At 44.6% G+C, this 1153433-nt stretch overlaps 2 protein-coding genes across 5 annotated transcripts; one reads left to right on the plus strand and one right to left on the minus strand.

The window, feature by feature from the left end:
* Nucleotides 1-166719: 166719 nt before the first annotated feature.
* Nucleotides 166720-721643, minus strand: ZGRF1 (zinc finger GRF-type containing 1). The gene is made up of 28 exons (XM_069241594.1): nucleotides 721468-721643; nucleotides 674269-674353; nucleotides 671838-671918; nucleotides 668971-669030; nucleotides 652013-652198; nucleotides 627035-629342; nucleotides 567360-567439; nucleotides 531119-531224; nucleotides 530928-531022; nucleotides 518537-518693; nucleotides 511547-512157; nucleotides 500571-500709; nucleotides 476811-476995; nucleotides 464639-464835; nucleotides 442994-443130; nucleotides 422676-422822; nucleotides 406637-406751; nucleotides 389673-389923; nucleotides 365106-365265; nucleotides 345427-345504; nucleotides 299237-299384; nucleotides 289762-289889; nucleotides 254724-254847; nucleotides 250799-250975; nucleotides 242809-242943; nucleotides 234220-234487; nucleotides 191836-191981; nucleotides 166720-167860 (listed from the first exon to the last, which is right to left on the minus strand). Exons 2-27 carry the CDS (start codon nucleotides 674287-674289, stop codon nucleotides 191848-191850), a joined length of 6228 nt encoding a protein of 2075 aa, XP_069097695.1. The 5' UTR covers nucleotides 674290-674353; nucleotides 721468-721643; the 3' UTR covers nucleotides 166720-167860; nucleotides 191836-191847.
* Nucleotides 721644-721778: 135 nt separating this feature from the next.
* On the plus strand, nucleotides 721779-937867 carry LARP7 (La ribonucleoprotein 7, transcriptional regulator). 4 transcript variants are annotated; one of them, XM_069241625.1, is made up of 14 exons: nucleotides 721779-721878; nucleotides 758846-758887; nucleotides 775197-775412; nucleotides 778588-778688; nucleotides 778810-778893; nucleotides 784559-784723; nucleotides 801437-801542; nucleotides 802762-803148; nucleotides 828950-829088; nucleotides 830661-830821; nucleotides 833135-833241; nucleotides 877216-877375; nucleotides 889558-889649; nucleotides 937505-937867. In XM_069241625.1, exons 3-14 carry the CDS (start codon nucleotides 775205-775207, stop codon nucleotides 937580-937582), a joined length of 1788 nt encoding a protein of 595 aa, XP_069097726.1. In that variant the 5' UTR covers nucleotides 721779-721878; nucleotides 758846-758887; nucleotides 775197-775204; the 3' UTR covers nucleotides 937583-937867. The 4 variants fall into 4 exon arrangements, with proteins under 4 accessions (XP_069097726.1, XP_069097735.1, XP_069097708.1 ...); XM_069241634.1 differs by lacking the exon at nucleotides 721779-721878 and adding an exon at nucleotides 721895-721956; XM_069241607.1 differs by lacking the exon at nucleotides 721779-721878 and adding an exon at nucleotides 751492-751515.
* The last annotated feature ends 215566 nt before the right edge of the window (nucleotides 937868-1153433 follow it).

Consider the following 1153433-nt stretch of genomic DNA (forward strand, 5'->3'; position numbering starts at 1 on the left):
CTACATGGTATTCCACACAGTTGTCGGATTGCAGAGGGGTCAGTGGTCAGCGAGGCCACCAACAAGTCTTGGCAAATCTAAGCAAGCACAGCAAGAAGATTGAAGAATTTGTGGGGACCAGCAAGGTCCAGGTGACCCAACATTTGAAAGTAGGTCAGGGCAAGCCCTCAGCAAGTAGCAAAGCCAGCATGAATCAATGGAGCCCCCAGAAGAACCCTCTGGCAGCAGGCCCAGGGAATAGTAGGGAGGCCTTTGCAGCACAGCAAAGAGGGATGGCCACGTCGCAGGAGAGTGCTGGAGGCCAGGGCTTCTTGACGTTAAGAGGTCTTCAGAATGAAGAGCCAACAAATCTTGGCAACGACAAACAGATGCGGTGTGGTGCACAGGGGTTCCAGTCAAGCAGCTCCAGCGAACAAACACAGACTTCTCAGTTGCAAAGAAGACAGGTCAGACTTCTGGAGAGCCACAGAACCACTACCTGTGTTGGAGAGCCTTGAAGAGACCATGGGACAGCAGAATCCACAACCTGGTCGTCGACACTGAGATGCCTGCGGATCCAGGGGAGTGACTCCTTCACTCCAAGGGAGCATCTTTCTTGCTTTACTAAGTGCAGGCAGAGTCCTTGTTACTCTGGAGGATGCACGGCAATGGAGGTTGCAGAAGGCTTGCAGAACTTGGAAACAAAGTTGTAGTAGGAGCCCTCCTACTGGTGACAGTCTTGCTCTCCCAGCAAAGAACAGCAGCGGTTCCGGTGTCCAGGTTGCAGAAGCATCTTGCAGACGAATCTAGGGTCTCTCCCTCAGGGAAGCCCTTAACTAACCCAGGAAAGGGGTTGAACACGTACTGCAGTGACCTACCTATTGGGGGTGGGATCAGGGACGTCACCCAGATGGACTAACCAGTCAGATGATCCCAGGGGCCTCTGCTCATCTTAGTTCCAAGATAGCAGAATCAAGTGGCCACCTGGCAGAGCTCTGACCACCTCTCTAGGGGAGGAAGTGGACGGGGGGTGGTCACTCCCCTGTTCTTTGCGTGACTTCACACCAGAGTGGTAGCCGGGGGCTCCTGCACTGAAGTAAACCGGTTTATGCAAGGAGGGCAGTCTGGTGGCGTTCAGAGGCATCCCCACCCCAACTCAGTGGAACCTATTTCTAAAGGAGAGGTGGTCACACCTCTCCTCTACAGGAAATCCTTTGATCTGCCTTTCCCTATCCGAGTTAGGCTCAGCAGTAGGAGGGCAGAACAGTGTCTGGGGTCAGCAGCAGCATGGGATGGCATGCAGACCCTGCAAGGCTATGCAGGCAGACATGGGGGGGATCTCCTAGGAAACCTCCATAGGACATGGTATCATGCAACTAGCACTGGAATCGATTTAGTTGCATGATTCCAACATGTTTGACACCAAACATGCCTAGGTTTGGTGAAGCCATCATGCACTTGACATCTCGTGTTGACCAGTGTCCACTACATACCTAAAGATGGCATCCCTGTACTTACAAAGCCCAGAAAATGGAGCCTAGGCTTTGTAGGGCACCTCTGTTAATGCAGAGGTGCTCTCAAATTGCGAACCTTGTAGCCTGCCATGGACTGAAGGGCCTACCTTAGGGGTGACTTATAGGGTCAGAGTGCAGTGACTATGATATAAGGCAAACCCTATATCTGGGGTGAAAGGTGCATGCACCATTTCACAAAGGCTGCAAAGGCAGGCCTGTAGTCACAGTTTTCGTGGGCCCCCAGGGGTAGCCCAATACATGCTGCAGCCCATGGGGGACCACTGGTGTACCAATGCCCTTGGTACCTAAGTACCATATACTAGGGACTTACATGGGTGAACCAGTATGCCAATTGTGAGTTGTAAAAGTTACTTATCAACTAACTTTAGGGGAGAAAACACGGACACTGGGGTCATGATTAGCAGGATCCCTGTGTACTACAGTCTAAACACACTGGCACCTGGCAAAAAGTGAGGGTAACTATGTCAGAAAGGTGCCATCTTCCTACACCCCTCATGACAATCACTATGAGCATTACGACTATCACCAACCAAAACGTGATACTGTACAGATGTCTGTGTCCCTTATCCAAGATCTGCCACAGCAACCTCTGCAACCTCAATCTACTTCTATGGCTGCACCGAGGAACATTCCTCCTCTTCCTCCTCTAGAAGCACCTAGGCTTACACTAGCCTCTACAATAGCTGCACCTCCCATGAAGGATGACATCTCCTCAAGAAGAGAGGGAAGGGGGAGAGATCATTGTTCCCAAACATCCTGATGACGAATGGGATTACTATTTAGCCCCTACACCATCTCCTCCATCTCCTCATCCATCAGGAGACATCTTTCCCATCAGAGGTCCGATCCAAAATCTTGGACATGGCCTACGATGATGAAACCTAATTTGGTAAACATATAGATGACGCATTATTGGCAATAAAGATGGACATGGACGCTGCCAGGTCACTCAGCACTTTGCAGTTCAGAAAACTACCATTTCGAGGGGCCAGAGGGAGAAGTTTCTCTGCATACAGAGGTGGTTACCAGGGACCACATCTATCGCAATCTCAATAAAGGCCTTCCTACCATCAGGCCTATAGCCAGCCACCCGCAGCAGCCTATAACAAGTAAGGCGGATGACCGAAACAGCCCTCTGAGGGCCGGGACACAAAGTCGTAAGCAATGACCTGAATCAGATACGGACTACAATTCCTCATTCCTCCCATGTCACCCAAGTGGGCGCAAACATCTCGAATTACCTCCACCAATGGAAGGTGATAAAATCAGACAAATGGGTGCTGGCTATAGTAAGTTGCAGTCACACCATGGAATTTGTGCAGAGACACCCAAACCATCCTCCGGAAGGAGTGCACCCACCCCACCTTCACTTACTTAGAAAAGAAGCATTACTAATGCTTTCCAAGGGTGCAATAGAGAAGGTTCCCCCTCATCAAAAGAATTAGGCTTCTACTCATGGTTTTTCCTTGTGAGAAGGAAAACAGGGGCATGGAGACCAATACTGGATCTCAGAAAATTAAACAAATTCCTGCGCAAGCAATCCTTCCGTATGATAACCTTTTCAGACATCTTTCACCTTTTAAACAGCGGAGACAACATGACTTCGCTGGATTTGCAGGATCCACATCCTCATTCATCCCAGGCAAATATCTCCACTTTACCGTAGCCAGTACCCACTATCAATTCAGAGTTCTCCCTTTCGACCTGAAGTCAGCCCCTCGAATCTTTAAAAAATTTCTCGTGCCAGTGGCAGCAGCACTTCGCAAATAGGGTTTTCAAGTGTTTCCCTACTTAGTTGACTGCCACTGAAAGAGTCATCACTGCAACAAGCTTCCCAAGCCACCAGCCCCTGACTTGTGCTATTTTGTAGTCTAGGACTCACGGTAAACCACCTGAAAATTCCATCATACCAACACAAAAGATGATAATTCTGGGTGCAAATCTCGACACAATTGAGAACAAAACTTCTCTTTCAGATGACAGACAACAAAAATTATCCAGTTATTCCAAATCTCTAAAAGAAAGTCAGTTTCTGTGAGACTTTTCAAATCACTCCTAGGGGTGATTTCTTCGGCAACAAACCTAGTACCTCTAGCATGACTAAAGATGAGACCACTACAGGAAGAGCTGCAGAAACAATGGATCTTGTCTCAAGTATCCTTTGAGGACTTGATCAGTGTTACCCCAAGGATGGTAGAGGCATTACAGTGGTGGACTCACATAAATCACATATCTCAAGGGTTGACGTTCCTGACCCCAGTTTCAGACTTCATCATTACAACAGACGCTTCCCTAGAGGGCTGGGGCGATCATTTGGAGGATATGTGAATCCAAGGAAAATGCTCCAGGCATTAGAAACTGATGCACATCAATCTTTTGGAATTAAAAGCAGTATTCCTCTCTCTACAGGAGTTTCTGCTACTGATATCAGGCTCCCCGTGCTGGCCCTTACAGACAACATGATCAGCATGTATTACATCAACACGCAAGGAGGAACAAGATCTCTGTCCCTTTCTCAAGAAGTGCAAGCTCCTAGGGATTGGCTCACAATACACAAAGGGGGCCATTCTGACCTCGGCGGTAAAAGGCTCTTACCGCCGGTCAGAAGACCGCCAATCTACTGCCGCGGCCGCGGTAAACCGCCACAGTCATTCTGACCCACAACTGCCAAACCGCCAAAAACCCGACATCCACGGAAGGCCGCCTCATCAGCGGTCAGCGATAAACTGGAGATGACCAAACCTCCACCGTCACGCAAACACAAACAAGCCCATGCCATTACGACCCACGAATCCACGCGGCGGTCATTTAACCGCGGTATTCCATTGGCGGTACACACCGCCGCGGTCAAAATACACACCCAACTCCAAAACACAGCCACATTGGACAATTACAAATACACACACCTGATACACATACAAACACCACTCCCACACATCCAATCAACTATAAAACACACACCCACATCACCCACAAACCCCCACTACTAGAAATTCAGAGAGAAGGCGAGAGAGAGAGAGAGAGAGAGAGAGCACAGCTATCGAAAACCCCAACACACAGAGGAACACAACATCATCACCCACACTACATCCACGCACAAAACACCACACACCACCACACACACCACACTCATCACCACAAACACCACCCCACACCACCCCATGTCACCCCAAAGACACCCCAGGTTCTCGGACCAAGAACTCAGGGTCATGGTGGAGGAAATAATTAGGGTAGAGCCCCAGCTATTCGGCACACAGGTGCAGCACACCACAATAGCCAGGAAGGCGGAGCTATGGCAAAGGATCGTCGACAGGGTCAACGCTGTGGGACAGCATCCCAGAAACCGGGAAGACATCCGAAAGCGCTGGAACGACCTACGGGGGAAGGTGCGGTCGATGGTGTCAAGACACAACATCGCTGTGCAGAAGACTGGCGGCGGACCCCCACCCACTCCACCCGAATTCACAGCATGGGAGCAAGAGGTCTTGAACATCCTGCATCCTGAGGGCCTTGCTGGAGTAGGCGGAGGAATGGACTCTGGTAAGTCTAATCCCAACTACTTCACCCCCCCAACCACCAGCATGCCAACCCACACACCCACCCTCACCCCCAACCCCCCAGCACACATCCTCCCTGCCAATGTCTCACCAGCACAACCCACCCAACACAACACCAATCCCTGAATGCCAACACAAACCATGGACACCCATCACCTAAGCATGACCACTGCACATACCCATCCCCCCCACAAACCACCCTCACAACTCCTCCCACAAGGGAATGCCAGCACTGGGGGACAAGGGCACCCACAAATCGCACGCCATGGCACACACAGAAGCAATAACCATACTCTTTTACCCCTGCAGGGCCCGAACGCCAACACACTGGCCAGGAGGGTCCAGATTTCTCCATCCCGCCCCCAGAACAGGCCCCCAGTGATGACAGCAGCTCTCTCGACCTAGAACCTGATGACCAGCCCGGACCATCGGGGACCTCTGGACAGTCGGTTCCCCACACACAGACACAGGCCACAGCAGACCCAACCCCCTCTGGGAATACCAGCACAGCTCCTACCCAGCGGGCCCATGCCTCTGTCTCCAGGACGCGTCAATCAGCGGTGTGTCTGCCACTATAGGGCACCCAGGCTGACCCACCACCCCAACAACAACAGGGACCTGGGGGCAGTGGTAGTGGGCACACCGTACAGGGGACAGAGGCCCGGGGAAACAGGGGAACTGGGAGGGCTGCTGTGCGAGAGGGGGTTGACCGGCCCAGGGAACCCACTCTCCAAGAGGCCCTCACCACCATCATGTGAGCATACCACCACTCCCAGGAGACGATGGCGACAGTACTGGCCAGGTTCCAGGAGATCCAGGCACAGCAGGAGGAACGGTACATGGGGTTCAGAGACGAACTCAGGAACATCGGTACCACAATGGGGACCATCATCCTGGCCCTCAACCAGATAGTCACCACATTGCGGGACCATGTGGCACCCCAAAGGGCCCCTGTCACTAGCCCGGACGACGAACAGCCTACCACCTCCGCCGGCGCTAGTGGACAGGAGGCCCCCACACAACGACAGGCCACCAGAACCCCACCTCCTGCTGAAGATCAACCACCCCGCAAGCGGAACCTGAGATCACACAAGAAGACAGAGTAGGATGCCAAGACCCCCGCCAGCATAAGATACCCCCTGATGTCATCCCACTGTCCCACATTGTCACCCTGTCCAACCTTGAACTGCCCCTGCTCCATCCTTCCACAGGCATATGGACAATGCACCTGTGCGACTGAGAACTGGACTCTGCCATGGACATTACTCCACCCCCACCCATCACTGTTTTACTATCATGGACCTATATGCAGCACTTAAAATAAATCACCAATTGCACTTCAAATTTCAGGAGTCTGCTTGTATTCTTTACAAATGTATTACACATAACGGTGCAATAATGTTCAGATACATTGTGATGACAACATACCAATGTCAATAAGCATTAGTCCATGGGCAAACAAAGCAGAAGTCACGCTGTGGGTCATACAGCTCTGAAAAGGGAAGGGAAAGTCAAAAATCAGTTAAAAGGAACTGGGGGGGAAACACAGAAAGTAGAGATGCAGGAGGCCAGAAGTAAATGTAAAATGGCGTGGGTGATTCTTACCTGTGTGCTACTGAAAATACTGTTGTATAACTGTGTCCCTGTTGTCCGTGTCGTCCCCGTCGTCTTCCTCCTCTTCACTCTCCACAGGCTCCACAGCTGCTACACCACCACCATCTGGACCATCCTCCTGCAGGAAAGGCACCTGGCGTCGCAATGCAAGATTGTGTAGCATACAGCAGGCCACGATGATATGACACACCTTCTTTGGTGAGTACATTAGGGATACACCTGTCATATGCAGGCACCTAAACCTGGCCTTCAGGACCCCGAAGGTCTGTTCTATAATCCTCCTAGTTCGCCCATGTGCCTCATTGTACCGTTCCTCTGCCCTGGTCCGGGGATTCCTCACTGGGGTCAATAGCCAAGGCAGGTTGGGGTAACCAGAGTCACCTATTAGCCACACACGGTGTCTCTGTAGCTGTTCCATCACATAAGGGATGCTGCTATTTCGCATGACATACGCGTCATGCACTGACCCAGGGAACTTGGCATTTAGATGGGAGATGTACTGGTCAGCCAAACAGACCACCTGGACATTCATCGAATGGTAATTTTTTCTATTTCTGTACACCTGCTCATTGTCTTTTGGGGGTACTAAAGCCACATGGGTCCCATCAATGGCACCAATGATGTTGGGGATATGTCCAAGGGCATAGAAATCACCCTTCACAGTGGCCAAATCACCCTCCTCAGGGAAAACAATGTATCTCCGCATGTATTTCATCAGGGCAGACGACACTCTGGACAAAACCTTAGAAAACATAGGCTGAGACATCCCTGATGACATGGCCACTGTTGTCTGAAAAGACCCACTTGCCAAAAAATGGAGTACTGACAGAACCTGCACCAGAGGGGGAATCCCTGTGGGTTGGCGGATAGGGGACATAAGGTCTGGCTCCAGCTGGGCACACAGTTCATGTATAGTGGCTCGGTTAAGTCGGTATCGAAGTATAATATGTCGTTCTTCCATTGTCGACAGGTCCACCAGCGGTCGGTACACGGGAGGATTCATCCTTCTCCTCGCAAGTCCCAGCGGACGGTGCCTAGGAAGGACAACATGGAGCACAGAGTCAAGCAACCCACAGGTTTGTTCACACAGCTTGCACAGTACACGAATCGCTATGCCTGGAACGGCTTGTATGAGTGGCAATGCAAGGCCTAGGCCTGTGTGATGCAGTAGAAATCATGCCATGTGGGCCCTTGAAATGGCGACTGCCTGACCTGTGAAGTGTGACAGTGGGATGTGAGGTCACTGCGCTGGCGTGGCACACCGTGGCGGTAGGCGGTCAAAGACCGCGGCGCAAAGCAGCATTGGTTAACATTGAACCCTATGGGTCTCAGGAGCCAATGACGATGTGCGCCGGCGGTCGCGGTACGCACCGCCGCGGTACGCACCACCGCGGGCGTGACCGCCATTTTCTATCTGCTTAATCACTCGAGACCTGATCATCCACAGGAGAGGACCTATACTGCAAGTGCTGCTGTGACCTCGGTCTGGAAGAGACAATGGCTGCTGCGACTGGGGAAAGGGCCCCTGCCTTCACTTCAGAAGAGTTGGAGAAACTTGTGGATGGGGTCCTGCCCCAGTATGCGCTACTCTACGGTCCTCCAGACCAACAGGTAAGTACACTGGGTGCACGTTGAATGGGCTATGCCTGGGTTGTGTATGGTGGATGTAAGATGGTGGGGTGGGGAGCGAATGAGGAGTGCAAGGCACGACAGATGAGAGCATGTGCCACATGGCAGGGTTGGGGAGGGGGGGCCAATCACATCTAACATGCAGAAATTTTTTGAAATTTCCTTTCCCACCCTGTACATGTCAAATAGGTCAGCGCCCATCAGAAAGTCGACATTTGGCGTGCCATCGCCAAGGAAGTCCGGGACCTGGGGGTCCACAACAGACGGGGCACCCACTGCCGAAAGAGGTGGGAGGACATCCGCCGCGGGACCAGGAAGACCGCCGAGTCACTGCTGGGGATGGCCTCCCAACGTAGGAGGGGTGCCAGTCATACCTTGACCCCCTTGATGTCCCGGATCCTGGCGGTGGCCTACCCCGATTTGGATGGGCGCGTGAGGACATCACAGCAGACACAAGGGGGTGAGTACCAGCACATTCTGCTATCTTTACGCGCAGTGGAGGTGCCTGGGTGGGGGAGGAGGGCTGTGGGTGACATTAGGCCAGGGCGCTTTCTGTAGTGTAGTCCCCTCCTTTAGGCATGGCCCTGTGCCCCCGCCCCCCACCTCTGTAGGGTGCCAAGTACAGCAATCCATGGTCCAGCATCACCCATGTATGCATTTGTTGTCCATAGACCTGTAGGCCTAGTCACAAGTACTGAGTAGTGTACCCCGATTGCGCGGCGTAGTGCTGGAGGCTCCTGTGTCTGTCCTCTGCGACAACGGTGTTTACAATGCATGCACTCAATCTGTCTTTATTTCTCTCCCCACCCTTTTTCTTTTTCTTCTTGTGCATGTGTGCATTAGCATCATCAGGCGGAGGAGAATTGGCATCAGAGCACGAGGGAGCTGCAACTCACAAGGCCCCGGTGGGCCATGCTACAGACACCGAGGTCACCAGTGATACGGAGGGCGAGGGGAGCTCCACAACGGGGACCCGTGGTGACACCAGCGACACTGACACGACCTCGGAAGGGAGCTCCCTAGCGGTGGCGGCAACATCCGTGCCCCCGCCTCAACAGGTACAGCCGCCACCCAGCGCACCAGCTCCGCCTTCCCAGCAGCCCCTCAGCCTTCGCTCCGTGCCCGCTCGCCCAAGAAGGCGGGCATCTCCTTCGCCCCAGGCACCTCAGGCCCTGCCCCAGTTACCCCTGCTGCCCTCAGTGAGGAGGTCATTGACCTCCTACAGACCATCATTGTTGGGCAGTCTACCCTTTTGAATGCCATCCAGGGGGTAGAGAGGGAGGTGCATCGGAGCAATGCATACCTGGAGGGCATTCATTCGGGTCAGGCTGCCCATCAACAATCGTTCAATGCTCTGGCCTCAGCACTGACGGCAGCCATTGTCCCTGTTTCCAGCCTCCCTCTTCTAACTGCCTCCACCGTCTCCCAGTCTCCTGTTCCTCAGCCTATCCCATCCACACCATCAGACCAGCCTGCACACACCTCAACACCCAAGGGCAGCTCATCCAGACATAAGCACCACAGATCCCACAAGCATTCACCCAAGCAACATCCACATGCAGACATGCCAACAGTCACTACCACCTCTGTGTCCCCCTCCTCCTCATCTCCCTCCCCCCTCCCTGTGACGTCTCCACTCACACCTGCATGCACACCACCATCAGCCAGTACTTCCATCACCTCCACACCCTCCAGTACAGTCCGCACACGTGCAGTCACCACCCCCACTGCCATTTACACGTCCCCTGTGTCCTCTCCCACTGTGTCTGTCACCCCCTCTTCCAAAACACACAAACGCAGGCAGCCACCCACACAGCAGCCAACCACCACACGACAGCCTACGTCACAAGCACCTGCACCCATAGACAGCACACCTGACTCTCCTACAACCACATCCTCTCCCTCCACTCCCATACCCACTGCACCTACCCTTCCCATTGCTCCTAAAAACTTTTCCTCTCCAAACTTGACCTCTTTGCACCACCTGACCCACCCCCTCCATCTGGTAAGAGTCCGAAGAGCACCTCAGCCACCACCAGCCCTGCATCAAGTCTGACCATTGTGCACGGGTTCTGGAGTCCACCCTTTCCCAGCACAGATACATCGGCCAGCAGCAAGGGAACAGCCAGCCCCCCCCCCCTGGAAAGAGAACCCGTAAAACCAAGGCCCGCCATGAGAAGGCTGACACGGCTGCCCCCAAGGAGCAAAGTCGAGGCCCGTCACCTGCCACAACATCAAGGGCAGGCAAGGGCCAGAGAGCCTCATCGAAGGAGGGCAAGAGCAGCAGGGCGGAGAAGTCAGCCAGCAGGGGCGCGGACCAGGAGGGCCCCACAAGCCCCATCCCGGGTGTGACGGAGGACACCCACGGGCCCAGGACTCCGTCACAGGAGGGTCCAGCAACTGCATGGTCGGAGGGCGACTAAGCAAAGAGTCCTGGCCAGGTCTGGCTCCCTTGATAGACAAGAAAGGCACCGCTGAACAGGGCCCCGCCGAGAAGAAAGGCACCGCTGAACAGGGCCCCGCCGAGAAGAAAGGCACCGCTGAACAGGGCCCCGCCGTGAAGACAGGCACCGCTGAACAGGGCCCCGCCGTGAAGACAGGCACCACTGAACAGGGCCCCGCCGTCTCAAGCACAGCTCCGCTGGGCCCCGCCGTCTCAAGCACCGCTCCGCTGGGCCCTTCCTGTCAAGCACCGCTCCGCTGGGCCCTGCCGTCTCAAGCACCGATCCGCTGGGCCCCGCCGTCTCAAGCACCGCTCCGCTGGGCCCTTCCTGTCAAGCACCGCTCCGCTGGGCCCTTCATCTCAAGCACCGCTCCACTGGGCCCTTCCTGTCAAGCACTGCTCCGCTGGGCCCTTCCTGTCAAGCACCGCTCCGCTGGGCCCCGCCGTCTCAAGCACCGCTCCGCTGGGCCCTTCCTGTCAAGCACCGCTCCGCTGGGCCCCGCCGTCTCAAGCACCGCTCCGCTGGGCCCTTCCTGTCAAGCACCGCTCCGCTGGGCCCCGTCGTCTCAAGCACCGCTCCGCTGGGCCCTGCCGTCTCAAGCACCGCTCCGCTGGGCCCTTCCTGTCAAGCACCGCTCCGCTGGGCCCTTCATCTCAAGCACCGCTCCGCTGGGCCCTTCCTGTCAAGCACCGCTCCGCTGGGCCCTTCCTGTCAAGCACCGCTCCGCTGGGCCCCGCCGTCTCAAGCACCGCTCCGCTGGGCCCTTCCTGTCAAGCACCGCTCCGCTGGGCCCTTCCTGTCAAGCACCGCTCTGCTGGGCCCTTCATCTCAAGCACCGCTCCGCTGGGCCCTTCCTGTCAAGCACCGCTCCGCTGGGCCCTTCCTGTCAAGCACCGCTCCGCTGGGCACCGCCGTCTCAAGCACCGCTCCGCTGGCCCATTGACAGTGCTGGTTCTGTGTCGAGCTAGTGTTCACGCTGCACTCTGGGCACCCTGCCTCCTCCATGACCAGTGGAGTCTGTAATCCACCTGATGGACTGTGGCTTTGCACTCCCCAGGATGGCACAGTGGGCATGGTGGCCCCTTCGTCGTTCTGGTGTCGTGGACTCCTGTGGCTGAGGTGCCCCCCCTTCCCTTCCCCCTGAGGTGCCTCTAGTTTTGTCATCTGATGCCCCAGCAGTGTTCTCTCCAACGGACTCAGGTCTCCTGTGTGGGCTTTGCCCATGTGTTTGGTAGACATTGGCCCACGGACTGTGGATATTTGACACACTGAGCAGGACTTATTGACTATGTACATAGCTTTCGCACTGATCATGATTTTTGCTTTGATATTTCATGACGATAATTTTCCATGACTTCAATGAACCTAATTTATACATAAATTTAAATTTTATTGTGTCTTTGCATTTTTCAGGGGGGTTTGGGGTGTGTCACTCAGTTGTTGCTCTGCATTGGTATGTTGATAGTTGGGGGGGGGGGCGTATGTGTGTGCCCGTAACCTTTCGTCCTCCCCCCTCCCCTGTGTCGTAGGTGCAGTACTCACCGTTGTCTTCTGCGCCGGAGTTCGTACTTGTGGTAGATGAGCAGGTAGACAAGAGCTGGTAGGATGTTTAATTCGGGTTCCATGCTGTCCTCCGTCCTCGTGGAGTGTATAGAGGTGAGCGTTTTCCAGTTCGTAGTCTGTTTCCGCCGTGTTTTTATCGGCGGGGCTCCCGCCCCGGAAAAGGTGGCGGATTGGTGAGTTGTGATACTGTGGGCGGTACATTGTCTGCCGCCTGCCTGTTGGCGGTGACCGCCGCGCTGTTTGTCTGTCCTGCCGTGGCGGTCGGAGTGTTAAAGTGGCGGCCTGTGTTGGCGGTTCCCGCCAGGGTCAGAATTCCGTTTTTTTGACCGCCTGCCTGTTGGCGGGTTGGCCGCCGCTTTATCACCGACCGCCAGGGTTGGAATGACCCCCAAAATCTCCCTGAGGGCAGAGCATGTGTCTGGTGTGAACAGTACTCTAGCAGAGACCCTCAGCAGAACAGACAACAGCTGCCACGAATGGGAAGTAGATCAACAAGAGGTGGACAGGATCTTCTTGTGCTGGGGAGAGCCAGCATTAGATCTCTTCACAACAGACAAGAACGTCAAATGACAGTTGTACGCCACTCGATACCCACTCCCAGGGTCGTGGGGGAATGCTCTTTCAATGAGATGGTCCGGGATCTTTGCCTATGCTTTTCCTCACTTCCCATTGTCTCCCAGGATTTTCAGAAAGATGAAACAGAGCACTGCCTGCTCATCCTGATAGCTCCCAGGTGGCCCAGACAGCACTGGTTTACAGAGCTGATTCTATTATCCGTGACTAATCACATCCGTCTTCCGAGGAAACAAACCCGCCTGACGAGAAACCAAGACCAAATCTTACACCCAGAGCCAGCCTCTCTCCAGTTGCATGCATGGCTCCTGAGTTCTAAAACGTGACCATCGATCAGGAATGCAGAGATATATTATCAAGAGCATGGGATGAAAGTACAAGACTTACAGGCTGAAGTGGAAAAGATTCTGTTCTTATTGCCAGCAAAGAAACTTGCACCCGTTTGAGGCCTCTCACAAAGAGATCATACCTTATATCTACTTTCAATGGCCAAGTCTGGTCTTGTCCATGTCTCAATTTAAGTTCACCTTGCTGCAATCTCAAGATACAAGCGTTCCGCACTGAATCACTTTGCTCCACAAGACTCATCAAGCAGTTTATGAAAGGGTTATTCAGACTTTTTCCTCCTGTACGAGCACCTCCCCCAGAATGGCATCTCAATGTGGTGCTCCTGCAATTGATGAAATCCCCATTTGAACCAATTCATAAGGCTGAATTGAAATTCCTTACATGGAAGGTCGCAATTTTACTTGTTCTCACACCAACCAGAAGAGTCAGCGAGATACAGGTCTTTCCAATTCAAGAGCCCTTCCTGCAATTGAAGAACAAACTTGTCCTCAGAACAAATCTGAGGTTCATTCCAAAGGTGCCATTCAATTTCCATCTTAATGAACCAGTCATACTATGAACATTTTTTCCAAACCCTTCTATGTCAGCTGAAAGGACTCTTCACACATTAGACATCAAATAATGTCTAAAGTTCTACCTCCACCATACTAAACAGACTCGCAGAACAGATCAGCTACTAATCTCTTATAGTCAAGACGTCAAGGGACAGCGGCAACAGTTTTGCCACTCTAAAGCCAGCAGATTACTGACGAGAATGGCTAAGGCACATTCCACAAGAGCAGTGCCTACTTCAGCTGCTCTCTTTGCAGGCATCCCACTAGAGAAAATATGCCGAGCTCCAACATGGAAAAATATTCACTCCTTTATGTAGCACTACTGCTTAGAGTCGGCACAACACACTGACTCGGCCACGGGACAGGCTGTACTACGCCATTTATTTTATTAAGGTGAGCCTCTTTCTCAATACAAGTTTTTTTTATTTATGTTAGTTCTTGTTTTAATTATGTCTGTTTATCCAAATGTTCAAGTATGGACGTTTACAATTTCAAAGTTACTTCCAATCATTTTATACAGATAAAATGACTATGTTACATTGACTACTGTAATACGTTTTTACCCTTACCCACCACCTGCTAATGGTCTTTGCAGTTACCTGTAATACTGCTTGCTATTCTTATTAAAGCATGTGAATCTATGAAAGATCCAATACTGGATAAGAAAATAAGTTACTTACCTGTAACTGCGGTGATACAGTATTGTTATCTTTCATAGATGCGCATGTGACCCACCCTCCTCCCCTTAGTGGCTCCCCTTATATTCAAGAATATGCTCTACTCTTGTGCTGGAAAATCTGAGGAAAAGAGCCTCTCTTGAAAGTATTCGAGAGTGCCGGCACCTGATTGGTCATTTGGTCCTTTTTAAAAAAAAAAAGGACACAGATTTGCTATTAAACTGATTGCTTATTGCCATTATAGCCTAATGTAGTTCTTACATACAGCTTTCCTAAGGTACCGCTGGACTCCCACTTCAACGACGGGGAACGATCCAAGCATGTGAATCTATGAACGATACCAGCACTGGATAACTGCAGTTACAGGGAAGTAAGCTATTTTCTAAAATTTCAATAGTTTACATTACTATGCCACACGGACGTGTTATCCACAATGTGAATCGTCCCTCCCAAATCAGAGTTTCTGTGCTACACAAAAATATATTAACAGTCTCCTCCTACAGTAATCAACCGTTAGCACAAGCAGTATCCCTCGCTATCATTCTAACCTAGATGTTAACATTTACAGAACAATTTTTACTAATCCACAAATTCCCAGGACCGGCTAGCGATTTCTTATTATCCTTACAGGCGATCATTTCCACTGCTTCTTGGACACTGACAACATGTTAGTCTTGTTGATTTTAATTTTCTTGTACATAATGATACCAATATTGAGGCATGTGCAGTCTCATCCCTACCTTTTACTTGATTCAGCACGTCCATGGCCCTATCCACTTAGCTGGGAATATGCTGGATCACATCTATGCTAGATGTAGTAATCTTACCAATGCCACTGTTTGCTGGGACCTCCCTCAGACAGATTATAAGCTATAACCTTTAATGTGCATAGAGATTCCACAATTGGCGGGTATTACTCGCCAGCCTCATGTAATTTCTTCTACTATAGTGCCCTTTTGTCCTGAAAGCTCCATGACTCCGCCCTCCTGTTAGGCCTGAACCATTAAGCCTCCTGTTGTGTTGTAATGCAAGTGCCATCTAGTTTGAACCTGCAAATGTCATGTGCCCTGTTGGGATAGGCCTGCTTCCAATATTAACCATTAGGATGTACCATCATGCGCTTGGGTTCTGTTGTACTGGTTATTGTCAATCGCCGTTTGTACCTTTTGCTTGTTAAGACATGAGCATTAGTATGCAACACATGACACTTGCCCTTCTGGAACACTTGTGGCTTCCTGTATAAATAGATCCTCTAAACTACCATCAGGGGCTTGGCCTTGTACCTGTTTTTGGACCCACAGGATTCTCTGAAAAGTCCTGGGCAACCAACTTCCCCACACTCAACTCCTGAGTCGCCGGGATCTCCTGTGCTCCTGTTCAACACAAGCTTCATGTCTTCACCATCTGGCAAGTCTCCTAGAAACCACCCACAGTCCCTTCAAATGACTCCGAGATCCTCAATCCCCAGAACCCTCAAGATCTCTAATCCATGAGGTACGATTCTGTTTTGTCTTAAACTTCCAACAATGACCCACCTGCTCTCTCTGAACGTCTGTAAAGTTCTTCTCATGTAACGTACCTGATTTCAGGTTAGTGAGCACTGATCTCTAGTAGTCCTTGTAGGTTTGTCTGTTAACCCTTGCTTTTGTCATTAAATATCTTCGCTAAATCTTGATTTTCTGAACTGTTGGCCGTGGACTAAAGACTGTCTTCTGAATCACCCTGTACCTCCAATTCTTGAACTAAAGTTTATCGTGTTTTCTGGCATACCTTGGGAGTGTCATCAACTCTTATCTGGAACGCAATGTTATTCAGACTTGTATATCTTGGGGGCGCCCGGAACTCTAATCTGTGTTTCAGTGGTAACCAGGTATCTATATTCTTTGGGAGAGTATCTCACTCCAATCCATGTACCTAATGCAACATTGGAAATCTTAGCGATTCCAGCCTTGTGTCTTGATGCAATCTTGTTTCTATTATTGTGTTTTCAAGTGTCATCTAATGTACAGAGTTAAATCCTGGGAGTGTTGATAAAAACAACCTTCTGTTAAAAACAATTCTGTTTCTGTAAATGTATCTTGTCGAGTTCTGGTTTATGTGCAGTACGCAACCTTGGGAATGCTGGTAACCCAGCCTTGCGCTACTTAGTACATATTTGCTTCCTGACTTCTTGTAATGCACAACCTTGGGAAAGCTGGTATCCCAATCTTGTGTTCCATCAAGTCTGGTTTCAAGTTTGTGTAGTTTTGAATGTAATACCAATTTGTTTGCAACCTGGTCTCAAACATACCTTGAGAGTTGTTCACTTTCATCCTATATGCTCACAGAAACCAGATTTTTCTAATCCTGTGAATGTCCTCGATTTCAAAGATATATATTGTGTCCTGTTTGGAGGTACAATAACTCTAGTCAATGTTCTGAGTTTGTTGTGGAGTGACATACCTCCACCTAGTACTTAAAATTAATCTTCAAAGTTCCAGAAGATTTCTCTAAAATATCTGATTCATCTGCTCCCATGGTATGAGTGTTTAAGAAACCTGTAAGTTTGAAATATCTAAAGTATTGTAGTGTAAACTGAGTAGTAAGTCTGTGCACTGTTGGTAATTACCTCTTTTGTTGTTTTCTGTGCGCTGTGTTTTTACGATAAGCAGTTGTACTAACTCGCAACACCCTGCACCAATAGGATAAGAAGATCGAGAAGTGTAGATCCAGTTTGGCAGAGTGGTGCCGTAGTGGAGCAGAGCCTGTGCATCAGGTTTTTTTTTGTTTGTTATTTTGTCCCTTCTCTCCTTCCCCTTTCCATAGGTTGGTGAGTACTAGGAGTTCTATTTCCTGGCCTTGCATTCTTACAGATTTGCAAGAAGGGGCCTACCATCAGCTCCAGTGTCATCCCTGCGGTTTGGAACCAGGCGAGTGCATGACAGAGATTAGTATTGACTGTGGTCTAGATCAGACATTCAGATGCTCTGAAAAGTACCCAAGCGGAGTTATCTAATGTTGTTAATGCATCAATAGACTTTTCAACAATTCTGTCACAGATGCTGTAAATAAAACTTTCCCTAAGGAATTGGGGAAATCCTTTTGTTTTATGTCCTTGTCACTGTGGTATACCCCAGAGCTTACACTAGCTAAACATAAATCTTAAAAATTATTAAAGATCTGGATCGCCAACAGTCCTGATGAGAAAAGGAAATACAGATTAGACCTGAAGCACTATAAGTAAGTGATTTCTACTACTCAAAATAACTTCTATCAAAACTGCATACTTTCTCCATTTAATCCTACTAATAAACTCTTTGTTTTTTTTAACACCCTGGCCTCTGCTGAGGAGAATACTCCCAAAACACCACCTAACCAACAATATGTTTGGACTGAGTAGCCTTCTTTCAGAATACATTTTCACTTATTCTCTCACCCCCTCTCTGGTTATTTCTCCTTTCTCTTCACTGGCTTCTGGGTATGACCCCTCTTACTTTGTGGTCCACATTTGACTCTGATCTGTGTGAGACTACCCATACTAAACTGCTTGCTATTAAGTCTTGATCCCCATTAGATCCTGCTCAAGTTAAGATTCTCACGGTTATCCCTGATGTCACACCAGTGATTTACATATATGTGTAAGCAATCCCCAATATCTGCCACATTTACTTCTTTCTTCAAAACAGCACTTGTAGTCCCCCTACTGAAGAAGTGTACCTTGGATCCAGACATCTTGTCCAATTTGAGTCAATGTGCATCTCTCAGTATATTGAAAAGCATAACTTGCTCAACTCTTTCCCATCTTGAACACAGACCATCTCTGAATACGGAGGCTGCGTCAATTGCAGCCAATAATAACATGCACATGATCACTGATGAGGAAGAGTCTGTGGCCCATTTCCAATTAGATCTATTGGAGGCCTTTGACATGGTCTCCCAAAACATCCTGCTGAAAAGACTCTGCCTTGCAGGGCTAGAGGACGCTGGTTTGGACTGGTTTTAAACTTTCTTAAGTACACAATCTCAAGTCAGTTCTTCTAGGGCCATACCCCTCTTCTTTATGAGCCATAGCTGTGGTGTCCCTCATGGTTCAGCCCTCAGCCATACCTTGTTTAACCTTTGTGTGGCATCTCTTGCAGAGCTTATATTGCCCTTTGGATTCCGTGACTATGCTTATGTCAATGACACACAGCTTCTTCTACATTTGGACAACAGATGAAATGTTCATAATTGCTTCAGTTCTTGTATGTTGGCTATTGCCGACTGGATGAGTGTCAACTCATTGCATCTGAAGTATGACAAGATGAAATCCTGATTGTCAGAGATATGTTGTCTTGGTCATCTGCCTGGTGGCTTTATTCTCCTGGACAAATGTCCGGCTTCCTTGTTGCGTAATTATGGATTTATTTTTGATGCATACTTGTCTTTTGTTGTCACATCAGGAAACTGACATTTATTTGCTTTCTCATTGTGAAGCTTCTAAAAAGAGTTTTGCCATGGTTTCCAACAGCTTTTAACCAGTTGGTAGCCAAGGACGTAACGGTTACATCTTTGGCTGCGGCGCTCAGACGCCAAGGACGTAACTGTTACGTCCTTGGACCGGCTCAGTGCTCCCCCCATGAGCCTCTCCTCGGCACCCCCAGGGCAGGGATGGGAGGGTAATCGCTTCCCCTTCCAAACCCATCTCTACCCCTGACTTCCCTGTGGCGTCTGATGACATCAGAAAGCAATTGTGCGCTGACCTCATCAGAGGCCTGCCCCTCCGTGCTGGAAGTTCAGCTTCCAGCGCCAATGGGAGGAGAAATACAAAAGCATTTCTCCTCCGATCACGTGGAGGGGGCGAGAGAGGCATCAAAGGAAAGGAAAGGCGTTTCCTTTCCTTTGATGTCTTTCTCAGCATTTCTGCAGCCCAATCGCAATGTGATCGGGCAGCAGAAATGCCACTAGACACCAGGGATTTTTTTTTTTTTGTTTGTTTAAGCATAAGGGGAGCGGCCCCTTGGGCAAGGGCCGCTCCCCAGGGGGGGCAAATTATTTTACAGCTGTTTCTGCCCCCCCAGGGGCAGGTCAGCCTAATATAATTATGCTGACCTGCCCCTAGGGGGGCAGAAACCCCTAGACACCAGGGATCTTTTTTTTTTTTTTTTTTTTTTTATGTGGGGAGCGACCCCTTAGGCAAGGGTCACTCCCCTGGGAGCAAAATTAATTCTACGTCCTTTCAGCCCCCCCTTGGGGGCAGAAACCACTAGACACCAGGGATTTTTTATTTGTTGTCAGTTTCACATGAGGGGAGCGACCCCTTAGGCAAGGGTCGCTCCCTGGGGGGCAAATTTGTTTTAGGTCATATGTGGCCCCCTTGGGGGCAGAGCGGCCCTTTGTAATTAGGCCAATCTGTCCCCAGGGAGGGCAGAAACCTCTAGGCACCAGGGATTATTTTTTTTTTTTTATATGTGTGGAGTGACCCCTTAGGCAAGGGTCGCTCCCCTGGGGGGCAAAATTATCTTTAGTCCATTTCTGCCCCACTTGGGGGCAGATTGGCCTATTTTTATTAGGTCAATCTGCCCCCGAGGGGGGGCAGAAACCACTAAACACCAGGGATTTTTCATTTTTTTGCGTAAATTTCACGCAAGATAAGTGACCCCTTAGGCAAGGGTTGTTCCCCTGTGGGGCAAATTTATTTTAGGCCATTTCAGCCTATTTTTATTAGGCGTATCGGCACCAGGGATTTTTTTTTGCACCAGTTTCACACAAGGGGAGCGACCCCTTAGGCAAGGGTCGCTCCCCTGTGGGGGCAAATTTATTTTAGGCCATTTCTGCTCCCCTTGGGGGCATATCGGCCTATTTATATTAGGCCGATCTGCCCCCAGGGGGGGGTAGAAACCCCTTAGGCACCAGGGATTGGTGTGTGTGTGTTTTGTATTGGGGTGCAGCCCCTTGGGCAAGGGTCGCTCCCCATGGGGGCACATTACTGTTGGCCATATCTGCCCTCCCTCCCCCCCGGGGGCAGATCGGACTATTTTTGGAAGGCCCATCTGAAAGAAGCAAATCAAACTTGTTTTGGAACAGTGGAAGATACATAAAGCAGTGTATGGGTGTTCTGCTTTCCTGCTCTTATCTCATAACCGAGCTTACAGAACCTCTCTGGAATGCACTTCTGAGTTTAAAGAAGACATTTATTGTTATTATTACTTCACCACGAGGTTCCTGAGAGACAAAATTAGTAGATTGGAAGCACACGTTCAAAAGTAGTCGCAGCAATGAAAGCAAAATATATCAAAGTTCTTTTCAGTTGCAATGTACACAGCAGATACATGTGATCATATTATAGCATAACTTCAAAGCAAAGCATAAAAGTCCAAATTGCATCACCGTAGGGCCTATAACTGCTTCATCTTTCTGAGGTCTGCAAGTTGATGACTCCGGTTCAACTGCGAGAAAGAGATTTTCTGTCCAAACAGGAGACAGGCAACTGACGTCTAGTTCCTGTCTGAAGTCAAGATAGATTCAATCTAACTCTGCTGTAGTCCAGAGTCATCCTTAAAAGCAAACTTAGTGTGAGAACCGAAGAAACTTGGAGAGTGGCCAATTCTCCGAGCCTCACTCGTTCTCAGACTGGATTGAGAGGTAAACACAAAATCTACGTGCTCTTATCAGCTAGGGTCTGGTGTGAAAACCAGTTTGGTCTACCATGTGGAAAAACACAGCTTGGAAAAACACAGCTCATCTGCAATGTCTAACCCCACGTTAAAGCCAATAGGCAGCTAACCTAAATATCAAATGTAATGTCTAATGTCATGTCAAAGCCAATAGGCAGCTAAACTGAATACAGAATGTAATGGCTAATGCCATGTCAAAGCCAATAGGCAGCTAACCTAAATACCAAATGTAATGTCTAATGCCATGTCAAAGCCAATAGGCAGCTAACCTGAATACCAAATGTAATGTCTAATGCCACGTTAAAGCCAATAGGCAGCTAAACTGAACACAACATGTAATGTGCTACTGGTGAACATTGAGCAACTAATATGCGCAGTGGTGAAACACAAAATCATTGGTCAAACACAATTAATAGCATCACAATGGGGAGGTGCAGCAAATGACCCAGAGGAAGCCTGACTACAACACTCTTCAACCCTTAGAAGATAAGCAGATAGCAAAAGTAAAATAAAAATGGAAGGAGAAGCTGAAGGGAGTTGGAGCAATTTTGTTGTCCCTATGAAGATACTAACTACAGACCTAGTATTGCCCATTATCAACCATACAAAACGTAAGGGATTGGTGTATGGTGATTCATGTTGGCACTGTTATACACATCTTGATTGAACTGATGCATAGGATGGAAAGTTGCTCAAACTGATCGAATACTGTTACAATGTAATTAGCACTCTAGTGTTTCTCCATGAAAAAACAAATGTCATCATCTTATGTTTGGACTATTGCAGGAAGCAAATCTACACTTCCACATCCAGGTATTTGCCCCAAATCTATTTCTAGGCACTGAATCCATAGACAATGTACAATCCACATACATATATATATTCACTGAAAAAAGGTTACAGAGACATTATAATTAGGAAACAGAATTAAAAAAAACGTAAAAATTTACTGAGAAAATAAAGATTACATGGACGGTATAGTTAGATTCAGATTTTACATACAGAACCATAGAAAATCAACTGTTATAGTTACCTGAGCTAACTATAACTTACGTCCACCGCAATGCATATTACATCACTCATGACATGGTCAGTGACATCACTGATGACATCTCAAATTAGATCACTGATGACATCATCCAGTTAGTGAATTTTTTATAAATGTTTCTGACACTGAAAAATATATACTAAGCTTCTGCATAAATTAATTTACTATTCTTTCTGCACTATTGAGTGTTAGTATATCTAACATATAACATCTGAACTATACTTCCATTTGTAAAGTGAAGACTTCACTCCATAGTGATGGCTGAGTATAGTTGTGTTTTACGACCTACTGACCACTTTGCTTTGACCTCTCTCATTTGTGATGAATCAGTTTAGTAATAGCTTGCAATAAATTCAGCTGTTCATTTAGACCTCTCTCTAGGGCAAGGATACTCAAAGTGCGGCCCCTATGACCTTTACATGCGGCCCCTGGGGCAGCAGGAGCACTGGGCAGCTGTTTGCTCGACTCCGCTCTAACAAATATTAAATACACACACAATTATTTATTTCAAACTTAATTGGTGTTAAAGGAAGTTACTAGGGACTCCTGCACTTGACTTTAGAAAATTTTAAAGACATCTTGCAGCATAAGTGTAAAACTAAGACAGTCTCTTCAATATTAATTAAGTGTATTTAGTTAACATGCAGAACGTTTTCGCCTTAGTACAATTTATTTGATCAGTGCATTGAGATGTATTCCTTTTAAAGTGATAGTTTTCAAACATAAATTTGGAAACATTAATTATTTCCCTTACCCTGAGAACACCAATAGTAAATTAAAGAGGCAAGTCACTTGGTATGTGCACTTTATGTATGATAAGAACCCAGGCCACCCATAAACATTATAGTTAATTAAATCAAACATAGAAGCAGGTTTTTTGCAGCGTACACCATGAATCATGTATTTCAAGGTCATCTTAAATGTGATAATGCAGAAAAAGGAGGGAAAGTGACACTAAACAATTGCCTAGGATCACACAATTTGGAAAAGTGGGTAAGCCGGGATTCATTCACAGGTTTTCTGGTTTCCCATTGTTTATTTCAGCCACTAGATGTATATCCTTTTCTTCCCCTACACCTACCTTGCCACCAATCCCCCTAGTCACCCCACCGGACTGCCACCTCCCTGGCATCAATGCGGCCCCCAGGCAAGTCACAGACCAAACTTTTTGGCCCCTGGGAAAATGTTTGCGAGTACCCCTGGTCTAGAGCATGGATACTCAAAGTACAGCCCGGGGACCGAATGTGGCCCCCTTGACCTTTACATGCGGCCCCCTGGGCAACAGGAGTACAGGGTTGCTGTTCACTCGATCGCAAATAGAGAGACAATTGTTTATTTCAAGTTTAACTGGTGTTAAGGAAAGGAAGTAACCAGGGAGTCCTGAGCTTCACTTTAGAAGCAAGTTAATTTTTAAAGACATCTTGCAGCAAAAGTGTAAAAATATAACAGTCACTTCAAAGTTCAAAAAGTGTATTAATTTAACATGCAGTCCATTTCACCTAAGTATAATTGTATCAGTACAATGAGAACTATTCCTTCAATGTGATAGTTTTCAAACAAGAATATGGAAACAAATTTTCACCTCTACCCTGACAAATACGCCAATAGTGAATTAAACAAGCAAGTCAGATGTTATGTGCACTTTGTGAGTGATCTGGGTTACTATTATAGATGAACAGTATTATAGTTTATTAAATCAAACTCGGGAGCAGATTTGTACGATGCAGACCCTGAACCTAATATTAAGCAATTGCCTAGGATCACACAATTTGCAAAAGTGGGGAAGCCAAGATTAATCCCAGGTTTTCTAGTTCCATATTGCTCAATTCAGCCACTAGATGTATATCATTGCTTCGCCTACCAATACTTAACTGCCAGTCCGCCCAACCCTCTCGCCCAACCACCATTCCGCTGACATTGATGCGGCCCTCGGGCATATCACAGACCAAACTTTTTGGCCCCTGGGAAAATGTTTGTGAGTACCCATGCTCTAGGGGGATGGCTCAGTGTAGTAGTGGTTTGCAACAGACTGACCTCTCTGCTGACACCTTTCTTAAGGATGAAGAATAATTTTACTTGTGGTGTGGGACACAGTGACATGTCCCCTAAGACCTCTCTACTGGGTATGTGTTGCAATGGTTTGTGAAAAACTGACATCTGATCTAAAACCTCTTTCCAGGTTGACAAATGGTGGTATTGTGGTTTGTGACAGACTACCCTGTAGTTGATAAGGTTACAGCAAGCTCCCTGCTGTATTTCTCTCACCTGTATCCTTTCCTTTAAAAAAAATGTTTAATGGTATTTCATGAAGTGTATTTTGCTGGATGATGTCATTAGCGATGGCATTTGAGATATCATCAGTGATGTCACTGACAAAGTCGTATGCAATGCATTGCGGGGGCGTAAGTTATAGTTAGCTCAGGCTCTATTAGCTACTGAATTTGTACAGTTTTGTGTGTGAAGAATCTGAACACAACTATGAAGTCCATTTGAACTTTGTTTTTGTGAATTTCTAAGGTTTTTTAATTCTGATTCCTAACTATAACTTTGCTGTAACCTTTGTTTTTTTCAGTGAATTTGTAATTTGTTTTTAAATAAATAAAATATATTTATCAAACACACCTAACTCCAACATTACTTTAACCTTCGGTTTTTTAAAGTGAATTTAATCTGCAAATGTTATAGGTAAAAAAAAAAGCAATAGAAAAATATTAAAACACATAACTTTAATTCTTTTAAAAACAAAAATTGTGGAGATTTTTCAAAAATGCTTTTAGGGTTCATGGATCCGCTGCAAGCCCAGCTTATGCACACTTCCTGTTCCAGGCTCTGCAGGGTAACCGCAGATCAGTCATGATTTTAAAAAACTTTTAAAAACATAAATGCACACTAATAAATTGATGTTTGAGGTAAGTGGTTTAATAAAATAACAAAGCAACACATTCTACTGAGTAATTCTAGCTTACAAGGATGTTTTAATACATATTTTCCCATCCATGAATTCCAATTTACACAGCAACAAGTAAATTTTAGTGGTTGGAACACCTGCCATCCTCTTAGACAGAAAGTACCCTCCCATCTCTTTTTATTATGGTGTCTTCTTAGTCTTGACATTTCTGCAGCTCAGGTGGAACTCTTTCTTTTTTTCTGGTGCTTTTCTGCGAACGATCATACAAAATGGCATAAGGAGCAGTAAGAGAGCAGGAGGAAGAGCAGCAGGAACAATAGGAACAAGAACAGCCATGAAAAAAGAACCCATCAGATGGAACTTTTTCTCCATACCATGTGAAGAGAAAAAGGTGGTTGCGCAGGTTGTTAAATGCAACCTTTGTAATGAAGAACTTTCGAGATGGACAACTAAAAGATACTCTCATGGGACGAGGAGCATGTTAAAACATCTGCGGACCAGCCACCCACAATAACTAGCGAGAGCGGATATTCAGAGGAATGTTCAACGTTGAGTACTCCAGCTCAACTTGCTCCTGGAGACCTGGTTCCTACTGCCATAACTGCGACCGTTCCTGTGGTAGTATCCCAGATGCTGAAAATCGCATCTTATTGCACAGTGTCCAATAAATTCGTTTGTGTGGGAGAACAGTCCAAGCCAGCATTTATGCAGGGTGTCATTAACCACAAGTTATTTTTTCTATTTTTTTTCTTTTTTGAAAACACTGTTTGCACTAGTCTTTGCATTTTTCCATTTTTTTATAGTTATCTTTTTTGTAAAAAAATAAAATAAATGAAATCCAGTTTCAAAAACTCAAAAAATGGTTCTTTTTAGATATGTTTGTTTATCAATGTATGAATGGTTGCTACCATATGTCTATGTGTATTTCACCGTGACTGGTTGTGTGAGTATTTCTATGGGTGTGTGAGTGGTTGTGACAGTGGCTGTGTGGGTCTGTCAGTGGGTGTGATGGTGGTTTTGTAGGTATGTCAGTAGATGTGTGAATGGGTGTGTAAGCGGGTGTGTGACTGGCTCTGTGAGTGAATGCAGTATAGGTTTTGTGAATGTGTGAGTGAGTAAATGGTATGTGAGTGGGTGTCTGAGTATGTGAATGGCTGCATGAGTGGGTGTGTGAGTGTGTAAGGGGGTGGTAGTGGTTTTGTGGGTGTGTGAGTGGGTGTGCATATATGTGAATGGGTGTGTGAGGGTGTCAATGGGTGTATGTGTGTGAGTGGATGTGTGTGAAAGGGTGTGTGTGTGAAAGGGTGTGTGTGTGAATTGGTGTGTGTGTGAATTGGTGTGAGTGGGGGTGTGTGTTTAAATGGGTGTGTGAGTTGCTGTGTGGGTCTGTGAGTGGGTACCTGTGAAGGGGTGTGTGAGTGGCTGTATGGGTCTGTGAGTGGGCACGGCAGTGGTTTTGTGGGTCTATGAGTGGCTATGTGAGTGTGTAAATAGGTGTGTGAGTGGGTATGTGAATGGATGTGTGGTAGTAGTTTTGTGGGTCTATCAGTAAGTGAGTGTGTGAATAGGAGAATAATTGGCTGCATGAGTGTGTGACTAGGTGTGCAATTGCTGCGTGGGTCTGTGAGGGGGTGCGAAAGTGGTTTTAGGGTATGAGAGGATGTATGAATGTGAAAGGCTGTGTGAGTGGGTGTGTGGGTCTGTGAGTCAGTGTGGTAGTTTATTTTGGGTGTGTGAGTGTGTGGGTGGGTATGCGAGTAGGTGAATGGGTGTGTGTAAATGGGTATGTGAGTGGGTGGATGTGTGAGTGGGTGTGATAGTGGGTTTGTGGTTCCATGAGTGGGTGTGTATGTGTGCGTGGGGGTGGGGGTGATAGAGAATGGGTGTTTGAGTGTCTGTGTCAAATGGTGTGTGAGTGGGTGTGTGTATCTGAAAGGGTGTGTGTGTGAATGGGTATGTGAGTGGCTGTGTGCGTCTGTGAGTGTTTGTGGTTTTGTGGGTGTGTGTTAATGAGTATGTGAATTGGGTATGTGAGTAAGTGTGTGTCTGAATGCATGTGTGAGTGGGTGTGTGAATGAGTGTGTGAGTGAGTGTGTGAGTGAGTGTGTGAATAGGTGTGTAAGTGTATGTGAGTGGTTCTGTGAGTTGGTATATGTTTTGTAATTGGGCTCACATGGCCCTGTGTGCTGCAGATGATCCATGGGTCATTGAGTGTCAAAAAAACATTTTGCTGCAATTCCTTGCCCATGAGCGGTCCCTCACAGACCCCAAATTACGAACAATAACCACCAACCCTATATCTTTACATTTATACGTTCTCACACAGTGCTTTATCAGTTATGTTTTCTTTTTAGTGTATTGTTCTCATATTGTCTACAAATCTACTCATTATTTGTGGAAAATCGTATAAAGTGACAAAGCAGATATTTGTTGATAACAATATAATCAAATCTTATCTAACAAGGTTAGACCAACCCTTCTTCCAAACCTCAATAAAACTTCAATGCACCTTCATTCATATCTCAATCATTCCTCACACATATCCCAATTGTAATCAACCTATCAGAACATTTTAAAAACCTCAAGTGGGGTACCATAAGAAGTAAATAAAGATCTCACAGTACTCAAAATGTTGTAAACTATTAACATCAAGAAAAGAATAAAGATATTTCATACACTGTACAAAAATGATGCACTATCCTTATACAAGCAGTCAATGTATTCTAAATGATAATTCACAAAATTGGAGCCTTTCTATAAAAATGAAAGTAATAAATTATTTGATGGGAAGAATCTTCTAGGTATCTCCTGTATTTTTTTGGTATGGGTAGCTTTCTGGTTCTCACTTTACCTGTGTCGATGCACGTTTCAGTGTAAAACGATATGCTGTCAACCACCTTCTTCAGGGCACAGTTAAAAATAAATTACAGAAAAGAGAAAGAGAAGGTAGCCTTAGGGAAATGCCACCTGTAGAAAACAAGGAAATACATGGGGCTAAATCAACTAAAATAACCTAAACTCATATTGAGAGAACTGGTGTACTCAGAAACCAAAAAGACCCTTAAAGGATAATAGAATTCCAGCACGAAGACTGGCTGCAACCAACATCCAAGTGCCATAGTGATATAAATATAAGTATGAATGTGATACATACCAACAAACCTACGCCAATAGCATGTATAGTTGTGAGAAGGAAACCAAGAAATAAATAGATGACCATATGTAAACCCAGAGTTTACACTAGATATCATGCCCATGCAGGTGCTCATCCAAAAATGTACATCTTGTCCAAGGAATAAGCACTGTGTTTGAAGCAGGGGGGTGGAAGTACATCTAAAATGAGAGAATGCAGCTAAAAGGAATAACACACTGATTAGTGACCACCCAGGTACACAGAGGGAAAAAAGCTTGATGTCAAATACTGAGTAGATTACATAGCTAGTGCAAAGCAGTTCAGCAATGTATGGTATTCATTATAACAAATATGGGGGTGCTCACACACATGAGTCAGAGACATAGGATAAGGCTAGCCATGTGTCCTATATATGTGGATACATGGCCAGAAAATATAATTGGCCATCAAGCTGGAATAGAAAGTGCCACCAAAATAGAAATAGCGGTTATTGCAAGGCTGGAATAATGCTGTATCTTTCATAGTATATGGGCTAAGTACTAACAAACTGAGAGAGAAAAATAAAATATCTCTTGAGGTAAAACAGAATTACAGACACAGGGTGCTTTCTTACCAGGAACGAACGGAATCACATATGAATTACAAAGCCCTCAACTCAAATCCCTCAGCCGGAAAAGCAGCTATGCCAGCTAGCAGTATCACGGTCCCTATTAGCAAGGGCTACACGTCATGTTACCATGCACCAGGCAGCAACGTAAATACAGAAAGAGGACTGATGCTATAGAGCATGGAGAACACTAATTGATTATAAAAGGTAAATAAACACACAGATGTACATGCAGGGCAGAGATAAAATTAACATTTCTCACAAATATTGAAAAACTGTTGAACCCTGAAAACAAAAAGATGAAAGGGAGACTCAATGAAGTGGGTGAACACAGACCTCACCATCAGTCCCTTGGAGTCAGGATATCTCTACCCTGACCCCTTCTATCAGTTTTCACTTTTGTTTTTCCTGCTGTGAACTGTGTCTCGATTGACAAAATTGTGGCTGCAACTTACCTATCAGGTACCAGCCAGCCAATCATTGCTATGCTGGTGGTACGTGGATCCACAGATCCACAGTGGTGGATCTGGATCACTAGATATACATAAGTCTTTTTTTTTTTTTAATAACTCCAAACCTAGTGAACAGATCACACCATATTACAAAGGGAGATCTTTATGAACCAAGATCTAGCTTTCTACCAAATTTCGTGTAATTCCGTCCAGCAGTTCCGGTTGTAGTTGTGACTAAAATCCCTATGGGAAATTGCATGTGGAAAATGCATTTTCCCCATGGGTTCCTGTCAAAATTAAATTTTTTGGGTGTTGCAGTACTACCAATCAACCCTGCGCAGCCTCTGTGGATACAAAGTGGTACCACATTACCAGTAACAGGGAGCTACACACAAGTACACACACAACTACATACACCATATGTGGTTTTCCCCCAATTTTTTGCCTTCAATCCTTCTGTTTTGCTGCCTTCAGGCCTGATTTAGATATTGGCAGTAACAGTCCTCCCATCAGTTTTCCAAATTAAAACTGGTCCACCGCCTTGGCGGTCCACCCACCCGCTTCGACAGCGTCATTGGACATCGTGGCTGCTGGCAGGACTCCAGCAGATTATCAGATGCATATGTCAGGAACGCAATTGTGTCGGACATGGATGGGAACACACTGGTACAAGACATATATGACACACTAACACAACTGTCATTTTGGCGTCAGTATTCATTGCCGAATGAATGCTGGCACCACAAGGAAGTTACATTCACACTTGTCAACTATGTTCATGTGTGCACATTGCAAGGGGACCTGTACCTGTGATATTGAGCTTGCCGTAGTTTATGTGAGTCGGTACATGTATGTATGTGTGCAATGCAATTGGCTGGTTGAGGTGGAGTGGGTGCTGTGGTTATGTCAGTAAGTGCCAAGTGCATATGGGTGTGATGTTGTGTATTTTTGGTTGTGTGTTGTATTGCTGTGTGCAACATTTAGGTGAGTGTTGTGTGGTAGATGTCATGATGTATGTAGTAGTACCTTGTGTGAGTGTTTGTGTAAATGGGGGTTGTATTGGTTGTTGTGGTTGTGTTGTATGTGGGTGCAGTGTCAATAGGTGTTTGATGTGTCATGGATGTTTGGCACTGTGTGCTTTTGACATGTACTGGTTGTATGGCAATGGCATGGCAATAGATAATGGTGTGTATATGGAGTACTGAGTTGTGCATTTTGCAGGGGGACACATATGGTGAAGGTACAGTGTGTGTGTGTGTGTGTCTTACCTCTATTCCATAGCCACTGCCATTGTACAGTGTCCATTGGGTCCAGCAACGGCCTTCCTCTGCCAGCAATCTGCTGGCAGTACATTTACATATGGTCAGCAGGAACCCACCAGCCTGAACCCATCCAATGTGAGGAAAAACACTCCATTGTGGCGGTCTTTGGCTCAGCCACAATACTTCTAAATACAGCGGGCAGAACACCATCTACTTGGCATAGTACATGGGTCCCCCGCCACATTTGGATTGGCGGTAATACTGTCAAGATCTGAATCAGGCCCTTTGCTTCTGCTGGCCTTATGACTCTACGCACTTTACAGCTGCTAACCAGTGCTACAGTGCTTGTGCTCTTCGTAAAACATGGTAACATTGGTTTACACCCAACTGGCCCATTTAATTTACTTGTAAGTCCTTTGGTAAAGGGGTGCTACATAACCTGTAAACTAAGGGGCATGTTTATGAGCCCCAAGCGCCACCGGAGTCACTTTATGTGACGTTCCGGTGGCGCTATGCCCTACGCTATATTCACAAGGTGGCGTTAAGCCACGTTTGGTGGCTTAACACCACCTTGTAAATACGGCCCCTTCACACGCAGCACTTTGCATGGAAGGGGCGTGCAATGAGTGTTGCTCTGGGCGTGCCCCAGCAACACCCATTGCATTTTGAAGCTGCCCAGATTTACGTGTTTCCGTAAACCTGAGGCAGCACCAAAATCTAACACCACCGTAGGGGTGGCGTTAGCAAGGCACAACGAGGAGGAATACTTTTATTCGGCAGCACGCATAGAAAGAGCTAAATGCCAGAAATAATTGTTTATGTGCTGGAAGGTGTCCCTTCCTGCACATAAACAATCATTTCAAAATTATGCTTTGGCACTTCTGTGCCAAATCACCATTAGTGATTGTTTATGTGCAGGAAGGGACACCTTCCCCACATAAACAATCAAACCCCTCAATGAAGACATCCTTGCATGATCATGCAAGGATGCCTGCGTTGGTGCTAGGCAGCACAATTTAGGGCCAGCGCAGGGAGAAAGGTAGGGGTGCTCTGTATTCTAATAAATCAGATGCATCCCTGCGTTTCTAAAGTGATGCAGCACGGCGCTGCCATTTTGGCGCAGCACCGTTCTGCGCCACTTTTCAGTAAGTCTGGCCCTAAATGATACTAGTGCGGCTGCTGCACTAATTGTGCCACCCACTTAAGTATCCTTTTTTAACAAGTCTCAGTCATTCCACTGCAGTTTAAAACTTTTGTCAGGCCTAAACCTTCCTTTTTAATACACATAAGTCACCCCTGGGGTTAGCTCTAAATAGCCCAGAGGGCAGGGTGGAGTGTATCTAAAGTCGGACATGTACGTTTACGTTTTACATATCCTGGTAGAGAAAAACTCTTACATTTGTTTTCACTATTGCAAGGCATACCTCTCCCATAGGCTAACATTGGTTTACCTTATTATATTTAATCTGTGCTAACTTTGAATTGGAAGCTGGTATGAATAACGATTTTGGTGTCTAATTAATTGTAATTTAAACCACTCTTTAATGGTTAAGTTGGATTGAAAGACACAATTCAGAAAATGCCACTTATAGAAACTTGGCATTTTCTTGCCTAACCACTGGCTCTCTGCAGCCTGTATCCTGGGTCACATGACTAGGTATAAGTATAAATTGTTGAGAGTAATGGTCTCCTAAAGTTTGTTTCATTTTTGGATTGAAGTAATCACAAATACTTTTTATCTTCAAAGTAATGTTTATTTATTTTTAAACCATTTTCTTGAAAATCCCGACCCTTCAATAGGTGTTAATGTTTAGATATCATTCTATTGGATTAATATAGCATCTCAAATTTAACAAATTCAACTAGCAGGTGTTTCACCACTTCAATGGATGGCTCTCTTGGGGCTTTTTCAAGGCTGTATGTGGTATGGTGTAAATTCAGAGGTCGTATGTTCCACCCACCACCCATTGTTGTTCCCTGTGGTTTGCTCTATAGAATGCTGGAATGTTAAGGTAGAATGTAAATCTTCGAATAAGAGGAGGTTGGAGGGAACTGCTGGAGATTGGTGCTGTAGCTGTAGTTTCTCTTATGTGAAATAAAGCTCCTACGATTCAATCTCATTGTGGATTATTGTCTTATTTCCACATTTGGCAACAAGCGGATGTTAACCTGCTACTGACAAAATTCAAAACTGCCTATCTCTTCTGAGCTTCTTCACCTGGAACTGTTCACAAACTTCACTGTACAGGACTCATCAAAGCCGCTTACTCACCTTTATTATTTTATTTGACGCAGCAAATATCGCCATGACACCGGGCTCAAGCATTCTTCAAGTTCATGTACTTTGCTGTATGGTCCTTGTCTTGTGCCTACAAACCATTGTGCCGCATTTACACTCTCGGCCACACGGTGCCCTGTATACATCCTCGAGCTCCCTGCTTCTCTCCTACCCATGCGGATTGTAACGCACTGTGCCACGCATACTTTCTTGAGCTCCTGACCACACACATCATACTGCCTGCTACTTGCAATGTAGACTGTGATGCGCAGTGCTGAGTGTACGTTTTCGAGTTCCCAAACGCATGCTTCATAGTGTCTGCTACTTGCAATATGCTGTGCAGCATACAAGCATTTCATCACTGCAGCCATTTCTCTCCTTACTGCTGCACTCCAGGAAATCACAAACCATCTGTTTATGGGCAATTTCACTGGCAAAGACAACCAGCATCTAACTCCCTGGTGAGCCATCATTCATCTAGTCATCTTCCTACTTCTGGATTGGGATTTCCTACCTCTTAGTCAAGGTATAAACATAAAAGATAGACTTCAAAGCAACTCGATCTCAAAAACAGTACTGGCATTTGGAGTTCGCAATGTTGATTGGATCTGTGTTTCTCTATAATTACATACTATTTTTGCTTTCTAGGAAGAACTCTGTAATATTTTCATGTACCAGTGGAACTGTTTTTTTTCTCTGTGTATTTTTTACTCCTTCATTCTATTGTCAGATTTGTCATTCCTTAATTGTTTTCTTCATTTTTATGTTTTTCTCTAATTTCAACATGGAAAATATTTCTCCTCTTCTATTTTTTTCTCTTTGCCAGTTGTCCTTTCTTTTTGCAGCAAAAATGGAAGAAGGTTTTTTTTGTAATCTATTTAAAAGTATGTGGTCTGAATCTTTCTCCAGAAGAAAAAACTTCTATGTTGACCCATTGGGTGCAGAGGGACAAGAATGATATGAGAATTCACCAAAGTTTGAATTTGAGGAGGGAGAAAGTGATACCTCACAAACTTTAAATGAGCTTGATTCTGTAATTAAAAAATTAAATTGGGTAGTCACTTTCTGGCCAAGTTATCTATAACATTGCAACACTACAAATTTGGAATGAGAAGACAAGGAGAAAATGAAATGCTGAAATATTTTGTCACTGCATTATGTAAATTGGCCTCCATGTGTAGTTTCGGGGAAAATACGGAGGAGAGGATAAGGGATTTGCTCATGTTGGAGTGCAGATGGGACAAAATCAGAGAAGATGTGGGGGTGAAGAGTAATCTCAAACTTAGTGAAGTTCTAATTATTTCAAAAAAGGTGGAGCATTAAATGTTATGCACACATGATGTAACCAAAATCAAAGATGCTATTATGGTACATTCTGTTGTATCTATGCAAAATAAACAATCCCCCATTTTACAAAAGAAAAGACTACTGTGTTTTAAGTGTGGAAACCCCAACCATTTAGCTAACTTAAAAGGCTGTCCTGCCTCCAAAGCCGTTTGCAAAACTTGTGGTAAAGAACGTCACTTCCCAAAATGCTCTAAATCTACCAGCCCAAAAGAGAAAGTATGTTCTGATGACACCAATGTTGTACTTCAAATTATCAATGATGTAAATTGTGCAACCGGTGCCGATTTTGAATATCTGTTTGATGATTACTCTGAATGGGATTGAAGTATCAATGATGATGGTTTCTGAGTCCAAGCTTTCTCGTTTCAGACAAAGAGCATGCTAAATATTTTAGAGGAAAAGTTGAACTTTACAAACTGGATGTCACACCGGTCAGTTATGATGTAAAACCCATTGATTTGGTTGGGTAGTTTGATGTGAAGATAGAGTTCGGTATCAACATTGCCTTCAGGAAAATGTATGCCCCAGTTAAAGGTGACAGTTCTGACCTGGCCTCATCAGAAACTTCTAGGCCTTTATCTTGATCCTAATTCCATGCCGCAAGCTCAGATTCAGAAAATACACATATCACCAGATTCATTTCTACAAGAGTTTCCAGAAGTTTTTTCAGATAAGGTGGGTTGTGTCAAAGGTTATGTATATCACATAAGGTTAAAGAAAGGAGCTAGTCCTACTACTTGCAAGGTAAGGAATGTACCTTTTAGCTTGGAAGAACCTGTTGAGGCTGAACTAGATTGATTGATTGCTGAGGGAATATTAGAGACTTTAGAAGCCCGCGTAGTGGGTGGTACCCGTGGTCGTGACCACAAAGATCTCAGGTTAAATAAGGCTGTGTGTGAATCTTAGGAATCTCAATAAAGTTATTGAAGATAGATTTACTCTCCCTAACATCTATGAAATTATTAGCTTATTAGGGAATGCCAAAGTTTTCACCACACTGGACATGACCTTTGCATACCATCATGTCAGATTAGCTGAAGAGTCAAAGGATCTTACGTCTTTTGTCACACCATTTGGGGTCTTCGGCTTCATTAGGATGCCATTTGGCCTGTGTTCAGTGGCATCTGCATTCCAAAGGTTCAAGTTGGAAATCTTGGGAGGAATTTGAGGTGTAAAGTTCTTTCATGATGGTGTAGATATTCACAGATTCAGTTGACTCACACTTTGAAAAAGTCAGGGAGGTCTTGAAAATCTTGACCGAGAAGGGGGTTCACATTGAAGTTAAAAAAATGTAAGCTTTGTCTATCTGAAATTAGCTACTTTGGGCACACAATTACTGCAGAGGGGATCAGACCCAAAGAAGATTTAGTCAATGCTGTTGTAAGGCTGCTACATCCCACATGCAAAGAAGAGGTTCATTGATTCTTAGGTATGGCTGAATTTTACAGCAGGTTTTTCCCTAATTTTGCAGTGCAAACTTGTGCCATACGCAATCTACGTAAGACGGGTATACAGTTCTTGTGATGCTGATTGTCAACAGGAGTTTGAGAAGGTGAAATCTGGTCTGGTGTCGGCCCAGTGCTTAAGATGTTTTATGTCTAGTTTGCCATGTTACATCATCATGGATGCAAGTGATAAAGGCTTAGGAGTAAGGTTAAGACAGAAACAGAATAATGTTTGCTTCTTGTTCATTAAAAGGTGCGGAAACATGATATTCCACTATCAAAAAAGAGGTCCTCGCTCTGCTATGGGTAATAAGGAAGTTTAAGCATTTTGTGTTGGGTGTGAAGTTTATCATCCACATAGGCCACAAACCTCTTCAGGAAGTATTTGGCAGGAAGGGATTGGACTGCATTTCTGGTCACATCTGTAAGTGGATAGTTTCTTGCAAGATTATCAATTTGTGGTATAAAATATTCCTGGTGTTGACAACAAAGTGGCAGAGTGTTTATCAAGGTTAGTTGCTAATTCAGAAAATACTAGGGTGGTAACCCTTTGCGGGTAGAAGATGAGATCGTTGTGTGTGCAGTATCGGAAGATTGTATATTGGAGGATGAGTGGTGGAGTGAAATTGAAAAAGATGTTGATCTTAAAAAAGTGAGAGAGTTCATACTGACAGGTGAAAACAAGCTCAGTGCAGATCCTAATCTGGTAGGGTTTTGGAGAATTTGGGATGAGTTGTATGTCAGTAATAATCTAGTGTTGAGGGGTGAGAAATTAATTTTTCCATGTGGAGTCAGAGATCGCCATATTAATCTTGCTCATGATGGCCACATGGGCATCTGCAAGTCTAATGAGTGATTGAGGAGAAGGTTTTGGAGGCAGGGATGGATATCTGTTTGGAAAGAAAGGTAAGAGATTGCAATGATTGCACGCTGAGTGATAAAGCTTAACAAATCAGGACATCTCCCATGATAGGTCATGAGATCCCAACAGAGGTGTGGGAAGAAACAGCATTTGAGGTTGTGGGACTTTTGAATTTTGGTGGACCACCCAAGTATCTATTTGTCCCAATGGACATACTTTTGAGATGGCAAGAAATCACTTCTGTTTCTGTGATAAAGTTTTTATTTGAAATGTTTCCTAGGGAAGGAAGTCCTCAGTCTATCCTTTTAGGTAATGGAAGGCAATTGACCTCTAAGACGTTTTAGAAATTCTGGAGTGAAAGAGGCATTTGGCACAAGAAGGGTTCTTTATATCATCCCAAGACTAATGGGATGATTGAGTGGTTCAATTGTACACTGAAGGAAGCAGTACACATTGCTCAGGTAGGAGGTAAAGACTGAACAGAGATGGGGAGGAAAAGAGTGGAGGAGTATAGATTTGCACCCCATAGTACAACTGGATTGGGTCCTTTTGAATTGTTCAGGAATCAGAAGTCTTGTAATACAGTATGCCCTCCCTGGAAAAGTCAGTACAGTTCAAGCAATAATAATGCAAAGAAACTCACTGAGGGGAGAAAGAAAGAACCCTTGTTCCAGAAAATAAAGGGACGATCTGTATGATGTGCGCAAGGCTGTGAGACCTCCGCAAGTCAAGGTGGGAGATTTAATAATGGTCAAAATGCTAAAGGGAACAAGTCATTTTTCTGGATTACACTGTGTTGTAAAGGTATTCAAAGGGGCAGTGAAGTTTAAAAAATCAGAAAATTTGGAAGCTTAACAGAATCAATATTTGATTGTTTTTTTATCTGTATTGTATTGGGGTAGAACAAGGTCAGTTAGATTTATCTATTTCTCTTGTGTTGGTACTTGTATTATTATTTGAGTAGTGTATGTTTCTGCTTCATAAAGAATAGACTTCATATTTGTTTTAAGATAATGACCATTAATGTTTTATGATATTTTTTATTTTATGTTATGGGAGGAGGTATATGTTGCACTGTGTAAATTCAGAGGTGGTAGGTTCCAACCACCACCTCCTGTTGCTCCCTGTGGTTTGCTGTACAGAATGCTGGAATGTTAAGGTAGAATGTATAACTTTTGATTAAGAAGAGTTTGGAGGAAACTGCTGGAGATTGGTGCTACGGCTAGAGTTTCTTTTAAGTGAGGCAAAGCTCCTATGCTTTAATCTCATCGTGGACTATTTAGTCTGTTATTTCAAAATAATTTACATATGATTTGAGTATGTAATCACCGTTAGTGAGCCCTACAATGGCCATACAGTATAGCCCAAGTAAATACCACCATGTGTTCTCCTAAGCACTCGTATGTTCTATTATCTAGAAGTGATTATAAAGACTTAGGTCCTGATTTTGAGTTTGGCGGATGGGGTTACTCCATCACAAACGTGACGGATATCCTGTCTTCTGTATTAGGGTTCCATTATATCCTGTGGACATTGTAATATGGTGGATGGGATATCCGTCACATTTGTGATGGAGTAGCCTCTTCGCCAAACTGTAAATGAGGCTCTTAGTATTTATTAAAAACAAAAGATAAATTGCTATCATATTCCCTGTGGTACTATATCCATTAGCGCACTAGCATGTGCTGAATATCCATATTAGTTCATTATCGTGCATTCCTATTTTTTAAAGGTGACTATGATCTGTATTTACCTCCCATTATCATGCATTCCTGTATCTATTTACGTATTATTAAAAAGTACTTATAATTAGTCTTTTATCTCTATTTACCTATGTTGATTCTGAGTCTAAATATTCTCCTTGTAAGCAAATATATGACCTGCGACGAAAACAGTATCTTATTATTATCCTATTCTTTTATAAGAAGAAATGTCACTTTGGCATCCATTTGTAACATTTTACAGCATTATCCATCAATGTTGTCATTCTTTAACCATTAATTATGCATTCAATATGTTTATAGGTATAGGTTCTCCAAAGTTTATAATGTTGTGCCTCACATTACAGACTGGTATGGCTCAGCACCAAACACACTCAAACACCCATATTAACTCAAGCGACCTGTTTGCCAGACAGATTTACTCAAAATGTTAGTTACCTGACTAATCAGAATAATCAGGATCTGAAAAAGAAGCTGACAAGAGAAGGAATTTTGTGATGTTGGACAAAACAGACTATCTTTAGGAACTTTGTTGATAACTTGAGGATAATACATGCTATATTCCGCTTAATGAGAATCCAACCAAAAACATTAAAAAATGTATTGAAAAAGTGCCACTCTTAAGAGTTTCAAAGGATGTGGTCTTTGTAGAAAGAAAGGGACACAGTGATTTCAAACAATCAGAAGTGTTTTGTATGACACCGGTCTCACTGTACTGCGATACCACCACTAGACCACAAAACACAAAAAATAGGTATTTCTAATATATAACACACTACGGATATTCATAATCTGACCCATTTAAAAACTTCTAGCCTCAAAGTTAAAAAGAAAACAATTAATGTATCATACTGAACACAACATTTATAATATTACGATGGTCTTGCAACTGGAAGAGGACGTACAAACACCTCTATGTTGCTGCAAAGCCTTGACTATGATGGTATCATGATAGTACCATAAGGAGACTAAACTGTAGAAAAAATAAGTTACAAAAAAGCACTTTAGAGATCTTCAAAATGTGACCTAGTTAGAAGACATTTGCCTTTAAAGTTATTAAAAAATCCTGGTAGTACCACTAAACCTTCGAACAGGATATACAGAGTACATCAGAGTTGCTGCGGGATCTTGTCACTGGCTGCGTACCGTGGTATGACATAAAGAGAAAACAAATAACTAAATATTTTTTACATTACAATAGCATTGTAACTAAGTTGAAATATAAAATAAAAAATCAACATAATTAACTTTCAACATGATAGGCTTCACAATCAAAAACTTTGGCAATTAAGAGACGTAATATTTACGTTAAGAAAAAAAATATAACTCACAATTTTAAAACAAAAAACTTTAGCGATTCACTAAAAAAAATCTGAAGATTAAAGTGACACTATAGTTCGGTATAAATATCACTCATTTTGAGCTATTTTAAACTTAATAAAAACACTGAAATTCTACACTGCTTGTGCGCTCATATATTACATCACTCATGACATCATTGATGAAATCATCACTAATGATATAACAAATACCATAATTGGTGACATCACTGATGACATCATCCATTATACTACTCCACAAATCAACTTTAAATGGTGTGATCATTTTTTTAAAACAAAATATCTCACAAGAGGGGACAGGCCCTCAGCACATCATACTACATGGAGACTCCCCTTCTACACAGAGATCACAATAGGCAGGCAAGTCCTTTAACAGAACCTACAACACACCATCTTTGCCTGGCACAAAGGTTTGATCGGACAGACCAGTCCCTCACCACACTTTACTTCACACAGCCATTGCTCTGCTAAAAGGTCTCAGTAGAGAAACCAGACTCTGAGCACACCAACATCTCCCTAGAAAGATATGTTAGTGAAGAGGCCAGTCATTCACCAAAACCCATTGGCTATATCAACACCATTTTATATAGTGTTAGAAATTGGGTTGTTGGCTGACTGGGGTGTACACCATAGTCAAACAGCAACCACAATCCTAGTTACAGTAAGTGTTTTACATTCATACACATTTTTCATTCATGTTTTTTAGCAAGCCTGCTTTTAGCAATTGTTTGTATGTATTTTATCAACTGCTTCTTCTAGGAAGGCAGAGTTCACGCAGCACATTTAGTCAGCTGTTGTACCACATGTAATCTGTACATGTGTCCAAGGCTGCCATGTATGGTACATGATATGCCAAATTGTATTGCCAGACCAGGAGCCAGTTTCTATTTGCGAGACTCAGCAACACAAATTGGGGAATGGGGGTTGTTCATCTTTTTCACTTTGGTTGTAATGTTGGTTACCTTGGTGTTTCACCTGCCTTATTATCGCAGCAATTTTTTACACCAGGATGCAATTGCTTCAATAAATACATTAAAATCCAGTTTGCATCTTGTGTCTTGCCTTGGCACGCATTAGTGACCGCGTGAAAGGGGTATGATCTGTTTCCATGACTTCCCTGAGAAGTAAGAGTGTTAGATTCAGGTTGCCACAAATCACCTTTCACCCCAACAGCTTTAGAGGTTTGGGGGAGGCATTGCAAGAAAGTCAAGATGTTGGCCGACAGCTCCGAAGCGAGCTGTACTCAGTCTCCCACATTTGGTGGTGCTGCCGTCCTAAACATGCAGTCCTATTACCAAAATAGCAACTACGTAACAGCGTCAGGCAAACCCTAAATTAACCTCTGTTCATCCTCTGGTAGCTTTGAACAGAGCAGACAGGCTTAACTGAGAGGCAGTGTGTAAAGTATTAGTGCAACACTTCAAACAGTAAAACAGTGAAAACACCACACAAAATGAATCCAATCCAGTTTAGAAAAACAGAGTAAGATTTAATAAATAAAACAGACCAAAATGACACCAATCCAATTAGTAGAATTTGAATTATGAATTTTGACAGAATAAACTCTAAAATAGAGCTTTAAAGCAATAAGCGTCACTATGGGACATCTGGTCGCGCCGGACCCGGACAAATTTAGCTGTTCAGGCTGACCACAATGGAGCATGGACCAGCTACAGGGACCCAATTAGGTCTGCTGTACCAAAGTACCTTAAATCCTTGTTGCAGAGAGTTGCGTACGTTCCGAATCACACAGTAGAGGTGTTGCTTCGGTTCTGCTCTTCACAACAGTTTTGATGTGTCTGTTCTGAGATGCAAAGGCTGTGGTGTGAGTTCCTGCTGTGCCTACGTTGAGGATCCAGGTGCTGGGGCTTACGATGCAAAGAATGATATTGATGACATGTTGTGCAGTCGTATAGATGTATCAATGCCAATGAGTGCAGAGGCTGCGTTTTGGCATCGTCACAACAGTGGCGATGCATCGATTTTGCTCCCGCAAGAGAGGATTCATTGGTTTTGCTGGAGCAAACACCTTAGGCCCACTTCCAAGAGTCCAGAACTGGGGTGGTACCACTTGGCAGGGCAGACTCTCAGATGACAGTGGCCAGGTGCAGGAGCAGGATAGTTGGAAGTCTTTTATGTCCTGGAGACGTCAGATCAGGAGGCCAACCAGATAGCCCTTGAAGTCTATCTGGGTTCAAGGGATGTAGGTCCAGTCCTTTTCACCCAGGTAGGAGAACAGCAGGCAGCTGGGCAGCACAGCAAGGCAGGAGTCCAGCAAAGCAGCAGTTCAACAGAGCGGCAGTCCTTCAGCAGCACAGATGTCCTTCCTGGCAGTCTTCACAGGTCCAAAAGTGTACTGAAGTGGTGGTGTCTAAAGTCCAGTATTTATACCCAGTGGTGTCTTTGAAGTGGGGAGACTTCAAAGACAGGCCTTTGAAGTGCACAGAGGACCTGCCCTGGCTCTAGACTCATTACAGGTGGGGTATGCAGTTCTTTCTCTGGGGACAGGAAACAGCCTATTCAGGAGTAAGTGAGGCTGTGTCCCGCTCCTCCCTGCCATCCTGCCAGGATGGCCCATCAAGTCACACCTAAGCTCCCAAGGCATGTTGCTGTCTAGGGGGAATACAGAAAGGCCAGCTGCCACCCACCCTAGACAAGTGATAAGAGACAGGCTGCAGGCACCAAATGGTACAAATTAAGAAAATACCAACTTTCTAAAAGTAGCATTTTCAGAATTGCCATTTAAAATCCGACTTCACCATAAGTCGTGATTTTAAATTGTGATTCCAGAGACGCCAAACTATTTTGGGAGTTTTTCACTACCATGTCATGTAAAACCTAAAAGTACATGTCCTGCCTTTTAAATACATTGCACCCCTACCCTCTGGGTTATCCAGGGCCTATCTTAGGGGTGACATATGCATAAAAAGGGAAGGTTTGGGCCTGGCAAAAGGGTTATTTTGCCAGTCGACATGGCAGTGTAAAACTGCATACACATGCTTTGCAAAGGCAGGCCTGAGACATAGTTCAAGGGCTACTTAAGTGGGAGGCACCATTAGTGCTGCAAATCCACAAGTACCATTTAATTCACAGGCCCTGGGCTTATGTAGTGTACTTTACTAGGGACTTATAAGTAAATTAAATATACCAATTGGGGATAAGCCAATATTACCATGTTTAGGGGCGAGAACACAAGCACTTTGGCACTGGTTGGCAGTGGTAAAGTGCACAGAGTCCCAATACCAGCAAAAAGAAAGTTAGAAAAATGTAGGAGGTAGGCAAAGTTTGGGGTAAGACCACCCTAAAGCTCTCAGGTCTAACATAGAGCTTTTGTGATTTGGTGTAAATCTGTTCAGTAGTTTTTGAGAAATTAGGGTTAAACATTTTTGTATATCTGGACGGTTGGGTTCGAGTGACTCTCACGAGAGTAGATGCGGGCACGGAATCAGATCAACAGATTGCTCCCACCCAGAGGGAGAAGGATAAATAGCTGCTGCCTGCAGGTAGGAGCAATGCCGGCTCCCACATATGCTGAGAGCTGGCTGGGGCTCCCACCACAACCACCAATGCAATGTTTGGTGGGTACCCCTGTGTAACAGGGCGTCCTCTGTGTACCCGGCCCTCAGATGCCCCGGGGGTACGTCTGCGAACGGCTGAGACCCCGGGGGCACTTCCGATACCTCCGATACCGACCCGGAAGTGTTATTCACGGCGCCAGGGAACGACGAGAAGCCGGAAGATGCGGGAACATTTGAAGGCCCTGAAGCAGAGGAAAGGAGGACGCCGCTGCCACCACCGCAGTAAACAAAGACGTCCACAGGAGAAGGAAACAGGAACACCGGAGCTAAGCCTTGGAGGTGACGCTCAGCCGACAGCAGGATGCTGAAGTCGGCCAAGCTCTAGGAAGAGCGTGGCCGAACCAGGTATGGAGTGGGAAAGAGGGACGCTTGTTTTATTTTTTTTGTTTGTTGTTGTTTTTTTAATTTTCCCTTCTGTAATTCAAAACGGATACAGAAAGGGGGTGAGGCAACCATAAAAGGAAGCTCCTTCTCAGATAGACAACGATTGTTTTTTTTGTTTTTTTTCTTTTTTGATATTTTCTGGTATAATATGTGTATATATATATATATATATATATATATATATATATATATATATATACAATAGATAGAGATAAAAGAGAGAAAAAAACCAAAGCAAAAGAGAAAAGGAACAAAGCAGGTTATGCTCTCTGAGATTTCTTTTTTTTATTCGTCAAAATTATTTTTTTCATTGTGACATTTTGAGGAAAGTAGAAAAGAAGCTCAGGAAAATAGAATAGGACGGAAGAAGCTCAGCTAAAGAAAAGGAAATGAATTAAGACAGAAAGAAAAGGGAAAGTACAAAGAGAAGATAAAGAGAGAGAAGCATATCAGGGAAATAAGGAAGGCCACAAGATATTGAGAAGGACTATAACAGAGAGGAAAGCAAAATTAACAGCACAATAAAAGAAAAAAAAAACAGAAAAGCAAAGAGGTAGGAAGAAAGAGTCAGAAACAGTGAGGAGAAAGAAGGAAAGTAAAACAACGAAGAACATACATACCAACCTTCTGTATTCTTCCTTCTTTGCATGCTCCTCCTGAGTTGCCCTCTGGAAAAAAAGAACAAAAGAGAGAAAACGTGAAAGGAAGGAAAAGACAAAGAGCCAAAACAGACCAAGGATAAAAGATTTAAAGACTGTAAAACCTGTATTCACCCTAATAAACTACTATATCAAAGACACGCGTGTCCCTCCATTACTGACACACTCTTACACCCTGGTAAACACTGGGGCACCCGCCTATTTAAAACAGTGCCCAGGAGATGGGGTCCTGGGGAAAAAATTGGCTTGGGGTGGGGGGCGCCGTGCCCCCTATCCCCTTATAAAATTGATAGGGGCTCAGGGAATGGGGCCCCATGGGGCCAAAACTGCTCAGGGAGGGGTGTCAGGTGCTTCCCTCCCCTTTAAAATAAAGCCCTGGGGGATGGGGTCCCAGGGCCTAATGAGACTTGGGGAGGAGGCCCATATGGCCCCCTTCCCTTAAAAAAAATACTGCCCTCGGAGAGAGTGTCCCCAGGGTTTTTTGAGAGTTGGGGAGTGGGGCCCACGGCTACAACACATGCCCTGCAATGAACCCCATGCACCCATAAGCAAAGGCCGTGTGCGTTGTGGTGTTGATTGCATCCGGGTTGCTGCCTGCTGGGAGTTGGACACAGGACCTTGCCCCAACCCCACACCGTAAGTGATAAAAAGGCTGAGTGCAGTATGCGGTTGGGTTCCTGTGAGGGGCTTGTTGCAGGCCAGGCCATGAGGAGGACAGCCTGCTGCGCACTGCCGAAGGCCATGTGCAACCGTGGGTTGGCTTTTTGTGTGGTGATAAAATATTAATTTACGTTAAAAAAAAACTCTACAAATTTACTGAAAAAAAACAAAGGTTAAATTAACGAAATTGTTAGGTGAATATGTCAGTGACAATAATAATGTTTTAAACTATAAAAAACACAGAAATTCACCAGTTATAGTAAGCAGAGCTAACTCGGTCTGCACTGCTTATGATCTCACATATTACGTCACTCATTGCATGTTCTATGACATAATTTGTGACATCACTGATGACATTTCAAATGTCATTGATGATGTCACTGATGACTTCACTGATGAAGTCATCAAATTAGTGTATTAGTTTGTTGTGTAGTTTATATAATGGCTGGTAGCGATCATATTATCAATGTTGCTTTTAGTTCAAAATACTAATATTGTCACTGACATATTCACCTAATTATATTATTTTAACCTTTGTTTTTTAAATGAACAGGTGGACTCACTAAGGAACGAAAATAATTCCACTACAACATTTTGCCTTCCTCAAGTAGTACATGATTGCTCGCTCAGTGGCTGCACAGCTGACACTGCTTCAATTTCAAAAAGCATTTTGTGTGAAGTTACCATTTGGAATATGGAATCAATGTAGTCTCTGAGGTATGCAGTAATCAGGTGGTTTTGCCAGTGATGTTCAGTCCATCTGCAAGATTTTCCAAATGGTACATCCAGAGGTTCTCGCTGGAGTCCAGTGTTTATTTTTCTTTAAGACATGTTTAACAGTGAAAATCTTTAAAACTGATGGCAAATAGTCCACAAGACTAAAACAATTGGCTACAGGCCGGTCAGGCTTCTTATTAATTGTTCCTGATTTGTGATTCCTGAATCTTGTATGAAGGTCATTCACTGTTAGGTCTATATGTTGTTATTTCAGCTTTGGTGCAGGCAATGAATCACATAAATAATGAATGTTGAGTGACATATAAGATGCTGTCTTATGCCATAGGCTCTTGTAACAGAACTGGTTACTGATGATGTTTGTAAAAAGTATTCTCATGTGATTCACTTTTAGAATCACACTCACAGAACCCCTTTGTTTGTTGCAGGATGCTTGAATTCAGCTCTAAATAGATCGTAAATTGGAAACTCTGCTACAATAAGCAATGACCGGTGGTTTTGGAAAAACATTTTGTAACTTTTCATGGGAGGAATACAAAGGAGTAATGTTTGTATTGTGTTTTGTAGTTGTGAGGTGATAGTCAACCACAAATGAGAATCTGTCACTTGTGTTTCTGGTGTTGGTATTCCAAATAAGTGACTGCGGACAATTGTAAAGACTAGTCTGTTTGTTGCTGCATGATATGCAGAGCAAAACCTCACATTTAAAATAACCTAGAAAGCTCTTACATATATTCCTCACAAGTGTCCTCATTGCTGCAGATGTGTCTTATTTTGAATGCTTGGCTGTAGATGATGATGCGTTCAGTGTGGTGTGGGTGACATGAAGTCCAGTTTAGATACAAATGAGCATCTGTAAGCCAGTGGTAGAGATCAGTTACAATTTTCTGTTCCTAAACTGTGAGTAGCACATCCAGAAAGGTGCAATGATGCTTCTGTTTAGTATTGTTACTGGTGTATTTAATGGTAGGATGGATACTGTTGATATAAGCTATAAATCCGTCCACTTTTCTACTACCTGCATTCTGTGTTATTAATGTCATCAATATATCTTCACTATACAATTGATTGATGCTAGAGGTAGAAAGTATATGGTCCTCTAGCTTGCCCACAAAGATATTGGCATAGAATTGAGCCATCTGAGTGCCCATGGAATTAACTTGTATCTATAGATAATGTTTACCATTGGAGGTAAAAAAATTTAGGAGAACTCTTTCAAAGTTGGTCAAGAGTTTGGATGATGGTCTTTCAGTTATTTTATTATGAGCTTCAAATAATGTCATACAACCCTGCTCCTGTGGCATGATGCCTTACAATGATGTAATGTTAAAAGTAGCCAAGAGCGTGTCATCGCCATATCTGTAGATTTGCTTTAATTTTTCAATAATCTGAAGGAGGTGATTGGTATTCTTAACTAATGATGGCTGTCCTGGATAATGGGCTCAAGGTTTAGGCCAACAAAAAAAGATATCCTCCCAGGGGCTATATTATTGCCAGAGACAATGGGGCGGCCAGGACTGTTCATTCTGTGAACTTATGGAGCAGATAAAATCTCCCAGCTCCTGGTTTAGGATGAACATGTAAATCTGCTGTGTTTCATAAATTACATTTAAGCTCTTGTACTTTACAACCATATTCTTAATTCTTTTTTCAAATCTTCTGTGTGATCTCTTTCTAAATGTTTGTGTTGGTATTCATTAGTTGATATCCATATATATTTCATAGTGGCAGTTGCCACTCCTTAGTTATATTTAGGTCAGAGTTTCCACAGGAAGACTGTTTATTGTTTTGCAATTAATGTTGACGCCATTTGATGGATCGTCACAAAACTTTATGGAAAAAAAAAGTTTATCAACTTCAGGCCCTTCCTGGAATGTTTTGGGGTGGTTGCAATCTGTCAAGTAGGGACCGAGGAAATGGGGTGGGGTCCCAAAAAGTGTTTTGTAAATACAGTTTGCATAGGAATTTCAGGAAATGATATAAAAAACAGCTGACTAGAACTACACCAAATGTGGCAGGAAGCTCGAACAGTACTCAGAGTGCTTTTTGTCCTTTTGTGTAAGTCTGTTTAACAATTTTTGAGAAATTAAGATTACAAATATTGTGATTTTTGGACAGTTGGTTCAGTGGGAGAACTATGGTACTCCTGCAGTATAGCAAATTAAAAAGTAGCTCATTCTAATTGGCCGAAAGGGCTTTTTTCCCCTGTTGGCCAACTCTGTACCACGGGACTGGTACTGTTGCCTTGCGACTGAGCCTTCTGATTGGCTGCCACCAATGTACCGGTCTCCTGAGTTTTAAGAAAAATAAGGTAGAAGGGCCTGGGGCGGGGTACCGTGACCCCCTGAACCTGGTTCCCTCTCCTGAGTGGGGACAAAATGAAAAAAACAAAATGCCCAGGGCTCACTGAACTCTCAGGGGATCCAGAGGGGCAAGTGGCCTCACAGGAGGTCACACAGGAGTCCAATAAGACTATGTAAGCATTAAAAGGAGAAGCTTGAACTATCTCACAATACCTTAGTGTTGCTGCTTGTGTAACAGTATAGTCGGAGTACAGCAAAAAAGTTTAACAATGAAAAATCTGGAGTAGTCAGTGTCCGAGTGGGGTTGCTTGAGTGTGGGGGCTTGGTCAACAATAGAGAGGACGCCAGGAACAAGGGTGGTATGCTTTGTCAGTTCCTGTGGCCAACCCCACTATGCCATCTGTGGCCAAAGGCTGAGCATGGATGGCGTGGCTGCTCGTGAGGATTTGGGAACAGAGCTTGGCTAGGTTCAGCATCCAACCTCCCCCACCCCTTTGGGGGACAGTCAAAAGCTATACTCTTTGAGGGAGTTGGGTGATTATGATACAAAAAATAAATTTACTGAAAAACAATGGTTAAAGTGACATTATGTTCAGTAAAGTATTGAGATCTTAATTTACATTACAAAACACCTATAAATTTACTAAAAAGTTTAAAGTGATGTTATAGTTAGACCTGGTAATATTATAAAAACTATTGTATTAAAACAAAATATATATACTGGAATTCAACAGCTATAGTTTACTGAGCTGACTTGAACTTGCAGTGCTGCCATGCACTGCTTATGACTTCACATATTATATCACACTTGTGACATGTTAAATGACATCAGCAAGGAGAGACCCATGATGCCCTTCGTGGTCTAATGTACATATATTTTGTTGCAGGCGGTGCCCCTTCTCTGGGCAGGGGCACCACCAGTGTTTTTTTTTGTTTTTTTTAAACTATTGCAGGGGGCTGCAGTTAGTGGAGAAGACCTCCACAATAACTTACAAAAAATATGACCCTATGTTTCCTCGGATCTATAGAATATGACCCCAGGAAATGTTAGTGGGATTTTTAAGCATTCCTAGGACTGGAGTTTTCGCTCTTAGCTTGGGAATGCAGAGACCCCTCGTGGTCAATTCTATGGCTGCATTATATGGCCTCAGAAGTGTGAAAAAACTGACATAGGTTTAATGTTTTTTGTTTACTGGGAATGCTATATTACCTATTGACAAAAACCAATGGGCTCACCTTTATTACATCACTCATGACATGTTCTATGTCATCATTGATAACATCACTGCAACATCTGAAATTACATCATTGGTGACAGCACTGAGCATTGTGGCATTCAGTGTATGTTATATATACATATATATACATACACAACAAAAACCTAATGGCAGTCGCCAGTAGGTAGCTGTAGTTAGGACCATGCTTCCATAGAAAAAGCATTTTTTGATGTGCCTGTTTCTTTGGCATCATTTCACAAATCTCCACAACATTTTCCCAAAACAATGTTCTGGTAAATCTTGTTGTTTGGGGGTGATCCACAAAGCGGGGACTGAGAAAAAGGGTGTGGGGTCAAAAAACATGTTTCCTGTGTTCATCATCATCAAAATACTTTATTCGATTGTATCTCACAACCATAAAAGCAGATAAAACATACAAATAACACCAATCGACAACCACATACAATAAATAACTAAAGTAACACAAAACATACAGCAATTGATACCATGTGATAAAATTTACTACAAGAAACTAAATAGTTATTCTTCTAAAAAACAATATAAAGTCAATAAAACAATATGTTTACAAAGCAGGGACTGTTGTCCCGACTAAAAACATTGAAAGATAAAAGACCTCCATAATTTGCCTAAAAATATAATCTAGCCTTAATTACTGCACATAAATATAGAGCTAATTCATTACATATTATAATTGATGGGAGGGACAGCAGGTAAATAAAAGCTGGGCGCCACTGTTTAAAGTGCATGGAGTTTAAAAGCGGAGTCACAAACACTTTCCTTAAATCAGAATAGAATTTGAAAAAAAAAACTATATGCATTGTGCTTTGGTCTGACACTGAATCACAGGGACATTTTCCCAGAACTGGGGTCCAGTCGTTGGTAAGCGGAAAACTGACAAGTCAGTGAAATGTCTCTAGTCTTAGGCGTGTGAGGACATATCGATGCCCTGAGTTTGATACATATTTTAAATATGGTTCCATGCCATCTAATTGCTGCAACAGAAGATTCCTCCTTACACTAGGTTTCTTTGACTCAATGGCCCACCTCGAGTCAGCCAGGTAAGTGAGACAGATGTTTTTCAGGTCTTTCCTAGCAAGTGTTTCAATTTTTTCTGGTGTGAAGTATAACTCAGGGTGGCCCAGGTCCGTAAGAAAGTTCTTTATATAATTCAGCCATGGAATTTGCAGCGAATAGCTTGAAGATTGAGCATCTACTATAATAGCCCTATTCAGGCTAGCAAAATCGGAGGTCCATGCTTTATGCCAAAGTAAAATTGGTTGCATGCTTATTAGGTCTGTAATGTATGTTACCCCTATTTCTGTATGGCACACCAAGGTTGAAGTGGATTTTGGCACACTTAGGATGGACTTTAAAAAATCATTTTCGGCTAGCTGTAGGGCATTACATTTCCTTTATCCCCAGAGGCCTGCCCCATACAATGCAACAGAGACACATTTTGCGTTATAGATTGCCATCATGTCTTTGGGGGTAGCCCTACCGACCTTTTTGGAAATTTGTTTTACAGCCATAATAGTTTTTGTAAAAAGTAATTTCCTAGACCTGATAGCTTGCAGCCAGGTACCTTTATTATCGAACATAATACCAAGATATGAAAAGGTTTCTGTGTCATCTAGTTTGACACCCTTTAAAATGACTTGGGATTTTTTTGCAGATTTTGTACCACAGGTCATCGAAAAGATTTTAGAGTGATTAATTTTAAGACCGAAGTCTTCCATATAATTATCAAAAGTTGGTAAAAGTCGCTGCAAATCTACTGGAGTACGTGCCATCAAAACAGCATCGTCCGCATACATAAGTGCTGGAATCTTTCGGAAGCCAACTTGTGGAAGATCTCTACAAGCAATAGATAGAACATGCTCTAATTTATTATTGTATAAGGCGAACAATAGGGGAGCTAGAACACAACCTTGACGTACCCCCCGCTTTACAGGAAAGACTTGAGGTACACTCCTCTGAGACCCATAGCGCACCCTAGCTTTAGCTCTAGAGTATAATTCCCTGATGAAATGAACTATTGTAGTGTCTACCCCCATATCCAGCAAAATGGACCAAAGTTTGCTATGAATTACGCAAAATTCTATCATGGCCTTCGTATATTTACCAATTATAATATCTAAATTCAGGGCCTGTTCCACAGTCCCTATCCCAGCCCTGAAGCCATATTGTAGGTCCAATAGCGTATTATTAACTTCCGTCCATTCCCGCAACCTGTTTAGGACAATGCGTCCAGCAATCTTTTCGAGGGTGTCAAGCAATGAAATTGTTCTATAACATGCTGGATTTTGGTGATCTCCTTTTTTAAATATTGGGACAATGATGGACTCTGCCCAGGTTGGGATAAAGGCTGTGGCACAGCAGGCTCGTAAGACCTGTGTCAATAAAGGGCCCCATAGTGAAACATTAGACTTATAGAAATCGATTGGGACTCCATCTGGGCCTGGTGCTTTCCCACTCTTACTGTCATTGATAGCATCAATTACCTCATTTAAACTGAATGGTGGAGTAATAGGCTGAAAGTCCAATCTGTGGTCGTTTGTGTCTAGGACTAGATTTTTTGAGGAGTATATTCTGGAAAAATAGGTAACCCACTCTTCTTCCATGATGGCTATTTCGATAGTTGGTGACATTCCATCACACAGGAGAGGGGAGTTCACTATCCTACAAAATTTGGTATTGTCGTTCTGGAGACTTGCGTCATGAAGAGAATGCCACGCCTCATCTTTTAAATTTTGTTTCCTATTTTTTATAGCCTTTTTATACTCATGTCTGAGAGTAGTAATTTCATGTTTATCAGGGTTTTGACTGTGTAGGTACTGTTTAAGTCTCTTATGGGCCTGTGTACATTCAGTATCAAACCACCCTTTGTCTCCCCGTGGTCTAGAATTACCCATACTTACTGTGAGAGACTGTTTGATTCCAGTACTGATTGCTAAGAATGCTCTAATACACTCCTGTGATCTGGTATTGTCTGAGAGGCAAATTTCAAACTCGTTAGTGTATTCACTCAACAATTGTTTCATAAAACCTATTGGTTCAATCTGTGACCAATGAATAGAATAACCATTACTTGCACCCAGTTCAATGTTCACTACCTTCTCTGCTACTCCTTTATGTTTATTTATAGCTTGAGGCAATACAAGGCATAAGCTTTGAGGATAGTGGTCCTTAAGCGCAATGTCGTGGATTTTATACTCAGATGTGCAGAAAACAAAATTATTAGACGCTAATATAAAGTCAATTATAGTGTTAGCACATCTGCCGTTAAAGGTAGGTTTTAGCTGTGAATTACTATTGTTTAAACCATTACAAAAAAAAAAGAGGTCAAATTTAAATAGTACATCAGTCAACAAATTACCGTGGTGGTTGTTTGTAAAATGAAATAAGTCATAGTTTCCGCCTGTACCAAAGGTACAGGGTTTCTGGTCTATTTGGGAACACAGGTGAGTATTAAAATCGCCCACCCACACGATAAAGGTCTCTTTATGTGAGGAATTACATGCACAATCCAGGTCTTCCTGCAATAGTGTGGGTAAGAATTTTTGTTGGGGGGCATTATTATAAAAATTAATAATCACCAATTGTGCTTCATTTTTTAATTCACATAGTATCAGTTGATAGAACATATTAGAAATTGAGTTAATCACCTTTATTGAATCAAACTTATTGGAAATGAATGTGCACAGTCCACCTTTCGCCCTACCCCGTGAACAAGGGACTGCAGGGGTGTGAAATGTCCTAAAGCCATTTATGTGAATGGGATCCACGGAGCAAGCCTCTTGTAAGCACACACAAGAAAAAGATCTAAGAAATTCTAGCCAATCCTCATTCTCGTTTTAAGTACGCAGACCTGCCACGTTCCAGAATAAAAGATTGTCTCCTGGTGTGTTTAGGCCCAATCCCGAAGGTTCGTGTTGTATTACTTTCCTTATTGATGTGGAGATATTAGTCTCCATCTCTAAATGAAGTGTGGGAGTTGATGTAGAGATGGCCAAATGAGCAGGAACTCCACCTGTTGGAATTTTATCGATAAGATCCTGTCTAGGTAATTTTTCCATTATCATCCTTTCGTCTCCTGTACTCCCCGCCAGGCCGTCACCGCCCTTCAATAGATCAGGAGTGGTGCTCATCAATATGGGCCTTGTCCTGCCCGCAACCTGATCTGTTGGCAGTCAATCAACTTCTTCCAGAGAAAGGGCATGAAATTTGTTCTTAGTAGGGACCATATAATTTCTTTCGGGTCTACTTTGTTGTTTTCCAGAATCTATGCTAGGTTGGTCGTGCCTCGCATTAAAATTGTAGAAGAAACCTAAAGGGAGCAGTGAAATACCATGGTCAGAGATCTGTCGCGGACTTAAATTTCTCAAAATGTCTTCAACCAATTTTGGGGTTTTAAACGAAAGTACCACGCAGTCACCTCTTGATATTTTGTGATTCCTGCCCACCCATTTTATCCTTCTGACCATTTTCAAATCTTCAAAAAGTGTATCTGTCATACCAGGTTTCATGCAGGTCCCTATCCAATTCAGGGATTTATTTCTCAATGCTGTCCATGTTTCCCTATTATCCACGGGTAAGGTAGGGACATTTGCAAGAACTACCACATAGGGAGTTACAGTGGGAGTTAGTTCTAGTGTGTCTCTTAATGTTGGTAAGATATCCAAGGGAAGTTTCGATCTATTCTGTGGTTCCGAGCCATTTGTATTCGCTTTTGATTGTTGGAGACTTCTAGTACTAGTTAGGGAGATACAAGGATCTACATGTTGTTGGTTAGCCCGGGGAATACTTAGTGGATGTTTACGCTCTCTGGGGGAATTTGAATTCCGGGTTAAGTCTATATCGCCACATTGTTGAGAGATTACAGGCGTTGGGCCTAAAAACTGAGCCTTCACTAAGTTGAGTATTGACTCCATGTTTTCCTCCACTTGGGTTAGGTGCTTTATCAATAACTCAAAGGATGACTTAACTAGATGTTCCAAGGCATTAATAGTGTCTAAGGTGTTAGTTTTTGCTTTAGCTATAAATTGTTTAGGCTTCTGACCAGATTTTATATTGTCAGGATTAATTTGAATTTGTTCTGTGGGTTGAACTCCAAAATTGCTATATCTGCTTATAACAGACGGCTCTTGGCTGGATACTCTACCCTTTCTTGCTAATTTAGGTGTCCTTGTGCGTTTGGGTGAAGGTGAATGCTCCTCAGCCTCTGAGATAGACTCATTTAAATAGTGGATACATCCATTTGAGCCTTTTGTTTGTATCCCACTTTCCGACAACTTTGTCTGTTTTGAGGAGGCTGATACTAGCGGAGGGGGGTTATTAGGATTAGATGAAGATCCCAACGAGCACTTCTGAATTAATATCCTTTCCTCGACGTTAGTAATCTGTTTATCAATAGCACCCATTGCTCCTGAGATGAATTTTAGTATTGAAGAGTGATCTTTGTAGGAAGTAGTATCTTTTGCACTAGGTTGCTTCCTCTTGCCCATTTTTAACTAATTACTTTGCGCTAAGAGGTTCAGCCAATGCTACTCTAAAGCACTTCTAGCTAATAACTAGAACTAGGAAAGCAAACACAACTAGGACGATCTAAAATGGCCTTATGAGAACACAAGGGTGAAAGTAACCTTATCAGAATACAAAAAGACTATTAACAGAGTTGCCTATAATAATATGCAGTTATTCACTCAATGACAAAAAATGATGTCCAAGAATACCTGCCTAATTTCCTAGTGACCACACACTTTCAAGTCCACAGTAACAAACGAAATTTTGGGGGTCGGGGGGCCCAGCTCAGCCTCTTCCTGTCAATGACGGGCGAAGGACGGGCCCGCCCTTGGCCCGGGCATCACCAGGGCGCCGCCCGCGTGCGTCCCGCGAGGCAGGAGCGCAAATTCAAATTTAAAGGGGCTCCTGGCCCTGCACCCGCTCCAGCCACAGTCCAACGAGCTTCCCGTGTTAATTCCCATAGGTGTTTTGAACCACACTACAGGCTGAGCCGCTGGACAAAATTACATGAAATTTGTCAGTAAGGTAGGTTTTGGTATGCAGGTTATGCTTTTGTATACTTGATGCAAATCCGTTGAGTAGTTTTTGAAACATTATCAGCGCCCCATGTAACGTTGCAAAGAATTTGCGAATATTAGTGACAACAAAAAAAATTACAGTCTTTCATACACTAATTCATTTACTCACACTTATGCACCCACAGACCCACTCAGACACTCACTCATCTGCACACAAACCCACTCAGACCCTAACACGCCCACTCACAGACCACCGCACAGACACTCAAACACCCAGCTCACTACCTTGTTCGGGAACACCCCACGTGTCTTCCTCTTTTGGGGTGTGCAGGATTCAACTAAAGGGAAGGAACACACACACTATATTAGCATTGGCATACGTTAACATTGTTAATTCAATTAACATTGGAGCAATGACCATACACTCAGAGATGCTTATAACAACACAGAAAATATGTACTACTTTAGTTCTTGCGGGAAAGAAATTCCCACTCCGTTTGTTTAATAGTTCACATTTTTTTCCCCTGTAGCATATTGCGTCATATGCTTTTATTATGTGACTGTTCTTTATTTTGAATTCTTTTTTTCACTTCAGAAGTTCCCAATTGTTTCTTGAGTTTCCAACAGATAGCGTGGGAGTCTTATGCTTGGAATACTGACAAGCTATGAAGCTTTTTTATTTTTGTAGAATTGTTGCAGAAGAGAAATAAACAATAGTGCACTAACCTTGTTATCTCTTTGTTTGCGTTGTCCTTCCTTTCATTGAAGGTTACGCCCTCACGTGTCGGAATGACCAATGGGCCAGTTCCTGAACGTCTGCAGCTCAAAAGAGGATTCTCTGCCATCCCTCATGGTAGGCCTTTTCTAGAATACAGGGATTGGAGATGTCTGATGAACTGCTTGGAGATGTCTGCGGGGCACAAATGTGACCGGATCAGGCTAGGAGCTTGAATCTGGGAGCAGAGAGTGTGATGGTCTAGGAGAGTGGGAGGGAGGTAGGGGTTCTTTATTAGGAAACAGAGCCAAGCACTTGACTGGGGTTTGACTGAGTATTTACAGGTAGACTGTACTTCCTAGAAGGGCAGGTGAATCATTCTGGAAAGTCCCTGGCTGAAAAGGCCCAGTATTGGTGTCACTTGGATCACTCTGGAAAGAACCTGACTGGAAAGTGTCTGTCTGCAGGCACATTGATAGTTATGAATTACTCTGGAAAGTACCTGACTGGAAAGTCCCTGTCTGCAGATACATGGATAATTATCAAGCACATGAATAACAACAATAACAGAAAAAATGTCATCATTGAAGCCAGACTTGAGGCATCTGGGATGCCAGCCCCTGGATGGCATTCACAATGGTTGATTGCCCTACAGAGATGGATCTCAGGAGGTCAATTGCCTCCTCATTCAGGGAAGCGTGGCTCACTGGGGCAGGGCCTGAGGTGCCTGGGGTGAAGGAGATGACCACCCTCCTGGGTAAGCGGGCACGGGCAACTCGCTGAGGGGCTACTGGGAGGGCTTTGCTGGTACGGGGGTGCCGGCTGTACCTTCAGCTGGGTTGGTCACAGACGTGTCCGCCACCACCAGGGAGCTCCCATCGAAGGAGGTATCTGAGTCTGTATTGTCTCCTGTACCCGCCGTGGTGCTCCCCAAGCCCTCCGTCCCACTGGTTCCCTCAGCGTTGGTGGACTCTGTCTCCAGGGTCCTGTGGGATGCAGCTCCCTCTGTCGCCGGTGCCCCTGCTCCTCCACCAGATGATGCTAATGCACATAAGGACAGGATGACAGAACAAAAAAAGGGGGGGGAAACAGGCCTACGCAATGTGCATTGCACTACCAGTGATATGGCTAGTCACCAAGGCATGATGAGGAGCACACACCGCCAACTGCAGCACACCTGGGACCCACGATGCCCTGTCTGAAAGTGACTACTAACAAGCTAGGTTACCTGTATTTGACATGCAACCATTATCCTAGAGTTGACCCACGCCGCAATATCTGGCCTGGCCTTAGGGGCACCCACTAACATACAACAAGCACCCATACACCACCCCACCAGCCCAAATATGTAATGATACCCACTGTACTCACCCCCTTGTGGCTGCTGTAATTCCCTCAAGCACCCATCCAGCTCAGGGTACACCACCGCAAGTATGCGGGCCATCAGTGGGGTCAGGGTCCCACAGGCACCCCTTCCTCATTGGGAGGCCATCCCCAGCTGGGCCTCCGCAGTCTTCCGTGCCCAGTGTCTCAGGTCCTCCCACCGTTTCCAACAGTGGGTGCTCTGCCTGCCATAGACACCCAGGGTCCGCACGTCTTTGGCGACAGCACACCATAATTCTTTCTTTTGATGGGGCCTGACCTGCAGACGCAATAAAGATAGGAGAACACCATTACACTAACAGTCCAGCCTGTCACACACATGGCCCACCATACCCGTTTCTGTCACAATTGGCACACATACAGCATGGTAGTTTCCAGACACAGGTCACAGCAGCACATGCAGTGTAGGTCTTCTCCTGTTGAAGGTCAGGAAACAAATGAGGAGTGATTTCGAAAATGGCGGTCACGTCCGCGGCAGTGTATACCGTCACCTCCGGCGTACATCCCCATTGACCACTGTACTCCATAGGGCCCAATATTATCCAATGAGTAATTGCACGGCGGTGCACAACCGCCTACCGTCACAACGCCCAACGTCGGTAGAATTACCTCACTTCCACCTATCCCTCCAAACAGGACAGGCGGTCGCCATTTCGGGGGGGTGAACAGGCCTATCAAGAATTGCTGCGTCACAGGATAAAAAGGCACATACTTCGAAATGTACACTGTCCCAATACATAAGTGCACAATGTGGACTGCTGTTGTGGTTTAGTTGTTCAAATTGTGACAGCCTACTCACTTTTGTGTTCCTTAGATACCTACCGCTGTAGATGAATAGGAGATGGAGACATATCCCCATGTACAGACCCCTGGTGGACTTAGCTACACTGGAGGACAGGCACATTATACTCACTTTTAGACTGGACAGGACCACAATCACAGAGCTGTGTGCCCAGTTGGAGCCAGACCTGATCTCATCTATCCGTCATCTGACTGGGATCCCCCCTCTTGTGCAAGTGATATCAGTTCTCCATTTCCTGGCAACTGGTTCTTTCCAAGTGACAGTGGGCTTGGCTACAGGAATGTCAGTCAATGTTCTTAATCGTGCTGGCAAGAGTGTTGTCTGCCGTGGTAAAACACACGTGTAGCTACATAGCTTTCTCCCAGGTGGAAGATCTGGCCACTGTAAAGGCCGAATTTTATGCAATGGGACATATATCCAATGTTATTGGGGGGATTGACGGGACACATATTGCGTTTGTCCCCCCCGCCAGAATGAACAAATGTACAGGAATCGTAAGAGTTTCCACTCCATGAATGTGCAGATGGTGTGCCTGGCGAACCAGTACATCATCCACATCAATGCTAAATATCCTGGGTCGGTGCATGATGCCTTTGTCCTGAGGAATAGCAGCATCAAAAATGTGATGGCCTAACTACAGAGGCACAGGGTGTGGCTTATAGGTGAGCCTTGGTCCCCACCCAGTGTATGTTGGTGTATGTCTCTGATGTTAACCTCATAGGATAATGTGTGGCTAAATGCTGTCCCTCACTATTTGCAGGTGACTCTGGCTACCCAAACCTATTGTGGCTGCTGACCCCTGTGAGGAATGCCAGGACAAGTGCTGAGGAACGTTATAACGAGGCACATGGGTGAACCAGAAGGATCATTGAGAGGACCTTCGGCCTCCTGAAGGCCAGGTTCAGGTGCCTCCATGTGACAGGTGGATCCCTGTGCTCTTCAACCAAGAAGGTCTGCCAGATAGTAGTGGCATGCTGCATGTTGCACAACCTGGCCCCCAGACGCCATGTACCTTTTCTGCAGGAGGAGGAGACTGGAAATGCCCCTGTTGCTGCAGTGGACCCTGAGGACAGTGAGGATGAGGAGGCAGAGGATGTGGATGTGGACAACAGAACATCAGTTATCTGTCAGTACTTCCAATGACACATTGGTGAGACAGTGCAACTTCACATTTCTATGACTATTGGTGTATTCTGTGTGGCTGTGGCATGATGGCATTACCCACCTTTGACTAGTACTTACTGTCACCTATGGGTTATCATTTTACAGATGTTGGTGATATGACAACAATGTCCTGATGTGATCACTACAGCCAATTAAAGGTCATTATTTCTATGCTCTCAGAATGTGCAGTTCATTTGCAATGGCTGTAGCTGTTTCCATCAATACAAATGTTGAATACATGATATACTAGTACTTGAGTTTTGTCCAAGGGTGTTTATTGTAGTGCTAAGAATTTGAGGGGAACGTGCAATAGAATGAGGTGATGATGGCGGAAGGTCCAGGGTATTGTTCCAGTTTGTTTGTAGCACAGGTGCAGTGTCCAGGGGTACACAGGAAGGGGAGCAATGGCAGTTCAAGGTGGACAAGGTGACTGGGTGGGACACAAGGGGGACAATCAGGAGAGTCTCATTTCCTGGCGGTGGTCTTGGCAAGTGTCTCTGGCTTCTGTCTGGTTCGCAGGGAACGTTTGCGGGGTGGTTCACCTTCTGCAGAGGGAGGGGTGTTGGTGGCCTGCGGGGTGCCTCCTGCCCACTAGCGGCGGTGGAAGTGGAGGGCGGTTCAGTTGACTGGCTAGTGTTCCCTCCCTTATGATGTTGGCCATGTCTGCCAGCACCCATGCTATGGAGATCAGGGTGTTAATGGTCTGCAAGTCCTCCCTGATCCCCTGATACTGTCCCTCATGCAGCCGCCTGTTCTCCTGCATATTGTCAAGGATCTGGACCTCGTGTCCTGGAAATGTTGGTAGGCTCCCAGGACCTCGGAGAGTGCCTCCTGGAGAGTCGGTTCCCTGGTCCTGTCCTCCCCATGGAGCACAGCAGTCCTCCCATTTTCCCTGTTAGCCTGTGCCCCTGTCCCCTTAACGGTGTGCCCACTGCCACTGACCCCAGGCCCCTGATTGTCTTGGAGGCGAGGTGTGGCCTGGGGTCCCTGTACAGGTGGGCATACTGCTGATTGACGTGTCCTGGGGACAGAGGTTTGGGTACGCTGGGTGGGTGCTGTGGTGTTGGATCCTGATGGGAAAGGCTCTGTGGTGGTCTGTGATTGTGCTTGGGTGACTGGTTGTCCAGTGGTCCCTGATGGGTCAGGTAGGTCCTCAAGATCCTGAAGTCCAGAGTTACTGTTATCACTGGGGCCTCTTCTGTTGGGGGACTGGATAGTGGTGGCACCTCCTCTTCACTGACATTGGCTGGGGTACCTGTGGGGATGTAAGTGATGTATTATGCTTCAAGTGTATGACATTTGTACATCCCTGGCTTCCCCTCTATCGTTGGTGTTGCTCTGCCAGCTTTTGCTTGTGTATGGTGATGTATTGTGGGTATGTTATTTTCCCTATGCTGTGCATGCTTTAGAGATGGGTGTCCATGCAGGGCTGAGAGGGGGTCCATGCATTGGTATGGCATGCAGGGCTTGGCATTGGGGTTAGTCAGATGTATAGGTGCAGTGTGTGGGTTGGAGAGGAGTGAGGGTGTGGGTGTGAGATGGCATGCAGGCATTGCAGGTGGGGGTGATAAGTGTTAAATGTTGACTTACCAGTGTCCAGTCCTCTGGCAAATCCAGTGAGTCCCTCCGGATGCAGTAATGCCAGTAATTGCTCCTCCCATGATGTGAGCTGTGGGGGTCCACCGCCAGTCCTCTATATGGCGAGCTGGTGTCTTGCTGATATGAAACATAACTTCCCCCGTAGGTCGTTCTACCTCTTCCTGATGTCGTCCCTTGTTCTTGGGTGCTGTCCCATGGCGTTGACCCTGTCCACGAATTTCTGCCATAGCTCCATCTTCCGTGGAATAGAAATCTGCTGTACCTGTGCTCCAAAGAGCTGTGGCTCTACCCTGACAATTTCCTCCACCATGACCCTTAGCTCCTCCTCATTGAAATGGGGGTGCCTTTGTGGTGCCATGGGTGTTATGTGATGTGTGATGGTGAGGCTGTGTTGGGTTATAAGGTGGGGTGTGTAATGTGGAGTGCGTAAGGGATGTATGGGTGTGAGTGGTGCGTGTGCCTATTGTCTCTGTGCTCTTCTTCTCAGTCTCCTGGTAGCAATTGGTGTTCGTAAGGGGTTGTGGGTAATGTGGTGTAGGTGTTGTGTGTGTATGAGTGTCAGGTATGTGTTTTTAGTATTGGCCAATGTGGTGTTGTTTTGTATGTGGGTGACCATTCTGAGCGCAGCGGTATATACCGCCAATGGTTTACCGCTATTGAAAGTCCACTGTGGTGATTCGTGGGTCATAATGTGATGGACGTTGTTTTGTTGCCATAAAGGTATGTGTGTTGGGACCAACACTTTACCACTGACCTTTGGTCTGCCGGACTTGTGTATGTGGCAGTATTCTGTCAGATTGGTGTGTGTGTCATAATATGGTGAACGGATATCTGCCACCGCAGCGGTATGTTGGCGGCCCTCAGCGTGGCGGTAAGCAGGATTTACCGCCAATGTCATAATGAGGGCCATAGTAATGAAAATTACTTTACATTAAAAAAATAGAAATTCACTCAAAAAAAGAAAGGTGATAGGGACATTGTAGTTAGGAAAAAAAAAATACAAATTCACGTAAAAAAACAAAGGTTACAAGGATGTTATAGTTAGGCTCACATTTTAAACATACAAAACTATAGAAATTCACCTGTTACAATTATCTCAAGTAACTATAACTCGTGCCCTAAGATAACTATAACTCGCGTCCGAAGGTAACTATAACTCGCGCCCTCGCCATGGACTGCTAATTACCCCGCAAATTATGGCACTCATGACACCTTTCATTGTTATAGTATCAATGTAATATTTGCAGTAAACTTTTTGACATAAAACTGTGCATGGCAGGTGGCAGGGGTGCAGTTACTATAGGGCACGAGTTACAGTTATCTGAGATAACTATAATTATAAGAGGTGAATTTCTATGGTTTTGCATGTTTAAAATGTGAGCCTAACTATAATGTCCCTGTAGCCTTTGTTTTTTTTTTGTGATATATATATATATATATACATATATATATATATATATATATTTTATATAAATCTTTTTTCCAATTAAATTCTTTATTTATGTTTTGGAACTCAAAAGAGGTCCACATAAAAACAAGACAACAAATGAAAAACTCATTAAGACCACAAATTAAAAAAATTGTGCCCTTCCATTTTCTCTAGAAAATCCAACTTTGTCACATTGATTTGATGGCATATAATAAAGTCAAAGGAACTTTCACCTTAAAAATTAATATGAGATGAATAAAATGTTTTTGGCACATCACATTGTAGAATGGTTGGAACCCATTAGCTTGCAGAGAGGTCTCAAAGGAGCAATGTTCAATGTGTGTTTTTTTCAGTGTGTTACCTGCAACATTTTCCCTAGGTATGGATATGACTTTACAACATCCAGCTTCTCTGCACCTAAACCTCAGGCATAGTTACTAATCTTCCTGCCTTTCTACTCTTAAGGATGAATCCCTTGCTCTTTGAGGCACTGATCTTCAAGTAATGAAGGGTGGCATACTGCTGTAAAGAAACCAGCCTGTTACTCAAGCCTTTGGGAGTTAGGCCCAAGATAGCAATATCATCTGCACACATCAAACAAGGGAAAGGACGGCCACCTACCTTAAGAGCGTCTCCCTTCTTTCTTCATAGGCAGTTTGGGAGGTCCAACACATACATGGAGAAAAGCAGTGGAACAAAGTCAACCCTGTTTCAGACCATTTTTAGTTGGATTTATTGAATAAAGTCCTCCATCCTTGCCTAGCAGTAGCTGACACCATGTAGGGGAGTGGAGAGCAATTATTAACAAGAGGAGAATATCTGGCAAAACTAGATTACTTAGTTGGACGGTCTACCATATCGAAAGCTGTAGAAAAATCTATGAATGCCACATATACATTAAGTCCTCGGATTAAAGTATTCTTTTCCACTATGAGTTTCACCACGCATATGTTATCAAGTGCACAGTTTCTTTTGAAAGCCTGCTTGTTCAATAGGGAGTATTCTTTCCTCTTTGGCCAACTCAGTGAGACGTTCTAAGGTGCTCCTAGCAAATATTTTTTCCTACAGCGTCCAGCCGTGCTATTTGGCAATAGTTACCGGAAAGATGTCTTGGACCCTTTTCATGTGGCAGAACTGAAATGCTTCCATACCAAGAAGGAGGGGTAACACCATATTAATAGCAGTGGGCAAAAAGGGGAGTAAGATAAGGGGCCCATATTGAGGGCTCCTTTTTAATAACAGTAATGGGCACCTTACCTGGTCACATTGCTCCCAAGGACCTCATTCCAATGATGATATCCTCAATCTCTTTCATACAGGGGGGTACAGCATACCGGGAGAGGTGACCAAGGTGCAATAGAGGGGGCATAAGGCCACACAGAATCAGTGTTGCCCAAATAAACTTGCTGTGATTAGAGTCTCAAGATCGCTTCCTTCATTGGAACTGGGAGGGCCTTTACTATAGTGCCACAACTACTGGAGATTTTTTCCCAGTATCTTTTAGCGTCTTTACAAGAGGCTGCTTCTTTTAGCTTCACCCATTTATAATTATCCTTTTCTTTCTACAAAAAGCATTTTAATCTGTCTTCTCCTTTTCAGAAGATTGATTAGTTTACTTTGTTTGGAAGAGAAGGCCAGATATTGGATCCTCACTAAACTGTTTATCTTCCTATTTAGACCGGTAACCACATTAGGAAGTGATCTCCGGTGGTAGGGTAAATTGGTTATTTTACAGGCAATGACCAAAGTTTTAAAACAAATTTCAAGCTTAATTAGTGAATGAAGATACAGAAATTGCGGATACCCCAATAATGAGATCAGTGATTCTTTTAGTTTTCCAATGTCTTCTGCCATGTGATCTCGAGCCCCATTATTAAAGCCTAAAATTCCATATTTCTACTTCCATAGAAGTCACATCAATCAACCAGGAAAGCAGCATATGATCACTATAGAGATTATCAATAACGTTCATGTCTGAAATCATATTAAGCTTCTGCAGTGAAGGTCACTCCATCTCCCCTATAGACTCCTGGCATATCTAAACGGATATTGTTATGATAAATAGAGCCCATGCCATGGTCACGAAGAAATGCAGAAGTTGTTTTATTAACATGCTTCTCAGACTTCTCAATCTTAGAACAAAACCCTTTTTACCATTGCCATTTTTGCCTTTGACATATATTAGAATATCAAAGGCTGTGTGAGAAAAGAGACATAAGTTGTGAAAAGGTCTCCTTCATTTCATATTCAAGAGAAACCTCTGTGATTGTGCCTAGGTCACTGCCACCACATTGCACTATCATCATGTCTGGGTGCTCACAATCTAAAATGCACTCACCCATTGGTAACAATTGATGCCACTTCATACCTCTAATGCCAATCCAAGTAATGTGCAAGTTTGGAAATCCAAGATTTTTATCAATGCCACAATTAATGGTATATTCTCTAGCCCAGTGGATGAAGCTGTCTCTCAAAATCCAGAGGCGAACTATAATGCAGTGTGGAGATGTAAGTCACAAGAGAAGAGCTCAGCAGAATGAGAAAGGTTCAGGAGCAATAAAGAGTTCTATGAGAAGAGAAAAATGGGAGAGAGGCAAAAGTATACATGTAATTGGAAGATTTCTGACGGTTATAAAAGTAGGTTAGGTTGTGACCAACTGATATTTGTATGGAGCACGGTTATTGATTAAATAGTATGAGCTTTTCTATTGGGCAATTTTAAAATTTAGCTACGATACTGCAAAAGTTATTTACAAGCTCCTGCAAGTGAAGCTTGCTGTAGGACCTTGGGTGAAGCTTGCTGTGGGGCCTTGTACGGCCCACAGGTCGCATGACTGTGCCATGAGACCTTTTCATGATCTTGCAATAGTCTTGCGAGCACTAGGAAAAGTATGTCCATAAGCACAGTACAAGTGTCATTAACTGGTTAAAGTAACCATAAAGCAAAACAAATAAACCACAGGTTGTCAATGTTAATAATTAAGCTAAAAAAAAGCTTACAAAGGGGTTTGTGTTACTTATACATGTACTGTGGATCAGATACATTTGTTGTGTAAAGAATGCAAGAGTGAGGTTATATTAGGGTCAACTGATAGTTGATATATCCTCCAAAAATGTAAAAAATTATGTGAGTGGCTGCAGAGCTTCAAGGTTCAGAAACGTGTATTTGTTGCTTAACCTCAGACACCTGAGATTACCTTTGGTGGTTTGGAGGTGAAGGACATGTACTTTCTTTGCTCTGCAGACATCATTTGATTTTTGACTAAAGGAGATTGATGTTCAGCTACCTTCAATATAAAACTTAATTTGCAGGTAAATAAAAATATGGGTATATGAAGTATAGAGTCTGTGTGTAAATACTAAAATAATATAATATATTTAGAAATCGGTTTTAATATGTTTGTTCTTTATGAGAGAAGTAATAAATTGACTAGCTAAAATGTCATTTTCAAACTCTTTACTATTGAAACTTTTTGAACACATGATAAAAAATGGATATTGAGAATGCTGTAGTAATGTTGTTTGGTGGTAATTACACTATTGAGTTTATTGTCTGTGATAGTTGTACTGTGTTAATGTTGAAATGTCATACGTTTTATTTAAAATAAAATTGTGATATATTAAGTAATAGTGTTTCCTATTGAAACGTAAATGATTCTATGTTTTATATGCTGTTGAGTTCATAGGATGCTATTACGATATGTTGTATTGAGGTCTAGGTATCTCTCTGGAGTACTTTATGTATATTCCAAGTATTGTACTTTATATATATAATTTTGGGCAGTGGATGCCCTAAACACTGTGATAAGGCATAACAAATAAACCACAGGTTGTCAATGTTAATAATTAAGCTAAAAAAAAGCTTACAAAGGGGTTTGTGTTACTTATACATGTACTGTGGATCAGATACATTTGTTGTGTAAAGAATGCAAGAGTGAGGTTATATTAGGGTCAACTGATAGTTGATATATCCTCCAAAAATGTAAAAAATTATGTGAGTGGCTGCAGAGCTTCAAGGTTCAGAAACGTGTATTTGTTGCTTAACCTCAGACACCTGAGATTACCTTTGGTGGTTTGGAGGTGAAGGACATGTACTTTCTTTGCTCTGCAGACATCATTTGATTTTTGACTAAAGGAGATTGATGTTCAGCTACCTTCAATATAAAACTTAATTTGCAGGTAAATAAAAATATGGGTATATGAAGTATAGAGTCTGTGTGTAAATACTAAAATAATATAATATATTTAGAAATCGGTTTTAATATGTTTGTTCTTTATGAGAGAAGTAATAAATTGACTAGCTAAAATGTCATTTTCAAACTCTTTACTATTGAAACTTTTTGAACACATGATAAAAAATGGATATTGAGAATGCTGTAGTAATGTTGTTTGGTGGTAATTACACTATTGAGTTTATTGTCTGTGATAGTTGTACTGTGTTAATGTTGAAATGTCATACGTTTTATTTAAAAAAAAATTGTGATATATTAAGTAATAGTGTTTCCTATTGAAACGTAAATGATTCTATGTTTGATATGCTGTTGAGTTCATAGGATGCTATTACGATATGTTGTATTGAGGTCTAGGTATCTCTCTGGAGTACTTTATGTATATTCCAAGTATTGTACTTTATATATATAATTTTGGGCAGTGGATGCCCTAAACACTGTGATAAGGCATGTTGACCAATATAAAAAGTATTTGAAGAGAAGAGACTTTCTCAATAAAGCTTATTGAATTTGGGTATCACTCAGCAGACAAGTGTTAGCTAAGGGGATATGTTGTCATAAAAATGAAGTACTGAGAATCTATAGAGTACTAAGATAAGGCGCTAATGTATAAAAATGTACTGTAGAGATTTTATACTCTGTTATAATGGGTAAAACAGGGTATTGTGCTTGTTTTACCATCTAGATAGTCTTTACTTTGTAGTGATGTGTTACTGTAGAGGCTGTTTTTTCAAATCCTTATTATTAACTCTGTTTAATGAAAGAAAAGTGTCTGTAGAAAGCTTAAATCCTCATTAAAATGTTTGCACCCATTCTTTAATTCGTAGAGCTATTAGAATAGAGGGATTGTTTTTATAAAACTCTGCCATACAGAATGTATAGCATGTTGAAATGTACAAGCACATGGCCCAGTTTTTGTTTTAATCCTTCTACAGAGATGATCTATTCTGTTGAAAGGAATCAGTAGAGAGGGTGGCCTTACTGTAGTGAACTAAACACTCAATTCAGTCAGTGACAGCAGCTTTACAGAGGGATGACTTTCTCAGTAAAGCCTGTCACATCCAGCCTTCACGCTGAAGAAAGATGTCATCTGAAAGGCCATGTTGGCATAAAAGAGAAGCATTTACCCTGTATAGAGTTATAACAAAATGAACCACTCTTTCTTCAAACTGTAACATGCAGATTTTGCACCCTCTTGATAAGTGATAAAACGCAGCTTAGTGTTTGCATGCACTTTTCTACACAAATCATTTGTCCTTCTGAGAGGTATCAGTAGATAGATTGGTGTTTGAAAACGGAGTCAAAACCCTGTTCACTCTGAGAATAGATCTATTGTGAGAAATGCTTTCATTACTAAAGTCCTTCACACCCACCACTTACCCTGTAAAGTGATGTCACTAAAGGTGGTGTGTTGTTAGAAAACTGAACCATTCATTTAGCATGTTGTCTCAGACAAGAAAACATCTTTATAGTGGATGAAATACCCACTAATACCTTTTACTCCCTCTTTGTAACCTGTACAAAGCTATTAGTAGAGAGGGCATGTTGTTCTAGAAGTAAGCCTTTCACTCTCTATAGAATTGTATTAGAAAGGTTTAGGTTTGCATCAATGTTTACCATGCTCAATCTAGCCTGCATTAAAATGTGATAACACAGGGCCTACAGATCCTCTGAGACCTTCTACGCAACCCTTTACTCTGTTCAAAGGTATCAGTAGAGTGCCTGTTGTCTGTAAATGCATATAACACAGCAGATACAAGTTCTCTAAGTTCTATAGGAACCATGAGCACTCTCCTGAGGTGTCACATGAGTGACTGCTGTTATAGAGTGGTATAAGATAGGATCACTGTTTTATGAAACCTTACAGAATGTATAGCATGTTGAAAAATGTTGAAATGTAGTAGCACAGGATCGGCTTTGTCTTAACCATTCTACACATACTGTTACTGTCTATTCTGTTCAGAAGAATCACTAGAGAGGGCTGTCTTACTGTAGTGAACCAAATACCCTATTTACTCAGAGAAAACATCCCTAGAGAGGAATGAGTTTCTCAGTAAAGTCTTTCCCAGCCAATTTTCATCTTGATAAAAGATGTCATCAGAAAGCTTAGACTGTCATAAAAAGAGTATTTGTGCTCTTTAGAGTTATAAGGAAAAGAGGCACTCTTATCAAACTGTAGTGTACAAAATCTACACTCTCTTTAAATGTGATAATATAAGTTCTAGTGTTTAACTAACTTATTCTATAAAACCCTTCAGTCTGTTCAAAGTTCTGACTAAAAGGGGTATTTATAGTAAACTGAACCATACAGCAATCTGATTTTTTATATTAATAACTGTGTGAGAGGCATAAATAAGCTTTCTCTTGCAGGTTTAAGTCGTAATGAAGATCTATCAACATCTAAGATTTTTTTTTACTGTTTTTCAAAAATAAAAACATAATTCCAGAGAAAGAACTAACCAAACATACTTAAGAAAAAGAAATTCAAAGAACTTCGGGCCTGATTACGAGGCTGACGGTCGGGGTGGCTGTTGGACCACCACGGCTGTGGCAGTTCGACCACCATATTACAAGGCTGGCTGGTGGGCAGACAGGCCAACCTACTGTGGTCCCTGCCAGGATCTCAGATACGACAGGCTGACGGCGGTGCAGGTGCCAGGGTGGCACTTAATTAAATGCAGCCCTGCTGATTACAACTTTGTTTTCTGCCAGCCTTTCCATGGCGGTTCAACCACCATGAAAAGACTGGCAGAGAGCAAGTGCAAGGGGTGACGGGGGGGGCCTGCACTGCCCATGCCAGCACCCTCAAAAGCCCTGCAAGCTAGCACTGACCAGCACCCTCAAATGCATTTTGAGGGTGCTGGGGCCCCCTGCATGCAGCAGCATTGCCGCCCGCTCTATTATGAGCCGGCAACAATGCTGCCATATCTTTCCCACTGGGCTGACCAGAGGAAACCTTGGTTTCTGCCGGTCAGCCCAGCGGGAAAGTCATAATGGTGCCGGCGGGTAGGTCACCAGCACATCATTGACCCCCCCAACTCCCCCCTGCGCCCCTAGTTTGGCGGATGGGTGTATTCGTCTACCAAACTCCTAATCAGCCCCTTCCCCTTCATCAGAAGTTCTTCCATAGAAGAGTAGTTTCTAACATTATAAGGAGCTGAAGACAGTGAAATGCAAGAAAGCATTACAAAAGCAGACCGTTTGTTGAGTGTCTGGTAGATAAGGCCTTTGTATTAAAGAAAAAGCCATTTAGCCTCATTTTGTAGAGCATGAGATGTGAGATGTTTAGATATATTGGTTAACTCACTTTAAAAAATGTCACCAAAAGATTCAAGTTAATAAAACAAACTTTTGCAGTATTTTCCAGGGAGAGTGGAAACACATTCCCAGTAGTGAAGTATTTTTTAATGAAGGAAGCTATTTACTGGAAAATGAGTTAGTTTTTGGAATTGACAATGATGCTTGTGCATATGAAATCAATAAAGGTACACAAATTGAAAAGGAAAAATGAGTGCCTAGAAATGTAGAAGAAATACCAAATGAAGTATCAGATCAACATCTTTGACAACCAGTTTTTTTAGCAGAAGTGTAGAAAAGTATGCAACAAAATATAACAATCTACTTACAAACTTAGATTCTTCTTAAATAGAGCAGAAAAGGAAACTACTACAACGTCTTGGTCCTTATCGAGTTAGGACACTGACAAACCTTCAGGGATATTCATTGACTTGCTTATCACAAAAGGTTTGTGACAGTACTTTCCATCATATACAGATGTTGTCTGATCACCATACTAAAATGCATTATCTAGTAAAAAGATTGTATTTTGTGAAAAGTTCAGCTCTTCAGCTTCAAAAACTAAATTATATGTGATTAAGAAGTAGTCATTCTGAAGTCAGTTCTGTGATGATACTCAGAACACATAGTTTGGGCATGAAAGGTCATCTGAAGAGAATGACATGGCTGTTGAGACCAACACTGAAATTTCTACTACAAGTACAGATTTAGAAAATATTAAAAAGAAAATTGATCTATTTGCAAGAACAAATGCGGATATTCCTGACAAAGTCTGTATTTTTCTTGTAGACGAACTCACTACAGATTACAAATCAAACAAATAATAATTGTGAAAAAAACAGATGAGAGTGATCTAGTACACTAGTTTAAACTGGATCTTTACTTGATAGCTGATAATTGGTTTGACATGTGCATAAGGCAGATTGTCCGTAAATATTGTATTGGGAAACTGGATGATAGTAAAATGCCTGCTAGAGGTGGCCATAATAAACTGGAAGATTTTCCAATTCCTCATGAGCTTCAAATCCTCAATGTGCAAGAAAGTATTCTCATATAGAGAGGGCATCCCTTCCAAGAAATTGTTAGATTGGAAACCTAAAATAGGAAACTGCCTCATTCAGGATTACTAAAATGCCTAAAAAGTAAAGTTGTGTATTTGCCTTTGAATATGAAGGAGAATGTTGAAATGATAGGTGTAGATTGAGAAAAAGAACCATTAGTGGATCTAGTAAATGGAGTGCCTACTAAAGATATTCAAATTGACAGAAACGTGTAGGCATTGATAGAGTGAAGAAAGCTTTGCAATATCTTAAATTAGAAAATGTTTTTACAAAAATGTTGTTGTAGAGGAACATGCTACCTGTGTCGGAAAAGAAAATTCCACCTTAGCTGCTTCTGCTAAGTTTGAAAAAGTTAACTTAAGTAAAGCAGAACAATATATGGACAGTACAGCACACATCCTCTACATTCAAGAGACACGATGGGTGAAGTTTTGAAATTGTACCAAAATGAAGCAAGCAAAAGAAGAACCGGTAAGTGTGTGGGAAGAGCTTAGAAGCACTGTTTCTATCAGTGTTGTTTCCTACAGGGGAAGGTGGTCATTATGATGAACATCAAGGACAGATTCCTGCATCAGAATATAGATGAAATAGATTATATTGGGAAGATCCCCTCTTTAAGCAAAACATTCCATACATTTTCTACCTTTTGTTTTAAAGTGATCTGTCAGTACTATCTTATGCTGTGGGCCATGTTATAAGAAAAGGGACATGGTTTAATTATATTACTGCAAGAGATATAGTGGAAACAGTACATGGTACAGATGAGTTACTACAGAGTAATTTGATGAATATCATGGCTTGCAAACGTGGTAGGAATGAATATTGGTTCGGTCGCCATGGTGACCTAAAGTGTATGTTACACAATCTAGGTGCACCTACCTGGTTTCTCACATTGAGCTGTACAGAGTATTCTTGGGATGATCTTCATGAGATTCTCAGGCAAGCTAATGCAAACATTGCAGGGACTAATTTCAAAACTCCTGATGACATTGATCCCACAAATGCTTGTAGATACTTTAAGCACATACTTGAAGTCATGATCCATTTTATCTGCAACAAAAACACCCCACGCTGGGTAAGGTTGTGGACTTTTTTGGAGAGCAAGCCAGAGGTGCACCACATATACATATGTTATTGTGGGTGAAAGATGCAACAAATGTTGGTCAAGATTCCAATGACTCAGTGTTATCATTCATTTAGCAATATGTAACTTGTGACATTCCAGGAGAGTCTCAGAACAGAACTCTTAGGCAGTAAGTCTTGCAATTCCAGTCTCATAAATGTGGCAAATATTGTTGACGGAGATACAGCGCAAAAGGAAAATACTACACTAAGTGTCATTTTGAATTCCCTAGACCTGCAATCACCAAGGAAAGAGTGAAAACATTTTTATGACTGCAATCAGACACACTGTTTCTGGAAAATCACCTAAAAACACATATTACCTAAAAGTAAGTGAGGTTTCAAAACGTATCACTGATTACAAACCAGTAATCCTGTCCAAGTGGAATGACAACATAGATATTCATTTAGTGGCAGGCAATTATATTGCTGTAGCTCGATACATCACTTCATATATAACAAAGTAAGAAAAGACAAAAATGAAGGTTGTATGGGAAGAGATAGCAGCAGAGAACTCTTTCAGTAAAAAAAGCCATACAGTTTCTGTTCAAAGATGCTCTCACACAGAGGAATTGGATCTTATGAAGTTTGTGACAAGCTCAGTTATTCTAGCTTATACTGGAAGCCGAAATCAATTATTTGGGTGAGTTCAGGTCTGGCATCAACACTAAAACATGTGTTTAAACCATTTCCTTAAATTAAGTATTTTGCTCAGTTTAATCCAGAAAGTACTGAGCTTCTTAAACAAATAGGGTGGATACTTATTACCCTAATCCAAGTGTCTACCTAGAAACCTTTGTTTGTAAGAAGTACTGCAGTACTATATATACAGAGATAATATAGATGAAAATACCGAACAAGGAAAGTTTGGGGTGACTGGCTGTAACGGATATTTAGTGAGACATTCAAAACCAAGTCTCATTAATCATTGTAAACTAAGCTGTCAAACAGGTGAGAAAAGATAATTCTTTTACCTGGCTTGTTAAGTACGACTGTTATGACGATACATTCAATGCAGTCAAACACAGTATTCAATGTGAAGATTTCCCACATACCAGAAAAAGTTAAATTATGAAATTCAACAAGAGGAAACAGTTGCTAGAGAGGTTGCAAAGAACAGTTCACAAGTGAGCCAGAGCTCAGGGACTAATAGTCTGGATCCCCTTGGCCAGCATATCATTAAAAAATAAAGCACTCACAGCTTAAAATGAAGAGGAAAATGCTACGGGCCAAGTGAGAAGTGAGAACACTGATTTAGAAAGTTTGATTCCTCAACTGAATGAAGAACAGCTAGAACTGTTTGAACAAATAAATTCTGAAGAGCATGGACTCCTACCTAATAGGTCTGAATGTTCATGTAGAACATTCAAGCTTATGCTTTTTTATGTTAGTGATCAGGTAGGTACAGGAAGATGTTTTCTAATTAAAGTGGCAACTGCATTTGTTCACTGGAACACTAGCTGTGATCTTTCATGTGTTCTGACTTCTCCTACTGGACTAGCTGCTCAAAACAGTACTTGAAGTTATCTGATGATGCCTGTCATGAAGTGTCCAGAGTTCAAAAAAAAAAAAGAAAATCTTATTATTGATGAGATTAGCATGGTATCAACCCTAATTCTAGCTTTCATTCATCTAAGGATGCAAGAGGTCCTCAAAACTGACTGATGTTCTGTTTGGTAGTAAACACATCATAGTTTTTGGTGACCTTCTATAGTTAACTGTTTACAGTTTCTAAGAAACTGCTTCATGAGGAAACTAAAAGGTCATTAGGGAGTACTGAAAAGGTGTTAAGGAATATTAGAAATGTTAACATATGGTTACATTTTCAGTGCGCTGAGTTGACATAAAATATGAGACAGGCTGTTGATGTGGCGTAGGCAATAAATTAAAAGACATGAGAACAGGAATTATTAGCAAAGAAAGCTGTGCTTAGTACACACTTAAAAACAGGTGTCTACTTCAACTGCATTTATATGTGATATTGTTGATCACTGTAATTGTGCTACACAGTTCACTTTGAATGTGCAACAGGATGCACAGGAATTTTTAATGGTAGTGCTAAATGTGTTAGAATATGAGAGAATTGAAATTATTGACTCCTTTCAAACAAACTATTCATGGAACCATATGTGTGTCAATTTATCCTATTCAGGTAGAGCGGACTTTGATTCAGAGTGATTTGTGTACCTTCCAGTGCAAGACTGCAAATCAGTAGCTTTTAAAAACCTTTTTGTAAAAGCTGTGCAGAATAACTGCTGTCCCGACTGCACATCAGAACTGCTGTCTACATTAGCTGTGAGACACAGTTCACAATATCTTAATCTCATGCTACAAAGGTGTACAGCAGAAGGCAGTAAAATCAATACTAATATTACCAACTTTAAAACTGGTCAGATATCAGTTTATAGGAAACATACACTGCTGTCACCATTATTTTTCACCATGGAGAGTCAATCAACTCTGGCCACTACACTGTGTACATTACACATTCATGTGGCTGGACTGAAGGTAATGATATATGTCTTGTAGTAAAGCAAGGGTTACCCTATAAACTGATGAACTCATATTTCAGAAAACAAAGTTCTAGAAAACAATTATGTTTACAAAATTCTAAGTACATATAAACAGACAAAGATCGTATTAATTCATGTTCATTGTCATTATATGGCCTACCAAGGATAACGACTAATGATTTAACTTTTTTTAATAGCAAAAAATGAAGTCCTCATAAAATAAATTAATAACTGTCAATGTGTATTTCAGAAACTTACATCATTTAAGTAATGATGTTATCGTGAAATTTAAAATTGCAATTTTAAAGAGAGGCTTGCAGGATTGTAAAAATCAAAAAAAAAAAGTTATTGTAGGTTTGTAATATTGCCATGTAGACTTCCTTTATGCTTGTTTCATATAAACAGTAGGATCATACTCCCTTCAACATTTCTATTACTGATTATTATAAACTCCATTCCTAAGTATGGTCTTGCGAGCCGTCCACGAGAGTAAACCAGGAAGTTCTGCAACCTTTGACTGCACGTGGGGGATTGTGTGTCTGACTCTTGTGAGTGTCATCAATTGTGATCAAATTAAAATAAAATTAATATAGATAGATCACAAACTTCTTCAATATTAGCACTAAATACAGATATAAGTAATGAATAATCTGTGTATACAACACTATAAAACTGAATTAGTAAGTATACTATCTTTTAAGCCTCTTATGAGAAGCTTGTGAGCATCCTGTGTGAGCCGCAGCACACCCAGGATAAGAGAACATTTGATTGGTTAAAACTAATGCATGAATTACTGAATGGAGTGGTCAACCTTCGTTTCTCATTTAGGAGGAGCTCTTGGATGTGGAAACATCTATCAACACCTAGGAAGAGCTTCTCATCTATTGCTCAGGGGTTTGCTGACATGTCTTCATCTTACACTGATGAGCAAAGAGAAGCTGGACCATCTCAACCTTCAAAACCAGCCAAGGAATCCATTGCATGGAGGTTCTTTGAGATGGCACCTGAAGGGAAAAAGGTTTCTGCCAAGCATGTTAAATACAAATTGTGCCATAAGGTGCTCAGTAGGTGCACAAGAAAACAGTACAGCAAGGAGACAACAGGGAAGTTGTGCCACCTAAGGGCAATCCATCCCCAGCATGATGCAGAGAGGCGTAGAGCTAAATGATTTACCAGGTGGCTCTACATCTCTCTAACCAGACCACCCTGCACTATCTCAGGTTGTGGCAAGTCAGACCACTACCAACCCAGCTTACTTGAATAAGCACGTTTCTGTTGTCTTTACAAGACAATTTTCTTTTCAAAAGAGCACAAATGCCCGCCTAGGCGTTCGATTTTTTTTTGCTCATAGTTGTTCTCCAGGTTTATAAACCCTTATTTTTCAGAAGTCTCCTTACTCCAATTTTCCACTACTAAAAAAATAAACCCCAAAAAGTTACAAAAAAAACCCACCATTGTTTCAAAAACCAATAAATAGGCTCTTTTGATAGCCACCTATTTTGGTAAAAAGAAAGACAAAAAAATTAGAATTATTTGCTTTGTGTCAGATTCATTGGGTCCTTGAGATCCCGCAAGACTCTTGCAAGAGATTTCTTTTTTTTTTTTTTAAAGGGAACTTATAATAGAGGAACAGTAGAACATGACACTGTATGGTACCTCTGAAAAGAGCCTTTTTTCTGTTTTTTAAACATTTTTTACTTTTTTTGCATTTTTCTTTTTAAATAATTTTGTCTTATTTATTTTAAATCAGGGGAGAACTAAGACATAATGCTTGTTCTAAAATATTTTAACAAATGAAAAAATGTTCCTTTGAAAACAACAGAAGAAAATAATCCCTGCCAAAAATAAATTTGCCTTGGGAGGGCATTCATGCTCTGGTGCAAGCTTATCTGTGCAGCTCTACTGGTCTCAGATGAAAAAATAACCTGCCAACACAAGCAGCAAAAAAGAGCTTTTATTTAAATACGCAGTTTTGGTATCCACTTGACTGGAAAGTACCTGAGCAGGTGCAGTGTTCCCAGGTGCAAAAGATGTTGAAGCTCCTGAGGACCTGTCCATTTCTGTAGAACGAGCCAACTCTGCATGAGCTAGTCTCTGTAGATGCATTGATCTTAAATACCTCCACATTCCAGTGGTACCCATTCTATACAGATTCTTTGTCCTTCTATAAAACTCCTTATTACAAAGTGTGCAGGTTACAAACTTAGCAGACACTTTCTTCCCTCATGTGTTCATTTAAAAGAAATTGCCAAGAGATTCTGTGGCAGGTTGAGCAGGTTAAGGTTGTGTAACTCCTCCTGCCAATCTGAGTCAGAGGAAGACATTGTCTTGTCTGAAAAAAAGAATTCCCATAAGGAAACACAATAAGTAAGGAAGGTCTGCCCACACCAAAATCTAAAACACAAATGAGGCAAAAAGGATGGATTCTTCCTTTTGCATGTAATGAGATTAATATGAACCAATCCTAGTATGTTCCAACGGGTGTTTCTTAACGTTCGTGGACCTCTCCAGAGAACCTTGCATGTGTCTCGCGGAACTGTAAAAAATATTATTGTATGTGTCTAATGGTGCAACACATAATTAATTGTTGTTAGTTTTGCAAAATCTCTAACGTCATACTTTGTTCAAAATTACAATAAAACACTTATCAACAAAAATACAATCTCATGAATCATCTGCTAGAGCTAAACAGGAAGGTCAGCCCCCGCTACTCAAGCCAGGGGATTATATGCTTGCCTCTGAGAAGTTGGTTTCAGGAGTCACACGGTAATAAAATAAAATAAAAATATATATATATACATGTTTAAATGACAATGTTAATATACATTATTATTACAGACTAAATCAACACTAGAATAACAACCCTCTACACTATAAAATGGCATTTATGGCTGTACAATCTATTGACCATCCCACGAGGTAATGACACACCTATAAATATAGATTTATATGGTAACATTAATGGCATATATTATTAAAAGAAGTAATCACCTTCTTTTTCTGATTTATAATTCCTTCCTTGAACTAAAAACATCTACACAGGCCTTGAACAACTTTCTGTTAAATTATTATTGGACTTGGTGAGAAGATTCTTAATGTGACACTGGCAAGGACTGAGAACATGGACAGTCTCCAAAGAAATATTGCCTTATCACACCCTATTACACTCAGACATCATTCATTACAGATATTTCTTCGAACAGTCTCTTCCATTATTATACAATACAAAGCCATTCCCTTTGGAAAATGTGTGTGCAGAGAGGATACAGCCTTTAGTCACCCTACCATATATACACTGAAAATGAAATATAAAAAAACTTTTTAAAAAAAAAAACGTAGAAAAAAATCCAAAGGTTAAAGTACCGTTACAGTTACGTGTAATAAAAAAGACCTTTTTTTTTTTTTTTTTTAAGCCCAGAAATTCACTTAAAACAAAAAAGTTAAAAAGTTAACATTATCGATAGGTACGATAAAAAGATCTGTATTTATTTTTTTTTAACTTAAAATTCACTTAAAAAAAGAAAGGTTAAACATTATAGTTATGTGAATAGGTCAGTGACAATATTAATGTATTGAGCTAAAAAAACACAGACATTCACCAGTTATAGTTAGCAATGCTAACTATACCTTGCATCCCCCGCCATGCACTGCTTATGACTTTACATATTACATCACTCATGACATGTTCTAAGACATGATTTATGACATCACTCATGATATCTCACATGAAATCACTGATGACATCATCCAATCTTCTTTTGCACATACTGCTCTATAAACTAGTATGGCATTAGAGGCCAGAAGGTAAGTACAAAATAGCTCAGTTTAATATGAAGCATCATTAATGCCATCACAAATATAACCGTCTTGGATGTAGCAAACGTGTTAGGTGCAATATTGCTCCTATACAATACAGTTCACGGGTAACCTAGTTCACATTAACAATCAACCACGGATATCGGTGTTCAGTATGAATACAACTGTTCAGAGAAAGCCAAGTTCCTCAAGATACTCAACGTTTGTTCCAAAATTAATGCCCTTCTACAGACAGCTTTTATCTGAATCAAACACCTCACATATTTTATCTGTGGGGAGCAGAGTGATAGTGGGGGATTTAGCCCTACTTCCTTTTATGTCTATGTCTTAGGCTAATCTAATGTTTTTATTTTTATCAAGACGCTCACATGTAGGAGCTTATATCTCTTATTATCAGCCTGGGAGTCATTGTTTACAGCCACGGTCTGAGCTGTTCCCTGCCTTCACTAATGGTATGACTTTTTGTAGCAGATACTATGGGCTCCTTGTGCCTCCATTAAGCTGTATATTTACTAGTCTTTTTTTCTTGTATTGCCCCTCCTTTCATGTTAGTTTTCTTATTGAGACGGGAGTTCTGACAGCAACCCCTCTTTCCTGGAAGTTTTTGCTGGGAAAGGTCCCAGTCATAACAGGTATGGTTTGTGATGTTGGAGGTATAGGCTATTTCCCCCCACATTGCTAGCTATTTTCCTCTTCGTGCACCACTACTTGGGTATGTAGTATGAGGTGAAGGTTTCTTTTTTCTATTCTTTTTTTTCAGTATACTCTTTTATCCGGGTTTTCGGAACTTCATCAAAAGTATGAGGTTTACTTCTTCATCGGAGCTTCTATAGGCATGCGAAAGATTACGCATTGGTAATAAGCATGCGCATGTTAAGTATATAAGTGATAAATATATATTTTCATTTATTAGATTGTTCTCTGGGTTGCCTATTTTATGCCAGGGCCCTTAAGAAGGTGGTTCCTACTGGGTGGTCCCACCAAAATGCGCGTCAGCACTATTCAAGGGACGGAAGGCACTACTCCAGGGACTTAAGGATCATTTTAATTATTATTTTCACCAGATTTCTAGGATCTGAGTTGATTATTATTTATTGATGTCTTATGACATCATGTTTGTTGTCCATTTTTCCAAATATGGCATTGATGTTTTTTTCAGGAATGTGATGTTATCTATGTCAATGTATGCCCTTAATGATGCTTGTGGAAAAATTGTACATTAGTACGATGGGACAGGAGTGACCTCATCCCAACCGTATTTTCTTTTTGAGAGGAATTTATGTATGGTATGATGGTGAGTGTGGTGTGAGTGTAACTGTTGGCGTGAATGAATGGTCTTTTTTAGATGGTGATGTCTGTGACCCAGATATGTGTTTGTTACATCATAAGTCTATTAATGTTTGTATGTTTCTGGCTAATGTATTATACATTTGCATGGTGAATATTATGATTTTTTTTCAATACAGCTAATATATATTTTTTCCTACACACAGGTACTTCTTTGGTGCTCTACATGCTCCAATGAATCTATATATCTTTTCGAGTAGTGTTACTAGATTTTTCTTCTAGTATTTAGGCAGCCAGTTGTAGTTTTTTTTATGTCAAATCCTTCACAGTCACCGAACCTACATTGAGAAATGAAGTTGATATAAGTAGAAAAGTGGGTACTGTAAACAGTGTTCACTCTATGGAGACAGTTTACTCTGTGCCACACTGTTTGCAAAAAATATCTTTTCATAATAGCTAAAAAACACTGGTCGCTTAAAATAACCAAGGTCTGAAGGTGCTAAAGATCATGCTACCTGCAGCCTTCATATTGTACTGAGAACATTACAGATACACAATCTTCTATAGCTAAGCAAGCACAAGTACATAAGTTAGTACCTCGCGTGCACAGATTGTTCTATGTTATGTAGAGATTGTCATGTTGAGATGATTTTATATAGTAACTCAAGACTGCTTACAATATTTAGTATCTATGTAGAATATTTGCCCTGCTGGAAACTTTTTCTACAGAGCCAGAAATCTTGTGGGGAGAAGCACATCCATTTTGTAAACACTTACACCCAGTACCTAGACACAGGCTGTACACAATTAGGTAGAAAAGCAATACAGTCGCTACCGGGCACTATGTAAACTAAAAATCAACCTAGCACACTCATTGGATGATATCAGTGATGTCATAGAACATGTCATGAGTGATGTAATGTGTGAGGACATAAGCAGTGCATGGCTGGGGTGCAAGTTATACTTACCTAATTATTAGTGGAGGTCCCTCTTGATCCCCTTACAGGGCCCGGGGTGTGAGGGCAGGGTATCCCTGCCCCCATGTACGTTTTTTAACTTCAGGGCTGCAAAAAATGTTTTTTTCATGTTGGTGCCAGCATATGTGTGTGTGCTTGTTGCAATTTAATACATCATTAGTTAACTATAACTACTGAATTTCTGTTTTTTTTAGCTCCAGCATTAATGTTGTCACTGACATATTCACCTAACTATAACGTCACTTTAACGTTTGTATTATCAGTGAATGTCTAAGGTTTAAAAAAAAAAAAATACAGATCTTTTCATCACACCTAACTATAACTTTACTTTAACCTTTGGCTTTTTAAGTGAATATACGCATATATTTTCACTAAAAAAACACAAAGGTTAAAATGATGTTAATCTTTCCATATAGGACAGGCGATAGGTGCACCAGGTATTTACCAATGTACATGTGCTTGATAAGTCACCGTAGCTGATCTATTTATAATGTTTTCAGCAGAGTATGAGGGATGTGCTTAGTATGACCCTTAGCACCTTCTGACCTTGGGTGTTTACAGTGAGTAATCTCTCTTTGGAGATGATTGGCATACAGTGAATGAATAAATGAAAGAATGAATGAATGAGATCATTTATAAAGCATGCATCTAAGCCAATGTAAAGGCAGTTAGCGTAATCCAAACCGGAGGTGATCAGCACACGAATAATGGTCTTCCTTGCTATAACTGGAAAGAAATCCAGGAATTTCCTAATGGAATGTAGGAGACCATAACATTTTCATTGATTATAACTCCCAGGTTCTTAGCTGATTTTACTGGGGAAGGAATATCTTGTGGTGAACTAAAATTGGTCCATGGATCTCTTGCTTTGCCAAAAAGGAGAACCTCTGTGGTGAACCCTAGTTTGTTTTAATAGGGATACAGGAGTTAGCATAGCTGTTGGCTTGCAGACTCGTGCCTCCGTCACCTAGTGACTTTTACCCTACTTAGCCTGCTCTGTTTTAGAGCATTTATTTAATTATTCCTTTTAAGATGGCTGCCTTGTTTTGACTTAGCCCCATGTTTTGATTTTCCTTATCAGTGCCACCGCGCTAAGGCGTCAAGATCAGGCGACAAATACAAACAAACTGAAGATGTTCACGTTAGGTACTTTCCCTCTTCACGCTTTCGAGGGAATTGTTTATACTAATTACTGTCTCAAGCACGCCTTGTTTTCTATTGTTTGGGATATAACCCACGTCAGGGGTCCAGGCAGATCTGTATATATACACCTCACTTTATCAGATAGGCAGAGGGATTCTGACCAGATGCCACCGCTATCGCTGCGGCACGTTGCCTTGACACCGACCCAGTCTTTGTGTTCCTGCGGAGTCTGAGTTAGAGACCTAATTCCAAGGTAACGAGGGTTGGGTGCTCTTCTCATGGACATGGTATTGGCAGATTGAGGTTTAACATACCTAGCTCTCTTCTGGGTTAGAGGCTAGGCCTAAAGACTAAGGTATTAGGACATATCGCACACGTCATATCGAGTGATCTTGCAAGATGGTGGGGGTCTTTGTGTTAATGAATCTTGCCTTAACAATCCTGTTTCTTGCACTGTTCATTATCTTAATCATTGCAGCCCATGCAACGTATCACAGATTGCAGTTTTGATAAATAAATATTATTGAAACTTTACTGCATCTTCTTAATTTCCTGTATGTGATTGAGACATGTTGTTAATGTGAGAAAGGGGTAATCTCTGTTCAACCACAACACTCCCTAAAATGTCACGCTTTTGAGCCCATGCGTAAAGTCTGCCACAAATCACCTCTAACCGTTTGGGGTTTAGGTGAGGTGCTGCTTGTGAGCCGGAAGGGTTGGAAAGACAGTTGCGTTTAGGATTGGCAACAAACATAAGTACTGTCATCCTTAAATCAGCAGTCTTGCCTAGAGCAAGAGTCAACTACGACATGGCACCACCAACGATGGTGTTTAGGCACTAATTTTCGGATACCCCGATTATCACAGTCTCACATACTACATGTACCCTAAGTACCATTAAACTGAGACGTCCGTGGTCTTGGGGAAGATCCTCCTCAGCAGAACAGGGATTACCTAATTAGACTGTAGGTTGTTCAAGCTCAAACTCATAAAAGGACTTTACTCCCCACTTGGTGTTCCATCTCTTTACTCATTTTACAATATGGCTGATGCCATAGACATTCCTGAGAATGCTAGACAAGCATTAACTTTACACCTAGTAGTGCATGGCTTAACAGAAGAGGACGGGGATGTTACATTCATAGAAGAAGCTGATGAAGCTTACCAAACAGAAACCTTCTACTCCTGGGTCACCTTTCCTGAGGAAGACCGCAGGTCAGTCACATTCCACACATATAGAATTGTAAACGTATCTCCACTATACCAAGCGTCCCAGTATCATGAAATACCGCTCACTTACCAAGAGCATCAGAACTGGTTCGAAGGTGCCCTCCCAGATGTAATACAACGCGTGAGATTAGGTCCTTTAGGTAATGATGGACCAACGTGGCCTATGTTTGCCACATACACATCTCACCCAGATATACAAAGCATGCAGGCAGCAGACCTGCGAGAATTATATCTTGAATTGATAATGCTATACAGATGACTAGTTCAGTTCGTAATGCGAACATTGAATACAACACCAGCGCGTCCATCACCACCTTGCTGTAAACCAATTGGCCACTGGGATTAATCCACAAACAGTACATACCATTATGGGTAAAGTACCCATGGAATGGGAACAAATACCGTTTTAGATAGCCCAGAAAACAAATCAGCTGGAAGCTGTGTTTCCCCATACGGGACCACAGGAGAAAAATGTAATTCTTACTATATGCTTGCCTTTCGGGATGGTCCCCTCAGTGAATGACTGTGCCACATGGGGTACAGTCTTTGCTGCAATATACACTACCACACATGGTACCCTGACACTTGTTAATTTACCAGAAGTGTTGAAACAAATACAGAACGAACACGGGGCTGCACCAGTCCTAGATTTGGGGATGAAACTAATACGTAATGTAGAAGAAGTCTCCTCATTAATACTCAGCAATATTAAAGGGGCAGTGTTAGCACTGGCTATACGCCAGCATCTCCGAGAGATTCCACATTTGGATCAAGAGAGAGAGAGCTACTGAGAGTTATTTCCGACACCTATACTAGTATAGGACGGGATAGTTTGGGAGCCAAACAGAAAAAGCTTGAAATACAAAGTACCACCCCTAAGGACGATGCTAAACAAAAACCAGAAAATACCAAGAAGCGCTGGAATAAATGAAACAATTTAATGATAGACTAAATGAAAGAGCAGATTCTCCACATCCGGAGACCTCCAAAAGGAGATACACTCTCAGAAATAGGGAAAGTATAAAAACTCCTGGCAGATATACTGATTCACGTCCCTCTCGTGCCTTTCAGGATGCACCGAATAGACGTAACGAGAGAGGGGGCCGTCCTGATCGATGTCCTGAGTACGTGAAACAAAAGAAAGACTCGCCGCAGCCTTCGGACAAAAAAGAAGATAAGTCCCCACAACAAAAGCCACAGTTTAAAAATAAAAAGGTGGCAGCACTGTCAATTAAAAATGGCAGTATACTTGAGAAAGTTGCTGGAGAACAAAACGTGGGCAGTGTCACTGCTAGCCAGCGCAGCAGAGGTCACGATATGTCGCCAGAATCTGAAAGATCATCTGGATGCGACAGCAACTAGCGATTGCATTGCAGCTGAAACAGCAGACGGGTGCGTCCTCCCACCCGATAGGGTATATGATTTAAAAACTCAAATTGAGGGAGACATAGAGCGCGCTATTCAAGTGATATTCTGGGATGAACTTAATTGTGATATCCAATTGGCCGAAAGAGACAAGCCATCTGAGCATGTCCGTAAGCTCCCACATGGGGAAGATGTCATTTTGCCTTCTTTCTCTGATCTTGTTCCAAAGGCGGTAAAACAAGCATGTGCTGTTGATTGGGCTTAAGTGCAGGCTCCCACACTATACCGCAATCATGTAGGTTGGGACAAGGAGTCTCCTTGTCGTATAATACCTATCAGGTCCACACCCCAACCTCAGCCACAATATCCTGTTAAACATGAAGCAAAAGCTCCAGTGAGGGAGATCCTCACTCAGCTAGAGTACCCGGGAGCAACTGAGCCCTGTGCCTCTGCAATGAATAACCCGTTATTCCTGGTTGCAAAACCTGACCATTCCTACAAAATAGTCTTAGATTACAGACACTTAAAATCATACACGCACATACGATATACAAAATTCACATAGCACAGCACTTATTAACAATATAGTGCACAAAAAGTACAAAACAACGTTGGATATTTCCAACTGTTTTTTCTGCCAAAACTTAGCACAAGAAAGTAGGGACCTAAGTGCATTCTCATTTGGCTCACAGAAATGCTTTTGCCGTTTGCCCCAAGGCTATAAGAACAGTTGAGGACTGTTCTCAGCCCGTGTAACATCAATACTACATGATCTTGATCCTGAGGCCCTATCCTATGTGGATGACATCTATCTCACAGACGATGACCTCCCCATTCATCTTGTCAGGGTCGATCGGATCATTTTAGGATTTTCAGACCTTGGTTACAAATTTAACTCTAAGAAAAGTAAGATAGCCTTTCTCAGTGTATTGTTCCTGGGATACGAGCTGTCAGACAAGGGGAAAAGCCTGGCCCTGCACTTTCTTGAGAAATGTGCACAGTTGCACACACCTAACACGCTCAAGAAGCTACAGTCGCTACCTGGCTTTTAAAATTTTGGCAGAACATACATTCCTGACTATGCAAGCCTCTTTATGACTTAATATGTCCAGATTTTTCTAGCAAACACTGGTCAGTTAAACACACATGCATCCTTAGGGAATTGCAACAGGACATGCTGGAGGCAAAACACTTGCACACACATGACAACAAAACAAATTTGGTCATCAGAATAATTGTGTCGCGCCGCGGCATTTGATAAAGACCGCGGTCTGCGTGCGGGGCGCGGGGGAAGTCGCGGCTTGCGCCCGGGTCGCGGCACTCGCCACGCCCCCTTCTTCGGTCTCGACAGCAGGGGCAGACGCGGCGGGAGATAAGACCCCGAGTTGGGTCTAGATCCTGCCGCGCTTAGCGCATTTAGTGTGCTTTACATTTAAGCATTTTGGTAACCTTCTGCACTTACCAGTATCCACAGGCAAAAGCCGGATACCTGCACATGGTGGTGTTTTTATGCATGCCTTTTCCCTTTCCCAGCATGCTGCCCACTTCCTCTCTTCCCAGCATGCATTGTTTCTTTTTGTTGGACGCATGTTCGTTCTTTATTCAATGTTATACTCTTTTCCCCAATCCAAGATGGTGGTGTTTCTACTTCCTATTTCCTACTTCCTGTCTAGGGGTATATAAGGGGAATTCAGCTGCTTGTTCATTGCGTTGCAACACTCCTTTGGTGGTAGTCACACTCCGGCTGGTTTCTTCTTGTGAATCCAGTATTTCCTGACCTGTCTTCGTCTCCAGTCTTCCTGTACTCTCGGATCCGCAGTGCTAACGCCCTTGTGTCCTCCTTATGTTTCAGGGAGTTCCTGTTGGAGGTTTTTTACCCTATTGGGGTTTTTCCTCTGGGACTCCTTCTGGAGGGCACGGACTGTAGTGGCTTGCTATTGTCAAACAGCACCGTGGCTACCAGAAGGGGTCGCCCCTACCTCGGCCAGAGCAGAACCTGCCGTAACCGGGGTCATTCCCCAACCCTCATCAACTTCGACGGTAAGCTTAGTGAAAACCGTGACAGATTGCAACGCCCACAAATCCAGTTGCAGTCCGGAACCATGGATAATCCAGTAGCAAATACGGAACCCACCAGTCAGACCCTGCTCATGACAATGCAACAACAGGCTCAAGAACTCCAACAGCTACATACTGAAAATACAGTCTATCGACAAGCCTTTGCATCCAGGACCACTGATGTCCCCTCAGTATCTGCCACTACACCTTGTTTCTCCGGGGAGCCTAACAAATTGAGAGAATTCCTGGATGCCTTGACGGTTTACTTTGCCTTTCGCCCCTCGCAATTTGTGCAAGACAAGACCAAGGTGGGGTATTTGATTAGCGCCTTATCGGGGCCAGCCTTGGCATGGGCCACTCCTTTAGTGACAAGAAATGATCCCTGCCTGTTTAATTATTCCGCCTTTGTCACTACCTTTAAACAGATGTTTGAGCGCCCCGGACTCGAGGCTTCAGCAGAAGAAGCTATTTGCGATATCCAACAAGGGAATCAAGATGTATTACAATACATCACCCGTTTCAGACAATTAGCAGCAGAAACGTCCTGGGTGGAACGTACCTTGGTGACACTGTTCCGCAGAGGTCTCAGAGAGGACATTAAGGACGAACTGGTGCACTCTGCTAGAATAGAGTACCTTAAAGGATTGATGGATCAGACTCTGACGATAGAATATCGGTTGAATGAACGAAGAATGGAGAAAAGGAAGAGTCGTTTGCCATCACACTCAGGGACATCTCGCACCTTCTCTCATCGTACCGAGGAAGTCCGTCCTGAAACTAAGGGGGCTACAGAGGAAGAGCCAATGCAAATTGATACGGCTCGAGGACCTTTATCAGCTAGCGAAAGAGAACACAGACGAAGGAAGGGACTTTGTCTATATTGTGGTGCAGCTGGTCACCTAATTCGCACCTGTCCCATTCGTCCAACCAAGCCTTTGGGAAACGCCAACTCCCGTCCTCGGTGAGAAGGGTGAGGACAGGATATCGTGAAATGCCTTCCATTTGTTCTTCCAGGGAGGAAGGAACTGATCTTTTTCTTTTACCAGTTATCCTTCACTTGACTGACGGCCTAGAAGAAAGAACCCTGGCTTTATTGTACTGCGGAGCCAGTGGCATCTATTTAGATGAAGCGTGGGCCAAAGAACGACAGATAGCACAAATACCTAAGGAAGTACCAGAACAAGTACACACGGTGGATGGGTCACTCTTGGCCTCAGGACCCGTACAACATACCACCCCTACTTTCTGCCTACAGTTTGGGAAACACCAAGAAAACCTTTTGTTTGATTTAGTTTCATCGCCACACCATGTCATGATCCTGGGAATTCCATGGCTCACACGACACAACCCCTATATCAACTGGGAAACAAGAACTATTTCTTTATCCTCTCACTTTTGCCAGCACCACTGCTACCTAGCAGGGAATTATTGGTCCCCAAAAGGTCTTCTAACCGCACCCCCTAAGGTGGGATGCTCTATTAGCGTCCTACAGGGAGTTCCCAGGCAATATCAGGAATATGCCGACGTATTCCAGAAGCCAGAAAAACCTGAACTGCCACCCCATAGAGAATACGATTGCGCCATTCCTTTAGAACCAAATACAGTGGTTCCTTTCGGGCGAATGTACTCTCTCACAGAACCTGAGAAGCAGATTCTTAAGGAATACCTTGATGAGAATCTACAGAGCGGGTTGATTGCTCCCTCCTCTTCACCTGCAGGGGCTCCTCTCTTCTTTGTTCCTAAGAAGACTAAAGATTTGCGTCCCTGTATTGATTTTAGAGGATTAAACAAGATCACTATTAAGGATCGGTACCCGTTACCCCTCATTAAGGACAGCCTAGAAGCAGTCAGAGGGGCAAAAAGATTCACCAAGCTGGATCTCAGAGGAGCCTACCATCTTTTAAGAATTAAAGAAGGAGATGAGTGGAAGACCGCTTTTAGAACACCTTTTGGTCACTACGAATATCGAGTAATGCCATTCGGACTCACCAATGCCCCTTCCATTTTTCAAAGGTTCATGGATTCTATTTTTTCCAATCTTGTGCAACAAACAGTAGTGGTTTATCTCAACGATATTTTAATTTTTTCTGTTCACCCAGAGGAACACTCTAAGCATGTTCGCCAAGTTCTAGAGCGACTCCGACAACACCATTTATTCTGCAAACCGGAAAAGTGCGAGTTTGACCAGACGGAAGTAAAATACTTGGGGTATTGCATTAACCAAACCGGAGTCGCCATGGATTCAGACAAGGTGCAAGCTATATTGAATTGGCCATCTCCTTCTTCCATCAAGGAGACTCAGTGTTTTTTGGGATTAGCCAACTTCTATCGACAATTTATAGCAGACTTTGCACAGAGAACCAGCTATATTACTCAAACCCTTAAAAAAGACCATCTAAAAAAGGGCTTTTGTTGGACACAAGACGCAGAGTTAGCCTTTCAAGACTTAAAGAAAGCCTTTATTCAAGCACCCATTTTACGACACCCAGACACCAGTAAACAATTCATTGTGGTCGCAGACACATCCGAAAGAGCCATTGGGGCTGCCTTACTGCAAAGACAAGACGATGATGATCTAGAGCACCCAGTATTCTACCTTTCCCATATCTTATCCGACTCAGAACTGAACTATTCCGTGCTAGAACGTGAATTACTCGCCTTAAAGACCGCATGCACAGAATGGAGACACTTTCTGATGGGCTCGAAAGAACCCTTTGAAGCCCGGACAGACCACAGAAATCTACAGTGCTTAAGAAACTTTCAGTGTCAGAATAGCCGGCAGGCTCGATGGGCTTTCTTTTTCAGCCAATATGACTTTTATATCACATACATCCCTGGTTCGGAGAACATCCTGGCGGATGCCTTGTCCCGACGTTACCCTGAGTGCAGTGATTCTCCTGTTCAGAACCTATTTGACAATAACAAAATCATTGGTTTAGTACAGACTTTTTTAGACCAAGTCAGGGCCGAATATGCCCGTCTGGAAGACACAGAATTGAATAAGTTGCGGCTGCAACTTCATATAGATCAAGGGTATTACTATCATGATAAGGCCCTGTTCTTACCCACTAAACTAGTACAAACTGAAGCCTTACGTATGTGCCATGATTCCCCCATCGCAGGTCATCGAGGAATGAAAGCTACTCAAGAACTTCTGCTTCGCTCCTTCTCGTGGCCAACTCTCAAGACCGATACGGAAGAATATGTATCATCCTGTCCTATATGTGCTCAAGCCAAGACATCCCGTACTAAACCAGTAGGTGTACTTCGCCCACTACCAGTTCCCCCAGGCCCATGGCACACCATCTCCACAGATTTCATGTGCTCATTACCCTCTTCAATGGGAAATCACGTAATAATGGTAACCGTGGACTCCTTCACTAAGATGGCTCACTTCACGGCCTTAAGAAACTTGCCAACGGCAAAAGGTTTAGGTCAAATCTTTACACAAGAAATCTTTCGACTTCATGGATTACCTCAGGTCATTATATCAGATAGGGGTCCTCAATATATCTCCCGATTCCGGAAACAATTCTGTAAGACCTTGGGAATCGAAGTGGCCTTATCATCAGGGTTCCATCCTCAAACTAACGGACAGACGGAACGACTCAATCAAGGCCTCAAACAATATTTACGTAGTTTCTGCAATGCTACACAGAGTAATTGGGCTACCTAGTTATCGCTTGCAGAATTCTCCTACAACAACTCCGTACACAGCGCCTCAAAGGTCTCCCCTTTCTATGGCTCCTACGGTTTCCATCCTAAGGCCTTTCCGACTCCCTTGAAAGATACTTCCAATCTTCCTGCCATCTCCTCCTATGTCTGACAACTACGAGGTGTCCAACGTGTTATCCATTCCAACCTTGTGGCCACTAAGTCTCGCATGAAGAGGGTAGCTGATAAGAGACGTTGTGAGGCTCCTCACTATCAGGTCCATGATAAAGTTTGGCTCTCCTCTAGATTCCTACCTCTCCGACTCACTCAGAACAAATTCAAACCCCGTTTTTATGGTCCCTTCCTGATTCTCAAAAAGATTAACCCAGTGTCTGTGCGTCTTCGCCTGCCCCGGACGTGGAAGATACACCCTGTTTTCCATGTCTCTCAACTTAAACCTTACCTTCCTGATCCTTTTCACAGACAATTCTCCTGTCCTCCCCCTCTGTTGGTTGATAATGTGCCCGAATACGAGGTCCAGGAAATCTGTGAATCTCGGTTTTTCCATGGGCGCCTCCAATATCTTATTCACTGGAAAGGCTACCCTCTGAGTGAGTGTTCCTGGGAGGATGCCCCTTCAGTTCATGCCCCTCTTTTGGTCTGTCGCTTTTTCCGACTCTTCCCTTACAAACCTGGAGCCTCGGGGGGGGACCTACTGTTGCGCCGCGGCGCGGCATTTGATAAAGACCGCGGTCTGCGTGCGGGCCGCGGAGGAAGCCGCGGCCTGCATGCAGACCGCGGGGGAAGTCACGGCTTGCGCCGGGTCACGGGGGAAGCCGCGAGTCCGGCCGGGGGTCGCGGCACTCGCCACGCCCCCTTCTTCTGTCTCTACAGCAGGGGCAGACGCGGCGGGAGATAAGACCCCGAGTTGGGTCTAGATCCTGCCGCGCTAAGCGCATTTAGTGCGCTTTACATTTAAGCATTTTGGTAACCTTCTGCACTTACCAGTATCCACAGGCAATAGCCGGATACCTGCACATGGTGGTGTTTTTATGCATGCCTTTTCCCTTTCCCAGCATGCTGCCCACTTCCTCTCTTCCCAGCATGCATTGTTTCTTTTTGTTGGACGCATGTTCGTTCTTTATTCAATGTTATACTCTTTTCCCCAATCCAAGATGGTGGTGTTTCTACTTCCTGTTTCCTACTTCCTGTCTAGGGGTATATAAGCGGAATTCAGCTGCTTGTTCATTGCGTTGCAACACTCCTTTGGTGGTAGTCACGCTCCGGCTGGTTTCTTCTTGTGAATCCAGTATTTCCTGACCTGTCTTCGTCTCCAGTCTTCCTGTACCCTCGGATCCGCAGTGCTAACGCCCTTGTGTCCTCCTTATGTTTCAGGGAGTTCCTGTTGGAGGTTTTTTACCCTATTGGGGTTTTTCCTCTGGGACTCCTTCTGGAGGGCACGGACTGTAGTGGCTTGCTATTGTCAAACAGCACCGTGGCTACCGGAAGGGGTCGCCCCTACCTCGGCCAGAGCAGAACCTGCCGGAACCGGGGTCGTTCCCCAACCCTCATCAACTTCGACGGTAAGCCCAGTGAAAACCATGACAAATTGCTGGTGTCACTGAGTTTACTTAAGTCACCTTCAACGAGGGCGACACAGTGCCCATAGCGTATAAATCCCATCTATGCTCTAATGCAGAACAACGCTTTGCACCTACAGAAAAAATTCTAACTGCTGTTCAAATGACTGTCATAAAGGAAAGGCCACTAGCCCAAGGGAAACGCATTACTGTCGTTACCCCATTGCCAGCCTTAGAGGCCATTACTAAAGCAAGCGTTCCGAATGCTAAAGCACTACATCCATGATGGATTCAGTGGGCTACGTCCTTGACCGCCAATGATGTTGATTACATCTTTGACCCGAAACTTCAGACAGAAGAATATCTCCAATATGAGTACCCCACTTCTCTAGATATCTTACCACTTGACAGATACCATATTGTCATTTATACGGATGGTTCAGCACAACCAGCTGTAGGTACCAAACATCAATATTCAGCCGCTTGCGCAGCCGTGAGTGGAGTGATGAAGGATGGAGTTTTCCACCCTCATAATACCTACACGCAGACCCAAGGGGACTGCACAGCTCAGTTGGCTGAACTTAAAGCCCTCCTTCTAGCGCTTGAACACACAGAGCCAGGATTGCTAACTTTGATTGTCTGTGATTCATACTACTGTGTCCAGTTCTACAATGATTACCTAAATCATTGGACACTGAACGGGTTTAGAGATTTTAAAGGGAACACCATAAAACACAAAACATTGAGGGGGAGGGTGGTTGATCTTAAGTATAAGCTACTGTGTGTCCATGTAGTACATACATTGGGCCACCAACGTGTAGGAGTACACATTATCGGTAACACTTTGGCTGATGAAGCAGCCAAATCCGCAGTAGCTATGGCTTCTGTGGATGCAGTGACTCGTTCTGAGACAGATTGGATAATGAAATACTGAGTGACATGAAGGCTTTGGCTGAAGGCAAGTCCCTCTCAAAAGCATACCCTACAAAATATTCTTACCACATCAGTGTACAGAATGTTGCTTACGCAACAATTCCTGGGGTTGGAGATCGAGCAATCCCCAACGAAGACCAGAGACTAGATCTAATAAAAGCAGCGCATGAGGGTGTCGCTTCTGCACATTCTGGAAGTTCGGCCACAGTAACACTCTTACAGAAACTCTTCAGGTGGCCAGGTCTATACAAACAGACAAAACAATACGTCCTTTGTTGTATTTGCCAGAAAATAAAGGGCTCTACTATCAAACGCCCTCCGCAGACACCCCTCTTGGTGTCCAGTAGGCCACTACAATGTGTGTACCTGGACCATTGCGGTCCACTTCAACCTGATGGTACATACAAATACATCTTAATCACTGTAGATTCTTGTTCTAGATTCCTGTGGGTATGGCCTCAGTGGTCGGCTGACGATCGAACTGTTATAAAAGACTTGTTGATCTTTATCGGTACATATGCTGTTGCGGCATTCCATTTGGACCAGGGCCCTGCATTCGCCTCTAAGGCATTCAGGGACACCATGGGGACGATGGGTGTTAAACTCCATTACTCCTCACCATACCATCCCGAGGGAAATTTGGTTGTGGAGAGGTGGAACCATGATCTAAAGCAGTCCTTGACAGACAGAGTATTAGGTTCTGGCCGCAGGTGGCTTCATCACCTATATGGGGTCCAGAGAACACTGAATAATCTACCAAGACAGTCCTTGGGGGGGGACGCACTACTTATGAGGTTCTTTTTGGGATACCTATGTATGTCCCAGATCTTGATGGCCCTGGGTTGGTGGTAGCAGACACACCATTTGACATAAATAAACGTCTCACTGTCTTACAGGAGTTTCAGCAATTTTGTGATGATAAATCATCCGCCAGTGCTGCCACCTTAGGAATAAGGGATTCACCAACAACTTACGCCAGCTGGATTGCTAAAGTCGGGGATCTGGTACGTGAGAAGATCGCTGTGAAAAAAGAATTTGTTCCATCCAACAGAGCACCGGTCCCAGTCTTGGGAATACAAGGTACCAGAACTGTCATCTCACCACCACTGCCTGGTTCAAGAACAAACAGATTTGTTTCCATTGATGATGTCAAAGTTCACCATGTGGCCGATCCTACACAGTAGACCCAGAGGTCCCTTGGGTAGTCCCTGATTCCCTCTCACTACCCAACAGGACATTCAAAGAAGAATTAACAACACTAATTCGGACCACATAACAATGTCCAACGATGTTACAAACACCACCTCGACCATGGAGAGGGCGGGAAATTAGCTCTTGCTGATTCCAGTTACTGCATCAATGACAGCACCTGTCCAAGATTTGGCTGTTTTTTTACATCAACACTACCCAGACTGATGGCACCGTCTACCATGAGCCTCCACTTGAAGTGGATCAATCGACAAGTAATCCACTTGCTTCAGTTTTTGCAGAGACTGCCTCTGGTTATTTCATTGACATTGATGACTTTTCTTCAGACTCATCCACTCCAGCAATTGAAAATTAATCAAAGACACATAAGCTATACCTATGGCTTAAAAATAACTATTTTATTCGCAAATTAAACTATATTTGGCTCTGTTTGACATTTTTGTCGTTGTTCCTATGGATTGGGTTTGTGACTGTTTTCTTTTTACTTATAAATGGTCATTACCTTCTTCACCGCTCCTCGGTTGAGCTTGTGGATGAAGTCTTGACTCCATATCATTCCTCACATAAGGTCTGAAGAGACTTGTCCCTTGTGAACATTTCAGCTGTACCAATTCCTGATAGTATTGTGTGGGACAACGTTCCATTTGATATGTACAGGCCTACTGGGGTCAATCAAATTCCATATGTGTTTAAAATTTCTATGACAGATGTCATTACACCTGGTGTTGTATCTAATGATTGGGATATCCAGACAGTTGAATCTATGTTAACTGAAATAAAGGACTATTCAGTGTTTGAAAGTGATGATGTATATAGGAATACAATGAATTATGGGGAAATGTTATGTTATAACAAATGGGGACATTACTACCTGCACCATGCTACTAGGCACAGACCATTATTTACATTCACACAGTGGGAACACTGTTCTACACCACCAGTGGGGAGCATGAAACACTATTTAGGCAATTTCACTTACTTCGCTGGGCATGATGCCAAAAATTCAGCAACATATTATTTCAAATTGCCTCCTTGGAAAATTAGGAACATTTTGCTAACTGATACTAAACTGATTTATTCAACATCATTTGTTTCCCGTCTTACAGTTGTAGGTTACGAATACTGGAAGAACACTTTTGATTTAAAAAGTGTATGGGGAACACAAGATTGGCAGATACAGGGTAGGTAAGCTTTGTTTAGAGCATGCCTGATTCCGGTCCCAATGATCTTTTTAAATGACACCATTCAACAGACATCCTGTCTGGGGTTAGCAAAAGTTAAAGAAATGAACACGCCCAGTATCCCCACACCTGCGAAGTTTATCGATTGGCAATCCTTCCTGAATGTCATAGAGGAAGAGCTAGATGCAAAGGTTGAGGCTGGTACTTATAATTGTTCACTTTCCAGTCCCGGCGGGTGGTTAATCTGGCCAATTGACACCAATGGATGTCAGGCAAGTTTTTTGAATTCCTCAAGGGGTTTCAAGATTAGTCGGCCAGAACCTCGCTTTATCACGGGTCAACACACAGGTATAGTTACAACATATAGTGTGGGTAGGCTGTGCCAACAATGGGTACAGTCTAACAAGTTAGCCGCAGTTAAAGAATATCCTAACACTCTTTCTGAAGATGTAGACTTGCAGGACTTTTTGCTAGGTCCTAGGAAGCCACGCTCTAAAAGATTCATATATGCTATACAACATGATCTGGAAGCTTTCTGAGATAGAAGCTGCTGCGCATTTAAGGCAAATAGATAAGGAAAACTTGGAAAAGGCTTTAGCTGTTGTCGATAACGACATGAATACAATGTTCAACAGAATTTATTCACTGACAAATATAGTGTCATCTGCAACAGATATCATTCAGACAGAGATGTCCTGTTTATATCATGGGAAAAGTCAGCTGCGTTCCATCGTGCAGTTAGGTTGGACGTTACATACATTGAAAAATTGACGAATTCCATGGAAGAATCTTAATGTTAGTGAATTGTTCACTGCTATTAATTTATCCAAGGAACAGCAGACAATGGCTAAAAGGGAAGCGAGTTTCACCATACTCCATGTAGAGAAGTTAGAAAAGCTGCCTTTCACAGTTGCAGAGAAGTCCTTCAACAGTACAGCTCCTACATGGCATCATTAATCTGCCCATTTCTACTTTTCGCTTTTCAAAATGCATGAAACATCTTGCCGTGGGCAGGTACAAGCGACTGGGGGATAGCTCTATTAAGGAAGAGTGGGAGTTGCCCTTTAATTACAAATGTCTGAATGGGGAAACAGAGGTCTTTCTTAGCAGAAGCGAATGTGAGACTACTGTTAGTCATTCCATGATTTGCAAACAGGTGTCCCTTCATGGCCTTTGCAATGCGGGGGTCGCAAACTTGGCTTGTTTTCTGAAGGGTACTCCCGTCCCTTTGATTCGACCAGGATTTCATGTACTTTCGAATGGAAGTTTTGTGGTGCTGAGCGACCAAAGATGTTGAGATATGCGACCAGGAATTGCATACGCAATTTCAGTATCTAAGGTCGTTACGTGTTGTGGACATGTGTGATTCCCCCTCACACAAGAGATAAAGGTATCAGACATGTGGCCTCACATTGATACTATTAATGTAAATTATGACAAGTTGAGCAGACTAAAGGTGCTACTGTTTCAAAAACAGGTTGCGTTGACATCAGCCAGAGAGACGTATGCTCTGCAGACTGCAAGATCATCAGCCAAGATACAATCCCTATTAAATACCAACTTCCCCAGGCACTTTGGAGAATTGGTTTCCAGAATTTTTAACATCTCGAGCAGTCGGGATTGCACATTTCTTTAAGGCTGTTGGGTCTGGATTTGTGTCCATCTTCCAGACTATCTTTGGAGTCATCCCATCGGCCATCCATTCACTCTTTTCAAGTGTGTTTGGCGGCTTTCCACTGATTTTGACATTGATTGGCAGGATGCTGCTGCTATTTCTTCTGATTCGCAGTGGTTGTGTCTTTTCAGCTAAACACAGCAATGGAGCCGCTGCCACCAGCTCAACTGTGCCGTGAACGCATGGTTCAGATTTTCGATGTTTCCTTGCTGATGGAATTGAAGCGTGATTGGTCATTGACATTCTGACCACGCTTACGGTGGGTGCAACTAGTCTTTCACTGCACATGGTGCCTCTTCGAACACCTGCCGACAGTGTGCCTTGCTGTTACGACGGTGCCTCCTGTGGACCAAGAACTTCTGATATCCCCGATGAGGGTTCACTCACAGTTGTGCCCCTTGAGACTAAGGCTGATTCGTGAGGCCTCCTATGAGCCTTCCATGCTTGCTGAGTTGGCTCGCTACACCATGGAGGATGATACTACTGCGGGTGCACCTGCACAAGAGACTTCTACGCACTACTGCTCCATGGACCCATCTGCCTATCCCGAGATCAATTTAACATCCAACGATGTGGCCTCTTTCTTGGGGTCCTTTACGTTTAATAACTCCGGGGATGCTCTTCTAGATCATGACTATTGTAAATAATTTGATGATTGGCTTCAATTTAAATTCAAAGTATTGCTCTATTGTTTTTACTTTGGCCTGCTTGCTTGTCATGGTCGACATTATGGCCCTCATTTCAACCCTGGCGGTCGGTGTTAAAGCGGCGGTAAGACCGCCAACAGGCCGGCGGTAAAAAAAAATGGAATCACGACCGTGGCGGAAACCGCCAACATAGACAGCCACTTTAACACTCCGACCGCCACGGCGGTACAAACAAACAACATGGCGGTCACCGCCAACAGACAGGCGGAAGACAATGTACCGCCCACACTATTATGAGAGGCCAATCCGCCACCTTTTCCGGGGCGGAACCAACACGAACAAAAACACGGCGGAAACAGGACTTGGAAGGGAAAACACTCACCTCTACACAACCCAGGACGCCATGGAGACAGAACTCCAAATCCTCCCTGCGATAGTATTCCTGCTCCTCTACCAGGAGCATGAACGACGGCAGTGACGACCACAGTGAGTACTGCACCTGCAACACAGGGGAGGGAAAAGAGTGACACACACACACGCAACACCCCCACCCTCACCCACAACAACATACACACTAATACATGCTGCAACATTACATTTACAACCCCCAAAACCCCCCCGGAAGAACCCAATGACAAAAGGAAATGAGTTGAATGATTGTAATAAAAAAAAATCCATTAGTCAAAACTTGAAATACAGTATAAACAATTATGTACACAAATACAAAGTCCGGCCAGTGCACCATTCATAGTCCGTGGACCACTGGGCCCAAAATGCATGGGCGAGGCCCACACTCGATACCAGACTCCAAACGGAGAAAACACTGCTGGGGCATCAGATCGAAATGAAACAGGCACCTCAGGGGGAAGGGAAGGGGGTCACCTCAGCCGGATGAGTGCACAACGCCAGCTCCACGAGGGGGCTCCATGCCCACTGCTTTATCCTGGGGAGTGCAAAGCCACAGTCTCTCAAGTCTCTCCAGTGGGTGGTTTGTCCACTGCTCTATCCTGGGGAGTGCAAAGCCACAGTCTCTCAAGTCTCTCCAGTGGGTGGTTTGCCCACTGCTTTATCCTGGGGAGTGCAAAGCCACAGTCTCTCAAGTCTCTTCAGTGGGTGGGTTGCCCACTGCCTTATCCTGGGGAGTGCAAAGCCACAGTCTTTCAAGTCTCTCCAGTAGGTGGTTTGCCCACGGCTTTATCCTGGGGAGTGCAAAACTACAGTCTCTCAAGTTGATAACAGTCTCCACTGGTTCTGGAGGGGGCTTTGTGCCCAGAGTGCTACATCTTGCCAAGGACTGAGGTTGTGGATGCCTTTCTCCACTGGTTCTGGAGGGGGCTTTGTGCCCAGAGTGCTTCATCCTGCCAAGGACTGAGGTAGTGGATGTGATACTCCACTGGTTCTGGAGGGAGCTTTGTGCCCAGAGTGCTTCATCTTGCCAAGGACTGAGGTAGTGGATGTGACACTCAACTGATGGTGGTGCAACATGCAAGCTGCCCAGGCTCCTGGAACTGACCACCAGCCTCGGACGACTGCCCACTGGGGATGGCAGCCATGTCTTCGGTAGTGCCACTGGCTCAGGATGATGTGGGGCCGCTGGCGGTGCTGGCGGTTGTGTCAGTCGCGGCGGTGCTTGCAGCTGCCTCAGTGGCATCGGTGCTGGCGCCACTGTCAACAGCGGTGGTGCTTGCGGCGGACTCTGTGGCATCGGTGCTGGCGGTGGTCTCTGTGGCATTGGTGCTGGCAGCGGCCTCTGTGGAATCTGTGCTGGCGGCTGCCTCTGTGGAATCTGTGCTGGCGGTGGTCTTTGTGGCGGCGGTGCTGGTGGTGGTCTTTGTGGCGGCAGTGCTAGTGGCGGGCTCAGTGACTGCGGTGCTGGTGGCGGGCTCAGTGACTGCGGTGCTGGTGGCGGGCTCTGTGGCATTGGTGCTGGCGGCGGCCTCTGTGGAATCGGTGCTGACGGCTGTCATATTGGCGGCGGTGCTGGTGGTGGTCTTTGTGGCGGCAGTGCTAGTGGCGGGCTCAGTGACTGCGGTGCTGGTGGCGGGCTCAGTGACTGCGGTGCTGGTGGCGGGCTCAGTGTCTGCGGTGCTGGTGGCGGGCTCAGTGTCTGCGGTGCTGGCGGCGATCTCTGTGGCGGCGGTGCAGGTGGCAGTGCTGGTGGCGGTCTTGTCCGCCGTGCAGGTTGGCGTTTACGTGGACCTGCCCTTGCTTTTCTGGCCCTTCCCCACCGTGGATGGTGGCGCAGCTGTCTTGCCACTTTCCACTTTTGTCTTGCCTGAGCCCTTGATGGCAGGTGTTTTTGCCTTCTCCCTCTGGGATGTGGGCAACTTTTTGACTTTTGGAGGTGGCAGAATGTCCTTGCCTCGCTCCGTGGGGCACTGGCAGCCCTGTTGCTTGGCGCACTCCAAAATCCTGCTATTGTTGGCACCACTGTGCCCGGTGATGTGGTGGCTGAGGTGCTGGGTTGGGACCTGGAATGGCGGGCCCTAGGGGATGGACGGGGGGAGGTGTAGGGAAGAGGTCAACATTTGATAGGAAAAGGTTGTTAGACACACTGGGACAGGTAGATGGAAGGGGTTTGGGAGTGGAGGAAGAGGTAGTGGATGTAGGAGGTGTACGTTTGCTGACTTTGGGTGAAGGTGCATGGGCTGGAGGCTGTCGTGAGGTGGATGGCTGTTGGGTGGGTGTGTGGCTGCGTTTGTGTGCTTTGGGAGGAGGGCTCGCAGACACACTGGTAGAGGACACTGGGGATGTGTCAATGGTAGTGGGGTGGTGAGTGCACGTGAGCAGCGTGTGGTGATGGGCGTGCTGGTGATGTAGTGCATGCAGGTGTGAGTGGAGATGCTGTTGGGCTGCCTGGCCAGAATAAATGCCATCCAGGTATGAATTTGTCTGTTGCAACTGTCTCTCTACACCCTGGATGGCATTCAGAATGGTAGACTGCCCAACAGTGAGGGATCTCAGGAGGTCAATAGCCTCCTCACTGAGGGCAGCAGGGCTGACTGGGGCGAGGCCTGAGGTGCCTGGGGCGAAGGAGATGCCCACCCTCCTGGGTGAGCAGCCATGGACACATGCTGAGGGGCTGCTGGGAGGGCAGTGCTGTTAGGGGGTGGCGGCTGTACCTGTTGATGTGGGGGGCACAGAGGGGCCGCCACCGCAAGTGAGCTCCCATCAGAGGAGGAATCGCTGATGTCACCTCCTGTCCCTGCCGTGGAGCTCCCCTCGCCCTCCGTCCCACTGGTGGCTTCAGACTCCGTTGTCTCGCCCTCCAGGGCCATGTGGGATGCAGCTCCCTCCTGCTCCGGTGGCACTGCTCCTCTGCCTGAAGATGCTAATGCACACAAGAACAGGGAGACCACAAAATGTGGGGGGGGGGGGGGAGACAGAAGAAAGACATGTTCGGTGCATGCAATACTGCTACTGTTCGCGGACACTACAGACACAGCAGCCCTCTGCACTACGCCATGCACTTAGAGTTCCCTAATTAATCACAGGGACATGGGGTACAAGGCCTATGCCTGATTGCTGCACACATGGAAGTCACAGGAGCCTGACTAGGTGTAGATGGCTCTTACCATTGGTGGGGTTGGGGTGCCACATAGCCTGCCTCACGAAGGGACCTTGCCTACAAAACTCGCCCTGGCCTAGGGGAACCCACAGCCCACCTCCCCCACCCAGACACCTCGTAATGCGCACAGAGCCAGATGGATGTGAATGTACTCACCCCCTTGTGGCTGCTGTGATGCCCTCAAGCGCCCATCCAACTCCGGATATGCCACCGCCAGGATCCGGAACATCAGGGGGGTCATGGTGCTACGGGCACCCCTCCCACATTGGGAGGTCATCCCCAGCTGGGCCTCCGCCGTCTTCTTGCTCCATCGGCGAATGTCCTCCCATTTTTTCCGGCAGTAGGTGCTCCGTCTGTGGTGGACCCCCAGGGTCTGGACGTCCTTGGCGATGGCACGCCAAATATCCTTCTTCTGGTGGGCGCTGACCTAGAGGAATAGTACAGGGGAAAAGGATAATCTTTAACCGTCTGGACCATCACAGTCATTGACCCACGTTCCCACCCTTGCCCAGACGCACATACACTCACTGTCCGCTCATGCAGGCCTCAGTCCCCCCCGTATCTTCCATCCACACCACTCCAAACAGGCATTGCCCATACAGCATGCTCACAGTGTACTCACCTGTTTGTCTGGAGGACCGTAGAGTAGCGTGTACTGGGGAGGACCCCATCCACTAACTTCTCTAACTCCTCCGAAGTGAAGGCAGGGGCCCTTTCCCCAGACACATGAGCCATTGTCGCTTCCAGACTGAGGTCACAGCAGCACTTGCAGTGTAGGTCCTCTCCTGTCGAAGGTCAGGTATCAAGTGAGTGAACAGAGAGAAAATGGCGGTCACGTCCGCGGCGGTGCGTACCGTCACCGCCGGCGTACATCGTCATTGGCTCCTGGGACCCATAGGGTCCAATGTTAACCAACTGGATTGCGCCACGGTCTTCGACTGCCTACCGCGACGGTGTACAACGCCAGCGCAGTTACCTCATATCCTCTTGTCCCACATTACAGGTCAGGCAGCCGCCATTTCAGGGGCCACATAGCATTAATTTTAAATGTGTCACACCTATCTAGGCCTTGCATTCACACAGTGACAGGCACATTGCGGATTGACAAATGTGTGCAATAAAATCTTTTTTTAATACCTCAGTGTTGGCTGACTCTGTGCTCACTGTTCTCGTCCATAGGGCACGTCCGCTCGGGCAGGTGAGGAGATGGCGGCATCCTACGGTGTACAGACCGCTGGTGGACCTGTCGACAATGGAAGACAGACACATCATTATCACTCACAGACTTGATCGTGGCACAATCGAGGAACTGTGTGCCAAGTTGGAGCCAGACCTGATTTCAGCTATCCGCCATCCCACAGGAATCCCCCCTCTAGTGCAGGTCCTGTCAGTACTCCATTTCCTGGCAAGTGGGTCTTTTCAAATAACAGTGGCCATTGCATCAGGGATGTCCCAGCCTATGTTCTCAAACATGTTGTCCAGAGTGTTGTCTGCCCTGCTGAAACACATGCGCAGCTACATCGTTTTCCCTCAGGTGGAGGATTTGCCCACAGTGAAAGGTGACTTCTATGCCCTGGGACATATCCCCAACATCATAGGTGCCATTGAATGGACACATGTGGCATTGGTACCCCCAGCAGGAGTGAACAGGTGTACAGAAACAGGAAGAGCTACCATTCGATGAATGTGCAGATGGTGTGTTTGGCCGACCAGTACATCTCCCATGTGAATGCCAAGTTTCCAGGCTCAGTGCATGACGCTTACATTTTGAGGAATAGCAGCATCCCTTATGTGATGGGGCAACTCCGGAGGCACCGTGTGTGGCTAATAGGTGAGGACAAGGACCCTATACCGTGTGAATGATTGTCTGGGTCTGGGGTTGTCCCTAAGGGTTAGTGTGTGTCTAACAGTTGTCCCTCGACATTTGCAGGTGACTCTGGGTACCCCAACCTGTCATGGCTACTGACCCCAGTGAGAAATCCCAGGACAAGGGCAGGGGAACGCTACAATGAGGCACATGGGCGAACTAGGAGAGTGATCGAAAGGACCTTCGGCCTCCTGAAGGCCAGATTCCGGTGCCTCCATATGACAGGTGGTTCTCTCTACTACTCACCAAAGAAGGTGTGCCAGATCATCGTGGCCTGCTGTATGCTGCACAACCTGGCTTTGCGAAGACAGGTGCCTTTTCTGCAGGAGGATGGTCCAGAAGGAGGTCTTGTGGCAGATGTGGAGCCTGTGGACAGTGAAGAAGAGGATATCGACAACAGAAACAACGTTATCCAGCAATACTTCCAGTGAGACACAGGTAAGAAGACATCACTGCCTCCTACATCTCATACAATTGTTAGACCATCATATGTCTGTCACTTTCACCCAGTGTATGGACCCTGACTTGTCACTTTGCATTTCCATTTCACTGATGTGGGTCCCACTGTGTGACCTCTGCTATATTACCTCATGGACCAGAGCTGTGTGACATAGGTATGTTGACAATACAATCGATGTTGCTATTTTCCTTAGTTATAGCAAATACACATTTGTGAAAGCACAGACTGACTCCAGATTGTTTTGTGATTCAAGGGTGTTTATTTAAGTGCACAATAGTGGAGGGGGTTGTAAAATGGTCAGGGGTGATGGTGGAGGAATGTCCATGGCAGAGTCCAGTTATTTGTCTCACAGGTGCATTGTCCAAAGGGGCATAGGAAGTGGAGCTAGGGCAGTTTAAGGATGGACAGGGTAACGAAGTGGGACAGAAGGATGACATGCAGGGTGGTCTCATTTCTTGGCGGGGGTCTTGGCATTGTTCTCTGTCTTTGTCCTGGATCTCAGGGACCGTTTGCGGGTTGGTTCTCCATCTGCAGGGGTTGGGGTGCTGGTGTCGTGGTCCTGTGGCGGTGCCTCCTGTCCACTAGCGCCGGCGGAGGTGGTGGGTTGTTCATCATCCAGGCTAGTGTCAGGGGCCCCTTGTTGTGCCACAGTGTCCCTCCTGATGTTCACAAGGTCCTTCAGCACCCCTACAATGGTGACCAGGGTGGTGTTGATGGACTTCAGTTCCTCCCTGATCCCCAAATACTGTCCCTCCTGCAGCCACTGGGTCTCCTGAAATTTGGCCAGTACCGTTGCCATCGTCTCCTGGGAATGATGGTACGCTCCCATGATGTTGGAGAGGGCCTCGTGGAGAGTGGGTTCCCTGGGCCTGTCCTCCCCCGTCGCACAGCAGTCCTCCCAGTTCCCCTGTTTTCCTGTTCCTCTATCCCCTGAACCGTGTGCCCACTGCCACTGCCCCCAGGTCCCTGATGTTCATGGGTTGGTGGGTTTCCCTGGGGTCCTTGTTGTGGTGGACACACTGCTGCTTGACGTGTCCTGGGGACAGAGGGATGGGCCCGCTGGGTGGGTGCTGTGCCGGTGTTTCCTGAGGGGGGGAGGCTATGTGGTGGCATGTGCCAGTGTGTGGGGAACCAGCTGTCCCGAGGTCCCAGATGGGCCGGGCTGGTCATCTAGATCCAGTTGGACAGAGCTCCTGTCATCACTATGGGCCTCTTCTGTGGGGAGTGTGGACATGTCTGGAACCTCCTGTCCGGTGACGTTGGGTAGGGGTCCTGCAGGGGTGTAAAGGCATGATTATTGCATCTGTGTGTGCCATTGTGTGCAATGGGTGGGTGACCCTGTACCCCAGTGCTTACATTCTTGTCTAGGACCTTGTGTGATATTTGGTTTGGGGATCTGTGTGGGTATCTGTAGTGGACATGCTTTGGTGATAGGTGTCCATGCTTTGGTGTTGCATGCAGGGCTTAGTATTGGGATGTGTGGGTTGTGATAGTGGGACATATGTGAGGTGTTGGAGTGATGGGGTGAGGGTGGGGTATGTGATAGCATGCAGGTAGGGTGGGGGATGTAATAGTTAAGATTTGACTTACCAGAGTCTATTCCTCCTGCGAGGCCCTCAGGATGCAGTATAACCAAGACCTGCTCCTCCCATGTTTTTAGTTGTGGGGGAGGAGGTGGGTGTCCGCCGCCAGTCCTCTGAACTGCAATCTGGTGTATTGAGACCACAGTGTTCTTGGATGCTGTCCCACTGCGTTGACCCATCTATGATTCTGCGCCATAGCTCCATCTTCCTAGCTATGGAGGTGTGCTCCACCTGTGATCCGAATAGCTGTGGCTCTACCCGGACGATTTCCTCCACCATGACCCTGAGCTCCTCCTCAGAGAACCTGGGGTGTCTTTGCGGTGCCATGGTGTGGTGTGAGTGATGTGTGAGGTGGTGTGTGTTGTGACGTGTGAGGGGATGTGTTTGTGTGTGTTGTGTGAGGTGCGTGGATGTTGTGTGAGTGATGGTGTTGTGTGCCTGTGGATGCTAGTTTGTTGATGGTGGTATCTCTCTCTGTGCTTCGTTCTCAATTTTTGTCGTAGGGGTCTGTGGGTGATGAGGGTGTGTGTTTTATATTGTATTGGGTGTGTGGGAGTGGTGTGTGTATGTGTATCAGGTGTGTGTATTTCGAATTGTCCAATGTGGTTGTGTTTTGTAAATGTGTGTGTATTTTGAGCGCGGCGGTGTGAACCGCCAATGGAATACCGCGGTTGAAAGACCGCTGCGTGGATTTGTGGGTCGTGATAGTGTGGACGTATTCCTATTGGCGTGACGGTGGAGGTTTTGTTATTGCCAGTTTATCACTGACCTTTGGTGTGGCGGACTTGTGTGGGTGTCTGGATTTTGGCGGATTCTGGCCTGTTGGTCGTAATAACTGTAGCGGATTTCTGCGGTCTTCTGCACAGCAGTAAGTGGCATTTACCACCAATGTTGTAATGAAGGCCTATATCTCTTGATATGTTTTTTAGTTATTGTTTTTTTACACATTTTTAAACAACATTTTTTTAGCTTGTTTTATGCTTTTAACTTTTAGTCCAGAGCATTTTAGCGTTTGGGATTTATTTTGCCCTCTGTGGCGTCCGGAAATGGCGCCATACTTGTTACAGCAATGGGGAGTATGTGGTGAATCCTAGTTTGTTTTAATAGGGATACAGGAGTTAGCTTAGCCGTTGGCTTGCATACTCATGCCCCTGTCACCTAGTGACTTTTACCCTACTTAGCCTGCTCTGTTTTAGTGCATTTATTTAATTATTTGGTTTTAAGATGGCTGTCTTGTTTTGACTTAGGCCCATGTTTTGATTTTCCTTATCAGTGCCACCGCGCTAAGGCGTCAAGATCAGGCAACAAATACAAACAAACTGAAGGTGTCCGCATTAGGCACTTTCCCTCTTCAACGCTTTCGAGGGAATTGTTTATACTAATTAGCGTCCCAAGCACGCCTTGTTATATATTGTTTGGGAACTAACCCAAGTCAGGGGTCCAGGCAGATCTGTGTATATACTCCTCCCTTTATCAGACCAGATGCCACCGCTGCTATCACTGCGGCACGTCGCCTTGACACCGACCCAGTCTTTGTGTTCCTGCAGAGTCTGAGTTAGAGACCTCATTCCAAGGTAATAAGGGTTGGGGGCTCTTCTCATGGACATGGTATTGGCAGATTGAGGTTTAACATACCTCGCTCTCTTCTGGGTTAGAGGTTAGGCCTACAGACTAGGGTATTAGGACATATCGCACACTTCATGATATCGAGTGATCTTGCAAGATGGTGGGGGTCTTTGTATCAATGACTCTTGCCTTTACAATCCTGTTTCTTGCACTGTTCATTATCTTAATCTTTGCAGTCGATGCAATTTATCACAGATTGCAGTTTTGATTAAATAAATATTGTTGAAACTTTACTGCATCTTCTTAATTTCCTGTGTGTGATTGAGACATGTTGTTAATTTGAGAAAGGGGTAATCTCTGTTTAACCACGACACTCCCTGAGATGTCACGCTTTTGAGTCCATGCGTAAAGGCTGCCACAAATCACCTCTAACCGTTTGGGGTTTAGGTGAGGTGCTTGTGAGCCGGAAGGGTTGGGAAGACAGTTGTGTTTAGGATTGGCATAGTCGTCTACAAACATAAGTACTGTCATCCTTAAATCAGCAGTCTTGCCTAGAGCAAGAGTCCAACTACAACACCTCAGTCTTGTAAGTATCACACTGCAGGAGGTTCCTTTGCATCCAAAATAGAACATCCTTCAAACAAACAACAAAGGGGAAAAGTCTGCATGGAAATGAATGACCAAAAGTAAAGAGCAACTGAGTATCATTCATGTACGAAATGGAAGCCAGTTCATGAAATTCATTGAGGGATCCTAACAGGGACAAATAAATGTTGAATAGACTAGGGCTCAAAGAGGAGGCCGGTGGGGAACACTGTTGTTAGTAGATACTGTTCAATAATCTGGTGTATATTGCTCATGAGAGTTTGCCGTGTGCAAACAGTGTGGTAAAGGGTAAAGTCTCTGCACAGGGCAAACACTGTTTATGGTATTAACTTTTTTTTAAACTGAAATCTGCTTCATTTCTCTTCAAAAGGGTCTGACACAGCCTGAAGGCTGTCTGTAAATAGGGCATTACTTATGTAACAGGGCTTTAGTGTCTGCAGGAAGTTACTTTTCTCTGAACATTTGTATACAGATTGAACACCGAATGCAGTAAGGGTTACCCATCTATGTGTGGCTGATTGTCAACATGAGTCCAGTTACCCATGAAGTGTACGGTATAGGCTCAATGATGCACATAATAGAAGCTTGCTTCACCTAAGGGGGTTTTATGTGTGATGGCATTAATGATGCCTTATATTATCCTCAACTATTTTGGACTAGTTTTCATAACTCTAATTCCATACTCGTTTATAGAGTAATGTGTACAAAAGAGCTTGGATGATGTCATCAGTGATGTAATCAATGTTACCTTCTGAAATGTCATCAGTGATGTCATAGAACATGTCATGAGTGATGAAGTAAGTGAATTCATAAGCAGTGCATGGCGTGGCTACAAGTTATAGTTATCTAATTACTACGGGGGATTCCCTCTGGATTCCCTTAGAGGGCCTGGGGGGGCAGGATTTTCATACTCTGCCCCCTTATACCTTTTTTAACTTCAGGGCTGACGACAACATTTTTCTTAATGTTGGTAACAGTATATATGTGTCTGAGTGCAGTTTTTTAGTTTGCTGATACTAAATAGCTAATTAGTTACTTTCAAAGCAAATTATGTTTTTCATAAATCTGCAGATATCTTTTCATCTTTCTTGGATATATATTACGAACGTCTGAGCACTTTTAAATGTGCAACGTAATTGCAAGTGGTAATGCAGAGTTGGACGGGAGTCTGTCTCGTGTTTCTGTGGGCATTTCCTTTTGGTGACTGTGTTCAGCGAGCCAAGTATAGATTATGAGGTAAGCGATGTTTATAGTACAGGGTTCAAATGCTGCCAAGAAACGTTCGCAAACAGATATAGTTTCTGAATGCAAAAAAGGATGCAGTGTTTTAAAACCTACTTGAAATTATACTCATTTGGGAATTTTTAAAAGAACCCAACTGCTGAAACCTACGTGCAATACATTACACGTTGAAATAAGAAGTCCGAGTAAATGATTCACATCCTAAACTGATTTTGGTCGTTAGTGACACAATTACATTTTCCCAGCTTTTTTATGTAAAAGGTAACTATTTTCATTTAAATTGTAGCCAGCATGAACAAAAAAATGAGGGTGCGACACTTAATACTAAGCACTCCTTTATGTAACAAGACTTCAAGAGGCACTTGTGTGGTCTTACGATTGCCCGGATGAAGAGAAGCTGAACTGTTATGCAAAAAAAGGCAGAACAACAACAGGCAGGGGGTGAAGAAGTGCCACAAGTGTCCACTGCGTGACCTGTTCCCAGAGGTCAAATTGTTCAGCTCCAGCCCTCTTGCAGCGTAACTCTGCTTCTCAAGAACAAAAGAACAAACCAGACCCTGCAGTCCTCAAGAAACCGGAGCACAAGGATTTAAGCTCATCTGGCAATCCACATGAAGAAAGAAAACCGTGCCCGAGAGACCTTTATAATTCCATTGTGGTCTTAAGTAGCTTGAGCTCTGGGGCTATTCAGACATTTCGGTACAGGTGATGCTGATGCAGGTTCCACGACACCACATGCAGATTCTGATACCAGAGGCCCGTATGATGTATAACTGTGACTTACTACTCTTGTAATAATCCAGGGTTTACTCAGGAGTAAGCCAGACGTGCTCCTGGTTTACTCCCAGAAATTAGGAGTAATACAAGAGTAAATCACAGCACAATCTTTGTGAACTGAACCCACAAAGTGATGAATGATCCCAAAAGGCATTCAGAAACATAACAAAAGGTGGGACATTTTGCAATAATTGTTAACAAAAAAATAGAAATTGAAAGTAAAATAGTTTGCTATTAATATTTTCAAATAAAATAGCTATGGCAAGCAAAACAAAAATGCAACGTACATCCACTGATGTTCCAATGGGAAACACTTAAATAAAACTAATTAGTATGATCAATTAATCAGGAAAAGCACTCCTTTTTTGAGACAGGTCTAATTACTCACTTCTGGGAATCCGCTTCTCCCAGTCCAGTCTTCCTTGGTAAAAGTACAGGTAGCATTTTATCATTGTGTGCCTCATCAGGCAAGAGGAGGAAACGGTGTCGGCAAATTGCAGGCTCAATTCCATGTTGCTCGATTTGTGTCAAAACAGGAGCAAATGTTGTTTGCGCCTCATTTGACATTACAACTTGGAGCAAATCCCGATGGTAATTACTTGGAGGGACTGGCAGGGAAAACATGGTGGAAAATCTTACTGTTTTACCAGCGGTAAGGGGAATGCATAACTTCCCTGTACAGTCACCCAAATGGAATACTGCAACATGTGGTAACATTATTTCCTCTGGGTGATTCTATTAACTGTAATTCCCAACCACCACTGGATTGAAATTTAGCATTCTTCTAGTCTTGGTTTTACCTGAATCCTACCCCTGCACGTCTTACTCCCTAGTTGGGGCTATGGAAAAAAAATAACCAAGGCAAATTTTAAATGTAGCACCATGCAAGGGAGGAGCTTTTAGTGGTGAGGATGAAGGTACTAGGCTGCCACATAAGAGAGATGGCTCATGTTAGCACTTCCTTTCGTTGTTTAAATAGTCTGTTCCAAGAACACATCAAATTCTTCTACTTCCGATGCTATAATTGCTTTGATAATACCCAGAAAATCCCCATATCAGAAAAACCTAATGATCCTAAGTTTTTAAAACCAGGTGAGTGCCTTCTATTCTTGAACAATGGATCATAAAATGTACCTTCAACTTAATTATTAAAAAACTGTCATTCTAACATGGAGATTGCATTCTTGCCCAAAGAGCTATGAGCACCACTAGCCACCTGAAAAAAAAACCTTCGAATTATCATGGACTCGGCCCTCTTTATAAATCCACAAGTTAATTGAATAAAGCAATCTATATTTCATAGAATGTGGGTACACAACATTTTTTCCACATCCCGGATTCCCTCAGGTCCAGGCAACTACGTCCCTCATGATATCCAGACTGGATTAAGCCAATGGCTTGTTCTATAGAATATCAATTTCAGTTATAAGACACCTCCAAAAGACCCAAAATACAGTGGCAAGACAACTCCTGAAAGTGAAACTATAAAATCTCATCACTCCTTGTGTTAAAGACCCTTCACTGGCTTACTGTCACTAGAAGCTCTACCTTGAACATACGTAGTACACATATGGCAATTAAAAGAAAAGGACCAACTTTCCTACAGATGAAGTTTAAGAGATATTCTCAGAAAAAGCCACTGCATTCCAGACAAACACCTCAATTAATCATTACCACAATACAGGAAAAACACAAATGGTACATCCTTTTCTAACCAAGCCACTGAATTGTGGAAACTAGTTACAGCAAGGAAATGAGCCATTGATAATCACTGATAATCCAGGAGAATAGCGAAAACTTTGCTATTCCCCACCTGAAGCTATCAGCAAAATCTAAACCATAAAAGCCAATTTAGTCGAGTAAAAGGACCTAACACCCACGCCCGGGTCTTCAGGACAACCATCGTACATTAAACAGACAAGACAGAAAAGACTACAAGAACTTCATTCTCAGGGACACCCACAGCAAAATAATGAAATCACCCTAAACATGCATCAATAGGGACAAATAAACTAAAACGGACATTCCTTAACAATCCCACCTTACTACATTTCTCACTAAAATCTGAAAAAGTTTAACTCGCCACTGCATACTTTTTACACTTAACATGACCCTTCGTGCCACTTGTAAATCGAGATCTGCTATAATATGTTTGAACTACAAAATAGGCATGACGTTTCTTCCTAAATAAAGGTTCAGTTGTGCAACCACACTGCTTCTACACTACCTGTACAGTGCCCTGCTGCCTTCCAGCTAGGTTTACGCTTTATAAATACCACAAACATACTATAGCTTGAAATGTTGTCACCCAGACTATTGATATTATATATAAAACATTTAATAGAGTGAAAACTGTGCATGACTAGCATGACTATACATTATCCATAAGGATCGCTACAAACAACATACCAATCAATTATCCATTGTTAGTGTTGTCCCTACATGGGGAGTGCGCTTCTACGCCCTAACGATGGGTGATGAATCTGGACCTAATCAAAGGGATATGGAGTCTCTGAAAGTGCTCCTACTAGGTAGACTTGCATCATAATTCACAATCAACAGAGGGCTACAACTGACCCCGTTGGTCTGGTCAGCTTAAAGCCTACAGAATGCCTTACAGGCAAACTGTGAAAGGTTCTTCTTCCTTAGAAGCATTCGGCCTAAAAATAAAACAGGAAACTAACTCTTAGTTGATATGGAAGCTTGAGAGGACCCTGGGAACGAATGCTGGGTTGTTATGAATATTACCATGTCACTGGAAAACAACTGTGTTTTCTGAAATCGACAGAGCTGGAAGGGTTATCTCTAGCTGGCTTCATTCAAAGCCTCAGCCCATCAACATATACCATGCCACTACTCACTCAGGTCTGCGAGTTGCTGCACAAGTGAAACGACTTAGCTCAAAGGAACTCCAGTATGGAGATCCCTAATTTCTAAATGTGCATCCAGTGATGTTGACTAGTTTATACTTCATTTTTAAAGTAAATCCACCTTCAGACTGCCTGCCAGGCTTACTATATCTAGTGAGGGCCTACTCACCACCAAGCACAAAGGAAAAGGAAGCATCTCGATATCACATGACCTCTGTGGCTTTCACCACTTTTAATCACAAGCTACTTACAAATTACTTAAAGGAAGTGGCATGCATAGGGACCAGGCTTAACTCGTCTCACCTCATTCCAGTATAGCTGCACCTACCAAATAAAGCTCTACTTATTTGCAACATCACCAAAACTATTTATTGCTCTCATCACATTCCACTTTTATGCAGAACACAACCCTAAGAGACACATAAAGACCTAAGAGGGTTCCAGGAATTAACAACATATCGCCGATTCATTGTCACATGTTCAGGAAAAGATGCACAAGTGCGTTCAAATGGAGATATGGTTTCAGGACCAAGAAGAACATAATGCCTAACCACTCAGCCTGCTGGACATCAAACGTGCTCTCCTTCTCCACCTGGGGAGATTTAGGGGTGACCCTTGAAGCCAAAGGGAACTGTAACACCCCCCCTCCAATACCAGTAAGGTCACCTAAGTCACATTTTATTATCTATAAGGGTTCCCTCGTGCTGAACGTACCACACAAGTCAGCACTGGTCCTCTCAGTGGGAATGCCGAACTTGTATTATAGCAATGCCATCTAAAGAAGTCTCACGGCTGCACATATGTTAAAGAACCGGAAGCATGTACCGTACACAAGCTTCACAAAGCATTAAATACATAGATCACACCCCCATCTTGAAAATCCTCCCACTATCTGTTGGTAAGAGAAAGAACACAGTTAAAAGAGGGTAAGCACTGTTGAAAAGACACTGCCTGCTTGTAGGCTTGACTTCTTCAGGAAGATAACAGCCTACCTACTGACCAGCTGCCATAGCATAGACCCCCTTAGCCTCTTTGCCAAATGACTAACCAAATAAAAACTTTATGGAGTTCGCAGTTTGTTGGGGGGGGGGGGGATTTGTTGTTGTGTGACGGCAAGAGGCGTGAGGAAGGTGGGAGGAGGGCAGGGGGTTGATGGGGTGCTAAAAATTATGCTGCAGTACCTTAAGGGCTGACTACAATGTCTTTAACAGGACCCGACTGAGACCAAGTGGGATGGAAGAGCATCTGTTTGCATGACATTAAGTCAGACAGCTCCCTGCTGCTCTCCTCGGAATATTGACACCCCAGGCCTGTGCCCAGCTTGCCCATGCCCAGGATCGCCCTGATTACCACTTATCAGAAGCAGGTACTGATAGTTTGAAACATATGGTTATTGATGCTGCATAATGACACACTTATTTCATGAGTACCCCTTGAGAACCTGTTATGCCTTCTTAGACAATTTATAGGGAGATGATACTGTAAAATTCAGTAATCTTTTTGTAACATTCCAAAGTATGTTTAGTTACATCACTCCTCTGAAATTAAGAACTCCATGAGATAAGTTGTTGTACCGGAATGTGTAAAAGATAAATAAGGCTCGCTGACTGCACCTTATTGCTGATGGGCAATGCACTCCAGAAAACCCCTGGATTCAGTGTAGACATTTATTTTTCACCAGCGCCAAACCAAGGAAATAAGGAAATACTATTATGAAAGATAACAATGAAGACACAAAAATCCATTCCTAAAGCGCAACACTGGCAGTTAAAGCATAAATTCTAGATTTCATATTACATGTGTGGAATGTATTTTTTTTTCAAATATATTTTTATTAACTGTTTGCTGTTTTACATATGTAGGTCTATTTACAGTAACATTTTGTCCTTATTATACATTTCTACTAATTGAGCCGCATCTTTGTTCTGCTTTGCTTGCAATGTGTTTCCCAATTACCTGTTCATTTCAGTAATATTATAATATTTATACATCATTGTTTCCAGCTCTTAATCAATCCGTTTTTATGGTGTCAGTTCTTTCAGTGCCCCTTGTTACTTTTTATATTTGTGACCTAATAACAGACTTAACTCCTCTACAAACTGTAAATAAACGTATTGGCTTATGTGGGTGGATCTGCTTAATTTCCAAAAGGGAGGGCTGTCAGGGCATTTCATGTTATATATGAGTGGCCTATATTCCGTTCCCCTCCCTCCTCTATTTTTTTTAAAGTTATTGTGTCCTGTCCCCCCGCACTCTCCCTCCCCACGTCTAGGCTGGCGGGGCGTCTGGTGTTCCTCCCATCATGGTTTCAGGAACCTTTCCCTACCAGCATATCTGTTGGCCTTTTCAGATAGTTCATCCCACCCCCTCAGGTGCTATCGGTCTCTTCGTTAGTTTGTCACTAGGTTTTCCCACTCCGAAGCGATGGGGGTAACATGTGTGGAATGTATATAGTGATATTTGTAGAGCCTGAAAGTAACAAGGCAGAATATTCGTTGAAGTGTAGATTCTAACTGGGGTTTGATATGTATGAATGGTGCTTTGCAGCATTCATGAAGCCAAATCTAAAAAAAACAAATACAATTAGGTCCGACAAGACAAGGGTGTTGTGAGATGCACTGAGATCATTTCAAGGACTTTCTTGTCTTCCTATCTTCTGCCCAATTCCACCTCCCCCTTGCTGTGCCCTGCTGTGGATTTGATGTTTAGATGTACAGAATTGTTTCTGTTTAAATGTCTGCTTAGTTTGGTTATACGCAACAGCGATATGCATTGTATTCTACTATTTATTTTCATATTTATATTAACTATTACTTGACTCCTAAGGTAACTGTAACTCGCGCCCTTACCATGCATAGTTTTCCTATCAATAATTTTATTGCAAATGTTGCAGTGATAATATCAAAGATGCCATATAAGATCTTATCAATTATATAATATATGGAGTAATTAGGTGTGCATGGCGAAGGCGCAAGTTATAGTTACCTTTGGGACGAGTTATAATTACTTGAAAGAACTCTAACTATAACTGCTGAATTTCTATGGTTTTCTACGAGTAAATTCAGAACCTAACTATAGCCTCTCTGTAACCTTAGTTTTTTTCAGTGAATTTCTATGTTTTTTTAACAAAGTATATTGCCACAGGGCCTGTCTCTGTCAGTGGATCTGTGAGTGGGTGCGTGAGAGTCTGAGTGGGTTTGAAAGTGTGTGTGTGAGTCTATGAGTGGGTCTGAGTGGGGGTATGAGTGGGCGCCTGAGTCTCTGAGTGCATGTATGAGTGAATGAATTAGTGTATGAATGAGTCTGTGGTTTTTTTCCCCAATTTTTTTCATATGTGCGAATATTTCAAGAAATTTGCAAATTTTCGTGAATATTGCCTGTGGCCCTGAAAAATTATTTCAAACCCATAATTTGCCCCTAAAACACACCTTTATCACACCCCTTATGCCACTTTCAATTTGGACCGTGTCCCTTGAAATAAAATGGCGGCCGCAACTTTCCGGTCAGGTTGCAGTCAGCCAATTACAGCACTTCGTTTTGCATGCGTATTTGTGAACATTTGTGAATTTTCATGATTTATTCACAAAATAACCGTGAAAGTTGTCACGGCCAAAGATATACAAATTTGGATTTCCCTCAATTGAGAAATTTCCCTAAATTCCTCAAAAACTACTGAACGGATTTACACCAAATAAACAGAAGGCCAATCTGCGTACCGAAAGGTAGCTTTCTGCTAAATTTGGTGTAATTCCGTCCAGTGGCTCGGGCTGTAGATGTGTCTAAAGGTCCTATGGGAATTAACATGGGAAACGCAACCCTTTTTCTCAGCCCCCTCGATCTTCGAGGATCACCTCGAAACTTTCTGCGTGCAACAAGAATCACTGCAACACTTTTTTTGGGTAAATTTTGTGACGATTGATCAAATGGTGCCAAGATATAGGCAAGCCAAAAAAATGCTTTTTCTATGGAAACATGGTCCTTACTATAACTACCTAGTGGCGAGAGCCACTAGGTTATATATATAACCTTTACCCACAGGCAAAAACTCTTATGACCTGCTTTAAGAGCTCTGCAAGTCAGATCATGCTGTCCAGTAGTAATCGCTCTACTAAACGGGAATCCAGTTCAATTGTCCTGCAAGGCAGTGAGGTTCCTCACCGATGCTTCCAAGCACGCTGGAAGGGCACTGAAATTGTTCAGCTGGGGAAGGGAGGACTGGGCCTTCACCAGGAGTACCTTGGTCCCGGGGAGCCCAGTCGTGGTTTGACACACCTGCACCACCATTTTTATGCTGTTATGGTTTAACTTTCAACACGGACATGCGGACAGAGGGATCCCTCATATTGGCTATTCTCATATTGCACTTGAAACACTTTAGTCTAACAATCCTACAATGTGGGAAAACCGCAACTCCAGATGCTGCTCGTATCATAAGTCCTTTACGTCTCATTATAAACGTAATATTCTCCATTCCATGGCCCATTGTCTGATAGCAGTAATCATCCTGGATGTTGCTTCCCAACAGCTCTCCACAAGTTTGTTTTAATATTCAATGGAGTATGGATTTTGAGTGGTTCATTAAATTCCATATTGTAAATAACTTCTAGGTAGCTTTGAAATAGGCATCGGCCAACTGCAGTGTATATGTCTACCCTAGGCAGCTGTTCTGCAGGGCAAACGCTTGCACACAGCAGAATGCCTATAACTGCTAACAGGATGATGTCCCACCAGATGCTTTCTGTACATCTATTCAATTTATGGTGCTTTCACTTATCAGCTTTGTTAATGCCCTATTGATATGCATTCGCAAATCAACTCTGTCCCCTCTAAGAGCATTTTTGTTTCCTCTCCTGCCAAACTCGCCACTGGTTAAAAACAATTTAAGCACATAAAACCAATCATCGCTTTTTAATAAGGGAGAAAACAATGTGGATGTGAAACTCTAAAGACGCTGAACATGAGCTTGACTTAAAACCTTGAACTCAATCCGATGTTTCGAAGTGGTAATTCTTCATGGACGACGGTTACCACTGATATTCTGGAAATAAGAGGATTTATAATTGTCCAGAAATGTCTGGACCTGCAAAATTAGAATAAAAAAGGCAAAAGCAGGAACACTCCAAAGGATTAGATTCGGACCAATGTACAAACACCAGTGTGCGGGAATATATTTAATGAAAGAAAATGCCCGCGTCCCAGCAAAGTGTTGCGTGTTTGCACATAGATTTAAGTCCTTATCCCAAACCATGGTGTCTCCGCAGAGGGCTGCCCGGGTCCCTGCTTATTTCATTTATTTCTCACCCCTATTTGCATGGCAGGTGCAAGGGCTGCGGGGATTTAGATATCAAAAGAACGACGCTGAAACAACCCAGAGATCAGTGCGGCTAGACTCTGGAAGTGCCCACTGCTAGGAGGGGGGTTGGAAAGGGTTGAGCCAACTGGAGACCACTCGCTCTTGTTTTATATAGATGCATGCAAAAGAACAGCCAATTGTGCTAGAGACGTGGCCTGCAAAAGGGACATTGGCTATCGAGGCGAAAAGTGCGAGAAAAGACAGCACTAATCGCTGAACCAGGAGACAAACACGATTACCAGCTCGGAGCCTTGAGTCAGAAAGTCTCATAGACTTTCAAATGTTAATCCCTCGCCTAATCCTTCCTTTGGCGTGTAGGAATGGTGCGCCCACAAGAGTTGTTTTGTTATTTATATTGGCGTTTAATAAAACTCAGCCAGCAGTGAATGAGCTGCCCGCTCTCCAATGGTAATTAATTCCCTATTCCAGTGACCCGATTGTCCCGGGAGAGAGCAGTGGGCCTGCCCCAGCGCCCGATGCCCCTTTGTGAAGATACACAGCTCTCGTGCTTGAACAGCTATGGAAAGCCATTCTTTGAAGCCTTTCAAGGGGTTCTCCTGGGCGTCTTCTCGGCTTCGAGGGCTCCTTTCTTTTCCGGGCCCATTGACCAGCGGCGCTAGCCTAGCCTGACCACCTCAGTTGAATGTAAGGTCTTCGGTGAAAGCTCCTTGAGGTTTTGTGCAGGGAGATGGCCCAGGGGACTTCGCTGCTGAGGTTGTTCTAACGTCCAGTTATTGCCCCTAAACCGAAATATTGCAAACTGTTTGTATGTGGGTGTGTGTATATATATATATATATATATATATATATATATATATATATATATATATATATATATATATATAAAAAAACCAAAGGTTGCAGGGACGTTATAGTTAGGTTCACATTTTAAACGTATAAAACCATAGAAATTAATCAGTTATCTCAAGTAACTATAACTCCTGTCCTAAGGTAACTAATTTGCGCAAGTATAGTAATCTTCATTGCTATACGTTAATCCAACCACCGCACGCCCCCACACATAAATCATTAATAGTTCTGGGAAGGTGGTGGTCCCAACAGTGCTCCCGGGACATAGCCCACCCTGTGGCTTATTTAAAAACAAGCGGCAGCCTGCACTTTTTTTTAATTATTTTTTTTACTGCGGATTCTTGACCCCTTCGTGATTTCGCTGTAAAACCTTTTACAAAATGCTTTCTAGCCTTGGGGGTGTCCCCTTTGGGACCCGAGCACCAGAGCTAAGGAGTCAGGGTGCTCATACCCTGGCCCCTTTTGTATTTTTTTTTCTTTTTTCTGGGACTCAGCTTCAGCCGAGGCCCAAGTTGGCTGCTAACAATTCTTTGATGAAGTATTGGCAGCCAGTCAGATCTCAGCACGAGATCGTGAGGGGTTGCGAATCCTTCGCATCTCTAGATATACACATTTTGATTTCCTTAAATTTCTCAAAAACTAATGAACGGATTTACACCAAATACCAAAAAGGGCTAATTCTGGACGAAGAGCTACCTTTCTGACAAATTTGGTTTAATTCCGTCCAGTGGTTTTCGCACTATCGCTGTTCAGATATTCCTATGGGAGTTAACATTGGAAAAGCTCTAAATTTCACCCCCCTTTATCTCGGCCTCCTGGTTGACAGATCACATTGAAACTTTCCAGATAGCAGCTCATGTGTGTAAAATGTTTTGGGAAAATTTCCTTTAAATTTGTCAAGCAACGCCAAAGATATAGGCAAGCAAAAAACAGCTAAACAGCTTTTTCTATAGAAACTAGGTCCTAACTATAACTACCTTTTAGGTACCGCCACTAGGTTATTTATATATATATATATATATATATATATATATATATATATATATATATATATATATATATATATATATATATATATACTGAACGCCTGGTGGCTCTGTGTATAAAGTGAGCATACATCACTATTCAAAATAGTCTGAAGAATCTGACAATAACTGGAAGCATCATTTTATTAAATTTTAATTTTAACTAAAGGTGAAATAGAAAATATCAAGTCTCAAATGTTCTTCTGTAAATTAAAAACAGTAAATATTTGAAAAAAAAAAAACATTATTGAGACAATCAAGTCCATTAAAGTGCCAACAACATAGTGTAGTAAAGTGTGCAAATATAAAGAAAATTGAAATAAAATAGATAAACAATGTCTCATTGTACATTACAATCAGTTCATAAAAAAGATTTAAAAAGCAGATGAGACTCATAATGTACTACTTTAAAGTGTTAGTGACTATTAGCTTGCGCCCTTTTGGCATGGTTACCCCCCCAACACTTTTTGCCTGGTATTGATGCTAACTTGATTGGGTGTGTGCTGGGATCCTGCTAACCAGGTTTCAGCACCACTGTTCTTTCGCTAAACTGTACTATTGTTTCCATAATTGGGACACCCATGGCACACAGCTAGGTCCCTCGTAAAAGGTAGCAGTGGTACCAAGGACTCTGTGGCCAGGGAGGGATCCTAAGGGCTGCAGCATGGTTTGTGCCACCCTAAGGGACCCCTTTACCAAATGCATGCCCACTGCCATTGCAGATTGTGTGTGTTGGTGGGGAGAAAAAGGTGAAGTCGACATGGCATTCCTCTCAGGGTGCCATGCCCACAAGCCACTGCCTGTGGCATAGGTAAGTCATCCCTCTAGCAGACCTTACAGCCCTAAGGCAGGGTGCACTATACCACAGGTGAAGGCATAGCTGCATGAGAAATATACCCCTACAGTGTCAAAGTCCATTCTTGGACATTGTAAGTGCAGTGAAGCAATATTCATCAAATAGGCTATGAGTTTGTCATTACGAACTCCACAGCTCCATGATAGCTTCACTGAAGACTGGAAAGTTTGGTATCAGACTTAGCACAGTACACCCACACTGATGCCAGCGTTGAATTTATTGTAGAATGCACACAGAGGGAATATGTTAGAGATGCCCCCTATATTTACCCATCTCTTTAGTGCAGGTCTGACCAGTCTGTGTCAGCCTGCCTCTGACATGTTTCTGACCCCATGGGGTGAGAAGCTTAGTGCTCTCTGGGGTAAGGAACAAAGACTGCTTTGGGTGGAGGTGCTCAAGCCTCCCCACTGCAGGAACTGCAACATTTGGAGGTAAGCCTCAAAGGCTAAGGCCTCCTGTTACAGTGCCACAGGGCACTCCAGCTAGTGGAGATACCCACCCCCCAAACCATGTCCCACTTTTAACGGCAGGTCCGGCAGGAAAATGAGGTAAAGCAAGGAGGAGAGACCATTGCAGCTAGGACCACCCCTAGGGTGTCCAGAGCTGAAGTGACCCCTCGTTGCAGAATCCTCCATCTTGTTTTGGAGGAGAGGGACCAATTAAAATAGGAATGTGCCCCCCTCCCCAAAGGGAGTGGGCACAGGAAGGGTGTAGCCACCCTCAGGGACAGTAGCCATTGGCTACTGCCCTCTGACTCCTGAAAATGCCCCTAAATCTAGTATATAGGGGCACCCCTGAACTTTGCTCACCAGATTCCTGGCGACCTCAAGAAAGGACTGCAAAGCCAGGCCCAGCAGTGAAGACTCCAGATGACAACTGACTTGGCCCCAGCCAAGAGTCCTGCTACAAAAAGGCGACCCATCCTGCAGGACCAGTGACCTCTGCAGATCCCCAGAGTACTGCCTGCCCAGCAGAGGGCCAATAACTCCTGGGGACAGCGGCCCTGTTTAGAAGAAACCTTCTAATAGGACTCCAGAACCGCCTTGGATCTGCGAGCCCTGTCCACTCATCATCCGAATCCCATGGCCCGAGTCCAGGTGGCCCACCGGTCCAGAGAAGGTCCCCAGGTGATTCCAACCTCGAGTCCGCCCTAGGTTGACCCTCCTGGCCAACACAACGATGCCTGCAGCCTGAAGCTAGAGGACTCCCCTGACCTCAACTGGATCTGATGAGGATTACGAACACCGTCAGGTAGCCCTGCATCCGCAGCCCCCTGGCCTTGGGAAATCAGACCAATGGTCCAGCAACATCCAGTGGGCGGCTCTCCTTCCTGTCCAGCCTTTTGGTTTTCCACAATTGACCCCCTGGACCCAGTCTACAGCATCTTTTTGACCTCTAGTCTTCCCCCATTGAAAAGTATTGGGCGCCTGATGCTGTGTTTGCACCTTGCACCCAGCCACCCCTGTGCTGCTGAGGGTGTGTGTTTGGTGCTGACCTGTGGCCCCCCCAGTGCTGACCTAAACCCCCCAAGGTCTGAGTCCTGAAACCACAGGTACTTACCTGCAATCTGTCCTCTTCCGAGTGCCCCCAGTCCTCAGAGGATTCCATTGAAAACCCAATGCCAAATTTGACCTCTGTACCCGGCCAGTCCTAGGTTGCTGGTGGTGCACTTTTGGGGTCAACTTGAACTTTGACCTGTGGACATCCTAAGCCCCGAAGGCTGGGATCATTAGTCGAGTACTTACCTATTAACTGCACTAACACCTTTCCTCCCCTAGGACCGCATTGGTTGAGAAATTGCACTGTCAACTTCTAAAGTTGAAAAATATTACTTACTTGTAAACTGTTTTATCTGCAAACCTAAACAAAGTATATTTGATACATATGCTTGATACTTACAACTATACTTACCTGCAACAAAGACCTTTTTGGTTCTAGTAATAAAGTAACAATATACATTTTTGCTATATAAAAACATTGGCCTGGAGTTAGTCATTGAATGTGTGCCTTGCTTCTTGACTACAACAGTGCTTTGCACTACCTTCTGATAAGCCTAACTGTTCAACCACACTACCACAAAAGAGAACATTAGTATTACCTCCTTTAGCCTCTGTTAAGCCTCTGGGGAACTCCTGGACTCTGTACACACTATACCTCATTTTGGTATGGTATATACAGAGCCAGCTTCCTACAGCTTGTGTGTAAAACAATGAGTTAACACAAGATTATTTGCCCAATTGGACTTGTGGGCCCACACTACTAAAATTACCTTGGGACAATAATTTTACTGTAATTCCAAAAATAAAAAAGGGATTTAAACAGATGCAATTAAATCCATGGTTTAAAACAAACACTGTAATATACTAAAGTGCTGTTCTCTGATAGGATGGAGCATTAATTCTAGATGACAAGTTAAAAGTAAATATTATCCATTGCACTGTATGCTAATGTCAAGTCGGGCCTCACCATGTATGTACATGTAAGATACTGTTAAATTTGACCCTGGGCTTAAATATCATGGCTTAAGCTAAGACTTACTAACATTTTTTAACAATACAGCTGTTTACAAAGCTTGGGCATGGCTAAGATGGCAGCTGCAATGGTCGCACTTTAGCCTGCTCTGCCACGAGCCCAACATTCATCCTTAAATATCGTAATCATCTGCCCTGATAGCCCGACCAGGAGTCTCACCCTGCCCCATCCCCCTACAGGAGACTAGGTTGAGGGGCCTCCAGACGGAAGCTGTGATTGCTGAAGATACTGGGGCTGTGGGGGGCCTCACAGCCTAAGCCCGCTGCAGGCCAGAAGGTATGGAGGGGGAATTGTGGTGAACCTGCGGTGCTGCGGCTTGGCATGTTAAGTGACGGACCGATGACTGGAGACACAATTGCTGCAGCTGAGGCGGCTCAGTGACCTGTCCTGCTGCACCACTGTGGTAGGAGAGATACAGCTAGGCAGGAGCAACTTGGCTGAGGTGGCACGCCTTGGACTAGGACGCCACTGCGCAGGGACCCGTCGGAGGAGCCCCTGCATGCCGCCACATGGCCTGAAACTGCAGAATGCCGTGAAAAGGCAGACTGTGGGCAGTGTCGGGGACCAGATGCTTGCGCCCAACATGGAGCTGACAGGGACCCGATTTTCTATCCTATACCTGGGACACTGGGGGGTGTGTGAAGGGGGGACTCACAGACTACGAACACAGACAAATGGATAACAGGGATTACAGAGCGCTATATAGAACTGGGACATTCACCATGGCCACCGTGGAGTGGATTTCACTCATTCTGTATGCTTACAGTGCCTGAAGAGTGATGGGTATACAGCGGCAACTCCGATCCCTTGGTGCAGAACGGCGGTTAGCCTGCTGTGAAATCCCCCCGGGCACCACTCCCCCCTAAGACAGCTTGTGGTTTATTGTTAACACCAAAAGTCCTAAAAACTTTTCTTCACGCAGCATTACATTGCCAGAACCTACTGCAGACTACTAGACAGTTAACAGTCCAGCTTCACCTGGGAGCTGAGGCGACAACCCAAGGGTCTGAGTTCCTTATCTATTGCTCATTGCTGCAGCAGGGCGGTGTCGCGAGTTGACCTGGATGGTCACCTGCCTGGCTGGGAGAAGTACTGGATTTAACTGATCTGTTTTGCCCTCATCTTGACTGCTCCTCCCTCCTGCAGCCTCACTGGCCACCCCATATCATGAGGAAGGATAGACCTCAACGAGGGACACAGCAGACAAAAATGGGCCAAGATACAACCCCTCAGCACACTTGGGAAAGAGGAGTCCCCTCGCGGGGAGGCACCAGAGAACCAGGACATGTCTCAGGGTCCCTATGGGGCACAAATTCTGGCAGCCATAAAAGCCTCCAGCGCAGCAGTGCAGACCAAGATTGACACTGTCTTCCTCGATGTTGGATTGCTTCAGGTGGATCTATGCACGGCGGCGGAAACATCTCTAGCCACAAAGCAACGTGTCAACTTAATACAAGACGACGTTGCCTCGCTAAAACTGCCCTCACCAATCTAACATCTAAAACCGGTGCCCTGGAGTGCAGGGCCGACGACACAAATGGTTGATCCCGAAGATGCAACCTTCGCTTCGTTGGCTTCCCAGAAGATGTTGAAGGCTGGACACCCAACCTCTTTCTTCAACAATGGCTCAGGGAAGCATGCCCGACCTCGGGCTTGGCTCCAGTGTTCGTGGTGGTGAGAGAACACCATGCCCTCACCCCAAAACCTCTGGTAGGGAGTCCACCCCGTACGTTCATAGTGAAGAACTACAGAGATCGAGACTCCATCCTTCAGGCTGTGAAACAGAAAGGCGACCCCAAATTCGAAAGCCATGTGATCTGTATTTTCCCTGACTATACCCACCTAGTTCAACAACAGACATTTTTCGGAGGTGTAAAACTAAAACTTAAAGCTATGGGGCTTCAATACATGTTGCTCTACCCAGCCAAGCTGAAAGTTCTGCATGCCGATCGCGCTCACATCTTTACTACCCAGGGGGCAGCATGGGATGGCTCAATATATGCAGGGAGGGCCGGATCCCCAGGCCGCAGAGACCTGGACTTGTCCTCACTGTGACAAGGACCCCCGACCATCACAAGAGAAAAGATGTTGGGCAGCCAGGTCTCCAGCGCCTCCCAACGGGTGGTGGTTCTACACAATGGCACCATAGTCTTGGAACACTCGGGCTGGAGCATGGGACAGCCCAGAAGCATGTCCTGAACCTCGAGCAACAGAGATCTGAATGAGAGGAAGCGAGAGCACTGGGGGAGGAGGTAACAGCCTCCAACTCGGATGGCGGCAGCCTTGTGGATGGGATGTCACCATCTGAGGAGTCCTGAAAGGGCTCCCTTGTGTGGCAGGGCTGTGGCAGAGAACAACCTGTGGAAGTGCAGTCCACCAGCCACACACCACAAGATAACACCTGTGTGGGTGCAAATGAGAGATCAGTGGGACTACCTCAAAGTTGGTAATGTGACGATTGGAATGGGCGTAAGACGGATGCAAATTGTAGGGTGGGTCTCCTAGATTCCCCCTTTTAGAGATGGAGGATAATTCAGATGAGTGATGGAGCAATATATTGGCAATAACATTAGGGTTGGTGTGTTTGGAGCGACGTTTGACTGCACATAGTTGACTAGAGTAAGAGAATCAGTGGCTGGTGGGGTGACGGATGCTGTGCGCCTTGACACATACAGCAAAGCCAGCATGTGATCCCATCAGTGATAGATATTTAGTACTGTGATTGAGTGAGTACATGAGATGAGACAGCAGTGTGTGTGAAATGGTACTAGATCCAGTGACAGCTAGAGAAATACTTAATCTTCTCTTTGTATTTTTGATCAAGTTTGAACTGTTTGTTTATTGACAATTGCGAGGAGGGACTGGTGGAAACAAATTATGATTGGGAATGCATGTTAGTTTTTTGTGTCTAGCTGGTGATTAGGGGATGGTTACATTTACATGTGCACTTTATGTGTGGCAGCAAGGACAATCCAGGGTTGTGGGAAGGGAGAGAAAACATGACTAGATATGGCACCCACATTTCAATTCTTAACATGGAATGTCCCCGAGTTAAACTCTCTACTCAGACATGGAGTCCATGTGGCTCTACTCCAAGAGACACATTTATTAGGCAGCAAGATTAAACGTGTAGGAAATGGAGAGGCCAACAGTATTCTGCCACATATTCCACATATGCCAGAGAGATCATGATCTGGGTCGCCCAGCTGGTCCCATTCCGGGTTGGGGATTTCAGGTCGATGTAAAGGGAAGATACTTTCAAGTGCATGCCCTCCTGGATGGCACAGAGGTGTGCCTGCTGAACGTTTATGCCCCAAATATAGATAACAGGGATTTTTTCGTGAATTCAAGAAGGAATTGATTCCTTACATTGGTATAAACATATTGTGGGCTGGAGACTTCAATTGCGTCCTTGACAGCAGTCTCGACAGACACCCTCCCCGGCCGCATACCAAACCGTGCATGGCAAGCACCCTTCGTGCTGTGATGGACCGCCTGCATTGTACAGACGTTTGGGGTTAGACTCAACCCGAGTGCAAGAATTTACTTGTTGTGCCTCTGCCTGTGGGTCCTTAAGCCAGCTTGATAGATTCCTAGTCTCGGTTGAGTTCGTGTCAGCAGTGCCTCAGGTCCAGACTATGAGTCGTTTCGTCTCTGATCACACTTCGGAGCAGATGGAGTGGGGGGCAGGTAGACTACACCCACAGATCCCCCTATGGCGATTAAGGCCCAAAACGTTAAACAAATACATTGTTTTAAGGGGAACTCTGTGATGTGATGGCAGGATTCTCTGACACAAACTGGACAACCGTGGGTGGAAGAGGGCTAGAGTGGGACACCCTGAAGGTGGGAAGCCACGGGGAATGCCTCTCCAGTATTGGCAGAGCGGGCTGACGTTTGGAGACTGAGTTGGTAGAAGCAACTCCTGCCCTGAATTAGTGGAGCACTGCAAAATCCTTACTACAAGCACAGCGTAGGAGACATCGGGGACAGGCTGGATTGCTTGACAAGGTGGGAATACCAGCAGTTACTACTCCGGGAGGGGGATAAATCGGGGAGGATTTTGGCATGGCTGCTAAGGTGGGAACATCCACCCCCTCTTATCCTAGAATACAACATACAGAAAGTGACCATCCAGGCCAGCATAAATGAACTGCTGATAGGCCATTTTGCAAACGTTTACAGTGAGGGCCCATGCACATCCCTGGCAGTGATTCGTGGCTTCTTGATTGACTCAGAGCTTCCACACCTCACTGAGGCCCTGAGCGAGATTCTTGATGAGGACCTCCTATTGGAGGAGCTACAAGAGGCAATTGGAATTATGGCACGCCTCAGGGCCCAGTGCCCAGATGGACTGCCAGTGGAATACTATCAAGTGTTTGCAGACCTCTGGCTGCCTCGCTTGCTGGAGGCCTTCCAGGAATCAAAATGTGTAGGTTCTTAACCACAGTCTATGCAAGAGGCCCAGATTGTCATGCTTCCGAAGCCCGGTAGAGACTCGGATGATGCTAGATCATACCGATCCCTGTCCATGCTCGGAGTAGACACAAAAAAACTGGCTAAGGCCCTTGAAATGCAACTGGGGGACGTTGTGACCCATCTTGTTCATGAGGACCAATGTGGCTTTGACAGAGACATGAGAGCTCAGGGGTGTGGAATTCCTATATCCCAAAGCCCAGGACATATTGTTTGGGGTCAAGGAAAACATTTTCATGTTTATTTTGACCTTGGGACAAGTAGGCCCAACCCCCTCCAGCACAAACCCTTTCGCTGCCAGTTTACAGGAATGAAAACTGTCTGCAAATGAGGTAATATTTGTGTCTATATGTTAATGCTGTTAGAACTTGTATTTATGGTTCATTAAAGCAAAGCCTTTATTATTAGGTTGAGCACTCTTATTAAATGTTGTAAGGTCGCACTGCACTACTGACAGCGGTTGCAGTAAAAAAATGTGTACACACACTTTTGAAAGTTTAACAATATGAGGCTACGTATAATGCTCCCAGAATGCTCTCTGATTAGATGCAAATGTTTGCAGAAGCTTGTATGGAAGATTAATGATTATTTGCTTTCAAAATAAAATGTTCAGAAAAAAATGCAAGTAGGAAAAAATGTTTTGCTAAATTACTGTGAAATTTTAGGTACTATTTCTTTGAAGCAGAATTTAGTAAAATGTGTGATGCATGCTAGTATTTAAAAAAAAATATTCAGATGGGAAAATGAGTGTAACCATTTTCAACGAGATTATGGGAAACATGAAAATAAACAAGAACTGACAAAGCAAACCAATCCGACATTGGTTGTCATTCTTTTGGTTTTGTCAATGTGTGTCTTGTTTTGACATGGCTTTTGTAACACTTTATTGTTGTGGGAGCTGCCAGGCCCTCACCATTGAAACAAACATTGGCAACAAGCATAAAAAGCAAAAAAAACTAAAATTGGTCTTAAAAAGCACACATTGCCACAGTACTTCTGAGGCATATGACTGCGCATGAGGCCAAACCGCACACTGAGTCGTGACTTGAATCCAATAAATAAGGGTTCTGATATGTTTTTCCATCAAGGATCGGATGCTTTTAATACCTTTTTTCTTCATGACACTATCTCCATAATAAGTAAGATACACTAGTTTTCCCACACTTTGTATGTGGGTTTTAGGGTTGGGCACTTCACAACTTTTGTTGTCCCAATCCAGCGTTGATTATAATACCAATAGGTCCTGACGAATTGCCACAGATCGTCTTGACTCCCTGTACGGCAAGAAACAGGGTGACCAGATATTGAACCCAACTATATTATGAGAAAAAGAAGAAACATTATTTGCCTTCTAGCTTAATGTTGTTTTAATCCCTTGACAAGGACCAACACTATAATAAACTAGTGACATTGAGGTCCTTAGTTAATTAAAATTTTAGTATTTCATTCACTTCCACTCCAGTCTATGCCACTCAAGCAACCTCACTATAGGCTTGCTACGTCGCACCAATAAAAAGAACTTCAACAAAGGGGCCCCTTGATGGGCTCGTTGAGCATTGCAGCACCGGCCCAACCAGGAGCTGCCAGATGATGAATCATGCCTCCAAGACTGGTGGGTGAGAGCCCTTGCTCCTGAATGTAAGTACTTAAATTGCATCTCCCTGGGGATACACTAATGATGTTTCAACCAGTGGTAATATTAGGAACTGCATAGTCCTTGTTTATTTTTAAAAAATGATATCACAAACAATGACATTTGCTAGGACATGATGAATACTACTCTTCATACTTCCTTTCAATTTTGAATGTATTGGCTATGGAGAACAATAACACTAGTCCAAACTCATTGTTGCGCTGGACAACTGGAGCTATGTACAGTAGCAATGGATTGGAATTGCTATATAAAGAGGTTGAGGCAAGGAAATACTCCTGTTTCATGACTCTCAATGTGTGAAATGGGTTGACTATTTTGACTGCATGCCAATATTCAACACTATTGGTTTCACAACATGATGACTGTGGAAGGGCTGGGTGGATTTGTAAACGTTGAAGCCTGATGGGATTCAGAATGGTGGTATTTATTAGTGCTATTGATATGAGGAAACAACAATTGTATGGATGTTGACGATGGATCCACTGGTGATATTCTTCCATTTGGGTTTTCAGGGTCTTCCGTCCAGATGGCACCACCCCGGATTTTCAAAGAAAGGGAAAAAGTGGTAAGTATGAGAACAGGAGAAATGCCTCCGTCTGTTTTGTCTGTCACCACAACTGTTGTGCGTTTTATTGATATATATATATATATATGTGTAAAGTAGGGTCCTTTTATAAAATTAGGTTGTGGCAGTCATGAGAAAATAAAATAAAAGGAAACCAACATGTAAATAATGAGCTTCGGAAAAGCCCTCTGGGCAAGGTTCCTTTCATGTTACTCTCTGCTCAACCCTTCTCACTTTCCCCCTGTTAGTGGATGACAGGGTTTCCGGCATGCGTCTGGTTAGCCTCACCAGACTGTCAGGGATTATCATTTTAACAGGGTCAGAGATGCCACGCTCTTTGAAACACGGCCTGTTAGTGCTATGCCAAGCCCTTGTTGATTTGTGTTATATAGTAAACAACAAAAGAAGGGGGATCTCCCTAACCCACAAACATGCACGCTCCCTTCTCTTCAAGACTCACCCTCTTATGCTGCAACTCTCCTGAGTTGTGGCGGCTCCCCACCGTCCTCCAGGGGTGTGTACCACTCTTCACTCTACGCGTTGGGTGCTTCGTCAAGGCTGGGGTTTCCTCCTGTATGTCAGCCTCAGACAGGCTCCCCCCCCAACTTGTGTCTCGCTTCCTTGATCCTCTCCTTTCCCGATCTCCTTGCTTCCTTCTTGTGCAGCTGTGGTGCTCTTTTCTCCTCCTTCACTCTCGCGAGATTGGTCCTGGTCGTCTGACGCTCCTGCCTGCTGTTTGAAAATATGGTAGTCCATTGTTAATACTTTAATACTTACTTTCTACTTCAGGAGTTCCTGAGGTATCAGGAGCCAGCTGTGCAGACTGGGGGATTCATGCAAGGCAAGTAGGGGGTTTTGGGGCCTGTTTTCTCACAATGACACAATTAAACATCTTTCACTCAATATTAATTGCAGCACTCATAACCATGAATTTGAGTTTGAAGAGGTCTGGCTTATGATCTAAGCTGTCTGCAAGACATGTTGTTACAATTCTTTCAAATATACAAAGGGTGTGCTTTGGTTTTATTCTCTCACTTCGTGCTGTTGGCTGCGTGGTGCGTCATTCGTCCGCCTTTGGAATGCTTGCCCCCTAAATCACTTGGAACTATTTAAAATCTGAAAAATAAACTTGATAATCACACATGCAGCTCTTTATCACTATGTACTGTCTAAAGAAAGCAATCATTTTTCATAATTGTTCTTTACTCCAGTAGACTTTTAAAAATATTTTTGTTAGCATTTAAAAAAACAAGCCATTACCATCAACTCTTGTACTACCACCATTACCAACACCACTAGCACCAACACAACTATTACTACAGACTTCATTATCATGCCCTCGCTTACCAATATAGTACCATTAAAGCATTACCATAATCACAATTAACACTACTACAGCATATGTGCAGACCTGTTTGCATGCTTTATTAGTTGAAAAGGCACATCTATAGACTTTGGCAATGCTTGTTTATCCCGGTATGCTTTAACAACAATAAGTGCCAATTTAGGCATTTGAGGAAAAGTTAACAATGATGTCAATATCATCTGCCACCTTTCTACATATTCCTAATAACACACTACCCAATAGCTATGTTACTGTGCCAATGAGGAAGATAGAGTGATATGGTACTAGGTCTAGCTCTCTTAATAAGCCGCAATTATATTTCCCATATTCGTTCACCCAGAGACCAACCTAGTTTAAAGTTGGGATTCATGAAGTTAGTAAGACAAGGAGACAACAGTAGTAGCCTTCAAAATCTACATTTTTAAAAGATCACTTAGTGGTTGCACAAGAATCAGAATCTCTCTAAAGTTTGTGACTGAAGCTAACTGAGTGACTTCCTTTACAGCAAAGACAACATTCATGCTAGTTGGCTCCGTGGAACCCCCACATGTGTATTTCAGCTGGTTAGCATGTGATTACAAGCAACAAGTATATGTACAAATATCAGTGTAAAGTAAAAAGCACTCAATATTGTGACTTTTGTGGTTGTAGTTCTATAATCATCACTTTCTCCATACTCATGGAAGGTCGAACCTACAGGCCAAGCACAGGAACATGTCTTTGGCAGCAAAGAGGTCCCCAATTAGGAGTCAGGTGCATATGCATGGAAAGGTTCGCTCTCTGATGAGCTCACTGACCATAATAACTTAGGGCTTCATTACAAGTCTGGCGGTTCTAAACCGTCACACTTGCGGTGGCGATCCGACACCCGCACTCCTGGAGATCCAACCACCATACTACGACCCTGGCGGTTAGCCTGCCAGGGGACTGCTGCCACTGCCAGGAACATGGTTCCCAACACGGTGGGGGCGGTTGAAGTCATGGTCAGCCATGGCGGCTCTGAGTTCAGCGCCGTCATGCTGATCATGAGTCCTCTTTCTGTCAATCTTTTCATGGTGGGATCCCCGCCATGAAAAGACTGGCAGAAAGGCAGTGCTGGGGGCCACAGAAGGCCCCTACATGCCACGACCATGTTATGAGCAGTGCAGGGCTACTCCCCTTCCCAGCACCCTCTGAATGCGCACAATCTGCTACAGCAAACTGTGCGCATTCTTAGGGTGCTGGGCGACCTCTCCATTTGAAGGCATTGGCCACAGCTCCATGTGAAGCCAAGGCCAAAGCTACTGCACTGCTTTCACTGGGCTGACTGGCGGAAAGCTCCAAATATGAAGTTTTCTGCTGATCAGCCCAGTGGAACCATTGTATTAGGGCTGGTGGGGGGGACGGGGCTGTTGGGCCTGCGGTCGGCCCACCAACCTTGTTATGAGGCCCTTAGGTATTTTCATTCTATCCTTTTCTACATGTTTTAAAAAAGAGAGGGGAGAAAGTAGGATGGTTTGCCTGATGGATGGGGTACTACAAGTACATGAATCACTGCAGGCATAATTTGAACTTGCCATTATATTCACTCTCTCTTTAAGGTCAAGCACTGTCAAAGCTAATAAGTCTGGCGTTGCCCGCCAACCTTTTGGCAATTCTTTTTTTGTTTTGTCACAGTTTTTGCAAAATTCTATTGTGCAGGAAGCTGCTGAGCCTTTATTATAAAGAGAAAAATTGGCTACAGGCAAAAGTGGGTTACGGTTCTTAAAAAAAAAAAAAAACACAGACTGAAGGGAACTACATTGTTTGAGGATGTACTCCTTGTGAAAGGGCAGCATGCCTTAACTCACAGTAAACTCAGTAAATGGCTGAAGTGGGCTGACATTGCCCCTTGATGCATGCTTGAGTGGGTGGAAGAAAAATTTGAATGACACAATCACAGACTAATTGATGAAGTCTGGCTGAAGACTCCTATAAGTGACTACTTTATACATAGTTTTAATAAAATCAAAAGGTTTTGGCTAACACAGACCTAAAAAAAGCCATTGGCATGGCATTGAAAGATAGCCTTGCATTTGAAAAGGAAGACAAGAAAACAGTGGGGAAGGGAGGAAGGAAAGCAGACAACGGAAGGAAGGCAGACAAAAAGCAAAGGAGAAGTGCAAAAAGGAAGGAAAGCAAAAATAAGGAAGGGAAGAAAAGAAAGCGAAATGAAAGAAAGGAGGAAAGAAAGCAAAAAGAGGGAAGAAAAAGAAAAAAGAAGGCCGGGAAGAAGGCAACAAGAAGCAACAAAGAAAAAAGAAAGGAAGGAGTGACAAAAGGACAGAAGGCAAAAATGAAAGAAGTAAAATTAAAGAATTAAAGAATCAAAGAAAGAAGGCAAAATAGAAAGAAAGTATAAAGTTATGAAGACAGGAAAGAAAGAGGGAAACAAAGAAGGAAAAATAAAATGAAAGAAAGAAGGAAAGAGGGCAAAAAAGAAAGATGTAAAGAAGGCAAAAAGAAATAAAAATAAAACATGAAAAAGTCAAAAGAAACAAGGAAAGATCGGAAGAATGAAGGCAAAAAGAAAGGAAAGAAAAAAGAAAGGAACAAAGAAACAAAGAGAGAAGGAACAATAGAAGAAAGAAGTTAAAACAGAAAGAAGGAAACAAACAAGGAAAGAAGGACAAAAGAAAGAAAAGGAACAAAGGCAAAAAAGAAAGGAAAACACAAAAGAAAGGTAAACAGAAAGAAAGAAGGCAAAAAAGAAAGGAAGAATGAAAGAAGGCAAAGAAAGAAGGACAGGAAGTAGGAATGAAGGGGAGAACAATGAAGAAATTAAACGAAAGAAGGCAAAAAAGAAAGAAAAAGGAAGAAGGCAAAAGAGAGAAAGAAGGAAAAAATAAGGAAGACAATAAAAGGTGCAAAAAAGGAAGGCCAAAAGGAGAGAAAAAGCAAAGAAGGCAAAAAAGAGAAAGGAATGAAGGAATAAATTAGTCAAAAAAGAAGGAAAGGAAGAAGGAAAAGGAAAGAAAGAAGAAAGGAGAAAGGAATAAAAAATAAAAAAAGGAAAGAAAGTCAAAGAGAAAGAAAAGGGAAAGAAGACAAAAAAGAAAGAACATGAAAGAAAGTATGAATGAAGTATAGAATGCAAAAACGAAAGAAAGGCAAAGGAAAGAAAAAAGGAAGAAGGCAAAAAAGAAAGTAGGAAAGAAAGACAGAAAGGTAAAAAAAGAAAGACAAAGGAAGCACAAAAAAAACAGAAGGACCAAACGAATGAATGTAAGAAGAGAAGAAGGCAAGAAAGAAGGAAAAGGGAGAAATGCAAAAAATAAAGGAAAGAAATGAAGGAAAGAAGGATAGATGTACGAAAGAAAAAAGGAAAGAAATAAAGAAGGAAGAGGGTTCATTCTGTAAGATATTGGATTGTAAATGCCAAATTACACCTCACCTATGTTTAAATAAAACTGCTACAAGAGTTCTGCAAATGAAACACGTTTTCTTCCTGAGCAAAGTTTATTAACCCCACCCGAGCCTGAGGTGAGCTAGTCTCGTCCAGGCACACGGTTCCCGTGTGTCCTGGACGAGACCAGCTTGTCCTGTACCCGGCCCATGGGAGGAGCGCTAGGGCTCCACCGTGGGCCTCCCTACCACACCACCCAGTTGGGGATGGAAGGGGAATCGCTTCCCCTTCCACCCCCGAACCCCCCCCTCGGCAATCTGATGACATCCGTCATCAGAAGCTGCTGAGGACGAGCTGGAAGCCATTTGCTTCCAGCGTGTCGGCAGGAGAGGACTTGTTAAGGTAAGTCTCTCTCTTTTTGGGGGTTTTGGAGGGGGGGAACAGACACAGGGGTAAAGGAAAGAGTTTTTCCTTTCCCCCTGTGCCTGTTTTCAGTGGATTCCTGCTCCATGATCGCGGGCCCCATCGTGGAGCAGGAATCCCCACTAGGCACCAGGGATTTCTTTTAGTTTTATTTAGTGGAGTGGCCCCTGGGGGGCAATTTTAAATCCTGTTCCAGCCCCCCCCCCCCGGGGGCAGATTGGCCATTTTTTCTGCTGATCCGCCCCCAGGGGGAGTCGAAACCCACTAGACCACCAGGGATTTCATTTTCCTTATGTTTTTGGGCAGCGACCCCTTAGGCAGAAACCACCAATACGCCAGGGATTTTTTTTTTGTTCCCCTTTTTTTGTTTTGTGCTGGGGGTGCCCCCTTTCACCCACTTTGGCAAGGGTCGCCCCCTAAAGGGGGCACAGAGCTGGTGGCCATTTCTGCCCCCTCCCCCCCCCCCCCCCTGGGGGCAGATCAGCCAATTTTTTTCACGCCCATCTGCTCCCAATGGGGGCAGAACCCACTTAGGCACCAGGGTGTCAGAGTCACCAGATCCTCGGGGGCTGTGCACGTTCCCAACACGTCCACCACAAGGCAGCTCCAATACTCCACAAAGGTTTATAAATGCCATGAAATGATTGTGCACAATGAATAACATGAGTTAGGCACGAGAAATGAATCGCGCGTCTTGTCGATTCGAAGGCCACCAAGTGAATACCAAGAAATGGTAACACACATTGAATATCATGAATTTAGCACAAGGAATGAACTGCGTGTCTTGCCGATTCGTAGGCCACCATGTGAATGCCAAGAAATGGTAGCGCACACTGAATATCATGAATTATCAAATCAAATCAAATCAAATCATTAACATTTATAAAGCGCACTACTCAACCGTGTGGGTCTTAAGGCGCTATGGGGAAGGGGGAGTTACTGCTGCTCGAAAAGCCAGGTCTTGAGGAGTCTCCGGAATGCGGAGTGGTCCTGGGTGGTCCTGAGGCTGGTGGGGAGGGTGTTCCAGGTCTTGGCTGCCAGGAAGGAGAAGGACCTCCCACCCGCCGTGGAACGGCGGATGCGAGGGACGGCAGCGAGCGCGAGGCCAGAGGAACGGAGGAGACGGGTGGGGGCGTAGAAGCTGAGGCGACGGTTGAGGTATTCCGGTCCCTTGTTGTGGAGGGCTTTGTGTGCGTGGGTGAGAAGTCGGAAGGTGATCCTTTTGCTGACTGGGAGCCAATGCAGGTGTCTCAGGTGTGCGGAGATGTGGCTGTTGCGGGGTACGTCGAGGATGAGGCGGGCCGAGGCGTTTTGAATACGTTGCAGGTGTTTTTGGAGTTTAGCGGTGGTCCCAGCATAGAGGGTGTTGCCGTAGTCCAGGCGGCTCGTGACGAGGGCGTGGGTCACGGTTTTTCTAGTGTCGGCGGGGACCCAGCGGAAGATCTTGCGGAGCATGCGGAGGGTGAGGAAGCAGGCGGAGGACACGGCGTTGACTTGCTTGGTCATGGTGAGAAGAGGGTCCAAGATGAAGCCGAGGTTGCGGGCGTGGTCTGAGGGGGTCGGTGCGGTACCAAGGGCCACAGGCCACCAGGAGTCGTCCCAAGCGGACGGGGTGTTGCCGAGGATGAGGACTTCCGTTTTGTCAGAGTTCAGCTTTAGGCGGCTGAGCCTCATCCAATCTGCGATGTCCTTCATGCCCTCTTGTAGGTTGGTCTTGGCGCTGGCGGGGTCCTTGGTGAGGGAGAGTATAAGTTGGGTGTCGTCGGCGTAGGAGGTGATGATGATGTCGTGCTTGCGTACGATGTCGGCGAGGGGGCTCATGTAGACATTGAAGAGTGTCGGGCTGAGCGATGAGCCTTGAGGTACTCCGCAGATGATCTCGGTGGGGTCTGAGCGAAACGGTGGGAGGTAAACTCTTTGAGAGCGGTTTGAGAGGAAGGAGGCGATCCAGTCCAGGGCCTGGCCTTCACATGGTCAATCTGAATTAAGCAGAGAAAATGAATCGCGCATCTTGCCGATTCTAATACCACCATGTGAATGCCATGAAATGGTAACGCACAATGAATATCATGAATTAGACACAAGAAATGAATTGCGATTCTTGCCGATTCGAAGGCCACCATGTGAATGCCAAGAAATGGTAGCTCGCACTGAATATCATGAACTAAACACAAGAAAGGAATCGCGTGTCTTGCCGATTCGAAAGCCACCATGTGAATGCCAAGAAATGGTCGCGTACAATGAATAACATGAATTAAGCACGGGAAATGAAGCAGGCGTCTTGCCGATTCGAATACCACCATATGAATGTCAAGGAATGGTAGCGTGCAATGAATAACATGAATTAAGCACGGGAAATGAATCGCGCGTCTTGCCGATTCGAATACCACCATATGAATGCCAAGAAATGGTAGCGCACAATGAATAACATGAATTAAGCATGGGAAATGAATTGCGCGTCTCGCCAATTTGTATACCACCATGTGAATGCCATAAAATGGTAGCGCACAATGAATATCAAGATTTGGACACGAGAAAAGGATCGCGCGTCTAGCCGATTCGAATGCCAGCATGTAAATGCCATTAAACATCAAGCACACATTCACACGCACAAGAGCAAAATAGATTATCAAGGCTAATTAGGCTGAAGAACTCGAAATCCTTCGAGAACTGAATCGGGGGCCCAGCCCGACCTCCGTCTTACCGCCCTGATCAAGAATCACCGAACAAAGTGAAAGGGCGAGGCCTGGAAGATCAAAGTAGGCCTCCGGAACAGGAGCTCAGGAAGTTGCTGCTGCTCTGCACCGGGACCTCTGAATAGTGAGCACGTGGAGCTGGGCTGGCTCCCTTATATACAGTCTTGGCACAGCCCACAAACCACACCCAGGCATGCTGCAGGGAAGGCTTCTAGAAGGCCCTGGAAAGGGACCACACCCTGACACACTCTGAAAGCCTGCAGTAGTACATTGCAAATGAACATTATTTATATGCACCTTGAACATAAGTCTTCAGAATTAAACTCTGCAATGCAAAAGGTTAAACAACAGCATATCAGCACAATGCATAAATTACGTTATCTTGAGAGTGCTGGGTTTTTGCATTCTAGTCACCCGTAGAGCGCACACTGCCCTGATGTTGACACAGGGATCCTGTGTGTGTGTTTTGTGTGGGGGGGTGGCACCTTTGGCAAGGGTCGCCCCCCAAAGGGGGCACGTTACTGATGGCCCTTTCTGCCCACCTTGGAGGCAGATCAGCCTATTTGTTTTAGGCCCATCTGCCCCCAATGGGGGCAGAAGGCACCGCGATGTCAGAGATTTTTTTTTCGTTCCCTTTATTTTTTTGTGTGCTGGGGGCACCCCCTTTGACAAGGGTTGCCCCCTGAAAGGGGCACAGAGCTGTTGGCCATTTCTGCTTCCCTTGGGGGCAGATTGGCCTATTTTTTTTAGGCCCATCTGCCCCCAAGGGGGGCAGAATCCACTTAGGCACCAGGGATCTTGTGTGTTTTGTGTGGGGGGGCGGCCCCTTTGGCAAGCGTCGCCTCCCAAAGGGGGACACATTACTGATGGCCATTTCTGCTCCCCTTGGGGGCAGTTCGGGATTTTTTTTAGGCCTATCTGCCCCCATGGGGGCAGAAGCCACCAAGACGTGAGGGATTTTTTTTTTCTTTTTTTGTTCCCCTTAGTTTTTTGTGCTGGGGGCGCCCCCTTTCACCCCCTTTGGCAATGGTCGCCCCCCCAAACAGGGTACAGAGCTGTTGGCCATTTCTGGCCCCCTTGGGGGCAGATCGGCCTATTTTTTTTAGGCCCATCTGCCCCCGAGGGGGGCAGAAGCCATTTAGGCACCAGGGACAATTTCTAAGTTCTTGGTGGCGGGGTGATTGTCAACTGGCAAAGTATTTATATTTGGGATAATAACAGTTTATTTCTTCTTTGTGTTCTAGTTCAAAGCTTGTGCTTTCTTTGCTGCGGTTTTGGGAGTAGTTGTCCTGCGGTTTGCGTAGCTGCATGCTTTAGGTAAGTAAAAGCAATTTACTCCAAAGGAGTATTGTTGACATGCATGAATGACATATTTGTAGGTGGTGTACTAAATGCAGGATTGTGTGTGAAATTGTCTTTGATTTGAGCACAATGATATTTGTGTTGTCATGTGTCTAATTTTCTTTTTTCTTTTTAGTGTGATATCATTGGTGATTGCTGTGTCTGTGCAGAATAGTTGCTGGTGAGTAGCTTTTTCAGGCAAGTGAGTGGTATAGTTTTTTAGTACATAACTGTTTGTGATAAAGCTACACTTTGTTTATTACTTATTTTAGTGCTGGTTGTTGTTGGCAATCCATTTGTTGTTAGAAAGGATCATGGCTAGCCGCAGAGTGACCGGTCAGCAGGTTGTTGGCATGCTTTTTGAGTCATCTTCAGACCATGATTATGAGACTGACTGTATCCGAGGCAGAGGAGGAAGTTAGAGATTCTGGCAGTGAGTTTTCTGTCAGAGAGGATTCTTCTGATGAGGAAGCCACTCTCAGTGCAGATGAAGGGCCTGTTTTAGAGGAGGACATTGATGTGCCAAGAGTGCGGCAGCCTCGGGCTGAAGGGTTTCCCATTAGAAGACCTGACACCTGGATTGCCCCAAACATGGAGCAGCCACAGTTACCTGCATTTACTGGTCTCCCAGGATGTAGAGCCAATACGGAAAACTTTTTGCCTGTCAATTTCTTTCACTTGTTTATGGACGATGTCTTTTTGTAAAAGATTGTGGAGCAGACTAATTTGTATGCGGAGCAATATTTGAGGGACAGCGCTGCCAGACTTAGGCCTCAGTCTAAAGCTACTCAGTGGGTTCCCACATATCTGGAAGAGATGAAATTTGTTTTAGGTATGACTTTTTTTATGGGGTTGATAAGGAAGCCGTCACTGGCTTCTTATTGGTCTATTAGTCCCTTGATGGCAACGGCTATATTTCCTGCAACTTGCCACGAGATCACCCCGAGTGTGACCGTCTTTTTAAGATTAGGCTTGTCCTTGATCATTTTGTAGATCGTTTTTCAGAGGTCTATGTTCCAGGCAAAGAGATAAGTGTGGATGAGTCTTTGGTCCTTTTCAAAGGCCGTTTAGTTTTTAAGCAGTACATTCCTAGTAAGAGGGCACGGTATGGAATTAAATTGTATACGCTGTCAGAAAGTAGTACAGGATAAGTGTATAATTTCTGGGTCTACACTGGTAGGGATTCCAGTATTGACCCTCCTGGTTGTCAGCCCACTTCTGGAGTTATAGAGAAAATTGTGTGGGAACTTGGCAGGCGACTGTTTAACAAAAGTCACCATTTGTACGTAGATAATTTCTACACTGGAGTGCAGTTGTTCAAGGAGTTGTTTAGAGTGGACACTGTTGCTTGTGGCACAATCCGTTCTAACTGGAAAGGCTATCCAAGGGAGCTTGTCTGTAAAAAACATGAGAGGGGACAGTGCAGTGCCTTGTGGAATAATGAGCTGCTAGCTCTGAAATTTTCAGACAGGGGGGATGTGTACATGCTATCTACCATCCATGATGAGAGTACTTCCCCTGTGACTGTTTGGGGTCCGGTTGCCGAAGTGCGCAAACCTTTGTGCATTTTGGACTACAATAGGCACATGGGTGGTGTTGATAGAGTAGATCAGAGGTTGGAACCTTACACTGCTCTTCGTAAGTCTTACGTGTGGTATAAAAAGTTGCCCCTACATTTATTTCATTTGGCAACTTTTAATGCTTTTATTGTGTTCAAGGATTGTTCACCTGAGTCAAGGAGGAAATTTGTTAAATTTCAGGAGTCAGTGATAGAGAGCCTTATTGTGGTGGAACAGGCAATAGTTCCTAGAGTAGCAGTGGGGGAGGATGTGGCTAGATTGAAAGATCGCCACTTTCCATATCACATTCCTCTCACTCCCAAAAAAGACTTGCCCACTAAGAAATGTAGAGTATGTGCCTGAAGAGGTATCCGGAGGGAGAGCCGGATGTACTGCCCCGATTGCCCTTCAAAGCCTGGGTTGTGTGTGGCCGGCTGTTTCAGAAGTTACCACACGAAGAAAATTTTGGGGGAAATACTGTGAGCGTAAACTGCTTATTTTATATTTTCATATGTTCAGTTGCACTGTTGGCATTAATATCATGTATTTAGTTAGAGCTTTTGTGTTTGTAGCTTTGTACTTATTTTATAATTAGTTAGTGGTTTCTTTGTTGTTTATAAACAAAAAAAGGTGATGGCGGTGTGCATGGGGTGGCGCTTGGCTGGCGGTGTGCGTGGAGTGGCGCTTGGCTGGCGGTGTGCGTGGGGTGGCGCTTGGCTGCGGTGTGCTTGGAGTGGTGTTTGGCTGGCGGTGTGCGTGGGGTGGCGCTTGGCTGGCAGTGACAGCCAAACGTCAGACAACACACTCCCATCAGCTAGTGTGACTGCTGGTTCAGGCATGTGGGCGTATGTAAGTGATGGTCCCTTGAGTGGCGCTGCCTGTCGATGTGAGTGTTGTAATGTGCTGAGCCCGTGGCTGGCGGCGTGAATGGTCTTGTGCATGTCATGTATGAAAGGTGTGTGAATGGACTGTAAAACTGTTGGTGCCTTGACGCGGCTTTACAGCTCATGAGCTGTGAGTCACTATTTCAGTTATTTGGCCTTTCAGTTATTAACAGTGCATTTCACTTTTGTGAAATCTCTTGTTAATAAAATGTGATCTACTGAACCATCATTCACCCTCTTGCCAAATCTAACCAGTATGTGTGGTAATAATGACAAAACCTGCTCCGCTGTAATCAGGCGTCGCAGCACACTTGTGACACGCAAGGTGTCTCAGGTGGGACCCCGATGATGAAGCATGCCAACTTGGTTGGTGGGTGAGGGGTCTTTTTCACATATCCTAAGTGTGTTTCATTTCACAATTTTAGTGTTTGGTACATCACAGACGTCCGTGGACACATCAAAATGATATATTACAAAACTACCTATGTTTGGTGGGATGGGGGAACCTATGTTTTTGGTCCTGGGTGCGGCCTTTATCTAGCAAACCTAGATATTTTTTTAAAATAGAAACCCCAAGGAGTCCAGGTATGTGTGGCTTGCGTGGATCTCCCAACATTTTCTTACCCAGACTCCTCTGCAAACCTCAAAATTTGCTTAAAAAAGCATATTTCCTGACTTTTCTTTGTAGGGTCACCGCTCCAGCACAAAATTCCTACTCCCCAGCGTTCCCCTCAGTCTCCCAAGTAACATGACACCTCACTTGTGTGGGTCCCCAAAGCAGGGTCAGCCTAAAGAAGTATAAAAGAAGAATATGTGCTTATCAACTCGCTGTGCTATCCCCTCAATCTCTAAAAGTTTGGGGCATTTCCTGTCGCAGGCACTGGGCCTACCCACACAAGTGAGTTATCATTTTTATCGGGAGACTTGGGGGAATGCTGGGGGGAAGGAAATTTGTGGCTCCTCTCGGATTCTAGAACTTTCTGTCACCCAAATGTGAGGAAAAAGTCTATTTTTAGCCACATTTTGAGGTTTGCAGAGGATTCTGGGTAACCGAACCTGGTCAGAGCCCCACAAGTCACCCAATCTTGGATTCCCCTAGGTCTCTAGTTTCAACAATGCACAGGTTTGGTAGGTTTCCCTAGGTGCCGGCTGAGCTAGAGGCCAAAATCCACAGGTAGGCACTTTGCAAAAAAACACCTCTGTTTTCTTTGGGAAAATGTGATGTGTCCACGTTGTATTTTGGGGCATTTCCTGTTGCAGGCGCTAGGCCTACCCACACAAGTGAGGTACCATTTTTATCGGGAGACTTGGGGGAACATAGAATAGAAAAACAAGTGTTATTGCCCCTTGTCTTTCTCTACATTTGTTCCTTCCAAATATAAGACAGTGTAAAAAAGACGTCTATTTGAGAAATGCCCTGTAATTCACATGCTAGTATGGGCACCCCGGAAGTCAGAGATGTGCAAATAACCACTGCTCCTCAACACCTTATCTTGTGCCCATTTTGGAAATACTAAGGTTTTCTTGATACCTGTTTTTCACTCTTTATATTTCAGCAAATGAATTGCTATATACCCGGTATAGAATGAAAACCCACTGCAAGGTGCAGCTTATTTATTGGCTCTGGGTACCTAGGGTTCTTGATGAACCTACAAGCCCTATATATGCCCACAACTAGAAGAGTCCAGCAGACGTAACAGTATATTGCTTTAAAAAATCTGACATTGCAGGAAAATGATACAGAGTAAAACGTAGAGAAAAATTGCTGTTTTTTTTCACCTCAATTTCAATATTTTTTTTATTTCATTTGTTATTTTCTGTAGGAAATCCTTGTAGGATCTACACAAATCACCCATTGCTGAATTCAGAATGTTGTCTACTTTCCGGAAATGTTTAGGTTTCTGGGATCCAGCATTGGTTTCACACCCATTTCTGTCACTGACTGGAAGGAGGCTGAAAGCACAAAAAATCGTAAAAATGGGGTATGTGCCAGTAAAATGCCAAACTTGTGTTGAACAATTGGGTTTTCTGATTCAAGTCTGCCTGTTCCTGGAAGCTGGGAAGCTGGCGATTGTAGCACCGCAAACCCTTTGTTGATGCCATTTTCAGGGGAAAAAACACAAGCCTTCTTCTGCAGCCCTTTTTTCCCATTTGTTTGAAAAAAACAAAAATGTTCTTTGGCTAATTTCTTGGTCTCCTTCAGGGGAATCCACAAAGTCTGGGTACCTCTAGAATCCTTAGGATGTTGTACAAAAAGGATGCATATTTGGCATGGGTAGCTTATGTGGACAAAAAGTTATGAGGGCCTAAGCGCGCCCTGCCCCAGATAGCCAAAAAAAGGCCTGTCACCTGAGGGTGAAAAATCCTGGCAGCGAAGGGGTTAAAGAACATTTGGTGAACCGAGTCCAGGAGCACAATATGGCATGCTGAGAAGCAACAGTAGTCTACTTCAAAAGGAATGTACAACTGCTTTGGAAGGAGACAGGCACTGATAAGCCTGGAATGTACCCTGCACTCACTTCAGATGAGTCCTACTATCACATCAAGCAACACTGACGCTAAAGGGAACTAAATAAATAACCTTGTTTCGGATGTGCTCATTGTAAACGAGCACTATGCAGTCATTCAAAGTGATGTCAATCTGTGGCTTTAGAAAGCTGACTTATTTCTCTGTGCTGTATTCTGTATGGGCAAGAGCAAAACGGGAATGACAACAGACCAATGGGTGAAGAGAGGTGGCTGAAAGTCCCATTAATTAAGTATATTTTACATATTATTTTAGTAAAATCAAAAAGTCTTGCCTAATGCCTGACCTACAAAACTGAGCTCTTTCTCCTGACTAATGTTGAATCCTAACCAAAACACTGGACAGACTGCCCCGCTCACATGGGGAGCACAGTGGCCCAGGAACTTCTCCGATCAGGTGATGTGCTGGCCAATGATGACTCCCTGTCATTTCACCTTGCGATATGCAGGGGGAGTAGGGTGATAGGAAGTGGTAACATCGCCTGGGATTGTGCGTTGCATTCGCCTACTGCGGCTGCGATGGTGGTTGAGAGGCAGAGGGCTAAATGTTACCCTGAACTCTACCTTTAAGAAGCAGAGCATTGCGGTGGGGGTGGGTGGATCAGCTGCAATTTGTCCCAGGACTCATTGCTGGATTCTACGCTCCCCATTGACTGCAGCTGGACCCAAGTCAAAGTTGAGTCTGCCTAGAGAGCAGTAAGTGTGGCATTCCCCGGCATTGTAGAGCAGGCAGCTGTTTATGTAGCGGGCCGCATTGGGCTCACTGAGGTTTCTGGCATAATCGGGCACTATTGTAAGGGTCTAATTTACCTGGGTTCCCCGCATCCATCCTATTTGTTGTGTGCACACGCTCAGGAAAGGATTCTGTTGTCATCTTTGTTGCCCGAAGCTGGAACCCAAGAAGCGGGTTTCGTCCTTGGTGGCTGCATTCCACGTTGGAGCGACGTAGTCAGCCGATAGTATGTCTCCCCCTCTCCCCCCCCAAATCTAGCCCGGATTATTAATCTCATTAGCCAAATTCATAGAATTATTGAGCAATCTTGAGCGTGCACCTTTACTGAGGGATAGGATAGGCAGGATTGCAACTTGTTTGCCTCAATTTCACCTAGGGAGCTACCGCACCGGCGCAGTTTACAGCTCCACACCTGGCCCACCGTCCTGTCGTAACCCTCCTTCCTGACATGGTGGGGAGGAATCGCAATAGCCGCAATTGGGAATGACGACCGGCCTTGCAGGGCCAGGAACGTGAATCAGCTGGACAGGAGGTAAGCAGTGGAGTGAGGGGGTTGCCTTGTTGCGTATTTAAATGTGCTGGGCTCCTCACAGCTTGCTGCTGTCCTACTGTAGAACTCTGTTGGTTCAGGAGCACCCTTCCTTAGTTTGCTCTGATCAATTGCTCAAGTTTGAATTGCACTTACTTGCTTTTGGTGCCTGCCTGCAGATGGTGGAGTACTGTACTTTGCCTTTTTTGTTTTCTTTCACTGTGTGTTGGTTCCAGTTAATGACTGCGCTGTGATAGAGAGCCCACAGTGGTCCCTTGTTCCCTACCAGTCAAGCGCAGGGCTAAAAAGCCGGTGGAAACCCCCGATACATTGGGTGATGCAGCACCCACCCCACCACCAGTTGCACCAGGCGCCCCAACAACACCCATCCCTGTGGTCCATCAGGCCACCCAAACACACCAGCATAGTGTTCATGGTGTGGCGGAGGGCCTACCTAGTTCTCAAATACAGCCTACCCCTGCTGTCACCACGCAAGCGACACACAACCTCAACAAGCATTTACTGAATGCAACTGAATCCCATGGGGCTTATGCAGCCTTAACGGACATTAGGCAGGCGCTCCCAGCCTTGTCTTAAGGAACAGTGGAGCCTCGCGGTGAGCAACCCCAGAACCAGACAGTGAATGCTCCTCTAACAGCCCCCCACTGACGTCCACCCCCTCACCATTGATCGTGTTGTCCCCTCAGAAGCAGCTGACCTCTTCTTCCCCAGGGATTCTAATACTCACTGGATGCCACCGCACAAGCCCTCTTTATTCTAATAAGATACTAATAGCACACCATGTGTATGGGGGTACTGCTTGGTTAGGTTATGACTGGGATTTTAAGTGGGCAAACGTAGAGGATCTGGATATAGGCTGGGACCAGACGGCGGTCAATGTATGGCTGGAGAGCATTAATTACAAGACCCTCAACTAAGCAATTCTTTTCACCAGCAACATGTGGGGGATAAGAAGGGCTTGTGTTGGGCGTTCAATAGGAAAGTATGCACGCGCCCTGCAGGATCCTGTAAATATAAACACATCTGTTCCTTTTGCAACCATCTGTTCCACCCAGAATTGAAATGTAACAAAAAGTCAAGGGATAAAGGGAAAAGGGGAATTAAACCTTCCAGCTAGTTGTGAGTTGCCCACCCCGGTCCAGACTACCTGGCTGATTCCATGGCTGAACTTGTACCTAAGCAGTCACAGTAAAATTGTTGTAGTTGGGTTTTTCCTCGGGATTAAGGATTCCCACACTCAAACTGGCTCCCATCCCTCACTGTACCAATTTACTGTCAGCCTGTATGCATCAAGATGTAGTGTCTAAGAAAATAGGGAAGGGGAGCGCTTTGGGTAGGATAGTGGGCCCCTTTTCCTCCCCACCCTTTGAGGACTTTGTGTGTTCTCCTTTGGGCATAGTCCTGAGGAACACAGCTATTTAGGTTGATTCATAATCTCTCTGCACCAAGGGTTAATCTGTAAATAAAGCTATTGACTCGCAGTTATGTTCAGTTCAGTATCCCTCAGTAGACCAAGCGCCAGCTATGCTGCGGGAACTTGGCCAGGGGACCCTGCTGGCAAAAACAGACAGTCTGCATTTAGGCTGCTCCCAGTTCATCCCATGGATTACCACCTCTTGGGATTCCAATTTGTGGGCTCTACTCTGATCAATGCATGTGGATGGGGTGCTGTGACATGCATTTATTTTGAACAGTTCAGCTTGTTGTCACAATTGATATTCACCTCATGCACAGGACACAGAGATGATTCAGTAGCTAGATGATTTTCTGATATTGGGGCTGCTTGATTCTGGCGTGTGGCATGTGTCTTGAAATCACTGAAACATTTGATTTTACTGTGCTTTAAGTTTAACATTTTGTTTAGGGCTAAGCATGTGCCTGGTATTCATAATAATGTTGCTGATGCTTTATCTCACTCCAAGCTGCAGGATACTCAGGATTTCCATCCGTAGAGGGCCGAGGAGATGACAGAGTTCCCCTCATATCTGTGGAAGATTAAAGTCTCACCTTACCGGATTTAGGGGCGGCCTTTCTTGGAAAGCACAAGCGGATGTCTTATGAAAAGTATTTTACGCAGTATAGGTCTGTCCTGCAAGCAAGTAACATCTCTGACATGTTCACAACAATTGCCATTTACCTTTTTCTGGGTAACATCAGAAAGCAGGGCAAGCCGGTTTCTTGTACATAGGCCCATCTCTCTGCAAAAAGTTTTTTTGCTAAACTTAAGGGGGCAGTTGACATTAGTTGTTCCTTTCTCATTAAGAAGGCGGGTGGGCTAGACTCAATGGCTGTGAAAAGAATGGCAGGCGTCCCCTCAAAGCGCATGTCCTGGACCGACTTTGTCTAGCTTGCCAAGGGTGTGCACGTCTCCATATGAGACTACAATGTTCGCCATGGCCTTCACAGTAGCCTTTTATGGAGACTTTAAGGTGAGCGAACTGATGGGGTCTTCCAGAACTGACTTTGCAGTAGGCCTACATTGAGAGGACATTTGGTTAAGCAACGAGTGGCTACTGATCTGGTTGAGAAAGTCCAAAACTGATCAGGAAAGAAAGGGGTTTGCGATCAAAATCAGAGCAGCTCAGGGCTCCCATCGGTGTCCAGTGGCTCAAATGAGGTCCTGCCTGGCTGTTCGACCTGACACTGTGACATATGCTCTCTTCATTCACCTGAATGGAGACTGCCTTTCACATTATCAGTTTACTGCTGTCTTCAGCAGCAGGTGTCAATCCCAATGGTTACTCTTCCCACTCCTTTAGAATAGGAGCGGCCACGGTAGCGACAGGAGCGGACATGTCTTCCGAAGAGGTACAAAAAATAGGATGGTGGTCATCAAGGTCTAATAAGTGCTATGTTCACCCCGACTTGCAATGAAAGTGCTTTGGTACAAGGTTGTTCACTATCTTTCTGTGCTCATGCTTGTATTTTTCTGTTTTTTAGTAGGATGCCATCCAAGGTCATGTGGGTTGTTGGTCATTCCTTCATCTGGTAGGCGACGTATAGGTTGCAACTGCTCCGTAAGCCCAAGCAGGCAGCCCTGCATGATGCTTCCTTCAAGTAGCGTGGGATCGGAAAACTCCACATTTCTCAATTGCAACGGCTGATCGAGGTAACCAAGGGTTGCGAGGGACTCCAGTTCCCGGGCCTCATTGTTGTCCACTTTGGAGGTAATGACTTGGTAAAAATGGGCTGCAAGGACCTCAGGGAAGCGATCCTGATGGAATTTGCTCATCTGACCAGAGGTTTTCCCAGTAGCGGCCATTGTGTAGTCCCACATATTATCACGCCGGAGTTGGGGGTATGGTCATCTGGCCTAGGGCAATTAAAGTTTCAATGAGGCATCTGACCTGAGATGTCCAGGATGTCCCCCGGCCCGGGTCGCCTTTGGAACATTCTGCATAAACTGCTGAGAGTCGAGGACGTGTTCCAGAAGGATGGTGTCCACCCCTCAGACGCAGGGACTGATTTGATCATCAAGGCCATTTGGGAGTTTGCCCAAGAACTGTTTTGTGGTGGGGAGGGCAAAGGACTCTGTTGCCCTGGTCTCCCTTGTGGCTGGATCGCGACCCCTAAACTCACCCCTGGTTAGCAGAGGGGTCCTCCAGAGCAGACTCCCAAGGACAGCACCAAGGGAATGGTCCAACTGTCCTGAGCCAACCAGGGGATGTACAAACTGGCTTGAAGGCTAGGGTGCACAGATCCTTAGGGGTGGGCACTGGGCTGCATCTCCTGGCCACCTCCTTAGGCAGCTTGGTGTTTGGGGGGCGGTGCCCATAAAATGAGGACAAGGGTACAGTGAGGTGGAACCACCTCTCACGGATGTAGGTGGTTACACCTGTGTGGACCGATGGTGTTTGAGACAGCGGTAGGGCCATGGTGTTGTTGATGTTCTTTGAAATCACAAATTCAATGCTTAATCATGCAATGTTTTTATTTCTCACAAGTGCATAATTCTTTGAGCTCTGTCACAAGGATCTGTCACATGAGTGTGTTTTAGTTTAAGCTTGATTTTTTTATGTGACCTGTAATAAAATCTGCTCCACTAACACCATACATCTCTGTAAGTTCTGTTGATGCCTCGTTTGGGACGTGTTGGGTGCGGCCAGACTAGGGGTACCTGCATCCTAAAAGCCAGGGACGTTTTAACACACATGGGTACTGCCTCTCAACTGTAATATGCAACCTCCAGGGTACTTGAGGTCTGAGTACACACTTGGCAAACTATTACAAGAAATCTATATGTCTTAGAATGAAAACCTTCACCTACTCTTAGATTGCATGATTAATCATAGGGTACATATGGGCACTCTGCACCTATCGCCCCACTTTTTGTCTGGTATTTCATATAGTCTCAAAGTTGTTAGTGCCTATGGCCCTTGCTATCCAGGTTCCCTGGGCCAGATCTTTTTCCCTAAAACTGTTGTGATGCATTGGCACAATTGGAAACACCTTTAGCTGCCACTATAAGTCACTAGTAAATGGTACTTAGGTACCCAGGGCATGGGGTACTAAGGGTATGCCCCTCAGGGCAGCAGCACAGATTGTGAAACCCTCTAGGGCCATGCATCCAGAAGCACCCAGCACTGCCATTGCAGGCTGAGTGTTCTGATGCAATCCTAAAATGCAAACTCGACATGGCACCCAGTCTGCGTGCCCGTTGTTAGTCCCTAGTAAGTGGGCACCTATGTGCCTAGGGCATGGGGTACTATGGGTAGGCCCCTGGGGGCAGCAGCACTGATTGTGCCACCCTCTAGGGCAGTGGTTCCCAACCTGTGGTCCGGGGTCCGTGAAGCCTCCTCAGGGGGTCCGTGACTGATTAGTAAATTAAATAAGATCAACAGATTAGGTTCCCAGTTTTCAGTACTGAATCAGGGGGTCCCCAGATTCCAATAATGATTCGGTGGAGGTCCCCTGGATCCAGTAATGATAACGTTGGGGTGCACAGAAGTCAAAAGGTTGGGAACCACTGCTCTAGGGCATGCATCCATGTGCACCAGAACTGCCATTGAAGGCTGAATGTTCTGGGGCAAACCTAAAATACAAACTTGACATGGCACACTGCCTGTGTGTCTGTCCACAATACACTGCACTTACTATGGGTAAGTCACCCCTCTGGCAGACCTTCCAACCCTGAGACAGGGTGCACTATGATGTATGTGTGGGCACAGATGCATGAACAATATGCCCCTACTGTGTCCTTGCCAAACCTGGGAACTGGTAAGTGAACAGAGCAGCCATTTTAATGCATGTGCTGAACTCTGGTCAGTACGAGTTTCACAGCTACATGATGGCCACTATGAATCCTGGGTTGTTTGGTATCAAACAACTCAGAATGATGAATCCAAACTGATACCAGTATTGGATTTATTACAAAATGTACCCAGGGGTCACCTTAAAGGTGTCAACCTGGTATGGTTGCTGGCCAGTCACAACCAGCCCGCCACCACCAGACAAGATTCTGGAATCCTAGGGTGAGAGATCTTGCTCTCCGGGTCCCAAAACAACACCCCTTACTGGGTGGAGGTGCAAACACCCCCTCTCTCAGGAATGTGCACGGGGGATGGGTGCAAACAGCCTTTGAAACTCGACCCCCAAGCCTGCTGCTAGCAGCAGATGGCTGCCCCATTGCAAACCCCCACTTTTGACGGGAGCAATGGCGGGAAACCACACAAAGGACAGGAGAAGTGGTCAACCCCAGCTTACAAATCCATAAGGTGTTGTAAGCAAGGTGACCTCTCCATTTCATTTTCAATGGAAGGAAAATAGTCAATCAGGTGTAGGGAAGTGACCTGTGCCCACAGGAAGTGGTCACTTAGTGGCTATATCCTCCCTAAGGTAGATGACCCATTGATCAATACTAGGTACTCCAGTAAAATCCCACCAAATACAGTATTTAGGGGGCAACCCTAGACCACTAAAATAGATTCCAAGGACAAAAGAAGACCGGCAACATAGAATACCCAAGGCTTGAGAATTGAAGTCCTGCTGCAGAAAGAAAAGGTGCCAAACCCTGCTTGCTGAAACCAGGACTCGACAATCGCCACTGAGGGGTTGCTTGGATTCTGGACGGACTCTACAAAGCCCCAGACGAACTCCACTCTTCGAAAATTGCCAAAGATCTCCTTTCAGAGTGAAGGCATCACTCTCCCGCAACCCAAGACCAAAGACCCAGTAAAGGCCACTTCACTGACCGGCTGCTGACCAAGGAACCGGACACCGCAGCCGGACCAAACTCCATACGATGGACTGTGAGGAGAAACCCTACAAGTGTGCCGAGCTTGGTGTCACTGCACCCTCTAGTGGCCAAACAGTGCAATAGCCCTAGGTACTGGTCACCTCACATCGGACACCAAGGACAGTAGGGAGCCTCAGTCAAGGGACTTCACAAACCACCAGCTGACCATGCAAGAGATCCTCAAAGAGACCTACCTCCTGCTTCCAAGGGCACCTTTGGGCACAGCTCCTGGCTCACCGATTCGCTCTGCACTCAGCCGGCCTGCACCCTGCACTAAAGAACCAGTTATGCTCCAAGGGTCCCCCACCGCTTGCGACCTCATCACTTCAAGGGGACCCCTGGGCTTACCTCTAAGTCCACCTGCGCAGTGCTTTTGGTCCCCCGAAGTGGCCTGGCATCAGCTTCTCCCACCAAAACCATGAGCCGCCCGAACTTCTCCAGCTGGTCCATCGTGCCCACCTATTACCTCGACAAACCTGCTAAAGGAGACAATGGTAAACGCACTGCCTGAGTTTATATGCATTTCAAAAGTATTTTCTCCATTGATTCTTACGGTGCGTAATTACGCTTAAAAAGACTACTTTTATTAAAACTTTAAAAATTCATAACTTAAAAAGTACTTACCTGATTTAAATGATCTTGGTCTTAATTTTCTTTTTATAAAAGTCTGAAGTAGATTTGTAAATTGGTCTTCAGTTATTCTTTTGAGTGTGTGGTCTCATTTATTGATACTATGAGTGTAACAAATGCTTTGCACTTCTCCAAGATTAGCCTAACTGCTCAACTGAGCTACACAAAAAAAAATAGAGCGTTAGGTAGTTCTAGTTTTTACCCCTGTAAACCAACGTGTGATTGCCCGGACCCTCTGCAAAGTGTGTCTAGTTTTGCACACGACATAGAGGGGCAGCCTCCTACAGTCGCCGAGCTGGAAAGTGACAAGACCTCTTGCCATTTTTATAGCCTTTTTCAAGTTCACAGAAAAACCGACTTGGAAACAAACCATCCTACCCCATGGATGTCATTTAGGGGTCCCCAGGGGTCGCAGCTGCGCCCCCTGGCTTGCCCCTTGGGACCCCCATCACTAGGTTTGCGACCTCTGGCCTCAGAGGCGGCAAAATGAGTGCCTGGAACACAGGGGCAGCACGTCTTAATGGATGTCGGTTGGGCCCCCATTTCCTGGTTTTCTGTACATTTTTTTACTACCCAAATAGTGAACAGTATTATTCACTATTTGTGTAATAAAAGATGGAGCACAATTCGCTGGAATAGGACCCCATCTGACACCTAAGGTAAGTAAAAAATTATTTTAAATCTATGTTGTATGCATGCTTGCGGGTGAGAGTGTGTTTATGTGAAAGAGTGTGTGAATATTTGTGAGCATGTGTGTGTGAGTCAAAGTAAAGGTCAAATGGTGTGGTGTGTGATGTAATTTCCGCTACCCCTGGCATTTTGATGAATTGACGACCATGTCCTACCCTGTTTCTAATTCTTAAAACTTTATTTATCAAATGTCAGTAAAACTTGCTTACCCAAAGAAGGGAAATGACGCATGGGAGCATTTAGGTACATTATTCTTTAAATATACAAGACAAGCAAAAGAAACCATGTGTATTCCTGAAAGTGAATGTTGGTGGGTGGAGGTGAGGCGGCATTTCTACAACACTTAACCTGTTATACACCCTCACCTTATTTGGTTACTGCCATTGACTGAAATGAGTGTGCTTACTGTATAGCATGTAGGTGTCATATCTGAAAAGACATCGCCCATTACTACTACAGTAGGCCCTGCTTGCTGGAACTGGTCTCAGCTGATCAAATCATAAAAGGACTCCAATATATTTATCAACGTATCCTCCTCCTTTTATACATTTTTGAGATGCTAACATTGGGGGGGTAGCCAACAAATTATTTTGTAAAGCTATTTTTACTGTGTTCTTTAAACATAACACAAGACCCTACAAGTCAAAAGAGCTGCAAAACAGTTTGAGAACTTACCATGCCTTGTGGGTTCCTAATACAGTTTGAAGAGCCCATGTAAATTGTGAATTCATATTTAGAACTTTCAAATAGTTATCTGAGGTTCTATAAGATTTTGGTGCATAGACTTTGTAATTGATTACTACATGGCTATTAACATGACAGAGGAATTTCTCTAATACAGTGTTTTCTACGCTGGTAGAATTATGGGCTGTAGTTGAATTAAAGCTTTTTTCGTGAATTCACTCTCTGTTCATGATTGTGAACGAGCAAATACATGTGAAAATATGGGAAGTGCTTAGAACACCTACAAGTTACTTTAAGGTTTTTATAGCAAAACATTTGCACAGCTCTTCGCACATTATGACTAGGCGTGGAATGTATACATCATTAACGTTCTTTGTCCTCACTAAAAAAAATAAAAAAAATACCAGAACTGATAACACGTCCCTTTATGATCATTTATTTCACATCAGGACTCGTTTTAGGCCAATGAATCTTTTGACCCAGTTGAGAGACACCGTAGGACGAGATAGCTAATCAATATATCAATCAATACATCAATAATGTCATCAATATTTATCACGACAATGCATTTCACTTTAGTCAAAGTCATTAATCAGTTCAAATGACGCTACCATGACCCTTCAGCCATGAATAACCACACCCGTTTAGTAGAATTTTATGAATTTATTCCCTATTAATTACAATCTAGGAGCAAATGCGTTAATCTCAACACCAAGAAACATAATAGCATAGTCACGATATGGCAACTTTGATAAGATTTCATTAAAGCAAGAATCACAAACATCAGAATATAACATGGCGTGAACATAGATCAAGATTTGCAGAGTGTCAATATCGCGTCAGTTCAACAAAGCATAGTCTCGGTCGTTTGTCTATTTGCGTCAGTTTAGGTGAACACCTGTCCTAACCACTGATTAGCATTAGCATGTTGGGCTTCATGCAAAACAATTTAGAACACCAATTTGGAAAACATTTAGCTAAGGTCTCTGTCAAAAGTAAGCAGTTAGAAAAGCAAACAGACAAATTACAAATGCATTGTCATAATTACCCTCCGAAGATTAGGTCAGCGCACAGGTTCAGTCTTTGTCTTCAGGACATCAGTCAAATCGCCATCAGTCAGAACTCAGACAAAAGGGGCACTTCCCTCATAAGGAGGAAAAGTGTAAATGGGCAGTCTAAGGGCAAGGATGGTTTTAATAAAATCTCAAGTCACCAAACAGAGTGACAGAGTCTCTGGATAAAATCAATAGCATTCCCTAACCAGACTAAATGACCTCTCTGTGACATGGGTTTTTATCCCTTTTTCGTAGTACATTCCACCAAAATTGTATTGGACATTTACTATACCCCACTATCTTTAACCTATCAGAAAGTACATTAAGTAATCCTAATCTTCACCCCATATTGGTTTACAAGTTTTTGATTGGTCTTCATAATTGACGTCTTCAGAGGTGGCACATCCAGTGACTTCATTCCCTTGTAATTCTTTGCACATCTTTTGGTCAGCAGTTCCATTGTCTTCCCCGGTTTGAATGACCTTGTACATTACATTAATCTACACTGTTTCAATTCATTTATTACATTTAGTTTTCAAGACGATGGGAGCGGGTGAGAAAAAGATTTACATGGCTACATTCATCTTCCAAGTTCGAAGGAAAAAAACAAGCAGGTCATGGCCCCTTGTGAGTCAGCACACTGAAAAATAGAAAAATGCATGAAATATGAGAGCCAGGCAGCTAAACTCCAGCTCATGCTAACTTAAGGCCTATGAGGTTTTCAATACAGATTTAATAACGCAAATGCTAATATAAGCTCATTTAAACTTAACATAAACATTTTGGTCATCATTATTAGTTTGCGTATACATTGGTGGCCACTCTTCGTGGTCACAATTCAAGTGCACGTTTAAGCAAATTGCTATTACTACAGTTTCTATGCGGCATCATCACACCTTAATTGATAAACATTTCATGTTAATATAGATTATATAAGCTACGCTGTCTCAGTCCCTCCTCTGATGACGTTCGTCATCACACAAACCTTTCTTTTTGACCTTTCACTTTAATTTTTCACCTTACGCATAATGCGCATTTCAACGTCTTGTCCCTTATGTGAACTTTCCCAAATTTCATTAAACATCTTCTCCCTTTCATTTTCTTCATTCTTCCTGGTTCTCCTTGTCCAATTTCTTTTAATTTTATCATTAATTTTGCATGCTCCCCATAATCCTAATAGACAGGCCAAAACTATTAATAGACCCCCTAAAATTTTTGCAAGTACCCCATTCCAAATATTGCTAAACCAGCTCCCTAATCTGGTAATTCCTTTTCCAAATTTCTCCCACACTCCAGGTTCCTTCAAGTCTTTCAAATCTGCGCTATCTCTAGTTAGGTTAGTAAGCATACCTCTAATCTTTTTCCTGTTGTCTGGTATAAATGAGCAACAATGACGCTCGTTGAGCATCTAGCTGCCTCTACTGAGATAGGCACACTGTCACCTCTCTCAAACTCATTCACTGTTTGAGGGGCTAGGCTGTTCTCAGTGGGCTCTCCTGCAGTCTCAGTTCCCTCATGGCTGTTTTCTAGCCCTGAGACTTCCCTCTCTGGAACTGTTGTGCCGGAAACTTGAAGTTCCTCATCAGTTGGACATGTTACCTTCTTTGTGTGACTGGCATGTATCCAATTTGGAACGCCTGCACATTTCACAGCAGTAGTTGTAGTCAAAATTACTTGATATGGCCCCTTCCAACGCGGCTCCAAACATGACTCTCACGTGCTTCTTGACAACCACCCAGTCACCAGCTTGTAGGGTGTGACCTGGATCACCGATCGGTGGCAATGTGTTAGCTTCTACCTGGTGAGAGAAAGAGCGAATCACATCAGCCAAGCCTTTGCAGTAATCCAACACCATATCATCTGTGATATTCACTAGAGCATTTGCAGGTACTGCGGGTAACTTCATAGCTCTGCCCATGAGGATCTCATGGGGTGATAGTCCTGTCTTCTTGTCAGGGGTGTTCCTCATTGACATCAGCACTAAGGGCAATGCATCTGGCCATTTCATATTGGTAGCTGTGCACATTTTTGCCATTCTCGACTTCAAGGTACCATTCATTTGCTCTACTAATCCTGATGCTTCAGGGCGGTAGCTACAGTGCAGCTTCTGTTCAATGTTTAATGCGGCACACAAGAGTTTAATCACCTCATTGTCAAAGTGTCTGCCACTATCTGATTCTATAGAGACCGGAAACCCGAACCTGGGTATTAGTTCCCTAAGCAACAGCTTTGCAACTGTGAGACTGTCATTTCTACGTGTGGGGTAAGCTTCAATCCAGTGACTGAAAACACACACAATCACAAACACGTACTTCAATCCTCCACAAACAGGCATCTCAATGAAATCCATTTGCATCTTGCTAAAGGGACCACCAGCTCTCCCTATGTGGCTAAAAGTTACCACAGTCCCTTTTCCGGCATTCATCTGTTGACAGATGATGCACCTGTGACAGGTAACTTCTGCGGCATGTCTGAACTTTGGGTTAAACCAATCGATTTTGAATGACCTGATCATTGCATCTCTCCCGAGGTGTGCCTGTCCATGGTAGAGCCTAGCGAACTGTGACAGAAGACTGTTTGGCAAAACCAATTTCCCCTCCTCTGAGACCCATGTCATCAGCCCCCTGTACACATTGCATTCTTTGCCAGGAGCGTTTTTCCACTTTGCTAGCACGACCCTGCAGTGTCTTTAACTCATCTAGGGTATCAACCACCCTTAATGCAAGGTTTAAGCATGTGTCATTTTCAGTTTGTGGCATCAATTCCCATTGATACTTAAACGATATACAGTTCAATGCGTAAAACCTTGCGACTTGATCTGCATAACCGTTTCCCATGGGCACAAAGTCTTGTGACTTAACGTGACCATTGCATTTTACCACGGCAATTTCAAGAGGTAACTGAATCGCATGTAACAAATCCTTAATTTGTTCACCATTTTTCACAGGAGAACCAGAAGAGGTCATGAAACCTCTCTGCGACCACAATTGGCCAAAATCATGTACAATTCCAAATCCGTATCTGCTGTCAGTATAGATAGTGACTCTCAAATTTTCAGCTGCGTGGCATGCCTTGGTAAGGGCAATTAGCTCTGCCACTTGCGCGGAATACACTTTCTTGAGCCAGGAACCTTCAATGATATCAGCTATGGTACATACATCGTAACCGGCTCTCAGCATTCCGACTGAGTCTCTCAAACAGGATGCATCCACAAACATAATGCAGTAATTTTCTTTTAACTGTGTATCTTGAATATCAGGTCGTGGCTTGGTACATAGTTCTGTTACCTCAAGACAATCGTGCTCAACTTCCTCTTCATTATTAACTTCAGAATTCTCAGCAGGAAGTAGAGTGGCCGGGTTCAACACAGTACATCGTTTCAGCGAAACATTAGGTGACCCCAGTATAATTGTCTCATATTTGGTAAGACGAGCATTTGTCATGTGCTGAGTTTTGGTTCGAGTCAACAAAATTTCAACTGAATGAGGAACCATTACTGTTAGGGGCTATCCCATCACTATGCCTTCACACTGCGTGAGGCTCTGATCAACTGCTGCAACTGCACGCAAACAACCCGGTAAGGCTGCTGCGACGGGGTCCAAGGTAGCTGAAAAATATGCTACAGGGCGATTTGCACCTCCATGGACCTGTGTCAAGACAGACAAAGAACAAGCATCACATTCATGACAAAACAGTAGAAAAGGCTTCGTGTAATCAGGCATACCCAACGCTGGTGACCTGCACATGCACTCTCTCAATTCCATGAATGACTCAAGCTCTTCCTTCGATAAAGCTATGGTATATGGTTCATCCTTAATCACTTTGCCTGTCAGCTTTATCAAAGGTTTTGAGATAATCGAGAAGTTGGGTATCCACTGGCGGCAGTAGCCCACCATTCCCAAAAACATCCTGACATCTCTCTTCGTTGTTGGGGGGTTCATTTGCAAAATGGCTGTTATTCTTTCTTTCGATATTCTTCTGGACCCTCTTTCAACTAAGTGTCCTAAATACTTCACTTCTTTCTGGCAGAACTGCAGCTTCTTGGGTGACACTTTATGTCCATTCTTTCCCAAATGATTCAGTAAGGCAATTGTGTCATACTTACAGTCATCCCTAGTCTTGGATGCAATCAGCAAATCGTCAATGTACTGCACTACAGTCAAATTAAAAGGCAGTACTAAGGATTCTAAGTCATTTTTCAATATCTGATTAAAGATGGACGGTGACTCAGAAAACCCTTGAGGAATTCTGCACCAACTGTACACACCTTATCCAGGAATTTAAAACAGAATAAAATCTGGCTGTCCTCGTGAAAAGGTATTGAAAAGAAGGCTTGTGACAGGTCTACAACGGTGAACCACTCAGCATCACATGGAACCTGAAACATGATCACTGCTGGATTGGGCACTATGGGGCAACATTTTACCACAATCTCATTTATTTTCCTCAAATCCTGCACAATTCGAACCTTCACACAAGGCTTTTTCAGACCCATTATCGGTGAATTACATGGGCTGCTCAACACTTCCTTCAGGACTCCCTGTTTTACAAAATCTGCAATTATTTGCGACACTTGAATAAGAACATCCTGTGCCATGTGATATTGTGGCACCTGGGGAAACACTGCATTTGTCTTCACTTGCACCTTAACTGGTTCTACACCTTTTATCAATCCCACTTGTTTCCCTGTCAAATCCCACACTTTCTCTGTCACCGTTCCCTGTAACTCGGCAGGTAAGTCAATCACTGTAAGCATCGGGAACAAGGTAATCAAAGGGTAATCTTCATTTGCAGTTCCTGTCTCTAATTCTGAGAACTGACCATCATCCCCTTCATCATCACTGTTTGTCTGCATTTCGATTCCATCATTGGAACAGGTGATCGAACATTTTGTCTTGCACAGTAAGTCTCTTCCCAGTAGGGATACCGGACTTGAATCACAGACTACAAATTTATGCAGTCCCTGGAAGTTGCCGATCTCAACTTGCACTGGATCTGTAATCGGATTTGTCAAGTACTGGTTTGCTACTCCAACCACCCTTATGGTACGCCCTGAAAGTGGTAATTTCGGAACCTCTGCACTTCTGACTGTAGAGCGTGTAGCTCCGGTATCAACCAAGAATGAAACCTTGTGACCCATTACCTTTCCTTCTACATAGGGTCCCCTCTGATCTACTTCTAGGGACGCTGCAAGCCTGCACTCTTCGCTATCTGAGCTGTCATCCGACCATTCCTCATTCATTCCATCTTCACCACGCAATGGGAATTGCTGTACTGTATTGTTTTGACTCATCACCTGACCCGTGACCTGCTGAGGAAGCATCACCTGCTGCTGTCCCATCGGAGCCATTGGTAATTGCATTTGCTGTCTAGGTACCATGGGAACCTGCTGTTGTACTTGCTGCCTTTGCGCTGGTTGAACGCGCTGCATTTGCATTTGCTGCATGGGCTGTAACCATTGCATCTGAATCATGGTATTTTGGAAGTTCTAATTTTGATTTCTCAATTTTGGACCTCTCATATTTTGCAATGTACCGACATTAGTGCTTTGTTGAACTACACCATCCTGCACCACATTTGGGCATTCCCGCTTCCAATGCCCCACACCCCTGCACGCGTGACATGGTGACATCCTTTTCATCCCTTGTGCATCATTTTGAACCACAACAGTATTCAAGTCTGGACTGCGATTTACAAAACCTCGACCTCTCAGTTGTGCCTGAAACACACCAATCACTTGCGATTGCTGCTGTATCATCTGTTGAACTCCATTTCCCTGTATTCCTGCCTGTGCAGCCCTTATCTGCATCACCATCACTTTCTCCTTTAACTTTTTCTGCTTCAGCTCAATTTCGTCACTACAGTATTTCGCATACTGCAACAACCTCATCAATCGGCTTTGCTTGCCAACAAATCAAATGATTCTTAATCATCTGGCTAACCTCTGGTCTCAGCCCTTCAACAAATCTGAACACAAGATGGTTCATGTCTTTCGGCTCAATGGTCTCAGTACCACTATAATGATTGAATGCCTTCAACAACCTCTCATAATAAGCATGTATTGATTCCTTAACCTCCTGTGAGGTCCGGCCGCTTTTCTGCCAGTCACCTTCGGCGATACTTTCTGCTTCAAAAATGCAATCACTTTATGATAGTACTTCATCACCTCCTCAGAGGGAGCTCCGGTCACCTTATCCCTTGCCGGCTCCTTCGTCGGCCAGTCTACCCCTCTCTTGCACTCGAGCCACAAATCAGGCGGAACAATGATCTCAAACAGAGTATTCAAGTCTTCCCAGAGACACTTTGCAAGCTTCACAAACCTATCTGTTTGTTGATACCACTCGATCGGTTTCTCCCTCAATCTGGGATAATCATTTGTAAAAGATAGGATGTCTCCTCTGGACCACGGCACATGAATTAAAACTCCACCAGCTGTTTCTCTCATTGGTAGTATTTATACTGATTCTGTATCGGGTGAAGCTTTGGCTTTACTAGCTCCTGGGCTGTCATCTTTCTCCTTGTCTCTTTTCTTAGCCCATATGCCTTCCCACTTTTCTAACGCTCCCCAGATTTGTGCACTTTGTAGTATTTCTTTTAAATGTGCTTTCATTCCAGCAGACCTCATATGCTCGAAGTCTTTTGAATCAAAGTCTAACCTGTAACTTATTTTCAAATGTTTAGTGTTCTCAATATCAATGTTGTACTTGTCTGCTAGGTTCGCTAATCTCTGATGTACCTTGCCTACCTCTTTAGTAATCTTAGGACACAGATATCTCAGTTCTGCTTCTGTGTATGATTCTAATCTGTTTACCCCCATTGTTCCGTCCACTAGTTCAGCAGCTTCCACCCCAGTCTCACAAAATTCAGGTACTCATCTCTACCTATCCTTTCCGGTTCTATTGCAGTTACCGTCGTCTTCTGCAAAGCATAGGTCTTCTCTCACCACTCATTCAACTGTTGTGCTGTAAAACCTTGCAGTGAAATGTTTCCAGCATGCATCATTGGCGATTGTGAAGCGTTCGTACTTATTGTCTGTGGGGTTAACGCCCCTAGCCCTGCCTGTCTCACTGCCTCCAAGGGTGCTTCAACTGGGCTAAGGTCTATCAAAGACCCTGGTTTTTCAATCGCTTGTTCTCCTGGGGCCATTAACTGAGGGGTTCCGATGGACCCTCCTCTTAGCACATTTTGGGCCATTACTCCCTGATCACATACACCAGGCTTACCTTGTGCATACAATGGTACCGGTGGACCAACAGTAATTGGCAATTATATTGCGGCAGGTGTCTGACCCGGTCCCAAACTTCGTGGAGCAGCGACTCGAAAGGTCTGATCTAGCGAAGCCAGGGCAGGTATTAACGGAGGACCCGCTACTGGGTTATATCCCGGTATCAGTGGTGGCCGTGGCTGGGGCAGCAATTGCAGAGTTGACTCAATCTGCACTAACCGCGATTTTGTATATATCGGGTCTGGCGGCACTATCAGATTTGTAGTAGTCTCTAGCACTGGGACGTCTGGATAGATTCTCTGTATCTGCGGAGGAGATTGCAACTGTGTATGTCTGGTGCAGTGGGTACACTGACACCATTCTGTATCAAACCCGTATCACTAGTCTGTGCTGTATCAGTAACTCCCTTCTCCTGCGTCTGGTTCCCAGGATCCGTACTAGTGCTCGGGACATTATCGCTTGCCGCATAAGGTGGCGGGCGATCATGTAATATCCGATCCATGAATTCTTCATCGTCTGAATCGTCTTCATCTTCCCAAGGTCTCTTAGTTTCCTTAGGCTTACTAGAGTCTTTGAGGGTCATTCTGACCCTGGCGGCCGGTGGCCGCCAGGGCCACCGACCACGGGAGCACCGCCGACAGGCTGGCGGTGCTCCAATGAGCATTCTGACCGCGGCGGTTCAGCCGCGGTCAGAAGCGGAAAGTCAGCGGTCTCCCGCTGACTTTCCGCTGCTCATTGGAATCCTCCATGGCTGCGGAGCGCGCTCCGCAGCCATGAGGATTCTGACCCCCCCCTACCGCCATCCAGTTCATGGCGGGAAAGCCGCCATGAACAGGATGGCGGTAGGGGGGGGTCGCGGGGCCCCTGGGGGCCCCTGCCGTGCCCATGCCAATGGCATGGGCACGGCAGGGGCCCCCGTAAGAGGGCCCCAAAATGTATTTCACTGTCTGCCTTGCAGACAGTGAAATACGCGACGGGTGCAGTAGCACCCGTCGCACCTTCCCACTCCGCCGGCTCGATTACGAGCCGGCATCCTCGTGGGAAGGTCGTTTTCCCCTGGGCTGGCGGGCGGTTTAACTGGAACCGCCCGCCAGCCCAGGGGAAAACTCGTAATACCCGCCGCGGTCTTTTGACCGCGGCGCGGTAATTTGGAGGGCGGGATCCTGGCGGGCGGCCTCCGCCGCCCGCCAGGGTCATAATGAGGCCCTTTGTCTGTTTTACAGGTGTCTTTCTTTCCCTGCGTCTCGTCTCCCTGTGTCATTGCTGGGAACAATTTCAGTCCATCAACTATTACCCGTCTCCACATTTTGTTCTCATTATCCCATCTAGCTTCTGCATAAGTCTTTTCTGCTCTTTTTATTCTTCTTTGGAATTTCTCTTGTCTATGTTTAAGGGCCATTAAATCCCAAATCGCTAAAGCCTCATACTGAGCTGGCCTCGGATGTAGTTTTTGTGTACTTAACATCCACCTTAGATTCTCTAGCACCTTTGTATTGAACGTCCCATGTTCTGGGAATGCTAAACATCCCTCTTTCTCTGTTAATTTGTGCCACTGTTTCATCCATAAACAAGGCGCAACACCTTTTTCTTCCATAACTATGTAAGCTGGAGTACCCTCAGGCGGTGTAGGCTCCCCTTCACTCGCCATAATGTATGTGTCTCCTTTCAGAGCACTCTTAAAAGCCTTGACAAAATTCATTTTTTGCGTTTTCACTTATTTATATTTAATCAGAAAGTGACTTAGTTCCCAGGACACTCTTCACCCACCTTTCTCAACCTATTGCCTCTCACGGACGGCAGCCAATCCGTGCGCGACCCCTCTCGACAACTGACCTATCTCAGCGCGGCACCACTGACGTCACACTCACACACTGCAGCTGACAAAGTCTTGCGGCTCGTCCGCCCCTCACTGGATTCACACAAAACTAATGCAAAATTACTGCGAGCACCTTTAAACAACAACACAAATCTGCCGATTTACTACAGGAAGGGTAACACATTAGCTTCAGAACTTTACACAGATTTCACTTGAAGCCTTGGCCGCTACTCTCTCCTTCTCAGTTCCCGCATACACAAGCAGAATTCAACCCTCAAATCCTACTCTCGACTTGTCAATGGTTCGTCCTAGTGCACTTTAGAACTTGCCAAATCTCCATTGAAGGTTTCATACATACATTTAGACTCAAACTCGACTCGTCAACCACGCCCGATTGACCTATTAAACCGCACAGATTACAACATAAACCCAAGTGTCTCCTACACTTGTCAATATACTCCGGAGTCTTAGACCACGACGGGTCCGTACATAAACAACCAACCACGTGGATAATTTTTGAGCACAAAGCGCCACACTCATATGAAGTACGCCGACTTCCCTACTCTCATACTGCGGAGTACGCCCACTCCTACTAAAAACAACATTTACCTGGCCTAAATACACACAGATTTCACAACCACCTGCAAAAAGGCATAAGCTGAGCAAGCGCAAAACCCTATACCACACACTCTATGACGCCGAGAACATTCCCAACTCACTTAGGCAGGCTCCCAGATCCCGGGAAAGTCATGGTGAATTTATAAACACATCATACCTCCAATTTGCATTATCTCAGAAAAACAATTTAAACAATGATTCTCCGTCATAGGGCCCCAAAGGGCCAAACCGTCGCTCTGCTACCAGAACTGATAACGCGTCCCTTTATGATAATTTATTTCACATCGGGACTCGTTTTAGGCCAATGAATCTTTTGACCCAGTTGAGAGACACCGTAGGACGAGATAGCTAATCAATATATCAATCAATACATCAATAATGTCATCAATATTTATCACGACAATGCATTTCACTTTAGTCAAAGTCATTAATCAGTTCAAATGATGCTACCATGACCTTTCAGCCATGAATAACCACACCCGTTTAGTAGAATTTTATGAATTTATTCCCTATTAATTACAATCTAGGAGCAAATGCGTTAATCTCAACACCAAGAAACATAATAGCATAGTCATGATATGGCAACTTTGATAAGATTTCATTAAAGCAAGAATCACAAACATCAGAATATAACATGGCGTGAACATAGATCAAGATTTGCAGAGTGTCAATATCGCGTCAGTTCAACAAAGCATAGTCTCGGTCGTTTGTCTATTTGCGTCAGTTTAGGTGAACACCTGTCCTAACCACTGATTAGCATTAGCATGTTGGGCTTCATGCAAAACAATTTAGAACACCAATTTGGAAAACATTTAGCTAAGGTCTCTGTCAAAAGTAAGCAGTTGGTACCTAGAAAGGAAAAGCAAAATGACAAATTACAAATGCATTGTCATAATTACCCTCCAATTTTAGGTCAGCGCACAGGTTCAGTCTTCGTCTTCAGGACATCAGTCAAATCGCCATCAGTCAGAAATCAGCTTAAGGGGCAAGAAGGGGCACTTCCCTCATAAGGAGGAAAAGTGTAAATGGGCAAACTAAGGATGAGGATGGTTTTGATAAAATCTCAAGTCACCAAACAGAGTGACAGAGTCTCTGGATAAAATCAATAGCATTCCCTAACCCGCCCAAATGACCTCTCTGTGACATGGGTTTTTATCCCTTTTTCGTAGTACATTCCCCCAAAATTCTATTGTACATTTACTATACCCCACTATCTTTAACCTATCAGAAAGTACATTAAGTAATCCTAATCTTCACCCCATATTGGTTTACAAGTTTTTGATTGGTCTTCATAATTGACGTCTTCAGAGGAGGCACATCCGGTGACTTCATTCCCTTGTAATTCTTTGCACATCTTTTGGTCAGTAGTTCCATTGTCTCCCCCGGTTTGAATGACCTTGTACATTACATTAATCTACACTGTTTCAATTCATTTATAACATTTAGTTTTCAAGACGATGGGAGCGGGTGAGAAACAGATTTACATGGCTAAATTCATCTTCCAAGTTCGAAGGAAAAAAACAAGCGGGGTCATGGCACCTTGTGAGTCAGCACACTGAAAAATAGAAAAATGCATTTAACATGAGAGCCAGACAGCTAAACTCCGGCTCATGCTAACTTAAGGCCTATGAGGTTTTCAATACAGATTTAATAACGCAAATGTTAATATAAGCTCATTTAAACGCAACATAAACTTTTTGGTCATCATTATTAGTTTGCGTATACATTGGTGCCCACTCTTCGTGGTCACAATTCAAGTGCACGTTTAAGCAAATTGCTATTACTACAGTTTCTATGCGGCATCATCACACCTTAATTCATAAACATTTCATGTTAATATAGATTATATAAACTATGCTCTCTCACCTCCATCGTGTACTCTTTACTTACCACACATTCTTTAAAAACCTGTTTAAGGTGTTCAGTACGCAGAATCCAAACTGGGTTTTAGTAACATAAAACAGCTAGATTGTAAAAGAGCAGCTGCAGCTTCACTGTAGTGAAACAATGGTTTAGAACAGTGGTTCCCAACCTGTGGTCCGGGGACCCCTGGGGGTCCGCGAAGCCTCCTCAGGGGGTCCCCGACTGCTTAGAAAATTCTATAATATCATCAGATTCCATCCCTAGCTTTCAGTAATGACTAAGTGGGGGGGGTCCCCGGATTCCAATATTTATTCAGTTGGGGTCCCCGGGTTCCAGTAATGATAAACTGGGGGTCCACAGACGTCAAAAGGTTGGGAACCACTGGTTTAGAATGTTTGTCTGAATTCGCATTAGAACGTAATGTCGCCTGCAAAGTTGTCAGAGTCTTGTGGATCTTAACTGCTGTTTTATAAGCATCAAAAAACCAACGCGCTCCAAAACGAGGGGTGAGATGCAGATTCTTATGATTTGAGGTTCCACTGTATGACTGCATAATACAATAGCTCGGGCATACTGTGCGCATGTGTGTGTGAAACAAACACGTGAAGTACACACCGCCGAGCCTCGGAGACCCACTGGAGCAAGAGGACCCGCCCAGTCTCTTTATACAACCTTCCACGACAGAAGAAAAACCTTGCAAGTCACAGAAACAATTCAGAATCCAACTAAGAAAATATAGAGGGGCCATATGGTCGGGGCGGCTCAATGGCGGCTGCGTTTCCCGCCAGACAAAGAGGGGATTGAGAGTTGAAGGAAAGGAGAAAAACCCAACTTTCCGGCTGATGAAGCCGTTGTCCGGGTGCACTGATCCCAAATCTCAAGGCTTTATTCGAGGCCCCGACTGAGACGTGATATGTCATATGATTAGCATCTTTCATATTTACAAGTGTAGTAGCGGCCGCCAGTCTTCAGAGAAAGGCGAGCGAAAGAAGGGGGCATATGCCGCAAAGGATTTAGCATTTGAAAGAGAGTGGGGATTCGGTAAATACACTTAAACGAGGATTTCGTTTCTCTCCCGCCGAGTTCTAATGGATTGTTGATTGAGATTTAAAGACGCTATAGCCGACTTGGCAGCGGCCATTTTAATTAGAGCCCTCGTTCTCTACTCAGAGGTTCCTTTATCTACAGGCCCGTTAGGTGCCAATGTCTTCAGAAAAAGCGGTCAACTTCAACAGGGCGTGCGTGGCAGGTGAATGTCTAAGAAAGCGGCAGTAACTCCTCCCTCGCTAGAATATGTACTTCTCTAGCACACGTTACATTTTGGCTGACAGCGCTTAAATTAAACCACATCGCGAATTAACAGAGCAGTAGAATCATAGTTTGTGTAAACTCCGCAAAGCACACAAGAGTATAAAAACACAAACACTTGTAATCCTTTAACATTCTGTAATGAGCCTCGGTCAGTCACAAAGAAGAATGAGCTCACAGGCGATGCACGATAGGAGTATTTTTTCTTTATTATATTCAGAGTTCTGCATTAAAACAGCCTGCACAAAATATACAAACCAACGTACGTTATCCAGAAGACACACACGCCCCCGTTACAAGCGGCAGGGTAAATACCCCATCGGGTATACTGCTACTGGGCGATATTATTGCTCTATTGTCGGACCCTTCCAAGTTTGGAGAATGGGATGGAGAAAAACATGGAAGAGATGCTAATACCAATACCACACTTTTATCTGCCTGTTTTCTCCGATTACCGGTATAAGTTTACCTGATCTCAGGAGTTGGATTTGTGTCCAGAAATACTAGGCCTGTTGTAATCGATTTGGTTGAAAACAGAGGTCTTTCTTCAGAGATGGGAATACATGCCACTTCGAATGGAGCCCCAAGTATGCCATGCAGAAGAGTTAACCTTCAAAAACTTTAGTACAATTAAACAGGTTATCAAAATATAAATATATAAATACATTTAACATTTAAAATATTCTTTACACACGTATCACAGTTAAAATAATATTGTAAAAATCTAATTCCAATAAGCCATGTGGACAGGACTGAACCGTACAGAAGATACTAAAATTAATTGGCAAAGCCCATAGGTCTTTCCTATTAGAGCTATTGGCTTTGTCACTGTCAAGTAGCCATGCTGTATAGCAACATGGTTGCTGTGCACCTGGCCAAAAGTAATAGGAAAAAATCACTATGAAGTGGTGTCCGCTAGCTGTGCTATAGTGCTTTTTTATTTTTAGCAACGTGCTCCCCTGAGATAACATGGAGGGAGGAAGAGGACAGCTGCATGAGGATGCGGGATCTCTCGGACAACGGAGGGTGGGTGGAGGTTGCAAACAGACGGATAAGCATTGGGCAGCCCCTAAGCCTTCTGTAAGGTAACAAGAGGTGTCACAGGAAACATCGCATGCACGGTATTTGAAGAAAGCGACTGAGAGTGACAATGAAGCAAACCAATGGCCCTGTGTGAGGTAACAAGAAGTCTTGCAAAAGACAGTGCATGTACAGTCTTAGGTTTTCCCCATAAGGAGAATGTTTCCTTTCAACCCACTGTTGGACTAGGGAAGTTCTTCTCAGTTAGCTTGGTAGCATGTGTAAGTGGCTGTTCACTGGAGCAGTTCTGGAAGAAAAAAAAAGAAAACTATCAAAGACCAGCTTCGTGTCAGAAGATTTTCGTTTTTCAGAAAGGCTTTTTTGTTAAAAATGCTTTTATTGTTTAATATCACTCTTATAATTTGCGGACAGCTAAATACATAATTACATTCACACACCATTACTTTGCCTCTACAATCTAGCCCACTGAAAAATACGTAAGTAAGGATGAAGTATCTTACGATACAGAAAGGGTATAAGTAGATTTTTCCTGCCCATTCTCACTTTGGAATTTCCAAGACTCAGTTCACCAGACAATGTAAACAGCACATCAGCAGGATGCTCAGGTGGTTTTACACCTATATTGTAGCCTCACTGCTGACTACGTCTTCCACAAGTCCAGTGACATGCCTTACCTAGGGCTGCCACAAGCCTGTACTATGACGTACTGCACTGCACCACACCTGCAATCCTTTGCAGCTGGAAATGACTTATAGCTGTAGGGTACAGGCCATTCTTGTTTTCACCCCAGGGAGGGGGGGAGGGGCGGCCTACAGGCTCTCCCTGGTAGAATCCATATAATATGGCATAGCTGGCCCACCTCATTTCCTGCTGTGTAAGTGGGTCTGGGCAATGTCCTTGGGAGATGCAGTACTACAGAATGGGGACTGTCCCATTATATAGGAAGCCCTAAGTTCGCAGAGTACTCCATTAGGATAGTGGTATCAGAAAGTAAATGGTTTTCTCTTTCCTGCACGCCACTTTCCACTGCTCTCTCCTTCCTCTTGCCCTCCTGCGTCAGCCATAATAGGTCAGGTGATGTGACTGGTCCCCTACTCACACTCATTTCAAGGATTCCTTTGTGTTCCAATTGATTTTGATTTTACTAATTTTGTTATTTTTAATTTGTGGCGTGCAGCACAGCATGGCATCACAGTGCTGGGGAACAAAGTAACAATAAGCACTGGCAAAACCAATCAGTCACTTTGCCAGTCCTGTCAGACCACATTTCTTGAATTTGCCAATGTCTTTAAAAAGGTACAGCATTGGCAAAACAAATAGTCGTGGAGCCACAGTAGTGCGTAGTGTCAGAGGGAAAAAAATATGATTACTGGTGGGGAGAAAGGTGCCGCAGTGAGGGAATTGAAGCAAGGGTATGCTTGATCGACAGAAAGGCAGAGAAAGAAAGGTGCAGAACACGCAGTCACAAAGTGCTAATTCACAACTGAGGGTAAAATATAAGAAATAATATTGTCTTGATATCAGCAGTGCAATATTACGTAACCAAACAAAACCAAAAACATGAAGCCCATGCTCAGAACACTGATTACAATGCTGTCTGATTTAGCAAGACCTCAAAACGACTCAGAGCATCAAGATATCAACATAACATGAGCACAACAGGCTCAAAGAACAGGTGTGTCTTTAGGGCCTTCCTAAATTCTAAGTAATTCTTTAACTGTTTTACGTTTCGGAGGAAAGATTTTTCACAGCCTGAACCACAAGTATAAGAGAGTGGCCCTGTTAGACCAGACAGCCTTAGGGTGGTCACCCCTAACGTTTTGCCTGCCTGCCTCCCTTCACTCACTTTTTAGATATTGTTTTTGCTGGTTTTAAGACTCTGCACCCTTTACCACTGCTAACTAGTGCTAAAGTGCATATGCTCTCTCCCTTTAAACATGATAACATTGGATCATACCCAATTGAACTATTTAATTTACTTATAAGTACCTAGCAGAGTGCACTATATGTGCCCAGGGCCTGTAGATTAAATGCTACTAGTGGGCCTGCAGCACTGATTTTGCCACCCACTTAAGTATCTCCTTAACCTTGTCTCAGGCCTGCCATTGCAAGGCCTGTATGTGCTGTTTCACTGCCCAATTCGACTTGGCATTTAAAAGTACTTGCCAAGCCTAAAACTCCCCTTTTTCTACAAATAAGACCCCCTTAACCCGTTAAGTGTGGACATCGGCCACTGGCAGACGCCCGCACTACTTCCCTGGTGCGAGTCACGACCAGTGGCCGACACCAGGGAGGGGGTTAGAAAATCCTCAGGTGCGTCGCACCCAAGGATTTTTTTTTTTAAACCCCTGGGAGACACAGAAGCTCTTCCGTGTCTCCCCAGCGGCTCACTAACATCATATTGTTGTTTTCCCCATCGGAGCAGGAAGCGGCTGTAGGGCTGCTTCCTGCTTTGATGGGGAAATTGGCCCCAAACGGCCTTCCCCACGTTCGGGAAGGCCTCGTATGAAAGGGGAGACTCGCAGCTCAGGTGCGATTGAGGGCCAGGAAACACCACTAGACACCAGGGATTTCACTTGGGGGGGGGGGGGTCGGCCCCCCTTGGAAAATTGGCCGGCCCCCGCCCCCGGGCCATATTTTTTTATTTCAAGGTTGGTGCCACCTGGTGGGGCGCGATCGCACCAGCCCCAGGGGCTAATTAAAAAAAAAAGAAAGAAATTGACAGGGGATCGTCCGTGGGCAGGGCGACCCCCTGTGGGGGCAATCGTTTTTTTTAGTAGTTGTAGGGTTTCCCAGAGGGCCATTTTGGCCCCCAAGGAACCCCTACAACTACCAAAAAAATACAGATCTATATATATATATATCTCTCAAAAACGAAGTTGTCCTCATGTGAAAGCGCACTTCCAACAGGTTATATAAACGGGAAGAAAAAGCAAAGCCAGCAACTCACAGTGAATTCTTTAAGCAGTTTCATTATTCCAGGCCTTAGGTTATAAAATCATCTCTGAACACGTGTTTCTGGGTCAATCCCTTCATCAGGAGAGAAAAATATAAAAGTGTTTCACCCTCGTAGGTGCAGCCAGTGCTGGAAGTGTTCCAGGCATTTCTCTCTTAGTGAAAAGACCGGCATGGCTTCAGCTTGTCTAATTACAGGCACCTGATTAGTCTCTTTAAATACCAGTCCGCCCCAGTGGGCCTCTCAAGTGAGTAACAGTGCATGCTGGTTGTGGTAGTCCTGCAATTTTTTCATTCTGCCCCAAGTGGGTTGCTGGAGCCAAACGAAATATTAAGACTGTGACCCTGGCAGACAGGACTGAACTGAAAGGGGACCTGGTGCACTTCTAAGCCACTCTGAAGTCTCCCCCACTTCAAAGGCACATTTGGGTATTTAAAAAGGGCCTCTGCCCCTACCAACTCAGACACTTCCTGGAGAAGAAACTTGAACCAGAACCTGCATCCTACCAAGAAGAACTGCCTGGCTGCCCAAAGGACTCACCTGTCTGCTTTCTGTGAAGGACTGCTGCCTTGCTGTTGCCCTGCTGCCTTGCTTCTCTCTGGCTGTGGTGAAGAAGTGCTCTCCAAGGGCTTGGATAGAGCTTGCCTCCTGTTCCCTGAAGTCTCAGGACCAAAAAGACTTCATCTCTACAAGAAGGACTCCTTGGACGGCGAAATTTGACGCACAGTATGCCAGAAACGACGCACAGCCTGCACTGCGGTGAAAATGTCACTGCACGCCGAACCAGAACGACGCAGCCCGACTTCACAACAAGAAGATCGATGTAGCACCAGCGTTGCGACCGGAAATTCAACGCACAGCCCACTGGATCGACGCACAGCTGAGCCGGAACGATGCAGCTCGACTTCCAGAGAGGAATCGATGCAGCGCCTGCCGTGCGGATCGACGCAGCTTCTGTGACTTCGTCCTGCCAGCGCAGGAAATCTACGCATCATCCCCGGGGCGTCTGAAAACCCCGCAACCCGAAGAGGATCTACGACGGAGCGCCGGAAATTGACCCATAGCCGTCCCTGCGTGAAAACGAAACAACGCATCGCAGTGTGAGGCACGAGAAATCGACGCACACCCCTTTGTTTCCCCGCATCTCCTCATCTGCAGTTCTTTGCGGAGATTTTTCACACGAACCAGGTACTTTGTGCTTGAAAGAGACTTTGTTTGCTTTTAAAAGACTTAAGACACTTTGTATCACTTTTCAGTGATATCTCAACATATATTTATTGCATTTTAATCGTTTTGACCTGCATTTATCAAGATAGATATTATATATTTTTCTAAACACTGTGTGGTGTATTTTTGTGGTGCTATATGGTGTTATTGTATGATTGACTGCAAAAATACTTTACACATTGCCTTCTACATTTAGCCTGACTTCTCAGTGCCAAGCTACCAGAGGGTGGGCACAGGATAATTTGGATTGTGTGTGACTTACCCTGGCTAGAGTGAGGATTCTTGCTTGGATAGGGGGTAACCTGACTGCCAACCAAAGACCCCATTTCTAATAGGCCCCCATAGTGAGCTCTGGAAATACTAGAGACTCTCAGAAAGCTACTCTCAGAGCAGAAAGAATTGACAGGAAAACACAACAGAAATAGCAATCTAAATGTGAAGGACCTTTTCTGTAAAAGCATTACTGAATGATGAAAAGTTGCTTAGACTAGATTCACTGGTCCACGCCCAACCAGTGCAAACTTCCGCACGATAAAGATACATAGTCAAACCTGCTCACATGCCACATGGTTGCTTAGCAGTTTAACCAGTGCATATTTTGGAAGACCAATATATAACCTGTTACAATAGTCAAGGCATTAGAGTATGCATGAATGAGATACCCATTGTGGCATAAATGTGGTTTGGATAGACCACAGTACTTTCCTGATTACTAGAAAACATAAAAATAAGACTTAGCTGCTGCATTGATCTGGGCCGGCAAAATTAAATCCTGGTCCTGGACAGCCCCCGGAATTTCACCTTCACCATGATCATGAGAGAAGTACCCATGGCAGCAGGTCATAATGCATAGCTCCTACAAGCCTTGTGATTGCCAGTCAAAAACAGCTTAGTTTTGCTTACATTTAATTTGAGAATGCCGTGGTTCACCCAGTGCCGGATGGCCGATAAAGAACTTCCAAGTCCAAGTTAGAAACGTCTGCCTGCACTTTAAGCCAAGTAAAGAACTAAGCGTCATCAACGTACGAGAGCACCTTGCACTTAACTTAAAGGATCTAACAACCTGGTACAGGAGCCACATGTATACATTAAACTGCACAGGTAACAGAGAGAAGCCCTGAAATATTTCACATTGCACTGCAGTCCTCAACGACACAAAAGGCAGCACAGAAAGGGAGTAAAAATAGTTTTCTAAAAAGAATTTGAACCACTGTGCCAAGGATAAAAACCTGCACTAATCCTTGAATCAGTGCAGAATGTTTATTGTTTTAAACCAGCAGAGAAGTCCAGTTAAGTTATTCCATCCATATAGCCATCATCCAGGATAGCCCTGATGTCACATGGTATCATCTGGGCCATAACCACTGCAGTTTCTATCAGGCAACATGCTGAGTAAACAAACTGTCAATGACTTAGAGCATGAGAATATACCAGAAATTTTGAGAGCAGTCAGCCCACTTGATTATCATGCACGGAGTTGCAAACAGCGTGTTATGGGGCTAGATATATATGTCTTCTAGGTCAGGTTGACGTTCTTCAATAATAGAGCGACACCCTGTGTCTTACACAGACCAGGAACAGTGCCAATTATGAAGAAGCAGTTAATGGTGCAACTGACACTACTTGTCATTGTTGGAGCAAGGAATCTCAGGTTGCTTACTAGGCAGGGATTAACAAGCGATCCATATTAAGAGCTTCTCAAGTGAGGCTTTAACCTCAACTTTAGCAGGACCCACCCAGTCACAGGAGATAGGACATTGAATACTCTTCCCAGGATGTTGCACAGTCTGCACGTCACTCACTCAACATAGCTCCCCTGGATTGTAAAGAAGAAATGTCTATGCCTTATTGGGCATCACAGAAGGCTTTAGAGGCTGGTGCTCCAATAGTGAGGCAACTCGGGATTGTAAAGGCTTCCAAGGTGGCAAAGATTTGTTGTGTGAGGTAAAAGGTTCTAGTAAGGAGGTGAACAAGTAATTGCTTTTGGCCTGGGCCAGGCCTCTTATGTATGTTATGAGTTGTTTATGTACCAAACAATCTAGTTTTGAGAACAACCCTCTTTATTTTCTTTCTTCCCAGAATCAAACAAATTCGATCAGGTCGGTCTGCGCCTCGAAAGAAGGAAGACCATAAAAGGACTACTGAGAAGGGTATAACCACTGTTAACATCGCAAGAAAGGAGCTGGACGGCACACCACTCCCACATCCTGTTGTGCCAAGGAAAACTTAGCAACAGTCGCCAATTGGTAATTGGAGTGCAAGGGTATGATATGCAAACCCAAGGGATGTTAGGGTATGCCAGCTGTTGCCCAAGGAACCAAAGTAAAAGTGTAAATTTTGGTATACTCGTTTACATGAGATAGGACTGTACCAAAATGTAATAATGAATCAATTCCTCCCAAATGTCAAGTGTAACATTAAATCCAAGAGGCCAGTTGTTTTGTAACCAACTGTCTTTAACACTGCAAACAGTGGACCTTATGAGCCAGGTATGCAAGTTTGCCTTTTAACAAGAAGGAGCTGTGTGCACCAGAAGGAGTAAGAACCATATTCCAGGACTGTGTCAGGAAGATCAACAACCTCACAGTCAGGCCGGAGTGCAGCTCTAGCCTTTGCTGTTGCTCTGGTGTTAAAGTGGAGTTATTCGTGAAAAAAATAATAAGATTTTAATTTACTTTAAAAAAAACAAACCTCACGGATTCCCTGAAAAAAACACTACTGTTTCAAAACCAACAAAACAGGGAAATTCACAAGTTATCCGTAACTGACATAAGTATACTTTGGAGTGCTGTGATGCTCTGCTTAGGGCATTACCTATAACATCACTGATGAGATCTGAAATCTATAGTGGTGCAAATTATTCCTATGTCAGTTACGTACAACTGGCGAATTTCACTGTTTTTTTTGTTTTGCTAACCCTTGCTCACTTTTGTACTTCGCCACTCCAATAGCCAGATATCTACATAGGGTGGTCAGTTTACCCCCATTCAGAGCGACCCCACAGCCTGCTGTGACAAACGTCAGGTGACATTCTTCCTGAGTGGGCATTAGACCTGTTGCAGATTAAATCTGATGCTATCCTCCACTGCCTGCCATCATAGATCACCAAAGCAGCAACCATCTTAGTAGGACAAACTCCGATACTGTAAGCCTGCAACTATGTTGCTAGCTAGAGCATAATCAACACATACTGTTAACTTGCATGCTACATTACTACCAGAGCTGCAACAATTCACTTTTACTTTCTCACTTCACGGGCCTCAAATGCCACCATTCTCTGCTTGCCACCACCTTGTTCATATATGCCCAGAGAGGGCCATCACTTCTGATGGATCTCTCTGACTGTAATCTTCAGTTTCATGACTGAAAGCCATTAAATACTAGTAAATAACAGTTAAGTGAGAGTTTTCATAGGAAGCATGTTTTGTTTCGCAAGTGACTTTGGCACAGTTATCTCGGATCCTTCATGGAACGTTTTGTGCTGATCCGGGGGACCCTCCCCCCAAAAAAGGGGGTTGGAGGAAACATTGATTTTCCATGCTAAGTCCCATCAAAATCTTTGCTCTCTGATACAGAAAAAAATGGGTGAACGGAATTACTCCAAATTTGTCAAAAAGTTAGAACTGTCCTCGGTGAGTGTGTTTTTATGATTTGGTGTAAATTTGCTCACCCGTATTCGAGAAATTAGCATTTGGGGCTTGGGTTGGGCATGAAGCAGTTAACATTTTAGTTTGGACTTTCAGTAATCCAGAAGTACTGAATATTACAAAAATAGGCCTTTCTGATTGGCTGAAGGAGCTTTTTCTCCCGTCGGCCATTTTGATAGTGGTACAGCAGTACAGAGTGATCTGACTAGCTGGTCACAATTGTGAAGAAAATTTTGTGGCCCCATTACAGGACTCTATACCCGTGCCCTGATTTTATTGTTTTAAGTGCATCAGTATGCATGATAATGACATCCTGACACCCAGGTGCTTGTGAGGGGGGCCCAGAGGGACCCCATGCAGAGGTTAAAATAAATAAAAAAATCCAGGCCGCAGGTACTGCTGAACTCCCGCAGGACAGAGCACAACTCTTCAGTGAGTTACTGCAGTACTCCCACAGGAACTATGGTACAAGCTTCCATAAAATGGCACTGAGTCATAGATGATAGAAAACTGGCCACAGGTGTAGGGTGTTGAATTACTTCAAGTTCACAACCGCTATAGGATGCTGTCACAGTGACTGCTTGATGTCATTAGTGATGTCAACCATGATGTCATTTGAGGTGTCATCAGTAATGTCAATAATGTCATTTAATATGTCATGAGTGATGTAATATGCAAGGTCATAGCAGTGCATGGTGGGGACACAAGTTATAGTTAGCTCAGTTAACTAAAACTGCCAAATTTCAGTGTTTTTTATAAGTTTAAAACAACACACAATGAGTGATATTTCTACCCAACTATAACATCACTTTAAACATCTGATTTTTTAGCAAATGTCTAAGGTTTTTTTTGTAGTGTGAGTTATATTTTAAATTTTTACCTAACTGTAATGTCCCTTTAACCTTTGTGCCAAGGATATTTAACCTGAAGTCTAGAATTATGTTGAAAAATGTTATAATGTTAATTTTTAATTTTATATTTTTCAACTTATTTACAACATTGTTTTGTAATATATATCTAGTTATTTGTTTTCTCTTTATGTTGTACAGTGGTACGCAGCCAGTGACAAGCCCTCGCAGGAACTCCGACATACTGTGTACATCCTGTTTCAGGTTTTGTGCTACTACAACAAGACCGCTGTAAAATTTTTAAATGTTGTGTTTACTGTTATACGATTTTTGGATAACTTCAAAGGCAAATGTCTTCTACCGAGGCCACATTTTGAGGATCCCTTAAGTGTTTTTTTTGTAACCACTATCACAATACCACCATAGCCAGCGACAACGCAGCAGCGTGGAGATGTTTATAGGTCCTGTTCCAGTTTCCAAGACCATTGTAAAATTATAAATGTTGTCTGTAGTATGATACAATAATTGTTTTTTTAAATTTGAAGTTAGAGGTATTTAAATGCGCCACAGTATGACTATCCTTAGCGTTTCTTGTATTAAAAATACCTCTTCATTGTGTTTTGCGATCTCGTTGTAGTATAGTGGTTGTGTCGCTGAGTACCGTGAGACCAGTGTCACAGACATGAAACTTCTGATTGGTTGAAATCACTGTCTTCCTTTCTTTCTACAAAGACCACGCCCTTTGAAACTCTTGAGAGTGGCACTTATCTGGGAAAGGTATAGTCAGTTCCCTAAAATATAACTGGCAAATTTCTGTTTCTTTCTGTTTTTTAACTTCACTTATCTCATTACAACTCCTAGGTATAACATCACTTTAAACTTTGTTTTTTTCAGTGAATGTTCCGTTTTATTTTTAACGTATGCTAAGATCTCATTACCATACATAACTATAATGTCACTGTAGAAGTAAGGGGTAGTAAAGGGTTATTTGGGTTTAGAGACCAATAGGGAGTTAAGGTTTGGGGAGGTAGGGGTTTTTAGGAGTGGGTAACGGTGAGGGGTAGTATGGGTTTTTAGGGTTCAGGAATGGTTAGGGTAAAGCATAGTGAAAGGGATTTAGTGTTCAGGAATGGATATGGATAAGGGGTCTCAAGGGTTTTTTAGGTTACTGGGATGGGTAATGTGTTGTAAAGGCTTTTAGTGTTCAGGTAGGGGTAAAGGGTAGTATATAGAGTTTTAGGTTTCAGGGAGGGTAGGCGTAAAGAGACTAACCAAGGAAATAGACAAAATTAGTCCTAGAAAAGTTCAGTATGATAAAGCAGAGAGACATTTAGTGTTGTGTGGCTATAAGACAGGGGCTACCTGATTTTGAAGGGTGGGAGTGAAAGTTGGATAGGAAAAGATTTGAGGGACATTTCCATAGAGATAAAATAAAAAACAAAGAAGCAGACAACTCTATCAAGACGCATAGAATAAAGAGGGAAAAGCAGAAGGCCAAAGACTGTACTCTTTGTGACATCAACTGGTAAATGATTTATGCTGAAAGCAGTAAGCGGCAAGTGGCAGAGAATGTTCAAACAAAAAGTTTGGAGGGGATGTTCAGAAGTTTGAGGATAGGAAGTAGACTGGTATGGTGGGTGAACGTAGTGAGATCAGCAATATGAGTGAGGGAGGTTTCAGTAGAAAAGAGGGCTTGGAAACCTGACTACAGGGGAGTAAAATAGGTGAAGGGTTAGAGAAAAGCCTACTTAAAATTTGTAGAGGTAGCTCTGTCCCCGGACCATTTATTTTTGTGAAAGAGGATTGGAAAGGGAACCCGAGATTTTCTAAACACAATGTGATAGGTTATTTGCCTGGCCAAGTTGATGCACAAGGTGAACAGTATCCTTCATTTTGACCAGATGTTGCTAAAAGGAGTGGTATGATCAAAAGGCAACACTTATTGCCTAGCAAAGAGGACAGGAATCCTCATAATGACATCTTCAATTCCTAGAGCTCTGAGGAACAAATGGAGGGATCTATTACTTTTTGAGGCGTGCAATGACAAACTATTTGCTTGATTGGGATAGTAGTCATGAACCCCATCGGTTATATCATATCAACAGGTTGAATCCTCTCTATTTAGGGGTTGAGACTCCAGGGATGGATTAGTAAAGAGGGGGGGGGGGGGGGACGGGGGGGGGGAACTGACTCTTTCAGACCTGAAACCCACTTTACTGGAGGCATTTTAGTCCGCACTGAGACAATTCACAAACCTGTTCCCACAGACACAAAGATTGACACCAATGTGCACACACATCATCATCTCTGGGAAAAGTAATTGTGTAAAGAGAGCACTGACAGGATGACAGACACTGGCCAAGACTGCAGCCAAGATGATAGACCTTAAGGCAACTAAAAAAGTTCACAGACTTCATGGGAAAGTTAAGTTGTGCTGGCTTCCAAACAATGTACCACTGACTTGCACTTTTGTGTGGACTACCATAGCCTCGATGAGGTCATAAAGAGAGATGCCCATCATATCTCAAGGTAGATAAACTTGTGGCAAAACTAGGTGATGAAAGATGGTTGAGCACCTTCGATGTGGCTACTGGCAGATCACAGTGAATTCTGGCACTAATGAAAAAATGGCTTTTGGGACATTGGTGGTACTGTAATCGTTCCAATGGATTCAGGCCCAGATCTCTGACATGGGGGTTGACTGCATGACAGTGCTCAGCATTTTGTTCTTTATCTGATAACCTTTAGCATCGCTCACTGCAAGAGCTTCTAGGACTAATGACAAAACTAATAAAACTACATATGAAGGCTTTGTCTGTAACAGGTCTGCATTCCAGGCACCGTACCAGGTCACAAATGGATTTTGTGGCAAGGATGCCATCCACCATCTCAGTCAGTCAAGTACCACAGCTTACTTTTCACACATGGAGGTGTAAAATGCGTAAATTTGGGTGGAGGTCTCTGCCCTGTTGCTGAGAAAAGAGGTCTTTCCGAAGTGGCAAACTGACTGAAAAACAGAAGCTCAGGATTTCTGTGTTTCACATTCTCCTGCCCCAATCAGGGGCCACCAGGATGACTTGGGCCCTGTCTTTCTTTATCTTCAGAACGTGAGGTAGGAAAAGAAGTGGTGGGAAGTCATACAAGAGTCCTTTGTTTCATTGCAGCCGAACACATATCCTAATGAGTGTTCACCTGGAAACACCAAAGCGTAAAATAATTGAAACTGTGCATTTGATGGTGAAAAGATGTAGCCAGGTTTTCCCACAATGGTGGACGACAACCTGCGTCACCTCTATTTGTAAATAAATAACCTGCTCGGTTTATCCGCTCTGCTGTTCAGGGACCTCGTCAAGTGGTTGGCAACCAGACAAATGGCCTGGAACTCCAGCCACCTCCCAAGACGCAAAGGCTCCTGTCAAAGGACCCAAGACCAAACTCCTGCCTGCTTGTTGCAGCACCTCATGGTGGTGGAGTTGTCTGTGCCAACCTGCACTAGCTGCCCCTTGATAGATCACTAAACAAATACAAGAGCATCCCAGAATGTCCACGTGAACCTGGGTATAATTATCACAAAACATATCCACACGAAACTCACTGTCAATTAATTTAAATATTGTAGCAGAAAAAAGCTTGCCACTGGTTAACTCATACAAAAAATTCTTAAATGAAGACGAAAATCATCTGTCTAGAATCTTTCAAAAAAGGTCCACTGAATCCAGTACCAACACATATGTGAAATACGTGTTTTTATTGTTTTGGAAGCTGAATCAGCATATTATGGTGAATCATTTTTATAATCATACTTTAGGAAAATAAACAATGAGTGATATTTGAAAAAAGTGATCCCCAAGTGAGAAAAGACACACCACACTATGAAGCAATAAAGAAATCACTTATAGTTCTGTGATCTTTGGTGTATCTCACAAAGACAGCCTCTTATTAAGTTTTAAAGTATGCTTGTCAATACATTGATTTTAAAACATATTCAAAGAAGTCTTGTCTGATTAACATGTTGAATATTGGATGTTCTGTACCCAGACTTTAAAATTAAGAAAATACAGCGTTCCCCACTGTGGGAAGATGCTGCCAGTCTACCCTGCTCTTATATTAAGGTAACAAAAGCACTATTCTGGGTCAGACAGTGATACCAATATTCAACATCCAGCTGAGGCTTTAGTAATTCCAGCCTTCACCATTACCCAGGTCATTTGTTGTCCTGATGAGACTCTAGTATCCAGCATGTGGGTCGGAAAGTGAGTAAACCATTCAGAAGATGGGATGTGGTTTTGCATCAAACCCCAAAGAGTGCGTGCAACTGGTGACCAGCTTCCAGAAGTGCAAATGATGCCGGGATGAACATGCATCCGTAAGGTCCCGCCATCTGATATTATCCCACTCATTAGCAAGCAACAAAACACATTTATGTTTCTTCCTAGCAACCAAACTCATAGACACTTTTTTCATCTTAATTGCCTACACTTGATGGTGAGCCATGTATTCCTTCTTGGGGGGACTTCTTTCTTATGATAAATGAGCTGCTAAATCCTGGAACAACAAATTATATAACTCTTTAAAATCTATAAGTTCAACCTCCTTTACCTTACTTTCTGTAATCGTGGTCAATGTCGCCTTCACATTTTTCCTAATGCTTAAAAAGATTTCTGGTTTTGTGACAGCCTTGCGCAATTTGAGGCAATGACTATCAGCCATGTGAACATCACTAGTGCTAATTAAAGTTGAAAGCTCAACTGTATGCCTATCAAACAATGCAAGCAACGTAAGGCACAAAGGATTGTGGTCCCTCTCCATTCTTTCTCGTACAATCATGTCATCAACTTGGGACCACAGTCTTAGGTGAACCAAAATGTAATAAATGCAACTTTTTTTTTTTTTACAGATGATTGTCAAATGTATACGCCCCATTAGAATCAGATTTTGTGAGTTCGTTGGTGGCCCTAACAACCAGTTCAATAGCGAACGCTTTTAATTGGAGGGTGGCCTGGATCAATCTTTTAACTGGGGCAAGCTCCTACCGTGGAATAGCCCATGTTTCATCCTCCTCTGTCGTGATTTCAATGTCTTCCATGTCAAGGCGCTCAAACGCAGTATTGAAGTCTCCAGCAAGGATCAGATTTGCACGTCTGATGCTTGTCCAAATATGCCACATTCTAAGAAACCACTGTGGTCAGCGATGGAAAATGAGTTTTAGAGACAGATGAAAACTGCTTCCTAGCTCCGTAACTACACTACTTACAACAGTAGGGACTAAGAAATCATTACCAGTACACAATAAACCAGATGAACCTAAGTTATCACACTGGGATTTCACAGAAAGGTCAGGTATATTCAAGTCAAACGATTTAGGATGGATGTTAAAGGGGCTTGGTGAGACGGCATCCTGAGCAGCTAGGTTATGCATGGGTAAGGGGGAGCTAGAGACAGAAGCATAACTCCCTGTAAAGCTGGATACTTGAAAGGCATCAATCAAGTCAGGCATGAGAGGAGAGTTTGGCACATTTTGGGGAAGCCCATTGCTATCGAGGAATGCTGAGGCACAAGGAGTAGGAGTAATGCTGGGCAAAGTGTTAAATGGACGTAAAGGGCCCCTACTATCCGAGACCTTGGCAAAGCCACACTTCCCTGCCCATTGTCAATCAGTGTCCTTCAGGCATGAGAAAACCATAAACCTATTCCCATAAAGGGGCTGGTCTGTATGCTATGACTGACTGTGGATGAATGGATCCTGTCAAATTTAGGAGTGAATACTTCCAGGACGGCACTGGGTTGTGCACTCTACTTGACCTATCACCACTGCCCATAGCATCCTCGTTTCCTACACTAGAGGTGCAAGCGCTAAGGTAGGATGAACTTCCACCAAAAAGCCAATGTGGGAGGCAGTGGGAATAAGGGAGAGGATGGTGTAAGTAGGGGAACCATATCTTTGACAGTGAGAGACCGTGTTTTTTCAGCCAGTTGAATCTCTTTAAAAATTACATCAAACGCCCGAACCAAAAAGCTGTCAATAGTGGCGGAAGTATGTACTTGAGAAAACCTCAAAGCTACTGGTAGAACTTTCAGCTTCCCCATATTTCTAAAGATAACTGGAAAGCACACTTGTAGGAGGCTGGCCTGGTTTGTAGTGGGTACCAAAGGTACTTACACATTATACCAGTACCAGTTATCCATTATTAGTGAAATGTAGTCAGGGTCTAGAAGCCAGGCTGTCTAGATGTAGCTGTAGGCAGAGCAGCCAAGGAGAACTAGGAGACATGCAAAGCTCTTGCAATACCACTGGAGTCACACAGTACTTACACACATCAAAGACAATACTCAGTGTTACAAAAATAAAGGTACTTTATTTTAGTCACTCAATGCCAAAAATACTTTGGAGACTATACCCCCACCCCACAGGAGGTAAGTAAACTACACAATATATACACTATTAACCAGGAACAGGTAAGTACACAGTAGGAAAACAGTGCAAATAGCGAAAATCACAATAGGTTGCAATGGGCCTAGTGGGAACACAAACCGTATACTAAAATAGTGGAATGCAGAAGTTGGTTTCCCATCTAGGCAAGTGTAGTGTGTAGAGGGGCGCTGGGAGTGAAGGAAAACACCAAAGGTAAGTAAAATACCCCACCCCAGAGCCCAGGAAAGCAGGAGTAAAACACAGCACGTTTCCTAAAACACACTAGAAGTTGTGATAGAAAAAAGAGCATGAACCAGAAGAGACTGCAAGACACCAACAATTGATTCCTGGTTGGTGCAGAAGATATCCCACGCCGGATGGATGAATGCAGTCTGGTTTGTGTCACTGGATTCCGCCAACAAGCCTTGGCTCATGCAAAAACGCAGTTGGCGGAAAATGGTGCGTCCTGGGTCCAGGAGGGACCTAGTGGCCTCTCCCCAGGAGGGGTAGACAAAGTGGGATCTCAGCAACTCACAGAGCCCTCAGAAGACCTTGCAGCACGCACAGGAGTCCCACAGCACGGGGACAAAGGAGGCCCACGCAGCACGACACAAAGGATCCCACACCGCCGGAGAACAACTCAGGAAGCTGTGCGTCACAGGATGAAGTGCTGGAGGCCTACGCTGTGCTGTGCATGAAGAACTTATTGGAAGTTCACACACAAGCCTTGGCAACTGCAAGTCAAGCGTTGCATGGGGGTACTGTCTTGCGTGGGGAGGCAAGCTCTTACCTCCACCAAGGTTGGACAGCTGAATGTTGGGACTTATGGAGTCACTTTAGTCCACCACCCGTGTTGCTGTATCCACGCCTGTTGTCTGGAAAGGGGACCCAAGCCACCTCCTGCTAGAGTCTTGCAATCCAAATCTGAAGAAACACCCAGAGAAGACACCCTAAATAGCCCTGAGAAGGGGATTGGTCACCTAACCAGGTAAGCACCTATTAGGAGGGGTCTCTGATGTCACCTGCTGGCACTGGCCACTCAGATGCTCCCAGAGTGCCCCACCAACTTGGAATCAAAGATGGCAAAACCGAGGGACACTCTGGAGGAGCTCTGGGTACCACCCCTGGGGTGGTGATGGACAGGGGAGTGGTCACTCCTCTTTCCTTTGTCCAGTTTCGCGCCAGGGAAGGGACTGGTGGTCCCTGAACCGGTGTAGACTGGATTATGCAAAGAGGGCACCATCTGTGACCTTCAAAGCATTTCCAGAGGCTCTGGGAGGATACCCCTCCCATGCCTGTAACACCTATTTCCAAAGGGAGAGGGTGTAATACCCCTCTCCTAAAGGAAATGCATTGTTCTGCCTTCCTGGGATTGAGCTGCTCAAGCCCCAGGAGAGCAGAAGCCTGTCTGTGAGGTGGCAGCAGCTAGGACTGCCTGGAAAACCTCAGAAGGCTGGTATGGCATTACTGGGGGTCCACTGTGGAGCCCTCAGAGTGCATGGCATTGTGCAACCAATACTGGAATCAGTATTGGGGTACAATTCACAGTTGTTAGACACCTTACATGGCCAAATTCGGAGTTACCATTGTGAAGCTGTACATAGGTATTGACCTATGTGCAGTGCACACTTAAAAATGAGTCCCCACACTCACGAAGTCCGGTAAAATGGGCCTGGACAACGTGGGGGCACTTCTGCTAGCGCAGGGGTGCCCTCACACACAGGTACTTTACACCCAGCCTTCAGGGTCTAAAGGCCTGGCATATAGGTGACTTATAAGTGACCTGGTGCAGTGAAAATGGCTGTGAAAAAGTGCATGCACTATTTCACACAGGCTGCAATGGCAGTCCTGTATAGGCCTTTGTATGGGCTCCTTTTGGGAGGCAAAAGAAATGCTGCAGCCCATAAAAATCCTCGGGAACCCCAATGCCCTGGGTACCTAGGTACCATATACTAGGGACTTATAATGGGGGGGCAGTATGCCAATTTGGAGTGAACTACTGGGTTACCAGTATGTAAGTACACATTTTGAACCAGAGAGAGCATAGGCACTGGAGTTCTGGTTAGCAGGACACCAGTGACACAGTTAAGTATACTGACAAAAACAGTGAAACAAACTGACAAGTAGGCCACAAACGATGAGAACTGGGGTCCTGGCTAGCAGGATCCCAGTGACACAGTTGAAACACACCGACAAACAGGCCAAAAATGGGGTTCCCCCTGCCAGAAAGAGGCTACTTTCTCACAACACTTTATAGGGAGAGCAACAGCAATAACAAAAGAACACAGTACTTTTGTGCAGCATTATTACACCAAGGTGGAGCAATAAAGATTAAAGCAGTGGAAGCCAGGAGGGGTGTCCAAGCCTAGACTCTTCCAGTTGATGACGGGCAAAGATGGGCTCGTTTTCGCCCGGTCTTCACCCGGGCGCATGACTGGGCTCGTCCCACGCTGCGGGAGACTGCTTTTTTATCGTCCTAGGCTGGATTCTGACCCCATTGCACACTGGGGGATGTAGTCCCACCCCAGAGATGAAGGCTTAGCAAAGTTCAGGTTCCAGTAGGTATGCAAAAGAGTGATCCGCGTTGCAGGAGGCTGGAGTGGGTTTTTATCGTCCTGCCCTGGATTCTGGCCCCTTTGTACACTGGGGTATTTAGTTCCACCCCAGAGCTAAAGGCTCGGCAAAGTTCAGGTTCCGGTAGGTATGCAGGAATGGAACCGAAAACAGAGTGACAAGCGCTATGGGAGGCTGGAGCAGGTTTTTATTGTCCCACCGCTGGATTCCGGCCCATTGCACATTGGGGATATCGTCTAACCCCAGTGCTGAAGGCTCAGCAAAGTTTAAGTTCCGGTAGGTATGCGGGCATGGAGCCGCCAACAGAGTGACCTGACCATGACACTGAATGTGTAGTGGCTGCTGGCGATGCCATAACAGCGTGTAATGGAGGCATCTCTGTGGGTGAGTGGAGTGCGACTATGGTTAAGGATGCTATTTTATTGAAAGTTTTACATTACATCAAGACAAGTTGGCCCTCTGAGAAGAGTCTCAGTGGTGTTCTCAGATGTTTTAGTCAAGTGGCAATGGAGCTTTCATGTGAAAATTATCTATATTTAACAAATAATTTGTTTGTTCCTCCTACTGCTCTGAGGGACAAAATTACTAGATTTGCCCATGAGGATCACATGGGAGTTTCTGCTACTTGCAAAAAGTTGAGGCAAGTTTACTTGTGGTTTGTATAAACAAATTTCCACGTTTATTGACAAATGTCCTCAGTGCACTCTGACAAACACTGGAAAACTTCAACAAAAACTCTGTTTCCAGTTCCTCTTATAGAAAAACCCTGGGAAAAAGTGGCCTTGGATTTTTAAGTACCATTTAACTAATTACCTAGGGATAGGAGTTATTTTCTAGTGACCATAGACTATTTCTCAAAATTGATACATTACTAATTTGTGGAGATTACTAACTCCACAACAGCAATTTCTTTTCTAGAGAACATTTTCGTGGTTGAGGGATCTCCCTGCAATATGGTAAGCACTTTGTTTCTAAAGAAATGACCAATTTTATGGGAAAATGTGCATTATGGACTTGCAAGTAACTCTATACAGTCCTTCGTGAAACGGTTTGGTTGAGGGGGCTAACCATATTTTTAAAGAAGGGATTCAGACTGTAATTGCAGATGACATTGATGTTTTTGTGTTTTTAAAAGAAACGATTTGGGCATTTCTCACTATTCCACATTTCATTACAGGAGTGACCATTTTTAAGGCCCTCAAAGGCAAGGAAGCCAGATCTAAGTTAGTTCTAGAGTGGCTGTCCAATATTTTGCTGGATTCGCATGCAGTAAATAGTGAGAAGAATAAAGACTCATTTGAAGCAAGAGGGAGAGAGTACTAAGTAAAGAAGAGATACAGATGAGTAATTATGATTCCAGGAAAATAATCTAAGATATACAAGTGGAGGAACAGGAATGGGTTCTTATAAAAAAAATAAACAATAATTAGGACCAGCAAAGGAGAGTCAAAGTTTTCATTACCTGTTAAGGTCATTAGGATCAAAAAAGCTTCCGTTTTGTTGGAGGGCAAGGGATGCTGGAACAAAGACAGTGTAGGGCCACTATCTGATGTGCACGCGGATATTAACTCACGCACTTAATGCAACAGGGAGACAGTAGAATCCATGTTATCTGCTGATGTTCTTAGCGATCACTATCTCTCACGAAATGCTCAAGAGACCTCGTTGTCCACTGAGGTGGCGTGTGGGGATCTCTCATCATGAAGTTCTCTATGAAACGGTAGTACAATCAGATCTGACAGGGATATGGCTTACAGTGATGATTCTGGTAGTCTATGTAATATAGATAATGTTCATGAGTCAACTTTTATTGTTTCCAAGTGTCCCAGTGTGTAAAACAGTCCAGAAACTGTTTGTTCCAACTCTAATAAGCAAAAGGTCATACAGTGTAGCTCTCTGAAGCCCCTGTTGGCTCATGCAGTATGCAAGTGGTTAAATTACTTACTAAGCTTTATGACTATGTTCTGACTTATACAAGGAAAGGGGTGACGTAATATGCTCATGCTTTGGTGTAAGTATTTACGATTGTATGCTTCTTTTATATGTTTGGAGCTTTGTGAGAGTCATGATGGCATCGGGCACTGGATTGGTTCTGGAATGCACAGGCAGTAGTCAGTAGCCTGGCCATGTCAGGACCTCTCTGGTGGTGAATGCTGTTGCGGGTCTTTTCCAATACAGGATCTTATTTGCAACTTCTTCTGGGGCATAGCTCAAGTGCAGGCATCATTATACACTGCAGCTGCTGAGGCACGGGGGAGGTTTATTTTGCTGAGGCAGAAAGTAGTATGGAATCTTTGCAGGAGCACCACATGCACTAATGAGGGGTATTGCTATAGTTTTCCTTCTTCTAGCCTTTGCATTCTACCTGAGCAACTACCCCTACCACCACCAGCTACACTAGTGGATCTGCTAGGTGTAAGATCTTTGGAAGAGCCCTCCCCTGAACCTGAAGGATTATTCACTGATTCTATGGGGTCAGAATCTCCCTCCACCTCCTCCTCCTGGTCCCCAGCATACTCCTGGTCATCCTGGAGAAGAAGGCCCAAAAATAAATTCTTGTTTGGGCTCTTCCCCACATCTAGTTTTCTGTCTTACAACGCCCCTTCAATTCCTTGAAAGTCATGCCCTTATAGGGAGTATCCATGACCTCAGAGCTAGGCCCAGCAGTAGACATAGGTGCGTGTTGGGGTAGCTTAGGGAGAACCTAATCTACCTAACCTCTAGTATTCTGTAAAGGAAAGTAAGAGACTAGACCCTCATACTAGGAATATTTGTATAGCTCTAGGTATAGAGTAGTCTTTCCTGTTGAAAGCACCAGGTGACAGAGTGATAAGGCAATTACAAAATAATTATCCCATCGCTGCTCTACCAATGTGGGAGGCTGGCCTGGTTTGTAGTGGATACCAAAGGTACTTACACCTTATACCAGGTCCAGTTATCCCTTATTAGTGAAATGTAGGCAGTGTGTAGAAGCCAGGCTCTCTATAGGTAGCTGTAGGCAGAGCAGCCAAGGCTTACCTAGGAGACATGCAAAGCTCATGCAATACCACTGTAGTCACAGAGTACTCACGCACATGAAAGAAGATATTCAGTGTTACAAAAATAAAGGTACTCTATCTTGGTGACACAAATGCCAAAAATACCACAGAGACTATAATCTCTTAGGAGGTAAGTAATACACAAATTATATACACTAGTATGCAGAAATGTGCATAAAAACAGTAAGAAAACTGTACAATTAGTGAAAATCACAATAGTTAGAAATGGACCTGGGGGTACACAAGCTGTATGCTAAGAAAGTGGAATGCGAATGTCGGTTTCCCACCTAGGCAAGTGTAGTGTGTAGAGGGGCCCTGGGAGTATTAAAACACCAAAGATAAGTACTAGAACACACCCCAGAGCCCAGGAAAGCAGGAGTAAAACCCAGTAACTTTCCCAGAACACAGAAACATGAGAAAGAAGATTATGCAAAAACCAGAATGGAATGTGAGACACCAACAGTGGATTCCTGGACCTGAAGACCTACAGTCCAAGAAGCACAGAAGAGTCCAGGGAGAACAGGAGCCCCTGCTAACCCGGATGAAAGTGCAAAAGAAGAACCACTGCTGAAGAACAACAGCCAGTACTGCACCCAAGAAGACGGATTCGGGTTTCTGGTTGGTGCAGATGATGTCCCACACGGGATGGAAGATTGCAGTCTGGTTTGCGTCACTGAAGTCCGCCAACAAGCCTTGGCACATGCAAAGCTTGCAATTAGTCGGAAAATTGCGCTGCAGGGGACCAGGTAGACTCTACCCAGGAAGGGGCCCTTAGCAACTCGGAGAGCCCACAGACGACCAGGCAGCGTACACAGGAGCCCCACAGCACAGGGACAAAGGAGGTGCAAAAGGAGGCCCATGCAGCACTATGACAAAGGCTCCCACGCCACTGGAGAACCACCCAGGAAGATGTGCATCACAGGATAGAGTACTGGGGGCCAGAGCTGTATGGTGCATGAAGAACTTTGTGGAAGGATGCCAAAAAAGCCTTGGCAACTGCAAAACACGCGATGCACTGGGTACTGCCTTGCGTGGGGAGGCAAGCTCTTACCTCCACCAAAGTTGGACAGTTGGACGTCAGGACCACTTCAGTCCACCACCTGTGATGCACGATCCATGAAGCTCGTCAGGAGAGGGAATCCACGCAGCTGGTCGATGCAGTGAGGTGCCTGCTGAAGCAGGGGAGTGACTCCTTCACTCCAAGGGAGATTCCTTCGCTCTTCTGGTGAAGGCTGAAGACAGGCTGTCCTTTCAAGATGCACGACATGGAAACAGTTGCAGATGCTGGCAGGAGCTGAAGATACAATGTTGCAGAAGTCGTCTTTGCTTCCTTGTTGTAGTTTGTAGAGTTCCTGGGTCCGGATACAGTTTCTTTGGTGAGAAGGTGAAGTGGAGGATGCAGAGGATTCCTGCTGGAGTCTTGCAACCTGAATCTGAAGAACCACCCAAAAGAGAGACCCTAAATAGCCCTGAAAGGGGGATTGGTCAGTTAAACAGGTAAATACCTATCAGGGGAAGGCTCTGACACCACCTGTTGGCACTGGCCACTCAGATGCTCCCAGAGTTCCCTGCAAACTTGGAATCCAAGATGGCAAAACCCAGGGTCCCTCTGGAGGAGCTCTGAGCACCACTCCTAGGGTGGTGATGGACAGGGGAGTGGTCACTCTCCTTTCCTTTGTCCAGTTTCGTGCCAGAGCAGGGACTGGGGGACCCTGAACCGGTGTAGACTGGATTATGCAAGGAGGGAACCAAATGTGCTCTTTAAAACATTGTCAGTGGCTTGAGGAGGCTACTCTTCCCAAGACTTTAAAACCTACTTCCAAAGGGAGAGGGTGTAACACCTCTCTCCCAAAGGAAATCCTTTGTTCTGCCTTTCTTGGCTTCAGCTTCTCAAGCAACATGAGGGCAGAAACCTGTCTGAGAGGTGGCAGCAGCTGGGGTTGCCTGGAAAACCTCAGAAGGCTGGAATGGCAATACTGGGGGTCCTCCAAGGAGCTCCCAGAGTGCTTGGAATCATGGAATCATCATTGGGGTATGATTCCAACATATTTGATACCAAACATGCCTATGTTCAGAGTTATAATTATGTAGCTGGACATAGGTAGTGACCTATTTCCAGTAGAAGCGTAAAATGGCGCCCCCGCACTCACGAAGGACGGGAAAATGGTCCTGGAGGTCGTGGGGCACCTCTGCTAATGCAGGGGTGCTCTCACACACAGGTACTTTGCATCCAGCCTTCAGGGTCCGAAGGCTTGACATATAGGTAACTTATAAGTGACCTGGTGCAGTGAAAATGGCTGTGAAATAGTGCATGCACTATTTCAGGCATGCTGCATTGGCAGTCCTGCAGAAGCCTTTGCATGGGCTCCCTATGGGTGGCAAAAGATATGCTGCAGCCCATAGGGATCCCCTGGAACCCCAATGCCCTGGGTACCTAGGTACCATATACTAGGGACTTATAAGGGGGCAGCAGTGTACCAATTGTCGGTGAAATACTGGGTTACCAGTATGCAACAACCACATTTAGAGGAGAGAGCATAATCAGTGGGGTCCTGGTTAGCAGGATCACAGTCAGTGAACACAGTCAAGCACACTGACATCAGGCAGAAAATGGGCGTAACCAAGGCAAAAAGAGGGTACTTTCCTACACTTATGACAGGCCAAATGCACCAAATGTTCTAATGTCCAAACGAGACCACCATCGCTATACGCAGATCAGTAAATACCTGTGCTCCAGAAAGGCAAAGTCTGTGCTACAGTAAAAACAGCAGCAGAAGCAAACTAAAAAATGGAAGTGTAGCTAAAATTCAAAAGGGGAGAAATGGTGGAACAAAGTGAAATAGACTTCCAGGAGCAAACAAGCAATACAAATACAGTACTGGGAAAAATTCCATTATTTATAGATACAGATTATATTGTTTACACCCCGAACTGTGTTGCTGGTGCAATTTATAACGTGGAACGTCATTTCCCTGTGTATCAACCCATCTGCAGCTCAGTATAGGAAAAACTGTAATTGTAATTGCATATATATAGCACTTACTACTGCTGATGAAGCACTGAAGAGCTTTTTGGTAAGTAGTACGCTACTCTGGATCCCAACTGGATTAGAGGTGGCTTAGGCTAGGGAAGTTGTTAATTTGACATGTGGCAGAGGACATGTGAGTCTGTTAGTCTGATTGAATAAGATAAAAGAGGGATAGAGGAGAGAAGAGCCTAGTTAGTGTTATTTGGGAGTTCCTATTAGATGTTGTTTGGGATGAGCCAATTGAGAAATTCTGGAGGGAAGAGTCTGGGAAGTATATTTGGATATCAAAGTAGTAAAATGAGGTTGGGGAGAGTCAAGGAGGGATAGAGGAGGGGGAGGCAAGAGTCTAGAAAGGGTTAAAGGGGATATCATAGCAGAAGAATGAGGTTTGGGGCGGGTGAAGGAGGGATAAGGAGGGAACAGTCAAGGAAGGGTCTTAGGAAGATCATTGCTACTAAATATAAAACCTTGTGCATACTAACATGGATAATTGCTAACCTCATTATTAATATATAAATGTGTGACGCTTACCTTCTCCTTTTTTCATGAAAGATTATTTTTGGATTTTCTCTTTTTAGAAGTTGCATCTTCTTCACTTTTTCTCTCCATGTACGAGCTAAGAATAGCATTCAATTCCTCCTCATACTGGCTAACATGTCTCAACCCATTTTCTTTTTCTAAAAGGGAAGTGGAGAAGTTAATTAGTTACAAAACCCTGATATGTGAGCATTTGGTATTTTTTCCCCTCAATCAATATTTTTACAGTGGCTGCTATCAACATTGATATAAGGATGCCAGTCAGATGGCAGAGCTAAAAGTTTGTCTGCTGACCGTTAACAAAATGGTGCAATGCTGACATTCAACAATGTCTTCTTCAACTGAAATCTAGTTAGTTCAGGGAACATCTAGGTGCAGCCATTGCATCTGAAGAATGAATTTTGGAAAATTAATAAAACATATATATATTGGTTGATTGATCACATTGTAAGCTTATTTCAGCCTGCATGTGCACATTACAGGCATTGGTGTGGCCGTGCAGGGTCTTAGTAACTCAGTCATTTGTACATTCAATTTCGTGCAAGTATGCAGGGTGTTGCCTCTAATGGTGATACCCTTTAGTCATACATAATTTGCCTTAGTATTATTTGCAGAATTGTCCAGAGTCTCCCCCTTGCATCTTGTTTGGTCTTCACCCACCTCATCAGTCAATCACTGTTTAGAGTTTATTGCCATGTAATGGCTGTACGTTATCCGCCTGTGTGGTCATCAACATGGGGTGACTAGAGCTCAGGTGACTTCCCTTCCAGCATGTGAGGTTGGCAATGAGGGTCGCCCAGTCAGCTGCAATAGGTCTACTTCGTAGGACCCTTTGTTTTTCCATTCTCAGTGCGGATTCCTCAGCAGCAGCCCATTTTATGTTCCACTTTCCATCTGCTTTGTAGAGGGCCATCTAGTGACCGCCAGTCCATAGCAATCGCTCCTTTGGCTCGTACTAGTCCAAAGTAAATAAATGTAGTGTCCACTCTGTTGGCCACAGATCTGGGGTAAAGACCCAGCACGCAGGTTTCCAGCACTTTGAGCTTTGGGCGATGTGTAACCTGTTCCATTTCCTGTGTAACCCAGCGCCACTAGGCAGAGATAATCGGGCAATCCAATACCATATGTATGAATCCTGCATTAACTATTGAGAATCGGGAACATGAAATATCTGAGGTACCTGTACCATGTTTAGCATGGGTGAAATGAGATAGGTGGTGTGGAAGTATTTAGTCTGGGTATATATCAATCTGGTGTTTGTAGATACTTGGCATGTGCGCTGTAGTACCAGTATCCACTTCCTGGCCATCAGTTATCGTCCTGTTGTGCCTTGTGTGTTTTGACCATGTCTATGGGAGGCACTGACATTAAGAGGATAGCCTTATAGAGCCATGACACTAATTTGCTGCCACTCTGGAATGTGAGGAGTGTTTGTAAGGAGTTGTGTGGTTGGGGTTCTGCCTGGCCCGTCCCCATATCGATCGCATGAGAGTCCCATATGTCAGGAACTGGGATTTGGAGGACAGGAACCAGAAAGACAATATACATATTTCAGGGGTCCCTGAAAAGGCCGAACAAGAGGATATGTTGCAGTTTCTTGGTAGCTGGATTCCAAACTTACTAGGCATTACCTTCGACTCACCCATGGAATGTCAAAGAACTCACAGGGTCTGGTCACGAATGCCACCTTCCCAGTCTCGCCCGAGGCAGACCACTGCATGCTGTTTGAGCCCTCAACATGCCTACCTCATACTGACCACTGGCCAAAAAATATGGCCTGTACAAATTTGATAACAGCCAAGTTCTTTTCTTACCCGACTTTGCTCAACATTAAATATGGACTGTTGGAGTCAGCAAAGATATTACTCAAAATAGATGGCTGTACGAATGAATATGATGATGGAACATCTACTGGACTGAATGTAAAACACATGGCGATGCCCAGATAAAGACTGCACAATCTGAGAGCCACCAGGGACACCCTAGAGACAATAGGACTGATGCAAACTCCGAGAAGCATCACCGCTTGCATGACGTGCTGTGGAAGTGGGGTCAGGACTACAGAGCACATCCCTGAGACCGCAAGAAAGGCAGGGACAAATCAAGATCGCCTATAAAACCATAGTAGAATACCCCCTATGTTGTGGAAAGATTTTGCGGTGACTTTGAAGACAAGTTATTGGTGCACATGGTGGTTTTGTATGACCTGCTTTCGAATTCTGTCACAATTCTCCCGGAGTTACTGCTGATTGGCTATTGATGGTTGCGGGGGTACACCTGCTTCCTGCATCATTTCTACCTCCCTCTGGAAACCGGGTCTGCATAGGATGTGGACCGTATTGAGGCCTCCACACCTTCAATTGAGTTCTGATGCAATGGTTGATGCCAGCAAGGTCGTGTCACAAATGCCTGATTCCACAGTTGGGAGGTGAAAAGTACTTTCTTTCCTTGGTAACCAGAAACAAGATAACACACTTATTAAAGAGACTTACCTAACCAAATCAGAATGTGAGAAATTATGCAGGAAATGGACGTGTGCGGCCCTGTATGCATGGCCTGCAAAACGGCATGACCCTGATCACGCCACAACACTTATTCCAAGGAAAATGGGAGTTGCGATCCATTAACACAAACACTTACCATACAGGCTGTCTCGCATGTGGGCAGACGAAGACAAAAGATATAGCTTTGCCAAGTTACAAGTGAGGGACACATTTCTATTTGTGGGATCGATATATGCCTGTTGGAGATAAATCTACTTTTTTCATATAAACTGGCCAGACTTTTACCATCTTTTGTAGGGCCCAGGAGGTGATTGGAGAAGACTAGAATGTTACCCTAGACCCCCTTATTGACAGGTCGGGCAATCTGGTCCTGCGCAATAGTAAAGACTGGTGTCTCTTGTGAGATTTAATCTCTGGCTTTGACTTGACGGATCCCTGGAGACTGTTGCTTTCCAAGAAAAGGGATTATAACTGTACCTCTTGTGTGCATGGAACGCAAAACATGATTGAGTGCTTCCTGCTAATGCCTAATGCACTCTGACACATGTTGATTGCTCGGACTAGCCTCAAGAGAGTTTTGGACCACTATATGGTGGTGCTCAGAATAGACCTATATTTTATATACTCACCCCCAAGCTCTTGGAGGTTGAACATGTCCAAGTTTAAAAATCCTGATGATAAAAACTGATTGATAGAGCATATTCACCGCTTCCCACAGGAGAATGAAATCACAGTCCAATTCCCTTCTATTTTACAGCAAGCGGGAAAGGGGTGAATAAGGGGGAACTTGATGAGGGACTTTCCATTAGTTAAGTAAAGGCTGAAAGTGAGAATCAGGCAACAGAAGCTAAGATTCAATTTCTTAATTCCAACTTCCAAATATGCCCCTAATCTCCACCCTGAATTCCTTTGGGTTCTGACCAAGGCCAAATATGACCCGAATTACATTTATAACTCACAGGCATAGAAGGCTCTGTTCCACCTGCGACAGAGACATTTTGAGAGGTGGGAAAAAGGTGGGATCATTTACTTGCAACCCAACTTAAAAAACAGAGAGGCAAGTAGAACGATATCCACCATCTGGAACAAAAGGGTAGAATTACTGACACACCCCAATGACATTATTCGTGAGTTTCACAATTTTTATATACTGCTGTACAGGTCAAAAGCTCCAGATTCTCAGGTGGATGAAGGTGCATTAATGAGTGCAGAAGACATTGCAACCCATTCCACAGAGCAAGCCAAGGGTTTGGAGGCTGTTATCTCAGAAGAGGAAGTGTCAAAAGACATTAATGATAAAATCAGGGAGGATGGGTATCCTATTTAATACTACAAGGTGACTAAATCTCTGACTATCCAACTACTGTATAAGGTTTTACACAAAGCCTTAGATTGTGGAAGACTCCCCAGAGAATTTACCAGTGCCCAAATTGTCTTAATCCCCAAAACTGATGGGGATTTACTGAACTGTGCTAATTATAGCTAATTTCACTCACAAGATCCTGGCTTCTCCTTCCTGACCTGTATCTCCGCCTAGATCCATCCCAAACAGGTGGGGTTTGTTCCAGGTCAATCGTCTACTAACCTAAGACTCTCGTCTCACATTCTCTGACAAATTGGATCAGAAGGTGCTCCTCTCGATCAATGCTGAGAAGACATTTGACAGAGAAGAGTGTGGGTACCTTCTTTGAACCATGGTCCGGATGAGGTGCGTCCAAAGATTTCTGACATGGGTTCGAGGAATGTACAAGGATCCCTCAGCAGTAACTTCTGGGGTGGGGAGGGATTCACTTCTCCAGCCTTTTCGATACACAGTGGAATTCAGCAAGTGATTCCCTTTTCACCCTTGCTGTTCCTTTTTGCACCTGAACCCTTGGTCTTTGCTCCGAGACAGATGGGTGCAGATGGAAGTAGAGGAACATAACTTTTTCTACACTGATGACATACTGCTGACTTTGTCCCAGCCTCTGCAGATGCCCTGATATGTCTGAATGGTCACTGCTCACAATTCTCGGGTTATAGTTTTAACTGGTCCAAATGTGAAGCCCTGTCGATGACAATTACAATGAGCGTTTATATGGGACAGACACCCGCCCTGGTTGAAAAGCTCTAAGCTATATGCCTCCACCAAAATAGGGGGGCTGCGGCAAACCATATATGGAAGGCTATATGGTTGCCCAACAACTGGCAAATTTGGTATACATGTTTAAAACAGAGGAGAACACCAAACTGGGTCCTCCTGGAACAATGCTTTCAGGGTTCCCAGATGGAATTGGCAATTTACAACGCTAGTTCTGTGAAATATGGTATGAAGCCCAATAGTATTGTCCAGGCCTGACTGTGGGCTCATACCTTGCTCAAGATCCCGGGATGCCTTCACTCCCAGACTTCTCTGTGGCATAATTCAGACATGAGAATTAGACAGGAGGTGATCAGTTGGAGTGAATGGAGGTGCTATAAAATTAGCTCCATGACAGACTTCTTTTATGGACCTTCATCATGAATATACTTTAACGCTCACTCAGCTCTGGAGGTACACACAACTGACACAGACCCTAATGAGTGTGTGGGAGGGGCATCCATATATGTTAGATAGCTACATGTGGAAGGAATTTGGGGGTACTATTTCTGGTATACACTCTCTCCTCATTGATAATTTTTAGACCTGGCATCCAGGGCGTAGTCTCCCCTGCCTTTTTTGCCTCTGCTTCCCATGTTTTGACTCTGTTTTTGGTACTCTGGGCACTTTATCACTGCTGACAAGTGCTAAAGTGCAAGTGCTCCTGTGTAAAGTGTATCTGTAATTGGCTTTTCCATGACCGGCATATTTGATTTACTAGTAAGTAGTAAGTCCCTAGCAACGTGCGCTAGAGGTGCCCAGGGCCTGTAAATCAAATGCTACTAGTTGGCCTGCAGCACTGGTTGTGCCACACACATTAGAAGCCCTGTAAACATGGCTCAGACCTGCCACTGCAGTGTCTGCGTGTGCAGTTTTAACCTGCCAATTCAACTTGGCAAGTGGACCCACTTGCCAGGCCTAAACCTTCCCTTTTTATACATGCAAGGCACTCCTAAGGTAGGCCCTAGGTAGCCCCAGTGTCAGGGTGCAGTGTATGTTAAAGGTGGGACATGTACTGATGTGTCTTACATGTCCTAACAGTGAAATATTGCCATATTCGGTTTTCACTGTTACAAGGCCTATCCCTCTCATAGGTTAACATGGGGGGGGGGGTTAAATATTCTTAAAGTGCAGATTCCCTTTGAGAGCAGATAGAAATGAGAAGTGAGCTTTGGTGTCTCTTAACAACAACTTCACTAAAAGATTGTTAGTTTGAAAATGCCACTTTTAGAAAGTAGGCATTTTCTTGCTTAACCCATTCTGTGATTCTGCCTGTTTGTGGATTCCCTGTCTGGGTCAAAATGACAGTTGGGCTGTTTGTGAATCTCCTCTAGACAGTGACACAAAGGGAGCTGGTGTGTAGCCTGCATATCCTGGTGAGCCATCTGAGCTAGAGTGGAGGGAGGAGTGGTCACTTACACCTGAATGGGCTGTGCCTGCCCTCACACAATGCAGTCTCCAATCCCCTGGTGTGTGTCTGGGGCCTGGCCTGGGCAAGGCAGGATCTTGTGAACAACAGAGACTTTCCTTAGATGTTTATCTACTTCAAAGGCAGAAAGGGGTAAAAGTAGTGGACCCAAAACCCCAGACTTTAGACCACTTCTGGAACCAAAAGGAACCTTTGCCAAGGAAAAGAGCTGAAGAGCTGAGAAGTGCTGCCCCTGCCTGTGCTTTGTTCGGCTATTCTGCAGTTGCTGCTTCTGCCTGTGAAAGGGGACAAAGACTGGACTTTGTTGTGCCTTCCTGCTTGAAGAAGAATTTCCAAGGGCTTGGACTGAGCTTGAATCCTGTTTTGAAGTCTCAGGGCCATCAAAGGCTTCCTCTCTCAGCACCTGGACTCTCTGCTGAGACTCCTGCCCTGCCAAGTGGTGCCCTATCCAGTCCCTGGGCCTTTCAAAAGTGAAGTTGGCAGAGCAAGAGCTGAAATCCACACACAGAATGGCGTGTGGGGAAATGTTTGACGCATTATCTGCAACGCGGCTGATAAACGGCGCGCCACCCACTTTCCGGCTGAAATCAGCGCTCCACCAGCATTGCGGCTGGGAAATCGATGCATCGCAGCTGGAGAAATGACGAAATACCAACTTGCGGCTGCTGATAGCGATGGAAACCCCACGCAGCGCGGTTTTCTAACACCGTGCAACCAGATTTCTCAAGCATCGTCCCTGGGTGTCAAAGTCAACGTGAACCTGCGCGGATCCGAGGTGCCCTGTCCGGAAATCGACGCATCGCTCTCTTATGAGGGAGAAAAGCAACACATCGCCTACCTGACCGGAGAAGAAATGATGCACAGTCTCACTTGCGAGTAAGGAATCGACGCATTGCTGACTTTTACGATGCATGCTTGCCCGTGCGGCTTTATTTTTGACGCAAACCAGGTATTTTGTGTAAAATCAATGTTTTCATTGTTTTCTATGGAGTAAGACTGTTATTCTTTTGAAAATTCATATCTTGGACCTGTGTATGTTGGATTTTTGTTGTTTTGGTCTTGTATGTTTTAGATAAATATTGCCTATTTTTCAAAACTGGTGTGGTGTCCATTTTGTAGTGTTTTCACTGTATTACTGTGTGTGTTGGTACAAATACTTTACATATTGCTTCTGAGATAAGTCTGGCTGCTTGAGCCAAGGTACCAAGGAGGTAAGCAGGGATTATCAAAGTGTGTTTCTCTGTTACCCTGACTAGAGTGAGGGTCCCTGCTTGGACAGAGTGCAAACTGACTGCCAAGCAGAGACCCCATTTCTAACATTGGTGATCAACGGTGAGGATTGGACTTGTATTTGTACTTGACATACAGTGATTAAGTGTACACTACTATTTTCAGTGCAGACCATTAAATGACTACTTACTACTTGTTTTTTTCTTTTTCTCTTTTTTGACTTTTTTCCTGCTTCCATTTTTCTGGTGATCTTTTGTTGATTCTTGAACTTCTCATTGGGAACTCTTTTTTTCTGCTTTGGAACTTTGCACTTTTGACTTGCCATCATGTCTCAATCTGGAGATGCACCAGCTGGAGCTGTTTATGAGTTAGGAAAACTGGAAAGTTACACAGTTGCTCAACTGAATCAGTTCCGTAAGGATCTTGCCTGTCCCATTAAGAGTTCCTCCAGAAAGGAGGAGCTGCAAAAGGCACCGAGGGTCTGGGTGACAGCCAAGGAAGCTGGGGGCGGGGCACACAAACGTGGAGGATGAGGAGGGGCAGAGATTGTTCACAATGGTGTGGTGGATGTACCTGTTATGCCTGGGGGGAGGGTCTCCAAAGCAGGTATCAGTGTGTCATCCAAGGGACTGACTCCTGAAGAGTTGCAGGACAGACAGGCACAGAGGGTTCACCAGTTGGAGTTAGAGAAGCTTAGGATGAAAATGGAGGAGAGGAGGATGGCCGTAGAAGAGAAGAAGATGCTCCTCGCTCATGAGCTTGGTTTGAGGAAACTAGATCAGAGGAGCCAATCCAGTAAAGATGGTAGCAGCAGTCCCACAATGCAGCCTGGGAGGAGGGTGCACATTCCTAAAGACCTGGTGAAGGGTTATAAGAGGGAGGATGACATATCTGTGGTTTAAGGGGTATGAGTCTGCTCTTCACATGAATCTGGTCCCTAAAGCACATTCGGGGGTGGGTCTATGGAAGCACTTTGAGGTAGAGGGGAGGGATACTCTAACATCCTTAGGGTTCACTTACTCTATCACGAAGGACGCCCTATCACAAGGTACTGTCTCACCCCTGAGCAGTATAAGGACAAGCTTAGGCCCTACAAAAAGAAGGAATCCCAAACATGGTTGGAATGTGTTAACTCTTTTTGCAGGTCACTGGATGATTGGGTGAAGGGGAGTAGGGAACAACTTCTGAGGGGCTGTACAATTTGACTGATTGGGAACATTTGTATATTCTTTGTTTTCCAGAGCTGTGCCAGTACCTGATTGACAGCAAGCTAACTGATCCCAGGAACCTAACACGGGAAGGGGACCGTTGACAGAGCACCAGGGTCCACAGGAGGTATGGGGAAGACCACACCAAGCGTGGGCAGGGTCGCACTCAGAAGAATAAGAAGGTAAGGGTAAACAGGGGGAGTTCTCTAAAGGGCCCCAACCTAGTTCCCAGGGTAAGGATTCCCAGCCTCCAGTGGAAAAGAAGCCTTGGTTTTCTAAAGGGAAACCTGCAGAGGGGGGTTCCCACAAATGTTATGCATGTGACCAGGTGGGTCATGTGAGGGAGGGGGGACCCCAAATGTCCCAAGTGGACACTGGCACCCACTGGTGCTCAGTCACAGGTTTTGGCAGGTGTAGCGCTTGGGGAGGATTGGGTTCCAGGTGGGTGGGAGCCAGCGGAGATGACCCTTGTCTCACTAGGGGACAGTGAGATGGTCCAGAGGACCCTTGTGGCTGAGTACACTAAGAAGTACAGGCAGCGGGTGACCATCAATGGACAGAGGGTGGAGGCTCTGAGAGACAAAGGAGACAGTGTGACTACTGTGAGAAGGCACCTGGTGTCTGAAGAGTAAATAGATCCCCATGTACTTCACAAAGTGGTTGCAGTAGAAAGCTCAGAGTGCGTGTGCAGAGTCGCACAGGTTCCCTTTGAATGGTGGATGGGGGGACGCTCAGGTGCCTTGAGAGTAGCTGTGAGTCCAACCATACCTGTAGATTGTCTGCTTGGCAATGACCTGGAGGATTCCCCTTGGAAGGAGGTGGAATGCAGGTCTCACTTGAAGATGTTGGGCTTGCCTTGTGTGTGTCCACCCGGTCGATGGCAGCCCGTCAGGGTGATCAGGAGACCCTGGAGCGTAAAAGAGTGGCCCAAGTGTCTGCCAGAAAGAAAAGGGGAAGGGGCGCGAGAAACCCACTCCTGAAGTTCCAACGGCCCAAGAGGAGGATGAACCTGAGGGGGAAGCCCTGGAGCCTACAGGGGAAAAAGTGGCTGAACTAGGGAGGTCCCTGAGCTGACTCAGTGGCAGCAGGAAGGGGGACCTACCAGGGAGGCATTCTGTGAGGCACAGAAGACATGCCCTACTCTGGAGGGTTTGCAGCAGCAGCATGCTGCAGACCAGGCGTCTGTTAAGGAGTCTGGATCCCACTTGATCTACTGGGAGGATGGCCACCTATATAGTGAGCCTAAATTTGCTGAGCCTGGATCAGCTCGTGTGCTGGTGGTACCCCAGTGCTTCAGAGCCTTCCTATGGGTCTGGTTCATGATGTGCTTTTAGCTGGTCATTTGGGGCAGGACAAGAAATTTGAACAGCTTGCCACCCACTTCTACTGGCCCAAAGTACGCAGGCACTCAGATGCACACTGTAGGTCTAGCCAAATTTGTCAGGCCAGTGGCAAGTGTGGGGGGAAGTGTAAGGCTCCCGTCCAACCTTTTCTTGTTGTCAGCACCCCCTTTGAAAGGGTTGTTATTGACATTGTGGGGCCTCTGGATCCCAAACAGCTATGGGCAACAAGTTCCTCCTGGTCTTGGTGGACCATGCCGTCCGGTACCCAGAAGTCATTCCTTTGAGGTCAATCACCTCCCCTGTGGTGGGATGTGCTTTGATGGTTTTTTTTTTACCCGCATGGGGTTCCCCAAGGAGGTGGTATCTGATAGGGGTACCAACTTCATATCAACTTATATGAAGTCTCTGTGGCAGGAGGTGGGGAGATATATCAGTTCACCACTCCTTACCAACCCCAAAGTAACGGTTTGGTTGAGAGATTCAACCACACCTTGAAGGGCATGATCATGGGTCTGTCAGAGCCCTTGAGGCGTAAGGTGGACATCCTCTTGCCATGCCTGCTGTTCACCTACAGGGAGGTGCCTCAAAAGGGTCTTGGATTTAGCCCTTTTGAGTTACCGTATGGCTACCCTGTCAGGGGACCCTTGAGTCTGGTTAGGGAAGGCTTGGAGAAAGCCTACATTAAGCCCCCCCCAGAATATATTCAGTTACATGCTGGCTTTTGGGAACCAGACAGCTCGCTTCAGGAAGCTCGCCTAAGAGAACTTGGAAGCAAGCCAGGAAGATATGAAGCGCTCGTACGACCAGAATGCCACTGTGGTTGAGTTCCAGCCTGACCAAAAAGTTTGGGTGATAGCCCCAGTGAAGCCTAGGGTTCTCCAAGATAAGTGGACTGGGTCATTTGAAATAGTGGAGCGCAGAGTGATGTCACCTAGCTGATGAACTTGCGGACTCCCAGGAACCCTTTGAGGGTCCTAGATGTGACCCGCTTCAAGCCTCATTTTGAGAGGACAGAGGTGACAAAGCTCTTGGCAACGGATGATGGAGTAGAGGAAGAGAGTGAGCCTCTTCCTGACCTCCTGTCTGAGAAACAGAAAGATGGTTCAGTGGAGCATGTGAACCTTTCCACCTCCCTGACCCCAGAGCAACAGAGTGACTGTTGTCAAGTGTTGGGACAGTTTACCCCTCTATTTTCCTTGATCCCAGGGATCACTTATCTGTGTACACATGATGTGGACACTGGGGACAGTCCCCCTGTTAAACATAAGGTTTACAGAGTGACCGACAGGGTCAGGGCCAACATAAAGGATGAGGGGTCCAAAAGGTTAGCCGTTGGGGTAACTGAGTTCTCCAGTAGCCCTTGGGCCTGCCATGTGTTTTTAGTCCCAAAAGCTGCTGCTCCTGCTGCCTCCCAAGAACTCAGGTTCTGTGTGGATTACCGAGGACTCAATTCGGTCACTAACACTGACGCCACCCCATCCCCCAAGATGATGAGCTCATTGATCGGTTAGGGGCTGCCAAATATCTGAGTACATTTGACTTGACCTCTGGATATTGGCAGATTGCTCTGACTGAGGGGGCTAAGGAGAGGTCTGCATTCTCCACCCCAGCTTGGCACTACCAATTTAGGTTGATGCCCTTTGGGGTGAAGGATGCCCCTGCCACCTTTTCAGAGGTCAGTCAACCAGGTGTTGGCTGGACTGGATGTTTTCAGTGCCTCCTAGCTGGATGACACTGCTGTGTTCAACTCCACTTGGGAAGAATACTTGCTGCACCTCTGCAAAGTGTTAGAGGCCCTGTAGAAGGAGAGCTATTAAGGCTAGTAAGTGCCAAATAGGGCAGGGTTCTATGGTGTACTTGGGACACCAGGTGAGGAGTGGCCAGGTGGCACCCCTACAGCCAAAGATTGACTCCATTCTGGCTTGGGAGCCTCCCAAAACCCAGACTGAGGTGAGAGCCTTTTTAGGTCTCACACAATACTATAGGAGGTTTGTCAAGGGGTATGGCACTGTTGTTACTCCCTTGATTGAGTTACTTACTTAACTTAAGCTTTATTTCGGTACTAAAAATACCATAAAAGCACATCATACAATACACATATACAATTTTTGAAAAAAACAATAATATAAAACCCTCCAACTGGATAATATTAAAAATAAACAGTTAAAATGCAAGATACAAGATTCTAAAACATAATCAAATATTGTAAAAAATTGCTGATGTGGGAGGGCAATAAATAATGTCCTTCAGCTAACACTCTTAAAATGCAAAGTAAGAATACAGTGTAGCAGTATTAAATTATAATCAGATATTACAAGGAGGTCACTAAATAGTCCATGATTCCCTATGAGTGCAACATATTCAATTATGTCTTCATACTTAGACTTACATTAGTATGATACATTGCAAACTGTCCCCAACCCTTTTGCTCTAATGTGCCAAATTGCATCTAAGAATCTTGCCATACCACAATCCCATGAGTGTTTGTTTTGCAGATCCGAAGAGCTGAGGGCCGGTTGTTGATGCCCACGGATCTGCAAAGTGGTATAATCCATCGGACCCGCTGTTTGGTATATGCGGGACAATGGAATAACACGTGAGCAATACATTCCGATGACCCACAGCCCATTGGGCACAGATCAATAACAAGGGCAGCCAGGTCCTCCTGGGAGTGGGCTATAACAGAGTGGTGACTTGTAGGTCGTGGACTTGAATTAGGGTTTCCCTGTTCTTCTACTTGGTCCTGGGGCTCCAATGGGAGAAAACGGTTGGTACAGGGAATATCATGTACAATCACGCTGTCTAACAAGGGAGTCTCTGTACTTATCTTGGATAAGCATAAATCCCTGGATTTTGTAATTGGTCTGTCAGTCTGTGCTGTTTATGTCCTCAAAGTAGCTTCACTGGCGGAAATATTTTCCTTACACCGGGATTTAACTGACAGGAAGGGAGTGAGTGATCCATTTTTCAATCTTTTCAGGGTGTCTTTCTTCTTTTTAGTCAACAAGGATCCCACTTCCTCAATCAGGTTATCTATTTCGTCAGTTACACAACTAGAGGAAATGTGTGGCGTTTGATGTAATTTAAGAATTTTTGATTGCACTATGCCCACCGGTGGGCTACCCTTTGCCTTGCGCTTCCCCATTTAGAAACTTGTTGCTGCAAAAGTGACTATAAAGCGAGATTTGAAGCGGCAAGCAACAGCGCGTAGCAGGGCCAACTCCTACCTTAAGGCCAAGAGGGGTTGCCCGGCCTCAGTTGTTCTCAGACGGGCGCGGATGGGCCCGCCCTTGGCCCGGGCGCGTCCCTCATTCGTCCCGCGTTGCGCTTGAAGGCGCTTGTGTTTTGGGCTCCTCCCCCCGCCCGGCAGCAAGCAGGATCCTGGGACAAGGAGTCCACCCAGGCAGCACCACAATCTTTCCCTGCGTTGCGGGATACCGCGTTGCGCTTTAGGCACTCGCGTTTTGGGCTCCTCCCCCGCATGGCAGCAAGCAGGATCCTGGGACAAGGAGTCCCCCCAGGCAGCACCACAGTTCTTTCCCCTTGATTGAGTTAACTTCCAAGAAGCAGCCCAGAAAGGTGATCTGGACTGAGTCTTGCCAGAGAGCTTTTGATGCCCTGAAGGCAGCCATGTGCACAGCACCCATGCTGAAGGCACCTGACTTCTCCAAAGAATTTGTCGTGCAGACTGATGCTTCAGAGCATGGTGTAGGAGCAGTGTTATCACAGCTAAAAGAAGAGGGCCTAGACCAGCCTGTAGCCTTCATTAGTAAGAGGTTACTTCCCCAGGAACGTAGATGGAGTGCAATTGTGCCTGAAGTTTTTGCTGTGGTGTGGTGTGGGCGCTGAAGAAGCTAGGACCCTACTTGTTTAGGACTCACTTCTGGGTTCAGAACGACCACAGGCCTCTCAGATGGTTAATGCAGATGAGGGGTGAGAATCCAAAACTGTTGAGGTGGTCCATTTCCTTACAGGGGATAGACTTTACGGTGGAACACCGCCCTGGAACAGAACACGCCAATGCTGATGGTCTGTCCAGATTCTTCCGCCTTAGTGATGAGAACTCCCATGAGGTACAGTAGTTTTCCCCACATTTTCAGCTGGGAGGGGCACGTGTTAGACCTAGCTTCCTTGGCGTTGTCTCTCCTGTCTTTTCTTGCCTCTGCTTCCCATGTTTTGACTGTGTGCTGGACTCTGTTTGAGGTACTCTGGGAACTTTATCACTGCTGACAATTGCTAAAGTGCAAGTGCTCCTGTGTAAAGTGTATCTGTAATTGGCTTTTCCATGATTGGCATATTTGATTTACTATTAAGTCCCTAGTAAAGTGCACTAGAGGGGCCCAGGGCCTGTAAATCAAATGCTACTAGTGGGCCTGCAGCACTGGTTGTGCCACACACATTAGAAGCCCTGTAAACATGGCTCAGACCTGCCACTGTAGTGTCTGTGTGTGCAGTTTTAACCTGCCAATTCAACTTGGAAAGTGGACCCACTTGCCAGGCCTAAACCTTCCCTTTTTATGGGCAAGCTTAAAGCGCTCCGTCCATTCTGTAATCTCTCTTTGGGCTTCAAACCACGCCTATGTCATGTCAGTCACTTACATTGGTTCATGGGCTTGCCTTTTAAAATCCGCTTGCTTTCATTTGTGAAAGGCATGAATACATCATGCCTTTTCCAGTGTTGAGCCCACCTACACAGCACCAGTAAACTACTAAAAACATACGAGGCTCCATGTTTTCAGCCTGGGGTCCGGACTACTTTATCTGTTTACTTTCCACGCAGCGCTATTGTGCTGCATTTTACATAGAGCGATCGCACTGCGTTTTTTTTCTTTACAACGCTAATAGCTCTAACTCGAGCAAATGCGAGACTCGTTGCATTGAAAATGCTCATTATACATGTAAGGCACCCCTCAGGTAGGCCCCAAGTAGCCCCATGGGCAGGGTGCAGTGTATGTTAAGGTGGGACATGTACTGATGTGTTGTACATGTCTTAACAGTGAAATACTGCCAAATTCTGTTTTCACTGTTACAAGGCCTATGTCTGTCGTAGGTTAACATGGGGGGCTGCCTTTAAATATTCTTAAAGTGCAGATTCCCATTGAGAGCAGATAGAAATATGGACTTTGGTGTCTATGAACTCACAATTTAAAAATACATATTTTAGTGAAGTTGTTTTTTAGATTGTTAGTTTGAAAATGCCACTTTTAGAAAGTAGGCATTTTCTTGCTTAACCCATTCTGTGACTTCTGCCTGTTTGTGGATTCCCTGTCTGGGTCAGACTGACAGTTGGACTGTTTGTGAATCTCCTCTAGACAGTGACACAATGGGACCTGGGGTGTAGCCTGCATATCCTGATGATCCATCTGAGCTAGAGTGGAGGGAGGAGTGGTCACTTACACCTGAATGGGCTGGGCCTGCCCTCACACAATGCAGTCTCCAACCCCCTGGTGTGTGTCTGGGCCAGCCAGGATCTTGTGAACAACAGAGACTTTCCTTTGAAGTGTATCTACTTCAAAGGGAGAAAGAGTTATAAGTAGTGGACCCAAAACCCCAGAATTTAGATCACTTCTGGAACCAAGAGGAACCTCTGCCAAGGAGAAGAGCTGTGGAGAAGTGCTGCCCCTTCCTGTGACTGTGCTTCGAACTTGCATGGATCTGAGGTGCCCGGTCCGGAAATCAGGTACTTTGTGTAAAATCAATGTTCCCATTGTTTTCTATGCAATAAGACTCTTCATATCTTGACTTGGGTATGTTGGATGTTTGTTGTTATGGTGTTGTTTGATTTAGATAAATATTACCTATTTTTCTAAACTGGTGTGGTGTGCATTTTGTAGTGTTTCACTGTATTACTGTGTGTGTTGCTACAAATACTTTACACATTACTTCCGAGGTAAGCCTGACTGCTTCAGCCAAGCTACCGAGGGGTTAAGCAGGGGTTATTTAAGTGTATTTCTCCATTGCCCTGACTGGAGTGAGAGTCTCTGCTTGGACAGAGTGCAAACTGACTGCCAACCAGAGACCCCCTTTCTAACAATCATGTTTTATCAAACCCTACTGCAAGACTGTTATGATCCTTGTGAAAAAAACAGCTCCGAACACAGTGATGACAAGGCGTAGGCGGTTGCTGTTGGAAGAACATGACAAGGGATAAAAGAAGCAAGACTGAAATACAGTTATTTAAAGAACATACACCAATGGCATTGGTCCCCTCTGATGTTCCATGGCGCCAAACTCTCTCCCCACTCTCAATGCTGGCGATGCAGGAGAGAGATAACTGTACATTTGTTATGGGACTGTGACAAGGTGAACGCTTATTGAAAACAGGTGTAGGGTGCTTGCCATAGGGATCTGGATGAGACACTAAATGTTTATGCACAAATAGCACTCTTACATGATACATTTAAACTCCTGGAGCGATCTTCTGCTTTGAGATGGTGGTTGGTAATGGACTAGTGACAGTGAAGGTTGGGATCCTATGTTTTTTGAAAGTCTTCAACAGTATCTATATACAATGTTTAAAATAGATGTATGACGTAGCAAGATTTGAAAAGCTGAATTACAAAGTTAATGACCGAATGATCCAGGTTAAAGGGGTGTAGGGATGCTTTCTGAAAGGGTGAGTCAATGGGAGACAGGCAGGGATGATACAAGAAAGCTCTCTTAGTGGTCAGCAATGTGTTCCCTTTTTAGGTTGAGCATAGCAGTGTCCAAGGGCGGCTCTTCTCGTCATGTTGTAATCTATTCTGTGAACTTGAATCACGCCCATCACTTTAATTCGTTCCTGGCCCTCCCTTTTAAAAATCCCTTGATGTCACTGGTAAATGCTTTTGTTTGTTGTGTCTTGAGATAGTTTTGTTACCGTCTTGGAGACTGACCCTGTTGCATGGATTATTGCATGACAGACGATATACCTCAGTGTGGCGCACGATTTTTTAAATTATGCCTCGCTGCTTCGCACTCATGGCAGTATGTTGTTTACTCTTCCTTGGTTTCAGCCATCATGCTGTTTTTTGCAATGTCTGCGGGGTTTAAAAAAATAAAAAATTGCCAGTTTTATATAGAGTGAACTCGACACAAAGGTACTGGAGCGCTTCATTTATTTATTGTTTCCTCATTTTTATATAGCGCAAACACGATATAAAGGTATTACAGCGTTTTACATGAGCACTGGTTACATTACACAAGAACGCATTGATTTTTGGTAAAAAAGGGAAGATTACGTGATTTTCCCAGAATCACAGGATGTTAATCCGGTGCGAAGACTCGAACCGTGTTCCCCAGCTCCAAAGTCAGCAGCTCTGGCCCTTACCCCACATCCTCTCCCCTAGGGTTCTTTGTCTGGTGCGTGTTGGGGCAGTCTGGGAATAACTCTTTTTTTTTTTGTTTGTTTTTATACAGCACTTGGTAAAACAGGTTCTGCCATTTCATAGAACTACAAAGCATGTGCCATTCTTAACAAAAACGCTATAATTCATTTGCAGTTAAACTGCCTCTCCTGTTAATCTCTTTGTACGTAGTCAATGTTTTTAAAAGTTAGGCTGGTATTGCCAATGTAGAGGAATAATTCCTTTAAAGGTTTCACACAGAAATATATGGCTGCCCCCTTTTCTTTGCTCCTAACTCCTTTAACCCCCTCATTCTCAGGGTTAAATGCCACAAAGGTGCCTCTTTGTGCCTTGGTTGGCACTATAAAAGTGTATTTTAGGTAAACACACCAGAAAGGGTTGCATCTCTAGGTTATAACAGCCATTCTGTAGGCATGAGGCAAACACACTCCCAAGACGGTGGCCTTGTTGTGTCCTCTCTCCTGGAGCGACAGGCCTGGCAGGGTTGTTGTGGCACCTGGCACAAATCCACTACACTCCAAACCAAAACACATAGGTAAAAGACATTGCCATTTACAACGCCTACTGCTCTAACTTTCACAAATGCGAGAACTACTGCATTGCAAATGCTTGTTCCTTTTCCTTCCCGGGTAAAGAGGACTTAAGAAGAGGGGAAGGTCTGTCCAAAGGGGTAAGCTGAAAGGAAACATGCCAGATTCAGACCTTCATACTCTGATTGCCCAAGAGAATTATTCGAAGTGGCATGTGACATGGGTAGAGTTGATGTGTTGTATATCATACCAGGTGTTTGTTTTGCTGTGTATCTTCACTACAGTAAAGGATTGCTTACTTTGTGTACCAATACAGAATTACTATTAAAAAAAAATAATAATAGGGGAGAGGAATACAAATTTCTTGAGTTCATTGGCAATTAATTTCCAATACACTTTTCCTTTCTCTCTATCTCTTTGTCTGATATAATCTTCTTCAAACAATTTCCCTTGAGAGTACCTTGTTTTTTCATATATATCCTGAAAAAGCAGCACCTTATATCCTTGAAATATAAGATCACCAATTGTCCTGTTCACGGTTTTCAGCTTCTCCTTTCCTTAAAAACATGCCCTTCTGTAAAAATGTCTGGTGGTACATCAACCCATACTACCCGCTGGGTTTGGCCTAAGGAAATAAAGTTGATTTTATGGCCACTCATCACCTGAGTACAGCTATTACCGTACACAGCTTTGGAGGTCTTCCGCTTTACCTCATGGCAGGCTTCGAATCCTCCAGAATCAACTTTACAGGTATTCGAGCATCAGTTGCTGTTTGATATTGTGATTCTGTCCTTTTTAAATAACACTCTACATTTGAATTGCTCCTCCAAGCAGCTATCGTGTTTTTCCAGGTCATTGACTATAGACCAAGAATTATTAGATCTCCATCAAGTTCCTTGAAACACACCTTCGAGTCTTCTTTTGTAGTTCCTACTTCACGTTTAATATTGTATAGAAATTGCTCTACCTACTTCCTAGTAATGTCCACTTTTACTTGCTTTCCAGTTATTTATTTGTGATTAGCTTCTTTGAGTTTAGTGACTGTCTTTCTTGGCCATCTAATGAGTAAGACTCTCTTTCACAGAGGGATCTCAGTAGGACCTGTTGCTTGGCATTCTGAAATTGCCAAAAGCAGCTTTCGGAGGTCTTCCACTCCTTTCCTGCTGTGACAGTGCCACAAGTGAGTGAAGGTTTTGGGTAGACCATTTATCTATACGAAACTAAGGGGTGTATCTCAGTGCCTCATACTCTGACACATTTTCTTGTCTTTTCCCCCTGTAAATTTACTTCATGGTGGCCATACCATCTGTTCAGTATAGGGAAAGATGCGGAAGACATTATGACGCAAAGGGTTAATTAGCTTGAGCAGTGTAGATGAGTGTAATGCCTGTTGAAACCCCCTCCCAAACATCGTGGAAAAGTTCATGATATTATTTTCAAGCTTGTTTGTGTAGAAGACTCCGTCTCAACCTTGAGAACGAGAGTACAGGGAGAAGATGGAATGAAAACAAAGGCTGGAGAAGGGAAGAGCAGCCAAGTACTGATAACATAGCTAGAAAAGGCCAGAATGAGATAGAATCCAAGCTTCAAGTTATTTAAGCACTGAAGTGTGGGTGAGGGATTTGGAAGCTCGCAGATGGAATTGTGGAAGCTGCCATGGCCCAGCGCTGCCTCCCTGTTTGCTCCTGGTGCTTGAGGGGGAGAGAGGTCCATGCAGGCGGTAGAGGGCTTCCCAGCATGTCATGGACAACAGGGATGAAAGGCCTTTGTTTCTCTGCTCTATTATTATGACTGATTATTTATGCTTGCACTGCGTTTATAACCTGAAGTATTCAGCTCGTTTATATTTTGCTTTCTAAACCTCTTAGTGTGAACTGCTACAATAACTGAAACATGCATTTTGGTGTGCAGTAAATCAAAGCTTATCTGAAGTATTCCGTTCGTTTATATTTTGCCTCCTGAACATTGTAGTGAGAGCTTGCTGCAGTAATTGAAACATGCATTTTGGTGTGCAGTAAATCAAAGCTCATCTGAAGTATTCAACTCATATATATTCTGCTTCCTGAATATCGTAGTGTGATGCATTTTAGTATACAGTTAATCGAAACTTATATCTGTGAATGAACTCTTTGCTTATATATATATATATATATACACATAGATGCCCCTTATATATAAATAGACGCTTTTCATTGCTATTCTCATTCTACTATTGTTAATGTGCTAAATGCCTACATTTTACCTGCAATTCTAGTAAAGCTAAATTGTATTTATAATTGGCGTGTGGTCCTTCATTGAGCGTCCTTATTGACTTATACCGAACAGGTGTCAACCAGCCACCTGGATAAGACACCATCCACAAAATACTTCCGGCATTCTCTTAGGGCTTATCGACATTGAACTGGTTCTTTTGGATATCTATGAAATGACCAGTGAGAACACAACTATACATGAACCTGACTACTAGAGTCTGCGAACCCAGTGGCAGGACTCAAAGCTACTCATTCAAACATAAGGGAATTCCCTCTCAATTGCCACTCTAGATAATCTCTGCTGTCTTTTGCAGTGGACACATTCATTTCAGGGCCTAATTGTATTGTAGCCTCCTACAGTTATGTATTCTAAGGTACCCTCTTAAAATGTCTGTTGCTTGTTTATGGCCTTCAAAGCAGGGACAATCACCCTAGTCTCTCAACTGAACGTTAGCCTCTTCCTCAAGGCCAACTCCGGTTCCACAAGTGCAGAGGAGCAGCACCCACATTTCAAAGAGTCTTTGCTCTGTCCACCAATAGGGGATCACTTTTTGCTATGTTGCAGCCCTGCTTTGTCATCATCTGTGGCACCAACAACACCCTAACTACTTCTCATGACGTAAGGTATAAGGATAGTAACCCCCCTAAAGAACGCCCATATATGTATACTTTAGCTATAACAAAGACACCCAAAAAATAAAGGCAAACTGTAGTGTCCTTTAGGTAACTATAATCTTTAGACCCCGCCAGAAATAATATTCAAAAAGCTCCCTGAAATATGGTGGAGCCCACCCTGGTTTGTAGGGAGCATGGTGAGACCCAATGATGAAGCATGACTCCCAACAGGGTGCATAAATAGCATTTTAGGTTGTTCTGTGTCTGGAAAACAGAATGGAGTCTTAAGGATGTAGGATACCTTCTTGTTAGATATTAGAGGTGACACTGTAGGAAGGTAGCCTCTTCTTAGCCTTGTTACCCCCACTTTTGGCCTGTTTGTGAGTGTATGTCAGGGTGTTTTTACTGTCTCACTGGGATCCTACTAGCCAGGGCCCAGTGCTCATAGTGAAAACCCTATGTTGTCAGTGTGTTTGATATGTGTCACTGGAATCCTGCTAGCCAGGACCCCAGTGCTCATATGTTTGTGGCATGTATGTGTTCCCTGTGTGGTGCCTAACTGTATCACTGAGGCTCTGCTAACCAGAACCTCAGTGTTTACGCTCTCTCTGCTTTCTAAAATTGTCACTGCAGGCTAGTGACTAATTTTACCAATTCTCATTGGCACACTAGTACACCCATATAATTCCCTTGTATATGGTACTTAGGTACCCAGGGTATTGGGGTTCCAGGAGATCCCTATGGGCTGCAGCATTTCTTTTGCCACCCATAGGGAGCTCAGACAATTCTTACACAGGACTGCCACTGCAGCCTGAGTGAAATAACGTCCACGTTATTTCACAGCCATTTTTCACTGCACATAAGTAACTTATAAGTCACCTATATGTCTAACCCTCACTTGGTAAAGGTTAGGTGCCAAGTTACTTAGTGTGTGCGCACCCTGGCACTAGCCAAGGTGCCCCCACATCGTTCAGGGCAAATTCCCTGAACTTTGTGAGTGCGGGGACACCATTACACGCGTGCACTACACATAGGTCACTACCTATGTGTAGCGTCACAATGGTAACTCTGAACATGGCCATGTAACATGTCTAAGATCATGGAATTGTCACCCCAATAGCATTTTGGTATTGGGGGACAATTCCATTATCCCCCGGGTCTCTAGCACAGAACCCGGGTACTGCCAAACTGCCTTTCCGGGGTTTCCACTGCAGCTGCTGCTGCTGCCAACCCCTCAGACAGGATTCTGCCCTCCTGGGATCTGGGCAGCCCAGTCCCAGGAAGACAAAACAAAGGATTTCCTCTGAGAGAGGGTGTTACACCCTCTCCCTTTGGAAATAGGTGTGAAGGGCTGGAGAGGAGTAGCCTCCCCCAGCCTCTGGAAATGCTTTGATGGGCACAGATGGTGCCCACCTCTGCATAAGCCAGTCTACACCGGTTCAGGGACCCCCCCCTCAGCCCTGCTCTGGCGCGAAACTGGATAAAGGAAAGGGGAGTCACCACTCCCCTGACCAGTACCTCCCAGGGGACGTGCCCAGAGCTCCTCCAGTGTGTCCCAGACCTCTGCCATCTTGGATTCAGAGGTGTTGGGGGCACACTGAACTGCTCTGAGTGGCCAGTGCCAGCAGGTGACGTCAGAGACCCCTCCTGATAGGTTCTTACCTCTCTTGGTAGCCAAACCTCCTTTCTTGGTAATCAAACCACCTTTTCTGGCTATTTAGGGTCTCTCCTCTGGGCTATTCCTCAGATAACGAATGCAAGAGCTCACCAGAGTTCCTCTGCACTTCCCTCTTCGACTTCTGCCAAGGATCAACCGCTGACTGCTCCAGGACGCCTGCAAAACCGCAACAAAGTAGCAAGACGACTACCAGCAACATTGTAGCGCCTCATCCTGCCGGCTTTCTTGACTGTTTCCTGGTGATGCATGCTCTGAGGGCTGTCTGCCTTCACCCTGCACTGGAAGCCAAGAGTAAATCTCCCGTGGGTCGATGGAATCTTCCCCTTGCTAACGCAGGCACCAAAAGACTGCATCACCGGTCCTCTGGGTCCCCTCTCATCCTGACGAGCGTGGTCCCTGGAAAACAGGAGCTGGGTCCAAGTGTCTCCCACAGTCCAGTGGCCCTTCTGTCCAAATTTGGTGGAGAGTCCTTGCCTCCCCACGCCAGACAGCAAACCTTTGTACTGCGTGATTTGCAGCTGCTCCGGCTTCTGTGCACTTCTCCAAGGATTCCTTTGTGCACAGCCTAGCCTGGGTCCCCAGCACTCCGTCCTGCAGTGCTCAACCCGCTGAGTTGGACTCCGACGTCGTGGGACCCTCCTTTTGTGACTCTGAGTTCACAGAACTTCCAAGTGCCTGCTCCGGTACTTCTGCGGGGGCTCTCTGAGTTGCTGAGCGCCCCATCGGACTCCTCCTCCAAGAGGCGACATCCTGGTCCTTCCTGGTCCCAGCAGCACCCAAAAACCTCTACTGCGACCCTTGCAGCTAGCAAGGCTTGATTGCGGTATTTCTGCGTGGAAACACTTCTGCAACATCCAGCACGCTGTGGGACATCTTCCTTCAAAAGGAGAAGTTCCTAGCCCTTTTCGTTGTTGCAGAATCTTCGGCTTCTTCCACCCAGAGGCAGCCCTTTTGCACCTTCATCCGGGGTTTCCTGGGCTCCTGCCCCCCCCGGACACTATCGCGACTCTTGGACTTGGTCCCCTTCCTTTTCAGGTCCTCAGGAATCCGTCTTCAGTGTTTTGCTGGTGCTTGTGGTTCTTGCAGAATCCCCCTATCATGACTATTGTGTCTATCTGGGGTAGTAGGGTAACTTTATTCCTACTTTTCAGGGTCTTGGGGTGGGGTATTTTGGAAACCCTTACTGTTTTCTTACAGTCCCAGCGACCCTCTACAACTTCCCATAGGTCTGGGGTCCATTCGCGATTCGCATTCCACTTTTGGAGTATATGGTTTGTGTTGCCCCTAGACCTATATTTGTTTATTGCATCCTATTGTGATTCTACATTGTTTGGACTACTTTTCTTACTGTTACTTACCTGTTTTGGGTTTGTGTACATATAACTTGTGTATATTACTTACCTCCTAAGTGAGGGTATTCTCTGAGATACTTTTGGCATATTGTCACTAAAATAAAGTACCTTTATTTAAGTATTGTGTTTTCTTATAATATTGTGCTATATGATATAAGTTGTATAGTAGGAGCTTTGCATGTCTCCTAGTTCAGCCTAAGCTGCTTTGCCATAGCTACCTTCTATCAGCCTAAGCTGCTAGAAACACCTCTATTCTACTAATAAGGGATAACTGGACCTGGCACAGGGTGTACGTACCACAAGGTACCCACTATAAGCCAGGCCAGCCTCCTACAGACACCCACAGAAAGGGGCCTGTTTATTCTTCTTCAACAGCACTCTAGGCGGAATATCATCCAGCAATGCGGCTGAAACTGTGGTCATACAGTTTCACTGATGTGCAGCCTGACTTGAGGGCTTTTCATATTTCCCAAACTGCTAAATAGTTTGATAAAGCATTTGGGATTGATGTTTATTTAGAAATGTTATGGGAGATACGTCTGGTTTGTTCTGTGTTTTTGAAATGTTGTAAATATGCTGCTGACATTCTGCCCTGTAAAATACTTTTGGTGTTTTGAGAGTTTGTAATTCTTATAATACTTCCTTGTGCTGAAATGGCCTAAGCAGTGCGGTGGTTTAGAGGCTGCCCATGTTTATGCATATACAACTTCTTCCTCTTGGACTGGCAGGTTGGTCAATGCCGTGCAGTCTATATAAGTAAGTGACCGACCAGTACTTACTTTCACATACTATTATAGAAGTATTATTATTAGTGGTCCTGAAGAAGCGTCACTGGATCAGTTGTGATCATCTAGACGCAAAACATGTTGACCTAGCATCATAGTATCTGGGGCACGACCTATTATCCTTTACCAGAGTGCAGCTGAGCATTACCTCCACTAGCACTCCCCTTTTCATTTTTAATCTTGGCCTTAACCTATTTCTGAATTATTAAACATGATGGTGATGGCTCTGAGCCAATTTTACTCTTTTCTTTTTTTCTCTCTCCTACATACACCTATAATCTGTGTTCATCATAGATCTGACCATTTTTGGTAGAAGATCTTCGGTTAAGTACCACCACCTTTATAAGGGGTGGCCCGTCAGACACTGCAGTGCCGGTCTGACGAGGAGCTTGCCCAGTCTTGAAGCTTGACATCCTATTGGGTGTGTGAGGGCTCTCCTAGCTCCTGACTATCTATAGCCCTGTGTGTTTTTTTCAACATTTTCATTTCTGGAACAGTGTACTTTGTAATTTTCAGAATGCCAGTATGTGTCACTGCCCTTCACATTCAGACTGTACACTGTGCAGGATGAACTATGTCTTGTGTCCTTCTAGTTTTAGGTTGACACCAGGGCCCTTTTCAACCCTCACCACTAGTTTCAATAATTATTTGAGACATTGCAATTATCAATAGTCGTAGGTTGGATACTGTTTGGAAGATCAAAAAACAAGAGTACTAGCACTTGAGCATGTGTGTGCTCAGAGACTTCCCTTTGTGTCTCAGTTTGGTGGTGAAATTACTATTGAACGTCAGTCGTCTCAAATCTGCCCACATATGAATATAGTTGATGGATGTCGTCAGCAGAGGCCCTGGCACTAATGTGCTGAACTTGCTCCGACACAACTGTTAAACACAAAGCACAAAGGTGGGTATGCATTTCCCTACTTCCAGGAACACAAAAGGACATCAACTAGGCTTTGCCTGTCTGATATAATGTACCTGGGGTTGTCATCGCTGTTTTCAGATGACTCTTCAGACAGCTCGGAGACGGCGGCTGTTAATCACATACACCGTTCATCGCAGGGACTGACTAATAATGCTTGAAAGAATGAATAGAACTAACTTATAGATTGGGAGCCAACACCCCTGAGGGTGTTTTGCCACTCAAGGGATCAGACCGAAATACCTAGATATGTTAGGAGTTGAAATAAGGTGTTTGCTGAAGGACAGGTGGTTGTCAGGTTTGTGAGTGTAGAGTGCCAAGAGTTCCAATGTTTGACTGTAACAAAGGAAAGTAATCTGTTGGGTGTATCCGCTTCCAATGAGAGTGAAAAGGTGAATAGACTGGCACAAGATCACAAGGAGTGGCCTGGAGATTAGTTTTGGAATCGGCTCCTCAAATACTGCAGGCCTGTGCTGTGAAGCTTTAGAAATTGAGCATTTAGCAACAGACCAACCGTGGAGAAGTCCGAGATTGATAAAAATGGGGAAGTCCCAAGGTGGGATGCTGTATTCTGAATTATATGAAGATGCAGTGGTAGGTAAGTAAGAGAGCAAAGAAAAGCGAGTTCCTGTAGTTGAGCCGGGATAGGACAAGAGATAGCACAGCCATTTCCCTTTAAGAAGCTGGAAGGAGAGGAATGATTTTATGAAGCATACAGAGATAGTGAAAGGAACAGGATTCCACACAGACAACTTGACTTGTGAAGGACAGAGAGTAATCAAAGATAATGTCCATTTTGTAGGCGGTGGTGACAGAGGATGACGTGGGGCCGAGATACAAGGGCCACCAAAGCGATGATCACATGAAGGTGTGAGCGCCCATGAAGAGAACCTCAGATCTAACAATGAGGAGCATTGTATCCATTCAGCTTGGCCCCGCAAAGCACTTGAAATGGTTTGCATTGCCGTACTCATGACAGGTATTTGCCTGCAGATGCTTCTGGTCAATGGAATTTTGTTGCACATGTGCCTGCTCTCTCTATATTCGTTTTTGCTGGTCATTCCTATGATGTGTCGACCTTGCCCCGCACGTCATTCTCAATGATGGTAGCCCATTTCTCAGCCCTATCATCCACTCCGACAGTATAGTTGCAAAAAGCACATATGTTTTTGCAACAGACAGCTGAAAGGATTCAGGGAGATAGTTATCACTAATACACAATCTTAGGGCTCTCTCGTCATTCAACTTGATAAACATGAAGTGTTTTCTGAGAAGAGTGACTAAGTCTTCTAGAAACTCGCTCTTCGTTGCTAAGCTTTAATGAACATATGCCTCTCACAGTTACTTTCAGTATGAGGGCAAATATTCATTCAAGGCTTTTCAATGGAGGTGGTGGCAGAAGAAAAGCAGGTCACCTTTCAGCTGACATTTTATGTCTGTTCGCTGACCCAAGTAAAATAACTAGTGTTTAGACAGCTTCTTCAGCACTGCTGCAGGGCGATTGTTTCTTGCTACCTTCTTTTGGCCAATAATATTGTCTGTTTCAAGTCGCTGCTTCTGGTTCCCTTAGTGCAGCCTGCAGCTTGATTTGAGTAACTTGTATCTGGGACTATTGCAGTTTAAATTGTTCAGAGCTCAAATATACATGTGAAACTTATGACATTCTGTTTCGCGTTTAAATGGTTACTGAACACTAGTTAAAACACACTACTCACAGACATTCCTTTGTCTAGTGTTTGTCATCTGCGTTTTGTTAGAATGGCAAGCGGAATTCCCTGCAGAAATGGGTGCCTTGTTAGCGCTGCACGCCCCAGCAAATGTTGTCACATCCTTGGGCGTGTCAGCTTAATTTTACAACAGCTACACCCCCACTTGTGGCAACTGTCCCATGTGTGGTTTTGAGATGGTAATAGCTTTTTGGGCTGTGTCTAGGCATGCTATGCTCTGACTTGTGTCCCTCCTCTAGGTGTGCATATGCTGCCAGTTCCCTTTGTGAGAACAACTCTATTTTTTCTGTCCAGCTTTGTGCAATGGCCATTCTGTGCCTCCTCCATCCGTTGAGGAGCACTCACTTTCCTTCTGGCATTGAAGTCCACAAGCAGGGGTGCATTACGTTGTTTTGGGGCCTCCACTGCCATGCGGGGGGGGTTTCGAGAAGTTTCTAGCAGTATTACAGGGGTGAGGCTGTAACAGGTACTAGCCCGAAGTTCAGTGAGTGGGGAAAATATTTTGTGATACAACAGACTTACACTACTGCGAGGAAGTGAATTTTTAACTGGAATGGATGGTAGTCCACCACAAGTAATAAAGTCACTAACCTGTTAGGGCCAGCCAAATGTTTCAGTAAATTAAACGGGAGCTCATTCATTGGTAGCTGTAGCATAAAGCATACAGGTTTAAAGTGGAGAAAACGTGTAATGTATTTAGAAGTACCAAAACAGTAAAAAAGTCAAGGACAAGACATAGTACACCATGCTCTCCACTTTATAAAAATAGAGAAACATTTATTAAGCAAAATGATAAAAATCTAATAGGAGGAACCAGAGATATGATTTTTTTTACGATTTAAGTAAAAAGAGCATCAAAAAGTGCTAAGTGTCAATGATTTTCAATGGTCACTGTTGGACCTGGCTCTTTCTGCAGGGTCATCCCCAAACATTTTGACTCCTCCTTCCTATTTTTTCTGACCTGTTTTTGTTGGCTTTAGGACTCTGGGCACTAAATCACTGCTAACCAGTGCTAAAGTGCATATGCTTTCTGTCTAAATTGTATTGATGATTGGTTTATCCATGATTGGCATACCTGATTTACTAGCAAGTCCCTAGTAAAGTGCACCAGAGGTGCCACATGCCTGTAAATCAAATGCTACTAGTGGGCCTGCAGCACCGATTGTGCCACTTACAAGAGTAGCCCTGTAAACATGTCTCAGGCCTGCCACAGCCTCATGGGCAGGGTGCAGTGTATTTAAAAGGTAGGACATGTGCTAGTGTGTTTTATATGTCCTGATACTGAAATACTGCTAAATTCAGTTTCCACTATTGCAAGACCTATCTCTCCCATAGGATAACATGGGGATTGCCTTGAGATATCTTTTAAGTGCAGTTTCTCATGGGGACCAGATAGAGACGTGGAGTTTGGTAAAGTTGTTTTTTTAGATTGTAAGTTTGAAAATGCAACTTGTAGAAAGTGAGCATTTTCTTGCTTGGCCTTTCTGTGCCTCTGCTTGGCTGCTGTATGAACATCTGCGTCAGACTGTCAGTTGGGCTGTGTGTGAATTCACTCTAGACATTAACACAAAGGGACCTGAGGTGTGTCCTGCATATCCGGATGTGTCTTTCTGGGCTAGAGTGGGAAGCAGGAGCTGGCACATGCAACCCCCTAGAGTGTGGCTGGGGCAGGGCAAGGAAGAGGCAGCGTCTTGTGCACTACAAAGACTTTCCTTTGGAGTTTGCCTACTTCAAAGGCAGAAATGAGCATAAGCATTGGACTGCTGACCCCACATTTATTAGAACACTTCTGGATCAAGATAAATATCTGCCAAGGAGGAGAGCTGAAGAGCTGTTAGGAGGAGTACTGCCCCTTTGCTGTGTATTTTTTGCTGGGTTGGCCTGCAGTTGATACGTCTGCCTTAGAGAGGACAAAGACTGGACTCTGCTGTGTATCCTGCTTGTGAAGTTTCTCCAAGGGCTTGGACTGTGCTTGTCCCCTGTTAAAAAGTCTCGGGGACATCAATGACTTCATCTGTCAGCACCTGGGCTCTCCTTGACTTGCCAACTGGTAGCCACATCCAGTCCTTGGAAGGAGAAGCTGGTAAACCCTGAGAGAAAATCCACGCAATGGAGCCGACGGCAGTAAAATCAACGCAGCACCTGCACTGCGGCTGAAAAATCGGCGTAGCACCGGAAATATCGGTGTATCGCCAGCTCAGCGCAGATTCATCATTGCCATGTGTCCGGATTTTCCACGTGTAGTCCCTGGGCATCAAATCTTCAACATCACTGAACGGACCCGAGGCTGCCGGTCCAGAAATCAACCCATCCTTTCCCTGCGAGGAAAGAATCAACGCATCGATTACCCGATGGAGAAAGAACCAAGGCACAGCCTCATTTGTGAGTAAAGGATCAATGCTTTGCTTGCTTTTCTGACTCACTCTCATCCCTTTTTTTTAATTTTGTTTATGCATACCAGGTACTTTGTGCTAAAACAACACATCCATTGATTACAAAGGATTAAGACTCTTTTTATACTTTAAAATTGGATATCTTTACTTATGTAAGCTGGATTTTTGTCATTTTGGTCTTGTTAAATTTAGAAGAATGTTGGCTAATTGTCTAAACTGGTGTGGAGTCCTTTTACTGTGTGTGGGTGTACAAACATGTTACACATTGCCTCTGCCAAGATACTAAGGGGGTGAGCAGGTGTTATCTTAGGTGTGTGACTACCTTACCCCTACTAGAGTGAGGGTCCCTACTTGGACAGGGTGTAAACTGACTGCCAACTAGAGATCCAATTTCTAACAGTCATGGTAGATCAGGACCTATGCTCGATTTGAGGCTTACAGTGATGGAGCCCAGGTCAAATGCAGTGATCCTGCTGAAGCCTGGGAGTGGACAAGTTAAAAATCTAAGTCAAAATCCAAAAAGGGACTCTATTATTTTTTTTAAAGAAAAACGCTTCTTTGCATGGGACAAAGCTGAAATTGCAGCTGCAGCTGTGTAACTGAATGCTGGATACTCAAAGCTGATTGCCCTCACTTCAGCTCTGGAGCTTTTGGTTGAAAAAGTTTCTAATCCCAATGCAGAAAGGGCTGCTGCAGCTTCTTTAGAGGTAAGGAGATCTCTGTCTGGGACAAACCTGTAACTCAATCCAACACTCTGGAACTGCAGTCTGATAGGAGCAAATGTTTTTTAAAGATTTCAAACTCCTTTTTGGGTCCAGACAACCACAGGAGTACACTTCTATGAAGCCCAAGACCTCAGGGTGGTACTTTGAGACTTTCAGGGTGTCAGGTAGAGGCCACCAGCAAAGTTCAGTCCAAGTTCCAGTTGCCAGTGGTCAGCAGGAAATTTGATGGGAAAGGTCTCTATAAGCTTGTTGTGTCTCTGTAGCGACACAAAAGATCAGCCAACTGACCCTCGGTGTTCATTTCTTTGTACTGGGTACAAAGAGTAGTAGGTCCAGTCCTCTTCTCAGACCACAGACAACAGGTCCAGTCCTCTTCTGTTTTTTGACAGTTCCAGAAAATGTTCTGAGGAGGGCTGAGTAAAGTCCAGCTTTGTAGGGTTCACCAGCCTGTGGGTGGGGACCCCTTAGGAAACTCCTAGTCCTTTTTTGACCAATGGACTAGGTAGGTCGTAGCCTAGCTACTTTTCCATTAGTTCCAGTGCCTTCCGCAAACAGGCACAAAATGTCAGGGCAAATCTAAGGTGGCCAGTCTTCAGCCACACTAAACATGGGCTCTGAAGGGTGGAGATGTGTGGGAGTGGATTATGGAAAGTATCCGTGTCCACCCAAAATTACCACTATAATCCAGTTAGAAGCAGACCCTGTACCTGCAACAAACCAGGAGACAGACGTCTGGTTATGAAAAAGCAGTTGTTTGTCAACAAGACAGGGAATACACAAGAAATGTATTGCTATCCTCTTTGAAAGGTGCAGAAGGATTACATGTGCGCTAGACAGATCTGTCATGTAGGCTTTGACACTGATGTCAAGCAGAGGGGCACGCCCTCCTTACTTCTATTGCACTTGAAAGATTCAACCCTGTCCATTCAGGTCAGCCTCTCTCATAGTATCCTACTGTGCTGCTCCTGGGAGGAATTTCACACCTCATTCAGGCCAAGTAGAGACTGGGAGAAGCTGGAGACTTAATGCAAATTAGCCTCAAGGAGCTTTAAGTGGGGGTAAAAGGTAACTTTTTAAAACTTACCTTTCCTTAATATTTATTGAAAACCTAAATTCACCATTGAATCAGATATGTTTTTTTTAATAACAAGTAGTTGTTTAATTATTTTTCTAACTGCCCCCATTCCCAAGATATGGTATTCATATGTTAATCTGTACTCTGACAGCTAGGCCTGTCACAATGAAAATAGCTTCTAGGGCCTTGTAAATGTAGGCCCATGTTAACATCAATATTTTACAAGCCCTACTTTTAAAAAACAAGCACCCTATCTTGTGGGCTACAAAGCCTACACAGGGGTGACTTACTGATAATTGAAAAGGAGGTTTTTACCTGTCAAAAAGGCTAATTTTCAGAAGCCACGCTACAGGATTTACACTGCAGCAGTGAGGCTACAATGTGAAGCATAAAGCCATGTTTTCCTTGTGGCACTAGTGGATGCCACAATAATTGCTGCGCTGTCTACAGGTAACATTTAACTTTCTATGCCAAGGGTGCACTTACCACAACATATACCATAACATTATAGAAGGGTTAAATACACCAAGGCAATTTATACATGTTGTGGGTACTGGACAGCAGTGCCGTAGTGTACTGAGTCTAAAGAACAGGAATACAGTTCAGAAGAAAATGTGAAAGGGGTGGTTTCTCACAACTACCCTGTACACTGCTATGATTCATGCCTCAGTAAAGTAATACTGATGTTTGGTGTAATATTTTGGGGCTTTGTGTAGAGATGTCATCTTCTTTTGTATGCAGCAGAAACAACCAGCACACCAGTATGTGCTATTCTGTATTGTAATAAAAAGGATTCAGTCCCTGGTACACTTTTCTCTACTCCTGGTGGCTTGTGCTCCACATCATATAGTGCCTACTCTTTCCATTCCTCAACTTAGCCCTTTCTCCTCCCTCCACTTTGTGTCACTTCACAGAAAGTTGCCGTTTTCCTTCTGGTCACACTATCATCTGGGTAATAGTGCATCCCTCCAGTTGTCCTTCTCACTACCTGACAGTAGGTTGTTAAAGTTAACCAGTTTGTAAATTCCTTTGAGTCTGTAGCCATCAGAGGTACAGGTTTTTTATACAATGGGGCTCCCCAAAAGCATGGCAGTGGAATTAGCTTATGAAAGTAATTTGAGAAAAGTCTGGCGATCCCTATATGGGCATAGAAAGCAAAACAGGGCTCACACTCAAACATAAATCCATGTTTTATTTCTGCCATTCTAAAGTGGCATCGGACTGCAGACTAAGAAGTGTAAAAATGGAAAAGCAAGACAACAGTTATTTTCCATCTTAACAACACAATTCTACATAAGATTCCAGAAATGCTGCACCTCCATACTCGGATGTGTTTGTTAATCTTCTTGCCTTACTGTTCATGTTACAAGCTCAAACAAGCTGTTGCAAATAAGTACATGGATGACTCCGCTGAAAATAATATACCATCAAACCGCAGATCATAGTATAATGTACATCTAGTCTGATACACTCCTTGGGATAAAACTTGTACTGTTTAATATGGAAATGCCTAATTAAAATAATGAAAAAACATAATTGTTTCCACCTATGCACCAAGGATCTGGAACAACATTCCTGTATCCATCAGGATTGTCCTAACACTGCACCAATTTAGGACAGATTTGAAGACTTACCTCTTTAAAAATCACTACATCACAATGCATTAAATGTCCACTAATCAGCTTCCTCTTCTAGTACTTACTGACTTTATACTTCTCTTTAACTATGTACAGAGCTCTGCTGTCTTTTGACTAGGTTTGCACTACAGAAATACCACATAAATACATTCATACATTAAATATAAGAACAAGTTACTTACCTTTGGTAACTAATTATCTGGTAGAGAATCTAACTAGCTGCAGATTCCTTACCTTAGAATTCCCTGGCGTCAGCTTTGAATCCGGAATTTTTCTGCTGAGCAGTACCCTGCACACCGTCGGGTGGCTTTGTTCGAATCCGTGTGCGTCGTCCGGCCCCGCGTGGCGTCATAAGCATCGTTGGAGCAGTCTTTGACGTTACAGTCTTCCATATAAGAACCACCCCGGCGTGCGTATGTCAGTTCTTTTCCACAACTTCCCACGCCAGAAGAGCAGAGTCATGGAAGAACCAACAAGCATTTAGTTTTACGCTTGATTGTTTGAGGAAAAAGACATGCCCTTGAGAAAGTCAAAAATATAAAAACATGATGTATATATCCGCAGAGCGGGGAGGCTTGGGTGGGTGTAAGGAATCTGCAGCTAGATAGAGTCTCTACCAGATAATTAGTTACCAAAGGTAAGTAACTTGTTCATCTGATAGAGACTTCTAGCTGCAGATTCCTTACCTTAGAATAGATACCCAAGCTATAACTCCTGGTCTGGCGGTGGGTCGTGAGGATATATTTCACACCAGGAAGTCCTGCAGGATCGAGCGGGCCAAATGCCCCCCTCTTCTCACCTAGCTATCCAGGCAGTAGTGTCTTGCAAACATGTGCAAGGATGCCCACGTTGTTGCTTGGCAGATGTCAAGAACCGGCACACCACGAGCCAACGCAGTGGTAGCAGCTTTCCCTCTGGTAGAGTGAGCCCTCAAGGCCTCTAGAGGCTGCTTCTTAGCCAAAGCATAGCAAATCTTTATACAGAGAACGACCCAGCATGAAATGGATTGTTTCTGTACTGCCTGACCCTTCTTTGCACCAACGTACCCCCACAAAAAGTTGGTTGTCTACCCTGAACTCTTTTGTGCGGTCAAGGTAGAACGATGACACTCTTTTTGGGTCCAGCCGATGGAGACGCTCCTCTTCCTTAGAAGGATGCGGTGGCGCAAAGAAGGTGGGCAGGGTGATATTTTGACCCAGATGGAAAGGGGTCACCACCTTGGGGAGGAAAGAGGCACGAGTTCTGAGGACTACTTTATCAGGATATATTGTGAGATACAGCGGTTTCGATGATAAAGCCTACGGCTCGCTCACTCTCCTGGCAGATGTGATTGCCACCAAAAAGGCTGTTTTGATAGTGAGCAGCAGGAGAGGACAATTATGTAAAGGCTCAGAAGAAAGGAGCACACATTAGAAAAGTGAGTACTAGATTAAGATCCCATTGGGGCATCACAAAAGGCACAGGTGGAAACATATGCACAAGCCCTTTTAAGAATCTCTGTAAAATGGGAGACTTGAACAAAGGTGGCTGGTCGGGCCAGCGTAGAAAAGCCGATAAGGCAGCAAGAATGCCCTTAAGAGTCCCTAAGGAGGAACCCTGTTGGGCAAGTGATAGAATAAACAGAAGGATATCAGAAAGAGAAGAAGAAATAGACCTCTCTGTACAATACGAAACAAAACGTTTCCACTGGCAGGCGTAAATCGACTTAGTAGAGGGACGCCTTGCTGCCAGAATGACATCACAGACTTCGGGAGGGAGGCCATAAACCATCAACTGTCGCCGCTCAACCTCCACTCATGAAGTCGCAAAGTTGACAGGTTCGGGTGGAGAACCTTCCCCTGCTGCTGCGACAGAAGATCCTCAAAAAGAGGCAACCTGATTGGAGGACTGGTGCTCATTTTGAGAAGCGCTGGATACCAGACTCACCATGCCCAATCTGGAGCCACTAGGATTACTTGGGCCCGGTCCTTCTTGTTTTTCTTGAGAACTCTGGGCAGAAGTGGTATGGGCGGAAAGGCATACAGGAGGCCTGAACGCCACTCGAGATGAAAAGCGTTGCCTAGCGATGGCCCCCTTGGAAACTCCAACGTGCAAAACTGCTGACATTGCGCATTCTCTGCGGAGGCGAACAAATCTAACCAAGGCTCTCCCCACTGCTGAAAGAGTCCTTGCGCCACCTCCGGATGGAGATACCATTTGTGATCTGCTAAGCATCGACGGCTGAGTTTGTCCGCCTTGTTGTTGAACCACAAGGGTTATGCTCTGCTGTTCCAGCCATGTCCAGAGACGCAGAGCCTCTTGACAGAGGATCCACGACCTTACACCGCCCTGCTTGTTGCAGTACCACATTGCGGTAGTGTTGCCCATGAACACCTGCACTACCGTCCCTTTCACAACAGGAGGAAATGCTTTTAATGCTAGCCAGATCGCCCGAAGCTCCAACAAGTTGATATGGAGCCCAGATTCAGCCAGAGACCAGTGACCCCTGATCTCCACCTCTCCCAGATGGCCGCCCCATCCCAGAAGTGATGCATCTGTCACTACTGTGAGATCTGGTTGGGGAAGGGAGAGGAGCCTGCCTTTAACCCAATTGCAGTTCACTAACCACCACTGCAGATCCTTTGCAGTTCCCTCCGAGATCTGAACCACGTTAGTAAGACTTCCCTGATGCTGTGCCCATTGGAACTTCAGGTCCCACTGCAGAGCCCTCATATGCCATCTGGCATGCTCGACCAATAGGATGCCGGAAGCCATGAGTCCTAACAGCCTCAGAGTCTGCCTCACCTAAATCCAGGATAGAGGCCGAAACATCGGTATCATAACCTGAATGTCCTGGACTCACTGCTCGGGAGGACAGGCCCGATACTGCACTGTATCCAGAACAGCTCTGATGAAAGTGAGGTTCTGAGTGGGAGTCAGGTTTGACTTCGGCACATTTATAGTGAACCCCAGCGAATGCAGGAGGTTCGTCGTCTGGAGATTGGTGACGAGAGCCTGGGGCGTCGGAGCCTTCAACAGCCAATCGTCTAGGTAGGGGAAGACTGAAATCCCTAACCTGCGCAGATGAGCTGCCACCACCGCCATCAGTTTGGTGAACACCCGAGGGGCACTGGTGAGATCGAAGGGGAGTACGGTAAACTGAAAGTGCTCGTGGCCCACCTTGAACCGCAAGTAATGCCTTTGGGCGGGCAGGATGGGGATATGAAATTACGCATCCGGCAAGTCCAATGCTACCATCCAGTCTTCTTGGTGTAGGGCAGTGGTTCCCAACCTGTGGGCCAGGGACCCCTGAGGGTATGCGAAGCCTTCTCAGGGGGTCTGCGACTGCTTAGAAAATGTAATAATATTAGGTTCCAACTATCAGTAATCACTCAGTGGGGGTCCCCGGATTCCAATAATGATTCAGTAGGGGTCCCCGGGCTCCAGTATTGATAAAATGGGGGTCCACAGAAGTCAAAAGGTTGGGAACCACTGGTCTAGGGCAGACAAGACCGGAGCAAGAGTGAGTATCTTGAAATTCTCCTTCTTGAGGAAGAGATTGACGTCCCTTAAATCCAGGATAGGGTGAAGGCCCTTGTTCATTTTGGGAATCTGAAAGTAGCGGGAATAACAGCCACTGCCTACTGGGACTCTTTCTATAGCTCCTTTGGCCAAGAGAGACGTAACTTCCTCGCAGAGCAAAACCAAATGGTCCTCCATCAGCCGTTCTTTTATCGGAGGGACAGAAGGAGGGAAAGACTGGAAGGGAAGGGAATAGCCCTTCCGTATGAATGCCAGTGAGGGAGATGAAATTGAATCCTCCCTCCAACTGGACGGACATGGTCTTGCATAACCACACTAGGAGGGCTTGGGAGCTGTGGAGGGGGGCTGTGTGGTTGCCGACCGCTGGCCAGACCCTCTGGCTCTCACGGTACCACGACCACTTCCTCTCCCGGGATGCTGTGAAGCCAGAGGACGGTGGCTGAATTGTGGCTGGCGCGGTACCGCGCCCCTTCCGAAGCCTCGAAAGGGACGGAAGACACACTGCTATCAAGCTGGTGCTGAGAGGCCCAAGGATCTGGCCGTAGCTCGAGAATCCTTGAACCTCTCAAGCGCTGAGTCTGCCTTTTCACCAAAAGGGCGAGAGCCATCAAAGGGCATGTCCATCAAACTCGACTGGACATCCCCTGAAAAGCCAGTAGAACGTAGCCAGGTGTGGCGACGTAGGGCCACTGTCGAGGCAATCGCTGTACCCAGCGAGTCGGTCGTGTCCAATCCACACCTGATTGTAAACTTGGCTGCATCTCTCCCATTCTTGACAGCCTGGGTGAGAGTGTCCCGTAAGCCCTCCGGGACCCGGGGCAGCACCTGTGCCACTGTATCCCATAAAGTATGGGAAAAACGGCCCAATAGGCAAGAGGTGTTTACTGACCTCAATGCCAGGTTGGAGGAAGAAAACAACTTCTTTCCAAGTTGGTCCAGCCTCTTGGATTCCATATCCGGAGAGACAGAAGGGAAGGGACCACGGGAAGTGGAGGCTTGGACCACTAAGCTCTCCAGGGTGGGGTGTTGGGTAAGGAAACTAGGGTCATTTGAAGCAGATCTATGGCGGCGGCCGAATGTCCTGTTCACAGGAGCCCCCTGTGCTGGGTTTGGACCATGCTCCCAGAAAGACGCCTGTTAGGGCCTCATTAAAGGGCAACATCGGCTCTGATGTAGTCACCCCCGGTTGAAGCACCCCTGTCAAGAGATTCGTCCTGACTGGCACCGTGGGCAAGTCTAGGTCCAAGACCTCAACTGCCTTACACACCACCATAGCATAAGAAGCTCCCTCCTCCGTAGCCACGTTAGGAGGGGAGAGCATGCTAGTATCCGGAGGCCTGTCTAGGCACTGGCTTCCCTTACATCCTCATACAAGTTCTGTTCTTGCTCCAATTCACACTCTAAAGGGTCCTCGGACCCCTCCCACTCCTCTCCTGTGCCCGGATGTTCCAAATAAGGCTCAGGCAATGATCTAGGCCTAATCGGCGCCGTCGAAGTCGGAGTTTGCATCGAATGACGTCGCTCCAGCTCCGGATCATCCGGATTGAGGATGGGGCTACCACCAGTGGGCGCTGGTGGTGGAGCAAGTGTCGTCGGACCTGGCGCCGGAGGAGGTCGACTGTGTGGGACCGACACCAGTCCGGATCTGCTATCGGATCCTGGGGTCCCCAACGGCACCGAGGCCGAAGCCGCCGACGTCGAATCTGATCGGGTCTCTGCTGACCCTAGGGGGCCCCAAGACCCACCTGATGGTGCAGCCTGCTCAAAAACAAGGCGCATAGCCTCGTAAAACTCTTATCTGAGCTGGGGTCGCTCCAGTCCCCGGAAAAGGGGGAAGACGTGGAGTCGGCCCTGGCGACGGCTCCATGGAACCGCGTTTGGAACGTCAACATTCCTTAGACGCCTCGTTGGCCGACGGGCATGACGAAGTCGAAGTCCGCTTGAAATTCTTCTTCTTCTTGTGCCTTTTACCTGAATGATCGGATGAGCTTGAATGCAAAGAAGAGGACTTGGGGCTCCAGGAGCGGTGCTGCAACTTCCTAATGCGGGACTGTGACCTCCTTGGAGTTGCGCCGACCTAAGACGCCTGTCAGGCCGCTAGAAGTTTGAGGGATCTCTCCCTCAAGGCCTTCAGAGCCATGGCCTGACAGTCGGAACACGAACTTGATTCGTGATCCTTTTCCAGACACCAGAGACACACACTGTGCGGATCCGTAACCGACATGGTGCGATGACATGCACCACACGGTTTGAATCCTGTCTTTCTGGAAGACATGTTCAAACAATCAAGCGAAAAACCTCGACAATCGTAGAAGAAAAAGGGTAGCTCTTTCCGGATCTGCGCTTACCCGGCACGGAAGGAAAATAACTGACGTACGCGCGCCGGGGTGATGCTTATATGGAAGACCGTAACGTCAAACACGGCTCCAGCGATGCGGACGATGCCACGCGGATTCGAAGGCGCCACCCGACGGCATGGACAGGGTACTGCTCAGCAGAATAATTCTGGATTCGAAGCTGACGCCAGGGAATTCTAAGGTAAGGAATCTGCAGCTCGAAGTCTCTATTAGATATATGGAATCTAACTGCTGGAAAAAAGGCCACAAAACCTTATACTCTTTCTTTCTCTTGGTATGTACTTTTTAAACCAGCATAATTACCTCTAGGCCGCCTTCACAGAGGAAACTTTAACAAGGTAGAAAATGTACTATATAAAGCTGGACAGTTATAAGGGGTGAAACACGGCTTGACTGGCTATAGGCTGATCAGTTAAACCTATTGAATACATAGCCTATCCTAAGATCTACTGAGAAAAGCCACAGACGGAATCCATTCTCAAGGACTTCGTCATTTGAGCAATATTTTTTGTGGTTACCTTCAGTATAGGAAAAAATAAAGGCAACTCTACAGGGACTCCATCTCTTAAACTTGCTGCTCTTCCTGCCAGATGGGAAAAGCAGATAGGGACGCTTAACGACGAAATACTTGCTTTCTAAATGTTTTTTTCTATTATGTTCATAATAAACTAACCTACTTCTCTAGATTTTTTTTTACAAAAAAGAAAACATTTTCCTCACTCCACCATCAATTTCTCATTGTGTTGTTCGCTCTGTGGTAGAAACTGAGATTGTAGCCGCAAGCTTGGTGACTCCACCAGCCTAGCACCCATCGCTTATTCGAGGGATTCATTGGACAAGGCAGTTGTGATCTCCTTTCAACATAGGTCTTCCAAACCCTTTTACAGCAGTCTGGGTCACACTCAATGTCTATTTGAGATACGAAGCTAGCAGATTTCAATAATTTCTCAATGGAGGGGGATCTGCAGACATTTACAACTTGCATCTCTCTCTCTTAGCCAACAGTACCAGATGAAAGATAACCTTTGCCTTGGGACTCTGTCACGATATTCAGGGCAGGATCCCCATCAAAAAACACCAGCTGGGGGCTTACTCTTAATTGGATGAACAGATATTTTACTGAGGATCTTACTCACTGTGCTCCAGTAAGATAACAATGCCGGGCAGCCCATGAACATGTGGATATTGCCATCTTGCAGTGCTTCACATTTCGCGCAGGCAAGCATCCTGCGAAGCACTTTTGGCAGCTTATCTACTTTCCTAGATTTGCGATCATGATTTATAATTTTGAATTAAGCATACTTTAGCACCTGAGACTCCTACTATTGCTTAGGTCAGTGTTTACTGGGATACAAGGCAAACCTAGCCCCCTGTATCAGAGTAATATGACAGAGCAACTAATAGGTGTACAGTAAGGGATGTGTCCAGACATTCTGGCCTTGTACTAGTAATGTTTGCCAATGCTTGTTCCGTCAGGCTCCGTACAATGGAAATGTTTGGTGACTATTAAGTACAGATATGCCTTGTCCTGTAGATACGGAGTATAGGAATATCAGGCATGTGTAGGTTGTGTAAATGCTACAGCTTTCATTTGCATACAACCCTGACATATTCCCGATTTGGTCATTTCCTGATATACAGCCAACAAGAAGATTCTCCCGAAAAGCAACTACAGAACGTAACAAAGGTACTAAACTCATGAGCTTGCTGATCCTGCTAATGGGTAGTCGAAGAACCCATTCTTATTTTCTGGAAAAGAAGCTTTTGGAAATATTTTATTTTTGATTTTACTGTTTTACATTTCACAAAACATGTGATTTCTGTCTGAACTGCTCATTAACGTTTTACAAGGTAAGAGGGTTGAGATAGGCATTCCCAGGGTTTCCCGAGAGTAGTACATAAGACTTACCCGAATGTATGGCGCATCTGACCCTCATCTCCCTTTCACCCCTATGCCTCGGAGGAAGCTCTGTGTCTCTCTCAAATACCTGCCTCTGTCAGTCTTTCGCCTGATAGCTTCTGCTTTCTCTCTCTGGCTTCCTGTCTCAGTCTCTCTATTTTTCTCTCTGTGCTCTGACCCTTCTGTGCTCTTGGTCTTTCTCTCTCTGCTCAGCTCAGGACCTATAAGGTCCCACTTTCTCTTCTTCTATCCATCTTTGACTCTCATCCCGGCTTCCCCTCTTTCTGCATCAAGGTGCCAGTGAGCCTGTCACACTTTGCCACGTCTATCGCTCCCACTCTGACATCTACAGCTCTGGTTCCTACCCCTCACTGCTGTGCCTTTTAGATCTTTCTTGCTCTCAACCATATTCACTTTGCATCGGTCAACAATGTCTTTGACCCCTCTCGCTCAACAGACTGGGTGAGTGTCTCCGCCCTGGCACTGCCTGCTTCCCTCGCCCCTCTGCCCTCCACGTCTCCCTCCTTCACGCAGCAACAGCCACCTCCTTGCAGGAGGAGAGGGTGGAAGGGGAAGTGTAAATCCCCATCTTCTCGCTCTTCCCTTTTTGGACACAGGTATGCTCTTAAACTAGAGCGTCCCTAACTGGCTATACAACAGACAAACGAGCTTTAGTCATCTACACATTAAATATCGTGTCATGAGGTTCAAGAAGAAATTCTGTACACCTTACGCAATTATATTTTTGAGACCAACAGTATTAGTATGAAATGCTACAATAGGTTAGTTTTGCAACCACACATGTTGTGAATAGTGAATTTGAGCTAAAAAAAATATGAATGTGTAGAAAAGGTGAAGTGGTTCAAGAAACGACTTTACAGTTTTAAAAAACACATCACGCAGAGCTGCCCTCCAATAAACAGTTTTGGATACACTTAAACCTATTCAAGTGAAGAATAGTTTCAAAATACCGTCCAAAAGCAGGATCATCTGAACTCAATAAGCATTACTTCTTTTCAAAGCTGCATTAAAGTCGCAACAGATCATTTTTTTTGGAGCAAGGGCTATAAGGCTGTACTATTAATGTCCTGCCTGACAAAGAGGCTATTCATGGCTAAGTAAAAAGAGAAACAAAAGAGACAAACTGTAGTGAGACACAAAACACAAACTACTGCGATCATTGAAACTACAACAGTGCTGAGGCACTCGTTGATCTAATCAGCAATACTTACAACAGTTTCTTCCATATTAAATTCTGTACAATTGTTCATCGTTAATATAATCAAAGAAAGGCGATGGCAATGACATTTCAAACCTCGAAATCCTAACATAAGATTTTGTTTCTGTATGAATTTCTTATTGCGTACCCCCTCACAGCAAAAATCTTTAGAACCAAAATAAATACAATATTCCAATATTTTTATTACAACTAAATCGTGTCAGATTTTCCACTGAGATCATTGACTAATGGTTCTGGCTGGCAAGCAGCCCTGCTAAGGACCTAAGGTAAAAGTTAACGTCAGAATTTTTTTAAATTTTTTTTTTTTAACTATAAGTGCTTTTGTTGAATCGTGAATGAAGTACAAATTTGTATATCACGCAATGTATCTATGTAATTGTGTAATGCCATACCTGCAGATCTATTAATGCATGCATTTCCTTCAGCATATCTCAATTTGGGACTAGGTTACAGCAACAAAGTATAATTTACACAGAATTGTGATTTTACCTTCACAGTGGTGAATGACTCTTCCCCAGAGGTTGTTCTTTCTCAAACAGGCAAGGTTGCCCACAATCAATAAGTGCCGCTTCCCTCTTGTCAAGGCGACATTCATTCGTTTTTCTGAGTCGATGAAGCCAACCTGCCGAGTCCTGACACACGAGAGTACAACTATTTCCTTCTCGGCACCTTGGAAGGCGTCAACAGTAGACACCTGAACTGCCTTAATTTGAAGGGGATCACAAAGGATAGCTGCACCACAGAGTAGATTGCAAAGCTGTGAATGAAAAAAAACATTTCGGCATTTTTTAAATGTACGTACGTAAAACTGTTTCTGCAGCACTCTTAATTAATTGGATAGTCTGAAGAGCGTAGCTATAAAAACAAAATTCAATAAAAAATAAAAAAATACTTTTATACCCAACAAATTCGCTCACCAGAAGGGAAAAAGTGCAGCCATATTGCTGAAAGCCAATCACTTACTAAAATTCAAAGCCACTACATCTCTCTGGTTACATAGATCTTCATATACCGTGTAGCAATGCTGCTCAAGCTTCTTTTACTAACAGACATAGGATGTAGTAAGGATTTGCCTTAGGGCTGTGAGAAGTTGAGAAGCCTGACAGCTCACAACATTATGCAGGTTTTTTTCTCAAAAGATTCGCCAAAGTCGCTAATCCACCCCTCCCCCCACAAATGTAAACAAGCATTTGCAATGCAATAGGTCTTGCATTCGCTTGAGTTAGAGCTATTAGCATTGTAAATTCATAACTGGATTTTTCTTGACACATAAATTGGTCGACCCTGCCTCATAAGTTTGTGTTTTCCTGCCATATAGTTCCAGCGGACCTGAATCAAAAAATGAAAATGTTGCCATTTAGCATCCTATTTCAAATCTGCCATGCTAATTCCAATAGAATACCACTTTCAGCACCCCACCATCTGAAGTGCTGGCTGGCTAACACAATTGCCCCAAAAAACAGCCACAAGACAGCCACAGAGGAGAAATAAACTAGAAGGGTCAACCAAACATATCAAGAGTGTTCAAACAGTCATAGTGTAATAAGGATGTTAAGTTGGGCTGAATTATGGTCATAACTGTAATAAGGAGAGAAGATTAAAACATATACAATTATCATATAAACCTTTATCAGAAATAAACTTTTGGCATTAGACTGTAATTCTTAAAACAGCTCCTAGAAGGCACCATAACCAAAATATCAATGTAACCATATTGTTAGCCCCTACAGGGCATAACCACATAAATTGTTTTTGGGAGTCCCTACTAACATAGTGTGGGGACCCAGAGATGATGTAGACAGAAAGAACACATTGTAGTCAATGTTTTGAACATAGTACCATTGTCCTAGAACCACTAGAGGCTGAGTTATGAGCAAAAATGTTTTATAAAATTAAAACCCTGCAAAGCATTATGAGGCAAGTTTCTGTGCCACAAATATTTTAATATGTTGTTATGACTGTAATGCTTAGAACAGCCGCTAGAGGACACCACGATGAAAATAGCATTTGTAAGAAATATGGTCTTTTAATTATATAGCTAGCACCTAGAGGGCATAACCACATGAAAAGAAAACGGCAATAAATAATACAAAAACAATGTCAATAAATAATGCAGAGTAACCATATATACAGACCCTAGAGGGCATATTACATTATGTATATTCAGGGGGAAAGAGGCATATAACAATGATATTACAAACAAGGCTCTTAAAACACAAGTTATTCCCAGCTAGAAAACAAAAGTCCCAGTCATTAGAATGTAAAACCCACAACCTTTACAACAGTTTAAAGCGCTTGCCTGCTCGATCTAAAAAGGCAACCCTGATCTCGCTGGAGAGAAAGCGTGGCATGGAATAAACAAGTCCCAGCAGCCTAATTGTCTGTCCATTCCGTATGGGTTACAAGGCAGCAGGGACTCTGCACTGCTAAATTGTAACTCCAACGCATCAGGAAATCTTGAGAATTTCTGGACCGCCACACGAGCGCAAAATGACTGCAACTGACCTACGCACTCATATTTAAAAATGTGCTCAGCTATAGTCTAATGTCCCTGTAGTTTATCTTTGTGGAAGTTTTGGAACACACAATAAATAGCAAAGGGAATAAACTGACATAGGGAAAGAGTGTCGTGCAGTAGGTCACACTCCCCTATTCAATGGCATGCCCATTAGGCCGTTGATGACAAAATGGAACTAGGAATGAAGCTGTGGAAACTCCTACCCCAAGGTTGGGTTATACAGTGACATCATGGAATCACTTATGCTTACACACACACCGACTGTCTGGCATGTATCTCACAAACCAGCGTAATCAAAAGGCAGTGCAGTAAGTGTAAGAACAACCCCTTTATGGAGATATCTGTGAACAAAATCCTCAAGTACAATGCAGGAGAAGGGGAGAAAATGGAAAACGAGGGATAATATGTAATCACCTGTAATTATGGGATGATAGGAACAATAAAAACAGTATATAACAATAGGGAGAAGTAGTCTCATAAAACATGATTACAAGCGTACAAACATACAAACATAGCCATTGGTTAAGGCTGAGGGTCATGGAACCAAACTTCTGATAGAAGCCCTCAATTTTGATTCACCCTATCACCAGGCTTAAAAATTCCAAACAGAGCCAAAGGGCCATTAAAACGGTGGATCTTGTATTTAGATAAAAAGATCGCAGCATAAAATGATCTTCGTATTACTAAAATTAAGGATCGCAATGGTTTCAACACAACAAAATTCTTTTAACAAGATTGTGGATGGCCTCATTTACTTAATTTTCTGTAAAAAGTGTCAGTATAACTACATTGATAAGTTCTGCTCTACAGATGACATCTTAATAAAGACAATTTTCCAAAATGACATGTCATGAAAACAAAAATCAAAAAAGTATCTGTTGGGCAGTGACATTTGTTTATGCATGAAACTTAAGCTGTTATGGTTTCACACTGGAAAATACTAGGTTGGTGGTTTTAGGATATTTAGGACACTGTCTTTGTAGATGGACATAGTCAAGGGAGGGAATGGATCTCAGTACAGGATTAAGCTGTACTTGCTAGTATGGTCAGCACAAAGTACAGTATCTCCTCCAGCTTCATAGCCGTCTCTTTATTTCAGGCCAGCATGCACATGCAACGTTTTCTGGATCTAAAAGCACTGCTGAGAAGCTCACTTTGCTTTATTGAGCTTGAGGTGAAGGGCATAGACTGAGCATGACCTATACTGTATTCGCCCTGGCTAACTTAGACACTTGAGAACTCAAGAAGTGAGAGGCAAGGAAGAACTAAATAAAGGCAATTATATGACAACAGACCAAGGCTTGCGCCATTGCAACCAGATAGTAGAAGGACTACAGTGGAAGCTGGTGAAATTATAGATAAAGACTACAGTGGAAGCTGGTGAAATTATAGATAAAAAGAGGGAGGAGCTGTGGCTCTTAAACACTGTATTGCTTAGTTCCTACTATCAGGGTGGAAATCCTTCCTCCGTTTAAAGAAGGAATATTTCAGACACAATGCAATAGCTTGCCTGCCTCATTTCGGCCTTTTCTACTTTAGCAGATGAAGCACATGGAGAATAGATAACTATGGTGGAGAACTAGATTTGCAGTTACGTAACGTTTGCCTCAGTTGTGGTAAAAGTAGGATCAGACTAAAAGCTCACAGTATTCTTACTGAGGTGGTGTTATTCCAGAGAACTCTCACCGAGGTAAAAAGATCTTCAGTGGTAGTCATACTGTTCCTAGTTCCAGTACATTTTTGTGTATCCATTTTCTTTCCTTGTCGAGTGACCTTTGAATGTTCGGTCTTTGAAGACTCACTCACCAGCCAATGAAGGCTGCATCTGTCACAAATGTTGCCTGGAAATGAATCTCTGGAAACTGAACTCCAATTGCCAGGCTCAAGCTGCTCTTCTAATCAGAGTCAGACGAACCCTCCACTCCCTTCTGACTACATTCTCTTTCCTACCATTCTCTAGCATTGGCTGTCAGCTAGGTCTTGGGCTAGCCTCTTCTGTTCCACAGGCTATTGTTAATATATGGCCCAGATGGACGCAGTAGAGGAGTCCGCAGACCCCTGGGTGTAAACTGACAATCCATCTATCTAAGGCGAGGGAACTCACTAGGGATGAGTGCTTTTGTAGTCCTCTTACTGGGCTAGTTATTGTTGTAAGAACTTGGAAATGCCCCAGAGCCCCAGGAGGCTTTACATTGCTGTGCACCCTATTACCATTGAGTTCTCTAGCTAACTGGTCTCCTTTGCTGAGAACATGGGTGACAAAGGGACCTTTAAAAATAAGGGTTGCAGGCAAGTTTCTTAAAGATATGTGTGATGTACCCATGTTTAAAAGAAGCTACTGAGTATTTTTGTGATCACAAGACATTAACAGTTTTGAAAACAGATGGGGCAGATGGGGAATGTCAGCCTGGGTTCCCAAGAATGGGATATTACACAGAGCTCTTAAAATCAGAGAAAGCCCGTGAGAAAGTCCAGCAAGGTTGAAATGAGTTGGTGTGATTGTTTATGTGATTATTAAAGAGTTTGGATAATACACATCAAGGAGTGCAGTTTCTCTGTTATGGAAAGCCGCGGGTCTCTAGTGATCAGTACTAAAGGCAAACAGTTTGCATATAAAAGTGAAGAGTGATCTAACAGCCCTTCACTCAATGGGTAGATGAGGTGAGCAGCCCATGGTGCATCTCATGAGAGAGTGTATGGGATGATACTTGGTACAGTACAGCAGAGTGATCCAAGCACAACAAAGCACACACCCTTCACACTGATATGGTCTGTATTTACAATATAAACAGTAGCAATAAAAAGCACACAAAACACAATACTAAACAATTTTCAATATATACTAACAGAACAACGAGCCATTAATGCACTATGAGAATAACATTCTCTAGTGTAGTAAATGGACAGAATCAGAGTTGTTGTGTCATGCAGTACTAAAACCACGGCCAATGGCTAAACACTATATAAAGTTTGCTGTTGCCCCTCTCTATTGTTTGGGAAACGTGGACCATACTGGAAACGAAGACAACAGAGAACAAACTAGCAGCACAAATACATTATGAGACGGTCCGCAAATATCAACTCTTCACAAAGCCTTACATATAAAGTTACTGTTACTTTACATGGAGGATTGCAACCTTCCCACCAAAATGGGTTTTCCCCATCTAGATGCTCACAAAAAACAGTGTAAACTGTATAAAGGATACCTGCAAACCTAGATACCACTGATGACAGTGTCTCTAGGTTCATGTCTGCACACAATGAAAATGGTAAGAAGTGTGGTAATCTTGGGGGCCGAGTCCCAAATTACACATCTGGCAACAGTCCTTAATCATATGGGGCTTAGAGTAGAACAAACGTTGCCTGGATCGTCTAGATGGCTAGCCAACTGGAAGCTAAACTGCAGTGCTCATAAGGTCAACCAACCAAGAAGAAGTTGATCCATTAAAATAATACAGTGTGGGGCAAGGAGGGTGTGACCACCAAACTAAGGCCCTCATTATGTACATGGCAGTTCAGACCGCCATGCCAGCAATGGCGGAAAAGACCTCCACCGGCATGGCGATCTGAACCGCCTATTAAATACAGGGAAGGCCAGGCTACCGCCGACAGGAAGCCTGACGAAGGCGGATAACATTATCTGACAGGGCAGCGCTGCAAGCAGCGATGTCCTCCGGGTAATGTACCCCGATTCCCCCAGCCTTTCGAAAGGCTGGCGGAAGGGGTGCTCCGGGGCCCCACTGGGGGCCCCTGCACTTGGCATGGGCAGTGCTGGGGCCCCTGTGCAGTGCCCCGTCACGCAGGTCACTGCCCGATTTACAGGCAGTGATCTGCGCGGAGGGGACTGCTGTACCTGTCGCACAACGGCATTGATGGTGGCTCAAAGTGGAGCCGCCGGCAATGTCCCGGCCATGCATTCTGCTTGGCCGGCGGGCCAAAACAATGTTTCCACCTGCCGGCCCAGCAGAATGTTCATTATGCGGCCGGCAGGGTCTCAGGGGGGCTGCCGGTCAGTAAAATGACCGCCAGCATGAACACGGCGGTAAACACCGCCATGTTCATAATGAACCCCTAAGTCACCATTGTCACATCTGCACGTCAAAATCTTTGCCCACCCAATGCTGTTGTCCCCGGTGGAGGCTGCAGTGCTCAGCAAATAACATGTTTCCACCCAAGATTAAATATTTGTATCCCATCCATCTTGGGAGCTAATAATATATTCAGGATCTCTGTGGCCTTGCAGGATTCCTTGGACTTGCTCGGACCTCCATGCTAAGCAAAGTCCCAAACACCAGGATATGAGTAGCATGCTGACCGCACTCTATAGAAACAGTGCTGAAACAATGGGAGCCCCCAAGACCCAAAACATCGGTAAACTGTGGGGCAGCTCTGCACATACTTACAAAGAATGGCATTTGGTATAAGCCCAACGTTCAAACGCATTCTTACAATTTCAAAGTGCCATGCAAATCAGGATGGGGTCATGTATGTCTGTTTTGAAAGGGGTCTAAGCTTGCAGAGGGCTTTGCCTGTGTGCATGACACTTCTATGGCACTAATCTGTATGGATTCCATACAGGGTCAGGGGGGGTAATTGCTTCAGATTGCTTGAGCAGGCAGGAGGGGCAATATAGACGCTCCCTAGTCTCAGGAAACACCTAGGCTGTCCATGAGAAGCCACTGGTGTGCACTTTATGGGATTAGGAGCCACATAAACTAAACCTAAAATGGAAAATGAAGGAAGACAGCTAGAGACAAAGGACAATTGATGAGGTCAAGACAGCAGCTGTGCTAATACTAGCCATTTGTCTAGACCGTCGGAAATTCTTTAAATCAAATTGCTTCCATTATTTAAAACTGCTGTCAAAGAACAACTCATCTAACAGAAATTGCTGCAACTACCATATCTACAGACTACTATGTCACTGTGTATATGATAAATGCATTTATTGCCATGTATTGCTGATTATTCACCGTATCCATCCACCATATTCAACCTGCATCAGTATGTATCCATTATAAAAATACTAAAAAAAGTCCTGTATATCAATTTCTCTTACTATGTACCACATGTTTTGTTTAACTGCTCCTTTGTGCGCAAATAAATACATAAAATACAAAGAGGAATGCTCCTCTGCAAATTTAGTTTAATATAGTTGTCAGGGAAATGTTTTGAAAGGTGGCAACTCAAATCATTTTAATGTCAACCAAGAAGGAATGTTACAAAGAATCAATGAAAGTAGTTTTGATGATTTTTGAAAATAGGAAACTCAAATGTTCTTATTTCTCCTACAAAGAAAAAGGCAACATTGTTGAATATCATTAACAAAGTGCTTAATGAAGAAGCAGAGGCATGTTGGTTTGCTGACAGCAAAATTTATGTCGACATTGCAAAATTGAGTATTTGTGCATGAATTAGTATCTTGTGGGTTCTTTTTGAAAAGTTCGACTGTTAAGAAATCCAGGATTATAAGGTCTTCATAATTTTTTTTTTAGTTTTCATAATAGAGTTTTCTTTGCATTCAGTTTTTGGGGAATACCAGGAACATGAGGTCTGATTTTGGCTATTAAGGAGACATGGATCTGTGATACTGAAAGCCAATTTGACTCAGAACTGACTCAAAACTTTGCAAATGCCACTTCTAAAAAGTTCTAATAAAATGTTCTGAAAATAAATACTTCTGAAAAGGAATACTTCCCAAAATATTTGTTCCCAAAATATAATGAAGAAAGGGCAGTGGGAAAGGGGTAGTTAATGGAATTCAAGGCTAATGATTTAGGGTAAAAGGTACAGGGGGTTAAGGTTAGGGAGTAAGGAGCTGGGGTTGGCGAAATATCGAGTTAAAGATATAGGGCTAAGGACTTAGGAAGAAGAGTAAGGGTATGGGGTATATGATTAAAGGTTTATGGTATAAGGTATAGAGTTTAGTGCTACTGAGTTATGGAATAACGGTTAGAGGTTATCGATTAGGAGAGCAGTACAGGGTATATGGGTGAAGGTTATGGTGTTAGGGCTTAGGGTATAGGGTTGAGTGTATGCAATATAGAGGTTAAGGGTACAGGGGTTTAGTTAGACGGTATGGTTATATGATTAAGGGTAAAGGGTTTAGGATTAACGGTTTGGGGTATAACGTTAAGGGTTGGGGTTAAGGGTTGGGGGTAAGGGGTTAACCACAACGATTACATTTGTTTAATGTGTCTAATGTGTTTTGACAATTGTTACAGCTTTATTCAGTCTATATGTTTAAAATAAAAAATGGTTTTGCTTTTCACAGTACCACTGGATTAAATTAATTTCATTTTGAGAGAAATTTCTAATTGAAACCATCATCACTTTTTGTTGTCATTCACATCCTAGTACCAATGTGCAGTAACATTCATAATATGGATACCAGCCTTCCTTAAAGAGGAATACGACCATTAAATATTTTTAAACAGTTCACAAAAATGGCAAAGTCAGTCACTACGAAACTGGGACAGACTACACATGTTAAAACAAACATGAACACCTAAGGTTAGCTCACTCTTAATCAAAAGCTCTCTAAAATGCAGCATACACACCTTTAACATTTGAGATTTGTAAAGTGTTATCACCCCAATCATGGATCCTTCAATTCCACTGGCAATCAGGGTCTGAATGAGCTTGCAGGTAAAGACCGCCTCCTCCATGTTGTGAAAACTGTTATCTTGCTCAATCTGAAGAGAACCAAATAAAGCTGCTCAAAAGATGTAAGCATATGAAGTATATTGGGACATACTTTAAAACCTGCTCCATTAGATTTACAGCTACATTTGTAGTAAATTTAATTTTTCGGAAATTCTCAAAGAATTCTAGAAGTACTAGTGGGTACCTGACAACACTGGCAGCTTTGTACGTGTCCTCAAATGTGTAAGTATCAACGCATACATAAATACTTGTGAATCTGCACAAGCTGTGTTTTTTATCCCAGGGAAACAGTTTTCCCTAAGGAGAAACTTCTATCCCTGCACTCCCATCATATTTGCGGATGTTTCCTCCCCATTCTCTATCCCAAATACACGTTTACTTCTTCCATTGACAGCAGTAAATATTAAATGGTATCTAGGGTCGGACAAGGCTCTTCAAAAGTTTGTAAATACTCACAAACTCTAACCCTCAAGCGTCCACTCCCTCTCTCGAGGAGACTTACTTTCAGTCTGGTGTAATAATACATGAGTAAATCAAGTGTAAATCTATATTTTGTTACATGCACATGTAAGTGAGACAATTTGCGGACCAAAAGTAAATGCAGGAGCGTAAATGGCTTTGTCAATCAGAACCATTTAATTTTCTCTGCTTGGCAGCTCAAGTACTGCTTCGCTCCTCTCTGAATAGTAACATAGTTTCAACTACATAGCTTAATGATGCATGGGCTACTCACAAAGGTAACTTACACTGTAAGTTAGATGTGCCTGCTTAGTCTTGCACAGCTAACTTACATTGTGAGTTGGATGTGTAAGCTTACTTTTACACTTTTGAGTACCTTTACTACTTTTTGTTATTCCCATATACAAATATAAAGTTACTCAAAAGTGTAGATTTACAAGTCTCCACCCTCTGAAAAAGGGGAAAGAAGCAGTAGTAAGTCCAGCACCACACATAGCTAACCACTGATTCTGCAACACCATCTCATAGAAAATAATGGTGGCTGAAACTAAAAATTTAGCCCCATAGGATTAAATTCATACACACACACACACGTTATCGTTAGGAAATAGAAATTAAAAAAAAAACATAGAAATTCACTTTAAAAAAACAAAGGTTACAGAGACGTTATAATAAGCCTCACATTTTAAATGTACAAAACCATAGAAATTCACCTGTTATAGTTAAAGTTATCTCAAGTAACTTTAGTGAATTTCTATGGTTTTTTAAATGCTAATTCCTAACTATGTCCCTGTAACCTTTTTTTTAGGGAATTTCCAAGGTTTTTCAAATGCTGATTCCTAACTATAACAGACCTTTAACCTTTGTTTTTTTTCCAGTGAATTTCTATGTTTTTTTTTTAAAGCAGCATGGGATAAGCTGTCGGGCCTGCACTACTGCCAACCCCCCATATGCTTCCAGCCCCACGCCATGCAAGGCCTTCGATCCTGTGCAACAACGGTGTTTCCAAGAGGGCCTGGCCTGCAGCCAGGCCCTGCAGCCAACTCCCTGTATGCCCCGAAACTAGCACGGCATTGGTGAGTGAGTGTGTGTATTATTTTCTTTTTAAGGGGCTCCGGATCTTCGGATCCATCACAGATTTGCACTAGGGGTCACACTGAGCCCCACAGTGGATCCACAGTTACACCCAAAAAAATTGGCCACATTTTTGTCCACAAGGGGTCCTCTCAGGGACCCTTTCATTTGTCCTATGAGGTCAGGATACCTCTATCCTGACACCTCATATCACTTTTCAGATTTTTTTTTCCCCACTGCGCCGATACACATAACAACAGCTGCAACATTGCTCTCAGGTTGCAGCCAGTCAATAAGTACCTCGCTTTGGCATAAGGATCTGCTTCTCTAGATTTACAATTTGATTTTTCCTTTAATAACTTCAAAACTATTGAATGGATTTTAACCAAATAAAAGATCTTTCTGGACCAAGATCTAGCTTTCTGACAAATTTGGTGTAATTCTGTTCAGCCGTTTGGGCTCTAGTGGTGTTCAAAATCCCTATGGGATATTGAATGGGGAGAATGCGATTTGGCTCCTCGTGCATCGTTGCATGGTTGGCATCGTCAGCACTGCATATGATTTCCATAGCAACTATATAGGTGCCACCCAGGCATGCGGACGTCAGGTATTTATTGTCACAACTTTTGCTGCAGAAGCACGGAGTCATGAAGGTCACTGACCACTGGTGTGGATAACTAGGACACTGAAAAGGATACAGCCCTACCTCTAGAAATCCGTTTTCAGAGCAGGGAGGATTGGTGAGTTGGTAAGGAATCTAGAGCTAGCTATAGTCTCTACCAGGTAAGGTGTTAACAAAGGTAAGTAACTTCTTCTAGCTGCTGATTCCTTAACTTAGAATAGATACCCAAGCAATACCATCCCAGGAGGAGGATCTGCAACCAATTTCAGAAGAGGAAGTCCTGTAGGAACGAATGCGCAAAACGCCCATCACAACGGACCTGACTGTCTAGGCCATAATGTTTAATATATGTGTGTAGGAAGGCCCACTTTGCTGCCTGGCAAATATTGAGTACCAGAAGTCTGCATGCTAACGCAGTGGTCACAGCTTTGGCTCTAGTGGAATGAGCACGAAAGCCCTCAGGGAGTTGCTTTTTGGCTAATGCGTAACAGATTTTAATGCAGAGCATGACCCATCTGGAGATGGTACTTTTCTGCAGAGCACGACCCTTATTAGATCAAACATACCCCACTAAGAGCTGATCGTCCACCCGGAATTCTTATGTGCGGTCAAGGTAGAATAACAATACTTGTGTTGGGTCCAGTCAATGGAGACGATCCTCATCCATGAAAGGATGAGATGGAGCATAGAAAGCGGGCAAGGTGATCGACAGACCTAAATTAAAGGACATGACCACCTTTGGAAGAAAGGAAGCCTACATGTGAAGCACCACTTTGTCAGGATGAATAGATATAGGGCGGTTTAGAATAACGCCTGCAGCTCACTTACTCATTGGGCAGATTTTATAGCCACAAGGAAAGCCGTTTTGATGGTGAGCAACCGCAGGGGACAATTGTGAAGCGTCTCAAAGGGAGGGCATATCAAGAATGTGAGAACCAGTTTCAAGTCCCTCTGAGGCATGATAAAGAGAGAAGGGGAGAAAAGATGAATTAAACCTTTCAAGAACCCATGTACAATAGGAGATTTGAAAAGAGTGTTGATCAGGTAATCTGAGAAATGCAGAGATAGCAGAAAGAGTGTCCAGAGCAGAACCCTGCTGGGCAAGAGATAAAATGAAGAGAAGAACTTGAGAAAAGAGGCAGAAAGGGGATCAACATGACTGTCAGAACACCAGGCCACAATTTTTTTCCAACGACAGGCGTATACTGTCTTGGTGGAGGAATGCCTGGCTGTCAAGATGACATCACAGACTTCAGGGGGAAGGTCAAAGGCTATCAACTGCTCCCTCACAATCTCCACGCAAGAAGGAGGAGAATAGACAGGTTCAAGTAAAGAGCCATCCCCTGCTGCTGTGACAGAAGATCCTTCCAAAGCGGCAGCCTGATCGGAGATCGACTGCCATGCTCAGGAGCCCGGGATAACAGACTCTGGTTGCCCAGTTTGGAGCCATAAGGATGACCTAGGTTTGGTCATTCTTGATCTTTATGAGAACTCTGGGCAGAAGTGGTAAGGATGGAAAGCCATACAGCAGGTCTGTGCGCCACTCGAGACAAAAAGCGGCTCAGAGTGAGAGCCGTTTTGGAAACTCCAGCACACAAAACTGCTGACACTGTGCGTGCTCGGTGGGGGCTAACATATCTAACGCCGGCTCTACCCACTGCTGAACGAGGCCTTGCACCACTCCTGGATGGAGACGCCTTTCATGATCTGCTAGGCATCTTCGACTGAGTTTGTCCGCCCTGGTGTTCAGAGAGCCTGCCGGGTGTTGAACCACCAGGATATGCCCTGATGTTGCAGCCATGTCCAGAAACCTAGAGCCTCTTGACAAAGGGTCTATGACCCCACCCGCCCTTTGTTTGCAGTACCACATGCCGGTGGTGTTTTCCGGGAAGACCTGAACATGCCTTAACTTGATGGAGGGTAGAAAGGCTTTCAATGCCAGTCGGATGGCTTGGAACTCCAACAAGTTGGTGTGGAGACTGAATTCCACCGGAGACCAGAGTTTCCTGATCACCACCTCTTCCAGATAGCCACCACATCCCAGAAGTGACGCATCTGTCACTACTGTGAGATCTGGTTGGGGAAGGAGAGCAATCTGCCCCATATCCAGTCACGGTTTGTTAGCCACCACTGCAGATCTTTCACAGTTACCTCCAAGATCAGAACCATGTCAGAGAGATTGCCCTGATGCTGTGCCCATTGATACTTTGGGTCCCACTGTAGAGCCTGCATATGCCAATGTACATTTGTCACCAGCAGGATACAGGAGGCCATGAGTCCCAACAATCTCACAGTCTGTCTCACTGAAACCCAGGATAGAGCCTGAAACATCGTTATCATAGCCTGAATGTCCTGGACTCATCACTAGGGAGGATAATCCAGAAACTGCATTGTGTCCAGAACAGCTCAGATGAAAGGAAGCATTTGCGAGGGATTCTGGTGTGACTTTGGTAAGTTTATAGTGAACCCCAGCGAGTGCAGGAGGTTCACCGTATTCTGGAGGTTGGAGAAGATTGCCTGGGGCAGGACCGCCTTTTACAGCCAGTCGAGATAGGGGAAGACTGACACCCTTGATCTCTGCAGATGAGCTGCAACCACCGCCTTCACTTTGGTCAACACTCGAGGGGCGCTGGTCAGCCAAAAAGGGAGCACGGCAAAGTGGAAATGCTCATGACTGACCGTAAACTGTATGTAATGCCTGTTGGTAGACAGGACGGTGATATGAAAATAAGCATCCTGCAAGTCCAACGTTACCATCCCGTCTCCGGGCTACAGGGCAGAGAGAACCTGAGCCAAGGTGAGCATCTTGAATACCTCCTTCTTGAGGAAGTAGCTGAGGGGTTACAAGTCCAGGATAGGATGAAGGCATCCATCCTTCTTCAATACCAGAAAGTAGCGGGAATAGCAACCACAACCTACTTCTGGTGTTGGGACCGTCTATGGCTCCCTTGGTCAAGAGGACTGCAACCTCCTTGTGGAAAAGAGAAAGATAATCCTCCGGCAGCCTACTTTGAGATGGTGGCGGGAGGGGTAGAAAGGAAGGGGAAGGAGTAGCCCTTTCGGATATCTGTCAAACCCACCTATCCAATGGCACGGACTGCCAGTGGGGCGGGGGAGGACACGTCCCTGCCATCACCTGGGTGTCCACGTTGGTATAAGGGCAGATTAGGAGGGTTTGGAGGTGGCTGCTGCTGCTGGGGGTGGAACCTCTAGCTACCTGATCCACGAGGTCTGGGGATACCAGGCCCTCCCAGGGGCTAGGAAGCATGCGTGGCACAGTGGCCTGGTGGGAACTGGTGCAGTTGGTAGACCCTTCTGTAGTTACGAAAGGGGAGGAAAGCGGACTGGGGATTACATAGGGCTGAAGATGAGCCCAAGGACAGGGCCATAGCCCAACTGTCCTTAAATCTCTTGAGCGCAGAGTCCGCTTTGTCTAAGAAGAGACAGGAGCCATCAAAGGGCATGTCCATCAAAGAAGACAAAACATTCCCCCAAAAGTCAGTAGTTCGTAGCCAGATGTGGCACCTAAGGGCCACCATTGATGAAACCGTTCTGCCTAGTGTGTCAGTTGTGTGGAATCCACTTGAAAAGTTAACTTTGCTGCATGTCTCCCATCTTGTACCTCTTGGGAGCGCACAGCCAGGGCCTTCTCTGAGACCAGAGGCAGCACTTGGTAACTGTGACCCACAGTGTGTGGGAGTAACGGCTCAAAAGGCATGGATCGCAAAGCCAAACTGGCAGAAGAAAACATCCTCTTCCCAAGTGTCTCCAGCTTCTGGATTACCTCACCAGGGGAGCATTAAGGAACGCGCCAGGCTTGACATGTGAGGTGGAAGAATGGACCACCAAACTCTCAGGGGTAGGATGTTGTGTGAGTAAACTTGTGTCCCCTGGGTGGGGCAGTGGCAACGGGCAAGTGTCCTGTTCACAGGAGCCCCTGTGTTGGGTTTGGACCATCTACCCAATAGGACATCTGTGAGGACCTCATTACATGGGAGGAGCAGTTTAGATGGGGAGACTCCCGGCTGAAGCACTTAATTCAAGACATTGGCCTTGACCGCCACTGAGGGTAACTGGATGAGGACCACTGCAGCCCTCCGCACCACCTTTGCGAAAGACGCTACCTCCTCCATAGCCATGGTAGGGGAGAAAGCATGCAAGCATCTGGGGAAGCATCCAGGCCACTAGCTTCACCCAGTTCCTCACACCAGTCCTTGCCTAAAAGGCTGGACTTCTTCATGGCCCAGTGACCCCTCTCATTCCTCCCTGAGACCAAGCCCTTAAGAATAGATCTCAGAATCCAATTTAGAAGGCAAGGCTCCCAATGGCGCTGGATATGACACCGGTGCCGTATTGAAGTCGGGGATTAAAATGGGTATGGCGCTGCTGGCTGGCGTGGTACTGAGACTGGTGCTGAGGGAGGTCGAGGTGACATGACCGGCATTGGTCCAGATTCAGAAGTGAATCTTTGGGACCTCACGGGCGCCAGAGCTGCTGGCGCGAAACCAGCAGGGGCCCTTGCTGAACCCGTGGGGTCCAAAGGCGCACCTGAGGCGTCGGCCCAACCAATTATGGCACGCATGGCATAATAGAATTTCTTTCGATGGGTGGGGGTTGCTCTGGCTCCTGGAAATTCAGGGAAGCGCAGGGGCAACTGCAGAACGAAGCCAAAAATGAGGACACTCCCACAACTTGTGGGGCGACGGATGCAGTGAAGTTGAAGCACGCTGCTTCTTCTTGTGCCTAGACTTACCTGAATGTCCCAAAGATTTTGTATGGGGCCATGTCCTCGAACTCTGCAAAGATCCCGGGACGTCCCTCTTGACGAGGACCTTGACTGGCGTGGAATCGCATGACGGGTCACCAGCAGCTTGAGGGGAAGCTCCCTCAAAGCCTTGGAGTTCATAGCGTGTTGTTGGAGCACGACTTCAGGTCAGGGTCACGCTCCACCAGAGGCAAACAAGGTGCAGGTCCATCATTGATAACGGTCTGTGACAGGCATCACTGAGTTTGAGGCCGGCTTTCCTGGATGACATCTCTGCCACACCAGGAAGAAAAGTCTCAATAAAGAGTCAACAAAATGTCAAAAAAGCTCAGTCAAAAAGCGACTGACGGGGTTGCTCTTCCTGGATCTGCGCTGGCTGGCGGGGAAAGAAAAGTACTGACGTTAGCGTGCTACGATGCCGCGCGGACAATGCAATGATGCACGTGAAGCCAAATAACGTCACAAAAAATCTTACGGATCCAGTCTGACTCCTGGTATAATTTTAAGGTAAGGAATTTGCAGCTAGAAGTCTCTATCAGATATAATTTAATCTAATTTAACAATATGTCCTATTTTCTTTGGAAGGGTACTACAATACCATTGGTTGGTGATGTGTGGTGCTGATGTTCTCCAGTTTTGAGCTGGAGTACATTAATTCCTGTTTTGGGTACTCTTTGGATGTATTAACTTTGGAAGTGCAGTTTGTGAATAGCACTGGGCTTACTCTTTTGTGGGTGGGTGCATGTCCTTCCCAAAACCCTTCCCATTTAGTACTAAGTATTCTCCTTTTTCCAGCCATTCACCCTGGACCCACCCACATTTTTGATAACTAAGTAGTAAACTTATATGTGTGAAGTTCTCCCCCCAGAAAAGATAGGAGGAGGTGATGAACACTTGTAGGCTTGTAAATTGCATTTTGCAGTAAGCAGTTTGTGAATTGGGCCTGCAGTGTTTAGTATTGTACCTGTTCGGTCCCTTTCACATTGTAAAAGCACAATGTAGGTAGCCAGTCCAGTAAAGGGTGCCTGTCTTCTGTTGTTACTCCATCCACCAGATTTCCTTCGTAGAACAGATCATTGACTACAGCACTAATAGAAGGATGGCATCTGTACTGGGTCCTAAGCAGAAGTGCTTTATGTCCCTGTGGAAGGAACAAGGTTATTACAATATTAACTGCACTACAAACAACAGAGTAAATAATTAGTAACAAATTTATCAATGGAGCAACTCTGTCCAGGATCTGGTACCACTTGCACTGTACGGTATAGTATCTTAAAATGAAACAGAGCATCTAGCCACACATAGAGTAGCACTGTTGATTCCTGCTCAGTTGTAAATATATTGACTGCTCCATTTACGATTTTCAGATGACTCAATCAGGCATAACACTTTGCTCATTATAGAAGATGCTTTCGTAGTCTATTGTCAAGCTTAGCAAGCCAAAATATTTTCCTGTTGCATAAGGTGATTCTACCTCCCACACAAGCATCCAACTACCAGATATACAAATAAAAAGTATAAAACATATGCACCCCCTTCCCATGTCCTGTATATGACTGCACTATACCAGACTCCTCCAGGTTTCTCTGTTTTCCTAAAGAGACTTCTATCTGTGAATCACAGACTGTAACTAACTTGTCTTAAGATGGCGGACTGGTGAGCTACTCTTTTCCTCAGATGGTTTTGCTTTCATTTCTCTCGGTTTTCTTTGCGTGACTAACGATAGGTCAGAATGCTAAGTGTTGTCTGGCCTTTGTAAACTTGTGATCTCTTATTCATAGTACAATTGCTTGAAAATTCTGCTCATTGCCCACATGCATTTATGTAGAGGATACAGTTAGATCAGCCATGTTAGCTCGGGGATGCTCTTTTTTTACCAGACCTCTGATTTACACTAATATCAGAGTATCATCCCATGGGACCCTTTCCCCTTTGTGAAAGTTGCCATAATTTTTTTTTTCAGAGCAGGCAGTGGTCCAATGAAAAAACTAAACCAAATGGTTTTGTGATTTTTTTGTATTGCAACTCGTTTTCCTTTAAGGAAAACGAGCTGCAATACAAAGAAAAAAATGCTTTATTTAAAAAGCAGTGACAGACATGGAGGTCTGCTGTCCCTGTGAGTGCAGGGAATTGCAATGGGGTCGCAAAATGCGACCCCATTGCGATTCGCAGACGGTGTCTGAGACACCGTTGTGCATCCGATTTTGCGATTCGGAAATTGCTACATCTGGCCCTTAATCTGGTAGGCTGCACGTCCGAGGTCTTGGGGGATGATATACCTAGTCACTTTCTAGGCAACAGAATAGTTATTGCTTTGCATAAGATTTATGCACATCTCACCTCAGTTTTTTGCAGCGGAACCTGGCATTATTATGATGCACAATCTCAGGTAAACGATGAAATTATAGGCTTGGGTGCAACATTTGTTGCCCACGGGGCAGCAACCACAGAAGCTGAGGCTTTGGTGACAGCCAACAGAGGATGGATGAGGAACTGATTGCTAAATGGCCTACAGAAAGCACCCATTCTGCGTCGCCCCTTCTTGGGCTCAAGACAAGTATTTTAGGGGCTATTTCTTGGTGAAAGAAAGCATGTTCTTCCTTTTTACTGAAAATCCAAAGTCTAGGTTCTCTTGCTCTAGATCCTCAAGAAGAAAGCAGACATTCTAACTGCCTTTATCATGTTATACCCCTGCTCCCTATAACAAAGGTGCTTCAGGTTTTCAGAGGTTACCAGTCATGGCAGTCATGGAAAATGGCAGCCTTTAGTACTTTGCCATGAATATCTGGTCAATGCTCCTGACTACTGCACACATGTATCTGCTCCACCCTTATCTCTATAAAAAAAAAATACTATCACAGACATGTGGGCTTTGGACATTGTGAGGAGAGCCTACACAAAATAGTCTCCCAGCTCTAATGCCTTTCTTATGCTTTGGCCATGGTATTCAGGAAAAAGGTCATGTTAATTCAAAGTTTGAGATGCAGAGTGACTTGGAAACACCAACAACATGTGGTCCACTCCACAGGGTTCCTTGTGTAAAATATCTTAACTTTTACCTGGCCATAAAGCTGACAGTGTACATTTCTTTATCATGAACATTTATTTCCAAAATGGACATTCTTCAAAGAATCATTACCCTTGCCAATCAGAGAGAATATCTGCCATATTCTTGGGCCCAGACAACGCATATTTGGTATCAGAATCATTAGTGTCCTGCTCCGTATATGGGCCAAAGTACTCATCAGGGCTTCTTGCAAAGAGGTGACCATGAATCAGAAGGGAGGGCCTACTCCCTGAATATAAAGCCCCTTTGAGGCTCAAAATCACACTCACCAGTACTGGGTGCCACAGTAACGGCATGTTAGTGATGCAGCAATGGATAGACTGCTACCTACTCATATGGTGCAACAGTGGGCACAAGCACTAGCTTTGGCTGGACTGGGTCAGACTGGGGCAGAATAAGAGGATGCTGGCATGGAACTTCAATACACGTTTGTTGTTCAAGGCATGGAAAATGCACATGTATCAAAATACAGAGCTACGCCCTTCAAAAGGTCCTACTGCCCACTGAGAATTACTCCCTGCTTCACCTTGGCCTTAATATAGTGATCATAGGGACCACAGAGATCTGCAATCTATCCCTTGTAGTCATGCAATACAGCACATGAGAGATCCCTTGGATTTGCAGTTGTTCCAAACCACTTTCAATCTGAAATCGTGGTGTTTGGTCTGAAATGAACACTCAGTGTGGCTGGAACTTCTGGCAACAGTAGATGGGGCATTCAAGATCTGGAGATAAATGGGTAAATATCCACCCTTACCCAAAAGATTTCCTGCTTCATGCATGGTCATTGGACCACATATAGACATAGTGTGTCAGAGATTGATTGAGCTTGGGCTCCTAATAAGTTATTAAAAGTCTCAGATGTCAGTCATTGTGTCAGAATATGGCACGCCATCAAGCTCAGCAGTGGCTCCCTATTTGCTGGCTGTATGCAGGGTAGGATTCTAGCTTATATGGATCGGTGCTTGGCCAACTGGGCCTACTTATGCAATTACATCATGTCAGCAATTTTCATTGCATAGTCCTTGGCCCAAAGAACATACTGATTGGTATTTTGTGTTGTTCCACAAGGGGCATGCCAGCTCCTGAGTGGAGGCCCATGGTGCTTACATACAATATTTATGTTAAGCGGCCACATACTGTTTACATTCTATATTTGTCTCCAATCACGGACTGGAGGTAAATAAATCAGATACTGGGGAGTCTGGTATCAGTGTTCCGATTGCTGTTACTCATGTTTAATGAAGTGACTAGTAAAACATGTGGATTGCAAATCTAAAGATTCATATTTGTAAGTGTGATTAGATTAAATTCCTCAGATAATAACTACTGGGACAAGGATAAGGAAGAAGAGGCACTGCCCCAACTACTAATCAGGGATCATCTTATTCTAATGCATTTATATATGTCAAACCATGCCTCAAAGAGTTTTTTTTAGGCAATGATGGTTGGGCTTCGGCAGCCACCAAAGGGGAAGTCCATACTACTGCAGCCTTATGTGGGGCTTGATGATTGATCCATATATTTTTATTGCATTTTATGTGAGAGAATGCTTCGCTTGGTTGTGGCAATATCTCACACACATAGTAAGTGCTGAAATTAAGTAAAGAAATGGAAGTAATAAGGCCACCAGTAAAAAAGGCATTTCATGGCTTGAACCATCTGCATGTCTATTAGGCCATTCTAACAATGATGCAAGAACTACATTAAGTTTTCTCTTTGAAAAGCATTTCCATCTGATGTCTTTTTAGAAATAATACATCTATAACCAACCAAAAAACAATCTAGCAAATATATGCAGGCTCCATTTCTAAGTACGTACCATCAAGCAAAGCCGGTCAAAGAGAGTTTGTTCTAGTCCCTTTTCATGAGCACAGTCTGAACCTTGAATCGTAGGTGGAAGTTGCTTAGGGTCTCCGACCAGAAGCAACTTTTCACACTCAAACCTGCAAAGATCATAAACAAGGAATAATTTATATAACATAGTAAATAGCTGGTTTGGACACATAGAAAGAGATGCAAGCAATTAATCAATTGCAATCAATTGAAAATAACAAAAATTCACTTGACTGCGCCTTCCATTAACTGGAATCATATTGTCGGTCATACCCCTCCCCACACATTAGTAAGTGAAAATACATTTCAAAGCGAAATGGAGATGATCATGTAAACTAAAATTGTTTATTTGCAAAGGAAAATGCCCTGCATCTGAAACAATAAAGTCTGAGTGGACTCTGAATTGCTCATTTTTTGACAGGAAATACCACAAATCAGTGGTTCCAGCCCATAAGAGGTAGGGTCCTCTTTCAATCCCTCAAATGTTCTTCATTGGGCCACTATTAAACCCCAAACAGCACTAATGTCAGACTAATTAGGTCAGTTTCGTGCAAAGGACGAAATTCCCAAAAACACAACAAAACTTGCTAGACACCAAGTTGGAAAATGTAGGAGTGGTTCCAAGTGGTGGGCACTGGCACTCATTTTTGGTAACCTGTACTTGATCTTCATCATCAGATTTGGACCCAGAATGAAAGGGAGAAAGGCATAAATCATAGAGCAAGGAAAAGAAAGTGTAAGAAAATGGTGTATTAGTTGAAGGGGATGAGAGCCTGCATCAAATAGTAATCACAATCCCTTTCAAGGTGAACCACAAAAGTCACAAAATAAACCTGTGCTGAAGTCTCTGATAACATGGCACAAAAGCAGTCAGGCTTAACCTAGAGGCAATGTGTAATGTATTAATGCAATATTCAAACAGCAACAAGGTGAAAACAGAACCAAAACAATCTCAAACCAATTTAGAAAAATAGAGTAAATTGTAATAAATTAGACCAAATCCACAATACACCAATCAGTAGAACAGGAGTTAGGAAATTCTTAAAGTTTAAGTTTTAAAAGAGCGTAAAAAGGGACTGCAGCACCAACTATTGCTATCTGGTCATGCCAGACTGGAACAAAATCAAATGTTCAGGTCAATCATGATGGCGCGTAGTACAGGTATGGAACCAGGTTTGACCCCTTGGGAGTTGTAGCTTCTGACCCTGTTGTGGGTGCTGCATGCTGCTGCACTGCAAGGCTCTGCTTCAGGTCCACTGAAACCAGCAATCAGGAGCTGGGTGGTGCTGTGATGCGAGGCTGTGGGTCAGATCTGGTGATACCACCAATCAAGAGCTGCGTGGTGCTGTGGCATTATGCCCACAGTCAGATCTGGTGAAACCTTAAGTAGGAAGAAGTACACTCTTACACCAGCCAAGGGTCCATGAACAGCACTTGGGGATCAGGACTCACTTCTACTGGTCCAGTTGGGTCTGGTCTGCTGGAAAGGTAGAAAACAGGAACAGCCTTTGGAAGCTTGTTGTGTTCCTGGGTTCAAGGCAAGCAGGTCCAATCTTCCTTGTTCAGACAGCAGGTCAGTCCTTCTTCTGAATCTTATCAGGGCCAGGAAAATTCTATTGGAAGGTTATGAGGTTGCAACATTTATGCCAAGTGCGGGCTTGTAAGTCAGGATGCTCCCGTTGGCTAACCCTAAACTGGTTCTCGACAATTTTTCACTTTTGCCTGGGTTTGGCTCCAGCCTGGCTAGTAACACAAAGGCCAGACAGGCTCAGTTGTGAGCTGCCATTTGCCAATTACAAGGTGGGCTTGTTTTGAAGTCAGGAACAGGTGAGTACCAACCCCAGATTACTTTTTGAAGAGGAAGCAGGGCAGGGGCCCAACTCCTCCCAGCCATCCTGTCAGGAAGACCATAACCTCTCCCCAACCTAACACTGTCTGGGAGGAATAGACATCACGTCAAAGGAGAGCAATTAACAGTCAGGTGACCATGGACATTGGCAGAAAGGCCTATTTGGTTTAGGCAGGGAACTGCCAACTTTCGGAATGTGCCGTTTCCAAAACCGTAATTGAAAATCTGACTTTACCACTAAACAGCATTTTATATTACAATTAAAATGAGTGGAATAATAATTTTTCTAGCGATTCCAAAACTGAATTTATCTCCTATTAATTGTAATATGGTATACCAGTGTTAGCCTATGGGAGGCCAGCCTTGACCTTGAAATACAACTGTTTTTTTCTGTCGGACATGTAAAACATTAAATATACACTTGACTATGTTTTACATATCATGCACCCTTCCATATGAGTATTTAGGGCCTACCATAGGGGTGGATCTTAAGTATTGAGAAGTAAGGTGTAGGCCTGGAAAGAGGTTTATTTAGCAAGGCCGAGATGGTAGATTTAAGCTGCACTACATGCTGCAGTGGCAGGCCTGAGACATGCTTTACAGTGCTACTTTAGTTTGTGACACAGTGAGAGCTGCAGCACACTTGTAGCAAGTAATGTATATGCCCTGGTACATGAAGTACCATATACTAGGGACCTATAAGTAAATTAAATGTACAAAACAGGTATATACAAATTTAACCATGTTTAAAAGGGAGAGCATAAGTACTTAATCACTGATTAGCAGAAGTAAAGTCACAGAGTGCTAAAGCCAACAATAACGGGCCCAGAACATAATTAGTATTCATGACCCAGACGGCAAGTACATAATTGCTAATGGCACACTCCTAGACAATCCTATCGCACTGATCAACATATATGGTCCCAATGTGTCTTTGTTTGATACTTATTAGATGATAACCACTATATGCAGGAGACATACGGCCTGCAATATAATATGGGAAAGGGACTTTAATTTTGTGCTGGATCCCCCAGAGAGACAGTTCACCTACTATACGCAGTATACCCAAAACTGTAAGATCTACATTGAATAACAAGTTAGACATGCTATAAATGAAGGATGTTCAGAGATAAAAATATAATCAAAAGATCTACTTTTCTGCTCATCAGTGCAAGACTCTCATTCCTGTATGTACTTTTGGTTATGTTCTTCCTCAATATTGAGTGTCCAATATAATGTATATGCCACATACTGATATTCCCAATGGCAGACCCCGGACTAGATTTTGGAGATTACTATCACATGTACTTTGGTATTTGGTGTTTAAATCTGAAGTAACAAGGAAGGCTATAAGTGCAAGCACACAGATTTGGTGAGACAGACAGATCCAGTAGGACACTGACATGGCTACTAAGAAACACTATATCTAACATTGAGAACCAGTTCCTATAGCCCAACTGAAATATTGGACGTGTTTACTAAATACTATTGTCACTTCTATACCTCAAAGACAACACTCCCTGTAGCGCATATATATATATATATATATATATATATATATATATATATATATATATATATATATATACAAGATCTAACTATGGCCTCAGTGAGGGGTTTAAAGGGAACCCATAAATGAACCCCTAATGGTAGATGAACTAAATCCAGCCAATGACATCTTGTCCATCTGCAAAGCACTGTGTCCCGATGCATTCACTCAGGGCATTCAAGGAGCTGCTTAACTCATATTTGCTTGACCTATACAACTCAGCACTTTGCCCAACACAGCGTCTGAGGAAACAATCACAATTCTAATGAAACCCAGGGAAGATGCCTAGAAAAGGCATTCTCATCACCCACTTTCATTTCTAAACTTTGACATCACAATATTACCAAAGGTCATAGCAAATAGCTTAAACCCACTTAGGAAATGCCTACCTTTGCCAGATCAAGCATGTTTTATACTGGTTAGGGTGACCTCAAACAAGATCCGTACTTATGAACCAAATATACCCTGAAGTCAGAGTATTCAGTGATGCTGAAAGACACTTTTAAGTAGACTGGGTTTTGATATATATTTCCTAAGTTTAACAAACCTGTTTGATACAAACTCTACTAGAGGATGCATTATGATCAATAATCAACTATCCCAACTGATAACACTTATCAAGAGCACCAGAAAGGGCTGCCCTTTGTAACCCATATTAGTCGCCACAGAAATGAAGCCACTGGCAAGTAGGTTACAAGAATGGCACTCGCAAAGAGAAGACTCTTTCATATATCGAAGATTAAAAGTGTCAATGTATGCAGAGGATGTCGTTGTAGTCCTTAAACACCCAGAGAATAATTTATGCAGTGACCCGTGAAATTATAAAATTCAGTTTATAGTCTCAGATGAATATTAATTGGAGTAAATCCAAAATCTTCCACATAACAGCTTGTACATAAACAATACATCTGGAATCCCCACTTACCTCTTGTGTTGTCTATGAGATATTTAGGTGTTAAAATACACAAGGCTCAAGAAATGGTGCCCGGATCAATTAAAGCCCCACACTCGATAAAATGCACATACAAACAGAACACTGGATTCAACTTTCCCTTTCACTGGCTAGATGGGTACCATTAATTAAAAAAGATAATCTCCAATCAAGTTTCTTTCTTTATTCAATAACATCACTATCCTGTTACCAGAGACGTTCTTCACCACAATATGCACCATTATCTACCAATTTATGTGGGCTAAGAAACAAGCCAGACTGAAATGAGAAGTATATGACACTATTATATGATACTATATTTCAGAAAAGACGGGTTCCCCGTCCCTGATCCGTAAAAATACTACTTAGCAATGCAAGCATTTATGCTGTATATTTGTATCTACCTCCACCTCTTATGGCCCATATTATTTTAGAAACAGAGTTGATCGACAAATGGACACTACAAACTTGTCTGTTCATGCAATACAATACAATAGAACCAGCATTGATTATGTGGCCTCAGCCAATAGAGTTTGGAATAAGCTGGGAAAACAAGCTGGTTAAATTAAACACACCTGCTGCCCCCATTTGAAAATTCTGCTATTCCACTATCCAAACAATGTACAATTATGGAAACACAAACTAAGTTAAACATAAACACCATTCAGTGTTTATTTCAAGACAACATGTTTATATCTGAGAATTATTTTAAAGAAAGAGGGGTTTCATATACCTTAGATTGAATCACAGTGTAGAAGTCCTATGCAGAAAATTCGTGAAGAACAAGTTACTTACCTTTGGTAATGAATTATCTGGTAAAGACATATTCTAGTTGCAGATTCCTTACCTTAGAATTTCCCCCAGGTGTCAGATTGGATCTGGAGATTTTTATTTGAGCAGTACGCTTGTGTGCCATTAGGTGGCGTTGGTCGACTCCATGTCCGTCGTTGGCGTCGTGGTCACTGTAATGATGTTGCGGTCACATAAAGGCACCACCCCGGAGTGGTGACGTCAGTTTCTTTTCACTACTTTCCACACCAGAAGCACAGAGTCATGAAGAACACTGAGACTGGTGCACCAGAGCTACGGCCCTAAAAGGGAAGTTTCTGTCCCTAGAAATCAGTTCGCAGAGCGGGGAGGATGGGTTGGTCCCTAAATAATCTGCAACTAGAATATGTCTCTACCAGATGTAGATTCCTTACCTTAGAATAGATACCCCAGCAATACCACTCCCGGGGGTGGGACTGTGAATTAAGTTCATACTATGAAGTCCTGCAGGATCGAACGTCCAACGTAGCCGTCCCTCCGGACCCGACTGCCCAGGCAGTCGTGTTTAGCAAACATGTGCAGGGACACTCACGTTGCTGCCTGGAAGATGTCCAGGACTGGAACTCCACGTACTAATGCAGTGGTTGCAGCAGTTGCTCTGGTAGATTGAGCATGAAAACCCTCAGGGGATTGCTTCTTGGCCAAAGCATAGCATGTACTGATGTAGAGAATAACCCATCTAGAGATGGTCCTTTTCTGCACTGCCCGTCCTTTTTTCGTACCCACCTAACCAATAAAGAGTTGATCATCCACCCGGAAGTCTTTGGTTCGAGAAAAGTAGAACGCCAACGCTCTTTTTGAATCCAGACGGTGAAGTCTCTCCTCTTCATGAGGAGAATGTGGGGGTACGAAAAAAAAAAGTAGACAAGATGATGGATTGGTCTACAGGAAAGAGCGTGCCACTTTAGTTAGGAAAGCGGCCCTGGTATAAAGCACCACTTTGTCAGGATGGACAGAGATGAAAGGTGGCTTCGAAGAAAGAGCTTGCAGCCTACTCATTCTATGTGCTGAGGTGATGGCTACAAGGAAGTCTGTTTATAAAGTGAGAAGCCGAAGAGGACAATTAGGAAGAGGCTCAAAAGGAGCACACATAAGTAACGTGAGTGCCAGGTTCAAATCCAACTGGGGCATTATGAACAGGGTAGGCGGAAGCACATTGGTAAGACCTTTGAGAAATCTTCCAACAATGGGAGATTTAAACAAGGAGGGTTAATCAGGTAGTCTGAGGAATGCAGAGGTGGCACACAGATAACCCTTACAGGTGTCCAAAGCAGAGCCCTATTGGGCAAGAGAGAGGATAAACAAAAGATCCTTAGAATGAGGTGCAGAAAGGGGATCAACAGACTTGTTGTCAAATTATGCCACAAATGTATTCCAACCATAAGCGTATACTGATTTGGAGAAGGGTCCCCTGGCTGCCAAGATAACATGACAGTCCTAGGGCAGAAGGTCAAAATCTGTCAATTGCTGGTTCTCAATTTTCACGCAAGAAGGCGAAGACTGACAAGTTCAGGTGGAGGACCGTCCCCTGTGCTGCGACAGAAGATACTCAGGAAGACACAGTCTGAGAGGAGGATCGATGGCCATGCTCAGAAGCTCGGAATACCATACTCTTTGTGCCGAGCACTTAAGCCACAAGAATTACCTGGGCGCGGTCATTCTTGATCTTCTTGAGAACTCTGGGCAGAAGTGGTATTGGCCAAAAGGCGTATAGGAGGCCTGAGTTCCACTTGACACGAAAAGTGTCACAGAGCGAGACAGAGAGTGCCACCTTGGAAACTTCAACACGCAAAACAGCCAACATTGTTCGCTCTCTGCAGAGGCAAACAGATCTAACCAAGGCTCTCCCCATTGTTGAAAGAGACCTTGTGCCACCCCTGGATGAAGATGCCATTCTTGATCGAGCATGCATTGATGACCGAGTTTGTCTGCTCTGACGTTCAGAGAGCCTGCCAGATGTTGAACTATCAGGGATATGCCCTGACGTTCCAGCACACGTCCAGAGATGCAGGGCCTCCTGACAAAGGGTTCACGGCCCCATTCCACACTGCTAGTTGCAGTACTACATGGCATCGGTGTTGTCCATGAACACCTGCACCACCTTCCCTTTGAGAGAGGAAAGGAATGCTTTCAATGCAAGCCTGATCGCCGTGCGCTCCAGAAGGTGTATGTGGAGCCCAGACTCTGCCGGAGACAAGATACCTCTGTTTTCTGCCTCCCCCATGTGGCTATCCCATCCCAGGAGTGATGCATCTGTCACTACTGTTAGATCTGATTGGGGAAGGAAAAGGGATCTGCTGTTAACTCAATCATGGTTCGAAAGCCACCACTGCAGATATTGCTCAGTTCCCTCTGCGATCTGGACCATGTAGGAGAGATTCCCCTGATGCTGCGCCCAATGGAAATTCTGGTCCCACTGCAGAGCTAGCATATGCCATCTGGCATGAGTCACCAGCAAGATGCAGGAGGACATGAGGCCCAGCAGCGTCATAGTCATTCTTACTGAAATCCAGAACAGAGGCTGAAACATCGGTATCATAGCCTGAAAATCCTGGACTTGCCACTCTGGAAGAAAGGCTCAAAAATGCACTCTGTCCAGAACTGCTTCGATGAAAGGGGGCATCTGAGAGGGAGTCAGGTGTGGCTTCGGCATGTTTATACTGAACCCCAGTGAATGCAGGAGATCCTCCGTAGCCTGGAGGTGGGAGACAACAGCCTGGGGCGAGGCTGCTTTCAACAGCCATCGAGGTAGGGGAAGACAAACCCCTAGTCAGCGCAGAGATGCTGCGACCACAACCATCACTTTCGTGACCACCGAGGGATGCTGGTAAGGCCAAAGTGGAGCACAGTAAACTGAAAATGCTTGTGACCTACCATGAACTGCAAGTAACTTCTGTTGACAGGCAGGACAGGAATATGAAAATAGGCATCCTGCAAAGTCCAACACTACCATCAAGTCTCCAGGGTCCAAGCCGATAGGAGCTGAGCCAGAGTGAGTACTTTGAACTTCTCCTTTCTGAGGAAGAGATTGAGGGACTGGAGGTCTTGTATAGGGCAGAAGCCCTTGTCCTTCTTGGGCACCAGAAAGTAGCGGGAATAACAACCACGGCCTACTTCTGGCACAGGAACCCTCCCAATTACTCCCTTGGCCAAGAGAGCAGTAACTTCCTCGCAGAGAAGTGCCAAGTGACTCTCCATAATCCAGTCATAAGATGATGGCATGGCCGGAGGGGTCATTTTGAAGGGGGAGGGAGTAGCCCCTTTCGACAATTTGCAAAACCCACCTGTTGTAATGGATTCCCAGTGGGGCAGGTGATGACGAATCTTGCCATCGACTGGTACATGAAGGAGCTACGGACTAGGAAGGATTGGAAGCCAGAGGGGAGGGAGAGAAAGGGACTGGGTCAACTGATGGCTCCCTCATCCACAGGTACGTTGGATCCCGTGTCCGCGGCAAAGCAGAGACTGGGCAGCATGTGCAGCACAGTGGTTGGAGTGAAATGGACGCGGTTGGGCACACCTTCTGTAGCCACAAAAGGGGTGAAAAGTGGACTGAGGGGGGCGAGGCCAAGCTGCGAGCCCAAGGGACAGAGCCATAGCCCAGGACTCCTTAAAGCACTTGAGCGCTGAGTCCCCTTTGTCTCCGAAGAGACAGGTGCCATCGAAGGGCATGTCCATAAGTGACTACTGGCCATCCCCTGAAAAGCCAGATGTCCTCAACCAAGCATGGAGCCTTAAAGCCACCGTCGACGCAACTGATCTGCCTAGTGAGTCGGTTGTGCCCAGCCCACAACGAATCGTGAGCTTGGCTGCATCTCTCCCGTCAGCAACAGCTTGGGAGAGAATGGCCCGGGCCTCCTCTGAGACCTGTGGCAGCACCTGAGCGACCATATCCCATAAAGTATGGGAATAGTGGCCCAAAAAGTGTTTGGTTTTCACGGATCACAACACCAGACTGGAGGAAGAGAATACCTTCTTCCCAAGTTGGTCCAGTTGTTTTGATTACCTATCTGGGGTTGCGGATGGGAATGCGTCAGAAGAGGAAGAAACTTGGATGACCAAACTCTCAGGCGTGGGATGTTGGGTCAGGGATGTAGGGTCCTTAGGCACAGGCCTAAGGCAGCGGGGGATTGTCCTATTGACAGGAGCCAATGTGCTGGGTTTGGACCACATCCCCACCTGGACATCAGTGAGAAATTTGTTGAAGGACAATCGCGGTTTAGACGTAGAAGCCCCGGGCTGAAGCAGGCTAGACCTGACTGCCACCGAAGGCAGCTAGAGGCCAAGGACCTCAGCTGCTATTCTCACCGCCACTGAATAAGAGGCTCTCTCCTCTGTGGTCCCCGTAGGGGAGAAAGCATGCCAGTGTGAGGGGAGTTATCAAGACCAGGGGCTTCACTCAATTCCTGAGTCCAGTCCATTTGATGATCTTCAAGCTGGAATGCTAGAGGATCCAGCGACCCCTCCATTCTCTCACCATACCCGTATCCATAAGCATAAGGTTCCGGATCCAACCTGGGGAGCAAAGTCCCCATTGAAGGCAGAATCAGCGTTGAGCGACGTCGTTCCAGCTCCAGGTCGGTAATCAGTATGGGATAGACATCGATAGTTGGCCCGACTGGTGTCAGAAGCATTGACATCCTTATCGGCGCCGGGGAAGATCGCAATAGCATGACCTGCGTTGGCAGGGATCTGGTAACAGATCCTGGGGTGCTCTTCAGAGTCGAGGCCATAGCCGCCGGCACGGAACCCGAGGGGACCACTTCTGACTCAACTGACCCTGAAGGCGTCACAGGAGGGTCTTACTGACCAAAGATGAGGAACATGACCTCATAAAACTCTCTGAGCTGGGAAGAGATGGCTCCACCTCCCAGAAACTCAGGGAGGCACGGAGCCGACCTAGAACCTCGTTGATGCTCCTCCCGCATTGCATCGTCCAAACGACGGGGTGAAGTGGAAGAATGTTTGTTCTTCATTGAATTCTTCTTCTTGTGACCCGAATGTCCCAACAATTGGAGTGGGACGAGGACGAGTGGTAATAGCTTTGCAAGCAGTCTTATGACTTCCCTCTCGAATTAGACCAGGAGCGACGTGGAGCCGAACGCTGGACCGCCATGAGCTTTAGGGACCACTCCCTCAAAGTCTTTGGGTTCATGGCCTGCCACTCGGAGCACGACTTCAGGTCGACCACCAGACACCATAAGCACACAAGGTGCAAATCCGTCACCGACATCATGCAGTGAAAGGAGTCACATGGCTTGAACCCGGTCTTGTAGAAAGACATCAAGTAGTCAAAAAACTTCAACAAAAAGTCAAAAAGTCAGTCAAAAAGCGACTGAGGATAGCTCTTCTCCGGATCTATGCTTAGGCTGGCACGGAAAGAAAAGAACTGACATCAGCCTAACGGCGACCACGTCGCCAACCACAAACGAGGAGTCAACCAACACCATCTGACGGTGCACAAGGGTACTGCTCGAAGAAAAATGTCCAGATTCAGTCTGACACCGGAGGGAAATTCTAAGGTAAGCAATCTGCAACTAGAAATCTCTATCAGATAGAAGCCACAGAATTCACCATACTGTCCAAAGGGATAAATCTTGATTACAGCAAAGGGTGGCTCACCAAACTGTACAAAATGGCCACAGACACCAGGCTTTCTGTGAATATACCATCTATGAAAAAATAGTTAACTGATTTGGGAGATCAACAGTCGACAGAAATCTGGTCACACTGCTGTGCACAGTCACAATATCTATGAATTAGAGACACTGACTACTTCACTTCAAATCTCTGCACAGGTTATATTTCACTCATGCAAAACTACGCAAAATACACTGGACAATAACACAGGAGTGCAGTCATTAGCCCAGCCTGCAAGCTGGATGTAGGCACTTGGCCTGGATCAGCCCCCTTGTCGTGGATCCATTTTAGTTTGCTCGGGTATAGGAGTTTAGCTTAGCTTCGGCTTGTAGGCCTGTGTCCTTTTACCTAGATAAATATGCTGTTTTATTATTATTTTTTATTCATTTTAGCAGTACTTGCAGTTTTTGCATTTAATGAGAAATGTTTTTATTTTATAATAAGTTGCTAGTCTTTGAAAGTGTCATTATCTGTAATCTACGTATTGGATTGTCATCATGTCCCTTCGCTTCACGTTCGACAAGAACAGAATGTGAACATGTCAGGCATTTTGTTATGATATTGCTGATACAAGTTTGCACGCACAATCTAACACTTAGGTACATACCCACATCAGGATGTCTGCACGGGCAATAACATGGGCCTTATAAAACACTTTGTGTGACCAAGGTCATTAGAGGGGTTTCCATACAGGATATTTCATCTATACTGCACATCACTTTGCAGCAGACCTCAGCCTTGTGTCTATACAAACCATGATTTGGAGACTGGAGGCAGACTTGGTCATAAGGTAACAGGGGGTGAGGAGCTTCTCATGGACATGGCTTGGGCAGATAAGGTTTATCACGCCTTGCTCTCTCTAGAGTAGAAAATACGCTTTAGGGAGGAATTTGCATATTCAAGTTTATTGCAAATATGTGCGGTTGTTTATATTTACATTACTCGTTTTCACAATCCTGACTTTCTTATTCATCATTATCATTACAGCTCATGTATTTTATCATAGGTGCAGTCCTTTCAATAAATGTATTGAAAACTGTTCTGCATCTACTTTCTTGTCTGTGCGTGTAAGAGACTTACTGCTAACGAGAGAAAAGGGAAAGACTTGTTGCACTGCAATTTTCAGAGTCCATGCGCTAGACTGCCAGAAATCACCTTTACTATTTGTGTTTTGATGAGGTGCTGCTAGAGAGCCGGAAAGATTGGACCAACAGCTGCCAACTGGTGTAGGAGTGACTCAGTTGTCTACAATTAGAGGTGCTGCCACCCCTAATCCAGAAGCAGCATATGAGACTATTGCTGCTGCTCATGCAGTGTGGCAGCCACACTCTATGTTTTACAAAAACACTTTTGGTGGCCATGTATATACAAACAGACCAAGCAACATGTCCTTTGTTGTGACATATGCCAACAAATAAAAGGATTCACCATTAAACGCCCACTGCAAACATTCCTTCTAGTGTCAAACAGATTGCTATAATGTGTGTAACTAGACCATTGTTGTTCCTTACAACCTGATAGTGCATACAAATACATCTTAGTTGCTGTGGATTCCTGTGGGTATGGCCACAACGGTCGGCTGACACTCAAACTGGTATTAGGGATTTGCAGGTATTTAACGGTGCATATGCGGTTGCAGCATTCCATTTGACTCTAGGGCATTCAGGGACACCATGAGGACGATAGGTGTTGAGCTCCATTACTCCTCACCATATCCCGAGGGTATTCAGATTGTGGAGAGGAGGAATCAAGACTTAAAGCAACCCTTAACAGCTAGAGTATTAGGTACAGGCTGTATTCATCATTTCTATGGGGTCCAGAGAGCATTTAATAATCAGCCCAGAAGGACACTTGGGTGGTCGCACCCTTTATGAGGTGTTATTCGGGATACCTAAGCATGTCCCAGATCTTGATGGTCTGGAGTGGTGGACACCATTTGACATGAATGAACGTGTCACTGTTTTACAGGAGCTACAACAATTTTAAGATGACAATCCAGTATGTCACCTTGGGAATAAGGGATTTGCCAACAACATCTACCAGCTGGATTCCTAAAGTGGGGGAGAGGGGGGTGAGGTCGGTTTCTTGAAAAGACTGCTGTGAAGGGGGAGTTTGGCCAATCCTACATAGCACCAGGTCCAGTCCTGGGAATACACGTTACCAGAATTGTCATCCTACCATCGCTGCTTGGTTCCAAAGGGAACAGATTTATCTCCATTGACAAAGACAAACTGCACAGTAGACCATGAGGTCCCTTGGGTAGTACCTGTTCCCCTTTCACTACCCAACCGGACATACCTCTACAAGCAGCAAACAATGTTTCTGCAAGCACCAATGTGTATAAAAATGCTACTATTGGCTCCTCGAGCCTGGGGAGGGTGGAGAATGAGCTTTTGCTGATTCCAATCATAACTTCACTGACAAGACATGTCCAAGATGTGGAACTATATTAGTTGAATTCAACACAGACGGAATTGTCTACAATGAATCTCCACAACAAGTGGATCCATCCACCAGCTCTGCACCAACTCCTGTGTTTGCACAGACTGCTTCTGGTTACTTCATCGATATTGATGATTTTTCTTCTGAATCATCTGCTTCTACAACTGAAGTTATATTAAAGACATGTAAGCTGCACATATGGCTTAAAAATAACTATTTGGTCTATCCATGGTATTACCTGTGGATACTATTGACATTGCTTGCCTTTCTGCTTTGGATTGGTTTTGTCATTGTTTCTTTCTCCTGATAAATGGTAATTATCTTCCTGAACGCTCTGCCGTTGAGCCGGTGGATGAACTTTTAACATCTTATTTATCTTCCCATACAATCAGAAGAGACTTGTCACTTGTGAACATTTCAGCAGTTCTGATTCCGGATGAGATTGTTTGGGATAAAGTGCATTTCGACATATATTGACCTCCTGAGGTCATTCAAATTTCATATGTATTTAAAATATCAATGACTGATGTTATAATACCAGGTGTTGTTTTCAATGACTGGGATGTTAAAACTGTTGATTCTATGCTTGCTGAACTAGACTATTATACTGTATTTGAAAGTGAAGATGTGTATATGAACACCGCAAATTATGGGGAAATGCTCTGTTATAACCATTGGGGACATTACTTTCTATACCAAGCTAGTAAACCCAGATCAGTTTTCAATTACACAAAATGGTAACATTGTCCGACTCCACCTGTGGGGAGCTGCAAAACATATCTAGAAAAGTTTACATATTTCACTGGGCATGATGCTAGAAAAGCTGAGTCATATTATTTCAAATTACCACCTTCCAAAATGAGGAAAATATTGCTAACAGACACAAAACTGATTTATTCAGATTCCTTTGTTTCTCGACTTGCTGTTGAAGGCTATGAGCATTAGAAAAAACACTACTGATGTGAAGAGTGTATGGGGAACAGAAGACTGGCAAATACAGGATAAGGGAGCTTTGTTTAGAGCATGCCTTATTCCCCCTGCAAATGATATTTTTAAATGAAACTGTCCAACAAACATCATGCTTGGGGTTAGCACAAATAAAAGAAATGAATGGCCCAGCATCCCCACACCAGTTAAATTTCACAATTGGCAAATGCTTTTAAATGTCACTGAAGATCAACTAACGACTTGGGTTCAGAATGGTACCTTTAATTCCTCACTTTCAAGTCCCGGCGGGTGGTTATTGTTGCCAAGGGACACAAATGGTTGCCAAGCACGTTTTGTTAATTCATCAGGGGTTTCAAAGCAAGACGGTCAGACCTTTGCTATGTCTTAGGTGAGCACTCGGGCATTGTTACTACATACAGTGTGGGTAAACTGTGCCAACAATGGTTACGCTCCTCCATCTTAGCAGCTATAAAACAACATCTTAGTCTCCTTACCCAGAAAATAGACTTATAAGAGTTCTTGTTAGAACCTAGGAAGCCACGCTCAAACCGTTTCTTGTATGCCATATAATGAGATCTAGAAGCTTTCTCAAATGGAAGCTGCTACACAATTAAGGCAGATAGATAAAGGAAACATGGAAAAATCTTTAGCTGTTGTTGATAATGCCATGAACACTTTATCCAACAGAATTGACACCTTAAATAATATTTAGTTGTCTGCGATTGACATAATTCAGAATGACAAGTTCTTTTTACAACATGGGCAAAGTTAACTGCAACCCATCAAGCAGTTAGGTTTGACATTGCAAGTTTTGAAAAATGGTTGTGTGCCTTGGAAACACAAACAGTAGAAAATTATTTGCTGCTTTTAATTCATCCAGGGAACAACAGACAATGGCTAAAGAAGAAGCTAGTTACATCATGCTTAATGGTAAAAAGCTAGAAAAGTCACCTTTTACTGTGGTAGAAATTCCCTCAGCAGTATGGTTAATACATGGAGTTATCTGCCCATTTCCACCTTTCGTTTCACGGACTGATTGAAACATTTTGCTGTAGGCAGATATGAGTGAATAGGAGACAGTTACGCACACGAGGTGTGGGAGTTGCCTTTCTTTTTCAAATGTCTCAACAGTGAAACTGAGGTCTTAGTAAGACTACTGTTAGTCACTCTATGAATTGTCAGCAGGCATCCTTACACAGCCTTTGCAGCAAAGAGGTCGCCAACTCGGCATGCGATCTGAAGGGTACTCCTGTCCCTTTCATTCGTCCAGTATTTCAGATACTTTCAAATAGAAGTTGTTTTGTTCTGAACGATGAAAGCTGCTGCGGTACGAAGCCTGGAATTTCCTATGTCATTTTGGTTTCTCAAATGGTAACTTGTTGAGACCATGTTTTATTACCCCTCCTGCCCCCCCCACACACACACAAGAGATAACAGTAGTGGCCCCCACATTGCTACTTCTAATGTAAATTTTGACTAGCTGAGCAGACTAAAGGCACTGTCTAAAAAACAAGTGACTCTGACATCAGCCAGAGAGACAAATGACCTCCAGATAGCGAGGTCATCAGCTGAGATACAGTCCTTATTAAATACCAATTTCCCCAAGTACTTTGGGGAATTGGTCAGCAGAACTTTCAATGCCTCTAGCACTGAATGCATTGTCCATTGTGCATTTTTAAAGACTGTCAGTTCTGTGTTTGTAGTCATACCTTCAGCCATACACTATTTTTGAGTGTCTTTGGTGGATTCCGAGTTACCTTGGCGTTAACTGGCAGAATACTGCTATTATTTTATCTACGCAGTGGCAGCCCTATGTCAGCCAAGCGGAGTGATAGAGGTACGACCAACCTGGCTGTGTCGTGATAGCATGATGCAGTACTTCAGAGCCCTCTTGCTGGAAGAGCTGGAGCATCACTGGTCATTGACATTCAGACCAGTCCTAACCTGTGTGCAGCCGGTTTTCCACAGCATTTGGTGCACCTTCAAATGCGCACCAATAGTGTGTCTTGCTATGCAGCCTGTGCATTCTGTGGACAAGGATCTGTTAATGTTCTCGATGAGGTTCATTTACAGACGTGCCCCTTGAAACTGTGGTTGATTCGCCAGGCATCTTATGAGCCTCCACTTGTGGATTTCCTGGCAACTAACACCATGGACAGTGCCGCCTCCACAGGCCATACTACGTTTGAGGTTCCTGCACACTTCTGCTCCATGGATCCCTCTGCTAATCCTTTGATTGATCTATAGCCTGCCAAAATAGAATCCTTTCTAGTTTATATCTCCATGGATGACATCGGAGACCTTTTGCACGCTCATGATTATTGTTAATTTGACCATCAGCTTTCGGCCTGTCTGCCGACCTGTTTTTCTTGTCACTGTTGACATTATGGTGGTCATTACAACCCTGGCGGTCAGTATTAAAGCGGCGGTAAAACCACCAACAGGCCGGAGGTAAACAAAAATTGAATTACGACTGTGGCCGAAACCGCCAACATAGACAGCCACTTTAACACTCCGACCGCCACGGCGGTACAAACAAAAACCGCGGCGGTCACCGCCAACAGACAGGCGGAAGACAATGTACCGCCCACAGAATTACAAGCCACCAATCCACCAACTTTTCTGGGGCGGATTCACCGCAAACAAAAACATGGCGGAAACAGGACTTTGAAGGGAAAACGTTCACCTCTACACACCCCACGAGGAACCAGGACGCCATGGAACCGGAACTTCAGATACTCCGAGCCTTTATCTTCCTGCTCCTCTACCAGGAGCACAAATGCCGGCGGCGAAGACCACGGAGAGTACTGCACCTACGACACAGGGGAGGGGGGAGGGAAAAGAGAGTGACACACACACAAGCAACACCCCCACCCACAACACCATACACACAAATACATATTGATACATCACAGTTACACCCCCCCATCCATCCCTCCCTGGGAGAATGCAAGGACAAAAGGAAATGAGTTGAATGATTGTAATATATTAAAATACAGTAATCAGAATTATTTACATATATACACATTTACACTATGAACAATTATATACACCAAGAACACAAGTCCAAGGGATTCCACCATCATAGTCCGTGGACCACTGGGCCCAAAAGGCATGGGCGAGGCCCACACTCAATACCCGAACAAGACAGAGAGAACACTGCAGGGGCATCAGATAGAAATAAAACAGGCACCTCAGGGGGAAGGGGAGGGAGGGGCACCTCAGTCGGATGAGTGCACAACGCCAGCTCCACAAGGGGGCTCCATGCCCATTGATGTATCATGGGGAGTGCAAAGCCACAGTCTCACAAGTCTCTCCAGTGTGTGGGTTGCCCACTGCTTTATCCTGGGGAGTGCAAAGCCACAGTCTCTCAAGTCTCTACAGAGGGTGGGTTGCCCACTGTTCAATACTGGGGAGTGCAAAGAGACAGTCTCTGAAGTCTCTACAGTGGGTGGGTTGCCCACTGTTCAATCCTGTGGAGTGCAAAGCCACAGTCTCTCAAGTGGATAACATTCTCCACTGGTTCTGGAGGGGGCTTGGTGCCCAGAGTGCTTTATCCTGCCAAGGACAGAGGTAGTGGATGTAACTCTCCACTGGTTCTGGAGGGGGCTTGGTGCCCAGAGTGCTTCATCTTGCCAAGGACAGAGGTAGTGGATGTAACTCTCCACTGGTTCTGGAGGGGGCTTGGTGCCCAGAGTGCTTCATCCTGCCAGTGGCGGCCTCAGTAGCGTAGTAAAAATTGGCGCTGGCGGTCTTGTCCTGGGCAGCGGGGCTGCTGCAGGCGGTCTTGTCTTGTGCAGCGGGGCTGCTGACGGTCTTGTCCTGGGCAGCGGGGCTGCTGCTGGCGGTCCTGTCTTGGGCAACGGGGCTGCTGGCGGTCTTGTCCTGGGCAGCGGGGCTGCTGCTGGCGGTCTTGTCTTGCGCAGCGGGGCTGCTGGCGGTCTTGTCTTGGACAGCGGGGCTGCTGCTGGCGGTCCTGTCTTGGGCAGCGGGCTGCTGGCGGTCTTGTCCTGGGTAGCGGGGCTGCTGCTGGCGGTCTTGTCCTGGACAGCAGAGCTGCTGCTGGCGGTCCTGTCTTGGGCAGCGGGGCTGCTGCTGGCGGTCTTGTCCTGTGCAGCGGGACTGCTGGCGGTCTTGTCCTGGGCAGCGGGGCTGCTGCTGGCGGTCCTGTCTTGGGCAGCGGGCTGCTGGTGGTCTTGTCCTGGGCAGCGGGGCTGCTGCTGGCGGTCCTGTCTTGGGCAGCGGGGCTGCTGCTGGCGGTCCTGTCTTGGGCAGCGGGGCTGCTGCTGGCGGTCCTGTCTTGGGCAGCGGGGCTGCTGCTGGCGGTCCGGTCTTGGGCAGCGGGGCTGCTGCTGGCGGTCCGGTCTTGGGCAGCGGGGCTGCTGCTGGCGGTCCTGTCCTGGGCAGCGGGGCTGCTGCTGGCGGTCCTGTCCTGGGCAGCGGGGCTGCTGCTGGGGGTCTTGTCCTGGGCAGCGGGGCTGCTGCTGGCGGTCCGGTCTTGGGCAGCGGGGCTGCTGCTGGCGGTCCGGTCTTGGGCAGCGGGGCTGCTGCTGGCGGTCCGGTCTTGGGCAGCGGGGCTGCTGCTGGCGGTCCGGTCTTGGGCAGCGGGGCTGCTGCTGGCGGTCCGGTCTTGGGCAGCGGGGCTGCTGCTGGCGGTCCGGTCTTGGGCAGCGGGGCTGCTGCTGGCGGTCCGGTCTTGGGCAGCGGGGCTGCTGCTGGCGGTCCGGTCTTGGGCAGCGGGGCTGCTGCTGGCGGTCCGGTCTTGGGCAGCGGGGCTGCTGCTGGCGGTCCGGTCTTGGGCAGCGGGGCTGCTGCTGGCGGTCTTGTCCTGGACAGCGGGGCTGCTGCTGGCGGTCCTGTCCTGGACAGCGGGGCTGCTGCTGGCGGTCCTGTCCTGGACAGCGGGGCTGCTGCTGGCGGTCCCGTCTTGGGCAGCGGGGCTGCTGCTGGCGGTCCCGTCTTGGGCAGCGGGGCTGCTGCTGGCGGTCTTGTCCTGGGCAGCGGGGCTGCTGCTGGCGGTCTTGTCCTGGACAGCGGGGCTGCTGCTGGCGGTCCTGTCCTGGACAGCGGGGCTGCTGCTGGCGGTCCTGTCTTGGGCAGCTGGGCTGCTGCTGGCGGTCCTGTCTTGGGCAGCGGGGCTGCTGCTGGCGGTCCTGTCTTGGGCAGCGGGGCTGCTGCTGGCGGTCCTGTCTTGGGCAGCGGGGCTGCTGCTGGCGGTCCTGTCTTGGGCAGCGGGGCTGCTGCTGGCGGTCCTGTGCAGCGGGGCTGCTGCTGGCGGTCTTGTCCTGTGCAGCGGGGCTGCTGCTGGCGGTCTTGTCCTGTGCAGCGGGACTGCTGGCGGTCTTGTCCTGGGCAGCGGGGCTGCTGCTGGCGGTCCTGTCTTGGGCAGCGGGCTGCTGGTGGTCTTGTCCTGGGCAGCGGGGCTGCTGCTGGCGGTCCTGTCTTGGGCAGCGGGGCTGCTGCTGGCGGTCCTGTCTTGGGCAGCGGGGCTGCTGCTGGCGGTCCTGTCTTGGGCAGCGGGGCTGCTGCTGGCGGTCCGGTCTTGGGCAGCGGGGCTACTGCTGGCGGTCCGGTCTTGGGCAGCGGGGCTGCTGCTGGCGGTCCTGTCTTGGGCAGCGGGGCTGCTGCTGGCGGTCCTGTCCTGGGCAGCGGGGCTGCTGCTGGGGGTCTTGTCCTGGGAAGCGGGGCTGCTGCTGGCGGTCTTGTCCTGGGCAGCGGGGCTGCTGCTGGCGGTCCTGTCTTGGGCAGCGGGGCTGCTGCTGGCGGTCCTGTCTTGGGCAGCTGCTGGCGGTCCGGTCTTGGGCAGGGGGGCTGCTGCTGGCGGTCCGGTCTTGGGCAGCGGGGCTGCTGCTGGCGGTCCTGTCCTGGGCAGCGGGGCTGCTGCTTGCGGTCTTGTCCTGGGCAGCGGGGCTGCTGCTGGCGGTCTTGTCCTGGGCAGCGGGGCTGCTGCTGGCGGTCTTGTCCTGGACAGCGGGGCTGCTGCTGGCGGTCCTGTCCTGGACAGCGGGGCTGCTGCTGGCGGTCCTGTCTTGGGCAGCGGGGCTGCTGCTGGCGGTCCTGTCTTGGGCAGCGGGGCTGCTGCTGGCGGTCCTGTCCTGGGCAGCGGGGCTGCTGCTGGCGGTCCTGTGCAGCGGGGCTGCTGCTGGCGGTCTTGTCCTGTGCAGCGGGTCTGCTGCTGGCGGTCTTGTCCTGTGCAGCGGGACTGCTGGCGGTCTTGTCCTGGGCAGCGGGGCTGCTGCTGGCCGTCCTGTCTTGGGCAGCGGGCTGCTGGTGTTCTTGTCCTGGGCAGCGGGGCTGCTGGTGGTCTTGTCCTGGGCAGCGGGGCTGCTGCTGGCGGTCTTGTCTTGGGCAGTGGGGCTGCTGGCGGTCTTGTCCTGGGCAGCAGCGCTGCTGCTGGCGGTCTTGTCCGCCGTGCTGATCTTCCCAGACTTGCCAGTTTTAATGTGCCCCTTTTCCCAGATTGGATGGTGTTGCAGCTGTCTCCACACTCCCAACTGTACCCCTGGGAGCGGCTTTGGTGGCTGATTTCTTTTTTCTCTCCCGACGGGCACTGGCCAACGTTCTATGCTTGACAGGTGGGGGACTGTCCGTACTCTGGCTCCTTGCCACACTGGCTGCCCTGCTGCCTGGTGCACTCCAGAATCCGGTGACTACTGGCACCACTGGTCCCGCCGATGTTGTGGCTGAGGTGCTAGGTTGGGACCTGGAGAGTCGGGCCATAGGAGACTGAAGGGGTGGGGGAGGTGAGAGAAAGAGGTCAAGGTTGGCCAGGAAAAGTTTCTTCGGAACACTGGAACGGGTAGCTGGAGGGGATTTGGGAGTGGAGGAAGAGGTAGTGGCTGCCATGAGGTGGATGGCTGTTGGGTGGGTGTGTGGCTTCGTTTGTGTACCTTGGGAGGTGGCCTCACAGACACACTGGGGAGGACACAGGGGACGTGTGAATGGTAGTGGGGGTGGTGACTGCACTCATCCGTGCTGAAGGCAGGGGCCCTTTTCCCCAGACACACGAGTCATTGTCTCTTCCAGACTGAGGTCACAGCAGCGCTTGCAGTGTAGGTCCTCTCCTGTCGAAGATCAGGTATCAAGTGATTAAACAGAGAGAAAATGGCGGTCAGGTCCGCGGCGGTGCGTACCGTCACCGCCGGCGTACATCGTCATTGGCTCCTGGGACCCATAGGGTCCAATGTTAACCAATGCAGGATTGCGCCACGATCATCTTCCGCCTACCGCAATGGTGTACAACGCCAGCGCAGTTACTTTATATCCCCTTGTCCCACTTTACAGGTCAGGCAGCCGCCATTTCATGGGCCCACATGGCATTATTTTTGACTGCGTCACACATATGTAGGCCTTGCCTAAACACTCATACAGGCTAATTTCGAATTGCTAATATTTTCAGAGTAAGCTGTGTTTACGTACATCAGAGTTGGTTGACTCTCTGCTCGCTATTCTCCTCCATAGGCACAGTCCGCTGGGGCATGTGAGGAGATGGCTGCATCCTCCGGTGTACAGACCGCTGGTGGACCCGTCGACAATGGAGGAGCGACATGTGATCATCACCTACAGGCTTGATCGTGCCACAATCCAGGAACTGTGTGCCCAGTTGGAGCCAGACCTGATGTCAGCTATCGGCCATCCTACAGGAATCCCCCCTCAAGTGCAGGTGCTGTCGGTATTCCATTTCCTAGCAAGTGGGTCTTTTCAAACTACAGTGGCCATAGCATCAGGGATATCCCAGCCTATGTTTTCCAACCTGTTGTCCAGAGTGTTGTCTGCCCTGCTGAAACACATGCGGAGCTACATCGTTTTCCCTCAGGTGGAGGATTTGCCTACAGTGAAAGGTGACTTCTATGCCCTGGGACATATCCCCAACATCATAGGTGCCACTGATGGGACACATGTGGCCTTGGTACCTCCCGCAGGAGTGAACAGGTGTACAGAAACCGGAAGAGTTACCATTCCATGAATGTGCAGATGGTGTGCTTGGCAGACCAGTACATCTCCCATGTTAATGCCAAATTCCCTGGCTCAGTGCATGACGCTTACATCCTGCGGAATAGCAGCATCCCTTATGTGATGGGGCAACTCCAGAGGCACTGGGTGTGGCTATTAGGTGAGCAAATGGACAAAATGCAGTGGGAATAGTTGTCTGGGTCTGTGGATGTCCCTATGAGTTTGTGTGTGTCTAACAGTTGTCCCTCGCCATTTGCAGGTGACTCTGGTTACCCCAATCTGTCATGGCTACTGACCCCAGTTAGGAATCCCAGGACAAGGGCAGAGGAACGCTACAATGAGGCAAATGGGTGGACTAGGAGGATTATGGAGCGGACCTTCGGCCTCCTGAAGGCCAGGTTCCGGTGCCTCCATATGACAGGTGGTTCCCTATTCTACTCACCAAAGAAGGTATGCCAGATCATCGTGGCCTGCTGTATGCTTCACAACTTGGCTTTGCGACGACAGGTGCCTTTTCTGCAGGAGGATGGTCCGGATGGAGGTGTTGTGGCAGCTGTGGAGCCTGTGGACAGTGAAGACGAGGAAGCAGAAGAAAGGACATCGACAACAGGAACACAGTGATCCTGTAATACTTCCAGTGAGACACAGGTAAGAAGACAACACTGCCTGCTACATCTGATTTAAATGTACTACCTCTCTACTGTGTGTCGTTTTCACCCAGTGTATGGTCACTGAGTTGTCACTTTCCCTTACGATTTCACAGATGTGGGTCCCACTGTGTGACATCTGCTTTGTTTCCTCATGGACTATAGCTGTGTTACATAGGTATGTTGACATTACATTTGAATGAGCATTTTGCCACTGTAATTGCTAATACACTATATTCGAAATCACAGACAGACTCCAGATTGTTTTGTGCTTTAAGGGTGTTTATTCAAGTGCTCAATATTGGAGGGGGTTGTAAAATGGTGAGGGGTGATGGTGGAGGAATGTCCATGGCAGAGTCCAGTCTATTAGTCTCACAGGTGCATTGTACAAAGTGGCATAGGAAGTGGAGCTGGGGCAGTTTAAGAATGGACAAGGTGACAAGGTGGGACAATAGGATGACAATCAGGGTGGTCTCATTTCTTGGCAGGGTCTTGGCATCGTTCTCTGTCTTTGTCCTGGATCTCAGGGACCGTTTGCGGGGTGGTTCACCCTCTGCAGGGGGTGGGGTGCTGGTGTGGTGGTCCTGTGGCGGTGCCTCCTGTCTACTAGCGCCAGCAGAGGTGGTGGGCAGTTCATCGTCCAGGCTAGTGTCAGGGGCCCCTTGTAGTGCCACAGTGTCCCTCCTGGTGTTCACGAGTTCCTTCAGCACCCCTACAATGGTGCCCAGGGTGGAATTGATGGATTTGAGTTCCTCCCTGAAGCCCAAATACTGTTCCTCCTGCAGCCGCTGGGTCTCCTGAAACTTGGGCAGTACCGTTGCCATAGTCTCCTGGGAATGGTGGTAGGCTCCCATGATGTTGGAGAGGGCCTCGTGGAGAGTGGGTTCCCTGGGCCTGTCCTCCCCCTGTCGCACAGCAGCCCTCCCAGTTCCCCTGTGTTCCTGTGCCTCTGTCCCCTGAACCGTGTGCTCACTGCCACTGCCCCCAGGTCCCTGGTGTTGTTGGGTGAGCCTGGGTTCCCTGTAGTGGTGGACATACTGCTGCTTGATGTGTCCTGGGGACAGAGGTATGGGCCCGCTGGGTGGGTGCTGTGCTGGTGTTTCCAGAGGGGGGGAAGGTCTGTAGTGGCTTGTGCCAGTGTGAGGGGAACCAACTGTCCTGAGGTCCCAGATGGGCCGGGCTGGTCATCTAGATCCAGTTGGACAGAGCTGCTGTCATCACTATGGGCCTCTTCTGTGGGTGGAGTGGACATATCTGGACCCTCCTGTCCGGTGACGTTGGGTAGGGGTCCTGCAGGGGTGTAAAAGCATGATTATTGCATCTGTGTGTGCCATGGTGTGCAATGGGTGGGTGACCCTGTAACCCAGTGCTTGCCTTCCTGTGTAGGACCTTGTGTGATAATGGTTTAGGGGGGTGTATGGGTATGTGCAGTGGCCATGCTTTGGGGATGGGTGTCCATGCTTTGGTGTTGCATGCAGGGCTTGGGATTTGTGGTTTATGATATTGGGACATCTGTGAGGAGTTGGAGTGATGGGGTGAGGCCGAGGGTGGGGGTATGTGATGGCATGCAGGTAGGGTGGGGGATGAAGTAGTAAAGATTTGTCTTACCAGAGTCCATTCCTCCAGCGACTCCTGCAAGGCCCTCAGGATGCAGTATAGCCAAGACCTGCTCCTCCCATGTTGTTAGTTGTGGGGGAGGAGGTGGGGGTCCGCCGCCAGTCCTCTGTACCGCGATGTGGTGTCTTGAGACCACGGAACGCACCTTCCTCCGTAGGTCGTTCCACCTCTTCCTGATGTCATCCCTAGTTCTTGGGTGCTGTCCCACTGCATTGACCCTGTCCACGATTCTTCGCCATAGCTCCATCTTCCTAGCTATGGAGGTGTGCTGCACCTGTGATCCGAATAGCTGTGGCTCTACCCGGATGATTTCCTCCACCATGACCCTCAGCTCCTCCTCAGAGAACCTGGGGTGTATTTGCGGGGCCATGGGGTGGTGTGGGTGATGTGTGGGGTGGTGTGTGTTGTGATGTGCGGGGTGATATTTAGAGGTGTGTTGTGTGAGGTGCGTGGATGTTATGTGGGTGATGGTGTTGAGTGCCTGTGGATGCGAGTTTGTAGATGGTGGTGTCTCTCTCTGGCCTTCTGTTGCAACTGTGGTCGTAGGGAATTGGGGGTGATGTGGGTGTGTGTTTTATATTGTATTGGATGTGTGGGAGTGGTGTGTGTATGTGTATCAGGTGTGTGTATTTCGAATTGTCCAATGTGGTAGTGTTTTGTAAGTGTGTGTGTATTTTGAGCGCAGCGGTGTGTACCGCCAATGGATTACCGCGGTTGAAAGACCGCCGCATGGATTCGTGGGTCGTGATAGTGTGGGCGTATTCCTGTTGGCATGACGGTGGAGGTTTTGTTATCGCCAGTTTATCACGGACCTTTGGTGTGGCGGACTTGTGTGGGTGTCTAGATTTTGGCGGATTCCGGGCTTTGGGTCATAATGACTGTGGCCGAATTCCGCAGCGGTGTGTTGGCGGTCTTCTGCACGGCAGTATGCGGCTTTTACCGCCAATGTTGTAATGACCCCGTATATCTCTTATGTATGATTTTAACTTTGCTTTTAGATTTTTAGTTTAGAGCATTTTTAGACTTTGGATTTCAAACCCTTGTTTTGGCGATAAGGGAGGGTATAGTGGATCCATTTTAGTCTGCTCGGGTATAGGAGATTAGCTTTGGCTTGCAGGCCTTTGCACTTTTACTTAGATAAATATGCTCTGTTTCTATTATTCATTTTTATTCATTTTAGGAGTACTTGCATTTTATAAGATTTTTTTTTAAAATGTTATGATCAGTTGCCATTCCGTGAAAGCATCATAATCAGTAATGTATGCATTGTTTTATCATCATGTCCCTTTGCTTCATATTAGATGAGAACAGAATGTGAACATGCCAAACAATTTGGTATGATATTGCCGATACAAGTTTGCCCACACAATCTAATGATCAGGTACATACCCACGTCGGAATGTCTGCACGGACAACAACATGGGCCTTATAAAAACTCTCTGTGAGACCAAGGTCATTGTTGGGGGTCCCACCCAGGATATTCCATGTACACTGTCACTTTGCAGGAGACCCAGCCTTTGTGTCTCTACGAAGTCTAATTTGGAGACTGGAGGCGGACTTTGTCCTAAGGTAATGGGGGTTGGGGAGCTTCTCATGGACATGGCTTTGGCAGAATAAATTTATCACAACTTGCTCTCTCTAGGGTAGAAAATACACTTTAGGGAGGAGTTTGCATATTCAGGTTTATTGCAAATATGTTGGGGTTGTTTATATTTACATCACTCGTTTACATAATCCTGATTTTATTATTCATCATTATCCTAATCATTGCAGCTCATGTATTTTATCATAGATTGCAGTACTTTCAATAAATGTATTGAAAACTGTTCTGCATCTTCTATTCTATCTTGTCTATGTGTGTAAGAGACTTATTGCAATGAGAGAAAAGGGTAAGACTTGTTGCACTGCCATTTTCCCAGAGGGAGTCTTTCAGAGTCCATGCACTAGGCCGCCAGAAATCGGCTTTACTATTTGTGTTTTGGTAAGCTGCTGCTAGATAGTTGAAAAGATTGGCCCGACAGCTGCCAACTGGTGTAGGAGTGACTTAGGGCCATATGTACGAAAGCTTTTTCCCATAGACACAGAATGGGTAAAATCCTTTGGTACATCTGGCCCTTAGTCGCCTACAATCAGAGGTACTGCCTTCTCTAATCCAGCAGTCTTGTAGAGATACAAGTCCTTACGACATTCTCATGTTCAAATTCTGGCACGAAGCAATAGATGTGATATTGAAGATTATAAAATTAGCATTACCAATTTCTTCACAAGCAGCCCTTCTTGGGTATGTCACAGATGTTCCCAAACATATACGATGCTTATCAGCATACCTTCTAATGTTGGCTAAGAGAGACTTAGATATATACTGGATGAAAGGCCCAAACCCTACTTTTAAGAACTGACTGCATAGCGTGTTGGCATGCAATATTAGTGGGAAACAAATTGCAACCTCCTCCCCGCGGACACTAGAAATAAGGGCATTTAGGCACCAATTAGATTGTATCTGGTAGAACCTGCCATCCCCGTGGCTACCCCAATTCAAAGTTTCAACCAGGTTTGATCTTTAGCACATATATCAATACTGGGGCAGGACAGTTTAAGTTGGTGACTAATAAAATGTAGGTTTATGGCATTGACTACATAATTGTTAACACATGCGTTATGAAGAAAAAGAAGAAGAATAGTTATTGTTCAATTAAGAAAGAGACGCATTAGCTTCTCACCCTAGTCATTAGACCGTACATATGGAACAGGATGTTCACACACCCGTAGTCCTGAGGAAGATCCGCTGTGATCGTTTTACAGAAACACATACCAGCAGGGTTGAAACGTCGACAATATTAACATTAAAAGATCTGTATTCTCAGCCAACAAGCCTGAAAATATCACTACTAATACAATAGACTTTTTCTGTTCAGCTGAAGAGATTGATAACTGTTTTCTTTTGCACTATATTTATGTCATTTGTTGGTTCTTGTTTTGGGATTCACTTTTTCACGTTGTGTCACTTTATCACGAGTCACTTATGTTATTGTCTGTACAACAGCTTTGTTTGAAACGTTAATCTACATACTACCGCAAAACTTTGGTATATCAATATAAATATACTGAATAACCTCAGACCTATGTGTGTTGTGTCAATCGAGTCTTCTTTAAAAAGTTAACTGATATGAGCATTGACTCATATATGTTGTGTCAATCATTCATTGATTTGTTCAAAGTTATCTGATATGAGTATCATAGCTTCACAAAGAAATTGCATTTCCCAACAAAACCCACTTGAGCTGTATAATATTATATATCCAGGTCCTGAGGGGCACAAGGCAACCCCATTATAGCTAATTTAAAATAGAAGCATATGAAAATTACTGTGCTGTCTGTCTCAACCAAGCGAGGAGGTGAATCTACAGGAGGAAGAGGCTGGGTCCCTGGGGAACATGCCTCAGCAACTGGATAACCCAACAAATTCTGGGGGCCAAGGTGCCTGTGCTCACTCAGTCTGTGTTGGTTTCAACTACCGCCCCACCAATGGGCAGGGGGGCCTTGAATGGATCCAGCCTCGGTAGGCAACATGGCTATGATTCTGTGGTGGCTGGGGGGGGTTTGCCAACAGCCGGTTGGGAAGTTTAACCAGAAACCGCTGAATAAAAAGTATTTGTTGGTCCGTCTGGATCTCCCCCGGCATGTGCCCCTTATGTGGTGGTGTTGACAAACATCCCTGCTTTGGCCCCTGGGGTAATTTAATCTATGGCTCAATTAAAAAATAAAACTGGCTATTGCCTGAGCAAAAACTGCAATTTTTCATGTAAGGATCCCGAGGATGTTTTGTTTGTTAGAAGAATTGACTGGGTTGGGCCTAGAAAAAAAGAGGGGAATGAAGATTGTGTTGTTATAAATGTTAGATATCCGGGCCTGGCTCAACGGCTTCTCTCCTTATATAGTCCTGCTTTTTCAAGGGCAGAAACAATTGGTATGGCCCCCCTGGGATATTTCTACAATCATATGCAACTGGGTGCTGATCCCTCTCCTGATTTTGGCAGGATCCCCCCCGCCCCCAGGCAAGATTGCCCTGCAGCCAATTTGCAAGAGAACGGATAACAATATAAACTCTGACTTGGCAGGGTTGGATTGACAATGCACCAAGACTTTGACTGCCCTGGAGGGGGTGGGCTTGAAGTGTGATCTTATTTCCTGGAATATTGCAGGGTATGATGCCAAGTTATCTGATCAGGCTTGGGTTAGGTGTGTGGCCGATTATGATATTATGCTACAGGAAACCTGGTCTAACCTGGTCTGAGGGGGTGGGCTTGAAGTGTGATCTTATTTCCTGGAATATTGCGGGGTATGATGCCAAGTTATCTGATCAGGCTTGGGTTAGGTGTGTGGCCGATTATGATAATATTATGCTACAGGAAACCTGGTCTGATGGGCTGGCTGCTTGGGATGGGTATGATAGATTTGCTATCAGTCCCTTAAAGGTCGTTCAAAAGGGGGCCTGGTCACCTTAATCCATTTTTCTAAGATAGTGGCTGTTTTTCAAATTAATTGTAACCACCAGGGTATATTGCCTGTATGGGTAATTTTTTCTAACAATTTTAATGTTCTGTTGGTTAATTTTTATAATGCTGTATGGGATGGGGGGTGTCAAATTGGGATTCTCTTCTCCGTTCTTCACGTGATGAAGTGTAGAATGGAGGAGGTGGGGCTGGAATTCGTGCCATTGTGTCGGGAGATTTTAATGCCAAGCTGGGTCGACTTAGTATAGTGGTAAATCCCTTCGAGTACGACTGTGTGGACTACTCGGCGGATGAGGTTCAGGATGCCAGAGGCAGGGTTCTGATTAAGGAACTTAGGAAGTTGGGCCTTCTGAATCTCCGGGACACTGAAGTAGTAGATATTCATCAGCTCCCAACGCTTGTGGGTAGAGGGTCTGGCACCACATTTTCGTGTCTCCACAATTGAAAGATTTGATAACTGGAGAAGTGCTTGGGGAGTGTATAAGTGATCATAACCCCCTTACAGTGTGCTTTAAACTCCCAGGGGCTCCAAGTAAATCAGGACGGGGTGGACCCGCAACAGTGAAGTTAAAGAGACCAGGATAGGTGACTTGGCTGGAAAAAGGTAGATGCCCAACAAGTTATAGAGAGGGTGGTGAGGGGCAACCTACCCTTGTTTATGGATATACTTTTGAGAGAGACTCCGAGCCCAAAGGAAGTTATGGATGCAATAGCTGAAGTAAACGTAGTAGTTAGAGACTGTTTATTTTCAATAGATAGTCGTTCCAACAAGCGCAGAGGTGGGTGGTTTGATAAGGCCTGTTACGATGTTAGGGCAAATATGAAAATGGCCCTCAAGGAATACCCCACAGATAGGGCCGCGGTGAAAGCATCAAGGATTAAGTAGAAAAGGGCTTTGAGGGAGAGTAAGGAAAAATCTAAAGAAAAAGTCTGGGAAGAGTTGGAGCGCGCTACAGTCCTGAAGGATCCTGGTCTGTTTTGGAAAGTGGTGAAAAGAGGTTCTTTTGCAACAGAGACATCGGAGGGTTTGGGTTGTAATATTGCCCCGGAGGCCTGAGTAAATTATTTCTGTAGAATCTTTGAGGGATTCCCCCTAAGAAATAATTGGGAAAAAGAGTGTGTCGTGGTCCCCAATCTAGCGATCAGGTTTTCGCTCCAGGAAGTTATTGATGCTCTCCAGGGTAGCGCTAGTAATAAAGCCCCTGGCCCGGATTCCATCCCTATGGATTTGTACAAATCTTGTTCTCAGCCATGGGCACCTGTTCTCTTAAATGTTCTTAATGCAGCAGTTACCGTGGGAATTCCTGCCTCTTGGAGAAGGGCTTGTATTATCCCAGTTTTAAAAAAAGGGGGATCAGAATGACCGTAAGTCTTATCGCCCCATTTCCCTACTTGACTCTTCTGTGAAGATTTTGGGACGGATCATTTTAAGGCATATTGGGGCTTGGATGGCAGAAAAGGAAATTTTGAGCCGGGACCAGTACGGTTTTAGGGAAGGCCTTGGCACGCATGAACAGTGCCTTAATCTTCTGATGATGACTGGGAAATATACTCAAGCCAGGAAGGGCACCTATTATCTTGCCTTTATGGACCTCAGTTGTGCCTTTGACAAGGTAAATCGGTCCATATTGTGGGAAAGGATAAGTCAGTTAGGGATGGATCCTAACATTGTCGAGCTGCTCCGGTACCTCCACTCAGGATCGGTTGCAAATGTGAGGATGGGGATAAATGGGGAATGTTCAGAGGCTTTTAAGCTCACAAAGGGGGTTTGCCAGGGGTGTGTGTTGGCCCCCACTCTGTTCCTTTTATATACAAATATGTAGTCAGATTTGTTTGGTGGAACACTGTAGGGATGTCCCTAAGGTGAATGGCACTAATGTCCCTGTGTTAACGTACACGGATGATGCGGTCCTCATGGCCCGCACTATGAATGGCCTCCGTAAAGTAGTTAGAGCTTATGCCTCTTACATGTCAGGCTTGGGTCTAGAGATTAATTACAAGAAATAGCATTTTATGGTATGTGGTAAACCTTTGAGTAGGGTGTGGCAGCTAAATGTTGATGATCAAATTATTAGCAGGGTCCATGAATTCCCATATTTAGGGGTGATCTTTGATGATAAAAGTTCATGGAAACCCTGTATTGCCAGAAGGACTATGCTCTTCCATGCCTCAGTTGGTGCCACTTTTGATTTTGCTGTAAGAGTAGGAAGTAAACCTATTAAGCCTCTGCTTGAAATCTACAGGCGAAAATGTCTCCCTGTCCTGTTGTATGGTGCAGCACTCTGGGGGTATATGGACACCCGAGCCCCCATTGCTGAAGAAAATCGTTTCTGTAGAAGGCTATTGGGTGTTGGTCAAAATACCTCTGGTTTTTGCCTACATCTAGAACTAGATCTTGAGTGTGTGCAAGACACTATTCTGTTGGCTCCCCTCTTGCTATGGATTTCGATTTGGAGTAAAGAATATGCCACTTTTAATAGAGAGATCTTAAGGGACTGTTTGGCCTGTGATAATGTAAAATATATTCCCTGGCTGACGTATATAAGAAAGGTAGCACAGGATTTGGGGCGGCCGGACTTGTTTGACACTCCTGAGGGTCTGACAAGCCGGGATAAAAATTTGGTTAAGGAGACTACGGGGCTAAAAGAGAGGGGAAGGAACTAGGGAAACAACCGGTCAGGGATTTTGTTATGTTAAAGATGGGGGCGGGTCCTGAGCCGTATCTCTTAGCGATAAATGATTTGAGGGAAACACTCGATTTCGCTTGGGGATCATTAGAAGTAATCTTTGTTTCCCGCTAGGCCAGTATGGTGAAAAATCTATTAGACCTTGTCCTTGTGACGGCGTGTTCCTGCAGACCTTGTCCCATTTTACATTATTGTGTGTCTTTTATGCCTCTTTCAGAAGTCGTTTTTTATTACCCCTGCTGAGGCCAAAGGGTTTTGTGCAATATCGTCCTGCTTTTATGTGGCTGCAATGGCTTCAGATGCATTGGTGTGGAGGGGGGTTGGGATTGTTCCTGAGGGGAGCCATTACTTGGCGAAGTAACGTAGAGTTTTTAAAATACATTTTTAGACTGATATCTTTGGTAATGAGGTTTTATTTGTTTTTAATATTATGATTATTGTTATTTTATTGTTTTATTGTTATTATGGTTTATTTATTGTTGTCTATGTAATCTAAGGGTGGAATTATTTCATACCGAATAAAGTCTCTCAAATACTGTTCAGTCATAAAAGCTGCAAAAACTTTGATGTGTGGGCTCTAAAAGTGTCGTAGAATATGAAGTCCCTATAAGATACAGCAAGAGGTGTTGACGAGTTTGACTGCCCGCAAGAGTAAATCAGTCTTTCATTCCTCCAATCTGGATAATCTTAATATGTTATTTACCGTGCTTTGCAACAACAGAAGTGAGTATTAAGTGCTAGGAAGAAAAGACATTATTATTAAATAAAACCATAAGTAGAGTACTACGAACTACAGAAAAAGCATGTTACGATGAAAAATTGCAAACAACTTGAATCATCTACGAAGCTGCTATAGCTAATGACAGTGAGAACTTTTTTTTCGATCAACATAAAAGACTCATATGTCATTAGAAGGATATACAGAAAGTTGTGAAAGATTTTGAAAGAACTCTGGAAAAAAATAACCTCCACAAGACGCTATTTATTCCAGAGAGGTAGAAATATGCATTATAAGCATTGGCAAAGTCAATAAGTCTCACCTTTGTGGCCTACTGGCTAGGGCAATTGCTTTTAGCAGTGCTGTACAAAGCCAGGACACTGTTCGGCATCATCAAAACAAAAGAAAAACAGGCACAATGGTGGTCATGTCATTCCACTGGAGCACATATTTTTTTTTTTTTACCAATCCCAGGTGGAAAATGCTACTTGGGTCAGTGTCTTAAAAACAAACAAAAAAGAAGACCATGGGGGTTCAGGAGGGGTTGGAGGGTCAGGAAGGAAAGGGTGGGGAAAGAAGGGGAAAAGCAGCTCACGAAGTGGTGAAGTATAAGATGGAATGAATATTGCAGAAACCCACAGGCGACAGAGATAATGCTTATGGGTAGAGAAGAACAAGGCAGAACAACAACAAGTGGGGGAGAGGAAAGAAGCGCACCCTGGAGACAGCTGGAAATATGCAGTCTTAGAGTGTTTAAGCAAAAAGAAATGAGATAAAGCAGCATGTGTGAAAGAAAAGCAGACGGATGGGAGAGCGCAACACGGATGGGAGAGCAAAGAGAAGCACACAAGGAAGACAGCTGGATAATAAACAAAAAGAAGAAAGTAGTTTTCTAAAAGTGAGGAAAGGAAGAACACGGGTGAAGAGGCTATGCTTCAGGGGAGGGTCAAACACAAGATGGATATGGCAAGCCATCAAATAAGCAAGCAAATGAGAGTGAGAGTAAAGGCAACCAATGGCAAAAAATGGGCGAGCTTTAAGCCAACCCAGATCTTTGTAAGATGGCAATATATATTTTGCCACCAGACAGCTTGAGCTGTCTGGTAGGCTCGACATAACAAGCACGGACGAAGCCAATGGGTCTCACCTACATGAGGTATTAGCTTTGTCAATTCTTATTGAACTGTGTTGCATAGTGGTGTGGGGGAAGAAGCAGCACAGGTGAGAGTTAACCCCCCCCCCCCCAAAAAAAACATTATGACACAACCAGTTTTGGCTGGTGGGAAAGAGGGCAGGGTTGGAGGCGACACAAAGAGTGGAAGGGGGCAAAAGGTAATATGATGTGGTCAGCACTGTCCGCATCAAAGTGCTTTTTTTTTTTTGTTGCGGGTAGGGGAAGGCTTAGCACACACTAGGGAGAGAGGGCGAGGGAGTCCATCAAGGAGAATGGAGGGAAGGTGGGTGCCGGTGGGCTAAAAGACCACAGAGGGAGTGATGCAGTTAAGGAGGGTGGGTTCTGGCAGATCATCTGGGAAAATGAATGGGAAGGAAGGGACGGAAGGAAGGGTCTAGCCAGCACAATGGAAGGAGGGAGGGAGGGTGAGTGGGGGCATCCAAAACGGACAAAGGTGAGGGGGAGGCAGGGTGGAGGCAAGCCAGATTAGACAATGGAAAAAGAGAGACAGCGGGAGCTAGCCAATATGGAGAATGGAGGGAGGGAAATTGGTTTAGGGCAAGCCAACACAGACAGCAAACATAGGGAAGGCATTTGGGTGCAACCAAACACAGACAACTAACTTAGGGCTGGAGGGTGTCTGTGGGCAAGCAAACACACACAATGAACTGAGGGAGAGTGGTTGAGGGCAAGCTAGCATTGACAATGAAGGGAAAGAGGCAGGATGAGACAAGCAGCATGGACAATAGAAGGAGGGAGAGTGGGTGAAGGCAAGCAGATGGACAGGGGAGGAACACGTTGAGGGAGAAGTACACGAGGAGGCCAGCTGAAAAATACACACTCTGGCAAAGTGCTAAGTAAAGCCTAAACAATGAGCAGTGGAAAGGCACAAGTAATGCACCCATGCTCCTGGGGAGAGACAAATACAGAAAAAACACATAGGAATCTTATTACAGATGATCAGTAAGAAACAAGCAAATGACAGACACAATAAAGCTAACCAATGGTAAGCAACGGACGGCCTCTAAACCTACTGATAGAAAATCAGTGGTCTTTTAGAGACAACACATGTGTTGCATACGCAGGACCTAAAAATCAGTCTTGCAACTAGAAAAGAGATGTGGCCATCAAACATGCAATCTGAGAAATATGAGTTGCATGGAAGTCCAAAGGGAAAATTTGAAGAAAAATGTTGCACTGGCTAAAGAAGGGACAAAAATAACCATTTGAAAGCAGTTGGCAGTAGGACATTATTCTTCCGGAAATGATTCACAATTGCACTATTGAGATTGGGCAACTAGACCACATTTTGAGCTTTTTCAAGATGGCGGGAGCCAACGTGGTTTCAAATACGTGGAGTATGATAATGTAGTATCTTCGGTAAAACACAGAGAAAAGTCACGGAGTAATGATTGAAAAGAACTGCATGGGAAAAATCAATATTATACAAGAATTAGCCACAAATTAAATAAAGTGTAAAGAGATAGACATGCCAGAGCAATGTGGGATATAAATGATGTACTTTACCTGGCAATCGGCAGGAGAGAAGCTGGTTCTGTGATCTGACTGCATTCATCAAGCACAATAACAGGAAATCGCAGGTTGTTTAAGCAAGCGAATGGGCATGCTGCACAAGTAACGCCCACTACTCTCACCTTTATAAAAGAAGAAACAGAATATACAAAACAGATATCTGTTTAGTGGCAGGCTCTATAGAGCATGGTTTAATGTATTTAAAGTCAACATGACAACGGTTTTCTGAATTATGAAAGAGCTTACAGAAGAAAATCTTACAGGACCACTGAGAGTCTAGTACAAGGAAACACAAGTATATCACAAATGAAGTTCCATGTGTACTGGACACTGCATCTAAGAAATCACAAGTAAGTATACCCTTGCACATCTGAGCGTAATTTTATATTGAGAAAAAACAAACATACACTGCAACCACAAACTAAGCCATTAGACTAGTGAGAGGTTGCATGGGATTTGCTGGACCTGCCTGTAATACTGCACAGAACCAATACTTTTAAATGGGCAGGTACTGTCCAGGACTGAGTACCTGTGCTTCTTTAATTTGAAAGGAAGAACACCTGCACTTTTCAGTCCTGTTGCAATCATTTAATGGGAGAGTACCAGCACTTCTATATTTCCATGCACCGAACCACCAAACTGTGGCTACTCTGCAAAATGATTTGCAGCAGCTGATGAATGTGGGCCTCAGTCTCAAGCGGATTTAGGAACCCCGGACAAAGAGCGGAAGAACGGCTGTCGATCATCCAACTTGTGGTGGGCCTCAGAAGGGCAATGGTGAGGTTTCCACAGTGGAAACAAGATGCAGAAGCTTTGTGCAAAAGAGAACGGGGCTGGGCAGAGTTGACCAGTGGGGGTGGAGTCATCCAGCGCATCATTTAGCAAGAAATTAAAAAGGAAGTTCCAGAGATGCCAGGTGAGATTCTGTATGTTAGTGGTGACATCTACATGAAGAAGCTTCTGATAGCATCAGATTCCAATAAGCCTGAGCCCTTCTCTGAGACACAACACTTTTCACCGTTTTCCTGCCATCAGTGGCATGCATGCATACAATACTTGACTGGAAGAAGTGCATCTACCACACCAACTAAACAATCATTTGTTTTTCTCTTGGCACATGCCATCAGAATTCCATCAGCTAACAATCCACCCTGGTTTTGCATTTTCCAAGAATATGCTACATCCATTTACAAAACCGTTTAGTGAGGTGTGTGAATTGTGGCTTTGCTTGTCAATTCACCTGTCAGAAGATAAACTAAATTTACAGTTTGTGCAAATAATATAAAACCAAAAACTGGATTAGAAGGATTGAATCCACATGGGAACATCTGCTTGAATGCTGAGTAATTCCACTTCGTTAGACCTGAGGTATACAAAGTAAAAAGGATAGTGCATTCTTAGGACTCGCAGAGGCATTTTGAGTCATAGAGCATTTGTGATTTAACTTGAACAGCTGCAAGTCAGAAGTCTACTGTGGAGTCCCTTCATGGGCTCTATTAGGGTAGCAAACCCAGGTCCTAATTTTGCACAGAAATTTTAAGTCAGAGTAACGAGGGAAATCTGCCTTTTCCATGGGTTGTGTAACATACAAATGTGATTTACAGATCCTGGTTTTGGCTTGATCTCCTGGTGGGTAGAACGTGTACCAAGATGTTACTCGAGCTTGATCTCCTGGGGGGTTATAATGTGAACTAGATGTTGCTCAAGCTTGGTCTCCTGGCAGGGTGTAGTGTGATCTAGATGTTACTCAGGATTGATCTTCTGGCAGTGCACAAGATTTTACTGAAATTTGAAATCTTGGCGGGGTATAATGTGCACTAGATGTTACTCTGGATCTATCTCCTGGTGGGGCATATTGTTCATTAGATGTTACTCAGGCTTGATCTCCTTGTGTGGTATAATGTGGAAAACATGTTACGAAGGATTATTCTCCTGGCTTGATAAGCATATAAGATGTTAGTCGAGATTGATATTCTGGCGGGGTATATTGTGCACCAGATATTACTCTGGCTTGATTGCATGGTGGGGTATAGTGTGAACTAGATGTTACTCAGGCTTGCAAGGTGGGGTATAGTGTGAACTAGATGTTACTCAGGCTTGATCTCCTGCCATTATATAATGCGCACAAGATGTTACTCAGGATTGATCTCCTGGTGGGATATATCATGCACTTGATGTTACAGGCTTGATCTCCTGGCTTGATATAACACGCAAAAATTGTTACACTCTCTCCCTGCAGGGTAAAGTTGCACTAGATGTTACTTGGGCTTGACCTTCTGCTGGGGCATGCTGTGCACTAGATGTTACTCGTACTTGCTTTCCTGGCAGGCAATAATGTGAACTAGATGTTACTCAGGGCTGATCTCCTGGTGGGGTATTTTGTGCACTAGATGACACTTGGGCTGGATCTCCTGGCAGGTTTAGGAAAAATCCCCTTTTGACATGGTCACTCCCACTTTTTTGCTCTATGGTACTGAGGTTTTTTGACTGAAGTGCACTGATTCCCCCTGCTAAACAGGCCCCCAATACCAGTGCTCTTTCCCTAAAACAGGTAAAATGGGTACAAATGGCACACCCTCTTTAACTTCTGTAAGTTCCTAGTAGATGATACCCCTAGTACCTAGGATCTATGTAGTGCAGAGGGCCCCAAAGGGCTGCAGCACACATTGTGCCACCCTCATCCCCTACCTCCCAACACAAGTGCACACAGCTGCCATTGCAGTCTGCGTGTCTTGGTGCAGGCCAGGAGAAAACATGAGGTGTCCCCACTCACTGCCTCTAGATATATGTAAATCAACCCTACAAGAGGTCTTAGAGACCTAAGGCAGGGTGCATTATATCTGATGTAAGGACATATCTGCACAAGCAGATATGCCCTGTGACACCTAGTTCAACTGCTGGACATTGCAAGTAAACAAGGAAGCCATTTTGAGGTATGTACTGGACACTCAACAATACAAGTTCCTCCAGCTATATAATGACTTCAATGAAACCTATGGTTGGTATCAAACACCTTGTTTTAATAAATCCAGACTGATGACAGTCTTAGATGTATTATGGCGTGCACCCAGAGGGCAACTCAGAGGTGCCCCCTGAAGCCCTACTCGTCTCTATGTGTGCTGGCTGGTTACAACCAGCCTGCCACCACCACAGACATGTTCCTGACCTCCTGGAGGTGAAAGCCCATTCTCTCAGAGGCCAGAAACAATGCCTGCTCTGGAGGTAGGTGTTATCACCTACTTCAGCAGGATGGCTAGTGAATCTGCATACAGAGACTGGGGATTTCAAAGGCCTTGCCGTCTTTGGTTTGTGACCCTGGCTTTTTCTTCCTGGGAGTGCCCCTCCCCTACCTTGATGCCCACCTGGCCCCAGGACACGTGGGGGGGGGAATTAGTTATGCAGTAGGCATGTACCACCCTTGAGCTAGCCACACCCTTGTGGTGGGCTACCCAAAGTGGACACTTGAGGAAGGGTTCCATCATCTTGTTTTTGGTGGAACTAGGAATTTTGGATCAGGGTTGTGCCCACTTCCCACAGAAGTGGTCACTTAGGGGATGTAGTTACCCCAAGGGTAAGTAGCCCATTGGATACTACCCTTCTCTCCCCTAAACGTCCCTAGATTGAGTATTTATGAGGCCCCCTGACACCAGCAAGCAGAACAAATCTGTCTGACCCAAAAATGAAGAAGACAAAGAAGAGCCAAAGGAACGAGAACTGTGGGCGACTGGTGGAATTTTGATTTAAAACCCTGCCTGCCTACCTACTCCTGTCCTGACAATCATGACATCACGACTCATCCTGCAGCTGTGGGGACTCCAAAAGCCTCAGAGGTTGTCCACCACTTCGCCAGCCTGTCAGCATCTTCCTTGGAGTGGAGGAGCCACTTCAGTGCTTCCTGCAGGCACCAACTGGAATGTCCAGTTCACTGACCTGCTGCCCACCAGGTTCACCAACACAGCAGATGTCCAGGAGGAGGTCACTGTTTTCCAAGAGGTCAGTGCCATCTCCCCTTTGAGTGAGAAGACATCAGGATCAATCGGAGCCAACCTGCACCAATATCTGTGGTACCGGACCCCTTGCGGCTACCAAGACTTGCTGACATTCAATCCAGACTCCAACCTTGCATCCTAAGACCAGCCATCAATGGACATCAGTATCACAGAGGACATCTTTTCGAGTCGTCCAGCTGCATTGTTTTGTCCCTCTTCTTCTAGGGCCCCCAAAGATCTGTGGGTGTCTTGATGCAAGAGTACCGAAGACAAATACCTGCTGCAACGGAGCTCCCTAGTCTGGGTCCACTGCATCCAATGGTGTCTTGCTCCCAGGACCCCCACCGACTGAGACCCCCATTTGGAGCTCCCGGACTTGTCTCCAAGTCTCTCGGCTTACAATCTCTTTCTAGCTGCCCCCCCCCTGTCACCAACTGGCCAGTGCCTAGACACCTGACTCAACTAGCACGACTGCACCATGGACACCCCCAGGGCAGGTAAAACTGTATCGCTGGTCTTGCTTGTGACTTTGCACCCCTATCACCCTACATTCCCCACGTGAGCCCAAAGAACCGTTTGCAAGGACCCCTATGCAGTAAAAGTTCTTTGGAACCTTTACCGAATAAAAGCAAATTTGAGTAAAAGTGTTACTTACTTCCTAAATTCAATACAAAATTCTAACAGTTCTTATGTTCTTGAAAGTATTTTGGTGTTGAAACATAATATAAACAAAGTAACTTTTTCTAAATATTGGCCTTGAGTTCTATTTTTCTTAACATTGGTCTCAAGCTCCTTCTTGAGTGTGTATCTCATTTATTGACTCTGTGTGCTCAACAAATGCTTAGCACTACTATCTGATAAGCATAACTACTCACCCACACTACCACAAAAGAGAGAGTTTGGGATTGTCACTTTTACCCCTGTAAACCAATAAGGGCCACCTATACTATCTGCATAGTGTGTCCTACATCTGGTACACTGTATAGATGCAACACAGAAAGATGATGGACAGAATGCTAAACATTGTCAAACATTCACCCCCAGTCTTAGATCTGGGTTTAATCCATCATTATTTTGCTCCTCACGCCATTCCAGTTTGGACACAGCCATATGCAAATCAGCCTCGACCCTGCCTCCATGGGAACAGTCCAGCCCGAACTGCCAGGCCATTTCTTCCCTGGACCGGAAAACAAGCATCCTGGGCCATGCCATTCCAGTTTGGACCCAGCCATATGCAAATCAGCCTCAACTCTGCTTTCCATGGGCACAGTCCAGCCCGAACTGCCATCCCGTGGTCCCCTCAGACTCAACTCCTGATCTACATTGCAGAAAAAGACAAATATATGAAATCAATATTCAAGGCCTTATTAGCAATCCAGAACTCAAGAAAGATCCATGGCAAAGCACCCCACACCGGTCCAAAGTTAAGTCCTTATGAACATCAGTGTCAAACTTCACAAAAAAAATTGCTAGTGGCATGGATGGCCTATTGAAGGTAATTCAGCAGCCCTGATATCACTAGGTGGCAAGAAGTTACCCAACTCGGAAGAATAGTTATTTCTTTCTTTCTTTTGTTCTTTCTTTCTTTCTTTCTTTCTTTCTTTCTTTCTTTCTTTCTTTCTTTCTTTCTTTCTTTCTTTCTTTCTAAGACACTGATAAAAGCAGGACAGTGATTAACATGTCTAGGTCAACTAAAGATCATTATAAGCATTGATACACAAAGAAATTATAAAATGCTTGCCTTTGAGAGAACGTCTTCCTGAAGAAAGGTGCATGGGAGGAATGTCTGACCTCTCTCTCCTCAACATTACTATAATGGAAAAGCCTCTAGTAGTCAGAATGGGGAATAATAAATACATTCCAGGTATCATGATCGAGAGAGAGGAACCAAAGACATCTATCTTCTTGACAAAAATGTTGGCCATTATTACAGTGGTGCAGGGTACTGGCAAAGTCAAACTCTGAACAAAAATGAATACTACTATGTGTTAACACCTGAAGAGTACGATGCAGTTTTGAGTTATTCACGCCCGTCCCCCAGTGGTAAATAAGGATGCAGAGCCAGAATTAGCACTCGTATTTACTGCCTGCTTTCAGCAGCTGGGGGAAAAGAGTCGGAGTGCGGCAGGGGTTGGAGGAGGATTACATGCTCCCACTCTATCAAACAAATGTTTGGGGAGGGTGCGGAGACAGAGGCTTGCATGATTTTACTGCCGGAATTACTGGCCGGTAAAATTGCAACCAGTTTTTCTTGGGTCTACTTGTACAAGGCAAAACGGTGTGGAAACACCACGTCAGTCAAGATCAGGGGAGAGGTCTGCCACTAGGGGGATACCTGACACGCAATAAGAGCCTTACTTTATAAGTACCTTTATAAGAACCTTGCTTTCTTTTGGGAATTGCAGATGGAAGTGAAACTACTTGAAGAAGTGATAGGATTTAAAGCTAAATGGCAGAAATATACAATACCATCCTAGAGGGCATTGAAGCACAAAAGATCTATTTACTACATTTGGCAGACAATACATAGGGATAACTACTCTCTATAACGATGCTCTATTCTGAGACTAGAAATAATTACAAGAAGCGAAAACCTTTGGTTTGTCTTCTTCCTAATTATTGCTGTTATGAAAATAAATGTTGTACAAGGAAGTCTGTAGTTTTATGGTACCAAAATTACACACACTGCGTTGTTAGAAATGCTTGCTATATGCCAGTAGGAAGGCCACCCAAGAGCTGTAAATCCAAAAGTGTTCAGATATGTTTCCTGGGAGTTATGACCTGACCTTCAGGAGAATGAGTGGCTCTATGAGTATTTGGTCAGTGGTGTCTTTCCTTGGAAACACACACTAGCCCAGAAACATCATAGAAAATACCGGATGCTGTTGCTGGACTTTACCTCTATTGCTATGACCACTGTCAGAACCCCGTTCAGGGGGCCATGGGGCATGCAAGTGTTAGTGGGCCCAACCGAGGCGGTTGAGGCCTTTTGCTCTTGATGTCTCACTCCCCTCCCTACAATGGATTCTGCTCAACCTGCATCTGACTCTCAGCAGCATACCATGAGCAGTCAAGGCTCCCTCGGAGGAAGTGTAGATACAGATGAGTGAACATGACTCATAACTCAATGTGCACTTTGCGCACACAATAAATCGATGTCCAGTCAAATACTTATTTTGTAAACAAAAAATAATTTAATTCCAATTCTACACATGCAAAGGTAAACAACATTCAAAGAGCAATAACAGTCCTCCTTGAGGTAAGCACACTAGTAGTTGTCAGGCCACTCCTAGACCACCTAGCCCCCATGTAACAGGTGTGCTGTTATTCCCCATTCACATACAGCAACATCCAGGGAATGTAAACTATTAGGCCCTGTTCATGGGGTATCCCCTTCTCGGACTCTGTTATAAGGAGTAGTCACTTAGTGTCAAGTAGGGTTGCAAACATCAGAGGTGATATATTCCCCGGGGCCCAGGAAGCTCAGTTCTTAGCTTTGGCAATCCGAAACCTGACAGAGGTCCTCACCCAGAGCAGCAAAGTTGGGCAGCAAGCGTTCACACGCGCAGCTCCTGGCAGGTGCCGGCTGTCTCTCCTGAGATGTGCTAACCACTGCCCTGATGATTGGAGCTGCTCCAGATTCAGCCACACATTTTAAGTCCTTTTTCTACCTTGTTTGAGGATGAGGGCAGCCTCCTTGCTTGGCAGGGCTCTGAAGGCGTCTCTGTCCTGGGGCGTCCTCAGATACAAAGCCTCCCTTGTCTTACTTGTAGAAGCAATTCTGGGTCACAGGCAACGACCCTGACCTTTGTCCAAGGTGCTCTGAGCAGCCCCTCCTGGCCTTCGGGGGTCACTCTGAAAAAACTCACTGCTGGATCATGCTGGCCTCAGGATGTCTCTTGTGGCCCCAACTGGTGTATGATGTAGGGTCTAGACCTTTGACGTTTTTTGTTGGGAGTTCAGCTTCTTTGAAACTGACATATCTCCCCTTCTTCCTTCCTCCTGAAAAATGTCTACCACAGCAGGCAGGACTTTGAAGCTGATTACCCCAAAACAAGATTCATGGGAGTGACCAGAGTCCACACCTGGATGTCAGCCACAGTGATAAGTGCATCAAAGGTTAATCCTGCACCCTCAGTCCTACCTTGTATGATTCTCATATCAGCCCCATCTCCCTAGTCCTGAGATGTGTCCAGGCCACTTCCTTGTGATCTGTCACTGAATCAAAGAGCTGTTTGAAATGCACAGGGAGAGCCTGGAGCTCCCTCATCCAGTGCTTGTCCCACTTAGCTTACAGGAATGTAGCAATATACAATTCTGACTGGAGAAGATTCCTCTACTACTCAAGTTTTCACTAGGCAGACCTGGGCTTCCCAAAATGGAACCCAAGGTCCTCCGTGTAATGTACTAGGGCAGACACTTCTGCACTCAGTGTACATGCACAGCACACTCCACTACAGTCTCTTTGTACTGCACCAAAGTGTCACTGTAAACACACACTGTCAGATGCACACACATTTGCCATGTGCAAACTGTTCCACACTGCACTCTGTGTAGTGTATGTCTTACAGCTTATATGTATTCAGCACATGTTCTCATCACGCACGCACTTTCCACATCAACCTGATGTAGGCCAAGGGAGAGTTAAACAAACAGCAGCTGAACTTTTAAAAAGGTGAGTGAGCCTGTAAGCCTTATTCCAGTGACACAGGGTAAAGAGGACCTGTTCATTACACAGTATGCTGCCACGACTGCACCTGTGCTGTTTAATGCCCGGTGAAGGCAGCATCCTTCCACCACTGTAAGGGTAGAGCTTTGGGTGCCCCTCCTGGTCCGCAATCCGTGAGGCCTATGTCATGACGCACACACATGATTCATGTTCGCTGACGACAGAAAAGCAGCATTAGGAATCCAGACAACAATACAGTTGGGCACTCAGGGCAGGGGTAAACGTCCTTTACCATGCAGAGGACTTTTCTGTCCCAACAACCACATATTCAGCTTAGTCTTGAATGTAGCATGCGGAATGTACTTTGTAAAAAATAAAATAAAGAAAAAGTAGTAAAAACATCTTTCTAATCACCACGAGTAACCACTCCTCTTTAAATATCAGTGCTACACTACAAAAGAAACAAGAGGTGACTAATGGTGCTTGTGTTTATGTGTGGTAGTTAACAGATATGCAAAATTGTCGACGACATATTGGTCTACGCTTTATGATACAAGATGGCTTCTGGTGTCCAAATGTGCAGCCTATTAGTAATTTAACCAGATAAACAGTCAAGCAAGTTTAGGAGAAAAGACAGTGTTATCAAGACTTCATTAGCAATACTTTCTAACTGTCAGTATTAGGCTATTCTCTTCGTTCACCCACAAAAACAAACTAAATTTGTATAAAGTGGTATGATAGCTCAGTCTTTATAACCAGAAACAATCAATACAAAAATTAACATAATATTTTCTCTTGATTTGGCACATACCTTTCCCAGCAGCTCTTTGTTTGTACCAAGTTTGTGTTGTTCAATACTTCTCCTAACAAACACCTTTTCAGCTGGTGTAATATCCTCCTTCATTAGGCTAAGAAGCTCCTTCAATTGTTCATTGTCACTCCCTGACCCAGCATGCAAGCTTAAAGAAACAGGTAACACAAAAATGAATCCTCCTGTTAATTAAATAAATACATAACAAATAATATACACCTTGACTCACAATGTAGCTTTCACACTTTCACAAAAAAAAAAGCTTTAGCGTGTATTGTACACACACTGCAGTATGAATAGTATACAAACTAAAGTCTGAGTGTGATACTAACGGGAATAAAACATATATTGTATTTATAATCTAGTAATAACTGTTACAGTGCCATCTACAGGCAAATCATACATTTCACCAATAGTTTATACAACCCCTGCATCCCCTCTGCATGGTTAAGGTGTAACAACCCCAAACTACAAATACCAGAACTACTGAGAAGAACATTCAAAGTAACATTCAAAACCTATGCAATTAGGCAACTTTGATGAGACATTTATGCTGATGTGCTGAAATGTTCCTTTTTTCTCATACGTACACAATTATTTGTGTGCCAAGTTTGAATAAATTGAGTGATTTGGCAATGTACACATTCCAGATAAGAGAACTTTGAGTGTCTGAAAACGTTCATATTGTAATGCATCTATCAATAGTTAAAGGACTCAATAGAAAATGTAAATTTACACTGGGAGGTGACCAACTTAAATGTAGTAGTGTTTCATGTAAACGTAATATACACTGTTTGGGACACTTGCTTCAAATATATAAGTGTTTTAGGAAGTCACAATATTTGCCAAAAAATAAAGGTACACACTGACTGCATGCTATGTTATGTGTGTTTGTCTGATCCCTGCTTATGGTAGGTTTGTTCATTGAAAAGCCAGGTCATTCTTTACAAGAAGAAAAGAGGAGACTCTGATGTGGAGTAGTAGACCGTTCCATGTTGTAAAAGAACACCCGTCCCCCTGATCTGGTTCTATGCATGAATGGGATGTGTGAAAGTAGGAGTCCTGCAGAGAGGAGGTGCTGGGTGGTTGGTGGAAAGAGATGCCACTGTGCAGGTAGGTGGGTATAACTCCTGTATGTACTTGTGTGATGGCAAATGGGAAAAGACAAAACCATTACCATAAACAAAACAGATACAATGCAGCCAGAAGATTCTTATTCTAGAAGGTATTCAACATGTTCAAAATCCATGACAAAAACCTTTTGATGTCAAAACTATGTTTGATGACAAATGTTGACCTGATTAATGCAATTGAATTTAAATATTTAGCTGTTTCATTTCTAAGTCATTCTCCAATATACATATGGTATAATATGGGTATTTATATACCAGTGTTCTCCCTGATGAGGTACTGAAGCACTTTTCAGAAAGTAGCACACTACTCCATAGGAGCCCAGTGTTAGTGATTTAGTCAAATATAATGGATGCAGTTAATTAATCATGCTATTTCCAATCAGTGTCACAGTCAGTGATGTTATCCTCATCCCCATTGTTGCAAACTTCTGACGATCCCATGTGTGATGTTAATTCCATGTACTCGAGTTAATAGGGTGCGTCACTATTAGTAATATCTTCATGCACTGTGGAGAAGTGTGGCACAATGGTTAGAGCGGCAGACCCTGAGGCAGAGATCTGGCCCAAGACCAGGGTTCAATTCCCACCTTAGTGGGTCTTGGGCTCCATTCCCTTGGACCAGATAATTCTCACCTCGGTGCCTAATCTAATTATTGGGTCCTACTCTGTAACTCTGGACAATTGCTTGCTTAATCTCCACAACGGCCCTCACAATGCTTGGATGCCTGGCTTCACCCTGGGGCTGTCCAGGAGTGGGTGCCTCACAGGGAAAAGCCAGGAGGGGTTCCACAGCGGTATGCGTACAGCGCCTTGAGACCCTAACGGGTGAGTAGTGCGCTATACAAGTGCAAAGTTTACAGTTTTTACAGTTTTATGCATAAGATCACAAGTTTTGTAATGTCATACGTGTATTATATTTCGCTTCATTATGCACTGGGATAGATTCTCTTATACAGAACAATATAAACTGACATTTAGTCTAGTCAGTATCGGTATTTAAAGATATAGCACAGAACGGTGTTTTGATGGCAAATTACTAAGATTTAAGAAGATACATTTATGACGATTTTTATAGTTCATGCACATTCTAGAAACACTTCATTTACAAATGACATGCAAGAGTTATGCAATCTTAAGCATTAGTCACTAGTCTGCACTGGCTCATGAAGAAATATTGTTTTTTCTTGCCATTTACTATTATGTATGGCACAGGACTGGAGTTATTTCAGTTGTTTCTGTTATAACTGACATTACTCAACTGAGTGTTTGTTTCCTGGTACTAAATAGGATTTTAAGTTTCCCATCTTACTTGTAGGGAGCAGAGTGGCGCTGGTCAGTTGTCTCCAGTAGATTAAAATAGGAAAATCCACATCTTCACCATCCACCTGAATTCCAGGTGATTATTGAAGGCTTGTTTCCATGCTACAAGTCAATTCCATAATTTAGCAGTATGGACAGAGAAGGAAATACCCCTGTTGGTTTTCTTTTTCTAAGTTGGTATGATAGCCTTGCCACTGTACTCTGATTTTTTTAGGTCAATGTGATAATTGACCTTAATACGCCATAGTCATACCACTGGCATAATGGACTTAAGTTATGACAAAAGAATTGCCTTGACCTTCTGTTGGAATTCAAGGTGTGGTAACATATGCTTTAGAGTGCAAAAGGTAGGAAATATAGTTTGTAACTGTGTTACTTCTATGGTTCATAGAGGGCTAAAGCCATTATAATTCCTAGGTTTCTTACTTCCTTTGGCGGTGCTCCTAGCTCTTCAGGACAGGCTATCAGTGGATCATAGTTTTTCCACTTCCCCTGTGACAGAAACTCAGATTTTAACACATTATGTTCAAGGTGATTAGTTGGCAGCAAATGGTCAACTGGTGTGAGGGAATCACCTAGTTCTGAAACTATAGGCTCATTATGTTTATCCAAGTTAAGGATTAGCTGGGTATCATCTGTGTAGTTATAGCATGCAAGGGAAAAGTATTTGATAAGTTCAGGTTGTGCTCTGATAAAAAATTTACAGTGGACAGGTGAGGTAATGGACACTTGAAGTACTCCACTCTCGATACTGTGCGGTTTAGGGGTAAAGAGTGATATGGATGATGCTTGATCTATTAATAAGGTAAGAAAAGATCCAGTTGAGGAGGTTTCCTTCAAACCTTGCCATCAGAAAGGCCTAAACATGTAACGCAATAGTTGAACTTTAGTGCTGACATGCACCCTAATAAAGGTTTTTTGGTTAACACAGACACTTTTTATAGGCTAATGGAAGAGACTGTATCTTCTCACCTCAAACATAGGGTAAAGTAGGTGGGGAAACTTAGGTGGCCCCTTTGCTCAGTGAAATTAGAGTTGGATTCATACAGCAAACATCCATCCACTGAGGGCAGGGCCCATAAACAGAGTGAAATTCCACTGTGTACCCCTGAACATTCCAATGGGGCGTGCCCTTTATTTTTTTGGAGCATAGCCCTCTTTCAAAAGAGAAAAAAGAGGGAAAACTCAAGTAATCAAACAGATGAAGCAGTACAAAGACACCTCGTGAACTTTGGTATTTCAGCAACTATGCGACATGGAAACACAAATTCTCTCCACACTACAGTCACTTCTAGAGAATATCTTTTAACAATACTTTACACCACTAGGACGTATTTTAGAACAATGCTCCTCTCAGTGCCAATTTATGTAGTCTATGTAACTGTGTTTTATGATGTACAATGTCAAAAGCTGCTGCTAAGGAGATGAGCAGTAGACCTGCTACCCTGTTTTTTTCCATCTCTGTATTAAGTTACCCTCATAGACATCAGGAAAGATTTAGCACTTCTCCATGGACACAAGCCTTTTAGTTGATCTGATTCTAAAAAGTTGTTTTCCAGGATGTTTGAAAACTGGGAGAACACTGCTCTTCCAATTAGTCTTCCAAGGATTAGGCGGTTTTGTTTGCCTGCAATTGTAAGGTTCACAAATCAATGACAAATACTCCAGGAAAATCACTAATCTAGAAAATGAGTGTTTGACAGAACATTTGTTTCACTATATTATATTTGCTTAGCAAATGTTAATAGCATAGCGCAAAACGTGAAGGATTCACACAGCTTGTGAAGTATTCTGCTTTAAGCACCCAAGCTGAAGATTCTCGCTTGTCACTATGGATGTGGCTAGTTTGTGTACCAATGCTGAACTTTAAGCAGGTTTGGACGCAGTAACTTATTCCTTGGTTTCAAGATCTTTAAATAATATGCAAATAAATGGACTTCAAAAACTACTGCTGTATGGCATTTAGGATTGGAGAGACACCAGTTGTCCATTTTATGAACAAAGTTTATTGGTGATTCGTTGTTAGTTTGGGGTGCCTCAAAACAATTGTTTTTAGAATATATTGAGATCTTAAGCACAAATTAGCAAGATATTACAATTTGTGTAATTAGGAAAACTAAAATCAAATTTTTGTGCTTAAAAATGAGTTTCATAAGAACACAGAAAGTAAGTTCATATCAAAAACAAAATCAACTCGTCATGTGAAACGCTCCCATCATAGAACTACAAAAATATTATAAGACATGGGTGGAGATGTTAAAAGACTTCATTTATAAACTAAATAACATATCATTTTTAATAAAGTTTAAGAAGTAAAGGACATTCTGGGTGGGACATTAGAAAAAGAGCATGGAGAGCAAAAGGAAAACAGTAAATTGTTATTATGTTAGAAAACTACAGTGAATAAAAAAAAATTGGTTCATTACAATATTTGGGTCTAATGCGCACCAAATATAAATATTGTACAAAACAAGTGAATATGCTAAATTTAGAGGAAGGATTAGCAAATAGAATATATATATATATTTTTTAATCTGTTTATTGCTTTTAATCACCGAGAAAGTTCAAATGTACATCTAGATACTGTTGATCACACACTCATTGCATCCTCCAGGTTAGTAATCACTTACATATCAATATACACTTTCAACAGAAAAATATGAGTCATATGCAATCAACTAGGTTAATAACAGAAGAAAGAAGAAGAGGAAAGAGGAGAGGAAAAAAAAATGTCCTCAGGGGTTTACGCGCTCCTAAGGAGGCGGCCCCCCTGACCCCCCAGGCAGGAGGGGGTATACAGTGTCAACTGTTGTGAGGTCCGAACGTGGGCAACGGAGAGAGAGAGGGAGAGAAAGAAGAAAGAAGACAGGGCGGGCATTCAAAGGAACAAGAGGGGCAAAGAGTAATCGTTACGGCTAATCAATGTGTATTGATTGCATTACATACAATTACAATACTGATGACGTGAGGGGTATCGCATATCTTCGTCTCAGTAATTGTGAATTAGTTGTTCCTGAGCCTGGTTCCCCGCTTTGACCCCCGTGAATTCACTCAGTGCTCACGGATCATCTTCAGTCTGGGTTTTCACGCAACACTAAGCTTCCTGTAATGTATGTCCAACGCCCTCCCCTAAGCACATCCCTCATCAACCCCAACTCAGTGCATAGGCATGTCTGCTGGTGACTCAGGGGGGTTGTGTGTCATCTTTATTTTCCAGTTTGACAAATAAATTGTTCCACGTGTCTATTCCCTTGATCAGAACCCCTTTGTCTTGGAGGGATTGCAACACCTGTGCTTCTGCTCGTGCCCAGCGTAACAAATCCCTCTCCCACTGATGTTCAGTCAGTGCGCTAGGTGCCTTCCAGTGCATTGCTAGGAGGCGCTTAAATAGTACATACGCTAAGTCAATGCATCTGTGTACCTGTTTACATCCTTTAGGCCTCCGCCGGATCCCCAACAAGCAAGACTCAGTTGTGGGAGATAGAGGTACGTCCAGCCATTCAGCAACCCGTGATGTTATGTCGTGCCATGTTCTCATCACTGGGGGTCATTCCCATGTCATATGGAAGAATGTAGCATCAGGGACGCCACATCTTGGGCATTTCTGGTACGTCTGCGGGAACATGCGCATGAGGCTAAATGGTGATAAATATGTTTGGTGGAGGTAGTCAAATTGTGTATATCTAAGTTGAGGGTTGAGGGATACTTCGTGCGTCAATGTCAGTGCTTTCGCGCCATGCCTGCTGTGTCAGCGGTATCACTAGGACCTCGTGCCACCTGCTCTTAACTTGTGCCTGCTCTTGTTCTGGGTGAGCCATCAAAGTCCCATATATCTTAGAAATATTGACAGATGCGTCTGAGTCGTCCATTAGGTCATGTAGGATAGGGGCTGTCGGAGGCTCGGAGTCCCCACATTTCCAAGTGGATCGTATAAACTGTCGTAACGCGCACTATAAAACAGCCTTGCCCCAGATCATAGGTGCTTGTCAGTGCCGTATGGGATAAAAAGTGTCCTTCCTGGAAAATGTCCCCTACTGTTTGTATTCCTTTTGCGGGTCATGTTGTCAAGCCTAATTTCCCAGCCACCCTCTCCACATGTGGAACAGCCATCAATGGAATTCTAGAGGAGTACTGCGGGGTCCTATTACCAAGTAGCACAAACCAGTGCCAAACCCAACAGGCCACTTTTAATAGAATGTTATGCGTGCGCCGCGAGCTATCGCAAGCTGGCAGCCAGCGTAGCATATTAGTCTGTCCCAGACTAGTATGTACCATCTGCACCTCCGTGCTCGTAGGGTTCCGCAGCCATTGTGTCACCCGTTGTATTTGCGCGGCTGCATAGTACAGCTCGAATCGCACTGCGCCCATCCCACCCCGTTGAAACAGTAGGTATATTTTCGTCAGTGTGACCCGCCTGCGACCATTGCCCCACACCAGATCGGTCAACAAACTGGTCAAAGTCCTGAAGAAAGAGCGAGGAAGAATCAGTGGTAGTGCCGAGAAGTAGTATGATCATCTTTGCCATGGCTACTCTGCCCAGTGAAGAGAGTGGGAGGGAACACCAAAAGGGCAAGGATCCCTTCACGGACCTAATCACACGTCCTAAATTACCCTCCCTGCGGTCCGTGGGGTCGTGGAACACATTCATCCCTAGATATTTAAAGGTGGTATAACACCATGGCAGAGCACAGGACGAGGGAGTCAGACGAAGGATCTCCGGCACTGCCCACATTGGAAATAGGCAAGACTTCGACCAGTTCACCTTTAACCCAGAGAGGTCACCCAACTGGTCCAACAATCTAAGAAGGTCCGGGAGAGAATCAGTGTAGTTTTGCAAGAATATTAGTGCGTCATCTGCATATAGTGATATAATGCGGTGTGTCCGCCCATCTAATATGCCCCAGTCTACTGCTAAGTTTCGTAACCGAGCAGCCAATGGCTCAATCGCCAAAGCAAACAATATCGGTGACAGTGGGCAGCCTTGTCTCGTGCCCCTTTCAATGTCAAACCTATCAGATATGGTTTCACCTGTCTTGACCCTCGCTGACGGTTCAGAATACAGGACCTTACCCCATCTAATTAATGTTTTTCCGAACCCCATTCGGTTCAGTACTTCCATCAAGAAGGGCCATCCCAGAGTATTGAGTACTTTTTCAATGTCTAATGACATTGCCACCCTCGTGTGCTCCCCTTCTGGGGTGTCTGCTGTAGGAGGCTGGCCTGGTTTGTAGTGAGTACCAAGGGGTACTTACACTCTGCACCAGGTCCAGGTATCCCTTATTAGTGTAGAAGAGGTGTCTAGCAGCTTAGGCTGATAGAAAAGGGTAGCTTAGCAGAGCAGCTCAGGCTGAACTAGGAGACATGCAAAGCTCCCACTATACCACTGGTGTCACATGCACAATATCATAAGAAAACACAATACACAGATATACTAAAAATAAAGGTACTTTATTTTTATGACAATATGCCAAAAGTATCTCAGTGAGTACCCTCAGTATGAGCATAGCAAATATACACAAGCTATATGTACACAATACCAAAATTATGCAGTAATAGCCATAGAAAGCAATGCAAGCAATGTACAGTCACAATAGACTGCAATGAGAGCACATAGGTATAGGGGCAACACAAACCATGTACTCCAAAAGTGGAATGCGAACCACGAATGGACCCCAAACCTATGTGAGCTTGTAGGGGGTCGCTGGGACTGTAAGAAAACAGTGAGGGTTAGAAAAATAGCCCACCCCAAGACCCTGAAAAGTAGGTGTAAAGTGCACCTAAGTTCCCCAGAGAGCACAGAAGTCGTGATAGGGGAATTCCCCAGGGAAGACCAACAGCAGCAATGCAACAACGATGGATTTCCGGACGAGAGTACCTGTGAAACAAGGGGACCAAGTCCAAGAGTCGCGACAAAGTCGAGATTGGGCAGATGCCCATGAAATGCCAGCTGAGGGTGCAAAGAAGCTGCCACCGGATGGTAGAAGCTGTGGATTCTGCAAGAACGAAGAGGACTAGGAACTTCCCCTTTGGAGGATGGATGTCCCACGTCGTGAAGAAGCTTGCAGAAAGACCGCAAACAAGCCTTGCTAGCTGCAAGGGTCGCGGTTAGGGTTTTTGGATGCTGCTGTGGCCCAGGAGGGACCAGGATGTCACCAATTGCGTGAGGAGACAGAGGGGGCGCCCAGCAAGACAAGGAGCCCTCACAGAAGCAGGCAGCACCCGCAGAAGTGCCGGAACAGACACTACGAAGAGGAGTGAACCGGAGCTCACCCGAAGTCACAAAAGAAGATCCCACGACGCCGGAGGACAACTCAGGAGGTTGTGCACTGCAGGTTAGAGTGTCAGGGACCCAGGCTTGGCCTTGCACAAAGGAAATCCTGGAAGAGTGCACAGGAGCCGGAGCAGCTGCAAATCACGCGGTACCCAGCAATGCAGTCTAGCGTGGTGAGGCAAGGACTTACATCCACCAAACTTGGACTGAAGAGTCACTGGACTGTGGGAGTCACTTGGACAGAGTTGCTGTGTTCCAGGGACTACACTCGTCAGGATGAGAGGGGACCCAGAGGACCGGTGATGCAGTCTTTTGTTGCCTGCGGTTGCAGGGGGAAGATGCCGTCGGCCCACGGGAGATTTCATCGGAGCTTCTAGTGCAGAGAGGAGGAAGACTACCCCCACAGCATGCACCACCAGGAAAACAGTCGAGAAGGCGGCCGGATCAGCGATACAAGGTTGCAGTAGTCGTCTTTGCTACTTTGTTGCGGTTTTGCAGGCGTCCAGAGCAATCAGCGGTCGATTCCTTGGTAGAAGGTGAAGAGAGAGATGCAGAGGAACTCTGATGAGCTCTTGCATTCGTTATCTAAAGAATTCCCCAAAGCAGAGACCCTAAATAGCCAGAAAAGGAGGTTTGGCTACCAAGGAAGGAGGATAGGCTAGCAACACAGGTAAGAGCCTATTGGAAGGAGTCTCTGACATCACCTGCTGGCCCTGGCCACTCAGAGCAGTCCAGTGTGCCAGCAGCACCTCTGTTTCCAAGATGGCAGAGGTCTGGAGCACACTGGAGGAGCTCTGGGCACCTCCCAGGGGAGATGCAGGTCAGGGGAGATGCAGGTCAGGGGAGTGGTCACTCCCCTTTCCTTTGTCCAGTTTCGCGCCAGAGCAGGGCTGGGGGATCCCTGAACCGGTGTAGACTGGCTTATGCAGAGATGGGCACCATCTGTGCCCATCAAAGCATTTCTAGAGGCTGGGGGAGGCTACTCCTCCCCAGCCCTGACACCTTTTTCCAAAGGGAGAGGGTGTAACACCCTCTCTCTGAGGAAGTCCTTTGTTCTGCCTTCCTGGGCCAAGCCTGGCTGGACCCCAGGAGGGCAGAAACCTGTCTGAGGGGTTGGTAGCAGCAGCAGCTGCAGTGAAACCCCAGGAAAGGTAGTTTGACAGTGCCCGGGTCTGTGCTAGAGACTCGGGGGATCATGGAATTGTCTCCCCAATGCCAGAATGGCATTGGGGTGACAATTCCATGATCTTAGACCTGTTACATGGCCATGTTCGGAGTTACCATTGTGACGCTATACATAGGTAGTGACCTATGTATAGTGCACACGTGTAATGGTGTCCCCGCACTCACAAAGTCCGGGGAATTTGCCCTGAACAATGTGGGGGCCCCTTGGCTAGTGCCAGGGTGCCCACACACTAAGTAACTTAGCACCCAACCTTTACCAGGTAAAGGTTAGACATATAGGTGACTTATAAGTTACTTAAGTGCAGTGGTAAATGGCTGTGAAATAACGTGGACGTTATTTCACTCAGGCTGCAGTTGCAGGCCTGTGTAAGAATTGTCAGAGCTTCCTATGGGTGGCACAAGAAATGCTGCAGCCCATAGGGATCTCCTGGAACCCCAATACCCTGGGTACCTCAGTACCATATACTAGGGAATTATAAGGGTGTTCCAGTATGCCAATGTGAATTGGTGAAATTGGTCACTAGCCTGTTAGTGACAATTTGGAAAGCAAAGAGAGAGCATAACCACTGAGGTTCTGGTTAGCAGAGCCTCAATGAGACAGTTAGCCATCACACAGGAAACACATACAGGGCACACTTATGAGCACTGGGGCCCTGGCTGGCAGGGTCCCAGTGACACATACAACTAAAACAACATATATAAAGTGAAATATGGAGGTAACATGCCAGGCAAGATGGTACTTTCCTACATCTGCCATCAGTCTCAGAAGGCCCCGTATATTAATGAAAGTGTTGCGGCCAGGTATGAAACCCAACTGATCCGAGTGCACTAGAACCGGCATCAATGGAAGCAGGCTGTTAGCCAGCACTTTTCCCAATAATTTGCAATCCGAATTCAGTATTGACAATGGGCGATATGACCGAACATCCAGCGGGTCGTCCTGATTTGGGAAGCACCACTATTATCGCTTCCCGTTGGGACTCTCGTAGTCGACCGAGCCCAAGGGCCTCCCTCAGCATGTCCAGATACAGCACTAAGGTTTGCGCCGAAAAAGTGCTGTAGTACTCTGCTGGCAGGCCGTCGCTGCCTGGCGCTTTATTGTGGGCTAGCTGCCGTAAGGCCTGTTGTATCTCCTCAAGGTCAATCGGTGTCTCCAGAGCTTGCACCTGCGACTCAGTGAGGCATGTCAGATGAAGCCCCATAAAAAATCCCTTAACTGTTCTGGTGAGGGTGTAGGTTGAGCCCTATAATGAGCTCTATAATAGTCCTTGAAGGCGTCATTTATCTCCGACTGAGTATTAACTATGACCCCCGTGTCCAGACGAATGGCCCCTATTGGAGTGTGTCGCTTTTCGCCCTTCAGTAGCCATGCCAATAGTCTCCCCGACCGGTCTCCCTCTGCATGCATGCAAGCTATATAATGCCGGTAATCATACTGTCTCAAACGGTGATCTGCCTCGTTCCACTTCACTCGCAACAACCCTAAATCCTCCCTCGTCGCTGTGCCCTCCGTGATCCCGCATTCCGCCGCACTCAGTTCTCTTTCATATTTTTGGAGATCCTGCGTCAACATTCGCTGCACTCCCCCTGTCACTAACATACACACACACCCTTACCACCACCTTGTGTGCATCCCACTCATTAGCACGGGAGGCAGTTGTCCCGACATTGAGTGCGAAATAAGATGTTATGTGGTCAGCTAATTCTTTTCGAAACGGGTATCTAGTAGCAAGCTTGGTTGGAGGAGCCAGGTTGGGAAGCGCGTGCGCGGTCTCCCCCTGTGAATGGTTGCTGTCAACAGACAGTGATCTGATATAACCCTTCTCATGTATGCAGCGCTAGTGAATCTGTGTGTCAGTCCTGGAGAGCTAAGTAATAAATCTATGCGGGTGTAGAGACAGTGGACAGGGGAGTAAAAGGAGTATTCCCTATCTAGCGGGTGCAGGTGCCTCCATACATCCTCTAGTCTGCGTTCTGACATCCATGATTGCAATATTTGGGATGTCCTCCTAACGGGAGCACCTATTAGCGGGGTGTGATCTATCCATATCCACCTGTGGCACACAGTGCAGGTCTCCTCCCCATATACTAGGCAGCGAAGGGTTTCTTGTTAAACGTGAGGTAGTAGTTAACAGGAATTCCCCCTGCTTGAGATTTGGGGCATAAAGTCCCACTATTGCCAGCGGTTTCCCATCCAAGGAGCACTCTAGCTGAACAAATCTTCCCGCTTCATCCACCATGCTGCGCATCACTGTGTAGGCGACCCCTGGGGCAAGCCATACCATAACTCCCCTAGCATATGTTGATGTCCCAGTGCCGTGTACCAATCCAGCCCATCTCCTCTCAATAACTTTGAGATCCACCGGGGTGAGATGCGTCTCCTGCAGTATGGCTATATGTATGCGATGAGGCTTCAGGTATGCGTGTATCCTACCTTGTTTAGTGATTCCCGCCATGTCCTTCACGTTCCAAGTTAAGATATTATATGTGATCAACATATGTAACAGATATTAAGGTGCCTCCTTTTGTAGGAGGCTGGCCTGGCTTGTAGTGGGTACCAAAGGTACTTACACCTTGTGCCAGGTCCAGTTATCCCTTATTAGTAGAATAGAGGTGTTTCTAGAAGCTTAGGCTGATAGAAGGTAGCTATGGCAAAGCAGCTTAGGCTGAACTAGGAGACATGCAAAGCTCGTACTATAACACTTATATCATATGCACAATATCATAAGAAAACACAATACACAGAGTTACTAAAAATAAAGGTACTTTATTTTTATGGCAATATGCCACAAGTATCTCAGTGAGTGCCCTCAGTAAGAAGGTAAGTAATATACACAAGTTATATGTACACAAACCCAAAACAGGTAAGTAAGAGTCAGAAAAGTAATGCAAACAGTGTAGAATTACAATAGGTTGCAATAAGAGAAAATAGGTATAGGGGCAACACAAACCATATACTCCAAAAGTGGAATGCGAATCACAAATGGACCCCAGACCTATGTGAGCTTGTAGAGGGTCACTGGGACTGTAAGAAAACAGTCAGGGTGTCCAAGATACCCCACCCCAAGACCCTGAAAAGTAAGAGTAAAGTACACCTACTACCCCAAGAGAGCAAAATAGTTGTGATAGGGGTATTCTGCAAGAACAACAAACACCAACAGTGCACTGATAATGGATTTCCGGACCTGAGGACCTGCAAGGCAAGGGGGACCAAGTCCAATAGTCGCAACAGTGTCCAGGGGGGCAGGAGCCCAGGAAACCCCGGATGAAGGTGCAAGGAAGCTGCCTCCGGGTGGAAGAAGCTTGGAATTCTGCAAGAAAGAAGAGGACTAGTAACTTCTCCTTTAGAAGACGGATGTCCCACGTCGCGCTGAAGCTTGCAGCGGTGTTCCCACGCAGAAATACCGCAAACAAGCCTTGCTAGCTGCAAGGGTCGCGTTAGAGGTTTTTTGGTGCTGCTGAGGACCAGGAAGGACCAGGATGTCGCCACTTGGAGGAGGAGAAAGAGGGGGCGCTCAGCAACTCAGAGAGCACTCACAGAACCAGGCAGCACCCGCAGAAGTACCCCAACAGGCACTTAGAAGAATAGTGAACCGGAGTCCATGCGAAGTTATAAAAGGGGGTCCCACGACGTCGGAGGCCAACTCAGAGGGTTGTGCACTGCAGGACGGACTGCTGGGGACCCAGGCTAGGCTGTGCACAAAGGAAATCCTGGAAGAGTGCACAGGAGCCAGAGCAGCTGGAAATCACACAGTACACAGCTTTGCAGTCTAGCGTGGGGAGGCAAGGACTTACCTCCACCAAACTTGGACTGAAGAGTCACTGGACTGTGGGAGTTACTTCGACAGAGTTGCTGTGTTCCAGGGACCACACTCGTCAGGATGAGAGGGGACCCAGAAAACCAGTGATGCAGTCTTTTGGTGCCTGCATTAGCAGGGGGAAGATTCCGTCGACCCACAGGAGATTTCTTCGGAGCTTCTGGTGCAGGGTGAAGGCAGGCTACCCCCAGAGCACGCACCACCTGGAAACAGTCGAGAAAGCCGGCAGGATTAGGTGCTACAATATTGCTGGTAGTCGTCTTGCTACTTTGTTGCGGTTTTGCAGGCGTCCTGGAGCAGTCAGCGGTCGATCCTTGGTAGAAGGCGAAGAGGGAGATGCAGAGGAACTCTGGTGAGCTCTTGCATTCGTTATCTGAAGAATTCCCCAAAGCAGAGACCCTAAATAGCCAGAAAAGGAGGTTTGGATACCAAGAGAGGTAAGAGCCTATCAGAAGGAGCCTCTGACGTCACCTGCTGGCACTGGCCACTCAGAGCAGTCCAGTGTGCCCCCAACACCTCTGTTTCCAAGATGGCAGAGGTGTGGGACACACTGGAGGAGCTCTGGGCACCTCCCCTGGGAGGTACTGGTCAGGGGAGTGGTCACTCCCCTTTCCTTTGTCCCGTTTCGCGCCACAGCAGGGCTGGGGGATCCCTGAACCGGTGTAGACTGGCTTATACAGAGATGGGCACCATCTGTGCCCATCAAAGCATTTCCAGAGGCTAGGGGAGGCTATTCCTCCCCAGCCCTTCACACCTATTTCCAAAGGGAGAGGGTGTGACACCCTCTCTCAGAGGAAATCCTTTATTCTGCCGTCCTGGGCCAGGGCTGCCTGGACCCCACGAGGGCAGAAACCTGTCTGAGGGGTGGCAGCAGCAGCAGCGGAGACCCCGGAAAGGCAGTTTAGCAGTACCCGGGTTCTGTGCTATAGACCAGGGGGATCATAGAATTGTCCCCCCAATATCAGAATGGTATTGGGGTGACAATTCCATGATCTTAGACATGTTACATGGCCATGTTTGGAGTTACCATTGTGACGCTATACTTAGGTAGTGACCTATGTATAGTGCACGAGTGTAATGGTGTCCCCGCACTCACAAAGTCCAGGGAATTTGCCCTGAACGATATGGGGGCACCTTGGCTAGTGCCAGGGTGCCTACACACTAAGTAACTTGGCACCCAACCTTCACTAGGTGAAGGTTAGACATATAGGTGACTTATAAGTTACTTATGTGCAGTGGTAAATGGCTGTGAAATAACGTGGACGTTATTTCACGCAGGCTGCAGTGGCAGGCCTGTGTAAGAATTGTCAGAGCTCCCTATGGGTGGCAAAATAAATGCTGCAGCCCATAGGGATCTCCTGGAACCCCAATACCCTGGGTACCTCAGTACCTTAAACAAGGGAATTATATGGGTGTACCAGTATGCCAATGTGAATTGGTAAATTTAGTCACTAGCCTGTAGTGACAAATTTGGAAAGCAGAGAGAGCATAAACACTGAGGTTCTGGTTAGCAGAGCCTCAGTGATACAGTTAGGCACCACATAGGGAACACATACAGGGCACATACTATGAGAACTGGGGCCCGGCCTGGAAGGGTCCCAGTGACACAAGGACTAAAACAACATACATACAGTGAAAGATGGGGGTAACATGCCAGGCAAGATGGTATTTTCCTACACCTTTCATGCACCATTATGCAGCAGGAATAAAAAACCTGCCCTCAATCGCAGCTCGCAGCCACTTTGGTGCCGTGCCGGCCATGCGTGGCCTGGTGTCCTCTGCCGCCGCTATCTCCCCTCCGATCTCGGCACCCAGAGGCCCGCCTCCTTCCACCTCGTCGGCCGCTCCCCCGCACAGTGGGGTCGTTTCAATGGGGCTCGGCTGCCCGAACCATCGCGGGGATATCCAGCTCTCCCAGCCCTCGATTGTCAGTTATCAGCAGAGCCACCAGGCCCCGGCCGTGTCGTGGCTCCCCTGCAAGGATCTCGGCCCCCGCGAGTCCAGCTCACGGCATGCACTCCGGTACAGGCAACAGGCTTCACCTGAGCACTCGGGCCCCCCCCTTTCAGTTGGAGGGGGCATCACACGCCAATGTTTCACCTGCGAGGCCGCGCAGGGACAGGATATTTGTCGTATTAAGCAGGCCGTGAGCAGAGCTCTCTTACTAAGCGTCCGCTCTGGTCACCATCTTGGCCACGCCACAGCAAATAGAATAATTGTAAACTCTATAGTGACAATAAAAAGGGACAGCATGCAGAAAGAGCTCATTCGATTTTGAAACCCCGACTTTAGATCTTGACTGTCACCATAACCAGAATGTTACGTATGTACTAAATAAGTGCCTTGCAAATGTAGGCAAAATAGAACAATATTCAAAGAAAGTGAAAGAAGACACAAATTTAAAGTAAATTCCTTTATGAATTGTAATACAAAGTTTACTGTTTATATTACAAATGCCGTTTAGGAAATGTATTCTATGAAAACCCCATAACAAAGCTAGAATTAAACAAATATACTTTTAATGATCTTTCCTGTTTTTGGTAGACGGTTGTAATCTTACATAGGATGGCCTTGTGTATTACTGTGTATGGATTAAGAAACACTTTGTAGATGGGTAGTATATTGTATATAGGAGTTGGGCAAACTTGATGTTAAAAGGAACCTGGGTATCCTCTGAAATAAAGACAACTATAGTTCCTCTGAAGACATATGTAGAGAAACAATATGAGGTATTGATAGCCAGATAATTAATAACAAAAGGACACACGTAAGCACAATGACACACTTAAGCACAATGGTTGATGAAAATCAATTGACTGAGTAGCAATCTCTTAAGAAGTGAATGGGTAGAGATGGTGTAGTGCTCAGTTAAAAATGAAAAGAACCAAATAATAGTGCATGGCTCATTTACATAATAAATAGTTTGAGCCCCAAGTGGCTGTGTGGTAGTGGGACAAGCGGTCTAATCTATCCTTTTAAATCAGTCCAAGCAAAATCACATAACCAATTCTATAATGGTGTAAGATATTGGCGATAACTTTGCAGAAGAATAATAAACACAAAAATCTATATTTTGAATGAAATATAGTAACTGTGTCCCTAGTGAGAAAAAGCATTGACAAAATCAATATTTCTAGCTTGCAGTAACTACATTTTTAAAGGGAAAAAAATGCTGAATTGAAAACAAAAAAAACTAATGCTTTATGTGCACAATGCTTCTATGAGACACTTAATTTGTCCTGATTTCGTGTTTGAAATAATAGGTGTAGAGGCAGCTGCGCTATCAGGCCAGATTTAAATAGGAATTAACAAGTTATGTACTGTCAGTAACTGTTTTTCTGGTGGATACTCACTTTACCTTTTGAATCTCCCCAGGCACCAGACTGCATACCAGAAGGTGACATTGTGCAGCTCTGCATCAACCCTATTCTACCACAAAAGTGACAACTGCAGCAAATATGCACCACCCAAGCGGGCCGACATCAGTTTTTTTCCTGGACAGCACCTGCGCCTCTGGACCCCAAAACTAACTGTTCTAATTGGGACCTTTTTTAGTGGAAATGAGGCCATTCCATAGAACAGCAAGAAGAGACGGTAGTGAACAATACGTGATTAGACAGAGTACCCAACAGAAAGCGTGTTGACATGGAACAAGGATATGGAAATAGGCATCCTGCAGGTCCAATGCCACAATCCAGTTTCCTAGATCTAGGGCAGATAGAACCTGTGCCACAGTGAGCATCTTAAGTTTGTCCTTCCGCAGGATGAAATAGAGAGGTTGAAGATCTTAAATTGGGCAAAGACCTCTGCCCTTTTTCCGCACTAGAAAATAAAAGGAGTAACATCAAGTTCTAATCTCCAAAAACGAAACCCTTTCTATGACTCCTTTCCACAAAAAGGCCTCAATTTACTGCAACAAAATGGAGATATGGTTATCCGGAAGCCACTAAACTGTAGGCAAGAGAGGCATTGTGACACAAAGGAATGGCAGAGTATAGAGCCGTTTGTAGAACCCACCTGTAGGATGTCATGGTGTGGCACCCATGGAGACGATGAGCGATCCTGCCTCACATGGCCTAAGGGCAAACTAAAGCAGTTTGGAGGCTGCCGCTGGAGGGGCACGGGACTGGAAAGTTTGCGGCACCTATTGGCCTGGACACTATCAGCAGGATCCCTTTCCCCATTCCCAAAAGTCCTGCGGTGCCTGTTGTTGGGCCTTGACACTGTCTGAAGGCAAAACCCTCAGCAAAGGGGCAAAAGTTTTGCACATACTGGTGTGCGGGTGTGTAAACATTGAGGGAGTGACCAGTAGTTCTACTCTCTTTGAAGTGCTCGCGGGCAGAGTTGGCTTTCTCAATAAAGAAGCAATACCCATCAAAAAAAAATATACATGACTGATGCCTGAGCATCCAACTAGTGCCAATTGCTATACCCAAGCAAACGGTTATGCCCAGGCATGACGGGATGACGTACCTGGCTGCTTCCTGGCCAACTTGAGTGGTCCGTGCCAAATTGATGCAAAATTCTTCTGGGACTGCTGATAGGATCTCAGCAACAGAGTCCATAGTGCATGAGAGTACCTTCCCAGCAAACAGCTTGCATCGACAGAACTGAAGGTGAGGACAGTGGAGAAAACATCCTCTATCCAAAATGTCTCGATTCTTTTTCACTCTTTGTTGTGTCACTTGTGCCATCACTTCCACTCCCTGTGCCTCCTTTGTGAATGTATTTAATTTACAGAAGTGATACCACATCTCTATGTGGATGTTCTCTGTTTATCTTTGTGTGCCAGGGCAAAGATCCTACAGTGGGAGAAGAATGCATGCCAACCAGTTACTGATGTACTATTTGCAGCACGTCTGTACTCATCTTTCTACTCAGAAGGATAAGGGGGCTAAGCAAATCCATCAACATTCATATCTATAGTCGTATTACACTAAGTGCCCTGGGGGCACAACTAGTACGCACTCCTGCTTTCTGCATCCTCAGAGCACTTTGGTGGTACAGAAGGAGCAGTCTCTCACACAGCACTTCTTTAATACAGAGCACATTCCCACTAGATGGTCAGTGCCGTGCTTCGCCATGGAGGCACCCTGGAAGGCAGGATAAACGGGCTGAAGGACCATCCCAGACATCCTCCTGCAGGCGGGTGCAATCATGAACTGCTCCTGCTTGCAGGGTGACATCTTCCCCCCTTTCAAAGTCAGGCCAGTTGGTCCCTGCACAGTAAAAGGCAAACCGGCAGCCACACTAATGTGCTGGACCCTTTCTAGGTTGTAACACTTCTGTGAGGACATTGGTTTTTACCTCAATGGAAAGCAACTGCAGATCTAAGATTTTGGCCTACCATCTAAAGACAATAGCAAATAAAGCAGACACTTCCTTGCAAGGACCAAGGGGAGACCAGTCCCAAGTATTGCTTCCCTCACCCATGCTCTCCTTCTCTCTCGTCCTTTGCTCCAGATACCCCATTTGCTACCCCGTCCCCACCAAACCTCCTCGATTCCTTACTGTTGCTTCCCTGGCCCCAGCGCTCTGTGTTGCTTTCTCCCACCTCCTGCACCCGGCTGACTACCGCCCCCAACTCACGCATAAAAAAACTCTTTTGTGGTACTTATTTATTTATTCTTTTTAATGTACTGATCTGACTCGGTAAACAGTAGTTCTCTTCAGTGCCTGGGACTAACTACTATGTCAGTGTGTAGTTTTCCTACTAACGAAATACTCTTTTTGTTAGCCAATACTTTTTTTATGCTGGAGACTGTCTAGCGGCCTCTCGACTCCCACCACCCCACCCACACCCGAACAAAATTCTACAAAAACTATGACATAACACATCAAGCATTGACAGTCAAAAGGCCGTCCGACAGCTTCAGGCCCGTTAGCTTTGACAATGCTTGTCGATCTGATTGGTGAAGCGAATTAGTCCATATACTCACTCATCCCACTGCGCTCTCTCACCCCGATCCAAAATATATGACTTCAGTTCACCGAGGGCGCAACAGCGCCTCATCAATGGTACGAGACGCTAAACAAATGCAGTTCTTATTTTTTTCCACTTCTGTCTTATGTTCCTGAATCGTGCAAGCCAAAATTAAAATCGAAAACAAAACACATACTCTTCCTCAAAAAGTAACGTTGTACTGATGCAAAGAAACATGCAGGAATTCATAATATACCTGGATAGAGTAGGAGAGATCAGCATTGCTACTACAGTGCAGTGCCGCCATCTCGCGGACTTTTGGAAAATGTTAGGTTTTTTTTTGTTGATAACACTGCGACTTCTTGGCAGTTTCAGCATATGGGCACCTGTTGGTCGACTATAAAGCTGAACTCTTCTCATCTGATTGCATTCCGGCCTAACTGCACCCACTCTCTGATGTTTATATGGCAGCAGAAGACAGCAATTTTTTCTAGCCCCGCAAGACTATTTAAACGCAACCTGTTTAAAAAAGCAACAAAGAATCCCACATGTTGCGGCGTTCGCACGTTCCTAGGCGCTGAGATGCAAACATGCTCCTCAGTCACACCATCTTTCTCACAGGCTTAATAAAGTACGCCGAAGTAGTGATGAACAAGTTACTTAACCTTTTTAACACTTTTCCTGTGGGTAGGAACACTCTAACTACAGATTCCTCAGCTTTAGAATGTTCTCCAGGCGTCAGACCGAATCCGGAAGATTTTGCACCAGCACCAACTTGTGTGAAAAGGTGGCGGAAGTAATTGCAATGAAAGAGCCTCACTCAATGAGCTGACGTAACTGCATCAAGGAAGACAGTTTTCAGCAGCAAAAGTCGCAGCGAGCAACTATGCATAGACTTGAGCAGCATACACATAAGAAATGTCAGGAGCAAGTTAAGGTCCCACTGAGGCATCACATAAATCTTGGGAAAGAACACGTGTCAAAGGTTTAACTGCATCACAACTGATTATTTAAACAAGGAAGGCTAGCCAGGAAAACGGAGATAGGCCGAAAGTGTTAACAAATAACCTTTTATAGTGCCCACTGCAAGGCTTTGTTGGGCTAAAGAGAGAGAAAATAAAATCTAAAACCTTAACTTGTAAGGCGTCAGAGTTTCGGGGACCACATCTAGCAGAATTTAGTTCCAGCACCCAGCGTACATGAATTTTGTGAAGGGCATCTAGCAGCGACTGACAACTACCACCTCGGCCGCAAGCTCAAAACACAGGCAACAGCTGCATCACAATATCCATGCATTGTGGGACAACCTGGAGGAGTTCAAGTGACGGACCATGGCCCGTTGCTGAGACAGGAGATCCTCAAGTGCCACACTCTGCTGACCCAGTCTGAAGGAATTATAATAACTTGACCCTGGTCGTTCTTGAACTGCTTCAAAACTTGGGACAGGAGCGGTAGTGGTGGGAGGGCACACAGGATTCCCTTGTTCCAACCCAGCTGGGAGTGCTCTCATGGAAACTCCACCATGCAAAAATCCTAAAGGTGAGCATTCTCAACGGTGTCAAACAGATCTAGCCAGGCATCCCCACACGGACCGAATGCACCCTGCACCACCTCAGAATGCAGAAAGCCTTGTGATCTGATAAACAATGTTGGCTCAATTCATCCTCTGGCATTCAGGGACCCTGCCAGGGGGCTAGCTATTAGAAAACTGTTCTGTTGCTCCAGTCACCTACAGCAATGTAAATCATCTTGGCACAGACCTCAGGATTCCAGTCTGTCCTGCTTGTTGCAGTACTACAGGGCAATGATCCTGTCTGTGAGAACCTCCATCATCCTCTGCCTGACAGCAGGAAAGCCTTCAAGGCCAACAAGTGTCACAGAGCTCAAATAGATAGATATAGAGGTAGCTTTCTGCCGAAGACTAGAGACCTCTAATTTCCGGCTGGCCTACATGACCATCCCACCCCAGCAGCGATGCATTCATCACTGATGTGATCTCTGGGAGGGGAGGGGGCATTGGTTTGCCGCAGGACAAATTAGGATTGGTGGGCCACCACAGCATATCTTGGGTCACCTTGAAGGAGATGTAGGGGAATTCTACATGCTGGACCCACTGGAATTACAGGTTCCACCGCACCTGGTATTGCTAATAAGAAGGGTGTACAAGGTGAGGAGACCAAGAAGTTTGGATCCATCCTAACCGACATCCAGTACCAACCCAGAAACATCTGGATCACAGCCTGAATGTCCCAGACTCATTGCAGTAGAGGAAAGGCCTTGAACCTCATCATGTCCCAGACTGTCCCAATGATTGGAAGGATCTGTGAAGGAACTGAGAGGGACTTTGACCCATTTAAGATGCATCAAAATCATTCTGCTGTCATCCACAGGTGGTCTATGAATGAAAGTGGCAAGTCACCCAGCTATGGAAATGCAGGTACTCCCAACCTCCAAAGATGAGCAGCAACAACTGCCATCACTTTTTTTGAACACCTGAGGGGCTATGGTAAGACTAAAGGGAGCATGGCAAATTGAAAGTTTTTTTGGCCCAGCTTGAACTGCAGGTAACAGCTGTTGACTGCAGGAGTGGCATATGAAAAGACGTGTCCTGCAAGTCCAGGGATACCATCAAGTTTCCTGGGTCCAGTGCAGGTAAAATGGATATCAAAGTAAGCATTCTGAATTTGTCCTTCCATAGGAACGCATTTAATGGGCAGGCCTAAGGCCCCGTACTCTTTAAAAAGAGGACGTACAGTGAATAAAAGGCCTCACATCTCGCTGTTCAACAGACACTTTGGAGAACATGAGTTGTACCTCCTTCAGCAGGATGGACGGATGCTGCTCCAAAATTCAGGAGGAAAGTGGGGAGCAAATAAAGGATGTAGCCCCCTTGAACAAACTGTAAGACTCTTCTGTCAAATGTGGTGGATCGTCAACTTGGGAGGAAGTAATAAATCCTGTGTCCCACTGGCCAGGCGTGAGTGGTGAGGGCAAACTAAAGCAGGTTGGCAGCAGGGGAGGAGGAGTTGGTGGACTGGTGCCGCTACAGCCGTGGACAACGTCTGCAGTTGCCAGGCCCGTAGTCACAAAAAAACAGAATGAGCTGGGACACCAGTTGCTGGTGTATCTGCCATTACTTATATGCTTGCTTACTGGAACAGCTCCTACATTTGCAGAACTGATGGGAAAACTGTTTTACAGGAGTCAATAACCACAAAGAATGCACTGTGGCTCAAATGTCTTTGAACCAGTGCAGAGTCCACCTTCTCTCCGAAGAGCCTGGACCCACCAAAGGCTATGTCCATCAGCATGCTTGTAAGTCATCATAAAATCCGGTCAACCTCATCCAGGCGTGCCTTTAAATTGTGACACCTCTACCAACTGCTCTGCTAATGCAGCTTGTGGGGTCCAGACTTGCATAGATAACATATTTCACTGCATCCTGTCCATCACAAATGGTTAATGTATTCTGGGACTGCCAGCAAAATCTTACTGGCCATGTCTCATAAGGCATGCATGAAGCGGCCAAATAGATAGGCTGTGTTTATGGACCACACTGCCAAGCTGGCAGAAAAAAAAAAACATTTATTTGGTGAAGCATCAATCCATTTGCATCCTCTATTCAGGGGAATGGCAGGAAATAAGATAGGATTGACATAGCTGGTCGAAGCCTTCACACAGACCTTCTGCGGTACCATGCGTGGTGAGCAAATATGGATCACTGGGGCAAAGGCATGAGTTGCCTAGCTACTTGTCAACAAACGTGTAGTCAAGAATATGGTTTTGACTACTTATACATCAAGGAATCCATGAGGGTGTCATTAAATGGAAGCCAGGGTTCCAATCTTGCTGCCTCAGATTGAAAATCTCTGATAAAAGATTTGTCTTAGTCTCAGTGGAGGGCCACTGCAATTCTAGAACCTCAGCATCCCGGCAAAGAACCACTGCAAATGAGGCACTCTCCTCAGATGATGGCCCATATGGTGAGTCAAGGTCTGTTTCAGGGGAAGCGTCAAGCCCACTGCTATTTCGCAAGACAAAGTATAGGCATCCTATTAGTCAGGTGGAAGCCAACCATCCAGTCCCCCCTTTCATCATCATCATAAGCATCATTTTGGGGTGCTCATTGTTCTGGTACAGGATCAGAGTCAAAAAGTGAATAGAGCTTCAGCAGATAGTTGCATCAGATTGAAAAAAGGCAGCATGAAAACTGGTTGTGCTTTGGCTATTTTATAGTACGACACTGGAAGAGCTTAGGCTCATGGCGGTTTGAGTTTCGACATGGACAAAGGCATTGGGTTATCAAATGGTGCCAGTGGAACTGGCACCAGTGCCTGTGCAATGGGAACCAGCATAAACCATGGGGCAGGTCTAGAATCTTGTTCCAGCATCAGAAGTGACCCAGTAATGGTTCCCATTTCAACATTAGCACATTACCAGAAGTTGGTACCACTATTAAATGGTAACAACATTTGTTTAATAAAATAACTTATCTCTGATGATATAGTAAGGATTTGGCCATGGGATTCAGAGTCACAATAGATTTTTTTCTTGATGGCTCCTTCATAGGTTGGATTTATACACCGTGACACTTGGGATTCTAATTTTATTGATCTCATTTCAGTCCCCTATGTTCTTATGCGATGGACTTCCTCTGAGTAACTCTTGGCATCATGAGCACAGTTTTCCTTGTTTCACTGTGTTCCTATGAGCTCCACATCACTGCATACTTCCTTGTTACATTTGTCCATTTGTTTTGCTTTTCAATCTCCTCCTTTAGTGGGTAAAAATCTAGCCCATGGAAACTCTACGTTTGCAGTCTGTGGTCTAAATGACAATCTTGAAAGGTGAAGGTTTATGTCTCAAACTTTTATTGATTTGGTGTGATTAGATTGTTTCTCTTCCCTCCTCCTACCATTACATAATGTGACAACGATCTCTTGCCGAATCTCAGGTCAGCTGGCAAACATACCTGGATCTAGCCTTTGGACAGGCCAAGCCATCATTTTATTCTTCAATGTTTTTGTAGGTTCACTTGGTGTAATTCTTGTGACATTCATAATTTATACTTTGTAAAGCGCAGCACTGTCACCCCTTGGTGTATCTGGGCGCTAAGGCTGCTGTGCAGCCATTGAAAAGTAGGGCACCGAGTTCTCGGACGAAGAGCCAGGTCTTGAGTTCTTTCCTGAAGACAGTTAGGGAGGGTGCTGTTTGGAGACAGAGGGGAAGACTGTTCCAGGAATTGTGGGCGATGTAGGACAAGGAGCAGCTGCCACAGTGACTGCAATGAATCTGGGTAGGGGGGATTGGATTTAGGGGTGGTATGTGCTAGGATGAGTGAGGCAGACTACAGGCATCTTGAGGGCAGGTGGAAGGTCTGTCGATGGTTTATGTAGGATGGTCCATGATTGTGGAAGGCTTTGTATGCGAGTCTGAGGATATTGAATTAGCATCTCTTTTGGATGGGGAGCCAGTGGAGGTCTCTGAGGTGAAGTGGGATGTTTTACTGGGAGTTCCAGGATGAGTCTGTCGCAGTGTTCTGTATGGTTTGGAGTCTTCTGAGGAGCTGGGTGTAGATTCCGGTGTAGAGAGCGTTGCCGTAGTCAAGGCGGCTGGCGATGAGGGCCTGGGTTGTTTGGGACCCATCTAAAGATTCTGCGGCACATGCATAGGATGAGGAAGTAGGTGCTGGAAACTGTGTTGACTTGTCGTTTCATGGTCAGCTGTCTGTCTAGGATGATACCCAGGTTGCGTGCATGGTCTGGAAGTGTGGGTGTTGGTCCAAGTTCTGTTGGTCACCAGCTGTGGTTCCATACGGAGGGATCTTTTCTGAAGATCAGGACTTCTGTTTTGTCGGAGCTGAGTTTGAGGCAATTGTCTGTCATCCATTCAGCTAAATTGGTCATAGCGTTGCAGAAGTTGGTTTTGGTGCTGGCAGGTTCATCAGTGAGCGAGAGGATTAGCTGCATGTCGTCTGGTAAGGAGATTATATTGAGTCCGTGGGATCCGACGATGTCTGCGAGGGGGGTCATGTATATGCTGAATAGGGTGGGGCTAAGGGAGGATCACTGGGGTATGTCACAGACGATATTCTTGGGTGCAGAGGTGAAGGGTGGCAGTCAGATGCTTTGAGTGCATCCTTTCAGGAAGGAGTTGATTCATTCGAGGGTTTTTTTCCTGTATACCTATGTTATGGAGTCTGTTAATGAGGGCGTGGTGGGAGATGGTGTCAAACGCGGCGGAGAGGTTAAGGAGGATCAAGGCTGCTGTTTCTCCTCGGTTGAGGAGAGTTTGGATGTCATCAGTTGCAGCAATCAGTGTGGTATCCATGCTGTGGAAGGCTCGAAATTCCAATTGGGAGACATTCAGTATGTGATTCTGTTCCAGGTATGGGGTGAGCTGCTGGTTGGTGGCTTTTTCGAGGTCTTTGGTTGGGTAGGGGAGCAAGGAGATTAGGCGGTACTTCTTGAGGTTGCTGGGGTTGGTGGAGGGCTTCTTTAGGAGGGGTTTAACCTCTGCGTGTTTCCAACAGGCTAGAATGGTTGCTGTGGAGATGGAGGTGTTGAGGATGCTGGTAAGGTTGGTGCCAATTGGGTTGGATCCGAGGTTGAATAGGTGGTGGGGCCGGGGAGTCAGTGGGTGCCCCCAAGTGGGCAGAGGACATCATGGCTGTGGTGTTTGAGCAGTGATGGGAGACCAAGCAGTGATCACTGGGTTGGATTTAGCAGGTATGCTGAGGTTGTAAATCTTCAGTTGGGGGACCAAGTTGTTGTAGATGTTGGAAATCTTGCTACGGAAGTAGCCCGAAAGGGTGTTGCAAAGTTATTTGGAGGGGTGGTTGGTGTTTTTGTCTGGCTCTCGGGTAGAACTCCTTGACTATCTTCAAGAGCTCTCTCGTGTTCTTGGCCTGTCGAGACAACAGCAGTTGTGCTTGGTGGTTTTGATCTCTGGGTGTACCAGTTGGTTTGTTTGGTGGTGTGGTTGGCTTTTGCTAGTTTCAGCAGAGTGACTGTCAGCACATTTGGTGATCCAGGCAGAGAAGTTCTGGGCGGCCTGGTCAGGGTCTGCTGAAGCTTCGGGTTGCGTGTCGTTGAGGGCCCGGGACCAATGTGTCTTGGTGACCCTGCCCCAGCTGTAATGAGTGGTTCTGTGCTGTTTGGTGGTAAGTAGTATGCACGGTGTTGGAGATGGTGAAGTGTACCATGGCGTGGTCTGTCCAGGGGAGTTCTGTAAAGTGAGTGAATCTGATTCTGTAGCTGGAGGTAAAAATGATGTTGAGGGTGTGTCCGGCTTTGTGTGTGCGTTCAGTGACCAGCTGGGTGAGGCCAAAGTTGTTTAAAGTCTCTGAGGACAGTGGAGTTGGTGGTGTTTGGGTCATCGACGTGGAAGTTGCGATTGCTGAGTAGGATGTAGTGGTGGGAGTCTACGGCCAGGTGTGCGATGAGGGTGGAGATTGCATCACAGAAGGCAGGGCAGGGTCTGGGGGGTTTGCAGGCGAGGTGTGCCCCATAGTGGTTTTGGCGCTGGTCTGGAGGTCCGAAGTTGAGGTGTTCCATGTGGGGCATTGGGGCGTTATGGTGATGGTGCAACTGCTGATTTCTTTGAAGATTATGGCATTTCGCCCTCCATGTTTGTTGATGCAGTCCCGGTGTATCATCTTGTATCAGCTGGGGGTGGCGTCGGCGATGTCCGGGTTTGAGCGGGGTTGAACTATGCTTCGGTGATGAAGGCCTTGTCCGGGGAAAGTGTGAAGATGGTGTCCCAGATTCCGGTGGTATGTTTACAGAGGGAGCAGGCGTTGAGCAGGATGCATTGGAGCGGTTTCTGGTCGTTCGTGGTTTCTTTTGTGGGAGTGTTGCTGCATCCCATGTGGGTCAGTGGTCCGGTGTTACAGGAACAGTGACAGTGATGACAGGTAAAGGGTTCTTTGGCTGAGCATGGAGAGGACAAAAAGCATCTGGAGTTGCGGTATCCAGGGTCCAGGGCCAGGAGTTCCTTGGAGGTGTAGCATTGGATGGTGTGAATACCAGGGGTCCTGGCACTGGACGCAGCCTTCGTGTAGACAGGCTTGCCTTTGGCATGCCTGCTGCATGCAGCGGCCTCCATGAAATAGTCCTGGGAGTAGGACGGGGCCAGCTGGGAAGCGGGAGGGTGAGGCGGGAGCAACGGGGACGCGGGTCATGAGTGGTTTCTAAAGCAAGTCTGAAAATGGAGGCTCAGCAGGAAAGCGTGGGGTTGCTATGGCACCAAGAACTAAGTGACAGCAACTGAGCGCATGCAGTGATGGACTCCTGGGCCGTGGTGGAGAGCAGGAGCAGTGACCAGGCACAAGGGTCAAGGCCTGCTCATAGGGGTTGGCAGCAGCCTCAATGCAATAGTCCTGGGAGGTGGGAGGGGCCAACAGGGAAGCGGGGTGACAGCGGCGTCAGAGGGAGACAGGGCACAAGTGGATGCTAAGGCAACCCCGAAAATGGAGGCTCAGCAGGGAAGCACTGGGTCGCTACGGCAACCAAGAATCAAGTGGCAGCAAGTGAGGGTGAGCAGCGCTGGACTCCTGAACCGCAGTGGAGAAGAGCAGCTGGACAGAGATGCAGTAGAGGGGGATCGGTGACCTGGACCGAGGGTCAAGGATTGCTCATAGGTGGCTGCGCAGTAGCCTCCATGATATAGTCCTGGAATGTGGGTGGGGCCAACCAAGAGGCAGGAGGGATGTCAGCAAGATGTGGGGTGACAGTGGTTGCTAAGGCAACCCTGAAAATGGTGGCTCAGCAGGAAAGCATTAGGTTGCTACAGCAACCAAGAACTAAGTGGCAGCAGGTCAGCACGCGCAGCGCTGGACTACTGAACCGAGTGGGAGAGAGATGCAGCAGGGGGAGCAGTGACCAATCCCGAGTGTAAAGGACTGCTGATTACTGGAATTTCAGTCATCTTACTGAGATGCTTCCTTCTGTTAACCCCTCCTGCTTCATTTTTTTCTCTCCTTTGAAGTCCGCACCTCACATCTTCTGTGACTGTCTTTTAGAATTCTCCGTCAGGAGGTCTAGCTTTAAGTCTGATTGATCAACCTTATTCTTATTATGGGTTTCTAGTTTGCTCCTTGGCATATCTGACATTGCATGTCTAAGGGCCTCCCTAAGGTGTTCTGTAGTGCTAGTAAAGCACCCAGAATTTTCTAATTATCATCACGACTTCATTCAAGAAGAGTATTAATTCAATTGGAGATAAGGTAATCCTGAGTGGTTGCTTCACAGGGCTGTTACTGTCGAGCTTCATGTTTGACAATGTCAGGCTTAATGAATAACCTCTCTACAGAAGGGGAGAGTAATGAGAATGCATCTATTAGGGACTCACCCTATATAAAATGTATTTGATATCCAGTACTGCTTCAGTTTCATGGAATATATGGTACTGCTGCGGTTCAGTCAATAATTCTCTACGTTTGTGCTTCAGAAATGTAAGCAGAATCACCTGTGATATATCACTATTCTATATTGTAAACAATATAAGGCACTGATGTAAGAATCTTGCCCATGCCACGGACCAGAGGACAACGTGCAGCTGCAGGGGTTACCAGTAACTTGATGGTTCTGGTGCGTTAGTAGATGCAAGTATAGGGGTTCCTCTATGAGCACTCCCTCTTCTGTGTTCTTCTAACACATTTTTGATTCTTATTTCTCTCTTTTCTAAAATGGATGAGAATTAATCATTGTGAGCAGGCAAGGAGTTAATTGCAATGCTCCCCTCAGATATATTTTTTTCTGCCAGGGCTAACTTCTCTCTGTAGATTGTACAACTTAGTTATGTTTACTCCCCATTGCCTCTAGATCCTTTGTTTCTGGAGGCTTTGTTGCCTTGTAACCCATTCAGGTTTTGGGATTCTTCAGGGGAATAACCTGTGTTGGTGTGAGGATCCTTGTTCCTAACATCTTACTTCTGTGAGGCAATGGGCAAAGGCATAAGTGGTTTATGGAGTTGTGTCTGACAAAAGTTGGTTAGAGAGTGACACATTAAGTAGCACAGTACATTGACAGTCTTTGAATATTGACAGTAGCACAGTTTCCATATAAAACTCTCTGTCTCAGTTGTTCTACTGCTAATCTGAGAAATGTGTCGCTGAACTGGGCGGACATGTCAAAGTACAAAGACTCGCCTGTATGCTGCTCATTTCATCTCTCACCAGCATCTATGAATCACATCAGCCGACTCCACACTCACATATGACAATGTAAACCAGGTGATAGCGCACTAGGGCCTAACCATGATCTCAGGCTGCCATATTTCCTACAAATGGTACTAGACCATAGGTTGAACTGCACTGGACTGGGTAAGCCCGGGCCTGTTAGACTGTACTGAGTAAAACTGAGTAGATCAAAGGTAAACTTTGCTCAAAATCTGCATATCAAAAACAAAGGATTAGCCAGGCATCAACTAGGGTTTAAGCGTAGATGAAGGATGAAGTTGAAGCAAAACTGGAAGCAAGCACCTGTGACAAATACCAAAAAGTCAACAATACAGGACAGTGCCAATACAAAAAACATAGCTGTTGCTGGAACCTTCTATGTTCATCTGACCCCACATCATTAATGGACATTGTAGTGTTTTAATGTATCGCTCTGTATTGATATCTTCCTTATGACGCGATGATGTATGGTGATGTGATGTGTGAGTGTGGCGATAATGCAATTTTGGTATGCAACCTTTAAAAAAAATAACATTTGTTATTTGAAAAAAGGAATTAGTTAACAGAACAGGATTTCTGCCTTCCCAGACTCAAACTTCCACCCACAGCAGGGGCCCATGCCTGCTCCAGTGCACAGAATTTTTTTTCACATTCCATAGTGGGCTCCCAACAACAACTACAGGCTTGCTGTCTAGCTTCACACACCCCATTGTTCCGTACCAGTATGATGTGGTGTATAGCCTTGGTGAGACTATCATGGCAGTTGCTGGATTCTACCTGCCAGCATAAAGACAGCATCCCCAAAAAGTTGCAATGACTTCCTCTGTGCACTTATGTGAAGTAAGGGAGCACATTAGACTGTCCTCTTTTATCAGGTTGCAAAAAAATAAGGGCGGTTTAAAGGCCAACCCTTTTAAGGTGTCTTATCCTAACAAAGTAAAATGAAGCACATGGAAGTCTGCTACTGACAGAATACATTATGGTTTTACAGTAAGCCAAGGACTACCTACAGTGGACTTTTTGATGTATGTTGACCGATCACGTCACCCCTTTACATTCTAGCCTGCACACATGATTAACCACTCCTTTAAGAACAAGTTACTTACCTTCGTTAACAAATTATCTGGTAGAGACATATTGTAGTTGCAGATTTCTTACCTTAGAATTTACCCCAGGCGTCAGTCTGGATCTGGATATTTGTCTTCAGACAGTACCCTTGCACGCCATTAAGTGGCGTTGGTTGACTCTGCGTCCATCATTGGCATCATGGTCGCCGGATATGACCTCACAGGTTGTATATAGGCATCACCCTGGTGCGCTGACATCAGTTTCCTTTCACAAGTTTCCACGCCAGAAGCACAGAGCCATGAAGAACACTGACTGTGGTGCACCATAACTAGGGCCCTGAAAGGGAAGTCCCTGTCCCTAGAAATCAGTTTGCGGGTAAGATGGTTGGGTCGGTAAGGACTCTGCAATTAGAATATGTCTCTACCAGATCATTTCTTACTGAAAGTAAGTAACTTGTTAATCTGCTAGAGACTTCTAGTTGCAGCTTCCTTACCTTAGAATAGATACCCAAGCAATACCATCCCCGGAGGCGGGTCTGCAAACCAAGATCATACTAGGAAGCCCTGCAAGACCGAACGGGCAAAGTACCTGTCCCTTCAGACCTGACTGTCCAGGCAGTAGTTTAGTAAAAGTGTCCAAGGACGCCCAGGCTGCTTCCTGGCAGATGTACAGGACTGGAACTCCGCATGATAACGCAGTGGTTGTAGCTGTTGCTCTGGTAGAATGAGTGCGGAAGCCCTCAGAGGGTTGCTTTTTAACCAATGCGTAGCATATTTTAATGAAGAGGACCACCCATCTAGAGATGGTTCCCTTCTGCACTGCCCAACCACATAACCAACAAAGAGTTGATCATCCACCGGAACACTTTTGTACGATCAAGATAGAACGCCAATGCTCTTTTTGGGTCCGGATGGTGGAGTCTCTCCTCTTCCTCTAAAGGATGTGGGGGCGGGCAAAAAGTAGGCAAGGTGATTGATTGACCTACATGAAAAGGCGTGACCACTTTAGGCAGAAATGAAGCCTTAATATGAAGGAACACCTTCTCAGGGTGGATTGAGGTGAAAGGTGGCTTCGAGGAAACAGCCTGCAGTTCACTCACTCTGCGGGCAGAGGTGATAACTACGACGAAGACTGTTTCAGAGTAAACAGGCGAAGTTGGCAGTTGTGAAGCAGCTCAAAGGTTTCCCACTTTGGATAGGTAAGAACTAAGTTGAAATCCCATTGGGGCATTATGAAAGGGGAAGAAGGGAAGAGATGGGTAAGGCCCTTAAGAAATCGTCCAACAATGGGAGGTTTAAACAAGGAGCGTTTGTCAGGCAATCGGAGGAAAGCAGAGATGGTAGACAAATAACCCTTTACGGTGCCCAGAGCACAGCCCTGCTGGGCCAAAGAAACAATAAACAAAAGAACCTCAGAAAGTGGGGCAGAGGGGTGGGGTCAACAGACTTGTCTGTACACCATGCCACAAATTTGTTCCAATGACAGGTGTACACCATTTTTCCCAAGCCAATGGCTACTGTCCTTGAGGGTGGCTACATCCTCTTTGTGCCTCCTCCCTGTGGGGAGGGGGGCACATACCTAATCCTATTGGGGGAATCCTCCAAACTCAAGATGGAGGATTTCTCAAGGCAGGGGTCACCTCAGCTCAGAACACCTTAGGGGCTGTCCTGACTGGTGGGTGACGACTCCTTGTTTTTCTCATTATCTCCTCCAGCCTTGCCGCCAAAAGTGGGGGCAGTGGCCGGAGGGGCAGACATCTCCACTAGCTGGGATGCCCTGGGGCGCTGTAACAAAAGGGGTAGGCCTTTGAGGCTCACCGCCAGGTGTTACAGTTCCTGCAGGGGGAGTTGAGAAGCACCTCCACCCAGTACAGGCTTTGTTCCTGGCCAGAGTGACAAAGGCACTCTCCCCATGTGGCCAGCAACATGTCTGGTGTGTGGCAGGCTGGCAGGGACTGGTCAGCCTACACTAGAAGTCGGGTATGCTTTCAGGGAGCATCTCTAAGATGCCCTCTGGGTGTAATTTACAATAAATTGCACACTGGCATCAGTGTGCATTTATTGTGCTGAGAAGTTTGATACCAAACTTCCCAGTTTTCAGTGTAGCCATTAGGGAACTGTGGAGTTCGTGTTTGACAAACTCCCAGACCATATACTCTTATGGCTACCCTGCACTTACAATGTCTAAGGTTTTGCTTAGCCACTGTAGGGGCATAGTGCTCATGCACATAAACCCTCACCTGTGGTATAGTGAACCCTGCATTAGGGCTGTAAGGCCTGCTAGAGGGGTGACTTACCTATGCCACAGGCAGCGTGAGGTGGGCATGGCACTCCCCTCGACTTAGTAATTTTCTCCACACCAGCACACACAAGCTGTGATGCAGTGTGCATGTGCTGAGTGAGGGGTCCCTAGGGTGGCATAAAACATGCTGCAACCCTTCTAGACCTTCCCTGGCATCAGGGCCCTTGGTACCAGGGGTACCAGTTACAAGGGACTTACCTGAGTGCCAGAGTTGTGCCAATTGTGGAGACAAAAGTACAGTTTAGGGAAAGAACACTGGTGCTGGGGCCTGGTTAGTAGGGTCCCAGCACACTTTCAATCATAACTTAGCATCAGCAAAGGCAAAACATTAGGGAGTAACCATGACAAGGAGGCATTTCCTTACACAACCCCCCCCCCCCCACCCCCCAAACAAAAGAGGATGAGACTAACCTTTCCCAAGAGAGTCTTCATTTTCTAAGTGGAAGAACCTGGAAAGGCCATCTGCATTGGCATGGGCAGGCCCAGGTTTGTGTTTCACTACAAAGTCCATTCCCTGTAGGGATATGGACCACCTCAACAGTTTAGGATTTTCTCCTTTCATTTGCATGAGCCATCTGAGAGGTCTGTGGTCAGTTTGAACTATGAAGTGAGTACCAAAAAGGTATGGTCTCAACTTCTTCAGGGACCAGACCACAGCAAAGGTCTCCCTCTCAATGGCACTCCAACGCTGCTCCCTGGGGAGTAACCTTCTGCTAATAGAAGCAACAGGCTGGTCAAGGCCATCATCCCTTGTCTGGGACAGGACTGCTCCTATCCCATGTTCAGATGCATCTGTCTGCACTATGAGCTGCTTAGAGTAATCTGGAGCTTTCAAAACGGGTGCTGTGCTCATTGCTTGCTTCAGGGTGTCAAAGGCCTTTTGACAGTCCAAGGTCCAGTTAACTTTCTTGGGCATTTTCTTGGAGGTAAGTTCTGTGAGGGGGGTGGGGGGCCGCTATAGATCCATTATACTCCATAAACCTCCTATAGTAATCAGTCAAGCGAAGGAATGCCCTGACTTGAGTCTGGGTTTTTGGAGCTACCCAGTCCAGATTAGTCTGGATCTTGGGTTGGAGTGGCTGAACTTGGCCTCCACCTACAAGGTGTCCCAAGTCCCAAGTAAACCACAGTACCCTGCCCTATCTGACATTTAGATGCCTTGATAGAGAGGCCTGCTGTTTGCAGGGCCTGCAAAACCTTCTTCAGGTGGACCAGGTGATCCTGCCAGTTGGAGCTAAAGACAGCAATATCATCAAGATAAGCTGCACTAAAGGACTCCAAGCCAGCAAGGACTTAATTCACCAACCTTTGGAAGGCGGCTGGGGCATTCTTTAAGCCAAAGGGCATCACAGTAAACTGGTAGTGCCCATCAGGTGTAGAGAATGCTGTTTTCTCTTTTGCTCCTGGTGCCATTCTTATTTTCAAGTACTCTGCTGTCAAGTCAAAGGTACTTAGGTATTTGGCAGCACCCAATTTGTCAATCAGCTCATCTGCCCTTGGAATGGGGTGAGCATCTGTCTTGGTGACAGAATTAAGCCCTCTGTAATCCACACAGAACCTCATCTCTCTCTTGCCATCTTTTGTGTGAGGTTTGGGGACCAAGACTACTGGGCTAGCCCAGGGACTATCAGAGTGCTCAGTCACTCCCAACTCCAGCATCTTGTGGACTTCCACTTTGATGCTTTCCTTAATCTGGTCAGACTGTCTGAATATTTTTTGTTTGACAGGCATGCTGTCTCCTGTGTCCACATCATGGGTACACAGGTGTGTCTGACCAGGGGTTAAGGAAAAGAGCTCAGCAAACTGCTGGAGGACTTGCCTGCAGTCAGCTTGCTGTTGGCCAGAGAGGGTGTCTGAGTAGATCACTCCATCTACTGTGCTATCCTTAGGGTCAGTGGAGAGGAGATCAGGGAGAGGTTCACGCTCAACTTCCTGGTCCACATCTGTAACCATCAACATGTTGACATCTGCCCTGTCATGGAAGAGTTTTAGGCGGTTAACATGGATCACCCTCTTGGGGGTCCTGCTAGTGCCTAGGTCCACCAGGTAGGTGACCTCACTCTTTTTCTCTAGCACTGGGTAAGGGCCACTCCATTTGTCCTGAAGTGCCCTGGGAGCCACAGGCTCCAGAACCCAGACTTTCTGCCCTGGCTGAAACTCAACTATAGCAGCCTTTTGGTCATACCACATCTTCTGGAGTTGTTGGCTGGCCTCAAGGTTTTTACTTGCCTTTTCCATGTACTCTGCCATCCTTGAACGTAGGCCTAGTACATAGTCCACTATATCTTGCTTAGGCTCATGGAGAGGTCTCTCCCAGCCTTCTTTCACAAGAGCTAGTGGTCCCCTAACAGGATGGCCAAACAGAAGTTCAAAGGGGGAAAACCATACTCCCTTCTGAGGCACCTCTCTGTAGGCGAAAATCAGGCATGGCAAGAGGACATCCCATCTCCTTTTGAGTTTATCAGGGAGCCCCATGATCATGCCCTTCAATGTCTTGTTAAATCTCTGAACAAGACCATTGGTTTGTGGATGGTATGGTGTGGTGAATTTGTATGTCACCCCACACTAATTCCACATGTGTTTTAGGTAAGCTGACATGAAGTTGGTACCTCTGTCAGAAACCACCTCCTTAGGAAATCCCACTCTGGTAAAAATACCAATGAGTGCTTTGGCTACTGCAGGGGCAGTAGTGGACCTAAGGGGAATTGCTTCAGGGTACCTAGTAGCATGATCCACTATTACTAGATATACTGGTTCCCTGAGGCTGTGTGTGGTTCAAGTGGACCCACTATATCCACTCCCACTCTTTCAAAGGGGACCCCCACCACTGGAAGTGGAATGAGGGGGCTTTTGGGTGGCAACCTGTCTTACCACTGGCTTGACAGGTGGCACAGGAGGCACAAAACTCCTTCACTTTCTGGGACATATTGGGCCAATAGAAATGGTTGACTAACCTCTCCCATGTCTTGGTTTGTCCCAAATGCCCAGCAAGGGGAATGTCATGGGCTAAGGTCAGAAGGAACTCCCTAAACTGAGGCACTACCACTCTCCTAGTGGTACCAGGTTTGGGATCTCTTGCCTCAGTGTAAAGGAGTCCATCTTCCCAATAGACCCTGTGTGTTCCACTGACATTTCCTTTCTCTTGGTCAGCAGCTTGCTGCCTTAGGCCTTCAAGAGAGGGACAAGTTCCTTGCCCCTTTCACAGCTGTTCCCTTGAGGGTCCCCCTGGGCCCAAGAGCTCAACCTGATAAGGTTCTAACTCTATAGGCTCAGTTCCCTCAGGGGATAGAACTTATTCCTGAGAAGAGAGGTCCTGTTTCTTTTTCTGTACTGAAGCTGGTTGCTCAGTCTTCTTTCATTTTTCTCTTGGAGGGTTGGGCCATTATTCCAGACTCTAACACCTCTTTTTCACCCTGAGCTCTGCACTGTGCCCTAGTCTTGACACACACCAGTTCAGGGATACCCAGCATGGCTGCATGGGGTTTGAGTTCTACCTCAGCCCATGCTGAAGACTCCAGATAATTTCCAAGCAGACATTCAACTGGTATAGCAGAAGAAACTACCACCTGTTTCAGGCCAGTGACCCCTCCCCATTCTAAAGTTACCATAGCCATGGGATGTACTTTTGTCTGATTGTCAGCATTGGTGACTGGATAAGTTTGTCCAGTCAGGTGTTGTCCTGGAGAAACCAGTTTGTCTGTCACCATAGTGACACTGGCACCTGTATCCCTCAGGGCCTCTACTCTAGTCCCATTAATAAAGAGCTGCTGCCTGTATTTTTGCATGTTAGGCGGCCAGGCAGCTGGTGTGGCTAAGTCCACCCCACCCTCAGAGACTAATGTAGCTTCAATGTGAACCCTGATTTGCTCTGGGCACACTGTTGATCCCACCTGGAGAATGGCTTTTCCAGTGCTAACTGGAGTAGTAGTTGAAGTGGAACCTTTCTTGGGACAGGCCTTGTCTCCAGTTTGGTGTCCATGCTGACTACAGTTGCAACACCAGGCCTTTTTGGGATCAAAGTTTTTACCCTTGTACCCAAATGAGGATTGTGAAGAGGCTTTGGACCCACCCTCCTGTGCAGGTTTTTTGGGCCCTGTAGAAGACTCTTTACTTTTTCCCTTGGATGTCTCAACACTCTTCTCCTGGGGAGGCTTTGTGACCCCTTTCTTTTGGTCACCCCCTGTGGAAGTCTTAGTCACCCTTGTCTTGACCCAGTGGTCTGCCTTCTTTCCCCATTCTTGGGGAGAAATTGGACCTAGGTCTACCAGATGCTGATGCAGTTTATCATTGAAACAATTACTTAAAAGGTGTTACTTCATAAACAAATTATACAGCCTTTCATAATCATTTACACCACTGCCATTAATCCAACCATCTAGTGTTTTGACTGAGAAGTCAACAAAATCAACCCAGGTCTGGCTCGAGGATTTTTGGCCCCCCCTGAACCTAATCCTGTACTCCTCAGTGGAGAATCCAAAGCCCTCAATCAGGGTAGCCTTCATGAGGTTATAGTATTCTGCATCTTTTCCAGAGAGTGTGAGTAGTCTATCCCTACATTTTCCAGTGAACATTTCCCAAAGGAGAGCACCCCAGTGAGATCTGTTTACTTTTCTGGTTGCACAAGCCCTCTCAAAAGCTGTGAACCATTTGGTGATGTCATCACCATCTTCATATTTTGTTACAATCCCTTTGGGGATTTTTAGCATGCCAGTATTCTCTCTGACCCTATTTAAGTTGCTGCCACCATTGATAGGAGCTAAACCCATCTCTTGTCTTTCCCGTTCTATGGCTAGGAGCTGTCTCTCCAAAGCCAATCTTTTGGCCATCCTGGCTAAAAGGAGGTCATCTTAATTGAGGCTGCCCTCAATACTTCCAGAGTTGTTGGACTCCCCTGTGGGAGAAGCAGCATCTCTGACTATCACTTGTGGAGTCAGGGTTTGAGGAACCCTGGTCTCCCTAACTAGGACAGGAGGGAGGAAATTATCCTCCTGGTCACTAGTTTCCCCCTCTGGAAGGTTGTCTTCAGAGGGGTGGTCTCTAGCAAACTCTGCCAAAAGCTCCTGGAGCTGTACTTTGGTAGGGTTTGATCAAGTTTATATATTTTTTATTTTACAGAGAGTCCTTAACTCTGACATCCTAAGATGCAGGTAAGGGGTGAGGTTGAGTTCCACCACCATCTCTTCTGTGCTAGACATTATTTCTCTAAAAGTTGGGATACTTTTTAATAATTTAAAACTATCTCTAGAACTTAATCCAAACTTTTACAAAACTTGTAAACTCTAAAAGAAATGCTAACAGGGATTTACACAAGGCCCTGGCAGGACTTTTAAAAATTTAGAAAAATAGCTCAAATTACAAAAATCAGTTTCTAATGACAATTTTTGGAATTTAGTCGGGTGATCAGGTATGGGCTGAGTAGTCCAGCAAATGCAAAGTCTTAGACCCCACCGCTGATCCACCAATGTAGGAAGTTGGCTCTGTATATACTATTTAAAAGTAAGAAATAGTGTGCACAGAGTCCAAGGGTTCTCCTTAGAGGTAAGATAGTGGTAAAAGTAGATAATTCTAATGCTCTATTTTGTGGTAGTGTGGTCGAGCAGTAGGCTTATCAGAGGGTAGAGTTAAGCATTTGTTGTACACACACAGGCAATAAATGAGGAACACACACTCAAGGACTTACTCCAGGCCAATGGGTTTTTATATTGAAAAATCTATTTTCTTAGTTTATTTTAAGAAATGGGGGGGACTGGCTAGACTGCTGGCTCACTGATCCACAAGGATGATGGATCCCACGTCCCTGGCCACATAGAGGCTGAGCACAGCATGCGCGGAGGCCGGTGGAAAACAGACATGGTTGGGACCCTCTTCTGTAACCACAAAAGGGGTGAAAAGCAGACTGAGGTGGGCAAGTGGCAGCAGCAAGGCCAAGGGACAAGGCAGTAGCCTGGGACTCCTTAAACCACTCGAGTGATGAGTCTGCTTTGTCCCCGAAGAGATGGGCGCCATCAAAAGGCATATCCATCAAAGTAGATTGGACATTCCCTGAAAAGCCAGATGCCCTTAACCAGGCATGTTGCCTGAAGGCCACCGTCGAAGCAACCGATCTGCACAGAGCGTCGGTCGTATCGAGCCCACATCTGATTGTTAACTTGGTTGCATCTCTCCTATCAGCAAAAGCCTAGGAGAGAATGGCCGGGCCTCCACCGGGACCAGTGGCAGCACTTGCGCAACTGTGTCCCATAAAGTATGAGTGTAGGAGCCCAAAAGTCATGCAGTGTTCACAGACCGAGATGCCAGAACGGAGGAAGAAAACAGCTTCTTACCAAGGTGGTCCAGCCTCTTTAATTTCCTATCCGGGGGAGTGGGAGGGAATGCACCATGGGACATTGAGGCTTGGATAACCAAGCTCTCGGGGGTAGGGTGTGGGTCAGGAAAGCCGGGTCATTAGGGGCAGGCCTATGCCGGTGAGCTATTATCCTATTAACAGGAGCCCCTGTGCTGAGTTTGGACCAGGTCCCCAGCAGGACATCCGTGAGGGCTTCGTTGAAAGGCAAAAGGGGTTCAGACGTGGAAACCCCAGGCTGAAGCACCTCAGTCAGGAGTCTGGTCCTGACAGCCACCAAAGGCAGCCTGAGGCCCAAGACCTCGGCTGCTCTCCGGCCCACCATGGAGTAAGACGCCCCCTCCTCCGTAGCAACAGTATGGGGAGAAAGCATACCAGCGTCAGGTGCGGTATCCAGACTGCTGGCTTAAGCCAGTTCCTGAGCACAGTCCATAGGGTCTTTAAGTTGGAATTCTAAAGGGTCCGACGACCCCTCCATACTCTCACTGAACTCTTACCCATAAGAATAAGGGTCAGGATCCAATCGAGGGACCAAGGTCCCCGCCGAAGTCGGAATCGACATTGAGCGATGCTACTCTTGACTTGCCAGAGTCGGTGATGAGTATAGGATGCTGCATGCTGGTCCAGGTGTCAGGAGCGTCAACGCCGGAACCATCGTCGGGAAAGGTCGCAATAGTACGACCAATGCGGGTTTGGATCCGGAAGCGGATCCCTGGGTGCCTCTCCGAGCAGAGGCCAAAGCCACACGTGCGGAGCTCGAATGGGACCCTTTTAACCCTGCGGGGCCCAAGGGCTCCGAGACAGGGCCGGACTGCCCAAAGATGAGGCACATGTCTCGTAAAATTTCTTTAATTTTGAAGGGGTGCCTCCAGAAAACTCGGGGAGGTGCAGATACGATCCAGGAATAGGCTCTGAAGATGGAGGCCTAGAACGAGGATGCTCCTTCCCCCACGTTGCTTCGTCTGACTGATGAAGTGAAGTCGAAGATCGCTTGTGCTTCTTCTACTTCTTCTACTTCTTCTAGAGCTTCTTCGACTTCTTCTTGTGCTTACCCGACTATCCTGCCAATTTCGAATGGGACAAGGAGGAGTGGTGATGGCTCTGCGATGGGTCTTGGGACCTTCCTCTCGACTGAGAGCGTTGCAGAGCTGCACGCTGGGCCGCAAGCAGCTTTAGGGACCACTCCCTCAAAGCCTTCAGGTTCATGGCCCGGCAGTCGTAGTGCGATTTCGGGCCGTGGTCGCGCTCCAACACCACAGACACACAAGGTGCAGATCCATCCCCGACATCATGCGGTACGGTCACAGGGCTTGAAGCTGGTCTTCCTTGATGACATCTTGATGCACCAGAAGTAAAAGAAACTTTTTATTAAAGTCAAAAGGCCATCCAAAAAGCAACTTTAAGGGTATCTGTCTCCGGATCTGCGCGTAGGCTGGCGTGGAAAGAACAGAGCTGACGTCAGCGCACTGCGGTGGTGCCTATATATGACCTGCGACATAATATCCGGTGACCACGATGCCAACAACTGACACAGAGTCAACCAATGCCACCTAACTGCGTGCAAGGGTACTGCTCGAAGAAAAATATCCAGATCCAGACTGACGCCTGGCGAAAATTCTAAGGCAAGGGATCTGCAACTAGAAGTCTCTCTATCAGATCCCATTTCCAAGTTTAATCTTCTTGAAAAACATGATGTTTACAATCACAATTTTACTTTTGCCTTTTCTGCGAATAAAATAAAGGAGACACCTATGTTAACAATTTGTAGCTGCGTGGATGAAAAAAGCAAACATAATACAATACAAATTATTGTATTGTGTGTTTATATTTCCTTGGAGCGAAGAACTGGCTCATACTATTAAGCAGTTTAATGTTCCTCTGAGGGAAATAGGATCAGAAAATAATTTTGGAAACAAAGATCAAAAAGGGGAGGTTCCGGCCAGGGTCCACTAAGCTTTAACAAGTGCCATCTTTAGGTCTCCCCCACTTCGAACAACGCTCATCTTCTGAAATTTCTATCAAACTCTTATGTTTTGAAATCCACCCAGAGCCTATGGATAGAGAAGACGGCACAGCTAAAAACTCTAACTGACTTGCAGTGATGTCTGATCGACCACAGGACAATTTAGTATGGCAATGTTCACAATCACACCCTCCTAAAAGTCAGAGGGACAAGCAAGCAGGTAGGCCTCCTTTTGGAAAAAGCAAACTGCAGCCTAAGCCCCACACTTCTACTACTGTTGCAGAACTCTTGACAGTTTGAGCATGGGGATTTTACTGCCGATATCTCAAGTTTCTTGATTCCACATAGACTCTGTGGTTTTCCTTCGCAATCTGATTCTTGTAGTTCTGTTTATTTCATTACAATTTAAGAAAATCAAGTAGCAGCGGTCAGATATTGTATTCATAGTAAGATAAGTTCACCAATGTTTTCCTTATTGGAAATATAAGCTTGCAAATGTATAGTTCTTCTAGTTACAATGCCATTACTAGAACAATATATTTACCCTACTGTAGTCCTTGGAGGTGCGTGTCAACCCGCACAACCCATTACTTCAGAAACACTATCTTTGTTAGGACAATATGTGACCAGTATTTTGAGACAGCTTACCCTGCCTTTGCTAAATAGCCCTACAAGAGGCTAATTATGAGCTTCCAACTGCTGACAGATCCATGTAAGGTATTCGGCAAGCTCTTACCACAGAACACATGCACATGAACAGAATCATGTAATCTAAACTGCTCCCAAAGTGATTGTGTGCCCCCATAATATATGCTCTGATGCCAGTGTTGCCTCTTAATTCCAGTGAAAACACTGACTGCTGATAGCACTGAACACACAGCATAGTTTTGAAAGCAACCTCCCCCCCAACCGCCATGGCCTGATTAGTTTCTCTCCATTTGGAGGTTGGGAGGATGTTGGTTGGGGTTCTGCCTCGTGGGCTCATTAAACTTCACATAATACCAGAAAGCTTGGAAGCAGGAATCTCATGAACTCTTTTACTATCTGCTGCCTTATCCCAATGGCCACTCTCTTCAAATGGCCAGAAGTTTTCAAGGGATGAGAGATATATGGTGTTTGTTGATTTTGTCAGTTATTCCAAGCTGCAGGTGATAAAGCTGCAAAGCTAGATTCCCATACTCACTATTATTATGCTCAATAAATATTCAGATTTAGCAGACTCGTGGTAATCACCAAACCCAAAACAAAAGTCACTGTTTGAAGGTGGGTGTGGCAGAAGAACAGGGAGTGAGCCCTACAATTACATCTTGTGTGGGACTGTCGTCCTAGAGGTAGACAGGTACATTTGTCCACAGGTACGTCATGTTTCTCAGAACACTGGTGTGATAAGAAATGGGTCTTCTGCACACATGCCTTTTACAGCAATTGGAGTTTGAGAATTGTTGGTCTATCATAATCAGAAACAAAGGTCAAACTACTGTAATCATATAAAAACATTACACTTTGAAAATGCAATGCTTATTATTGACAAACTCTGGAAAACAAACAAGTTACTAAGCTTCGGTAACACTGTTTCTGGTGGATACGCTATCTAACCTCACCTTTAGAATATTTTCTAGGTGCCAGACTGGATCCGGAGGTTTTCTTGTAAGTGCGCCTGCTAGGTGAAGCCGTGCAACATTGTGTTTAAGTCCCATCCCTTACTTGAATCTTTGTGCACCCTCAGACGAGGAGCGTTAACAGTTGTAGGTACAAGTGTTACGATATCTATCTTGGGACTTTTTTAGAAGGTGAAAACATAGCGACTCCACAGAACGGGGAGGTGGGAGTGAGCGATCTGTGGTTATGTAGAGTATCAACCAGCAAGAGCATTACCGAATATAAGTAACTTGTTCTGATGGATTCTTCTAACAGTAGATACTAGAATAGATACTAAAGCAGTATCTCCAAAGGAAGAGGGTCTGTGGATTAAACTCAGATCACGAATTCCTGCAGGACCAAACAGGTGAAATGTCCTTCCTGTTGGTCCTGGTTGTCAAGGCAGTGGTGCTTTGTGAACATGAATGTGACACATTGCAGCCTGGCATATGTCAAGGACATGCATTATGCGTGTCAACACAGTGGTAGCAAACTTAGCCCTGGTGGAATAGGCCTACGTCCCTCCAGAGGCTGATTCTTTGCCAGTGCAGAGCAGAAGTCAATGTAGAGGACTATCAACCTTGATGGAATCTGTTTCTGTACAGCCTTACCCTTCTTTGCCCCAGAGAACCAGTGGTCGAAGTGGGGGGATCTGAGGGGCACAACACACAAATACTTTTTTTAATTTCAGAAAAACTGCTTTTCTGTGAGAAGATAACCATCAAAAGTTGGTTAATTCCTAAAGTTGAAATGCTTTACGTGACATGTAATGCAGGGAGTCTCGTGTGCTGTGGGGAATGGGGCAGCTAAACAAGCCTTCTAGCCAGAATGCTCTCCTGAAAGAAATGACAATGTACAGAACTGGTAAATCTGCAAATGTAAAGGTACTTGCAAGCCGGTATTGGCTTTAATTGATGGAATCACTTGAAGCTTCCTGATGACACAGATTTATTATTTTGAGTGGTGTGGTAAGGGAGTTACCAGCTAAGCTCTGAAGTGTGTCTTTTAAAAGAAAGTGTAAAAAATGTGCACTAATGAATTAATAAAATCTATATTTTGGAAGCACTTTTTTATCCTAAACCTTTTTCACATTTTGTAGCAGCCTAATTATTCTGTGTGCAGGGCAAGTTTAAAATAATGACTTACATGTTCACAGTGCTTTTTTTCTCTAGTTACAGACACTGACCTCTGCAGTGCATTAACTAATAGAGATGTCATAATGTACAAAAGTACATTTCCCACTGATTAACATAATTTACATTTCATGTTCATTTAAGATGTGTGTTATTTTATATGTAGTTACCTTGAAAGTGAAGACCTAATATATATATATATTTTTTGCCATGCTTTTGACTTCACCCTCACTCACACCGCCAATGACCACCTGTTCCCATGCTTTTTTAATGCAGATCAACCACTGCAGAGAACCCCACAAAAAAAGGTGATCGTCCACCCAACGGTTCCTGGTACGATCAATGTAAAAGCTTAAAGCTCTTTTGGAGTTCAACTGATAGAGACTGCAATACACTTTTGAGGAGTGAGTCGGCCAAAGAACACTGGGAAAGTGATGGATTGCCCAAGTTCAAAGGAGACGCATCTTTCTGCAAGAACGCCGACCGAGTTCTCAGCAACAGCTAGTCTGGAAAAAAGGTGGTGTAGTGCAGGTGCACCAAGAGTGCTTGGAGCTCATTCATGCGACGAGCTGAAGTGATAACAATGAGGAACAGTCTTCAGGGTCAGAAGATATAACAGTAAGCTGTGCGCTAGCTCGAAGAATGAATACATGAGAAACGTTAACATTTAACCTGTGGCATCACAAACTGTTTGTAAGGGAACACGTATGTCAACCCTTAAATAAACCACAGCTCAACAGGTGATTTAAACAAGGATGGTTGTTCCAGTACCTGTAAAAAGGCACAGAGGGCCAACAAATAATCTTCAATAGTGCTCACTGCAAGTTAATCTGACTGAGGGCCCCTGTGGCTCTTGGGGCCCAAAAGGACACCACAGGAGCTGATAGAGTTCCAAAAATACACAGCATGGCCTCCTTAAAGACTTCTATTTTCTGCAGCACCGCCGATGACACAGGAAGTTCTGGGCACATTGAAATCAACTCCGGGATCTGTTCCACAAGCAGGAATTGGGAGGGAGCCCAACTGACATTGTGACGCCCTTGCACCTTCTCTTTAGACAGAGAGTGAAGGAATGGGGTTGAGTCCTGCTTTATTTTATTGTGTTTTCATTTGGACTTTGACTTACCAGAGGACTTCGACAGTGAACAGCCTCGGGAGCGAGAGCGGGTCCGCGCCCATGACTTGGAGTGGGACTTACACAAAGCCCTCAATTACCGCTTGTGTATTGCAGTACAACTTCACTTCTCAATCTCAGATCACCTTATGTTGCATGAGGACACACATCCCAAGTGACTTGGAATTGTGCCTAGACCAAACACCAAAGAGACACCTTGTGTTGGTCCGTGACTGACATCTGTTTTCTGCAGTCAGGGCATGGTTTGAAGACTATAGTTTTAGGAAGAGACAGTGCTCTCTTGCACACTGGATTTCGGTTTTGAGAGTCGTAAGAAGACTGATAAAAGTGGGATTGGAGTTCCTGATCCTGGATTGAACTGACAAAAGCACGTAGGGGTGGCGCTTGTATCTGGCTCCACTCTGTCACTTTAAGGAAAGAACGGAGTGAGCACTGAGCCATGAGATGTCACCACAAAGAAAACCTTTGCATCCAGTCTTGCGCCTGGGGAATAGTCTAAGGGTGACGAATCTGCTGTTAAAAGTACCCATCAGAAAATTATATTTTGTTTGCAAGCTGGCTACACTAGCCTACATATATTTAGAAGGATGCAAAGGGTGGTGCTTTTATTTAAAAAAAAAATGTTCCTCTAGGGCAACCGGCATGCAATATGCAGTTTCTTTATCTCGCGAAGTTACATCACTCACCTGGACAAATCAACAGGAGAGAGAACATACAATGATTCTTACTTCAACAACATACAAGGCTTATGTTAGTATAAATGATCGACACATGCTTACCTGTACGGTAATATGGGTTTAGCAATTTTCCGAACACTGCCGACTCTTATGAACTTGTCAAAGCCTAATTCAAGTAACCTGGAGAGAAGAAACATCATTAAGTACTGAGTGATCAACATCAGTTTACATAGGGAAAACAGGAGATTCTACATCAATAATTCACTGATAGCAAGAGAACATATGCAATAGTGTATCCGGTAATACGGACCTTCTCCAGGCTCAAGGTAGGCACTTGCAGGGGGGAATCATGGCGCGCTTACGTGAACATGATCAATGTTTACGTTCTACTGTAGACTACAGTGAATTTTTTCCCATTTGCTGTGCTTACCATGTCACTGGTAAACCATGGATTATTCCAATTTGAGAAGAGGGGTTGATTTCATATCACAATAACAATTAATGGGTTTTAAAAACATTCGGGCATATCACCCTAACCCTCATGTAAAGCCTATCTGTTTTACAAAGTTACACAGAAAACGCTCACATTTCACGTAAACAAATCTCAGGAGTGGTTTTTGCTTCTGCAAATGCCATCATTTCAGAAACACAAGAGACATACTTTTCCCCTCAGGCAATCTATTTGGCCCCACAATCTGCTACAGTCTTAGTTAATTCAGTATTTCAATGCTTATAGTCACGGGGAAGTGAACCGGAAAACAAAATGGTTTCAACTAGATGGAAAGATGATGAAACAGACACCAATAAAGATGGCTACAGAGCACGTGAAGCCGCCTGAATAATGTGATAGCAAAACACTGCGCGAGCTCTCCCACGCTACTAGCGCCTTGTCACTAGGGCCTGGTTTCATGAACATGAGCTGCGCTCTGCACGGCCTCCCATTAGCCTCTGTTTTGGTAACACTGCTCGGCATTCGCCGTTTATAAAACTGACAGACCCTGAAAGGAAGTTCTATGTAGACGCACTATTTCTCGAAGGCTCTATTTCCACAACACAGCATCTGTTTTCAACTGAAAATTCCTTTGTCTTCTACAAATGTTAAATAAAAATGTAACTCAGAATATGCCTCCTCCCTCTGGAGCAGCAAGTTGTGGAAAACACACTATACCAAAATTACAAAAAAGGGCAAGCGTGAGGAGTTATGCTTTTTTAAAAAAATAAAAGGCATGAATGGTCTATAGAAAACAACGTAAATCTCAAAGGTCAATGTTACTGTACGAGGCTCTACTTTTAAATCATACACCATGGGCATCACTACATCAGTTTATAGCACTGAACCAAACTTAAACCCTAGAAAGCAGCGTTTTAAAACACATTTTTTTTTTTAGAAACAAACACAAGTTATGAGAACACCACCGACTTCTGTCCAAAAACACTGCGTTACTTTTAGCAGCAATGCCGGTGTCCAAAGTCTATGGAAAGCAAATGTGCCCCTTTCACACTCTTAAACGAACACTTCCGAGCCCGCTCCAAATGCTCACAAACTCCCAGGAGCTCTTCTGGGGGACTTAGACTTCAGGTTCAAAGGGAAGAGACGCCTCTCCTCTATTCTTCAGGGTCGCTTTGCAGGAGGGTAAATATCTTTCTCTTGGCAATGACTAAAGTGTTAGGGACATATGCCGGGATAGCAGGGTGTAGATACCAATCCTGTCGATACCATAGCAACACCCCAGTGAGTAGCTGCTCAAGAAGGAACCTTTCTAAAAAGGGACCTTCACGCTGTTCCAGGGGCAGCTCCGGGATGGGAAGAAGCTAACCAGAATCAATGTGGAATCTAAGAGAACAACTGTTCAGGGGGAGGCAAACAACCTTCTAGACTAGAGGAACACGTCTGTGACTCTTGCTCTAAAATGTTTACCAATGAATTAGATTTTGAATTACTAGCAAATGGTCTCAGAGATGAATTTTCTCTGTTTTAAGGCTCAGCACACATACATGGGAAGTTATTTAGCAGCAGATGAACAATAGGCCAGAAAATCCAGTAAAAAAATGAGGGCTTTGGTTTTTTTAAATAAAAATCAACAACATCCCCTTCTTAGACTAGAAAGTCCTGCAAAGTAGTAGTTTATTGGCAGGGAAATGGTGTTTCCTCCATCAGGTTTCAGTTCTTTGGAGCACCTGACTCATGAATTGAAGTCTAATGTCATGACGGAAAGCCTTATGAGACTGCATCCCAGTTTGTACTTTAGCTGAGTACACAAGGAGGAATGTGCATAGTGGAAGCAAAACCATCAATGGCTGTATGCCAAAGTTTTCCTAATTTTGGATGGTAAATTTAAGTTTAGTGATTTGCTGAGCAAGGAAAAAGGGTCAGTATAGCAAGACCCTTTTTGGGAAGAGATTTTGAGTAATCCAGGTGGAGGAGCTGCAAATTAACAGTGTAGTAGGAAGTCAATCTTAGTGTGACCAGACAAAATTACAGGATTTATTACTAATAGTCCCATTTTAACTGAGAATGGTATTAAGGAGATTGCTCTTTAATGTGTGTGGGTAACGAATCTGCGTGAGCAGATCCATGTCTGAGAGCGAGGTATGGAAGTCAGCTGTCTCACCATGTGATGGAGCATCAAACCAAAGATGAAGTTTACTGGGACTGTAAGTGATGGAACCCTGACTGATAAGTTCCTTAACAATTTCAAGAAACTAATTTTAGAGGTGTTCACATTGGGGATTAGGGGGGAGGGAGTGCAACAGCAAAACCACCAGGCAAAAGTATAGCAAGGCAAGGTGCAGAGGAGCCTGCTGAGAGGTGTGGCCAAGGGTGTACATGGTCTTATCCTGAAGTCCAGCCCGTAGCAGTAAATGACAGGCGGCAACGCCACACAGGTGGTAATTGAACAGACTTGTCATACCGGCTGGTGCAAAGAAAGGAATGGATCTGGTACAACTCTAGTAAACATTACAATGCGGAGACCCAGAGAGTAAAATATTTTGGCATACAATTTTGACCCCTGGATATGAATTCCTGACATATCATACTCAAGCAGGTAAAGCCCAGAAATTAAAGCATAAAGCGAAGAGTTGCTTGCCTAACTACATTTTCCCTCAGGCACTGTTGGACTGGCCCTTGTTGCAGGGTCATCCCCAAATGTTTTGACTTCCTCCTATTTGTTTCTCACCTGTTTTTGTTGACTTTAGGACTCTGGGCACTTTACCACTCCTAACCAGTGCTAAAGTGCATATGCTCTCTGTCTGAAATTTATTGGCGATTGGTTTATTCATGATTAGCATATCTGATTTACTAGTAAGTCCTTGGTATAGTGCACTGTGTGCCCAGGGCCTGTAAACCAGATGCTACTAGTAGGCCTGCAGCAATGATTGTGCACCTACTAAGTAGCCCTTTAACCATATCTCAGGCCTTCCATTGCAGTGTGTGAGTGCAGTTTTAAACTGCCATTTCGACCTAGCAAGTGCACCTACTTGCCAGGCCCAAACCTTCCCTTTCATTACCTGTAAGTTACCCCTAAGGTAGGCCAAAGGTAGCCCCACGGGCAGGTACAGGGTATTAAAAAGGCAGGACATGTAATGGTGTGTTTTACATGTCCTGATAGTGAAATACTGCTAATTTTGATTTTCATTATTGCAAGGCCTATCACTCCCACAGGATAACATGGGGAGTGCCTTGAAATAGCTTTGAAGTATAATTTCCCATTGAGAGCAGATAGTTGTGAGAAATTGGGTTGTTAGTTGACTGAGGTGTGAGCCCCTGGCTAAACTTAGAGGCAATGTGTTAAGTATTTATGCAGTACACAAACAGCAACACAGTGAAAACACAACGCAATAAAGATAGAGACATTTGTAATAAATTGACATCAAAACTATCAACATTAAATCAGTAGAACCACAGTTATGGCATTTTACACTTTAAGGTTCAAAATAGCAAGTCACCAGTTCTAGAAAATGGCCACGTGGGCACATTTAGCACCACAACCGAGGGTCCAGGAGTGGAGGGAGACCTCTTGGGGGTGCACAACTCACTCAGGCCAAGTCCAGGTGCAGCTTTATGATGGTGGAAGCCTGTTATGTCCCTGTGGCTCAGAACAGGGGACCTGCTAAACTAGCCTTTGGAGTCCCTTCTGAAGTCCTGAGTGCAAGTGGCGACACAGGGCTCTACAGCAGGGATGGCCTCTGAAAGTTCCAAGCAGGCTACAGGTAGCAACGCAGCCCTTCCAGGCACAGCAGCAGTTTGGCAGAGTGCGCAGCAGTTCACATCAGCAGGCAGTTCTCAGAGTCCTTCCACAGGTCCAGTAGTGAACTGGGGAGCATGTCTGCAAGCCCTATTTTTAAAACCTGGTGCCCTGCTCCTAGAAGCTCGGTGAAGTTTCCAGAAAGGTTCTCTGAAGTTCTAGGAATTTCCTGCCTCCCTTGCTCTGGCTCCTAACTGGCTGCATTGACAATACAGAGCAGTTACGCCTATTGTGTGGCTGCAGAGCCCAGTCTATTCATTTGGTACTGTGCTTAGCTCTGCCCTCTCACCCCCCAATTAAGTCAGTTAATGGCCCATTTAAGCTCTACTAATCCCCCTATTGTGTGACTGTCTGCAGTGAATTCACAAAGTCCTAACTGTCAGTTACACTCAGTCATGTGACATAAGGCAGGTTACAGGCACAGAGGCCTAAAGACAGGAAAATAAAAATCCCAACTTTTAAAAAGTGGCATTTTCAAACTTGTAATGAGAAATCCAACTTCCCCCTTAAAGAGGGTTTATTTCTTGTCACAAGTTCATAGGTATCAAACATGAGATATCTACCACCTCTGGTTTAGGAATTACAACTTATATAATTTTAATAAGGAATCCCCAATGTTACCTTATAGGAGGGGTAGACCTCTCAGTAGTGAGAGCACAAATTTGGTAGTTTTTCACTACTAGGACATGCAAAACTAATTACACAGCATCCAGCCCTATGTGCTACTTAGGGCCTACCTTAGGGATAATTATATGTAATAAAAGGGGAGTTTAAGGCTTCACAAGGGGTTTTAAATTCCAAGTCGACATAGCAGTGGGCCACTGCCTTTAGGCTGGAATGGCAGGCCTGAGACACGTTTTAAGGTGTGACTTAAGTGGGTGGCACAATAAGGGCTGCAGGTCCACTGGTAGCATTTATTTACAGGCCATGGGTATATGTTATACCACTCTACAGGGACTTACATGTAAATTAAATATGCCAATCAATATATGCCAATCAAACCATGTTTAAGGGAGTGAGCATAAATACTTTAGCACTGGTTACCAGTGGTAAGGTGCACAGAGTACTAAGGTCAACAAGCAAAAATCCAGCAAAAAGTAGGAGCAAGGCAAAAGGTTTGCGGGTGAGCATGTAGACAGGGCCATTTCTAACAACAGAGATATGGAGTTTAGGGTCGCTGAACTCACAATTTAAAAATGCATCTTTTGGTGAAGTTGGTTTTTGAATTGTTAGCTTGAAAATGCCACTTATAAAAAGTGGGCATTTTCTTGTTTAACCATCTGTACCTCTGCCTGTCTGCTGAAAACATGTCTAGGTCAAGATGACAGTTGGCCTGTTTGTGCATTCACTCTAGACAGTCACACAAAGGAAGCTGGTGACCATCATTCTTCCTGAGCTAGAGTGGTAGGAGGAGCTGACACTTGCACCTGAATAGGGCTGTGCCTACCCTCACAAAAAGCAGTCTCTAGCCCCCTGGAGTGTGTTTGGGGCCAGGGCAGGGAGAGGCAGGGTCTTGTGCCTTACAAATTCTTTTCTTTGAAGTTTGCCTACTTCAAAGACAGAAATGGCTATAATTACTGGAACTCTGACACCTCATAGTTAGAATCCTTCTGGACTGAGGACATTCTGCCAGGAAGAAGAGCCGGATGATGCAGGAGGGGCTGCTACTCTGTTTGTGCTTTGTTGTGCTGGTCTGCTGCTTTTGCCCTGGTAGTGAAAGGACTGGACTTGACTTTCTACATCCTGCTTCCAAAGGTTCTCCAAATGCTTGGACTGAGCTTGCCTCCGGTTAAGTAGTCTCAGGGACATCAAAGACTTCATCTGCCAATGCCTGGGCTCTTCCGCTGAGAGTCCTGACTTGCAAAGTGTTACCAACTACAGTCCCTGGGCTCTTGGAAGTGTAAGCTTGTGATCTGAAGGAGAAAATCCACACACTGCCGTGCCGTGCTGGAAGAAGCAACGCAGCGCCTGTCTCGTGGCTCAAGAATCAACGCAGAACCTGTCCCATGGCTGCAGAATCGACACAGCACCTGTTTCACTGCAGTTCTATCATCACAGTGCGTCTGAATTTTCCACGCATCATACCTGGGCCTCAATTCTTCATCGACCCCGCACAGCCGCGTATCTGGAAATCAATCTTTTGCCTTTCCTGCGAGGAAAGAATGGGCACATCATCTCCCTTGCCAGTGAGGAACTGATGCATCGTCTCCCTGAAAGGAAAGAATCAACGCATCACCTCCCCTGCACAGTAAGGAACTGGCGCATCGCCTTGCTTTTCCGGCGCCTCACCTCCCCAGGTACTTTGTGCAAAAGAGATACATCCACTGATTCCTATAGATTAAGTTAAGATTAGTTTAAACTTCTAAAAAGTGAAATCTTGACTTGCGTATGTTGGTTTTATGGAGTTTTGGTCTTGTTTTACTCAGATAAATATTGGCTATTAGTCTAAACTGGTGTAGAGCCCTTTTTCAGTGTCGTCACTGTGTTACTGTATGTGTGTGGGTGTATATGTCAGTCCAAATACTTTACACATTGCCTCTGAGATAAGCCAGGCATCTCGAACCAAGCTATTAAGGGGTGAGCAGCGGTTACCTGAGCTGCGTGACTCCCTTAGCCTGACTTGAGTGAGGGTCCAGACTTGGACAGGTTGAAATCCACTGTCAACTAGAGACTTCATTTCTAAAAGGCACAATGGCAAAAAATGTAATTGTGGTGTTTGGTCATAGGCCATCTGCATGGCTTGAAAAAGATATGGCACCAGCTCCTGTTTTTATTAACTAGTCAATTGTTCGAGAGTGAACTCATCACACATGCAAATCTACCTGAGCTGCTCAATCACTTTACTTTGCTGCTTATTATCAGACCTGTACTTTTGAGGACAGGAAGACACCCGAAGTGCACCTCTATCCTAAGTGAGTATGGGTACCACTTTCTCAACCCAGGCTACTTGCTAACTGGCTGTGGTGGTGGCAGCCATTAGTAACCCAGGGATGCATAATTTTCTGTGTGTATATTCCTGCAAGAAAAGTGCCTACTATCTTGTAACTGTTATATATCCATCCATTCCCCACAGCTGGACTCCCTTTCCTTCTACATTTGTGTAAGCTGTGTATACATATGGTATGTTTAATTTCTATATACAGTGTGAAAGGAGGGATATTCTGGGCAATGAGTGAAGGCTGCAAATAATGGCAGCCGTCCTTCATGCAGGTTAGCTTTGCCGATGGTGGACATAGCAGCCAGCATGTACTACGGCTCGTGCCCACTTTGCTGGCGAGGATGAGAGGGTGTTCTAGTTGTCAATGCCCGTGACTGCCACCAGAATAAAGCTTAGATGAACCGTACACAAAGAAGAGCAAACACTTCTTTTAGGTTACTAGAGTTATCAGCAGGTCAAGTATATGAGTTGCTAGTAAAAGGGAAGAGGTTGTCAGTTAACAAAACAACACCATTTAGAGAACAAAGAAACACAATAATGCATACCCATATTGCTTACATTCAATAATATAAAAAAATACTTTCAATCAAAGTAGCTTAAAAGCAAAAAGTGGTCAGTAGTATCCCCAAATTAAACAAGCAATAGCAAAACCAATTGTTCTGGCATTCCGTCACAAATATGCAAATACTGAAGAAGGGGCTCAACAACCTTGCACTAAAGAACACTATTTTATTGGCAACTTTGCATCTGTGATTAGGAGACATGCCATCACTCACTAAGCAGGTAGGTCAATGGATGAAGTGGGCTGACCTGTGGTCTCATGTTGCGGGCTGTGTTGGGTTGAAGCAAAATGTGAATGACATTTTAAAACATCAATATATAACAAAGGCTGACCAAAAGCTATTGTATGTATGTGTATACTTATGTATTATTAAGATTATTTTGGAAAACAGGAGGCTGGCTCTAGATAGCTAAACCTGCCTCTAATCGAGACTTAAATCAGGCAATATGACACTAATGACCGATGAGAGGAAGGAATTTTTAAGGTAATAGTTTAAATATTTACAGTACTAAATGACCACGTTTTGAGAATACAAAAAGTTCGCCAACAGATACACCCAGTACTTTTGTCAAATTTACGGGCTGGATACCACCCTCCAAGCTCATTTAAGTTTATCAACTTTGCTTTAGGAATTAGGGATTCTTCTTCCAAAATGAGTCCATATACTGATGTTAGCCATCTGCCAGTGGGTTTACAGACTGAGCGGATCCATTACTGGCTTTAGCCCCATGGCACATGTGGCTGTTGAAGTAAAGCATCTGTGGAAGGATGTATAGTCAATATCCACCTAAACTAGATAATTAAGTGTGGCTGTGCCCGCTATTTACCTCAGTGAGGGCACTTTATTTTGCCTGCAAGATGCCAAACTAGTAGTCTGCAGTTTTTCCTCTGTTTGAACAACCATAGAGATTCAGCTGTAAGTAGTAATATGGTGTGGAAAGGAAACCTATCTAGCTGGATATCCATGATGATTCCCCTAATAACAATTTGACTTGCCTGAAGCAGTTTCTTCAATGTACTTGTAGCTAACCAATTGCTGACAATTTCGGCAAAGAAAAATAGGCTTCTGATCGTTCTAAAAACGATTTGCATTAGGTGCCACTATGGGCCACTTAATCTTCGTCGGGGTGCTTCCAGAGGTACGTAATTGGTCCTTGGTTCCAAAGCATGTGTAATTGGACCACTTCTAGGTAATCAAGGTGGGCTCAGAGAAGGCCTGATTCTTTCTGAAAAGCAGCATGAGAGGTGCTCTAATGTTTTCAATGGCCCTGAAAAGATCAGTTTAGCTCTTAAGAAAGACAGAATTATAAGGAAAACTACAGCCTATTTATTGATGTATGACATGTACAGAGCATGGCCCTAACCACAGGGGCACGGGACTCTTTTCTGGAAGAATGAGAGTAGTAGTTAAGTAGTTAAAAGGGAAGATCATACCAGCAAAAAGGGTTTGCAAAGGTGCATTTTAAGATTTGTTAGGCAGGTAAAGGGGCTTGGAATTATTCACATGAATTCTAGGTTTCATAGGCAGGGCCCTCGAATAAGACTTGAATAATACTTGATTGAATTAGTCTTGTCCATCAAGGCATCTTTCAGGAGAATGAGAAGTGGGGATAATGCCTTCCCTCTGCCACTAAGGGCAGCAAGGAGTAATTCCCCTCACCCTTCTGGCATCATATATACAAAGCGTGCTCCACAGAAACCCAATGTAGGAAATAAATTAATTATCCCAAAATATGCTTCATGACACTTTATTATCAAAAGGAACTTGGGAGGTTTCTAAACTGCGATGGATCTTTTTGGACAACAAAAAATGTTAAACATTCAAAGAACGCAACCAAAGTACCAGACCAACAATTTACTCCTTAAGCAGAACGACCACTTCAGGATGTCTCTGTTTTTCATTGTTTTTCATTGTTCTAGTGAACTATTGGAAGCTTTTCACACGTCTGACCCCTAGTCTGTCTACACATCAAGAGAGCATCAGTAACTGACATTTTTTAGATATAGACATTAAGAGAGAACTCTGTGCAGGGGAATTTCACGGTCTTGTCTGGCCATTTTTAAAACTAAATACTGAAGTTCTCCGCCAGTTCCATAACCCCCATCCTTAAGGTCAGTTTACATACTTAAATATTGTACTTCTTGCCCTAATTTGGATAGACTCTAAGACTCTAAGAATTAAATGCAATATACTTCCTCTTCAATACTCCACTAGTGGCCTGGCCACCAACTCTGGAAAAATATTACTATTCTGCCCATCTGCAGTAACTGTTTCTTTGCTAGACTCAGATGATAAGTCCCCACGTACTCATATATAGCAAGGTATGGTAAGCCTCCCCCCTGAAATCTGCTCATATATCCTAGGTTATCCTTTCTTGCTGTTTCCTACGGTGCTGATAGTGTGATACAATTACCATTAGTACCTTCACATAGCAACCCTGACCACTACGAATTTCATTATTTGATGGTATCCTTAAACCTTAGATTCAATTCAAGACTAGGGGCCTGATTTAGATATTGTCAGACGAGTTACTCTGTCACAACGGGGATGAATATCCTGTCTGCCGAAATCGAAATCCCATTGTATCCTATGGGATTTAGATTTCAGCGGATGGCTTATCCTTCAACATTGTGGCGGAGTAACTCGTCCACCAATATCTAAATCAGGCACTAAAACTTCTCACTTTTTTTTATGTTTCTTGGGTAAGTTTTCCTTGCTCAAGTAATTTGGAAGAGTGGAGTGCCTCACTGATCAAGTTTGATAATGGCAAGCATCCTTGTCTCCGGATGAGTCAACCTCTGTTGTAGAAGAGTGGATGAATGATACTTAGCACTTCTAAATAAATGCAATGGAGAAACGGCACACAGTGGAAAGATTGCAAGGCTATGGAGATGTGTTTCTTGACCCCACGCCAACAAGAATGTGCAAAGGCACACAGTTAGGCTTGTGTAATCAAATGAGTACATCTAGATCAAAATATACCCATTAGCATAGTAAATCTGTGCTAACACGGAGGATACTACTGTACTGGCTCTCAAGGTTCATGCTAAGTAAGGAAACAGTCAATGGTGGTAAAATCCAGTTTAAACTGCTGTTACTACATGGGTTCCCATAGACAGATTTTAGTGAAACAGAGCACCAGGGTTACAGTCTTATGAGCGGTGGCACGATTGAGGTTGTAAGGAAGAACTGTGTCGGACTCCGTAGCCAAGGAGCGGAGAAGTCAAACTTAAAGGGTGGGAATGGAAGCAGAGAGGAGGGACCATAAATAAGTTAGCTAGTTCACATTAGTGCCCTGGATATCAATATCATGCCCTGACCGTGCCTGCCCCAGAAATGCCAGAAGCCAGGTTGCTGGGACACTCGGACGTTACGAAGTCATGACACACCACAGCAAGCACTGCACAGCAGCTCCGTCTAAACTCTTACTGTTGTGATGCAGGATGTTGAAAATGACGGTATTTGTGCATTTAGAGCAGGAGCTTGGTGAAGGGTGAGCACAGGGGGAGGCGTTGTGACTGCGCTGGCCTGCAACGGGGAGCCAAGGCAGCACATGGCATGCGGCGGTGCGACCGGTGCCTCCTGGTTATCACTGGTTGCTGCCTCTCGGGCATCAGTGGTTGCGGTTTGTGGCGTTTGCCCCCATTGCTTCTGTTTGCCTCTGCCAGCCATGAGGATGGAGCTGGGAGTACCCATAGGACCCTTTCCACCGTGGAGGTTAGTGGCACTCTGCTGCAAGATCAGTGGGAAGGACTGAAACCTCCATATAAGCTCAACTGGTGTGCTGAGCGAATGAGTAATTGATCTCCATGGATATTTAGAAGGAGTGGGCATAAAAAGTTGACTTTGTGGCGTTTCTGTGGTGGTGGTTAGGTAAACATTTTTGCTTTGACTATTTTGGGTGGTGCAGGAGTAGTAACCCCTACAACAAATGGACTCCAGCAATGCCTCAAGGGTTCTAGGAACAAGAAAGCAGAGAAAAGTGAGTGCCCAGTCAAACTCCCTCAGTGCAGCAATGAAGAGTAATGGTGAATAAGCAAGTGCATTGGATGGCTGGGGCATATAATGGAGGAGGACAGTGCCAGGCCCCAAGGGGCTTCTCCACTGGTGAAATCAATTAAGGAGTTTGTGGGAAAGCATTTTAGAGGTGTGCCATCTAAAAAAGGAATGAAAAATATAACATTTGACCCACGGAGCCCTTCACCTTCATTGTTAGATATGAACAGGACAGAGCTACCTAAGTCCCAGTCCCTCATGGAGGAAGGTATAGCTCAGCCAGAGCCAAGATTATCCTTGTCGCCTTGTTTGCAATTGAGGGGGACTGGCCACACAAGCTTCCAAGAAGAATTCCCAGGGCTGTGGAGTCAAGAAATACTGGAAAATCTGTTATTAGTGGAGCGCTTCTAAAAGCCAGGAAAGTCATAGGCCTCAGCCTTGATTGTGAGCTGGGGGAGTCTCCACTAAGTCCCATAAAGGAATGAAGAACTCGCTCCCACTATATCATCTGACTTTGCTGTTGGTTAATGCTCCTCGTCATCAATGTTGGATGTCAAGGTTTAAATGTAAAAAACCTTGCAGAGCATTTCTGAGGCAGTGGTTTTGAGTTCAGACACGCTGAAGTCACATAAGGCATATTTGCAGTACACTGACCTGGAGTCAAAACAGATAAATGGTTGATTGCCCAAGCTGGTGAGACCTGTTGAGTTGAGGGATGACCTAGCAGGTCAGGGTGTGAGGCGTGTGAGTCTGCTAAATCCACGGATGAAGTCCCAACTGTAGAGGGGCAGCCCTCAGTATATATATCTTAATACCTGGTGCTAATAAAAAGAAGGGGCAGTCGTTATGGCATTGCCAATTACTCCGGCTTGCGGCCCCAAAGGAGGAATAAATGCACAAAAAAAGGAGTGCAGGGAGGATCGCTAGAGGTGGGAAAAAGGAAGCCCAAGGTGCTAGGCGACAGTCTTCACCCACAGTGGGTAGCCCAGAAAATAGTAAAAGGTATGGGCAGTACCCTGGCCAAAGGAATAGTATATACCCAGCGCTAGGTCAACTTCAAGAAAAATGAACATAGCAAAAGGAAAAGTGCCCCATCACCCCTCCCCTCCCCCAGTCCCTGCAAGCAGGTTTGACTGGTAGAAGTCAGGAGGGGCATGAAATGAATGAAGAGGGTCAGAGAGGTTTGAAGGAAGTAACCAGTAAGGAGGGTAAAATAAGGGAGGAACCTAAGAGGGATAGAAGGGCACGCACCCATGAGGTTAGCTTTGTCCCTGCATTGGAACAAAGTTGTGCCAAGATCTCGAGAGTTGGTGTTTCCCCCACCCCCAGACCAAAAGGCACAGGAAAAAAGGTAAATTCTATAGGGGTCTATCTAGAGCCAGTCCCAGGAACTCGACGAGGGAAAAGAGTAAAGAAGTTAAACCCCTTAAATAGGTCTCGGCTACTTGCAATATTGTCCTTTTGCCCCAGTCTATACTCAGTCTCAACAACTGCCCTGAAACAAGTGGGCTTCCTGCAAAACAGAGATGGCAAGAGACTCACAAAAATCTTGTTGTATTCAGGACTGGTGAGAGACACCTTCTCAAAGCGGAAAGTGAGCTACAGCTCCAGGGTATGAAAATATCTGGGGAAATAGCTGTGAAACAGTCCATAACCCAAAACCTGGGCTTTCTGAATAGTCATGGTGGACCAGAGGTAAATCAAGATAAATAGAGCCTGCAGGAGGATTTTGTCACCTATAGACATGTTAAGGAAAGTAGTGTGGTCAGGATTCAAGTTATGTTGCCTCAAGAGGAAGGATACAGGAATTGGGGCATTCCCTTTGATCAGAACAGGTATGAGTGCCTGCATAGAGAGGAGGCTGTGGGTAAATGGGCAAATTTAAGCAATGTGGATTAGGGGCGGGTTTCTCTGCATAGCATCAATTTGCTCTCCTGGAACATCCATGGATTAATCAATATAATGAGGTTGTAGGTGTTTAGAGAAATTATAAAATAAGATTTTATTCTATGTTTCCAGGAGTTATAGCTGTGCAGAGAGCCCCCACAGATAGATGGCTTTTTGGGTGTCTATCTGAAGGCATTAGAAAATGCCTCCAGTCAGCCTTCGGGGGAATTGTTAACATTGGTGTCTACTAAAATCGCCTCAAGTGTATGGGAGGTTAAAACATAGTGAAACTGGATATTAGCCTGTGGTATACAATTAGTGAATGTATGAAGGGGGAAACAATGTATTATTGTTTTAAATATATATGAATGCACGTAGTATTTCTGATTACAAGGGAAATATTGAACTGTTTAAAGAAGGTGTGGCTCATTAGGCGTTCTATACCCCCACAACCCGATCATTTTGATGAGAGATTATAATCACAAACTGCTCTCTGAGATTGTGGATGAAAAATATGAGGATTGTTTAGCTGCTTTTAATATACAACATGTTTGTATGACATCAAATGTGGCATCAGGGAAAGATATTGCTTTGTTAGATTTCCTCTTATTAAATGGTTTGGTGAGCCTAAATGATCGAATGCCCCCAGATATCCCTGCTAGGAAAACGTTTAAGCAGGGTAATCAGAACTATCCAATTGATTATGTGTTCATACTGTTATGGGCCTTTGAATTCATTGAGAAATTTGAAGTTCTTCCGCTGGAGGGGAGTGATTATAACCCCTTAAGCACAAGCCTTGAAGTGGATATTGCACTTAGGCATATGAGGGACCTATCTTTAAAAGTTCAATACGTTTAAGAACGAGGCTCTTGTAGAAGCGTTTAAACTTATTGAAGCCTCTCCAGTACAATTATAGAGGATTCAATTTTGGGACGGTATCTTTAGATCCTCTAGCCTAGTATGATGAAATAATAAAAAAGGTTGTTGCGTGACTTAAAATAGAAGTTACGGCCTGCAACACTTTGCAAAATAAAAATAAATCTGTGAGGCATGCCACAAATAATTGGTTTGATAAAGAATGTACAATATTAAAAAGCAATATTTGGAAGTTGGAAAGACAGCTAAGGTTCTCAAGAGATAAAATTGGGGAGTTGCGCCTTCTTAGCTAAAAGAGAGAATTTAAAAACTTGGTTACTAGGAAGAAACGGGAATTAAACTCAAAATGCTGGAAAGCCATGATGGAGACCATAGAGACCAAAAATGTTAGGAAATTTTGGAGGATGGTAAAGAGTGGGTCATGCAATTTCCAGGGACAGTCAGGGTCATGTGGGTGAGGATGTGCGGAAACATTTTTTAGAAAAGACCTATAATAATGGTGTCATTGCCGTATAAAGCCCAACTAGATTCCTTGCTAAGCAGGAGACAAAAGAGAGGTTCTCTGAGTAAACAATCAAGAAAATAATTGAGATGTTAAAGCACACAAGGGCTGCTGGCCCTGATAATGTACCAGCGGTGGTAATAAAAACTAATACTGCACGTGGTCCAGTTTGTTTTATATCCTTTTTTCAGGAAATAATTTTGACTGGAAGATTTCCGGACAGCTAGAAGGGAGCCAATACACAAAAAAGGCGAGCATGCCTTCCCACAAAATTACTGGCAAATCCACCTTTTGGATGCAAGTGGCAAGGTTTTCTCTAAAATCCTTTTGGGGATGGTAAAGGGGTGGGCAGAAGCAAATTCCATTAAACCCCAGGGGCAGGGTGGTTTTAAGAAGATCCACTCGACGATTGACCACTGCTTTATTTTGTGGGCCATTGCAAAGAAATCTATAGAGCAGGGCGGAGTATTTTACTGTTGCTTTGTTGATTTTTGGTCCGCATTTGACTCTGTTGATCGCGGATTGTTGTGGGAGGCAATAAAGCAATATGGGATCCCTAAAGATTTGCTTTTAATGCTGCAAGAACTCCACTGGGATAATTGGGCCCAAGCAGAATTGGACAGTGGAAGTTCCCTCTCTAGGAAAATTAATATAAAAAATGGCCTGAGGCAAGGGTGAGTATTGGGGCTAACATTGTTCTCTTTGTTTCTGGCTGATCTCCCTAAGGCCCTAAGTCAACCAAATATGTTCAGCCCAAAAATGAATAATACACATATTAGCTGTCTCTTGTATGCGGGCGACTTAGTGATCTGTGATTTGAAAGGAGTTGTGCTTCAAAGAAAATTAGATATATTTGGGAGCTATTGCAAGAAGAAAAAAATTAAAATAAATATGGAAAAGACTAAAGTGTGTCAAATAGGGAAACATAGGAAAAGTATGAGTTGGGTAATAAAGTCAAGGCACTCTTGTCGGTAGGGGGGGGGACTTAAGAAATCTGGTAATCACTATGGGAGACCCTCCCTCCGGCCAGTGCTGATGGCCTATCAGGCTACAATAAGGTCACAGTTCATGTATGGGGCTGAGATGGTCGAGATAGGGGTTAAAAAGAGTTGGGACCTTAAAGAAGGACGGTGCCTACAAAGGTTACTCTCTCGCCCATCCTCCTTCATGTTGCAGGTAGTTAGCGTGGGAACAGGTTTACTGGGGAGGACGCACTTAGCACATGCAAGATAATACCATTTTGGATACGAATAGATAGCCTGGAAACACAGAAAATCTCCCTGTTATATAAAAAGGAGATATTGCAAAGCGAGCTATCCTGGGCGTGGGGAGGTAGAGGAAGGATCCAAACATTTGCCAGGAAATTAAAAATAAATGTTGTAGAGGGCATCGATCTAATGGGCGTAAGGTGGAGTTGAAAAGTACATGAAGGCAGGTTTCAAGGGATGAGGATCTCATTTACTTGGGTAAGAAACAATCAGTCTCCCACTAATTAAGTTCATGGATGAACGGCAAGACCTTTCAACATCTGGAGAGACTTCTGAATATTAAGATTCGTCAAAGTCTTTTGAGATTTAGGTGCGGGTAAACCTAGTTTTAATGTCAGGGAATCATGACATCCTGCTAAATGAAGGGAACATTTGTCAGTGTGTCCTTAGCGTAAAGGGGAATTCTATGCACGTCCTTGTAGATTATTTGTGGTTTTTACCCTAGCTGAAGATTTTGTTAAAGACTATTTTTTTAAAATATAGTCTCAGGGATAGGGAACAAGCACTTAAATTATTAGTTGAAATGAGGTTTTTAGATGGGACGTGTGCCATATGGCAATTGTTAGTTTCTGTTGACAATCTTTTAAAGTCAAATTAGGATTAATTAATCAATTGAAGTGGAGCTAGCTTTTTAATACACAACAATGGTTTCGAATATATAGATTTTATTGTGTTATATTGCATTTTATATCTTGCTTTATTTAAATTCTTTGTATTGTATTTTTAATGTATTATTGTGTTTGACTGACTGACAATATCATGCACTGGATATCAATATCAGTAAATCGCCTGATCATGAGTAAATTGTCCACTGCATTAAAAGTGGCACACGGACCAAGGAGGATCAGGCAGTTGTCTGTGGGTAGTTAAAGATAAACCAAGATTATCACAAATGCCCATTATCAAAGGGTGTTGTGTTTTCAAAATGTGACTGTTCATATCACCCTTTTCCAGGAATTTAGCTGGAGAGTGCAAGTTCCAAATAGGTCTAGAGCCGGACGAGTAGGAGGCATCAAACCCTTTTTTAGCAATGGAAGCAATGGGGCTTTCTTGAAATCAGAAGGCACTGTGCAAGTATGTGGACAGGGAAGTTAACAAGGGATAATATTATGGCAGAAATTGGGACCAGGAATTACCAACAAGCTCAAACAAGCAGGCAGCAAACATCAAGGGATGATCTCACACATTTTCTAAATTTAACCACCAATAGCTGGAATTCTTTCATGGGAAGCAATACAAAATAATCCAGTTTGACATGAGTTCACCTATCAGTTGTAGTAGTTTTATGTGGACTGCCAGAATTCAAAATGATGGTATAAATCCGGCGGTGATGAAAGAAAGTTTATCACGCAAATCACAATAAAGAGGTGTTTGACAATTAAGGGTTTCTAAACAATGGAAACGGTGAAGGATTTTAAAAAGTTATTTTTGATTAAATTATTTCTAGGATATATTTCGTATGAAGGATTTCTTTTCTTGCTGACATAGAGCTCTGTAATTGTGAGGTTTTGGCAGTTTGCACTGGGATCACCATTTATACTTTGGTCTGGCAGTATGGCAATTGAAATTTGACCAAATGTGTACCAAATAAACCCACACTTTTTTCTGAGGACTTAAATTGCATCAATAAATTAGGACAATTTTATCCAGAGCCATGGAGACAGGTATCACATGCCAATATGAGATGTGAGTCAATCAGTTCCATTAACAGGTGAACTCACATATAAATAAGGATGCCCAGTGCCAAAAAAGACCATGCAAATGATTTTCAAGTTTCTTGTGATGGACAGATCTAGAAAATGGGAATTTTATAGATGAGAACTGCAAAGCATATAGCACAATGATCCATCCAACCTAAAGGATAGGGTGGCAAAACTGTATTGCATTCCTCCTTTTCAAGTAATATATTAGGATATGTTTCTTCATGTGAATGTGGCCTACCAGCCACTGCTCAAAGTGCAATTAATGCAATTTTGCGTGCATAGAATCTAAAATATGATTATCGAAGTATTCATTATGGATATTCCTGCCATTAAATTTCTGCCTCCAATTTAGAATGAGGAGGGTATGTTAAGGTAAACATTTTGAATGGAATAAAGATGTGCTCTAGCCAATCAATAATGTTCCTTTATGAAACTCAGGTCAAAGGTAGAGTCTTTTTAGTGGGAAGGAAAGATTAAATATTATGATAGGTTATTGTTCCATAAGAAGGATTTGCGGAGAGATTTGTAGGTCCCTTTGCCTCTTTCCATGTAAAGAAAATCTGATCATAACAGAAGATGAGTTGATCAGTGATATATTCATGGAAGCCATCAATTAAACTCTTTTGCTTCCAGGTGGAGAGTATAACATATTCAGCCTCTGTGCTTTAGCTATTATGTTTCACTTTTCAACCTCCACAATGAGGCTATGGAACCAGAAGGCGCCTATTGCATTAATATGCATTAATGGAACTTATTATGGATAAAGGCAACACCCTCAGAGTTTTTTCTGTTCTGTTGAGATGGAGGATAGTATATCCTTGAGTTAAATACATAATTCCCAGGTTTCTGTGATTGCAGTAGCACCAACATCAAAATCTGGTTGAATGCAGGAGTGGATGATGTCATGGATCGCTTGCTCAGGAGGGCAGCTTTGATGTGCCTTGAATAATAAGGGTTACTGGGTTAACAGAAGGGTTTTCATCTGAGCTGGCTTGGGCAGATTGATTTTTGATTGTGTTTAGGATGCCTGGCTCTTGGGATTCTGTTAATAGGATGTCCTGCCTAATATGTGATTACCAAGCATTCAGGTGGGTTATAGACAATCTGCAGGAAGGAATGATCTGATGCACTGCAGCTGGTTTGGGTGTTAAGCTGTTCATAAGTGTGTTGAGTGATGTATAATTGAGGACAGGTGCTAGGAGGGCAGTCTCTATGAGGAGAGTGCTTGCGGAAAAGAAATTGAGGATTTGGTTTGCAGAGTTTGTGTCATCTCATGTAAGTAATCTAGTTTACTTTTTATGTCAAGTAGTTGATTATGGAGAGTGGATGTAAGATTAGTGCTCTGATCAGCAGTAAGTGTCTGCAAGTATTATGAGGTGAATAATCACATCTGTTACGTGGGTCATGTTGATGAGTGCTTAAGTCTAGGGAGTCAGTTTGTATGCGATTTTGTTTTGTCTAGTTTCATTCAATGATATATATGTGGATGATAAGAAGATCGAGGGAGTGGAGAATGGAGAGATAGTGGAGCTAAAGTTAGTAGAGATAGTAAGCATGGAATCAACATTAATGTCCCTATCCATAGTAAAAACCTTTAGTGAATGGCAACTGAAACAACAATTGTTACTCATTTTCATTCTATTAGTGACATGTTTCAAATCTTGTGAGTTTAACACATGTTTTTTTCAACTGCTCTTTCTGAAACCTCCTTTGAATTTGTAAAATGGAGCCAGGAACGACCACGACCTGTTTTATGTATCTCTAACACTGTCAAACATAAGTTAACTTTCTCCAGTCTTACCCAAGCAGAACTCTGTCAACAGCAACATTAGTTGAGGAAGAGATTAGCAGTTTCCATGGGGTTTTTCTTGGACCATCCTCTGCTTCACTCTTTTCAAATAGCTGGACCAAGAATAACACGACCACTGCCAACAAGTAACTCTTTCCAGCTCCAAATACACCTGCCACATGTAAATGAGGAACAGAGATAGTTTTATTTATGTGTGTATTTTCACCAGACATTTTTTATTAAAAGTGAAAATGAGCAACACGGGTATACTGTTCTTCAACATGATTTCCTTCTTTTAGAGCATCTTGCAGTATTTTACTGACCTAACTAAAACCAAAAATCTTCATTTCAACACAGGTAAAAGTCACTTACCTTGCTTCTGAGTTCCTGAAAATTCTGTTTAGTGGAGTTTTAACATCACATCTTACATTTACAGTTTTGACAAATAGACCCAGGAGAAAATGACCTGTCTCCAAGCAACTTATAAACTATTGCACAGCTGACATGCTGACACTATAGGACAAGACAGGGTGATAGATGCCAGCAGAAGGAAGATATGGATAATAAAGAAGGCATGGAAGAAAAAGAACGGCTGTGACAGGGAAGCTAGGAGAGAAGACTGCAAAGGAGAGAGAAAATCAGTGCAGACAGTAACTGGAGGGGAAGATCAAGGCATGGGAGTTCCTAAGACCATGGAAGGATCACGGATGTGTGTTTATTTGGGGCGACAAGAAGCTGTATAAGTGAGGAGAGGCCTCTTTTTGACATGGTTAGCCCCCACTTTTTGCCTGATATATGATATAGCTTAGAAATTGTAGTGCCTAGGGACCCTGTTAATCAGGTTCCCTGGGACAGAGCTCTTTCCCTAAAACTGTTGTGATGCCCTGGCACGACTGGAGACCCCTTTAGCTCCCACTATAAGTCCCTAGTAAATGGTACTAAGGTACCCAGGGTATGGGGTACTAAAGGTAGGCCCCTGAGGGCAGCAGCCCTGATGGCGCCACCCTCCAGGGCCATGCATTCCAGTACATCCAGCACTGCTATTGCAGGTTGAGTGCCCTGATGCAAACCTAAAATGTAAACCCGACATGGTACACTGCATGTGTGCCCTGCCAACTACACACTGCATACAATACGGGTAAGTCACCTTTCAGACAGACCTTCCAGCCCTCAGGCAGGGTGCACCATACTGTATGTGAGGGCAAAGCTGCTTGAACAATATGCCCCCACTATGTCCCTACCAAACCCTGGGTACAGTGAGTGGACAGATTAGCCATTTTAATACATGTGCTGGAAACTGGTCAATACGAGTGTCACACCTACACAATAGCCACTCTGAACCCTGGGTTGTCTGGTATCAAACAACTGAATGATAAATCCAAACTGCTGCCAGTATCGGATTTATTAATAAATGTACCCAGGGGCCACCTTAGAGTTGCCTCTCCAAAAGCTAACTTCTCTGGCATGGTTGCTGACTGGTTCCAACCAGCCTGCCATCTCCAGACAGCCAGTCTACAAACTTGGGGTGAGAGATTCTACTCTTTGGGTTGCAGACAAAGCCCTTCCTGGGTGGAGGTGCTAACAACCCCACTCAGGAATGTGCATTGTCCTGGCGGCGAGCTTCAAAGGGCCTATCGCCTTCGAAACTCGACCTCCAGGCCTGCAGCTAGCAGCAGAGGAACACCCTGTGGCAAACCCCCACCTTTGTCGGGTGCAACGGTGGGAAATTCAAACTTAGGACAGGAGGAGTGGTCCCAAGTAACCCCCCAAGGTGTTGCATGCGAGATGGACACTTCATTAAATTTTCCTCCATCTTAGATGGAAGGAAAATAGCCAATCAGCTGTAGGGGTGTGACCTCTGCCCACCGGAAGTGGTCACTTAGTGGGCTTAGCCACCCTAGGGTAGATGACCCATTGGTCACTACCAGGTACCCCTTAAAACCCCCACTAAATACAGTATTTAGTGGGCATCCCTAGACCAGGAAATCAGATTTGACGGACAAAAGACCAGCAACAAGAGGATCCGAAGCACGGGAACTGTGGTACTGCTGCATCAAAGAAAAGGTGCCAAATCCTGTCTGCTGCACCGAGGACCCGACGATCGCCACTAAGGGGCTGCTGGACAACTCTACAAAAACCCCAGAGGACCTCCAGGCTTCGCCAATCGCCAGAACTCCCTTCAGAGTAGAGGTACCCCTCTAAAATTTCAAGGAACCAGCAAACCAGTGAGGGTCACTTCACTGACCAGCCGCTAACTCCTGAACCGGATGCTGCAGCTGGACCAAACTGCACCCTGACGACCACAAGGACAAACCCTACCAGTGTGCCAAGTTTAGTGAAACTGCACCCTCTACTGGCCACTCCATGCCAATACCCTGGGTATTGGTCAGCCAACGCCAGGCACCAAGAAAAACAGCCCGTCTGGGGCTGCAAAAGGACCAGGAGGAAGCCCCAATCAAAGGACTTCAGAAACAACCCAAACCTCCCGCTAGAGTGCCCCCCCTTGACCTGTAAACGCCCCTTGAACCAACTTACCTCCTGCTCCTGAGGGCATCCTTGTGCACAGCTCCTGGCTCATCGATGCACTCTGCACCCAGCAGCCCTGCATCCTGCACCAAAGAACCAACTGTGCACTAAGGGTCCCCCACCACTTGCGACCTCGACACTTCAAGGAGACCCCCAGGATTCACCGTTAAACTTACCTGTGCAGTGCTTTCACAAGTGGTCCCTCACAGAGGCACTGCACCAGCTCCATAGGCCTTCTCCTGCCGGAACCGGGAGCCACCCGAACTTCTGCAGTTGACAGTTCTACTTGTGCACAGGCGACCTCAACCAACCTTCAAAAGAAGAACTTGGTAAACCAACTGTATGATTTTATACGTATTTTTAAATGTAATCCTCCATTGATTCCTATGGTGCGTAATTACGCACAAAAAGAATATTTTTTATTAAACTTCAAAACTTCACATCTTGAAAAATACTTAACCAATTCCGATGATCTTGGTCTTAAAATGTATATATAAATCTCAAGTATTTTTTATAAATTGGTCTCAAGTTATTCCTTTAAGTGTGTGTTTTGCAAGATTGATGCTGTGGGTACTACAAAGGCTTTGCACTTCCCCAGGATTGGCCTAAATGCACGACCAAGCTACCATAAAAATTGGAGCATTATGTGGTCTAGTTTTTACCCATGTAAACCAATGTGTGGTTTTCTGGACTACCCGGACAGTGTGCCTAGCTTTGCACACTACATAGAAAGCCAGCCTTCTACAGTATGAAATTGCGATTAGTTTTTTTGATGAAACTCTGTTCATGATAGCTACAATAGTTTTTTTCTTGGTGCAGGTACCCCGGGGGGACTTGCATTTGTATTTCTGGCTTTTCTTGCAGTAGGGGTTTTTCCTGTCCTTGCACCCAGTGATACTTCCAATCACATATTTAGGTTCTACCTCCCGTTTTTGTACTTAGATTTTTACAATGTTTTGAGGCTTCCAGAATCAGAAAAGGGCAGGTGGAGGCTGACCAAATATTTCTACGGGCCACCAAAAGACAGACAGCCGGGGGCTGGCACTCATTAAATAGTACTCATTGGCCAGGACACAAGTACAACAATGTTATACATACTGAGACTTCGCGAGGTAATCTTGACCCACATTTTACATGAATGCAGGTGCATATTTAGCCAATGGATTGCCTGAGTGTGAGAATAAAGTAAAGAAGCTACATAATAAGAATAAGGTTAGTGATTCTTGCTCTTAAAATGAGATATTTGTAAACATAAAAACAAGCATCCTACTATCAGGTACCGTTCAAAGCCGTGGCACTCAACAAACCATGATTGTACTTGCCATTTGACAGCAACCTCTCCCAAAGGGCATGTAAAAGGTGATGAGTTAAAAAACACAGAAAATATCTCAAAAGGGAGAACGAGCTATTCTGGCAATTCGGTTTTGATATCTACTGTGTGGGGACAGCACCTATGTCTTTACAGCACTACAAGAAATACGGGGCAAGACACGGAAGGCCAAGGTGCCCCTGGAGAAATTAGGGGTGTGCTGCTATGCCCATAAATACTCCCGATAGCTTAGTTAGATAACAGCAAGGATTATTCCGAACAAGATTGCCCCACGCAGTCCTTCCCCACCAGCCAGCCACTTCAACTGGCTCCGTGTGGAACACCTCTGTGGAACCACATTACAAGGTTCTATACATGACATTCTTTAAAGAAACACAATGCTCTTTTACATAAGATACAACACATCTTCTTTCTTTGCAAATAAAAAAAAGTTAAATACAATATAATGTAATTACAGCTCTGTAACCCAAGAAGCTTGACAACGAATTACAATACCCCCAACTTCACTTATAAGACACCAGAACTCACTAGTAAATCCTTATAACTTTCAAATACATCAACAAATCTTTCAAATACCCCAGCATTTTATGACTTATTTGAATCCTCCTTGTTTCCATTGCTAGTTCTTTATGTAATGCATTAGTTTTGTTTCCCCTGATCGCCCCCACACAACCCTTCTTTCACACACACAAACACACTTTTCTTTCCATGTAAATTTCGATTCCCCCCCCAATGTTTCTATGAAGAAATGCTTTGTCATCCATTAGCATGTAACTGCTACATCATTGACACTCGCAGAACTTGCGCTGCCATACCATGCTACCCTCCTCAAATTCCATTTTTCACCATTTTCTAAAATGACAAAAAAGGATGCACTTGCTTTACTTTGAAAGGACCCCGAACCTTTTGCCAATTCCCTGACCACTTGCCCGTCTTGATCTTAATCAAGTCTCCTTTCTGAATTTTCATACACTTATTTGCATTCCCATCCAAGATACCACTGCCCTGACCTTCTTTATATATATCCGGTTCAATATCCAACAAATTTCTCATCCATGCTGGGAAACTTTTTGTCCCTGCATTCCTTCCTCTCATTAGCTCAAATGGCACCAGTCCTGTTACCCCATTCCTGGTCGTACAGTATGCCCAAACAAGAGCCGCAGCTGTAGACTTAACGTTACTACCAACAGCTGCTGCCATTTGAATTGCACACTTTACCAACCTGTTGGCCCTTTCAACCATACCATTGGCCTGTACAAACTGGTGCAAGAGTGTTTGACACCTGTTTTGACCAAATAATTTTTCATCTATTCAGACACTAACTGTGTCCCATTGTCCGTTATAATTCTATTAGGATACCCTTCTTCTTTAAAAATCTCTTCCATGACCCTTATAGTAGATCTGGTGGTAATCTCCTTAATAAACTTCACAATCAGCCATTTTGAGTGAACATCTACCATCACTAAAGCAAATCTCAATTCACCACTCAAATTCCCTAACGGACCAATAAAATCCATGCACACACTATGCCATACTTTCCCAGAATCTTCAATGACACCACTACAACCTTGATTGCCTACTTTTAATCTTTTCTCACCATCTCCGCATTCACTACATTTCTCCACCCATTCCTCCACATCACCAACCATTCCTGGCCACCAAAAATTCTCCTTTAATCTTCTTTTTGTCAACGTGTGTCCTAAATATCCCTCATGTGTTAATCTAAACAATGTAATTCATAAACTTGCTGGGGGAATATATGTATCTCCCCTCATCAATACTTCATACGGCACAACCGAAAATTTTCCAGTACTTTTAAACATGGCTGTGTAGGTGCGCTCACAAAACTCTCTCTTTTGCCCCCACACTTAACTAAAGACGCCACCTCCATTAAAGTAACATCATCCTTCATACCAAGATGCCACTCCTCTCTGGACACAGCACATCGTACACACTCAAACATCTTCGCACTTGCCACTGCACCTTCTCTCTCCCACTTTTCCAGGTTCACTTTACCCAACTCTTGCCACTCTACAGGCATGCGTGACAAACAGTCTGCTTGAATATTATGCCACCCCGGAATATATTCCAGAGTGTACATATATTCCTGCAGACAAGAGTCCAATCTTGCTAATCTTGCTGAACCCTTTTCTGCACCACCTGGTGCCAATACTTGGACTAAAGGCTTATGATCGGTGCATAATACAATGGACACACCCCAAATGTAAGTGCAAAAATATCCTAATGCCCATGCTGCAGCTAAAGCTTCTCTTTCAATAACCAAATAATTCCTTTCACTAGGTTGAGAGTTATTGACACAAACACCACTGTTCTCTCTCCACCCATATGAGCTTGGGACAAAACTGCTCCTACACCTACTGCACTAGCATCCACTGTAATGATTGTCTTGAGTCTTACATCAAATGAGGCTAAAACTTTAGCATTACACAATTCATTCATTTCTTTTTTAACAGCCTCCTTAAGCTTTCTGTCTTGCCTGCAAAATTTTGGATGAATTTTGAGTAGTATTCTACAAGACCCATACATGACCTTAGTTGGTCCAAGTTACTCTGTGAAGGGGCATCCTTAGCATTTAACAAGTCTTTCTTTGGTTTCACCCCCTCCTTTGAAAGAGAGTACCCTAGATACTCGATTTCTTCAACCAGAAATGTACACTTTTGTTTCCTAAGAGTTAAACCTGCCCCAATGAGTTTGTCTAGGACTTGTTTCAACACAACATTATGACTCTCCATTGCCTTTCCGAACACCAAGGTGTCATTCTGGAAAAACATAACATTGCTCATATCTTTGAACATATTAGCCATCATTCTTTGGAAAACCTTCGCAGCTGACGCTAACCCAAAAGGGCATCCTGTTAAACTGAAATATACCCTCCAAAATTATGAAAGCTGTGAGCTTCTTTGACTCTTGGTGAAGTTTAATCTGATGATATGCACTCTTAAGATCCAGTTTGCTGAACAAAACGCCCCTCTTTGAGTAACAACACCATTTCATTGATATTTGGTAATGGGAAATTATCATTTACTATATTAAGGTTGACAAATCTCAAACTGCTATCCGATTTTTTTGTAATAACAACTGGAGAAACCCATTCCGAACTCTCCACTTCCTCTTGGAAATCCGGTCATCAATCATCTTCTTCACTTCTCCTCTTACTATCACCGGTACTTTCCTTAACGTATGTCGCACAGGCACTGCATCTTTCTTTAAAAAATTTGTGTACATAGCCTTTCAATTCTCCAAGGTTCTCAGAGAACACCGCTTTTGCTCCATCAATGATCTCTTCAACAGTCATTTCTTCCACCACCATAATCTGGTTAGGGGTTCTAGGGTAGATGACAATAAAAAGGTCCTACTGATGCTGCCAACCTAATATTGGGGGTCCAGATTCTGCTACATACACTTTTCCTTCGACAGATCTGTCCTGAAATTCTATTCTTGCTACCATTATCTCAATTTTCTCACCTTGATACTCACCAGGATTTATGATATGAATTCATATCTCTGCTTTGGAAGAAATGTTTCATGTGGCTTCTCAGCATCCATTGTTTAATGACTCAGACACAGTAGTTTAGTTCTAAGGTGTTTAGGACCGTCAGGTTTTCAAATATGTGTGCTGACGTAAACTCAGCAGGTTCGGTTGAAGGACTTGATGTCCGCTAGTGGGCTGAGACAAAGCCCTATTACTGAATGCTAGAGTATGACCTCTTGGCTTGGTCCCCATACAAGACGAGTGAATTCTGGATGGACCATCTTCCATTATTCACCAAGGGTAACTCAGTGAATCATTTCTTAGACAGCAAAGAATGTTCTGTTTCTTATCTATTTTTACAGGCAGCAGAGAGGTTGGTTAGGGAAAAGGGGCCCAAAGAGGTCACAATTAGAGGATGCCCAATCTCCTTCATACTATTGTTGTTTAAACTAACAGTATGATTTCTATCATACATGAGTTTAATACTTGTAGAAAGTAATACATAATTCACTTTGCAAAAACATGCTGTAATAGTGGTTTTATGTCACAATATCGTGGAAATAAATTTTGCGCTACAAACTTACTGACTACTGTAATATTGCCGAGGTAAGTATAGATTCACTATTCTTGACTCAACACCCATGTCCTTGATTTTATCTATCTATCTATCTATCTATCTATCTATCTATCTATCTATCTATCTATCTATCTATCTATCTATCTATCTATCATACTTTTTTTGATTGATCAAATGCCCAATTCTCCATTGTCCCATATCTAAATCTATTGACTCATATCATCACGGTACAGATATGGAGTTAAGTATAGTAAACCAATAAATACCTATATATGTGTACATTGATAATAAATCTGTGGCCTATTTATTGTTATATTTTGTAACATTATGGGGGTCATTCTGACCCCGGCGGGCCAGGGTTGGCGGGAGCACCGCCAACAGGCTGGCGGTGCCCCGCAGGGCATTCTGACCGCGGCGCTTTGGCCGCGGTCAGAAGAGGAAAACCGGCGGTCTCCCGCCGGTTTTCCGGTTTTCCGCTGCCCATAAGAATCCTCCATGGCGGCGCAGCTCGCTGCGCCGCCATGGGGATTCTGACACCCCATACCGCCATCCTGTTCCTGGCTCTGTTATGGGGTGTCGTGGGGCCCCTGGGGGCCCCTGCAGTGCCCATGCCAATGGCATGGGCACTGCAGGGGCCCCCGTAAGAGGGCCCCACTTTGTATTTCAGTGTCTGCTTTGCAGACACTGAAATACGCGACGGGTGCAACAGCACCTGTCGCACCTTCCCACTCCGCCGGCTCCATTCAGAGCCGGCGTCCTCGTGGGAAGGTTGATTTCCACTGGGCTGGCAGGCGGCCTTTTGGCGGTCGCCCGCCAGCCCAGTGGAAATCCCAGAATCACCGCAGCGGTCTGACGACCGCGGTGCGGTGTTCTGGCGGGGGTACTTTGGCGGGCGGCCTCCGCCGCCCGCCAAGGTAAGAATCAGGGCCTATGTCTTTGCCCTAAAGTTATGGTACAACCACAGAAGTAAATTTAATTATGTTTGATACCCATAAATGCATTACATTCATTAGATTTGTACAAAACATAATATGACAGTGCTCAGTTCTGGTGAAAACAGATATAAAGTGAGGAAACTAGTCTCATGGTCGATACACATGGTTAAAACTGATATAATGTACTTTAAAACAAAGCCTTTGGCATGATAGCAGGAGTATTGTCTTTACACATCGGTGTAAAGTCCAGTCACCAGGGACTGTTGGCCCCCAACTGATGAATGCTTTGCCAATTGCTTTTATGTCATTATGCATACAACCCTATTGTTGTTGCTTATTTTCATGGACTACAATAATGTAGTACATGTACATTTATCCATATATAAAATATGCTATAACATATTCCTCAAACATAATGTTATTTTACACATATTGCCTTATACAGGACCATAAGAACTCTTCTGAGATTCTGGACTCATCACATCGCCATTAACAAGCATATTTTCTCACGGTTCTCTGACTGAAATACTACGGTAGGAGACCATGATCTGTCTGAGAGAGGCACACATTGTCACATCAAGATAATTATGGTTCTAAGAACATCCTGGCTGATAAACTTTTCAGGCTCCCTCTAACTAGTAGCTGAGGGAATTACACACACAGGCAATCAGGGCAAACAGGTATGCAATGCTGTATCCCACCTTGCACAATGCCAAATCCTTTAGGAACGAATTCTGAGTAGCAGAGACTAAGCAGGAAAAGAAGTGAAGGAAAGTGCCTATTTTAACATGGTCACTCTCCCCCTTCCCGACACATTTTTTGCCTGGTTTACGGTGCAATTTCGACCGAAGGGGCACTGGGTCTCTGCTAAACAGGTCCCTAGTGCCAGATCCCTTTCCCTAAAACTACACTGTTGTTTCCCCAAATGGCAAACCTTTAGTTAACACTAAGTCCCTAGTAAATGGTACCACAGGTACTTAAGGAACACCCCTGAGGGCTGCAGCACAGATTGTGCAACCCTCAGGGACCCTCTCACTAAGTGCACCCAGAGCTGCTTTCGCAGGCTGCGTGTCTTGGTGCAGACCTAAAAGGAAAACACAACATGGCACTTAAGGAACACCCCTGAGGGCTGCAGCACAGATTGTGCAACCCTCAGGGACCCTCTCACTAAGTGCACCCAGAGCTGCTTTCGCAGGCTGCGTGTCTTGGTGCAGACCTAAAAGGAAAACACAACATGGCACACAGCTTGTGTGCCCTGTCCCCTGCATGTAATATATGTAAGTCACCCCTCTGGCAGGCCTTCCAGCCCTAAAAGAAGGGTGCATTGTATTGCATGTGAGGGTATACCTGCATGAGCAGATATGCCCCTGCTATCTCTTTGTTGATTCTCAGACATAGTAAGTGAACAGTGAAGTCATTTTTAGTACATTTGCTGGACACTGGTCATTACGAGTTCCCCATCTACATGATGCCTTCACTGACAACAGGGGTGTTTAGTATCAAACATCTCGTACTAATAACACCTCACTGAATCCAGTGATGGATATATTAATACATGCACTCAGAGTGCATCTCAGAGGTGCCTCCTGCAAACCTACCAACTCCTAGTGTCAAAACCAGTACAGCCACCTTAAGACAGAGTTCTGGCCTCCTGAGGTGAGAGCCAGTGCTCTCGAGGGCTCAGAACAAAGGCCTTGTCTGGGCAGAGATGTGACTTCCTCTCCCAGGCAGGATGGACATTCCAGGGTGGGGAGCTTCAAAGGCCTTGCCGCCTTTGAAATGCGACCTAGGCCTCTCCAAATGGTGGAGAAGGCCGACCCCCTGTTCCTGACCCCATTTTTGTCTGCAGCGCTGGGGAGGAAATTAAGTAAATTAGGAGGTGTGCCCACTTCATGCTATTCCCACCCCTTGGGTGGACGAGCTGTTGTGGATACTACTTTTTAAATTCATCCATCTTGCATGGAAGGAATTCGGCCACTAGGGTTAGGGCTATGTCCACTTCCCAAAGGAAGTGGTCATAGGAAGGGTGTAGTCACCCTAAAGGTGAGTATCCCATTGGCTACCACCTGGCACCCCCTGTAAGGCCCCTAAATTCAGTATTTAGGTGGCACCCCTGAACCCTAGAATCGGATTCCTGTCAACCAACGAAGAGGCGCACAAAATAAACGTCACCCAGCTGAGAAGACTGAAGACACCAACTGACTTGGCCCCAACCCTACCGGCCTGTCTGCAGCCTTCAAAGAAACCTGCGCCCAGAAGACGACTGTCCTGCAGCCCAGTGACCTCCAAAGCCTTGAGAACACTGCCTATCTTCAATAATGAACAAGAACTCCAGCGGGCAGCAGGCCTGTCCAAAAGAAACATCTCCAAAGAAGAAAGAAGTCTGCTTGAGGAACCGCAAAACCGCCTCTGAAACACCTCTGCATGGACGCCCATGGTCTGAGTCCAAGTGGCTCACCACTCCAGTGAAGGTTCCCCAGCGCTTCTGACCCAGAATCTATCGTGGGATGACCCCTGCCAGACTCCATAGCAACGCATGCAGCCTAGATCTGAGGGCTCCCCCTGACTACAACCTTCCCGGTAAGCTGTTTCCGATGCCGAAGATACCTCAGCACCCGGAGCCGCTTGTCCTTGGGGAGCTAGACTGTTGGTGTCCCTACGACCCCTGGCATCTCTAATTACCTGGGCAGCTGTGGGCTGACCTCTACTGGCCCCCTGGCCAGAGCCTGCAGCCTGTTTCTGAAAGTGATCTCCTGCCTTGGTTAACATTGGGAGCCCGACCCTGTGTTGGCAATCTGCACCTGGCCGCCCCGGGCAGCTGAGGGTGTAATTTTGGTGCCGCCTTGTGGCCCCCCCTTGTACTTACCTCAACTCCAGGAGATCGCCTCCTGACCTCGCTCTACTCTACTCACCTGGGAGCAGTGCATCTTCGGTTACCCCCTGCTCCATAGGATAACACTGGACTCACAAGGCTGTGTTGGTGCACTGCTCCTGGCCGTCCCTGTGGCAATGAGGGTGTAAGTTTGGTGCTGCCTTGTGGCCCACCCCCCCCACATGCTTACCTTCACCCCCGGAGACCAACCTCTGACACCGCTTTTACTCACCATCATAAGTGTTTGCTGGCTCTGGTAAAAGGGCAAAGGGAACCCCAAAAAGTATTAAACACAAAAGGTAATGGTAGGAATGCTTGTAAAGAGTCTAAACTACTGGCAATCAAACAAGGTGGCATTCTAACCGACCATAATGGGCTCCCACGAGGAGCAGGATCAGTACTGATTTTCATTTGGTAGGCATCTCTAGAGTGGCATATGGGGGTGAAAAATTGATGGGTTGGACTGCTACCCAGAGAGACGTCCAGTAATCAGGAAGAAACTAAACACTAGTTAGACAGTTGTGTTTCTTATTCAGTGGCAAGGCCAGGACACAGCTATGTAGGTATTAAGGTCCCACCACACAGCTTTCCTTTTGCAAAACCAAACTTGCTACAATCAAGTAGGAGTTCACAGTGCAAAAGAATAAGGCGAAGATGTTTATAGCAGCTGTGAATGAAATGTTGGCAAAGGTGCCAGCAATAAGGCAACTGCAGTCCCTCACTATCTAGCACAACACTAGTGTGATCTCTTTGACTGTTTCACATGGACGCCTACAGGTCATTGGCTCTAGAAGCAGAGGAAAAGGTATCCACACTCTGGTAAAACCTCTTAAGCGCTTGCCACCCACATTGAAATAGACACTGAATTCACTGATGATTCAGATAAGCAAACAGATTTATGTTGGTATTGTAATGTATAGCGATTGTCAAAAGAAACATACTTTTATAACACGTGCTATCACAAGTGGCTAAGTTACCTTCTCTACAGTTGGTGTTTAGTCAGAGTAAACTAGGCCATATGCATAATTCAGTCCTTAATGCCATTTCTAAGGCACATGGTAAAAGCGAAAGGCCACTGAGGTATATTAAAAAGTGCTTGAGAATTAAGTATGAAAGGTAGTGGAGAACTGTGACTGGTAAGAAAAGGTTACTTTACAATTAGATTACAGGGCTCCAGGTTTGGTAGCTTTCATGGATTCACATTATTATTACCGGTCTGGGAAACTTTGGTGAGGGGTGTTAAGAAAGTAGTGTACAGAAAACATTATTTTAACATTGCACCTATGTAGTTTGTCCACTGAATACCCTCAGTGGATCCAATAGCTCAACTGTTTAATAGCTAGTCAAGAACCAGGAATGTAATCTTAATTAAGGGAAATAGGTTGGGACACCTGTGACTCTAAGGAGGATACCAAAAAAGGTGAATAGCAGTTACATATGAATAACGTTTTCTACTTCTTTAGCACTGGACCGTTCATAGATTCACATCTTTGAATTATGCTTACCAGAGAAATATAATAGAAAATACACAATGGACTGGAGGAAATAACCTTAAATTATGAAGCACGGTCAGTCCCACCACTGCTTCCATCCTCATGTGCAATTGAGGTATCAGTGCTTGTTGAAAGAATGGGTTGTTCTTTATATTACTGCTTAACATATCTCCAGGTACTGATCCCAGAGAATGTGCTACCATTGTGGCCATGCCCCTGGAGGAGTATGATTTAACTGCACCAGGTTAAACCTACCAGTATTCGTGTGACAGGCTGCAACACAGATAGCAATCCATCTGGTTAGGTCTAGTTCAGACAACGCCTGCCCTTGGTAGTTTTTCAGAAGGCCACAAAACGTTGATCCAATCATATAAATTCTTGTTCAAACAAATCTTCAGACATGTCTGCACAGATATCCAAAGAGTGAAGGGCTCTGTCATCTGTGGTAGAAGGTTGAGGAAAGAATGTTAATAGTACCATTGGTGTGGTTTAAATGGAACAAACTGGGAACCTTAGGAATGTGTAGGACTTCATTTGTTGAAAAGAAAGAAATCCCTAATAAGGACTGATTATCTCTCTATACTTATAGGACACAGTCATTTCATGTTTATACTGACTTAGATGTTTGTGTGATTCCCTTTGTGTTTTATTTTTCAACGTCATATTTATCTAGTTTCATGTTTACAGTTCATGGAGTGAAATAACGCAATCTAAATTATGAATGCACATTGTATCGGTTCATTGTGTATTATATTAATTCCTGACATCGCAATTATGATATCTTTGTATTGTGTTTTTAGTATACTGATCCCTCCCAAACGAGCCTTAACCGATAAAACCCTTTTCATTCAAGAACAGCCTTTAGTAGAAAGGGTTTGAAGTTGCCTCACTCATCTGGCTGAGATGATGGTCACTAAACAGGCAATTTTCCACTATAATTCAGCTACCATGTTGTTGTGGGTCTCACAACTAGCAGAAAAGTCATGAATGTCCTTCTCATCAACTCTTTTAGCAGTTTGCAGTAATAAAGTCAGGGATGATCCAGTTTCTTGTAATATTTTGAGATGGTTACCACAGAAACAGAGACACAGAGATGAGTATTTAAGGCTCACTTTAGCCAAATGTACTACATATGTTTTAAAATTTGAGGAACCATGCTCATTGGATTTAAAGCTTTGAATCATGCCCACAGAATAAATAAACTACATTTTGTGTGCATTGTTGATTTGGCTCTTGGCTTTCATTGTTGATGTGGTTCTTGGCTTTCATACAATGTGCATGCTCTCCTTTGCATACTGGAGGATAACTTCCATCTGTAATCCATTACCTCCTGCAGCTTTTCCATAAAGAGTCCAATGTCATGCCATATCGGTCTGTTGTAGTGCAGCAGGATCTTTGTTGTCCTGGCCAATTTTTCAGTAGGGGTGACCAGGACAAATACTCTTATGCACATCTTGTCCAGCCTATGGCATTCTCTGTAGGAAAGTGCTCTGCAGGGTGAAGACAGATTACAACAATGTCTCTGGGTGGCTGCTGTAATGACCTAATCCATGATTACTTGGTTCAACAAGCAACGCAGGGAATGTTACTTTATTCCTTCCAACGTCTTGCCACTTTCATGGATGCTGAAGCTAAGATTTTCATTTGATTTAGGCCTTTTTAACATAGGCCTTTTTACCATATATGATTGCACATCTAGATTCCCTCATGCTTTACAGTCAAGCTAAAACAGGGCTTTTCAGTGAAGGGGGTGTGGCACCCATTCCAAAAGGCTGTGAAAGTGACACACAGTGGTGTAAAAAACAAAGTAAATACTCTTAAGATTCTGTATACACATTAAGACATATTCATCAAGTCAAGTATGTCTTAATATTTGTGGATGTGTTAGCCTCCTATTGTTTTTCTCAAGGGTTTCTGGATGGAAGAAATTTTACCCCAGTATAGTGATATGAGCTTAAGCAACATGGTCATCGTGCGTGGTAAGAGGCGACCATAACCGTGCAGGAAATTAAGTCCGACCTGCGGAGACTTACCACGGTCATTGTTAGCAGGGTTTACCTCTTACCCTGTGACGTTTATTAGTGAATGACCTCAATTACCTTCCAACACACTGGACCGTTTCATGGACGTGCGCATTACTGTTTCCGAGTCTATTTACATAAAAAGCCTTGAAAAAGTCACCTGTTGTGATGAAACACATGTTGGCTGTGATTGTGGAACGATGTTCATCCAATTACTTTGATGTCTACTAATTAAAGGAACCCACTACAACCAATTCAACTGGAAGACATGTTTATTACGAACATTGTTTTGAGTGCTGCGGCATCTGTGCAAACTCTACATGCATGGTGTTTCCTTGAAACACTATATCATGCTCTTAGGTAGTGGAGCATATCTTACTACATAGCACCATAGTCCAACCCATTTCTAAACGATTATTACTATTAATTATACTCGCTTAACGTGTGGGAAGTGCACCTCGTCTAACCACCAGTACCCACCCCTTTTTTTTGTAAAATCACAGTCATATTATATGGAATGAAAGTGTATAAGTGTGTATATATATATATATATATATATATATATATATATATATATACTGGTCAGAATCTGCGGAGGGCCTAAGAAAACTGGAATGCAAGGCTGAAATCCTGGGGCGATAATAAGGATGACTCGGAATTTGTCACCTTTGTCTATTTCTCTTGGTTTTTGTTTCTTTCACTTGGGGTTCTGTTGACCATCATCGTCACTAATTAACTCTGTCTGCAATGGAGTACGATGCGTCGTAGGTGGTCGGTAAGTAGACTGCATGTTATCACAGGTTTTCTTATGTCACACGCCCTACACAGGTGTGTATAATTAGAAGCTTGTGAGGATACTGACCCCGGGAGCTGTCCTCTGGATATATTAGGACGTGGTGTCTGTGGGCTTGCCCAAATAAACCCTTCAAGGTTAAAAATATCTGCTGGTCGCCCAGTCTCTAAAATGTGTTTGCTCAATATGCAACATGAGGTGGAAAAGGAATGTTTCTCTTGGAGAGATGAGTTTTCTGGAGCAGTAGATGCTTCAATTTATAAAGCGGTTGCCAGTGTTGTCACCCATAGAGAAAAAATTTATATTACCTGAGCAAACAAGTAAAGAACCCTTTTTCTTATGCAAGGTCTTCCCTGGTCCCTCTTCAAAAATCCTTTCACACGAGTGATCAGAGGAGAGAATTAGCAAGAAAACTAGTGTCAAGGGAAAACATGAACGGGGGTTGATTTATACGCATTCGTAAAGTTAAACTAGTCAATTCTATCACAGCATAAATTTAGGGCAGATCAATCACTGATTCATCTTTTTTTGGGAAACTCAAATACAGATGCCTTGACCGAAGGGGATCTTCTCCCAGGTGTTGCGGTGACTTTTGAGGGTGATGATTCTCTGGTAGACTTTGTTGGAGACACAGAACACAACAGACCATGGTACTCTACACCCCGCATTTCCTCCTGGGTTTCTGCTAACAGTAATCAACCCTTCATTTCCGATATGTTAGAACTTGATGACATTCTTCATCCTCGCTCCTCTGACTGCATTCCAGGGAAAAAAGTTGCCACATATGTGGCTGGGCATCTTTGTAAGTCTTTGGATAAAGAGAGGTGCATAATTATCTCAGAGCTGAGTGCCCGCATCCACCATTGGATGGCAAAGTGGCGCTTACACCAGAGATTGACGCATGTATTACCACTTTCTTAGCAACATATATTTGTGGCCCAAAGAAAGGCATAGACCGCTCATGGGGGTTTTGCCAAGATAAACTGATGGGCATTTCTGGTCCTCTGACTAAGATCTGTGATTTGGCAGAGGAGGCAAAAGAGATAGGCGCATTGATTTCCCCAGAGATTCTATCAGGTAGGCCCAAAGAGCAATCACTTGCCTGTGTATTGCGAACTGTGCTCTGTCCACTGAGCAATGCGTTTCCCTTCCTATTAAGGTGGATCCACAACTAGGTGGCCTATCTTCTTCTGAGGCTAGGCCAGTGGCCCAAGGAGGCCTGTTTGGAGACCCATTTACTAAGGAGCTGGGGAAATTAGTGGCCATGCATACTTCCCTTGATAACGCCCAGGCTTCTAAGAAAAGGATGTTTAACCCAAAGGATTTGACATGAGTCAGACATGGTAAGAAATGGGTTTGACTGGAACATTTTGTGAACATTTGGCAGATCCTTACAGCAGACACTTGGGTTCTACAGACTGTCCAAGGTTCTCATATAGAATTCCTGGGGACTGCCATTGTCCCTGGCCACTCTCTTTTTCACAGCAGGAGGCTTCCCTGGTTGAAGAAGAAATATCAGCCCCTCTGGACGAAATGTGATTATTCCTACTTCGGTTAATTGTGAAGGTTTTTTGAGCAATGTTTTTCTAGGGATGATGGCAAACAGCCAGTTATAAATGTATTGGAATTCAACAAATTGTTGATTTTACAACATTTCAAGATGGAGGGTATTCACCTTCTCACAGACCTCTTGAGACATGGTGACAGGATGGCTTGAATGGATCTGAATGATGCATATTTAACAATTCCCATCTATGTCCCACACCGAAGAATCCTTCAATTTTCAAGGGATTTCCAGACCTACAAGTTCACATCCTTTCCGTATAGCCTCGGTACCTGGTGTTTCACCAATATTCTCAGACTGGCAATAGAGTTTCTTTGATCGCAAGGCCTGCGGCTTAAAGTTTACCTGGGCCATATTCTCATAATGGATCAATGTCCCAGAAAACTGGTGAAACAGCTGCAGCAGGCAGTTTTTCTGTTGGAAGGCTTGGGTTTAATCATAAACAAGCAAAAATCTATTCTGCTATAGTCACAAAACATTACATTTTTAGGTTTTGTGGTAGACCCGGTGCAAGCACCGCTCAGTCTTCAATCCAGCAAAATGAAAAACATCAAGCAGACATTGCGCAAAGCTCTGGCAAAACAAAAAACTTCTCTATGTCAGCTTGCAAGTCTAGTTGGTCTTCTGTCATCTTCCATTAGGGCATTTTTCTGGGTTCACTCCATTAAATGACTCAGAAATTGGGTCTATAGTTGGCAAAGGTATGCACCATGTCAAAGTAGGGACCACAATCCAAGTCAGGGCAAGTCACAACACAACCTAAATTATCCTGTGCTCATCCTAGGGGAGCTTGGCACAGAGTAGGCAGGCTTAACTAAGAAGGCAATATGTAAATTATTTGTGCAGTAACTCATACAGTAACAGTGAAAACACCACAGAAAGTACTCAACCAGTTTAGAAAAATAGATAATATTGATCTGAATGGGATGAGTACAAAATAACGACGCAGATGAGGTCATGCATCGGAAAGTAAAGCAATGCGTCAGAGGTGGTGCATTGATTCTTTCCTCGTGGGCAAAGTGATGCGTTGATTTCAGAGTGTGCAGCCTTGGCTCCTTACTGCGGTGCAAGGATGTGTTGACGCCCTAGGACAATGCATGGAAAAACCAAGACGCGATGATGAAACAGGTGTTCCATCGATTCGGGAGGCGCTGCAACAATTTGTTTAGTAGCAAGACAGGTGCTGTGTCGATTCTGCAGGCGATGCATTGATTTCTGCAGGCGTTGCGTCAACTTTCCGGCGCAGTGTAGTTTCTCCCTATGGTGAAGTCTTTGATGGCCCTGAGACTTCTTAACAGGAGGCAAGCTCAGTCCAAGCCTTTGGAGATCACTCGTGGGAGAAGGCAAAGTCCTTCCAGCAGAGTCAAGGAGCAGCAGGAAAATAAGCAGGGGAACAATCCTTCCAGAAAAGCAGTCCCGGTGAGTCTTTGGGAAGCAAGGCCGACCTTCTGACAGAGTCCAGTTCTAGGTCCAGAAGTGTCTGATTTGAGGTGGTCACAGACCCAGTATATATACCCAAATTTGCCTTTGAAGTGGAAAAGACTTCAAATGGTGGTATTGAAGTGCACCAGTTCCCCTTGCAACCCAGCCGTGTCTGCCACAATGTCTCTGGGGGTTATAAGTCCTTTGTGTGGCGTCAGGCTAATAGCCCTTGAAGTGTAAGTTAGAGCCACTCCACCCTTCCTGCCCAGGAAGACCCCAGTATGCAGATAAATGCAGATGCAGCGGAGTGTCCTGTGTTTATAGCTGCCTGGGTGGAATGCACAAGGGGAGCTGTCAACCAGCACAGACCAGACATGGATTGGAGACAGGCTGCAAGGCACAGAGTGCAGTAAGTGCAGAAAAATGCCTAGTTTCTAAAAGTACAAAAGGATGATGGATGGAGTGCTGAAACATTTCAACCACTCACCCCCAGTCACCGTCAGGGAGCAGCATCAAGACTGATTTGCATATAGCTGGGTCCAAACTGGGGTGACGTGGCAAGCAAAATAACGATGGATTAAACCCAAATATGTGACTGGGGTTGAGTGTTTGAAAAGTTTCAACACTCCGTCAATCATTTTATTTTGTGATATTACTTTCTAAAAGTGGCATTTCTGCAATAGTAATATTAAATCCAACTTCAGCAGTAAGCAGGTTTCGCACTACCTTTCCAACCATACCAAACATGACAACGTGACTCCTTTATGAGAGGAGCAGGCTTCACAATAGTAAAAAAACGACATTGGGAGTTTTGTTTTTCACTACCAGGACATGTAAAACTTACAACTACACGTCCTGCCTTTTACTTACATAGCACCCGGCCCTATGGGCTACATAGGGCCTACCCTGAAGGTGACTTGTATGTAATAAAAGAGGGTTTAAGGGTTGGCAAGTAGTTTTAAATGGCAAGTCGAAGTGGCAGTGAAACTCCACACAGACCTTGCAATGGCAGGCCAGAGACAAGTTTAAGGAGCTACTTATGTCGGTGGCACAATCAGTGCTGCAGGCCCACTAGTAGCATTTAACTTACAGGTCCTGGGCACATATAATGTACTTTATTAGGGACTTATAGGTAAATTAAATATGCCAATTGGGTATGAGCCAATGATACCATGTTTTAGAGAAAGAGTTAATGCACTTTACACTGGTTAGCAGCAGTAAAGTGCTCAGAGTCCTAAAGCCAACAAAAACGAGGTTAGAAAAAGAGGAAGGAAGGCAAAAAGTTTGGGGTGACCCTTCAGAGAGGGTCATTTTCTAACAAGAACTATTCAGCGTCTGAGAGCACATCATCTCAGTAAAGGTCTCACATATACTCCGAAGGTTTTTAACACTCAGGAGGCAAAAGAAGATATGAATGTATGGTTAGACAACATGAAAGTGAGCCATCTTTGGTTCCAGTCCTGATATTGTCATAGAATCCGACTGCAGCAAAGAAGGCTGGGGTGCTTGTTGTCATGGGTTTTCCACAGGAAGAGCATGGTCTTCTGCAGAGAAACGTCTTCACATCAATTGTCTGAAACTATTACCTGGTTCCTTTGTGGTTCAATACTGGACCACGGAAATGGGTTCAGTCATCGTAACTTCTGAAGATGGGCAATGTGGCTGCAGTGCATTACAAAAACCATTTAGGGGGATTTCAAGCTAAGGCACTATCAGACCTAGCCAGGAATTTCTGGGAGTTCTGTCTGGAAAGGAATACCTCAGTAACAGCGGAGCATCACCAGGGAATAACAACTCAGTGGCAGATAGACAACATTTTCTAGACGCAAGTGCATGGCAGCTTCATCCAGCAATTTTCAGGCAATTGGCGAAACGATGGGGCTTGTGTACAATGGATCCCATTGTCTCCAGAATGGACCATCAATTGCCCAGGTATTTCATTTGGAAATTGGATCCAAGCTCAGTGGCAACATGCTGACAGATCTATCGGTATTGGTGAGGGGGCAACTCAGACTTGGAGATCTCAAGTGTGATATCTAGTTCTGATGGAACTTTCCTGGGATTCTCCAATCCTTCAGCCCGGACCTCCTCCAAGATCCTCAGTGGAATCTTCACCTCCCAGTGCTAGAGGATACTCTGCAGCATATGGTCTGGAGGGTTACAGCGAGCAATGGAAAAACCCTGGCTTATCTGAACATGCTCAATCTCTCCTTCCCAAAGCATAGGAAGAAGGAACAGTCAAGAGATACAGGTCAGCATGGTCAAGATGGGTTTGTTGGTGTTGGCAGAGGAACGTTGATCCTGTGGGGGTCAGATGTTGTCAATAAACCAATTTAATTGCCATTATTGTGGGAAGGGTTTGGCTTACAAGTCAGTAAATATGTTCTGTTCAGCAATATCAGAGGGGCATAGTCCCATTGATGGCCATCCGTTGGGTGAACAACCATTAGTAAGGACATTGTTTAGAGGAGGTAATCTTTCATTGCCTTCAAAGCCTAGATAATCATCTCTTTGGGATGTGAATAAGGTTCTGAACCTTTTCCTTTCTTGCCAAAGCAATAATTATCTATCTAGGAAGGAGCTGATGGCGAAGCTGGCAATTTTGCTATGTCTGGTTTCCTGGAGATGAGTCTTGGATGTCAGAGCCTTGACGTAACAGGTAGGATGTTTACTCCAGATGGGGTTATGTTTAATATCTGTAGGAGAACAACGTGCAATTTAAGGGTGGTGTCCTACCCAGCTTTTAGGAATTCCCCAAAGTTGTGTGTGTTGAAGTGTATACAGGCTTATGAAGACACGGCTGCGGAACTTGGCCCAACAGACGAGAAGCAATTGTTAATCTCTATTTGTATGCAACACAGGGGAGACTCCTCCCAAACTATAGCCAGGTGGGTATGTTGGGTTATGCAGGAAGCGGATATTGATACATGAATTTTTGGTGCACATCTGGTCAGATGAACTATGGCCTCTAAAGCTTTTGCTTTAGGAGCTTTACTGGAGTATATTCTAAATGCAGCTTACCAGTCTTCAGACTCTACGTTCAAAAGCTTTTATTTTAAACCAGTGAACGGTGTCACTGCTTTGGTAGTAAATAAGCTCTAAGCTAGCATAATCCTCGCCTCCCATCGTGGCATACAATGAAAACTTTCCTAGCTATCATTACGAAAAGTTTCAATTCTATTAAGGACTCGGAGGCAAGGATTATCCCTCCCAATGATTGTTGGCGATCTGCCCACCCACAGATTTCAAGACAATGGGCCTCATTACGACCCGTGGGCCGACCGCCACCACAGCAGTGGTCCGACCGCATTGGCGGAGGTCTGACTGCCACATTACGACTGTGACGGCTGCGCCAAGGTCGGACCACCAGCACCGCCAGTTTACCTCCACAGGAGGGACTGGCGGTCCTAATCCTCCAGGCCAGCGCTGCAAGCAGCCCCGCCCTGGGAATTACGACCCCCCTTTCCACCAGCTTTTATATGGCGGTACCACCTCCATGTAAAGGCTGGCGGAGACATGGTGCAGGGGCTCCCGTGGTCAGCCCCGTTGCGCTGTTCACTGTAAACAGCATGACAGGTGCTGGTGCACCTTCTGCACTGCAACATTGCCCCCGGCTCAATTATGAGCCGGCGTCAATGTTGTAGGCTATTCTCTGCTGGGCTAGCAGGAGGAAACACCTTTCCACGTGCTGGCCCAGTAGGAACTTGTAATGGAGCTCACGGGAAGGCGGCTGCAATTGGTGGCAACCTGACTGCGGGAGATTGGCAGACGGTCTCTTCCGTCCGCCAAACTCATAATGACTCCCTATGTGTGCGATTTTCGTTTTCAGTGAAAAATATTAATTTTCATATTCTATCAGTTTTTTCCATTTTACTTGTTTAAATTGGATTTGCAAGAGTTTTTTTATGGTTCATATGGTAACCTATTATATATAACACAAATATTTTGCCACGTTGTTTGACATTACAATTATGTTGTAGGGAGTGACGTCTTATATTTGTTTCCTGGGATCTGATTTGTCTAAGCAGGAATAAAGCAAAGAGACACAGAGCGGCACCTGAGTGAAAAAAGAGGTGCTAGAACCCAGCCCCAAGCAAATGCTAGTGGCTGAGAATTACAATCCACCCATCGCCTTTATGTTTTCCCTAGTGCTTGTCACCAGATGTAGACAGAAGGAACTTGCTGAGGGAAGTACATGCTGCCCAACAGAGCTCATAACCTCTGTGACAAGAGGGGATCCTTGCCCGTTAACGTTATGACTGGCTCTATTAATCCAAAGTTTAGGGTTCCCTATTAAATATGTTCACATGAGTTGTACTTTCTGTAGCATCTCATTTACTTCCGCATACTTTTTTAGATGGTCCACTTGCACTATATTTCTACAGCAGGCGGCAACTAGCCAGCGGCAAGTCACCAGGCACTGCTTCATCCACACAGGACCTCAGCTGCAAGTCAGACAGGCACCACCGAAGAGGAGCGGGTATAGCAGGAGTTTAAGATGCAGCAAGACACAGTATTTCCCATTGGAGGCCTTGAAGATCATCATTGTGTCTCTGGGAATCGGCTATTGAGCGCGAGGTGGTGAACCTTAACGCTGCCATGAAGGCAAAGTGAGAAAAGTGGCTTTCTGGGCTGGGAACACCAAATTAATTTGAGAGATTACAACACAATAACACCTCTTCCTCTTCCATAACTCCTCTGTGCCAAAGCACAGGCAACTCAAAAGAATATCATCAGGATATGTTATTGTCTGCGTGTGGCACAATGCTTCGATTCTAGAATCACTGAAAAAGGTTTGGTTTAAGATCCATTCTGAAAATAACACAAATAATACAAAAAAGATTTTTATCACAGTACTTTGACCTTGCAGCAAAATTAAAAATTAATCAGAATGCAAAAATAGTCGAGCAATTTCTTCCTCTTTGTTCACAAATCGGATGACTTTTTAATCTTAATGCAGACAAAATGTTCTACAATTGCCCAAAATTAGGTGGAGGTAACCAATGCCCTGATTTGTAGTTGTAACTACACCTTTGACACAACATCTTAGAGCTTTCACTGTATTTTGAAGCAGCATTTGCATGTATGTTTGCAATGGAATTATAATCATTCTCCCTTAGATGTATCCTGTGATTTCTTTATTTTTTAAGCATAAATGCAGTGTAGCGTGATTGAGTCCCTAATGCTTAGCATCCACTTTGTGTTTGCAGAGTCTTAAAAAGTTGGCATGGATAAAAGTAGAGAAAACTAAATATCACATTCATTGGGGAATACAGTGTAAATCCCTACGGTCTTGACAACTTTTGCTGCTCAAAAGAACAATCATACATACCACAGGGTCTACACATATCTTGCCGCTGAGATCATATGAGCGGTTTAAAAAACAGAGCAGTTTACTGTTCTCCCAGGTTAATACTACTAAAAAATGATTTTACATCTGAGAATGGATGTAATTAGTATTCATGCGTGAATGTATGCTACACTGATATACAAGGTTTTTTTCTCATTTGCGCATGTAGAAAAGGAGGGGAGGGCAGAGATCATTATTCTTACCGTGAAGGACAGTGATAGGATGAACAATGTGTCCCTCTGCTTCAGCTATTGGGTACGTCATCATCTGACCAATTTGAACCAGTGCTGCGGCCTGATCCACATTTAGGTGAAACATATGTACGGTTTCCTTAGCTAGTCCAAGCACTGCTTCAGAATTAAGCAGTCCGCCCATCTGTGTCCTAGTCAAGCTCATAGCTGGTACTACAAACTTCCTTCTTTTAACTTTACTAACATTGTCTTTATTAGTCGACCTAAAAAAAGCAGAAAGTGCACTGTTGAATTAGAATGTGGTAGAAATACTGCACTTGCAAGACAATCATAGGTGATAATAAGTACAACAAATTTCAAATCTTGTGCAAGATTGCGATTTTGGAGGTGTATTTCGGAGACAACAAAAGTCAGACCTTAAATTTGATTTGATTCTTTATCAATTTAACACAGCACATTTGCAATCATATTTAGGCTAGTACTTTCAAATTTAAAATATCTGATGCAGTTCAGCACTTCGTAGAAAAATATACTGAAATCCAAGTCTGCCTCCAATTTGAAGCCGAAATGCTGTTCCCATCCTTGCTGTCCCCATGTTTGCTTCAGCAATGTTTATTAGGGTTTACTGAAGTGTAGAACTGAGAGCCAGATGTTCTAGGAATTTTAATGATTGCAAATGCTCCAATTTGGCATTTGCTACAGTTAAAATTATTTTTGTTATGTACTGAACCCATTTCTGGAGTCAGAATCTGAAAAGGTTTTCCGACTCCTATGATGGGATTCTGAATTGATACTGCTTTCGTAGGGGGCGTGCGGTAGGCATTCCTTCTAAATACTCAATCAATATCTTATAAATCAATGTTTTACAACCAAAATCTGGTTTCAAAACATTGATTTTGTGCCAATACCTCAAAGGTAGTGGTAATGCATTTCCTTTGTGAACATAAAAAAACGTTTTTGTTCGGGACCACTTCCAACACTTAAACAAAAAAATAAACTTTTGATTTTAAACACAGTCCTGTTTCTTTTGAGGAAAAAGGGCAATAAATAAAAAAAAGATTGTTTATAAAAAAGCAATCATAGACATAGTGGTCCGCTGACCTCAGCAAATCATCATACTTCTAAAGGCCTCCAAACGTAGTGAGATGCAATTAGGGACCAACTTTATTATTATTCATGAGGTAGGTCAGATTCTAACCCAGTAAGGTATGGAATGTTAAGAACTCTGTTCTGGTCACAACACTACTGGTTGCAAATTGTGACCAGTATATTGCGATCCAGTGAATAGTACATCTGGCCTTTAATTCCTCAGTACTCCTGCTTTATCCTCCCAATGTTCTTTAAATCAATTAGTCTGCCCAGCCCTTCATAACACCAAAAAAGTGCACCCTTAGGGCCCCATAAACATTGGGTGTATGTAATATATTCACTAGGACGTCATGTACTCTCCTCCAGAAAGGGGCAATGGCTGGGCACATCCATATCATATGGCAGAATGTCCCTTTGGAGTCAATGCAGCGTGTACATTTCGGGTTGGGGGACTTAACCATTTCTATAGCCTCTCAGTGCTATAGCATGTCTGGTGGAAATATTTGAATGCATTATCCGCAGGTTGGCGGGAACAGTGAGTGACCGGGACACTTTATAGGTCTCCCGCCGCTTGTCATCTTTCAACCCCCACATCTTCTACCCAGCACTGGTATTTCGATCTTCCTTTTCATCACATGTAGGGGTGCCTCTTTCCTACCTGGCGGTAAGAGGTCTGCACCTACTCTATGGAGGTACCTCAGTAGGTGGTAAAGCGCAGAGTGTGAGAAGGTGTGAAAATGATTCCTCCCTGTATCCCTTTGTGGGGTTCACCCAAAATGGTTCAGCTCCTCTTATGTCCATCCTTATGAAAGTGTGGGGTGGGGGCAAAAGACTGGGTATGATTAAAAACTAGTAAGTAAAAAGAACGAGTGAGAGAGGAATACTAGAGAGAAAATTATTCTTTAAATCGGTATGGAAGGTGAAGGCAACTCAACCTAATTCTTTAAGCTGAGAAGATAAGCGGGTCACTGTGATACCTACAAGCACTCATCTCAGTAAGGTAACTGTGGTATGAAGAAACAGCAATAAACAGTAAACATACAAACAGAAGCAATAATGAAGCAAACATATGCCTTTTGGTCTATCTTAATGGGCTGCCAGGAGAGTGACAAAGCTGGAAAAAAGGCCCAAGATCAGAATATTTGGAGCAGTGGTACCTTATGTCTGTTCCATTAAGATATGACAAATTCGGAGGTACATTAATAAGATGGGTGAGACCAGGAGACAGTAGACAGATATCACAGGGTCATTTGTAGTGGATGGGCAATGCCCAAAACAGATTGTGAAACAAGAGAAAGCGCAAGAAATGGAAAGAAAACTCAAGTGGCATCTCTTCAATGCAGTTGACATTTGTGAACCCAGAGGTTTTTGCACAGCACAGGCATAAACCTCTGTTGAACAAAGGATACCCCCATAAGGCGCCCTAGCCCAAAGTAGAGAGCAACTTTTATCCCCTCACAAGGCTGTGAGGTGTGATGACTGACAATTGGTGGAGACTGAATCTTTAGTGCAGAGCCCAAGGCTGTTTTACTGACCCTGCTTCGCTTCCATGTAAGTGTGGACTACTGCCAAAGGTATGCGAGTCTAAGTGCTACTTAAAGGGGTCCTCTGCAAAGAACATATTGCAGCAGAAGATGGCCCTTGAAGTTGCCTTTGTGGACGTGAAAACTTTAATCTAGATTCCCTCTACCAAGTCCCATAGCCCACATTGAAGCACATACTGTCACGTCAGAGTGATGCTTTATATGGTTTCAGAGGTACAGGGATTTAGCAATCCAGTAGTCTTTGGCCTAAACCAGTATTTATCCCACTTACAAGTAGGACACAGTGGGAGGCTCAGATTTTCGAGTACCTCAGTCACTTAAGTATTTTAACATTAGTCTTATCTAATCTAGTGGCTCTACTGAATGTTGATATGTGAGAAGTGGGACCAACCCAGGCACATCCGAAGTATGTCCTGTTTCCTCTTTTCAACATTTTTTATTTCAGAAAAAAAGTTAAGGGTTTAATTAGAGCAACAGACGTAATAACATATCTCCAAAGAAAATTACCCATTATAATGTCTGGAGACTACAGGCACATTTTACAGACAGGACGTTTACGTTCCAAATTATGCGCACCACCTCAAATGCTGAACAAAAAGATGCATTGGCAAAGCCAATAGGTCTAGATTTGGCTGCCTGCCTTCTGGAAAGTCTTATTTTGTCATTGCTTTTGCAAAACTTTATAGTTTGGGAAAATGCGGGGCCCTCATCAACCTAAAAAAAAAAACTGTTACAGGCACACAAGTTTCTGGGTCTCAATAAAACCACACACATTACCACAGTACTCTTAGGCACTGAAGGGAACTACTTTGTGTGCGGATGGGTTCCTTGTGAAAGGGCAGCATGCCATAACAACTAGTGAAGTCAGCCAATTGCTGAAGTGGACTGACGGACTCTGCACCTTAATGTATGTTGGAGTGGGTGGAAGAAAAATGTAAATTACACCAAACACAGACTAATACTAATAGATGAAGTCTGTATGAAAACCCCTATAAGTAATTGGGTTATGCACATAATTCTAATAAAATTAAAAGGGCCTGGCTAACACTAGCTCACACATGTCAATCACGCTGACATTGGCTGAAAGCCTTTTGTCTTTGAGATAGAAGCAAAGAAAGAAGGAAAGAAAAAGGAAAGCAAGAGAGAAAGAGAGGATGGAAGAAAGAGAAGATGAAATAAAGTTAGAGAGGAAAAAAGAAAGGCAGGAAGAAAGGAAGCAAGAAAGAAAGAATGAACAGAGGAGAGAAAGAATTAATTAAAAAGAGACTAAATTAATACAGAACCATTTCCAGCAAGCTGTGAGAAACAGCAGTCAGAAAAGCAAAACATCCAAAAGGAATTTACAACAGCACTAGCCAGAGATGGGATCTGATACAGATGGAATGTGCCCTGCTATCACATCAGAAGTGTCCTGCTATCACATTAGGCTCTAAACAGAAAGGTAATACAAAAGTAATTAGAAAGTAAAAACAAAAACACAAGCTTCTGTGCGGATGAGATCCTTCTGAAAGAGCAGAATGCAGTCACTAAAAGTGAGATAAACAAAGAACACAACAAAAGAAATTTACCATAGTATTAGCAGAAGGCAGAAACTGATAAATTTGGAATTTGGCCTGTGCTCTCATCTAGTAGAAAGCATTCTGCTATCACATCAGACTCCACGCACAAGGACAACACTAAAGTAAGATTAAAGTAAAAACAAAACCACTGCACTGAAGGAAACTATCTTGTATGTGGATGTATTCTCATTGTGAAGGAGCAAAATGAATGTACGCAAAGTGATGTAAACCAGTTGCTGAAGTAGACAGGCCTGTTGCCCTATGCTGTAGTGGGCGGAAGCAAAATGTAAATTACAACAGACCAATGGATGACGACTGATAAGTGCCTGACAGCCACTATAAGCAAGTTTAGATCATTTTAGGAAAATCAAAAGGTCCTGGCTAACACCAGACCTAACGATGAAAGAAAGAGCAAATTAAGCAAGAGAGGAAAGAAATAAGAAAAACATAAGACTGTAAAGAAACTGTAGAAAAAGAAATGGAAGAAAAGGAAAATAATGGTGAGGAGAAAGAGTGAAAAGGAAAGGTAAAGAATAAGAAACGAGATTTTGCACATCCCCAGAAAAGCCAGTGGATACCAAGCACACATAACGGTGGAGCACCACACTAGCGGCCCTAAGACACCCAAGAAGTCAGTAGTGTCTAGGTTAGTCCTAGTAATATATTTGCCCCATTGTAGACATCTTGAATGTCAAAGAGTCCTTAAACTCCTGGCAAGATCCCGCCATCCTAAAGGGCGAGAGTATACCAACCTAAGAGGAAGACCCACGCTGACGGACTTTAACACCAAGCTGGTGGAAGAGAATACGGTTTCCTGTATGCTCCAGTTCTTTTAGACTTTGTGTCCCGCGGGGTTGTGGGGAATGCAATAGGGCTGACTTTGATGGTAGAAGCTGGGAACACCAAACACTAAGGAGTCAGGTGCTGCCTGTCAGTGGCACAAGGCCATCTGCCTGTTAGCCAATAGACAAAGAGCACAGCTTCACCCAGGCACCTTTAAGGATGTCAGCCAGGGCTTCGTTAAAAAGAAGCAGTGGCTCAGATGAGGCTGGCCCAGAGTGTAAAACCTTAGTGAGGTCATTTGCTTTGACTTCAACTTAAGGCATCTGTGGGTCCAGGAAAGCAGGTGCATGCCTAGTCACCATAAATGATGCACTCTACTCCATTGGAGGTCCACTGGGCAAAACTAACCCTGTGATAGTGGAGGTGTCCAGCCCATTTGCTTCCCGCAAATCTATGTAAATATCATCATCATAATAGTGTGGCGGTAAATCTTCCCCAACATCATTATTAGATGGATCAGAGTCCAAGCTAAAAAGGTAATGATGCCTCTGAGAAAGGCCTTGGGGAAAAAGAAGCGATTTGTATGAAATAGAGCATGTGGGAAACCAGTGTCCTGTAGTGGATCAAGGCACAACCTCTGTTGTGGTCAAAGTGCTTTTGGCTTGAGGTCTGACTGCAGAGTCAGCTAAGACTCGACCTCGGACACAAGCAGGATCAGCATTGGTGGATAAAGAACCAGCGCAGATCTTGGGGCAGGAATGAAAGTTCAGCAGCAGAATCAATGAAGATTCCAAAATCGGATAGAGGAGCAGATAGCGCAGAGGATAAAGCCACTGGCAGTAACCCAACTGGAAGCTCCTGCAGATCCTCACGGACTAAAGGCACGCCAGACTGAGACAGAAGAATGCTGAAAACAAGCAGCATGGCCCGCTTAGAAGACACGACCGCAGGGGCACTGCCTATGGACTAGGATATCATAGGTGCAATGGGAAAAGTTGAAGAATTGGTTCTATGATCAGGAACAAGATCAACTGATACCTTGATACCCTACTGACGTTTCTTTGGACAGAGTGGAAGGATGGGGTCAAGTCCCACTTTGACTTCTTGTACTTCTTCTTAGATTTTGATTTGGACTTACGGGACGACCTTGATCCGGAAGAGAAACCTTCTCTGTAGAGGCCTCCAGAGAAGGAATGAGTCTGTGCACTTGACTTAGAGCGGGAGTTGGACTTGTGCGAGATCAGTATTCAGCGACATACATCTTTGCTTCAGGGTCCAGAATAGCTTTTAGGAGCATGCAAGCACATTTTTTGCACAAACTGAAGTCGTGCCCCCAGCCCAAACATGAGAGGCACAACTCATGTAGGTCAATCTCTGACATCTGTTTCAGTCAGTCATGGTACAGTTGAAGGTATAGTTTCTTACCTGTAACTCCAGTTCTCTCGTAGGGGTATTTCCATGATAGTCATAAGCGTAGAATAATTTCCCGCCCGTCTGCGGGGACCCCGGAGCACTTTTTCCAATATAACTTCTTAAGTGTCCCTGTTTGCCTTACTTCTGAAAGGCCTGCAAAGACACTTAAGAATGTTCCCATGCAGCCTATAGAAAGGGCTACAGTGGTCAAGCGTCTTCATTCAGATTGTCCTTGAAGTAAAAGCATTAAAATGCTTGACAAATGAGAGCCATTTTTCAGACAAATTTCTTTCAAAAACTTCTTTTATTTCACAAAAAACAAAACCCCTAAGAAGGAGTGCAGAGAAGTGTAGCCCATAGGCTGCCATTAGTACTGAAGAAAAAGGATACTGTACCTTTAAGAACAGCCAGCCCTCCAGTATCCCATCATGCTTAGAGAGTGGCTGTTACCTCAGTTCTTTTTTGCAGGTAGTTATTGGCTGACAATAAATATACACGTAATAAAGTCATCTAACTGCTCCCCCAGGGAGGTGGGAGGGTTGCTTATGGCTAGCCTGGAAATACCCCGAGAGAACTGGAGTTACAGGTAAGAAACTATACCTTCTCTCGTAGGGCATTTCCATGTTTAGTCATAAGCGTAGAATAGAATACCAAGCCCATCCCATAACCTGCGGAGGAGCAGATAGAGTAATCAGTGAATATCTTCTCAAGCAAAAAGGTTTCTAAGAGAAGCATGTCCTACTTGAGCATCTGCTCTAGCATCAGAGTCTAGGCAATAATGTTTAGTAAAGGTGTGAACCGATCTCCAAGTTGCAGCTTTACAAATTTCTGCTAATGGAACATTCCGCAATAGAGCAGTGGTAGCCGACTTGCCTCTGGTGGAATGTGCTTTAGGTTTACCCTGTAAGGTTTTCTTAGCTAATTGATAGCACAATAAAATACAGGAGACTATCCATCTCGCTACTGATTGCTGAGAGGTGGCTAAACCAGAACGGAAAGATCCATAATTAACAAATAGTTGTGAAGTTCTCCGTAAAGGAGTGGTCTTATCTAGATAAAATTTCAATACTCTCTTAACATCTAGAGAATGGAGAGCCCTCTCAGCTGGAGTGGAAGGGTTTGGAAGGAACGTGGGTAGAGAAATCGACTGGTTAATGTGGAAATCGGATACGACCTTAGGTAGAAATTTCGGATGTGTTCGTAGGACTACTATAGAAGAATGAAATATTGTGTAGGGCTCGTGGGCACAGAGGGCCTGGATTTCACTGACCCTTTGTGTTGAAGTTATCGCTACTAGAAAGGCCGTCTTCCAAGTGAGGTGTTGGAGGGATGCCTTGTGTATGGGTTTGAATGGGTGTTGCATTAGACGTGACAGGACCACATTAAGTTCCCATGGTGGTGAAGGGCGCCTAACTGGAGGAGACCTTCTTTAACCGCTCTAAAAAATCTTTTATTAATGGAATTCTGAAGAAAGAGGTTTGCGAAGGAGTCTTCCTATAAGCAGCTATGTCTGCCAAATGAACTTTTATTGAAGAAAGTTGCAGGCCCGACCGTGCCAATTGTAACAAGTAAGGGAGAATGACATCTTCTTTGCAAGATGTAGGATCTATCCCCTTAGAAGAACACCAGATGCAGAATCTTTTCCACTTGAAGGAGTACGCTGAACGAGTAGACGGCCTCTTTGCCTCCTTTAAAATGTCCATACAATCCTGTGGCAGGTTTAGGTGACCATACTGGACTAGCTCAGGAGCCATGCCGCCAAATTCAATGAGGAGAGATTGGGATGCCTCATTTGTCCGCCGAACTTCGTCAGGTCTGCAGGGTAGTCTGACATGGGGCTGGAGTGATCTCTGAAGGAGATCTGGGAACCACCACTGTCTCTGCCACTCTGGTGCAATGAGGATCATTGTGGCTGATGTCATGGAGAGTTTGAGTAGGACTGCTGGGATCACCGGAATTGGCGGAAAGGCGTACAGAAATTTGTTGGACCAGTCTATCCACAGAGCATTCCCCAGCGATTCTGGGTGGTAAAACCTGGCGGCAAAGTCACGGCATTTCCTGTTTTCTTCTGTGGCGGATAGGTCGATAGAAGGTGTGCCCCACAAACGGAAAATATCTCGAGTGAAGTCTTCGTTGAGCACCCACTTATGATTCTCTTCTAGAACTCTGCTCAGGGCATCCGCTTGCATGTTCTGAACCCCTGGAAGATGGGTTACCACTATGTTCAATTTCCTGGCCAGGAGCCAGTGCCATATTGTCTGGGATTCTTGAGACAAGATTCTTGATCTGGTGCCCCTCTGCTTGTTCAGATAGAACATAGTGGTGGTATTGTCTGTCTGCACCAGCACGTTGTCGGCTGTGATTGAAGGTAGAAATGCCTTGAGAGCTAGGTGTACCGCTCGTCGCTCTAGGAGACTGATGTGGTATAGTGATTCCGTGTGTGTCCATCGACCTCGTATTTGAAGGTGATCCATATGCGCTCCCCATCCGAGTTGAGAGGCATCTGTCACAATAGTCTGCGTTGGAGGCTGTGCCCAGAACGGCATCCCCTTCAGTAGATTGGTTGGAGAGCACCACCAAGTCAGAGATCTGATTGCATGGGTGGATAGGCAAATTCGATCCTCCCAGTTCCCCGACAACTGATTCCACTGGTCCTCCAGGCATTCCTGAAGCGGACGCATGTGGAGGCGAGCGTTGGGTGTCAGATAAATGCAGGATGCCATGGATCCAAGAAGTGAAGAGACTGTTCGCACTGTTGGGTGACGCATTGATCGGAGAGCCCGACACTTCCGGAGATTAGATAAGCGTTGTTCCTCCGAAGGACACACTTTTGCCTGCAGTGTGTCTATAGTAGCTCCTAAGTAATGTAGCCTCTGGACAGGTACTCTCGTTGACTTGTGAAAGTTGATATGAAGACCCAGTTGGTACAGGAGGTCGCAGGTCATCTGGAAGTGCAGTTTTGCTTCTGCATAAGTGGACGCTTTGATTAACCAGTCGTCGAGATACGGGTATATGAAAATTCGCTTTCTCCGGATGTGAGCTGCCACCACCGCCATGCACTTGGAAAAGGTTCTGGGTGCAGACTTGAGACCGAATGGTAGGACCGTGTATTGGAAGTGATCTGGACCTACCACAAACCTCAGGAATTTCCGATGTTTCTTCGCAATGGGGATGTGGAAATACGCATCGTGTAAATCCACTGAGCAAAGCCAGTCTCCTTGCTGAATCTGAGGATATATCTGGTGTAAGGATAGCATCCTGAACTTTTCCTTTCGGATCCATTTGTTGGCAATTCTGAGGTCTAGAATGGGCCTGAATTCGTGCTTGTCCTTCTTTGGGATGAGAAAGTATTGTGAGTAAATACCCTTTCCCCGTTGGTTGAGGGGAACCCATTCTACTGCTCTCTTTTCGAGGAGGATGGAAACTTCTGGCTTTAGCAGATCGAGGTGTGCAGTCGAGGGTTATGGCGGGATCGCCGGCGGTGGTGTGGAAAACCTGAGACAATATCCATTCTGTACAATGTCTAAGACCCAAGTATCTGTTGTAATTGTTTGCCACTCTACCAGGCAATTGGTGACGCTTCCCCCCACCGGAGTGGTTAACGAAGTTGGGGGGGGGGGAATTCTCAGGGCTTTGAAGTGGTAGGCTGTCAGGAGCTCTGAGTGGACTGATGGGCCGATCGTCCCCTCTGTGCCTTACGTTGGTGTTGGTAGGGTCGCTGGTACTGCTGGTGAGGCCTCGTAGGGGCCCATTGAGGGGCTTGAACCCTCTGCGCGGTATAGCGGCGATGGAAAGGACGGAAGGACCTACGTTGCTCTTTAGGTTTGTCCAATCCTACTGCTTTTAATGTGTCCACCTCAGCTTTCATCCTTGCCATTTCATCATCTGCGTGTGAACCGAATAATGTGGATCCTGAAAATGGCAGATTAATAATTCTTTGCTGCGCATCCGGTTTCAATTACGTTAGCCGCAGCCATGAATGTCTTCTCAGCGTCACACCATGACAGTAAGAATGTGCTGAAGATGCTCTGCGAACTGCAATATGGAATTCCACTAAGCTCTGTCGTACCTTCCCAAAAGGGCTGTGGCGCTTATTACAGTTTTCATAGCTGACGCAGCCGAGCCGCAGACTTTACGGCCTGTCGAGTCCAATCGTTTGCTCTCCTTATCTGGAGGAGAGGTGGAAGATGGAGATGTTGTGTGAGCTTTGCGAGCTGCCAAAATAACTACTGAGTCCGGTGGCGGATCAGAGCGCAAAAAGACTGGATCTTGCTCCAGAGGGTGGTACTTTTTCTGCAGTCTAGACGGTGCAGTTCTTGTCGTAGCCGGTGTTAGGAAAACCTCCATAGCGGACTCCAAGAGGCCAGGCACTAGGGGTAGTAATGGTCTGGCAGCTGTACGCTGTTGTAGGGTTTCGAAGATGATGGACTTAGATGGCGTAGGGGGCAACCATCGGTATATTTAGTTTCGACGCACCTTGGACCAGTACCTCATGGAAGCTGTTAATGTCATCCACCGGTGAGGACCGAGGAGGAGGAGAGTCCATTAACGTAGGGGAGTAGTCTCTGCTGGAAGACCAAGACTCCCTCTCATGCTCCCTTGAACTTGATCTGCGCCTAGATCTGTGGTGCAATCTGGATCGGGATGAGTCATGGCCATGGTCATGGCGTGAACGGTGGAGCGATGTAGAGAGCGGTCGAGATGGTATATTAGCCGGTACTTGAGGCACCGGAAGCGGTGCTGGTTGTGGCAACTCTTGACCCGTTGGCTGGGGTGACGTTGCCGGTAGATCCGGAGGAGGATAAACATGCAGAGAAGGACAAGAAGAAGGTGACGAAGGAAGCAGCACTACTGAGAAAGAGCGTTCAGATGACGAATAAATTCTCTGCCTCTTGTGGAGCCTCGACGTAGATGGTCTCCTCGACGTCGACCCCCCTCTTCGTCTCGACGACGACGCTGTGCGGGGTGTCGACCCATGACGTCTACGTCGACCTCTCGGCGTCGACTCCGACGACGCCGATCTGCTTCTTGACGGCGAACATGTCGGCGTCGTACCTCCTCTCGATGTCGGCCTTCTCGACGTCGACCGGGACCAATGTCGTTTTCACCCTGAAGAGCGTCTCTCAGACCTTCCACGACCACTGGAGGTTGAGGTATGAGCCCTGGTGGAAGACTGACCTTCCCCTCGCTCAGAGGTCCCACTGGTTCCTTGGCGTCTTCTCTCTGCTCTCCCTTGAAGGGGAATCTTCTGTCTGTCACGTAAAGTGCGCCTGGAGAATGTCTTGCAGATGTTGCAGGAGGCAGGAATATGAGATGAAGGCAAACAAATAATACAGACCTCATGAGGGTCTGTTTTGGACTTCTTTCTGCCACATTTTGGGCATTTGCCAAATAAGGAAGGCATTTTGAGTAAAAAAGCCTTAAACTTCTGTCAGAAAACTTCAGAATCTAGTAGAGAAAGATAAAAGACGTCGAATGAAGCCTTTTTTCTCAGTTTCTCTATATTTTTGAAGGAAAAAGACTAAAAAGGTCGAGCTCAATGCTCCAGGGTCCTGTCAGCAGGTGCCGGAAAAAAGAACTGAGGTAACAGCCTCTCTCTAAGCATGATGGGATACTGGAGGGCTGGCTGTTCTTAAAGGCACAGTATCCTTTTTCTTCAGTACTAATGGCAGCCTATGGGCTACACTGTTATGCACTCCTTCTTAGGGGTTTTGTTTTTTGTGAAATAAAAGAAGTTTTTGAAAGAAATTTGTCTGAAAAATGGCTTTCATTTGTCAAGCATTTTAATGCTTTTAACTTCAAGGACAATCTGAATGAAGAAGCTTGAACACTGTAGCCCTTCCTATAGGCTGCATGGGAACATTCTTAAGTGTCTTGGCAGGCCTTTCTGAAGTAAGGCAAACAGGGACACTTAAGAAGTTATATTGGTAAAAGTGCTTCGGGGTCCCTGCAGACGGGCGGGGAATTATTCTACGCTTATGACTATGCATGGAAATCCCCTACGAGGGAAAGTGGATATTATTCCCTTGCACACTGGAAAAGTTGGCTCTTTCAACAAGCTTAATATGACAACCGGTGATTTGTTGGCAGCTTTGAAATTAGCACCGGGACAGCCTATGGAGTATCTGTGCGCATTATGAATCTCATATCATCATTATCATCAAAAGATTTTGGGAAAAAATCAGCAACTGACAAAAAGGGAGTAGAGCTCCAGATCGGCAAAGCAAAGAAAGGCCATAATGCCAGTCTGAGGGGTAGCACCTACACACGGCTCCACTGTGCCATTTCAAGGGCAGAACAAGGTTTAAGCGGAGCAGTACAATGCTACCTAGTACTGACTTTAAAAGAGTCCAAATCTGCTATGCCACCTCTGGAATATTCCAAAAGTGAGCAATCTGTGGTTAGAAGTTCCCATCACAATTGTGCTTTAAGCTGCACAAAGTGAATTCATTTTTTTAATATATAATGCTGTGAAGAACTTTTAAGTCCTTGTGTAAGGTTGGTGTTATTAAGAAGTCCATGTTTTTTGCCTGCTGAGTTTTGTACAGAAACAAAGAGGCTAAGAAGGTGCTTTGTGCGCTCTCTTTATTGGTGCTGACTTCATAAAGTATTATTTGGCACTATTTCTGTTTCCATAAGGAAGCAGAATATAAATTCACAAAATCTACTCTCAGGTTTTGCAGACATTATCAGTCATTTGTGTCAGTGTTCTCACTCAGATCAAAATCAGCCTGGGGAAAAAACAGAGAACCTATTGCCCTCTGGTCTTCCTTCTCCACATCTCCTGCTTCCAAACAAACCTTGCAAAGTGTAGGGCCATCCCTCTTGCTCTAGACAATGTACCTTAATAAAAGAAAGAACAATTAGTTGTCTGTATCGCCTTCTCATCGATGGCCCTGGTTGTCTCTAAAAGTATACAATTTCAAGCCATACACACCGCCCCTGGAAGGAGGGACAGTTTAGGCATTGTTTAGATCATTTCATGGTTGAAATGCACTCTTCTGATTTGTTTATGAAGTACCCGGACGTGCCAAGCTCTAGGACCATAGTGGTGAACCTTCCTTCTTTGAGTACTCCTTTTGCCTCGTGAGAGTCCCGTTATACCTCCTTACACTGGGGAAGGTGGAATGGTGACCCAAAACTCCCCACAGACCTTCCTTTCTAGCAGATCATCCTAAAACAGGCTTTCCACTGCCGCCCATGCTGCACATGCCTCAGCTTCCCCAAGATGGGAAGATGCTGAACACAGACCTCATCCTTTCCTGACTCCCCAGCTCTGTCATGTTTGCTCACTTCACCCGACCTGGTGAGCCTGTGCTCACTGCACCCAAGTGCCTATCAGAGACACCATCTCTCGCAAGACCGCAGTCTTTGGTTCTCTTCCCGCCCACTGCTGACATCCAGTTATCTCTGGGTATGGCCCACTCTGAGCACATTGACAGTACCCATTTAGAAATGAAAGGAAGCATGCAGATTTTGGACACGTTCTTTGAAAATTGCCCATCTAAAATGTAATATTTTGCTCCATTTTTAGCCCTCATCTTTGAGACAGGTTTAGCGGTTTTGCCGAGCTCACAACGAGGGGCTTTTGATCAGCAGGCTTTCTTCATTAGTCTGTTAAATTGTCATTCACATTTTGCTACCATCCCCCCTCCCACCACGTCACACAGCAGGGTACAATGGGTCAGCCCTCTTTACCGATGGTTCCACTAACTTTGAGCAACTGCACAAAGGCTGTGTATATTGTTTAAATCTCCCTAAACAGTTCCTTTGTCTTCAGTTTCAAAGCTGATTAAAAGTGTGCTTTTTAAAATGTATTTATTGTTCATATATTAACTTTAAACACCAACTATTTAACTTACCTGCACTTCTTGATTTATTCTTGTTTCCATCTCAAACAATAATAAAATGCAAGTCATAACTGAAAGTCTTGGTGTTTACAAAACATCACCAGTTAAAAAGTTACATCATGGAATGCTTCTAATTTTGTATTTTGTATTGCAAGCATAGCACAACCACATTTAGGTGATGGTCTAGTTTCCTTGTTTATTTTTCTATTTTTGTGGAATATGCCACATAGTGTACATACATAAATATTAGCCAAAGTTAGCCATTGTAACAGCTTGTCAAGTGCAGACTGTTGGACCTGGCTTTTTGACAGGGTCATCCCCAACTTTCATCGCCAAACCTTTTGCCTCCTTCCTCCTATTTTTTCTGACCTGTTGTTGGCTTTTGACCTCTGGGCACTTTACCCCTGCTAACCAGTGCTAAAGTGCATATGCTCTCTGTGTAAATTGTACTATTGATTGGTTTATCTATGATTGGCTATTTAATTTACTTGTAAGTCCCTAGTAGAGTGCACTATATGTGCATAGGGCCTGTAGATTAAATGCTACTAGTGGGCCTGCAGCACTGGTTGTGCCACCCACTTCAGTAGTCCCTTAACCTTGTTGCAGGCCTGCCATTGCAAGGCCTGTGTGTGCAGTTTCACTGCCACTTCGACTTGGCATTTAAAAGTACTTGCCAAGCCTAGAACTCCCCTTTTTCTACATATAAGTCACACCTAATGTGTGACCTAGGTAACCCCTAGAGCAGGGTTCTGTGTGGGTAAAAGGCAGGACATGTACCTGTGTAGTTTATATGTCCTGGTAGTGTAAAACTCCTAAATTCGTTTTTACACTACTGTGAGGCCTGCTCCCTTCATAGGCTAACATTGGGGCTGCCCTCATACATTGTTGAAGTGGCAGCTGCTGATCTGAAAGGAGCAGGAAGGTCATATTTAGTATGGCCAGAATGGTAATACAAAGTCCTGCTGACTGGTGAAGTCAGATTTAATATTATTATTCTAGAAATGCCACTTTTAGAAAGTGAGCATTTCTCTGCACTTAAAGCTTTCTGTGCCTTTAAATCCACGTCTGGCTAGGTTTAGTTGACAGCTCCTTGTGCATTCAATCAGACACACCCCAAACACAGGGTAGTCAGCCTCACTTGCATACATCTGCATTTTGAATGGGTCTTCCTGGGCTGGGAGGGTGGAGGGCCTGCCCTCACACAAAGGACTGCCACACCCCCTACTGGGACCCTGGCAGACAGGATTGAACTGAAAGGGGACCTGGTGCATTTCTTAGCCACTCTTTGAAGTCACCCCCACTTCAAAGGCACAATTTAGTATAAAACAGGGCCTCTGCCCTACCTCATCAGACACTTCCTGGAGAAGAAACCTGAACCAGAACCTGCATCATGCCAAGAAGAACTGCCTGGCTGCCTAAAGGACTCACCTGACTGCTTTCTACAAAGGACTGCTGCCTTGCTGTTGCCCGCCTGCCTTGCTGAACTCTTGTCTGGCTGTAAAAGTGCTCTCCAAGGGCTTGGGTAGAGCTTGCCTTCTGTTCCCTGAAGTCTCAGGACCAAAAAGACTTCCCTTTATCAATTTGACTCTTTGTGCGGCGGAAATTTCGACGCACAGCTTGCTCCGTGGCGAGAAAACCGCCGCACACCGACGCTGATCGAAGCGACGCCTTCGGGGCGACCGGAACATCGACGCATGGCCTCGCAAGGACAACGCCGCCCGACTTCCAGAGGGGAAATTGACGCGACGCCTGCCGTGAGATCCAAACTTCCACGCACAGCCTAGCGGAACGACGCGCAGCCGGAAAACAAGCCAAAGAATCCACGCACAGACCCCGGGACATCTGGTAATCCCGCGACCCACAGAAAGAGACTGTCCGCGCGCCGGAAAACGACGCACGACTTCCCTGTGTGAAAAATAACAACGCAAGTCTGTGTGTGCAGAGGAGAAATTGACACACACACCATTTTTCCACGTATCTCTTCTTCTGCGGCCCTTTGCGGAGATTTTCCACTCCAAACCAGGTACTTTGTGCTTGAAAGAGACTTTGTTTGCTTTTTAAAGACTTAAGACACTTTATATCACTTTTTAGTGATATCTTTCAAATTCATATTGCATCTTTGATCGTTTAGACCTGCAAATACCCAGATACATATTATATATTTTTCTAAACACTGTGTGGTGTATTTTTGTGGTGCTATATTATGGTATTGTATGATTTATTGCACAAATGCTTTACACATTGCCTTCTAAGTTAAGCCTGACTGCTCGTGCCAAGCTACCAGAGGGTGGGCACAGGCTGATTTTGGATTTTGTGTGGCTTACCCTGACTAGAGTGAGGGTTCTTGCTTGGACAGAGGGTAACCTGACTGCCAATCAAAAACCCAATTTCTAACACAGACTTATCAATTATTCAAGTGCCTATTGAACGGTATTCCCAGTGGTAACTAAGACTCAGAACATGGTTTAAAGTGAGAAGGTATTTCATTTTAATGGGTATGCCACTGTTCTGTACATTCATGCTTTTGGTCATTCAACTTTTTGTAGCAGTTTTCTTTGAAAGCAATATTTAAGGCTACCAGGGCCTCCTACTTGGCACATCAAACAACTGTGAATGTGGAGACAGTCCCTGAAGTACAGTGGGTACAGAGAAACAAACGAAAACATGTTTATTTTGAAGGCAGCAAGAAAATACAGATGTTGAAACTGAAAATAAATGTACGTGCTGTGATTACTTACATTTGTAGAAGATGTGGCATTATTGGGAGAGTGGCAGGATTGAAATGTTCTTGTATGTTTCTCAGAGCTGTCAGTTCACTACTAGCATTGCATACCAACAGGGCGTGGACAATCACTAAAAGATCAAACAAAAACAATTTATTAGAAATACTAAATATAATAACAATCTACCAATTTTTAAAAGTACTGCAAAACCGTATCTTGCATCATAAAAAAGGATAACTCTACTGGATACGGATACTTTATTGTACATTTCTTAATCAACTCAACCTTTTTTCCAGTGTCAATGTGAGGGGCTTAGTTGTGGGCTCAGAAACTCCTTCACATTTTTTTTTTTTTTACCAAAGCTTGGTAAGACACATCTACACTACACATGTTCACATGGCCAGGATCCCTTCTTCACTCAGTTGCTCACTGTTCCGCCTGAATTCCCTCTTTTGAAAAGCCATTTTGGGTACTGGAATAGGTTGATGGTGAGAGTAGTTGGCAAGGTTTTAGTAACTGAAGTGAAGACAGAACGAGGACTAATGGAAGTAACCCAAAAGATATGTTCTCCTAAAACAACCTGCCTCATTTTCATTTCAACATGCAAGACAAGTTCCCAGACAAAGAGACTGAAAGAAGAAGAGCATCAGGCAACCAAGCTCCAAAAATGCATGTCCCTGAAACTAAACAGGGATGTGTCAGAAGATGGATAAGGAGAATAACACGTGCCGACAGTGATTGAACATGGAGTAGAGAGTTTAAGGAGGTCAGTTATAGACATGCTGTGTGGCACCAATGCTGCAGTAGCTCTGACAGAATATGCATCAATCTTCGTATAAGGAGAAGATCTAGTGTGGTTACAACATTGTGATACTCAGAGGATATCCACCTCACAAATGTTCCCTTATTAGCAGATTTTTCTGACTCTGAACCAACTTAATTTAGATACAAGTGAGGAAAAACTTAAAGAAGATGTTCTATCCAAACAGAATCTCACAGTGCCAATGCAAAGGTATTGGTTGTTTCCTCAGCTAGGGAAACATGAGGACAATAAACAAAGAAGGGAGAGAAGTGTCCCAGCAAGAGGGTCAATGTGAAACGCAAAGTAGAGGACAGTGCTTGAGCTGGTGGGGGAAGGGCCATGGCAATGGGGTCTGGTCACTGAGACTAAAGGAAGGAAGGTGCACAGTAATGGAGCACGTTGGGAAGGGAGAGGGTAAGGGTGGTGAAGTGGAAAGTGACGCAGTGGAGAACATGTCAATAAGGTGAGGGGAAAACGGTAATAGTAGGGAGAAGGGATAAAGAAGTGGGTTAATCAGAAAGACTAGAAAGTAGACAGACTAGCGCAGTTTGATGCGTAAATATTAACAATTAATAAAAATGAAAATTTTGTCAACTCAGTGAAAGAGGCTATGGGTGCCAGCAACCAAAGCTGATGTTCGATGAAAAGCAGGGATAAGAGAATCTGTTGCAGGCAATCACGAGCAAATGGAGAAATCAATTTACATTACATCAATTAATTTATTTTATCTTTTTGCAATTCAGTGTTTCAGTATTACATTTCAAAATATGCTCCATTGCAATGAAATTCAGAAAGGGTTTTATGAACAAAGGAAAAGTGCACTTGAACTGTTTTTGTCTTGGTGGAAAACAATACAAGGGTTATTCTTTAAGTATATTATTGGGGCAACTTATTAGCTGCTTCCAACACTAAACTAGAGCATATTAAGATGAAAGAGCACAGCTCATCAATAAGCAGGAAAGAACATTTACAATGATAAGGGGAGGATGATAGGTTTCAACAGTCCGGGGAGCAATAGAAGGGTTACAAAGGACCGAGAAATTAAAGGATATAGAAGAAGAAGAAGCAGATTTGTTGAGCTTTGGTAAAGGTCGAAGGAATCAAGCAAAAAACCTGGCGGTGCTAGAATTTCAGAAGAGCCTTAAGATTCAGGAAGGGGGCGGGGGGCTTACGTACTAATGAGCTACCCTGCCAAAAGCTAACATGAACATATATCTTACAGACTCTCAAACTATGTCACTTCATGGAACTAAGTACATGCATGGTAAAATCATATTCCGACTCTTCAGAAACTGCATACTTTGAACCTTAAAAATAGCTTTTGCAAGTAAGTTCTGCCACTTCGGTGGATTTTTCTCATTCGCAAATGTAGGGTTACAGAATAGGTTTTGGTTGATTTCAAATTTAAAAGTTCATACTTATGTAGCAGTCAACACCTATTGGCAGGCAATAATGACCTGGTCTGGAAATGCATTCAGACTTATTACTAACAAGGGCAGAGGAACATACATGTTCAGGGTCAGCATGTGGAGGCAGGACTGCAAAATTTTAAGATTTGAGGAAGCAGTTTCTCCATAAAATCCATGAAATTAGATGACTGACACAGAATTTCTTCAGTGATTATGTGAACATTCAGAGTTTGAGACTTGTTCCGGACATAACCAGAACCCTACAAAAGGAAAATTGCTATTTTTTTTTTTTTAAACTTTTGAGAACGGAGCTCAGTGACTGGAGACTGGTCTAGCACCAGGGTATTCAACCTGTTCTGTAAAAAAAAAAGAACTATGTATGTTCAATGAAAATCATCCCAAGCTAAGGATAATATTAGTATAAACTATTAGGGCCAGATATAAGAACCCTTTTACCGGTTGCAATGCATTTTGCCATGTACAAAAGAGAAAATGTGACTAACTTCTTACCGAATCACATTTTGCTTTTGCCATTTGGTATTAGAAAGGAGCGTGTTTAGTGTGTCTCTTCCTAATACCGAATACTTTTGGCAGGTATGAATGTTTTGCAACCGGAATGGGGTGGCAAAACATTTTTACTGATTCCATAGAGGCGGTACCATATTTGCAAATTATAAGGGGTTTCTGCAAGGATAAGTCTTGGGGATTCCTAACCCCTGGGGGCCTGACCATCACCTTAGACTTCCACTATCAGCTTTCCAACCTCCAAGGAGGCGGACATGCAATTTGCGCGCCCTGGGCTCGGGGCTGCCTCATTGCGCTGTTAAGCACTTTTGTAATCCCGTAAGCATGTTTTTCTATGGGGAGAAGTCTTGCGGTTTCCTATCCCCTGGGGCCTGACCATCATCTTGGACTACCACTACTAGTTTTCCAAGCAACAGGAGGCACGTCTGCACTCTGCAAGCCTTGGGGGAGGGGCCTGCCACATCACGCTGTTAAGCACTTCTGCTATCCTTGAGTGCGAGTTTCGGTGAGAAGTCATGGGTTTCCTAACCCTGGGGGTCTGAGCATCACCTTGGACTTTCACTTTCAGCTTTCCAAGCGCCAGGAGGCATGTCTACACTCTGTGAGCCCTGAGGGTGGATCCTGCCGCATGATGCTGTTAAGCACTTCTGCAATCCTGCAGCGTGGTTTTCTGCGAGGAGAAATTGTGGGGGCCTGACCATCACCTTGGACTTCCACTACCAGCTTTCCAAGCACCAGAACGCAATACCTGCACTCTATAAGCCTTGGGGGCGGGGTCTTCCGCATTGAGCGGTTAAGCACTTCTGCAATCCCGCAGCGTGGGTTTCTGTGAGGAGAAGGGGTTTCCTAAGCCATGGGGCTTGACCATCACCTTGGACTTCCACTACCAGCTTTCCAAATGCCAGGAGGCGCATCTGCACTCTGTGAGCCATGGGAGCAGTCCCTGATGCATCACGCTGTTAATCGCTTCTGCAAACTCACAGAGTGATTTTCAACAAGGAGAAGTCTTGGGGTTTCCTACCCCCTGGGGGCCTGACCAATATTTTGGACTTCCACTAGAAGGTGCCATGACTTATAATCACTTGAATAGTTCAAGCAGGATCAATCATATATTTTTATCTTTGTGTCTCTAAACCCTCATGGGCGATTTTTCTGTAATACAAGAGAGGACAGCAATCACGATGCCCTTTAACTGGAACTTGTAGGCGCATTTGAACCTCACTCAGTAGAAATAAAATCTAGTCTTCTTGGGAATGCAATCCTCTCTAATAACAAAAAGGCCCTAAAATGGGAGTATGTGCAGGATCACTCCGACATTTTCTGGTTTAACTCTTTTTGTTAATTGAACATTGAATATGCAGAAGTCTACACATATGCCCACCTACATCCAAGGCTAGTGGGGAAGACAAGCTTAGTCAATTAGCTACAGCATACACGAGACAAACATGCACATTCGTTAATGTAAAAGGAGAATCAGAAGGAAAACAGAGTAACACCCACCCAACTTCCCCTCCCCACCCCATTTTAGAACAAGTACATGTAAATGTGGGGAATGCCATGCTAATGATGAATAAATTGCTTGCCGAAGGTGAAGCCCCCAACCATATTATAAACGTCCATGAGGACCTATTTGCTGTTATAAGGGATCTTCTCTCTAGAGAATCTATGAAACTAACAAGATGTGGCCCTAAACAGCACCCATGTATAAGTGTAGGATAGCAAAAGCTTCACTCTTGAGTCGCATTAAAGCAGAAGGCAAGAGCAGAATCCCAGAGGTTCCGAAAATATATAAGAACAAGCTTAAATTAGCTAAAAGTGCCTGGTGGCGGGGGTTTGGGCAGACTTAATACATGCAGCGAGGATGGGGGACTTCAAAGCATTTTGGGCCATTGTAGCGCATGGCAGCCACTTTGCAACTAGCCTCGGGCCGGCCAAACACACATGCGCACATGCCTGGCTGGGTGCTCCCAGCCAATCGTAAAGCTGCTCTGAGCAGCGTCAGGATTTGGGACCGAAAAAATTCATATTTTACCAACTCAGTAGAGGAGGCGGTAACCCATTGGCAAATGGGAGGGGGTTCCCCTCCCCCCACTGGATTCCTTCCTCTTTGTGAATGTGGGTGTAAACAAATTTAAGAGCAGGCAGGGGTCCCATGCACCACTGATTACTCTTAAAAAATGAAGACAACTTTTTAGTTTTCCTTTTTGCAAAGCATCCAGTTTTCCTTTAAGGAAAACAGGCTGCATTACAAAAAAAAAAAACTGCTTTATTTAAAAAGCAGTCACAGACATGGTGGTCTGCTGACCCCAGCATGCCACCATCCCGGTGAGTGCTGGTAATTCCCAATGGGTCGCAAATTGCGACCTGAATTATGAATATTGATGAGGCAGGTCCGTTGCGACCCATTTGGGAATTGCAATCAGTGTTAAACACACTGCAGTACATTACAGCTTGCGATTTCCTAATTGCGATTCACAAAGATTCACAATTAGGAGACCGCAAACTGGATTTTTTGTACATCTGGCCCTAAGTGTTTTGATACTGACAACAACAGATAAGATTACTTTAGTGGCCAACCTATGCAAGGTTACCCTCAATAATCATGTCAGTGCATCAGAGAGGGTAACCAACTGTAATGAAAAAAAAGGCTTTGTCAATGTGGAATGTCTTTATATGGGTAAAACATAAAAGCCACAGCCGCAAAGCCCCTGGCACCAAATAAATAATGTTAGTAATAGGTCTACCAACTGCCACGATTTAACCCTCAAATACCAGACTTTAATGTAATTAGAAAATTCCAACCTAATGTTCTGAGTACTGGGAATACAAATCTTTTTTACACAAATACACAGTTTTAAATGTGGATATACAAACAAAAACGCAGCCAAGCAAACACTTCTAGTCAATTACACTGGATTGCGAACTGGAAAGCTTCTTAAAGGTTGCTGGAGAGCTACCAGTGTTTCTCAAGATGCTTGTTGAAGAAATCGGTCTAGAAAAGTTGATTTCCTTGGTGTTAGAAATGGGGTTTCTGGTTGGCTATGGTGTACACCTAAGCCAGGCAGAATCCACCCACTCTAGTCAGGGTAAGGGAGCTACACACTCACGATAACTCCTACTCACCCCCTTGGTAGCTTGCCACGAGCAGTCAGGCCTATCCCAGAGGCAACGTGTAAAGCGACTGCACAACACACGTGACACACTCTCCCCACCACAAAGGAACACAACACTAAGTTATATAAGAATAAACTGTATTGTACACAACATCATTAGACCCAACACATGTCTAATACCCTGCTACCCAAGCAGTTGTCAGAACATTACATAGTAATATTACTCTGTGAAAGTCAACAGTAGTCACATATTACATATAGGTTACTGGTTATTCTGCAATATAAGCAATAGTCAGGAAAACATTGTTATTAGGAATGCACGTCATAATACACATATATCATAATGAATGCATGAGGTCACAGTAATCACATTACCAACAATGCAGCTGTCCTGGTAACCATAACATCCTAAATGCCCATACAAGGAACATCAGGGAGCACAAGGGCACGTCATGAAAAACTTATTACCATAAATGCATGGGTCATAGTAAACACATACTCCTAAATGCCCATAACAGGATCACTACTGCCAAACCATTACCATGAATGTACCAGCATTATTCATATTGCCAAAGTCTCCACAACCCCAGACATGCACAGTAGTCATGAGAACTCCTCTGTATGTTATATGCCATGTTCCTGGGGCCACATGGGGGGACTCCCACGCTACTACAGTGCTAAGGAGGGGTCCCAACACCAGCCTTTCGTGGACGGGGTCTCTGTTGAGGTTTCCCGACCTAACAACAAGCTGTCTGAATGTGGGTGAGGGAGCGGTTCGGCACGCAACCCCTCCGATCCTCTTGGGAAGGCCTCTCCCCCACCACAGAAACAATGCCAACAAGCGACGCAACTGCCCCAAGTGGCCTCCGGGAGCCACGACCGGCCCTCGCGTGGGCAGGGAAGCCAAAAGAACTCCAACAAAGTTCGGAGTGTCATGCTCCTCTCACGGAGACCGGGGAAGAGGGGACTTACTCTTGTCTCCCAGCATCCTGCTTCTTGGATGCCCTCTCCTTGTCTGGGGCACCGTGCATACCCTGTCTGCCGGGCTAAACCTCTGATGAGGTTTTCCTGCCGCCCAGTAAGAGGTTCTTACAGCCTCTCGTGCATCAGGGGACCACACGTCTTCCCTGAGCATGCTCAGCTGATGTCATGGGCCCCGGAGTGGCCCTGGAACAGGCCGCTCCAATGCACTCGCCCGCACCCGATCTGGTGGGTGAGTGTTTTGGAAGTCCCCGGGCTGCTGCGGTGAAGTCGGGCCTCTGGTTGGTGCCTGTCTGTGCCCCTGGGGCTCTCCTTCGAGCACGCCTCACCCTGGGGGCACCGTAAGGAGCGCTGTTGCTCCTGGCTTCACTCTGCCGTGCCCCGGGGGCACCTCCCCGAGCATGTTTTTGGACATGCTCGAACGTTGCAGCCTGCCCGGGTTGCGGCAGTCATTTCCTTCCCCAAGTGGAGAAGCAGAAAAGCGTTTTCGAAAACGCAGGGAATAAATTAAGTAGAGCGCTCCTTTGGTGCTCCAATGAAGAGAGCACCACGCTCTTTCACACACTCTGCTCCAGCACAAGAGCCTTCATGTACAGTGCTGTCCTCGCACTGGAAAACAAGTATTTGCAGGGGGCAGGGGCCACAACACCCAGCCCCTGGGGACACAAGTGGAGCACAGGGAGGTAGGGCCCAACAGCAGGCCAGCACAAGGGGGATGCAGTCAGGCAGTTCCTTCTGGTGGCCCAGCAGGTCACAGGTCAGCACAGCAGCAGCAGTCCCAAGTAGTTCCCAGTGAGTCCCTCCAGCACCATTCTGTGTCTTCGGTGGTTCAAGAGTGTCTCTCCAAATGGGAAAAAGTCCCCTGTATATTATACTCATTTTTTGCACAACATTTACAAAGAGGGAGAGAAGAGGTTCTGACCAGTTACAACTGGTTCTAGGAGTGTCCCCTCTCTCCTTCAGCACAGGCTCCAGACATCAGTTAGGGGTAAACAAGCCCTTTGTGTGAAGCCAGGGTACAGCCTTTACAAATGCAAGTGTGCCCCGCCTCTCCTTCTCTCAGCCCAGGAAGACCATTCAATATGCAGATGCACCTCTGTGACATCTCCACCCTCCCGGTGTACAGGCTGTCTGAAGAGTATGCATAAGCCCAGCTGTTACTCTGCCCCAGTCATGGATTGGATTCAAGTGGCAAAACACCAGAGTCATAAGCACAGAGAAATGCTCACTTTCTAGAAGTTGAATTTCTATAATGGTAATAAAAAATCCACCTACACCAGTAAGCAGCATTTCTCACTACCATTACAACCATACCTATGCTACACCTCAGATTAGACAATACCCCCTAGACATAAGGCGGAGCATTTCCAGTGCAATCCAATGAGTGAGGCAGCACTCACAGCAGTGAGAAACCAAATAGGCTGTTTGTCACTACCAGGACAGGCCCTCAAGACGGTCTTCTTCACTGCGATTACTTCTGTGTGTGGAACAACAGGTGCTGTCAATGCAACCACATATATCACATTTTTTATAGAAATATGGTGCATTGGACTTTGGCATCTTGTCTCCTAAAGGTAGTGTTTCCCATCCATGTGGAGTAGTCCATCAGTCTCCTTGCATCACTTCTCTCTGTCGCATACCTTTTAGGAGGAGGGGCTTGATTCATTGGACATCAAAAGCTTTTATATCAATCAGACTCACAAGCACCTGGCAGATGACCCTAGTGCTAAGAAGGGAAGGGAATTGGAGAAATGGAGCTTATTTAGATGGGCTGTTCTTTGCATTACAATGTGCATTGCTTTGCTTAAAGGGAACCTCCTGCGGGCCTTTAGGTACATTCTACCAAAGCTCGGGCTTCTACCAGAGCTAAGGCTTCCACCAGAGTCATGGCCCAGAGTGTTCTGGTGACTGCTATCCCTTCTCATCGTTCAGTGGAGTGAACATTTAAGGGTTAATATGTTATCATGTTAGATAACTACACAGTGTCACTGTTCTCAGTCTGTTACTGATGCTCCACGTCTAAGGGAGCTGAAGGCTTTGTTAGGTGATATCAGAGCTCTGACGGCTTGCCTTTTATGGCTCTTCACCATCACTTCCAGAGGCAGAACAAGACTGTGGCAGAGCAATTGCTGAAAAAGCTTTCAAGACCCAGTCTGGCACTATAGGGGGAATTCGAAAGGGGAGGTAGCTACAGTTAGAGTATTCACCAGAATGAGTATTACCGAAGGTAAGTAGCTTGTTCATTTGGCTGCAAGGGCAAAGATGCATGTTCCTATATGATAAGTTGTTCACAGTATGAGTTAAGCTCCTGCTCAGGCCTTGAGACATAGCTGTGCATAGGCTTGGAAGGTGTGTACATCAAAAAGGTAAGAACCAAATTAAGATCCCACTGCTGCATAGCAAAAGATACTGGAGGAAATATATATGCACGTAAAATCTTTACAAAATGCATAACAACTGGCAACTTAAACAGGGACGGCTGATCGGGCACACGTATAAAGATTGAGATGACTGCCAAATAACCATTAACGGTGCTCACAATACTGCCTTGAGATACATTAGAAGTATCTCAGAAGGTTTACCCTGCAACACATTGACCCAATGGTTCTCACACTAGGCCACAAACTCTGAACCTCATCCAGAATAGGCCGACTTCACAGATGGACAGCGAGCTGCTAAAATGTCATCCACTACCTCCACCAGCAGACTGAATCTACTCAGCTGAATCTACACACATGGAGGGGCAGGTGGTGGGGGTTTGGGTGGTGAATCCTGGCTGCTGTTCAGGTAGTAGGTTGTCCCGAAGATGTAGATAGAACAGTGGTGGGTGTTAGAAATTGGATCTCTAGTTGGCAGAGGTATGCAGCCTGTCCAAGTAGGCAGCACAGTCCTAGTCAGGGTAAGTCACAACACATAATAAATCAAATAAAGTACACACAGTTCAAAAAATGCAAGAAGGTTTCTTTCAAACTTAGTGTTTCTGCATTAAATGGAGACCAAAGTACTCAAAGCAAGAGCCCTCTCACCCTCCGGTGACATGCTTCATCATAGGGCCAAGCTCCTCGTCAGGCCGGCGCTGCAATGCCTGACGGGCCCCACACGGGGGCTCTTTGCCGGAGATCTTTTTGAGAATAATGCACAACCGGTCAAAAGATAATGAAGGATTGGTATAAGAATGGTTAAAAATGACTAGAGGTAACAAATTATAAATGTATTCTAATGCTGATACCTCTGACATGATTAAAAACAATAAATAGGGATATAGTAAAATAATGTCTACACTCCCCATATACAAGTTACTAGATCTCGTAATAGAGAGTAGTAAAGGAAAAAGTAAACACAGGATCCCCTGTGTTACTCTATATCGTAGGTCAACATGTTTCTCGCTATTTTTTTGTCAATAAATGATCTTATGCGATTCGTCAGGACCTTAGTACGTACCTAATCCTTTAAACAATTAGGAATCCCATAATAGGGAGATCAAAAACCCTCCAAATATTAAAGGTAGGGCCTCCTCGGGGGAAACATCAGGCTTTGAAAATCCACTATGGTTTCTTGTGGAGCCGATAGTTCTGGACCACCTACGCCCGCTGTTAGTCCCCGGAACTAGTAAGTCAAGAAGGCTGGGACACCCAGCGCATGCCAATGGTGCCTGGAGATGGGGGTTACATAACAGTGGTGCCTTTGCTCACCCTGCACTTACAGTGGCTTTCAGGGCTGCACTGAATGGTAGTGAAGCCTCTGAAGTTGAAGGGCCAGGTTTCAAAATTTGAGTGAGTAGATCAGCCTTAATCACTGGCAACTGCATTTCCAATACCTCTGTTGCACAACAGACTACTACAACAAAGGAGACACATTTCTCACTGGGGGTCCCCTGTGGGAATTAATACTGCAACAGTGCCTCCTTGAAAGCCTACACCTGCTGTAGAGTAAAGGATAGCTCAAGGAATTCGAGGTGCATCAGCTCCAACTGTGAAATAGGGTCAGAATCAGGCATTTCCGTGAGGAGTCAGCTGTGGAGCCAACTATAGGATCTCTACCTAGAGTGGAAGTGACAGGGGGGTTTTCTTGTACTTACACCAAGATTTGTCTTTAAACTTCCTCTTAGGCTTAACCACAAATGGAGACCTGTCTTGAGATCAGGACATGCAGAGGTAATGGGCCACTTTTTGTGCTCAGTGATTTGAAGCTTTTCTTTCTGCTCCCGGGTGGCCTTCGGATGCACCAGGGAGCATTAGGCACATGATTCCGAATTTTGCTTAGAACTGAGACACCAAAGACAGACATCATGCAGGTCCATTTCCAACATCTGCTTTTTGCAGGTGTGACACTGCTTGAAGCCTGTAGCCACCAAAATTATTTTTGGGGGCCAGGACGCCTAAGCAAAAATATGGTAACAGAGCTCCAGATCCACGTATTTGGGAATGGAAAGAAAGGAAAGCAAATGTCAGTGTGTAGGAGTGGCACCTCTATACAGCTCTGCACCATCACATCTGAAAGCAGGATGATGCAGACACAGATTCCAATGGTGCTACCTATCGGAGGACAGGAAACATTTTTGGAAAACATTTACAGGCCCAGTCTGAAGCCAGATGGAATTCAAATGGTGAAGAATTTGCAATCAGAAGTATTCATCAGAATAGTAATACTTGCATCTTTAGAATGCCTTTATTGGACTTCTTAGCAAAAATAGAGTTGTCCATCTTTGAGCCTGAAATAGAGCTGCCAAAGATAGCATGATGGGATTCTAAAAAAAAAAAAAAAAAAGAATGATTCCGCTCAGTCGCTTTAAACAATAACTAGATGAAGATACCTTCGCATTAACTGGTTTTTCCTTTGTCATAGTGGAGTAAAACATGTCTTATCTTTATATGATATGTGATCAAGGAAATATCTATCAGGGTACAGTGAGAAGAAGTTTCACTTTTATTCAGCTTACTTCAGAAAGCCAAGCGCAACACTCAACTCGCAATTCTCTCACAAAGCTCTGACAACGTGACAGGAAGGCTAATCAAACTGCCCACCAGCCTGAAAGGCAATGCTCACTTTTTTTCAGGCATGAAGCAACAACAGGTAGCATACGCTAAGATTTGGGAATTCCTGGCACAGCAAATGTAACCATCCAAACCTCATGTTCATTCTTCTCTGCCACAACCCGAAGGATTGTACGATCCTTAACATTTTCAGTAGTGTGGAGTACTAGAGCTTCAGCTGCCCTCAGACAATGGTAATTAGTGGGGTTAACTACTATTTTAATTGTATGGCAACTCTGGAATGCTCTGACCATTTGTATAGTTTTTTCTCCTAGTGTGGAGTCATGCAATGTGTATTGGTCTTTTATATAGCTATACATCAACATCTTATATTCATTTTACAAAGTGATTTCTCTCAGAAAGTAGTTCTTAGAGCAGGTTTCTGAAACAAGGTAATGATGAAGGCCCAGTACAAGGCAGTGTTTGTGGCTTCGGGATACAGCATTACTAATAGTTTATTTTGGAGTAGCACTAAACATTCTTTAGTTACAGAATTTTAGTCATCCAATCCTAGGGTCTTCATGAAATCCAGGTGCTATGTAGAGGCTCAAGGACAGTGTTCTGTCTTTGTAGTGGTGGTTTGTCACCACCAAACACTGATATTTTCTGTGTTGAACCAAACACTGATATTTTCTGTGTTGCTGCAAGAAAAGTATATGCAACTAAGCATCATTCATTTCCATTGACCAAATACAGTTTTTGTATTGAAACACTTGCACAGAACTGAGACAAAGTCAACATTTTGGACACCTGCAGGAGAAGGAAGTGGGTGAACTTGTAAGGACCACAGTAGAGCTAAGTCCTACAACTTTTTCCTTACAAAGAAGTAAGGGGAATAATAGTCTACCCTCCTCCCCTTTCCTTCTGAGGAAGGAACCAGCTCTATTACTCTTAAAATATGGCATATCCTAACCTCCTAACCTCCTGCAAAAGATCTGGAGATATGAACTGGGGCAGAGGCGGCCTAGAAAGAAGGAGGAGAGTGCTAAAGTTCTGCCATTCCATACTGCAAAAAATAATGCATCAGTGATGATTTGGGCCTAGTGGTCAGAATGGTGTGAACATCCTAAGAGGGAGCTAAGGAGGATGGCAGAAACTCTGCAATGTTGCCCGATTTTCCAAGCTTCTTTTAACGATTCATCTTTTCCCTGAATGTCTTCACCTTGGGTGAGGAATGATAGGACACACTTGCCTCGGTGGCTGAAAGTCATTTGCAAGCTGAAAGGAAGATTGTGGTACTTGCTGCTACCTCTTGGATGCCACACAACGATGTAGCAACATGGCCATTTTCTTTACTGATGGAGGATTGTTAGTTTCAATGACCAACAAGAAAACATGATGAAAAATAAAAAGAGGAAGGAAATGCCTGAATCAACCTTACCATCTAGTAATTACAATGAGTAGTCACCTATTACATTGTTTTGTAATTGTCTATGCCGTTACAGTAGAAGACCAACTGCATGCCAATCAGCCTAGGCTCTGCTCCACAAGGGACAGGTCGTTGGGAATTACCATGCTATGTCCCTGCTGCTCAGCAACACAAGCAACAGCAGAAGTGTTTTTGTTTCACCCCTACTGGACTTCATGGGTGAGGTGTAGTCTGTGTTCAGCCCATCCCAAAAGGAGTAGTCCAGCACAACTCGAGGTCGTCTAGTGAGAAACACCGGCAAGCCCAGACACGGTTCAGCCTTATTCAGCATCACTAGTGAGGAGGCTCAGCAAACAATCAGATGCAAGTGTAAGACACCAGGGATTAATTTGCGAAGCAATCAAGACTAAACTCATTGACTGATATGTTAGCACACGTAGCACCGTTTATATTTGTATTCAGTTCCTCATATCACTGGGCACAGTAATAGGAATGGTTTTTATTTTTGTGCTGTATAATCGTCCTTAAATTAGCTTTTGACATTTTAAAAGAATTCCATAGTAACATTATGCTCAAAACTGTAGTCGTTATACAGGGAATTAAATCTGCAACAAGTGTTTACCCTTTAGCTTTTGCGTTTGGCTTTTTTTTTAAGGCTATCCATAGGCTTATGATGTAGAAAAAGGCATCTTTCCAATAAATACAAGTAGAAAACTCAGAGATCTCCAATGTATATATCTCACTCAAAACCATCATTCTTTGCTAATGCATACTTAACTGGCTCCTCCCCCAAATAAATAAGTACCTAGTTCAGCCCTCTTCTTAACCTTGCATGTTAAAGTCATCCTCTCTGATAGGAAACCAGAAAGTAAGATTTCTGTGTACACCTGGTGGGCATGGCTAGGTTTTCCGCGTGGCGCAGATAACACAACAGCCAAAACGTATCTGTTACCAACCCCTGTAAAACACGGCGGATACTTACCTGTGGAAGAGGAAACTTCCCTGATGATGCCACCTACGCGAACACCGGTATCCTATTGTTACGTCCTCCACATTCTTGATTCTTAGTCATTACTCACATGCACAACACAGTGGATTCCTGACCATTTAACATATTTACTCCTTTGTAAACATCAGACATATGTGAGGCGTATTGTAATCACCGTCATTCCCATTTGTTTTAAGGTGACATATGTTAAGTTGTAGTTACTCCACTCTGATGCTGCATGAAAAATATTACTTATTTATATTAATCTGTTTGAGCACGTAGTGCTGTAGACTCACATGCTTTGCACATTCTTACCATCCACAGTTTGCTGAATGTTGTTTGCTGGATGTTGGGAGTTGTTTGTTTTAGAAGCAGAGGTTTCAGTTTTGAGAAGGCTTGTGAGCACTTCCAAAACCACACAATGAACAAGGACTACACCTTTATTTTTTTTTAAAGTTGTATAATTTACTAAATTGTTTAATATATAAAGACCGACTTACCACACAGAAACTGTTTTTGCACGAAAATAGATGTAATCAAATGGAGTTGCCGATTTCCCATTTGAGCCCTATATTTGCTTATGTTTTTGTATTATAAGGAAATGTCTCCAGTCATGGACGGTAACTGTACCATGTGGTTTACTTTATCTTCTGCCTGCTTCTTTGATTATAGTTATGTCTCAGTATGTTAATCTTTTCACAACTCAATAAAAGTGCTTGAAATAAAAAAAGAAATCGAGGCAAAACAGAATAGTAAACAAAAGAAACAAAATGAACAATAAAATATACATTCACAAAAGGAATTCTGTTCCTTGTACAATGTGTTTTATTCTTCTTGTCAGTATCTCTGCCAAATGTCAGACTGTACAATATGGTATGCAGTTTAGCAATACAGCTGTCTCAAGGCCCTATTCTTCTATCATGCACTTTCATCTGGATATTTTACATTTGCTTCACTTCTCTCGCATTTAGTATTTTAAACACAGTCTAAAACCTTTAGTACCCAATAGGACCCCAAATCCGTCTCTGGTGAGGTATCAAGATCACTAGCCTTTTTTAGGTCTAAATATAGTCCACGATTAGTATGGCGAGGGGAAAACAAGTTCTCTGCCTCCTCATCTCTATCAAGTGGTACATCCTAAAGGTGTTGTATGGCATCTGACAGAAAGCAAGCCACAAGGCATGTTAGTGGCGCTGAGGCAGACGCACTGCTGGAGTGACCCGCTACACAGCTGTTCCTTAGTAACCTAGTAACAAGACTGAGACATAGCTGAACTCTGCTTCAGATCCGAGATTGAGGTTAGGGTCGGATCCAGAACTGGTACCCCTGAAGCTGGGTCTAGCGGGACAGTAATTGTACAATCCGATTTGGCCTCTGATAAGGCATCAGTGACGTCATGTGATCAGGAGTAGCTGGGCTTTTCATTTTATTTTTGCGTTGTAAGTAGATTGTCATCAGCTAATGGTATGGTATAATTTTACAAGTTTTGAAGTAAATCTACTTACATTCAGAAAAATTAACATGCAAATAATCAGGCAAATAGTTGTTTTTTAAAATGCTCTGATAATTTATAAGGCTTGCAGCTAATTTTGACAAATGCCATTTCAAGCACTAGATATATTGATGATCTTGCATTTGACTGCACCCATTATAACACATACTATTACAAGAAGTTTTTCTCTGCATGTGCCACATTGTAATGAGACAGCAGCTACTCGGAAAGACGGATGTGATGCACCAGTCCATATAAAGTGTTACTAAATCCCACTGACATGCCAAAAATGCTTCAACTGTGTTTCAGTAATGCGGTAGAATTAGGCAACCTCAGACTTACTGTTGGCAGGCCAGTTAGAGGGGTAGTACCCTTGCAAAGGCAACAGCTCCACTTCACTGATGGCGGACGGTCCAAAGAAGGCACTGCTTGCAATAAACGTATCAAGGGGAGCAAAGTTAAGAGTTTTTGACACAACCCAGAGATCATCTGTGAGAAAAAGATAAAAACATGGTGTATCGTGGGTCAAAAGAACAATACCTTGGACTTAGTTACAAAAGATACTCAAATTAAAAACACTGTATTTGTCTAATACACTTTTCTCATTTTCTAAGTAGTTAACAGGGCAAAACTGCATTCCAAGGCTACTGGAATAATGTGAACCTGCAGCCATGGCGTTTTCCACATAATTATGGATTTGCTGCACAGACCACATAAATCCATCGTCAGCTGCCTATTCTGCAGGATTTAGGGAAAAAAAATTGTGTAACTCAGACGGATCAAAGGTTACTAAAAATGTGGCAACGTGTTTCCGTGCAGAGGAAGACCTGTTGCACAGGTTGATTCGCCATCTTTTAATTGCTTATTGCTGAATTTAGGTGTTAAACTGGTACCAATAGGGTGACATAGTTGCCAAGACAGTGTTGGTATGTCGACAAATTACACAATGAAGTCCTGCTATCATAAAATATTGCACATAATTTTCATCTTCCTGCAGCATAATTTGGTCCTCATCTGCCACATAATTCCAGTGGCCCTGCATATAACTAATTGCTTCAGAGGTTCTGAGCCTACGAGAACTGCAGGAGATTGCACTATGCATCCTCAAATAAATTATCTTGATTGGCAAAATCACTACATGTGCAAAAACATATCTCTCATATGAGCACTTTCAGATATTTTTAGACAACCTCAGAAAGCCATTAATAAAGCTATACTTCTCACAAGGCAATCTTTATAGTTTCATTACACAGTAGGCCAGTGTTATCCTTGTGGCCTAGTGTGATCAATTCCATTTCCAACTCTGTCAACCTACCGTGGGATTCAGTTTCAATTGGTCCAAGTCTGAATACATTAGTCTGTCCAATGACAACTATCCAGGATATATAGTAAAGGACGCAGGACCTGAAGCCTGCTGGTGCCCTCCGGGGCACACTGCAACATAGACAAGCCCCTGAGCCACAGAAGGAGGAGCGGATGCCGGACTCTGCGCTACATAACGCAACTTGTCTGCCCGCACACGGGACCTGAAGCCTGCTGGTGCCCTTCGGGGCGGACTGCAACATTGTGAGAAAAGGCCTCTTTTTGACATGGTTAGCCCGACTTTTTGCCTAATGTTTGATGTTGCCTAGAAGTTGTAGTGCCCAGGGCCCCTGCTAACCAGGTTCCATGGGCCAGAGCTCCTTCCCTAAATCTGTTGTGATGCATTGGCACAATTGGATACACCCTCAAGTACCACTGTAAGTCCCTTAATAAATGGGTACCTATGTGCCCAGGGCATGGGGTACTATGGGTAGGCCCCTGAGGGCAGCAGCACTGACTGTGCCACCCTATAGGGCCATGAATCCAGATGCACCTAGCACTGACATTGCAGGCTGAGTATCCTGGTGCAAACATAAAGCACAAACTCGACATGGCACACTGCCTGTGTACCCTGTCCACCATATACTGCATTTACTATGGGTAAGACACACCTCTGGCAGGCCTTACAGCCCTAAGGCAGGGTGCTCCATATTATGTGTGAGAGCATAGCTGCATAAGCAATATGCCCCCAACTGTGAACTTGCCAAACCTAGGACATAGTGAGTGAACAGAGCAGCCATTTTAATACATGTGCTGGACACTGGTCAACACAAGTTTCCCAGCTACATGATGGCCACTCTGAACCCTGGGTTGTTTGGTATCAAACAACTCAGAATGATAAATCCACACTATTACCAATATTGGATGTATCCCTAAACGTACCCAAGGGCACCTTAGACGTGGCCCCTGCAAAAGCTAACTATCCTGGCATGGTTGCTGACTGCTTCTATCCAGCATGCTACTTCCATACAGCCAATACACAAACCTCGGGGGAAGCCCTGCCTCTCTGGTTTGTAAAACAATGCCCTTCCTGGGTGGAGGACCTAGAATGTGCACTGCCCTGGCAGTGATCTTCAAAGGGCTACGGCCATTGAAACTCGACCCCCAGGCCTGCTGCTAGAAGCAGATGGCCTCCCCCTTTATAAATCCTCACTTTTAGCGGGAGCAAAGGCGTGAAACCACACAAAGGGTTGGAGGAGTGGCCCCACCTGGCATGTACCACCCCTACGGTGTTGCCTGCGAGGTGGACCCACCATTTAATTTTCCTTCATCTTAGATGGAAGGAAAATAGACAATTAGGCTTAGGGAGGTGACCCTTCCCACAGAAAGTGGTCACTATAGTGGGTGTAGCAACCAAATGTAAATGTTTAGGTTCCCCCTAAAATGCCCACTAAATTCACTATTTTGTGGAAACCCCTAGACCAAGGAATCAGATTCGAAGGACACAAAGAAGCCCAGCACAAAGAAGATCCAAAGCACGAAAACTGTGAACCTGCTGCATCAAGAAAAGGCGCCAAACCCTGCCTGCTGCACCCAGGACTCAACAATTGGCGCTATGGAAAAGCTGGACACAGGACTGACCTCAAGAAACCCAAAGGACCTTCAGGTTTCACTAATCGCCCAAGAACTCCCTCCAGAGTGGAGGTTCCACTCTGCAACAATCCAAGAACCAACAACCCAGTGAGGGTCACTTCACTGACCAGGCAATATCTCCCGAACCAGAAGTTGCAGCCGGACCAGACGACACACTGATGATCTGGAGGACAAACCCTGCAAGTGTGCCAAGTTTGGTGGCACTGCGCCCTCCAGTGGCCGAATCATGCCAATATCCCGGGTACTGGTCATCTGATGTCAGACACTAGGAAAACCAGCTCGCTCAGAGCTGAAAAAGGACCAGGAGGAAGCCCCAGATGAGGGACTTCAGGAACACCCGGCCAGAGTGCCCCCGATGTCCTGTAAGCAACCTTCAAAAAAACCTACACCCAGATCTAAAGGGCATCTTTGAGCACAGCCTTTGGCTCACCGATTGGCTCTGTGCCCTGCAACGAAGAACCAGCGGTGCCCCAGGGGTCCCTCACCCCTCGCAACTTCGACACTTCAAGGGGACCGCAAGGCACCACATTTAAACTTGCAAGAGCAGACCTTTTCCAAGTGGTCCCCGTCAGTGGCCCTGCACCAGCTCCAAGAGACTTTTTACCAGTGCTCGGAACCGGGAGCCGTCTGATCTACTCCCACTGGAACAGTGTGCCCACCGACGACCTCGAACAATCTGCATAACGGAACTTGGTAAAGCAACTGTGTGATTTTGTATGAATTTTTAAAGGTGTTTTCCTATTGATTCCTACTGTGCGTAACTACGCACCGAAAGACTGCATTTATTAAAACTTCAAAAATCCATATCTTCAAAAGTACTTAACCAATTTTGATAATCTTGGTCTTAAAATTTATACAAAAATCTGAAGTGTTTTTGAAAATTGGTCCAGAGGTATTCCTTTGAGTGTGTGAGTTGCATGATTGATACTGTGAGTACAACAAATGCTTTGCAATTCTCTAAGATTAGCCTAACTGCTCGACCAAGCTAACTCAAAAATTGGAGCATCAGGTGATCTAGTTTTTACCTCTATAAACCAACATGTGGATGCCTGTTTTGCCTCTTACAAACATCCACAAGCCCCTAGGCCACAGGAGGAGGAGGGGCTGTCGGACTCTGCGCTACATAGCATGACTTGCCTGCCCGCACGTGGGACCTGAATCCTGCTGGTGCCCTCGGGTGGACTGCAACATCCACAAGCCCCTGAGTCACAGGAGGAGGAGGGCCTGCTGCACTCTGTGCCTCATAGCATGACCCCCACCCCATTTTTGACCTTGTGAAACTCTGAGTCAGGTTGGGTTTCTTTCCTTTTTAACACACTGATAATGGTGTATTAAGGGGATCGAGGAAGATCACGATCAGCTCTACAGGGGGGACATAATAGCCTGCATTGACTCCTTTTTAGTTCATGCAGCAGGCATCATAAGCAAAGAAATTGAACTTACAGAAAGACCTCTCTCCCCGGTGGAACAAAGGGAAGATACGCTTACTCTAGATGGCATGGTGAAAGATACAGGGCTTATGGAAGGCACATTGGTTCCTAGCCTCTCGTCCCTTTTTGTTAGGCAATGTAGGGACCATGCTCACCAGGCGGACAGTTCAATACTTATAGAGCCTCCTGTGAAAAGGAAGAAGCTGGGCGCACAATGCACAAAGGGACCTTTAGCTGGCTTAGAAACCCATGTTAAACAGGATGCTGGGTTACCGACACTTAATTAACCTAAGCTGGACGACCTGAGTACTCACATCTACAGTCTATTTAGACAGCATCTTAATCCAGTTATTGACAGACTAGCTTCTTTAGAAGCGAAGGTGATCCAACTGTTTAGCATTATTTCCCTAAAGTCTGTCACAGAACCCGCTCAGGCCCCCTTGGCTGCACCCTACTCACCTACATTGGGTAGTGTGTACAGCCTGCCTCACAGTGGTAGGTGTAAGAGTTGTTAGCTCTTGTCCAGTAATGTACTACCTGGGGTGTGCTGTCATTATTACGCAAAGTTTGCTCAACCCCAGGAATTAGCACCGCAGACATTTCACATTTCACGTAATCTAGCTCCAGGGCAGGTAACATCCCGATTGGGCAGGGGAGGAGGGGGAAAATGCTCCACACATGAGCCGAGAGATTAGGGCTGTGCAACATGGCGGTGCTGGGAAGGGCATTAATAGATTGAATCTTCCCCCAGCATAATACCCCTTTGTTGTGGTACTAACAAATGCACCTAGACTTCGAACTAGGGCAACTGGAGACAACGGGTCAAATGACATTAAATGTTTATCATTGGCTAACTCAATGCGGGGGCTATAAATATTTTTCTATTGAGAACATTTTGATGGCAAGAAGGGTGGAGTGGGTGGGGCCCTCTATTAAGCCCTTATCTGGTGTTAGAAATGGGGTTTCTGGTTGGCGAGCGCATGCACCTAAGCCAGGCAGAACCCACCCACTCTAGTCAGTGTGAGGGAGTTAGTTATACACCCATGATTATCCCTGCTCGCCCTTTTGGTTGACTGGCACAAGCAGTTAGGCCTATCCCAGAGGCAATGTGTGAAGCGATTGCACAACAAACACAACACAGACACGTATTATCCCCAGCACAAAGTAAACACAACACCAATTTATATGAAAACAAACTGTATTGTACACAACATCAGACCAAACACATGTCAGTAGTACCCTGCTACCTAAGCAGTTGTCAGAACATTTCACAGTACTATTACTCTGAAATGCCTCCAAGAGTCACATACAACATACAGGTTACCGGTTATTCTGCAACATAAGCAGTGTCAGGAAAACATTCTTAGCAAGAATGCACAGGTCATAGTGAAAACATTACCCAAAAATTCACATGTCCTAGTAAACACATTACCAAAAATGCACATGTCCTACTAAACATGTTACCAAAAATGCCAGGACATTACCATAAATGCACTCTCACCTACAGCATACAAAAGGGGGGGGTAAATCCCAGCCTCATAGACGCCATGCAGGAGCGCACGTGTTCCTATAACCAGGAATACGGTAAATGCGGTGATCTCTGGTGAAGGCCCCGCTCTGTTCATGGGGGTCGCTACCCTCAAAAATGTGCAACTATGTTTGGGGGGGTGGATGGAAGAAATCGGGCGATTCCTCAATGCTTGCAAACGCAGAGAATTTCTTTGATGGATGCCCATGTCCGCACGGTGTGGCTGTGGCCCCTCTCAAGGTGTGCCTCCTCAGAGAAGGAATGTCAACAAGTGGCTTGGCAGGAACAGGCCCTCCAATGAGGGTTCTACCTCCTGACCTGCCTGAGGTGTTAGGGACGTCCCTTACCGGGGAGCCTCCTGGCGTCAGCACAAGGTCCGATGCCTGTCATGGCGGTCCACAAATTTAGAGAGCGGCCGCTCCCCGTTGGCCGACCCTGTCTCCTGGCAGCCGCTCCTCCAGCAACCAGCATGCCCGCACCTGACCCAGTTCGCAAGCTTCTCCAGATAGCCGTTCCGGGACACGGTGGTGAATGCACCAAAGCAGGTGTCTGCATTTGCCCGGGGGGCACTCCTCACTGTAATCCTGTGCCCTCGGGGCACCAACAGCAGCATGCTGACTCGTGTGACCTCTCCGGGCCTTGTGAGGGAGGAGGCACCATTAACACTTGCCCGGAGCGCATTTCCAGCACTCGAGGGGAGATGCCCATAAAGCGCTTCTCCAGCACTGGGCTGAAACTGATATCCTGGAAATGTAGCGCTTTCCTCACGCATTAAGAAAACAAAGCGCTCTTCCTGCACTGTCAGAAAGTAAAGTGCACCTCCAGTACTGTCAGAAAAAGATGCAGGGGAACAGTGGGCACAGCACCCAGCCCCTGGAGACAGAAAAATGGAGTACAAGGAGGTATGGCCCCAGCAAGCAGGCCAGCACAAAGGTTTGCAGGCAGTGGCAGTTTCTCTAGTGACCCAGCAGGTCACAGATCAGCACAACAGCAGCAGTCAAGTGCCTCTAGCAGCATCCTGTGCCCAGGTCACTCCATTAGTGTCTCTAAGTGTCTCTCCAACATGGGGGAAACCCCATGTACTTATACTCAGTTTTGCGAGGTTCCAGAGGTTCCAACTGGTTCTAGGAGTGTCCCTTCTCTCCTCCAGCACAGGCTCCTGGCATCAGTTGGAGGTAAGCAAGCCCTTTGTGTGAGGTCAGGGCACAGCCTTTACAAATGCAGGTGTGACCCGCCTTCCCTTCTTTGCGCAGGAAGACCATTCAATATGCAGATGCACCTCTGTGACACCTCCACCATTCCTGTGTACAGGCTATCTGAAATGTATGCACAAAGCTCAGCTGCCACTCTGCTCCAGACGTGGATTGGAGTCAAGCCACAAAATACCAGTCATAAGCACAGAGAAATGCTCACTTTCTAGAAGTGCCATTTCTATATTGGTAATAACAAAATCCACTTACACCAGTAAGCAGCATTTCTCACTACCATTACAACCGTACCAAACATGCCTACACTACCCCTCATGGATCAGACAATACCCCTAGACATAAGGCAGGGCATTTCCAATGCAATCCTATGAGCAAGGCAGCACTCACAGCAGTGAGAAACCAACAGGCCACATAACCAGGCACATGTTCCTGCCTTCTACATACATAGGACCTTGCCCATAGGGCTAGCTAGGGTCTACCTTAGGGGTGACATATGTAGTAAAAGGGGAGTTCCAGGTCTGGCAAGTACATTTAGATGCCAGGTGCCTGTGGCAGTAAACAGTGCATGCAGGCCCTGCGCTAGCAGGCCTGAGACAGGTTTGAAAGGCTACTTCTGTGGCTGGCGCAAGCAGCACTGCAGGCTCACTAGTAGCATTTAATTTACAGGTGTAGGGATACCACTGTACAAGGGAGTTACAGGTAAATTAAATGTGCCAATTTGGTGTAAGTCAATCATACCAACTTTAGAAGGGAAACCACCTGCACTTTAGCACTCATCAGCAGTGATAAAGTGCTCAGAGCCCTACAGCCAACAACAAGAGATCAGAAAAAATAGGAGGAGGAAGGCACAAAGTTTGGGGATGACCCTGCAATAAGGGACAGGTTCAACATCTGGTGAATGCATTGAGGTCAACTTCAGTAACCCAAGAGTTCCATCTAATCTATTAAGCCAACCGCCACCGTCTTAGACAAGGACTTCTCAGATTTCTGTTCTACCACTTTTTTTTTTTTTTTTTTTTTTACAAACCTATTTCTAGCCCAACCTGCCCTAAGGCAGCAGCTTTTAATCATGGCAGGCTTCCTATAGTTTATAGCCAACCTGTCCTCAGGCAGCCGTTTGTAATCATGGCAGGCCCCTTAAAAAAGGCCCATGCTGCTCGCAAACATGACCATGGTACTGCTGAGGTAATCTCTCAAAATAATTATGCACCCTTGGAAGGGCTGGAGGGTGTGGACTGACTCCCTCCTCAACAGGACATACGGGTCTCTGAATGTAAGGGAGGGTGTTCTGTTAGTTCTGTGGGGCTGTCCCTGATGAATGCTCATGCCTGTGAATCACCTAGGGTTCTGTCCTGGAACATTGCAGGCCTGAAGAGGACGTTAAATAACCCAGGTTGGAAAACCCTAATTGCTGCCTTCCATGTGATCTGCCTCCAGGAAACCTGGAAGATCGAGCCCAATCATTTGGATGGGTTCTGCTCCTGTCATACTCCAGCCCTTCTGTCAAATGCAGGCAGAGCCAAAGGGGGGCTACTAGATAGGAGGGTCACAACATTCTGTAATAAATCCCTTTTTCCACTACCTTGTGTGCGATAGGGCATGTGACTGGGATCTGTTAATTAAAAACTATTATAACTTATGAGGGCAATGCCCAATGGGTGGCTGTGGAGCTTGAGGAAGTATTTTCTTCCCTCAGTGATACTCACCCTAAGGCCTTGAAGTTACTTAGAGTTGCTGACTTTAATGTCCATCATTGTCTGTGGGTAGGGAAACCAGTTGCGGTGTGGTGAATGATGTGAATGAAGCCCTTTTGCATTTTTTAACATAATGATTACGGAAATGCACTTAATAATATCATGGTCAAATTTGATTTGAGCATATTGAATGAGGTGCTAGATCAATCAGGGCACCTCAACCCGTCCTTCAGGGGGCCTGTAGGCGAGTCAACTATTGATTTTATCTTAGCATTTGAGTATCTCGACAGGCTGTTTGATGATTTTGAAGTGGACTTTTATGGATTCAGCGATCATGCCAGTCTGTCCTGTAGAAAAAGGCTGGAGTGGGTCCGTAAATTGTGACGCAGGGTAGGATTCAAACCAGTGTTAGCCAAGATGAACGGCTACTCTCTCAAATGGGACAGTTAATTTTCTACAAGGGATTTTAAATAGTAGCCATGCTGAGCTCTCACTATGTCTAAACCCTGAAGCACCCCCAGCACTGGTTATTCTGGCCTTTGTGGGAAATACAACTAATAGCAGGAATGCTCTTTTCTGACAATCTGGTTCATGTGGCTGCAAGGCTCAGGGATGGTTTGATTCTAGGTGTACCAAAACTCGGGCACACCTACTTCAAAGCCCTACGTGCTGAGCAGAAAGATCTGGAGCTCATAAAGAGCGCACGCAGATCCTATAAAGAGGCTTGCGTGGCTAGAAGCAAGAGTTGCAAGATAGGGCTTGGGGGGAATTGTGTGAAGCAAGTATGTCCAAGGACTGTGCATCCTTTTGGAAAGTACTCAGAGCTCCCTGTTTCAGAGAGCCCCAGGACCCCCACTTTAGAAGTGCATATGCAGGAATCAGCATGGATAGACTTCTTTTCAGAGGTCTATGCAAGTGGGCTAGTGGAGCCTGGGAGGGAGGACTCAAGTAGGATTGAGGGCGATGATAAGCACCTTAGTTTTGATCGATCCCAGTACAGATGGCCTTAGGAGAATGCTGTAGTGGTAAGGCCCTGTGTCCGAATGGGGTTCCTGCAGATGTTTTCAGAGAACGTCAGGCTTTATGGGCTCCGATCCTTGTGAATATTTTTAATGCGGTTGCGAAGGAATGGCCCCCAGAAACATGGCAACAGTCAGTCATCATCCCTATTCACAAGAAGGGGGATAAGGATCAGCCTAAGATTTATAGAACTATATCACTATTTGACTCAACTGCTAAAGTCATGTGCAGGACTCTGCTACACAGGTTAGAGGAATGGGCCAATGAAACTAATCTTTGAATTGACACGCAATATGGTTTTAAAAAGGGGTTGGGTACTGTCGACCAGGGATTGATCTTGAGTCTTATAATTGTCAAGCACATCCTAGCTAAAAAGTGCCCGATTTATTTGGCATTCATGGACGTGTCTGCTGCATTTGATTGCGTAGTGCGCTCTAAGCTCTGGGCTATTATGAAGGAGATGGGTCTCGAGGCCCCCATTATAAATTTTACTAGGCAATTATATTCAGGAGCGAACATTTGTGTGTGCTTTGGCAGGGAGAGTGAGTGCATGTAGTCTTTTAACCCCTTGCAGGCCACAGGCGTAATGGTTACGTCCGTGGCGGCGCCTCTCAGGCACCATGGATTTAACAATTACGTCCGATTACCAGCCTTCTGGGGAAGTGCTAGCGTTCCCCGAGGGCCACCCCCCAAGGTCAGGGATAGAAGGAGAATCGCTTCCCATTCCAACCCTGACCCCCCCCCCCCCAGTGACGTCTGATGACATCAGCATGCAAGAGCGTGCTGACCTCATCAGAGGTCACCTCCCATGCGCTGGAAGCATGCTTCCAGCACGATGCGGAAGAGAAATGCAAAAGCATTTCTCTTCTGCTCGGGAGGAGGGGGCCAGCAGAGGCATGAAAGGAAAAGAAAGGCCTTTCCTTTCATGTCTCTGCAAGCATTTCTGCAGCCTGATCGCGATGCGATTGGGCAGCAGAAATGCCCACTAGACACCAGGGAATTTTTCTTTTTAGGTGAAATAGACATGAGGGGAGCGGCCCCTTGGGCAAGGGCCACTCCCCGGGGGGCAAAATATTTTTTGCCCCATTTCTGTCCCCCTTGGGGCAGATCGGCCTAATATAATTTGGTTGCTGAAAACCCCTAGACACCAGGGAAGTTTTAATTTTTTTTTCATTTGTGTGTGGGGAGAGACCCCTTAGGCAAGGGTCTCTCCCTGGGGAGCCAAATAGTTTTTAGGCCATTTCTGCCCCTCGGGGGCAGATCGGCCTAATATAATTAGGCCGCTCTGCCCCCAGGTGGGGGCAGGAAACCCCTAGACACCAGTTTACCCCTCAATTTCGACCTGTTTTTGGCTCTTCCTTGTCACAGGCACTTGACCCACCTACACAAGTGAGGTATCATTTTTACCGTGAGACTGAGGGGAACATTGGGTGGTAGGAAATTTGTACGGGTGCGGTGATCCCACACAGAAATGTGGGAAAAAAGTGATTTTTAAGCTAAATTTAAGGTTTGCTGAGGATTCTGGGTAAGAAAACATTGGAGGATCCACGCAAGTCACACCTCCCTGGACTCCTTCAGGTGTCTAGTTTTCAGAAATGCGTGGGTTTGGTAGCTTTCCCTAGATGGCTGCTGAGCCCAGGACCAAAAATGCAGGTGCCCCCCATGGCCCCCACAAAACAGGTAGTTTTGTATTTTTTGATGTGTCCAGATAGTGTTTTGGGGCAGTTCCTTTCGCGAGCACTAGGCCTAACCATACAAATGAGGTACCATTTTTATCGGGAGTCTTGGGGGAATGCTGGGTGGAAGGAAATTTGTGGCTCCTCTCAGATTCCAGAACTTTCTGTCACCAAAATGAGAGGGAAAAGTGTTTTTATGGCCAAATGTTGAGGTTTGCAAAGGATTCTGGGTAACAAAACTTGGTCAGAGCCCCACATCGTGGATTCCCCTAGGTGTCTAGTTTTAAAAAATGCACAGGTTTGCTAGGTTTCCCTAGGTGCCGGCTGAGCTAGAGGTCAAAATCCACAGCTAGGCACTTTGCAAAAAACATGTCAGATTTCAATGTAAAAATGTGATGTGTCCATGTTGTGTTTCCTGTTGTTGTGTTTCCTTAGGCCTACCCACGAAAGTGAGGTACCATTTTTATCGGGAGACTTGGGGGAACACAGAATAGCAAAATAAGTGTTACTGCCCCTTGTCTTTCTCTACATTTTTTTCTTCCATATGTAAGACAGTGTGTAATTCACATGCTAGTATGGGCACCCCGGAAATAACCACTGCTTCTCATCACCTTATTTGTGCCCATTTTGGAAATACAAAGGTTTTCTTGATACCTATTTTTCACTTTTTATATTTCAGAAAATTAATTGCTGTATACCCGGTACAGAATGAAAACCCACTGCAAGGTGCAGCTCATTTATTGGCTCCGGATACCTAGGGTTCTTGATGAACATACAAGCCCTATATATCCCCGCAACCAGAAGAGTCCAGTAGACGTAACAGTATTTATTTCAGCTGTTATTTTCTGTAGGAAACACTTGTGGGATCTACACAAATTACCCCTTGCTGAATTCAGAATTTTGTCTACTTTTCAGAAATGTTTAGCTTACTGGGATCCAGCATTGGTTTCACACCCATTTCTGTCACTAAGTGGAAGGAGGCTGAAAGCACAAAAAATAGTAAAAATGGGGTGTGTCCCAGTAAAATGCCAAAATTGTGTTGAAACATTTGGTTTACAGATTCATGTCTGCCTGTTCCTGAACGCTGGGAAGATGGTGATTTTAGCACTGCAAACCCTTTGGTAATGTCATTTTCAGGGAAAAAAACACAAACCTTCTTCTGCAGTCTTTTTCCCTTTTTTTTGGTTTTTTAAAAATGACATTTTTGCTGTCTTTTGGCTAATTTCTTGTCACAAAGTCTGGGTACCTCGAAAATCCCTAGGATGCTAGAAAAAAAGGATGTAAATTTGGCGTGGGTAGCTTATATGAACAAAGAGCCTAAGCACGGACTGCCCCAAATAGCCAAAAAAAGGCTTGGCACCTCAGGGGGAAAAGGCCTGGCAGCGAAAGAGTTAAAATCGAATGCGGGGTCAGGCAGGGATGTGTGCTGGCTTCTTTTCTGTTTGCACTGTATAGCAACAAAATAGAAGCAGCTCTACTGAAGGAAGCTAGAGACATCCTATGTGTTGATACCCATCCCCTTCCTATCCTTCTTTATGCAGATGACACAGTGCTTGTGGCAATAACTGGACGCCCACTGCAGGGCCTTATAAAGGATTATACCATCTTCTTGCTTGAGTCGGGTTTAAGGCTGAACAAAGATAAACTATTTACCATGATTTGCAGCAGAAGGCCAAGAAAAAAAACCTTATTCGCCTTTAATAATTGCAGAGTCAGTGCTGCTCCGAGCTTTTCTTATCTTGGCATGCTCTTTGACGTCAAGAACACCTGGAAACCGATGATAACGAATGGAGCGGTCCTGTTGGAGAGGTCAGCTTTAGGTTTGTCAAATTTCAGCAAAAAGCTAGGTGTAAAACCTATCCATGAGCTGCTGACGTTTTATGCGACCAAACCTGTGGCTATTGCAACATACGGTGTCGGGATCTGGGGGATACCCATGAGATCCAGAGCGCCTAGGATGCCTTTTTGAAAAATCTGTTGGCTGTCCCGCGAAGCTGCTCTAGCAGTGTATGTCATGATGAGCTGGGCTGCCCTCTTATTAATGACACAATAAACCTTGCTCCTCGTCTACTCTGGCATTCAAAACGGAGCCGGGAATCTGCCAAGTTGACACAAAGGTGCCAGAGGACTGCTTAGTTCTTGATGCAGCCCTTAAGCTACCCTGGGTTACGTACGTGAAATCGTCCCTGGAAACTAGAGGGCTCGCAAGGCTATTTAGCTCACCACAAGTGTGCCTTTCTTTTAGCAAATTCTAGCTGAATCAGGTGTTTTGGGGGCATGCGAGGGGGTAAGAGCTGAGCTACATACACATAAAGCTGCTGTATGCTTACAGTCAGTCTCCCTCGTTTGTGGGCCTTCAGCCTTACTTGCTGGGCATCTAAAACGTGCAGCACCGCTTTGTGCTTACGAGATTCCGCTTAAATTATGTACCCCTCATGTTGGGCTTCCCTCGTGGGTGTCGCACTTTGAAGGAGCTAGGCCCCTGTGATGGCACGTCCCCTAAATCTGATTGACATTTTACCTTTTCTGCCGGTGTTATGTGATCCCGAGGAAAAATCTCATTGTGACCCTCTTAAAAGGGTATAATTTTAGGCAATATAGACCAGCCATTTCCATTTGAAAGAAATTGAAGGCCCCGACGATCTGGTATGTGATAGCTATTGTTATCTGGCAATATATTAAACTGCGGGAAATGCTGTAATTTAATGATTTAATGTCTTCCGATTTTTATGGTTTAATGGCACGTAACTTTATTGTATTTGTATACATTTTAGCTAATTTTATGTTTAATCATAGCTTCGTGGGGGGCTCTAAAATGCATGAGGGGAGCGATTTGGGAAGACATTTGTGATTTTTTAGATTAATTTGTATGTTATTAACAGATGATTAGCTTTTTAGAATTATTTTGTGTATTGCACTTTTATGCTACCTAAAGGAGCAAATAAAGTTTTGTTTTTTATTCGACCTCGGCTAGACAGCACAGGGCTGTAACTACTTGGGTATTTATAGGACACACGCTCAAGCTGAATTCCACAGTGTAATGAAACATTTGCTTAGCACACAGTATGGTGTATTCCCCTGTTATCAATGGTGGGAAAGTTTGACTTGCTTAAGAAAGAGGTTATATCCAAGCTGTTTTATTGTTTTGTGAATACACCAGACCTTCTACCTAGATTGTTTTGAGATTCTGCTTTGACATCCACTGCAGAGCAGAAATGCTCACTGAATTGTGCAGAGGTGTCCACACGTACTGGCATTACCAATGTAACATATTTTACAATCCAGTAAGCGACAACATGTCTCAATACATAGTTATTTCATTGACGAACCACACATAACAAAGCAAATTAGAAAAAGCAAAGAGCAATTTTCTTTTTTTTTTTTTACTTTATTCATTTGATTTTAAATAAAGTCTACATTTTCAGAGCAGTCTACAGGAGAACGAAGAGGAAATGAATCATAAATCTAAAAACAAAAGAAGATTCAATAAAGTTCTAGTTCATCATAAATACTTTTGGTAATGTTAATTATTTTTGTAACCAATATACAGTTGCAGTACATTAAATAATGTTTCTAATTATTAACTTCTGATTGAATGCATAGATATCAATCATTCTATTGACATTGTGAATTGTACTTCTGACTGCTACTGTTTGTGGCTTCGAATACTGCTGGTACTTCAATGCCGTAGTACAAATAACTTTGCTAATTTTAAAGCAGTGATGCAAAATGTGGATAGATTAGGCAGGTCATCTTCTTCCCACTCAAATATAATCCTTTTTGTTGCTGTATCAATTTTTCTCAGAATTGTTTAAGTTATCAGCGTTTCTAAATAGCATACATAAGTAGAGCGTGTAAGTAGCTGATGAGTCGGGTCTCTGCTTCTGGATCTCTAAAGCACAAGTCAGAAGTTTCACTGTTAAGTGTGTGACCAGTCATGGAGAGTATAGTAAGTGAAATTATATTATGTTTTTATTTTCTAAAATAAGTTACAGGAAACATATTTAAAGAATATCGGTTAATACCACACATGCCTTTACCCCGTAGGCATTAAAAGTATAGACAAACAAGTTGTAATACCCTGCAAGGCCTTTACCACACAATTGCAGTGGTACTGACTGATAACAAGGGGGGTAACATAGTGGCTTTTCTGTTTTGCCTTTAATTTGTGTTTTAGAAATGCACTTTCTATGTCTATGAATATTACGGGGAATAATGACATTTTTTTTAAGGGGCAGTGTTAGAGAACAGTTTGATTACATTGATAAAGACAGAGGCCCTCATTACGACTTTGGCAGTCTTTTTAAAAGACCGCTGAAGCCTCGAGCGCAAACATACCGCCAGTGCTGGCAGTATGTTTGGCGGCGTATTATAACATTTCCACTGGGCCAGCGGTCGGAAACAGCGTTTCCGTCCTCTGGCCCAGCAGAAAAGTCACCACAACATTGAAGCTGGCTTGTAATCGAGCTGGCCACAATGTTGAGGTGCGTCGGGTGCAGCAGCACCTATCGGGCATTCCAAGACTCGTAATCCCCAGGGCAGCGCTGCTTGCAGCCTGGTGGTATCGTCGGTATTACCGTTGCGGATCCGCCACATTATACCGCCAGCCTGTTGGCGGTAGTACTGCCACATTATCGCCACCCACCGGGGTCATAATGACCCCCAGAGTGCCGAAACGCAGCTGTATGAGGAACTGAATAAACCAGACAACTTTAAAGAGCGCCCGTCATTTCCGTTTGTTTGGTGGTGAAGATATATAGATATATATAGTGTGTGTGTATATTTATCTCTATACACATATGAGAGAGAGAGACTGAAAAAAACAAAGGTTAAAGTATTGTTCTAGTTGGGTTAAATGTTCAGTAAGAACATAGCGTTTTAAACTCTAGAAACCACAGAAATTCGCCAGCTATAGTTATCTCAAGTAACTAGAACGTGTGCCCCTGCCATGCACAGTTTTCTCATCAATAATTTAATTGCAAATGTTACTGTGATATCAATGATGCCATAGAAAATGTCATGAGTGATGTAATATGTGAATTAATTAGCAGTTCATGGCGAGGGCAGGAGTTATAGTTACTTAAAAGCACAAGTTAGTTACTTTTTTGTAAACATTTTACATGTATCTGTTACTATACCTTATGTTTGCCCATCCCTAAACCTTAGAAACACTTTAAAACTCTCCCTAGCCTGTACACATACCTGAACCCTAAAATCCCCTTACTATCCCCTACTCCGTGCCCTAAAAAAAAACCTATTAAAAACCTAATTATCCTGTACACCTAACGATCCCTGAACCCCCTACAACCTTTACTAAAATGTACATTTACCCATCCCTGGACCATAAAAATTTCTTTAAAAGCCTTACTACCCCGTACCCATCCCCCTCCCTGAAGCCTAAACATCCCTTTAAGACTTTTACTACACAGTACTCTTACCCAACCCTGAATTCTAAAAATAAAAATAAAAACCTTGAAACCCTCACTATCCCATACCCTTACCCATCCCTGAACCCTAAAAACCCATTCCTACCTCATACCCATACGCAAACCCTAAAAGCCCTTTAAAAACCTTATTACCCCATGCTCTTATTCCCTGCACCCTAAAAAATTCTAAAAGCCTTACCACTCCCTACCCTTATCCATCTATAAACCCTAAAAAAACATTTTATAAACCTGTACCCTTACCTTTCCCTGAACAATAAAAGCCCTAGGAAAACCTTTCTTACTTGACCTTTACCCATCCGGTGTGCTGTCAAAACTCGCCTGGGGTGCCGCGCATACTTTGGGAACATTGGAAATGTTTCCACTGAGTGAAAGCAAGACTCACAGTGTAAACAAAACAAACTTGATGGGTTTTACAATTCACAGCGTAACATTGCAAAACCCTAACATGCTTGATTTTTTTCACTGTGATTCTTTCTCTTTCATACTACTGCACGGCTCCATTCTAAAGCCATGTTACGTTTGGAACGGAGCTGTGCAGTAGCATGAAAAAGAAAGCATCACTGTGCAAATAAATCGAACTTGTTCGGTTTCTTCAATCTTACGTTGTAAAATGCAAAACCCATGAAGTTTGATGTGTTTCCACTGCGAGTCTTTCTCTTTCTTACTACCATACACCTAACAAAGCCGCGCGGTAGTATGAAAGAGAAAGATGCACAGAGTAAACAATTCAAACTTGATGGGTTTTACAATTTACATCGTAACATTGCAAAAACCTAACAAGTTTGGTTTATTTGCACTGGGATTCTTTCTCTTTCATACTACTGCACTGCTCTATTCTAAAGCCATGTTACATTTAGAATGGAGCCACACGGTAGTTAGTATGAAAAAGAAAGAATTACAGTGCAAAAAAAAATATAACATGTTAGGTTTGTGCAATGTTATGTTGTAAATTGTAAAACCCATCAAGTCAGTGCTTAATTTGTAAATAAAAATGTGCCAGTGCTGAAAGCTCTCCTCTGAAATATGTGGCTGCTCTAATTAAATGTGCAAGCACAGAATACTGAGGTAGTGTAATCCTAAAGCCATCTTGGTCCCCTTTAATCCATTTACAGCCTCTCCCTGCCCCTTCAGCTGACTCTTTCAGCTTTCTGATTTTTCCCTCCTTCTCTTCCTTCGTCCTTCCCATGTGTGTCTTTTGATCGCTGTAAATGTCTGATGCAGAAAACTAAGTGCCGGCCTTCAAAAATAAGTGCCGGTGCCCTCCACCGGAAACCAGGGTGTCAAATTAAGCACTGCTTCCACTGTGAGTATTTCTCTTTCATACTCCCGTACAGCTAATGAATCTGCACGGTAGTATGAAAGAGAAAAGCTTGCAGGGAACATTATGGGTTTTACAATTTACATCATATCACTTCAAAAACCTAACAAGTTTGATTTATTTGCATTGCGATTCTTTCTCTTTCATACTACTGCACGGCTCCATTCTGGAAACGTTACATTTACAACAAAGCTGTATGGTATTATGAAAAATAAAGAATTACAGTGCAAATAAATCAAATTTGTTAGGTTTTTTAAATGTGCATTTTTGGCCCTGAGTAACCCATGTGGGAATGCCCTGTGAGGGTGTTATAGAAGACATACCTGTCTCAGAAGCCCTTTATCAGCTTCATCCCAATTATTTTCAGGGAGAAAAATGGAAGTGCTCCAGAGCCCTCACTTACATCCCCTCACCCTTTAAAAAAAACAAACAACAAAAAAAAAGTTACATAACTGGGAGCCACGGCCAATATCTCGGGAGAGGACGCAGTAAGGTAAGTGGAGCTGGGACAGGGGTGAGGGGTGGATGCAGGGCTTGTGGTGGGTTAAAGGAGATGGGATCAGGTTTTTTTATTTTTTTTTATTTTTAGGGTCAGGAGTGGGGGTTTGGGTATTTTTTTTTTAATTTAGGGTGGGGGGGCAGGGCAGTTTATTTTTAAACGGGTGGGGAAAGGTTTAAGGAAGGCCGATAGGAGAGAAGAAGAGGAAGGATCAGGAGAGGATGTGGTGAGGTAAGTGGGGTTGGGGCAGGGTTCGTGGTAATTTTTAGCGGTGGGATGGATTAGAGCTGAGGGGGTGGGGGTGTCTGGGTAGTTTAATTTCTTGGTGCAGGGGGTCAAGGTAGTAGTTTTGTAGGGCTCAGGGCGGGTGGGGTAATTTAGTTTTTAGGGGTAGGGGTGTCGGGATATTTTTTTTTTTTTTTTAGGGCTTACAGTGAGTTGTGGGGTCATGGTAGTTTACTTATTAGTGGGGGAAGGTTTTAGGGCTCAGGGTGGGTGGGGATGTCAGGGTAGTTTAGCTTTTAGGGGTGTGGGGGTATGGGTATTTTTTTTTAGGGCTAAGACAGGTGGGGGGTCAGGGTAGTTTAGTTTTTAGAGGTGGGGTCAGGAGAGTTATTTTTTTTCCAGGGCTCAGGGCGGATGGGGGATGTCGGGGTAGTTTAGTTTTATGGGGCAGGGGTAGAGGGGTCTGAGTAGTTTTTTTTTTTTTTTTTAGGGTTCAGGGCGGGTGGGGGTTGGGATTTTTTTTTTTTTGTTTTAGGGTTCAGGGCGGGTGGGGGCATCAGGGTACTTTAGCTATTAGGGGTGGTGGTAGTTCTGGTCCTCATGGCGGGTGGGGGGGCTATATGACAAACCACACAAGCCATTTCCACATATGCCTTTACTAGGCATGCTTTTACCACCAAATTCGTTGTAAAGGCATGCATGGTAAAGGCATGCATGGAAACTATGCAGTCGTAATTCCGACTACATTGTTAAGGCATGAGTTGTTCCGACATGCGCGGTTCTGTCATACAACCATCACTGAAGGGTATCCTATAACCATACCCGTTCAGTCACCATTTGAGTGAACGCTAGGGTGTAAGGATACTTCATCCTCTGCAAACACTAAAAAATCATGTTTTTTACAATACCAAATAAAGGGATACTTGCGTAATCTTTAGGTATTATTATTCTTATCTTTTCACTAGTAGACCGCGTCGAGATCAATATGTGCTTTCTGGAAAATAGTTGAGCCCATAATGGTACATAGGGACAAGGATGAGACCCGATGATGAAGCATGACACCCACAAGGTGTGCAACAAAAAACACTGCAGGGTCACTGGTTCTGAAAATGAGTCCAGTCCGATGGCAAATGAACAGATATGGATATAGTACACCCTTCTGTGATAAGTGTATAAATAGGGAGACAGTATTCTGTAACCCAATACATTTCTCTCCCTTCTCCAGAATAATCGAAAGCCTGGGAGATTAGTATGTAGGTGCTTTCAGTTAGAAGGACACCCGCACGTCTTTACCCAAGTTGAGCTAGGTGGGTAGGCTCCTATAGACAAGGATCTTGATGTTAAGAGTGAGTTCTGTCACCAGTTATCGTTTCAGTGTGTAACACAAAAACCTCCCTTTAAGTGGCTGTTGAGGGTGATTTGAGAGGTTACAAAATAGTTCAGAGTTATCAGTGATGTGGACTACTACCTTTCTCCTTTTCTATCTAAAGTCCCCCTCTTCTATAAGCAGATATTGAATAAAGAATTTCTTTTCAGGTGTTTATAGTAAACTGTATTGCAGATTGTGGCATTGCTTGTGTTCCATGTGGGACCTTCTTGTGCATCTATTTGTCAGCAAAAAAAAAAGTACTGAAACACACAGACGGAATTATTTATTTACCTTTGCTGTAAAATGAGGCATTCTCCTTCTTGCTTAGTTTGAGATATAGTTTGCTTTTGGACAGCTCTGTAGTTTCAGAGTCGATCTTCATATTTTTTCTAAATTTTCCAAATTGTCTTTGATAATCAAATGGTTTTCTGAAATAAAAATCAAGGAGCATTAGGGTATAAAAGCAGCAAGGTGCATATTAATTTTTCCTTTTTGCATAGTTAGGGCTGCCTACAGTGCTTTCTCTGAGCAATCTCGTAAATTCCTTTAAAACATAAAAAAAGAGGTTGCCACTGTTACAGCTCAGTGAACACCACTGCCAGAGGTAGAGGTCCAGAATACTGAGTTTTAAATATAGCACTACAATAATATTGCAGCCAGAATATTGAGTGCTAAAATGTTGCGAAAGGTATGTATATAGAAGTACAGATAATTATTGTGAGTGGATAAATGTTTAATAAAAAAAAACCTAAAGCAGATCAGACCCAACTTACTCCTTTTCGTCCACTTTCACTTCTGATGGTGGAGTCAAGAATGCTGGAAAAGCTGATTATCTCTCAGAATATCCTAAAACGCATAGATTGTTATACCCCCTCTTAATCAGGTTTCAGGCTGGGATACAGCACATAACCAGCCCTGCTTGCAGTACTAGAGTCTATCAAGTGGTCATTAGATAAAGAAAGAATGCAGACTTGATATGATCAGATCTATTGGCTGCATTTGACACCATCTTTCATCCTATTCTTTTACAAAGGCTTATAAATATAGGGATGGGAGGTCAGGCGCCTGAGTGGACTTGTTCCTTTTTAGATAAGAGACAGCAAGCGGTTTAGTTACCTCCCTTCTCACTGGATACCAAGTCCCTCAAATCTTGGGGTGCTGTAAGGCTCATCTGTGAGCCCTACATTGTTCAATATCTATATGGCCATCATGGTGGCGGAACTCTGGGTAAATATTTCGTAGGCTGATCACAGCTGTTCCTCTTTTTTAAAAAAAGAGTCCTTGGACTCATTGGAGCCCTTTAAACTCTGTGCTCAGTCCTTGACTGGATGCAGGCCATCAACCTTCAATGCAACCCCAATAAGACTGAGATATTGTTGTTTGAGGCCTCTCCATCTTTAAGGTGGGAGAATTACTTGCCCATATCTTTTCATCTTAACACCTCACCTCTATCCCTCCTCCTTGCATTCATGAGAGGTAGCTAGGTATTTGGGAGTCAAATTTGACATTTCAAACTGACATTTCTGCAGTGATGGCATCCTGTTTTGCGCTACTAAGGGCTCTAAAGCAATTTCTGTTCCTTCTTCCACTTCATGCTAGGAAAACAAAGGTACATGCACTGATTCCATAAAAACTGGATTAAGCAAAAATGTTTAATGCAGACCTATTCACGTCCTTAATAAACCTTCTTCAGATGGTACACAATGAAGTCACTTGATTGCTGCTAAGAACTCCTGAACAAATATCTCATCATCTTATGGCTGCCAATAAATAAAATAATTCTTTTTAAGACCCTGGTGTTTGCGCACAGGGCCTTTTATGGCTGTGGTCTAGAATAACAGATAAAGAACAAACAGTGTCTCAGTAAGACATGTCAAAAAGGTAAGCAAACACTTCCAACTTTGCCCATTTCTTCCTTCCAAAATCTGTTTCATGTGCAGCTAGACTGTCCTGCAACGTTTTACACATAGCTTCTTAGACAGCAGGACAGATGATTCCTCTCTGCCACATGTCTGTTATTTTTGTTAGTGTGACTAATATCAACCTGTTTGCTAAAATAATATGGTGATCTAGGACACTTTGTTAGTCATCATTATTGTTCAGTAATACGCGTTCTCTAGGCCCTACAAATTCTTAAGTGTTAGTGCATTGCGGCCCGATTTATATGTAACATTATCAAAAAAGCCCTGCCACGCTCATCATAATCATTTCTCAAGACAAAGCGACACCTAATACCCAGGAGCGGCTTTGTAGGGGCAGGGGGTACGGGGTGGGTGGTGTAGGTGTGCAGGAGAAAATTAATAATATGTTTAGTTTTTTTTTTTAAATCAAATCACTTACCTGCTTTGCTCCCGCGCGGCTTATGCAGGCAAAGGCTCCCAGCCTGCCCTGTGGCCAATCAGCATCAGGATTAGCTGGGAGCGCCCAGCCAGGACGCTCCCAGGCAGACTGGGAGCCTGTGCATGCTCTCTCATCCCTGTGCGCATGTGTGTTTGGCCAGCCCGAGACTCCCCTCTGCTCGTCACCCCCAATGCCCCGCCCCTTTCACAAGGAAAGGATAATAAAACAGACTTTATTATCCTTTCCTTGTGGAAGGATGTGCAGCGGTTGCTGCTGGCAGTGGCGGCGCTCCTCCACCCAAACGGAGAACCCGCGCCTGCTAATACCACAACCAGCAGCTAAAGGAGAACATACTTACCCCTCACAAAATATCTGCAATCTAAAGATTAAACTAATTTCTCAGGTAAGCTCTTTTAAAGATCAAATAAGATACTAACACTCCTACTTGGCAAATTCAATGAACTCTTGTTCATATAGAAACAACTGTAGCTATACATATGAAATATCCACTTAATATATCTTAAACAGAGACTGTGTGATGCAGGAAAAATTGCAAGAATGCCTATTATACATTATAAGTTAATTGAAGCTCTTTTCGATTCATCATGTAAGATACTGCTGGTTACATGTATTTTTTTCAGCTAATCACAACCTTCATTTTATTTAAGTAGGACTGGCTTTAGCAGCATCAAAGCAATGAACTATGAAGTTGCTTTTTGACATGCAGGCTGGCGTGGTTAGATAAAGGTGTCTTTATTGTTCTTACTTCAGATTTAATAGGGATTAAAATTGTTGATACAAGTTACCTGACATAAGTCAATCTAGAGGAGAATAGTATTAGCAAAGTGCCCAGAGAAAACACATGCATAAGTGCTGTATGTATAAAATCAGGAGCAGTGTTCCATATTTCAAATTTAAAAAAACACAAATATGTAACACAAGTCAAATAGAAGTTGGGAGGTGATGAGCCAGGGCAGCAAAAATAGGAACACGCCTTTGGGGAAAAATGTATTGGCATACAGCATCTCATGCAAGAATAAATGAATTGCAAAATGTAATTCCAACTGCACTGTATTCGTCCAGTCCAGTTGCCCTATCTGATACAGCAAAGATTTTACCAAAACAGAAAACTTCAGTAGACCAGAAACCAGTCCTCACTATCTGGTTTCTTGGTTTAGTAGTAGAACAAACAAGTTAGAAACAAGTTACTTACCTGTATACTGTGGTTCTCCAATATTGATATCTTTCATAGATTCACATGCTTGAATCTTCCCCGTTGCAATGGTGAGAGTACCACGTTAATAATAACAAGCAGTGGCACACATAAGCCTTGAAAGCTGTAGAGTAGCTAGGTGACATTGGTAACTAATTCACATTGTTTTATAAGAACCAAATTGCAACCAATCAAAACACAGATCCTGAAGCACTCTTTCCGCGTAGGGCCAACATACCTCAGATTTCAAGCACAGGAAATGAATGTAAGAGGTATTCTGAGTGGCAAGTCCCAATGAGGAGGAGAGAAGGTCACAAGTGAATCTATGAAACGTATCAATACTGGAGAACCACAGTGTACAGGTAAGTAACTTTTTCTTCTCCAGTATTGAATATTTCATAGATTCACATGCTTGAATCAGACTAGTAACCAGTACTGGGCACAAAAAGAGGCAGTGGGCATGGCAAACCACTCTGATGTAAAGAATAACTCTGGCTTAAACAGCAACCATCAAAATAAAACTAGCATTTCTCTTTCCAAATATAAAACTTTAAATATATTGTATGACTTGATACCTAGGACATAGAACTTCTGCACCTTACTAAAAGAGGCGATGTAATGCTGCTTGTCCAACCACAGCATCAGCTTTCCACCAAGAATCCAAACAATAATGACTGGTGAAGGTACAGACATTAGTCCACGTTGCCGCTGTGCAAATATCCAGTAAAGAAACTCCAGCAAACATGGCAGTAGACATGGCCACTTTTCTTGTGGAATGTGCCTTAACCTTCGCGTTCAATGGCCTTCTTGCTTTGCAGTGGCAAAAGACAATAGCTGCAGATACCCATCGAACTATATTGCTCTGTGATGAAGCATAACATTTTCGAGGTGGGGCAAACAATATTAGCAGTTGATCGCATTTTCTACAATTTCTTATTCTTTCTATATAAAATTTCAAACATCGTTTGACATCCAGAGAATGTAGGGCTTTTTCAGCTGGTGATGAAGGGTTTTTAAAGAATTTCATTAACACAATTGGCTCGGTCAATTGAAACAAAGTTGGAACTTTCTGAATGAATTTACTTCTTAATATCACTGTGTCATCTTTGAATTGCAAATAAGGTTCATTAACCATAAAAGCTTGTTTTTCACTTATTCGAATAGCTGAAGTGAGGGCCAAGAGAAGGGTCATTTTCCACAATACATATTGTGTCTGCTCCATGAATAGGTTCAAACAGACTTTTCATTAGCTGTGACAGAACTGTATTTAACTGCCAGGTTACAGGAGGACTTTTTAAAGGAGAGTATGCGCTGCAAAGACCTTTAATGAATTGCTTGATTAGTCTATTGGAACACAGAGAGGCTTCACTTCTTTGTCTCTGAAATCTTGAAATAGCTGCCAGATGAATTTTTATTGAATTATGCGCTAGACCTGACCTCACCAGGTGGAGCATGTAAGGTGGTATCTGTTCCAGAGAGGATGTAAAAGGGTGTAGATTGTTATTTGCACACCAAAAGCAAAACCTTTCCATTTCCCTTTATAGGATTTACTCATGGGATCCACTCAAGACTACTCAAAAATGGCTTACATTCCTTTGGTTTAGTCAAGGACCTGAATTCTTGGTTGTGAGGAGCTGTTAAAAATGGGGTTTATGGTTGAATACGATATACACCTACGCCAAGCAGAAACCCACCACTCTAGTCAGGGCGAGGGAGTTACACACCCAAGATAACCCCTTCCCACCCCCATCGTAGCTTGACACGAGCAATCAGGCTTATCCCAGAGGTCATGTGTAAGGAGTTTGCACAATACACAACACACGTGACACAATAAATACACCACAAAGGAAACACAACAAGTTATATAAAATTAAACTGTATTGCATAAAATATCATTAGACCAAACACAACATGTATCAGTAATACCCTGCTACATAAGCAGTTGTCAGAACATCACATAGGTTACTTGTACTCTGCAAAAGTAAGTAGTAGTCAGGTTGTCATTATCACCAAAAAGCACAAGTCAGAATAAACATATTATCAGGACTGCCTAGACATCCGCATGAATGCACATAAAATTAAACATTCCCAGGAGACCCCAAAAAAAGGAAACATCTCCCTATGGCATATTGCGTAGAACATTACTCTCCCCAACACAGGTCATCAGTATCACCAAAAATGCACAGGTCAGGATAAACACATTATCCTTAATACCAAGGCATCATCATAAATGCACATATCCTGAGGACCTTTCCATGTTGTCCCTGTCACATAACAATATCCCTCCCAATGCAGGTAGTGCGGATCCTGAAAGGCCAGTTTGCACAGCAAAGCAGAATGACATAACCAATCCCAGAAGAACCCCTAGCATGAATAATGAGGAGAATGATCCTATGGGAAAAGGCAACATACACAGGAATCACCCCAAGTGCCTTCTATCCGAAGGCCAGAGCACTACTGCACTTCCTTTACACGATATGGGTTGGGTGAAAGTCCCCCACGGCCAGCACCAGAGCTCCTGCGCTCCTACTTCAGCCAAACATGTGAATAATGGGAGTAACAAACGGGAAAATCCAGGCCATCTACCAGTGAATATGCAGCGGAAAACACATAATTGCCACCCAAGTGTTTCCTGGGATACATCACCCCCAGAGTATCTCCTCAGAATTCTTGGCAGGGAAACCCGGGGTTTCAGAGGTCCCTGAGATGCCAGAAACCTTACAAGCAATCCGAAGCCGCTGCGTTTATATGTGCTACTATTATACTAACTATGGTGGGCCCAATGGGCCTCCGCCTCTGTGTGGATGCAGATCCAGAGGCTGCTCCCGGCACTCAACATATGTCAGCCCTTCCCCCTCACATGCAGGTGAGGCAAGGGCAGCTGTTGCAGGTATGTCGCGCGGGTGCTCTTTTCCTCAAACTCCAAATGCGGTCTGTAGAAGTAGTGTGAATTATACCGTGCTCGATTCCTCCGAGCCAGCGCTCCTCTGGCAAGCATGTCTTCGGCATGGCAGCATCCCTCAGGAGAAGCCACGCTGGACTGCCACCCAAAATGCTCTTGCAGAAAGGAGGAGGGGGAGGGCCAAAAAAAAAGAGAAAGGAAGAGCTCTCAATATGCGGCTGATGGGTACTAGGTGCACACAGCGAACTAGGCAGTGACAAGGCACCTTTAATTCCGTGTTGGTCCCCGGGGAGAGCACTGGTGGGAGGCTCACAGCAGGCCAGCACACCAGGGCAACCAATGGCGGTTCCTTTTAGCAGCACCACAGAACCTCAACAGTCCAGAGTAAGAAGCAGGCTAGCAGCAGGGCAACATCCTGAAAAGCAATCCAGATGAGTCCTTTGGGCCACCCTGCAGACCAACAAAAGAAAAGCAGTCGAGATGACTCCTTTGTGCGGTCCAGCAGTTCCTCTGGCAGAGGTTCGGTCCCAGTTCTTCTCTAAAAATGTGAGGGACAGCCCCCTGCACCTATACTCATTTTGCGCAGCCTCCACACAATGGGAAGAGGAGGTTCCAACCAGTGCTAATGAGTTCCAGGAATGTTCCCTCTCTCCTCCAGCACTGGCTACAGACATCTGTAGGGGGTAAATTAATCCTTTGTGTGAGGCCAGGGCACAGCCTTTACAAATGCAGGTGTGCACCATTCTACCTCTCCCAGCCCAGGAAGACCATTTAATGTGCAGATGCACTCTGGTGACACCTTCACCCTCCCTTTCTACAGGATGTCTGAAAAGTATGCACAAAGCTCAGCTGTCACTCTGCCCCAGACGTGGATTGGAGGCAAGCTGCAAAACACCAGAGTCATAAGCACAGAGAAATGCTCACTTTCTAAAAATGACATTTCTATAATGGTAATAAAAAAATCACATACATCAGTAAGCAGCATTTCTCACTACCATTACAACCATACCAAACATGCCTACGCAACCCCTCATAGATCAGATGATATCACTTAGACATATGTTAGGGCATTCCCAATACAATCCTAAAAGAGTGGCAGTCCTCACAGTAGTAAGAAACTAGATAGGCTGTTGGTCACTACCAGGACATGTAGTACATAAAGACATATATGTCCTACCTTTTACATACACAGCACCCTGCCCTTAGGGCTAGCAAGGGCCTACCTTATGGGTGACTTATATGTAAGTAAAAGGGGAGTTCCAGGCCCCACAAGTAAATTTAGATGCCAGGTCCCTGTGGCAGTAAACTGCGCACACAGGCCCTGCAGTGGCAGCCTGAGACAGGTTTGAAAGGCTACTTCTGTGGGTGGGGCTCCGCTGCAGGCCAACTAGTGGCATTTAATTTATAGGCCCTGGGTATCAGGATACCACTGCACAAGGGACTTACAGGTAAATTAAATGTGCCAATTAGATGTAAGCCAATCATTCCAAGTTTAGAAGGGAAAGCACATGCACTTTAGCACTGATCAGCAGTGAAAAAGTGCTCAGAGTCCTAACGTCAAAAAATGGGCCAGAAACAAATAGGAGGAGGAAGGCAAAAACTTTGGGGAAGGCCCTGAGAAAAGGGCCAGGTCCAACAGGAGCCAAGTTGATAGGTTCAGCGGTTGTATTTGTGGGTGAACAATCTGGCCTTTGTTCATGGAAATGAGGTTTGCTTTAGGTTTGAACTGAATGTGTGGACATTCTGATAGGAGTAGAAGCTCTGTGAACCAATATTTCCTTGGTCATGCTGGAGCTACCAGAATGAGGTGGCACGGTTCTTGTTTCATTTTTCAAATAACCTTGGGAATTAGAGGGAAAGGAGGAAAAGCGTAAGCAAACATTCCTGTTCAGGCTAGAAGAAATGCGTTTCCTCAAGATTTCTTCTGAGGAAACCTGCTTGTGTACATTTTGCATATTTTGTTTTCAAGAGTTGAAAAAAGATCTAAATTTGGGGTTCCCCACTGTTTAAAATTTGGTGTAACTGCTGATAAAAGAGTTGCCATTTATGGCACTGTCTCGCAGTTCTGCTGAGGAAATCTGCCCATTCGTTCTCCACTCCAGGGACATGCTCAACATGTAAGGAAATGTCAGTAAGCAACCATTCCCAAGTTTGTTGGGCTTGTGCGGACAAGATCTTCCATTCTGGTCCTCCTTGTTTGATGGAATGTGGTATTGTCTGTCCTAACCCAGACTGAGGAAATGCTTATCCTGGGAAGAAATGATCTAAGGCCAAGGAAAACAGCCTTCAACTCCATAAGATTGATGTGCATCTTTGCCTCTTGAGAAGACTATTTTCTGTGAATTTCTAGGTCTTAAAGGTGATCACCCCAACCCTCCATGGAAGCGTCCATTGTGATTATGACATGAGGATGCACTGTTAGGAACGACAGGGCAAAAGAGATATTTTCTATTCTTCCCCACCATGCGATTGCTAGTCTCATAGCTGTGTCTTCGAAAGTTCCCTGGGTTTGAACCCACTGTACATCCAATTGTTTTTGAAAAGGTCTTATCTGCAGACGGCAATTTGGAATTAACAAAATGCAAGAAGATATAATTCCCAACATTGATTTGAATGTCTGAACAGAAGTGAACCTTTTTCCTGATAGGGAAGCTGTTATTGCTTGTATGTGTTTTATTCTTTCCATAGATGTAAAGTTTCATTTACAGAATTGCTCCCTGGAAATCTGAATATATGGATGATGTTAGGAATGACTTTTCTACGTCAAACTTTAGACCTAAAGTTTTGAATAGCTGAAGACAGGCAGTAGATCTTTTTGCTGAGTAGAATGTGAGTCCTTTGATACGCTAGTTGTCCTGGTATGGGAACACCTGTTGACTGTTTCTTCTCAAGAACACCGCCACAGGGGCCATCAATTTTGTGAAGCTTTGGAGCTGATCGCAGCCCAAAAGGAAGCACTTTGAATTGGTAAAGGTACCCTGCCACCTCGAACCTCAAGAACTTTCAATGTTTTACCTGTATGGGGACACGCAAGTATGAATTCAGGTGATCTAATGACATCGTTTAATCAATCGCCCGTATTTAGCACTTGTAAAACCTCCTGTAAAGACTGCATTCTCAAAGGCAGTTTCTTTATGTATTTGTTCAGCAGCATCATATCCATAACTTGTCTCCATTTTCTGGACCTTTTCTTGATGAGGAAGAAGTTGGAGTAGAAGTGTTTGTTGCAATGTATAAGCAGAACTTCCTCTATTGCACCACTAGAAATAAGTGACTGAATTTCCTTGTTTAAAAGGGGTCAGATGATGATGAGCCCTCTTGCGAAGAGGATGACTAGAATGTTTTTGTACAAATTTCAGACTCTAACTATCCATTTGCCTGAAGAGAAGCTCTTCCAATGATTGAAAAAGTTGGAAAGATGTTTTCCTAGATGCTGCTGATCAGAGACTTGGGTGACTAGAGCCTGCAAACTGTCACTGACGTCTGGAGGCACTGTGGGCTTTTCCCCCAGCCAGAGGTCCTCTATGAGCAGACTGTTGCGAATGTGTGGATGCTGAAGTTGCTCTGTACTGCTGTTGTGAAGCATATTGTGGACTATATCCCTGTTGGGAATAAGGCTGACATCTATAAGCTTGTAAAGAAGCCCTGGGCATAAATTGGCCTCTTTCTCTGCCTCCCCAAAATGGCTGGAAACAACGCTGTTGTAGCTTTCCCAGAGAACATGCTGCACCTGTGCCTGTTTTAACAGGTGGAAGGGTATCATCAACATGTTTTCCAATGAGGTTTTGAACATCAAAGGCATATCTAATATTCTGACATGCACTTGTGGACGAAAGGCCATGGTCTTTAGTAAACCTTGCTGGCGTTGGACTGCCGCACCCGCCATCAGCCTGAAAACTGTTGGGGACAGATTCATAGCTGTGTTTATGATTTCAGATGAACCTCTCACACCTTTCTGAAGGATTTCCTTAGCTTTTCTTTTCTTTTACCCTCCGGTAAAAATTCTAGGAAAGCTGACATGTCTAACCACATCTACCTGTCATACTTTCCTAAAATAGCCATTACATTAGATGCCCTGATAGATGTCTCTGCCACTTCTGGGAAACATTTACCAACGTTATCCAGCCTTCGGCTTTCTTTGTTCAGAGGAGCCGTACACAGGCGGAAGGATTCCTGGACCACCTTTGTACTGCTTGCATCATCACAGAATCAGGACATGGATCACCTATCAGACATGTAGGTGAATTTTCTGGCACTTTTTACTTCTTATCTAGTTGAGGAATGACAGAAGCTGGAGTTTTCATAAGCTTTAATCCTCCTTCTAAATGTAATACACAATGTTGACTGATCAAATTGATTTTATAGCTGAATCCTTAAAATAGTAAAGGAAATATTCTGTTCGTTTACTGACAAAGGTAAGCCAAAACACTTAGAAGCCCATGAAGAAGAGCACATGAAAACCTCTTATGTCCTCCTGAGGAGTGTTAGGAGATGATGGTGTAGGTGATGAGACAGGAGTGACATTAATCATCCAACTCCTGACCGGTACCTGATGGATTCTGATGGTTTTCCCCTTCTTCCGGCTGTTCTTCCAAAGAAAATCATCTTGTATATTAATCAGAGGTAAAATTCTCCTTTCCTTTTCTGTTTGTGGGCCCATTGAACTTTCTGAAAGCAATATGGCACCGGGATTGTCAGAACACCGTGGAGTATTGTACCAGAGCATTTGCCTCAGGGAACCTCTCATTCAACATGTGGTGTAAATCCATTGCTAAGGAAATGGAATGGGCACAGAAATTGTGTCTTTATGCAAGTTATGTTGTTCCTCATATGGCTCATCACATGGGAAATGTTCCTGGAAAGAATCATAACAATTAGAGGCAAATTGTTGCCTCTTTTGTAGAAAGAAATATGTTTAAGTGTCTTTTCCAGGTTCGTCATTATCAGTGTCCTGGCATTTGACATTAAGTTTTGTGGGACAATAAACTGGCCTAAATGGTCCCTTATCACCAGAATCTTTCATCTCCAAGAGACGTACATGACGCAGTGGTGACACCTTACTCGGAGATGTCTGAAGAAGGGGGTAAAGCAACTGGAATCCTTTCCTCCGAAATGAATTCTGTCTCCTTCTCTGCCGTCGATGGGCACATCGATGGTGCTGACTACGAGGATAGAGTTATCTTCTTTGTAACCACATGTGGGTGTTATGTTGGTCTTGTCGTTGACATAAAAGTCCCTGTTGACAGCATCGCTGTCGACAACTTCATTGATGAAATGGTCGTCGTCAGTTTCTCAGACAAAGAGGAAGGTGTAATTGGTCCTCGGTGTTACTGGTGCCAAAGTCGTCACTGGTAAGGTGGTTGACATCACCTTCGACGATCCCCCTGTCGACACATCAGCCATTGACTAAATGACCATAAACAACGGATCCATTGACAAACTGATTTTTCGCAATGAGGGCTCCATAAAGGGAGTTAAAAGCATTGATGAAGATGAGGAAGCCTTTTTTTGTCAGAGGAAGGTGGACTAGAAACTCCTTTACTCACAGACTTTTCCATCACAGAATCTTTGCTGCAAGACTATTTTCTTTGAATCTTCATTATAGGAGGTTAAGACCTCATTTTTATGCTTCCTCCCTGGTGACTCTGCCCCTTGTCTCCAGAATGAGTCTTCTTCTTTTGAAGCCATAGCAGTAGCCTGGCTTCACGATCTTTTAACGTTTTTAGCAGAAAAGGTTCTGCAATGCTTACACCCTTTAGGTTTATGGTTAGGATGTAAGCAATAAAGGCATACATTATGAGGTCCTCAAAGAACAATGTTATTTTCCCCACAAGAGTCACAAGGCCTGAAAAGTCTCTTTTTTAGATCCCTTTAACATGCGGTTAGTCAGAATAAGAAGGTGTTGCCTCTGAATTACCTGAAAGGTCCAATACTTTACTTTCAGTTTTAAAGTGCAGCCACAACTATTTTGTAACTCCATTAGCCAATGTTACTTAGATTAAGCGATAAAAACTTCTTAGTTACCATTTACTTTAGATTAATTTATAAAACATAAATGCAAGCACTACATTTGCTACAATAGTAGCAAGCAAGGATTGAGGACCAGAGAATACAATTACTGTACTGGTTAAGCTTCTGCAGTGTCTTTCTCACATCTAAGTACCCAATGCTTTAGCTTTCATAATTTTTTTAAAGAAAAAATCTAAATCAAATGACATGGGCTGTCACATTGACTCATCTGTCCCAGACTAGATCTATGATTTCCATTGAAGCACTTTTCTACAATTTGCCCCCAGGAAGCTTTTGGCATGCAGTATACCATTTATGCAACACAATTTCAAAAAAATCTAACCAGATTTCAATCACTGGTGCAGCACGTCTTCCAAAATAAGAAACTGTACGTAACATCTCTTTAGGGATTTTCCACATATTAATTCAGCCTGGTTTATTGACTGAATCTAAAGGTATCCACAGGGAAAGCTGATGATAATTTAAATGTTTCCGCATATATGAATGAGCCACAACATCCAAATGAACCTTTGATGGCATCCAATTTAAGAACAGACCTCAAGACTTTAGATCTTAATAATGGATAAAGTCTAACCACTGAATGTGGAGGATGGGACAGTTGGTGAGGAATTTGCAGCTAGACAGAGGGCCTGATTTAGATATTGGCCAACAGGTTACAGTGGTGATGGATATCCTGTCTGCCTGGTCAAGACATTGGCGGATGGGTTACTTTGTCAGAACGGTGACGGATAACCCGTCTGACAAAATCTAAATCCCATAGGATTTAATGGGATTTAGATTTCAGCAGACGGGTTATCCGTCACCGTTGTGAAAGAGTAACCCACCCACCAATGTCTTGACCAGGCCAGGAGTCTCAATCAGAAAGAGTTTTACTGAAGGTAAGCAATTTGTCTTCCAATAGAGACTTCTAGCTGCTCATTCCTCGTCTCTTGAATACCAGTACCCATTTGGAGGTGGGTATATTGTATTTAACCCAAAAAGTTCTGCAGGACTGAGCGGGTAAAATGCCCCCAACGGCGAATCTGACTGTTTAAACAATAGTGCTTTGTGAACATTTGGAGGTGCGCTCACATAGTCATGTGGCAAACATCGAGGACAGGGGTTCTGTGTGCTAATGCAGTGGTAGCGACTTTGGCCCTGGTAGAATGAGCATGTAGTCCACCCAAAGGCTGCTTTCAGCCAATGCCTAGCAGATTTAATGTTGCGCCCTATCCAGTGAGAGATGTCTCTCTTTTGCACAGCCCTGCTTTTTTTCGCTCTAAAGAACCCCACAGAGCTGATCATCCACCTAGTGTTCATTGGTGTGATTATATAAAAACTGCCCGTCCTCTTGAGGAGTAAGCAATGAAGTCTCTCCTCCTCCTTTAGATGGGGTGGAGCTAAACTTAGAAAGCCATCAAGTTCTGACCGATGTGGAACAGCACCACAACTTTAGGCAAGACAGATGCCCGTGTCCACAAACCCAATTTGTTTGGTGAGATGGTAGTTCAAGTCGAGCTGACACAAACATCTTGAAGCTCACTTGCACACTGTGCTGTTGTTATGGAGGAGCTGCAAGAAACAGCTGTCTAGTAGCTCAAAAGAAGCGCACATTAGAAATGTGAAGACCAAGTTAAGGTCACACTGTAGCATGACAAAGGGAGAGGGAGGAAACAAATGTTGGAACCCTATCAAATATCACAAAACTGGAGACTTACAGGGGGATGATTTGGCAACCTCAAAAAGGCTGAAAGGTACCCTTTAACTGTGCTCAAAGTAAGGTCTTGCTGGGCTAGGGAAAAACAAACAACAAAGCATCAGATAACTTTGTCTGAAGGGGTCAATCTGCCTCCTACTGCAGCAGGTCACATATTTGCCCCTATGAAAGGCATATACAGTTTTGCTGAGAGATGCCTTGCAGCCAATATGACATCAATCCCTTCCAGGAGGAGGTCAAAGTTGTTCAGCTGTCGCCGCTCAATCACCAAGTATGAAGGTGGAGATTACAAAGGCCTGGGTGCAGAACCCTGCCCAGCTACTGCTGCAACAGATCCTCTTGGCGGGACAGCCTGGTGCTCATGCCCAGGAGTTCTAGAAACCATACTCTCTGTGCCCAGTCCCAGCCTTTAGGATACCTTAGGCCCCATTGATCCTGATCTTCTGGAGAACTAGAGGCAGGAGTGGTATCAGCAGAAAGGCAGTGCGTTAGTCCCCTGTTCCACCCAAGGCAAAACAAGTCTCCACGCAAGAGACACCTTGGAAACTCCAACGGGCAGAAAAGTGCTGACATTGCTTGTTCTTGGCAGCGCATGCAGATTGAGCCAAGGGTCTCCCCATTTGAGGAGGAGACCTTCTGGATGTAACTGCCACTCTCGATTCGCTAGGCACTGATGGTTGAGCTTGTCTGCTCTCAATTACCCTGTCAGGAGGTTCACAACCAGGAAGATGCTGTGGAGGTCCAGCCAATTCTAGAGGCGCAAGGCCTCCTGGCACAGGTTCCTCAACCCCACCACACCCTGTTTGTTGCACCATCATATGGTGGTGTTGTCCATAAGCACTTGTACCAGTCTCCCCTTGTGGATGGATGGAAGGCTTTCAATGCCAAGGGGCCGGCTCTCAGCTCCAGAAAGTTGATATGGAGCCGAGACTCTGCCGGACACCATAGGCTTCTGATCTTCATGTTTCCGAGATGGCCATCCAAACCCAGAAGCAATGCATCAGTCACCACTGTCAGCTCTGGGTGAGGAAGAGAAAGTGGTCTGCTGCTGACCCTATCTCTGTCCAGTAACCACCACTAGATATCTTTTTTAGACTCCTTTGCGATCTGAACGTGGTTAGGGAGGTCCCTTTGCTGTTGGGCCCACTGAGACTCAGATGTTCTCTCCCATGCGCCACCTGGCATGTTTCACCAGCCGAATGCAGGAGGTCATTAATCCCAGCAGTCTCAGAGTGGACCTCATTAAAATCCAGGACAGAGGCCTAAAGATCGGGATCACAGTTTGAATGCCCTGGACTCTTTTCCAGAGGAAAGCATGAAACTAAACTGTGGTGAGAATGGCTCCAATGAATGGGAGCTCCTGGGAAGGAGTGAGTTGTGACTTTGGCACGTTGATGGTGAACCCCAAGGAGGATGATAACTGTCTGACTTCACAGTCAGTTGCCAGAGTAGCGGAAGACTGGCACTCCCATGAACACCTGAGGAGCACTGGTGAGACCAAAAAGGAACACAGTAAACTGAAAATGCTCCTGTCTCACCACAAACCGCATGTTGCACAAATGGGCCAGCAGAAAGGGGATATGGAGATAAGCATTTGGCAGGTTATACGCCACCCTCCTGTCTCAAGTTTAAAGGGTTGACAAGTCCTGGGTCAGTGTGAGCATTTTGAATTTTTCCCTCTGGAGGAAGGCATTGAGAGATCTAAAATTGGACAAAGGCCTCAGTCGTTCTTTAGAACTAGGAAGTAGGGGAAATAGCAGTTACCTCTGCTATTGAGCAACCTATCAATAGCTCCTTTGGCCTAAACTGCTCGCACTTTCAGCTGCAAAAAGAAAAAGATAGCCCTCTGTCAGTCACAGGGTGGGGGTGTTAGAAGATGCAGACAGGAAAGGTAGGGCATAGCAATTATGCACAATTTGTAGGACCCACCTGTCTGATGTTATGGTCTGCCAACTCAGCAAGAATTGACCGATCCTGCCTCCTACCAGGTGGCTGTGCTCCATCAAGGACATGCTAAAGAGGCCTGGCAGGTGGGGGCAGGTGCTATGCTAGGTTTGGATTGGCTGACGGTATGGGGTACGTCTACTGAAGAGAAGGAAGAAACATTAAGCCTGATGCCGCAGGTAAGGTAGGCAGGTAAGACCAGGGAGAGGCCGTAGCCCTGCTCCCCATTAACCACTCGACATCGCAGCCTGCCTTGTCCCCGAACAGGCGAGTCCCATAGAGCGGGATGTACATGAGGGACAAGTGGGTCTCGCCAGAAAAAATGCTAGACTGCAGCCAAGTGTGGCAGTGAGTGGCAGCACTGGTGCCAATTGTTCACCTGATGGAATCGGTGATGTGCAAGCCACAACGAATTGTGAATTTGGCTGCTTCATAACAGTTCTGCATGGCCTGAGCAGGGACCAGTCAGAGATCATCAAGGACACCTGGGAGGATTGGAGCCACAGAGTTCCAAAGGGCTTGAGAATAGCGCACCAGCAAGCAACTGGCATTCACTGACTTGAGCTCCAAGCTAGTGGGTGAGAAAAGGCTCTTTCCAAACGTCTCCAACCGTTTTGACTATCTGGGGGAGTTGTCAGAAATGTTTTTGGATTACTCTTCCTATCAGATGCCTGATCCGTCAAGCTTTAGGTGAGGGGTGCTGAGATAAAAATGCAGGGTCGCCAGGGGCAGGGTGATGGGGTTGTGAAATTTAGCAGTTAAACGGGGGGGATGCAGAGCAAGGTATGGCCCATGCCCCCAACAAAATATCTGCAAGGGCCTATGTAAATGGTAAGATGGGCTCAGTAGATGTCCGCCCCGGAAGAAGAACCCAAGCAAGTATATTGGTCTTCATCTCCAAGGTGGGGAGCTTGAGTTCCAGGACTTTGGTCGCCATATGCATAACCATGGCATAGGAAACACCCTCCCAAGGGGCTGGGCCAGGGGGTGAGAGACGACAGGACTCCGGGGAGGTATCAAGGCCACCAGCATCCAGCAAGCGATTATACCAATTCTCCTTGTGGTAAGGTGGTGATCAACGTATGCAGGTTGGTCAATCTCATCACCCGCACTGCAATTGTTATCCAGATCCATGCTGATCAAGGAATGCAAGGTGCGTATTTGTCGTAGTGGATCCAGATCAAGTGGAGGCAATGGAGACTCAGTGCACAACTTCAATCAAGGTCCAAACAGCACCAAGTCAATGGCAGAAAGGAAAAGTGGGACCTCATACTCCAGCCTCGATGGAGTCGGCATTGGCAGTGATGCCCAGAGACCAACATGGAACACGGCGCAAGAGGTGGAGATGAGAAAGGAGCTGGCAATGGCCTCGTTATGAGCTTGGAGAGTCCACTTGGCGCCGAGGGTGAACCCACCGGCGGAAACCCAGGGTGAGAACCTCTCAGCGACATGAGATGCACAGGCATGCCAGAGGTAGTCAGCAAAGATCTGAAGAGTCAGAGCATGGCTGCGCAGAAGTCTTCCATCTGCTTAGGAATGGCGGACTGCCCCGTAAATTCTAGCTGTGCTGGAACAAGTTGCAGACCAGTTCCAATACTGAACGACCTCTGGGAGCGAGATCGAGACATATAATGCTGTCCCTGCGCCTTCTCTGGGGAAGGGACTGAGCCCCGCTTGGATTTTTTTGTGTCTTTACTTTGACTTACATGAAGATTTGGATGGCAAGGAAGACTGACCCATGGAACGACTGTGGCAAATTCTGGATATCAAAAGGGACTGAACTTTCGACTTGGAGCAGTCTAGTTGATGACTCTCTTACAGTGCTTTGGCGATGTAGAGTTTTGCTTTGTGGTCTTTCTTGTATGGCCTTCAATTTCATCGGCATGCAGTTACTGCAGGCCTCAGAGTTGTGGAACGAACACAGGCAAATTTGGCGAGGATCTGCCACAGGCATTTGTTTGCCACAGTCCTTACAGGTGTTAAAACCTGTCATTTTCAGAAGTAACTTGTCCCTTCCACACTGTAAAACAGGTTTTTGGATGAGAAAAGGATCTCAAAAGACATGAGAGGTAGCTCTGGATCCACATCTGGTGGCACAGAAGGAAAGGAACTGACAGCGCATGGGACTGGTGCCTATGTAGGCTCCCCCCAATGTAATTTACAGAGTGGAACAGTGTCAGTGCAAAGCTGCACAGCATCACCTACTGGTGCACAGGAGTACTGTTGAAATGTTTCCAGATCCAGTCTGATGTCTGGAGAATATTCAAAAGGTGAGTAATCTTTTGCTAGCCAGAAATTCCTACTCTATCATATGGATACTTTGCATTTAAAGTAAAAGGTCCATAACCAAACACATTAGTTAGGTGTAATTTTGCTTGTTAAGATATCAGCTCAGCCCTCCCTTTCCTATGGTCAGGCCACACAGCCACCTCACTCTAAGCCCTGAAAGGTGCATCAGAACAATTTGGCCCAAAGCATGCATTAAATCATTGACAAATGTTAATACTGTGATAACAATACTGCTCCTTTCAGCCATTAGTGTACATAATTCACCATTCAACTTGAAATTTCTAACAATTTCCACTTCAGAAAACAGGAGATCAGTGTTGCTGCATCCACAGTGACATTTTGCAATCAACCATAAGGTGCACATCTCTTCTAGTGCTTTGATTAAGCAATAAGTCATTAAATGAAGCAGCAGATGCATACACTTTTGCTCCTCAATAATTAACTGAATACATCTCTCACAGTGCTGCAAAATGGAAAATGTAATTCTTCAAGTTTTCTTAATGATCTGATGTTATTTAATAAACACATGCATGTTAACTATCTGCACAAGACATGCATTATTTGCATTCATTTCTATCAACATTCTCTCATGTGTATCCTGATTGGAAGTCCCAGCCAACTGTCTCAGACAGTAAGTAATGATTTAGGACTATCCACAACTCCTGTAAAGATAAAACATCAACTTCAGGCAACAAAGAAAATGATCAAATTATCTTGATGTCACCCAAGTATACGTTTTTCCCTCCTCAGTGAAAAAATGATGATAGATCTTATTTACATCGACACGGCTTGAATGCAACATGAAAAAGGCCTAGAAGAGGACTTACTCTTGTCAATTACAGTTGGGAAATCTATCATCGTGGGAGAATAAAAGGAGATCCCTCTAGATTTTTCACCACAATGAAAATTTAGGGAGTAACGAGGACCGTAAAAATGTCACTTTCATCCTACATAAAATAAAGAGAGATGGCACATTAAGAAAGTTTGCAACGGCCTGCTTATCTTTCTCAGGTGCCACATTCTTTGCCACCAGAGTGAAGTTTATTGTGGTGCTTTTTCATGTTGTTTGCAATCAACATGTGTGCTTCGACCAGCATATTTAATCTATTCACTTCAGAATAAAACTCATAAAAATAGAATCTTTACAAGCCAGCCCCACTGAATTCTTATCAGAGTAATTGTTCTGAAGGGTTCCAGCACTGAAGGCTAATACTTAGAATTGGCCACAACCATTACACATGTATATTCTTTGATAATTCCACGGATTCTCCACCCTCTCCAGCAAGTTTCCAGGTACTGTTCTCATTCTTGCTAATATGAGCACATGTAAGCAAGATTTTATTCACTTGCATCCTATGCACAGACTTATCAACACTTATTTAGTTAAACCTTTATCCATAACTCTGTTATTCAGAAGGTCATGCAAGGTAGGTTGTTATCCCAATCCTTATGGAAAAACATCTGACTTAAATTAGAGACACATATATGTCTGCATCCTCCCACTCACAACAACTGTTCTGGAACAGCTGTATGTCCACTGATGTTGACTAAAAGTGGATGCTGCACATCGCCGAACATCCTTCAAACCATGCTCAGTTTTACAGGAACTAAAGTTCATTGTGCTCAATATAAGTTGTCTATTTTGAAACCTATCACTGCTTCTGCTTGATCAGTTTTTAATAACTGACCAGATATTCCAAGGAGAAAATTGTGAACTTTAGGCGATTTAAGTTTTGGCCAATTGCTGAGATATATAACTATACTAGAGGGGTGTCCTTTGTAGAGATAGCCTTTGCTAAATCCTTGACCCAAAGAAAAGGCATATGTATTAATATACACCCCAATATGTGGTAATCTTTGCTCTTTTTTAACCCATAACCTACTTCTTGTCTGCGATGCGAACACTCCTTATTTTTTTAACTTATGGGAAACGCTCTAACAAATGCATATAAATTACTTTCTTACAAAATTCAATATTTTGTAATATACATGTTTGAACGCAACATCATCTTAATGCTCCATGCCTTTCATTCTGCAAGATTTCATATATGGGGTACGCTGCAAGGTCTAGAAGATTATCATAGTAATCAAATATAATCTACTCAACAGACAGGGGACTTGGATAGAAAGGTAGACTATAAGAGTCTAGGTCTAGCAAAAAGGGTAAATCCAACTTACTTTCATTAAATTTGAATCGATTCAGAAGTAAAGAGGCCCTCCACTTTTTCAAAATTGACTTTTAAAATTTAATCTTTATTAAAATTTTCTAGTGTTATCAAAACCCAAGTCCCTGGGTTTTGATCACAATTAGTGTATCATCTACAGAGTAATGTTGTATCCCTTGTTGACTAAGGTAACATTCTCAGCCTCTTTTTTTCTCTCAACCATTAGGCAAACAGTTACATTATTAACACAAACGTGAGAGGGGCAGGGACCATACCAGACTCATATCCTTCATAATATTAATAGTAACCCGACGGCCTGGATTGCCATCATGTTATGTTCACATAAAAGCCAAATCTGTGAAGAGTGAGCACAATCAAATCTCAGTCCAACATGCTTTCAGTGTTAAGAGAGAAACCATTTGCCTGGATTTCTTTTAGTTTATTTTGGCTTGATGGACCAACTTACAACCTTATGGATATTGTTACATGTCAATCTACCCTAAGTATATCATGCCAGGTCAACACATACTAATGTGGGGAAAGTTTTGGTCACCTTGCAGTGCCAGGATCTCTGTAAATATTTTTTCATCCAGGTTAAGCTATGATTTTGGGTGTTTTTTGCGAGATGGATGAAAAAAAGATGCAGCACATGAGAATGGTAGGTGGTAGACGTTCATTGGATCAAGAAACGGGAACACAAAATGAGAGCAGACCTTTCCCCAAATGCCGTACATCTAAATGGGTAAGCCTGTAAAAACCTCTACAGCCTAAACTATATTACAGTGGTATATAGGAAAAGAAGCTCCAGTGGGATAGATTCATCAACAAAGCGAGAGAAAAGCTCAATTATTATTAGTGAAAAGAAGACAAATTTAAGCTAGTTACTTAACATTTTTTCATACATAGACATGTTAATGTTTTATGATTGACCAGGACATTTCTACTATGCAGAGTGAGCAAGTACCATAGGCAAGAAGATGAAACATTAATTTTCAACTCAACTTTTGTAGAAAAGGGTACAAATAAAATACATGCTTTTTTACAAACACACGGTATCCGGAGCTTCTTTTCCCATGTACCGCTTCCCCCACAAGCCTTCAATATCCTTTGAACCCTCAAGCCAACATTCCACACACAATCACTCAATCAGCATTCTACACTTGCGCGGTCAGCATTCTTGTCCTCTTCCCTCTTCGCCTCACCCCGATGGTTCATCACACTAGCGCCATGATCTGGCAGTATGTTACACAATTAATATTGCTTAGCCTGATTTAAAAAGGGGAATCTGCATTTCTTTCATACACATTCTAATCAATAAACACTGCAATCGAGATTATAGAGTAATGCTTCAACATACCGCACCAAGAGCTGGCATTCCTCATGCAGAAGTATTCTCTGGCACCTGATGTAAGAACCAACACTTTTGATGTCACAAAGTACCACCTTGTTCTTGGGCTCTCCAGCCATGGCATTTGAAGATTTTACCTCATCAAGCCATTTAAAGAAATTGCACTGATTTCCTTTGGGGGCATCACAGGTAAAGAAAAATCGACCCTAGAAAGAGAAAACCAGAAAAGTTATGAGAGAAGGTCTATTAGATGATATGCTACCAATGGTACTTTGCATAAAATTGTCATCACCACAAAGCATTTCAGCAAAGGGCTTTCAAATATTTATCTTATAATATAAAAAATGAAATGTCTACGATTAAAATACAGTATGAGCAACCTGGTCAGAAATAGAACAGTTCAAAGACATGAAATAAACTAGGCGTTTCTGGTACCTCTCCTAATATTTATCAACTTTTTACAGCAGGTTTAGAGCATTAATTTGTTCTTGCTTCTCAACTAAATAGATAGTTTGCTATCAATGAAACTGTGTACGCACTTCCCAACCTAAGTGCAGCAAACTGTTAATGACCTCTAACAAAGGTTCTTCTGTGTTATGTCCCATAAATTCACATGCTTGGCACAATAAATTCACTGCATGGTTAGTGATTGCTTTAACACTTGAGTTGCCACACAGAGTAATTAGAAACTAAGGGCTAAATGTACTAACATTGGATTTGCACAAAGTGGTTGCAAAATTGGGCACCAACTTTAGGCAAATTCAATTAGATTTTGCGATTGACCTATGTTTTATTACGTTGGTTCGCAAAATCTCCATTAGGAGTCAGTTGCAATCAGTCATACTTCATGAATGTTAATGAGGTAGGTTGCAAATTTCGAATCAATTAGATCGGTTGCCATCACAGAGATGGTGGCCTGTTGAGGTCCACAGACCACCAAGTCTGTGATCACATTTCAATAAACTATTTTCTCTGATTGCAGCCTGTTTTTCTCAAAGAAAAAAGTTATTTTTTGGATAAGTTGTTTGACAGCTGGCAGTGGCCTCACAGACCCACATTCAGAAGAGGACCCTGTCCTATTTAAAAATCGGTTACCATCTCCTTGGAAGAGTCAGTAACTTTTCAATCGTTTACAACCAAAATTGCAGTCGCAAATCATTGATAACAGAAGCACAAGATATTGGAGCACACAAGAGCATATACAATTATAAATTCATTCAACACAAAAGTCTGTGGTTGTCAGTATTCCTTCGAAGTTTAAAAATTCAGTACACCCAGGTACATAAAAACATTCATACATAAAGAAGCCAGCACGTTCTCGCTGGGTGGACTTTGTCAAGGCTATAATGTAATCATAATAATGCTTTTATGAACACTGCACTTCTAACAAAGTAATAGCTAAACAGACACAGATTCTTCGGTTATTTCGAAACAGGCAACTTTATAGGAGACATCATGCAAAACAATGTGATTGTGTATGTGCACAATGACAAAATAGGAATGCTGATTTATTTTGAACCTACAAATTACCTTCACCCGTGACCGAGAAAGAAGAATAAAAATGTTTAAGTAGGGTTTGCCCAAATGCATTCTCCAAAACATGCCTGACTAAAAAGGTCCAGAGAGCTACACTTGTATAAGGCTAATATTGAAAAAAAAAACAAGAGAGGTGTAAATCATGTCAAATTGTGCAGAGAAATTAGGTGGGTATAAATAAAAATGTTTGATCACCTGAGATTCTTTTCAACTTCCTTTAGATTAACATTGAATATACGTTTCCATCTAGAAGTCTAGGAAAATCAGTAGAATAACTATGTACATTATAAATACCATAAAATGTTTTGCAAACAGACAAAGCACAATCCTCGACGACCTTTCCATCAGAATCAAGTGTTGTGATAAGAGCTACTTCTAACCACTATTATCAGGCACAAAGATGCATACAACAGGGTCAAAAGAAGACACTTAGGCCCTCATTACAACCATGGCGGTCAAAGAACGCCAGGGCTGTTTTGGAGTTTGTACCGCCAACAGGCTGGCAGTACAAATTGGGCATTACGACCGCGGCGGAAGCGCTGCGGTCGCACTGCCGGGACCGGCAGTTTCCCAACACTTTTGTCCCGGCAGTTGTAATCCCCCAGGGCACCGCTGCATGCAGCGCTGCCCAGGGATTTACGAGACCCCCTCCCGCCAGCCTTTTCATGGCGGTATGAACCGCCATGAAAAGGCTGGCGGAAAGGGGCCCCCTGCCACGGCCCCATGGAGCAAAAAGCGCGACGGGTGCAACTGCACCCGTCGAACAGTCGCAACACCGCCGGCTCCATTTGGAGCCAGCTCCCGTGTTGCAGCCGAGATCCCCGCTGGGCCGGCGGGCGTAAACCAGATTTCAAAATAGACCCCGCTGGAGTGCGGCCGCATTGACGGCCGCCCGGCGGTTTCAACTAAGCGGGCGGCAATGTTGAAATGAGGGCCTTAATTTCGATAAAAAATAAAATAGTTAACTTAAGGGACTTTGTTATGAAAGATATAGATGTTATTTGTAGATTCTAGATCTTTGAAATATCCCCAGCATCGGTGCTGGGGCTCGGATAGCTTTGCAAGCCGCACCAGGGTGCACACAGATTTCAAGACACGCCACTGTGGAAGTGACACCACTGAAGTGCACTACAGTCGCTCTGCATCTGCTCATGGTGTTTCTTTCATGCTGTGTGCCTACACTTGTAAAAGGAACATTCCAAAGAAAGCGTGAGGTGATGTGGTGGGCTTGAAGAATCTGAAAAGGGGATCCGGTATTCACGGGTATCTTATTACCCTAATTGATATTTCTATATATCAGTTTCTTCATCATGCCTAAAAGCACTAAATATTAAAAACATAATTTTGAAGGTTCACAGAAGCTATTAAATTGTGCCTGAAAATGTTCCGGACACAGGTACATCTAAATAGCCTCTGCCCCATAATTAGGAACTAAGCAGTAGTACTTAGTGAACGTATACAATGCGGAGCAGAGTTTCACCCTGTGGTTATCTAGAAACAGCTCTGAAATCTAAAGAGCGAGGTTCGAGTGCCACATTTGGACTCCCCACAATGTGTCCCACCAGCCAACATGTAATGATGCTGGTCCCTGTCTCCCCCTCTAAATTTAATAGAATAAGGGGCTTCTCATTTAATAGAAAAAGGTTCTTTTCAAAACAAACTCTCAGCTGTGGAGTACAAATTTCAGAAGCAGAAGAGCAGACCGAGATGAAATTCAGCTAATAATACTAGGGAAAGAAGAGTATTTTAACAATTATAATAATATATATCAAATAGACTATGTATGGTAAGTCAGCTGACAGTGGAATGAGGTCAATATCACTTCTAGTTAAAAGTATGGCCACTGGGAAACCTGAATAAATAGCTCTGCTTTGTTAGCAATAGAAGCCCTATAAACTTGACGTTATGCAGATCTGTAACGTACTCCTGGGAGGGTAACCTAGCATTGAGCAGGTGAGAATCTAGCCAAACCTCAGGACTAGTGGAACTGGTTGAAAAGCCAGGTCTTCAACTTCTTGCATAATTCAAGAAGTGAGGAGGAAGGAGTGTAGTGGGGGTCGTTTCGTACTTTAAGGGTGACGTAGGAGAAACTTGACCGCTGAATCTGGGTTTTCCATATACATGGGATTAGTGCAAGTATAAGTCCAGGTGAGTGGATAAGTTTAGAAGTTCAGTGAAAGTAGATTGTTGAGGAGTGCTGGACCAGTGTTAAGCAGTGCCTTGAAAGTGCAGGTAATGAGTCTGATTTGTGCTTGTTTGTGTATGGGGTGCCAGTGGAGCTCCTGAAGATGTGGTTTGATGTGAGAGTGGTATGGGAAGTTGAGAGCAAGTCTGGCCGCAGAATTCAAAATGGTTTGCAGCCTTCCGGTGAGATTTTTTGTCGATCCCAGCATAAAAGGTTTTCCCGTAGTCCTGCCTGCTTGTGACCTAGGTGTGGGTGACAGTTTTCCGGGAGCATCTTCAGGGTATGGAAGCATGAGGCAGTGACAAGGTTGACTTGAGCAGTCATGTTGAGTTTGCTGTTGATGACGATCACAAGGTCTGGATGTGAATGGTGATGTCAGTCCTAGGTCTGTTGGCTACCAGGTGGAGCATGAAAGTGAAGTGCTATTCCTGATGATTAAGATTTTGGTCTTCTCTGTGTTAATCTTTTGTTAGCTGGTTTTTATATAGTGGGCTATTTCAACGAAGCAGGCATTGAACCTGATCCAGATACTGAGCATCGTGTCCATGAGAGAGAGAATGAGTTGTGTGTTGTCAGAGTAGGAGACAATGTTGATGTCATGATAGCGAAATTATGCTGGCTAGAGTGATCATGTATGTGTTGAGGAGAGCTGGGCTTAGGGATGATCCTGGCAGAGTTCTGCAGATGAGGTCAAGGGCATCCAAGATGTATGGTGCCAAACAGACTGACAGGGCCCTTCCAGTCAGAAAGGGGCAGATTCACTGGAGTGCGTGTTCATGGATCCAATGCCGTGTAGGCGCTGGATGGGGTGGGAGACCTTGTCAATTGCTGCAGAGAGGTCCAGGTGAAGAGGGATGGCGTGTCTTCTCTGTCGAGTGATGTGAATGCCTTCTGTGACAGAGATGAGGGCTGTTTCATGCTGTGGTTGGTGTTGAGGAGGTCTTTCAGGTATTAGGTGAGGTGAAATCCATCTCTAACATCTTGGCCATGAATGATAGCAGGGAGATTAGTCTGTAGTTGTTGAGCGTGGAAGGGTCTGTGAAGGTTTTTTTTCAGCAATGGGAAGACAGGTGCATGTTTCCAAGTTTATGGGAAGGTCGCAGAAGCGTTGGAGGCATTCAGAATGGGTGTGAGCACTGCGCTGATTGGTTGCTGTCCTCTGGAGTAGGCATGTGTAGGAAAGTACCATCTTGCATGGCATGTTACCCCCATATTTCACTGTATATATGTTGTTTTAGTGTATGTGTCACTGGGACCCTGCCAGCCAGGGCCCCAGTGCTCATAAGTGTGCCCTGTATGTGTTCCCTGTGTAATGACTAACTGTCTCACTGAGGCTCTGCTAACCAGAACCTCAGTGGTTATGCTCTCTCTGCTTTCTAAATTGTCACTAACAGGCTAGTGACCAATTTCACCAATTCACATTGGCATACTGGAACACCCTTATAATTCCCTAGTATATGGTACTGAGGTACCCAGGGTATTGGGGTTCCAGGAGATCCCTATGGGCTGCAGCATTTCTTTTGCCACCCATAGGGAGATCTGACAATTCTTACAAAGGCCTGCCAGTGCAGCCTGAGTGAAATAACATCCACGTTATTTCACAGCCATTTACCACTGCACTTAAGTAACTTATAAGTCACCTATTTGTCTAACCTTCACCTGGTGAAGGTTGGGTGCAAAGTTACTTAGTGTGTGGGCACCCTGGCACTAGCCAAGGTGCCCCCACATCGTTCAGGGCAAATTCCCCAGACTTTGCGAGTGCGGGGACACCATTACACGCGTGCACTGTACATAGGGCTCTACCTATGTACAGCGTCACAATGGTAACTCTGAACATGGCCATGTAATATGTCAAGGATCATGGAATTGTCCCCCCAATGCCATTCTGGCATTGGGGGGACAATTCCATGATCCCCCGGGTATCTAGCACAGAACCCGGGTACTGCCAAACTGCCTTTCCCGGGGTTTCACTGCAGCTGCTGCTGCTGCCAACCCCTCAGACAGGTTTCTGCCCTCCTGTGGTCCAGCCAGACCTGGCCCAGGAAGGCAGAACAAAGGACTTCCTCAGAGAGAGGGTGTTACACCCTCTCCCTTTGGAAATAGGTGTCAGGGCTGGGGAGGAGTAGCCTCCCCCAGACTCTGGAAATGCTTTGATGGGCACAGATGGTGCCCATCTCTGCATAAGCCAGTGTACACTGATTCAGGGATCCCCCAGCACTGCTCTGGTGCGAAACTGGACAAAGGAAAGGGGAGTGACCACTCCCCTGACCTGCACCTCCCAGGGGAGGTGCCCAGAGCTCCTCCAGAGTGCCCCAGACCTCTGCCATCTTGGATTCAGAGGTGTGCTGGCACACTGGACTGCTCTGAGTGGCCAGGGCCAGCAGGTGATGTCAGAGACTCCTTCTGATAGGCTCTTACCTGTGTTACTGGCCTATCCTCCTTCCTAGGTAGCCAAACAACCTTGTATCGCTTCATCCTGCCAGCTTTCTCGCCTGTTTCCTGGTGGTGCATGCTCTGGGGGTAGCCTGCCTCCTTCTTCCAAGTTTATGGGAAGGTCGCAGAAGCGTTGGAGGCATTCAGAATGGGTGTGAGCACTGCGCTGATTGGTTGCTGTCCTCTGGAGTAGGCATGTGTAGGAAAGTACCATCTTGCATGGCATGTTACCCCCATATTTCACTGTATATATGTTGTTTTAGTATATGTGTCACTGGGACCCTGCCAGCCAGGGCCCCAGTGCTCATAAGTGTGCCCTGTATGTGTTCCCTGTGTGATGACTAACTGTCTCACTGAGGCTCTGCTAACCAGAACCTCAGTGGTTATGCTCTCTCTGCTTTCTAAATTGTCACTAACAGGCTAGTGACCAATTTCACCAATTCACATTGGCATACTGGAACACCCTTATAATTCCCTAGTATATGGTACTGAGGTACCCAGGGTAGTGGGGTTCCAGGAGATCCCTATGGGCTGCAGCATTTATTTTGCCACCCATAGGGAGATCTGACAATTCTTACACAGGCCTGCCAGTGCAGCCTGAGTGAAATAACGTCCACATTATTTCACAGCCATTTACCACTGCACTTAACTAACTTATAATTCACCTATATGTCTAACCTTCACCTGGTGAAGGTTGGGTGCAAAGTTACTTAGTGTGTGGGCACCCTGGCACTAGCCAAGGTGCCCCCACATCGTTCAGGGCAAATTCCCCGGACTTTGTGAGTGCGGGGACACCATTACACACGTGCACTGTACATAGGTCTCTACCTACGTACAGCGTCACAATGGTAACTCCGAACATGGCCATGTAATATGTCTAGGATCATGGAATTCTGGCATTGGGGGGGGGGAAATTACATGATCCCCCGGGTCTCTAGCACAGAACCCGGGTACTGCCAAACTGCCTTTCCCGGGGTTTCAGTGCAGCTGCTGCTGCTGCCAACCCCTCAGACAGGTTTCTGCCCTCCTGGGGTCCAGCCAGGCCTGGCCCAGGAAGGCAGAACAAAGGACTTCCTCAGAGAGGGTGTTACACCCTCTCCCTTTGGAAATAGGTGTCAGGGCTGGGGAGGAGTAGCCTCCCCCAGCATCTGGAAATGCTTTGATGGGCACAGATGGTGCCCATCTCTGCATAAGCCAGTCTACACCGGTTCAGGGATCCCCAGCACTGCTCTGGCGTGAAACTGGACAAAGGAAAGGGGAGTGACCACTCCCCTGACCTGCACCTCCCAGGGGAGGTGCCCAGAGCTCCTCCAGCGTGCCCCAGACCTCTGCCATCTTGGATTCAGAGGTGTGCTGGCACACTGGACTGCTCTGAGTGCCCAGGGCCAGCAGGTGACGTCAGAGACTCCTTCCGTTAGGCTCTTACCTGTGTTACTAGCCTATCCTCCTTCCTAGGTAGCCAAACCTCCTTTTCTGGCTATTTAGGGTCTCTGCTTTGGGGAATTCTTCAGATACCGAATGCACGAGCTCACCAGAGTTCCTCTGCACTTCTCTCTTCACCTTCTGCCAAAGGATCGACCGCTGACTGCTCAGGACGCCTGCAAAACCGCAACAAAGTAGCCAAGACGACTACTGCAACCTTGTATTGCTTCGTCCTGCCGGCTTTCTCGCCTGTTTCCTCGTGGTGCATGCTCTGGGGGTAGCCTGCCTCCTTCTTGCACCAGGAGCTCTGAAGAAATAAGTCGACGGAATCTTCCCCCTGCAACAGCAGGCAACAAAAGACTGCATCACCGGTCCTCTGGGTCCCCTCTCAGCACGAGGAGCGTGGTCCCTGGAACTCAACAACTCTGTCCAAGTGACTCCCACAGTCCAGTGACTCTTCAGTCCAAGTTTGGTGGAGGTAAGTCCTTGCCTCCCCACACTAGACTCGTTGCTGGGTACCGCGTGATTTGCAGCTGCTCCGGCTCCTGTGCACTCTTCCAGGATTTCCTTCGTGCACAGCCAAGCCTGGGTCCCCGACACTCTAACCTGCAGTGCACAACCTTCTGAGTTGTACTCTGGCGTCGTGGGACTCCCTTTTCTGACTTCGGGTGGACTCCGGTTCACTCCTCTTCCGAGTGCCTGTTCCGGTACTTCTGCGGGTGCTGCCTGCTTGTGTGAGGGCTCCCTGACTTGCTGGGCGCCCCCTCTGTCTCCTCATCCAAGTGGCGACATCCTGGTCCCTCCTGGGCAACAGCAGCATCCAAAAACCCTAACCGCGACCCTTGCAGTTAGCAAGGCTTGTTTGCAGTCTTTCTGCGTGGGAACACCTCTGCAAGCTTCTTCACGACGTGGGACATCCACCCTCCAAAGGGGAAGTTCCTAGTCCTCTTCGTTCTTGCAGAAACCACAGCTTCTACCATCCGGTGGCAGCTTCTTTGCACCCTCAGCTGGCATTTCCTGGGCATCTGCCCTCTCTCGACATTGTTGCGACTCTTGGACTTGGTCCCCGTGTTTCACAGGTACTCAGGTCCGGAAATCCACTGTTGTTGCATTGCTGGTGTTGGTCTTCTTTGCAGAATCCCCCTATCACGACTTCTGTGCTCTCTGGGGGTTATAGGTGCACTTTACACCTACTTTTCAGGGTCTTGGGGTGGGCTATTTTTCTAACCTTCACTGTTTTCTTACAGTCCCAGCGACCCTCTACAAGCTCACATAGGTTTGGGGTCCAGTCGTGTTTCGCATTCCACTTTTGGAGTACATGGTTTGTGTTGCCCCTATACCTATGTGCTCCTATTGCAATCTACTGTAACTTTACATTGCTTGCATTACTTCCTTTGGCTATTACTGAATATATTTGGTATTGTGTACATATATCTTGTGTATATTTGGCATCCTCATACTGAGGGTACTCACTGAGATACTTTTGGCATATTGTCATAAAAATAAAGTACCTTTATTTTTAGTATATCTGTGTATTGTGTTTTCTTGTGATATTGTGCATATGACACCTGTGGTATAGTAGGAGCTTTGCATGTCTCCTAGTTCAGCCTAAGCTGCTCTGCTATAGCTACCTTCTATCAGCCTGAGCTGCTAGAAACACCTCTTCCACACTAATAAAGGATAACTCGACCTGGTACAGAGTGTAAGTACCCCTTGATACCCACTACAAGCCAGGCCAGCCTCCTACAGCATGGTAGAGGCAGAGGACATGGGGGGGGGGAGGGGGGGGGGGGGGTCCGTGAGTGGATGGATGTCAAGGTGGAAATGATTTCCTCTGGGGTAATGATGAGCCATATGTTTATCATTGGTTCTTTGGATAAGATCGGGAGGCATTTAGTGAGGTCTGTTGGGGCTGGTTGCAGGATAAATTTGCTGTAATTGGCGGTGATTTCGTTGTTGAAGTACTGAGAGACATTGTTTCAGAGGTCATGCGGGGGTGACAGAGTTGAAGGCAGCTGATGGGTGAAATCCTTCACCCTGGTGAAGATTTATTTTGTTATGTTGGTGCTGGCATTGATGCAGTCCGCCTGAGCAGCAGGTTTGCTGGTTTGGATCATTTGGTGCTAGTGTCTCAGGGCGGATTTGAATGTGCTCCTTTCTGTCCTGGGTCATTCTACATTTGAGTTCCAATTGTTTGCAGTGGTGTTTCATCAGTCTGGGTGTATCAAAATATGGCCCAAAAGGAGTGCAGCAATGCAGTTAAGTCCCTTTACTCGTTGGATGCAGATCAGGATTCAAAAGTCTTCGATCAGTGCTTTTGAGTTGTGGTAGGCTTAGTCTTTCAGATGTAAGCTCGGTCTCCGAGTAGGATGTAATTGCAACATAGTCCTGAAAGAATCTAATTTCCTTCTGGGTAATTTCCTTTAACAAAAACAATGTCAGTCATTTGTCAGGAACTGGTCAACTTCTCAATATGAAAACATTTGGTTCTCCTTCTTCTGATGAAGATCTTACTCAAAACTCAGTACAACTGCTCTGTTTTTCTGTTCCATCATCTGCCCAGCTGCTGAAAGCCCGTTTAGTGTGTCCCATAACCTTAGCTCAACACTTTATTTGCTTGTTTGGAACATCATCACACCCCTTTTTCAATAAAGTAATAAATAGCCCCACCAGAATATTACACTCCTTTCTATTCCTGAAAGGATAGATCCAATAAATAGCTCACAAGAAAGAGACAGATACAAGTGGTAATGACTCATATGATGAACAAAGGACACTATACCAGTGGACTTCCAGATAGCCCTCTATCCATTAAGAAACACATCACAAAAAACATGCATATGATGGGGAAGAAATCCTCATCTATCAGTAGAGTGGCATCACTTGGCCACCAGTAAACATCCTAGCTAAGCAGGTATGAGACAATATCATTCACTCATACGTGGAACTGGTTCACTAGGAGGGGCTACTACTGCAAGTCTCTACCCTTCAGCCCTCCTCCTGGGCATAGAGCCACATCCTGATACAGGTTGGTGTGCCCCACAAATTGAAGACATTGGACTAAAAGTGAGTTATACATCCTATTTTTTCCAATAATTTAAATGTAGAAGTTATTCTCTCTCCTTGTCAACATCACTGCAACTACATTTTATTAGGATTTTGTTAACGATATGCAGGGATTGATTGGTAAGAATGTTTTATGGGGTGCTCTCTCTTTATTAATTATAATGTGCAACAAATCATATAATTTGTAATGTCTTGCACATTACTCCACATTTAGAAAAAAAAGAGAAGAATGCATGAATCCTATTCAAAAACTTATTTTGTCAGGCCAGGTGCTTCTTATTCAAAGTGAGCCTCCTGATTAAATTTACTGCCTCTTTGACCCTCCTTACAAGTTAGCCGGAGCATTATTTCTGGACTGTCCTGAGTGACCTGTTTTTTTGGATTTCTGGATAGGAAGAGGGAACAGAGCTCTGCTCATTCACTTTCCTAACCCCTGCAACAACACGGGGGAATATCTAACACTACTCTCAACCACATTAGAGTGTGTTGCTCACCCATACCTGTCCTTTGATCGGCCATGACCCACTCTAATTTAATGCCGACTTAAAGTAGGTGATAACCTGTGAGAAAGGATTAGCTAATCCCTGGACTGCAAGATTAGTCCACATAATAGGGGCTAAAACTGGACTTTGGGGAGGTGGGGAGGCAAAGATACAGGCCACAACAGGTAACTGTGGTCTGGTAACTCCTACTGTAAATGCCAGCCAACGTGCTCTAGAATGTGTGTCTTTACAAAGCATACAATTACCACACATGATAAGCATATGTAAAGTAAGCATAACATAAGTTATTATTTTGGATGGGAGAGTACCCCTTCTAATCCCTATCATATTTTACATTTATCACTACCCACCCCATAACCCTAAAGTTACACTTATCTTCCTTTATTACTACCCACCCCTAAACTCTAAAAGACTAAAATTACTCTAACCTAAATTTACCGCTACCTCTATCTAATCCCTTTTTCTTTAAATAGCATACCCAATCCAAATCTCTCCATGTTTTAAATTTACGGCTACCCACCATTAAACACAAAAGTGACCCCTTACGTCCCTTTACCTCTACCCACACACACACCCTAAAATTACCCTTACATTTGTACCACTCCCTTTCCTAGACCCTTAGATTATCCTAACCTCCTTTTACCACTGTTCTCCCCTAAACCCTAAATTCCCTTACCTTCCTTTACTACTGCCCACCCCATATACAAAAATGACCCCTTACCTCTCTTTATCACTACCCACCACTCACACCTAAAATTACCTGAACCTTCCTTTACCACCACCTGCACATACAATGGTTTTTAACATAACGTACAAATGATGTTATTAAAAAAAACTTACCTTAATGGTAAAGGCATGCAATGTAAATCTACAAATATTTACCTGCATGGTAAAGGCTGAGTGGTAAAGGCACTGCGTGATAACGATTTCATTACAAATGCGGTTTCCTCTCGTAATGTGGTTGTTTGACGGACAGTGATTTCTCACACAAAGGACTGAACCATTGTACAATATCCTGTAAAGAAAAACACCTCACCTTATTCCGACCTTCTTTTTTAACCATAATTAGCTTTGCAGGTTGGTGATGAAGGCAAAATGGAATAAAGTTTTCATTTCCATTCCCTTTTCCTTCCCTGGCCGAAGTGTAAAAGGATATATCAGCTTTCGAGAGTGCTGCGTGGAATCTCTGGGCCACGTTAAATAGCAAAATATTCAGGTGCTCTTGACAGAAAAGAGGGAAAAAAAACACATAGGTCAGCTCTCTGGCATACACAAGTGAACAGTAATGTTTGCCCAACTAACAAATAAACACTATTTTCCCAATCCCTTTGGTAATCCAAGTTCTAGAGCCCTGCTTCTCCAGAGTAGTGCAGTATTCTCCATGATCTGGGAAAGACCTTTGCACACCCCAAATTGAAAATAATAATAATAATTAAAAAAAAAACTTTTTAAAGTTCAGATGTATGCGTCGCGTGGACCAGCCAACCATCCACCTACACACACCTCCCTTGCTGACTTACATTTAGCTCAGTTCCATTCTCTGCCTCCATACTGCAAGGTTTGGATACAGGCCTGCTGGTGTACTTCAAGCATAGAGCAGTAGACAGAGCGGGAAGTGCGGATTGCGGTTTTAGAGTGACAATGGTGCTCAGGTTTCAGAGACAAGATTGAAAGGGTTACTTTTTGTCAATTTCTCGACAGACACAAACCTCGCCTGGCACTGTTTCAGGAAATCCACCATCTGAGCAATGAGCGTCAATTTGTGTGAAAAACATGCTGCCTGCACATATGGAGTGGCAGTATTTATAAGAAAATAACTCCCGTTCAAGGAAACTAGGAACAGGTTGGACCAAAATGTTTCTTATGTACCTCTGGATGGTAGATGGGACTCCAGGGGCATTACTCTGATTTACCTTTATGCTGCTCCATAGCTTCAGAGCAAAGGGCAATCTGAATTGGACACCTTGATGACTGAATCCCCAAACATCATTCACGTTTTTGTCGATGCTTAGATTATGGTATGCATATTAGGCAAGAAGGACTCAGTAAGTCTGACTTTTCCAGCTGTGGGTTATCAGGACAGGTGATGCCTGCAACACCGTTTGGCTGAAGCAAATAACGTTATCAAAAGCATGGCAGAGACATACATTACTCCTACTACTTGGACTCCCAAAGCACGTATCCCATATTTGATTTGTTCATACCATTAGATCAAAGACTGACCTGAGTCAGATTGTGTTTTTTTGGGCCAGGCAGACCTCTAATCATTCCCTGTGTCTATTGATGGTAGGCAAGAATCCTAGGGTGGGTCCTGTGATATGCAGGCTCAACACTTGGAAGCTGCGACATAGTACGAAGCTAGATCATTTGATGATGATGATGGCCAACTAATATTTATTTGGAGAATGGGGGCTTGGTAGACTCATGTTTCATGTTTGGTACACTTATGTTAATGGGAAGCTATTAACATTGTTATGGTAATCTAGGTACCTTTAGAGGCCTATAAACATGGGCAGTGGTTCTGTAAAGCTAGGAAACTTAAATCTGCCATAAAAAAAAGGAACTAGCAGTGCCCCCAATGACTCCAGGAGGACAGCCTAAAAATGACAGAATAATTACTATAAGGTGATAGCAAATAGGGTCGCTTGGCCAATATGGGCACCCATTTGAGTTATTCAAGGGCATGCCCAGCTCAGTGGGCTCCAGGCTCTTTTGCTTACTCTTGGATGACAAAAACTGGGAGGATTCTTTGAGCAGAATAGAGGCAAGCACAACTACGCAGATCCATAAAATTGAAAATCCCACAGACAAATGCACCTTCTACAGTTCCAACTCCCTCCTAAATGGAGGACAAGACAATGTACTAGACTAATGGCTCCTCACAGGTATTATTATTCTGGTGTCCGCAGGTCTATGTTACTAAATATGTGCTGACTATAGCAAGTGCCTTTACTGGCCTTTTACTGTTATGGCTCTATAGTAATGAGAAGCTGTACTGTTTGGTGCATCATATTGTGTATCCTGAGGGAAACGGCTTTTGGGTTCCTCTTTCCTTCTTAGGTGACCCTCCTGTACACATCACCCATAGTGGCTGTCAGGGTGAATAGGGTCCTTTCCAGAGGAATCAGGCAGTTCTTCCCTCTTTCCCTGATTCTCTTGACCTTGGTGCAGACACAATCCATTGATTAGGGGGTGTAGGCTGACAGCAGTGAGGATAGGATACTGCTATGTAGATGACATTTCTCTGTTGTGGATCCCTTCAATACCTATATTTGTCTACATTTTTAAAAGAACCTGGACTCCACTTTTGATTTTGTATTAATTAGTCCAGGTTCACTGCTTTTCTGACCCACCCATGATTTAATAATGTGTCCCACGAAGACCTTCGCAGTAAGTTGAGCGTGGAGGGTTTTAAATGATAAATCCCGGGTCTTTGAAGCAATTCACAGTGCAATTTGGTACAGTTACTTGATAAGTGTAAAACAGATGTCCAGCATCAGGTTAGATTACTATAGTCCATTCTGGTGAGGGCCAATCTATTCCCTGTACTTTTTGCTTCTGAGCTCATATTTTGGATCATGTGCTGTAATTTGTGTATGCTGGTTTTGATACTCTGGGCTCTTTACCCCTGCAAATCAGTGCTAAAGTGTAAATGCTCTCTGTCTAAATGATATTGGTAATTGGCTTTTCCGTGACTGGCATATCTGATTTACTAGTAAGTCCGGAGTAAAGAGCAATAGAGGTGCCAGGGTCTTTAAATCAAATGCTTCTAGTGGGCCTGCAGGACTGATAGTGACACCCACATGCGTAACTCTGTAAACATGCCTCGGACCTGCCACTGCAGTGTCTCTGTGTGCAGTTTTAAACTGCCAGTTCGCCCTGGAAAGTGTACCCATTTGCCAGGCCCAAACCTTCCCCTTTATCACATGTAAGTCACCCCTAAGGTAGGCCCTAGGTTGCCTCATGGGCAGGGTCAATGTATTTTAAAGGTAGTACATGTACTAATGTGTTTTACATGTCCTGATAGTAAAATACTGCCAAGCCCTCTCTCTCCCACAGGTTAACACGGGGAGTGCCTTTACATATCTCTTAAGTGCAGTTTCCCATTGGGAGCAGATAGAGCTATGGAGTTTTGGGTCTCTAAACTAACAATTTCAAAATACATTTTTTGGGTGAAGTTGGTTTTTAGATTCTAAGTTTGAAAATGCAACTTTTAGAAAATGGGCATTTTCTTGCTTAACCATTCTGTACCTCTGCTTGGCTAACGACTCCACGTCTGGTTCAGACTGACAGTTGGGCTGTTTGTGAATTCACTCTAGACAGTAACACAAAGAGCTGAGGTCTGTCCTGCATACCCTGATGAGTCTTCCCGGGCTTGTGTGGGAGGGAGGAGCAGACACCTGCACTTGAAAGGGAAGAGGCATGGTCTTGTGCACTACAAAGACTTTGCTTTGAAGGCTGCTTACTTCAAAGGCAGAAATGAGTAAACATATTGGACTGCTGACCCCACAATTTTAGATTATATCCGTATCAAGAGTAACTTCTGCCAAGAAGAAAAGCTTGATACTTGAGGAGAACCTGTCACTCTGGCTGTTGCTTTGCTGTGCTGGCCTGCTGCTTCTGCCTGAAGTGGGAAAGCACTATACATTGCTTTTTGAAATCCTGCTTGTGACGTTTCTCCAAGGGCTTGAACTGAGATTGCCCCCTGTTCTGCAGTCTCAGGGCCATCAAAGACTTCATCTGTCAGCACCTGGGCTCTCTTGCTAAGACACCTACTCTGCCAGGTGGTGCTGCACCCAGTCCCTGGGTCCTTGAAAGAAGTTGGTGAACCCAAGGGGAAAATCTACACATCAGAGCCGAGAGGCAGAAAAATCGATGCAACGCCTGCACCGAGGCTGAAAAATCAATGCAGTACCAGTGAAATAGACACATCGTCAGCTCAGCATGGATTCATTGCTGCTGTGCATCTGGATTTTCCATGCATCATCCCTTGGCATCAAAAGCCTTATCACCACACTGATGCTTGTCTGGAAACCCCACGCATTGCTAACCCGGTGGAGAAAGAATCGCATACCAGGTACTTTGTGCTAAAACAATGCATCCATTGATTTCTATAGATTAAGACTTTTTGCTTTAAAAATTGATATATTTTCTTGCGTATGATACATTTTTGTCATTGTGGTCTTGGTTGATTTAGATAAATATTGCCTATTTTTCTAAACAGGTGTGGTGTCCTTTTGTGGTGTTTTCACTGTGTTACTGTGTGTTTGTGCAAATACTTTACACATTTCCTCTGAGATAAGTCTAACTACTTGTGCCAAGCTAGCAAGAGGGGTAAGCAGGGGTTATCTGAACTGTATATCTCCCTTACCCTGACTGGAGTGAGGGTCCTTACTTGGACAGGGTGCACACTGACTGTCAACTATAGACCCCATTTCTAACAAGCGGTATATTAGGAGTGCAGACTCAGAACCCCTCTCTGGGGTGGCTGCCCCAAGGATCTTGGTGCCTACATTATATAGATCAACTTATAATGGTGGCATATCATTGCCCAATTTGCAGTGCTGCAATCAAGAGTATCACCTGGTGGTAAGTAATAGGTGGTCATGTGAATCCTCCACATGAATCTCAATCCGTATACATAGTAAATTCATGGGTAAAACAAAATACTCACATTTCCTCTACATTGGTAAAGGGATGAGGGTCCTCTACAGAGAATGAAAATGGTTCTCAAGATTGCATTTCATATTCTACATATATTCTAGGACCCTCGGGTGGAAACAGCAGCATAGCTGTCTTGCTCCCCTCTCCTTAGAGACTGTGTTAAAAAACATTTAGAACTGAACAAGCTAATAAAAGCTAAGGTTGAAGAAGGAGGCATATCATTCTACCCCGTTTGAGATTGGACAGCCAAATATATCTTCTGAAGCAATAGAGCAGGAGGAGTAATAAAGGTCCACAAAGTAATAGTCCGTGTTAAACTGAATTGAAAGGATAAACCAGGAGGTGGAGCACTGTGGGGTCTTGGTCAGCAAACCACTGAATGAAGAGCCTAAAGTGCAAACTAGGAAGAGGAGGGCCTACATCACAACTTAAGAACAAATAATTACGAACGACTGCCCATCTTGTTGTACGGCAGTTCAGCAGCAGGTAGCCATTTTAGAGGATGATCTACAAAAAATAAATGGGTATTTATTTTAATGCTTCCGGTTGCCATGCTTAAGCTTCCATGAATTTAATCAGTTCTTCTTTCTCCCTTCGTTGCTTAACCAGACTACCTCTGCTTTCCCCTCCAAGTTCAAAGTGAGGAATCAGGAGTCTTCCTCGATATCACCTCTTCCTTAGAGGCTCATGTTAACCATGTGTTCAGCATCATATTCTGAGGCTGTGAACGGTAGCAAAACATATCTGTAGCCCCCACCTGCTCGAGTGTCCTAATCAGATCATTTGTCCGTGCCAAACTAGATAATGGTGAGGCACTTTGATGGGCATATTTAAACACAGACCCTGCAAATTCAGAGGGTGCAAAATGCTGGTGGTCTAGCAACAGCATCTTCCAGGTGGGGCAATGTCCATTGCATGGAAAGCCTTGAACTGGTCACAGATAGAAGACTGGATATAATTCAGGTGTTACTGTCTCATTAACAATCACCAACATGGATAGACACCTCTCTACGTGCAGTACAAAATCACTTCTTACCAGTTGGCCAGGATACTAAGATACTCACACTGGTTTCCCCTGACCCATAAGGTATCAAGCAGCCCTCTTTTTAGGTCAGGATGATACAATGCTGGGGAACCAGAACTAGAATTTCCTCCCTCCTCATGGTAGCAGGAGAGAGAAGAACCTAATCACATTCAAGACAAATCTAAAAACCTTCCTTTTCCAGACCCTTCCTATTCAGGTAGATTCTCCTATGACCGAAACACAGAGACTGCTTCACTGCAAGCAGATATGGATAGATCAATAAACTCAAAAGGGGAAGTGCAGTTTTGTCAATATTAATACTAAAAACATTGTAGTCAATTTTCTTTGAGTAAGGATTGTGTGTTGATCTACTGAAAAGCCTTTACTTCCTTTTGGAAAAAAAAAACACGTGTATCAACGTCTTTTCGTTCACTTTTCGCTATTTTCTATTCACCGAACTTTCAAATGGCCTGAGGCAGACACTGGCTGCAATAATTGCAAAAAAGTAATCAAGATTGATGCTGGATGCCACATGAAAAAGTGTGTGTCATGATTTTTTGGATTTGTAAATGACACCAAACTATAGGTTTCTAGGACTTCTGCTCAAAGAAGAGTGCAGAATTCAGTGTCAGTAACTTGTAGTGCAGTACCTTCTGATAATTTGTAGTTGTTAAACCTGAGTGTAGTGTGTTGAGTTAGTGTCCCCCTGGAAGCATCACAATGAAGCAGCTTAGCCTCTCTAGGATACATTTAATTGTAGTGCAATGGTGCAATGTGGTGATTAGGGACAGTAGAATGCAAAGCAATGTGCCAGGTTATCCAACAGGATGCAGTATATAAAAGTGGGTTCTAGTGTGATAGTGTCCTTAATTTTACAGTGTAGTGCAGTGGACTAGTGTCCGTATGATGCAGCACAATTTGGTAGCTTAAGTCCCACAGAATGCAGTGCCTCAGAGTCATTAGGCAGCACTGTGGTAGGTTCATGTCAACAGAATGCAGCAAAGTAGTGGAAATTGGCTTAAGAGCAGTATTTATTACTAAAAAACAAAGCCCTATAGCTGATCATTTTTAAAAAAATATTCAGAACCCTTTGCCACTTCATTTTCCCATCCTACCTCTAAAATCAAATTCATAGTCTTATGATTGAGAATCTATCTTGAAGGGGCAGGGAGGTAATAACAACTGTTTTTAAAATCTCATAAACGCAGGCTCCAGACATTAGAGCTAAACAAACCCTACAGGCTCATAAAGAAATATTATTGCACCTTCCTGAAGAATGAAAAACATTAAATGACAAATGAAGAAAAAAAACTAAAGCAACTTCTAATCTAAGATCGCTACAGTTCAGCTTCAATTACCATTCAGTGGTGAAGTGAAGCCATAGCTAGTGAAGTCTTATGCATTTCTATCCAAGTGTAACCTTTAACCTGATATTCACTGAAAGAGGTTGATAGGGTCACTGCTGATAGCCTTACACACATCCATTTTCAACAAAATGCCCCACAGTGCAAAACTGGCAACGTGTTCTTAATAGTTAGAGGAGTAGTATGATGCATTTATCAATTAGGAAAGAGGAACTGGTGGCGATACTATTGTTCTTTGGTCTGCTGGATAGCCTTGCCTGCAGCCCTGATCAGGTACTTAGTACCATGTGTCGTGATGCAACAGAATGGCATTTATTCAGCTAGGAGAGAACATGCCAATGAGACAGCATAGATGTCACTGGCTAGTTGGGTATCCAGAGCTCCTTTAAAGACCATTCCTAAATATTAGTTTGAATGAGAGAATCAGACAGCTGCCACCACAATATTTTCTAGCACCAAGGATATCTATTGCTCAATGTTTGTTACTACATTTTATCTTCTAAGCTTATTTGCATCTTAGTCCACTAGAAGAAATTGGGTTATTCGTTGGGGGGATGATGGGAAACCCTACTCAAGCAACAACTACAATCCTTGTCAGGGTAAACCATAAAAGTAACTAAATTAACCTGTGCTTAACTCTATGGTAGCTTGGCACAAAACCAGTCAGGCTTAACTTTGAGGCACTGTGTAAAGTATTTTTGCAGTATACAAGCAATAATAAAGTGAAAACACAACAAAAGGAAAATCTCAAACCACTTTAGAAAAATAGATAAAAGTTTATTTAATACAATTACATCAAAATGAATTAAATCCAATCATTAGAACCGTAGTAATGCATTTTCAAAGTCTTTAGTGTAAAATACTACCTAAAAGATCAAAGAGTGAATCATGGGTATTTGGTCACGCGAGACCTGGTCAAAGTAAAAAATTAGGGGTGGGGGGGCATGGCTAAGCACCAACCAAGATTGCAGCAACAGTGCCATGCAACTGCTAAGTTGAATCCCCCACACATCCGGCTATATATCTGTGAGCGCTACCTGGACCACCGGATCCTGAGCTGCAGGAGCGGCCCGTGTCTGAATGATGTGGTTATCAACTCTCAAGACCCCATGAAGTTGCAGGAAGCAGCGTGTGCGGCCGCGCGGGAGGCAGCTGCTCGGGCAGGCCCAGGCCTGGAGTCGGAGGGGAGAGACTGCTGCTGCCCTGAAACACCAACGGAGACAGACGATGGAGGAGCGGCCTACTGCAGAGAGAAAAGTGTACTGACCAAGGGACTTTGATGGTCCTGGGAAAAAAAGAAACGTTCTGCACCGCCGACGAAGTGAAGGCCACGAGGGGCACAACGGCCCTTCCCATCCCTCACGTTTGTGGCTAGGACACGGTGTGGCTGCGGGCGCAGACACGGTGACCCCTGCTGCTGGAGGCTGTTGTGAAAACTCAGCTGGACAGCAGAGGGTCCCGTCGGCAAGAGATCGACTGCGGTCCTAAGAGGTGCGGCACGGGTCTAGAGGATGGGCTTGCGTCATCCGTGTGGGCCTGAGATGGTCACAGTGGGAAGATGCTTGCAGGCTCTAGACAGATGATGCTGAGAAAAGGCAGTTTGGCCCCGGGAATACTTTGGCATCTGCTCTCCTGAGGAGGCTCTTTGCGGTGAGTGGGGCCTGTGTGTTACTCCCTCGCTGTCTGTTATGCTAGCTCCTCGCCTTTCATCCTCCGTCTCCCCGAAGCCAAAGAAGTGATAATTGCCAGTCACAATAATTGCTATAGCCATTTGGGGGACATGGGGACCCTGGAGCATGAAGTCGGATGCATGCTATAGCTACAGTGGCACATTTGGAACAAGACCTGAAGTGGCTGTTTAGAGTGGTGGATATGGATTGGAGCTCTGGGGACACAGAAGTGGGTGGGGGTGGGGAAAGAGGCCATTGACATCCTCGGAGCCGCAAATGTGTTGGGGCTCAGCGATTGTGCCGCGGACAGAGCAGAATTGCTGGGGCGACCAGGGGGCCAAGAGGCAAGGGGGGGTTGAGTGCAAAAGAGGTGGAGTTGGCAGTCTTGTGCCGCTGTAGCGGTCTGAGGGTGCCCCATTCAATATGGTGAGAAACATGGGACTACCGCCTCCACAAGTGAATAACATGGACAAATATGCTGTCCGAGACCGGCCAAGGAGACCACAGTGGGGGGAAGATGCAGAGAGAGGCTCAAGTGAGGAACAGAATTCCTCAGTGGAACAATCACTGGGGGCGATAATGTCAATCCAAGACCTCAAAAGCTCACTGGAAACAAAAAAAGGTTGCTGTGACAGTCAATGTCACACTCCTTCGTGCAGATCTTAAAAAAGTCACAGAAAAGGTCACAACGGCTGAATCAGACATGGTTCATCTGCAGTCCACCTCCAAGAGACTAGAGAGTCAAGTGCAGATCCTCACTGAGGAACATGATAGGATCATGGCCCAGCTCGAAGATCAGGAGGGGATAGCAAGGAAGAACTATATTAGAGTTGTGGGTGTACAGGAAGGAGCCGAGGGGCCGAGTGTTGAATTATTTCTAGAGGACCTCATCACCAAAATACTTAATCCCAAAAGACTATCTAACTTTTTTTTACAATAGAAAGGGCACTTAGGGCGCCAGTCCCCCGCCACAACCAGGGGCCCATCCCAGAACAATAATTGCAAGGGTCTTTAACTTCTGTGACAGGGATGCGATCCCGCAATTGGCTAGATCTTACAGTGACCGCCAGTTCAAGAATACCATAATACGGTTATACTCAGACTTTACGCTCCAAGTGCAGCAACAATGAGAGTTTTCAAGAAGACAAAAAGGTACTGCGTGATCACAAACTCAAGTATATGATGCTCCTTCCGGTGTGCCTACGAGGGCAGAGGGCAGAGCATGGCATTTAACTACACCAGAGGAGGCATGGGAGTAGCTGGATGGTTAGCGCACCTCGGGCCTCAGCACCAAGCGTGACGACAGAGGCGAGCATTGAGGGAGCGAAAAATAAGTTAAACATTAGAACAGTCATGACCCTAGGCAGGACGCAGAGCAAGTAACGCCATCACAAACTGCTGGCTCTGCTCTATGGAAAGCCTGGTGATCTCCAGGGCTGGAGCGCAGATGCACTTTATTAACTGCAGGTGCTGGAGTGTGATGTGGGGGCCTGACTTGAGAGAAAAGAGGAGCCTTGGATCGGTGTCACCTGTGATGAGAGGGTGGGACAAGTCTATTTTGGGGGTTGGAATGGGACAATGCATGATACAGAACTTCAGTCCAGGAGTGTGACAAAAAGGAACAAAAAAGAACTTGGAGATTCACAGCTATTGTGTTCTTTAATTTGCGCTGGAGTCAGGCAAGGTGGCGCTAGCCCACCCATGAGAGTTAAGCTTTTACTATGGGCGGCAGGCACTTCGCAGGATGGGGAGGTGGGCAGTTCTAAGCCTGCTTTAAGCCTGCTTTACAGGGTCGAAGGGTGGGGGGAGTTCATTAACTGGGGACAATTGCTTTTATTATGTTTGTTTATCATGTTCTTTAATAATTGCTTAGACATTGTGCAGCTGATTTGGTATGTACGATGGATCGGGTTACACAGGCAGGAAAGGCAGGGCTGGGACACCAGACTTGCATGTGGCCTTCAACAAGAACGTACACGGTTGTATGGTGCAGTGAAAGTACAATCCCTGAATGTGTTGACATGGAATGCCAACGGGTTGGGTAGCAGAATCAAGCGTACCATAGTCTTGTGATATCTGCATAGACATGCCCCAGACCTAATCCTTTTACATGCGACACATCTGAAGGGGAAGCAATATAAAATCCATGGATAGATTTGGGTACTCTTTGACATCGCTTGCGGGCTGCACAATAGATTCAAGGGGAGTAGGTATCCTTATCCCAAAATCAGTAACTTTTATTTCAATCTGGTGGGATTCCCTTGGCCGATACATGGCAATATGAGTTTGGGAGGGCCACACACTCATTATTTGTTTGGTGTTTGTCCCACCAAAGCTAGAACCTATACTCACTGATGTTGGAGCCCTATTGTTGGAAATGCCACCCTGGCTCCTCATACTAGGAGGTGATTTGAGTTGCTGCAGGCCTTTCTGGACGCACTAGGTATGCAGGGCAGACTTGTGGAAGGAACATAACCCTGGGGAGAGACAATACACCTATTACTCAGCAGCGCATGACAGCTATTCCTGCTTGGACTACCTACTCACGTTATGAATCCACTTAGAGAACTTTAGGAGGGGCCTCCTATCGCCCTTGAGGGATCTCAGCCCACTCACCAGTGGGGGAGACATTATTGGCCCGCCACCCCCAAAACACACTCATTGCCTGCCAGGCTAGACCCCTGGCATCTGAAGGAGAGGACTTTCAGGGATAAGTTGAGATAGAGGGTGGAACAATACTTTAAAGAAAACATGGGATCAGTGAACTCAGCCTGCGTCTTTGTGGGAGCCCTTCAAGACAATTATTCAGGGACATGCACAGGACCTAATAGGGGGGAAAAAGAAGGAGCACAAATTACAATGTGAAGCACTTGAACAGAACATTGATGCCTCGGAGGCCCGACGTCAGTTGGAGGGAGTTAGCCTCCAGCATCAGCTGAATCTTAGGCGACAGGAGCTGCGGGAGCTAGCGGAACATCATGACCGGGCTCATGCACTACCATCCTAATGGCAACTATATGATGTCGGGGACAAAGCTAATAAACTGTTGGTGTGGCTTGATAGACAGGAACGGCAGCAGTCCTGGGTCAGGCAGATAATAGACGCTGACGGGCCTTCACATGTGTCCAGTGACTCTATTGCACAGGCTTTTGCAGAAAATTATGAGGGGATATGTGCCTCTGTAACCCTGGAGACTGAGGCAGGCTGCATAGACCTCCTGAAAGATATCCAGCTGCCACAGCTGTAAGACGAGGACAGGGAAGCCCTGGAAGAGGGGACTGACTGAGGAAGAAGTAGCTTTAATGCTGTGAGACCTCCAGTCGAGCAAGACAGCGGGACTCAACGGTCTACCAGCAGAGCTCTTTAAATGCATGATGGACAAAATGGTGAAATATACGTTGGCCATGTTTCAGGAGGCCAGAAGGAAGGGGGTACTTCCGGCGGACCAGAGGGCCGAGACCACAGTGGTAATTTCGATAAAAGGTAAACCCCCTATTGGATTGTGCTTCCTACAGGCCCATCTCTCTGCTAAATATGGAGATCAAAGTATTTGCAAAGGTCCTGGCGACTAGGCTATGGATGGTAATCACTAAAATCATACACCCAGACCAAGCTGGCTTCATGCCACTTAAGATTAAGCGCCTTAACTTGAGTCATCTATACGGGGTTCTCCATGTGACGAATATAGCAGACCAGGCAGAAGCTGCGCTTCTATCCTTTGATGCCATGATGGCCTTTGTTAGTGTGGAGTGCCCTTATATCTTTGCTTCTCTCAAGGGGTTTTTGTTTGGTCCAGTTTTGTGGCTGGATTCGACTTCTCTACTGGGGAACTGATGGCTCAGGTCAACGCTACGCTTTCCAGAGCTTCCTCCCTGATTAGGGGCACTCAGCAGGGGTGCCCGGTTTCCCCCATGCTATTTGCTCTAGCCTTCGAGCTTCTGATGACCTGGGTCCGCCAAGACCCCTTGATACGGGGCACTAGAACCAGTGGTGTATGGGAAGAGTGTATTTCGCTATATGCTGATGACATATTGCTCTATGTCACCAATTCGCATTGGTACATTGACAGGTTAATGCAGATTTTCTGAATTGTTAAGGAGCATTCAGGATATCAAACAAACTGGGATAAATCCCTGGCCTATCCACCTCAGGGGGGGGGGCCTGTGCTACCCCTGGACTGCTCTGCGCCAATTGCCCAGAGATGGTTTTACGTATCTGGGGGTGTCTGTCACCAGGGACCCCCGAACACTTAATTCAGGTGAACCTTTTACCGCAATTGAGTAAACTACACAGGAATGTAGAACAATGGAGGACCCTTCCACTATCATTAATGGGAGGGGCTGCCCTCTATAAAATGATGATGCTACTGCAGCTGTTATATGTTCTTTAAAACATTCCCTAGAGGGTCCCACTGGCGGTGTTCAAAACTATTGAACAGAAGTGAGACTGTTACTGTGGGATGGAGGTAGTTCCTGCATAGCATTGCAAAAGCTACAGGTGGGAGTGTATGAGGGGGGCCTGGCTGTTCCGGATCTTCTTTGGTACTACTGGGCGGGCACAACTAGTGACTGTCAATGACTGGGCATTTGAAGACCAGAAGTCACCAGTCCAGGTCTATCTTCAGCTCCTCTAGTCAGAGAGGGTGTTTCTAATAGATAGTAGATAGAGATGCGATGGGGTTGAGGCTATGAGTCCGCATTATTTACACGGTAGATTGAGCGGGCCTTGTCGATACACGCCAATACTGTAGATAGGGCCTGGAATGAGGCATTGCGTTATTTGGGCTGGGGGAATATCCTGACAGCCCGAACCCCCCCATGGAGTAGTGATCTTCTGCGTGAGGTTGGAGCTCAGAGAGGATTTAAGAAATGGGCAATTCTGGGTATTGACCATCTGGGGGATATTTGGAGGGAGAAGGCTTTGTTGACATTGGATGAATCCGGTAAGAGTACGAAATGGGGGAGACTGAGCACCATAGATATAAACAGCTGAGACATGCATTGGGCTGTCATACGATGGACGGTGACCAGCTGCCAGAATCGCCCCCCACTGAAGGACTGCATCTTCTCAGCTCCTTCAGAGTAATAGGCTATAGCCATGATTTATCAGAAATTGATTAATTATTTCCCTGATCCTTTGATCGCGCTATGCATGGCATGGGAGGGAGATGGTGGAATATCAGACGACGATGAGTGGATGGAGCGGAAACAGAACCATAAGGAGGTGGCAATATGGGCTTGTTTCAGATTGAACCAATTGGGGATACTGCATAGGACCTACTACTTCAGGGTACTCCTGGATAAGATGGGCCCGGGAGTGGACTCTCCGCTTTGTCTGAGGCAATGTGGACAAATGGTAAAATTCTTTCATGTATTATGGATCTTTCCCGAGATACAACACTTCTGGGAGGGAGGCCTGGAGATCATGACCATAGTACTCGAGCAGGAGGTCCCGTTGGACCATAAAATGTTCCTCTCAAAGAAAGCCGGAGACGAGGTCTGGCCGAGGTACCAAAGGCTATAGCTGGCCACAGCGGCAGTGGTGGTCAAGCCCATTATAGCGCATGCCTGGGGAATAGGGACACCTCCCTGACTAGAGATGCTGAAGACAGACCTGGACTGGTGCCAAGGGGCAGTAAGAATGGTGTACCAAGGTAGGGGATGCCCCAAAAAATTGGGCAAGATATGGGGTGACTGGGGGGATGACAAATGAGGGGAGGGAGAGGAGAGGAGAGGATGGGGGCGGGGGGAGGAGGTAGAGGTAAGACCCATTCTGCTATTGTTAATAACAGTGATACTGCATGCTTACTGTGTGAGTGAATTTCCTGCACGCTATTTACGCATGCCTGACGGAAACAGTATCAAACACTGTCAGTTGTCTATTCTGAGCAATAATTGTTTTAGGTTGGCTAATACGATTTAAAAAAAAAAATTAGGCACGCCAATGATTGTGCATGGGTCAGATACATGAGGATGATCAGGTCCGGTCTCGGCCTACCTTCGGACTTAGAAGTTTTAAAAAAAGTTCCTGAGAAGGTAAGAGTTCAGCAGGGCAAGGTGGCATGCAGTGACCGGGAAGGAGGAGACGGCCTAGTTGGGAAGCTGCTAGACGAAGCTGTTGTGAACAATTTTACCTTCGGACTTAGGGCCTGATTTACAGTTTGGCAGAGGGGGTTACTCCGTCATAAATGTGACGGATATCCCGTCCGTCATACTACAATTCCTTTACAGCTTATGGTACTTGTAATATGGTGGATGGGATATCTGTCACATTTGTGAAGGAGTAACCCCTCTGGAAAACTCTAAATCAGGCCCTTAGACACATTTTGGGAAGTCGAAAATCTCCAGAGGCCCAAAGCTACAGGCTGCAGCAGGCAAGAGCTCCACAAGACCGGATAACTTCGCCGAGAGGTCCCGCTAAACAGGATTTGTTGCTGTGGAGAAGAATGTAGGCCCATAATCAATGCCCTTGGGAGGGTGTGCTGACAGATAGGTCCTAGTCTTTTGTCGGTTCTAAGGGCACTTTTTGGTGCAAAATCTTTTAGGTTCCAGGTTTTCAGAGGAGTACTACCAACACCACTACATAGGGTCCAGGACCTGGGGTGGTGGGGGTACAACTTGGGGAGGTGGGGGGTAGGGCTCACTCCAAAAGAGATCAAGTACAGGGTTAAAGCCCCCCGGGAGCTTATGTCACATTAGCTCACACATGAGTCCAGCCAATGAGCCCTTGGAGTTACGTCTGGTGGTCCTGGGTTGAAAGGAGATTGCCCAGTTCTCCTTCAGGCAAAAAGGCAGGCCTTCAAGTAGCAGGACAGCCCTCTGGTAGTAGCAGGGAAGTCCTCTGGGGTCCAGGCAGTCCTCCTGAAGTCTTTCTCAGATCCAGGATTGTGCTGAAGAGTTGTTCTTAGGATCCAATATTTACACCCGGTGCCAGACTTTTAGAGGGGATGGGGTGGAGAGGGGGGGGGGAGAACCTGGCTTACCCCACATTGGGTTCTGGGAAGTTCTTCCCTTCCCCTTCCAAGGCTCCAAGAAGTCTGGGGGTGATAAAAGGCTAGTGCCACCTTGTTAGACCTGACAGCCTTAGGGTGGTCACCCCTAACTTTTTGCCCGCCTCCCTCCACTTTTTGGACACTGTTTTTGCTGGTTTTAGGACTCTGTGCAATTTACCACGGCTAACCAGTGCTAAAGTGCATATTCTCTCTCCCTTAAAACATGGTAATCTACTTGTAAGACCCCAGTAAAGTGCACTACATGTGCCCAGGGCCTGTAGATTAAATGCTACAAGTGGCTTGCAGCACTGATTGTGCCACCCACATAAGTAGCCTGTTAACCATGCCTCAGGACAGCCATTGCAAGGCCTGTGTGTGCAGTTTCACTGCCACTTCGACTTGGCATTTAAACGTATTTGCCAAGCCTTAAACTCCACTTTTTCTACATATAAGTCACCCATAAGGTAGGCCCTAGGTAACCCATAGGGCAGGGTGCTATGTAGATAAAAGGCAGGACATGTATTTGTGTGGTTTATATGTCCTGGTAGTGTAAAAATCCTGAATTAGTCTTACACTGCCGTGAGGCCTGCTCCTTTAATAGGCTAACATTAGGGCTACCCTCATATACTGTTTGAGTGGTAGATTCTGATCTGAAAGCAGTAACAAGGCCATACATATTTAGTTTGGCCAGAATGGTAATACAAAATCCTGCTGACTGGTGAAGTTGGATTTAATATTACTATTTTAGAAATGCTACTTTTAGAAAGTGAGCATTTCTCTGCACTTAAATCCTTCTGTGCCTTACAATCCACGTCTGGCTAAGTTACATGACAGCTCCCTTGTGCATTTCACTTCGAAAACCCAAAACACAGGATGCTCACTCACATCTGCATACTGAATGGGTCTTCCTGGGCTGGGAGGGTGGAGGGCCTGATACTTGCATGTCAAAGGACAGTGGCCTGCCCTCACACAATGGACTACCAAACCCCCTACTGAAACCCTGGCAGACAGGATGGAACTGAAAGGGGATCTGGTGGACTTCTAAGCCACTCTTTGAAGTCTCCCCCACTTCAAAGGCACATTTGGGTATTTAAACAAGGCCTCTGACCCTACCACCTCAGACACTTCTGGAAAAGATACCACTGGTGAAGAAACTCTGAACCAGAACCTGCAACCTGCCAAGAGGAACTGCCTGGCTGCCTAAAGGACACACCTGACTGCTTTTGTGCAAAGGACTGCTGCCCTGCTGTTATCCTACTGCCTTGCTGCCTGCTGGCTCTGCTGAGAAGTGCTCACCAATGGCTTGGATAGAGCTTTCCTCCTGTTCCTTGAAGTCTCAATATCAAAAAGACTTCAACCTGCAAAGAACTCCTTGTGCAGCGAAAATTCAACGCACAGCCTGCCAGAGACGATGCACAGCTTGCATCGCAGTGAGAAAATCACCACACGCCGAACTGGAACGACGCAGCCCGGCTCCCCGAGAGGAGATCGACGCAGCACCAATGCTGCAACCAGAACTTTGACGCACGGCCCACTGGATCGACACATAGTCAAGCTTGAACGACGTAGCCCAACTTCCTGCGAGAAGAATCGACTCAGCTCCTGCCGTGCAACAGAAATTTCCATGCATTGCCCACCGGATTGATGCAGCTCCTGTGACTTCGTCCTGCACGCCCAGGAATTCTCGGCATCATCCCCGGAGCGTCCGAAAACACCGCAACCCGAAGAGGATCCAAGTCTTTGCGCCGGAAATCGACGCAAGGCCTTCCCTGCGTGAAAACTTATCAACGCATTGTCTGTGTACGCCGGAGAAATCGACGCACACCTCCCTGTTTTCCACGCATCTCCTCCTCTGCGGCCCCTTGCGGAGATTTTGACCGCAAACCAGGTACTTTGTGCTTGCAAGAGACACTTATTGAGGCTCTTTTTATCATTCCCTGAAGTGATATTTCAACATGTACTTATTGAATCTTGGTCGTTTTGACCTGCATTTATCCAGATAAATAGTCTATATTTTTCTAAACACTGTGTGGTGTATTTTTTGTGGTGCTATACTGTGTTATTGCATGATTTATTGCACAAATATTTTACATATTGCCTTCTAAGTTAAGCCTGACAGATCAGTGCAAACCTACCAGAGGGTGGGCACAGGATCATTTGGATTGTGTGACTAGAGTGAGTGTCCTTGCTTGGACAGGGGGTAACCTGACTGCAAACCAAAGACCCCATTTCTAACACACGTTTTTTGTCTGCTGATGGCAAGTCCTTTGATGTGTAAATGGGGCAGGGAACAGCTCCACTCCCAGCCATCCTCGCAGGATAGCTCATCCTGCATAAACCCAGTTCCCTTTGACAAAAGACAAAAATAAAGAAATCTGTAAAAAAAAAATAACAAAAAAAAATTCCTTCAGAAAGCTATGATATGTAGAATTTGCTATGTTAACAACAGCACCAGTGAAAACGAAATTATTAAACTTCAAAAACAAATTACAACTTTTCCAGGTTATTAGCAAATAAGAAAACCGTAAAATATCTATTTATCAAGGAGTCTGAAGTTCACACTTATGCTAGCATACGTAGAGGAGGAATACAAATATTAAAATATGAATGGCTCAAGGACTATCGTGCAGACAATATATCTTACAGATTATGAATACACACACTATCATGGTACACCAAAGCCCCAAGAAGGCCTGGTCAAGGTTTTAGGTAGTTAAAAAGTACTTATTGCATGTAGGTTGAGTATATAATAGATGATTCTTTGGTGCTGGGAAAGTCTATTATCATTTAAAGTAGCACAGAAAATGGATACATCCATAAACTGTTTTGAACTGGATTAAAATGTGTTTTTCAATCTGGGTTAGGGTGCTTGTGCTGCCAGTGGGAGTTGGGCCACAATCAACAGTGCAACAAAAAAAAAGTTACTACCATAGCATACATTACAAAATATTAATTAAATGCATGATTAAATCACAGATGTATTTTCAAAATAAAATGATTGTATACTAATTCATATGTTTCTTATTAACATAGTTTAGGCCAATTGAATAACATTCAGCATGTAGTGTGCAATTCAATAATAAGACGTTGTAAACAGTAAAGGAAATCAATAAGTGCAAGGAAAGCTCATCAACAGTGATGAAGCTATATGCTTCGTGTAAGAGAAAAAAGGGAAGGATCTCTTAATGTGTCAACATTTATAATAAAATTATTTTTCATTCAAAATTGCAGGTTCACAGTTTGCTCTAGCACAGGAACTACATTGCGTTCAAAAGTTCATTGGATCCTGAACACATTTAAAGTGGTCTGAGATGGAAACCATAAAGATTCTCAGGGGCAAGACATTTTGTTATATATTTAATATCTGCCTCAATAGCTGGTTAAGTGGTGTTTGGCCCCCAGCATGGAGCAGTCGACGTGTTTCGGGCCAGTTGAATGATGGATCACCTTAGGAAAAGGACCTAGTTGATAAAGTAAACTGAAAATTACAAGCAAAACTGTGTATTGATTCCTCATGCCAGGGGGAACCGTGAATAGATACTGCATGCCTTTGATGTTGTTCAAATCCAGAGGAACAACTCAGGTGGGTGGCATGTGAGAGGATTGACAATTAACACAGAAAAGAGCATGTCATGCCTATCAGATTTTTAAAACCAACAGAGAAAACTGGTAAAATTGAAAGGACCTTGTGTCAGTTGTGTTCCGGACCGTCAATGGTTTTATATCTATTCACAGGGGCTAAAATGGAGACATAAAATGGAGTCAGTAGTTGCTTGAACCCTCATACAATGTGCATAGAGATGTAGAAAAGGAAAGAAAGGAGTACTTTGAGTCTGTGGGGTGTCAGAGGGCCATCCAGTCATCTTGAGATTTATTTGGAATGTATTGACTAAAAATAAAGAAATCGATTTGTAAGTAGGCCTTGCAGGATTATTTACTAATTAGGGAATCATTGATTAAACCCACTTGGCATGAATGCATTTTGGTTGTGGCTCAGCATTCAGACAAACAAATTACTTTCGGTAAGATACTTTATCTAACTGCCGACTCCACACATTTAGAATAATCCTAGGCAGTAGACTGGATCTGGAAGAGTTAAGAGCATTGCTCCAGTGCGCCGGTAGGTGGTAGCACGAAGACCTGCTGGACCGAGAGAGCAAAATGCCTTCCCCATCAGATCTGGCTATCAAGGCAGTAGTGCTTCGTGAACTTGTGAACTGCCGCCCATGTTGCAGCCTGACAATGTCAAGTACAGGCACTCCACATAGCAGTGGTAGCAGCCGTGGCCCAAGTGGAATAGGCCCACAACCCTACGGAGGCTGCTTGTGCGAAGTGAGAACAAAACAGATCTTGATGAAGAGGACTATCTGCCTTGAAAAAGTCAATTTCTGTACTACTTTGTCCTTCTTTAGTCCACAGAAATCGAAGTGTCCCCTTGATCGTCTTTGGTGCAATCGATATAGAGATTCAAAGCTCTTTTAGGATCCAGCCAGTGGACTCTTTCCTGCTCCTTCCAGGGATGAGGCTGTACAAGGAACACTGGAAGAGTGATGGACTGTCCATCTTGGAAACCCATACCTACTTAAGGCAAGAAGAACACACTGGTCCCCAGTAACACTTTGTCAGTAAAGAAGGTGGTAGAAGAAGTATGAGCTGAGAGAGCTTTGCGTTCCATTCAAGCGACGTGCCAAGGCCACTGGGACCAGAAACATGGTCCTCAAAGTCAGAAGAAGTAATAGGCAGCTGTGCATAAGTCCAAATGGCTTGTACCTGAGGAAAGTGACAACCCAATGAAGATTCCACTATGGCATCACAGAGAGGTTTAGAGAAAATAAATTAAAACTTTCACAAACCTCATCACAATGCATGATTTGAACAGGGATGGTTGGTCCAGTTAACACTAAAAACTGATAGGGCCAAAAAAAATAACCTTTAACTGCAGCAAAAGGAAATAATGGGAGTAACAGCCAGTCCCTATTTCCAGGGCAAGGGACCCCCACTATTGCTCCTTTGTCCAGAACAGCCACCTCTTTTTGGAGAAGGAAGGACACATGCTCATCTGAAAGATGTTCAAATGTAGAAGGGAGGGGTGGTGGGCCATTAAGGAATGACAGTGTATAGCCCAATTAGATAATCTGGAGGACCTGCTGGAGAAATGTTTTGATCCTGCCTCCCACAGGATGGTCATATGCCACTGAGAGCAAACTAAAGAGGTTTGTTGGTGGATGCCAGAGCAGTGGGGAACTGGGGAGTTCACTGTCCCTGATGGCCTGACACTGCCTGCTTTATCTTAGTCTCCGTAACGACTGGGTGCCTGTTGATGGGCAGGTGGGGGCCTTGCCATGGGTAGTAAATCAATTCCCTGGAGTAGCGTCAAAAAGGACTAAATTGATGAGAATACTGTCTCATGGGGTTCAAAGGGAGCACTCCATGGCCAGTTTCCTTAAAGAAACTCAATTCTGAATCAACCACTTTTGCTTAACAAGTGAGACCCATCAAATGGTATATGCAGTAAAGAGGTTTGCAAGTCTCTGAAGAAGCACATGAATAGCAACCAAGCGTGCTACCGAAGCCCAAGCAGTCAGGAGTGTCCATTTCAGAGCACATAATATACTTTGCAACGTCCTGAACATCTTGGATGGTTTGAGCAACAAAATTCCTCAGAGATTGCTGGCAAGATCTCACCAACCAAGTTCCACAAAGCATTGGTATACCTCCCTGACAAAAAACTGGCATTGACCGATCAAAGGGCAAAGCTGGCAGAAAAAAGCATCTGCTCCCTGAAGGTTTCAAGTCATTTCGACCCTCTGTCTGGGGAAGTAGTTGGCAAAGAGTTGGGAGTTCACTCTACCCATGGAAGCTTGAACCATCAGTGGGGTACTGTCGTAGAAAGTCAGGATCACCTGGCACTGGCCTGAAGCATCTTGCAACCTGCCTGGTTACCAGATGGCAGGAACAGGGCTTAGACCACGGGCCCACAAGAGTGTCAGTCAGAGCCTCATTAAATGGAAACAAATGCTCCGATGGAGTTTGACTATATTGTAAAACCACTTATAAAGCATTGGTTTTGACCTCCATAGTGGATAATTGCACGTTTAAAACTGCTGCCATCTATGTCATCACTACACCAAAATAGCCATTTTGTTCTGTCACTGGTCTTATTGAAGGGAGAATGGTAAAGCACTGGCATTTTTAAGTCCATAAATAAATTTTCAACCTAGTAATGTTGGGCAAAATACCACACTCATCACTATTCTCACACCCAAAGGTAGGTAAGCTCAGAATCTGAACCAAAAAGTTGTTGGACCACTGGGTAGCGGCTCCAAGATAATAGAATTGTTCTGCCTTAATCTAAATGGGCTGGACATGGGTGTGTCGTATGGCATCGAGATATGAGCTTGGTCAAGGCCGAGATGGATTTGGTTCAGTCAGAGAATACTATACAAATGGAGTCGTCCTCTGATGCCAGAGTATATGTCAGAGGGAGCGGCATGGATCCTAGTGCCAGACTGGAAGTCTGCTTCAGTGTCAGAGCAGAACGAGAGGCAGGTTCTGGAGGCACAGATCATGGACCTGCTGGCGGACACCCAAATGCAGGCCTTTGAAGTATTGTGGGGCGAAAGACGTACCAAAAAGAGACAGATGGGTGCCGAAAATTCAGAACATGGCTTCTCAAAAGGCCCAGGTTACAATGCCGCCAAGGCACCGAGAACTTGGGGTGCATAGGGATCAGTTGCAGTATCGTCTCTTCAGTTGGGGAACGAGAGCTAAACCATGGAGCACCATGACGTTCTCAGGTCTTGAAAGTGCCAGGACTGGGACAACTTCCACTTGGTCTTTTTGTGGATTCAGTTGGACTTTGACTGCAACATTGACCTGTCGCAGGAACATCTTTAGGAGTGGGAATGGGTCTGCATCCTAAACTTTGAGCGGGAGCCGGAATTTGGTGATGTACAGCTTGGCTTCACACTCCTTGGTCGCCTTTGGGTTCATAAAGGCACCCTCCTTACAGGACTTAGAGTTGTGCATTGAACCCAAACACTAGAGGCAGGTCTCATGGGTATCTGTCACAGACATCGATTTACAACACTCCCAACAAGGCTCAAACCCTGTAGTTTTACAAGGGTATGTAGCCCTTGCACAGTGGTAAAAGAATGAAGGTACAAAAAGAAAGGATCTGACGTCTATGCAGGGCGGCGCTTCTATTCAGTTCTGCCAGTCACTTCCTAATCAGAACAAAAATCAGCATGGAGCCGCACGACACCACCTACCGAAGCACAGAAGCAATGCTGTTAAATTCTTCTGGATCCAGTCTGGCACTTGGGGATTTTTTTTAAGGTGACGTATCCATCAGAAAGAGGAGAGCAAACGCAGTATCTATAGTTCTGGGTGCGTGTCTGTCTGTATACCGCAGAGAAATAAAGTCCAGGTGAGTCTCTCTTCACTGTTGGAAATAGGTCACGGAGCTGCGGATGTCAGCAGGTATCTCTCAAAAGGAGAAGGGGAAAACGTACTTTGGGGGGGAGGCGGAAATTCGAAAGACAGTTTATGATCTGTTACTATGTAAAGAAGCGAGGCAAAAATTTAATGAAATGCAGGAAAGCATATAGACGTGAATGGTCATAAGATGTTATTTATTTCTGACAATTCAGTAAGTCCATTACTGAAAGTGTCAATTTGAAGCATTTGGCTCGCTTCCCTGCTCAGGAGCAGGCGTTCAGTGCACCCTACCCGTAGGCCTGTGTGGGTACGAAAAATATAGATTAATAAACAAGACATTCCATGTTGGAAATACAAAATATTCATTAAATATGAATAAGTCGTAACACGCGATGAAGGTACATTTTTTTCCCGCATAGATTCAATTATTCCGCAAACTTGGATTTTGCAATCAAATCCAATTTTGTATACAACCATTTCCCCAAATACACAGTTTGACAATATCACAGTTAATTCATTTTGAGGAGAAATGACACGCTTGAAGGTAGAGCTTACACTCCAACTGGCTTATATATCCCCACACACGAGTCCACCAACGCCTCGCCCCTACTTTTAAAAACATTTAGTAGGCGTAGTGCAATACCTGTTAACGCGGCAGCAAAGACTTGCTTGTAGTGGGAAGGAGACTGAAATGAAGTCGGGATAAGGATTTGCCTTTTGGGAAGGCTGGAATTTTTCACCGTTGTCTCACTGGGGAAAGACAGCTCCGAGGTGCACGTGTCCTGTAAAACAACGCAATCACACGAGGGATTAAGTGTCTAACTTCGGCTGCGGATGTTCTACCCATATGATTAATCGGCTCAAACCCCCTGCAAATTAGTCTGGACTGACTACGATCTGGATAGCACATCTGTTTTAAGATATGAGCAAAACCAAATACTAAATTCTACGATCCCTTAAATTCTATGGCGGAGGCATGAAATACAAACTACACAGAGCAATGAGTGGCAAAGCCAAAAAGATCTGGCCTTGGCAAGCTGGCGCAATTTTTTATTGCACACTTGTGGCACATAATAAAAAGTAAGCAAAAAAAAAAGAAAACATGCTGCCACCTATTTGTGACCACCTAATCACTGTAATAAAAACGGTGCATTTAAAAACATTTACTATCAGTTTTACTATCAACGTTTTTAAATAATAATAAGCCATTTAGTTGTGATTTGCATTTTACTACTATTTGTGAAGGGGAAAATAATAAATCAACACCTTACTAAGCACTCACATTTCAGGCAGCTACAATGTTACTTTATCGCAGGCAGCTACATTGTTACAGTGTCACTTAAACTCTTTCTCTCACCAACATGAAAAACGAGATAGAAAATAACTAATCATCTAACTGGGTATCCGAAGTGCAGTAGAACGTATTTAAAGTCAACATTAAAAAATAATAATAAAGTAAGCACACTTTGAACCAGGTTTGTAATCAAAGGGAAAGTGGGTTCAGCCACCGCCCAGGGGTATATGCGCTGGCACGCAGAAGCAAAACGTGAATCGCAGTCTAACGGGCCAACACATAAACCTGCTGCCCAAAGCACCTTTATTTATCTATTATTTATGGATTATTTGAAAAAACAATAGTTTGGCGAAACAGCTAAATCTGTCTCAAAGGCCAGTACTAAAAAATATGAGGATTCATTGACTGACACTAAAAGTATTCTGCTTAATATTATGTTTGTGGTTCCCATGGTCTCAATGAATTAGGACTGGCTCTAGCTTGAGCTAGGACCAGAACCGGCTTTCTCTAAAGATCTGTTCAAGTTGTGCCTAGCATTTATTATTATACAAATACATCCTTCCCTCATAGAGGACTACGACTTTAATTGTGACAGCCATCTTTGTGGTTGCTAAAACTACACTTTACAGGAGAGTGGCTTAGCATATCAAGTCTTTCAAAACTGTTTAGCTTAAGATTGTATAAAACCTTTGTGAGGTACACAAGGGTAAAACCCTATCTCAACTCTTCATACCCTCATCTCGTTAGCAATGTCATTGCAACCTGGATTCTATCTAGTCACAGCCTGAACAGACCATTTACTGCTTACTGCTTAGCTTACATGGAACTAGTGCCTCCTCCCTTTTAAAGACCCATCAAGCCAGCTTATTTATTTTCTGGGTTGAATTTTACCCATTTGGTTCCACAGCTAATCCACCAGATGAGGCAAAATACCACAAAGCAAACAGCACAGAAGGCCACAGATTTGCCAACAGGCTCGGACTGCAGTAGTGTGAGAGAGTGACACTCCAGATCTGAAGTCGGAGTGCAGGTGCTGTACAATATGCTGATAAAGACCTATGTGGGTGTTCTGGTGGGTGTTGGCCTACCCTATAGATAGGAGCTGGCACATAGAGAGAGCCAAGCTGATTTGTGGAAGAATTCTTACAAGTCACACTTGTGCCAGCTTGTCACACGGGTGCAGCTGTAGCAGCAGTCACTAATGTTAGGTGCTTGCCACACCATACCTATTTTGGGATAGTTTGGCAAAATATAGCTTGCCCGGTATATAGGAAAACAGCACATTCAGAGACCTAAGCCCTATGAACTTATTGTCACTCACATCACCAATCGGTCAACTGAAGATAGTTAAGACACAAGTCTCTGCCACCAGGGCACAGCAAGCCCCTCTGATTCTCATGTCCCCCAAACCAAATTTACTATCGGCTGGAATGAGGGAAGAAGGTTACACTAATATTCTGTTCTTGTCAGGCATCCCTTTAGCCATGAATCCTATTTTCTGGTGCCTTGAAACCTCACTTCCTCTTGGAAAGACTGGTTCCATAAAACTTGGAAGGAAGTCTCTGAAGGAGTCATTGTGGCCGGGGTGGGTGTAATCCAAATACAATTGTTGCCACGCTTTTGTTCTACCATTCCCAGGCGACTGAGAGCAGCAGAATAATACACGTCACCACCACTGATTCTTTGCATTGCCTTGAGGAACCGTCATGTGACCTACGAAACTAAAGTGAAAAGCAGCACTGTTGGTAGCGGTGTGTCAATTTACTTTGCCCACCATTCTGCAATCTGCAGAAGAAAAGCAAGGGGACAATCAGATGCAGATAACTGACAATTTCTAAAGTCAGTTTCTCCTCCTAGATGGTCCTAGGGAGAGGGTGGCAGGTGGGATAATTTGTGCTACAGGTAACATCATGGGACTGTTTCTTCATTTATTATGAAAGATGCTGAGTGTAGGGAATTGCCGTTTTTGGTGTGATTGTTCCCAAATTTCTTTGTCATATCTGTTTTACTGGACTTATAACTCTGTGCACTTTACCCCCGATAAACAGGTGTAAAGTGTTTGTTGGCCCTCTTTAAACAAGGTTTAGCTGGATTACCCCCAAGTGATATATTTACCTTGCCAACAAGTGCCTGATAGATGGAGCAGAAAAGACACTGAGGACCTGGAAGTTAAATGCCACATGTGGACTGAAGCACCTATTGTGCCAACTATATGGATAGCCTGCAAAACATTGATTCAGATCTTCCATGAATAGCCTGACTGCAAGAGCCTAAAAATCTGCTATCAAACGTGTCAATGTAACCCTTTTTGACAGGCGGGAAACCCCGCTTTAAAATATTAATAAGTTGCCCCCTAAGTTCACCTTATTGAAAAGTAAAACGTGTGAAATTAAAATTGCCATCATCCTACAGTGACTAGCCCCAAAAGCTATCTTTCACTTGCAGAGCTTTAGCTGGATCCTAGTTCTATTAGATCTATCTGCGGCATTTGATACCACCTCACCGCAAATTCTGTTGGTCCGCCTTCATCAAGTAGGCATTAGAGAGCGGGCTCCTAAACTTTTGGATTCCTTTTTGACTAACAGATGGACCACTGTTAGCTGTGGCAATTTTAGATCCACGGCTTATCTATTACCTTGTGGGACTCCTCAGCGGTCCTCACTGAGCCCCACTTTGTTTAACGTGTATGTCGCCCCGTTGGCCAATTTGATTCGGTCATTTGGATTCATTCCCACCTTCTATGCGGATGACACACAGTTGATTATCCCAGTTAATAAGAACTGGGAGGAAGTGGCGGATCGTTTCAACAACTGTATGCAAGCAGTTAGTAACTGGATGAAGACTAACTGGCTTAAACTGAGCGTTGCCAAAACTGAAATTCTTTGTTTCGGGCCGGGCAACGAGCGATAGAATTCACGATGGTGGCCGACAGACTGTGGTACTCTCCCTATCCCGACTACCGTTAGTAAGAATTTAGGAATCATCTTTGACGATCACCTATCTTTCAAAAGTCAGGTGAATCTCACTGTAAAAACGTGCCTATGGTTTATAAAAATGTTAAGGAAAGTCTTTCCCTATCTTCAACAAGAATGGAAAATCTCAGCTACCTTAGCTTTGGTTATGTCCAAAATGGACTATTGTAATGCCCTTTTACTTAATCTGGACAAAGCCTCGCTGAATAAGCTACAACTGATCCCGAATCTGGCTACTAGAGCTGTCCTCAATCTTCCCCGCTTGGCCTCAGTCAGAGACAGCCTTAAACAACTACACTGTCTTCCGGTGGCTCAGTGCATCACTTTTAAAACGCTCTGTTTGACTCACAAAGCTGTTCATGGCATTGGTCCTCAATACCTGACTACCAAGCTCTGTTGGTATAGACCCAAGAGACATCTCAGTTCATCCGAGGCCTACAGAGTTCAGGTTCCTCGTACCAACAAAGTCAAATGGGGTGATAAAGCCTTTACCGCGGCCGCGGCAAAATGTTGGAACTTGCTTCCCTTGTATATTAGGAAAGAACCTAGTTATTTAAGTTTCAGGAAAGTGATCAAAACCTGGCTCTTCCCATGCTAGTCATTGGCTTCGCTATCCTTTCCTGTCGCCTTTTTTTTTGTTGGTCTTTGAGTCTCTCACCTTCTGTCAGCGCTTTGATGCTTTCTGAGCCAGAATGTGCTTTATAAATTTCACATACATACATACTAAATATCAAAGTACAAACAGGACATGGCTAGTATGCTCACTTAAAGTCTACTTTTTAGATTTATTAAAACTCCAATTTATTGGTGGACTTAGATTGTGACAATATATTTAGGACAAGAAACCTTTAGAAAGTTACCTTTTCCCTGCCTGAACCTTCAGGACGTTAATTTGTATTAGCCAGACAGCAGCTGCCCAGCCAATGCTTTACTTTAATGAGGTGTGAAAACTGCTCACAATTAGAAGAAAACCTGCACATTCATCAATGTACAACAATATAAATAGTTAATCAAAATTTCACTCGTTAGTGAGCTCGTGGGTATTACCCTCCGCTCATGGGTGATGCGATTACAGAGGACACTCTAATGCTGAGAAATGTATTTCTTCCCTAGACATTCCATTCCAATATGGCCAACATATTTTGATACATCAGACACATGAGACAAGTCTTGTTTCTGTCTCCAAACAGGGAGCTCATAAGTAGCAAGACCTCCTAGCAGGGAGTTTGTATTTGGACACAGGAGTTTGAGGAGATAACTTGAAGCCTACTTGTTGGGTGAGTACAGAGGGCATTCTAATGCTGAGAAACATATTTCTTCCCTAGGCACTCCATTCCAATATGGCCGACATTGATACATCAGACACATGAGGCAAGTCCTGTTTCTATCTTCAAACAGGAAAGCTCATAAGTAGCCCTGTCTAGCAGGGAGTTTGCGCTTGAACACCAGAGTCTGGGGAGATAACTTGAGGCCTACTTGTTGGGGTAAGTGAAATTAGGGGAACCACTGTGGTTGGTTTGACTGTCCTAATAAAGGGAGGATTAACCACATGGGTTGATATTGCTTTAGCCATTAGTGAAGAGGCCGTTCTCATATCACTATGTTTTTCTTTATGGGTTTGTATCTCTCCGTTAGTCTGGTACTTGTTAAAAACAGACTGGGGTGCTAACTCAATGTTTAATTAGTAATTGTTTTTAGAATGCTTCATAATTGATTGTTACGCAGGTACCTATACAAAAATGGGCTTCTATTCATATGGCTGTTTGGACATTAGGCGACCTTCATGGACAAATACTTTAGGGTGTAGGATAACATTTGATTTAAGTAGATATTGATTTGCGTCAGAGATGGTTTCAATTGATAATTAGAAATAATGCTGCTATTCAAGAAATAACCTCCTTCTTTTGATACAAAACAAGGATTTTGATTATTTAATTTGTTAAGTGTTCATCTAAATTTATGATTGGAAATTAGTATTGAAATGTACCACATACAAGATATTTAATTGTTATTGTTTTCTTCTGATCTGATTTTACTGCACTTTCCCCCTAACAAAAGGTCTCCCATGCCTGAAATGCATTGGGGAACACGGGACCTTAATGCCTTTTATTAATGATGGAAATTAATGGAAGAAGTGGTTACACACCTGGATGTTGGTCACTTTGTGGACACAAGACACTAATAAAATAGAACCTTTTTGTTATTAAGACAGATGGAATTAAGCTACAATATTATTGATTAATACTGATTGAGAGTGTAGACTCCTTGAAATACCTGAAGTAGTGCTTACAGGGACGCATTTAGTTTTTTTTATACGTGCATATGGTGTGTGAAAACTGCTCCCAGAGTAGGACACTGGCTAGGTCCTGGTGACAGGATGGGCTGAGTGTCAGCAAGTGATCCCTATCAGCTTAGGAAGGACAGTTTGTGTGGGCCCAGGCATTTGAAAAAGACAGAGGTAAAGGCTGCCCATTCATAGTTTAGCGTACAGGGAAACCAAAGAAAGGGAAAACATTTATTCCCCAGGCTCACACTAGTAAGGCTGGCTCTGTACCCAGTGGGAGGAAAGATACCCCCAGAAACAGTGTAAAGTAGACATAGGGAAGGGGACTACTCATTTCCCTGGCCCCACAACGGCTCTCCACAAGGGAGGAGGAGTTCCTCCATCTTGATTTTTATACGTAAAGTATTCTGTGAGACTGTCTGCAGTAGGGGAAACAAACTCCTGAAAAAGTGAATAAGATTACTTACCTCTGGAACTTTAACCCCATTCGTTAGGGATGGGCCAAGTGGTCACCACCAACCACTGGCTAGAGCAAATCACAAATGTGGCACCCCAAGGAGCTCTTCTCAGAACAATTTCTGGACCAGCAGAAGATCAAAAGGGGACTGGACTATGGTTACTGTAACCTGAAAAGAGGTCTGAAGGAATGGACTAGCTCCCTCTTGCACCAGGTCAAAAAGTGGACTCCCAGGGTCAATGAGTTGATGTTTGGAATGGCTATAGGTACACTAAAAGCTGAAGTATCACTTTTACGTGGATTCCTAGTTGCCTAGTTCCAAATGGACCTGTACCAGACCATGCTCAAGGTCTTTGCTGGATGAAATTCTAAAGTTTTAAGAGCCTTCTCTGAAGTCTGTGGGCTGAAAGAGTTAAAACAATCTCTGCCTCCTGCCAGGTACCCCCAACCCTTTGAAGAAAGCAAATTAGGCTTTACAGCCTCTGCCCCCTTTGTAAACTCACCTAATATCCTTCAGAATATAAATCATTCTGAGGTGGAGGTCAATATTCCAGCGTGAACTCTGTCCCCAGTGACTTCTGTAGACAGTACTCAGTCGGATATTTTACCAACGGTTGCTAATTTGTCATGCTTCTTAGGGCACACAGAGGTTTCTCCTAACTGCTGCACATGATACAAATCAGAGCTTAGGCACGGACTTCAAGCCAAGAGGTGGAACAATACAGAAGAAAATAATGTGTTATTAGAAGAAGCAAGAAGACCAGGTACAGTGTGCTCTATAACCAAGACAGCAAGTCTAATTCACAAGTAGCACTCGGGCTGGTAAGCAGCAGAGCATCAATAATAAATTACAACACAAGGACTAATGACCACTCCCTCCATAAACACGCTACCGAAATCTGGGACCTCCTTGACAGCACCACCCCGGACGTCGCGTTCCTAACCGAGACCTGGACCAACACCACCTAAGGCCCGGACATCGGCATCGCCATCCCCTAAGGATACAAGATCACCTGGAAAGACCACCCCAGCGGCCCTGGGGAGAAATCACCATCGTCCACAAGTCCAACCTCCGCCTCAACACACACTCCGAAGAATCCAGAAACCTGATGGAACACCTCCACTTCAAGCTACACACCAGCCCGACAGCCACCATCAGGGGAACCCTCATCTACCGCCCTCATGGACCACGTACATCCTTCGCCGACTCCATCACGGACTGCATTGACGCACAAGCCATCACAATCACCAACTACACCCTACTGGGAGACCTTGCCTTCCACCTCGAAAATCTACAAGACCCCAACACTGCATCCCTCCTAGACAACCTCCACAACATAGGACTCCGACAGATCGTGATGGAGCCAACACACATCCATTTCACCTTCAACACACCCACCGTCACCAGACCCCAACACCAACTATCACACAGAAACAGGACAAGAATAACTGACGATCAGCTCACTGCCGCCATCGCCGCCCCACCATGATACACAATGACGACTCAAACACCGCAGTACGTACCTTACACAAATGGTTCGCTGACTGCGCAAACACCATAGCCCCCCTCAAAAAGCACAACAGCACCCACGCAAAGAAATCCAGCTGGTTCACCTCCGAACTCTGAGAATCTAGACGTACTTGTCGCCACCTCGAAAAAATCTGGAGACACACCAAATCCACAGAAGCCCATAGCAACTTCAGAGCCGCCACCACTGCACACAACCAACTCATCAGAAACACCAGAAAGAAAGCTATACAAGACAGAATCTCCTCACACGCACACAACAGCAAGGAACTCTTCAGTATCATCAAGGAGTTCGCCCAACCCAACAGTGAAACAACAGACATCCCACCCTCAAGGACCTCTGTAACAAACTCAACACCTGCTTCCATCACAAAATCAAGACCATCTACGACAGATTCAGCAATAACAACCTACGCACAGAACACCCTCTACCAAAACCCAACACCAACAAATCAACAATCACCACCTGGACCCCTTACCACGGAAGATACGCTGAGATCCATACACTCCGGGGCCCCCACAGACGCATGTCCCCTCCACATTTTCAACAGAGCTGCAGATACCATAGCCTCCAAGCTCTGCCTCACCATCAACTGCTCACTTGCTGCCGCCACCTTCCCAGACGACTGGAAACATGCAGAGATTAACCCTTGCCTCGAGAAACCCTCGGCAGGCCCCACCGACCTCAAAAACCTTAGACCCATCTCCCTACTCCCATTTCCTCCGAAGGTCATAGAAAAAGCAGTCAACAGCAACTCGCCACATTTATAGAAGACCACGACATCTCCCAATCCGGATTCAGGAAAAACCATAGCACCGAAACAGCCCTCCTAGGCACAACAGACGACATCCGCTCCCTGCTGGATAAGGGAGATACGGCGGCACTCATCCTACTAGACCTCTCGGTGGCCTTCGACATAGTCTCCCATCACACCCTGATAAGAAGAGTCCACAAAGCTGGCATCAGAGACAAGGCCCTCAACTGGATCCAATCTTTCTCACTGGAAGAACTCAACGAGTAAGACTAGCCCCTTTCCTCGCAGACCCCACACCCACCACCTGCGGAGAGCCCCAAGGATCCTCCCTCAGCCCCACGTTGTTTAACGTCTACATGGTCCCGCTAGCCACCCTTGTCAGAAGCTACGGAATCAACATCCTGTCCTATGCCGACGACACCCAACTCATCATCTCCCTCTCCAACGAACCCTACAAAGCCAGACACAACTTCCACGAAGGCATGGAAAGAGACGCTAACTGGATGAGAAACAGCTTCCTTCAACTCAACACTATCAAGACAGAAGTACTCATCATGGGCCCTCAACCCAACATGTGGAACGACTCCTGGTGGCCACCCACCCTCGGAAACCCGCCCACCCCCACCAGCCAAGCCTGCAACCTCGGAATCATCCTGGACTCCAACCTCGGCATGAACCAGCAAATCAACTCAGTCACCTCCAACTGCTTCCGCACCCTTCCCCTCCTACGCAAGTCCTTAAAGTGGATCCCCCTCGAACATAGATAGACCATCACACACGCCCTGATCACTAGCATACTGGACTACGGCAACGCACTCTACGCCAGAATACTCTATGCCAGAATCAAAAGAAACTCACTCACAAGCTACGAAACATCCAGAATGCCACCGCCAGACTGATCCTCGACCTACCTCGACACTGCCACATCTCGCAACACCTGCGTACACTGTACTGGCTTCCCATAGAAAAAAGAATCACATTAAAGATCCTCACCCACGCACACAAAGCCCTACACAACACCAGACCAGCATACCTGAACCAATGACTCAACCTCCACGTACCCCACAGTGCCCTACGTTCAGCCAGCTCTCTCGCAGAAGTACCTCGCAAAAGGGAAACCACAACAGGAGGATGCTCCTTTTCCTACCTCGCAGCCACCGCCAGGAACACCGTTCCCCTCCACATCAGACAAACCACCTCCCTCCTCAGCTTCACAAAGTAACTGAAGACATGGCTTTTCTAATAACCACCTCACCGGTATACGCTACTCCTCCCTCTGTGCTTTGAGACCCTGCCGGGTGAGTAGTTGCACTTTACAAGCACTGATTGATTGATATATATTTGGTTAAATATCATTTTTTTCACTAAAGATGATATACTTTGTTGCCATCTTATTAATGCCTGCTCACTTGTTAAAGGTGCATATGGGGTCGCATTACGCAAATAGTCTGTGCCTGGAATATTTGAAATTGTAGAGGTGAAAACAGATGTTTGTCAGCAGTATTTCAATTCCTCTGCGGTGAATCCTGAAGGCAATGTTTTAATGTATTGTGCAAAATATTACTGTCAAAGAAAAATACATTATACAGTGCAATTTCGTGCTAAGAAAGTGCTGCACTGTCTATTATTGATTTCCGAGAAATCTGACCATACACAATTCTGTTTACGCTACCAGTAATTACAACACAAACCTGTATAAATGGCGTCCTACACAGTCTTCCTTCAACTCTCTGCATTTAGTCACCACAGTGGCTGCACCAAATTAATCCATGATGTCACTATGAATACATATAATTAATGGATAATGACGTTGCAGTGACGCTATAAAAAAAAAACTGTATTTACGGATCAGCTGACTGGCATATGATTAAGCACGCCTACTTTTGTAAGTCAGTAAAAGCAGCAGCGCTTCATAAAATGCATTAGTCGATTCCGGTGGCTGCCGGAGTTCAGGAGGGTCTATCTAAAGCAGTGGTTCCCAACCTGTGGTCCGGGGACGCCTGGGGGTCCGCGAAGCCTCCTCAGGGGGTCCGCGACTGCCTAGAAAATCAAATAATATTAACAGATTAAGTCCCCAGCTTTCAGTACTGACTCAGTATGGGGGCGGTCTCCGGATTCCAATAATGATTCAGTGGGGGTCCCTGGGATCCAGTAATGATAAAGTGGGGGTCCACAGAAGTCAAAAGGTTGGGAACCACTGATTTAAAGTGTTGTCTATGATATTACCCCATTCACTAAATGCAGCGTCCTCACGTTCTCCCTCCAGGCATGCATGACTGTACCTCTGTCGAAATGCGGGAACACTCCGTTTGGTTGAACAGTTACACACCTGGCGCGCTCCGGGTTCACTGCTCTGGACCATCCTCCCAGGCACAGGTTGCATTTGTTTGACTGCGTCATGCCGTTTTGAATTAAGAGAAAGTATCCCTGCTTTTGAAATACAATGGACTCCGTGCTGCTTCCCGAGCCTGTCCTTTATTATCTTAAAGTGTTCAGACTCTGAGGTGCTTCTGCGGCCTGTACTAACCGCCCCAAGGGCGCAATTTGGAGAGATGTTACCAGTGTCTCGCACTTTGTCTCTCTCTTGCACTGAGGAGCCACAAGGCGGTGCAGTGCTCTGATACTTCACCCACTTGCTTGGCCTGGGTGCTGCAGCCGCACCTTGTTCCAACAGGTTTTCGCCTTTGGGTTTTTCTACAAACGCATCACCAACTGCACGGCTCACGGAATGGCGTAGTGGCTGGCCATGCAAGCCAGATTCTAGTGCACAAAGACTGTGGTATGGTTCATCTAAACAATCAACCTCAGGGTGAGAGGTTATGCCAATCTGTCCATCAGCAGCTGGTACAGTGACGAGTGGCACTCGCAATCGAAACCTAGGGGCCAGTCTTGAAATAATGCTGCCGCCGACATCCTCCAATTTCTCAAATGTCTCGGGTTCTGAAATATAAAGTTCAAAGGCTGTCTTAATATGTTTTATATAAACACCAAACATCATTGCTAGTTGAAACATAATATACCTTTTAGGCTCCCTACTAAAGAACGTAAACAAAACACTTAAAGAATAGTCATTAGTAAATCTACCAGTCTTCAACTCTGGTGGTCACCACATCACTGCTCATAAAGTAGCTAATGTTTACCAAAATAATATATTTACGAATGAAAACAATGATGGTATAGTAGTTTCCCATACCTTTTTACCTGGGAGGGGATGCAAAAGCAACTGGGTGGGAAGGCTCGATTGGGCAGAGAAGCACACTGGTGAGTAAAAGAGGGAGGCTGTCCTCTACTGAGACCTGTAGACTGTAAAGAGGCTGTGCTCCATGAAAAGGACAAACACATGATTGACAAGCTGGGACATGAATAAAAAGCAGGCAAATTAGAGTGACAAGGAAAGCCAACCAATGGTAAATAATGGGCGTGCATGAAGCTTCTCTGTTCTTGGTAAGCCACAACACACCTCACAACAGACAGTGCATGGGCAGTGTAGTAGGCTTGACCTAAAAATGAAGAGGTCTACCATTACAAACTCAAATTTTGATAAAATGTGCCTCTCTAATGTGTTAAAAAAATGATAGGTTATTAAATATTGGGGTTGGTTAGGTTCATTATTGCCTCCCTCCCACGTTCCAAAGCCTTTAAAGTGTGGAATGCAGGGTAATATGAAGAGGAAGCCTTAACATAGCCGAATTCAAATTTTGGAAAAATGTACATCTATGTCCATCCTATCGCTGGTGTGCAGAAAGATTTCCACAGAAAAAGCAAACCCAAAAATTATAACAAGACAGGCATGTTCACTCTTATTTATATTAACCACAGCATTTAACATAACCCTTCTTTCTCAACAGCTTTCTAAGACCTGGAATACTCAACTTTACAATTACCCTACTCAAAAAAGCTCATATAAGAATGTATGACATTACAACACATGCCTTTACCGTGCATGCCTTTTCCACGCAGCCTTTAACACATAGATGTCTTTACAATGCATATTAATTATACGTAAAAAGAGGAAAAAAATATGTGCCTATATATTGTGCCCCTTCCACTGACCACCAATCACTTCCTGAGCTACAATTAATACTGTGTGTAATTCACATGGTACTACCATCCTGAGGAGTGAGAGTGAGTGTGAGAGACAGAGCCCCTTATACAACATAAATGCTGCACATTTTAAAAACAGAGAGAAGAATTACAAACCTATTTCCTTTGGAATATATCTACTGAGATATAAGTAGCACATCAGTGAAACACTAACATTTCCTAATGAGCTTAGTGACTCATTACTTTGTGATTCATAAACATTTGCTATTTCAGCAAATTTGCTACTAGAATCATCTAACTGGTCTAGTCTCTTATTGTCAAAAAGAACTATCTACACCAGAAACCCAAACTCCTTGAGTTATTAGAAAAGCTTCTAACAATCCTTTGTGACTAGTCACTAGAGAAGAGGAAGTACCAAAAGGCTGGATATGGCCAGTTATGATGCCTATATTCAGCAACAGGGTTATTGTATGAATGTGGTCTTTCTATTGCGTAAACCTAGCCAAAAGGCAGCAGAGCGCTGTACAGGGTTATTTTAGAGAAAAACATGTAATTTATTGCATCTTATAAATACATGAAATGCCACCACCCCCCAGTATCATTATCAAGTGCAATAAATATTGCATCCAACACTGAGCTATTCATAATGATGACTAATAAGCTCTCTACATAAGTTGTCATTACCAAGTCAACTTGTTTCCAGGCCTGGTCTCTCCTTTAACAAGCCAGAAAAATTGACTGACTAATTAACTCTATTTAATTTTTATTATTATACAAAACCTAATTAAAATGACACACAAATTCATTCAACATTTCATACACCTTACACTTCTTTAACAAGCAAATAAATTCTTAGTGGTGACTTTCATTCCATTTAGCTGAACCACTTCAATTAAAGTACCAGAGGGCAATGCTCTGCAAACAAATGAAGCCACATTCAGAAGGAAAGTCGTACATTTTTGGACAGGTGATCTAGATTTACTCTTTGAAGACATGATTGCCCTCCTCATATACAAAATCCACAGCTTCAGAACTTACATTAAGGAATATATGATAGTCACACACATTTCTAGCAGTCATTAGTTTTTCTCAATTATTCTCATGCCTAATTCCTGTACTGTGTATATCCCACACACGTAGATTAAAAATATCTTTTGATTTAATTTTCATTAAAAATAATTTTCATTGGAAAGGCTTTCATTCTTTCTACAACATCCATACATTTGGATTGTTGTTGCACTTTACATCACTCTAGGCTTAAATCATTCGGGCACAAATTGGGAGTGCAAATAGATGAGGACAAATAATTGCAAGTAGCGTCTGTGTGGATGTTTACCAAATTTACAATGTGTTTTTCTATTAACTTCCTGACATTTACATTTTCTGCCACTGCCCCACTGAAACACATTCATCTGGTGATCAGGAGTGCAAGAGAGATGACTTCTACATCTCAATTCTTCTAAGATGAAACATTGAATCATACCTCAAGGCATTGAATCAGTCTTTAATTTGGGGAAAAATAAAGAAACAAAAAGAAAAATTACATACAGGAGCCCAACGTTTTTCTTAGGGGGGTCACCTAATCCAAAACTGCCTAACCTTGATTTCACATCATGCCTCTTTCTTCCACCATCCTGCACATAATTTCTTTTTATCTCATTCTTGTAGGCTCTTTTACCCCGTATTCCACCTTTATCACTGTTTTCTTATGTTACTCGCCCCTCCTTTCCCTTTTCTGCCTTTCTCTCGCTTGACCTGGGTCATGGTCTTATGATGAAAAAAATACTCACAACTGCCAGCACAAGTTACCACTGCCTGCATACTATTTTAAGCTGAAGTGATCGGAAGGCAATAGCCTATTTTAGTAGCCAGCAGTCTTCTTACTGTGTGAAACGCATAATTCCAACACATTTTCAACAGTGGTGTCTGTTAAAATGCAGCATACACTTTGTCTTGTAAACAGTAAGAGGCCATACACCTAATGAACAACAGAGGCTGCCCACAGCACAGCATATTGCATTTTGCTGCAATCAGCCTCTATGTAGGAAATGATGGCCATTCATGTGATGTCCCTCAGGTCTTTGCCTTATCTGTTTTGCCGGCCAAGGAACTCTATGCACATCACCCCTGCTAACCAGTCCTGAAGAGCCTGTGTTCCACTTTAAACATTGCCAAATTGGCATACTCCTAATTAGTATATTTAACTTGCCAATAAGTTCCTAGTATGTGGTACAAAATGTACCCAGGAACTGGAAAATAAATTTCACTAGTAAAAACTGCAATACTTATTATGCCATCCACTAGTGTAACAAGGAAAACATGGTTTCAGGACAAACACTGTAGCCATGTTGTAGCTGTGTAAAAACTGCAATTCGACTTTCCATTTGACAGGTCAAAACCTCCCTTTGAAATATTCTTAAGTCACCCATATATAGTCTCTGTAGGCCGCATGGGGGGGGAAGGGGGTTCATGACATTTTAAAGGAGGCCATATAGAAATGTTATACAACTACGTCCTTACAGTGAATAGCACTCGAAAGCTATTTTCACTGTAGGCGGGCTGGCTGACCCATAGAGAAACACTGGGAAGTGATAATAAATGCTACAACTGTATCTCTGGAATGGTACCAACTAGACAAAATAATTAACCAACTATTTCTATTAGTTATGAAAACTCAATTCAATGGGAAGTCAGATTTATAATAAATATTAAGAAAAGGTAACTTTTAGAAAATTACCTTTTCCCTGCCTGAAGTTCCGGGAGGCCAATTTGCGTTGGCTCTCCAGCTTCTCCCAGCCAGTGATTAGTCTTTAATAGGTGTGAAAAAAAGGTGTGAAATGCCTCCCAAGAGCAAACAATAGGCTGATTTGAACAGGTAGACATGACTCATATGGATTCAGCAGAATAAGAAGCACTGTCAAGGCTGTAGACCTCCTTTTGAGAGCACGGTGTCTGTTAATCCACTTGTAACATTTGAGACACATTTGAAAGGGAAAGAACAGGATTCCAAAACAATTCTTGTGTATCAACTGTCTGCTTGCTGCAGGACCCTGATTTTGTCCTACCAGGCTTCTGTCTTGGAGTCTGTTGTGGATACAGTATATACCTCAAACCAAATGTTATCAGATGTGCGAGGACACAATGATTACCATAGTACACTCCTCACTCACACCACTAGCCCAGAGAGCCCAAGTTTGTGTAGTTGAAAACCTTTGCCATCTTGAAAATGCCTTGCCACATAGGGGGTTATTCTAACTTTGGAGGAGGTGTTAATCAGTCCCAAAAGTGACGGAAAAGTGACGGATTTACCACCAGCCGTATTACGAGTCCATTATATCCTATGGAACTCGTAATACGGCTGGTGGTATATCCGTCACTTTACCGTCACTTTTGGGACGGATTAACACTCCTCCAAAGTTAGAATAACCCCCATAGTATTTTGTGCTAGGTTGAAATAAGGCAAACAAGGTCTACTGCAACGTAGGTAGGTCAGGACCTACAAATGTTTATTCATTGTTTAGGGAGGGGCCAAGAGTCACCACAGCCACTACCTTTTGCCAGGCATAAATTTGGCACCTGGAGGCACCCATTGCAAAACACTTTCTGGATCTGCGGAAGATCAAAAGAGGACTGAACCTGCTATTTATGACTTGCGAGGAGCTCCAAATGACTGGGTCTGCTCCGTCTTCTACCCAGGACAAAGATGTGGACTCTAAGGGTAATTTGGCTGACCTCCTGTGTCAGCCAAAACTGAAAGAGGCCTTTCCTAGAAGTATCCAGCAGACCTGTGACAACTGGACCTACCCAGGTCCGGTTGGTGGCGTCTAATGGCATAAGTCTTGCCCCAAAGTGCTGTCTCTGAGGTCCTGGGTGCTTTAGAAGTGATGAAGAGGAGCTGCTCCAGAAACTTTGAAAAGTTGGCTCTAAGAACATTTTTGGACTTTGAATGCTCCTGGGGGGTCAGCAAGATTTTGTGACCAGGGTAACTGATTTCAAAAGGACTTTGTCGCATACAGTTACAGGTTTGCCACAGTAGAGGATTTTGAGCTCCATAAAAAAGACTGAACTTGAAGGTAGAAATCTTGACAGGGCAAAGGCATGAAAAGTATCCACCAAATGCGAAGGCTTCGTCGGCTATGAAATTTGAATTTCTCCTTCCCTCACCTTTTCCCGTCACATCTAACAGCTTTCGTGGGACCTCCTTCAATGGCTACTCTGTTTGGAGTGGACATCTGAGGATACAGCCTGCTACCTTGCTCTGCTGATGACATTGTTCCCAGGTCCCTGTTAACTGTGAACAGTGACTACTGATAGGCACCTTACCTATACTTGGCGCTTTTTGTCTTAAACCTTTACAAATTATTATTTCCAATTCCCCTTGTTGAATTTTTGTCATTTTGTTGTGAATGTGTTCATTAATTGTTTCTATTTTTAGAAATTGGTTATGAGATTCATATTGGGCTTTAAGCATTTAACTGTTTTGTCACTGTGAAATATTTGACACATTTTAAGTTAAATGAAGCCTATTTGCTCTGTGTCAAATTTACCAGGAAGGTTGAGTCCAGGTTTAAATTATTGAAACTTTGTTTTACCCTGTCAAATTTGTGGTCTTATTACTAGTCGTGGACTCGCATCCACTCTAAATAATAACCCACTTTTTCTTAGGCAAAGACATTTCAAACAAAGACACAACACAAAGAACGTATTTGATCAAAATCTAACGATTATTTAAAATATATAGAAGATTATTTCTTGTTTCTTTGTGCCTGTCTGCATTATCAAGGTCATATTAAAACATTTAAAGAGGCATGTATTCTGTAGAAAGTCTTTTCTAGAGGAGGTTATCACAATTTAAGCACCGGTTTGTGATGCTGTTACTAACTACCGTTGCCTGCCTAGGGAACTACCGAAAGCATGTCTGCTTTGCTTGTTGATGATACCCCCTAAGGGACAGAAGTAGCTGCGGTATTGTTGAAATCTTAGCATCAATGGACTGAACAAGGAGGAAAGTGGCACCATCTAAACACACAACAGCAACACAAAGACATGCTCCTAATTGGTATATTTAACTTGACAAGAAGAATATCTCAAATAAAACAGGGAAAAAAAAGCATTTGTGATTTAGAGGGTTATGATGCATTACAGAGAAACTTTACCAACATCACTAGTCTTGAATCCTGTACCGTTTTGCACAGTTCTTTCTATCATCATCTTGTATTCTAAATTGTAAAATATTTTTACACAGCATATTCAAACAAAAACAAAAGCTTCTTACCAAAAAAACACTCTGAATCTTCTTGATCAATGGAAAGAGCTTTGGGATTAAAAATATGTTTCTCATGTACTTCTGTAGGTATGCCTTTATTATTTGTCCTTAAAAACAAGTTCATATCAGGACTATGAAGAAGAACATGCTGCCTGGGTGATATCTCCTACAAGGAAGAGAAAGAGCCTATGATGTCCAAACAACAAATGAGAAGCAAATTAATGTTTTAGAATTAAATTGATATTTATCCCCTTTTGAAGCACATACAACAAGCATATGCAGCTTTTTCTTTTCCTTGTAATGTGCCCATGAACAAATAGATACCCCCAACTGCACCCGTCTCAACCACTGTATGTTCTCAAAACATAAGGTAGCATGTTAATGAAAACCTTAAGCTGCAAAATGAGTGAGAGATGGAACGTTAGTACTGATGAATCCTAATCCATCTGCAATAGAAAAAAAAAGGGAGGAGCAGGTAACTTTCCCTAAAAACCTAGTTTGACTACCCAATTCTTGAGAATTGATCACTGTACCCGAAAAGAACGGGCATCTAGTGGTGATAGAGCACAATGAAAGACTTAAAGTAAAATTGCTTCTGTAGTGATATGGTATTAGAGATGAAAGCAACATAGTTGAATTCTTCTTAAGGAAAATGTAGGACAAGATATTCTGTTACATTCTGGGTCAAGGCCTGCAGGGTTTGGGTTCCTAATCCAATTAAGGACTTCGGGTCTGTTTTAGAGTTTGGTGGATGGTATGCTCTGTCACAAATGCGTTGAATGTCCCGTCCACCAGATCACAAGTATATTATAGCAGATGGGACTAGCAATACAGTAGGCAGAATGTCCATCACATTTTGACAAAGTATTACATCTGCCAAATTCTAAATCAGGCCCTTAGTTCAGTGCACCATCACTGAGTAAGGAAGTTCATTTTAACTGCAGACCAACACAACCCACTGCACATTCCTTCAAGCATGGTGTTTGTGTTTTCTGAGTAACTACCAGTCTTGTAAAGGGTTCATGGACACAGTGTTAATACAAACTGAGTAGATATTAGTTTATTAGTTAATAAAAACCATAAAACATTCCATCTCCTTTGGATGGACCAGGACATCGGTACCTTAAATGACATAAGAACATAATTTGTACAAAGACGCACCAGCCAACCCCCATATGACTAGTTACAAATGTAAAACATGATTAAAATCATGATTAAATGACATAGAAACATAATCTGTGCGTGCAATGGATGAATTAACCCCTCATATGACTATCTGCAAATGTAAGGAATGGTTAAAATCACATTTAAATAACAAAGGAACCTAATCTGTGCCATAGACGCATAGCCCCTCATATGACTATTGTTAGAGTGTGAATTTTCTAACATGTTTATTAATGATTTTATTATATTAATTATATGTTCAATTAACATGTGAGAACAGGTGACTTTTTAAAAATAGTCGTCACAGTTCACTTTCAGTTCTTAACTGAGCAAAATTCTGATTAAATGTTGTAGTTATTTTCCATAATTCAATGCTTACATAAAAATGTATTCAATGCTCTTATAGATGTGTCCACAGCTACCCCTAGTGGATTGCTGCATTATGTCTTACAAGGCCATGTTTAACTGAATCTTCGAATAAGTTGAATGTTCTATTGTTTGAGAACGTTACTAATACGTGGTTCCTTTCCCAAGGATGGAAGTAAAAAAGCAACAAGTGAGAGAGTTTCTTCCCGAGAAGAGAAGTTTATACGAGATGGAACAATGAAGCTACAGACCAGACGGAAGAGGAAAATTAACTGTTGAGAACATATCATGGTTGATGCGATGATGTAGTATTTTAGGTTATAAATTAAAATTACTATTGGCTGAAACGTAACCACCCCATGGACTGACCAATCATAAGCTTTTTGAAGATTACAATCTGGGTAGGATTTGTTTAGGGAGATTCAGATTCTATGAGGCAGATTTTAGTTAGAGAGATCGAAGTCATTAGATTCCAGAGTTCCTGCTGATGGTTCGAGTCGTACTAGCAGTGTGGGTTTAGCTGTTGTTAGGCCCAATTCTTCTGAAGATATACCTGATGGTGTCCCCTTGCTGAAGTAGACTGCATGTTGTTATCGATTAGGGTAAAGTATGATATTGTAATGTTAAATGTGACTATTTTACTTTATATGTACCAGCTGCAGCTTATAATCTGATTGCTGCATATTAATGATGTTTTTTTCCAATAACCGAAGTTAGAGATTTTTCTAAATTTTTGTTTCTAACTTCTTTCTACATGAAGCCCAACATGTTGATGCTAATTCGTGATTAGTGAGGGTATTAATACTGAATGCTCAAGATATATATGGACACATTTGAATGTCGTACTAATGCATAAATTGCCATTATTATAGATGTTGGTGTTGCTAATCAGTGTTATTGTATTGGAGAATATTTGTTTGATTGTTTTGATTAAGCTTAGATATATTAGACGTTCTTATCAACCATTATTAATCCTATATTCTTATAATTTATTTTTTAGAGTTATTTTCGTGACATTAGCATTGTTAATCTAGGGAAATACATTTTATAATCCTTCTTAATAAACTGGTGTGGTTATTGAGGTTCAACATTTTTGACTGTGTTGATTATAGTTGATGATTATATGCCACATTGATGACATCCCCTCAAACCTATGTTGCTTCGATCCATTGACCTCTTGTGCAGAATCCACTAATCGGTTTAAGTAATAGCTAGGATTCCGTGGTGATGAGAACTATCTAGTTCATGGTTAAAATCACAGCTAGGCACAAAATTATGTGATTCAAGGCCACAAACCACCCATGGGGCCGTTTATGGGCATGTAAAACGTGATTAAAATTATGCCGAGACATATTCTCTACGCCGTCCCTACATTCTGGAGGGTGCAGTGAATGAAGTAAAAATGTCCTTATATTCATTATTTCATTTCTGGGATCAAGCGCTTCAATTAAGGCGTGTCTGCATGTTCTGATCCCTAGGTTATTAAATTTGTTCTTCAACATGTTTTTCCTTTGAATCGCCAAGGCTGGGCAAATGCAAACCACGTGCTCTAATGTTTCTACTGCCTGATGGCACAAACGGCACCGTGTCTCTCATTCTTCCATTTAGACAAAGTCTAGCGTAGGCATCTCACCCAGCCTTAATTTTAGAAAACGCGGTTTGATTTTTAAGGCATAGAGTGCAGCCATCAATAGTGATTCCCTGTTTGTTGTATATGATTTGAGGACTAACCAGCCATGGGACCTTTTGGCCAGTTCCTCCCTATCTTCTAGCCAGCTATGCAAATCACAAGTTTCTGGAATGCTGGGCACAACAGTGACTGATCCCATGCATCGACCAGATCCATCCTTTCAAGGTTGATTTACTGCCATACTAGTTTAGCCAGCATCCATCTGAAGCATGCCGCAACTCATGACAGCATTTGATAAACGCCGCTGGTCTAGCTAAAGCCTGCTTTACTAAGGAGAATTCTAATCTAACCTGGGCTGGTGATGCCACTCTGTGTAGTTGAAAGACATAGTTGTATGATTTTACCAAGAGTCTATCCAGGAGTACTGCCTCCATTACCCTCATTATTTCTGTGCCATATGCAAGCGTTGGCAATAGTTTTACTCTCATTACTGCTGTTAGGGGATTTAGTGGTATGCCCACGAATGGTCTTAGTTAGAGTTCCAAAGGCGTGAATAAGTGATTGTGCTTTATTCATTATCCCTTCCCTGTGACATGCATAACTCCCTTGAGTCTATTGTGACACATAGGTACCTATAGTTGGCCACTCCCTCTATTATCTCACCGTTTAGATATCATTTACGTTGATTTGAGGCCCTGCGATTGAGGACAATAATGTTTATTTTATTCTGATTTATCTCCAGCACATTTATTTTTGGATACCCTCCCAGGCTATTCATCAGTTTTTGCATTCCTATTCTGGAATTGCTTAGCAAGAGCAAATCGTCCGCATAGAGCATATTGGATAAAGGATATCCCCCTTCAGGCAGACTATACAGCCTTGTAGAGAGGTCTACAATGTAAATATTAAAGAGAATCGGGGCTAAGACGCAAACTTGTTTTAGACCAACTACTCTTTTAATGGGCCTAGATAAATGTGAGCCATCTCAGAGTTTAACCTTTACCCATGTATCCGAATAGAATAATCTTATAACGTTTGAAATATTTAAGGGTAACCCCCCCTAGCTGTAATTTTATCCATAAGTTACTGCGGGATCCACAGCCAAAAGTTGCTTTAAATTCAATGACGCAGATGTATAATGGGGTCCCTGTTGCATTTGCTCTGTTGATGATCAGACCCAGAGCCAGGAGGTACCCTGGTTTTTGACAAAGCATGTTTGATTTATTGGGAGTTTGCCATTATCAGCTGCCCATGACGCTAGGTGCTGCAACAGGCATGTAGAGAAGTATTTAAGATCCACATGTAGGAGGGCAATTAATCTATAGTTATTTGGGGGAAGCAGCCATTCCCCCCTTGTAAATAGGGTGAATTATTGAGCCCTTCCAACTGGCCGGAATGTTTCCAGTTGACAAAACATAGTTAAACATCGCAGCCAGAAAACCTGCTCATTTTTTCTTTGATTCGTTAAATAGTGCTTGTGGTAGTCCATTTGGGCAGGGCGCAGTGTCAGTTCAGGATTTACCAGTGATCTTTATTATGCCTGACGCAGTGATCTCCAGAATATTTGAGTCGTCTTTCTCCCATTGAGTTTGCATCTCTCTTCTGATGTTGCTTCCCCTGAAATGTATTTTTAAGTAGCTAGCCCATGCTTCCTCAGTTATTGTGGCATTAGGAGCGGCTTTTGGACCTTCTTCGATGTTGTTAATCCATCTCGAGAAACATTTTGAATCTGATAATCCTGACGCATAGTGTAGTTTGGCCCATAGCATTTCCTGCTGAAGGCTTTTAAAACACAACATTTCTTTTTTTAGGAGTTTCCTTTGCTCCCGAAGTGTGCTAAGTAGTGCTCCATCCTCAAGGCCTTTTTGCAGTTGCCTTAGCAGCTTACATAAAGCTGCTTTCTTTATAAGGAGTGCACGTGGCAAATGTACGCCCTTTCAATGCCCCAGCTTGACTCCCTTTTTGTTTTTCCCGTGGGACACTGGCTTGTAAGGTCCTTGGTGAAGACCTCCCAGGCCGATGTCAGATTTGTAATCCCCATGTTCACGAGCCCCAATCTCTGCAGTGCCTCTTCTGCTTGGCTTTTAATAGAGTTGGAGGACCATTTCAGTCTTTAAAGGTTTTCGGTGCAGACTTCCCTCGTAACACATACCACTTTCTCCGGCTTACACACTGTAGACCGTATCTGAATTATCTGCGGGTTATGTTCACTTTCCGCCCGCTCCAAAAATCTAAAATCACTCACCCGGTTATACAGTGTGGAGTTAACCAGCATGTAATCTAGGTATGATAGAGTCTTTCTGGAGGATCTTGTCCATGCGGGGGGATGTCGGCCAGAATCTGTCCATTTAAAGAGAAGAGGCCTGCGGACTCGCACATCTTTATAATTTCTCTCCAATTTTGTTCTTCTTTATGTTCGATGGAATGATTTGACTTGGCACTGCTGCTACTATTTGAATATGTTCTTCATTTGGGCTGTGAAATAAGCTGAGGTTGAAATCACCCACGATTAACCAGTGTGCTGGATATATTGTACTTTTTATATAAAGTAGTTGTTTTATCAGGTTATTGGCTTCAGTGGTTTTCTTTTTTGGATTAATGTATGTATTGATCAATATCAATGGTTCCTGAGTGTTTTTCCCCCAGTCTAATCGCACCACGCAAGGAGACACGCAGGGAGACGCGGAGCTGCCGAGTGTACAAAAACGGTAGGTCCTCCTAAATGGGTTCTGATGTTTTTGCCAATAGATTAGTACTGATGTATGTCACTAGGCCCCGCTTTGCCCTTCCAGATCTACTAGTTCTCTCTGCCGGCTTTATGTATTCTTTATATACAATAAGAGGGACAGACACTTGGGCCCAGGATTCCTGTATCATTACAATGCTGGAGGAGCCTAAAAATTGTTACCGCCGGATCTTCCAATTTTGCCTGCAGACCACCTATATTCCACAAACAGATGCTCAGTGTGCCAGTAGATATGTTGGGAGAGTTGGCAGTCTTAGGCATAGTTTTTGGAGTATACTGGTGGTAGGCAATTTATTTTCATGATCTCTGCTTGTTTGTGGGTTTCACAGGTTCCTAGTGAGGGAGATGACCCCCTCACTCCACTTCGTTATTGCAGTGATGGTGTCCACGGGGGCTGCATCCATTGGACCCCCACTGGGTCAGTGTTTTTTCACAATCACTATTGTTGGTGATAGAGGGATTGGTGGTGATAATAATGCTACTCCCTCATTGTCAAACACCTTCTAGCTTTTTAGATTTAAAGACCTGAGATGTAAGACCGACCTTGGGGGTTTGTCGATTGAATCCCAGTGTGCGTCTCTTAGATCCATTGTTACCCACAGCCATGTAATAATCAGTTATTTTGTGGTAATCAGATTGTAATGAGCATTTTGCCGCCTCGCCCTCCTGGATATCACCAGTTACCGTGTGATTCATCTCTTTAACATGCGCCCTTTCCCATCTGTTTTTTTTTGCATTGCTGAACTCCTACCGGTTCCATCAGTCTTGCTCAAAGTCCTGCATAGACTGGGGATCTGTGTGGCGCTATTTGCCCTTTTTTGTGGTCTCTTTTCCTTTTTCTCTTGTTTGGGTGAGAGTCATTGCATCTTATTTTCCCCAATCTCATTCTCCTTATCCTCCTTCTACTTTCCCTTTGTTGAGTGCTCAGTGGGTTAGAGTGCCCCCCAGTGGTTCCAGTGGCTCTGGGCTTCTGTCAAATTTGGTTCGTAGCACAGACGGATGTCAAGGCACTCTCAATGCTAGTCGCAAGGCACTAGTTACAGGCCTGCCTTTTCTCAGTTTCTTTTTTTCCCTTTAAATAGGCAGGAAATTGATGAGGTGAGAATATGCTGCGTGGTAGACTGCGTAGGCAGCAGTGTTGTCTCCTACTGCCCTGCACTGTGCTGTGCTTGCCCTTGCGCTGTACATACATTACGGTCAGAATTAATACTATCAAATTCTCTATCAGGTTCTCTCTTTGCCAGCCAAGTGGGGGGAAAGGGGGCAATTTAAAGTTACGAGCGGGGCACACTAGACGCCCGCAAGCCGCGTCTGACCCTAGACAGACCGCTTCCTCAGGAAGCTGCTGTACGCACTTAGCAATAGCTGCCTATAGCTATCGTGCTCGTATTTACCTCGCAAACTTGTTGAGAGCAGCCTCCTGCAGCAGTCCAGGCCCACGAACCTGCGAGAGTGTCTCCAAGCATGTTATCGGCACAGGTCTCCTTCCACACCCTCTGCTGGCCGTAGACCGCTGACCAGCCTGATCCCAAGTCACCTCTGCTCCTCCCGGGCCCATAGGGTGGCTGCTCTGATGGATAGAAGCCGATGAGTTGAGGGGGGCACACGGGGTAGGGGGGGAATGCATGGGGGCCGGTACACTCAGCAGCTCCATGTCTCCCTGCGTGTCTCCTTGCGTGGTAGAGAAACCTAGCAGTAGGTAAGTTTTACCCTTCAGGGGTAGTGGGGGTAGGCCGTGTGGGTAGGCCCTGTAGTCACACCTTTGTCAAGGGTCCCTACTCTCTGGAAACCTACTCGGCATATTGCTGTCCCCGGCTGGTAATTCAAACTGAATTTTGTTCTCAGAGTAGCACCTCAAGCACAGCACTAAGACAGACACTAAATATTTTAAAGTGTTTATCCCAACAGTATCATTCTGTTGCCTAATAAATGGTTAACCATGAAGAATATAATTGAAACAGCACCTGTGCATGTTGCTAGTAGCAAGAATAAAATGAATAGTTCTAACATAATTAGAATGTTCCTAGATGCCTACCACCCTAACGCTAGTTCTATGAGCTACACTATGGAGCATGGAATAGCTAACTTGCCTCTACAGTTTCTTGGGGGCTCTGTTCACTGCATACCTGTTCACAGTGGATCAGCTTTGTTATCAGACTTCAGACACAAAAAGTGTCCTTTTCAGAGGGAAAACACAATAGCTGGGCTCTGCTCCTCTCATTACTGCATTGGCTCTTGGCACAACAGTAAATGCCCTGGCAGTTTGGCAGGATCCCTCGTGACAATCTTATATGAAGACCTCCCCACCTTCACAGTCAATTCCAGGAGCTTATATAGGACATTGACCACTGACCTTTACAGTGCATTGCAAGATCTAGTAGGGATTTTGAAAAATCTGAGAGGCAACTGGTCTAAACCAGCAAAATGAAAATACTTTAAATCAGACTACATGTTTGCCTTACATATCTACTGTTAAACCAGGAGATGTAGATAATGAAGAGTTTGTGCCAGACTTGTCACCCAAAGTATTAACAAATCAGTGTTTAGATGAAAATGATACTCTCAAGTTCTGCAAAAGATAATGACATGCTTAATGTGGACCAAAGGCTGACGGGCTAACTTAAGGGTTTCAAAATGGAGTCTGACTTGGGGACTCTATGACAGACTAATTTAGTGATTAGACTCTGAAATAATCAAAGTCTGTTGATAAAGGACAGATTTATAAGATATTTACCGGAAATATCATCAATAGTTCCTCCAGATGCTCAGCCAAGTACTAGCTGCCAAAGTATCAACATTCAGGTGACTTAAGACATTTCAAAGTTGAATGATAACATATAGAACAATCACAGTATTCTGAGTTATTTACTACCTCACTTGTAGAAATTTCAGATTCTCTCTTTTGTGAGTAACCAAACTATATCCCAGATGTCCCTGATCAAGTACAGCCTGTTATTCAGTTGAATTCCACTCACATTCCTTACTTTTGCTGCCTGACAGTACAGTGCACCTATGTCAATCCGAATCTTAGTTAGCAGCAGCATTGTAAGTTTAACCCATTTTTATTTTACTAGATTTGTCTGGCATTTTTAAATTTGGGCACTTGAAGACTGCAATTTAGTCTTTCAGAGCATCAGCTCTGACCTATAAACATAGTGAAAAACTGACAAACCCCAAATGGCTTAGTTAACTTTTGAGTAAAGTAACAGTATCAGGTGGTACATTGGAAGCAGGTCTACTTGCAGCCATGATGTCCCTTTTTACCATTACTCCTCGTCAGATCCTGACATGTCTGCTTTCCAGGAGACTGCTTTAATTTCCATATTGCACTCCCTGTGTAGGGGATTCAGAGCTCTGCACACTGGCACGAGAATTCTGACATCTTGAAAGCCAGCCAAAGGAGGATTTTATATGATTGTTTGCAGTAAGCAAACAGGATTAACTTCGGTAGAGGGATAAATGGTCTTCTTAAAACTGGATTAAGGCATACCACTCATCACCGGCTAGGGTCCTCTATAAAAAAAAGAAAAAAAAAGCTTACCAACATCAACTCCTCAGGAAACAACTGAATTTGATGATAAAGAGGTGTTTCTTACTGTCTGGCTACCTGAGTGAAGAATTGAGAACTCGCCTGCTACCCACTCCTATACAAAAACTAAGTGATTCTTAACAACCACACCAAGTGGCTGCTGGTAGTCCCAAAGCCATAAAGGACAATGGAAGGTCTCCCCCATGAAAGCACCAGCCAAACACTTGGCATATACAGCAAGGGCTCCAGCTAGAATGAACTTTGCCGGAGCCCTTCCTGAAGAGAGTGGTTGGCTTGCCTTTTACTGGCATCTCTTACCGGTTCTCCAGATAGCCTTTCCTAGCAGTGTAGAACTTTAAGAGTGAACAGGGGAAAGACATCCATCACCTACCAAACGTTGGGATGTAGTCATTTTTGGACCGCCAGAAAACCAGGACAGGTCACTCTAGCAACCTAGGAAAGGTGCAACCTTGCTGGGCAAGATTTCAAGTTCATTCCATAGAGGTTTTTGCAATAAAGAGTCAGTAGTATCGGACTCTTGAATCGTTGCATCTCTACAGTGATGGAGGATTTTGAGCTCCTCGGGCAACCCTAGAATGCTACAGTACCAGACCTCCACAAATATGACTAAGTGCAAAGGTAAAACTCAAGGGTAGCAAAAGGCATCAAAATGAGCACACTGAGGAGAGGAACTTGGCGGCTATAGTTTTTAAAGTTTGTCTCACTGGAAGCTTTGGCACCAAAATTCAAAAACTTTGGCAAGACCTGAAAATCAAGTATCCAATTTTTTGAAGATCTCAGCAGCTACAGTGGTCTACAGTGTCCTACTGAAGAATGTGGGCTTCCTTAGACAAAAGACTAAGGGGGTCACTATGACTTCGACGGACGGTTTACACTGTCCGCCAAAGTCTCAACGGTCTGGTTGCTGCCAGTGCGGCTGCCTTCCCATGGGCCCCATTAAGAGTTCCCCGCTGGGTTACAGGGAACAGTGTTTCCGCCCACTGGCCTAGCGGGGAACCACCTACATTGACGCCGGCGGCAATGCTGTAGTGCATAGGGTGCACCAGCGCCCATCACGATGTTCACTCTCTGCTTTGGGCTGGTCAGGGGGGCCCGTCCACCTCACATGCCAAGTGCATGGGCAGTGCAGAGGCCGCCCGGGGGCCCCCTGCACTGTGTCTCCACCAGCAGCTACATGGCGGTGCTACTGCCATGTAATCGCTGGCGGACAAGGGGGTCGTAATCCCTAGGGCAGCGCTGCTTGCAGCACAGCCCTGGCAAGTTAGAATCGCCATTCCTTCCTATGGAGGAAAACTGGCAGTCTGCCCGTGGCGCTAATGCCACAGTCGGAATGTGGCAGTCGGACCACCACTAGCGGCGGTCTGACCGCCACAGCAACCCTGGCGGTCCTAAGACCACCAGGGTCGTAATCAGGCTCCAAGTCAAAATGTAAAACTCATGATCAGTGGGTTCTGCTAGTTCACCCAACCCAATTCCACTGCAGTTGGTCTGAAATTATGGCTACATCCCGATCAACTGCAACAATAGATGCTGTGCAGCTTGCTCGGAGATTTTTGATTAAAAAATGTGTCATATCTCTAGTTCCCTTGATATGATTTTGAAATGTTGGTGCCAATCTTATTACCAATTTTTATTCCTATTTACTAAATGGGTTTGTTTCTTGACTTCAATGTTGATTTGACACACATGTTTAAGTACTTAACATGCATATCTGGGAGGGAAAGCCTGTTGATGTCTGAAATTTGCTAACAGGGTTTAATCCCATCTTTTCTCAATGAAGTTGTGCTGGCCTAGAAAGAAATAAAATACTACATTTGTGGGATCTTCCCCCAAGGATACCCTATTTCTGGAAGCTACCTTACAGTCTTAACAACGGGAAATTCAAAGGTCCATTCTAGATACAAAAGCATTTTTTTTTTATTTTTTTTTGTATTTGCCATTTTTATTAATTTGTGAGTGGGTGTTTTTTTTTTTTTGTTTTTTTTTTTAACTAAGTCATTTTGATAAGCTGCTTACACCTTTATGTTGGTAAAAGGTGAACTGGTCTACACTGTCAAGCTTACCAGTTGTAGAGATGATGATGGTGAAATGCCAGTACCGAGGAGTCAAGATGGGCAGCAGTTTTAATAGCACTGAGATGGAGAAAGCGCCCTGAACCTCGGAGGAGATCTGACAAGTACACATCACCTCTGAAAAGAGTGATGATAAACATCAAGTGCGGGTGAGTTTATGAAGAAGTGGAGCAGGAAGAGGCAGGGCTCCGAGCACCTGCAGCCACCAAGCTTTGCAGCCCCCTTCTGGCCCAAGGAAGGTTCAGAATGGAGCCCAGGATACATATCTAACTGGTAAAGCGTGAGCCCTGCCTGACAGCTACTGAGGGTGTACAGTAAAGGAGAAACTAAACCACCAACCTCCGAGAAGAATATTAGCACTTTCCATACAGTGGAACCATTCATTAATACCAAAGGCGGCAGACTCTAAAAATAATAAAGCAAAGGACAGTGGTGGGGTGTAGACCCAAAGATGGATCTAGCAACACATATAAAGAAGGAGATATTATAAAACTGCTCCTCTGTGACTTCAGGTTCTCTTTTGTTGTTCTTGTTCTCAGAAGCAAAAACTAAGGGAAACAAGGAGCAAGACTGCTGGAGAGAGGATCAAGAAGGGAAGTGGACTTTAGCAAGCCGGGCTTCTGGCTCTATATCCAAGAATCCTGAAATGAGTGACTGGAAACAGTTTAGCTACCAAACACAGATCCAGGAATGCTGTAACAACCCAAATAAAGTTAGTTTTGAAACCTACTTTATGACCTGCCCCATAGTCACCACCATCAAATTTATACCAAGTACAATACCGAGCATTTTGATGCATCATCTGTTCCCTATGCTATTTAACCCCTTGCTACCCCACGGTACGAAGTCTAGGAAACACACAGGATACAAACCTTGCTTGTGTCACAGGCAGGCCACTGTGTCAGATCCAAGTCACATTCCAGGTTGGATGATGTAAGCATCCACTGTGGAGGCTTACAATACATTGCTGAGGAGAAAAGATTAACATACTAGGTCACCAAAGTATATAATGATAATCACAACTCTAGTCCAAAATAACCTCCATATTTCACATTGTACTTACAGGAGAACTCTGTAATCTGTGCTTTAGTAGGACAAGAAACATTCTGATCTGTCTCATCTGAATAAAGGCCCACTCTGAGCGCCGGTTGGGCTTCCAAATCTGAGGACTTGATAACAATATTTAAATAGGACTTTTGCAAAGAACATTAAACAAATGTTTAGGTGTAAACCATGGATAAACGTTCTCTTCACACATGACATATAGCATATTGTGACCAATAATTACATAAGGTTAGACTTTATGTTGCCTCGGGAGTGGCAAAGGCTAGAGAGAGAGATTAATCCAGACAGGGAGGGTCAGTACGATGTACTCCTCATAGGAACCAGCCTTTCATTGTGAGTCTGTGTGCCCGTGGCCAAGAGATGACTTGCCCGGCATGCCTGTAAGCCCTTTGCATTAAAAAGGATGGTACATACGTTTTTAGGTCTGTGTCAAAGGAGTGAGAGAAGGAGAGAGGTAGAAAGAGAAAAGGAGAAAGGAGATGACTGAAAGAGGGATGGATAATAGGGCGAGAGAAGTATGGTTCAATGATTTTGCAGTTCATCATGATAGGTCAGATTTGCATTGCAAATTGTAACCACACACCTCGAGAATGGAGAAGTCTATTTTGTCAGCAGTTCCAATCTGACCTTCTCTTCTATTCATGTACTAGTTGAGAGAGAAATTTCGTGATCCCCACTATTACCAAATGTAAGTGTTCCTGGATACTGAGAGGCCACTTCAGTTTGCGCGGGTTTGATCACCTTCTGTTTTATAAAGTGCATGCAATATTCTATTTCAATATGTGAATGAATAGACTTGTTTAGTGGATTCATCCCTTTAGGCTATAACAAATGCTTAAGAAAACGAGAAAGTAATGTATATTTCGTTTTAGAAGAACATTGTATGTATTCATATTCACAGCTAGATACTTTGCAGATTTTTCGAAGGTTTATAAGGTAAAGCGATTTAGATTCTTTGGTCTGTTTCTGTTTAGGATACAGGAGTCCCGGCCTCCTGTAGCAGAAGATGGTCTGCTCACATACTACGGTGCCTTGTTGGTGTTTCCTCTTCCTGTGCGAGCTGAACTGCTGTATCACTTGTACTCTCTCCGAAGAAGCACGGAGGATGTTGGCTGCTTGCAAGTAACCCAATGTAGTAATCATGTTGTAGACGGAGTGGCAGTAATATGACTGCAAACGCCAACGCTGGCTGCACGACTTGGAAAAAGATATTGCACCAGGTTGTTGCTTGTTCTGGTACCGGAGCCCTGCGTCTGTGTAAATGTGGACGAAGCGGATTCATCTTGCATGTGCAAATGTCTTTAATCCCTGATTAGAACGTGAACCTAAGAATAGTCTGCCTACCTGAAAATATCTGGAGTGTAGGGGGACGTATTGAAATGTAAATATATGAGTGCCCATCTTGGTAGTGTAGCTAGGGCGCACGTGCCCTAATGTCACCCTCCGCGTGACCCGGAACAAATAGCACGCAGCAGCAGGAAGTGCCAAGCGTCCACCTTGACAAAGAGAATGCAGGAAAGCAAGTTTCTGCCCCCAAGGTAGTGTCTGACTAAATGAACTCAGGGGCTAATTAGGAAAGCGTTTAAAGTTGTGCTTTTCGTAAAACCTTATGAAAAGGGAAAGTAGCAGTGTGCAAAATATCTGCTCAGATGATGGTTCAAGTTTAGAAGTTGCGTTACTAAAGACAAGATTAAAGTCTATTCCTCTGCATCACCCCTCCCTCAGGTCGAATAAGACGGACACATTTGCTTCCTGAATAGAGTAAGTTTACAGCCTGTGGGTGTGTTTTATTTCAGAATATTGATAACAAAAGCATTGTCTTACAGAAAGTTTGTGTGATAAATATCGTTTAAAAATGTTGCTCTTTTAGGTGCCATCTATTTTAGTTGAACTCCAACAGGGCTATAACTATTTAGGACACTATGGGGGTTATTACAACTTTGGAGGAAGTGGTAATCCGTCCCAAAAGTGACGGTAAAGTGACGGATATACCACCAGCCGTATTACGACTCCATTATATCCTATGGAACTTGTAATACGGCTGGTGGTAAATCCGTCACATTTGGGACGGATTACCACCTCCTCCAAAGTTGTAATAACCCCCTATATTTTTTGTCACACGATTTTTATACCATGATATTCTGGTACCATATGCTTTAGGGAGGAAGAGGGTGTGTGTGTGTGTGTGTACATATGGAAGAACTGCATGATGACAGTGCAGCCAGGATCTAGTACTTATGCAGTGTATGTGCTTGTATGTGAAATAATAATAAATGGATGAGCTCACCATGCGCTACAAAACTGGATATTCCCACCTTAAAGATGTAGCAATTATTGTTTTACAGATATTTAAGTTATTTTTAAGTCACGAGGAGCTTGCCGACACAGGCCCACACTCTGCTTGGCATGTGAGGGAAATGAAAAAAAAAAAAAGTCTCTTAACATATTGTTCTGATGAATTAACTATAAATGACACAGGTCAAAACCTATGGGACTCCTACCTGAATACATCTTGTATGAGTTTACCTGCATTAAAAAACTCCTCGTGAGTCTGCCTGGAAATTCTGGTGACATAAACAGATGGCCTGCTGTAAAGTTACTCTGCTGAGAGTCCTCCAGCTGCTGGTAACATCTTTGCTGCAGGGTGGAATCCCTGACCATTTCGACACTGGAAGCAGACCCCTTTACTTTGTACCCCAGAAACTCCACTTGCTGCACAGTTTCACAATGAAAACAGAAATTAAGATTATTTGTTTTAACTGGCGGCTTAAGTTACATTATGCTATATTATATAATAGTGTTTCTTACATTACTCTAGAAGTATGCTTTTTTAACAGAATAAACATTTGGAGACTTTTCACAAAGGCATTTGTGAGTACGTATTGCCTTTGTGAACTGGCCTCATTCGTTTTCTCAAGTTCATGTAATAAGAGTTTAATAATATAGCTAATCAGGGGCAGAGCGTCACCCCATTGGTTTTCTGAAAAAGTTAAAATAAAATGATAATAAGGTACATTACGTTATCATTTTATTTTTTCTTGTACGGCAGGACGGGGGTGAGTGAAGGAAGGGGTGTCTTTTTAGACAGCTGTGTCCGGGCAGCCAAAAAGACATGCACACTTTGCATGTTCTCTACCTGCAGAACATGCACAGGGTCCCACTACCAGTCTGTGTGACGAAGCAGGCCGCTCAGACCAATTTATATTTATTTGTTAACACCTGACCCCCCCCCCCCTCTCCTGGCCCTTCGCACAAGGTCCCGCCCCGCTGCCGCTGTTCAGTGGCAACTGCCACTGTAGCTAATTAACATTATATAATGACAAGGGCATAAACCGAACTCCCTATCGTACAGCATACAATAGCAAAATATTTTACCTGATCTGGAATCCAACAAAGATGTATGAGGGTATCCCCAATTCTAATATAATAACCGATTAAAAATAAATGCCTTAGGCATTTGAAGGAGAGAGAGAGAGAGAGAGAGAGAGAGAGAGAGAGAGAGAGAGAGAGAGAGAGAGAGAGAGAGAGAGAGAGAGAGAGAGAGAGAGAGAGAGAGAGAGAGAGAGAGAGAGAGAGAGAGAGAGAGAGAGAGAGAGAGAGAGAGAGAGAGAGAGAGAGAGAGAGAGAGAGAGGAGAGAGAGAGAGAGAGAGAGAGAGAGAGAGAGAGAGAGAGAGAGAGAGAGAGAGAGAGAGAGAGAGAGAGAGAGAGAGAGAGAGAGAGAGAGAGAGAGAGAGAGAGAGAGAGTGTGTGTGTGTGTGTGTGTGTGTGTGTGTGTGTGTGTGTGTGTGTGTGTGTGTGTGTGTGTGTGTGTGTGTGTGTGTGTGTGTGTGTGTGTGTGTGTGTGTGTGTGTGTGTGTGTGTGTGTGTGTGTGTGTGTGTGTGTGTGTGTGTGTGTGTGTGTGTGTGTGTGTGTGTGTGTGTGTGTGTGTGTGTGTGTGTGCGCGCTCTCACACACAGAGGAGAGTAGTGTGACTGCTCCCCTGTCCATGTGATAGGTTGCTCTCCATACACTGGCCAAATACCAGTCCTGCAACTGTCTACATAATTTGTCTGCCATTTTCTGTGCAGGTGTTCTAAGTAAAGGGTAATGAGATCTATCTTTCGCGATGTCAACCACACCCTTCTTTTAAAAATGGCTTACGGGGCGTAATGAATGAAGAGGCCGAATGCAGGTGTGTGACTTAACCAGGGTTTGGGGAGTGAAGACCAAGAAGTGTACTCTCTTGCCATCTAATGAACAAGTTACTTACCTTTGGTAACACCTTATATCCGGTAGAGACAATATCTAGTTGCAGATTCCTTACCTTTGAATTTCTCCCAGGCTTCAGACTGGTTCCAGAACATTTTTGAGCAGTACCCCTGCACGCCATTTGGAAACATCGATCGGCTCCGCATCTGTCGTTGTCCGTAGATGGAACGATAGGCTGGCTTAGATGAAAATGCCTGCAGCTCACTCACCAAACGGGAAGATTTGATGGCCATAAGGAAGGCTGTCTTTAAAGTGAGAAGCCTGAGAGAACAATTGTGGAGAGGCTCAAAAGGAGCACTCACCAGAAAGGTCAAAACCAAATTCAGATCCCTTTGGGGCATGATGAATGGGGATGGAGGAAACATATGTGTAACACCTTTAAGGAACATATGTACAACAGGAGATTTAAACATGGAAGGTTGATCAGGCAACCTCAAAAAAGCAGAAATAGCAGACAGGCAATCTGCTGGGCCAGAGAAAGAATAAACAATAGGACCTCAGAGAGAGAGAGAGAGAGAGAGGGGCAGAATGTGGGTCAACAGACTTGCTACACTGCCACATATTTCTTCCAACAACAGGCAAACACAGTTTTGGTGGAGAGACCCCTGGCTACCAAGAGTGCATTACAGACGTTGAGCAAAAGGTCAAAAGCTGTCAACTGTCGCTGCTCAATCTCTATGCAAAAAAGGGGAGAGTTGACAGGTTTTGGTGTAGGAACCTCCCAGCTACTGAGACAGAAGATCCTCCCGAAAGGGGCAGTCTGATCGGAGGATCAATGGACATGCTCAACAGCTTGGGATACCAGACTCTCCTTGCCCAAAACTGATCCACAAAGATTATTTGGGCCTGGTTGTTCTTGATCTACTGGAGAACTCTGGCCAGAAATGGTATGGGCAGAAAGGCATACAGGAGAACTGAATTCCACTTGAGACGCAAAGTGCCTATGAGCGGTTGCTGCCTTGGAAACTTCAACTTGCAAAACTGCTGACATTGCATGTTCCCTACAGAGGCAAACAGATCAAATAAAGGCTCTCCCCACTGCTGAAAGAGACCTTGCACCACCTCTGGATGGAGACACCACTTGTGATCCTGTAGGCATTTTTGGCTTAGGTTTGTCTGCTCTGGTGTTCAGAGAGCCCGCCAGATATTGAACCACCAGATATTCCCTGCCGTTCCAGCCACATCCTAAGGCGCAGAGCCTCCGTACAAAGGGTCCAGACCCCCATCCAGCCCTGCAGTACCACAGGGCAGTGGCGGTGTTTGCTAACACTTTCGCCATCTTCCCCTTGACAGAGGGAAGAAATGATTTCAATGCTAACCAGATTGCATGGAGCTCCAGCAGGTTGAAGTGAAGTTCAGACTCCGCCAGTGACCAGGTGCCTCTGATCTCCACCTCTCCCAGATGGCTACCAGATCACAGGAATTAAGCATCTGTCACTACTGTGAGATCTGGTTGGGGAAGGGAGAGGTTTCAGCCTCAGAATCATTCTCACTGAAATACAGGATAGGCTATGATGCCGACTGAAACATCGGCATCATAGCCTGAATATCCTGGACAAGCTGTTCAGAAGGATGTTCAGAAGGAAAAGCCTGAAACTGCCTTGTGTCACGAACAGCTTCGTTGAAGGGGGGCATCTGAGAGGGACTTAGGTGTGACTTTGGCATATTTATAGTAAACCCCAGTGAATGCAGGAGGTCCACCATAGTCGAGGTGGAAGACGACATTATGGGGCAAGCCTGCCTTCCTCAGCCAGTCCTTGAGATAGAAGACTGCCACCCCTGATCTTTGAAGATGAGTTGCAACCACCGCCATCAGCTTTGTGAACACCTGAAGGGCGCTGGTAAGGCCAAAGGAGAGCACAGTAAACTGAAAGTGCTTGTGGCCTACTGTGAACTGCTAGTAATGTCTGTGGGCAGGCAGGACAGGAATATGGAAATAAGCGTCCTGCAAGTCTAACGTTACCATCCAGTCTCCTGGGTCCAGGACAGATAGAACCTGAGCTAGAGTGAGCATTTTTAACAACTTCTTTTTGAGGAAGTGATTAAGGGACCAAAAGTCTAGGATAGGGCGAAGGCCCTTGTCCTTTTTGGGTACCAGAAAGCGGGAATAACAACCACAACCTACTTATGGCACAGGAGCCCTCTCTAAGGCTCCGACTGCCAAGAGAGATGTAACTTCCTTGTGGAGAAGGGACAAGTGATACTCTGTCATCTGATTGTAGGCTAGTGGCATGGATAGAGGGGTAGTCTTTAAGGGGAGGGAGAAGTCCCTTCAGACTATCTGCAAAACCCACCTGCCTGATGTGATGGATTGCCAATGGAGAAGGTGATGGCGGGAGTGGAGGACTGGCCAAACCGATTGATCCCTGATCCACAGGTTGGTGGATCCCATTCCCTCAGCCATGCAGAGGCTTGGCAGCATGCATGGCTTTGTGGGAATGGATGGGGAATGGGGGTGGTTGGAGACCCCCCTTCGTAGCCATAAAAGGCAGACTGAGGGTGACAATGGGCCACCACGAGACCCAAGCACCTAGCCGTAGCACAAGAATCCAAGTGCTTGAGCACCAAGTCTGCCTTATCTCCAAAGAGATGGGTGCCATCAACAGGCACATCCATCAAAGTAGCCTGGATATCCCATGAAAAGCCAGACGTCCTCAGTGAGGCATGGCGCATTAGGGCCATTGTTGACAAACCACTCTGCCTAAAGAGTTAGTTGTGACGGTGAACTTTGCAGCATATCTCGCTTTGTCAGCTGCCTGCGAGAGTATAACATGGGCCTCCTCCGGGACCTGTGGCAGCACTTGTACAACTGTATCCCGCAGCGTGTAGGAGTAGCAGCACAAAAGGCATGCAGCATTCACAGACCGCAATTCTAGGCTGGAGGAAGAAAAAAATCATCTTCCCAAGTGTGTACAACCTTATGGATTTCCTTACCGGGTTTGCAGAAGGGAACGCGCCCTGGGAAGTAGAGGCTTGGATAACCAAGCTCTCAAGGGTGGGGTGTTGCGTCAGAAAGCTTGGGGCCCCTGGAGCGGCATGAGGTGGCAAGCAATTGTCATGTTCACAGAGCCCCTGTGCTGAGTTTGGACCAAGTACCCAGAAGGACATCTTTAAGTGCTTCATTTAAGTAGAGCATGGATTTTGATGTGGTTGCTCCAGGTTGAAGCATGTCTGTCAGCAGGTTAGTCCTGACTGCCATCGAAGGCACCGCAAGGTCTAAGAACTCAGCTGCTCTTCTTACCACCACAGACTAGGAAGCTCCCTCCTCCGTAGCCACAGTAGGTGGAGAAAGCATGCCAGTATCTGGAGAAGTATCCAGTCCACTGGCCTCATCCAAGTCTGTACGCCAGTCCACAGGGTCTTGGAGGTGGTATTCTAAAGGGTCCAAAGTCCCTCTTCTATTCCTCACCATAACCTAGCCCAAAAGAAAGACTCAGGATCCGACACAGGAGGCAAGGCTCCTTCCGGAATCTGAGTCAGCTTCATACGATGCCCATCTGGCATTGTGCCGGAGTCAACAGTGAGAATGGGGATGGTGCAACTCATAGGTGCAGGCAGCATCGGGAGCGTTGGCATCTGGACCAGTGTTGAGGAAGATCAGAGTGGTGCAACAGACGTTGGTCCGGATCAAGGACCGATTCAATGGGTGCCCCTCAGTGCCAATGCTGAATCTGCCAGCACGGAACCCGAAGGGGCCCTTTCTGACTTTGCGAGGCCCGAAGACACTTCAGCAGGTTCAGACTGCTCAAAAATCAGAAGCATGGCCTTATAAAACTGAGTTGGGCAGGGGTTGTTCCGGCTCCATAAACTCAAGGAGGCGTGGAGTCAGCCCAGTCACAGGTTCCTCAGAGCAAGGCCTAGAATATCAAGGTTCCCCTGTCTTGACGTATGGGGAGAAGTTGAAGAATGCTTCGACTTCTTACCTTACTTCTTGTGCTTCGACTTATCTGACTGACCCCAGGACATGAGTGGGATGACGACGATGAAGGACTCCACAACAGATTCCGGGACCTTCCTTTTGACCCAGATCTCGACGTGAGCAGAGTCAAGTTTCAGGCCGCCATCAGCTTTAGGGACCGCTCCCTCAAAGCCTTTGGATGCATGGCCCGACACTTGGAGCATGACTTTCGGCCGTGGCCATGCTTCAAGCACCAAAAACACACGAGGTGCAGATCCGTCTCGGACATCACTCGATGACAGGAACCACAGGGCTCAAACCATGTGTTCCTCGATGACATCCTCCACACACCAGGAGTTGCAAATAAAAAAAAATATTCAACAAAGAGTCAAAAAGAGCCAGTCAAAAAACTGAAGGTAGGGTAGCTCTCTTCAGGTCAGTGACGCTGGCCCATAAGGAAAAGAACTGACGTCGGTGCACCAGGGTGGCACCTATATAAGACCAGTGACACCAAATCTGGCGCGAACAACGACGAGCAGATCGACTCCACCTAACGGCACATAGGGGTACTGCTCAGAAAATTCTCTAGATCCAGTCTGACACCTTGGGAAAATTCAATGGTAAGGAGTCTACAACTAGAAGTTTCTATCAGATAGTCCTTTCACATAAACATACCTCACTTCTGCATTAACCTGTTGTTCTAACAAAAAGAGGAGTCACTGTCATACTCATATCAGGATACCCCTGGCTTAGGCAGAGTAACTAGAGTAAACCAACTGCATCTTCCGCCAATGGAGGAGTCACCTGCAGTATTTTAGCTATCTATTGTAGCCCACTGACATTCATGTGAAAAATGTATATATATTATGTAGAGCCATAAGTGAAGGATGCTGCAAGGGCAACAACCTATTACTTATCTCAAACCATCCTCTCCATACTGCACCAGCTATCTATGTTGAATGCTGTCTATATAGGATTGCCCATGAGAAGAGAAACACAAACCAACAACTTTCCTAACCTTGAGACCCTCCCCATGGCCGGACTTTGAACTGCCCTCGCTCAAACATGAATTTGACCAAAACAAAGACTGGGAATGAGGAAAACTAAGAACAAAACAAGGCGGTGCCTCACAGAGTATGATGGAAATCTTCCTGTTACAGCTCGGTGCCTCCACGTGATGGCTCTTGATGAGATTTGCCAATATCTGAGTGAGTGAAAAGTTTTCAGAGCTAATGAGGGGGGCAGCCCTGCAATCATCATGCTAGTCCAATGGCGCAACAACCGTGGCAGTGCAATAGCGGATGCCCCAATATAATCTATCTATGGGTGGCAGCTGTCTCTACATTCAAGCAAATGTCTATCAGATGCAATATAAGATCTACGATGGGACGGGGTAAACAGAGCAAGATATGAGGAAACAAGCATTCAGCCGGAGGATGCCCCCCTTTTTCTGCATCAAATCAAGTCATATGAAGTTTGTTGGTTTACTTTGGGTTGCATGTCATCATCATTTCAGAAAGAAGGCGATGTTGCAACCTCACCCCAACATTAAAGGAGTGGAGTCTGAAGCAAAATGGATTATCTCTATAAGAAGAAACGTAGCTTCCCTAAACACAGAGGAGTGTGCTACTCTGGCCTGCTAATGCTTCAGAGTCCATGTATAATGTTTTGCTTTCTGAATCTGTGTTGTTGCCTGGACTGACACCTATACCATTGTCATGGGTAGCCTGCCTGTGGAAAGCAACTGCAAAATTTCACCCAGACCTAAGCTGCCTATGTGTCAGCGAAGAAGGTACTTTTATGCTCCGTCAAGATTTTGAGTTTGGCTGGGAAAAATAAGGCATATCTTAGACCCATATCTTAGAGTTTGCATTTGCTCTGTTGTGCTGCAGCACAAGGATGTAATCAGGGAAGAGGTGGACTTTGTTGTGTCTATTGTGAAGTGCCCAGTTTTTTGGCTGCTTGCAGGATGATGTCATGGTCTCTGAAATGCAATAGTTTACAACTATGAATATGGGTGATGCACCACGAGATGGCAGATGAGCCAAGATACGACTGTGCTTTCAATGGAATAAGGATTAATGTAAATACTTGTTAATTATATTATAATTATATAAAACCTGTGCAACGTCACTGTTTTTGTGTTCCAGTTATCCATAAAGTTCACCATAATGCAGGTTTCCGCTCCTTCTAGAACCCCTACCACATATGATGCATATAGCTCAACTCTCAGTATCCTCCGCACTATCTTCTAGGAAACAAATACGGTCCCTTTGCTGGAGTTGCCTGTAGCTGCAGAGACTTCAACAAACTTTCTATTTGTGCAAACTTTTTGGTGAGTGCTTTCTGATCCTCTTGTACTAGACCCTGGTCTATTTAAACAATGGGTACTTTGGCTTTAAGGGAGAGTTGAGTTGAGCTGAGCACCTCCAAGATCATGTCCAACTTGGTTACTGTGTTCCTGCTTGATCTGTTTCAGTATCACAGCACGGATGGAGGGGAGACAAAGCCACCAGATTGGTTGCTCTGGGTTTCTCCATCCTTGAGGGCCTAAATAGCAGGACACTGGTTATACTGAGTGTTCCTTATGAAGAGTTGGTTGGGGCCTTGCTGTCTGTACAACATAGGAGCAAGCTGTGCCCCAGCTCTTCCCATATGCTGGCCTGCTTACCACATGTCCAGGACAATGACTGATACAGCCTGCCATAGCATGAGCAGCGCACTAAGGGTGCAACAGGGTTCTTCCCACTATTGTCTGAAGAATGAAAGATGTATTGATGTATCTCACATGCATGGAGTATTGCCTAGTACCATCATAATATTATGAGATATTAATGCCCCTTCACGTCCACAGCTCATCTCCTATAATGCCACTGTACAAGGTGGATAATGCCTAATACAAAGTATTGCTGCTCCACTCCGATGCAGGTCCAATGAGGTTAAGACTAAGTTGGCCTAGATGCATATGTCTGAAAATGTGCCAACTGCTTTCTGATCACAATCGTCACTGCAGACTGTGCTCACTGACGGCAGCACAACCAACACAAACCTTACATTTGAATCCTGTGCAGTTCATGTCTTTTGCTTCCAGGGGCGCTGCATTGGGCCCTGCTGCTCCTGAGGGTCATGTCAATACAGACCTACAGACAGTGCAGCCTACATCACTTCAGGGTGTTCGGTGGATGTGCCACAAGTTCATCTAGGCCCTGCTGGCATGCATGTGGTTCATGAGGTCCAGACCTCATGTTGCTGTACCACTCTCTATTTGTCTCCACTCTTCATAGGATTGGATGTTGGCTGAAGGTGTTAGCCAGGAGCTCCCTTAAACTGCAACCTCTGTATTACCCTGTTGACCCCACCCCCAATTGAAGTGAATCCATGAAATGGTTGCATCTGAAAGCAGAGACTTGGATCACCTGCACATGTCAAAATACTGCCTTGATTTGTTCCAGTGGGTCAGTGGGGACACAGCGGGCATTTCAAAGGCAAGTCATTTGCAGTGTGTATGCAGGTATTGAGATGCATCATCAACCAAGTGCACCATACCAAGCTACTGGAAGAAAGTCCAAGGGTGTCAAGGGAATTATATTTTATTGCCCACTTTCACAAACATCAACCCACCACGACACAATTTTCCTTCTGGAATTGAAATTGCCTAAATGGTTATCAGTCAAGAAGACAGTGCCTCTAGTTTCTTCAAAGAGGAAATACAGCACGTCAAGGAGAAGGTACTCCAAAGCTATCTTCACCTTTTTAAGGGGACCCCACACCCTGCTGAGCAATACAGGGTGGAATGAGATCTGACAGAGCATAGCCATGTGCTGCAGTTTAGTGGGTGTTCACATCCAGAGTCAGAGAATACTACAAGTGCTGTAAGGACCTCCTGCACTGGGCAAGGCTGAAGGCATGATTTGCTCTAGGTACCATCCAAGCTCCATAAGCAGTACCCCAAGTTCTCCCCATTGACAGGAGTGTATTTAAAACAGCTTGGCTGACCTCCAATGAATAGCAACAAGAGATAACACTTGAAATTATTACTTTATCTGTAGATTTAAACTTTTGTAGTATTTAGTCTTATGTTTGCTTTTGTCCATGTTGTTTATGTTGACTGTTGTCATACAAAATGTGAAGTTGAATGAATGTGATTAATGTAAATACTTGTTAATTATATTATAATTATATAATATTATAATGAATTATAATATATTATCATTCATTTACTTATTCAATGTACTAAGCCATTAAGTTTGTAACCATGTCTAATTTATCAAAAGCCATGAGGCCAGTGATGGCAGGTCATCAGGTGATCTCTCAGAGCCTTCAAAGGTGGCGACAGAGATGAAGGCACATCAAGAAATGCAAGTCAACCAGCCCCAACGGTTCTGCTGCATCCCCAAATGCAGCCCTTTATAGTTGCTAGTAGGTGTTGGGTCCCCCATTCCTCCTTACCAGAAGTTGTTGTATCTCCCACTATGTCTTCCAACACTGTCTTTAAACTAACCACAGTGTGCACAGAACCTCAGGTGGTGTCTGATTACACCCTGCAACTTCAAATGCTTGCTCCTGAGGTGGAGCTCCGGGTGGTCCTAATGTCTGATGATATACATATGTGTCAGAGGTACTTCTTAAGTAATTAATAAAGTATAGTTTGTCCTTATATGTCCATTTTATATGTAATACATAATGTGATCTAGGTAGGAGTCATCTATATAATAGCATCAGTACAAAGGCTTCAACAAAATTCTTTATTCTTACTCTTTAACACAAATTCAGATCAAAAGCTCAGCTAACATGTTTTATTCCAAAACATGAAGCAATTTCTTCAGGGCTCCAGAAAGGCTGTGACTTCTGAAGGAGCTCATTCCACAAACTCAAATTGTGTTCAATCAGTTCCCTGTCCACACCCTAACCAGGGTATTGTTACTGGGGTCCCTTTGTTGGTTCTCAAAGTATCTTATCCAATGATGTTCAATGTTGGGTTCATGTGTCCTTTGTCTATACTGCCATAGCTGGCAACATTCAGCGTTGATGATGATGATAAGTCATTTTGTCCCTCAACCAATGCAGCATATCCAACACTACCTGGGTTGGGTGATAGACTTCAACTTTCTGTTGGACTTTGAACCTTGACATTTGATCTGAACATTACTTTTGAACTTTGACTTGGATTATATTTGTAGAACAGTTAGATTTTTTTTATGTCATCCCCAATGTTTAGCATATATAGATTGGTCCCCTGATATTCTCAATAAGAATTTTTTGTTGCCTATGCCTGCCCTCCATGTTGACTTTTCTTCACCTGACTCAGAGAGTATTTTTAGTTCTCCTCTTCATACAGTTGACCTACACCTACAATCCATGCCTCAATTATTTTTTTACATTTTACAATCATTTTTAGAGAAAATATTTAAACACACTTAATTTTTCAACACAAACATGCATATGTTCTTACACTTTTCTATGTGTGTAGGGATGCTTGTAAATGTATCGAAAGTGTGTTGCTGTGATGATTAACTTTAATCAGCAACATCAAATATAATTCATTAAATTATTCTCAGCACACCAATCTTCAAATCCAGATGACACACACAGTTGAAAGATGCATGTGATATTTATTGCAAAGGTTTAACAAGCATCAAGCCTCTATATACACCAATTGTGGTGGACTGCAGGACTAGAAAAAAGAGAATGAGTTAAGAATAAATAATTCATGAGGGTGGTGGTGGATGCATCCATGCCGAAAGGTAAAGGGTCGGATGAGGGAATATGGGAGGTCATGCTTGTGCACAGTTGGACAATATGGGGCCTACATTAGGCTGAGGTCCTGGTTGCTCTTGTGGTGTGGGAGCAGGTGGGTTTGTGGGAGTTGTAAGTGGGTTGCTGGTCGAGTGTGTGGGAGAAGTGGGCCTTGAAAGTAGGTGTTGTTCCTCAACTGACTGAGACCCAAGACCTGGCCCTGCAGTTTGACATAAGCACCAGAGTCATATGACCTGTATCATCAGTATGGTCAAGGTAGTGTACCTGGCATCCTACCCTTGACAAGCAAAGCTGTTTCCAGTGTAATTGCACTACATCTAGAAGACTTCTCAATGTTGCAACACTGATCCTTGCGAGATGCCATGGTGTGTTTTGATGTTTTGGATATCCCCCTCCCATTTGACAATTGCAGCTGGAAAAACCGCTGCTACTAAAGGACAGGATTTGCACATGCCAATCTCTCCCCCATAAGCATGGTCATCTGACAGAGCCACCTTGTTATCCATTATATAGAGGGTTCACTTCTGGGAGGGAGGTTGTGGGAGGGAGAATGTTGAATGAGTGAGACATACACCTCACCAGGGGTTTCTTATCCCTCATAAGACTGAGAGAAGACTGAAGTTGTTCTGTAATTGAAGTCGGAGGATCAGAGTCAACAGGGGTACCTGTAGACTAAGGGATGGTTTGCGGAGAGCCAAGCATTCTTGGCCTTGTTTTTGTTATCTGCGGCCTTGCAATACATAGGAGCTCTCTAGGAGGCAGACTGCTATCAAGCCTTAAGGTCTTTTTTTCAGATGCTCACCAAAGCAGGACTAACAATCTCCTTCTCTGAAGATTTTATATAATTTGTCTTCGAACTAGGACAAGGAAGAAAATGCAGAAAAGGGAGAAGGACAGGAACAGTGATGAAGGAAGAAAGCAAAGTTAAAAAAAACTTGCAAGAGCGAATTGAAAAGAAAGGATGAGCAGGGTGATGGAATCTAGACTCTATAGCCTTGGTATTCATCAACCCTGGCACTGAGCACCCCTGACCAAAGGCTGGCTATGATGGCTTAGCTTGACTTTCCAGACACCAAACAATGTCTTGAAGTAATGGCACCCTTCCTATAAAAGTCATTTGGCAACAAACTCTTCTCAGTTAGAACTTGAACCGTGTGTTTTTGTAGGACTTGTTTGGGCAAATCGCTTTCATCTTCAACTCATGGTTAGGAGATTCTCTCAGCTGTCTATTAAAAATGCAGCAGCCATAACATAACTTCTCCTACATTTTATGGATATCTTTTATGGGCAATGCGTTGGTTCTTGCTAAGAAAAAAAAGCAAATCTTCACATCCAAAGCAGGGAATTTCGGCATAAAATATTTACAGCATAAGCAATCGGGTAGAATGTTTACAAAAGTCCAGACCTTTTTTTTGTCCTATACTTGCATTTTTACTTTAATGCCAAGACTACAAAGAGACGAACAGGTGACTCTCAGTGAAAGGACTGCATAGATTTTCTCTGTTTTTCTGCCATCCACATTTTACCACTCTGCCAATGGGATGCAGGTCAAGGACAGTAACATATGCATCGTCTGCATAAACAGATGGATCTCCCTTCTGTGAGGGTTTATCAGATGTCTGTGTGCTCCCAATAATGTTCCTCAGAACACCTTCCAGTAAAGCCCAGGTAAGTGGTTTGTTTCCTTCCCACAAAGCCAGCATTAGGATTAACTCCCTTAATTCTTACATTTGCTCTCATCTTCTTCATTTATTAGAGATTCTTTCAACAAAATGGATGCGCATTAGACACCTGTGTAGAGGAACCATTTCCTTTCTATTTAAAAAAAATATTTTTGAGAAGTGAACACAATCCAATAAAGAAACACCCGAAAATGTGGCGTGTTTTTTTCTAAATTTATGGAACTACATTGCCTCACCACCTTTTTGTTTCCTTCCTTCTGAAGAATAAAATAAAAAGAAACTCCTTGTATGAATATATAATCCCATGAAAACGTACTGTCACTTAGTCATCAAAAATCACCACAATCCCAACATGCACTAAGGTGGCAGGTGATCGCTCGGAAGTTTCCGCTCCAGTGGCACTATCAGGGAGGAAGGTGGGCTGTTTATCAATGTCAAGAAAATAGCCAGGTCTGATAACAGGTGATCAGCTTTTGAAATAAGACCGAAGAAAAAGTGTGGCTAAAGTCTGCCTCTGCCCTATGAAACCGTTCATGAGAAACGTTGGGGGCCTTCATTTTCTACCCTTGACAATCTTACTTAAAAGTGATGTATTGGATCCATAGATGTTTATATTTATATGTTAGAAAGCAGAGGTCGTTCAAGGACACTTAACCGCTGGGAAGCACTTGTGAGTGCTGAAAAGCATTAATAACAAATGCAAATTTATTCGTGTCATCATTCAAAGCAAATAATGCATTTTGTTTAAAAGTGAGAAATTGGTGTTCCATAAGTCGCTTTAAATCTGAAAACCATATAGGTAAACCCTCCAATAATTGTACACTGATCACATATTAGACCAGAATAATGACAAGGGGTAAAATAAAAATCTAGCTCAACCTGAAACAATGTTGTTCACCTTAGCTTTGCAAGATGCACATTAGAATTATTGCTGAAACCAGGTGCATGCCTGCTTTGGTAAACAACAGAGAAGCCCTCAAAAGTAGCAAACTGGCATTTGGTTTAATCCCCACAGATATGAACAAGGAAGTTAGGAACTTAGAAAGCAGTTTTAGAGCACCTTGAGTAGTAACAGCTTGCAAATCCCATGAAGACAGGAGCTGGTAAAGCAAGATTAAAATATGTTTAATTTTACAACGTTGAAAAAAATGCACTTATCCATCTGATAATGCCTGGAGAAAAGCACATAATCATAGCAAATGTAAATGGGTGCAGTGGTATGTTTGAGCAGTGTAAATGCACAATACAAAACTCAACAGTAAAGGCAAGAATGTTAGCCAGTAACCCACTTGTTGACAAAGGCTGGCATATTTTTCAGCCCACAGACATTGAGTAATTAACCTGGCCTTGATCTGGACACAGGGAATGATGGCACACCCTGCAAAATGCTGTTGAAAGTAAAGTTTAACTAGTGAGACACAGTTCTCATTGTTTGTCCATCTTAGCATGGGTGGATTAGACACCTATCAACACTTGTTAAGATTGCTGTATGAAAAACAAGAAGTGATGGATGGAAATATTCGAATCCATCTTAATTACTGGCAAGCACCCTAGTAAGCATTCCATGTTTTGTGGCTCATCTAGGGCATAACAAAAGAGGGCTACGCATATGCAAATTAGCATTAGCCACCCCTGGCTCCCCCCGAAAAAGAAGCAGTCCAGCCAAATGACCATATCTCCCATGATGGAAAGCACAAACAATGAGTTAAAACACCATTGTATTATGTGAAGTGGAAATCAGTGGCTAAAGCAAGGACAAGGACAGGATAAACCCTGTAACAACTTAGTATTCCATGCATTATGTGCAACCAGGGCTCTGGTACAGGGAATGGCACCCCAAGAGACTGAAATGCACTCAATCACAAAGGGAGATATATGCCTACAGCAGGACCCCTTTTAGGACAAATTATACAGGAGATTGCATTTATGAGAAGCACACAATGTGAATGTATCACACAATAAAAAAATGACTAGCCTCTAAATCGCCTAACTGGAGATGCTGTGAAGATTTGGCAAGAGAAGTAAATGCTTCATGCTCTTTTTCTGTTATTAAAATGCGCTTCTGTTTCTATAGAAAAAAAGCAATTTTAAGTTGTCTCCAAATTAAATCTTATATAAGTCACATGCAAGGACATTGATATGCTTCTATCGAGCTCTACACTCGACAAATGTGTAATCATTTCTGATTTACAGACACTTGTTAAATTACAGATTTTTTTAAAGGAATTGTTTAGATTTCTGGGAATTCGCATAACAATTCAACTTCACTCCGTTCCTTACCAGAAAGATAGGAAGCATTACTGACCAACAGTGGGCACTTTGAAATCTGTGCGCTTTGTTTCAAGTTTACTCTTTAAAGATATCTGAGCGTACAACCGGCTAGTTAGTATATGTAGGTTTCGTTCCGAAATTTAACTTCATTTCAAGCGCTGACCTCCGAAGATGCTTTGCAGTCAGATCAAGACTAATCCCGGGTTGCCTCGCCACTTTTTTGACTTGATAACTTCAAGCCAATCGCATGTCCCCATGACAGTGATGAGATAGTCAGATGTCTGCACTATCGACTTTCAGTGGTACTTTCTGAGCCTACCGTCGGTAGCACTTAAAAACATTAGAATGTTCAGTGCAGGTCGGTCACCTTGCTACTTCAGCTAAGAATAATGCAATAGGACTAAGATTGTATTTTGTTTACTTTCAGAACTTAGGCCATGATTAAGAGGGGAGGACGGGGGAATTTGTATTGTGCCGCTATAGATAAAGTTCTTGAAACAGAGCAAGACAAACCAATGCGAAAGCATTTGCCAAGAATGTTTTTATGAATCAGGAACGAAAGTTGGAGGTTCGAAGAGGATCAGATACTGTGGTAGTTCCGACCATAAATGATACGGACTAGTGATCTGGTGGGTTTATTTCCATGACACATCTAGCAGCTTCCGGGAAACCAAACTCTTTGTGTTCTGGCAGAGCTTGCAGTTTAATTTCACTCAACACTGGAAATCTCACCTGTCCCGGACGCGGTAAGGATTGATAGATTAATAGTTCTTTCACAATTCTATGGGTAGTACAGCATGGGCAGTCTTAGTTCGTGGAGCAATTTTTCTGGTTATTTCAATAACGAATGATAGTTCTTCATGCTAACTAGTTACACAACCCACACCAGTCAGCATTTAACCTCTTAGAGGAACAACCGGCGTTCAGCCACACATGATTAAGCAATAATGGGTCTGTGATTCCTTTCGAAGATCCTGGCTGCATGCATACTACACTGCATGGCTCAGTGTGACTCCACACTTTGCTGACCGGTGTGGGTAACCAGCTGAACTCTGTTCATGATTGATAATTGCAATTATTTGACAGGAACATGGAATTCTATGTCCGGACTGAAGGCGAGGATTATGCCATCCTTTATTCACTTTATTTAATATTTAATAGCAGCCGAACATTTGATAAACCTACTACTACTCCCATGACCTTTTTACATGTTTCACAGTGTGACACTTTCTTATTAACATCGCAGGAGCGTTTATCATTCCTTCGTGAGCGTTTTTCTTTTTTGGTGCATATTGTTACGAGCTTGCAACGACCGCCAGAGGGCACTCGTTTGGAATGCTCACTCGGGGAAAGAAGCGCGGAGGTAGACGCACAGCTTGTTTTTCCTCACATCGAGGACGCAGCTGCGCGTCTCCTTTATCGGCATGTACTCCCTCAGCTTGTCTAAACCTGGGGGGGGGAGAGAGAAAAAGAGAGAGAGAGAGAGAGAGAGAGAGAGAGAGAGCGAGAGAGAGACCCTTATGCAATAAGGGTCTGTATGAATGAATTCATTTCCTGATGCCCCCTTGTTTTTTTTTATACTGCAGGAGTCTGTAATTTCTTTTTTATTCTTTGACGCCCAACTGGGTCTCGACTGGCATTGTAGCCTGAGCAAGGACACACTCCCAGGCAAATAATATTATACTTACCCTTTTTTTTAAAAGTTTGTGTACCGGGGTGTAGTGTCCTGTGCTGAAGCCCTTGATGAATACTGTGTTACACACTTTGATGCTACATGCTGACACCCAGCTATTAAATTAATAACAGTAAAAACTGAGTGTATTTCTGCCCAAATTAATTTCTTTTGTTACATGTTTTAATTCTACTTGTATTTTTCCCCTTATTTGTTTTATAAAATGGAACAGAATGATGAGGAGGAATTGTTTTACGCTGTGGACGCATCTATTTATAGGGCAGTTTCTGAGGCAATAGGTCCTCTTGAGGACAGACTATCACAACACGTAGCAAGTGAATGTGCAAAATTCTCAGCTTCTACTTTGTCTTCCTCAACTATGCCTGCTTCTAACGATGCCCATTCTTCTACGGACGTCACTCCTGCAAAGCATCCTTGTGACACAGGAGGGGATCGTGATGTTTTTGATCGCGTAAAAAATTCCCTTTTGTCCTTTTTTGATCCCTCTCCTCCCTTGGATCTGGCAAGATCCCACTCTCCGTCCCTACAATGTACAGATTCCTCTGGGGATCAAGAGGACGATGCCGGTCCATGCAGACTTTGGCTTCTTTCCTCTTCTCAGTCCACTAATAATGTTCCGCCAACTGAAACCTCAGACATGCTGGATCCGTATTAAATTATTCATCCAAGGTCTTCTGAATGGGCCCCGTGTGACAAGGTTGCGAATTATGTTTGAGGGCGCATTCGGAATCCGTTAGAGAAGGAATCCCGTAACTGCCTTAGGGCTGAATGTCCCCGTCCTTCCCTGGTAGACAAAGTTGCCATTACTCCCGAGTTGGATCGCAAAATGTCCACTTTTTTACAAAAATTTATGAAGTATCCTAAAAAAGGAATTGATAGATCTTGGCAGGCATGTCAGGATAAGCTCCGGGATGTCTTAAGCCCATTAACAAAAATCCTTGACATGGCTCAAGATGCTAAATCCTCTAGAGCTTTAATTTCCCATGAAATCATCTCAGGTTGGTCACAGTGTGCTATTATATTTTTGGGCAATGCAAACTGTGCTCTTTCTACAGAACATCGTCAGTCCTTGTTAATTAAAGTGGATCCTAAGCTAGGAGATTTAGCTGACTCCGAAGCTGCTGCTGTTGCTCAGGGAGGATTATTTGGTGAACCTTTTATAAAGGAGCTAGGGAAGTTTGTAAATACTTTTACTTCCTTGGATGAAGCACAATCATCCATGAAAAGAGTTTTACCCTCCTGAATTTTTCATGGGGCTGATCAAGGAACGGGCGGCTCGGCCGGCCGTGCTCAAGCTCTCGCCTCTTACAAAGGTCAAGGCTCCAAGCAAGGACATTTCCAGGATCGATCCCGGTTTGCCAGCTTTACCCAACTAGAGGCAGATGCTTCAGATATTGTGGTGGCAGAGGTTCTTCAACAGCAACCTCTTATGTTAAGTGTTTTCCGTTCTTCACTTTTAAGAGTAGAGAGGCGTTTAGTGAATTTTACCCAGGTATGGAGAGCAATAACAAAAGATACATGGGTTTTACAGACAATAAAAGGTTTTCAAATAGAATTTATTGGGTCTTCCAAACAGATCTCACGCCCAAAACCCATTATGTTTTCTCGGAATGCCATTATGGAGGACGAAGAGGTTGTGGCATTGATGGACAAAGGAGCCATTTGGCCAACAATGTCACATCCACAAGGTTTCATCAGCAATTTGTTTCTGGCAGACAAAGCTGATGGAGGTCATCGACAAGTTATCAATTTAAAAGAATTCAACAAATGGTTGGTTTATCGCCATTTCAAAATGGAAGGGATAAACCTTATTCGCGATGTGTTACGTCCTTTAGATTGGATGGTGCGTCTCAATTTAAAAGATGCTTATCTGACTATACATATTTTTCCACCGCAAAGGCGTTTTCTTCAATTTGTTTGGCGAAATCAAACATTCGAGTTCACCACCCTCCCTTTCGGTCTATCTTTGGCACCGTGGTGTTTCAAAAAGATACTCAAACCTGTGGTGGAACATCTCAGGGTGCAAGGGATACAACTAATTGTTTATTTGGATGACATGTTGCTCTTGGCCCAATGTCCCAAGGAGCTGTCCGCCCAATTGCAGATAAATGTCAACTTGCTCCAGGACCAAGGCTTTGTCATAAACAAATCCAAATCTCTCCTAACCCATGCCCAAAGGGCAGTATTTCTAGGTTTAACCATTGGTTCGGTTTTGTCTACCTTAAGTCTTCCTTCCCGCAAAATGATGACGTCATCACGAATTACGTTGTACTCAATTTTTCCCGGCCCTCTCCGTTATCAAGCTCTTCAGCGTCTGAAGGCGACTCATCTTCCCAACGGTCTGATACACTCTCAAAAAGTACCTCTCTCACAGGAATCAATAGAAGAAATTCATTGGTAGCTTTCACACATGGAGGCGTGGAACAGCAGATCAATCTTCAGTTCCGCTCCAGATTTCATAATCAAATCAGATGCCAGCAGATAAAGCTGGGCTGCTCGATGTGGAGACTTTTCCACCGGGGGAACTTGGTCTCCAGAGGAACAAAAGTTGCATATGAATTGCTTAGAACTATTTACTGGTTCATTTGCAGTCAGGTGCTGGACCAAAGACTCAATCCAATCATGGTCTATATTTCAGCAGTCCGATATATCAATTATCTAGGGGGCACCAGGTCGAAAGTACTCTCCGATCTGGCAACCAGTTTTTGGCAATATTATCGGGACCATCAAATTTCGGTCACTGCACAGTATCTTCCGGGAAAGCAGAATCAGATTACAGATTTTCATTCCAGACACCTCAACAATTCCAGCATGTGGAAACTCCATCTGGAAGTTTGCTCTCTCCTCCTAGCTCTTTGGGGTCAGTTTACAGTGGACCTTTTTGCTTCCAGATTGGATCACCAACTGCCCAGATTTTTCAGTTGGAGACCGGATCCCTTGGCGACAGCCACAGATGCCTTCCTTCAGGATTGGAGCCAAGAGAAAACGTAATAATTCCCTCCCTTTGCAATGATTACTTGAGCGTCTGCGCAGGTATGTCGCCAGCGAGCAAACATAGTCCTGATTACTCCAATTTGGAAGTCTCAAGTTTGCTTTCCAGTTGTTATGGAACTTTCTTGTGATTCTCCAATCCGACTCTCCCTGTTTTCTTCAAGTCTTCCTAATCCGAACAAAATGCCACATCAGATAGTTCTGGAAGGTTCTCTATCTTAGATGGCGTGTCAAATTTCAGGGGATGATGGTCAGTCTCAGGACGTTCGCAAAAAGCTGAAGAGTTATTATCTGAAGCATGGGCTCTTATCACCTCTAAACGTTACAGATCAGCATGGGGTCGATGGGCCCATTGGTGTGGGCAAAGGAGTTTCAATTTTGTGTAGGCAGATGTAGTCCATGTCCTCAATTTCCTTGCCGAACTCGTGTCAAAAGGCATGGCGATCTATTAATACCTTTAGGTCAGCTATTTCGGCTGGGCATTCTTTGGTAGATGGCTTTCTTGTGGGAGAACATAAATTAGTGTGTCATCTACTTCGGGGTATCAGGCTTTCTTTACCTCCTTACCCCCTGAACCCAGTTATTCATCCCTTTGGGGTGTCAATCAAGTGCAGAACCTCGTTCTATGTTGGCAACCTAATCAGTATCTTTCCAGAAAGGAGCTTTCCGCTAAGTTAGCCATGCTTCTTGTGTTAATATATTGTAGAAGAGTTTCTGATGTGCGTGCCCTAGATATTTCAAATAGAACCTTTTCCCCTTTGGGAGTTTCCTTTACGGTAAGTAGACTAACAAAGAGCAATACCAGGATAATCTCTTATCCTGCTTTTCCAGATAAATTGTGTATAGTGCGCTGCCTCAAAGCATATGAGGAGATGTCTTCAGAAATTTGTCCTCCAGGGGAACAACAGCTTCTTATTGCATTACGAAAATCGCATAAAGTAGTATCCTCTCCCACTATTGCTCAGTGGGTTCGTTGGGTCATGCAGGAGGCTGGTATTAGTCTTTTCCTTTTTGGTGCTCATTCTACTCGTGGAGCTATGGCTTCGAAAGCATTTAGTTTAGGTGCTCGTTTAGAGGATATAATGAACGCAGCAGACTGGTCTTCGACTTTTAAGAGATTTTACTTCAATCCAGTTCTTGATATGGCTCAATTAGTTGTGGATAAGCTTCGAATTAGCATAATCCTCCGGTCCTGACATAGAATGAAAAATTTCCTAGCTAATGTAACGGAAAGTTTCAATTCTAGTAAGGACTCAGAGGCAAGGATTACCCCACCCTAACTAAACTTTTAAATATAGCATATTGGGATCCCTCCCCGTATTGTGTAAGTAAGGACTCAGTATGATTTGTCATTCATCTATATGATGCCTTTCGATTGTGGTAGTTTATATAAATATTAAAAATGATTGTTTCTACTTCTATGAGATTTTTTATTTTCAAGTTCCAGATATCGTTTTCTCAATATGTATCCTTTATTCTTAGGATCTGAACCAGTGAAACAAGATACTTAATGATTTTGATCAGCCTGACTCACACGACGGAAGAGGAGAAACTAAAGATGGACCATATTATGGATTGTCTGCTCTGGATTGGTTCTATTGACATATTTTTATTGGTTGTTAAGTACTCCGATTCCCAACAGATCGTGGGAGTAGTAGTTTGTTTATCAAATGTTCGGCTGCTATTAAATAAACTGAAGAAAGGATGGCATAATCCTTCTCAGACAGTGTTGGTCAGAAGCTTGCACTGATTAAGTTCCTGACCTTTGTACCGTCCATTGCAAATACATATTGGATGGTTTAGTGAGGTCTTCTGATCGACCCCATGCAACGCCCATGGCAGAGCACCAAAAACACAAGCAAAATTGATTATCTAGAAGAAGTTAGTCATTATAAGGTTTCTGACAGTGAACCTGTGGAATCATCATTAATGGCAGAGCGGTTCGAGGGACTGATGGTACTACCCCAAACCCTCGGCTGACTCCCAGATGAAACCAAGCCAAAGGGTCTGGTCCCCCCTTTGTGTGCTGGCTGGTGGAGCGGGTGGCGGGGACAGGGTGCAGAGTGGCCTCAGGCACCCTGGGAGGACCCGACTGACACAGGAGGGGCCTGACTGCATGAACCCAGCCCCTCCGGAAGCGGAGCAATGCAAAAGGCAGCTCTCCCAAGACTGAACTCATGCTCACCCACTATGATCCTGGTGAAACCAAATCAGTATTTCCCCCAGGTGGGACCCTCGAAAGGCCCACTAAAGGCCCAGCTGCCTGGGAACTCCAGAGCCTGATCCCGGCTAATTTGTGTTTCAAGCGGCTGAGGAACGGCCTGGGCAACTGCTCAAGCACCTCTAGTGGCACTCCATTGATCTCTATACTAATGCAAGATGATCGGATGTTGAAATATTAGCATGGTCAGTAGCACTATTGCTCTGGAGCCCCTGGGTGAAGTTTGAGACTAGTCAATAGGGACACAAATGACAATACTGAGAAGGATCAATCCACCAGAAAAACTGTGGTGCTTTCCTAGGAAAACTTACACCACTTTATGAAATTCTATAAAACTTTTACAGGCTCAGACATAACCTCCCTGGAATTATAGTCACTGTAATAGGCACATCGAGAATTTCACAAATGAATGAAAACTTGATTAAAAGCACTGAATCTTTTTCCTCCACTACTGCCAAGGACCTAAACTGCATAAATGCCCAGTCTGAAAAGATGTTTCAAGTTTTCACACTAGCCCTTAGGTGGGCAATTATACAATCCAATACAGTCATAGCCATCTACTGTCCCCATATATGGCAAAACTGTGACATATGCCGCTCTTCTCCCCAAAACACTTCACACCTAGAGCTCTGTTATAATTGTAGTATCCTATATATTCAGGGACACTGGAATTATGTGATTCTGCAGCTGCTGCTTTTTTCTCACAATTGTGGATTTGCTGCATTTGCCACATAATTCATCATCTGCTTCATAATCTGCAGATGTTAAGAAAAACTAATTTTGTTTCTACCTAAAAAGGGTAGAAAGTTATGGAAAACGTGGCAACTTGTTCATGCGCAGTGGAAGGCCCTTCTCAAAGCTTACCTGGTCATCTTTCATTTGCTATTTCAAGTATTGGGTTGCTGAAGTGGGACTAATAGGAAGAAATCTTTGCCCAGACAGTATTAACATGTGTAAAAATTACAGAATAACGAAGTATCAAACAATGTGCCACACTATACCGCATGACTTGTCTTTTCTTTTCACATATTCTAGTCAAACCTGCCACATTATGTGGTGCTCCCCTGCTGCATAATTCCAGCGGCCATGCCTATATAACTGTACAAAGACAATCAGCAAATTAGTCACCATCAATTTCATACTACTTAGCCCACAATGTCTAATGATTCTTCCTTGTTAAAAAGTATGGAAAGGGGTTATTGGTGTATGCCAAAGTTTCAGCCACAGCCTTGATGTTGGCAATGGAGTCTGTATAAAATACCCAAAAAAAGACTCTGCTTTCCCCTCTATCTAAGAGGAGCCCCTCACTCAAGAAAGGTTTTAGGAGGGAGAGATGATGTGAAGAATTTCCTTCATGATATCTGGAAGTCATTAATACCCTTGGATACCTGGTTCTGCCCATTGATGGCATGACCAGAAGTGGAAACAATACTGAGTTAGAGTGCCACAGAATATGTTCTGAGCAGTCAAATTCACTTTCATTTGTCTAGGTGGAAGTGACGACAAGTGGTTCTGCTCGGGGGAGCTTCACAGCACTATACCAAATTCACAAATGTTTTTCATGCCTACAATTTATATTTAAACTTTGTAAAAATGTATCATAAGATGCAGCAAAAGACCCCACCGTTTAGTCTCAATGTAGCACTAGGGATCCTCACCAAGGATCCAGCTGCTGTGGCAGCCAATGTCAGAATATTTTTGTATATGCATATCAAAATTTATAATTTTTTAAGAGCCAACACAACTTATCCCACTTATGACACCATTCATTTACTCACGTTATCATAATCTATGCAGGCTCTAGTTTGCAATCACTCCAGAAAAAGGCAACTGCATGACTTACAGGTTCTCAATAACAAACATATCAAGAAATGGTCTGGTGGGAACCACAAGCAGTTATCCAATCACTACTTTTTCCTTCCATTTCTCCTTTCACCTAAGAGCATCTCATTCAGAGTACTAGATGTGGTAATAAACCAGACCCCAACATGAGAATGTTAAAGCCACCACCCATTCCACCACCTTCTGCTATGTCATGTTATACACCACATCAAACCAGGTGTACTGCTGCAGATGAGATTGGCTAAGATCTTTAACAGATAGCAAGGACCAGGTCCTTTGGAACGTTCACCGGCTCCACCTACTCTGCCCTGTAGTCACATGTTCCCAATCTTTGAGAAGGCAGTTGGTTTCTACAATTTGCCCTGCAGGTGTTCCTAACAGTGGGCTAGTCAAAGTTTATGTTGTGAGCACACTGTAGCATAGTCTCCGTTAGAAATGGGGTCTCTGGTTGGCAGTCAGGTTGCTCCCTGTCCAAGCAAGGACCCTCACTATAGTCAGGTTAAAGGAGAACACACTCAGTTAACCCTCACTCACCCCCTGGGTAGCTTAGCACGAGCAGGCAGGCTTAACTCAGAGACAATGTGTTATTTATTTGTACCAACATAGACAGTAATACAGTGAACTACTACAAAATGACAAAACAGGTTTAGAAAAAAAGTAAATATTTTATCTAAATAAACAAGACCAAATACGACAAAAATCTACAACTCACCATTAAAAATATGATCTTGGCACTTAAAAACAGAAAAATAATGCCTAGAGGCACATATGTTACAAGTTGATGTTAAGCAGCGTCGTGACTGAGTCGTTTCCTACAATGCGACGCCACTGGCACAGTTTACAGAGTCGTACGGACCCCCCAAGTAAAATACCTTTGTGAAACAAGTAGAAAACAGGCCGGTGCACGGAGTCGGGGAGTGAGGGGTTGCTGGATCCGATGCAGCGTTGATTCTGGTGCTACGGGGCAGAGGCGTCACGCAGCGGCGTCGGGTGCCTACTGCAGAGCGGTGGAGGTGAGGCAGCGGTGGAAACTAGGTGTTGGACCCGAAGGTTCCGGCAGGGACAAAGTCTGGTGAAGTCACGATGCTGCAGGGTGACCTCACGGGTCGCGATGATGTCACACGGCCAGAGGTGCTGAGATGGCATCAGATGTCACAGACGTCGGACTTACGACACTTCGATCTCAGCGAGGTCATGTGGGATCAGTAGCTGCATCAATGCTAGGCCTGTGGATTCGTTCCGCTTCTGTGAGGTCCACAGCTTTGGGACAGGCAGCGTTGCAGTTTCTGTGCTGTGGCGTCTTTAGCAAAGTCGCACGGCGTCGTTAGACAGGTTTTTCTACTTCCAGGGGCCAAGGAACTGGAATGGCACCCTCTGGCAAGCTAGAGTCCACAGCATACAGGCTCAGAAATGGATGGTGAAGCCTTTGCTGTCCCTGAGGCTTCAAAACAGGAGGCAAGCTCTACTCCAAGCCCTTGGAGATTCTTCTTCAAGCAGGAATGCACAACAAAGTCCAGTCTTTGTACCCTTTCACAGGCAGAAGCAACAACTGCAGGCTAGCCCAAGAAAGCACAGTCACAGACAGTGGCAGCACTTCTCCTCAGCTCTTCAGCTCTTCTCCTTGGCAGAGGTTCCTCTCGATTCCAGGAGGGATCATAAGTCTGGGGTTTTGGGTCCACTACTTATACCCCTTTCTGCCTTTGAAGTAGGCAAACTTCAAAGGAATGTCTCTGTTGTTCACAAGATCCTGCCTTGCCCAGGCCAGGCACCACACACACACACCAGGGGTTGGAGACTGCATTGTGTGAGGGCAAGCACAACCCTTTCAGGTGTGAGTGACCACTCCTCCCTCCACTCTAGCACAGACAGCTCAACAGGATATGCAGGCTACACCCCAGCACCATTTGTGTCACTGTCTAGAGGAGATGCACAAACAGCCCAACTGTCAAACTGACCCAGACAGGGAATCCACAAACAGGCATAGTCACAGAATGGTTCAAGCAAGAAAATGCCTACTTTCTAAAAGTGGTATTTTTAATCTAACAATCTAAAAAACAACTTCACTAAAATATACATTTTTAAATTGTGAGTTCAGAGACAACAAACTCCTTATTTCTATCTGCTCTCAAAGGGAATCTCCACTTTACAAACATTTAAAGACAGCCCCCATGTTAACCTACAAGAGAGAGAGGCTTTTCAACAGCGACAATCAAATTTGGCAGTATTTCACTGTTAGGACATGTAAAACACATCATTACATGCCCCACCTTTAACATACACTGCACCCTGCCCAGGGGGCTACCTAGGGCCTACCTTAGGGTGCCTTACATGTATAAAAAGGGAAGGCTTAGGCCTAGTAAGTGGGTACACTTGCCAAGTCGAATTGGCAGGTTAAAACTGCACACACAGACACTGCAGTGGCAGGTCTGAGCCATGTATACAGGGCTACTAATGTGGGTGGCACAACCAGTGCTACAGGCCCACTAGTAGCATTTGATTTACAGGCCCTTGGCACCTCTAGTTTACTTTACTAGGGACTTACGAGTAAATCAAATATGACAATCATGGAAAAGGAAACACATACAATTTCACATAGGTAGCACTTGCACTTTAGCACTGGTCAGCAGTGGTAAAGTGCCCAGAGTAACAAAAACAGAGTCTAGCACACAGAAACAACCTGGGAAGTAGAGGCAAAAAGTTAGGGGAGACCATGACAAGGATGCCAGGTCTAATAGTCTCCATTAGTGTAATACAGAATAACCAAGACGTACATGCCAATATCTATGTTGTCTAGCATAAAGCCATCCTCTTGGCAGGAAATGCATTTCTCCTTTTTGACAAGGAAAATGTGATATTATGGTGCACACAAGAAACAGGAGATCACTGAATTAAATGGAGACTACAGGTTAGTTACACCTATCTAGTATTTGCAGTCAAATTCCATTCACCTCAAAGTAGGAGCATATCCAAAAACATCTTAGTAGCACTGGATACGGAGAAGGGGCACATTTGCATGATGCGATTTTAAGCTATTGGGAAGAGTGAGCCAAGCGGGTTGTCGCTGCTGTTTTGCTCGCAGAGGAGGAGACACTGAGCGCTTTGCTGAGGTGGGACTTCGTCCCACAGCATTCCCAGAGGCGAAAGGAGTTTTTTTTTTTTGCTACTGTATTAATTAACTCTTTATGGTATCTACTGTTCCCGTAAGGCATAATGGAATCCAAATGTTGTGGGTTGTTGCTTCCAAAGATTCCCACTTTTTTGTAGTGAATTTCTACAATGCTGCATGTGAGGTTGGATGCCGGATTAAAACTTTGTTTAATGTATTGTCAGTTCTAGAGTCAAGGTCCCTCTCAAATTAAAATCTTTTAATGCGCTGATGGGGGTGATTTTAAAGCTAAGCTGGGCATTAGTATAGTAGAACTTCAAACCCTTTTCTGGTCAGAGATATTCCATTTTGTTCCCTGTCATCAGACATAGAGGGAGACAGCTACTTCATGCCTTTGAGCCATTGAGTTTGTCTAATGCCCTGATGGAGGGGTGGACTCTGCCAGCCAACGGCCAACTTTTAGTGGGCGGGGCAGAGCATCCGTTATTGATTATGTTTTTGTTACTAGGTCCTTAGATTGTAAACTCAGATTTGGTATGGTCCACAAAACTTGTTTTAGCAACCACAACCCCAACCCCACTGAAGTCAGACTGGCTATAGAAGGTGGTGGCCGGGATGACTCTTCGCCAGGATTAAAGGACCTGGCTACTAAAAACCAGGGCGTTAGAGTTACAGTTGTAATGTTGGAGTCCATTTTTATCTCCATTCTTCCACTGATTACGGAGACTTGACTGGACCCGGGATTGTTAATCATTTCTATGAACTCTTTTATGCTTGAGCTTTATAGACCAAGACCTAAGAGAGGGTGGTTTGATAAAAAATATTGTAGGGTTGCAAATAAACAATTGCGTGATGCCCTTAAAGATATTCCCAGAGACCTTGGGCCTCGATTTTAACCACCATTTTTAATGCCATTTCAGTAATAAATATTCCCAGTTTGTGGAAGTCAGCAATAATTGTCCCTGTCTTTAAAAAGGGTAATAGACAGCACCCAGCACGTTATAGACCCATTTTTTTTAACTTGATTTCATGGTCAAAATTGTGGGTCGGGTAATCCTGCAACATATTGAGGTTTGGGTGCAAACCAATAATATCCCATATGCAGCCCAGTATGGGTTCAGGGAAAGGAGAGCGACTATGGAGCAATGCCTGAACCTGATAATTGGTAAATATGTTGTGGCGAAGAAGGGAGCACTTTACCTGGCCTTCATGCACTTGAGTTGTGCTTTTGACCAGGTCAACAGTTTTAAAATATGGGGTATCTTGACCGCCCTTGGTCTGCTGCAGCAACCACTGTTGGATTTCTTGTGGGCCCTTTACAGCAATGTTAATTCCTGTGTCCAATATGGCGGGGGGGCTTGGAGGGGTGGCGTAAGGGATGTGTATTAGCGCCCATTTTTTTTCTACTGTATATTAATGGACTAAGTTCCTTTTTGGTAGCCTTTTTGAAGGAACATGTCCAGCGTAAAGTCATCACCTGTGCCATTTCTATTATATGCTGCCAATGCTGTCCTCATCTCACGTACTCTAAACAGTCTCAAGTGTCTGGATGACTAATTTGTTGAGTTCATAGACAATTTGAAACTAGACATGAACATCGCAAAAACACATTATATTGTTTATGAGAAACGGAACATAAAGCCCAGACCCATAACCATTAAGGGGAAGTCCCTTGCAAGGCTGGTCACTTTCCCTTACCTAGGGGAAACTTGATTATCTTAACTCTTTGGGCCCCTGCCTCGCAAACCGTTGTTTATGCTTCAATCAAGCCTGTGGCTCACTTTTTAAAATTTCAACTATGGTGGCAAACCAATTGAGCCACTCTTGCAAATTTATAAAATGAAATGTTGTTCTGTGCTCATGTATGTGCAGCACTATGGGGGTATCGGGATAGTTCGGGAATTCAGCGTGACGAGAACTACTTATGTAGGAGGTTGCTAGGAGTCGGACCTGCCGCTGCTAGCTATTTTGTGTATGAAGAGTTGGGCTCGGATTATCCTGAAGACTGCGCTATCGTTGCCTCATTGCTTTTGTGGGGTTGTTGTGTGTGGGGAGTCCACATCATTTAAAAGGGAGGTGATTGAAGACTGTTTTGGTTGCAATAATGGCCACAGAATTTCATGGGCTTACCGACGTTAAGAGCATAGCTGAGACCCTGGGCTTGCCTGAATTGTTTTCCACCCCACGCATGCTTAGTTAAGGTAATGGTAAAAGGACCAAGGAATTGTTCTTTTCTTATACACAGGAGAGAAGAGAGAAAGCGATTTTGGGAAGGCCAGTTTTATCAGCACTTCCACTTTTGAAGCTTTCGCTTGGGCACCTTTTGTTCACGTCTCTGCTTCCCGCCCGGGCAGTATGCTCCATATTCTGTTGAGGTATGTCCATGTAACAGTCGCTCCCTTCAGACCTTGGTATAACCTGTCCTCTTTTGAGAGTATTATGATCCCCCCTGCCTCCACAAGTGTGACAAGGTAAAATATGACATCCGAATGGCCATTGCAGGCTGGATGAACAGTTTATAAACTGCTAATTTGACTTTATCATTTAAAGTAATGGCAAAGCCCAAATCTTCCTATTTAATATATACAAATTATCCCAAGGCAGGACTAATAAGCCCTAAGGCAGGGTGCTGTATATTAAAAAGTAGATTCCAAAAAAGGGGGGACTGGGAGATCAATGGTCCAGTGTACATCCTCCCAAATATAACACTTAATAAATCTGAGTATACCGTTCTAAGCACAACAAAAATATAAAGCCACAGGACAATCCTCTTGTTAGGAGCAAAGTGCCCTCACACACCCATTCGGATGTCATGCTTCATCACTGGGCAAGTTCCTTGTCAGAGCGGCGCTGCAATGTCTGACGGGCACCCCAAAAGGGGGCTCTTTGCCGGAGATCTTTTCAATAATCGAGTGCCCAAGCCAGAGAGTAGTAGCAAAATGGTGCACCATGTATGGGCACACCAGGAAACAGGAGAGCAAAAAGAAAGACATTGTTTTGACTTCTGTTGTGGATAAGGTGAGGTCTACTACTTCTGCCGCTCTCCTGATCACAGTTGCAAAGGACTTAGAGTCTTGCGTAGCTATGGTCAGACCAAAATTGGGTTGCGGGTTTCCTTTCGGTTAATTTTTGTGCAACAGTCACACAACATCAACTCGTGCTTGAGCCAAGGAACCAGAAAGACAGACATTGTGGGTGTCAGACACTGGGATCTGGCAATAACAGACCCAGTAGTTTTAGGTCAGGACATGTCCCTTGCACACTAGAAAAGTTATCCAGGGGAAGAAAGGCCAATGTCAGGAGAAGGATCCAGGCCACTGGCATCTTCTAAATCTTGAGCAAGGTTCCTATCATGAGTCATAACAGCAGCATTGTCGTTGTCAAATTAGTGGGGTGCAAATGGGAGTAAAAGTGTGTTGTATGAGACCTCAAGGGAAGTTTAAGATGAGTTTCGGAATCCAACAAAACTATAGTCTCTGCTTCCAGTGTTGATGATGTCAGTGCCGGTGTAGAAGCTTGGACTGGTGGCGGTGCCAAATGTTTCACCTGGTCGGCTGAGCCGAGCTCGAAGAGAGGGTCAGCACCAAGTCAAGTGGCACAGTTGGTGGCAGGGAGGGAGCGTTCAGCTATAATCCTTAGGGCCTGAAGATGCACCAGAGGGATGCGGAGGGGTACTAAAGATCCTGACCATGGCCAATCTATTGTGGCATTGTCAACAGCCCCAGGAAGCTGTGTTGCATCAAGAGCAATTTCAGAATCTATTCTCGATTCAATGAATGACTAAACAGCCTACAGCTACCTGGGAATATACGCAACTCAGTGGGAGTGGCAGGATGAAGGAAAGTGCATTGTGACTTCTTGTGGGTTTTTGGGGATTTTTTGGACTTACCTGAACTTAGTGAATTCAATGTTGGTCAGTCGCAAGATCTGACTAGTGGGTGAGAGCTCCCTTGACATTTAACAGGACTGGGTTTTCCTCTAGTTCCTTTGGAGTTCCACAACAGCAAGTTTGGCATTGTGGATCGTCTTTTGGCTCATCTTCATGCAGCAGTCACACAAAGCCAATGCTTGAAGTTGAGATCTACAGAGTCACAGACATTGTGGTTGTCTGTCACTGGCATCTGGAGATAATAGTCCCTGCTGTTTTAAGTGGGGACATGTCTCTTGCACCCTTGATAAGTTACTGTGGGAAAGGAATTCTGTCAAGGGGACAGCATTTGATGGAGCTTTGGATCTGCATTGGAAAGCGTAATAAGAAAGGAACTCACATAGGGGAGTGTAGGTGGAGCAGATATAGGGGCCTGATCTGGAGGTGTATAACACCAACTGTTAATGTGCAAGTGAATTGCTACTGAAAATTCTCCAGATCAAGTCTGACACTTGCGGGTACTCGAAAGGTGATGAATATAATGATTATAAGTTTCTATCAAAAGATACACTATTTTTCACTCCATGCATATTAATTAAGCAGGCACTAGCCAGACATCCTATTTTAGCTTAGCAGGAAAAAGGGAAATGACCTGTAGAAAGATCACATCTTACTACACAAAATAACAATATCAACTGAATATAATAGCACATAATAATTTGTAACAGGAAAAAGTGCTTTGAAATGATGAAAACAGTATGTACTTTAAAATGCACTGAAAAGGAAGCAAGTGAAGATTTATTAAGCGCAACTTCACGCTGTTTGGTTGACGAGAGGTCAAGATGATAATGGATGATGTTGCAAAATACAGGTTTGGATTGCAGTGTCTGAGATACAGTTTTGACATTGGTGCTGGAGAGAAGCTCTTTCATGTTACACACGTATGTTAGGCAAATTAGCTGACAGATATTTAGGTTTTGATATGAGGCTCGAATGAGAAGTGGGGGTCTACGCTAACTCCAAGATTTTACTGTGCTGAAGATTTACGGCTTTAGGAGTGGCAGAAGATAACTGAAGGTAGAAAATTAGCCAAGAGTTAAGAACAAATGGTCTGATATAGAGTTTGGCAGGCAGGAATCTCTGTCACAAATGCAATGGAGTGCCTTGTCCACCAACCCTCAGTCTCCCAGGCTCATTTGGAGATGGGGAGAGCTTCAGTTTCCATTGAAGTAGCCACCGTTGGCTTTGCCGACTGAAAACTTCCTCAGACAGCCCAACCAAGTAGGGGTTGTCAGAGGAAGGACGTTACACCACCCACCCTATTTGGAGTGGATAGCATAATGAAATTTTTCTGTTTGTCACAGCTAGGAAAAGCCTGACAGAGAGGGACAGAACAATCCTCCCCCACCACACACCCTAAGAGAAACTCCTGCAGAATGGAAATCATTAGTTTTGTATTTTTCAGAATAAAATCCTGCTTTGGGACTAGTTTGGTGAACTGCCATCAAAAACGACGGCAGATGTCTACCCAACCTTTAAATACTGACAGGAACATTTCAATGTAGAGAGATGACCATTGGGTCTGCAGTAAATTTGACGGATGGTAGTCTGTTAAAATGGGAAAAGTAATGTCCTCTGCTACCCTGACGGACAGAGTACCATCCGTCAAATTATAAATCTTGCCCAGTGTTTTAGGACTTTGAGGCATAGCTCAATGGATTTCACTTAATCTATGCATCAAGGGACTTAAGTGTGTCACTAATTTGGAAGATTGCATTCAAACCATCTCCCAACAAACCTGCATACAGATGAGCATTATCAGCACCGGGACCCCACAGTACATTCCCAAAATGGTGCATGGAGATCCTAAATATGCCAAGGAGACTTGAGCTTTGAAGGATTCTGTATGTTACTGGGCATAGGCGAGGAGGTTCAGTATTTCTGATGGAAGACTAAACACATTATCCACTGCAAACTTCAACAATGGGTTCAAAAGAAAAAAAGCTTATTTTTAGGCATTTCCTAAAAAATGTAAGCCTTAAACTATACATCTATGCATTTTCAATAGTACAGAGCATTGTAATACAACAAACCTGAAAGAATAGTCAGATAGCTTAGTCACTCCTAACCGAAAATACAAAGCTAATACTCATTGTTATCAATACAGGGAGAAAACCATAGACAAACTGGTAAACCCCAAGAAGTGAAGATAAAATACTGCAGATTGAAATCAACTGTCACAAAACCCAATTTTTCTTCTGTGAATGGTGGTGGGCTCCCCACTACTCATTAGGTCAAAGAGTTGTTTATCTTCTTTGGTTGTGTGGCTACTTTCTGCCCCCTCTAAAACTATGACACAGGATTACTTTAGAGAAAGAGCTGGACTAGGACTACTGGAGTCATCATAAAGTAACTGGTGAAGAGACCGTTAAAAGGTTAACAATCAAATACAAATAATGAAGATCAAATGCAACTGTATCAACCATTCATAATGAATCAACTGTGGTCACCACAAGAGTTGATATGTAAAATGTCCAATACAAATGGCAATATGAGCGTACATTAGAATAGATAAAGTGCTGAATCAATTTTTGCGAGTGGAGAGCTAACCCTTACTAGCATAACATTATAAAGGGTAAATGACAGAGGAACAAGCTTACCTCATGCGGAGACATGATATGTAAACAAGGTGATGCTAGGATGTCTTCTGGGCAGTTCACTGAATTAGTTTGGCTTTCACCTAAATGGAAACATATATTTTTGGAATAGGAAGCTGTGAACTGACACATTCATTTTTAGAATAAATATGCTACAGTACCTGTAGAAGTAGTTCTGCACACTTCTCACCCTAAGGCAACAGATGTTGACATTGTTTTCAACGTTACATGTTTTCTAAATATATATTTCAGCTACTAGAAAACATGTGGAGTTCAGTGGAACTGGGTTTCACTCTATTTTGTGATAATGTGAATTTAAGGAGACAAATGTCAGTCACACAAACATATTATCACCCTGTATGGTTAGAAAGCATATAATGTAAGCAGCGACTACTGTTACAACAGTGGAATATTTATGCTCCCTTTGCAGGAGTGTGGCATAGGGTGAATATTAGTATATTAGCCTTATGCATCATAAGCAGAGAGTGGCTCTGCCATTTAGCATGCTTACAATGCCCACAATAATCTTCCTTTTTAAGGTAAGTGAAAGTGAGAAGCAGGCATATGAAGCAGACAGACAGATGGGTCTGCTTGTATTTAAAGAGGAAGAGGCTATTGTCTTATTGTCCAGAGTTGTTACTGTACTTCCCTCATCATCTTCTTTCGGTCCAAGCCAATCTGTATGAGGTGGACAACTGATAGTAATTACCTTCCTGACCACACAGCAGATTGCATCACGGCCTAAGTGTTTACCTGCATGCTAAGCCTTTCTGAACTTCACAATAGTGTGAGGCAAGATCTGAAGGACTTCGTTGATGAAAGAGAGTAATGCTAGTAGGTGGGTGCTAATGATTGTTAAAGACTGTTGATTGTTCTTCAATCTATTTAATTGTCAACTTTTGGGTCAAGCCCACAATAATAATGTGACTAACAGCTATTAGCAAGGGGCAATAACTCCTAGTTGCATTCCATTTGATGAGTTATGTTCTGTTTTAAGAGTCCTTTGAAAAGAGTACATTTACCCCACAAAGGCAACATGGAATTATACAGGGAAATCAAAGCAGTAGAAGGAAGGAGGCAAGGCCAGCAAAATACCAGCTCACAGGAAAGATATGAGAGGACTCCTCACCCCTATCCATGATCTTATAGGAATCCATCAAATGAAGATCTCATCTGCTTACTTCAAAACTGGAAGCGCTTAGAGCAGGTTTAACTGCACCTTATGTTGCCTTTATATATGCGAGCCAGTACAAGCAAACATATAAAAAGGTCTTACAGCACACTTCCATGCAGAAACGTCTTCAGCAGAAATGCCTGTTGAATATTCTTCTGTACTGGACCCAGCCACAACTTATCTAATGGCAGTGCTTATGGACTCGGTTTACACTACAACTAAAATAGACAACTTGTTGCTCCAGATACATTGCATTACTTTAAATCTTGGAGAAGTCCTAGAAAGATCTAAGTTTGTGGAGAATGGGGCTGGTACGATCACAACTAAAATGGCAAGATCCGATCTACAGTTAGGGCTCACCAGCAAACTATGTCCCGAGAAGGGGGTCTTGGAGAGGCCACAACCCAAAGCTCTGTCAAAATTATTCTCCATTTGGAAAAACAACATGGCTGTGGGACTTATGCTGAAACCAGGTGCACCCCTGTGGGCTATGGTCACTTGCTCTTTGAATTTCCGAAACACAGAAGCAATACATCAGTTTGCATACAAAAACAAAGAAATCCAATGGGAAGGTCTTGTAATTAGGATGTTTCTGGGCCACACAAAATCCCCACAATGGTAGAGGAAGTTGCCTGAGGCAGTGAAATGCAGACTGCTTTTGCTGTTAATACCAGGAGAACTGATAATTATCAAATATGGGACATTGGCACCTGAAGTCCTCTGCTTTGCTGTTATTTTGTTTCTCACTTGTTTTAACTTGCAAGTGGGAGTGATGTCACTCTGTGCCTTCATTATAAATTACACTTCTATATGGTGCATTGCTAATGATGGTGGGGTTTAGGGATGTAACTATCTGTTTCGTATGGAACCATGCTGAAGAAGAGCAATGGTAACCCCCAGTGACTCGCCTCTAGTTGTTACGAACTGCAGTTATTATTATGGACATAGGTAGTTGCTGCTTTCACTGGAGCAGACATGTTTGCGTTGGCATTTATTTCCGGAATGGGTACTGTTCCTTCTCTTGCAGTGTTTTGGTTTAAGTGTTATTGTTGTTCATGCAAGAGATGGGGCAGGCTCCCGCTTGCAGAAATATGGAGGAGGAACAATATTTTTTCTAACTGTGATGATGACCCTAACTACATGTGAGCAGTGCACGGTAGGACATATGAAGCTTATGAATGGAATGTACATGGCCTTAATGATGATGCAAACAGGCACAGGCGGCTTTCATTTTTTTAAAATATGGGTGTTAGGTTTCCTGGAACAAAGCAGTCCCAAGTGCAAGTTGAATATTCTGGAGCATGACCAACTAGCTAAAAAGCGGAGGAAGGCTTGTATTCTTTCTCATACTCCACATTCTCCAGAGGAGTGACTCTGGATAGACAGAGGGGCCCTATTCAACATCTCACCTGTCGTGAAAAACCGCCAAGGGTGTCATATACTCCTATGCGGGAACCTTACAGGCAGGACGTATGCCTCCTAAATATATGCCCATCACATTATTGACATGACCTTCTTCCTAAACTACTGGAGGTCGTGTTGCAATTGCTTGACACTTGGGCTGGATAGTAAAACAGTGTGATTATCAGGTGTGTTCGATAGGTCACCAATAAAGACATGCCCTGCACACAGACTTATTAAGCAAGTTACTACCTTGTCTTATTGTCTTGGTCCTGATGGTGCATGGAGGGCGCAACACGCCAGTGTTTTGCCCTACTCTGTATATTCACACCCCCACCCAACCGGGCGTATATCTTTGTGAATCATACCTGTACGATCAGTGTTCGGAAGCACAGTGTATGATTAGACTCCTGTGTAACTACCTTCCTCATTGTTTGCTACATACCTGACTATGTCACAGGCCTGGTATCTAGACATGGAGGCTCAGGGTTAAACGCTACTTGACAATGTTTTTAAAGGGGAGTTTGGAGAGATGCTGAGAGATTATTTAGATACTACTACCTCTACAAGGGCAAAGAAATGGCATATGTTTAAACAGGAAAGATATGGAGAGTGAGTAGATTTCAGCAAGGTTTAGGATGGAATTGCTCGAATAGAAAATGAGTCTGTGCAGAGAACAGAGCTGACTGATGACCTTTTGAAACACAAATATCACCACGGTCAGCGAAATGCCTCCTCAACTAAGTTCTCCTTCGTGTGGGACAGAGAGGGTACACAAAGATAGGACAGATTTTAGAGCGGTTAGCATTGCTCCTACAATTTGAGATGCTATGGACCTACATATTACAAATTACTGGTGAATCTGCAATGCTGCAATGTCAACTAATGACGTTTTTCAATGTTCTTTAAAAACCTTCTACTCATAACACATTGGGACCAGGGTGGATGTCATTTGAGGTTTTTTAGCAGGGTGTTGCGAGCAATCCCAAGATTAATACCACTTGAGGTTTGTAAGTAACTGAAATATAACCACCATTTACGGAAGCGACACCATGTCAAATACATCTCAGGAATGAAGGAAGAGTGTATGATGTAGAATACAAGGTACAGAAATGGCTTTGACACCTTCAAATCAGAGTTACTCTTTCATGTTTTTGAAAGGTTTAACTTCAGCCCTTAACTCTTCAATCTAATTAAACTTATATAACCGAAGACACAGGTAATAGTGAACACTGGATGTGAGATTTCAAAGCCCTCCTCAACACCAGACCTGCCTACCTTAACCAGCGACTCAACTTCCACGTACCCCACAGGACCCAACGCTCAGCCCAGCTCTCCCTTGCAGAAGTACCCCGCATCAGGAAAACCAGAACAGGAGGACGCTCCTTCTCCTACCTCGCTGCCGCCACCACCTGGACCATCGTACCCATCCACATAACACAAACCACCTCCATCCCCACCTTCACAAAGGAACTGAAGACATGGCTTTTCTAATCCACCTCCAGTACACGATACACCCTCTGTGCCTTGAGACCCTAACAGGTGAGTAGCTGCGCTCAATAAACTCTGATTGATTGATTATTGAATAGCAGTACCAAGTAGCGATGCCTATAGTCCGGTCCTATTTGTACTCATCATGAAGTCAAAGTCAATATGCTGTGAATGAACTTAGTAGAGTGGGGGATAAGAATAGGAGAAATACAGAGGGTCCCTATAAGCAGATAAAACACTTGCGTACTTGAGGGACGCTCCCTATTCTGATCCCTTGAAAATCGTAAATGAGCATGGAAGTCTCACTGGTTCAGTTGGCACATCACAATGTCAGTGCCCTCCTGGATTTACGTCTACAGTGGCAGTCAGGTAAACTTTAAGTATCTTGATATCCGGGTGGCACATGACAAGCGAGAGTATATTAATCTGAATGTGGGTTGTGTGCTTAAGAGTACCATTGTTTATGATGGGCAGAATAAAACTGATTAAGATGGTGGTTTTTCCCCTGGTGTCTCTGTTTACGCTAATGTGTCGTTATAAGGCCAAAAGCGCCATGCCATATTTACAAAGTGGCGCAATGCATAAATTGCACTCTTTATATCCCTTTGGGCTACATTATGCCTGCACCAGCCATAATGTATGCAAAGGTGGCATTTTCTTGTTAAGGGGGGGCAAAAAAAAAAAATGGTGCAAAACTATCTGACAGATTTATTTGCGGCATTTTCTTATGGCACTTTTAATGCCTGCTCTGAGCAGGCGTTTAAAGGAAGTGTCAGTTGGTTACAATGGACCTCGGGGTGCCTTGCAGGATTATCATAAAACATTTTTACGCTAATCCTGCAAAGCGCTGGATTAGAGTAAACAATTGTGACACTAGTCCCTAACTACCGCAATGTTGCGCCGTATTTTAAATACAGCGCACACATGGTGGGGTTAGGGGAGCGCTAAGGGGTGCAAGAAAAGTGGTGCAGCACTGTGTGCAGTGCCATATTGTTCAAATATGCCCCATAGGGTCACATTTAAGAGTCCCTAGTGCCATTCTAACGCCACATTAGTGTAATTTATTTTAAGCTAATGTGGGTTAGGAGGCCAGAAATGCTGCGCATGCATTGAGCCACTTTGTAACCCTTTGCACTACATTATGCCTGCACCAGGCATAATGTATGCAAAGGGGGCATCCCCCGTTAAGGGGGCTAAAAAAATTGCGCAAAGAAATCTGACAGATTTCTTTGCATCATTTTTTTCCGTCACTTTTAACGCCTGCTCAGAGCAGGCATTAAAAGGAAGCTTCCATTGTTACAATGGGCCTCTGGGTGCTTTGCCGGATTAGCGTCAACATTTTTGATGCTAATCTTGCAATGCGCCGGACTAGCATATACAATTCTGAAGCTAGTCCTCTAACTACCGCCATCGTGAACTGTATTTGAAATATGACGCACACATGGTGGTGTTAGGTGGGGCACTAAGGAGGGCAAGAAAAGTGGCGGGGCACTGTGTGCCGCACCACTTTTTTCAAATATGCCCAATAGGGCAGTGCTTAATTTGTAAATAAAAAGGTGCTGGTGCCCAAAGCCCTCCACTTAAGCATGCGGCTGCTGCAATTGAATGTGTGATCACGGATTACAGAGGCAGCGTAATCCTGAAGCCATCTCGGGCCTCTTAATCCATTTACAGGCACTCCTTGCCCCTTCAGCTCACTCTTGCGGATTTCTGCTTTTCCCACATGGAGACGCTTTTTTGTTTTTCTCTTCCTTCTTCTTTCCTATATGTGTCTTTTTCTCACACTAAATGCTTGAGGCAGAAAAATAAGCGCAGGCCCTCCAAAATAAGTGCTGGTGCTCCGCACCGGAAGCAGCAAGTACCAATTAAGCACTGCCAAAGGGGCATATTTAAGAGCCCCTAGTGCCATTCTAACGCCACATTATTGTCATTTTTTTACACTAATGTGGCATTAGAAGGCCAAAAAACGTGGTGCCATATTTACAAATAGGCGCAATGCAAGCATTGGGCCACTTTGTAAACCTTTACGCTATATTATGCCTGCACCAGGCATAATGTATGCAAAGGGGGAATCCCCCTGTTAGGAGTGCCCAAAAAATCTGTCAGATTTCTTTGCGTAATTTTTTTCCAGCACTTTTAACGCTTGCTCACAGCAGGCATTAAAAGGAGGTTTCCATTGGTTACAATGGCCTCTGGGTGCTTTGCAAAATTAGCGTGAAAAATGTTGATGCTAATCCTGCAAAGCGCCGGACTAGCATAAAAAATTCTGACCCTAGTCCCCTAACTACCACCATGGTGCGCCGTTTTTTAAATATGACGCACACATGGTGGCGTTGGGGGGCGGAAAGGTGTGCAAGAAAAGTGGCGCTGCACACTGTGCAGTGCCACTTTTCTTAAATATGCCCCATAGTTCTGTTTTTTGCAGCAGGCATATTAACCCTCTATGCTACTTTATGTTGAGTCAAAGCTGTCACTATGCAAAACTCCGATCTCTCTCTTTAGCAGGAACATTAATCACAAGCAGTTAACTGTTAACCAGTGTCAAAGTGCATATGCTTGCTCCCTTAAAATATGGCGACATTGGCTCCTACCCAATTGACATATTTAATTTACTAGTAAGTCCCTAGTAAAGTGCACTGCATGTGCCCAGGGCCTATAAATTAAATGCTACTAGTGGGCCTGCAGCAGTGATTGTGCCACCCACATAAGTAGCCCCTTAACCATGTCTTAGGCCTGCCAATGCAAGGTCTGTGTGTGCAGTTACACTGCCACTTCGACTTGGCATTTAAAATTATTTGTCAAGCCCCAAACTCCCCTTTTTCTACACACGTCACCCCTAAGGTAGGCCCTAGGCAACCCATAGGGCAGGGTGCTGTGCAGATAAAAGGCAGGCCATATACCTGGGTGTTTTATAAGTTGTGGTAGTGGAAAACACCTAAATTCATTTTCCACTGCTGTGAGGCCTGCTGCTTTCATAGGCTAACATTACGGCTACCCTCATATACTGTTTGGGTGGTAGATTCTGATCAGAAAGGAGTAGACAGGTCATATTTAGTATGGCCAGAATGGTAATACAAAATCCTGCTGACTGGTGAGGTTGGATTTTATATTAGTATTTTAGAAATGGCACTTTTAGAAAGTGAGCCTTTGTATGCACTTAAAATGCTTCTGTGACTTACAGCCTGTCTCCAAACCACATCTGCGCTCGGCTGGTTGACAGTCCCCTTGTGCATTTCACCCAGTCAACCACAAACACAGGATGCCCAGTCACACCTGCACACATCTGCGTACTGAATGAGTCTTCTTGGGCTGGAAGGGTGGAGAGCCTGCCACTTACATGTTAAAGGACAGTGGCCTTTCCGTCACACAATGGACTGCCAACCCCTCTACTGGGACTCTGGCAGACAGGATTGTACTGAAAGAGGACCTTGTGCACTTCAAAACCACTCTTTGATGTCTCCCCCACTTCAAAGGCACTTTTGGGTATATGAACTGGGTCCCTGGCCCTACCAATTTAGACACTTCTTGGGACAGACACTCTGCACCAGAACCTGCAACCTGCCAAGAGAAGCTGCCTGGCTGCCCAAAGGACTCAATAGGACTGCTTTGCTGTAAAGGACTGCTGCCTTGCTGTTGCCCTGCTGCCTTACTGGCCTCTGACTCTGCTAAGAAGTGCTCTCCAAGGGCTTGGATGAGGTTGCCTCCTGTTTCCTGAAGTCTCACGGCCAAAATGACTTCATCTCTGCAAAGAAACTCCTTGTGTGGCGAACATCGACGCACAGCCTGCTGGAATCGATGCAGAGCCTGCCTAATGGTAAAATAATCACAGCATCGCCAAACCGGAACGACGCAGCTCAGCTCCCCGAGTGGAGATCGACGCAGCACCAGTGTTGTGACCAGACCTTTGATGCACAGCCCACTGTATCAATGCATCGCCGAGCCGGAATGACGCAGCCGGACTTCCTGCAAGAAAAATCGATGCAGCATCTGTGACTTAACTCTGCACGCCCAGGATTTCTACGCATTGTCCCTGGGCGTCAAAAGACCCTGCATCCCAAAAAAGATTCAAGCCAACGCAAAGCCCTTGCCGTGTAGAAAGGAATCGACGCATCGTCTGTGTGCGCCCGAAAATCTGACACACACATACCTTTTTCCACGCATCTGGTCCTCATGCGTGTAATTTTGATGCAAACCAGGTACTTTGTGCTTGCAAGAGACAATTGTTGCTTTTAGGAACCAAACATTTCTTATTCCAAAAGTGATATTTCAAATAGTAATTATCACATTTTCATCGTTTTGACCTTAATTTAATCAGATAAATATCCTATATTTTTCTAAACCTGTGTGGTGTCTTTTTGTGGTGTTCTCGCTGTGTTATTGCATGACTTATTGCACACATACTTTACACATTGCCTTCTAAGTTAAGCCTGACTGCTCAATGCCAAGCTACCGGAGGGTGGGCACAGGATAATTTGGATTGTGTGTGACTTACCCTGACTAGGAATGTGGTCCCTACTTGGACAAAGGTGGATACCTCTGCCAACTGGAGACCCCATTTCTAACAGCCTGAATGTCAATGGGTGACATATAATACAATTCCTGTATGTCATTTGAGAAGACAAAAACACAGTTTTGGGTGTGTGCAGGCCAGTTCCTGTTGTACACTAAGCTGCCTAAAGCATCTTGTATTACTAGTGAGGGGTTTCTTGATAAGCCACCCCTGTCCAATCAATATAAGAGCTTCCTTCACTATGACATGGTCTGCACCAATTTTCCCTCTACCAGGAACTCTTCGACGAATGCTCTGCCATGGCTCTTCAGGTCCTGTTGAAATGAGAGAGGATGAGGGAGCAGATTTGGATTGGGATAAAATGTCAGGTATAAGAAGGAAGCTCTGGTGTTTGTAGTGCTTAGGGTCTGATATCCTGGGTTCCAACCCTCAATTAGGATCAGAGGAGGTCAGGAATGCATAATATGGACAGTGGGGGACATGTAAAGTAGTATGTGAACTACATGATACTCACTTCTGGTATACAGGTGGGACTACTGAGGCGATGGGGGAAGAGTGGCTATACACGACTCAGACTGTGGGTAGGCGCATTGCAACATATCCTAGTATTTCTGCTCACTCCACTTATGACAAGTTAGTCAACTGATCTTACAACCCCCGCATTTAATTATTTTTTACCTTCTTGGTTCCTTGTTTCCCCTATCCCGCGTCTCCATTTTACTTCAACTTTCTCTCCTCAGTACCTCATCAAACGTGCTCTTCTCGCTTCTGAATTATTTACTGCCATCAAACAACTGCAAGTGTCCTGCCTACTCCACCACAGCAGCACTCGCCTACTCTCTGTGGCATCTTTGTGTCTCAGCCTGCATCCTGGTAGGACTGAAGCTAGTTCAACACTTCCAGCTGAACAAGAGGTAAGCTGATAATGCAGTTTTACTTGTCCTGTATTCTAATAGCTGTGAGCACACCAGACTATAATAGTTTTTGTTTGTCTCTGTGTTCAATCAATACTATCGAGAGGTGATTCTGAGGGGATCCCAGGCTGATGTTGGCACCATTCCAAATAATGTATTTTATGTCTTCTTTTCTCACATTTGACTCTGGGTTCGTAACTCTAGAAGAGAATTTTTGGGGCACCACACTCTGGACCAGTGAATAAACTAGTGGGGTCACCTACAACGAGCTTATCTACTGATACACAAAATGTGTGTGTTTAAAATGTTTAAATAAGACTGTATATTTAAGTTTAATTAGATATACATACATATATACAAAGGCAGATTTAAATATTGTGAGCAAACAACACTACTTTGTAATGAAAGATAGTTGGACAAATGAATGTGTGTGGCAAGGGTCAGTGTATTTTTTCTGTGCAATCTCCTGGCACATTCAGCAGCTGTGGTGGTGGGGCACAAGAGAATGTGGGGCAGGGGTTCAGGACAAATAAAGCTGGGACGCAGGCCACATCTGCCCCACTCTAGAGACGAAAGGGAATATTATCCTGTACTTCAAGTTGGAACAACTGGAGCTGGGACTTCTGGCTATTATCTTTTGAGCTCTCACCGCAACCCGAATCCTGACATAAAACGTTGGTGTACACTAAGAACTATTGAGTAATGTCTATTTCTAATTTATTCAGTTCAAATCCCTGCATTGCATATACTTTACCCCTGTTGTTATTGATACAATGAACGTTACCCACCCTGGCTGCTGCCCACGCTGTGGACAAGGCAATGAGAATTTCTTGAATATGATTTGTTCACAAAGAGTGGTAGCAAACTACTGATAACAAAGAAACTCAAGGAAAAGGGATAATGAGCCCCAATAAAAAGAGTCTCTTTCTTACACTGAAGAAAATAAGTATACAATATGCATTTACGGCACTGTGTCACCTCCTGGCAAAGAGATGGGTGGCAATGCACTGACTGCCGAGAACGGGTCCAATCCATGATATACGGTTCAAAGATTTACAATAGGCAAAGGCTGAGGAAATCTGCATGAAAGGAGTTTCTACTGCTGAGAAGGCAGTGTCTACACAATTGTCTGATGACACAGGAACCTGAAGCCCACTTTAAAATGATAATCTGTGTGCATCCTTAATCTATTATCAGACTGCTTTCAATTCATAAAATTAATTTGTAAAAGGAAGGGTAATTGTCCTTCAGACCCAAGGAAGTTCGCCAGAGGCACTTTCATCAGGTCGAAGGGCAATATATTATTTGCTTTTTCTTTATGATCTTTTGATGATGATAATAAAAAAGCTGATGGAAGCCCAGCATTGGCTACTTTTTATAGCCTTGCAAATGTGGATGATTGCTCCTAGGGAGGGAGAGAGAGGCACTTCATAAAGAGTATTATGTTATATTCTTGTCTTTAGGAGATTTTTTGTAAACACCATGTTTACTTAACAGAAGATAACATGGCACTATGCAAACACTTCAAAGAAGCCGGTGAGAAGGCCACTGTATGCTTTTTGCACTTAATAGAGCACTTTAAAGCCACTGCATTTCAAATGGTAGCTAACAAAGGAGACGTAAACCAGGCAAAATGCGATAATGCTATTTTAATTTAAGTAATAGCCTAGGGTCTGTGTTTCTGAACAGCTAAAGACTATTTACATATGTCTTAAGATAATACAAAGGCATTGCATTGAAAAGGCAGAGAAGATTTTCTGATGGTGGAAGCAGGATTTCGTGACTGTCAATATCTGACTGTACACAAAAACATCTGGCGTTTATGAGAATACATATACTTCTCACTATGCCAGATGAACCCAGAGAGCTGCAGATAAAAATAGGCCCTTGTACAGGTTGCCATTAAGTGGAGGGGAGGCAGCAAGGGGTAAAAATAATATTTTACCTGAAGGGGTTTAGTCTTATGTGATTGGAGGACATTTATCATCTGATCACTGTAATGCTGAAGTACATTAAGGGCCTGATTTAGAACGGCGGAGGGGTTACTCTGTCGCAACGGGGATGGATATCCCGCACGTCGAAATTCAAATACCATAGAAAACAATGGGATTTAGATTTGAGATCTAAATCAGGCCCTAAGTCTTTATAGCAGCAGTAAGAAAGCCGGAGTAAGTAGGTGATTAAAATGCAGAGAGTAACAATTCACCCACAGTATTGAACAACTTTGCCAACTGATGAAGGGCTGAGGACCCTTTAAATTGAAATACAGTTTGCAAAATCTTTACATAAATTCTGCAATGCCAGTATTTTTCAGAATGGTTGCGAATTAACTAGGCTGCTCACTGAGAAAGGAAAACGATGTCTCGGCTAAATCTTTTGCTGAGAAGCTCAACCGGTGCAATAAGATGTTGTGTCATGAACTGCAATCTGCTACTTTAGTATCATACAAGAGGCACCACTCACATTCGATGTGTTGAGTCTTCAAGTAATTAAACATACTTATTGTTAAGTTAGTTAAACATCTTTACACCATATGACTATTAAAATAAAAAATACAAACATGCGTAGATTTTGGCTCCAATTTCAAATTATAGTTAAAATGATATGATCCGTTGGGCCAGCCCGCACCCCCGCTACATGTTACCTGGCTGAGTGATTTAGCAGAATGGGCTACCGCAGATGAATGCCGCTTGCGGAGGGTTCGATTGGATGAGCATGCTGACCGGGATTTGGAGCTCTGGCGTGCCATGATTAATGAGTTGACTGGCATGCAGGAGAGCGAGGGAGAGGGTCCTTTGACTGATGCGTCTGCTTGTGGAGCCGTGGTCGAGCATTGGAGTACTGGGTTCTAAGGGTTCCTGAGGCATGGATGTTTGTCTTGGTGATCATGGGAGGGCGCGCTTCCAGTCTTGCTACGCGAGGGGGGTCGCCGTGAGTGACCCCCCCCCCACGCTCCTTCCCCCTGGCTCCTGTGTCATTCTGGGATGCTGCTGTGATCCCTCCCCGGGCAACCCCCCACTCCCCATTCCCCCACCGTTGCACTGGATGTGCACTGCTCTATTGGTCTGGTTGTGGAAGTCATGTTGGTTGGGTCGCCCTAATCTAATATCACTGATGCCTTATATCTTTATGCACGCTCAGATAGAGCAAATGTGTGGCCTTGGATATAGAGTCTTTAAACTATTATTGGCATAGAATGTGCGATTGGACTGATAGTCCCTCCCTAAAGTAATGTGCTATAATGTAGTACATAGTTGTAAGTGTTTATCTTATGCATAAATAAACAATTTAAAAAATAGTTAAAATTATTTAACTTTTTATAAAGGAGGTGACCTAGCGAATGCTGTTATTGCTGCTATCAGTCAAAACTGGAAGAGTGGTTTGTGAGTGCTCAGTACAAAAGGAATTTATTGTATGTGTAGCATTATTATCACAATACAACATGGAGTAGTATTTGTGCTGGAGAGTCCGTCTCTGGAGAAGGAGCGAGAACAGGGTTTGAATGATAAACTGCTGTGCGTTCTTTTTACTTCAAAGCGATTTATTGAATTTTAATATAAGTAAAAAGAAAAAAACAAGATGCAGAGGAAAAACAAAGTACTGTAGCAAGAAGACACAAAATACACACGACAACACTATATATAAGCACGGCAGCTGGTCTCCAAACGTTTTAATCATATTGATGTGTGTATTTGAGTGATTTAAATAATACAACTGAAAGAGTGGATTAAAATGCAATTATCCAAATGTTTACTTTTGTTATGTTCTTGGAATCAAATCTATCTCGCCCTCCTGTGTATGCATACATCCATGCAGGACACCAGATTAGGAGCACTGCTTGGAGACCCATTTAGTAGAAATTGAGAAACTGCAAAAGGAGCCAGTTTCACACTTAACACACTTGCAGTGCTTTTCTCTACTCAGTACTTCTGAGAAACAAGTTATAATCATTATTAAAGTTTAGTGAATGATTAACAAAAATCTTTGCAATCATACAAACTTAAAACAATCGGGGGAGGAGGGGCAGGCTGAGCTCGCTGCGAGTACATGCTTTCTCTCCCGCTTCAGCTTTGCGAGTCTCTTGAATGGCTGCTGGAAATTTTCCCTTCTGACTGCTCCTGGATAACAATTTGAACAAGCATTTGCAATGCAATAGGTCTCGCATTTGCTTGAGTTTGAGCTACTGGTGTAAATGCATAACTCGACTTTTCTTGCCACATAAATTGGCCAACCCTGCCACATAATATGGTCCTCTGCCACAAAATTTCAGTGGCCTTGCATATAATGAAAGCACTTCCATTTACTGCAGAGTCTTGCCCAGAAGACCTTGAACATTTCTTAGACTGTTTTTAGTACCGTTTTCTTGTAATTTATTTTTAATGTGGGTGACTTGTGAGGAACTGTTACTGACATTTTCAGAGAAATGTTGTTTGTTTCAAGCTGCATCCATAAAAACGTTTTTTTAAGACCAAAACAGGACCTCGCATATGAGAAATGGGAGGATGTCACAGGGTTATTTGCAATAATATTGGTGAGCTGCTGCTGTGTTACAAGTATTGAAAACACACCTCACTATCCCTGAATATTAGATGTAAACACATTAACAATTTGGATGGGTGCCTATGCATTGTCAGTGACCTGGTCGAAGAGGGTAAGAAAGAGTTGGAACTGGATCATAAATTCATAGCTGTTACAAACAGAGGCCCCCAAAATACGTTTGGCACAGGGCCCCCAAAATCCTTAAGATGCCCCAGGGGAGAATTAGGACAAAAGTATGATAAATGTGGTTGTACAAGTAGGGATGTAGATTAGGCTGCAGTTGTAAGTAGCTGGGAGTGTATATCTTATGAAGATGGTTCTTCTCCTGAAAAGGGTTCATTAAAGAGTTGTAGTGAAATGTGTTTTTGACCACTGACACTGTGTTGCACCACTTTGTACCTGGATTAGTTGTCCAGTGTTCACCAGTTGCAGACTACATTTTGTATTCAGTTTAGCTGCCTATTGACTTTATCGTAGCGTTAGACACTGCCATGTTAAATGTATTAGCATTTTTCCACATTGTAAACTGTGCTTGTTTTCCTGCTTTTTCTCACCAAAGGCTTTGGTTGATAAGGATGCACTCAGACGGCAGGGAACGGCCTTGTTTTGATTTAGCATCTTGGGACTGTGGCCAAATCCCAATGTGTTATTTTCAAAGCAGACCTAAACTAGCCAGCATGTTTTGAATTGCTAAATGAGTTTTTTTTTCCAGAAAGCTTATTTTGGTTCTTTAAGATCTAAAAGGCCCAGTGCGACAGCAAGAGTAAGAGGGGCCTCAATCAGGATTCTTGATGTCGGATGCCTGATATCTGTCCCGTGAGCGTGGTAATCTCTTCCTCGTAGGCGAAAGGGGTCATCGTCTTGCTGGCATGAGAAAGACGAAGAGCTTGGCAGACCCTACCGTGATGAATTTTTACTTCATTATTTGCTTTGCCTAATATAACATAACTACATATATTTGCTGTGTACATTGCAGTTGAGAATCATTTTGGTATGTTTGCCTTTCATTGCTGTGACTATTTTTAAACATGTGCTTTCAACATGCTAACCTCCTTTTTAGGAACCTCGTGGAGAAATAATAATAAATGTCTTCTTTGACCTGAGAAGTGCATTCCAGAGATTTTTGGCAGCTCGGTCATTAGTGAAAGCAAAACAAAAGTTTAGAAAAGACGTGGAACTTTACATGGGGCAAAATTGAGTCATGATGGCTGACATCTCCTCGCTGCTGTTACTAAGGAGTTGGAACTGGAGGGGTGGCTTTTAATCAACGTAACGAGCGCTAACCTGTGTAAACACACTTTTCATCCCACGCTTTCAGTGGCTGAAACATACTATTATATGGTAAGCAGGGTGCACGAGAGGGGCTTAAGGAGCAGTGGAAAGAGAGAGGAATGCAGAGTTGTAGGTGTAGTAAGTGGGATAAAGCACATTACTATGTGAAATGACCAACATTTTTTAAGTCTTTCCAAACAGAGAGAGGGAGAGTGTGTGGATTAATTTTCCCTGTGTGTAAAAATTCCTGGTGAAATCCGACAGACACCGCACCATACCTGTCTGAAAGCACCTTTTCATGCCACGAGGGATGACAGGGTATATGTTTCAAAGCAACTTCAAGCTCGGCATCTATGTCAGCTCTTGGTGCTGAAGAGTTATGGCTTAAAATCTTCTCCAAAATCACTGAGGTTATTTTGCAGTTTTACAGGCGCATCAATTATATAACACAAGTGCAGATCCATTTTTTGGAGGGCACGGGCGATTAAGTGAATTGCCCAGAATCATGGGATCGTGAACTGATGCCGATACTCGAACCTTGTTCCCCAGTTACAAAGGTAGCTGCTTGGGCACTGTGCCACATCTGAGACATCTGTTGACGGACAGCATTATTTACAGTGTGAATGTTTTGGATAGCATGGACCAAAATACAAGATTAAGTAAAGCATGGGAAATGTAATCAGAAAGAACATGGTTATGTTAATGCTTTTACACTTCTAATATGCTGGTGGAAAAAAACCTGCAACATTTACTGTTCTAATGTCCACGAAGCAGGGAAAGGGTGCAGTACCACAGGCTGTCCCTGGGTGTCACTTAGGACCTCTTTTTGCCACATAAGGTACTGCACCCTGCAACCTTGAATTCAACACATCCCCAATGACTTTTGGGCGCTGTGCTGAAAAATTAAGCCCAGCACCCGTTTTGTGAAAAGTTTTACTCTGTGGATTCAGGTAATGAGAGAGTGGAGACAAGAGTCACATGCTGGCAGAAAAAAAAATAAGTAGCAATACTCCTGGAAAAAGGAAATACGCATAGAGAATGCTAGATTAAGAAAAACGTGTGAAATGTAAGCAGGAACAAAATGGTTATGTTAGCTGAGAGCAAGAATTTTCTGCAAATGAAAAGTGAAGTTTTGCTGAACACAAGCAGGAAACCAAGAAAAAGTCCCCCAAAGAACAGATAAACACGACAATGCGTAATTATGCAGCTCGGAAATAGAAAAAGAAGGGACAAAGAGGCATGATTAATCACTAGCAAGCAAGGATTTTTAAATGACACTGAAAAGAACAAATTAAATGGCTTTAAGCGCACAGAAGTATACTAAAAGTATACAAGAGGTCATACGCTTACGCTCAGCCTATAAAGGTGCAAATAGTCTGATGAGGCTGCTCTGCTCCCGGGCTCCCTCAAACGCAGCATTGAGCCTTGGAAGACTTTCTTGTTGTGGCTGGTCTGGGTTGCCGGTATGGTACAGATCAAGACTGGTGTGCATCACAGCGGATACCAATCACTTACATCGGCTGCCACTCCTGTCAGCGCTGGTTCCTGAGCGGCACAGAGAAGCATTCAGTCTAGCAGATCAGGAGTCCCATCCTGAAGCTGCTATTGACAACTCCAGCAGCTCTGTGTACTTTGAGGGATGATTTGGGCCCATTAATTCTGGTGGTGTCTCTGATTGAATAGGCACTCCAGGAGGCAGTTAGAAACTGCCAGATGGAAATGCCCGGCTCTTGGCTTCAAGCCAGTTTTACTGGATATATTGTTGCAGCTCCTGGAGCGGATACAGAAAAAAAGTACCTACTGCTACTGTCTCAGCTGCTGCTTCCTCCCATCCCCCCACCCTGCTCTGGGGTGTGGGGAGCAGCAGGTTTTTCAATTGTAGGCTCTTACAGCTCAGAGGATGCCAGCGAGGGGGGACCTGTTGACAATTTTCTGCTTCCCAGGATAATATTGCTTTGGCAAAAAAGTAAACAGTTTTCTTCTGAAAGCTAGGCAAGCAGTTACTTCAACGAGCCCAAAGAGCTCTCAGGGGGAGCATCTCTGAGATCATGTGGTGATATAATTCTAAAATCAGCAGACAATGGTCAAAAAGCACAGGGTAGGAAGCTACATCTTAACACTCAAGAGACTCTTTCATTACCCTCGATAGCTTAAGCTAGCAGCTCCAGTAAGGTTGTAAAAGCCTGACCTCAGAAGAATCCATTAAGGTACTGGGTGGCATAAAAAAAAAAGAAGGCGATGGTGACCTATTCAGCAGACATTAACAGGCATGGTCAGCAATCTGCTATTTCTGATCCAGCAAATGGAAGGGGTTACACCCATTGATGCTACTACAGCTCATACAGAAGCCCAGGTCGTATGGCTCACAATGGGACAGCGGAGGTAGATAATAATAGGGTGGCCATTAGTAAATCCGTCACTGTTAAAGTTGTGGATGAATCAGAACCACGCTTGCTACCGTTCAACTCATGCAGGAGCATCAAATGGAAGCATTGCAATACTATTCTCAGTTAGAGCTGATAACATTACTGCATCAAACCTCGTCTTTGCACAGAGTTAAGTCTTTATAAAGCTCCAATGGCTAGGCTGGTTCTGGATGTCCACAGGTCTATCCCATTTATCATATGTAGAGCAACACGTCAAGAGGGTCCTCTATTCCCCCTTGTTATTTGCTCTCTCAATTCAACCTTATTTAATATGACTTATTAAGAACCACTTTATCTGGCTGGTGGTATTTATGTGGGTGGAGAATACAATTAGCGGTTATGCGGAGGATGCGGCCATCTATTCTCAGAATCCTATTTTAGGGGTTGATAAGATCTTGACAGAGGCTGAGGGGTTTGGGGATGTCTCTAGATACAGGCTGAATCTGATTAAAACTAATATTTTAAACTTCAAAACGAAAAAGGATGGCTTCTGGGATTGTCCTGGCTGCAACATATTTAGGTGTTTAAATTAGTGATAAAGCGGTGTGAATCTTGCAACTAAATTATGAGCCACTCTTATACTTCTGTAAAATTAAGATGCAGTACTGCAACCATGTTCCTCTCAGTATAATGGGCGGTGTAATATATTGAAATGAATGTTCTCCCCAAATCTATCTATTTCATGCAATTTCATTACGTTTACCAGACTCCTTTTTGAAACACTTGGAAGAGGCTATTATTAGTTTTATTTGGCGATATCAGGGAGCTAAATGTGCTATTCGATGTTTAAAGCTCCCTTTTCAAATTTTAAAGTTTATTTTTGGGCAGCATTCTCTACCCATATTTAAGAATTTGCTGACTGACTACGAGCCAGGTTCGTATGTTCTTGACTATGAAATGGCTCTTGGGGCAAACTGGAGGTTTCTTCTATGCAGAACCTCTGACTCAACCTTTTTCAAACTGGTGCGTTTTGAGATAATTAAGGCTGCTGGCAAGGTATGGGGCAAAATTAGCTCCAAAAATGTGGTCCTTTTAATCCACTTACACCTTTATGGGGAAATCCCAACTTCCCCTTTGTTTTTCACAACTATCTTACTCGATCATGGTACAATCTTGATTTGTAAACAGTCGGGAACTATATGATAACAATGGGCTGTCTATGTTCGCTGCACAGCAAGCACTTTATGATCTTCCTCAACAGACATATTTAAGTATCTTCAATTTCCGATTATTTTACACAACTCCACATAAAATACTGATTTCACTGTTTCTAATATTTTAGCATATCTTTATTCTCCATAGAGTAAGTCAAAGATCAGAGATTTACTTAAAATGATATGTGATCACAAAGCTAGCTAACCTAGCATGAAAGCGGAGCCGCAGGCTAAGACAGACGGTGCTACCCAAACATATTTCTGAATCGCTAGATATAACAATTCTTCTGTGTCCTCAGTTAACCTTAAGCTCCAGCAACATAAACCTTTGTGCATGCTTTACCATACTCTGGATAAAGTTTTCAAGTGGGATATTGATAAAACCAGTAGCAAGTGCTACTGTGCAAAGTGTGGTCTGCAAGCAGCAGATATTGTGTATATGTTTGCTGGGTGCCCGTCGCTGATTCTTATTGGTCTAATGTATCTGTGTCTCTTTCCTAGTATCTGGGTTTTAGTTTACAGATATCTCCAAAGGATATTACATAATATATAGGTCTGACAATAGCCCTAGACTACCTATTATTATTTCTATTGCTATAATTGTTGCTCCTATGTGCGTAGCGAAAGCATGGATTAGTACCATACCAACTAGTGTTGCTGAATGGTGGGAACGTTTCTGTCAGAAATTTGTGCTAGTGTGACTAAAAGGAGAAGAGGTAATGCCAGTGTGAAGAACAACAGTACACATCAAGCATAGACTATAGCTCACTGGGTGGGCGGGCGATCGATATGTAAATGATTATGATAACTTAGTTATTTGCCAGCATTAAAAGCCTTCTCAGAGTAGCAATATCGGCGATCATAAATAGCATCAGCTACAACCTCCCTTATCCTGTTTTAGCACAAGTGAACATACAGACATAAGCTTAACCAGCCTAACATTCAAAGCTGCGTTTAGTGGATTCAAAGCTGCTGTGACGCCCTGTCTACAGGCAGTGCATTCAGAAGGTTCAACTGTTGGGAAAGAAAACATCTGGAGGGCTCGATTAATGCAGGGCACAAACATACTATATGTAGAAAGGATTTCATGCTTCTCTCTGCGGAGTCTGCATTTCGCCTCTAATGGTCGGATTTGCCATTTCAGGAGATAATCCAGCATTGGCAAAGTTCTGAACTGGAAGTTCCAGTAGTCTGATTTTTTTATGTACCTTTGGTAGTTCACCACTAGAAGGGCTTGTTTCCCCGAAGTGCTGTATGATGATGATAACATCCAAGCATGGGATCGCCAAGACTGGGCTTCTTTATCAGCAAGTCTACATAGTGCTCGGGTACTGGCATTCATCGCTTTTTTTTATTCGTTTTGGCTTTCTCCCATGTTCCAAATCTCCTGTATATGTAGATCATCTAGGTATGCATCCATATATCAAGCATGAACAATTCTGCATCTGGCTTTCCTTAATTTGTTCCATATCATGCATTTAAGAATGACGAGGGTGCTGATCTGTTCTTGCGACATACCTTGATGAGTGAAACTCGCCTAGCTAGAGACTGCCGGGGAAAACTGAACTCCAGATGAACCTGAGCAGGTGACGCCGGTTTTGGAAGACGGATGTTAGTTTCATAGATTTTTACACTCAGAGCATCTAGCAGTCCAGCGTCATTTTCCAGCATGATGTCACTTCCATAAGAAAGGACTGGTAAAACGTCTGCCTGCATAACCTGCAGGATTGGATCCATGCTGGGACCACACACTTTCTTTCCCAGGGTTAAGAGGGCATCCTGGAGGGCATATGCCATATTTTTAATTGACCCCTTTTGCTTCTGAAAGGAACCTTTTGGTCTAACCAAACCCCAAGGTATTTGTATTCCGACATTTTCTCAGTGTTGACTTCCCCCACCTCCCATGTACCACAAATGACACATTTGCAGTGCCCATTACTTCTGGGAAACAGGTGTCACCAAAAATAATTCCCACAGCTAGATTCTGATAAGAATTCGAAAAAACTGATTTTTAGTAACAAAGCTAGCACCTTAGCTTTATCACTAATTTGTTATCATTGTTTCAGTATTAACTTGAAATCTTTGTTTTACACTTATGAGCTAGGAAAACAGGGATTAAAAAATATTTTTGTGTGTTATTTTTTTCCTACTGCTAGAAACCAAGAACAAAGTGTTGACCCACCTACTTCACATGCATGATTAAGGAAGGCATTTAAATTAATGAGGTCCAAAGTTTACATCTGTGTTAACACTATAAGTACATTATGAAAAGCCCCCGATGCATGCTGCATGTTTTAAATCTGCTAGGTCTATTTTACTTTACTGGCAGCTCCACCTAACAGGTTATAATGTGGAAAGAACGCCGAGCATGACTCTTGACATGTGAAGCTCATAAAGGAGACAAGATCTTCAGTTGTTGCTGAATTGGCGGGTGTGAGGGGAGTCTGGAGCCATTGTTTTAAAAACAAGATCAACCACAGACAAAGGGACTTTCCCCTTGTGAATTAACCTTAACACTGACCCTGAGAAAGTAATCCTGATAAAACAGTTTTAAAATAATCCCCCTAAGGACGACCTTCTTATGGTCAGAGCACATGCCTAGGGCTTTTCGTGGGAGACCCACAGAATTATAGAAATAAAATGTGTGTGAGATATGTCTCTTTTACAGTTGCCAGGAGGACAGCGTTCAAGACAGCATACCCCTGCAACATCGATGGGTCACTACACTGATGTCAGTGCATCGCCTGGAATACGTTTAGCAAGAACATCAAAGTTAGTTTATATATTTAAAATTAAGTTAAAGCATTAAAAAGGGTAGCTTTCCCATCAATGGATGACTGCTACTGGTCCCACAACACTAGCATGGATCAGAGATGTGTCTGAAATGGGCATTAGCTAAAGAGAGGCATATGTGGGATATTAGGACGAATAAGCATGTGGAGGAATATTGTAAAGAATGGGCTATAATGCTACGGTTTGGTGACTCCTGCGGAGATAAATTCCTCTGCCGGGAGTTTCAGTGGGACGAGGTCAACTGAGGCTGGAAAAGTGCACACGGGCTCCTGTCCATCAACATAATGGCCATGGGTAGAACAAGTCACAGGCTAACATGGAGTAGGCCACCATGTAAAGGAACAATAACGGTGGGAGCAAAATGTAATGTTATATAAGAGGCATCGGCGAGAGAAATATGTACTATTTCAAATGAAAAGAAGGATTGTAAAAACTGAAATTGCAAAGTGTGTACTCTACAGTTCATGCTCGCGATATATTATTTCCTGACGTTGCGTTTCCATCATTGATTAATAGTTGCTTATGCTAAAATTAAGTGTCTTTTTAGTTTTTGTTTTAAAGGTTAAATTAGGGATAAATGAAGGATATTTATGTCAATCAGTTACTTGAGGGTTAGGTTTACCATATGTATTATGGTTAGGTTAAAAATACATTATGATAAAAATGTATTTACAACTAATTAAAGGCTAGTTTGGGGATTAGATTGGAGCACAGCTGGGAGCAGTTATAGATATTAGATGTGATTTCAAAAGGTAAATATTAGAGAAGTAGAAAGGATACCTTCAGGATAACAATATGCTACATAATTAACATTACAATTAAGAAAAGGTAATTATCATCATTAATAATAAAGTAAATTTATATTAAAAAAAGTCAAGATTGTTCTAGGGCTGAGAGTAGGGTTTGAGCAGTAGTAATAGGTTAAAACCTTACGTGCATGATTTACTGACTGTGTAAGTAGTGACTTTGAAGTAGGGGTAGGTTGATGTATTAGTTTTAAATGCACCTAGAAACACTTTTAATAATTTAAGAGTTTAACTACTCACATTCCTCTAAGCACCTCCTCTCGAGCCCAGGATCGAGAGTGCTAGACATTACTTGATCTTGAGGACTCTCTTTTAAAGGTTAGGTGATGATGCTGCACTGATTGAATTAGTTCATTCAAATGTGCACATCCTACTATAAGGACATACATTCTGCAGATATTGTGTTGTGGCTTTCATAAAGCACCAACATCATATCCTTCTTGACACCTGGGACTGAATTAATAATATATTCTTCTAATGTAATGGTGTCTCTCTACGCATGGACCATCATGTAGTTATGGAGTTTGTGAACATCATGGCCCTTCTCTGTATCATTTGACACCGTGCCCCTTTCTGGTGTCTTTGCTCAAACACTAGGAATTTGTCTGTTTTATGTGCCTGGGTGGGGGAAAAGGAAGAGTGAAATAATTCTTTCCAATTCCAACAGAGTGGAGCATTTCAGTCAGGATAACTGGTAGCTGGAAGAAGGAACAACTGGGCTCTCACCTGGGGGTGAGGCACCATTGGAAACCCACGCACTGAACCTTGGTGATATGGGGTGGGTACAGCACCATGACGAACAGGGTTCAGTGAGGTGTGGGGAACTGGAAACTATAATTTGGGTAAACAGGGTGAGCACCATTGGGCAGTAGTCAACTAGGCCAGTGGTTCCCAACCTGTGGTCTGGGAACCCCCGGGGGGGTCTGTGAAGCCTCCTCAGGGGGTCTGCAACTGCTTAGAAATTAAATAATATTAATAGATTATTAAATTATGTATAAAGTGGCTAAATGTACAATTGAAAAGGTTGATACATACTGTAAATGTCAAGGAATTTTAAATTGAAGGCTAAAATGAAATTGGTATCGTGGGAGCAGTGCAATTGCATGAAACAGAATATAGTATGGCCGATGAGTGGCTTCAAATTAATTTAGAAAAGCTCCAACCTCTCTATTATAATTACATTATATTTTTTGTACTTATATTTGTTTGCAAATTAAATAAAATGTTTTATCATTTGTGTATGTGTTTGATGAATGTTTATGTATTTTTTTGGATATTACTTTGCATTTCAAATCATCAACCATGTTTAGGCCGGGATCTAAAGCTTCCAGTAATCACTACATGGGGGGTCCCCGGATTCCAATAATTATACAGTGGGGGGTCCCTGTAAGGGTAAAGTGGGGGTCCACAGAAGTCAAAAGGTTGGGAACCACTGAATTAGGCAATACACTGGGAGTGAGCTGGCTTGGTATAACTGGGAACTGAACTATGGGCGGACAGTGCAGGGGAAACTGGGGTAATGATGGTGTAGGGGTGACAGAAACTGTGACATACGAAGCAGGAGATGCAACAGGATGCATTTTTTTACATTTGTATTTAATAGTGTCGTTCGTGTATCACAGTGACAGAATGATACCACATTAAGAATTGACAACTCGGAGATAAAATGTATGAATGGAACAGGGACTTATGTGTGACCTGAAAGGGCACAACTAGACATTAAGTGGGGAAGGCACAGCTAGATAACCGAAGGAGATGTGAACTAAGGAGGGGATATCACTTTGGCATCTCCAGGGAGTGACCCCATGACCCCACTTACACAGAGTCCTGCATCTGATATAAATAACACTGTTTTGATGTTGACTTAAAGAGACCATCATTTTTGGGTTTTGCCTGTTGAGTAACTCCCTGTACGCTTTCTTTTATATGTTCTTAAAATTCAATCTAAATATATGTTTTAATCTAATATAAAAAATACAGCTGCCTTTCCAGCATCACCAGCACCTCAGTAACGTTGGGTTGAAGGCGTCTATAACGCAAATAAAAAAGTGTTATAAATAAGTAAAGCTCTATTTGGATTGTGAGCCAGTACCAGCAAAAAAAGACAACCTGATTTCATAGGATCGATTATTACCATCCTGCATAACCTTTCCAACTCCAATTTAATAGCTGGCAGAAAGGGTTTTGGTATGTTGCACACCTTAAGCACTCTTTGTTGTGTGCCATGCCAAACAAACAAAATACATTCCTTGCGTCATTTGTAGCTAAGACTTTTTCACAACTATTAGCACCTACATATATTGTTGTTAATTTCACCACCAAATACATACATTAAGGATTTCTATAGTGTGTAACGTCCCACATGCTAGCAGAGTGCTTACATAGAACATTCAGTAGATACTTGATCTTCAGCAGTGCATTATATGCAGATGTTATCTCCTTTGAAATATTCTGGGACTTGAATCAGTGGTGTACAATACATACTGGGACAAATTTGTTTCTTCGCGGGATACCTGCCTAAATCTTCTATTACAGAAAGTATACAGCTATTGGGTGTGCCAGGAGGCTTAACGTTACTCTATGGAGCCTTATTTTGTAATCAAGTAGCTACAAAAAACAGACACGACATACACTGTAAAACAAAATGCCATGTTTGTGTATTCAGAAAATTCTCACCACTTTATAGCACTGCAAAAAAATCAGCGCATATGCTTGTAGTGTAGATAAGCACATTTTCATTGAGGCACATTAATTTCTTGTTTTTCCCTCCGCTCCTCTCACCAAGCAATTAGAATGTTATGTAGAGCTGTATGGCGCAGGTATCACCTGTGGGGGTATCCCAGCACTGGGGCAGGTTCTCCTAGCTGAACATAGCTGGGCAGCCAGGTCTTCAGCTCCTTGTGGAAATTAAGGAGTGGAGTGGCGGTCCTGAAGTATAGAGGGAGTTTGTTCCAGCTTTTGTCGGCGGTGGATGAGAAAGCGCTTCCCCCTCTCTTTGTTCTGCAGATGTGACCTATTCGTGTGAGGGATGAAGAGGTAGCTGTCTGGAGAGTTGAGAGAGCTGGAGTTGGCCACTGAAGGACGCAGGTCATGAGCTATGGGGGGCTTTGTAGAAGGGAATGAAAATAATTTGCAGCCTTTCTGGAAAGGTTGCCAGTGCAGTTCCAGTAGGTAGGGAGTGATGTGCGCACTACTGGGGACATCTATGATGAGTCTGGCGACTGTGTTCTGGAGTCTTTGCGTCAGTTGATTGGAGATGTCAACGTAGAGTGTGCTGCCTTGTCGAGTCTGCTGGTGATGAGGGCCTGAGTGACTGTGCGTCTTGTGCACGGGGGGAGCCATTTGAAGATTTTGGTAAGCATTCTGATGAAGTGGCAGCAGGATGCAATCACGGCATTGACCTGTTAGTTGATTGACAGCTTGTCGACAAGGATGATGCCAAGGTTTCTGGCGTGGTCTCTGGGGGTGGACGTGGGACCCAGGTCTGGTGCCAAATGTGCAAAGATTGCAATTAAGATATTGTAAATTGGGACTAATAATGATTCACAATTTGTGGTATCTTATTTAGAATATACTAAAATGGATTCAGTAAAAGTGGTTGCAATTTGCGCAACAACTTCTACCAAACATATTGGTATTTTACAAACTGACCTATTCAACCCACTACAATTAGCCACAATCACAGGGATGGTGGCCTGCTGGGGTGAGCAAAGCGCCATGTCTGTGAATGTTTTAAAAAAAAAAAACATTTTTCAAAATGCTGCCTGTTTTCCATAAAGAAAAAGAAGAGAAAAGTTCCGTTAATTTTTTTTACCTCGGAGGAGACCCTTTTCTGTTTGTGAATGGCTTACCACCACCTTTGAGGTGGTGCTAAAATATTAATGTTTTACAACTGGATTTCGGTCACAAAACATTAAAACACACTATACGGGATTAGTATAAGGACTCCATTAACACGCCTTTCCAAACTTCCAAATACCAATTCCAAATGGTTTGCCTAACCTATTAAGCAATTCAGAAAACCATTTTAAAATCATTAAATAGGTTTAGGAAATTTAAAAAATGTTTTTAACATTCGCAAACCCTCTCACAAACCCTCTAAATTACTGAATCAGAGGGTTTGACAATGCTAAAACACTTTGTAGATGATGCCCTCCATTCTGTGGGGCTGGCTCAGTAAGTGTAATCACCCTCTCAGCCTAGTGGTTCCTAAAGACGCCAACAAAACTGGCTGTTTGCCTAACCATCAAAACAGTGCATTAGCAATCGCCACAATGAATGATACTAAATGTTAATAAATTAACACCTAGGCCCAAATTCAGGGTCATGCACCGTGATGGACATTTTATTCCTCTAAATGTATGAACAGTCATCACACCTTGTAGGTCTCGCTATTCACATACAAGGTTTGCGTGTAGGGAGACGGCCTGGAGTGCAAAAGCCCCCCACCCCTCCCCCTTACCCACCCACCCTGATAAGGCTCCAACACAAAAAGATCAACTGGATAGTGAAAATCAGTTGACAAATGATCCACACCGTTTCCGCCCTCTTCTGTCACTTCTCTTTCTGCTTTTCTTTTTTTAATTAATGTGGATTCATATTTGACAAACTTGCATTCAGAAAGTCAATGCATAAAGAGACTTGGTTAAGAGAACAGGAAGATAGGCATGAAAGAAGTGGATTGTTGCATCAATGAAAAGCTATACACTGAACTTCAGCCAGTTAAGACAAAAGGCTATGAAGAGGCTTCGTCAATTAAAGGTTCCTGGACATCTTGGAATAACTAAGACTTCAGCAGAAGTAAGAAGACCTTTTCAGTGGCCAGGTGTTGTTTAGAGGGAACCTGGCCTGACAGTTTGGAATGGACTATTCCAACTGGAGCAGAAGCGAGGCTGAACTGTGTATCCCTGGTTCAGGTCTAACATAGCACAGTGGGCTACAAAGCTAAGGACTGGGATACAGCCTGGGGTAATTACTAGTGGCTGAGGTTATTTAAAGCAATCTACTCAATGCCTTTTTGTTTCCCTAGGTGCAATGGATATGCTCTGATGTGGGCCCCGTGCTTACCTTGGCAATGCATCCAAAGTGCACCATACCTAAACAAGCCTAATCAGGTCTGGAGTAGCTTATGTTCTGGTTCAGAGGCCTGCCAAGTCAGGCTGGACTGTTCTTAATGGAGTAGGACTTAAGCTGACATGCATATAGGTAGTTACAGCTATATGATGTGGTATGTTGAGCAAAAAACAATGGACTGGGATGAGGATCAGAGTAATTGCAATTCGCTGAGATTAATTCAACCATATAACCCATCAATTTTTTCATTTTGTGGTGAGCCACTATCAGGAAGCACGGCTGGAGAAGCGGCTCACTGCTTATGACTCAGCAAAGGCAGGGGAATGATGCTTGACAACCGCTCAAGCAGACACCATCAAAGCAAGGAAAGGGTGGCAGTCCTTGCAGAGGGTCAGTCCTTTCCGGAGAGATGCTTTGTGTGCATAGAGACCACAGTAGCCTAGTGCTTCTTCTACTCTCTCTTTTCCCATTCCCCCTTTCCCACCATAGACCTTAAAAATTGTTTGCATGTGGTAACTGGTGGAGGTGGTGAGAGATGGAAAACTGTATCACTCCTGTTGGATCTGGGATACAAGGTAAGAGCTCTATGACAGCAGCTTATTATCCAGAACGGCCTGCAAAGGAATAGATTTGCTGACTGCATTTGCAGACCAGTACTACTTGCAGTGTGAGAGTAAATTGAGCCATGGTTTGGGGAAGGTGTACAGGGAGTGCAGAATTATTAGGCAAGTTGTATTTTTGAGGATTAATATTATTATTGAACAACAACCATGTTCTCAATGAACCCAAAAAACTCATTAATATCAAAGCTGAATATTTTTGGAAGTAGTTTTTAGTTTGTTTTTAGTTTTAGCTATGTTAGGGGGATATCTGTGTGTGCAGGTGACTATTACTGTGCATAATTATTAGGCAACTTAACAAAAAAAAATATATACCCATTTCAATTATTTATTATTACCAGTGAAACCAATATAACATCTCAACATTCACAAATATACATTTCTGACATTCAAAAACAAAACAAAAACAAATCAGTGACCAATATAGCCACCTTTCTTTGCAAGGACACTCAAAAGCCTGCCATCCATGGATTCTGTCAGTGTTTTGATCTGTTCACCATCAACATTGCGTGCAGCAGCAACCACAGCCTCCCAGACACTGTTCAGAGAGGTGTACTGTTTTCCCTCCTTGTAAATCTCACATTTGATGATGGACCACAGGTTCTCAATGGGGTTCAGATCAGGTGAACAAGGAGGCCATGTCATTAGATTTCCTTCTTTTATACCCTTTCTTGCCAGCCACGCTGTGGAGTACTTGGACGCGTGTGATGGAGCATTGTCCTGCATGAAAACCATGTTTTTCTTGAAGGATGCAGACTTCTTCCTGTACCACTGCTTGAAGAAGGTGTCTTCCAGGAACTGGCAGTAGGACTGGGAGTTGAGCTTGACTCCATCCTCAACCCGAAAAGGCCCCACAAGCTCATCTTTGATGATACCAGCCCAAACCAGTACTCCACCTCCACCTTGCTGGCATCTGAGTCGGACTGGAGCTCTCTGCCCTTTACCAATCCAGCCACGGGCCCATCCATCTGGCCCATCAAGACTCACTCTCATTTCATCAGTCCATAAAACCTTAGAAAAATCAGTCTTGAGATATTTCTTGGCCCAGTCTTGATGTTTCAGCTTGTGTGTCTTGTTCAGTGGTGGTCGTCTTTCAGCCTTTCTTACCTTGGCCATGTCTCTGAGTATTGCACACCTTGTGCTTTTGGGCACTCCAGTGATGTTGCAGCTCTGAAATATGGGCAAACTGGTGGCAAGTGGCATCGTGGCAGCTGCACGCTTGACTTTTCTCAGTTCATGGGCAGTTATTTTGCACCTTGGTTTTTCCACACGCTTCTTGTGACCCTGTTGACTATTTTGAATGAAACGCTTGATTGTTCGATGATCACGCTTCAGAAGCTTTGCAATATTAAGAGTGCTGCATCCCTCTGCAAGATATCTCACTATTTTTGACTTTTCTGAGCCTGTCAAGTCCTTCTTTTGACCCATTTTGCCAAAGGAAAGGAAGTTGCCTAATAATTATGCACACCTGATATAGGGTGTTGATGTCATTAGACCACAGCCCTTCTCATTACAGAGATGCACATCACCTAATATGCTTAATTGGTAGTAGGCTTTCGAGCCTATACAGCTTGGAGTAAGACAACATGCATAAAGAGGATGATGTGGTCAAAATACTCATTTGCCTAATAATTCTGCACTCCCTGTATATTGTTTTTCTAAATTCTAGGCATCTCCTGATGATCCTTATTCTCTTTAGAAGAGTGTTCCAGAGCCTGCTTGTCTGAGGAGAAAGTTCACGCACATACCTGTTTTTTTTTAAACACAGGGAAATAAATAGGAGTGGAACCATTCTTGATCTGAGCTTTCTCCTTTGAGTGGGAATGGACAGGGAAGGTTAAGTTATAATGCTGCAACTTATGCTTCCAGTGGTTCCAAAGATGGGTGTAACCTTTGGTCTTTGAGGGTTAAGTCATTAACGTCATTGGATAAGTTGTTAGGGATATGTAAAACGGAACTTCTCCAATTTGAAAGACTTTGTCAAGGTTGTGAACATACCACAGTCATTTTCTAGGATCGATTATTTATTGATACATCTAGAGCAGGTGACAGATTTCAGAGAGATCAGATACTTAGATCGCACGTCTGCAGTACCAGTACCGGAGTGGCAGTTTCAATCCAGGGCACTTGGGGACCAGGCGTACAGAGAAGACATTAGAGGCACAGTTTGGGAGTTCTTTGCAGTCAATACGGGATCTGTTGACTTCACTGCAGTACTTTGGGAAGTGTTTAAGGTAACCATAAGGAGGAAAAGCATAGCCGCCACCTATGGGGTCCATAGATCCTTGTCAAACACAGTAACACAACTGGAAAGTTAAATAGGTGATATAGAGAAGCAGGCCCCACACACAGAAGCAGTATGGAAAGATAAAAACAGATTGCAAAGAGAACTGCAGGAAGCTTGAAGCACCCTTGGGGAAGCATGATTTTAAAACCTATACAGAAATCCAACATGAGCAAGGGGATACACCGTCCAGACTGCTTAAATAGCTGGTCAACAGGGAGAAAGGAAGAAACATAGTAGTGGAAATAAAGGATGCAGAAGGGGCGACACTCACAACACAATAGGATATTCTCCACCTTTTTTATGGATTTTTACTCCAGACCATATGCAAGGTCAAAGAAACAGTGGGTATAACGGAAAGTTTAGATGAGGTGCATCTACCTCAGGTAGAGGATGTAATGTAGCGATGGAAGCACTGAATGCCACAATGGATGAATAGGATGTCAGATGGGCTTTAAAAGAAATGAATATATGGGAAGCATCTGGGGACGACGGTCTATCAGTAGAGTTTTAGCAGGAGTATGTGGATCTATTATGTACACCGCTCGTAGATATATACAGGGAGGCATTTGAGACTGGGGTGTTACCGGAATCCGTAAGGAAAGCTTGCATAGTGGCCAGGGATCTAACTGATTGTAAATCATATTGCACTCACCGTTGATCAATTTTGACGCTAAAATCTTGGGGAAGATACTGGCCCATCGGCTAGCTAAAGTAGCAGGGGATATTGTCCCCTAGACCCGGACCATGTAGGATTTGTTGGGGGGTTGCACTACCATCAGCAAAGCATTCCTAGTGATAGAACAGATAGAGAAAGGGGAAGACTCTTGTGTACTAGCGACCTTGGATGCTGACAAAGCTTTTGACACTGTAGACTCAGTGTTCATGGACCAAGTGTTACAACAATATAATCTGGGAACAGATTACCCAAAATTGCTTCACCTTTTGTACACTAATAGCAGAGCAAGGGTAAAAATGGGCAACAGGGTTTTAGACAATTGGCAGGTGGAGAGGGGAACCCGGAAGGGATGTTTCCTCTCCCAGCTACTTTTCGCACTAGTGATCGAACCACTGGTACACTTATTTGGTTCAAACATGAAACTGGTGGGGTGGGAGGAAAGAGGGAAATTATCTTCCTATATGTGGATGACACTTTGTTGATCATCAGGAACCCAGGGACTACCTGACCAGCACTTTACAATACAATTGCAGCGATGGGACGCACTCTTAGTTCAAACTCAAAGCTGAAAAATCAGTACTGTACCCCATGGGAAATTGCCGGGTGACAAACAGTGTTCTACCCAATATAAGATTTCTCACGACCCCAATTAAGGACTTAGGCATATACCAGAGTTCGGATCCGACGGCGGTCTATGAGCAAAATAGGGATCGGTTGCCTGACTCACTATAAAAGAGTATATGCAGGTGGCTGAAATTCACATCTTGTTGATAGGACGCATAACGCGGAGTAAAACGATTGTTACCAAGAGTATTGTACATATTCCAAAAAACTTCTGAGTATACCGGATACCTGCTTCTGGCGACTAGATGAGCTACTCTGATTGCTATACTGGGTGGAAGGGAGGGCACATATAAGCTTATAGATCCTGAGATTGCCTTGCGATGGAGGAGGACTGCAGGCCCCGAATTTCCACATATATTATTGGACATCCCACTTACAGCACATGGTGCCATGGTTCATGGAGGGAGATACTGACACAGTGACTACGCTTCTGGCCAGATTAATTAAACCACGCAAGCTCCTAACACTGCCCCTGGTTCATATGAAGAAGAGGACGATGCTGCCATTACAGGTCAGGACCATCCTGGATGTTTGGGCACAAGCCTCCCGAAGAGAGGGAGATAATTATATCTATGCCCATTAGCTGGTCCCATGGTATACAGGGATTAGCCCTGTGCTGCTCCTGTTTTGGCAACACCTGGAGGGTGGAGCGATTACGCACACATTGAGAGACCTATATGGGGATGGGCATCTGATGGGGTATGCAGCCCTCTGTAGCAGATGAGACAGCAGGGGGCTGGTTCCTGACCTATGCAGGCTTTGTGGCAGAGATTTGTTAAGGCATGGGCGGGGTTCCCTCAGCAGCCAGACACCCACACACTAAATCAGGCATTGTTAGATATGGGAGGAAAAGGCAAACTGATTACATGATTACATGCATTGTTGCTATTACAGACTGCTCCACATATAGATACATTGAAATTCCAATGGGAAAATTATATAGGTGATGGAATACGGGATTGTGACTGGATTTCTGTACTGAGCAATTGTAGGAGGGTGATGCGTAATCCAAGATTGAAGATGATACATTATAAATGCATGCCCACAGATGTCACACCACACTGGATACATAGGATAGACCACTTTAAGGTAGAACACTGCCCCAAATGCAAAATATCATTAGGAAACTATATACACGTAGTGGCTATGCCCGAGGGTGATAGGATATTGGGCGGACGTGATAAAGGTCCAGGAGGACCTGACAAGCTTCATGCTGCGGCAAACAATCCAGTTTTGCCTATTGGGTTTGGTGAAATGGGCTAAACACACGAAACATGCAGAAACAATACAGGGACTGGGATTAGCAGTGGCAAAGAAATGCATAGCTGTACGATGGATAACAATTCGATTGTCCACTGTCGAAAAAGAACACACAAAGTGAAGCCAGGTTCACTTTTATTGAGAGTAAGCAGTACATATGTTCTCCTCTTCCCTGTCTCCAACCGCCCACAACGCACAGCTCTCATTCCAACCCCGAATCACCCCACTTCATTGCTACCAATACGAAACTTACATAGCCAGATCCCACATTTCCCCTTTTTCAGCCATCCAAACAAAATAAATTAAAAGCAACCACCTTGTGCAATTTGCAATTGCAAAAATATTATTTATCTATAACATGGCCTAAATACTTCTCCATAACATGACCTAAATAATATTCTGTAATTCTTCCTATAATATAAACATATCAGGACTAAATAAAATGCTATAAAAACCTTCCTAACCCATCACAAGCTCTTTATATTTCATTGGACATCTCACATTCCTTCCCAACTGCGTAAGTACACATTACCCGCACAGGAACAGATACAGCATACTCACTCTCCCTTGAATCAGACCTAATGTTAGAATTTCCAACAGTGTTGCCATTATTACAATTTTCCTCAATCACATCTTCCAACAACCAGTCATTGGTATGATCTCTGTTCAAATTCCCAGTTTCCTCCTTCCCCTAATCTAACATTTTGTTGCATCTTGACAATCTACTAAAATGCCACACTTTCCCATCACTCAACCGTGCAGATTTGGAAAACACTTCCTTAACTTGCATGGGTTTGGTAAATTTACAACAACATTTACTGACTGTAGGTCCTACTTTAACTCTCACGCACTCACCAGGTTCCAAGTTAACATCCTTCACTCCATGTTTCCTACTGTAATATTCCTTGTACAATATCTGCACGTCCTTTAGACTTTTCCTTACCACTGTGGGAGACCATTTACTGCATCACCTCATATCCATCCATGCTTTATTATGTTTAGTAAACGGCTCCCTTCCTCTTAATATTTTAAAGGAACTATACCCTGTCAATGTTTGAATGATTCTGTATGCCCAAATAGTTTTAGCTACTTCTTTCTCCCAATCTAACCCTGCATTTATGGCTGCTTGAATACTCTATTAAATCTTTCTACTACCCATTCCCAGCTGGATGATAGACTGGGGTATGTTTCCCCTTAAAGCCATTCCTGATCAGGAAACTTTTATACTTTTCAGCTGTGAAATGTGGTCCATTATCACTGATTATACTTTTGGGAATTTCCTTTCTCAAGAACATTCTTTCAGGAAATTATATTACTGTTTTAGTATCAACTGCCTCGTTAATCTCTATTTCCGGCCTTTTAGAATAATTATCTATTGCTACTATAATGTAGTTAGCTACTGTAGGAGGCTGGCCTGGCTTGTAGTGGGTACCAGATATACTTACACCTTGTGCCAGGTCCAGTTATCCCTTATTAGTGTAGAAGAGGTGTTTCTAGCAGCTTAGACTGATAGAAGGTAGCTATGGCAAAGCAGCTTAGGCTGAACTAGGAGACATGTAAAGCTCCTACTATACCACTGGTGTCATATGCACAATATCATAAGAAAACACAATACACAGATATACTAAAAATAAAGGTACTTTATTTTTATGACAATATGCCAAAAGTATCTCAGTGAGTACCCTCAGTATGAGGATGTTATATACACAAGATATATGTACACAAACAACAATTATGCAGATTACAGCAAAAGGAAGTAATGCAAGCAATGTAAAGTTACAGTAGATTGCAATAGGAGCACATAGGAATAGGGGCAACACAACCATATACTCCAAAAGTGGAATGCAAACCACAAATGGACCCCAAACCTATGTAAGCTTGTAGGGGGTCGCTGGGACTGTAAGAAAACAGTGAGGGTTAGAAAATTAGCCCACCCCAAGACCCTGAAAGGTAGGTGTAAAGTGCACCTACAACCCCCAGAGAGCACAGAAGTCGTGATAGGGGGATTCTGCAGGAAGAACAAACACCAGCAATGCAACAACAGTGGATTTCCGGACCGGAGTACCTGTAAGACAAGGGGACCAAGTCCAAGAGTCGCGACAGTGTCGAGAGTGGGCAGGAGCCCAGGAAATGCCAGCTGAGGGTGCAAGGAAGCTGCCACCTGTTGGAAGAAGCTTGGTGTTCTGCAAGAACGAAGAGGACTAGGAACTTCCCCTTTGGAGGATGGATGTCCCACGTCGTGAAGAAGCTTGCAGAGGTGTTCCCACGCAGAAAGACCGCAAACAAGCCTTGCTAGCTGCAAGGGTTGCAGTTAGGGTTTTTGGATGCTGCTGTGGCCCAGGACGGACCAGGATGTCGCCACTTGGATGAGGAGACAGAGCGGGCGCCCAGCAACGTAGGGAGCCCTCACAGAAGGGGCAGGCAGCATCCGCAGAAGTACCTGAACAGGCATTTAGAAGAAAAGTGAATCGGAGTCCATCCAAAGTCACAAAAGGGAGTCCCACGACACCGGAGGACAACTCAGAAGGTTGTGCACTGCAGGTTAGAGTGTCGGGGACCCAGGCTTGGCTGTGTACGAAGGAAATCCTGGAAGAGTGCACAGGAGCCGGAGCAGTTGCAAATCATGCGGTACCCAGCAATGCAATCTAGCGTGGGGAGGCAAGGACTTACCTCCACCAAACTTGGACTGAAGAGTCACTGGACTGTGGGAGTCACTTGGACAGTGCTGCTGAGTTCCATGGACCACGCTCGTCGTGCTGAGAGGGGACCCAGAGGACCGGTGATGCAGTCTTTTGTTGCCTGCAGTTGCAGGGGGAAGATTCCGTCGACCCACAGGAGATTTCTTCAGAGTTCCTGGTGCAGAGAGGAGGCAGGCTACCCCCAGAGCATGCACCACCTGGAAACAGTCGAGAAAGCCGGCAGGATGAAGCGATACAAGGTTGCTAGTAGTCGTCTTGCTACTTTGTTGCGGTTTTCCAGGCGTCCTGAGCAGTCAGAGGATGATCCTTTGGCAGAAGGTGAAGAGGGAGATGCAGAGGAACTCTGATGAGCTCTTGCATTCGTTATCTGGTGAGATCCCTAAAGCAGAGACCCTAAATAGCCAGAAAAGGAGGTTTGGCTACCTAGGAAGGAGGATTGGCTACCAAGAGAGGTAAGAGCCTATCAGAAGGAGCCTCTGACGTCACCTGCTGGCACTGGCCACTCAGAGCAGTCCAATGTGCCACAAACACCTCTGTTTCCAAAATGGCAGAGGTCTGGGACACACTATAGGAGCTCTGGGCACCTACACTGGGAGGTGCAGGTCAGGGGAGTGGTCACTCCCCTTTCCTTTGTCCAGTTTCGCGCCAGAGCAGGGCTGGGGGATCCCTGAACCGGTGTAGACTGGCTTATGCAGAGATGGGCACCATCTGTGCCCATCAAAGCATTTCCAGAGGCCGGGGAGGCTACTCCTCCCCAGCCTTCACACCTATTTCCAAAGTGAGAGGGTGTTACACCCTCTCTCAGAGGAAGTCCTTCGTTCTGCCTTCCTGGGCCAGGGCTGCCTAGACCCCAGGAGGGCAGAAACCAGTCTGAGGGGTTGGCAGCAGCAGCAGCTGCAGTGGAGACCCTGGAAATGCAGTTTGGCAGTACCCGGGTTCTGTGCTAGAGACCTGGGGGATCATGATCTTAGAAATGTTACATGGCCATGTTCGGAGTTACCATTGTGACGCTGTACATAGGTAGTGACCTATGTATAGTGGACGCGTGAAATGGTGTCCCCGCACTCACAAAGTCCGGGGAATTTGCCCTGAACGATGTGGGGGCACCTTGGCTAGTGCCAGGGTGCCCACACACTAAGTAACTTTGCACCCAACCTTCACCAGGTGAAGGTTAGACATATAGGTGACTTATAAGTTACTTAAGTGCAGTGGTAAATGGCTGTGAAATAACGTGGACGTTATTTCACTCAGGCTGCACTGGGAGGCCTGTGTAAGAATTGTCAGAGCTCCCTATGGGTGGCAAAAGAAATGCTGCAGCCCATAGGGATCTCCTGGAACCCCAATACCCTGGGTACCTCAGTACCATATACTAGGGAATTATATGGGTGAACCAGTATGCCAATGTGAATTGGTAAATTTAGTCACTAGCCTGTTAGTGACAAATTTGGAAAGCAGAGAGAGCATAGCCACTGAGGTTCTGGTTAGCAGAGCCTCAGTGAGACAGTTAGGCATCAAACAGGGAACACATACAGGGCACATACTTATGAGCACTGGGGCCCTGCCTTGCAGGGTCCCAGTGACACATATACTAAAACAACATATATACAGTGAAATATGGGGGTAACATGCCAGGCAAGATGGTACCTTCCTACAGCTACACCCCATTCGTTCAAAATAGGACCAGCTAATTCTATACTCGATTCTTCCCAAGGATTTTCTGGATTTATATGTTCTCCTAATGGTGGTCTAAACGTAGATTGCATCTTATCCTTGCTTGCACACACCAGACAATATCTGACAATTTTCTCCGCCTCCATATCAATACCCGGCCACCAATAAACTGATTTAACTCTTTGCTTTAACTTAACAATGCCAAGGTGACCATCATGGCAAATATCTTGTTTCTCAATTCCTTTGGCGGGACTAATCGTTCTTCTCTCAAAATATAGCCCTTATCATTAAGAGATAATTCATCTCTTATTTCCCAAAGTTGTTTGCATTCACCCTGCAATTTACTTTTCTATGCCCACCCTGTAGTTATGAACTGCTTCACTTGAGACAAACACACATCTTTCCCATAGTTTGATTACCATTCATCCTCTAAAATGGCTGTACAATATTACGAAATCATATCCACACTATATTCATCCCATTCATTCTCCTCATTTATAGTATCTTCATCTAGTGGCAAAGGTGATCTAGTCAATCAGCAACCTTATTGTTGGTACCAGGTAAATATTCTACATCATATACAAAATCTAACAATTGCAATGTCATGTTAGCAATTCGTGGCATAGCCTTATTTATGTTACTTGTTGTCAAAACTTTTACTAAAGGTTTGTGGTCGGTACATAATTTAAATCTGGAACCCCATACATACAGCCTGAATTTCTCCATACCCCATACGGTTGCCAACATTTCCTTTTCTATCACCGAAAAAAAATAAAAAATCACACACGGTTAACGAACGAGAAGCATATGCTACAGTGCCATTCCCTACCCAAATCATTTATCTGCGTCAATACCGCACCTAAACTCTTGCCACTCGCATCTGTGGTCACAATACTATATTAATTGGTATCAAAACCCCTTAACGATCCAGCAGAACATATATCAGTTTTAATGTTCTCAAAACACGTCTGAAGTTCCTCATTCCAATTAAACTCCTCTCTTATCTTCAGCAATTGTCTCAACCCATGCGTTTTCATTACAAAGTTATGAACAAATTTGGAATAACATTCCGCTAGACCCAGAAACTATCTAATTTCTTCCTTGGATGTAGGAGCTGGAGCATTTTGCACTGCTAAATCATTTTGTTCTTCGGAGAAATGCCATCCTTCCTCACTTCATGTTCTAGATAGGTTACTGAATTTACTGCAATTTTGCATTTCTTCAACTCAACTGTCAGTCCATTGTCATTCAGTGTTCTCAGTACCTCCTCTAACTTGTTGTCGTGTTCCACTTTATCTCTTCCCATTATCAAGATGTCATCTTGGAAGTATATTACCCCATTAATCCTCTTAAACAATTTGTGCATTAACCATTGGAACACAGCCGCTGCTGACTCTAACCCGAATGGCATGTGCACATATCTTCAACACCCAAAGAGTGTGATAAATGAAGTTAGGCTTCTTCAGCCAGGATTTAATTCTATCTGATGGTAAGCTGAAGTTTATGCCAAAAGTTCATTAATCTTTAGAAGAGGATGTTTCTCCACAACAATGTTCTTATTTAAGTCTCTAAAATCGATGCATAGACTTAACTGTCTATTAGGATTCCTTGCCACAACAAGAGGTGCCAACCATTCCACACTCTCCACAGGTTCTATAATTCCTTCCTGTTCCAATTTATCTAATTCCTCTATTACCTCTCTTTCTATCCCAAAAGGTAAATTCCTTACTTTGTGACATATCGGTATAGCTCCTTCCTTTAACACGATGTTATGTACATATCCACGTAATTTTCCTACCTTGTCAGAAAATACTTCAGGAAATTTTTTCACCATTCCCTCTCGTACTGATATTGCTGGCTCATCCACCAACAAGACTTGTTCTTTACTGTTGGGATCCAGAGTTATGCCTAAGTTTCCTTGGTCAATTCATCCTGACATCGAAGGCCCCTTTTCAGCTACATATAATTTCCCTTGAGATTTCCTTCCTTGAAATTGATGTTACTTTTTTATAACCCACCATGGTAATATTTTCTCCAGTGAATGTAAGAGGATGGACATCCATAGTATACAACTCTTCTCCTAAAATTTTTGCAAACTTTTCCATCCATACTGATTTCCGCACAATTGTATATGCTGACCCAGAGTCAGCTATTATCAGTGCCAGCCTTTGGGCAGTGCAAGTGGTGCGACCGCACCGGGCACTGACCTCAGGGGGGTGCTGTGTTCAGCAATTACTTACAAAACTTGCAATTTAAAACCACGTCCTGAAACGTTCCTTGAGCGTTTAGCTTTCAAGAAACAGCTAAAATGTCAAGATACCGCTTGTGATTAATGTTCCTGCTAAAGAGAGAAATCAGAGTTTTTCGTAGTGACAGCTTTGACTCAACATAAAGTAGCATAGAGGGTTAATATGCCTGTTGCAAAAAACAGAACTATGGGGCATATTGAAGAAAAGTGGAACTGCATAGATTGCAGTGCCACTTTTCTTGCAGCCCTTACCGCCCCCTTAAGGCCACCATGTGTGCGTCTTATTTAAAAAATGGTGCACCCTGGTGGTAGTTAGGGGGACTAGCATCAGAATTTTTTGCGCTAGTCCGGCGCTTTGCAGGGTTAGTGTCAACATTTTTCACAACCAATATTGCAAAGCACCCAGAGGCCCATTGTAACCAATGAAAGCCTCCTTTGGATGCCTGCTGTGAACAGGTGTTAAAAGTGCTGGAAAAAAATGATTCAAAGAAATCTGACAGATTTCTTTGCCTCATTATTTTGGCCCCCCTAACAGGGGGATGCCCTCTTTGCATACATTATGCCTGGCGCAGGCATAATATAGCGTAAAGGGTTACAAAGTGGCGCAATGCATGCATTGCGCCTCTTTGTAAATATGGCACCGCGTTTTTTGGCCTTCTAATGCCACATTAGTGTAAAGAAATAACAATAATGTGGCATTAGAATGGCACTAGGAGCTCCTAAATATGCCCCTATGGCAGTGATTAATTTGTGCTTGTTGTTTCTGGTGCGGAGCACCAGCACTTATTTTTGAGGGCTTATTTTTCTGCCTCAAGCATTTACTGCGAGAAAAAGACACACATAGGAAAGACTGAGGAAGAGAAAAACAAACAAGCATCACAATGGGGAAAAAGCAGAAATTCCCAAGAGTGAGCTGAAGGGGCAGGGAGTGCCTGTAAATGGATTAAGAGGCCCGAGATGGCTTCAGGATTACGCTGCCTCTGTATTCCGTGTTCACACATTTAATTGCAGCAGCCGCGTGTTTAAGGGGCAAGGAGTGCCTGTAAATGGATTAAGAGGCCCAAGATGGCTTCAGGATTACGCTGCCTCTGTATTCCGTGTTCACACATTTAATTGCAGCAGCCGGGTGTTTAAGAGGAGGGCTTTGGGCACCGGCACCTTTTTATTTACAAATTAAGCACTGCCCTATGGGGCATATTTGAAATAAGTGGTGCTGCACACAGTGCTCCGACAATTTTCTTGTGCCCTTTAGCGCCCCCTCAACACCACCATGTATGCGTCATATTTAAAATACGGCGCAGTAGCTAGAGGACTAGCTTCAGAATTTTATATGCTAGTCCGGAGCTTTGCAAGATTAGCATAAAAAATGTTGACGCTAATCCGGCAAAGCACCCAGAGGCCAATTGTAACCAATGGAAGCTTCCTTTTAATGCCTGCTCTGAGCAGGCGTTAAAAGTGCCGGGAAAAAATGATGCAAAGAAATCTGTCAGATTTCTTTGCGCCATTTATTTTAGCCCCCCTAACAGGGGGATGCCCCCTTTCCATACATTATGCCTGGCACAGGCATAATGTAGTGCAAAGGGTTACAAAGTGGCACAATGCATGCACTGAGTCACTTTGTAAGTATGCCGCAGCGTTTCTGGCCTCCTAACGCCACATTAGCTTAAAATAAATGACACTAATGTGGCGTTAGAATGGCACTAAGGGCTCTTAAATATGGCCCTATGGGGCATATTTGAAAAAAGTGGCACCACACACAGTGCTGCCCCACTTATCTTGCACCCCTTAACGCTCTCCTAATGCCACCATGTGCGCGCTGTATTTAAAATACGGTGTAACATGGCGGTAGTTAGGGGACTAGTGTCAGAATGTTTTACGCTAGTCTGGCGATTTGCAAGATTAGCGTAAAATCTGTTGATGCTAATCCTGTAAAGCACCCAGAGGCCCACTGTAAGCAACAGATGACTCCTTTTAACGCCTGTTCTGAGCAGGCGTTAAAAGTGCCAGAAAAAAATGTCTGTCAGATTTCCTTGCACCAATTTTTTTGACCCACCCGCCCCCTAACGGGGGAATGTCACCTTTGCATACATTATGGTTGGTGCAGGCATAATGTAGCGCAAAGGGATACAAAGTGGCGTAATGCATGCATTGCACCACTTTGTAAATATGGCATGGCACCCTTGGTCTTATAACGCCACATTAGCGTACAGAAATTACGCTAATGTAGCGTTAGAATGGCGCTAGGGGCTCCTCAATATGCCCCTATATTTTATTTGGCGAGCTGAGTGGATTTGTAAAGCCAGTCTTTACAAGTGCTTTAAAATACATGAATGTATGTAAAAGGGGAGCGATGGAGAGATGAGGGGCACATTTGCCGGTGGTAGGGAGTGAAACCGAGGAGGTGGTCATGGGGTGGGGGGGCGCCACAAACTGTTGCACAGGGCGCCACCAGTCCTAAAGCCGGCCCTGGCTATTATGTTAATATCAACTCCACAAACTCTCATGTTACACATGGGTCTCTTCTTTTTTTCCCTAAACAAATCTAGAACTGCATCATCTCCAATATTCAATATACTTTCTTCCTTATATGACTCACCCTCTTCGAATTCCTCCCTCTCATCTTCCAAAATACAATGCACCATCTCCCTACTGTCTCTTCCTTTCCTTCTTCTGCAAACCTTCCCAAAATGGCCCATAATTCCACAATATGAACACTTGCTTCTCATCGCCGGACAATTCTTATCTCTCGCAAAATGTCCTTGTTTCCACACCTAATGCATTCTTGATCCTTGATGTTCACCTTCAGTACTCTATTGCTCCCACTCCCTTTGAAGAACTTATCTGTAGATTTCTCATTCGTCCTATATTTATAAGCATTACTATTTGAGACCTTGCAAACAGATTCTCCTCCCTTTTCTGTCTTACGTGCAGCTTTCACACATCTTTTTGAGAGCTCAGCATTCTTTACTATGGTTATTATTTCTTTGAGTGGTGCTTCCCCACAAACCCACAATGTTTCCTGTATGCTGTTGTTACTGGAATGCATAACTATTTGATCTCTAATTAAGTCTTCTTGTAATGCTCCAAATGTACATGTTATTGCCAATTTATTAAGGCAGATACATAGTCTTCAACTGATTCTGTAATGTTTTGTTTCCTCTGAAAGAAATTATATCTATCAATAGCCACACATACTGTGGGCTGATAGTAAGTATCCAAATCTTCTAAGGTGTCCTTGAATGCATCACCAATCTCTTCCATTCTTTGTTTCTTCTCCATTTGGGTATATAAACATAACCATTCTGGTCCTAAACTATGTAACAATATTTTTTTCTTCCTTTGAGAAGTGAATTCTTCTCCATACTTATCTTCAATAGCCGATAAATAGTTGCTAAAATACTCTTTCCAATCAGCCCATTTCATTTTTGGTTCTCCAGGATGTGGAAGAAATGGTACAGGTGGTGGTAAGCTTATGTTCTGAATTATTATTTAATATTATCCTTTTGTTCTTCCTTTTTTTTCTCCTTGGTTAAGTGGATATATTTCCTTCAACTTGTACAATCTGAACAATTTCTATAGTTCCTCCACTAGCTGGTGTGTGTTCAAAGTATACATCTACTGTGTATTCAAAAGGTAGCAATCTCAATACTTCGCAGCTGCTTGGTAACGTGTGCCTAGCAACGGCCAACCCACATGGCTCACACTTGCGTGCTTAGTAACCATTCATGCGCTGCCCGTTGCGCTTGCTATAAAGTATTTTAGCCGGTTTGTGGCTTATTACCCTGTAGACACGCTGCGTATCGAAGACCAATTGTTCCGGAGGCGTTTTATTTTTTTCCATTCCTGACATGTATCTAATAATCAGTTTCAATCGCAATAGCACTTCCGCATTCCGCTTGCTTTCTGCAGAAGGTGCTTCAATATAGGTTCTCTCAGGTCCCTCGTCGCCAATTTGTATAAAAAGAACACACTTAAAGTGAAGACAGGTTCACTTTTATTAAGAGCGAGCTGTACATATGTTCTCCTCTTCCATGTCTCCAACCGCACACACCGCAAAGCTCACATTCCACCCCCGAATCTCCCTACCTTGTTGCTATGTTCCTTCCAATACGTAACTTACATAGCCAGATACCATACCCACACTCAAACATTGGCTATGACAGGATAGTTGGGAAATGTTTTTTCCTTTCCGATTGTAGAACTGAAAACTCAATAAAATAAATATAAAAACAAATATTTTGAAGTCTGAATATCCTCCCACAAGAATTTTTGCCATGGAACTTATACAAACCTGACTGTCTACTGCGAATAGGGCTCTCCCAAGTAAGATTTTTAACTTGTGTGTTAATAAAAAACGTTTTTAGAATCAGTACATTGTTAGTGTTTGTATATGCCATACCTGCATACTAGTCTAGAGAGACAATTGGAGTTTGTGTTGTTTGGCCCTCTTATCATGCTGAATTGCCCGTCCATACAGCAGAGAGGAAGAATGACTAAAATACGTGAATTCACAATTACAAGATATGCTTTTGTGCCCATGTTTGTATTTGGCATTTTGGTAAAAGGAAACAACTCTTTAACGAAAACACTGCCAAGACCGTGCACAACAGGACTAAAATCGGTAATTTACTGAGAAATAAAACATGTTCACGTGTGGAAGCTCCCCTCGTTTTCCAGACCGTTAACATGTGTTCTTGAGTGGGTCCAAGTGAAATACTGGTGGTCTAATATACCAACTTAACTACAGCTAACAGCATAGTGGGTGAACTGCAATTAACTCAAACTCTCCACCAATGAGTTATGAATGATAACAACACTACATCAGTCCTCAAAAAATTAAGCCTCTGCCCAAGATGGCGTAAAGTAGATACCTAATCACTTCACCCTTCATCCATCTCTACTACATCGGCCTTCTAATGCTCACTAGTGTCTTAAGGACTATCCTCCTCTGGCTCTCTCCGATGAGAACAAGCAGTTTTCCTCTCTGCTGTATGGACAGGCAGAGCTTATTCCTCCACCCTCTAGAACCGTTCTCTCTCTGACTACATAAGTCAAAAGTCAACAACATGCATACGAGTTATGTCACAGGAGCGGCAAAGTAGCAAGGTTTTTAGGAAGAACATTTCTCTGGAAGAGGGTAAGGTACACATCCTGGATCAAGGATCACAGATGCAATTAACAGACATAAGAATGCCTTTAATCAGAAGAGAGTACCTGTCTACAGAAATACAGCCCAGGAAATACTATTTGTATCCCCTACTATACATGAACTACTCTGTCAAATAAACACTGCCCTTTAACTCACACCATTAATCACAGTTACTCAGTGGTTTTTCTCCTACGCACCAGCATTACCCTAAGTACCTAAACAGCTGCAGAAAGTATCAGCAATGAATGCACTGTGACAGAAAGCATCTAGTGTAAAGAAAAAAACAGTTCTCTTAACCGAGTCTTGCATCTCTAACAATTACAAACAGCAGGCATTCTAGAAGATTGCTTTGTTTGATGACGTCTGCTTGGGTTTTGCGATGCACTGTGACGCTAATCTCCAACTACTACACTGCATCTTACATACCTGGATACCTATTCCCTCTCACCTCCAGCAAAGGCAGCTGCTCTTGCTCTTCATGCAGGAAGTTAAATGGCTGCACTGGGCTACACTATATTCATATTAACATACACCAGCACTAGCTGCTTTCACCGTTTGGGAAGCTGCCTTATCTTCACTGAATAAAATATGCAACACTAGCAAGCTATGGCAAAGTATCAGCTTTTTTTTATTTTTATTAGGGAGCTTGCTTCTTAATTGATGGGTGAGTATGTATGTGTGTGCGCCTGTGTGTGGGTACGTATAGATAGGCCTGTCAGCGAATGGGGTTAATTGGATGTGTGAACTGGAGTGACTGTGCAAATGTGTACAGGTGGGTGTATATGAGTGAATGACTAATGTAGGTAGGTGAATGGGAGCGGGTGAAGGGAGGTGGGTTGAATGTAAATAATGGCACAGATGGATGAGCAGATGACTGGATGTAAAAGCATTTAGGCGAATCAATGGATGAGGGATTGAGCAGATAAATGGATGGGTGAGTAGGTTAATAGGTTTCTCTGGTGATAGATTCGAGAGGTCAGGTGAGTTTATGCACTGATGGCAAAAGGACAGATAGGTGGATGGATATCTCAGGGAATACTTTAAAGGTTGTGTGAGTGCTGTGCTGGAATTGTTTGCAGCTCATTACTACTGATTAAGGTTCAACACATAATGTGTCTAAGGGTCATATATGTATGTTATTGTCTCTGTATAGATAACACAAAAATATTGACCGGGAACTCATTTGAACTTTCTATACTGGTTGCTACTAAGTCTTTCTTCTGTGCTCCATTGACAGTACAAAATTGTAGCCCTGCTCAGCCTCTGGCATGTAAGAGTGTTGGTTTAGAAAATCTGGCCATAACATGCATCAAACTTAATGACAAGGAATTGCTTTGAAAGATGGACAGTCTGAGGGAATAGGAGGAGACTTGCTCCATGGAACAACCTGATGGATATAACTTCCCTGCGACAAGCTAACACACTGTTGCTTAAGTGTGTGAAAATCATAGTACACTCATGATGGACCTAGCCCTTTTTGCAGGGTCACCCCCAAACTGTTTGCCTCCTTCCTTCTATTTTTTTCTGACCAGTTTTTTTTTGTTTTAGGACTCTGGGCACTTTACCACCAATAACTAGTGCTAAAGTGCATAGGCTCCCTGTGTAAATTGTATTGGTGATTGGTTTATCCCAGATTGGCATATTTGATTTACTACTAAGTCCCTAGTAAAGTGCACTAGAGGTGCCCAGGGCCTGGAAATCCAATGCTACTAGTGGCCTGCAGCACTGATTGTGCCACCCACATGAGTAGCCTGGTAAACATGGCTTAGACCTGCCACTGTAGTGGCCTTGTGTGCAGTTTTAAACTGCCTATTCGGCCTTGCAAGTGTACCTACTTGCGAGGCCCAAACCTTCCCTTTTAATACATGTAAGGCACCCCTAAGGTAGCCCCATGGGCAGGTTGCAGTGTATGTTGAAGGTAGGACATGTGCTGGTGTACACCTTTTAGTAACGTTGGTTTTTAGATTTTGTGTTTGAAAATGCCACTTTTAGAAAGTGGGCATGTTCTTGCTTAAGCCATTCTGTGACTTTGCCTGCTTGTGTAGTCCCTGTCTGGGTCAGGCTGACAGTTGGGCTGCTTGTGAAGCCCCTCTAGACAGTGACACAAAGGGAGCTGGGGTGTAGCCTGCATATCCTGATGAGCCATCTGGGCTAGAGTAGAGTGAGGAGTGGTCACTTGCACCTGAAAGGGATGTGCCTGCCCTAACACAATGCAGTTTCCAACCCCCTGGTGGGAGTCTGGAGCCAGGCCTGGGCAAGGCAGGATCTCGTGAACAGTAGAGACTTTCCTTTGAAAGCTGCCAACTTCAAAGGCAGAAAGGGGTATAAGTAGTGTACCCAAAACCCCAGATTTTTAGATTTACTTCTGGAAACAAGAGGAACCTCTGCCAAGGAGAAGAGCTGAGGAGAAGTGCTACCCCTGCCTGTGACTGTGCTTTGTTGGACTATCCTGCAGTTGCTGCTTGAGGAAGGGGACAAAGACTGGACTTTGTGATATATTTCTGCTTGAGAAGAATCTTCAAGGGCTTGGACAGAGCCTGCCTCCTGTTTTGAGGTCTCAGGGCCATAAAAGACTTCCTCTGCCAGCACCTGGACTCTCTGCTGAGACTCCTGCCAAGTGTTGCCCACTCCAGTCCCTGGGCCCTTGAAAGGTGAAGCTGGTAGAACAAGGACTAAAATCCACACACAGGGAGCCTTGCAGGGAAAATCTCAACGCACCACCTGCAACGTGGTTGTAAAAACGACGTGCCACCCACTTTGTGGCTGATTTCGACACACCACCTGCATCGGGGCTGGGAAATCGAAGCATCACCTGCATTGCGACTGGAGAAACAACGCAACACCCGCTTGCAGCTGCTGAAAATGACGCAAACTCCTTTCTGCATGTTTTTTCCATCACTGTGCAGCTGAATTTCACACGCATCAACGCTTGGTGTCTAAGTAATCGTGAACCTTCACGGATCTGAGGTGCCCCGTCCGGAAATTGATGCATGTACAATTGGTGTTTGTACAAATACTTTGCACATTGCCTTTGAGATAAGCCTGACTGCTTGTGCCAAGCTACCGAGGGGGTGAGCAGGGGTTATCTTAGTGTGCATCTCCATTGCATTGACCAAAGTGAGGGTCCCTGCTTGGACAGAGTGCAAACTGACTCCCAACCAGAGACCGCATTTCTAATAATTCAGGTTCCAGCCAAGAATTGGAAGGAAAATGTAAAAACATCTTCTGAGTTTTAGTGTCGAATTATGGTAGTCAGACAATAGCATTTCTCACGGTTCAAATGCTGCTTGTCACTGTGGTACAAAAGGACATTTTTTTCCATGCCAACTGGCACTACATTTTCCCTGCATTTCTCATGCTGCGGCCACTCCTGCTCCATGTAGAGGCCACCGCCCATAGTAATAGCCTCCCCCGCTGGCCTGATATGAAGCCAGCAACGAATCAGGTAGCACAAGCACCTAATCCATCAGTGGCCAGTGGGCGCCAGAGAGCAGTGCGCAAGATGGACATGTTGTAACAAGGGTTTTCCAGCTACAGAAATAATCCATCCATTATCTGCCAGCTACAGAAATCCATCATCCACCAGCAAGAGTGATTACCTCAATCAATCAGGATTTATAAAGCACGGCTAATCACCCAATATGGTATTCAGGCGCTTGCAGATCCTGAAGGCTTATTCGAACAGCCAGGTCTTGAGAACCATTCAGAATTTCAGAAATGAGTTGATGGTCCGGAGGTGCATGGGGAGGCTGTTCTGGGTTTTTGCTTCAATGTGAGAGAAGAAGCGTCCTCCATTTCTGCTTCAGTAGATGTGGGGAGCATAGACAAGTGAAAGGGAGGCAGAGTGTAGTCTTCTCAACGGTTGGTGGAAGTTCAGGCAGTGGATAATGTACGTGGGTCCGTGGTTGTGTAGAGCCATGTGTGCATGGGTCAGCAGATTGAATTGCATCTCTTCTGTACGGGGAGCCAGTGGAGTTGCATGAGGGGGGTTGAATGTGGGTTTGTCATGGAAGGCAGAGGATGAGTCTGTATGGTCTCAAATCTCTGTAGGAAGGTGCGGCAATTCCTAGGTAGAGGGTGTTGTCGTAGTCCAGTCGGCTGGTGAGGAGGGCCTGTGTCACAATGCATCTTGTGTGTAGCGGTAGCCACTTGAGGATCTTATGTAGCATGCGCAAAGTGAGGGAGCAGGCAGAGGAGGCCACATTAATCTGTGATTTCATGGTAAGCTTGTTGTCAATGATGATCCGAAGGTTTCTGGCATGGTCGGAGGGAGAGTGTGCGGGTCTTAGGTCTGATGGCCACCAGTAGTCATTCCATGTGTTGCTGTTGTTGCCAAAGATCAGTACTTCCGTCTTGTCTGTGTTGAGCTGCAGGCAGTTGTTCTTCATTCAGTCAGCGATTCTAGTCATGCATCTGTGGAAGTTGGTTCTGGTGGTGGAAGGGTAGTCGGTGAGAGAGAGGATGAGTTGGGTGTTGTCTCCGTAGGAAACTATATTGATCTATGTTGGCCAGCGGGGTCATATTTGCGCTGAAGAGCGTGGGGCTGAGGGAGGAGCCCTGGGGGGCACCGCAGGTGATCTCCTTGGGTTTGTGAGTGAAAGGTGGGAGGTGGATCCACTGGGTTCTTTCTGTGAGGAAGGAGGGGATCCATGTGAGCGCGTCCCCTTGGATGCTAACGAGGTGGACGCTTTTGATCAGCATGTGGTGGGATACGGTGTTGAAGGCTGCAGAGAGGTTGAGGAGGATCAAAGCTGCTGTTTCTCTTTGGTCAAGGTTCCCTGCTTACAAAAAGAGAGCAGGGAGATGTGAGGTGGCCAAAGACACGGTGTGGATTTTTTTGCAACATTAACACCAAGAGACACGGCTGATCTGGAGGATGCGTCCAGAATGTGACATATGCTGGCCCATGGAAAAAGCGCGCCAATTTGAGAGGATGGTATATCTAATACTGGAGCCACCGGGGTTACTAACTGCTGGAGGAGACGGTGTGCCTGTGGGAGCTGGTGGGCCCATAGTGCGGCTGGCATCTGTCTACCTGAGGGCCACAGACATCTGCTTCCCTGACCTGGATGTACAGGCCTGAATGTTATTAGGAAGAGGGGAGGGTCCGATTCTAAGACCGGCTCCTGATGCCCTGTGGTTGTATTGTCAGAATTAACAAGAGAAATTATAGCTACAACCACCGGGGAGCTGCCGTGTGACATCAGGGTGGGTATGCCAATGCCCGTGCTTATTTCTGACCGCTACCCTTATTTGGGGTGAGGTGTGACTGCCCTTCTCCACACTGTACACCTGTCCCATCTCAGAGTGAATTGTTTTGGAGCAACTGAGACCCCCTCTGCTATCTGGGGCCCGTTGTTGTCCACGGCAGAACTTGACCCGTTTCATGTCAGCATACAAGCATTTGCTCTACCTATCTGAGCTGCCACCAGCCCCTCATTTGGAGATCCAGTTGAACCACCTACTGCTGACCATTGGCGTGGTTCCAACCTCGCCCATCTTGACTGACATACTGACAGCCAAAGTTAAACAACCAAAACTGATGTTCGAATCCAAGCACACTACCAAACCGTCAAGTCATCTCAGCCCCCTACAAACTCTGCCGGATTAGGATTTGAGAGCCTTACTAATGAAAACGAAGCACAGCCTAGTGGCAAATGATGCAAAATTTGATTTACTGTCTGACCAGATAGAATAAGAGAGCACCTCAATAAGCATGACAAGCATGACAATGGCATCAATCATCTGGAATAAGTAGTCTCGGATGCTAAAGGAGCTGCTAGTGGCAGAGAGGATAAGGAGGTGTGGATAGGATGGCGGCAGCCATACCAAGGACGAATGAGGACTTGGACGCAGGATTGCGCCGCAATAACCTGATCATACTCGGAATACCGGAATGTAAAGGTATGACAACGGACTATATTAAAGAGTTGCTAAAGAGCTTTTTCAGCTGGGCAGCCATCATACCCGTGTTCTCACGGGAATTGGCCCGTAAGTCATTAGGCCCACTACCTGATCCACGTACAGCTGCCTGCTGATAACCACTAACAAACTTTGAGGACAATGATTTGAGCCAATGACTGGCCCAACAGAAACAAGATCTCCCACAAAAGGCAAGAGCATCTTCAGCTACCTGAATTTCAAGGTGTTAGTTTAGATGGTGAGGCGGGAGTTGATTGTGGTGAAGAATATCCTATTGAAGGCCTGACTCAAAAACGAACTACTACACTGCTAAGCTGCGCACCACTATAGATGGCAGACAACCTGAACACTTGAAACCAAGCAGGCTACCAAGTTTCTCTGCAAGCATCTTTGTCGATCATCGGCTCGGATCAAGGATCCTAATGCCAATGGGCAGGTCAACACTAGCGGACAGGGACTAACTACTGCTGGTAAACGCTTCATGATCCTTAAAGATTTGTTTCAAGTTTTCCAAGGATTTAGTCCCTTCCTTGATTGCCATGTTTGATCCATACTATGTGAGCTAATGCCTGCAATCGCACCACTTATTTCTACCCCATGGTCTGATTACACAGCATATCCTGGGGTGCTTAGACAAATGACACTAACAATTCCAACCGCCTTTGGTGCCAATGACTTGAATCGCGATATTATCCCACATTTTCCATCTTGGGAGAGTCATGGATGTTTGGAGTCCGGTGCTATTTTCAAGCCGGACAATCTGGCAGAGTCCTGTGATTTATACCACCCACTGCCAATGATAAAGATTGACAACAAAATCTTGGTTAAACTACTAGTTAATAGAATCCTTCCTTTCCTTCTAGGTCTGATCACACAAGACAAATCAGAGCTCAAACCACGATGGAGCATGTCTCATAGCCTCAGGACCAACTCTGCCTTCATTCATTAGGTTAATCCAAAAATCAATGCTGTTGCAGTGTTTCTCAATGGCACTAAGGCATTTGACACTCTGGAAAGGAGGTACCTTTTCCTGCTACTGAAAAAAAGCTTGGCTTCCGTGACAACTATATTTGCTGGATCAAACTATTCTACAAAAGCTCAGGGGTGCGCATACAGTAAAATGGGCTAGTGTATGATCTGCTACTTTTTTCTTGGGGAAACACGCAGAGATGGCCCATGTCCCAATTACTCTAACATATTGCGTCCAGACTCAGACAGCAGCATGACTAGATGCCTAGTTATGTCACTATATGGTGATTCTGTTAATCTTTTTGTCAGACACCTGTCTACCAATGTCTTGCCTATAATACGCGACTTCAAGTTAAAATTGCTTTTGGAAACATCTAATAATTGGGCTAAGGCTAAAGACTTCCTACTTACTCCCTCCTTCCCAGAGCGTCCTTTAAAATAACCTTTGAGGTATAATAATTGATCCATCAGGTACCTCAGGATCCACATTAGTAGGGACATTGAATCCTTTCTGTGAGACAATTAAGGCAAGCTATTGCAAAGCACTAGCTTAACGATAAACCCCAGCTCTGCAGGGGTGGGCCCTAAGCTACATAGGGGCCCCTCAGCACAGTACACTGTGCACAAGAGGCGGGCTTCTGGCCTGAGAGCTCCTAACTGGGCTGTACTTTGCATGGATGCCCTGCCCAAGCCTTGTTCAAGTTGGAACACACTGACCCTTCTCTTTGAGCAGGATGGCCTTACTGTTCTAGATTTTGAACTGTACTACTTGAGCATTTAGGCTCACCACGTATTTTAGGTACCACTCCTTGCCCTATAAAACGGAAGACTATCTTTAGATAAGGACCCAGAGATGCCCTTGATATATGAGACCGAGGTAATTAGGCAACTATATTGCCTACAACTCTATACCATTGGCGATCTGTAACCACTGGACAGTGCTATCCCATTTGCTGCTATTCAGGAGCCCCACACTCAAACTCAACTAGACACCTTTCAATATTTTAGACATCCGGATACTATTAAAATCACCATATATACTTTTCTCACCCCAGCTTCTGTGCTTTTAGCACCAACAATATTGATTGCATCCCTAGCCTTAAAAAAAAAACTATTGTCTGTTACACAGACAGCAATACCCCTGTGCTGCTCTAAGAAGGCTTGGAAGAAATGGACTATCTAGTGGAGGACCTACATGACCAATGAAGAGTTGCTGCTGTACACAGACTGAAACTACCCCCCCAAACTACAGACTCTGACTTATCCAAGTAAAATGTTTGTACAGAATATACCACAGAGCAGCAGCACAAGTTAGTTTGGGTGTCTGAAATAATGGCAACTGCATTAGATGCAAAGACCCAGAGGCAGCCTTTATCACTTGGCTTGGCAGTGCCTGCAGTTGCTAACATTTGGGTGGAGGTGATAGGGTGCTCACTGATATGACTTGGGAATGTTATCCCAAATATGTTGCTCCTATTCCTGCTGGGATATGTTAAGAATGCCTCGATCTCAGGGAGGAAACTGGCTGTCTTGTCTGTGCTGCTGGCCAAGAGAAGAGCAGCAATTCACTGCGTGATAGGCACCCACATCCCAAGCTAGGGGATTGGCTATGAGATGTAGCTTACTGTGATGAAGAGCTGGATGCATATTGGTAGTTGATGCCACCCCACTCTTAGCCAGGATTGGCCCAGGGATAGCTGGAGTTCATTCTGTGCATACCTTCTGTGATGTTCTGGGTGCAGACAATTGAAGTCTGCGTGAAGGCGAAATGGACATCGGTGGTCAGTTCACTGGTGTTCAGAGGTGTGAGAGATGGTGATGTTGCATCCTGCCGAGAAGGCGGATTCGAGGGTATGACCTGCTGCGTGAGTGGGGAGTTTGACTAGTTGCTTGAGACCAAGTGCGTTTGAGTAGTCATCATTGTCGAGGTGGAAGTTGAGGTCGCCGAGAAGGATGTAGTAGGTGGAGGCGAGCGTGTGGGGGGTGACGGGATCACCACCATGTCCCCCGTGTCCCTGGCAGAAGCTGGGGCAAAGTCACTGAAGTGCAGAACACCAATGCACTCAGCCACTCCCCCGTACTGTATGCCACAAACGCGGATAACTCAGCATGCAACCTGCATTGCTGGATCACAGAAAGCACCCACAGCATAGCCCCCCTCAGAAAACCCACCAGAAAGCAGCACTGCAAGAAACTAAACCTTTTCACGGCAGAACTCCAAGAGTCTAAATGCACCTGCAGAAGACTGGAACGAAAGTGGAGAAACAGCAAAACCACTGAACACCACACAGTCTACAAAATCGCAGTCACCACACACCACCAGCTCATCACAGCCTCCAAGAACGCATCAGCACCCCCCTCAAGACCACTGTGACGACCCTGCCACCTTTTACAATGGAAAATCCAGGACATATAAGAAGGATTCAAGAACCAAAGCCCACACCCACTGCCTACCATGGAACCCACACCGCACAAGATCCTGAACCATTGGGCCCCTATCTCCACAGAGGGCACCTGGAAACTCCTGAAGTCCATCCACTCAGGTGCACCCTCAGACCTGTGCCCACATCACATTTTGAACTTGGCCAGCGCCGCCATCGCACCAGAGCTCTGCTGGACTATCAACCACCTTCCCATTCGACTGGAAGCACGCAGAAATCAACTTACTCCTAAAGAAATCCTCCGCCGACCCAAGGGACTTGCAGAATTACAGCCAAAGTAACGGAAAAGACCATGAACATGCAACTCCCGGAGTTCCTCGAAGTAAATAAGGCCCTAGATCCCTCCCAGTCCGGATTCAGGAGCAACCACAGCTCCAAAATAGCCCTCCTCACAGTCACCGACTAAATCTGCGCCATACTGGACCACAGAGACATAGCCACCCTCATCCTCCTTGACCTCTCCGCCGTGTTCGACAGACTCCCACTCCACCCGTTGCACCAGACTCCACAACGCCGGCATCCACGGTAAAGCACTGGAATGGATTTGATCCTTCCTCACCAGAAAAACCCAGCGTGTCAAACTCCAGCCGTTCACCACCGCACCCAAAGAAACTTGCTGCGGAGTACCCCAGGGATCCTCGCTAAACCTCTTCAACATCTACATGGCCCACTCTCTAAAATCGTCAGACAGCACAGCCTAAACATTGTATCCTATGCTGACAGCCAACTGATCCTCTCCTTGTCCGATGACCCATCAACAGCCAAGAGAAATTTCATTGACGGAATAAGAGCAGTCGCCGATTGGATGAAAACCAGCTGCCTCAAACCCAACTTGGACAAGGCAAAGATCCTTGTAATCTGCTCCACCCCCTATGCAGGACACAACTCCTGGTGGACAACCACCCTAGGAAACATCCCACCGACCACGCACGCAACATGGGCATTATCCTGGACTCCATGCTCTCCATGATGCGCCAAGTCAACTTCATCTCATCATCCTGCTTCCACACTCTGCGCCTACTTCGGAAGATTTTCAAGTGGATCCCGACCAAGACAAGAAGGACGGTCACCCACACGCTTGTCAGCAGCAAACTAGACTACTGCAACACGCTCTATGCCAGCATCACAAAGAAGCTCCAAACAAGACTACAGAGAATCCAGAACGGAGCAGCCAGACTCCAGGGGTTATCTCAGGCTTCCAGGCCAGAGGATGGGTACTGCTTGTTTTCCAACTCCAAACTTTCAATCAATAATGTGCATGAATAAGCTATGAATGGATGCCCTCTTGGACCTGGTGCCTGTCCAGCCCAGACTTCAGGACATTCGTGATTGCCCTGCAACCTTATCTCCTGAGACTCATCTAGAAACACATTTAATCAAGGAACTCTCATATGTTAGCTGGGGAACAAGGTGACCAACAATATTGTTGGGTTGTTTCTATTGTGCCTCCCTCAGTCTGTAACAATTTTACCATTGTATCACAAGATAATAACAATATTGAATATTGTGGGTGAGGCTGTGGAAATGATGGGCGCTGGGGGCATTTGTTCCATGTTCACTGATGTTTATAATAAAACGAATGGCGTTTTGACTCTCTGGTATGGCTTACGATGTTGTTACTTTAGACACGGCAAGCAGCCCCCTCTGTAAGGGGTAGGACAAAGTCCATCAGCAGTAAGCTCAATCTCTCCAGGCCCCGCAACATGCAGCTCATCAGGCATTTGGCACTTCCAGCCATGCAGAGCTCCACAGGCATGGCTTTCCACCTGACACATTGATCTCCACAGCTACCTCTTCTCCTGGTCCAGGACTGTGAAACCAAGAGACTGAGGAGCCCCTAGTGGCATGGTTGCAGTAATTGAGGTAGAGGCCAAGCCAAAGCAGGTGGGGTAACTGACAAAAACACATTCTTCCTCCCGCATGTCACTGCACCACACTACAGAATTGGTGTCACTAAGGGAACCTGATGGGGAATATACTTAACAAGCTATCTTAGGTCCCTCAGGAGTACAGACAGTGCCCCTGGATCACCCAGCAGAGCATATACCTGTAAACAAGACCTTAATGTTGACCAGGAGCTTGTATGAGCATAAACGAGGGCTATGCATCTTCTCTTCTCTGCCTGTGCACTGGAATGAAACCACTCTTTGGGGTGGTGGCTGCACCTACTGGCTAATGAAATAGCAGCATGACAGTGAAGAAGAAATACACTCCAAAACGAAGAAAACAACGAACTTAAAATGAAGTACCACTGCTTTACCATGTTGATTTTCCACTTTAAGGATAACCTTCAACTGAAAAAACTACAGTAGCTTGCACCACTAACCAGAGAGCTGGTTGCTTACATTAACCCACAATAAATAAACGAGAAAGTCATGATGTGGCTCGTGGGTGTGAACACGTTTTAACTCTGCAAGTGAGCAATAAAAACAAAACCAACCAAGGTCGCCATTCTTTAAATATAATAAATGCACACAAGACGTGATAAAGATATGCAGTAGTAAAAAAAAAAAGAAGAAGAATATATAGTACAAATAGAAATACAGAAACGAATTGGGAGAGAGAAAGAAAGAGAAAAACGAAATGACCACTTTATAACTGTACTCAAATTGCTTTAGAAATTTGCAAGGGCCAAAACCTTTACGAATAGCCCCTCAATAGGATGTAATTTAAATTAAATGGCTCTGACCATGTTCCCGTTAAAAGGAAAAAAGCAATCTGCATAGTGCTGCTCTAGTTAAATCCCCGCATTTGCAGCAAAGGTCACAGAACCAGATTTCTAAAGATAAACCGGTGCCTGACTAACGTCGTTAAGAATAAAAGCAGCATACCTCTCAATGCGCTGGAACACAGATCATGATTACTATACAGATAGCACCGGTGAACTACTGACTTGCCAAAACATGGAGACCATAATGGCGACTATCAGGGGCCGTATCATGAAGAGTTAGGCTGGCTCGGGGCAGAGCCAAGATGTTTGCTTTGAGGTGTCTAAAACTCAAACATATAACTCGGAATTTCTCCCAGGGAATACATGAACTTTAGACAGAACAAGTTGGAAACAGAGAGAAGCAATCTTTGCACAATGTTCCCGACTTGTGCGGTTTGCATTACCTCGGACAAAGTCCGAATTATATGGTTGAACTGTGGACACCTCAAGCGCCAAAAATCTGGTGCTCTGCAGTGAGCTGGGGCACTTGTTCATGATACAGCCTCTGACAGTTGCGAAGGTAAGTATACGCTTACTACATGTATCTCCACATATGACCTAGTAATAAACATCAAAATATTTCTTCAAAATAAGCTAATGTGGAGTTAAGCGTAGTAAATCTATCTCTCACTTCACAATACTCTGGCCAGTGCCGGCTTTCGGACGGTGCGACCGCACCGGGCGCTGACCTCAGGGGGGTGCTGTGTTTAGCAGTTACTTACGAAACTTGCAATTTAAAAGGACCTCCTAAAAAGTTCCTTGTGCGTTTAGCCTTCAAGAAACAATTAAAATGCCAAGATACCGCTTGTGATTAATATTCCTGGTAAAGAGAGAGATCGGAGTTTTGCCTGGTGACATATTTGACTCAACATAAAGTAGCATAGAAGGTAAATATGACTTCTGCAAAAAACAGAACTATGGGGCATATTTAAGAAAAGTGGTGCTGCATACAGTACAGCGCCACTTTTCTTGCACCCCTTACCGCCCCCTAACGCCACCATGTGTGCGTCATATTTAAAAAACGGCACACCATGGTGGTAGTTAGGGGACTAATGTCAGAAGTTTTTACGCTAGTCCGGCGCTTTGCAGTATTAGCATCAACATTTTTCACGCTAATCTTGCACAGCACCCAGAGGCCTATTATAACCAATGGAAGCCTCCTTTTAATGCCTGCTGTGAGTAGGTGTTAAAAGTGCTGGAAAAAAATACACAAAGAAATCGGACAGATTTCTTTGCGTAATTTTTTTGGCCCCCCCTAATAGAGGGATGCCCCCTTCGCATACATTATGCCTGGCGCAGGCAAAATATAGGATAAAGGGTTACAAAGTGGCACAATGAATGCATTGCGCCTCTTTGTAAATATGGCACAGCGTTTTTGGCCTTCTAATGCCACAGTGTAAAAAAATGACAATGTGGCGTTAGAATGGCACTAGGGGCTCTTAAATATGCCCCTATGGCAGTGCTTAATTTGTGCTTGTTGTTTCTTGCACCCCTTAGCGCTCCCCTAACACCACCATGTGTGCGCTGTATTTAAAATATGGCGCACCATGGGGGTAGTTAGAGGACTAGCTTCAGAATTTTATATGCTAGTCCGACGCTTTGCAAAATTAGCATCAAAAATTTTGACGGTAATCCGGCAAAGCAGCGAGAGGCCCATTGTAACCAATGGAAGCTTCCTTTTAATTCCTTCTCTCAGCAGGCTTTAAAAGTTCTGTCAGATTTCTTTGCCCCCTTCTAGCCCCTAACGGGGTAATGCCACTTTTGCATACATTATGGTTGGTGCAGGCATAATGTAGTGCAAAGGGATACAAAGTGGCGCAATGCATGCATTGAGCCACTTTGTAAATATGGCATGGCACTTTTGGCCTTATATCGCCACATTAGCGTAAAAAAAATGACGCTAATGTAGCGTTAGAATGGCGCTAGGGGCTCTTAAATATGCCCCTATATTTTATGTGGCTAGCTGTGTGGATTAGTAAAGCCAGTCTCTACAAGTGCTTTAAAACAAATGAATGTATGTAAAAGGGGAGCGATGGAGAGATGAGGGGCACATTTGCCGGTGGTAGGGAGTGACACCGAGGAGGAGGTCACGGGGTGGGGGGCACCACAATAAACTGTCGCACAGGGCACCACCAGTCCTAAAGCCGGCCCGACTCTGGTAGTTGATATGTTGGCATGCAGATTTTTTTCTTCTTGATGCAACCATAGACAGTGTGTAAACATATCATATCCCACCAAGCATCCACATCTTCACCACTTTCGTTTTTACCTGTCACCGTTTATTTTGGAATCACAAGACACTGAAGGAAACTTGAACGCTATGCCTGCGTATAGCAATGAGGGAAATTCAATGTAATTCTGTTTAGACTTTCATTATAGGTTAGAGAAGAAAAGAGAATTACAGATGCAAAGAAATACAAAAAAAAAGTAAGAAAAAGAAAGCCAAAACAAAAAAGAAAGGAAATAAAAACTAGAAAGTGGGAAAGAGAAGGAGGGGAATAAGCAAATAGAGAAAAGAAGCATATAGGAAAGGAACAAAGAAATGCAAACTGTTCAAGGGCGGACAAGAAGAGTGGTCAGTGGACAGTGGAAAAAGTAATTTAACACAACTGACTTCAAACTCCTTCATAATACATTGGTTGTGTCCATCGACTCTAAAATGTATGTTGTGGAAGAGTGTGCAACACATATCTAAAAAAAAAAAATAACAAAGAAAAAGACAGCACTGGAAATTATGTGGTAAACAGCACAGACGTTAGAGAAATAGGGATTTCTTGGGAAGGAAACTGCTGCAGAAGTCAGCATACTGGGGGCTCGAGAACAACTATACACAAGTATCTAGCACAAACCTTCCATGCCTCTAGCATAATCAGAGCTCGACTCAACTCTGCTATTGCCAGTCACCACACCAACGGTTTCTTCTTCCAAGTGCTTCAAGCTTTCTAAGGCTGTACTATGTGCACCAAGAGACCTCAGAAGCCCAATGTCATTTCCAAGATCAGGAAACCTGGTTGATACAACAGCACTTGTCACGTTTTCCTGGACACCTGGCAAATCATGTCCTCTCTCCACAGCCAATTTCGATGTGGTGGGAAAAGCAGGCACGTCTTTCAATTTATTTAACCAAGTGCATGCTACATTAGGCTTGACATTAACATACTGGTGCAACTCCAATGAATCTTTAGCATCTACTGGCAGTTCTACAACCAAATTGTCTGATGCAATGTTGTTATTTTCCCAAGAGTTTGCTAAAGAACCATCTAAGTAATTATTACTTTTGGCCAATGTATCCACTTCCTCAGGCCCTTGGCTCATGACAGGTGTGGTTTCTGAAGTAGAAGAAATTGAAATGAGCTCAGCTTCGTCCAACTCCTCAAATTTAGATAAACGTCTTGAGCACACAGAAGTTCTGTCGCAATCATCATCCACTAACAAGGGGCTGTCAACACTAACAGACTGGCCCTGAGCATCTTTCGGGTCACCTGTGCTAGTTGCTCTGATCACATTTGTGTTATCTGCTAAATATTCTGTTGCTGGACCTGAACCTGAATAATCTACCAATGAAACCGATGCTTGCAGGTCTTTTCCATTTCTCCATGATTCTGGAGGAGTTTTAGAACTATGTGGGTAAGGGAATATATCCTCAATCACTGGGGACACTGAGATACTATCTGTTGCCAGGTGTCCTGCAAGATGAAAGCTTTTGGGAAGGCACTGTTCTCCCTTTTTGCCTCCATTTTCAAAAGGAACTCTTTCAATAGTGAGGTCCTCATGTTTGCCCACTTCTTCTCTTGAAGTGCCAGCTGAACTCTGCGTAGGCATGCTGCTTGCTTGTGAGTCTTCCTCTACTGTGTTATCAAAATCAAAGCTATCCAACAGATTAAAAGTGATCTCTGAAAATTCATCATCTGTATCGTTGAAGCCATCAGATATAATACACTGCTCCTTCACAATTCCACCTGCACATTTCTTTGATGGCTTCTGGCTGCCACAGCTTACATTTTCTGAATGTGACCTGGGCATTTGGCTGTTTTCACAAACTGACCCGCTGTCATACTTTCTGGAACACGTATCTGTTGTGCGATCCATCCTGTCATTCAATATTCCAGAGTTACCAACATTCTGATACATGTTCACATCGGGGCTACATTCTTTGGTACACATTTCTTCAAGATTGAAACCTGGTGATGAGGAGTATGTAGATGTTTCATGCTGCAAGTTTATATTTGATTCAAATGCTGTTTCTGTTGGAGGTTGGAGGTTGTCAGCGTAATGTTTGTAGTTAAAAGAATTTCCAGCAGCCATGCTACCCATGGGAGAAGTAGATATTTCATGGCCCATATCAGAATCTTTGCATATCTGCCAGTGGTTGTCATCCAACAACTTTTCACTAGTATGCTTAAAGAACTCTTCTCTTGCACTGGGTCCTGAAAAATTCCCATTCATGCGGTCTAAGTGGTCATGCTTGGTTTCGTCTTCAAGAGTACACTTATTGTTGGGTGCATCCTTAGGGTGCTTATGCAAATAAACATCCCACTTGCTTTTACTGTAGATTGATTTAATAATCAAATCGCCACCTTCGCATTCTCGTTCCATGTTTGCTTTGGTCTTCCTTTCATTAGGGGTTAAAAGGTCAGCTGAGGTTGTGTCCTGGTGTTTGGAAAAGCTGCCTCTAAAGTCTAAAGTCCTCACTTCTGTGCTCAACATACTCGGTTTTGATTTTAAAAGTGCTAAAATCTGTGCTTTGCTCCGTATATTTTGTGAGATGCCCATCCCCCCACCGGGTCTACAGGACTCCCTTGAGGGCATGGTAGTTGCTTCAGACCGTTCGTGGCCAGAAGTAGCTACAATGACATCAGAATTGTAGTGCTGATCATTCACTGTCATTTCTTCTACTTCTTCAACATGTCTAGAAGAGAGCAGTGCAGAGAGAGACATGGTCTGCCCTTCATCGGTCGGAAGAGGCAACTTTACAAATGCACCAACGTCTTCCTGCAAATTTGTTTTCATGTTTTTGCCACTTGTAGCAGCAAATAAGGGTGACGTATGGTAGAGCTGTGAAGGCAAGGCAGTGCAAGGGCGTTTTGCTGAAGAACTGCTCGACACATCACTATGCTCCAAATCTTTACATGGAACAGGGCGAGGTCCAAGAAAACCCTACAGGATAAAAAAGGAGAAATACTTGTGAATAATTTGTTTTGGCCCGTACTTAGCCTCGGAAGAGCAAAGGGTAAGGAAACAGCAGAAACTGAAAACCTATCGTGATGCACAGTTTCAAAGTCAATCTTACTTTTGGCAATCTTATTGGAGCATGAAATGTAAATCAAAAGTTTTGATAGCATGACCTCATTAGTAACACAAAACTGATCAGATTTTTGTTGTATGCTCTCGGGTTCTAAGAAAGAACAAAGCAATGAACGCTAACAGAAATAATTCACATGGTCTGTTTTTGCAAAACATTTTACGTTCGAGAAGTTTAGTACATCTATTAACAATTAGGCTACTTAGTACTAGGAAAACAATAGTTTTGCAAGTATGCCATAAATGATTCTAGTATTTCAACATTTTTGATGCAAGCTATCACTGATACTAGAAAATGGATGGATGTCTCGAAAGGCATGTCATGATTGACATACATGTGGATAGGGGTGGCCCTGCCGCTATGACGGAGGAGCGTCACCCCACTGCTGAAAGCAGAAAAATAAAGTGATAATAAAAGTATTTTATTATCACTTTATTTTTCTGCTTAGTTAGGGCTGGGCAGGGCCAGCATCCTCCGTGTCAGCAGGTACAGGAGAAGTATTATGTGCACTTCCAAGTGAGCATGTCAGTTTGGCCGGCCGGCTGTGCTGCACAGCGGAGTGTAGACCAAGCGCAGTCTCTTACTTCCTCCCTGAGCGGCACTTCAGTCCGCTCGGGCCAATCCCAGCACTTCTCTCATGCTGGGTAACAGCATGAAAGAAGAGTTGTGATTGGGTGGGGAGGGGAGGAAGAAGATGAGAAGAACCGAGGCGTCGGGAGGGGTGGAACACCGAGGCAGCAGGTAAGTGTTTTTTACTATTGCCCTGCTCCACGCACTGCCTCCCACCCCCAACAGCCTTCATGGCAGCATGAAGGAATGAATTGCTGTGTTGATTTGCTTAGCTGTAGCATATCAGTTGACCGTATCAGTGGCAGCTTATGGGTTTTTACCGAACTAATGACATCATTCTTCAAGTATAGATAGTGGACTCCATGCTCACAGATTTGAATCCTGGCGAACTCACTCTGCCTGCTAACCTTTCGTCACCAATAATATGTGTGCCATTTTTTTGGGTAACACTCTGTCAATAGGAGTAATATACCCATCATTGTGAACATCTGGACTACAACTATACGTCTCCTGTTATGCTGTGATTAACACTCCTCTCCTTCTTGTAATACCTCTCAGCCCTCTATGCGTACAGAAATAATCCTTAATATGATAACGCAGCAATTTCCTGATTTATGTAAATCTGAGAACATTCGAGACGACACCATATTAATAATTCTACATTCTTTCCACACTAGCCTAAAAAATAAGAAATGGAAAAGACAACAAACAACAGACATTAAGAAAAATGAGGACTTGTGGTGCTGACACTCGTAGTGTAGACTTAATAACCACTAGGCAAATCAATACAGCTCCATGAAAAGTTCTCAAAGTTGTTTCTGAAACATAATAACCATCTCGCAAGCTATCAATTTACACGCACAAAAATAGTTGGTCACACACATGAAGCTCAAAGGATGGTGAAGCATTCTAGGTAACAAGCCAAAGCTCTACTGTTTTCTGGTTCATGCTTTGCACCTCAGCCAGTCACGCTGCACACTAAGCTAGATGCAACATACCCTGAATTAGCAGCTGCACGTTATTAGTTATATGATGCGCAACTTCATCCACAAGCCGCCCAGCTCTAACCAGCATCAGTCACAGCCTCTGCCATGCTCCGCATTCCCAGAGTCAACTATGCTTAGCATCCTTCAGCCATGCACTGCGCAACCTCACCCACTTTCTGCACACCTTGAGCGATACTACATACTACATACACCCTCAGCTAACAATCACATACCATTGCCTATGCTCCACACACCCACACACTGCATAACCACAACCACGCTTGGCACACCCTCAACCACGATCCTTAAGGACGCTTTACCATTTCAGCAATTGCTGGCACTGACCAACATATTTTTAATTTTTTGTAGTTCTTTCAAGGTTCATAATGCACTTAATATTTTCCTCAAATTTATACTTTGCTCTGCCTATTTTGAACTAGAAAGGACCAACCTGTCACACAGCAGGTGAGGGTAAGTGCATTTCTGGGGGTTCAGAAGAAAAAGACATCTAAAATTATAGGGAGTAAATGGAAGCACCTTTGAGAATGCCTTGTATTTGCTGGAGGAGACCTGTGGTAGTGGATATCTAAGAAGGGGGCACATTCCTGCATGCAGTGCACAGGTCTTAAACAGCAACAAGTACTGGCAAAGTGCATGTATTTGGTATCAGGGGTCAGTCTTTTGGTGTTGGTAGTTGGTAGTGCTTGTTCTTTGCAAAACTTTATTTCTTAGGAAAAGTAATGAGAAGTCTCGGCTACTGCAGGACTTCGTCCTCTTTGCTGGGTCATCCCAAATTTTTTGCCTTCACCCTCCTGTTTTCTGAACCTGTTTTTGCCCGCTCTTAGGACTCTGCACACTTTGACTCCTAACCAGTGCTAAAGTGCTTTTGCTATCTCCTTTAATACAGTACAGTTGGCTTACAACCAATTGCCACAGTTTCTTTACTTCTAAGTCCCTACTAAAGTGGTAAAACCTGTACCTAGGACCTGTAGATTAAATGCCACTAGTAGCCCTGCAGCGCAGATTGTGCCACCAGGTCAAGTAGCCTTTTTAAACATTGTGCAGTGTGAAACTGCCATTTCGAGCTGGCACAATAAACCTTTTGCCAGTCCTAACCCTTCCTTTTTTAATACATATATGTCACCCCTAGGGTAGGCTCTGAACACCCCACAGGGCAGGTTGTGCTGTATTTAAACATGTGAACATGTACTTTTCAGTTTTACAAGTCCTGGTAACTCTCAAATTCGTTTTTCACTAGTGCCAGGCTTCCCTCTCCCATAGGGTAACATTGGGTTGCCTTCTTACATTTAATAAGGGATAACGTTTGATTAGGAGCAGGTTGGAAAGTCCCATTTGGCGTCTTAGGAATTGTAATGCAAAACCCTTCTAAATGGTAAAGTTGGATTTCAAGTCACAATTCTGAAAATGCACTTTTAGAAAGTTGCCATATTCTAATCATTTGGTGCCTGCATCCTGTTCCTGGGTCACATGACTAAATGTAGTTGGCATTTGTGTACTCCTAATAGAGAGTAGAGAGAATCACAATAGATGGCCTACGTGTTAGCAGGATGGGCCTACCACACTTGCACTTCAAAGGCACTGGCCCAGGTTGCACACAAAGGACTTCACATTAGCCTTCTGTGCAATTCCAGACACTTCTGTAGGGGGAGAACTCCAGAAGCTTCTCTCACTTCAAAGCGGTCACCAGATATAAAAATGGGAGAAAGGTTTACTCTTCAATACACTCCTGGACCGGTGGATACTATAGAAGGAGGACGGCCTGCTGCTCGAGGCCTGCGCAGCTTGTTGAGCAAGAAGACTGGATCTACACCCTTCATTCTAGGCTGCAGTGACCAGAATTCAGCTGACTGACCTCCTGTTCCGAGCTACAGGGTCATAACAAGCTCTCTGCAACTGTCCATCTGACCTACTGCAATTGGACAAGCCTGAGCCCTGCTGGCCTCTGGTTAAGTGAGTTCCTGATCATCAAGAGGTACTTCCTAGGTCCTGGTCCCTTGGTGTGTTATCAGTTGGGCTCCTCCTGAAAGAACACAAGAAATCCTGAAGTTTTGGGCCCCTCGCGACCATGAACGAGTCCGTTCACAACAAGATCTTGCTACCCATGCCAACCATCAACACAAAGCTTTGGTGAACCAGACTCTTTGTGCTACGGAAATGACTGGGAACACAAAATCTGCACATCGCGCTATAGCACTGACAGCCTGCGGTGACAGCCAACGTGACTCTACAGCAAGGACCGTCAGTGACACTGGACAGGATCTTCGCGCTACAGCAACGACCATCTGCAACGCCCATTCTCTTTCTCACACTACAGTGACGACCATTCACGACGCTTGGCCTGTTCTTCATGGTACAGAGACAACCATCTGTGATGCTCTCCCTGCTCCTCGCAGGTTCCTCCAACACAAACTGAACTCTTCGTGCTGGACTTTGGAAGGTATCTTTTTCAGCAGGACTAACCTGGCCCCTGTATCCGGGCCCACGCTCCATCGCAGTCGGCCTAAACTTGTGATTTTCACCCGTTCTCGCATGACCAGATAACTGTTATTGGCAGTCAGTGCCTTTGAGCGCTATACTTACCTGGAATCTCTGAAACTGCATATTTCCGTTTCTACTGACTGGATTGTTGTTGTTTTGGTGTCAAATAATTAAATTGTACTCAATGTTTCTAAATTGGTGTGGATTTTTCTTGTTGTGTTGTCACTTTTTTGAGTGCTGCAAAAATGCTTTACACATTGCCTCCAAGTTAAGTCTTGCTACTTTTGTGGCAAGCTACTAGAAAGTTAAGCATAGGTTAATTTAGTGACTTCTTGTGGTTCACCCTGACAAGGACTGTGGGGGATGCTTGAGTAAGGCTCACACCCCGCTCAACCAACAACCCAATTTCTCACAGCTACCTATAGGGAAGTAATGTAAATAAGGAGCCTGGGCCCCAGGAAGATCACTTCTTTTGAACATTGAAAAATGAAAATAAGAGTATGTGAGGAGTTGTTCAGATATTGATCATAAAAGACAGTATGATGGCGAACATAAAAGTGAAACTGTGATATCAAATTACGAATCGTAGAACTATTTCCAAAATAAAGCTCTTAGAGGATCCAGAGGCCAAAACAGTTGTTTAGTCTCATATGGACAGGGCAGTAATATAACTGTGTTGTCACATGTACTCCAATCTGAATTCAGTGTAAGGATTAAGTCCCCCGCTCCCTCACCGGACTTGCGCTAGCTAGAATTTAGGCTCTGGGTTGGAAAGATGACTTTGTTTGTTACTGATTCTTATATATCGCCGAGAAAAATATATGTAATTCGAAGATGTGTATTTTTATAATGTTGGGGGACGTATAGCAAAATTGTGGATATTTATGTCAATTAAGCTCCAGACTTCAGTATATGGGGGTATGAGTGAAAACAGTAATTTGAGGACAGAAATATAAAACGGTTCTTGAGGATATATGGCCTAGCATTCCATTAGTGGTCTTCGAGCTCAGTGATTGTGTGACTACCAGCGGAACCCACATCAGGTTTATCTGATAATTGTTAATTATAGTTGAAGCCATGAGACCCTGGGTAATTAAAGTAATTTCCTTGCATCAGAATGAGAAACTTAGTTTTTAGTGGATTTTACTCAGCTACTTGATGGCCTTTTTCACAGATAACATATGTAGTACATTCTTGGGTGTTCATATCTATGATCTAAAACTATTATTTCTTTATGGAATAAAACTGCTTCTGGCTAAACACTACATCAACTCACATATATAGCATCTTTTCAGACAAGCACATTTGTTAGGCTGGACACAACTAAAAGTAGGGTACTCATAGTTTAATCTTCTTCCCACCAAATTAATGGAACAGTTACACATTGATCCAATACAGAGGTTCCCTAATAAAATTCATGCAGGACAGTAAATAGAGTAGTACACACTGGATTTGAGAATCTAAAACATTTATAGCCCAGTAGAGTAAAGACAAGTATCTGCAATGAGTCGGAGTATGGACATAGCACACCATAATTGGTAGTTATGTTAAAGAAGTTTCTGGTCTTCAGCAGAAATGACTGCATCTGTCAGAGACCACTTAGGAACGCAATTCACCTTTCACATAATAATGGATGTTGTTGGACCTGGCCCTTTTTGAAGGGTTACACCAAATGTTTTGCCTTCCCTCCATCTCTTCTTCTGATCTTGTTTGTGTTGGCTTTAGGACTCTGAGTACTTTGCCAGTGCTGAAGTGCATGTGCTCTCTTCTCTAAAACATGGTAACATTGGTTTCCATCTGTTTGGCATATTTAATTTACTTGTAAGTCCCATGTAAAGTGGTATACCGTATATCCAGACCCTGTAAATGGAATGCTACTAGTGGGCCTGTAGCACGGATTATGCCACCCACAGAAGTAGCCTTTTCAAACCTGTCTCAGGAGTGCCACTGCAGAGCCTGTTTATGCAGTTTCACTGTCACTTTGACTTGGCATTTAAAACCTCTTGCCAAGCCTTAAACTTCCCTTTTATTACACATAAGTCACCCCTAAGGCAGGCCCTAGGTAGCCCATAAAACAGGGTGCTATGTAAGTAAAAAGGCAGGACATATACTTTTGAGTTTTACATGTCCTCGTAGTGAAAAACTCCCAAAGTTGTTTTTCACTATTACGAGGCCTGCTCCTCTCGGAGTCAGCAGTGGCAACTCCTTATTATGTCTTTAGTTGTAATTCCTGATCAGAAAGGAGTAGCTGCATCATGTTTCATATCATTGGAATGGAATTGATAAATCCTCTTTACAAGTGAAGTTGGACCTATTATTACTATTTTCAAAATGCCACTCTTAGGAAGTGGGCATTTCTCTGCTCTCATTGCTGTGTGTGCCTCACAGCCTTTCTCCAATACACGTCTAGTTTGGGCGACAGCTACTTTTGAGCATTCCCTCCAGACACCCACAACATAGGATGCTCAGCTGCATCTGCATTCATCTGCATACTGATGGGTCTTCACAGGCAAGGAGGAAGGGAAGGGCTCACACTTACACTTCAAAAGGTAGTGCCCTGAGCCCCATACAAAGGGCTGATTAGTCTGGGGCCAGGGCTGGAATGAAAGGGAGACCTGTGCACTTTAGAGAGATCCTCTAAAATAATTCCCCACATCAAAGGCACTTTTGGGTACAAGACCTGGGGCTCTGATCCCCCTGAAATCAGTACACTACTGGACCTGGAAAGAACCTTGCTGGAGTAAAGGCTGCTGTGCTTAAGGATTGCCACTCTGCTGTGACTGACTGTTCTGAGGAACTGTTTCCCTGCTTTGCTGAGCTGCCCGCTGACCTCTGCCCTGCTAAAGGATCAAGGATTAGACCCAGAGTGACTCCATGGGCTTGAACCATGCTCCTTGAGGTTTCAGGGACATCAAAGACCTTGTTATCTGCTTTTGTCTGCCTACACTACATCGCTCCATTCTGCGTCCGACTAGCACTCCACTTGTTGAAGTGTGCTTGATTGCCCGCAAGTGCTACGGAGGATTGAGTGTGGTGCTTAATGCCACATCCTCGTTCCGGTCTGCAGCCAACCAGCGCTCTGCTCGGTAAAAGACAGCCCAAGGCTCTGCCCAAGCTAGGAACTTGAAGCTATGGAACTCAGTACTTTGCCCTCCCCTTCTCACCCTCTAATCCCCCAAACATCGACAAGCAGTCTGTTCTGTGAAGAAGGAAACCAAACGCATCTGGGCTACAAGCACGAATGGCCCAGCCCTGGCCTGATGCATTGCAAAGGCGACATGCAATGCCCCAGTGATATCAGCACCACTTCAGCTCGCCAGCACAAAAGAGGAATCAACGCTGTTTCTCTCTCATCTGCGGCCCTCCTAACAGGTACTGTGTCGTGGACAGCAGAAATTGGGCCCCATCCAGTCTTCTAGTAATGAGGTCTTGTGAACGGTAAGGGGCCTACCCTTAGTGGTAGATGGCTACTGTCCTTGCCAGGAATTAAGTGACATGAGTGCAGTGGTGGCAGTATGCCGTTTTGTGTTTCATTAGAATCAGTAATGTGAACAAGACTTTTTACCTGCATCACTGGAGTGATGCCCTGTAACACCTGCCTTTGGCCTGCATACCAAGGCCACGGACCCTGTGAGGAGGTGAGTGCCTGGATGGGGCGAATCCCAAAAGGAATCCTGTAGAGTGCATTTCAGTGAGCGAACCGTGAGACGTTTGCTCTGGGCCATTGCAAGTGTGCGGGCCTTCCACCCATCTTGTGGAAAGTCAGTAAACCTCAAACACCATATGCAGGCCACCATGACGTTTGAGGCTGTTGTCCTTGTTGGAGTAAGTCAGCGGTTCCAGTATACCAAGTGGTGATCACCTTGAAGATATGGGGCATAGTCCTTGTGTGGAGCAAATCGAGAACCCTTGTATGTCTGGTTGGCACCACCGCGAAGTTTAAGGCCAGTGCTCTGGAACATTGTGCCAAAAGGATGCCAGACGAATGGAGGTTACAGTTGGTGATAACAATTACTGAAAGGTGAGGAAGCCATGGAGGAGACGTCCAACACCACCGTGGGCCACTGGGAGACTGTTAGACCCTCAATGTGCCATTCAGAAGAGACTGTGAGAGAGCGAGTTCCTCCTACTATGCAAGGCTGGAGCCCGAGAAGATGTGCCCAGTTCTCCCTAAACTCGCTGGTTACCAAAAGTAGGTAAGACTGATCTAGGCCGTTAGACCTTCCAGGAACCTGCACAAACTTGGAGCGTAGCACTGCTCAAATTGACACTTAAGGACAGTTAAATACTTTGTTATTTAGTCACTAGCATGGGCCACACCTGAAATGCACCTAAATTATCGAATACCGACCACTGTTAGAAGGGAAGGAGGAACTCTGACTCTGAGCTACTGCCCAGGGCAACCCAGTGTGCAAAACCCAAGAGACCGTGGATATTATTTAGTGTGCTGATATACTTTGTTTGCTTCTAGTAAATACAACTTTTATGAAAAAGGCAAATATTTGACTGGAAAATCTGATTATTGGGATTAATGTTTCCACTTTGAGCTTTGAGTCTGCAGCTGCATGCACCTATCTCCCCACCATGCCACACCGAGATACCTTGTACTGCTCGTCCCGCACTTCCACTGAGAGTCAAGTGATGGAGTAGTACTTGGCCCGCTCTTCAGAACCTGAAGTAGATTGGGCCGGGGGGCAGGAGCGATAAAAGGCCACAACCCTGTCTGCATCATGGCCCTCTGAGTGCCTGTATGATATGTATCATACAGGCACTGATCAAAATCTTCCGGAGATCAAAATATTGAAAAAGCAGGACTATAATAATTGCTACTTTATTGCTTATACTACGCTGGTTACCTCATTGCAAAACTATAAAAAGAAATCAAAGGTCAGTATTTTTTCTAATTTGTTCAATTAAAGCACCTGATAAATCACAAGGCACAAAATACACTGAGATGATGTATTTAGGATTTCAAAAATTCAAAATCAAAATAGAATAAAAACTGTATATGAGAGGAATGGGAGTGATTAATACGGTAGCTCTCTGGATAGCCCATACTATGGTGGGAAGGTATTTACAAATCCGTTATGTATTTATTTGAGCTGTTACTTGAGGGTGCAGAATAGAAAGATTTGCAGTTTGGGAGGTATTCAAACAGAAGACTTCCCTAATTGAGAAGACACAGTAGTGTAGGACTATGACTACAGTATTATGCAAAGGTCAAGATGACCTCACATGGTAGACTTATAGGGAGCCTTTTGTAACAGCATGAACATGGTGTCGCGTAGGCTCTCATTATTCTAATGAGACTACTGGATTTGGGCAGCAGAATCACATGCATTGTGGGGGACTGAGTCTAACCCACTACATGCGACACCTGCCAGCCTAATTCAGGTTTTGCTCCGGCTAACTAGCAGTGCCTCATCTCTACCCAAGAGCAGGGATAATTGGGCAGCCAAGCGCATGACACAATTGACTCCTCAGGGAAATCGTGATCACTCAGATCGCATCAGTTTCTCTCCTTTACATTAGTCTCACATACACAAGGACAATCAGAGGCAGTATATGTTTCAATAAGGTTTTAATGAAGCAACTGCATCTTAGATAATAAAGCATGTACTAAAATAACCAGGACGATAAAGCATGACAGGATTAAAATAGTGACAAGGAGAGCATAAAAATAACGCTACCATTTTGTCACTAGAATCATTCAAATAATTCCTACCTAGGCTATATTAGAGCACATCATGTTAAGCTCTAGTTCTGCCCTTCAGGTTCCCCTGGGAAGACATCATCCCTCATACCTGAGCAAGGGGCCTGTAGTCTACACAAGCAGCTGCAGCGAAGCAATCAGCATACAGTCGTGGTCATCTGGCTGCAATCTCCCTCTAACGGGCATCGGTCAAAGTAATGTTTTTATAATAAAACAGCTGATGTTCCAAGAAAGGATCCCTACCTAAGAGTGTGTATGTTTCTATGAACACTAGAGACAAAGCGTTACCACGTTTACCGGCAACCTATCTTACTTCAGCCTTGAGAAAAGCACAGAGTGAAAGAAATGTCTTGTTTAAGAACGCAGTGCTGACCTAGGCAAAGAACAGCTAGATAGAGAGAAATAAAACAAGACGGCAAATGTGGCTATTGTTAAAGTAATAAACGAAGCTGAATAAAATATATCTAGGTTAAAGTGCACGTCTGCAGGCCTAGTTCTCTAATCTAACGTGTATGAATATGAAGTTATAACTAAAATGGCTACACAACACCCGTCCCTTGCCGGTTCAAAGCCTAATTATATACAAAAGCTTCTAAAAGTCAACCTAGGGTGTGTGTGTGTGTATATATCTCAATAATGAAGAATTAAAAGACACTTGAGCATGTGTAAATAGGACAATTTAAAATGGTAACTGTGGCGGAAGAAAGGCCAAATTTCAAGAGTCCGAGTCATTTTGGAAGTTGCCAATCGAATCCGGGACAACTGAAGACAGGAAATTTTCCACTTCAGCAGGTGGTAAAGTAGGAAGTTCATCGCCAAGGAAAACCAAGGAGCATTCGTGTTCCAAAGTCTGAGCTCCAGCCAAAGTAACAGCTGTCCGTGGTGTGCCCAGCAATGAGTTTAGAGCTGCATCCTCCATGAAGGGCAACTCATAAGCAGCTTCCCATAGCAAACGCACCCTCAATGCGCATGTCTGGTAAAGAGCCCTCAGCGCCCAATGAAAGCAAGCGCTGCGTAAAAAGACAAATCTGCAGTGCATGTTCGAATGAGCACCAGAGGCACCGAAACATGGGCTGCACACAATGCAAAACCGGTCTGAATGACAGAGACCAGTCACACTCCAATTGCTCCAGGAGTGTTGCTCCAAAGTACTGCATCATGAGTTCACGGCACAGCTGCGCTGGTGGGAGCACTTTCTGTCCTCCTTCTAGCGGTGGGACAGCCATTGCGCAGAAAAAGTAGGAATAGCAAAATGCCACCTTTTAAAGCCAAAGTTATCGGAAATTCCCCGAAAATACTGGAGAATACTGAGTGGAGGGCTGATGGTATTAAACCGAATATAGAGAAGGTGTGAACGAAACCAGAACCAACATCCTTAAAGAAATTTGCGATTCCTATAGTACTGGATGCATTAAAAATTTGTCCCACAAGCTCACCCAAAGTGTCTTGGAAAGTTAGTACTTAAAAGGAACTGTTTCTCTGCTGATGACCTTGCCACCTGAAGTGCATAGGTCTCACGTGCAGATGTGAGTGTCACATGTTTGTGAAACAATAAAGCCTTGAGTCTGCTCAACTTGTCAAAATTCACTTTTGAAGTAGCAATATGGGGCCAAATCTCAGCTACTTCACTCTGTGTTGTGGGAGGAAAAAGTACGTTCCTGCAGCATGTAACCATCTTAGAGACCGAAATAAACTATTCCGGCTTGCAACCCACAACAGTTTTTACTAATGAGGAGGACATAGTTGCCATTGGAGAGCACCTGGAATGCAGGTCTAATCAAGGGGACTGGAACTCCCTTCAGATAACAAGCCAATTTCACTGCCAAAGCGTTACACTCCTCGTGCATGGACAGCTGTTTAAAACCATTGAATGGCTGACAGAAGTCTTGCATTCACTACCGCTAAAAAAGACCTCTTTCATGCCACTGAGACATTTGTACGAGAAGGGTAGCTCCCACACCTCATGGATGTAGCTATCTCCTAGCCTTTCGTATCTGCCTACTGGAATGTGATTTAAGCAGGACGTGAATTGTAGTGTTGAAATAGGCATAGTAATGACCCAGTGTATTAACCACTCAGCAGATGGTATTTCGGCCACAGAAAAAGGCAACCTTTCTAACTTTTCAATATTAACATGACAGAAGTTGCTTCTTTCTTAGCCATTAGTTGTTGTTGTCGAGTTAAATTAAATGTGGAAAAAAAGTCCCTTGCACTAATAATGTTGCCAGGGAACGCGACCTGCCTTCAATGTCTGAAGTGTCCAACCCAACTGCATAATGGACCTTAGTTGACTCTGTCGATGGTGTAAAGAAAACTTGTCACTTTGTGTTATGTCTATTGCAAAAGAAACAATGTTCTTTAAGGTGTATATCTGGTCGGACAGGGTATTAATCCCATTATCTACAACATCTAATGCCTACTGTAAGTTTTCCTGATCAATTTGCCTTAACCGGGCAGCAGCTTCTTGTTGAGAAAGCTTCCAAATTTCATTATAGACCACATATAAGAAGCGCTTTCTGCGATGTTTTCTGGGGCCTAACAGGAAATCCTGTAAGTCAGTGTTATTAGACAGGAGACTGGGGTGTTCTCTAACAGCATCAAGTGAGGAACTCTTCAACCATTGCTGGCATTATTTCCCTACAATGTATTTGTTACTATACCCGCATGTTCGGATGACACATAGCGAAGGTCCGGCCTAGTTGTTCTAAAAACCCTGTGGAGTTTATAAAACATTTATAACACCCATTTTTATCTATTGGCCACAATAACCACCCGCCAGGACGCAACAGTGAAGCATTAAACGTGCCATTCTGGACCCATTCATCAAGCTGATCTTCAGTTGCATTTATATACTTTTGCCATATGTAAAATTTAGCAGGGGCAGGAATACTGGGCGCATTCAATTCCTTTATCTTTGCTTGTTGTACAGTTTCATTTAAAAATATATTTGAACAGGTAACAGGCATACTCTAAATTAAGCTCCCTTCCCCTTTATTTGCCAATTTCTTGTTCACCACACAAATTTTAAGTCAATCGACTTCAACCAATATTCATAGCCTTCTATAGCCAACCGGGAAACCAAGGAATATGAATAAATGAATTACGTATCTGTCAATAATATATGTACATTTTCCATCAATGGCAATTTGAAATAATATGACTCATTATTTTTAACATTGTGCCTAGAAAAATAATCAAACTTTTCTGAATATGTTTTAGAACTTCCTTGTGGTGGAGTTGCACAATGTTCCCATCGTGTGTAAATAAAAATAGTCTTTGGGGTACTTGCTCTGTGAATGAATTGGTGCCCATAATAATTATAGCAAACATATCACCATAATTCTCTTTAGATTGATAAACATCTTCACTTTCAAATAAAGTGAAATACTGCAACTCAGTCATCATAGAATCAACTGTTTTCACATCCCAGTCATCAGAAACAACTCCAAATTATTACATCGTTCATTGAAAGTTTAAACACATATGGTATTTGAAGGACCTCTGTGAGGCCGTATACATCAAATGTGACTTTATCCCAAACAATCCCATCAGGAATTGGTATAGCGGAAATGTTCAAGAAAGACAAGTCTGTGAGGACCTTGTGTCCTTTCAAGAAGAAAATTACCATGTATTAATAGAACGAATGTTATGACAAAGCCAATCCAAGATAGGAAAGCTAATGCAGTCGGGGAAAGCCACAGATAATTCCATGGGAAAATAAAGTAATTTGTTTTAAGTCAGTTTATCAGCTTACATGTTTTTGGCAGTTCAGATGTAGAGGAGGCAAATGAGTCAGAGAAACTGTTGTTGATGTTGACAAAGTATCCAGAAGCAGTTTGTGTAAAAACTGGAGCCATATTTGTAGTAGGGGTCTCCTGCGGTGCTTCACAGTAATGACAAACCATTAGTAATTTCTTTATTGTTTGTTCTAACAGATGTTAGTCGAACTAGTGCACAATCATTTTCCATCCTCCCCACGCTCAGAGAGGTGTCAGCGTTGCTGCTCAAAAGTTGTAGAGGGATGTCTTGACGAGTAATGAGAGGGATTCGGGGACTACTGGCTGCTCCCTCTTGGTCTGCTGTGCAGGATTGGCCACATGGTGTAACTTGACACTGTCAATAGATAAAAAGCAGTTTTCTTTAGCACCAGCCAATGGTGGTAAAATGACAGTTCTGGTACTGTGTATTCCCAAGACTGGGACCGGTGCACGATAAGAAGGACCAAACTCCTTTTTCACAGCAACGTTTTCACGGACTAGATCCCTAACTTTTGGAATTCAGCTGGTGGGTATTATTGGTACATCCTTAATTCCTGCTGAGGCAGCACTGGCAGAAGTGTTGTCATCATGGAACTGTTGTAATTCCTGCAAGACAGTGACACGTTCTTTTATGTCAAAACATGTTTCTGCCATCGCCACGCCAGGACTACCGAGATCTGGAACATACATTTGAGTTCCAAACAGGCACTCATATGAAGTACGACCCCCCCCAGTGACCTTCTAGGCAGATTGTTAAGTGCTCTCTGGACTCCATACAGGTGATTAAGCCAACTATGACCCGTACCTAAGACTCTATTCTCATGTCTTTGTTGGGAATTACTCGAATTCCCATGCCTGGTATTTTTACTTCGGCATCAAGGAAGCCTCCAATTCAGTAGGAATATTTAGCAGGATATGCTTTTGGATAGGGCGTGCCTTCAGCCGTGGCTTTCACAGCATGTCATCGTCTGGTTTTGTTCCAGAACGGGTTACTGCAGCAACAGCAGCCGTAGCTACTGCTGATTTGGCTGCTTCATCAGCCAGTGTATTTCCAGCTACATGTATTCCAACGTGCTGGTGTCCAAGTGTATGTACAACATGGACGCTTGATACTATTTCCTTCAGATCCACTACTTTCCCCCACAGAAGTCTGTGTTTAATGGTGTTGCCTTTAGAATCTCCTAACCCATTCTGGCATCAGTAATGCAGGTATTCATTGAAGGACTGGACACAGTAATACGAATCACAAACAATCATTGTTGGCTGTATAGGAGCCGTATGTTCTAGTGCCATCACCAGAGCCTTTAGCTCTGCTAGTTGTGCTGTGCAATCCTCTAAGGGTTGCGTGGATATATGCTGGGGACAAAATGTATTATCCTCAATGTAGCCACTTACAACTGCACAAGCAGCGGAGTATTGATGCTTTGTGCCTATTGCTAGTTGTGCTGAGCAATTGTTGTACATGACTCTTTGATACTGATCAATAGGCAACGTATTTGCCGGAACTGGGAATTCTAGCTCATAATGCAAAAATTCTTGTGTTTGTAATTTTGGGTCGAAAATGTAGTCTACATCAGTGGCTGTCAAAGACGTTGCCCATTGAATCCAACATGGATGTAATGCTTTAGCATTAGGAATGCTGGCTTTGGTAACGGCCTCAGGAGCTGGGATTGGAGATACAACAATAATGTGTTTATTCTGTGCTAGTGGTCTTTTTTTGATGACAGCAATCTGAACAGCAGTGAGTATTTTCTCAGTGGGAGCAAAGCGTTGTTCTGCTGCTGAATACAAATGAGATTTGTATGCAATCGGGACTGTCTTCCCCTCATTGAAAGTTACATAGGTGAAACCAATGGCACCAACAATTATTCTGATGACCAGATGCTTTTTGTTGTTGCTCGTGTGTAAGTGTTGTGCTGCAAGCATGTCTGTTTGCAATGCTCTGAGAATACGTGTGTGTTCAACTGCCCAAAATTTACTCGAAAAGTCAGGACGTATTAAGTCATATAAAGGTTTTATGCATGATGTGTAATCTGGAAGGTAAGTTCTGCCAACATTTTAAAAACCCAATAGGGATTGGAGTTTTTTTAATGGTATTTGGAGGTTGTGACTGCGCTCAGTTTTCCTAGAATTGAGGCGCTAGGCTCTTTCCTTCACTTGATAGCTCATATCCCAAAAACAGGATGCAAAGGAAGGCTATTTTTGTTTTCTTGAAGTTTAATTTATAGCCAAATTTGGCAAATCCCACAACAATGCGGGCTACCCGTCTTAGATGTTGCTGTAATTCATCATCCGTGAGATAGATATCATCTACATAGAACAATGCTTCAGGGTCAATGACTTGCAATATTGAAGTCACACGAGCCGTGAACTGTCCTGGACTGTTCTTGTACCCCTGGGGTAAACAACAGAATTTTTTCTGGGAGCAGAGTGCGTTGAAATTTGTTTAGTCTCTACTCTCAGGCGTTATATTTTGGCAGAAGAAACCACTGGAAATGTCCAGTGTTGCTTTGTATTTTTTGCGCACTATGTTGTTCATGAGTGCTGTGCGAGTTTTGTATGGCATATGTGCATGTCGGAATGTTTAAATGTACGCATGGTCCGGTTTAGCTACTGGGAATAAGGGATTATTAATTGGTGAGACGAAGGGTTCAATTACTCCCTGGTACTGCAGTTGTGTGAGTATTTCCCTCATTGCATCATGTTTGTTTGGATATTGGGGTAGTGGTTGAGGTTGAATTTTAATAGGGATTACATGACAGGGGGAATTTTTATCCCACCCTACGTGGTTGCGATATAACGAGGGTGCCTGCGCCAATGCCCAATTGTTGGAAAATGGGTTATTGGTAGGGCAGGTAGGTACCTACACCTAGCAACAAGCCACTAACCTCCACATAGGTACAGTTAGGTCTCAGTAAATTAATCCCAGCTCTACCCTTGGTAGCTTGGCATCGAGCGTCAAGGCTTAACTTAGGAGACAAAGTGTAAAGCATTCAAATATCACAAAACAGTAATTAAATAAAACACAGGAAACAGTTTAAAAATCCAAAACCAATTTATAAAGATAGCTTATATTTTTATCTTTAAAATGACACAAAAACGATTAAAATCGGTTCAGGGGAACCGGAGATATGAATTTTTAAAGTATTATTATTTTCTAGCGCTTAGAAACAAAAAGCGCCAATCGGGTCATCTGGTTGCACCTGGACCGGGGCAAAGTCAAACTTTCAGGCCGACCGCGATGGAGCCCTGCTCGGCTACAAGTCGCGGGAGGCCTCGGTTAAAAAGTTACCTTCTGACTTAGTCTCTTTTTTGATGTTTTTCTTCCCCGGGACGAACCCGCCAGTTGGATCCGACCTCCTGGAGCCCTTGTCCGGATACGCGAAGTCGGTTTCCTCGGTGGTGATTTTTACCTTCGGACTTAGTTGTTTTTTCGAGATGAAAATCCTTCGACCGGGGTAAACCTGGATCTTGATCCGACGTCCGTGGAGCCCTTCTCGGATACGATGGCTGGAAGGTCCCGGTCAACTTTTTACGTTCGGACTTAGTCTCTTTTTTGGATGTTTTTCTTTACCGGGACGAACCACGAAGTCAGGCCGGGTCGCGGTTGAGGCAAGCCGGCTAGAATTTCCGCGTCGGGTCGGTCACTTTATGGAGCTTTTTAAAAAAAATTCTCCAATCTTTTCCAAACTTCTGGGGCTTCACCCAGATGTTCTTTTAAGGTTCTTTTGGGGTCCACAGCTCACCCCAAGGGTCCAGAAGTTCTGTGATGGTCCTTGGGAGGTGCGGACTTCAACTCCCAGAATGCACCTGCGCAAACTCCTTTTTGGCCACTGGACAGTGGTCAGCTGGTCGCTTTCTTCAGGAGTTGGTGCAGGGGACTCTGGTTAGCAATTTTTCACCTGTAGCAAACAGGGAGTCCCTCCTTGAACCAGTTGAAGCCAGGCAAAGTCCTTCTTGTGGTGAAGCCCAAGTGTGCAGCTGGTGCAGTCCTTCTGAGTGCAGGTTCCAGGTGCAGGCCAGGGGTCCAGCAGGGCAGTCCTTCTTCTTCTTTAGTTCCTTTCTTGTTGAATTCTGGAGGGGATCTGAGGTGTGGGTGCAGGTCTGCCAGTTTTATCCTTGCTCCTGGGTGAAAAGCAGGGGGGCCCTGGTTCTCCAATCAGGGACAGGGTCGTCCCCCTGTGATGACCACTTCCTGGGAAGTGTGGCAAAAATCCATCCCAGAAGGCAGCAGTCTCTAAAAATCCAACATGGATGAATCTGATTTTTGGAGGTTACATCTGGCTGAGCCCACCCACTGGTGTGGCTAAAAATCATAAACACACCCCTCTCCTGCCCTCTCCTAATCTAATCAAGGGGGCACCTAATTGTCTGGGGTTGCAGGATGTGGGGGTGTTGCTGGGTGCTGCAAATGTCCTTCTCTGCCTTTGAAGACCAGTTTGGCAGCCCTCCCCCTTCCTGCCTCACCATCTGCTGAGGGGAGATTCTCTCCCCCAAGCACATTCCTTTGTGTGAAGCCAGGCCACTTCACACCTCATCAAGGCAGCCTGGCAGAAGCTGCTGCAGGCTGGCCAATCAGAGCACAGCAGCAAAAACAATGCAGAGCTGAAATTGGCAACTTTTTAGGTAAAGTCTAAACTTTTTACCTGAACAAGTTATATTAAATCCAACAACTGAAAGTTGTGGGATTTATTACAACAATTAATTTGATACCAAATTCTTGGTATGTAACATTTAAGGAGACTTTAAAATTTAAAATAAAGTCTGCCCATTCTAGCCTATGAAGGCCATTTACTTCCATGAGGGAAAAACGAATTTGGCTGTTTTTACCTCACCAGGGCTTATAAATCTATTTTTATAAAGTCCCTGCTTATAGTTACATGGCACCCAGCCCTAGGGGCACATAGGGCACACCTTAGGGGTGACTTATATGTAAAAATAAGGTTGTTTAAGACTTTGGAAGTACCTTTAATTCCAAAGTCGAATTTGCATATAACTTTAATTTAAAAGCAGCCAGCAAAGCAGGCTTGCTTTTAAAATGACACTGGGCACCTCAGCAATGCACCTAGGTGTGCACCACCTATGCTGTGGTCCCTAAACCTACATGCCCTACCATATACTAGGGACTTATAGGTAGGTTAACTTAGCCAATTATAATTAGCCTAATTTGCATATCCATTTTACACAGAGCACAGGCCCTGGGACTGGTTAGCAGTACCCAGGGCACCTTTAAAGTCAGGAAAACACCAGCAAAAAGTGGAAAATGGGGGCAAAAAGTTATGGGGCCTCTGCAATCAGCCCTGTTTTCTCACACCAATCAATAGCATAGGATTCTGCGGGCTCATCAGGAACAAGAGGCGAGAAAGAATGTTTAATAACATCTTCCCCATATGGGCAAGCATGGACAAATTTAGGTGGCCAATCCCTTTTGGCCAATAGAATATCATATGTTTACGACGCAGTCCCAAAAGATTGTGTCAATTGTGCGCTGAATGTCTCCTAGCTGTAACGTTACTTTGTACACCCTATCAGGCGTGGAGACACGCATGTCCGCAGTTTCTACTTGGAGGAAGTCATAAGTTGCTTTCACCTCCAGATGCTCTAGAAGATTCCGGCAAACTATTGTGACCTCTGCTGCGCAGTCTAATAGCGCTAATGACCACTTCTTGTTCAATAGAGTACTCTTCTTGAGTGGCATGACGAACTGCAACTGCTGCCACTTTTTTCTTTTTGAATTGGGGTTTTTGTTGGGGAAGTTTCTCTTCTTTTTTAACAGAAACCTCTGTTGAACGTTGCGATTCCTGTCTCGGTTTTCACATACTCAGTTCTTCGCTCTGATCGCCCACCTCTCTCACTGCGTTTTTCTGGTGAGTCCTGAAAGGAACGAGATTGGCGTGTATAAGTATATTGATATCTGTTAGGTGTTTTTATATTATCTCTATTTCCTGAGATTATATCTATTCTGTGGGGTCTCCATATGTGGCGATTCTCCCCTTTCTTTTTTAGGTGTTTGTTATTTTTTATCCCAGCGTTTCTTAGTACTCTCAGGAGCTTGCTTGGTAGAATCTTTATTAGATTTACCCTGGAATTGTGGTTTGGTATAATTAAAATTAATTGCAAGAAACACTGACTTTTGACCTCCGTCTGTGAATACAGCAAATGTGACATAAGAACAAGATTTAAAGGCCCCTCCACTTTTCAACTGAACAGAACACCTGTTCAGTGTGAACTTGCCAGAAGGGACGAGTAAGCATTAAAAATAGCTCCACCTGGTCAAATAAGTCTCGCCAATGTGAGTGATCGAGTGGAATTTCCAAGCCCTGTACCTCGAACGGCTTGTGATCTGACAAGAACCCTGAAGGACATGATCCCTCTTGCACCCAGGACAAAGACGTGGACTTCAATGGTCAGTTGGTTGACACAGTGTGTGACAAAAGGGCAGAGGGCTTTTCCTAGAAGTACCCAGTTGACCAGTGGCAACTGCACATGGACTGGACCCTGCTATTGGCCTCTGCCTAATATCCGGCAAGTCTCAAAGTGCCTCTCCCTAAGGTCCAGGGGGCCTTAGAATTGTACTCATGGGGTTGACTGGGACTTAAAAGAATGGGTCAGAAAGTAAAATATTTGGCCGGGACAAACTACACCTAGGTCCCTGTCTACAGCAACCGTTGACTATCATTGGCACTTTACTGTTCACTCGCACTATGTCCACTTGAGACTTTAAATATTCATATCTACAGTTCCCCTTACTGGATTTTTGTCATTTTTGTGTAATTTGATTATGTTTTACTCTATTATTCTATCTTGTTTCTAATTTGGTTTGTGATTTTTCCTGTTTGGTACTGCATAATTACCTTACATGTTGCCCCAAGTTAAGCCTTTCTGCTCTGTGCCATAGCTACCAAGGTGATCAGCTCAGGTTAATTCCACGACTTTGAGAGTCCACCCTGACAGAAGATGTAGTAATTTTGTGAGGTAGGTAGTAACCCACCCCAAAAAATAATCAAATTTCTTACAGAAGCATAAGCTAATTGAGGTGATGAATGAGCAAATGCTATGAAGGAGGAAGAGATATTACTGCTAATACTGGACTTGCCACTAACATCCATTTTTCTCAACTATTCTGTTCTGCTCACTCTCATTTTCAAATAGTTGGAAATCAGATATTTACAGCTACAAGCTGTGGAAAGGGGTTTCTGGGGGAGACAGGATATACCAGCACATGTATTTTGTATTTATAGAGTGCAGACAAACATGAAGGTACCTTTTGCACAAGTTGTTAAACTTACAAATGTATTTATATTTATAGAGCAAGTTCTGGCCATAGCATTGAAGCGCTAACCAGCGAGAGGAACAAACCAGTGCAATGAGATAACAAACAGGGGCAGGTTATTGGGCAAAAAGCCAAGTTTTAAGCTGTTTCTGGGAATGGCAAAAAAAGCTTCCACCTTCCTAATATGTAAAGGAAGAGAATTCCACAACTTAGCTGTTGCAACCGAAAATGCATTGACACCCAATTTGGTTTTTCTACAGCGGGGGACAAGGATCTCAAACAATGGCTAGGCGTATACCACCCTAGTGTGGAGCAAAGATATCCGGAGCCATGGGAATGCAATCCCTATAAGTAATACAAAGAGCCTCAAAGGAAATACTCTTTCCAATGGGCAGCCAATGTAGCTTTATGAGACTCTTGCTAGCAGATGCCGCCCTAGGGAGATCCAACACTAGGCGAGCTGCAGCGTTCTGCAGGAGTTGTAACTTATGTAGAGAGCCTCGATTAATATTCAACAATATCGCATTGCAGTAGTCGAATCTGGACATAACCAGAGCAAGTACAACAGAAGTCCTAAGATCCTTAGGGAGAAAGGGTAACATTTTCTCAAGGGTTTTGATCATCCAAAAACAGATTTCGATGGTTTGATTAACCTGTAAATCAAAAGTCAAGGAGCTATTGAACAATATCCCTAAATATTTGGCTATAGGTAATGAAGAGGACAAAACCCCACAGGATTGCGGACACCAGCCTAATGTTCAAAATAGGGGCATGTACATGGTACACCACTGATGAAGCCTTGGCTTGGAATGAGCCTGAAGTCTTCAAGGAACTTGAACTCCTCCAATTTCCTAGGTTTTGGAAAATGAAATGTAATTGACCTGATAAAAGATTCCTTAGCAACTTTATTGCATAAACCAACACAATCATAAAAGAACAAGCAAATGTTCAGAAACGTTGAAGGGCTTTCCCATTTCCAGCAACCACCTCAACAGTGGAGACATTTATTTTGTCCAACACTTACTCAGTCAAAGAAGCAACAAGGTCCAGGCTGAAAAATGAGGAAAATTTCACAATTGGAAGAACGTTCTGTTACCGCTGAGTTGGCTATTATCTTGCTATAAAAGTACTTCCCACCTTGAGCCAAAATCGGTCATCCAACAGAATACACTAGAAGGAACTCTCAACATGCACCTGAATGACCTAGATACATCAAGTAGATGGCTAGGTTGGTACTCAAGAGACCTTGCAATCTAGAAACCAACAAACACATTTATTTGCTGAGAAATGTGCTAGATCAAGTCTCCTAAATCATGGATAAGCAGTTGGGAAGGGCCATTGATCATAATTCTTCAACACCAAAATTATATACCCAAAGGTCAATATATAAGTAGCAGCTACATAATTGAGAATAAAATCAGAGTAGAATACCTCATCAGAAGCACAAACAGACTTTGATTTCTGATGGTACTGTCAAAACAATGTGGAAAGTCATTGGAATGCCAAAAGCCCTACAAGTATATGCACTGGCAGCATTAACACAATTTAAATACAAGATTCATAATGCAGATGTCATAAAATTATAGTTTTCAAGAATGCCCATTTTCTTTACAGCTAAATAAGAGAGGTATTACTTAACCTGGCTCGTGCACAGCAATATATGAAAAGAAAAGACACACTTATAACAAAAAAAATAATGGAACATAATGAAAAGATTAATTAGTACCATTGTCTTCCTTTTTAAACCCACAGCCAGACGTGGCGTAGGACGGCTTATGGGGTTCAAGTCACTTTTACTTGATGAAGGCAGCTCTGGTTTCCCACTTGGTTCTCTTGAAGCATTATTAAGATTTTTTTGTGCTTCAACTGTGATTAGATACCGGTCACTTTCCAGGTCATCTCCAGGACAAAGCTACAAGCAAAAGAATGATTCATGTAAAATAACAACCATACAATGTTTCATCCAGATGCTTTACAGGCAATCCATGATACAATAGTTGTTACACAGCATATTCAAAAATAGTGTCTAACATTTCAGAAAAAATATGGGGTAATAACGGCAAGACCTAAGAAAAAACGTAACATTATACACTCCTAATATTTCTACGTTTCAGTGGGAATGTGGCTCATTTAAAGATTTATCAAAAGGTAAAGCGGTCTATAATCATTGGTTTCATAATTAATAACAGTCTAGCATTCAAATTAATTTAGTACCAAAAGGTTTGACTCTACAAGTTTATTTGCCTATTGGTATCTACGGTCATTGTGTATTTAACAGATGTTATATCTGATGTTTTCACTGACAATAAATGGTGGTTCTTTGGCAGAGTAGGTGTTGGGTTTAAAGTCAAATTCCCCTCTCTCAACTGACTGAATTAAATGGCTATCAGATGGCTGTATCTTAGAAAGTCTATACCATGGATGAAAGCAGCGTTAGGCATCTGGATTTATTACAAAACTCTAAACAGCGTAAAGACCCGTTTCCAAGAGTGGCTTTGCAAGATTCTTGCATGGCCTCACTATAGCATGTTATCTCTGAACTCTTGTCTCAAAACTACAACTCAAAATCCCCAGTGAGACGTTCCTTCTGAAATCTTTGAAACTTTAATGCATTTGGACAACCCTGACTGTGCTGGTTTCTCAATTGCTAAAACCTTTGAATAGGCCAGCATATCAAGTACGTAATGAGACAAACACATGATCTACGGTTGCATTTCAACTGTTCCACTGGTGCTCTCTGAACCCTCGACTGAGTACTATTTTGTCCATTTCTCTCTAAGTCCTGCCTTGCTTCAGATTTTGTCCCATACTCATTTTAACTGTAGGCTTTAGATTTTTTTTAAATTCTGAGCGTAGCTCTGCTTCACTTATGATTTATCTTTTTACAGTCTTTGACAAAGGAGTTTGCAGATTTAGATTTTTCTTTGATTCTTATATTTCTGATTTTAGCCTGTTCTAAAATGTTGCATTGTTTTAACGTTGATTGTCCTGGACCTTCTGCTGTCGTCCAGAATTTGTAACGCTGTGCTTTATAAAACGAGTTTCTGCATGGACCCTACTTTCCATGCCATTGCCTGCATTACAAGGAGTATCCCCTCTGTGCTTTTTCAGCTCTGCCTGAAGTTTTACTTCTTTCTAATCTATAGAAAAGTTGCAAGTGCAGTCTCATGCCTTGTACATGCAAGATAATATGCACCTCAGACATTTTGATTTTAGCCAGATCATCTTTTGCTATTTATAATTTCGCAATATTTATATGAAACCCTTAGTCATTATTCCTCAATGGCCTTCTTACGTAGATCCAACCGCCTGGTCTCCAAACATAAAAAAAACTACGGCAGCAAATCTCTGAAACATCAATGTCCTTCTCACTTCGATTGTAAGTGAAGCTTATCTGACTCATTTCATCAATCTCCTGTCAATTTTGTACATGTTGGCTGTTTCATACAATTGTCTTTTTCAACAGGACACAAACTCTCAGGGAGATCCAAAGACATGTCTGGCACCATGATTTTGCAGGCACTGGTGTTTGTGTATCCATTTTTGAAGAAGGCCGAAGTCGATAGTGCTGCAGTAATAACATCTCAAAGAATTAGGGGTATAAAATGTGCGTAATTTCTGGCAAATTACACACAACTGTATAAGAGGCACAATCGGGCATTTTACTTTAAACTTTAGTGTGAAATGCGTCCTTGTTTCCATTTTGGGTGCAAGGAAGCCTTCTGCTCTAAAGTATACCACTACACTGCACATAATGCGAACAGCCGATGATCGTGTTTTGTTTGTTAGTATTGTTCCCATGCTCCAGGTGTAATTTCACGCATTTCCTGTAACAAGCTAAACTATTTAACAACAGTATCTCTATCACTCTTGACTCGACGGCCCCATTGAAAGCCTCTTCATTCCACGGACTCTCAGCTATCTGGTTCAATGATGAGCTTCTGACTGAAAAGAAATTGTGCGAGCGGCTTGAGCGCAAATGGTGAAAGAACTATTTGTGCTCAGACAGACATAAGTATATTGTAGCTACTAAACAACGCCAAGCCTTGCTTCAAGCAGGAAGCAGCAACTATTTGTCCAAACGTATCCTCAGAGCCCCCTACATTTACAGGGAAATGTTTAGTATGATTAAGAAATGTACTGCCCCATCAGCCTGAGGTACCAAAGCACTCCCTCACTAGAGCTATGTCAGAATATCTCCCATTTCTTTCAAGAAAAAAATTGACAAACTCCTGACAATAACATCTATTACTCGCAAACTTAATAACGCAATCTACGTGTCTCCTCAAAGATTCATAGAAGCCACTATGGCCAGGATAATGGAAGCTATGAGAATTATCAAATCGGGACGCTGTTTAGATCCCTGTCCAGCATACTTCTTTAAAATGTCACAGAATGTATGCCCTATTTTGGCTGACATCATTAATGATTCACTCACCAAAGTACAAGTGCCAGACATATGGAAATGTGGCCTGGTCAAACCACTGCTGACCCCTCTGTTCCATTTAATTTTTCGCCCAAAATCACTCCTCTCATTTCCTGATAAAATCAGCGAAATAGTGGTCAGTTTTCCACCCACTTCATGGCACTTAAGCGGTCCTACTTTCGATTGTCCATGACTTTTGCCTAACATTGAACAAGCAAAGCCAAACTCATCTTGCTTGACTTGAGAGCGGTTTTCAACACAGTTTCACATCACACACTCCATCGCCTTTAAAATTGGTAAACGTCACCTAGCTCTGGTATGGGTCTCCTCTTTCTTGGCTAACCGTGCTCACGCTTTAGAACTGGTGAGGAGGATAAGCCTAGAGTCCCACTCTCTTCTTGCTTCCTTAAGCACTTCTAAGTCATTACTATGATTTCTCTTTCATGACATGTGTTGATGACACTCAACTGGTCATCAGTTTCCATGACAACTTTCTTGACACCCAAACTCAAGTTAAAGAATGAATGAGTGAAGTTGCCATTTGGAAGACATCTCACATCTACTGCACTCAATTTTACAAGTGACAAGACAGAGGCTCTCATTCTTAAAAACGATCCTACTCTGTCTACATGGCTGGTGGCATTACTCCCATACCATCGACCTCTGTTCGTAATCTTGGTGTGCAGAGTGACAAATCTCTGACCTTCAAACAGCACATCAATAAAATCACAGCCACTTGCTTCCTTCTTATCACAACCCTTAGAAAAGTTCTGATCTTCCTACCTTAAATTTCTCATCAACTTGTAGTCTGGTCCCTTATTCTGTTGCAACTCGACTTTTGCAACACATTTTTACTAGGGGCCCCTTTTGGAATTTCAAACCAGCTTCTGCTCGTCCAAAACAATGCAGCTAGGCTTATCTTAGGTCTTCCTTGCAGAGCACATATCTCTAAGCACCTTGCTGCACTCAATTGGCTGCCTATTTGGAAGGGCATCTTGTTCAAAGCCATGTGCTTCTGCCAAAGAGCCATTTACAAGACCGGACCATGCTATCTTCAAGGCACATCTTTACCCAATGGACTATCTAGCAACACATTTCTATTCCAAAGGATCAGACTATACGAATCCAGAGCAATTGTTAGCTCTTTTTCATTCTTGGTTACTAACTTCCCCTCTGCCTTCAATCATCTCTAGTTCTGATAAAAACACTCAAAACCTTCTTATTCTTAGCCAGATAATTCTTGCTTGATTTGCCTGTCCATCCACTCCCCCCACCACTGTCTGAATACCATATAAGGTAATGCGTTCTTGATGCTAATAAAACAAATAAACTAACAAATAAAAAAACAAGCGTAATGTGAAATGCTAGAAATTACACAAGATTACACTAGCATAAGCAGAGGTTTTTGCCTGGGCCCAAAAAGGACCATTGAACATAACAGGATTTCTAAATGGGAGAAAGAAAAGAGAAGCAGTGGTTAATGGATACATTTTAATTCTGTATGTTCTGCTGATATGGGGAACAAAAGATAATGTATAATCTAATTTTTTTTTTTTTTTAAACTTTATGGCAAGGGCGTCTAGGGTAGAAACAGGAGGGCCGGATCTATGCCACATTTTCAGGCTATCCATATAAAATAAATTTATGTACAATGTCTATGGAAATATTTTGCATAGTCAGTTGATATCCTTAAAACTAATTATGGTTCCAACTGTCCTGGATACCTATGTTTTAGAGACAGATACAGGATGGGCTAAAAAAACAAAACAAAAAAAAAAGGCACAAAACAGGTTACATGCAATATTTCACAGTTACGAGAATTTTTAATGTAGATCATCCAGTCTGAGCCAATTTGGTGCACAATTAGACGGCAATAAGAAACAATACGTACAATGACAAGCAAAGTGACACCGGATTCACAGACTTATGATTGCCACACTAACATAATCAAAGCTATCTGCATCAAGGTATAAGTTTATTTTTCCACATCTGATTGAGGTTGATATAGGTTCTATATAGGACTTGAATAGCATTGTCAAACGTTTGAATCTTCAGGGTGGCACCATACCACTTTTCTGGGAGTCGAGAAGAAGGTGCTTTAGTTTGACCAAACATGGAAACAAATTGGCAAAGTCTTAACTTGTGTTTCCTTGAAAAACATCTATCTTGTAAAAGTGAGAAATGAACTGCCTAATCTAGTTAACTGAAGCCATAACTTTCGTATTGCTGAATGGACGAGAAAGATTGTGGGGAAGGAGGTGGCAGCTAGCCTGGCTATAAATCAGCATTATGATATTGGAATCCCCAGTGCAAGCTTCGTTTTTCTGCCCCTTTGGTCACTGTGACCTGCCACAGGATCGTGAGGACCCATGCATGTGAGAAGGAAGGCAGTTACGTCCCCTCCAATTGAAGTCTGCGTTTTACGATGATTCTTACTCTGTCAAGTGCTGAAGGTGAGAAATGGGTGCACAAACACTGGCAATGCCCTTGTCAGGAAGTTGTGAGCGTGAGGAGGCTAGGGAATTATTGACTGTTTCCCATTTGTACAAGCATATGGGAGGAGTTGGTGATGACCCCACAGGAGATCAACAAGCAAGTTTGGCTAGAAAGAGTAAGAGAAGGTGGGAACACGGATTATATGCTCATGAGGATCATCTGCTGTTGGACATGGTAAAGGGGGCAAAGCGATCACAATTTACATCGGAATACTGGCTGCCAATGTTGTCTTCACCTCATATAACACTATGGGCAAATATGACTTTTTAGATCTACCACTAAGTACAGTGATCAGCAAAATCCTACAGAAATGGATTGTGTTGACCAGCCCAAGATGCCTTGAAGAGAGAATCTTCTTCTATCTGCTATTTGGAGCAATACAAAGTGCCTCCAATATGGCGACTGAAGTTACATCAAAGGAGAGAGAATTACCGTCTTGGTTCAAAAAGTGTAGGTAAGTTACGAGAAAGTCCTGAAGCATCATGTGCCTGTAAAAGAGATCACCTCTAAAGTGACGGATTCTCGTGGTGAGCAGGAATAATTCAGGACATTTCAAACATTATGCAGTTTCACACTAAGGTTGAGAGACTTCAAAAGGACTACAATATCCACTCTGTGGAGTTATCTGCCTTTCAACAGAAAACGGCCTGAAGAAGTTCTGTGATGATTCATGGGGATGGTTCTCAGCCTCTCGAGACACAGTGTTGAAAAAAACATAAAGTAACGACTGCTCACAAAATACCTCTCTCCGGAAGTTTGAAAGGTAAGTGAGGCTTGATGAAGCTGTAATAAGCTGATAAGATAAAGTGGTCCTTCAAGCAGGAAATAAAGAACAAAATCAGTTATTTGCAACAATGAAGCGATACTGATGTTTACGGACCTTATCTGAGGCAGGAGATGTTCTCAATTAAACAAGACTTTACTAAACTGCCTCAGGAGGCCTTGATTTGTCATCGGGCGAAACTGAAGGCAGGCCATGGGGGGGGGAAGGTGCATTTATTTTCTAAATCAGAAGCAACTCTGTGTTTTAGCACAAGATGCACAATGAAACAAAATCTAAGGGACATGCATATCAAGTTTGACATACTTGCCCATAAACATAATGTGACACATTCTCACATGCTACTTGATGCTGTGCAATGGTGTGAATCATTTTAATGGCAAAGACTGCTGAGGTGGGCTCCAACATCCTTCCTGCCATCTACTTATTTTGGGCACATAAGAACAATGCGTCTTCATGGTGTGACTGCACTCCAAGGTTAGCATGAGAACAGTGAGGCAGGTCAAGCACACCTGCATCAGGGATCTTCCTCAGCTTCATGCCAGGAATTCCAGACAACCACAGACCCCATTTCAAGAAGGCTTTTTCTGAAATAGGAAGATTAAGTTAAGCTCAACCAATATGGCCACCACAGCTTCTGCTACACAATGTCTTTCCAATTCCCTGCCACTGTGCATAAAAGGAGCATTGCAACATCCATTCTCTGTGTTGCCACACAAAATTTCATTTTTCAAAGAGTTCATCACCCCTTATTACAAATTTTGTCCTTTTTTTCCCTTTTCATCTTGGTACTCTGATACATTTGGTATTGTCAGCCCAGTCTTCCTTGTCAGTCTTGCCTCCTCATACGTTTCAAGTCTTTGCCTATCGATTACTCTGGAATCCATCCCTTATTTGTAGGCTTTTTTGGCCTTTAGGGTTTTCCTCCAATTCGAGAACTGTTCTCAGACACCAACAAGTAACAGCATTGTATTTATCATAGTAGCCACCGAAGAGAGAGACATTTATCTTGGGTAGCTGTTGATGAGGTTGGTGAATACTGTGTATGTAATTGTATTGTATTGTATTTATAAAGTGCTTACTACCCCTGACGAGACGTCAAATCATTTTTTCAGTGAGTAACACGCTACTCCGGAACCTAAAAAGGATTAGTGGAGGATTAGTATAGTGACGTTTGAGTTAATTCGAGCGGTGGAAACACGAGTCCGTTAGTTGGATTGAAAAGGATAATGGGAAGGGGGGGGGGGAGATAGAAGAGGGAATAGTCTAGAAATTTTTTATTGGGAGATCATAGTAATCATAGTAGTAAGATGAGGTTTGGGATGAGTATTAGGAGAGATGGTGGAGGGAAGAAACTCTCAAAATGGATTAGGGAGATCATAGTAGTAAAATTAGTTTTGGGATGAGTCGAAGGAGGAATAGGTGAGGTAAGAATTTAGAAGGGGTGTTTGGGAAACATAGTATTTAAATGAGGTTTGGGGTGAGCTAAAGACGGATAGAGGAGGAAAGAGTCTAGAAAGGGTTATTTTTTGCTCTATCAGTTTGCCTAGGAAAGGTCCATTGTGGTTGTTGTGGTCAAGCGTTCCAGGTTCGTTTTCTTTAATAATGGGCTTATGTATGTCTTTTTAGGTCTTTTGGAAAGATTCCTGTAGTTAAGGAATTACTGATGATTCTTATTACTGGTGCGGCATCAGAGGTAGTTCTAAGAATGTTCTTGTATATTTGAAGTGCTCAAGGGTCAGAAGGGCTGCTGAAAGGCCCGCTTTGCTTTGACAAGATCCATAAATTCAATTTGTGATATTTGTTTGAAGGACTGAAGCGGCTGGGTTAGTTTACTCTTGGAGGGGATTTTTGGAAATGGGTTGATGCTGGTGGTTTTCCTTTGTTTTAAATAGGCATCCAACAAGTCTACTTTGGTTGTGTGCTGATTTGCCAGTTTGCCCATGAATTTTTGAGTATTGGGGTGAGTTCTTTCTATGCATTTAGGTTTACAAAATTCTGTAAGAATTTAGAAAAATTCTTTATTTGTACATTTAGTATTTTGAATTCGGCCTGAACAGTAAGGTTCGGTTTTAGCTTTTTTGATAGGTGATTTCTAAATTCTGTTAAGTTTCTCTAGGTGAAGTTTGTCTTGATTGCTCTTTATTTCAAGCCAGGTGTGTTGCAGCTTTCTAATTTGCTGTTTTATCGCTTTTAGTTCTGTATTACTCCAAGGTGCCTGTTTACTTTTGTCCTGTTTTGTAGGGTATTAGGATATCAAAAGCTTCCTGTAGCCACTCAGTTTTTGAATGGAATGTATTGTGTTTAGATCTGTGTTTGATGTTAGTTGTGTTTCTTAGTATTCAAAATTGAGTTTGCTCCACGGTCAATAGGTGGATGCATGTAAGACGTGAGCTCTAGGTGTTACAGGTGTGTTGCTTGGTGGGGGTTTATGTTGGAAACCTGCCAATTGGTGGTCTGACCATGTGACTGGAGCAATCGTTTGAAAGGTAACTAGTTCTGGATTCTCAAAAGGACATCTAGGATGTGTCCAGCAATGTGTCTGGGTTTGTGGACAATCTGATGTGTGGTTCAGTGTGTCGAGGCCAGTGAAGATGGTTTTTGGATGGGGCATATTGGGATTGTCAAACCAAATGCATGGGTTGGAGGGTAGTGTTATCAGGTTTGAAACTGCGTCTGGAAATGTTGCATTGCTAGGTAGAGGTCTGTAAAGGAGAAGGACGTTACAGGAGGAAGTTGGTGTAGGGATGCATCTGGTGAAGAGGACTTCACGCTCTGGTATGGAAATGTTGTCAGCTTTAGTGAGATGTATTGTTTGCTTGAATATAACAGCTAGCCCACCTCCTCTTGGTCCTATACAATTTTGTTTGTTAGTTTGATAGCCTAGAGGAACGGCTTCATGAAACACTGGAACTGTCATCCCCCAGCCATGATTCATTTATGAAGAGCAAGTCAGGTTGTGTGTCAGAGACTAGGTCGTAGATGTGATGCTTGTTTTCAGAGAGTGATCAAGCATTTATTAATAGGCAGTTTAGAGACTGTGTTCAGGTAATGGTGTTGCTATGTTTTGCAGAAGACTGAGCAGTTTTTTGTTGTTTTTTTTTTTTTTACTTGGAGCAGGTATGTCATTAGTGCTGGCATTAGATGTATGAGGACAGCAATCGTATTGTTTTTCTATATTGCATTCCTCATCGAGCAGGCTTAAAAGGCATTTTGATAGGTCTCTATGTGTAGGTAGTAGAGACGGTGTTTGGGAGTGAGTTGGTGAGCGGAGTTGTTTTTATAGAGTAGGCTTGTGTAATAGACATGGAGATGTGAAGTTGTGAAGAGTGGCATGTTGTTTATTTTGTTTGCGTCTGTTTAAGGGGGAAGAGTACGAGTTAGGGGTGCTGGTGCAGCATGTGGGTCATGTTGTAATGCTCTGAATTGTGCAATGGATGAGCGCTGTTTGAATGAGAGTTGATGTGTTGGTGTATTTGTGTTAGGTGTGGGGGAAGAGAGAAAGGTTGGCAGTAAAGAAGGTTTAGGATGTGTATTATTTGTGCAGTCAGGCAGGTGGGAGTGTGTGTATGTTTCTAGTTTGTGATGGAAAGTATTACACAATAGTGTGTCTCTTATTTTGTTGTGCTGGTGTGTGTTATGTATTTTTGTTGCATAGCAAGAGAAGAAGATGGTGCAGTGGTTTTCTGAGAAGGTTATGCATGTTAAATATTGTTGGTGAGTGGAAGTTGAATGGTAAATGGGGAGGTAATGTGTTTTGGAAAAGAGTGTATGTTAGGATTGTTTGTGTTAGATTTGATAGCTGGAAGAGGTAATGTGTGGTGGAGTGTGAGGATTGTTTTGTTGTGTGTTTTTGGTAAAAAGAGGAGTATGGTGTTGGTGGATGAAATGATGTAGAGCGGAGTATGGGTTTGGTGGTGACAGAAAAGGGTCTGTTAGGAGCAAGGAGAGGGTAGAGCTGGTACTTTCTATGAAAAGGGAGTGTGTGTCTGGATGGTATAATGGTAGTATAATGGGGCTTTGTGTTGTGTTAGTAATGTGTCGATTTGTTAGTGGTACAGGACACAGTGGTGAGGAAGTGAAGGTGTCATTGTGCGGCAGGTAGGGTAGAAGGGTATATATGTGTGGGTTGTGGTGCTTTGGAGTGTTTTTTGAGGCAATGAAATGTGGTTAGGGTTTGTTTGTAGTATATGAATCGAGTGCATTTGATGTGAGTGTGTTAATATGTTTGTGGATGGGTTAGGGTTGGTGCTAGAGAATGGAAAAAAGGGCAGCATTTCTGGCTTTAGGCCCCACCTGAAACAGGCAGCTGCCTAGGCCTCTACGCCCTGAGCTCTCAGCTTAAAATAGCCCTATTGGTCACATGACACCATAGGAGACCAGGTCCTTACAACCAATCACAGCAGTCATCCTAGCAACCAATCAGAACCCTAGCCCTAAGTCCAATAGAAAACCTAGCCTCAAGAACCAGTCAGTGTCCAAAACCTAACAGCCAATCAGAATCCTAAGCCCCAAGTCCAATAAGAACCCAAGATATAGGAACCAATCAGTGCACAGATGCAACAATCAATAAGAAACTTATATAAGGGGCATGTGACCTTAAATATAGGTCCGGGGCCTGGGGGCAGGGAAGCTGCTCCTGGAGATCAGGATCTCCTTGGAGACAGACAGGCTCAATCCACACTTCGCAGGTCCAGGTTGTAATCCTGAAGCTAAGGCCCAAATCTAAGCCACTTAGTATACTGCTTTTCGCACACTTAAACTAATCACTTTTTTCTAGCCAAAAACGAGTGCTACATACACTTTCCAAACACAGCTTAAACCAAAACGCAGATGAAGCAGTCTTTTAAACACACTTTGCTTAGCTTCTGAGGGCGTACATTGCTTTTTTAACTTTAAAAAAAACAAACAGTGCGAGGGAGGCGGTCTTGCCCCTGCAGGCCTAAGCAAAGTACAGGGGAAACTAGGACACAAATTCAAACAGTCATGGGTGGAAAAACAGCGGTTTTCAAAATGAACCAAGAGTTCTATTTAACCAGCAGCGAGTAGAAAAACAGCAGTTTTTTTAATTTCAGAAATCCACAGCATAAGTCCCTGTTCTGAACATCTTTGTTGTTTGTTCGCTGGGCTGTTTAGGGCACTGAGAGGCTGGGGCTACAAGATGGGAGTGCCTGTCTTGGGGTTCCCTGCACAGACCTTAAAGGGCTTCTGCAGGTGTGAGAACAGGTGTGCTCAGGGTTGCTTATCTGGTACTTTGGAATCTTTTCTGTATTGTTTATAAAACGTTTCAAAACATTTGCATATTTTAAGACTGTTCGGGCCAAAAACAGTTTGACTCTTCTACTTCTGTGCTTCAGGTCATAATTTACGTTGATTATCCTATGATCGAGGAATGTTAAATTGGCTCAGAACAGACATCAACGTACACTACACAGTCTGGCAACAACCTAGACCACCAAGTAGATCAATTTGGGAATAGATCTGAAATACACAAAAATGTAAGGAAAAGCCTGGTTATCTATGCTTGGTAGAGATGCAATAACTGAGTATTTAATTAAAGCAGGAAAAAGTCCAGTTTCGATCAGCAGTTTATCAGCTACAAATCCCATTTCTGTTGAAAGTTGTCAAGCAAAGACTTGGAAGATATGAGCCAGAGTAGGACCACTAGGCTATCAGTAAGATTAGAAATGTCAGCGGTGGAGCAGAAAGGAGAACAAGACGGCTGTCTCTTGTGAGCTCCCGAAACTAGCTCCTTTCTGCTGCCCAGAGGGTGAAGAGGGATGCCTGCAGCTTGCTGAGGAAGATGCTGGTAGCAGTTGTTACCGTGCCTGATGGAGAGCCCTGCTAACGAGGTAAGTCCTATGCATCCCTCTCTCTCTTGGTCGAACACAGGCGGCTTTTATGGGCATGTACCACAGTAGTATTGTGGTGGTAATCCTGTGGCATTAAACATGTAGAGTGCACTGGGTGGAATGCACCAAGCACAATGATTCTAGAAACTTGGGAAAAGGGCAAGGCAAGACTTGTTTTTTCCCCACTGCTGCTTAACCAGGGCCACAACAAGTACCAAGATGGCATCGGGGTGCAGGTAGCAGCTGTAAATTAAGACGAGACCAGATCAGCTTCTATTTAGGCCGTCAAGTGCCTAATGGAACCCTATGCCGAAAGTCGGGCTGTTTAGAGTTTTGTCCCCATTGATGGTTGACCTGCTGTGATACTCAGTGTCCGCTGCAGCAAATGTGAAAGTCCCTTGTGGCATATTATAGTGACTCTCCAGCTGACTGTTTATTGGGAGTGGCCATGGCTGACCAGAGGCCAAAAGAGGATTTTTTTTTTTTAACCACACAAGGGTAGCTTCATGAAGGGGAAGAATGAAAAGTTGGTGGTGCTAACTGAGAAAGTGAGACTGAAACATGAGTTTGACTAATGTAGACTTTGCAAAAAAACACAACAGGCAAAGCAGTAGAGGGTAAACTGGAGGGTCGGTTGGGCAAAATGTTTTTCTCTGTTCTGTTTATTTTAGCATCATTTTGCTACTACAAACACCATCATCCAGGACCCTCCATCCTTCAAGATGTATATTGAGGGAGTACATTTTTAGGGTTCTGGTACTCCTATCAACGATGCGTTGTTAGGAGTTAAAAGAAAAAAAGGGAGGAGGTGTGCACCTCTTGGGACTGGGGAATGAACTGGGTGGTCAAGAGACGCGGTCTGCATACCAACTGCTCTCCAGAATTAACACAGAAATGAGTGACACCGTTTTTATCCATCTACATAGATCAGCTCGGAGGGACAAAAATCTGACACAAAGCAGAAAATGGTGCAGCTAGTGGTCAGACAACTCCTGTTTTTTTCCAGACCTGAATTCAAGCACTTTTGAAAGAAAGAGGGTGATCATGTCCGCATGAAAAGAGTTACTGTCAAGAGAACTGGATGTGTCAAAGGATTTACCTGTGTGTATGAGTGGCCTATAACAGAAAACAATACAGGTTTCTGAATTCCTTCAGGACTTTCCTCAGTGACAGTCCTGGGAACACTGGACAATACCATTTCTAATACCTGTGATGTTTTGTACTTCGAGAGGTCTACTGGGCTGGAGGTTCTGAGAGTGTTACAAAGGTGGGCCGAGTAGACAATCCCGGGAGTAGCTGAGGTAGAGTTCGTGAGGATTGTATTTTCAGTTCACCTCTTGAGCTCTGGAGTTTTCCATTGCTTCGTTTTCCAGCTGTCTTTCTATCCCTCATATGAAGGATCCTTCGATTCTCAGAAGTGATTGTGTTTGAGATTGATGGACTGCGAAGTTTCCTTAAGGATGTTTTCCTTATTCGATTCATTTTTCAAATGAACAAATGCCATAGATGACGGCAACTAACTTGTACATTGAATTCAACAGTAGATTTGTAGTTTCCAGTTGTAAACTCTTCAATAAATCCAAATATTCTACAGATTTGTAACTACTTTTTTATGCTAGTACAGCTTTTCAGAGCCCACACTTTAATTTATCAAGGAGGCAACCACATATTTGCTTTACTCTTTCCAGTATGCAATTAAGTTGCCAACTATTTCTTTTTCTGTGTTTCAGGTTGTTTTCTGTAGTTTTATACGGAGCCCCGACAAAGTTGGTGACATGAATTGATTAATAAATGCTGTTGAGAGAGCGTAGCTTAAGTATTACATATATTAAAAGTGAAATGCTTATATAAATGCCTAACAATGCTGCATATGAAAAACGACCATAAATATTAGTTGCTTAGTGTGTATTCTCAATATGATTATAAGTGTGAAGTTACTACTGTGCACATAAACCAATGTCAATTGTAAGAAATAATTACTTGCACTGTGATGAATTGGATATATTAACGCGTACGAATATTGCATTTGTATTAAGAAACCATAGGCCTTAAGTTAGCGCGAGTTGAAGATTTTAGCTGTGTAGCTCTCATATTAAAGCATATTTTCTGTTTTTCAGTGTGCTGACTCGTAAAGGGTCATGACCCAGCGTTTGTTCCTTTCCTTTGTTTTATGTTGCTAACTTCATCCTGTTCCCATCTGCATGCTAGCTGCCTTAGTATAAGTTTTATACAGAATTGAAACAAAAGTATACCAAAGGAATGTGCAAGGCCATTTGACCATGGATAAAGAAGCTCATGACCCGAGAGACGTGCCACGATGATGACACAACACCCCGGATGTGCCACCTACGAAGACGTCAATTACGAAGACCAATCAAAGTGTTATAAATTATTGTGGGGTGCCAATTAGAATTACCTAATGTATAATTTGATAGGTTAAAGATAGTGGGGTATAGCGAATATCCAATAGAATTTTGGGGGAAGGTATTGCGAAGAAGGGATAAAAACTCATGACACAGAAGAGTCGGGAAATTAGGTAGGGAATGCTATCGATTTTATCCAGAAACTCTGTCACTCTGTTTGGTGACTTTTGAGACTAAATAAATTAACCTCACCCATAGACTGTCTTTATGCTTCTCCTCCTTAAGAGGGAAGTGTCCCCTCTCCACTAGACTGAGTTAGATTGATGGCGATACGACTGATGTCCTGAAGACGAAGACTGATCCTGTGTGCTGACCTAATCCTTGGAGGGTACTTATGACAATGCTATTGTAATTTGTCTATTTGCTTTTCCTTTCTAGGTACCAACTGCTGTAATTTTGATTAGAGACCATAGTTTAGATGTTTTCCAAATTGGTGTTGTAAATTGTTTGCATGAAGTCCAACATTCCAATGCTAATTAGAGGCTATGTTAGGTAAATCACCCTGACTGACACAAATTGACATGACTTACATTATGCCATGCTGAACTAAGACTTACTTGATATTCTATGTGTTTGATCTATGTTTACTTTATGTTATGCTCTCATATTTGTGATCTTCGCATTATTGAAGTCCTATTGCAGTTACCATATTGTGACTATGCTTATATGCTTCTTGGTTTTGAGATTGACACTTTGCTAGTAGATTGTAAACAATAGGGAATAAAACTCATAAAATGTTATCACGAGCTGTGGTTATTCATGGCTGAAAGGTCATGGTTGCGTCGACAATTTGATTAATGTCTTTATCCAAAGTAAAGTGTATTGTGGTGATAAATATCAGTGATCTTATTGATATATTATTTGACATATTGATTAGTTATCTCGTTCTACGGTGTCTCACCACTGGGTCAAAAGATTCATCGGCCTAAAACGAGTCCTGATGTGTATAAAATTGACATAGAGGGACGCGTTAACACTGTTTACACGATTAAAAGAAACTTTGGTCTCAAGAGGAGATTGTAGTGCTTTAAAATTCATATTGAACTCATTGTGGTCCCACGTCTTCAGGTTCCAAAGTGTTGAGCTGAGTACCAGAGGCAGTATAGAATTCCCTTTATGCTGGGTCAGTTTATTTTTTTAAAGAGATGTGATCCCACTACTGAGGGTAGGTATGTCATTCGTTACCAAAGTAACAACAGTGATGGCCATTTTCTTTGCCCACAATGCCACTATAGATAGCGACTAACCTTATAAAAATCAGCCTTACACGTGTTCCAGGAGGAACAATCCAACCCATACTGCCATGCTAAGTTCTATTCAGATGGGAAATCAAGCAACCTCACAATGTTTTCGGTCTATTTGGGCCTGAAAAGGAAAGGTGCAGCTTTAGCCAAGGGCACAGTGAGCAATGGACCCACACTTGGGAATTATCATACATACAGGAGCTGCCAAAGAAGTCTAACAAATGTTGCTTTATTAAATGTTTATTAAATGTTGCTTTATGAAACGGATGCCCTGGGAATCCAGGTACCATAATCAATGCTTCATTCCAGGTCCACCCCTGGAAGTTGTCTTCTGCTACAACAAAATGATCTGCACCAGTCGCACTTTTTTTCTGCGGTGAAAGAGTGCTAATTTACCTCTGAAATTTACAGTGTAGATAAAGCTACCTCAAAACTCTAATACTATTTTTCAAACTAAAATTTTGGCTGTAAGCAATCCACAATCCAGGACTAGATAAAGAGAGCAGTTTCTCTAAACAAGATGGCCCTTTAAGCCACCAGATTGAGCCTTTCATCCCAGAGGTTACAACTTTGGCAGTTCACTTAGAAGTTATAACTAATGAATTGGGATCCTAAAGGAGGTTATAAAAAATGCAATTCGCCTCTTAATAGATCCCAGCTGGTTTCCGGAGGAAATTGATGGTTTGTTTTAAACTGTGTGAGGATTCCCACGAAACAGAATCAGAATTAAAATAAATAGAATCACGAGTGTATTTTCCCTCTTCAGCAATTCGGTGCCTTTTCAGATCCCAAGATCACAAATATATCTTCCATCAAAGACTAACTACTGTGTCAGATGTAGGATTTTGTCACTCGCTTGCACACCAATCTATGAAGAGGCTGGCATTAGAGGGAGCAAACAGATGGCAGCTGTAGTGTGAAACTTCAGTAGGAACATTTGCTAATCTGAACGGGCTGCTTGGTCAAAAAGGCTTAAATAACCAGGAATCAAGCTGTAGTAGCAAGTGACAGGCTGTAATATCAAATTGGTGCTTTAACATCCCATAAACTTCCTAAAACAATTGGTACTGCACACAACTCGGCAGAAAACGTGCTGCCCTTGGAAAAAACAACTTCTGGCAGATGAGAGGAGTTATAGCATAAGCTAATGCTCAATAAAAGGCAAAACGTACAATAAAAATCACCTATGTCTATGTTGTTACTGGATGAATGAACCATAACACTCTAGGGGTGAGATAATCAATGGTTTATTTTGTCATACACGTTCTTTTCTTTGCCCTTTCTACCAGCTACCACTAATTCTGCCCCTTTCTTTCACACGGATTAAATACAAACGAAAACAAATGTTAGATAGATTGTCATACTAACACAACCACGCAGTACTAATTTGGCACATCATCAATAGCACATTAAAGGTTCCTGGAAGTGATTAATAACTTTACTGATGAATCATTTAACATACCTTACGGTCCTTCAGGAAAACGCTCTCCAGACATTGTCCTTTGTCATCAAACAAGCTGGCCTAAAGAGAAATACAGGGGTTAAAAGTTATAAGGACGCAGCTCCACATGTAAAACCAAGCCTAAAAAATATCCTTAGAACCTTTATGGCACCCACCTCTCATTTCTCATTTCCCTCCAATCAACTCTTCCAACATTCCAGTTCTTTCTAAATATTTCATGGCTGTCCTCGGCGCTCCCACCGCTGCGTGAAGCGCTCCTGTGTCTGCAGGACCTGGCTTGGAGGTATGCGTCTCACAGAGAGCACAGTACCTCACTGCCGCTTCTGCCAGCATTCATCACTGCTCGCAGGCACACTGGTACTAGGAGCTCTGCGCTGCCAAGATGTCACACTAAGCATCTAAAACATGGCCATCTCATTTCATTCTCAGTCTTCAGCATGGAGAGGCTGACGTTTCCCCAGAAAAGCACCCCACACACCACACCACATAATCTGAGACCATCTCCTTTTACAATCTTCCACACAAGATGGCCCGATTATGTTCTGAGTGCAAACCAATCGCCACCCAATGTTTCATCACAGCAGTACATGAGCTGTCACAAGATGAGATAGGTTGACCATGTAAAAGTGCCAAGCAGGAATTTACAATGAGAGCCACCGTGCAGCAGCACAGGGAAGCAGAACTCTGTTATGGTGAATGTTACCTCCTCGTTTTCAGTGTTGGCCAGTGAGGCACACTGCTAGAACACTGCCAGGCTTTGTACAAACTCAGTAGCTCAGCTATGATGGAACAAGTCGATGTGCTCACTTTCACCAAAGCAGAGGGACTGGGCCAGCCAGCCAATCGATCACGAAAAAGCAGAGGGGAATACATTAACTGGGGGTGTAAAGGCAGCATAGCTGGGGCCCTGGTTACTAGGGCAGGCCACAGTCGCACCTGTAAAGCCATGCCCTGGCACCAGAGCCCCAAAGCTGAGAGAGGCATCATTATTATAATAGAAACGTATTATATTTACAGAAGGTGGCAGTAAACATCTTGCCTGACAGAGGGGCCCTAGTGCCAGGCCAAGAGCTGCACGTTTGCCTAATGACTGGACTTAACCAATCTAGAGGGGACAAGGAGGACTACCCCACTTTATTGTACCTTCCAAGATCTAGACAAGATGGGGAGGATTAGGTCAGCACCCTACCATGGTAGATTCCTTTGTGAGCTGCCTCACTAATTTATTCCCTCGTTCAAGGTTAGCACGAATCAGGTTAGAGCTCAGATATGACCTGCTCATATGTAGAAAAAGAGGACGGACTACCCTTTGTTTCTGAGAGTCAAACCGTGTGTGAGACATCACCTAGGGGTGGTCTATTTCTGACAAAAGTATGACATCCATATGTTACAGAGTTACTTCTCACTCAGGGATTAGCTGAATAAACCTTTCACATACCCTGAAGGGGAAAGGGAAAATCAGGAGGCTGATTGCGGGGCCCTTGGATCTTCACGGGAGACCTCGGGGAGGGATGGCCTTGCAGCTGGGCTGCGTTAGATCAGGGCGAACCAACCTGTTTGCCTCTGCAATTCAGTCTGCTTCTATACAGCATGCAGGTTTATGGACTGGTTCACTGTAAGATACGTGCAGGGGTGACCAAAACCCCACCTGGCTACCCTGGCACAGAAAACATAGTTGTCTACTCTTCTCTGTCTCCCTGGGACAATGACGAGAGATGTTGCCAGAATGTCCTGGGCACCTTTCATCTGTAGAATTGTGGGCTGATAGTGGCTTTGATTCCTGAACCTCTGTGCAGCCCCATATGGCTCAGTCCCAGAGGGCCGGCCTAGTGTACTGTAAACACCATGCACTGGTAGGGGTGTGAGGGTGGGGGTCGAAGGGGCAGTTGCTGGCTGAGGGCACGTGTCTTTATGAGGGGCTCTGCCAGGACCAACTGACTCAATTACTTGTTTCGTTCCTGAATAGACTGTCTCCCTAGACTACACTAGCTGGCAGAGAACACACTTACTGCCCTAGCACAGGGGTCTCCAACCTTTGCAGTAATAAGAGCTACTTATGTTAATAAAAATAATCCTGAGCTACTAATATTATTAGTGTTTTAATAGTGACCATATCAACCAAGATTACATTAGTGGGCACCGTTTGCAAGATGACTAGCAGTGATGACATCAGTGCATCAGGTAGGGTTGCCAGAAGTAACACAAGAAAGACTTTATCAATTTGGAATGCCTCTACATGACATAACTCCCATAGTGGCAATGCCTCAGGTATCAAGTTTATAATATTAGTAATGTCAACTAAGTGCCTGATCTATCACTCAAATATCTGCTTTAAATGTATTTTGGAAACTAGTCTGAAAACGCACACATTTTTGTCTAAAATACACACTGTTGAATTTTGGTCAACATATAATTCAACCAAGCAAAAGCTTCTCATTTAGTAGGCTTGGGTGCACACAGGAGAGCTACTAATAGGTATCTGGAGAGCTACCAGTAGCTCATGAGCTACTCGTGGAGAAGCCCGCCCTAACACATTGTGTGCTTGTGAAAAAACTGTACTTTATCCCTACTGCTCTCAGTATTTTTCCGACCATGGGAATGGTTTATAATAGTGAATGGAACTGATTATTCGTGTAGTTTCTCATGAATAAAATTGGGTGACCACTTAATAAAGACCAAACTCAGAATAAATAGACTTCCAGTTAACAAATTCAAAGGCATGGAGTAACAAAGATTTTTCTGTAAGTAGGTGCAAGTTACTCTTGAATTACTTCAGAATTTGCATGAGTAAGTCACATGTGGGCGTGCTCTGTATCCGGTCGTAATGCCATGACAAGGCCACACAACAAGTATCCATTTGAGATTACCTTGTTCCCTTCAGAAGCAATCTTCAGAAATCCATCTTGCCATACCTTGGACTTTTTAGTCTTTTGATGGGTGTACAGCACCTTATGGTGAAAAGGATAGATTACACGTTAACGTAAACAATAAAAATAATGTCATCATTATCAGTACCTGTGCCAAAGCTACAGAATCTGTTTATGGATTCTCAACCATGCCCATCTAAAAGAAAAAAGGTACTACCGGGCTGTCCTGACGCTCTGACTGATGGAGATTGCTGTCTCTGTTACTCTCAGAAGTGAGGATGGATGGCCTGAACCTGTGATCAATAACTGACAATGCAATAAGGTATGAAAGGGTGCAATAGATATAAATAATATCTAGAGACCTTTAGGATAATGAGTAGTTCATACCTTCATAGCAAAGCTACCCTTTGGGTTCTAAACCTCAAATGACAACGTTGAGTTTAGTTCAGACCCTTTTATTAATGTAATACAAAGCATAGATTACATGATCCAGTGTTACCAAGATACCTTTGATAATCGTTATAATGAGCAGTTTTATATGGCTTCCCAACTCATATGTACAAGACTGCATAAAATTTAAGAGATTATCAGAATGCCTCAGTATATACTTAAGAAAATGGCAATTAAAAAGACAAGACACCAACACATCTATATCACTTTTAGAGCACATCAAGAACTTTAAATCTAGAATATCAAAAATTCTAGTTATCTAACTAACTAGTGACTCTTTAGTGTGATGACATGATGTGGCACAAGTCCACATTGGGAGAGTGCACAAGGATGAATTAAGCAGTAATATAACCGTTTTATACAGTGGTTTAACAAGGTGTAACTTCCAATTTACTTTGTTCCTTTGAAGTCTCCTGCTATGTATGATATCTGATCCGTACTAGGTTATGTTATCCAAACTTCTAATATAAGAGGCCCATGCCCATCATGTTCATATGGAAATCTCCGTCAAATTCTTCTAGTTATACACTACTGCTTGTGTACCCAAGGTTAACAATGTGTCTCTGACGAACATATCTTGTTCTTACAGTGGAGGTAAGTTGCTTGCACGATGAATGCCCAGGAAAACGTCTGCAACATCCAGATTCATTTTGATATTTGGAATTTTCTCCACACTTTCTTAAATGTCCACCCAGAACTGTTTAATCATTGAAAATCAACATTTAAATATTCGTGTTTCTAAAGATACTATCAATATTTATATTTAATTCCTGCTGTGAAAAATGATAAGCAATTAAGTGTAGCGAACATGATAAATTACTAACGCATAAAATATTTTTGAAGGCAAATAATTAGCCCTCGATTGTCTTGCTGCAAAATATAATACTCAAGTGTGAAGTCTATGGGGATGATGTTTTCAACGTGATAACACCACAGTAACCACCTTTACCGCCCTCCCTTTTCTATGTAATAAACTAATTTCTGCTACATCCTCTTTCAAACCTCCATTACAAGGGTGGATTACTTTTCAGGCGTACAGTCTGAGTGTCGCAGTGATGACTGAAAATATAATTCTTTGAGTTGGGAGGTTTGAAACATGCCCAGGGTAACCAACTCAAGAAAATCGACATCACACCATCAATGTGCCTTATGCTTTCCCTGTGAGGACTCTTAATTGCATATGACTGTAAACATTATCTTTCTTCATATAAACACTTGGTTCCCCTGATGAATTGAACTAAAGCATTAGTCCTTTCACCGAACTTCTCAATTACATGCTCTAAAATACGTTTCAAGTAAATCGGAGGTCATGTTTTGTGAATGCCCTTCAGTAAAGTACAGGACTTTCCTGAAGTCTGGCAGTCTGAAACTAATCTAGAAATTGGAGTGATATGAACATCTTTTGCTGCGTAATTAGTCACTGCTCTACCCTGAACAATCACCTGTTGGGCCTGTCCATGCACTTCGGAGACCCATGGAATCCTGGAACACACCAGGACTACTGCTATCCTGGAGTCTTCCTCTCATTCACCTCCAGGCCCAGGAAGGGCAGCACCCATTTCACATGAAGCTTAGTGGCTCTCTTTCTGGGTACAACACAGTACAGGGAGAGTTCCTGTTTCAGATACATCACAAATACATACACCCTCCTGATTCTGGCCATCTTGAAATCTGGTGTTTGGAGCATGCAGTATTCAAAGATGCTGGTGTGGCTAGTGAGATTTGCTTCTGCAGACGTGCTTTGATCTTAATCTTACTGCAACCTCAAACTCAAATTATAGACTGAAAAGGCTTCCAGAAAAGGCTATAGTTGCGGTATATCTGCAGAGAATGCAGAGGCAAAAATCAACTACCATAGGACTATGTTTTCTTCCACAGTAAAATAGTTTTTCTTGTTTATTTGCCATTAACATTTTCACACTGTCACTCAGTTGTCCATGCACTGATTAAATACACTGAAGATGAGACATATCAGACTTACAGTAAACTCCTGGCATGTCATGATTTCCCCAACGGTAACAAAATCATTCTTTTCACATTTTGCACTTCAGAATTCGTCACATTGCCTGCAAAACATCAATGACATATGCAGAATAAGTTATTGGCCAATGTCTGTAGTATCAACACTCTCAATCCCCAAACAATTACAACATGTGATGGCAGTGAAATACAGTTAATTTACAGGATCATTTATATAACATTTTAAGTATGTGTTTACCATGAGGTAAGTGTTGTTTTTATTTGAGAAACCTTATTTTCAGGAAAGGCTTCAGCATTCATCATTAGTACCTATAAGTACCTGCTCTGCGTGAAAACAATGCGTTTCATGCACTGCAAATGATGCATGAAGTGAAATAATACGCCCATTAAGTAACAGCATGTAGGTAAGAGTAAACCACTCCTGATCCAAGACGCAACTGTCTCAAAGTGGTAGCTGAAGGGGGCTGTCCCAAAGGCCGCTCCATGTAGTATTTAAAAATAAAAAAGGGTTTTTAAATTTGCCAGACCCAAGAGGAGGTCTGGAGTATTCTTAATGGGGAGGGATTGTCTTTTAATTTAATTGTTTGTGAAGCACTTGTGCTCCTGTATAGAGAGTAATTCACTGATGTAAGGACTGCAACAAAAAAATGGTAGCCCGGATAAGAGTAAACAGGGCATTTTTAATTTACACACCACAGATTATCAGTTCATTGGTCAAGTTCAGTAGGCATATCTAGTACAATTATAGGTTCTAAAGACAGAAAACCACAATCCAGCTTTAAGAATTTTCCATACTTTTTGGTCAACATACAGCTTGAAGATATTGTTCATACTTGCAATGTTATAGCTTTAGGACCAAATTCTGTGTTCTGGGACAGTGCAATGTAGAAAATAGAATAGAGGGGAGGCAGAAACAAATCATCTATAAACAGGGCTGATTCTAAGGTGACTGCCTTTGGCCCAATGAGCAGAGGCATGCCAGAATACAGCAATAAGCATTAAGTATTGCCCCACTGCCATACTCATCGGTTGGTGGGAGGAAAAAAGGGCTTTGTGTGTTCTCTACAGTAGCAAAAACCTTGGTGAAATCTTGGATACAAAGCAGATTTAATGATTCTTCAAGATCGACAAGAAATTAGAAACAAACATATCATACAAGGAGAATGGGGATTGCTTAAACAGAAAATTAAAAAGCCAGGACTACCCCCTAACTTAACAAGTAAAACACATAATTAGATAACATTCAAAGTAAAATATATTAAATAGATCAGTCATGAAGTTTCAACTTTTACCACTAAAGATTCATCCTTTTCTAAATTAAGCTAGGACTAGAAGCAGTGTTTGAGAGATCACGAAAGCCAGTTCCCACAGTGTCTGGCTGGCCAGAAACTGGCCCTGGATATGAAGAAGCGCCATGATTCACCCAAAGTGCCCCAGCGAATGCCTCCGAGCACTAAAACACACAAAAGGTGATGGGAGGAATGCTTGCAGTTTGTCAAACCACTGACAATCACGCAGGGGAGCATCCCAACCCATTGTTCATTTGCTCACCGTGCCACCCTAGTTTGGACCCAGCCATATGCAAATCACTCTTGACCAAGCTCCTCATGGGAAAAGTTCAGTCGGAACTGCCAGACCAGGTCCTACCTGAACCGGAACACAAGCAATCCAGGACCGGTTCTGCCCAGATTATGGGATGATCACCCAGGTACAACTTGGCTCTAGTGACACAGAAAGCATGGGACCCACGTTTGGGCATACCCGTGCCACTTAGGGAGGTACACTAAACACACAAAAGGTGATAGGAGGAATGCCTGAATTTGTCTTACCACTGGCAATTGCTCTGGGTAGGATCCCAACCCATTGTTCTTTTGCACACCATGCCACCTCAGTTTGGACCCAGCTATATGCAAATTAGTCTTGACCCTGCTCCTCCTGGGGCAGTTGAGACCGAATTGCCAGTTGGAACCAAGCTGTACCTGACTGATGAGCCCATAACTAGGACAAAACTGGTCCTGGGTTTCTTGTGTTTCGGTTCAGGGTGGACTTGGCAGTTTGAGATGGACTGATCCTATGAGGAGCAGGGTCTAGGCTGATTTGGATATGGCTCAGTCCAAACTGTGGTCGCATGGTGAGCAAAACAGTGATGTGTTGGAATGCTTCCCCGAGCAATTGCCAGTGGATAGACAAATTGCTATCATTCCTCCCATCACCCTTGGTGCTCTGAGAAATAAAGCACACAAAGTTGTTTGTTACCACTGAAACAAACATCTACAGCTAAGCACACTTTCTATGCATGCTAAGCTGTTTGCTTCAAGGACAATCAAGGAGTAATTCATTTTTTCAGAGAGTTCTGGCAGAGAGCAGATGTTGGAAGTCAAAGGTAGGACAGCTGAACCCTTCGACATCTGACTCAAGAATCAGTAGGCAAAGAAGGAAAAACAAGTATTGGCCTTGTTAGATCTATGACATGATAGCAGTTAAATGTTTCAAAGTCTAGAAAAAGACATAGCACATTCAGATTGAATGTGAATAAAATATGTGATGATATTAACAGAACAGTGAGGGAAAGCAAGATAAATTTGCTTCATGTCATCCACATAGCCGAGAAAAATAACATAACTTTTCAGTACACAAAGCATGATGTACTGTACTTATAAGTAATTATACTAATTATTAAATTATATTAACTGAAAATAGAACTGAAGTTTTTTTTACAATATAATGGTTCTCATATTATCAGCCTTAAAAGATTGAGTTAAAATTCACAAAGACTCAAACTTACGCTTAGTCGCTTATCCCACAGATATTTTGCCAGCAACTTGTAACGTGCTGTGTACTCCATGATCACTGCAACAAATGCATTAACCCACTGAGAAGTCTTACTAGGATATTTACATGAACGCTGTAGGATGATCACAATTCTCAACAGCAGGCACATCAAACAGCTAAACTATTTTGTGATGAAACAAATCTGTGACCATCGGATTCTCATACACACACACTGCTGCTGTGAGTACCTTAACCACTCCTGCAGTTTTACCAGTGTTGTATCCATCCTGAGACTTGCTGGAGACCAGTGCTTTGAATGAGGTGAAAAGGGTAGTGTTGGGAGGAGAAGCTCCAAAAGAGTTGTGTACCGAGAAACATGGCTAAGAAACCTCCACAATACACGTGGCTTGTGTCCCTAAGGATGTGGTCTAATACATTTGAAATAGAATCCTGTGCTTGACAAATTCATAGAGTATTACTTTGCAATTAGTAACTTTTAACAGCAGTTGCAAGATAATTTTAACAGTTTACATAGCACCATTGTCCTGGGCAAAAGGAAAAAAAACATTTTTGACAAGATAAATTGCAAAATAAAAGGTGGAAATGTGGTCACACAAGCGGATTAAAATTGTGTCTATGGACGTGGGACGCAAACGTAAACAAATGTCAACCATATCAAATCACCCTAATGACACAAAGGGGCCTTCAGCAGAAAAGCGTTTGGTACAGTTTTTTCGCTCAGCGGATTAAGGGCAAAGATAGGGTGAATCACAGGGCCCTGGATCAAATTCTGTTTTTTGATTTGTCAGGGATCAGCACTGCTGGACACACACATCTCTTCAACAAGTGCCTTAACAATGTAACCTGTCTTTAAAAAGTGCTCTATTTGTGACCAGTTAGGTAAACCAAACCGCTTTGCTATTGCATTTCTCGTTGACAATTTCATTGAGTATTTTAAACAAATAACGCGCCCTTTATGCACACTGAGCCCCGCAAAACTAATTTTGGAGAAGGGGCGCCACCCCTTTAACCTGCAGTCTAAGAAGGATTGGAAGTGTCATTTGTACCTGGAAGCTACAATCGGGAGTCTCTCGGGTGCAGCACGTAGGTTTTCATTTTGCGTCTCTAAACGCGCTGTTGCTACTGTTAAAAAGCCTGATCAGAGGAGCCTCTCACTGTTCTGGGCAGCATCAGCATTTAAGCACCTCTTTCTGTGGTACCGGATTGTTAACGAGCTCCCACTAGCAACAGACCGAGAGCATCAGCACTTGAAAAGACACCGAGAGCATCAGCACTTGAAAAGACACCGTCCGTCAGCCCCTTGTCTGATAAACATGATGGGCCTGCTCACCAGAAACACTAGGGGGCTGGTTGCACCTTTCCTGCAGGTACAGACGACAGGAAGGGCTAGGTGTGGGGTGGTCACATGGAGATATTAGCTACAACATTTTCATGTCAAAGTTTACCAAAAACAACTGTTTTACCACAGAAATGAATGAATTACATTTCGGAGTGGAACACAGACACAAAAAACACAAACTGCATTTTTCTTGGCTTTTTGCAGCACTGCCAAGAGGCTTCAAATCATGTGTGATAGATACCTTCAGCAACACACATTTCAGACAGGAGCACATTATACTCTGGGGCTTGTAATTTTACTTTTAGCATTTCCATTAAGGACACAAACATCTTAGCATTCACCGTGATGCGGCTAACAGGCCAGGCAGGACTGAATGAAGGTGCCCAACGTGCCACAGAGCCACTTGGTAGCTATGCTTTAACAGTGCACCAAATGTAGCTGATTTCATTTGTTCTTTGTTTCATATGCAAAAGCAAACTCTGTTTTGTAAGAGTTCACGCTTTTCATCATGCATTAAAAGTATTAAGGAGCTCGGCCATAAAGAACATGGCCCCCTTCTGAAAATCTCTGCCCACCCTGTTCCAAACAACTTTATTAAAAGAGCTATTGACGCTGACGAGAGGCACATGGACCACAGCCTATATAGCATATGAACAAAGACTAAAGCTTTCCAAGGTGTCCGTGGGGCTAAATTTCAGCTCACGACGTTCGGCGACACTCCATCCAGTGTTGTGGATCCCTAACAGCAACACCCCATCCAGTGTTGTGGACCCCCAACATTATAGGAGACCGCCAGAGAGAGACACAGAGGTTGCGCCTAACTGCTGAAGACACCACTGCGCCCTTCCTGTTGGCCCCTGCGGAGAACAGAATTTACCCAGAGAAGTGCTAGTGCTGCCACTGAGTCCCTGTGATGGTAAGCCGTCTCTCCACCACCTTCTAGTGCAATGATCCTACTTGCTGACAGTCAGCAGTAAAGTGAGAAATGAAGGAAGGAGCAGCAGGAACGTGAAAACCTCACTAGCAGCAGACAATTGGTGTACTTATCACTGCACAGCCTTCTGAAGAAAATCATTGTTGATTCAACAGATGTGGCCATTTTGATTTGGGAAAGACCGAACTTGATGATGTCATCGTCCAACGAGGGGGCTGCAACTGTCTGGGTGATCCCGTGGAAAACAGTCAGATGTGAAACATGGGATTCTACCACCTCTAGCAGTTAGAAATATATTCAAAAGCTGAAAATTAACTTTTGCCAAATTGAAAGACAGGGAAGGTGAATGCTTCCTCCATCATGATTCAGTGCGGGTTTTGCCTGTGGGAAAGGGAGAGGCAATACAGCTTACGTTAATTCTGTAATGGTGGGCAGATGCTTGGGAGTAAAGCCTTCAGACAGCTTCTTTTTGCTGAGGTATTGAAAGGTGGCAATATGAAAACATCCTAACCCACCTCAGAAAAAGTTCTGACCTTTATCACTTTGGACACACTCATAAAGGAAATGCAAGAAACTAAATCTTTGATTAACACAGTGGAACTCTCAACCACTGAGACAATAAAAGAGTTGAAATCGATAGCTTCAGACATATCTATGTTTAAAGTCCAATTAGCGGTTCGGAGAAAATCCTTGAAGCCTTTGAAAAGAGAGTAATTGAATCTCTTGACTGGGAACCAGATCTGTGGAACTTCCAAAAAAAGGTAACTGACCTTGAAAACAAAAGCAGAAAAGTTAACATCCAATAGTATGGTGTCTCAACGACAGAGGAAAAAGATGACACGTTAGGATTCCAGTCAACATTCTTACCAAACTATTTATTGTAGTATTCTGAACCCCTTGCTCCCCACCAACTGAGTTTCAGTGGGCGCTCAGGCTATGATCAGGAACAAACAATAGAAAAGGCATCACAAGACCAATAGTCATGTGTCTCTTCAATTGGCAACATGCAAGGCTAATCCTACAAACGGTGAGAAAACATGGTCCATACTCCCATAAAGGCCACAAAATCTAATTTGTAGTGGACTCCTCCTAAGAGACTATTATAATGTGGAGGAAGTTTCTACCATTACACCCACTTCTCAAATCGAAACAACCTAGACACGGCCTGCTAGATCCAGCTGTGATGTTGGTGACGAGAGAAGGTAGACTGAAGGAATTCCATGACCCAAAGAAACTTGAGAGCTTCCTCGATAAAGTGGAGCAGTCCTCACCTGACATGCCTGTTATTAGCTTTGCAGATTAAGCCAAACAGATTGCCACTTTGCAGATATTAATCACTTCGGACAGAAGACCACTTGTGACCACCCCCCCTGTAAAATAGATATACCCCTAGAGATCGATAGATCCCTAATCAAGAGATGGCGATAAATCCAGAAAACCACTCAAAGTACAATCACCAGCCTGATGAGTCATACATCAGATAAAGAGCACACAATGCTAGAATAGGACATACTATTGTAAAGAAGCAGCCTCAAAATACCCATGAAGTCCACCCTTCTAAAGTCTGAGACAAACAGCAATCCACAGAAAGCCTAGGCTTTTAACACTTCAGACTAAAGATCACTCAGGCCCTCACTACGAGTCACGGCAGCGGTCCCACAGCCACATTATGATAGTGGCATGGGCAGTGCAGGGGGGCCCCCCATGAGCAGCCCCATTGTGCTTTTCACTGCCTGAGTTGCAGGCAGTGAAAAGCGCGACGGGTGCTGTTGCACCCGACACACCGCAACATGGCAGTCGGCTCGAGTACAAGCCAACATCAATGTTGTGGGTAGTTTCCCACTGGGCCAGCGGGAAACACATAATAGGTCCAGAGGGCAGAAGACCGAACTGGCGGTCTTCCGACCTAACTAGTTTGGCGGGCGACCTCCGCCACCCGCCAAACTCATAATGAGGCATTCAGTGTATTAGAGTAGCATACATTGTCTTCACGTTCCTGTATTCTAGCTTATAACATACATTGGCAGACTATTACTTGAAACCTATCTATCCCAAAGAACCAGACTACCTCGCCTACACCCACTAGTAGAATAAAGACTATAACATCCAAACATAAATGAAGCAAACTAGTATATCTACAGTAAAATGTATACAAACAGTGCCCTCTCAGAATAGTCCCTAAACATAAGTGGCTTGCCAAATTATATCAAAAGGAAAAAAAGTTCTGAACTGCTTAGCAACTATGAAACCATGCACAGCACTAATGCAATACTCCCACATATCCCAAAATGAGGCTAAGAAGCTCAAGTGAGACTGGGTAGAAAGAAAAAAAAATGATACAGGCATCAGGGTAATCAAATCTGAATGAAACTTTGATGTCCAAAACACTGCCCACAGTAAGGGTGGTGAGCCTATTCTCATCCACCTCCAACTACCTTTCAGAGTGCAAATGGCATGGTCTAACCCATTGGGAAGACATAAGTTCACGACACAAGGTGCTCCTTAATTATTGGTTCAGTCTACATCCCCAACATCGCAAAATCAGTGCTAATCTCAAAAATCTAATGACTACTAACGGAAGGAGGACAACTAAAGTTGTGATGGGGGTGACTGGAATCTATCAGCTGAGCTGGAATTCGAATGCTCCTGGCCAATGTTTCTGAAACAATAATGATAGGGGTTTACTCAAGTATTTAATAGTGGCTCACTCTCTCCTACAGCCCTGTTGCAACCTTTGTTGTTGGGTGTGTCATCCTGCAGAAGCACAATTGCGTCACCAGGCATGCACATACCTAGAGAATGACACAGGTGCCATTCTCCTTTCTTTTCATTTACTGATCCAAGATGGCGGACACCACTTAGATGACTAAATAAAATAATTTACTCTTTTTTAGGACACAAACACAAAATAAAAAATATAAGACTACCGCCAGATGGGGTGGTAACAGAGCAGTGGGTGGAGAAAAGAAGAAAAGCAGCGCACTAGGGACAGAGCAACACTTGGGGCAGGGAAGACCATGATGCAGATAATAACATGGAACGCGGAGGGGTAAGAAGCACATGAGAGACAACGAACAGCACATGAGGGAGAGAGAAACATGGGCACTGGGTGGTGAAGTTTGGACCTCATAAAAGCGAGCAGCACATGAGGGAAAAAGCAACACAAAGCACAGGGGTGGGTATCTGGCAGTGTGAAAAGCACACAAGGCAAAGAGCTGCAAAACACATGCGCTCTTATTTAGTGCTTAACCAAACAGAAAAAGTAATTCCCTAAAAGTGTGCAGTGAAAGGATACAAGTCAGTCAAACAAAAGGATGGTAAACAGGCTGTGCTGCACAGGAGGGACAAACAAAAGAAGATGAAGGCAAGTTGGCAGTGAATAAAAAGCAAGCAAAATGGAGGGTGCCAATAAAGCAACCTAATGGCAAGTAATTGTTGAGAGAGGGGCTCTAAGCCCGCTGTAGGTTTTTAGTGAGTCTGCTATGGGTGTTTCTCAACCACACACTTTGCGGTGTCTGGTAGGGGAAACCTAAAAATAACCACAAAAAAAGGTTCCTGGCAATTTACAAACTACTAGACCTTGTATTGATACTTTAGATTTCCAGATACTAAAGAGTGTTACTCATACATTAGTAACCTTCTGAGTCATAACATAATTTGGACTACTTGCACCACCTTCGACCCACACACCTGGCAACCTCTTTAAAAAGGTTTTGAATGCATCTGCACCATGCAATTCCAGCATTGGTGTTACAATGTTTCAAATTGTTGAGTCACCACCGAGGCTTTAGGTTTGGCCTTCATGATGCTGTTGCTGGTAGTGGATGGAATAAGCAAGGAAAGGAAATATTGCAAATTCCCTTTAAAGCAGGGGTCTTGAAACCAGGGGGGTGGGCCCCCCTAAGGGGGCCTCAAGTGATCCCAGGGGCTGCACTTCTGGTCAAAAGAAAGATTATAGGAAGGGGAGTTGGGAGCACACTGCCGCACATCCCAGCACAGTTTGCCCATTTGCATCCTGGTAAATGTAGTTCAGTTAGCGCTTACTTCAAAATTATCTGTCGCTTTCCACCAAAATTGGTGCAGACATTACTGTATATCGCTTGACACGTGTTTTTAGGTTTAGCCCTTCATCAATATAGAGCAGAGAACAACAAATCCATCTGGGGTTGCTGGAAATGCTGCCAAATCCCTCTCCGGTCAAGTACCACTAACAGGAACACAGGTGAATCTCCAAAGCTCGTCAGTGTGCTCCCAACCCCACTTTCCTGTTTAAAAGGCTCAACCGAGCCAGTGAGCTGACGAGCTTTGGAGATGCACCTGTGTGTGGTACTTGACCTGAGAGGAATTTGGCAGCCTTTCCAGCAACCCCAGATTAATTTTCTTTGTTCTCTACTATCTACTGATGAAGGGCTAAACCCAGAAACACGTGTCGAGAGATATACAGCAATGTCTGCACCAACTTTGGTGAAAAACTACAGATAATTTTGAAGTAAGCGCTAACTGTGAACTGCATTCACCAGGATGCAAAGGGGGGACTGTGCTGAGATGTGAAGCAGTGTGCTCCCAACCCGCTTTCCTGTTTAAAAGGCTCCCTTGAGCCAGTGAACTGAAAAGCTTTGGAGATGCACCTGCGTGCCTGTGAGTGGTACTTGACCTGAGAGGAATTTGGCAGCATTTCCACCAACCCCAGATTAATTTTCTTTGTTCTCTACTATCTACTGATGAAGGGCTAAACCCAGAAACACACGTCTAGAGATATACAGAAATGTCTGCATCAACTGTGGTGAAAAACTACAAATAAGTTTGAAGTAAGAGCTAGCTGTGAACTGCATTTATCAGGATGCAAAGGGGCAAACTGTGCTGGGATGAGAGGCAGTGTGCTCCCAACCCCCTTTCCTGTTCAAAGGAAAGATTATACAGATAATAATGCTTTGTTTTAAGCATAAAAATGTTTATTGCATTTTTTTTAACAAATGGTTAACAGAACTTAACTGCAATGTTTAAATAATCTAGACAATTTGAAACATTGCCTATTTAAAAGACCAGTTAAGAAAAATTCTAAGGGGTGCCCGATGATTTTTGGGGGATGGGGGTGGCATTAACAAGTTTGAAAACCACTACTTTAAAGGGAAGGGTATGGTAGGACAGTAACAGCACCTCCTGTGAAATCATTTATTGTGAGGTTAAAACACCTGACCTCAATGCAAGGCAGACAGTGAACATTGCCACGGGGCTGGACAGGAGGGCCCCTGCGCTGCCCATGCCAAGTGCATGGGCAGTGCAGGAGCCTTCCCCACGGGCCCCCTGCTCCCTGTCTCCGCCAGCTGTTTTCTGGTGGTGCTACTGCCATGAAACGCTGGTGGAGAAGGGACTCCTAATCCCCAGGGCAGTGCTGCCTGCAGCACTTCCCTGGCGGATTAGGTCCGTCAGCACCGTCAGAATGTTGTGGGGGTGAAAACTGGCAGTGTTGGTGGTCTGACTGTGGCGGCGGTCCGACCACCACCGCGACCCTAGCGGTCATTAGACCGCCAGATTGTAATGAGGCCTTTAATCTTTATGTGAGTTGAGCGGACTTCTGAAGTGATTGCTTTTAAAGGACATTTATAAAAAATGTTTGCATTATATACAGTCGGATTGCGTAATATTACTAAATATATACTTGACAAGTTCTTGTTTTAACTTAAGAATTAAATCTTTTGCACATTTTGTGGTCGCCTATGTACTGCGAGTAATAAAATTTTAGAATAATGACTTACATATTCACAGTGCCTTGTCATATGTTGGGGCCTCGTAGCACTCTCAAAATATAGAGGACACCATTCCCCATTGTGCAAACCAGGATTTAATTATTTAACTCTGTTTGCATACACAGACATCTGCAGTGCTCACATTTACCAACTGAGGTTTTGTAACATAAAAGAGTGCATTTCCCACCGATTAGTTTAACTTCCATTTATTTATCGTTTTAAGAATTACCAGACGACACAGATTATTTTGCTACTTTTAGCCACAACTTTGATTCCTTCTCTGCCCCCCTCCACACCGACATGTTACTTAGAATCATATTTCTCATACTTTTGTATGCACTTCAACCGCTGGGTACTTTGTTTTTATTTAAAGTGCAGAGTGGAAGACATCTGTCTTTTCATCTAGCGCCCAAGTATTTTATAAATCTTCCTACTGCTCAGTTCTTTCTTTGTACAATTGTAGCTCTTTGCAGACAAATCCGCGTTATTGAGCAAGATCTGTCAGTACCACACCGAACATTGATAATATACACAATAAGTGCTTTCCGATAATTAGCAGAAATATAGTAGTACAATTCGGTAATATGAATGTAGTCGTCAAGAAAACACAAATAAATAAAATGCTTTCCATTACATAAGACTGTGAGGTGACGTATGTGGTTTGCAATCACTGTTTAAGCCAAGTAAACAAGCATCAACTACTGCCAAAATGTTTCTTATACTGTGTGTATTTTTCTACGTCAGGTGCGACAAACTTTCCTCCTGCAATGAGTGAGTGATAATCTTCCATAACTCTGGAGGCACTCTTTTGGTAGCCGAGTGCAGTCTGATGTAGCACTCTTTCCTACTATTATTGCTCTAAATTATAATCACATTGCCATAAATGAGTCCACCTGTGTTCGAGATGTTCGGGTGCCACTTTCCAATGCTACTTTTAATGTGTGTGATGCACGATACTGCGAGATGATAAATCAGGAGCATTTCAATTTATATGCAGCTTTGAGCGTTTATCTCTGAAAGTGTCTGAAGATGGCGCTGTTGTATAACGAAAGACAGTCAGGAGACATTGTTTGGCTTGTTTTAACGAATGGCAGCTAGACGAGCAGATCTTCACTAGTCCGACTCCCAACTGTTGGTGCACAACGGCCCTGATTACGAGACAAGCGAAGCCGAATCACCTGTGTAACCCCGTTCCTCCTGAGTCTGAGAGAACGGGTGTTCCTGCGCGCACCGGGCCCGGTTTATTGGGTGGTATTTCCGCCCGGTAAAACTGTATAAGTCTTAACTGCAGCTCGGACCGCACGTTCGAAATGTACATAGTCGCAAGCTCACCTTGTCTTCATTCGCAGAGCTTGAACAGTATCTGTCAGGGTTAGGGGCAGACCACAAATTCACAAATTGGGTTGTTGGGATAAGGGAAAGGATTAGGTTAGGTTTTAGGGTTAGCCTGGGGTCGAGTAATTAAAGAAGTAGGCGATGGTTTTAAGAAAGACTGGCTGAAGGGTAGTAAGGCCAGATCGGGAATCTCCCTATAAAATGTAAACTACATACAACAAGGCGTAATTGAAAAAAGGTTAAGTAAAGGAAGAGGTAACAGGGAATAAATATAGGTGATATATGTCCATTTACAAGCCACCTATGTAGTAAAAATGTAACTTTCTTCACTGTTCAGTATTTTCATCAGACCTGCGAGTCACAGCATTTATTCCTCTATATTTTTATTACATTTACTTTTTGTATTTCACATTTTTATATACATCCTTATTACTCGGCTTAATGGCACTTCCTAGAGCAAACTTGATGGGAAGAAAGACAGAGCTAGTAATGTTGAGATTTAACCCTATATGACTCGGGTTTGTGAATAGGTGCTTAACCCAGTGAGCTATCTTCCTAGTAACCATACATTTAGTAGTAATGTAAATTAATGTAGATTAAGACAATAGGTGAGACAGCACTGTAACCTTTCATAGGAGAAATCATTTCAAGCTCAATCATCTGTATGGCTGAATACTAAACCTTAAAAAATAAAGAATATGCAGACACTAGAATAAACAGACTTTCCACCAGGCCTGCCAGGTACCACACATCTCATTTGAAACGTATGCAAATGTAACTTATTGGTGGGAGGGTAGTGGTTCAGTCATGTGCAATTTCAAGTTATGTTCTACCTAAGCTGGCCTTGGGCTTAGCAATGCTGCCTGACTTCTCTCTCCGAGACTCCAGTGACAGGGGCCAAGTACTCAGAGCATGATCTAGACACGTGCCCTTAGCAACCAGGCGCTCACATACTGGGCATGGGCTCTAAGCTTCCTTGACTGTCCAGGTAAATGTGGATGAGCGATCAACAACTACTTGAAAGGAGGAGGTGGCTATGCATGTGCTATTTAAATGTGTAATAAACAAATAAGCACAAAACAATGTTATAGTTGCCGTCAAGATCTTCCTGTCCAGGCCGAGTTGTGGGTACATAGATTTTAATAATAACCCTTGAATCTATAAACATATTTACAGTGGAAATGTAGGTAACATTGTATAACGTATGTAACACAACTCACAATGAAACAATGGAGTAAAACAATGAAACCGTAAAATCAGGCCCCCTGGCTTTGCACAATATATAATGTTCCCTACCACTACAGGATTGGGAATGTTGAGACGATAAGCATAATATCACCAAGAATGCAGTTTCTAAACGATTGGCGAGTCTAAGCCATGAGTGCAAACAATACATCACTGCAATCAATGAACTTCAAAATAGAGGGTTAGAGGGTTTACAATCCAAAATTATTAATTGTTATAAATCTATAACATTTACTATTCACGACACCAATGTTTGGGAACACCTAAAACACAGCAAGAACTAATCAAAAAACTGTAATCAGGTCTCCACACGCAGGATACCTGAATATGCGTTTATTGAAGCCACAGCTGTTAGCACGTCTGACCTTACTAAGTAAACTTACAAGGGGGTGCGAATAGGCTGATGAACCTTTTGACTCACAAATAAGATGATCCCACCGTAACTCTAGTACATGCAGATCAATAATCAAAACGACAATATCAATAATCAATGATATTAATAATCATTGGAGTTAGTAATTGTCACACACCATGACCTTTCAGCCATGAATAACCACACCTTTTAGTAAAAGTTAGAATATTTATTTCCCTACATTATATTTACATGTAAATTAATCTAAAAATCAAATGGTACACATACAGAAACAACACTGGCTGTCCAAATCGATGCAAGAACAGCAATCTAATCAAAGCTTGAACTACTACACACTCAAAGGTTACAGTGCAAATTAATAACAAGAACAATTGCGCAAATGATATCACATACATTTAGGTTCAGCAGAGAAATTCATCAAACCTTATTCCCTATTGGCAGATTTTCATTAGTGAGAATCCTTATCTATCATCAGATTAGCATTATCATGTTGGGCTTCATGCAAAACAATCTAGTAACACAAATTTGGAAAACATCTAACTATGGCTCTATCAAAACAGTGTGGTTGGTACCTAGAAAGAAAAAAAACAAAAGGGGCATAACAAACGTGTACAATAATACCTCTCCTCAATTGGATCGGCAAGCTAAAATAATCTTCGACATCAGTTCAGTCAGCAAGACATCAGGATTCAGCATCAAAGTTCAAAAACCCAAAGTCTTTAAGCAACTCGAAAGAATAGAGGTAAACCCTCAAGAAGAATAGAGAGAATGGCGTATCTCCTCTTGTTGCAGTGCCATTAAGTTAAATTCCCTAAAACAATTTCCCAAGTCCCTACTGGTCAAGGGATCGCATGTTAACACTTTGTCCAATAAAACTAAAACTTCAAATCTATGAATTCTACCACTACTCCGTTCACATGTCACCAATTGGTTTCTCTTGCAATGTCCTCATCATCCGGCTCATCAGGTAACAATATTGTTGCGGCTTCTACTCCAGTCAGTGTCTCCATTGTTCTTCTCCTGAGAAAGTCAGTGTCACACACATTACACTCATATTGTTACACTTAGCAAGAACAGCATCTTCTATCAGTCGGTTTTCATGAGAAAGACTTTTGGCTACAAGCACATCTACACAATACAATGGAAAACAGCCATTTTATTAAACGTTAAGTAATACAGCTTGACATGAGGCCTGGCAAGTAAGCCAAGACCTCCGCTAAGTTGAGGTCTACAATTAATAAAGCTATTACATAATACATATCCCTTTATCTGACACATTACTACGTTAGACAAACATATACTCAACATTTCATAGTAGAGCACTGGTGGCCACTCATCATGATCATATTTTCAAATGCGTGGATTATTTTTCTATCGTCATTACATTTTCTATGGAAATCCATTACTCAGAATACATGAACACTCATTAATAATTTTTATTTAAATACCTGAGCTAGAAATCCCTCCTCTGATGACTAAATGGGTCATCACACTATCACCCACAAATTTTTGCATCAGCTAAAATTCTGTCAATTCAAACCCTTGATGCTTTTGTTCCCTTTTTGAATTTTCCCTGAACAATTTTTTACTTTTCTTTTTTTCCCTCTTCTGATCATTCTTTGACTTTTTCAATTTAATCTTTTTGCACAATTTACGCATTACCCATACTCCAGTTAAGCATACCACAATAATATCCCCAAAATAATATACATTTCTTTACTATCAATCAGCACAGTGTATTTGTCTCACACTTTAAAAGGTAAAACATTTGAACACTTCGGGCCCGATTTAAATACTGCTGGAGAGGTTACACAGTCACAACAATGACGGATATCCCATCGCCGAAATCTAGATCCCATAGGACATAATGGGATTTAGATTTGGGAAGACGGGATATCCAACACCATTATGATGGATTAACCCAGCCACTGAAATCTAAATCAGGCCCTTTGCATACTACAGTAAGAAAGTGCATATTAAGCGGCACCTTTAAACAATTACATGGTCTAATTTAAACGGATCAATGGCAAATAAAATCTCAATTGATCAATGGAAACTAAGGTGACTAGGTGGATGCTATTCAAAAGTGCTCCTATAAAATAATAAACCCTTTTCACAAGGTTTGCATACTAACAAGACATACACATTTTACAAACCAAAATACAAACCATCTCACAGACAAAATGCAGACCTTAAAGAACGTCATGACTTGTTAGTGGGCCTTCAAGTATTTCAATATGTTATTCTGGTAAATTGTAGACTCGCATTTCTGATGGGATGAGCAAAGCAAATCAGAATTCAAGGTAAAAACAGGAATGGATGAGAGACGCCTGGTATGGTGCACGTAGAAACCTACGTAGCATATCAAAACAAAAACAGGATGTGTTTTCATTTGAAACTGTGAAACAAACTTTACTTTTGTACTCTGAACAAATACATGTCTAAACTAAGCCTGAGCTAAAGTTTAATTTTGCTGGTGAAATGCCTGAATTTCATGTTATACTAAATTTGTGACTTTTCTCAACGTACACGTAAATGTTTTACCCAAGCGTGCATCTCACATGAAAACGTCTTGTGAAATACAACCAGGAGGCTGGTTTGTACAGAAATGTACTTGACAAAATATATTTTCTACTTGAACCAGTGCTGCATCTCGTAATACTTTTTAATGAAGTATACACTTAGGTAAAAACATGACATTAGGTACCGGCAAATAACATTTGCCTACCTAAGCCATAATATTGCTAACTTTTTATGGCATTTTCCAAGGAAAAGAAATTACTAGGTTTTGCCCCGCCCTCGTTTAAATGGAGAAAGGAACAAAACGGACATTGACATCGTGCTCTAGACATCCCAATTCAAAATGTGGGTATCTCTGCCAGTCCACTCTTTATTTTGTGTCTGTCAAAACCTGAGTGATAGCAGCTTCTAGTTTACCATTACTTTATCATCCCTAACAGATTACTACTTTCTTTCTGCCTTACTCCTCTGAACCCCCACATTCCAGAACAGAATCCCTGAATTAAAAGATGCACGACTGCACCAGGCAGCATTGTTTCACACAATATATCTTCCCTCACTGTCAAAATAAAATAAAATTAATAAATGAAATGAATAAACAATGTGAAATACAAATCTAATTATTGAGTAACTATCATTCATATTTCTTCAATTAACCCTTGCGGCTGGCGGCTGTTCCTGGTGGGACGTTATTGTTCTTTACCATCTTCCTCTTTGCTCTGCAATCACTTCATCATTCAGAGGATACTTATTATTTCTGTTTTGTACGTCAACCAAGTAGAACATTCTTTGTTCATAATTTTGAGTGATTATTTTCTTGAATTATGAAACATTCCTGTTGATGAACTTATGTGGAGAGGCAGCAGACAACATAGTTATTTTTACCTGAGTAACTTGCAAAGGCTTTTTATGAAACAAAGGGTCTGCTTTCCTTTGTTGATTTTTTTCTACAACCATACTGCCACCCAAAGCAATGTGTGACCTTTTAGAACTCTATGATTTGTATCCTCCTAAATTTGGGTCATTTGTGCTAGTTTAACTGTTTTCTTTGTGTTGCTCATGAATCGTTCAATCATTCCATTTGCTTGTGGCCACAATTCCATTTAATTTTCCATTAAATGGGAGTCTATTATCTGACTTGAGTGTAGTGGGTATACTTCACTCTGCAAATGCATCATCTAACAGAGAAAGTACAGATGTTGATGCTGTAGAGGTAACTTGTTGTACGACTGAAAATCGTGAATACTCATCTATCACAACGAGTAGATATTTTTCAGAGTTCATTGGAACATATGTCAACAGCTACTGAGTCCCATAGAGCATCAGGAAGCTTAGACATAACCAGGTTTTCTGGAGATGGATGTTTCCCAGTACACAGGCAAAGATGACGTGATTCAACACTGTTTTCCAAAAGTACATCTAAACCAGGACACCAGACGTTAACTCTTAAAATGTTTTTGTTTTTCTACACCTATGTGACTTTCATGTGCTGCCTCAACAGTTTTTTTTCACAGAGATTGTGGTACTATAATTAGAGTACCTCTGTGCAGTAGATCACTTGCAGATATTGATAATTAATTTTCAATCTGTTTAAATGCTAATATCTCTTTTTATATAACATTGTTTGTAAATGTGTTAGCATTATTGACCTGTTTCCATTTGGCTTCCTTTCTCATGTGAATAGTGTCTTGAAGTATGCTGTCTTCCATACTTTCTTTCATAAGTGCATATTCAGTGATTCTATCTGGAGTTGAGTGCTCAATTAAAAGTTAATATACTCTTCTGCTAATGCTATGTTGCTTTCTGTTGTTGGGAGTGGATGTCGAGCTATATACCAAGTTGGGTTAAGGTCTTTACCTTGCTTGTGTAAAATTCTGTATAGATATTCCTTGAGAGGGATTCCCCATCTTTCTATTTTTTGAGGCATCTTTGCCTTGGGATTCCCAAACATAGTGAAGAGTGCTTGATGATCTGGGACTATTGAAAATGGTTTTTGAAGTAAAAAAAAAAAAAGTGTTCAAAGGCCCTTACAAGGGCAAGGCTTTCTTTTCCTGGTTGAGAATATGCTTGTTCGATTGCAGCTAGTCTTTGGCTAGCATAAGACACCACATGTCTTAATCTTTTCTTGATTTGTGTTGTGCTAACATTGCTCCTAATCCAACTGGGCTCATATCTACAGTCAATTCAGTGCATATATTTGTATCAAAATAGGCCGTATTTTCTGCTGATGTCACCCTTTCTTTAAGTCTGTTGAATGAGTCTTCAATTTCTTGTGACCACCAAAAGCTTTGTTATTTTTATGTTAGTTCTCTCATGGGTGCACGGATTGTTGCACATTAAGGTATGTAATGAATAGTAGCTTGCCATACCTAAAAGAGATCTTACTTCAGAAACATCAGTTGGGACTGGAGTATTACATACTGAATCTATCTTTGATGGATCAGGATGCATTCGTTGCTTTAAAAAAATGTGTCTGAAAAAATTCAACTGTTTTGTCAAACAATCATTTGTCCTTGTTTAAAGTTAAACCTGCTTCAGTTAAACAGTTGCATACTTCTTTAAGTGCTTGACCATGTTCCTTTTGATCTGTGCCATACACAAGAATGTCATCACTGTAATGAAAACAATTATTCACAGATTTAATTACTTTTTTATTTTATTTCTTGAACAATTTCTGCAGCTGGAGATATTCTAAGATTTAGTCTTTTGTATTGAAATAATTGTGAGTTGCCAACGTAGTAATGTACTGAGACTGTTGGTCTAAAACCAACGGACGATATCCTTTGCATAAGTCTAAGTTTGAGAATATTGCCGCTCCATTCGAACAACTGATCAGATTTACCAAATTAGGATCTGGGTGCCGTTCTTGTTCTACCACTAAATTTTGTTGACGCATATCCAAACCGATACAAATTTTGTTTATTCCTTTTTTTGGGACCACCATAATGGGAGAAACCCAAGGATCCTGTCCAACAACACTTTCTATGATATCTTGCTGTCACAAACTCTACCCATGTTGGTATGTGTATTGGTACCCTGCGGTGAGCTATTGGACGCACAACTTCATTTATATGCAGAGTCATACGAGTATCACATAATTTGCCAAGACCTGCAAAATATTTTTTCAACTCCTTATATAGTAGAGTTCTATATGTTGTTATGTTATACGTAATGGCTACAAGCCCCATTATTTGTGCTGTCACATTACTTAAACATGGTGCAGGGACATCTCATCTTAAAACATGTTTTTCTTCTTTTAACAAGGTTGTTCCATATGTGATGGTGTTTGTAAAATTTCCCAGGATTTCCACTGGTTTTCTTGCTACCCATGGAAACACGAAACACATTTATAGCTGATGGAGTGAGTACTGGCTTGCTTACCATTTAGCTGTATTCAGACAGACACAGTATGTTAAATTTTGCACCACTATCGAACACACACATCTTACATTATGCTGACCCACTTTCAGTTCTACTGAAGCTGTTTGGCTTATTCTTTTTTATTCCAAGAAGTTTGCTTGTTCATGATGATCCTCATTTCCTACTGATTTTCCTTTATGTTGGATGAAATATAGGGACTGATTACGACCTTACCCGAGGGGATTACTCCATCCCAAATGTGATGAATATCCTACCCGCAGTATTACAAGTTCAATTATATCCTATGGAACTTGTAAAACGTCGGATGGAATATCCGTCACATTTGGGACAGAGTAGTCCTCTCCCCCAAGGTTGTAATCAGGCTCAGTCTTTCTTCTAAGCTCCTGACAGAAGATGTATATATCATTGTCTTTATTCTAGCTTTCCATTTGTTGTACATGGAGAGTTGTTTACTTGATTTCCTTGTTTTCTATAATTATCTGTTTTGAACATCTGAGTATTTGGTTTACATACATGTGCAAAGAGATTCTTTTTTCCACATTTGCAACATATTTGTCCTAAAGCTGGACACATTCTTGAATGTGGAAATGGCATTCCACATCTGTAGCACAATTTTTTTTTTTTTTAGTTACATATTTTTTATCTCTTGGTCTTCCTTTTATATGCCCAATATGATCCATTATTTTCATTTGTTTGATCTCTATATTACTTGCGTGAAGTTCAGCTCTTCCTTCTGAGCAAGCCATTTGTAATATCTTCGGCAGATCAAATGATTCTTTTAATATTTTTTTTCTGAATGTAACAGATTGACACCTTCCAATTACTCACAAATGTATTGCTTCTTCATTATTAAATTTGTGAAAATCACAATGTGCTAATAATTTTCTCAGTTGGGTCACAAATTCATCCATAGTTTTGTCTGCTTCTTGGCATGTTATGCTGAAAGTGTACCTTCCAAAATCAATAGTTTTTCGTGGGTCACAGTGTTCATTTGAAAAAAAAATTATTCCTTCATATGTTTGAATTTTTTCAGGTGGGTAAGTTGTCAGCAACTCCTCCACATCATCTCCTATTAAGTTAATTAGGAAATATCTTGCTTGTTCATCAGTGTGCGTTTTGCACGCCGCTTTCAAATAATGCTCAAACCACCTATGTCATTTCTCCCACGGTGGCCCTGTATTTTGTGAATCTGACATGTCAAAAGTTTGTGGTCTTATAAATAACATGCTTGAAATGCTGTCTTCTACACTGTTATCTGGCATACGTTGTCTAGATACCGATGCTGTGTCATTTATTGTGCTTGTTGACATCTTGATTATATTTCATATATATTATTTAAATATTTTGTACTGTCTGATTGAAAATATAATTGTCTGTAATGAAAATGTCGTTTATTCACTAGGTTGTTTATGTATGTGATCTTTTATTACAGAGGTTTAATTTATTTTAAATTGATAATTTTCTCTTATGCTGCTTTCACACTAGATGGCAGTATAAAACAAGAAGTAAACGCTTTCAGTGTACTTTCTGCTTTTGTGATGCCCCTTGCCTGGAATTTCGCAATTCGAGATGTGCGTTCTTTTGGATTTTATACAATGATTTGTGTGCTTGCCTTCTGAGTGCTGACTCAATCTACGTAACACATGCGATAAGTGTTCTGCTTCTTTGTTAATGTGCATGTGCTGATCTAGTTCGCTTGCTATTATCAAGAGGAATGCTTGCAATGCACGTGCTCTCCAATCTCAAGCACGAGGCACCTTCGAACTGTTACACTGGCCTGTGCGATATATATTAATTTATTTTATGCTGTACTAGCCAGACTCCTTGTTTTGAGTTCACGTCTGCTGGGAATTGTGGTACCCTAATTAAAAGGACGACATCCTGGTGATGGGTCGAGACAAATCAGAACACGATTTGAAATTCAAGTCAGTTCTAGAAAAATTAGCAGAGAAAGGGTTGACTGCAGAGTTAAGAAAACACAAATTTGCTGAGAAATCAGTTACGTATTTAGGAAATGATGTAGGGGGAGATGGCATACCACATAAAAGAAAAATAACTGAGGCAGTCAGTAATGCTCCAGCACCTACATCTAAAGACAAAGTTAAGTCTTTTTTAGGTCTTGCAGAATGTTATACAAAATTATGCAATGAAAACACATAGCCTTAGGCTGCTACTGAAATATGTAAGGACAGAGGAGCTACAAAAAGATTTTGAAGAAACTAAAATTGAGTTATGCACAGCTCTTCCCTTGCCAGGCTTTGATACAAGTGTGGACAGCGCAATAAATGCAGATGCCAGTAGGGAGGGGCTGGGAGCAGTGTTAACAGACACAGGAAATTAATATACTGTAGCATTTGCCTCTAGATCGTTGTCTCCATCAGAGGAAACATTATCAGATATAGAAAAGGAGATGTTAGCTGCTGTCTGGGCAATGGAGAAATTCAGACAGTAAACTTGGGGTACAAACGTCATCCTAAGCAGAGATCATAAACCACTAATGAAAGCCCTGACATCAAGTAGTATTGTTAGAGCCACACCCAGAATAGCAGGCATGACTCAAAGACTTTTAGATTTCATGCATAGAGTAAGATATTTACCAGGAAAGAGAAACAAAATAGCAGACTACTTGAGCCGTTCACCTTTTCCACTCAAAGAAGAAGCGAAGGATGAATGGGGTGATTTTTTTCGTGGCTGTAATTAAATACAGTAAATATGCGACAATGAAAGAAGAATGGGGGGTAGAGTATAATAAGGATGAGATTTTAACCAAAGAAAATAATTTCATAACAAAGGAATGCACAAATAAGAAAGAAATCAGAACAAATGCAGAAATGTATGGTAAATTAAGGATGAAATATCTATCAATAAGGCAGGGTATGTTTTCAGAGGAGACAGAGTAGTACCCCCCAAAAGTATTAGGACACAGAATTTTGGAAATAAATCATAATGGGAATTAGAAATGGGGTCTCTAGTTGGTAGAGGTATACTCCATTGTCCAAATAGGGACCACTATCCTAGTCAGCGCAAGTCACAACATAATCCAAGTTATCCTGTGCCCACCATCTGGTAGCCTGGCACTGAGGGGTCAGGTTTAACTTAGAAGGCAATGTGTAAAGTATTTTTGCAATAAATCAATCATACAGTAACACAGTGAAAACACCACGAAAATACACCACACATGTATAGAGGAATAGATCATACTTATCTGAATAAAATGAGGTCAAAAACGACAAAAATCCAATAAGCACAAGTTGAAATATCACTCTTAAAAGACTTAAAAGTCTCAATCCTTAGAATTCAAAAGTAGTTTCTTTGTAACACACCGTACCTAGGATGCGTAAAAAATAACGACTCACGAGTACCGCAGAGGAGGAGATGCGTGAAAAAATAAGATGTTGCATCGATTTTCCGACGCGGCACAGACGATGCATCTTTGTTGGATCTGAGACTTCAGAAATGGGAGCACTTCAGGAGGAAGCCAGAGTCCTTCTATCAGAGGCAACAGGGCAACAAGCAGGGTAGCAGTCCTTCTAATCAAAGCAGTCCAGATGAGTCATTTGGGCAGCCAGGCAGTTCTTCTGACAGAGTGTAGGTGTAAGTCCAGAACGGTCTGATTTGATGGGGTAAGATACCAAGTTTATATACCCAAAAATGCCTTTAAAGTGGGGGAAACGTCAAAAAGTGGCTTTGAAGTGCACAAGTTCCCCTTTCAGCCAAGTCCTGTCTGCCAGGATTCCTGTGGAAGGTTATCAGTCCTTTGTGCGAGGGCAGGCCACCGGCCTTTGAAATTTAAGTAGTGAGCCCCTTTCACCCTTCCTGCCCAGGAAGACCCATTCAGTATGCAGATGAATGCAGATGTGACCGAGTGTCCTGTTTGTGGTTTTCTGGGTGGAATGCACAAGGGGAGCTGTCAACATGCATAGACCAGACGTGGACTGGAGATAGGCTGTAAGGCACAGATGGCAGTAAGTGCAGATAAATGTCCACTTTCTAAAGATGGCATTTCTAAAATAGTAATATTAAATCCAACTACACCAGTAAGCAGGATTTTCTATTACTAGTCTGGCAATACCAAACAAGACATGGCTACTTGTAATGATACGAGCGTGGATCTCAAGTAATGAATAGTTAATCTTTTATTGTTGAAACGCAGCATAAACACCTCAGGAAAGTTATACCACTCCATACTTACTAACACCTCTCCACCTCTTGTGGGACTCTGTTTAAAGTGGGAGGGCCCTATAGATGAGTCTGATTGGAGGGAAGCGTTGATGGCCCCTCGATCATTAGCCATCTCCTCCCGATTTCAAATGCTACAAATCCTCTACCTTCACGCAGCATACCTTACCCCCAAAAGACTCTTTAAAGTAGGCCATACTTATGGTCTGGTCTTGTCCAGTTAAAGAGACATATTGGAAGGCAATCATAGCTGAGATTTCAATGGTCCTACAATCTGAGGTGGAGGCATCTCCTGTGCAGCTCCTACTGGGAGCCATGGGGGAAACAGGACTAACTAGGGCAAATCGAACTTTCCTGGGATTAGCTTGCTTGGTGGCAAAGAGAGACATTATGGCGGATTGGAAGGCCGACACAGCACCGGCCCTGGCCAAGTGGAGGCGAGGGATGGACTTGTGCGCACAATGCGAAAAGCCCATATATGAAGCAAGGGGTTGCCCAGACAAACACAACAGAGTGTGGGGGAAATGGGAAAACGCGCTAAACTACTAACCTGTATATGACCATGACTGATGACATATTTCAGCCTCTGGCCCGGAGCCTCTGTGGCGAGGGAATTGCAGCTTAAGAACACACATTTATGACGTTAGCCACTGTGTCACAGTGATCTACTGAACCAGAAATGGATGCATATACACAATCAATGCTTGGGAGCCCTAAAGAGACCAAAAGGTCGGACGAGGGACTTGGGTTTAATGGCGCCAGTTTATTTGCTTTTGAGTTTGTATTTTCTTTTTTTTTTGTTCATTTTCTTAAAATCAATAATAGCTCTTTATAAAAAATAAAATAAAAAAAAAAAAACACCTCAGGAAACTCCAACCATAATCCTCGCAGTTTCTTTAACCATCCTCTCCCCACATTCCACCATCGAACTTTCCCCATGCCACAATCTAAACCTACGTAATAAAACTACATAGGGAGTAACATAAACATACCCTCTCATATAACACAATATACTAAAATATATATTTTAAAAAGATTAGGAAAAACCTTGAATGTCAATCTTCCTTCCCTCATAAGAAACAGGATCTCTAGTCAGAGGAAACAGTGTACGCTCCCCCAGTTGCGATGAAATAAATCCTGGGTGATCATACTGATTCTGGCTCCTGAATCAACTAAAAGATGCAACTGTTTGTTACCATCTAGTGTATCAACATAAGGATCCACACATTGTTCACGACTACGACTGCTAATGGTGCCACCACCAACGCCATATCTTGCACCACACCCAACAAACCTTCCATCATGTTATCACTCTCTTCACCAACTGACATTACAGTGTTATTCGTCCGCTTTCCACTTTGACACACTTTTGCAAAATGTCCAACCTTCACACCACTCCTGCATTGAACATTTAAAGCTGGACAAGATTTGAGTCCATTTTGATGTAGCATATTACTGCACCTAAAACACACATTCCTTTGCTTAAAAAAAACAAAAACTGATTAGTATACTTATTTTACATAGAGTTCTGCATAGTATAGCATGCAGTAGTTTGCTTGTTTTTTCTTTTTCATCTTTACTTCTGATAATACTGACTTTACTGTCTATAGACTTATCCAGTTCTTTGGTTGATTTCATGGAAGATTAAATACTTTTTGCAATTTTGGTAATTTCTTCTAACGATTGATTGTCTAATGATAACAACTTTTGCTTAATAGATCTGTCGACACACCGACATATGAACTGGTCACGAATCAATTGATCGTTCAGGATTCCGAATTGACACTCTGCTGCCATTGTTCTGAGAGCAGAAATGTAAGTAGCTACATCCTCACTGGCTCCCTGATCCCTTTTGAAGAATTTATGTCTTGATACTACTAAACTGGGTGGAGTATCAAGTCTTATACTCAATTTATTTATTGCTTCTTCATATTCTTCTGTTTCTTCGCCGTCAAGATTTTGAATATCAGGTAAATGTTTATATTTAGCTCGTTCTTCAACACCAATAGAATGAAGAAGGCAATATTTCTTTTGGTCTGGTCTAACAGGCATAAACATGAGAATTTCAACACTGAAGTTATAACAGCTAAGCTGCTGTTAAGATGGCCGCTGCTGTAAGACTACTTGTGCTGGCCACAAAACAACGTATATGCTCCTAAGAGGGCCACCGCTGAAATCTGCCTTTTATGATGAGCAATATGCTAATACGGACACCATGCGCTCGCCACTCACCCAGACCTGATTGAACCAAGACTTCCGATCAACTAAAGAAAATGCTCGCTCTGGTCGGAGCAGCGCAATTAAACATCCTTCTTTGTGTAAAAATCTCCTACAGCCCCGAACAAATTGAACGCGAAGCACGCCGCACTCCGTGAATCAGCTGACCGCCAGACACCACACCGCTGGGTTTGTCGATACAGCTTTGATCCTGAGGTGATCCCAAATTGTCGCCAATTATGTAATGATACGAGCGTGGATCTCACATAATGAAGTTCGTCTTTTATTGTTGAAATGCAGCATAAACACCTCAGGAAACACTGACCATAATCTTCGTAGTTTCTTTAACAGTCCTCTCCCTACATTCCACCATCGACCCTTCCCCATGCCACAATCTAAACCTACGTCATAAAACTACATAGGGCGTAACAAACATAACCTCCCATATGACACAATATACTAATAATATATTATACAAAGATTAGACATTTTGTTATGAAACATCAAAACACTGCACTACTCCTTCCAGATCAGAATCTACCACATTAGAGTATGTGAGGACAGTTCCAATGCTAATCTATGAGAAGAGCAGGCCTCACAGTAGCGGAAAACGCGTTTTTCACCATCAGGACATGTAATATACATTTGTACATGTCCTGCCTTTTACCTAAATAGCACCCTGCCCTATGGGTTACCTAGGACCTACCTTAGGGGTGTCATAAGTAGAAAAAGGGGAGTTTAAGGCTCGGCAAGTAATTTTGAAATGCCAAGTCGAACTGGCAGTGAAACTGCACACACAGACCCTGCAATGGCACGCCTGAGACATGGTTATAGGGGCTACTTATGCAGGTAGCAAAATCAGTGCTGCAGGCCCACTAGTTGTGATTAATTTACAGGCCCTTGGCACATGTAGTGCACTTTACTAGGGACTTACAGGTAAATTAAATATGTCAATTGGGTAGGAACCAATGTTTTCTTGTTTAGGGGAGAGAGCATATGCACTTTAGCCCTAGGCAGCAGTCAAAGTGCACAGATTCCTAAAAGCATCAAAAACAGTGTCAGAAAAATGGAGGGAGGCAGGCAAGAAGTTGGAGGGATGACCACCCTAAGGCTGTCAGGTCTAACAATGGTCATCTTGGTATTTTAAAGATATAGAAAAGAGTGAAATCCATGCATTGGTAGCCAAGCATAGATGGAAATAATGAGAAATTTGTGAAAAACTGCCAAGTATCCATGAACTCGGCAAAGGTCAGTATGTATTTGGACCATTGCTTGGAGACAGAAGATGTCCGAAACATCCCTGGGAGGATTTGAGTATAGACATACTGGGTCCAATATTAGATGGCCAGGGTTAATCCAGACAGATTATTGATAACTATTCAAAATGGCCAGAGATAGAAGTAGAGGAAAAGATTGACACCAAAACTGTAATTACATTTTTGGAGAAATTGTTTTTAAGGGACGGTATACCCAAGTCCACATTAGGCGAAAATGGGCAACAATTTATCTCAGAGGGGTATGAGAATTTCTTAAGTAATAATGAGATACAAGGAAAGAGAACACTGGTTTATCATTCAGCTGGTAATGGTGTTGTAGAACACTTTATAGAGTGGTTATGGGGGGGCATTCAAGCATCTATAAATGCAAGAAAAGATTGGGTAAGAGAATTACACAATACCATCTGGGCGTTTAGAATAACACCAAGAGGGATAGCATACAGTCCATTCAGGATTTTGAGAGGAAAAGAGACATTTATGAAGGACAATTTGGCTTGGAAGAACAAGAAAGTGTGTAGCAAATGGTCTCCTGCAGTAGTGAAGGTCAACTTAAGGAAAATGCTGAATTTGTATAAAACACACTATGGTGAGAAACATGGGGTGAAAGACATTTACTTATAGCCTAGGGATTGAGTTAGAGTAAAATTGGGAGATAAAGGTGAGAAAGGATACAGTAAATTTTCGGAACCGCTACAAGTAAAAGAAGTCTATTCCAGATCAGCCAAGCTGAGTGACAAAAAATATGGCATTTTAGCAGAATTGCAAAGTGTAATAACATTTTAAAATGGCAATTTACTAGGGGAAACAAAACCTCGACATCTATGGACTGTTGTGCAAAGAGGTAAGAAATGCAAGTGGAGAAGTGGCAGATTCCATGTCTAGAGAAAGAAGAGAAGATGGCAGAGATGGAGGTGATTCAACAACAGAATCCTTTGCCCAAAGAAATAGTGCTATAGCAGCTTGTGCAGGCAGAAAAGTAGTTATGCCTAAGGAATTTGACAATTTCATAATGTATGATTTGGCAAATGTATGTTTAAGTGCATGAGGGAAGGGGATCTATAGCAATGCTACCATTTTATGGCACTACCTTGTAGTGCAGGTTGTGTTTCCATTTAATCTTTTCAGGCACATTCGGTCTGTATCTATGTATGCTATGATAATCCCGAATTACTAATATTAAGCTGAATTATAGGAATGCTTTGTCAAAATGTAATATTTTTGTTTAAATAAAGAAGGGAGATGTGGTATCCTAGTTACCTGTGCCTAGGTAACAGAATACACGGGAAAGATCTGGAATGTAGGCGAGAGAAGGAACGAAAGGAGGACAGTAGGAGGGTGAGAGTTGAGTGGACGCTGTAACCTTGCTCTCCGATAAAGTACTACTTACCTTCAATCCAATGAGTGTTTACTACAGGAATTTGAAGTCTCAGTACATTAAAGTTGATGTCTCTGTGATAACGGCAAATTTCATTTCTGCTTCACTGCCATCGGTGATCTCTTTTCAGTTGTGTCCTCGCTTGTCGTTTTACAAAGATTACTCTCTCATACGCTCCTCGCCAGTGTAAAAAATTGAGTGACAGCAGCTTCTAGCTTGCCATTACTTTATTATCCCTAACAGACAGCTTGCTGCTCTTTCCTTCTGCCTTACTCCTCTGAACCTGCACTTTCTAGAATGGAATCCCCGAATTAAAAGATGAGTGATTGCACCCAGGCAGTCTTCTTTCACGCAACATTACAATGTATTGGTACTTGTACTTCAGAACTGACAATGGCAGATGCCAGACTATCTATATGTATAATTGTATTAACAGGACTAAAATCAATTACTCATGTACCAGCAAGCAGGTACCACTCCTGGCCGCCCTAGGACTAACCTGTGCCCAGACTGCTGTCGAGGCAAGAGCTTTTTTGGAACCAGTTCTCAAGCCTTGGGGTTTCCCCTTGCTCCTCTCCTGGTTGCTCTCTCTCTTTCTCATAAACTCCTACTCAGGTTTGTGTGAGCCATGATGTTCTTGCCATTTCTCTTCACGCACTGACATCTTGCTCTGCTTTGTGCCATATCTCTGTTTTTTGCCTCTTCTGCTCTGTTTTGGGTCTCTTTGCTGTCTGTAGCAGTTGCTTTGTGCCTCTTTGCCTTTCTCGCTCTCACTGCCCTTTGCCTGCAACAGTCATTTCTCTCGGTCACTGACCTTTGCTTTCCCCCTATTTTTCTATCTCCAGCACTCCTTTACCTTTTTCCCGCTGTCCTGCACTCCTATCAGCCCCTCCCACTGCCCAGGTGTTCCTCCCCATCCCAGGACCTACTAAATGGAGCAGTATGGATGCAAACAGCAGGTGAGCAAGTAGTGCACCAAAGGCAGCCCATTAGCACCTAGACTGCGCCCAACAGCGAGAACTCTGGTCCTACTCCCACCCTCTGCATTCGTCCATGCTGTCAACCCCACCCACCACTCACTGCACTGCTACAGTACCACTCCTCACAACAGTCATGGACCATTGCCCTGCACCTCATACAAATTCCTATGCACTCACAATTGCCCACCTCTCCGTACAACTGCACCTACCACACCCAATACAAGCCTAGAAACACCATAAAAATGTTACCAGACCTGCATGTCTAGTGACTTGGACAATCTACTCAATCTAACTGTAATACACTTGATCCATAAACTGGTCCCACATGGGGGCGTGGCCGGGATCCTGAGCATGGCGGACGCCTAATGATTCCACTCCGGAGGGGCCAGCTGTAAAACCCTTAATTAGCGCGCCAGCCTGGGCTGCCTGCACACGGAGTCCGAGTGCCGCACGGCTGACCAGCGGGCGGCGCGGCCGGGCCCCCGCAGTGGACTCGGGACGCGCTGTGTGCCGAACGGAGCCGCTTGGATTGGGAGGAGGCTTACGGCGCCGCGGCCCCTCCTCCCCTCTAGAGCCGCGACCTTGCGTGGAGAGCAGGCCGCGGCGCAAACAGAAGGAGCGGCCAGCGGGAGGAGGCTCGCGGCCCCTCCCCCCCTTTAAAGCCACGGCCTTTTGTGGAAGCGGGCCGCGGCGCGGGTGGAGGGAGCAGCCAGCAGGGGGAGGCTTGCGGCTCCGCTGCCCCTCCTCCCCTTCAAAGCCATGACCTTACTGGAAAGCAGGCCGCAGCACGAGCAGAAGGAGCGGCCTGCGGGAGGCGGCGGCCGGATCCGGTGACCAGACCGCAGGACCCGGTGAGTCTGTCGAGCACCGGGGGATCCGATGAGGCCTTTCCTGTCGAGGCGCCTCAACTGAAATCGGAGGAGCGGGCGCGGCCCTGTTCTCATTGGGGCCGCCCCGGGAGCGCTGTCCTGTGACCGGGGGGGGGGGGGAACACCGTAGAGCTGCAGCAGTGGGCGACCAGTGGACCCCCTAGCAGTGATCACCTGTGGGGCTGCCGGGAGGGGGTGTGACACCCTGTATTTCACCCCTCAGGAGAGGCGAAGACAGCTTGGTGCCCCTGTTTGGGGATCAACATGGGGGAACCATGGATTTCCTGGGCATCCTGGACCACCACCGGCCGCTGAGTGTGGGCATCGTGCAAGTGCGGAAGAGCAATCACGGGCACGGCAGAACCACTGGAGAGGAGGTGGGTGCCCTGTGCGGGGGCCGGCTGGGCCCCGGCTGCGGCGTGCGCCTGAATCCGGCTGGTAGGGTGGGCCCGATCAACAGGAGCTAGCGGAGGGGCCAGTACAGCCACAGGCGGCGATCGACTGCGACCGACTACAGTAGAGCCCCCTGTCCCTGGGGCTGGGGCTGGGCGCGGTGCGCGGCCGGTGGAGAATTTGGAGCCCGGCCCGCGACACCCACGAACGAAAGTCTAAGCTACGGAGATCGAAACGAGGGGTTAATCTCAGTGGTGACTTCTACGGTAGCACGCGGGTCGACTGCCGGGACCCCCCGGGGAGCACCCCCTGATTGGATCGATGCCCCCCCCAAGGGCTGGCACAAGAGTAGAGCCATGGACCCCCTGACACCGCTTGGGGACGGCGAAGCGGACCCAATGCACCAGTCACACGCCAAAGTCCAAGACACCCTGGACAAGATACTGGGGGCCATAGAGGACACAAAGTCAACATTGCAACGAGACATCAACCAAGTTGCGATTGAGGTGGGACTCCTGAGAGCTGAACACCATAAACTGGCTGACAGAGTCAAAGAAACGGAAACCACGTTGGCGGACATCGCCCCGAGACAGAAAGACATGGCGGCGGAAGTAACCTCACTGGCTGACAGGGTCTCAAGACTTGAACAGCGTGCTGAAGATGCGGAAGGGAGAAACAGGAGGAACAACGTACGCGTGGTGGGCCTCCCCGAGGGGTCCAAAGGGGTGAACATGGTGGAATTTCTGGAGAAATGGATGAGCACGGTGGTCGCACCGGGATGCCTGACTCCCTACTACACGCTGGAGCGCGCCCACCGTGTACCGTCGAGACCTCTTGCTCCTGGCAGACCCTCGTGCTGTAATTGCTAAACTCTTGCACTACAAGGACAGGGATATTCTCCTACAGAAAGCCAGAGAGTCGGGTCCGTTTAAAGTAGCAAATGGGGAGGTGACGCTATTCCCGGAGTTTACTCTGGAGGTCCAGAACAGGCGAGCCTCATTTCTAGCGGTAAAAAGAGCATTACGAGCCAAGGGGATTCAGTACTCGCTCCTATACCCAGCAAGGCTGAGAGTGATCGTGGAGGGAAAAACCACATTCTTCCAATCCCCGCAGGAGGCATGGGACTGGCTTGAGAGGCACGGACCCCAAACGGTGCGGCCGGCGCGGATGGGCGTTGGTTCGGGCGGGGCCCGCTGTGCCCAGAGGGGGAAGAGGTGCAGAGATCGTCCACGGGTGGCGCCGATGCAAACACAGGGAGAAACAGGCAGAAGGGCGGCCCTGGAGGCGGCAGCCCGAGTGGGAGGTGAGGTGTCCCCCCATGAGGGCTCAGAAGTAGAGTCTGACGACACGGTGGTATCCTCTGCCGGAGACTCGGGGAGCCCGTCTCGAGCACCGAAGGTGACCCCGCAAACAGCCGACGAACTTGTATAGCTCGACTGCGGGGTTGCGCCCGGAGACATGTCGCGCTGCATGAACGAATGGCCCCTCCGGACCTGGCCGCTCCCCCCTGACCTCACCACTCGCCTGTCTGCTTGGCTGGCGAGTACTGAAGTTATGTGTTTGGAAAAGTTGCATTTATGCACAGTTTTTTGGGCTACCTATAGTTCCGGAGGTGCCCTGGGGCTGGGGAGTTGGGGTTTGCAGTTTCGAGTTAAATCAACAGCATGGGTAATGGAATCTGACCACAATACAGGAACGAACACAGGAATGGGTGAGCTAGAATACCGGGGGGGCCAGCACCTCGATTGTCAGTCTCCAAGAACAAGATGGCAGATTAAAACATCATAACCTGGAATGTCAGGGGGATGGGCACTCCAGCCAAAAGACATAGAATACTATCATTCCTAAAGAGAAGGGGGGTGCAGATAGCAATGCTACAGGAGACCCACTTGGCCCCGGGAGAGGGAGAGAAACTTAGGCGGAGATGGAGGGGGCGAGTGTTTGCTACGGAGTATTCAGCCTACGCAAGGGGCGCAATGATATGGATTAGAGCGGGAGTCCCCCTGACAATTGAAACCTCGAACATAGACAAGGAGGATATGATACTAGAAGGGAAGCTACATGGGACTCGATTAGTCATGAGCTGCATCTACGCCCCTAATCAAGACCAGATTTTATTGATGACGGGCCTATCATGACACCTCACCCGCCAACACGTGGGGGAGGTACTAATAGGAGGGGACTTCAACGCAGTACTAGACATAAACATGGATAGGTCCACACCGCCCCTACAAGGGGCAACATCAATTAAGATAGCACAGAGTCTAGCCAAGTGGCTGAGTGCATGGGGATTAGTGGATGTCTGGCGGGTGCACCACCCGACCATCAGGGATTACTCGTACTACTCGGGCCTCCACCGGGTGCACACCAGAATTGACAGGGTGACCTGCACCCCGGGCCTAGCTCGATGGGTGACACATACTGAATACCTTGCCCGCACAATTTCAGATCATAACCCATTATTGTTGATATTGAGGGTAGCACAGGACAGACCCCCCATACCATCATGGAGGCAGGCCCCCGCAGCACTTGAGGACCAGGCGTACAGAGAGGCGCTGCGTAGCCATCTGTAGGAGCACATCGAAATTAATAAGGATCCACCCCCTCCAGGGCAGTGGAGTGGGAGACACTCAAGGTGGTGACGAAGGGTTTCTGCCTTGGGCAGTCGGCAGGGGTGAGGAAAATGCTAGAAAAGGAGCTTACTGTCCTAGAGAGGATCTTACATGAGGGGGAACTAAGACAGGGACTTGCAGTACAAGGGGATGAAGAATATAACCGTGCCCGCAGGGAACACTCCCAGGCCGAAGAAAAGCTTAGATGCCATAACATGCAGAAATACCTGGCATCCCTACAATCAGAAGAGGGGAGGCCGGGTAAGCTCCTGGCATGGCTGGTATGCCCGGGCGGGGAAAGCGAACCCATCACAAGTGTAACAGACAAAGAGGGAAACCGCATACTTAGCCCAGGCCTAATCAATGACGCATTCAGAGATTATTATACGCACCTGTATAGGAGTCCTAGCAACCTGGAGCCAGCGACATTTGACAATTATCTGCGTCAGACCCAACTTCAGGTGCTGAGATTAGAGGACAGGGACAGCCTGGGGGGGGGGGGGGGGGGGGGGGCCGTAGAAGAGATTAACGATGCCATAGCCCAACTGGCCCCTGGGAAGACCCCTGGTACAGACGGTCTTCCTATGGATTTTTACAAAAAATATAAATCCTTGCTAGTTCCCAGTTTGGCGGAGATGTACATGGAAGCAGTACAGGGCGGAGAGTTGCCTGGCACGCTGCGCGAGGCACTGGTAGTGCCACTCCCTAAGACCACCAACAAGGAAGCCTCAGTGACTGACTTCCGCCCGTTATCAATGTTGAACAGCGACTTTAAGATCCTCAGCAGGATCTTGGCCGACCGACTGCTTCCCCATATGCCCAAGCTGATACATGCTTCATTCCTGGTCGCAGCACCTCCTTGAATCTTAGACGTATCTTCTCTATCTTGCATATGCCCAAAGAATTGATCCCGCCGACGGGACTACTGTTGGCGGTGGATTTCGAGAAGGTTTTTGATTCGATTAGGTGGGACTATCTGAGGTCGGTGATGGCAGGAATGGGCCTGGGTGAGAACTGGGTGAGATGGGTGGCCCTACTGTACTCGTCCCCACTGGCAAGGGTGAAGACAGGCAGAACAATACCCGGTGTTTCGCGGAACCAGACAGGGGTGTCCCCTTTCCTCACTATTGTTTGCTCTGGCGATTGAACCCCTTGCGGCCCGACTGCGGGAAGAGGGTGCGGGGAGGGGGGTAGTATGGGGGCCAACTGAACATATTGTCTCCCTGTACGTTGACGACATATCGATATACCTTAGGGATGGTGCTAGTGGTCTCCCCTGGGCCCTTAGGGTACTAGAGGACTTCGGTGAAGTTTCCGGACTGCACCTAAACCGCGGCAAAATGTATGTGTTTCCCCTGACTCCTGGCTGCGCACGCGCAGCAACATGCCCGGTAGACGTGAACTGGGCCCCACGGACCTTCAGGTACCTGGGTATTCAGATATTCCACGAGCTGGGAGATCTCAGGGAGGGTAATCTGGGCAGGGCGCTTCGGTCCCTGAGGTCCTCGGTTGGGTTCTGGCGCTCCCTGAAGTTGTCAGTAATGGCCAGAGTGCCACTGTCCAAAATGATTATGCTTCCCAGACTCCTCTATTACTTTGTTAACTTACCGCTGCTGATCCCCCCATCATGGTTCCATGACCTGAACATGCTGCTAAGAGAGCTAATGTGGGACGATGGTCGTAGACGCACTGCACTTACGACCCTCTGCAGGCCGACTCATATGGGAGGACTGGGCACCCCCGATTTTGAGGCTTATTACTTGGCATCCCAACTGCAGTGGGTGTCCGGCTGGCTGATGGGCAGAGGACTCCTGGACCTATGTACACCCCAGGGGATAATGGAAGCAGCATGGATTGTGGCACGCATGGCAGGCAGGAAAATAGCCCTGCCTGGTAACAACATGATGATGAGTGTCGCACTGGCGTGCTGGAAGAGGTGTACGAAAAGAGTAGGAGTGGGCCCCCCATATTCTCCGGCTTTGCCGCTTTCGGCGCTGGCTCTGGAATCTGGGGGGAAGGGTCCGGGAGGCCTGGGGCTTGGCCCATGGACAAGAGCAGGGATTGAGACGGTGAGCGGACTCTTTGAGGGGGGAGTGCTGAGGGAATTCTCTGCCCCATCGGGTGCGGGTGTTCCCCGGGGCCAATTCCTGCTTTTCAGGAAGCTGACTCACACCCTGAAGGACCACTGGTGCACGATAAATGCAGAGCCCGTTGTCCATGGGGTGCTGCATCTCCTGCTGACATCGGGGGAGGGACCTCATCTGATAACTAAAATTTACCGGGCCCAGGCCCAGGCTGTATTAGACCCCTTGCAATCCTTGAGGAGCGATGGGGAGGCACGATTGGGCGGGAATTGTCTGACTTAGAATGGAACAAAGCACTGGCATACCCCCGGATGATTTCTCGTAACGCGCAATTAAGATATATCCAATATAACTACCTACACAGAACGTACCTCATACCACACCGACTATTCCGAATATACGGGGGGGCCCCAGGACATGCCCAAGATGCTGGGGGGGTGAAGCGGATTTTGACCATATGGTATGGGGGTGCCCAGTACTTCAAGTTGGTTGGAAGGAGGCACTGGCTGTCCTCTCTCAGTTACTCGGAGCAGAGCTACGGCCCACCCCGGGCCTGTGCTTATTAGGTCTCAGACCGACTGTGTTAAAGGGGAAGGTAAGTGGGCGTTTTCTGGACATAACTCTGGCCCTTTACAAAAGGCTGATCTCGAAGGGCTGGAAGGCCTCGGTCCACCCATCGCTGGCTGACTGGAAAAGAGATGTTATGAAATGGTCCAGGGCCGAACTGCAGGTCCTGAAAGCTGAGGAGGCCAAGGGCATCTGACAGGTTCCCATTGCCCCGACCTGGGAAGACCTGGTGACGGCTTGGGATGGGCTATCCAAAAGCACAACAAACGCTGAAGTAGGAGTGGGTGAGGGTCGGCATACCCTAGGGGATGGTCCTGTGGAGGAAGTTTCCCAAGTGGTGCCTTGAGATCCCCGTACTGATATATGGTCCGCATGGAGAAATGCAAAAAAAAAAAAAAAAAAAATAAAAAAAAAAAAAAAAGGATGAACGAGTCGCCACCAGCCATAATACCACAAGAGTCGGGAGGTGGAGTGAGTGGCCTACTGCCCCCATTACACACTGGTGCACCCGGACACGGCCCTTTCATTTAAATTGCTATGCTTTAGTTCCTTAAAGATCATCAGCCACAAGTCACACCCACACAATGCTGTAAAGTTGACCTTCTGTTTAGTTTATATACCCTTCCTACCCCTCCCCCCTAGTTTTCCTCCTCTTCCTTTTTTTTCCCTTTCTTCTTCTTATTCTCGTTCTTCTTTTCCTTATGGTTTATCCTCCAAGTTACAGATTGAAACGGGTTTCCTCTCCCTAAATTTGTTATTCATATGCATGACACAAATCAATGCTGATTGATGGAGAGCATTGCACAGATTGTCAATAGGATTAGTGTATTAGAGTTAGGATCCGACAAACCCATAAATGCTAAGGAGTACACCACGGGAATATACAATGAAACACAAGAAATGTATACCATAAGTGTGGTTTGTTTAATGACCAGGTATAACGAGCGTAAGTGATTACTTTGAACTGACATACAAATGTAAAATAATAAACTGTTAATAAAAATATATTTTTTTAAAAAAGAAATGGTCCCACATTGTGTGATCCTAGGTAAATATTTTACTTCACAGAGTCAAATTTTTCTTCACCTTCAAAAAGGTAAGTACTGCATGTCTGCAACACAAAAATATTTTGTTTGATTTGATAGACTAAACGTTTTATCCATGTATTATAGGAATTTATCCCACATAAAGGGCACACAGGACTCATGACCTGCCTATCAGTTCACTAATAGTATTGCCATCCGGGTGGGGACAGAAATGTTTCTAAGTTAAGGTTTAAAAACTCACACTTCTAATAAATGTATTACTAAAGCATGATGTGTTAGTGCACCGTCATTTACTGATAAAACTATATAACCTACAAATAATAGTGTTTGGAAATCGTATTTCAGCAAATATTTATCATTTGCATGTCACTGAGTAAAGTGTACTGATTTGTTTGATCCCGTTAAAATGTTTATTTCCACACGCTTCAGAATTCCCAAACAATGTCCTTTCCTAACTGTTATTTTCTTAAATATCTGTACAGTTCATTTACAAGCTAATTAAAAGTTGTATTAGACTGAAATCCTACAGCTTTTAATTTCTTACTCCCTTGTCAGAAAGTTCTCTTAACAAAATCCTCTAACTCTGCAGTCAGAGAAAGAAAAGTAAACAATCTCAAAGATAAGCAGCAATTTTTAAGAAGACATAAGGTGACATTTGAACTCCGTGTTTGAGTGCACACTAAATGTGATAATGTAAAAACAGGATTTAAAGGCATCTTATTGCTCATTCACTTTCTGAATAAACAGAAAACCTGTTCTTTGCCAGCTTGAGCGCTCTCACCAGAAAGGACCGGTAGGCCCTTAAAATAGCTCACCCTAATAAATTCTGACTAGGGAGTGGGCATGTAGATTTTTTGAGGCTTGCACTATCCCACTCTCACACATTCGAATAGACCACCCACACAGCACTACACACTATCATGTATGGTCCTCAACACCGTTCTCTCGCCCAACACACCACAGAGATCCTGGACCTGCTGTACAACCGAGCCCCGCACTGGTTATTCCTCACGGAAACCTTGCCAGACTCAAATACAGCTCAAGACGTCATCACAGCTATCTTCCACCCCAGATACAAGATCATCAGACAAGCCCGACTTCACGTGCCTGGAGGTGGAGTCATCATCATCATCCACAAGAACGCCATCAGCTGCACCATCTTTGCGGGCATGTCTTCCACCATCATGCAACATTTACCATTCAAGCTTCACATCACCAGCAACTTCACCTTGAACTGCATGCTTACCTACAGATCTCCTGGGACCTAGTGCCAACTTCTCCAAAGCCATCACAGAATTAGTCACGACACTTATTCTCGACAAGCAAGAACATGCTCCTCGGACACCTGGAAGACATCACTGACCAACTCAAAATCACTCCTTAAAGTCCTTACCTAAGCCTCACCCAACGGGTCAAAGGACTTACCCATTCCGCCGGACACCTCCTGGACCTGATTTTCATCTCCTTCGACAAAGTCCAAGTCACAGAAGCCACTCCAGTCACCAGGACATACTATGCCTTTGTCAAATACAGCATACACTTTCCTTTTCAATGCACACAAACCACCACTAGAACCGCCCGCCATAACAGGAACAAAGTCCTGGACAAGGACTGGGATCCTGCCCTCAACGGCCACCAACCCAAATACATCATTAGCTTCCATGAAGATATCAGAAACTTCAGCAACTAGATCACCTCCTGTACCAACAACCTTGCCCTCCTCAAGCACAACACCACAATGAGATCCCGACCCCAAGAGAGCTGGTACAGGGACAAACTCATTCTAATGAAGTGCCACTGCAAAAAAAAACTGGAGTGAACTTCTACCTTCAACCTGACCTGACAGACTTCGCAAATCGACCCCCAAACTCACCCACTGAACCTGCGTTATCACAAGGCACACTATCACAGGGCACACCATCACCCCAGACAAACTGCCACCACCGTGAAGTCCATCCACTCAGGGCCCCCTTCAGACCTTTGCCCAGACCACGTCTACACCAGAGGAATCTTTCAGATAAGCACCAGTCTCACACCGATCCTGAACTCCTCCACCTCGTCAGCAACCTTCCCAGGCAGTTGGAAACAAGCAATTATCATCCACCTGCTGTAGAAAACCTTTGAGGAACCCTCAATACTCACCAACAACAGGCCAGTCTCCTGCTTCCTTACCCAGCCAAGGTACTGGAGAAAATCATAAACAGACGCCTTACTGAATACCTCAAAGACCATTAACCCCTCAACACCACTCTGTCAGGGCTCAGACCACTCCACAGAATGGAAAGTGCCCTTATCGAGGCCACAGGCACCATCCATATGATCCTGGCCAGAGGAGGCATGGCAGCCCTTACCCTCTTGGACCTCTCTGAAGCACTTTACATGGTCTCCCACCAGTTCTCTTTGAACGCCTGCAGGACATCAGCATACTCTCTTCGCCAGGGCCCCGGAAAGCTCATCCTGGAGCCAGACTCTCTTCAATGCCTACATGGTCCACTTGGCCAATATCATTTCTTCACATGGCATCACTGTTCTCTCCTATGCTGATGACACACAACATATTCTCTCTGTAGCAGATAAGAGGCCCAGCACCTGGAACAAAATCATTACATGCATGGAAGCTGAACACTGACAAGACCAAAGATGTAATCTTCTGCAATAGCCCAGTTCCTTGGGACTCCACCCAGTGGCTGACAAAACTAAAAGTCTCACCCACCCCCACCATCCACATCAAGAGCCCCGGGATCATCATCTACAGCAAACTCAACAGGACAGCCCAAGTCAATGCTGTCAGTGCCTCATGCTTCCACACCCTGAAGATACTATATTCAAATGGCTACCATCTAACCCCTGGAAAACCATCACCAATTCCCTAGGCACAAGCAAACTGTTTTACGGGAACAGACTCTAAGCAAGATCAGCAAGCAACTCACCAGAAGGCTGCAGTTCATTTATAATTCAGCACCATAACCAATCTCAACCTCCTGTGCCACAAATGCATCTCATCTCACAGGGCTACACTGGCTACCCATACACCAACGAGCACATTTCAAAGTCTTCACCCACATTTTCAAAGCAATACATAAATCTGGCCCAGCATACCTCAAGAATTGCATCTGCTTTCACAAACCTTCCAGAGAGTTGTGTCTGCCAGACTCCAACTTGCACATAACCCATGCATTCAGGAAACCAGTGCCAAAGGCTAAGTCTTCTCCTACTTTGCTTCTAAAATGTGGAACAAACTGCTGTTACACATCCGACCCTCCTCTTCACTTCTTGAATTCAGCAAGAAGCTGAAGATTTGGTGCTTTGAACAGTCACTCTTAGCCCTAGTCTGGCAATACCCATACCTGCTCAGCACCAGAATACCTTTCCGGATTATAGTGCTCTTTCGAATCACCTTAACATAACATGTATGAATTGGGTAAAATTGAGACATCTGGAGCAACTTCCAAAGTTTCAACTTGTCTGGCTGCCCTATGTCAGGTCTGAGTAGTTAATACAGTGGTTTCTTTCCCACTACGGTGTTCTATTTCAGTTTTGATATCTGCATTTTAAAAATAAAAAATAAAAACAGAAAAATATGTAGCTGAAAGAAAAAACACATGAACTGTGACCTCAGTATTACACCAGATTTCCGCCTGCAATAAAGTGATACTCAAGTTTTCCCTACATCCCTCATCCTAATCTCAGTCATTAATTCCAATGTGATTTCAACCTCAGGTGCAAAAAAAACACAAAGGACAAAAGAAAGCTCTGCCCACTACATAGGTGCCATAAATACCAGCTAACCCATATCAATACCTCCTTCAATTCTTGTGTGTCATGACAAGAATGGGAAGTAGGAATTCCTGCCAGGCTGAGATCCACAATGTCATGCAAGGATCCTTACATGCCAGGCACAGGAGAAGAGAGCTGTGCAATGCCAATTTAGGAACAAAAAAAATGATATCCCTGTTTCACAGGATGTTCTGCTTCAACAGGGTAACCACCACCTGCTGTAGTGAATAAGGATCACTGACATTAGTGTAGTACTACAAGAATATGTCTGTTGCCTACATACAGGATATGTGATAAGATTTAAAGATTCTAGGAGGTATATAATTTAGGATAAATAGTATCTCTCATGTTACTGTTTGTGTTGAAGTGCGGTGTCCCTATTTCTGAGGGTGACTAACAAATTTAAGCGCAGTCACTAGAACAGCTGCTTCAGGATATGTATGCTCTCAATGAGGCTTACTAAGCAAGAACAAAGACAGTGTGAGAGGCTGTTCGGAGGATGCACATATTTTTGTTTGTACATGATTGCTTATTTGGAATAAAATAGAGGCATTCTGTCAGAATCTAGCTACATAGTTGTTGAGTGTTGTTGAGTGACTGTTGCAACTGTTCTAGATGAATTTTCTTGTCTCCTACACAATACAGAGAAACATGTTAAAAAGAGACATTATGTGGAGGATATCAGTTGTTCCAGGTCTTCAATGAAAGACTGGTAAGGAGCATGTTGATTTTAAAAGCAGAGTCTGTAAAATGATATTGGAAAACATAAAAATATACAATTCCCTGCACATGGAAATTCTCTGATGCGACATCATAATGTCACTTTTTGTTCATATATTTCTGAGAAGTAAAAGACAAACAAAATCCCCTTCGGAACAGAGGGGTAAATATGCTGATACATATTTATTATCACAATGTTGAGCAGATGTCAGAATATGAAATTTCCCCTGGAGCAATGGCCTTCCACTTCATTGGAGCCTGCTCTGCATCAATTTCAATGTGAAACTGCTTGAAGGTAACCCACTCACTAGCATGTACTGTGTGTATTCATGCTAAAGGGGAGGCCCATCATAAAATAAATGTGCCTAGATTCATTTTTAAATTGCATCTACTAAAAGATAAGGGCAACAATATTCGAGAGACTGTGGTGCTAGACTCTTTGGTTGACAGCATGGTGCGCTGCCCTTCTATGGTAGAGGAGAGCTTTCTAAAGAATCAGACTAACAAAAAGTTTCACTCAGCATTAAAGAAAGGTTATGCTGGTGTACACTTATTTATAAGAGCTTCGATTTATTGTGCCTATGGGAAAGGCGTACAGTTTTAGTCTAGACATGGGTGGCACTATTGATGCTTTTTGAAGGAGTAAAGTTGTTTGGATCAGAACTTGAGGAAAAATTACACTGTTTGCTCAAAGAAAAGTAGCATTCTTCTTCATTCAGACAGCAAGCAGGATCTTGTACTTCCTCTGTAAATCCATCTATAAAGTTTGTATTTCACCAAGCTTTTAGAAGGTCACAGCAACAACAATCTGGAAATTTCAGGAAACAGAGAAACGTGAACTACAGGGATCAGATTAAGCAGAAGGCTATACTTTTTTCACCTTCAAAGACACAGTGTTTTTTACTTTAAGGAAATGGATTGTCCTGGGAGGTCAGTAAGGCATTCAAGGTCAACTTGGGAAATGTCTTCTTCTGATGCTTGGGTGCTGAGGCTAATCAGAGAAGGTTATCAAATAAACTTTCCACCAATACCACCAAAGACAAGAATTATGCTTCGCCCTCAGAATCTAGTCACATAAGTACCAGTGATATAATTCATGTCCAGTTGTTGAAGAAAGCAATAGCTTCAGTACCTCGAGAAGAGGGAGGGTTTGTAAGCTACTCTATTATATTTATTGTTCCCAAAACATTAGGGGAATTTGGTTGATTATCAATTCCCAGAATTAGAACAACAAGATACCTTTCAAGATGCAAGCTCTTCAGCACATTATTCCTTTAATTCCGAAGGGTGCTTTCATGAACAAGATTAATTGAAAATAGGCTTTCTTTCATGCTCCAATAGTGAAGGATCAAAAAAGAGGTTCTTGAGATTTTGCTACTGGAAGAAATACTTCACCTTTAGGTTTTAATCTTTGGCATGAAGTCAGGAACAGAAGTCTTTACGAAAATGGCTTCTTCTTCAGTAACTCTTATACATTTCAAAGGTTGGAATACTCCTATATGGATGACTGGCGTCATCACAGTAAAACACATTGAGAGGGTGGAATGCAAAAACATGGGCTCTAGATTAATCACCAAAGGTAAAAGATAAAGCCTGCCCAGAACAGGATGTTTATCGGGTACATTTCAGAACAGACATTGTGATGGTCTTTCTTCCAGAAGAAAGGCTTGCACGGCTGCGGGAGGCTCTGTCTCAGTTGCTGGCATGTCAACAAGTCCCAGCTTGTCATTGGTCAAATTTGGGAAACATTTTTTCTGGATCTTTCCGCTTCTCTAGAGAACACAGAACTGCACATATTTTGTTACCAGTTTCCTGCTCCAGGGGTTTGGGGAGTGGACACCTAACTATAACAACCTAGCTATTGCTATTACACAGAGAGGGAGATAGTTGCTCAACACTTCTGGCCTTTCACATTATGGCTCCCTCATCTGAGATCCCGGACTCTACAGCCGATTGCTCCCTTGAGAGGAAATTATTTAATTTAAATTACATTAGGTGGTTTATTGAAATTATTCCCCAGTTTGTTTTAACACAAGTTCAAGCTAATCATGAAAATACGATTACTTTGCCTCACACACCATGAAACGTCAAGAAAGATCTAATTCCGTTATAGAACATAAGATGTTAGTTTGTATGTGGGCAGTGGAAAACTTCAAATTGTATGTTTGGATGACTAGATTTACTATTAAAACAGACCTCAAACCATTGATTCCGTTGTTGAATTGCTCTAATGTTAGTTCCAGCATAGCCACTGCCAGATTAGTAAAACTTGATTTCATGTTACTTGAACATGATTTTGATGTTGCCCATATTCCAGGTGGGACAAACAATAAAGCTGACTCACTCTTATCAGTCCCTTTAGACTCTATGAGTACATAGTCTGATTGTAGTTTAAATGATGATGAAGATGTTGAGTATTTGATTGCTAGTGTTGGTTGGTCCAGCATGGGTGGTGTGAGTGAACTGGATTAGAGAGGTTTGCAAGAGGTTGCATAGATCTTGAATAGTTCGTTTTGATGTGTTTCGTAAGAATGTTGGTGCTGATTTATCTTCTGAAAAAGTTTGAGAACATCGCTTGAGAAACAGTCAGATTTGATTCTATCAAGCATACAAACAAGCTGCAATCAATATGGGAGATCGGGTACAGGTGAGATTACCCAAAAGCAATTTGAGAACAGGGGATGTGGGGTTCAGTGTTCTGCTCATTGAACAAGAGGTGAATGAAAAGGCCAAACGCTACAGCACTAGTCACAAAGAAGAAACGCTTGTTTTTTTTTTTAAAGTAAGACCAATACATATGCAAAAGGGCAGATGATGGAAAACCATGAGGAACTCGAGGCCACTCAGGTCTTGGCGTGCTGCAGCTCTAGCCACGCAAGACCAGGGTGAGGATTTATTTGAAAAGGAGTTGTACTTTAAAAGCTTTAAATGATGAATACTTATTTGCCTATGCGGCATTAATCTTCAGAACTGCCTGTGGTCAGTGATGCCAGAGCTCTCACGGTTGCAAGGTCCATGCATATGAAGCTCATCCAATCCAGGTTTCAATTTGTATCCTCTGACTTCTAGAGCCGTTTTATCACTTTAAAAAATGGATCCAAAGCTAGGGTGAAATTCATGCGGAAAGCTGCAAGCCGGTTTCTCTGCAGTTTAGGTCAATGTGTAGGCGGCTGGTTACCCTTTTCTCTCTGATAACAATAGGAGAAGTGTTAGAGTGTGAAAATTACTAATAAAATTGCGTGATTAACTGAAAGAAAAAAGTGTGTTTAAAAGTGCAAGGCTGAAATGAAAATGAGGCCTACACTCATAATAGACACATAGATTTCAAAACTAAAAATACATCACTGTCTAATTAAATGTATTTCATGTTTTACTGAGAGCAATAGAAAAATAATAATTACATATTCAGAAAATAAATAGTTTGAGTTTTATGAAATGTACACCGCACATATGACTGCGTTTTTGAAAAGGCCTATGTTAAGCAAATTCAGAATGAAATAAATGTGATGCTTAGAAAGTTTTCTGTTCTTTCTGAAACATCCTCTGAGATGATCTAATATCCGAGATAAATGTTCTTGTGCTGTAACTTTTGAAACATTTGTTTAGTTCCTGCAAGATAGTGTTCCATAGAGAACAATGGCTTTCAGTAGTTTTATGTAGTTTGAAACATTTTATTTCTGCGACGGAAACTGGTGATGGCAGTGAAAGGAGCTGAACCAATGAACATGAAGAAACGTGTTTTAATTTTAATTGGTTCTGTCCAAAACCACCCTATAATCTAATCAATGGCAGATTATCTAGTTACTTTTGGGGACTTTAAAATTGTGATATAAACTCAAATTTTCAGGAGATTTTGCTTTGTCCTTAATGTGATCAGTCGTATGCAGAATTCTTCCCTGCTGATTAGAGTGCAGTTTTCCCTTGTTCCTGGCTGTGTTCAGATGTGCTTTTATTTTTGCTAGTGAAATAATGTGCAATGTGCCCCTTATAGTACAGATGCATTAAGGCCAAACATTACTGAACTGTTCTCATGTGTGTCACGTTCCAATGAAGATGACCAGAAGATGCTCCATTGAAGAAGACTTCGCTGCCTGCTGAACCCATTAAGGAGAGATATAACACAAAGTGCGCATTTGTCTTTCTTGCAGATTTTCATGTTTTTCTCTTCTAGAAACCCAACCGCTATTTTCGCTAGCGCCATAGATAGATGTTTTCCAAATTCGTTTTTGCCTTCTTTTCTTTTTACATGAAGCCCAACATGCTTAATCTAATTAGGATAATAGTTAGAATGTGACATTATGAATTTGACTGCGCAAAATAACTGATTGTGACTAATACATCTGTGTTAACTAAATGTACTCAATCTCAACTGTGCATTTGATATTGCGGTTATTCTGTATGGTGATTCTTAAGTGCCTAATGATTCATATTCTGTCAAAACTGAGATTCTTTAGAAGAAGGTTTCATCAACCTGTGTTATTCATGTATCTTTATAATTTGGTTTTGCGTTTGATTTACGTGATCTTAACATTGTTAATCTAAAGGGCAATAAATGTTTGACCTTTACTAAACTGGTCTGGTGATTCATGGCCAAATAGGTCATGGTGTGTATAAATTACTGGCTCTAATGTTGATTAATGATGGTATTGTTTGATTTTGTTTATTGTTGACTTTGTTTTGGTCAGAGCCAAACACACACGTCTATCTGAGTCCAAAGGTTCCTTAGACCTCATGAGGGTAGATGGTTGGTTACCCTTACATATTCCCTTATGAAATAAATTATCAAAGCAAATATAAGGTAGGACACGCCAACAGAAGTGTCAAAGATGGGCATAGTGTGGGTGTTTAAGATGGTTTTCAGCGTTTTGCAAGCAGCAGTCTGATTTGGTCTTTCATTGTTTGTGCCATACCTTGAACGTGTTTGAATCGAAAATGTAATAAAGAATTGTTTTAAAAAATGCTTTCGGACAACTGCATCGCAAAAAAAATAAAAACAAGAAGTAATTGCAGAAATAAAACTAGTTAAATTAACTGCTTTGCTCAACTCGCACATAAGAACACTCAAAACATGACAATGTCATGCATAACAAACTTAAAACTTAGCAGCTCCTTATCACCTCAAAGTAACTGCTGTGAAAAGGACAACCGTGTAAGTGTAGTAGTAAGATAAATGGTGTGCTAAAGTCACGCATAGGCCCACTGAACATAACCCTCGTTAAGACACAGACCAGCTAATACATGGCAGTTCAAGTTTCCCGCGCGCACAAGAATGTATAACGAAAACTTGGCAGAGGCACCCAAGTACTCGGAGTGAGAAAAGTAAGTACGGATGAAGTCCTGAGTGCATCAGAAGAGTGGAAAACACATATTCTAAGTATTGTTTTCACCCCGCTCAATTGGTACGTTTACACGTCTGGCCAAGTTTTACACAATTTACCGATTTCTTTTCGTAGGCACTCTCTATGAATGTAGACTGCAGTAGCTTCAACGGACTTGCATTGTGGCGACACTGTCAGAAAGAATATCTTTGGATAAAGGTTCACTTCAGGGGTCCTGCGCGGAGGGCATTCTTGCGATACACTGCCAACCCCCGCCACGATATCCCATTTCAAAAACTTCCCGCTCCAAGATGGCACCCACAAAAATGGAGCTTGGCAGCCATTTTTCTTCCCGTTTCAAAATGAGATCAGAGAACTGCCGAGAAGGCTAGAAAAAAGCGAGCTTTCCCAATCCAGTATGGTAGCCGAGCGACGCTGGGCCAATTGGTCAGGTGACGTCACTGAGCCGCGCGGTGAGCAAGGCTTCTAGCCTGCTACTCTAAACGGATTAGGGGCAGTGATCTGGACAGGTATGAGAGTAGTATGCGTGCTTCCTGCGGAATAATTAATAGCTTAAACTTTAAAACGAGGGTGCTATGTTTATGCTGGCAGGATGGATAATGATGTTTTAATTGCTCTCAGAGTACACGGAATTACATGTTTAATGAATACGTGCCATGTGTGAGGATTTGTAATTGGGTGCCTGCCACTCACTGGCGTCAACGTAGGAGGAGACCGGGGGGGGGGGGGGAGATTGCTCTAATGTCTGCTTTATAGTGTTGGGTTTTCCGACTGTTTGCCTACGAGGTTCATACTTTTATGCCATGCGATTTGTCTCAAATTACCATGTGTATGTAAGGAGTGTTCATTCTACAGTGTGTATCTTCCGATTACATATTATCGGGGCCAGTGGAATTATGCGGCACAGGTGACTAAATTATGCGGCAAGAAAGGGCAAATTATGCGATCTAATGCAGCACTTCTTAAATTTATATTCCTTAATTGTTTAGAACGTTTTACACATGGTAATACTGTCGGGGCACACCTAACTAGTACCAGTTTAACAACCAAATACAGAAATACGTAATTAAAAGACGATCAGTTAACCTTTTTCAAAGGTCCTTCCCGTGCATGCGAACACATCGTTACGTTTTTAGTAACTTTTGATCTGTAGAATCGCATAATTCCAGTGATCCTGCATATAATGTGGAGTTGCACTCGCTGTCGGATGTGTGTACTTCTGGTCTAGTAAGGACGGAGTATGGTGCGCCAGGTTGACAATGTAGGAGATCCGTGTTTCACTGTTGACTCAAAATTGTGGCAGGCGTGTAGGTGAAGGTTTATGAAATTTCAATTTTTTCCAGGTAATAAGTGTAATTTTTGCAAGATTAGCTGTAATATTTGCAGTGAAATTGTTTTAAAAGAAAAACTTTGTTAACTAGACATTTTCCACTGTAGTCTCTTGTGGGTGGAAATTAAACTAAAGTTTGCACTGTGCAAAATGGCAAATAGTTTGCACGTTTTGCATAACACGAAATTTGTATTTATGTGAGACTGCACTTAATCATTTTACATAGACCTATTCTATCTATTTGGACACAATCGGATGGTGCCTGTACAGTCATTCGCAACCCTTGAGTGTCTAAGTTTTAAAAACAACGTCATTATTGCAGTGCAGTCACAATGATGATAAATGTAGGGTTCTAAATGATAAACCAGCTTGTAACGTGCTGCAGATGTGATTTCTATTTTGCACTCTAAATGTAAAAGTGACCTAAATATATTTCGAAAAGCAGGTAGATATATTAACAGCTTTCTGGTACCAAGCTTTACGGTCCTGTGTAGTTTTTTGCAGCACCAAACATGATGTCACCCAAGGCTCACTACAGACATTGTTTCCTTTTTATAAAGTTGCATTTTCATGACTTAGAGGTTGATTCAGTGAATATGAGCTTGGATGTTTAGCACATATTTCTAAAAAAAAAAAATAGAAAAATTGAAGCAAAGAAATGCAGCCTAATGGAATGGTGTGATCTGAAAAAGTTATGGCATTTTGGCGTATCCCTCTAGGAAATTACTCAGAAGTACTTGGTTCTCTCAAACAAAAGTTTTTTTCTTACTTAAATAAATGAATTAGTGAAGGCCTTGATTTTATCAAGACCGTCGTGGTGTTTCACACGTCATTCTGGTTTTTCTGTCATTGAGTTCTAGAATGTAGATTTTCCTAGTCTATAACGGAAAGTCTTAATTTTATTAAAGACACGGAGGTGAGATTTATGCGTTTCTTTTCTTACTTATTCTATAGCAGCGGTCAAGAAAAAGACTACAAATCCCATGAGGCTAAGCATGAACAGCCAATGGGATTCAAAACGTAGTTCCAAACATAACAACCAATAGGGATACACATGTAGCATTATGATGTCACTTGACCGCTAGCAGCCCTCTTTTCTTGCAAAACGAGTCAATCAGAAGGTTATAAAGGGAATAAGGAATGAAGAATAAATAGAGCCATAACAAAAGCTAACACATCAGAACTGAAGTCCAAAAATCCATTGAGGTAAGGACGCTCCGGAAATCCAGATGCTGATATTCCAGAATTTGAAGGGATCGAAGAGCTCGGCTGAAGCATAGCGTTGGCGCAGGATGGACAGTTAGGAAGCTGGTGGAAACTGGCGCTGGAAGAAAGGGAGGGAGAAAAATATTTATACAAGAGGTGGGATAATACTCGCCTCTGTGTCTCTAATAAAATGAAGACTTTCCGTCATAGACTAGGAAAATCTACATTTTATGTCAAGACCGGCGGCTCCTATTATGCGAGTTTAAAGCATATTAATTACATTGATTGAAACATTATCACAGGTTTGCAATAAAAAACTTTAAATACATTATCATTAGACCAGTCTGCAGATTTCAGAATATCCTCTAGACCGGAACCAGCTCAAAAGGCTTTGGAAGACATAGCTCCTCTGGAAGAATGAGCTCCGAACATGGAAGTGTCAGTACCCGCCAAGGACATAATCCATCTAACCCAACGAGCTAAAGTAGCGGCAGAAACAGGATTATAGGGTTTCCTGAAGGAGATAAGGAGTTGGGAGACAGAGGATGTTCTCAAATCTGCAGTCTTTTGTTCATAAACCTTTAAACACTGACCAACCCATAATTTCAGATGTTGTGGAAAATAGGGATAGAAAACTGACGTTGGGTTAGTCTTAGTTCGTCGCACCACTGTAAATAACTGTTTGCTCAAATAACACTCCCGAAGGGTTGAATTGACGATTGGAGATGTCCAAAGCTTTGACGTCAGACAGTCGTTTGATAGAAATCAGGCATAATAACATTGTTGATTTAGCAGATAACATTTTCATGGATAGTATAGAATTATCGGGTAATGACACCAGGAACTTCAAAACAACATTAACGTCCCACAACTGACTATATTTGGGTAAAGGAGGCTTGGAAATTTTTTACTCCCTTCAAAAGTCGGCAGACTAGCGGATGTTCTCCTACCGGTTTCCCGTTCACATGGATATGATTAGAGGATATGGCTGACCTGTAAAGATTGATAGTTCGAAAGGCCTTACCTTTGCTGGCTTGTGCGGCAAGCAAATTGACTATAAATATCACATCTGCTGAAAAGGAATCAATATGTTTTCCCAAACACCAGCAGTGCCATAAAGACCAGGCTGATTTGTAAGCCTTCTTGGTGCCAGGGGCCCAGGAATTTGAGATGTATTGTGAAGCTTCTGACGAAAATGACAGGGGAAGGTTGTGAAGTCCAGAGATTTTCCAAGCGGATAGGGTCAGAAGATTGTCCATAATAAGGGGATGGGGACGTTGAAGAGGATCCAACAATAGATCTGGGAAGGACAGAAAGAGTAAGGGAAAGTCCACAGAAAGTTCTAAGAGACTAGGGAACCAGATTTGGGACTGCCAAAAGGGGGCTATCAGAATTAAAGTGGCGTGTTGGTGTCTGAGCTGTGCTAGAACCCTGATGATCATGATGAAAGGAGAAAAGGCGTAATTGAGAGAAAGAGGCCAATCCTGTAAAAAGGCATCTGATGCCAAGGCTAAGGGATCTGGGTGCCAGCTGACAAAATGAGGAAGTTGAGAGTTTAGACGGGAGGCAAACAGGTCGATAGAAAGAGGACCCCATAAAGACTGAATGTTTTGGAAAATTGATGGATGAAGCTTCCAATCGCTGGCATCTCGAAGATGGCGGGAATGCCAGTCCGCTACTGAATTGAGAGCACCTAGAAGATACTCTGCATGAACCGAAAGATGGTTTGAAAGGCAAAATTCCCAGAAGCTCTTGGCCAAATCCGCTAAGGGTTTGGATTTTTTGCCCCCGAGGCGATTTATATATCGGACCGCTGAGATATTGTCCATCCTGAGAAGGATAGCACAGTGAACTTTGTGTTTTGCCAAGCTTCTGATTGCAAAGGAGCCGGCAAGCATCTCCAGTCGAGACGGGACCACAGCGGGCCCCCCAGCCCAGACGACTTGCATCTGATTCTAACACCAGATCTGGGGCTGATGCAAAGATACTTTTTCCGTTCCAAGCATCTAAATGGTCTATCCACCATTGAAGCTCTGTACGAGACTCGAGATCTAGAAGGATGGTATCTGAATACGACAGCCCCTTTCTCAAGTGTTGAATCTTCAGTCTTTGTAGAGAACGATAATGAAGGGGACCTGGAAAAATGGCTTGGATAGAGGAGGAGAGAAGACCTACTATTCGAGCTAATGACCTTAGAGATATGAGGGAGCTGCGTAGGATTTGAAGAATTTCTGACTTTATGGATTTTATTTTAGCAGCTGGGAGAAGAAGGGTAGCCGAAAGAGAATTGATTTGGAATCCTAAGAATTCTATGAGTTGAGTGGGAACTAGAAGGGATTTCTCTCTGTTTACTATGAAACCTAAGTCTGTTAAGAGAGTACAGGTGATCTTTAAATGTGTGAGAAGAGTCTGAGAAGACTGACTTAAGATGAGGATATCATCTAGATAGATTAGAAGTCTTATCCCTTGCGCTCTCAGTTAAACTACTACGGGTTTCATGAGCTTGGTGAAGCACCAAGGAGCTGACGATAGTCCGAAGGGAAGATATGTAAAATGAAATGTTTGGTCCAACCATCGAAACTGAAGATATTTTCTGAAATTCAGATGAATTGGGACCACTAAATATGCATCTTGGAGATCCAGACGGACCATCCAGTCGCCTTGGAGAAGGGTATCCCTGAGGTGAAGGATGGTCTCCATTTTGAAATGGCGATACACCACAAACCGATTGAAGTGTTTGAGATTGATAACTGGCCTCATCTTTTTGTTTTTCTTTTGTACCAAGAAAATTGGACTGGTAAATCCTAACCGATGAGGATGGTTAAGCGATATCGCTTGTTGTTTTTTTTAATTATTATTATTATTATTACATTTTTATTAAGGAAGAATATAGGACGGTACAAAGTATACATGAGCATATTTTCAACGTTCCCCTTTACAGCAAATAATTTCACAATGAATAGGAGTGTGTACAATCTGATGGATATTCTGTGTAGTGGGTGGTAAGATAATGGGTAGGGGAGTGGGGAGTAAATAAGGAAAGAGGGTGGTGGATAGGGGGGAGAGTAACCATGGGAGAGGGGAAGAGGGTAGGGTGGAAGGAAGGAATAAAGGGGGGAAAGGGAGGGTTAAATAGGGTTGAGGGAGGGGGGGAGCACCCTAAATTCAGTGTTTCGGGATTATTGAGTAAATGTTCCGGTTGGTACCTATCTTATATGGGTTATCGTGTAATATTGTGTAAGATGATGTGCGTGTTTAGATAGGTTTGATATGGAGTATTGATTCCTACGAATGGGTAAGGGTGGTGCTGGGGAAAGGTGGGCAGAAGGATGTCAGTATGGACATAGGTTTGAGTGTGTAAGAAGTCGAAATCTTTCTAAGTGCTTTTAGATGTGACGGAGCTAATCGGAAGGAATGAGCAGGAGTAAATCGTCTAGCGCATATGTAAACGGGCCGAGGTAGAGGATGCTTATCAAAACAGGCGGTCTAGGGGATAGAGGAAAGGGATAGAAGGTCGGGAGGGAGGAAAAGGGAAAAGGGGAAGTGGATCCTGGAGTGTCGACTGCTGGCCACCGGCCCTCCACCAGCTGCCTCATGGTCCTGTCAGAAGGGGCTCCAAATTTCCGTGAATAGAGCCGCTTGATCTTGCAGGTTATAGATTACTCACTCATGGGTGGCAGTTTGGAACATGGCTGTCATCCATTCTGCTGGCGTTGGGACGATGCTAGACCTCCAGTGGCGGAGTATGCAAATTTTGGCTGTGGCGATTGCCGTATGGAACAGCCGTTTATGGGGTCGTGATAGAGAGGGGTACAGGCGCATGTCATGTAGAAGGGTGAGTGATGGCTGTGTCGGTTCTGGTATCAGTATGGAGTCCGCAAGTGTATGGCGCACTGCGTCCCATACGGGTTGTACCGTTGGGCAGTGGCATAGAATATGAAGTAGGTCACAGTGGAGGTCTGTGCATCGCCAGCACTTCGCGTGTGGTATCAAGCCTGCCCTGCAGAGTTTCATGGGAGTCCAGTACCAATCTTGAAGGATTTTGAATAGACAGAATTTCAGGCGGGCCTCGCGGACTCCCCTATCAAGGGCCTCAATTATGTCCAGCCACTGTTCTTCAGTATAAGCTATCTCTAGTCGTTCTTGCCATTTTAGACGCATCGCTCTAAGAGGGGTTGTGAATAAAGGTGGTTCGTTATCTTTGCGTATAGGCAGGCCATGACGCCTTTGTGTCGACCCCACGTCTGCAGGTAAGTGACAGTGGATGAGGTCTTGATCGTCCACGGAGGGGTTCCTGGGGCCTTGCGCATACAGTGCTTAAGCTGTATATATCGCCACTCTTGATTGGCACTGATACCGAATTTTTCCCGTAGGGAGTCAAAGGTTCGAAGGTGGTCGCCTTCCCTTGTTTGGGATATATTGTGAATTCCAGCGGTGCTCCATTGGGGCCACTTAAGAATAATTCCTCCTATTTTTATACATTTATTTCCCGCTATAGGGGCCTGGGCATGTAGGAAGGGAGGTATGACCAATAGGCAGTAAACTCTGCACCATGCTGCGTTTGTTGCCATGAGAATAGGGTTAGACGACCGGGGGTAGTCAGTGTATATCCCTCCCAGCTCTGTGTGCTGTCCCCGCAGGAGATTCTCCGTGGTTACACATTGTGAGGGATCTGGGGTGCCTGGTAGTGTGTAAGCTAGTTGCGATAATTGTAAAGCTAAAGAATATTGCTCTACTGAGGGTAGGCCTAATCCTCCATAGGGTCGCCTTGCTAATATTATTGCAGGCTTCAGTCTTGGGCGTGCAGCGCCCAGACAAAAGACCTTATTGAGGTATCGATCATTCGGAGGAGGGAGAGAGGTACTTGCAAGGCGACCATACCTATTACATATGTAAAACGCGGCAGGGTGACCATCCTGACTGCCTGCGTCCTGCCCCACATGGATAAGCCAAGTAGCGACCACTTGGCGAAGTCCTGTTTCATCCGATATATAAGAGGGTCAAGATTGTCGCTGACCACGTGTTCCAACCTCAGTTAATGTATGTTCCTAGGTATTTAAGGCGGTTCGGGGTCCATTTAAATGGTAGGTCATGGATTGCGGCCCTCGTTAAACGAGATAGGGGCAGCGATTCGCTCTTGTCCCAGTTTACCCGGTATCCGGATAGATGCGCAAAGTCCTCTATGATAGAGAGCAGTGACGGCAAGGATCTTTCCAGGTCAGACAGGGTTAGTAGGATATCGTCCGCGTATAGGTAGATTTTGGAGGAGCCCCCTGGTAGAGGGATTCCTTTTATTTGTTGGGAGTTCCGTATAGTTGCTGCCAGAGGTTCCATTGCTAGCAAAAATAAGAGCGGTGAAAGGGGGCAACCTTGTCAGCTGCCCCTTTCAATAGTGAATGGGTCTGACAAAAAGCCCCCGCAGTTAACTTGTGCCGTGGGATGGTCATACAGCAGTCGAACTTTAGAGACAAATTGGTCTCCGAGGCCGAAATGTTTCATGGTGGTAAATAGGTAGGGCCACTCAATATGGTTGAATGCTTTCTCCGCATCGAGGGATAGGGCCAAGGCTGCTTCTGGGGGGTGCAAAGATTCCAGTAATGTATGACACAGAGTGCGCATATGATTCCTGGAGGTGCGACCCGGTACAAATCCCACCTGGGTGTTATGGATCAAAGACGGTATCACTTTACGTAAACGTGCTGCCAAGACGCTGGCCAGTAGTTTGACATCTCCGTTCAGGAGTGAGATAGGACAATAGCTGCTACAGAGTAGGGGATCTCTCCCTGGTTTAGGTAGGACGACAATCGTGGCTCTGTTGGATAAGGCACCCAAAGAACCCTCCTGGCATGCCTCCTTAAGCGCATCGTGTACTGCTGTGGTTGCCTCTTCTCCTGCCCATCTATAAAATTCTGCTGGGAATCCGTCCTCTCCCGGGGATTTATTATAGGGGAGGTTTGCGATAACTTGCATTATTTCTTCCCTGCTTATATCGCCCTCTAATAGAGCTCGGCCGGCCTCCGATAGGCAGGGTATTCTGGCCGTGGTGAGGAATGCCTCGGTCCGCGTATGATCGGGCAATATTTCAGGGGTGTAAAGATGCTGATAGTAGATAGCAAATTCGTTCCCAATGTCTTGCGGGCAGGTCAGTACCGCTCCTGAGGAGGACGTTATGGCCAGGATAGCGGAGGCTGCATCTCTTTGTCGGAGTTGTGCCGCAAGGAGGCGGCCAGCCTTCTCTCCTTGCTCGTAATGGCGACCACGCAGTCTTTGCAGTGCATACTCTGCCTGTGTTGTATAAAGCTCGTTGTGTGTTATTCGGGCCTGTTCGAGTGAGCGGCGTAGCTCAGGGGACGGCTGGGCGGTATATTGTTTGGTGAGGCTCTGAATCTTATTTTCTAGGGTGCATTGGCGGGTCTTTCATTCTCTATTAGCTAGTGCCGCATCACGCATCATGTTCCCCCTCAGAGTCCATAACACCAGTTTGAAAGCCACAGTACCTGTGTTCTCGTCATATATGTAGATATGTGGGCCATAAGTTGTTCTTTTTCTTGGGGAGAGCGATATATATGTATAGCAAAGCAACACGGTTTGCGGCCGGGAGAGGCTAGACCTGCTTGGATGGAGAGTAGGATCAGGGAATGGTTTGAGAGTCCACTGTCTAGGATACTAGTATTTTGTGTTTGCGGGGTTATGGTGTGTGATACGAGAAAGTAATCCAGGCGTGATTGAGTGCCGTGAACAGCTGATAAGAAGGTATACTCCTTGTCCTTTGGATGTGTTAATCTCCAACAATCTACTAGACCTGCGTCCGTGGTTAGGTCCGTCAGTAGTGCCCTATCGTGGTTGTTACCCACGTCTATTGGGCCTGTTCTGTCCAGTATGGCGTCTCGAGTGAGGTTCCAGTCTCCCCCTATAATGTAGCAGGCAGTTCCGATTTCGGTCAGTAGACGATTTAGTTTGAGGAAAAAGGGGCGCTTTGTGCCGGATGGTGCATAGACAGAGCCCACGCATATGAAGGTATTTCCTATTTTTAATTTAGTAAATATATATCTCCCTTCTGTGTCGTTCCATGTTTTAATGATCGTGACTGGGAGGGATTTGGGTATTAGGATCGCTACCCCGCATTTGCGAGGCGTGCTGCTCCCGGTTTCTCGGCCCCCTGGGCAGCAGCTAAAGGCGACCCTTCCTACCCAGTCCCGTCTGAGTTTACTGGATTCTGGATTGTCAAGGCGCGTCTCTTGTACCAGGGCTATGTCTGCTCTCTTGGATTGAAGATAGGACAAAATCTTTTTCCGTTTAATGTAACTCGTCATGCCGTGGACATTCCAGGAAAGGATTCGTAGCGGGTGTGTCACGTGAGAGGCATTCCCTGACATGCCAAGTAATAGAGCGGAGTCTCAACGAGCCTGTTGGCAGCGGGCGTAAGATGAAGGGGAGAGGTGCTTCAGCCGTTGGGGTGGGGGCTGTGCTCGCTGTGATATGGTAGGTTGGAAGGGGGGGGTAAGGACAGGCGGTGGGGGTCGGACACTCCAGCAGGAGGTGGGGGGGAGCGAATCAAAGTAGAAAGAAAGAAAGATTAGGTAACGGAGAAAAGATAAAAAATAAGTGATATGGAGGTAAGAAAGAAGGGTGTTGACATTGATATATAGGGTGAGATAGAATAGAATAATAGGAGGGATCGAAGGGAAGAGAAAAGAAGGAGAAAGGGATAAGTAAAGGCTAGGGGGTCAGGTGCCTCCTGTGGGTAGATCTGTAGACATCGAGTCCGATTCCTATCCGAGCTCCCAGTGCCGTCAGTGCGATCTCTCTCGGGGAGGCGGCGGAAGGGCAAAGGTCGGCCGCTGTTGATTTAGGACCGAAGGATATATGGGTTCCGGGTTCGGAGGGGAGGAGGAGCCGCGGAGGGAGCCCGAGGAGGGGCAACAGTCATGTTAGCGGTGATGGTCGGGGTTTACTGTCCTAGGTGGTGAGCGGGGGGAGGTGGGGGAGGGACAGCGTGCAAGCAGCGAGAAATATATATATATATATATCCTTATGTTACTAGAGATTCAACATTATGATTAGGATGAGGGTGGTAGGGAAAAGACTCACCCTAACGTGTGGAGGGAGGTCTGTCTGGTGTCCGGCGGCGTCTAGTGTAATGACTTGTGCGGTTGGCATGCTCACAAATGTGAAGTAGTGGGTGGCCTCGATGCTCAATTAGTGCTGTCATGTTGGATTCCGTGTTATGAAGGTGCTGTGGTAAAAAAGGGGAGGGTGGTAGGGGCAGGGGCTAGGGTCCATGGGGGGGGGGATTGTAGAAGGGAAGGACAAGGACCAGAGGGGGTGAGAGGGATGGGGGGGGGATAGGCCGGGGGAGGCAGGAATACAGAGCGGCACGGTGTGGGACCAGGGGAAAATATTATGGGATATATTTACACTTAGCAATTTAAATAGTTCCATACTTAGATAACATCACTGTAGCATATAACATAGTATCACTACAATCTGGTAATTGTTATAACCTAATATAACACAATAGAACCAAGTTCCCTGCTATACGATCGTATCATTGTCTACTAGGTTGCGTGTCATAGAGCATATCTTAGAGTAGATAGCAAGGGCTGATGAGTCCTGATCTATGTATATCCAGTGCGGGCTTTTTGCTGTGACGTATGTGTCTTGTATCGTATTATTGTGTCATAATACTGTAAAGTGCATTGGGGAGTTGTCAGTTTGTTAGCTAGTCAGGTGATATAGTCATGATCGGGCGATACCTCATGTTGCGTGGGGGTTGCATGTGTCAGCTAGGGTTCATCGAAGTACAAATATGTGCGTTCAATAGAAGCTATTGATAGTTGATATTATGATGCTGCGATTTGCTGTATTGCATTATGAGGGGTAGGGGTGTGTTCGTTGCCTATTTGAATACCAGCGGTTATAAGAGGGGCATTAATTACCCCTCAGGGTGATTGGGCTGCTGTCTAGTTGTGGGGTCTGATACAGTCATGTACGCATGACAGGCTGTGGCGCATCGGGAGAGAGTTTTGAGATGTACTCGTATGTGTTAGTTTGTTTGTCGTATTTCCGGCGTTATGTAGTATCTTTGTGGAAGGTAGTAGTGTGTCTCTGTGATCTGATATCCCCTGTGGCAGTTTTTCCATGCCATTCTGTTACCCTGTTGGGTATTGGGATTTGTGTCCCTGTGTATAGCTTAGTTTGTTTTTATTTGGTTTCTGTATGAAAGTTGGGAGTTGGCGGGGTCTGGCTAGAAGGGTTTCAGTAATAGATTACATGTTAGGACAAGTGTTGCTGTGTTGTGTTATTACTGCAGGATGTTCTGTAGCTTGGTAAGGGGAGTGCCAACCTGTTTGTTGGAGGTGTGATTACGTGCTTATAGAGTGGGGCCCTGACTTATGTGCCACCTATTGAAGTCTATAAGATCAAGTCTTTGCACTGATGCGTGTACCTTGTGTCATATAACAGACAGCCTGCACCATATTGTTACAGTATGGAGCCTCATGTCACTTAGTGGGGAATATAAGCATACTAAACGTCTATTACTGAAAACGATATTAATAACCATAAGGTAAGCGCTAATGCAAAATCTGAATGTGTTCTCATCTGTCCTTGGGGTTGCCGCCGATCGTGTTTCAGTGTTGTCGTAGTTGTCTCATGCATGCACTACAATGGGCCACCTTCTTAGGGGGATGCGGTCGTTGGTTTCAAGGGTGAGCGGGATGTATCTCTCTGACAACTGGGTGTGAACTGCCACAGCATGCAGAACCTGGCCCCTGTCATCGTGTGATCTGGCTAGTCACTCTAAATCCCTGCCCCTTTGACCGGTGTCGTGGTGAGTTGTGCTTTCTTTCACCAGGCCTAGGGACAAAGGTCCATTGCCCTCGTTGGCCCCTGAGACATCCGGTGGGCGGCTTGTGCCGGTAGGATCCGTGGGTTGATGTTGGAAAGAGTCAAGGAATAGTTTCAGATCTTCGGGGTTGTAAAAGTCCCTGGAAACTCAGTTTTTGGTGACCCACATTCTTGCGGGATTGAAGAGGCCATATTTAATCTCTAGTTGGCGAAGTCAGGGTCTTAAAGCTAGAAAGGCTTTCCTGCGTTCGTTAGTGTCTTTAGAGTAATCGGCTGTTATTCGAATGTCGTGTTGGCCTATCTGAAAAGGTCTGTGGTTGCGCGCTGCTTGTAATATTTGTCGAGTCTGGTTGTAACGTAGTAAACAAGCGATGAACGGACGAGGTCTCAGAGATGGGTCAGAGCGTTTCGGGCCTACTCTATGTGCTCGTTGGAGTTCTAGAGGTGGGCCAAAGTCCAATGATGTCAATTTGGAAAGTGTAGAACTCAAAAAGGCCTGTATGTCTGTGCCTTCTTCATTTTCCGGGATTCCAAGTAAGCGACTGTTGTCTCTCCGGCTCCTGTCCTCTAAATCTGTGAGTTTACTCTTGAGGTAGAGAAGGTCCTGGTCTCTGTCCTGGGATGTGGCTATCTGCGTTTCCAGTGATTCCATATGATGTTCCAAGCCAGTCACTCTAGCTTGAAAATTTGAAATATCTGATCGCATGGATTTGGTTTCTAGGGTCAGTGAGGATATGGAAGCATCTATTCCCTCTATTCGGCGGCCGACATCGGTGATCTCGTGCAGTATCCGTTCCATAGTTGTGGGCTGTTCCTTGTCGAATGTTATGGTGAGCTGGATAGAGGGTGGTGATGCGTGGGTCTCTGTTGCCATGGAGGTTGATCACTTCTGATGGAGCGCCTCTGAAAATAATAGCTGCTGCACCGGCTTACCAGTGGGTTTGTGGTTTGTTTTGCTACCGGGCGTCGCCTTGATAGTCTGTGAAGGCTACCCGTTGGGTCTGAGGTCTTCTTCAGGATTCAGTGGGGGTAGAGGTTTACAAGATCGTCGGTCCTCTCTTCTGTTTCTTCACCTTTCTGTTTTTCGTTGGGTGTGGCGTATTTTCTTATTTTCTTTCTGGTTCCCTTTCTTTCCCCTCTTTGTCCCCACTTTAATTATACTGTTTTAGGAGCCGTTGCAGGGTACGGCAGCTCACTGGTGTCGATCGGTAAGAGGATTATAGCAATCGGGATACCAGGACTGCTAGGCGAGTATGAGACTCGTAGTGATCCGGGGTATTGTAGTAAAAGCAGTGCTGGCTATTTGACGTTGTTAGTCGGCTTCGTTACAATTCTTTCAGTCTGTTAGAGGGCATTTCTCCTGTTAAAGTGGATGAGCATGTTGAGGGAGCCCTCTTTATGCTGCTTTGCCACCGGTCCGTTGTAGCTGATAGTGCGTATTTCTGGGCTCCATTGCTGTTGCCGCCGGGGCCCCTCTGAATTCTACAGGTGGTGACGGGGACACTTGCTCCTGTCCCGATGTTCGAATCGCTTGGGGGGGAGGAACGGAGGTAGGTATTGTATAGCCTGCTTTTTTTTTTTTTTTTAATTCTTTTTTTTTTTCTTCTTTTCACTCCCCCTTCAGTTGTTCCCCCCCCCTCCAGCTCCCCTTCCTTTTTTCTATGTTTCCTTTTCTTTAGTCTTCTGCTTTCCCTTTCTCTATGTGTGGTTATTTGTTTACTCCTTCTTTTATATTTGTGTATATTTATTTATTTGTTTGATGCTTCGTTGCTGCAGGTTCTTCCGTTACACTGCATCATACTACATTGGTTCACATTACATTTATGTTGTGGTGTGTGGCGGTGCCATCTCCTCATCCTCTTCTTTTTTGTTTCACAAGGGGGGGACGGGGGTGCAGGGTACCTCGGTTGCTGGCTGTTTGACCTGTGGTCCTCGTCGTTTCTCCACCCTCGGCCTCTCCCCACCTCTCTCCCGCCTCTCCCCCAGGGAAGGGAGGGGGAAGCGCGGTATCTGGGCGTGGGGGCCAAAGGGCAAGTCAGTGCGGCGTCTCTTACCGATGTGGGGGCGCGGAGAGCCTCCCCCACGGCTTCGGCTTCGGGCACCAGGGGAGCCGCTCCGCCTCAAAGCTCGAGGGCGTGGCTCCAGTCCCTCAGCAAGGCCCCTGTCGTCTAGGCGTGTCACGGGTCCTCCAGGGCTCTTCGTCAGGTCTCTCCTCGGGGTCCGGAGATCCGGGACATTAGAAGGGTCTCCGGGGCCCTTCGCGGTGACGTTCTTTCTGTTCCTCGTCGTCGGAGGGGAGATCACGGGTCCAGAGTAACGCGACTCCGCCCTCCCGATAGGCCTCTCCCCTACACAGCGGCTACGGGCCTTCAGGGTCTCAGCTGGTGGTCGATTCCCTCATGGATCGGAGGCTCAGTAGTTTCAGGAGAGCTCCGGTGTCGGATATGGTGTTTGCCTCGGCCACCACATAGCCCCCGCCGCCTCCCCAGGATCGCTGCAGCACGGAACTCGGATCTTATGCGGCCATCACCCTTCGTGGCCCTGCCACGCACCCGATATCGCTTGTTTTTGAATGAGAGAGTTTACCTCGAGAGAAATGAGCTGGGTCATTTCTGAGGAGATGGAAGAGTATCTACTTGGACAGGGGTTGAGTAGAGGTCTATCCTGTAGCCCTGAACAGTGTCTAGAACCCAAGGATCCGAGGTAATTGCTAACCAATTTGAAAGAAAATGGCAAATATGACCTCCGATCGGAAAGGATTCGACATGAGGGCTTACCTGTTGGATTGGAGGTTCTTGAATTCCTGAAGGACCTGGAGCGGGTGCCTCTACCCCGCTGGGGATAAAAGTGTGGTCTGAATTCCTGGTAGGAAGCGTTGTAGTATCCTCGGGAGCCTTGGTTGGCGAATCCGCAGCCGGTAAAGCGGCTCCTGCCTCTACCGGCCCTGGCAGAAACACATTGACTAAACATTTTCTTCATGGACTGCTGAGCCTTGTCCAAGGAAGTGAAAGTAGCAACGTATTTACTTAAGTCTTTAATAAAAGAATCACCAAAAAGTAGTCCTTCAGTTTTTGTAGGAGGGTGAACAGTTGCCAGGTTGATTAACTTCGGGTCCAGTTTGAGAAGGAGACCCTTTATTCGCTCATGAATGAGAGCCAAATTAGCATTTCCCAGGAGGCAAAAACAGCGTTGGACCCACAATGATAATTCTTCCGGATCATTAAAAGTACCCTCTAACCTGGCCGACTCGACCAGGTCAAAAATCCACATAAGCAGACCAATGACGTCCAATGGTTTGTCCTGACAGGACGACCAAGCCTTATCAACCCCCTTACGAGGGTCTTTGCCCAGCTTAGTGAAAAATGTCAACAAAGGTTGATCAATGGAGGGAGTGATGGTAGCCTTATGAGGAAGAGCAGGGCGAGGTCATTCGGACCTCAGCTTGGCTCTTGTTTGTTTGTCTAATGGAGAAAACAATTTTGCAGCCACATATTGACCCACATGGTCTGCGGGGGACCATTCGGTTGAGTTAGGGTGAAGGATATGACCAGGATCAAACATGGGAAAACCCTCTGCATCAAAAAGGGGGGAAATAACAGAGGACATTTTGGGTTTCTTTACAGGAGGGACAGATAACAAATCATCATCATCCTTGTCAGATAAATAAGAATCTGAGTCCACGTCAGGCACGTCGTCATCCGTATCAGGGATGAAAGAGACCGACAGGCGGAATGACATTATGTGACTTGGACTTACGCTTTAAGGATGGCTTGGAAGAACCCATATTATACTCCTTGGCAGGAGCCTTTTGAGGAACCGCGTCCTCTGTCATGTTTGATACAAGCTCAATATCCTTTTGCGCCAAATTAAGAGACTTTTTAGGAGATAGGCGCTGACTGCATTACCCTGCAGTTTGGGCCGAAGTAGATCTGGAAATAAGATTTGAAAAAGATGTTTCTAAGTTTTTTTGAATTGAAGAAGACACAGCTTGATGCACAGAACTTCAAATAAATGTGCAAAGCTCATGTCTAATGTCTTCCAGATCATTAGGAACACCCTGTTCCATTGACGAACCGTCTGTCTCCATAATTATGGATGGAAGAACAAAGCTATAAGCTGTGCAGCCTGAAAACCAGGGGAAAAAGGGTTAAAATCCTGAGGGGAAGGACAGAATAGAAAACTCCTCCCCTGGGCGGAGTCACAACGAGGTGCGACGTGTTGGCACAGAGAAGGAGCTGGCCCAAAACGTCGTCATCGCGTGAGCCTGCTTCGAAAGGTGAGGAAAATAAATTTAAGGGGAACGCGTTCTCTTTTGATGTTTCCCTGTCTAAAACGCAACGTGAATGACGGTTGCGGCCTGAGGCGAGGGAAAACGAACGTTGAATCTCAGCGCGTGAGGGAGAGCGAAGGTATTGAAGCATGCGCCAACTTGACGACTCAAGAGAAAAACGAAAATACGCGCATTCAACTAAAAAGAAAATCCACTGAGAACACACTAATATTAATCTCTATACGACCATATTAACGACATAATGAATAAAATGTGAGGAGAAATGTTAAATTTGTACTTATCTTGACTGCAGCAGCAAGAAAAGAGGGCTGCTCGCAGTCAAGTGACATCATAATGCTACATGTGTATCCCTATTGGTTGTTATGTTTGGAACTATGTTTTGAATCCCATTGGCTGTTCATGCTTGGCCTCGTGGGATTTGTAGCCTTTTTTTGACTGCTGCTATAGAATTAAGTTAGAAAAGAAACGCATAATAGGAACCTCAGGTCTTCACATAAAATTCGGAACTCGGGAGGAATGTTGTAAGGGAATATTCCATGGAGGACAGTTGGGATTTATTTGGCTATTGGTGGCTTAGCTAAAATAAACCATGTTTCTGCTTACTTCTACCTGTCCAGTCATCTTATGGATGCGTTAACACTTTTAATGAGCTGAAGAAGGACATTTTATCTCAACACATCGTCCTGTTGATATAAAAGGAATCATCACCTTACCTGTGTGACCTGAGCTGTTTGAGACACAGTGGTAGCTAAGACATATATGTCTTGTGACCATGTTGGAGCCAAAAAAGGCTATGGTCATCCGAAAGTTGTTTGGAAAAAAAAAATGCCCTTTTGGAAACCACTGACGAGCCACAGTAGAACGCTGTGTGTGTTCAAAGGAAGGAGTTACCTTTTGACTAGGTGCTGTGGCATCCAAACTTCTCATGAAACCCACATTCAGAGCGTCACAAGAGACTAAATGCCATTCGCATTAAACAAATCAATGCGTCTGTGAGGTTAACCAAGTGCGCAGCCAAGCGCTCTGTGTTTTAGTGAGGGGCCCTACAGGCAGTGCTTAATTTGAGCCGGTGGTTGTAGGTGGGGACACGGTACTCAATTGTGGGAACCAGCACCTATTGTTTCTCAACAGTCTTTGACCACTGATAGAAATAGGAAACCACAAACGTGGGAAACGGGGATGAAGAGAAAGATGGAAAAACAATAACAAATGGAGAAGTAAGGGTTGAAAACTAACCTGCACGGTTGAGATAAAGGGTCAGGGAATGTCTGGAAGCGGAACCAAGACTACACATCCTTGGTATTCAGCACCCCACCATTCAATAGCATTGGCTGCTGACTTCTGAGCAAAACTTTGGGCGTCAGCACATATATATTTTTTGTCTTTTTACAAATTTAGCACTGATTACAGATGAAGATTCGGCTGGACACACACACACTTTAATCATAAGGATATGGTGTTTTGTACCTGTGGATCACTGGGAGATAAGTTAACCATCTTTTTGGAATGATCAGAAGAGGATAATGTTTCTCTAGGCTAAATAACGTTAGATGTGTTTCACAACAGCTGTTTAGTGATAAACCAGTCCATGTTTACTGTGCCAAATATTTTAGCTGAAAGTTCTATGTTCTCATGAATTTAGCTGCACACTCACCTTTATAGGTTTTGTCTGTTGCACCTTTTCAGACTCTGACATCGTGCTTGTATGATCATTGTAGGAGCAGGTTGACTAATCACTTTTGGGTGTTGCAAACTGTGCAATATTATTACCTGTTGTTCTACTCTAATAACTTAAAAGCAGCATGCAAAACGTTCTGCCTCCTCTATTCTTTTTGTTACATCAAGAAGAACCTGAATTGAGCTGGAAAAAATGGGGGAAAAAACATTTATTTATTTTTAAATCGCTCACAAGTGTGTGGTGATAACTTAAGTTTGGCAAGAAAACATGCACTTTTGACACATGCTTAAGAAGCTGAAGGTCGGGAAGTATAAAACATCTACCAGGACTAGAATCCGATGAAGCACATGGCTCACATGAGTTTTAACCAGTGGTAAAGTGTAAGGAAATGGCTCCCTGTTGCAATTACCCCCCACTTTTTGCCTGATACTGATGCTGACTTGACTGAGAAGTGTGCTGGGACCCTGCTAACCAGGCCCCAGCACCAGTGTTCTTTCACCTAAAATGTACCATTGTCTCCGCAATTGGCACAACCCTGGCACCCAGGTAAGTCCCTTGTAACTGGTACCCCTGGTACCAAGGGCCCTGATGCCAGGGAAGGTCTCTAAGGGCTGCAGCATGTCTTATGCCACCCTAGGGACCCCTCACTCAGCACAGACACACTTCTTGCCAGCTTGTGTGTGCTGGCGGGGAGAAAATGACTAAGTCGACATGGCACTCCCCTCAGGGTGCCCTGCCAACCTCACACTGCCCATGGCATAGGTAAGTCACCCCTCCTACAGGCCTTACAGCCCTAAGGCAGGGTGCACTATACCACAGATGAGGGCATAGGTGCATGAGCTCTATGCCCCTACAGTGTCTAAGCAAAACCTTAGACATTGTAAGTGCAGGGTAGCCATAAGAGTATATGGTCTGGGAGTCTGTCAAAAACAAGCTCCACAGCTCCATAATGGCTACACTGAATACTGGGAAGTTTGGTATCAAACTTCTCAGAATAATAAACCCACACTGATGCCAGTGTTGGATTTATTAAAAAATGCACACAGAGGGAATCTTAGAGATGCCCCCTGTATTTTACCCAGTTGTTCAGTGCAGGACTGACTGGTCTGTGCCAGCCTGCTGCTGAGAGACGAGTTTCTGACCCCATGTGGTGAGGGCCTTTGTGCTCTCTGAGGACAGAAACAAAGCCTGCTCTGGGTGGAGGTGCTTCACACCTCCCCCTGCAGGAACTGTAACACCTAGAAGTGAGCCTCAAAGGCTCAGGCTTCGTGTTACAGCTAGTGGAGATGCCTGCCCCCTGGACACAGCCCCCACTTTTGGCGGCAAGTCCAGGAGAGATAATGAGAAAAACAAGGAGGAGTCACTGGCCAGTCAGGACAGCCCCTAAGGTGTCCTGAGCTGAGGTGACTCTGACTTTTAGAAATCCTCCATCTTGCAGGTGGAGGATTCCTCCAATAGGATTAGGGATGTGCCCCCCTCTCCTCAGGGAGGAGGCACAAAGAGGGTGTAGCCACCCTCAGGGCTAGTAGCCATTGGCTACTGCCCTCCCAGACCCAAACACACCCCCTAAATTCAGTATTTAGGGGCACCCCAGAACCTATGAACATAGATTCCTGCAGCCTAAGAGGAAGAGGACTGCTGAACTGAAAACCTGCAGAGAAGACGGAGACACCAACTGCTTTGGTCCCAGCTCTACCGGCCTGTCTCCCCACTTCTAAAGACACTGCTCCAGCAACGCGTTCCCAGGGTCCAGCAACCTCTGAAACCTCAGAGGACTACCCTGCATCTAGAAGGACCAAGAACTCCCGAGGACAGTGGCTCTGTTCACCAAAGACTGCAACTTTGCAACAAAGAAGCAACTTTGAAACAACTCGCGTTTCCAGCCGAAAGTGTGAGACTTGGCACTCTGCACCCGACGCCCCTGGCTCCACTTGTGGAGAACAACCACTTCAGGGAGGACTCCCCGGCGACTGCAAGACCGTGAGTAGCCAGAGTTGAGCCCCCACAGCGATGCCTGCAGAGGGAATCCCGAGGCTCCCCCTGACCGCGACTGCCTGCTTCAAAGACCCGACACCTGGTAAAGGCACTGCATCCGCAGCCCCCAGGATGTGAAGGATCCGACCTCCAGTGCAGGAGCGACCTCCAGGTGGCCCTCTCCCTCGGCCAGGTGGTGGCTACCCCGAGGAGCCCCCCCCCCCCCCCTGCCTGCCTGCATCGCTGAAGAGACCCCTTGGTCTCCCATTGATTTCTATTGAGAACCCGACGCTTGTTTGCACACTGCACCCGGCCGCCCCGTGCCGCTGAGGGTGTACTTTCTGTGTGGACTTGTGCCCCCCCCCCCCCCGGTGCCCTACAAAACCACCCCTGGTCTGCCCTCCGAAGACGCGGGTACTTACCTGCTGGCAGACTGGAACCGGGGCACCCCCTTCTCCATTGAAGCCTATGCGTTTTGGGCACCACTTTGACCTCTGCACCTGACCTGCCCTGACCTGCTGGTGTGGTAACTTTGGGGTTGCCCTGAACCCCCAATGGTGGGCTACCTTGGACCCAAACTTGAACCCCGTAGGTGGTTTACTTACCTGCAAAAACTAACAAACACTTACCTCCCCAGGAACTGTTGGAAATTGCACTGTCTACTTTTAAAATAGCTATATGTCATTTGTATGAAAACTGTATATGCTATTTTGCTAATTCAGAGTTCCTAAAGTTCCTAAGTGAAGTACCTGTCATTTAAAGCATTACTTGTAAATCTTGAACCTGTGGTTCTTAAAATAAACTAAGAAAATATATTTTTCTATACAAAACCTATTGGCCTGGAATTGTCTCTGAGTGTGTGTTCCTCATTTATTGCTTGTGTGTGTACAACAAATGCTTAACACTACCCTCTGATAAGCCTACTGCTCGACCACACTACCACAAAATAGAGCATTAGAATTATCTCTTTTTGCCTCTATCTTACCTCTAAGGGGAACCCTTGGACTCTGTGCATACTATTCCTTACTTTGAAAAAGTGCATACAGAGCCAACTTCCTACATAAAGTAACTAGATTATCTGTCAGGAGTTAGCAATTTTTGGAAAGGTTTAGTTTTGATAGACCGGAACAGAACTAAGATGAAAGCCTTGAGGGATTCATCACTGTTCTAAAGCAGTTAATGTACATTTGGGGCTTCTTCTGAAGAAGGAATTCGAGTTCAGTTTGTTCATTATATACTTGGCAATTTAAGAGAATTATCACTCAAAAATGATCCACCCTTGTGTGATGTGATTGTCACTTCTGTACGAGCAGAACGCATGCCACCTTGCCTGGAAGAGTTTAAAACAAGGCATAAAACATAGAGGGGAAGTGAATGGGATGAAAACTAAAAGGCACTTGAAACCATTTAAAATTATTAAAGCCAGTTGTTTTCGGTGTGGGATACATGGGCATATTGTCAGTAATAAAGAGTGTCCAGCTATAAAAGCTGTGTGTCATCATTGTCGCAAAGGACATTTTTTGAAATATTACAAAAGTAAAACGAAAAAGTTTTGGTAATTTGCTGAAACATGGAAATAATTTCAACAAGGAGAAACAACTTCCCCTATGTGGGTTGGACGTAAAATCCCATCCCATTTTAGTTTTACTCCTTCCCTTGTCAGGAGTAAATTTCTGAATCTTTCCATGGCATTAAGGGTTTGGAGAGTCATTTGTGAATAACCTTAAACATATACATTTGTGGTTGTGCACAAACTCAAGACATTACACACTGGGATTGCCACCACTTGCCGCTTGCACAATCTGTTTATAGATTTTCTCAGACGAAAATTGTTATGCGAGTTAATCATTTTATGAGTGCAAAACCAATTTTTGCATGTGTGCCAAACTTACATGCTTCTGTAGCTTTGAGAGTTAGGCCCATAACCCTTTGACTCTTACCAGACCTTGCCGAGTTAAACTATGTGTAAAATGTAAATATACGGTCATTGATTCAGCACTTGGCATATGTTCACAGTTGTGGCAAACGGGACCCAAGGCACAGTGAGAGCAAGCATATGCCCAAAAGTTACAGAGTATGGTCAAGTGGAGAAAATAAGATTCTGAGCAGTGTCTTTGATCCTCGCTGGCAACCTGGACACTTGACGGCAAATTGAATCTCAGTTTACGTACAGTAACATTTTGTGAAATCTGGTGAATGGTTAAAAGTAAAATTGCCAGAGCAAGATATTTCCCCAGAAACGTAATAAAGAAAGGAAAAAAATTACCAGAACAAGATGTTTCATCAGAAACTAAAGTAAGAAAGAGGGTAAAAAGGTTCAGTTACTATAAAGATATATCCAGAATGCTGCTGTAATCAGAAGTCCAGCTTAATGAAAATGCTGCAACAAAAACAATAAGAATACAAAACAGTGATGGATGTAATGTGCGCTGGGTATGCCCAGATGTGGTCCCGGGTTCTCTGTACCCGGCTGAAGAGCCCATAAAAAGGGCAAAACTGGTCTTGGGTTGATTCAGTTCTGGTTCAGGGACGACCTGGCCTGGCAATTCGGGCTGGATTCTTTCCATGAGGAACAGGGCCAAGACTAACTTACATATTGCTGGGTCCAAACTGAGGTGGCATGGTAGGCGAAGGATGATGGATTGGGATGCAGCCCCAATAATTCAAGCGTTACATCCATTACCTTGTTGTTTTTGCATTTGACGTCCTAAGTGCGCTGGGTATGCCCAGACATGGTTCCTGGTGTAACTCTGCCACTGGAGCTAAGCTATACTTTCTTCTTTATCTTTTCTTTCTTCGATCAGTCGATCTCATTGCCCCTCGAGCAACACGCGAGAGGGGTACACCTTACCGCCGGTAATGCTGGGAAATACCCTGCCTGCATTCCGGTGGCTACGCGACGTTGAGTGATGTCACGCGACGACGCTCTCTCAATGCCACGCTCCGGCTCCTGGCATCATATCCGGCTACACTGCCCGGGCCGGCAGCGGTGATTGCGCGTTTTCGGCGCGCTGGACCCTATTATCCTTAATTTATACACCTGGGCTAGTAGCGGTGATTGCGCAAAGTCACGCACTGGGGCCAATTAACCCTTCTCTTCAAATACCGCTTTCCCCCTGGACACCTCACACAAGGGGACAGTATAGGCGCACAGTGAGCGCCCCCTTTGGAGTTGTGAGTCGTCGGCCCCTGTGGCACAGATAAGACCTCTCCTGTTTATTTATTTCTATTTTTTTTATTTCCCTCTTCTGTTGTGTGTTTTACTCTTATTAGGCTTATTACAATATACTTCAGTAAGTTACTTGTGGTGCCTTGTCTTCTTGAGACAATATTTACCCCTTGTTGGGACCCATCGCTATTTTTCCTACTTGCCTTCATCAGCTAGAATGCTATGTAGTTGATATATTGCCATTACTTTTTACTATATTTTATTACTGTTGGAAATGGCCCTTTTTGCAGGGTTATCCCCAAACTTTTTGCCTTCTTCCTCCTATTTTTTCAGGTCTGTTTTTGCTGGTTTATTGTCTCTGCACACTTTACCACTGCTAATCAGTGCTAAAGTGCAACTGCTCCCTATAGAAACTGTACTGTTGATTGATTTATCCATGATTGGCATATTTGATTTACTGGTAAGTCCCTAGTAAAGTGCACTAGAGGTGTACAGGGCCCGTAAATCAAATGCTACTAGTGGGCCTGCAGCACTGGTTGTGCCACCCACATAAGTAGCTCTGTAATCATGTCTCAGACCTGCCACTACAGTGTCTGTGTGTGCAGTTTTGACTGTAACTTCGACTTGGAAAGTGTACCCACTTGCCAGGCCTAAACCGTCCCTTTTCTTACATGTAAGGCACCCCTAAAGTAGGCCCTAGGTAGCACCAAGGGAAGGGTGCAGTGTATGATTAAGGTAGGACATACAGTAATGTGTTTTATATGTCCTGACAGTGAAATATTGCTAAATTCGTTTTTCACTGTTGCAAGGCCTGTCCCTCTCATAGGTTAACATGGGGGCTACCTTTAAATCTGATTAAAGTGTAAATTCCCTTTGGGAGCGGATGGACATGTGGAGTTTGGGGTCTCTGAGCTCACAATTAAAAAATACATCTTTTAGTAAAGTTGATTTTAAGATTGTGCGTTTGAAAATGCCACTTTTAGAAAGTAGGCATTTTCTTGCTTAATCCATTCTGCAACTCTGCCTGTTTGTGGATTCCCTGTCTGAGTCAGTTTGACAGTTGGGCTGTTCACACCTCTCCTCTAGACAGTGACACAAAGGGGGCTGGGGTGTATCCTGCATATCTTGATTAGCCATCTGTGCTGGAGGGGAGGGGAGGAGTGGTCACTCACACCTGAAAGGACTGTGCCTGCCCTCCCACAATGCCTTCTCCGACCCCCTGGTGAGTGTCTGGGGCCTGGCCTGGACAAGGAAGGATCTTGCAAACACTTGAGACTTTAAAGTTTGCAACCTTCAAAGGCAGAACTGGGTATAAGAAGCAGACCCAAAACCCCAGACTTTTAGAATCTTTTGGGAATCAAGAGGAACCTCTGCCCAGGAGAAGAGCTGAAGGAGGAGTACTGTCCCTTTGCTGTGTTGCTTTGCTGGACTTGCCTGCAGTTGCTGCTTCTGCCTGAAAAGAGTGCAAAGGGTGAACTTTTGCTGTGTGTCCTGCTTGAGAAAATTCTCCAAGGGCTTGGAGTAGAGCTTGCCTTCTGTTGGAAGTCTCAGGGACACCAAAGACTTCAGTTTTCTCCACCTGCAGCACTGGCAACTGTGTGTTTTGTGCTGTTCAAGAGGAGAAACCACTGCGACGCCGCCAGCAACACCGCTGGTCTGCACCGTGACCTGCCGACGCCACACGGAGTCGCATTGCCCCGCTTCGCACCGCGACCCTGGTCTCAACGACGGCTTCATCGGACGACTTCACAGAGGCGCTGCTCGCACCGCGACCTGTGGGCCCGCACTCCGGCATCGCCTGCTCACACCGCAGCCTGGACATCCCTGACAACAACGCTCCTGCCGACACCGGCGCCGCTGCCTGCACCGTGGCCTGTGGACACTGCTCGTGAGGAGCACGAAGCACCGTCCCGCGCCGCAGCCCCCGGTCCACCGACACCAGCACCATCGGCTCCAGTGTTGTCACCAGGCATCCTTGCCTGCACTGTGGCCTGTTCCGCTTCTGAGGGTTACGAAGCACCGTCCCACACAGCTGGCTTGGGCCTCCAGACGCTTCTGCAACAACGCCACCGCTGCCTGCACCGTGACCTGCGGACACTGCACCTTGCACCGGCCCGCTTTACACCGCAGCCCTGGTCTCACCGACGCCGCTGGATGCCCTCACCGTGACCTGTGGGCACCGCACGTCGCATCGTCCCGCTTCGTACTGCAGCCCGACGCCATCCTGACCAGCGCACCTGTTTCCATCAGCCCGGAGTTCGATCCCCGAGTGACTTCAAGGGCCCGACGACTCCGGAACCGACGCCGCTCTCCGGAGCTCACCACGAGGATCACGACGCCCTGCGAATCCAAGGTACTGTTTGTGGGTCTTCTCAACACCGCAGCTGGCCCGCGACACCGAGGCCAGCCTGAACTTTTGGTTTTGTTGTTCACAACGCCGTGATAGCCACAGATGGAGTTATCGACTTCTAGGAACTGTATTGTTAAGTACGTCTTGCAGTAGTCATATTTTTATGACTGTATGTTGAATTTTTTTTATCGGATTTGGTCTTGTTTTATATAGATAAATATTGGCTATTTTTCTAAAACTGGTGTGGTGTCCTTTTGTAGTGTTTTCACTTATTACTGTGTGTTATGTGCAAATGCTTTACACATTGCTTCTGAGATAAGCCTGACTGCTCGTGCCAAGCTACCAAGGGGGTGAGCAGGGGTTATCTGAGAGGGAATCTCCCTTATCCTGACTAGAGTGAGGGTCCCTACTTGGACAGGGTGCAAACCGACTGCCAACCAGAGACCCCATTTCTAACAATTACTCTATCCATATATAGTGTGTGACAATAAGGTGACTCTCCCCCTCCTGGACACCTGAGGCTAGTTGCCTTCAGGTTTAGGGTAAGAATATGTTTCTCCCCGTTTTTTGTTTTGTTCTACACACGTGTGCAATGCATGTATTCTGCTTTCTATGTCACGTGTGTTTGCTTTGCTGTGGAGTGTTGTTTCACAATTCTGATGTGTGTTTTATTCCCTCAGGCCTACACAAGGTATTTCCTTGCTTAAGGTAGGCCCCTTATGTTCATTGCACCCTCTTCCACCTACTCTCTCATTGCATGGAGTATGTTCTTGTTCCCTCATATTATATGAGACCTAGGGATCCTAAGCCCTGACGAAAGCCCCAAGACCCTTTTTGGCTCAACAGCGAGAGCAGAAACATGTTGGCCATTGACTGTTAGATAGGCGACCCTGTGAGTCCTTGCTCTCACAGAGGTGTCCCCACTTTTGTTTTTAATCACACCAACAGTCTCCACCATTAAAGTGTACTTTCACATAGGTGACTGTTTAGGTGTTTGTAAATATGCCCCTAGCTTAGCTGGATCCAATACTTGTCCAGAAAAGTGATAATTTACGCACTCCTGTTCCTTTAACAGTGAGGTTGAGTCCGCCCAGGTGGCATTGTCCTACCTGGGTGGGGCTAGGCGGTCATTTGATGAAGCATGACACTATATAGTGTGTGAGAACACCTAGTCTGTAAAGGAAACTTTCCTTCCCTCTCCTCCACCTCCTAACCTCGACTCTCCACAGTACCCACCAGCATCAACTTACCTAATAGGGTCTAAGAGCTACTAGGAACCTTTCCACAGCTTAGAGCTCTCTTTGAACCCTGTACTTTCTTGTGTGATTTTGGCTAAGCTATACCCAACTGAAGAGCTCACAACAACAACAAAAGTGGTCCTGGGTTTCTGCTGTAGTTGCAGGAGGACTTGGCCTATCACTTCGGGCTCGTCTCTTCTCACGAGGACCAGGGGCAGGACTGATTTGCATGTGGCTGGGTCCAAACTGTGGTGACATGGCAGGCAAAAAACGATGGATTGGGATGGGGCCCTGAGCGATTGCCAGTGGCTAAGATTAATTCAAACTTTCCATCCAAATTGTTGTATTTGCAACAAAAAACAAGGCGATGGATGTAATGCTTGAATTCATCTCAGCCTCTGTCCATTGTTTTCATCCACCATTACACTCTAGACAGAGGTGCTCCTTATGTAAATCAGTAATGACCCTACTCCTCATGGGAAAAGTCCATCCTAAAGTATCCTGCAATGCTCCCTGCACATGGAAAGAGAAGGAACCCCAGAACTCTTTTGGCCTATTTTGGCCCTGTCAGCAGACTGCAGCTTGAATCCTGTCGCAAAGTGAGACTGGGACCAATGTCTGGGCTGGTCTGTTGCACGTAGGGCATAAACTGCAACATAAAACAAATAATAGATTGAGTGCATGAATTAAGTTCCATCACAGGTGATCACTTGGTGCAGCATTCCAGTCCATCGTTTTTGGCTCACCATGCCAATCTAGACACTATTATAAATTAAAATGCTGGCATGTTCAACCCTCTACCATTAGCAACAAGTTGGCATATGCAGAGCCTGTGAGTATTAAAAGATTTGACATAAATGGAGTACTGATATGGTTTCAATGTATTTATTGAAGCAATTGCATCCGATTATAAAAACATGCGCTGTGATAAATAGGCAGATGAAACATATTACAGCGATCTTTGTTACCATCAGTGTAAAGAACATAAACAGCCACACCATCTTTGTAAAATCATAAAAGCCTAAAATTTCCTACCTACACCCTTATGTCCAAAATCTGAGAGCATAGCGGTGGTAACCTTTCTGCATATGCCGGTTTAAGAGAAAGACCCCAACCCCATACCTGAGAAGGCTTGCCAGGGTCTGCCTGTTGTCTGGATGGCAATCCTCTTGGTTAGCTGAAGAGTCGGTGACAGGATCAGCAAAGCTGTCAATGGAATGATTTTTTTTTTTTTTTTTTAAGATTTTATTAAAATTTTTGAATAAAACAATAGCATTAACGCAAAGGTGCTTAAATTGCTGTTCCTCCCTCCCCATGCTACAGATTTTATAAAAGTTATTCACAGTTGGCAGGTCTCAATAGGGTTAGTTGTTACAGTCCTCGTACGCAGAGCCTTAGGATTCCTGTGTTGCATTTGAGTCTGTCTGAGTCCGTGGTGGTTCTGTTTGCTTCTTCGGTGAGTGCATTTGGTGATTTTAGTTTTTCCAGGATTGATTCCCATTGGGATGCATCGTCTCTTGGTCTGAGTTCACGTAATGCCTCACGAAGCAGTGTCGTTCCTTCTGCTTCTGCCCATTTCTCTAATGAGTTTTGCCATCTGGATATTTGTTGGCCCGTTGGTGATTTCCAGTTTGTGGTTATTTCCCATCTTGCCAGGATTAGAGCTAGGTCTATCAATTTGTTGGAGATTTTAAAGGCTATTGGGTGTGGAAAGTCCCCCAGTAATGCCACTGCCGGGATTTAATTAAAGATCTATCAGTGCAGGCTGAGGTTTTTGCAAAAGTATCTTCCCAGAATGTGTTAAGTTGGGGGCAGCTCCAGAGCATATGTATGAGGCTGGCTGCAGGTTCCGTACATCTGGGACAGCTTGTGGAGTTTGTTCTGTAGATTTTGGAGATCATGTGTGGGGTCATGTAGGCCCTGTGAAAGATGTATAGGTTTATTAATTTGAACCTGGCATTTCTGGATACTGGATAGATATGAGAGACGATCCGATCCCATTGCCTATAATCCCAGGCGATGTCTAGGTCCGATTGCCATTTGGTTTTAAGTTTTGCTAGGGGTAGGCATGTGCTAGCTTGTAGTACTTTGTAGATTCCGGATACTACACCTTTTAGATCACCGATGGAGCAAATTGTATTGCAGCTGTTATGAGTGGGGGGGGTTCAAGGTTTCCAGCTCTCCAGGTTTTTTGAACGATTTTAATGATGGTGTTGTGGGTAATGAATAAACCAGTGTAGGTGAGGAGTTTCCCTCCGCCGTATAGGTCTCCTAGTTTAGTAAGATTATGTGATATCAGTTTGTTGGGGCCTGGGATATTTTGCTTCCCTGAAATATGGATCATGCAGGACAGTGGGGCCTCTGGGGTGTAAGGAGTGTTAATGCGGTAGCGTTTCGGATGTTGGGACCAACAGTGTCTAGCAGACTCCCATTCTATCGGGAGCAGTTGCTTGGTTTTCCGGGGGTTCAGTAGTATGCCTAGTATCCTGTCTATGGGGGCAGTTTAAGGGAAGACGTAGTTCGGCGTCAGTTGGAGGGTTGCATGATAATTTTGCGACCCATTGTAGTTGTCCTGCCCAGTAGTATATCTCCATATGAGGGGCGGCTAGGCCGCCCTCAGCTGTAGGTCTCTGGAGTGTTCTTAGTGCCATTCTATGTCTACTTGGACCCCAAATTAAATTTGTAGACATGGACTCTATCTTTTTGAATACTGCTTTCGGGATTATGAGTGGGATGGTTGAAAAATAGTACAACAGTCTGGGTAGCACTATCATTTTAAGAAGAGCAACTCTACCTGTGAGTGTTAGTGGTAGTGTTTCCCAGAAGCGCATACTGGCTCTGATCCCTCTGAGTGCTCCTTGTATGTTTCCTTCTAGTAGGTCATTTACTGAGTGGTAAATCTTTACTCCTAATTATTTGAATGTGTTAGGTGACCAGGGAAGGCCTCTTGTGTCATTTGGTTCTGGGGTTTCTTTGTGCAGTGGGAAGATGGTGGACTTTCTCCAATTAATCCGAAGTCCAGAGGCAGTTCTGAAACTATCCATCATTCTCATGGCCCCAGGTAGGTCTGATTCTAAGCTTTATAGGAAGAGCAACATGTCATCTGCGTATAATGCGATGTGGTGGGGCCAATTATTTATTGGGATGCCCCTATAGTAGAGGCCGGTTCTTGCCATATGCGCTAGGGGCTCTATTGCGATTGCAAAAAGAAAAGGGGATACAGGACATCCTTGTCTTGTGCCCCTACCGACCTGAAATGAAGGAGCTATGTAATTGCTTGTTTTTACTCTTGCAGTAGGGTTAGTATATAGTAGTTCGGTCCACCTTACGAATCCTTTGCCCAGCCCCAACTTTAGCATAGCTTGTTCCAGATAATCCAATTTTAATCTGTCAAATGCCTTCTCTATGTCGACCGAGATGATCGCCGCTTGTGGTAAGTTTGGGGGCAAGGAGTGGAGTATTGATATGATGCGTCTAATGTTTTGGGATGTGCTGCGATTGGGTATGAAACCCGATTGGTCTTGATGAATCAATGAGGGCATATGGGGGAGTAATCTGTCAGCTAGGATTAGGCTTAATATTGTAATCTATGTTGAGCATTGATAGGGGGCGATAAAAGCGAACATCTGTGGCGGATCTATCTGGTTTTAGCAGGGGAATCATAATAGCAGTGTTGGTGGATTGGGGGAGGGTGTTACTATTCCACGCCTCTGCATATAATGCGCAGAGGTGGGGGGCTAGCAGGTCTTGATACTGGTGATAAAATTCTGGTGGAAGCCCGTCCGCTCCTGGGACTCAACCCCTGGCCATACTTTGGATTGCGGATTTTATTTCTGCGATCGATATAGGCGTCGCTAGAGCTGAAATGTCTTCAGTTGGCAGGTTGGGGGTGGTGAGGGCCTCTAATTCACGCAACTGGGTAGGGGTCAGTGTTATGGTGGGGGGGGGGCATATAGAAGTGCATAGTACTCTTGGAAGACAGAGTTAATTTCTTTTTTGGGTGTAGACGTGTGTGCACTGTGAGTTTTCGACTTCGACAGTTTGTTTTTTTGGGGGTTGCGCGAGCCAGGCTAATAAAGCGCTAGCTTTGTCCCCTTCTGAGTGTAGTCTGGTTACGTGTTGTTTATAATCGAAGCAAGCGAGTGTATTAGCAGCTACGTGAATTTTCGTCCTGGTAGCCACTATTGCAGGGTGTAAGTTAGGTTGTGTGGGGCACATTTTTTCCAGGCCTTTGAGAGAGTCTTCCAGTTGAAGAAGCTCTGCTTCAATTGACTTTCGGGCACCTATATTTTCAGCAATACATTTTCCCCGGATTACTATTTTAAAAGTTTACCATTCCATGGATCTACTAAATGCCATACCCTCGTTGTGTTTGAAAAATTCCCCAATATCTGTATGTAATGTATGCTTAAACGCTTCGTCTTCGAGCATTTCCGCTCTGAGGCGCCAGGTTGGGATTATCGGTCTCTCTCTGCCCCAGGATAGTGAAGCTATCAAGGGGTTATGATCAGATATCGTTTGGCTAAGATATTCCGCTGCCACCACGTCGCTCTGTATTTCAGGGGATGCCAGGATGGAATCGAGTCTAACATGTAGATTGTGTACAGGTGAGTAGTATGAGTAGTCCCTAGAGTGTGGGTTAAGTGTTCTCCAACTGTCTATTAATTGCCAGTGTTGTTGCCATTCTATGAATTGCTTTGCCGTTTTCAGCGATTGGGATTGTGATACTGGGGGGGGTTCGATCTGTCCAGAGTGTTACTAGCAATGCAGTTAAAGTCCCCTCCAATTATATTTGTGCCTGCCAGAAGAGGACCTAATTCTAATGATAATCTGTCGAGGAATTTGCCTTGGTCGTGGTTAGGGGCGTATACTCCTCCTATTGTCACTTCTCTACCACCTACCACTTGTTATCACGTATCTTCCCTCTTTATCAATAACCTTGTGGAGTATTTGAAAAGGGACCCAGGGGGGATCCACATAAGTACTCCCCTAGCATAGGCTGAGTAGTTAGTGGCAATTATTTGACCTCTCCATCTTTTTCTGAGGGCTTTAACTTCCTGCTCTATTAGGTGAGTTTCTTGTAGTAGGGCTATGTGTATTCCCCTTCGTTTAAGATAGTTGTGGACTTTGTATGGACATGTTATTTAGGCCTCTTACATTCCAGATTATTATTTTATACTGTGTTGTCATTATCTTGGTTGTGTTGACAGAGTTACTCACGGGCTCTGCGATGGGTGAGGTTATGTTAATCGACCTATATTTAGATTGAGATCTGCCTTCTAAAGAGATTGTGTTTGCATGAATTGTCCCATTTCCAACTCTAACTCGAACTTTCCCCAACTCCCTCTCCCAGGACCGGTTAACAAAACTTTCCCCGTCCAAACCGTACAAATTAACTTATTTCTTATTGGAGGTGGGAGGCGCGTCAGGGCCGAGAGCTTACAACCCGGGACGTTCCGGGGACCCGGCTGAAGCATATCTGCTGCCCGTGAATGAATATTCGGGGTTTACTACACCCTAGTGGTTGCCTAGTGGGTTCACCTCTGCAGGGGTTGTATATAGGGGGTGATCGCTTGGTAAGTTGGGTGATCACTGTCAGGTTCTTGAGGGATTAAATGAGTTCTTCTGCCGTTCTGGGGGTCACTTTTGGTAGATTAGTGCAAGTATCTTGCAATGAGATCGAAAGACTCCTGCAGCTCGAGTCATGGTCCGAGGCGTCACCTGAGGTTTGTGAGTGATGTGAGGCTCCTCTTTTCAAGGCCGCTGCTGCATCTACTGCCTCGTGCATACCTTGTAGTGATTGGTGTCTGGGGGGTGCAGTTTCTACTGCCCTTTTAGAGGATCTAGCACGTTTCCTACCAGGTGCGCGGGAGGACTTACTCGGTGCGCTTAGAGACTAGAAAGTTTAGAGTTTCTAGCCAATCTCCTACCAGCTGTGGGGTTGAGAAAAAGTGCGTCTTGCCCTCGTGTTCAACTCTCAGTTTAGCTGGAAAGAGCATTGCATATTTGATGCCTTTCTCGCGTAGGGTTCGTTTATGGTTATTGTATGAAGCTCTCTGAGTTTGAGTTTCTTTGGTGAAGTCGGGGAATATCATAATACGCTGGTTGTTTAGTATGATTTCCCCTTTAATACGAGTTTGCGAAAGGATATAGTCCCTGTCCTTAAAGTGCAGTAGTTTTGCTACTATCGGGTGGGGTCTGGATCCCGGTGGAGGGGGTCTGCCGGGGACTCGGTGGGCTCTTTCGATAGCGAAGAATGCCAAAAAGCCCTCTGGTGGGACTGTGTTTTTGAGCCAGTTTTCTAGGAATGTTTCTATGTTCGCTGATGAGAGTTCCGTACCTTCCGGTATTCCGATTAGTCTCAGGTTGCTCCTCCGGGAGCGATTCTCGGCATCCCCAGCCCTGGATTCCAGGGTTTTGATTCTGGTCATTAACTCGGATGTCTCCATGGTCAATGTCTTTTGTGTGGACGTCACAGCATTTAATGTTTTTTCTGTGGTCCCTACTCTTTCTGTGAGTTTTCGATGATCGTCTCGCAGCTAGTGATAAGTCCACCATTAGAGTGTCTATTTTTTGTTCAAGTGCTTCGCGGGATTCCCTTATGGCTTGTAGGATTGTATCCAGGGTTGTTTCTTGTTGAGTTGATGTACTCTGGGAGGCCGAGTGGAGAGGCTGTCCGGACACCTTGTCTGTCGGTAGTCCTTCTTGGTCTTGACCATCACGTTTTTTGGGCTTGCCCATTTTGTTAGTTTTGTCGAATATTGGTAGAGGTGAAGATGTCTATTTGCGGCAGTTTGGGATATGGGCGTCCGATTATGGTCTTCGGAGGGCTCACCTTCGGTAAGTCGTTACTTTACGTCAGCCCTCAACGCGGCGGGGCAGGTTGCAATCAGCACGCAATTCTCTTCTCATGTCCTTGGTTCGACAGGGGTGCTTAGGCCAGTGCGCGGCTGGGTCGGTTTACGTTAATGTTACTAGTTCTAATGTTGGGGCCCGGTCGCTTCCGTGGAGATTCTGGAGTGACCCTATGGGGGCCCCTCTAGGGGGGGATTTTATGCTTCTGGGTGGCGATTGGAACATTGGTTACTCACTGCGCTTGAGTTGGTTGAGTGCTCAGTTTGCTCCCCCGTTTCCATTGCTGTCTCTCCGAACTCCAGGTGGTTGGTCGCTCGGGTTCTCTGGATCCGGGCTGCGATCCTGTTCTTGCCCGCGGATGGGCCTCGTCTGCTCGCGCAGGTCCCAGTCGAGGCCGCAAGCTCCCAGCCGTGTCGGGATGGGGGCCCGTAGGGGGTGCCGCCGTCTCCAGGTGCGTGGTGTCTCAATGTGCCCCCTCACCCCGGTTCATATTCCGCCTTGGATTTTCGGACCTCCGGGATCCGCACCAATACGTTCACGCCGCTGCTCGTCTCTCTCTTAATGTGGCCGTAGGGGTCGCCGCTTCGCTGCTTCAGTTTGGGGTATCGGATTGTCGAGATCGTGTCTCCGGGTCGGAGAACTTTATTTCTACGATTTGGGGCCCGGTTCCCCACACAGCCGCCATCTTGGTTTTCTGGAGCTCCGGGGCTCGATCGTATTTTCTTCTTTCTTACTTGTTCGGGAGTGTCGCCACTGCGCCATGTTCTGCTCTGGGGGCCGCCGATGTTGGGATAGCATTAGATTGAGTTTTCGGGGCTTATTTATGGCTAGGTTTCGGTCCGGGTCCCGTTCTCGGCCCCGGAGAGCCGCTCTACACGTGCAGCTTCATCGGCTGCTGGCCACGCCCCCATAAATGGAGTACTGGTATGTTCAGAGTCCGGTATAATTAGAAAGGTGAAGGTGGATTAATCTGAGCATAGGGAGAATCCAAACCCTGATAAAATGAGCCATGGCATAATTAGATAAGCTATTATCCGGTCTTCGAAAGAAAGAGAACACAGCCATAATCTGTTGCCTCAGTGCATGGCACCACACGGGTAAATGGAGTGGTTTTTGTTTTTACCTGACAAGTAGATGTCTGAAACATCTTATCACTTAGAGAAGTAGAGATTAAATCGGATTCCCCACTCTCAGCTGCTCTGTCCTGATGACACCAGCTTAATTAGCTGGTGCTTGTGATGTCAGGAATTTTGGCATTTGGAGAGGGACTGAAAAAAATAGGGAGAGGTCATGGGCTTCAGAGTTTTACCAGGAATCTCATATGGGGTTTCAGGGTAGCACTTGCGTCCTACCTGTGCTGTCTTCAAATTCTTCACAGGTGGGTAACCATTGCATCTAGTGTGACAGCACAAAGTTGTTGAGTGGCCCCTTCATAGAGCACAGGGGCTGAATGAAAGATAGAGTCATGGCAAAATCACAAAAGACGTGCCTCTGTGCCTTGTGTTTCTGCTGGAGGTTGGAGGGATTTTTAAAGATTGACTATCACACAGGTAGAATTAGAGGAATGTGCTGAGTGATTGAAATATGTGTGTGTTAACAGAGTTAGTGAGACTATTTTCAGGTAACAAATCTAAGATGAGAAAGTGTAAGGTTCCCCAGGTACAGAAGAGCACAGATTCATAATTAAACAAGCTTTGGCAAAACCTATTAGTCTGGTGTTGGTCCTCAGCCTTTTGGCTTTGGGAGTTCTTGTTTTGTTCTGTCAGTCTGTGCAAAACTGTATGGTTGGGGAAGCAGCCAAGCAGAAAATATATATAAAAATAACAATTGGTCTAAGCCAAAATTTATTTTTTTGGTTTCAGAAAAGCACTCATTATCTTAGCAAGTTCCATGACGCCAAAGAGAACTACTTAGTGTGTGGATGTGCTCCTTGTGAAAGCTATACCTGTCTGATGAGCCCTAATCAGGGTGAAATTGGCGTGTCAGGGCCTTGCAGTGAATAACAATCAACTAGTTTTTGGCCCTAGCGATTACCAGTTGCTGGGATTAATTCAAGCATTGCATTCATCACTTTTTTGTATGTTTCCTTATGATAGGATCAGCACGCTGTAACTCAAAGTGAAATCACCCATTGGCTAAAATGTCCTAACCCACTGCCCCCTGATGCATGCTGCAGTGGCTGGGAAAAATGTGAATGACACAACAGACTAGTGGATGAATTCTCGCAGAAAACCCCTATAAGTAACTATGTTGTACACATAACTGTAGAAAAATCAAAAGGTTTTGGCTAATACCAGACCTAAAAAAGCCAATTAATTTGCAGTTGGCTACCAGCCTCTTGCCTTTGCTAGTATCTTTGTTCTTGCAGATAGAGGCTTGCACAGATAGATAGTGAGGCTTGCACCGATAGACAGAAAACAAGAGACGTAGCAGACAAACAAAGGCTTGCACAGAGAGACAGAAGACAGGGAGAGAGGCTTGCAGAGGCAGACAGACTCATGCTTGCACGGACAGGCATGCTTGCACATTCAGACAGAGGTCTGCACAGAGAGGATTAAACAGACAGAGGCTTGCACAGCCAGAAAGACAAATAGATTGAGTTGCAAAGGTAGATTGATAATAAACTGAAATTAGTGGCAGAGATAAAATTAGTAATGCGATAGTTAAATGCCTATATATACAGGACATAGAAGAGCACTGAAAGCACACAAGAAGGCCGTACAAGCAGGGGATACAAAATCAATTGGTTTACAAATGTAAAGATATGCAAAAGCACTGAAAGCATACTAGAAAGCCAGACAAACGGATGATATCGACAAAATTTAATTACAAATGTAACTCTAGCCCTCCGTTAAAATATATACCATCATAACGCACAGGAGTGCAGTTCGAAATGCACTTTATTGCACGCATACTGACCAAAAATGAAAACTTCATGAAAACAGTTTAAAATTTAACTTAGTATGCTAAGAAAATGAAGCAGTCAGACAGGAAAAAACAAACGTCACTCCAAAAGAAATTTACAAGTCCATTCGCAGGGGAGAGGAACTTAAAAAGCTGGAATATGCCCTGTGCTCCGCATGGAAGAGCTGATAGAAAGGTCCTGCAATCATATCAAAATCTAAACACAAAGGAACACCAGAGCAATAAAGTAAAAAAAAAAAATACTGGCACTGAAGAGTACTACTTTGTGTGCGGATGTGCAACTTGTAAAAGAGCAAAATGCAGTCACACAGAGTGAAGTTACCCAGTAGCTGAAGTTGGCGGACCCCCCCCCCCCCCCCCACCCAATATGCTGCATTCTTTAGTGGATGGAAGCAAAGTGTAAATGACACAACACCAGACCAATGGATGATGACCACTGCCTAAAAGCAGACCCTTTATTATTATACAGATATATATATTTAAAAATCTAAAGGTCTTCGCTAATGCCCGACCTAAAAAGAGGGTATTGTGACATTTTATTTTTGGAAACTTACTAAAGGCACTGTAACGGTAATTCTTCTGATGTTATTCTTGTCGTCTTCTCTTTATAGGGCTCTCAGACGCATTTGGGAAAAAGAACGAAACAGATAGAGGTAAGTGGACTGACCTTTAATTGAATTCATCCCCCCTCCCCTAACCTTGGTTCTGTCTTCTTTCTGTTCCTCTGTATCCTGTATTTTTGCTGTCCTTTCGATTTTCGTTGTCCTTTTCTTCTCTTTTCCTTTTCCTTTTTACTGTTTCCTCTATGTTTGTCTCTTGAAACCTTTTCTCTTTTCTCTTTCCTTCTCCGTTCTCTCTTCTTTCTTTTGGACTATCACAGGTCTTCTCTATCGTATTTTCCTTGTCTTTCTTTGTCTCTCCACACTATTCACATTCCTTCCTCGTTATGTGTCCTGCCTCGTTGTATTGTACATTGCCCTATACTCTCTTGGCTGCACGGTCGCTTTTTATTTCCTCCCCTTACTTTCCCTGACACCACTTCTCAAAGAGGCCCTCCTTGCTCTGGCCCTGGTTTCAGCCACCTTCTCTGAAGTCTGTTTCTTCCTTTTTATATTTTAGCAAACACAACCAAAATGTCCCCTCCTGGGATGTCTAACGTAACAAAACCAATCGCAGGATAAGTGAAAAAACCAAAATTAAATTAAACAAGACCCCAAACAAAAGAAAACAAAGAAAGAAGCCACTATAGCAATGTCCGACCCTCAGTATTGTGGTTCATATTCCCTTCCTTCCTTCCTCCCTCCTCTGTTCCTCCCTCCCTCTTGTCTGTCTATTCCATGTACCTGAATTGGCCACGCTCTTCCCCGAGCGTGGCCGGAGCTTGAGTTGGGCGCCTCCAGGGCCGCTGGTTCGTCTTGCCGCCCAGGCGTTGTTGCTGGATCCCGCTTGGCCGTCCTTGAGGAGAACTCCGCTATCATCCTCATTCCCTTCTTCCTCTTTTGGGTCACCACAGTTCGGGGTTCTCGTTCCCACGTCATCCTCCTCTGCATCCTTCAGTTCCTCCTTTAGAAGCTGGGTGACGGAGCGAAACAACTCCCTCTGCCTGTCGTCACCCAGATGTGCAATGGGATTGGTTGCCTTTCGGAACACTTCCGGGTTGGAAGTGTCCACAATGTCGATTTGTAAGGTGCTTAACTCCTACGTGAAAGGATAGAGGCTACAGACCTATTTGCGCAGACTTGGTGTACATATTGCACTACTGCAGGAAACGCACTTAATGGAGGATGAGGTGCTCAAGGTGCACATAAATTGGAGAGGTCAGTTGTATGCTGTCACTTACTCCAACTACACCCGGAGGGGTTCTAACATAGGTGGCCCCACAGGTCCCCTTTCAGGTTCATGGCTTCAGGGCAGAAATTGAAGGGATTTATCTTGTATTGCGCGGCCATTTAGACAGTATGAAAGTATTCCTATTGAAAGTCTATGCCCCAAATGTGGATGATGGCGATTTCTACCTTGGTATGGAGAAAGAACTACTCCCATACTTTGGTGTCTGTCTGCTGTGGGTGGGGGACTCGATCGCCATACACTGAGGCTGCACACTGAGCCACATATAGCAGACGCCATGCACGGAGTGATGGAATGCCTCCATTGAGTAGATACTTGGCTGGTAACCCACCCTGAGGAGCGGGGATTAATTTGCTATGTGCCAACAAATGAGACAGCCGTTTGGACCGGTTATTAGTGTCCAATAATGTGGTGACTGCCATTCTGCTGACCCAAAACCAGGACAAGTTTCTCTCAGATCACGCTCTGCCCTTGTTGGACTGGCGGCACTAGGCTGTGGGTCCGCAATTGACGTTTACACCTAGGGCCGCATGGCAACAAACTATTCAGGGAGGAGCTCCATGAGGTAACTACCGGCTCCTTCGACTCCTTTCGGCTGTCCATGGAGCGACAGTGGTTGGAATGGGACACATTAAATGTTGTAAGGCCTGGAGTACCTATCTAGAATTAGTGGCAGGAGACATTGCCTTGAATCTGTGCTGACCAAGGTGGAGAAAGCCCTAAGACAACCAGACCACCAGCATACTGCGTATGAGCAGAGGGCGCAGAGAGTCCTTGCTTGAAGTGAAGCATCAAGTCACTCATATATGGTACCGATTAGACTGTCTGACCAGACTTCAGTACTGGCAACAACTACATCGGGAAGGCAACAAGTCGGGGGCGAATGCTAGCATGGCTGTGAAGAGGGCACAACCGACCCCCACTTATCTTATCGCTGAGAGTTTCTGATGGCACAGTGGTGGCCACTCAGGGTGGTGTTAATTCGCTTTTGAGAGAGCACCTAGCCACTGTTCATTATGCAGACCACGGGAAACCCTTGGGGGCAGCGGGAGGCTTTCGTGAAGATCTGGTCCTCCCACGCGCCACGGGGGCACAGAGTTAGAGTCTTGAGGAGTACCTTCAGATGGAAGAATTGCAGGAGGCAATCGATGACATGGCACGTTTGCGAGCCCTGGGCCAGGATGTTCTCCCAGTAGCATATTAACAAGTATTCTCTGGACTGCTGCTGCTTCACCTGTTGGAGACCCTTCTGGAGTCTAGCCTAATCGGCTGCCTGCCACAATCTGAGGGAAACTCAAATTATCATGGTCCGGCAAGTACCTGATGGATCTCAGCTCCTACAGCCCCTTGTCCGTGCTGGGGATAGACACTAAACTCTGGTGCTGCGTTTAGGTCCTGGTGGCGTTTAGTGCATGAAGACCAGTGTGGTTTCATGCCTGGGAAGGAGACACAAATGAACTTGCGGAGGCAGTCCCATGTCCTATACTTGGTCGCGATCTTAGAGCCGCTGTGGTGTCATTGGACATTGAGAAAGCCTTCAAATATGCTGGGCTGGGATTATCTTTGGTAAATTCTGCGAAAAATGGGCCGGGAACCGGTGTATCTCTTGTGGGTGAGGCTCTTATTAACCCAAGCAGTGTTATAGGTCCATAATGGGTCTATGACCTTGGAGTAGTTTTGATCGGGAGGGGCATAAGGCAGGGTTGCCCCCGCCTCCTCTTCTGTTTGCCTTGGCGATGGAGCTCCTGGCGATCGAGTTGCACCGTGACATGGACAGATAGGTGGTTGTGGTGGATGGCACAACATTCGTCATCTCCCTCGACGCAGATGATGCGTTAATATATATGTTGCTTGTCTGGAAAAATCAGTGGGGAAGCTGCTGGAGATCATGACTACATTCAGAGAGGTCTTGGGCTTACGGATCAGCCACCAGAAGTTGGTGCTTTTTACCATAGCCAGTTTGGTGGGGAAGAGTGCAGATGCTTTCCCTGCAATGGAACTCCGCTGGGAGCATGATTACTCCTGATACTTGGGCATACAGGTAGCCCATTCCAATGAAGCTAATTATACCCTGGACATGGGCAGGGTTCTCAACCACTTGGAGGCCTCAATCTGCTTCTGGAATTGCTTACCTCTCCCAGTCATGGGAAGTGTGACACTGAGCAGAATCGTGTTGCTTCTCACTGCTTATACGCCCTGCAGAACTCCCTCTGTCATATAAAGTGGAATACCTTTACCAGACTGAATAGTCTCTTGGTGTCTCTGGTGTGGGCCGGTAAGAGAAGCAAAGTGTAGCTGGAGGTGTTATAGTTAGACGTGGAGCAGGGGGACTCTGGCCTTCTGTACTTATGGTTGTATTACTTTGCTGGTCTACTCCAGTATGTAATGCAGTGGTGCGCAGAGGGCCTAAATGGAGAAAATAAGCTATTAGCAGAGTGGGGTGCAGGGGCAGACGTCCCTGGATGTCTGAAGAGGGACTCGAGACTTTCAGATGATTACTCGTTCATATTCTGTCAGGTTGCAGAAATAGGGGAGCAAGCAGTCATGCATGTGCTACGGAGAGCTCCATATGCCAGGCTACTACCCCTCAAATGGTTCCCCTATTTCAAACAGATATAATCTGTGATGGACCTCACACAGTGATATGGTGGAGGGCTGCACCTTGGCTGGGGATTTATACTTTAATGAGGCATTCCTCACTATGGAGGAGGCCCCCTTACTCCCACTTATCAAGTTGGGGACCCCCGGCCCTAGACCTCTTGTTGCCCCAGTGGGCGAAACCTCAGGTGAGTAACACACACATATGCAAGCACACACAAATTTTACACTGCCACTGCTGTTATGTATTGCTACCGACTATGTTTAAATGTTATACTAACATTAAGTTATGTCGGTTCTCTGTTAAGAAAACACAGTGCGGATTCAGTCTTATGTATACCCCCTTGCTTTGGGTGGTGTAGTAAGGCTGAGTAACTGAATTGCAGAGACTACAGAGATGGGTCTCCTGCCCTCTCACATTTGGCCCTTATGGTTGTCATCATAATACTTGGATACTGTACTGGAACGATATGATTTACACATGTGGCGCTGACTTCTGTATTATGTTGTTCATATGTATTGTCGTTAACTGCTCAATAAACAGAAAAAGTTAAAATAATATATATCTCTAAAGGATAAAAGACCAAAGCATCCTACTGGGATTTCGATTTATGACTCAGTGTTACTTGTTTTATACATCTCAGAAGGATAAACAGCCAAGTGCACCCGCTGGGAATTCAACCAGTGACTAAAGAGGATACACACATATACCTGCAGAGAATGCCTAGTCCACCAAATCCCCACCCCTGGCTTTATGCAATTATTTTGACAATTTAAAAGCAATTTTAACCATAAATATATTTTACACTTACTTTAAGGAATCTAGGTTAAGTATAGGCATACGGGACTAGTAAATTTACTGAGATTTTCGATTCACCGGTTTACTGGCTGTTTGCTCATGCTTCAGGTTCTGCAGTCTGAAGTATGGGCATGTCTGCACTGAGCACCGCTGCGCCTGTTTTAGAGAACACATGTTCATTGATATATTCCCTATCCCTAAAACATGTTGCTGGTATTAAGGGTTGATGGCGGGGAGGGGAAGAGTCTTAAGATCATGGCACAATTGAGAAGTAATTACATCCTAGAGGGCATTGCCTACTTTCTATTCAATTGCAGTAATTCACACACTTTCCCCATTGAAATTAAACTAATCTATCATGTCTGCACCATCTCTTATGGGAGATGTTTCCTATATAATTGCCTCACAACTATTTTGGCCTGCTCCTGTGAGCTGTCTGTTGCATTGTGTAGGAAGTTGGCTCTGTATGTGCTATTTCAAAGTAAGGAATAGCATGCACAGAGTCCAAGGGTTCCCCTTAGAGGTAAAATAGTGGTAAAAATAGATAATACTAATGCTCTATTTTGTGGTAGTGTGGTCGAGCAGTAGGCTTATCCAAGGAGTAGTGTTAAGCATTTGTTGTACATACACATAGACAATAAATGAGGTACACACACTCAGAGACAAATCCAGCCAATAGGTTTTGTATAGAAAAATATCTTTTCTTAGTTTATTTTAAGAACCACAGGTTCAAATTTTACATGTAATATCTCATTTGAAAGGTATTGCAGGTAAGTACTTTAGGAACTTTAAATCATAAAAATTGCATGTATACTTTTCAAGATATTGACAAATAGCTGTTTTAAAAGTGGACACTTAGTGCAATTTTCACAGTTCCTGGGGGAGGTAAGTTTTTGTTAGTTTTACCAGGTAAGTAAGACACTTACAGGGTTCAGTTCTTGGTCCAAGGTAGCCCACCGTTGGGGGTTCAGAGCAACCCCAAAGTCACCACACCAGCAGCTCAGGGCCGGTCAGGTGCAGAGTTCAAAGTGGTGCCCAAAACACATAGGCTAGAATGGAGAGAAGGGGGTGCCCCGGTTCCGGTCTGCTTGCAGGTAAGTACCCGCGTCTTCGGAGGGCAGACCAGGGGGGTTTTGTAGGGCACCGGGGGGGACACAAGTCCACACAGAAATTTCACCCTCAGCGGCGCGGGGGCGGCCGGGTGCAGTGTAGAAACAAGCGTCGGGTTCGCAATGTTAGTCTATGAGAGATCTCGGGATCTCTTCAGCGCTGCAGGCAGGCAAGGGGGGGGTTCCTCGGGGAAACCTCCACTTGGGCAAGGGAGAGGGACTCCTGGGGGTCACTTCTCCAGTGAAAGTCCGGTCCTTCAGGTCCTGGGGGCTGCGGGTGCAGGGTCTCTCCCAGGTGTCGGGACTTTAGGTTCAAAGAGTCGCGGTCAGGGGAAGCCTCGGGATTCCCTCTGCAGGCGGCGCTGTGGGGGCTCAGGGGGGACAGGTTTTGGTACTCACAGTATCAGAGTAGTCCTGGGGTCCCTCCTGAGGTGTTGGATCGCCACCAGCCGAGTCGGGGTCGCCGGGTGCAGTGTTGCAAGTCTCACGCTTCTTGCGGGGAGCTTGCAGGGATCTTTAAAGCTGCTGGAAACAAAGTTGCAGCTTTTCTTGGAGCAGGTCCGCTGTCCTCGGGAGTTTCTTGTCTTTTCGAAGCAGGGGCAGTCCTCAGAGGATGTCGAGGTCGCTGGTCCCTTCGGAAGGCGTCGCTGGAGCAGGATCTTTGGAAGGCAGGAGACAGGCCGGTGAGTTTCTGGAGCCAAGGCAGTTGTCGTCTTCTGGTCTTCCTCTGCAGGGGTTTTTCAGCTAGGCAGTCCTTCTTCTTGTAGTTGCAGGAATCTAATTTTCTAGGGTTCAGGGTAGCCCTTAAATACTAAATTTAAGGGCGTGTTTAGGTCTGGGGGGTTAGTAGCCAATGGCTACTAGCCCTGAGGGTGGGTACACCCTCTTTGTGCCTTCTCCCAAGGGGAGGGGGTCACAATCCTAACCCTATTGGGGGAATCCTCCATCTGCAAGATGGAGGATTTCTAAAAGTTAGTCACCTCAGCTCAGGACACCTTAGGGGCTGTCCTGACTGGCCAGTGACTCCTCCTTGTTTTTCTCATTATTTTCTCCGGCCTTGCCGCCAAAAGTGGGGCCTGGCCGGAGGGGGCGGGCAACTCCACTAGCTGGAGTGTCCTGCTGGGTTGGCACAAAGGAGGTGAGCCTTTGAGGCTCACCGCCAGGTGTGACAACTCCTGCCTGGGGGAGGTGTTAGCATCTCCACCCAGTGCAGGCTTTGTTACTGGCCTCAGAGTGACAAAGGCACTCTCCCCATGGGGCCAGCAACATGTCTCGGTTTGTGGCAGGCTGCTAAAACTTGTCAGCCTACACAGATAGTCGGTTAAGTTTCAGGGGGCACCTCTAAGGTGCCCTCTGTGGTGTATTTTACGATAAAATGTACACTGGCATCAGTGTGCATTTATTGTGCTGAGAAGTTTGATACCAAAACTTCCCAGTTTTCAGTGTAGCCATTATGGTGCTGTGGAGTTCGTGTTTGACAGACTCCCAGACCATATACTCTTATGGCTACCCTGCACTTACAATGTCTAAGGTTTTGTTTAGACACTGTAGGGGTACCATGCTCATGCACTGGTACCCTCACCTATGGTATAGTGCACCCTGCCTTAGGGCTGTAAGGCCTGCTAGAGGGGTGTCTTACCTATACTGCATAGGCAGTGAGAGGCTGGCATGGCACCCTGAGGGGAGTGCCATGTCGACTTACTCGTTTTGTCCTCACTAGCACACACAAGCTGGCAAGCAGTGTGTCTGTGCTGAGTGAGAGGTCTCCAGGGTGGCATAAGACATGCTGCAGCCCTTAGAGACCTTCCTTGGCATCAGGGCCCTTGGTACTAGAAGTACCAGTTACAAGGGACTTATCTGGATGCCAGGGTCTGCCAATTGTGGATACAAAAGTACAGGTTAGGGAAAGAACACTGGTGCTGGGGCCTGGTTAGCAGGCCTCAGCACACTTTCAATTGTAAACATAGCATCAGCAAAGGCAAAAAGTCAGGGGGCAACCATGCCAAGGAGGCATTTCCTTACACAACCCCCCCCCAAACGAAAGAGGATGAGACTAACCTTTCCCAAGAGAGTCTTCATTTTCTAAGTGGAAGAACCTGGAAAGGCCATCGGCATTGGCATGGGCAGTCCCAGGTCTGTGTTCCACTATAAAGTCCATTCCCTGTAGGGAGATGGACCACCTCAACAGTTTAGGATTTTCACCTTTCATTTGCATCAGCCATTTGAGAGGTCTGTGGTCAGTTTGAACTAGGAAGTGAGTCCCAAAGAGGTATGGTCTCAGCTTCTTCAGGGACCAAACCACAGCAAAGGCCTCCCTCTCAATGGCACTCCAACGCTGCTCCCTGGGGAGTAACCTCCTGCTAATGAAAGCAACAGGCTGGTCAAGGCCATCATCATTTGTTTGGGACAAAACTGCCCCTATCCCATGTTCAGAGGCATCAGTCTGCACAATGAACTGCTTAGAATAATCTGGAGCTTTGAGAACTGGTGCTGAGCACATTGCCTGTTTCAGGGTGTCAAAGGCCTGTTGGCATTCCACAGTCCAGTTTACTTTCTTGGGCATTTTCTTGGAGGTGAGTTCAGTGAGGGCTGTCACAATGGATCCATATCCCTTCACAAACCTCCTGTAATACCCAGTCAAGCCAAGGAATGCCCTGACTTGAGTCTGGGTTTTTGGAGCTACCCAGTCCAGAATAGTCTGGATCTTGGGTTGGAGTGGTTGAACTTGGCCTCCACCTACAAGGTGTCCCAAGTAAACCACAGTTCCCTGCCCTATCTGGCATTTGGATGCCTTGATAGAGAGGCCTGCAGATTGCAGAGCCTTCAAAACCTTCCTCAGGTGGACCAGGTGATCCTGCCAGGTGGAGCTAAAGACAGCAATATCATCAAGATAAGCTGTGCTAAAGGACTCCAAGCCAGCAAGGACTTGATTCACCAACCTTTGGAAGGTGGCAGGGGCATTCTTTAAACCAAAGGGCATAACAGTAAACTGATAATGCCCATCAGGTGTGGAGAATGCTGTCTTTTCTTTTGCTCCAGGTGCCATTTTTATTTGCCAGTACCCTGCTGTCAAGTCAAAGGTACTTAGAAATTTGGCAGCACCTAATTTATCAATGAGCTCATCAGCTCTTGGAATTGGATGGGCATCTGTCTTGGTGACAGAATTGAGCCCTCTGTAGTCCACACAAAACCTCATCTCTTTCTTTCCATCTTTGGTGTGAGGTTTGGGGACTAAGACCACTGGGCTAGCCCAGGGGCTGTCAGAGCGCTCAATCACTCCCAATTCCAGCATCTTGTGGACTTCCACCTTGATGCTTTCCTTAACATGGTCAGACTGTCTGAAGATTTTGTTCTTGACAGGCATGCTGTCTCCTGTGTCCACATCATGGGTACACAGGTGTGTCTGACCAGGGGTTAGGGAGAAAAGCTCAGGAAACTGTTGTAGGACTCTCCTACAATCAGCCTGCTGTTGGCCAGAGAGGGTGTCTGAGTAGATCACTCCATCTACTGTGCCATCTTTTGGGTCTGATGACAGAAGATCAGGGAGAGGTTCACTCTCTGCCTCCTGATCCTCATCTGTTACCATCAACAGATTCACATCAGCCCTGTCATGGAAGAGCTTAAGGCGGTTCACATGGATCACCCTCTTGGGGCTCCTGCTTGTGCCCAGGTCCACCAGGTAGGTGACCTGACTCTTCCTCTCTAGCACTGGGTAAGGGCCACTCCATTTGTCCTGGAGTGCCCGGGGAGCCACAGGCTCCAGAACCCAGACTTTCTGCCCTGGTTGGAACTCAACCAGTGCAGCCTTTTGGTCATACCAAAACTTCTGGAGTTGTTGGCTGTTCTCAAGGTTTTTGGTTGCCTTTTCCATGTACTCTGCCATTCTAGAGCGAAGGCCAAGTACATAGTCCACTATGTCCTGTTTAGGCTCATGGAGAGGTCTCTCCCAGCCTTCTTTAACAAGGGCAAGTGGTCCCCTTACAGGATGACCAAACAGAAGTTCAAAGGGTGAGAATCCTACTCCCTTCTGTGGTACCTCCCTGTAAGCGAAAAGCAGACATGGCAGGAGGACATCCCATCTCCTTTTGAGTTTTTCTGGGAGCCCCATGATCATGCCTTTTAATGTCTTGTTGAATCTCTCAACTAAGCCATTAGTTTGTGGATGGTAGGGTGTAGTGAATTTATAAGTCACTCCACACTCATTCCACATGTGCTTTAGGTATGCTGACATGAAGTTGGTACCTCTGTCAGACACCACCTCCTTAGGGAAACCCACTCTGGTAAAGATACCAATGAGGGCCTTGGCTACTGCAGGGGCAGTAGTCGACCTAAGGGGAATAGCTTCAGGATACCTGGTAGCATGATCCACTACTACCAGGATATACATATTTCCTGAGGCTGTGGGAGGTTCTAGTGGACCAACTATGTCCACACCCACTCTTTCAAAGGGCACCCCCACCACAGGAAGTGGAATGAGGGGGGCCTTTGGATGCCCACCTGTCTTACCACTGGCTTGACAGGTGGGGCAGGAGAGGCAAAACTCCTTAACCATGTTGGACATGTTGGGCCAGTAGAAGTGGTTGACTAACCTCTCCCACGTCTTGGTTTGTCCCAAATGTCCAGCAAGGGGAATGTCATGGGCCAATGTTAGGATGAACTCTCTGAACAGCTGAGGCACTACCACTCTCCTAGTGGCACCAGGTTTGGGGTCTCTGGCCTCAGTGTACAGGAGCCCATCTTCCCAATAGACCCTATGTGTTCCATTTTTCTTGCCTTTGGACTCTTCAGCAGCTTGCTGCCTAAGGCCTTCAAGAGAGGGACAGGTTTCTTGTCCCTTACACAGCTCTTCCCTTGAGGGTCCCCCTGGGCCCAAGAGCTCAACCTGATAAGGTTCAAGCTCCAAAGGCTCAGTTCCCTCAGAGGGCAGAACTTCTTCCTGAGAAGAGAGGTTCCCTTTCTTTTGCTGTGTTGCAGTTGGTTTCCCAACTGACTTTCCTTTTCTCTTGGTAGGCTGGGCCATTCTTCCAGACTCCAGCTCTACTTGTTCACCCTGTGCCTTGCACTGTGCTCTGGTTTTCACACACACCAGTTCAGGGATACCCAGCATTGCTGCATGGGTTTTTAGTTCTACCTCAGCCCATGCTGAGGACTCCAGGTCATTTCCAAGCAGACAGTCCACTGGGATATTTGAGGAGACCACCACCTGTTTCAGGCCATTGACCCCTCCCCATTCTAAAGTAACCATTGCCATGGGATGTACTTTTCTCTGATTGTCAGCGTTGGTGACTGTGTAAGTTTTTCCAGTCAGGTATTGGCCAGGGGAAACCAGTTTCTCTGTCACCATGGTGACACTGGCACCTGTATCCCTCAGGCCCTCTATTCTAGTCCCATTAATTAAGAGTTGCTGTCTGTATTTTTGCATGTTAGGCGGCCAGACAGCTAGTGTGGCTAAATCCACCCCACCCTCAGAAACTAGAGTAGCTTCAGTGTGGACCCTGATTTGCTCTGGGCACACTGTTGATCCCACTTGGAGACTAGCCATACCAGTGTTACCTGGATGGGAGTTTGGAGTGGAACCTTTCTTGGGACAGGCCTTGTCTCCAGTTTGGTGTCCATGCTGTTTACAGCTATGACACCAGGCCTTTTTGGGATCAAAGTTTTTACCCTTGTACCCATTGTTTTGTGAAGAGGCTCTGGGCCCACCCTCCTGTGCAGGTTTTTGGGGGCCTGTAGAAGACTCTTTACTATTTTTAGTTTTGGTTGTCTCATCACCCTTCTGCTGGGGAGTCTTTGTGACCCCTTTCTTTTGGTCACCCCCTGTTGAAGTCTTGGACACCCTTGTCTTGACCCAATGGTCCGCCTTCTTTCCCAATTCTTGGGGAGAAATTGGTCCTAGGTCTACCAGATGCTGATGCAGTTTATCATTGAAACAATTACTTAATAGGTGTTCTTTCACAAATAAATTGTACAGCCCATCATAATTACTTACACCACTGCCTTGAATCCAACCATCTAGTGTTTTCACTGAGTAGTCAACAAAGTCAACCCAGGTCTGGCTCGAGGATTTTTGAGCCCCCCTGAACCTAATCCTGTACTCCTCAGTGGAGAATCCAAAGCCCTCAATCAGGGTACCCTTCATGAGGTCATAAGATTCTGCATCTTTTCCAGAGAGTGTGAGGAGTCTATCCCTACACTTTCCTGTGAACATTTCCCAAAGGAGAGCACCCCAGTGAGATCTGTTCACTTTTCTGGTTACACAAGCCCTCTCAAAAGCTGTGAACCATTTGGTGATGTCATCACCATCTTCATATTTTGTCACAATCCCTTTGGGGATTTTTAACATGTCAGGAGAATCTCTGACCCTATTTATATTGCTGCCACCATTGATGGGTCCTAGGCCCATCTCTTGTCTTTCCCTCTCTATGGCTAGGATCTGTCTTTCCAAAGCCAATCTTTTGGCCATCCTGGCTAACTGGATGTCCTCTTCACTGGGGCTATCCTCAGTGATTTCAGAGGTGTTGGTCTCTCCTGTGAGGGAACCAGCATCTCTGACTATTATTTTTGGAGTCAGGGTTTGAGGGACCCTGTTCTCCCTAGATAGGACTGGTAGGGGGGAATTGTCCTCCAAGTCACTATCCTCTTCCTCTGAGTTGCCACCCTCAGAGGGGTTGGCCTTTTCAAACTCTGCCAAAAGCTCCTGGAGCTGTATTTTGGTAGGTTTGGGGCCCATTGTTATTTTCTTTATTTTACAGAGTGACCTTAGCTCCCTCATCTTAAGATGGAGGTAAGGTGTGGTGTCGAGTTCCACCACAGTCACATCTGTGCTAGACATTTTGCTTCTAAAAGTTGGAATACTTTTTAAGAATCTACAACTGGTTCTAGAATCTAATTCAAACTTTTACAAACTTTTAAACTCTAAAAGAAAATGCTAAACAGGGACTTAACACACAAGGCCCTAGCAGGACTTTTAAGAATTTAGAAAACTTTTCAAATTGCAAAAATCAATTTCTAATGACAATTTTGGAATTTGTCGTGTGATCAGGTATTGGCTGAGTAGTCCAGCAAATGCAAAGTCTTGTACCCCACCGCTGATCCACCAATGTAGGAAGTTGGCTCTGTATGTGCTATTTCAAAGTAAGGAATAGCATGCACAGGGTCCAAGGGTTCCCCTTAGAGGTAAAATAGTGGTAAAAATAGATAATACTAATGCTCTATTTTGTGGTAGTGTGGTCGAGCAGTAGGCTTATCCAAGGAGTAGTGTTAAGCATTTGTTGTACATACACATAGACAATAAATGAGGTACACACACTCAGAGACAAATCCAGCCAATAGGTTTTGTATAGAAAAATATCTTTTCTTAGTTTATTTTAAGAACCACAGGTTCAAATTTTACATGTAATATCTCATTTGAAAGGTATTGCAGGTAAGTACTTTAGGAACTTTAAATCATAAAAATTGCATGTATACTTTTCAAGATATTGACAAATAGCTGTTTTAAAAGTGGACACTTAGTGCAATTTTCACAGTTCCTGGGGGAGGTAAGTTTTTGTTAGTTTTACCAGGTAAGTAAGACACTTACAGGGTTCAGTTCTTGGTCCAAGGTAGCCCACCGTTGGGGGTTCAGAGCAACCCCAAAGTCACCACACCAGCAGCTCAGGGCCGGTCAGGTGCAGAGTTCAAAGTGGTGCCCAAAACACATAGGCTAGAATGGAGAGAAGGGGGTGCCCCGGTTCCGGTCTGCTTGCAGGTAAGTACCCGCGTCTTCGGAGGGCAGACCAGGGGGGTTTTGTAGGGCACCGGGGGGGACACAAGTCCACACAGAAATTTCACCCTCAGCGGCGCGGGGGCGGCCGGGTGCAGTGTAGAAACAAGCGTCGGGTTCGCAATGTTAGTCTATGAGAGATCTCGGGATCTCTTCAGCGCTGCAGGCAGGCAAGGGGGGGGTTCCTCGGGGAAACCTCCACTTGGGCAAGGGAGAGGGACTCCTGGGGGTCACTTCTCCAGTGAAAGTCCGGTCCTTCAGGTCCTGGGGGCTGCGGGTGCAGGGTCTCTCCCAGGTGTCGGGACTTTAGGTTCAAAGAGTCGCGGTCAGGGGAAGCCTCGGGATTCCCTCTGCAGGCGGCGCTGTGGGGGCTCAGGGGGGACAGGTTTTGGTACTCACAGTATCAGAGTAGTCCTGGGGTCCCTCCTGAGGTGTTGGATCGCCACCAGCCGAGTCGGGGTCGCCGGGTGCAGTGTTGCAAGTCTCACGCTTCTTGCGGGGAGCTTGCAGGGATCTTTAAAGCTGCTGGAAACAAAGTTGCAGCTTTTCTTGGAGCAGGTCCGCTGTCCTCGGGAGTTTCTTGTCTTTTCGAAGCAGGGGCAGTCCTCAGAGGATGTCGAGGTCGCTGGTCCCTTCGGAAGGCGTCGCTGGAGCAGGATCTTTGGAAGGCAGGAGACAGGCCGGTGAGTTTCTGGAGCCAAGGCAGTTGTCGTCTTCTGGTCTTCCTCTGCAGGGGTTTTTCAGCTAGGCAGTCCTTCTTCTTGTAGTTGCAGGAATCTAATTTTCTAGGGTTCAGGGTAGCCCTTAAATACTAAATTTAAGGGCGTGTTTAGGTCTGGGGGGTTAGTAGCCAATGGCTACTAGCCCTCAGGGTGGGTACACCCTCTTTGTGCCTTCTCCCAAGGGGAGGGGGTCACAATCCTAACCCTATTGGGGGAATCCTCCATCTGCAAGATGGAGGATTTCTAAAAGTTAGTCACCTCAGCTCAGGACACCTTAGGGGCTGTCCTGACTGGCCAGTGACTCCTCCTTGTTTTTCTCATTATTTTCTCCGGCCTTGCCGCCAAAAGTGGGGCCTGGCCGGAGGGGGCGGGCAACTCCACTAGCTGGAGTGTCCTGCTGGGTTGGCACAAAGGAGGTGAGCCTTTGAGGCTCACCGCCAGGTGTGACAACTCCTGCCTGGGGGAGGTGTTAGCATCTCCACCCAGTGCAGGCTTTGTTACTGGCCTCAGAGTGACAAAGGCACTCTCCCCATGGGGCCAGCAACATGTCTCGGTTTGTGGCAGGCTGCTAAAACTAGTCAGCCTACACAGATAGTCGGTTAAGTTTCAGGGGGCACCTCTAAGGTGCCCTCTGTGGTGTATTTTACAATAAAATGTACACTGGCATCAGTGTGCATTTATTGTGCTGAGAAGTTTGATACCAAAACTTCCCAGTTTTCAGTGTAGCCATTATGGTGCTGTGGAGTTCGTGTTTGACAGACTCCCAGACCATATACTCTTATGGCTACCCTGCACTTACAATGTCTAAGGTTTTGTTTAGACACTGTAGGGGTACCATGCTCATGCACTGGTACCCTCACCTATGGTATAGTGCACCCTGCCTTAGGGCTGTAAGGCCTGCTAGAGGGGTGTCTTACCTATACTGCATAGGCAGTGAGAGGCTGGCATGGCACCCTGAGGGGAGTGCCATGTCGACTTACTCGTTTTGTCCTCACTAGCACACACAAGCTGGCAAGCAGTGTGTCTGTGCTGAGTGAGAGGTCTCCAGGGTGGCATAAGACATGCTGCAGCCCTTAGAGACCTTCCTTGGCATCAGGGCCCTTGGTACTAGAAGTACCAGTTACAAGGGACTTATCTGGATGCCAGGGTCTGCCAATTGTGGATACAAAAGTACAGGTTAGGGAAAGAACACTGGTGCTGGGGCCTGGTTAGCAGGCCTCAGCACACTTTCAATTGTAAACATAGCATCAGCAAAGGCAAAAAGTCAGGGGGCAACCATGCCAAGGAGGCATTTCCTTACACATTGCTACTGAGTCTCTGTCAAGGTCAAATCCTAAATGCAGGTGTCTGTTTTGCATAGCCAGAGGTTGAAGGATTGATCACTAATGCTTGCAAACTCCAGTTTAGTAACTTTAATTCAAATTAAGAAACCTGAAGCTCCACCTACAGGAACAGATCCTGTAATGAAAAATTGGCTGTAGATGTTTTTTCTGCGTTTCCAGTATTCTCCTCCTGGTGATGTTTGTCATTGACTTTTTTCTGTAGCCAGTTTTGCTGTCAGTTTAGAACGTTGTGACCTTTGGAAAGGGCCCCTATGCTTCAAGGAGATTAAGGAGTAGTTACATTTTGTGGTCCCTGGCTATATTGATATTCCTCTGCCTCATAATAATTAAGTGTACTTTTTGTGAAATCATACAAACTGTGTTACTCACTTCCACTGTTTATGCTTTAATGAAGAGTTCCATGATTGTCTCCAACATAGGTTTGAGAGTATGCACTTAAAGTATTTTGCACTGGCTTGATGTTGCATTGTCTACGTTATTTGGGGTGCATTTTTCAGTTGCAAATTAAAATGCGAATCATCTTGAAAATGGTGATTATCAATGCATTGTCATTACAAAAGATTTAATGTAGATTCCCTCATACCTCCAACCCTTGACACCGACTTTCCTTTACAGTTTATTTTTACAAATGCATCCGAGCCCAAATAAACAAGTACAAATATGTTCCTACTGTTTGCTAGGAAATACTGTTTTGGTTGTAAGTATCTAGCTTTGATATTTGGTATTTTATGAAGTAGATTATGAAATGCTGATAGTCATTAAAAGAATTGGTACTTTTCAGATGCCAAGATGACCGGGTCGGAGACCGAGACTGTAAGAAGTAAAGTCAAGGAAGAGGAAAGTATTGAACAGAGTAAAGAGCGAGAAAAGAAAAAAAGGTCAAGGGTTAAACAAGTGCTTTCAGATGTGGTAAAGCAAGTGGAATTCTGGTTTGGTGATGTCAACCTTCAAAAGGATCGGTTTCTCCGTGAGCAGATTGAGAAGACCAGAGATGGGTGTAAGTTAATGGTACTTTAAATTGATTAAACTAGTAGAGAGTACATTCATCTTGACACCTTGCACACATTGACTAATGGGGTGGGAGTTCAAGTAAGGTTTTAAAAATAAACACTGCCTTTGTTAACAGTGATGGAATTTTAGATGATAAGCACAAGTTCTGTTTTTGGGATTTCGATTTTGTCTACGGCAGTGAGTGAGCAGCAGCTGTCTTCTGCAGAATATACCTCATTATTGGAATAGTTCCTCTTTCATGTAGGGCTGCAAGCATTTTTAGGTTGAGCATAGCAGTGCGGAAGCGCTGCTTTTCCGACGTGTTGGTATGTATCTGGGCTTTTAACCACGCCCACTGCACGCCCATCACCCATTCATGAAAAATCCCTTGTTTTCGTTGGTAAATGCTTTACATTTGTCCCTCCTTGGGGCGGTTTAGTTACCGCCTTGGATATTGCCCCTGTTACATGGCTAGTTGCACTTTTGCCGATAGTTTGACTGTGAGCAAACTTTTTTTTTTTTCTTTTGTGTGCTGCTTTATGCTGATGTGGCGCTTTAAATCGTCTCGCTTATGTGAAACAATTACTTTTCATTTTCGATTTATGTGGCAAGAAAAGTCTGGTTAGGAGTTTACAACGCTAATAGCTCTAACTCAAGCAAATGCGAGACCCATTGCATTGCAAATGCTTGTTTAATCTGCCTTTCTTTCTTGACATAACTCGCACAATGCTGTATTGTGGATTAGTCTGGTACTTAGGACTTCCAGATTCATAGGCAGCGTAGATGCCACAGGAACTGTAGCTATAAAGTTTGCCTTGGTGGACTGGTTTGGCCGCCTTACGTGGTTTTGCTACCTCAACAGACAAAGGTTGCTCCATCTGTTTCAGAGACCCTGGTTCTCTATATAGTAAATGTGTGGGCATCATTCTCAAGTCACCGTTATTTCGGTCCGTTTGACGATGTGTCTATAGTGTTCCACCTGCGTATGAGTGAGTGTAACATCTGCATAAACTACGCGCTAAAGGGGTAACAAACTACTTTTTTTAACTGTAGATCTTCAATCGCTTCAACACGTGCAGCTTACCATTCTAGCATCAATGATATTCTGATTGTCTTTTGCCTGTTAGTTGACAAAGTGCAATGCTTTTGCCACCATTGGACCTTGATATATATAGTAACTCTTCAGTGTTGGCATTTGTACAGTAAGGCTAGAAACATAAAGTACCAGAATTCAATGTTTTCTTTCCTCCCCTGAATGAGAACATTCTTACACTTCTCCATGATGTATGGTACTCTTGACAATAACACACATCATGGATTAACTTGAAATTTATTTAATGCAGTGTTTCTACCTGTGCTATTTCGGAGGCATTTAGGTAAACAGATTCAGGCCCGTTCATTATCTACTTTAATTTCAATCTGTATCTACTGCCTTATAATTAAGAAGGGACTGTGCCATGCAGTGTGCTGTGACTTTGGAAGGGGTACTCATTTCGTACTTCTTTCAGATAGGAGGCAGGAGCATCTGCCTCTGTTGCTTATTGACAGGCAGCAGGTTGGCTTGAACCCCCACTCCTATGCTATTACCCTATGTCAATTAACTTACCTGCTGCCCTGTGAGACTTGCGCTTGTTGGAATGGAACAGGACACCAACTTTCCCCCTAAAGCCAGTCATCAAGTAGACCGTGTCTGACTTAAGTATTTGCAAACCATTTTATGTGGTGAAAGATGAGGTTTTCTTGCATTCAAGTTCTATAGCATGCCAGAATCTAAACAAGAGGAGTTAATTTACTGCAACGCTTTAGCTTAGTACAAAAGAGCTTCAGTTCATGTGGATTATGATGAAACCAATAATTTCTGCAGTGAAGTCTGGATTTAGCATAGATGCAACATATTATAAGGGTGTTTGCTTGATTTCAAACAGGCACTTCCGAGGGTCATAGTTTCAACACCAGAATCTCATTAGAAGAGAACTGAGGGCCTGATGTACTAAGTCATTTGTGTCAGAATCACAGGGCTTGTGTCCACAAAATGGCCTTTGCCATTCACTAATCTCTTTTTACAATTCACTGGAACATTTTCGGACAGCAACATGGATTAACGAATTCTTTCTGCATGGCAAGTAGCAGTGGACATCAAATGGACTTCCCCGCTAATTGTGAAACAAGCCGTATCAGTTGTTTGTGACTGAAGAGGTCACAAACTATTGATAAGCTGTTGAGCCCTTAAAGAAGGGTGCAACCCATTCGCAAAGGAGAAGCAACCCCAGTGGGACAACTTTCTGTTTGGGAATTGTGTGGGGCTTTGTTTAGGGCGGCTGGCAGTGGACTGCTTAAAAAATAAAAAGTTCCCCTTTTGAGAATGCAAAAGCAGAATCGTCGTCTGCTCTTTCTTGCAACTAAAGACCTGCATAATTAATAAACTATTGGCAAATCGCTCTGCCACCAAGTTGGGCTGGATTTTGCAATGCAGCCTAATAATACATTGCAAAATCGGAGACTTTTTGCAAGCAGACAGTGCACGCTTCGCTGCCACTATTTGCAACTTGTCTTTTTATACATCGTGCTTCTAGAGACAGTCTATCAATTACTGCCTTAGATTAGGAGACTACTTTAAATACAATTTACATTTCACATACATAAGTCTAGTAGTTGTCTGTCAAAGCCTGGTGTATTCACCTGAACATTGATTACTAATCTGTTTTGAACATAAGCTTATTATATTCTTTTTTTATAGATTTGGAGTTACCTTGCTAGTGTGGTGAAGAACTCTTTGCATAAAACGAGACATGCTGTTAATCTACTCTTTTATTTTTTTAACCAAAAAAGTAATTTCTTTTTTACGATGGAGTGTGCACCATGCAGGTCTGTTTTTAGAGTGAACTACCAACAACTGTTGAACGTGTAGCCTATCTTACTTGGCTCCTACTCTGTAATCTCTGTCGACTTTTAGGCATTGGAACGCTGGTTGGGACGCAGAATAAAGGACTAAAGGATAACTTTATACATGGGAGGAACTCTCTTACATCTGTTCTGTACATAATTTGGGTCCACATTGCTAAATCTGATAATACTAGTTTTGAGAGTGGACCAAAGTTGTTGATAATTATTTAATCGCCATTGGGACAATCTTACCCTAATGATTGTCAAACTTCTTGCTCTAATTTTTATTCTCTTTGCAGATATTGACATTTCTCTGCTTCTATCCTTCAATAAAATGAAAAAAATAACCACTGATGCTAAATTAATAGCTAGAGCCCTAAAAAATTCATCTGTTGTAGAGGTAAGACTTTCGTATTTCTTTGTGATGTTTACTCTGCAAGCAAGAGTTTGTGAGAAGAGACTTGTACGTTTAGGAGGGGTGGTGATTGTTCAAGGTGGCTGACATGTTGTTCTTATTTCAGTTGAATTTGGAAGGAACAAAAATCAGAAGAAGGCTGCCGCTTGGAGAGCAGCCGCAAGATGTGGATGAGCGAACAGTGTATGTGGTAAGGCTTTATTTACTCATCGTTAAGTCCTGTGTTTTTCCCCTTCTTCGTTTAGCACTCGCCGTTTTTCAGCATTTGTTTGTTGTAATATTATCGCACAACATTGGGACTGCTAACATGGATCTTGCAGTTTGAGAACCTACATCCCCAGCTAACTCTCTATTTTGGCTGCTTTAGGGACAGAAAATACCGATGCGCCTAACATGTCTACCTTCCTCTCTTAATGCCTTCATATCATGATGGATACGCCAGATCCACTGCAGTTTGTAAATTCAGAATAAGCAAGGGACTTCGTGGGCTGGTTTTCTAAAGGAAAATGTACAAAGATGCTTTCAGAACTTGAAATGCTGTATGTGTAGCTCAGAAAGGGAAAGTACTAATGTGTATTGAATATGAGTGATAAAAAGTCATGGAAGTTTACCTACATTAACCAAACCTTTCTATCTTTTTTTGTGATACCTGCTTCTCAACTTAATAACTTCTCGGTTACCAAAATAGCTTTCATCTTCAATGGAAACATTTTTGCTGTGTGAACCTATCTCAACTAAAGTATAAAGTTAAAAACTGTTGGTACACATATGTTGTGTTGAGAGTATTTGTGCTCACTTCTCTGTCCTGCTTCATTATCTTTGGATATTACTTCGCAGCTTTGTATATTGAGCAAACCGTGAATCGGCACCACACATTGGAGAGTAAATCACAATTTAATACTAAGAAATGGTTTAGCAAAATCAAAGCATGTCTTGCTAATTACAGCCTATAGCTAGCAAACTACATTTCTAAGACAGGGCATCACCATCTGAAATGGACAACTCCCTTTTAGACCTTATGAGCTGCCAAATGAAAACCATCTTGTTCTCTCTGGCTGCACATCTGAACTTCTATAGGATGCAGGTTGATGAGCTGTCTTCTCGGTCATGTTGAAAATGTGCAACAGCATTTTGGCAGTGTTGCAGAAAGAGGTGCTGCCATTTGGATAAGGCTCTGGCCTTCTGTAGGAAGTTGGCTCTGTATGTGCTATTTCAAAGTAAGGAATAGCATGCACAGAGTCCAAGGGTTCCCTTTAGAGGTAAGATAGTGGCAAAAAGAGATAATACTAATGCTCTATTTTGTGGTAGTGTGGTCGAGCAGTAGGCTTATCAAAGGAGTAGTGTTAAGCATTTGTTGTACATACACACAGGCAATAAATGAGGAACACACACTCAGAGACAATTCCAAGCCAATAGGTTTTTGTATAGAAAAATATATTTTCTTAGTTTATTTTAAGAACCACAGGTTCAAATTCTACATGTAATATCCCATTTGAAAGGTATTGCAGGTACGTACTTTAGGAACTTTGAATAATCACAATAGCATATATACTTTTTACATAAAACACATTTAGCTGTAAAGTAATGTTAGTTCTTGCAGGTAAGTAAACCACCTACGGGGTTCAAATTGGGGTCCAAGGTAGCCCACCGTTGGGGGTTCAGAGCAACCCCAAAGTCACCACACCAGCAGCTCAGGGCCGGTCAGGTGCAGAGGTCAAAGAGGTGCCCAAAACACATAGGCTTCAATGGAGGTAAGGGGGTGCCCCGGTTCCAGTCTGCCAGCAGGTAGGTACCCGCGTCTTCGGAGGGCAGACCAGGGGGGTTTTGTAGGGCACCGGGGGGGACACAAGTCAGCACAAAAAGTACACCCTCAGCAGCGCGGGGGCGGCCGGGTGCAGTGTGCAAACACGCGTCGGGTTTCCAATTGTTTTCAATGAGAGACCAAGGGGTCTCTTCAGCGGTGCAGGCAGGCAAGGGGGGGGGCTCCTCGGGGTAGCCACCACCTGGGCAAGGGAGAGGGCCTCCTGGGGGTCACGCCTGCACTGGAGTTCCGATCCTTCAGGTCCTGGGGGCTGCGGGTGCAGGGTCTTTTCCAGGCGTCGGGATTTCAGAGTCAGGCAGTCGCGGTCAGGGGGAGCCTCGGGATTCCCTCTGCAGGCGTCGCTGTAGGGGCTCAGAGGGGACAACTTTGGTTACTCACAGTCTCGGAGTCGCCTGGGGGTCCTCCCTGTAGCGCTGTTTCTTCACCAGTTGAGTCGGGGTCGCCGGGTGCAGTGTTGCAAGTCTCACGCTTCTTGCGGGGATTGCAGGGGTCTTTAAATCTGCTCCTCTGGATACAAAGTTGCAGTCTTTGTTGAACAGAGCCGCTGTTCTCGGGAGTTTCTTGGTTCCTTGGAAGCAGGGCAGTCCTCTGAGGATTGAGGGGTCGCTGGTCCTGGGGAAAGCGTCGCTGGAGCAGTTTTCTTTGGAAGGCAGGAGTCAGGCCGGTAGGACTGGGGCCAAAGCAGTTGGTGTCTTCTTTCTTCTTCTGCAGGGGTTTTTCAGCTCAGCAGTCCTCTTCTTCTGTAAGTTGCAGGAATCTAGTTTCCTAGGTTCTGGGGAGCCCCTAAATACTGAATTTAGGGGTGTGTTTAGGTCTGGGAGGGCAGTAGCCAATGGCTACTGTCCTTGAGGGTGGGTACACCCTCTTTGGGCCTCCTCCCTGAGGGGAGGGGGGCACATCCCTATTCCTATTGGGGGAATCCTCCTTCTACAAGATGGAGGATTTCTAAAAGTCAGAGTCACCTCAGCGCAGGACACCTTAGGGGCTGTCCTGACTGGCCAGTGACTCCTCCTTGTTTTTCTCATTATCTTTCCTGGACTTGCCGCCAAAAGTGGGGGCTGGGTCCAGGGGGCGGGCATCTCCACTAGCTGGAGTGCCCTGGGGCATTGTAACACGAAGCTTGAGCCTTTGAAGCTCACTGCTAGGTGTTACAGTTCCTGCAGTGGGGAGGTGTGAAGCACCTCCACCCAGAGCAGGCTTTTGTTTCTGTCCTCAGAGAGCACAAAGGCCCTCACCACATGGGGTCAGAAACTCGTCTCTCAGCAGCAGGCTGGCAGAGACCAGTCAGTCCTGCACTGAACAATTGGGTAAAATACAGGGGGCATCTCTAAGATGCACTCTGTGTGCATTTTTTAATAAATCCAACACTGGCATCAGTGTGGGTTTATTATTCTGAGAAGTGTGATACCAAACTTCCCAGTATTCAGTGTAGCCATTATGGAGCTGTGGGGTTCGTTTTTGACAGACTCCCAGACCATATATTCTTATGGCTACCCTGCACTTACAATGTCTAAGGTTTTGCTTAGACACTGTAGGGGCATAGTGCTCATGCACCTATGCCCTCACCTGTGGTATAGTGCACCCTGCCTTAGGGGTGACTTACCTATGCCATAGGCAGTGTGAGGTTGGCATGGCACCCTGAGGGGAGTGCCATGTCGACTTAGTCATTTTCTCCCCACCAGCACACACAAGCTGGCAAGCAGTGTGTCTGTGCTGAGTGAGGGGTCCCTAGGGTGGCATAAGACATGCTGCAGCCCTTAGAGACCTTCCCTGGCATCAGGGCCCTTGGTACCAGGGGTACCAGTTACAAGGGACTTACCTGGGTGCCAGGGTTGTGCCAATTGTGGAAACAATGGTACATTTTAGGTGAAAGAACACTGGTGCTGGGGCCTGGTTAGCAGGGTCCCAGCACACTTCTCAGTCAAGTCAGCATCAGTATCAGGCAAAAAGTGGGGGGTAACTGCAACAGGGAGCCATTTCTTTACACCTTCTCTTTTCATCCTGCATACAGGGATTTTGGCTTTTATTTTAAGTGGAACCCACCCCTACCACCACTGTGACGCACACACACCCTTCTACTACCTTATCGTAATTTTGTTTTTCAAGCAGCATGCATCCCTTCATATGTTTTGATGTTTGAAAAGCACATCACAGGATGAACATCAACCATGATCTATTAGGCTATCTGGAGCACTGGAAGTAGTTGTACCAAAGTACCTCAGTCCATACCACCTATGTTTAAGTTGCTGTTGAAGACATGCTCTTTTTCCAGCAGCAGATCCTTCGTTGATTCATGTGTGTTGCTGTCTGCTGATGGAAATTGCTTAATAACCCCCCCCCCACACACACACACATTGTTGGGCTCAAGCCAGAATTCAATGCTCCAAGTGATGGGAAGGGTAATTAATACCATGCTATTATTTGATAATCTGCGGGCAGTGAAGCCAGTAGCACACTATCTTCTATAGGATGACCTGACACAGGCAAATAAACACACTCACTATCTGATCCATGTTGCTGCTACTGAACCAAGGATTAATTCAGTGATGTTAGTGCAATCATTCTGACTGGTTGTGCACATTGCAGTATTTCATAGTGATTTACATTTCTCTCCACTGACATGCTGACCCACTTCAGTAAATTTAATATAGCAGGAGTGAACTCTTAGATTAAGTGCATTACATCTATGTAAACTGTGTCCCTTCAGTGATTGTTTGGATGCAAGAGAGGTGGATAAGCTCCACCCTTTCTAGGACAGCCTTAGATTTTCTGCTGTAGGTCATATTTTAGAGAGTTCTCAGACAAATGCCTCAAATAAGCAGGGTTCTGTTTCTAAATCTGTTGGAGAGGAGGGGTTGATGCAATCTATAGCTAATGGGTGAGACTCCGTTTTTAATTTTTCTATTTCTTTAGTAATCACTTTTCCTTTCAGTTTCTGTCCAGAAGTGCTCTTCTCCTCGGGTCTGGGGACAATATTTATAGTACTTCTAAAACGTCTTTTGCTACCCTTATGGATTGTGTTTTCCCTTAGAGAATAACACATTTCTGGCTCATTGTTTGTTATTTCTTCATGAATTTCGCATGAAAGGCCTTCCTTTTCCCAGGAGGCTCTAGAATACAGAAATGGACTGTTACCATTCTCCTTTATAGGAATTATTTCTTCTACTGAGTTCATTGCTGAAAAGTTAATTTCCTTCCTTGGGCATACACATTTCTCTGGTAAGTTCCCTCTTTTTTCCTCCAACACTTTTGCACTTAAACAAAATTATTGGATATTAGTGTAACAGACCAGGATGAAACTGTAGAAACGTCTGACCTGACATTGGTATTGTAACTAAGAAATAACAAACCCTTCCCTTAAGTTGGCACAGTTTGTCTGCTGTGCCATCTGGGGCCCCCATTCAAGTCTTACAGTCTCCGCCAAAAACGGTTGCCTTATTAATAATGCACCCACCTCCTCTTTCCTAGCTGTAGTCTCTCTTTTTTCTTCTTCTCTTTTTACCTTGTTGACTATGTCCTAATTTTACTAATTCCTCTGATCATGTGCCATCTGTGGGCCCCGTTCCAGTCTTACAGTCTCCACCAAAAATAATTGCCTTATTAATAATGCACCCTCCTCCACATCCTCTTTCCTAGCTGTAGTCTTTTTTTCTTCTTCTCTTTCTCTCCCTTTCGCTTTTCCATTACCCTGTTGACCATTTCCTACTTTTACTAGTTCTTCTGATCATGTTGTCATTAACAGGGCATCCATTTTGGATTAAGCAGGTGCATTATCCTCTTCAGTGATTTAAGTTTGTGTAATGTTGCTCTGTAGCGAAGACGTCTGGCCCATAATATGTTGTATTTTATTAAAGTAATGGAAAACAGCTAGTAATTTCAATTTTTTTACATAACTGTGGATTGTTTCATATTTTATGGATCCAAAATGTTTTTTTTCCTTTATTGGACTACTAGAGTGACAGGTGCCATTGCTAATTTTGGCATGATGTAGCATCCTATTAATCACATGATAAACTTTCTTTCTCTTCTCTAGGAGCTGCTGCCTAAAACGGTCAACCATAGCTGGATTGAACGTGTTTTTGGAAAATGTGGCAACGTTGTATATATTAGTATACCTAGGTATAAAACTACTGGAGATTCTAAAGGGTTTGCATTTGTTGAATTTGAAACAAAAGAGCAAGCGGAAAAAGCAATAGAGGTAGGTTACACAATAATAACTGTTGAACACTTTCACAAGAAATTGCTTTTTTTTCCTGAAAACATGCAACTTTGATCAGTTCTCAAGTGTAATTCTTGTTTTGCAGTATATGATCCTCAAAGTAGACTTTAACTTTCTATAGCATCTCCTTTGGCTTGAAAATGTTGATTTATAAGTTGAAAAGACATGAGGCCCATGGTCAAAATCTTCAACACATCAGCCGTTCTGATAGGTGTAATCTCAATAAGTACCCTTCACTTGAGAATAAAAATCTCAAAGGTTCAAGGACTCAGAAGTTTGACCAGTAAAATCTTTTGCTAAAGTGACACACAGAGTGGAGGGAGTAAAAAATTCAAATTGCCTAATTTCTTAACGTGCCTTTTAGCTGATGGGTGTCCTGTAGGTTTTTAGCTATGGACAAACTGATGGTGCTTCAAGATAGCAGACAGCTGTATCCAGTCAGCTGATATAATGTTATTTTGAAGGGTCTAATATTTAAGTTAGCAAGTTTGCAATGCAGAGACTTTGCAAATTGTAGGGCACCTTGAATTTAGGGTCGTTATACTTTAGAGTTAGTTTAGTACAGCAGTATTGACATTTATTATTGTTTGTATGTCAAAAGAGAATTTAGTTTGTGGCTTTTGCTGTATTATTCAAAGATGTAATGTTGTTGTGATGGCACAAACATGGCTGGTTGTATGGAATAAATCAGAAGTGTTTATCAGTGTTTAATACTATTTATGAAAGTTTGTGATTGGCAATTAGCTACCTTTTGTGAAATATTACACATTTAATAAAGGGGTTCTGGAATAAGTGAAAATAAGTTGATACCCCTAAAGTTCTCCTTTGGGTTGGCCCTGTAAAAAGAGTAAGCATTGATGAAGAAATTTAGCAGTGCACTGTGTCTGCATTAAAGAGAAAAGAATGGACAATATGAAGGTAGCTTTAAAGAGGTAGCAGCCAAATACAACCTTAATCCCAAACTGGGTGGGATGAAGCCTTTTCTACAACATGTCACTTTGTTAGTAGTTTGATACCAAGGTGAACTGAAGGAAATGCATGTAACAAATCTGCTGTCCAGATTGTAGTTTCAGAATGATACTTTGACAAAACCTTTTGAGAGGTCATTTTTGTGCTTCAATAATTTATACTCAGGACCACTGGAATTATGCAGCAGGAGAGGGCCAAATACACCAGGGTTGACTAAATTATTCAGCAAGAAAAGACAAATTATGCAGCATAATGCAACACATTTTGTGATAGTACTACTCCATTATTTTGTCATTTTTAGGTCGAGCGTAAGCGATCAACCTCTTGTAAACTTAAGTATACTTCTGGGGGGCTTCTAACTTTTTCATTTGTTAGATTGTGTCATTCAAAAAATCTTGCTTGCTAGTGGTCAATTATGCTTTTTTCATCCCTCTTTTTTTCTGTGTGGGAGCAGTGACCCAAGTTTGGTATAATTACGCATTGTTACGCTTGTTTGGTCTTTCTGGGACTTTGTTTTTCTTAGTTTCCTGCTTTTGTGTGCAGAGCAATTGTTTTGCATTGAGGTTATCTTCGCTGTAACATTGCTTCAGGAAAGGCTGTGCTTCAAACAAGTCTGTAAATTCAGGCTGTTGTTCATATTTGCTCTGTGTGGAGCAGAGTATGCCTGTGTGCTGTCCCCGGTGGTGGGAGTGAGAGCGGAGCCCCGCTTGTTTATTTAATCAGGCTTTTCATGAGTACCAGCTACATTACACAAGGACATATTAATTTTTTTGTAGGAACGTCATGATTAAGTAATGTTGAGCCGACACACCCAGGTCCTTAGTTCCATAGTCGGCAGCTCTATTCCTTGTGCCACACCTCTTCAAGCAGCTTTCCATGGAGCTATCTGCTTTTGTAATGTAAACAGTTTCCTAAATGTAACTTTGTTCGTGTTTTAAAGCAGTGTGCTACTGCTTCGCAGTAGATTACATCAGTTACTTATGAACTTGGTAAGTGCGTATTTAGGGAAGAAGTGAGTTTGTGATGTTGCATCCCATATGATTTGTTTAGCTGTTTTTTTTTTCTTTTCTTTTCTTGTAAAATGTATGTGTATATTTTACTTTTAAACACCCCGTGCTTCATCATTATTGACATTTTTCCATAGTTGTATCTCTCATTTCCATAAGTCATTGTCCCTGATTCTCATTACAGCCATGTCTCACGCAGCAGCTCGTCTCCCTACCCCCGCTCTTCGAAGGTATCCTTCTCTTCACCCACCGCCCCAGCTGCAGAATAACCCCCATCCCTCTCCCCTCTCCTTTATATGCTTCGTGCAGGAGCCTCCTCTCACTTCTCTCCACTCCCTGAAGAAGACCCCCCTCTGTACTTCCTATATGAATTACTTTTCCACAAATATTTGCTTTCTCATTTAAACTCACTTACCTATTTGCTAAGTAACTGACTTTTTCCCAGTCATACTAGCTCTTTCAATTTAAAACGTGTTCCGTTTATTTTAGGTGCGGATTTGTATTACATTCGGCTGTATTACACTTTTAATTGATTGGGGAAAATATTTATTTAAAACACTACTGATGTGCTTTGGATGTTTACAGTAGCTATTAAGGTGCTACTACCATTTAGCACATGTTAAAACATTTGTGCAAAAACAATATTATATGCCATGTAACACAGTGTTAAAGGCCGTACATTGTTGTTTTTGCACAAATACTTAATTGTATGTTATATTATAATAACACCTCTTCCGCAACTATATAAACACATTTTAATTTTTTTATAATCAAGTTGTGTTGTAAACAACTAAATGTGTAGTGCTTCAAATGTAATATAAAACTTTCTATAATCTGTGCCCTGATCGTGTTTTAAATAGAAAAGGCTGGTTTGGCTGGGACTAAGTTAGTTACTTATTCATTAGGCAAGAGCGCTTTAACAAGAAATCAATTTTAGAACTGACCAAATGTGAAAAATATTGGTGTGGAGTCCATGAAGAAACAAACAAGGTGTTTGTGAAGGGCTGATAGAGATGGGACATAGTAAGTGATTTGTACCAAAGGTTCAGTGTGGCTGCACATAATTCAGAACTGTGTCTAAAAGAATAGGACACATTATTTTTGTTTTATTTTTTAGATGTATGAAGGAACGTACTACATGCCAACCCCACTAGTCCATCAGAAAACATCTTTGCCCATAATATAGACTCTAGCCCATTATATTTTGGAACTTCAAAATTACATATTTCAGTTTTTATTAACACATGGTTACCCATTTAAAAATTATTTACCTTTGTCCCAGCCGTTCTAGCCCTTTCTATTTTTAACACAGTGAACCTTAGGTTTCTGTGGCAGGAAGCTGTGTTGAGATTTATTCTCATCTTACTTTAATGTAAATTGTTCGCACCTCTTTGGCATTCAGAGCGGGTGCTTCAGGATGGAGACGACCCCCTCCTGAGAAAAGACAGAACAATTAAAGGGTGTGTCTGGTTGGTAGTCTGCTTTGGCACATGGAACAGTAATTACTGCAATTTCACTTATAAACGGTGAAAAGAAAGATTGCAACTTAGATAGTCTTTAACTTTTGTTAACTCCATATGGTTGCCATTGTAAATTTTCTTTGACTTTCACAAGCATCTAACCAACATGTATTTATTTGAATACTCTTTAGCTGAAGACAACTAAAAGTGCAATGCGGCTAAACGTAATGTAAAGCAACCAATAATCCTTACTATGAATGTGTTGTAAAAACAAAGGGCTGGTACTGTTGAGACTAAATCAGTCATTTTACTTATTAATTAGGTAAGCGAGTTTTAATGCCAAAGCAAAAATAACATTTATTAAAACTAAATAATATTGTTCAGTTTGTCATGTAACAAGAATGTTTTTTTTAGGGCTGATCATTTGGGAACATTAAATAATTCTGTCCGGAAAACATAGAAGCTTTGTGCAGAATCCATCAGTACTTTAACCGCAGCTGTAAACAGACAACCTCCCATTTGTATTTATTTTATTACGGTTTGCTGACAGTTCACTAAACGGGCAATGCGGCTAACTGTAATCTACAGCTCACCATGAATCAGCTTGATTAAATGGGAACCCCAAGGCTGAGTAAAGTGCACATGCGTAAGAGTTACCGGCAGGCCTGTAGTTTTGTTGTTTTAAGAGAAAGTTTAGTATTATAAAGATGTTACATTTGTCCATGGGGAGCTGCATATTGCAATTGGCTTCATTGCCCTTTTAATAGGTTGTAGAAAAACATTACTCAATTAAGTACAAATGACGATTGTGTTTCTAGAGCTGTGGTTGAAATATTGACGGATTCCACAGAGCTTTTCTGATTTGCGTAAATTATTGCCTCTGCTTCCAATTACAGCCATGTCTCCCACAGCAGCAGCTCCCCTCCCCTCCCCTGCTCTTTGAAGGTTCCGTCTCTTCACCTACCGTCCCAACTACACTCTCCATTCTGCAGGACCTGCACACTGCTCTCTGATCCTTGCTGAATAACCCCCATCCCTCTTACCCCTCCTCAATATACAGGAGCCTCATCTTTCTCTTCTCTCCACTCCCTAAAGCAGCCCTCCCCGTCTGTACTCCCTGTATTCATTATTTTTATGAAAATATTTATTTGCTTTCTCATTTAAAACCTCTCGCACACTAAAAATATATCTCTTACTCTCTACAACATACATGCACCATTTCTTACTTTTTCTCTCAATCATAACTAAAAACAAGTAACAAAAAGTTGCCCACAACCACACTAACTTTATAAGTTAGTATAATGTAATTAGCAAAACCAAACAGTCCCTCTCTTTCTCTCTTGCTCTCTCACACTCTCTCCCCACTCGCTTGCTTTCACACACTGTTCCCTCCTCTCTCAAAAAATTAAAATCAAAACTTCAAACACGCTTTCATTCCTATAAATTCTCAAACTTAACATGACTAAAATACACACTATACTCCTTTTCTTAAAGTCAAACGTACACAAACACTATTACTTTATAAATCTGTCGTTCACCCTACCTTTTTTGCACTCTTTCACTCACACTTTCTACTGCTCTATCTTACAATCATTCACCAATTCATGCACAAACTATCACTATCTGCCTTCCTATCTATCTATTCTCTGCAACTCTCACCCCATCTATCCACATAAGGCCATTACACAAATCAACTACACACAACACAAATGAACCACACACAGTTCCACAACTAACAATTCAGAAACAAAACATAATTCCACTACACACCACAAACATCCACTACACTCCAAACCAAAGACCTAAATAAAAGACATTGTAACTTACAACACTAATAGCTCTAACTCTCTCAAATGCGACACCTATTGGCATAGCCAATGCTTGTTACCCTTGTTAATACTGTCTGGACATAGGTTGCCCCTTAATAGTACCAGTCTAACACACAACTTAGAAATAAGCAATAGAAAGCTAACTTGTCAACCTTTGCTTCCGCTGCGCTCAACACGTGTCACTTTAACTTTTGAACCTGTTGAGCTAAAAACAATTTTTTTTAAAAAATGTGCAGATTATGCAGCAAATGATGAATTATGTGGCAAATGTAGCCGATCCATAATTATACGAAAAACGCCACAGAGACACAATCTCATAATTCTAATAGCCCTACTTATATTGAAATCAACATACTAGAGTATTACCTGTCCACAAAAAGGAAACCGGAGTTACACACATTTATCCGTAATAATGAAGACACATGTGCTTATCTCTCTTGACATCATCCCATTCAGATTGTCCTTTAAAAAAAAAAAAAAAAAACAGCAGCTCAGTTTCGAAAACATAGGCATAGAGTTGGAAAATGAAGAGAACATAGAAAAAGTTAGTTCAAATGAAAATAACTTGTAGACAACAGTAGACTCATTGTTCAGAAAAACCCAGATACATTCATTGCTAAGAGAGGAGAACAAACGTCAGCATATTGCAGGATAAAATAGGCAGGAGTACTTTTCACTTCAGGTCTTTGATACATCTTCATCTTACGCATGAGTTTCCATGAATTGTTGTGCTCTTCTGATTGAGTAAAAACACAAGTTTTTTGCAGGAATAAAGCTGCCAGTCCCTTTGTCGTTTTTTAGGGTTGAGCCTGCGTTGCATGCGCTCGCGCATGCGTATCGCAGCGAGACCCTTTAGTATTTAGAAAAGGGCTCAGAGCCCTGTCAACTTCACGTCAGTGTTTTTTATTGGTTCGTGGGCTTGCCTAATAAAATCTGCTTGCTTTCATTAGTCGAAGGCACACATATGTCATGCCTTTTCCGGTGGCTAGCCCTCCTCGAGCGCCGCGACCAAGTACAGAAAACATGCGAGGCTCGCTGTTTTCCATCGGGCTCGTGGACTACTTTTTCTCTAATTTACGAGCGTGATCTCGCTTGGCAGAAGTCGAGCGCTTTACATAGTTAATTTCACTTTTTCGGGTTATGTACATAAATGCACTTTTGCCGGATAGGTGAAAAGTCTGGTTAGGAGTTTACAACGCAATCAGCTCTAACATGAGCAAACGCGAGACCCGTTGCATTGTAAATGCTTGTTTATTGATGCACTGCAACTCTTGATTCCTCTGTAGTGTCATCTTCCTCAGGTTGGCACATGTGGAACGTATACCACACTAACTGGCGATTAGACTTCTTTGACCAAGGGGCCGGCATCTCGGCCTCAAGAAACTCCTTGATGAATTGTTTCAAATCCACATCCTCACGTGGTATGGGCATCCTGTCTTCTGAGAAGAGAGGACCTCTGCATTTTCCAAAGTCTCTTTTTTTTCGATTCGGTGTACAAATGCAGTGGAGCGCTGCTCAAAACTTTTATGATGTGGTAATCAGTAGAACACTAGGTCTGTCTTCTTCCAATTTGGAGATCAGTTGGACAATAACTCCTTTGTCTATGCCATTTGCCCCATCCTCCATTGTTGCCATTTTGGCCTCAATTCAGTTCATAGATTTCTGGAGGGCATAGATTGTCACGAAGATCAGGGTCACTTTCCAGGTGAGCTCTGGGCCCTCAGTATTTATGCCCCCTGCATCCACATCTTTAGCATACTCTGACCTCTCAGTCAATTTCTGTGTTTTTTTTCCTTTGTCCTTTCTTCATTGTTTGATCTCCATTGGGTACATGACTCAGCATCGTCAGCACTCTGCATTTCACTATCAAAAGCAGGTGCTTCTCCCACTTTTCATGCAGCAACTGTTAGCCTAAGGAGACACCATAGTCACTTTTGGGTTTCACAGTGCTGTGGCTCAAAAACATGTTCCATTTACACCCAGCCCATAACCTCGCCAAATAATATGCCTCATCCGTTCTTCTTGGCTCTACAACAACACTGTCAGTCTGTGTCCTGCTATTGGTTCTGCCTGAGGGATCAGTCATGCCGCCTCCTCTCTCCAAGTGAAAAGGTGTCATGCTCCTTTTCTCGAGTTGGATCTGTTCCACTTATGTTTCCTGCTTCAGTGTCCTGAGAGGTGGTATCTCTAAATTCCAGATTAAGGTATGGATCCCAGAGATGTCTGGGTAGACACCCAAGTGGACTGCCACTTCAGCCACCTGAAACAGCCTGCCAACTCAGTTACTCTGTCGCCTAAGGCCTCAGCACCACTCAGAGAAAGAGGCTGCCCCAGAGCTCCCAGAAAATGTGACTGTTGCAGTGCACTGTTGGTCTAGATCCATTCATTATTAGTTTTCTTTGTGTGTTTGCTACCAAATTGTTCAATACATGGAGTCTACCATCACTCAAAGATGTGGTGTGCAGTAGCCACGGTTTTGTCTCTTTGCAGTCGAGTGAGATCTGTTGTGTAGTTTGGCAATATTGTATGATTTAGACCTATAAGATCCTAACGAGTGATTGCTTGAGAAAGTGAAGACAGTCCATGGAAGAATACGTGTAAAACCTATTTTTCTTTTTTTTTGGCTCTGAGTCAATTGATGAAGGGTCAAAAATATGCCAATTCATCAAACCGTTTTTATGTAGTACTGTTATTGAGCAAGAGCGAATGTTCCTGGAGCATATGGAGGGTTCGATAGTTACAGTATTTTATCCAGTGGTCAATTAACCTCTAGCTATGTGAGTGGGGCAGAGTTCATTGGGTGATTATGTTGTCTACATTGATGAGGCAGTGGGGTTTCATTAGTTGAATTAAGACTGTAGGGCTTAATAAAGCTAGCTGCAGTTGTGATACACTGTTATAAGTATGTGTTGATATTTCATGCAACACAAACTTTGCTAGGAAGCAACGGAGCGTTGTATATTACTTGAGGGAGGTTGGAAGATCATGCTTATCAAGTGGGGATAACACAAATACATTTCACATTTTTTGGCAAAGGGAGATTAAGTGATTTGTCCAAAAACCCTCAGGCCCTCATTACGAGTCTGGCGGTCCTAGTACCGCCAGACTCACGGTGACGGTCGGACTGCCGCCAATGCAGTGGTCAGACAGCCACATTATGACTGTGGCGAAAGTGCCACGGTCCGCTTGCAAGCACCGCCACTTTTTTGCCGGCTGACAGCCTGGTGGTGCCGGCGATCTTAATCCACCAGGGCAGCGCTGCAAGCAACTCTGCCCTGGGGATTACGACTTCCGTATCTGCCAGCTTTTGCATAGCAGTTCCACCGCCATGCAACAGCTGGTGGAGATGGGGCTCCATGGGCAGCCCCTGCACTGCCAATTCACATGGCATGGCCAGTGAAGGGGCCCCAATGGGCAGTCCAGTCACGCTTTTCACTGCCTGAATTACAGGCAGTGAAAAGTGTGACGGGTGCTGCCGCACCCGACGCACTGCAACATTTCCGCCGGCTCGGTTACAAGCCGGCATCAATGTTGTGGTAGTTTCCCGCTGAACCAGTGGAAAACTCATAATAGGGCCTGCGGGAGGAAGACAGAACTGGCGGTCTTCTGACCTAACGAGTTTGGTGGGCGGCAGCCCCTGCCACCCACCAAACTCGTAATGTGGCCCTCAATGTTGTACTTATTTGTTGAGACACGTATTCCAGATAACCGTAGAGCCTGGAACTTCTTGCCTGTGTTTCCTAAGAACTCTAATCCCTGAAAAAATAAATGTATTTATTGGTTGGTTTCTGGTCCTGCACTGTCAACTGACTGACTGCTAAGCAATCATCCATTTATTGAATAAATCGCATGCAGTGTTCTTTCAATGATGTTGACTTTTTTCATATGCTTAGTTAAACTAAAAAGGTCTATTTGGTGGAGTAGAACACTAGGCTGTTGACGGTCTGTAGTAAGTCTAGAGTCATTGGATAATTGGTAACATTTTGTGGCTGAGGTTGCTGCAGTAAGGGGAAGTCTGAGAACCTTGCACCATGGATCTCCCAGGCCTATTTTCCAGAAGGTGGAGAGTTTGGCTTGCTTTAGATGGTCAAAGAGTGGTTGTGCAGTAGTCATGGGCCTTGATCTGATTTCAGAACATTTTGTCCCTTATGAAGAGGTTGTCTTTTAAAACTGGTGAGTGCTCTTTGCTGCTTTCTTCCTTGCAGTCCTCGAAAAATAATAAAAATGTTACTAGACCTGCAGTTTGAGTAGCTTGAATAATCTACTTGACCTAACTGTTATGTACTTGAGCCGGAAACGGGTCTCAAATTGTGTGAGCTTAAGCAAATGTTGTAGTTTACAGTTGCCTTTTTCTTCATTCTCACATATGAGTGCACCTTCAAGTATGTGAGTTCAGCATTTCTGCCGTAAAAACATTCTCCTTTGTTTGATTAAATACACTCAACGTTTGCTCCATGTATAATATATCTAGCCCATATATATGGTACACCTGATCCATGCATGAGTTGCCTCTTAGTTTACTAGTAGCTTTGCCATCAGGGCGGGAGTGTTCCTCAGTTTATGTTTAAACACTCACTTTTAATAAATATATGTTCGATGGCATCTGTCGCTGTAGATACACATGTTGTGCATAGCCCGCCATCTGGTGTTGGGTCGGAGTGTTACAAGTTGTTTTTCTTCGAAGAAGTCTTTCGAGTCACGGGACCGAGGGACTCCTCCTCTTTGTCTCCATTGCGCATGGGCGTCGACTCCATCTTCGATTGTTTTCTTTCCGCCATCGGGTTCGGACGTGTTCCTTTCGCTCCGGGTTTCGGAACGGAAAGTTAGCTCTAAAATCGGAAAATTACGTCGGTATTGTTGCGTTCGGGATCGGGTTAGATAGCATCGACATCGAATCGATACGATAACATCTCCGTTGCCCTTCGGGGTAGTTTTCGATCCCCCGTCGGGGCCTGGTCGGCCCGACCGCGTGTGACATCGACGCTGATGGAACGGACCCCGTTCCGATTCTGTCCTAAATGCCACAACAAATACCCATATACAGACCAACATTCGGTCTGTAACCTGTGCCTGTCGCCTGAGCACAGGGAAGAAACTTTTGAGGCCTGTCGTGCGTTCCGGTCCCGAAAAACGCTCCGTGACCGCCGAGCCAGAAGACTGCAAATGGCGTCCACGCTGACAGGACACCGAGATTTCGAGGAACAAGAAGAAGTAGAAGCCTTCTCGATCCATGAATCGGACTCGGACGAATTCGACGACCATGAAACAGTGAGTAAGACGTCGAAGATAGCACATAAGAAAACTGACAAGGCCCAGGGGACGCCACTGCCATCAGGCCATGGCTCAACCCATAAAATCGGTGACCGACCATCGGCACCGAAGAAGGCCGAAATAGTGCCGAGATCGTCTGACTCGGGTCGAGACACAGGCACCCAGCCATCTCGGGACCGAGATAGTGCTGCCGACAAAGATCGACGCCGAGATAGCGGAGCCGAAGCTGCTCGACGCAGAGACAGCGGCACCGAGGAGGATCGACGCCGAGAGGGTTCGACTCCGAAAAAGAGAAAAGTCGCCTCGGAGCCAAAAAAGAGCGTGGACATAGTTTCGGTGCCAAAACGACCCGCAACCGAGCCAACTACCGGTTCCTATTCAGAGGAACAATCACTGTCCTCTCAAATGCGAAAGCATAGATTCGAGGAGGAATTACAATCCACCGAGGTGGACCACACTCAAAAACAGATTTTTATACAGAATGGAACAGGGAAAATAAGCACCCTTCCCCCTATTAGGAGGAAGAGGAGACTTGAATTCCAACAAGAACAAGCACCACAAACAAAACTGGTGAAGAAGGTAACTCCGCCACCCTCTCCTCCACCTGTAGCTCACATTTCACCGGCACAGACTCCGTCACATTCACCGGCTCACACCACCTTAAGCCAAGGTGACCAGGACCAAGATGCTTGGGACTTATACGACGCCCCAGTGTCGGACAACAGTCCAGAGGCGTATCCTACAAAGCCCTCACCACCAGAAGACAGCACAGCATATTCACAAGTGGTGGCTAGAGCAGCAGAGTTCCACAACGTGTCTCTACACTCGGAGCCTGTCGAGGATGACTTCCTCTTCAACACCCTCTCTTCCACACATAGCACCTACCAAAGCCTGCCTATGCTCCCAGGAATGCTAAGGCACGCAAAGGACATATTCAAAGAGCCTGTCAAAAGTAGGGCAATAACACCGAGGGTGGAAAAGAAATATAAGCCACCTCCCACAGACCCAGCTTTCATCACCTCACAACTGCCACCAGATTCGGTTGTGGTAGGGGCAGCTCGCAAGAGAGCAAACTCTCACACATCGGGCGATGCACCACCCCCAGATAAGGAGAGCCGCAAGTTCGATGCAGCCGGTAAAAGGGTCGCAGTACAGGCTGCAAACCAGTGGCACATCGCTAACTCTCAAGCGCTCCTAGCGCGATATGACAGAGCCCACTGGGATGAGATGCAACACCTCATTGAGCATCTACCCACAGAACTACAAAAGAGGGCGAAACAAGTGGTTGAGGAGGGCCAAAACATCTCCAATAACCAGATACGCTCCTCTATGGACGCAGCGGACACAGCAGCAAGAACAATTAACACGGCAGTAACCATACGAAGGCACGCGTGGCTACGAACATCTGGTTTTAAACCAGAGATACAGCAGGCGGTGCTCAATATGCCATTCAATGAGCAACAATTGTTCGGACCTGAAGTGGACACGGCAATTGAGAAGCTAAAAAAGGACACTGACACTGCAAAAGCCATGGGCGCGCTCTACTCCCCGCAGAGCAGAGGCACTTTCAACACCTTCCGCAAGACAACCTTTAGAGGGGGGTTTCGGGGTCAAGCCACACAAGCCAGTACCTCACATTCAACACCGTCCACCTACCAGGGACAGTACCAAAGGGGAGGCTTTCGGGCGAATACAGAGGGGGACAATTCCCTAGAAGCAGGGTAAAATTTCAAGGCCCCAAAACACCTACAACCAAACAGTGACTCACACGTCACTCATCCCCTCCACACAACACCAGTGGGGGGAAGAATAAGTCAGTATTACCAAGAGTGGGAGAAAATAACAACAGACACTTGGGTCTTAGCAATTATCCAACATGGTTATTGCATAGAATTTCTACAAATCCCTCCAAACATACCACCAAAAACACAGAATATATCAAAACAACATTCGGACCTCCTAGAAATAGAAGTTCAAGCATTACTGCAAAAGAACGCAATAGAACTGGTACCAGATACACAAACAAATACAGGGGTTTACTCACTGTACTTTCTCATACCAAAGAAGGACAAAACACTGAGACCAATCCTAGACCTCAGAACACTAAACACATACATCAAATCAGAACACTTTCACATGGTCACGCTACAGGAAGTGTTACCGTTGCTAAAGCAACAAGATTACATGACAATCTTAGATCTCAAAGACGCGTATTTCCACATACCAATACATCCGTCGCACAGGAAATACCTAAGGTTCGTATTCAAAGGAATACATTACCAATTCAAAGTATTGCCGTTCGGTTTAACAACTGCACCAAGAGTCTTCACAAAATGCCTAGCAGTAGTGGCTGCACACATCAGAAGGCAGCAAATACACGTATTCCCGTATCTAGACGACTGGCTAATCAAGACCGACTCACTGACAAGGTGCTCACACCACACAGATCAGGTCATACAAACCCTCTACAAACTCGGTTTCACCATCAACTATGCGAAATCACACATTCTGCCGTGCAAAGTACAACAATACCTAGGATCGACAATAGACACAACGAGGGGAATAGCCACTCCAAGTCCACAAAGGGGTCAACATTTCCAAAAGATTATACAACGCATGTATCCAACACAAAAAATACAGGCGAAGATGATATTACAACTCCTAGGCATGATGTCATCATGCATAGCCATTGTCCCGAACGCAAGACTACACATGAGGCCCTTACAACAGTGCCTAGCATCACAATGGTCACAAGCACAGGGTCGCCTTCTAGATCTGGTGTTAATAGACCGCCTAACATACCTCTCGCTTCTATGGTGGAACAATATAAATTTAAACAAAGGGCGGCCTTTCCAAGACCCAGTGCCACAATACGTGATAACAACAGATGCTTCCATGACAGGGTGGGGAGCACACCTCAATCAACACAGCATACAAGGACAATGGGATGTACATCAAAGAAAGCTGCATATAAATCACCTCGAACTACTAGCAGTTTTCCAAGCATTAAAAGCATTCAACCAATCATAACTCACAAATACATTCTTGTCAAAACGGACAACATGACAACAATGTATTATCTAAACAAACAGGGGGGGACACACTCGACACAGCTGTGCCTTCTGGCACAAAAAATATGGCAATGGGCAATTCACAACCACATTCGCCTAATAGCACAGTTTATTCCAGGGATCCAGAATCAACTTGCAGACAATCTCTCTCGAGATCACCAACAGGTCCACGAATGGGAAATTCACCCCCAAATTCTAAACACTTACTTCAAACGTTGGGGAACACCTCAAATAGACTTATTTGCAACAAAGGAGAACGCAAAATGCCAAAACTTCGCATCCAGATACCCACACAGGCAGTCTCAAGGCAATGCCCTATGGATGAACTGGTCAGGGATATTTGCTTACGCTTTTCCCCCTCTCCCTCTCCTTCCATATCTAGTAAACAAATTGAGTCAAAACAAACTCAAACTCATACTGATAGCACCAACATGGGCAAGGCAACCATGGTACACATCACTGCTAGACCTATCAGTAGTACCCCACGTCAAGTTGCCCAACAGGCCAGATCTGTTAACACAACACAAACAACAGATCAGGCATCCAAACCCAGCATCGCTGAATCTAGCAATCTGGCTCCTGAAATCCTAGAATTCGGACACTTAAACCTCACAAGAATGTATGGAAGTCATAAAGCAAGCTAGAAGACCATCCACTAGACACTGCTATGCAAGCAAATGGAAAAGGTTTGTTTGCTACTGCCATCATAATCAAATTCAACCATTACACGCATCTCCAAAGGATGTAGTGGGTTACTTACTACACTTACAAAAATCGAACCTGGCCTTCTCTTCCATTAAAATACACCTCGCAGCAATATCTGCATACCTGCAGATTACCCATTCAACTTCACTTTTTAGGATACCTGTCATTAAAGCGTTTATGGAAGGCCTCAAAAGAATTATACCACCAAGGACACCACCCGTTCCTTCATGGAACCTCAACATCGTCTTAACAAGACTCATGGGTCCACCCTTTGAACCTATGCATTCTTGCGAAATACAATTCCTAACCTGGAAAGTTGCATTTCTCATCGCCATCACATCTCTAAGAAGAGTAAGTGAAATTCAGGCGTTTACAATACAAGAACCTTTTATCCAACTACACAAAAATAAAGTAGTCCTAAGGACCAATCCTAAATTTTTGCCAAAGGTTATTTCACCGTTCCACCTAAATCAAACGGTAGAGCTACCAGTGTTCTTCCCACAGCCAGATTCCATAGCTGATAGGGCACTACATACATTAGTCGTCAAAAGGGCACTAATGTACTACATTGACAGAACTAAAAACATCAGAAAGACTAAACAACTGTTTATTGCATTTCAAAAACCGCACGCAGGAAACCCAATATCGAAACAGGGTATAGCCAGATGGATAGTTAAGTGCATCCAAATCTGCTACCTTAAAGCAAAAAGACAACTGCCCATTACACCAAGGGCACACTCAACCAGAAAGAAAGGCGCTACCATGGCCTTCCTAGGGAATATTCCAATGCACGAAATATGTAAGGCAGCCACATGGTCTATGCCTCACACATTTACCAAGCACTACTGTGTAGACGTGCTATCCGCACAACAAGCCACAGTAGGTCAAGCCGTACTAAGAACCTTATTTCAGACTACTTCCACTCCTACAGGCTGAGCCACCGCTTTTGGGGAGATAACTGCTTACTAGTCTATGCACAACATGTGTATCTACAGCGACAGATGCCATCGAACTGAAAATGTCACTTACCCAGTGTACATATGTTCGTGGCATCAGTCGCTGAAGATTCACATGTGCCCACCCACCTCCCCGGGAGCCTGTAGCCGTTTGGAAGTTAGCTTCAACTTTGTACATTTGTAAATCTATTAAATCTTAAATAGGTACATACTTATTCACTCCATTGCATGGGCACTATTACTAACAAACAACTCCTACCTCACCCTCTGCGGGGAAAACAATCGAAGATGGAGTCGACGCCCATGCGCAATGGAGACAAAGAGGAGGAGTCCCTCGGTCCCGTGACTCGAAAGACTTCTTCGAAGAAAAACAACTTGTAACACTCCGACCCAACACCAGATGGCGGGCTATGCACAACATGTGAATCTTCAGCGACTGATGCCACGAACAGATGTACACTGGGTAAGTGACATTTTAATTCTTAAGTATGATGGGGTAGCGCACTATCATTTACAGACAGTAAATTTCCAAAAAATGACCAAAAACCTTCCCACTAACTTGCAGCTTTACGAATAAAACTATATAGTGTGTTAACAATAAACTGTGAAAATTGGGTTCCAGAAAAGATTTATCATTTGCACATCACCAAGTAAAGTGTTCTGACTTTTTCTCATGCTATCAACATTTTTTTTTTTCATCACACAGAAGTACAAAGAATGGTCTTTTACAGCTACTGAAATATATTTTGAAATGTTTGTAAAGTTGACCTAGTTATATAAATGTTGTGTTAGGAAAAACCTGATACCAACAGCCTTTCATTTCACATAGGACAGACAGTTCCCCTAACAAAATCTCGGAACTCTGCATTGCAAGAAGGCAAACTGACTTTTGACCTCTGTCTCTGAACACCGTGACGAGATTTAAAGGCATCTTAATTGCTAATTCAGTTTCTGACTGAACAGAACACCTGTTCTTTGTCCACTCGCCAGAAAGGGCGAGTAAGATCTAAAAATAGCTCAACCTCATAAAATAAAACTCACCATAGGTAGTGGTCAAGTAGATTTCTCAAGCTTTGTCCTTTTTAATGATAGTTAATTTAGTTAAAGTTGGTATGCTCATTTACAGGAGCCAAACTGAGAGCATTCCAGAAATAGTTTATTTTTGGCTGTACCATGGTAAAGGAAGAAAACTAGTCATACATGATTCTAGAGTTTGGATGATAGTGACTTGGCCAGCTGTTTGCAACATGCAAAAATGAACTTATATTGTCGCTAACCTTTATTTGTAATTGGTGATGTAGAGAAAATGTTTCTATGCCTCTGCTGGCCAGTTTATTATTGCTCAGTTATACATGAACTCTTGGTATTATTTTCTGTCTTAATTTTTTTAATTAAATGAATTTTCTTTCTTTTTCTTCTCTCAGACTTTGAATAATCCACCTGAAGATGCACCGAGAAAACCTGGTGTTTTTCCCAAAACTGTAAAAAATAAGCCTATTCCTGTACTGGACACGAATGACGCTCCTGCTGGTTAGTGGGTATTAAGCTGGATATTTAGAATACCTATGTACTATTCTTTCGAGCATAGCTACTGCTGGCTCGCAAAATGTTTTGTTGCTACAAAGTTGCCACTTTGTTGCCCTTAAAACTCCTTTGCCTTCCCAGCCACACATGGAGCCTGGTCTGCAAGATGGCTTTTTTTGGCCCCCTGGAGAGACATGCCAACTACTCTCGGGAAGGGGATCAATGAAGGATTTTAGGCTAGGGAGGTATTACTCCTGCATGCGAGAAGCCATTTGAGTGTTAGCCTTAAAAGGCAGTCTTCAAAGTAGAAGCCACCTTTGGAAGGCAGATATGTAACACTAGGGGAGGGCTGCCCCATTGTTTAGGCAGACCGTTTTTCACAAAGAGCAGAGTTGGGAAACCAGTTTCCTAATCTGTTTCCCCAGTGATGTGTAATCTCGGGGGTGGGTTAGTGAGGTTTGAAGACCGTGAGAGGGTTCTTGCCATTTTGGGATTGGGCAGATTGGTGCATCATGTGATAGCCACATGCCTCACTGCACAGGAAGTGATTACCAGGTCGGAGGGAACCTATTGGCTATCAACTGCATCATGGCCTGAGGGCGTTTTCCTTGAAAACTTTTCTAATTATAAAAATTGTTGAATTTGCCAAGGCTTGTTTTTGGTTGAGTGAAAATGCTTTGCTTTATTAGTACTTGTAAAAGCCGTAGCTCCAGAACCCTCCGGTAGATCTTTTTGTTGTGTTGTCTAAATTCTTATAAAAATACAATCTATTTTTATAAATTGGTATCTGATTTCTTGAGTTTGGTCAGTTTCTTCTGCAATTGTTTGGTACTGTTTAAATGCGTTACACTTGTTATTCTGTATAAGCCTTGTTGCTCAGTGCCACAGCTAACCAGGGCTGAGCTGAGGGTTGGACAGATGAAACCTAGGGCTCAAAGGGGTTAGTAAGTGTATTACTTGGTGAGGTTGCACAACCACACCATGTAATAGACCCCAGTTCCTCACAAAAAGCATGCCAATGGTATAGAACATCCTTTGATTGTACTTTCTGGGCCTTGGAACTGAAGCTGCTTCAGTGGTTTTCTTTGAGCATCTCTGACACACTTGTCTTTATCAACACCTCCTGTTCAAATAATGTAACACTAAAATAAATTTTGTTTGCGAAATACTTCAGTGTTGCATCTCTGTATATTCAGTTTTATTTACAAATGTTAATGATTTGCAGAGGAGAAGAAAAAGAAGAAGAAAAAGAAGAAATCTAAACTGAAGGAAGAGACCAATGAACAATCTGCAACAGAGGTGAAGGACGAAAACATTGACACAGGAATCGAACAAGCAGCCAAGACGAAAAGGCGTAGGACAACATCCGACTGCTCTGACATGGAGGCCTCCGAAACCCACAAGCATCATTCAAAGAAGGAAAAAAAAAAGCGTGACAGATCGGTGAGCTCCGAAATGGCAGAGGATCAAGCACGGCCTGCAAAGAGGAAACGTAGCAGCTCTAGCGACAGAGAAGCATCATCTTCCAAGGTGAAGAAGTTTTCATGCAAGGACGATGTGGATACACGGCACAAAGCACCAAATGAAATCACAACTCTAAAGGAATGCAAAGGTAGAATATGTTTCATATGTTTGCTTTTGCAGCTTTTGTGAGCTGCAAATAGTTTATTCTCATTGCTTGATTCCCTTGGCAGTATTCAGTAAAAAAATAATTGTCCCATCTCAAATTTGGTTACAGTTATGCTAGTTTACATTACATGCATAATTAATAAGCAGCAAATAAATATTGGAATGATGGAAGTAAATTGGCTTATAGTTTGAGATACTAATACTGCTGCGAACATGAGTTGAAAACAAAATATTTATTCACATTACTGTAAGCTGACATAAATCAAGGACTTTGTTGGTGTTTAGAATCTAGTGCTAAAGCCAACTACTGCAATCTGTGTCTCTTCCTGATTCATTCAAACATACTTAAACCACAATGAGACACATATAGCAGTGTACATAGAGTCTTAAAATAACTGGACACCCTAATGAGAACATTTTTGTGATGTACTGTGAGGTCAATTCTTCCGTCATGGGCTATTGGTCCTTACTTTGTAGGATCCTGTCTGATTACTGTTGTTTACCACTCCACTAGTATCGCAGGATCATCAGTATAATTCCACTTGTGTTGGTTTCGGAATTCAACATTTGCTCATATAACTCTTCAGGGGTGGCAAACTCAAACGGTTAAAGCTTTTATTGTAGAAGGATTTATACATTCAGATAAAGTATGACAGTGTTAATTGTACTCACTAATGAAAACCTCCAGCCTGGGTGAAATCTTCAAATAATTGCTCTTAGGTTTACAGATAATAAGAGGGGCAGGTTTAACACTATCTTATGCCAGTATATGACCCCAGCAATCTTATTTATACTTGCCTTTTGTTAGAAATTGGGTTTCTGGTTGGCAGAGATATGCCTCTCTTCTCCCCCCCCCCCCCCCCCCCCCCCCCGCCCCTCCACACACACACCCCATCCCCATCCGATCAGAAGTCACAAGCCTAGTCGGAGTAAGTCAGGTATACACTAAAAGTTAACTAGTAGTTTGGCACAGTGCATTCAGGCTTTACTTACTGGGCAATGTGTAAAGTATTTGTGCAACATTTAAAACAGTAACACAGTGAAAATACCACAAAAGACTCCACACTAAGTTAAAAAAAATAGACTATATTTTTATGTACAAAACAAGACCAAAACGATAAAAATCTAATAAATAGAAGTCAAGATATGATTTTAACAAAAAGAATAAATGTGCAAATAGCGCTTATAAGCAATATGCACCTCTAGGGATGTCTGGTCGTGCTGGACCGGGACAAAGTCAATTGTTCAGGCTGCCTGTGGAGTGCAGACTGGCTACAAGACCCACGCAGGGCCCGCTAAGCTACAGTACCTCAATCCTTTTTGTAGCACGAGATGTATTGATGATCCCCATGCAGTTGGGGGTGATGTGCCAGATTTCTCCACGCATCTGTGGCAATGTGTCTGTTCCAAGTGCAATGCATCGCTTCAGAGAGTGGCGGTTCCAAATGCAGTGCACCGGGTTAATCCTAGCTGGAGGGTTGATGCGTCGATCTTCTCCACACAGAGGAGGTGATGAATTGGTTCCAAAGGGGATGCAGCGGTTCTGAGTGCGATGCGCTGGTCCGGTCCCTGCAGCATCAGTGATGCGTGAATCTCGCAGCAGGCGGTGAGTCAGTTCCGAACGGCGCCAATGCACAGGTCCTGGCAGATGCAGCACTTTATATTCACTTCCAAGGACCATGGACTGGATTACCACCACTTGGCACAGCAAAGTCTGCGTGCTGTTTGCAGATGGGAGGGAAGCGTTAGATGTCCCTGAGACTTAAGAACAGGAGGCAAGCCCTTGTTGTCACTTGGGTTCTGAGATGTAGAGATGGAGGTCCAGTCCGTCTCCCTCCCAGCCATGAGGGCAGCAAATCAGCTCAGCAAAGCAGGAGTCAAACAGAGTAACAACTCAGCAGAGTTGCAGTCCTTGTAGCAGCACAGCAGTCCTTCCTGGCAGAGTATCCACTGGCCCAGAAGTGTGCTGAGTTGGTGGTGTCAGAGGTTCATTACTTATGCCTAGGTTAGCCTTTGGAGTGAGGGAGACTTCAAACAAAAGTCTTTGAAGTGCACAGAGGCCCCCACTTCCTGCTCTGGCTCAGACTCACTACAGGGAAGTATGCATCTCTTTGTGTGTTGCAGTACACTACCCGTTCAGATGTAAGTGTCAGCCCCACCAAGCCATCTTGCCCAGTATGGCCCATCAGAATGTTGATGGCTTGTTAGTCACACCTAAGCTCCCTTTGGCTGCGGATGTCTAGAGGGAATGCACAAGCCCAGCTGTCACCTCACCCCAGTCATGTATTCTAGACAGGCAGTAGGCACCAAATGGCTAAAGTAAGAAAATGCCAACTTTCTAAAAGTGGCACTTTCAGAACTGCAATTTACAATCTGGCTTTACCATTAGTTGTGATTTTAAATTGTGAGTCCAGAGACACCAAACTTGACAAACTGTTCTCTTCCAGTTTGTGAATTACACTTATAAGATGTAATAAGATAATGTAAATGTTATCCTATGGGGGGATAGCAGTAGTGAATAAAGAATTTGGGAGATTTTCACTACCAGGGCATGGAAAACTTAAATGTACATTTCCTGCCTTTTGAATACATTGCACCCTTCCCTGTGGGTCACATGGGGCCTACTGTAGGGGTGATTATATGTATAAAAAGGAAGGGTTTAGGCCTGGCAAAAGGTTTATCTTGCCTGGTCAAAATGGCAGTGTAAAACTGCCGCTCAGGCTCTGCAATGGCAGACGTGAGACATGATTAAGGGGCTGATTAAATGGGTGGTACAATCAGTGCTGCAGGCCCACTAGTAGGATTTAATTTCCATGCCCTGGACACGTAGTGCACTTTACTAGGAACTTATAAGTAAGTTAAATATGCCAGTTTGGTATGAGCCAATGTTACCATGTATTAGGGGAGAGAGCACAAGCACTTTAGCACTGGTTAGCAGTGGTAAAGTGCACAGAGCTCTAAAGCCTGCAAAAGCAAAGTCGGAAAATATAGGAAGGCTGGCAGGCGAAAAGTTGGTGGAAGACCACCCTAGGACTGACAAGTCTTACAGCTGTATTGCAGTAAACATGGGAAAAACATGAGGCGAAAGAGTATTCAGGCATCCACTTTTTCCTCATATTTAAACCAGGTACGCAGAAGCGGTGTAGAAATCTGTGTTTAAAATTCGCTGGACTAGTATAGAAGTTTGGGGACAAATTGGATCAAAACATGGTTTATTGTCCCACTTTTATATTGCACTTTCTCCTCCTCAACTTAATTTATAAATTTCTCCTTTTGTTTCAGGAAGAGGGAGGCAACTCAAAGGCTGCCAGGGTTGACTTGGCGGTTTTGGGTCATAAGTATTGCTTTAATATATAAAGAAGCCTTTTATAAATTAAACTTGAAACAATAAGCCGTTGGGCCATCATGGACCGGTCGACCATACAGCAGAGGACTGATCATCCCACCAAAGTAGCACCTATCTGTCGTCCCGGGCAGTGTGCTAAGCTAGCATGTCATTTGTAAAGCCATGCCGGTAACTGAAGAGTCTCTAATGACGGTAGAGTTTAAATAATAGTCCCCTCAGTGGCAAAAAAGGGTTTACTGACTGGAAGCAACAAAGATCCGACTCTAATGGCAAAGATAAACTCCAGGCACAGCCTCAAAATATACCAGCACAAAAGAAAGTGTTTTTCTGTGTGCTGAAAAGCCTAAAAAAAGGAAAAGGTGTAAATTATTTTATGCGCAATTGCTTTGTCCAGCTCAGGATTCGGAAATTATCTGCAAAAACTGCCCATTTCCTTAAGCCAGCAGAAAACCACTTCTGTTTGTGAAGCTGCAGTTTTCTTTAAATACTGCATAATGAATTGTTTGCTCATGTGGAATCATTATTTTTTACTTGAGAGAATAATTATCGGGAAAATGACCGCAAATGCGATCAAGTGTAAGTGAGGCTGCAAATGTTTTGTGGAATTTCCTCCATTGGCACCTTTGCCTATGTTATGCGATGTTACTGTCTTCTTCGCTGCCCAGGGAACTTGGTAACTCTCTCTACAATATCCATAACATTTTGTAGAGGAATGGGACAAGGGTCTGTGATAAAGAGGATGCCTTGCAATCGTGCACCTTCTGTTTTCAGCAGCTGTGGCTTCAGAGCTGAGCAGTTCAGTGGACAGGTGCTATAGAGTCATGCAACAAAAATAGTAAAAAGACCATGTAACCATCACCAAGAATCAAGGGGCCCACCCTTTGCAGTAAGAGTCTCCTTTAGAATCTTGGTGCCCTATTGAATTCTTACAGTTGTCTAGTTACCAATTGCAGTTCAGGACACAATTCAAGGTTTTCTAAAACTAGTTACAGTCCCTCCCACCTGGCTTTAATGTCTTAATAGGTTGAGGTACTGGGCCATCCAATAGGACAGGGTACACTTGGTGGACCACAGTGCTTTCCTAGGGTTCATTTAGAAGTGGCCCTCTCCAGTCCTTGAGGGACAGGAGTGAGTGCACCCTAAGGGAAGATGGAAGGCTGGGGGTGATCTGTGTCCACCAGTTAACATTTATAAGGAGGAGGTGACATGGGTGGGTGTCAAACCATTGTTTAGAGTTCCATAATCAAGATGTTGCTTTGTTTTTAGTTCTGCTGCCCAGCTGGGCTGAAGAAATATTTGTTTGTTAAAAACATCTAATTACGTTTTTCTCCATAGTCAAGGTCACAACTTATAGTGTTCTCAGACACAGTAATCCACTGTACAGAGGGGTCCATCCGCTACATGTCCAGAAATCTCAGGGCCCTTTCAGGTTTGGGCCCAGGGATGGCCCGGATTCCACCGCCTCCTTCCAAGCATGTGCAGCTCAGAGCAGCGCAGCACTCTCCTGGGGCAGGGTTACCGCTCTCTATTTTGTCCATCTCCTCAGTCACTTCGCACAGTCCATCTCAGTGAGCACCGCACTCGGCCAGTCTTCCTTTTTCGGCATCCATTTCCACTCAAGTAAGGGGCTGCACCCAGCACGTTGGCACTGCTGCGCCTGAGCAGCTCCTGTTTGGCCTCTCACAATGGGGGCGTATCGGCTACAGGATGGCCAGCATCCCCATTGGCATACTCCGAAGTGGAGTCTGCCAGGATGTTTCAGTATGATGCGGAGGCCGCAAAGAGCAAAGTTAACTCACAGCTGCCATCATTTGCAGTACAGCACCCACCCACTGACCCCCTATCCCCAAAAGGTCTCCATTTTTTGAGGCCTCTTCAATGCAGGTGCATTAGTCATGCAAGGGCTTGAGGGTTTACCCTGGATCAGGACTTTAGGAAAGTGCCCCTTTTTGTCACGGTCAACCCCACTTTTTAGGTCACGGCTAGGCAACACTTTGACTGCCAATGTTGTATATACTTTGTGGGCTTTAGCCCACCCATAGGCTTCCCATTTGCTGCTTCCATCTTCGCTCATATTCTTTCTCCTCATTTGTCTATGGTATTTTGTAATGCCCCTTGTAAGGAAATGCCTCCTTGGCATGGTTACCCCCTGACTTTTTGCCTTTGCTGATGCTATGTTTTGAATTGAAAGTGTGCTGAGGCCTGCTAACCAGGCCCCAGCACCAGTGTTCTTTCCCTAACCTGTACTTTTTGATTCCACAATTGACACACCCTGGCCTCCAGATAAGTCCCTTGTAACTGGTACCTCTGGTACCAAGGGCCCTGATGCCAGGGAAGGTCTCTAAGGGCTGCAGCATGTATTATGCCACCCTAGAGACCCCTCACTCAGCACAGACACACTGCTTACCAGCTTGTGTGTGCTAGTGAGAACAAACTGAGTAAGTCGACATGGCACTCCCCTCAGGGTGCCATGCCAGCCTCTCACTGCCTATGCAGTATGGGTAAGACACCCCTCTAGCAGGCCTTACAGCCCTAAGGCAGGGTGCACTATACCATAGGTGAGGGCACCAGTGCATGAGCACTGTGCCCCTACAGTGTCTAAGCAAAACCTTAGACATTGTAAGTGCAGGGTAGCCATAAGAGTATATGGTCTGGGAGTCTGTCCAACACGAACTCCACAGCACCATAATGGCTACACTGAAAACTGGGAAGTTTGGTATCAAACTTCTCAGCACAATAAATGCACACTGATGCCAGTGTACATTTTATTGTAAAATACACCACAGAGGGCACCTTAGAGGTGCCCCCTGAAACTTAACTGACTATCTGTGTAGGCTGACTGGTTCCAGCAGCCTGCCACACTAGAGACATGTTGCTGGCCCCATGGGGAGAGTGCCTTTGTCACTCTGAGGCCAGTAACAAAGCCTGCACTGGGTGGAGATGCTAACACCTCCCCCAGGCAGGAGCTGTAACACCTGGCGGTGAGCCTCAAAGGCTCACCCCTTTGTCACAGCACCGCAGGACACTCCAGCTAGTGGAGTTGCCCGCCCCTCCGGCCCCGGCCCCCACTTTTGGCGGCAAGGCCGGAGAAAATAATGAGAATAACAAGGAGGAGTCACTGGCCAGTCAGGACAGCCCCTAAGGTGTCCTGAGCTGAGGTGACTCTAACTTTTAGAAATCCTCCATCTTGCAGATGGAGGATTCCCCCAATAGGATTAGGAATGTGACCCCCTCCCCTTGGGAGGAGGCACAAAGAGGGTGTACCCACCCTCAGGGCTAGTAGCCATTGGCTACTAACCCCCCCAGACCTAAACACGCCCTTAAATTTAGTATTTAAGGGCTTCCCTGAACCTAAGAATTTAGATTCCTGCAACTACAAGAAGGACTGCCGAGCTGACAAACCCCTGCAGAGGAAGACCAGAAGACACCAACTGCCTTGGCCCCAGACTTACCGGCCTGTCTCCTGCCTTCCAAAGAACCTGCTCCAGCGACGCTTTCCAAGGGACCAGCGACCTCTGAATCCTCTGAGGACTGCCCTGCTTCGAAAAAGACAAGAAACTCCCGAGGACAGCGGCACTGCTCCAAAAGAACTGCAACTTTGTTACAAGGAGCAGATTTAAAGACCCCTGCAATTCCCCGCAAGAAGCGTGAGACTTGCAACACTGCACCCGGTGACCCCGACTCGACTGGTGGAGAACAACCAACTCAGGGAGGACCCTCCGGCGACTCTACGACTGTGAGTAACCAAAGTTGTCCCCCCTGAGCCCCCACAGCGACGCCTGCAGAGGGAATCCCCAGGCTCCCCCTGACCGCGACTGTCTGAACTCCATTTCCCGAAGGCTGGAAAAGACCCTGCACCCGCAGTCCTCAGCCCCTAAAGAAACGGAACTTCTGTGCAGGAGTGACCCCCAGGAGGCCCTCTCCCTTGCCCAGGTGGTGGCTACCCCGAGGAGCCCCCCCTTGCCTGCCTGCATCGCTGAAGAGACCCCTTGGTCTCCCATTGAAACCTGAAGGAAACCCGACGCATGTTTGCACACTGCACCCGGCCGCCCCCGCGCTGCTGAGGGTGTACTTTCTGTGCTACTTTGTGTCCCCCCCGGTGCCCTACAAAACCCCCCTGGTCTGCCCTCCGAAGACGCGGGTACTTACCTGCTAGCAGACTGGAACCGGGGCACCCCCTTCTCTCCATTATAGCCTATGTGTTTTGGGCACCTCTTTGACCTTTGCACCTGACCGGCCCTGAACTGCTGGTGTGATAACTTTGGGGTTGCTCTGAACCCCCAATGGTGGGCTACCTTGGACCAAAAACTCAAACCTGTAAGTGACTTACTTACCTGTGAAAACTAACAATAACTTACCTCCCCAAGGAACTGTGAAAATTGCACTAAGTGTCCACTTTTAAAACAGCTTATTGTGTTTTATGTGAAAAGTATACATGCTAAAGTAATGATTCAAAGTTCCTAGAGTACTTACCTGCAATACCTTTCAAAAGAGCTATTACATGTAAAATGTGAACCTGTGGTTCTTAAAATAAACTAAGAAAAGATCTTTTTCTATAACAAAACCTATTGGCTGGATTTGTCTCTGAGTGTGTGTACCTCATTTATTGGCTATGTGTATGTACAACAAATGCTTAACACTACTCCTTGGATAAGCCTACTGCTCGACCACACTACCACAAAATAGAGCATTAGTATTATCTCTTTTACCACTATTTTACCTCTAAGGGGAACCCTTGGACTCTGCATGCTGTTCCTTACTTTGAAATAGCACATACAGAGACAACTTCCTACATTGGTGGATCAGCGGTGGGGTACAAGACTTTGCATTTGCTGGACTACTCAGCCAATACCTGATCACACGACAAATTCCAAAATTGTCATTAGAAATTGATTTTTGCAATTTGAAAAGTTTTCTAAATTCTTTAAAGTCCTGCTAGGGCCTTGTGTTAGTCCCTGTTAGCATTTCTTTTAGAGTTTAAAAGTTTTTAAAAGTTTGAATTAGATTCTAGAACTAGTTTTAGATTCTTAAAAGCATTCCAACTTTTAGAAGAATAATGTCTAGTACAGAGATGAATGTGGTGGAACTCGACACCACACCTTACCTCCATCTCCAGATGAAAGAGCTAAGGTCACTCTGTAACATAAGAAAAATAACAATGGGCTCCAGACCTACCAAAGTACAGCTCCAGGAGCTGTTGGCAGAGTATGATAGAGCCAACCCCTCTGTGGATAACACAGAGGAGGATGATAGTGAACTGGAGGAAGAATCCCCTCCACCAGTCCTATCTAGGGAGAACAGGGCTTCTCAAGCCCTGACTCCAAAAATAATAGTCAGAGATGCTGGCTCCCTCACAGGAGGGTCCAGCCTCTCTGAAATCACTGAGGATAACTCCAGTGAAGAGGACATCCAGTTAGCCCGGATGGCCAAAAGATTGGCTTTGGAAAGACAGATCCTAGCCATAGAAAGGGAAAGACAAGAGATGGGCCTAGGACCCATCAATGGTGGCAGCAACATAAATAGGGTCAGAGATTCTCCTGACATGTTGAAAGTCCCCAAAGGGATTGTAACTAAATATGAAGATGGTGATGACATCACCAAATGGTTCACAGCTTTTGAGAGGGCTTGTGAAACCAGAAAAGTGAACTAATCTCACTGGGGTGCTCTCCTTTGGGAAATGTTCACCGGAAAGTGTAGGGATAGACTCCTCACACTCTCTAAAAAAGATGCAGAATCTTATGACCTCATGAAGGGTACCCTGATTGAGGGCTTTGGATTCTCCACTGAGGAGTATAGGATTAGATTCAGGGGGGCTCAAAAATCCTCGAGCCAGACCTGGGTTGACTTTGTAGACTACTCAGTAAAAACACTAGATGGATGGATTCAAGGCAATGGTGTAAATGATTATGATGGGCTGTACAATTTATTTGTGAAAGAACACCTATTAAGTAATTGTTTCAATGATAAACTGCATCAGCATCTGGTGGACCTAGGACCAATTTCTCCCCAAGAATTGGGAAAGAAGGCGGACCATTGGGTCAAGACTAGGGTGTCCAAAACTTCCACAGGGGGTGACCAAAAGAAAGGGGTCACAAAACCTCCCCAGGGGAAAGGTGGTGAGACAGCCAAAAACAAAGATAGTAAAGAGTCTTCTACAGGCCCCCAAAAACCTGCACAGGAGGGTGGGCCCAGAGCCTCTTCACAAAACAATTCTGGGTACAAGGGTAAAAACTTTGATCCCAAAAAGGCCTGGTGTCGTAGCTGTAATCAGTCTGGACACCAAACTGGAGACAAGGCCTGTCCCAAGAAAGATACCACTTCTAACTCCCATCCAGCTAAAACTGGAATGGCCAGTCTCCAAGTGGGATCAACAGTGTGCCCAGAGCAAATCAGGTGTCACACTGAAGCTACATTAGTCTCTGAGGGTGGGGTGGATTTAGCCACACTGGCTGCCTGGCCCCCTAACATGCAAAAATACAGGCAGCAGCTCTTAATTAATGGGACAAGTGTAGAGGGCCTGAGGGATACAGGTGCCAGTGTCACCATGGTGACAGAGAAACTGGTTTCCCCTGGCCAATACCTGTCTGGACAAACTTATCCAGTCACCAACGCTGACAATCAGACTAAAGTACATCCCATGGCTATGGTAACTTTAGAGTGGGGAGGGGTCAAGGGCCTGAAACAGGTGGTGGTCTCCTCAAATATCCCAGTAGACTGTTTGCTTAGAAATGACCTGGAGTCCTCAGCATGGGCTGAGGTAGAACTGAAAACCCATGCAGCCATGCTGGGTATCCCTGAACTGGTGTGTGTCAAGACTAGGGCACAGTGCAAGGCACAGGGTGAAAAAGTAGAGCTGGAGTCTGGAAGAATGGCCCAGCCTACCAAGAGGAAAGGAAAGTCAGCTGGGAAACCAGCTGCAACACAACACCAAAAAGAGAACCTCTCTTCTCAGGAAGAAGTTCTGCCCTCTGAGGGAACTGAGCCTATGGAACTGGAACCTTATCAGGTTGAGCTCTTAGGCCCAGGGGGACCCTCAAGGGAAGAGTTGTGTAAGGGACAAGAAACCTGTCCCTCTCTTGAAGGCCGTAGGCAGCAAGCTGCTGAAGAGTCCAATGGCAAGAAAAATGGAACACATAGGGTCTATTGGGAAGATGGACTCCTGTACACTGAGGCAAGAGATCCCAAACCTGGTGCCACTAGGAGAGTGGTAGTGCCTCAGGGTTTCAGAGAGTTTATTCTGACCTTAGCCCATGATATTCCCCTTGCTGGGCATTTGGGACAAACCAAGACGTGGGAGAGGTTAGTCAACCACTTCTACAGGCCCAATATGTCCCAGAAGGTTAAGGAGTTTTGCCTCTCCTGCCCCACCTGTCAAGCGAGTGGTAAGACAGGTGGGCATCCAAAGGCCCCCCTCATTCCACTTCCAGTGGTGGGGGTCCCCTTTGAAAGAGTGGGTGTGGACATAGTTGGTCCACTAGAACCTCCCACAGCCTCAGGAAATATGTATATCCTAGTAGTAGTGGATCATGCTACTAGGTATCCTGAAGCTATTCCCCTTAGGTCGACTACTGCCCCTGCAGTAGCCAAGGCCCTCATTGGTATCTTTACCAGAGTGGGCTTCCCTAAGGAGGTGGTGTCTGACAGAGGTTCCAACTTCATGTCAGCATACCTAAAACACATGTGGAATGAGTGTGGAGTGACTTATAAGTTCACTACACCATATCATCCACAAACTAATGGCCTTGTTGAGAGATTGAACAAGACATTAAAGGGCATGATCATGGGGCTCCCAGAAAAACTCAAAAGGAAATGGGATGTCCTCCTGCCATGTCTGCTTTTCGCTTACAGAGAGGTGCCTCAGAAGGGAGTAGGATTCTCACCCTTTGAACTTCTGTTTGGCCACCCTGTAAGGGGACCACTTGCTCTTGTTAAAGAAGGCTGGGAGAGACCTCCTCATGAGCCTAAACAAGACATAGTGGACTATGTACTTGGCCTTCGCTCAAGAATGGCAGAGTACATGGAAAAGGCAAGTAAAAACCTTGAGGCCAGCCAACAACTCCAGAAGTTGTGGTATGACCAAAAGGCTGCACTGGTTGAATTTCAACCAGGGCAGAAAGTCTGGGTTCTGGAACCTGTGGCTCCCAGGGCACTTCAGGACAAATGGAGTGGCCCTTACCCAGTACTAGAAAGGAAGGGTCAGGTCACCTACCTGTTAGACCTGGGCACAAGCAGGAGCCCCAAGAGGGTGATCCATGTAAACCGCCTTAAGCTCTTCCATGACAGGGCTGATGTAAATCTGTTGATGGTAACAGATGAGGACCAGGAAGCTGAGAGTGAGCCTCTCCCTGATCTCCTCTCATCAGACCCTAAAGATGGCTCAGTGGATGGAGTGATCTACTCAGACACCCTCTCTGGCCACCAGCAAGCTGACTGTAGGAAGGTCCTGCAACAGTTTGCTGAACTCTTTTCCCTAACCCCTGGTCAGACACACCTGTGTACCCATGATGTGGACACAGGAGACAGCATGCCTGTCAAAAACAAAATATTTAGACAGTCTGATCAAGTTAAGGAAAGCATCAAGGTGGAAGTCCACAAGATGCTGGAATTGGGAGTAATAGAGCACTCTGACAGCCCCTGGGCTAGCCCAGTGGTCTTAGTCCCCAAACCTCACACCAAAAATGGAAAGAGAGAAATGAGGTTTTGTGTGGACTACAGAGGTCTCAACTCTGTCACCAAGACAGATGCCCATCCCATTCCTAGAGCTGATGAGCTCATAGACAAATTAGGGGCTGCCAAATTCTTAAGTACCTTTGACTTAACAGCAGGGTACTGGCAAATCAAAATGGCCCCTGGAGCAAAAGAAAAGACAGCATTCTCCACACCTGATGGGCATTATCAGTTCACTGTTATGCCCTTTGGTTTAAAGAATGCCCCTGCCACCTTCCAAAGGTTGGTGAATCAAGTCCTTGCTGGGCTGGAATCCTTTAGTGCAGCTTATCTTGATGATATTGCTGTCTTCAGCTCCACCTGGCAGGATCACCTGGTCCACCTGAAGAAGGTTTTGAAGGTTCTGCAATCTGCAGGCCTCTCTATCAAGGCATCCAAATGCCAGATAGGGCAGGGAACTGTGGTTTACTTGGGACACCTTGTAGGTGAAGGCCAAGTTCAGCCACTCCAACCCAAGATCCAGACTATTCTGGACTGGGTAGCTCCAAAAACCCAGACTCAAGTCAGGGCATTCCTTGGCTTGACTGGGTACTATAGGAGGTTTGTGAAGGGATATGGATCAATAGTGACAGCCCTCACAGAATTGACCTCCAAGAAAATGCCCAAGAAAGTAAACTGGACTGTAGAGTGCCAACAGGCCTGTGACACCCTGAAACAAGCTATGTGCACAGCACCAGTTCTAAAAGCTCCAGATTACTCCAAGCAATTCATTGTGCAAACAGATGCCTCTGGACATGGGATAGGGGCAGTTTTGTCCCAAACAAATGATGATGGCCTTGACCAGCCTGTTGCTTTCATTAGCAGGAGGTTACTCCCCAGGGAGCAGTGTTGGAGTGCCATTGAGAGGGAGGCCTTTGCTGTGGTTTGGTCCCTGAAGAAGCTGAGACCATACCTCTTTGGTACTCACTTCCTAGTTCAGACTGACCACAGACCTCTCAGATGGCTGATGCAAATGAAAGGTGAAAATCCAAAACTGTTGAGGTGGTCCATCTCCCTACAGGGAATGGACTTTATAGTGGAACACAGACCTGAGACTGCCCATGCCAATGCAGATGGCCTTTCCAGGTTCTTCCACTTAGAAAATGAAGACTCTCTTGGGAAAGGTTAGTCTCATCCTCTTTCGTTTGGGGGGGGGTTGTGTAAGGAAATGCCTCCTTGGCATGGTTACCCCCTGACTTTTTGCCTTTGCTGATGCTATGTTTTGAATTGAAAGTGTGCTGAGGCCTGCTAACCAGGCCCCAGCACCAGTGTTCTTTCCCTAACCTGTACTTTTTGATTCCACAATTGACACACCCTGGCCTCCAGATAAGTCCCTTGTAACTGGTACCTCTGGTACCAAGGGCCCTGATGCCAGGGAAGGTCTCTAAGGGCTGCAGCATGTATTATGCCACCCTAGAGACCCCTCACTCAGCACAGACACACTGCTTACCAGCTTGTGTGTGCTAGTGAGAACAAACTGAGTAAGTCGACATGGCACTCCCCTCAGGGTGCCATGCCAGCCTCTCACTGCCTATGCAGTATGGGTAAGACACCCCTCTAGCAGGCCTTACAGCCCTAAGGCAGGGTGCACTATACCATAGGTGAGGGCACCAGTGCATGAGCACTGTGCCCCTACAGTGTCTAAGCAAAACCTTAGACATTGTAAGTGCAGGGTAGCCATAAGAGTATATGGTCTGGGAGTCTGTCCAACACGAACTCCACAGCACCATAATGGCTACACTGAAAACTGGGAAGTTTGGTATCAAACTTCTCAGCACAATAAATGCACACTGATGCCAGTGTACATTTTATTGTAAAATACACTACAGAGGGCACCTTAGAGGTGCCCCCTGAAACTTAACCGACTATCTGTGTAGGCTGACTGGTTCCAGCAGCCTGCCACACTAGAGACATGTTGCTGGCCCCATGGGGAGAGTGCCTTTGTCACTCTGAGGCCAATAACAAAGCCTGCACTGGGTGGAGATGCTAACACCTCCCCCAGGCAGGAGCTGTAACACCTGGCGGTGAGCCTCAAAGGCTCACCCCTTTGTCACAGCACCGCAGGACACTCCAGCTAGTGGAGTTGCCCGCCCCTCCGGCCCCGGCCCCCACTTTTGGCGGCAAGGCCGGAGAAAATAATGAGAATAACAAGGAGGAGTCACTGGCCAGTCAGGACAAGCCCCTAAGGTGTCCTGAGCTGAGGTGACTCTAACTTTTAGAAATCCTCCATCTTGCAGATGGAGGATTCCCCCAATAGGATTAGGGATGTGACCCCCTCCCCTTGGGAGGAGGCACAAAGAGGGTGTACCCACCCTCAGGGCTAGTAGCCATTGGCTACTAACCCCCCCAGACCTAAACACGCCCTTAAATTTAGTATTTAAGGGCTTCCCTGAACCTAAGAATTTAGATTCCTGCAACTACAAGAAGAAGGACTGCCGAGCTGACAAACCCCTGCAGAGGAAGACCAGAAGACACCAACTGCCTTGGCCCCAGACTTACCGGCCTGTCTCCTGCCTTCCAAAGAACCTGCTCCAGCGACGCTTTCCAAGGGACCAGCGACCTCTGAATCCTCTGAGGACTGCCCTGCTTCGAAAAAGACAAGAAACTCCTGAGGACAGCGGCACTGCTCCAAAAGAACTGCAACTTTGTTACAAGGAGCAGATTTAAAGACCCCTGCAATTCCCCGCAAGAAGCGTGAGACTTGCAACACTGCACCCGGCGACCCCGACTGGTGGAGAACAACCAACTCAGGGAGGACCCTCCGGCGACTCTACGACTGTGAGTAACCAAAGTTGTCCCCCCTGAAACCCCACAGCGACGCCTGCAGAGGGAATCCCCAGGCTCCCCCTGACCGCGACTGTCTGAACTCCATTTCCCGACGGCTGGAAAAGACCCTGCACCCGCAGCCCCCAGCCCCTAAAGAAACGGAACTTCTGTGCAGGAGTGACCCCCAGGAGGCCCTCTCCCTTGCCCAGGTGGTGGCTACCCCGAGGAGCCCCCCCCTTGCCTGCCTGCATCGCTGAAGAGACCCCTTGGTCTCCCATTGAAACCTGAAGGAAACCCGACGCATGTTTGCACACTGCACCCGGCCGCCCCCGCGCTGCTGAGGGTGTACTTTCTGTGCTACTTTGTGTCCCCCCCGGTGCCCTACAAAACCCCCCTGGTCTGCCCTCCGAAGACGCGGGTACTTACCTGCTGGCAGACTGGAACCGGGGCACCCCCTTCTCTCCATTATAGCCTATGTGTTTTGGGCACCTCTTTGACCTTTGCACCTGACCGGCCCTGAACTGCTGGTGTGATAACTTTGGGGTTGCTCTGAACCCCCAACGGTGGGCTACCTTGGACCAAAAACTCAAACCTGTAAGTGACTTACTTACCTGTGAAAACTAACAATAACTTACCTCCCCCAGGAACTGTGAAAATTGCAGTGTCCACTTTTAAAACAGCTTATTGTGTTTTATGTGAAAAGTATACATGCTAAAGTAATGATTCAAAGTTCCTAGAGTACTTACCTGCAATACCTTTCAAAAGAGCTATTACATGTAAAATGTGAACCTGTGGTTCTTAAAATAAACTAAGAAAAGATCTTTTTCTATAACAAAACCTATTGGCTGGATTTGTCTCTGAGTGTGTGTACCTCATTTATTGGCTATGTGTATGTACAACAAATGCTTAACACTACTCCTTGGATAAGCCTACTGCTCGACCACACTACCACAAAATAGAGCATTAGTATTATCTCTTTTACCACTATTTTACCTCTAAGGGGAACCCTTGGACTCTGTGCATGCTATTCCTTACTTTGAAATAGCACATACAGAGCCAACTTCCTACACCCCTGCTGTATTTAGCCTTCCCCGAGATCAGCGACCAAGTACTATATTCATCCACTTTAGCATTCTGTTTCACCGACTACTTTTTTCTTTGTTGAAAAGCAATCCACACAGTAGGTCCTGTTTTCATTCAATCCAAACACCTCTGTAAAGAGGCCTGTAATTCTTGTTCTTATCTCGTCACATTTGTAGTGCTTTTAAAGACCGAGGACAAATTGCTGCTTCACCCATCCCACCACCCCCTCCCTTATCACTGTTTGTTTTTTTTTCTTGGCCTGAGGCAGCTTCTTTCGCTCTCTTGCTCAAGGCCCGATGAGGCTTTTGGTGCAGCCTGTTCCTTTGCGGCTGATTTTCAGAGGGACTGATGTGGTGCTGCTCAGGGCACAGTGGTAGTCCCTTTGAATATCCACTTCAAGCACAAATACAAACTTAACGTGTCTGCTGACATTTCATGTGCTTGAGTGCATTTTTTTAACCATACATTTTAAAGGAAAAACTGAAAACAGCAGACGTGGCAGTTTGCCTATTGCTGCCAACAGGACAGGGTGTGCCTTCCAGCTATCTGCTGGCTTTTGTTACACCCCCTTCCAACTCAGCAGTGCAGATCACTCTTGGCACTGAACGCGAGTATGACAGGGACCGCAGTAGAAGTTCACACTATAGAACAATGTGAACACCACATTATGTTGTTCTTTAGGTAGCGGCCATCAATAGCTCAGTGCCATTTCTAAAGAGGCCTGAAATCATGATCCACGCAGGACTTTCAACTGAAATGTATTGGACTTCTGGGATATTTTGGAACACTGTAAAATACTAATTGGATCCTTATTGGGAGCAAGGAAATGCCACATTCTGCACCTAAAAAAGTGCAAGTCTAGCCTGCCATTTAGCTCTCCAGAAAATAAAACCACCTTAATAGTATTTTTTGCAAAAAACTCTTATTGCGAAACACTGAATAGCTTCAATGAAGTATATATCTCAGAGGATACAGTTAACGCGGTGCCAGTCATTTCATCAGTCTAAGCGGCATGAAAGGGTCAGCACTGTCAATGTTTTAACTTGTGGATCTTCAGTTTCCAAAACAATTCTCTGCATCCCATAGATCCACTTCGCTATATTTTGGGTGGTTGTGTGTGTTTTAAGTAAAATATTTGTTATGATATCTTAAGACCAAAAAAGACTAGTAATAGCATTACATTCTCTTGTTTGGATGGACAGGGAATTTGTACACTGTCTCCACATGCATACATTTGGTGTCGCTTCGGAAGAGAGGGCTTCAATTCCAGGATAGGCCTGCTAGAGGGGTGACTTATCTATACCTGCATAGGCAGTGAGAGGCTGGCATGGCACCCTGAGGGGAGTGCCATGTCGACTTACTCGTTTTGTTCTCACCAGCACACACAAGCTGGCAAGCAGTGTGTCTGTGCTGAGTGAGGGGTCTCCAGGGTGGCATAAGACATGCTGCAGCCCTTAGAGACCTTCCTTGGCATCAGGGCCCTTGGTACCAGGGGTACCATTTACAAGGGACTTATCTGGGTGCCAGGGTGTGCCAATTGTGGATACAAAAGTACAGGTTAGGGAAAGGACACTGGTGCTGGGGCCTGGTTAGCAGGCCTCAGCACACTTTCAATTCAAAACATAGCATCAGCAAAGGCAAAAAGTCAGGGGGTAACCATGCCAAGGAGGCATTTCCTTACAGTCAGCTTCAAGATCTAGTGTTGATAGACCGCCAAACACACTCCTCGCTTCAATGGTGGAATCCTATAAATTTAAACCAAGGGCTGCCTTTTCAGGACCCAGTGCCTCAATACATGATCACAACAGATGCTTCCATGGTAGGGTGGGGAGCACACCTCAACCAACACAGCATCCAGGGACAATGGGACACTCAACAAAGACAACTTCATATAAATCAACTAGAACTACTAGCAGTGTTTCTAGCATTGAAAGCTTTTCAACCGTTAATAGTCCACAAACGTATTCTTGTCAAAACAGACAACATGATAACAATGTATTACCTAAACAAACAGGGAGGGACACACTCATCACAGCTGTGTCTCTTAGCACAGAAGATTTGGCATTGGGCAACTCACAATCACATTCGCCTAATAGCACAATACATCCCAGGAATTCAAAACCAGTTGGCCGACAATCTCAGTCGAGATCACCAACAGATACACGAATGGGAACTTCATCCCCAGATACTGCAAACCTACTTTCAAAACTGGGGAACGCCGCAAATAGACCTATTCGCAACAAAAGAAAATACAAAATGCCAAAACTTCCCATCCAGGTACCCACACCCTCACTCCAAGGGCAATGTGTTATGGATGAGTTGGTCAGGGATATTTGCTTACGCTTTTCCCCCTCTCCCACTCCTTCCGTATCTAGTAAACTTGAGTAAAAAAAAACTCAAACTAATAGTAGTAGCACCAACTTGGGCTCGCCAACCATGGTACACAACACTACTAGACCTGTCAGTAGTAACTCATATCAAGCTACCAAACAGACCAGATCTATTAACTCAACACAAACAACAGATCAGACACCCGAATCCAGCATCGCTCAATCTAGCAATCTGGCTCCTGAATGCTTAGAATTTGGACATCTAGACCTTACACAAGAATGTATGGAGGTCATTAAACAAGCTAGGAAACCTACTACAAGACATTGTTACGCAAATAAATGGAAAAGATTTGTTTATTACTGCCTATCTGCAAATTACACATTCAACATCACTCTTTAAAATCCCGGTCATAAAAGCATTTATGGAGGGTCTAAAAAGAATCATTCCCCCAAGAACACCACCAGTTCCTTCATGGAATCTCAATATTGTATTAACACGACTCATGGGTCCACCATTTGAACCCATGCACTCTTGTGAGATGCAATACTTAACATGGAAAGTCGCCTTCCTAATTGCTATCACATCTCTTAGAAGAGTAAGTGAAATACAAGCATTTACCATCCAAGAATCCTTTATACAAATACACAAACATAGTGGTTCTACGCACAAATCCAAAAGTTATATCACCGTTCCACTTAAATCAAACTGTGGAACTCCCAGTATTTTTTCCACAACCAGATTCTGTAGCTGAGAGAGCATTACATACATTAGACATCAAAAGGGCACTAATGTATTACATTGATAGAACCAAACAATTTCGCAAAACAAAACAATTGTTTGTAGCTTTTCAAAAACCTCATGCAGGAAATCCAATATCCAAACAAGGCATTGTCAGATGGATAGTTAAGTGTATTCAAACCTGCTATGTAAAAGCTAAGAGAGACCTGCCTATTACACCAAAGGCACACTCCACTAGAAAGAAAGGCGCCACAATGGCCTTTCTAGGAAATATACCCATGACAGAAATCTGTAAGGCAGCCACATGGTCTACGCCTCATACATTCACGAAACATTACTGTGTGGATGTGTTAACAACACAACAGGCCACAGTAGGACAGGCAGTATTACGGACATTATTTCAAACAACTTCAACTCCTACAGGCTAAACCACCGCTTTTGGGGAGATAACTGCTTACTAGTCTATGCACAGCATGTGTATCTGCAGCTACACATGCCATTAAATGGAAAATGTCCCTTACTCAGTGTACATCTGTTCGTGGAATGAGACGCTGCAGATTCACATGCGCCCTCCCACCTCCCCGGGAGCCTGTAGCCGTTTAAGTTCATAAAAATAAACTTGTACATTTGTAAATATATATCACTTTTAAACACATTATGTACATACATACTTACTCCATTGCATGGGCACTATTACTATATACACAACTCCTACCTCAACCTCTGCGGGGAAAACAATCTAAGATGGAGTCGACGCCCATGCGCAATGGAGCCGAGAGTGGAGGAGTCCCTCGATCTCGTGACTCGAAAAGACTTCTTCGAAGAAAAGCAACTTGTAACACTCCGAGCCCAACACTAGATGGCAGGATAATGCACAGCATGTGAATCTGCAGCGTCTCATGCCACGAACAGATGTACACTGGGTAAGTGACATTTTCCATATATATATCACAGCATGTGTATATATATATATATATATATTCATGGTCACATTTGAACAACGTGGTTGGGATATTTTTAGCAAAACCGACAATTTTACTGTGAACTTGCCTACATAGGTTATGCACTTTTTTTTTCATTTTTTCGTGCTTGGCTCTAGCAACCCACTTGGGGAATACGACTTTGCAGGACTACTATAACCAGTGTGCACTTGCCATTACAGAGGCCCACAGGGGCAGGACTGGTATTTTAATGGATTCATCAGGTGCCTGCAATTAATCAAACTAGCTGAAGAGCCTCGCACTCAGTGCTTTTAAAGAGAGTCTGAATTACATCCAGCACTGGCTGCACCCACGAGGGTGGAATACTTTTTACATTTTCTCTGCTGATGATGGGATCTACCCTGAAACACGTGTCCAGAGATGACTTTATTACTAAAGGCCAGAAAGAATGAAAATGCTTCAAGGACTCACCGTGAGTTGCTGGCTTTGTTTTCAAAACCCTTACTATAACCAGTTGGGAGCGCGCTTTCATTGAGGACATCTCGTTTTTGCTATATATATATATATAAATATATTTCATTCCACAAAAGCTGCTAATGTTACCGAACACTTTCAGATGGGTGCCTCCTTCATGCAAGCAGCAAGCACGTGAAATACAGACATCAAACAGGCTCCCCTTCAGAGCCTCCCGGAGCACTCTTGGAATTTACAGCCACATTAATTTCATCTCCCCAGCATGACGCGTTTCGGCAACCTGCCTTTCTCAAATGCCAGTAGTGAAAAGGACATTTAAACACAGGTGCTTAAATACGTTTTTTTCATTGCTCTTTAATCATGGTATTTGTAAGTGAAAAGGGACTTGCGTTCCCCATTGAAAATCTAGCTAAGAGCGCCGCCATCATGTTATGTCTTAGAAGCTGTTTACATAGTCCCAGTCATGATTTTACTCCAGTGGATTATAATACCAAAGTGGTTTCTGGGCACATTCCTTCAACTTTTAAATCCGGTGCACTCTCAGTTTAAACACTGTTGTTACATATCGTGTCTTTCAAAGCATGTCAATGTCCCTTCATAAATAAATGTGCTATTCCTTTTTATCAAGCCGTATTTTTGCCCATAATTTTACTCCATGCTTGAAAGTGTTTGTTAAGTAATTTACGCTAATCCATGTTACCGTAGAACCACCGTAGCCCTGCCAACTCGGAAATATATGCTTGCTGTTTATTCAGGACATGACTACATGGATTAGCGTAAGTTACTTAACAAACGCTTTCAAGCATGGAGTAAAATTATGGGTAAAAATACGGCTTGATGAAAAGGAATAGCACATTTATTTATGAAGGGACATTGACATGCTTTGAAAGACCCGATATGTAACAACAGTGTTTAAACTGAGAGTGCACCGGATTTAAAAGTTGAAGGAATGTGCCCAGAAACCACTTTGGTATTATAATCCACTGGAGTAAAATCATGACTGGGACTATGTAAACAACTTCTAAGACATAACATGATGGCGGCGCTCTTAGCTAGATTTTCAATGGGGAACGCAAGTCCCTTTTCACTTACAAATACCATGATTAAAGAGCAATGAAAAAAACGTATTTAAGCACCTGTGTTTAAATGTCCTTTTCACTACTGGCATTTGAGAAAGGCAGGTTGGCGAAACGCGTCATGCTGGGGAGATGAAATTAATGTGGCTGTAAATTCCAAGAGTGCTCCGGGAGGCTCTGAAGGGGAGCCTGTTTGATTTCTATATATATATATATATATACACCATTGAGAGTAGCCCACATCACCGATGACACTGAGGGCCAGATGTATCATCTGATTTTGCACTCGCAAACAGCGAAATCGGCCGTTTGCGAGTGCAAAATCAGGGTCTGCAATGCATCAAATGCATTCGCAGACCAAAAACAGAAAATCACAAAAATTGCGATTTTCTGAGTTGCAACCTGGATTTTGCGAATCGCAATTTGCGATTCGCAAAATCCAGGTCGCAATTCAATTCTGCAAAAAATCACAAATTGCGATTTTTCACAGAATGGTATTTTGCAAGTGCAAAATACCATGACCTGCAACCAGGTGGTAACCTGGTGCAAAATTAAAAAATGCAGTAAAACTGCATTTTTAAATTTGATATGTAAAGCACACATGCCCTTTTGGCATGTGTGTACTTTACATGTGTGAAAAAAAAAAATGGGGTGCAGGAGAGGGGGCCTTAGGCCCCCAGCACCCTGGCCCTTTGCTTTTCCCAAATTCCGATTTCTGTTTCAGAAATCGCAATTTGCGAAAATGCAAAAAATTCACAGCTATGGGCCAACAGGCCCATAGCTGCGAATGGGGCCTGTATCGCAATTTGCGTTTTGGTAATTGCATTTGCGATTTTTAAGAAATCGCAATTACCGAATCACAAATGTGATACATGGCCCTTTGCGATTCGGTAATTGCGATTTCTTAAAAACCGCAATTACCGAATCGCACTGGGCCAGATTCATACATCTGGCCCTAAATATCTCCTTATGAATGCCATTGCAATAGATGCAGTATCCTCTGCTTGATAGGTTAACTTAATGATGTTGTATTAAGTCCTACTTTTTTTCTTGGCATAACTGTTCTGAAATCATGGGCACTCCATTTGAGGTTTGAGTTTTGGTTTCACTTGGCAGGAGCGCAATTTAAATTTTTATGATGCACCAGCACCCGTCGCACAGTTCATTGTCTGCAAAGCAGACAGTTAACTTTGCAACGGGGCTGGCCAGGGAGGCTCATACACTGCCGATGCCAAATGCATGGGCCCCCCGGGGCACCCTGCACCCCGTCTCCACCAGCTGTTTCATGGTGGTGCTACCGCCATGAAACGGCCGGTGGAGAAAGGAGTCGTAATCCCTAGGGCATCGCTGCCCTGGCCGATTAGAATCACCAGCACCGCCAAAAAGTCGCAGTGCTGGTAGTCCGACCATGGCGCTACCACCGCTGTCGGAATGTGGCAGCCAGACTGCCACTCCGACCCTGGTGGTTATTGGACCGCCAGAGTCGTAATAAGGCCCTAGTCTTAATAAATCTATACTGATGCCAGTATTGGATATATTATGACATGCACCCAGAGCACATATTGTAGGTGCCCCCTGAAACCTACTAGTCTTTTAGTGTGCAGGCTGACTAGTCTCAACCAGCCTGCCACCACATACCAGTTTCTGACCCCCCTGCAGGTGAGAGCCAGCGCTCTCTGAGGTCAGGAAACAATGTTCGCTGCAGAGAAGGTGTTCTCACCTACTCCAGCAACATGGCTATGAAATATGCATTCATTTTCAGGATTCAAAGCCTCTGCTGCCTTTGATATGCAACTCCACCTTCCTCCGGGCCTGTAGAGTGCCATCTCCTGCCCTGAGGCCTATTTGGCACCAGGCAGGCGGGAAATCAACTATGGAGTAGGCGTGTTGCACCAGCAGGCTAGACATCCACCCACCCAGCCCCTCTCTCCCCTCCCCCCGGTGAACTGCCTGATGCCCTCCACTAAAGAAGGCTTCCACCATCTTGTTTTTTGGTGGAATTAGGAACTCTGGGACAGAATTATGCCCAACCCCCATAGGAGGTGGTCATACAGGGGATGTAGTCACCTCAGGGGTAGTAAGCCCATTGGCTACTACCCTACTTTCCCCTTAATGACCCTAAGTCCAGTATTTAGGGCCCCCCCTGTTTTTGTCTGACTACAAGAAGGAGAACAAAGAATAGCTGACTAGCTGTGTACTTTGGCGCCAAACCCTGCTCCTGTCTCGACAATTGCAAAGACCCAAAGCCTTAGAAGCCTTCCAGCACTTTGCCTAACAGCCAGCATCTCCCTTGGAGTGGAGGAGCCACTTCCCTGCTCCCGAAGGCACCAACCATGACTGCCTAGTTCCTCTTTTGCTGACCATCAGGTCCACTGGAGCAACTCACCAGGAAGAGAATCCTGAGTGTCCAGGAATGCAGCCCCATCGGCCCATCCTGTCTTCGAGACGGTAAGCCTGCCTGAAGCCTGCCTATACCAATGTCCAGGGTACCACCGTCGGTTACAAACACCAAGGCTTGTTTGTTTTCATTCTGACCACCACTGACCCCAGAACTTTACCTGCATGACGTGGGACTTCAGGAGAGGCCAGCTCCATGCCATAAGTCGTCTTGCTGTGTTTCTTTCCCCTCTTCTGCAGGTACCTGGCTCTTCGACTGAGCAGCACGCCCACAAACAGAGCCTTGAGACCCTATGTGTTATTAGCCGCGCTCTAAAAATCTCTGATTGATTGATTGATATCTCAGCAACTGTGAGAGCCTCAAATTTGCCGGACAAAACACCTATGCACCCGAGCCCCCCAGCACGAGTTAATTGAAACCGACTGTGTCTCTGTGGTCCTGACACCCTCAAGAGTCAAGCCCCCCTTTGGGTTCTGCTGGACTGGTCTCCCAGTACCTAATTTCAGCCTTTTTCTTACAGGTACTTTTCCCTTTTCCCATTAACTTAACGTGTAGCATTCAAGCCTACCACCACTGAATGAAAGCACCTCTGCACCCAAACACACCAGAACAGGTAAACCAGGACTGTGGGTGCATTCTTGGACTTTGGCCCCTATTTATCTTAAGTCCAGAAGAACAGTACTGTCAGTATTTTGCAAGTCACCATATTCAGTGTATGTTTCTCCCATAAGATAACATTACCACGTTTTAGGTTCATGCCTCAAATCCGACAGTTGCATTTACCGTATTTTTTAATATCTTTAGTTAAAAAAAAGTACTTAACTGATCTTGGTGTCTAAATTAATATCAAAATCTGTTATTTTTCTAAATTGGTCTCAAATTTCTTCTTGAGTGTGTCTCATTTATTGAGTGTGTTCAACAAATGTTTATCACCACCCTCTGATAAGCCTAAACTGCTCACCCACACCACCACAAAAAGAGCATTTGGGGTTAATAATTTAAACTCCTTAAACCAATATGAGTTGTCTGGACTATCTGCATGGTGTACCCCTACATTGTTACACTACATAGATAGCCAACTTCATACAAGGAATATTTCACTCCTTACAAGGAAAATGAATCTCCTATCCTGTTGGACAGGTCAGCTTTTTTTCTCTTCACTTGCTGCAGTAGAAAGGTGTCTTCCCTTACCCCAAGCCAGACCAGGAGAATTGCAAATCCACGTAGATTTTGTTGGTGGTAATACATTTTGCTGTTGCCTGATGTACACAATCCCCCTGTGTGCCAAATGTATAGCTCTCTGGGCCCGGCAGTCCAGTATTTGTACCACTTTGTGGTGGTGAAAAGCCTAAACCAACCGTAGGGCGTCCTTTCAGTTTTGAGCACATTAGCCAATCTTAGTGAATTGTTCTCTTTGTCCTTTCACTTTGTCCTTTGTCTCTTTGTCACTGCTTTGCTTCCTAGTGTCCAAAGCAGAATATCCTAGACAGACAGTATGGACTGACCAAGGTGTGATGTTGATTAGTCTCACACATAATTAGAAAGTATGCCGCTTTTACTGCAGCAATGCAGAAAGACGAGGTTAAGGGGAGTTTCACATTTGCAGGGGTAAACTTATTTGTGGTGAACAAAGGGAGTCCTCACTACCTTGTTTCTGAGAGGACTCTCAGGAAAGGAGTTTACAGCATTCCACAATATCAAGGAAAGAAGGAGAACATAGGGCAGGACGGAACAAGCATAGGGCAGCAGTGCACAGCTTTTCCAATCTATCCTGTGCTTTCACCTCAATTTACAATTTATCTGTTGTTAAAGAACAGTGCAAGAGTACAATTTTGAACACTAGTGCTTGTGTAGAAATCTTTGTAGACATGTTGTTCCTGGTATTAATCACTGCACATCTAACAAGGCACCATGCTCCGTTGTAGAGGTTTCTACTGAGGAGGAAAAAGATGGTGGGGACAAGAACGATACAACGATGTCCAAAGTTAAAAGGAAACGTAAGAAGAAACACAAGGAAAGGCACAAGATGGGAGAAGAGGTCATTCCCTTGCGAGTCCTTCCTAAGTAAGTGAACTAGTAACTCACATTTTGTTTCCTTTGTTGCAATTTCTAAATCTCCAAAACATCTAACCTTTGAGGTAAAATGTTACACTCAAGCTCCATGTTTGAATAAAGATCCTGGAGGAAGTTCAATTATCTACAGTCAGGTTGTGAAAAGTTGGTAAATTTCTTAACACAGCAAGGAGTGAGCCCACCAGGCATTACTAAACTCTCTGAAAGGGCCAGTGTAACAAAAAAAGAGAGCTAATGCAAGCACAAAGTAGCCCAAATAGATTATCATTTAGATGGGGAATCCCGTAAAACTCAATCTAAATGTTATTTTACCTTATTAAACCTCTTATCAGGATTATATGCCTCAAATTGACCTGCTTGCTTTGGAGCCGTTAACGATCCTTGTTTCCATTGTCATGATTGAAATACTGAAATCAGTTATGTATTTTTTTTTCTGCCTTTCTCCTAAGGAAGAAATTAAACAGGAACAGCAGCTTATAATTACAGTTGCAAATTAAATTTTCTTACCTCCTCTTTCCTGTAAACTAAGAGGAAAGTTGGAAGTATGATTTATAAGGTGTGAATCATATCACTTTTGTACGGGACTAGAAAGGATGATTTATTGATATTACAAATCTTTTTTTCTACCTCTGCTGCATCTTGATATTTATATAATACAGTAAGCAGAAATTAATAAAATGTATTCAGTATCTATTTTCTTTAATATAAATGTTTTTGTTTGGACTGTTTATAGAAGTAAATTATAAGATTTCTTGCCAATGAAGTTGGCTTAAAAGATTCCGCATATATTAAACAGTTTGCAAATCAAAATGTTGCACTGGTCGAGAAAATACATTTTTTTTTCAACTTTGGCTCTTTGCTTTGTGGAAAAAGTTAAAATTGCAATGTAAAACTATGTAATAGTAAAAAATGGGAATTCTATTTTTACTTCCTAGTTTTGATAATTCTTAGGAAGGTGTTGATTGTGTATTGTTTAACCTAATTAAAGGGGAAGTCATACAAATAAAGTACTGAGTTATCAGAAACTTAAAATGCAAGGCTTAGTGCCTCCTTTAAAATGCAGGCTTAGTGTCTTCTTTAAAAACTATTTTTTGTGGTAGACATCCTACTCGTGTGTGCTGCCTTTTTGCCATTTCCTGTGATTATCCTTGATCGTCTCCCCAATTGAGTTTCAAGTCAATTGTGGGCTAGATAAAAATAGGGATTGAGTCTGATCAAGATGCTGTTAGCTTTTCTGTACTACAGCACACCTGCTACTTTTTGTGTTTGTTTGTTTTTTAATTTGTACTCAGAAAAGAGGTTGAAAAGAAGAAAGATCTGCAATAATTTGGTGGGCAAACACCTATACTGTAGGCTACGCTAGACCTATGAAATTCAAGATCCACTAGTGATCCCTTCCCAAGGCAATATACCAGAAGGCATTTTATTGGTATTCCCTGGGTACTTGAGATAATGACATTAGTCTTTTGGGAACAAGTGAAAAGTTTTGATATTTTTCCTTGAGTACTAAGATGCACAGTTTTCCTGCACTCTGCTCTTTTATCTACTCTCTTTCTCATATAGGAAGGAATGGATGAATCTTAAAGTTGAGTATTTGGCGTTACAAAAAGCCAGTATGGCTGCCCTAAAGAAAGCAATGTCTCAAATGAAACAAAATGAGAACGCAGGGCAGATGGAAACTGAGACTACTGGACAATGCAAGGCTGAAATAAAAAATGGCACAGGTAACTAAAGTTAATGCCAAGTTTAACATGCAGTTTTGGTGGCTTTCCTCACTTAATTTGTTTATTTCATACCTTTGTGAGGTAATGCCTTTGCGATTAGTCTATAATCAAATGCATGCAAAAAAATTAGATTACTGTAAGATGACACATTTTGCAGTATTAAATTGTATTATTTTTTTGAGTGTCTCTTCTCTATCGTATTCCACCTTTTGTAAGCCTAGAACTGTGCAATAGGACCAGAAAGTTTGTATCTGAGTGTAACGGTGTAGAACATGTTTTTATTCAAGGTGTACATGCTGTGTACTTGACTGCCATTTAATGTTGGGTTTATAATTTTAGAATTGTTTTGTCAGTTTTCTGCCTTCTGGTGCCAGTAATATGGCTTGTGATCACTTTCCCTGAACCTCTTACTGTACAGAGACACAAGCTCTTAACTAGACCATCTTTTTCCAGTTTTGGTTCAGGGGTATTTACAATGTGTTTGCAAGTACTCAATGAAGGAAGCCACACATGGTAAAAACATTTTCTCTGAGTAGTAATGACAGACTGTTGAGAGTAATTGGCACAGTAGACAAAGAAACAGCTTTATTTTTTTCCACTTTGTTTTTAGATTTCACAATAAATTTTTACTTCTCAAGTCTTATGGGAATGACTCCAGAGTGATATTTGTAGAAGATTCACTTTATAAATTTTGACCTTCCGTCTATCCCGCGAAAAATCTCTATAAGTCCTCTCTCCTTATCCACAAGTATCATGTTAATTAAAGTAAAACCTTAAGATGCCCAATCGTATCTAAAGAGAAAATTCTGCCGAGTGTCCCTCAAAGAAATTTCAAAGAGTTGTTGGGACACTGAAAGAGGCAGGCGTTTTGATTTTATCAGGACCTAGCCACAAAAAGTGGCATAGACAAGGAAAACCGAGACCATCCTTGCTAAGTGATCCATTATGCTAAAATCAGCCCCACTCCCTCAGAGGCTGGTCTACACACCACACTGACACAAACACAGAGAATGATTCAACACAGTCAACCTCAAGATGTACATGATATCAGAGCGAACAGGCAACTCTGAAGTTTTAAAAGATGATCAATCTCAATATTAGGATCTTCCAAGAGGATTGTTCTCCGCAAGAGGTTCAGTCTTGGCAGGACAATCGATCTTGACAAGAGGATCAACGCCAAAATGACTGTCAAAGTCCAGGGGTGGCTGTTGTGCCGGCGCTGCTCAAACTCAACGTAGATCAAACAGGCAAAACATCCAGGTTCTGGATATAGCTGAAAAAAACAGGCGTTAGTAACACTTTAATGTAATGGATGAGACAGTGGTATGACTTTGCTAAAGTTATCTAGAACTTTCCCATTGAATAACTGTGCACAATTTTTACACATATTCATTGTTTATTGGTTTTTAAATATTTTTACTAAATCCCTTTTGAAAAGCTTTTGGTCAGTTTTCCCTAGTGGTTGAATGATTTACTTTAGATCTTCAATATATTGTGCGAACAGCTGATTTACACACACCATGTGCACATTTCCCGAGGAATACGCTACTGCACAGGTCAAGCAACTTGTTTAGAAACCAGTATAGCTCTGTGCATCAGATTATTTGTCCTGGTGGAAGCTTAGTCGCAATGAACATTGAGATTGTGACATATCTCCCCCACTGCCCCCCAGCATTCCAGTTCTTTACAGAAATCCATTTGCTTAAAGCCTCGTTGGGCCTATGCTGTTTTCCCTCCCAACATTAAGGCTTTAAAATCTGATTCTCAACCTCTTCTTAAGGAAGGAAAGCAGGAACACAAATGAAACATGCTCTTCCTACTGATTGTGGTATCGTGAGTCTCACTTCAATTAGCACAGTCCATGCTATCACTTTTCGCTATATTGGGGATGGGAGAAATGTAAAAACTGGGGTTGTTGTTTAATGATAAAGTGAGAAAAGATGAAGTTGTTTCCTTTTCCTACCATGCCAAACTGATATAGTCCCGAATTGTGTACTGAATTTTGAAGGACCTTAGCTCTGCTGTTGCATCTCATGGTACTGTGATAATTATTAACATAGCTTAAATGTATTGATGACTACTCACATATATACACTGAATTATTTTCATGGTTTTTATATTTGGCATCTGTAAGCATTATATACATCAATGTTGTTTGAAATGTTAAACTTATACATATTTACCAAACTATTTAACTTGAAAGAGGAATGAGGATATCATGCTAGTTTATCACTTTGTTTGTAATAGCGATAATCACTGTTTTTCATTTTTTTTCTGTATGTAATCTTTGTATTTTCCTACCTATTTTCATAGTAGCTGCTGACAAAGAAATGGTTAACCCCCTGGGGCCACAGTTTGTCAGTGGAGTGATATTGAAGCTCACATGCATTGAGCCCCTCCCTGGAAGAAAAGTGATCAAGGTAAATATTCTTCATTTGTTCAAGTTTCTTTTTTCCAGCATACCCCCTGGATCATTAATCCTTCTTTGAAGTAAAAAGAAATAACTTTTTAAATGCAGAATGTTAAAAAAGAAGAAATGTTGGCAGTTTTAATGTTTACATCCTGAGTGACTATTCATATCTTCTGAAAGCAGTATTACCAGCAAGGTAATTGTTCTATATTTGCAGGGTATCTAGTTGTCCACTATCCATTTTGAAAGTGTCAGAAAACTGTAGAAAATTCTTATCTTACTTTTTTGCTTTTTGCTTTTATTATAATGAAGGCCCATTAGAATGAAGGTCCTAAATGAGTCAAAATTAGTGCCTTTTTGAAAGCATTGCTCTTTACATTTGTGTGACTGTTTTCAGGATTGATCAAAGCAAGGCTATATCCCTGTATTTTATATGCAAGTGATCAACTACTTTGTGTGCCATGTTAAGTTCCTTTCTTTCAACAAAATGTCCATTGTGTCAGCTAATAACTTGTTATTTTTACTTTATTCTCAATGGTTGTTCTTCCGGTAGTTACATTTGAATGAAGTAACGCAATTGCAGGTTTCATTGTGGTACAGAGGCTACTCCATATTTAGCTTTGCCGCATGTATCAACTTCAAATGATTATCTGTGGAATCTATCATTTGGAAAAACAGAAGTATAAGGCAGTACCATCACAGCAGGTTAAGACCTCTTGCTGAAGTTTAGAAACGTGCATTTATATGGTGCCATTACCCTCTAGAGGCTAAGCTCTTGTCTGAACAGTGGAAATGTGGAAGCATGTAGGAAGCTGGCCTGGTGTGTAGTGGGTACCTAAGGTACTTACACCTTATACCAGGTATCCCCTCTTAGTGAAGTGTAGGAAGTGTCTAGAAGCCAGGCTCTCTAAAGTTAGTTGTGGATGAGCAGCCAAGGCTTATCTAGGAGACATGCAAAGCTCATGCAATACCACTGTAGTCACACTTCCCTTACGCACATGAAAGAAACCACGCTGTTACAAAAATACCAAAATGATTAAAAAGGCACTACTCCCTTAGGAGTTAAGTAAAACACACTAAATATGTACACTAGTATTCAGAAATAGGCATAGAAAAGGTTTGAAAACAGTGCAAATAGCAATAGTGACCCTAGGGGTGCCCAAACCATATACTAAAAAATGGCATGCGAACACACAGGTCCCCCACGTAGATAAGTGAATTGTGTAGAGGGAGCTGGGGGTACTAGGAAACCACGGAGGTAAGTAACACAATACCACCCAGCGACCAGGAAAGTAGGAGTAAATCACTGGTATTTCTCCAAACCACCCAAAAGGACGGAAAAGAAGAAAAGGTGACACCCAGACGAGGCTGCAAGAAACCAGCAGTGGATTCTTGGAGAAGAAGACCTGTGGAGAGAGGGGACCAGGTCAAAAAGTCACAGTGGAGTCCGGGAGGAGTAGGAGGTACTACCTACCCAGCGGTGGTTGCAGGCATTGGTAGACGGTGATGAGGAACAGGTTGGCACTGCCGCCCAGAAGCCGGAGAAGAGTTCCTCTTAGATGCAGAGGTCGTCCTACGCTGGAAGGAAGATTGCAGGCGGGTGTCTGTGCAGGAATTCCACCAACAAGCCTTGGCAAAGGCAAACTCGCGGTTAGAGGAAAAGAGGTGCTGCTGAGGACCCGCAAGGCCCAGGAGTACTCAACCCAGGAGGAGGAGTCACAGGGGCCCCTCAGCGTCACAGAAGGTCCCCGGAAGCAGAGGTAGCACCCACACAAGTCCAACAGGATGGGGGACACAGGAGTAGCAGAAGGAGCCCACGCAGCACTACAAAATGTGGATCCCACGTCGCAGGAGAGCCACGCAGAAGGCTGTGCTTTGCAGGAAGGAGTGCTGGGGGCTGGAGCTGCACGTAGCCTGAGGATCCCTTGACGGAGGTGGTAACAAGCCTTGGCAGCTGCAAAAGACGCAGTGCACAGGGGTACTGTTGTGCATGGTAAGGCAAAGGCTTACCTCCACCAAAGTTGAACAGCTGGTAGAGAGGACCATGTGGACCACTCCAGACCACCACCCATGATGCAGGATCCACGCAGCTGAGCAGGAGCGGGGATCCACGCAGCCGGACATCGTTGCAGTAGGTGCCTACGGATGCAGGGGAGTGACTCTTTCACTCCAAGGGAGATTCCTTCTTTCTTCTTGTGCAGGCTGAAGAGTTGCTGTCTTCTGAGGATGCACAGCTGGGAAAATGTTGGCAGGGACCGTGGAAACAATGTTGGTGAAGAGTCTTCCTCATGGATTACAGTGTTGTCGGTTCCTGGAGGGTCCAGTCATGGCTCCAGTGGCCAGAAGTTGCAGAGGAGTCCTGCTGGATTCTTTCAAGCAGAATCTGAGGGCTCACCCAAGAGAGAGACCCTAAATAGCCCTGAAAGGGGGATTGGTCACCTAGCCAGGTAAGCACCAATCAGGTGGGGACTCTGACGTCACCTGCCTGGCCTGGCCACTCAGATGCTCCCAGAGTTCCCGGCTCATCTTGGAAACAAGATGGCAGAACCCAGGGACCCTCTGGAGGAGCTCCGAGCACCACTCATGGGGTGATGATGGACAGGGGGAGTGGTCATTCCCCTTTCCATTGTCCAGTTTTGCGTCAGAGCAGAGACTGCGGGTCCCTTAACCGGTGTGGATTGGTTTGTGCACGGAGGGCAGCAAATGTGCCCTTCAGAGCATACTAGTGGCTTGAGGAGGCTACCCTCCCCAAGCCAGTCACACCTATTTCCAAAGGGAGAAGGTGTTACCGCCCTCTCCCAAAGGAAATAATTTGTTCTCCAGTATTGGGGTATCTTTCATAGATTCACATGCTTGAATCATTCCCCGTCGTCGAAGTGGGAGTCCCACAGTACATAGAAAGCAATAAATAGAGAATAGTTTTTTTTTTTAATTGAAGTCAATAGGAAAAAACACATTCAATTGTAGAACTATCAGCCTCCTTGGAAAGAGCCCAAAATTCAGCCAATCAGGCGTGACCACCCCTTTAGAATCCTCAGCACAGAGGCTGTCTCTCAGATTTTCTACCGCACGTCGTGTGTAAGGGAGTCTCCCTGAGCTCTGCTCAGTTCTTCTATCTCTTCAGGAGAAAATCTTCAAATTTTCACTTTTGCTCTTACTGTAGTATTTTTCCATCATGTCTACAACAAGAAAAGGTTTATTTAGACCTTGTGGGACCTGTGGAAAGTTAAGACTTTACTGTGAGGACCCTTACAAGGAATGTATCTACTGCCTACATCCAGAGCATAAGGTCAAGGACTGTAAGATCTGCAGGACCTTTCCCAACAAGACTCTGAGAGACAGAGAAGCCAGGCTCCTACTTTGGCTTCAGAAAAGAAAGGCCAGAGAAGCTCTTTCTGAGGAGGAAGAGAGTGACACTTCAGTGACCTCAAAGAAAAGGAAGAGGTCTGTGGAGAGCTTATCCCCCAAGAGCAGTAAGTCAGCTAAAAAGCTGCATGCATTTAAGGATAAGCCTGAGGAGCAAGCTTCAACATCCAAGGTAATGTGTGGTAAGGTTCACTCGGAGCCATCCACACCTGCTTCTTCATCAAGGAAGCTCAAAAAGCCTTCAAGTTCACTGCCACCGTCGGCATCCAGAAAATCTACACCGTCGACGAGCGCATTGTCGACGGCAGGCCTTCCTTTGTCGACGACAACAGCGACGGCCACGTTTACGGCTCCTTCGTCGCCACTGATCGTAACCTCGTCTCCACTGTCATCTACGACGATAACGTCGGTGAGTTTGAAGTATGGTCCTTCGTCGGCTCACACCCCGAAGATCACAAAGAAGCCGTCGACGGGTAAGAAATTGAAATCTTTACCGTCGACGCACTCATCGACGAGTAAATCCAGAGCATCTCCATCGATCTCACAGACGACGCACCCGTCGACGACAACCCCGTCGGCGGCAGCCCCGTCAACAGAAACCTTGTCGACATTGGCACCGTCGACGGCAACTTCGTCGACGCTCACGGCACCGATAACGGCTCCACTGACGACGGCTCCATCGACGCCTACACCGTCGACGAGAACACCATCAACGAGCGCTCCGTCGACGGCGGCTCCGTCGACAACTCAATATCCTGATCCGATACCTAAACATTTTGGAGCATCTCCTTACCTGCCACAGAGAATTCTACCTATAAAGAGCAAGTCTTCTCTATTGCTTCCATCGCATACATCACCCAGTAAGGTCACACCAGTACCTCCGCAGCATCTGTTTGCTGACGAAGATTATGACGATGATGTTTATTCTGATGATGGTTTCTTTCGGGTGGCACGTAGTCCATCTGAACTACGCATTAAGTGCCAGGAGGAAGATGAAGAGGAAGATCTCCACCCTTATTCGGACCAGCAAGATCAGAGTCACCTACAACTTCAAGGGCAACAGGAACAGACAGTTCAGATGCCTGTCTCGTTGATAGCCAATCTTCAACAGATGATGCAGGATTATTATTCAAGATTTCCTCCACCTGGTTCTTCTACCCCGGTGCAACCTCCGCAGACACCACTGTCCACTCCTGCTAGACCATCAGAATTTCCTGATCCTACCACAGCACCTTCGTCTGCACAAGATATTGCTCCACCTTCATCCGAGGACGAGCAAGAAGAAGGTGAAATTCAGGACTCGGATTCACTCATTCCAGAATGGGATGAGTATCAAATTCAAACTCCATCTCCATCTACGCCACCACCAGTGGACTCTCCACCGCAGGATATTGGTGGCTTCCATAGTGTGATGGAAAGGGCTGTGAAAAGATTCCAGCTGCCAATAACATCGAAGCAATCATGTTTTCTTTATGACTTCAAGGAAGATACTAGGAAGTCTGTAAGGGCCATACCCATTGTTGACTTCATTTGGGAGGAAGGCCTTAAAGTCATGCAGACTCCATCCTCCATTCCCGCAGTCTTGCCGAGACTTGAAAAGAAATATAAGGCACCAGACAATTCTCCAGCATGTTTGATTAGTCACCCTAAACCGGATTCTGTCATATCGCAGGCAGCTCAGAGAAGGTCCAGTAATCCATCGGCATCTCTGACTGCCCCCCCAGACAAAGAAGGACGTAGATTGGACTCCATAGGGAAAAAGTTCTCAACGATGGCGGCCACCACTGTTAGAGCAGCAAATTCTCTAGCAAACCTAGGGAGAAAATGACCGCCAGATGTGGTCTGATATGTCGCAGTTTATAGACATGTTACCTGAGGATAGTAGAGTAGAAGCGCGCAAGATTCTACAGGAAGGTGAAAAGATTTCGGCTGAAATCATAGACTGTGCCATAGACGTCTCCTCTACAGGTTTTCGCAGTTGGCCGGAGCGGCCGTACTCAGGCGCCAGGGGTGGCTCAAAGCTACTTCTTTTAGGCCGGAAGTACAATTAAAGACCCTGGACATGCCGTATGATGGCGAACTCTTGTTTGGCAAGCATGTGGATGATGCGTTACAGTCCATTAAAGCAGACACTGAGACAGCCAGATCTCTGGCAACACTACAATACAAGAGACAGCCTTTTCGGGGAGCAAGAGGGAGAGGAACCTTTTCGTATAGAGGAGGCGCTCAACAATATCGTCAATACTCCTCTTACCAAGGACAATTTCGCTCAACCTTTGGCCAGCAACAACCGCATTCCTTTCGACAACAGTCATCCACTCATTTCAGGCAACAAACGAGAGGAAAGTCGGCTTACAAGACCAAGGAGACGACAAGAAAGCACTGACCCTCATCGGATGCCTGCACCCAGCCCCTATATCAACACTCTAATAGGGGGCAGAATTTCCAAGTTTCTACATCAGTGGTCCAAAATAACTTCAGACAAATGGGTACTAGATATTGTCAACCGAGGGCATACACTAGAATTCAACCAACCTCCCCCTCATGTACCACCAAGAGGTCCCCCGCCAGCCCATCTCAACGAGCTTATGGATCAGATTGCTATCTTAATGAAGAAGGGAGCAATAGAGATCGTACCAAGGAGCCAGAGGGGAACAGGTTTTTACTCCCGCTTTTTCCTTATTCGGAAGAAAACAGGGGCATGGAGACCTCTTTTAGATCTTCGTTCTCTCAACAAATTCCTCAAGAAGCAGTCTTTTCGCATGATCTCCCTTCAAGACGTCCTGCGCCTACTCAACCGAAGGGACTTTATGACATCTTTAGATCTTCAGGACGCATATTTCCACATTCCCATTCACCCCAATCATCGGAAATTCTTACGATTCAGGGTTGCAGGCACTCACTACCAGTTCAGAGTGTTACCCTTTGGCCTCAGGTCGGCCCCAAGAGTATTCACCAAAGTTTTGGCACCGGTGGCAGCCCACCTCAGACAACTAGGGATACAGGTGTTCCCGTATTTAGACGACTGGCTAATAAAGGCACGAACAACAACAAAGGCTGACAGGGGCACGGAAACATGTCTATCTCTTTTCGGAGCTCTGGGCTTGACAGTCAATTACCCCAAGTCTCACCTAGATCCTACCCAGAACATCACTTTTCTAGGGGCCACCTTGGACACGGTCCAGGCAAAAGCCTTTGCTTCACAGGACAGGCGAAAGAAACTTCGAGATTTAGCAGCACGTCTCAGCAAAAGAAAGTCCGCTTCAGTGCGGACTTACAAGTCTTTTCTGGGGATGCTTTCGTCTTGCATTCCATTGATAGAAAACTGTTGTCTGCACATGAGGACACTTCAACAGCAGTTAGACAATCAATGGAAACAAATAGAAGGCTCTTTTGACGATGTAATCCGAATAACCCCATCAGCAAAACAAGCTTTCAAGTGGTGGAAGGATACTCCCCTCGTCTCAGAAGGTTTGTCATTTCTGAAGGACAAGACGATGCACATAATAACAACAGATGCATCCCTAGAGGGATGGGGTGCTCATTTGCAGGATCTTTCAGTGAGAGGGAAATGGTCCACTCAGGAATCGACTCTTCACATAAACGTATTGGAGTTAAGGGCGGTTGCCTTGGCACTCAAATCCTTCCTCACAAACATCAGGAATTCTTCAGTCTTGATAAGAACAGACAATACCACGGTCATGCATTACATCAACAAACAGGGGGGCACAAGATCTCAAGCATTATCACTAGAAACGCAGAAGCTGTGGCATTGGGTAATTCAACATCGAATATCCATCAGAGCAGAACATCTCCCGGGGATCACCAACACCTGGGCAGATGCCTTAAGCAGGACTCGAACCAGCTGCCACCAGTGGGAACTCAATCAGTCAGTTCTCGAGCGTCTCTTTCGTTGTTGGGGCAAACCCAATCTGGATCTGTTCGCGACCAGAGACAACAAGAAATGCCAACACTTCGCAAGCTAGTGACCGCAGAAGGGATCAAAGGGGAATGCGTTTTTGATCAGATGGTCAGGGATTTATGCATACGCTTTTCCCCCGCTTCCACTCATCCCAAGACTTCTGCAAAAGATGAAGAGGGAACCATGCAGAGTTCTATTAATTGCTCCCAGATGGCCACGCCAGTTCTGGTTCACAGAACTTCTATTACTCTAAGGAGCAGCCTCACGTTCGACTGAAGACAATACCGGACTTGTTAACAATGAATCAGGGTCAGGTTCGCCATCCCAACCCGACATCTCTTCGTTTATCAGCCTGGCTCCTGAATTCGATGGACTAGATATCCCTCCAGATTGCAGGGAGGTACTTGCCTGTGCCAGGGCTCAGTCTACAAACCGGACATATAAGTTCAAGTGGAAGAGGTTTTGTTTATGGTGCTCAACTTCCAACGTTCATCCTCTAAGGTCCTCTCCTGAACAGATTCTGCCATACGTGCTCACACCTTTACCCAGCACTACTGCCTGGAAGCTACGGACAGAATGGATGCCGCAGTAGGACAAGCAGTGTTACGTAATTTATTTGCATAAGGTGAGCCAATAACCTCTTACCCTCCATCCTCTATGTATTGTTAGAATGATATTTTTATGTGTATATCTATGTGTAGAAATATATATATATATATATTTTATATAGGTTATATGTTTAATGGTTGATTGACAAATGTTAATTACCTATATGAGTTCATATAGCATGCATTATACACAGGCATACTTTTGGTGTTTCAGAACTCAAACATTTTTTCCTACTGCTGGCTACTCTGATTCAAGCATGTGAATCTATGAAAGATACCCCGATACTGGAGAAGAAAATAAGTTACTTACCTGTAACTGTGGTTCTCCAGTATTGGTTTCTTTCATAGATTCACATGCGACCCACCCTCCTCCCCAGAGAGGCTCACCTCCTTTGGTTTTTTCCTGTAATCACTAGTGCGGAGAAATCTGAGAGACTGAGCCTCTGTGCTGAGGATTCTAAAGGGGTGGTCACGCCTGATTGGCTGAATTTTGGGCTCTTTCCAAGGAGGCTGATAGTTCTACAATTGAATGTGTTTTTTCCTATTGACTTCAATGAAAAAAAATAAAATTCTCTATTTATTGCTTTCTATGTACTGTGGGACTCCCACTTCGATGACGGGGAATGATTCAAGCATGTGAATCTATGAAAGATACCAATAGTGGAGAACCACAATTACAGGTAAGTAACTTATTTTCTTCTGCCTTCCAGGGCTTGATCAGATCAAGCAGCAGGAGAGCAGAAATATGTCTGAGGGACGGCAGCAGCTTGGGCTGCCTGGAAAACCCTGTAAGACTGCTGGCAGCAATGCTAGGGGTCCTCACAGGAGCCCCCTGAGTGCATGAAGTCACACTTCCAATACTTGCAACAGTATTGGTGTATGATTCCAACATGTTTGATACCAAACATGCCCCGGTTCGGAGTTACCATTATGTAGCTGGACATAGGTAGTGACCTATGTCCAGTACACACGTAAAATGGTGTCCCTGCACTCACAAAGTCCATGAAAATGGAACTGGAGTTTGTGGGGCACCTCTGCTAGTGTAGGGATGCCTTCACACACAGGTACCTGCACCCTACCCTCTGGGCTGAGAGGGCCTACCATAGGGGTGACTTGCAGTGACCTGTAGTGAAACGGGTGCATGAACCCATTTCACTCAGACTGCAATGGCAGGCCTGCAGAACCCTTTGCATGGTCTCCCTATGGATGGCAGAATAACTGCTGCAGCCCATAGGGATCCCCTGGTACCCCGGTGCCCTGGATACCATATACTAGGGACTTACATGGGTGGAACAGTATGCCAATTGTGGGAGGAAAAAGGGACAGTTACCAAGTTAGAAGGAAAAGAGCATAATCACTCGGGTCCTGGTTAGCAGGATCCCAGTGAACACAATCAAACACACTTTCCTACAAAGCAGTACTCAACAGCAGGGAGAAACCCAAGGAGGCTTTTAGCTTTTTCCATTAAGCATATGAGAAACAATTTTATGGTGTCTGTAGGAAGTTGGCTCTGTATGCACTATTTCAAAGTAAGGAATAGTATGCACAGAGTCCAAGGGTTCCCCTTAGAGGTAAGATAGTGGCAAAAAGAGATAATACTAATGCTCTATTTTGTGGTAGTGTGGTCGAGCAGTAGGCTTATCAAAGGAGTAGTGTTAAGCATTTGTTGTACATACACACAGGCAATAAATGAGGAACACACACTCCGAGACAAATCCAGCCAATAGGTTTTGTTATAGAAAAATATATTTTCTTAGTTTATTTTAAGAACCACAGGTTCAAATTTTACATGTAATATCTCATTTGAAAGGTATTGCAGGTAAGTACTTTAGGAACTTTGAATCATTTCATTAGCATGTATACTTTTAACATAAAACACAATTAGCTGTTTTAAAAGTGGACACTTAGTGCAATTTTCACAGTTCCTCGGGGAGGTAAAGTAATGTTAGTTTTAACAGGTAAGTAAGTCACTTACAGGTTTCAGTTTTTGGTCCAAGGTAGCCCACCGTTGGGGGTTCAGAGCAACCCCAAAGTTATCACACCAGCAGCTCAGGGCCGGTCAGGTGCAAAGGTCAAAGAGGTGCCCAAAACACATAGGCTATAATGGAGAGAAGGGGGTGCCCCGGTTCCAGTCTGCCAGCAGGTAAGTACCCGCGTCTTCGGAGGGCAGACCAGGGGGGTTTTGTAGGGCACCGGGGGGGACACAAGTCAGCACAAAAAGTACACCCTCAGCAGCGCGGGGGCGGCCGGGTGCAGTGTGCAAACATGCGTCGGGTTTTCAATGAGAGATCAAGGGATCTCTTCAGCGTTGCAGGCAGGCAAGGGGGGGGCTCCTCGGGGTAGCCACCACCTGGGCAAGGGAGAGGGCCTCCTGGGGGTCACTCCTGCACAGGAGTTCCGTTTCTTTAGGTGCTGGGGGCTGCGGGTGCAGAGTCTTTTCCAGCCGTCGGGAAATGGAGTTCAGGCAGTCGCGGTCAGGGGGAGCCTCGGGATTCCCTCTGCAGGCGTCGCTGTGGGGGCTCAGGGGGGACAACTTTGGTTATTCACAGTCGTAGAGTCGCCGGAGGGTCCTCCCTGAAGCGTTGTTTCTCCACCAGTCGCGTCGGGGTCGCCGGGTGCAGTGTTACAAGTCTCACGCTTCTTGCGGGGAGTTGCAGGGGTCTTTAAATCTGCTCCTTGAAACAAAGTTGCAGTTCTTGTGGAGCAGTGCCGCTGTCCTCGGGAGTTTCTTGTCTTTCTTGAAGCAGGGCAGTCCTCAGAGGATTCAGAGTTCGCTGGTCCCTTGGAAAGCGTCGCTGGAGCAGGTTTCTTTTGGAAGGCAGGAGACAGGCCGGTAGGACTGGGGCCAAAGCAGTTGGTGTCTTCTGTTCTTCCTCTGTAGGGGTTTTTCAGCTCAGCAGTCTTCTTCTTCAGGTAAGTTGCAGGAATCTCAAGTTTTAGGTTCAGGGAAGCTCTTAAATACTAAATTTAAGGGCGTGTTTAGGTCTGGGGGGTTAGTAGCCAATGGCTACTAGCCCTGAGAGCGAGTACACCCTCTTTGTGCCTCCTCCCAAGGGGAGGGGGTCACATCCCTAATCCTATTGGGGGAATCCTCCATCTGCAAGATGGAGGATTTCTAAAAGTTAGAGTCACCTCAGCTCAGGACACCTTAGGGGCTGTCCTGACTGGCCAGTGACTCCTCCTTGTTGTTTTCTTTGTTTCCTCCGGCCTTGCCGCCAAAAGTGGGGGCCGTGGCCGGAGGGGGCGGGCAACTCCACTAGCTGGAGTGTCATGCGGTGCTGTGACAAAGGGGTGAGCCTTTGAGGCTCACCGCCAGGTGTTACAGCTCCTGCCTGGGGGAGGTGTTAGCATCTCCACCCAGTGCAGGCTTTGTTACTGGCCTCAGAGTGACAAAGGCACTCTCCCCATGGGGCCAGCAACATGTCTCTAGTGTGGCAGGCTGCTGGAACCAGTCAGCCTACACAGATAGTCGGTTAAGGTTTCAGGGGGCACCTCTAAGGTGCCCTCTGGGGTGTAGTTTACAATAAAATGTACACTGGCATCAGTGTGCATTTATTGTGCTGAGAAGTTTGATACCAAACTTCCCAGTTTTCAGTGTAGCCATTATGGTGCTGTGGAGTTCGTGTAAAACAGACTCCCAGACCATATACTCTTATGGCTACCCTGCACTTACAATGTCTAAGGTATTGCTTAGACACTGTAGGGGCACAGTGCTCATGCACTGGTGCCCTCACCTATGGTATAGTGCACCCTGCCTTAGGGCTGTAAGGCCTACTAGAGGGGTGACTTATCTATATCTGCATAGGCAGTGAGAGGCTGGCATGGCACCCTGAGGGGAGTGCCATGTCGACTTACTCGTTTTGTTCTCACCAGCACACACAAGCTGGCAAGCAGTGTGTCTGTGCTGAGTGAGGGGTCTCCAGGGTGGCATAAGACATGCTGCAGCCCTTAGAGACCTTCCTTGGCATCAGGGCCCTTGGTACCAGGGGTACCACTTACAAGGGACTTATCTGGATGCCAGGGTGTGCCAATTGGGGAATCAAAAGTACAGGTTAGGGAAAGAACACTGCTGCTGGGGCCTGGTTAGCAGGCCTCAGCACACTTTCAATTCAAAACATAGCATCAGCAAAGGCAAAAAGTCAGGGGGTCACCATGCCAAGTAGGCATTTCCTTACACTCCCCCCCCCCCCCCAAACGAAAGAGGATGAGACTAACCTTTCCCAAGAGAGTCTTCATTTTCTAAGTGGAAGAACCTGGAAAGGCCATCTGCATTGGCATGGGCAGTCCCAGGTCTGTGTTCCACTGTAAAGTCCATTCCCTGTAGGGAGATGGACCACCTCAACAGTTTTGGATTTTCACCTTTCATTTGCATCAGCCATCTGAGAGGTCTGTGGTCAGTTTGAACTAGGAAGTGAGTACCAAAAAGGTATGGTCTCAGCTTCTTCAGGGACCAAACCACAGCAAAGGCCTCCCTCTCAATGGCACTCCAACGCTGCTCCCTGGGGAGTAACCTCCTGCTAATGAAAGCAACAGGCTGGTCAAGGCCATCATCATTTGTTTGGGACAAAACTGCCCCTATCCCATGTTCAGAGGCATCTGTTTGCACAATGAATTGCTTGGAGTAATCTGGAGCTTTTAGAACTGGTGCTGTGCACATAGCTTGCTTCAGGGTGTCAAAGGCCTGTTGGCATTCTACAGTCCAGTTTACTTTCTTGGGCATCTTCTTGGAGGTGAGTTCTGTGAGGGCTGTCACAATGGATCCATATCCCTTCACAAACCTCCTATAGTACCCAGTCAAGCCAAGGAATGCCCTCACTTGAGTCTGGGTTTTTGGAGCTGCCCAGTCCAGAATAGTCTGGATCTTAGGCTGGAGTGGCTGAACTTGGCCTCCACCTACAAGGTGTCCCAAGTAAACCACAGTTCCCTGCCCTATCTGGCATTTGGATGCCTTGATAGAGAGGCCTGCAGATTGCAGGGCCTTCAAAACCTTCTTCAGGTGGACCAGGTGATCCTGCCAGGTGGAGCTGAAGACAGCAATATCATCAAGATAAGCTGCACTAAAGGATTCCAACCCAGCAAGGACTTGATTCACCAACCTTTGGAAGGTGGCAGGGGCATTCTTTAAACCAAAGGGCATAACAGTGAACTGATAATGCCCATCAGGTGTGGAGAATGCTGTCTTTTCTTTTGCTCCAGGGGCCATTTTGATTTGCCAGTACCCTGCTGTTAAGTCAAAGGTACTTAAGAATTTGGCAGCCCCTAATTTGTCTATTAGCTCATCAGCTCTAGGAATGGGATGAGCATCTGTCTTGGTGACAGAGTTGAGACCTCTGTAGTCCACACAAAACCTCATCTCTCTCTTTCCTTCTTTGGTGTGAGGTTTGGGGACTAAGACCACTGGGCTAGCCCAGGGGCTGTCAGAGTACTCAATTACTCCCAATTCCAGCATCTTGTGGACTTCCACCTTGATGCTTTCCTTAACTTGGTCAGACTGTCTAAATATTTTGTTTTTGACAGGCATGCTGTCTCCTGTGTCCACATCATGGGTACACAGGTGTGTCTGACCAGGGGTTAGGGAAAAGAGTTCAGCAAATTGCTGCAGGACCTTCCTACAGTCAGACTGCTGTTGGCTAGAGAGGGTGTCTGAGTAGATCACTCCATCCACTGAGCCATCTTTAGGGTCTGATGAGAGGAGATCAGGGAGAGGTTCACTCTCAGCTTCCTGGTCCTCATCTGTCACCATCAACAGATTTACATCAGCCCTGTCGTGGAAGAGCATAAGGCGGTTCACATGGATCACCCTCTTGGGGCTCCTGCTTGTGCCCAGGTCCACCAGGTAGGTGACCTGACTCTTCCTCTCTAGCACTGGGTAAGGGCCACTCCATTTGTCCTGAAGTGCCCTGGGAGCCACAGGCTCCAGAACCCAGACTTTCTGCCCTGGTTGAAATTCAACCAGTGCAGCCTTTTGGTCATACCACAACTTCTGGAGTTGTTGGCTGGCCTCAAGGTTTTTACTTGCCTTTTCCATGTACTCTGCCATCCTTGAGCGAAGGCCAAGTACATAGTCCACTATGTCTTGTTTAGGCTCATGAAGAGGTCTCTCCCAGCCTTCTTTAACAAGAGCAAGTGGTCCCCTTACAGGGTGGCCAAACAGAAGTTCAAAGGGTGAGAATCCTACTCCCTTCTGAGGCACCTCTCTGTAAGCGAAAAGCAGACATGGCAGTAGGACATCCCATCTCCTTTTGAGTTTTTCTGGGAGCCCCATGATCATGCCCTTTAATGTCTTGTTGAATCTCTCAACAAGACCATTAGTTTGTGGATGATATGGTGTAGTGAATTTATAAGTCACCCCACACTCATTCCACATGTGTTTTAGGTATGCTGACATGAAGTTGGTACCTCTGTCAGACACCACCTCCTTAGGGAAGCCCACTCTGGTAAAGATACCAATGAGGGCCTTGGCTACTGCAGGGGCAGTAGTCGACCTAAGGGGAATAGCTTCAGGATACCTAGTAGCATGATCCACTACTACTAGGATGTACATATTTCCTGAGGCTGTGGGAGGTTCTAGTGGACCAACTATGTCCACACCCACTCTTTCAAAGGGGACCCCCACCACTGGAAGTGGAATGAGGAGGGACTTTGGATGCCCACCTGTCTTACCACTGGCTTGACAGGTGGGGCAGGAGAGGCAAAACTCCTTAACCTTCTGGGACATATTGGGCCAGTAGAAGTGGTTGACTAACCTCTCCCACGTCTTGGTTTGTCCCAAATGCCCATCAAGGGGAATATCATGGGCTAAGGTCAGAATAAACTCTCTGAAACCCTGAGGCACTACCACTCTCCTAGTGGCACCAGGTTTGGGATCTCTTGCCTCAGTGTACAGGAGTCCATCTTCCCAATAGACCCTATGTGTTCCATTTTTCTTGCCATTGGACTCTTCAGCAGCTTGCTGCCTAAGGCCTTCAAGAGAGGGACAGGTTTCTTGTCCCTTACACAACTCTTCTCTTGAGGGTCCCCCTGGGCCTAAGAGCTCAACCTGATAAGGTTCCAGCTCCATAGGCTCAGTTCCCTCAGAGGGCAGAACTTCTTCCTGAGAAGAGAGGTTCTCTTTTTCTTGCTGTGTTGCAGCTGGTTTCCCAGCTGACTTTCCTTTCCTCTTGGTAGGCTGGGCCTTTCTTCCAGACTCCAGCTCTACTTTTTCACCCTGAGCCTTGCACTGTGCCCTTGTCTTGACACACACCAGTTCAGGGATACCCAGCATGGCTGCATGGGTTTTCAGTTCTACCTCAGCCCATGCTGAGGACTCCAGGTCATTTCCAAGCAAACAGTCTACTGGGATATTTGAGGAGACCACCACCTGTTTCAGGCCATTGACCCCTCCCCACTCTAAAGTTACCATAGCCATGGGATGTACTTTAGTCTGATTGTCAGCGTTGGTGACTGGATAAGTTTGTCCAGCCAGGTATTGGCCAGGGGAAACCAGTTTCTCTGTCACCATAGTGACACTGGCACCTGTATCCCTCAGGCCCTCTACACTTGTCCCATTAATTAAGAGCTGCTGCCTGTATTTTTGCATGTTAGGGGGCCAGGCAGCCAGTGTGGCTAAATCCACCCCACCTTCAGAGACTAATGTAGCTTCAGTGTGACACCTGATTTGCTCTGGACACACTGTTGATCCCACTTGGAGACTGGCCATTCCAGTTTTAGCTGGATGGGAGTTAGAAGTGGTATCTTTCTTGGGACAGGCCTTGTCTCCAGTTTGGTGTCCAGACTGACTACAGCTACGACACCAGGCCTTTTTGGGATCAAAGTTTTTACCCTTGTACCCAGAATTGTTTTGTGAAGAGGCTCTGGGCCCACCCTCCTGTGCAGGTTTTTGGGGGCCTGTAGAAGACTCTTTACTATTTTTGTTTTTGGCTGTCTCACCACCCTTCCCCTGGGGAGGTTTTGTGACTCCTTTCTTTTGGTCACCCCCTGTGGAAGTTTTGGACACCCTAGTCTTGACCCAATGGTCCGCCTTCTTTCCCAATTCTTGGGGAGAAATTGGTCCTAGGTCTACCAGATGCTGATGCAGTTTATCATTGAAACAATTACTTAACAGGTGTTCTTTCACAAATAAATTGTACATCCCATCATAATTACTTACACCACTGCCTTGAATCCAACCATCTAGTGTTTTTACTGAGTAGTCTACAAAGTCAACCCAGGTCTGGCTCGAGGATTTTTGAGCCCCCCTGAATCTAATCCTATACTCCTCAGTGGAGAATCCAAAGCCCTCAATCAGGGTACCCTTCATGAGGTCATAAGATTCTGCATCTTTTCCAGAGAGTATGAGGAGTCTATCCCTACACTTTCCTGTGAACATTTCCCAAAGGAGAGCACCCCAGTGAGATTTGTTCACTTTTCTGGTTACACAAGCCCTCTCAAAAGCTGTGAACCATTTGGTGATGTCATCACCATCTTCATATTTAGTTACAATCCCTTTAGGGATTTTCAACATGTCAGGAGAATCTCTGACCCTATTTATGTTGCTGCCACCATTGATGGGTCCTAGGCCCATCTCTTGTCTTTCCCTTTCTATGGCTAGGGTCTGTCTTTCCAAAGCCAATCTTTTGGCCATCCTGGCAAACTGGATGTCCTCTTCACTTGAGTTATCCTCAGTGATTTCAGAGAGGTTGGTCCCTCCTGTGAGGGAGCCAGCATCTCTGACTATTATGCTTGGAGTCAGGGCTTGAGAGGCCCTGTCCTCCCTAGATAGGACTGGTAGGGGGGGAATCACCCTCCAAGTCACTATCATCATCCTCTGAGTTGCCATCCTCAGAGGGGTTGGCCTTTTCAAACTCTGCCAACAGCTCCTGGAGCTGTAGTTTGGAAGGTCTGGGGCCCATTACTATTTTCTTTATTTTACAGAGTGACCTTAGCTCCCTCATCTTAAGATGGAGGTAAGGTGTGGTGTCGAGTTCCACCACATTCATCTCTGCACTAGACATTATGCTTCTAAAAGTTGGAATACTTTTTAAGAATCTAAAACTAGTTCTAGAATCTAATTCAAACTTTTACCAAACTTTTAAACTCTAAAAGCAATGCTAACAGGGACTAACACAAGGCCCTAGCAGGACTTTAAAGAATTTAGAAAAATTTCAAATTGCAAAAATCAATTTCTAATGACAATTTTTGGAATTTGTCGTGTGATCAGGTATTGGCTGAGTAGTCCAGCAAATGCAAAGTCTCTTACCCCACCGTTGATCCACCAATGTAGGAAGTTGGCTCTGTATGCACTATTTCAAAGTAAGGAATAGTATGCACAGAGTCCAAGGGTTCCCCTTAGAGGTAAGATAGTGGCAAAAAGAGATAATACTAATGCTCTATTTTGTGGTAGTGTGGTCGAGCAGTAGGCTTATCCAAGGAGTAGTGTTAGGCATTTGTTGTACATACACACAGGCAATAAATGAGGAACACACACTCAGAGACAAATCCAGCCAATAGGTTTTGTTATAGAAAAATATATTTTCTTAGTTTATTTTAAGAACCACAGGTTCAAATTTTACATGTAATATCTCATTTGAAAGGTATTGCAGGTAAGTACTTTAGGAACTTTGAATCATTTCATTAGCATGTATACTTTTCACATAAAACACAATAAACTGTTTTAAAAGTGGACACAGTGCAATTTTCACAGTTCCTGGGGGAGGTAAAGTAATGTTAGTTTTAACAGGTAAGTAAGTCACTTACAGGTTTCAGTTTTTGGTCCAAGGTAGCCCACCGTTGGGGGTTCAGAGCAACCCCAAAGTTATCACACCAGCAGCTCAGGGCCGGTCAGGTGCAAAGGTCAAAGAGGTGCCCAAAACACATAGGCTATAATGGAGAGAAGGGGGTGCCCCGGTTCCAGTCTGCCAGCAGGTAAGTACCCGCGTCTTCGGAGGGCAGACCAGGGGGGTTTTGTAGGGCACCGGGGGGGACACAAGTCAGCACAAAAAGTACACCCTCAGCAGCGCAGGGGCGGCCGGGTGCAGTGTGCAAACACGCGTCGGGTTTTCAATGGTTTTCAATGAGAGATCAAGGGATCTCTTCAGCGTTGCAGGCAGGCAAGGGGGGGGCTCCTCTGGGTAGCCACCACCTGGGCAAGGGAGAGGGCCTCCTGGGGGTCACTCCTGCACAGGAGTTCCGTTTCTTTAGGTGCTGGGGGCTGCGGGTGCAGAGTCTTTTCCAGCCGTCGGGAAATGGAGTTCAGGCAGTCGCGGTCAGGGGGAGCCTCGGGATTCCCTCTGCAGGCGTCGCTGTAGGGGCTCAGGGGGGACAACTTTGGTTACTCACAGTCGTAGAGTCGCCGGAGGGTCCTCCCTGAAGCGTTGTTTCTCCACCAGTCGCGTCGGGGTCGCCGGGTGCAGTGTTACAAGTCTCACGCTTCTTGCGGGGAGTTGCAGGGGTCTTTAAATCTGCTCCTTGAAACAAAGTTGCAGTTCTTGTGGAGCAGTGCCGCTGTCCTCGGGAGTTTCTTGTCTTTCTTGAAGCAGGGCAGTCCTCAGAGGATTCAGAGTTCGCTGGTCCCTTGGAAAGCGTCGCTGGAGCAGGTTTCTTTTGGAAGGCAGGAGACAGGCCGGTAGGACTGGAGCCAAAGCAGTTGGTGTCTTCTGTTCTTCCTCTGTAGGGGTTTTTCAGCTCAGCAGTCTTCTTCTTCAGGTAAGTTGCAGGAATCTCAAGTTTTAGGTTCAGGGAAGCTCTTAAATACTAAATTTAAGGGCGTGTTTAGGTCTGGGGGATTAGTAGCCAATGGCTACTAGCCCTGAGGGCGAGTACACCCTCTTTGTGCCTCCTCCCAAGTGGAGGGGGTCACATCCCTAATCCTATTGGGGGAATCCTCCATCTGCAAGATGGAGGATTTCTAAAAGTTAGAGTCACCTCAGCTCAGGACACCTTAGGGGCTGTCCTGACTGGCCAGTGACTCCTCCTTGTTTTCTTTGTTTCCTCCGGCCTTGCCGCCAAAAGTGGGGGCCGTGGCCGGAGGGGGCGGGCAACTCCACTAGCTGGAGTGTCCTGCGGTGCTGTGACAAAGGGGTGAGCCTTTGAGGCTCACCGCCAGGTGTTACAGCTCCTGCCTGGGGGAGGTGTTAGCATCTCCACCCAGTGCAGGCTTTGTTACTGGCCCATGGGGCCAGCAACATGTCTCTAGTGTGGCAGGCTGCTGGAACCAGTCAGCCTACACAGATAGTCGGTTAAGGTTTCAGGGGGCACCTCTAAGGTGCCCTCTGGGGTGTAGTTTACAATAAAATGTACACTGGCATCAGTGTGCATTTATTGTGCTGAGAAGTTTGATACCAAACTTCCCAGTTTTCAGTGTAGCCATTATGGTGCTGTGGAGTTCGTGTAAAACAGACTCCCAGACCATATACTCTTATGGCTACCCTGCACTTACAATGTCTAAGGTATTGCTTAGACACTGTAGGGGCACAGTGCTCAGGCACTGGTGCCCTCACCTATGGTATAGTGCACCCTGCCTTAGGGCTGTAAGGCCTACTAGAGGGGTGACTTATCTATATCTGCATAGGCAGTGAGAGGCTGGCATGGCACCCTGAGGGGAGTGCCATGTCGACTTACTCGTTTTGTTCTCACCAGCACACACAAGCTGGCAAGCAGTGTGTCTGTGCTGAGTGAGGGGTCTCCAGGGTGGCATAAGACATGCTGCAGCCCTCAGAGACCTTCCTTGGCATCAGGGCCCTTGGTACCAGGGGTACCACTTACAAGGGACTTATCTGGATGCCAGGGTGTGCCAATTGGGGAATCAAAAGTACAGGTTAGGGAAAGAACACTGGTGCTGGGGCCTGGTTAGCAGGCCTCAGCACACTTTCAATTCAAAACATAGCATCAGCAAAGGCAAAAAGTCAGGGGGTAACCATGCCAAGGAGGCATTTCCTTACAGTGTCTACTGGAGTCTATTCAAGATTTGATCATCCTAAATTGAAAGTATGTTCTTCTTTGGAGTTTCATTTGAAATTAGGAATTTGTAGGAGAGAAAGAAATAATTCAGGAGCTAATGTCTGACTTATGAGAGGATGTAAGCCATAGCACACCCTCAAACATTGAACTACTAAAATGGACTGCTTAAAAGAAATGTTAGCAGTGTCTGGGTGCTAATGGAGGATCCTGCTAGCTGCAGAGATCTAGTATGGGAACAGACCCGTAACAAGTTGCTCCCCACTATTTTCCATTTGTTACAGAGACCAGCATGGAAAATATTGCATTATGCTAACTGCCTTGGCAGATTCCTATGGTGCCTTCATGCGCTTACATAAATTGATATGTATCACAAAATATCCCTTTGAAGAGATAGTTATCCTGGTTCATCTTTCAGGCAGTGAAATATGTGCACTGAAGTTATTGAACTGAAATAATATTGCCACATTTTGATAAGTCACATTTTGTGCCTAGAAGAAGTGACCTATGATTTTGAAATTAGCAAAACATGCTTTGGCTTTGTCCTAGAGCTAATAAAAATTCATAATAAAATATATTTTGAACTCTGTAACTTTACGTCTCCTGATTATAAACCTTCTGATTTCTGTCTAAAAATATGTTTTCTTCTTCCAAGAGATAAAGTAACAGTTGATACATTATTTGTTGAACAGAAAAGCCATAAAGAAAATAATAGAAGTGATATTACAAGTCCAAAAAGATATGTAGTGGAAACCTGCATAAAATGTAAATAAAGATTTCTTGGTAATCGGACCATACAACAGTAAACAGATTCATTGTTCCTGAGACAGTGCACTTAAATCTTTGAACCATTCAATGATATACTCCTGTCTGTTAACTGCCATATTACTCCTAATCATGTGATAGACCCTTTTTGATTTAGTCACTTCTGCTTTTCTGAGAATAAGATTTTTCTCTGCCTTGTTCAGCTGAGTAGATGCATAGCCTCCAAAGTCATCCAATTCCAATTATGAACGTTTTTAATGTTCTCCTTAACCTCACTCCCACGAATCTGGAAATATAGAAATGTATGAAAGTGTCTTGCTCCTCATGTAACCGGGCATGAATGATTGTCCTTCCTTGAACTTTTCCGATAAACAGGATACCATGAAAAAGTCAAAACCTCTGCCCACTTCCCTTTTTGATAATTTTATTTATGGATTTCTGCTCTACTTACTTACAAACTTGACTCTCCCTCCCCCACTTTAGGGATGGCTACTTTTTGGAGATATATCGATGTTTCTTTGTTAATTGATATGAGTTAATCTTGCTATTTCATTATCATTGGTGATCTTCCCAGTTTGTTCATGTGAAAATCCTAATGTTAACAAAATTATGTCCTCCTTATTGCACCCCCTCCCTAACTGTCATATTTATTGTACATCTTGGCATTTTTAATGTCTTTCAGATTTTGTTATCTTATTCTTGCTAAAGCATAGACTTACAGAATGCCCTAAAATTTACAGTATCTGACACATCTAGCCTCAGATTCCTTACTTTGGAATCTCTCCAGGCACAAGCCTATATCCGGAAACCTTTTTTCCCATAGCACATGTGTGTGTCTTGCTACTCCTTATCCACGTCGTCCACCTGATGAGACGTCAGCGGAGTCCATATATAATCCCCTCACCAACATCGGTTGATTTGTTTCTGCGCTTGCAACGCGGATCCAGTAACGGTTAGTCATGCCGTTTGTGGCCTACTTCAACATTTTTATTGCTTGAAACTGTGCTTTTTCCATGTCTTCCATGTCTTGGGGTTTCAAACTCTGTGGATGACAAATGTTGGCTACTGACCCCCCCCCCCCCCCCCCCCCCCCCCAACTCGATTTGTATGTGGTGCCTGGGTGAGCACCATAATGCTGAAGAGTGTGACTCCTGTCGTCAACTTCAGCCAAAGGCTCTGCAGGAGCATCGTATGAAGCTTCTGGGGGCTTGGATGTTGGAACCATCCTAGTATTCCCGTTGACCAAGGTCTCCTTTTCCAACTGACGTCCGTTCGCGGGCCCATTCAAGGAGTCGTTCTCGTGGACGCCATTCTCCATCAAAGTCAAGAAGTAAGTCTCAATGCAACCGGTTGAAGTCATGAAAGTTGCCAACTTCACCACATAGGACCTCCTACCATTTCTCGTTTGAGGAAACGAGGTCAGAGTCTACCCCTCATCTACCCCCTTTCCAAGAGACAGGACGACTATTGACCAGATGCTTGAATATTACATTTCCCTTTACACTGTCTTTGGTCAATCACCTTTGTCTGGAGTGGCTGTGTGTCCCAACGAGGTGCGAAAGTGCCTTGACTGTGTCCACGCTGACTGGTTCGCCCTCGGCTTCAGTTAGATCTTCAGCATCAGTTGAGGAAGACATTACGGTGCACAGCCCTTCAGGGTTTCCACCTTCAGCACCGATATTCGATCAGCCGACTCCGGCTACTCTGCTGGCAGCGCTGATCGAAGTCAAATCCCTGTTCCCCTCTGAAGTCGAAATAGACATTGAGGAATCACCTTCTCGATGCCAACCGACATCAGGAACGGCCCCAGTCATGCCAGTTATCCCTGATCTTCCTCCACAAGAGTCCCCTCATGTTTACTCTACTGAGGGAGATGGTGGAGAGGTGTTAGAGGAGTTTGAACCTCATAGAGAGGACAGCTGGTTAAATGACCAGGCTGCAGCTAGTGGCTTGGATTCTTCTCCAGCCTAAGGCCTACTTTCTCCCCCTGCCCCACTGGACTTGCTACGGAGGCGAGCTCCTCTTTTGCAGACATGCTAAAAAGGATTGCAGTAGTGTTAGATCTGTTTCTTCCTTCAGTGGAATTAACTTCAGATCCCCTAATTGATGGCCTCCATCAACGCCAAACAGGGGATTGAACCAGTGCTTCCTTACAGCGAAGCCCTATATGGTGTTTTGTTAAGGGCTTGGGCTAAGCCTGATACAGGGGCTGTAGGAGGCTGGCCTGGCTTGTAGTGGGTACCAAGGGGTACTTACACTCTGTACCAGGTCCAGTTATCCCTTATTAGTGTAGAAGAGGTGTTTCTAGCAGCTTAGGCTGATAGAAGGTAGCTATAGCAGAGCAGCTTAGGCTGAACTAGGAGACATGCAAAGCTCCTACTATACCACTGGTGTCATATGCATAATATCATAAGAAAACACAATACACAGATATACTAAAAATAAAGGTACTTTATTTTTATGACAATATGCCAAAAGTATCTCAGTGAGTACCCTCAGTATGAGGATGCCAAATATACACAAGATATATGTACACAATACCAAACATATGTAGTATTAGCAAAAGGAAGTAATGCAAGCAGTGTAAAGTTACAGTAGATTGCAATAGGAGCAAATAGGTATAGGGGCAACACAAACCATATACTCCAAAAGTGGAATGCGAACCACGAATGGACCCCAAACCTATGAGAGCTTGTAGAGGGTCGCTGGGACTGTAAGAAAACAGTGAGGGTTAGAAAAATAGCCCACCCCAAGACTCTGAAAAGTAGGTGTAAAGTGCACCTATAACCCCCAGAGAGCACAGAAGTCATGATAGGGGGTTTCTGCAAGTAAGACCAACACCAGCAAAGCAACAACAGTGGATTTCCGGACCTGAGTACCTGTGAAGCAAGGGGACCAAGTCCAAGAGTCGCGACAATGTCGTGAGTGGGCAGATGCCCAGGAAATGCCAGCTGAGGGTGCAAAGAAGCTGCCACCGGATGGAAGAAGCTTTGGTTTCTGCAAGAACGAAGAGGACTAGGAACTTCCCCTTTGGAGGAGGGATGTCCCACGTTGTGAAGAAGCTTGCAGAGGTGTTCCCACGTAGAAAGACCGCAACCAAGCCTTGCTAGCTGCAAGGGTCGCGGTTAGGGTTTTTGGATGCTGCTGTGGCCCAGGAGTGACCAGGATGTCGCCACTTGGATGAGGAGACAGAGGGGGCGCCCAGCAAGTCAGGGAGCCCTCACAGAAGCAGGCAGCACCCGCAGAAGTACCGGAACAGGCACTTCGAAGAGGAGTGAACCGGAGTCCACCCAAAGTCAGAAAAGGGAGTCCCACGACAACTCAGAAGGTTGTGCACTGCAGGTTAGAGTTTTGGGGACCCAGGCTTGGCTGTGCACGAAGGAAATCCTGGAAGAGTGCACAGGAGCCGGTGCAGCTGCAAATCACGCGGTACCCAGCAATGCAGTCTGGCGTGGGGAGGCAAAAAAACTTGGACTGAAGAGTCACTGGACTGTGGGAGTCACTTCGACAGAGTTGCTGAGTTCCAGGGACCACGCTCGTCGTGCTGAGAGGGGACCCAGAGGACCGGTGATGCAGTCTTTTGTTGCCTGCGGTTGCAGGGGGAAGATTCCGTCGACCCACAGATTTCTTTAGAGCTCCTGGTGCAAGAAGGAGGCAGGCTACCCCCAGAGAATGCACCACCAGGAAACAGGCGAGAAAGCCGGCAGGATGAAGTGATACAAGGTTGCAGTAGTCGTCTTTGCTACTTTGTTGTGGTTTTGCAGGTGTCCTGAGCAGTCAGCGGTCGATCCTTTGGCAGAAGGTGAAGAGGGAGATGCAGAGGAACTCTGATGAGCTCTTGCATTCGGTATCTGAAGAATTCCCCAAAGCAGAGACCCTAAATAGCCAGAAAAGGAGGTTTGGCTACCTAGGAAGGAGGATAGGCTAGTAACACAGGTAAGAGCCTATCAGAAGGAGTCTCTGAAGTCACCTGCTGGCCCTGGCCACTCAGAGCAGTCCAGTGTGCCAGCACACCTCTGAATCCAAGATGGCAGAGGACTGGGGCATGCTGGAGGAGCTCTGGGCACCTCCCCTGGGAGGTGCAGGTCAGGGGAGTTGTCACTCCCCTTTCCTTTGTCCAGTTTCGCGCCAGAGCAGGGCTGGGGGATCCCTGAACCGGTGTAGACTGGCTTATGCAGAGATGGGCACCATCTGTGCCCATCAAAGCATTTCCAGAGGCTGGGGGAGGCTACTCCTCCCCAGCCCTGACACCTTTTTCCAAAGGGAGAGGGTGTAACACCCTTTCTCTGAGGAAGTCCTTTGTTCTGCCTTCCTGGGCCAAGCCTGGCTGCCCCAGGAGGGCAGAAACCTGTCTGAGGGGTTGGCAGCAGCATCAGTGAAACCCCGGTCAAGGCAGTTTGGCAGTCCCCGGGTCTGTGCTAGAGACTTGGGGGATCATGGAATTGTCTCCCCAATGCCAGAATGGCATTGGGGTGACAATTCCATGATCTTAGACATGTTACATGGCCATGTTCGGAGTTACCATTGTGACGCTATACATAGGTAGTGACCTATGTATAGTGCACGCGTGAAATGGTGTCCCCGCACTCACAAAGTCCGGGGAATTTGCCCTGAACAATGTGGGGGCACCTTGGCTAGTGCCAGGGTGCCCACACACTAAGTAACTTTGCACCCAACCTTCACCAGGTGAAGGTTAGACATATAGGTGACTTATAAGTTACTTAAGTGCAGTGGTAAATGGCTGTGAAATAGCGTGGACGTTATTTCACTCAGGCTGCAGTGGCAGGCCTGTGTAAGAATTGTCAGATCTCCCTATGGGTGGCAAAAGAAATGCTGTAGCCCATAGGGATCTCCTGGAACCCCAATACCCTGGGTACCTCAGTACCGTCTACTAGGGAATTATATGGGTGTTCCAGTATGCCAATGTGAACTGGTGAAATTGGTCACTAGCCTGTTAGTGACAATTTAGAAAGCAGAGAGAGCATAACCACTGAGGTTCTGGTTAGCAGAGCCTCAGTGAGACAGTTAGGCATCACACAGGGAACACATACATATAGGCCACAAACTTATGAGCACTGGGGTCCTGGCTAGCAGGGTCCCAGTGACACATAACAAACATACTGACAACATAGGGTTTTCACTATGAGCACTGGGCCCTGGCTAGCAGGATCCCAGTGAGACAGTGAAAACACCCTGACATATACTCACAAACAGGCCAAAAGTGGGGGTAACGAGGCTAGAAAGAGGCTACTTTCTCACAGGGGCCCCTGTTGACTGGGCTATATCCCACAGGCACCGACCTGCCTCTGGTGATCCAGTTTGTCTCATAAGACCTCCTACTCATCAAAGTTTGGTGGGATAGGCTGCTTTCGCCTCTCATGATATTGAGTGTCTCCCTCATGTCCCTTCTGATAGAGAGTACATGAGTATAGATGTCTGGCAGGCATATTGTTTCCTCTGCAAGTTCTGCTCTACGCTCTGTGAATACAACTTGTGTCCTTGGATGTTTCTCTCATTCTTTATGGGACTTATTAGAGAACATCTTTCCTACACTTTCAGAAGAAATCGGGAGTACTCTTACCCCTATCATTCAAGATGGCCAGCAAGCAGCTAAAGTAATCATTTGATGCGGGATGGATACTACTGACTCTGTGGGTCGAGCTGTGTCTTCCTCAGTTACGCTACATTGCAGTGCCGTGGTTACATACCTCAGGGTTTTCAGAGCCAGTCCAAGCCACATTGATTAACATGCCATTTGATTTTGCCCACTTATTTGGTGCACAGGCAGACTCAGCTTTAAGGCGTTTTTGTGGCAGTAGGTGTAGAGCTGCCATCTATCTACCTTTTCCCTAGTTCATAACTCCTGTACTGACTATTAAGGTGTTATTTGTTCTTACTTATTCCACAGAAGAGCATTGCTTCGACAGGGCCGTGAGGCTTTTTTTGTTATTTATCTGATGAAAAAAAACTGTTCAGCAGGTGCTATTTTTCCTTAAATTGTTATTGGGTTGTATAGTGCCCTGGAACCCTATGGGCTTTTCAGGCCTGATGTTCAAGGCTATTTTCATTATAGTCATCACTTGGTGTAAAGTGATGACTTTCCACTTGAAGTTTGGCGATAACAGTCTCTCTTTTTATTACACTTGTGATATTGTTTACTATACCTTATGGTATATAGCATGCTCTCAGTGGAGTATTTGCTTGTATGCTGGTGAGCATTCATATATAAATATATGCAATGTCTGGATTCTTTAACTTGTGGGCTATTACCTTCATTTGAGGGTACAGAGTTGCTCCCCCGGCAGAGAGTTAGTTTTTTCTCACTTGTGAGATTATGGAGTTATACTAGTATCCCGTATAGGGAACTTGTAATATTAACAGCTCCTTGGGTGTGTCCTATTCAAAGAGGTTTCTTTATGAGGATTCTACAGCACTAAGGCTGTCTCTGTTTACCAGTCCTTTTTGTACTGTCAAATAAGGTAGCTGTTGATCTACACTATTTGTGGTGTATGTCTATTTCTACCTGTGATATGGTAGTCTCAGTTTTTCTACTTTTGGTAGCCAGAAAGTATCTTCTTGGGGACTTTAAGACTTTCCCTGTTTGGTCTTAAAGGTTTTATATTAGATAGCCAACACAGTTTGACAGATTTTCTACACTTTGGTGTAGACATTTGTATGGTGTCGACATGTTCTTTGAACATTATTCTTTTCTTTTCCTGGCTTATATCAGTTTATCGTGGGTCTTTCTTGAGACCAGGCTCGCTGTAGATTCTATTCAGTCTATTGTATGGAATAATTAATATTATTTTCTCTCTTAGGAGTTGTTCTGTGCTTGGACATTTGCATTCAAGACTTCCTCCTTTTCGGAAGGGTTTTACCCTCTTCAGGGGTAACTTCTTCTCTACGAAGTTATTTATATTTGTTGTGCTTGAGGAGGTTATATATTAATGCCTCATCTAGGTCAAACTATTTTCATCGTTTACCTGACTCTAGTTATTGTATGTTTGGTTCACACTTTGGGAAGCGTTGCCGTAAGGCGGAATATACAAAATCTGACAGATTATTTTTATTTCAGAATCGAGTAAATTGTCAGTTTTTACATCTTATGCACTTTTTCTAGTTCATCTGTAGATGAGTCTTAATCATTATAAGAGTCACATACTCTCCTTGGGTTTCTGTCACACTACCAGGGCCCCTTTTTCATACTTGCTATTTTATTCATTTAAACAAAAAAAAAATATCTATATATATTTAGTTGCTCTCTACATAAGCATTTTGTTGTTAAACTCCTATGTCAGTAGGTATATGTATGTGTATATATATATATATATATATATATATATATATGTTCGGTGGCATGTGTAGCTGCAGATACACATGCTGTGCATTATCCTGCCATCTAGTGTTGGGCTCGGAGTTTTACAAGTTGTTTTTCTTCGAATAAGTCTTTTCGAGTCACGAGACCGAGTGACTCCTCCCTTTCGGCTCCATTGCGCATAGGCGTCGACTCCATCTTAGATTGTTTTCTTTCCGCCATCGGGTTCGGACGTGTTCCTCTTCGCTCCATATTTCGAATCGGGAAAGTTAGCTACATTATGGAAAATTCAACGGTATTGTTATCGTTCAGTACTGGGTTAGTGTTATTGTATCGGCACTGACATCAAGACCGCTCTGGCGGCCCTTCGGGGCTTCCGTTCTTCACCGAGGCCTGGTCGGCCCGACCACACCCATCGTCGAAGACTAATGGACCGGACCCCGTTCCGCTTCTGTCCTAAGTGTCATTCGAAGTATCCCTATACAGACCAGCACCTGGTCTGTAATCTGTGTTTATCACCTGAACACAGGGAGGATACTTGCGAGGCTTGTCGAGCATTTCGATCGAAAAAGACCCTAAGAGATCGACGAGCAAGAAGACTGCAAATGGTGTCAACACCAAGAGAGCAACTCAACGTCGGAGAAGAGGAAAGCATTTCCATCCAAGGATCGGACTCGGACGAATCCGAAAGTGAGCGAACAGTGAGTAAACCTGCCCCGTCCAAAACTCACACAAAGATATTTAAGGCCAAGGGGACGCCACCGCCAACAGGCCATGGCTTAACCCATTGAAAAGAAGGTGACCAAACATCGGCACCGAAAAAGGCCAGGGATTTGCCGAAGACTTCCGACTCCGGTCGAGATTCCGGCACCGAACGCTCTTGACACCGAGAGTTCGACTCACCCAAAGTGAGAAAAAAATCTTCGGAACCGAAAAAGACTATATCTGAAACCTCGGTACTGAAAAAAGCAGCTTCGGAGCCGAAAAGAAGCTCTTACACAGAAGAGCAAGGACTTTCCACCCAAATGAAGGAAAGACCTAGATTTGACCAGGAATTAAGTATGGAAGAACCGGACCATACACAAAGGAGGTTACATGTCCAGAAAAAGACTGGAAAAATACAAACTCTACCTCCAATCAAATCTAAAAGGAAACTTGCATTTCAGGAGACAGAAATGCAGCCTAAGGCAAAGGTGGTTAGAGACAAATCACCACCACCAATGTTTTCAACACAACCGTCCCAACCGCACTCACCACAACTGTCACCAGTGGGAACACCTCCAATGCAGTCACCCACACATACAGGGATGACACAGGATGATGCTGATGCATGGGACTTCTATGATGCACCAGTATCGGATAACAGTCCGGATTGTTATCTAACAAAGCTGTTACCTCCAGAAGACAGTACTGCATATACGCAGGTACTATCCAGGGCAGCTACGTTCCACAACGTAGCAATGCATTCAGAGCCAATAGAGGATGATTTCCTGTTTAAGACCTTAGCATCCACCCACGCTTCCTATCAGTCTGCCAATGCTCCCGGGTATGCTCAAACACGCAAAATAAGTATTCCAGGAGCCAGTTAAAGGAAGGGCGATCACTCCTAGGGTTGAGAAGAAGTACAAGCCTTCCCCAACAGATCCTGTGTTCATAACACAACAACTTACACCGGACTCAGTGGTTGTAGGAGCAGCAAGAAAGAGAGCAAACTCTCAATCGTCAGGAGACGCTCCAACGCCTGACAAAGAGAGCAGAAAGTTTGATGCAGCGGGCAAACGAGTGGCAGCACAAGCAGCCAATCAATGGCGGATTGCTAATTCGCAAGCCCTACTTGCTCGCTATGACAGGGCACACTGGGACGAGATGCAACACATCATACAGCACTTGCCCAAAGAACACCAGAAACGTGCACAACAGGTTGTGGAAGGACAGGCCATATCCAACAACCAGATAAGGTCCGCACTGGACTCGGCAGACAAGGCAGCACGAACGGTCAACACGGCGGTAACCATTCGCAGGCATGCATGGTTAAGAAGCTCTGGATTCAAGCCAGAGATCCAACAAGCGGTGTTGAACATGCCATTTAACCAGGAACAATTGTTTGGGCCGGAAGTTGACACAGCACTTGAAAAGTTTAAAAAAAGACACGGACACGGCCAAAGCCATGGGCGCGCTCTACTCCCCACAAGTCAGAGGCACCTTTAGGAAACCACAATTCAGAGGAGGTTTTCGACAGCAAACATCAGAGCCTTCCACCTGTCAAACCAGACCCACCTATCAGGCACAATATCAAAGGGGAGGGTTTCGTGGTTCCTATAGAGGACAATTCCCAAGAGGAAGGGGAAAGTTCCAGGCAACCAAACCAAGCCAGACCAAACAGTGACTTCAATGTCACAAAACCCCAACACTTATCACCAGTGGGGGGAGGCTAACCACATATTATCAAAACTGGACACATATTATGTAGGAAGTTGGCTCTGTATGCACTATTTCAAAGTAAGGAATAGTATGCACAGAGTCCATGGGTTCCCCTTAGAGGTAAGATAGTGGCAAAAAGAGATAATACTAATGCTCTATTTTGTGGTAGTGTGGTCGAGCAGTAGGCTTATCCAAGGAGTAGTGTTAAGCATTTGTTGTACATACACACAGGCAATAAATGAGGAACATACACTCCGAGACAAATCCAGCCAATAGGTTTTGTTATAGAAAAATATATTTTCTTAGTTTATTTTAAGAACCACAGGTTAAAATTCTACATGTAATATCTCATTTGAAAGGTATTGCAGGTAAGTACTTTAGGAACTTTGAATAATTACAGTAGCATGTATACTTTTCACATAAAACACAAATAGCTGTTTTAAAAGTGGACACAGTGCAATTTTCACAGTTCCTGGGGGAGGTAAAGTATTGTTAATTTTAGCAGGTAAGTAAATTACCTACAGGGTTCAGTTTTGGGTCCAAGGTAGCCCACTGTTGGGGGTTCAGAGCAACCCCAAAGTTACCACACCAGCAGCTCAGGGCCAGTCAGGTGCAGAGGTCAAAGAGGTGCCCAAAACACATAGGCTTCAATGGAGAGAAGGGGGTGCCCCGGTTCCAGTCTGCCAGCAGGTAAGTACCCACGTCTTCGGAGGGCAGACCAGGGGGGTTTTGTAGGGCACCGGGGGGGGACACAAGTCCACAAAGAAAGTACACCCTCAGCAGCGCGGGGGCGGCCGGGTGCAGTGTGCAAACAAGCGTCGGGTTCTCTGTAGGTTTCAATGGGAGACCGAGGGGTCTCTTCAGCGGTGCAGGCAGGCAAGGGGGGGGGGGGCTCCTCGGGGTAGCCACCACCTAGGCAAGGGAGAGGGCCTCCTGGGGGTCACTCCTGCACAGAAGTTCCGATCCTTCAGGTGCCGGGGGCTGCGGGTGCAGGGTCTTTTCCAGCCGTCGGGAAATTAGAGTTCAGGCAGTCGCGGTCAGGGGGAGCCTCGGGATTCCCTCTGCAGGCGTCGCTGTGGGGGCTCAGGGGGGACAACTTTGGTTACTCACGGTCTTGGAGTCGCCGGAGGGTCCTCCCTGAGGTGTTGGTTCTCCACCAGTCGAGTCGGGGTCGCCGGGTGCAGTGTTGCAAGTCTCACGCTTCTTGCGGGGATTTGCAGGGGTCTTTAAATCTGCTCCTCTGTAACAAAGTTGCAGTTCTTTTGGAGCAGTGCTGCTGTCCTCGGGAGTTTCTTGTCTTTCTTGAAGCAGGGCAATCCTCTGAGGATTCAGAGGTCGCTGGTCCTTGGGAAAGCGTCGCTGGAGCAGGTTTCTTTGGAAGGCAGGAGACAGGCCGGTAGGACTGGGGCCAAAGCAGTTGGTGTCTTCTTTTCTTCTGCAGGGGTCTTTCAGCTCAGCAGTCCTCTTCTTTAGGTCAGTTGCAGGAATCTCAATTCTTAGGTTCAGGGAAGCCCTTAAATACTAAATTTAAGGGCGTCTTTAGGTCTGGGGGGTTAGTAGCCAATGGCTACTAGCCCTGAGGGTGGGTACACCCTCTTTGTGCCTCCTCCCAAGGGGAGGGGGTCACAATCCTATCCCTATTGGGGGAATCCTCCATCTGCAAGATGGAGGATTTCTAAAAGTTAGTCACTTCAGCTCAGGACACCTTAGGGGCTGTCCTGACTGGCCAGTGACTCCTCCTTGTTATTCTCATTATTTCCCCCGGCCTTGCCGCCAAAAGTGGGGCCGTGGCCGGAGGGGGCGGGCAACTCCACTAGCTGGAGTGCCTTGTGATGCTGGAACAAAGGGGGTGAGCCTTTGAGGCTCACCGCCAGGTGTTACAGCTCCTGCCTGGGGGAGGTGTTAGCATCTCCACCCAGCGCAGGCTTTGTTACTGGCCTCAGAGTGACAAAGGCACTCTCCCCATGGGGCCAGCAACATGTCTCGGTTGTGGCAGGCTGCTGGAACCAGTCAGCCTACACAGATAGTCGGTTAAGTTTCAGGGGGCACCTCTAAGGTGCCCTCTGGGGTGTATTGTACAATAAAATGTACACTGGCATCAGTGTGCATTTATTGTGCTGAGAAGTTTGATACCAAACTTCCCAGTTTTCAGTGTAGCCATTATGCTGCTGTGGAGTTCGGGTTTGACAAACTCCCAGACCATATACTCTTATGGCTACCCTGCACTTACAATGTCTAAGGTTTGGCTTAGACACTGTAGGGGCACAGTGCTCATGCACTGGTGCCCTCACCTATGGTATAGTGCACCCTGCCTTAGGGCTGTAAGGCCTGCTAGAGGGGTGACTTATCTATACTTGCATAGGCAGTGAGAGGCTGGCATGGCACCCTGAGGGGAGTGCCATGTCGACTTACTCCTCTTGTTCTCACCAGCACGCACAAGCTGGCAAGCAGTGTGTCTGTGCTGAGTGAGGGGTCCCCAGGGTGGCATAAGACATGCTGCAGCCCTTAGAGACCTTCCCTGGCATCAGGGCCCTTGGTACCAGAGGTACCAGTTACAAGGGACTTACCTGGATGCCAGGGTGTGCCAATTGTGGATACAAAAGTACAGGTTAGGGAAAGGACACTGGTGCTGGGGCCTGGTTAGCAGGCCTCAGCACACTTTCAATTCAAAACATAGCATCAGCAGAGGCAAAAAGTCAGGGGGTAACCATGCCAAGGAGGCATTTCCTTACATATTACCACAGACGCATGGGTCCCATCAATTATCCAACATGGTTATTGCATAGAATTCACAAATTTCCTGCCAGATGTGCCACCAAGAACACACAATCTGTCCAAACAACACTTAGACCTATTAAAAATAGAAGTCCAAGCACTATTACAAAAACAAGCAATAGAGCTAGTACCCAATCATCAGAAAGGAACAGACGTCTACTCACTATATTTCCTAATTCCAAAAAAGGACAAAACGTTAAGACCTATCTCAGAACACTGAATCTCTTCATCAAATCAGACCACTTCCACATGGTAACACTTCAAGACGTGGTTCCCTTACTAAAAAAGGAGGACTACATGTCAACATTAGATCTCAAGGATGCGTATCTGCAGCTACACATGCCACCGAACGGAAAATGTCACTTACCCAGTGTACATCTGTTTGTGGCATGAGACGCTGCAGATTCACATGCGCCCTCCTACCTCCCCAGTAGCCTGTAGCCATTCTTAGTTGAATGAAAATTGTAAATATGTAAATAATTATTCTTTTAATACACATTAAGTACATACATAACTACTCCATTGCATGGGCACCTCTAGTATACTCACAACTCCTACCTCACCCGCTGCGGGGAAAACAATCTAAGATGGAGTCAACGCCTGTAGGAAGTTGGCTCTGTATGCACTATTTCAAAGTAAGGAATAGTATGCACAGAGTCCAAGGGTTCCCCTTAGAGGTAAGATAGTGGCAAAAAGAGATAATACAAATGCTCTATTTTGTGGTAGTGTGGTCGAGCAGTAGGCTTATCAAAGGAGTAGTGTTAAGCATTTGTTGTACATACACACAGGCAATAAATGAGGAGCACACACTCAGAGACAATTCCAGGCCAATAGGTTTTTGTATAGAAAAATATATTTTCTTAGTTTATTTTAAGAACCACAGGTTCAAATTCTACATGTAATACTTTGCATGAAAGGTATTGCAGGTAAGTACTTTAGGAACTTTGAATAATCACAATAGCATATATACTTTTCAAATAAAACACATATAGCTATTTTAAAACTAGACTGCAATTTTCACAGTTCCTAGGGGAGGTAAGTAATTGTTAGTTCTTGCAGGTAAGTAAACCACCTACGGGGTTCAAGTTTGGGTCCAAGGTAGCCCACCGTTGGGGGTTCAGAGCAACCCCAAAGTTACCACACCAGCAGCTCAGGGCCGGTCAGGTGCAGAGTTCAAAGTGGTGCCCAAAACGCATAGGTTTCAATAGAGAAGGGGGTGCCCCGGTTCCAGTCTGCCAGCAGGTAAGTACCCGCGTCTTCGGAGGGCAGACCAGGGGGGTTTTGTGGGGCACCGGGGGGTACACAAGTTAGCACAGAAAGTACACCCTCAGCAGTACGGGGGCGGCCGTGTGCAGTGTGCAAACACACGTCAGGTTTTCAATTGGAATCAATGGGAGACCAAGGGGTCTCTTCAGCGATGCAGGCAAGGGGGGGGGCTCCTCGGGGTAGCCACCACCTGGGCAAGGGAGAGGGCCTCCTGGGGGTCACTCCTGCACTGGAGTTCCGATCCTTCAGGTCCTGGGGGCTGCGGGTGCAGGGTCTTTTCCAGGCGTCAGGATCTGTGAGTCAAGCCGTCGCGGTCAGGGGGAGCCTCGGGATTCCCTCTGCAGGCGTCGCTGTGGGGGGCTCAGGGGGGACAACTTTGGTTTCTCGGAGTCGCCGGGGAGTCCTCCCTGAAGTGTTGTTTCTCCACAATTCGAGCCGGGGGCGTCGGGTGCAGAGTTGCAAGTCTCACGCTTCTGGCGGGAAACGCAGTCGTTTTAAAGTTGCTCCTTTGGAAACAAAGTTGCAGTCTTGGGTGAACAGGGCCGCTGTTCTCGGGAGTTTCTTGGTCCTTCTAGAGCAGGGCAGTCCTCTGAGGATTCAGAGGTCGCTGGTCCTGGGGAAAGCGTCGCTGGAGCAGTTTTCTTCCGAAAGGGGGAGACAGGCTGGTAGAGCTGGGGCCAAAGCAGTTGGTGTCTCCATCTTCTCTGCAGGGTTTTTCAGCTCAGCAGTCCTCTTCTTCTTAGGTTGCAGGAATCTGAGTTCCTAGGTTCAGGGGAGCCCTTAAATACTAAATTTAAGGGCGTGTTTAGGTCTGGGGGGTTAGTAGCCAATGGCTACTAGCCCTGAGGGTGGGTACACCCTCTTTGTGCCTCCTCCCAGGGGGAGGGGGTCCCAGTCCTATCCCTATTGGGGGAATCCTCCATCTGCAAGATGGAGGATTTCTAAAAGTTAGTCACCTCAGCTCAGGACACCTTAGGGGCTGTCCTGACTGGCCAGTGACTCCTCCTTGTTTTTTCTCATTATCTCCTCCGGCCTTGCCGCCAAAAGTGGGGCCGTGGCCGGAGGGAGCGGGCAACTCCACTAGCTGGAATGCCCTGTGGTGCTGGTACAAAGGGGGTGAGCCTTTGAGGCTCACCGCCAGGTGTTACAGCTCCTGCAAGGGGGAGGTGATAAGCATCTCCACCCAGTGCAGGCTTTGTTACTAGCCACAGAGTGACAAAGGCACTCTCCCCATGTGGCCAGCAACATGTCTCGAGTGTGGCAGGCTGCTAAAACCAGTCAGCCTACACAGGTAGTTGGTTAAGGTTTCAGGGGGCACCTCTAAGGTGCCCTCTGCAGTGTATGTTACAATAAAATGTACACTGGCCTCAGTGTGCATTTATTGTGCTGAGAAGTTTGATACCAAACTTCCCAGTTTTCAGTGTAGCCATTATGGTGCGGTGGAGTTCGTGTTTGACAGACTCCCAGACCATATACTCTTATGGCTACCCTGCACTTACAATGTCTAAGGTTTTGCTTAGACACTGTAGGGGCACAGTGCTCATGCACTGGTGCCCTCACCTATGGTATAGTGCACCCTGCCTTAGGGCTGTAAGGCCTGCTAGAGGGGTGACTTATCTATACTGCATAGGCAGTGTGAGGTTGGCATGGCACCCTGAGGGGAGTGCCATGTCGACTTACTCGTTTTGTCCTCACCAGCACACACAAGCTGGCAAGCAGTGTGTCTGTGCTGAGTGAGGGGTCCCCAGGGTGGCACATGATATGCTGCAGCCCTTAGAGACCTTCCCTGGCATCAGGGCCCTTGGTACCAGGGGTACCAGTTACAAGGGACTTACCTGGATGCCAGGGTATGCCAATTGTGAAACAAAAGTACAGGTTAGGGAAAGAACACTGGTGCTGGGGTCTGGTTAGCAGGCCTCAGCACACTTTCATTTCAAAACATAGCATCAGCAAAGGCAAAAAGTCAGGGGGTAACCATGCCAAGAAGGCATTTCCTTTCAACGCCCATGCGCAATGGAGCCGAAAGGGAGGAGTCACTCGGTCTCGTGACTCGAAAAGACTTCTTCGAAGAAAAACAACTTGTAACACTCCGAGCCCAACACTAGATGGCAGGATAATGCACAGCATGTGAATCTGCAGCGTCTCATGCCACAAACAGATGTACACTGGGTAAGTGACATTATTTATATATATATATATATATGTATATATATATATATATAAAATCTTGAAGGTGTTTTTATCCTCTCTAGCTACTTTTCCTGTGGAAAAGAATGTTTATATGCCAAATAGTTGCTACTGTTGTCTTCAACTTCTTTTTAGAAGAGGGCAATTGAATGTTTTCTCTGCAAGAGATAAGTATTCCATGTGTGCCTTTTTATGTAGGGTTGGTTTGGCTATACCTTTACATGGTAAGGGGTTTCGCTCAATGGCATGTTATGCTGCTCTGTGTCCAACAGGGTAGAACATGCAGTTTTGGACTACGTATAAGAACAAATAGATTTATCTTCACTAGCTCATTTGGTGATTCTGTCCTACGGTCATGGATAGTGTTTCTTACCCATGTTTCTTTCTGTCTATAATGTAATTGTTGTGGTCCTTTCGACAGTATTGATGTCGTGTTTGTGCATGGGTTCACATCCTAGTAAGGGAGCACATAGCTTAATATTCATTTTGTTAGTTCGCCTCTAACACCGATTGATCTTATTAACATGGATTTTCTTTATTTCATGTTTTTGAATGTTTAACTCCTTGTCTGTGGTTCCTCCCATGAGTTCTATGATGTGAAATATGTTAGGGCTCACCTACATTCTTATGAATGACCAGTCTTTTGGAATTATTCTAGACCGGTTTTGTTCTAAGGACATATTTTTAATGGCATCAATCATAGGTGATGCTTTCTCCATGCTATTAACATTTTTATGACATTTCATTACTGTGGTCCTTTACACAGTTCTTTTACTAAAAGAGGATGTGTTTCATCATAGGTATTCTTATGAGTGCAAGGCTTATTTTGCTTGTAATAGGCCAGTTCTCTTCTGGTTAGAGACTTTCAATGTTGTTGGGTCACTTGTGACACACATTAGACAGACTAACATGGATGAGCTTATGCTTGTGGTTTTCATTGTTTTATTTACCTGAGGTTCCCTCGACAGGTTTTGTGACTTTCAAGTCTTTTTCTGTGGTTCTAGACAGTTATATGATACTTGGAGACTTTTTTGGGAGATCTCAGTTTGCATTCCCTCCTTTGGGATACTATGACTTTGTTATCTAAAAGTAAGGAACCTGCTGCTCAGTGTCTCCATCAGATGAACAAGTCACTTAACGCATTATCTGGTAGAGACCGGATCTAGCCGCAGATTCCTTCACGATCCTCCCTGCTCTGTGAACTGAGTCCTCTTTGGTTTAAGATTTTGTTATGGAAATCAGCACCTTGAATTAAGAATTTGGTAATTATTTGACAGAGGGGTGTCTTTTGCACCAACACACTGTTTCAATAGGCAGTTTCTATATGTGGCTCCACGTCCAACGCGGAAAATAGTAATGGAAGAAACTATTGTCCGCGATAGGGTTATATGGACTCTGCTGACATCCAATCTGGTGGACGACGTCGATATCGAGTCACACAACGCCTTCTTCTGACATGCAGATGTACTATGGGAAAAAAGTTTCCGGTTCCAGGCTCGTGCCTGGGGAGGATCAGATAATACATTACTGAAGGTAAGTAACTTGTTCTTTTAGGAGGCACATTTATCTAAGAAAAGTACAAGCTCACAAGCAACTTCTCTTCAAGTTCCTCTTTAAACGTACCCACCATGATGTTTGGTACGGGATGGCCTATTACACCCTCTCTAGTTTAATTGAAGCTCCTGTCTCAGAATTTAATTTAATTAAACTGATTTGGGCACTGATACCATGAGCTGGAAAATATGGCTGTAGCAGCCAGTTATGCTATAACAATGATTTATGTTGAGAACCCCTTCCTCTTGCGTTAGTAGTGCAACATAGACAAATCAGTGATCATTTAGTGATTCACTTCCAAGTTCATATCAGCCTCGAAACATTCTGAAGAACCATAGACAATTTTCCAGTCCATTCCATCATTATCATCAATTGCTGTGTTGAGTATTGTGAAAGGGTACTCTTTATTAGAGTAATACAGTGTAAGATTGACAAAGATGGCCAGTTTATTTTCAAGAATCTTCATTCCCCAACCTCTACAAATATCCATCGACCATGACCAGATACTCCATGCAGTGGAACCCATCCAGTCATCAATTGTGTGTACGCTCCTTATGCTTTCACCCATATGATCAATCTATTTATGAATGATTAAAAATACATAAGTGTAAAAATACAACGTTTGGAGTATATAAAAAAATTCACTTTTGGCAGTCAGGGCAAAATCAAGAGTCCTCCTATTCTGTAAAAGTATAGTTCTTTGTCCTTTCAGTTGGGCAGAGCTCAACACAGGAGCAATTGCAGTAGCGTTCACTACCTCTTCTAGTACTTTAGCTACTTGTTTGATTTCGTAAATGAAGAGTCCTACTCTATACCTAGGAAATAAGATGGCAAAGAAATGGACCGTCTCGAAAATATCTCTGAGCTGTCTCTTACAAAGGCTGTGATGTTTAGCTTAAGTGTCTCTTATGGTATGTACAACATAAGAGAGATAACAGCATACAGATCAGTCCTTTAGTACCCAGGTGTAGGCCATTTTACAATAGGTGAAAAATGTTGCAAACAGATTGGCGCTGTTGCAGGGGTCTCCACCCTTTTTTGTAGTAAAAGCTACTTATCTTGCTGAAAGTCATCCAGAGCTACGGATACTATTAGAATTTTAATACTGATCACATCAGACAAGTTTACATGTTTGTTTTAAATATAAACTTTTTGTAGGCTGGGCTACACACAGGAGAGCTATTTATAGGTAGCTCGAGAGCTTCTAGTAGCTCACGAGCAACTCGTTGGAGACCCCTGGATAGAGGGAACCTGATAGGAGTTTGAAGAATTAGGGGACTTTTCAGAATCTGACTGGACTGGATAGGAGAAGTTGCATCGTCTTTGGCACACAAAAATAATGCCATTTCTAATGTCACCTATAGAATAAGCAGTGTTTCTAAGGTGAACTGCGTGGGTGAGATTTGTGAGTGAGGGAAATGGAAGTCCCCAGTTGACAGGGAAAGGTGAACAGTTGCATTGTTATTTACAGAGGGGGTGCACACATGCAGGTATGTATCAGAGTATTGTTTATCTTTGTGAAAATGATAGGAATTATGGACACTACTCCTTTAGAATCAGTGAGCAGTGGGGCACCAATCCAAAATGAAGAATGGTTGAGTTTTTGTTTGCACTGCCCCAGGAAATGCAAGAAATTATTGTCACACTAGTGTAAGTGGAGATTGGCAGCAGGCTCAGTATGGTAGGCAGCTTCCTACTTACCTAATGCTCCCTCCAGACAACCACATGATAAGCCTACAAAGCAGGCTTTAATTGGCCAGACTAATAGAGGATTCAGGTAGCTGGGAGAATTCCCACTGTCAGGGCCTTAAGGCATATCCATAGTCAGCCAGGTGCTTTATTGAGAGCTGTACGGCCGTCCTCCTCTGGGTATTGGAGTAGAGGTACAGTGATCAGCTAAGATAGCAGCTGTTTGATGATCCTAGAGTGCAGGGCCTCCATATCAAAGGTATTTTTTTTTTAACTGGAAAATATTTTTTATTGTCACCTCTATGACATAAAAACCAACCTTGAGTGTCTCTGCGTATGCTTTTTCCATACTAGGGTACGTCACATGGGTGGGAGACCCTTTCACTGAAATGTATTTCCCCTTAAATTTTCCTGCCCCCATTGCATAGCTACACCCTCATTCAGCACCAGGTACACAGTCGGGTGTCTGCCAGCCTTGTGTACCTCAACTCAGCGAGTAAAAAGGGTATGAAGAGTAAAAGGGATCTCGCAGCCTTTCCAGTCTATTCTCACAAGACAGTAGGAAGGTTCTCTAGCGTCTCTACACTTTCTCCTTCAGAGACCCCTAGTCACAGCCTTTTGAGGCCTGTGGAGCTTCAGGCGTTGCTAGATTAGTGCGTCTATTTTTTACACATATTTATCCGTTTTAGTGTGTACTATGGGTTCTAGTCACTCCTTCCCTTTCTTACACTCCTCTTGAGCCTCTTGCTCCAGTCTTGGGATTTGACTCGTACATAGAACTCCTTTTCTTCATGGGACTCTTCCCTCATTCCCAATTCTTCTCCCCAAAACATAGCTACCAAAACTGGTTTATTCAGTTCCCTATCTTTAAACAGGTAATAAACACAGTCAGTGCGCCTTCACCTAGGTCTCCCGGGATAATTCCTCCATCTTATCTTCAGCACCTGGGGTTGTCATGTTTAGTCTGGTCTAGCTTTGCTCCCCACCTTCAGTCAGCTGTGACTTCTTCTCAACAAAAACGGACCTAGTCTCTCAACAACTCCACTCACACTCCAACTGAAGTCTTAAAATGTTTAAACACCAAAGAAAACTATGTATGTGAATCACAGAATCAGTTGACGACTAGTAGGTTCCCTAGCAACTGTATTATAGTGTACACTTCTGTGTCAAGGCAACTCACAGGTATAGTATTTTGCAAAAAAAGGCTTTAAGTAGGAATGACATTGTGTTAAGAAACAAAAGTAGTGTACAAGTACCAGAGCCTGTGATAATGAGAAAGGGAGTTAATGGCCTTCAGTTGTAACAAGGACATGATCAGTGTTTCTGCCAAGCAGGCTAATAACACTTTCTCAAGAGCCAAGATGTGAAAGATAGGTATTTCCATTAGGTACAGATACCATGATCAGGAAAGCAATTCGGTAGTAGTCATGATTGCAGTAAGGAAATTGTTTAAATTGAATGGTGTAAATCAAATTGGCACTCCTCGTAGAGTTGAGTTTGTCTACTTCTGTTGTCTTGATACTGGCATAGTTGTAGCTATGATATGTACAGCTATTCCTAAATCCCCTTTCCAATACCACATTTCCTGTGAAATCTCCTTAAAGGCATAGGTTTCAGGGCTTCTAGATCAAAATAATGCATCAGTTGACTCTAGAAAATGCTTCTGGAGCTGCTGCTTCTCTTAGCTAAAAGTATAAGTAGAACTAGAAAAGCACACACTTTTGGGCATGGCGGGACTCATCCGCGAGATTTAGGGGAAAAGGACACGCCGAAGCTAGTAACAGGAGGCGGCACTCCAGAGGGCCTATGGTCGCAGCAACCGTCTGGTGAATGGAGGCATCTAGGGCCTCACAGAACTCGTTGTTAATGGGGAGGACCTGCAAGGATTTCTCCTCGGAATACTCAGCCATGGCTAATCGAGAATCAAAGACCCTGTGCTTCTTAAGGACTGACAGTCAGAGCGCAGCCTGCAATATATGAAGGGACATACCATAAAGCCAGGGGGCAGACCTAGCGAGCCAAGGTCAGCACTTAGTAGTGCAGCACCGAGGCACTTTTTGGAACTGGGTGAGCTAGTCGGAATTAGAATGCGCAGAGCAAAAAAAGGGTCTTTGACCTGGGGCCGACTCCCTGCTGATATCGGGGTTATGGATTAAAAGTACTCGCCTGGGCCTGACCCCTTGAAGAACCAAAGAAAAGAAAAAAACACGCACAGCACGTTACAATAATGCCAATACGCTCGGCGGGCGTCCGCTGTTCAGTAATTAAAACACTCCTGTGTTTAGAATACAGACCCAGGAAGCTTGGGGAAATAAAGGCCCGAGCTGCAGCGACAGCTCTGTCAGTTACCGCTGTCACTGGTGTGCATCTTCCTGGAGCATGTATGCGCATCTAAATGACCCCTAGTGGCAGCCGGCCTCACTACAGTCATGCGGCCCGAGATTGAACAGCCGCCGCGATAGGGGCCCCCGTGGCGGAAGAGTAATCGGAAACACAATCGGGTTAAACAAAAGCGTAAATCGACATGCAACAAGAAAAGCGAAAGAAGGGTACTTATCTTTTTTTCTTGGTTATGTTGAAATCTGTGCAAGTGAATAAAGAAAGAAATTGAGCGTAATTCTCGCCTCCGGTCCTGACATAGAATCTTATTTGCAGGGCTAAATGCATATGCGTGAAACCTCACCTCTGCCCCTGGAAACCGAGAGGGAGAGCGAGCGAGAGGGAGAGAGAGAGAGAGAGAACGAGGAAGGTAGTAAAATTGAACTTGTGTTAAAAAAACATAGAGATTCACTCAAAAATCACTAACCTATAGAAACCATAAAGCCAGGAAACTTCCCCAGTGATTCGTAACTGACATAGTAGAACTTGCACCACTGTGATGCTCTGCTTCAGACCTCATCTTACAACACTTATGATATCTGAAATCTATAGTGGTGCAAGTTATTCAGGTGGGTCAGGAGTAGTTTGCCTCTTAAAGGATTAAGATTGATTCCTGTAAGCATAACTTGCCATTTGCTGCAGTGTATGCACATCTTCTGAATTCTCCTTGAAATAGAAGGTGTTGGCGTTTTGTGGTCTTCACATTCAGCCATTTTTCAAAAATCCTTTTAGAACATGTAGGAACTGGGCATGGCTGGTTGAAACATACATCCGTGGAGGCACCAATCACCCATGGAGGGCTAAATTCTTTGAAAGTAACACTATGCATGTGTTTTTTCAGGTTCTGCTTGGCTGCACAATTCAATCATGTGCTGATGAGTGGGAGTAAGAGATAAACTCCATGTCAATGCCATAGTTTACCTGATTAGTAATTGAAACATTTCATGTACACTGAATAATTTCCCCCTGCCAACAAAGCACATAATTCTAGTCATTTGATTTGTTTGACTGTTTAAAAAAGCACCAATTTAGCGAGTAATAAAGGAAGAGAAGTTTCACTTTCTATGATCACACTAATGCAGTACCTTCAAGGATTTATTTTTCACTGAAAAGAAACAAAATAACTGCCTTGGAAAAAGCAGACAAACTATCTTTGACGAGGTTGACACATTTCTGAAATGGTGAGAGTCAGCCTGACTAAATCAGGCATACAACATTTCATTTTTTGAGAAATGTCAAAATGATTAAATACCTTTTCACGAAAATGTATTTCTATGATGATGGTAAGAAGATAAAACTGTTGGGTATAGATTGTTAGTCGGGTTATTGGGATGAGGGAGGTTGTTAGGAGGCATTAGGCTGAAAACACAAGCAGGTTAAGGCAGGACGGTGAGCAGTACTAGGGGTTTTTAAGACAATTGGAAGGGTAAATTTGGGAGAACCCCTCCTTAAAAAAAACAGAAAATTGGGTTATCGGGGAATGTTCCCCAATCCCCCAAAGCTCCAAGGTAAGGCTGACAAGGCGAAATAAATATTCCTTTATGAATGCCTTTTACCACATTGGTTTCGATAGCTTTGTGAAAACCGTTGATTTAAGAAAAACATGTCAATAATGGTTTGATGGAAACAATGTGTCATAATCATTTTTTCCATGTTCGTTTTCCATCAAAACACACATACTCCACATACCGTTGTAAACTCGTTTGGTGCGGGTTTTGGCATCATGAGTAAGTAAGAAGGCTTGTAGCGCATACCCCTAAAAAGCGACAGATTATTAATATTGGTCAACATTTTATCCAACAGGACACTCTTTCAGGACTGGCTGATGTTGTCTATGTGGATTTATTAGAGGGCGATACAGAATGCCATGTTCGATTTAAAACTCCAGAAGATGCTCAGGTTATATTGAAGCAGCAAAACGAATTAGCACGTGAGAAGAAGTGGGAACTAAGTGTCCTTTCAGGTGAGAACTCGACAAAAAGTACTCAACATTTACTCCAATTTCAATGTGTAATTTACAGTCTGCCTATTGTCTTCAAGTGGCATTTATTTTTGTCAGCTTACTTGAAAACTTTGAAAATGTTATGACTTTTCAGAAGTTGGCATGTCAATGAGACAGTGAACATCGGAAGAAACAATCATCAGTTGAAGGAAAGCCGGGCCTTGTCTTTTTCCCATAACACTCACTGTATCACTGTGTAGCTACTGCAACTGCTAGAAGTCTCATAGGCACCTAGTGCTGCTGGGAAAACAGTGTGTACTCACTTTATTTGATTTTTTTTTTTACGAATAGGTGCATTTTTGATGTAATCTATGGCACATTTACTATATGCTTTAACTTATTTTTTTTAAGTTATGTTTTGACAACAGGCTTGAGCAGGGAAGTGTTATGCAATATGACGAGACCCTATAAAGAGGCCAAGAACCACTGAGCAGGGAAACTTGCACATACAGCAGCCCTGTTCCTATCACTAACAGAAGCATAGATAAAACAAGAAACACGAGGGACAGGGGAGAGGGTAACCAAAGACGATGGGCAGCAGGAGGAGGGACGAAGACAAAGAGCAAGCAGCACCCCATGATGGTGGGAGAGGAAGGGGACATGCAGCTACGGGGATGCGAGAGGGAGTAAGTGACAGTGGGTGGCGGGTGATTGGGGGATGGAATATGCAAGAATGCATAGTGGGGTAAAGCGATTTCCAACAAAGGCACTCTTATAGAGTGCAACAAGGGAAATAAATAAGAAAAAAGCATTATGGGAGGGGCATCAGGCAGGTAGAGTAGAAGGGGGAAGAAATAGTACCTCAGTCATGTCTGGAGCAGTGGACTGGCAATGATTAACTTGAATCAGTCTGTGCTTGGTCTCTGCTCCAAAGAAAGGAACAAAAGTGACAATTGAGGAGGCTGCAAAGAAGAGGCACACAGATGCCAACAATAGTAACCAATGGGTAGTCTCACAGTCCTTCTTGTTATCGATAGTGTCTCACAAGCGAGACGTATGCACACTGGCATTCTCTCGCAGGCTGTACCCTAAAAAGGATATGCCTATATATTTATTTATAACCATGCCCACTAGTTCTCCTGCCTTTCTCCATGCCCCCATTACCATTGCTGCTCTTTTAGTGCCCTTCACACTAATCCTTCCTTGCCAAAAGACCAAAAATACCTTTTTCGTACTTGAAGTTTAATATGGAAGCATTGGACTTTGTAGCTCTAAAAAAGAGATGTTCTTTTCTTCAACTCTCATACCACTTTTCCATAATAAGATAGAGACAGCCAAATAGAGTGGCTGTTTAGGCACAGGTAGCCAGTACTACAGAGATCCCTCTTAAAACCCTTATTCAAAGTTTTCTGTAGAGGTTTTTGCAGAAAGATAAAGAAAAGTAGTGAATGGTGTCTCTTGGTGCTGTTATGGGATTACTGGGATTACTGATGCAGATCTTTTTTTTCTGTCTCATTCCCTTTCTTTTGTACCCTTTTGTAATCGTACCCTGCACGTTTTAGCTCTGGCGTGTTCCTTCTGTTCCTGACTGTTTTTCCCCCTGCCGTAAGGAAATCTTCACTACGTAAATTTTATTATAAAATACAGTTGCAGGCCAATTGTTCGCTCCTTTCTTGGCAGGCTGTGTGAAAGAAGATGAATCCACGGAACCCAATATCAATGGTTGATATTTCATCAAAACGCTAATCTGTGCTGTGCAGCCTGTTTTTATAGCATGTAAATATTGAGAAAATGCCCTGACCGTTTCACCCACAAATCTTTCAAACAGGAATCCTCATGGACTGTTTGGAAGCTGTTTTTCAAAGGTAAATCGTTAAAATATATATGTATTTCTTTGCTGAACCACTTTTAATCATTCTTAGTCCGCTGTTGATCCTGCATCCCTCCTCTAGATCTCTGAGTCCTTTTTATATTATCTGCAATGAGACAGCCACACCACAGGAGAGTGAGCAGGAGCACAGCCAGCGCAAGCAGACAGACTCACTAAGAGAAACAAAAGGAAATTGAGAACAGGGCTGCTTGTATTTAAATTTTATCTATCATTTTTGTAAAGCGCCACCTCGTTCTTGCTTAATCTCAGTGTTGGGTTTGGAGAATTGTTACAGGCTTGCAGCTACTATGTGCACACAACACTGGTGAGCTAAAACAGTATGAAGCAGGCATTGAAGGAATAGAGCATCAGGTACTACAATTTTCTGAGATAATGTATAGCAAGAAGTTACAAAAGGATATTCCCCCTGGCTACTCGCGTAAATTAAAAAAAAAATGTTAGTACTGCAAAAAATAGTTAACTCCAAATAAACGTATTGAAATAACAAATGTTATACCAGATCATTCAAAAGGAGGTCTAAATCACTGAGCATTAACATCAAAATTAGTCAAACTAAGATGAAATTTAGGCAAACAATAAAAATGAAATTATATAGGATAAAAAAAGAAATGGGTATGTACCTGTTACATCAGTTTCATAGAATGACTATCTTGCTCTTGTATGTCAATTCTGTTCTTTTTGTAGTTTGTTGTAGATGGAGGGGACTTAAAGGGGTCCTTTGGGGTTTTTCTGTACTTGTCATGATTTTTCGGTGACAGTGAGATTTCAGATTATTATGACTAAACAGAAGATGATCAAACTGAAAGACTACTGTTAGAGGCAATTGATGTGTCAGCCTCCCCACTGGCATTACAAGCCAGATGAACACACCTTGTTTGACCGCTACATTCGCCCTACTGCATATTGTTACATTGGTTGTATATATTCTTTGAGAAAAGTTACTTAAGAAGAACTGATTTGGGGAATTTCTCTACAGGCCTATCTGCTCATTTTTTCCAGCTTAATGGCGTTTTGAAAATTTAATCCAGCCTGCATATCTGTGTCAAAAAAGTCCCTCCAGTGTTGTTTTGTAACCCTTTCACTGCTAGGCTTTTTCACCTGATAATGCTGAGCCCTTTTTCGTCATTTCATGTAGTTCGTGCTTAGGCCTCCATAACTTTTTTCTCACATAGGGTATACACACCAAATGTGCGTCCTTCCTCCACCCCCCTCCCCCACCACCCCCCCCATACATCTTAGGGGTACCCAGGGTTTGTGGATACATCTGGAGGAGACTGAGAAAATAGCAAAATGTTGGTTTCATTGGAAAAAATAGGAAAGTGGTGTGCCGCAAAAAAGTATCCTTTCTTCCTGAAAAAAAAAATGGCATCAACAAATGTTTGCTGTGCCAAAGTCCAGGCCAGGTCCTTGGGCCTCGCGGCGTCCCCACCACCAACTAGTCTACCTTTTGCCACTTTCATGGCTACAGAAGGGGCCTCCAGCTGCATCAGTTTCTGGCCAGCCAGCCTGTTGCACATGCTGCCCTGCCTTTTCATGGCTAAGGGCATGGGGATCCACCGAGCTCGTGGATCAGGTGGCCAGCAGTCTGAACAGTCCGCCACCCCCTCCCCCCCAAAACATGCACCCTCTGCTATAGCCTCTAAACCTTCCTTGGTCTGACTCTCCCCCACCACGGTCCACTTGGCAACAGGATTTGCCATCACATTCTCCACTGGCGATCCATTCCATCAGACAGGTGGGTTTTGCAGATAGTCCAAATGGGCTCCTCCCTCCCCTTTGAGACTACCCCTCCATCCATGTTACCGTCCTACATCGGATGTCAGAGGATCATTTGGCTCTTCTCCGTGGGGAAGTTAAGTCTCTCTGGGCCAAGGGAGCCATAGAAAGGGTTCCTGTGCCAGAAGTAGGCTGTGGTTGCTATTCTCCCTACTTTCTTGTCCTATACCTTTGATCCCTCAGTCTCTTCCTCAAGAAGGAAAAGTTCAAGATGCTTACACTTGCGCAGGTTCTTTTGCCCTGGACCCAGGTGACTGGATCGTAGCGTTGGACTTGCAGGGCACGTATTTTCCTATCTATGTCCTGTCGGTCTACACACGTTACTTGCGGTTCACCGAAGGTCACGGGCACGTTCAGTTCACCGTGCTCCCCTTTGGTGTTACCAGTGCCCCTCAAGTGTTCATCAAGGTGATGGCAGTGGTTGCAGCTCATCTTCAGAGATCAGGGGTTTCAGTCTTCCCCTGTTTGACGACTGGCTGTCTTCTCCCACCTCCAGAATACGACAGAACACCTACATTCACTGGGGGTCACTATAAATGTGCCAAAGTCATACCTGACTCCCTCTGAGTCTCCCCTTTCATCAGAGCTGTTCTCGACATGCTGCTCAGGAGGTTAAGCCCGAAACTGCACTGAGTCCAGGATATTCAGGCTACGATACTGATGTTTCAACCTCTAACCTGGTTTTTGGGAGAATGACTCTGAGGTTTCTCGGCCTCATGGCCACCTGCATCCCGCTTTTGATGCATGCCAGATGGCATATGCGGGCTCTGCAGTGGGACCTGAAGTTCTAGGGGGCGCCGCATCAGGGGAATCTCTCCAACAAGGTCCAGATCTCTGAAGGAACTGCGAAAGATCTGGATTGGTGGTTAACAAACTGTGATTGAGTCAGAGACAGATTCCTCTCCCTTCCTCTCCCTTCCCCAACCATATCTGAAAGTAGTGACCGATGCATCACTTCTGGGGTGGGGTGACCCTCTGGGAGAGGTGGAAATCAGAGGCATCTGGTCTCTGGCGGAATCCGGACTCCATATCAACCTGTTGGAGCTCCGTGCAATCCTAAAATTGAAAGTGTTTCTTCCCTCTCTCAAGTAGAAGTTGGTGCTGGTGTCCACTGACACCACCACCAGAAAGTGGTACTGCAACAAGTAGGGCGGAGTGGTGTTGTGGACCCTTTGTCAAGAGGTTTCACACCTCTGGACGTGGCTGGAACAGAAGAGCATGTCCCAGGTGATTCAACATCTGGCAGGATCTCTGAACGCGACAGCGGACAAAATTAGCTGAAAATGCCTAGCAAATTGCATCCCTCCATCTGGATGTGGCACAAGGTCTCTTTCAGCTGTTGGTAGAGCCTCGATTAATCTGTTTACCACCGCAGAAAATGCGCAGTGTCAGCAGTTTTGCACGTTTCCAAGGCAGCAATCGCTCGGAGACAATTTTCTTCTCAAGTGGAACTCAGGCCTCCTGTACGTCTTTCCGCCCTTCCGCCCATACCACTTCTGCCTAGAGTTCTCAAGAAGATCAAAAGCAACCGGGCCCAAGTACTCCTTCTGGCTTCTAACTAGGCATGGAGAGTCTGGTATCTCGAGTTGTTGAGCATGTTCATCGATCCTCTGATCAGACTGCCCCTTCGGGAGAATCTCCTATTGCAGCATCAGGGGAGGGTTCTGCACCTGGACCTGTCCACTCTCTGCCTTCTTAGCGTTGAGATTGAGCTACGACAGTTGACAGCTTTTGACCTTCCTCCAGAAGTCTGTAACGTAATCTAGGCAGTCAGGCATTCCTCCACCAAAGCGGTATATGGCTGTCATTAGAAGAAATTTGTGGCATGGTGCACAGACAATTCTGTAGTCCCCGTTTCCGCCTCTCTCTCTGAGGTCCTGTTGTAAATCCTTTACCTTGCCCAGCAGAGTTCTGCTCTGGGCACTCCTAATGGATATTTATCTGCTATTTCTTCTTTTTTTGTGGTTGCCCCTGTTGTAAATAGGTTCCTCTTACACATCTTTCTCCTCCCTCCCCATTCATTATGCCCCGGTGGGATCAGAATTTGGTTTTGACATGTCTGACGTGATCTCCTTTCGAGCCTCTCCACAATTGTCCTCTAAGGCTTCTCACTTTGAAAACAGCCTTCCTTGTGGCTATTACATCTGCCCGCAGGGCAAGCGAGCTGCAGGCATTGTCATCTACGCCGTACTACCTTTCCATCTGTCCTGACAAAGTGGTGCTTCACAGTAGGGCCTCTTTTCTTTTCAAAAGTGTTTAAGCCCTTTCATGTAGGCCAGTCCATCACCTTGCCTACTTTTTACGCACCCCACATCCTTCTAGAGAAGAGGAGGGTCTCCACCACCTGTGCCCACAAAGAGCATTGGCATTCTCCCTTGATCGTACAAAAGAGTTCTGCATGGATGACCAACTCTTTGTAGGTTATGTGGATGTGAAGAAAGATTGGGCAGTGCAGAAGCAGACCTTCTCCACATGGGTCATACTCTGCATTAAGATCTGATACGCACTGGCTAAAAAGCAACCCCCTGAGGGTTTGCATGCTCATTCTAACGAGCTAAAGCTGCAACCACTGTGCTAGCATGCAGAGTTCCAGTCCTTGACCTCTGTCAGGTGCAAACGTGGGAATCTCTGCACACTTTTAACAAACACTACTGCCTGGACAGTCCGGTCCGTAGAGATGGGTACTTTGCCCGTTCAGTCCTGCAGGACTTTCTAGTATGAACTTGGTTCGCAGACACACCTCCGGGAATGGTATTTCTTAGATATCTGTTCAAAGGTGAGGAATCTGCACCTAGAAGTCTCTATCAGATGAACAAGTTATTTACCTTCGGTAACGCCATATCTGGCAGAGACATTATCTAGCTGCAGATTCCAAACCAACCCATCCATCCTTCCTGCTCTGCGATGTGATTTCTAGGGGCAGGGACTACGCTTTCAGGATTAGTTTTGAAACACCAGTAGTCAGTTTGTTTCTGGATCTGTGCTTCTGGCGGGGAAAGTCATGAAGAGGAACTGACATCAGTGTGCCAGGATGGCGCCTTTATAGGACCTGCAACGTCATATCTGGTACGGACAGTGCCTGGAACAGACGCAGAGCCAACCAACGCAACCTAATGGCTTAGGGGTACTGCTCACAAAAATCTTCCAAATCCAGTCTGACGCCTGGGGAGAATTCAAAGGTAAGGGATCCTGCAGCTAGATATTGCCTCTACCAGATAAGATGTTACCGAAGGTAAGTAACTTGTTTGCCACAGTGACTGATTTACAAAAGCAATATACCATTGCTTCCACTAGACCCTTCTGGTTTCAGGGATATATAGAATTTGTATGTGTTCCAAGAACCTGAAGTACCCAGAATCAACAACTGAGCTGCACGTTACAGTTGTTTTTCATTGTGTATCGAGTATAGAGCAATTCATATGGTAAAATAAGAGTGAAAAATGGGTATCAAGGAAACCTGTGTATTTCTGAAATGGGCACCAGGTACGGAGTTTAGGCGCAGTGGTTATTTGTACATCTCTGAATTTGTGGGTACCCATATTAGCATGTGATTGAGAGGCCATTTTTCCAAATATTGTCTTTCTTACTCACTTGGAAGACATTTGGAAGGCAGGAATGCAGGGAAATATAATTGTTATTAACAGTTGTTCTATGATTCTGAATTCCCACATGTTTCCTACCAGGTTTTCATACACGCAATGCCCTGCAAACCTAGAATCATGTATTTTTCCTGCATTTCTGTGACATAAACTTTTGGAAATCACAGGAATCTTCAAAATTCCTACTACACATCATTCTCCCACTTATTCTGATAAAAAGGCTACCCCACTTGTGTGGCTAGGCCTAATGCCTGAGACAGGCACGCATCAAACGAAGGTCATTGGGAGATTTGTGGGACAACTAATTGATCCTGGTTTGATATGTACCTGTTAGGGGCACTAGGCCCAACCACATAAGAGGGTAGCATTTTTATCAGAAGAGGTGGGGGAATGCTGGGCGATAGGAATTTGCTGGCTTTCCTTGGTTTCTGGAAGATCGTAACAGAAATGCAAAAACATTTGTAATTTTAGTCAAAGTTTGTGATATGCACAGCATTTCGGGTAACAAAATATGTTGGGGGATCCAAGCATTGCTGGACCTGGCCCTTGTGGCAGGTTCACCCCTTGACTTTTTGCCTAGTTCATCCTGTTTTTTCTGACCTCTCACTGTTGGCTCTAGGACTCTGAGCACTTTACCGCTGCTGACCAGTGCTAAAGTGCAGGCGCTCTCCCATCTAAAGTTGATATGACTGGCTTATACCTAATTGGCATATTAATTTACCTGTTTGACCCTTGTACAGTGGTATCTCTATAACCAGGGCCTGTTAATTAAATACTACTAGTGGGCCTGCAGCGCTGCTTGCGCCACCCACTGAAGTAGACTTTCAAACCTGTCTCAGGCCTGCTAGCGCAGGGCCTGTGTGCACAGTTTTCTGCCACAGGGACCTGGCATCTAAATTTACTTGCCAGGCCCAGAACTCCCCTTGTACTACATGTAAATCACCCCTAAGGTACGCCCTAGCTAGCCCTATGGGCAGAGTGCCATGTATGTAGAAGGCAGGACATGTGCCAGGTTGCGTGGCCTGTCCTGGTAGTGACAAACAGCCTAATTTGGTGTCACACTGCTGTGAGTGCTGCCTTCTCATAGGATTGCACTAGAAATGCCCTGCCTTATGTGTAAGGGGTATTGTCTGATTTATGAGGGGTAGTGTAGGCATGTTTGGTATGATTGTGATAGTGATAATAAATGCTGCTTACTGGTGTGGGTGTGTTTTTTTATTACTATTACAGAAATGCCACTTCTAGAAAGTGCACATTTCTCTGTGCTTATGACTCTGGTGTTTTGCAGCTTGATGCCAATCCATGTCTGGGCAGAGTGACAGTTGGGGCTTTGTGCATACTTTTCAGACAGCCTGTACACAGGGAGGGTGGAGGTGTCACAGAGGTGCATCTGCAAACTGATTAGTCTTCCTGGGTTGAGAGAAGGGAGAGGTGGGGCAAACCTACATTTGTAAAGGCTGTGCCCTGGCCTCACACAATAGGGTCGTTTACCCCCAACTGGTGTTTGGAGCCTGTGCTGGAGGAGAGAGAGGGGGCACTCCCAGAACCAGTTGTAACTGGCTGGAACCTCCTCTCCCCACCATTGTAAAACACTGTAAGGACTGAGTATAAGTACAGGGGGATTTTCCCCACAATTTGGAGACTCTTTGAAACATCTTGGAACTGGACACAGAAATGCTGGAAGGACTCACCAGGGACCGCCATGGACTGCTGCTTCTGTGTTGACCTGTGACCTGCTTGATCACTGTAAAAGACTTGCCACTTGCTGCATCCTCGTTGTGTTGGCCTGTTGCTGGGCCCCTTCACCTGTGGGCCTTTTCCTGGAACTCTGCTCCCCAGGGGCAGAGTGCTGTGGCCCCTGGCCCCTGCATCAATTTTTAGCACGAGGAGTGCTTCAAGATCTTTTTAAGATAAGCGCTTTGGAAAGCGCTTTATATCTTGGAGGCCTAGCGCTTGAGGTAGGAAAGCGCTGCCTCTGTTGGTGCCCTGGCGCTTCATACGCGCTTTTTGCTGTGGCACAGAATCACTGCGCGACCCGGGCTGTCTTGGATGTAGCGCCGCAGTTGCGCTGTTTTCTGTGCCACCGGGGCACGAAGAACATTGCCAGAATAAAGATTGGAGCAAGCGCGCTCCTATCGTACCCCCGGGGTGAAGCGCGCTCCATGGAGCGTCCCGAGGCACAAGCAGGCACCGGCTTTAGTGCCTTCTGCTTCTACCGGCCTGGGTAGGCCGCAACCTGTTTCTTTAGCCAGGGGTGGGGGAGGGGAGGAGGCCTCATCGGAGGCTCCCCACCCCACGGGTCCCTGTTTTCCTCGTTCACAAGGGGCAGGGGAGAAGGAGATCAAGCCTTCTGCCAGGCTGTGGGCGGAAGCCACTGGTCCCTTGTTTGGCCCCTTGTGGGCCCGTGCCTGGACCTTGGCCCCCCTCTTGAGGGCCAGTGAAGGTCCAGGGGGCCCCTCAGTGACAGCAAGCCACAGGAGGGCCCGTTCTTGGAACGGAGGGGGTGCACAGTGCCCCCCCTCCTCCTGACACATTTCCCTGATTGTGGCCCCCCCTCGTGAGGGCCGGTGGAGGCCCAGGGGGCCCCCAGCAATCGCAGGCCCCAGGAGGGGCCATCAGTATAGAGGGGCTGCGTTCAATCCCCCCCCCCCATAGTTTAAGGAGGCCCCCACGTTGCGCAGAGAAACACCGGGGGACCCTTCTCCATTCCTTGGCACTAAAGGTGCCTCATCAGAAAAGCAGGTACTCCTAAGGAACAATATATATGGCCTAAGTTCTTCTTAGAGACTTTAGTGAGTTATATGTTGCCTACCTGTTTTATGATGTTTTCATATGCGTATTCAAATGTTCCTTTTATGGGCATAACATGATAATATGTTTTTTTTCTGACTTGCCATATGTTTTATAATGTTCCGAATATGGGCGTTTATGATATTCTTATGACAAGTGCTTTGGCGTAATAACGTGTTTCCTGACTACTGCTTATGTTGCAAAATATTGAGTAACCTGTGTGTTATATGTGACTACTGCTAGTTTGCAGAGTAACTAATGTGTACAGTGACAACTGCTAAGGTAGCAGGATACTACTGATATTTGATGTTTGGTCTAATAATTGCATTATGTACAATACAGTATATTTTCATATAACTGGGTGTTGTGTTTCCTTTGTGGTGGGGATAGTGCGTCACATGTGTTGTGCAAACGCGTGCACATTGCCTCCGGGTTAGGTCTGACTGCTCGTGCCAAGCTACCAAGGGGGTGAGCAGGGGTTAGCTTGGACGTGTAACTCCCTTGCCCTGACTAGATTGGGTGGGTTCTGCCTGGCTTAGGTGCCTACCCTAGCCAACCAGAAACCCCATTTCTAACATCTGGGCATCTTGGACTTCCCCAGTTGCCTAGTTTTTAGAAAATTCTGGGTTTGTTAGGTTCCGCTAAGGTGGCAACTGAGCTATGCATTTTGTTGTTTTCTCTTAAATGAAATAAACAATTTTTTGCCAGACGACATCATTTAATAAAATACAACCTCAAACTTTATTTGGTTCTTAATTTGTCATCTGCTTTGTTGTGGCTTATGAAAGAGGTACGGTGTTATAAGGATGGAACACAATTCGCTTGTCGTTCTCTCTTGGAAATATAGGTATGTCATTTCAAAAGGGATGATCATTATCAAGAATAAATATTTTAATTGATTTATGTATTAAAGATGGCTTGTGGGTTTAATGCTCCTATTACAGAGATAAACGAAGAGCCCTCAGTTTGAATATGGGCAGATCCACTTAGTATTTTATCCTTCTGAGGTTGAGTTGCATTGAACTTGGAAATAGTGACACATGTTCTCTTCACAAATACCTGTCCTCTTTGCTAATCTTAATACCCACTTATGGAGCTTTTAACACACATCATTGCATCCTCCCGAACAGCTAGTGCACCTTGTGCTTCAGTTGGTTCGCATTGCCAGTTAAATATGTATCTGTGGGTCTCATTCATTCCCCCGACCCACTCCCAGAATTTGTGAGTACTTTTTTACAGCAAGCTGTGCGTCAGACCATTTACCACGCCCACATAATATGTATTCACATTTTCAATGTGTGCATTACCTACCCTAGTTTTGCTGCCCATATCACTTGGACTCTAGTTACCTTCCAGATCAGTAAATCAATCTATTTTTTGCAGTCTTGTTATTGGCCTCCCAAAGCTTCTTGTTTTTGACATTCAAAAAGATTCTACATTTGCCATTTGACCCTGTACAATCCTTTGCTGATCCCACCAACCTCGATATAATGATATAAAGTGGGCAAAGCATCACCCTTTCAAATTTGTTGCAGGTTTAAATTATGTGGTTGCCTTACCTCCACGCCTCACACAGCTAGCAACTTTTTACACCCCCAGTATGTGTTGCCATCTCTAATGACATATGAGCTATTAGTCCCAATCTCGCCGTCTGTCTGCCAACATTGTTGTTGCTGTTTGCATATTTTACTGCCTACACAACAAATTCAGAGACATTTTATCGACTACAAAAGTGCACTGAGCACACATGACATAGCCGTGGCCTCTCATCTGTGAAACAATGGCCAAAATGACTTAGGCGTTTGACCACTAGTCTGTGCCATTATCTACAATAATATGTGTCTAGACCCTCTCTGCTATCTTTGCCTATTGCCTGCTATTACTGTGTCAAATGCTTTTCAAACATTAAAGAAATTATATTATAAACAAATATATATAAATAAATGCAAGTGCCTTGCAACTGTGCACAGATATTACCCTGGCATTTTTAAGACCTGTAAAGAACTAAAATTCCCCTAGATAAATGTTTTTTCCGGGACTGCATAAATGTTTTGGTTACCTTTGGCAAGGTAATCCCTTAGCTATATTTCTGCCATGGATATAAATTATCGAGTGCTAAACAGACCAACCGTTGTTTTCCCTTTCAGGAGACCATGAACAGCGCTATTGGCAGAAGATCTTGGTGGACCGCCAGGCAAAGCTGAACCGTCCGCGGGAAAAGAAGCGGGGAACAGAAAAGGTAAGGAAGAGGCTGCTTCAGCTATGAGCATTGGACTGTATGCATTCCTTTATGCCCACAGCTGTAAATATGTAATGCAATCAAAGTAAAACCTTCCTTCGCAGAGGTCACCCCTTTAACAGTCATGTTAATGTTGAATGTTAATGTAGGACCGATTTTTCAGTATTTTAGCTATGACAGTAAATAGCAGTTGTAGGAAGTTGGCTCTGTATGCACTATTTCAAAGTAAGGAATAGTATGCACAGAGTCCAAGGGTTCCCCTTAGAGGTAAGATAGTGGCAAAAAGAGATAATACTAATGCTCTATTTTTGTGGTAGTGTGGTCGAGCAGTAGGCTTATCCAAGGAGTAGTGTTAAGCATTTGTTGTACATACACACAGGCAATAAATGAGGAACACACACTCAGAGACAAATCCAGCCAATAGGTTTTGTTATAGAAAAATATCTTTTCTTAGTTTATTTTAAGAACCACAGGTTCAAATTCTACATGTAATATCTCATTTGAAAGGTATTGCAGGTAAGTACTTTAGGAACTTTGAATAATTACAGTAGCATATATACTTTTCACATAAAACACAAATAGCTGTTTTAAAAGTGGACACAGTGCAATTTTCACAGTTCCTGGGGGAGGTAAAGTGTTGTTAGTTTTAGCAGGTAAGTAAATTACCTACAGGGTTCAGTTTTGGGTCCAAGGTAGCCCACCGTTGGGGGTTCAGAGCAACCCCAAAGTTACCACACCAGCAGCTCAGGGCCGGTCAGGTGCAGAGGTCAAAGAGGTGCCCAAAACACATAGGCTTCAATGGAGAGAAGGGGGTGCCCCGGTTCCAGTCTGCCAGCAGGTAAGTACCCGCGTCTTCGGAGGGCAGACCAGGGGGGTTTTGTAGGGCACCGGGGGGGGACACAAGTCCACACAGAAAGTACACCCTCAGCAGCGCGGGGGCGGCCGGGTGCAGTGTGCAAACAAGCGTCGGGTTCTCTGTAGGTTTCAATGGGAGACCAAGGGGTCTCTTCAGCGGTGCAGGCAGGCAAGGGGGGGGCTCCTCGGGGTAGCCACCACCTGGGCAAGGGAGAGGGCCTCCTTGGGGTCACTCCTGCACAGAAGTTCCGATCCTTCAGATGCTGGGGGCTGCGGGTGCAGGGTCTTTTCCAGCCGTCGGGAAATTAGGTTCAGGCAGTCGCGGTCAGGGGGAGCCTCGGGATTCCCTCTGCAGGCGTCGCTGTGGGGGCTCAGGGGGGACAACTTTGGTTACTCACGGTCTCGGAGTCGCCGGAGGGTCCTCCCTGAGGTATTGGTTCTCCACCAGTCGAGTCGGGGTCGCCGGGTGCAGTGTTGCAAGTCTCACGCTTCTTGCGGGGATTTGCAGGGGTCTTTAAATCTGCTCCTCTGTAACAAAGTTGCAGTTCTTTTGGAGCAGTGCCGCTGTCCTCGGGAGTTTCTTGTCTTTCGTGAAGCAGGGCAGTCCTCAGAGGATTGAGAGGTCGCTGGTCCCTTGGAGAGCGTCGCTGGAGCAGGTTTCTTTGGAAGGCAGGAGGCAGGCCGGTAAGTCTGGGGCCAAAGCAGTTGGTGTCTTCTGTTCTTCCTCTGCAGGGGTTTTCAGCTCAGCAGTCCTCTTCTTCTTGTAGTTTCAGGAATCTAAATTCTTAGGTTCAGGGAAGCCCTTAAATACTAAATTTAAGGGCGTGTTTAGGTCTGGGGGGTTAGTAGCCAATGGTTACTAGCCCTGAGGGTGGGTACACCCTCTTTGTGCCTCCTCCCAAGGGGAGGGGGTCACATTCCTATCCCTATTGGGGGAAACCTCCATCTGCAAGATGGAGGATTTCTAAAAGTAAGAGTCACTTCAGCTCAGGACACCTTAGGGGCTGTCCTGACTGGCCAGTGACTCCTCCTTGTTTTTCTCATTATCTCTCTTGCCGCCAAAAGTGGGGGCTGGGTCCAGGGGGCGGGCATCTCCACTAGCTGGAGTGCCCTGGGGCATTGTAACACGAAGCTTGAGCCTTTGAAGCTCACTGCTAGGTGTTACAGTTCCTGCAGGGGGGAGGTGTGAAGCACCGCCACCCAGAGCAGGCTTTGTTTCTGTCCTCAGAGAGCACAAAGGCTCTCACCGCATGAGGTCAGAAACTCGTCTCTCAGCAGCAGGCTGGCACAGACCAGTCAGTCCTGCACTGAACAATTGGGTAAAATACAGGGGGTATCTCTAAGATGCTCTCTGTGTGCATTGTTTAATAAATCCAACACTGGAATCAGTGTGGGTTTATTATTCTGAGAAGTTTGGTACCAAACTTCCCTGTATTCAGTGTAGCCATTATAGAGCTGTGGAGTTCGTTTTTGACAGACTCCCAGACCATATACTCTTATGGCTACCCTGCACTTACAATTTCTAAGGTTTTGCTTAGACACTGTAGGGGCATAGTGCTCATGCACATATGCCCTCACCTGTGGTATAGTGCACCCTGCCTTAGGGCTTTAAGGCCTGCTAGAGGGGTGACTTACCTATGCCACAGGCAGTGTGAGGTTGGCATGGCACCCTGAGGGGAGTGCCATGTCGACTTAGTCATTTTCTCCCCACCATCACACACAAGCTGGCAAGCAGTGTGTCTGTGCTGAGGGAGGGGTGCCTAGGGTGGCATAAGACATGCTGCAGCCCTTAGAGACCTTCCCTGGCATCAGGGCCCTTGGTACCAGGGGTACCAGTTACAAGGGACTTACCTAGGTGCCAGGGTTGTGCCAATTGTGGAAACAATGGTACATTTTAGGTGAAAGAACACTGGTGCTGGGGCCTGGTTAGCAGAGTCCCAGCACACTTCTCAGTCAAGTCAGCATCAGTATCAGGCAAAAAGTGGGGGGTAACTGCAACAGGGAGCCATTTCTTTACAGCAGTTTTATCCTACTGTGTTCTAAGACGATGATAAAAATGACAATCTATTTCTGAAAGCATAATCTGTGAGACCCACGTTGAAGCTTCAGGTTTTCTTTTTACTTATCCTCTGCAAGTCATAGCTTCTCCTACTCTGTGGCTTCATATTTATTGGTGAATTGCAGGCCCTGAGTGCACAATATTTTTCTAGGTTTTCTTAGGCATGCAAACAGAGCAGAAATCTAGCCCTGGTTACTTTTGGGCCTATAGACCAAGACTGGGGCTAGGCCCAAGTGATAAGAGTTGTATGTCCTTCAGTTTAATTCTCACCACCCTCTTGAAATGTTCTATTCTTCTAGTGCTGCTATCAGTGTAGATCTCCCTCTTCTTTTGTTTTGTGCATGTTTTATGGATTCCACCCAGGGAGTGGCACAAAATCTGCCCTCATCACCATCTGGGATGACCTTAAAACATAGTAGACTGGAATAGGGTCGATACATTACTTCTCTTGGATGTCTCAGCTGCCTTCGACTCAGTTGATCATGACAATCTTACTACTCTGTAATTGAAGAGGTAAATATGTTTACAAATCAAGGAACAGTTATTCACTTAACCCTAAAGTTCAACCATCACTGGCAGCCAACACCTTCACCATAACTGGGCATGCAGAAACAAAGCAGTTCGCAGAAATGATGCCTAGTATATTAAACCAGCTTGGCGCTGACAGTATTTCCAGTCTAAGGAGGCTTGCAGAAGCTCTGCCAAAACAATGTAAGTAGAGTTGATGCACATTAAAAATCTTGAAGGTTTGTATTCCTTGTGATTCTAATCATAATCCTTCCTGCAAGTGGGCAGAAAAGGGTAAGAGAGCTAATACATACATTTAAATCTGCTTATGGTGGGTTTCTGTTCTATGAGCTCCATCTTGGAAACATTCATCCATAGGCTGTTGGCATCCATCATGTCCTGGAGGTACAAGGGGCAATCAGCTGCCTTTTCATAATCACTTTCCATTAGTTTATAAGTGTACTTGGATGTTTTCAGCATAGTAGTGTGTGCTGATCTCACAGCTACTGATATGTTTCATCAACTGTGCTGTGCAGTGACTGCAGACCATGAGAACTCTACACGAGATGCTGGATGATCAAATAAACATGTCAGAATGGTCTTAATCATAAGAAAGGACTTCGTATGCTGCTCTTGCCGGTTAGTGCAGAGGCTAGCATATGTAATACATTATGAAGATGTGGAAGTGTGTAGCCATCGTCAGGTGGGTACCCGTAGCACTAAAACCTATGACATGTTATGGACCCAAGATGATGTGTGACATCAGTTAGATTGAGGGCAGTTAAGCTCCTGGCCTTCTGTAAAATCTGAAAGAATAAGAGGTCAAGGAAAGCTATTAAGTGGTAGGGCGTTTTGAGCATATATTTCACTTTAGAAGATGGTTTGTTGAAATGGAGCTAGAGTAGAACATTGCTAGGCTCATCTCAGATGTGTATGTCATGATTAGTTGCTGTTATGTTTTTTGGATTTTTTTTTTTAAATAGCTCTGGAAAGTGGGTTGAACACCAGTTATAACAAACACAACGTTTCTGCATCATTATTAGGTCACTTAGTCATTTATATTAAGGGTGATGATCCAGTAGTTCTGTTGCCTCCACAGGTCAGTTTCTTGACGATTTGTAATCCCTAGATGATGAATTCCAATTTGCCATAAACGTTTGCAACTTTGCATCCATTGAATGCTTTGAGTCACCTTTGTTTCTGTTGGTGCTCTGAGTATAGAACAATTTGCATGGACGTACGATGATGGGGGTTATGCAACATTTGTGTAATTTGCTTTTGCATAATCACACACAATTTGAGCAGAATTGAGTAATTATGTGAAATGCACATCCGTCATTTCCTGCTATAGTAATAAATGTGTCCTTGCTTCAGTTTTTGACACGAGAATGTATTTTTTTTAATGCAAAAAACCAATCACCCCATAGCATTCTGTTTTGTCAAATGCGCTGTGGGATCGATCTTACCACAAATGTTGCATAGTTGGAAGAAGTTGCATAATGGTGTCATTTTCAGAACTTTGCGTAACACAGAATTCCACCAGCATAATTTTAATTTTACACTAACCTAATATAAACCAAATAAGTGCTAGTGCAGCGAACCTGTTCCTGGAGTGGTATGGTTGTTTAATCATATAGAAAATGTGTTGTGTTCTTAAGACCCAATTTACAAATGGAGCAGTCTGTCAGCCCTTGCCTTCATGCCTCGGGGCGGGGGTCCCTTTCAGTAGCTCAGTATTTGTCTCAGTCTAGTGTCCGACCCTGGGAGCGGTGGTGCTCACGCTGGGGTTTAAAACCTTTAATATTTAAAACCCCTAGGGCTCGGTGTACACTTTGGCAGAGCCCTGGGTAACACTCGTTCTTTTGGGTTTGATTACCTGCTCACCATCTTTCTCGAGTGTCTGGAAGTGTCTGCAGTGTAAGCAGGGCTGAAAGAAGTTTCTAAAAAGATGATATCCCTTTTATGTTTTACGAGGGGCCAGCATGAACCTATTTATGCATTAGTCATGGCTCTTACTGCAGGCTACCAGTCTGGGCCCTTACTGCGTGCCACGAGTCCAGGCCCTTACTGCGCACTGCCAGTGCGCGTCCTGGCCCATACTGCGGGCCGCTAGTCTGAGCCCTTACTGCGGGCTGCCAGTTTGTATTTGGGCCCTTACTGCGCACCACCAGTCCAGGTCTGGGCCCTTATTGCGTGCCACCAGTCCGGGCCCTTACTGCGCGCCTCCAGTCCGGGTCCTGGCCCTTACTGGGCACCTCCAGTCCGGGTTCTGGCCCTCACTGCGTGCCGCCAGTCTGGGTCCGAGCCCTTAGTGTGCGCCTCCAGTCCAGGCCCTTACTGGGCACTGCCAGTCTGGGTCCTGGCCCTTACTGTATGACACCAGTCTGAGCCCTTACTGTGGGCCGCCAGTCTGGGCCCTTACTGCACACCACCAGTCTGGGCCCTTACTGCGCGCCACCTGTTTGGACCCTTACTGCGCGCCACCTGTTTGGGCCCTTTCTGCGCGCCACCTGTTTGGGCCCTTTCTGCGCGCCACCTGTTTGGGCCCTTACTGCGCACTACCTGTTTGGGCCCTTACTGTGGGCTGCCAGTCTGAGGCCTTACTTTGGGCCGCCAGTCCATATTTGGGCTCTTACTGCGCGCCGTCAGTCCAGGTCTGGGCCCTTATTGCGCACCACTAGACCAGGCCCTTTCTGCGTGCCACGAGTTCAGGGCCTGGCCCTTACTGCGGGCCACCAGTCCAGGCCCTTACTGCCCCTCACCAGTCCATCCCATTTACTGATGTTTACACCTGTTTTACAGTGGGAGTGCGGGGAATGTCTTCTGTGGCTTTCCCCGGTTTTTGGCAATTAATGTTTGTTTTAATGGTTCTCACTTCGTGGGATCGGCAGACTTGCACAATGTGTTTGGGAAGCTTTCTCCTAGTGGCTCCTTCTACGTTGCTCACTGGAGTTCATACCAGGCCGTCATTGAGAGTACTAGTGCTGGAAAGACCCTTGTCAGCAGCAGTATTCCAAATACATAAGGTGTCTCTGTTCTACTGTAACAACTAGGGCCCAGTGGCTGAGCACAGCATTGTGATGTGCACAATTTCAGCATTTGAGTCACCACGCCTCTACTCGCGTCCTCTCACTGATGGAGGCGCCATCTTGGAATGGAGCTGGGAGATTGTATGTTCTTGGGATATTGCTGTATAAACAGAAAGGGCTATTCTTTCCTAATACTGATTATTGAAAAATACAGCTCTTTGGCCTGTCGAAGAAACTAATAAGTTTATAAAAGTAGCAAAACAGATGTTGGCCCTTTGTTCTCTTTTAAGTATAAAATAGTGATGAATCTTTATAAACCAAACTAGTCTCTTGTTGTTCCAAACACTGCATTTAACTATCTCTGACAGTTGCTATCATGGTAACTAACTACTTGTACCCAGGCGTGGGTCCCTTGCTTACTGCGCCACTGGATTCAAGCTAGCCTGGCTGATGAAGGGTGATACCCTGAAACAGGTCCCAGGATGTTTGAATACTGTCCAGGGAGAACCTGGCTTGGCAGGTGGGCTGGACTGCTCCCATTGGGAGCGGGGTCAAGAATGATGTGCATATGGCTTGGTCTGAACTTGGGTGACGTGACAAGCAAAGTAACTGTGGATTAAACCCAGATCTGTGATTGGGGGTGAGGGTTTGAAACATTTCAACACTCCGTCCAGCATTTTATGTGATATTGCCTACTTATTACTTTACTCCTACTGTAGAAAAAGAAAAAAAGAGTTTCACTCTCCTGTGCACTACTCTTTCACCCAATACCTCTCTCAATATACCCTCTACCTCCACTCTCTGACTCATCCCAAACTTCATTCTACTACTTTAATCTCCAAAATAACCCTGAGAGTCGCTCACACTTCTCCCCCTTGAGGGCAGAAGGATGTATGGCCAGCAGCTGTAAACATCACTGGAAAACTTTAGCCAACAGAGTGAAGAAGAGGTCTGGTTGCCACAAGTGTCATTCCTTGCCATTCCTGAGGCTTTTTCTCTGGTTCACACTAAGTCATGTTATGCAAGCTCTGCACTTCTTTGGCCCACTACTAATCGCATTTTCTTACCCTTGATGATGGACCAGTCAAGGCTATGTTGTGTGTATGGTGGCTGTAGAGAGTGTCCACATCAGCACCTCTGGAAGTCCAGCATCTTGGACAAATTTTATTTGGCCTTTCCCTCAATGTAGTCTGCTCGCTTCAGGTTTAGAACTTAAAGCTCAAAAGACTCATCTTCATCTGAATGTTGGTCTCAACAACAGGACAGGCCTTTAGGGTCAGTAAAATTGTTCCCTCACTACCTCAGTTGACATAAGGCTGATGTTTGTGTCTGGCTGTGGAGCAGTAACTCCTGATTTCTTTTCAGCATTCGTGCTCTGATCATTAGTACCCATTCTCCCTGGCTATGGGGTGAGATTATTTTGGTCTTCGACATTTGGTCTTTGTAATGCACAGCTTTGCCTGTTATATATTTTGACTACCTCCATTGAGAGTGGGGCCGGATGAGAATGTAACCGTCTCTAAACCTGTGGTGTTCGGGCTGCTAGTACTGCAATCGTACATGGAGGGTTTACTTCTGCGTCAAGGTGAAGTGATTAAACTGCTGTATCCGAATGGAATGCAAAACTTCCTCAATATGTTGAGGGGAAGAACTATTAGTTAAAGTATATAACTGTTAAGGAAAAATTCCTATCAAATCTGATGGTTACCACTCGGCTCTCCACTTCATCAAAGATTGCTTTGAAAGCCATCTAGCCATCTGTTGATGTTAAACGGTTCTCCAACAAGGCAACTCCTCCACATTTTGTTCCTCTGCAAGTTAATTTCTTCTCTTTAGATAGGACTCAAGTGACTCCTGTCTAGATTTTTGCTCTACTTTTGGGTGAGTCTTGGTTTGTTGTCCTTTTTCTTGCAGGTTTATGTTGTATAAAGGTCATTGATTCAGTATGCAGGGTTAGTGTGTTTGTAGTGTGGAGGCATCTAGCCTCTGCCAGTTGTTCTCGAACATCTGTGTCCATACTTTGGATCTTAAGACACATTGTCCGGACTGCATTGCTCATTCAACATGCTCCTTGGTTTTGAAGTGGAGAAATTCTGATCTCTAAACAGCCTTTCTCAACGAATGTGTTATGTTTCTTGCATTAGAAACTGGTAACAGAGTATCTAATTTTCCTGCTCTTCTGCTTTGTCATCAGGTTATTGCTGCTAAAGTTATCTGACACTTTTTGTGGATGATGTTTTCTTTTTTTTAAATTATTTTTATTAATCAGGCAAAAAAAGTTCATACAAATATCCATCATGATTCAAAAGTTCATTCAAAAGCAAGACATACAACATATATCCAGCAGAGTACGTAAAAAGGATATAACATCCCATTAAGTGCAAACAACACAAAATCCCAAACGTGATATAAAACACCGACACAGCTAAAATGACTCAAAAAGTATGGTAAAATGACTCAGTCCAAATAATCATGCCATATCTCCCAAATGTTTTTCAAATCGCCTACTCTTTGTGCATAGAGCGCTTCAAGGCGTTTCTCCCTCATTTTCCCCCACCACCAGTAGGAGGTGGGTATCGTGGAGGATCTCCACTTTTGCAAATATTGAAGATTTAGCTATCAGCGTAGTAATAAAAAGGAATTGTTGCTGCCATAGTGTAATTTGGATACATGAAGGACACATACTGAATAAAGCTTCATAGGGAGCTGGATAAATCCTAACCTGCAGCTTATTGCTAATAAAATATTTTTTGCCAAAAATGCCAAAGAGCCGGGCGTGCAAGACAGACATGTAGCCCTTCACATGGCCACATCTAAAACATGCTGCATAGTGGTGTGAAACATTTTTTGCAACCCAACGGAAGTATAATATAGTAGCCATTTGGACTAAAAAAGCATCCTTTAAAACTTTTCTCAACTAACAGCTTTTAGGCCATTTGATTACACCGGACCCATGACCGTGAATCAGTCTTGCATTCTGTGAAGTCCTGCACATTAGTCAAAAATGTGGGGACCACTACCACGCGTAGCTTCTTATTTAATAACCGGTACCAGTTCCCTATTCCAGTGAGGCCTGTCACGAAATAGGCTTGCCTAATATCCCTAGATAGTGAATTAAGAGGTTGTTTGTAACTCCCTAAAAAATGACTGATTCACAGATAAGAGAGTACCAGTTTGGAAGAAAAGGTTGAATTATTGGTAGTCATCTTTTCTCAGGACTTCACAGTCTCAGACAGCATAAAATCACTGAGCCTGTAAAATCCCGCCCTTTCCAATCCCCTTATGACTGCGATCTCTAATTGTAATCCTAACCAGTGGCAATCCGTCACACGGATGTGGGGATGAAACTGAGGAACCTCAAATTAATCTTTTAGTTTTGCATACCTAAAAACCATGATGTGAGGTAGCTTGTATCTAGTGCTTTTAGAAAGTTTTGGTATTTATAAAAACGCAGGAAATCGGATATCGGCCTCACGTAACATCAGCTGGAGGTAGAAGTAATCCGAATGATTATTCATCATTGCCACGCGAACAAGCCAGTCGAAGAATTCAGCTCAATAGTAATTAAGGCACGGGCGAGCTAACCCACCATCTTTTACATTCAAATGTAAAGTCAGCAAATTAGAGGAGAGAAGAAGAACTATTAGTTAAATCGTATAACCTTGTATAGGGGTCAAGGAAAACGTTTCCTATAAAATCTGGTTGAGTTAGCACTCTGCTCTCTTCTTTGTCAAAGATTGCTTTGATAGCTTTGTTATTCCTGTTTTTCTTAACTGACCATGCCAAAAAGCACCCTAAGTGCTCTCTATCCTCATAGTAATTCTGAAAAAGTATTTTGTTTGGCAGTTTCCCTCGACGTGTAAGAGTCTTTTAATTTTTGGCGCGCTTGTTGGGCCTTAGATTTAGTAGTCTGAGTTTGAACCGCGGAATGAGTGAGCGCGGCCAGATCGAGTGCATACTGTAGAGCCACAGCTTGGTCCCTCCTTTGTTTATTAATTTGCGCTCTAAAATAAATCTGCTCGCCTAGAAGACCCCAGACTGAAATAGATGAAGCTAAGCCTATATTTCTTTCGAAAAATTAATCTATAACAGATTGCATAAACATAACCCAGCTTTCATCTGTTAATAATGATCTGCACAGCACTAACAAGGCTGTTCAGGCTTCTGATCCCTCAGTGATACCTCAGTGTAAGTGACTGAGTGGTACGAAAAGAGATTCAGTGATATGCCTGAACCGATTCTGCTCCACAAATGGGAGATCAAAAAGAAACCTATTCTTGAGGGTTTTGAGAAACCCGTGTATTCTCTCCCCTGAGTGTGATCAACCTGCCAAAGGTCAAATACAGCGAAATCACTGCACAATTTAGTCAGCAAACAAAATGACCGTGGCTTATTTTACTGCCTGTAGGTACAGGAGCAATACAGTTTGATATCCTGGATAATGTTGAAATCTAACCCCCCTCCATAATACTACGAGTCCCTCAAGTGATCGCATACAATTATAGCCATCACTAACAGAGAATCATCATCTTCAGTAGGACCATAATAACTAACAAGGTGGATGAACTGGTCGTGGAGTCCCAGGCTCACCAAAAACCACTTTGCCCTAGGTTCTCTTAGCACCTGTTGCACCTCTCATGAGATCTCATGAAATCAGGACCACCACCCTTTTTACTGCAGCACTGGCGGATGCATAATAATCTCGTGAAATAAATCAAGGGACACTTGGTCGTTTATCTGAGACTTTAAGATTAGTCTCTTGAAAGAGAATGATCCGCGCTTTTGATGACTTGAACATCGCCAAAATAGACTTAAATTTGGTATGATTATTTATGCCATTAGCCGGATACAATCGTCAAGCACCTAGAATCCATGGTTTAAGAATTCATCGGAAGCTTGATCTACCTTCCCTCAGACCGCCTATGGATCCACATGACAAAGAACTCGCTATATAAATGCATCAATGGCAAACTCTAAGCAAAACAACATTTCTAGACTTTTCTACCTGAATTTTTCTGACCTGTTGTGACCCTAGCCCTCCCCCCCACACCCCCCCCATTTACTCCTACCCCAGGAGCCCCACCCACCACGGGCCCCATATGATGCGGTTTCCCATTTACCCATGAGTGCCCACCTTCTCCTCCCTTGAACACCCTTCCCCTAGATGAGTGCTTTGACATGACACTCAGGTGACTGCAACTGCGGATGGTCAGGGGCAGTCCGGCCTGCTCATTCGCCCACCATCATGCCAAAGTGGCTTGCAAAATGGAGAGCTGCACCTGGACTAACACAAATGTGTGAATCTGAAGGCATATTGAAAAAACTGCAGTATTTTAATACAACTGCCCTGGTCACATATGCCTGCACCCTTCCCCCCTCAACCTCTATCATCTGACTTGGGGATCGATTGTAGAAACACTTTAGCCTGTTCCACACTGTTAAAGATCCAAGATTGGCCCTTGTAAAGGACTTTCAAATTTGACTGTTGGCCAATCCCTGCTGGCGCCCCTTGACTCCTGAAGCTATCTATCATTGATTTTTTTCTTTTTTAACACTAATTTTATTGTATTTTGTATAATAATTCTGTTACCCTTGTGTACAGTGCACTTTGCCGTTACAAAGGCACATAATTCTCAAAACTATCAACAGAGCGGTAAATGTAGTATCATTTGACAAGTGCGACAGGGTATCCCCCATCCCTAACCCTTTTACTAAAATGTAAACAGTAAATGTGTCACTCAACAACAACATGATACAGGAGAAGTTAGCATTGCACTCCTGTCTTAACCACTCAGTATGTCCAGGGTAATTCTATATTGTCTTTTCCTTGTGCTACTCAACAATTCATTTTCAGTTGTATGGATGGCTTGGGCTCAATCGTGTCCCGTTTGGGTGAACAATGGACATGTGTGACTATATTTGATAAATAGTGTGAAATGTGAACCAAAGGGTTGCACATCTAGGGAGTGTTTATCTGCTGAAGTGGCTAGCCGTGGGGGTACGTACTGGCCTTTGCCATCAACACCCGCCTGTCCTTTAAAGTTCTCTAAGAGGATATCCTAGTGAGGTTTGTGTCTTATGCAGTCCCCTACACTCTTCTCTCCGCAGGGCGTCACTCTCCGCCAATCCCCAACCAGCAGCTTCCTCCCACCAGTGATGTAATTGTGAAGGTTTCAGGGACTTCCATCTCCTTGTTATTAGACGTTTGGCCAATAACAGCGCCAAATCAGTAAAATGGGCTGGCACCCTGTCCTTCCGGGAACGTGGGAAGAGGCCCAGGAGACAGGAGTCAGGCATCTCCCAGTATGAATGGCCTGTCAGAGCCGACAGTGATTGCGTTATCTCTGCCCAATATTGGGCATTGCCATAGCATATGTAGTAGATCCGCTCCAGCGTGATGACATCTTGGGCATTCTGCTACTGCTCCAGGAAACATTTTGTTTATATGGTGAGGTGGAAGGTGCGCTGAAAGTAAGAGTGAGAATTTGATGAATTTGAATCTGGCATTAGGTGATACTGTCTTGGGGGGTGCTAGCAAAAAATCCCACTCCTTTTCGGTCAAAGTACGGGAAAGGTCTGCTTCTCACTTCACACGTAATTGCTCTAGGGAGGTCCCTAAATGTGCTCTGAGACCTTGATACAGCCAACAAACCACATGGCGACCATGTCCCATAGTATGTAATGCCTGAAGAAGTGAAAAGGTACATAGCTCTGTTCCTTCCGGTGCCCAATGCTGCCTGATGTAACAGAGGATACTAGAGTGTAGAAGGGATAGATTATCAGGTAGACCATAGAGGTGTATAAAATCAGTGTGACATCAGAGAGCCATCATAAAAGAGTGCAGCAAGCGTCAGTGGCCCCCGACTACTCCCATGGCTCCAGCTGCCATGCTGTCAGTGTGCCCAGGCAGTTGGTAGACCACGCAGTGGAATATTTGGTGGATACGGGGTGGATATGTGCATGTATCTCAGGGCCATCTGCCAGTATTGCAAAGCAATCTGCAACAACAGCGGGAGGGGGCAAGGACAGCGGACCTCAGGACATAGCAGTCTATGCAAATGTCTGAGCTGAAACCGGGCAGTTGTATAGTCTATTTTCCACAAATTGTGACCAGGGAGCCAGTACGTCAGCCATAGCAGCTGACCTGCCATGCAGTATGCCTTAACCTCTGGAGCACTCAGACCCCCCTTCAGCACTGGTAGCTGCAGCTTACCCAAGCTGACCCTGCAGCTCCGCAACTCCACACCAATTCCATGAAGAGCATATTTAGTGCCTGAAACGTTGATGCAGAGATAATGACCAGCAGGTTCATGAAGTGATATAATAGCCCTGAAAGCATAGCCATCTTCCCCAGCGCTAGCCTGCCGGCCTTTGATAGCAGAAGTGTGATCCAGAATTTTACTTGGGATCTAAGAGCATTAACTGCTGTAGTGAGATTCCCGTCTAGTAAGTCCTGTGGATCCCATTACACATGAATGCCTAAAAACTGAAATGTATGCGGGCTATTGGGATTATTTCTAAATCAAACTTCAGTGACGGATACTCTGGTTGGGGCGTAAAAAAGTAAGTGCAGGATTTGTCCACATTAATTTGTAGGCCGGAAAATCGGCTAAATTCTGCTAGTGTTTCAGCTATACTTGTCAGATCTGACTAAGTCTTTAAGATATAAAATTATATCATTGGCATATAGGGAACCCGCTTGAAGAGTGCCATTCAGTGGGATACCCCAGCCAGCCGCACCGTGTCTCAGCCTCTGCGCAGTAGGCTCTATACCTGGCATAGCAAGGACGATAGGGGGCAACCCATGCGTGTGCCCCTAGATATTGAGTCTGGGGAGGAAATGCAAGCCCCGGTCTCAGCTCTCGCTGTGGGTTCGGTATAGAGAAGTCTGACCCACTTAATAAATGGTGCAGTTATGCCATATCTGGACAGCACTGTCAACATGTACTTCCAATTAAGTGTATCAAATGCCTGCCTAATATCTAATGACAGGAGTTCGGACGCAATTAACTTCTCTACGTGCCACAGCCTGTTCCGTGTGGGCCATTTCATTTTTTAAGTCCTTTAACGTATTACCTGCTTCCCTACATGCTCCCACCAGAGCGTTTATAGTAGTCCCACGTATAACCTTAAATGCCTCCGATTCTTGCAAGACAGAGGAAGCGGTACCTGCATTCTCAGCAAAATAATTCTCAATTGTTTTGCCCAGAGTTTCACGATAGGGGGGCATCGTCAAGGAGAGAAGGCGGCATCCTTCAGTTGGGAATGGGTGTGGGTACCCTACCCCATGTTATTGTCATCTTTTATGATTGGAGAGTGTTTTAGTATGGTATGTGGTATGTATTATAGTTGGTAATAGATGGTCGGAGCAGAGAAATCTATCTAAGAGTGAGTGAAGTTGGTGCGGGTAGGAATAAAATGAATATTCTTCCAGGCCACATTGCGTCCGCGCAATGGATCAGCAAGTAACTAACTAGAAGCCCATTGTTGCAGAACTTTGTTTGACATACCGCAACAGCCGCTGGCAACTGAGTATGGGAGTGATGTAGGGTTATATCTAATACCGTGTTGTGCCCAGCCCTCGCACATTATATGTGAGGAGTTTATACTCATTGGAAACCGTTGCCATGTATTTTGTGAGTAAAATTTGGGTTTTAAGTGTTGCAGACCTAGCGCATCCAATGTGACAGACCAGTGGTGTGACTGTCAACGCAAAAAAAAATTAACTTCTCAATTCTTGGTCCAGCGCCTACACAGCATTCGACCAAACAGAACACAGAAGCTTGTGGCAGCTCCCACTTGGTACTTAGAAGCGTGGAACTGCAGGAGGCAACCCAAACCTGGTCCCCAAGATCAATTAGGGCTGATGGGAAGTCCTCTTAATATTATCTAATAATGCACAGCGTGTTGGAGGGGGGAGAAAAGTTCTTGATGCAATAACATAGCTGTAGATGGAACTGCAAACATAAACCATGAAAGCAACGCAGCAGTCAAGTAGTTATAGTCATGGCTCTACTCATATCTACACATTCTGCTGCCCAGCCTCCATACACTGCCCAGAAGTAGAATAGTTTAGTTAGTGTTATAAATCACGAGCTGTCTGGGGAGTAAATGAGGGATAGAGAGCCATACTGCCAGCCGACTCTGACTCGGTGCCACTGTCCACAGAAGAACTTGAGCTGTCCGAACTTTTCTTCACTTGAAACTGAGAGGCTGATCTAAATGACTCAAGCTGTTTTGCTAAGGCCTGATGGGGAGAAGGAGTTCCATTGCAATGATCCTGTGGGGCAGCCCTGGAATGACAACGTCTCAGCCTACGGTGGGGTCTCGGGCAGCCACTTTCGTCTGGGAGCAGAGCCATGAACCAGACAGTCTGCTCCATTCAATCCTGCGCTGTACCTGGTGTATCAAAAAAAAAAGTGTGCTGATTATGTAAAATTTTAAGTTTGCCAGGAACAGGAGGGCATAGGAAAGACCGGATAATCAAAGCTTGCATTTTACTTCTGGAAAGATAGCATGTTGGTGCTGTTCAGACATCGTGTAATCAGGAAATATGGAGTTCTACGTATTTTCCAGGAGCAGTGGAGCTTTCTCCCGGGCCATCCTGAGAAGTGTGTTGTGGTCTCTAAAATTCAGGATTTTGGCCACTATAGGCCTGGGAACGTGCTCCTTAAATGGGTTTTGCGCCAGGGACCCTATGTGCCCATTTGGGGCCACTACCGACTTCAGACAGTTCTTTATGTAGTTTGTTGCATCAGGGCCTTCTGTTCCCTCCGGCATACCAATTATTCAGATATTATTTCTACAGGCTAGACTTTCGGCATCATCATCATCACGTTCTTGAAGGTTCTCAATTTGATGGGTGAGTTTATTTAGTTGTTTGCTTTGTTCTGACTCCGCAGGCAACAATAGACCTATGGCTGCCTCCTTAAGTTTAACCTTTTCGGCTGATTTGTGATATTCGTCCTTTAGGATAAAGATGTCTGTAGTGATGACTCAAAGGGTCTCTTCAGTTGAAAGACGCAATTCTCTAATCTCTTGGAGTATGAGGTCTAGTTTGTCTGTCTGGGGTCTTGATCCATGGCTGGAGTACAGTTTTCATGAGTTCGTGCCAAAAAGCCCTCTGATGGTGATGAACACGTGATGAACATGTGCAGACCTGTGGGCCAAGGCTACCGCTTTTTGTTTTGGTGTGACCCATTTTTACTCAGTGAATGCTTTGTGTATTCTATCCAGTTCATATAACTACAGCGTTCACTACATACTCAGTTTAGTAGAGTCTTAGCAGGAACTCCTATTTGGTGTCACAAACTGCCAGCAATCGCAGTTGCCATGGAGATGTAGGTGTTACAAGGTGCCGGGAGCTTGTGCTTGTTTACTCTCCTCAGGCCGTAGCATGGGGCCTCAACCTGTATATCAGGAGAAATTAGCAGGTGGGCGCAGTGGCATATTTAGGGCAGTTCACTCCCGGGGCAGCTTGGGCACAAGATTGCGCCACAAGGTGGCAGGTTGAGCCGACCCTGTCGATGGGACCTGGAATTCCTTCCGATGGTGCTGACCAGGGACATACGATGTAACTTCATAGTACTAGTCCATCAGTGAAATATAAAATGCTGGGTGTGGGTCCAACCCCACACCATCTCCACTGACAGGAGGCTCGCAAACCGCAGGGGGCCAACCGGGCATGCATGGGCCCCGTCTGACCCCAGGGAGGTGAGGAGCAGATTCTGACCTCACGAGATCCCAAGGGCCACCCGCTCCCACTCACTTCCACTGTACATCCGCTGGATCCCTCTAGTTCACCCTCACTGGCAGGAATGAAGGCGCAAGGCAGTTGCACCGATCTCACTCGGGCGCCACACCGGGGGGCCTGGCAGCAAGGGCGACCAGTCCACTGCGCCAAGAGGTTGCCTTGTACCACCGCCCACCTATGGAAGGCCCCCGGCACCTCCAAACCCAAGAGACACAGCTAACTGGGAAGGAGGGGGGCACAGAATAAGAGGAATCAGTCTGAGGGCTCCACGTAAGTCCAGAGTGTGCTGATGCTCTCACACACTTCTTCCCGCTCCCTCTCTTTCCTACAGATGCCTTCGGGCTCACAGGTATTGCGGCCTTATCTCCGTCTACACCCCAATCCAGTTCTTGGTGTCCCGCGAGCAATGTTGTGGCATCGGACAGACACTGCTATAGCAGAGGCAGGGACAGGTGAAGGCCACGCCTCGGCCAGGCTCAGATCGCACTTGGCTGCATACGCACAACCTCTGCAGACAGCTCACGTAGGTCTCCTTCAGCAACCAGAACCTGCGCCAGCCATGCCCCTCCTCACCAGTCCCTTCTAGGCAGCCACAGCAACGCCGGGCAATACAGTCTAGTCCCCAGGAAGGTACTCCTGCAGCTCTGTGCCCGCTGCGGCCTGGTCAGACATGCAGCCTCAGAACTCCGGCTGCTGCCCACCACCACATCCAGTCCGACAGGACAACTAGCAGTTAAAACGCCACTGGTATTCTAGTCAGGGATGATGGTCTCTCTATAAAATGGATTATCGGGGATTTTTGGGGGTAGGTCCGGGAGCCAACCCTGTACAAGTCCACCATCTTGGACGGCTAGCCACGCCCCCCCCTAAACTATCATTGATTTGAACACTTTGCACCACTAAGCTGCAAATAAGGACATATTCGGTAAGTTTTTGCGGCGCCAGGCTACCCTAAGGTTTATCCATAATTGCATTTGTCAGAATCCGTTCTTTCACGCACAAATCGCCAAAGTTCACTAGTATAGTTTATGGGTACTTGGAGTGGGGGACTGAAAGGCCAGAACACGGTGAGCCCATAAATTGGTAAGGTCCATGTCCTTGGCTGACATCCCAGGAATTAGGTTAGATTGGAGATTAATTTATTAACAGTCTACCATTTTCTTGGCTTGCGTGTAACACAACAAATTGCAGATAGGGACGGCAAGACCTGTTTTCGTCATTGTCGAGTTTCGACTGTAATTCGGTGAGTTCAGATTGAAGTTTTAGGGTTGAAGAGTCTTGGTTGTTCTTAGTCTTTGAGCTTTCCTAGGCCATGTAGAGCTTCCGCTGTGCTTCGTGGCTGAGACTGTTTATGGGTGAGCTGGGGCAAGATGGTATGTGTGTGCAGCCTGCGCACTATTGGTTGCTGCACTGCTGGTCCCCTAATTCTACCACATCGCTATGTTGCAGTGACCCAAGGAACTACCTGTATCAACAGCCGCATGCAAGTCTTTTGGACGGGTGCCCAGGCTGCCTGTATGGATTTCAGCGCTGAGCATATTTCCAGAAGAAGCACGCCTCCTTCCAGTGCACAGCCGGCAAAGAATGCATTCTGCATTTCATCTGCTGCAAAACCCACTCCTTCCCCGAGTGTCGCTACACAGGAGCCTAAAGATGGTCGAGAAGTGCAGGACTTCATGACCGTATGACCTCACGAGCGGCCACGTGTATTTTGAGGATACAGCAGCTGAAGTAAGGGGGACAGCCACAGTGTTTTTCCTGAGCAGCAGATAGAGCAGAGGCTATATAATGCACAACAGCCTTTTTGCTTAGAGGGTGCTTCAGCAGCATCGAGCAGGGGAGAGGCAGTGAAGGATCACAAGGTGTCCAAGGCTTTCTAGGCATCAAAGCACCAAAGCAAATTGAATTAAAGGAGTGACCTGTTTGGACTCATTAGGAGCCCCTCTAGGACTGGGGAACTCTGGATGTGTTGCGGAGGCGGTCCGCGTATCAGCAGATGCACCTTGCGCCCTCCTGGGGTACCCCTGCATACTCTGCAAACCTGTCCCAAACATACCTGACCTTTCTAGCCACGCACTGAAGCAGCCCCAAAAGCATTGGCCCGCAATATGTCTGACATTGTGAATTCACCTGTAATTTATTCTTCAACTGTGCAAGATAGGGTCACAACTTATGTTCTTGACGCCAGTGAAGCAACTCTCAAGGGATATTGTGGTTAAAGCTTGTGCGCTGGGCAAAGCAGCGAGAGGAACCCAGCACTGCAGCAGCACAACTTCTCAATGCCGTTACCCAAAAGTTCCAGCTAATAAGCTTGCTGCTGAATCAGCGACGGCCTCCGCAACACCCTCTTTAAATCTTGTCCTTCAGCTGTTCCCCGAATCTGGATTGGACCTTTTGACCTCGCCAGCGTCCCTCACACACCCTCATTTGGCACTGCCACTGCGCTCAAAAAGGTGCCAATTTATCCTGTGTTTACTGTCTCTGGTCCTACACTGAGGGTAGGAGGTCTACCTAGCGGCTGATCAGACTATAACACAGAATAGAAGCTGCGGGGAAGCCCATGGATTCATGCCCAGTGCCAATCTCAGCAACTCTAGTTAACCCCTTGGAGAATACAGCCCCTCGCAAGTTAGCGGTAACTCTCGGTGGGAAAGGAAGCAAGTCAGGCTTGGACCCTAATCTTCTACAGGCCCAGCTTTCTGCCACGGACCTAATGCCTTTGCCACTTGTAGCCCAGTCCCTGCCAATTGAAGTAATTATACACCAAATGTTGAGCGAAGTCAGGAAGACGAAAATCTCACAGGAGAGGGCGCGACAAGTGGCCAGCTGAGGCAGATCCACACTAATATCCAGCTACTCACCTCACAAGTCAATCAACTTGAAGGTGATGTGTTTTCAGTAGATTTATTTAGCTCATGGTCCCTCTACATAAACAGTTCTGACTGAATGGTAGGCATTTTTATTTCTTCTGACCTGTAGTTGGTACGTGGGTTAAGAAAATTCTTGTCTCCTTACTGACATGTGGAACATCTGCCTGTGTAGATTATTTGCTGCGTCCATGATTGTTCTTTCTGTTAACTTTTCAAGATGCCATTAATCTTGTTGTCTACAGTTGCTGTCTTATTTACAGGAGTCTCTTGGAATCGCATCACTTCATGTGTAAAGATTCACTGTTATGATAATACCCACAGCCTTGTGCGGACATCCAGTGTGCCTGTAGTGCATGTGCAGTAGTAGGCGCCTGTGGATATCGTGCAGTATTGAATCCAGGGGGATCCATTTTGAATGTCCCTGGTTTAGCATGGCACAAGATAGAGGATGAGGACAGCTTCCCCAGGCAGTGGATGTGTACTGCCTGCATCTCTGGAGTTCCAGACACTGAAGTGAGGCTGATGGAGACCAGGCTTTAGACATGCCACAAACACTTTGTTAGCAAGAGGCTGATAATTATCTCTTCCTAAGCACTGACATTTGGTGGATGGTAGGGGTGAAGTTTGGGACTGTAGTTTCTGTTGTTTAGGTTGAGGAACTTTCAGCATCCGACCATCCTATTGGTCTCTTCCTGATTACTGCTTCAGAGAGGCAAGTGATAGCCAGACACAGAAACCTCACATATTTATTATTATTATTATTATTATTATTATTATTACTTGGGAACGAGAGAATTGATGACCTTTCATACTTTTCAAGATTTACATATTTTGTTCTGAATATCATGAATTGTTTAATCTATTAGTAAGGTAATAAATGATTAATATTTAAATCAGTTTCTCAGTATTTCACTTACTTCCTGTTTGTCTGTAACAAATCAATCCGTATTCCTAATAGCCCCCATTTTTTGTCAAACTTTTTTCAAAGACTTAATCACACATAATATATTTTTTCTAAATGGAAACGTTTTCTCATCTTCACAATCCATTTGTGAAATGTTCTATAGATCTCTAGTTACAGTGATAGACATTGCCACAATAGAACTGACATATATCATGTTTTTCATTTGCTGGTTTTGACCAGGATGCCGACTTCTGTCCCACAAAGCAACCCGCCAGGTCTTCACTTAGGGGAATTTATGATACTGTAAAACTCCACTGCATTCCCAAAATATATACTCCCAGTCTCTGATTGCCCTATTGCTTCTACAAGTTTCATTCACTAATTACAACAGTTTCTTGACTCTTACAGGCATATAACATATGCAATACGTGTTGTAATATTGTAGTCACTGTAGATTTGAGCTTACTAAGATTTTCTTATTATCTTTATTGATGCTATCCCATTCTTCCGAGCTGAATAATATCCTAAATCCTTCTACCATGTAGCTTGGATATTTACAGAATCTGAAAGGTTCATATTGGTAATTAAATTACATACCCATCCTATGTTGCCTTGTCTAGGGGATTGTCTAAATCCCTCATCAAATATTATTTGGATTGTCCAAAATATGTTTTGGACTATTCCCGTATTTGGAGGAAAAAAAAAAAAATCCAGCTTTCTTTTCAATTCCAGATTTATCCCTAATCTCCATAAACAAAATATTCCCTCCAGTTTTCATAACTTGAACAAGTTCTGTAATTCAAGTAATTTCAGGATGAAACTTCGAATTATTCCACAATGGTTAGCTTTAAATGCTTTTTTCCACGTTTCATACTGTAGGTATAGTTCGTGGAGGGTTTTAAACCATACTTTCCTCTGTGTTTCCAGGATTAAGGTCTTACGCACGTTTTGTCCTGCGTGCTCAGTCCCCTTTGTTTAAGGAATAGCAAATTATTGAAATTTGGTCACTTCATGTGCCCATATCAGAGAGATGATCGTTGTATTTGATTTATTAAAAATGTTTTATTTAAATAACATCGTAGTCACTGAAATAAAAATAAGCATTGGTGGAGTAAGACTATTTTTTTTTAATTTGTTTGCCTCACTATTGAGAGTGAAATATTTGACTATTTCTATAAATCTTGCTGTATTTTAATTTATCCAAATTGATACATTCTTTCTATTTTTCCCTGATTTAGCTTGCAACCTGATAATTTCGCAAATCTTTCTGTTACCTGAACTGTGTTGCGCATATCTGGCATCTCCTTATGATATATTTTCTGCAGGATTCATAATAGGGCTTGTTTCAATCTTTTTTCATTTCAATAAGTCATGATTATGATCAATAAATGATGCATATGACAGCGGCAAGAATGGACACCCTTGCCTGTTTCCACACTTGATTTGAAACATGCTCACATAGTTTCCTTCTATAACTAATTATGCAGAGGCAGGTTGGTATTTTAACTTCAGTGTTTCCTATAAGTGTAACTGGAAATCCATTTTGTCCATGACAGCAAACAAGAAAGCCCAGTTAACTAAACCCAAAGCCTTTTCTGCATCTAAAAAGAAGATAGAGGACTAGCTTTATTTTTTGCATAATCAAAAGCTTCCCACATATAATTAAGGTTGTCAGTTTATTACTGATGTTTGCAGATAAATACAGACAGACAACAATCTGTTTCTGTCTGTATTTTCAAATATGGAAAAATACTGAAATAAAGTTTTTGTTCGGATGATTTTCACTACTGTAGATTATATGTGATAAGTCAGTAGCTGTGCAGATTGTAAGAAAGGGGAGTTGCACAAAGAAAAAAGATTTCCCAATGAAGTTTAAATAATTGCAGCAGTCCAGTTGTTTAAGCTTTTTTGCAATGCAAGTGATTTCAGATGACAAGTTGTATTATAAATGGCTTAAACTCATTGGACAACAGTGGGGGCACTATGGCAGGGACGAGATGGATGGATCAGCAACAACGACCAAGAGATATCCTAGCCAAATTTCACTCCTTTTTGGTGAAGGAGGATGTCCTGAAAAAAACATAGAAGCCTGGCAATCTTTCTTTTCAAGAATACAGCTGCCTTATTTATCAAGACGTAACACAGTCTACCATATAGGGCAGAGCGGGACTTCACACGATCACTCAGGGGCTGCAATTTGACAGCATCAAATACCGCTGCACTTTCCCATTTGGTCTTTCTATTGAATTGAATGGCGAAAGTCAGTAGGTTTTGGTGAGACCCTGGGCTCTCCATCTGCTTAGTATACCAGAGCTTGCAGGGACAGCAACTTAACGGCAAAGTAAGGAATCTGGATCGTCTTGGAAGGGTCAAGACGCACCTGGATGGAGTCGTCCAGGAGGCCGCGTTGCACCGCAGCTGGAGTCAAGGGATGAAAAACGACTGTAACCAGTACATTTCCTGGATGACCTGCCAGGATTGGGGTCTTCTTCTGACGACTTGGTGTCATTGTGATCCACTTTCTTACACCTGTCTTCCTTCATTGGATGTCCAGGACCTAGAATCGCTGCAGAGGCTTCCAATGGTTGGGGTATCCAGGGTGGGAGCCTCCTATTGATACATATCAAATTGGAAAACAGTAGGAGGTAATAATGATTATCCAGATACCTGAGACAGGGCAGGGAGAGCAACCCTTTGACTCTCTCTGGATTCAGGACTGGGCTCTGTGTGAGCCCTTACCACTATGTGTATCAAGTCTGGATGGTAGATGGGGTTCTCTTGCTCTTCACAATATGGCTTTGAGAGCGAAGTTCTTCCCTGCGTCGTGATCACGCAGTAAGTATACACCTATACTTCTGTTTGTTCCAGTTTGGTTCTGTTAAAAGTCATTTTTGTCTAACACGGAGAATGTTCAGATGTCATTCAGTCAATTCTTCCACCCGTTGTTAGCCTGCTGGAATTTTTGTGTATACCTTCTCTTTTGACACAACTTAAATGGTGAACATCACAACCTTGGGTTTTAAGGCCATAACACCCCAAATAAAAAGGGTGGAAACCTCTCAGGGGCCAACAATCTGATATTATATGCCTGTAAGAGACCCACCTATTAAGGAAGGACCATGTGAAATGTCAGCATAAAGCATAACCCTGGCCTTTTTTTTTTTTTTTTTTTTTTTTTGCATCTGCCTCTTTTAAGCAGCGATGAGTCTCCATCTTACCTAGGCATAACTTTTCCTTTGTAGTCTCAAAGACCTGGGTGGAAAAAGCGATATGATACCTGATCTTCAGGGCCGTTTAATTATGCAGGGCACAGTTTCTGCTCTCAGCACTACTGAGGAGGCATACCTATTACAATTGCTCTCCGTATTATCTGGGATGGCAAAGGGGGATGTCATCCTTACCAGGCATGTCATCCTTACCAGGGACCTCTGTGGTTTGGAACCCCCAGAAAGATAGAAAGGCGGGTCCACTATGTCAAATCGGGGCTTCTTCTAGAAAATTTAAAAACACCCTGTCAGAAATGGGTCTTTTGAATACTTGTCATGAATTACATCCCTGGGATACTGGGAACATGTATTACTCGTTTGTCCATCGGACTCACTCCTGTATTGATTTAAATTCTGGTTGATGCATCGCTATAGCTTGAGGTCAGGGAGGTACGGATAGGAGCAATAGTTGTATCAGTCCATGACGAGGTGTCGCACAATTGGAGACACCACTGCACAATTGTAATTTGCATTACTCTGTATTAAAAAAACCTCAGTGATTTACAAAGAAATTGGTGAACACCTTGAATATTTCAGTCTGAATGAGGGAAACAAGATGCCTATAGTGGGTGTCTGGGATACCTTCAGAGTGGTGATCAGGGGCCAATTAATCGTAGCTGCAGCCAAATGATAAGGGCTCTGCAAATTAGAAGTTCAGAAACTTAAGAAGAAAGCACAGGAGCTGGAGTGCAGAGCACTCAAACTAGATTCTGCGAGTGGGGAATTGCGTATGCACTATACTAATAAAGCAGAACTTACACCATCAAACAACTCTCACATGTTACAGCGTAATACGTGGGCACACAATTGGCTAGACTCTTGGGGGGGCAAACATGAGAGGGTCTATGCCAGGGAAATGCTCCTTCCTTTAGGCATCAAACTGACAGATGACAACAGAAAACTTATGGAGTTTGTCTGCTTCTACCCTAATTTGTACTTGGCTGTGTGGTAGGGGGGATGGAAACCTTATCTTTAGTCCTTACAGACAATAAATGTAAGTGATGTTTGTCTCTCCAGGATTACTGGGTTTCAGCAGGCCTCCTTTGAACACCCTATACCTCTAAAGAATATGAAAGAGGCAATAAAAGCTGTGAGACTCAATAAAGCCCTGGGTCTAATAGGTTTGCAACCTATCTGATACACTCTTTTCAAATAAGTTAATACCTACACTAACTGTACTGTTTATCTATTGCACAGAGGTGGGGTATAGAACCCCTGCAAAGGGAAAAGCTATAATTTCTGTTCTCCCCAAACAAGCCAAAGATGCTAGAAAGGACGCATTCTACCGGCCTATTCCACGGCTGAACATTGACTCCAAACTGTTTACACATTTTTTGGCTTCCCTGTCTACAAGAGGTACTTCCATCCCTGATCGGCCCAGACCAGAGTGGGTTTGTGCAGGGGCGGCAGATGCCTGATAATAGAAGGGACACAGTTCACCTGGTCGAAAACACTTCACTTACAAAAATACCAGCAATTCTAGTGTCCCAAGACACAGAGAAAGCCTCCAACCAGGTCAACTGCTCCTTTTTGTTCCTAGTTCTTCTGCTCATGGGAATTGGCCCATGCTTCTTGAATATGATTTTCTCCAGTTATGCGGATCCCACGGCCAGAGCCACATGTAGTAGCCAAACCTCCCAGCACTTCAAGTTGCATTTGGTTACCAGGCAGGAGTGCCCTCTGACCCCTGTCCTGTTTTCTTTTTTCATAGAACTCCCTAGCCATACGGCAGTCCGAAAAGGAAATAGGTATTAATTTTAGCTCCAGAAAGTTTACGCTTTCTCTTGATGCTGACATGGTCCTGTTGGTCCATGCAATTGTTTATACAGGCGATAATGGCACTATTGCAGGTCTTTGAGTCAGTCTCTGACTATAGGATAGACCTTGATAAATCAGAGGCTCTGAACTTAACTCTGACAGTGGATGAGATGGCCTGCTTGTAAAAACACTTAACCGTTCGCTGGGCTAAGAAGTCTATCAACTGCTTGTGTGTACAGATTACCAAGACCCCAGGTGGTCTCTTCCAGCCCAATTGACACCTGTTGCTCGCCGCCGTTCACCGTGATTTAAATTCCTGGGGTAGCTTGATTAACTCCTTGTTGGGTAGATTTATTACCATTAAAATGAATGTACTTCTGCAACTGCTGTGTATGTTTCAGGCTCTCATGATTAGGGTTGATAATGGATACCTTAAGCAAATACAGCAATTATTTCACTAAAATTAACATGGCAAGGGAAAGCCTCTCGAGTCTCTCAGAGACTTTTAGTGCAGAGTAGAGGAGCAGGAGGGCTGGCCCTACCTGGCATCTCTTTGTACTACACAGCACCTCATTTGCTGGTGGGGATGGTGTGATCCAAGGCAGGCTCCCAAAAGAAATGGAGACTTATCGACCTCGTCATTGTTAGGCCTTTGTGGAATCTGGTTTGGCTTGACAGGAAACTGTGACCGCCAAATGCACATAAGCACACAAACTGCCACAATATTTCAGGATTGGGATACTTAAATGTAATAGCTCAATACCTGGTGACATATCTCTCACCTTATACGCTCATACACTACAATAAGGTATTTACTTCTGCAGCTGATGGCACAGCTTTCTGAGGACAGTTGGTGTAGGATGTGTCAGATATGTCTGAGGCTCACAGCCCTCAGACATTTATACAATGTAAATCAGACTTTGGTATTTCCAAAAAAGATAGACCACAATACGCTGCATCTTAGACATTTGGGCTCCAATCTGGTAATTTGATTGGGCGCCCGTCTAGCCAAGACCACATTAGAATCCATGTTCCCTCAATTGGGGCGATCTAGAGGTTTCATATCTAACTTACATCGAGCTTTCCTTGCACAGGAGGCTCTCTCAGTCTTTGTCCCATAATGTAGAAAGGGAGCAAGTCCTAGGGAAAAAAAACAATATCAAGGAAAAGATGAGTGGTTAGGCAGAGACATACATACCCCTTCTGCGTCTGTCCATGGGAGGACGATTTATTATAAGCTTTTGTATATTTGTTACTACACCCTTTATCCTGTGCATTGTATGTTTCACGAAACCCACCCTAATTGTCAGAGGGGTTGTAGAGCTAGAGGTGATGGAAAACATATTTGGTGGCAATGTCCTGTGTTTTGCCGCTTTTTCTAGAGGGTGTCAGCCTTAATAAAGAAGATTTTGGGATGTCCATTGCCTTTTGTTCTGTAGGTTTTGTTGCTTGGCCTGAGGCCGGTCAAACTTCAAGCAATGTCTAAAAGTAATTGGAATATGGTGCTTCAGTGTCCAGGGCACATAGTGCTTCAGTATCCGGGGCTGTTAAGTTTTCAGTGGAAAAAGAAGAGCGCACTGTGTAGGAAGTTGGCTCTGTATGTGCTATTTCAAAGTAAGGAATAGCATGCACAGAGTCCAAGGGTTCCCCTTAGAGGTAAAATAGTGGTAAAAATAGATAATACTAATGCTCTATTTTGTGGTAGTGTGGTCGAGCAGTAGGCTTATCCAAGGAGTAGTGTTAAGCATTTGTTGTACATACACATAGACAATAAATGAGGTACACACACTCAGAGACAAATCCAGCCAATAGGTTTTTATATAGAAAAATATCTTTTCTTAGTTTATTTTAAGAACCACAGGTTCAAATCCTACATGTAATAGCTCATTCGAAAGGTATTGCAGGTAAGTACTTTAGGAACTTCAAATCATCAAAATTGCATGTATACTTTTCAAGTTATTCACAAATAGCTGTTTTAAAAGTGGACACTTAGTGCAATTTTCACAGTTCCTAGGGGAGGTAAGTATTTGTTAGTTTTACCAGGTAAGTAAGACACTTACAGGGTTCAGTTCTTGGTCCAAGGTAGCCCACCGTTGGGGGTTCAGAGCAACCCCAAAGTCACCACACCAGCAGCTCAGGGCCGGTCAGGTGCAGAGTTCAAAGTGGTGCCCAAAACACATAGGCTAGAATGGAGAGAAGGGGGTGCCCCGGTTCCGGTCTGCTTGCAGGTAAGTACCCGCGTCTTCGGAGGGCAGACCAGGGGGGTTTTGTAGGGCACCGGGGGGGGCACAAGCCCACACAGAAATTTCACCCTCAGCAGCGCGGGGGCGGCCGGGTGCAGTGTAGAAACAAGCGTCGGGTTTGTAATGGAAGTCAATGGGAGATCTAGGGATCTCTTCAGCGCTGCAGGCAGGCAAGGGGGGGGTTCCTCGGGGAAACCTCCACTTGGGCAAGGGAGAGGGACTCCTGGGGGTCACTCCTCCAGTGAAAGTCCGGTCCTTCAGGTCCTGGGGGCTGCGGGTGCAGGGTCTCTCCCAGGTGTCGGGACTTTGGATTCAAAGAGTCGCGGTCAGGGGAAGCCTCGGGATTCCCTCTGCAGGCGGCGCTGTGGGGGCTCAGGGGGGACAGGTTTTTGTACTCACAGTCTTAGAGTAGTCCTGGGGTCCCTCCTGAGGTGTTGGATCGCCACCAACCGAGTCGGGGTCGCCGGGTGCAGTGTTGCAAGTCTCACGCCTTTTGCGGGGAGCTTGCAGGGTTCTTTAAAGCTGCTGGAAACAAAGTTGCAGCTTTTCTTTGGAGCAGGTCCGCTGTCCTCGGGAGTTTCTTGTCTTTTCGAAGCAGGGGCAGTCCTCAGAGGATGTCGAGGTCGCTGGTCCCTTTGGAAGGCGTCGCTGGAGCAGGATCTTTGGAAGGCAGGAGACAGGCCGGTGAGTTTCTGGAGCCAAGGCAGTTGTCGTCTTCTGGTCTTCCTCTGCAGGGGTTTTTCAGCTAGGCAGTCCTTCTTCTTGTAGTTGCAGGAATCTAATTTTCTAGGGTTCAGGGTAGCCCTTAAATACTAAATTTAAGGGCGTGTTTAGGTCTGGGGGGTTAGTAGCCAATGGCCACTAGCCCTGAGGGTGGGTACACCCTCTTTGTGCCTCCTCCCAAGGGGAGGGGGTCACAATCCTAACCCTATTGGGGGAATCCTCCATCTGCAAGATGGAGGATTTCTAAAAGTTAGAGTCACTTCAGCTCAGGACACCTTAGGGGCTGTCCTGACTGGCCAGTGACTCCTCCTTGTTTTTCTCATTATTTTCTCCGGCCTTGCCGCCAAAAGTGGGGCCTGGCCGGAGGGGGCGGGCAACTCCACTAGCTGGAGTGTCCTGCTGGTTTGGCACAAAGGAGGTGAGCCTTTGAGGCTCACCGCCAGGTGTGACAATTCCTGCCTGGGGGAGGTGTTAGCATCTCCACCCAGTGCAGGCTTTGTTACTGGCCTCAGAGTGACAAAGGCACTCTCCCCATGGGGCCAGCAACATGTCTCGGTTTGTGGCAGGCTGCTAAAACTAGTCAGCCTACACAGATAGTCGGTTAAGTTTCAGGGGGCACCTCTAAGGTGCCCTCTGGGGTGTATTTTACAATAAAATGTACACTGGCATCAGTGTGCATTTATTGTGCTGAGAAGTTTGATACCAAACTTCCCAGTTTTCAGTGTAGCCATTATGGTGCTGTGGAGTTCGTGTTTGACAGACTCCCAGACCATATACTCTTATGGCTACCCTGCACTTACAATGTCTAAGGTTTTGTTTAGACACTGTAGGGGTACCATGCTCATGCACTGGTACCCTCACCTATGGTATAGTGCACCCTGCCTTAGGGCTGTAAGGCCTGCTAGAGGGGTGTCTTACCTATACTGCATAGGCAGTGAGAGGCTGGCATGGCACCCTGAGGGGAGTGCCATGTCGACTTACTCGTTTTGTCCTCACTAGCACACACAAGCTGGTAAGCAGTGTGTCTGTGCTGAGTGAGAGGTCTCCAGGGTGGCATAAGACATGCTGCAGCCCTTAGAGACCTTCCTTGGCATCAGGGCCCTTGGTACTAGAAGTACCAGTTACAAGGGACTTATCTGGATGCCAGGGTCTGCCAATTGTGGATACAAAAGTACAGGTTAGGGAAAGAACACTGGTGCTGGGGCCTGGTTAGCAGGCCTCAGCACACTTTCAATTGTAAACATAGCATCAGCAAAGGCAAAAAGTCAGGGGGCAACCATGCCAAGGAGGCATTTCCTTACACAACCCCCCCCCAAACGAAAGAGGATGAGACTAACCTTTCCCAAGAGAGTCTTCATTTTCTAAGTGGAAGAACCTGGAAAGGCCATCTGCATTGGCATGGGCAGTCCCAGGTCTGTGTTCCACTATAAAGTCCATTCCCTGTAGGGAGATGGACCACCTCAACAGTTTAGGATTTTCACCTTTCATTTGCATCAGCCATTTGAGAGGTCTGTGGTCAGTTTGAACTAGGAAGTGAGTCCCAAAGAGGTATGGTCTCAGCTTCTTCAGGGACCAAACCACAGCAAAGGCCTCCCTCTCAATGGCACTCCAACGCTGCTCCCTGGGGAGTAACCTCCTGCTAATGAAAGCAACAGGCTGGTCAAGGCCATCATCATTTGTTTGGGACAAAACTGCCCCTATCCCATGTTCAGAGGCATCAGTCTGCACAATGAACTGCTTAGAATAATCTGGAGCTTTGAGAACTGGTGCTGAGCACATTGCCTGTTTCAGGGTGTCAAAGGCCTGTTGGCATTCCACAGTCCAGTTTACTTTCTTGGGCATTTTCTTGGAGGTGAGTTCAGTGAGGGCTGTCACAATGGATCCATATCCCTTCACAAACCTCCTGTAATACCCAGTCAAGCCAAGGAATGCCCTGACTTGAGTCTGGGTTTTTGGAGCTACCCAGTCCAGAATAGTCTGGATCTTGGGTTGGAGTGGCTGAACTTGGCCTCCACCTACAAGGTGTCCCAAGTAAACCACAGTTCCCTGCCCTATCTGGCATTTGGATGCCTTGATAGAGAGGCCTGCAGATTGCAGAGCCTTCAAAACCTTCCTCAGGTGGACCAGGTGATCCTGCCAGGTGGAGCTAAAGACAGCAATATCATCAAGATAAGCTGTGCTAAAGGACTCCAAGCCAGCAAGGACTTGATTCACCAACCTTTGGAAGGTGGCAGGGGCATTCTTTAAACCAAAGGGCATAACAGTAAACTGATAATGCCCATCAGGTGTGGAGAATGCTGTCTTTTCTTTTGCTCCAGGTGCCATTTTTATTTGCCAGTACCCTGCTGTCAAGTCAAAGGTACTTAGAAATTTGGCAGCACCTAATTTATCAATGAGCTCATCAGCTCTTGGAATTGGATGGGCATCTGTCTTGGTGACAGAATTGAGCCCTCTGTAGTCCACACAAAACCTCATCTCTTTCTTTCCATCTTTGGTGTGAGGTTTGGGGACTAAGACCACTGGGCTAGCCCAGGGGCTGTCAGAGCGCTCAATTACTCCCAATTCCAGCATCTTGTGGACTTCCACCTTGATGCTTTCCTTAACATGGTCAGACTGTCTGAAGATTTTGTTCTTGACAGGCATGCTGTCTCCTGTGTCCACATCATGGGTACACAGGTGTGTCTGACCAGGGGTTAAGGAGAAGAGTTCAGGAAACTGTTGTAGGACTCTCCTACAATCAGCTTGCTGTTGGCCAGAGAGGGTGTCTGAGTAGATCACTCCATCTACTGTACCATCTTTTGGGTCTGATGACAGAAGATCAGGGAGAGGTTCACTCTCTGCCTCCTGATCCTCATCTGTTACCATCAACAGATTGACATCAGCCCTGTCGTGGAAGAGCTTAAGGCGGTTTACATGGATCACCCTCTTGGGGCTCCTGCTTGTGCCCAGGTCCACCAAGTAGGTGACCTGACTCTTCCTCTCTAGTACTGGGTAAGGGCCACTCCATTTGTCCTGGAGTGCCCTGGGAGCCACAGGCTCCAGAACCCAGACTTTCTGCCCTGGTTGGAACTCAACCAGTGCAGCCTTTTGGTCATACCAAAACTTCTGGAGCTGTTGGCTGGCCTCAAGGTTTTTGGTTGCCTTTTCCATGTACTCTGCCATTCTAGAGCGAAGGCCAAGTACATAGTCCACTATGTCCTGTTTAGGCTCATGGAGAGGTCTCTCCCAGCCTTCTTTAACAAGGGCAAGTGGTCCCCTTACAGGATGACCAAACAGAAGTTCAAAGGGTGAGAATCCTACTCCCTTCTGTGGCACCTCTCTGTAAGCGAAAAGCAGGCATGGCAAGAGGACATCCCATCTCCTTTTGAGTTTTTCTGGGAGCCCCATGATCATGCCCTTTAATGTCTTGTTGAATCTCTCAACTAAGCCATTAGTTTGTGGATGGTATGGTGTAGTGAATTTATAAGTCACCCCACACTCATTCCACATGTGCTTTAGGTATGCTGACATGAAGTTGGTACCTCTGTCAGACACCACCTCCTTAGGGAAACCCACTCTGGTAAAGATACCAATGAGGGCCTTGGCTACTGCAGGGGCAGTAGTCGACCTAAGGGGAATAGCTTCAGGATACCTGGTAGCATGATCCACTACTACCAGGATATACATATTTCCTGAGGCTGTGGGAGGTTCTAGTGGACCAACTATGTCCACACCCACTCTTTCAAAGGGAACCCCCACCACTGGAAGTGGAATGAGGGGGGCCTTTGGATGCCCACCTGTCTTACCACTGGCTTGACAGGTGGGGCAGGAGAGGCAAAACTCCTTAACCATGTTGGACATATTGGGCCAGTAGACGTGGTTGACTAACCTCTCCCACGTCTTGGTTTGTCCCAAATGTCCAGCAAGGGGAATGTCATGGGCCAATGTTAGGATGAACTCTCTGAACAGCTGAGGCACTACCACTCTCCTAGTGGCACCAGGTTTGGGGTCTCTGGCCTCAGTGTACAGGAGCCCATCTTCCCAATAGACCCTATGTGTTCCATTTTTCTTGCCTTTGGACTCTTCAGCAGCTTGCTGCCTAAGGCCTTCAAGAGAGGGACAGGTTTCTTGTCCCTTACACAGCTCTTCCCTTGAGGGTCCCCCTGGGCCTAAGAGCTCAACCTGGTAAGGTTCAAGTTCCAAAGGCTCAGTTCCCTCAGAGGGCAGAACTTCTTCCTGAGAAGAGAGGTTCCCTTTCTTTTGCTGTGTTGCAGTTGGTTTCCCAACTGACTTTCCTGTTCTCTTGGTAGGCTGGGCCATTTTTCCAGACTCCAGCTCTACTTTTTCACCCTGTGCCTTGCATTGTGCTCTTGTTTTCACACACACCAGTTCAGGGATACCCAGCATTGCTGCATGGGTTTTTAGCTCTACCTCAGCCCATGCTGAGGACTCCAGGTCATTTCCAAGCAGACAGTCCACTGGGATATTTGAGGAGACCACCACCTGTTTCAGGCCATTGACCCCTCCCCATTCTAAAGTAACCATTGCCATGGGATGTACTTTTCTCTGATTGTCAGCGTTGGTGACTGTGTAAGTTTTTCCAGTCAGGTATTGGCCAGGGGAAACCAGTTTCTCTGTCACCATGGTGACACTGGCACCTGTATCCCTCAGGCCCTCTATTCTAGTCCCATTAATTAAGAGTTGCTGTCTGTATTTTTGCATGTTAGGCGGCCAGACAGCTAGTGTGGCTAAATCCACCCCACCCTCAGAAACTAGAGTAGCTTCAGTGTGGACCCTGATTTGCTCTGGGCACACTGTTGATCCCACTTGGAGACTAGCCATACCAGTGTTACCTGGATGGGAGTTTGGAGTGGAACCTTTCTTGGGACAGGCCTTGTCTCCAGTTTGGTGTCCATGCTGTTTACAGCTATGACACCAGGCCTTTTTGGGATCAAAGTTTTTACCCTTGTACCCATTGTTTTGTGAAGAGGCTCTGGGCCCACCCTCCTGTGCAGGTTTTTGGGGGCCTGTAGAAGACTCTTTACTATTTTTAGTTTTGGTTGTCTCATCACCCTTCCCCTGGGGAGTCTTTGTGACCCCTTTCTTTTGGTCACCCCCTGTTGAAGTCTTGGACACCCTTGTCTTGACCCAATGGTCCGCCTTCTTTCCCAATTCTTGGGGAGAAATTGGTCCTAGGTCTACCAGATGCTGATGCAGTTTATCATTGAAACAATTACTTAACAGGTGTTCTTTCACAAATAAATTGTACAGCCCATCATAATTACTTACACCACTGCCTTGAATCCAACCATCTAGTGTTTTCACTGAGTAGTCAACAAAGTCAACCCAGGTCTGGCTCGAGGATTTTTGAGCCCCCCTGAACCTAATCCTGTACTCCTCAGTGGAGAATCCAAAGCCCTCAATCAGGGTACCCTTCATGAGGTCATAAGATTCTGCATCTTGTCCAGAGAGTGTGAGGAGCCTATCCCTACACTTTCCTGTGAACATTTCCCAAAGGAGAGCACCCCAGTGAGATCTGTTCACTTTTCTGGTTACACAAGCCCTCTCAAAAGCTGTGAACCATTTGGTGATGTCATCACCATCTTCATATTTAGTTACAATCCCTTTAGGGATTTTCAACATGTCAGGAGAATCTCTGACCCTATTTATGTTGCTGCCACCATTGATGGGTCCTAGGCCCATCTCTTGTCTTTCCCTCTCTATGGCTAGGATCTGTCTTTCCAAAGCCAATCTTTTGGCCATCCTGGCTAACTGGATGTCCTCTTCACTGGGGCTATCCTCAGTGATTTCAGAGGTGTTGGTCTCTCCTGTGAGGGAACCAGCATCTCTGACTATTATTTTTGGAGTCAGGGTTTGAGGGACCCTGTTCTCCCTAGATAGGACTGGTAGGGGGGAATTGTCCTCCAAGTCACTATCCTCTTCCTCTGAGTTGCCACCCTCAGAGGTGTTGGCCTTTTCAAACTCTGCCAAAAGCTCCTGGAGCTGTATTTTGGTAGGTTTGGGGCCCATTGTTATTTTCTTTATTTTACAGAGTGACCTTAGCTCCCTCATCTTAAGATGGAGGTAAGGTGTGGTGTCGAGTTCCACCACAGTCACATCTGTGCTAGACATTTTGCTTCTAAAAGTTGGAATACTTTTTAAGAATCTACAACTGGTTCTAGAATCTAATTCAAACTTTTACAAACTTTTAAACTCTAAAAAGAAATGCTAAACAGGATCTAACACAAGGCCCTAGCAGGTCTTTTAAGAATTTAGAAAACTTTTCAAATTGCAAAAATCAATTTCTAATGACAATTTTGGAATTTGTCGTGTGATCAGGTATTGGCTGAGTAGTCCAGCAAATGCAAAGTCTTGTACCCCACCGCTGATCCACCAATGTAGGAAGTTGGCTCTGTATGTGCTATTTCAAAGTAAGGAATAGCATGCACAGAGTCCAAGGGTTCCCCTTAGAGGTAAAATAGTGGTAAAAATAGATAATACTAATGCTCTATTTTGTGGTAGTGTGGTCGAGCAGTAGGCTTATCCAAGGAGTAGTGTTAAGCATTTGTTGTACATACACATAGACAATAAATGAGGTACACACACTCAGAGACAAATCCAGCCAATAGGTTTTTATATAGAAAAATATCTTTTCTTAGTTTATTTTAAGAACCACAGGTTCAAATCCTACATGTAATAGCTCATTCGAAAGGTATTGCAGGTAAGTACTTTAGGAACTTCAAATCATCAAAATTGCATGTATACTTTTCAAGTTATTCACAAATAGCTGTTTTAAAAGTGGACACTTAGTGCAATTTTCACAGTTCCTAGGGGAGGTAAGTATTTGTTAGTTTTACCAGGTAAGTAAGACACTTACAGGGTTCAGTTCTTGGTCCAAGGTAGCCCACCGTTGGGGGTTCAGAGCAACCCCAAAGTCACCACACCAGCAGCTCAGGGCCGGTCAGGTGCAGAGTTCAAAGTGGTGCCCAAAACACATAGGCTAGAATGGAGAGAAGGGGGTGCCCCGGTTCCGGTCTGCTTGCAGGTAAGTACCCGCGTCTTCGGAGGGCAGACCAGGGGGGTTTTGTAGGGCACCGGGGGGGGCACAAGCCCACACAGAAATTTCACCCTCAGCAGCGCGGGGGCGGCCGGGTGCAGTGTAGAAACAAGCGTCGGGTTTGTAATGGAAGTCAATGGGAGATCTAGGGATCTCTTCAGCGCTGCAGGCAGGCAAGGGGGGGGTTCCTCGGGGAAACCTCCACTTGGGCAAGGGAGAGGGACTCCTGGGGGTCACTCCTCCAGTGAAAGTCCGGTCCTTCAGGTCCTGGGGGCTGCGGGTGCAGGGTCTCTCCCAGGTGTCGGGACTTTGGATTCAAAGAGTCGCGGTCAGGGGAAGCCTCGGGATTCCCTCTGCAGGCGGCGCTGTGGGGGCTCAGGGGGGACAGGTTTTTGTACTCACAGTCTTAGAGTAGTCCTGGGGTCCCTCCTGAGGTGTTGGATCGCCACCAACCGAGTCGGGGTCGCCGGGTGCAGTGTTGCAAGTCTCACGCCTTTTGCGGGGAGCTTGCAGGGTTCTTTAAAGCTGCTGGAAACAAAGTTGCAGCTTTTCTTTGGAGCAGGTCCGCTGTCCTCGGGAGTTTCTTGTCTTTTCGAAGCAGGGGCAGTCCTCAGAGGATGTCGAGGTCGCTGGTCCCTTTGGAAGGCGTCGCTGGAGCAGGATCTTTGGAAGGCAGGAGACAGGCCGGTGAGTTTCTGGAGCCAAGGCAGTTGTCGTCTTCTGGTCTTCCTCTGCAGGGGTTTTTCAGCTAGGCAGTCCTTCTTCTTGTAGTTGCAGGAATCTAATTTTCTAGGGTTCAGGGTAGCCCTTAAATACTAAATTTAAGGGCGTGTTTAGGTCTGGGGGGTTAGTAGCCAATGGCCACTAGCCCTGAGGGTGGGTACACCCTCTTTGTGCCTCCTCCCAAGGGGAGGGGGTCACAATCCTAACCCTATTGGGGGAATCCTCCATCTGCAAGATGGAGGATTTCTAAAAGTTAGAGTCACTTCAGCTCAGGACACCTTAGGGGCTGTCCTGACTGGCCAGTGACTCCTCCTTGTTTTTCTCATTATTTTCTCCGGCCTTGCCGCCAAAAGTGGGGCCTGGCCGGAGGGGGCGGGCAACTCCACTAGCTGGAGTGTCCTGCTGGTTTGGCACAAAGGAGGTGAGCCTTTGAGGCTCACCGCCAGGTGTGACAATTCCTGCCTGGGGGAGGTGTTAGCATCTCCACCCAGTGCAGGCTTTGTTACTGGCCTCAGAGTGACAAAGGCACTCTCCCCATGGGGCCAGCAACATGTCTCGGTTTGTGGCAGGCTGCTAAAACTAGTCAGCCTACACAGATAGTCGGTTAAGTTTCAGGGGGCACCTCTAAGGTGCCCTCTGGGGTGTATTTTACAATAAAATGTACACTGGCATCAGTGTGCATTTATTGTGCTGAGAAGTTTGATACCAAACTTCCCAGTTTTCAGTGTAGCCATTATGGTGCTGTGGAGTTCGTGTTTGACAGACTCCCAGACCATATACTCTTATGGCTACCCTGCACTTACAATGTCTAAGGTTTTGTTTAGACACTGTAGGGGTACCATGCTCATGCACTGGTACCCTCACCTATGGTATAGTGCACCCTGCCTTAGGGCTGTAAGGCCTGCTAGAGGGGTGTCTTACCTATACTGCATAGGCAGTGAGAGGCTGGCATGGCACCCTGAGGGGAGTGCCATGTCGACTTACTCGTTTTGTCCTCACTAGCACACACAAGCTGGTAAGCAGTGTGTCTGTGCTGAGTGAGAGGTCTCCAGGGTGGCATAAGACATGCTGCAGCCCTTAGAGACCTTCCTTGGCATCAGGGCCCTTGGTACTAGAAGTACCAGTTACAAGGGACTTATCTGGATGCCAGGGTCTGCCAATTGTGGATACAAAAGTACAGGTTAGGGAAAGAACACTGGTGCTGGGTCCTGGTTAGCAGGCCTCAGCACACTTTCAATTGTAAACATAGCATCAGCAAAGGCAAAAAGTCAGGGGGCAACCATGCCAAGGAGGCATTTCCTTACACACTGCATATGCTTTGAACGATGTTAGCCATAGAACAGCTGATGAACAATATAAGAGGCATCCTGTTTTTCATTGAATCCAAATGGAAGCTAGTGTATACGGTCCTGTGCGCGGTGTTTCAAATACTGGTGGAGGTCTCAGGGAGTGTACTTTGTCTTTCATCGGGGTGGTCTGTTCATTACTCTTTGGATGGCTGGATGGCAGTAGATATGGACATTGCAACATGAATTTGATTCCTTATTTTCTTGAAGGGCAGGTGGTGGATTTGGACATTCACCAATGAGGGGTTATAGGGAATACATATATTGTTGGGGTATTTACGTCTTGGGTCTTTGGTGCCGCTTCTCACTACTCATTTGTGTTTTTTTATGTGCAATATGTCTTTCATAGTCAGTTGTAGGAAACAGTGTATATTTTAATGGTGGCTTGAAAGTGAACTCACAGCTCGTGGACAAGATGTCATGCTCTGTACAAAAGGCCTAATAAAAATATTTACTCACAAGAAGTACCTACAGTTAACAGTCTATTGCCCTTTAAATTCTTAATATCCATCTTCCCCTTTGATCCATTTTTTGCTGTTTAATCCGCCTTCCACTTCTTTGTATCTTATTGCTACTCCTCTTACAGCAGCATTTGCTGTTGGTTGCCTAACTTTGGCTGTCCAGGGAATTTCTTTTTATTGTTTTCTCATGTTGGGTTCTCTGAGTCTCTTGAATTAACATCACCTCTGTTTATAAATCATGAAAATATTGCAGCAACATATTTTTTTTTTTCGGGGTGTTTATCCTGTTGACTTTTACAGAGACAATTTTTAAATTATTGAGATTCATCATTATTTCCTTTTTCTTCCTTTTGTTTTTTTCCTCTCTTTTTTCTTTACCTTTCATCCTCATTTTAACATTAACTCTGTTCTTCTGTGATTTGCTTTCTAATCCAACTGTATTTCCTTTCTCTGATTATTGTACTTTTTTTCTAACTTCACATTTCTTTCTTTCTACCACTCTTTCCCCGCCTGTGCCTTACGCCTACTCTTCTTCCCCACCTTCTATGTCCCCGCTGCCTCCTCCCCAATACGATTCCCTAGCCTATTGTGGGGAAAAAGGTGTAGTACCTCTGCCTTCCCACATTTCGAGTGTTCTATTATCCATTCTTTGGAAGAAAGATGGTTGCAATCAGCAAATGTGAGATAACAATTCAAGAAAAATACACAATCTTACTTTTTTGTACTTGGTGCCCTGATATTCTCCCCCCTGCGAGTTCCAGCATGTATAACCAGTTGTTTATTTAAAGACTTTTCTTTCTCTGGCATTAGTAAATATTCTCTTTGTGCTAGATGATGTACCCTACTTTATTTCTGAAAATTAGCTCCATGGGCTCTGGCTATTGGTAAATCTGTCTCCTCTAAATCAGATATGATTGCCTTTGACTACTTTGGGAATTCCTACAAATCTGTGGTTTTGTTTCCTAGATCTGTTTTCCTAGTCCTCATTTATCCGTTTAAGATTTTTTTTATTCATTTCTGGCTAACCGATTGCCAATTTTAGCATTTTCCTTCAACTTAGGTATCTTCATCACATTGCACTCTGATGATTAGATTTTCTATTTTATGATCTTTGTTCTCTAATTTTGTGTTGATGTTTTTCATTTCTTCTTCTGTCCCCTTGTTCATTTGGTTTGTATTTTGAACTGACTCTAAAATCTGGTACAGTTTAGAATTTATCCTGCGATCTTAATTGAGTTCTGGCTTTTTCCTATTGTTACTCTTTTTGTACTCTGATTCTTCTGGTGTAGAGTCCGAATTTAAGTCCTGTTGCTTTGAACTGATGTTGAACTCTGTCTCCAATTCTTCTGATGATACCCCCTCTAGAGCTCATTTTGAAAGAATAATTTCATCTTGATGGTCTGCTTTCCTCATCTGTTCTTTTCCGGTTACGTTTGCTTTCCTTTACATCACTCCCTCCTTTCTTTTCTCCTAAATGTTGGTTAGTATTTGGGGCTGCTCCGTGTCTTGTACATGTCTAAGACTCTACATCAATTATTGACAAGGCCTGTTTTAATAGCCATCTGGCCCCTCTTGCCTCTAAAATTATTCTATTCTCTTTTAGATTTAGATGAAACATTGGGACCTGTATAGAATCCCCACTCTGGAGTTAGTTTTGTTGGTGTAATCAACATAGTTGGCCCAGCTGGGCAGTTATAGAATTCTTCTCCATTTCTGAAACTAGGGCTTGATGTTTGTGTTTGCGCGTAAGTAGATTAGTAGTTTGGGTGGATTGGAGTCTACCACAAGTAATAATGTCACTATCTTGTTAGGTCCAGTAATGGTTTCATTTAACCCTGATCTTAACCCCCTGGAAGCTCTAGCACAGAGCAGACAGGCTAAACCTCATAAAATATGTAAATCATTTAGAACTACTAAAACAGTTTAAAAGTCAAAATTCCACTACATTTTATAAAACTAAAGGATAATTTAATGAGCAGAATAAAACCAAAACAATAAAAATCCAATAGGGACAACCAGAGATATGACGTTTTACTGGCAACTGGTCACTGTAGTCCAGGACCTAGGTTCAATTTTTGGTCACCGCAGTGGAGTGCGGGTCAGGTACACCAACCAGGTTCAACCCAGTCAGAGGTTTTACCTTGGGACTTAATCATTTTTCTGGAAATCAAATTCTTTGAGCAGGGAATGGTTGCAAGCATATTAGAGAAGGTCTCCTTGGTGACAGACAGGCATTGGACGAGGTCTGGGTGAATTGCTGGTTTAGACGGGAAAAGCTCCGAGTGGGAAAGTTCAAAATTCACTCCCATGGAATTCTGTCAACAACCCAATGCTTTTGGCACCTTCATCCAGTAAAATTTTCTTTATTTGGACTCAGTCACTTTTTTTTGGAGTTCGGATTCCCCCAGTGGGGCAAGGCTGCAAGCTGTAGCTGAAGAGGGATCACTGAGGCTAGATACCTTCCCAATGAGGTCCTTCACCTTGTTTAGGTCGACTTGGCAGATTTGTCCCACTCTGCACAGGTCTTTGGAGCCCAAAAGTTTCTACGTCCCAGATTTTCCAAGATGTTAGAAGGAGGACTGACACTTGTGGGTCAAGACTCATTCTAGCAGAAGCCACTAGCAGGGTCTAGTGTAGGTCTAGTGGGAACTGGTCAGCTGGGCCTTCAGGAAAATGGCTTCTATCAGCTTGTTGTGTCCCTGTAACTTAACAAGAGGTCAGCCACCTGACCCTTGGAGTTTACTTCTTTACCCTGCATCTAAGCAGGAGCAGATCCAGCCTTTCAGGTCTTCTCACGGGTCTCAAACAACAAGTACAGTCCTTCTTACTTCCACAGATCCAAGTGTTCTGAAGAGGGGTGCCTCATTTATGCTTGGCATTAGTCTGTGGGTGGGGGTGATTGTTAGCCTCTCCCAATCAATAAAGGAAAAGCTACCAGGGGTAACCTTAACCACCTTTACAGCAGTTCCTTTGTGCCCTACTGCAAACAATCCCACAGTGCCCCTTTACTTAAATCCAAGATGGTGAACCCCTTCTTCCCTTGCACAGAGCCTGTGTGCCCACCCTAGTGGTATAGTCAGGGAAATGAGCAACCCTTTCTCACAGGTCACTTCTGGGAGCAGTCTTCATACCTCTTTCTTGGGCTTAAGCTGCCAGAGGTCTGTAGCTCCACTCCAGGGACTTGGAACTGGAAAGAGGTAACTTTCTAAAAGTACCGTTACCCTAATGTATTAAAATATCAGTGAATTGGGTTCTTGATACATATTGCATAGAGGTTCATAATTAAATTGTTTGGTGTGCCCTTGCCACAGATGGCACAAGTAAATGTCCAGTGCTATCCTTTGGAACAGCTAGCCATGCTACAGTGAAAATAATTGTGTCTTTTTCACTGCAGGTCATGTGTAACATTAAATTTCTTCATGTCTTACTTTTAACTAACATGCACCCTGCCTTTTGAGCAGTAAGGGGTACATATGGGTGACTTGTTAATATTTAAAAGGAAGGTTTGGACATATTAAAAAGGGTTATTTTGACAGTTTGAATTTGAGTTTTGAAACTGCCACAATCCGGCTGCAATAGTAGACCCGAGGCCCTGTTTTCACTGTAGTGGATGACACAGTAGGTGCTGCAGTGCACTAATGACATTTAACTTAAAGGCACTGGGTACTTTTTTGTACCCTATACTATGGACTTATAAGTAAGTTAAATATGCTAATTAGGATTCTAGCCAATTTTAGTGGTCAGAGTACATGCAGTGTGACCTAGTTATCAGATTCCCAGTGCACAAAGTCAAAAACCCAACTGCATCAGTCCACAAAAAATGTGTGGCCATACGAAGGAAAGAGTTTTGCTACTGTTTTTCAGTGATATAGCTCTGTGTCTTGACTAATCGTCCAGGTCTGTTGTCTCCAATTTCCATTTTTGGGGTAATATGAATGAGAATTGCTACATCTTTGTTTCTGCTTTTTCAGTTCCAACCCTGGCCTATCATATTTAGACTCCACTACCAAAGTCATATTCTTAGAGAAAATAGGGGCACTTTATTGCTTTCATCGACTAGGGCCATAGTGGTTCTCTACTGCACTCCGCTTTTAAAGCTAATAGGTCATGTCTTCGCCCTACCTCCTTCATTACATTGTTTTCTCTGTTCTTCGCTTTTGTATTTTCAGCTTTTTGAGTCCGTATTTTACAATGGCCGATGCATTCCGAACTTCCATCTGCATCGCTTTTTCTTTTTATGGAGAGGTTTTAATGGTATGCTATCCACAGGCTTCCAAATTGCCCTCAGGCAAACCTAGCAATTTTGTTTCTGTTTTGTCACCGCTTGTGAGTTGCCCTTCTGTGTTAGAGCTCTCTGTCTTCGGGTCCTCTGCTTTTTTCAGATCTCCTTTACATTCAGCTGTTGTCTGTTGTCTTCTATCGTTTGTGTTGTCTGCACACAACCCCAAATCTGGATGGCTGCTCGTAGGCTTTGCACCCTTCTCGTCTTGGTGGCCTGGGTTGTTTATGCTGTCTTTTTCCACTGGCCGTCCGATGCATGACCACCATGCCGAAACCATCTGCTCATATTGCCGAAAACCCCATACCTATTGTAGAATGTTTATTTAGGAATGTTGCTACAACGAGCTTGAATGGGAAGATAGACACTCCCCCGAGATGTAAGCAGGAACAATCAAGGTAATTAAGATTACTCTTAAGTAATCAGAGAATTTTCAGTTTGCAACTAAAGAAATAGACACATTGTCTTTGTTTCATGGTGGTAATAGTTTACATGTTGGCTTATAATGGTGAATCTTGTATTGAATGTATTCCATTCTTGTTTTTGACAATGCTTGGTAGTCACATAGCCTGGAATTTCAATCTGCTTCCGGTGGGTAACCAAGATAACTCTTCTGTAAGTGATCTGATATCTTCCTGGATTGCAAAAGAACCTTTTAATTTTTCTTCTTGAGTTTTCCACATTATCTTTTGAAGTTCATAATTCCAAGCAATTTTTGCTTCTGATATTTTATTTGCTCTAGTGAACACGAATAGCGTAAGTAGGTTTCCAGCATCATATGATTTGTGCTCACTTCAGAGCCCGAACACCTAAGGCTTTGTTTCGGTCTATGCCAAGCATTTTTCAAAAGCATGGCTAATCCTCCACAACTTGCATGTTTCAGGGGGGGCGTCTATTGTATCTGCAACAAGTACAGACCTTTTAAACCTCTGATAGTTTTCATTGCATACGGTGGCAGTTAGCCTGGAGTCTAATGACTTTTGACTTTTGCACTTTATTTATGGGTTAGATTTATTTGCTAAGTTTAAAGTTTACACATCCACTTTGCTACACCCATGTGGTGGGAAAGAATATACACCTAGCACTTCAACCAAATCCACACCTCGCTTCCCTGTCTCCCCACTTCTTTTTTTGGGGGCCAACTGACACCAATATTTAAGACCAGCTTTCGTTAAAACTCTTAAGAGACACGACACTTGTTTGACTATGTATTGCTAAAGAGAGGATTAAACATTGCCCGTCTCTAGGACAGTTGCTCTTCTTTGACTGTTTTTTATTAGTTATGTGTAGGACCCTGAGATATCAAGGGCATGTTATTTTTATGAATTATGTGGAAAAGAGTTCCAAAAGAATCCTCTTGTAGTCTTGTTTCCTCCCTAAAATACTATATTAAATCTTCTTCATTTCCAATTGTTCCCATAGCCTATGTAGACAGCCTGTAAGCTTGCCTTCCTTTCTTCAGAGTGACCTGATACTGTTTGGTCACACATAATGCTAGTGCCATCAGTTTGCACCTACGAGAATGTAGAGGCTAGGTTAGTTTGTATTCTATATCTAAAGTAATGTTCTCCAATGTCTGTTATTTCCCTCCCACAATCTCTGAAGCTTCAGGTATTGCCAGGGTGGGTGCAACAGTGTTCCATATGTCCATGCATCTTTGTCAGCAAGAGTCAGCCCTTTTTTCATCCCCCTCCCTCAGTTTCAGTTAGGTTTAATACCAGTAGGCGGCCACTTTGATCAGAGATTCATGAGCAATGGATCTGGCGATTGTACGGGCTCTGGTACATGCCCCCCATTATATGTCAGTGAAGCAAACCCTAATTTCTGTATACCACCTTCTCTGTTCCTGGATACCTTTGTGTGCAGTTTAGATTTCTGCAACAGAATCTTATAAATGCTTGATACCTGCTTTTGTTGTTGTTTTTTTGTTACTAGCCACTGCGCAAATATTGTTAGAATATGGCTAGCCATGGGTTTAATAGTGTTTTCCAAAACCCAGTGTTGAATTTGAGTGTAATATTCAGACTCCGGCCCACATTGTCATCTCGTATATTCTGTATTTTAGATAGCAGGGAGGTGGGTAGCAGTAGAGGCTGTAAAACAAATAGCAGATCTGGAGTAGTCATGGTTGTGCCTGAAGCAATATGTCTGCAATAGGACAGCCCCCCTTGAGTGCCATATATGTTTCCCACTTTATCCTCGGTTCCAAGGGGTGTTAGCTTGAATCACATTTGTAACAAGTTGTACCCCTGGATATGTGACAGCGCCTTTTTCCAACTGAAATAGGAACTTCATTTTTTAGACATATAACCTATTCAGCTAATACAGAAATGTTTAGTACTTTAGATTTATTGTAATTTATTTTGAAAGCAGAGACCCCCCCATAGTGCTCTGGTTTGACCATCAACCTGTGATTGAAGTACAAAGCTAATTTGTGCATCTTCCGCCCCACCTGTACCCTTTGATTTTTTCAGCTACCATTTCCATTTTTTGACGAATAGCACTAGTGACAGGCTCCCTTGTCTAGTGTTCTTGCACACTGTTAGTCGGGCTGGTGTACAGTTGTTTACTCTGACAGCGTCTGTACCTAAGAACCAACGTTAACCTAAGTCCAATCCTTAAGGCCCTAAGACTCTGCTTCAGAAATTTCCAGTAAGCCAGTCTGTCCTTCTCTGAATCTAAAAAGACCAACAAGGCCACCTTCTTCATTTTGCGCACATTATACATCCAATGAAACTATTTTTTGTAGTATTACCACAGCCTCTGTTTGAAATAAAACCTGATTGATCCAGATCCACCAAACACTATCACTCTCCCAAATTTCTCTGCCAGCATGCTTATGAAACGCTAGTAGTTCTATTTCCATAAGGAGATTAGCCTATGGAAGCAGAGTGTTTTATCTTTTCCTGGATTTGAAATGACTGAGATCATTTCTTGCAACATTGATTCCATAATACGTGTTGCCTCCAAGAAGGTGTTATAGAGTGTGCTAGTATTGGGGCCAGTTCTGTACAGAAGGTTTTAAAAAAGAAAACCTGTCAAGCAACCTGGACCCAGGGACTTTAGTCCTTCAGTTTGAAAATGTCAGACATTACTTCGTTTAGTGGTATATGTTTGCCTGATCTCAGTTTTGATCTGCAGCTGAAAACCCTCAATATAATTTGCTTCTTCCTCACAAGTCACTGTCTGACTTACATAATGTTTTTTAAAGTTCTTGACAAGCTGGTACATGCCCCTGTCGTCTCTACGGGGGCATCCTGTTTTGAATTTGACCTCTGCTGCCCACTGAGAGCCAATCCTTGCCCTCAGCTTACATGCCAGTAATTTCTGTGTTTTCTTGCCACCTTCATAGTCTTTCTGCTGAGCTAGCAACAGCCATAATCCGTGTTATCTGTGTCTGACATTATCTTGATGGATCATTCTGTGTTTTAAGATATGCTGTAACCCATAAAGATCTACCAGAGGCTATCTGGAATTAGTGCAAAGTCTTATACCTTGGCATTGGCTGGGGAAGTTACTATAGCGGAGATCTGCAGTGTGGCAGCATGGGCATCCCTTCATACTTTTAGAAAGCATTGCTGCTTGTACTCGGAATTGTGAAACAACAGCCATTGTGCCAGTTCTGTCCTCTAGGCTTTCCTTGTATAATCACCCCTTCACTTCCCTCGACAAAGCAACGTACTCCTTGGAATTCTTTTCACAAGGTGAGGAATGGTAGAAGTAGCCATCAGAAGAAAAAGTGACTTACCTTACTGTATCTATCTTGCTGGTGGATACTCTGTCTACCTGCTAATTCCTCACCGATCTCCCTCTCGCCTCCATCTTGAAGCATCATTCTATGCTATATTTAGTAAGGCCTTCTAGAAGGATGGTCCTTGTCAATTTTTAATAAGGTTTCAAGAAGGCTATTGCTCTGCTCCTCCACTCATATGAAATTGTTCCCATCCTGTCACATCTTTGGCGTAGACAAAATGGATGGAAAACTGATGTCTGCATGCCAGTGGGGGAGCGCTTTACGGTTCAGTTGACATTATGATGATGTCACTTCTGCAGTTGACATGGAGCCAGCAGCACCTATCAGCTGGAAGAGCTTATGAACATTTCTGGATCCAGTCTGGTGCCTGTGATATTCGCAAGGTGGGAATCTGCAGGTAGATAAAGTATTCACCTGACAGACAGTTACCAAAGGTAAGTAACTTTTTCTTTTCCGTGGATAGTCATTTGTTCTAGGGAGTGTGAGAGGTAGAGATCCTAAAAAGATAATTGCAGACAGTGACCGTCAGAAGAGTCACTATTCATTTTTTGTGTGAAAGTGGGTGCATTTGCTGGAGATCAGCAAGGCAAGTCCCTTAGTCGCCTCTTTGCGTTTCCAAAATATTATTGCCTTGAGTCCTATGTCAAGGTTGAATATCAGTTGATTCTTTTGTCTTATCAAAGATCTCAACTTTCAAACTGTATGGTATTGCTAATTTTTTTTAAGGGAAAGATAATCTGCAGGCTGATGCCTACTGTTCTGTGGAATTCTAACAAATCAAGAGGTTTGAGGGCACAATTTTTGTGCTGCAGTTGAGGTTGGTTGACAATTTGTAACATAAGCGGTGGTGACAATGTGTACTTTTCGTGTGTGTGTGTTTTTTTTAAATAACTGTGTGTGTGTGTGTGTGTGTGTGTGTGTGTGTGTGCGCGTCTTTTTTAATAACAGGTGTACCTGTGTTAACAAATGATACTACCTGAGTCCTCGGTGTATTCTGTGTGCCCGTTCTTTCTCAGACTCATGCAATCGTGTCCCTTCCTTGTAATTTTATATATTTCGATCAGGTTTATAATTAATGTGCATGGAGCATTTACTTTCAGCTTAAATACATTGCTCTGAATTATTAGTAATACTTATTCCAGCCTTTGTGCTTTATTTATAGTGTTTAATCGCACAACTTGTTTTACTATATTTTACCTATACGATATGCTACCATCCTTCTTGACTGTCATTTTTTGTCATGTCAGCAACCATTAATGTATTTGTTGTTTAATGTTTTCTCTTTGCAGTTAATTGCTAAAGCTGAGAAGATCAGACTGGCCAAGTCTCGGGAAGCAATCAAACACATCCGCTTTGATAATTTTTAGAAAAAAAGCTGTATAGTAAAGATATACTTTCTATGTACACATATGTTGTCACAAAACTGTTGTATAGTGTTATTTTGCTGGAGTTTACAGCATTTTTTGTAAATAACTGTCCTTTCTTATGAATGTCCTTTCAGCAACTACGACAAGGAAAAACATTTCAAGCAGATGTTTATTCTCTTGCTCTTTTCATGCGTATATTCGCTCACATTGCGTTATGGGTTGTGTACATTTTGTATTGTTCCAGTTGACTGAGAAAGAACTGGAATAAAAAAGCGTGGATTTTTACATTCTTGATTCAGAAAGTATTTTTTTGTGTGAATTGCAGACTGTTTCAAGAACATGCATGTAAAGCCTTAATTATTTTTGATATTTAATAGGCATATGCTTCTGACTTGGGTGTGAACACCAGATACAAGTAGCTTAAACCGGTCTTGTGAAAGAAAATTGGGCAGCATCTATTCAGCATGGGAATTTCACTTTTAGTGGGCTACATAGTTGTTCTTACTATAGATGAAGGGGAGGGTGGAAATTAAATCAAACCAGGACAAATTACAAGAGTTCTCCCAGGATATACTTATTTTGGTTGTTTCTCTCTCAAGTGCTAATTGCAGCTTTCTTTCATTAATTTAATAATATATCCCTTCAGAGTGCCATCATTTGAAGTTTGGAGATTTGTTATCAAACCGATGTGTTATCGAACACACTTGAAAGTATTAACTCTTTAACTGCTGAGGCTTTTCTGCCCCCAGTGCTTGAGACCTTGTTTGATATTTATGGTACTTTACGCATACGCCTTTATAACTCTTTTTTTCCACATAAGACATCTACTCAAACTTCACATCCTTTATCCCCCCAGCATCCGAGAAAATGGCCGAAACATATCTACATATTAGGTATTTTGGGGATCGGGGGGAATGGGGAGAAAGTGCATTGCAAGAAAGCATTTTTTTTTTTCTAATGATGGCATCAAAAAAAGGTTGGTTGTGCTAGCATCTCAGTCTTGACTTCAGAAATTCAGAAACAAGCAGAGTTGTATCATAAAATGTTTAATCACAGTTTTTGCTTTTTTCCTAAGAAGTAGTCAATTGTTCCTAATTTTTGTGGTTTCATTCTACTTGTGGTTTGCGATGGAAACAGGCGTGAAACGCATGGGTGAGCCCAGAGTACTATACATTTCTGATAAATTCTAAAAACTGTGAATTCAGCAATGAGTCATTTGTGTGGATCCCTTATTTTTTCCAAAGAAACTGCAGCTTATAATGATTTTTCATTGTGTACCAGCCATACAGTAGTTCATATGATAAAATATAATGAAATAAACATGGGTATGAAGGATACCTATGTATTTCTAAAATTTGCAAAAAATTAGGAACAGTAGATACTTGTATGCTGCTCTATCAAATCTCTAACTTTAAATACATACACTACATTTCCTTGCATTTCTGTGAAAGCTCTGGAAGCTGTGGGATCCGCTGTGCAATATATCTAAAAAAACGTGTAGGGGCAAGCAGCACGAGGGTAATGCAGGGGAGGAGTGAGGGAACGCAACAGACAGTGGGAAAATGGCATGGGAGGGGGAAAGCAACAAGAGGGAGCTGTGGGGAGGGAGAAGCAACCATGGACGGCAGGAGGAGGGCAGTGGAGGAGACTACAGCGCCATGCACTCCTATGGAATGCATGGCGACATTTTTTTTTTATTTTTTTTTTTAAAGTACCTCAACCATGATAGCCGCACTTCACTAGAGCTCCACCCTCCATTTCAGTCTCCCAGAAATCTGATATCATCCTCCCAACACTCTAAAGTAACCCCCTCCCTGATTTCTGGAAGCAGAATAGTCAGTGGATGCTGGTGGCTGCGGCACCAAGAGGTGAAGAATTGGGCCCGGAGGAACAGCAGAAGGGCTGCACCCTCCTGGCATGGCCTGCTCCCCTGGCTGGAAGAGGCCCAGGCCCTGAGAGACAGTGTCACTCTCAGACAGTTTGACAGAGGTCCGGAGGTGAGGGGGCTTGCGTTGGTGCTGTTGCAGGCAGGAGGTGTCCCGCAGCCCGTCCTTGGGGGTCGAAGTTAATATGAGGGCTAGGCCACAGCTACTGAGTGGTCGCGGTGGGCACCCACCTCCCCCATTCCAACTTCCAACAAACGGATTGGCCCAATGGCAGCCAACAAATGGCTGGGGCCCTGCCGAGGCAGCGCATGGCGCCTTGAATAGGTGTGCGGGTGATCAACACCACCCCCATGGGGGATTTCCTGAGCAGCAATGTCGTAGTAAAGTCAGTAAGGAAGCCACCAAGGGTAACACTAATGGGCGGGTTGGCCCGACCGCTGGGACTGAGTGTTTGGGGCCCTGGTGAAGGGACATGTTGGCACCTAGTGGATCTGTGGTGATAACCGGGGCCCACTAGAGTCACGGTGATCGCACAAGGGACTCATGAAGTGCGGCAGGCTCTTCCTCTGTCGGCAGGCAACGTCGGCCCAGATGTGACTGAACTCTTAGCAGGGGAGCGAAGCCACCACTGTCGGGGGACCCACCGTTACGGCCTGCTTGTATTCACCTGGGCGTAGATCGGCCTCAGAGGTAAGAAGATTCTCTTGGTGAGAGGATGTGACTGTATCCTCTGCCTATATAGGTGAACGGGCCGATCTGCATAGCTCAGTGTAGGGGAGGAGAACATGTATTTTGGGTAAGGGACAATGACTGCTTTGAGGTTGGTGGAGGCCTATAGAGACACGATCAGGGGGCCTGCTGGGTTCTCCACCTAGACTTGAGTGCACAAGGATCTGGTAATACAACCATAACATCTGGTTTTGCGTGGCGCGTGTTTCACGAGACTGTGCTGGGGATGGAAAGCCTACAGGCCTTCGAGGGAGCCTTTTTTTTTTTTGGTAAGGGCTCCCCTCCTCTTTGGTGCCAGATGGGTGGCGGTGAGTACCCCTGCCCCCTCTCCGGCTGCATGACTATGACCCAGGGGGCCCATGGAGGCTGGTCGCAGCAGCAGATGAAAATGGATAAGTATGACCCAAACCCCCTCCCCTCGCGGGTGAGCTAGCTGGTGGTAAGAGATCAATAGATGGATGCAGTGGTATGGACCCCTTGCTCAGACATATCAGGGCCGCTGTACATGGCATCAGGGCATCATTGCTGCCACTAGAATCGAAGATCCACACTAACCACAGAAGTCACCTTATTTCAGGCAGGCCTAATGAAGGTCAATGAGAGAACCACGCAGACAGAGAATACCGTGGGCCAGCTTAAAGATGAGTCAGAGGAGCTTAAAGCTAAGGTTTCCCAACTGCAAAAAGAGAGTGCTGTGACACAAGTGAAGCTAGAGGATAGTGAAATATCCAGCTAGTCGGTGTTCCAGAGAGGGCAGAGGGACCCAGCATCCAAATGTTTGTGGGGGGCTTTATTCTAAAAGTACTAAAGCACAAGAAACTGTCCAATTTGTTTTTATGTAGGGCAGGCACACAGGGCCCCTGTCCTGCTGCCGAGACCTGGGGCAAGGTCCAGCAGCAGAGAAGTAGTTTCTGGTATGTGAAATGTAAAATGTGGGACCAAGAGGTGAAATACATGATGTTATTTCCGGCACCACTTTGCGTGCTACACAATGGTAAAGCCTGGATTTTTAACACCCCCCGGAGGAAGCCTGAGATTGTCTTGATGGTCGGAGGCCAGTAGAAAAGCGGCAAGCCGGTGCTCTACATAAGGACCCTCCCCAGGCCGGCACAAGGCTGGGACTTATTGACCCCTCTGGAGCAGATTCTATAGGATGGGGAGAGCAGCTGAACTGCAGTAGATTTGTGGTGCTAGACGGGGCCCAGGGCAGGAAGAGGGGTCAGTTTGCCAGTAGACACTGCACTTGACGGGAGAATGGATAGCACCTAGACAGGGCAAGGTTCTCCCCCCTCCTCTTCTCAGGGAGTGATCACTGACAACATTGGACATGAGTGGGGAACTATCTAAATTTGGACACTTTTTTGGGGATGTCTCACAGGGTAAGAGATGTTGGTCCACAGTTGCTGTGGAATTTGCTACTTAAGGGGACACCTACTGTGCTGTAATCTTTGTAATGAGGTAAAGAGTTTCCTACCAGTTGATCAGGCTCAGATCACAACCCAGCCAGTATGCTGTCTTCACTGTCTTTGTCCCCTAGTCTTCCTGTCACCTGGTTTCTCAAGGTAGGATTCAGGCTGCACACTATCGACCTGCAGACACAATGTGGCCTTAACCTCTTATTGCTCACTAATAAGGTCCAAGCTCTGCTGTTGTGTCTGCTTCTGAAAAGAACCACCTAGGAACCCTACATCTATGTATACACCAACTGCATGTTAAAGAAGCCAACATTTGGGTGGGGCTGCAGTTGCAGAGCAGGACTGCACAAAGACTGTCTTTATGCTTTCTACTTAAAGTACCAATGAGGATGGTATATATATTTTTTTACCTATTTCTTTTCATGTACACAGAATGAACATGATTTGTGGGCTTCCAATTCTTAATCCCATTTATTTATCTCAGCCTAGTGACTGGGCTCATCACCCCTTTTAAGTGTATTGTAGATGTAAAGAAAATGTGCTGTCTTCACTATAGAATTATAATCTCATGCACTAGATTGAACAGGTTGTCATATTTAAGTTGTTAGTGAACCTACAAATGCCTTATTTTGCCCATAATGCAAGAAATATATTCCTATGTTAAAAAGGGATTTTTCAATAAAGTATAGGGAACTGGTTTCAGCAGCAATTCCTTGTCAACATTAAAGATATCCTACTTGATACAGTGACCAGCACCCGTCAGGACCACCCAAATCTACATTTTAGGAGATTTCAACATATGGTTTGACCTAAAGAATCAAACTACAACCAACCTTGAAACATTTAACCTGCAATAAAACATTTGTGGCTCAACTCACTGCACAGGACACACACTACATGTCATATTTGCACCTTTCAGACAAGCCACAGTTAAAGACAACTCCCCTATGAACTGTAGTGACCACAACATCATTACCTTCAAGATTCACACACCTATCAATAACACCACTTCGAAGGCAACAATAACAAAAGCTGATACAGACAATGGAAAAAACTAGACATGCAGCAACTCAACACCCATCATTAAAAAAAACAATAAACGTGGCCGAAAGACGTACACAACTTTTACAACTGGATCTCCGCTGCAGTGGACTAACAGATCCCAACAAAAACCACATCCAAAGTAGACCACAAAACAAATGCCCACATGGGTTACTGACAACATCAAAATAATTAAAACAAAACTCAACATAGTAGAATGCGAATGGTGAAAATCATTAGATGACAGTCAAAAGCACGCAAAAGCAGTATAGCAGCCTACAAAAGAACCAGTAGAACCACAAAAAGACACCACTACTCCATCCTTACACTCCATAACTGATGCAGCCGCCCTTCCAAAGAACTTCATAAAATCCTCACAGAATTCCACAGTTCAGACTGTCCAAACACAGAAACACAATCTCAAGACTTCTGTGACAAAATTGCCCATGAATTCATCAAAAAATAATTACCAAAAGGAGAACACGGACTACACCACAACACATGACCTAACAGTGTATATTTTCAATACTCTGTCACAAAACGTTTTCCTCAATATTATCATTGCAGCCAGACCATCAGACCAAGCACTGACATGAATCTTTAAAGATATCCTTCCCAACCTGTGCAGGAGAGGTAGCCAGATGCCTACTCTACAAGTCCCTGGAACAAGGTTCATTCCCACCTTAGCTGAAAACGTCTTACATCAGACCTCTCCTCAGAAAGAAAACCCTCATCTCATTTGATCTGATCCAGCAAACTACAGGCCTATATCAAATGGATCATTCTTAGGAAAATGTTTTGAGAAAACAGTGGGAGGACCCAGCTTGGCAGTTTGGGCCGAACTGTTCCCATAGGGAGCAGAGTCAAGACTAATTTGCATATGGCTGGGTCCCAACTGGGGGGGCATGCTGAGAAAAAAATGGATTTAACCCAAATATGTGACTGGGGGGTGAATGTTTGACAATGTTCAGCATTCCGTCCATCATCTTTTCGTGTTGCTTCATTATCCAGGTAAGCAAGAAAGGCTGACCTATGGTTTGCCATGGCAATATATAGTTATGTACTTCCATATATAGCAGTTATGGCCCACAATAATACTAAAACCATATATGAAGGTCAGCAACAAATAGTAACCTATACCTCTTAAATTCACATATGACATGCCGTGATGGTTGTCCAGCACTGTACAGCCAAAAACCAAACATCAAATAAACAGGCATGGAATAACTGAAGAGGTCTGTCACGCATTACTGGACAATTTGGAAGACATTGACATAGTCCATTCACTGCAGGTGGCAAATATCTATACAATCTGACCACTTCTTTACATCTTACTAAGGCACTCAGATATGGGATGCTAATAAAAATGCCCATCCCAACCGATCTCAACACTTTTCTCTCCATGCAACCATGCCAGCTCAAAACACAACTATACACAAAATCTTAGACTGGACAACCAAGCGCAGTAACCAGCTAAGTGGACTATATAATATGAAATACCATAAGAAGACCTGCAGAGCTGTTTAAAGCAACCAGCATGCTGAAGTCCATAAACCTTAATACTGCATCTTTCTTTTATACTTCCTGGTATAACACACTGATACGTGCTGCTTCCCATGACGTATAACCACACCTCGTGGTCATAAGCACAACATTGACACACTTCCCACATAGGATCAAAACTAAAACAACATCCTTCCAACCACCCCCTCGTGTTGTGTGTTTCTCATGTAGGCAAGCACTTCAGCTCCCCACATAGGGTTAGTAAGGACTACCTAAAGGTTGCAATGCTCTGCAATGGAAAGTTAGTTCTTCGCTTTTACTTTACTCGCTACAAGATTCCAGTACAAGGTTTTAGAAGATTAAATAAAGCAGTTTTGTTTTCTGTAATGCCAGCTGGAAACTGCTGGGAGTGAATTGGTAAGTGGCCATCCTCAGAAAACTTGGTTCTATTATGTCATCACTTCTCAGTTATGTGAACTCCCTCTATCTCTCTATGCACGTGCCACAAGGGAGCCTCTCCACTATGTCTTCACTATAGTCCTTGCAAACCATTGGGATTGGGGGGCGGTAGAGAAAGAGGTTAGAACCCACAGTTTGGAAACGCTCATCTAGACGTATCCCTAATATTGTGTTTAAGGTGTGGCAAAGTTGACCGAATTTTAAGACCACCTGTTACCAATAGTTTTGTGATGCGATAGCCCACTATACTCCATGGGTGAAATTGAGAATAGCACTTGTACGTCTTGGGTGTTTGTTGTTTTTGATGTGTTAAATATTTGGCCCAATTTTTTGATTTTTCTGTAGCTAATTATGTCATCCTTTCTGTGGTGTTTTTCTTGCTCACAGATTATGTACATGTGATAGCTGTGACGTAATTGTCAGCTGTTTTAAGTGCCTGTGTTAACCGGCAACAAGAAGAGCATTTAAAGCAGTCATCTTTCTCAAGCTGAAGATACACTTTGGCTAGCTTTTGTATTCAGGCCGCGACTCCCATCTTCAGTTGAAGGTGCAGCATCCAAAAGCACTCTGTAGGCAGCTCTTGGCATTCAATAACAGTTAAATACATGTAATGTTCTATTTCTGTCCGAACTTGTAAAAACTACCATAGACTAATTTTAAGATTCAACTCAACTGAAGTAGTAAAAATGTGAGAGAGAGATAATTCTTGCTATTTGGGAGAAATTAGCCTTCCTAACCACTGTGGGCCAGAGTGTACAAATATCATAATGGGACCAGGTGGCTCTCTTTTTGAAGGTCCACTTGTCACCCACAAGCTTAAGGGTGTAGACATCTGCCAAAAGGAAGCCAGATGCCCTACAGACTGCACGCCAGACAAATTCCAACAAGCTCGATTCCTTAGATTGCAAGCTCTTTTCCTCAGGCAGACCTGCCTGAAGATCTGCTAACAGTTTGTGGGCTTATTGTAGCCATGCTTTGTGGGACACGATCATGTAGTTAATCACATTCATGCCTTCCCATGTGCATCGTACCTTTGCGTAGATGGCCCTATCCCAAAGCGCAGCCTTTCAAGCAACTGATCCATACTTGACTTGATACAGGCAATGCAACAGTCCATCCATTGGGCTTCTGAGAAGTTCTGAGTTGACAAGTCTGGGTGGACTCCACAAGCATTTTTTTCCTGAATGGCCCAAGCAAATTAATGGATGTGTTCGAGTCCGCAAGTATCGTTTTGGTACTAAAGAAATCTCATTAGGTTTAAGCAATGTACGAAAAATGCTAATGCTTAGGGTGGTCTTGATCTTTTAAGCCCTTCTTGCAGTAATGTTAAGGTTTTTTAGGTCTATAATAGGCTCCAGTACAAACATCTTTAACTGACTCTGACAGTGTTTTAATATTTCAGTGCTACCCACATTGCTTATTGTACCCACATTGCTTATTCTCACTTTTGGGATGCTCTTGATAGGGAAGAAACTTGAGATTTCTAGTGGCAAATTGGATAGTTGTCTGTGTTCACCATAGTAATGTTCTCCTAGTTATTGTTATTCACACAGGTATGCCTGATGTTCATGCCAACTAAGCAAAATCAGCTCGCATTGCTTTTCATCATGTATTCTGCAGACAATTTTCACGTATGGTAGCTGAAAGGCTTGATGCCCACTTTGGTCATGCCATGCTGATGTTTATTTTTGTCTGGAACCTCTGACAAGACGTCACCCTCGCCCCTCTAATTTGTCACTCATACTTGTCGATTCTTCCCATCCGCCTAGTTTATGTGGCTGGAATATTATGGTAGCTGACTCAGTTTTTCTTTTTACCTAAAATATCAGATTATTTGCCCAGCTATGAATTGTATTCATGATCTGCCTTATCTCTCTTCTCTAAACTCCAATAAACATCAACACTGGTCACTCCTTACCCTGTTTATGCCCCTTCTTATCTCTGTTCCTTTTTTAAATTCTTCATCGTTCTCAGTGATTTCGTATTAATCTTGCCTGTTATTATTTCATTATTTTAATCCACTTAACTCTTGATCATTTTCACTTATTTTCACTGGTAATTATACCATGACTTTTGTAGCTATGTAAAACGTTCTGGCAATACATCCATAGTAATTGAAATAAATATGTGACTTCTTCTTGCAGAGGAAAGTTATATGTGTGAGCAAGGTGTTCGTGACAGAGCACAGCGAGCATGAATAATCACTAATGTTTGTCATGTCTTCAATAAGCTAGTCATTTCACCTGTAAAATTTGCATTATTTTATATCTGTGTAATGCACATTTAATTTACCTTTGAGACCAGGTGCAATTTGCGTAGTATGATGACTAAACGTATGCACATTCTCAAACAATTAGTGAATTGACCCAATGTTTTTGTTTAGCTTTCAGTTTCTTTGTTGGTCTGAAACAATGTCTGTATGGGTGTGTCCATGGCTGGGAAGGGAACAGAGTTGTATCACTTAGTGATGTACTGCATCAGTGATGCTCACTTGGATCGCCATTCACTAAATAAAACAGACTACACAAGGGCATGCAAATTGTGTCATGGTAAAACCGTGTAACTGTTTGGGCAAAATTTCTGTCTTGTCCTTTAAGGTTGCCATGGACTCCGACCAAAGATAGTTGCAACTGCTGAAGAGTAGCTCCATTCTGGGCCTTATTGAAGGACAAGGGAGAGACAGCAACACACTGAAAATTAGAATGCAACTCATCGGTGTATTAGCACTGGTATAGTGAAGGAGCTCTGGCTCACAATAACTTCATTTTTCCCAAATGAAAAGGAGGAAAGTATCAGTACAGCCTCCCTCGCTGAACACAACCACATGATGTACCATGGAGCTTCCCGAGGGTGCATACTAATGGTGGCATACATTATTGAGGCTTGTGTATTTGAATGTGTAGAACTCGGGGGAAATGAAGCAAGAACACAGATGACTAGTTAAGAGAAAGAAACTCACTATAGATGAAAAAGCTTGAAAAACATAAATCAAATGACCTATGGCATAAACTGATTCTCTGGCTCAGCTCCTACAAGTTTTGCTTTCCCACTCATGGGTGACTCGAGTGACTTTAGTTCAATGCACCACACTTGAATGTGAAAGGCAGGTGTTTGTAGCCCTGCAGATCCCTACCCAATACATAGTTGAAGTGGCGTTAGTGCTTTTGGGTTACTAACAGTCTCGGGGACACTGTGGTGTCAGAAACAAACCTTTTTTAATTTTCTTCAATCACACACACAACATGTGCTAAGAAAAAGAAACTTCAACTAAAAATGATATTTATTTCAACAGGTACACTTTGTTGCTCAACGCATCTAAAATAACTACATAGAATGCAATTACACAGCACATATTCACATTGCAAACAATGAAAATAAAATGAAAATTTCTTACATGGTTAAAATGTCATCTAAAAACCTAATACCCTAAAGCCTACTTGTATGTGCTACACTAGGAGAGCATGGAAAGTAGAATAACTTGCAGCTAGACTTTGTTAGGAATAGTGGGCACACAGCATACCTTGTTTATAGCTGAATGCTATAATTATCAGAAGTTAATGAGACTGTGTTCCCTATGAAGAGCAAATACACATTCTGCATCAGCATCAACTCCTCCCATGCTTCGGCTAGGTGTCAGCTTTCAGTAGTAAGTGCAATATGTCGGCGGCATCTCTGGCAGGCAGGATAGTCTTCTGGTCTGACAGTATCTTTCTAGCAATAATCAAGGGCCAAGGACCTCTCCTGACAGGTGGTCAGGAAGCAGTCCTTCCATGCGGTGACTTATCTGAGATGGAATTTGCAATGTCACCTTAGGAATTCTCAATTTGTCCAGTAACCATCAAGATGCTAGTTTAAGATGCATGCATAAAAATACACAAGGTAAAAGTAGAACAATTCAGACTACACTGTTTTGACTCTTGTTCTTAGACCTTGAAATTGAGAGAACAAGGCATATGTTCCAGACTGATGTTGCATCAGGTGTTTTGTTGATGTCTGTATCTAAATAACTTGGCACTTTCACAGTTCTCAGAAAAGTAAGGACAGACAACATCTCTGTCAAAGGGAGACATGTTGATGATTCTGCAGAAATATAAGTAATGGAGTTGCAGCCTACTTGAAAGGGAGTTGGGCCTTGAATCTTACGTCAGACCCTAAAACACAAATGTACAGTGGGATTGTAATACACATTCCTTATTGTCATGTAGGTTGACAGAAAACAAAGATGTTGCCAGTGTGTGATGAAATTCAGAATCACCCAGATGAATTGTATATTTAACTTCCTTTTATTTGGTGGATTGCAAGTAGCTACTAATATGATTTCCCTTGTATTGTATGCTTACAAGCATTTTTTTTTTATATGTCGGTCAAAGGGCAAACGTTTATAGGCTGTCCCATCCTCGAGAGGAATGCCTTTTGGGCCAACATGCTGAAAAGCATGCTGTGCATCACTGATGCCAGACATACTGAGAGGCAGATGAAGGACTGCTGGGTGGACATCGAGGCATCTACGTCAGGCGCACTACAGGAGAGGGTGGTTAGTCACGTAACTTTACTTGGTAGTGTTTTGTATAGCACACTTCGAATTGTCTGGCCTCACACTTGTAATGCTGTTTGCCCTGAGCAGTCTGTGCACCGTTTATATATATACCATAAGCATATGATCGTTAAGCAAAATTGAAAATGTCCAAAATTGATCCCAGAATGAACAATGTGAACATAAAGAATGTGGAAAAACGCATTAATTTATAGTGTGCTGAAGAGTAATAATGCAATGGGAAACAGTGACCACTCTTAGGGAAGTTTTTATATGTAATTTCTCACTACTTTCGGTAAGGAATGAGTGGTTCCACATGAAATGATGCCAGTTAGCCATGTTATAGAGAACTCATTTAGAGGTAAAGAGAAGAAGTGCACCTGTACCTGAAGCCAAAAATTCCAGAATGTGTGGATGAAATATACCCTTCTCTGTCCTCTACAGGTGGCATTGTTAGGTGAGACAGGTGTGGTCAATATTTGAGATTGCAGGCTTGGGTTATTGTACACAATTTGTGCGTGTGTTGGTAGGATACATGCAATGTGGAGTCGGGAAGTATGTAATGTTGAGGAAGAGGGATGCCCCTTGTAATTAATAACATGAGAGTCAATGAAGTACAGAGTTTGGTCTCTTCACAGTACTCATGGGTGGTGGTTGGGCCATCTGAAACAAAAGCATTTGAAGTAGGTATTGGCCATTGTCTTTGTTTAACACATTTGATTCCTTTGGAATGCAAGCTAAGCAGTTCTTATTGCGGGTAATTTCATATCAACATTTTCCCACTTTGAGTTTGAAACAGGCTGGAGATACAGCTGTAACTAGCTGCAACTAGCTCAAACTGCTGATGTTTGGGGAACGAAAGTATCATGGTTCTCTGAAACCACTACAATTCTGGTTTTGAGCAATGAGAAGGCTCGTTGTGCTGATAAGTGACAGGCAAAGGTGAATCCAATACCTGTCCAGTTTAGCAAACAGTAGGAGGAAGAGCAAGACCAACATCATCCCCTCCAGGCCCCCTAATGGGCAGGAAATAAGTAGGATGTCCCAAAAGCTTCCATGCTGGCCAAAACCTACCAGATTGTCCGACACAGCAGAGTAGATCTGCCCATTCACACCAGAGGATGTGCCCAGAAATTGATACCCATTAAAGTTGTGACTCATTGTTAGACAGCACCAGCAAGCCAGGCATTTCTGGCTTTTCTGTTTCAGATGGCACAGTACAGCACTTTCCTAGGCAGGCAGAAGGACCAGATGGAGAATGCTTTCTGCCACAGCAAGGATAATTTTGAAAATATAATAGTTTATCTCCAGATGTATTTTAAAAGATGTCAGGCAAGTTCCCCAGCATCTAGGGAACACAGACCCAACTGGGTACTTACTGCCTGTTGCCCATTAAACTTTAGGAAAATGATACTATTACAAGCTGACTAAATGCCAAGTACCTTCTCTTTAGTAAGTTGTAATAGTTGTGTCGGCCCAGTGCACTACTCAGGACTGAAGCAGTACTTAAATCATTGGGGGAACCAATTGAGTTCACATGCCTCTGTATCCAACTACCTCCCTGGAAATGGCAGGATTTTCAAGGGATCTTCTTCATGGCCAATGATTTGGCAGGCACACTGAATGCCAGGATAGATAAGCACAGCAGATGTCAGCTGGTGGGCCACTAATGATGTCTCCATCCAGTGGTGGCTCAAGGCATCTTTTCCTGGTGGGGCAAGTCTTGGTTAGATCTTTTGTGCCACCTCGAAAACCTGCAGTCTTGCAATTATTGTACAGTGAAGTTTCATCCCGGAAGCTCCCTAGGTGACGCATTCCAGCAAGAGTGAGGCGTAGTTATTCTGTATGCCTTCCCACATCTGCTTCTTCAGCCTCGAGTTCTGAAGAAGATCAAGAAATACCGGGCTCAGATTATTCTGATTTCTCTGGAACGACCTAAGAGACTAAACTACCCTGATCTGTTGAACCTGAGCATTTGCCCTTCAATCCCTCTACCTTTTAGGGAGGATCTCCTGTCTCAGCAACGGGGCAAGGTTGCGGACCCGAATATTTATGCGCTAAACCTCCAGGCATGAAGACTGAGCAACACAAACCGAGTGATTTGGTTATACCTGTTGAAGTCCTGGACATTATTTTTTGCAGATAGGTGCCAATCTACCAAACTTATTTATTCAGTTTGTAGGGTGAAGTTTGTGGCCTGGTGTAGAGACTATCAAGGTGAACCTCTGCTGGCTAAACTGTTAGATGTTTTGTTATTTGACACACATTTAGCCCCACAAGACTTTGCGTTGGGAACTGTTAAAGATTATTAGGGAGCACTTTCTGCATTTCTATATTTGCCTGACCAGTCTTCGTCATTCATTTCACCAGTTGTGATGCAGGGAATCACGTTCATGTTCCTCCCGTCATCTTACATTATGCCTCAGTGGTAGTGGGATGCACAGTTGCTTACTCATTGCGCTGACCATTAAGACATTATTCTTCAATGAAGGTACTTCTGTAAATTGCATTGCATATGTTTTATAAAATCCCCAAGGAAATCATCTGGACCATATGTCTTGGTAATTTTCAGGCATATGGTAGCTTCTCTCTCTTCCTCTTCTGCTGTTGAGGCTTCTAAGTTTTTTTCATTCCTGTGACAGCTTGGGCAATCCTGCCTGTCTGATGTATGCCTCTTGTTTCTCTATGGAGCACTTTCCTGCTCCATACAAGGATGAAGACATTTTCTGAGAAGATTGCAGTTTTTCCCTTTTTGCCGTACATGTAATCAATAGGTGAGTATGTCTTATGGACATGGGGAAAAACGGTGTATTCTTTATCGTCCAGATGAATTTCCCTCCAAACGTTTCTCAGACCTACCTGTCCCAACTTACATCTAAGTGGCTTGGATTTGAAATTATTCCCCCACCCCCAGTGATGATCTGTCCCAGCCAACACCCCATACGTTATTGAAATTTCCCATTAGCAACCCCTCACACTTTTCAAATTCTTATATGTCCCAACCTGTTATCGAGTGATTAGTTGTCATTCCGAATACTGGCAGGAGCTCTGAGGACGAGGGTGTGGTTCTCTTGACCCCTCTTTACTGCTGACACTAGAAGTCTGCTCGCCAGTTCCGGTCCGCTCGCATCGCGGAGGTCTCCATCAGCCTCGGGCCGGGCGCGCCCTGAGCGGGACGGTTCAGAGCCCGTCAGAGCCCGTCAGTGGACGGAGGGCTCGGCGTGCAGCGGCGCACGGAGCCAGAAGGAGACCTCCCCCCGCTCCAGGATCAGCAATCTTACCTGTTTCCGGGCCGCGAGGAGAAAACGGACGCGGCCCGGTTCGACAAACAACGCCAGCAGCAGACGCTCCGCCTAGCCCGGGGAGCCGGGAACACGCAGGCAGGCAGGCGAGACAGCGTTTCACAGCCCCCTGGTAAGCCGCATCGCACCGCATAGCTCGGCCCTGAAAACCGTCGCACGCGGTCACACTTGGTGGCCTCTTACAATAAACATTTGCTCAATTTAAGCGGACATCTTTTGGAAACACGGCCGGGCTACATTCCGCCCGCTTCCACATGCGGTAATAGCCGGACATTGCAAACGAGCGCCCCACTCACCCCGCGCATTTAATAGGATTAATCGCCTAAGTAAAAGTGACTGGGAAAGCGCTCTAGTCTCTGATTCAAGTGGCATTTTCTTTAACGCCAGCTAGTTTGCCTCTTTTTAGCGAACTCAAAAAAAAAAAAATCCCGGGCAGTGAGCCGGAGAACGATCTCAACAGAAAGAGACTCGGGTGGTGGCACTCTTGTTAGACGAGCTGACGACTTTAAGAGAACGACAAACTGAAAACTGAGGCAAAGCAAACCAAATAGACCTTGAGAGTTAAAGCAGAAGAGCGGACATGAGACTTGTGAAAATGAGAGACTGAGCAAGGACTGATTTGGGGCCTAGAGAAGCATAACAGACTTAATAACACTTTTGGTTATCTAAAACCCCAAGTCTCCTTTCACGCCTCTCCTTTTTGTGGAAACGGAACTGGAAACGTCTTGGTTGGTCATTTACGTCACGAGGCCAAGTCAGAGATTACAGTGAATTTACCAACGCCCGCATCGTGCTGCATACCTGTGTGCCCCTGTGGTTCTCGGGGCTGCTGTTCCTTCTGCTGGCCTCCACGTCTCCCCCCCGCCGTCGCCTGATACCGCGACCGCTGTGTGGGGGGAGCGTTTGACAGGACAGGACGTGACCACATTACTCAGGCCCCCCTTGCACCCCTGAAGCGGATCCAACGCATTTTGCGTGCCCGGAGGCGCTATTAAACTGATCCTGCCCCTGGTTGAGCGGGACCACGCTAAGCCCGGGCAAAGGGCGGGCCGTTGTGTGGTCGTTAGGGGGCCGGAAGGGGTCGGGTTGGGCCAATTCGCTAAGCTATCGCTAAGCTATTAATTGCTTCTATTTAATCTGATAACGCTTTAGTAAGCTGTATACTTGGGCTCCATTCAATTGAGTTATTGTGCCTCCTGGGTCATATACACTTGTTGTTCTGCGTTATTGCTGATATATATAGGTGCCCTACTTCGTTACGATATAAAAGCTCTGTGTAGGGCAGGGCTATAATACTAGACAGTCCATCGAGTATTTTATTTTATCAATACTAGTAGTGGCTGTTATATACGTGAGGGTGGTGTAGAATGGCTAAAAATATTTCCACCCTGGATAATTACCTGGTTAAAATGGTGAGCAAGATAAACATTGATAGAAGGAAATCCTTAGGGAAGGAGTCCACCTCAGAAATTTTTTCTTCTGTTGTTGACGGTAGCGGTTCTATTATGGTGGATCCCCTTAATATTGAAGCTTTCCCTTTGGAAAACTCAGCCATTTTATCCTTAGCTTTAGAACCACCTATTCAAGACCCATTGGAGCCCCCAAGTGAGTCTGCATTGTCTCACTCTCCTCCTAAGAGAGCTGTTAGAAAATGCAGAAAAACGCAAATTAAGCGGGGGAACATACATCTTAAACCAACGATAGAATATGGTCATAGAAGTAATGTAGCTAATAACGAGATTATAATTAATAAGGACGATGTGAAATGTGATCTTTTGGGTCACATCGCTAAGCTATTTGAGGAAAAACTTGACCATATGACTAAACCTCTTATGGAAAAAATTGAATTGTTATCTATGGAGGTATCTAGGTTGGGTGGTCTTTTAGACAAGATGTACAAGGAACAGACTATGAAACAGTCTGAGCTACCCGTTCAATCCGGTAACTCTGCACAATTGGTTGTAGCACAGAGGTCATGTCTACCAGAATCTATGAAGCCCCCATGTATGGTGGATAGTACCCCTCATATGAAAGCAGCTGCATCTAATATCGTGAGGTACACTACTCCCGTGAACAGACCAAATCATATTAATCTTCCACCTGATTGTGAACCATATGTCATAGTCCTTTCGAATGTTCCTCCCTTAGACCCGACAGCTACGAATTTCCGTGAGGAATCACATGATTCTCTCAAACGGAAATCAGTTGCTTGGTTAAACAAAAATTGTGGTTTCCCCCCTCATCTATCCGATCATATACTGTCTACTAGATGGGTACCATGGATCGGAAACGCGAGGAAAAAATGTAAAGGGGATTGTGTAATTGTTAATTTTAGGCACCCTCAACATGTTGCGACTGTTCTTCTTAGAGCAGCTTCGTTGGATGTAGAGGAGTCTGACGTGGGTGTGCATCCTCTGGGTTATTTTTATAGACATCTAGCCAGTACATCAGAATTTTCTAAAAAACACAGACTCTTGACTAATAGAAGAAACACAAATTTCTATATTCCACTTGAAAATAGATTTTCGGTACTGAGTACTTTGGATGAAAACGATTGACTCCCACGAGCAGGGGAATTTATCACAGAAATGTTAGTATATACCCAGACGTGGGAACAAAAACAGAGTATAGAATATTTAGAACCGAAACTTATAGTACCTTCGAGCCCCAGAAATTCATGGACAGTTAAATTGGTAAACAGCGTTAAATCCCCTTATTCTAGCTTGAGTGAGGTAATCAGTTTGGGCGTACCTGATAAGTGCCTCACAGTGACTATGGAGGTTAATGACGTTAGTAAAGACTATAATCAAGACAAAGAGTTAAATCCTTTAGTTGAACTAGAGGATGTTACAGAAAAAGACAACTTCCCTATAGTATTAGATTCACCCTGTGTAAAAGAGAAAACAAATATTAGACTGATATCTTGGAATATAGCTGGCTTAGCCAGGAACCTTGAGGATGTGGTATGGTTTTCCTATATTGAGAATTACGATATATTCCTACAGGAAACTTGGATGGTAGAAACCCCCCATAGGTTGGGGTATAAAACATACTGTTCTTATGCTATTCCATCAACTAGAGGTAGAGCCTCTGGGGGGCTGGTTATCTGGGTTAAAGTGACCCTAGAAATAGATGTCACCCAGTTATCCATCCCCTCTCCGGACCTACTAGGCCTTAAAATTGATACAAGAGGGAAAGAAACTATACATTTAATAAATATATATAATAGACCGTCCCCATCTAACAAGGAATCAGAGGTGGTAGAACTCTTGGATTCCTTTTTAGATTCATTAGGAGATAATGTAAAGGTGTTAGTTGGTGGGGATTTTAACTGTAAATTTGAGCCTGTCTTGGGGTTGGAAAAACTATTTGATGAACAAGATGCTGCTAATGATATCTTGCCCTTAGTATCTGCAAGTTCAGCTAAAAGCACAAAAGCCGCCTTACAGATTCTACAGTTGACTGTGGTACATGATCTAAGGGCTTGTAATGGTCGATTTCGATCAGATAGACCAGCAGCTCCAACCTATTTTAAGGGAAATTCAAGGTCACATATAGATTTTGTAATGGCTACCCGGAATATATGGAACCAAATAACCGATTTCAAGATAGACCATAGGACAGAGAGTGATCATTTCTCCCTCCAACTATGGCTAGACTCTCAATCATTTATTATTAGATCCGAAGAAGAGACCCTATTAAATACCACGGTCGCGGAGCTAGAGGTAACCAATAACAGGCGTGCTCTAAGATGGCCATATATCTTGGGAACAGAAAAGACGCTGATAAATATTTACAATGTATTTACTGAAACGGTAGGAGACTCACAGCCAGCATTACTGGGAACACAAGGTGTTCTTGATTTACATCTTAAGCTGGTAGATGCACTAACTCCACTATTGAGTAAAATTTATAAAAAAGATGGTAATAGGATAAGGAACCATCTTGAGACAGCGAACCCATGGTATAATAAAGATTGTCGAATAGCAAAATTAAGACTGATCCAGGCAGTAAAATCCGGGAACTGTTTGGATGTAAAAAGCGGTAGACTAGCCTACAAAAACACTATGACCCAAGCTAAAAAAGTATGGGATGAAAGTTTTTGGGAGGATCTCTTGAATGCAGCTAAGTTACGGGATAAGAGCATGTTCTGGAATTTAATCGCTAAGGGAAATAAGCAGGGTAGATCAACAAAGGATATTTTCCTAGATGAAAATACTTGGTGTGATCATTTCACTAAGCTCTATGCTAATAAAAAGGAGAGTTTACCCTTCGGGGAATATGAGACAAACCTAGAAATGAGTATTGCTCCATTAACTTTTAGTTTAGAAGAAACTCATAAGGCTTTATTAGCTGTGAAAATGGGCAAAGCCCCAGGCCCTGATAAAATTCCCGGCGATCTACTAAAATTTGATGTGGATGTGTGGGGGCCTTATATAAATTACCTGAGTAATTCCATTGTGGCAGGCACACCGATCCCCGATTCATGGAAGGGGGCAGAAATTATAACAATTTTTTAAAAAGGTGATCGCTATGATCCAAGTAATTACCGCCCAATATGTTTAATAGACATTTTTCAAAAGATATATGCCAGACACATTTTAAATAGGCTTTTAGATTGGATTGAAGAGTTTAAAATATTAACCAAATATCAGGCTGGTTTTAGAATAAAAATCAGTACGGTTGACCAGGTGTTTAGGTTTATGTGCATCTGTTGGAAGTACATAAACATAAGGAAGGGTAGTCTCTATGTGGCATTCGTGGATCTAAGGGCCGCCTTTGATCTTGTTCCGCGCAATTTGTTGTGGATTACATTAAGGAACATGGCGGTCCCTGGGGAACTACTTAAAGAACTTATCAAGCTTCACACAGGGAACTATGCAAAAATTTGATGGGGAAAAGAAGGTGAAACCTCAAGGGCCATACCTGTAGACCGTGGTGTGCGCCAAGGTTGCGTGTTAGCACCTACACTCTTCTCATTATATGTTAATGATATTCTGAGCTATCTAAGGAATTGTGTACATGACTTCCCGAAGCTAGGTGGTGAGCCGGTTACGGCATTATTATTTGCTGATGATACCATCCTTATTTCTCAAACTCCGAGAGGTTTGCAAAATTTGGTGGATTCTTTCCAGAAGTATTGTGTGGGGAAGGGGCTAGAAATAAATCCTACCAAAACTAAGTATATGTCCATAAACCCCAAGAAACCCCTCAGGAATAATCTGTCCTTGGAGAATCAAAAACTGGAACAGGTAGGGAGTTTTAATTATTTGGGGTTAATGCTGGATAGTAACCAGTCCTGGAAAGGACAGATGGATAAAAGCATCTTATCCCTTAAACAAAACTCAATGCCTATTTTAAAAGTAAACGGAGCTAGTTATTCTAAAGCAATCTCACCGGCACTTGAAGTATATAAAGCGAAGGCCCAATAGGCCGCCCTTTATGGTGCTGAACTCAGGGGTTACTATTGTAACAATAATTTTGGAAAAACGGAAAACCACTTTGTACGAAGGCTACTTAAAATACCGATAAGAACTCCTCTAGTCCCTGTTTTCCTTGATATTAACCTTAAAAGAGCAGACTATCAAGCATTATTAAGACCACTGCTGTATTGGGTCAGGTTATGGGTAACCCCGGAGTTGAGTGATTACAAGAGTGGATTGACTGAACTAACTCAGATAGATGGTCATATGAATACCCCTTGGTTAAAATATGTATCAAAGTGGTATGAGAGATTAGGTTTATCACACCTATGGGAAGTTCATCAGAATATGACAACATGTACCAGGAAATATGTAAAGGACACCTTTTGGTCTTATGTCAACGGAGAGCTATTGCATAGTTCATCGATTGGTATTCTGTCTTTGAATTTTTTGAACATAAAAGATACACCTAAATTCGAACACTTTTTGGATGAGATCGGTCCTCCACTGGCAAAAACACTATATCTACAGTTTAGGTATGGGGTCTTACAGATTAATGCTTACACATGCAATTGGGGAGGGGTAAAAGGTTGTGAATTGTGCACTCTCTGTACTTTAGGGGCTAAAGAAGATGTTGTCCATCTACTCTTCTTTTGCCCAGTATACAAGAAACCAAGGGATTGTTGGATCATACCCGTTTGCAAATACAGGGAGTGCAGAATTATTAGGCAAATGAGTATTTTGGCGACATCATCCTCTTTATGTATGTTGTCTTACTCCAAGCTGTATAGGCTCGAAAGCCTACTACCAATTAAGCATATTAGGTGATGTGCATCTCTGTAATGAGAAGGGGTGTGGTCTAATGACATCAACACCCTATATCAGGTGTGCATAATTATTAGGCAACTTCCTTTCCTTTGGCAAAATGGGTCAAAAGAAAGACTTGACAGGCTCAGAAAAGTCAAAAATAGTGAGATATCTTGCAGAGGGATGCAGCACTCTTAAAATTGCAAAGCTTCTGAAGCGTGATCATCGAACAATCAAGCGTTTCATTCAAAATAGTCAACAGGGTCGCAAGAAGCGTGTGGAAAAACCAAGGCGCAAAATAACTGCCCATGAACTGAGAAAAGTCAAGCGTGCAGCTGCCACGATGCCACTTGCCACCAGTGTGGCCATATTTCAGAGCTGCAACATCACTGGAGTGCCCAAAAGCACAAGGTGTGCAATACTCAGAGACATGGCCAAGGTAAGAAAGGCTGAAAGACGACCACCACTGAACAAGACACACAAGCTGAAACGTCAAGACTGGGCCAAGAAATATCTCAAGACTGATTTTTCTAAGGTTTTATGGACTGATGAAATGAGAGTGAGTCTTGATGGGCCAGATGGATGGGCCCGTGGCTGGATTGGTAAAGGGCAGAGAGCTCCAGTCCGACTCAGACGCCAGCAAGGTGGAGGTGGAGTACTGGTTTGGGCTGGTATCATCAAAGATGAGCTTGTGGGGCCTGTAGGAAGTTGGCTCTGTATGTGCTATTTCAAAGTAAGGAATAGCATGCACAGAGTCCAAGGGTTCCCCTTAGAGGTAAAATAGTGGTAAAAATAGATAATACTAATGCTCTATTTTGTGGTAGTGTGGTCGAGCAGTAGGCTTATCCAAGGAGTAGTGTTAAGCATTTGTTGTACATACACATAGACAATAAATGAGGTACACACACTCAGAGACAAATCCAGCCAATAGGTTTTGTATAGAAAAATATCTTTTCTTAGTTTATTTTAAGAACCACAGGTTCAAATTCTACATGTAATATCTCATTCGAAAGATATTGCAGGTAAGTACTTTAGGAACTTCAAATCATCAAAATTGCATGTATACTTTTCAAGTTATTCACAAATAGCTGTTTTAAAAGTGGACACTTAGTGCAATTTTCACAGTTCCTAGGGGAGGTAAGTATTTGTTAGGTTAACCAGGTAAGTAGGACACTTACAGGGCTCAGTTCTTGGTCCAAGGTAGCCCACCGTTGGGGGTTCAGAGCAACCCCAAAGTCACCACACCAGCAGCTCAGGGCCGGTCAGGTACAGAGTTCAAAGTGGTGCCCAAAACACATAGGCTAGAATGGAGAGAAGGGGGTGCCCCGGTTCCGGTCTGCTTGCAGGTAAGTACCCGCGTCTTCGGAGGGCAGACCAGGGGGGTTTTGTAGGGCACCGGGGGGGACACAAGTCCACACAGAAATTTCACCCTCAGCAGCGCGGGGGCGGCCGGGTGCAGTGTAGGAACAGGCGTCGGGTTCGCAATGTTAGTCTATGAGAGATCTCGGGATCTCTTCAGCGCTGCAGGCAGGCAAGGGGGGGGATTCCTCGGGGAAACCTCCACTTGGGCAAGGGAGAGGGACTCCTGGGGGTCACTTCTCCAGTGAAAGTCCGGTCCTTCAGGTCCTGGGGGCTGCGGGTGCAGGGTCTCTCCCAGGTGTCGGGACTTTAGGTTCAAAGAGTCGCGGTCAGGGGAAGCCTCGGGATTCCCTCTGCAGGCGGCGCTGTGGGGGCTCAGGGGGGACAGGTTTTGGTACTCACAGTATCAGAGTAGTCCTGGGGTCCCTCCTGAGGTGTTGGATCGCCACCAGCCGAGTCGGGGTCGCCGGGTGCAGTGTTGCAAGTCTCACGCTTCTTGCGGGGAGCTTGCAGGGTTCTTTAAAGTTGCTGGAAACAAAGTTGCAGCTTTTCTTGGAGCAGGTCCGCTGTCCTCGGGAGTTTCTTGTCTTTTCGAAGCAGGGGCAGTCCTCAGAGGATGTCGAGGTCGCTGGTCCCTTCGGAAGGCGTCGCTGGAGCAGGATCTTTGGAAGGCAGGAGACAGGCCGGTGAGTTTCTGGAGCCAAGGCAGTTGTCGTCTTCTGGTCTTCCGCTGCAGGGGTTTTCAGCTAGGCAGTCCTTCTTCTTGTAGTTGCAGGAATCTAATTTTCTAGGGTTCAGGGTAGCCCTTAAATACTAAATTTAAGGGCGTGTTTAGGTCTGGGGGGTTAGTAGCCAATGGCTGCTAGCCCTGAGGGTGGGTACACCCTCTTTGTGCCTCCTCCCAAGGGGAGGGGGTCACAATCCTAACCCTATTGGGGGAATCCTCCATCTGCAAGATGGAGGATTTCTAAAAGTTAGAGTCACCTCAGCTCAGGACACCTTAGGGGCTGTCCTGACTGGCCAGTGACTCCTCCTTGTTTTTCTCATTATTTTCTCCGGCCTTGCCGCCAAAAGTGGGGCCTGGCCGGAGGGGGCGGGCAACTCCACTAGCTGGAGTGTCCTGCTGGGTTGGCACAAAGGAGGTGAGCCTTTGAGGCTCACCGCCAGGTGTGACAATTCCTGCCTGGGAGAGGTGTTAGCATCTCCACCCAGTGCAGGCTTTGTTACTGGCCTCAGAGTGACAAAGGCACTCTCCCCATGGGGCCAGCAACATGTCTCGGTTTGTGGCAGGCTGCTAAAACTAGTCAGCCTACACAGATAGTCGGTTAAGTTTCAGGGGGCACCTCTAAGGTGCCCTCTGTGGTGTATTTTACAATAAAATGTACACTGGCATCAGTGTGCATTTATTGTGCTGAGAAGTTTGATACCAAACTCCCCAGTTTTCAGTGTAGCCATTATGGTGCTGTGGAGTTCGTGTTTGACAAACTCCCAGACCATATACTCTTATGGCTACCCTGCACTTACAATGTCTAAGGTTTTGTTTAGACACTGTAGGGGTACCATGCTCATGCACTGGTACCCTCACCTATGGTATAGTGCACCCTGCCTTAGGGCTGTAAGGCCTGCTAGAGGGGTGTCTTACCTATACTGCATAGGCAGTGAGAGGCTGGCATGGCACCCTGAGGGGAGTGCCATGTCGACTTACTCGTTTTGTCCTCACTAGCACACACAAGCTGGCAAGCAGTGTGTCTGTGCTGAGTGAGAGGTCTCCAGGGTGGCATAAGACATGCTGCAGCCCTTAGAGACCTTCCTTGGCATCAGGGCCCTTGGTACCAGAAGTACCAGTTACAAGGGACTTATCTGGATGCCAGGGTCTGCCAATTGTGGATACAAAAGTACAGGTTAGGGAAAGAACACTGGTGCTGGGGCCTGGTTAGCAGGCCTCAGCACACTTTCAATTGTAAACATAGCATCAGCAAAGGCAAAAAGTCAGGGGGCAACCATGCCAAGGAGGCATTTCCTTACACAACCCCCCCCCCAAACGAAAGAGGATGAGACTAACCTTTCCCAAGAGAGTCTTCATTTTCTAAGTGGAAGAACCTGGAAAGGCCATCTGCATTGGCATGGGCAGTCCCAGGTCTGTGTTCCACTATAAAGTCCATTCCCTGTAGGGAGATGGACCACCTCAACAGTTTAGGATTTTCACCTTTCATTTGCATCAGCCATTTGAGAGGTCTGTGGTCAGTTTGAACTAGGAAGTGAGTCCCAAAGAGGTATGGTCTCAGCTTCTTCAGGGACCAAACCACAGCAAAGGCCTCCCTCTCAATGGCACTCCAACGCTGCTCCCTGGGGAGTAACCTCCTGCTAATGAAAGCAACAGGCTGGTCAAGGCCATCATCATTTGTTTGGGACAACACTGCCCCTATCCCATGTTCAGAGGCATCAGTCTGCACAATGAACTGCTTAGAATAATCTGGAGCTTTGAGAACTGGTGCTGAGCACATTGCCTGTTTCAGGGTGTCAAAGGCCTGTTGGCATTCCACAGTCCAGTTTACTTTCTTGGGCATTTTCTTGGAGGTGAGTTCAGTGAGGGCTGTCACAATGGATCCATATCCCTTCACAAACCTCCTGTAGTACCCAGTCAAGCCAAGGAATGCCCTGACTTGAGTCTGGGTTTTTGGAGCTACCCAGTCCAGAATAGTCTGGATCTTGGGTTGGAGTGGCTGAACTTGGCCTCCACCTACAAGGTGTCCCAAGTAAACCACAGTTCCCTGCCCTATCTGGCATTTGGATGCCTTGATAGAGAGGCCTGCAGATTGCAGAGCCTTCAAAACCTTCCTCAGGTGGATCAGGTGATCCTGCCAGGTGGAGCTAAAGACAGCAATATCATCAAGATAAGCTGTGCTAAAGGACTCCAAGCCAGCAAGGACTTGATTCACCAACCTTTGGAAGGTGGCAGGGGCATTCTTTAAACCAAAGGGCATAACAGTAAACTGATAATGCCCATCAGGTGTGGAGAATGCTGTCTTTTCTTTTGCTCCAGGTGCCATTTTTATTTGCCAGTACCCTGCTGTCAAGTCAAAGGTACTTAGAAATTTGGCAGCACCTAATTTATCAATGAGCTCATCAGCTCTTGGAATTGGATGGGCATCTGTCTTGGTGACAGAATTGAGCCCTCTGTAGTCCACACAAAACCTCATCTCTTTCTTTCCATCTTTGGTGTGAGGTTTGGGGACTAAGACCACTGGGCTAGCCCAGGGGCTGTCAGAGCGCTCAATTACTCCCAATTCCAGCATCTTGTGGACTTCCACCTTGATGCTTTCTTTGACATGGTCAGATTGTCTAAAGATTTTGTTCTTGACAGGCATGCTGTCTCCTGTGTCCACATCATGGGTACACAGGTGTGTCTGACCAGGGGTCAAGGAGAAGAGTTCAGGAAACTGTTGTAGGACTCTCCTACAATCAGCTTGCTGTTGGCCAGAGAGGGTGTCTGAGTAGATCACTCCATCTACTGTGCCATCTTTTGGGTCTGATGACAGAAGATCAGGGAGAGGTTCACTCTCTGCCTCCTGATCCTCATCTGTTACCATCAACAGATTCACATCAGCCCTGTCATGGAAGAGCTTAAGGCGGTTCACATGGATCACCCTCTTGGGGCTCCTGCTTGTGCCCAGGTCCACCAGGTAGGTGACCTGACTCTTCCTTTCTAGCACTGGGTAAGGGCCACTCCATTTGTCCTGGAGTGCCCTGGGAGCCACAGGCTCCAGAACCCAGACTTTCTGCCCTGGTTGGAACTCAACCAGTGCAGCCTTTTGGTCATACCAAAACTTCTGGAGTTGTTGGCTGGCCTCAAGGTTTTTGGTTGCCTTTTCCATGTACTCTGCCATTCTAGAGCGAAGGCCAAGTACATAGTCCACTATGTCCTGTTTAGGCTCATGGAGAGGTCTCTCCCAGCCTTCTTTAACAAGGGCAAGTGGTCCCCTTACAGGATGACCAAACAGAAGTTCAAAGGGTGAGAATCCTACTCCCTTCTGTGGTACCTCCCTGTAAGCGAAAAGCAGACATGGCAGGAGGACATCCCATCTCCTTTTGAGTTTTTCTGGGAGCCCCATGATCATGCCTTTTAATGTCTTGTTGAATCTCTCAACTAAGCCATTAGTTTGTGGATGGTAGGGTGTAGTGAATTTATAAGTCACTCCACACTCATTCCACATGTGCTTTAGGTATGCTGACATGAAGTTGGTACCTCTGTCAGACACCACCTCCTTAGGGAAACCCACTCTGGTAAAGATACCAATGAGGGCCTTGGCTACTGCAGGGGCAGTAGTCGACCTAAGGGGAATAGCTTCAGGATACCTGGTAGCATGATCCACCACTACCAGGATATACATATTTCCTGAGGCTGTGGGAGGTTCTAGTGGACCAACTATGTCCACACCCACTCTTTCAAAGGGCACCCCTACCACTGGAAGTGGAATGAGGGGGGCCTTTGGATGCCCACCTGTCTTACCACTGGCTTGACAGGTGGGGCAGGAGAGGCAAAACTCCTTAACCATGTTGGACATATTGGGCCAGTAGAAGTGGTTGACTAACCTCTCCCACGTCTTGGTTTGTCCCAAATGTCCAGCAAGGGGAATGTCATGGGCCAATGTTAGGATGAACTCTCTGAACAGCTGAGGCACTACCACTCTCCTAGTGGCACCAGGTTTGGGGTCTCTGGCCTCAGTGTACAGGAGTCCATCTTCCCAATAGACCCTATGCGTTCCATTTTTCTTGCCTTTGGACTCTTCAGCAGCTTGCTGCCTAAGGCCTTCAAGAGAGGGACAGGTTTCTTGTCCCTTACACAGCTCCTCCCTTGAGGGTCCCCCTGGGCCTAAGAGCTCAACCTGGTAAGGTTCAAGCTCCAAAGGCTCAGTTCCCTCAGAGGGCAGAACTTCTTCCTGAGAAGAGAGGTTCCCTTTCTTTTGCTGTGTTGCAGTTGGTTTCCCAACTGACTTTCCTGTTCTCTTGGTAGGCTGGGCCATTCTTCCAGACTCCAGCTCTACTTGTTCACCCTGTGCCTTGCACTGTGCTCTTGTTTTCACACACACCAGTTCAGGGATACCCAGCATTGCTGCATGGGTTTTTAGTTCTACCTCAGCCCATGCTGAGGACTCCAGGTCATTTCCAAGCAGACAGTCCACTGGGATATTTGAGGAGACCACCACCTGTTTCAGGCCATTGACCCCTCCCCATTCTAAAGTAACCATTGCCATGGGATGTACTTTTCTCTGATTGTCAGCGTTGGTGACTGTGTAAGTTTTTCCAGTCAGGTATTGGCCAGGGGAAACCAGTTTCTCTGTCACCATGGTGACACTGGCACCTGTATCCCTCAGGCCCTCTATTCTAGTCCCATTAATTAAGAGTTGCTGTCTGTATTTTTGCATGTTAGGCGGCCAGACAGCTAGTGTGGCTAAATCCACCCCACCCTCAGAAACTAGAGTAGCTTCAGTGTGGACCCTGATTTGCTCTGGGCACACTGTTGATCCCACTTGGAGACTAGCCATACCAGTGTTACCTGGATGGGAGTTTGGAGTGGAACCTTTCTTGGGACAGGCCTTGTCTCCAGTTTGGTGTCCATGCTGTTTACAGCTATGACACCAGGCCTTTTTGGGATCAAAGTTTTTACCCTTGTACCCATTGTTTTGTGAAGAGGCTCTGGGCCCACCCTCCTGTGCAGGTTTTTGGGGGCCTGTAGAAGACTCTTTACTATTTTTAGTTTTGGTTGTCTCATCACCCTTCTGCTGGGGAGTCTTTGTGACCCCTTTCTTTTGGTCACCCCCTGTTGAAGTCTTGGACACCCTTGTCTTGACCCAATGGTCCGCCTTCTTTCCCAATTCTTGGGGAGAAATTGGTCCTAGGTCTACCAGATGCTGATGCAGTTTATCATTGAAACAATTACTTAACAGGTGTTCTTTCACAAATAAATTGTACAGCCCATCATAATTACTTACACCACTGCCTTGAATCCAACCATCTAGTGTTTTCACTGAGTAGTCAACAAAGTCAACCCAGGTCTGGCTCGAGGATTTTTGAGCCCCCCTGAACCTAATCCTGTACTCCTCAGTGGAGAATCCAAAGCCCTCAATCAGGGTACCCTTCATGAGGTCATAGGATTCTGCATCTTGTCCAGAGAGTGTGAGGAGTCTATCCCTACACTTTCCTGTGAACATTTCCCAAAGGAGAGCACCCCAGTGAGATCTGTTCACTTTTCTGGTTACACAAGCCCTCTCAAAAGCTGTGAACCATTTGGTGATGTCATCACCATCTTCATATTTAGTTACAATCCCTTTAGGGATTTTCAACATGTCAGGAGAATCTCTGACCCTATTTATGTTGCTGCCACCATTGATGGGTCCTAGGCCCATCTCTTGTCTTTCCCTCTCTATGGCTAGGATCTGTCTTTCCAAAGCCAATCTTTTGGCCATCCTGGCTAACTGGATGTCCTCTTCACTGGGGCTATCCTCAGTGATTTCAGAGGTGTTGGTCTCTCCTGTGAGGGAACCAGCATCTCTGACTATTATTTTTGGAGTCAGGGTTTGAGGGACCCTGTTCTCCCTAGATAGGACTGGTAGGGGGGAATTGTCCTCCAAGTCACTATCCTCTTCCTCTGAGTTGCCACCCTCAGAGGGGTTGGCCTTTTCAAACTCTGCCAAAAGCTCCTGGAGCTGTATTTTGGTAGGTTTGGGGCCCATTGTTATTTTCTTTATTTTACAGAGTGACCTTAGCTCCCTCATCTTAAGATGGAGGTAAGGTGTGGTGTCGAGTTCCACCACAGTCACATCTGTGCTAGACATTTTGCTTCTAAAAGTTGGAATACTTTTTAAGAATCTACAACTGGTTCTAGAATCTAATTCAAACTTTTACAAACTTTTAAACTCTAAAAGAAATGCTAAACAGGATCTAACACAAGGCCCTAGCAGGTCTTTTAAGAATTTAGAAAACTTTTCAAATTGCAAAAATCAATTTCTAATGACAATTTTGGAATTTGTCGTGTGATCAGGTATTGGCTGAGTAGTCCAGCAAATGCAAAGTCTTGTACCCCACCGCTGATCCACCAATGTAGGAAGTTGGCTCTGTATGTGCTATTTCAAAGTAAGGAATAGCATGCACAGAGTCCAAGGGTTCCCCTTAGAGGTAAAATAGTGGTAAAAATAGATAATACTAATGCTCTATTTTGTGGTAGTGTGGTCGAGCAGTAGGCTTATCCAAGGAGTAGTGTTAAGCATTTGTTGTACATACACATAGACAATAAATGAGGTACACACACTCAGAGACAAATCCAGCCAATAGGTTTTGTATAGAAAAATATCTTTTCTTAGTTTATTTTAAGAACCACAGGTTCAAATTCTACATGTAATATCTCATTCGAAAGGTATTGCAGGTAAGTACTTTAGGAACTTCAAATCATCAAAATTGCATGTATACTTTTCAAGTTATTCACAAATAGCTGTTTTAAAAGTGGACACTTAGTGCAATTTTCACAGTTCCTAGGGGAGGTAAGTATTTGTTAGGTTAACCAGGTAAGTAGGACACTTACAGGGCTCAGTTCTTGGTCCAAGGTAGCCCACCGTTGGGGGTTCAGAGCAACCCCAAAGTCACCACACCAGCAGCTCAGGGCCGGTCAGGTGCAGAGTTCAAAGTGGTGCCCAAAACACATAGGCTAGAATGGAGAGAAGGGGGTGCCCCGGTTCCGGTCTGCTTGCAGGTAAGTACCCGCGTCTTCGGAGGGCAGACCAGGGGGGTTTTGTAGGGCACCGGGGGGGACACAAGTCCACACAGAAATTTCACCCTCAGCAGCGCGGGGGCGGCCGGGTGCAGTGTAGGAACAGGCGTCGGGTTCGCAATGTTAGTCTATGAGAGATCTCGGGATCTCTTCAGCGCTGCAGGCAGGCAAGGGGGGGGATTCCTCGGGGAAACCTCCACTTGGGCAAGGGAGAGGGACTCCTGGGGGTCACTTCTCCAGTGAAAGTCCGGTCCTTCAGGTCCTGGGGGCTGCGGGTGCAGGGTCTCTCCCAGGTGTCGGGACTTTAGGTTCAAAGAGTCGCGGTCAGGGGAAGCCTCGGGATTCCCTCTGCAGGCGGCGCTGTGGGGGCTCAGGGGGGACAGGTTTTGGTACTCACAGTATCAGAGTAGTCCTGGGGTCCCTCCTGAGGTGTTGGATCGCCACCAGCCGAGTCGGGGTCGCCGGGTGCAGTGTTGCAAGTCTCACGCTTCTTGCGGGGAGCTTGCAGGGTTCTTTAAAGTTGCTGGAAACAAAGTTGCAGCTTTTCTTGGAGCAGGTCCGCTGTCCTCGGGAGTTTCTTGTCTTTTCGAAGCAGGGGCAGTCCTCAGAGGATGTCGAGGTCGCTGGTCCCTTCGGAAGGCGTCGCTGGAGCAGGATCTTTGGAAGGCAGGAGACAGGCCGGTGAGTTTCTGGAGCCAAGGCAGTTGTCGTCTTCTGGTCTTCCGCTGCAGGGGTTTTCAGCTAGGCAGTCCTTCTTCTTGTAGTTGCAGGAATCTAATTTTCTAGGGTTCAGGGTAGCCCTTAAATACTAAATTTAAGGGCGTGTTTAGGTCTGGGGGGTTAGTAGCCAATGGCTGCTAGCCCTGAGGGTGGGTACACCCTCTTTGTGCCTCCTCCCAAGGGGAGGGGGTCACAATCCTAACCCTATTGGGGGAATCCTCCATCTGCAAGATGGAGGATTTCTAAAAGTTAGAGTCACCTCAGCTCAGGACACCTTAGGGGCTGTCCTGACTGGCCAGTGACTCCTCCTTGTTTTTCTCATTATTTTCTCCGGCCTTGCCGCCAAAAGTGGGGCCTGGCCGGAGGGGGCGGGCAACTCCACTAGCTGGAGTGTCCTGCTGGGTTGGCACAAAGGAGGTGAGCCTTTGAGGCTCACCGCCAGGTGTGACAATTCCTGCCTGGGAGAGGTGTTAGCATCTCCACCCAGTGCAGGCTTTGTTACTGGCCTCAGAGTGACAAAGGCACTCTCCCCATGGGGCCAGCAACATGTCTCGGTTTGTGGCAGGCTGCTAAAACTAGTCAGCCTACACAGATAGTCGGTTAAGTTTCAGGGGGCACCTCTAAGGTGCCCTCTGTGGTGTATTTTACAATAAAATGTACACTGGCATCAGTGTGCATTTATTGTGCTGAGAAGTTTGATACCAAACTCCCCAGTTTTCAGTGTAGCCATTATGGTGCTGTGGAGTTCGTGTTTGACAAACTCCCAGACCATATACTCTTATGGCTACCCTGCACTTGCAATGTCTAAGGTTTTGTTTAGACACTGTAGGGGTACCATGCTCATGCACTGGTACCCTCACCTATGGTATAGTGCACCCTGCCTTAGGGCTGTAAGGCCTGCTAGAGGGGTGTCTTACCTATACTGCATAGGCAGTGAGAGGCTGGCATGGCACCCTGAGGGGAGTGCCATGTCGACTTACTCGTTTTGTCCTCACTAGCACACACAAGCTGGCAAGCAGTGTGTCTGTGCTGAGTGAGAGGTCTCCAGGGTGGCATAAGACATGCTGCAGCCCTTAGAGACCTTCCTTGGCATCAGGGCCCTTGGTACCAGAAGTACCAGTTACAAGGGACTTATCTGGATGCCAGGGTCTGCCAATTGTGGATACAAAAGTACAGGTTAGGGAAAGAACACTGGTGCTGGGGCCTGGTTAGCAGGCCTCAGCACACTTTCAATTGTAAACATAGCATCAGCAAAGGCAAAAAGTCAGGGGGCAACCATGCCAAGGAGGCATTTCCTTACAGGGCCTTTTCGGGTTGAGGATGGAGTCAAGCTCAACTCCCAGTCCTACTGCCAGTTCCTGGAAGACACCTTCTTCAAGCAGTGGTACAGGAAGAAGTCTGCATCCTTCAAGAAAAACATGATTCTCATGCAGGACAATGCTCCATCAAACGCGTCCACGTACTCCACAGCGTGGCTGGCAAGAAAGGGTATAAACGAAGGAAATCTAATGACATGGCCTCCTTGTTCACCTTATCTGAACCCCATTGAGAACCTGTGGTCCATCATCAAATGTGAGATTTACAAGGAGGGAAAACAGTACACCTCTCTGAACAGTGTCTGGGAGGCTGTGGTTGCTGCTGCACGCAATGTTGATGGTGAACAGATCAAAACACTGACAGAATCCATGGATGGCAGGCTTTTGAGTGTCCTTGCAAAGAAAGGTGGCTATATTGGTCACTGATTTGTTTTTGTTTTGTTTTTGAATGTCAGAAATGTATATTTGTGAATGTTGAGATGTTATATTGGTTTCACTGGTAATAATAAATAATTGAAATGGGTATATATTTTTTTTTGTTAAGTTGCCTAATAATTATGCACAGTAATAGTCACCTGCACACACAGATATCCCCCTAACATAGCTAAAACTAAAAACAAACTAAAAACTACTTCCAAAAATATTCAGCTTTGATATTAATGAGTTTTTTGGGTTCATTGAGAACATGGTTGTTGTTCAATAATAAAATTAATCCTCAAAAATACAACTTGCCTAATAATTCTGCACTCCCTGTATGTGGGGGTTAGATCCTACAAAGAAGCAGAGCGCATATTTCAGTCTAATACTTCACAATTAGTGGTGTTTGGCACGAGTAGATTTTTATTTAATGTGTACCTTATCAGAAAACGACTTGGTCACAAACTGTAATATTTTGTTAGGTGGCCCGCTCTTTCCCTTCCTTGTAAAGGTATATGATGCACTGTTTCTTCGATCCAAGTTATTTAATTTTTTAGTTCTGGCTTTTAATTAATTTATAAATTGTTATTTATATTTTTATATGCGGTACTGCTTAATCATGGAGACATCCATATATTTCTTGCCAACTGTATGTATTGTTTCTTATATTTAATTGTGAAATGTATATATGTATGTTGTATTTATCTCTTGTCTTGACTTTTATGGCAATATTTGCCGAAATAAAGTTTAATGAACGGAACGGATTTCTCTGGAACGACCTAAGAGACTAAACTACCCTGATCTGTTGAACCTGAGCATTTGCCCTTCAATCCCTCTACCTTTTAGGGAGGATCTCCTGTCTCAGCAATGGGGCAAGGTTGCGGACCCGAATATTTATGCGCTAAACCTCCAGGCATGAAGACTGAGCGACACAAACCGAGTGATTTGGTTATACCTGTTGAAGTCCTGGACATTATTTTTTGCAGATAGGTGCCAATCTACCAAACTTATTTATTCAGTTTGTAGGGTGAAGTTTGTGGCCTGGTGTAGAGACTATCAAGGTGAACCTCTGCTGGCTAACCTGTTAGATGTTTTGTTATTTGACACACATTTAGCCCCACAAGACTTTGCGTTGGGAACTGTTAAAGATTATTTGGGAGCACTTTCTGCATTTCTATATTTGCCTGACCAGTCTTCGTCATTCATTTCACCAGTTGTGATGCAGGGAATCACGTTCATGTTCCTCCCGTCATCTTACATTATGCCTCAGTGGTAGTGGGATGCACAGTTGCTTACTCATTGCGCTGACCATTAAGACATTATTCTTCAATGAAGGTACTTCTGTAAATTGCATTGCATATGTTTTATAAAATCCCCAAGGAAATCATCTGGACCATATGTCTTGGTAATTTTCAGGCATATGGTAGCTTCTCTCTCTTCCTCTTCTGCTGTTGAGGCTTCTAAGTTTTTTTCATTCCTGTGACAGCTTGGGCAAACCTGCCTGTCTGATGTATGCCTCTTGTTTCTCTATGGAGCACTTTCCTGCTCCATACAAGGATGAAGACATTTTCTGAGAAGATTGCAGTTTTTCCCTTTTTGCCGTACATGTAATCAATAGGTGAGTATGTCTTATGGACATGGGGAAAAACGGTGTATTCTTTATCGTCCAGGTGCATTTCCCTCCAAACGTTTCTCAGACCTACCTGTCCCAACTTACATCTAAGTGGCTTGGATTTGAAATTATTCCCCCACCCCCAGTGATGATCTGTCCCAGCCAACACCCCATTCGTTATTGAAATTTCCCATTAGCAACCCCTCACACTTTTCAAATTCTGGCATTAGCTCCAAAATATGTCTAAGGAACACATTCTAATTAACATTTGATGTGTACATTGTTTGCCAATTTTTTCTTGTGGCTCTCTAGCACCCCCTTCACTTGGAAACATCTACCTGCCTTTCCCTCTTTAGTATTCGTGACCAATAATGGGAGACTTCTTTTCAAGAATGTATCCACCACCATTGTGCTTGATGTGCAACAAAGCATAAAATGGCAATCGGTATGCTCTATGTTGCACCCTAGTTTATGTAAGTAAAAACACATTATTTTTATGTATAATTATTTAAAATCATTACAATCAAATACAATATCATACCTTGTCTCCATAAAACAGCAGCATGTGTTATATTGCGTATTTAGACCAACATAATAGTTTTTTACAATATAATTTCATACAATGCTTTATGGCGTGTTATTAAATTCACATAAACGTAACATAATAATGAATATTTGCACCACACTTATCCTGTGGTTGTTTCCGTATCTGTTTCAAACCTAGCATCAGTTATGTGACAAGACATGTTTCAAGAAAACTCCAGTTAATTGTGAGCCTATACCATTTAAGCAGTCCTCAATTTGATCTCAGCTATACAGAAATTTTAAACCATTTCAACCAATTACAAGTTCATACATTTTCTGTAAATGAGCAGCACGTTGTATTGCACATTTTTATTGTCTTGAGAGTTTATTGAAATAGACCAACATTATAATTACTTTATAACTGTTTTGTATTTATTCTTTTGGATCTATATTGTCGTTGTTCACAAAAATGTAAGATTCCAATGACTGTTTACTCAACATTATGCTCTGGTTACTTACATGGCCATCTCAAGCCTACTAGGGGCTAAGATTTTAGAAACAAGCAACTTGTCTTTCTGCTTAATACATTGTCTGCACCCTTTACTACTCCTCAATTGCTTCTTGGCATTTTCTTATTTTTAATCTTTCAAATGTCAGTTCTTCTAAGCATTTTCTTAGTGAGAGTAGTTTTCAGAAAGGCATAAAATGTGGATGACTACCTCTTTGGCTGATTCACTTAGTCAACAAATTTGAGCTGTTTCTCCAGTTAGCCTGCCAAAGGAATGTCCTCTCGGAGGAATCAAAGCAAATTTAGCTCCTATTAAATGTCTTTTTTGCTTCCTAGGAAGCAGAAGTTCCAAATACTTTGCTTTGAATTTCAGAGGATTTAAGCACCTTGCTTCATTAATGCGGCAAATATGTGCCTCCTGAAAATATAATGTTTCTGGTTACTCTGCTGTAAGGGGCTTCAAGAACTCCCTCCATCCCTCTTCTTAGGGGTATTAAGCCCCTTCACGTTCCATGACAGAAATTTCACCATATTGCACGTCTAAAGAGGTAACCAGATTCTACAATCTTGCAAGTCGCATAAGTCCTACCACGACCACACACCTTCATTTCCTCCAATTCTATACTTACTCTACCACAACACTTTTGAAACAAGAACCACCTCATCCTCACCTCAAGAAAGGAAACTGAAGGGCCCTCATCTATTAACCTGAAAATATTCTCCCTTACCCCTGCACTGTATAAAATCATCATCATTTTGATGAAAGATTGAACCCAGCTGTGTATCCCACATATGAGACTCCATACAGTGAACTTCTTGTGTAACCACAGAAATGAAGCAAATTGTGTTTCAGACATAAGGGAAGCACCTCCCTCCACCCCCACAACCACCATTTCCCTTTGCCCACTCCACGGAACATGAATTATGCCATGGTTATCTTTATGAAGAACATTGTTGTATATGAATTGGGGAACAGCATGCCAAACGCTGAGCATGCCTAATGTTTTAAGTGTACATAGGTCTTTCTACTCCTTGTGAAAAATCAGTTCCCAGCAGATGTTGAGTGAACAAGGACCTACTGTTCCCAATGTATGTTCTTCTCCCTAGTTTCTCTTCACTTTGGCGAGCTCGATATTTTCGAATCCATTAAAGATCCATGGTCTCCCAAATTTAGCTCTACACTATCATCTTTGCTGCCTCCTGAGTCCAGGTCTTCATGAAGGTCTAGGTCCATTAAATCAGGCTGGTGACAGTCTGTTAGGGTATCAATAGTTGTATTTGCATACTCAGACATAATTCTAGGTGGAAGAAATTATGTTTATTTTATTCCTCCATCACTAGCCAGGAGGACTGGCACCTCTGCAGTGTGTCATGTGAGATGTCCTTGTAGATGGTGCATATGAAATCCTAGAAAGAATCTTCCCCTGTCTTTCTGGCCTCTCAAAGTATATCCTCTCTTTCTGAAAAATAATGAAATTTTGCCATTATTTCCCTGGCCTTGCCAGAATTCTTTGCTTGCCAGAGCTACCCTGTACACACTGTTCAGACAAATGTCTTTCAGCTGGTCTCCAGGTAGAGAGCAAAACATTTTTGTAATAAAAGTGTTGATATTTGGACCTTCCTCTCCCTCTGACAGGCCGCTGCTGTGCTGATTCTTCTTACAGGACTTTATTCTCTAGGTCTTCTGTCTTCAGCAGTGCCACACCCAGTTACTCCTGGTGGTCTCTCATACACTGCCTGAGGTATTACCCTCAAATTCCAGATTCCAGTTTCAAAACTTTACTTCCAATCTACAGGACCCTGGAGCCCACTGTCAGGATCCATCCCAAAGTAGCATGCCACCTATTATTGGATCACCCCTCCACAGCTCCCTCTCCTCCCTGCTTCCCTGTACACCCGACCATTCTGGTCAGGAAGTCTCATCCCCCAAGCACCATGCCCTCCTCACAGGTAGCTCAGCCCTCAAGCACCATGCTATCCTTAAGGGTATCGCAGCCCGCAAGCACCATGCTTTCTTTACGTGTATTTCAGTCCCTGGGCGCTGCACCACTCATGACTGTACCTCAGCCCCTGAGCACTTGTATGCCATTGGTGCACTCACTGTTGGTTACTAATTTGCTCATCTGCTTGTGTTAACCCTTTTGATTTGTAACCACACAGTTTTGCCGAGATCTCGGCAAATCCTGGAGGTCAATTTGGGCATGGTGAGGTATTTAAACCACACCCAATGCCAAAGGCCTTGCTTTGCCTTGTGGATTCCAAAGGAAGAGAAGGTTGTCTTCTTTTCCAGAACATAACTATAAATCCTCCTAGTGGTTCCCACACTGCAGCCATTGCTGCCTTCCTGCATCTTCACCAGAACCTCCTTTGGGGGTTCCTGGCTTCTGAAACCTGTAAAGACAACAGACAAAGACCATGGTAAACAGAATATTACGTGCAATTGCCCACTTGCAAGACAGACATCATTAAATCAGGTACCTTATATAACTACTTGTTTTCTACTGGAATTGTAAATATTTTTGCAAGACGCTTGCTGTTAGTTAAAGACGTGTGCTTTTAGCAAAAGACTGTGTTCAAGGCCAGGAAATAGAACATTCAAATATGGAGAAACATTTGAGAGGACATCTAAAAACTTAAGTTACTCCAGATGTAAAGCTACAAGTAATCTTGCAGGGTGTTTTATGTTTAGTGTTTTGGTAACAATCACATGTTTTATTGCTCACAGAGTCTTGGGTGATGTGACCACAGCATAGAAGGAAGTCAAGCTCCTTAGACTATTCCAAAATCATCATGCTCATATCCCGGTACTGATCCCAGAACAAGCTGCTTCGTAGGTATTACAGGGAACATGAGGAAGGGCAGACTTAGTCTGTAGGCTTAGGTGTCCTTTAGAGTGAAACATCATAACAAATCAAACCCTCCTGTTCCTTCTCCCATGTTGCAGGTCAACAGGGTAAGTATTTCAGGAGGCACCATCCCAAACAACATCCTCTTCCCAAATCCTGATCAATTCTCAGTGCTGCATACTGTATTAGAAGAGTAGGAGTGGTCAGGGGAAAGGAGGGGGATCCATATTGTGTGCAAGGCTACATTGCGAACCACCAGGTAAGAGTTTGTGATGTCTGTTTTGACACCCACTGAATTCTCATATTGTCTCAGAAAGGTTTTTACTAGTGTCCCCCATTGCCTCTTCACAAACTTTTCTTTTAAACATTTGTAGAACATCAACAAGTTCAGTATTTGACAATGCCGTGTTTTTCTCCATTGCCATAGCCCCTGCTCTGCCTGATGTACTGGGCATCTACTCACTTAGATCGCCCCTCCACAGGGTTTGGCGCCAACAAGTACTAAAGAAGACCTTTCTATAATGTATTTGATTGCATATATGCTGGTAGGTATAGTAGTTATTTTGCGGGCAGGAGATGTAAGGGCCTTCCTGCAGTTTCTTGGGGGTGAGGTGAAGGTCCCCTAACCAGTCATCCATTGTATGTGTTATTCTCTGCCCAAGATTCATTTGAGCAGGTCACGGGGTCTGAGCCCGAGTCTTTGGGTTGCTCCCTGGAAAGGTCTTCATGTCTGCAGGTGTTGTCATCCTGCAGTAGCCACAAGACACAAGGCGATCATTCAGCTTTTATCTGTGAGGCACCCTCTTTAATCTTCTATAATTCAGTCATGGGGCAATAGGGGGTACCAGCTACTCCAGTGCATTTCTGGTGGGATCCAAGCAGCCAGCTAAAGTGGAAGGCCCAAGAGGCTCCAGTTCTTGTCCCCGCCCAGATTACTTCAGCTTTGTCATCTAAGCCAAGCTTGATTGTCAGTAGCTCCCCTTCCTCGCACTAAGTCCCATTCCAGGGAGTTCCAGGTCTTTCCATTACCCTCACCTGACCCCATGCTTCTTCCTGCACTTTATCGCCCAATAAAGATCTCCAAGAACTGGGATGTTTGTGCTCCACGTCCCTGCCGTCCCAGTCCTGTGGGCAACTCAGATAAGATCCTAACTAGATGGGCTTGAAGGTAATTTATTAGATCTTTAATATTGCATAGTTTCTCAAATGGGACACTTCTCAATAGCTGCTGAAAATCTATTTTTGAATCCCATATCGATAACAAAACCTAAGAATCTCTGTAGGGTGATACAGCAAATAATGCATATTGATACAATTATGTACCATAGCTTGATTAAGTAGATTCTGAAGGCTACTTCAAACAGCTGATTCCTCACCTTTCAAATATTCCCCAGGCTCCAGACAGGAACCAGATGTTTTCCTAACTGTGCTTCTGAATGGCACTATGTTGTTCAGTCGTCTCTGTGTTGACTTTGTTCTGCTCTCGAAGTGATGGAACGGAACTGCATTTAACTCATGAACATTGACATTAGTTCCCTTGTTTCTGCATCTTCAAATGCGAATCTGGAGTTCCACTCCTTTTTTTTGTCAGTTGACACATGTTTCAAACTGGTCTAATGTGCAAGAGAAGATGTCCCCTTTTAAAACTACAGGGTTCAAACCATACCCTTACTGTCATAAACTGATGTTGGCTTGCAATGACAGAATGGGATCTCAATTTGGTATTGGTGTTCCCCATGTGCTCCCCCTAAACCCCGAGCCATAGCTTGATGCTACGTTTTCTGTTTCCCAAACCGGTCTCCCTCATTGTGATCACTACAGCTTGTTGCATGAGTGAGTTCCAGGCTCTTTGTTCTGCTTCACCCCTCAAAAGAGAAGGAGAGACTATCATGAACAGGCCCCCAAAAGCCTTAAGCTTTTACATTGATCATACCAAAGACCATCGGGTGGATAATCAGCTTTTTTGGGGGTTCCCTGGAGCGAAGAGAGGAAAGGCTGTGCAGAAAAGGACTCTAGAGGTATGTCATATTCTGCATTAAGATCTGCTGTGCATTGGCTGAAAAGAACCCTCCGGAAGGTCTGAGAGCCTAATCAACCAGGGCTAAGGCTGCCACCACCATGCTGGTACGTGGTTTGCCTGTCCTTGACTTTTGTCAGGTCTCGACAACTGGGGTGTCAGTGCTCACATTCATGAAGCACTACTGCTTTGACAGCCAGGTCCAACTGGAAGGGCATTTTGCCCATTCTGACCTATGGGACTTTTTGGTCTAAGCCTAGACCACAGACAACCCCACCACCCGGGCAGGTACTGCTTTGATATCTATTCTAAAGGTGAGAAATCTGTGGTTAGAAGTATTCATCAGAAGACAATGTTACATCACTTTGGTAACACTCTTTCTGGTGAATATTCTATGTATCTGCAGATTCCTCACTTCCCTTTCACCTCTATTTTCTGCAGAGTGGTCTGTTTTAGTTTTTACCACCTAAAAGTTCCCAAATTAGAGATCTTCATACTGGTGACTCCAGTTGTTTTGTGCTCTAAGTCCAAGGGTGCAGAAAGATTCACGCAAGAAACTGATGTTGGTGTACAAGGGTATCACTTAAATGCAGCTCTGCTCCATCTCTTCCAGGGTGGGACGAAGCCAACACATTGCCAAACACCACCTAGTGGCACATGGGAGCACTGCTATGAAATCTTCCAGATCTACTCTGGCACCTTGGGGTTATTCTACAGAGGACGAATCTGCAGTTGGAGTATCCGCAAGAAAGAGCGTTACTGAAGGTAAGAAGCTTGTTCACCAGCATTATCCTACTGCCACTTTTGAAAATGATCAGGGACATGGAGGGCGGGGACAGACCATTATTTGTTTGTCTTTAAGTGATCATTTTCAGGAACGCATTTGTGAGTGCAATAAAAAAAATCTGAGCTACCAACTCCTGTATGCATGTGGGCTGGGCATTTCCGGCATTACTGACCAGTTGTTGAAAGGTTAGATCGATAGTGGGTGAAGACTGCCATGTCAGTGGTTGCTAAACAAGTTATGGCATTGCTTTTGAAGAAGGTTGAGAGCCGCTATTACTGGAATGGCTGAAGCTTATCTGTGTGGTATTGTGATAGTTAAAACGTTGACCCCCTTCATGGGGATCAGAATGTTTGTATCTACAAGGCAACCAGAGTGTCACTATTTCTCATTACAGACAATGTCTTGTCCTGCTAGGTTGCAGGTCCTAAGTCTGTTGACATACGGATTTTGTTAACTGATGTGCCGAGGAGAAAACTCTATAGAGAAACATATAAGGGTCGTGGGGGGGGGGGGGGGGGGGGGGGGGGCGTTACGGGGCAGACATGGTATGTGTCCAGCGGCGAGGTGCAAGGATGACCTATGCGGATGTTTTTAACGTCTGTCCTTGTTTCCTCAGCTGAAGTAATTGTACACTAAACAACGTATGTGAAGAGAATATATGAATTTACCCATTCTTTTGTTGTTACCGCCGTTTTGCTGTGCCAAACGACCATAAATTTGTAGAAAAATATACATTTTTTCGTAGCTGATAGTGTTTAATTCAAGATACTTTTATCCCTCTGCCTTGATCGTTTGGTCTCGGTATTCCCCGAGTTTGAAAAATTTAATAATTAGGAGCTGAGAGACAGCTGACATTAGTAATGTGGTAGTTGTCGCCTCTGGTTTGTCACAACTTTGGCAAGTGATACATGGCTGTTAGTAATCATTTGAATAATTGCCTCATAAATAGCATCTGTTAAAAGTGATGAAATGTGGGTGTATGTGCATTTCTGTCTGGTATCCTTCCTTCTGGCGGCCACTCTGGTTTATTTCTTGGCTTGCTGTGGCTCTTCGTGCTGCTTAACCAGCAGCCTTTGCTCTGAAAGACGTACCATACGTTCAATATTTTAGAAGCTTAACTCCTGTATATGTTATCAAAGAGCATACCAATGTACTACGGACTATTGTGCATGCAGCACCGCACGCTTCCGAATCTCCTCACAGCGCCCTTAATGGAAATATTTGTAAACCCCGCAACACGTGACGCTGTCTACCTTTGAACCCTCTCTTGACTCCCGTATCATCAAGGTATTTATTCAAGCAATAACGATTGCCAGCTACCAACATATTTTACCTATATTTTCATGCTACAATTGGTGGGTAGCTTTTGCTCCAGTGTCGACTCGGCAGCCATTGTTTGTTTTTGTTGTCTTTTGTTCTCACGTGCACCATTAGCTGAATGTTTAATTAACACTCACTGAAGTTTCAAAGACACGGCCAAGGAAAGCAGAAGCCAAAATTATCCCCCAGAACAAGACAGGATGACAACCAGCTTCTTAGACGCGTCACGGATTTCAGGAAGTTGCGGTTAAATCGGAATCCTATGGCTTTGCAGCTGCAATTAAGAAAGCTTTTCCTGCTACTCCAGGCAGCATTAACCTAGGAACGCAGATTATAAAATTAGATCACACCTTATATCTTTTCATAGCAGATACAAGGGAGGCTTTGCTGCTAAGAAAGTAGCGCTCTATGCACTGATCGCGTGGAGTTAAAGGGAAGTCTCTTAGCCAATGGCAGCCAGTGGAGAAAGCACCAAACGGGAAGGACATGATCAAAACTGCGCAGACACACTGAAGCCCAGCCCTGACATTTTGGTCTCGCTGGCGCCACACAGGACCTCAAAAAAGTTCCAAGCAAGATACTGTTGCTGTCAAATACCTCTGCAATTTCTGTTTCCTTTGACCAACTTCCCTTCAGTATTTGTAATCTCTAGGACCCAGTTTCTAGTGTGGTCCCTTCGCCCCAACCGAGCTAATAATTTCCTTGATTTCTCACTTTACATAATCTACACTGAGAGGACATAAACATGGATTGAGCACTATTCTCAGCATGGTCTCGCCGAGCCTATGGATCAGCTCCTCATCATCATCATGTGAGACAAGGCCTTACAGTTATTGGCTTCTAGGTGGGTCTCCTACACCTGTCAACAACTCTGCTTGCAGCTCACCCTTTTGAGACCCCATTTTCTATTTCTCTTCCATAGTCTGTGAGATCAGCTATCCCTTCACTACTGTCTTATATGCGACCCAACGTGTGATCACTAACTCAACTGTGCCACTATTTTCTTTCGAGTATTAGTCCGTTATGATCTTGAACTTCGTTAAGATCTCCTTATTTTTAAGATACCAGGGGGCAATGGGCCATTCTCCATCAGTCCCACCAACGTTCCCCTTTATTTGTACCCACACCAGAGAGCCATCCAAAATTCATCTTGCCAGATGCTTAGTTCAAAGAAATCGGCCTATTTGTAAACGTTGTTTTAGGCGATAATCTTTATGTGAGAAAGTTATGAGTGCCCGAGTAAAATGTGTATTGCTTCAATGAAGCATTGTGACAGCCCAGGCGTCTCCAGCAAATCCACCATTGACCCAGGCCTCCTCTATGGCTCTTTCGGGTTCCCCATCGGAATCTTAATTGGCCATTGTATTTAAATCACCTCTGTAAGGAAATGCCTCCTTGGCATGGTTACCCCCTGACTTTTTACCTTTGCTGATGCTATGTTTTGATTTGAAAGTGTGCTGAGGCCTGCTAACCAGGCCCCAGCACCAGTGTTCTTTCCCTAACCTGTACTTTTGTTTTACACAATTGGCACACCCTGGCATCCAGGTAAGTCCCTTGTAACTGGTACCCCTGGTACCAAGGGCCCTGATGCCAGGGAAGGTCTCTAAGGGCTGCAGCATAGCTTATGCCACCCTGGGGACCCCTCACTCAGCACAGACACACTGCTTGCCAGCTTGTGTGTGCTGGTGAGGACAAAACGAGTAAGTCGACCCTCAGGGTGCCATGCCAACCTCACACTGCCTATGCAGTATAGATAAGTCACCCCTCTAGCAGGCCTTACAGCCCTAAGGCAGGGTGCACTATACCATAGGTGAGGGCACCAGTGCATGAGCACTGTGCCCCTACAGTGTCTAAGCCAAACCTTAGACATTGTAAGTGCAGGGTAGCCATAAGAGTATATGGTCTGGGAGTCTGTCAAACACGAACTCCACAGCACCATAATGGCTACACTGAAAACTGGGAAGTTTGGTATCAAACTTCTCAGCACAATAAATGCACACTGATGCCAGTGTACATTTTATTGTGAAATACACCCCAGAGGGCACCTTAGAGGTGCCCCCGGAAACCACCTGTGTAGGCTGACTGGTTCTAGCAGCCTGCCACACTCGAGACATGTTGCTGGCCACATGGGGAGAGTGCCTTTGTCACTCTGTGGCTAGTAACAAAGCCTGCACTGGGTGGAGATGCTATCACCTCCCCCTTGCAGGAGCTGTAACACCTGGCGGTGAGCCTCAAAGGCTCACCCCCTTCGTTCCAGCGCCACAGGGCATTCCAGCTAGTGGAAATGCCCACCCCCTCCGGCCACGGCCCCACTTTTGGCGGCAAGGCCGGAGGAGATAATGAGAAAAACAAGGAGGAGTCACTGGCCAGTCAGGACAGCCCCTAAGGCAACCTGAGCTGAAGTGACTCTGACTTTTAGGAATCCTCCATCTTGCAGATGGAGGATCCCCCCAATAGGGATAGGAATGTGACCCCCTCCACTTGGGAGGAGGCACAAAGAGGGTGTACCCACCCTCAGGGCTAGTAGCCATTGGCTACTAACCCCCCAGACCTAAACACTCCCTTAAATTTAGTATTTAAGGGCTTCCCTGAACCTAAGAATTTAGATTCCTGCAACCTAAGAAGAAGAAGAAGACTGCTAAGCTGAAAAACCCTGCAGAGAAGACGGAGACACCAACTGCTTTGGCCCCAGCTCTACCGGCCTGTCTCCCCACTTCGAAAAGACACTGCTCCAGCGACGCTTTCCCCAGGACCAGCGACCTCTGAATCCTCAGAGGACTGCCCTGCTCTAGAAGGACCAAGAAACTCCCGAGGACAGCGGCTCTGTTCATCCAAGACTGCAACTTTGTTTCCAAAGAAGCAACTTCAAGACAACTGCGTTTCCCCCCGGAAGCGTGAGACTTGCAACTCTGCACCCGACGCCCCCGGCTCGACTTGTGGAGAAACAACACTTCAGGGAGCACTCCCCGGCGACTACGAGACTGTGAGTAGCCAGAGTTGCCCCCCCTGTACCCCAACAGTGACGCCTGCAGAGGGAATCCCGAGGCTCCCCCTGACCGCGACTGCCTGACTCCCAGATCCCAACGCCTGGAAAAGACCCTGCACCGCAGCCCCCAGGACCTGAAGGATGGGAACCCCAGTGCAGGAGTGACCCCCAGGAGGCCCTCTCCCTTGCCCAGGTGGTGGCTACCCTGAGGAGCCCCCCCCCTTGCCTGCATCGCTGAAGAGACCCGTTGGTCTCCCATTGATTCCAATTGAAAACCCAACGTGTGTTTGCACACTGCACCCGGCCGCCCCGTGCTGCTGAGGGTGTACTTTCTGTGCTAACTTGTGTCCCCCCCCCGGTGCCCTACAAAACCCCCCTGGTCTGCCCTCCGAAGACGCAGGTACTTACCTGCTGGCAGACTGGAACCGAGGCACCCCCTTCTCCATTGAGGCCTATGTGTTTTGGGCACCACTTTGAACTCTGCACCTGACCGGCCCTGAGCTGCTGGTGTGGTAACTTTGGGGTTGCTCTGAACCCCCAACGGTGGGCTACCTTGGACCCAAACTTGAACCCCGTAGGTGGTTTACTTACCTGCAAGAACTAACAATTACTTACCTCCCCTAGGAACTGTGAAAATTGCAGTCTAGTTTTAAAATAGCTATATGTGTTTTATTTGAAAAGTATACATGCTATTGTGATTATTCAAAGTTCCTAAAGTACTTACCTGCAATACCTTTCATGCAAAGTATTACATGTAAAATTTGAACCTGTGGTTCTTAAAATAAACTAAGAAAATATATTTTTCTATAACAAAACCTATTGGCCTGGAATTGTTTCTGAGTGTGTGTTCCTCATTTATTGCCTGTGTGTATGTACAACAAATGCTTAACACTACTCCTTTGATAAGGCTACTGCTCGACCACACTACCACAAAATAGAGCATTAGTATTATCTCTTTTTGCCACTATCTTACCTCTAAGGGGAACCCTTGGACTCTGTGCATACTATTCCTTACTTTGAAATAGTGCATACAGAGCCAACTTCCTACAACCTCTCAGTATAAGAATGCACGGGGGCAGCTGCAGCCTATGTCTGGTAGGGTAGACACATGCAGACTGGGTGGAATATAGAACGAAATTGAATCTGTTCCTCCTATTGCCTCATCTGTGCCATGTTTCTTCTAGCTTGTAAAGCCACATTAGTTGAGGGATAAATTGTCAACTTTTTTAGCAAAAGTCCCACCCCTCTGAAATCAGATGTATACCCCGAACGTTTGAGAATTTTGTATCCTTACCTGTCTGCAGCTATTGGCTTTCAGGTGAGTCTCTTGCATCATGACAATATCTGGGGGCTCATCTTTTAGGGCATTGTATAGCTGGTCCTTCTTTAATCCTATTGCCGAGACCAGTAACGTTCCAGGATAGTAATTTCTATTTATTTCCCTGTTGCCATTGTAGTCTAATACCTTTATTTTTTAGAGGTATCTCTGAATTGAGTTCCCTCTTAAATGCATCAGTGTTGTATCTATGTAAGGGTCACTATGTTGTTCCTATGGCACATGCTGGTGACTGCAAACAACATAAACACACTAAATCCAAATATTCCGTTTGATACACCCTCTACCCACTGCCCTGCATGGCAGGTTTCAAACTAATCGCCTTCCCAACTTGCAGGGTGCATGTCTCCCTAACTGTTGTATGGAAGTTACAGGTGGCCTAGCTGCGGCCCCTCTCAGTTAGCCATTGTTTTGTAGCCACCTTGGACTGTCACTCATTTTTTGTGCCCTTTTCATAGAACAGTGTTTTAGTCCATTTCTGAATGATCCCCACCTTCCTGGCCACATCATAGAACATTAGTGGAAGGGTACATCCAACCCCTAGGGATTTATTTTTTTAGTTCTGCTTCACAGTGGCTCACTGATATGCCTTGATTTTGGACCTTCATTTCCAGTTTCTTCTTCCCATTGCTCGTGAGACCTATCCAGTAGCACCTGCCATGACCGATCGCGCTGTGGGCATTTCTGCCATATAGTTTCGATGTGGCTGCTCCGTTTGGTCCAGTATCATGTCTAGCAGAAACCTCAAGCCAGTCCCATGCATCATCCAGTGCCCCACAGCGCCATGCCTTATTTCTGCCACCGCTCTTAATTTTGCAGGAAACAGCATCATATACTTGAGCTCTCGCACTCTCAGCTCTATTTTCACCTCATCAAAGCTGCACTACAGTTTCTGAATTTTTAATTTGAAGTCCAGAAAAAATCTGATCATGGAGTATTTGCAATGCATATTGTTTTGTTGTCCTGATGACTGGAGTATAGTCTTCCAGTCACAACAGTTGAAAGATTGCTCTGGGTGGAGCCCAAGGATGAGGAGGTGGCACCAGGGCTCTATATGCACATTCTATGGAAAAAATCCTAGACAATCTTTTGGATTTTATTGTCTGTGTTATGAGGTCTTACAGGAATAATTCATCCCTGGGCCCTTCCACCGTCTCAGGAACCCCCACTACTCTTATATTATTACTTCTTGCCCGTCGCTCTAGTCTTCCATTTTCCATGTTATTCTTTCGTTCATTTTTTTTATGTCTGTCCTTAAGAGGGTGACCTCCATTGTCACTGAGTTAATTTTGGGTCCGTTGAGCAACTCGCATTGTGGATCACTGCCATTAATTCTTTCTGAAAGGGCTACAATTGTTTGTGTTTCTTCATTTGGAAGGTCAGTGAATGTGTTGCCAGCTTGTGGCGTTAAATCCTATATTGTCACTGCCACCACATACTTCATTTTATTTTATTGAGCCCCTTTCCCTCCTCTGCCTTTCACCACATTGCTTTAGGAACAGCCATGCTGGTCTTAGTGGTAGGCATGTTCCTAGCCACCAATCACTTGAAAAAAAAAAAACAACTCCCTCCCCAAGTCCTTCTCTCCATGCCAGATGGTAGTACTCACCGTTGCCTGTGAGGGGCACATTACAACTAATTCCCATATCCCTGAGGCCTTCTGGTTTTCCCTACTATGTGCCTTGCTGACTTAGCCGTCCTGGTGCAATGGGGGCATGCTCAGATAATTGTGGGATTGTCCCCTTTTTCTGTGCTTTGAATCAACATATTGACTCATCCTGGAGTTCCCTTTTTAATACAATGTGAGTCGAATATTCCACATATTTTCCATTGATCCAGCTGTGTGTCTGGGGTGGGGGAAATGCCGTCAAGGGACGTGGCAGTGCAGGGCATTAGATGTGCCAACTCTTGCTACAGCATGCCAGAGATATCGTTTTGGATGATTTTTGTGCCCCAGCCTCATCAGTCTCCCTGGGGGCCCCAGTGTAGGCCACTCTCCTTATTTCAGTGGATCCCTTGCATCCAACCATCCCCTTCAGCCCCTGGATCGCTGCTGCAAAACTCTCTCCCCACTGCCTCCTCACTTTGCTGCTCCAGTGAGCTGTGGCACTTCAGCCACTCAAGTGGGGGATCTACAAGCTGGCCTGGGTCTTTCCTGTTTCAGCCAGGTTCACAACTTTTAAAATGCTTAATCTTGGCTCACCAGCAATCTTATCTCTCAATGCCATTTTGGGACTGATTTTGTTTGGGTGAAGGGGGATTGATTGTAGTTTGCTAGACCTGCTCTATCTTGCATGTGGCCATTTTGTTAAGTGCTCGGCCACCCCCCCCCGTCCCAGTTAAAAGTTATGTTTTCAGAAGGTCTAGGGAATACACATAAAAAAGTCATTTATTTATTGATATTTAGTTGAGTATCTTTGTTTATTACGTTTTTCGAGAGTGTGTACATATAAGGTAACAATTGCCTTGCACCAATTGCTGTAAAGCACTTATTCATTTTTGTCATGCTAAACAGGGAGGGCCATCAGCAATCACACCTGGAATAGAGACAAAATATTTCAAGGTACTTACCTCTCTGTTCTCAACCTTTAGTAAAGGAAAATGAAATCATGGAAAGTATACATTAAATCTGAAAGGGAGGAACCATTGACTATTACCCCAAAAGTATAGGGAGGAGTTGTAGGTTCCCTTCGGTGTTGCTATAGTAGAGGGAGACCATACAAACCTATTTGCCAAGTTGGGAAAAATGTGTTTCCACAGTCTACACCGGCAAGTGAAGCCACTAGGCAAATAGCTTGTTTTTTTTAAGTAAAGCAAACATGAATCAATAAATGAGGGGAAAACAATGTATTGGCTTAGTCATCTCAGGACAGATACCCACTGGGATTGGGAAAAGATTAATATTTCAAAGTGGAGAGTTGTAGTCAACGCCGCTTCCAGATTGGAAAGAACACAAAGCACAGGTATCTTTTTGTTTCTTTCGTTTTCTGTTGCGCTTGAGAGGTAGATTTTGCCTTTGGTCCTAGTTCTTGGCACGATTCTTAAAATGTAAGCCTTTTCAGGTGAGGTTTTCATATGAGTGTTTCCTTCCTTGAGAGTGACACCATGGAGGATTGCCAAAGTTATAGTGGCAGGATTGTGATAGTGTAGCAGGACGCATTTTCTTGCTTTAGTGGCATATAGTTGAAGAGCTGCTTTGTTGGCGATTGTGAGTCATTCTGACGAATCTTTGGCTCGGTTTGGCTCTTCCTCAGTGAGTGGAGGTCCTTGTGCTATATGTTGAAGTCGGCTGAAAGACCCACTTTTCTATATTTGGACTGTACAAGCAGTATCCAGCTATCTGCATCAGCTGAAAGACCCTGATTTTAAGCGGTGATTTTTTAAGGTTTCCTCTGATTGGCCATGCTCTCTTGATGATATAATTTTAGAAAAGCAAATCTGATTGCTTGTGGTACTTTCTTTTGCTTCTCCAGCTCATTCTTTGGTCCTCAGCAGTTGTGCCTTTCTTTCTTTGAGTGCCTTTACCTCAGGTACCTCATATCTGATGGGAGGCTTGTGAAACTGGTTGGCATGAGGGATGACAGCACGAGTGCTGTGATTCCATGAAGCCCTTCTGAGGTATTTCTTGAACTCTAGCAGATTATCATTTTTGCTTTCGATGTTTGTAAGACAACGTTTAAGAAAAACACTACCCCTAAAAGGCACACCACAAGAGACTATTTGGGATGGAAGGGGCTTGCTTTTAGAAATGATGGTTGAAGTAAACAAGCACATGACTGTAAGAAATTGATTCATTAGTTGTGTAGGATGTTAGTCCTGCACAAATTCCAACCCCCTCTCGGGGGGTGGGGAGGAGGCATTTTGTAAAACATTTCAAAGGGGCTACTTCACCTCCAGCAGCCTCCTGCCACCCTCCAAAAGTACATTAGTGGGTGCACCACAGAACTGCAAATGTATGCAAACAAAGCCTACAAGGGGCATAATGGGGTGCTCCTCACCGAGAGCCTTGAAGATCGAATGACTGGCTCCGGCTGCAATGTTTTCTTCTTCACTGTTGCCTCACACTGCATTATATTTTAAGTTTTTGGTGCCCGTGCCATATCTGGGTGGTACCGCAGCAGCTGGGTGGGTTAGGGCAGATTGGTGAGTCCACTCCCACAGTGCCCTTCTGGCTATCTGCAGTGCTGCACCATTGCTTGGCGGGCGCAGGAACCAGTGCTAAACCCTACCTTATCTGTTTAAAGTGTTTCACTCTGCCAAGTGGCAAGCACACTGCTTTCATCCTCGGGGTCTGAGGATGAGTTCCCGGGCCTCATTGTTCCGGCGCCAGCTTGCCCCTGCCTTCTTGGTTGTCCAAGGGGAGGGGTCCCCCAACATTCTTTTGTGTCAGACCCCAGAAGTGGTCCCTGTGGCCAATGTTTGACTTTGGGAGAGAGACCCATGTATGCCCCTATCCAGGATAAATTAATAAATAAAGATGCCTTTAGAAAATGTCCCTTTCTGAAGGGTCATCGCAAACTTTTTGCATTTTCCCACCACTTTTTGCTGAAACTTTTTGTTGGCCTTAGAACTATGAGCACTTTATCACTGCTGACCAGTGCTAAGGTGCATGTGCATCTCCCCTAAACATGGTAACATTGCTGTATACACAATTGGCATATATGATTTACTTGTAATTCCCCTGTAAAGTGGTATACCATATACCAAGGGCCTGTAAATTAAATGCTACTAGTGGGCCTGCATCACTGCTTGTGCCACCCACACAAGTAGCCCTTTAAACACGTCTCAGGCCTGCCGCTGCCCTTTGCCAAGTCTTAAACTCCCCTTTTATCACACATAAGTCACCCCTAATGTAGGCCCTACATAGCCCATAGGGCAGGGTCAAGACTGATTTGCATATTGCTGGGTCCAGACTGGGGTGGCAGGTTGAGCAAAAAAAAGATGAATGGTTCGAACCCAGATCTGTGACTAGGGGTGAGTGTCTGAAAAGTTTCAGCACTCTGTCCATCATCTTGTGTTGCTAAAGGCACTATAAGTTGGCTAGGGTATGCCCAGACATTGGTCCCTTACGTCGCTGTGCTACTGGATTCAAGCTAGTCTGGCTGATGAGGGGTGATACCCTGAAACTGGTCCCAGGGTCCTTGTTTCTGGTCCAGGGAGGACCTGCCCTGGCAGTTTGGGCTGGACTGTTCCCATGGGGAGCAGAGTCAAGACTGATTTGCATATGGCTGGGTCCAAACCGGGGTTGCATGGTGAGCAGAATAACAATGGATTAAATCTAGATCTGTGACTGGGGTGAGTGTGTGAAAAGTTTCAGCTCTCTGTCCATCATCCTTTTGAGTTACAGAAAAGGCGTGCCACCAAACCCTATCAAAACCATACTAAGAAGAAGAAATTTGGATGTGCCTGTGTTGCACGAGAAAGCTACTGATTTGTGTGTGGGGTAGTGATGGTGTAAAAGTCCTGTGTATGTGAGACTTCCATTGTGTGGCTGGTCTGCCAATTTATGAGAGGTTGAAAGCGTAAAGGAATGCCCAGGCTGTGAGGCTGAGTGTGTGAGGGAACAGATGCACCACAAAGGAAAGGGCAGGACCAAGAGTCTGAAGAGGACATTGAGTGTAAATGTTGTGTGGTTCAGTGGACGTGCAAAGTAGGCCTAAAAGCTTGTAAAAGGGCGAGGGTATGTGAGAAGGTCAAGGGGCACAAGAGCATAAAGTGCAAGAAGGCCTTGTGCCCGATTTCATACCAGTGTAATAATATGTTAATTCCCCATTATTCTCTGAAACAGGTAAAGTGGTCTCCAACGCTGTGGCCACACAACGCACAATGGTGTGTACATGGAATATGTGTAGCTCATTGTGAAATAACACAAATTACACAATTGTTGCTTGAGCTGTGGATTTTAGCACATTCTGTGCCATCGAGGCAACATCCTCAAAAATTATGCTTAATGGTCAAATCAAGACCAAACCCAACTAAAGATTGTGCAAGGAAGGCAAACAAGCGCAATTTAGGACTAACGTGTACAAAGTTGTTAGATCAGCAGCACCCCCTCACAACCACAGTCTTTCATGAAAAGTTCTGAAAATTTGCGAACCACAAATAATTCTCGAAATGGTGGGATATTGACAGTTTGTACAACACAACACAAAGTATCCATCTTGGAAGGCTGGAGTGTGAGGTTGCCCTTCTAGTATTCAACACTTTTACCTAAAGGTGGCAGACTAATTTGTGTTGAAGACACTTCAACAAATGAAGTGCTAAAATCACTTGCTCTAGCCTGTTCTTAATCTAGCCAGCGAGGATTCGGGCCAAGTCCCTTTGCTTGTCATTAAGACCAAAAGTCTAAGAATCTCCTTGGATACGAAGCCTTAATTCCTCAAATCAATACCGTGGTCAAGTGCGTGAACCACTAATTAAACATTATTTCTAAGACAATGATCCTAAACGTTTGACTTATGTTGGACCCCACTTTATCATTACAGGAATCCGGGGGGTCTCACCGAATCATCATTGGAAACCTGGGACTCCTTCACATGAGTCATTACTGGATGTTGGTGCCCCCCAGCCTATGCAGTTTAAATGATTTAATGATTTGAAACTCAAAACAGAAAAACATAGAAGCAAGGATTAATCAAACAAATTCACAAACGATTAATTTTTTTATTTAATTCACAAACGAACAGAATTGGGGGCCACCCATCGCCCATACTGCCTTCTGTTTTTTTGCACTTATACAGGTACTGCAAATCAATCTAAGGATATCAGTTTAGATTTTAGCCTCCAGTTCCAAATTCCTTCAGATGTTACAGAACATTTTAAAAATGTCAACGTTACATTTTGCTTATTTATATACACTTTATTAACCTATTAATATGTAATTTTCATAGCAGTGGTGGAATCACTGAGTAGGTCTCACAGGACCAGAGGTGACCGCGAACCCCATGTTAAGAACCACTGGTCTAAGGTATCCGTGTTAGATAAATCCTGCCACCTAGTGGAATTGCCAAGAACTTCGATAAAATGATAGACCTACAGCAAATTGCACAAAAAATGAGTTTATGTTTGAAACGTGCACCAACAGGCTTGAAAGATCTGCCCCGTAAAAACATACAATTCAAGGTCCTGTGAATTTTAACAGAACTTTCTGGTCAGGGGCCTATCAAATGTGTAGCAGTGTAGCAATGTAGCCAGGTCTGTCTGTATCGTTTCTCTGTCTGCCATATAATTATTTAAGTGGTCTTGCTGTATCATATTATGAGATAAAACTGTGCGTCATGGACCGCCCTTAAGGCTTTGCAGTCCGTAGGAAAACATTGATGATTCGGCTAATCCTGAAACACCCCTCCCCCTGGATAAATCATGGGGTGATAAAAAGGTTTTATTAACACACAAAGGCACATATTTCTGCTCGGTTTGCGCTGAAATAGCGTCATTTTTTTTAACGGTATTTCAGCGCAAATCTAACTCCATATTTATACTTTGGCGCCAGACATGCCTAGCACCAAAGTTAAGAAGTTTATGTTGTTTTCTGGAGAGGATAACCTACCTTGCGTCAATGAGATGCAAGGTAGGCGTTCCCATCCAGAAAAGGACGATATGGCCTTTTCGCCATATTTATCCCCCATGCTAAAATCCAGCACGGGGGATGGGGGCCTTAAATAATGGCGCTAAGCCTGCTTAGCGCCATTATTTAATGCCTGGGTCTGGGCAGACGTAAGGGGACCTGTAGGCATATTTCCATGGTCCGAGACCATGGAAATTACTCACAGGTGCCCTTCCCTGGCCCCAGGGACACCCCCACCCACCCCCGCCCACACCATGAGGTCACCTAAGGATGGGGGACCCATCACAGGTAAGTCCAGGTCAGTATTATTATTTTTTTTCCCAACACCGCACCGGGGCCCTGACTTGGGCCCTGACGTTGGCCCCAATGGTCATGCCCAGAGGACATTTGTCCCCTGGGCATGGCCATTAGGGTGGTGGGCATGCTCTTGTCTTTACTACGACAGGAGCCATGTCCATGGGGCTTGTGCACCACAAAATGGCACTACACTGCTTAGAGCCAATTTTTTTGCCTCTGAACAGTGTAACGCAATAATTTGGCGCACAAGCCCCGTTTCCTCCCACACCTCCCCGGCCATGTTAGCATCTTTTCCAAGGACGCTAACAGGGCCTTAGCGCCGGCTAGCACCATTCCATGAATATGGCACTTGCCCAGCATCATAGCCCTAGCCGGCGCTATACTTTTTGACTCAAACCTGCGCTAACGCAGGTTTGCATCAAAAAGTATAAATCTGCCCCTAAGATAGTTAATTCAAATTCCAACTTCCCTGTTAACTCCATGGGAAGATACTGAGCCGGAATCCATAATTCCTCCTAGTACTTAATGGTGAGTTAAAGGAGAGCAAAAGTTAAACTCCCCAAGATGTGAAATAACCTGATGTGTCCATAACTACCAAGTCCTTTAATGCAGGACTTCCATAATCTTGGACCGTATAAACTGATATTTACCACCTGAATTTATTATCTATCTCATGGCCAGTGTGGGGTTGAGGATGCTGAGCATAGGGTTTGGGTAGTTATTACGGGTGTGAAGAGGCTGTGGCAATTCTAGGAGGAGAATTGTCTACCTCACCCATGTGCCAGAGGTGGTGGACAGGGGTTTCCTCCCCCAGGCCCCTCCACCTCCTCAAACCGTGTTTTTAGGGTCAGTCCTGCGATAACATACGCTAGTGCATGCCTTTCTCTTGTGAGACACTGTTCTTAACAAAAAGGGCTTGGAGCCCGCCCATTGCTTACCATTTGTTGGCTTGTTTGACACTCTTCTTTAGAGCCTCATGATTGGGCATTGCATGTCTAGCATCATTTCCTTTCTATGAAGCAGGGACCAAGCACTGATTGATTCAATTTAATCAGTGTCTGCCAATTGTTCTTTTCAACCTATATTATTCTCCAAACGGAAGGTGTGTGACTGACAAAAATGTGCTCAGCATGACAAACAAAAATACAAAGCTTTATTTTCTATAGTTAGCTTTCTTTTTTTTTTGCCAAGTCTTCTTTTCTCAGTTTGGACTTGTGTTTTGTTTTGTTTTTGCCTGTGAGTGCTGTTCTCAATAGATGACTATTATCTTCTTCTAAATATGGCAAAGTGATTTTGTAGGTTTCTGCGTAATTGCCCAAAAATATGCTTTAACACATAATTTTGCAGAACACCCCAATCCATCCCACTCCAATCCACATTTATCCACAACACCTCACTCCACTCCAATGCCCCCCAAAGCAATCCACCCTACTCAATCCAATCCACCACACACTAATCCAAACCTACCCCACCTCACACCAGTGACACCCCAGACCAATCCACTTCACTTCACTTCACTCCAATCCAATCCACCCCACTGCAATCCACTCCAATCCAAACCACTCATTCCAATCCAATCCACTCCAACACACCATAGTCCAATCCTCCCACCCAAATCCAATCCACCTCACACAATCCACCACAATCCAATCTGCTTCACTCCAATATCCGCCCATTCCAATCTGCCCCACTCCAATCCACCCCAACCCAATCCAGTCCAACCTTCCTCACCTACACCAATCAAACCAACCCACCCTACTCAATCCAACCCACCCCACACTAATCCAATCTACCCCACCTCACACCAATCCACCATCCCAGACCAATCCAATTCACCCCACTCCAATCCAAACCACTCACCTCAATCCGATCCACTCCAACCCACCATAGTCCAGTCTTCCCACTCCAATCCACCTCACACAATCCACCACAATCTATTCTGCTCCACTCCAATCTGCCACAATCTAATTCACCCCACTCCAATCTACCCCAATCCAATCCAGTCCAATCTGCCTCACCTAATGCCAAAAAACCCCACTCCAATCCAGTCCACCCCATTCCAATCCAATCCATCATACTCCAATCCAATCCACCCACTTCATCCAATGCTACTCACTCCAATGCAATCCCCCTCACTTCAATCCAATCCACCCCACCCCGACCAACCCCACTCCAATCACCACACTCCAACCCAATCCACACCAATCGAAAAAAAAAACACCCTACTCCAATCAAGTCCACCCCAATCCTCTCCCCAGTCTACCCAACGTAAATTCATCTCAGTGAAATCCAGCCAAATCCAATATATCACACTCCAATCCAATCAACCTCACCTCAATCCAAACCAACCCTCTCCACTCCACCTGACCCACCCCAGTCCAGTCCACCCCACTCCAATGCAGTCAACAGCAAAGCAAGCCATTCCACTCCAATCAACCCACCCTACCTCAATCCACCCACCCCAATCCGACCCACCTCACCTGATCCACCCCACTCCAATCCAATCCACCCCAATTGGTCTAATCGATCTCACTCCAATCCAGTCCACCTGACTGCAGTCCAATCCACTTCCCTCCAATCCACCCCATCTAATCCCCCACTCCAATCAAGTTCACCCAGTCCAGTCCACTCCAATCCTGAACAATTCAATCAACCCCACTCTAGTCCAATCCACCCCATCTAAACCACCCCACTCCATCCAATTAATTCTACCTCAGTGCAGTACAGTCCACTCCAACCCACCCAATATGGGAAACAACTTTTTTGACCCTCCCTTTTTCTTGGCCTCCACTTAACAGATTACCCCGAAACTTTCTGTGAACAACAAGAATCACTGGCACAATTTCTTTGGAAAGTCTTGTCAAGATTTGTCAAATGGTGCCAAAGATACAGGCAAGTCAAAAAATGTTTTTCTTTGAAAACATGGTCCTAACTATAACTACCTACTATATATATATATATATATATATATATATATATATATATATATATATATATATACATAAATATATAGTTAGATTTTTTTTCACTGAAACAACAGAGGTTAATCATGCTCTCATCATACCTGTAACCTTTGTTTTTTTAAGTGAATTTCTAAATTTCTACGGTGTTTTAATTCTATTTCCTGACTATAGCATCCCTTTAACCTTTGTTGTTTTCAGTGAATTTCTATGTTTTTTAATGTAATTTTAATTGCTATATGTTGATCCAACCACCCCCACGCACCGTCTTTGGCTGTGTGCGGCAGGATTTGGCCACAGGGCCTGTCTCTCTCTGAGTGTGAGAGGGTGTCTCTGGGTGTGAGATTGGGTATGAGAGTGTCTGGGTGTAAGAGTTGGTGTGAGATGGTCTATGTGGGTGTGAGAGTGTCTTTCTGAGTGTGAGAGTGTGTCTCTGGGTGTGGGAGTCTCTGTGAGTGGGTGTGTGAGTGTCTGTGTGGGTCTGATAGATATATTATTAAACTGATTTTATTTTTATATGTATATGGGGGTTTAACTTACCTTAACTATACTTACAATGTGTAGTAAATAATACATGCTAAAGAGAGAGATGTGGTAAAGTCATACATTTGAGTACATCTGCTGCCCATATATACTGTGGTTAATAAAAAAGCTGGTTAACAAATATGTTATGTAACTATAGTATAATAAGTTTTTATTTGTAGACAAGATATTTATTTACGGAAAGCATGCTGTACTTGTGTTGTATGTTAGTGAAGCTTGGTGGCCACATGTTCACTATACAAAAGCCAACCCGTTTAGCACTATTGAGGGTGTGGTAGCACTGAAGGTGTTATTGGAACAGCACAGGGGTCAAGAAGGAGAGTGGAGTGGCGTGTATTGGAAGGGGCAGGGACAGTAGCACAGAGAGCAGAATAGCATATTATGTGGACCGGTGAAGTGTGCAAGACAAATGCAGCCTGTGGTGCACAGGGAAACAGCGTTAGATATGAGAGGGAGCAGTACAGTGTTCATGCTTGCAGGCACACAGAGCAGTTACAGCAAGGCAACCACAGCACATGCTTCCACCACGTAGACATTACAACAAAGGCAGCAGCTGTGCAAACTTCCCTCTCTCAGAAGTGGTACTGTTTTAGTGGGTAGCAGGTCCCTTCTGCTCACAACCTTAGCATTAAAGAACAAGCATTGGCAAAGCCAATAGGTCTTGCCTATGCAAAAACTATTGGTTTTGCCAATGTGTTTTAGCCATGTTGTACATCAGCGTGCCTGCTGTACAGTGTTGTATTTGGAATTCTCATAGTGCCAGTTGAGAGCTGATGTTGATGGGAACCATTAGGGTGCAGCTTACTGTATTCATGAACTTACTTGTTCATCTTCTGTGGCAGAGGATTTCTTAGTGGCGATGAGGAAGGCATCTTCCGATATACCATACCAGTGTCCTGTTGGCTGGAGCCTTTGTGGGCTTAGATGCTGGCAACCTTGGACTGGGACGAAACTCACCACCTCAGAGCTGTGAATTGAATCAGCAGTGGGTGGATTGGTGGTTTGCTGATCAATAGTGTGGATCGGCGTGGACGGATCAACAGTAATTGAAGGTCAATTGAGATTACTGCCAATTATTTATTGATTCTTCAGTATTCTTTGCTCTGTGTTTGAGGATATCCATGCACATTCCACAGTCATGCCTGGGGAAGGACATCGTTCAAGTGTATTCACATGGACCAGGAAGAGTCTGTGTACTGGAGTTCAGCACTAGAGGTAGACTGACAAGTGCCGAGACGGAGAAATAAACGCTCAGACGTGCATGAATATTGACACACTGATGAACTCAAGTGCACATCGTGTGTGTACATTGCGCAGTCTTGCTTAAGCAACCACGTTGGCACTGGATTCTTATGTCAACAATCTTAACAGTGTCTGGAATTAACACATTGTGGAGGAAGCTGAACTTCTGAGAGTTATTGTATTTTTTTTATTGTCTGAATTTATATTAGCAGCAACTGGAACCCGTGTTAGAACAAAGTGTCAAATGATGCTTTAAAGTACTAATGTTTGATATTATGTATACCCGCTCTTCTAGCATATTATGGCTAGTTTGGATTCTATTGTTGCCCCACAACCGTTTCTCCGTACTCCAGGTGATTCAATCATGTTGTGGGAAGACTGGCACAATGCATTCAAAATGTATTCGGAAGCCATTGGTGGTGATCTATTTTTACCCAAACGCAAATTGACTACATTGAAACAATCTGGGAATGGACGGTAGGAAGATTCTTAAGCAGTTACCTATACCTCCACGGAATGTGCATACTGAGGACAAGGATATAGATATTGAGGAGGATGATACGTTTTTACAGGCGATGAGAGCACTAAAAGATAACTATAAGGCAAAGGTGAAGATTGTGGTGGAGTGTCAGATTTTTTTTCTTATCAACTATTAACTTGAGAATCTAAAGAGCAGTATGTGTTGGTACTGAGGACCTTCTCATCTACATGTAGATTTAAAGATCTACAAGATGAAATTATACAAGGTCAGTTGATCATTAGAACTAATAATGACAAAATTCAAGAAAAGCTTCTTAGTGTTCAAGAGCCAACATTGAAGAAAGCAATTCTAATTGCTAAAAGATTGGGAAGCGCGTCACTGTATGTATAGGAACTAAACCAACGCGATCAACATGAGACTACATCCTCTGCTGTAGTCAGTATTGTGAAAAAAATGTAACAATCTGGAGATTGATCAAAAAGTTGTTCAAGCAATTGGGAGATATTTAACTAGAAAGAGCTGACATTAACCCGGTAGGGTATTGTGGGAAACTTCCATGTTAGGAGGCGTTGAATCTGAAATTGTTTTGAAGGGACAGATAGCAGGAACTAATGTGTATGTTGTTAGTTCTGGTAAAAATCTATTAGTTTGCATGGATCAGAAGTTATTAGGTATAATTTTGGACCCTAATCATCTGGACCAGGTGTTTTTTCACTGAATCATAAAACTATATTGAACGATAATGCAAGAGCAATTGTACATAAAGTTTGGAATGTACCTTTAGCTATGAGAGCTGCTTTGCCGGAGGAACTGAACCGGTTAGAGTTTGAAGGAATTATTGAGCAAGTGGAATCTGCCAAATGAATGAGTCCTATAGTTTTAGTAAAGAAGGCGGAGGGCAAGATTCATATGTGCATTGATCTGTGTCGCCTAAATACGTTGATCTGGGTGCTTCAGTATCCACTTCTCAACATAAACGAGATGTTATCTGCTATTGGGGAAGCCAACTTGTTTTCTACACTGGATCTGTCTCAAGTGTATCATCAGATTAAATTACATCAGTCAAAGAGACTTTTAACACCTTTTCTAATATTGGAGGGTCTGTACAGGTTTATGAGGATGCCATTTGCACTTGCCCCTGCTTCAGCAGTCTTCCAAAGGGTCATGAAGAAGTTGTTTATGAATGAGTCAAATGTAAGACGTTCCCAAGATGACATCTTAGTTGGGGAAAAATGTGAATGATCACAATACCAAACTGGAGAGTTTTTTGAAAATTATGAGGGATGCAGGTTTGACAGTGACTTTGAGTAAGTGCCTATTTGCAGCTGAATAGGTACAATATTTGGGTCATACTATTTCGGAGGATGGCATTAGTCCTAAATTGAAGTTGGTGGAGGCAATAAGAAATGCTCCAACTCAGTAAAAAAAAACAGTTGAGATCCATTTTAGGAATGGTAGAAAATTACACCAAATTTATTGAGCATTTTTCAGATGTGACTAGGGAGATGTTGCAACTTTTGAAGAAAAATGTGAAATTTATATGGACATCAAAATGTGAAGCTGCATTTGCATTAAGAACAGTATTGTGATGCAATAGATGTGAAGCCACTTGATGTGAAAGACCAATCTATAAGTGTTACGGATGCTAGTAGGTATGGCTTAGGAGTTGTCCAGATTCAGGAACGAAATGGTAAGGAAAGAGTACCCTTAAGGAGCTGAAGGAACATACCATGTAATTGAAAAGGAGGCTCTAGCCTGTTAGCAGGCAATCAATCATTGTAGAAATTAAATTTGTGTTACAGCCAGGTTGGAGAAACTGCACAAACCCCAGGGCACTGTTTGAGCAGAAGAGCAAGCCGCTCAGACCAATCCTGATGCTGCTCTCATGTTAGGTATAGCATGAGAGCAGCACCAGGATTGCTGGTGAGCCAGTGCTGGTGTCCCAGGGACAGCTGGGACACCAGCACAATCAAAGGGAGAGGATTGAGACCACCACTGGTGTCAGTGGCGGTAGCGGGTACATTTTATTTTTTTATAATATTATTTTATATCCCCCCCCCCCGCACTCCACCTCCCCTTGAGATTTGTGGTGGCTGTCGCTGGAGGTACAGGGAGGCTGGCAGTGGTGACATTCATTCAGGTCTGATTGCTTTAGTGCCGCATTGAGGCACAAAAGCTGATTAAGCCACTTTTGGGAAGAGTCTGTTGACCAGTGCAAATTACACAGCGTGGTTAAAAGGTTTTTCTTCCTGACTCAGGTAAAGGTTCAGTAAGATGGGCAGGCACTAATGGTCAGCATTTTTCTGTAAAACTCACTGGAGTGACTCTACTGTTAAAGAATAACTGACAAGAGCTTCCCCGATAAATCCACATCTAGAGTCGCCCAACCGAACCAAAAGTCATCATAATTTCTCATCACAAACAATATAGGTTTTCCACCTATCTGATAGAGAGCTCCTGGGCACCAAAAGCGCTGGTCATGCTCACCACAAATGTTGGTGTGGGCGAGTGGGTGCAAAAAAGGACTCAAACTTGCACTCACAGTTCACCATCCAGCTGACAACTTAAGAGTAGGGCCTAAGTCTGCTCTTTCACTCTCACCATTCCAGACTGTGAGGAGAAGCACATCAACATCGGTGCCAACAGCAGTAAGGGGAGAAGAGCAAACAAGCTATTCTTCAAATCCCAGAAATGGGCTAGGCCCAGGGCAGGTTTCCTCTCAAATACACTCACAACCCAGACCCAGCAGGCCTTCAGCTTAAACCAACGGAAGCAGCTGCTGCAGCTGGACAGGGTTTCGGAGAGTCTGAAGAGACACAGGTGCAGCTTGGCATCGCTGGCAGTTGGCAAAGGTATTTCCCATTTCAGTGTACTGTCACTGTGGGTCTGTGATTGTGCCATTGGTCTCTTGGGCAGGGGTCCTAGCAGGAACAAAACAGTGCATGTGTGCAAGGTCTCACCTACTCCAAAACAGCCATGCCACTAGAAAGGCTAAAGTATTAGGCTCCTTTTGTCCCCGTGCAGGCATTTTCCCTTCAGCTCTCCATGAAGCACGTGCTCTAAAGGTGATTGCAGGTGAGTCTGCAAATGTTAGCTTTTATGTTTTTCCACACAGTACCTTGCGATATCTAGACATCCGCCATATTCATGAAGTGTCAACGTTGTAAAAAGCATCCTATGCTGTTGAAATGCTGATATACACATCTCTTTCTTTAAATGAAGTGGGTTTAATTATTTCATACAACTTGGCGATGCTTGCATTTTCCAGTGATGTGACGCACAGATGTAGCCTCATGCTGCAAGTCTAAGGGGAGGAATGCAATGATATGGCCTTGTCTTTAGGCCATGGCTCCAGCCCATGAGCTTGAGTGAAAGCAGGAACTCAATGAGCAACTCTGAGGCAGACTACAATAGTTGCATATAGAAACAGCCCTTTCACCCACACAGCCCTTCATATGGACAAAATGCTTGGGTAGACGCCGCTCCTGCTAGTGACAAACCGAAGAGAGGACCAATTTGGGTAGGCAAGTCCATCACTGTCTCTAGGTAAGTCCCAATTGACCCACAGCATGTAGACAACTACCTCTCCCAGAAACTTGCAAGAGGATAGGGAAGGATTCAACAGAATATCCAGAAAGGGGAAACATGACCACGCCATCCTGAGCGTTAAGATATGTACAAGAGTTCTATGGATAGACTTACTCATATGTACATATAGCACAAACCGGACACACAAGACAGGAAGTCTAATAGTGGCAAACAGACACCTCTCCAATTCCCGATGAATGCCTTAGAAAGGCTTATATTGGAATGAAGCAAGTTGATTGCAGAACTGATATTAATGATTGTAACTCATCATTCTGTTTTTACTGTTGCCTGAGGGAAACATAAATAAAAACACAGAATTAGTCTAGCCTTTGGCAATTTTAGTGGGAGTACATCATAGCACATCAATTTTGTTTTCTGGAAATGTGTACATAGACAGCAGATTAGCGGCTACCTCCTGGAGTCAACCACATGCAGAAGGTCACATTTGCTGCCTGACACACAAGTGCTTCTGTTATAGCATCCCACCCCCTACACAAGTAAATGTCTTGGGTGAGGAGCATGACACGTAACGTGAATAATGGCCCAGTGTTCTTTTAATAAACATAGTCTTCACATAAAATACTGTTCACAGGAGGTGAATTTTCTGTGGGGCTCATTTCTGTTGACTGACACATATTTTTCATCATCAACTGACCCAGATCGTGATGGAGGAAGCAAGAAAAGGGAGAAAGAAGGAGTAGGAGACTGATAGGAAAACAGTAACTAAGGGAGAAAGCAGAGATAATAAGAGCCTGCAAGTGTGGTAAAGAGATAGATAGGAAGTGTGTAAGATGATGGAAGAAAGAGGCATGATTATGAACTCAAAATGAGGCAGACTTGGTATTTGGGAAACCAGGCATCTGGTAGCAATGTTGGCAGCTTCCTAAAACCTTTGCCCACCCCCAGCCCACACCATTGATTTTTTTCACAAATTAAGGTCTGATTACCAATAACCGTAACAAAATCTGAGGCATTTTTTGAGTGGTAAACAAATGAGCTTGCTAGCCACTGTTTCCTTTTCTCAGGCACAAAACACCCCAGATCCTTTCTAAAAGGCCTACTCTGTTCTCTTCAGTAATGTGCTCTTGCTGTCTCCTTTGAGTTATAGATCACTTTCAGGAAGGGAAGGGATAACCTTTGCTCTCTGTCTCAGAATAACTAATGTGTGTTGAAGTACTTATGTAAATACCAAGTGTAGTCTAATAACTACCTTTCACTATAGCTGGGTTCCTAAAATTTCTGTAATCTCGTTTCTTAAAATTCTAAACGATGAGTCCTTTAAAGGAATTTTTGTCCTGGAATTTAGTTGTCTGAAGACTGTGTGCACACTATAAAAAGATAATTCACTGACTTTTTGGTGGTTATGGTATTGATGATGATAACTATAATAATAATTGTCATGATCATTATTACTTAAACTGCATAGAGCGGACCTGCACCAAGAGAATAACATTGCACGTTAGAGATAATTCCTTTGATCACGTTTCAATAAACTAGGAAATAACATTTGAACAATAATGCTATGTCGCCAATGAAGATAGGGTGCACATGTACAAAGGGCTTTTGCACGTTTTCAGGAAAGTCTATCGCTAGGCAAGGCTTCTCTAAGTTTGATGCTGTTACCCAGATTTTATTTAAAGATGAGCACAAAGACAGTTCCTGGTCGCTGTTAAGGAGTTCTTGTTGGATGTAATAACCCAGCCATTTTAAATAGCTCTTTATTACATGTTACAAAAACACACATGCAATAGATATCAATACCACCAATAAGTACTGAGAGAAGAACAGTACTCAGTTTTCATCTACAGTACTTTTACTATCAGAATCCAGTCCAAGTCCCTTCCTACGTTGAGTATTTTATCCTTTTTATTAATATGCACATTCTTCTAACATATCTTTCTCTCCTGCCAATAAGGCTTGGGTTTTATTAAGGCTTCAGAGTTGAACATTGAAGTAGGTATGGAGACAAAAAGTGCATTGAGCCAACCGCTTTACTTATGAGGTGACCAGCAAGACAATGTCATCTATCCTTTGACCTTGAAGAGGCGGGACTGACGCAGTCACTTTCTCAACTGGGTATTGTCTCACAGCCCAACGGTTCCAAAGACCCGATGTTTGCTTATTTTGAGTTCCCTAGTAAACAGATAGCACCCCTTTGTCTTCCTCTATCTGGGCCTCCATATAGCCCACAAGTCACCATTGTTTTGCGAAGGCCGCAGTCAGCGCTCAATCTTTGCATGGTGACCATACAACTTTGCACCGCCTTGGAACCCAATTGCGCGTACAAAAAGAAAGGAGTACATTTTAGTCTTTGTCTATGGTGTTCTTCCACCACGGTGGCATTAGCTCGGATTTTCCTCAGCCACCTTACTTTTTTTTCCCTATTTTCCTTCCGAATTGTTTAACTGTTATCTCTGTGTTGGCCTTCATTCTCGCCATCTGCCAAAATCCAATTAATTTACTTTTTATGCTCTTATCCAACCCATTACCTGCATTTTTTTTTATATCTAAGTTATTATATGTTGTGTAACTTGTGCTGTTACCATATGAGATGACCGACCTTGAGGGGACTGAACAATGTGGCTGTGCTCATGGAAGAAAAACATACTTTTTGTTTTTGCTCCAAAAACAGAGCAAGTGTTCCACCCAAGTTCTGAACTGGGCCGTGCACAGATTATAAAATATGCGCATAGGCTAAATTGGGCTACGATGGACGATGGAAACATTCACCTTCCTTGATAAATCAAACACATTGAAGGAGACAAACATTTTTGTAGAAATGTGATCCCAGCTTACAACAGAAGATTGGGCAGGGAGTTTTAGGAGCATTAGAAAGTAATTTTTCCTATTTATTTACCTGTTCATTCAAGTGTTTTGTTGTTTGCTGGATTGTGATATGAGCCACTTCGTAGCACTGATGAGGATAGCAAGACGTTTTTTGCATAACCTCTCACTTTTCTGAGGAGAAGGAAAACAAAACTGTCCGTATTTTTAGAAAGGAAAGAATTAGGCAGAATATGTGCAAACATAGCCCTGAATGCATAGAACTACCGCACACAAGATTTGGAGACGAGAACATTAAATCGGTTTGGAAATACTTAGAATCCCTTACAGCTCTCCCTTATCAGCTTAGACATATTTTCAGAGAATTTGACTTCTAAAGCTTTAGTGAGGGCAAATTACATAATTTGTAGATAATGTGTGGCAACCTCTATTATTGATGATTAAATGAAAAGAATGTCTTCGTTGTTTTATTTTATTTTAATTGAGCATGTCCTTGTTATATAGATTTGAAAAAGTCCTTATTTTATATGAAAATTGGAGTATTTTCTATAATGACAGATGGTGGTCAGCTTTAAAAGCGTTGCCACAAACACAATAGTATTGTGATTCACTTCTTCTTCCGTATTCCAAACCTGTATTATTTTTCAGACTTCAGGTGCTGAGTTTTGTAGTTCATGTGCGGGTGTGCTTTTTATATTATTTTGCCGCGTTTTAATTGATTAGGACAGTGGTTCTCAAACTTTTCACTTCTGTGGACCCGCATTTTATCAATGCTGGAACCCGGGGACTCCCTACTGAATCATTATTGGAATCGGGGGACCCTCCCCCACTGAGTCACTACTGAAAGCTGGGGACCTAATCAGTTTTATTACATTTTCTAAGCAGTCGTGGACCTCCTGTTAAGGCTTCGCGGACCCCTGCAGTCCCCGGACCACAGGCTGAAAACCACTGGGTTAGAACCTTAAACAAAATTACAAATAAAAGCAAAATAAATTGTGTCCTTAAAATGGCAAAACAGTTGAGTGATGAAAATACAATTTGTCTGAAATTTGTAATGGAGTTATACACATCTCAAATATCTAAAAAGAAAAAAACTTAATTAGCAAGGGTCCTGCCAGTCTCAATGTTGGTGGAATTTAGGAGTGCACAGGTTGTAGTGTCTGGTAATAGTGAACCAAGAACTGTTAAGAATCGAGTAAAATATTTATCAGGACCATGTGTAAAAAATGTATCAAGACTGTACTAAAGTCTCTGGTTTAGATAGACAAAAACGACAGTGCAGCTAGACACAGGTGACTCCTCCATTTGTGGGTATCCAAAATTGGGACACATGAAATCACAATACATGTTTTGGTAAGAAAAATGTCAACCCAAGGCATAGAGAAGCAAAAAGAAAAAAAGGAATAGAGGGCAAAACCCAGAATATTGTATCTTATGTATGTCAAAGCTAGTCTGGCAAACAGGCAGTCTTAATGCACATAGGTTTCTTTTGCTGCCAGTGTACTCCTAGGACATGTCTCACAACAAATGTTGAGCACCTATTTTTTTTTAGAGCAGAAATATGAATCTTTACTTGCAAATCCCAGACTTTGAGTCGTGAAGCCAAGATCTGTGCATCTTTCCATGTAGTAAATCTTCAAGATTTATCTACAAACGCACGTGTGACAAAGGGGCAAGGAAATGCCTATTTCCATGAGAGTTTGATGGGGTTCAGGTGGGGTGAACACTCAAAAGGTTGTAACTTTGCGAGTATGCATAAGCAGTCGCTGTAATGTTCTCAGACTTTTATTGTATTTATAAATCCACATCTAAATTAATTGGATGTGAGCGGCCGAGTAAGTATAGGAAAGTGGTACTAATGCTGCCCGTCACTCGCCCCCATCCTCAGAGAGATGAGGTGTAAGCTTCTTCCATCACTGACCATCAGATCCGACATTTACAGAGGGAAACATGCGAAATCATTGGATTTAATACACATTTTTAAATGTTAAAACTTGTATGCCTTCTCAGCAGCAATACCTTGTAACCAACTTTTCCCTCCACTTGGAGCTGAAGGTTCTTCTATATAGGACGGGAAATCTGCCCAGAAAGGACTGTACCGAGGTGGAAAGATAAATGGCTTGATGCAAACTGCAGACTTTGCAGCTTTGAAGAAGAGACGCTGTCGCATTTTGTATGTGTACGTCCAGCACTTCTGGAGGCTTGCAGGAAACTATTAAGAAATTGTTTTAAGCAACGTATAATAAGTAGGCAGACTCTGATTCAGATTTTTAATGCTCAGAAAATAAGATTAAATAGTAACTTTGTTAAGTTTATGGATCACTTTTTAAACCTGCTGTAAATTATTTATCCTATAAGTTGAAATTCGCGTTTTTTTGCTGTGTTTCTTACTTGTGATTTTAGCTTTAAGTATGTAGTTTTTACAATGCGTGTCGTGTATTTTAATTGTAATGCTTTTAATTAGCCAAGTACAATACAAACCTTATTAACAAAAAATTAAGATGCTACTAAAGACACCATTTTTTAAAGGGAAGGATTTTCTTCAGATATAATTAAAAAAAAAGGACCATATGAATAACAAGCAACGGCAAAGCCAGTTGTTCTGGCCTTAATATGCTGCAACATTTGAAAACACAGGCGTGCAAAAGTCCACATTTGTGCATGCTTTCAGTTCAATGCATTTGGGTATTAAAGTCAGACTTTATGAAGTGTCCTTTGAAACTTGTGCATACAAAGTGCAGAGTTTTATTGAAGGCTCCCTTGCCTTCATTACAGCCCTTTTTTGCTTCTATGTCAAATGATGTTCGGATGGCAAGGGAGCCTTCACACACCGTAGGACGCTGCACGTTAATAAACAAATCACAATAAAAGGCTAAAGTATTATTAAAAATAAATAACAAAGGGGCTGTTTGTGTATACAGTGCATGTATGACAAATAATTGCATGTGTGATTTTAAGATGTAAAATATTCCCCTCATGCATTTCAGTGAAAGGCGGCAGGATACATTAAACCAGACGTCAGTGAGAGGAGAGAGAGTTAAACCTCTGGGGCAGAACCAAAGTTCTCTCTGTGTCGTTTCACAAAGCTACTTACATGTAGTAGAGGTACAAGGGCGGAGTATCCGCACTCGGGGTGGCATCTCGCACTGAGAACTGCAGGTCAGAGTTTCCGCCCCGATGGCGGAGATTCCACTCCCAGTAGCCAGACTCTGCCCCGAGTGTGGAGATTCCGCCACGAGTGCACTCATAACTTTACTATACCCAAGTACCTTCGTGAATCGGCCCTCGGTGTATATGATAAAGTACTAGTTAGAATAGGTCGGCAGCCAACCACGCAGTAAAGTCCGACCTTAAAAAAACAGGACAAAGTGTGAAAATACATATTTTCTATAACTCGACACGTGCAGATTGCACCAAATGCATTCTTAGGCAAAACAGGGATACGCAAAGAAATGGAGAAAAATCCTACATGTCCCAGGCGTACGCCTTAGGCATGGGTCTTTTGTGAACAGTAAACGTTGTCAATACTTAAGCATACATCTGTACGTCGGGCGGTACCACTTTGTGTTCGAACAGAGCAAGCCCTTTGTTCCTACATTGACGTACGGTCTGCAAACTGATCTTCTGATGTGCTCCTCATGTAAAGTTGATTCCGGGTGCACCTTTTGAGAGGGATAAAAATAGACCTGACGCGGTACCAGTAACGAGGGAAGCGTCCGGTGAGCATCCTTTTTAATCATCGGTGCTGGGCATTTTGGAGTAGCTAAATGTGATAAGGACATGTTGTGCCCTTCCTCCCGTCAATAAAGCATCTATTTTTACCAGTTGGAAAAAAAGGCCTGTGTCTTTAATCAGGCCTGTGAGCGCCTGCCAAGCTGCAGGACCCAGGATGCCATACCAACCTTTCAGCGGCGCATTGCTAAGAGCTTTCTCTGAAAGAGCAGAAGGAAAAGCTCTGCTGTGTTAGGACTTTAGATTTACAGGCACTGGCTCATCTATATTTCAAAAAGCTCAAAACAGGAAGAGGACCAACCGTCGATAGAAGCCCCATTTACCATCCTTTCAGCGCGGTGATCACTTTTAGGACAGGAGAAAAAAAAACCTTATTTTTTTCCCTTCAAACAGAAAACAATATCCTCTTTGGTACAGTATGATTGTACTTATCCTTGCTTAATAATGAATGCAGGAAGCCTAATCACAGAGCGGGAGACGAGCACAGTCTTCTGGGAAGTGAGTCCTAAAAGGCCGTGTCCTGCTCTCAGCGACGTTATCGGATTAGAAGGCCTCGCGCATTAGTGCTCGCTGCAGAGTGGTCAATTAGAATTCGCCGGAGCACATTAGCATTGCCGTTCAGGCACAGTTGATGCGATGTTACTGCAGGAATCATTTCCTACATGCAGCATTTCATGGAGACTGTTTTCTGTAATGTTGTATTTTCCAATGGGGCAGGGGTTTGGCAGGTAAAGGCCAAGACCAGGTGTGCCAGTTTTGGACAAATGGACCAGGTTCATATAGTTGTACCTTCCCTTTGGAGCTAATTTACAGAAGACTGTCTTAGATTTCCGAGAGTAGCCCCTCCCCTCCTCTGTACTGAAGGGAATGATTCAGAGCAGGGTGATAAATGAAGATCTTCCACATCTGTGGTGTATAAAAGACCTGCCAACTTTCAAATGCATTTTACCATGTGAGGAGGGGGGGAGCGGTGGTGAAAGTGAAGAGTGTTGGGGAGTGGGGCTTTATGCCCACCATCCTCGGGCTATCTGTGAAAGGGGTGAGAGGCCAATGAGAGGGGTGGGGATTAGAGTCTTCTACTGTGTGAGGGGATGCTCCTACCCTCTTTCAAAACAAATTACAGGTTCTTGCATCTGCTGCCGATATCCTAGGAAGATTGTAAACCCCATAATGGACATTGGCTGTACCCAGCCACCACACAATGAGCTAGAAACTGATTCTCTGCAGGGGTTTCCAGCTCAAAGTACGCACGCTGTGCGATATCGGCTCTTCATCAGGAGACCATGTGATGACAGTTAATATCATGCAACACACGTTGCCACCATGTGAGATGGTATGTCTGGTACAATCACCAGCGGTTGAAAAACCACCAACAGCAGGTGACTCCTTTGACCTTATCATCGACTCCACCAATGTCCAAGTTAATTCTGCCGGAGATTGTGGCAGAAAGGCCACTACATTTTGGGGCACTAGTCTTGTGAGGCAGCGTACCACCCGCAGGACCCAAATGCAGGTATGGGTGAATTGTGTGAGGAACGTTGGCAAAGCCTTCACTTATCTGCTGCAGGCTTCCAGGATTTTGGGATTAAAAGAGTTGAGTCAGAAGCGTTCTTCTGTGCCACCATGAGGAAGGTGGCTGTACTCTTCGGCATCAGGATCCTGATCTTGGATTCATATCAACCCAATTCAAGATGGCACCTTGCATTGCAGTTCTTGGGGCTAGACAAGGCTTCCGTACTTGATTTTCAGTTCCTGTCACCTTTACTTCCAGGGCATTTCTTCCTATTTAAGTGGAGTGGTGATAGGAACTGTGCATTGTAGCAGTCCAGCTACTTCTTGTGGGTTGCTATTCCTGTGTGTGGTAATTTATATTCTTGTTATCCCTAATTATGGATTCCTTAGCAAAGCTCCAGTGAAATATTTCTGAATTTAGACTGAGCGCACAGCCATGGAATACCTAGACAACTTAAACAAAGACTCACAGTAGAACATATAGTTGATGGTACATGTTTAACCTCAGGAGTAGCTAAGGAGTTTGCTTTACACCCATAAGGTATCCATTTGTATCCGTTAAAGAGACCTTGATTTTCGATCTCATCTCATCACCAAGTTGTCTTGTAATTCATTGATTATGTTGCCATACGCCATATAAAACTGTCAGGTAGAAGATGGAGATACTGTTGTGAGGACCCTTTTACTGCCTGGGTTGGGGACCCCTAACTTTGCTTAGTTTCACGGTTTTAGACTGTTTACTTTTATGCACATTTTAATTCATATTTCAGTGAACCTGCTTTTAGCATTTGCTTTTACATATTTTATCAGCTGCTTCTTCTAGGAAGGCAAAGTTCACACTGCACATTTAATCAGCCTTGTACCACGTGAAATCTGTACTCCTTGCCCAAGGCTGGCTCAGACAGTACATGAAATGCTAACTCATGTTGCCAGCCCAGGAGCCATCTTCTATCTTCGAGAGACAGCATTGCATCAGACCGGTTGTCCAAACGATGTATGGGTCAATATTTAAACTACACTTAGACCCAAGTAGGGTAGAGGGCATTCTGGTCATGATCGTCTTGGGACAAGTACTGCGTGACAGATAACTTTGCTGGCACTGATTTCTCAGCCTCTTGAGAGGATTGCCATCCACATAACTGGCAGACCCCTGCTATTCAATTCAGGTATGGGACCGGGGCTATTCCCTTAGGTCAGGCCAGGCAGACAGTTACAACCACTATGCTCTCAGATCTAGATGTAGAGTTTTGGTAGGAACCTCTAGGCACATCTACCAATACACAATATGGTGAGTTTGTTAACCTTCTTCACTTTGACTGTAGTGTTGGTTACCTTGCTTTGTTTCAACTGCCTAATTATAGAAGCACATTTTTTTTATACCAGAATGTGATAGCTTCAATGCTTTCAATGAATGCATTGAAATCTAGTTCACGTTTTATGTTCTGCCTTAGCATGCATGAGTAACTGGGTGAAAGGGTATGATCTGTTTTCACAACTTCCCTCAGGAGTCAGAATGTCATTTTTAGATTGCTGTAATCTCCTTTCTCCCTGACAGGTTTGACAGTTTGGGTGAGGCACTGTGAGCTAGCCAGAAGTAAGGCCACCAGCTACCAAGCGGTGTGAGTTGCACTCAATTTCCAATGCTCGGTGGTGCTACCATCCTAATCAAGCAGTCCTAATACCAAATTAGGAACCACATAACATGGTGCCACCAACATATTAATGTCAGGTACTTATTTAATGGATCTCCAGAGTAGCTCTCTCTCATATCCCGAAGATGCCCTATTCATTTATTATACAGAGACTTTTGTGGTGTTATGGAAAATCTTCCTCAGCTCTATAGGTAGCACCTATACTAGTCTGTAGGTTGTTCAAACTTGAAACTTGAAAGGAATCCCCATTTGGTGTTTCTATCTTTAAACTCTGATTTACCGAAATGGCACAACCAGTAGTAATTCCATTTAATTGTAGACATGCTGTCACACAACATTTACTTGCTAATAGGCTACCTAATGGGGGTGGAGATGTTATGTTTGTGGTTGAGGCACACAATCATTTAAAACAGAAACATTTTATTCTTGGGTCAGTTTTCCTGCAGTAGATGTTAATACAAATACATCCCGCACATACACGGTGGCTATCGCACCAACACAATACAGAGCATATAATTATTGAGAAATTCCATTATCATATCAAAAACACCAAAATTGGTTTCAAGGCACCCTTCCCCATGTAGTAACCCAGACCTTTGACTGGGGATTAATGTTGGATTCGTTTAGCATTCTGTTCCTCATCTGTTTTTTTACATTTTTCACCCTAAGTGGGAAAGGTTTGCCATGCCACCAGAGTCAAGCTACCCTTGATGAGGGGTGATACCCTGAATCCAGTCCAAGGATGCTTGTTTCTGGTCCAGGGAGGACCTACCCTGGCAGTTCGGGCTTGACTGTTCCTATGGGGAGCAGGATCAAGACTGATTTGCATATGGCTACGTCCAAACTGGAATGGCATGGCTATCAAAAAAATAATGGATTTAACCGAGATCTGTGACTGCAGGTGAATGTTTGATTTGTTCAGCATTCCATTCATCTGCTCTTTTTGCAGTTGTGGTCCTAAGTGGGAATGGTATGCCCAGATATGGGTCCCGTGCTCGCTATGTCACTGGATTCAAGCTAGCCTGGCTGATAAGGGGTGATACTTTGAAACCAGTCCTAGGAGGCTTGTTTCCAGTCCAGGGAGGAACTGGCTTTGCAGTTTGGGCTGAACTGTTCCCATTGGCTGGGTCCAAACTGGAATGGCACGGTGAGCAAACAAATGATGGATTTAACCCAGATATGTGACAGCAGGTGAATGTTTAACTTGTTCAGCATTCTGTCAATCATCTGTTCTTTTTGCACATGTCATTCTAAGTGGGGGGAGTATATACCCAGACATGGGTCATGTGCTCTCTATGCCATTGGATTCAAGCTAGCTTCGCTGATGAGGGTTAATACCCCAAAACTGGTCCCAGGATGCTTGTTTCCCTTCCAGGGTAGACCTGGCCTGGCAGTTCAGGCTGAACTGTTCCTATAGGGAGCAGGGTCAAGACTGATTTGCATATGGCTGGGTCCAAACTGGAATGGCATGGAGAGCAACAAAAATGAAGCATTTAACCCAGATCTGTGACTTGGGGTGAATGTTTCTGTCTATCATCTGTTCTTTTTGCACTTCCCCATGTAGTTGCTTTTGTTGGATTAGGTCTCCTCAGCAATGAAGGCACAACATGGCCAGAATTGGCTTCATACACACCATTTCCAAATGTGTAAAACCTACAAGCAGTGGATTTATGTCCCTTATATAATAACATAACAGGCTTATACAGAGGTCTAACGCAATTTGTAATGTGAATACTAAATGCAACCCCAGAGAGGACTGCTCCAGCTGTCTAACAATTGGCTTCACCCGGGAGAAACCTGGTAGCCATTAATTGAATTATGGATAAAATTCCCACCAGATGCGAAGAAATTCCATTCTGGTTTGCACAAAAACAAACCAACTGGAAGCATGTTTCCCCATATGGAACCTCATGATAAACATAGAATTTTCACACTATAATTGCCATTTGGGATGTACCCTCTGTTGATGATTGTGCCACATGGGGCACAGTTTTTGCTGCAATATATACCATAACACATATGCTCTTCCTGAGGTGTTGAAACAAATAAAAAATGAGCATGGGGCTGCCCTGCCCTGGACTTTGGGATGACATTAATGGGCTATTTTACCACGGTATCCTCAATAATTTTAGAAAATATTAAAGGGGAAGCAGCAGTGTTGGCAGTACACCAATGGCACACACAAGTTCTTCAAATAGATCAGGAACGCAAGCTACCAAAAATAAATTCTGAGACTTATACTAGTATATGTTGGGGTGTTTTGTGGGCCTTACCAAATAAGCCACAAATTAAAGGTAACTCCAGAAAGAATAATACCAAACAAGCACAAGAGTCTTCTAAAAAGTGTTGGGACAAACAAAAACCTAATAAAGATAAAGTAAAACAACAAGGAGAATCTCTGCATTCGAGACCTCAGAGAAACGCTATACCTTAAGAAATCGTGATAAATTAAAACAACCTTACAGGTTTCAGTATACTGATACATGTCCTTCTTGTTCCTTTTAAGACTCATCTGACAAATGGACCAAGAGAGGTGGGTGGTCAGAACATAGAAAAGAGGAGTATGTGAAATCAAAGAAAGACTCACAATGCTCATCTGACGTCACAATAAAAAATGAAGAGAAAGGTCCAGGTATTTTGGCTAAATATGCCACACATTTTGAGGACATTACTGAAGAATAGGATGTGGGCAGTGGCTCTGATAGACGAAGCGGCAGAGGTCATGATTGTTCGCCAGAATCTTCAAGAGTTTCTGGATGTGAGAGCAACTAATGACTACATTGAAGGCGAACCCACAGAGTGGCGGGTCTCCCTTCCAAATTGTGTTTACAAATTAAATATTCAAATTGATGGGGCCATAATGTGCACAATTTAGTGATTTTTCTGAGAAAGATTAACGCTTAGTATGGCATTCCCCTAGGCGAAAAAGGATTGGCTACTAGATTTTGTGAGAATCCTCCCACGAGGAGAAGATGCCATTTTGCCATCTTTTTCAGCTTTAGTTCCAGATCCAGTAAAAAAAGTATATGCTGCATACTGGGCTTTTAGTACAGGCACCATTGCTGTACCGCAACCATGTGGGCTGTGATAGGGACTTCCCCTACCATGTTACACCTATACAGTCCAGCTCAAAGTACAGCCTCAGTACCTTATAACACATGAAGGAAAAGCCCCTGTGAGGGAAATTCTCTCACAACTTGAGTACCAGGGAGTCGCTGAACCCTCCAATAAACAACCCTCTGTTGCCAGTAACTAAGCTGGACCATTCATACAGAATAGTCCTAGATTACAGTCATCTAAACAGTCATACATGCACATTTGCAATACAAAACTCACATAGCACCGCCTTAATGAACAACATTGTCCATAAAAAATACAAAACCTTGGATATTTCCAATATTTGTTCTGCCAAAACATAGCATCAGAAGAGGGGGATCCTACCACTTTTTCTACACTCAGCTCTTGATGCCGATTTAGTTGACTCCCCCAAGGGTATCAGACCAGTCCTGGATTGTTCTCAGCCAGCAATATTACACAATATTGATCCAGAGGTGTTGTCCTACATAGATGACATCTATCTGATGGATGATGACCTCAATGCACATTTTGCCAGGAAAGATCATATTGTATTGGGATTTGCCGACCAAGGCTGCAAATTTAATTTCAAGAAATCGTATATTGCATTTCTCTGTGTTCTGTTCTTGGGATACAAACTTTCAAATGAGGGGAGGAGTGTACACAATTACAACCACCAAACACCATCACAACATTTGAATCCTTCTTAGGATTCTTTACCTTTGGCAGAACATACATAACAGATCATTCACAATGAATAAAACCACTTTATGATCTAGTACGTCCAGATCTCTCAAGCATACATTGGACACCACAACATACACAAATTTTGAGATCATTGCAAATAGGCATGCTCGAGGCAAAACATTTACATACACATGAAAACAAAATGAATTTGGTTATCCGGATAATTCTGGGTGGCATTGGATTCACATATGCCACATTCAGTGAAGGTGACACAGTACCGACTGCATACAAATCACACATACTCAAATGCAGAAATAAATTTAGCATCCACTGAGAAAAACTGACTGCAGTTCAGATGGCTGTCATTAAGGCGAGACCATTGGCCCAGGGATGGTGAGTTCTACCTTCAACAAATTTACACACAGTCCCTTGGGGATTGCACAGCACAACTAGCTGGGCCCAAAGGATTCATGTTGGCAATGGAACATAAAGATTCTGAACTCCGCACACTTTTTGTGTGCAATTAGTATTATTGTATCCAGTCGTTCAATTAAAATCTACACAATTGGCACCTTAACAGTTTTAGAGATTCTAAAGGAAACATGAAGTATAAAATGCTGTGGGGGAAAGTGGCAGAGCTTAAAGATAAAAAGCAGCGGGTTCATGTAATACATATACTGGGCCATCAACGTGTTGGAATACATGTTGTAGGGAATTCATTGGCTGATGAAGCTGCCAATTCTGCAGTTGTTATGAAACTGTTGATGCAATAACTTGTCCCCATACGAGGGTGGATGATGAAATTTTGGCTGCTGTAAACGATTCAGCTGAAGACAAGCCCATACCAAAATCATACCCAACAAAACATTCCTACCATTTGAGTGCCCAAAACATTCCTTACATAACAATACCAGGGTTGGGTGATCGTAAGCTAGAACTAATTAGGTGTGGCTTCTGCTCATGCTGGTGTGGCTGGTGTGGCAGCTACCATTTCACATTTACAAAAAGGCTGCTGGTGGCATGGTGTTTACAAACAGACCAAACAGTATGTCCTTAGTTGCAACATCTGTCAACAAATCAAAGCTTCCACCACCAAGAGCTCACCGCAGACACCTCTCTTAGTGGCCAACAAACCTATTCATTGTGTGTTCCTGGACCCTTGCGGGCCTTTAAATTCAGATGGTGCATGCAAAGATATTCTAATGGCTGTAATTTGTTTTGCCAGATTCCTTTGGGTGTGGCCACAATGATTGGGTGACCCTCACACTGTTATTTAATATTTGCAAGTCTCATCTAGACATATGCAGTTGCTGCATTCCATTTGGACCAGGGCCCTGTTTTAGCTGCTAAGGCTTACAGGGACCCTATGGGAACACTGGGTGTAGCAATGCAGTATTCTTCTCAATATCATCCCAGGGAAATTCAATATTGGAAAGACAAAAAATAATTGGATCTATCACCTATATGGGTACCAGAGAGCATTAAATAATCTACCTAGAAGATCTTTGGGAGGCCGTACCCATATGAAGACCTGTTTGATGTCCCTGTGTACATTCCAGATCTTGGTGGTCCTGGCGCAGTGGCGGCAGACACCTTTTGACATAAATGAACATCTTACAAGAATTACAATAGTTCTGAGATGAACGTTCTACCACACATGACACCCCTTTGAGAATGAGGGATTCAACAACTTCCACAAGCTGGATTCCACAAGTTGGGGATCTGGTTGGTGACAAGAGTCCTGTGAAGAAGGAGTTTGGCCCATCTTACAGAGCACAGATTCCTGTTCTAGGGATACAGGCCTGGCTTAAAAGACAATCGTTTTTAGTCTCCATTGATCACATAAAATTGCATCATGTGGCTGATCCTGCACAGTAGACCATGAGGATTCCTGGGTAGTTCCCTTTCCTCTTACACTACCACAGAGGAGATACATCTTTTCATGCATTAAACAATGCTAAAGTTGTTTCCCCTAGACTGGGGAGTGCAGAGAATGAACTTTTATTGCTTTTACTGCTGCAAGTACAGGAAATGTCTAAAATGTGAACCTGCAATCCACTAATGTAACACAAATCAAAGTGATTGTTTATGACAAACCACCGTTGGATACAGCTACCAGTTCTCTTTCGCCTGCATTGGCTCCAGTTTTTGCACAGACTGCTTCTGGTTGTTTTGTCGACATAGATGACTTCTCTTCATCTTCAGCATTTGATTCAGTACATGGTATACGTAAGATTTTTGACTTTATTTGATTCGGTTATGGTACTACCTGTGGATTATGTTGGCACTGCTTGCTTTTTTCTGATGGATTGGACTTGTTATTGTCTTCTTTTTGTTTATACATGAGAATTATCTTCCTGAACGTTCTTCTCTTGAATTGGTCAATGAGTTTTTAAAGCCTTATTTGTCTTCCCTTAAAGTGCGAAGAGTCATGTCCCTAGTGAACATTCCTGCTGTTCCTGTTCCTGACTGGATCGTTCGGGATAAAGTTCCATATCATACATTTAGTCCTACTGAAATGATTCAAATTCTGTATGTTTTCAAAATTTTTAGGAATTTTATTATTACACCTGGCATTGTGTCAGATGACTGGGATGTTAATACAGTTAATTCTATGCTTTCTGAGCTTGAATATTATACTGTATTTGAAAGTGAAGGTATGTACATGAATTCTGCCAAATTTATGGTGAAATGTTCGGTTACCATCATTATGGAGCACATTATCTACGCGGAAAGGAAAGATTGTCCAACTCTGCCAGTGTGAAGTTCTAAAACATATTTAGACACATTCATGTATTTTTCTGGGCATGATATTACAAACCCCCAGACATACTATTTCAACAGTAAAAGCAGGGAAACTATACTTACAGACACTATATTGATTTATTCAAATGTATTCGCGTCCCAGTTAGCCATACAAGGCTATGATTATTGGAAAAAACAATTGATTTAAAAACAGTTTGGGGAACTAAAGATTGGCAAGTACACAGCATGAATGCCTTTTTCCAAGCATGCCTAATTCCACTGCAATGATTTTCCTAAACAAAACTATTCAGCAAACATTTTCCTTGGGCTAGCAAAAGTTAAAGAAATAAGCTTGCCCAGCATTCCCCCACTAGCAAAATTTGAAATTGGCAAAATATTGTGAATTTCACAAAACATTAGCTCGATGGTATGGCTAAGAATGGTACATTCAATTCAACACTTTCAGGTCCCAAAGGGTAGTTATTGTGGCCAGTGGACACAAATGGATGTTATGCACCTTTTATTAACTCTTCATAGGATTTTAAAACAAGCAGACTGGACCCTCATAATGTCTAGGCGTGGGCGGTAAAAACCGCTCCGCTGGCAGAGTATGCAGAGTTTTGCCACTTGGAGCACGGAGTTTGGCAGCAAAACCTCCGCTCGGCTACATGGTGGAGTTTACCAGTGCTGCCACTAGGCAGATGCTAGTTAAGAATCATGATTTAATAAAATACAAACGCCTTCCAGAACATGTAAACACCTTTTCTTTTCGCACAGTGCTGTTATCACAAAGCGTCGCAGTTGCTCATGACAACCTTTTCCCATGCAACAGCTAGGCTCTTTGACGCTGAATGCTTTAAGAAGACTACTCATTTTGCATTCTAGTACTTTTAGTTCAACCATCTCTAATAAGGACTGGGCAAATATAAAGAGGTTAACCACCTGATCCTCGTAACACAACAGTTCACTACAGACCACTGTTTTGGTATAAGATCCAAAACCAAGATGGCTGCTATAAGTGGTATTCATGTGACCAGAAGCATGCTTCATATTCCGAGCTCCCTGCTGGGGAACCTTCAGCTCTAGTCTATAGTTCAGCCAAGCGGATGACCCTCCCTAAGTGATATCAGTAACCGGGTTGGCCTGAACGTCCAACCCCTCTCTATCTCTGCGATTGATGGAACGTTCACTACTGTGACTGCACTGTCCAGAGAGGTGGGGGCCTGATAAGCAACAGCAGCAGAGAGGAGTCAGACACCTGGAAAGGAGGAGAGGGGGCAGTGTCCAGCCAGCAGAGACGGAGAAAGACCCTGGGTGCAACTGGTAAGTACACTGATGGGTTAAGCTCTCATTCTGTACATAGATTTTATGCATTATAGAAAGCCTCTGCAGATATACCTCCATCCCTCTCTGATGTCACTCGTGTGGATGAGAATACATCTCAGGGATTCAGGCCTTGATAGTCCATTCCAGAGGCAAAAGCTACTCCAATGTATAGCACATTCTGTGGATGTATAGTGTGGAGCTACAAGCTTCAATTCTGCAGTGCATACTAGAACCTGCCATCCATTATGGGAATAGAGAGAGCTGAGCTACGGTCTATCAAACTTCAATACTCAAGGAGACCCTTGGTTTGACATAGGGGCGTGGAGCCCAGAGCCTGTCTCCAGTGGGATATATTGCATCCTCTGGTCCAGTACGTGGCCTGCACGTGTGGCCTCTGCTCTGTATAACCGTATATGGTCAACTGTATAACATACAGCAGGTTCCTGGCCCTGTATAGCGCTAGGTGCCTTTCTGCAAAATATATAACAGCCTAGGGCTACTGCACCTCTTCCTGCGCTGTATAGCACAGCCTAGGTGGGTCCGGTGTGGTGATGAAAACCATAGGCCACAGGAATTGCAAATGGAAACTACAGCAAAGGCCTTGTTATGGGCACAGGGCTGTGGTATTTATTCTTCTAACATACCCTATATCCCCAGGCATTTAATGCCTTTCCCTGACCCTGATGTTGATATATATCAAAAACTGACAGTATAGCCCTCAAATTTCCACTCAATCTCACTGTGTTCGGGTACATGATGCACTAGTAATGGTTGAAAGTGCCACACCCATGCAAATAACAGAACACAACGCATAGGGGTATTATTGCAATATATAACGAGCTGGAATCCCCACACATAGATAGAAAAATACAACCCAGATTTGTTGCTCTTTGAAACTATACAATGCACAATTATAGGTCTGTCCGTGGCCTTCGGGTGTCTTCAACGTAAAGCAAGGCCGGAGTTATAGGGTGTGATTGTGGGTCACATGGAGCAAATAGACTCCAAGTGATGCAATACAGGGTTGTATAGACTGATACAGGCCTATCGCACTCCTGTATGCAGCACTTTCATGGTGTCAGGGCCCTGCATTTTGTTCTATTATTTTACGAGTGACGTGACGTGCTTAAACCCTAATAAATAACAAGGTGCTTTATACATTTTCTGTTTTAGGTAGAAGTCCTGTGCGGCTAGTTTCGTACGAGTTGTCATTAGCATGAATATTTATCTGTTTGTTTTTAAAGAGCATCAAACCTCAGCATGGTGTGAGGTCTAGGGGTGTTAATAACACTAAAACAGATGACAAGCGGAACTCCAAGGAATTATATGGAGTTTTTAGCTAACTCCGCAAGTTCCGCCGACCACTAGTTATGTTACCACACAACACACAGGTACAGTCATCACATATCAAGGGCAAATTATGTCAGCAATGGTTGAAACACTCCACACAGACAGCTGTCAAGGAACATCTCTCTCTCTCCTCTCGTGGAACATAGATTTGCAAGATTTCTTGGTAGGTCCCAGAAAACCATGCTTCAAAAGATTCTTGTATGCAATATACAATGAAATATAGAAGCTTTCACAAATGGAAGCTGCTGCTCGTTTAAGGCAAATAGATAAGAAAAACGTAGAGAAATCATTAGCCGTTGTCAACAATTGTATGAACACTCTGTCCACTCGCATTTACATACTAAACAACATTGTGTCATCTGCAATTGACATCATTCAAAATGATATGTCATTATTACAACATGGGCAAATTCAGCTTAGGTCCATTATGCAGTTGAGTTAGACTTTATAGGTTTTATAGGCGAATTATGTACCTTGGAAACACATGACCTCGAAAGAGTTATTTGCTCCTTTCATCCTCACACACAGACAACAGATAATGGCAAAGAAGGAAACTAGTTACATCATGCTTAAGATAGAGAAGCTAGAAATTTTGCCTTTACAGTGGCTGACACACCACCATCATGGGTGTGGTTAGTACTCAGGGTGATATCTCTGCCAATATCGACATTCCAATTCACTTCATATCTACAGCATTTTCTAACTGGCAGATTTGAACATCTAGGACAGAGCTATATTCCTGAGGTGTGAGAACTGCCTTGCGATTACAAGTGTATGAGTAGGGAAAAATAAGTTTTTCTTAGTGAAAGCAAGTGCAGGACTTCTTCAAGCCATTCAATGATTTGTAAACCGGTGGCATTCAACAGGGCATGCTAACTTAGCCTGCTACTTGAAGGGTATTCTAATCTCTTTGATTCACCCAGTATTTCCTTTACTTTTGAATGGTAGTTACTTGATGCCGAGTGATCAAAGCTGTTGCAGGATAAGAGCAGGTGTCCCATATGTGATTTCTGTTTCTTAAATATTGACCTGCTCTGGAAATGTATGTTTCCCATTCACATTAGTGGCCTCACATTGCTACTTCTAATGTCAGTTTTGACAAGCTGAGCAGACTGAAAGCACTACTGTTTCAAAAACATGTGGTGCTGACATCGGCATGTGAAACCTATGACCTACAAGTGGCAAGGTCATCAGCAGAGATACAGTCCCATTTAAATACCAACTTCCCAAGACACTTCGGTGAATTGGTGGGTCACATTTTTATTAACGATTCTTTTTTATTGGTTTCATTCCTCGAAAGTTGATATTAACACACAACATTACATTAATGTTGGGAACTGTAGACCTGCTAAAGAATAAAACAAAGTAAAACAATCACTGCCATCCCGATACAACTGTTTTGGAGGGTCATCATATATATCCCCATATTAGTGATAACATCATGCTCAGTGAAGTGGTGAGTTGTATTCCATGTTTTGCAGTAGCATTCCTCCTTTATGTGTTCAGCCTGGGGAGTCGTCATCAATCTGTACCTCTATAGTGCAACCCTTCCTCATCAATTTCTCCCTTCAGCCCCACCCCATCTCCACCCTCAAACTTCCATAGTAAAACCTCCCATTTTTGAAGGTCCTCAGCTGCCCTTATCTCAACTACATTTTTGAAGGTGGATTTCTTCCGCCACCACCCATTCAGTGACATCTCTTTTCCATCCATACATATTGGTTCCCAACTGGCCTAACCATGTGATAGCTACTCTTGGTTTGACCAGTAATAGTGTCACTTGATTGAACTTGTACACCATTTTCCTACCCTAACATGGCTTAATGTCTCCCAGTAAACACACCAATGGTTCTCGTGGGATAGTGATGACGCAGAGGCCAGCTACATAATCAATTACAGTGTTCCAAAACTGTAATACCAGTGGGCAATACCATTCCAGTGTAAGAATGTGGCTGTTGGCTCAGTACACCTGGGAAATTTGCTTTGCTAGTAGGGTCAATTCTATGTATCAATATTGGTGTGATGTACGTGCAATACTGGTAATTAAAGTGCACATTTGAATCATGCATTACAGGATACTGTACGAAGTAGAGAGCATACCCTTTTCTATTGAGCATACTCCATGAGCATTCCCAGTTCTGCCTACTGTGCTGCCCTCAACGGGAACTGTGATTTAGGTTGATCCACCAACATAGCTGTGTAGAAGTGAGAAATCAAATGTCTTGTACTGCCCTGCTCCAGGAGGGCTCTAAATAGGAGCAAGGATAGGGGGCAGTCGGATGTATAAGCCAGAGGTCTCGGGCTATGGCTGCAATACTGGCATACTTAGGAATTTATCCTCTCCCACTGTGAATTCCTCTTGTGCTGCCTCAAATGTGAGAAATTCTTCGCTTGGATAGAGGTCGCCTAGTGTCACACATCTTCCCTCCCTCCACAGCACTACATTTACAGTGTCTGCCAGGTGTCAGAATGCTGGCAAGTCCCTGAATACAAGCTCCCAGGCAAATGGTGCTCTCCTCAAAACTATCTTCATTGCCCTTTCCCATAATGATGCTGTGTGGCAGGTAATATATGGGACTCTATTTAGGTCCCGACCACCAGAGTGTAGGAGTTGTAGCAGAGTTGTGTGTTGTGTTGCATCCACCAAGGCCTTCTCCCAACTCCCCTCCTCTGCAAGCCAGTGGGCTGCATGTGCTGCACTTGTGATGCAAGATAGTAGAATTCCATATTCGGAACAGCCAATCTGCCCTCCTCTGTAGGGAGATGTAGGTGTTCTCTAGCTACTCTGCGTCTAACTCCTGCCTGAATTAGGGTTGAAAGCATGGAATGCAGATGTATGAAAGTTGCTTGTGGTAGTGTATCAAAGGAGTGTTGTAAGGTGTACAAGCATCATGTTAGAAAGACCATTTTGGCCACAGCCACACGTCCTATCACTGATAGTGGGAGAGGGATCTAAAATTGTATCAACGCCCGAAGTCCTATCATTATTCTTTCAATGTTGTATTGTTTATGTTTCTGTGAGGTAGAGGCAGCGAGTATTCCTAAATTTCTGAATTGTTCCATCTCCCATTTTAGGGGTAATGGTGGTAGCATTGTGACATCCCTTCCTGATAGCCCACCCAATGGAAATAAGTGATTTCCATGGATTGACCCTCCATTCCATAATTTCTCCAAATGCATCAAGATGAAGAGGTAGGATGAGAAGAGAGCACCTTGGTGCTGTAAGGTAGAATAATGTATCATCTGAAAAAAGCGACACAATATGTGTTGTATCACCAAATCATATACCCCACTCCACCAACTGGATCGCCAGTGGTTCTAGTGCTCTGGCAAATAACAGGGGGGATAGAGGGCATCCCTGTCGTGCCCCCCCTACTCACCACCAATGAGGTTGAACTCATTCAACCAACTCAGACACTGGCTGTAAGTGCATTATACAATAACTTTATCCATGTTCTGAAGTGCTGGACAAATCCCATTGCCTGCAGCACTGCCATTAAATATTGCCAATCCACAGTGCCAAAGGGCTTAGCAATATCTACCAATACTACTGCTAATTCCTCTTTCCTCCCCCTCAACCTCATGCATCACGTTTTAATTGCCTTACGTTCATTGTCGTGTTCTGCCCTGGAATAAACTTGTATTGATCCGGATGTCTTTGTTGGGAAATCACTGGTTTCAGCTGGAGAGCGAGGTCTTTACATAGTACCTTAGTATCTGTATTCATCGTTGTAAGTGGGCGATAGAAAGAAGAGTCCAACAGGTCAGATACTGGCTTTAGTATCATAGTGATACAACCCTCCGTCATAGTGGGGGAAAACACCCCATGTTTCTTCACTTCAAGGTGTACCTCTAAGAGGTGTTGTGAGATGTCTGCAGTGTAAGCCTGGTAAAATTCCGCTGGAAATCCATCGCTACTCGGCAATTTGTTTCCAGGGAGGGAAGCTAATGCCAGTCTCAACTCCTAACAGTGTAAGATCTACCTCAAGCTCTTGTGTCATTGCGTCCTCTATCCTTGGGAGCTGTAAACCTGTCAAGTAAGTCAAGATCTGCTCCCCTGAGGGTCACATGGGGCGGCATAGACCACTTCAAGGTGGTCTCTCAGTGTGTTCATGATACCTCGCTGTGAGTAAACATCTGCACTTGTTGGCGTCTTAAGGTGAAGTTTTGGGGTGTGAGGTGTTTCGCAGTGAAGAGTCCAGGCTAAGAGGGGGCCGGAGCTATCCCCTTCCCTCTGAAGCAGTTGTCAATATGATCTAAAGCAGTGGTTCCCAACCTGTGGTCTGGGGACCTTGGGGGTCTGCGAAGCCTCCTCATGGTGTCCAATTCAACCACTGATCTAAGGTTTTACTGTTCAAGTCTATCTCTCACAGTCTCCGACTGATGTTGTAAGGTTATCTCCTCACCCTGTTCTTGCTCGGTTCTGGGAAAAGATTTTTTAATTTGTGCCAAGGCTCTCTCCTTGGTGAGGAGCTCTGCTTGAAGGGTTTTTCAGACTCCACACATTGGCCCCTCAGAAAGGCTTTCATTGCCTCCCACACAGTAGCTTGGGTCACTGTATACATCCAGTTAGTTTCAAAGTATTCTTTTAATACCTCTCCAAGAGTTTCCCTACCCAGAGTGTCCTGTAGTACATCGACTGGTAACCTACAAGTACATGGCATTGGTCGACCCCATCCCCATTCAAGCATGTAACTGGCTTGTGATCCAATAAGTAATGGGAGAAGTGCATCACCCTGTGACCCGAGCAGCCCACTGTGTGGTCAGGAGAACACAATCTAGTCTGCTGAATATGCCGTAGTAGGGGAGTAACAGGTGCATTCCCGCTTACTTGGATGCGTCTCTCTCCATATATAACAGAGCCCCAAGTGCGTCATAGCCCCCTGCAAGTGCATTGTCATTTGGGGCTTGGTGTTGCGCTGCGTCGGGCAGTAGTCCTACTCACTGTAAATTATGCAGTTGAAATCACCCATCCCTAGCATACCTGTATCAGGCTCCGAGGACAGCATGTCCCTAATCCCTTCATAGAAGGAGTCAGTATCTATGTTTCGACCATATGAATTCACAATCATCACATTCATACCATCCAGTCTGCCTTGTGGCATTACGTATCACCAGTCTACTTCTGCCTCCATATGCGTTGCTGCAAAGGAGACACCCAGGGCAAACCATATCTACCCCCCCAGAGTAGTAGGAGTATTTTCCAAAGTACGTTTGTCACCTCAATTTTTTTGCCAATTTGCCAGCTTTGTCATAAGTAAGGTGTGTTTCCTGAATTCAGGCGACATACGCTCCATGCCGTTTAAGCAGTAATAATACCCTATGTATTATTTGCGCTGTTCCCATGCCTCACACATTCTAGGACATGATTTTGAACTTAGGCATGGACATCATACATAGATCTGCATCAATTGCCTCTCCTCTCAGGACCTCTGCAAGTCAGGCAGACAGTGAATAAAGCTCTTCAACCATACAATAATTTTAACTAAACTTCCCTGCCCCCCCCCTCAGACAAGCAGCAGTAACCGAAACAGCATTCTTGCCCACCCCTTTCAATGTGTAAGGACGGACACTATCATATTCCCCTAAAGTACATATGTGAACTTCCCCAAAATAAAAGGGGAAACAAAGAAAAAGAAGAATAAACATTCCCATCCTCCCTCCACCCGCCCATATAGCACAAGTCTTATTGCCATTTCCTCATACTTCCAGGAGGGAGTCAAAAGCATCAAGTGACATCATCGCTACAGACCTCCCCAAATGAGGCCTATGCTTCATGTATTCAGTTATCTAACCCATGGCCAGGGTCGACGTCAGGAACCCCTAGTGCAGTTCTCCCCAGCCCTCTTACCACCTCAGGTTCTTCATTTATCTTTACCATACCAGTGTTCTACTTTCAGCTAGTGGATATGTAGATCATTGTGTTACAGCTATGTTGTATATCTAGCACTCTAGTAGTGTTGTGTGAGTGCAAGATTTTTGCAGGTGGGTCCTTCTCAAATCTCAGTGTCTGGGACTATGTCACTAAAGCCATCCACTGAAGCCACATCTTCTACCGTGTCAGTGTCTGCATCGTCATGAGTCTCTGATCCCACTGGTGTGCAATCCGGTCACTGCAGTATAGTGCCAACCTCATGTCTGACCACTCTGATCATGCCTCCCTGTGGCTCCTGAGTGTTTTTAAGTTTGCAAGACCACTTCTACCTCATCTGTTTACCTTGTGTATGACATGCATCAGTTTCTGCAGATGGTCTCCGCTGCGGGGACCCTGTCATATCTAGCCAGGACCACACATCCAAGGAAGTATAAAAAAAATGTGTTTTCCCTGCACTAATAACCTTGAGTTTAGTGGGGGAATAGCAACATGTATTGAAGCCCCATGGATCATAGTCATTGTTTGACTTCTGTGAACGTTTTACAGCACTCCTGTACTTTACTTGCATTATCAGGGTAAATAGCAATTTTAATGTCCCTCGTACAGCACCATTGTAGTTTCTCTGGCTGCCCTTAGTATTTCATCTATAGATCATTAGTCGAGCAAATATAGACCGTGGTGGGACTCTCGGTATAGGCATGGGCTCTGATGCTCTGTGAGCCCGCTCGATGATGAAATGTGTATATAGGCCGTTTGGTTTCAATACATCAATTACCCATTGTTCCAGGAATCGCTCCATGGATTGGCCTTACACCCATTCTGGGAATTCAAGCAGATGTAAATTTTTTCGCCGTGATCAGCCTTCCGCATCTTCGGCTCATTCTTCAAGGAAAGTTGCAGTGCCATTCAAGAAGTGCACCTGTTGTCTATGTTGCTGCACATCATTCTGCAAGGTCGTAAAGTTGGTCTCGGCTTCCCCAGCTTTCTCAGCAATCTGGAGTCTCCACAGAGTCTTCAAGGGCCAGTAACAATGTGTGTATCGCCCCTGTTAGTTCAGCCCTCGTTGGTTTCTTTGACCCCAATGGGGAACCCTCAGGCCTATCGGTTTCCTGATGAATAATCCTGTGGGTAACTGGTCTAGGCATCACGTATTGTGTAATGGTGTTGCTCACTACTTGCTTTTGTGCTTTGTCGTTACCCGTGATATATCAATAGTATCGCCTTCGTCCGTGCAGACAGCAGGTAGGAAGTTGACATATACAGACTACCAAGGAGGTGGGCACTGTGTGCAGGTTCTTTCCTCAGACTTTATAGGCTTGAATTGGTATAGGATGGCTTTCATATGCAAGCCAGGCACACAACCCTTAGACCTCAGTGTCTCTCCGCCATCATATTATTTTTAAACATCATAATCTGGTTTGATCCTGTCAGGCCATGAGTGTTCGTTCTTACAGTTTTCGCAGTTGTGCAGTAAAAATATGTTTCCTGTTTCTGCAACACCCACCACATTCTTAGAAGCTATCTTGAGTGGAGACTGGTATCCATCATCTCTGTTCTATAGGAGCAGTAGTGCATTAGGGACATGCAATGATAACTTCTCTGGGGACACACCTACGCTGTTCTCATCATAGAGGGTCCGGGGTCCGGACCGTTTTTTGTGTGTTTCTGTGTGACCATTAATGTCCCCTCGAGCACCCCTGTGTCTATTTCAGCGGCAGAGTGCTCCACTGTCTATCTCTCAATCGCTCCAGTGACCTAAATGCATCTAGGGCCACAGTTGCCACTTCCTACCTCCAATAATGGATTTTCATTTGTCTTCAGTGGTGCCGCGTCCGGTTTGTGGCCCGATGGCACTCCTGCTGTAAATCCCCAGGTGCATGAATTCCGGAACCAGATCGTTATGTGGAAGCTCTGTCTTTAAGGTTCCCCCTGCACCACTCAGTCTCATCTAGTGCCCAGGGAGAGCACCCCCTCACAGCCAGTGTGGGGGAGGGTAAGCTCCACCACGGTACTGCCACCCCAGGTCAGAGCATCCATTGGAAATATTAGCATTAATTGGTGGTATTCTGCTGATGCTGTTTTTGATTCGCAACGGCTGCCCTATCTCAAACAAGAAGGGTAATGGAGCACCCGTCAGCTAACCTGTGTTGTGAGCGCATGATGCAGTACTTTGAAGTGGCACTGCTGAAGGAACTTTATAAAGACTGGTCGCTTTCTTTTAGACCAGTGTTCTGCTATGTGCAGCCTGTTTTCCATTGCATATGGTGCCCCTTCAAGAATGCGATGGAGGCGTGTCTTGTTCAGCAACCGGTGTTTTCTACAGACATGAATCTGATGATGTTCCTGTTGAGGGTTCATTTTTGGAGTTGTACTATGAGATTACAGTTGCTCCGTAACGCTTCCCATGAGCCATCTTTCTTGGACCAGGTTGCTTCGGCAGTGCCTTGTCATTTGGCATGGCACAAATCGCTGGCCCTTCATAGAGGCTATGGGTCATGTGTGCATCTTTGACCTTTTGGATGAGGCTCTGGTGGTGATATCGTCTGCTGAACAGAGATCCAGCTTGGATTCCATGTCCACTTATGTTTTTGATGACCTCATGCAGGATTCTGGTGATTTTCAACTTGGACCCCTTTTTTTAAACCAAACAAACAAAGGGGGTTATGACAACTTTGGAGGAGGTGTTAATCCGTCCCAAAAGTGACGGTAAAGTGACGGATATACCACCAGCCGTATCACGAGTCCATTATATCCTATGGAACTCGTAATACGGCTGGTGGTATATCCGTCACATTTGGGACGGATTAACACCTCCTCCAAAGTTGTAATAACCCCCAAAGTCTTTTAGTTTGGCCATTTTTCTTTAGTCTGTTCTGCTTGTCAACATGGACAGTTTTATAGTTTTATAAGTTTTTATAGTTGTTAGATTATTTTAATCTCCTATTCCTTTGAGGTTATTAGAATCAGGCACTCCACAACTGGCAAGGAGAGGGTGTTGTGAGGGCCATTTTAGTACCCAGGTTACGCACCCCTGTCTTGGCTTAGTTTCATGGCTTGTGCTTTTGTTTACTTTTATACACATTTTTATTCATATTTTAGTGAGCCTGCTTTTAGCATTTGCTTTTACATATTTTATCAGCAGCTTCTTCTAGGAAGGCAAAGTTCATGCTGCACATTTAATCAGCCTTGTACCATGCGTAATCTATACTCCGTTTCCAAGGCTGGTACATAAAGTACATGATATGCTAACTTGTGTTGCCAGCCCAGGAGCCGTCTTCTATTTCCGAGACACAGCATTACATTAGACCTTTTGTCCAAACGATGTACGGGTCATTATATAAACTACACTGAGACCCAATGAGGGTAGAGGGCATTCTGGCCATGATCATCCTGGGATGCATTCTACATGAGAGACAGCTTTCCTGGCACTGACTTCTCAACCTCCCAAGAGGCTTGCCATCCACATAATAGGCATATTCCTACTATTTGATTCATGTATGCCTATTACCTTAGGTTGGGCCAGGCAGAGGGTTACAACCACTATGCTCCCAGATCTAGACATAGGAATTTAGTAGGAACCTCTAGACACATCTAGCAAAACACAATATAGTAGATTTGTTTATCTTCTTCACTTTAACTGTAATGTTGGTTACCTTGCTTTTTGTCATCTGCCTAATTATCACTGCACATATTTTATACCAGAATGTGATTGCTTCAATAAATGCATTGAAATCCAGTTCACATTTTGTGTTCTGCCTTAGCATGTGTGAGTAACCGAGTGAAAGGTGTATGATCTGTTTCCAAGACTTCTCTGAGGATTCAGAGTGTTATGTTTAGGTTGCCGTAATCACCTTTCACCCCAACAGGTTTGGGTGAGGCATTGTGAGCTTGCCAGGAGTTAGGCCGACAGCTACCAAGCGGAGTGGGTTGCACTCAATCTCCCGTGCTCAGTGGTGCTGCTGTTCTAAACATGCAGTCCTATTACCAAAGTAGGAACCCTATAACAGTACAAGCGCTATATAGAAGACTATCTGATCTCTAGAAACAAATAGTGCTTCACTCCTGAGCGCTATCTAAATAAGCTATACAAAGACAAGTTGTTTTAAGGTCTAAAAAGTGTTTCAAGAACCAAACTTAATCAAACATCCATTTGATTTAATAATGTCTTATTATTTTATTAATAATCTTTTTCCATAAATTCCTTTAGATCAAAAATGGCCAACACATGTTTTGCGACTAGTACAGATTATATATGTAGCTTTGTCAGGGCCAAAAAAATAATTTTTGTCCCAAAAAAATGTATGGAAAAATACTATTATACATTAATAAGACATTATTAAATCAAGTGGATGCTTGATGAAGTTATATTCCATATATAAATTGGGCACCTCAGGCTATATCCCTTAGCTCTGAATCTTGATGTCAGTTCTTGTTTAAGGCCTGTGTCTTCAGAGAAGAGAGGCTAACAACAAACCCTGGAGCAGAGTACACTGTGGCATCTTTAACCTGTGTTCCAGAGATCTACAATGTGTTTTTTGATGTTCCTTTAGAAGTGAAGTGATTGGCGCCTCATAGTTTTAGCAATTGTACCATTAATTTAATGACCAGCATGGAAATACATTATGGACAAATGTATTTGTTAGAGAAGGAAAGGGTTGTATTACAAACATACCGAAAGGAAAGTCTGGCACAGACACTGATAACTCTTTCATCCTCTCCTGATAGAGCTCCATTATTTATTGTTCCAAGGAAGAACAACAAGTTAAAGCCTTATAATGACTATAGGGGACTAGATGAGATTACAATAAAGGATTGATTTCCTCTTTCCTTAATTAAAGACATCCTAGAAGCAGTCAGAGGACCTCAACTTTTTACTGAATTATGTCTAGGAGGATAATCACTCATTATGGATAAGAAGTGAGTACAATTAGAAAAACTATTTTGAACCCCTTATGGTCATTTGGAATACAAGTTGATGCCCTTTGGACTAAGCAATGCTCCCTCCATCTTTTATCTGTTTATGGATATTATCTTCCGAGTTCAGTTGGCCAGTCACAGAGAGCAAGTGGGGAAGGTGCTTCAATGTTTTTATAGAAATCAACTTATCTGCAAGCCTGAGAAGTGTCGTTTCTAAGGTAAAGAAAGTAGTCTATTTGGGATTTGTTTTGAAACTCCAAGGAATAACTATGAATAACTATGAATAAAAGAAAAATCTCAGCAGTATTAGACTGTCTGTCCCCATTAATAGGAAGAGAAATTCAAAGCTTTAGTGGCTTCGACAGTTTTTTTTAAACAACTTATAAATAATTTCTCTGCCTAAGCCAGTGATATTTCTAGTTCCTTCTGAACAGTTTTGATTGGGACACCCATTCAGAAACAGCATTTAAGGCATTGAAAATAGCATTTGCTAAGGTACCTATTCACCGCTACCCTGATCTTACTCTGAAATTCTCTGTTGAAATGGATGCCTAACCAGTTGCCAATGGAGCAGTGTTGCTTCAGCAGCAAAAAGATAATAAAGAAGAGCATCCGATCAAACTGCTCTGTTTTATAAAGAGAACTATTGACTATGAAGGAAACATGCTCAGAATGGAGACATCTTTTGTTAGGCATTAGACACATTTTTGAGATCTGAATGGATCACCGAAATCTACAGAAGTTAAAAACGATCCAGTGTGGAAGCATGATCAAGTATCCAACAGATTGGTCCTGTGACTGTTCACTTCAGAATACCAAATACTTGGAAGATATATTCCACTTTCCCTGTGTCTCAGTTCAGACTACATATGTTCAATGAATTTTCTGGGAATCCTCTACCATTCCAACCAGTGGAGATTGATGGCCAACCAGAATATGAAGTGTCTGACATTGTTGATTCTCAATTGTTTTTGGAGAAAGCTCCAAAACCTATTTAAGTCAAAAGGGGTATCCAGTTTTGACTAATCATGGGAACAAGCCAAAGCACTCCCTGCACCTACACTGATCAATATGTTTTCCAAAGGCATCCAAGGGAGGCCTGGAGCTTAGAAGAGGGGGTATACTGAGAGGTGGCATTCTACCTGTGGGACCCAAGCGTGTGGACGGGTGAACTGCATAAGGCTAACAGATACAGCCTTCCCTTACCTGCTGCAGGTTTCCAGGAATCAGGGGTCATGGCAGCTGGGTTTGTGCTATCACCAGAAAGGCATCTGTACTCTGTCCACGTTGGAAATCTGACACAAGCAGGCACCATCTAGGATTCTAAATATCAGTCCAGTTCAAGATGGCATATCGCACTACACTTCCTGGGGCTAGCCTAGGCTTAGATGGTGGAATTTCAGTACACTTCACCCTCCTCTACTTCTGGGGCATTTCTTCTTAGTTAAGTGGGGCTGGTGATAGAAACTGCACATTGCAGCACCCTAGCTACTTCTTCTGGGTTGCTATTCCTCCCTGCGTGTGTTAACTTGAATGCATGTTATACTTACTTAGGGATCCATTGGTATTCTCTAATGTTCAGTTTCTTCCTGCTGATTTTCCATTGGAGGTTTTTTGCCACAACTTGTTCCTCCTTATCAGTGGTTTCTTTCCAAGGACAATGTCCTGCTGTGGTAACCTTCCTCACCAGTTGATACAGTGCTGCAGAAATAATATGCACATAAATATATATTTTAATTCTTAATTAATATATTAATGTTTTGAATTATTTTATAATATCTTTTAATGTGAATTATTGTAACTGTACCTATGCTTTGTCTATATATACCCACATACATATATACATACATACATACATGCATACACCAGTCAACTTTGACATCTTTCAGTTGCGTGATACCTCGTTTTTAATAGTTTCATTATAGTTACATTATAAAAGAAAGGCAAAGTGACACAGTGGTTGTTACTGTCACCATCATTCTTTGGCCTTAACTTCCTTATCTGTATCCCTCTACTTGAATTCTTTACTGCATGCTTTTATAATTACATGACTCGAAAGCAGCTCCTTTCCAATCTGTAGTCATTCTCTTTGGAATCAGGTTTCGTGTTTAACCTATGCTTTAAAGCCATTGCTATTTGGATAGCAACTATCAGACTGGAAATTAACAGATAAAAAACAGATATCTTATTGTAAAAGCTGAATACACTCTGTATTCCATATTGGTACGTCTCTTATACTTCTCATAAAAACAATGTAACTAAAATAAACAAGGTTCCTAAAATTGCTTCTCAAATACACAATGTAACTAAAAGGTTTCTTCTGCTTAAACTTTCTGTGCACTTTATCTTCATTTCCTCATAGTGCTCACTAAGTATTGGATTAATAACTTAAATTAAACCATGGTATCATCATGATTTTGCCCAGATAATTTATCCAAATACGCCTGCACTGGCAAAATGCTGCAGTACCTGAATCGTACGTAGCATATTATTCCTGAGCTTACGTTGTTGCACTGACAACCCGTAAGCAACAAGTTAGGTCTATGTAGTGCTTTTATACAGAGCTACCAATCTTCTTGTTGTACCAAAGACTGGCTTTTATTGACAGCATTTTCCCCTGAGGGTCACTGTGCAACATTCAATTTTCCTGCCTGGGGCTCTTCATACTCCCAGTGTGGGAGAAATAGATAATGACGGAGGGCATTCTCTGTAATCCGCAGTCATCTGGAAAGAGTTGCCAATATATCTCATTTTGTTGACTGACCACATTTAAGCGGAGATTTACAATATTTCTACTTTCATCCTTGCAGCAATTGGTTAACCTTTCTAACCAGTGTTTTGCAGAGTTGGGTTAAGTTACTAGTGCTAAGAGGCAAAATGTGACTAACGAGTGCTCAACCAAACACAATTAACATAAGATAGCATCCCAAGGAGATAGTTTGTTCCAATGCTCATTTTCTGTAGACCAGAAGTCCTTATTTCGTGTTGCCAGCCAGATGGCTGAATCGGTTGTGAAGGCACATAGATCCTTGGCGGGAAGTGGGAAATCAGTCAATGCAACTCGCTCTGGTGGAAGACCCTGCAGACCCACTCATTGTGTGCTGCTGTGCATACTGCTGTGCTCACCTTGTCTTCACCGAGCTGCAGAATACGGACAGGCTGTAAGAGCTTTCTGATCTCAAATTGTTTTGCGATTGAGGATCACAGCAGGAACCCTTTATGTTCTCAATCACGGGGGCAGGAGAGCCACTCTAGGGAGATCCTTAGAGACCAAGAGTGTCAATTGTGGGTCTAAGTCATTAACTTAAGTCTACAGGTTGAAATTTCCACATAAGTAGATTTACAAACACACCTACGCCTAAATCTTCCCCTGAGTGTCATTCACTAATTCTAGGCGTAGGTTCATGCTAATATTAGTAGATGCTGATAATAGTAGAAGTGCGTGTCCGCAGCCATTTACATTAGAGGGTAGAGACATGTACAACTCACTTGAGGAAAATAATATACGATTGACAAAACAATTGACAAAACCCTTGATAAACATTACAACTGACAGCACATAAGTAGAAGCCACAACGTGTACTCCCCTTTCTTCCCCTGGTGGTCAAGATGTTATAGAATCAGGCAGGCAAGAGTTGTGTTTCCAAAACAATTATTAAACAATATGCATATTTGTAATTTTATGTGTTTGCATTTTTTATGTTTACATTTTTAGAAGGTAATTTGTATTAGTGTCTGCAATACATGTGGTTGTGTGACTGTTGTACATAGTATGACTTTTGTTTTATTAACTTCTAATTTTTAACATTTGTACGATGTGATGTATATTGATACATGCAATGTCTAACGTTTTGTGATAATTTTTTTCTTTTATAACTTTGTGCTTAGTGCTGTCTCAATGATTTCTATGAGATTTCTTTGTAGTACCTGCGAGTGGCCGTGTGTGCTAAGTGACTTACTCCACGACCTGGATGGAGTAGATTTGAAATTGTTTGGGCTGTAATACCAATAGAGTAGGTAAGGGTGTGATTTGTAAATTGTAAGTGACTTACCCTTTTACAGACGTGCGGAAAGGGGAATGAGGCATGAGAGAAAACAGAAACACAGGACTCTACACTCTTGTTCATCTCTTCGGCTGGTCAAATATGGATTCAGGATGTAGTGGGTATCTACAAGACAAGAGAGATAGTAAGTAACTTGACCCCGAGGGTTCTATGCTGAGCCGTAATGGGAAATGGATATACCTTGCCAATATTTGTGTGTAACTCTTTATTTACTTAAATATGAAACTTGCAAATAGTGAAATATTTTCTTTAGAACTGCAAGACAACCAACGCTGTTAACATTCTGTCGTTTTCCTATTCTCAGCAATTTGTATGGCCGTCTCAGAAATATAATATCTTGAGTGTGAAATCCATATACACATTTGCAACAGTCTGTTTTAAATATCCGTTCTGCTCCGTCACAGGAACCTTTATTAAACACCCTTAGTCTCAGAAGAGTGAAGATAAATGTTCTTGAATTTAGTTAATAGGTCCATTTCATTGAGAACACCACCTTTCAGAATACATCTCTACATGCCCAATGTACAGCAGTCCAAATTGTTAAGAAGGAATAGATTTTTGAAGAGGAAGTCCGAGATCCATGTAGTGAGGTCCTGCCTGCAGCAGTAGTAGAACAATTACCTAGCAAAAGATGGTATGAACCATGAGAGAAGTTGTTAGACTTAGCCCTCTCTGCAGGGTCATCCCCAAAGCTTTTGCCTTCACCCTCTTGTTTTCTGAACCCGTTTTACTTGACTTTTAAAACGTTCCCCACCTTACCACTGCTAACCAGTCCTAAAGAGCTTGTGCTGTCTCCTTTAAAGATGGTAGAAGTGGTTTACACTTAATTGGCACATTTAATTTGCCTGAACGCCCTAGTGAAGTGGTACTTAATGTACCCAGGACCTGCAAATTAAATGCTACTAGTGGGCTGCAGCATGCATTGTGCCACCCACTTAAGTAGCTCCTTAAAACATATCACAAGTCTACCACTTCAGCCTGTAGTGTAGTTTTCAACAGCCATTTTGACTGGGCAAAATAAACATTTTGTCAAGGGTACAACTTCTTTTTTAATACTTATAAGCCACCCCTAAGATAGGCTCTAGAGACTCACAGGGCAGTGTGCATATTTAAAAAGCAGGACATGTGACCTCATGTGAACTCCTCAAGTCATTTTTCACTATAACAAGGCTAGCTCTCCCGTAGGCTAACACTGGGTTACCTTGTTACGTTTGATAAAGTGTTAGTCTTGGCATCATTGGCATGGTCTCCCCTAACTTTTTGCCTCTATTTCCCAGGTTGTTTCTGTGTGCAGGACTCTGTTTTTGCTGTTTTGTTTGCTCTGGACACTTTACCACTGCTGACCAGTGCTAAAATGTAAGTGTTCCCTGTATAACTTATATGTGTACATTGCCTTATCCATGATTGGCATATTTTATTTACTAGTAAGTCCCTAGTAAAGTGCACCAGAAGTTCCCAGGGCATGTGAATCAAATGCTACTAGTGGGCCTGTTGCACTGGTTGTGCCACCCACATTAGTGACCCTGTAAACATGGCTCAGACCTGCCACTGCAGAGTCTGTGAGTGCAATTTTAAACATCCAATTCGACTTGGCAAGTGTACCCACAGGCCTAAACCTTCCCTTTTCTTATATATAAGATACCCCTAAAGTAGGCCCTGGGTAGCCCTATGGGCAGGGTGCAGTGTATGTTTAAGGTAGGACATATACTAAAGTGTTTTATATGCCCTGACAGTGAAATTCTGCCAAATTCGATTCACTGTTGCAAGGCCTATCTCTCTCATAGGTTAACATGGGGGCTGCCTTTAACCCCTTCGCTGCCAGGCCTTTTCCCCCTCAGGTGCCAAGCCTTTTTTTGGCTATTAGGGGCAGTTCGCGCTTATGCCCTCATAACTTTTTGTCCACATAAGTTACCCACACTAAATTTGTGTCCTTTTTTCCCAACATCCTAGGTATTCTAGAGGTACCCAGACTTTGTGGGTTCCCCTGAAGGAGACCAAGAAATTAGCCAAAATACAGTGAAAATTTAGTTTTTTTTCAATAAAATGGGAACAAAGGGCTGCAGAAGAAGGCTTGTGTTTCTTTCCCTGAAAATGGCATCAACAAATGGTTTGTGGTGCTAAAGTCACCAGCTTTCAGGAACGGGTAGACTTGAATCAGAAAACCCACATTTTTAACACAATTTTGGAATTTTACAGGGACATACCCCATTTTTACGATTTTTGGTGCTTTCAGTCTCCTTCTACTCAGTGACAGGTATGGGTGTGAAACCAATGCTGGATCCCAGAAACCTAAACATTTCTGGAAAGTAGACAAAATTCTGAATTCAGCAATGGGTAGTTTGTGTAGATCCTACAAGGGTTTCCTACAGAAAATACTAACTGAAATAAATAAATATTGAAATTGAGGTAAAAAAACAGCAATTTTTCTCTATGTTTTACTCTAACTTTTCCCTGCAATGTCAGATTTTTGAAAGCAATATACCGTTACGTTTGCTGGACTCCTCTGGTTGCGGTGATATATAGGGCCTGTAGGTTCATCAAGAACCCTACGTACCCAGAGCCAATACATGAACTGTACCTTGCAATGGGTTTTCATTCTATACCGGGTGTACTGCAATACATTTACTGAAATATAAAGAGTGAAAAATAGGTATAAAGAAAACCTTTGTATTTCCAAAATGGGCACAAGATAAGGTGTTGAGAAGCAGTGGTTATTTGCACATCTCTGAATTCCAGGGTGCCCATACTAGCATGTGAATTACAGGGCATTTCTCAACTACACGTCTTTTTTACACACTGTCTTACATTTGGAAGGAAAAAATGAAGAGAAAGACAAGGGGCAATAACACTTGCTTTGCTATTCTGTGTTCCGCCAAGTCTCCATATAAAAATGGTACCTCACTTGTGTGGGTAGGCCTGATGCTCGCGTCAGGAAACGCAACATGGAAACATCACATTTTTACATTGAAATCTGATGTGTTTTTTGCAAAGTGCCTAGCTGTAGATTTTGGCTTCTAGCTCAGCCGACACCTAGGGAATCCTAGCAAACCTGCGCATTTTTGAAAACTAGACACTGAGGGAAATCCAAGATGGGGTGACTTGTGGGGCTCTCACCAGGTTTTGTTACCCAGAATCCTTTGCAAACCTCAACATTTGGCTAAAAACACTTTCTCCTCACATTTCGGTGACAGAAAGTTCTGGAATCTGAGAGGAGCCACAAATTTCTTTCCACCCAGCATTCCCCCAAGTGTCCTGCTAAAAATGATACCTCACTTGTGTGGGTAGGCCTAGCGCCCGCGACAGGAAATTCCCCAAAACACAACGTGGACACATCACATTTTCCCAAAGAAAACAGAGGTGTTTTTTTGCAAAGTGCCTACCTGTGGATTTTGGCCTCTAGCTCAGCCGGCACCTAGGGAAACGTACCAAACCTGTGCATTTTTTAAAACTAGACACCTAGGGGAATCCAAGATGGGGTGACTTGTGGGGCTCTGACCAGGTTTTGTTACCCAGAATCCTTTGCAAACCTCAAACTTTGGCAAAAAAAAACACTTTCTCCTCACATTTCGGTGACAGAAAGTTCTGGAATCTGAGAGGAGCCACAAATTTCCTTCCACCCAGCGTTCCCCCAAGTCTCCCAATACAAATGATACCTCACTTGTGTGGGTAGGCCTAGGGCCCGTGACAGGAAATGCCCCAAAACACAACATGGACACATCACAATTATCAAATACAAAACTACCTGTTTTTTTGGGGGGGGGCAACTTGGGTTTATGGTCCTGGGCTCAGCAGCAATGTAGGGAAACCTACCAAACCCAGACATTTCTGAAAACTAGACACCCGAGGGAGTCGAGGGAGGTGTGACTTGCGTGGATCCCATAATGATTTCTTACCCAGAATTCTCAACAAACCTCAAATTTAGCTAAAAAATCACTTTTTTCCCACATTTCTGTGTGGTACCACTGCACTGGGACACATTTCCTACCACCCAACGTTCCCCTCAGTCTCCCAGTAAAAATTATACCTCCCTTGTGTAGGTGGGCCAAGTAAAGAGACAAAAACATGTTGAAATTGAGGGGGAATCAAAGCGGGTCCAAAAGGGCAGTTTGAAAAAAAAAACATTTTTAGGTTGACAAGTGCAGCAGAATTTTCATCAGTATAGATGGGACAATGTTGAGTGGTAGGAATTTTGTGGATTCCTGCAAATTCCGGAAGGTTCCATCACAAACGTGGGAAATATGTGTGATTTTCAGCAATGGTGGAGGTTTGCAGGGCATTGTGGGTAAGAAAATGATGCAGGGTGCATGTGAAGTACACCACCCTGGAATCAACCAGATGGTTAGTTTTCAGATGTGTCTGGGTCTTGTGGATTTTTCTACATGGCAGCGTCCCAAAGTCAAAAAAGTGCAGCCCTTACCATTCCAAGTTGGACGATTTTGAGACTTACCAAGCTATCATGGCCCAAATGTAAAACCAAAACCCCAAATAATCAAATGTCTTCTTGCTTGCCGTGGGATAAAATGTTTTATGGTGCGGGGGAGAGCTGAAAGACTGTTACCCCCTTCAGTTGGGGTGGGGGCATAACCAGGCCCATACGGTTGGTAGCCACCACCCCACAATTTTTTTAATTCCATGCCATTTAGTAGACTGTCTGCCCCCGGGGGTGTGGATTGGGGGTAATTGTTCCATCTGCCCAGTGGTGGGCAGAACAACTTTTGCCTCATTTATTTGGGGTGGGGGTATGGCCATACCCCCACCCTCTTATTTTGAAAAAAATCTTCACTAGTCTCTGGTGGGCTGGGGCAGATGGGCCTTCCAAAAATAGGCCAATCTGCCCGAGGGCTGCAGATATGGCCAACAGTAATGTGCCCCCATGGGGAGCGAACCTTGCCCAAGGGTCTGCCCCCCCAAACAAAACACACACATACACACACAGCAATACCTGGTGCCTAAGTTGTTTCTGCCCCCCGGGGGCAGATCGGCCTAATAGAAATACGCTGATCTGCCCCCCGGGGAGCGACTCTTGCTGAAGGGGTCGCTCCGGAAACATAAAAGAAAAAAAATGAAAAAAAAATCCCTGGTGTCTAGGGGGTTTTCTGCTCCCCCGGGGGCAGATCAGCCTAATTAAATTAGACCGATCTGCCCCCAGGGGGGGACAGAAATGGCCTAAAAATTATTTGCCCCCCTGGGGAGCGACCCTTGCCCAAGGGGCCGCTCCCCTTAAGTTAATTTCCCCCCCCAAAAAAATTTCCCTGGTGTCTAGTGGTTTCTGCCCCTCCTGGGGGCAGATTGGCCTAATTATATTAGGCGGAACTGCCCCTAGGGGGGGCAGAAATGGACTAGAAACAATTTGGCCCCCCAGGGAGCGACCCTTTCTGAAGGGATCGCTATCTAAACATAAAAGAAAAAAAAAACAACAACAAAAAATCTCTGGTGTCTAGGGGGTTTTCTGACCCCCCAGGGGGCAGAAATGGCTTAAAAATTATTTGCCCCCCTGGGGAGCGGCCCTTGCCAAGGGGCCGCTCCCCTTAAGTTAATTTAAAAAAAATTAAAAATAATTCCCTGGTGTCTAGTGGTTTCTGCCCCTCCTGGGGGCAGATTGGCCTAATTATATGAGGCGGAACTGCCCCCAGGGGGGGCAGAAATGGCCTAGAAACAATTTGGCCCCCCAGGGAGCGACCCTTGCTGAAGGGGTCCCTACCTAAACATAAAAGAAAAAAAAGAAGAAAAAAACCCTGGTGTCTAGGGGGTTTTCTGCCCCCCCTGGGGGCAGATCGGCCTAGTTATATTAGAACTAGGCAGAAATGGCCTGAAAATTATTTGCCCCCCTGTGGAGCGGCCCTTGCCCATATGTCCATTATCAAAAAATAATAATTCCCTGGTGTCTAGTGGGCATTTCTGCTGCCCGATCGCATCGCGATCGGGCAGCAGAAATGCTTGCAGAAACATGACAGGAAAGGCCTTTCCTTTCCTGTCTCTGCTGGCCCCTTCCTCTCGAGCGGAAGAGAAATGCTAAGCATTTATCTTCCGCAATCGCGCTGGAAGCATGCTTCTAGCGCGATGGGAGTTGACCTCATGAGATCACGCTTTCGCGTGCTGACTTCACGACTTCATGAGATGTCACTGGGGGGGTGTGGGTGGAAAGGGAAGCAATTCCCCTTCCAGCCCTGACCTGAGGGTGCGGGGGGTGGCCCTCGGGGTTTGCGCTAGCGCTTCCCCCGAGGCGCCGGTATATGGACATAATGGTTACGTCCATGCGCCACAGAGGTGCAGCTATGGACGTAACCATTACGTCCATGGCGGCAAAGGGGTTAAATATGATTAAAGTGTAGATTCCCTTTGGGAGCAGATAGACATGTGGAGTGTAGGGTCTCTAAACTCACAATTTAAAAATACATCTTTTAGTGAAGTTGGTTTTTAGATTGTGTGTTTGTAAATGCCACATTTAGAAAGTAGGCATTTTCTTGCTTAAACCATTCTGTGACTCTGCTTGTTTGTGGATTCCCTGTCTGAGTCAGTTTGACAGTAGGGCTGTTTGCACCTCTCCTCCAGACAGTGACACAAAGGGAGCTGAGGTGTAGCCTGCCTATCCTGATGAGCCATCTGGGCTGAGGGGAGGAGTGGTCACTTACACCTGAAAGGTCTGCCTGCCTTCACACAATGCAGTCCCCAACCCCCTGGTGTGTGTCTGGGGCCAGGCCTGGGCAATGCAGGATCTTGAAAACAACAGAGACTTCTCTTTGAAGTAGTCCTACTTCAAACGCAGAAAGGGATATAAGAGGAGCACCCAAAACCCCTGAAAATCAGATTACTTCGGAAACCAAGAGGAACCTCTGCCAAGGAGAAGAGCTGGAGAAGCTGGAGGAGCATTACTGCCCCTTTGCCTGTGATTGTGCTTTGCTGGGTTGGCCTACAGTAGCTGCTTCTACCTGAGAGAGGACAAAGACTGACTTTTGTGTGACTTCCTACTGGTGAAGAATCTCAAAGGGCTTGAAACTGAGCTTGCCTCCTGGTGTTGAAGTAGCAACGACTTCTCTCTGCCAGCACTTGGGCTTTCTGCTGAGAGTCCTGCCTGTCTCTGTGCCCTTGAAAGGTGCAGCTGGTGGAAAAAGATAGAAATCCATGCAAAGACCGCCGTGCAGGGAAACTTTCGACGCACCACCGCTTTGCGGCTGAAAAACGACACGGCCAGCCTTGTGGCTAAAATTGATGCTCCATCTGCATCATGGCTGGGAGATCGACGCAACGTGGCTGGGGAAATGACAAGCAACACCTGCAGCAGCTGCTGTTAATGACGCAAGCCCCACCCAGTGCGGTTTCTTGACCCAGTGCGACCGCATTTCGACGCAACATCGCTGGGCGTGGAAAATCAATGCAAAGCCTGCCCGGACCCGAGGTGCCTGTCTGGATAGATGCATCGCTCTCTGCAGAGAGGAAAAAAGATGCACACCGAACCTGCTGGAGGAGGAACGGCGCACGGTCTTGCATGCAAGTGAGAAATCGACGCATCGCTGGCCTTTTCTGACGCACACTCGCCCGTGCGGTGTTATTTTGACACAACCCAGGTACTTTTTCACGCTAACAGTGACTGTTTTCTAAAGATTTAAGACTCATTCTTTAAATATTCATAACTTGACTTGTGTATGTTGGATTTTTGTTGTGTTGGTCTTGTTTTGTTTAGATAAATATTACCTATTGATCTAAACCTGTATTGTGTCATTTTGTAGTGTTTTCACTCAGTTACTGTGTGTGTTGGTACAAATACTTTACACCTTGCTTCTGAAGTTAAACCTGCTTGTTCGTGTCAAGCTACCAAGAGGGTCAGCGGGGGTTAACTGAGGGTGATTCTCCTTTACCCTGACTAGAGTGAGGGTCCTTGCATGGACAGCGGGTAACCTCACTGCCAACCAAGGACCCCGTTTCTAACAAAATATAACCTCAGTTTGGGAATAGAGAGAAATACATATTCCATTCATTTGAATTGTAATTTAAAATGCTCTTTAATGGTAAAGTCGAACTTTAAATTACTATTCTGAAAATGCCACTTTTTTCAGCATAAACCAAATGAGACTTTCTGTCATTGTCCAGGATTACATTACTGTTAATGGCACTCCTGTGGTGTGACATGTATTCCTTCCAGATAGGGCACAAAATGGTCCTGGATGTAGAAGGATTGGATGGGGAGGAGTTTCTTCCTGCCCTGACCCTGATTACACTTTGAATGAACCCGCCTACATCACATACAAAAGAACCTGACACCAGGTCCACCCTGGTGACCCCCTTCCCCCCACCCTCCGTAAGGTCAGAGTCAAACACAGGGAAGAGTAAAGAACTGTCCATGACAAGTTTGAGGGTAGACCAAGGATTGACCTCCCTCCCACACACAGGCTGGCAACTGGTATAAATAGAGCACCCTCATAATCTTGTGTTGGGTTATCACTCTATTACTGTTAGAGTGCTGAATAAATACCTTACACATTGCCTCTAAGTTAAGCCTGACTGATTTTGTGACAAGCTACCAGAGGGTTAAGCACAGGCTTACTTAGTGACATCTTCTGTAGTTCACCCTGACAAAAATTGTGTTTATTGCTCTTACCATTCACAACTAATTTGCTAATTTATTACAGACCTGCAAAATTCAAAATCAATCACAAAGGGAAAACAGATTTTCGCTGAACGAAAGAAAACTGTAACTCCAACCTAACTCAAACTGTGATGGATGCAGTTTGATTCTACTCTGTAAGTGATTTTCATGTCCGTTTGCACTAATGGGCACCAGGTGATCCTCTTGGCCTGTGCTAAGGAAATCAATTGCTCTGGGACTACTTTGTGGCGTGAATTGTTGTTTGATCTGTTTTTTTATTATTTAAATTTTTTATGCTCTCAGTTTTGCCTATACACCTGGTGTTGGGTGGCCATTGGTTTATCATCACATGGTACATTTTCCTTTTACCCACTCAGGGTTTGTTCCCCTCCCTTTTCCTTTTTCGAAATCTTATAGAAGTCTCTTATAAATAATATTTGTTTCCTTTGCTTTTTTAGGTTATAAAAATATCCCAACATTTCTATGACACACTGTCCTGATGATGGCCCTGGTCAAGTTAACCTTCGGGCTGAAACGTTGACCTGTGCTATCGCAATATGGTCTGCTAAACTGATTGTTTAAGTATTGATATGTTTGACCTTAGATCAAAAAATTGTTGATCTGCTGTTAGTCGTCTGGTGTCTTTTGTTGCACAAACAGCAGCCTATAACTCAGTATAGTGTTTTTTCCCCCATCAACTTTATTGGTTTTCCGAGTAATCACAGGACAAACACGTGTCTCACCCCCCAGACTATAAAGGACTTCATCTCCAATTACAGGACTTTCACAAGGTAAATATACATGCGTAGTAAGTGGCATTCGTATCATGGTAATACAGGTGGCGAGACATCAAAATTATGTATAGTTTCAATAATAGAGTCATGCTGCATACAGTGTTCAACATGTGCATAAGCCTTTACATTCCACTATTCACAGCCGTGTAGCTTCTACTCATAGAAAAGAAAAAGGAAGAACAAATAAACTCCCAAATAAATCCACCCCGTACCCTGCATCCTCTGTGTGTACACAACGGGCCACATGTTGATAGTAGGAGTATATATGTCTGAGAGGCTACCTTAAAGAGTCAGTGGGCTCTGCGATCTTATACTAGGAATAAAGGGATCTGTCCAGTACATCACACACGTGTCTCGGGAGGTCCCTATCCAAGTCCCATCTCCAGTGACCACCTTCTGGAGTTCAGTCATCATAACAGACAAGGCCCTAAGGTCATCTGCCAATTTGTCATTGGCACGAAAGTGACGCATACGTATCTCCTCCGCTTCTACCCATTTGGGTACATCTCACAGCCAGACACTTAGAGGGGGGCGATGGCCAAAGCCAACCCACAGCAATTCACCTCTTGGCCAATACCAGACCCAGAAGGAGGAATCGGTGGCTGAGTTGCCTGTTCGGTCGGGAAGGGAGCAAACCAAGCAGTATCTGCTGTATTCCCAGTTGAATCTCCCAGCCCATTGCAGAGTTTAAACTGCTGCTTACAGTTTGCAAGGGAGGAAGCCAAAACTTGGCATAACCAGACCATGTGTATGAAATCTGCAGACGCATAGGTTTACCTCTAGCAACTCTCCACACAATCTGGATCAATAGTGTGTAGCTTCTGTGGAGTGAGATATAATTGATGCACACAATTATATTGGATTAGTTTAAATCATGCAATAGAACTCACCAGTTTAACTCCCGCCTGCTTTTTCTCCCATTCTCTGGGCTTCAAAGGTCGCTCCAGAAAACCATCCCATGGTGCTGGATGGGGAACCCCACCAACGGACGATCCTCTCTCAGGGCTCTATATAAATGAGTAATCAGTTGTTGACCCTGGGCAATTTCCAATATAGTGTTCAGTGTAGTAGATTTAACCATCTCTGAAAGGAGGATGGGCAGGGGTCCCACGCCATTCTAGAAATGTTCATATATTGTAGCTATTGTCCCTCACTGAGGGAAAAAAGTGCCAACAGCCTTTCTCTGTGTAATGAATTGCTGTTCTGCATTTAGATCTCCAATAACCTCACAGCCCCCATCCCTCCACCTCCACACTGACGGGGCTCGTTAAAGCATTCTGCGTACCGCCTCCTGCCAGACCTTTGTGTCCTGGTGAATAATATAGGGCATTTCACGGGGAACCTGGTTCCCCAACATCATAAGAACCTGTAAGTTGTTGTCTCTATATGTGTGACTCAGCTGCATCCCCAAATATCTGGGAGCTGTCTTAATCCATGGAATTCCCAGCCCTGGGAGAGTTTCCTTCCTCACACCCGGCAATCGCCCGAGAGGGAAAAGTTTAGACTTGCCCGCATTAACGTGTAGCCCCCGTATTTCCCCAAAAGTTTGGAAAAGGTTATAACTCAGTGTAGTTTATATCAGTCTTCTTAGTGCCACTCTTGATTTGTTGTTGACTAAATTCAATGAACAAACTTTATGGCTTGATAAAGTTCCCTGTGTTTTGATGATACATACTTATGTACATATGACCTTTTGGGTGTTTTCTGGGTGTTAGGCTTATTGCAATAGTATACATAGATCGTAACGTATGTATATACCATTATTCCTTGCAGAGTTTGTTATCTCAAGTGAACCACAGTTATTTGAGTATCTACCAAACATATTCATGACATCCATAGCCCTAACAGATGCCCCCCAAAGAGTTACTGTATTCATTTTCCTAAAAGTATTTCACTGCAACCACAAAACCTGAGCTTGGTGTCCCCCTAATAACTGATATCTCTCAAGCACTACAATCCTCAAATAATCTAGACTATGAATCACACACCTAAAAGTCTCTTCCTACATTCTAGAGACGTAAATCACCTTGTTAAAAAAGGAAAGAGCTGATTACTGTAATTGACTAAAAGGTGACAATTGTATTGCAAGAAACTATATGACTGTCGTCGTAGATTGCAGAATCCTTTAGCTCTCCAGTTCTGCAGAGGAAAAACTGCATTTAACCCTTATTTCTGAAAAACCCAGATATCATCCTCACTTTCCACTCACAAAAACAAAGCAAGATGCCTCATTATGAAAGCAAAGAAACATAACAAAGATTCTGTGGCGGCTTGTGAACTTTTAAAGTGATGGGGCGCAAATTCATACACTGAAGTGTAGGACTCCTTCCCAGGAATCTTCCAGCATTGTAGAGTAGGGCTTCCTCCAAAGAAATGTGGAAGAGGTGGCAGGATAAAAAATGGGCAGAAAAGCCCAACTGATGGTGGCAGGAAAAGGGTGAGAATGGTAAAAGGATAAATAAGAGGGTAGAGAACCACAGTAAAAAGAGGGACTGGGCGTTCAAATTGAGGTAGAAAGAAAAAGACCTGAAAGAGAGGCAAGAAAGGTGTGGAGGAAAGCAGAGAGAGCAGAGATGCCACAGCATAAACAAAACTATGAGCATCACAAGGAAGAAAAACAACATCCAGAGAATAGACAGTAAATAGTGAAAGAAATGGAAGGGGAAGACACTGAGAATAAGGCAAGAAGTAATAAAGAGATGAGAGGAGAAACGTGGGAGAGGACTGAAAGTGACGCCATAAAAAAACAGAAGAGGAGATATTGATGAAAGAAAATATATCCAGGAGAAGCATGGAACAGGACACAGTCATAGCAGAGAGACTGGAAAAACAGCTGACCTATATCTCCAAACAAACCAAACCCACCAAGTACCTATCAAAATCTTCTAAATACAGTAACGTTTTTGCAGAAGAATATTTGCTTTTCTCATTTTCTAAGTATTGTTTCCAAAACCTTTCTTTCTTTACTGTGTGTGAGAACACCAACCCTGAGCTCCCCGACTCACCTCATGATTGTCCCAGAGTCCATATCACCAACCACCGACAAACCCAGAACACCTGTAATAAGAAGATAGAAAGGGTTAATCATGAAGAACCCAACCACCAATGACACTAATGACCAATGTACTTTCAGACAGCGGGGCGGAACCACTACAGGTGAGAGCCAATCCTTGGGACAAGGAGGAGAAAAGAACGCTGCTACAGGATGGAAGGATAGCGAGAGAGAAACTGGAAGGTCAGAAGAAGGAGACAGAACAATCAAGGGAGAAACCATTGAGCAAAGCGGGCGCACTGGAAGACGCAACCGGTCTGGACGAAACCCCTGAGATCTGGAGCGAGGAATGGTGGACGCTGCTAGAGGATGCTGAAAAGATGCTGCAACTCAGTGGAGTTGCTGTATAGGGTTGAGTGTCGGAGGGGAGGGTGTGTGATTGTTTGAGGGAAGGGGAGGAGGGAGAGGTCACGGTGGAGCATTGTTTGGTATCACACTAGCTTTGGTTTTCTTTTGAGGCCTGCTCAGAGGAGCTGGAGTATCTTTGTGATGTAAACTGGCACCTTGAATTGCATTCTTAGAGTACTAAGAAGGACCATTCAGAGAGAAATAAGTCCTCTTACCCTGGTGACATTAACCTGACTCAGACCCCGAGCACTGTGTCTTATAGACACAGAGAGAAAACCAGAAGCCTATTTAAAAAAGGGGCATAATATGACTAAAAAGCACCCCTTAGAAGTGAGTGTGGGCTATTACTCCAAAGGGAATTGCACTTTTTCTTCTCTTTCCAACTGTGACCTGGAATTCACAAATCACGGGTGGGGTGAAAGTAATAAGTATGGAATCACACTAAACCATATACTTACTGCTGCTTTCTTTTCTTTGAGACTCCAGATGGTGCCATCATGAAGGAAAACCCCTGAAAAAGAAAAGGAGACAGCAACCAATCAGTATAGCACACGGACTGATAACACTGACCCGTTGTCCCTAGGATGCCGTTTTTCGAAACACTTTCATTTCTTTGTTATAACCCAAATGAACATCAACATTTAGAAGCCTACCCCGCCTCTGCATTTATATATCCGCCGAGCCCTCGCTCACTATTTCATAAACTCTATTGGGGGAGATCAGAGATTAGAGCTTATTGGAATTACTAAATGTTGGCCACTCCAGCACCTGTATTTCCCAACCTTCGGGCCCAACACCTCCCAACTCACAGGCTTTCAAATTGGACAGCCTAGCCCCACCCAGGTAGGACAGTGCCACCTGGGCGGACTCGACCTCACTGTTAAAAGAACAGGAGGGAGTGCGTAAATTAATTTAATTTCTGGAAAAGGGGATCCAGCTATGTTATGGAAATAAAAACACCTACTCAGATACCCGGGTGAATTTTAATAAAGGGTTCTGTGTGGTGTGATTAAAAAGGAATGGGGAACCGGTGTGAGAGCAATGACTCACAAGGTCACCTATCTAAAAGAAGTAGCCGACTTGTTTCTGCCCTTGTAATTGAGCTATGGAGGGTCTCTGGGCATTCATCAGGGCGTTGGATCCCTGTTGCATATGCTTCTTAAGCGCTGCACAAATAATCACAATAGAAAAGGGGTGGAGGAAGGGCCTACCTTAACCAAGGGAATACCTGGGGAGGACCCTAACACTCGAGGCTAGTGGCCTCTGGTATCCTGGAGAGGGAGCGTCCCCTTATGGTCAGACTTGCATCAAAGGTGGGCGCTCTCTGTGCGCCTATACCGACCTCTCCTTCAGGACCGCTTGAATTCCCTCTCCAGGATACCAGAGGCCACAAGCCTCGAGTGTTAGGGTCCTCCCCAGGTATTCCCTTGGTTAAGGCAGGCCCTTCCTCCACCCCTTTTCTATTGTGATTATTTGTGCAGCGCTTAAGAAGCATATGCAACAGGGATCCAACGCCCTGATGAATGCCCAGAGACCCTCTATAGCTCAATTACAAGGGCAGAAACATGTCGGCTACTTCTTTTAGATAGGTGACCTTGTGAGTCATTGCTCTCACACCGGTTCCCCATTCCTTTTTAATCACACCACACAGAACCCTTTATTAAAATTCACCCGGGTATCTGAGTAGGTGTTTTTATTTCCCTAACATAGCTGGATCCCCTTTTCCAGAAATTAAATTAATTTACGCACTCCCTCCTGTTCTTTTAACAGTGAGGTCGAGTCCGCCCAGGTGGCACTGTCCTACCTGGGTGGGGCTAGGTGGTCATATGATGAAGCATGACACTATATAGTGTGTGAGACCACCTAGTCCGTAAAGGAAATCCCCCTCACAGACCACACACCACTCTACAGCTCACCTACATTTCACCTCTAGTCGAGGTACACAAGTGGTCTAGTGTCACAATTGATACACTACCGACCTACTTACGTTACAAGAACCCCGTACTCACATTTGTGATTCAGTATTGTTTTTTTGGGAGTCGAGTACGGTTTGTGTTCTTCTTCTTGCTCCCATATACTCCCCCTTAGTGTATTATTTCAAATTGGACACACACACATATACTTTTAAACAAGCACTCATGCATACAAAGACAGTCACACAGATGTACACATGCACTCCAGTCACAAAAATACACTCATACAAACACAAAATTGACCTTCTCCATTTTGACATGAGCAAGCACCCTTTTTGGTTCTGTACTCCTCCCTCTCCTAATGTTGGTTAAAAGAACACCAGTGCCAGGTGCACAACCTTCTAACTAATCAAAAGCTGGTTTAGGGTTTGACAGTACCTAGGTAGACCTTTTTTTCTCTAATCTGACTTTTGACTGGGCAAGAGGGCGCATGATTGACAAGCCCTGAAGCTCCATTATCCGACAATCTACACTGCTGTGTGCTAGTTCAGTTTGTCAGATATGTATTGTGACTGCGAGGCTGAGCTGTAACAGCCTCCACCTCACCCATGCACAATACAGTCAGCAGAGCCACCTCCTGCTACTAAGGTGATAAGACAGCTTTTACATGCTAGAACAATGATCCCTGAGATCAATGGTTTTCGTGTAAAAGCTGTAACGTGCCAAGCAATTAGTGCCAGAGCTGGGTGTTAGCTTGTTGCCCTGGAGTCCCTTCTGGGAAAGCCATCCTTGTATATAATCCTATATCATAAACCTATGTGCAGCGACTGACAACTCTGTAGAATACTGGGAACCCTTAGATAAAGCAGTCAGATCTAATTGAGGACATTAGGATAATCTTGAGAGGTTACTTTAATCTGCCTTTTGTAATGTCTTGCGTGATTTAAAACAGAACCTTTCTGGCTCTCAGAGGACTCTATCATTGTGACATAATCGCTAGAATGGAATGCACTGAAAACTTGGTTTAGAATGTTGGAGTTCACAGGCAGAGGGATAAAGACATGTGGTTTAGAGCCCTGTGTGTGGCCCAGTCATTCTGTGGGAACCAAGCTGAGGAAGACGCTACAACTTGTTACAAGACAGGGATTAAGTAACCCGAAGAAAGAGGTGCTGTCCTGGAGAGTGTGCCATAGACCAAGTAATCTGCTAGTGTGAGCCACGTTTGCCTTCATCGAAGTGCTGAGTCAACAGTTAGCGTATGTGGAATGTGTGAAAACAAAGAGAGCTTCACAGAAAAGTCTACACATCGCTGATCAAGAAACTACAACCAAGATCATATAAAAAGTTACCACATTTCCACGCAAAATAAAGTTATATAGTATAGAGAGCATTAACACTGAAAGTGGATTTAACCAGGTTTACAAAGTGCAGTTAAAGACAATTATCAGATACCAAATAATGCTGCAAGGCAGAGATCAACCAGGTGTAAGAAAATGTGAGCTGAAATTTAAAAAGAATAAAATAAATGACTTACCAAGTTTGATAAGCAGAGCCATCATACCCCAGTTGACGGTGGCCCCAAGAGAGGTGGCTAAAGGAGTGGTCCATGTTTACAACGGCCAGAAACTTATCAGGAAGTTGTTCTGTAAATGGAGCATATCAAAGACAACCCAGAGGCCGGCGCATAGCAGGGCCTGGGCATAAATAGAACTGATCCTGATTTTCAGTTAAAGGGGCCAGAGAGAGCTCCAGTCCCGACGTTATTAAGTTCCATAGTTGTCTAAAATACTGCTGCCTTCATAAAACCACCACCACCATACAACACTGCCAAAATGAAAAAGGTTGGTAGCAGATGGACTGCATGACTAGAGACATTTGAAAATTTCATAGATGTTCTTGAAGAGACTGATAGCAGGAAGATTATCAATCTCAAAATTTTTGCTGGTGATGGTGTAAAAGAAGTCATAAAGAAAATTCCAAGTACTGACGAGGAAGTCACATACCATAAGATAAAAAATGCATTGAATCTCAAGTTTAATCCAGTTTCAAAAGTTGATTATAAACAATATTTTTCAGTCAAGAACATCAAAGAGTTGGCAAAATAATCAATGAATTTGTGGAAAGACTCAACACACTCGTTAAACAGCGTAAATTCAATTATTTAATGACAAAGAAGCTATGGGATTCAGTGTGATCAATGGATGCCTGCCCCATTCATTCAGAAAACAAATTCTGTTAGAAACTCTCAGTTTGGAGCGAGTGTTGATGGCTGCCAGAGCTGCAGAACTTGCTGACAACAAGGAGCCTTGAGGTGCACAGAAAGTCAGTCATGAGTGTGAAAAGTAATTCGAAACAAAAGATTGAAGGACACAAAGTGATGTTTACACGCAAAATGAAGTTGTGTTTCAAATGTGGATTTGCATTTCCACATGAAGGAAAGTGTCCTGACATTGGTCGGATATGCTAAGGCTGTGGTAAAGAGAACCATTTTGTGATGAAGTGCAGAGCAAAGGAAAAAATTAGTGTGTCACGGAGTGAAGACAAAATGGCTGCTAGAACATTCCAGAAGCAATCAGTTAGAACTTGAAGACATCTCGGGAAACATTACAACCTTTTCAACACATGTTGGTTTGTTTAGATATAAGAGACTCAGCTTTGATGTGTCTTCAGCTATATAACTTTTCCAAAATGTTATACAATGCACCATGTAACCTGTCAATAATGCATTCCATTACTGTGATGAAATATTAGATTTTGGAGTTACACACAAGGAGCTCGACAAAAACCTCACACAAGTATGTCAATTATTCTGTGATGCAGTTTAACCTTAAAAGCAGACAAGTGTGAGTTCAATAAGACAAAACTGAAATTCTTTGGTCATATCTTTTTTTGATGGGGGTATGACACCTCAGCCTGCAAAGGTGCAAGCTTTGACAAATGCTATAACCCCACAAGATGTTTCAATGGTACGTTTTTTCTCAGAATGGCCAGTTACTGTTCAAGATACATAAAGGACTTTGCCACTGTTAGTGCTCCATTACAAGAGTTAACAAAGAAAAATGTTTCCCTTAGATGGTCAAGAGGCTGTGAAAAAATGTTAAGATTCAAACTCGCCATTGAAAACACTATGGCAATGGCGTACATACAGAGATTGTGGAAACGCTCTAGAATTGCACAGTATATTGGATGCCCAAATGAAAGACAACATATTGTGGCCCATCCTAGTAGAACTTTGTCTCAAACAGAATATGCTACTCACAGTCTGAGAAGGTCAGTTTGGCTGTAGTATGGACTTGTGAACATTTCCATGTATTCCTGTATGGAAAGGAAAGCGTTCTACGATGATGACTGATCATCAAGCTTTGCTAACCATTTTTGGCAATCCAAAAGTCAAGATGCCTCCTTGGATTGAACAATGGGGACTAAGGCCCTCATTACAACCCTGGCAGTAAATGCCACCTACCGCCGTGCTGACAGCCGCCAATATACCGTGACCGCGGCGGTATTCCGCTACGGGTATTATGACCCACACTGAGAAATCCGCTACTATACAGACACCCACACAAGTCTGCCAGACCAAAGGTCAGTGATAAATTGGCGGTAGCAAAACTCACACCGTTACTCCAACAGGAATATGCCCACAGTATCAGGACCCACGAATCACTGTGGTGGTCTTTCAACCGCGGTAAACCATTGGCGGTAGACACCACCGCCCTCAAATACACACACACTTACAAAACTACACCACATTGGACAATTCAAAATACACACGCCTGACACACATACACACACCACACCTACACACTCAGACCACTATAAAACACACACCCACATTACCCACAGCCCTTTCAATGATAATAAAATTGCCAACAGAGAGAGACACAAGCCAGGAGCACCCACGAAATCAGAGCCACAGAACACCATCACCCATACACCATCCACGCACCTCACAGCACATACCACAACACATCGCCCCACACATCCTCACGCATATCACTCACACTACATCCATGGCACCCCAAATACACCCCAGGTTTTCAGAGGAGGAGCTAAGGGTCATGGTGGAGGAAATCATCTGGGTAGAGCCACAGCTATTCGGATTACCGGTGCAGCAGACGTCCATTGCTAGGAAGATGGAGCTATGGCGGAGAATCGTGGACAGGGTTAACGCCGTGGGACAGCACCCAAGAACAAGGGATGACATCAGGAAGAGGTGGAAGGACCTACGGGGGAAGGTGCATTCCGTGGTTGCAAGACACCAGGTAGCTACACAGAGGACTGGCGGTGGACCCCTACTTCCTCCCCCACAACTAACAACATGGGAGGAGCAAGTCTTGGCAATAATGCATCCTGAGGGCCTCGCAGGAGTAGCAGGAGGACTGGACTCTGGTAAGTAAAATCTTTACTACTATATCCCCCACCCTACCTGCATTTCATCACAAACTCCTACCCCTGCCCTCACCCCCATCACTCCACCACCTCACATATACCCCACTATCACAACCCACCCATCCCAAAACCAAGCCCTGCATGTAACACCAATCCATGGACCCCCATCACAGACCTGCATGGACACCCATCATAACAGCATGCCCATTAGAGAGAATCACCTAGCCCACAAAATCACCTCGCACACAAGGCAAAGCTGACAGAGCAATCCGAACCATACAGGGAAACACACCCATGCACAAGATGGCACACGCAGACACAATAACACTGCTTTTTCATCCACACAGGACCCCTACTCAACGTCACCGGAGAGGAGCTGCCAGCAACATCCAGTCCCCCCACAACGGAGGTCTACAGTGATGACAGCAGCTCTGCACGCCTGGATCACAATGACCAACCTGGCTCATCAGGGACCTCTGGACAGTCGGTTACCCTGCCACAGTCCCAACCCATCACAGAGCCTTCCCCTCAGGAAACACCAGCACAGCACCCACCCAGCGAGCCCGTGCCACTGTCCCCAGGTCAATCAGCAGTGTGTCCACCACTACAGGGATCCCAGGCAACCCCACAAACATAGGACGATCAGCGACCTGAGGTCAGTGGCAATGGGCACACGGTTCAGGGGACAGAGGCACAGGACAACAGGGAAACTGGGAGGCCTGCTGTGCGACAGGGGGAGGACAGGCCCAGGGAACCGACTCTCCAGGAGGCACTCACCAATATCCTGGGAGCATACCACCATTCCCAGAAGACCATGGGCCATATACTGTACAAGTTGCAGGAGACCCAGCGGCTGCAGAAGGGACAGTACCTGGGGATCAGGGAGGACCTAAAAACAGCTACACCATCCTGGTCACCATTGCAGGGGTGCTGGCTAACATGGGCTGCACCATGAGGGAGGCAGTGGCACACCAATGGGCCCCTGACACTAGCCATACCGAAGAGCAGCCCTCCACCTCCCCCGGCGCTAGTGGACAGGAGGCCCCACCACAGGAACAACAGGCCACCAGCACCCCCTGCATAAGGAGAACCACCCCGTAAATGGTCCCTGCGATTCAGGCAGAAGACAGAGAACATTGCCAAGACCCCGCCAGGAAATAGGACTCTCCTAATTGTCACCCTTCTGTCCCACTCTGTCACCCTGTCCACCTTGAAATGCCATTACTCCCCTTCCTATGCCACATTGGACAATGCACCTGTGATACCAAGAGCCTGGACTCTAACTGGACATTCCTCCACCATCACCCCAGCCCATTGCACATCCCCCTCTACGTATGAGCACTTAAATAAACACCCTTGGAACAAATACAAATCTGGAGTCTGTCAAATGATTGAAATATGTATTAGTACAACATTCTGAAAACATTGCAAGTCATATGTACAGTTATATATGCATTGGTATGACCTTTAGTGGGCAGCAGTAAACATACCAGGAGCCAGAGTGGACCACAGAGATCTGAAAAAAGAGATGCCAAAGGGTACAGTAAGAGGCCAAAGACAAGGAACTCAGGCTGCCATGTACTATGTCCAACAGAAAACTGAAATGTAAAGTGAAGTTACAGTGTCTTATCTGTGTGTCACTGGAAGTACTGCTGTATTATATTACTCCTGTTGTCCACATCTTCTTCCTCTGCCTCCTCTTCCTCACTGTCCACAGGCTCCACCGCTGCCACAAGACCATCTCCAGGCTCATCCTCCTGCAGAAAAGGCACCTGGCGTCTCAAGGCCAGGTTGTGCAACATGCAACGATGATCTGGCACACCTTCTTGGGTGAGTAGTACAGGGATCCACAGGTCAGATGGAGGCACCGAAACGTGGCTTTCAGGAGGCCAAAGGTTCTTTCAATTATCCTCCTTGTTTGCCCATGTGCCTCATTGTAACGTTCCTCTGCCCTTGTCCTGGCATTCCTCACTGAGGTCAGTAGCCATGAGAGGTTGGGGTAACGTGAGTCACCTGCAAATCTCAAGGTATACCTGATAGACACACACTAACCCTTAGGGACAACCCCATGCCCAGACACCAACTTATACTGGGTGGGGACCTTGGGCTCACCTATTAGCCACACCCGGTGCCTTTGGAGTTGGCCCATCACATATGGATGCTGCTAATCCTCAAAATAAATGCGTCAGGCACAAAGCCAGGATACTTGGCACTCACATGGGAGATGTACTGGTCCGCCAAACACACCATCTGCACATTCATAGATTGATAGCTTTTCTATTCCTGAACACTTGTTCATTTCTCCTGGGAGGGGACAAATGCCACATGTGTACCATCAATGGCACCTATGATGTTGGGGATATGTACCAAGACACAAAAGTCAGCTTTCACTGTAGCCAAATCCTCCACCTGGGGGAATACAATGTAGCTGCGCATGTGTTTCAGCAGGGCTGACAACACTCTGGTCAACAAGTTGGAGAACATTGGCTGAGACATCCCTGATGCCATGGCCACTGTTGTTTGGAAGGAGCCACTTGCCAGGAAATGGAGCACTGACAGGACCTGCACTAGAGGGGGTATACCTGTGGGATGGTGGATAGCTGGCATCAGGTCTGGCTCCAATTGGGCACACAGATCTTGGATTGTGGCCCGTGCAAGTCTGTATGTTAGTATAATGTGTCCATCCTCCATTGTTGCAAGGTCCACCAGGGGTCTGTACACCGGAGGATGTCGCCATCTCATATTCATCCTCAGTGGTTGAACCCTATGGAGGAAAACAGTGAGCATAGGGTCATATTCACACATCAATTGAAATAATGTTGCATCTTTTCCTTTACAGAACCTGTATGTGAATCAGAGAGTCAGTTGCTGTGCCAATGCCTGCTGTGACGCAGTTAGGTGCCATGGCCTGTTCCCCGCTGAAATGGCAGCTGCCTGACCTGTGAGGAGGGACAAGTGGAAATGAGGTAATTCCGCTGGCTTTGTGCGCCGTTGTGGTAGGCGGTTGACGACTGCCATGCAACTTCGGATTGGTTAATATTAGGCCCTAAGGGTTCCAGGAGCCAATGGCGATGTATGCCGCCAGTGACTGTACGCACCGCCGCTGACGTGACCGCCATTTCCTATCTATTCACTCACTTACTAACTGACCTTCAACAGGAGAGGACCTACACTGCAAGTGCTGCTGTGACCTGTGTCTGGAAGCGACAATGGCTCATGTGTCTGGGGAAAGGGCCCATGCCTTCACTGTGGATAAGTTGGAGAAACTGGTGGATGGGGTCCTACCCCAGTACACGTTACTCTACGGTCCTCTAGACAAACAGGTGATTACACTGTGAGCATGATGCGTGGGCCATGAATGTATGGATTGCTGTGTGTGTAAGCCACATGTAGGGGGGGCTGAGGCATCCTGGCCAGAGTGCTGCCTGTATGGTGGTTAATGTATGTGCGTCGGGGGATAGGAGGGATCTGGTGGGCCATGAGTGTGACGGTCTGGATGGTTAACTAATTCCCTTTTCTGCTGTCTTTTCCATGCAGGTCAGCGCCCATCAGACAAAGGGTATTTGGCGTGCCATCGCCAAGGAAGTGCGGACCCTGGGGGTCTTTGACAGGCAGAGCACCCACTGCCGCAAACGGTGGGAGGACCTGTGCTGCTGGGCAAGGAAGATGGCAGAGGCCCAGCTGGTGCTGGCCTCCCAACGAGGAAGGGGTGCCCATCATACCCTAGCCTCCCCTGATGTTCCGCATCCTGGTGGTGGCCTATCCGGAGTTGGATGGGCGCTTGAAGGCATCACAGCAGCCACAAGGGGGTGAGTACAGATTCAGAATCATGACTGTGCGCATGTTAAGGTTTACCTGGGTGGGGGATGTGGGCTGTGGGTGCGCCCCTAGGCCAGGGCGAACATGGCAGGGTAGGTCCCTTGTTGGGCAGGCTCTGAAGCACTCCAACCCCAATAGTGTTAGTGGGCATCTACTACTGGGCAGGGTCCTGTGGATTTCAGGTATGCAGCTAATGGCGTTAGGCATTGTACCCCAAGGGCTGGTGACTATCTTAGTAACTGGTAGTGCATGGCCTAGTGCATAGGGCTGCTCCCTGTGTGTTGTGTACGCCAACGGTAGTGGTGTTGCTGGCATTGACCAAGTGTATCCTCTGTCTCTCTCCCCCTTTTTGTTTTGTCACTCTGTCCTTGTGTGCATTAGCATCATCTGGTGGAGGAGCAGAGGCACCGGCGATGGAGGCAGCTGCATCCCACATGGCCCTGGAGGCCGAATCCACCGATGGTGAGGGCACCAGTGGGATGGAGGGCGAGGGGAGCACCACGACGGGGACAGGAGGGGACACCACAGACAGCGACTCCTCTGATGGAAGCTCCCTGGCAGTGGCAGACACCTCTGTGCCCCCCCAACAACAGGTACAGACGCCACCCCCCCTACCAGCACCGCCCTCCCAGCAGCCCCTCAACATGTTTCCCATGCCCGCTCACCCAGGAGGGTGGGCATCTCCTTCACCCCAGGCACCTCAGGCCCTGCCCCAGTCGCCCTGCTGCCCTCAGTGAAGAGGCTATTGACCTCCTGAGATCCCTCACTATTGGGCAGTCAACCATTCTGAATGCCATCCAGGGTGTTGAGAGGCATTTGCAACAAACAAATGCATACCTGGAGGGCATTAACTCTGGCGTGGCAGCCCAACAGAGAGCATTTCAGGCTCTGGCCTCCGCACTGATGGCAGCCATTGTCCCTGTCTCCAGCCTCCCCCCTCCAACTTCCTGTACCCAGTCCCAATCCCCTCAACCCCAGCCTATCCCAAGCACACCATCAGACCAGCATTCACCCAAATCAACCCACAAAAGTGGCTCAAGCAAACACAAGCACCACACTTCCTCTCACAGGCACTCACACAAGTACCATTCTCATGCAGACACACCAACATCCACTGCCTCCACTGTGTCCCCCTCCTCCTCGTCATCCACCTCCCTCCCAGTAGCGTCTCCACTCACACCTGCGTGCAGTACATCCCTATCCACTACCTCCATCACCAGCACGCCCATCACAACACACCCCTCACTGGCAGTCACCACCCCCACATCCATGCACATGTCCCCTGTGTCCTCTCCCAGTGTGTCTGTGACCCCTCCTCCCAAAGTACACAAATGCAAGCACCCACCAACCCAACAGCCATCCACCTCACAACAGCATCCAGCCCATGCACCTGCACCCAAACTCAGCAGACAGACACCTCCTACAACCACTCCCTCTTTGTAAGGAAATGCCTCCTTGGCATGGTTACCCCCTGACTTTTTGCCTTTGCTGATGCTATGTTTACAATTGAAAGTGTGCTGAGGCCTGCTAACCAGGCCCCAGCACCAGTGTTCTTTCCCTAACCTGTACTTTTGTATCCACAATTGGCAGACCCTGGCATCCAGATAAGTCCCTTGTAACTGGTACTTCTAGTACCAAGGGCCCTGATGCCAGGGAAGGTCTCTAAGGGCTGCAGCATGTATTATGCCACCCTAGAGACCCCTCACCCAGCACAGACACACTGCTTACCAGCTTGTGTGTGCTGGTGAGAACAAAATGAGTAAGTCGACATGGCACTCCCCTCAGGGTGCCATGCCAGCCTCTCACTGCCTATGCAGTATAGGTAAGACACCCCTCTAGCAGGCCTTACAGCCCTAAGGCAGGGTGCACTATACCATAGGTGAGGGTACCAGTGCATGAGCACTGTGCCCCTACAGTGTCTAAGCAAAACCTTAGACATTGTAAGTGCAGGGTAGCCATAAGAGTATATGGTCTGGGAGTCTGTTTTGCACGAACTCCCCAGCACCATAATGGCTACACTGAAAACTGAGAAGTTTGGTATCAAACTTCTCAGCACAATAAATGCACACTGATGCCAGTGTACATTTTATTGCAAAATACACCCCAGAGGGCACCTTAGAGGTGCCCCCTGAAACTTAACCGACTGTCTGTGTAGGCTGACTAGTTCCAGCAGCCTGCCACACTAGAGACATGTTGCTGGCCCCATGGGGAGAGTGCCTTTGTCACTCTGAGGCCAGTAACAAAGCCTGCACTGGGTGGAGATGCTAACACCTCCCCCAGGCAGGAGCTGTAACACCTGGCGGTGAGCCTCAAAGGCTCACCCCTTTGTCACAGCACCGCAGGACACTCCAGCTAGTGGAGTTGCCCGCCCCCTCCGGCCCCGGCCCCCACTTTTGGCGGCAAGGCCGGAGAAAATAATGAGAATAACAAGGAGGAGTCACTGGCCAGTCAGGACAGCCCCTAAGGTGTCCTGAGCTGAGGTGACTCTAACTTTTAGAAATCCTCCATCTTGCAGATGGAGGATTCCCCCAATAGGGTTAGGATTGTGACCCCCTCCCCTTGGGAGGAGGCACAAAGAGGGTGTACCCACCCTCGGGGCTAGTAGCCATTGGCTACTAACCCCCCAGACCTAAACACGCCCTTAAATTTAGTATTTAAGGGCTACCCTGAACCCTAGAAAATGAGATTCCTGCAACAACAAGAAGAAGGACTGCCTAGCTGAAAACCCCTGCAGAGGAAGACCAGAAGACAACAACTGCCTTGGCTCCAGAAACTCACCGGCCTGTCTCCTGCCTTCCAAAGAACTCTGCTCCAGCGACGCCTTCCAAAGGGACCAGCGACCTCTGAATCCTCTGAGGACTGCCCTGCTTCGACGACGACAAGAAACTCCAGAGGACAGCGGACCTGCTCCAAAAAGACTGCAACTTTATCCAAAGGAGCAACTTTAAAGAACCCTGCAATCTCCCCGCAAGAAGCGTGAGACTTGCAACACTGCACCCGGCGACCCCGACTCGGCTGGTGGAGAACCAACACCTCAGGGAGGACCCCCGGACTACTCTACGACTGTGAGTACCAAAACCTGTCCCCCCTGAGCCCCCACAGCGCCGCCTGCAGAGGGAATCCCGAGGCTTCCCCTGACCGCGACTCTCTGAAACCTAAGTCCCGACGCCTGGAAAAGACCCTGCACCCGCAGCCCCCAGGACTTGAAGGACCGGACTTTCACTGCAGAAGTGACCCCCAGGAGTCCCTCTCCCTTGCCCAAGTGGAGGTTTCCCCGAGGAAGCCCCCCTTGCCTGCCTGCAGCGCTGAAGAGATCCCTTGATCTCTCATTGACTTCCATTGCGAACCCGACGCTTGTTCTAACACTGCACCCGGCCGCCCCCGCGCCGCTGAGGGTGAAATTTCTGTGTGGGCTTGTGTCCCCCCCGGTGCCCTACAAAACCCCCCTGGTCTGCCCTCCGAAGACGCGGGTACTTACCTGCTGGCAGACTGGAACCGGGGCACCCCCTTCTCTCCATTGAAGCCTATGCGTTTTGGGCACCACTTTGAACTCTGCACCTGACCGGCCCTGAGCTGCTGGTGTGGTAACTTTGGGGTTGCTCTGAACCCCCAACGGTGGGCTACCTTGGACCAAGAACCGAACCCTGTAAGTGTCGTACTTACCTGGTAAAACTAACAAAAACTTACCTCCCCCAGGAACTGTGAAAATTGCAGTGTCCACTTTTAAAATAGCTATTTGTGAATAACTTGAAAAGTATACATGCAATTGAAATGATTCAAAGTTCCTAATGTACTTACCTGCAATACCTTTCAAACAAGATATTACATGTTAAATTTGAACCTGTGGTTCTTAAAATAAACTAGGAAAAGATATTTTTCTATAACAAAACCTATTGGCTGGATTTGTCTCTGAGTGTGTGTACCTCATTTATTGTCTATGTGTATGTACAACAAATGCTTAACACTACTCCTTGGATAAGCCTACTGCTCGACCACACTACCACAAAATAGAGCATTAGTATTATCTCTTTTTACCACTATTTTACCTCTAAGGGGAACCCTTGGACTCTGTGCATGCTATTCCTTACTTTGAAATAGCACATACAGAGCCAACTTCCTACATTGGTGGATCAGCGGTGGGGTACAAGGCTTTGCATTTGCTGGACTACTCAGCCAATACCTGATCACACGACAAAATTCCAAAATTGTCATTAGAAATTGATTTTTGCAATTTGAAAAGTTTTCTAAATTCTTTAAAGTCCTGCTAGGGCCTTGTGTTAGTCCCTGTTAGCATTTCTTTTAGAGTTTAAAAGTTTGGTAAAAGTTTGAATTAGAACCTAGAACTAGTTTTAGATTCTTAAAAAGTATTCCAACTGTTAGAAACATAATGTCTAGTGCAGAGATGAATGTGGTGGAACTCGACACCACACCTTACCTCCATCTTAAGATGAGGGAGCTAAGGTCACTCTGTAAAATAAAGAAAATAGTAATGGGCCCCAGACCTTCCAAACTACAGCTCCAGGAGCTGTTGGCAGAGTTTGAAAAGGCCAACCCCTCTGAGGATGGCAACACAGAGGATGAAGATAGTGACTTGGAGGAAAATTCCCCCCTACCAGTCCTATTTAGGTAGAACAGGGCCTCTCAAGCCCTGACTCCACAAATAATAGTCAGAGATGCTGGTTCCCTCACAGGAGGGGCCAACAACTCTGAAATCACTGAGGATAACTCCAGTGAAGAGGACATCCAGTTAGCCAGGATGGCCAAAAGTTTGGCTTTGGAAAGACAGATCCTAGCCATAGAAAGGGAAAGGCAAGAGATGGGCCTAGGACCCATCAATGGTGGCAGCAACATAAATAGGGTCAGAGATTCTCCTGACATGTTGAAAATCCCTAAAGGGATTGTAACTAAATATGAAGATGGTGATGACATCACCAAATGGTTCACAGCTTTTGAGAGGGCTTGTGTAACCAGAAAAGTGAACAGATCTCACTGGGGTGCTCTCCTTTGGGAAATGTTCACAGGAAAGTGTAGGGATAGACTCCTCACACTCTCTGGAAAAGATGCAGAATCTTATGACCTCATGAAGGGTACCCTGATTGAGGGCTTTGGATTCTCCACTGAGGAGTATAGGATTAGATTCAGGGGGGCTCAAAAATCCTCGATCCAGACCTGGGTTGACTTTGTAGACTACTCAGTAAAAACACTAGATGGTTGGATTCAAGGCAGTGGTGTAAGTAATTATGATGGGCTGTACAATTTATTTGTGAAAGAACACCTGTTAAGTAATTGTTTCAATGACAAACTGCATCAGCATCTGGTAGACCTAGGACCAATTTCTCCCCAAGAATTGGGAAAGAAGGCGGACCATTGGATCAAGACTAGGGTGTCCAAAACTTCCACAGGGGGTGACCAAAAGAAAGGGGTCACAAAACCTCCCCAGGGGAAAGGTGGTGAGACAGCCAAAAATAAAAATAGTAAAGAGTCTTCTACAGGCCCCCAAAAACCTGCACAGGAGGGTGGGCCCAGAGCCTCTTCACAAAACAATCCTGGGTACAAGGGTAAAAACTTTGATCCCAAAAAGGCCTGGTGTCGTAGCTGTAATCAGCCTGGACACCAAACTGGAGACAAGGCCTGTCCCAAGAAAAGTTCCACTCCAAACTCCAATCCAGGTAACACTGGAATGGCTAGTCTCCAAGTGGGATCAACAGTGTGCCCAGAGCAAATCAGGGTCCACACTGAAGCTACTCTAGTCTCTGAGGGTGGGGTGGATTTAGCCACACTAGCTGCCTGGCCGCCTAACATGCAAAAATACAGGCAGCAGCTCTTTATTAATGGGACAAGTGTAGAGGGCCTGAGGGATACAGGTGCCAGTGTCACCATGGTGACAGAGAAACTGGTTTTCCCTGGCCAATACCTGACTGGAAAAACCTATACAGTCACCAACGCTGACAATCAGACTAAAGCACATCCCATGGCAATGGTAACTTTAGAATGGGGAGGGGTCAATGGCCTGAAACAGGTGGTGGTCTCCTCAAACATCCCAGTAGACTGTCTGCTTGGAAATGACCTGGAGTCCTCAGCATGGGCTGAGGTAGAACTAAAAACCCATGCAGCCATGCTGGGTATCCCTGAACTGGTGTGTGTAAAAATAAGAGCACAATGCAAGGCACAGGGTGAAAAAGTAGAGCTGGAGTCTGGAAGAAAGGCCCAGCCTACCAAGAGAAAAGGAAAGTCAGTTGGGAAACCAACTACAACACAGTCAGAAAAAGAGAACCTCTCTTCTCAGGAAGAAGTTCTGCCCTTTGAGGGAACTGAGCCTTTGGAGCTTGAACCTTATCAGGTTGAGCTCTTAGGCCCAGGGGGACCCTCAAGGGAAGAGCTGTGTAAGGGACAAGAAACCTGTCCCTCTCTTGAAGGCCTTAGGCAGCAAGCTGCTGAAGAGTCCAAGGGCAAGAAAAATGGAACACATAGGGTCTATTGGGAAGATGGACTCCTGTACACTGAGGCCAGAGACCCCAAACCTGGTGCCACTAGGAGAGTGGTAGTGCCTCAGTCGTTCAGAGAGTTTATTCTGACCTTAGCCCATGATATTCCCCTTGCTGGGCATTTGGGACAAACCAAGACGTGGGAGAGGTTAGTCAACCACTTCTACTGGCCCAATATGTCCCACAAGGTTAAGGAGTTTTGCCTCTCCTGCCCCACCTGTCAAGCCAGTGGTAAGACAGGTGGGCATCCAAAGGCCCCCCTCATTCCACTTCCAGTGGTGGGGGTCCCCTTTGAAAGAGTGGGTGTGGACATAGTTGGTCCACTAGAACCTCCCACAGCCTCAGGAAATATGTATATCCTAGTAGTAGTGGATCATGCTACTAGGTATCCTGAAGCTATTCCCCTTAGGTCAACTACTGCCCCTGCAGTAGCCAAGGCCTTCATTGGTATCTTTACCAGAGTGGGTTTCCCTAAGGAGGTGGTGTCTGACAGAGGTACCAACTTCATGTCAGCATACCTAAAACACATGTGGAATGAGTGTGGGGTGACTTACAAATTCACTACACCATACCATCCACAGACTAATGGCTTAGTTGAGAGATTCAACAAGACATTAAAAGGCATGATCATGGGGCTCCCAGAAAAGCTCAAAAGGAGATGGGATGTCCTCTTGCCATGTCTGCTTTTCGCTTACAGAGAGGTGCCACAGAAGGGAGTAGGATTTTCACCCTTTGAACTTCTGTTTGGCCACCCTGTAAGGGGACCACTTGCTCTTGTTAAAGAAGGCTGGGAGAGACCTCTTCATGAGCCTAAACAGGACATAGTGGACTATGTACTTGGCCTTCGCTCTAGAATGGCAGAGTACATGGAAAAGGCAAGCAAAAACCTCGAGGCCAGTCAACAGCTCCAGAAGTTTTGGTCTGACCAAAAGGCTGCAATGGTTGAGTTCCAACCAGGGCAGAAAGTCTGGGTTCTGGAGCCTGTGGCTCCCAGGGCACTTCAGGACAAATGGAGTGGCCCTTACCCAGTGCTAGAAAGGAAGAGTCAGGTCACCTACCTGGTGGACCTGGGCACAAGCAGGAGCCCCAAGAGGGTGATCCATGTGAACCGCCTTAAGCTCTTCCATGACAGGGCTGATGTAAATCTGTTGATGGTAACAGATGAGGATCAGGAGGCAGAGAGTGAACCTCTCCCTGATCTTCTGTCATCAGACCCAAAAGATGGCTCAGTAGATGGAGTGATCTACTCAGACACCCTCTCTGGCCAACAGCAAGCTGATTGTAGGAGAGTCCTACAACAGTTTCCTGAACTCTTCTCCCTAACCCCTGGTCAGACACACCTGTGTACCCATGATGTGGACACAGGAGACAGCATGCCTGTCAAAAACAAATTTTTTAGACAGTCTGACCATGTTAAGGAAAGCATCAAGGTGGAAGTCCACAAGATGCTGGAATTGGGAGTAATTGAGCGCTCTGACAGCCCCTGGGCTAGCCCAGTGGTCTTAGTCCCCAAACCTCACACCAAAGATGGAAAGAAATAGATGAGGTTTTGTGTGGACTACAGAGGGCTCAACTCTGTCACCAAGACAGACGCCCATCCAATTCCTAGAGCTGATGAGCTCATAGACAAATTAGGTGCTGCCAAATTCTTAAGTACCTTTGACTTGACAGCAGGGTACTGGCAAATAAAAATGGCACCTGGAGCAAAAGAGAAAACAGCATTCTCCACACCTGATGGGCATTATCAGTTTACTGTTATGCCCTTTGGTTTAAAGAATGCCCCTGCCACCTTCCAAAGGTTGGTGAATCAAGTCCTTGCTGGTTTGGAGTCCTTTAGCACAGCTTATCTTGATGATATTGCTGTCTTTAGCTCCACCTGGCAGGATCACCTGGTCCACCTGAAGAAGGTTTTGAAGGCTCTGCAATCTGCAGGCCTCTCTATCAAGGCATCCAAATGCCAGATAGGGCAGGGAACTGTGGTTTACTTGGGCCACCTTGTAGGTGGAGGCCAAGTTCAGCCACTCCAACCCAAGATCCAGACTATTCTGGACTGGGTAGCTCCAAAAACCCAGACTCAAGTCAGGGCATTCCTTGGCTTGACTGGGTATTACAGGAGGTTTGTGAAGGGATATGGATCCATTGTGACAGCCCTCACTGAACTCACCTCCAAGAAAATGCCCAAGAAAGTGAACTGGACTGTAGAATGCCAACAGGCCTTTGACACCCTGAAACAAGCAATGTGCTCAGCACCAGTTCTAAAAGCTCCAGATTATTCTAAACAGTTCATTGTGCAGACAGATGCCTCTGAACATGGGATAGGGGCAGTTTTGTCCCAAACAAATGATGATGGCCTTGACCAGCCTGTTGCTTTCATTAGCAGGAGGTTACTCCCCAGGGAGCAGCGTTGGAGTGCCATTGAGAGGGAGGCCTTTGCTGTGGTTTGGTCCCTGAAGAAGCTGAGACCATACCTCTTTGGGACTCACTTCCTAGTTCAAACTGACCACAGACCTCTCAAATGGCTGATGCAAATGAAAGGTGAAAATCCAAAACTGTTGAGGTGGTCCATCTCCCTACAGGGAATGGACTTTATAGTGGAACACAGACCTGGGACTGCCCATGCCAACGCAGATGGCCTTTCCAGGTTCTTCCACTTAGAAAATGAAGACTCTCTTGGGAAAGGTTAGTCTCATCCTCTTTCGTTTGGGGGGGGGTTGTGTAAGGAAATGCCTCCTTGGCATGGTTACCCCCTGACTTTTTGCCTTTGCTGATGCTATGTTTACAATTGAAAGTGTGCTGAGGCCTGCTAACCAGGCCCCAGCACCAGTGTTCTTTCCCTAACCTGTACTTTTGTATCCACAATTGGCAGACCCTGGCATCCAGATAAGTCCCTTGTAACTGGTACTTCTAGTACCAAGGGCCCTGATGCCAGGGAAGGTCTCTAAGGGCTGCAGCATGTATTATGCCACCCTAGAGACCCCTCACCCAGCACAGACACACTGCTTACCAGCTTGTGTGTGCTGGTGAGAACAAAATGAGTAAGTCGACATGGCACTCCCCTCAGGGTGCCATGCCAGCCTCTCACTGCCTATGCAGTATAGGTAAGACACCCCTCTAGCAGGTCTTACAGCCCTAAGGCAGGGTGCACTATACCATAGGTGAGGGTACCAGTGCATGAGCACTGTGCCCCTACAGTGTCTAAGCAAAACCTTAGACATTGTAAGTGCAGGGTAGCCATAAGAGTATATGGTCTGGGAGTCTGTTTTGCACGAACTCCCCAGCACCATAATGGCTACACTGAAAACTGAGAAGTTTGGTATCAAACTTCTCAGCACAATAAATGCACACTGATGCCAGTGTACATTTTATTGCAAAATACACCCCAGAGGGCACCTTAGAGGTGCCCCCTGAAACTTAACCGACTGTCTGTGTAGGCTGACTAGTTCCAGCAGCCTGCCACACTAGAGACATGTTGCTGGCCCCATGGGGAGAGTGCCTTTGTCACTCTGAGGCCAGTAACAAAGCCTGCACTGGGTGGAGATGCTAACACCTCCCCCAGGCAGGAGCTGTAACACCTGGCGGTGAGCCTCAAAGGCTCACCCCTTTGTCACAGCACCGCAGGACACTCCAGCTAGTGGAGTTGCCCGCCCCCTCCGGCCCCGGCCCCCACTTTTGGCGGCAAGGCCGGAGAAAATAATGAGAATAACAAGGAGGAGTCACTGGCCAGTCAGGACAGCCCCTAAGGTGTCCTGAGCTGAGGTGACTCTAACTTTTAGAAATCCTCCATCTTGCAGATGGAGGATTCCCCCAATAGGGTTAGGATTGTGACCCCCTCCCCTTGGGAGGAGGCACAAAGAGGGTGTACCCACCCTCAGGGCTAGTAGCCATTGGCTACTAACCCCCCAGACCTAAACACGCCCTTAAATTTAGTATTTAAGGGCTACCCTGAACCCTAGAAAATGAGATTCCTGCAACAACAAGAAGAAGGACTGCCTAGCTGAAAACCCCTGCAGAGGAAGACCAGAAGACAACAACTGCCTTGGCTCCAGAAACTCACCGGCCTGTCTCCTGCCTTCCAAAGAACTCTGCTCCAGCGACGCCTTCCAAAGGGACCAGCGACCTCTGAATCCTCTGAGGACTGCCCTGCTTCGACGACGACAAGAAACTCCCGAGGACAGCGGACCTGCTCCAAAAAGACTGCAACTTTATCCAAAGGAGCAACTTTAAAGAACCCTGCAATCTCCCCGCAAGAAGCGTGAGACTTGCAACACTGCACCCGGCGACCCCAACTCTGCTGGTGGAGAACCAACACCTCAGGGAGGACCCCCGGACTACTCTACGACTGTGAGTACCAAAACCTGTCCCCCCTGAACCCCCACAGCGCCGCCTGCAGAGGGAATCCCGAGGCTTCCCCTGACCGCGACTCTCTGAAACCTAAGTCCCGACGCCTGGAAAAGACCCTGCACCCGCAGCCCCCAGGACCTGAAGGACCGGACTTTCACTGCAGAAGTGACCCCCAGGAGTCCCTCTCCCTTGCCCAAGTGGAGGTTTCCCAGAGGAAGCCCCCCTTGCCTGCCTGCAGCGCTGAAGAGATCCCTTGATCTCTCATTGACTTCCATTGCGAACCCGACGCTTGTTCTAACACTGCACCCGGCCGCCCCCGCGCCGCTGAGGGTGAAATTTCTGTGTGGGCTTGTGTCCCCCCCAGTGCCCTACAAAACCCCCCTGGTCTGCCCTCCGAAGACGCGGGTACTTACCTGCTGGCAGACTGGAACCGGGGCACCCCCTTCTCTCCATTGAAGCCTATGCGTTTTGGGCACCACTTTGAACTCTGCACCTGACCGGCCCTGAGCTGCTGGTGTGGTAACTTTGGGGTTGCTCTGAACCCCCAACGGTGGGCTACCTTGGACCAAGAACCGAACCCTGTAAGTGTCGTACTTACCTGGTAAAACTAACAAAAACTTACCTCCCCCAGGAACTGTGAAAATTGCACTGTGTCCACTTTTAAAATAGCTATTTGTGAATAACTTGAAAAGTATACATGCAATTGAAATGATTCAAAGTTCCTAATGTACTTACCTGCAATACCTTTCAAACAAGATATTACATGTTAAATTTGAACCTGTGGTTCTTAAAATAAACTAAGAAAATATATTTTTCTATAACAAAACCTATTGGCTGGATTTGTCTCTGAGTGTGTGTACCTCATTTATTGTCTATGTGTATGTACAACAAATGCTTAACACTACTCCTTGGATAAGCCTACTGCTCGACCACACTACCACAAAATAGAGCATTAGTATTATCTCTTTTTACCACTATTTTACCTCTAAGGGGAACCCTTGGACTCTGTGCATGCTATTCCTTACTTTGAAATAGCACATACAGAGCCAACTTCCTACACTCTTCCTCCACTCCCAAACCCTCTCCCTCTTCCTGCCCCAGTGCCCCTAAGAAGCTTTTCCTGACAAACATTGACCTGCTCCCTACCCCTCCCCCCATCCTTCCCCTAGGGCCAGGTTGGCCAGGACCCAGCCCAGCACCTCAGCCACCAATTCGACGTCCGCTGTGGTTCCTGCAGCTATCAGAGGCTCAAAGGGGGCACCCGTTAGCCCAGCCAGTGTGCCACCAACCCCTTACAAGGCCAAAGCCATTCCGCCACCTGGCAAGGTGAAGAGGGGGCCAGCATCCAGCAAGGGGAAGGAGCCACAACCACCCAGCCACCTCAAAGACTCCAGCTGCCAGACACAAGGTCACACCACCATCTGCCAAGGTGAGGAAGGGGCAGAAAACACCAGCCAAGGCACTTTAGCTGTCTGAGGCTGCAGGTAAAGGCCTGGTGGCTACCAGCACAACCGCCAGCACCGGCACCTGCACCGCGGGCAGCACCACCAGCAGCCCTGCCACTAGCACCGCCGCAAGCACCGCCACCTGCACTGCCGCAAGCACCACTACTGTCAGCAGCAGCAGCCCCAGTGGGCAGCCATCCGAGGCTGCAGGAGAAGGGCTGGAGCCTCCCTCCACCACTGGCAGCACCGGCACCTGTACCACGGCCAGCACCGCCACCTGTACCGCCGCAAGCACCGCCACCTGCACAGCTGACAGTAGCACCACTATCAGCAGCAGCCCAGTGGGCAGCCGTCCGAGGCTGCAGGAGAAGGTCTGGAGCCTCCCTCCACCACTGGCAGCACCCCCACCAGCACCGGCACTACCACCAGTTTGCAGCCGTAGCCACCGCCGGATGGAGTCTAGCCCTGCCTCCATGAACTATCATGCAACCTGGTCCCTGCAAATCTCGTGCCTCAGACACCCAGGTGAGGGACTGTGAACTGCCATACCCCAAGTGTTGCATCCCTGGGCACAAATCCCCCTCCAGACCCAGTGGAGAAGGGCATCCACTCACCCTATCCTTGGTAGGATGAAGCACAGTGGGCACAAAGCCCCCTCCAGAACCAGTGGAGAAAGGCATCCACTCACCCTTTCCTTGGCAGGATGAAGCACACTGGGCACAAATCCCCCTCCAGAACCAGTGGAAGAAGGCATCCACTCAGCCCCTCCTTGCCAGGATGAAGCAGACTGGGCACAAAACCCCCTCCAGAACCAGTGCAGAAAGGCATCCACTCACCCTATCCTTGGCAGGATGAAGCACACTGGGCACAAAGACCTCTCCAGAACCAGTGAAGAAAGGCATCCACTCACCCTATCCTTGGCAGGATGAAGCACACTGGGCACAAAGCCCCCTCCAGAACCAGTGGAAGAAGGCATCCACTCAGCCCCTCCTTGCCAGGATGAAGCACACTGGGCACAAGGCACCCTCCAGAACCAGTGGAGAAGCCATCCACTTGAGAAACTGTGGCCTAGCACTCCCCAGGACCAAGCAGTGGGCAAACTACCTACTAGAGAGACTGTGGCTTTGCACTCCCCAGGACCAAGCAGTGGGCAAACCACCCACTTGAGAGACTGTGGCCTTGCACTCTCCAGGACCAAGCAGTGGGCAAACCACATACTAGAGAGACTGTGGCCTTGCACTTCCGAGGACCAAGCAGTGGGCAAACCACACACTTAAGAGACTGTGGCTTTGCACTCCCCAGGACCAAGCAGTGGGCAAACCACCCACTTGAGAGACTGTGGCCTTGCACTCCCCAGGACATCGCTGTGGGCATGGAGCCCCCTCCAGGAGCAGTGGCGTTATTCCATCTTCCAGCTGAGGTGCCATCCCCTTCCCCATCCTCCTGAGGTGCCTGTGTGTTTTCGACCTGATGCACCTGCAGTGTTCTCTCCGTATTGAGGCAGGAGTCAAGTGTGAGCTTGGCCTATGAGTTTTGGCCCAGTGGACAATGTACCGCCTTATGTACATATTGTATATTTTTGTAAATACTGTTTTAAAAATTATTACGTATATCTGACTATTTCCAAAATATCACTGGTTTGACTCTATTCCTTTTGTCCTTGCGTTCTTCCAGGGAGTTACCGGGTGTAAATGTAATGTTGATGCATGTGTTTGTGTGTATGGTGTTTTGGGTGAGGGTGGGGTGGTGGTGTTGCGTGTTGCATGTATGTGTCACTCTCTTTTTCCTCCTCCCCTCCCTTGTGTACTAGGTGCAGTACTCAACGTTGTCGTTGCCACCACCGTTCGTACTCCTGGTAGATGAGGAGGTAGACCAGCATGTGGAGGACCTGCAGCTCGGGCTCCATGGCGTCCTGGTTCGTCGTTGAGTGTTGAGTGGTTACCCTTCTGGGTACTGTTTCCGCCGTGCTTTTGATGGCGTTGGTACCGCACCGGAAAATCTGGCGGATGGGCAGGTTATGATGGGGTGGGCGGTACATTGACTTCCGCCTGTCTGTTGGCAGTTACGGCCGCGGTGTTTGTTGCTACCGCCATGGCGGTCGGAGTGTTAAAGTTTCCGCCGTGGTCCCATTTTCTTTTACCGCTGGCCTGTTGGCGGTATTACCGCCGCTTTAACACCGACCACTAGGGTTGTAATGAGGGCCTAAGAGTGCAAGAATGCAATGATAGCATTGTGCATTGACCAGGATAGGATCAAAATCCTGCTACTTTTTGAGTGTGTCTATTCAAGGTCATGCTACCCCATACAAAATGAGGGAGGCCTACATCAATTTAATTGTCATGTCAAGTATACCAGCTGCTGTATCCTTAGCCCAGATTGACACTGCCACAAGTCATAACGCTGACCTGATAGAGTTAAAAGATATAATCACACATCACTTGTGGAATAAACACATTCAACCCCTCAGTAATGATAGTAAACATGAAAGAACAAGATTGTTAATGATGAATTGTCCATAACTCAGGAAGGAGTTATACTGCGAAGATAGAGAATCCTAATTCCGGAGAGTCTACTACTAAAAGGTGATCGAAGTGGCTCACAAAGGACATTGTGGTATTGTTGCTACAAGGAGCTCTCCAAGAACGTTTTTGGTTTTCATTAAAAAGGAACTCAAGGCCATAACATATGCAAATGCCTGTCAGCCAAAGTTACTCAACATCCTCTGCACTTCAGAACTCCTTAAACATGCCTGGGAGAGAATAGCCATCAATTTCTATGGTCCACTTGATAATGGACGTCATTTAATAGTGATTCTAAATCAATTTTCACATTTTCCTTTGATGTACGATCTTTCATCCACCATACATGAGTGAGTATTTGAAAAACTTGATGGCATCTTTGTAACATGGGCCATACCAGCCATTGTAAAGTCTGACAACGGTCCACCCTTCAACAGCAAAGAATTAAAAAAAAATCTGGAGCATCTGAACATAAATCACCAAAAGATCACACCCTTATGGCCACTGGCCAATGGACTTGTTGAGTGTTTTGTGAGTACACTAAAGAAAGAAGTACAGCGTGTAACTCTTGGAAAGCTCAGTTTGAAAACAGTATTAAATTCTACTCTATAAGCTTATTGTTCAACAGCCCACTCGACCACATGTGAAAGTCCTGTGACTTTAATGTTTGGGAGAGCAGTGACAACCAGGTTACCTCAAAGGACCACACACAGAAAGAGACAGAGGTAAAATCACGATTCGTACAAGGGACTTGGTTCACAAACAGAAAGTGAAAGTTTATGCAGATAAGAGGCGACATGCAAAAGACCTATCATTAAGAAATGGCAGTTTGGTGATCGCTCAACAGTTACGCAAAAGGAAGTCTGATGCTCCTTATGATGCTAAACTTCAATTCACAAGTATACAAAGAGGAATAAAGATGTGCGATTTACAGCTCTGTGTATATCCAAGTCATTCAGTGGGTTCCAGGATGGGGAAGATGCTACACCTTTGGTTATTAATCTTGACAGTATATTGAAGGCCAAATTTATAGGTAACAAATCTCATGCACAAATGAGGAAATTTTGCAGCAACCAAAATGTAATTGACATTTAAAGTCTACATAACCCTTCCAAGAGTGACCACCTTCTACTCCCAACCCCAGAGCTATATATCAAGAACTGATTACCTACTGGTGAATAAGAGCCTTAACTCCACTCATTCTAAACCACAGCATTGCACCTATTGTTGTACCCTACCATGCATGTATCTCAAAAGAAGTTAAACTAGAAGACGCTTTAATCCAACCTAAGCTTTGGAGGCTCAACAATTCCTTCCTGGAAGACGCAGACACAAATAATACAATTTTAGAGGCTATATGTCATTTGCTAAAAGAGAATAATTTGACTGCCACTACTTCGGTTATAAGATGGGTTGCCTTTAAAGCTACCACGAAGGGTGTAATTATAAATCTGATGGCAACGAAAAATAATGTAATCAACAGGAAACTTCTACAACTTGAGTCAGTGTTTAAAAAGATTGATATACGATTAAGATGCACAAAAGGCACACTACCATAACTGAAACCACTCAAGTACAAATATAATAGAATCCTAAGCTAGAAAACCAAAAAATTGGATATGCCCACACAAAGCAGAGAAAATATGTGAAAGAAACAGGGCTAGAAAATTACAAGCAAATTACCTGAAATATTTGAAAATGAAGTTACAATTCATGCAGTTAAACAACAAATGAGACACACCTCAACACAAAACATTCTTAAAACCCTCAAAGATTTTTAAAATAGTCTTTATAACTCAGATCAGACCATCACCCATACAGAATGTATGAGCTATTTAGATATTATGCCCTTACCCATTATAAGCCAAGAAGAGAAATCCTATCTTGACACCAATTGAAATGAATTAAATATTCAGAGGCATTCATAGTGTCTAAGAAGGGAAAGCACCGGGCCCAATGGCTTCTCAGGGAAATTTTAAACATTCACTGATGAGGTTGACAAACCTATGAAAGCGGATGTATGATGGAACAACGAATGCATTTACAACGCATGGCTTTACAACGTGGTCTTTACAACGACCGCGCCTTTACCACACATGCCTTTACCACGCATGCCTTTACAACTAATTTAACTGTAAAAGCATGTTTGGTAAAGTAACATGCATGGTAAATTCTCCACCATCCTGCCCCCTAAACCTGATATCATACCCCACCTGCCCAAGCCCTGAAAACTTCCCCTTCCAGCCCCTGCCCAGAGCCCTAACCCCCTGGCCTACCCTGCCCTGAAACCTGTCCCAAACTTTCCTAAAAACTACCTGACCCCCCACACTGCCCTAAACTCAAAATCCTACCCTGGCCGAAGAATGACCCCATCTGTCCTAAAAACTACCCCCACCTGGCCCTAAACCATAAAACCTATCCTGGCCTAAAAAGCTACCTTTCCCTGCCCTAACAACGACTCCCACCCTCGCCTTGAAACCTAAAACTTAACCCGCCCTGTCCTAAAAACCACCCCGACCCCCTGCCCTAAACCCTAAAATCTTCCCTGTCTTAAAACCTAACCTGCCCTGTCCTAAAACTATCCCGCCCCCTGCCCTAAACCCTAAAATCTTCCCTGTCTTAAAACCTAACCTTCCGTGTCCTAAAAACTACACCTCCCCCCAGAACCCTAAAAGCTTCCCTGTCCTAAAACCTACCCTGCCCTGTCCTAAAAACTACCCCGTCACCCTGCCCAACCCTGAATCCTACAACCTACCCCACCCTGTCCTAAAAACTACCTGGCCCCGCCACCCAAGCCTTAAAACCTACCCTGTCCTAAAAACTACCCCACAGTTTCCTAAAAACTGCCCGAGCACTCGTCCTGAACCCTAAAACCTACCCTGCCCTGTCCTAAAAACTACCCCAACCCCCTGCCTTTGCCCTAAACCCTAAAAGCTACCTTGCCCTGTCCCAAAACCTACCCCGCCCTGTCCTAAAAACTACCCCGTCACCCTGCCCAACCCTGAATCCTAAAACCTACCCCACCCTGTCCTAAAAACTACCCCGATCACCCACCCTAAACCCTAAAATCTACTCTGCCCTGTCCTAGAACCTACCCCACTCTGTCCTAAAAACTACCTGACGCGCTCTAAACCCTAAAACCTACCCTGTCCTAAAACCTAATCCACCCTGTCCTATAAACTACCCCGTCACCCTGCCCCACCCTGAATCCTAAAACCTACCCAACCCTGTCCTAAAAACTACCCCGATCCTCCACCCCACCCTAAACCCTAAAACCTACCCTGCCCTGTCCTAAAACCTACCCGCTCTGTCCTAAAAACTACGCATCCCCGCTCTAAACCCTAAAACCTACCCTGTCCTAAAACCTACCCTACCCAGTCCTAAAAAATAGCCCGACCCCTCCTTCACTCTAAAACCTACCCCGCGCTGTCCTAAAAACTACCCTGGCCCCTGCCCTAAGCCCTAAAACCTACCCTGTCCTAAAACCTACCCCACCCTGTCCTAAAAACTACCCTCCCCCTGCCCTGAACCCTATAACCTACACTGTCCTGTCCTAAAAAACACCCTGACCCCCACCCCACCCTAAACCCTACCCTACCCTACCCTGTCCTAAAACCTACCCCACTCTGTCCTAAAAACTACCTCGACCCACGCCTTCACCCTAAACCCTAAAACCTACCCTGTCCTAAAACCTACCCCACCCTGTCCTAAAAACTACCACATCCCCGCCCCACACTGAATCTTAAAACCTACCCCACCCTGCCCTAAAAACTACCCCGCCTTCCCCCAAAACCCTAAAACCTACCCTTCCCCTGTTCTAAAACCTACCCGATCCTGTCCTAAAAACTACCCCATCCCACCACGCCGCCCTAAACCCTAAAACCTACCCTGCTCTGAAACCTACTCCGATCCCCCACCCTGTCCTAAAAACTACCACAATCCTCCCTCCCCAACTCAGGCCCCACTTACCTCTCTCCTCTGGTCGCTGCGCCTTCCTGCTCGTTTCCTTCCTTCTGGCCAACTGCTCTCTCTACCCTTACCACACATTTGCGTTATAAACGCATGCGTAGTAAACGCATATGCGTGGTGACTGGAGCGTGGTTAGTGCATATTGTTGCATTGACCGCGTTGTTAATGCTGTTTCCCATGAAAGCTTTATTCCACCACTAACCAAAGACAGTAATGATATTGGGTGCAGCTACCAATGCAACTAAAGTGGTCATCCTGAAAGAAGAGAAGGGCCATCTAGATAGTAAAACATTTAGGTTCCTCTCACTAATCAAAATTGACAGCAAACGTTATGCAAAGATTTTATTTTTATTTATTTTAAAGAATCTTTTTATTTCATTGTCTTCTTTAAATCCATGATAGATACAAAACATTTGATCAGTGCCATCTCTGTACAACAGACATGCAAGGTTATCATGATCATAATAGTCATAATATCTCAGCTAAAGAAGAGATAGTTATCTACTTGCATGATCCCCATGCGTTCCTGTCCAGGTGGGAAGTCTTACCATCCCACCCCTCCTCATCCGTCATACTCTCCGATGTCTTCCTTTTCCTCCCCTCAACTTCATCATTAGTGTCTCCCTCATCTGAAAATCTTCTACCATCTCATCATCTCATTTGTATTTTCTCAGATGGATTTCCTCTGCTACCATCCATTCTGACACATCTCTTTTCCATCCATCCACATTAGGGCCCAGTTGTCCTAACCATGCAATGGTTACCATTCATTTTGCTAATAACAGTACAACATGACTGTTTGTATGTCATCTTCTTATCCTTGCGTGGCTTAATGTCTCCTGGTAAGCATACTAGTGGTTCATGTGATATAGTGATATAGAAGTGCTGCAGTTTCCCAACAGATGTAACAGCACTGTGTCCCGAAATGTGACAGCCAATGGGCAGCACCATGCCAAGTGTAAAAGGGAAGCATTTTGCTTGGGACAACAGTGACAACCACTGGTCCGGGTAGAGTCTGTTCTATGTAGGAGTACTGGGGTAATGCATGTATGGTATAAATAATGAAAGTACACAAGTTTAAATTGTGTGTAGCAGGATACCGTGTGAACCAGTGAACATATCCTCTGCCAGTGTGTGTCCTTTAGTGGTGTCCCTGAATACTCCTTGCACGCAGTTCTGGGCAGAAACTGTGGCCCATATTTATACTTTTTGACGCAAAACTGCGCAGGCGCAGTTTTGCGCCAAAAATATTACCGCCGGCTAAGGCCATCTTGGTGCGCCGTGCGGGCGTCATATTTATACTTTGACGCACGGCGGCGCAAACAACAGGTGGGATTCATTATTTTTGACGCACACCGCGGCGTCAAGTCGTAAAGGAAAACTACGTTAACACGGCTGAAATGACTGTGGATCGATTTACGACACAGCAAACCGGATATGCGTCAAAAATACCAGCAAACACAGCCATTTCACCAGAGGAGAGCCAAAATGGATCCCAGATGCCACTACAGACCCCAGGAAAATGACAGCAGACCAGGAACCAGCCAGGAGGACCCACACAAGAACCAGGACACTTTTAAGAAGAAAAGAAAGTGTCGCTTTAGTGCAGAGGAACAGGAAATTCTGGTTAAAGAGGTGACGGAACACCAGCACCAACTGTTTGTCACATCAAAGTTGCCAATCAGTAGGAGAGAGGCCATATGTCAACAAATTGTCGACAAGATTAACAGTGTGGCCGAAGTACGCAGAACAGTCGAGTGCAAGAAACGCTGGCATGACTGCAAGCGCAGGACCAAGGAAAAGATGGCCAGGAACACGAAGGCAGCACTGCAGACTGGAGGTGGGAGTCCAGCACACCTGGAGGCCCTGGACCACATGGAGGAGATGGTCACAGCAGTCATCCCTGAGGAGATCGTCACAGGGATTCAAGGACAGGACAGTGCAGACTACCAGGAGACAACGCACATGCAGGGTAAGTCGCATGGGGAATTAAAATGCAATAATGTCATCTACAACCGGGGGGATACCGACCACTAAATGCATGGAATTCATCTAATACATGGAGTGGCATGGGTAAAGGGGCACGGCAGGGGGGCATGGCCCGTTCTGAGAAGACCGGGGGCACACCATTACACAACACCAACAACAGTCCCATGGGGGCATGCTGTCATGCCAACGATGGAGCAAAGGGAAAGCCACGCAAGGAGGGAAGGCCACTACGTCAAACTGACATCCCGAAACACGTCAGCCAACATACCTCCTACATTAACTAGGGCCCTATTAGCAATCCTCTAGCCATACCGACAACTGGAATGTAACTGCGACAACAGTTGCCACTACCACCTCTGCTCTTTGTGCAGCTCAAGTAGCCAATGGCAGTAACCTCCTCATGGATCATACACACCTAAATTAGGGGGTGAGGATGACAACTGCAACAATCCCCAGAAACAAGACAAAGGCCCCAGTACTCTCAAATGTCAATGCTCATAGTTGTCGCAAACATCAGCCAATGTAAACAACAATAGGAGCTACACAGCACTAAGGACACACCCATGCTGCAAATGTCAGGGTCCATCCTTGGCCTGGGTAACAAGGCAACATACCCAATGACATACTGCTCAGACAACAGCATTGAGGAGGGTACACATGTAACTTGTCACTGAAATACACCTGCACAGTCAGAGGATGAAATAGGACACTGATACGATAATCAGGGCAATCCAATGTAACACACATTCCCCAACATCAGCAGGACACATTAACAATGTCAACATCCATATCGGATCATAACATTGCCATGCATAGGATATGCCACATGTAAATTACATTTAAGTGGATGTGAAAGATCAGAGATTGGGGCAGGTCCAGATTGTTAAGTGTGCTGCCAGGGCCATCAGTACACCCACAGCCAGTGAAAGGTCTCACCATGAGAATGGATATACACGGAGGGTCGAGTAGGAAAAGAAGGTGGTAATTCTCTATTTGGCAAAAATCAACACCTAGATGCGATGAGGCTGACAAGTCTGATAACTCAATAACATACATGTGACACACAGGTGGGCCACAGGCCTGGAAGAATGCCCATCTGAAGGACTGGAAAAATTAACACAAAACAAGATCACAAAGTGAATTCATCAAAAGGCAGGCATGTCACATCAAAATTGCCACAACACAGACACACTAATTGTACCCTGTTTCATTGCAGAGGAAGATGGATCTCCTGCCGATATGCCTGTCCCAGATTTCCCTGATGACATGGATGACGAGCCGATAAACATTCCCCAGGAGACTATCCAAAAGGTCCTTGAAACCCTCCAGACCCCACCTTCAGTCACAAGGAGGAGCACAGAACAAGCAGCCATCGCAGAGGATCCACCCACCACCCCAATTGTAAGACCTGCCAGCTCCCATACAGCTGAGGACTCAGACGACACTGGCACCAGCTTTGAGAGAACTGTAGTTGGAGTACAGCGGGAGCTGGCCAAGGAGGTGCGGGTGGGGATGCAAACTATGGCAGCCAGCCTTGAGGGAGTGCGTTCGTGCATGATGTCATCTGCAGATCAGGCAGCAGCTATGCAAGCCCTAACATCCATACTGCAAGGACTACAAGAAACTGTCAAGGAATTCACCACTGCAGTAAGGGAGTTGCCACAACACCTTGCACCCCAAACATTCCACTGCATGCACAAATGCAATCATGACTCCCTCAGGTCCGACCTGGCTGCCTACCATCATGATGTGGCTGCTATTCTCAAGAACCAGCAGACCCTTCTTGCTGCAGTACTGCCCTTAAGACCTTCACAGGGAGCAGCGACCGGGATGTCTGACTCCACGTCTTCTAACACTGAGATGTGTGTTGCCCCTTCACAACCAACAACAACAAGGACAAAGCAGGCAACACACACATCAGAAGAAGAAGACATGGAACAGATCACATTCACAAGGAAAATGACCTGGAAGCACTAGTCCCTGCCACATGGCCCACATTTACCAAGGTCCTGCGCATTGTAACTTGCCAGTCTAGCAACAACTTTACTCGAGCACTGTTCTGCAAACCACTGTATATCTTGTCACCCAGCCCAGTGATTGTCTCTCTCCTACTCATTGCCAAATCCTGTCCCTCTGCACTGTCTGAAACATCAACCTCAGCATGTCAAAAGCATTTCCATAACCCCTTGTGTTGGATCCCAATTTAAAATGTCACTATAATGGACTCACAATCATGGACAATGTACAGATAGCACTACAGCACGTTTCAATAAATAGCACTCACACAACAAATCAGTCTCTGGGTAATGTGACATATCAACTGTGAAGTAGATAACTGAAATGTGCCTACTGTCAAATTACGTAGCTTGTCAATACAACCGTCCTGATAATATGTAGTCAGAGATTTCTGCACCGTGCCCATAATTGCATCATACTCTGCCCATCCTGAGGGACAAATCTGATGAAGTGAGAAACCATACACCATCATGCTGTGTTGGACAGAAGAATGCTTCCTCAGGGGATAACTAAGTCATCAAATAGTGGCCGCAAAATGTTGTCAACATGCAAAAATAACACAAATAACATGCCACACTAATCTAAGTAAACACTAAAAAAACTGCACAAATGAAGGTGTCTGAGTTAACATACAAATAGGTAATCATGCCGAACTGTGTCACAAATGATGTATGAGGGTCATGAAGACAAGAATACAAGATTGCCAATGAGAACTCATCTTATAAGGGTGTGCATGATCATCACACTGCAGTCAGACCTAAAACTGTTTCCCCAATATCAAGTCTGGAAGCACTGTTAGTGACTTTGAAAACACACTTATCAACAGAAACACATTGGGATCCCTATTAACTGTGATTGGTGGTTGCAACAAAGGGTCGACACTTTGCAAGGTAGCTCTGGGCTAGCTGCCAATCGTACAGCTCAGTTGGGATTTGTTTGTAGCATAGGACACAGACGTTATAGTACCAAATTGATGTACACTGAATCCAAACCCACAATCAAGTACCATTCAACACATACTATTAAGGGGTAACCAAATATTTATTAAATGCTAACCACAGATGAGGAAACTGAGGGAAAAATCTTACCTACCCTAATCTACCCTGACTACTCATTACCCACAACTGTCCCTAACTAACCTAAGCACACTTACTTATCACATGTAACGAAACGTTCTAAACATCTGCCCCCCATACCCCTTATGAGACGTGACACATGGAGGACAACACATACTAACCTAAACACATACTATACTATCCTATACAAATATATATTTTTGGGGTAATTAAAAAAAAAATATATATATATTTTTTTTTTAACACACAAGAACCCCAACATAGCCCAACACACTTAGTAAGTAAAAATATAAAGAATGAGGACCACCCACCCACTAAAAATAACTAAACTAACAGCCTATACTAACCTAACACTAAGCCCCCTAAACCCACTAACTATAAGAACAAGGAAAGAGGAGGGAGGGGAGGGAATCATGTCCACCAAAAAAAATGTCTAGAGGTTGGACCTCCGGAGGGTCCTCTTAATGGACTTGACCCGCCGGTTAATGTGCTGCACGTCCCGGCTCAGGTGGCTCAACTTACGCAGCACTTTGTCCATCTTATGTTCCATTCGGTTGAAGGCTGCAGGGTCAACAGATGGAGCAGTGGCAGTCTGGGTACCGGTGGAGGAGGTCTGTGTGGGTGTGGTGCCAGGCTTAGTGGGCTGTCCTGCACCGGTGGCAATGCTGGGGCCAGGAAGTCCAGCAGATGTTGGACCAACAGTGACAGCTGGGTGGGGCCACCTGGCTCGTATTGGTGGTTGGGCTGGTGGTGGCTGTGGTGGGCAAAGTAGGCCCACCCTGTGGGAAGGCTCTCCTTGCCCTGAGGCCCGTTCATGGCGATATCGCCCGGCCATCCTCCGGAACCCCGACTCCACCAGCAGGATGTGCTGATATCGCATGGCCCGGCGGTGAAATTCACGAACCTGGTCTGGAGTCATGTTAGCAGCTGTGAAGACAAATGCAGATATTCTACATTAGTAACTGCATTGTGTGAAATGGCACAGCAAGTTAATCAGACATTACATCTACTGTACTTGTAACAGCTCATATCACAATACAGAGCATTGAATGTCCCTGAGGAAGTATATGGCAGGCCAGACTACAAAGGTCACATCACACAAAGCACATCCATAACCTCCAAGATGGGTAATAACTGGCTTTGACTTGCAATCTGAGTTCTGCCAGTTATCATCTAAGAATCATGCTGCATATCCTCCGCCAAGACCTGGGCTACAAATGTCAGTGTACGGAAAGCAAAACTAAAGCCACATGGTCTGCAAGTTGTAACTGGACTTGCCAGTATAGTACCAAGTGCCAAACCTGAGTGTGTATACAAGTATGCAACCAAACCGTCACTTATTCACATGTATGTGTAACATACTCGTAGCATCAGTACTAGGTACCTCATTCACAAACCCATGGCCGTGTTTGAGGGGGGGCGGTGGATACACAACTATAATTTGCCAACAACATGTACACTGAGGAGTGTATAGGAAACTCCACACATGTTTGTCTCTACAGACACACCACAGGTAAGGTCTATCTACAATTAGGAGTCAGCAAACCCTAGAGCACTCATATGGTCAGACATGTCAGGAAATGCAGAACTTGGTACACAACATATACTTCCAGTGAGGCCTGACTTACATCAGACACAGAGTTGCTAGAACACCCATGGTCATGAATTGCATGCACACCTAGGCCATTGCACTCAGGTTCCACAGACTTGTTGCACTACATGTGGAAGTACATGCTGCTAGGAGGTTCTACCTACTGTTTCAAAATAACATAGGTAAATAGGGAAGCAGATGTCTATTGGAAAGCTATTTGCTGTACCAATCTTAGAGAATGTGGGTCTGACAGGCTGACTAAATTGGGGCTGACTTCCAGTGCGACTCTTGGTGATACAAGTGTCATACACATGACTATCCCCTGTACTCACAGTGGGGCCTACAGGGATGTCCTACAATACCTACATGATACCATTGGATACGCATTGGCAAACTCAAAACATGTGCATTCCCACTCATGGAACAAGAGAAAAGCTTGCCCAACGCATCACACCTTGCTATGTGTCCAACTCACACAAATCCATAACCAGCAAACACAACACATAACAGACATATCAACACTTACTGGCGTGGTCGGGGTCCTCAAATGTCGCCACCTTTTCCACAGTGTAGGGTGCCGGTCCACCTGTAAGGTATGGAAGAAGGAAATGTGCTCAAAATCTGTGCACAGTGCAACAATTTCATAAACATTTACAATGTGTACGCTTAATAATGAAATGGCAGCCATTCAGACATGATGGTACTGCATCTGATATATCACGGCCAGCTTGTACATAGCATGGGTCTCCTGTGACAGTTACACACATATCTGCACACATACATTGGCCCTAACTATCATGTGGTTGCAAACATGCCCCATAATTGGTGAGCACTAAAAAATATGGAGTGTAATCGTCTCATCATGTGCATCCAAGAGAGACATCCAAAGACTGGTTACTTGAGGACTGCATTACCAGTCAAACATGCCTTGTTTCCATGACACATTTATTGCACATAGGCCCAATGTACAGAGGGAGGGGCAGGGACTTTTGTAAGCCATCCTGTTGTTACAGTATAGTCAATTGATATGGCCCAGCTATGGTGATTTGCACCAACCATGGAGATGTGAGGCCATGTGCATACACTTGGACTGCCATCCATATTTGGATTGTAGCTCAACTAATTCCAACAAACATCTTAAGATGTTAGCTGAGGGCACCTTACACCTTTTCACGATGTTTTCAAATCAAGAACTGACATGTATCCAAAAAGATCAAGGAACACAATAATCCCACACATTCATAGTACTTCTGTGAACGCTTTCCTTCCACACTCACCAGACTCACATGAGACATATGTCTGAGCCACTTTGCTATTATCAATTGACGTGAAGGCAGCACTAATTTTCAGCATCATGTAGTGATTCTAAAGTCAGTCTAGCAATTGCGTCAACATAGTTGGCCTAAATGTTGGTACATCTGTAGTTCTCTGTCAATAGTACCCTATATAGACAAGATTGGCTCATATTTTGTTAGCTGTTCTGACAAAAAAGCTGCACCAATTTCCTTCATGGAAAAGTAACCTGTAAGTTTGCTGAGCACGTGCTACCTGACAGCTAGCAATTGTGATCCTTGCCATAGTGCATCAATGATCCCCTTATATTTCCCCAGCATTACACACAGTCAGCAAGTTAGCTGGCAGACATTGCACTAATCCCCTGATGGCACTACAGAGCATTTAATCGTGCACATTAACATAATTCGTACTCACCAACAGTGCCACCAATCATGATTCCCAGGTGGTCCAAGAGATCCTGCTCCCTGGTGATGAGGTCAGCCCACTGGTGCTTCAGCTGGTGGTCACTCCTCTGGCTGGCATACACACGCTGCAGGTGATGCAGCACCTTTACCCACCGGATTCTGCGCGCCTCTGTCGGATACTCCTGTATCACCCTGCCCCCTGCCTGGATCATGAGCGGCAAGAAATGCGTCACCAGCCAGATGAAGCCCCTCAACTCATCTTCCCCCATCCTGCCAAGACGTGGCCTACCAGACATACTTATAAGTGATATGGAATAGGGGTAAAAGAAATAGAAAGGGGAAAAGGGGGAAAGTAGGGGTACAAAGACAGAAAAAAAGTAAACCTAAACACTAAAAGAGCCCAACTATCCCCAAACTAGCACTACCCACAACAGACTTCCACAAACAAGAAAAGCACAAGATAAATGGACAAATGTAGACCAAACACAGTAGTACAGTATACACAAACAATATTTATTTCACAAATTGACAATATAGATAGCGCACACAGGACAAAAACAGCACAAAATATCAGGACAACACTCTCTACACAGCTACACTGTCTAGAAGGATCATAGACTGCAAAGTGAAAGTGAAAGTACACCCACTGTACATGATCTGTAAACAGGATATCCTATTACATCACTTCCTGTATGAAAAGTCCCGCCTTTTTCACGTTATGCGTAATTTTTTGTTTACCAAAACTGTATTTGCGTCATTGTTTTTTAGACGCACAGACGTGAATATTAACCCGCATCCACATAATGATACATGGACTGTACAAATATCTGGATGCGGGCTAACTTTCACTCCTGTGCGTAAAAAAAAATGACGCAAATACAGTTTTGGTTGTCAAAAAATGACGCACAACGCTAGGGACGTCAAAATTACAGTGCATTAACTGGTTTGGGGCATTTTTACTTGTTTTCGGGTTATTTTACATTTGGAACACATCAGAGATTGGCTAATTGAAGACAGTATGGTGTTGATGGTGTATGTTCACATGTGTGACATCATACTGCAGCAGAACATGATCCACTACTCCCTTCACAGTATTTTTACAGTTGGCTGGCGCAATAGATGGTCATAAGTGTGGCCTACATATATGTGTTGCACAAATTGTGCATGTTTGGCATAAGGAGAGGATAGCAATGTGACGCACATATGTACAATACCTAAATGCCTTTGGCTCAAATTGTGTGCTTTGACAACTAATGTGTTGGTTGACCAATTGTGTGTGTGTGTGTATCACATGAAGCATAATTGTACATATGGTTGTATGAATGTGACGTCCATGTGTCCAATCCTTAGATGCAAGTCATATTGGAAATGAGCGAGGGCATGTGTTAGTCATACATGTAACAACACCCGTAAAGTGTACTTCCAAGTTTTAGGGTCACGTAGACACCACATGTGACATAGCATGCACCACATGGATGGCAGACGCTTGTTCATGTCAATGGTCCACATTTTCTACATCCTATGTCCTAGAGTATTGGTAAGAGCTTCCTAGGCACTAGTTGGTGAATCCCACAGTGAGTCATACACATGCATTGAGGAAGTGGGTACCATGTTGTTTGCACAGACAGACAAGGGTGAATCTCATATGTATGATGACATCACAGTTGAGGCCATAGAAGTGAGCCCCAACTATCAAGTGGCTGTGGTGGACCAGCATACAAGACAGCACGTGTCCACTTATTTCCAGTGATCAATTGCACATAGGTGTCTTGTTCATGTGTGTGGTCCAATGATGATCCTGTAGATTGTTGGGGTGTAATTTGTCACAGTTCGGTCCAGGACTCATTATGAGTCAGTGGCAGCTATTCCTGTATCTACTGAGTATCCTTGGTTGATTAATGTGAGTAAAGTAGATGTGGACATGTGAACCAACATGTGGATGGTCCCACCCTGTCACTAAAGACGTGTAATGAGACAGTCAACAGGGCAACCTTGGTGTGCTGAGTGAGATAATGTCTCAGGTGTCATGTTCCGGCAGGTGTCATTACAACATTTGTACACAGGTTGGCCTCTGCACTTCCCACTGCATCTGGGAACATCATAGTCTCTGTGCTGATTATTCTCGCAGCTATTCACCACACACGGCCCATCACTATGTTGTGCGCACTGTGATGCTGTGTGTGAACTGTCAGGGTCCTGACATTTGTGTATTATTCATGGACATTATCAGAGGTTGCTGGTTGTGCTGAAAGCCCCGTACCCAATCCCTGCCTATGGCCCTGGGACACTGTCACACTTTGTCATTCATGCATAAATTCAACCCAGACAATGGATCTGCCATGAATTTTGCTTTTCCAAGAGGATGTAACTCAAATGGTACAGTTAAAAGGCAGATGATGCTATACAATGTATTTGGGTATGCATGTAAGAAGCCCATGCCCAATGCCCCCTGATGAATGAGAGGTTTGCTAACGCAAGTGTAGTACATATGTAGACACAGGGATACTTTAGTGTGACGCACAGACAGTTGCCAGTCAGGCTGACAGAATGCAAGGTGATTCAGGATCCAGTTACTTGAAAAGTTACGTAATCAGTGGTCTGACTGAGACTGTTTTGAGGACAAACTAGACAGTTGACATGTCAAACTGTGTACGTCCTGTTTTTTGAAGGTGACAAATGAACCCAAGGGCTGTGTTACACTGCTTAATTAGTATCAATGCTTGACGGTGTATTTGACATAATGGCAACTCCTATGCTGTTCCAGGCATCATCAGGGGCAGTGCTTTTTGAAATGGGTGTTGTGCATGGAGGTGATCACAGGTGTGGGCTGCATTTGTTTCTCACCAGTCCTGTAGGTGAGACTTGCATTCTAAGGGCCAACAGACATTTTCACAAGGGGAAGCAATCTACATGTGCTAACAGGGCTTTGAAACTAGAAGACAGTGTATAAATTGACCTGACGTCCTTGCAGTCAGATGTTCTATGACAATGGCATACCATAGGAAAGGGTGTAGCACACTGGTTTGCTAATGTTGGTCTGTGTGTGTAGAGGAGGTAATATCAGGGTACACATCTTAGTATTCCAGGGACCTCCTCCGACAGGTGGGTTGTGACCAGGTGCATGGGTGTGTCAGGAGTTAGGAAATGGGCTGACATGTACATGGAATGTCATGTGCGCAATGCTTGTCATATGTGTGGCACTTGTGCTGTCTATGTTCTGCTTCTAGGGAACTCTAGTCACAGATAGTCCTTGCAAAGATTGGATGCAGTTGGACTTACTGCTGTCAAGGGTCTGGTCAGGCATTCCTGTTACTGATGCCAAAGCACATTGACTGCCTCATGTATGAGGCTTGTTTTCCCCTTATTGAGTGATGGTGTCTTAATTGTGTGCCATATGCTGCGTTGGACCTTGCTTTCAACACGTATGTGTGAAATAGTTGTGGTCCTCTGCTATTGGCCTTCAAAGGAGATAAATACATGATATATGTCATTAAGAGTGTGTGTGTATGTGACCATTGTATGTTATGCATCACATTAGCTCTGGGATGTTCCGTGTCCTACTCAGTATCTCAGCAATGCTCCATGAGGTAACACTCTTATTCTGATACGTAGAGATGAAGGTGTGCAAAAAGGAATAGCCAGACCATGATATGGTGATTAGAGTAGGTGTTTATTTAAATTCGTTAACTAAAGTGGTGAAGGTGATCATATTCAGAAGAAATTATTTACGATCTGTTGCCGCCTGCGTATAACAGCGGCCGTGTTCTGTAGTTCCCCCTCCTGTTGCAGGCCAGCATCCTCCTCTTCCTCCTCTTCAGGCATGTGTGGCTCTGGTTCCAGGAGGGGAATGTTTCTTTTGATACAAATGTTGTGCAATATTGCACATGTGAGGATGATCCTACAGACCATCTCGGGGGAATATAGGAGGCTACTACCACCAATGCTGTCGAGGCAGCGGAACCTTGACTTGAGGATGCCAAAGGTCCGCTCGACAATGCTGCGTGTCCTCCTATGGGCGTCGTTGTAGGCATGCTCTGCAGCAGTACTTGGGTTGCCAAATGGTGTCATAATCCATGACTGGATGCCATACCCCTGATCAGCTGCAAGAGAAAATGATTGGGATCATGTTGATGTAGCTGGCACTATTGAAAAGACCTTTCATGGCAGTAATTGTCTTGTGTTGTCTGTGACTCTTTTGTGTACTAATGTGGCATCCTATGCTTGTAGGATGTACCATCTGCATTGTGTTGTTTCCTTGGCTGAACGAGTGTTTGTCTGCTAACCGTTTGTCAGCAGTATGTTTTGGGATTTGCAGTACAGTGTTCCCTCCCTAGCATTGTGACTTGTGATACAGGTGTCCGTGTGTCTTCACTGGGGGTGAGATGATAGTTCCATGCACAGTTAAAATTTAAAGTGTTGTTAACACGTTCATATCAATGTACCCTGGACATCCCATACCTTGAAACTTATGCAATGGATTAATGTAAAGGTCATTGGGACACTTACAATTTGCAAGGTGACAGTTAGGCAACCACACTCATTGACGTCTTAACATTAGGCTGTACAGTAATTTCCAAGGTGTGACAGGTTCAATGGTGACTTAAGAAACATGGCTAGCGGTGTCACGACCTCAGTGTGTTCCTGTTCACATGTTGCTGTTGTGGTGTATGTATTGTGTGTCCTAGAGGGTTGCTGTGCAGTGTGTATTTAAGTAGGTTTTTGTACTTACCAACAAGTAGTCCATTGCCATACCGTCCATCCTGGAAGTGTTCATTGATGGTGCAGTGACGGAAGATGTATGAGTCATGTACACTCCCAGGATATTTAGCCACGATGTTGGTGATCGACTATGGCCTGCACGTTGATGGAATGTGTGTGCTTCCTGTTGCGGTAGAGGTGTTCAGTTGCAGCAGGTGGCACAAGGCGTACATGTGTGCAGTCGATTGCACCAAGGACGTGTGGGAAGCCACTGATGAGGTAGAACCCCTGTTTTGTTTCCTGCCGCTTCTGCAGTGTGTTAGGGAAGCAGATGTGGCGGGGTGTCAGTCGAATGATGGCATCCAGTACTTTGGGCAAAAAGGCGGAGAATGATGGTTGTGATATTCCGCCAACCAGGGCACCAGTTGTTTGGAAAGAGCCACTTGCCAGCATATGAAGTACGGCAAGCAGCTTTGTTTCTGTTGGGATGGTGCGGGGTGTCACCAAAGCGGGGGCCAACTGCTGTTCAATGTTGCGCAGCAGCTGCTGAATGGCATGCCAGTTCAACCGGTACATCTGGATGATGTTATGTTCCCTGAGGCCCTGAAGGGTGGTACTTGGGCGGAATATCCTCTCCTGCCTTCTGCGCTGCCTTTGGGGTCCCTGCTGGTGTTGTTGTAGCTGCTGTTGTTGCTGCTGGGCTCTGCGTCTGCGTGCACGCTGGATTAGTATCACCTCCATGGCTCCCTGTTGCTGCTCTGCTGTTTGTTCTGTGTGTTCTGATTAAATACAGGTGTGTTTACCCCATTTTAACGCCTGCCCTGACCCAGGCGTTAATTTTTGATGCAAATCGGGCTGTGCGTCATTTTCTGTCTCTGCCTCCCAGCTGTGCGTCATTTTTGCCCTAAAGCATAAATACGACGCACGGCCCTTTAAGCCATTTTTTGGATGGGAACACCTACCTTGCATATAATCAACGCAAGGCGGGTTGCCGCATCCAAAAAATGACGCACACGGTGTAATTTTGTCATCCGCGGGTTCGGGCGTCAAAGTTTAAATACAGGGCAACGTTTGTGCTGATTGTGCGTCAAAAGTTTTGACGCACAATCGGCGCAGATGGAGTATAAATATGCCCCTGTGTTTTCTGTTTGTCCGTCTGCATAACCATGTATAGCTGGGAGATCAGATGTTGTGTCCTTCCCAGCTCCAGTGAGTCCCTGAATATAAGTGAAGATGGAGTTGCTGTTTAATGTGTGGGCCGCAGTTCTTGAGGTGTGTTTGCAATACTAGCATGGGTTAAGAAATGACCTCCTCCCACTGCAAATGTTTCCTGTGCCACCTCAAAGGTGATAAACATCTCACCAGGATATTGATCACCCAATGTCTCACAGCCCACTTCTCGCCATATTGTGACAATAACGACATCAGCCAGATGTCGGAAGGTAGGTAGATCCCAAAAATTAAAGTCCCAGGCGAATGGTGCCCTCCCCAATACCACTCTCACTGCCTGCTAGCATAATGATGCTGTAGGTTTAATAAGAAATCCAACACTATCCGAATCTCTCCCACCAGAGTATAGTAGCTGGGGAAAACTGTGGATCGCATTCCATCTACCAGGAGAGCCTTCTCCCAGGTCTCCCCCTATGCAAGCCAGTGGGCCTTGTGCTGCAGCTGAAATGCACCACAATATAGCTACATATTTGGAACTGCAAATATGGAGCTCCTGTTGTGGGTAGGTGCAAGGGCTCTCTAGCTACCCTACTTTTTCCACCTGCCCAAATGAACATTGGGAGCAGAGCGCATATGTCTGAAGGTCACCTGTGTCAGAGTGTCAAATGTGTGTTGCAGAGTATAAAGGGATTGTGGCATGAATACCATGTCCGCTACTGCAACTTGCGATATCAAGGACAACTGAAGGGAGGTCCAGGATTGCACTGACAGTCAAAGACCCTCCTCTATCCTAGTTATTTTGTATTGTTTCTGTTTTTGTGTAGTAGAAGCCACCACTACTCCCAGATGCCTGAACTGTTCAGTCTCTCATCCTAGTGGCAGTGGCGATAATGCAGTGGCTTCCTTTCTCACTAGTACCACCCAGTGGAAACACCAGCAATTTGTATGGGTTAATCCTCTGCCCAGTGAGGTCGCCAAAGGTGTCAAGGTATCTCATGAGCAAAGTAGTGAATCCTTTGGTGCCATAAGATAGAATAGTGTATCATCGGCGTAAAGTGACACCAAGTATGTCACCTCTCCCACTCGTAAACCCCATTCTGCCTTTCCGCATTTGATTGTATCGCCAAGGGTTCTAACACTATTGCAAAGAGCAGGGGGGGACAGCAGGCAACCCTTCTTCATATAATAGCCTTATCCATGACCTAAACTGTTGTCCAAATGCCCTCAGCTTGTAATATAGCTATTAAATGTTGCCAGTCCACAGTGTCAAAAGCTTTGGCTATGTCAACCGACACCACTACTAGTTCCTCATTGCTTTCTTCTACCTGATGCATTACGTGCATCAGTCTCCTTAGATTCATAGTTGTGTTCCACCCTGGAATAAACCTACACTGGTTTGGGTGTATCAGGAAGGGTGATCACTTGCCGCAGTCAGAGGGCAAGAACCATACATAGTACTTTAATGTCTGTGTTTATGTGAGCGGATGTTAGGAGGAAGGGTCAATGATGTAGATTCCAGTTTTAGAATCATGGTGATTCACTTCTCTCATGTCACCACTCCTCCCTCCCTCACCTCCAGATACACCTTTAGTAGGCGCTGTGGCAGGTCCGAAGTGTAGGCCTGATAAAATTCAGCTGAGAAGCCATCACTCCCAGGAGATTTGCCCCAGGGCAGGCAAGCCACTGCCTGTCTCCCCTCCTCCAGTGTGAGACCTGCATCTAACTCTTGTGCTGCCAAGTCCCCCACTCATGGGCGCAGTAAACCCGCCAGGAAGGCCAAAGCACGTTTCCCATCTGCAGCGAACCACACCAAAGTCCCTTGAGAGTAGGAGGAATAATTTGCAAAATACACTTGACCCTCCATTTTTTCACTAGCTTTCCTGCTTCATCTTCTGTAAGATGCATTTCCTGAAGACAGGAAATAATCACACCTTCAATCACACCTTTCAGTGTTAATATTGGATACCTGAGAAGTGGCCCTGCGCTCTCACCCACAGGAGTCAGTTTATCCCCCTGACTAAATATTCCACTATGCCACAAAATTGTGGGGAGAAAAAACTCAATACTAGAAACATTTACACAAAAATAAAATAAATACACCACAAATATTAAATCATTGAAAAATAATTATCATATTATTCAATTAATGCAAATCCATTGTATCAAAAAGACAAGACAACTCACTGTCTATCATCTATCTGATCATGAGAATTGTTTTCCATATAACATTTTCAGCAGTAAAAGGCACCTATAATATTCATTACATGTACATCATAATTGCACCTATAATGTTCATTGCATGTACATCATATATTGATTATAGTTGCCAAAATATATCCATCCACAAGACGTAGCTGAAGCTGCCATCCATTACAGTTGCTAACATGTGTTTCGCGGAATAGCCCCTTCTTCAGGGCTATACATAGATGGCACAAGAACAAAAGGAATCAATAAAGCAACACAAAAAGAACACCTAGAAAAGTTACAAAATATATAATATTGAATTCAGACCTAAAATCTTCAACTAACAATCTATCTTGCACAACATCTTGTAGATAGTACATCATAGGGAGCATATACTAGTTACTAGCACAGGAGACAAATATGTAATGACAAAATAGAGAGACAAAGGTAGAATGTAAGTATATCTGTATCAATCTGTCTCTGTATCAACCATTAATAAAAAAGGAAAAAGAAAAGGAAAAATAGCAGAACATCAAAAGGCCATATTAGGGAAGAAATATTCAACCAAAATAGACACCTAAACAGAAGCACCTTAATAATTCATTAAAGTATGCAAATTGCCAAAATATACCTAAAAACAAAACCAAACATATATACTTACCAAAATCCATTAAAAAACAGACCACAATACAGTCTAAACTCATAAAGTAAATGCTTCACAATCCCAACATAACTCATCAACCGTAATAGATAACTCATAAAGGGCCTGAATTGGAAAACAGATGTAGGTATATTAGTTCCCTCCTCCACTTACATATTCACAGAAAATATATCAAAACAAGCCAAACATTATTTTCATACCTATAGAAAAACCAAGGTACTAAGTGTAAGTAAAGAATATATTAATATCCATATCACAGGTATCCAAGCATCTTTATTCTTATTGCAGAACCAAATCATCAATAACCAACAGCTTAAGTCCAATTTCTTGTTTATTTTCTCTGAAACATTCTCCGTGGCCCAAGTCCAAAGCACCAGCCTCCAAGCCAACACGTGTTTCGTCGAGCGAAGAATATTCGCACCAACTTCCTCAGGGCTTGTAACTTAATATCTTGAAAATCAATATTATTAACAAATTAGAAAATTTGAAACCATAAGTAACAGACATGTTAAAGATTCAGACCTGAACTACTACCCAAAATGCTATTGTGGATTGCAGGTGGGCATCTGAATAAAGTAAGTGCTGTCTCCATATTCAAAATTGAAATTTTAAAGAGTTAAAAGATGACTAAAAACCTGAAAGTAACATGTGAAAACAAACCACAAGACAAAAGAGTCTTTAGGGTGGAGAGAAAAGACCCCAGAGCAAACAGCCAGTAAGGGACACCTGTGCACCCAAATGCCACTCTGAAACAACCAAACAAGCGTGAGTCCATAACCAAATTTATTACTGCAACATAATCACCAATATCATAAGGAGTGCTGCCCTCACATTCGTGTGATTAATTCAATATAACATACCTTATATTTCAATGCTTAGGAGTATCGATGCGAACAAATAAAATGCTGCTTAGAACCACTTAAATGGATTTCAGAATTACCGCTCATCCGTAACTGTAAACAAACAGAGAGTTAGCCTACACGCTTCGTAGCGATAATCATTATAAACAGAAACCAAAAGAAACTATTAAATAAGTACTCACCCGAAATCCTCAAACTGATCAAAATTTGAGTTATATGTAGAGACCGGGAGTGGAAGTTACACTCCGTATCGCATTACAACCCTGGCGGTCAAAGACCGCTAGGGCTGTTTTGGAGTTTGTACCGCCAACTGGCTGGCGGTACAAACTTGGGCATTACGACCACGGCGGTAGCGCTGCGGTCGTACCGCCGGGACCGGTGGTTCCCCACCACTTTTGTCCCGGCAGTTGTAATCCCCCAGGGCAGCGCTGCTGCAGCGCTGTCCAGGGGATTACGTGTCCCCCTCCCGCCAGCCTTTTCATGGTGGAATGAACCGCCATGAAAAGGGTGGCGGAAAGGGGAGCCCCTGGGTGCCCCTGCACTGCCCATGCCACCCGTCGCACAGCCGCAACACCATTCGGAGCCGGCTCCAGTGTTGTGGCCGAGATCCCCGCCCGCTGGCCCAGCAGTGATCTCAAAATAGACCCCGCAGGAGTGCGGCTGCATTGGCGGGCGCCCGGCGGTTTCAGCTTGGCGGGCGGCGCTTGCCGCCCGCCAAAGTTGAAATGAGGGCCTCAATATTTGTGATGTACTTATTTTGTTTTTGTGTAAATGTTTCTAGTATTGAGTTTTTTCTCCCCACAATTCTGTAGCAATACTCACACCAAGTCGTTTTAGCAGGGACAATACTCGACATCATTTCTGAGATGTACCCATTCCCCGCACTTTCCAAGACAGGATTTTAATCTTGCTTCTATTTGTCATGGACATTTCCCAACAACTGCTCCTGACTTCAAAACCGCTGCATGTCAGTCGGACAATGGCTATAATACATCAACCATTTAAACAGCTCAACAAAATTCCCTCACCCACTCACCAAAAACTGCATGCTTGTTCACCCCACTCGATATGCCAGGACTTGCACAATCATTGCCCTTCAACTTGCCTGCACCTTTCTCCTCTTACGCATCGCCCTAATGTATTCCCCTACCTCAACTGTCAGCATAAAAATATCCATAATCTGAAATTTGTCTAATGCATGCCTGAGCTTTACGATTAATTCCAGCCTGGCAGGAGTTTACATATCTGTGGTGAAATTACAGTGTCCTTTCTTCATAGTGACTGTCTTTGGATGTGCCAGACGAAAAGGATTAAGCAGTGCTTTTCCAGCAAGTTGATGTTGAAAGCAACAATTATTGTGATTTAATCCACTTTGACACATTGGGGGTCATTCCGACCCCGGCGGTCAAGGACCGCCGGGGCCGGGGATGCGGAAGCACCGCCAACAGGCTGGCGGTGCCCCGCAGGGCATTCTGACCGCGGCGGTTTGGCCGCGGTCAGACAAGGAAAACCGGCGGTCTCCCGACGGTTTTCCGCTGCCCTGGGAATCCCCCATGGCGGCGCTGCTTGCTGCGCCGCCATGGGGGATTCCGACCCCCTCACCGCCATCCTGTTCCTGGCGGCTCCGACCGCCAGGAACAGGATGGCGGTGAGGGGTGTCGTGGGGCCCCTGGGGGCCCCTGCAGTGCCCATGCCAATGGCATGGGCACTGCAGGGGCCCCCGTAAGAGGGCCCCACTTTGTATTTCAGTGTCTGCGTTGCAGACACTGAAATACGCGACGGGTGCCACTGCACCCGTCGCACATACCCACTCCGCCGGCTCCATTCGGAGCCGGCTTCCTCGTGGGGAGGGGTTTCCCGCTGGGCTGGCGGGCGGCCTTCTGGCGGTCGCCCGCCAGCCCAGCGGGAAAGCCAGAATGGCCTCCGCGGTCTTTCGACCGCGGAGCGGCCATTTGGCGGCTCCCGCCGCCCGCCGGGGTCTGAATGACCCCCATTGTCCTGAGGATGGTCTCATGGCTGGATTAAGATTTGGGAGACTGAAACGTTGACCTTATACTTTCCATGATGCAATTCATTGCATGGGCTGCTGGAGTCTATTAGGAGCAATTTCTGATTGTTTGAAAGACTGCATTTAGGACTCAAAACGTTTATAGTTGAAGAGTCATGAGGTTTGGAGCTCTCCTTCTGTCCCTTGGATATAAGGGGAATAGGGACTGGAGGGGTCACCAGTGTGTTTGTATAAAAACACTAAAAAATGTCTTTGTTTCTTTGATGAATTTATTATTAGTGAATATATAATAATTCTTAATTTTTTCAGAAACAAATTACACGCAGTTTGAAGATTTATTTATTTATGGAATTTGATTTATGGTTAATTACAACATTAATAGTGTTTAATATCGTTGAAATATTTGTATGCAAATAATTCTTCTGTGAACATTGTGTGCTTTATACACATCAGTGGGTGGCACGCCATGGGCAGTAGTAACACGTCTCAAACCACACAGTCACAAACATACTTCAACACAGACACGCACACAGTCACTATACACCCCCTTTGAGCAGCACACACACACACTGCACCTCAACACTACACAAATACACATGGCCTCCACAGCTCAGGCACAGGGACAGTGAAGGTTACACAACAGTGTCACACCACTGTCCAGGGACTGTTCAGACATACAGCACACATATGTATCGAAGTGGCATGGAACACAAACAACACCACCATGAAACAACCCTGCAATGGAAACACATATCACACAAATCACAGCACAATGGAAGTGCAATTGCATGCACTAAACACAGATACACAAATAGACAAAGAAAACATGACAACTATACCTACACAAATATGGGGGGCATCTGGGACACCCAGAGAAGGGGGCTGCAGTGGGACAAACATCACCTTGAACAGGCCCCTCAAAAAGCATGTGCACAGAAAATGGCCCTACATGGGTTCCAGGGACAAACAATACTAAACCTAAATGTAATGCACATATGCACAATGGGGAAGGGCAAGTCAACAAGGCACATACAACTCCTACTGCATGGGACATACCCCTACAGGGACTAGCTGCAAGAGGCACACACCTACAAGGACACATGCACAGGCAAATTCAAACACAGCAAGTACAATTGAACACACTCCATGACTGCACAAACAAACCTCAAGATGGCAAACATTAGATACATACAGAAGCCATATCACGGGGACAAGTCTAGCACCATACATGCCCACATTGCACAACACAAAAAGAAATACTTACCATACAAATACTACACAATGCCATGACACCAACATTGCATTTACACACACATACCTATACACACAACATATACCCTTCTCTCAGGGCACACCAGCACTGCCCACAAACTCACATACTGCAAACAACAGCACATGGAGCAGCAAGCAGGTGCAAACACACACCTGCAGGCACACAACACAGCTTAATCAAGAACAACATCATGGTGTTAAAGGAATTGCAGGACAAATGTGTACCAAAAAAACAAACTGTTTGGGTTTATTAACTTGTAAAGTTCTTCAAGTCCAAAGCCCATTGGCCAGTCCAAAAATGTTCAAATACAGCACAGTGTTGTGCATAAACTTGACTCCCAAATGCCAGGGAACGTCCACAGGAAGGGGCACCAAGGGGGTAGGCAGGCACCCCAGGGGATTATTCGGGAGGGTGATGGGGGAGGGCAATGGGGGATTGGATTTGGCTGGGGGGCTTTGGCTTAGGGGCTTTGGCTTAGGAGGGGTGGTCTTCTTGGGAGGGGTAGGATTCTTCTTGCGAGAGGTGGGCTTCTTCTTGGTGTGGGAGGGGTATGGGTGCTTGCAGGAGGGGGCAGGGGAGGCCTTGGAGGTGGAAGGGATGGACTTGGAGCTGGGTGGGGTCCTTCTGGGCGTGGTCTGGGGAGAGAACAGGGGTAAGGTCAAGCTCACAGAGGACCATTTTTTGGATACGCGGGGACGGTCATCAGAAGGGGATTTGGAGGTTGAGGGAGTGGTTGCCTGATGCGTAGGTGTGGATGTTGTTGGTGCTTGCTTATGTCTGGTATGTGTGGTATGTTTGTGTGTGGTGGGTGTCTGTTGGGTGGGTGAGAGATGGTGTTTCTGTGTCTTAGGCATAGGGGGGTAGAGTTGCTGGGGGATGCGTGCTGGGTGGGTGGGTGTCTGTTGGGGTGGTTACTGCAGGTATGGTTGATGAGGTGGATGTAAGTTTGTCTAGCTGTGGTGTCTGTGAGTGTGGTGCTTGTGGTGGATGTCTGTGGGTCTGCTGGGGGGGTGTCTGCTGGTAGGATGGGTGTGGTGACTGTGTCAGTGACTATTGTGGTGGTGTCTGTAAGTATGATTGATGTTGATGTGGGGGTGGTGGGGGTGTCAGGGGACATTGTGACTGTTGTCATGTCTGTAAGTGGATGTTGTTTGTGTGCATGCCGGTGTGTCTTGTGGTGCTTGTGTTTGTGTGTGCTCCATTTGTCTGTTGAGGTTGGTGTCTGTGGATCTGTTTGTGTGCTTTGGGTAGGTAGGGGAAGGTGGGATTTGGACTGGGAAGAGGGAGGTGGAGGGGGGACAGAAGGTGGGGGGTGACTGGCTTCTGTCAGTGTGGAAGCCACAACCTGAAAATATCTCTGTAGGCCAGCCATTGCACCATGAATGCCTTCCAGGAATGCGTTGGTTTGTTGCAGCTGGGTCACCAGTCCCTGGAAGGCATTAACAATGGCTGACTGACCCACAGAGATACTTCTCAGGAGGTCAATAGCCTCATCAATGAGGGCAGCAGGAGTAACAGGGGTGGAAGTGCATGCGGCAAAGGCAATGCCTACCCTCATGGGTAAGCAGGCAAAGCCAACTGGGTGGGGACCAACAGGGAGAATGGTGATAGAATGGGAGGTGGTGGACAAAGTTAGTGCTGGGGGATGCCCCAATGGGTCTGCCACTACTAGGTAGTGGACACTGGAGGAGGAAACCAAGGATGATGATGACGCAGATCCGGTCTCCCCCATGGCACCCCACTTGCCCTCCGGGCCACTGGGTCCCTCCTCAGTAGTCTCTTGGCACGAGGTCCCTTGGTGAGATGTGTCCCCACTTGGCTCGGCCTCATCGCTCCGCTTGTCTGTGCTGATGCTGCAAGGTCAAAGAGGAATATGGTCATCACATGTCTATGATAACACCTTAACTACAACTCAGACTGACTAACAATACCATAATTTCTAGTACGCCCCAGCAAAACGACTCATCTAGGTGGTGCATACATGTGCCGGGACATATGCATACGTACCTTCTGGATTTACTGCAGTGGCCCACAGTAAAATCCAGACCTCAGACAACTACAATTGCATGGGTAAAGTCTTGGAACCACACTAACCATACAACAACTAGGAGTCCTCTTCATCCTCTAAGTTGTCCCACATGCAGCAGACCTCAGTCAACTAATATAAAACAACAGTATCCCATTGTAAATTCCATTCCCACATATCCCACACAAGGTCTTACACACATCTATTTGGAGCATACATAATGAACCTACAATTAGAAATAAGACCCTGAAATCCTGCTGTGCGGATCCCAAAAGTTCTATATCCTGGAGTATGTGACATTGAACTAACTATGTCACACAGGAAACATTTCAACAATGTACAACAAGTGTCATCTGTCACAATAGATTCAAGGAGGTAGTATCAATGTAACTCAGATAGGCCTCACATATGGCATTGAAAGGAACACTGTTGACATCAGGTTCAATATGTCAGGGAGAGATGTCCCCAAGGTAAACAAAACAATGATTTTGCAAAACTCAGGATAGTTACCACTAATGTTTGCAACCCATTACAATAACATCCTCTGAAGGTTTCTGTAGTAGACATCTGTCCTTTGCATGTTTGGGAGACACAGAACTTTAACAGAACATTAGAAGCCCCTCAACATGTTGCCCAGTGAGCACCAACATCACTAACCACATCTTGCACATCCCAATCCTGGTGTCTTTCTGTGGATGAATGCCTGTACCCAAACGTGTGATGTAAACATCACTGCAACTCACTCCATGATGCATGCCAACAATCGGGCACAATCCTCAATCATTACATATGTGCAGTGCACTTTTACACATGATTCCATATCAAGGGCATAGATAAACACAAAGTGGTTCCACACTCTGGGCCTACATGTCATCTCCCTCACACTTACTGCAATTCTATATGCCAAATGACATACTATGATGCATAAAGGTATATGTCTGACAATGAACAATGGTGACACACTCCTCTCTGGGGCACCACATGAAATGGATGCCCATTGTAGATTTACTCCACCACTAAATTCCCCACGTACATATATGTGAGGGATTACAGACATCATCCTATCAACATTGGCAGAACATGCAATAGAAATATTTCCTAAAGAGAAAGGGACACATGCTGACATGTAGTCTCAAGGAATGTTGGCAACAGTGATAACAAATCATTCATGTCAAAAGACATTCCCCACTTACCGAGGAAAAGTAGTTTGCTACAGCTGCAAACAAATAGCTATGTAAGCCATGCCATTTGTATGATGGGCATCTACACAATACAGACTGCAGTGAGGAACTAGTACCCATCATACACAGAAGATAACTAGCTCCTCGGTGGCAGATGTCTACATACACATATACCCAGACACATGGCAGAGTACACTGATCCACAACCTACTTATCTTTGGCCTGTCACATATAGGAAGAGCAATCTGTTGGATAGAAATTAGACCCACTAGAACACAAATCAGTAAATGAATGATCACTGTACACAGCCATTTATGGTCCATGCTGAGAAAATGGTCTGAGGATTCCCCCAATCAGTTTTGTTCTAGGTCCCAGGTCCAAAAATCAAGGCACACCAGTTTGGTACACATGACATGTTAATACAAAGAATCTGCATCTACTGTTTGACACATGTCTCATCCCTCATTGTCAGGGGGAGCAGTCATTACTTCACTCAATCACCTGGCAATGGGACAGGCAGGAGTTTGCTATGTACTCACTCCCTTGTGGCTGCTGTGCTGCCCTCAAATGCCCACCCAGCTCTGGGTAGGCCACTGCCAGAATGTGGGCCATTAGAGGGGGGTTCATGGTCCAACAGGCACCCCGCCCATGTTGGGATGCCAGCCCCAGCTGGGCTTCCGCGATCTTCTGGGCCCAGCGTCTCAGGTCCACCCACCTTTTGCGACAGTGGACGTTCTGCCGGCTGTGGACACCACAGGGTCCACACCTTCTTGGGGATGGCTCTCCAAATCCCTTTCTTCTGATTGGTGTTGACCTGCATGGATGCAAAAGACAGGGCTAGAAATTATGTAAGAAAGACACATCCAACAAGGCTGAGTCACATACATGCCAGCATACCAAGATGTTAACATCCTGTCTTGCCCATACTGCCCTAGTGTGGCACATAGTAGTCATTGAATACATGGAGATGACTACAAATACTTCAGAACATGCAGCCCTACCCACAACCCAGCTCACGTCCTGTACTGACTAGGTGGGTCAACTGACATCTTGTGGGACATGATCTAGCAATCTGACAGAGATCAGAAGCACTATTAGAAACATCACACCTATGTGGCTTCTGGGAGGTAAACTCCTCAGCCATGAATGCATCAAAACACTCACAATCTGTGAGAATGATCCTCTGTATACAGTCCCTAAAGGCTACTGCCAGGATGCACACTCTAACATCACACATGGGTAAATGAAGGGATTGGCATGGTGGGCACAGAAAGAGTCTAGCCTGTCCATGGGTGGGCATGTGCAAATACAGATGCAGACTCATGCTACTTCAGGGGGTGGGGGTCTGTGTGTCTTACCTTCAACACAAAACACACTTTTTGACATATGTGTACATAATACATAGATCATCTTCACAATAACATATGCTTGCATTGTACATTTTCTGCAATGTGACCAGACACCTGGGTCACATATCATGGGCTTTCAGTAATCAACACACAGTTTGCACTTATGCAATGTAAAAAATGCAGTGAGCCTGCACAGGACACGTGACCTGTATGAAGGTGACAACAGAGCTGTGGGATCAAGAAACCTGTCAATGCTCTGAAACACACATTGACAGAGATGCCAAGTGCACATCAGTCACAAATCATCAGCTCTCCTCTAATACCACGTACATTCTTACAGAGGATAGAGCTTCATGTTGTGCTGTGATACATGGAGTGGGCACAGTGCCAGAGTTGCATAACAAAAGTGATTCGACACCAGCCCAGACCTGGACAAATGTGAGATACATTTGACAGGGCCCAGTCTCTGCAGGCTGAAACGCCATTCCCAACAGTTCCATGCATGGCAGTACACTATGCTGCCAACAGCCAATTGGCATGTGGTGTTTTTGTGCTAACCTGAGGTGCAGAGTAAGTCAGGATATGTCTGCCAAACAACAGTTTAGCAAGGGCAGATGTGGTTTGAAACGTCTGTGGCACCATACACATAGCTTACATTACACACAACTGATACATACAACATACAAACAATGATCATGCTGTCATTCAAATACTTATGCCGTCACATTGATGACATCCATGAGGTAAGAGATGTCTGGGGATAGCTGTTATGTCACCTCACCTAGTTATGTGCCTCCAACACAAGGTGGATTAGGTTACACTCAATACACACACCACAATGTATCAGAACTCAACACCTGGCACTGAACACAAATACATGCACTTTGACTCCCCATTAATGCACAGTGACTCACCTACAGGGCTTAGACTTCACATTCTGCCACGCATGGTCATACTCTAGCCTGTGAGGAGGGAATATATGTCGAAGTACAGACAAAACTGTGCACATGAGGCACTTACCTGCTCCTCTGGTGCACCACAGATCTGTCCATACAGGGGTTAGGACCTCAGACACCAGCTTCTCCAGCTTCTCTGTTGAGAAGGTTGGGCCCTATCACCTGCTGGACGTGGCGTGATTGCTCTCAGAGGCAGTACACAGCAGCCCAGGTAGTGGAGGTCTTGCTAGCAGCAGTGTCTGGAGTCAAGTGAGGGATTTTGCAGAACATGGCGGTGATGTCCGCCACTCATGTGGCTGTCGCTGCCAGTGGACACAACCATTTGCCTACGACCACCACTGGCAACAATGTTAACCTATGGCTGTGTCCGCCATGTTGCAACCGTCTACCGCCATGACGACTTCCGGCGCCGGTCGCTGGCGGTTCCCAATGTCCTTGGAGTAGGTCAGGCCTTCACTATTTTAGAGGTCTGAAAAGTATTATATGGCGCTGACAAATTTATCACACCCTTGACATTGTTGGTTTTGCATCATTAACTGCTTGTCTTTTCCAGTCATGTAGCTCCTACTACTCAGACACCATTGTTGTACATTGCTAGGCATATATGGCAATGTGCATTGGAGCACAGCCCCCCCACCCCCCTGACAAATGTAATTTTTAATACTTGGGACATCAAGTCACAGTCCAAGAGGCATGTTTTAATGCACAACTGTTGATGACCATTCACATCATGTGAACACATATATGTCAAAGCAAGGGGGTGACGTGACTGCTGTGCGATTATCAGTTGTGGTGGGTACTGTGTATCATGTCCAAACCTCAATATATGCCTTGTCACATTTTAACATTGACATGCATCCTATCCGTTCCAAGGGATACTCATGTCTTGTCATACCTAGGTATCTAGGGAGGGGAAGGATCAGACAATCTCCTGTCTATCATCAGCTGCCAGACCTTCAGACCACTGAAGAATGTCACATCATCTAGATCTACCATCTGAATTGGCTAACAATTGTCGACCTATGTTGTCAGTTTGAGACAGATCTCATGCCTGCCATTCGTCATCCAAATAGCATTCCAGCCATTGCACATTTGATTGCAGTTTTGCAATTCCTGGCCACAGCGTCTTTCCAAAATACAGTGGCCTTATCTGCCGGGATGTCCCAGCCTATGTTCAATCTGGTTTTGAAGGATGTACTTTCAGCAGTGTTGAAACACCTAGACAGCTACATCCCCTTTCCTCAACATGAGGATTTGACCCATGTGAAGGCAGACTTCTATGGTTTGGCACACATCCCACATGTGGTGGGAGCGATTGATGGTAACATGTTGCCTTGGTCCCACTGCCTGGCAATGAAAACAAGTGTGTCGCAACAGAAAGAGCTAGCATTCCATCAATGTCCAAGTGGTTTGTTTGGGGAATCTCTACATTTCACAAGTATGTGCCCATTTCCCGAGTTCAGTCCATGATGCCTTCATTATGCGGAACAGTGTAGTCCCCCAACTGATGTCACAACTATACCCAGAGAGGGCCTGGCTGGTTGGTAAGTCAAATCTGTCCTGGTTGCGTGTGTGCAAAGTTTGCTGCAACAAATTCTATGAGAGGAACTCATAGTTGCATATTTGTTCCATTCCATAACAGGGGGCTCCGAATACTCAAACAGTCCATGTTTTTTTATGCCAGTGAGGAACCCAACTATGCCAGGGTATGTCCGCTTCGCCAATGCCCATGGAAGAACACAGCGTGTTGGTGAGCGGCTTTTGGGCTCCTGAAGGCCAGATTTAGGTGTCTTGACAAGACAGGTGGATCCCTCCTCTACTCACCCAAAAAGGGTGTAAGCTCATTGTGGCCTGCTGCATGCTCCACAACATTGCCCTGCGGAGGACTATCCCATACATCCATTATGAGGGGGAGCCAGCAGTGCCTCCGGGTGAGAATCCTGAAATGCCAAGTGAGGATGACAGTGATAAGGAGGTCGGTGAAGACTTGCGGGCAGATCTCATCAATCACTACTTTACCTGAGTGTAAGTATTGTTATGTTATTATTGTGACTGTATGAGGAACTGTAATTGTCAGGATGTGTGGACTATGGTGTTTTCCCTACAGATTGTGGATGTAATGCATTGACGTATACATCAAAACTTTGCTTGCTAAGTCAGACTTGAACATTGCACTACCTTGATTATCTGTAGGGTTTGTGATATTCTCATTGCAATGTAAGTGTATCTACTGATGTTTGATATGAGCTTATGGTCATAGGTATAACTTCCCAAGCTAAAATCCTTGTATTATTCACTATCCAGGTACCTTAACCATGCCATCCTCATGTGGGCATTTCAGAGTCGTGACATTGGCTGGTATCTGATGCTGTTCTGATGTAGGAAGAGGACTTGTTTTGATCCAGATAATGTTGGTCACAGATATATGGTGTATGAGTCCTGTGCCAAGGCAGCTTGGGCAGTGTGTGGATGGAAACGTGAAGTGCAAGATACACTGGTCTGATGTGGTGTGTTGGTCCAGTTGGTACATATGTGCAATCATATGGCCTTGAGAAATGTTCTAATCAAGTGCAATCCACGCATTTACCCATCACATTGTGTTGACAATGATCCCGTATGACTTGTTTGTAGCTGTGGATGTGTTTCATCATTGCAGGTCAGAGTGCCTGTGCCACAACACTGACATAAGTTTTATCATACTCACAGATGTTTTGTCATTGTAAGGGGATGGACCCATGATCTGAGACTGTTGTACTGCCCTGTGCCTGTGCCATGGCATATGTAATGTTGGCAGACCTGGTTTTGGTATGTGTTAAGGCTCAAGCTGGTGACAACATCCACTAATCTGCTAGCCTATTCTACAGGCCAAGGTTTGACAAAGCCCTTTCTTCTGTGGTCTGGGGGATGGCACTTTGGCATACCTAGCCTGATTCCGTATGGTTCATACATTCTTGACTATCACAGTCCAGAAATTTGACAGCCTATGTGCTGTATGGTGCAATAAAATATTTGGTTTGACCAGTCACTTGTATCATTGCATTTCTATCAATCCTCAGCATGATACTACCTGTGACTTATCTCTCCTTCCATTACCATCTTGTGTCTTCCTCATGTGCACCATAAACGCTTACATCTCAACATTTCAACATGTGGAACAGAAGCATGCAGGCAATGTTTTTCTGTTTGGCAAGTTTATTTGCATAGCTGCAGGGCATAAAAAACTAATGCTACAGAAGATGAAAGTAAAGGGATCAGTCATGGTGGATGTAATCATATTAGTAGATGCCACAACATTTGGAGTCCAAAGTCCAGTGTCCTACTACCATGGAAGATGGAACATGGTTGGAGAACAGTCAACAGAGTAAATAATTGGCACACAAAGGAGTGAAATCAGGAAGAAGTCACTTGCTGGCAGTGGTTGGTGTCTTTCCATCTGCACCACCTGGAGTCTTGCATGGACGTCCCTGCTTGCAGGGGTGTTCTCCAGCTACAGAGGCATGGATGCCTGAGGCAGGTCCTTCCACTGGCAGGGCCTTTCTTTCACTGATGTAGAAGGGCCTGGTGTTGCTGGGCCGAAGGATAGGGTGTGGTGTTGCTCACACTCCCTGACCATCTCCGTGAACTCCCCTGATAGAGAGGATAGGATGGTGTTTGTGTCCTCCCACTTTTCTAATGACTCTCCATGGAAGCCTTTCTGCTGCTGCTTGATTTCCCTGAGTTCGTTAAGTACCTGGCCCATTACACATTGGGATTGTTGATAGGCTCCCAAGACTTGGCTGAGTGTGTCCCGTAGGTTCTCATTATCCTAATGAGACTACTGGATTCGGGCGGCAGAATCACCTGTTCTTCAGGGGACTGAGCCTGATCCCGCACCATGTGATACCTGTTGGCCTAATCCGGGTTTATTCTGGCTAACAAGCAGTGCCTCATCTCCACCTAAGAGCAGGGATGATTGAGGCTACCGAGCACATGACATACATGACTCCTCAGGGGAAATGTCCTGGCAAGGACCCTCCCCAGTGGCCTCATGCCGCTGGCCTACAACCCTTCCACGCACCTTACCCCCATGCATCTGAACCCTTGGCACCGTTTGCTCCCTACCACTGGTTTCAAGACCATCATTGTTGCAGGTGTGTTTCTATGACTCAGGATCCTGGACTGGGGGGCACAAGATGGTAGTCACTATACTCGGGACACAAGTTGGGGGGTGAATGGATGCCTGAGATGTAGATGCAACCGGGCTGGGTGGAGTCAATGTGGTCATGGTGAGGCTCACTGGTGTCTGACCAGTTTGCCCTGATGGGCCATAACCATCTTCAACTTCCAGACATCCCGGGGTGTTGTCGCGACTGAGGGCTTCACCCATGGGGTAGTGGCAGTCTCTTCAGCGGTCTTGGTGTTCCCAGTGGCAGCTCGACCTGTTAATATGAGAGATACAATGTTACAGGTAGTTTTGTGACATCTGCCTCCAATAGTTGACAGTGACCTTTAGCCAAGGCCATGTACACATTTGTTGAAATGACGGCCCATGACAAAAGATGAGTTAAAGGCTAACCTTTATTCTACAGATACGGGAGGCCACGCCTGGTGCTAGACTTTAGCACAGCTCTCAACTTTAACTAACTGCTCTGGAATCCATGCAGCACCAACGTGGAGCATGGCGCTCAAACAAATAATAACACTTTGTGTATCATGCACATGAACCACTGAATACATTGAAAGAAATGCTAACAACATTAACATTACATTAGATTGGCAGCTTTTCCTTATGTGACTGGTACACATGCTATCAATTGTATAGACCTGACATTTCTGAGATATGGCAATTCCGTTTCAGTCAACCAGCTGCAAAATGTATGAGTTTATTAGCACTTGGTATGATATTCATAAACATACATCTTGCCAACAGTGTAGGCAAAACAGTGGCTGGGTGTTATGTGCTTTGATCCTTTTAAGTTCTAGTTGACTGTTATGCAGGCAGACTCTGGACATTGTGGATTATGTGATTGTAGTCATCATGTGGTCAGTGCATTGTGAATGGGTTTGCTGTCAATACCATTCAGGTGATGCATCTTGAGGCCTTTGGTTTATGTTTTTTTGGGTGCACACATTTTGAGCAGTCCTTCCTGTCCACAATGATGTAATTTTGGCTTAGCTGCTCAGGATGGGTCTAGGTGTTTAGCCACATCACAGAGTGTACCATGATCTGTACCGTGATCTCTTGGTCCCTCCCAGGTGAGTTAAGTTCCTTTGTGAGTTCAGACAGATGCATTGTGACATATGTACAGTGTCCTGGTGATTGGAGTTACAGGGATTGGCGGAAAACACCACTTGCAATGCGGTCAATGCAACGCTATGTATTTACCATACTGCCATTACCACGCATATGTGTCTAGCACCCATGCCTTTAGTGCGCATGCCTTTACCACGTATATGTGTGAGAACAGCAGAAACAGCGGTCTAGCTGTCCCGACGGAACAGGAAGAAGCAGAAAGCAGAGGAGAGAGAGGGAAGTGGGGCTGGGATGAGTTTTGGGGGGAAGTTGGGGTAGTTTTGAGGACAGGGCGGGGGAGGGTGGGTTGGGTAGTTTTCAGGAAGGGTGGGATAAGTTTTAGGGTTCAGGGTGGGGACAACGGGTTGAGGTAGTTTTTAGGATAGGGCAGGGTAGGTTTCAGGGTTCAGGGTGGGATGGGGTCGGGCAGTTTTTAGAACAGGGCGGGCTAGGTTTTAGGGTTCAGGGCGGGGTCAGGGTAGTTTTTAGGAAAGGGCAGGGTTTTCTTGTGACTTGTGTTTCAGGGTGGGGTTGGGGGTTGGGGTATTTTTTAGGACAGGGCAGGGTTACTTTTAGGGCTCAGGGTGGGGGTGGGGTTTAGGGCTTAGGGTGGGGGTGGAGGGGGTAGTTTTTAAGCCTTGGGTGGGGTGGAGTATGGTATCAGGTCTAAGGGGGCAGGGTGGGGAGAATTGACCACGCATGTTTCTTTACCAATCATGCTTTTACAATGAAATTTGTGGTAGAGGCATGTGTGGTAAAGATTCAGTCGTTGTTAAGGCATGCGTGATATACACATGCGTTGTTCCATCATACATCTGGGATTGGTCCTCCTGGAATTTACAGTAATGTTACTCCAAGTACTACACACTATACATAAATTATCCTCCTAGGTGTGCACACTTCCTTTGGGAATTCTCAAACAAGGATATTGGGACAGATGCACACAGGGCTTGTGTTTGTATTTGGGGAGACTGAACCTCCTGGCCTTAGCAGTCATGTCTCTCCCTGCACTTCATGCAGTTGTTTATATGTCATCCCTCCAGATGAGGTCACTTCATGTGTGAATTCCCAAAGAAGGGTATTTTGGAAAGTGGACACTGGAATGGTGTTTAGAGTTACAGTAGGGGAGCCTCCTTTGAGTTGCAGCCATGCAACACCCTGTATTACACAAACTATGCTGATGGTTCCCTCTCAGGTGAGTACACTTCAGTGCTGATTTGGTACACAGGGATATTTTGGGGGAGGATGCAGCTTTGTAGTCTTTCTCTAACAGTAAGGAGCCTATCCCTACCCTTTCCATTGAAGTTAGCCACAATATAGCAGCCCACTGCCTTTGAGGGACCCCCTGTACCATACAGGCCATCTCAAGGGCAGCAAACCACTTGTTAATGTCATCCCCCTCCTTGTAAGGGGGAACTATCTTGTGCAGATTCCTGGAATCATGCTCTCTCACAGGATTACTATCAGGAATACTGCTGCTGCCACCATGGGGTCCAAACCCCAATCTATGTCTCTCCTTCTCCAGGTCTAGGGATTCCCTGTCTAGAGCCAGCTGTTGCTGTTTAAGCTTCAGTCTGGTCTCTTCCACTCTCAACTTTTTTAGTTCCCTTTCTAACATGTTGTCTTCAGGGTGGGTGGGTTGGGAATGCTTGGACACTGAGGACAAATTGGAAACAACAGAGGGAGATCTGTCCCTAACAGATTGGACTCTAACAACCTGGCCTCCAGGAACAAAAACATCCCTACTATGATGGGAGCTTCTATTACTACCAGCATTGCTTTGAGGTCTGCTGAGGGGCAGATTTGGAAATAGAACCCTCCACACCTCCCTCAAGGGGTTCCCCTGAGTCAGAATGGGAGCTGTCTACCAACTTCTCAGTTGAAGTGCCTGCTAGGGACTTATCATTCTCAATGAGCAAGTTAAATAGACATTCTCTTGAAGGGTTCTTTCCTATCACTAAACCTCTATCAATGCAGAGACTCCTTAGGCTCTTGAAGTTTAAATTGTCATAAGTTGTGTTGACCATTTTAAGAGCAGTTCCTACATCAGACATGATAGAAGAAGGTTTAGAGACAGTGAGAAGAGAGAAAAAGTTTTGGACTTTTTAAAGAACAGGAAAAAAACTTTTTCAAACTTTTTCAAACTTTTTAGAAGTTTTGGAGTACTTTTCAGCACTTAGTAGAAAGTGTAAGAGGAGAAAAGCAAAACTTTTTGGTTGAGTGTACATACACTGAACTTGTTTTGTATATTATTCTCTTATGAAAAGTACACAATGACAAAGTTGTAAGTAGTTAAAAGTACTTATCCCACTGCTGCACAACCAATGAAGGAGGCTGGCCTGGCTTGTAGTGGGTACCAGAGGTACTTACACCTTGTGCCAGGTCCAGTTATCCCTCATTAGTGTAGAAGAGGTGTTTCTAGCAGCTTAGGCTGATAGAAGGTAGCTATGGCAGAGCAGCTTAGGCTGAACTAGGGGACATGTAAAGCTCCTACTATACCACTGGTGTCATATGCTCAATATCATAAGAAAACACAATACACAGATATACTAAAAATAAAGGTACTTTATTTTTATGACAATATGCCAAAAGTATCTCAGTGAGTACCCTCAGTATGAGGATGAGAAATATACACAAGATATATTTACACAAACCAAAATTATGCAAGTAATAGCAAAAGGAAGTAATGCAAGCAATGTAAAGTTACAGTAGATTGCAATAGGAGCACATAGGTATATGGGCAACACAAACCATATACTCCAAAAGTGGAATGCGAACCACGAATGGACCGCAAACCTATGTGAGCTTGTAGAGGGTCGCTGGGACTGTAAGAAAACAGTGAGGGTTAGAAAAATAGCCCACCCCAAGACCCTGAAAGGTAGGTGTAAAGTGCACCTACAACCCCCAGAGAGCACAGAAGTCGTGATAGGGGGATTCTGCAAGGAAAACCAACACCAGCAATGCAACAACAGTGGATTTCTGGACCTGAGTACCTGTAAGACAAGGGGACCAAGTCCAAGAGCCGCGAAAGTGTCGAGAGTGGGCAGGAGCCCAGGAAATGCCAGCTGAGGGTGCAAGGAAGCTGCCACTGGATAGAAGAAGCTTGGTGTTTTGCAAGAACGAAGAGGACTAGGAACTTCCCCTTTGGAGGATGGATGTCCCACGTCCTGAAGAAGCTTGCAGAGGTGTTCCCACGCAGAAAGACTGCAAACAAGCCTTGCTAGCTGCAAGGGTTGCAGTTAGGATTTTTGGATGCTGCTGTGGCCCAGGAGGGACCAGGATGTCGCCACTTGGATGAGGAGACAGAGGGGGCGCCCAGCAAGTCAGGGAGTCCTCACAGAAGCAGGCAGCACTTGCAGAAGTACCAGAACAGGCACTTTGAAGAAGAGTGAACCGGAGTTCATGCAAAGTCACAAAAGGGAGTCCCACGACACCGGAGGACAACTCAGAAGGTTGTGCACTGCAGGTTAGAGTGTCGGGGACCCAGGCTTGGCTGTGCACGAAGGAAATCCTGGAAGAGTGCACAGGAGCCGGAGCAGCTGCAAATCACTCGGTACCCAGAAATGCAGTCTAGCGTGGGGAGGCAAGGACTTACCTCCACCAAACTTGGACTGAAGGGTCACTGGACTGTGGGAGTCACTTGGACAGAGTTGCTGAGTTCCAGGGACCACGCTCATCGTGCTGAGAGGGGACCCAGAGGACCGGTGATGCAGTCTTTTTTTGCCTCCGGTTGCAGGGGGAAGATTCCGTCGACCCACGGGAGATTTCTTCAGAGCTCCTGGTGCAAGAAGGAGGCAGGCTACCCCCAGAGCATGCACCACCTGGAAACAGTCGAGAAAGCCGGCAGGATGAAGCGATACAAGGTTGCTAGTAGTCGTCTGGCTACTTTGTTGCGGTTTTGCAGGCGTCCTGAGCAGTCAGCGGTCGATCCTTTGGCAGAAGGTGAAGAGGGAGATGCAGAGGAACTCTGGTGAGCTCTTGCATTCATTATCTAAAGAATTCCCCAAAGCAGAGACCCTAAATAGCCAGAAAAGGAGGTTTGGCTACCTAGGAAGGAGGATTGGCTACTAACAGAGGTAAGAGCCTATCAGAAGGAGTCTCTGACGTCACCTGCTGGCACTGGCCACTCAGAGCAGTCCAGTGTGCCAGCAACACCTCTGAATCCAAGATGGCAGAGGTCTGGGGCACACTGGAGGAGCTCTGGGCACCTCCCCTGGGAGGTGCAGGTCAGGGGAGTGGTCACTCCCCCTTCCTTTGTCCAGTTTCGCGCCAGAGCAGGGCTGGGGGATCCCTGAACCGGTGTAGACTGGCTTATGCAGAGATGGGCAGCATCTGCGCCCATCAAAGAATTTCCAGAGGCTGGGGGAGGCTACTCCTCCCCAGCCTTCACACCTATTTCCAAAGGGAGAGGGTGTTACACCCTCTCTCAGAGGAAATCCTTTGTTCTGCCTTCCTGGGCCAGGGCTGCCTGGACCCCAGGGGGGCAGAAACCTGTCTGAGGGGTTGGCAGCAGCAGCAGCTGCAGTGGAGACCCCAGAAAGGCAGTTTGGCAGTACCCGGGTTCTGTGCTAGAGACCCGGGGATCATGGAATTTTCTCCCCAATGCCAGAATGGCATTTGGGTGACAATTCCATGATCTTAGACATGTTACATGGCCATGTTCGGAGTTACCATTGTGACGCTATGCATAGTGCATGTGTGTGTAATGGTGTCCCCGCAATCACAAAGTCTGGGGAATTTGCCCTGAACAATGAGGGGGCACCTTGGCTAGTGCCAGGGTGCCCACACACTAAGTAACTTTGCACCCAACCTTCACCAGGTGAAGGTTAGACATATAGGTGACTTATAAGTTACTTAAGTGCAGTGGTAAATGGCTGTGAAATAACGTGGACGTTATTTCACTCAGGGTGCACTGGCAGGCCTGTGTAAGAATAGTCAGATCTCCCTATGGGTGGCAAATGAAATGCTGCAGCCCATAGGGATCTCCTGGAACCCCAATACCCTGGGTACATCAGTACCATATACTAGGGAATTATATGGGTGTACCAGTATGCCAATGTGAATTGGTGAAATTGGTCACTAGCCTGTTAGTGACAATTTGGAAAGCAGAGAGCAGGGTCCCAGTGACACATAGACTAAAACAACATATATACAGTGCAATATGGGGGTAACATGCCAGGCAAGATGGTACTTTCCTACAGTCACTCTAACCCTGAAAGGGCCTTGTTTTGACATCCTTTAATTTATCTAACTCCACCCCAGTAACTCCTTATAACCCCTTAATGCTTCCAATCCATGAAGTCTTAAAACCCCAAACTACCCCTTAGGCACTACTCTTTCCTGTGCCCCTTACACTCCTAACTACAAATACCTGAACTCTACCAACCCCTTAATGCCTCTTAATGCTACCACCTTACTACTCATAACACCACCCTTCCCTGACCCCTAAAAACCTTACAACACCTTTAGGCAACTCTTCCCTGAACATAAAACCCATTTACTTCCCATTTTTATTACCCTTCCTTTCAGCATCTGGCTCCTTGGTGGGTCACAGATGTTCTTAAGCTGTATTTTAATTATTGTAAATTTTGTGATGTTTGTAGGCATACATCAGTTTCTCCTTAAAATTGTTTTCAGTTCTTCATCCATACTGATTTGTTTCCAGTTCTTTTTTCTGTTACTTGTATAACTTCAGAACTTTTCGAATAATGTTTAGAAAGAACTACCAATTTTATCTATTTTGTTTTTTTGTTTTTAGGTGTCAATAACCATTGACTTGTGATGGTTCTTGGAACAGAAAAAGCTCTGAAATTCACCAACTATGGTGTACAGTGCAACATGCACACCAAAACGTATGCCCCCACCATACTCCATAAACCCCTTTGCCAATGACATGTTAAAAAAGCATTCTTCAAAGATCAAAATGTTGTGGGGTTAGTGGGGCACTGCACAACACAACTAGCAAATTTCAGGTATTTTCAGACGTGTGTCCTCAGAACCACAACTGAGCATCAACTAAGATTTTTGGCAGTGAATTTAATGTTTTTTTATCAAGTTTTGCATTCACCTGCCACATACACATTCTGCACTGTGCAGGGCCTTCTGCTAGGCTCCATTCTAAACCCTCTTTGACTGTGCAAAGCAGAGATTGGTTTTAGGGCAGTGCACTGGGTTTCATTTGCTCTCTGGCAAATTTCATGCAAAGAGTCCCAAAGCTATCAGTGAATAAGCCCCTCAGTACGAGTTTGGTTCCTCACCACAGGACTGCCAAACTCATGGGGAGGATGCCACCACTATCCCCACCAAGCGTACTACAATGTTCCTGCCGGGCTGACCAGCGGGAACATCGTAATACTCGTTCCTGCTGTTCATGCGGGCAGGAATTGTGCTACGATATGGCACTCGGCTCAGTGCCATATTGTAGCACAGAGAGGGCCGTCCAACACCCTTAGAATGCGCACTGTCTGCAAAGCAGACAGTGCGCTTTCCTATGGTGCTGGGCAGGGGGGCCCCTGCACTGCCCATGCAGTGCAGGACCCCCTGTTGCCCCCAGCACTTGTTCTCCACCAGCCTTTTCATGGTGGAGAAACCACCATGAAAAGGCTGGAGGAGAACAAGGTTGTAATCAGCCAGGTAGCGCTGAGTTCATTGCCGCCCTGGCTGACTGCAACCAGGATTCCCGTCAGCCCATCAGGAACAATGTTCCCGGTGGGGACAGGGGTCCCTGGGCAGGTCTGCCCCCCAGGGTCATAACTGAGCGGTAGGACTGCCCAGAATGTGGTTGTCCGACCATCAACGCAAGTGTGGCTGTCCTCAGACCACCACACTCATAATGAGGCCCTATATCTTTTAAACCTCCTCTTTTATCTGTGCAGCACTTAACAAATCTGCTCAAAATATGACATGACCAACAGAATGATAAATCTTATATATTTCTGCCACATTTTTGCTGATTCCTTCATCTGTGCCAAATGTATTGAATAATAGACATTTCTTTGGTCCACCGTGCCCAAAATCATCTACCTTCTCAATTGGACCTGCATGAAAATGAGAAAACTAAGACTAGTCTAAACATGTTAAGTCTCTGGCAAATTTGATGCAGATACATCAAACTAAGCTGAAGCTATTAGTTCATCAAAAATGTACCGATCCCTTCCCTATTACTCCCCTATTAGATGTCCGTAAAACTTAATAAACCTGCACTGGGTGAAACCTGCTAACTGCCAGCCATATTTAAAGCAGATTCATCAAACAGCAGTGAAGTTATAAGCAAATTACACTTTTACCCCTGCGCCCCCCATGATGAACTGGAACAAAAATGAAATACCAATTAAAAAAAGGAATCCTGCCAATCTGACAAATTTTGGGTGATTCATCATGTTAATAGCAAATAAACACTTTTTTGCCCTTATCTTCCTTTGGTGGAACTGCACAAACTTAAAAATTCCAAGAGGAGGCTGTGTGGCTAAGCCCCTGCTCAATTTCATGCAGATGCATTAAATTGTGCCAAAGTTATGAGTAAATTAAACATATTGTTGAGTCTGCCTCTTTAACTCTCCCCTCACCCAGGTGATCTTCACAAAATCTAAAATACCTGTGATACTATGAGAAATAAGGATGTTTTTTGCTCCACACAGACCTGGCGCGAACTCGAATTTCCACAGTGCCCCCTACGATGGACCTTTTTTCTCAACTGAGACCAAAATCATGAATTGAGCACCATATCAAAGACAGTGAAGCCGAATTTGCCCCACAGGACTAACAGAAAAGAATAATTTTGCAACCATGAAGGTTAATTAAGAAATTAGTAAAGTGACATTTTCAAATCAAATCAGTGAAACATGAAGCAATAGTCACCTGAATAGAGCATGTATGCATATAATCCAGGCAATTCAATTCAACAAAGACAAACACACATTATTAAAGACAGCATATGCAGAATGCGATACAATTCCGCTCCCCTAAAGGGAAACTCCCTAATTCTAAGGTAAGCTTTGGCTAAGTCAAGAAATTCTTTAAAGCAACAGCTGTCGACAAACATAACACCGAAAGTAGAACCAAATGAAGTTTCCAAACAAGAAAAGGAGAAATGCACTTGCTCTAGAAAGTAGGTCTGTGAGCAGGAATAAAAGGATCATTGGGTCTCAAGAGAAAGAAAGGGGACATCTTCCTGCAAAGATTGACAGGGCAAGTCTCATGCTGACTATAATCAGTTCACAACCTTAAACATGAAGTTTTGTCTGAAAGATACATTCCATAGCTTCCCATCGAGTAAGAACCAATAAAAGTTCAGTGTCCCCAATGTGCTTGGTGTCACCCTCATTCTTATGAATAATACAATGCCAGATCCCTCCATCATCGCAGCTTTCACGAATACTTGCAAAGGAGAATCACCTCTTCTGCGTCCCATCCCATGCAGATACTGAGAATCATCGCCAATCCAAATAATTGCAACATGACCTTCACACAGTAAGCTAACAGAAATAATACATTTTATGAGAACAAAGTGATTCTAGAACCTGAAACAAAAACAAAGATAAGAGCACCAAGCAAAAATACATTAACTTTAAAATGGAATCGGCCACCTACGCTCACTCACATCAATGTAAAGAAACACATTCCAACTATGTCTAAATAAAAAACATACAACTTACTTGTTTCAATGAATGTAAAATAACACACACAAATATATGTACTGCTTGAGGATGTTCCAAGTTAATATTTATAAGTGCAAATAAATGATGATGACTTCGCGTCATCACCTGTATAGGGTGTAACTTGCTAACTGCGTGCTCCAATTGATACAGATTAAGTGATCTCTCCAAATGTTATAAGCAAATGAAAAATGTTTTGACCTCTACCTTTAAGTTTGCCCACCCCCACTTGATGGAATAGCACAAAACCTGACAGGGCAATAACAACTACTCCTTTTAAGCTTCAGCCACATTTTGTGCAGCTTCTTTACAAGGTGTCAAACAGATTAGGAAATTAACATGTGTTTGTTGACTTCCCTTTTAAGATGCACCCTTGCTTGAGGGATCTACACTAATTTCAAAATCCCAAAGTTCATGCGTATCTGTTAAATAGTACCAAACATAAAAGCAAATCAGCAAATGGCTTTTCCACTTACAAGATGCACAAAAGTGTTAACCCTTTGAAGGCCCTTGGGCACCTTTTATGTTTTATTTCGGCACTAAAGAAGACCCACATGTTGAAGAACAAAAAGCGTTTTCTGTCTGGTGATGGAATTGTAAAATATATTAATTCTTGGATACATGTTGCAAGAAATATTAAAAGCTGGCATGTTTAAAGAACAAGTTGACAATACTTTTGAACTGGTTTATTGGAAAGACATTTAGTACTCTACTTTTACAAATGTTTGTAGAATTCACTCAAAATGTGTGTAATAAAGCTAATTTTTCAGTTCTTCTTTTGATTAATTAAATGGGAATATCTTTGTATCTTGCATTTAAGGTTTCTGTATCTACTGAGTAACTATCCTGGATTGTATTGGAGTGTAAAACATTTATGCCACAAGCTGCAACTATAAAAGAAAGTCGGACATTAAATTTAAGAAAATCAAATATAGTGGCTCATTACGAGTCTGGAGGTCAGGCAAGCACCGCCAAACTCGCAGGAATGAGTCAGCGATCAACCTCGCCGCCTCGCTCCCCACGAGGCTGAACAGTTGGAACATCGTATTACATAATTTCCCACTGGAAATTAATACATTTGGGTTCCTTATATGCCATCAAAAAATGTATCTTTCTCTTTCCTAGTTATAGGTTCTTGCCTGTGGTTTAAACCAAAGACTGCTTCCTCAAGTTTCTGCACGAATATGTGCTTCAATGAAACTATGCTTCTAGCACACTTTTTGAAATATAAAAATCAAATGTCCTATGTGGCTAGCTTTCACGGTCTGGATGCTTTTATGGTTTGTTGGGTTCCCTTTTGAGATTGCCAAACATAGGGCAAGTCATGTTAGAGGCCACAGTATAAAATACATAAAAAGTGCCAAGTGCCTCGTTAAGAGGGTCTCCGATAGGAAAACCCCACCAGAGGGAAAACTTTCCTTTGAAATCTTACAAGTCTGCATTAAAGATGAAGTTTAGAAATGAAGAGAGTAGCAAACACCATACTCCTCCTGAAAAACCAAGGATAACGAAAGAGCAAAGAACATTTCCAGAAAAAGAACCCATTAAAAAGTTCTAACTAAGACTAAAAATCAAGGACAAAAATGAACCCAATGGTATAAAATGATCCATACTTCCCTTAGAACTACCTCCTAATATCTGTTTCATGAAAGAACTGACATTACAGGAAAAAGACATCACTTCATCTTTCTTTAGAATCCTCAGGCAACATCCTTGACAGACCACCATCTTGAAAAGAGCATGTAATAAGGCTTGGCCATCATTTACTGAGCTCTACATTCAGTGATCTCACTGAGTACTCTATAGAGCTCACGGATTACCCCTCATGGTGGCTGTGACACGGAGACACGAGGGTTGCATGCAAGAGTGAGTGCTTATCCAAACACTGAGCCTGGGGCCTCAAAACACATCTTCTGATGATATTATCAATGCTTCTTACTCTTCGGTCTGCACAGGACATCTTTTAAGTTCCCAACACCATTCTTATCATAGATGTAACAGTGGCATAAGCTAGGATACAACACAGCAAAGCAGCTAGCAGAAGACCGCAAGATAAGGAGTTTAAATGAGATTTCCTTCAGGTATTGCTATTGTCATTGTTAATGTTATTATTATAGTTAATAATATTAGGGAGCATTTTTATGGAAGAATCAATCAAACTAGAATGACTCGAGCATACAGATAAGACACATGATAGAGTTATCATCTACCAGTCAAATAACACATAGTTTGAAATGGGACCAGGCTCATAATTGCAGTTGCATGGCACCAGAGTGAGCATTCATTCAGCAAAATAACTGTTGCTCCTGAAAGGGGGTGAAATACCTGCTCATTGAACTGATCTTCCAGATCAGGTTTTTGTAAAGTGTCATCATTCATGCCTGATACCTGTCACCTTCTGTTTGCTATCCAATGGGCAGCATACAAGTCTCTTATGCTAAAGAGCTGACCTAGGATGCCATCTGTTATGTCTATCACATTTGTTAGCTATTAATGCCTTCCCTATTAGGTCAGTGACCATTAACCACCTCCAAAAGCATTACCAATTGTGAACCTGCTTGCTATGCAATCCTTGTTGGCCCTCAATATCTACAAGACACAATATTTATTCTTGTATGTTGTGGGGGCAGGAAAAGGTATCAATATCATCTGACTCTTCTCCCCAGCAATGAACTTCAAGAATCAGATGATCAGTAGGCAAAGCAACTATTATGGGAATTGCAACTTTCAAAACCCACTCCTATCACTTCCCCTTCCTGAGCAGCATGCACAACTGTTATTAAGACTAACCTTACGTGCATATTAACTTTTTATGGAAAAGTTTGTGTAGATTTTACAAATGCAGACCAATATTAAAAGTCATCCATAAAATGCTTTTTTTGAGGACTAAAGGATTGAACACTTACTGCAGGCTCGGTGTGGTGTAGCTCTCAGTTGGTCTTTGTGTATTGCTCCCAGACAATGAGATAAAGGTGGAGTAGCTGTTGGCAGTATGGGCCATCTCTGACTTGAATGGGAGGGGTGGAGCTGCCATCTACCACATTGCAACATCACAAAGGCTCTGCATCAGCACACTCACAAAAGGTTTCACACTAGTGCCCTCAGACAAGCTGGGGCCAGGGCAGGGAGGCAGAAAGTTCCAAAAACCTTTGGGGGTGGAATGCTCTAGAAATTCTCCTACTTCAAAGCTGGCATTAAATAGTGGGTCCTCGGTCCCAACTCTTCAGTACACATATAGACCTGTGGAAAGCTCACCAGAAGGACTGCTGTGATGCTCTGCTGCAAGACGTATTGCTACTCTGCTGCCCTGCTGCCTGAGTAAGAAGGACTGGATGTGCATCTTGAACCGAGGACCTCCCCTGCAAGTGCTAATTGGCAGACGTCCTGATCAGAGATTCTGGGACACAAAAGGCTCTAACGACCTTGAACCCTGAACCTGGACTCTGTCTGCTGTGAGTCTTGTCCCCCCAAATGGTGCCATTCCTAAATCCTGGACTCTTGGAAGTGGATCTGAAGGTGCTCTGCCAGCCTAACTGTGTTTTTTTGGGCAGAACCGACACAGCATGACATATATCCTCGCAGCTTGGCATCAGAACTGCTGCTGTGAGACGCAGCTGCGATGCTGGACCTTGCAGCTCCTCGGTACCCACTCTATGCTACGCATCCTTGAAGAAGGATCTCGCATTGCAGCCCTTCAGCTCCCCAGAATTGCAGCTGCATGATGCATCCTCAATGCAGAACCTCGCATTGCAGCCCACATGTCCTCAGAACTGCTGCTGCACCATGCATCCTCGAAGTGGGATCCTGCAACGCCCCACAACCAGGATTTGAGGTACCTTGTTCAGTGGCCTAACTTGATCCCTATAACTGGCCTACACTCCATCAAGATCAGCCTGAATATGTGACTTTGTCCCAGTCCGGTGTGGTCAGATGTCCACAGATGACACTTTGTGCTTAAGCACCATTTTTACTTAAATCTTTAAAACTGTTTATCTCCACTTCTACTAATTGGATTTTTGTTGTTTTGGAGTCAAACATTTTACTCTATTTTTCTGAACTGGTGTGGGATGTTTCTGGTGTTGGCACTTTATTACTGTTTGAAGTGCTTCATAAATACTTTCCACATTGCCTTTAAATTAAGCCTGACTGCTTTTGTGCCAAAGTACCAGAGGGTTTAAGAACAGGTTAATTTGGGGTCTGCTTGGGTTTCACCCTGATAAGAATTTTTTTTTTTGCTTGATTAGGGTTCTACCACCTCAACCAGTAACCCCATTTCCTACATTGGTATTCAGCAGTGAGATCTAGGACTATGAAATTTGATCTTCTAACCTGGATAACTACAGAGTGGTTGAGCTGAAGGAGATTTGTAAGGAGAGGGAACTTCCAGCCAAACGGAACACCAGGACGCTGGAGCTTCAAAAGGCTCTGAGGTCCTCAACAGAAGTTCATCAATCACTGGCAGCAGCTGAGAACGGCCAGGAAGGGGAGGATGATGTGGAGGAGCAAGTGGAGGACCTGCACAAAGATCTTGAAATACAGTGTGCAGGGGAGGAGGATAACTTGTCTCCTGTATTGGAACTCCATCCCAGGGCAGAAAGCAGTGTGTCCTCACAAGGCCTGTCCCCAGAGGAGATGGCGAACGGGAAGGCTGAAAAGGAATTTAGGCTGCAGATGGCCAAACTCAACCCCAAAGATACACAGAGTGTCAGAGGAGTATTGGGGGCAAATCTCTGGGAGCATACGCCTACAGTGGGGGACACCCTTCTTACACTAGAGGTAGAAGACCAGATGAAGTATGACCCCAGGAAAGATACCCTTGTCCCCAAGTTTGGTCTCATCCCAGAGAAGTACCACATGAGGTTTAGAGATAGTCAGAAACAGCCTTGGTTGGATTTCCTTGGTTATTCTAGTAGGGCGCTGAATGGTTGAGAGTGGGACAGCAAAGTGAATGATTTAATTGGGTTGTGCGATCTTGTTTTGAGAGAGCACATGCTAAGTACATTTTTGTGAAGCTGCATCAGCACCTGGTTGACAGCAAGCTCATTGTCTCCAGAGAGCTTGCAAAGAAGGCCGACCTCAGAGTCAGTATTAGAGTGTCCAAGAAGTATCTGGGGTGCATTATGAAAAGGGTGGACACCAGAAGAAGGAGGCGGAAGACAAAAACAAAAACAAGGAGTTCTCTAAAGGACCCTAAAAATATTACATGGGCAGGATTTCCAAACCCCACTGGAGCAGAATAAAAATAGGTTCCCAGATTACGAGTCCTCAGGGAAGTTCACCCTCAAGTCCTATGAGTGACATCAGGTGGGGCACTTCAAGGGTGATGCCAAGTGATCCAAGAGCGCACAGCCTCCCACTTGTGAGCAGATACCGGGGCTGGCAAGCGTAGCGCTTGGGAAGGAGATTGCCCCAGTTTGTTTGGGAAGAATAGCATAGGTAATTCTAGTGTCCATGGGTGATGGAGAGATGATGCCAAGGGCCCAAATGCCTCACAATACTTAGAAGTACAGGCAGTGGGTCACTATCAATGGACAACGGCTGGAGGCTCTGAGAGGTGCCATCTGGTGTCCTCAGAGCAGGTAATCCATAATGTATTCCATCAGGTTATAGTAGCTGACAACCTTGAGAGTCACTACCCAGTAGCTCTGTTTCTCTTTGAATAGGGGAGGGGTGTCTCAGATTCCTTGAGGGTACTTGTGAGTCCATCCATCCCTCTGGATTGTCTGCTTGGTAATGACATGGAACACACCATCAAGAAAGAGATGGAGCTCCGTTCCCACCTGGAGCTTTGGGGGTCGCGAGAGTGGGTGTGCCTGAACACATGGTCCATGGCCGCCTGAAAGTGTAGCAGGGGTGACCTGGAGGCTGGAAGAATGGTCACCTGCCAAACAGAGGAAGGGCAAGAGAAGCCTGCTCTGGAAACTCCCACAGTTTGGGAAGAGTCCGAGCTTGGGGTCGATGACCCAAAACTTACATGGGAGGACATTTGTACCCTAGGAAACCTACCTGAACCTGCCAGTTTGCAGAAGGAAGTAAGTTGCACCAGGATGGAGTTCTGCAGAATGCAAAAGGCGCGCTCTACTCTTGGGAATCTACGGCCGCAGGTCAAGGCAGCTGGGGACACCTCTTGTGATCACTTAATTTACTAGGAGAATGATCTCCTGCTCAGCGAGCCTAAAAATCCGGAGCCTGGTGCAGTCCATGTGTTTGTGGTCCCCCAATGCTACAGGACCTACCTGCAAGAGGTGGCTCATGATGTTCCCTTGGCAGGTTATCTAGGGCAGGACAAGACCTTTTTCAGGCTTGCCACTCACTTTTACTTGCCCGAAAAAGAGGTGACCTCAGATGCCTTCTGCAGGTCATGTCCCACCTGCCAGGCCAATGGGAAGTCAGGAGGAAAGCGCAAGGCTCCCCTAGTTCCCTGCCAGTTGTTGGCATGCCCTTTGAAAGGGTGGGCATCTACATTATTGGGCATCTGGACGGTATTTAGACAAAGTATTGAGTCATAAATATCGAGTGACACTAATACTGAGTTTTTAATATTATGTCACAGAAATATTGTGATGCAGGAATATTGTTGACAAAAATATCGATTTGTAAGGTAAATAATATTGTATCGTTGTTGTTAAAATTGTTTACAATAATATATATGCAAAAAATATAATTTTTAATAATTTTTATGTTTTTAAATAATATTTTAATTGTAGATGTTATATCTTATTTGTATAATTGTTCATGTTTTTAAATATAGTTTATAGTTTTAAGTTATTTATAATTTTAATTTAATTATTAATAGTAATCTATAGTGTTGTAGTGAGTTGCGAGGTTTGTAGTGGGTACAGGGTGGGAAGTTCATTAAGTATAATTAATTAATTTTTAATTAATCCAGAATAAGTGAGAGTGAGAACCCACTTGTAATTTTGTTATAATGTCCAAATTAACTGAATTGAAAACATGCAAAACTGTCCTTGAAGTTGAATCATTTATTCAATTATTTCAAAATAGATACAGCCAAACGGGTACAGCCGACACGTGTATCGCCCTTTATGGTGCATCCGCCTAGGGCTTTCTCAAGGCTATAAATGATCAAACATAAGGAAATCAAGATACAGACGAACAAACTAGAACTTAAGATAAAGAGTCAAGAGCACCAATAAGTGAAAAGCATGCTGAGTGCTGATTCAATTGACTTGCGTGAGAGACGAAAAGGGAAAAAAGGGAAAAAACGCCACCTGAAGAATCTGTTTTAGCTAAATTAAATTTTAATAGAACGAGAGGGAGAAAGGCACCGAAAAGTTGCAAAAATCCTAGCAATCATATCACATTAAGTGAGTTAGTTACCATACCACATTGATACTAGGCGAAGAAAAGACTCATAAGTTAGAAATACTTGAAAGAATTGAAAAGCGGTGCTGGCTATTACACCTAAATTTAAGTTTGATTACTCAAGGTAAAGTAAAACGTGCTCATGCGAAATATCGTGCTCTGAAACGTCATTGGTGACAGAAAGTAGCATATGCCATCGTACCATCATGATAATCAATCAGAAGATTAGAGGATGTATAATCAAAATACTGATTCAAATAACAAAGTACATCATACAATGTTAGGTCTGCAATAAAAGAGAAGAAAACATCATTCAAGTGTGGCATTCGATTATTAACGAGCACACGTTAAGGACTAAAGTGCAAAGTAAATGTGTCTAACGGAATGTAGAAAGCCATTATATTTATACTCTCTTCGATTCAAACGGTAACAATAAATGGTTAACAACGAGAAAAAATTGTCATGTGATAACTACATCGTGAAAAAAAATTAAGAAGGAAAGTTGATATTTTGTAACCCGTCCTGCGTTAAAAAATACTGTGAGTTACGGAATTAAATATCAAACTTGGCAAGTAGCCTAGTATTTAATGGCTAAATTATTTCTCGTTGTTAACCATTTATTGCTACCGTTAGAATCGAAGAGAGAATAAATATAATGGCTTTCTACATTGTTTATTCCGTTAGTCACATTTACTTTGCAACTCTTTATCTTAAATTCTAGTTTGTTCGTCTGTATCTTGATTGCCTTATGTTTGATCATTTATAGCTTTGACAAAGCCCTAGGCGGATGCACCATAAAGGGCGAAACACATGTTGACTGTACCCATCTGGCTGTATCTATTTTGAAATAATTGAATAAATGATTCAACTTCAAGGACAGTTTTGCAAGTGTTCAATTCAGTTAATTTGGACATTATATATAAAATTACAAGTGGGTTGTCACTCTCAATTATTCTGGATTTCTCAATATAAGGTTTTTTTTTGTCCATACCCTCAGTTTGAGTCCCCACCATCTAAAGGGCATTCACACAGGAAGAAATTTCTGGGCCATCGCTCTCTTTGTTTGTAATTTTTAATTAATATTAATTGTTTAATTGATTATTAATTATGTAAATTGTGTAAATATTATTTTCTTAGGTTATCTTTTAGGTACAGGTTGTTTGGTTTGTAGGGGCATAGAGTAGGAAGTTCAGTAATAATTTATTCAAAATTAACTATACATTTATTAATAATTAATCATGTGATAATTAATGTATACATTGTATGATTATTTTTTTTAAGTTATATTTTAGCTGTGGGTTGTTGGGTTTGTAGGGGTATAGGGTGGGAAGTTAATTATGATATAATTAATGAATGGCTAATTAATATTTTATATTAACCATTTATTTGATAATTAATTATGAAATTGTGAAATTATTATATTTTAAGTTATATTTTAAGTGGGGTTGTTATATTTATAGGGGTATGGGATGGGAAGTTAATTAAGTAATAATTGTTTAATAATTTGAAACTAATTATGAATGATTTACTTGATAGTTAATCCTGTAAATTTGGTACTTAATATATTTGTAAGTTATATTTTAAGTGTAGGTTGGGTTTGTGGGGGTATAGGCTGAGAAGTTATTTTAGTAAATATTAAATTGTAATTAGTTATTAATTTTAATTAAAAGTATGTGATTTATTGATAACTATAAAAATGATTTATTACATTTTTATATACTAGGTGTGTTGCTGTGTTTTTAGGGGAATAAGGTGGTAAGTTATTTAAGTAATATTTAATTATTCATTTATTATTAATTATTATATGTATTACTTAATATGTTAATTGTGTTATAATTTTTTATTTTAAGTATAATTTACATTTGGGCTCCTAGGTATGTGTGTATGTGAGAGTACAAGTTTGGGAATTTAATTGAATAATTATTCAATAGCATTTTTGTTTGATATTAATTATTAAAAAATATGTAAATATGTAAATTGTTTACTTGTTTTTAAAATGTATATATATAATTATTATATTAATATTTTTATATCTTTTTATTCAATTAATGCGTATATTTGCATGTGTTTGAAGTGAGATATTTTCCCTACTACTGTATAGACTGGAGTGGGAACAGTAACTTTTACCTCTCTGTAGTCCAACATTTACCCTACTATTGCACAGACTGGAATGGGAATAGTACATTTTACCTCCGCTGAGTTTAGCGGTTTCTCTACTGTTGCGCTGACTGGAGTAGGAATAGTAAATTCTACCCCTCCTGAGTCCAACGCTTTCCCTATTGTATCACCGAATGGAGGGGGAATAGCAAATTTTACCCCTCCTGAGTTCATCTCTTTCCCTACTGTTGCACAGACTGGAGTGGGAATAGTACATTTTACCCCTCCTGAGTCCAACTCTTTCCCTACTGTTGCACCGACTGAAGTGGCAATATTAATCTTTACCCCTCCTTTGTCCACCGCTTTCCCTACTGTTGCACCGATTGGAGTGAGAATAGTATATTTTACCCCTCCTGAGTCCAACGCTTTCCCTGCTATTGCACCGACTGGAGTGGTAATAGTAAAATTTCACCCCTCCTGAGTTTAATGCTTTCCCTACTGTTGCACAGACTAGAGTGGGAATAGTGAATTGTACCCCTCCTGAGTCCAATGCTTTCTCTACTGTTGCACTGACTGGAGTGGGAATAGTACATTTTACCCCTCCTGAGTCCAATGTTTTCCCTACTGTTGCACAGACTGGAGTGGGAAAAATAAATGTTACCCCTCTGCGGTCCAGCGCTCTCCCTACTGTTGCACCAGCTGCAGTGAGAATAGTAAATTTTGCCCCTCTTGAGTCTAACACTTTCCCTACAGTTGCACCGACTGGAGTGGGAACAGTAAATGTTACCCCTCCTGAGTCCAATGCTTTCCCTACTGTTGCATTGAATGGAGAGGGAATATTACGTTTGACCCCTTCTGAGTCCAATGATTTCCCTACTGTTGCACAGACTGGAGTGGGAACAGTAAATGTTACCTCTCTGCAGTCTATCGCTTACCCTATTATTGCACTGACTGGAGTGGGAATAGTATATTTTTTATTTCTAAAATGTAATAGTTTTGTTAATATTGTTTAAATAATAGTTATTATTATTATGTGTTTATGTTTTTAATTATATATTTTTGTCAGAGTCACCAGATCCTCGGGGTCTGTGCACGTTCCCAACACGTCCACCACAAGACAGCTCCAATACTCTGATTAGAATGTCACAGAGTCTAAGAGAGTCCAAGTGGGGAAAAAGGGATTTGGTAGGGAACAGCTGGGAAGGAGACCTGTAGGAAGCAAAAAGGTTAGAACACACAATATCAAGATTATATCACACTAATCATTACTAGGCTATGACTCTAAGCATTGTCATACTGGAAACATGGATACCTTAAGCATGGACTTAAACTAACAAGGCCTCAAAAAAGTTTGAATACCTGTGAGGGAATCAAGAAAGATTAATACAACTTTCTAATGAACCACTCAATGAAATGTTCCACATGAATTAGAAACATCAGAATTTTCTAGAACTACGCTTTCAAATTCAAGCATAGACTTTGGCATGAGGACAAGGAAATAATCTGAATTATTTCTATATCACCATATGAATTGTACTTGAGAGACTTGTTATGCACATACAATATAACACTTTAGTTTTCTTAAAATGCAGGAACATGAATTATGCACATTACAGATTTCCACAAAGGTTTGTAACTGCCATGAAATGATTGTGCACAAGGAGTAACATGAATTAGACACAAGAAATGAATTGCGCGTCTTGCCGATTCAAAGACCACCAAGTAAATGCCATGAAGTGGTAGCGCACAATGAACTTCGTGATTTTAACACAAGAAATGAATCGCGTGTTTCTTCCGATTCTAATGTCACCACGGAAATGCCATGAAATGGTAACACACAATGAATATCGTGAATTAAACACAAGAAATGAATCGCGCGTCTTGCCGATTCGGAGACCACAATGTGAATGCCAAGAAATGGTAGCGCACACTGAATATCATGAACTAAGCACAAGTAATGAATTGCGCGTCTTGCTGATTCGAAGGCCACCATGTGAATGCCAAGAAATGGTAGCGCGCACCGAATATCATGAACTAAGCACAAGAAATGAATCGCGCTAAGTACAAGAAATGAATCGCACGTCTTGCTGATTCAAAGGCCACCATGTGAATGCCAAGAAATGGTAGCGCACACTGAATATCATGAATTTAGAACAAGAAATGAATTGCGCGTCTTGCCGGTTCGAAGGCCCCCATGTGAATGCCAGGAAATGGTAGCGCACACTGAATATCATGAATTAAGCACAAGAAATGAATTGCGCGTCTTGCCGGTTCGAATATCACCATATGAATGCCAAGAAATGGTAGCGTACAATGAATAACATGAATTAAGCACGAGAAATCGGGCGTCTTGCCGATTCAAATGCTACCTTGTAAATGCCATAAAATGGTAGCGCACAATGAATATCAAGATTTGTACTCGAGAAAAGAATTGCGCGTCTTGCCGATTCGAATGCCAACATGTAAAATACCATTAACCATCAAGCGCACATTCACACGCACGAGAGCAAAATAGTTTTATCATGCTAAATAGGCCCAAGAACTCGAAATCCTTCGAGAATGGAATCGAGGGCCCAGCCCGACCTCTGTCTTACCGCCCTGATCAAGAATCACCGAGCAAAGTGAAAGGGCGAGGCCTGGAAGATCAAAGCAGGCCTCCGGAACAGGAGCTCAGGAAGTTGCTGCTGCTCTGCACCCGGACCTCTGAATAGTGAGCACGTGGAGCTGGGCTGGATCCCTTATATAGAGTCTTGGCCCAGCCCACCAACCACACCCAGGCATGCTGCAGGGAAAGCTTCTGGAAGACCCTGGAAAAGGACCATACCCTGACACACTCTGAAAGCCTGCAGCAGTACATTGCAAATGAACAGTATTTACATGCACCTGGAACATAAGTCTTCAGGATTAAACTCTGCAATGCAAAAGGTTAGACAGCAGCATATCAGCACAATGCATGAATTACGTTATCTTGAGAGTGCTGGGTTTTTGCATTCTAGTCGCCCGTAGAGTGCGCACTGCCCTGATGTTGACATTTTTTATATATAGAAATTTATTTTTAAGAGATTTTTTGAAAAACGTCTTTTTTCTTTTGTTTACTTTTCATGTATATTAAATTGGCAATCTTTTTAAAGTTTTTTAAAGTTTATTTGTTATAGTTTTTATTTTTATTTTTTTACATATATATGTTATGTTAATTTAAAAACATAGAAAATCATAATATAAATTAAGTCATATTTTTAATTGCAGTTTTAAATTATATATGTGTGCATAAACATACATATATATGTGTGTGTTTAAACAAGTATATGTTTATATATATATATATATATATAAATATTTTTTAAACATCTTTAAATAACATTATATTAATGTTCTAACTTAAAATATTGAATATTTACTGTTTTTTTACTATTTATATTAAAAAACAATATTTTTCGATATTAGTGCAAAACAATATTTTTTTCATTATTTCATTATTTCATTATTTTTGCATGTACCTTTATATGTACAAAAAAATATATTTTTTATACAATATTTTGGTAGCACGATAGTTATGGTTTTAATATTATGTCAGTGAGCCCTCTGGACCCCAATACAGCCCCAGGCAACAGGTTCATCCTGGTCTTGATGGAACATGTCACTCGGTACCCGGAAGCTATATCTCTGAGGACAATTACTACACCCGCAGTGGCCAGTGCACTGATGAGAATCGTAACCTATGTCAGGTTTCCCAATGAGGTAGTGTCTGACCAAGGAACCAATCTCATGTCAGTGTACATCAAGTCTGTGTGGGACAAGTATGTAGTAACTTAAAGGGTCTTCACATCCTATCATCCGCAGGTCACAGGGCTTGATGAAAGGTTCAACAAGACCCTCAAAGGCATAATCATGGGCCTGTCAGTGACCTTGAGGTAAAAGAGGGGCGTCCTCTTGCCATGTCTGTTGTTTGCTTACACATCGCAGAAGGCTGTTGGATTGAGCCCCTTTGAACTTCTGTAAGGTCATGCTGTCCAAGGGCCTCTCAGCCTGGTAAAGGAGGGTTGGGAACAAGCTCCCACGAAAGCCCCTAAGGATGTGGTCAGCCACATGCTGGCCTTCTTCGCCCAGATGAGCTCTTCTGCAGGATGGCAAAGCAGAATCTGGAAGCTAGCCAGGAAGTTATGAAGCTTTGGTATGACCAGAAGGCCACTCTGGTTGAGTTTTCACCCGGTCAAAAAGTGTGGGTGATAGAACCTGTGGTCTGGGCCCTATGCAGTGAAAGTGTTAGACACCTACCTAAGGGATCTCAAGACCTCAGGGACCCCTTGAGGTTTCTGCACATCATTCACTTCAAACCCCACTTTCAGAGTCTGAGGTTGCCATGCTCCTGGTCACAGATGGTGGAGGAGAGGAACAGAGTAAACCTCTCCCTGATCTCCTTTCTTCCAAGGTGCAGGATGAGTCTGTGGAGGGTGTCAACCTCTCCCCTACCCTGACCCTAGAGCAACAAAGGTACTGTCACTATGTTTTGGAGAAGGTTGCCTCTCTCTTCTGCCTAACTCCAGGGTTCACTACATGGTGTATCCATGATATTGACACTGGGTACACTATACCTGTGATTAATAAAATCTACAGGTTATCTCATGGGGTGAGAGTCAGCATAAAAGAGGAGGTCTCCAAAATGCTGGAACTGGGGGTAATTGAGCCATCATGAGGCCCTTGGTCCTGCCCTGTGGGGCTGGTCCCCAAGGCTGCCCCTCCTGCACCACTCCGAGCACTGATTCTGCATTGATTACTGAGAGCGCAATGCAGTTACTAAAACTAACACTCCTCCCATCCCCAGAGCTGATGAGATCATTGATCAGTTGGGGGCTGCCAAGTTCCTTAGCAGTTTTGATCTGATGTCTGGGTACTGGCAGATCACCCTGACTGAGGGGGCCTAAGAGAGGTCTTCGTTCTCTACCCAAGAGGGTCACTTCCAGTTTTGGATGATGCCCTTCAGATTGAAAAACACCCCTGGCACCTTCCAGAAGTTGGTCAATCAGGTCCTGGCAGGGTTGGAAAACTTCAGTGCTGCTTACCTAAACGACATTGCTGTCTTTACCTCCAGCTGGGAGGACCACCTGTTCCACCTCCAGGAATGCTTCAGGCTCTGCAAAGAGCAGGCCTGATTATCAAGACCAGTACGTGCCAGATAGAGAAGGCTTGTGTGGTCTACCTGGGTCACCAGGTTGGAGGGGAGAAGGTAAAGCCCTTCCAGGCCACATTTCAAACCATTCTGGCTTGGGAAACCCCCAGAGTCGGACAGAGGTGAGGGCCACCCTGGGTCTCACTGGATACTTGTTGTATTGGAGGGAGAATTAGAACCTCAAGAGGTTCGAGAATGCGGGGCGCGTGGAAAGAAGGAGTGACGGTTGTGTCAGGAGAGGAGGTTGGGATTTTACTGATGGAAACTTGGATTTCGGAAAAAGAAGAATAAAGAGATTAACACCGTACATCTTCTGAGTCCCTTATACTTTATTACACTGGCGACGAGGGTGGTCAACTCTGCGTGTTGACATCCCAACTCCTTTCGATGTTTGGCTGTGCTTCGGTTCGTCTGCTTGCTTCGAGAACCGTTCAAGACTGAAATCAACTCATACTAACGATCGGGAGGTGGAAACGAGAGGAGTTCTTCTGGCTGTCATCGTCCAAAGAGGTCGGGAGTTTAATTTCTTTGTGGACTTTTGTGTGTTTATTGAAACACATTTTATCAAGGACTGCGCGTGCTGTTTCCTAGCAACGCGCACACACCGTCAACCCGGCATTTTGTTAAGGATTGCGTGTGCTGTCTCCTAGCAACGCGCACACCGTCAACCCGGCATTTTGTTAAGGATTGCGTGTGCTGTCTCCTAGCAACGCGCACACACTGTCAACCCGGCGTATTTCTAATCATCCAGACGTCATCGTGCCGCTCGAAACGTGAAGAGTTCTGCCGGCTGTCTTCGTCCAATTGACTTTCGTCCATCGATTTTGGTGTTTGTGAAGGCACATTTTGCGTGTTGCTCCTAATCTTTCAGACCGCACCGCATTGTAGTGCCGCATCTTTGTGTTCTCTTGGCAACCAAAAGACGCTTTTCAGTGATTCATCTGCAACTAAAAACGCTTGTTCACATATTATTGGGAAACCATTTTAGTCTTAGCATTTTAAGTTTTATTAGGAAGTTATTTCAGCTCTTATGTTTTGTTTTACTAAGTTTAGCTTTTATATAAGTTAAATATATTTATGGGTATATCTGTTACGGTATAGATTAGATACATTATTAATTATTTTTATTTACTCTTTCTACAAATATGCAGAATGTTTCCTCTCCTCCTTTCTTTCTTTCCACTCCTGGTGAACCCCCAATTAAGTGGGCTAAATGGAAAAAAGTCTTCGAGAGGTACTCCAGGGTGTGTGGTACTTCGTTGAGTAATGAGAGGAGGACTGCTTTACTTCTTCATTGTTTAGGAACAGAGGGTCAGGAGGTGTTTGACCATCTTCCTGATCTTCCTGACAGTGAAGCGATCAATTTGAATGAGTATGAAACATGTATTAGAAAGCTAGATGTGCATTATCTTCCTAAGGTTAGCACAATTCTTGAGAGGTATTATTTTGGGAAGCGATTTCAATTGGAGGGTGAATCTATTGAAAATTATATCACTGATTTGAGACGTTTAGCTTTATCATGTAAATTTGGGTCCGCAATAGATGAGAGAATTCGTGATCAATTCATGTTGGGATGTAATGTTGAAAAAGTACGGAGTGAACTATGGCTTTTAGATGATCCTCAGATTGATCAAGTCATTTCTTTAGCTAAAAGAATTGAACATTCTCTTAAGTGTGTTGATGCTGTGAAACACTGTGATACCAAAGAGGTTCATGTAGTTGGTGATACTAAACCCAAAATAATCAAACCTTTTGATAAAGAATTATCCTCCAGTATTGCTAGCAAGAAATGTTTTAGGTGTGGAAGAGTGGGACATCTTGCTAATAGTAAGCTTTGTCCAGCTCTTAATAATTTGTGTTTGTTTTGCAAAAAGAAGGGTCACTTTTCGGTGGTGTGTAATCTGAAAAGAACAAAACAACATGTGAGAGTGGTGGATAATGATTCTGATGTCTGTAAGGCTGAATCTGATCTTGCCTGTGGTCAAATCATACTTCAAGTTGGGAACAAGTTGTCTGGCCCTCTTGATTATATTACTGTAGAGGGTAAAAGAACTAAAGTACTTTTTGACTCAGGGGCAAACAATTTCCATTGTGTCTAATATGTTTTATCAAAATGAGTTGAAGGGTAAGGTTAATCTTTTGAAACCTGATATCAAACCTTGTGGTTATGGTGGTGAGCCCATTGATTTACATGGTTATTTTGTTGGGTTGATAGAGTATGATCAACGATTCACCTCTGGAAAAGTCTATGTTTCAAAAAAGGGGGATAGCATCATAAGTTGGTGGCATCAGAAAGATCTTGGTGTGATGCTTGATCCCAATAGTTCGCCTCCTATTATAGTGAAACAAATAAGGGATATGGGTGATGTGGATGCAATTTCTACGACTGATCTCACTGAGAACTTGTGTAAAGAATTTCCGAATGTTTTCAGTGACAGAATAGGTTGCATGAAGGGATATTCTCATAGAATTAAGTTGCTTCCTGATGCTATACCGTGTTGTAGTAAAGTGCGGAATGTTCCTTTTGTGGTTAGGGATGAGTTACAATCAGAGCTCAAAAAATTAGAAGATCAAGGGATAATTGAAGAGGTGGAGGGAACTAACTGGTTGTCCTCCATAGTGGTGGCTAAAAAACCTAATGGTAAAATTAGGCTTTGTGTGGATCTTCGCAAGCTTAAAAGATGTATAATGGTGGACAGATATCCTCTTCCCAACATTTCTGAGTTATTAACTATGGTTTCTGGTGCTAAGGTTTTCTCTACAATTGATTTAACTTCAGCTTATCATCAGATCATCCTAGATGAATCTTCAAGAGATTTAACGGCTTTTGTCACACCTTTTGGTACGTTCAGATTTATTTGATTGCCTTTCGGTTTAATCTCAGCTGCGTCTGTTTTTCAAAGGGCAATGGAACACATTTTAAAAGGAATCGATGGTGTGTGTGTATATCAGGATGACATTCTGATTTATGGGGGGAACAGTAGTGCCCATGATGAAATCCTCAGGAGACTGTTAATGAAAATTTCTGAATATGGTTTAACCATTAAGGTGGAAAAATGCAAATTTGCTGTGGGAAACATTGACTATCTTGGACATACTATAACTGGTGGTGGTTTATTTCCAAAGAAAGATCTTGTTGACACGATTAAGAGTTTGGCTTCTCCTAACTCTAAGGAAGAATTGATGAGATTTTTGGGGATGGCTGAGTATTATAATAAGTTTATTCAGAATTTTGCAAGTTCATGCTTCAACATGAGACAGTTATTAAAGAAAGGTAAAGAATTTCTGTGGGATGAGGAGTGTGAGAAAGAATTCATTAAGTTAAAAAATTGTCTGTGTAACGCTCCCAAACTGAAGAATTTTAATCCTAAACTGCAATCTATACTGACAACTGATGCCAGTGGTAAAGGGTTGGGTGCGGTTCTGCAACAAGGATGTCGCAGTGCAGAGAATACCATAGCATTCATCTCCAGGAGTCTGAAAGATACTGAGACAAACTACTCTGTTATTGAGAGAGAGGCTCTTGCGGTATATTGGGCAGTAAAGAAATTAAAAAAGTTTTTGTGGGGAAGATCTTTTGTTGTAAAAACGGATCACAAACCTTTGGTTGAGATTTTTAAGTCCAAAGGTGTTGATGCTATCTCAAGCAGAATTACCAAATGGATCATAGCTCTGCAAGAGTATGATTTTCAAGTTGAGTATGTTCCTGGGACTGATAATTACTCTGCGGATGTGTTATCAAGATTGGTATCTCCTAAAAAGTCAGATTTTGAAGATGTAGAAGATTTTGAGCAATTTGATAGTGTTTGTGTGCTGGATCTTGAAATGATTCCTGAAGATAAGTGGCGTGAAGATACCAAGTCTGACAAAGTTTTACAAGAAGTACTCAAGTTAATTTGTTCTGGTTGGGAGAGGAAAAATCAAGGCAGTGTAGAGTGCAGAGAGTTTTGGAATGTAAGAGATCAGTTAAGTGTTGATCGAGATTTATTACTTAGAGGGATGAGATTGATTCCTCCATCTAGTGTAAGAAGTTTACTTATTAGTCAAGCACATGACAGTCACATGGGAATATCTAAAACGAAGGAGAGGTTGAGATCATCCTATTGGTGGCCTGGGATGGATACACATGTAGAGAGAGTTGTTTGTGACTGTATGCAGTGTGCTCTTAATGAGAAGACGATGAAGTTTAGGATTCAACCGATGATAGTTAGAGACAAATCAAAGGGACCTTGGGAGGATATTTCACTAGACATTTTGGGTCCTATATATGGTGATGGTGCTGTTGATTATGTTATTGTGGTCATGGATATGTATTCTAGATGGCCTGAGTTATTTTTCACCAGAGGGATTGATACGCGGATAGCAATAGAGAATCTTAAAATTCTCTTCACTAGGGAAGGCATTCCTTCCACCTTACTTACTGATAATGGGGTACAATTGACCTCGAGAGAGATGGAAGATTTTCTTAAGAAATGTGGAATAAAGCATAAGTTATGTGCATTATATCATCCGGAGTGTAATGGATTGGTTGAGAGGTTCAACCGAGTTTTAAAAGAAACTATATTTTTGGCTAAAGATAATCATCTTAACTGGAAACAAGAGATAATTAATAAAGTTGCGGTATATAGACATACTCCACATTCTACAACAGGACAGACTCCTTTTGCTTTGTTTCGAGGAAGACGAGGGAATACCATATTGGAGCCACATTGGGTCAATGAATTTTTGAGGGAGAAAGGAAGAAAGAGTGTTAATGAGGATTGGAAATTCAGGGAACAAGAGAAATCTTTTATGAGTAAAAGTTATTTTGATAAAAGGAATGCGGTGAAGAAAACTTTTGTAAGTGTTGGTGATTGGGTTATGGTCAAGAGTCCGGTGTTGAAGACTAGTAGTAAGAGATTTTGTTTTCCTTTAAAGGTTGTAAAACTTTTCACTAATGCTGTTAAACTGAGTGACGGCCGAATTTGGAACTTAAATAGAATAAGTAAATTTAATGCTGATGCTACGGGTTTGGATACTTTAAGGTGTCAACATGAGAAGAACACCTGTCCTGCTGACGATATGGAAACGAGGAAGTCTGAAAGGAACATAAAGACTCCTTCACACCTAGATGACTACATCTTGAAAGGACGGAGAGACTATATTCATAATGCGGTGGATGAAAGGTCTAAAAGAAGTATCAGAACTCCTTACCAACTCAAGAATTTTGTGATGAATTAATGTATATCTTTGTAATATTTTATGTTTGTTTCATATTTTAGTTTTGTTACATAGGAGGGAGGTGTGTTGTATTGGAGGGAGAATTAGAACCTCAAGAGGTTCGAGAATGCGGGGCGCGTGGAAAGAAGGAGTGACGGTTGTGTCAGGAGAGGAGGTTGGGATTTTACTGATGGAAACTTGGATTTCGGAAAAAGAAGAATAAAGAGATTAACACCGTACATCTTCTGAGTCCCTTATACTTTATTACAATACTACATAAGATTAGTCAAGGGATATGGCACCATTGTTGCTCCCTTGATAGAGCTGGCTTCTAAGAAGCAGCCCAGGCAGGTCATCTCGGTGGAGGCATGCCAGAACACTTTTGACACCCTAAAGAAGGCCATGTGCACAACACCTGTGCACAAGGCCCCTTATTTCTCCCAGGAGTTCATCATACAGACAGATGCCTCAGAACATGACACATGGGCCCTGCTCTCACAGCTATAGGAACTGGCCTGGATCAACCAGAAGCCTTCATCAGCAGGAGTTTACTTCCCATGGAACAGAGTAGGGTGCAATAGTAAGGGAAGCTTTTGCAGGTTGTCTTGGCACTGAAGAAGTTGACAGTATAACTGTTTTGTCCTCACTTCCGGGGGGGTTCAGAAAACCCACAGACCCCTCAGATGGCTAATGTTGATGAGGTGTGAGTATCCCTAACTATTAAGGTGGTCCATTTCCACATAGGGAATTTACTTTATGGTAGAGCATTGCCCTGGAACTGACCACACCAATGCTGATGATCGGTCCAAGTTCTTCTGCCTTAGCGAGGAGATCGCAGCACACTCACAAAAAGGTTTCATGCTAGTCCTTTGTGGTCCCAGAAAGCTACAGCCATGGCAGGGAGGCAGGAAATTTCGAACATCTTTTGGATGAAATCCTCTAGAAACTTCTCCTACTTCAAAGCTGGCACCAAATGGTAAATAGTGGACCCTGAGACCCAACTCCTCAGGACACATTTGGACCTGTGGCAGACTCAGAAGAAGGACTGCTGTGCTGCACTACTGCAAGAAGGACTGCCACTCTGCTGGCTGAGTGAGAAGGATTGGACCTGCATCTTGAACCCAATACCACCAGATTGACAGCAAGGGCTAGTTGGCTGGCCTTCTGATCAGAGCCTCAGGGACAGAAAAGGCTCTAACCACCTTGACCTCTGCACCTGGACCTTTCCTGGTGTTGATCTTGTCCCCCAAAGTGGTGCCCACCTATTTCTGGACCCTTGGAAGTGGAACTGAAGGTGCTCTGCCAACCCAGCTGTGGTCTTTTGGGTAGAACCGGTGCAGCACAATGCATCTCACAGTTCCGCATCAGAACTACCACTGTGCAACACATTCCCAACACAGTACCTCGCAGCTCTTCAGGACCCCCGCTGTCCGACACATCAACATACCACTGGTCTCAAGCCATCCCTTTCATGGGTGAACAACTAATTCAGTCCTCACTCCTCCTTTGTATTCTGGTACACATAGTTTTGAATTTCCCATTGGAACAATAAGTACTGACGCAGTGGCATATCAAGGATGCCATGGGTTCTGATTGGCCTCTCTGACTGCTGCAGGGGTAGTAAAATACAAAATTTTCAGGGTTCAATGGGTCTCTAAGGGCTCTAGGTCCCAGTGTCACTGCCACACCCTTTTAATGAAGTCCAAGGAAAACGAAGAACTGTGTGTGCTAAACATACCTGACAAGATGCAATTGAATAACTCTACAATGTACATCATCTTTCCTCTTACATGTCTGCACTGAAAGCATACACTGATGTCACCGCCGCACAGATTTTGGGGAACACTATTTGGAAGAAGTGTTTTTGGGGAGATGAATGATGTGTGGCTAAGTGGGTGGCAGAGATGCTTGTGTCACATCCCTTCTGAGTGCTTTGCTAGGTATTTGTGGGTACTGTGGCACAACATTTTTAAATTCCTATAAAACACATTGAAGGCCTGGATTGTAGCGATGTGTGTGTGGATTGCGACATGCTGTGACACCCTATTGTAGGCTTCTTGTGATGATGCAACTCACCAAGAGCAGAAGCTATTTCCCATCATTTAACTACAACAGCCAGAGCCCCTTGCAGTCCTCCCATCTGCAAAACTCAAAAGGAAAAGAAGATCCAATGCATGTTTCCTTAACATCTACTCCTTAGCCCTTTGCCCTACCATAGCAGAAAGTCCAGGGTGTGTAGGTGGGTCACAAAGAAGTTTGAAGTTAAATGTATGACCAGGTGTATTGTGACACTGGACAACACATAACAGCCTAGAACAATGTTGTACTCTACAAGTAGTGACAATAGGAGCACTCCACCATTGCTATCTAGGCACTTGAAGTATGACATCAAGGGCCATATTTATACTTTTTGACGCAAAACTTCGCTGACGCAGTTTTGCGTCAAACTTTTTACCGCCGGCTAACGCCATTTATTTGCGCCGCTCGGGCGTCAAATTTATACTTTGACGCTCAGCGGCGCAAACCACTGATGTGAGTCTTTTTTTTTTTACTCAAGGCAATGCGTCACGTCGTAAAGAAAAACAACGGTAATGCAGCGAAAATGACTGTGAGACTTTTTATGACGCCGCAAACCGGATACGCGCCGTTTTTTGACACAATAGCATCAAAAAGCAGCTCAAACACTGCAAAATGTGCTAAGGAGAGACAAAATGGATCCCAGGTGCTTGCACAGTCCCCAGGAAGATGACAACAGACCAGGAACCAGCCAGGAGGACCCCCACAAGACCCAGGAGAGGGAGAGGAAGAAAAGAAAGTGTTTCAGTGCAGAGGAGCAGGAAATTCTGGTGAAAGAGGTGACAGAACACCAGCACCAACTTTTTGTCACCTCAAAGTTGCCAATTAGTAGGAGAGAGGCAATATGGCAACAAATTGTTGACAAGATAAACAGTGTGGCAGAAGTACGGAGAACAGTCATCGAGTTCAAGAAACGCTGGCATACTGCAAGCGCAAGACCACGGAAAAGATGGCCAGGAACAGGAAGGCCGCACTACAGACTGGAGGTGGGAGTCCAGCACCACAGGAGCCCCTGGAACACATGGAGGAGAAGGTGGCAGCCGTCATCCCTGTGGAGATCGTCACAGGGATTCATGGACAGGACAGCGCAGACTACCAGGAGACAACACAGATGCAGGGTAAGTCACAGGGGGAATTAAAAAGCACAAATGTTAACTTGAAGCAGGGGCGGACTTACCTACTACACAATGCATGTCAGCCATGATATTCAGGGAGTGGAATGGGTAAAGGGGCACGTCACGGGGGCATGGGCTGTGGAGGGTAAACCTGGGGCACAGTACTACACTGCACCAACAACCTTTGCATGGTGGTATGCTGCCATGCCAAGGATGTTGGAAAGGTAAAGCCAGTCCAGGAGGGTAGGGTACAACGTAAAACTGGCCTGCTGTCACACGTCAGCTGGTATTCTCCCTACATGAACTAAGGTTCAATTAACAGTCCCAGGCCATATCTGCAAGTGGAATTTAATATTGACAACAGTTGCCACTACCACCTCTGCTGTGTGTGCAGGTCAAGTAGCTAATGGCAGTAACGTCCCCATGGATCAAACACACCCAAATTAGAGGGTTCTGGATGACAACTTTATCAATCCCCGGTAATCAATACAAATGTTCCAATCCTGTCAAATGTGATTGTCCACACAATGCTACAAACATTAGCCATTGTAATTGTAATTGTAATTGTAATCGTATTTATATAGCGCTTACTACCCCTGACGAGGCGTCGAAGCGCTTTTCGATGAGTAGCACGCTACTCCGGTACCCAACAAGAATTAGTGATGGATTAGTATAATTTAATAAGGAGAACAGTTTTAGTATTATTATGAGTTAATTTGAGTTGCGGATATGAGAGTTTGTTAGTTAGATTGACTGGAGTAATGGAGGGGTGGAGGAGGAAAGAAATCCAGAAGTGTTAATTGGGAGTTTATCCTTAATTTGCTCAATCCAAAGGCTTGAGATGAATAAAAGGGGGGCGGAGGGGAAAGAGGATGTGGAAGGGTTAGGGAGAGCATAGTAGCAGGGTGAGATGAATGCAGGAGAATTTAGTAGGGTTGTGTGGGAGGTCACAGAGGTAGAGTGAGGTTTGGTGAGTTAGATGTGGGGGTGGAGGGATGAGCTTAGGCAGAGATATTTAGGAGATGGAAGTGGTCGAAGGGATTTGGGATGAGTCCGAGTGAGAATGGAGGATAGTTTGATAGAGACATGACATAAGAGCGATGAGTAGATAAGTGTGATAAAAAGAGAGCAGAAATTCATAGAAACATGCCAGGCACAGAAACAACATATACACATATATATATATATTTATACACACACACACACACATGACTATACACACACATCTGCACATACAATACATAATTAGAAACATGGGTAAAAAATACTTAGTCGTCCATCCATCATCCTGGTAAAAAGGCGGGAACTCCCCCACCTACCTCGAGGGTGGACGGGGCGTGGCCCAGCGGGCGGAGCCCACAGGTGCTCCACAAAGGGAGAAACCCTCCACTCTGTGTCTCCAGCAGAGGAAGACAGAAACCGCGCGTCCCAGTCAGACACAGACCACGCTCCAGCACATCATCAGCTCACCTCCAGGAAGGATTCCAGATCCCCTCCGCCATGGGATCTCTGAGCGCACAGCCCCGCCCCGCCCCATCCCTGCTAAGCCCAAGAGCCAGGGTGGGCCGTCCTTTCCAGAAGGTGAGCTTCAACCGCGGCATCTGCCGTGTCCACATTGTACACTAGGGTACGTGATGGGCCACGGGGGCAAAACGTCTTCAGCAACCTTGTGTGCCCCCGGCAATGTCATTGCCACTAGTGCGTCCCCGCAGAGATGTCCTCGCACCCCTGCGCATCAACAACGCACCATGCGAGTCGGCGGCAAACGCAGTGGGGTCGCCTTGGAAAGCTGTCCATCATTCTGGCAAGAGGTGGGAATTCCCCTACCTACTTCGAGGGTTGACGGGGCGTGGCTCAGCGGGCGGAGCTTACAGGTGCTTCATAAAGGGAGAACCTTCTACTCTGTGTCTCCAGGGGAGGAAGATAGAAACCGCGCGTCACAGTCAGATACAGATTACGCTCCAGTAGATCATCAGTTCACCTCCAGGAAGGATTCTGGATCTTCCTCTGCTATGGGATCTCTGAGCGCACAGCCTTGCTTTATCTTTGCCAAGCCCGAGAGTTAGGGTGGCTTGTCCTTTCCAGAAGCTGAGCTTCGACTGCGGCACCTGCTACGTTTATATTGGTAAGTGCTTCCTTTGAGGTTTAGTTTCTGTAAAATGAGCATCGTGGCCTACACAACCGGAGTATTTTCTACGAGTATGTCAGTAAGCGTTACCTAGCATGTTTTATACACCCTGTTTATATTGTACACTAGGGGTACGTGATGGGCCACGGGGTAAAACGTCTCCAGCAACCTTGTGTGCCTTTGGCAATGTTATTGTTACTAGTGCGTCTTTGTGGAGGTGTCCTCGTGCTTCTGCGCATCAACAACACACCACCGGAATCGGCGGTAAACGCAGTGGGGTCGTTTTGGAAAGCTGTCCATCATCCTGGCAAGAGGCGGGAATTCCCCTACCTACTTCGAGGGTGGACGGGGGGTGGCTCAGCGGGCGGAGCTTACAGGTGCTTCATAAAGGGAGAAACCTTCTACTCTGTGTCTCCAGGAGAGGAAGATAGAACCCGCGCGTCACAGTCAGACACAGACCACGCTCCAGCACACCATCAGTTCACCTCCAGGAAGGACTCCAGATCTTCCTCTGCTATGGGGTCTCTGAGCGCACAGCCGTGCTACATCCTTGCCAAGCCCAAGAGCCAGGGTGGCTTGTCCTTTCCAGAAGCTGAGCTTCGACTGCAGCACCTGCTACGTTTATATTGGTAAGTGCTTCCTTTGAGGTTTAGTTTCTGTAAAATGAGCATCGTGGCCTACACAACCGGAGTATTTTCTACGAGTATGTCAGTAAGCGTTACCTAGCATGTTTTATATACCCTGTTTATATTGTACACTAGGGGTACGTGATGGGCCACGGGGTAAACGTCTCCAGCAACCTTGTGTGCCTTTGGCAATGTGATTGTTACTAGTGCGTCTTTGTGGAGATGTCCTCGTGCTTCTGCGCATCAACAACACACCACCGTAATCGGCGGTAAAACGCAGTGGGGTCGTTTTGGAAAGCTGTCCGTCATCCTGGCAAGAGGCGGGAATTCCCTACCTACTTCGAGGGTGGACGGGGCGTGGCTCAGCGGGCGGAGCTTACAGGTGCTTCATAAAGGGAGAACCTTCTACTCTGTGTCTCCAGGAGAGGAAGATAGAACCCGCGCGTCACAGTCAGATACAGACCACGCTCCAGCACACCATCAGTTCACCTCCAGGAAGGAATCCAGATCTTCCTCTGCTATGGGATCTCTGAGCGCACAGCCGTGCTTCATCCTTGCCAAGCCCAAGAGCCAGGGTGGCTTGTCCTTTCCAGAGGCTGAGCTTCGACTGCGGCACCGGCTACGTTTATATTGGTAAGTGCTTCCTGTTGAGGTTTAGTTTCTGTAAAATGAGCATCGTGGCCTACACAACCGGAGTATTTTCTACGAGTATGTCAGTAAGCGTTACCTAGCATGTTTTATACACCCTGTTTATATTGTACACTAGGGGTACGTGATGGGCCACGGGGTGAACGTCTCCAGCAACCTTGTGTACCTTTGGCAATGTTATTGTTACTAGTGCGTCTTTGTGGAGATGTCCTCGTGCTTCGGCGCATCAACAACGCACCACTGGAAACGGCGGTAAACGCAGGGGGTCGTTTTGGAAAGCTGTCCATCATCCTGGTAAAAGACGGGAATTTCTTTACCTACTTCGAGGGTGGACGGGGCGTGGCTCAGCGGGCGGAGCTTACAGGTGCTTCATAAAGGGAGAACCTTCTACTCTGTGCCTCCAGGAGAGGAAGATAGAACCCGCGCGTCACAGTCAGATACAGATTACGCTCTAGTACATCATCAGTTCACCTCCAGGAAGGATTCTGGATCTTTTTTTGCTATGGGATCTCTGAGCGCACAGCCTTGCTTTATCTTTGCCAAGCCCGAGAGTTAGGGTGGCTTGTCCTTTCCAGAAGCTGAGCTTCAACTGGGGCACCTGCTACGTTTCTATTGGTAAGTGTTTCCTGTTGAGGTTTAGTTTCTGTAAAAATGAGCATCGTGACCGAACCAACCGGAGTATTTTCTACGAGTATGTCAGTAAGCGTTACCTAGCATGTTTTATACGCCCCGTTTATATTGTACACTAGGGGTACCTGATGGGCCACGGGGTAAACGTCTCCAGCAACCTTGTGTGCCTTTGGCAATGTTATTGTTACTAGTGTGTCTCTGTGGAGATGTCCTCATGCTTCTGTGCATCAACAACGCACCACCGGAATCGGCGGTAAACGCAGTGGGGTCGTTTTGGAAAGCTGTCCGTCATCCTGGTAAAAAGCGGGAATTCCTTTACCTACATTCGAGGGTGGACGGGGCGTGGCTCAGCGGGCGGAGCTTACAGGTGCTTCATAAAGGGAGAACCTTCTACTCTGTGTCTCCAGGAGAGGAAGATAGAACCCGCTCGTCACAGTCAGATACAGATTACGCTCTAGTACATCATCAGTTCACCTCCAGGAAGGATTCTGGATCTTTTTTTGCTATGGGATCTCTGAGCGCACAGCCTTGCTTTATTTTTGCCAAGCCCGAGAGTTAGGGTGGCTTGTCCTTTCCAGAAGCTGAGCTTCAACTGGGGCACCTGCTACGTTTCTATTGGTAAGTGTTTCCTGTTGAGGTTTAGTTTCTGTAAAAATGAGCATCGTGACCGAACCAACCGGAGTATTTTCTACGAGTATGTCAGTAAGCGTTACCTAGCATGTTTTATACGCCCCGTTTATATTGTACACTAGGGGTACCTGATGGGCCACGGGGTAAACGTCTCCAGCAACCTTGTGTGCCTTTGGCAATGTTATTGTTACTAGTGTGTCTCTGTGGAGATGTCCTCGTGCTTCTGTGCATCAACAACGCACCACCGGAATCGGCGGTAAACGCAGTGGGGTCGTTTTGGAAAGCTGTCCGTCATCCTGGTAAAAAGCGGGAATTCCTTTACCTACATTCGAGGGTGGACGGGGCGTGGCTCAGCGGGCGGAGCTTACAGGTGCTTCATAAAGGGAGAACCTTCTACTCTGTGTCTCCAGGAGAGGAAGATAGAAACCGCGCGTCACAGTCAGATACAGATTACGCTCTAGTACATCATCAGTTCACCTCCAGGAAGGATTCTGGATCTTTTTTTGCTATGGGATCTCTGAGCGCACAGCCTTGCTTTATCTTTGCCAAGCCCGAGAGTTAGGGTGGCTTGTCCTTTCCAGAAGCTGAGCTTCAACTGGGGCACCTGCTACGTTTCTATTGGTAAGTGTTTCCTGTTGAGGTTTAGTTTCTGTAAAAATTAGCATCGTGACCGAACCAACCGGAGTATTTTCTACGAGTATGTCAGTAAGCGTTACCTAGCATGTTTTATACGCCCCGTTTATATTGTACACTAGGGGTACCTGATGGGCCACGGGGTAAACGTCTCCAGCAACCTTGTGTGCCTTTGGCAATGTTATTGTTACTAGTGTGTCTCTGTGGAGATGACCTCGTGCTTCTGTGCATCAACAACGCACCACCGGAATCGACGGTAAACGCAGTGGGGTCGTTTTGGAAAGCTGTCCGTCATCCTGATAAAAGGCGGGAATTCCTTTACCTACTTCGAGGGTGGACGGGGCGTGGCTCAGCGGGCGGAGCTTACAGGTGCTTCATAAAGGGAGAACCTTCTACTCTGTGCCTCCAGGAGAGGAAGATAGAACCCGCGCGTCACAGTCAGATACAGATTACGCTCTAGTACATCATCAGTTCACCTCCAGGAAGGATTCTGGATCTTTTTTTGCTATGGGATCCCTGAGCGCACAGCCTTGCTTTATCTTTGCCAAGCCCGAGAGTTAGGGTGGCTTGTCCTTTCCAGAAGCTGAGCTTCAACTGGGGCACCTGCTACGTTTCTATTGGTAAGTGTTTCCTGTTGAGGTTTAGTTTCTGTAAAAATGAGCATCGTGACCGAACCAACCGGAATATTTTCTACAAGTATGTCAGTAAGCGTTACCTAGCATGTTTTATACGCCCCGTTTATATTGTACACTAGGGGTACCTGATGGGCCACGGGGTAAACGTCTCCAGCAACCTTGTGTGCCTTTGGCAATGTTATTGTTACTAGTGTGTCTCTGTGGAGATGTCCTCGTGCTTCTGTGCATCAACAACGCACCACCGGAATCGGCGGTAAACGCAGTGGGGTCGTTTTGGAAAGCTGTCCGTCATCCTGGTAAAAGGCGGGAATTCCTTTACCTACTTCGAGGGTGAACAGGGCGTGGCTCAGCGGGCGGAGCTTACAGGTGCTTCATAAAGGGAGAACCTTCTACTCTGTGCCTCCAGGAGAGGAAGATAGAAACCGCGCGTCACAGTCAGATACAGATTACGCTCTAGTACATCATCAGTTCACCTCCAGGAAGGATTCTGGATCTTTTTTTGCTATGGGATCTCTGAGCGCACAGCCTTGCTTTATCTTTGCCAAGCCCGAGAGTTAGGGTGGCTTGTCCTTTCCAGAAGCTGAGCTTCAACTGGGGCACCTGCTACGTTTATATTGGTAAGTGTTTCCTGTTGAGGTTTAGTTTCTGTAAAAATGAGCATCGTGACCGAACCAACCGGAGTATTTTCTACGAGTATGTCAGTAAGCGTTACCTAGCATGTTTTATACGCCCCGTTTATATTGTACACTAGGGGTACCTGATGGGCCACGGGGTAAACGTCTCCAGCAACCTTCTGTGCCTTTGGCAATGTTATTGTTACTAGTGTGTCTCTGTGGAGATGTCCTCGTGCTTCTGTGCATCAACAACGCACCACCGGAATCGGCGGTAAACGCAGTGGGGTCGTTTTGGAAAGCTGTCCGTCATCCTGGTAAAAGGCGGGAATTCCTTTACCTACTTCGAGGGTGGACGGGGCGTGGCTCAGCGGGCGGAGCTTACAGGTGCTTCATAAAGGGAGAACCTTCTACTCTGTGCCTCCAGGAGAGGAAGATAGAACCCGCGCGTCACAGTCAGATACAGATTACGCTCTAGTACATCATCAGTTCACCTCCAGGAAGGATTCTGGATCTTTTTTTGCTATGGGATCTCTGAGCGCACAGCCTTGCTTTATCTTTGCCAAGCCCGAGAGTTAGGGTGGCTTGTCCTTTCCAGAAGCTGAGCTTCAACTGCGGCACCTGCTACGTTTATATTTGGAAGTGCTTCTTTTGAGGTTTAGTTTCTGTAAAAAATGCGCATCGTCGCCTACCCAACCGGGGTATTTTCTACGAGTATGTCAGTAAGCGTTACCTAGCATGTTTTATACGCCCCGTTTATATTGTACACTAAGGTTACGTGATGGGCCACGGGGTAAACGTCTCCAGCAATCTTGTGTGCATTTGGCAATGTGATTGTTACTAGTGCGTCTTTGTGGAGATGTCCTCGTGCTTCTGCGCATCTACAACGCACCACCGGAATCGGCGGTAAACGCAGTGGGGTCGTTTTGGGAAAGCTGTCCATCATCCTGGTAAGAGGCGGGAATTCCTTTACCTACTTCGAGGGTGGACGGGGCGTGGCTCTGCGGGTGGATATTATAGGTGCTTTATGAAGGGAGAACCTTCTACTCTGTGTCTCCAGGAGAGGAAGATAGAACCCGCGCGTCACAGTCAGATACTGATTACGCTCCAGTACATCATCAGTTCACCTCCAGGAAGGATTCTAGATCATTTCTGTTATGGGATCTCTGAGCGCACAGCCGTGCTTTATCTTTGCCAAGCCCAAGAGTTAGGGTGGCTTGTCCTTTCCTGAAGCTGAGCTTCAACTGCGGCCCCTGCTACGATTATAATTGCAAGTGCTTCCTTTGAGGTTTAGCCTCTGTAAAAGAGCATTGTGGCCTACCCAACCAGAGTATTTTCTACGAGTATGTTAGTAAGCGTAACCTAGCATGTTTTATACGCCCAGTTTATATTGTACACTAAGGGTACGTGATGGGCCACGGGGAAAAACGTCTCCATCAACCTTGTGTTCCTTTGGCAATGTGATTGTTACTAGTGCGTCTTTGTGGAGATGTCCTCGTGCTTCTGAGCATTAACAACGCACCACCGGAAATGGCGGTAAACGCATTGGGGTCGTTTTGGAAAGCTGTCCATCATCCTGGTAAAAGGCGGGAAATTCCTTTACCTACTTCGAGGGTGGACGGGCGTGGCTCAGCGGGCGGAGCTTACAGGTGCTTTATAAAGGGAGAACCTTCTACTCTGTGTCTCCAGGAGAGGGAGATAGAACCTGCGCGTCACAGTCAGATACAGATTACGCTCTAGTACATCATCAGTTCACCTCCAGGAAGGATTCTAGATCTTTTTCTGCTATGGGATCTCTGGGCGCACAGCCTTGCTTTAGTTTCCAAAGAAACTATAAATCAATAGAAATATACATATAATCTGAAAAAAATAATTATCCCCATAGGCATATGCAGTTCATAGTTGTTTGAAAAAGGTGGTTATGAAGGAAAGAGCCAACTCTTGAGTAGTTTCCTGAAAACAAGAAAGTTATCTGTGGCTCTTATAGTTGGGGGTAATGAATTCCATAGTTTGGCTGCTTGGACGGAGAAGGATGTACCACCTACAGTCTTTTTCTTGTATGGTGGTGTTCTAAGGCGGGGTGCCAGTCTTGAGCGGAGGGTTCTTTGTTGGATGTATTTGGTAATTTTCTTTCTGATGAAAAGCGGTCCTGTTCCATGTATAGCTTTGTGGGTGATACAAAGCAGCTTGAAAGTGCATCTTCTGGCAACGGGTAGCCAGTGTAGTGCTCTCAAGGCAGGGGAGATGTGGGCTTGCGGCTTTATATGTAGTAGTAGCCTGGCTGCGGAATTCTGGATACGTTGTAGTTTTTTCATAACAGATAGAGATGATCCATGGTAGAGGCTATTGGCATAATCCAGTTTATAAACATTATGAGGTACACAGCACTAATTTCATACCCATGCTGCATATGTCAGGGTCCACCCTGTGCCTGGGTCACAATAGCTGCAATGACACCATGCAACATCCCAAATGTCATACTGCTCAGACAACAGCATTGAGGGGGAGGACACATGTCACCGGCTATTGAAATTCACCCTCACAGTCTAGAAGAGGAAATGGAACACTGCTAGGACCATCAGTGCAATCCAATGTAGCACACATTACCCAACATTACCCACTACCAATGCTGACATATGTAGTGTGCCATGCCAATGCTATACATAGTATATGCTAGGTCTCAGCACCATATAGCTGGATGTGAAATATCTGAGACTGGGGCAGTTTAAGATTGTTAAGTGTGGTGCAAGTGCCATCAGAACACCCACAACCAGTGAAAGGCCTCACCATGAGAATGGCAGTAGACGGAGGGTTGAGTAGGACAAGAAGGTGGCACTTCACAATTTGGCCAGAACCAACACCTAGAGGATGTGATGCTGACAAGTCCACAAACTGACCACAATACATGTGACTTGCAGGTGGGGCATAGGCCATGGGAGAATGCTAATATGAAAGACAGGAGTAATGAACCGGAACCAAGATCACAATGTGCAACAAATAGGAAGGCAGGCACGTCACATTACAAATCCCACAACACAGACACACTAATTGTACCATATCTCATTGCGGAGGACAATGGCTCTCCTGGGGATATGCCTGTCCTGGACTACCCTGATGACATGGATGACGAGCTGACAAACATCAGCCAGCAGACCCTTCAAGATGTCCTTGGGACCCTCCAAACCCCACCTTCAGTTGCAAGGAGGAGCACAGATACAGCAGCCACCACAGAGGGAAACTGTACGACCTGCCAGCTCCAACCCAGCTGAGGACTCTGACGACACTGGCACCAGCTTTGAGAGGACTGTAGTTGGAGTACAGCGGGAGCTGGCCAAGGAGGTGCAGGTGGGGATGGAAAATATGGCAGCCAGCCTAGAGGGGGTGCGTTTGTGCATTATGTCATCTGCTGAACAGGCAGCAGCCATGCAAGGGCGAACATCAATCTTGCATGAACTCGAAAAAAGTGTGAAGGAAATCAGCACAGCTGTGAGAGAGTTGACACAACACCTCCAACAACAATCCTGTCAACGCATGCACAAATGCAATGTTGACCCCCTCAGGGCCGACCTGGCTGCCTACCACTGTGCTGTGGCTGCTATACTTAAGAACCAGCAGCTCCTCCTTGCTTCACTACTGCCCTTAATAGCCCCACAGTTGGCAGCTACCAGGATGTCTTCAAACACTGAGGTGTGTGTTGCCCCTTCACAACCACCACCACCAAGGGCAGAGGAGACAACACACATATCAGAAGATGAAGACGTGGACCAGATCACCTTCACCCGTAAGAGTACCCGGTAGCACTTGTCCCTGTCACATGGCCACCTATAACCAAGGTCCTGTGCTTTTTAACATGCCAGTCTTACAACAGCTGCTCACTAGCACTGTTCTCCAGCCCACTGTTTATCTTGTCACCCTGCCCTGTGATTGTCTCTCACTAACTCATTGGCAAATCCTGTCACTCTGCACTGTCTGACACTTCATCCCAGCATGTCCAATGACATGTCCATTTGTACTTGTGTAGGATCACAATGGAAGGTGTCACACTAATGGACTCACAATCATGGACAATGTACATATAGCACTACAGCACTTTCAAATAAATAGCACTTACACAACAACTTTGTCTCTGTGTAATGTGACATATCAACCGTGATGGCCATCAGCGATGTTTACCTCAGGTCAATGAATATAGATTTTCAATACAACTGACCTGAAAGAATGTTGGCTGATAACTATGCACTGTGGTCTGGATTGTACCATCATCTGCCCTTCCCGAGGGTTAGTTTTGAGGGAAATAGAAACTATACAGTATAATGCTGTGTTGGACAGAATAACACTTCCTCAAGGGATGTCTAAGCCAAAATTTATTGCCTTCAACTTTTTCTTCAAGCCAAAATGTACGTATGTGACATTCGACTAGGCCATCACATGTCCTGGAATGTTGGAGACCACTTCCTGGGCACTTGTTTGTATACTACCCATGAGTCAGGAATTGGAAAATGCTATGTGGGTACGGTGTTTGTGACACCGAGTCCCAAAACCAATCCACAAATGTCATATCACGCCACAGTTTGAGTCATATAAATGATCTATGTTTCTCGTGTGGCAGTGGAGGACCAGCAGACCAGTTCAAGTGTGTGGGGTCATGTGTAGCCTGTGTCATTATTGGGGTCCATGTTGTCACCTTTACGTCCAGGTCTACTCATGAGTCTGTGGAGCCATTTTCTGCATTTACAAAGTATCCTTCACAGCTAAATTGACGGAAAGCCAACGTGGAATTGAGAACACACATGGGGATAGTCCAGCAATGGCACTGCAGATGTTTTATGAGACTGACAACAGGGCAACCTTGGTGTGCTGACAAAGTGAATGGATCAGGAATTTTAAACAGGCAGGTTTCCTCACAACATTTGTACACAGGGAGGCCTCTAAAATTCCCACTGCAGGCGGGAAAATTAGTGCCTCTGTGCTGATTAATCTCACAGCTATTCACCACGCAAGCCCCATCAATATGTTGGGGGCAATGTGAATCAGTGTGTGGACTGTCAGGGTACAAACATGTGTTGACATTTCATGCACATTATCTAAAGTTGTTTGTTGTGCTGGAGGCACCATACCCAATCCAGGCATGCAGCCATGGTACACTGTCACTATTTGTCACTCATGCATACATGAAACCCCGATAAGGGATGGGCCATGATTAGGCTATTTGAAGACAAGTTCCACCCCATGATACGATAAGTAAACTGATTACGCTATACAATGTATTTGAGTATTCATTGTAGACCTACATGACACAATACCCCAAGAGGAGAGTGAGGGCATGATAAGCAACTATGAGACACATGTAGCCAAAGGGAACCTTTATGGTGACGCAAAGACAGGAACCAGTCAGGCTAACAGGATGCAGGGTCAATCAGGAACACAAATGAACAAGGCACATACACAGTGAGCATACAGAGACTGGTCAAAGCTGGAACAACACTGTGGAAAATGATAACTGTATTTGTCCTGTGTGTTGGAACGTATGACAATAACCCAAGGCCTGTGTTACACAAGCGATTTATACGGCAATGCATAACAGTGTTATACATATAATGGCAGTTTCTATGCCGTTCCAGGCAGCTGCAAGGGCAGTGCATGTTCAAATGGCTGGTCTGCATGGAGATGCACACAGGTGTGTGCAGCTTCAGTCTCTCACAAGTCCTATAGGTGAGAATCAAGTTAAAAGGGCCAACAGTACCTTTCACATGGGAAGCAATGTACAGGTGATTGCAGGTCCTACAGACTACAAGGCAGTGCATGATTCGACCAGAAGTCCACGCAGACAGAAGAACAATGACTATGGATACCATACAAAAGAGGGAAGCAGACTGGAGTCACAATGTCAGTCTGGGTGTGTGTAGATGAGGGATTATCTGGGTACAAATGTTCCATTTCCAGGGCTTCTGAAGAAGGGTGGGGTGAGACAGGGAACATGGCAGTGACAGGACTTTTGACCTGGGATGGCATGTGCAGGGGATGTCTTGTGAGCAATGCTAGTCATGCCTTGGGCACTCATGCTATCCATTTGCTGCTTATATGGATTTCTTGTCACACATACTCCTTGCAAAGATAGCTGATGTCACACTTACTGCTGTCAATGGTCTGGTCATACCTTCTTGTTACCAATGCTATAGCACATCCACTACCTCATGCATGAGGCATTTGTTTCCTTAGTGAATGATGGTGTCTTAGTTGTGTGCCATATGCTGCAATAAACCATGTTGCCAACATGTATGTGTGAAATAGCTGTGCTCCTCTGCTATTGCCCTTCAAATGTGAAATGGACATGATATATGTCATTTACAGTGTGTGTGAAGTTGGGTGTACATTCATACCCATCAAATATGATGTAGATTTTTCTGTATCCTAATATGTATTTCTGCAATGCTCCATGAGGCTACACCCTGATTATGATTCTTAGGGATAATGTTAGGCAAAAATGATTACCTAGACCATGATATAGTGATTAGAATAGGTGTTAATTGACATATGGTAAGACAGTGGTGATGGTGAGTAGAGTTAAAATAAATTTTGGACAATATGTTGTCCCTGACGCAATCCTGCAACTGTGTTTGGATGGTCCCCCTCATGTTGATGGACAGCATCCTCCTCTTCCTCCTCTTCAGGCATTTGTGGGTCGGGTTCATATAGGGGAATGTTCCTCCTTACACATATGTTGTGCAAGATGGCACAGGTCAAAAAGATTTTGCAGACCATTTCTGTTGAGTATAGGAGGCTGCCTCCGGTGATGTTGAGGCACCTGAATCTTGACTTCAGGATGCCAAAGGTCCTCTCGACTATGGTACGTGTCCTCTGATGTGCCTCATTATAGGCACGCTCTGATGCTGTGCTTGGGTTTGCAAATGGGGTCATGATCCATGGCTGGATCCCATACCCATGATCAGCTGAAAGAGAAAATGAGTGAGAAAATGTTGATGTTGCTTGCACCATGA

This window comes from Pleurodeles waltl, chromosome 1_2, assembly GCF_031143425.1.
Source record: "Pleurodeles waltl isolate 20211129_DDA chromosome 1_2, aPleWal1.hap1.20221129, whole genome shotgun sequence".
Taxonomy (NCBI): domain Eukaryota; kingdom Metazoa; phylum Chordata; class Amphibia; order Caudata; family Salamandridae; genus Pleurodeles; species Pleurodeles waltl.

Excerpts from the sequence above, each read along its gene's own strand:
- ZGRF1 (XM_069241594.1), bottom strand. The coding sequence starts at position 674,289 with ATGACATGCCAGGAGTTTACT. Across the intron at positions 476,996-500,570 it reads CTTTGCTGCCGCGTTAACAG|AGCACCTGAATATTTTGCTA; the intron begins GTATTGCACTAC and ends TTTTCTGTCAAG. Across the intron at positions 365,266-389,672 it reads TCCTATCACTGTCCTTCACG|GTGTATTTGGAGCTGGAAAG; the intron begins GTAAGAATAATG and ends TACATGTGGCAG.
- LARP7 (XM_069241607.1), top strand. Across the intron at positions 803,149-828,949 it reads AACTCTAAAGGAATGCAAAG|AGGTTTCTACTGAGGAGGAA; the intron begins GTAGAATATGTT and ends GCTCCGTTGTAG. Across the intron at positions 877,376-889,557 it reads GGAACTAAGTGTCCTTTCAG|GAGACCATGAACAGCGCTAT; the intron begins GTGAGAACTCGA and ends TTTCCCTTTCAG.